This window comes from Plecotus auritus, assembly GCF_963455305.1.
Source record: "Plecotus auritus genome assembly, chromosome: 5".
Classification (NCBI taxonomy): domain Eukaryota; kingdom Metazoa; phylum Chordata; class Mammalia; order Chiroptera; family Vespertilionidae; genus Plecotus; species Plecotus auritus.
In genome coordinates this window covers 78,846,998-80,000,430 of record NC_137776.1, presented here as the reverse complement: position 1 = coordinate 80,000,430, position 1,153,433 = coordinate 78,846,998, and the positions used below count along the sequence as shown (strand labels likewise).

The window sequence follows — 1,153,433 nt, the reverse complement described above, 5'->3', positions numbered from 1 at the left end:
TGGGTAGTCTCATCTGGAGGGCATGGGTAGTGTCATCTGGAGGGCATGGGTAGTCTCCTCTGGTGGGCCTGGGTAGTCTCCTCTGGGGGGCATGGGTAGTCTCCTCTGGGGGGCATGGGTAGTGTCATCTGGGGGGCATGGGTAGTCTCCTCTGGGGGGCATGGGTAGTCTCCTCTGGGGGGCATGGGTAGTCTCCTCTGGGGGGCATGGGTAGTCTCCTCTGGAGGGCATGGGTAGTGTCATCTGGAGGACATGGGTAGTGTCATCTGGAGGGCATGGGTAGTGTCATCTGGAGGACATGGGTAGTCTCCTCTGGAGGGCATGGGTAGTGTCATCTTGGGGGCAGGGTTGCTTCATGTTGATTCAAGCCATGAGTCCTGTCCTTCAGAACATGACTGGTTGCCTCCCACTCAGAAGCTTATTTTCTCCCAAGACGGAAAAATGGCTATTGGATTTGTATTGTCTTAGTGAGTTTATCTTATTCAGCAAAGCATTTAGCCGATACTAGAAATCAAAACCTATTGCTAGCTGGGTCTCATTGTCTCATCTACACGTTCTCTGATTCCTTGTATGTTTTAAGCCAAATCAGAAGCTCAATATCTAACTCTGCTTGCTCTGAAAACCAAGTGTTTGAATCCCACACACACACGATTCCCCAGAATACTGGCAGAAGAGAGCACACAACTTTCAAAGCACTAATTTCTGGCACATAAACAGTCACATTGGCTTATGGCAGGGGGACTCTCCTCAAATTTATTCCCTTAAACATGGTTTTCTGGGCGTCTGCTGTCCCACCAGTCTTTGCTGCTCCATTGCAGTGCAGTGCCAGCTGCTTCCATTCTTTCCCCAAGGAATGCATTCATGCAATATATCTCCAGGCTATTGAGAGCCCAACCCCAGGGAAAGGTTGTATCACAGGGACATCAAGGCCATATAGCATGAGTCCTGTTCTATGCTCCTAGTCTCCCTTCTGGGTTTGCTTCACTCTCTGCCCAGGATTTTTGTGTTTCTCTGAATTTCCAAATTACCTGCTATAAAGTGCCCATTTCTCTTTCCCAGCTGCTTCTTATGTTATTTATAAATAGGCCCACGAGAGAATATTCAGTCAAACTAGAAAGAGATTATGTCAGAGAGGAGAGAGATTTGGCAATGCTATTTGGAGTTGAAATCTGTGACATTAAAAATAAAAAACATGCTGAGCTAGGGTAACAGCAGAAGATAACTGACCACATGGCAGCCTAGAGCCAAGTCCTCTGGGCTGAGGACAGGCCAGGGGCATTATTGAATGGGTGATCCATGACTTTCAGGAATGGATTATTTCTATGTGAAAAAATTATTTAAGAATAAATAACCTCAAACTTGTGATTGTCACCCTCTTTTTACCAGAGCTAAAATAATTAAGTGAGTTATCTTTTGAGAAATATGGCAAAGAACTAAACACTTGGAGGAAATGAAAACTTTCTGTTTGATCTTGTCTAATCGATACAAACTCCAGGAATCCCTGTCCAATTAAAAAATTCGAAAGATCTCTGGCATTCCCACAACGTTTCTGAAAATCTTAACATAAATTCTTTAGCAACTGATGGATTTGTTTGCTCCAGAAAACTAGCATCCAGTGTGAATTCTATATTTAAAAGGACCTTTGGGCATCTGCACAGGATGCAGATGATAAATTCCTTGTTTCTAGAAGTATTGATGCCAGTAGTGATAGAAAAATTTCTAGGACTAACATTCTACCTTCAAATTTGGAGTGACGGGTTCCCATAGACTTGTTATTTCAGTTTGAAGATCTGCATAATTCCTTACTGGTCCAAAACTATGTGGTTCCATAATTGATGGAGAAGTTTTTAAGTTTCTTTATCAAAACACATTTAAATCTAATTGAACTAAGGACCTGCTCTATTTGCAGGGCGCCATATCTGATGTTCAGTCTTGTAACTAATATTCACCCATCCCTCAGCCCTGAGATTTGGTTCTCTTCCAAGCTAACACACTTCAGTATGTGGTCCTGCCACCAAACTGGTTCATCAAGGCAGCAATCTCGGAGTCCACCTGGCTCCTCTCTCTCCCTTAGTCTCCACACCAGCCCATCGCCAAGTTCTGTTGTTTCTTTTCCCTAAATATCTATTGAATCCATTTTCTCCTTCCTATCAGCCTAGTGCAAACGACTTCTCTCTCTCCTGGACTACTGCAAAGGTATCTTAAAGTGCTGCTGCTCATCTTGCTCCTCACCCAACCTCCACCCAGTATCCCTAAAGCCACATGTGATCATTAACAATGCAAACTGTTGATGTCAATCCTGGGTCTAAAACTTTGTGGGTTAAAGTTCAGTAGCCTTAATGTGGCTTTCAATGTGCCACATGGCCTGGCTCCTCTCTGCTGTCCAGCCTTGTCCTTGTCCTTTCTAGCCATGTTGCCTCTCCTTCAGCAACATGCCACGCTCTTTCCTGCCTGTGGTCCTTGGCAGATGCACTTTGCTGTACTAGAAACTCTCTCCCAACATCTTCACTCCCCTTCACCCAGCCAATTCCTATTCAATTTAAAGATTCATCTTACACTTTATTTCCTCAGTGGAGTCTTCCTCATAACTCTAGCTCCATGAGGATCTCTTGCTTTAAGACTATACAAAACACTACACTTTGTAGTAGCACAAATAACATTAACATTTGATGGGTAGTAGGCTTCACGAAGACAGGGGTGGGTCTGTCTTGTTCACAGGGCTTAGAACATCAGCTATTCAGTAAATATTTGTTGCACAAATGAGGAATCATAAAAATGTCCAATCACCCCTCCTTAAATGGTTTTCTGTGTAGAAAATGCCTAAGTCAATGGAGCAAAATAGTAGATAGAGGCATTATCTAGTCAGCATAGATCAGTCCATGGGATATGAATGTAGATTTGATCAATGCTAATTTGATATCCAAAGCAAATTCCCCAAGTACAAATAAAATTATTTAGTCTCCATTTATAGTTGAACTTTGAACAATGTGGGGGTTAGGGACAACCCCCTTCATAGTTGAAAATTCATGTATACATTTGGACAGCCCAAAATTTAACTATTAATAGACTACTGTTGACTGGAAGCATCCGAACAACATAAACAGCTAATTAACACATGTTTTATATGTTATATGTATTACTGTATTCTTAAAATAAAGTAAAATAGAGAAAATAAAATGTTATTAAGAAAATCATAAGGAAGAAAACTACATTTACTGCATTTATTGAAAAAATCCTCATGTAGTGGACCCACACTGTTCAAATTCATGTTGTTCAACTGTGTATATATTTTTAACCTGAGTGTGACATCTGCATTCTGAGTAAGTTTGGTTTTAATTAGACATCCTGTGCCAATCCTTCACTGGTCATTTGAGTTTAGCTGGCAATGGAAACACAGTAGTCTTCTATGCTGTGCCTTTTTAAAAAATTATCTTTATTGTTGAAAGTATTACCTATATTCCCCCATCCCCCCTGTTGAACTCTTCTAGCCCACACCTATCCTCCACCCCAGGCCTTCACCACACTGTTGACTGTGTTCATAGGTTATGCATATGCATATAAGTTCTTTGCTTGATCTTTTCCCACTCACCCACCCACCCCTGCCTTCCCTCTGAAATTCCACAGTCTGTTCCATGCTTCTATGCCTCTGGATCTATTTTGTTCATCAGTTTATTTTGTTCATTACATTCCACATATGAGTGAGATCATGTGATACTTGTCTTTCTCTGACTGGCTTATTTCCCTTAGCATAATACTCTCCAGATCCCTCCATGCTGTTTCAAAGGGTAAGAGATCCTTCTTTTTTACAGCTGTATAGTATTCCATGGTGTAAATGAACCACAGATTTTTTTTATCCACTCATCTACTGATGTATAAAAATATAAAATAATATATATATATATATATATATATATATATATATATATCTCCACTCGGGCAGTTTCCAGATCTTTGCTATTGTAAATTGTGTTGCTGTGAACATAGGGGTGCATACATTCTTTCTGATTGGTGTTCTGGGTTTCTTAGGATATATTCCTAGAAGTGGGATCACTGGGTCAAATGGGAGTTCCATATTTACTTTTTTGAGGAAACTCCATACTGTTTTCCACAGTGGCTGCACCAGTCTGCATTCCCACCAGCAGTGCACTAGGGTTCCCTTTTCTCCACATCCTCACCAGCACTTGTCATTTGTTGATTGGTTGATGGTAGCTATTCTGACAGGTGTGAGGTGATACCTCATTGTTGTTTTAATTTGCATCTCTCTGATGATTAGGGACATTGAGCATTTTTTCATATGCCTCTTGGCCATCTGTATGTCCACATTGGAGAAGTGTCTATTTAGGTCCTTTGCTCATTTTTAAATTGGATTGTTTATCTTTCTTTTGTTAAGTTGTATGAGTTCATTATATATTTTGGATATTAACTCCCTATCACATGTATCATTGGAAAATATGTTCTTCTATACAGTGGGCTCTCTTTTCTTCTTTTTAAAAAGTATTTTTCAGGGTGGTGTCTTTCTTCCCTGCTTCCATACACTTTTGAAAAAAAAATTCTTTATCGATTAAGGTGTTACATATGTGTCCTTATTCCCCCATTACCTCCCCCGCACACACATATACTTTTTAAACAAATACATACAAGGATGTTTTCGTGGGGTGAAAATGGGTTAGAGACATACATCTTATATTATTTTGGTAGTTAATCTCCTAAAGGCAATTTCTTTTTGGTAACATGTTGAAATTTACAACCATCCCAAGTCATAATCTCTTTCAGAAATATTATTGTGTAAAAAAATCCAAGGGAAAGACAAAACCGTTTGTTGGCCTGCCCCCGGTTCCAACCATAGACTTGCTCTTGGAGACTTGCCTTGGGCTGATCTCAGCCTCTGTGTTTATGAAGCCTTGACAAGAAATGGTGCTGTGCTCACGGGTTTGCTTCAGTGAGAGGGTTGCCATTTCATTACACAGAAAATCATGGATTTTGGCTTCTCCAGATTAGCACCAGTTCAACTCTCTGTCATGGTATTTGGCACTTCAAGTAATTGTTACTGCTGCGGTTTGATAGAAACATTAGCATCGTTCTTGCCCTGGGCAGCATCTCCTTGGGTTTTTCATGGGGGATCCAATGCAGCTTTAGCCTTTTGAAAGACAGATGGAGGCTTCAAATGGCCATGTGAAAATGGCTCTCCTCATGCTCCTGGGAGACTGTGATGTTTTTATTTATCACCAGCAGGGGCAGTCAATGTCATCAGCATGTCTGAGCACACCACTAATGAATTTAATTTACCCCTTTGAGTGGAGAATGATTTGGGGGAGAAATTTTTCTTTAGCACATTAATGGTTTCACTATTTGATTTGTGGAAATCTTTTATGTCTACTTGTTTGTTTTTCCTGGAAGTACCTTTTATATTAGGGTTGCTGAATCAACACTTAACAAATCATTACAGCTCTCAAAGCACCTTTAATATATATTGCACTGGCCATTTGTATGTTTTTCCTTTAAGTATACAGTAAACTCAGGGTTATATAGACCATTGTCCAACTCATTGTCAAGTTTCTGGAGTATCTAGGTCTCTTGCCTCTCTTTTCCTTTTTCTCATCTCTCTCTGTCTGTCTTTTGACCTGTGTGTATCTCTACAGAAGGAGGAATAGGGCCATAGAGTCTACCATTTGGTCAACAAATGCTTAACACATATGTATGCTCCGCACTGTCTCTGTGTTATGGGAGTGCGATGTCCACCTGGGGAGATGGTGTCTGTAAAGAAGGTGTGGTCCATTTGAGATGGCTTATTATCAAGTTGTGAGATGGTAGTTTAGACTGCATGAGAGGCGGGAGAGACAGAAGGAAAAGGCATAGCGCAGGAGGGGCAACATCAGAGGACGAGGAGGAGTTGGGAAGAAACAAGGTAGAGCATCACAGACCTTAAAGGCACTGTTTTTAGCCAGGGATGTGTGATGGGCAAATGGTAAAAATGACTGGAGGCTGAGTGGGCTGGAATGTAGAGGGCTTTGATGGACAGGGTGTGAGTTTGGAGGGACTTATAAGAGGATTTTTGGCTTTGTGTGGTAGGTGATGGGAAAGCATATGATTTTTTTTTAAATTTTTCTTTATTGATTAAGGTATTATATATGTGTCCTTATGCCTCCATTGCCCCTCACCCCTGCCATCCCCGCTTCCCCCCTGCCCGCCGCCCCCCTCTCATGCCCTCACCCCCCTGGTGTCTTTGTCCATTGGTTATGCTTATATGCATGCATACAAGTCCTTTGGTTGATCTCTCCCCCTTCCCCCCACCCTCCCCGATGGGAAGGCATATAATTTTGACCCAATCCCTGAAATTCAAAAGAATTATGATTCATTGTACGGAGCTTTGGCTAGTCTTGACAGCCAACTAAGTGAAAGCTTAAAATTAAGTGTGGGGATATTTGTCAGTTAACTTTAAAAGTTTTAATTCTTCTGGTTTTCCGAGATGACTGAGAATGAGCTAAATGTCATTTTCCCCTTCTTTATCTTGCCCCTCTGTATGTTCATTGATAAGAGATTTGCATTTGGAAAGCTTTATTATATACTCCAGTAGGAAACTTACACATTGTTGAGAAATGTATATATTTTAACCCTTGCTGTTATTGGAACACTGCTAATTTTATTAACACTGTCTCAGAGAAAATATGAAAGAAATAAATCCCTATGCAGTGCCTTTATTATCTTGTCTGCCTTTGCTTTACTCACTTTGCTGAATTCTAATGGAAAAAAAGGGGGGCTGGCCAGTACTATTATTTTCATGTGACATTTCAGCACCCCTCCAGTCCATTGCTGTAATGAACATTGGCAGTTCTTGAGAAAAACAGTAACCATTCAGTGGAGAGCACCTGCTACATGGACCGTGAACAACAGAGGAACCTCTCCAGCTCAAATATGATGCCATTCTTCAAATGTACTAGAGGCAACCCTGTTAGATGCTGAAATGTTAGTCAGTCTCCAGGCAGGAGATGGGCAGGCCATTTCATCCCAGATGCTTAGTCATCCATCTTCTTGCTCACAACGATCAAAAGTTTGAAGTTCGAAGGCAGTAATGCCCCAGAGGCATTATTATTTCTCTCTGGATTTTTCAGGAAGAAGTTAGGGCACAGGATGTCATAACAGCATTAACATCAAAGACTATTGGTTCCTTAGCCACTTACTTTTTTTTTAAAAAGGAAACATTCTATTCATTGGTAGTTAAAGCAACATCTGATTGATTTGCTCTGAAGAATGACTACGGTATGACAATTGTCTTATGAATGGTGTTTTAATAAATATACAAGGTCAGTATTAAGCTTTTTAGGGGCTATTTTTGGTGCCTGTTATCTATTGCAGTGATAGAGCCATTGATCAGAATCTGCTAGCAAGTCTCCTCTGGGAATTTCTCTGAGTTAGTAGGTATGACACACAAAATAGCTACACTCTTTTTCCTTAAAGTTCAAATGATGTCACCTCGCAGTGTCACCACAGTTTTTAACCAGCTCTGCTTTGAGTGACTGGCTGTCCCCTAAATAAGCTCTGCTCTTAAGTCATGAGAATCTGCCATCAATGAAGATAATCCAAAGAATGTACTTAAGTCTACAATGGGAATTTCATAAGTGGGGCCCCACGTGATTTCATCAATGGCAACATTACTGGGTTGACATTGTGTCTCCAGATGACTAATTTGAACAAGAAAATATACGTAACACTTAAAATATAAGTAACGCTTTGTTGTTGTTTTTGGCATTTGTTAACGAATAAGTGGTGTAATAACAGCATCGGATTTGGAGCCAGACAAACGGGGTCTAATTCTATTTCTACTACCTTGGAGAAGCCACTCACTATGAGATTCTTCAGCTAAAGGGAGGATTGACATATCCATTTCATATGTGCTTGTTAGGATTAAGTTAATTGCAATGAATTAAAGCTGAGTTAAATATATGTATACTAAGTATAAGTATTTATACTTAGATGTCTATGCTTATTTATATGTCCATCTGTCCATCCATGCCATACAGCAAGGGTCCAATAAATGGTAGTTATTGTTACCAACACAAAAATTGTCATTCTAGTGATACCTCCCATTATCTATGTTTTAAACTTCTTGATGCTTCTATTGGTTGTTCTCCTCCTTTTCCTCTTATACTTCCTCATCTTTTAAAGTCTTTTTTTTCTTCCTTGTCATCATTTTCCTCTCTTTCATCTTTCCCTCTTACAAATCCCTTCTCTCATAAATGAAGACTGGGCTCAGGAGGGCCTGCTACCTCCATGGGTAGAGAAAGTGAGGATGGACAGGGTCAGTGGAATCCTCATGGACGAGACCATTTCATGCTGATCTGGACATTTACGTAATTTTCTTGGTAAACAGACAAGTTCAGAGGCCTCTCTGCTTTGTTACACCGTCTCTACAGGGAGGGCTGGCCTGCTCCTCCGAAGGGAAGGCATGCGTCCTCCATCATCTGCTCCTCTCTCCTCAAGCACTTTCTTTCCCCACCCAGTGTGACATGGTGAAATTAGAGTTTCCTCTTCTGTTTTTGCAGTTAATTAGACATCAGGACTGTGATTCTCAACCAGGGTGCAAGGACCCCCTGAAGACAGGTTTTTTGATAAGGGGCAGGCAGGTTGTATGCAGTTTGAGAAGCATATTCACTATTTTGATGCATTATTAAGACAAAGTCAAAAAATAAAATGTTATTTTTTTAAACAAACTTCAGAAAATAAGACATTAAATGTTACTTTGTGAAGCGACACTGTCTTTGGAGGGACAGAGATTATCAACAAGAGGTTTTAGTATCTATTTTTTTTTTTCAGATAGGGAACTACATGAGAATATTATATTCATCAAAAGGGGTTTACATTTTTTAAAAGTACAAAAACTGTTGAGAAACATTGTTTATTTATGAAGTTAGGAAAACAGCATCACAACGCAAGCAAGACCTGCAGGTTCCTGGTAGACTCATTCCTGTGTTTAATGAGAAGCTGCCGAGACTGACAAGCCCCTGGTATTTGTTTGGGGCATTTGAAGTTGATGTTAACCTGCTCATCAGAGGAAATGCACACAAGGTCTTAATTATAATAAGCACCACTTTGTACTTCAATAAGTGGAATTAATAACCCCTGTATGAACTGGAGATATGAAATTGGTGATAACCTCCCTTGGGTTTTTCTGTTTGCCCCAATGTCATTGGCAATTTCATCAGGCCTTAGGAAAAGTGAAATACTACTAGCTATGCTCAAAACCCCAAAAATCTCTAGTTTCACTAAAGTGAATCTCCAAGATATTGGTACCTTGGCTATTTAATTTTGAAAATTACACCTTACATACCTAAGGACATATACTTAATTGACTATTGTACATCAAAGGGCAGACAAGTATTTGGTATAAATATAAACTCTAGAAAGCACCAACTATTGATTATAGATTCTTGGATTGATTGACACTTTCCATAGAATATGTGGGTTACAAGGAGTAAACATGGATAAAACATCATCTAATGGAAACAACATTGAATTTAAACAGATAGGGGTTTGAACCTTGCTTCTGCATTTAATAGCTGGGTGGACAGGGTGATGTATCTAACTCTTTGAGTCTCAGTTTGCTTGTCTATTAAATGATGATAATGTGACTCTTTCTGCAGGGATTCCGTGAGGTTTGAAGATATGCTTGAAAAGCACCTATCAAAATACAGGTGCACAGTACAGTTCCAAAGCTCATTTGTGCACATTGGCTAACTCGCTAGCTAATGTTGCAGTTGACTTATTCCATAGTACGTATGATATATGCATTGCTAACTCTTTATACGTATGATAAATGCATTGCTAACTCTCAGATTTAAGAAGACTAAATCTGTCTTCAGCGCTCACTAATAACACATGATGCACAAGGAGATGGGAAGTGGGCAGAGAAGCTGAGGCCACTTTGCACTCAGCCCATTGGTGTTGATGTAATGATTCCCAAGCAAGAGTAGCTCAGAGCCACTCACAGGAGCAATCTTGGCTCTGTACTGTGTCTGCTCCAGCAGGTACAATACAGCCTGAGTGAGCCCCAGCCCTTTGAGCCTCTGACATTGCAGAAAGCCTTGCTCATTAGACCATAGAATAGTTGGCATGGCATGAAGATAGGGAGGTGGGCCTGATTGATGGTGGGCAGAGCTGGGTGTGAGAGCTCTGGGTTTGTTATTGGCTCCCCGCCTCCACCAATTTCTGCTGTGTGTTTTGTACATCTCATAAGTAGCATGGGAGCTCACTGAGGGTAGGGCCTGTGTCCTCTGGCTCTTCTTTCTCTGAGAACTCATTGCACCCAGGAGAAACTTATTGACTAGGAGAAGGGAGAGGCGCCATGGTCTTGTAAGCTGGTGGGTCATTGATTGGCACCTGGCTGGCTGTTGGGTGTTGGCTCTTTAGCTGATTAGCTGTCTTGGCTTCTCTTGCTAATAAACACGTGCTCTTTTTCTGACCTCTGTTAAGCAAGGGTTTTTCGAGGTTAGGCAGGGGAAGGGAGAAAAGGGAGATGTTAATCAATTACGATGATCTTTGTTAATGGTACAGGTTTGGTGTGGTGAATGATAAATCTATTATTGAAGGTCATGTGTGTGAATTATCTGTTGATTTTTTCACTGTGTTTTTTTTTCTGATTATGTAAATAATACACATTCATTTGAAAAACAGTCATCCAATGCCAAGAAATATAAGTAGAAATCACCTGGAATGCTGGCACGCTGACATGGCTCCCATTAACATTCGCCGACCTATTCTCTCAGGAAATTTTTATGCAAATAGGCACAGAAATATCTTCTGCAACTTCATGCAAGTCACAATGCAATACTGTTTATTAAATCTGTGTGCATAATTTTTCTCTCATGTTAAAAAAGATGCATATACACTGCTCTGCACCTTGTTTTTCTCAGTTCACGTCATGGAAATCTCTCCATGTTAACAAGAATGGATCTAACTCATGATTTTTCAATCTCAGCAATCTTGACATTTGGGCTGCATAATTCTCTGTGGCGGAAGGGCTGTGTGCACATTTTAGGATGGTTCACAGTATCGCTGTCAACTGCATGCTACTTCATAGCAGTACCTCGCCCTCCCCCGGCTCCTGCCCATGTTGTGACACCAAAACTGTCTCCAGACATTGCCAAATGTCTCCTGGGGCACAAACATTGTCTCTGATTTAAAGCTATTGATCTGATTCATTTCAATAGTTGCATAATATTCCACAGTACAAATGTGCGACTTTTTTGGTAATCATTTCTCTCCTTGTGATCATTTAATGTGTTTCCAGTTTCTCTCTTGCCTGTCAAATTTAGGATTTAGCTGAGTGCTGCCCTTGGTCCCTGGTTATTACTTAGGAACCTGAAAGGTGTGCAGAGACAAACACCCATGCCTCTACCTACACAAATACAGTGTTGGTGCAAGCATAATGAGTGAAGCGGCTGTCTGGACTGTGCCACACTGGGAAGCCATGCCCTGTCTATCCCGAGCAGGTGCTCCTCAGCTCCAGATGATGGCCGCCAGGTGGGAATGAAAGCTTAGCCTTACCAAATAGTCCATTTTTCAAGAGAAGCTGGAAATCTGTATTTTGTGTAAAAAGAATTCCCACAATTTTTAATGTTGAAAACTAATTTAATTTTTTGGAAAACACTGTGCAAGCTAAACAAAACAGGTCTCCTGCCCAAATCTGGCCCGCCGGCTGCCAGTATAATATTTGTCATGACTGTGGTCTCTGCCTCACTGGGGTTTCAGATCCTGGAGTGACTAATGGTGAGGATCCAGTGCAGCTCTGGTTGTGAGCACTGAGCTGTGACCCACCATGTCTGCAGTGATGCTTGCTTCTCCCTAAGTTCCCATCCTTTCTTGGAGAGAGCCACCCCCCTATCATAGCCTACACTGTCTCCACACCCCATGCTGTCTGAGCCACCTTGGATGCTTGGTGGCTGCTGCCTTAGGTGTTCACCTCTGGAGAATCAGGGTCAGAGGTATTCGAGGCCTCAGAATCTGCACGTCTCCCCTGTGTCTGGGGTGGCTCTGGGGGAGGGGATGTGACTGGGACTTGGTGGCTCTCAGCAGCATGGAATTTGCAGTGCTCTTTGGAATCTGCTGTTCATTTAGAGAGCATGTGGCTAATCTATATACCTAGTTTCCTTCCCAGGAAAAATGTTAGAAGTGGAAGGGATATTGGAGATCTTTGAATCCAACATTTCATTTCACACTGGGAAAAGCAAGGCTGAGGGAAGGGAGGTGGCTCAGCGGAGGCTCCACAGCCAGTGCCAGGCATGGGTGGCTCTCCTGCCTCCTGCCTTCCTTCCCAGCATGTCTTAACCATTGCCTCTAGCAGCTGGATTTCACAGAAATCCCTTTACTGTGTCTATGTTTCAGCTGACCTATCTGGTGATCTTTGTTTCCATGACTCCATTAATCTTTGGGAGGCAACACTTAGTTGCCATGTGTTCATCTGAGTTTTGGCAAAGCTAGTGAGTTCTTTCCCCCCAAATCTTTCAAGATATTCTTCTGTTTGGGCAGTGTTTTAAAGAGAAGGATTTTGGTTTGGGCATCGATTACAGAATGATTTTGTGGTGTTCTAGCTCAAAGACTAGACTGATTTGCTGATGCTGCCTCAATAAATTAGATATTGGGCTGGTGATAATTTCGAAGACACAGCAACATGTGATAACTAGCAAGCTTTTAGTGCGATGGGGTTGATGGAAATATGCTGCTCTGTGGTTCCTATGGATTCAACTTGCTGGCTATCTGTACCCACAGCTGCCAACAGCTCTTAGCTGAAGAAAGTGGGCAGATTGGGCAGCCTGAAAGGAATGCCGTGAAGAGGCTTTCATCCCAGTGCCCACTCTGCTGCTAGGATGTTGTCAGTACAGTCTGAGAAATGCTTTAGCGACTGCCCACCAGTTTGACACCTGTGTTGGCCAAGGTCAGAACCCTCAGGAGTCTGCTTGTTGGTGGTTCAGCAGCAGAAGTGATGGCACAAGAAGAGACATGTTGCTCCAGGAGAGAAGAAAGCGTGCTCAACTGAAAGTCTACAGACGTGAATTCTCCTAATTCTTTCTCTTCTCTGAGCCTTATCTGGAGCATAGGGGCCAAACTTTTTTCCTTTTCCATCCCTTAGAGATGACATTAAAGCCAACTTCATGTGGATGTGCACGCACACACACATTCACACACATATGATGTGTGTCTTATGCATGGATTGAAATGTGTTCTTCCAAAATTTACATGTTAAAGTCCTAACTCCCAGTATCTCAGAATGTGTTATTTGCAAAAAGAGCTGCTGCAGATGCAGTTAATTAAGATGAGGTCATACCAGAGTAGGGTGACCCCAATCTATTAACTGGCATCCTTATAAAAAAGGAAAACTTGAGCACAGACATGCCCTCAGGATAAACGTGATGCAAATACTGTCACAGCCTAGGAACTACCAGAAATTATAAAGAGGCTTGGAGTAGATCCTTTCCTAGTGCTTTGAAATGAGGCATGGCCCTGCTGATACCTTGACATTGAACTTCTAGCCTTTAAAACTGTGAAACACTAAGTTTCTGTTGTTCAAGTCATTTGGTGCATGACACTGTGTTATGGCAGCCCTAGAAAACTAATAGAATATGTATAAATAAAGACTTTATACTCACATGTATATAAAATTACTGGAAATATTTAAGATTCAACAGCAACCTCTAGTATATCTTGGGCCAGTACAAACCTGGTCATGCCTGTATGGGGTTAATTGGTTCACACTAGCAGGCTGGGCTGATGGTGAGACTCAGGGAGATGGATGAACAGACTAGACAGTAATATCCCTGATGTGGCACACATTAGAGTAGTCAGAACTACTCTAGGGTGTGGGGTCCTTAGATCTCTGCTGTGTGTATCCCCTGGGCCCACCTCCTTCTAAACCTCAGCTGAAGTTGATCCAGGCATTTCTAATAATACTAGTGTCCTGGTGCACGGATTCATGCACATTGAAAGGAAATTAATTAGAAGAAATATTTTAATATCGCTATTCACACCTTGCTAATGAAAAGAAAATAGGATTCTACCTAGTCTCCTATATACCTACTCCAGGACTTCTGTGAGGATCAAATGAGATGAGGCACAGGAAAACACTTCACAGACATTTGGTTAAAGTTTAAAATGTTTGCACCTGGCTATAAAGCAAGTCGGGTTCCTGGGCTGAAGAAACTCCAAGGATGCTAGTCACTAGGGAGAGGGTGTTGCTATGTGATGTCATTACCCAGCACCAACAGCCACTGTTTCCGGGCTGGGCTGTGGGCCTCATTTTGCACCCACATTTTGCATTTAGCCTGATGCACCACTACCCAGAATCCTACTGGTCCACAGCAGATAAACGAAGAGGTGTGTAAGACATTACTCATGTCTGGAGTCATCCTCCATTCTGGAAATGGAATACTCTTGAACATGGGGTCTTGGCAGCGTTGGCTGTGATTTGGTGGGGTGGTGGCAGGGCCTGTGTCCCACTTGGGGGAAGACGAGTGTTGGTTTGTAGGCGCCAGGTCCTGGTGCCGTTTATTTTTAAATGGCCAGTGCTTATCATGGGAGCTCCTACATTGAGTGTCTGGCCCCTGGTGGTCAGTGCGCATCATAGCTACCAGTCGGATGGATAGACACTTAGCTTTTTATATATATAAATAACCAGTTGCCCAAGGCCACACTGCTGATAACGGCCAATGCCACTTCCCTCTTCTTTTTCACTACTGCGTCTGTGCCCCCCCGCTGTGGACTCAGAGATGTAAGCTAAAATGAATGATTAGCTCAGTGCCACTGAAAGCTCAAGAGTATTCCACTTCCAGAACAGAGGAGGACTCCAGACATGAGTAAGACTTACACACCTCTTTGTATATCTGCTGTGGACCAGTAGGATTCCGGGTAGTGGTGCATCGGGCTGAGCTTCACTTTCAGGGCTCTCAGTGATCTCCCAGGGACTCATCTCCGAGACAAAGGAAGTCACTAAATAACTCCTGTCCCTAATAAACAGCCTGTGAGCCAGTGCACCACTGTTCAGCACCTTAACTATATTTACCGCCTAAGAGACCGAGAGCAGCCTGTCTCATTTGATGGGGAAGCTGTAAAGTTTTAGTGAATGGGGAGTAAATCAAGGCTTTGGTTTGCCTTGTAAAAATGCACAACCTCCTGCTGTGGCTCACCCCTCACGTGGGGGAGTGTGTTTTTATTCCTCTGCACAAATAAAACATGATTCGAAGCCACACTCCTGACTTGCTCCTGGCGCTGGGTTCAACAACCAAAATGTTAAAGTTGATACAGCATTTTTGAGGATGAGGCCTGAGCATTAGTATGGAACACCTAAAACACTTGTAAGATGAAAAAGGCTCTAAGCTGAGAAGGGACCAAACAAGGAGGATCCCTTCCCCCTCCCCCATTTGCCATAAGAAGGCCTGTGACGTCCCTGCTCCAGTCCTAGGCACAGAATAAGACCATGAAACAGGCTGCTTCACACCTGCTTCCCATGTCAGAGCCAAGAGCACTCTGAGGATAAGAATAGAGAAATCACCAACCAACCAAGTTTGAAAATTGATTCACAAGATTAGTGAGGCTTAGGAAATGGATGAATAGACCAGGAGTACTCCGGTCACATGAATATGGTTAATACAGTAAATATTGGGAGACATACATTTTGTTGGTGGATTTCAGTCAGCCATTTTTTTTTCTATTTGACCCAGAGCATCTGAGGCAAAAGCTGTTGGCTATTAGCAAGTCTGGTGTCTTTCTCTGTCTTTTAACTGAACCTTAACTTTAGAATTGATTAATAGAGAAGAGCAAGAATCTTGTAGAGATTTAGGAAGGTCCTAGGCTAGCCAGGACCATGTGCTGGGGCTGAGGGAGGGGCTGGCGCCTGGAAATGGAGGACAAATAAGAGGATTGTGAAAGTTGCAAGTTTGAGTTGCAGAAATGTGCTCAAGGTAGACCCTCAAGGCCTGCAGCACTGGAAGCAAACACTGGGAGCAGAGTGGGGCCGATGGGGGCTGGCAGTTGGGGAAAGAAGGTGAAGGGGAGCTGTTAGGGTGTGTGTCAGAACAAGCAGGTTGACTCTTGTGGGATTTACTATGTGCCTCCGATGAACCTTTTTCTGAACAGCTTAGGTTTACTTAAAGTACCTGGAATGTGTGTGACAGAGAATGTTGTCTATTTAATTTATCTCGACCCATTGAGGACATTGTTAACTAGCCCACAGGGAATTAAAACAATGGGTATAAAAAACAAAACAAAACTATGGGTATATTTAAGTACTTGTTGCCTTTTCTCTTCTCCACTTCCCTCCTGCCTATTGAGAGTCTGAAAAGGAAGAGAGAAGAGATGGAGGAAGAGGAAACAAACAAACAAACAACAACAAAAAAAACCACAGACCACATTCCATTTTGATCCAAGGGTTGGACCTGAGCCAAGAGTAGGTTGGACGCTTTGAATTCATGTGAGACCAGCTTTTTATACTGGACTGTACCTTTTAAAAGCAAAGGGAGTCAATCCCAGAATAGGCTTGTTCTTTTGTAACTAAAAGTTCAATAAGCCAGTTATACTTATTAAAATAGTCCTTCCTGTGGCCGGCCAGTGTTGCTCAGTGGTTGAGCATTGACTTATACATCAGGAGGTCATGGTTCAATTCCTAGTCAGAGCACTAGCCAGGGTTGTGGGCTTGATCTCCAGTAGAGGGCATGCAGGAGGCAGCCAGCTGATATTGATGTATCTCATTGATGTTTCCATCTCTCTCATCCTCTCTCTGTAAAATCAATAAAAACATATTTTTTAAAAAAAGATAGTTCTTCCCACTGTTTTCATATCATTGCACAATAGGAAATTATAATTCCATTTGTAAGGAAAACTGAGGCAAATAGACATGGCTATTTGTGTCTGAGGTCACTAGAGGTGACTGGTTGAGGATTTTCAGCCCCCACCCAAAGGCCCTGCCCCAAGGGCTGGTGACCAACCATACCCATGGACTGGCATGTTCTATTTTACCCTGTATAATCTCAGAGTGACCAGGAAGAATTTCTCATATTTCTTTATGTGAGAATGGATATTTTTTATTTCTATATCTATAGCTTTCTTAAGATCACATAGGTCATGGAAATGCCTAGGTTTAAATTCTCATTTGCACATTAACATAGTATCAACAAAGAATAATGAACAAATCCTGGCCTGGGAGACAAAGTTCCAACATTGTCAATGGCCAGCTATTTGTGGTGGGCAGGACACTTGATCTGTCTGGGCTTTTGTTTCCTTACTTGTTAAATGAGGGTACTGGGGAGCAAGTTTTAATAAATAGCATCACCACTGTCACTGCCACTCTCCAAGTCGAGGCTGTAAGGGGAAGGAACAAGAAATATCTGGTTCCATTAAGCCCATGGTTGGCAAACTGCGGCGCGCGAGCCACATGTGGCTCTTTGGCCCCTTGAGTGTGGCTCTTCCACAAAATACCACTGCAATTGTTCCTTTTTTCTCCCTTAGCTACCCTCCACCTGGTTCCCACCCCACCCTCTGCCCTTACCTGCCCCCTCCACTGTCCTCATCCATAGGTGTACGATTTTTGTTCAGTCTCTTCCCGCAACCCCACACCTCTTTCCCCCTGAGAATTGTCAGTCCACTCCCTTTCTATGCTCCTGATTCTATTAAATTCACCAGTTTAGTCTGTTCATCAGATTTTTTTTATTCACTTGGTTTTTAGATTCACTCTCCCCCTCTCCCCCTCTCCCCCTCTCCCCCTCTTCCCCTTTTCTCCTCCCCCCCCCTCTTTCTCCTCTCTCCCGTCTCTCCTCCCTCCACCTCTCACCACCCTTCCACTCTCCCCTCCCTCTCTCTCCCTCCCTCTCTCTCCCTCCCTCTCTCTCAGGCCAGGAAGAGCGCCTTCCTTAGGAACTAAATGGGCCAGCACTTTGGTCCTGGATTTCTGATGCTCCAGAACTGTGAGAAATAAATGTTTATTGTTCAAGCCACGCAGTCTGTGGTGTTCTGTTATAGGCTGACTCGGATCACGACCACTGGAAGCCACTACTTGCCCTAGGGCCCCAGTGGTCAGCAAACTCATTAGTCAACAGAGCCAAATATCAACAGTACAATTGAAATTTCTTTTGAGAGCCAAATTTTTTAAACTTAAACTTCTTCTAACACCACTTCTTCAAAATAGACTCGCCCAGGCCTTGGTATTTTGTGGAAGAGCCACACTCAAGGGGCCAAAGAGCCGCATGTGGCTCGTGAGCTGCAGTTTGCTGACCACTGTGGGCCTAGGCTAGAAGGACAAAGGGAAATGCAGCATTATTAGCACCACCTGGGATCCTCTGAGGAGGCTGGAGCCAAGTACCTTGCCCTTTGGGAGCTGAAACAACAGAGGAGATGCAGTCTGAGCAAGAGAGAAATGGGGCAAGCACCCTGACCTTTTCTTCCCTTCTGACCCCCAATCTTCCATCAGGGCCTCTCACTGGCAGGACAAGGTGAAGCCAGCTAATGTGGGGACAGGTGAAAGCTGCAGGGCGGTGGACCATGTGACAGAGCAGAGCAGAGAAGGGCGGGGGCAGGACTGAGGACACACAGAGCTAGGAATGCAGATGCTGTGTGGCTGGCACAGCATCTGGCCTGTGGATGGGACATGCTCTTTCAGGTTAGGCAGGGCACAGTGCCCGCACACGCCATTACACACATGCTTGACCCCTGGAGGCACTAAGGTTTGCACCCTTGCTTTAACTGACATGCCACTTGAGATGGTGGTGGAGGGCAGGGTAGGATATATTAAGAGTAGAAACAGTGTAGGGAAAGGCATGGGGCTGGAATGATATGCCACTGAAGTCAATTTCTACACTTTCCCTTAGGTAGCCCGGTCTTCTCAAGGTGTCAATTCTAACAGACATAGATAGACCCTTAACATTCCATTTTACAATCCAGAGAACAAACAAGGTTCAGAGTCTTCCCTTGTGTGAAAATCTTTCATGTGCCTGTGGAGTGGACTAAATTGGGCAATGTGAAGCTCACCTGGGCTCAGCTTCATTCTGTATAGGTCATTGCAGCTGTTGAGAGAGCTGCAGGTGCCTAACCACCCTGGGCCAGGGCCCAGGATTCTGTTACTGACCAGTGCTCACGCCCCTGAGTCCAGCCCACCCAGCCAGGCATCTCCTGACCACTTCAGGGACCCAGCAGACATCTGAGGACATGGAGAACAAACAAGGATGTAGGTGTTGGAGAACTCTATGGAGGCTGAGGGGAATGGCAAGGTGAATCAGTGTGGCAGGTTGGGGAGACCTAAACTGCAGGATTTGGAGAGTTCTGCTGTCTGTCTTACTGCAGCACAGCCTCTGGCTGTGGCCTGCACGTGAGAGGCTGGAGCAGGGCTGCATCTGGCTCTAAGTCAGACAGGTGCCATGTGGGGGCTGTGAGTCACCTGTCTGCTCCTACAGTGCCCCGGCTGTGGAGGTCCAGTCCTTATTTCAAAATTCTCACTGTTTCAGTGTGTCCTGTGCCAGCATTTCCAAATGCAGAGACAAGCAGGCATTTCTGTGGCAGGCTGGACTTCCGGCCACACCTTTCTCCCAGGTGGCTCCTATGCTCCATTGGGATAGCCCAGTGGTCGGCAAACTGCGGCTCGTGAGCCACATGTGGCTCTTTGGCCCCTTGAGTGTGGCTCTTCCACAAAATACCATGGCCCAGGCGAGTCTATTTTGAAGAAGTGGCGTTAGAAGAAGTTTAAGTTTAAAAAATTTGGCTCTCAAAAGAAATTTCAATTGTTGTACTGTTGATATTTGGCTCTGTTGACTAATGAGTTTGCCGACCACTGGGATAGCCCATTCAATTTTGCTCATTTGTCTCTATTGTCTTGGGATAGTCTTTTTCTTTAGGGTGACCTGGTTTGGCTTGAGTAGGCTATGGGGACAATCTATCCTGAGCAAAGATTGCAGAAGTCACAGACTCAGGTGCCTCCAGGGCAGGGGTCCTGGGAGCAGGTTGAGCAGGGTGGGGCGGGGGTGGCCTGTTAAACCCACCTGAAGGGGCGTGCTCACCTGAGTTGATTGTAGGCAGGAGAAGCTCAAGGTCTGTGTTGCTGGCTTCTTATTTTTGTTTTTCAAGAAAACTTAGCAATCTCTGTGTAAGTTTTCAAATATGAGAAATAGGTTCTAAACATTTTACAACACGGTGTGAGCCATAAAACCCACTTCTATGGACAGAATCTGGCCCAGGGGCATCTTGCCATCTTGGACTTGTGGGGTGATTCTTGTGCCAGGCCTTGGGCTGTGGGCAGCAGTGAGGTGAGTGAGATGGGGTCCCTGTCCTGAAAGGACTTCAGTGGGGAAATGAAACCGTAAAACCCAGCCCTGTCACAAGGCCAAGGAGACCTGAGGTACGCTGATGGGAGAGATGCCAGGAAATGCTGTGGGTGCCCCAACGGAGGTTTTTCTCTTGCTAGTTTCCTGTATACGGTATTGGAATGAAATAGTAATTCCACTTGCAATAATTGAACTTCAAATATAGAAAAAGGTATGCAATCTGTGGGGTCCATGGTATGCGGCTGGTCAAAGGTGGGCCCACTTTAATAATGAGGCTTTTCGGTCCTTCGCTGAATAAATGCCCTTGAGGAACGCATTTATACTTGACTGATTTCCACTCTGGAGTGCTACAGTGAAATTCCCGTGTAAACAGTGAAATAGGGTTTTTAAAGATCGCTTTTGCTAAGCAGGATGACTAATGAGAGCAGTAATGCCTTAAGAGGCGGCACATGCTCTGCAGCCCAGTGAGTCCAGAGCTCCCCTGGCTTGGCAGGAGGGGCCCAGCCAGACCAGAGACGGCTGGGACAGAGCTTTGCTTGGGGGCAGGTCCAGCCGGGCCAGACTCGGGGAGAGAAGCTAGGAGTTGGCGGGACACTGGGGTCAGGACCTGGTCATTACTCATATCCCTGGGTCCCCTGTGGCCCTGGGCTCCCGCCTCATCCAAGGCTCTTCACGTGCTGTATTCCAACCACCACACACTCCCCTCCAGCGGGTCAGGAGGAGCTTGGGGCAGAGCTGGTGTCTTCGTAGTCTAGCACCTAGCAGATGGCTGGTCTGGAGAGACATATTGGATGTCAATTGAATGAATAAATAAATGATAAACCGAACAGAAACATAGGCAGGTGTACAAGGAAATTCAGCAATAGGTGGTGGTGGGACTGGTGGGCAGGTGAGTGTGGTGACGGGCAGCATGGAGCCTGGAGTGTGTGGACCCAGGCTGTGGCTGGAGGGTGAGTGACGTGTGGGACCCTGCTTTGGGGCTGAGAGTTGATCATCAAGGCAGGACTCAGTAGGAGGAAACATGAGCTGGGCTCAGTTAGTGGGAGGGAGGAACCGAGCACAGCTTCAGGGCAGCAGGGAGCAAGGGGTAAGATTGGATGTTCTGGCACCAAAGAAATTAAAGTTCAAATCTCACATCTACCTTCCCCGAGCTGGGTGACTGGGCAATGGTCTTGACCTCTCTGTGCCGCAATGACCGTTGGTTTTATTTTTTATTTTTTTTTTAAATATATTTTATTGATTTTTTACAGAGAGAAAGGGAGAGGGATAGAGAGCCAGAAACATTGATGAGAGAGAAACACCAATCAACTGTCACCTGCACACCTCCCACTTGGGGGTGTGCCCGCAACCAAGGTACACGCCCTTGACCAGAATCGAACCTGGGACCTTTCAGTCCGCAGGCTGACACTCTACCCACTGAGCCAAACTGGTTAGGGCATGACTGTAGGTTTTAAATGGGTAATGTGGTTAGGAAGATCAAGTGAGGTGTGTGTGAAGCACTCAGCACCTGGCAGAGGGTTACTATTTAAAATGTGGGGAGGGTTTGATCAGTAAGAGGATGCTTGATGCTGAGACTTTAGTAATAACCAGGAGCTGTGGACACAGCCTCAGGCATTTTGCAAACTATACATCTTCTCACCTTTACCCCAACCAAGGTGTTGGGAATTAATATTATATTTCAAAAGCTTCCTAGGAGATTCTGATAACTCCCTCACTCTGCCCTCTCCCTCAGTCCACACTTTACTTCCTTAAATCAACCCCACAAAACCAGTGTAGGTCTCATCTTGTTAGGGGATTTGACTGGAGGGGAAGAAGGTAGAGTAGCCCCAGATGGTGTAGGCTTTAAAGGATATGGGCAGGCAAGCCAATGCATTCATGAGACATGGCACACCAAGTGCTTGGGGCCCACAGTACTGGGGAGCCCAGGAAATGCTGTGAGTTCTTTTAAAATGAGAAGAAAAAGTGAACTTTCAGCTTGAAGAATGTGTGTGTGTTTTTAAATATATTTTTATTGATTTCAGAGAGGAAGGGAGCAGGAGAGAGAGAAACATCAATGATAGAGAATCATTGATCAGCTGCCTCCTGGGGATAAAACCCACAACTCAGGCATGTGCCCTTGACTGGAATTGAACCCAGGACCCTTCATTCCACAGGCTGACACTCTATCCACTGAGCCAAACCAGCTAGGGCTGAAGAATGTGTTTTAATTAATATATTTATCTTTATACCAATGCAGTCTTTGAAAATGAAACTTTTTCTGTTTTGAGGGAAGTGTCCTGCCAAGGCTGGAGTGACTAGGGCCCAAGAAGTCACAAATGAAAGTTGTCATGTGGGCCTGAGGACAGGGGCCCCAGGAAGTCATCACACCAGTAGTTCTCTAAGGGGGGTGGGAGTCCCTGGGGAGTTTATGAAAATGCAATTCCTGGGTCCCTTTTCAGAAAGTCAGATGCAACCTGCGGTGGGCTCAGGAATCCACATTAGCAGAGGCCCAGCTCATTCAGAAGCAGGAGGAAGCAACCTTGAGACCCTGGACCCGCTCTCAGCTGTGGGTCTCTTCCTGGCAGTAGGGTTGGAGGGTGCTGGGAGAAGGGGAGCCTCCTGGCCAAACTGGCACATCCACACAGGCATCAGTCAACCCAGCCGAAAGCAAGATCAATTCAGCAGACAAGCCAATCTGATTCTGTAGCCCAAAATAACTGTGTGTGTGTGTGTGTGTGTGTGTGTGTGTTTCCATCTAGGTGTTAGGATCCTATTTAAATATCTTACACCTGTAAAGAGAAATGTTTGAAGCAGCTTTTCTTTAAGTGAATGTGTTGTGCCATTGTGAGATGTTACTGTGCATTTAACACAAGATTAAAAATGTTATTTTACAAAATCATTACATGGAACTTCCGCATTAAGTTACAGGGCATTGCACAGGCAGCTGATCGGCTCGTCTCCACGAATAAGCAGATTTCTTTAATTAAGTATATGATTTTCTTTAATTATGGCAGTTAGTTAGAAAGGAGATAACTAAATAAAATTTTACCACAAAAAATTTATAGAGTAAAAGCAATATTAAAATAACATTAGCATTGCAAGTCAGGCTCAGTGAGGGGGCAAACAGGCAGAAAATTGACAAATCCCTCACCTTAATGACTCGCAGCCACTTGGTCAGGAGAGGTTTGATTCTTATCTGCATTTCCTTGCATTGGTAACTCTTGCCAAGAGAGTCCAATAGTCTTTTAATACTCTTGTTTTGTCTCTACTGTTATTCCTGCATGAATGATTCTCTCCACTTTCATGGTACTGCAGAAGAGTTTATCACTGGGACTTGAGCATGACACAAAGTAACTTTGCAGCTAATTTCCATAAATTGGTTCTGAAGTAAAAATCTAGATCAGAAGTTTCTTTCCTTAATTCGACCACTCTCTTTTTAAAGAAAATATTTTGTAATGTCTTTTTCACCACCCTGAAAGAAATTTCACAGATAATCTAATCTACCTACTTATATTCATTAAAAATCAATGGAATGCCTTACCTATATATAATAAACGGAAAATATAACTTAAATAATTTATAATAAATTAATATGTATTTTAAAATGTAAATGCTTGGACAGGACTATATTAGAAGACATGATGAAGTTGTTACTTACACCTTTATAAAATACTAGAGGCCTGGTGCATGAAATTCGTGCACGGGGGTGTGTGTCCCTCAGCCCAGCCTGCACCCTCTCCAATCTGGAACCTCTCGAGGGATGTCCACTGCCCGTTTAAGCCCAGTCCCAGTGGGATCGGGCCTAAATGGGCAGTCGGACAACCCTCTCACAATCCAGGACTGCTGGCTCCCAACAGCTCGCCTGCCTACCTTCCTGATTGCCCCTAACCGCTTCTGCCTGCCAGCCTGATCACCCCCTAACCACTCCCCTGCCAGCCTGATGGATGCCTAACTGCTCCCCTGCCAGCCTGTTTTCCCCTAACTGCCCTCCCCTGCAGGCCTGGTCACCCCTAACTGCCCTCCCCTGCAGGCCTGGTCACCCCTAACTGCCCTCCCCTGCAGGCCTGGTCACCCCTAACTGCCCTCCCCTGCAGGCCTGGCACCCCTATCTGCCCTCCCCTGCAGGCTTTGTCCCCCACAACTACTCTCCCCTGCAGGCCTGGGTCCCTCCCAACTGCCTTTCCCTGCAGGCCTGGTTGCCCCCAACTTCCCTCCTCTGCCAGCTTGGTCACCCCTAACTGCCCTCCCCTGCAGGCTTGATTGCCCCCAACTGCCCTCCCTTGCAGGCCTGGTCCCTCCCAACTGCCCTCCCCTGCTGGCCATCTTGTGTCCATATAGGGGCAGGATCTTTGACCACATGGGGGCAGCCATCTTGTGTGTTGGAGTGATGGTCAATCTGCATATTACTCTTTTATTAGATAGGAGAGAGGCCTGGTGCACGGGTGGGGGCCAGCTGGTTTGCCCTGAAGGGTGTCCCGGATCAGGGTGGGGGTTCCTTTGGGGTGTGGGGTGGCCTGGGCAAGGGGCCTGTGGTGGTTTGCAGGCTGGCCATGCCACCTGGCGACCCAAGTGGAGGCCCTGGTATCTGGGGTTTATTTATCTTCTACAATTGAAACTTTGTAGCCTGGAGTGGAGCCAAGCCTTCTGCTTGCTCTGTGGCAGCAGCCATTTCTATTGGTATTTATGTATCTTCTATAATTGAAACTTTGTAGCCTTAAGCAAGGCCTGGGCCGGCCAGGGTGTGCGGAAAGCTTGGTTTCCTCCATCACCTGGGGCAACCCTAGCCTCCTGCTCTTTCCAGCTCCGTGGCTGCCGCCATTTCTGTTTGGGTTCATGTATCTTCTATCATTGAAACTTTGTAGCCTTGAGTGGAGGCCTAGGCTGGCAAGGGCATTCAGAAAGCTTGGCTTCCTCCATTGCGGGGAAAACCCAAGCCTCCCTCCTGCTCTCTGTGGCCATAGACATCTTGGTTGGGTTTATTTGCATATTCGCTCCTGATTGGCTGGTGGGCGTGGCTTGTGGGTGTAGCAGAGTGATGGTTAATTTGCATATTATTCTTTTATTATATAGGATTGTATTGGACACAAAATCTTATTGGTATTTTTTAATGGTAACTCAAATACCCAGATGGCATTACTTTCTTTCATTTGTATTTTTGAAAAAAGACTTTTTTAGAGTAATTGTAGGTTCACAGGAAAGTTGGGAGGGAGTACAGAGATTTATCATATACTCCATACCCCATACCTGCATGGCCTCCCCCATTGCCAATATTTCTCACTATAATGATACACTTGCTTCAATTGATGAACATACATTGATACAATCTAGAATTTATATTAGTGTTCACACTTGAAGATGTGTATTTTATGGGTTTGGATAAACATATAATGACTAGAGGCCTGGTGCATGAATTTTTGCATGGGTGAGGTCAGGCTGGGGTCTAATGCTGGAAGCTATAGCGGGCCAGCCATGGGGTCTAATGCTGGAAGCTATAGCTTTCCCCCAGCTGGCTCTAATTATACTTTAAGGATGGCCAAAAGAAAACCCACAACAGAACTGTTTGCATTTCATGTGCCATGAGATGAAGTTGTTTATGTGTTGTTTGCAAATGTATATCAAGATGGATGATGGCCCTTTAATGATTTTTGCATTCTTCCTGGGGCTCTGCCCTCAGTTTCCCAATATGATTTTCATGTCTGTTTGTTTAAAAGTTTTTCTATTTTTGAAGTGTCTACCCTTCGCTGTTGCTCCTGGCAGCCTGCGGGTCCTCTTCACCACCCCTTTTAAAGAGAGATTGGCAGTAGGGTTGGAGGGTGCTGGGCACTGCAATTTCACATAATCCCCAGCCATCCTCTCTACATCCCTCAGCAAAGGACTACCTTTCCTTTAATGCTTAGGTCACCTTTTTGGCTAACTTGGAAGGGGTCCTGGGGCTTCGGGCTGTGGAGGGAGAATTTCACACCTTGGCTGCAGGATTAGCAGAGCCCTCTGGTGCCCCGGCCCGCGGGGCAGCAACGAGGGCACGCAGGAACCACCTAAGAGAATGAAACAAACAAGGACCGCGAAGAACGGAGGCAAGACAAGGTTCTGATCAAGCCTCGTTTTTTTATTCGAGTGTTGCGGTATATAAGCACTCAAGAGGGGAGGGGTAGGATAAGGAGTTGCCATGGGATGATTGGTTGGGGACTGGGTATCTGTCCTAGCTGATCGGTTATTCTGATGTGGGGGGTTCTTCTGGCCCTTGGGCGCGCGGGCTTTCTTTGTCCTTGCTCTTTGTCCTTGCTCAATCAGGAAGTAGGGCTGACCAGGAAGTAAAACCAAATTCTTCTTTTATGGCTCCCGGCACTCTGGAAACTCTGGTCGGGGACAGAAGAAACTGATAATTATTTTCTTGTGCTTTCACTAAAAGTACATGCACCAGGGAGCCAGGCAGTGATTTAGGGGCGTTGGGGGCTGGGCCAGCCAGGGGAAGGGGCCGTGGGCGGTTGGTGGCAGGCCCCGCCCCTGATCAGGGTGTTGGGGGCCGGTTGGGGGTCGGGCTGGCTAGGGTGGGGGGGCGCCTATCGGGGATTGGATCAGGCTGGTTGGCTACTGCAGTGTGTGTCAAAGCCACCAGTCATTCTGGTCGTTCTGGTTGTTCCGCCATAACGGTTGCTGGGCTTTTATATATATAGATATAGATATGTAGCCATTATTATGGTACCATACAGAATATTTTCACTGTCCTAAAGTCCTTGGTTCTTTACCTATGATCACTCCCCTCCAACTTCACCCTTGGCAGCCACTGAACTTTTCACTGTCTCCCTAGTTTTGCCTTTTCAAGAATGTCTTATAGTGGGTATCATATAATATGCCACCTTTTCAGAATGTCTTCTTTCATCAAGTAATATGCATTTAAGGTACCTCCATATCTTTTCATGGATTCATAGGCCATTTCTTTTTAGTGGTGAGTAATATTCTGTCGTCTGGTTGTGGTACAATTTATTTACCCAATTATCTACTGAAGGACATCTTGGTTGCTCCCAAGTTTTGGCAATTATAAGTAAACCTGCTATAAACATCTGTGTGCAGGTTTTTATGTGGACATAACATTCAACCCCTTTGGGTAAATACCCAGGAGCATGATTGCTGGGTCATATGATAAGAGTTTGTTTAGTTTGTAACAAGCCATCGAGCTGTCTTCTGCATCAGCTATTCTATTTTGCCTTCCCACCAGCTATGTATGAGCATTCCTATTGCTTCACATCATCACCAGCATTTGGTAGTGGCAGTGTTCTGGATTTTGGCCATTCTAATAGGTGTGTAGTGGTAGATCTTTGTTTTAATTTGCATTTCCTTGGTGACATATGATGGGAAGCATCTCTTCATATGTTTATTTGCCATCTGTATGTCTTCTTTAATGAGGTGTCTTTAACCCATTATTTTAATCAGGCTATCCTTTGACGTTTAAGAGTTTTTTGTTTGTTTTTGCTTATCTTGGGTAACAGTCCTTTATCAGTTGTGTTTTCTGCAAGAGTGCACCCTTTGGTCCCACCCACATGAACTCATCTAAACCTAATTATCTACCAAAGGTCAGGTAATTGCTATTTGGAGACAGAAAATAGCAAATTGAGAGTTAACGACTGCAACACCCAAGTTTGGGGGTTTGGAGTGGAGATGACACAATTCAGTTCATAGCAAATAACGTCTGGTAAACTTCCATATGAAGCAAAATAAAATTTTCCCTGGTAGTTGTGTTCCTGAAAATGCAGTGTATATAAAAAAACGGTACACAAATACTTGTGTCTTTATAAGAAATGGAATTAGGTTCTAGGCTCAGATAATTTTAAACAATATTTTACCCTGATGAATGGGAGGATTCTGCATTATGTGAACCACCACCCTTAATTTCTCTGTTCACTAATTGTCAGGGCATAAAAAAAGACAGGTTTTCAAAATTTACTCCATTATGAATAATTGAAACAGATTTTTTAAAATAGTCTTTTTTAAAAAATATATTTTGATTTTTTTTTTTTATAGAGAGGAAAGGAGAGGGATAGAGAGTTAGAAACATCGATGAGAGAGAAACATCGATCAGCTGCCTCCTGCACACTCTCTATTGGGTATGTGCCCGCAACCAAGGTACATGCCCTTGACCGGAATCGAACCTGGGACCCTTGAGTCCGCAGGCTGATGCTCTATCTGCAGAGCCAAACCGGTTAGGGCTTAAACAGATTTTTTAAATGGAGAGCATATTGTCAGCATAGAACAGAAAAGGGAAGGGAGAAGGTAGTTAACTAACATTTCTTGAATGCCAGGGCACAGATCACAAAGTTAGAGATTGAATGAGATTTTATTCTCAAAACCATTTTTAAAAATTGAATTTGATGCCAATCCACCACAATTTTCATCACCTTTTTATTGCCTTATATCTACTCTGTTTTATTCATGTTACCTGCTAGTCTCCTAATGACAGTCAAGTTGTTTTTGCTGGTCTGGGTGACTCAGATGCTGAATATCCATTCACTTGTTTAATCCCTGCAACATTCTATGCTCTCCATTTACAAATGAAGAAACCAAGGCTCAAAGAGATTAAGTAATTTGTCCAACCTCACGTGGCTTGTAGGTGGTAGAGTCAAGATCTAATCCTGTATTTGTTTGAATTCAAAAATCTCTGCTCTTTCTACAACATGTTCCCCATTGATATAGCCCATGTCTGGCTGTGAAGATGCAGCTCTTCTGAGTTGATCTGGAAGAAACATCCTCCACCTGGGCCTTGAAAATGGGTCCTGATTCCTGACCCTGATATCTGGGACAAGGGAGTGGTGGTCCCTGGACAGGTGACACGTGACCGCAGGTTTGATTTTTCCAAGGGAGACCCAAAAACATTGAACTTGCATTGTGCTTCTTCCCCGCTGAGTTTATCCACTCCTGTTAAGCAGCCTAACAACATCTGTAGAGATTTTTCTCCACAGCATGCTTCTGTAAATAAGTAGTGTATCCAATAAAACCTTCCAACAAAGAGTGTGATGGCATGCCATGTCGATAGCCTCTCAGCGAGTACCCATTCCTTCCCAGGATCTTGGTGAGGCAAAGCCATCTCCCATCAACTATAGCGTTTGCTGAGGGTCTTTGTGGCTTTAGAGGTTTTGGATGAACTTGGGCTTGCAATTCAGTGGGACAATCCCAGTGTTCTGATTCCATCCTAAGGCATACTTCTTTGGAATTCAATAACGTTCTGCAAAACCTGATGAACAGCCCATTTCACTGGATTTTTCTGTAATTATCTGTAATATGCTTTTGGCATTAAGTAAAATTACTAATATTTAAAATAAATTCAATTTTTGCCTAAGTAAGTCTGAGTTATTTTCTAGTATGTTCAAAAAAACATTTCCTGACTGAAACAACTAGATACTTTAAATGTATCATTTTGTTTAATCCTTTCAACAACCCTTAGAGGTAGGTACCGTAATTTGTTTTATAGATGAAGAAACTGAGACTCAGAGCTCTTAAATAACTTCCCCCAGGTCACACAGCTAGCAAATGAAAGGGTCAAGAAGTTAAACCCACAGAAATTGCTTGTGTGTCTTTATGAATGTGAAAATTAACCCCTTACCCTTGTGTGACACTTTATATTATCAAAACATACGTGTTATATTGTTTAATCCTCATATTGATCTAAGGAAAAGAGTATTGGAGATGGAGATATTGAGGCATGGAAAAGTTAAGCACACAACTAAACTGAATCTGAATATATATATATATACACACACACACACACACACACACATATATGTATGTATATGTAAATATATGTGTGTATATATACACATTTCAATTTTTAGAAATTGAAGTTATATTTAATATGTATAAAGAAATGTGTGAATAAGGTATGAATCCAAATGAGATGAAGATCTATACAGATGTATGTGTGAAGGGAAATGTTACTAGAATGATGGAAGCCTCCCATGTCCCCATCCTGATCACATCCCACTCCTGACTTCCCCAGGATAACCTATATATATAAATATTTTATTGATTTCAGAGAGGAAGGGAGAGGGAGAGAGAGATAGAAACATGAATGATGAGAGAGAATCGTTGATAGGCTGCCTCCTGTACACCCCACACTGGGGATCGAGCCTGCAGCCTGGGCATGTGCCCTGAGCAGGAATCAAACTGTGACCTCCTGGTCCATAGGTTGACACTCAATCACTGAGTCACACTGGCTGGGCAGGATAAGCAATATTTTGATTTGAGTTTATCTTCTTCCTTTTTGTTACATTAGTATATAACTGAGACATCTTCAAGGATATATTTAGTTTTGTTCCTGAACTTTGTCTAAAGAAATGCTTTCTGCATTAGTTTTCACCTTGCTTCTTTTACCCAACATCACGTTTCTGAGATTCCTCCATGGCCACGCATTCATTTTCACTGCTATAAAGCATTGCCTTGGACAAATATAGTACAGTTTATTCATGCTCTCTCTTGTCCTTGAACATTTAGGTTTATTTCAGTTTTTCACAATTATAAAGAATGCTGACTTAAAGAAGTAGTATTTGTGTCCTGGGTGCAGCTATAAGAGATGCTCTAGAGCAGGTGTGAGCAAACTTTTTGACTCGAGGGCCACAATGGTTTCTTAAACTGGACCGGAGGGCCGGAACAAAAGCATGGATGGAGTGTTTGTGTGAACTAATATAAATTCAAAGTAAAGGAGCGGAGGGGAGAGCAAGAGAACCGGATAGAACAGCCGGATCCGGCCTGCGGGCTGTAGTTTGCCCACGGCTGCTCTAGAGTGTACCTAGGAGTAAAATTAGCTGCGTTATGCGATATGTGTCTCTTCAACCACAATAAATGGTTATCCAAATAACAGCATAAACAGTATCAAAGTTTTTATATGATTTATACTCGCAGCAACAGTCCATGAGTTCATATTACTTCACATTCTTGCTAACTGTTAGTATTATTTGGTTTTAAAATTTCTGTCAATTTGATGGGTTTGAGATCCTATATAATAAAAGCCTAATATGCTAAGTGTCTGGTCATCCAGTCGGCCATTTAACTCAAAGCGTAATATGCTAATGATATGCTAAGGCCACTCAACTGCTCGCTATGACTTGCACTGACCACCAGGGGGCAGTCAACTGGTCAACCAGTTGCTATGATGTGCACTGACCACCAGGGGGCAGATGCTCTGACCCGTAGGTTAGCTTGCTGCTGGGGTCCAGCTGATTGTGCACCAGTGGGGTCCCTCAGCTTAGCCTGTGCCCTCTCGCAATCCTGGACTCCTTAGAGGATATCAGAGAGCTGGTTTCAGCCCGATGGCTGAATGACTGGTCGCTTAGATGTGCACTGACCACCAGGGGGAGCGAGAGCACAGACTGGGCTGAGGGACCCTCCTGAATGCACGAATTTTATGCACCAGTCCTCTAGTGGTATATAAGCTTATATCATTTACTCATTCTTTTATTAGCACATTTGAGCTCTTTTATATATTCTGGGTACATGTGTTAACAAATATTTTCTAGTTTGTAGCTTTTTTCCTTCCTTTTGTATCCTAGCAAATGGAAGTTCTAAATTTTAATAGAGTCAAATTTATCAATATCTTTCCTTTGCTTATGGTTTTATGTGTTAAAACATTTTTTCCTGCTTTACAAAAATATAGTCCCCCATATCATTTTCTAAAACTTTTAATATTTTGTTTTCACATTTAGTTCATATAGAGTTTGTTTTCTGCATATGGTATAAGGTAGGGTTCAATTTTTATTTTTTTCCATATTCTATCCAGATGTCTTGGATTATTTATTATCATTTCCATACTTATCTGAAATGTCCCTCAGATAATAACATCAAGTTTTCATATATCTGCAGTTCTCTTTCAGAGTATTAAAGATTTCATTGGTCAATTTCTCTTGCGCGTGCTCTCATACACATATTATATATACACACATATATATGCACATATGTGTAGCTTCATGTTGTCATGAGAACCAGTAGGGGACATTTCCCTACCTTCTTGTTCTTTAGGAATGTTGAGGCAGAGAGTGGCTAAGCTGTCCCCCAAACCTGATGCCACTTTCCTTTGGACATGCTGCTAGGCTTCAGTTCCCACCCTTGCGCAGTTAGGTGTTGCCAGGTGGGGTGAGGTGCGTCGCTGCTGGGATAAAGCAGTTTAGAAGCACTTTTTCTCTCTTCTCTCCTCATTGGCTGGCTAAACATGGCAGGCTTTGAATCCAAAGGACCACATGGAAGATTCTGACTAATAAGAATGGCAAGTCTACCCTTGTGGAATGGTTACATGAGAAATATGATCTCTTACCCTCATCGAATCTGATGAACAAAATAAACTAACAAAATAGGCACGACTCACAGATATAGAGAACTGACTGACAGCTGTCAGAGGGGAAGGCTTTGGAGGCCTGTGGGGAAAAGGTGAAGGAATTAAGAAAAAAAACACACAAACAGAATAAACAACAACCTCACAGACATAGACAATAGTGTGGTGATTACCAAGGGAAAGGTGGATAAAGTGAGGTAGAAGAGTATAAAGGGGAGATAAGTGGTGATGGAAGGAGAGTGGACTTGGGTGGTAAACACACAATACAATATGCAGATGACCCAAATAAATAAAATCAGAAATGAAAGATATGGAGTAACAACTGACATCACAAACATACAAAGGAATGTAAGAAAATATGATGAACAACTATATACTGACAAGCTGGACAAAATGGACAAATTCCTAGAAAAATACAATCTTCCAAAACTGAATCAGAGAGAATCAGACAACTTGAATAGGCCAATACCAACCGATGAAATTGAAGCAGTAATAAAAAAACAAAAAAACAAAAAAACTCCCAGCAAACAAAAACCCTGGCCCAGACTGCTTCACAGGGGAGTTTAAGCAAATATTCAAATTATTCTAAAGCTTATGTATTTTTTATTTTTAAAAGTTTTATTAGGTTCTTTCCCCAAATCTTCCTAGCTATTTTTAGTAATCTCTTTTGTCCTTACTCATATTTTGCATAATGTATTTTAGCTCTTTAAACCATTTTTTACACCATGTTTCTATATATTCATGTGATAATTCTATGTTATGGTTCTTTGAGGATCATATACCTTATTTATCTGTTTATTTGCTTGTTTTATTGATTCTTACTCAGGGTAGGCTGTTTCCTTATATGTTTGACTATTTTTTTTATTGTGAATTCAATATTTAGCTGAATTTAATCTGAGTTTCCTGAGAGGTCAAGGTTGTCCTGCTTCCCTCCAAAGAGGATTTGTGTTTGCTTTCAATTAAAGCCAAGGGACTCTACCAATGTTCTTCTCTTTAACTCCTTGGTTTGAATTTTTCTAGCCATGAAGATAATATAAACTCAATATCCACATCCATGTGGGGGCAGGTCCATGGTTATCTGTACACAGAGAAGACAATGTGGTTATCATTATTATTTCTCACAGAGCTATGACAAAGACAGGCAGATTTCCTTGTTATCTCCATTTGCTGCAGGCAGATTTTTTTTTCCTGGCTTTTTCGTGTGTGTGTGTGTGTGTGTGTGTGTGTGTGTGTGTGTGTGTGTGTTGGTGAGGAGAGCATCTCAATTCCCTAGATTAAATTTTGTTCAAGTTTCTTGCATTATCTCCAAATTGCTTAATTCTTGGTAAGGGCATTATATTATTTACTACGCTGATTTTACTTACCTCTACTGTGTTTTTACTTGTTTGTTGATTTTTGACCCTTGGGATTTGCTAGGGCTAAACTTTTTTTTTTTTTTTTTTTTTTTTTTTTTTTAGCTTAGCAATGTTTTTAACTTTGTTGGAATTTATCCAACATCCAGTTCTTTTGGAGTGGGCTTTTTCTTTTTTTTCTCATCAGAGTATCTATTCCCCCTTCTTGCTGGATACAGAAATTGTATAGCACACTTTTGTTTTCTCTTAACCCTCCTATCTAGTTAGCATGTGGATGAAATCCAATTGTCCTTCCTGGGTCACATGATCACAGTTTGGGAATTAATCAAAAGGAACCTGAAGTTTAGGAGGCACAGATCCAGGTCCCATAAACGAGAGTCCAAACTGAATGATAGAGTAAGAATGTCAGAGTTTCTGTGGGCCCTCAGTGGATTCATGAAGCAGGCTGGGTCAGCATCTGCTGGAAGGAAGCTGGAGACTTTTTTTTTAGAGGTTTTTATAGAGCTTTTTGAGGTTGGTCTAGCCACTTGTTGGTTGGTTTGTTCTCCTTACATAGCAAGTTCCAATTATCAACTTTTCTGGTCAATTGGCTCTAAAAAAGAGCAATGAATCTTAGAAATGATATACATATATTTGTGTAATACAACTCAGAACCGCCCCCCCCTCAAATATTCAGTTCAATATAACTGAAATGAAACAGGAGGCCTAAAAGAAATTTAGCATTTTTCCAATTTCTCTTTTATCTTGAAGTTCATTTTTAAAAATATAAATGTGTACGTATGGTAATCATAACTAGCTAAGTGAGTGTGTTCATGCAGCCTTTGGAGGTGGGTAAAGTAGAAGGAGGGAGAAACTAGGGAAATACAGATGTGGGCTGCACAGCAGGCTGGCCTTGATCTTTCCAACCAGGTAGGTCTCCTAAGCACAACTCTGAATGATCTCAGAAAGCCATTTTGCAAGGCTGAGGTCATTCTTCCTTCTTCTTTTTTTAAATATACCTTGTTTTTGGTGAGATGTTCCGTTACCATTTTCCACTTCATGAAAACTAGAGCAATTGAACCTTCTTGTCTCTCCCATTCCCTTGAAAGTACAATTCTGGGATTCAATAGCAATCTAGCCAGTTCTAGGGAAACCGTGTGAGGTGGAAACAGAGTTCAGTGGCTAACAAGAGTAAAAGGCAATTATTTAGAAATACAGCATATATTTTGTAATTTTCACTAAGGAAAGATTCACTGCCCATAACACTGGCTGTATTATAGCTAGAAAACTTTAAAAACAACTGACTCAAGTGATTCAGAGTATACAATATTAAAGCCTGCATTGGTGGAAGCAATTTTTACTATTTTATTTATTAAACACGAGTCTGTTTGAAAAACAGAGATGGTGATGGATGCGGATTTTCCTTTTGGTGCCAATTTCAGGCATAAAATCTTTTTAGTACCCGGTAAAAGTGATAATAAAAATAATTCTACCTAGCGGAAAATGTGGGCATGTGTGAAGGTGCCCACAGTGACTAGTGGGTGTGTGTGTTTGAATATACAAATATGTATGTGATTTAGTCCCCGTCACAGGGTCATCTTGTAGGCTCTGCGATTGCATACAAATCTCAAATTATCTGTCACCCAGGAGGTAATGGTAAACCGTTTATCCTCTGCTTACATAGCAGTGCTCTGTGATTATGTGCTCCAAGTGATGTACAATGCACCCATCTTTATAGCTGCAATGCATCGGCTGAGGGAAATGGTCTAAATAAAACTTTCAATGCCGTGTCCCGCACAGAGAACCCACACAATCTAGGAAGGTCTGGAGCTACTGGTATTGCTATTGAGAGGGGTGACACAGACCCACTCCATGGGGTTATCTCTGAAGCATCACCTGACCAGTTAAGCCTCCTGTAATGATGGAATCAGAAATCCTGTCCCTTCCCCAACACTGTGCCTTAGGTTAGCTTGGTCCTGGAGCCCTCTTCCCAGGGATGTCACTCATCCAAGAGGCGCAGCAACAAGGAGTTGTCAGACACATTTCCGGAACAACCCAAGAACAATTTCATTCATTTCATGGATGTTCCCTCTTCTCATCCCCACGAATCCAATTAGGCATCTACACATTCTATACATTCCAATATGGTGCCCCAAAGATGAGACAACCTGAAGTTTTAATGCAACTTTGTTCTGAGATTTCGGACTTCTTGTAGTTCATTGAATACATTATAGTATTTCAAACCTTTCTACCTTTGCACATGATGTCACTTTTTCAAAATTACCTTCTCATCTTTTCACTTAGAAAACTCCTATTCATTCCTTAAAGTCCATCCTTCCTTATAAAGGTAAGTACTTCCTTCTCTCAATAAATCCTGTATCATTTTTATTTCTTACTGAAAACATCCAAAATTTAAATTGTTACCAACATATTGTTAATACTTACTAATTAATAGCTTGTCTTTTCCACTATGACCTCCTTGGTGGCAGGGCCTGTTTCTTATTCACCTTCCTACCCCCGTCTCTATCACAGTGTGTGTTTGGCATATAGTACAGCTCGATTAGAAGTAAATTCCACTACATGTGTCTACCTGTTATGGAAAGAGCTGCTCTAACCTTTAGACCTCTACTCTATTCACAAAAAAACCTGAATCATAACATTGAAGGCAGCCCACAAGTGGCTCATTATCCCATTACTCTAATAGACAGGTAGGCATAATTCACAGTCTTGGGTTGAAGTTAGAGTTCATTTCCATGAACTAGGTTGCCCACAGCTCAAGTCCATGGCTTTCCAGGAACACTTTTACCCAGAAGGGCCACAGATGGTTTCTAAAAAAGATCCAACGTCTAGATTATTTTCAAACAAGGTAAAATCTTCCTTGAGCCCTGGCCAGTTTTCTCAGTGGTTAGATGATGTTTCTCTCTCTCTCTCTCTCTCTCTCTCTCTCTCTCTCTCTCTCTCTCTCCCTCTCTCTCTCTCTTTCTCTCTCATCTCTCCCCCTCCTCCCTTCTGCTCTCTCTAAAAATCAATGAAAAAAATATCCCCTGGTGAGAATTAACAACATCAAAAAATCTTCCTTGAGCTAACAGGTAGATTTATCTTATTTTTTTTACCATGGATCGAACTGCCTAAAATCCACTGTGGTTGAACAGATTTCTAATATTTATGAGTATTTTGGGGTGTTATTGCAACTGACTGTTAAAGAGCAAATGATTTCCCACCAGTAACTGGAATCCCCAAAGGTAATATCCTCTGTGGATTCCCAGCCTGTCAGATTCCTGATCCTAGGGACTCTGTGTTGTTTTTCTGCCTCGAAAAATGCTTTAGAAGAAGTAACTTTCTGCATTAGAGAGTTTCCAACTAAAATGATCTTTAGTTAAAAGCAGGCATTGTAATCACTCAGCAGCTATTCTTCTCATTATAGTGTTTTATATTTTTAGTTGTTTAGTCTTTCAGGTAGATTTAAAAAATTATTTTGTTAAATTTTCAGAGAAATCAGCTGCTAGTATTATGATGATGATATAGTAAGTTAAGAAAGCAAACACCTTTTAAAAACATACTGACTTATCTTCTTCTCACCCTCCTCACCTCTTCCTTTCCCTCCCTCCCTCCCTTCCTTTTTACAATGGGCCTTGGACTCAAAGATAAATAATGCCAACTGTTCTCAACTAGTTCACAGTATGGCAGGGAAGAGGTCGAATGAAAGGAAAGTCAGTGACCAGGTTGAGGAATAGCTTGAAGACTAGATTGGATGCATAGAGAATGGGCACCTTAGCACATTTAGGGCATGGTCCTGGAAGACATTTGAGAGCCATGACCCTGCCCTATCTCCTATCCCGGCAATACACACATTTCAGAGGTGGTGGAGCAGGGTCCAGGCAGGAGGAAGAGCATGTGCAAATGCTGGGAGGCCTAGAAGGAAATAACGCGCTCTCTCTTGAGAGTGAGATATTGACTTGTGCGATAGAATTGGTAGATTCTTTGGAAAGGAGGGAGCAGACATTACAAATGGTAACTGAAGCCACACATTGGGGAAGAAGATTCTTGGACCTAGGCAGTGATTCTGGGGGAAAAGAGCCTGGGACTTGACTACATATCGGGGTTCAGTAAGTCATGCTCCCTCGGGTCTCTGGACTCTAAGCCCTGGCCCAGCATTATACACATATCCCAGTAGATGGTGAAGATGGTCGCGATGAGTATGTGTGTGTCTCAGGGCTGGGGGCGTGGGTGGAGGAGTTTTTATCTCACAGATGAGAATAAATATGATAGTAGAGAGGCAGCCAGACACTCTGCATGAAGCCCACTTCAGGGTACTGATAATATTGCTACATACCTCACTGCAGTCACCTTGTTGTGAAACACCTTGTTGCAAATGTCAAAGAAATTTTCCCATTGAACTTTATTATTATCTACTAGATTAAAAAGCTTTTTTAAATAATGAAATTGTGGAGAAACACTGGAAAGATCTCATTGATGGTAGGCAGATCCCTGACAGGAAGCTTCCCTTGTGATGGTTTTGGAGGCAATTAGTAGTCTCAATTGATGTTTGAGGGGAAAATAATGCCAAAACATTCTTGCTGTAATGGGTATATTGTATAGTAGCAGGAATTAAGACATTAAGATGAATGAATTCAATTGGCCATAAGTAAATGAAACTGAAACAGGTTTTAGTGCTGGGACCCTCTACAGGGCAAAGGGAGCTTGCTCACCCTATCTCCTGGGGAGTAGCAACTGGAATGAATGAAGATGGACAGTGGCTTTTATTTCTAAGGAAGAATCATCTGTCATCATCGGCTCTGAAGGCAGATGGAAGCCTAGGCCACGTCACCTGAAAGCCAGAGACTTCCTAGAGAAACTGCTGTCATAGAGTTTACATCCACCAGAGAGCAGCCTTGTCAGCTTTCCTGGCTCCGCCTCCGCCCTCACTCCCCCAGAGGCGGGGGCAGTGACACTTATGGAGGATAATGGCATTCCTGGCACTGAGCATTGCTTTAATATGACACAGGCATATTCTCCATGAGGAGAAATGAGCCCAGTGGCTAAGGCATACTAACCTAATATGCTATGCTATGCTAATTATAATGTCATTTATAATGCACCTTCCATTTCCATATAAAACCTCAAAGTAGATCATATCAAAAGCATTATGAAGGCACTGCATCAGAATCTATGTAGAACACAGAGTTGAGACAGACCTAAGAGAGCTTATGTGCTTGCTGGAGAGAGAAGCAGCAAACCACTTATGAAATTGAAAACAATTTTTATTCATGACTATTTATAAAGACGAAATGAAAGCTCAAAATAATAGTTAAAACACCAGTAGGAGAAATGAATTTCTTATGAATTCTTCAAAGGTCACAACCCAGCAGACCAGAGCTGTTATTATTTGTCTGGCATAGTGCATTGTTCCTCCTTTCCTCATTTTAATTAAATTGGGATGCCTTTAGGGAAGACAGATTCTTGCCAGGCTTCCCAATTTCCCAATACCTGGCTCCTGGAAGCATTGGAGTCGCATCTTTAAGCCAATGCCTGGTTCAGAGGGAAGAGAGAACGTTTTGAGGTGAGAGAGCAAAGGAAGATATTAAGGCCGATATGGGAAATGTGGGCCCTAAAGGGTAAGATTTGGATAGAGAGTTTTAGGGAGGATTGGGCAATAAATCCTTCTTTTCTAACTTCTAAATTTCATATCAATTAAAATATAGACATAGGGCCAGATAGGAGCCCAATCTGAGCATTCACTTTCTCATGTATGTATTAGTCAGGCTAGGTTAGCTTATTTTGTGGTAAGAAACATCTCCAGTTTCAGTGGTTTAATACAACAGGAACACTCTTTTCTCATTTCTGCTACATGCCTCACTGCAGTCACGCAGGGACTGAGACTGACAGATGGACATCGGTCTCTGACCTGGGTGTGTGGGCTGCTGCGGAATCCTTTTCCAGATCCTGGGTCTCCATAGGGCCTCCTTCTTAAAAGTGGGCCACCTGAGGACTCCCCCACCCTCTCCAATTGTCCTTGCCCACTTATTAAAGGAAACCATATCTTTAACCCATCTCCAGTTTTACTGTTGTTCCTTTCTCCAGGATGTAAAAAAGTCTCAGGAGCACTGAAAAAGGGGGCAACTGGGGAATGTTTAGCTCTGATGGAGAATCTTGGCAAAGAGACTTTAGCTTAGAAAAATTGAAGGGAGCTGGTTTCAGAATCATCGCCAGACACCCATCTCCCCCCCTTCCTCCGTCCCTCCCTCTCTCCCTCCCAGTTACCTATTGGTTGATTGATTGGTCTCATCTATCTTAGATGTAGAATTCAGAAATGAGATGTTTGTCACAGACACTTACTAACACTTTGGGTTAAAACTGAAAAACCAAGTCATACTTTTGTCAGGATGACACTTGGCTTGGCCGACGGGTCCGGCAGTGGAGACCACCTTGTCTGTTCCGTTATGTGCAGACACTTTCTAAATTAAATGTGCTAAAGGCTTTGGTGGAAATATATCTAGAGCACACATGCAATATACAGCCTGAAGTCACACATCTTTTAACCATTAACCATATGATAAACATTTAAAAATTATAAGGAGATCTAAAAACCCTTTTAAAGAGTCTTTTAAGGAGTACACTAGAAAAAAAAAATGTGTGAAAGACGTCTATCTAGGCTTCTTGGCAGAGTGGGTCTTGCCTCCATGTTGGCTGAGGAGGCAGCCTCCAAGGAGAGAGACAATGAAGAGGGGGGTACAGAGTGTGTGAGGGGAGGGAGTGGGAGGAGGAGGGGAAGGCTGAGAGGTAAGTGTCACAAATGGCCCCTAGTGGCTCCTGCTGGGGTGACAAGCACTGGGCTAATGTACCCATGGGCCAGGTCTATTTTCTGATGCCAAGAGCTTGCCTTTGGCAGTTCAGATTGCACCTCCGCTGTCTCACCAAGGTCTGTGCTGTCACAGAGAGGACCAGCAAAGGTGACAGGTTTGTGCCTTGGCCCAAACCCATCATCACTAGTATAAAAATAGCTCAAAGCCAGCATTCCGAAGTGTAAGGTCAGGGACGGATCTGGGTGAGGAGAGCAGCCCTTAAAAATAGATGTGGAAAGCACTTTGAAAACTCTTGTTAAGGACAAGGATGGGGGCCAAGTGTCTCCACGGTGCACCTGTCATCCTACTCCATTCCCTTGGAGTTTTCTAGACAGTCCTACTCACCCCTTGCTCCTGCAGGGGACTCCCAGGGGGTGCCACGTGGGTAAAGACAGCGATTCTGAGCACAAGATGACATCCAAAGCGCTATCCCTGCCCAGAGGTGGCTGCTCGAGTAATGCTTATATTTTTTCTAATTTCTGGGGGGAAAATATTTAGGTGGATTGAATATAAACAAACAGTGATGGCTATCTTTGGCAGGGCATTTTCTTCTGTCTTTTTTTACAAAGGAAAAATAATTAGAACATGTTAAGAACCGTTGATACCAACTTTAACTGGGAAGTAAAATGGTGAAATAAAAGAGGCCCTGGAAAAGAGGTGTTGGGTCTTAATTAATCAGAGGACGGAGCGGGGGAGGCAGAGTGCACCGTGTTCCACTGGGGCTGGGTTTGGACTTGCCCTCTTAGAGTTCCACTGTCCGCAGGGCCGGGCTGGGCAGTGCCAACCTTAGCCTCTGCTCTGGGGTTGGCAGAGCTTGGGTGAGGGGGACGACAGAGAAGGCTTAGAAACTTAGGCTTGAGTCAGCCAGACCAGGGCTCATGCCTCAGCTGTAATATCACTGGGGACTCTTAACCATAATGATCATTATTCATATCTTAACAGTAATATCTTGTAACACATTTGTGGAGTGCTTAAATGTGCCCGGCACTATGCCAAGCCTTTTCTCTTATATAATCACCCAAACAGCCCTATAAAATCAATTCTATTATAAGGAAACAGGCTCAAATAATGTGTCCAGGTTCCCATGGACAGTATGTCAGATTCCAGAAGCCACTCTGACACCTGGGCCCTGCTGCCCTGCTTGTCGCCACTGTACTCTGGGGACAGCGTGAATCCCTCCGCAGAAGGGCTGTGAGAATTCAACATGCCAGTGGGTGCATTGCAGGTGACATAGTGACCGCCATCCTATCGAGTTAACAATAACTGCTGACGACTGCACATGCTGACCGCTAATACTCACTGTATGCTTACTGTCAGCTAATCGTTGTTCTGTGCACCTTTTGTGCGTTTACTATTATCCTTCTAGCAGCCCCATTAAATAGACAACACTATTATTCCCACTTTACAAATGAGAATATTAGGGCCTGGAGTGAGTACATAACTCACCCAGGGTCACAGAGCTAATCGATGGTAGGGCTGGGATTTGTACCAGGTCGTCTGGCTCAAAAGCCTGAGCTTTGATTAAGCAACACTATATTATCACTATAATAGGATGTTAGTCAGGGTTTTCCAGAGGAAAAGAACCATCAGACTACATATATGTAGTGTCCCCCCCAAAATGTAAACACACACTAAGTAATTATAAAGTCATGGTTTATTAATATACATTTCATTTTCAAAATTGAGCTACCAGCCATTAAAGTGTGTATAAACAAGTGTGTATACATTTTGGGGACACCCTGTATTTAAAATAAGGAATTGGCTCCTGCACCTATGGAGACTGGCACATCCATCCCAAGATCTGTGGGGGGAGGTGACCAGCTGGAGACCCAGGGAGCCCATGGTGTAGTTCTTGTCGGAAGGCTGGCCAGTTTGAGAGCCGTGGAGAGCCAGTGTCAGCTTGAGGCCAAGGACAGGAAAATGTCCCACGCCAGATACTGTCAGGCAGAAAAGAATTCTCTTACTTTGGGGATGGTCAGCCTTTTTGGTCTAGTCAGGCCTTCAACTGATTGGATGAGACCCATCCCACATTAGGGAGAATAATCTACTTTACTCAGTATACACACTTAAATGCTAACCACATCCAAGAACACCTTCACAGGAATGCCCAGAATAATATTTGATCAAATATCTGGCCATCCCTGTGGCCCAGTCAAGTTAACACATAAAATTAACCATTACAAATTCACCTTTGTCAATTCGGCACCCATATGCATCTCCTTAAGCCACAATTAATCTCTAAATTAAGACAATAATGAGGCCATAATTCTTCTTAACTCTGTTCTTTGGTTCACTCACCTTTTTCTTTTAAGAAAGAAGTATGGGACTCTTGTGACATAGCTTTATTATATAACACAATTACATCAAAATGGGCTGGTTTGCACAATTGTAGTCAATTCTACCTGATCCTCTACAGTAGGAACTGTTTTTTTTTTTATCTTTCATTCCAACCACTTCACAGGAAATGGGTATAAACAGAAATGAAGCCTGCTTGTATATTGAACACACTACAGTGATGCCAGAGTAAAATGGTTCCTTTTCTTGTAAATTGAAAATGGGATGGAGCCCTGGCTTATGTGGTTTGAGCATCATCCCATATACTGAAAAGGTTGCAGGTTCAATTCCCAGTCAGGGCACATACCCAGGTTGCAGGTTCAATCTCTGGTCAGGGTAGGTACGGGAAGCAACTGATAGATGTTCTCTCTTACAATGATGTCTCTCTCTCTCTCTCTCTCCCTCCCTCTCCCTCTCTCTCCTTCCCTCCCTCTCTCATCTTTCTTTCTCCCTTTCTCTCCCTTCCTCTCTCTCTAAAATCAGTTTTTACAATGGGATGGAGTGGACGCCATATAAGCAAATAGTGAGACTGTAACTGTGGTGCAGTAATAGAACCACGGTCAGTGTTTTATAAAACAAGGAAGCCCTTTAGCCCACTGAGGTTGGGATGAAGTCCGGGATAGGGTAGGGCAAGACATGCAGGGGTAGCTTCCAGAGGAGGTAACATTAAGCTCATATTTGAAACATACAAGAAGTTTACCAGGTAGGAAAGATCTAAAGTATAACCAAAGGGAGCAATATGCAGAAGGAAAAATCTAGAAATAGTCTAACGAGTGATGATAAGGGGCTTTGTATAGGTGCTTAAGAGTTGGTGCTTAATTTTCTCCCTTGTAGGGATCTACTGAAAGATTTCAAGCTGGTCAGAGGCATGGCCTGATTTGCATTTTAGAAAGATCTCTCTTGCTGCACAGTGGATGATGGATCAATTGGATGGGGGCCACATAGGGGACCATTGCTGGAAAACAGGCAGCAATGACAGGAATCTAAACTGAGCTCATCATGGGCTGGCTTCTGAATGGACACTGTGAGAGCTGGGTCCCCACCCCCCCCCACCCCCCCTGCCTCCTGCTGCAGGGTCTGTGGAGCAGCTCCATTTGCAAGAGGAAGGAATAATAGCCATAGCAATTGCACTTTGGGCTGGGATGTGCAGCTCCTCCCACAGGCATTTGATAAAGAAACAAACTAAAGGAGAGCTGACAGGAGCAAAGACCAAACAAATAGACTGGTGACTACCAGCTGCCTCCTCCCTGTCTTCTGGAGATAAGTTTAATGAAGGAGTCACTATCAGGTGAGCTCCGGGAAGGATGTGGGGTGATGTTTCAAATGTGTAAGGGTAGCTACAGGGCTGTTATCTCAGTCAACTCTTGCCTAACGGATATAAGGAAATGGTTGCTGGGAAAAACTTAAGCAGGAGGATATAACTCTGGGTGAGATGAGGCATTGTTCTGTTCACATTATTTTTATGGCTGTTGAGCAGGAATAACTATAAAGTATAATAGAAACAGGCAAAGTTGTCAAGAACTTGTAGCCCAAACAATACATGTCTTAACATGACTTGTTCCAGGCCATGGAAATAATTCTCTCTGTGTTGTCTAGCTGCTGGAGCCTTTTGCTGTGTGGACACTGTGAAAGTTACTCTGGAGAGCTAATGAGACATTTTTCTGTGACTTTGGGTGAATACAGATGCCCCTATCTCCCACCCCAGCCCCACCCTGAGTAAAGCTGGAGGCAGAATGCCATTGGGGTAAAATGTAAGGGGCTCCATCTTAGGGCTGCTTCCAGCATGGAGGCTAAGTACTGCAATGTTTATTCACAGAGTGACTAAGCTGGGGAGGAAAGTTGGAAAGATTATCAGGAAACCCAAGCTGGATAAAGAAACAGCATTATGGGGCAAAGTGTTTCCTCTCCTCCGCTCCACCATATTTTCTGGCTTAGCAAGTTATACTTCTATCTACCTAGGTACCCAAACCTGAAACCTCAGGTAACCCTAGATTCCTCACTGTATTAGTTAGGGTAGGATAGGCTTTGCAGAGATAACAAATGACTCCAAAATCTCTGTAGCTTTAAACAACCAACATTTATTTTATTTTTCATTCATGCTGAGTGTCATTTGCATTTGGCTGAGTCTGTGCTCCAAAGGGTCTTCCCCTGGACCCAGCCAGATGCAGCTGCTCTCTCTGGAACATTGCTCATTTGATGGCAGAGGGAAAAGACAATATGGTGGTCACACACCAAATCCTAAAACTTCTGCTGGGAAGTGATGCACGTTACTTCTGCTCACCTCTTATTGGCCAAAGCCTAATGCCAATGAGATAGGAAAGTACAATCATTTCTCAGAACAGATACTTCTGTCCCTAAAGGTGTGATATCTGGAGCCACAGAGAACAGGGTTCACTTCCCAGTGATGTAAAGTGTGCTGTTACTTCCCTTTCATGTTTTGGATGTGAGGGATCCTCACATAACCTTTATGTTTAGGAAAGACAGGGGCTTTTTGAAAACACCACTTTGTCCCTAATCTACAGGGCATACACTCAGTTAAATGAAAACATGATTTAGTGTAAGTCAGACTCACAAGTGGTGAGACTTGGTGGTGGGTGGGCATCTTCCTTGATCCTGCCCCATTGACATTTGGAGGTTATTTTAACTCCTCCTTCAATCATTGCTCAGGTTCCACTAAAGCCGGTGTTATCAGATATTACTACCCAGTGTTCTTCCTCCTCAATTTCACCTACAGACAGCTGAGTTTTTCCTCTTACTCATTAAAGACTGTGGTGCCTGGCCTCACCCTTCTTTCCTACTACTCCAGTCATCATTATTGGGAACTTCAACATCTATGTAGATACAGTAAACAACATAATGGCCTCTTGGTTCCTTTACCCCCTTACCTCTCATGATGTTTTCCTCCATTCCACTTCAGCTTGCTTCACCCTAGTCTTATGTTAGACTTAGCAATAACCAATAATTATAGCACCTCCAAAAATCTCTATCCTATATAATAAAGAGCTAATATGCAAATGGTTGTCACGCTCTCACACCCTTTCGCCCTCAACTGCTCAGACACTCAACACTGGGGAGAGAGGAATGGGGACCAGCCAGGCACAAATGAGCTCTCGAGAGAGGAATGGGGACCAGCCAGGCTGCAGCCCAGGAGAGGGACAAGCCACCCACCCCGCAGTCCCGGCTCCTGTGGCTGTGGCCCGGGTGAAGCCGCCTGCCCATGGTCTCCTGCAGCTGCGGCCGGCCCGGGTGAAGCCAGCATGGGTCCTGGGTGCCTGTGGCCAGCAAAAGGTAGGGAAGCCTGGATCCCAGGGGTGGGTGAGGTAGAGGTGGTTAGGGGTGATCAGGCCAGCAGTGGAGCAGTTAGGGTGATCAGGCAGGCAGGCAGGCAGGCAGAGGCGGTTAGGGGTGATTAGACAGGCAGAGGTGGTTAGGGGCAATCAGGCAGGCAGGCAGGCAGGCAGGCAAGCGGTTAGGAGCCAGTGGTCTTGGATTGTGAGAGGCAGTTGGACATCCCCCAAGGGGTCCTGGAGTGGAGAGGGTGCAGGCCAGGCTGAAGGACCGCCCCCCCCTCCACCCCTGTGCATGAATTTTGTGCACCGGGCCTCTAGTTGTAAGATAGAGACTGTGTAACTGCATAGAAACTGCTTTTCTTTAATATGACCTTTTCTTCTTTCTTTCCTTTTGATTCAAACTGGCCTATCTAGCACCTCGACTCACCTGCCTCTTCCTCCCTTAATCATTTAGCCTTCAGGATAATGAGGTTCTAATCAGCATTAAATAATCTTAGAAACAAAGCCTTCATCTATTGACCACAGAGACAGAGTTTCAGTCAAACTAGAGATAACCTCAGTTGTGTTTCAGCTCCAGGCCCAGAAAGCAGTGAAACCAGACAAAGCAACACCATGGCTGACATCAGGACCAGATGCACTGATCAACTACCCCTACCCTGCCAGCACTGACCAGTCAGTAGAGACCAGGACCCTAGCTCCCTTAGTGACCATGATTGATAACTTTCTCCCTGTATAACCATCCCCTGGAAACCATCAGGGAGCCAGGCCTTTGAGCATTAGCTCACTGGTCTCCATGTCTGGCCCACTTCCTGAACTAACAAATCCTTATTTTTTTTTTTTTTTTTGCTGAGAACTCCCATTCATGCCTTATTGGGCTTTGATGCATACAGATAAATGGACTCCTTTAGTCTGGAAACAATTTTGGTGCTTAATGTGGGGCCTCCCTTGTGCCTGTAAATTCATGAACCCTGGCTCTGGCCCCGCCTAGCAGCTTCCCAGACCTGTTGTCTTGGGGGTGGGGGCTGTATGGCAGTCCATGATCTATAGCACTTTTGTTTGCAGCATAAGAGAAGAGGTATTGAAAAGGCCTAGTTTGGGGATTTGCTCTGGTTTTAGAAATTGAAGATGTCTTATGGTAAGGTTTTGCAGGTGACAACCCCAAAAAAGCCATTCTCTTTTAGGCTCAGAGAAAGCTGAATGGGAACAGGGAGGGAAATGGTTCATGAGAAATTCTGGTTAGTTTGTCTGATCTAGTCTCCTTCTCCTGGACTTGGGGAAACTTGGAGGGAACCAAGAGGGAGAAATCTTGTTTGTCAGTCTGCTTGAGGCTGTATTTGCTGTCTATTAAGTCTGTGTCTCATCTTGTTGTAATAGAGCCAGCTTTGACCACATTTTAGCAAACCTCAAAAGAGTGGGGTGTGGAAGCTAATCCCAGTCTAACTAGAGGCAGCAGTTCATCTCAGATGGACCAGGTAAGCAGACCTTGTGTTTGTTCCCTCTAAGGCAGTGGTTCTCAACCTTTCTAATGATGTGACCCTTTAATACAGTTCCTCATGTTGTGGTGACCCCCAACCATAAAATTATTTTTGTTGCTACTTCATAACTGTAATTTTGCTACTGTTATGAATCGTAATGTAAATATATGTGTTTTCTGATGGTCTTAGGTGACCCTGCTAGTGGTTGAGACCCACAGGTTGAGAACCACTAGCGGGGTTGCCTGAGACCATCAGGTTGAGAACCACTAGCAGGGTCGCCTAAGACCATCGGAAAACACAGATATTTACATTACGATTCATAACAGTAGCAAAATTACAGTTATGAAGTAGCAACAAAAATAAATTTATGGTTGGGGATCACCACAACATGAGGAACTGTATTAAAGGGTCACGTCATTAGAAAGGCTGAGAACCACTGCTCTAAGGGAATAGTACTCAGAGTTCTAGATGCAGCAGGAAGTTTGGGCCACTATCTTGTCTAGGTGGCCAAACTTTAGAAAGATATAAGGGGTTGCTGAGTTGTTAGACCTTGTAACTGCTTGTTCTCTGCTTGTTCTTTTGTCTGAACTATCTAATCCTAGGACTTGTTTAAAATTGCTCAAGATGAAAATGAGTAATTACTTTGATTAATAAAGATGTTAATTAATAACATGGGTAATTCCACCTCTGTGCCCCAAGGTAGCTCTCAAGGATGCATCTTACAGAACTGGAGTATGTTTAGATATGAACTTATGAAAGGAAAAAATGGGCTAAATAAAACAGATATTAAGGGGGATAATTCAGGTTTTAGTACAGCACTACCAAAAGTTGTTCAGGAGTCCTCTGTTGGTGTTACTGGGAAACCCCCAGTTGGGCTCAGGCTGCCTGTCCCTGTGTCCAATAATGAAAGCAGGGTTGAATCATATAAGGCATTTATTGAGAAGGCCAGCCAACCAAGAAGACAGGGTGTTTACATTCAATCTTGTCTTCCCAGCAAGGTGTAGGGAACAGGATTAGAAAGGGGGAGGGGTGTAGGGTGACGCTGGGAATGGAATGCAGTTACATGCAGCCCTTGGAGGTCTGCAGAAGTCAGCTATTGTCCTTAGTCATCAGGCAATGAGATGATGTTGATGAGATGATGTTTTGATTCCTGGTGGGTCGGTCTGGCCATGCTTATCGGTTCTGCTTGCTGGATTCACAGCTGAGTCACTTTCTTAATCACTTTGCACAGGCCTTGAAAAGGAAACTTAAGAAAAACTTAACCCCCTATTCACATAAGTATACGTGTTCTAAGATTTAAAATAATATAATTATTTTTCAGCTTAATTCAGGTGCTCTATCTACCAGAGTATAAGTCTCCCTATCATTGGCCCCCTAAGATTCAACAGCCCCAAACAAGTCTGCTCTATTTACCCTGTGTGGAGAAATTAAAAGGACTGGAAGTGATACTTGTCTTTTTGTATCATGATCTCACTTATATGTGGAATATAATGAACAAAATAAATTGACAAACAAAATAGATCCAGAGACTTTGAAGCATGCAACAGACTGGGAAATCTCAGAGAGAATGGCGGTGGACCTGGGCCAGTAGGATCAGGCCTAAATGGGCAGTCGGACATCCCTCTCACAATCCAGGACTGCTGGCTCCCAACTGCTCGCCTGCCTGCCTGCCCCATTGCCCCTAACTGCTTCTGCCTGCCAGCCTGATCACCCCCTAACCACTTTCCTGCCGGCCTAATTGATGCCTAACTGCTCCCCTGACAGCCTGATTGCCCCTAATTGCCCTCCCCTGCAGACCTCTTCCCCCGCAACTGCCCTTCCCTGCAGGCCCGGTCGCCCCCAACTTCCCTCCTCTGCCAGCCTGGTCACCCCTAACTGCCCTCCCCTGCAGGCTTGATCACCTCCAACTGCCCTCCCTTGCAGGCCTGGTCCCTCCCAACTGCCCTCCCCTGCTGGCCTGATTGCCCACAACTGACCTCCCCTGCTGGCTGGATCCCTCCCAATTGCCCTTCCCTGCTGGCCATCTTGTGGTGGCCATCTTGTGTCCACATGGGGGCAGTCATCTTGTGTGTTGGAGTGACGGTCAATTTGCATATTACTCTTTTATTGGATAGGAGGATAGAGACCTGGTGCACGGGTGGGGGCCAGCTGGTTTGCCCTGAAGGGTGTCCTGGATCAGGGTGGGGGTTTCCTTGGGGCGTGGGGCGGCCTGGGCGAGGGGCCTGTGGTGGTTTGCAGGCCAGCCACGCCCCCCAGTGACCCAAGCAGAGGCCCTGGTATCTGGGATATTTTTTATCTTCTATAATTGAAACTTTGTAGCCTTGAGTGGAGGCCTGGGCCGCCAGGGTGTGCAGGAAGCTTGGCTTCCTCCATTGCCAGGTAAACCCAAGCCTCCTGCTCACTCTGTGGCCGCAGCCATCTTGGTTGGGTTAATTTGCATACTTTCTCCTGATTGGCTGGTGGGCATGGCTTGTGGGTGTAGCGGAGGTACAGTTAATTTGCATATTACTCTTTTTATTAGATAGGATATGTATAACCCATGGACAGACAATAGTGTGGTGAAAGCCTAGAGAGGGGACAGAAGTAGGGTGGAGGTGGTCAGTTGGGTGGAAAAAAGGGGGGCATCTGTAATGCTTTCAACAACAAAGATAAATTAAAAAAAAAAAAAGACTAAGTTTTAGCAGTGGAAAAATGGCACCAGGTGTTAGACCTTAGTTCAGTAACCTGGGTACTTGAGTTCTGGCTAAGAAAGAATTCAGAGCCAAGAGTCAAACTATAAAAGAAAGTTTACTTAGCAAGTCACAGAGGTTGAAGAAGTAAGCAATGGAAGTGAGCCAGCGGGGCTTCGTGGGCTCAGGAAACAAGTTACAGAGGCAAAGAAGGGCTCTTAGAATTTAGGAGAAAGAAAGCAAGGATATAGGTGCATAGAGGAAGGAAAGGAGGAAAGGCTCGTGTGTATTCCAGAGAGAGCACACCTGAGAAAGGGGGGGAAGGCATGGCCATGCTCAATACAGAGAGACAGAGAGGGAAGGAGGGAGGGAGAGAGGAAGGGAAAGGGGGAGAGAGGGAAAGAGGGCTGAGTATGAGCGCTCTGGGTCCTGGGTCCTGAGGGTTTTTATCCTCTCTCTAAAATTGGGGATATTAGGGGAGGTCCCAGATGGACTATGCATTAGCTCTCCAGGTGTTTTCCCTCAGGGTTGTGATCGCCACTGATTGGTCAGTGCCAGGGCAGAGGGTCAGTCATTGAAGCTGGTCCTGATATCAGCCATGGTGTTGCCCTGCCTGGTCTTGCTGCTTGTCTGGGCCTGGAGCTGAAACACAGCTGAGGCCTAGATGTTATCTCTAGTTTGAGCAAAATTCTGCCTCTGTCCAAGGATTTTTTACTAAGATCATTTGATGCAGGTCAGAATCTCATTGTCTCCAGGGCTTAATACTTAAGGGAGTGGTCATGCAATGCCTTGTATGGGAGTCAGATGAGGCCTTTCTCTGCCCCTATTGTTCCTCCTCTAAGGGGGTCTAAAGCATGACTAGTGACATGCAAGGGGAGGAAAGGTCAGGGGAGGGTTTGAACCACATGATCAGCAATATGAGAGGTCTGGGCTCTAAACCTCATGACCAACAATATGCTGGGGGCAGAAAGATCACCCTGGAGGTGAGATACTGGTTTTTTGAGTTTTGCCCATTGTTACATACCCTGGGCTTTCTGCCCTGCTGCCTTTCTAACTGCCTACTACAGTATTTTCTACCTCTGGATGGCATTGTTAATTTTAATAAAGGGCCTCTAAAAATTTGCTTAAAGACACAAGTGCTTATATGAGAATTCACCAAAATATAATTGAAACTAACCCAAATGCTTTTCAGAATCACGTGATCTGGGAAAAGATTTGACATTAAAGCTAGTTTGTATTTGGTTTGGATAAATAAGCATATCTTTAAAAGCATTATCTTAATACTTTTATTCTACCTAGGTTTATTAGTTAAATACATTCATGTTATCTTTATTGTAAAATCTGTCAGTAAGAAACTTGGTATGATGGGCCCCTGGAACACCTCAAAGAATTTTTTTTTTTCTCTCCTTGCAAAGAAGAGATTTTGAACAAATTAGGACTATTTTATATGCTTGAATTACACAGGAAGCTTTGTTAACTAAGAAAATAATTGTGTTATATTTGTATTTATATATTCTTATTATTAAACATATATTATACAGATGGGGCAAAAGTAGGTTTATAGTTGTGAGTACACAAAACAGTTTATTTTTGTATTATTTATTATTGTCTTTTCCATACAACAACTGTAAACCTGCTTTTGACTCACTCTGTATTTTAGAGATTATATAAAAACCTCCAGGAGTCTACAAAGTTCTGAATCAATACAAATTTGTAATCCTTGTTATCTTAAAATGTTGTTACAGAAAAGCAAATTTGTTTGTCAGTTACATTATAAGATCTATAGCCATGTCATCTATAAGTTTTATCATTTACAGTCATAATTTTATTCTGACACTTTGCAAGTATGTTTCATCTTCAGAAAAATCTATGAAATGGACTTTGACTTATTTTAAAAGAGTTTTCTGTAACTAAACTTTCAGATCATACCTTTAAACGAAAATTTTTGAAGTTCTAAGGAGGTTCTGAATTCATGAACTTCTGGTAGAGTTCTAGATAAGCAAGAATCCTATATAATAAAAGGCTAACATGCAAATTGTCCCCTTGACCAGGCATTCAACCAAGGGGCGGGGCCAGCCTGCCAACTGCCTGAAGCCCTTCCCCACAGCTGACCAGGCCCAATTGCCCTAATCGGGGCGGGCCAGCCAGACCCCACCCATACACAAATTCATGCACCGGGCCTCTAGTTAATTATAAGGGACTGAATGAACTATGGATCATAATTTTTATAACTTTTTGTGAAATATTGCTAATTTTTAATCTTTCTGTTTTCTAGATATAAGGATATAGTGGGGTTTTTTTTAACTACCTATGATTTAGGGAAAATTGGTAAGTTATATTTTGTAAGCAATATTGAATCATTTATATTTTGTCCCTACTTGATTCCTTTAGCACAGCGGTCCCTTGACATATGTTATATTTATTTATTTATTTATTTATTTATTTATTTATTTATTTATTTAATTTTTTGAAGGGGATACTTTAGTTTTTTTCTTCTTTTTTTTTAATTTAATAAATCTTTATTGTTCAGATCATTACAATTGTTCCTCTTTTCCCCCCCATATCTCCCTTCCACCTGGTTCCCACCCCACCATCTGCCCTTACCCTGCCCACTGTCCTCATCCATAGGTGTACAATTTTTGTCCAGTCTCTTCCCGCACCCCACACCCCTTCCCCCTGAGAATTGTCAGTCCACTCCCTTTCTATGCTCCTGATTCTATTATATTCACCAGTTTATTCTGTTCATCAGATTTTTTTTATTCACTTGATTTTTAGATTCACTTGTTGATAGATATGTATTTATTGCTCATATTTTTTATCTTTACCTTTCCCTTCTTCTTCCTCTTCTTAAAGAATACCTTTCAGCATTTCATACAATACTGATTTGGCGGTGATGAACTCCTTTAGCTTTTTTTTTTATCTGTGAAGCTCTTTATCTGCCCTTCAATTCTGAATGATAGCTTTGCTGGGTAGTGTAATCTTGATTGTAGGTTCTTGCTGTTCATCACTTTGAATATTTCTTGCCACTCCCTTCTGGCCTGCATAGTTTCTGTTGAGAAATCAGCTGACAGTCGTATGGGTGCTCCCTTGTAGGTAACTAACTGTTTTTCTCTTGCTGCTTTTAATATTCTCTCTTTGTCTTTTGTTCTTGGCATTTTAATTATGATGTGTCTTGGTGTGGTCCTCTTTGGATTCCTTTTGTTTGGGGTTCTGTGCACTTCCTGGACTTGTAAGTCTATTTCTTTCACCAGGTGGGGGAAGTTCTCTGTCATTATTTCTTCAAATAGGTTTTCAGTATCTTGCTCTCTCTTTTCTTCTGGCACCCCCATAATTCTGATGTTGGTACGCTTGAAGTTGTCGCAGAGGCTCCTTACACTATCTTCAAATTTTTGGATTCTTTTTTCTTTTTGCTTTTCCGGTTGAGTGTTTTTTGCTTCTTTGTATTTCAAATCTTTGACTTGATTCTTGCGATCCTCTACTCTGCTGTTAGATCTCTGTATAATATTTTTTATTTCTGTCGGTGTATGCTTAATTTCTAGTTGGTCCTTTTTCATATCCTTGAGGGTCTCGCAAAATTTATCGGCCTTTTCTAGAAGATTCTTGAGTAACCTTATAAGCGTGGTTTTGAACTCTATATCCAGTCATTTGCTTTCCTCCATTTCTTTCATTTTTGATCTGTTTCTTTGTCTCTGCATTTTGGTTGCTTCCCAGAGTTGATAGAGTGGCTTTGTGTGCTAGGTGTCTTATAGGTCCCAGTGTCTCAGGCTCCCCAGTTACCTGAAGTGGACACTCTTGGTGCACCCCTTTGTGGGCTGTGTGCACAGTCTTGTTGTAGTTAAGCCTTGATTGTTGTTGGTATCACTGGGACGAATTGACCTCCAGGCCAATTGGCTGTGAGGATCAGCTGTGTCTATGATGGGAGAACTTCTGTGCTGGAGACACCCTGATGGGAGAAGACTTGCAAAAGCCTCTGTTCTCAGCTTGGATGGGGCAGAGTCTCAGGCAGAGCAGACAGCATTGGTTTCCCGTCAGCCCTGCCCTAATAGGCCCCTGTGTCTCAATGTCCCATGGTAATCGCTGCAAGCACCTCTGAGAGAAAGCCGCCGTTGAGTTCTGCCCACTGCCAGACAGTCCAGTTTATCCCTGAATGAGTCTGGGTCCCCAGAGTCTCACCCGGAACTGGAGTTCAGTGCAGTCGGGAGCTTTTGTCTCCCTCCCATTTGAGAAAGCCAGCTGTGTACTCAGTTGCCCAGCCTCTGCACGCGCACGCCTCATTACCTCTGCCTTCTGCAGTTCCTCTGAGTCTCAGTGTGCTTTTCTCTTTCCTGACAGTCCAGTTTCACCCTGTATGAGTCTGGGTCCCCAGAGTCAGGAGTTTTTGTCTCCCTCCTGCTTGAGAAAGCCAGCTGTGCACTCAATTGCCAGTCCTCTTCGTGTGCGTGCGTCTCAGTACCTCTGCCTCCTGCAGCTCCTCTGAGTCTCAGTGTGCTTTTCTCTTTCCATCTAGTTGTAGAACTTCCACTCAGCCAGCCTTCCTGTGGTTCTGGATGATGTCCGTTTTGTCTTTTAGTTGTAGTTTTGAAATTGTTGTGCGAGGCAGCAGTTTAGGTATTTACCTATGCCGCCATCTTGGTTTCTCTGGCATATTATTTTTATAATAGGACACAAATAGAAATTGGTTTATTACCAAGACTGAATGGAATGGCCTGTTTGAGAGAGACATGCATAAACTCTGTATGTCACTGGAAAGCTTTAAGGAATTAAAATTGACTTTGGAAGCTGATAAAAGCCATTTGAGAAATGGCTTTAATACCTTATTTGGATGGTTCACAGCCATTTTTCCAGTTAAGGAATGAAGATTATTTTTCTGGGAGATGGAATAGGAAGAACTTCAAGACATTTTGGGGAACCGTAAGAACCTGAGGAATTTACTCAAATCAATAGGCATTACATACAAATGCTGATAGTAACTATGTGGCTTGACTTCTTAGTCCTGAGAGGCTAATTAAATTTCAATCTGGAGTTATATTCCTTATGAAATTCCAGCAAAGCAGATTTCAAAGAGCTTATATGATCTATTACTATTCTTATCATACTTATGCAAATAATAGGCCAAATATATTGAAACTAGACTTACACAATAGGTTAGTCTGAACTTGGCTACCTGGGATAAAATGAGGATAATTTTAGAGAGAAAAATTGTTTCAATTTTGGATATTAGATGCTTTTTATTAATAGTCTTTAGAATCTTATTTTCCACATGTGGACTGGACTGGATCCTGATTTTTTCTAATGGAAGTGTTTGGCTGCAGCTCTCTGAACTATTATTTTATTTTTCTCCCATCCTTTGCCTTGGAATTCTTGAGAACTGAAACTTTTTTTTTCCTGAGCCTTACAATTGCAGACCCCAGCTAGATGACAGTGTAAATTTTAGAGAAATCATCATAACAGCTCTTGCTTGGATGTTTTCAATGACTGATGCAGTGGAAGCCACACAGCTGACTTGAATTGGTATCAGGATACTCATCAGGGATGTTTGGACTGTGGTTCAGGGGAATCTGTTGGATTTGTCACTTTTGCCTTCCTTCCAGAAAAATGAAGCTCTGAAACTTTCATGTAGAGCAGTGGTCAGCAAAGCGTGGCTCGCGAGCCACATGTGGCTCCTTGGCCCCTTGAGTGTGGCTCTTCCACAAAATACCATGGCCTGGGCGAGTCTATTTTGAAGAAGTGGCATTAGAAGAAGTTTAAGTTTAAAAAATTTGGCTCTCAAAAGAAATTTCAATTGTTGTACTGTTGATATTTGGCTCTGCTGACTAATGAGTTTGCTGACCACTGATCTAGAGGTCTTCTCAAATGGTAGTCTTAAAGACTCAGAGACTAACTTTGGTTTGCTCTGATTATTAATTACAGTATTCATATCTGGCCTATTGCTGCTTCTGTTATTGCTATGGTCCCTGTTTGTAAATCAAACCCCTATAATGCCCCCTTTAAGGATCAGGGACCATCGAGGAAGCCTGCCTCCTTCTCCCTTACAAATCATTTCCTTAATCATTAAGCCCTCAGGACAATGAGATTCTGAATAATCTTAGGAACAAAGCCTTAGGTCTATTCACCACAAAGACAGAGTTTCAATCAAACTAAAGATAACATCTAGGCCTCAGTTGTGTTTCAGCTCCAGGTTCAGAAATGCAGCAAAACAAGATGAAGTGACACCATGGCTGACAGCAGTCCCGGATGCACTGATCAACTAACCCCTGTCCTAGTACCAACCCATCAGTAGAGACTATGACTCTAACTCCCTTAGTCACCATGATTAATGATCTTTGCCCTGTTTAACCCATCCCCTGGAAGCCATCAGGAAGCCAGGCCTTCGCACATTCCCTTACTTGTTCCAGGTGTGGGCCTAAAGATAAACCCTTGCTTTTTTCTCCCCCCCGCCCCTGCAAACTCCTGTCTTTGATGCACAGAGGCAAATGGATCCATTAGTCTGGAAACACTCTCTGGTTACCAGTTCAGTCTTTTCACCTCACTGTTTTTTATTTCAAGTACAATAATTCTTTAACTACACTGAGCCCTTCAGTTCCTTGTCCCTACTATTTTCTCACTATCCATGTCCTCACATGTCATCATATTCTTCTGTATCCAGCCTAGACACTTCCCTGCAATTGGGTAAATTGTGATGTTAAGGGCATAGTCCTCCAGACTGCCCAGTCTGCCCAACACTTCTAACACCAACCACAAGTTTGGGCATGTCTCAAAGTGCCACAGACCGGGTGGCTTAAACAATAGAAATTTATTGCCTTACAACTAGGGAGGCCAAAAGTCAAGATCAAGGTGTTGGGAGGGTTGGGCCATTCTGAGGGCTATGCAGGAGAATGTGTTCTAGGCCTTTACCCTAGCTTCTAGTGTTTTGCTGGCATTTTTTGGAATTACTTGGCTTGCATCACCCAAATCTCTGCCTTCATCCTCATATGACATTCTCTGTGTGTGTCTGTGTCCAAATTTCCCCTTTTTATAAGGACATAAGTCATGTTGTATTAGGGCCCAAACCTACTCCAATATGACCTTACCTTGACTAATTATATCTTCAATGACCTGATTCCCACATAAGGGGTTCTGAGGGTTAATTTGGGGGGATATAATTCAAACCATAACAGAGGGGTTTTCAAAACCATCAGGTTTGATAATTTGCTAGTAAGACACAAAATTCACTGAAAGGCTGTTATGCACACCGTTATATTTAATATGAGGAAAACATGTATTAAAATTGGCTAGAGGAAGAGACTTACAGGTCCCAGTCTGAAAGGGTTCCAAACACAGAGCTTCCTTTGTTCTCCTCCCAACATTGATGTGTGACAATTCACACTAAGTATAGCCAACGCAAGAAGTTCATCCAAGTGTTGGTGTTTAGAGTTTTTATTGGAGCTTCATTCCGTAGGAAATAGTGATTGATTGCCCTTGTGGTTAAACTCTGCCTGAACATCAACTGATACCATGGGACTCAAATAACCTGCTCTCTAAACTAGTTGGTTTTTATGCAATGGCCAGCTCTCACTGTTATAGATGTGGTCATTCTCACCCTCAGCCATCTTGCTTCCATAAACTATTAGCTGTGGTCTGAGGTTCCACTATGAATAACAAAAGACACTTATCTCTGAGGAGATTCCAAGGGCTTGGAGGTTACTTCACAGTTGCCAGAACAAAGGCCTGACCTCTCTTAGGGTAAGGCCAATTTCCTTACTACACAACACCCATCCTTCTTTGTCTGCTGCCCCCATTAACTCATCTGATTAAATACTGGCCTCCTGAAATCCAAATCCTCCTACTCTGTGCCTGCCCCCAAACAGCTGAGCGCTGCTGGAGAAAATCTCCAAATGGGCAGACTGGCCACACATCTCAGTGGGCACTCAGCTCTGCCAGACACTGTTCTTCCTATTACAGCCCCTGCCTCTTCCTGCGTTTATGACTATACTTTTCTCCACATGCCCCGTTTCTTCAAGCCTTTCTCAGATGATAAATATTTTATTCTTCATTTGAAATAACAGTTGCAGTAAAAGTGACCTCATATTTTCTTCACCAAATCCATTAGCCTTTGTGCTTCTTTATCCCACATACCCTCATGACACAATATACCCATCTAGTTCCATGGCTTTAAATAACATCTTCACCTCAGTGACTCCCAAATGCCTCCTAAATGCCCAATTCATGTACAGTAGCCTCCCCCTATTATTTTCAGTTTTGCTTTGAGCTTTCAGTTATCCATGGTCAACCTTGGGGGAGAAATGGAAAATTCTCGAAACAAATAATTCATAGTTTTAAATTGTATGCTATTCTGAGAAGCATGATGAAATCCTGACCATTCCACCCGGGATGGTTATCATCCCTTTGTCCAGTGTCTCCAATCATCTCAGTTATCAGATTGACTATCAAGGCATCGCAGTGGTTGTGGTCAGGTAACCCTTATTTTACTTAATAGTGGACCCAAAACACAAAGAGTCGTGACACTGGCAATTCAGATATGCCAAAGAGAAGCCTTGGTAAAGTGCTCCTTTAAATGAAAAAGTGAATACAGTGCAGTGAGATACTTTGAGAGAGACTATATTCACATAACTTTAAGTATATTCTTTTAAATGTCCTATTTTATTATTAGCTATTATTGTTAATCTCTTATTGGCCTACTTTGTAAATTAAACTTCATCATAGGTACATATGTTATAGGAAAAAACATAGTATAGTTGACCATTGAACATGTAGGGTTAGGTGGCGCTGACCACCCTTGCAGTCAAAAATCCATATGTAACTTAAGTTGGCCCTCCACCTATGCAGATTCCCAACCTTAGGTAGAAAATACAGTTGACCATTGAACAACATGAGTTTGAACTGCATGGTTCCCCATATATGCAGTTTTAACTAGTTACCAAACCTGAAGGAGGGGTTGTGAGAACCCCCGAATTTGTAGCCAAGTAGGACAGAAGTGCAAGTAACCTGGGAACCTAAGACTTACTTATGACTGGCGTCTGAAGTGATGTAAGTCTTATAGGACTGAGCCCTTAACTTCAGGGGTCTGTGTTACCTCTGAGGAGTTAGTGTCAGAATTGAAGGACTTTATTCTTAACTTGTGGTTCTGTGCTAAATCTAGGTAGTTAGTATCAATATTGAATTGAATTATTGGCTACCCATTTGGAATCAGAGAATTAGAGAATTGGTTGGTATTGGAATGATGTATTCGGTGTTAGAAAATACCATACAAAGTGGGAATTCATTGGTTTAATGTAGTAGATAGCTGGCTTCTTACCACCAAACTTGTTCTGGGAAGAGGACACTTATCTTGGTTTTGTCCTTCAGGTGACAGACAAAATGGAGGATTCTATTCCCTCTTGAGTTCATTTTCCCCACTCAGTGCTATTGCTATGGTGTTAGGGACCTGGTTCAACAATGCAGATGAGTAGAAGGAAGCAAAGAGAAAATGAACTCCATCTTCATGTCTACTCTAGTACAAACTATTGTCGTTGCTTCTCCCAGGCCACAGCAATAGCTCCGAATGCTACTCTGTCTCTCTCAAGTGTTATATTTTCTGCCACCCCCACACCTTTCTCCATCCATCAGACAGAACGACCTTTCCAAAGATATGGTTGGGACAGCCAGTGGCTTCCTGTTGTTCACGGTCTCTATGGTCCACTAAGTCTACTCTCTGACTTTGCCATCTAGGCTTCAGCAGGACCCTGTGCTCCAAACACCTTTATTTGTGTGTTTATGTGGTTAATGTTTTTCTTCTCACTGGAATCCATGAGGTTGGGGTTTTGTTCATTTTTGATTACTATTTTACTTTCAATGCCCACCACAGTGCCTGGCAAGTAACATCCTATATAATAAGAGAGGAATATGCTAATTATCCATTATACCCTGAGGCATAATGACCAACCGCCTAACCACTGGATCATGGATCTGCAGGATGGTGGGACAGCAAACTACAAGTGGGCCGGAGAGCTACAGGAGTGGGCAGGGCAGCAAGCTATGAGGGGGATGGGGACAGGGGAGCTACAGGAGGGTGGGGCAGTAGGCAGAGAGCTACAGGAGGGTGGCAGTGACCTACTGGTGCATGGATTCGTGCGCAGGGCTACTAGTATGTTTAATAAATATTTGTTTGAATGAATAAATAAGAAAAGAATGACCTTGCGTCACTGCCCCGCCATCTGGCCCCGTGGACCCACGCCCGGCAACCTGCTACAGACCAATCTGCCTGGCACTTGCGTGCACCATGTCTGGTTCCCTCAGCATCACCACTATGAAGAAAGTGGCTCAACCTGGTTTCCCAGGCAGCTACAGATTTGAAACAATTCTGTCTACAGAATGCTCAACACTACCCCCTGCTGACTGGAGTATCTTCAAGTACCAATCCCTTCAGACTCCAGAAAGTTTGTTCCATTTTGTAGTGAAATGAATTTTGAAGGTGTTCTAAACCACTTTTCTTGAACTGGTGAATATTCAAAGAGAGCTAAATCTGAAGCCTGTACAAATAGGTTATCCTATGACATGTGCCATACTATACAAACTTCTGCTTCTGTCCTTAACATCTACCTCGCTGAATTTTCATGAATTTCTATTTCATAAGAAAGATTATTTCATATACACTGGCAACAGCATACAAATAAAATACTTAGTATAAAAAGTAAACAAAAAAAAAGGAAAGAAGAGAATGAATGGCATTCAGGTCACATCTTGCTGATACTAAGGTTAAGGCTCTCAGAAACACACAAGTTAGTGCAAGTCAGTGAACTCTATTACACAGATAGAATGGAAAGAAATTATTATCACATCATTTGTGGCCAGTTTGGTGGGAGTATGAAGGGACAGTAACCTAGCTGTTCAGGTGCCTGCTATGAAGGTGGACTCCAAACTCCTTGGAGTCATTTAAGTCCAGAGGCATTGTGATCACCTGAGGGCTCACAGGAGATTCCTGGAATCCTCAATGATCAAACTTAATCACCTGCATCACAGCCTCTGGTCACTATGCTGCAGGCCAATTGAGTGACCTTGACAGATTGACTAATTTTTTTAAAACCATTTTGTCAGTTTATAGGCTATAGTCTCCTATTTGTCAGTTTCACATCATTACATTTATACTCTTTAGAACTAGTGGGAAACATACAACAAGAAATTCTCATATCAGGCACCTTGCAAGAGACTTCAGTTGACAAACATAACAAATAATAGTTTGATAAACTCTAATCCCCTTATCCATGGAACATGCATTCCAAGACCCTCGGTGGATTCCTAAAATCTGAGATAGTTCTGAACCATATATATATGCCTTATGTTCACTAATGCGTTTCCATCTTAACTAAGCCCCCTGATACACTGTGGCCATGACTTGCAGTTTGAGGTGTGATAACAAAACTAGCACAAATTTCTTTTTCCTTCTTCACAATTTCTTGAATAGAAGGTTCATGCTTACAATAGATCTTACCAACCTCAGCATAGGATTTTTTCTATTTTTTTTTTTATCAAGAACTTTCATATTTTTACTTAAAGACATCCCTTTACAAAGGCTTCTCCTTGGCATAATCAAATTGCTAGCATCACTAGCATTGCTTTGGGGCCATTATTAGGTAAAATAAAGGTGACTTGAACACATGCACTGCAATATGGCAACAGCTGCTCTGAGAACCAAGATGGCTACTAAGTGAGTAACCAAAGGGAGGGGAACATATACAGAGTGGAGACACTGGAGGAAGGGATGATCCTCATCCTGGACAGGACAGAGCAGGGCAGCGTGAGGTTTCATTACTCAGAATGGCATGCAGCTTAAAATTTATGAGTTATTTATTTCTGGAATTTTCCATTTAATATTTTGAGAACACAGCTGGCTGTGGTAATTGAAACCACAGAAAGTGACACTGTGGATAAAGGGAACTACTATATAAGGAGATGGCACCACCGAAAAATAAAACACTGAGATCACAGTAAAAAAGCAGACAACCTATTCATCAAAGAAGAAATAAAAATAAGTAATAAACATGAAAACATGTTCAACCTCTTTAAGAATCAAAGATAAAAAATAAAAGAAGGTATTTTTTACTATAATATTTACAGATCTTAAAAATGATATCAGCAGGTTTACATACAGTAGACATGTATGATAGAGTACTTGTGAGGGTGAATTGCTTTATTTTCCTTTATTTTCTTTTTCCACCACCATTGATCCCCTATTCCCTCTTCCACTTCCACCCACCTTCCCCCACCCCTCCTATTAGGTAGATTTGCTCCCCACCTTGATAAGGTGGCCTTATGTAGTAGGTGACCTGTGGGACCCAGTGGCACAGATTCCCTGATAACCTGACCTAGGTGCTCTAAGAATGTCCCTTCTTCACATTATGTGGGTCTTCCTATTGTAATTGAGTCTTGGTTGCTATTGGCTCATTTGTGTGTAGGATCAACCCCCAACACATTGTGCAAGCTGCTGTGCAGGTGCTGATCACACGAAGGGGAATTCGCCTCAGTAGGGTTTGGTGCCTGCTGATTATTTCCCTGTGGATGTGCTGCTTGTGAAGCATATTGGATCCTGCTCTGTTGTTGTCTGAAGCTGGCTACTGGGTGTGTTGGTTCTGGGCCTCCTGCGCAGGACTCTGGTGCAGGCCAATGTTGGACCCAGTCTGTCACTGGCCCTGGGCAACCTATTTGGAGCTATCAGTGATCCACAACTTGTGGCTCCCTCTGTTGGGCCTGGATGTTTGTGAAAAGGACCAAGCTACATAACAAGGTCTGCTTTTACTAGCTCCAGGCCCAGGGGCAGGTCAGCAAAATCTCAAACCACCCAGAGATCCACCTCTGCCTACAGGCTATCTGTTAGGCTCAGTCACTTAAAGAGCCTTGGTCTGTACTCCTCAGCTGGTAGTAAGCTCCACACAGTGGGGCAAGAGGAATTACAATGGATAATTGTAATTGCTTCCCTGCAGGCTGATGCTGCTGAAGGGGAATGCTCACCTGAGAATGAGGGCTTCTGCAGTCTGGGGGAATGACTCAGCAGAGGGATCCTGGTAGCTGTTCTCTCAGCTCACTCTCCAGAGCCACCAACCTCAGACTCTTCCCATGCAGCTCTAGTCTGCTCTGCTTCCTTCCACCAGACCCCAGGGTGAGTGACTGTGAACAAAATTTTGTGCATTGGCCCTTTAAGAGGGTACCTACATTTCTAGCCATCTTTCCCTGATGGATAGAAATGCTGCTGCTTTTCACAGCCAGATGTGGGCACCTTTTCCCAGTTCTGGTGTTCTGAGCTGGGGAGCCTGGCTTGGGTTTTAGACCCCATACTTCTCAGGGGACCCCCCTCCCAGCTGATATATCCCTCCACAACTTCAGCTGCTGCCCATGAGTGCCCAGCCAGCCCTCTTGTGCCTTTGTACCTCCTCCCAGTCTCAATGTGGCCTCTAGTAAGTTCTAATCATAAGGCTAGTCTTCACTTGGTTATTCAGGATGCTTTTTCTTTACTTCAGTTGTAATTCCAGTTTGGTCCTGAGAGGAGGTGAGTGTAGCTTCCACCTAATCCACCACCATCTTGGATCTACCCTGCAGGTGGATTTTTAATGTGGAATTCATCTCTCTTAATATAAAGTTCTTCCAGTACTTCCTTAATTCTCTCACGTGGTTCACAATATAAAAATTTCTTCCCAGTTCTCCACACTGCATGTCCCTCTGTGCAGGGGCTGAGGCTGCAGGAGAACTCACACTTTGTGGGACTCCTGGGGGTTACCGACACTGAGCTCCCTGCATGCTCCACACCCACACCCCACACTCCCATCTGGGTGGGCTGCTGAGACTGCTGCCCGTCACTGCCTGCCTCAGGCACCACAACCATAATCATTTTAAACTTTTTTTTTTTTTGTGGCAAATTATATTTGGGATATACACTGAGTGGCCAGATTATTGTGATCTCTGAACGCATAATAATCTGGCCACTCAGTGTATATCCTATATATAAAAGGCTAGTATGCAAATTGTCCCCTTGACCAGGAGTTCGACCAGCAGGCAGGCCAGCCAACCGCCCATGCCCCCTCCCCCTGGCCAGGCTGGCTGGACCCCACCCATGCATGAATTCATGCATTGGGCCTCTAATCTTACCTAATAAAAGAGAAACATGCAAATTAACCATCACTCCACTACGCCCACAGCCAATCAGAGTGAGTATGCAAATTAACCCAACAAAGATGGAGATTAATTTGCATATGCAGGTGCAAAGCGGTGTGAAGCCTGCTATGAGGGGAAGGGGGGCGGCGGATGAAGCTACTGGAGTGGTACTCTGGACAGAAGCAAGGACATGCCGGCTCCCGGGCAGCCGGGGAGCGGGAACTTGCCAGCTCCCGGGTGGCTGGGAGTGAAGCCAGGGGCCTATTCTTGCATGATATCGTGCAACAGGCCTCTAGTGTGTGTGTGTGTGTGTGTGTGTGTGTGTGTGTGTGTGTGTGTGTGTGTGTGTGTGTGTGTTGTATATACACACACACACACACACACACACACACACACACTGAGTGGCCAGATTATTATGTGTTCAGAGATCATAATAATCTGGCCACTCAGTGTATAACAGGACCACAGAACATATTTCATACCCTTTTCAAATCTTCCCAAAATTAATAAAAAAATGTGTAACACAAAGTCATTCATATTAAAAAAATAAAACTTCATAAAAGTCCACTTTATAGCCAAGATTTGGAAGCAGACAAGTGTCCATCAGTAGATGAGTAGATAAAAAAGCTGTTTACACAATGGAATACTACTTGGCAGTAAAAAGGCAATAAATCTTACCTTTTGGGACAGCATGGATGGACCTGGAGAGCATTGTGCTAAGTGAAATCAGCCAGTTGGAGAAAGACAAATACCATATGAGTAAAATCATATATGGAATCTAATGAGTAAAATGAACTAAAAAGTAAAATAGAGACAGACCCATAGATAGAGAGCAGGCTGACAGCTGTTGGGGGGTTGTTTAGGGAGTTGGGGGTGGGGGTGAAGGAATTGAGAAAAAAAGAGAAAAAAACACATGGACAAGGACAACAGTGTGGTGATTGCTAGGGGTAGGGGCAGTGGGGGAAGTGGAGGAAGGTATGGGGGCGATAAATGGTGATGGATGGAGATTTGACATGGAGTGGTGAACACATAACACAGTGTACAGATGATGTGTTGTGAAACTGCATATCTGAAACTTGTATGATTTTGTTAACCAGTGTCATCAGTGAATTTAAAAATTCACTCTAAATACCTAAAATAGGGGAGTAGTTAAAAAATGTGATGTGGCCACAGAATACTTATGAAGCATTTTAATGCTCAGATATTTAATAGAGCATGGCACAAAGTTGTATGAAGCATTCGATGTCAACTATGAAAAAATATTTTCCTGCAATAAAATATATAAAATGTTTTTATGTCTAAACATAAAGACAAAATGAAAAAAAGCATAATATCATAATTCTTGGTGCAAATATAAGATATGATTCTTTGTTTTTCCAAAAACTTTTTACTAATATAAATTTAGAATATGATGGGAAAAAGTTATTAACAACACAGATAGTGGTTTTTGAGGCCTGGGTTCTGTTGGTGGCTCTGCTACTATCTTCAGCAAGGTTGTCATGATCCATGGGTCTCAGTTTTCTCATCTGTGCAGTGGGTATACTAATGTGCATAAAGGGTGGCTAGTAAGATCCAATAAAATAAAAAATGTAAAGTACTTAGTATAGTGCATGGCATGCACTAGGTTTTTGTGAATATTAGTATTCTCATCTCAGAATAACAGAATTTGAGAATTTCCATTTCTGTGGGGCAGATGGTGATGAGAAGGCATAGGGCTACCTCAGCTGCATAGCTCAGAAGCAGCAGAGCCTCTGGTTTTTGCATCCCTGTCCTGTTGTTATTATTCTTAATTTGTTTTGATAAGCTGGAAGAAACAGTTAAACCTTGAATTGCTCCTGTTTTTGTGTGTCTTTGGTTGATTTTGATGTGTTCTCTTGTTTGTTTATTTGTTTTGGGCCATTCACCCTGCAAAGCAGAGAAAATTTCCTAGACTAATCTTTGATGCTAAAGCCAAGTAAATTACATTCAGAGAGAAGAATTTAAATGACAAATACTTCTTAATATCAGTTGGGGATCACTGAGTGCAGGAAAAGTGACAGGCCAAATCAGAAGGTGGATTAATCTATATGGAAAGTTAAGCTTTACCTTATAACAGAGCAAAAAGGCGTCTGGAAAGAAGGTCTTAAATTACATTAGGCAGCCTATTAACTCTCATCTTTCCTCTGGCCTCACTTCTTGCCTGTCCAGCTTCAATACTTCAAGCAGAATGAGTTCTATAAAATTAACCTCTGCTTAAAACCTTTCTGGCTGTTTATTGACTGTAAGGTAAAGCCTGAACATCAGTATGGCCCAAGCCCTTTATAATCTGCCACCTATTTATCTTTTCTGCCCTGTGTGTTTTCTGTGGACTGCTATGCTTCATCCCCTTATCAGCCTATCTGATAAACTCCTACTCATACTTTAGAACCCAGACCAAATGTCCCTAGACTATAAATTCCTTGAGTAGACTGTGTTTCCATAATGTCTGGGACAGGGTTTCATTTATCATTGCACTCTATGAGTTTGAATGTTTCTGCTAAAAACAATAGGATATGGTATAGTGACTTAAACTGCAGGAATTTATCATCTCATGTAATAGGAAGCCTGGAGATTGTGGTTCCAGGATTGGCCCTGTGGCTAGACAATTTTTTTCCTCTTTTTTTTTTTTCCTTTTGCCAACCTAGCAGGCTAGCAATGTTTCCTTTTGGGGTTATGTTATAGCTGTAGTAGACACAACCACCAGGCTAGGTTCTGTTAGGAAGGAAAAGATGTAAGATGTTAAACAGGTAGCACAATGTGCAAATGCAGAAAGGCAGAAGAGGTGGATCAAGGACTTTTTGTCTTGTGCCTCTCCTTTTCTGTTAATCAGGTAGAAATTTCCCAGAAGCTGCCCAGCTAATTTTCTCTTATGTCTCATTGGCTAGAAATAGGTCCCATGGTCACTTCCCAACCAATCATAGGCAAAGGAAAATGGGTTGGCCATGTCTGGTCAGGCCAAACTTAGCTCATCCTTTGGTCTAGAGCTATCTATATCTAGATATATAAAAAGCCAGGGTCCATAACAACCAAACAGACGACCAGTCCATCCCCCAGGCTTCATTGATCAGGGAATGGCTAATGGGGGAACCAGGGTCCCTCAGGCTCCAATGAATCCGTGGCAGCAGCGACTGGTGAGCAGGCAGAAGTCAGATCACTTGGTCCCTCCCCCAATTTATGTTGTGGTACCTTAACTGCCCATCAACTTGGCTATCTCCTACATGGGACTGTGAACTCCTGAGGGCAGGAAACATATTTTATTTAGGTTTAGATGCCCAGCATTTATGTGCATAGCTTCTCAAGAAATGTTTGTTAATTGGTTTTTTTTGTACAACTATTATCAAATATAGTAATTTCTTTCTTTTTTTTTGATGTTCTGTCTTCATTAAAGCCATTAGTGATATTATTAGTGCTTGAAATTCCATGTGTTTAAATTTCACACATCTTTGGTCACCACCCATTGGAATACAGTTCTGGTATTTGTGATAAAGTCTGGAGCCCTGCTTAAAACAAATCCTATATAATAAAAGGGTAATATGCAAATTAACTGTCACTCCGTCACAAAGATGGCGGTGCCCATAGCCACAAGATGGTGGCGCCCAGTCCTCTCAGCCCTGCCAGAGTCCTCCAGTCCCAGGGGGTCGGCCACTGAGAGCGGGTAGCGTGAGTGGCCTGGCAGAATGCTTGCTGCATTGCCGCGGTGACGAGGCAAGTGTTCTACCCCGGCCGCGGGGGGCCTCTGGGCAGTGGGCATGGAATGGCCAGGTTGGGGGGAATGCTTGCATTGTTGCCCTGGCAATGAGGCAAGCATTCCGCGTCCGGCCGCAGATGGGCCTCTGGGCCACGGAGAGACTTTGGGCAGTGGGCACAGAGCGGCCAGGCCCTGCAGAGAGCTACTGGTGCACGGATTCATGTGCAGGGCTGCTAGTTAGCTATATAAATAAATTTTGATAGAAAAAATTCATTGATAATTCTTTTCTTTGGAAAATAAAAGCCTGTATTTATTTAGCTTTATCAAAGACAGCATAAATTGAAAATTGAAAAGTTCAAATGGTTTTCATGAAAAATGGACTTCATGCAACCAAAAAACAAACCAAACAATAAAAGTTAATCCAGCTTTCTTGAAAATGACAGCTTCAGTCAAACTGATTTATAGTTTGCAAGGTGCTTTTGTGACTCTCTCTCCCTTTTCCTCTTCTCCATTCCATCCATATATATTTATGCTGGGAAAAATATAACTATCTACAGAGGGAAGAATGAGAGACTGTCATTCTCTAAATGATTATGTCTCAGAATCCATGAAAAAAATTCCATGTCATTATTTGTGCAGTAGGCATATCTATTGAGTGAGAGATCACTGTAACTTAATGTGGCATATGATAATAACATATCACATTTGTTTCTTCTTCTGTAAAGCTTTTCCTGACCTTCCTATCTGGGTTAGAAAAGCTTTCTTTTAGTTCCCTGAATACCCTCCTTACTCTATAATTACCTACAATGCTTAGCACAATGCACGTGCTAAAAAAGATTGTCAAATAGATAAAATTATACAGTGGATATATATACACACACACACACACACACACACACATATATGTGTGTATATATATATATATATATATATATATATATATATATATAGCAAATACACATATATAGCATTTAGCATTTACTGTATGCAAGGCATATTTCTAAATACTTTATACATATTTATTTAGAACTTTACAATTTACCAAATCATTTTAGAAACATTGGCTCATTTGTTCCTCATTTTAACTTTAGTGAGCAGATGGACAGAAATTATCTCCATATCACAGCTAGGCAAACATACTGAGAGAGGTTCATCTATTTACCCACAATTACACAGTTTGCAAATTTCAGAGTTGGGATTTTAACCTATATATTCTGACCCTCAGCCCAGTGTTTTGCAAGAAGAGCCCTGTTGGAGCCTCTTTAACATTTTGGGATAACCACATCTGTAATAGTTGAAGTTGTTTAGGGAAACAAAGATTTTTTATATATGTTTAAAACCACTTTCAGTAGTGTTTTACTAGTAGTTAGTAAATGCTATGTTAGTGCTGCATAAGAGATAACTCCCAAATTTAGTCTCTGAAACAACACTGCAAGTTGGCCAGGAGTTGGCTGATCTAGGCTGGTCTTGGCTAGCCAGCTCTTCATCAAGTAGAGGATTTGGTGGGGCTCAGCTCCTTGAAGTAGCCTAAGCTCAGAGCTGTTCCACACATGTTCATTCTGGGGCTGAGCTTCTCCCTGGGAACATAACAATGGGGAGAAGGAATTCAAGCCCAACTACACATACCCAATTCAAGCCTTTGGTTGTGTCACACCAGCTAACATCTCATTGGCCAAAGCAATTTAGATGACCACGCTGAATTCAAGGGAGGAAGCACACTCTACTTATCTGAGGTCAAAGCAAGTTACTGGTTAAGATTAGATGTGCTGGAGTGGGAATTTAAAATTCCACATTGAAGATGGGCACAAAGTTGAATCTGACTAATTTTGAAAAATACTATAATCTACTACAAGGGAATTTCAAGTAGGGTTGCCAAATTAGGCAAAAAAAAAAAAAAATATATATATATATATATAGGGCACTCAGTTAAATATGAATTTTGAATAAATACACTGAGACATACTTATACTAAAAAGTTTTGTTGTTTATCTGAGACTCACATTTAACTGGGTGACCTGTATTTTATTTGGAAATTCTAGTTGTATATGAGTCAGTTGCACTTCACAAGGTTAGAATAATAGTAACACTATATAATTTACCAGATTATGCAAAAAGTATGCTCATATTGACTTATCCAGTAACTACTCTTCTTCCAGGATTGGTCTTACTCCCAGATTTCCCTGAAAATATCCCTATTTTAAGGAGCAAGATGAATGGAACCCTCAAGGCCAGTTATTCACTGGCCTTCTTATTAAGCTGTAAATGAAGGAGGCAGTAGAAGGTGTTGGGAATTTTGTAATTATAAGTTATACTGGGGAGCAAACCTGGGCAATCTGTTTCTGTAATCTCTCCCTGCAGAAGGATTCCAGACTTCCTAATTGTACATTTTGAGAGCATTTGTGTTTATCATGGCTTTAGCCTCCTCCTCACTCACTACATTGGGAAAATGTGGGTGTCCTCAGGACTAGATAAAGAATTATATGCCCACTAATTGGTCATAAACACCAAAGCAGGTTCATTTTCATTTGGGGGGCCACTGACATTGAAGTGGTGTGAAATATTTATTGGAATGATCCTCCCTCTCTTCATCTCTCCATTGTCTCTTACCCTCAAATAATTATTGATGGCCCTCATACCTCTGCCATGGCTGTTAAAATGGAAGTACAAAAGATACACCTATGAATTGCTCAAGCTAGCCATTTAAGAAATTTGTTGAAACAAATTACTTAGTTCAGTGTTTGGTTGCTGTGGTGCCAGTATTTTTTTGAACCAGTACAAAATGTGTTAGAAGATCCAAATGGTGGCAGAGTGGGTGGATATATACACTCACCTCCTCCCAGGACCAACTGAAACTACAACTAAAATATAGAGAAATCAACCTGTATAACCACCTGAAGACTAGCTGAAGAGAAATCTTATAACCAAGGATATATAGAAGAAGCCACATCAAGACTTCTGGGAAAGGTGGAGATGAGAAAAAGGCTGGCCCCCTCACATGAGCCATGGCTGAGATTCTGGAGGAATAGCTCAGCTGTAAAGGTTCCCAATGAGAGGCATGGGGTCTCAACTCCAAGCTGGGCTCCTCAGCCCAGAGCACCAGAGTGGGAAAGAGGTGCCCACATAATATCTGGCTGTGATAATCAGCAGGGATTCTGATTGCCTGAGAGAGACAGAAATCTGCTAGAGACACAGGTGCCCTCTTAAAGGCCAACACACACAATCTTATTTGCAGTCACTCACTCTGTGCTCCTGAAGAGGGAGGGTGGAGCAAACTAGAGTCAGGGGAGGAGAGACTGGGGTTTGTGGCTCTGGGGAGACAGCCACCAGGATCCCTGTGCCGAGTCATTCTCCCACACTGCAGACGCCATCTTTCTTGGATGGAGCACTTCCCTTCATATGGCATCATCCTGGGGAATGCAATAGCCCCACCCTCTGTACTCCCTGCTGCCCCACCCTGTAGAGCTCACACTCTGCTGAGAAGTCACCTGCCTTAGCCTGGGTATAGAGGTCCTGGAAGGCTCAGGGGTGTCAGTGACTGAGTGGCATGACTTTGGGATGAGGACCATTCCCCCCACTTTTATGTACACCTGACTGGTGACTCCCCCTCACAGGACATCTACTATCCCACTCTATGGGCTCCCAGTGACCCTTCTCTCCCTACTCCTGGTGGCTCTGCCCTGCCAAGGTCTGGGCAGAATCTGGGACAGACTGAGTTGTGTAAATCTGAGATGGGGGCAACTGCCCCCACCATTCCCCAAGCCTGACCTACACCTGCCCCTCATGGGAGATCCACTAGCCCCATCCTCCCAACTATTGGAATCCCCAACCTGCTGAGATAGTGCTCCTGGCAGAATTTGGGACAGACTGAGTTGTGTGGCTCTAGGATGGGGGGCTGACCAGTGCAGAGCCTTCCCTTCACATGACCAAATCTTGGTCTCTTTGGTTCTGAGAAGTTCTGCTGGTCTCATCCTGATGACTCACTGAGACCCCCACCCTATCACAAAGGTATACAAGCACCCAGGGAGGTGGCAGCTATACTTGCTATAACCTGGAACTTTTTCTGGGTGCCCTCAGACCCAGCACTGGCATTAATTGTATACCTGTATCAATATCACTTGCCCCCACCTAGTGACTCACTGAGAACTTACCTCATGGAAATGGAATACTGCCAGAGGCTCTTTCAGTGATTGGGCCTAACAAGCAGCTGGCAGGTGGAGGTGGGATCTTGGGACTTTTGCTGACCTATCCCTGGGCTCAGCGGTGGTAAAAACTGGCCTTGGTACACAGCTTTGTCCTTACCATGCACATCCAGGCCTAGCAGAGACAGCCACAAACTGTGGATCTCTTTGTGCCTCCAAACAGGTTGCTCAGGGCCAGTCACAGGTAGAGACTGACATTAGCCTGCTCCAGAATCCCTCTCAAGACCCCCAGAACCAACATATACAGTGGCTAGCTTCAGATGACATCAGAACAGGATCCAATTAGCTTCACAAGCAGCATATTCAAAGGGAGATCTTGTCAGGCACCAGACCCTGCTGAGGTGATTCTTGCTGAGGCTTTGTGTGGTCAGCATCTGTATAGCAGTTTATATGCTGTGGTCTGGGTGGATCCTCAAAGTCAGCCAGCCTGAGGGTTGACCCCACACACAAATGGGCCAATAGGAATCAAGACTCAATTACAAAAGGAGGGTCCACAAACCATACAATGCACATTCCTGAAGTACCCAGCTCAGGTGATAAATGAGACTGTACCTCTGGGTCCCACAGTACACATAAAACATAAGGCCACCCTACCAAGACTGGGAGTCACAGCATATCTACCTAATACATAGAAACAAACACAAAGGGGCAGTCAAAATGGAGTGAAAAAAAAAATGCCCCAAATAAAAGAAAAGGAGAAATCTCCAGAAATAGAACTAAATGAAATGGAGGCAAGCAATTTACCAGATATAGAGTTCAAAATAATGGTTATGAGAATGCTCAAGGAACTTAGTGAAAACTTCAACAAAGATATAGCATACATATAAAAAAAAACCTCACAGAAAACATAAAAATGTCCTTTCAGAAATGAAGAATATAATATCTGGTATGAAGAACACACTAGAAGGAATAAACAGTGAGTTGGATGAAGCAGTATTTTGGAAGATGAGGTAGCAGAAAACACCCAATCAGAGCAGCAAAAAGAAAGAAATTAAAATTTAGGATAATTTAAGGGATCTGTGGGACAACATGAAGAGTAACAACATCCACATCATAGGGGTACCAGAAAGAAAAGAAAGAGAGCAAGGGAACGTGAACCTGTCTGAAGAAATAATGGCTGAAAACTTCCCCAACCTGGTGAAGGAAAAAGACACAAGTCCAGGAGACACAAAGAGTCCCATACAAGATGAATCTAAAGAGGCCCAAATGAAGACACATCAATCATAATTACTAGTAAAATGACAAATGTTAAATTCAAGAGAGAACATGAAAAGCAGCAAGAGTAAAACTGTTCATTACCTACAAGGGAGCTGCCATAAGGCTGTCAGCTGATTTCTCAACAAAAATATTTCAGGTTAGAAGGAATTGGCACAAAATATTCAAAGTGATGAAAAGCAAGGACCTATAACCAAGACTATTTTACCCTCCAGCAAGTTTATAATTGAAGAAGAAATAAAAAGCTTTCCAGATAAGAAAAAGCTAGAGGAGTTTGTTACTACCAAAATAATATTACAAGAAATGTACACCTTAAACCTATGCAATTTTATTAACCAATGTCATCCCAATCCTATATAATAAAGAGCTAATATGCTAATTAGACCGAACAGCTGAACGACCTTCCAGACATCCTTCTGGATGAAGCCAGGGCTGTGAGAGCCCTAGCCCCTTGCATGAATTTTGTGCATCAGGCCTCTAGTAAATTAAATAAAAAGTGATTGTATGTGTGCATGTTTTTAAAAGTTGAGGAGAGCTCTACCTAGTTTGGCTCAGTGGATAGAGCATCAGCCTGTGAACCAAAGCATCCTGGGTTTGATTCTGATCAAGGGCACAAACCTCAGTTGCAGGTTCCTCCCCAGCCCAGGCCCTGGTCGGGGCTCCTGCAGGAGGCAACCAAATGATGTGTTTCTCTCACATCAATGTTTCTCTCTGTCTTTCCCTCTCTCTTCCACTCTCTCTAAAAATCAATGGGAAAATATCCTCGGGTGAATATTAACAACAGCAACTAATAATAATAATGATGATGATGATCATATTAACAACAACAACTAATAATGATGATGATGATGATGATAAAATAATAATAATAATTGAGGAGGAAGAGTAAAGATGAATAGCATGGGAGAAGTTTTAGATTTTCTCTAAGTGTTGCTTTTCATACAGAAATATTTATATTCTGATGTGAGGCCTGGTTTTTGTACATTAATGCCAACCCGATAAACTGAGGATCTTAATTTTCATCTCTGCTGGGATTGGAGATGATTCATGGTTTGCAGGAGTTAGAGACACCAAAGCATTTTCTATTAACACCTGGTGCTGACTACAGAGGTGAAAGGCAGGTCTCATATGAAAAAGATATTCTCAGGAAAGAAAAATGTTACTTTTATGGGTTTTTTTCTTTTGTTTGTGAAGATGAGAATTTTTTTTCTTGAGAAATAATTTCTTTCTTGTTGCAAAATGTCACTGTAAAAATCGGTTTGAGAAAATAGTGAATTTTTGTGTTAATTCTTTTTCCTGTGTTCACAAAAATATCACCTTAAGCATGTGGTAAAAATTAAGGGACAATAAGCCATCTCACTTGGTTTTATAAATGATCACATTTTTTATATTTCTCAGTTTCATGAATGTTACAAAGGAAAATTTCCCTTGGCTAGCTTATTAAATAAACATCTATTCGAGAAGCACTGAAGAGGATAATAGGGGAAAAGTGACAAAATAAATGGGCACTTAAGTATAATCATTTCTCTGGGCAATGACTGTATCCTGGCAGCTGGGAGGCTCCTGGGTCAAGAAGGCAGATTTATTCTCATAGAGGCCCAGATCTTGGCTTTTTTGTTTCCATCCCTTTTGACTACTAACTCAAATCAGTTTTCAAGGAGTCCTGATAATTATTAAGTGGATACTAATGATCAATTTATTGATAACTTAATCATACTAGTAGTAATTGCTATTGTTAATTAATCACTGTGGGGAAGACACAAGACACTATGCTGAATGTTTTTTTGTACTTTATACCATTTTAATGCTCTAAAAATCCTAGCATGAAGATTATATGGTCACATGTCACAGTGGAAAAATGAGGCATAAGGAGGTTAATAACTCACCTGTGGTTCCGCAGTTATTAAAGCAGTAAGCTGTAATTTGAACTCAGGCCCTCTGACTCCAAAGCTAATTTTTAAGCTCTAAATTATATCTTGGGTTTTGGTATTGGTGTGATATGAGAGACACTCTAAGATGTAACCATGTCTTCCCTATTGGACTATGGCTTTGCTTGATGTATCATTTTTTCTGGGTTGTATTGTGAGCCTTGCTTTCTAAGGGTTGGCAAGTCACATGGCTGTCAGGTAGAGAGTTCATGCTAGGAAGTTTCCAGAGCCAAGGAATGAGAAGAAAGGTGGTCACAAAGAGCTAAGAAAAGTGGAGGGAGGAAGAACATTACATCCAAGATGGTATTAACTGTCAAAAGAGTGACAATGTGAGAAGTGGGGAGAAAAGATGCAGGAAGATCTATCTAGAGTGTTTGTGAGAACAACTGCCGTCTCCCTTTCGTTGTGTGCAACGGGCATGATGGACACTTGGTCAGCCTGTTAAAGATCTGGTAAAGACCAGGGTCAACGAATGTTATCCTTGCAGAAGGTTGTTTTATGACTTTTCCAGTCTCTGTGACTATTACTTCATGTGCATGTGTGTGTACCATGGGAGGCATTTCTAATGGGGAGTAGATACCTCCAGGTGAACAAATAGATTTCCTCTTAGGGAAGTACTGGGTTAAAGTTTTGCATCTCAAGAATATGTTTTTGTTAACTTTAGTTCTGATGAGGATAATATCTTTACCCATTTTTATGTTACCATGGATTACTCAGATATATTGATAGATTTTAGAATGGGAAATGTCAGGGCAGAAAAACAACAAGTTTGTTAACTTTTGGGGCAAGCCCAGGCCCAGGCCCTGCAGAGGTGGGATGCAGGTCTGCCTGAGAGCAGTGGGCACTTAGTGGGCTGGTAGCTGAGTGGGGCTGGGAAGACAAACTTTCTACTCCTAATTTCCCACTGCCAGTCTCTGCCAGGAACAGTGCTGCCTTCATTTACCAGGTTTATGGGTGGGTCATAAGTGTGGGGACACTTACAATATCCCAGTAGAAAATCATTCCAACTACCAAAAGGTCAGCATCTATGCCCAGTACAGGCTCTCAGATCTGTGTGTCTTCTGTGGTATGTCCTTGAGGCGTGTTGCAGGTGCACAGTTCTGTAAGGAGGGTGCTGTGTCTATTGAGCACTTGCGATGTTGTTAGTATGAATGAGGAATAGAATTTTTAATTTGTTTTAATTTTATTTCGTGTAAGTTTAAATAGCCACGTGTGGCTAGTGGCTACTGCATATATAAACTTACTTTGGAATAATTTTCTTGTGGCAGTAAAAATAGAACACAAACACACGCTCACTGTCAGCATCTTCTCTACCAAGTCTATGCATATCCATCACTTCATTCTCATATCCATGATCTCATACACCCTGGGAGGATGATGTTCTTATTTTTCATATTTTATAATTGAGAAAACTGAGTCACAGAGAAGTTATGTGTTTTATCTAAGGTTGCTTGCTAAGCAAACGGTGGAGCCAGGGCTCACATTCAGACCTGTTTCTGAATCCTGAGGGCTGTAGGTGGAGACCAGGAGGCCATCAAAAAACACTGAGCCTCACAACTCTTGTCAGTCTATTGACCATGTGGCTGGGGCAGCTTTTAGGTGGTTCAGCTGCAAAACAAAGCCTGCAGCAATGGCTTAGTTTGCATAATTTATTTTGGAAAGTGATCCCAAAGGAACATAATTGAGGGTCTGGAAAGTGAAATAGGAAAGGAGAGAAAGCCAATCCAAGGGAATATTATTGATAGGCAATTGGGACTCAATCCTGCAGGGACCATCTAAGGAACCCAGTCGAACACTCCTTAAAGTTGCCCAGCAGACACACCTAAGAGAGGAGCATTAGTACATCAGCTCCTGCCTCCATTGGTCAAAGACCCCCTTATAGAATGTTTGTTCATGGGTCCACATAGATGAATGCGCATCCTCCGGCTCCCCAGTGGTGGTGCAGAACAACCCTAAGCAGAATGTAAGAAGCACCTGGTGTGACTGAGATGAGGAGCTGTCCGGTTATCTCTGTGAGCAACTGGCTGCCACAGAAAGACTGGAGCTACAAAGGAGACAGAGAATATGAGATGAGTCGTAAAAGATGTCCACAGGCTGAGGGGAAGGAACTAAACTAACACAGCTGGGGAAAGTCAGAAATGGGAATTAGTAGTCTACGAAGCTCAGAGAATGGATTTTTCTATAAAAATTTAAAACAAATGGGCCTAATCTTTGATGCTGTCAATGAGCTATAGTCTACTTGGTTACTGGCGCAATGATATTACTTTTGTGCATCATGCACGGCACAACTTTAATGTAAGGCATGATTCCTCCCATTACCCCATCTCTTCCCAGTTGACTTCTTTATGTCACCTAGATGGAGTGAGCTCAGGGAAACCAATAATTCAATGGATTCCAAATTTAAATTGCTCTTATCTCATCCACTCATTTATGGACAGCACAAACATCATGGACACTAAGAGCATTGGCTCTGCAACTAGATTGCTGGGTCTTTGCTCTACTATATACTAGCTTTGTGGCGCTGGGCAAATTGTTTAACCCCTTTGAGCCCCAATTTCTTCATCTGGGAATTGAGCTTATATTACTTATAGAGTTATGGTGAAGATTAACTGAACACACACACACACACCCACACACACACACACACACACACACACACACGGCTTAGAACACTGCTTGGTATACAAATGCTCCCTCTTCAGTGTGTAGAAAGCACCGTATTTATATTTGCTATTGTGTGTGCATTCATTAATTGGTAAGGAATTATTTAATGTCCAATACACACCAGGCACTCCTCTCCTTGATCCATGTGCATGCCTGGGTCTGACAGGGTCTTTGTTGCTCACTCCAGCCTTTTGAAATTCTTTATGCTCTAAATTCTGAGAGCACCTTCCTCTCCTCTTTTCCTTTTTCTTTTCACTGATTGGTGTACTACAAGTAACAAAGAATCAATCTGTATAGGAGTAATTAAAAGCCAAACACCGCACCACACTGCAATGTTAGTACGGTTGGTATGCACAGTTCTTCCAGTCCCCTTGGGTGTTTTGAATTTATAGACATTCTTTATCCTGGGTTTACTTTTGGACTTGGCTGTCTCTGGAGCAGTGATTCATGTAACTGTAACAAGAATCACCTTCAGACAGATCGCAGCTGAATTCCTAGGCCCTCAAATCTTTACTCAATCTGACAGTCCCAGACAGTGCCCAGAAGAGGAAGATATCTGTATAGAATAAGTTTTCTCTTAGGACAGGAGCTGCTAAACAAGATGATGAAGGAAGCAAGGCCCTCCATGAAAAGTGGGGGGGGGGGGGGGCGGGGGGTGTTTCTGGGCAGAGACTACTGGCCTACTCTGCCTCAAAATGATCCCATTTAGACCCAAATCATTCTTCTGGTGGCTGGAAACCATAAGACTTCAGTTAAAAGCCAGAGTAAGTGCTGGTGGAATTCCCATTTATTGAAAGAGAACTCCTAGAACTAGACTACTCTGTGAGAGGACTTGCGAAAGAAATTGTTACTAGCATTTAAAACCAGACACTGAAAATTCTTAGTGGTTTGGACATCAGTGTGTCACTGAGATGACCCTCTAGCTGTGCTGGGAAGCAGACTCACTCTGCTTGAAATAACATAATTATAACACTTGGCAAAACCTGGAGGACAACAGAAATGAAGTTCAAGAATTCAAGCACATCAGCCAGACAGAAAGGCAGAAAATCTTGGTCTAGATGTCCTGGGGGGAAACGAGGTGATGGGGTCTGAATAGCACACAGGCAGTTGTGCTAAAAATGGCAGCTGCCTCAAGTAGAGATTCTTATTATAGGACTAAAGGAGGGATTCAGGGGCACATTGCTGTAGGTGAATGAGTCAGTGCAAGTTTCCTTCTGAATTTTGGGGTCATGGGCTCCAGAGAGGCTTTGAAGATGGGAAGGCACAAAATCAAAATATGAATGTTTGAGGTTTGAGAGGAAGGCGATATGAAAGGAGCCTGACTTGCATCTGGTCCTGTCTCTGCCATAACCAGGCACTATCTCTGCTACTGACTAGTGGTGATGGGTATTGATGAATCACTTAACCATGTATGGTCTGTGGAGACCTTCAAGTCTCTCTAATAGAGCAGATTCATGGCCTGGAGTTTGAGGGTACTCCCCTCATTTTGTTGTCTTCTGGGGCATTGTGTAGCAGGAGCAAATGAGAAGAAATAACGCAAACACATTTGGTGTGATAAACCTGAAGCTGCCACCATCAAGACAGTAAGAAGCCACCAAATTCATCTCACACAGACTTCATTTCTATAGCCTTCCATTTTTCCCTCAGCAAATTGAGAGGATGGAATTAGGTAACTCTTATGGTCCCTTACAGATCTAATGTATGAGAATATCCCAAAGTAAGTGAAAGGTGAAATCATTGAACCTACGATTTTTGTTTACCTCCTTTATTAAAAAATGTATACTAGTATTGAGCTCTAACTATGATCTAGAAATTTAGAGATCAACACACGTGGTCTCCACCTTATGGGTCTTATCTTCACTTAGAGATAGTCAAGCAAACGTCCTGTAGCAGACAGTATGGTGGTGGTTGTAAGGGAGAAAGCAGTTTACCCTAAAGCATGAGTTTGAGTGAGGGGTCTTGTTTTGTTTATCTGCCAAAAGAGTTTATCTGCCAAAAGAGTTTACTTAGTTGTGTCAGACTCTATCTGATATAAAAAAATAAAATAAAAATGTTTAAATGTTAGCATTTAAGCACATTGATCCTTTTCCAGGGAAGGGGAGGTATTTGCTGAGTAGATAAACAAAGGCAGGCACTGTATCAGCCTGAGAAAGGAGGCCCTGTCCTCAGTAGGCAGTGCAGAGAAACTGTGCAGGAGGGCAGAGGGAAGGCTACCAATGGACCAGCTTCCTAATTAGGCTCCACAATTATTTGTGAATTCCTAGAGCTCTGGACACCATGCAAATTTATGGGTCCAAATCCTTTGTAAAGCCAAGTAGAAATGGTTTTTAAGTTACCACCATTTTGGAGTCTGCATCCTAGCTCTACCCTTTATCTGGGCATAGACAGGCCTAGAGCATTCTGAAATCTCTGGTTGCAGAAGACTATAAAACCAAAAGTGAGCTTTGAATGGAGGTCAGCTTCCTTTAGGATTTTAAGATTTCTCTTTTTCCCATTGATTTTTGTCTGTGTTCCATCCATCAAGGTATTCTGTAACTACTGCTTCTCAACAATGCTGTTTTTTTTGTTTCTCCCTTCACCTGGCTCAGTGAGCCCAACTCACCCTTGCTTGTTGCTGGTGGTGTCACAGTAAATTATGGCATCTCTGATTTCTTTGCTGAAGAGTAACTCCCGTCTTTCAAGATTCATTTGTGTATTTTGCTCATCTCTGATTAAAATGACAGATGTCAGTCACACAGGCCAGAGACCAGTGAGGGAGCTGATAAACAGCACAGATGCAAGCTGCAGGTGAATACTGATGAAAAATACCATTAAAACATTTCTGGGAAATATTTTTTAAAAAGGAATTTGGTTAACTTTCCATCCATGCTAATGGAGGTGAGCAGTGGTGCAGATAATCCAAATGTCAGTTGTATTTAATTTGGCTCTGCCTGCCATATGCTCTGTGTGGCTGAGTGGGAGAGGGTAGGCAGAGGCTTCTGCAGGTCTCACAGTCCTGAAGATTTTATGTGGCAGGGACCATTTGTGATGGTGAGTTCTCTTTTGATGGTGGAGCCATGTCTCAGTGCTCTGACTGTTTTTTTAGTTTTGTTCAGCACACATTTATTTAGAAGCTGCCATGTGCCAGGCACAGTGTTAGGTACTAAGGATTCAGGGTGATTAGGGTATGTGAGTGCAATGTGTGTGACAGAGACCTGCTGGGAGCCGGGGTACGTGCACCATGGATGTATCGGTGCAGTTCACTCCTGCGGTTGAGCAGAAGGCTTGACCACTGTCAAATGCCCTCTGTGCTCTGCCAGGTGTTTCCTCAGGACATCGGAAGGTGTCTTTGAACTTTAATCCTCTGAGTTTTTGAGTTTCTGAATTTTATCCTACCTTTATGGCTACTCCTTTTATCTTCTTGACAGGAACACCTTCAAATACTCAGCCACTAAATGTAGAATTACCTTGTCCTAGGTCCTCTCCTTTTCTCTATTATGAATACTTTCCTTACTTAATCTCAGCCAAGCCCATGGCCTCAGTCAGCAATTTCTTGCAGGAACTCATACATGTGTATCTTTAGCCTAGATTTCTATAGCTTCAGGCCTGCATATTCTGGAGCGTTCTACACAATACATCTTGGATGACCTGAGGAACCTCATACTCAGCATGTCCAAAGTCCAGCTTACAGTCTTTCTCCCAGGTTTGAACCTCTGCCAGACTCCTCTCAGTGGATGGCACCAGCATTCTTCCCTCTAGAAAGGTCATGGCAGCCTAGACACATTCCACTTTCCCAACCCTCGTGTCTAATTCATCCCCATGTCCTGCTGGTTTTACCTCATAAATGTTTCTAGAATCCACCCAGTTATCTCCATTGTCACCATCATTACCAATTTCCAAGTTAACCTAACCCTCTTACACAGGCCAGCAAGTTTACCCACTTCTATTTTGGATCCTGTCCAATCCTATCTTCATAATGCATCCAGAGTGATTATTTCACCACACAAATCTGAACAAATTGCCTTATCATTGCAGATGCATACTGAAACATTTATAGATGAAGTGCTATAATGTTAGGGATTTAATTTAAAATATTCAAGAAAAAATAATAGGCAGGAGAAAGACCAAACAAGATAGGCACAATATTATTACCATTCAAGTTGGATAATGGGCACAAAAAGGGTTCATTTCATTCTCTCTATGTTTGTGTGTATTTGAAGTTTTCCATAATAAAAAATCAACACACACACACACAGACACACAAATGTGGTCATGCTACTGCCTTGCTTAAAACACTACTGTCTTCCTACTGTTCATAGTAGAAAGACAAGATTTCTTAAGAACTCATGTTCCTAAGCAATCTGGTCTCTACTAATCTCCCCAAACCCCTCTTCCATCATGTACACTTGCTCTCAACATTCCTCTACCTCCTATACGTTACTCCATCCCAGTGCAAGTTGTGTACCTTATCCCTTACTAGGTCACATCACTCTAATATACTCTAATATAGACTCTCAAAACACTGGGTACTTCCATTTCATAGTACATGTCATCACTATAGTCTTTGTATGATTGTGAAAGCCATTCAATTAATGTCTCTCTACTCTACTGTACTATAAACCTAGGAATCACCATTTAATCCCAAGCATGGTGCCTAACACATCCTATATAATAAAAGCCTAAAATGCAAATTGTCCCCTCGGGCAGTCGTTTGACCGGGAGACAGGGAGTTCAACCGCTCGCTATGACGTGCGCTGACCACCAGGCAATGGGGCGGAACATGGCAGTTGTCGGCTATGCGCTGCCACCTCTTGCCGGCTACCTGGGGGTGGGGGGTGACAGGGACAGAGGTGCAGTGAGAATGGGGAGGGTCCGCCGAGCTTGTTCTCACTCTCCCTGCTACCATCCCCTGGGACGGCAGGGCTTGCGTGCTGGAAAAGCCCCTGTGCTCAGATGCCAGGCACCCGCAAGGAGCCTGCCCCATACCCACGTGGCCTTTTCCGGGTGAGCTGGGTCACTGCTGCCAGGACCGCAGGGGCTGGTCGGGCTCCCTATGGGTTTGCTCAAGAGCCGGTCTGCGAGGCCGGCCGGGAGAGAGCACGCTGCCCACTCGGCTTCCTGGTGGTGCTGCTGGGCGGCCCAGAGGCCCACACTGCATCCTGGCCCGCAGCATCGGCTGCGCTCACCACATCTCTGCGTGGGGACTCAGGCGCCATGACTCAGGTGGAAGGGGGCATGAGTGGGCCTGGAGGTCAGCTGGGACCTGCCTTTCTATGCCAGATGCTCATGCTTCGATCGCCGGCCAGGCCTGGAGACAGCACCAGTGTACAAATTTCATGCACTGGGCCTCTAGTGATATTACTAGTATAATCAACAATTATTTGCTGGCTGAATGAATGAGTTAATTAGAAGTGGTGGAGAGTATTTGAAAATGGTATTCAGTTTGCAACTTGATCATAGAAGCTCTAGGATCTAGTGGAGATGAGTTCAGATGAGCCTTCTGGGGGCACTGGTTTGTTCATCCACAGTGCCTGTGGGGTAGCGAGGTGCTAGCTCTTGGCCCTACCTCATATTTCTTGAGACAATAGAGAACAGAGCAGACTCAGGCCCTTGATCAGAATAGTCTTCCTCCCAGACTTAAAATCCAGCAGCTGTTATTCCTAAGATTCTTCTTCGCCAATTGGTTGTGGAATTCAGTGCTTCTAGGAATGAACTTCTTCCTGTCTTCTGCTGGTACAAGTCTGGACTTTATCCTGAGTCCTTTTTATGGTCCATCTCTCTGAATTCTGACCAGTTACCCAGCCTAATGCTCCAAGTTTCTCTAAGGCAGGCCTAACCTAAACTCCCTCCCTATGGAGCCTTGTTTATACATTATAGTCCCCATTTAGATGCCCACCTGGCAGTTCAGCTTGGTGACAGAGACCACCCTGGGTGGACAGATCACCTAGCTAATTACCATCTGTCAGCCAGTCTGCTGACCATTGTCTGTCACCTGGATTCTTTACCACCATCTCTTGTCCCTTAGCCAGGGAATGGCTCCAATCTCCTACCCCATTCACTGATTTTTAAGGTCCTCCCCAACCCATAGGGTTTTTAAATCTTTCCCCACAGTTTTCAGTTCCTAAATCTGAACACAGACTCCCTCCATCTGCTAGAACTCTAGAAAGTCATGTTTGACATTAAAAAAAAAAATCTGCCCTAACTGGTTTGGCTCAGTGGAAAGAGCGTCAGCCTGTGGACTCAAGGGTCCCAGGTTCGATTCCGGTCAAGGGCATGTACCTTGGTTGCGGGCACATTTCCAGTAGGGGGTGTGCAGGAGGCAGCTGATCGATGTTTCTCTCTTATCGATGTTTCTAACTCTCTATCTCTCTCCCTTCCTCTCTGTAAAATATCAATAAAAATATATTTTAAAAAATCTAAGTAAAATAGAAAAGAGGGGGAGAAACCATAGCACATATTAATGGGCCGTGACAAACATAGGCTACTTCCTAACAGCCCTTGCTATTTGTCTTTATTTTTAGAGTGTCCCCCTGCTGCTTTTACCATCACTCTCTGTTTGTTTTTGACAAGGTTCATAGAACAGGGGAGAAGGAAAAGAGGCAGGAGGGAGTGTAAAGAAACAGTTTATTACAAAGAAGATAAAAAAAGAAAAGAAAAGAAACCAGTCACTACGATCACCACAACCCTAGCTGATAGGAGCCTAGTGATGCTCAGGTTTCTCCATTTAGTGTCATGCTTCACCTGTGTGACTGTGGTTCTGCATTCCACTGTGCTGGTCTGCTCAGTCCTCAGAAGGATGCTCCATTGTCCTTTGATAGCCAGTGGCTTTTGAAACTGACAAGTGACACACACATCCTGGTGTGGATGGAACAATAGGAAAAGAGGGCAAGGTTGCTCAATGTTGAAGTATTGATTGAGACTATTTGGATGTTTGGGAAAACCAAAGGTGGGTAAACAATGTACTTCCCTTTGGAACAGGGACCCTTGCTTCAGGGGAAGGCTTTTCCTCGGTAATGATCACTTGCACTCCTGGCTCCTGGTACTTCAACAAGAAACTAATAACTGTTTTGTAGTTACACTTCTGTAAAGTGTGCTGGCAACTGTATTCAAATTCCCTAGTAGAGTGTGTCATCTGATAGTAGATATAAAATATTTACAAAAGAAAATATTAGAGAATGATGCTAGATGGTATAAATTGCAAAACTTTGTCTTCTGTGTAGAATCATTAGATGACAAGATTAAAGGACTAGATACATTTTCTTTCCTTCATTACCTTTTCCCCCAACATAAATCTCAAAACACCTCCCACCCTATACAGACAACCACCACCAACATATACACATTTGCTACCTAGTGATGCAAACATCACTGAACTCAAGCCAATTTCCTTGTGGTGCCTTTAGGCTCCTGACCCTTAGAATGGCCCACTCAGACCTCTGTGCCCTGCTCTTTGCAATATTGCTAGTTTTGTCTATCCATAACCCTTCATTGTACATATCTATCCATTTTCCCTTCTTGCATTGCCAGGTTCTTGAGGGTGGAGATCTTTCTTATCCACCATGAGTCCTAGAACAGATCTAACTAGATGTGTGACCTTAGGTAAATAACTTACTTTCTCAGAATCCTAAATTCCACTTCTGTCAATTGGGAGTTGATATTGTTCCAATTGTGTTAGGTGGTTGTTGAGGCTTAAACAAGACAATAAAGATAATGCAGGTAACCTAGTGCCTGGCATACAATAAGTGTTAAAGAAAGAATAGATGAAACACAGGAGAACATCTGCATTTTCAATGCCAGTGCAGCCTGGGCTCATACATAAAATGTCCAGTGAATGAGTGAAGCAAGGATGAATGAATGAAGCAAGTGCTTTATTCAAGGGGGACTTGCAGCCTATGAACAGTTTCTAAATGGAATTGTTCTCAAGCTGTAGATAAACAGTGATATCTAAAATTATTTTTAAGTTAAGCATAAATCTGTATACATTTTTCTGATTCCTTATAGCAATAAATGCAAACTTTGTTAAAAAGGGAACACAGACCCACTGAACAGTTTGGGACAAATTGCTGAACAGGCAAAGAAAAGCACCAGTGTCAGGCGATCTGAAATTTTGGGCAATGCACCACTGAGCAGAGGTTCACAGGTGGCCTGGCCTTCCTCTGACCATATCCCAGCCCAACTGGGGTCCTGTTCTAGCCCCCTGGGCTGCACATGGTAGTCACAGAAGACTACTAGACGTTACTTTCTAGCTTCTTGATGGCACATCTGCCCTGACTGAGAGGTGAATTTTAGGGTCAGGGTCTCCACAGTGTACTAAAAATAAATGGGCAATAAATTTCCCTCTTACATCCAATCAATTATGAATGAATAAGAAATTAGAGAGCAAGTGAAGTACAGAGGTGAGATCAGTAAGAGGGAAAATGGAAAAAGTAGGTGGATATGTTGGTTACTATTTTTGTGCCCCCTCTTTCCTCTTGCAACTCTCTCCTTCCTACTTGTACCCAGAGTCTCTGTGTCTTATAAATCCTCAGTCTGGCTCTGCCATCTTCAGCCTGCCCCGCTGAATCAAAGAGGTGTGGTACTAGAAGAACAGTCCCAGGAATTCAAGGCTCTACCCCAACCAGGACAGGCAGGGAAGCTATATTGTCTGGACTCCAGACTTGGCAGGGACACAGGCATTCTGCCTAGTTCCTTCCCTCTGGTGTGCACTTTGTATGCACTGGCCCAATATTCTGTTCCAAGCTGTGAGGGCAACCACTGCCCTCATCCTGACTCCATGTGATCAGCCATGACAAGGCTCCTGCTGCTATGTCTCACCCCAAAGATCAGATCCTCATTGATGTGGATACGTGTAGTTCAAGTTCATCATTCCTCTTGGACAGTGTAATTCAAAGTGCTAACTTCTTCCTACCTCCCAGGGCAGTGACCCACATTTGTGTAGTTTCTCCCGGTCCATATCCTGCAGATTTTAGATTTCCTTTATTACTCTACTGCTTACCACTAAAATCCCAGTGTGCCTTTGCCTTTAGTTAACAACGGTTGTGAACTGATTGTTTGTGTCCACCAAAATGCATATGTTGAAGCCCTAACTCTTAATGTGATGGGGCCTTTGGGAGGTCACTAGGGTTAGATGAGGCTATGAGGGTTGGGACCACATGATGGGATTTGTGTGTTTATAAAAAGAGACCCAGAGAGTTAGTGGTTAGTTCTCCCCCCCCCCCCCCTCTCTCTCTCTCTCTCTCTCTCTCTCTCTCTCTCTCTCTTTCTCTCTCTCTTTCCCCCCTTCTCTCCCTCCCCCCCCCCCCCTGCATGTGAAAGCACAGTGAGAAGGCCAGGAAGAGAAAGACTTCTCATTTGGAACCAAATAGACTAGCACCTTGGTCTTGGATTCCCAGCCTCCAGAGCAGTGAGAAAGAAATTTCTATTAAGATACATAGTCTATGGTATTTTGTTATGGCAGCCTGATCTGATTAATACAACAACCCATTTTCCCTGGACTTTGCATAATCTGCCTTCTAATAGAAGGTGAGTTAGAAAAAAAAATAAATTAGAGAGAGAGAGGGAGAGAGAGAGAGAGAGAGAGAGAGAGAGAGAGAGAGAGAGAGAGAGAGAGATGGAGGTGTAATCCAAAGTGATGGTGGAATTGTTATGATCTGAAGACTACTGAGGGAACTGGCAGGAGGTAACAGACTCTCCTAGCCTCTCTCAAATTTCCTCACATAAATGGTTGGCTATTCTACTGCCAATCAAAATTGACCTGGTAAAAATCTATTTTGTAAATTAGCATTTATAAATGCTTTGCTCTGGTTTTCCTCTCATATCACAGGATTTTTGCTAATTTTAAATGACATTGCCTCTTCACTGGAGATTAATAAGATATGAAGCAATCCCAATATTTTAATCGGTGTTTAGGGATGATTCCTGCTGAATAGCAAGAAATGTGGTTCTTCTGGAAATCCATTTTTCAATTGTTTTCTCATTTGCATCCCTAGTTTAAAGAAAATTGACTTTTCATAAAGTGAGTGAAAATTAATCTTTGAAAATACTGCAGATGTTAGGCTTTATTGTTATTTAAAAATACCCCCTGTGTACCCAAGTCCAATGGCCCTCTACTGTGTGTGTGTGTGTCAGGTGGGTGGGGTTGGAATGAGTGTGAGAACCAGAAGCTGAGGCATGCAGGTGCATTGGCATCAGGCAGAGTGCCAGGCCAGCTGGTGGGGAGGGGCTGAGAAGCATGAAACTAGCTCTCTGCAGCCCCCTTAAGTAGTCCGAGAAATGCTTGTGCTCCTTGGAGGCACTTCACAGTCTTTGTGCAAGTGGAGAAATTGCCTGTTCCATTCATATTAACTGCAAAGCCAGACTGATAGGTGGTTCAGAAATATGTTGTAAAAATTAAATGATAAAGGAATAGATTTCATCTCCAGCAATATGATACTAGATGGGCTGACAAAGCCCTTTAGGTATAGAACAGGTAAAAACGCAAGATAAAGTATTTCAACATGTATTTGTAAAGAAGGTGGAGCTGGCAGTGAAGATGAACATTCGAAGACTATAAATGACAAGAATACATAATTCTGCAAGGTAAATAAACATTAGAGCTAGTGATTGTCCTGAGAGCATGTGCTTCTGGGAAAACATGGTCAAAGGCATTTACATGTGCACGCACCTGGCTGTGCTTATTAAACGAGAGCTCGGAGCTCTGGTATCCTAAAGCCCGGATTTTCAGGCACCATGAAGGTGCATAGTATGCAGATGATAAAGCTTGGGCCTGAGCAGGATGGGAGGCTGGATTAGAAATTCTTGTACAAGGTTTCAGGCCTCAAAGTTCAACATGTTTTGTAGGTGAACTCTAATATAATCTTCTCTACAGAAGGAGAATTGTCCATCTCTACCTTGGTTCTGTGTGGAGTGAAAAGGAAAAGATAGAAAGCTCCACCAAGAATTCCTACCTTATATGCCTACTCTTCAGGTTTGAGGATAGAGTTAATGCTACATGTGAAATTAAAATAAAAAGGAGAACACAAAACACACAAACACATCAGACATAATATGCCCCTGAGTTGACAGTGCCCAGAAGAGGTAGACAGATGCAAATGCAAATCCTTTATGGACTTCTAAAACCCAGGTCCCAAAAGTTTTAACCACCAAATACACAAGGAGTAAAGCCACCATGAGTGAGAGTAAATAGAGAATAACAAATTATAGAGTCAGACTTGTGAAGAATGCAGGTATTGAACTAATCAGGTAGAGAATACAACATATGTGTGTTTCATATGTTCAAAGAAAGACAATAGAAGGATGAAAAAAATGACAAAACATAAGACCAGTAAGATTTGGAACAAAGTAAACAGACTACTTAGGAATAAAAGAAGAGTAATTGAAATTTATAAACATTATGTACAGACTAAATAGCAGATTGGATATAAATGAAGAGAGAAACTGATGTCCCAGAAAGTAGATCTGAAGAAATCCCCCTGAATGTAATGTAGAGACAAAGGAATAGGAAATATAGGCGTGGTCAAGAGACAGGACAGTATGAAGAAAACCCTACCTGTTTGAAGTTCTAGAAGGAGAAAATTGAGAGAATGACGGAGAGGCAACATTCAAATTTATAATAGATGAGAATTTGAATCCAAAAAATTGTAGGCTAATCTCATTCATGGGCATATACATAAAAGTGCTCACCAAAGAGTTCCAAAATCAATACAGCAATTTATAAAGAAGATAAATAGTGTGTTATGGCTGGTCCTAGGCCACCTCTTTTTCTCTCCTAGGTCACTTTATTATAGTCCATGGGATTTAAATATCACATTTATGCTGACAACTTTCAAATTGATATCTCTAGCCCAGACCTCTTTTTTTCCCATTTAGACTGAAGTATCGAACTACATATGTATCACAGACATCCCAGCCAAAACAAGCCCGAGTGGAGCCTTCAGTTTTTCTCCCAAGTCTGTTTCTCTCACTCTGGTTTTCTTGCCCTCTCACCTCCAGCTCTTTTCCTTGGTTATTCCCACCTCCCTTTCATTTTTTAAAATCTAATTTATTCAAATTTTTCCTTCATACCTCAAGTTCCTCCACCAAGAAGTTTTTTCTCATCTACCTCCTCCCTACCTGCCAAATCAGGGTTAGTTGTCCCTCTACAATGTTGAGTGTAGCACTTACATGTGGTATTGCAATGGTTGTGTACTTCCCTGTCTCTCTCACTAGGAGCTTCTTGAGAGACAAACTGTTATTTATTGAGAAAACATCACCTGGCCCTTAGTTGTCAATTCCTCAGTGTATATTAGTTGACTAACTGAATGAATAGAGTAGGATAAATGATTTAGTGAATCATACACAGAAAGTTAAGCAAGTTCTGGAGAAAGACACAGAGGCATGTGTCCCACCTCAATCTGAGAGGTGCAGCCCAGGGAATGTCTGAGATGACTTTGCTAATCTATAATAATAAAAGGATAACATGCTAATTAGGCCAGACATCCTTCCGGACATACTTCCGGATGAAGCCAGGGCCAGAAGGAAGCCAGCCCAGGTCCTGGGTGCCTACAGTCAGCTGGAGGGAAGCCAGCCTGGGTCCCAGGTGCCAGAGGGAAGTCGGTGCCAGCAGCCGGAGGAAGGAAGGCCTACTTTTGCACAAATTTCATGCACTGGGCCTCTAGTATAAGTATAAGTTTTGGCCTCCTTGAGAGGAAGGACTAGGGTGTAAGGCTGAACACTTGAGATCAAGAGAAAGTCATGAGCAAAATGCAAGCAGAATAATCAGAACAAAGAGTATGTGTCTGGAAAGTGCAAAAATATCTCTGGAGAGGCCAGATTCTCCAGAACTTTGGAGGTCAAGTCTCAAAGGTCAGTCATTCTCCTTGAGCTGGGGGAGCCTCTGAAGGATTTTTAAAGGGAGATTTGTTTGGCCAGATTCATGCCTCAGAAAGATCAATCTGGAAGCAGCAAGGAAAATGGCCCAGAAGGGTATGGAATTGGACACAGGAAGACACATTGCAGGGCTTGCAGCCATCCAGTTGATAAATGACAAGGGCTGACCAAGGACAATGATGGTTTGTTAGCAAGGAGGGGAGCTGATTGTTCTGACCAGAGTGCTATGGGAAGAAGCTAGTGGTGAACCTGAATATTCTGTTAGGGCTGTCATTTGGGGGCCTATCCAGCTGTCAGCACATTTGCTGGCCTGGCTGGAGCTAAGCTGATGGTGTTTGTGTCTCCCTGGAATCACTGCTGGGGGCAGTGGAGACATGGCCCCCCTCCAGGACCATCTGGAGAAGGTCAGTCTGACTTGAGGGATTTATTTTCACTAAAAAGTTTATGAAAGCACAAGTCATTGCTCAGAAGAAGAGAGATCACATCCACTTTGATCCTTCTGTTGTTCAGTGTCTTCTGCTGAGTTTATTATCCTTTTGGCACCATTCTCAATTTTGAAATGAAACCAAATGGTGGCTGGATGTCCAACATTAGTTAATCAGAGAAATATGTTAACCCTCAGGAATCTAATATTGATATTAACATCAAAGCCATGTAGACTTCTCTTAGCATTTTGAATGCCTTTTGTGGAAACTGGTGACTGTTAAAGGGAGGCTATGCCTTGTAGGTTGATTATACGGCATTTCTCTTTATTATTTCCCCCCCCCCTTTTTTTTTCAAAATAATGTTTTATAAAATACTAATTTCTTAAGCAAACACAATAATCTCTGCAGACTGTTATCTAAATATTTAATTTGCCTCCTGAATCATACATCTGACACGGTGAAATAAATGTGATTAAATTCATTAATATAGATGTTCCAAGATGAATATTTTCCTGGCTGCACTGTGATGTTTTTCCACTCAGATTTTTGTTAGAAGCCGCTGGCTTTTAATGCCCTACATTACTATCTCCTCTGTCTTTAATGGATAATGTTGTCGATACCGCTAAGCAAACAAACACTGGCCAAGGAGTTGTGTGTAATTTCGGCTCCCAGGAGGAGGCCAAGTGAGTGGTGGGGATTGAGATGAGTTCATTCCAGCAGCCTCACCATAGGCCCAGGCACAACTTATGAGCTTATGTGTTTATCTGCACCAGCCTACCAGGCAGGATCAAGTGGCCCCCAAGGCATGCTGGGGGACTGGGCCACAAGATGGACTTCAGAGGAAAATAATTATTTGTCTAAACGAGGTTTAGGGAATCCAAAAGAAAACTAAGACTGAAGTCCAGTGTGCTACACAAATGTGTATACTAGTTTTTTTACTGAGAAGCAGTATTGCATAGAGGTTAAGGGAGTCGACTTTGGACTCAGTCTTCCTAGTTTCCATCCGTGCCTCAGTTTTCTCATTAGTAAATGGGGTCTTAATGTTACCTGTCTCTTAGGATTGTTGTGATGGTTAAATGAGTGAATACGCCTAGAGAGTTTAGAAATTGCCTGTTGCAATATAACCAATTTTTCTCCTTTTTCTTTTGTCATCTGCCCCTCTAGCACCGGGTCTGACCTGGATATCCAACCCACTGGCATTCTATACACATTGACTGAATATCCACTAGGTGCCAGGCCCTGGACCAGGCACTTGGAGCATAATGATAAATAAGACACAAAGAAACCAAAGTCTAGTCGACAAGACAGACATGCAAGTGGTAGATCCAGTTCTATGTGATGAAAGGAATAACAGAAGCAGATATAAGTTCTAGAGATAGTAGACTAGAGGGAGGCTTGGCTCTGATTCAGGAGGTTTATAAGGAAGTGGTTTACATAGGTTCTAACTACTAAGCTGGGTTTAGAGGTGTGACTAAGAGTTGCATTGTTAGGAGTGTGAGATGAGGGAGAGTAAAAGGGTTAAAAAAGTAGTTATAGAATGAAGAATAAGGGAGGACATATGCTATATTGTTCATCTTTTTGTTGTTTCTTTGATTTGTTCATGAGATTTATAGTTCTGCAGCATCACCAGTTCTCAGTCTAAGTTTGGGAACAGTTGCATGCCTAATGAGAGTCACACAGGTGAGTTCCCTCCTCTTCTGGGAATTGATGTGTTGTTGTCCAGCTGCAGGTGAACCACCATTTATAGACCACCAGCTTCTCTCCAAAGACAAAGTCTAGACTTGGTCCATTACTTGCTTCTGAGATGATCTTGATTCAAACAAATCAAGAAACTGTTTGCATATCAAGTCCAAACTCTTAGCTATTCAGAGTGTAACTGGACAATCAATGGGTCCTGGCTGCCTGTCCCTACTTGAGCTAATTAAGCAGAGACAGACTTAATCATATATGAGTGTTTATTCCAATAATGCCAGCAGTATGGGAGAACAGCAGGTCATCCACAAAAATCTGCTCTGCCCCTCTCTATAAGCCAGCTGTTTATATTGGGTAGAAGGACAAAGATCATGTGGGAAGGTAAGAATTGCAGGCATGGGAAAGTAGGCAAGGTTTAATGGTTACAGGTTACAGGCAATGCGGGCTAGGGGAGGTGTTGCAAAGGATGGGTGCCTCTGGGACCAGATTATAGGGAATAGGGGCTTGGGCGTTGCAAAGGGCTGGCACCTCTGGGACTAGATTGATTCAGCCATGAGAGATTATAAATCTTTCCATAATGATAGGCAGCTCTCAGAAAAGGAGGATGGGCTTCATTCTGATGTTAGCTCCCATGTCCCAGGGTATACAACTCTTAGCCAGGTTAGAATGTGCTTTCTCTAATCAGAACAGAACCATCACAGTTAACAGAGCATGATTAATATTTTTTATAATTATAGCTAGTTCCCAATATTCTACTTCTGCCCCTAATAAGAGCTTCAATCTTTTGGGAGAAATACTATGGCAAAAATTGAGACAATTTATGCATTTCAAAATAGAACCATATTTTTGTGGGCAGAAGACAAAATGATTGGCGTACCAATTCTCACAATGACTTTCTCTGTTTCTTCTGCCCTTTGTCACTTGCCTATTTCTGAACATACTATCATAGTGAGAAATAGATTAAAAACACCTCACATTCCAGTTTATTAAAATTAAATGTGTCACATATTACAAGTGAAAATACAAATTTCAGATGAAAAATGAAAACATTTTTCTCTTCTATTTTGCTATTACTGTCCCCACAGACTCACAGTTGACAGTCTTAAATTTAAAAGGCTATTTCATGCAGATATGCACAGAATTCAAATTGGGAACATTAGGAATTGGGGGGTGGGATGGAATTCCCATGGCATTCTTGAGGAAAAAAGGCTATGTTGAAGGACCTATGAGCTTGTTGCAGAAGACCAAAGAAATACCAAGCATGCTTCCTAGAGAAAGGGAGGGACCCCGTTTATTAACTCTAGTGGACTCCAGGAATAATTTCCAAATCAGAGTGAAGAAACATGCAGAGAGCCTGTCTATATATATCCCGCTGGGGTCTTTGTCTTGCAGATATGCCCCCTGCCCCCTTCGTGGCCCTGCAGGAAGGCCCCCAGGTGTCAGGCCACATCCATGGTCCTGGCACCAGCATTACAACCCTCCCCCCACCTCCCCACCCCAGGGCAGTGTATTGTTCACAGTTCCCTGGCCTCTGCATTTAGATAACAAGTTCTGCAAGACCAGTTTCCTCCTCAAGCTGATCATGGGAACCATACCTCTTTTCTGAAGTCCTGCCTGGCTGAATCAACTGGACCAAGACATTCATAGGTTATTCTCCCAATGCTATTAAATATACAATAATGTATTGTTTCTAGACTGATCTTATTCTTGTACTGCTTCTACCTACTGGCAGAAGGAGAAACACAGAACTATCTATTTTCCTCCCTACATTTCTTCCTCATCTTGGATTCCCATCCTTAATGATGCTGCCATCTTTCCTTGTGAGAAATCTGTAAGTCAGCCCATACTTCTCATTGACTTTAATCTCTTGACCTAATCAGTGGCTGTTATTTCCATCTCCTTAACTTTTTTTTTCACACCTCTCCCTTTTTCTTCTCTTATGACTAGATGGAAGCTCTTAATAGAAAAAGATCACCATTTTAACATCATATTTTAGAACATAACTCGTCTGGACTTCTGTAGTACCCTTTCATTGAGTCTTCCTGCCTTTGGTCTCATTGTTCCATCCCAGATTTGTGAAACCGATCATGTGTTATATTTCAGTAGCTCTAAGACGAAGTCTAAACCTCTTAGCATGGCACAGAAAGCCTTCTGTCATTTGGCCCCACCCTCCTCTCCAACTTTTCTTTCTATGCCCCCTCCCCATATATCTATACATCAGGCATACTTAACTATGAGTAATTCATCAAGGATGCCCTGCAGTCTCTTCCTGATTTTGCATGTGTTTTCCCAGATGTTGATCTTCCTTTCTTTTCTAATCTCCCTGTCAAACCCCTTCAACTCATCTCTCTATGAATTCCTCCTAGAATCATCTGTGTCAGTCACCTTCTGGCAGGAAATAGCTCATTCAAATGGGTAACTTGAGAAGGGTTTTAACAAAGAGAATATTTACAAAGACTTGGGCAGGATATGAGGAAACCACAAAGGGTAGAAGATTAAGTACCCTGAAGCTCAAACAGGGAACTGCCATCTGCCCCCTTCCTGGGCAAGAGGACTGTTACCTGAACGCAGAGACAAAGAAAGCTGTTTGAGGGATGAAGCCAGCCCATAGCCACCTACCTACCTATTCTATGTGCAGGAAGGAAACCAAGGGAACAAATATCCTAATCTTACTCTTTCCCTCCCATCAGTCTCCTGCCAGTGCTCACCATTGGCTGAAACCAACAGGACCAGGGCAGGAAGGGCAGGAAGGGCAGGGAGCCTTGACATAGATCATATTAGTCAGCCTCCTGGGGCACAGAGCAGGATGAAGATTGAGGCGTGAATCCGAAAGAGCAAACAGAAGATATCTAACATCCACCCAAGCAGATATGATCACTTTATGGCCAGAGGACCTTGTTCACACTTCTCTTATTGCCATTGTAATGCCACTTTACAATTACTTGTTTGTATATTACTCTCCCCTACCATGTTATAATCTTTTGGATAGCAGGAGACATGTATTTTTTTTTTAATTTTTGTATTCCTGCTGCTTACCACATGTCTCGCATGCAGCAGACTCTCAATAAACTTTTACCTAAATGAAATTGGTTTATCCAGACAACCATGAAGAAAGTGATAGCCCTGGAGGGTGAGAAAATGGACACTTCTCTTCTTGGATGTTGAAGGGGAGGGTACAGGTCACATGACACTAACAATACCTCTTCAAGCTCATTGCCTTTTTTGTCTGATATTTTCTACTTCTTTCCTCGCTCCCTCCCTTCAGTCCCTTGATCCATTTTCTCAAAGGATTCCAATGTCTTGAATCCCTAAATCTTAACTCATTATCCAGGTGACCTGAGGTACTAAAAAGACACAAGACAGACCACTTTAGAAAAATCAGGCACACTCCTTCCCAGTTTCAACACCAAGTCCTAGCTGCACTTCTGCTCTGGTTAGGTTGGCTGAAGCACTTATGAACTTTGAATTTACTCTTCTTTGATCTTTCTCATCTAAAATCTTAAGCAGAGTTATCCTGTCAGTAACCTCTTCGTTGTTTCCTCTTTTGAGTCCTACCCAAGTCTCTATTGGGTCCTCTTAGGCCAAGAGTATCCCAGGAAAAAAACTATCCCCAACCTAAAATATACCATCCAAAAATAAGAGGGAACCCCCCTGCCCCACTCCTGCCCTGTATTCCAGCCCTCCAACTGGAAGGTCCATGTTCAGAACAACCAAGATGGTAATTCTAGCTAGTTTCCCTTGTGCCCCAGATGCATGTCTGAACTCTAACTGGGTTTAAGTGACAGAGTGAGAAGCTAAGGGCTTGGAACCAAGCTTTGATGAATGGAAAAGAAAGATGGTACTGAATGAAAAAAGCCAAACAAATTCCCTTGTATAGTTCAATTTCTGAATGGAGCTGCTTAGCATTGACTTTGGAGTGAGCTATTTTTGGTGGTGACCACAGCTCACTGAGGATATCATTGGAGGTTTGTATGTTTTAGCCTCCTATTTTCTACTATTACCATTATTAAAGTCAACATATATTAACTGGGCACTAGATATTTAAAAATCTTTTTTTCTAAGGACTGTTTTCAGTACATAGAAGGCATGTTTTAGTGGTGACTATAGTGATGAACCTCAGTCTTTTCATCATGGAACAGGAGGTGGGAGAGGGGAAAGTGGTGATGTAGTTGAAGAAGACAGAAGGAAGGAGTGATAAACCTCTGGTGCGGGTATTCTAGCTTGGGATTCATGTTCTTGCTATGGACTGCCTGTCCTTTTCCATAAGATCTCTTAATACAGTTTACTGTAATTGCTTTTTAATGTATAGCTCCTCCATTAGAATACCTGTCCATGAGTGCAGGGACTTTGTCCTATTTATAACCCCAGTACTTAGCACAGTGTCTGGCCCATAGCAGATGCTCAGCAATTATGTGTGTGAAATAATAAATTTGTACTGTTTGAAGAACATCTTTGTGCCAATGGGAGGCCTTCACTTGTTTAATTAATGGGGCCATGTTTAGAGTGCGCTGGGTGTGTACTGTGGCCATGGGAAGAAAGAGTCCTTTATTTCTTCTTTAATTGAAAGATAAGTGTGCAAGTTATTTTCTTCTACCTGTACAATAGGACACAGGCAGGAGAGATGGCTATGATAACATTTACTCATTCTGATTTGAAGGCTCTTGTAGCCTCAAAATATTGCCCTTCACCACTTGGATTAGTCATTATCAGCTTCTGTCAAAATGAACATGTATGTCATGTAGAAGCACAATTATTCTTTATGAGCCACAGACCTGCTAATTCTAATGTCAGGTCAGCTGGAGTAAAATGTGGGCCTGGGACACAGGGTGGCTGGGTTTTGATAAAGGTGAGGAAGAAAGAGGAACTTTTATACACTGGTCCTCAGTGTGGGATGAGGATTCAGGAAGGCAGGTACTCTGTAGATTATCCGGTTGTCCGACCGACGTGGAGTGGGCTATCCCAGCAGAGCAGGTCAGGGTGGAGCACTTCAGCCTAGGCACCTGGAGAACCAAGAGAGAGCAGTATGTGGAGAAGGGTTTTTAAATTTTTCACATTTTACCTGGTACTCTGCTGGGAAATTTTTAAGATGGGCTAGGACACCTGGGTCTACCTTTGACATCAACAGCCCTAAACACACACACATAGACCCTGCATAAACTCAAATGGAATACTCTTGGCCAAAATGGATTCAACATGGTCATGAGCACCTGTTAAATACCTGAGCAGCACTGTTTTAGATGGTTGTGGGGCATACACAGGGCATGTAAGACACCACCCTTTCCCCCAGGGATCTCACACTATAGTTTTTTAAAATTTATCTTACCTCCAGGGTATGTTTATTGATTTTTAGAGAGAGGAGAGGAGAGAGGGAGAGAGAGACAGAGAGAGAAAGAAAAACATCTGTCTGAGAGAGAAACAATCTGTTGCTTTCCGTGTGCGCCCCATTCACTGTGAGGGCAGATGGACAGGGGCATATCAGAGACATCAGGAGAGCTGAGGGCACAGGTGCAATGCAAACATGGCGGAGAGCAGCTGTGGGGGAATCCTGTGAGGGATGTGACCAGTGGGGTCTGTGCGAGGAGGAGGGCTCACTGTCCCTTAGCAGTCAGCATCAGAGAAAGCCACAGTCGATGAGGCCATGCTCCCTTTTGTCATGAGGGAACCCACACCCCCAATCTAGGTATGCGCTCTGACTGGGAATTGAACCTGCAACCCTTTGGTGTCTGGGACAATGCGCCAACCAACTGAGCTACCCAGGCAGGCCACACTACAATTTTGAGGACTTCATAGCAGAATATCAAACCAACCATTTCTTTGCCTTGTATTTAAAATATATCCATCTTTGCTCAATCAATAAGATAGACCATCTGCCCTTTAGACTCTTGTCAGAGAAAATAACCTCAAATTGTCAGCTCTCTAGTCCTTATCAAAATCCAATCTGAGAGAAGACATATTTAAGGAAGATAGTCTCTAAGGAATGGTTTTTAAACTATGTGGGGCTTTTTTGTTTGTTTGTTTGTTTTTTTGCAACAGACCTTTTTCTTCCAATGATATCTTACCCGGGAAGTTGGTGTGGAAAATTGAGAAACGTGGAGGTGCTTTGATTGAGAAGGTAGAAGGCCACGAAACCCCTCAGCCCGTCTCTGGTCCCTGAAGCACCTGCATGTGGCCCCACTGCCCCCACCTAAGGGGTGCAGTTAGGAAGCCACAGGTCTAAGGAAATGCAAGGTCTTTACTCCCCCCCCATCCCCCAAAGTTCTGCTCTTGTAAACACACAGTGGAAAGGGACAACCAGGACTCATTTAGTTACCACGCTCAAATTTGCCTTTTCTGAGTTATGCCATAAGTTTACCTTAAGGACAAGAGCACGAATAACTTTTTTTTTCTTCTTCATATATTTTTGAATTGTTGAGAAAAAATTATAAAGAAAGTATGTTACTTTTGTAGTTAAAAAAATCAAACAAAACAGAAAAGAATGATGTCATAAAAGCAGTGCCTTAGGGAGATGGGTCTGGTATTGGACTTAGAACAAGTTGAAAATATTAAAGACTACAGACAGAGAAGAGGTTGGAAGCTGAAGTCATCAGCCAAGAGTGACACTGTAGACACCTGGACCAGGGTGGCAGCAGGTACAAGACGGAAGTCACTGTTTATGAAACCTGTTCACTGTGAGGGTGGATGGACAGGGGCATATCAGAGACATCAGGAGAGCTGAGGACACAGGTGCAATTCAAACGTGGCGGAGAGCAGCTGTGGGGAATCCTGAGGGATGTGACCAGTGGGGTCTGTGCGAGGAGGAGGGCTCACTGTCCCTTAGCAGTCAACATCAGAGAGAGCCGCAGTCAATGAGGCCATGCTCCCTTTTGTCATGAGGGTCACAATGGTGAAGAGGATGAAATGGATCGTACACTTGGAAATGACAATATTGAACACTCATTGAGATTCTGGTTAATGATATAAGATGCTTCCTGCCCCAACTCCTTTCAGATGAGAGAGTTGTCTACAAATTGAGATTCTCTCTGAATCATGCAGTTTAACCAGATCCTAGTGATTAAAAACAATTATTTATATTTGAGTACGTTGTGGATGATACATTTCTCCATAGGGATTTCACATCCATTTTCTGGTTTAGTCTTTCCAACAACTCTGTGAGGGAACTAGAGCTTGTAGAGTCTTGCTTTTATGAAAGAGATACAGACAGGAGGGTAAGCAATACTCTTGTAGGTAATGGTAGAACCAAGTCTTGGGCCCAGGTTTTTAGCCTGTAGCCCTGCACTTTGGGCACCTCCCCTCAAAGGCTCACATGCAGGGCTCTGCTACACTGACTGTCAATGGATGCACAGCAAGTAGCAGACTCTTAAGTTATTCAGAGTTTCTGCTCTGTTTGGTAGTCTGCACATCACGTTTCCAAACTTTTCTGGATTGGATATTGATGTTGGCCACTTGGCTCGAAGGGCTGTGTTTCATTTTCCCAATGTCTCAATTTTATTCATTTAGCTGGTATCTGGTCTCTCCTTATCCATATTTTATCCACATTAGCACCATCGTGTGTGTCTGAGCCCCCATTTAATATGCACAGGCAGGTGTGGTCTGCATGTAGATGCCTTTGAGGATGTCTTCTGTGAAGCTTCCTGTCCTCCCATTCTGAGTATTTTTGCAGATCCTATGGCATGTCTCTGGTTCTTGTCAATGCTCTTACAGGGATGTCCTACATAAGTTGTGTAAATGTGACCTTTGCAGTGTTTTTAAATTGGCCTCTTTCGCTAATGAAGAGTGATTCCTCTTATTTGTAAGGCAGTGCGATTAAGCACTTTTGAACATAGACATAATCTTAGAGGTCAAGTCCAAACTCTCATCCTATCTAATAAAGAGGGAATATGTTAATTGACCCTCACACAATCGCAAAAGATGGCGGCACCCACAGCCAATAAGGAGGGAATATGCTAATTAAATGCCTTGCCCTCAAAGATGGTGGCACCCACAGCCACAAGATGGCAGCACCCAGTCCCCTCAGATCCACGCGCCCGCCTCCGGAGTCTCCCAGTCCTCTTAGCCCCCCAGCCACACAGGGCTGGCCCGAGGCACAGGCAAGCCTTGGATGGCGGCTGCCCAGCTGCCCAGGGCTGCCTGAGGCTCAGGTAACCAGGGCCGGCCGAGGCTTGCACTGCCAACAGTGGCAGCAGCAGAGGTGTGATGGGGTGTCGCCTTCCCCTGATCACCAGGTCGCCTCCCGCCCCTGAGGGCTCCTGGACTGTGAGAGGGGGCAGGCTGGGCTGAGGGACCCCCCCTCCAGTGCATGAATTTTCATGCACTGGGCCTCTAGTTTTGTAGATAAGAAGACAAAAGCTATGGAATTAGCTTAACATCACCTGACTCACTACGACTCAACTGCAATTAGAGCCAAGGAATTCCCAAATTTCCATTTTAATTCCTCTCTTATATCCCTTTGTCTCTTCCCTACATATATATTTGTTTTCAGGAAATATATTTTCAGAGAGAAATTACAATTAGAGTTTCACATAATCATCCCATAACGTTTTATTATGTGTGTGGCTATGAATGATCATGTTTGACCCTGATTTTGCCTGGGACCACAGAGTGTCTAGGGATGTAGAGGACAGAAGCAGAGAATTAAGAGCCTCAAGGGTGAAAAGGAAAGCTTTAAACGCATTAAGCAGGAAACAGGGGCTTGGAGCTACATCTGATCAGAGGCACCCCTTCACTAGCTTCCAGTGAAGGAAGGCCACACGGTCGCCTTCTCTCATCTTTCCATTTCCCCATCACCCCCTGAATATTGGAGCCAGTCAGCAGTTGTGCAGACTCATGCTGCTCTGCTTTCTAAGGAGAATATAATTGCTAAAGGGTTGTCTGATTGCACCACCCGAGGCAGTCTTTTCACAGTCACCCCAGATCCAACAAGAGATTTGGGGCATTAAGTAGTTAGTTAGATTCGTCCCATGTTGAAACAACACTTGATTTATGCAGTTTGGTCACCTGGTAAAATTCCTGGTTAAAAACCAAATGGGTTGTCTCTATTTGTATGTGAAACATCTGGCAATGTGAAGCAGCACCCATAGTCTGGCAGAGCGCCAAACCCAGCCCTGCACCCAGACAGTCTTGATGAAGCAATTTAGTGAATATCTATGTCTATATTCTTAGGTAGACATTTTGCAAGGGAATTCCTTCTAAACCAGCGGGCTGGTGGGATTTTCTACTCTGCAGAGAGGAAGCTGAGAGGGGAAACCTGCGGTGGGGGTGCGGCTGGGCCAGCAAGGTGCTGCTTATGTGCCTAGGGGTGAGGTGGGGAAAGGTCTGGCAGCTGGTGCTTTCATGTGGCCACTGGGGGTCAGACCACTGAGAACTTGGACTGGAGGCCTGGTGATAAAGCTGCTTCTAAATAGTGAGTGATTCATCATTTCAGCTCAGTGAGATAGACATAGGCCTAGCCAAGGCCCCTAATTAATATCTATTAATTAATAATGTTTGTCATTAGTTCATTCATTTTAACTTTGATTTTGAAATAAATTTAGACTTATAGAAGAGTTACATTTTCTCTTTCCCTGCCTCTTAAAATATTTTAGGGTCTATTTAAAAAAAATAATAGCCTTCTCTAGTATAATCACAGTACAATATATAAATACTGTTCTCCCATTAATTTTAGCATTCATACATACCATATTCATTCTTAAATGGACAATTTAGTGACTATCTACTATGTTTTGATTATTGCACCAGACACAGATAATTATAACTCAGTCTCTAACCTCAATCTATTAGAAAAACAAACAAATACATTATAGTCAGAGTGGCAAGTGCAACAAGGATAGAGAAAGGGCAGTTCAGAGGTGAGGACAAACTCTGTCTGGGGAGGGGAGGTCAGAGAAGAAGCAGTTTCTGGAGGGAATGTCTCCAAACTAGAGCTGAGGGCACATTCTGGGCCCTATACATTCATTATTATGGAGATGTGAAGTCCTAGCTACTCTAAATTAAAGGCATCCCTGCTACATGCTTTTTTAAATCTTAACATTTCTCAGTGTTTTTATTTTATTTATTTTATTTTATTTTATTTTATTTTTTTTCAAATTTTTATTAAGGTATTATATGTGTACATATCTTACCATTGCCCCCCCCCCACCCCACTCCCATAACATGCCCTCACCCCCCAATGTTTTGCATCCGTTGGTTACTCTTATATGCATGCATACAAGTCCTTCAGTTGATCTCTTATTTCCCCCACCTCTCCCTAACCTTACCGCTGTAATTTGACAGTCTGTTTGATGCTTTACTGCCTCTGTATCTATCTTTATGTTCATCAGTTTATAATGTTTTTCATTATCCCCAAATGAGTGAGAACATGTGGTATTTTTCTTTCATTGACTGGCTTATTTCACTTAGCATAATGTTCTCTAATTCCATGCAGGTTGCTACAAATGGTAAGAATTCCTTCTTTTTTATGGCAGCATAGTATTCCATTGTGTAGATGTACCATAGTTTTCTGATCCAGTCATCTGCTGACGGGCACCTAGGCTGTTTCCAAATCTTAGCTATTGTAAATTGTGCTGCTATGAACATAGGGGTGCATATATCCTTTCTGATTGGTGTTTCTGGTTTCTTAGGATATATTCCTAGGAGTGGGATTACTGGGTCAAATGGGAGTTCCATTTTCAGTTTTTTGAGGAAACTCCATACTGTTCTCCACAGTGGCTGCACCAGTCTGCATTCCCACCAGCAGTGCACGAGGGTTCCTTTTTCTCCGCATCCTCGCCAACACTTGTCATTTGTTGATTTGTTGATGATAGCCATTCTGATAGGTGTGAGATGGTATCGCATTGTCGTTTTGATTTGCATCTCTCGGATAATTAGTGACTTTGAGCATGTTTTCATGTGTCTCTTGGCCTTCCTTCTGTCTTCTTTCGAAAAGATTCTACTTAGGTCCGTTGCCCATTTTTTTATTGGATCATTTATCTTCCTTTTATTAAGTTGTATAAGCTGCCTGTAGATGTTGGAAATTAAACCTTTATCAGAGATACCATTTGCAAATATGTTCTCCCATACAGTGGGGTTTCTTGTTGTTTTGTTGATGGTTTCTTTTGCTGTGCAAAAGCTTTTAATTTTGATGTAGTCCCATTTGTTTATTTTCTCTTTGGCTTCCATTGCCCTAGGGGCAGTATCAGTGAAAAAGTTCTTTTGGCATATGTCTGAGATTTTGCTGCCTGTTGATTCCTCTAGTATTTTTATGGTTTCCCGTCTTATATTTAAGTCCTGTATCCATTTTGAGTTTATTTTTGTGTATGGTGTAAGATGGTGATCTAGTTTCATTTTTTTGCATGTATCTGTCCAATTTTCCCAACACCATTTATTGAAGAGACTGTCTTGACTCCATTGTATGCTCATGCCTCCTTTGTCAAATATTAATTGTGCATATTGGTTTGGGTCGATATCTGGATTCTCTATTCTATTCCATTGATCTATATGTCTGTTCTTGTGCCAGTACCAGGCTGTTTTGAGGACAGTGGCTTTGTAATACAGCTTGAAATCTGGTATTGAGATCCCTCCTACTTTATTCTTCTTTCTCAGGATTGCTGTGGCTATTCGGGGTCTTTTTTTATTCCAGATGAATTTTTGGAGAGTTCTTTCTAGGTCTGTGAAATATGCTGTTGGTATTTTAATGGGGAGTGCATTGAATCTATAGATTGCTTTGGGTAGTATGGACATTTTGATGATGTTGATTCTACCAATCCATGAACATGGTATGTTCTTCCATCTGTTTACATCTTCCTCTATCTCTTTTTTCAGTGTCCTGTAGTTTTCCACATATAGGTCTTTTACCTCCTTGGTTAGGTTTATTCCTAAGTATCTTAATTTTTTTTGGTGCAATGGAAAATGGGATTGCTTTTTTAGTCTCTCTTTCTGTAAGTTCACTGTTGGTGTATAGAAATGCCATAGATTTCTTGGCATTAATTTTGTATCCTGCTACATTGCCGAATTCATTTATTAAGTCTGTTAGTTTTTTGATGGAGTCTTTTGGGTTTTTTATGTACAATATCATGTCATCTGCAAATAAGGACAGCTTTACTTCTTCTTTTCCAATTTGGATGCCTTTTATTTCTTCTTCTTGTCTAATTGCAATGGCTAATACTTCCAGTACTATGTCAAACAGGAGTGGTGAGAGTGGGCATCCCTGTCTTGTTCCTGTTCTTAGGGGAAATGGTTTTAGTTTTTGCCCATTGAGTATGATGTTAGCTGTGGGTTTATCATATATAGCTTTTATTATGTTGAGATATGATCCTTCTATTCCACCTTGTTGAGAGTTTTTATCAAGAAAGGGTGTTGGATTTTGTCAAATGCTTTTTCTGCATCAATTGATATGACTATGTGATTTTTATCTTTCAATTTGTTTATGTGATGTATCACATTTATTGATTTTCAGATATTGTAACATCCTTGCATTCCTGGATAAACCCTACTTGGTCATGGTGTATGATCTTTCTGATGTATTGCTGGATCCGATTTGCTAGAATTTTGTTGAGGATTTTGGCATCTACATTCATGAGGGATATTGGCCTGTAATTCTCCTTCATTGTGTTGTCTTTATCTGGTTTTGGTATTAGGGTGATGCTGGCTTCATAGAAGGAGCTTGGAAGTGTTCCTTCCTCTTGAATTGTTTGGAATAGTCTGAGGAGGATAGGTTTTAGTTCTTCCTTGAATGTTTGGTAAAACTCTCCTGTGAAGCCGTCTGGCCCCGGGCTTTTGTTTGCTGGAAGCTCTTTGATGACTGCTTCAATTTCTTCCATAGTTACTGGCATATTGAGCTATTTAGATTCTTCTTGATTGAGTTTTGGAAGGTTATATTTTTCTAGGAATATGTCCATTCCTCCAGGTTGTCCAGTTTGTTGGAATAGAGTTGTTCATAGTATTTTTTAACAATCCTTTGTATTTCGGCGGGATCTGTTGTTATTTCACCTCTTTCATTTCTGATTTTGTTTATTTGGGTCCTCTCTCTTTGCTTCTTGGTGAGCCTGGCTAGAGGTTCATCAATCTTGTTTATCCTTTCAAAGAACCAGCTCTTGGTTTTGTTGATCTTTTGTATTGTTTCTTTGGTCTCTATGTTGTTTATCTCTGCTCTGATCTTTATTATTTCCTTCCTTCTGCTTACACTGGGCTTTTCTTGTTGCTCTTTTTCTAACTCTTTGAGTTGTTGGGTTAGGTAATTATTACCATTGTTTCTTGTTTTTTGCAGTAGGCTTGTAGAGCTATGAACTTCCCTCTCAAGACTGCTTTCGCTGTGTCCCATAGATTTTGGATTGTAGTGTTTTCATTGTCATTTGTTGCCATGATGTTTTTTATTTCTTCTTTGATCTCTCTGGTAACCCAGTCATGGTTTAATAGCATGTTGTTTAGCCTCCATGTGTTTGATTTCTTTGCGTTGTTTTTATTGTAGTTGATTTCCAGTTTTATGCCACTGTGGTCTGAGAAGATGCTTGATATGATTTCTATCTTCTTGAATTTGAAGAGACTTTGCCTATGTCCCAACATATGGTCTATCTTTGAAAATGACCCATGTGCACTTGAGAAGAATGTATATTCTGTGGCTTTGGGGTGAAATGTTCTGAAGATGTCAATTAATTCCATCTGGTCTAGTGAGTCATTTAGGATTGATGTTTCTTTGCTGATTTTTTTTTAGAGGATTTGTCCAATGGTGATAGTGGGGTATTAAAGTCTCCTACTATGATTGTATTGCTGTCAATCTCTCCCTTGATATCCTCCAGGAGTTTTTTTATGTATTTGGGTGATCCTGTATTGGGTGCATATATGTTTACCAGAGTTATTTCTTCTTGTTGGATTGCTCCCTTCAGTATTATGAAGTGACCTTCCTTATCTCTTGTTATGTCCTTCAGTTTGAGATCTAATTTGTCAGATATAAGTATTGTTACCCCACCTTTTTTTCAGTTCCATTTGCCTGGAAAACCTTTTTCCATCCCTTCACCCTCAGTCTGTGTGCGTCTTTTTTTCTGAGATGGGTTTCTTGTAGACAGCAGATATATGGGTCATGTTTTCTTATCTAATCCATTACCCTATGTCTTTTGATTGGGGCATTTAATCCATTTACATTTAAAGTTATTATTGATAGGTACTTATTTGTCGCCATTCCTATTTTTTACAACTGTGTTCTTTCTTCGCTTCCTATTTCTTTTTTTTTTTACAACAGACCCTTTAGCATTTCTTGCATTGCTGGTTTGGTGGTAATAAATTCCCTTAGTCCTTTTTTGTCTGTGAAGCTCCTGATTTCACCTTCAATTTTGATTGATAGCCTTGCTGGGTACAGTATTCATGGATTCAGACCCTTCCTTTGCATGACTTTGTATATTTCATTCCATTCCCTTCTGGCCTGATGAGTTTCTGTTGAGAAATCAGTTGCTAGTCTGATGGGGGTTCCTTTGTATGTAACTTTCTGTCTCTCTCTTGCCGCTTTTAAGATTCTTACTTTGTCGTTGGTGTTTGCCAATTTAATTATGATGTGCCTTGGCGTCGGTCTTTTGGGGTTCATTTTGCTTGGGACTCTCTGAGCTTCTTGGATTTGTGTGGGATTTTTCTTCTCTATATCAGGGAAATTTTCTGTCATTATTTCTTCAAAGAGGTTTTCTATTCCTTGCTCAGCTTCCTTTCCTTCTGGAACCCCTATTATGCGGATGTTGTTTTGTTTCGTGTTGTCCCAAAGTTCCCTTAGGCTCTCCTCCTGCCTTTTAATTTTTTTTTCTAGGAGTTGCTCTACTTGGGTATTTTTTTTTATCTTGTCTTCTAGCTCACTGATGCAGTCCTCTGCTTCTTCTAGTCTACTCTTGATGCTTTCTATTGAGTTCTTTACAGCAGCAATGTTATTTTTCATTTCTTTTGGTTCTTCTTCATTTCCTCTTGGTTCTTGCTCATATTGTCGAATTTGTCTTCCATTCTTTTCAGCCACCTTATGACCATTTCTCTGAATTCTTTTTCTGGAAGGTTGCTTGCCTCCATTTCATTTACTTCCTTTTCTGGTGATGCCTGCTTTTCTTTCATATGCGGGCTGTGTCTTTGTCTCCCCATGGTCTCTCTTCTCTGGGTGTCTGGTTATGTAGTTCTCTCTCTCCTTATCCCAGGCGAAATCTGACCTTTCCGTGGTGGAGTGTAGAGCTCCTCTGAACCCGTGTGTTTGCGCCAATTGGGGAGCATTGTTCTGGGGCTCGCAGCTGTTCCATGGGTGCCGCAGTTGTGGATCTCTCAGTGTTTTTAAACTTTTTTACCTCTATCCACTATAAAAAATATACTTTACACTTATGGTGTACATGTGAAAGTAACCGCGCACTCATACACACACACACACACACACACACTCACACACAGAAATACGATCTCCAAGAACAGTTCCTAATCTTATTACTTGTGATGTATTCTTGTATTTTTTATTCTATTCTATTTCACTCTTTTCTATTCTTTTAATTAATGCAGAGCTAATATATTCAATATGTGGGAATGATGATGTGGAATCTACATTTCCAACAAGTTATCTGCGTCATTCTGATACTGACCTAGGCTACTGGCCTAGGGAAAGGTGGAAAGTATCCTAAGACAACAGATGTGGCCCCAAGTGGCTCTGAGTAATTGATAAGTCAGTGGATCACAAAGCTCACCCATAGAAACACCCTGCTCTATTTGATATGTTAGGTCTATATCAGAGCTTTGTTTGCTGACTTATAGGTACTGGCACAGGAAAGGGAACCGATGCCAAGATTCCTTGAAAGCTCAAGTCCATCAGCGCTTGTGGTTGGAAGGCAGAAGCTGATGAGAACTGTCCATAAAAGATGGGAGAGTTCTCCCATAAGAGAGAGGGAAGGAGACATTGGTGAAGTGACTCATTCCATTGTGCTAATGCTTCACTGTCTCATCACAGTATTGCAGATGCTTGAGCTGTTGTGTTGAAAGGCAGCTGGACCTGGGGAAAAAAGACTGCAATCATGGGGCTCTGAATAGGGATTTCTTGTGCCTCTAGAAGATGCTTAAAAATGTGGGCCTTTGATGAAGAGTCAAGCTTATCTCTGAATGACAGATACTTCTTCTCTTTGTAGTACATTTGACCCTAAATAATAACGTCTTTCAAGTTCCTATAAATCAGTTTGTCCATTGTTTTAAGGACACAAGACCTATAAAGGGCTAGAAAAGGGGTTTCTGACAAGTAATAGGGACATCACCCAGCAGTCAAGCAGGAGGACAGGGTGCTCCAGAGACAGCAGCATGTGAAGAAGGCAACAGTGGGACACCAACACATAATGCTGGAGTCACACATTTTGGAAATTGTGTCAGAAGCCATTTCTGGAGATAATGGAGGTGCTTTAAATCTTGTTAAGGGGACCTTGGATTTTATATTGTAGTGATAGGCAGTGAGTTAAGGATGTTAAGACAAAGATATGATCACTTATTGATGTCCTTAAGAGAGAAAAGTACAAAGAAGGAAATATAGTTAGGTGGTAATTTCAATGATTTTGACAGAAGGTGCCAAAGAGCTGAAAGTCACGAGTGACAGTGGGGATGCTGTTTTTAACTTCCAAGCATCCTCCTCCCACTCTGGTCACTAGAATGTAAGGCCCGTGAAGGGAGGGACTTGGTTTTTCCCTCTTCTCAACCTAGAAGTTGCTGGTATGTAGCAAGAAATCAATGAAAACTTAATATCTATAGAATTTCCTCATATCGTTCAAATAATGATATGGGGAAACATACCTTTCAGAAGAATCATTTGGCCTAAATCAGAGGTTCTTGATCCTGGTTTCTCATTAAAATGACTCAAAAAGTTCTTTTAAGATGGGTAGCCCATGTTTCCCAGGTCCTCCCCATTACAACTAAAAAGCATAGTATGTTACTGAAAGATGGAGCAGTGACAAAGCAATGAATTCTCTGGGCTTCTTTATTGCCTCTCATATGTCTGGTACTGCCAACAGGCACAGGCTGAAAAACTTCCAGGAAAAGCCAGTTCCCCTGGTTAAAGAACTGATTAAAAAGGTGAGCTGACAAGAGAAAACCTTTCTGGCAATATTGCTTTACTCCAAATGAGTACCAATGTTAAAACTGCACCTCCTCACCCTCTCTCCATTACTTCACCTGACCCAGTAAGAACTGTATCTTCTAAGCACACATACCCTGATGTCCCCACTGAGTGGTGTGCTCAGGGACAGAGAACAAACTTCCCCTCCTCACCTGGCAGAAATAGGCAATGCACTGTTATTCCTGCCGGGGTAGTTTGGGCAGTGTATAGTGACAGGATGAGCCTCCACCTGCACCCAGCAATGAGGGGGCAGAGGAAAGTGGTAAGAAGTGAGGTAGCTGACGGTCTGCTTCACTTTCTCCCCTTGTGTCCAAAGGAGCCAGTGAGGAGCTGAGCCTCCATTCTACCCTGCAGCAACTAAAAAGAAAAAAAAAAAACTTAAAAGAATTAAAATCATACAGAGAGTATTCTCTGACCACATGGAATCAAACTAGAAATGAATAACAGAAAGGTAACAGGAAAATCTCTAAACACTTAGAAATTAAACAATATTTTTAATAATCCATGAGTCAAAGAAGAAATCTCAAAGGAAACAAAAGAACACATAGAATTGAATGAAGATGAAAGTACAGTATGCCAAGATATATGGGACACAGTTACAATAGTGCAAAGAGGGAAATCTATAGCACTAGGGGCTTATATTTGAAAAAAGGAAAGGACTTAAATTATTTATTTACTTTATTTATCCTAAAAAACTAGAATAAAATGAGCAAGTAGAAGAAAGGAAATATATGTAAGAGTAGATATTAATGAAATCAAAAGAAGAAAACAGGAGAGAAAATAGATAAAACAAAACCATTCTTTAGAAAATTATTAGACTTGATAAACCTCTAAGAAGATTGACAGAGAAAAATACACTGAGTGGCCAGATTATTCATATATAAATATATTAGAGGCCCGGTGCATGAATTTGTGCATGGGTGGGGTCCGACCAGCCTGGCCAGGGGGAGGGGACATGGGCGATTGGCCGGCCTGCCTGCTGGTCGAACTCCTGGTTAAGGGGACAATTTGCATATTAGCCTTTTATTATATAGGATATACACTTAGTGGCTAGATTATTATGTGTTCAGAGATCATAATAATCTGGCCACTCAGTGTATAAAACACACAAATCATCAACATCATGAATGAAAAGAGACTATCACTACAGATACTACAGCCATTAACCAGATAATAAAGGAACACTACAAACAACTTATAAATTTGACAATTTAGAAGACGAAATCAATTTCTTAAAAACCATAAACTATCAAATTTCAACCAGATGAAATAAACATTGTGAATAGTTATATAACCATTTAAACATTTAATTTTTAATAGGTACTGGAAAAGAAATCTTTAGGTTTATATTGTTTCATTGAGAATTCTACCAAACATTTAAAGGAGAATTGACATCAATTTTATGCAATCTATTCCAGAAAATATAAGAGGAAGGAGCATTTTCTAGTTAATTTTATGAGACCAGTATTATCCTATACCAACACCAGACAAAGAAAAAGAAAAAAGACCCCATATCAATCATGAACTTAGACACAAAATCCTCAACAAAATATTAGCAAATTGAATTCACCAATATATAAATATAAAAAGAAATATACACCATAACCAAAGTGGGACTTATTTCAGGTATGAAAAGCTGATTCAAATTTCAAAATAAATCAATAGAATATACAATATCAACTGGCTAAAGAAGAAAAAATCAGTTGACATAATCATATCAATGGGCACAAAAAAACACTATACAAAATCTAACACCTATTAGTGACAAAAACTCTAAAAAAGGTAGTAATAGAGGGAAACTTTCTCAACTAAATAAAGAGCATCTACTAAAGTTTACTGTAAATATCAAACTTAATATTGGAAAAGTGAAGGATTTCTCTCTGAGGTTGAGAACAGGCAAATACATCCATTCTCAACACACTTATTTAACATGGTACTGAAAACATAATCCATAGAAGGAAAAACAGATAACTTGGACTTCATCAAAATTTAAAAATCTTTGCTCTATGAAACACCCAGTTCAGAAGATGGAAAGATAATCTGCAAACTGGAAGAAAAATATTTGCAAGCCACATATTCAATAAAAAGCTGGTCACTAGAGTATATTTTTAAAAAACTCCCCAAAGTCACCATTTAAAAAAGAAACAATCTAATTAGAAAATGGGCAAAAGACAGAAGAGGTTGTGCTAACACCGTGGTTGGCAAACTGCGGCTCACGAGCCACATGCGGCTCTTTGGCCCCTTGAGGGTGGCTCTTCCACAAAATACCATGGCCTTGCCCTAACCGGTTTGGCTCAGTGGATAGAGCGTCGGCCTTCGGACTGAAGGGTCCCGGGTTCGATTCTGGTCAAGGGCATGTACCTTGGTTGTGGGCACATCCCCAATAGGGGGTGTGCAGGAGGCAGCTGATCGATGCTTCTCTGTCATCGATGTTTCTAGCTCTCTATCCCTCTCCCTTCCTCTCTTTAAAAAAAAAAAAAAATACCATGGCCTGGGAGAGTCTATTTTGAAGAAGTGGCGTTAGAAGAAGTTTAAGTTTAAAAAATTTGGCTCTCAAAAGAAATTTCAATCATTGTACTGTTGATATTTGGCTCTGTTGACTAATGAGTTTGCCAACCACTGTGCTAACACATAAACACATGAAAAGATGTGCAACATCACTAGCCATCAGGTAAACGCAAATTTCAACCACAATGAGCTATTACTATACACAGAATAGCTAAAATAAAATACAGTGACCATGACAATAACAGATGCTGGGAGGATGCGGAGAAACCAGCTCACTCATATTTTCTGGTGGGACTGTAATAAGATAGCCACACTGAAAAACAATTTGGCAGTTTCTTATAAAATTAAACATGCAACTACCATATGACTCAGCAAATGCACTGTTGGGCATTTACCCAAAGACATGAAAACTTATTTTCACACAAAAATCTGTACACATATGTTCATATGTGCTTTATTCATAATAGCCTAAATCATGAACCAACTCAGATATCCTTCAACCAGTGACTGTTCAAACAAACTGTGGGACATGCATTCTATAAAACACTACTCAGCAACAAAAAAAAACAACACCAAATGTTGATAAACACAACTATTTGGAAGAAGTCTCAAGGAATTATGCTGAGTGAAAAAAATAAAAAAGCTAATCCCAAATGGTCACATACTGTACGTTTCCAGTTGTACAAAATTCTTGAAGTGACAAAACTATAAGAATTGAGAACAGATTAGTCATTGCCAGGGTCTGAGGATGGGTGGAAATGGGAGAGACGTGGCTGTGGCTATGAAAAAGCAATAGGAAGAATCCTGTGGTAATGAACTGTTCTGTGTCTGACTGTACCAATGTCAGTATCCTGGTCATGATATTGTGCTATATTTTTGCAATATGTTACCGGCAAGGGAAACTGGGTAAAAGGGAACACAAAATCTCTCTGCATTCTTTCTTAAAAAAAAATCATTTGAGAAAAAGAGGAAGGAGAGAGAGAGAGAGAGAGAGCGAAAGAGAGAGAGAGAGAGAGAGAAAAACACCACCCTGACTGGGGACCAGTTCTGCAACCTGGGTATGTGCCCTGATCAGGAATTTAACTGTGACCCTTGCGTGACGGAAGATGCTCCAATCAACTGAGCCACACTGGCCAGGGCTCTGTATAATTTCTTAAAACTGCATGTGAACCTATAACTATCTCAAAATAAAAATTATTTACTTTTGTTCATTCTCACCTGAGGATATATTTTCCATTGATTTTTATAGTAAAATGGGAGGGGGGAGTGAGAGATGGGGGGAGAGATAGAGAGAGAAACATTGATGTGAGAGAGACATATTGATTGGTGTGTCTCCTACATGCTCTATGACTGGGGCTGGGGATTGAATCTTCAACCCAGGTATCTGCCCTTGACCTGGAATCAATCTTGCAACCCTTCAGTGCATGTGTAACACTAACCACTGAGCAATGCTGGACGGGGCACAAAATAAGAATGAAATTTTTAAACATCCAAGAAGCTTTAAGAAATACTGATGTGACATTGGGCTCAAAAAAGATGGTGGCTGGCAGGACGGAGGTGAGGGAGAGGAAGTGAGTGAGTGAGGGTATGAAAGGAGAGTGTGTGGATGTGCGTGGTGTGTGTGTGAGTGAGTGAGGGAAAGTTAAATCTCACATGAGCAGCAGGGGCTGGCAGACAGGCTCTCCTTGACAAGGAGAGACTACCACCGCTGCGGGCACTCCCTGGACAGCGGGACTCCAGCACAGAGCACACGTCATCTTGAAGGGGAGAATGGCTTTTTTTAGGAACTCATCAACACCACCAACCAGACAGGCCTTGGAACTGCCCCGCAACCCAGCAGCCACTCCAGCCAAAATCCTGCTACCCCAGCTGCAGACCCGCGGACCCTGGGACCTCCACCTCCAAAGGTGCACCGCTCAGAAGCACAAGACACCCATGAAAAACACACATGGTGTCAAAACAAGCCAAAGAAAAACCGTTTGGGCAAAAAATGAAAAAGGATCTTAAGTCAAATTTATAGAAAAGATTCCTTTATTAACTTTTGGTCAAGAATATGTTTGTATATTTTCAGAAAACAACTCCAAGACCATGTGGATTCCTGAAACAGAGAGGAATTGACAGGACTGCTCTAGCCATGAAGACAGACGAGAAACAGTCCAGAGATGGAAGACGCTGATGCCGCCTTGCCATACTAGCAGTCAGCAGCTGTGCGTCGCTGCACGTTGCTCAGGACCAAACCAGAGAGGGTTGGACCTGCATTACCACCATTTGTCCACCATCCAGAACTGAAATATCATTGCTGACATGTACACATAAGGAGCTTTTTGACATTGAAATTGGGACTCAAAAGAACTGTTGGCCCAGAAAGAAACTCACTACAGACTGATTCATTTGCCTCTCAGCATAACCATTATTGCTTGTCTCATTTTTGGTTCTTATAAGTGTATTTCTAGTATCACATGATCTCACTCATCTAGGGGAAATAATGAACAACATAAACTGATGAACAAAAACAGATCCGGAGACAGGGAAGCATTGATCAGACTGTCAAACCTCAGATGGAAGGTAGGAGAGGGTGGGGGTAAGGGGGAAAGATCAACCAAAGGACTTGTATGCATGCATATAAGCCTAACCAGTGGTCACGGATAACGTGGGGGTAGGGGCATGTGTGGGGAGGGGTTTGGGATGGGAATGGGGGATGAGGACAAATATGTGATACCTTAATCAATAAAGAAATTTAAAAAAAAGAAATACTGATGCTTGGATCCTCCAACACATTCCCCCCTTCCAGGTTCTGCTATAGTTGATTTGGGGTAGGGACTATACAACTCAAATTTTGTAAGGTTTCCCAGGAGATTTTAATATGGAGTGAGAGTTGAGAACCTCTGGGCCCATTATGAATTGGTTCAATCAACACGACTGGGGAAGCAGCCTCATCCAGACACAAGTCTATGTTCTTCCTTCCTCCAGTTGTGTCACTTGACCTTGATAAGCTTCCCAAGTGCAAGGACTGGTACAGCGCCTAGCTCTTTCAGAGGGACACTTATTTCTACTGCTGCTGTGGATGATGGTGATGCTGCTGCTGCTGGTGAGTCAGGTGGTAGCAATCATTAATGTAGCTGTACTTCTATCACCTAGACAGGTGAACCTGAAGGATGAAATTATACAATTTTCATATTGGATCCACAGGGAATCTGAGAATGGGAAAGAAATAGGCATGCTGCCTTCTCCTCTTGCATAAATTACAGCCACTGGCTTAGCATTCTGAACATATGTTTGGTAACAGTTATGAGTTGAGCATATGTTGTTTTAGGAGATTATTTAAATCTTACTATAAATCCAAAGAAATCTCTTCTGAAAATAAAGTGGCTGGCAAAGCACTCTGAACAACCCGAGATGGTGTCATGAATTCTCGCCTGTTTCCCCCAATAATTGCATGGAACCATGTTGCAGGTTTGCTGAATGTAAACTTGGTCATTTTTATTGGTCTTTTTTATTCTCTTATGAAAAACTAGTTTGCTGAAATGATTGGCTATTAATTTTAGCGGGTAGTCATTTGTTTTTAATTATGATTTTATTTTCATTATAAATAAAAATGTATGGCTGTTAGGAATAGACAAAGGTTGTTGTAGAGTAACTGACAGGGCCCAAGCCTCACACAACCATTTGTTGAGTGCCTGTCATGGTCCAGGCAGTCTGCTAACAGGCCCTTGGATGCCATGGAGTTCTTATAATTTGGAAACAAATACCCTATATAATAAAGAGGTAATATGCAAATTGACCATCACTCCAACACACAAGATGGCCGGCAGGGGAGAGCAGTTGGGGGAACCAGGCCTGCAGGGGAGGGCAGTTGTGGGGAGGACCAGGCCTGCAGGGGAGGGCAGTTGGGAGGGATGAGGCCTGCAGGAGAGGAAATTTGGGGGAGACCAGGCCTGGAGGGGAGGGCAGTTAGGGGTGACTGGGCCAGTAGGGGAGGGCAGTTGGGGGTGACCAGGCCTGCAGGGGAGGGCAGTTGAGAGGGACAAGGCCTGCCGGGGAGGGCAGTTGGGGGCAACCAGGCCAGCAGGGGAGGGAAGTTGGGGGGGACCAGGCCTGCAGGGGAGGGCAGTTGGGAGGGACAAGGCCTGCAGGGGAGGGCAGTTAGGGGCGACCAGGCCGGCAGGGGAGGGCAGTTGGTGACCAGGCCGGCAGGGGAGGGCAGTTAGGGGCAATTGGGTCAGCAGGAGAGGGCAGTTAGGGGCAACCAGGCAGGCAAGGGAGGGCAGTTAGGGGTGACCAGTTCTGCAGGGGAGGACAGTTGGGGAGGGACCCAGGCCTGCAGGGGAGGGCAGTTGGGGGGGAACCAAACCTGCAGGGGAGAGCAGTTGGGGGGGACCAGGCCAGCAGGGAGGGCAGTTAAGGGTGACCGGGCCAGCAGGGGAGGGCATTTAGGGGCGACCAGGCCAGCAGGGGAGGGAAGTTGGGGGGGACCCAGGCCAGCAGGGGAGGGCAGTTAGGGGTGACTGGGCCGGCAGGGGAGGGCAGTTGGGAGCGACCAGGCCCGCAGGGGAGGGCAGTTGGGGGGGACCAGGCCTGCAGGGGAGGGCAGTTGGGAGGGACAAGGCCTGTAGGGGAGGGCAGTTGGGGGTGACCAGGCCTGCAGGGGAGGACAGTTAGGGGCAACCAGGCCAGCAGGGGAGGGCAGTTGGGAGGGACAAGGCCTGCAGGGGAGGGCAGTTGAGAGGGACAAGGCCTGCCGGGGAGGGCAGTTGGGGGCGACCAGACCAGCAGGGGAGGGAAGTTGGGGGGGACCCAGGCCAGCAGGGGAGGGCAGTTAGGGGTGACTGGGCCGGCAGGGGAGGGCAGTTGGGAGCGACCAGGCCCGCAGGGGAGGGCAGTTGGGGGGGACCAGGCCTGCAGGGGAGGGCAGTTGGGAGGGACAAGGCCTGCAGGGGAGGGCAGTTAGGGGCGACCAGGCTGGCAGGGGAGGGCAGTTGGTGACCAGGCCGGCAGGGGAGGTCAGTTAGGGGCAATTGGGTCAGCAGGGGAGGGCAGTTAGGGGCAACCAGGCAGGCAAGGGAGGGCAGTTAGGGGTGACCAGTTCTGCAGGGGAAGACAGTTGGGGAGGGACCCAGGCCTGCAGGGGAGGGCAGTTGGGGGGGAACCAAACCTGCAGGGGAGAGCAGTTGGGGGGGACCAGGCCAGCAGGGAGGGCAGTTAAGGGTGACCGAGCCAGCAGGGGAGGGCATTTAGGGGCAACCAGGCCAGCAGGGAAGGGCAGTTGGGAGGGACAAGGCCTGTAGGGGAGGGCAGTTGGGGGTGACCAGGCCTGCAGGGGAGGACAGTTAGGGGCAACCAGGCCAGCAGGGGAGGGCAGTTGGGAGGGACAAGGCCTGCAGGGGAGGGCAGTTAGGGGCAACCAGGCCAGCAGGGGAGGGCAGTTGGGAGGGACAAGGCCTGCAGGGGAGGGCAGTTGGGGGTGACCAGGCCTGCAGGGGAGGACAGTTAGGGGCAACCAGACCAGCAGGGGAGGGCAGTTGGTGACCAGGATGGCAGGGGAGGGTAGTTAGGGGCAATTGGGCCAGCAGGGGAGCATTAGGCATTGATCAGGCTGGCAGGGGAGTGGTTAGGGAGTGATCAGGCTGGCAGGCAGAAGTGGTTAGGGGCAATCAGGCAGGCAGGCAGGCAGGCAGGCAGGCAAGCAGTTGGGAGCCAGCAGTGCTGGATTGTGAGAGGGATCCCAGATTGAAGAGGTGCAGGCTGGGCTGAGGGACAACCCCCCCCCCCTCCCCAACCGCATGCACAAATTTCGTGCACCGGGCCTCTAGTATCTTTATAAAAACTAATCTTATTTGGGGGCATCATGCATATTTTTGCCATGTTGGATTGATTGGCTTTAGCTTCTCCTTAAAAGTTACAGCTATACCCTGGTCAGTGTGGCTCAGTTGGTTGAGTGTCATCCTGTGCACTGAAGGATCACTGGTTTAGCTTCCCAATCAATGTTTCTCTCTCCCATCAATGTTTCTCTCTCTCCCTCTCTCTTCCTTTCTTTCTAAACCAATTAAAAACAACAACAGTCACAGCTATATAGTGTTCTTTTTCTTCTTCTCATTTGAACCCAAAGAGTACTACATATTGGTTCCATCTCTAAAACCCCTAACAGTGCTTGCCATACATGCATTGGGCACATTTCCTTTCCTCACCCTTCCTTTCCCTCTCCGGATGGAATCTCCATCTGTACACTTCCACCAAGAGCACTAGAAGAGGTCTTTCACTTCTTGTTTATCAAGTCAACTTATTCCATACTGTTTGGTCTTCTCTGTGATTTCACTTCATCAATTTTCAACTCTCCCTCTTGTATAACTTGAACCTTTCCCAGCCTTCTGCACAAATACATGCTCAACTCTCTTTTCCTATTGAAATTTTGGGCCTCTTTAATGTTCCCTTTAGCTCTTCATTTCTCTCTTCTTTCCTTTTCATCAAAAGTTCTTGCAAGAGTTGTCTTTAGCTCATTATCCTTACTTTCTCATCTCCCATTCACTTCTCAACCTATTGCAATCTGGCTTCTCCTTGAATCTGCTGCAAATGACTACGGTTCATGCCAATGCTTCTGCCTCTGGAGTGGTTTCTCTAAAGCCTCCACTGTGAAGCTTTCTCTCAACCTGCCTGTAAATACCTCTTCCTGAGAGCTTACTACTCTTTAGTCCTTTATGAAATTCTAAGACTTTTTATGTCTAACTCTTAGCCTATCATCTAATAAGATAGATACTTAGTGAGTGCTGGTTTAATGAATGAATCAATAAATGAATGCAAACTCTCAAATCTGCATCTACAGCCCAGTTATTTTTCATATGTCCCTGACACATACAGCCAACCATGTACAGACTATCTGAATATTTCATCAGAATTTTAAACCCAATGTATTCAACACTAAAATTTATCATTTTCTCTTGAAAACTGACTTAGGTTCCTGATCGTTGTAACACCAGTGTCATCAGTTTCATTAGATCTCTCTCTCACACACACACACACACACACACACACACACACACACACAAATCAGTCTTGCTAGAGCAGGGGTGGGCAAACTTTTTGACTCGAGGGCCACAATGGGTTCTTAAACTGGACCAGAGGGCCGGAACAAAAGCATGGATGGAGTGTTTGTGTGAACTAATATAAATTCAAAGTAAACATCATTACATAAAAGGGTACGGTCTTTTTTTTTTATTTCAATAGTTTTATTCATTTCAAACATTTTAACAAGAAGAATGTAAACACTAATTATTATAATTTGAAACTTCAAAAAATGGAGGAATCATAGCACAATAACATACCTTATATTGAAGATGGCAAAGGCAAAATAAAATTGCCTAACAAAGGAAAGGTACAAAAGCCTTTCAAATTAAACTTAAATATAATAAAATAATTTTAAACTAAAACAAATAGAAAAGAACAAAATGTGTAAACAGTAAATTAAACATTTTCTTTAGTGCAACTTCCAAATTATGCCCGGGACGTAGATGTAGATGGCAATGTAGACTGGGTTGAAAGGTTTTTGGTCTTTAAAACATCAACTTCAGCCATAACCGGTTTGGCTCAGTGGATAGAGCGTCGGCCTGCGGACTGAAGGGTCCCAGGTTCGATTCCGGTCAAGGGCATGTGCCTGGGTTGCGAGCACATCCCCAGTAGGGGGCGTGCAGGAGGCAGCTGATCGATGTCTCTCTCTCATCGATGTTTCTAACTCTCTATCCCTCTCTCTTCCTCTCTGTAAAAAAATCAATAAAATATATTTAAAAAAAAAAACCATCAACTTCAGTGGGAACAGTGTTGTTGGTCTCCTTTTTAGCTAATGCTCTGATACTGTGCTCTCCAGGGGCGTGTCTCCCTACATCACCACGATAACGTGTCTACGCATTCCCAGGGTGATGTCGGGGGACGCGTCCGCAGGCATTACAAGGAGCCTCTGGAAGATTGAGAGGTTGTTCCTTCTACTGAATGGGCGGATATAAATCCGCCCACTCAGAAGAAGGAGCTGTGGCCGTGTTTCCCGATGTTGCCATGTTAACACTGCTGCTGGTGAAGGAGCGGAGGGGAGAGCAAGAGAACCCTCCACTCTTTTGGCTCCACGGGCCGGATAGAACAGCCGAACAGGCCGGATCCGGCTCGCGGGCCCTAGTTTGCCCACGGCTGTGCTAGACTCTTTCTTTTCCCCCGCCAACTTATTTGAGTCAGTCACTAACACACACCAATTTATTTTTCTAAATATATTTCAAAATTATACCCTTTCTTTATTCTCACTGCTATTGCTTTAGTTAAAAATACATCATCTCACACCTCAACAATTTTAATAACCTCCTCACAGGTCACTCAACAGCCATTATCATCCCCTCCAACTCATTATCTGCACTTCTGTGCAATGCTCATTTTTGAACCCAAATCTGACTCATTTATTCAATAAATATTTATTGAGTATCTACTAAATTTCAGATACTATGTAAGGCACTAAGGATATAGCAGTGAACAAAACTAACTCTGCTCTCATGGAGTTAACACCCTACTGAGAAATGAACTTCTTGCTTCTATAATTATGACCTTTCCCCAGTTTGCAATTGTCTGTGGTAAAATTAGATAAAAACTCTTAAAATAGTACACAAGGTCCTTTCCCTATACATTTGAGTAGCTCTCAGACTGATGTGTGCATTCATATCACCAGAAATCTTATTTAAAATGTATCTTTGTAGGCCTTCTCTTAAAAGATTCTGCCCTGGTTGAGTGGCTCAGTTGGTTGGAGAGTCATCCCATACACCAAGAAAAGGTTGCAGGTTTGATTCCTGGTCAGGGAACATACCTAGTTGTGGGTTCTGTCAACAAGGGGGGGAGTGTATTGGGGACAATCAATTGATTTTTCTCTCTCACCTTTCTCTCTCTCTCTCTCTCTCTCTCTCTCTCTCTCTCTCTCTCTTTCTCCATCTCTTCTTCCCTCCCTTCCTCTTTCTCTCTTTCTCAAATGTCAATGAAAATATATCCTTGGGTGAGGATTACACCATACACAAGAATAAACTCAAAATAGATAAAAGACTTAAGTGTAAATAGTGAAACTATAAAATGCCTAGAAGAAATCACAGGCAGCAGTATGTTTGCTGATAAATCTCCTAGGGCAAGGGAAACACAGTAGAAAATAAACAAATGGTACTACATAAAAATAAAAAGCTTCTACACAGCAAAAGAAACCATCAACAAAATAAAAAGGGAGCCCACAAACAATCCAATTAAAAATGGGCGAAGGACCTAAATCTTAGACACTTCTCCAAAGTGGACACATAGATGGCCAAGAGACATATGAAAAAATGCTCGAAGTCACAAATCATCAGAGAGATTAAAATTAAAATGACAATGATGTATCGCCTCACACCTGTCAGAATGGCTACCAATCTTAAATCAACAAATGACAAGTGCTGGCGAAAATGTGGAAAAAAGGAAACCCTACTACATTGCTGGTGGGAATGCAGATTGGTGCAGCCACTGTGGAAAAAAGTATGGAATTTCCTCAAAAAATTAAATATGGAACTGCCACTTCTAGGAATATATCCTAACAAATCCAAAACTCCAATCAGAAAGAATGTATGCATCCCTATGTTCACAGTAACACAATTTACAATAGCAAAGATCTGGAAACAGCCCAAGTGCCCATAAGTAGATCAATGGATAAAAAGTTGTGTCACATTTATACCATGAAATATTATGCAGCTGTAAAAAATAAGGATCTCTTATCCTTTAAGGCAGCATGGAGGGACCTGGAGAGTATTATGCTAAGCAAAATAAGCCAGAGAAAGACAAGTATCACATGATCTCATTCATATGTGGAATCTAATGAACAAAATAAACTGGTGAACAAAATAGATCCAGAGGCATGGAAGCATGGAACATACTGATGAATTATCACAGGGAAGGCAAGGGTGGGTGGGAAGAGATCAACCAAAGAACTTGTACGCATATAAATATAAACCATGGACACAGACAATAGGGTGATGAAGGCCTGGGGGGGGGGCAGGTGTCAGGTGGAGAGGGTCAATGGAGAAAAATAGGGGGACATCTGTAATACATTCAACAATAAAGATAATAAAAAAAAGATTCTGATTCTGTAGGTCTGGGATGTAGCTCTCAAAACTGGAGTATCTTTCGACTCCCAAGTGACTTGAATACAGATGTTCATGGCTACACTTTGAGAAACACTTATCTTTACTTTGCCTACTTGTAAAGTCTGACATCCTGCCACTTCTTCCTGTTGATCTTATGTTTTAACAGTATAAACTATTTTAGTTTATTAACTACAATGAGATATTTCTTACCTCTGTGCACTCACTTATGTTGGTTGTATTAGGCTATTTAACACCAGCTGCTGTAACAACAACAAGAAGAAGAAACCAGTGACTTATTACAATAGAATTTATTTCTCTTTTACTCAAAGTCCAATGTAGGTATTCCTGAATAGATACCTTTTCTAGGTGGCTCTCTTTTGAGTGACTACTCAGGCCCCTTCAATTGGATCTAGGCTCCTTCTGTCCTGAGTTGCTGCAAATATTTGTCCATATAAAGAAAAAACAATATGGGGAAGGAAGGCACACTGAATAATTAACCACTAAAGACTAGAAAGATAGCATATGATTTTTGCTCATAGTCCATTGGCCAGAAGTACTCACATGGTCTCACTTAGATGCAAGGGGAGCTGGGAAATGTAGTCCTGGCTTTAAAGCCTTTTTCCTAGCCAAAACTCCACTCATAAACCTCTGGTCATCAGAGACAACCCTGCTACCTTCAGCCCTTCTGATTATTAAATATCCATGTGCCCCCTTTCCCTCCCCGCCCCCCACACAGCACACATTTACTTCCCTCCCTGGAAGGACTCATCCAAAGTCCTGTCTAGTCACTGTATCTAGCTCAGAGGCCATGATTTCTCAGTGATGTGCAGTCTCCTCATTAGGTTCAGATGTGGCTGTTAAAACATCTTGGCCAAGCAATCTGGGAGGTAAAAGGACAAGTTATCCTTCCTGCTCTCACCCCCACATCCAGTATTTAGTGGTGGAGCAGGGATAGGGTAACCTCAGGACAGGCACTCATTTAGGAAAAGAAAAGCATATTAAGACCCAGAATAGCTATGATTTTAGAAGTTATGGGATCTCAAGCATTTTGAAGGCCTCCTACCTTGATGGTGGGGTATTCTCTTGATTAGGCACAGATATTGCTCTCTTATCCATGGTTCTTAGTCCCTGGATCCATTTATGGACCACATTTTTCTTTTGCTTTCATGTACATATCTTGTGGGCCACATCTGAAAAAGGTGCTGGGGGGCATGCCTCCTTGGGGACTGCATAGCTTTTACTCCTTTCTTCTGCTCAGGCAACCTACAGGACCCAACGGCTATTATACCGCTGAAACAGGCCAAGACTTTTGTTTGGCAGTATTATTTCTTCAGAACCTGGTCACCTTCTAATCTATTTGCTTGTAGTCAATTTCAGGGGCCTGTAAGCATGCTCAGGAATTACCAGACATAACACGTGGTACTGATTCATGTCATTGCTCCCTCTCCTCTGTGCCCCTTTATATTGCAACCTTAAGAATATCTGAAACTATGTGTGGGACAGGTATAAATTAATATGATCTTTACACCGAACCACTTTAATCAATATAAAGAGGTTTTAAATGTATGTGAATCAAGACTGTCTTTATTTTTAAAATTTCCATTGGTTAGTGTTTGGAAATTTATTTCTCTTTTACTCAAAGTCCAATGTAGGTATTCCTGAATAGACACCGTTTCTAGGTGGCTCTCTTTTGAGTGATTACTCAGGCTCCTTCATTTGGATCTTGGCTCCTTCTGTGAGGAGTTTTGAAGCTTTCAGCTTTTCTATCATGCAAAGCCTTACATATTCACTGTCTCTGCTCTCTAATTTCTCTTGCAAGTCAGCCAGTTCTTTCCAAATCAGCACCTATTACTAACTCTGTTTTTCAGCCTCTTCTCTTAGAGCTGTAGACTGAGTAGGCACGTCTGCCTCCCTAGTCACCATATAAAAAAGTTTGACAGGTGTTTTGCTTCTACGTAACACAAACTGCCATCTTTCTAACCTTTGATATCCATTTTCTTGCCACCTGAGAGCCAAGACAATGTCACATTGCTCTATTCCACTCTTCAATAAATTCATAACTGCAGTTGCCACAGACCTCAGCAGCCTGCAGGTACCGATGTCACCCCATTCATAACATTAACTCTAATGCCACTGGAACATGCTCACAGTCCTGCGTAAAGGATCTGCAGATTCTTGACAGGTCTTCCACCTATTATGAGAATCACAGTGGATTTCCAGATGGGTTGGCTTGCATTAGGCTGCTTTTGCTCTTCTGCCAGTATCCTCTGGGCACTGCATATTGGTCCAGCTTCCATTATTTTCTGCTAGGCACTTGCTGGGCATTTCATGTCCACTGGGCATCTTCCATGTCTTGTTGAGCATGTCAGTTTCTGCTAGTGCTCTTCTAGCTTTCCTTCCAGGATGAATGAAATTTCTCAATGCCAAAAGAGTGCTGTATTTTGCACTGATTTGTGCCCTACACTGGTGCCACTCTTTGGTGTCATTCCCAGTGTCTGTGCATCATGTTTCAAACTTCACTCATGTACTTTTGCTCCTACATCCTATTTCTGTGACACTCTTTGTTCATAAAGCGTAGACCTCAATATCAAGCCTATTATTGGTCCAGATGTGCCTCCTACACATACTAGCTTTCTCATCTCTCTTCAGGCACAGGCACAAAACTTTCTCCTGTCTGGTCTTTTTCTCCTTGAGAAATCAATTTATTCAGCTGATCCCTTAGGATTCTTAGGCTCATACTTTTCAACATTTTAAAGATCTAAGACTAGACTCTCCCATGACCCCCCTATACAAATACATAGTGTCATATGAGTGGATAAATGTTCTCTCTTCCTATATTATCCCTCTTACTTTGTTTAGCCAGAGAACTCTTGTTCAGTCTTCAAAACCCTAGTTCAAGGATGACCTTCTCAGTGAACCATCTCAACCCACTCCACCTGTCACCAGATAATCTCACTTTCTGATCTGTGCTAACTCAGTTTGTAGCTTATTAGATTGACTGGTAAATATTAACTTGCCCATCTGTCTCCTTTATGCTATAGTGAGATTCTTAAGTATATTCTATGTCTCCCATGTAGAAGGTATTCTGTCAACATTAATTTGTTTAATTTTACTAAATTTGCATCTTATCTCATCTTCATAGGTGGTAAAGCCTTTTGCAACCTGGCCTCCCTCTTTCATATACTTGTGGATGAACTGGCTGTCTCTCAGAGGCTTGGGAAGTGAGTTAGGCACCATGTGATTCTGAGAGTCACACAACATGTAAAGATGTGCTCCCCTCCCCCGCCCCTCACTATCTGAGCAGTTGGCTTACCCTTGATGTGTCAAGGTTTTATCTGCTCTTAGAACAACACTTTGTCTTACCACATTATTCGAGTTGTGACACAAGGCTCCTTGACCTAAGTCATGAGAAAACACGATACTGTTTTGATCTAAAAACTGCTAGAGAAAGTAATTGTCCTCTGAACCACATCTCAGACAATGCAGATACCAATTTAATTTTTCTTCTTCACTGTTGTTATTTATGAGGCAGAGGCTAGGAGAAGAGAGATGCTTCTAGATGAAAGGTGAAATATTCTATTGTAGAAGTATGTTTTATGAGGAAGAGAAAGAGATATATAATTTCTGATTCTGGGTTTGCATAGGCTCCAGATATCTTTTAAGTTACCATCACAACACATTATTTAAGGCTCTGTTCCCTGGGATCTTGAAATCTTTTAGATATAAAGTCCTATCATTCATGGGTAAACGCTCCACTAACAGTTGCTAAGTCAAGGACATTTTTTCCCTTGCACCTTCAAGGTTAAAGGGTTTTATTTGCTCAGAATGTATTTAAAAATACGTATGTCTTAAATATGATTTTAATGATATTTGGCTTATACTGTATTATTTTCCACTAATTTCTTTAATGACATTACCTTTCTCTGCTGTGGTTTGGACTTGGAATAAGGACCGTGAGTAGAATAGGGAACTGAAGAACAAATATGAGGCCTTCCAAGGGGGAAGCATTTCAGGGAATTCTGCTAGTGAACCTGATTCTAACACTGAATGGTCACAGGCACTGGCCTTACACCCGGATTGCACAGGTGAGGTAATGGCTATAGGGAGGCGGCTTCAGCAGGGCTCTTCAGGCCTTTGAGGCTGAGTGAGGTCCATTTCTTGCTGTCTCTTCCTAAATGAGGCGAATCCTGAACTGACCCTGAAAGGAGCTAAGGGTGGGGCTGGCACATGCTGGGAAGGATGTATGACAGAAGACAGCGATGGGCCAGAGAGAGGTTTAAACAGGCTGGTGAGCACTCAGTGGAGAGGAGAGTGGGGCATGGAGGAATGGGAAGAGGGAATTGGGAATGACAGACATGATAGAGTAAGGCTTTAAATTATAAAGTCACATGTTCTGGTGGAACTATTCTGGAAGATATCAGAAGTCAGACATGGTCTCGGGATCCTAGGAGTGGCCCAGACCCTATTCTCCAGGCATGGCCTTAAAATTCCCTCTTATCTCCTCTACTCAGACCCCAAACCAAAAGCTGAAATCACCTGAAGCTGGGAGAAGCCAGTGACCCCTGCAGTATCCATAGTGACGGACTGAGAGACGGACTGTAAAAGCTCTCTTCCCGCTAGGCCAGGCTTTATCAACTTGGCACTACTAACCTTTCAGATGGGACACTTCTTTGCAGGGGAGGGGACTGTCCTGTGCATTGTAGAATGTTTAGCAGCTTCCCTGAACTCTGCCTACTAGATGCCTGTGAGCAATGCCCTGAGTTGAAACAACCCAAAATGTCTCCAGATATTTCCAAATGCCACTTGAATGGCAAAAGAGCTTCCAGTTGAGAACCACTTTCTAGGTCAACATGGAGACAAAAATCACTCACCCTTGAATCCTTGTTTCACTCAGAACAATCTAGAATATAACTGGAATTTTGTGCGGTTCTCCTAGATTTCAAACTTTCAGTCTCTCTGAACAACATACCTTAAACCAGAATGATGACCTGAAAGAACAGGATTCTGTTACTGCTTGCTGACCCCTCCACTTGGACTCCTGTTTCTATAAATGGAAAACTCTTTGAGAATAGAAAGAGCAGGAAGGTGTGGGGCATCTGAAAAGAGCTGATATAAGGAGTTCCAACACACCTGATTTTTAATTCTCTTTCTGCCATGTGAATCTGAACAATTTACTTAATCTCTCTGGGCCTGTTTTCTTCTTGGTAAATCATGATTAAAAAAACAACTCTCACCCCATTCTAATGAGGCATTTTGAGGAGAGGTAATGTATGCATATTGATTTACACAGAGCAGGTTTTCAATGAACAAACAGCAGCAATTACTATGGTCATATCACTCAGCAAGAAGCTGTATTTGGGGTAGTACTTAAGAATGATAAGAGTATAGACAGACTTCAGACTTGAGCCAGAGAAGAGGGAATTGTGGTTGTATGCCTACTACAGTTTCTTATAAAAATGTTACTGTGGATCAAAGATCTCATCAGCAATATGTGCAAGGAGTAGGATACAGAGAAACGCAAGCCCAGGCCATGGTCTCCAGGCACATCAGAAAACCAAGCGCCGGGCCACATGCACAGCGCAGGTATTATTTACCTTTTGTCTCAGAGAAAGTGGGTTTTGAGCTCCACCATTGAGTCCTTTCGTGAAGCATGAAAGGGGAGAGATGAGCACTCCAGGTGTAGAGAAGGGAAATCTCAGGTGTCTTTGGGGGAAGGCAAGAGGGGTGAGCAGCTCTGTTTGGCAGAGCCAGCGGGAAAGCAGTGCAGAAAGACTGGGGTGTGCGGCTGTGGGGTCTGGGCTTATGAAGGACTTTAGTTCATGGCCCACAGTGAGCGGGTCTGCCTAGGCGAGTGGAAGACAGTGAGGGTTAAAGAATAAAAGCTCAGGACCAGAGGAGACCCAGATGCTGAAAATCCAGGTGAAGTGCCTATACAACCACTGTTCAAATTACAGAGGTTTAAAAACTCAGTTTTAGCTGATGACTAAATATTAATAAGATACTAGTAGTTTGAATTGCTAAAACATTACTGAATTTTTAAACTAGCTTGCCCTTTTCTCATATTAGCCAATATTTTCTTCTGTAATATTCATTTTCTTTTTAATCACAGTATAGGCTTATTGAGGATATATCATCATTAGAACTTTTCATTTTATAGCATAGAAAATGCAACCTCATTTCTTTCATACTATATTTTTAAAGAGCAATAATGAATCTCTTGAAATTTTTAACTGCCCATTTAATGGTAGACTTACCTTGAGCTTGAAATTCTTGTAGACAATCAATAATTGTTCTATAAAAACGTAGGAATATTAATTATTTCTGATACTAACTCTCTCATCCTCCCAGTTGCATGCTTCAATTTGATTCAAACATTACTCATCTTACACATGAGGATGGAAATAAATAGGACAGGAAAGTGCTAAATTAATGATCACCTCATTTCAAGACAGACTCTTCTATTTTCCTGAATGTGTTTTTAAGATTGGATAAGAGCACTGATTCCTGTGCGATTGGTAAGAGATGACACATGAGAAGAAAGACTTTGAAAGCTCACAGGAAAGCTTTCCATGGAGAGTCAGAGAGGGTGTGTGTGTGTGTATGTGTGTGTGTGTGTGTGTGTGTGTGTGTGTGTGTGTGTGTGTGATGGACCTATGGAGGAAGGGGAGGGGCCAGGGGCTAGAGACCAGATTTGTATCTAAAGGCAATGAAGAAACAATCATTGCCATTGATAGGAAAGGAGGAGGTCCTATCTCAGGTCCAGTAAAGATCAAAGATCAAGGTCGTATCTTGGTCACTGAAGTCAGTCTTAGGAAGCCAGATTTCCAAGCGCTCATTCGACAGTATTTTGGGTACTTATTATGTTAGGCACTATTGTAGGTACTGAAGATATGATGGGGAGCAAGTCAGACAAGGTTTCGTCCCCCTGAAGCTTATATTCAAATGAAGGACAGGTTTTATGCACCTACAAATACATATACAAGAGGATTCTAATATAGAGGATGATAAGTGCTGTGAAGAAAATGATACAGGGTAAGAGAATAAAGAACTTCAGGTTCTTAGGGTAAAGATTAAAGAGAAATTCCCTTATCCTTCTGGCAGGAAGAGAGGAAAAGTAATCATTTTGAAATACCTCTGCAGTGTCCTGTTCTTTTTAACAAAGGTCTTCCCTCAAGGAATACTCTTCTACCAGTCTAACCGAAATGGGTCTTACCAAAGCCTAACCAACAAGGGGTAAGGGATAAAGACAGCACCAGCCTCCTCTAGCCATTCTGTCTTAGCTCAGGGGAAAAGGCTGAGACGGACTGGTGAAGGTGATAGCCCAGGGGCCCAGGCAGACTATAAGACTGATTTCTAGTCATAGGATTATAGAATGCTTCCCCTCCCCTACACCTCACCACCAAGTCCACGGGGCTCTGGCGTTATAAGGCAATCACAAGAGAAAGAACTGCAAGGCTCAGACTGTATTTAAAAAGGTTCCTCTAGGGAAACTCAAAGATAACAGAGGAGACAAATATAAGGACGCCTTTGACTCCTACAGCAAACAGTAAACTATTCCACTCCTAGCCAGATAAACATAAAACCTAACACTGAAGGCCTATTTACTGCAGCTTCTTTTACCCAGCAATCGTGTCTGGCTTGTAGCAAAAATTATGTGTGATATTGTGATATGATAAGAAATGTGTATTTGGTCTTTGTTTCCAGTTCCTGGCATAGAGCTCCTAAAACCCTTGGAATATCTGGAGTGTCTTTTGTATGCTAATGAGATGGCTGGTGGCAGGGACACCGTGATAGCTTCATGATTGGGGCTTGTCACCAGAAAGACCAAGGGGGTGATTAGAGAGGTGGGGGGCTGGAGAGCTGGGGAGTGAGTTAATTGCCAGGGGCCAAGGATTTAATTAATTACATCTACAAAACTAGAGGCACAGTGCACGAAATTCATGCACTGGTGGGTCCCTCAGCTCGGCCTGAGCCCCCTCGCAGTCTGGGATCCCTTGCTCCTTACCACCCACCTACTCGCTGCTCCTTAGTGCTGCTGTGGAGACAGGAGGGGCTCCCGCCACTGCCTCTGCGCTAGGCAGTCGTGAGCCCGGCTTGTGGCTTAGCAGCACTTCCCCTGTGGGAGCGCACTGACCACCAGGGTGCAACTCCTGCATTGAGCATCTGCCCCCTGGTGGTCAGTGTGCATCATAGTGACTGGTCATTCTGGTTGTTCTGCCATAACAGTCCTTAGGCTTTTATTATATAGATAAAGCCTTTATAAAAATCCTAAACAATAGGGTTCCCAGAGCTCCTGGTTAGTGGACACAATGAGGCATGGAAGTGTGGCATGCCTAGAGAGGGCATGGAAGCTCCAGCCTCTTCCCCCACTCCTTGCCCTATGCATCACCTCCACTGGCTGTTCCTCTATAATTAAGTAAATGTAAGTGAAATGCTTTCCTGAGTTTTGTGAGCCATTCTAGCAAATTATGGAAACTGAGGAGGGGTTGTAGGAACCGTTGATTTAAAACTAATTGGTCAGAAGTATAGGAAGCTCAGGGCTTGCAGTCGGCTTCTGGAGTCGAGGAGAGGAGCAGTCTTATGGGACTGAGCTTTTGACCCGTGGGGTTGTTAGGGACATAAATAGAATATTGGGGACTACCTATAATTATAAGAAATATAAATCATGCTCTGTTAACTGGGATTGTTCTGTTCTGATTAGAGAAAGCACATTCTAACCTGGCTGAGAGAAATATGCCCTCGGACATGGGAGCTAACATTGGAATGCAGTCCATCCACCTTTCCTGAGAACTGCCCCATTATGGAAAGATTTACAACCTCTCCTGGCTGAAACAATCTAGTCCCGGAGGTGCCCACCCTTTGCAACCCCCAGCCTCTATCTGGTCTCAGAGGTGCCTGGAGGCACCTGTCCTCTACAACCTCCCCAGCCCACATTGCCTGTAAGCTGTAACCTGCAACCATTATACCTTGCCTACTTTCCCATGCCTGTAATTCTTACTTTCCCACATAATCTTTTTCCCTCTACCCAGAGTAAGAGCTAGCTTATAGGGAGGGTAGAGCAGATTTTTGTGGATGACCTGCTGTTCTCTCATACTGCCCACATTATTGGAATAAACACTCATATATGATTCAACCCTGTCACTGATTAATTAGCTCAAGTAGTGACAGGCAGCCCGAACCCTTGCAGTTGTTGGGTTACAGGGTCTATGCTAACTCTGGGTAGTCAGTGTCGAATTGCATTAAATTATAGGGCACCCAGATGGTATCTACAGAGTTGGAAAATGGATTGATGTGGGAAAAACAAAAAGCAAAACCCCCACACATTTGGTGACAGAGTGTTGTGAGAGAACATGATACCAGCTCATAAAGAATAAATGTAAACAGAACATTTGCACTATATGTAACATATATGTAAACCTCTACTTCCCTGCAGCCAGGTGAGAGCCCTGGAGCTACCCTCAGGTGTGGCTGTGGCAGATGGCAGAGAGACAAATACATAAACAAATCAAATAAAATAATCATCAGGCTGCTGTCATTTCCAGATTCTTTATTTTATTGATGGATTTCCATAGAATAGGCCTGCTCTTCAATATAGTGCATTTATCTGAGTAGCCCAGCTGACAGAGATAATCATGGGCCCTATAAACCAAGAGGAGGCACATTTATGCTCATAAGTATAGCAGATATTTACCTATTTGTTCTGTTTACATTTATTCTTTATGAGCTATCTATTTATTTGGTGAAAAGTTAAAGGTCACTCTCAAATATTTGTATTTCACATCCTTCATAGCTGTTATTATTAATAATAGCCAGGATCATAAGCACCACCATTCACTGAGCTCCTTTTACATGCCAGCATAGTAACATGCCACCCCGCACACCCACCCACTCTGCTACATGCACACACAGATCTGATAGCAAGGCTGCAATGCAAAAGCTTTCATTCTAAGTTTTCAGATTAGGAAAGTGATGCTCCTAGATATCAGGCAATTTGCTCAAAGTCGCCCATCAAGAAAGAAGCAGAATTCAAACCCTGGCCTTTCAGAATAAAAAAATCAATGCTCTCTCAGGTGTTCTTAGGCTGAAGCTCTTGAGAACACCTGCAGAGGTTCATGCAGCTGTGGGAGTTGTCAGTGTTTTGTCATGCCAATGATCACAATAGGTCAAAAACACCTTTCATTGGTGTCCAGGGCATAGGCAAATGAATTTACTTTGCAACTAGAAAATATATTAGTGGGTTAACCAGTTATATGAGAACATACCACGCCACACTCCTGCCCCTTATACCACCTATGATACTGTTTTATTTTCTACTCGAGGTCCGATGCACGAAATTAATGCAAGAGTAGGCCTTCCTTCCCCGGGCTGTTAGCACCGCCTTCCCTCTGGCTACCGGCAGACACCAGGGACCCGGGGTTCCCTCGCAAAGGGAGGCCCCGCCCACCCACCACAGCCTGCTGGTAGCTGGTTGGTGGCCTGGGCCTCCCTCTTTGGGGTGATCGGGACCTCCCCTCCCCCATTGATTGCCATGGGCCTCCCTCTGCGGGGCGATCATGAGGCGATGGCCTGGCCCCGACCAGTCTCATCGCACCTGCCTTGGCTGGCCTGGTACCAGTGGGTGTCATAGCATGGTCCCAGATGTTCGTCCAGATGGTCGTCTGGATGGTTGTCCAGTCTAATTAGCATATTACACTTTTAGTATTATAGATATTTCAGTTTCTGAATCTTTGGCTAGCCAGGGAAGTTTTCATCTTGACTCACCCATCTCTGCTGAGTAAGGTGCTTGAGTAAGTCATTCATTCCATTGAGTGAATGACTTCTCTGCCTTTATTCAGTGGCACTCCCTCTACTGCATGTCATCCCCTCATCTTCATGCTTAGAGACTTTTAGAAGATCACTAACTATACCTTTAAGCAAGTTGGTATCATTTGATATTTTAAAAATTTTATGTTAAATACTATTGATTTATATTTAATGGGTAATCACATACATAATATAAGTTTTAAAAGCTTCCAAAGGGTATATAGTTACATGTAAATCTAACTTCTGCTACTTCTTATGTATCTTCATGTTTCTCATGTGTCCTTGCAGAGACAGGCTGTACATATCTAAGAAAATGTATGTGTGTGTCTAACATTTAAGCATACCAATTTAAATCACCCCTTTTGAGAACTGCATGTTCAATATGTTATCATATATGTTGAAACATTTCATTTAGATGGTTTTTAATGCCAATGTATCTGATGTATTTATTAAATGTATTATTTAGAGGGTTCCTAATGCCAAAGTACCAGAGACATTTACTGAAAATTACACTGTATTATTTCATACAGTACCATAAAAGTAACCATAAACCCTTTACTTTGCTGGACTGGATACCAAGTGTTATGCAATACAATTGCTGACTGGCTTCCTGGTGAGCCCAACGGACTGGCACAGCTTCCAATTGTGCCTTCACAGGGTAAGTCCAACTAAGACTATTCCATGGTGCTGCCTATACAAAGAGATTCGAGTGGCCTCAGGCAGCTCTTGATCCCTGGTTCATAATTCTGGCTTTTCTAGTACCCTTGCTATCAGAAGAGCTACTGAACCAATTAGCAAGACACCAAAAAGAAATGGTAGAATGGTCAACTGCTTTAGCGAGTGTCAGGCTTGCTCAAAGTTTTAACTTCCATGAATTGAAAAATAACAAAGAAAAATATAAAGAGAAAAGTTTCATTTTAGAAGTCCAATGGGAAGCTTTAAAAATGTTTTTATTTCTTTTTTAAAAAAGAAATTCATGGTGCTCAGGTTTTATCTTGGTTTAAGGTGATGCCCTGTAGTATGAACATGTCTCTAAAGTAGTTTGTTCTTATAGGATGGTGGGTATAAAACATTTTGTTATTGCAATCCTGGGGACTGGGTTCATTAAGAGAATCAAAGAAAAGGAAACTCAGGTTAGAGAAAGAGGGGGAAAAGCTCAGCTTTTTTCTTTTTGTCAGGTTCTCTGATTTCATGAGGGATTTCTCCAAACACTCTCCTCAATCAGAGCCACAAGGTGATCATTGTTATTAAAACCCAAACCCAAACCCAAACAAAACCTCCACAAAATAGGCACTGAAAAATATAAGAATTACCCCCCCAAAAAAGTCAAAAGGACCAAAGACTGTAGAAATTCACACATAGAGCCCTGGCCAGTGTGGCTCAGTTGGTTGGAGCTTCATCCCATGGACTGAGAACATATGCAGGTTGTGGGTTCTATCCCCAGTCAGGGAGCATATGGGAGGCAACTGACCCATGTATCTCTCTCCCTCTCCTTTCAATAAAAACAAACATATCCTTGGGGTGAGAATTTAAAAAAAAATGAAGCAATCAAACAAAAAACCACAAACAAGCAACAAAAAGAAATTCACACATAGAAAACCCACATATTTCAGTTAGAAAATATGAGTAACTTGTGTTCAAGCAATTAACAAAATGATGAATTTCCAGAGAGTAGTAAAAATGAAAGTGTCAAGTGGAATTTATAAAATTGAAAAACATAGTAATTGAATTTTAAGAACTTATATGAGTTTAACAACATATTAGGCACAACTTAAAAGTAAAAAAAAGTCAAACTGAATTATAGGAAGAACAATAATATGAATAAAAGCATAAAAGTTATAGGAAATGTGGTGAAAAGGCCTAATATTTAGAACAGAAAATTGTGTGAGAGAGAATGGGTGAGAAGCAATATTTGAAGAGCCATTGCTAAGATTTTTTCCAAAACTTACAGGACTTCAAGACGAAAGATCTAAGAACTACTTCAAAACCCTAAGTGGGATTAATATAGGATACCCATGCCTACGGACATCATAGTAGACTGTTGAAAACTAAACACAAGGAGAAAATATTAAAAGCAGCCAAATAGAAAAAGAAATATTACCATCAGAGAAATAATATCATATAGAAACAATGGAAGCCAGAAGACTATGATTGACAACTTCAACATGCTGCTGGAAAAATTTCCTGCTAATTTAGAATTCTATACCCAGTGAAAATATTCTCCAAAGGAAGATAAAGTAAAGCTAATTTCAGACTAACAAAAACAGAGAAATTATTACCAGGAGACCATACTAAAAGAAAGAATAAAAGCTCTTCTTCAATTAGAAGGAAAATGATCCCAGCAGAAGTATGGAAATACAGGGGAAATAAAGAACAAATGGAAAGAATAAATATGTGGGTAAATAAAAATGTCTAAAAAATATAATAAATGTAGCATTGGATTGAAAGCATATTTAAGACATTGCAATAAAAGCTCAAAAGAAAGACAGGGTAGCTGGAGTTAAAATGTCATAAGTTGTCTACGATGTATACTATATATTAACTTGATTTTAATAAGTTAAAGATTGATCTTGTAATCTCTAGGGTAACCCCTTAAAGGGTAATGAATAGCAGAGAAAATTGCTATACTTTGAGTTTACCCAAAAGCAGTTCCTGTGACAAGGGTTTACATGCAAGTAGTTTATTTGGAAGATAACCTCCAGTAAAAGTAGGGGAGTGAAGGTATAACACCGGGATGGGAAGGAAGCCAGTGGCATGCATCATTAAGTAACTTACCTGTGGGAGTAGCTGGAGCTTTATGCTGGGTTCACTGGGAGCCAGGATAAAACCCTTTAGAATGATCTCCTCTGAAAGGTGATCCCATAATTACTTATTCCAGGTTGATAGTTTCCTAGTACTTCTGGTGGCCAGAGATAGCTTTCGAAGGTAGAGTCACAGATGTGAGCAGTTGGAAGTTGGGCCAGACTGCAAGGAAATGATAAACTCCAAGGAGATGTAGATGGGTTAACAACATATATTACAATACCTAGGAAAGTGTGTACATGTATGAACCAAAGACATATGGGTGCATATACATAGTAGCATTATTGTAATGGTGCCAAACTAGAAACAACCGAGATTTCTCAATAGTAGAGTAAATAAATTTTAATATATTCATGCAATGCCAATTATATAGCAATGAAAGCAAACTTCAGCTATAAGCAAGAAGATGGCTGTCTCACAAACATAATAGCGAGCAAAAAAAGCCAGATGCTACAGAATGTATACTGCAGACTCCACTTACATAACAGCTCAAAAATATGCAAAACTAATCGGTAGTGTTAGAGTAATGGCTAACTTTGGAGAGGAGGGGCTTTTTAACTGGATGGGGATAAGAGGGAGGCTCTCTGGGGTGCTGATGATACTCTATTTCTTGATCTCAGAGAGGGTTACACAAGCATGCTCTCTTTGTGGTAATTCACACAACTGTACATTTGTGATGTGTGTACTTTTCTGCCTTATGTTAAACCTCATCTTAAAATGTTTATTAAAATGAAAAACAAATGAGCTGGGTGGAAAGGCAAATGAGGTGCAATGGCCCACACCAGTGACTCTATACTTGAAGCATCTCCGACCATGAGGGGAGTGGAAACAATGGCAGGAAGATGAGAATGAGCAAGATGTGTGAGGAATTGGGAAGAGGCTGGTCTTTGGGAACTGGAAAACTCTATGGTAGATGCTGTTTGGAATAGCAGGCTTAATTAGTGAGGTATGACCAGTTGTGGGAAACTGAGGAATTATGCCTTACAACACAGAATTCACTGTTGCATGGAAACTCCGGGCTCTGTTCCAATAGCCTTCTTTCTTCACACATAACCCCAGTACAGATAACTTCTACTTCACTAACTTGGTAAGTGCATAACACAGGTAGGAATTTAATGGATACCGCGTTCCCCGAAAATAAGACCTACTTACAGGTTTCCTTCTGGGTGAAATATAAGGCATCCCCTGAAAATAAGGCCCAGGCTCTGTCTCAGAATGAAAATTAATTTACCGTAAACTGGTCACTAGGGCCGCCCCGACTGGCGTCTAGCAACCAGTGACGTTACGCGGAGTCCTGACGTCACTGCTGTGTGGAGGCAGAGCGGAGGTCGGAGTAAGCGGTGAGTGCGGGGCGGGAGAGAGGAGGAGACTTTCGCAGATGCGTGTAGAAGAACAGGAGGATTAGAGCGGACAGGACGCGGTGAAGGTGTTGAGTGCTGGGCTGTCTCTTGTGACACTACCTGATGCTCGCAGCCGCCTTCATGATGACTGAAGGTTCTCAGTCAGTGGCAGACCCTGCTCCAGCCCAGATCCAGGCCCCAGCAAGCCCAGTGACAGTCCCCAGGCAGGCCCCAGGGGGTAAATGTCTGATAAAGGGGTAGGGGGGATGTCTGGTGAAGGTGTTCAGTGGCACAGGGGTGGGGGAAGGGGGATCACTTAAAATGACACAGGAGGATCAGAGGGGGCAATCAAAATGACACAGGAGGATCAAAAGGGGTTACTAAAATGGTAATCCCCCCTCTGATTCTCCTGTGCCATTTTGATTCCCCCCTCTGATCCCCCCTGTGTCATTTTGAGTGATCCCCCTCCCCTCACCTTGATACCCCAATTCCTTTTTTTTTTCCCCTAGAAATGAGCACAAAAAGAAAAAGCTACTCTGTGGAGTACAAGAAAGGAACTGTGGAAGACTCTTGGGGCCAAAATCTTCCTGCTTTCTGCAAAGAGATGTTGAGTATCCGATTGGTCCGAAAATGGCGAGCAGAGTATGGTAACCTCATTGAACAAGTGGACAAGGGAAATGCTAAAAAGCGCCAAGTGTGGATCAGGTCGGCAACCATTACTTTCTGAGCTGGAAGACCCGATCTGTGAATGGGTTGTTGATAGGAGAGCAAAGGCTTTGGTTGTGAATAGGGCTCAGATTCAAGAATTTGCCCTTGCAATGGCACCACAGTTTTACATAGCCCCCAAAGACTTCAAAGCATCACAACACTGGCTGGATAATTTCCTTCAGCGAAGTGAACTGTCTTTAAGAAGATCTACAACATTGTTTAGGTTGGAAGATACTCAAGTTATTAAGCGAGCACTTGCATTCAAGTCCTTTATTGATGATGCTGACTTCTCTAAATACAATCTTTCCAACATGATTGCTATGGATGAAACTGCAGTGTTTATGGGCCAATCATCTCAAACAACAATTGAACAGCGGGGTGCCTCCTTGGCGTACATTCCCTCCACTGCTTACGAAAGTGCACGTGTTTCCTGTATTTTGGCAATTCGTCTGGATGGCACTAAAATCCCACCTTTAATCATTTCTAAGGGCAAGAAGGAAAAGATTGAACGTGTTTTGGGCGTTTTTATTCTTGAAACTGAAAAAGCCTGGGCCACACAAGCAGTTATAAGGAAGTGGGTCAATTAATGCTGCTGCTTGTTATGCGAGGGAGCCAAAGAGGTCTGCTAGTCTGGGATGCAGCCAGCACTCACCACGCTAAAGACATGAAGACATTTCTTCACGAAAGAAAAATAGATCAGATAATGATCCCTGCAGGAATGACGGCCTATCTCCAGACTCTTGATATTGCAATAAACAAGCCATTCAAAGACAATTTGCGCATGGAAATTAATGACTACATTGAAAATAGAATGGAGAGAAATCAGCTTGGAAACTTTGTGAAACCTAAACTGCAAGAAGTTGTGACTTGGGTGAAGAATTCATGGGAGAAAACCACTGACAGTTGCATTGCAAATGCACTGCGAGCAGGCTATCTTGACAAGAAGTACTCATTTAAGGACAGTGCTATTGCTAAACATGAGAGATTTGGTCCACTGATTCTGAAAGAAATGGAGTCACAAGAAATTCACCAGGAAATTCAGGAATTGGATTGTTATGATGTTCCAGAAGATGATGACATGATTGTCATTGAATAAATGAGTAAATTCTTGATACTGTAGGATTCACAGTTTGTCTGGTTTGTGTTGACAACTACCGTACTACCGTACCGTATACAGGTAATAAATTTCCTTTATTTTCATTTAACAATAAATGTGTACCATATTCTTCTTCATGGAAAAATAAGACATCCCCTGAAAATAAGACCTAGCGTGTCTTTGGGGGCAAGGATTAATATAAGACACTGTCTTATTTTCGGGGAAACACGGTAGTGATGAAATTAAAACTAGCAGTGATGGGGGAACCTTAGTTTACTTAAAACAAAATGTGGATAATATTGCATACCTTATCTGGTGGTTGTGAAAATCATTCATTTGGAAATTCCAAGCTTCTATCTTGAGGGCACTGAACTAGATACCAGGGGCAAAATAATGGGATCAGTTGTGTGGATCTGTCTGACCCACATCATGAACGGGCTGGAATTCACCATCTGTGGTTGACTGTAAGAGAGAGTGAGTGGAGAGGCAAGTTCAAAGTAACTTAGTCTGATTTCTTGAAAGAAGTGTTTTGCATATGAACATGGATAGGCTTTCTGGGGCCAAGACAACCTATATTTAAGGAGGTTCCATTATTGTGGCAGACAGAGCTTTCTCATGAAGAGTGTATTCTCATCTACCTGCCACTTTGTCTTTATCCCCCTCTAACATGAAAGGCAAGTGGAAATTAAAACGGAAACTCTGAAGGGGCAAGTAATGAGTATTCTGACTACTAAAGATTCCTTTCAAGCCTTCACATAGCATATGGGGTTGAAACTGTCTCTCTTGAAATCCCATTAAAAGCAGAACAGCTATGACTGAGACTGTTACGATGAGGTTTCTTGCCAAACCTTCCTTGTCAGCCCCAGCCAAAGTAAAGTGAAGTTGCCCTCTGTTTAGATTGCGACTCATCTTTGGAAATTAACTGCCTCAACGTTAAAATGGCATAATGGATTCCCAGTAGCAATGGACATTTGTCTATGAGGGGTTGTTTACCAACTGAAGTTCTGAAGACAGGATGGATGATGAAATCTGGAGTTGGGGAAATGAGAGATTTCTCTGGTTGCCAAAAGAGAAGAAGAGGCTAATACAGTGGAGAAATTTGTGTTCATAGTAATAGAAATTTAGATGAATTTAATGGGGATTTCTTATTTATTGATTGTTCTTGCAAGAATAGCTCACCTGCTCATGAACAAAATACTGCTTTTAAATTCTGATTACTTCAATTAACAGTCAGCAGAAATGACTAGACTCAATTGACTGTCACAACTAGTTCCATGTTTTGCAAGGGTCCTCAAACTTTTTAAATAGGGGGCCAGTTCACTGTCCCTCAGACCATTGGAGGGCCGGACTATAGTTTAAAAAAAACAACTATGAACAAATTCCTATGCGCACTGCAGGCCCAGGACGAGTCGGCTGCTAAGCAGGACAGGCAGCGGCACCCGGCGGTCCGGATAAATGTCCTCGGTGGGCCGCATGTGGCCTGCGGGCTGTAGTTTGAGGACCCCTGTTAGAGGATTGTTGCAAATCCCAAGGCCAGGTAACACAGTGTTTGTTTTTATAAAAGCCATTGTCCACAGGTGGTCTCAATCAGTAGCTGGAGGGGAGAGGGTCTTGGACTCCCACTGCCTGGGGTCCCTGTCCTCCTGCCTGGATCCCGCATTTAGCCCTGGGAGCTTTTGACTAGGTCCGTGCTGATTTACAGACAAGAGAGCACAATACAAACACAAGGGCAGCATGGGGAAGTTGCCTGCCAAGTGTGACAAAGGAGCCCTCAACACAGCACGGGCATCTGAAAAGCAGGGGGGAAATTATTCTGTGCTCAGGCTTAGGAACTGTGCAGGCTTTTTCCATTGAGCTCCTGTGCTGAGTGGTTACAAGCCCCTCTTTGCTCCAGCTGTGAAAAGGCTGCCTAGGTTGTCTTTGTCTGACAACTATTACTGACATGGAACAGAATTTTCTATCTTCTCTTCTATTTTTCTTTGGCCCTTAAATTGTAACTTACTTCTGGGTTTCTAGGTAAAGTGTGTGTGTGTGTGTGTGTGTGTGTGTGTGTGTGTGTGTGTGTACACAAAATAATTAATAAATTTAAAAAGCACCTCCATGAACTTCCGCATTGGTAAATAGCTTAGCTCTCTTTAGCAGAGAGATCTCTTTCCCTGTGGCCCTGCCTTGCAATGCCATTGTTCCAGGAAGAAAACGTAGTCCTGGGAAGTGCACTTTTATCTTCAGAGAACCTTGAGGATCCTCTGTATTTTAAAGACATTCAGCAGAGTACTCTGTGCCTCGATACCAACTAATACATATCCAGGTAGAAGTAAAGAAGGCAAGTCAATGCCTGCTTCCTCCCTTCGGTGGTGATTTCCAAGTACTCAAGCTGATTTTCCAGTGAGTACTCGGTGAAGAATAATAGCTTGTCCTTTGACAGCCTTTCCATGTGAGTCATCTTATCAGTTCTTTAGGGTGAAAATCATAGTGTCTTGGAAAACTGATGACTTTTCAGGGGCAGGACTGGTGGGCGATTTAAATAGAATGTGTGGGTGCAGGCACTGTGGGTGATGCTCAGAGCCAGTGACAACTGCTGGAGGGTCCTCTGCTGTGGCTTCACTGTCTCGTTTGAAGCAGACAAGAAGGGAAATGAACTCTTCTTTCTCAGCCTTTTTTGAGCCTTCATTGTATGGTTGTTACAGAACTCAGAGTGAGCCAGTGAAAGCCAGGTTGGCACTTCCAGATTTTTATAATTAAAATACAAATATTTATAGGAAGGAATGAAACTCACATCTAGCAAGAGATGATGTTTTTCCTTTTGTCTTTCTGAAAGAAAAAAGAGAGTGGTGTTGATCTCTAGTGTCTTGTAAGATTTTTCAATAATGTTGACAATGATGATATGATGAACCCTTCCCTACCTACACATTTTAGGTAGAATATTCTTTGCATCCTTAAATCCACACTGTTAATATACACAACTCCAAATTTAAATCTTTTGATTTTTCTTTCTCTTCTAATTTCTGGCCCAGATGAAATGATAACCCAATAAATGTTCAACATATTTAAATTAAAAAATTCTACTCTGATTTTCTTATCCAATCATGACTCTGTCTACCTACTACACATTTATTCACCATCTTCTTACTTTGCTAGACACTAAGGACCAGCATGGGGTAAGGCAAAGTCCTTGCCCTCAAGGATAACAAATAATCACAATACACTGTGGTTCACATATGGTAGAGATAGTCACTGAGTGACATGGTACCAGGCATTCCAGGTAGCGAGAACTATATGATCAAAGGTATGAAGGAATTATAAAATAGTGCTGGGAGGCAGAGAGAAGAGAGGTATAGATCCTGAAGGACCTTGTGAACTATACTGGAGGTCAGGCTACTTTTGGAAAGCTATTACTGACACCCATGTTGAAGTTGATAAAACTCTGAGCTAGAGTAGTCTTAGTAATATTGATAAGTAAGGAAAATAGAACTTGGAATATTCAGGAGACAAACCCAGAAGAATTTAGGAGATGAGTAGATGAGAAAAGACTGTGATGCTCTGCAGGTTTCTTGTCTGGCTATCTGGCTGGATGTAGGGGGTAAGATGATGATGTACATAGTTTGAGATTGGCTGGATTTGAGGTACTTACAGATATTCATGTCAGCACCTCCTGCAGAGAGTTGGATTGATGAGTCTGAGGCTTAGAAGAGGTTTGGCCTGGAGACAAAAAGTGGTGGTCAAAACTCTGAATGTAAGCTGACTGAATTATCCAGAGGAAGGAGACAAGAGTAAGGAGAACAGAATATTGAATTCAGAACCAGGAGGAAGACCATCTTTTATGGGTAGAATGAAGAAAAAAGAATGCATGAAGGAGACAGAGCAGGAATCATCAAAGAAGTATGAAGAAAATCAGGTAAGCACATTGCTATAGAAGCTAAAAGAGCAGATTACAAATGAGGAAGCAACCAATAAATGCTACAGATAAAACCTGAAACATATCCAATGGATTTAACTCATTTTAATAGTCTAAGTCCCAGCATCTCCTTCTTTTGAGGCCAGTTTATCTTTTCCAAAAATGTTAACGAGAAAGAAACAGTGGAAACCAGATGTTGTTGTGTCAGTTTCATGCTCCATGGCTTGCCTGGAAGACCAACCTCCCTGCAAGGTTGCAGTCATACCTGGTGTGTGTGCCTGTGTCTCTGCATGATTTCCCACCACATCTGGGTTTGTTGTTTGTTTCATATGCATCCTTGGCTACTTTCTCCTCAAAGTGAATATTGAAAAGGTAATGTCCTTTGAAATAGATGGGCTTGCGTCACATCCTTGTTGTCATTGCCTAGGAGTTGGAGTCCAAGATCTGTAAACCTTTACCTTGTTTTCTCCATTTTCTGACTCTCCCTTATGGATGGACTTACACTAGAGAACAGGTGTAATTCTTTTTAGTACAGGTCAGTAATAACCATTCTTAAAAAAAAATGTTTTGCCCTAGCCAGTGCTCAGTGGTTAGAGCGTTGGCAGGCAGACCAAAGGGTTCCAGGTTCAATTCCAGTCAAGGGCACATACCTTGGTTGAAGGCTCCTCCCCAGCCTGGGCCCTGGTCAGGGCTCATGCAGGAGGCAACCAATCCATGTGTTTCTCTCACATCGATGTTTCTCTCCGTCTTTCCCTCTTCCACTCTCCCTAGAAATCAATGAAAAAATGTCCTCGGGTGAGGATTAACAACAACAACAACGACGACAACAACAAAAATAAATAAATAAATAATGTTTTTATTTCAGAGAGAGGAAGGGAGAGGGAGACAGAGATAGAAACATGGATGAAAGAAAAGCATTGATTGGCTGCCTCCTGCACACCCCCTACTGGGAATTGAGCCTGTAACCCGGACATGTGCCCTGATAGGAAATCAAACCTGCAACCTCCTGGTGCATGAGACAATGCTCAACCAACTGAACCATACTGGCTGGGCAGCAATAACAGTTCTTAACATGACCATATCTTATGTATCACTGAACCATGTGTCTCAGGTTTGGAGATGAATCTACTTCCTGCCTCCACCCAATGTGTAAGTCCCCTCTGAGTACCCCAGTGCACCATTGTCCATGTGCCAGATAATCTCACACAGTGGTGACCTCACTACCTCTCCAGGCATCTTGGCCCCCAAAACAGAATATCTTCCATTTATTTTAGAATTGGTACCATAGTCTGAATTTCAAGTCAGCACAGAGTGAAAAAAAAAAAAAAAAGTAATTCAACTAGTGGTAAACTTGGAATATGATCAGAGTGTTTGGATGCTCTGGAACATATGAATATAGCTAGATTACTGAGATTTAATGTTTGTTTAATATGTGTCCTTGGCTACTTTCTCCTCAAAGTGAATGTTGAAAAGGAAATGTCCTTTGAAACAGATGGGCTTGTATTGGAAAATGTGTCGCATCTTGAAATGGTTAAAAGACAGGGAGGGCAGAGAACTCTAGTTTTTTGTCTAAAATCCAAACCTGTTTTCTGGGCACTGAAAGACTTAGTATATGTAAGCTATTACAACTTATTGGTGCAGTATTGACAATGGGCTTATTGCTGTGTAAGACACAAACTTACATTAGCTTTGCCTTTGGGACATGCATACATGGTTAATGAGGCAGGATGCTTGCTGATGATGTTGAGTAGATTATTTTAAACACCTGGATATTTGTGCTTTTTTTTTTTTAACTGATTTTGTTGCTTTGGTATTGTTTTCATCTTTATAGATAGTCTCAGGGGCATCCTGTTACTCATGATTCTTCAAAGGCCTGTATGGGCCATGTCTTCAGCTTCACTTGCCCCAGACTCTCATGTTAAGTCCCACTGTTGGCCTGACCTGCTAGCATTGATTCTTGCCCTGATTTCTCTTTCTGTGCAGTGGCTGATATTGAGAGCAAATTCAAGGCCTTAACACACTCCTTAGACATAAATGTGCATCTTATTAAATGCTTTAAGTGAGCTGAAAATGAAAGACAAAAGTAGAAACTATGTTATATTTTTTCATTAAATTGTCTTTCAAGCAGTAACAACTGAAGGCCGGAGATACTGCCAAATCCCTTCATGGTATGCAGAATAATGCCCTACACAGCTCTGCAAAACGCCCATGTCCTAATCCCTAAACCTTTGAATATGTTAATTTACACTGCAGATGTAATTAAAAGGGCAGTCCTTGAAATGAAAAGATTATCCAGATGGGTCCAATTTAATCACATGAGTGTTTAAAATGGAGAACCTTTCCCTGGAGCAGTCAGAGGGCAATGTTACTGTAATGAGTCAGGGAGAGATTCCACTTGCTGGCTTTGAAGTTGGTGAAACAGGGCCACGAAACAAGAACTTTGAGTGGCCTTTACAAGTTAGAAAGTGCAAGGAAACTTTCTACCTTAGAACTCCCAGAAAGAGTTACGGCCTTATGACACCTTGGTGACAGCCTGGTGAGAACTGTATTGAACTTCTGACCTACACTAAGAGAATGAGTGTGTGTGGTGGTTAACGCACTAACTTGATGGCAATTTGTTACAGCAACAATAGACAGCTAATACACTGTATTTCAAAGCCTATAGTGAAAATAAAGATATTTATGAAAATAAATATATTTTTCAAATTTATTGGGAGTGATGTCATTATGTTCTGTAACTAGAAGAACTTGCAGCAAAATCAAATGCAGCCTATCTATATAAAGCTAAGCATCTTTGGGAGGCGTGCATGTCTAAGCCGTCCTTTCTGATTGCTGTTAGTTTTGGAATCATCCAGAGTTGGAGGGACTGACACCTCTTCTATTAAGTCTTAGAAGTCCAGCAATTGAGTATTTTTTTGTCATCTACAAATGACCTTTCCAAAATGCTAACTGGGTGACATCCCTCATTTTAGGTCCTTCAGTTACTCTTCTTTTCCTTCAGTATAATTTAAGCTTCTTAGCATTCTCTTTAAGAAAGAGAAGCTGCCTTCCTTTTGACCACTTCCTCTGTTCCAGCCACACCATCTCTGGCCCTTCTGAAAGCCTCCTACTCTTTCTCACCTCCATGCCATTCACATGCTGCTGCAACCCTCTGCCCCCATGGCTTGCTCCTAATTCATTCATGACTCAGTCCTGGCATTGTTTTCTCTGTGGAGACTCCTTCTTTCTGTCTATCCATTCCTGACGCCCTTTCCCAATCCTTCTTACTCCTGTACAACACTCACCTTGAAATCCATATTAGCATTTATCATACAGTAGTATACTGCATTACTTCTCTGTATTATGTATGAGCTCTTTATAGACCAGCAGAGCAGGTTTCATCTCTCACCTTGTAACTATGCCTGCCTGGATGGCATCTGAGAAGTGCTCAATAAGAACTGAATGAAAGAATGTACCATGTACTCCTTGTCCATGAAGGCTCTACAGCCTTGATTGGGAATCAAGAATTTGGCTCAGGAATTTGGAAAGCACAGCACTTTCAGGTAGCCCAGAGTTTCCTGATTCTTCTTTCCTTCCCCTTCTGGTCCCCTCTCCCCCACCCCCCAGTGTGAGATAGTTCCCCAAGGCAGTACAGAAGGAGCAATATTTGAAGAATTTTTAACCTGAAGCCTAAGGACCCCTTAGAAATTCCATTAAGGGCTTTATGGGGCCTTGTGGACCAACTCAAATATGTACATTATTTGTAAATTTCTGGGAGAAAGTAAGAGAGCTTTTCTCATATCTATACTAATAATAGAGAAATATGCAAATTATCCGTTACAGCTTCATGTCACGACCAGATCAGCAGGCTTTGTCCCCGCCCTCTGCTCAGGCAGCTGCAAGGCACGGGGTAGGATAGGATATGATAGGAGGGGATAAGAAAAGAGAGGGAGAGGAAGGCAGGCCTGCATGCAGACAGGCCAAGAGGAGAAAGAGAAATTCGGAAAGGGAACAAGAAAACGACGCAGGAATGGAAAAGGGAAGGAAATGCCAGGCTGCACGTGGGAGGGGGGGGAGAGCAGTGCAGGAGTCCCACCCAGACGTGAGAGGAGGGCGGTGGCCCCTGGCACAGGCCGTTGGTGGGGAGGTGCCCATGGGTCTGGGACAGAGTGGTGGATGGTCTGAGGCCTTCTGGGCAGAGGCGCTCCTGCTTTGTGGCAGCAAGCAGCAGCGCCCGGGCCATGCAGGCCTCTGCCACCCTCTCTGGGCCAGGTGTCCCGGGCAGGGAATGGGAGCAGGATGGTGGCAGGGAGGCCGGGGAAGGGGGGGGGGGGGCGGTGAACAACTGGCTGGGGCTGAGCCCTGAGCTGGGGGTTAACCCCCCCCCCCCACAACAGAAGCTTTAAGAAGGGAGAGAGGGAAGAACTTTATAAAGGAGTCAGTAAAGAGCAGAGTTAAAGAAGAAAGGAGGATGTCTGAGTGAACTGTAGGAGCTATAATGACAATCAAGTATAGTTGTGTACTGGGGACAGATTTTAAAAGTAGGAGTCAGAAAAGAAAAAAGATAAATGATAGTGAATAATTAGGCAGGTAGATAGATAGATAGATATTAAAACAGTGAAAGTAAGCAGAGAAGAATGTATGGGAAAGGTAGGATGAGAGAGAAAGAAGGAGGGAAGATAAGTTTTAAAGGGGAGCCAGTAGAGCTTAAAAGGAGAATGGGAAGAAGGAAGAAATAGGGGAGGGAATAAAGTAGGTCTGAGGGAAGAAGTGAAGAAAAAATTAAGGTGGTAAGGAAGGAAAAAGGGAGGGAGGGCAGGGGTAAAGATAAAGGAAAGAAGGAATGTGGGGAGAGAGGGAGGGTAGGAGAAAGATGGGAAGAAATATGATGGAACAGAAGTAGGAAATAAGGACGAAAGAAAAGTTTATAAATGATGAGTCAGTAGGGAAAAGTGTTACATGAAGGAGAGAGACAAATTGTGTAAGAAGAAGCCAATAAGGAAGTCAAATACAATTGTGTGTGAAAGGGATAAGATTAAAAAAAAATGTTAAAGGTTGGCAGGGGAGGGCAGTTAGGGGTGACCAGGCCAGCAGGGGAGGGCAGTTAGAGGGATCAGGCAGGCATGCAGAGTGGTTAGGGCAGGCAGGCAGGTGAGCTGTTAGGAGCCAGAGGTCCTGGATTGTGAGAGGGATGTCCAATTGCCAGTTTAGGCCCAATCCCACAGTTGGACATCCCTCGAGGGCTCCTGGATTGGACAGGGTGCAGGTTGGGTTGAGGGACCAACCATCCCTTCATGCATGAATTTCGTGCACCGGTCCTCTAGTTCAGTGTAGACAGATCATAAAAGTGGTCCAGGAATTCTATTATAATGTGGGATGGTGCCGCCAAGGAAAAATATACTCACATAAATCTTCTGACTTCACGCTGCTCCCAGACAATTTCAAGCATCTCCCTTTTGGAAGCCTTTGTCACCACATTTGGACCCCGGAAAAGAAATTGTTTCTGTTCTTGCCTCATAGGCAGTTTGAGGAGGAAGTTTCTCTAGAATGGTGGTCGGGCTGATAGTTCTTTGCTAACGGGAATAGACGGTGTGGTCCTGACACTCCTCTCGTAAACAAGCAGGCTGTCAGCATCAGGGTGGCCTAAAGACATCATTTACATGGGATTCCACATTCTCTTAGGAATTACAGGGGACTCTGAAGTGTCACTTAGCTTCACCACTTGTTTTGAAGAAAAATTTCAGATAAACCATATTAATTGGACTAAATGTCACCCCGTTTCTAAGAATGTTTCCTCCACCCCTGAGAAAGCAGTTGCCTAATCCTACCTAGGGCATTCCACACTTTGAAGAAAACCAGGGATCAGTTGCTTGGAAAAAACTGTGTGTGTTGCCTCTCCTATCAAGCACAGAAAGTGGAGAGAGACAAAAATGTAACCATGGCTTTCAATCCTTTGGTTCAATGGTGTGCAATCTTCAGCACTGGACACAGATGCAGGCAGCACAGGAGCACATGGAAGCCCTTCTGCAAATAAACCACAAAGTCACAAACTAGGGCACATAATTTAAATAGGAGTAAGCAGAGAAGAGCTATCCCTTTCTCAAGGTCAGCATCTATGTGTCTGTATACTCGTTTGGGGGCTTGAAGAGACTCTCTTAATCATTGGCAAGTTTTTTCTTGGAGAGGATCAGTTTTCTGAATGCTGAATCCAATGCTCATCTAACCTTGCCAAAACTGTGAGACTTGGGCAGTTCTACGTGGATTTATGATCTGTCTACACTGAATGACGTGTTAGTGATTTGCAGGTGTGTATGAATGAGGATCAAAGACTCAGTCCAGCAATTTGAATCCCTTGCATTCATTAAAATGTCAGTTATTTAGAGCATCTACTATGAGGCAACCATGTTAGGTCCTAAGATTCTTCTAGATAGATTTGGCTACAAGGGGCCCAGTTATGTGAGTAGAACAAGCCAATGATTGCCTCTTAGCTTTTTTATTCTACTGAATATTAATTAATCCATATGCATTCATTAGATTCATATTAATCCTCTTCTACCTCAGGCAGAGTTATGAGAGAGGTGCTGGCATATAGTGAACTAACATATCAAAAGATAGTGAACTAACATAATAGAAGCTGAAGTACTAACAGGACCTGTGGAAGGAGAGGTTGTTCTCATTCTAAGAATTGATGTGTCCCCGTCTGACACTGGCCTGCCATTTAAATTAATTGGAAGAGTTTCCCATGATGCCAGCCTTTGCGATGACTATTAATAAATCACAAGGACAAACTCTAGACAGAGTAGGAATAGTCCTACCTGAACCCATTTTCAGACATGGTCAGTTATATGTTGTTTTCTGTTGAGTTTGAAGTGTGTGACGTTAAAGTTAAAGTTGTAAATACTTCATCACAAGGGAAATTAGTCAAGCACTCTGAAAGTGTTTTTACTCAATGTGGTATACAGGGAGATATTAGAATAAGTTTAATCAGTTTATCAGTCATTGTTTTTATCAATGTTGTTTTTATATCATGTTTTGTTTTTATATCATGTCTTTGTTGTTATATCATGTTGCTATTGTTTGTTTATTAATAAATTTATATATTATTTTCATATACATTTTACTAATTTTCTTTAATCTCTAACACTTCTATCATAGAGAAAGGGTGAATAGCTATATTAAAATATTTCTTCTAATTAATTTCCTTTCAATGTGTACTAATCCATGCACCGGGCCACTAGTTATATAATAATTTACTCACTCACCTTGGCCGCATAGCTCAGTTGGTGGAGCACCATCACAATGGAGCATCAAGGTTGCAGGTTCAATCCCTGGTCAGGGCACATACAAGAGTTAACCAATGAATGCATGAATATGTGGAACAACAAATTGGTCTCTCTCTCTCTCTCTCTCTCTCTCTCTCTCTCTCTCTCTCTCGCTTTCTGTCTACCTCACCTCCCTCTCCCACTATCCTTCTACCTCCCCCTTTCTCTCTAGAATCAATAAGCCAAAAAAATGATTTACTCATTTATGCAATAAATAACAATTTGTTGCTGAGAACAAGTAAGACAAGATGCCTGGTTTACTCCTGGTTTGAAGATTGCAGACAATGGTTCTTAAACAACTATGCATAAGATTACCATGTTATGCTTGTCAAAATGCAAATTCCTGGAGAGTCTGACTCAGTTGCTCTGATGTGAGATTCCCTAAATATCGATTTGTGTATACTCCAGGTGGCCTTCAGAATATATTTTCAAAGCCAATGACCTAATATATGTGAAAATTCTCTGAAGTGGAATCATTATTTTGAGAAGGTAATGAGGAAATTCTGTTTGATTTCACTAAAAGCATGGATTAGCAAATTTAGGGAAGAAAGTTGACACTTGACAATATCTAAGCCACTAAGCCACTTCACGATGGGTTAGAAAAATGCCCAAATATATCATGGAGAAACAAATGCCCTTGAATAAAGGTTCACAAGACAGGGCTGATCTCAGCAGTTTTATTGCCAAGTGAAAGTGATAGAAGGGAATCCCTGAACCATTTCTATTGAGTTTCCTAACAGAATTCAGCCTTGGAAACTTTCAGGTGACTTGAACCTTTATCCCTCCAGTTCCTGGGAGATCAAAGGTTTAACAAGAGATTTTTTCTGACTCTAGATATTGATTCTGCCAAAATCCTTATTGGCTACCAGCTGCAGTTTGAGGGCCCTTTATTAATGTGTTGCTCTAGTCCCTTCAAGTTATCCCCAAGATCCAGCAGTCGTACAAGCTATATTTTTGAAAGAAGTGGCTTATAAATTTATCCTACTTTTTAAATAGTCATTTTAAGTGTGCATCGCATTACCTCAATATAGATCACAGCTACCGTTTTCCCAGGTCAGCAGGCCTCTCTCCGCACTCTTTGTGTTATAATGTTCCTGTGGATGGCTGCTTGACTTATGAGCCCTAAATGACTTCAGAGTATTCTCCTTCTGTTCAGCAGGAGACAGACAAGTCTTCAGAATTGCTGCAGGGTTTCCTCCCTTCTAAATACATTTGTCTAAAACAAACAAACAGAAACATTAGGATTGCATTTTTCTTTTTGTAAGGCAAATATTATCAAGTTGAAATTCAGCTGTAAGGATATTTGAATAATGTATATTTTTTGGGGGAAAAATCCAAAACACTATATATCTCTCCAAAAACAGTATTTTATTTTAAAGAATCTATATATCTGATTGCTTATATCTGCCAAATGCAGTAGTTTAATAGATTCTGCTAAATAAAGACTTACATTTTAAGCAATTTGTACAGCTAAATAAATAGCTGTGTAAATCATTTCTTTTAGTATGCTAACAGGTAATATAAAAACACATAACTGTAAATTAGATTCCAATCTCCCCCCAAAAGTATGACTTATCACCTTTATAGACAGTAAAAATACATTTTTCATGTAATCTCAGGCTCGAGTGCCATAATAGCCACCAATTAAACACACCAACATTCTCATTGGGATATTGCCTATAGAGATACCATTGAGTAACTCATATATTGCTGAAGACAACTGGATAATGGACTTTTTAAAAATTAAAAGATGTAACATTATAGAATAATTTTTTTTCTTTTGAAGAACCTGAACACAGGCATATTGAAATGCATGAATTTGTTTTGAAGGATCTGAGATCCAGGGACAAACCTTGGTTTCTAATAACCCTCTTAATTAAATCATAGCATCTTCTCTCAGGGTCACTCAAGGTCTGTCCATTTCCTCTCTTCCCTGTGTGTAAATAAAGATCATCCAAGTAAGAAAAGACTGTTTATTCACAGTTTGCTACAGCAAGGGAGTCAGCCACCATCACTTTGTGCTTGGCAGAGACTCAAAGCCAGGCAGAATGTTGGGAAATCTTGATGGTGCGAAAAGGAGATGATATCAGTTATGCTCTTATCAGAAGTTGTTGGCACGGGGCAGCTAGAGGCAGCTAACTAGAAGTTATGTGATTGGTTTGAGGAGCATATTTGGTTTTCTTTGTTGGCCTTATGTCAGAAGAGGGGACAAAAATAGGGAATATGGTAGATATTGACCAAATCCTGACTGTTCTGGGCCAATGGCTGAAGAGGTTTTAGTTAAACTTTCTGGGCTGGTTACTATAAAAGCTGTGAGTCAGAGTTCTATTGTCATATGTGGTCTGCCATTATCTGTTTGTATATGCAGCCTCATCTTTCTCCCTTGTGGTCATTCTCTCAATTATGAGAGGTTGAATAATTCATGGGAGCCTAGAGATTCAGATTTTCTTCTCTTGAGGATTGTCTAGTTGTCTCGATAGTCAATAGTATTGTGAGCTTTACTTGGCCTTTTTGTTCTTATATCATCATGGCAATCATCTGATGAGAGAGCAGCTGTACAGAAGCATTTAAGGCTCTGGGTAGAAGCAGTAGTCTAACATCGTGATCACTATGGGAAACCAATAACAATTAATAATCATTGTAAGATGCTTTGGAACCAGGAACCCCAACTGCCCAACCCAGGCCAGAGGAAAAAAAATCCCATTGGCTGTAAAGAATATAGCCTATTCTATCTCGTCTGTTTTAGTAATCCAAACACAGCTAGAAGTATTAGTATTTATAATGCTAATTATAGCAAAGTGAGCCAACAAAAAAATCTAGAGCAGAGTGATTGCCCATCAGTACTGTGCCAACAAGTTTAGACTACTCCCTATTCCATCTAGGACAGAGATGGTATTGTTAATGACTACTGCCAGAGTTTGTGACAAGTTTATTTCAGTCCTTGCTATTAGTATAATTCCCACCCTCAGGAACACTGATCTGGCTGTTCACATAAGGAATGAGTTAGTAATTCTCTCAGGTAAAGTGCCTGAATAACCAAGGATGGGCCTCATTTGGGAGCTCTTTTCTGAGTTGGAATTTCCAGCCTTGATGATTTATAGGACTAGGATATTTATGTATAGATAAATGTCAGAATACTATTCCTAAAGTACATGAAGTATCAGCCTGAGTCAAACAAGACCAGGCATCCTGGCCACAAAGGAAGTAGTATTCTAGACTACTGGACTATTAATCCTGGCATTAGGAATAAATGAGCTGTTCATGAGACAAGGTCAGAAACCAGACCTTACATTAGCTGGGTTACATATTTGGATCTGTATTAGCCTTGTAAAGTTGGCAATGATTTGGCCCATAATCCTATGAATTGTTGAATTTAAATTTAGAGTTCTCAGAGTCTAATCATTAGATTATAATAATTGGTTATTTTTTTTTGTTTTTGAGCAAGAGGGACAGTAGGAAAACCACAGACAGTTTTAAGGTCGCTTGTGCATGTAGGTGCAGGTGAAAATGCCACCAATTATAATTCTCTATAATCTCATTTGATGAGACTGGAATTTCCCAGAGGTTTTTTTTATCATGGGGTCTGGGATCAATGATACATTCAACAGACCATAAGATTTAGAGTATGTTCAGATATAACAATTATAATAAAGAGAGAATTTTAAAAAAGAGGTCATTATATGGATGACAACTATTTATAGAAAATGAGAAAAAAAATATAAGCAAGCAAAAGCCAAACAAAACTTAGACAGGGATCTTGGTCTGATGTTCTGGGTGGAACCTGTCCACTGTCTCTGGTCATCAGCTTGTTTCAAAGGTGTGGGGTCAGCTGCATACTTCCAAAGTTAGGTACTTCTAGAGGATCCATGAGAATCCTTTATTTGAAAGGCCCTGTTGAAGTAGCCTTACAATTCTATAAATTTGAAATTGGTTCTTCAGTTGTGAAATATGAACCCAAGAATGGACTAACTGCAGTCTCACTGCTGCATTTGTTGTAAACAATACAATCTTTTCCAATGAGATTGAAGAGCAGTTTTTCTCTGATGTCTCTTCCAATACATAAAATCTTCTGCCTCAAGATCAAGAAGAGTATGTTTAAGGAGATGTTTTGGGAAGGTGGCCTTAAACTGCTGGTGATAGGACTGAGTATATTATATGTATCCCTTGTAATATTTTGCAATAATTGCCATAGAAGGCCAGTGTCTAGGATCACAGGTGGAACTCTAAAATGAATGGACCTTCTAGTTATCAATTCGTAGGGTGATAACTGATGTGTCCTCCAGGGAGTGAACTGTGTGGCCATAGGACTAGTGGGAGTACCTTTGGCCAAAGGAGTTCAAGGGTTTCTGAAATTTTTTGCTTGTTTTAATTTAAGGATGACAATGGTTCTTTCAAATTTTCCAGAAGATTGTGGGTGGTAAGGAAAGTGTAGTTTTTGAATAAGGGTTAATGCCTTACAGAGTTCTTATTTATAATGATTTTTATAAAATGTGTTCCTCAGTCACTTAGTATAAAAGTTGGTCTGCTCTGAATCAGAAACACAAAAATCAAACAGCTTTGTAGCAACTGTAAGGCTGCAGCTTTTGGGCAGGGAAAATGATTCAATCCATCCTGAAAGTAGACATACAATAACTAGAATACATTCAAATCCCATGGAGAGTAAAAGTTGAGTAAAATATATCTCAAGGTGTTCAAAATGCTCCTGAGGTTTTGGTTTCTGGCTATGTCCCACCTTTATAGGTTTTCCACAATTATGTTGTTGTCAGGTAACATGACCTGCAAATAACTTCAGCGATTTTTCTAAAGTTTTCCCGCCAATACTGATTTAAGACAGTAACTGTTTTGTTTACTTGGTTAAGGCTACTTGCATGGCATAATGATCTGTGAGAACATTTAATTTAACTTCCATGGGATCTCTTAGCAAACTGCTCTTCAATCTCATTGGAAAAGACCGTATTGTTAACAACAAATGCAGCAGGGGATAGCATGGGGAGAGCCACCTCTACAGATAGTAGAGTACATCTAAAAGTTTCTTAACTTGTCCATTTTTGATGGAGGTCCAACAGAAATGCGAAACAGCCTTTGTTTTCAAAGCATCTCCAAATGATGTACTACTCCATACCTGCTCTCAATGTAGAGCTTAAATTAGTGATGTCATATCCTGCTTGGTAACCACCAGTTTTGGTTTAGCTTTCCATCTACACTAATAAAAGAGAAATATGTAAATTGACCATCACTTTGCAATGCCCACCAGCCAATCAGGAGTGAGTATGCAAATTAGCGGGACAAAGATGGATGCGGCCACAGGGCCAGCCAGAGTGAGCAGGAGGCTTGGGTTGACCCTGGCAATGGAGGAAGTCAAGCTTCCCACCTGCCCTGGCTGGCCGCCGAAGGAGGGGCCTGTGGGCAGCAGACATGGAGCCGGGCCGGGCAGACACCGAAGGAGGGGTCTGTGGGTGGCGGACATGGAGCTGGCCCAGGCGGGCACTGAAGGAGGGGCCTGTGAGCGGAGGACACAGAGCTGGCCCGGGTGGGTGCGCGGGGCGAGCAGGCCAGCAGGTAAAGTGGTTTTAGGGGTAATCAGGCAGGCAGGCAGGTGAGTGGTTAGGAGCCAGCAGTCCTGTATTGCAAGAGGGATTGGGCCTCAACCAGCAGTTGGACATTCCTTGAGGGGTCCCAGATTGGAGAGGATGCAGGCCGGGCTGAGGGACACCCTCTCCCCCCGTGCACAAATTTCATGCACTGGGCCACTAGTTAGTAAATAATAGCTCAGATTCTCAATGTGAGTCTGTAACACATCTGAGTGAGATAAAAAGCAAGTTCTTTAGAGGTTCCCTTCTTCTGCTGGGAGCAAGTGAGCTGGCAGGATACTGTGAGTAGTAGCTCCTAAGGGGTAATTGCCTAGGTGACAGTGCTGTGCCCTCTCCACCACACCTAATGTCCATACTGCATGAGGAGCCATGAGGTTCCATTACCTAAGACAAGCCTTTGCAACAGGACCAAGGATGAGGTTATAGTAAGGGAGGGGTTTTGATAGTTCTCACGAAGTTGAATTAAAATCCCAAAAACTTATTGAGACCTCTCCTGCACAGACAGACAAAAAGGCTTTTTGTCATTAGGGCTGTCTGGGGAAGGAGGCCATGTTAGAGTGTTAGAGCCTTCTCCATGTCACAGAAGGCCTGTTCATGTCTGGGCTTCCAGAGAAGAGGTTCTCTTACTGAGGACTTGGTCAATTCATACTGAGGCGTCACGATCTCAGGAAAATTCAGTACTCTCTATCTGCAATGGCCAATTCAACCCAGAAACCCTCACAGTTTTCATTTTATAAGAGACCTGGGATAAGTTAAGATGCTTTTTAATATATCATGGGGAGTTTTCTCCCTCCTTAGATAGGGCATGCCCTAAATAACTGTGCCTATGCAGCATCTTTGTCTCTGTTTTTGGCTAAGACTGAACAACAAAATGGAATCCTCTTTGCAGGTTTCCTTGTTTATTGAATATATATTAGCAAAGGTCATCTACCTATTATATTAGAACTGAATCGCAAGGACATCTCAGATTGTTTAGGTCTGAGTGAGGAAATGGAAACATAGAAGGGGGCTTCAGTGAAGCCCTCAGCATGCCTGTCCAGGTATGTTGCTGTCCTCCCCAGGTGAAGGCAGAAAGACAGTCACTGTCCAGTCTAAAAGCACACTTCAGCCCTAACCGGTTTGGCTCAGTGGATAGAGCATTGGCCTGAAGACTGGAAGGTACCAGGTTCGATTCTGGTCAAGGGCATGTACCTTGGTTGCAGGCACATCCCCAGTAGGAGGTGTGCAGGAGGCGCAGTGAGGCCAGTGGCATTCCTTATTAAATTGCAGGGGTGGTATCGTAGGGCAGAAAGAAATTTTTTTCAGTGAAGGGCTCAAGGGTTACAGTTAAGGCCTGGGACATAGGAAAATCTGTGGGTTATTTGAAATATCTGCCACATGTGAGATATGTTTACTCCAAAGAGGAGCTGAGAAAAGGTGGCAGAGTTTCATGGACAAAGAGCAAGCCCCATATCTACCAGGAATTGATGAGGTTGACCATCTATATTTATAGTTAATTCATTTTAATTTGAGGGTAAGGCAAGATATTGGGCACCTTCTTCCTCCTTGGAGCAGTCTCAATGATGTGAACTTCCTAATTTTTCTCTTAAAAATATTTTTATTGATTTCAGAGAGAAAGTCCTGGTTCCTAGGTCAACATTCAACCACTGAGCCACGCTGGCCGTGCCTTTCTGATTTTTCTTCATCTTCGTTTCTATTTTGCAAGATGGGACAGTCTTTTTTTTAGTATCCCTTCCTTGTACAGTATCTACTGTGGGCCTGTCAATAGTGATCAGTTTGGAAGTGGGCCAACAGCTGTTTGATCTACAGGACCATAAACTTGGGTTCTGTCTGATTTTTGTTCTTAAACTCTTTCAAAATGTTCTGCCAGGAGCTGTAGTTCAGGTAAAGGGACTATTTTCCATTCTAATTACTGTTCTTTAGTTAGGTCTCTAATTTAAGGTTTAACTCCAATGACAAAAAATAAGATAAAAGAGCTGCTGTTACCTCAGCATCTTTTTAGCTCCTGAATGTTGTTAGAAGGTATTTTTCTAGTGTATCTCGAAAATATCCTATAGTTTCAAGTTTCATCTTTTCTTTGTTTAACTGATTGAATGAAATTTTATCAGAAATGTTCAGGTGTGATTTAAAAAAAACCTTTGATCTACATTTGTCTCACTCCCCCGCCCCCGCCCCAACTTGTTTTTGAATCCTTGGGTTTATTGTGGAAAGAGAGATCCTGTAGGTCTCTTCCTGGGTCGGTCCAATCCACTTTTGCCATCAGATTCAGTTTCTGAGGTTCTGTCCAGTATGTGCTCATTTTAATATAGACCAAGTAACTCTAGGTCTTATGTATCCAAAAAATTCTAAAATCTATGAATAGTTGCTGATCTTCTTTGAGTTTAGGGAAATCTTTAATTACAGCTCTTAATTCAGCTTGAGTCAAAGGCTTAAGTTCTACATTTTCTGCACACCTGGCTCATTGGAAGATAGATCTTTACAGGTAACTAGCATTTGGGAATTTTAGGAGAATCACTGGGACAAAGTAGAGTCTAGACAAGTGAAGGAGAGAGGAGTTAACTGGCATGGGAGAGAAACAGAAGGGCAAGAGGGAAGCAAGAGAGCTGGCTGTAGGGAGACAAATGCAGAACAGGATGGGAGGATTTACTAGGGGAGTGAGTCTAGTTTATTGTGGCTTAACTTTGTCAAATTTCTCATTAGCTCTGGTCACAGAATTTTTTAGTAAAGCAATTTTTGATTCAGAATCCATTTGATAGCCTCTGCCTATCAATAAAAAATGCTGTCAATAGTGACTAGGCAATCTTATTGTCTTTCTTTTCTAAGATCTTTATCCAGTGAACAATTTTGTCCATCTCAAATGTTTCCCAGAGTGGCCACTCAAAGGCCTGAATTATCCTTGGAGAAGTGATCCCATTTAGAAAGGTAAATGTAAGAATTAGGATTATGATGAGAGTACGTTCAAGAAACAAGCTTTTTCCTGGAAGATTTAGACTTAAACAACCCTGTAGGAGGTGACAACAGTTGGCAGAAGAGCAACGCTGTGCACTTCATGTTTTGTGCACCCACCCTGATGTTTGTCCTCCTCTGAATGCAAATCCTATGATCCACACCACCAGCAGGCACAGCACTGGAAAGAACACTCTCTCTGTCAAAACCAGGTTCTCAGGACCAGAGAGAGAGAGAAGAAAAACCTCATCTGGTTTTATTGGTGACCCAAAGCCCAAATCATAGCTTGCTTAAATTGCCACCAGTCTGGTGAGAAACTCACCAGTGTGTGAGGCCAGCTCCAATAGGCTTATGGAGCCTGTGCCTGTGTTGTACCCTGTGATTCTCCCTATTATGAAAAGCAACATTTTTGGACAGCATGACACAAAATGAAAACACAAAGGAGCAAAAGGAATGAAAAGAAAGGTCCTGATTTCATCAAGGGCACCAAACAAATGATAACCAAGGAAAAAACCCAGGTTAACCAGATAAGAATAAATAGCCGAGGAAAAATGTTTAAAGTGCAATCCTGGGTCCTTTTGCCCTGTTTACATACAGGACTAAACACTGCACATTCTCTATCCAGTTAATATTTGTAAGATGGATATATTTTTTTCTGGGTCATAAATTTTTCCTGCTCTCCTGGATCATTCCCATCAGTAAGTAAACATGTAATAATATTTCCCATATATTTATATATATTTATTGATTTCAGAGAGGAAAGGAGAGGGAGAGAGAGAGAGACAGAAACATCAATAATGAGAGAGAATCATGATGGGCTGCCTTCTGGACTTCCCATACTGGAGATCAAGCCCACAACCCAGGCATGTGCCCTGACCAGGAATCAAACCATGACCACCTGGCTCATAGGTCGATGCTCAACCACTGAGCAATACTGGCTAGCATATTGCCCTTATTTAAAAAGTCCTCCTTGACTACACATTACACACACACACACACACACACACACACACACACACACACACATATACACACACACACAGTATCATTCCATTCTGCTTTTCTCTGTAGAAAATTTTATCAAAAGTTGTAGTCTATATCCAGCAACTTCTTCCCGTCTTTAGCTTCAACCCTGGTCTTTCTATTATCTTTTGAACCCTTTCTGACAAGGCTTCCTTCCACACTACTCCAGCAAACGTGCTTCTGTCAAGGTCACCAATGACCTCATGCTGCTAGACTCAATCTTAAGTCCTCATCTTGTTCCATCTATCAGGAGAATTTGACCCAGCTGATCACTTCTTCTTTCTTTTTTTTTTTAATTAATTAATTTATTTATTTATTTTAATTGTTTGAAGTATTACAAATAGTAGTACATATGTCTCCTTCCCCCCCCCACATTGACCTCCTCCCAGCCTCCCCTTCCCCCCAGTACATGCCTTTACCTGCCCACCCTCCCCCCCCAGTGTCTTTTATCCATTGGTTATGCTTATATGCATTCGTACAAGTCCTTCGGTTGATCTCTTACAGCCCCCGCCCCCCAACCTCCTCTGCCTTCCCGCTGTAGTTTGACAGTCTGTTCAATGCTTCTTTGCCTCTGTATCTATTTTTTCCCCCATTTATTTCCTTTAAAAAATCTTGCCTCTGCAGACCAGAAATAAACATATAATAACAAAAAATGTTTGAGTCCCAATTTCAATGTCCAACAGTTCTGAGTTCCCGTTTCAATGTCAAACAGTTCCTTAAGTGAACATGTCAGCAATGATATCTGGATGGTGGGCACTTGGTGGCAATGCAGGTCCGACCCTCTCTGATTTGGTCCTAGGCAACCTGCTGCATCGCACAGCTGCTGACTGCTGGCGTGGCAAGACGTCTTCAGCGCCTTCCATCTCTGGACTGTTTCTCCTCTTGTCTTTGTGGTTGGAGCAGACCTGTCAATTCCTCTCTGTTGCAGGAGTCCACATGGTCTTGGAGTTGTTTTCTGAAAATATACAAACATATTCTCGACCAAAAGTTAATAAAGGAATCTTTTCTATATAATTGATTTGGGATCCTTCTTATTTTTTCCCAAACGATTTTCCTTTGTCTTATTTAGACACCATGTGTGTTTTTCATGGGTGTCTTGCTGTTAGCATTACAAATGAAAACTAATTTTGTAAAGTAAAAGTTTTCTAGATGTAATTTACTTATAGGATATTTTTCCTTACATGATATTACCCTACTATCCCCCCTTTTTTGATTAATGGAGGCTTTTGTAAATTTTATAATGCAGTCTTGATAACTTTAAATTTTAATTTTTTGACAAAAATATGACTGCTTTAGTTTCATTGCATGTTCAGGAATTTTACCATGGGATGAACTACCAATAGAAATTTTAGTTACCATATAAGGAACAGCTTTTTGTCCAGTACAATTAAATTTTCTTGAATATTCACTTATTTCAATTAGCCTATTTAAATTAATCTGAAAACTTGATTATTATTTTACTGTCAAATTTAATACTCTACCAACAATCTTAATTTACCCTGTAAATATTAGTGGAAAGGATTATTTGCATTCTTGAGTAGGCCCCGAGCATTCCTGGTGCTAGGCTGGATTTATATATAGGGCAGCTGCTGTCGGCCAAGTCTCTGTTACCTGGGTCCCAATCTGAGCTGGGCCAAGTCATTGTCTGTCACCTGTGTCCCGATCTGAGCTGGGCGTGGGAAGCAAAGCAGCCATGGGGGCAGGAGATCTCCCTCAGACGGGGTGAGGGTTCAGGCCCCTGCAAGGTTGGGGGGGTGAGGGTCTGTGCCCCACCTCTGTTGATCCCCAAGTTCTCTCCTGATGGCCCCTCTGTGACTGTGCCTGTCTTAGGTTGTTCCTTCCCTGAGGAATCTTACCCATCTCTGGCTAACCAGTCATCCTCCGGGGCCAAGCAGGGTGATGTGAGGTTCAGTTCTGTCTCCTTGGTAGCCTATGCCCCTGTGGCCTCCACGCCCAGCACCTGCCTTGGGATCCCCTGGCCTGCTGGCGGGGCCCCAGCACTGATCACATATCTCGGGGAACTCAGGTTTCTTCTCCAGGGAGGACCCAGCTCACACGATTGGGCGAGAGACAGATCCATGGTACCAGCCACCACGAGGCTTCAAGCTCAGCATGAACAGAAAGCTCAGGCAACAGCTGAGGGCAATTGGATTGTGAGAAGAGGGTCCCTCTTGGCACAAAAGGCAAGAGGGGCCAATATAGAATGAATGCTCAAGTGCCTTCCCAGCGCCTTAATTCCTTCTGAAAGGGATTATATCCTTTCATGTCCTTTTTTTTTTTAAATTGCTGCCAAACATTCAAAGAATTAGTTTGTAAGTTTGTTTGGGATAATTGTACAATATGCTGTTGTAAAATATCTAAAATTATAATGACATTGTAGAGTAATATCATGTAAGGATATTCTTTGCTCTAGGCCATGGCAATTCAATTTCAAACTGGCTGTCAATTTCTTTTTGTAACTTTATATAAACTTTGTCAGGGAGACAAAAACACAAATTATTCCCCCATAACCCCTACCCCCAACTTATGCCCCACCCCCTTGTTGTCTGTGTCCATTGATTAGAGTCATATGCATGCATACAAGTCCCTTGGTTGATTTCTCCCCCTTACCCCCACCCTCCCCTACCTTCCTGAGTTATGATGTGCTGTTCGACGTTTCTCACTTCTTTCTTAAAACACTTTCTTTGATAAACTTTTAATAAGCCAGTCTCCCTTAATTCCCTTACCTCTTTGTCCTCTTTCTTACTCGTACTTTTTTGCTTCTCATCTCTCAGATATCTAAATAAATTTGGCTGCAGGGCTCCATCTTGTCACTGCTCTTGTTTAGATATATTTATTTCATAAGTGATCTGATCCAGTCTTCATGGCTTAAAATTACATTATATACTGTTGACTCTCATATTTATAAGCTGTAATTTGGGCCTCTCTACTGAACATCAGTTGGATGCTTAATAACTTTGGTGGTTAATATGCACCTAAAAAGAAACATGAACAAATTTCACTAGTAGTTTTCTTCCTTGAACCCATTCCTTCCACAGTATTCCCCAGTTTTGTTAACTAATCATTCAGACCCAAATCCTTAGCATCCTCCTTGACTCCTTTCCTACTCTCCATTCTACATCTGATTCAGAAGTAAACCTTATTGGCTCAATCTTCATAATATATCTAAAATCCAGACATTCCCCACTGCCTCCTAGGCAGCTGCGGTAGCTCCCCAACTGATCTCTCTGCTTCCATTATTGCTTCCTTACACTGTAATCTGTACCCACAGCCAGAATGATTGTATGAAATGTAGGCCAGATTATGTCAGCCCCCTTCACAAGTCTCATTAATGGCTCATCAACTCAGATTAAGTACCAAAATCCTTACAAGGCCTACAGTGGGGTCCCCACAATATTTTGATCTCATCTGCTAATGCATTTAGTTACTCATCTTCACCATTCTGTGTGCCTGGATGTTCTTTAAATGTGCTAAGTCTGACCAACCTGAGGGTCTTTTCACTTGCTTCCTCAACCTACAATACTCTTCCTTCAGATATCTGCATGTTTTACCTTGATGTGTCCCTAGGATCTCTACACAAATATCACCATATCAATGAGGTTTTCCCTGTCTAACTTGCTTAAAATAATCACTGCTTCCATCCCCACTGCTTCAAGGGACTATTCCCTGTTATATCAGGACATACAACTCTCCCCATAGCACTTGATGTATGTATTAGTTGTTTGCTTACTTGTTGATGCCTGTCTCCCACACCTGGAACGCAAGCTCCACAAAGGCAGTAACTTTGTTTTGTTTCCTGCTGTGTTCTATGCTCACAGCAGTCCCTAGTACAGAGTTGAATGCATGAATGAATAAAACCATATCTAAGTAAACTATTTAATAGGAACCCATTATGTGACTGTTTAGCTACTATGCTACTCTAGCAGACCCAGAAGGAGTCAAAGGCAGTTTGAAATTGAAAGACAAGATTGTGAAGAAAAAAAAAAAGAAAGAAAGGCTGGAGAATGACTGAGTGCTGGCTTGACTACAAATGCTATAGAAATTCAGAGGAGGGAATGATCTTAAGGATTAAGCAAGGAAAGTTTCTGAAGGGTGGGAAAGTGGCCTAACAGATATCTTGAAGCTGAGCGAGAGGAACCCAAAAGAGGGAAGAGTGTCAGTCTTGCACCATCCCTAGTTCCTATTGTGAAAGTGATCAAGTCTGGAAATTGAATGGGCAGTGATTCAACCTAGAGAAGGAGCCACATTTCTTAATACTCAAGATCTCTGGCTTTGGAATTCTTTGGATAAATCATAACGATGTCTTCCCTGGTGAGTCATTCTTCATTTATGCATTCATTCATTTTTACTTTTATTCTCTGAAGTATTTATTGAGCATTTACTTTTTACTCAATATTGTGCTAGAGCTGAGGGTGATGAAAGATATGTAATGTGATCTTTGGAAGATTTTACAGGCCAGTTAAGGAGAAAAAACACATAAAGCAGCCAAGTGAAAGCACAAGACAGCATATAACTGGATGCCTAATGACTGGCAGAGTCAAGGTCAATCTGTTTTGGGTGTGTCTTACAGTTCACTGTCAGATAACACTGCCTCCACCACAGTAGCTCTATGCCTTACATGAGCTGTCATACCACAAAGTACTTTGTATACTCTACAGTGCACTCAAATATTTATTATTGCTATCTGGAAGCAGGGAGAGGGTAGGCAACTCTGTGGGATTGATCTGTGCTTCCAATGGAAATTATAAAGCTTGAGAATCATTAATATAAAGGCCTTTAGAGTTGACCAACACATAGCTGTGGTGGAAAGGTGGCAAATACAGAATTTGTAAGTCTCAGAGAGGGCAATGAACTTAACTTCTCCAAACTTCTAACACAAATAAGGACCTTTCAAACTCAGGAGTCAGTGAGAGTCCACCCTTTTCTTGAATTACTTTGGAGAAAATGCATTCTTTAGAAACCTTTCATGAAATCTAAGTCCATAGGTACATCATTTAATAAAGCCTGTTAGACAAAAGTGTTATTGGTACAGCACTTGTAACTTACTTTTTCCCTTCTAGCATAGAAGGGAGTTTAGTAGCTAATGTGTTCTCCTGCCTAAACTCGGGCCTTCCCTAGCTGTTATCTTTCAGATGGTACTGTCTTCCATACATTTGCAAGAATTATGCCTCTGCAAATTGTCATTACCAGAGAGAAAAACTATGCAAAACTATTTTATTCCCTTTGTTAACAAAGTTAGATTGAATAGTTCTATTTTTTCTTTTCATTTTTAAGAATTGATGAGATAAAGGTAAAGCACTTGGATTTTAGAACCAAAACAATTGAAGAAAACTTTTAATGCTTGAGAAAGTTCAAAGTGGGAAAAGAGTAGGGGCATTTTGACACATACTCTTTAAAAATATTGATTTTTATAAAAGCATTGATCTGAAAGCATGACAAATGTTTACGCTGACACCCAATACAGTATTAAAAAAACCAAATGTCAGGGCAAAAATCTGATGGGCTGCAACCTTGGTGGAAGGAAGGATGAAATGTCTTATGTGACCCAGGGATCCTGGAAATGCCTAATTTTCTCTTTCTGATTTTTATTTATTCACCTCAATGGCACTCACCTAGGAAAGAAGAAGGAGAAGTCATTTCTACTATTAATGTTGCTAAAAAAATCTTTGTTACCCTTCAATAGAAGGGATTTTTCTTTTTCTTTAAGTAAGAAGGAGTAAACTTGCTAATGTTGTATCTTACTCTTCTAGTAATAAATGTTCAATCATTAGGCAGCTACTTAGAGGTGATGAATCAGCACTCCATGGAAACAAAGGGCAGCCCTGCCATGCTAAATAGTTTTCCTTGCAGACCTCACAAATGTTCTTTGGGACCCAGAATTTATTGATCTTGTTAGATGTGCTAATTTAGCAATTCTCTGCTTTGAAGACCATGATTACAGCACAATTTGCAAACTATGTATACAGGCTTATTGCAAGGAGAAAAACTTTTGCTTTCAATATATTAACAGCAAATGTACACATTCTTTCCTGCAAGTGCTAGTTATAAATCTACCTTATGTATGCACAAGGTTCTGTTATTATAGAGTCTTTTATTAATAAACTGAACAATTTCATACAATATTAATGAGTTAGTGCTTATCTCCTACTCTCTTTTATAGTGAAAATGTGCAGAAGACGTGGATAATTTATCTAAGCATGGGGATAACTAAGGTACACACTAGTTTTAATAATTAGGTTACATCTATCTCTATTTTCATTGATGAAAAAATGTTACACTTGATTTTCTCATTTTCATAGCTGTATCAGAGTTCAGAGAAAACAAATCAAACACGGTAATATGATAATAGAGCTGAATTATAGAGCATTTTCAACATAAGTGGATTTTTACTGCATTCTGTGTACACTGTTTTTGAAACAATTACTAAGACATGAGGAATAAATTAGGTTGTTCTTATTATCTTTTAGAATACCAATTTTATTTAAGGCACAGCTGCCTGTTGTAAATGCTTTCTCCCTTGCCACTGTATTTCAATTTTTTTCTAAGAATCAATTTCATACCTACCATGTGCTGGGTACTTCTATCTACTTAGCTGGATTTATTAAGGGTGCAGGGGTGCTAGTGGAAGTATGTGTATGTGTGCTGCCCTCTACTGGACTTGGTTCCTAAATAAGTATTTGGGAGTTCTGGCCTGCTTGCCTGCCTTCCTCCCTCCCTCCCTCCCTCCCTCCCTCTCTTCCTTCCTTCCTTCCTTCCTTCCTTCCTTCCTTCCTTCCTTCCTTCCTTCCTTCCTTCCTTCCTTCCTTCCTTCCTTCCTTCCTTCCTTCCTGGAAAATAGGAGAAACATAATTTATGGAGGACTGTTTTTCTTCTTTTTAAAAATTAAATCTTTATTGTTGAAAGTATTACATATGTCTCCCTCCCCCCCTCCCATTGACCCTTTCTAACCCACCCCTATCCCCTGCCCCAGGCCTTTACCACCCTATTGTCTGTGTCCATGGGTTATGCATATGCATACAAGTTCTTTGTTTGATCTCTTCTCACTCACCCACCCACCCCTGCCTTCCCTCTGAGATTCTACAGTCTGTTCCATGCTTCTATGTCTCTGGATCTATTTTGTTCATCAGTTAATTTTGTTCATTAGATTCCACATATGAGTGAGATCATGTGATACTTGTATCCCTCTGACTGGCTTATTTCGCTTAGCATAATTCTCTCCAGGTCCCTCCATGCTGTCTCAATGAGTAAGAGGGCCTTCTTTTTTACTGCTGCATAGTATTTCATGGTGTAAATGTACCACAGCTTTTTTATCCACTCATCTACTGCTGGGCACTTGGGCTGTTGTAAATTGCGCTGCTATGAACATGGGGTGCATACATTCTTTCGATTGATGTTTCAGGTCTCTTAGCATATATTCCTGGAAGTGGAATCACTGGGTCAAATGGCAGTTCCATATTTAATTTTTTGAGGAAATTCCATACTGTTTTCCACAATGGCTGCACCAGTCTGCATTCCCACCAGCAATACACTAGGGCTCCCTTTTCTCCACATCCTCACCAGCACTTGTTATTTGTTGATGTGTTGATGGTAACCATTCTGACAGGTCTGATGTGATACTTCATTGTCGTTTTAATTTGCATCTCTTTGATGATCAGTGACTGAGCATTTTTCATATGTGTCTTGGCCATCTGTCTGTCCTTCTTTATGTTACTTAAAATTTTTGGAGGACTAGGAACTACATTTTATGTGGCCTAAGATTCCCACAGTCTAGCATCTTGTACATACTAGTTGCTCAATAAATGTTTGTTAAGTAAATAAAGAGCTTATTAGAATTTTTTCTCCCTCTGATAGATGGAGTCTGTAGTTATCTAACCATAGAACATTACCTCACCTTGAAACCTATAATAGAATCAGGAAAAGAAAACCACAAACCATAGAGATAGGGTAGGTCTATATAAGACCCCACATGTTACATATCTGCTAAATATTTATCCAAATGGACAAAATTTCGAGACAATCAATTTAGCTGTGAATCAAGCAAGTATATTAAGGAGAGAGGTTTACCTTTTTATCAAATATCTTGTCTTTTCAGCCATAGAGCAAATTTCACCTTTCTGAAACCCAGCCATCAAACAAGTAATAGGGAAAGCCTTTGAAATGTGCTCTAGAACAGTGTGGGAGAGGTGGGTAATTGCCTAGTGAAAAGCGTTGGCATCACCTACATGATGAAATTTTAGTGGGAGAATGGCTCTTCAGTTAGGGACTGAAGTTTACAAGCCCCCTTGCATCTAGATATGGCCATCTAGCTATACAGTCACAAACTGGTTCTCACTAATGAAATGAGAATGAAAGTGATGAGTGGCATTTCTACTCAAGTCTTTTATAAAGCTGGTGCACCCCTTTGACCATCTCTTTCCCTTTCTACGGACTGGACTGACAATAGTCTGGCACAAGACACTGAGGCTGGGGACCTACCTGCTATATTCATGAATTAGATGGCATACTAGTGAAAAAGATACCTTTTTAAAAAATATTTTTAATTGATTTTTTACAGAGAGGAAGGGAGAGAGATAGAGAGTTAGAAACATTGACGAGAGAGAAACATCTATCAGCTGCCTCCTGCACACCCCCTACTGGGGATGTGTCCGCAACCAAGGTACATGCCCTTGACCAGAATCGAACTAGGGACCCTTCAGTCCGCAGGCTGATGCTCTATCCACTGAGCCAAACCGGTTAGGGCAAGAGACCTTTTTTTGGTATAAAGCCTCCAGGATTTGTTTGTTATAGTAGCTAACATTACTTCCCTCACTGTACAGAAATATATGTTTAGTATATTCTTCTACACTATACCAATATACTATACTAATACTATAATACTAATACTGTACTGTATTGTACTCTACTATAATAGTACTTCTATACTATGCTATACTATACTAAACTAATGTATTAAGACAAAAACACATATCTTTTAGGAAGACACCCAAATGAAATTCTTAAAATTAAAACAACAACAACAAGAACTTTGGTTAGGTATCCAGAAGACACATGACCTAGGGGCGTTCAATAGTAGGATAGCCCTGCAGTCTGTACTGGTCAGAAATGTGTACATTTGGTGGTGGCTCAAGGAGGGGTGGCTGCAAATAAAAAGAGCAGAGTCTTAAAGACACACGAATTGTATAATATTGGATACACAAATTCCTTGATCTGAGTAACAATGAGGCATCATTGAAAGCATTAGTGGCACCTGGGCATGAGGGGAAATGGGAAATCTAATGCTCTGCTTTTGTGTTAATTCATCATGGAAAAGCCAGTTTCTACTACCTCTATATAAGTAACTCTCCACCAAATCAGCATTTTTATGCTTAATGGACAACATACCAGTAGTTTTAGGATATATTTAATTCAGCTAAGTAATTAAATACTTCATTTGTTATCTTCATTCATTTTCTAGTGATTAAAGATATTTGCCTCTGTGTTTTAATAAACCTGATATTGTGAGAAAACCTGATAGTGTGTTTTGCTGAATGTAGTCCCGATGGCCCAGAGGAGATGTCCTGACCCCTGCAGCATGCAAAACACATCTAATAATGAGCTAGGCTCTAATGGAGTTCTGATGCATGCACTTTAGGCCCCATTGTTACCATCCTCTTTTCATAAATGATCTTTGCATTTTTAATGGGGAAAAATGTGTACATAAATGCTCACTTTTGGGTTAGAAGGTGCTCAAACATATTATGTTTCTCTTTCTCTTCTTGTTCACATTTTACTGTACATTTTCCCAGGGGCTCTTGAACAAGAACATGTTTATTAATCCAATTGTAACTATTTTCTCTCTTTCCTGGTCCAGTGCGGCTAGAGAGCGGGTCCAATTCCTGAGTAGAGGCGGCTGGGGATTGAGAAATAAAAGAAAGAGACAAGACACAGAGATAGAAAGAAAAGCTGGGGCTGGGTGGACCTCTGCCCTCTTCTGATGGAGAGACAATGACCCAGAGCCGATACAGCGTCTTTATTTTATACCCCCAAATACCAGGAAGTTTCACCAAAAGGTCAAGACAAAGGTGATTATTTGCATTCTTGAGTAGGTCCTGAGCATTCTTGGTGCTAGACTGGATTTAGATATCAAAACCCACTTCCCCACTCCATGGGCTGAAATGAAGGTCAAGCTGACAACACTTTTGCCCTTTTGGCAGGAGTGTTCCCAGGGCGTGGCTTTGCTGACGCCACTGGGTTCAGCTGTCAATAATCAAAGAATGCCCATGTGCCTTCCCAGGGGGCCCTCTACATCTCCCCCATTTTTCATTTTTAAATGTAGCTTGTGGCCATCTAGTTGGAGCCTTCGGACTTGAGATTGCAGGAGCTTGCTGATGACTGAAAAAAAGCAGGATAAGATTAGTAGTACACAAAGGAATCCAATTAGGTACCAGGTGGTGTTTTTTTTAACATATTCCATGGATTAAATTCTTTTAAATCATCCAGCAATTCTTTTGCCAGTTTTGCCGGAGATATGATTTCATCATGACTATTCTGAATGGCTTGCACATGTTTGTGTAGCTGCACTAGGTCTATACTGATATTATTATGATGCCATATTCCCTGTAGGTGCATCTTGATTTTATTCCAGTCCCATAGAGAACTGTTATAGCAGGCTGAAGTCACACAAATATATGTAAAAGCAGCATGGCATTGCAACTGCTGTCTAATCTTGATACTTTCTAATTGATTACCTAGTCCTATCACTACAGCTTTCAAAGCATTTAGCTTTGTTTCTAGCCTTTTGTCTATATCTTCTTGATCATGAAATGTAGTTGAGGTGTTCTGAGCCAATTCATTGACAAATTTTGCATTCTGGATGCTTTGGGTCACAGCAAGAGAAGCAGTCACAGCAGATGCAATAACAATAACTAGGGTAACAATACCAAAAATAATAAGTCCCAAAGCATGCTTTTCTCTGGACAGTTGATTGTATAATTCCTGCAATGCCTGGAGGCCCACATCATGATACCATTTTCCTATTATGTTGGTAGGAAGCATAATAAAAGAAGGCTGCTTTAAAATTAATATATCTTTATTCAGGTTATGCCTGGAAACACAGCTGGTAAGGTTACAGTAATGGCATTGGACAGCATAAATGGTGTCCAATCTCGTGATATTCACATTTCCAGTCACCAATACATATGGGGGCTGGACACAGGCTTGTAAGCCATAGCAAGGGCTTGATGTGCATGCTCCTTTAGTATTAGCTAAGAAAGAGCCAGTAAGAAAGTCAAGAGCAGTGGCTAAATGCCACAGATTTTTCTTTAAATTTCCTATTTTCGTGGTTAGGGCATTACCTACAAAACCTCCTGGTGACATAGGCTCATGATAGGGATATTTAGCATCAAGCCTGTGGGACCAATCTAATACATACAAGTCAGAGCCAGAAATATTATGTCTCACTGGTACAGGATTGGCGCAATCTTGCCATTGAGGAAATGCTCCTAACTCAGTAGTGGTGTTATTAGGGCAGGAGGGGAGTGGGGGATGCTTATCAGACAGCCATCAGGTGGCCTTAGGAAATCCTAGTTTAGTAACTGTCTGAACATATTTTCTCATATCCCAGGGGCCTTCAATGTTAGCAATGTTTGTGCCTCCATGGGACGTCTTATTTTCTTGGCCAAGCTGCAAACATCCTGAAGTCCCCCTTTTTGATAAACAAATAGGGAGCTCCCCACTAAAGCCATTATAAGTATAATCACCTTGGGAAGAAGGAGTTGTATGCTTGTCAGAGCTACCCCCGACCATATTAGTGTTGTTAGTAAACACTGGCACTGATTCTCTGGTCCAGGTGGCTGGATTGACCATAGGAGGATCTGGAACATAAGTCTAGTAAGTTTCTGCTGCAGCCATACTTACCTGGCAGCTGACAAGTGCCATCATAGCAAGAAAAAGGTTGGAGGGGGTTACCTGAAACCCCTGTTCTTTCACCACTTGCTGAGCATCGGTGGTCAGCTTTTTCAGTTGACCCCATGTAGGGACACTAGCTTCTCAGGTGGTTTTGGCCAGCTGCCTTCTGCTTCTCTCCTTCTTTGGGGCTAACGGCGGGGCTGGCATCATCACCAGAGGTGTGATCTTCAGCTTCTTGAATGGTGGGAGGAGTTGTTCTCCCAGGTCCATGGTCATGATGCACTGCTCACTCTGGCACCCAGATGGGGTTAGAAGCACCTTCTTCTTTGCCCTTGGTCCTGGGCAACCTGCAGCGATGCACAGCTGCTGACTGCTAGTATGGCAAGGCGTCTTCACCATCTTATTTTCTGAACTGTTTCTCCTCTGTTCTTGTGGGCCACTGCTATTTCTGTGGCTGGAGCAGTCCTGTCAATTCCTCTCTGGGATCCATTGTTGCAGGAATCCACAGGGGCTTGGAGTTTTCTGGAAATATACAAACATTTCTCGACCAAAGGTTAATAAAGAAATCTTTTCTATAAATTAGACTTGGGATCCTTTTGATTTTTGTCCAAACGATTTTCCTTTGGCTTATTTGCATATACAGAGGGATTATGGGAGGTCTCAGTAACTTTCTTAGAAGACTTAATCAAATTGCTTACAAAGACATTGGCTTATTCAAAGGAAGGGGGTTGGCCTTTGCTGTTTCAAGATGGCGGCCCCCATGGGAGTGGCAAGTCATGAGGCCAACATGGCAGCTGCCAAGCCAGGCAGTCCTCATGGTGGCTTCTAATCTGTTCTTAGATTTTGCTTGGATTCAATTACTTATATAAAAACATTGGCTTCTCATGTAACTTAATTTATATGAAACCTTGATTATATTTTAAAAAGCCAATTTATAAAGTAATTTAAATAGGTATTTTTATTAAAAAAACAAAGCAAGCACATTTAGTAAACTTATAGGTCTGATTCACAAAGCACAAATGCTGCCCCACAACCAACCTATTTAAAATGCAGGTGGCTAAGGGCTTTTTGTTACTTTAAATTCCATCTTAAAATTTTGCTATTGGATTTTAAGAAATATTTTGCCCTCCTTAGAGGCAAAAACATTCATAAAATTTAATATATGTATATAAGTAAAATATATTGATTAATCTTTATTTGATAAAGCTTTCCATGTGATTTCAAGTATCAATTGGTTTAATTAAAAATATTTCTTTTAAGAGAGAACAGACTTTTGAAAACATTTCAGGGCCCATGAAATGTCTGAAAGTTATTCTCAAAGTCTTGAAATAACTTGGGAAGATTATATATATATATATATATATATATATATGATTTAAAGATTATATACTTAAATTATCTTAAAGAATATAAATTACATTTAAACTGGTTCACAGAATTAATCCTCTTTTTTTAATTAAACCACTAAGTAACATGTTTTGAATTCCTAATTATCAGAGAAAACACAAAAATTATTTTCTCAAAAATAAATTGCTATACTCTAGGCATTTAGTTACCACAATTATATAATTTCTCCCAATTCAATCTGAACCTTAAACTTTCAGAGCTTCAAATTTTAGGTAGCAAATTAAATACTTAGCATTTCTCAAATCAATAATACTTTTATATTTTTAAGGATACATTTCAAATAAAATACAAGGCATATTCAATTAATAGATTAAATTTTATCCTCTAGACTTTATACGAGGCATACTCAGATCAACATTTCAGTATTATATCATTTCAATATATTAGCAAACTTCTAAGTTTTTAAGTTTCCAGCCGACAGGCCTGGCTCAGAAGCTTGACTTTTATTTTTTCCCAGGTCAAATCCACCATCTTTAAGCATGGTGAAGATGAGACCTTTTAAAATGGCTTTCTCGGGGAGTGGGTGTCCATATTGAATCGCCATGTGTCTCCCTTCCCCAAGCTCCTTCTTGCTTTGGGGAAAATTCAGTGATGGTCTGGATTTATTTTCATTATTATTTCAATTTTTTTTATTTTTTTAAGGAAAGAAAAAGATTTTTTAAGATAAAGAATCATTGGCAGTTGCTGAGAAATTCCTTTAATCCTTTCTACTTGGTTCAGCCTAATAAAAGTAGTTTGAGCCTCCAACAAAATGAAATATGAAGTCACTTTCGGCCAAGCACCAGCATCCAGCCATAAAGGCTGGACAGCTGCAAGCAAAACCTTTCTTATCCTGCTCACAGTGATGCTTGTCCCACTCTGCCTCAAACTCTAGCTCCTGCTCATAATTATGAGATAAATCTTTATCAGGCAGGCTCTTAACAACAGTCGCAAGAGCGACATGTGGAGGTGGAGGAGGCACAGAGCGGGGAGGTGGTATACTTAGAGATTCGCACCCCTTCACTGTAGGCTTTAAGGCCGTGGCCACATCCCGCTTAGACATTCTTAAACTCTCCTGTGCTGTGCTGGATCAAGGCCATCACGAATTAAAGTAGGAATAGGAATCTTCTCTGGACCTTCTGCTGTGTATTGGTCATGCAATGCTTTCTGACCTTTTCCCACGTTTCAGCAACAAAACTTAAGAAATCAAGAATCTGACTACGCTTAACAGAGCATCCTTGAGCTTTGAGCATAGTTTTAAACATTTGAGAATTACCCATGTTTTACACCCAGCTAATACAACTTGCAATAATCCGCTCCTTACCTTACTTCTTTAATCTGTGGTGTGCACACTTCTTAGAGCGACCCCCTCGCTTCTTGCCTCTGTACTCAGCAGGACCACCTTAGGCGCCAGATGTAACTATTTTCTCTCTTTTCCCCGTCCAGTGCGGCTAGAGAGCAGGTCCAATTCCTGAGTAGAGGCGGCTGGGGATTGAGAAATAAAAGAAAGAGACAAGACACAGAGATAGAAAGAAAAGTTGGAGCCAGGTGGACTGCTGCCCTCTTCTGATGGAGAGACAGTGACCCAGGGCTGATACAGCATGTTTATTTTATACCCCCAAATACCAGGAAGTTTCACCAAAAGGTCAAGACAAAGGAGATTATTTGTATTCTTGAGTAGGCCCTGAGCATTCCTGGTGCTAGACTGGATTTAGATATCAAAACCCACTTCCCCACACCATGGGCTGAAATGAAGGTCAAGCTGACAACACTCTTGCCCTTTTGGCAAAGTGTGTTCCCAGGGCGTGGCTTTGCTGACGCCACTGGGTTCAGCTGACAATAATTAAAGAATGCCCATGTGCCTTCTCAAGGGGCCCTCTACATCCAATAAAGAAATACATGTAATGATACTCATCTACTTCTGACCTATAAGAAATAGGTATTTATTTTATTGGTGCAATGAAGTTTTATGGTTTCAGAATTTTTTGCTCTTTAATTTCTCTTTGAGTCCAGGGCTTTCAGCTTCAAAAAATAAAAAGAACACATTGATGAAAATCCCTGAGTCATTGGCCTTTACATAGCTATTTGAAATTCTTCTCCTGTTTGAGTTTTCATTTTCTGGCCCACTAAAATATATTTTGTTGGGATTTTGCCTTATCAAACACTGCTTGAAATAAACTGGCCGATTGTTGGATCAGAGGGATCTTTTTATCATTTGGAGATGGGAATTATTATGGGTTCTAATAAGGTTGACCTGTAGACACAGACAGAAATGTGTTCATGGCAGCTTTGTTGTAATTCTGCCTGGAGGCAAGGCTACAAACTAGATAACCTCCCGTGGTTCCCTATAAGTCCATAGTTCCACAATACTAATCTCTTTGAGTGAACCCAGCATTTTTATTCCACCTTTGAAGATACTACTTCCCTATGATTTGAAAATATGCTTCTTTTTGTTCTTGAGATATCAGAATATATTATCAAAGAACAAAGTGGAAATTTTTAGAAAATTTGTGAGCATGAGGTTCACTTCATTTATCTCAAAGGAAGAGGGAATATGGAACAAATCTGTGGTTTCCAAACTTTATTTCAATTCAATTTAAATTGATAAACAAATAGTGAGAGTCTATTTATTTGGCAGGTACTGTGGTACAAAAATGAGGGAATGGGGTCTGGCTTATTTCACAGGTTTGTTCTAAAGATGCAATAAGATGGCAAGTATGCACAGAGCCTGGCATATAGAAGGTCCATAGTAGTATTTATTGTCAGTAATAGGAAGCTCCTAGACAACATGAAAGAACTTTGAACTGTAATGTTTTATTGATGTCAAGTTCTCAGTGTCTACAGAGTGTTGTTCTGAATGGTACTACATGGAAGGCAATGCTGAGTCTCCAGCAGATCTGGGTTTGAATCCTATTCACATCCTCACTACATTATTCTGTCAGTTTTCTTATTTCAGACTCTCAGCTCCAAGTAAAGCAACTAGCTCATGGCAGGCTCCCATCAAAGGAAATGATGGTTATGATTAAGGTGTTCTATCTGTGTTAGGCTGGGTCCTCCTCAAGGCAGAGCCAGAATCAGAACCTTGGATGTAGGTAGATGACTTGGGAAATGAGTCCAGGAGTGGGGGCCAGGAAGTGGGATAGGAAAGGAAACTTATGTAAGTGACTGAGTTGGCCACTGCTACAAGTGGCATATCCACTCTTGTTAGCGCTTCTGGAGGCCTTATGAAATGTGTCTCAAAGTTGTCTAAAAATGGAAGTGTATTAGTCAAGGTTCTCCAGAAAAAAAACAGAATGAATACGATATAAAAGGAGGTTAAGTATGAGGGGTTGGCTTGCACAATTACAGAGACTGAAAAGTCCCATGATATGCTGTTTGCAAGCTGGAGACCCAGGAAAGCCAGGGGTGCAATTCAGCTGAGTGTGACAGCCTGAGAACTAGGGGAGCTGATGATGTAAATCCCAATCTGAGGGCAGGAGATGAGATGAGAGGAGATGCCCCACCTCAACAGTGAGGCAAGAAAATGGTGAATTCCTCCTTCCTTTGCCTTTGCTCTATTCAGGCCAGGAATGGATTGGATGATGTCCACCCACATCACTGAGGGTAATTACTGAGTCCACCAATTCAAATGCTAATCTCATCCAGAAACACTTTCACAGACACACCCAGAAATAATGTTTCTGGGCACCCCTTGGTCAGTGGAGCTGGCCTATAATATTGACCATCACAGGAAGTATTTATTCAATGTCTCCCAGGCAATAGAGGTGAGGAAGGGAGAGGTGGGGCTCCAGTTTTGGCTTGGGGTGCATCACCAGAGTGAAGCTGATTGCTCAGAAAACCAGTTATTACAGTGCATCAAGCAAGGGGCGGGGTCAAAAGAATATGGAATGGTGAATAGAGATCTCCCCTGAGGAAAAATAACGAGGTGGTTGCACTGCATGCTGATCTAGGAAGAGACACACACACCTGTAATGTATAAAATGCATTTAGAGGAATTAATAAACTCAATTTCAAGCCGGAGTTCAAGGATCTGCTGGTCGCAGTAGGCATATTTCATTTGTGCCTGCTACACATCCTTTGAACACTGTCTCATATCACATCAGCTGTTGGGTTTGGGAAATAAAAAGAATGCAGAAGGTTCCCAACCTTGAAATGTAATAAAAACTCTGGAGTAGATCATTTTTGCTGTCTCTTCCCACTTTCTAATATTGTTCAACCCATTCTCCCAAAGCAGACCTCCACGAACAGAACCTCTCAGTTTTAAGTTAGTCTCAAATCTTTACCTAGATGAGGAAAATGAAATATAGGTGTCTTGAATTGTAGCATTGTAGCTCGAGTCAGAAGAAGGGTCCTCTTTACAGGTTTTCTGAACCCAAAAAATTGTTTAATCTTTACCAATTGGTGGAAAATGGTTTTAAAAGGAGAGCAAGAGAGATGACTTCTATTCTCTTCCCTTCATAGCTATTAGAATTGACATTTATAGCAACTTTTGTCCTCTCCAGAAGAAAACCTTTATTCACCTGTGAGAATAGTCAGTGTAATATTAGCCTTCGCGGCTTTCCTGATAAGCTGCTATCAAGGACTTCTATAGTTCTATAGTCTGCAAGTGTGAGGGCAGAGATTTGGTACCAGAGGAAACACTTACAATGGGAGAAAATTTGAGGCTGTCACCCAACTGCCATTTGGTTTTGCTTTGAACATCGTATAAAAGGAATAAAAATTCACTAATAAGATAAGCTCATCATTTAAAAAATAATTTAATTAAACATATAATTATATACTTCTGAGTTGGGAGCATATCTAATCTAAACAATGAAAGAGTCATGGTCTTATATTAGTGAAAAATTTAAGAGTGACATGCTTTTATTACTTAGTAAGAATTTAAGAGCTAAGGATTGGCTGAAAATAGTGAAATTCTAACTTCCCCTAAATTTCTATAGTTTAAGAGAATCTGCCATGATAAGACTATTTAATATTTTGGAGACCCTCTTTCAAAAATATATACAAATCATCAATCATATCTTAGGTCTACTTTGACTAACAGAGGGATCGATCTATCAAAAAAAAAACATGGGTTTAAATTAATACTTAATTAGAAAGAAAAAATTTTAAAAATCCATAGTTGTATTAATGACAAACTGGTAGAACATGCTTAATGTTAGCAATTAGGATGGTTCATTTTCCTCTTTTCCAAGTCATCTTTTGTTTTCCTCCAAATTACGTGAATGCCTGGGCAAAACTCAGAAATTCAATCAGAAGATGAAATATTGAAATGTCTTTTTTATTATTGTTCTGTTGACTTAAGAATGAGAAACAGTTTTCTGATTCTCACAATCATGAGTCAGAGTTCTTATTTTAAGAAATAAAGTGAAGCCCTGGCCAAGTGGCTCAGTTGGTTGGAGCATCCTTCCATACACCAAAAAGGCTGAGGTTTTGATTCCAGGTCAGGGCACATACCTAGGTTGGGGGCTCTATTTTTGGTGGGGGCACATATGGGAGTTAACTGATCAACATTTCTCTCTCACATTGATGTTTCTCTCAAGTCAAAGTTTTTTTGTTTTTTTTTTTAAAGAAAGTCAATATTTTGAAAAAAAATGCTGAGTGAATTAATGCTATTTCTAGATTTAATCAGCAATGCTTGAGTCTGCACAGAATTATTAGTTCATCTTTTTTCACTGAAATAATTGGTCACTTCCAACAACAGATTTGAAAGATTCTGTGAGGTTAAGATGAAAAAAGACAAACATTGCTTACGTGCATTACATAACCATTGAGACTGAATTTTCCACTGTCTTGACTAAATGACCTAATTAAGAGCTAAGTTTAGCATCTGTCTACATAAAGGTGACCTTCCAAGCATAGCTTGCACATGAGAAGTGGAAGGCCAGTGTCCCAAGACATCTATTTTGAGTGAGGACAGGGCCTTCTTTGGGTGGACAGCCAGCTTCATTTCTTTAATGTTGCTAATTTTGTCTAAGCTTGTGTTCTCCTTTTATTTCAGAAAGGTTGCTGCTTGTTATGTATCTATATGCACCTGGGAAATGACATTTCTATGACTAAGAATGGTATTCCTTTGGGCGCTAAAGATTGGTCAAAAAGGCTTTCATCTCCTATAATTTTGGAGTTCAGCCTAAGTAAACTGTTGGCCTCATGTCAAGAGCTGTGTCTCTATCAGTCTATCACATGGGAATGGCAAATGAAATATTTAGGTGGTGTTTTTGGAGAATTTCACCTATTTGGATATTTTTTATCTCCTCTTTTAAACAAACATCTGAACAAATGAATGCAGATGTTCTCTTATATTGGGCCCATTTGAAATCTGAAGCCACCTACTTTCAAAGTGAACTGGTGGATTAAAAGAAGTGCAGTATTATGTTTTCCTCTGGCACTACTTGTAGAGGTTTCATCTCCCTCCAGACCCATGTGTACGTGTCAGGAATTGGTTATCAGTTCATTGTTATCAACCTCTTGGAAGGATTCATTAATTTTATAACACAACATCTCTTTACAGTGAATGGTTCCGCAAACTGAGAGCTTTGTTATTCATCCTGAGCCTGCTTGGCATGCTGCAGGAATCTTTGGGGATAGAGGTTTATAGGATGAGACGACTCCTATTTTAAATAACCCATGCATCTGTTCATGCAATGTCATCAGTAAAGCAAATAATAAACCATGCTCAACAAAACCTATAAAAGGCTCTCCTCCCCATCCCGAGCTGGAGCATAATCCTCCCCAAAATCAACTCTTATTCAGGCCCAAGAAAATGGTGTAAGTTAATTATCACGGCTATTAATCTGTCAGACCATGCAAGGAGAATGAAAACAGATGCCTGAGCTAGGGATCCAACAGATCTCTCTGAACTTTAGATTTCTCTGCATCAATAAAATGGGACAACAGTGCCTTCCTCATTGAACCAGCATAATAATTGTATGAGATAGTATATGCAAAGGGTAAATGGACATCTTCAATTATTGGTCAATATTTCAGTCAACAGTTTTATCAGTTAGAATACTTGTGTTTCAGTCATGAAAATCCAACTCAAATGTCTTAATAAGATGATTTATATGCCATGTTACAAGAAATCTGAAAGTAAAGCAGGTCCAAGGTTAGTGAATTCAATTGCACAGTGATGCCTGCAGAGGTTCAGATTCTTCCAACATCCCACTGGACCATTCTTAATATTCTGATTGGGCTAATTCCTTTCACAAGGTAGCGTGTTTTAGTTTTAGAGATCATATCTTCATTAAGAAATGACCAGAGTCAGAAAATGGGTGTTTTTCATTCATATATCACTTGTAATTGTTCTGAAAACTTTCTCCATCTGTTTCCTTCATCAATAACTTGGCTACACTTGTGTCCTATGCCCATACTCCCTGCTATCTAGTCACTGGGAAGAGAAATGGGATCATCATGATCAGCATAAACCAATTGTGATTTTCTCCTGAGCCAGGGACTGGAGATGGGGCTGGTGCTCACTTCCTTTGAGGCACCTGGACATGCCTACCTGATTAAAGTGTAGGTACTGTTAGCAAAATTTAAAGTGAGAAATAGCTATTGGACAGGCAACCAACAGAGTCTGCTACACAAATATTATTTTAAACTTCACCATAGACTTAGGATGGTGCCAAATGCTGAAAGTTGCTCCCATAAGGTATAAGAATTGAGTTGGAGGAGATACGAGATTTGAAGCAAACTCTAATGGAGTCTTGTAGGGCATACAGCAGTGCTTCTCAACCTTGAATGGACATATGAATCACTTGGGGATCATACAAAAATCTGATAGAGTAGGTCTAGAGTGGGGCCAAGACTTGTCACCTCTGACAAGTTTCCAGGAGGTGCTAATATTGCTGGTATGAAGGCCATACTTTGTGTAAGGAGGGCAGAGACCCTATGTGAAGCTAAACCTGTAGGAAGAATGAAAGCTAAATCATTCTGGAGTGCTTCCCACAGGTGGCAGGGTATGGTGTGGGCCCCAAAGCTTGTAGGATTTTGATAGATGGAGGAGACAAAATATATGCTTTATTTGATAACTAGTGGCCCGGTGCATGAAATTCATGCACATTAAAAGGGAATTAATTAGAGGAAATATTTTAGTATTGCTATTTGCCCTTTCTCTATAATAGAAGTGTCTGGCCGGCCCCACCCCCATTGGGCGACACCAAGACCCAGCTGGCCCCAGCCCCATCAAGCCCCGCTGGGCGGGGGCATGGCCTCAGGGGCACAGGCTCAGGTCCCCTGGCACCGGTGCCAGGGTAGGGAGCTCGGCCTCAGGGGGGCCCAGCCTCAGATCCCCTGGGCACCGGCACCGGGACGGGGGGGCGTGGCCTCAGGTTCCCGACCCTGTTGCTGGGGCAGGGGGGTGCAGCCTCAGGTGGGCGCGGCCTCAGGTCGTTGGGCCCCAGCCTGATGCCAGGCAGCCTCACGTCCCTGCTGATTGGTCCATAATGCGTCGCCGCGTTACGGTGTCATGGTGTGACAACCATTTGCATATTAGCCTTTTCTTATGATGATACCAAGGAAATTAACGTGACTATTAAGATTCAAAATAAGAGTATAGATATTCTGAACTTAACACCAGGCACACTGTGTAGGAAAGCCATGGCTCTTAGGATCACCTGCTCTTCTTTTCTTTCAATCTTAATGCCTGAAAAATAAACAGATGTGGTAACAGTACACCTGTATGCCAGAGCAGAATTACAAAGTAGGTAACTCAGCCAGAATTTGGATATATTTTTACAAACAGGAGTGGGCTTTTTCTAAAAATAAACAACTAACCTCTGATTTTTTTAGTGTTCCTTACACCTTAAAAGACCAAAGCAAAACAATACCACTATCTTAATGGTTGTACTTTTTCTTTGTTAATGCTATTTGTTTTATGAATAAGTTACATGAGTCACTTCTTAGAAAATCAAGAATGCAGTGAGGAAAATTAAAAACAAACAGTGGGTGTGTTCTTAAAATGAACTTCCTCTTAAAAAGTATGTATATGTAGGTAAGATGGCAATTATAATAGTTGATACTGACCAGTCAGTAGGGTCTGAGTTATGATAATGCAGTTTTTCTTCTGGGGTGTAACTGAGGATTCCCTGCAATCTTCAGAACAATAAAGCTGTAAGAGATTAAAAGGGAGGTAATGCAGTTATGGAATGTCATTGATTTCACAGCTAATTTTCAGACTGTTGCTTGGAAAGCATTTCTGTCCTCCCCTGTGAAGGGGAGGCTGTTGTTTAGGAACATCTGGGAGGCTGTTTCATTTTTTACATGGGTTAAAATGAGCAGAAATTGGAAGTGGAAAAATAGGAGAGATCCTATGTCCAAATTCTGGGTTCTTCTGCATTTGGTGGCTCATACTTGGAACACGATATTTTACTATTATGCAGTGTTGTTGATAAAATGAAAACAAATAATAGAATTAGGTCATCAAAATAAGTTCAGTTTGGAGATTAGGATGCTAGCTCTGGCATTACAATGAATTACCTGTCTGACTCTGTTTCCTGACTTGCAAAATGGGTGAGTTGAAGTAGATAGTGATTCCCAGTTGGGCATCACACTAATCTGAGTTTGTGAAAAGCACAAATTCCTCAGTCCCCCTTGACACTTGCTGAATTAGAAAGCCCCAAGGTGGGGCCCAGGGAATTTAAAAGGCTCTGGTCTGACTCACAGAACACTCTCTTCCCAGGTGAGAGGACCCCATATTTAGAAACTATTGTGCTAGAAAATCTTTTAAGATCCAATTCATCCCCAAATCCTATGATTTTAATGTAACAGTTAGAGTGGTACTTTAGGAATAGAGTATGATAGAAAAGGAAATTATTTGGATAACCACAACCATAATATTCTTAGATGATTAGTTTACCATGAAATGGCTTTCCCAGTGATTGGGCTCCCAGGATTTTGCCTCAATCTTGCCCTCACCTAACCGTTGCCTTTGGGAATGCCCACCCATTCAAGCAAAGATGACTTGGAGGCAGAGAGAAGGAGGGAAACCACTATATTTGCACTCATAGATCCTGGTCTGCATTTATTCAAGCACAATTAAAAACAGTAGGGCTTCCCAATTAACATTTGATAAAACACAGAAGAGAATGTTGTTTTGCTAATGCTTTGAGAGGCCTGTGGGGGAGGAAACGTGTTTTGACAAAAGTATAGTCTTAAATCTCCAAATGTGAAATTGTGTAATGGTTTATGCATCAGTGTTGGTGCTAAAGGACTTTGTGGTCAAATCTGAGGGCCACTGGGAGCAGGAACTCTTCCTAAGTTTCTTCTTCATTAGCTGCTGTGGCTTGATTTCTTCAAAGGACTGAACCTTTTCTTAAAATGATGCTGCATTGTTGCATTGTTGTTGGAGTTTTGTATTTTGGTGGTGCTTTTGCCTCAGTGAGTGTTAAAGAGGTGTTCTAGAATTTCCTTTTGTGGAAATACATCCAAATCTCATCAGATGGATGGGCTTTCCCTGGACTTGTGCCTTTAAACCAGGCCAATCTCCAGTCCACACAGCTGATCCCCAGAAGCAAAGAGCTTTGCCATCCTAGCTGGCTTTTGTATTTGTGACAATTGTCCCTGTTCTAGTTGTGTTAGCTTCTTTCACCTCTACTTCATGCCTGCATTTACCTGGCTCCTGGCCATCTTCCAGAGTTGTATTTTGAGTTTATTTTATTTTTGTCCTTCTTTCATAGATCCAGATTATACTTGCCTTCTTATCGTATCTGCTACTTCAAGTAACCATCTGCCAAAGAAAATTCCAACCACTAATATCACATCCCTGACATGTCTATCTATCCTCTTTGCCAGCCCCCTAACATTTCCTCTCTGTGCTTGTGCATGGGACAAAGTGTATGGGACAAAGTGTATTTGTCTTATTTGAGACCTACCACAGCATTATGGAGCTAAGAGTATAACTTGCTGTCTCTTAAACTTCAACATGTAGATGAATCATCTGAAGGTCTTATTTAATGCAGATTCTAATTCAGTAGATCTGGGGTTTTTCTAATAAATTCTTAGGTGATATAATGGTGGTGGTCTATGTTTCACATTTTTCATAGCAAGAGTATAACTGATCCCTGAGGCAGTATAATCTAGAGCAAGGGTTTTCAACCTCCATTCTATTGGTAGTTTGGGTCAGATAATTCTTCATTTCGGGGCGTTGTTCTGTGCCTTATAGAAATGTTAGCACTATCCCTGGTTTCTACCCACTGTGTGCCAATAGTGTTCTCCCTTCCCAGTCATGACCATCAAAACTGCATATATTCAGATTGCCGAATACTCCCAGGGGTAAAACCACCCCTGGTTGAAAAACACTGGTAGAGAGGTTATTAAAAAAGGCTCTGGGTTAGAATGCTTGAATTCAAATTCTGGATCACCTATTTACTGAATGAGTGGCCATAAACAATGTACTTAACTTTTCTGTGCCTCAGTTTTCTCTTCTATAAAATAGAGATGATAAAGGTATTTGTGTTAGGTATTCATAGAATTGCTGGGAGGATTAAGTGATTAAATTTCCATAAAGTGCTTAGAAGTATATGCATGTATGTATCAGGAAATTAATAAGTGTTAGCAAATATTATCAACATTTTGCTCTGCACTGGCCTTTTCATTATAGAATGCCAATGTACTTTCTAAGAATGTATTTTGATCAATCAAAAAATGTAAGTTTTACATATACTTGAAGACAGTGTAGTTTATTTACTTATCCAGATTAATACTGGGAAGACAGCTCATTACACACACATCTTGGCATTTTGTATTTACTTAATTCAGTTAATCATGATTTTGGTATTCACGGTCTAATTAATGCCACTTGAATCTCATATAGCAATGGGGGGGGGGGCCTTGTAATAGTATGCCTCTGCTTTTGACTCTTAACAAAAACTGTGGCTAATCTAACTACCATGCAATCCAAAGAATTCTGAGATTTTGGATAATTGTCCTGCAGTCTCCCAACATTCTCTCAGAGCTTACTGTGTACATCTCTTCCGGTTGCAATAAACATAGTAATATTTTCCAGGTTGACAGGGCTATGACTTGATTTAGTTATTCATGTTTCTCTATTTAACACCTAATTAAAGCCACCTGCTTGCCTGGTAGGGTTCTTCCGAAGACGTTCCTTTCAAAATTGTGAACACTTCTGTGAGGATGGCAAATAGTTTACTTTGTAGAACTCTCTCAATCATGATATTTGTATTATTATTTTTAATCATATATCACTCCCTGACCTTGCACAGAACCTTAAGCATAAGATTTCTTTAGAGTTTACAGATCTCTATGTAAGATTATGGGACAAGAAAGTACAGTATGCCAAAGTAATATTCACTTAGGGCATTTCTACATGGTGATAGAACAGCTGTTCATTTCAGTGGGAAAAAGCCCACTGGTGTTTGATTTTATGTAGATCAAAAACAAATGGATGAGAAGATAAAATTTTAAATTGTTGACTGAATGTTTTACTTGCTGTCACCACATTGGGTCTCTAACCAAAAATAAAGTGAGATTCATAGCAACCTTACTTGTTATCCAACCATAGTCACGTGTGGCCAACAGTTGAGTGCTTACTGTGTGCTAGGTGCTGTTAGACACCTGATGTGAATGATCTTGACTTGATCCTCATTTCAAAACAGTATGTTTTTATTTATCCTTCCTCATTTCATAGAGGTGTAGAGAGATTAAGAATCTTGCCCAGGGCTAGTAAGTGACAGGTCATTATTAGAACTGAGGTATTTATAATAATTAATAATAATAATATTTATCAATTATTATAATCCTCACCCAAAGATATGTTTATTGATTTAGAGAGAGGAAGGGGGAGGGCAGAGAGAGAGAAACATTGATTGGTTGCCTCTCATTGGTGCCCTTACTGGGATCAAACCCGCAACCTAGGTATGTGCTCTGGCTGGAAATCAAACCCACAACATTTTGATATGGGACAATGCTCCAACCAACTGAGCCACTTGGCCAGAGCTGGACTGAAGTATTCAAACTCAAGAGCTTTTCCCTGTGATGCTACCTCTATCAAGATTTTGCAGTAATTTGTTTTAAAACTTTCTCAATATTCATATTCTAGATAACAGTAACCACACTCTGAATATGTGAAATGTGAAATTCCCCATTCTTTTGGTTGAAGAATTATTTAATTAATGTAAGAAACAAATGCATGTATTCTGCATGGGTATCGTTGATTCACTGCCCAATTTTATTATCTGTTTACATTTTTAAGACATCTCTAATAATATCTTGACTTCTTAGGAGTACTTATATTCCTTTAATAGAATACTGTGTTTGCTATCTGTTTACATTTTTATAGCAAGAGAAGACTAATTTGCTGCTCAATCAACTACCCTCTTACTTATTAAAATGACTGTAAATTCAGAGCTGGTGAAAGTGTTAGATTGATAGCACTGCTCTAGGAAGCCACAGAAAGGAAGCGTAAACCTTTCACTCACTTCCTGCCCATAATCTCTGACTGAAACCTGGACGGTGCATTTTTAGAAAGGAGAGACTGATTTGTGGTCTGAGACAGTCACTCTAAAGTTTCCTTGAAAGCCCCAATTAGGAAGCGAAAGTATACACTAAAGAGGAATTCAATTCTTTCCAGTTGTTATGATTAAAAGAGAAAACACTCTTGGAAAAAGAGACTTTGTATTTAAATCACCTTCAAACCACTGTCCTTTTTATCTTCAAGTCTTGTTGTAAAGTCCTGGTTAATTTCCTGGTGGTCTAGAGGAGTTAACCAGAAGAGAACCATCCTCAAAACAATCTGATTTTGAAATGAATTTTAAGAAATGGGAATGTTTGGATTGAACAAGAGAATTGTGAGTGGCCTACTATAGTTATCTTGAAATATTTAAAGAACTGTTATAGTAATAATATCTACTCTTTATTAACAACTCTAGGTATAAGGCACATTGCACACACCTGATGTAATTCCCACTACAACTTGAAGCTGTATATACTGTTATCACCCTCATTTTACAGGTAAGGAAATAGGTTACAATGGTGGCTCAGGGTGGAGTCAGGACTTCATCCAGTTCCACCTGCTTTTAGTGCCATTTTCTCCATCACAATGCATAGCCCTCTTTGTGAATGGGGGCATAGGTTGATTGTTATGCCGCATACAGTTCTTGAAAACAGATTCATTACTAATGGGTTAAAGTTTCAGGGTGCATAGTTAGGCTCAGTATGTTTAAATTTAAAGTAAGTCAATTTGAAGTAATCTATATTCTATGTTAAATAATTTAGAATTTATTCTTTCTCAGTAGGGAGCCATGGAGGTGGTTTTTAGCAAGACCGAATTGGATTAGTAAAGATAGAAAAAATAAGTTTTTTATGTTATTAGAAGATTGTTATAATAGTCTAGTCAAAAGATGACAGAGTCTAAACTTTGGGCAGATGATGAGGGAGGGGAAAGAGTACAGGAGACAGATTCCAGAGCTACCTAAAAGACAGGCAGGAGAGACTAGTCTTCAGCTGGGTGTGTTGGGTAAGGTAGAAGAAAGAGTCAGGGATATTTCTTAGGGCTCAGCTTTAGGAAACTGAGTGCCTGGTGATACCATTAACCTGGCTAGGTTATAAAGAGAATAATTTGGGGTCATGGGAAGGAAAGTAATGGATACTGTTTTAGACTTGCTGTGTTTGAAGTACCTATGCCACATCAAGGTAGGAATACACCTTGGTCAGTTAGAAATCAGTTTGAAGTTTGAAAGAAAGGTCAAAACTGGAGAATGAGTTGAGTTCTCTTTAGTGGGGGCAATGGGAGTGTATGGAAGCTCCCATGGAGAGCAGGAGGGGGACAAGACCAGAGCCAAGGACCATTCACAGGGCAGTCATGTCTGTTCGGGCCATTTAGCAGGTGGTTGCTGGAGGAGGAGCACCACAAAGAGAAAATTAGATAATCAAGTCTCAGATCACAAGAGAACATGCTGTTTTTTGTGTTGTTGTTTTTTTTTTTTTTAGATTGTCTGCTAAATAAAGCAATCTGTGTGCAGCTGAACATTTTTAGTTTTCTCTTACAAAAGGCTCCCAATAGGATAGAAGCAGGAGAAACCAGTTCCAGGGACTGTGATTTAGGTTGGTTTCCTTAAGGCCTCTCCTCCCACTCCCTCCCATGCCCCTTCACCCCAATGATCTGGGAATTAACCCCTCTTTTTAGAATTATGATTTTTCCATTGTTCTTATGTTCTGAAGAATGTCTCTGTGTTAATGACATACCATCATTGACTTGTGATAAAATACATAGGGAAGGCATCAAGTTGGTGTTTGTTTGTTTGTTTGTTTGTTTTTTTGTGGTTTGCTTGTGTGTTTTTTTTAACAGCCTAAAATTTTCCTTTTTATCTTTTAAAACACTTTCTTCAACTGCAGGTAGAATGGTAAGAAGGCCATCTTGCATGTTATCTCCCCTTCTGTTTCTTGACAAGCTGGGTGACCTTGTACAACACTCTTCAGCTATCTGGTCTCAACTTGCCTTATCTTTAAAATACAGAAATTGCACTATATTTTCTCTGAGGTATCTTTCAGCTCAAAAGTTTTGTGATTCCATAATTCAAGCCCTGCACATAAATGCCATTTAAATGTCATTGGTTAGATCACCAAAAGGCTAATAATTGTATTATCAAGGATAGATCAAATACCATTGAAATAAGGTTCCTTAAAGATTGAAAAAGTTCAATCTTATAGAAATGAAGTGAGACACATTTCATTTTTCATGAGGTCTAACCCTCCAGTTTGGTATGAGCTCTAATTAAATTAAAGCATGAGAAATATAGACAAGAAGCATAGAAGACTTTTCTCCCTCCCACTGACTCTAAAGGTTATGAGATAATGGAACATGGTTTTTGGAAAATGTACAGACTTTTTAGAAAAGTGAATAACTATTGTCTTGTCTCAGGCTGCTGTAACAAAATAGCACAGTCTGGATGGTTTAAACCACAGACATTTAGATCTCACAGTTTGGGAGGCTGGAACCTCTGCGATCAGGGTATCAGTGTGTTCAGGTTCCTGACTCTGAAGGTGGCCATTTCCTTGCTATTTCCTCGCATGGCAGAGAAACAGAATGAGTGAGATCTTTGATCTCTCCATACATGAGCACTAATTCCTTCATTGAGATGATGGGAGCCCCACTCTTATGACCTCATCTAAACCTAATGATCTCCTAAGGGCTCTTCCTCTAAATGTCAGTCACACTGGTATTTAGGGCTTTAACATATGAATTTCGGGGGCCACACATTCCATCCATAGCAACTATCTTGCAGAGGAAATTGTAGCTCTGATCTACAACTTAAAGTGGGGTAAAAACAAAGTGGGGCTCAGCCCTTATTTGCTTTGACAAATATGGTCTCATAGAGATGAGACTGGAGTGTGTAGGTGTTGTCCTAAAACATTGGAAGCAATATCACTTGAGAGATGAATCAAATTATGGTTGACTCAGAAGGCATATTGTCCTAGAAGGAGAAGCATGCCAAAAGGCACTGAGATAATGGCTCAAAGGGAGGCCATAAACAGGACGTTAGTGCTGGGAGGGCCAGGAGGAAGTACAGAAGCAAGATATCAATAATAATAAAGTATAATATGCTAATTAGACCAGACATCCTTCCAGATGTCCTTCCATCCTTCTGGACGAAGCCAGGGCTGCGAGGAAAGTCCAGGTCCCAGGTGCCTTAGGGAAGCCGGTGCTGGCAGCTGGGGGAAGGAAGGCCTACTCCTGCATGAATTTCGTGCATCGGGCCTCTAGTGAGAATATATTAAGGGATATCAGTGCTGGATAAAGGTTGATACACTATGAGGCCCCCTCCTTGTCCTGACAGTTTTGAGAAGTCATGTAGAACCAGACACTAGAAGACAAACTGCCTTTAGTCTCTGGGCAGCCTCAGTCTAGGGAGAGGAGACTGCTAAGGAATAGAGAGGTCTTTTCTCCTGGGGGCTTTAGAAATTAGATCAAAGTTATGTAATGCTGTGGCATCAAGATGTGCCTTGTATTATGGCACCTTTACTTTCTATTTCTTTCAGTGGACTTGGAAATAGACCCTCAGATCAGTCCTGTTTCTCACTCCATCACTTTCCCCTCACCGCCCCCTCCCCCACTTCCCTTGTCTTGGGTGAGTCATCCTTCCAGAACAGTGACAGCCATCACCAAATTTGAGAACTCAGTGTGACAAAAGGGCTGTTTTCACACTTCTCTTGCAACATAATAGAAAAGTTCATCACGTCAGGCACATCATCTTAATCACTGAGGTCAAAAGAACTTCTAGATGTGACAAGTAGCTGCCTCCTTAGTTAAATTCCTCCTTCTGATTGGCAAGCAGAAGACTGCAGATCACCAACACATGGATGCTCACTTCACTCCTTCCCTTCTTTAGATTTGTCTTCATGAGTTAGAAATAAGAATCTCAGCCTGAGTCTTTTGTATTAAAAGGACATATGGAAAAGAAGTGAGTGCTTACGCTGAAAACAAAGGTGACAGTGAACACTGCCCCAGAGTCTCTTAGAGAACTGGCAGCTGATCTGTGTGCTTTGCACTGATCCTCTAGGCACTGAGGGGTCCAGGAGTGAACAGGTAGATCAGGGTTGGCTCTAATGCAGCCTACATTTCAGTGGACAAACAGTTACAGAAAGAGCAAAATATCAAATAGTGACAAGTACTATGCAAATACCAATCAGGGGGGTGTGGTAGAGAGTGACTGGTGGCTCCTTTTTTGGGAGTTCAGAAAGGCCTCCCTGAGAAAATGACATTAATGCTGAGATTTGAATGACAGAGAGAGGCAACCACGTGCAGGTCTGGGGGTGAGCATTCTAGGCACTAGACAAAGTTGGCCCAAAGACTCTAAGGCAGCCCTACAACTGCCTGTAAAGGTGTAGTGACAACTTAGTAGAGAAATAGCAGATGACTTCCCAGAGAAAGATAGGAGCCAGACAAAAGGAATCTGCAATTTAGTCTCATGTATTGGGAAATCACTGGAAGGTTTTAAGTAGGGAAAATGTCAGTCTGGCTGCTCTGTAGAAAATGGACTGTTTTAAGGACAAGAGTGTAAAATAGGTCAGTTGGGAAGCTCCTATGATCACCCACCACAAAAGATTTCATTGGCGTAGATCAGGGTTGTGGTGGTAATGAAGGAGAGAAATGATGTATGTAGGATTTATGTGGGGCGGGGGGATAGAAATAACAGAACTAGTTATTTCCATGTGGCTGAAGTGTGAGAAAGAATGAAGGGTTATTCTTAGAGTTTGGGGTGGGGCAATTAAATGGATGGTGGTATATATTGAGACAATAAATACTGGAAGAGAAGCAGGTTTGGGAGAGGAGAAATCAATGTTCCTACTGAAGAACACAGGTTTGGAGGGGGAAAAATATCAATGTTCACTTTGAAGTACAGGTGATGTCAAAAAGATGTCAAGCAAGCTCTTGAATATGGAGCAGGGGCACTGAGGATGCTCAGTGCTTTTCTATATTTTCAACCATTTTGCTTTTTTGTTTGTTTAATCCTCACCTGAGGATATGCTTTTTATTGATTTTGGAGAGAGAAAGGAGGGGAGAAGGGAGGGAGGGAGGGAGGAGGAAGAAGAGGAGGAGAAGGAGGAGGAGGAGAGAGAAATATCGATGTAAGAAACAATGATCCCCTAACTCCTGTACATCTGTACATTCCCTGACTGGGGTTCAAACCCACAACCTAGGTATGTGCCCTGACCAGGAATGGAACCACAACCTTTGGGTGTGTGAATGATGCTCACAACCAACTGAGCACCACTGGCCTGGGCTCAACCACTTTGCATTTTGGTGAGAGTCCTGTGGCTGCTCTGGCCAATAGGAATATCACTTTGGGCTGAAGCACAGAAGAGCAATTAGAAGTGTTCTGTGATCTCCCCTCTGCTGCCATAACAACCAGCAATGTCCCAGATGGCAGAGCCTTTCAGCCCAGGCCATGAGCTGTGCATGTGGAGCAGAGTCACCATTCCCTCTCCTACCTGTGCTGGTTACTCAGGATGAGAGAGAAATAAACCTTGTGTTAAGCCACTGAGATCTGGGGGGTTCATATGTTACTACAGCACAATTTAGCCTATACAACTATAGCCAGAACAATGGATTTAAGCATTTTCAGTAAAAAGATACTACCTGAGATAGTGGGAATGGACATATTCATTTAAGGAGGAAGTATAGATGGAGAGGAAAAGAACATTCTCGTATGCTCTAAGACACAAGGGTTCAACAAAAGAGGAAAGCCAGGATAGTGTGGTACCTAGGACGCTAAGAGAAGAAGATGAGGTTTAAAAATAGGATCCTGCCCTAGCTGGTTTGGCTCAGTGGATAGAGCGTTGGCCTGCAGACTGAAGGGCCCCAGGTTCAATTCTGGCCAAGGGCACATCCCTGGGTTGCAGGCTCCATCCCCTATAGGGGGCATGCAGGAGGCAGCCAATCAATGATTCCCTCTCATCATTGATGTTTCCATCTCTCTCTCCCTCTCCCTTCTTCTCGGAAATCAATAAAATACATTACAAAAAAAAAAAAGTTTTAAAAATAGGATCCTCAGAGTTCAAATCCTGAATACCTGACTATAAGGGCTGCTTTGCAGCATGCGTAGACATGGCAATGACTGTGTGTTTCCCTAGATTGCTGGCTGTAAGAGGGAGCCTGTGTTGCGATTTCTTAGAAGGAAGTCATGGGTGGAGCACAACCCACTGTAAAAACGCTATATTGATAAAGTATTTCCAGCCAGCAGGTCCCACAACCAGAGGAATTTTTTCCAGGTTCTGAATTTGGGCACATGCAGACATCTCCAAATTGGGAAGCTTTTTCTGATTCACTCCACATGCGGTTAGATGTTCCTCCTTGATATTTCCACTGTGTCCACAGGATGCCTCCAAGGCTTATTATATTGCAATTTACGTGCCTGTTTCCTCAGATAATCATCTCCTCCAGGCTTCTCCCCAGTGCTTACAGTGGTATCTGCCACAAAGCAGATCCTGTGTGTTAGTTCAATGAATGAACAGTCTTGCCTGGCACCTGGCAAGATCAACTCCCAGGAATGCAAAGTGATAAGGGTGTTGGTTGTCACAAACATAATGTATTTCTGTTAATGTCACATGACCAACGGATGCCTAATCCAAGGTTCAGATTCTCACATACCTCCTCCTTGCATATTACCTCCTCCATCAACAGGTACTTACTGAATGCCTGCTGTGCACCAAAAATGCGCATTGAAGGGGAAGAAAGGAATTACCTATCTTAGTTTCTACACTCAGGGAAGTAACAGTGCAGTTAGGAGGGCTAGGCTAAGGCTATGAAAACATTTGAGAATGGTTCATTAAAATGGCACAGACAATGAGCATTATAAGAGCTTGGTAAAGGAAAGCAATAGATAAATGTGAAAGGAAATTAGATTTAGGAAAATTTCTTAGAGAAAGTGGGAGTTTAAGGGGAGGTCAGGTCTGCAAGGCTGTGGAGGGAGACATGGAGAGGTCCTGAATTAGAGTGTAATTGACTTTGAAAGGAGAAATGAGGAGATCGCAGAAAACAGAGGAAAGGATGTTATTGGACAATGGCAAGAAACATGGATGAAAAGGTAAGGTGGGGCCAGATTAGAAAGGATTTCTAAAGTCAGTAAACTAGTCATTTATGCCATTCATTCATTCATTCATTCAACATTTATGGAGTGCCTGACATATGCCAAGCACTATTATAAGCAGGGGTTATGCATATGTGTATGTGTGCTCCCACATAGTCCTGGCCTCATGGGGCTTACATTTTTGATGAGAGGATAGATAATAAGCATTGAAACAACTACCTAGTAAAATTTCAGATTGTGATAGTGCTGTGAAGTAAAGTAAGATAGGAGGAGATACGAAGAGATGGAACATGCCATTTTCTATAGGGCAAGGTCAGGAAAGGCTTTTGGAAGGAGCTGATAATTATGAAGGGACCAAGTGACAAGATAAAGAGAATAGTAAGTTCCTGGGAATCAAAGTGATGTGACAGAGTATATCCGGAAGATAACATAATACAGAGAAAGGTGGGAAAGTCAGTTAGCTTGCAGCCAGACATGGTATAATTCAGAATCCAAGAAGAATATGCTAGAAAGCGTTAGTTACACAAGTTTCCCTTATATAAAGTTTCTTTTCAATATATGTATTGGAGATTTTTTATTTCCTCGATAATGGGATATTATAGTTTAAACGATTACGAAATAAGAAAAACCTCTTCCATTTGTTCCATCCCATGTAACACATTAATGAACACTATAGCTTGCAATCTGCTAACAGCACTGTCAGTTTCCAATGTTTTTATCCTTCCTCCTGTAAAGGGACCTGCTACCCATCAGATAGATGGGTGTCCTTGGAAAACAAAAATAGAAGGTATGGGCTCTCCTGCTCATCTTGTCAAAGTCAGGCCTGTGAGTATTGTGTGGCTTTGAGCCCAGCAGAAGAGGAGCAGGGTTGCCAAATCTTTGTATAATAACAAGCTCCAATATACATACACCTGGTCTTTACAAACCCAGTCATTATGAATATGATCCAAGTTGTCACTCCAGGGGTTTGATTATTTCCAAATTAGTCAGAGTTGTTTCTTATATATAAGGAATTCTCTGCCTGTGTTCCCTTGTGGAGTGTGAATCTGGTGACTGCCTCTCCTGATTTTGCCATGGCTCAGAGATGCTAGAGAGCAGTGGGGAAGAAGCGATTGTGGTAACCCTCGATCTCATGGTCACTCAATATTATTGGAGGATTAGCAGCAAAATGAAGAACTCAATTGCTGTGCCTGGAAGGGTATTCTAAGACAGGGCACAGACACTGAAGTCCCAGACCTGGCCAGATGGGGAGCTCAGCTTATCCACAATACACACGTATGAAAAGAAACAGACCTAAGGTCCAGTAACTGAGATAGAGAATTAGGGGAGAGGTGGGAAGGCAGAAGCAGAGATGAAGAGGTAAACAGATAGCCATCAACATGTATGGTTCTCTCCCTCTCCATGAAGCCATCATCATCACCATCATCTCTTGCCTGGATGACTGTTTCACTCTTTCTGCTTTGATTGTTGTCTCTGAACAGAAGGTGGATGATCTTTTAAAAATTGAAATTAACATATAATTTATATATATATGTAATCTGCTACATATATACATGTGTATATACACACATATTTACATATTACACCCATTTAAAATTGTACAGTTTGAGTGATGAAAAATTTATACATTTTGTAACTACAACTAAAATTAAAACATAGAACATTAAAAATGCCAAATTAGATCACATCACTCATAGTTAAAACTACCCATTGGCTTACTTACAAGAGAGCTCTGATTTTGATATTGACACATCAAAATCTTGGCCTACCCTTCCTCCTCTCCCTTCTTGTCACTATTCCACAGGCTCACTAGTCTCTGGCTACTTTGGGTTCTGATAGGTTCTTTGTGAACCAAGCTCTTAAAGCCACAGGGTCTTTGATCTTATTATCCCTGTGTCCCCCCTTCTCAGCTGATGTTTACTTATGTGAGATGCAATGCTAACTTAGTGGTTATAAATGTACACACTACAGACTGCCTGGCCAGATCCTAGCTTTTCTAACTATCATCTGTGTGACTTTGGGTAGTTGACTCTCTATGCCCCTTTTGTAAAATGGAGTTGATAATAGTACCCACCACATGGGCTAGTTAGGATTAAATGATACATGTAAAAGGCTTAGCCCAATGCTCAACATCTAGACAATTTTCAATAAAGGTTACCCGTTATTGTATTTGGGCCTCTGCCTAAACATCATTTTCTCTGAGAAGCATTGCCTGAACCTGATCCTTTCTTTCTACTCCCCTCGATTGCATTCCTTTTCCGAAAAACTCATTTCCTTCATCCTGTAGGTTTATAATCATTTGTGTATCTGTTTATTGTCAGATGCTCCTGTAAGATTGTAAACTCCATGATAGCAAGGACTCACACCACTGTGCCCCTGAACAACCAACATGTAGAGTACCAGGAACATAGCAGACATTCAATAAACATCTTGCTGAATGTATGACTGAAGCTGTGGTTCAGGCCTAAGTTTGCGAATGCTGAGTGTCTGCTGGGAAAGCCTTGGCCCCTCAGAGGGCCTGATCTGGGCCAGAGGCCAGTGCAGTTCCACTTCACTATTTTTCAATACATTATCTTTACATTGTATTTCAAGATGTTGACACATCAAAATCAAATTACTGGACCAAACTCAAAACTTACATTTGTGTGCCAGGATTAAATGCTCTTTTTTTTTTTTTTTTTTGGCAGAAAAAATTCAGATTCGCCATAGAATCTCATCCAACCTGGAATTGGCCTGGATGAACTGTGTAAATGAGACAGTCATGGTTTATTCCCCCTACTCAGTTGGGTCAGTGTGGACCTGGGTAGTGACTTCCTGGGTGGTGGGCCCAAGATACTGGCTCAGGATGAATTTCTCAATTCTGTTTTAAATTGGGCTTTTTTATTAACATGGCTTCTTTATCTCTTATTTGTTTAGTGCTAATGTTTGTCTATTTTAGTTATACAGCACTTTCCCATCCAACCATGTTAGACTGTATGGAGAACATGGTGTTTGCAAGACTAATGACAAATACAGCCTTAAAGAAACTTTAAACTCCAGTGATATTTGGGGAGTATAGGGTTACTTTCCTCTGTGGCTTCCCCTTGGTCCCAACTAGTAACTGGGTCCCAAGAGACCTTCTCCTCCCACCCAGTCTCCTCTTCCATTGTTCTGTTGTTTTGTTCCATACTCACAAGAAGCCTGCTGGTGATTGAAGCCTTTGGCATCTGTATGTAGAGGGTTTTGGAAATTTATAATCTCCAGCTTGTTTTTCACATTGGAACATTGATCTATTCCTTACACGTTGTAATGTTAACTATTTTTTTTAGGGCTACCTTCTTCCAAATCCTTTCTTTGTTCACTTATTTTATAAAATCCCCCTATCCACCCTCAACCAATTTTCATTGACACGGTCTCTTTCCCTGCCTAGGTTATCCTTTTAATGTTTCTAACCTAACCTACATATTGAAGATAGTGCTTTTATTAAGGAGCAAAGTTAACTATCTTGGCAAGAAACTCATATTATTAGTATAATATGTATTTAAAACTTAAATGGGGAGTTTGAGCCAGAAATTTCTGCCTTTCCTTCTCCCAGATTTGTGTGCAGTTGAACAATGTCAGGGAAAGTTCGGGCACCTTACACTATTTGACTATACTGAGATACCTGTGGTTGGCAGAGTGCCTTAAGGAAAAGCCACTCTTCTGTATATTCGAGGAGTCAGTAAGCTAACAAAAGGTAGCAATGTTTAAAGCTCATGGCTCTTTGTATTTTAGAAATAATTTAGATTTCATTCTTATAAGTTAGTTATTTTTGACTTTAAGAATCCCAGTGTCTAGGACATAATTACCATATAGCTATTATCCTAGATACAAAAAACAAGAGACCAAATACACACCATGTGATGGAGGAGGAGAGCTACATCTTAAGAATCAAACTATTCTTGTGAGCACCATAAGTGATCACTGACACAGAGCAAGGGTTAATGAGAATGGGCTGAGATATTAAATTAGAACTTACATTGAAATCTAATTGCCTGTCTGAAAAAACTATACATATCACTGCCTCTGAAGAGGGAAGGGGATATATGTCCATAAATGACATACTCAGATGCCCGTGGTGGCCTCTTTCCAGAAGGGCTGCAAACACCATATGGCTGTTTGTGCACAGGATGCGGTCTGAAAATGCAGCCTTGATTCTGGGAAGACTGAAATCTGGGAATCCTGGATGTAACAGTTCAGGTAAACAGATTTATTTATTTATTTATTTTTGGCTGTTGTTCCTGAAGTTACTTAAACGAGACTCATTGACTATTGATCCATGTATATTGAGCTTACAATAACACATAATGGACCAGTTTTTCTTTCCTCGGGCTTACAGGATTGTCACTTTATTTCTTGGGAGTACTAAATCATGGTCTAGGATTTGGGGAAATAGTCTAGGATCTGGATGGCAGCTGATTTATTTTCAACAGTGATGTCAGAAAGAAAAGCATAACTGGAGTGGGATGGCAATAGCTCAGTGGGTGAATAGCAATGGCTTTTTAAAATATTAAGTAAAGCAGGCCCTGGCCCTTGTGGCTCAGTTGGTGGGAGTATTGTTCTATGCACCAAAGGATCAAATGTTTGATTCCTGGTCAGGGCACATACCCCGGTTGTGGGTTCAGGGTGCCTCCTGGAGGTAACTGATCCATGTTTCTTCCTCACATCGATGTTTCTCTCTCTTTCCCTCTTCCATCCTTTCTCTCTAAAAAAATCCCAAAACAATCACATAACCTCAGGTGAGGATTTAAATATTAAGTAAGGTGGGTTCCTTTTCCCACTCTCTGAATCCATTCTCACAGAAAAATGGATCAGAATCCCTCACCATGGTATTCATGTTTCCCTTTTCAATGGCACGCACCTTCTTTTGATTTTTTGTGTGTGACAGCCCTCACTGTTCTATTTATCTCTTTAATTTAATTTGCTCTGTGACATCAAGCTTTAATTTTCTCATGAGTATTTTGCTTCCTTTTAAGCACCCATGGCGCGCCAAGCATTAGATAAAATAGAAAAGATACAAACCTTGCTGTCCCTGGACTCACACATTAAAAGCAATGACAGGCAAAATATCCTGCCACTGGCAAGGGGTAGTCCTTATGCTTTTTTCCCTTTTAAAGGAACCTTGTTTCTCTGAATAAACCTAAGAAGTTCCCTAGATCAAAGTTATAAAAAAACAGGAGGGTTTGGAACCAGTGTCAAAGAGTAAGCAGAGGACTCTCAGAGTCTCACTCTGCTCCCGATCTGCCCTCTTGCTCTCTGCACTCCTGCTCTCCTGCCTCACCTGGGCAGGCTCCCTCTCCACCTGCTCAGCAGTTACCTGCGGCCCCCTTCCCCCGCCCCCCCCCTCCCCCACCACTACCACTCAGGAGCCAAAGGAGTTCTCCCTCCCACCTCCGCTTCCCTGGCACCGCCCACATCCAGGGACTGCAAACCCTGGGAAGAAGAGGTTTGCTCAGGTTCTGGTCTGCCAGGACTGGCAGTCTCTGGGTGCCCCTGAACAAGGGGAAGTCCATACAGGTGAGGACCCAGCTCCTGATGGCTCCCCAGAATCACCCCCAATTTTCCCGTTTCTCCCTTTTCTACATATTCCACTAGGATCTGTGTTTAAACCCTGTAACGCTGAAGCCCTCTCATACCTGCCGGGGACTGCAGAGGGACACGGGTACACTTACAGTGTGTCTCAGTGTCTGACTCTAGCGTGTGTAGGAGTGGAGGGGTTAGAAACTGGGAGTAAAGCATCCCCACTCTGTCTTCCTCCTAACCCCACCGCCCCCCCTCCCCGCCCCTCGCAGCCCCTCACTTCATGGTTCTTGAGGCGCAAAGTGCTCTCTCCTGTTTCTGGCGTCAGCAGCTTGGGCACCCCAGGCTCAGGTCAGCTGGAGAATCCCCCACTCAACGGGTCCGCACCTGCATCCCAAGCTTCAAAGTTGTGAAAAACAGCGTCTGGGAGCAGAGGAGCCAAGGTTGAGGCCAGCCGTGCCAGCGGCTCTCCCCTGGGGGAGAGGGTGCACCGGCTCTTGGAAGGGGCAGCGGAGGCGGAAGGGAGGAGGGGAGTGGGTGGGGTGGTAGGGACCAGCTGCTGGGGAGGCCAGGAGCAAGGTGGCACCCGGCAGCCTGGGAGCCGGCTCTGGGGACGCACCAGGCAGCCAATGGCTGAGCAGAGTTGTACAGCAGATGGCGTCCGACTGCGCTGTTCCTTCCTCGTCCTCCTCCTCCTCCTCCTCTCGCTTCAGTGCTGAGGAGCCAGAGTCGCCACCGGGTTGCCAGAAGCTGGAATGGGTGGTCTCCCGACACACATCACCATCTTTCTGGCGCTCGGGAAGCTCGGGGCGAGGTGGCTCCCGGAGGCTGCGGCGTCTCGGGCCAGGCGGGTGAGTGCGGCAGGCGCGCCCGGAGCGGGATGCGGGCCGCTAGCCAGCGGGGGCGATCAGAGGCAGCGACCGGGGCGGGAGGGTGCACCGCGGGCACGGACTTTGCTTTTTCCTCCCTGGACAGCCTGCCTCACCCCTTCTCCTAGACAGATGCCGGAACTTGCTAGCCGAGCTTCTAGGGCGCTTCTGGCAGCCAGAGGCAGGGGCTGTGGAGGGATGGGCTGCCCGGGGCGCGCGCCCAGACCCTGTATTGGGGAGCAGAAATGCCCCACTTAAAGACTTGGGCACAGATATCAGGCAGTGAGACTGAGTCCTCTGATTCTGGAGGCGGGAGCTCTGTTTCCTCCACTTCCAGCTGCTTTGGCTGGTACTGAAGAAGGGAGTCTGGGTCCCCATCCTGAACGGGGAACCTCGGAGCCCAGGATGGAAGGGCGGGGAGTTCTGCGGGCTTCGGCTTTGCAAACAGGTTGACAGAGGGTTCCCTTTCGGTAGCGCGGATGCAGACTGTGTACCTGCTAGTGGGCGTTCAGTGCTCCGAGGGTGGCTGAGCTAGCCCAGAAGTTTTGCAGCTTCCCCTGCTTTATCAGGGAATGTCAGGAGGCTGCAGCAACAGTTTACATTGCCACTGTCCCTGCGGTGGGCGAGGGGCATGCCGGGGAGAATGGGATTCAGGTCTGGTGTGACATTTGGCTGTTCATCAATAGAAAACTGTCAATGGAGCCTGAGAGTGAGGGGCAAGGAGGAGGACACGTGTAATTTTTAAAGCCTTACCCATGGGCTCCTGTCACCTCTCCTATCTAACATCTCAGGTAGTATTTCAGTTATTTGAATATGCAAGTGAAACCCCCACTCTTAGGAGTCCTCATAGTTTGAGTCTTTGGAGTTGGAACTCCTGGGTGTGTGTTTGGGGAGGGGGTCATTATGCTCTCTCAATCTCTTTTTGAAATAAGCGGGGGGGTGGGGACTTTATTTCAGGGGAAGGGTGATCGAGCTAATGGTACTTTTTTGGGAAATCATTCAGAGCCTTCCTTAAGCGATTACAGTTCAGTTCCATTCCGTATGGTCAAGGTGGAGTTCAACTAAGATTATGGTACCTGGGCATGTTCTCTGGAAGACTCCGAGTTATTTGGTGCTCTGTTCATGGCCAGGGTGGTCTGCTAGTAGTCTGCAGTTTCCCATCTTTATGTGCATTTGTGCTCTTGTGCGTGACAGTAGGCGGGAGGAGCCTGCTTGGTGTTTTCCAGGAGTGTACCTGTGGGTGCTCTGTTATCACAGAAATGGTGACCCATGCAGGCTGGGTGCAGGGCAGCCAGGCTGTGGGGGGAGTTTTTGTGTGTGTCTGTGCGTGCACAAACACACACGTGCACACGGAGTGTCCTTTTGGCATGCAATTTTTGGCTGTCAAAGCGATGCACTTATCTCCCAGGAAGTGTGAGGACAGTATGTGTTTGCTGGGGGGCAGTGATCTCCAGGGAAGCCTTTCTGTGTTCTAGGTGTATTGCAGCTTTTTTTTCTTAAGGCTTCGTGAAAGCCATTGAGGATATTACTAACCAAATCAAGAAGTACTATCCAGTGGAGAGTGAAAAGCTCATGCGTTTGTGGGTTGAAAGCTACATAAAGTTTTCTGCTTTCTGTGGGTAGATAAGCCAACTGAGTAGGTTCCTTGGAATTAGCTTTCTACTATGCCGGGGCATTGTGGTTTTTTGTTGTTGTCTGTTTGTTATTCCACCCACCAGCTGGGATTTGAGGACTGGAAACTCTTCTTCATGCAAATTTAAGAACTACAAAGATAATTCTCCTGTCCCTGTTACCACATACACAGATACAATAGTTGACTTCAAAAATGTGGGCTAGGCTTGCACATTAGCACAGACTTAGCACAGACAGTTCCAGCAGCGCTGATACCTACAAACCATTCGGGGTTCTGAGGATTGGAGATGATCCGTGCTAAGTGCTTGGAGATGTGTGGTCCAGGAAAGGACTGCCTGCTGCTGGAAGACTTTGATGGCCCATTATGAGAGTTCATAACATGTAGGATTACTTTATATTTACCTTATTAGTAAATCAATGCTTGAAAAATGATCTTTACAATGTTTCTTAATCCTCCGTCACCCCAGACCCCATTGTTTTTAATTAAAGTGTTTGCTTGTTAAAGAATTGAAGGGCTAAGAAGCAGAAAGACTGTTAGACAAGTGGACAGTAATTACTTATCCTAAAAAATATTAACACAGACTATACAGTTTGAGGGTTGACATTAATTAATTATCAACTAAAGGTACCTTTCTGTTCTCTGCTGAGTGTGCCTTTTGAGAGGAAGAAGGTAAAGATTTAAAGAAAAATGGTACGTCTATAATGTACTCTATCAGGAAGGCCATTAGGACCTTGTCTACTTGCTGCAGATCCTGTTTCTGAGGGAATAATACTTTTATTGATATTTGTAAAAAAAGTTTAACTTTAAATAACAGACTGAAGAAGCAGAATAAAAAATTAGGAGTTAAGTTAATGGAAGAGGACTGTCCAAACAAAAAAATTTCCAAAGTATGTCAATTCATTTTAATTATACTCTACCAACTGAAGCTGGAGTCATATGATTTCTTCAAAGAAAAACAAAATCCTGCCCAAACTGCAATTTTGCTGTTCTGCACACCTGTATAACGATTATTAAAGTAATAGCATCATTTCAAAGGTTTGAATAGAATGATGAAGAATAGTTGACTGGTCCCATTGAGTTAAGAGTCAAAATGACAAATGATACAATATATTAAGTACACAATCAAGACAAACAGATTAAAGGAGTCTAAGTAGTGATTACTGTACTACTTGGTGGAGAAAAGAATAGCACCATTAACAATGCAGCTGCTTCACAGACGCTCTGCAGAAAAAGTGTGAGATGGTCTTTGACTGACTGGAGGGCATTTCAGTTAGAAACATTTTCTATAAGCTACTTAGATATGCTTTTGGATTTTTAAAATATGAATTACTCATAAGTGCTTTATGCTTTTAAAAGACTTTCTCCACTATGTAACTATACAGGAAGCAGGTACATTCACTTTAACACCAGGTAGCTTCCTAAATATAGCACAGATCCTTAATTTAGAGCTGTTAATGGGATTAATATCTAAGTGATAATTCACATGTTAAACCTGTGAAAGGAGAAGAATTTTAAATTCCACTCTGAATTTTAGGAGTTTTGGAAGTTGTGGGTTTGAGTGGGATCAGTGGTGTAGCAGATGTGAAGCCCTGGTCCTCTTGCTCCAAACATTTTATTCAACCTTTAAAATTTCTCCATTAATTGGGATTATTTTGTTGGTGTTTTACTAGCATTTTCATGGGTGGTTTTTCGTAGCGCATAGAAGCTATTGATGAAAGCAAACAACGAAGATTAGGAGCAGGTCCCTGTCAACTTGTATGTAGCTCTTGACTGAGGGGGAACTAGAATCACAGTCACTGAGTTCCTAGGATTAGGCTTTCATTCTGAGCCATGTTGCCTGGAGTAGGCCAGTTGTACAAAATGTAAATACTTAGTTATTTTTCAATTGTAATCCACCTGGGATCTATAGCTACCAGATCAAGCAACTCATTTGAAGAGGAAACTAAAATATTAGTGAAATCATTTGCTCCAAGTCTTTCGGTTGACTTCTAAAATCAACCTTGGAGATGCCCCTCACTGCTGGAGGGGGCTCAGAGTTACTGCAGGGCGGATAGTTCAATGCAAGCATGGTTTATACACCAGTTATGACCTCCAGCACATGCACTAACTACTCTACATTTTAAGAGTTTGTGTATATGCTTTTGTGATGAATAAAACACATTACATTTAAAAGCATCACTATTCCTACTAGCTATTGGTCATTAGGCATGTTTGCAATTAATGGCTTCTAAAAATGTAACTCTCCACTGTGATGTGGAAATCTGTAGAAATTTTTGAAGTTAAAATAAAAGAGGTCCTTATATCAAAGAAGGTTGGACATTGACCTAGATGTAAGGATCTGTGAAAAGGTGGAAATGTTCCTGCAGGGAACAAAAGGCTCTCATTGTTGCACGTAGATATTTTGCAGCAAGAGACACTATGTCTGCTTTTGATTTTGCCTCTCTAGGCGTATTCTAATTATGAGCCTCTCATAATTAAATACACGGCAGCTAAAAAGAGAGTCCTAAGTAACTAATGCACAAACAACTCCTCAGTGCCTTGACTGGGGAGGAGCTCTTTGCTGTGTTCTGCCTGCGTGAGTGTTTGACTGCAGATTTGTAGTCTACTGTTGTGTTAGGGAACAGCTCATTACTTCTGGAAGAATCACAATGTTGAGAAAAGCACTCAAGTTCATGGCAGTTAGGCACCTTTGCCACGGTCTTAGACTGTAGTTTTGCAGTAATGCATATTTTAATTTTGGGTTTTTCAGGTACTTATTTTTAAAAGCATACCATGTAGTACACATTAATGAAAGATTTTAATTATAATAAGACTAAGGCTTGCGGAATCTCTCCTTGCAGAGTTTGCTTCTGGGCTCTATTGATTTTTACCTTTCGTGCTTATGTTAGACATTTTCAGGGTGATTTGGCCAGTGTGCACTGATACAGCCTTACTGACTATAAAAATATCGAAATACCTCTGCACCACTAGGTAAATGAGTTCTGTTCTGAGCCTCCTGAAGGGCCTACTGCCACCTCAGGCCTACTGGCCACTCCCTTGAGACCTTATTGATCATTTCTTGTTGCAGCCACTTGGTATGGCAGTAGGGCTGGGGACCTGCTCCAGGGCTATTGTTGGAGCCTCTTCTGATTGGTTGGTGCTTGAGCTCTACCACTTGGTGAATATTTTTATATTGTCCCTTGATATTTTTATCCATAACCTGAATAAATGCAAGCATTGGCATTATCAAGTAGTTGAACTTGAAATCTGCTTAACTTTACATTTTAATTTTTTATGTTTAAGATTTATATCTATTAAATATTATTTGCATATACTTATATTACTAAAAAGCCCAAGGTTACCTAGATACCTTTCATTTAAAGCCACTCTACTTTCTTTCTTTTCTTTTTTTTTTTTTTTAAATATATTTTATTGATTTTTTTACAGAGAGGAAGGGAGAGGGATAGAGAGCTAGAAACATCGATGAGAGAGAAACATCGACCAGCTGCCTCCTGCACACCCCCCACTGGGGATGTGCCCGCAACCAAGGTACATGCCCTTGACCGGAATCGAACCCGGGACCCTTCAGTCCGCAAGCCGACGCTCTATCCACTGAGCCAAACCGGTTTCGGCAAAAGCCACTCTACTTTCAATTTCATTTGTCTCCCCCTGCCCCAACATAAACTAACCATACTAAGTCATAATGGAAAGGGGCAGAGCCAAATTTCTCAGCTAGGTCATCTGCCAGAACTATGTACACCTTTCTACCTCACCTAATTAAAATGCATGTATATTGGAGTAGTTAAACAGGCTATTTTTTTTTGGGGGGGGGGGGAAGCAATTATTTTTTCCATCTCCATTTCTAGTCTTCAGAAGTAACTTAGTTATTTGTATCTACTTTCATTCATTTTTGTGATTCAATATTGTTAACAGGGTTTTGTTTCACCCAAATTGACCCTTTCTGTGAACTGGAATATCTTCGGGCCAAGCACGGAGAAGAAAGGGATATTGATAAGTTTAAGGCTCTATAAGGAAAATCCTTCGGTTGTTTCTTTTGAATCTCTTCTAGCTAAAACTAAAAGCAAACACTGCTAGAGGGGGCCCTGAAAAATACTATTGAAGTTTTGCTTCTTTCTTTTTGTTTTTTTTAGTGGCAAAGTTCTTTTTCTTTTCCTTTTTCTTTTAAATTTCTTTATTGATTAAGGTATTACATATGTGTCCTTATCCCTGCATTATCCTCCCAACCTCCCGAACTCATGCCTTCACCCCCCTATTGTCTGTGTCCATTGGTTAGGCCAGTGGTTGGCAAACTCATTAGTCAACAGAGCCAAATATCAACAGTACAACGTTTGAAATTTCTTTTGAGAGCCAAATTTTTTAAACTTAAACTTCTTCTAATGCCATTTCTTCAAAATAGACTTGCCCAGGCCATGGTATTTTGTGGAAGAGCCACACTCAAGGGGCCAAAGACCTGCATGTGGCTCGCGAGCCACAGTTTGCTGACCACTGGGTTAGACTTATATGCATGCATATAAGTCCTTTGGTTGATCTGTTCCCCTTACCCCACCCTCCCCTACCTTCCCTCTGAGGTTTGACAGTCTGATCGATGCTTCTCTGTCTCTGGATCTGTTTTTGTTCATCAGTTTATGTTGTTCATTATATTCCTTAAATGAGTGAGATCATGTGATATTTATCTTTCTCTGTCTGGCTTATTTCACTTAGCATAATGCTCTTCAGTTCCATCCATGCTGTTGCAAATGGTAAGAATTCCTTCTTTTTTACCGCAGCATAGTATTCCATTGTGTAGATGTACCACAGTTTTTTTAATCTACTCATCTGCTGATGGGCACTTAGGCTGTTTCCAAATCTTAGCTATGGTGAATTGTGCTGCTATGAACATAGGGGTGCATATATCCTTCCTGATTGTTGTTTCTAGTTTCTTGGGATATATTCCTAGAAGTGGGATCACTGGGTCAAATGGGAGGTCCATTCTTAGTTTTTTGAGGAAACTCCATACTTGCTTCTTTCTTAAACAGAAAAAATAGTGTTCCAGATCTTACATTAAATTTAGTCATGCCAGCCATTAACTTCCTATTACCCCCTTCTTCTTCTGTGAAGTCTGTCTCCTTTAAGTGGCTCACAAGACCTCCACCTATTTTTAATATGTTTTTAGTGATTTTTTTAGAGAAAGAGGAAGGAAGAGAGAGAGAGAGAGAGAGAGAGAGAGAGAGAGAGAGAGAGAGAGAAAGAAAGAAAGAAAGAAAGAAAGAAAGAAAGAAAGAAAGAAAGAGAGACATCGATTGGTTACTTCCTGCACTCCAACCAGGGATTAAACCTGCAACTTGGGTATATGCCCTGACCTGGACTAGAACCAGTGACTTTTCAGTACACAGCACAATGCTCAACCAACTGAGCCACACTGGCCAGGGTGACCCACACTTATTTTAAAAGGCCCATACTGCTGCTTTGGGCCCCCAAACTCCAGTTATCCAAATTTTATCTGTTAGGCAAGACTCAGTTTTAATTATACTTTCATTGAGTTTTCTCTGATTACACCAATTCACAAAGTCTTCTATGTGAAGAACTCAGGTGGTAATTTCTAATTTTAATGGTTGATTAAATCTATTATCTTATTAGCATCTACTTGTGGAATTCTGATAATAAAGGCTTTGAATGAGAAAGGGCATCACTCTCTACTGAGAATTCCGGAAAATATTTGAGAGGAGAATGTGATGCAGAGTGGGGCCTGGGTGGAACAGCCCTTTGAGGATCTGTAAGGCAAGACTTAACAATAGCCAGGTAGGCAACGACAGTGGTTATCTAGGCCATGCTGCATCAGTTTATCTAATCCTCATAATAAAGTTGCAAAGTGGGTTCAATTATTTAGTTCCATTTTACGTACTAGGAAACAGAGGCTGAGGGACCTTTGGCACCTGGTATGAGGCCAGTGCAGCTGGTTAACTACAGAGCCAAGATTTGCATTCCAGTCTGTTGACTGCCAGGCCCTGATACACCATACTGCCCTAGAGACTGAAGTTTGGGTCATCAGGTTTAGTCTTACCCTTGGCTGGAATTTCTCCCAGATGCAAGAGCGCACATGCATATGTGCACACGCACACAGACAAACACGCGCACACACACACACACATACTCACACACTCACTCACTGCCAGAGCCTCACACACAGTGGAGATGACTAGCAGAGAATTGCTGAGTCACTTCTCCCTGGACATAGATGGGTTATTTGGAAATATGAGAAAAGGCTGTATTTTGATTTGACACAGACCCGATGCATGAAAATTATATCTTAGATTTGTAAAGAGCTTGAGACATTTGTATATAAAAGTGTTGGCTTCCTGGGGAATCACTGGAATTCAGAAAATCCAGGCATACTTAAGAAAACCGCATCATATTCCTTTTCACTATTAGCTTATCATTAAGGCAGAACTGTTCTGACTATGTATAGCATTAGCTTTGAAATTAGCACAAGGAGCAGGAAAGGGGCAAGAGCAGTCTTCAGTTGTGAGTGTGAGTGGGCTGGTAGTGGCCTTGGTCACTCCCGTGATTGGGCTGAGGATCTGGTCAGGCGAGTGCCCTTCTCTGTCCTCTTTATTCCAGGTACATCTGGACAGGAAAGTGTCCTTGGTGGAAGGGGACAGCTATACTAAGAAGAGAAGGATAGTTCTTTGGTTAAGCCTGCATGAGAAGTCGCATTTCTGAAGGTCTGTCTCTTAAAAGTGTTTTGCTGGGTCAGCATGAGGTCTCTTGATATGAACTTCCATAGGAATATATAATATCCCAGTTTCTGATAACAAAATTTTGTAACAATTTCTATAGAAATGTACTGTTGGAGTATGACCAGCTTTTCTCCTTGCCTCTGGCACAATCATATATTAAAAAAGCTTAGACGATTTGAAATTGTAAAGAGATATTTTTACTCATTCTCAGGAATGAACTTCTTTACATTCAAAGCTATCTAGGAATGTGGTAGGCTATATCTAGGAAATGTGGGTTCCCATCTTTGGGGGTACTTAAACAGAGGACAAACAAGTACATGTTAGGGTATTCTACAGAGAGAACATGCACATTGGATATTAATAACAGATTTATTGAGCTTATGCTATGTGCCAGATACTGTTCTACATATGAAGTCCTCTCAAAAAGCTTGGAGTCCATTGTATTATCATTATTCCCATTTACAGATGCAGAAATAGTCAGTGACTTGCAGTCTCACAGGTCAGGATCTGCACTCAGTCTGATTCTAGAGCAGCTTTCTTCAACAGAAATTGAGCATGAGTTGCAAATACAATTCATATACAAAATCTTAAATTTTCTAGTAGTAGCATTGTAAAAAGGAAAAAAAATGAAGTTAAGTTTAATAATATATTTCAATAATCTAATATATCCAGGATATTGAAATTTTTACATGTATTGATTATGAAAAAATTATTAATGAGATTTTATATTATATATATATATATATATATTTTTTAAAGTATATTTTATTTATTTTTTACAGAGAGGAAGGGAGAGGGATAGAGAGTTAGAAACATCAATGACAGCCCTAACAGGTTTGGCTCAGTGGATAGAGCGTCAGTCTGCGGACTGAAAGGTCCCAGGTTCGATTCCAGTCAAGGGCATGTACCTTGGTTGTGGGCACATCCCCAATAGGGGGTGTGCAGGAGGCGGCTGATCGATGTTTCTCTCTCATTGATGTTTCTAACTCTCTATCCCTATCTCTTCCTCTCTGTAAAAAATCAATAAAATATATTAAAAAAAAAAAAAAGAAACATCAATGAGAGAGAAACATCGACCAGCTGCCTCCTGCACACCCCCTACTGGGGAAATGCCCACAACCAAGGTACATGCCCTTGACCAGAATCAAACCTGGACCCTTCAGTCCACAGGCTGATGTGCTATCCACTGAGCCAGACCGGTTAGGGCTATATTTTTTGTACTTAGTCCTTGAAATCCAATCTGCATTTTACACTTGTAAGCATCTCTCAGTTCAGACTAGCCTTGTCTCAAATGCTTAATAGCAGCACATGCCTGGTGGCCACCAAATGGTATGTGCCTAGAACTTGCACGATGAATAATTCCACTTTACAGGCTGTCTGTTGCCTGCCAGTTTCCTTACAAGGCTTATATAATCAGTCTTTGCATATATTATACAGTTCATCTATTTATTAACTCCACCTTTAAATATCAGCATGAATGATCTCTTAAGTAAAAGACTTAAAACACTTCTATGACCTCTCTCAGGAACACACTTACTTTTACTTCCTTTTTTAAAAAGAATATGTTTTTATTTATTTTTGAGAGAGAGGAAGGGAGAGGAAGAGATAGAAACATGGATGAGAAACATTGATTGGCTGCCTCCTGTACGCCCCCTACCGGGGATGGAGATGGAAATCTGAGCTGTACCCTGACCAGGAATTGAACTGGCTACCTCTTGGTGCATGGGAGGATGCTCAACCAACTGAGCCAAACCAGCCAGCACAACTTAAAACCTACAAGATAGGAAGATTTCTCTGTATATTACATGTAAAAAACAAGTCCTATATGCCTTTTGTTTGTGAAGATGGAGCACATCTGGATAGTTTCCACTTTATAACTATTTGTACACATTATGGAATCACTGTGCCCTTTTTATTTACAGGCTAAATAATCCCAGTTTCTTTTGTCATTGTTGTTTTGTTTTGGTTTGCTAGCATATATGTGAATGAGAAAGAAAAAATAACCTTTAACTAAGGTTGAACGTCACCAGTTTTTCTCATTTACACTTGCATGTATTACTCAGTCCTCTTTTCTATATCCTTATTGTGATTACTGTAGTCAAAAATGGCATGTGGCTCACCAAAGTGATGTTTCTGATCAAATTATAGTACTTTTTTGGTAGGCTTGATTCATTTCCTGGCAGGTAGAATTCTTCTCAGTTATCCGAAGGGCTTTTCTCAAGTTGAATTTCTGGCAGTAACTGACCCTCTAGGCTGTAGAAGGCTTCAATTGAAAAAGCAGAATGTGACATGCCTTTTATTATGTGTTACATATAAAAACGTCCTGTGTTTCCTTTGTAAGGGCAAACTCTATTCAGCTATACATGATAGTGTGAAACATTTTAATAATTCCAAGCTCTGTCTGGAGGTGAGGGACCTATTACATGATTAGCTTAAATCTGACTTCAGTTGCTCATTAAAAGAAAAGTATTAAGAACAAGGTTTCAATTGCAAGTAAAGAAAAATGTTAAACTTCTTAGGGAGGAATTTCCTAAGACAGACTCCAAGGATGTGTCATTTAATATTATGTACATGGATATTAGATATTTCAGTTGGATTATAGAGTTGCTTGAATTAAAACATCATGCTTGTGGACAGATATATCCCCAGTGCAGTCCATCTTTCAGGTGTTTATTATTATTATTATTTTATAACTAAGCAGTTTTCACACAGCAAGACAAACCAATGGAGATTGCAAGGTGCATTTGTTTGTTAGCTATATGAATACGTTCAAAGAGCATTTATTGAGCACCTGCTGTGTCCAGGGTGCAGAGTAGATGAAAGCAAGTATGTGATGCCAGCCCCAATTTCCAGGACTCTGAAGTCTCACTGGGAAGATGTAGCATGCACTTCCCCTGCCCTTGGCAAAACAGAATCACCTTGTAAGATATGTGTGAGATTTTCCCAAGTAAGAGCTGAGAATGCTTCTTATTTATATTTGGATCTTCAGCACCTTGCAGAGAATAACTGCACAATAGCTGTGTGTTGGATTAAATGAAAGTGGTGCATTGATTTAATTTTTATGTGTGAATTAAAATACAGCTTTCACACTATCTTTATAATGCGGGCACCTATATACAATCTCATTTTAAATAATGAGGATGAATAAAGTCTCATCCCAGTCCTTTTGCTATTCCCTGGCTGGACCTGCTCTGCTAACTCCAGTTGGTAACTCCTAGCAGCTTAGCTGCAGTTGAAAAAGATGGTTCTAACTTGAAGGGAGTGTGGGCCTCTCGTTTCAGCATGCCAGGGTTCTGTCAGGAGTTAGCCTCAGTCACAGAGTCCTTCAGTGTACCAAAAAAATCTATTTTGTTTTGTGGATGAAGAACCTTGACATTCACTAAGGCTAAATAATCCTTGTAAGTGTGCATAAGAGAGGTGGGGAGTAGGATGTGATAAGAAATATGTTTACATATGCCTGCATAGAGCTTCCAATGATTATCGATGAATAGAGCTAACCACGATCAGGACGAGCACTTTGTGTGTGTAAGCAAGAGGAATCAGTGAATGATTGGCAACGCTACATAACCTACAGAGGTGGTTATGAGTATCTCATCAGTGATAGAATGTGCTGCATTACTAGTTTGGCAATTTGGCCAGCTACAAAAAATTTGACATAGACAGTGAGGGCATCTGCTCATCAGGAAGGTATTTCTTTAGCATTTTATAAGCAAGGCCTTTAATCTACTTTGATAGAGTAAAATAATTCTTTTCAGCATATCATTTTCCTCATGGAAAATTTAGCCAATGGTTATGTAGTGTTTTCTATGATGTGCAAGGCACTATGCTTGGCCCAGTGAGGTGTGCAGCCAATCCTGAGAACTGGCCATACCCCTGAGGACTTTTCATGGATTCATGTGAAAGAAGGAGAAAAAAGAAGGATATTTCAAAGATAAAATTGCATCTGTGGAGTTTTATAGATTAGTAGATTCTACTAATGGGAAGGAAGAAATTGGGCTCCCTATAAACCTGCTTGTTTTTTTCTTATAGTTTCCCCAACATTATTTCTGATTCTGGGTTATATATGCTAGTCACTAAGACTGGTTATATGTATTCTCATTAATATAACATCTTATGTCATGTAGTGTTTTGAAGCCCATGGCTTATGAATCCTCTTCAAGATTCATTAAAAACAACAATAAGCTATCCTGCAGCCTGGCAATGTGGGCAGATTGGCTTATCTCTGGTTTACTGGTCTGTATAGAACTTTATCCCATTCTCAAATTCTGTGTTTTGAAAACTTGTGATGCTCACAGTCTAAATAAAGTGAGACCCAAATCCTTCTAATCTAAGGTAAACAGTTTTGTCCTGGCATGTGTCAGTGAGTGGCGGAGAAATGTACACAGGGACAGAGTTATCCATTGATTTGGCAACAGGGTTGGCAAGCATAAATGTCTGGTAAATGCCTACAAGATAAAAGCATCTGAAATAGCAAAGTAGTCAATCAGCCTCAAGAACTGAAAGCTAAGAGATGCTCAAAATAGTATGAAATCATTCATGTTGTGAAGGCTTAAGATGGGAACATAGAATGATGGAAATTTGGTAGGGTGCACGTGTAAGGACCCCTTCCCCCCTAAAAGAAAACATGCATATTTGAATGATAGGAAAGTGATAGCAAATGCAAGATGAGAAATGACAGGAAGAGAGGAACAGAGGAAGGGAATTATTCAACTGAAAGGGGAAAAACATTCTCAGCTGTTGTGACTAGACATGTGTTCGGAAATGTCATTTTATTGAAATCAAATATGAGCCGATTAGAAGGGAGTGGAGGAAATGCCTTGGGAAAGAGTGCATACTACCCCGGAGGTTGAGTCAATTGCAAAAGTGGGAGAAATCTGTATAACTCAGGTTATGCATTCTCTTGGATTTAGAGAAACTTTTTTTAAAGAGAGCAACAACAAATGGCAGAGCAATGAAGCAGTGCGTGATACAGCAAAATTTAATGCTAGATATAATGTACCATTATAAGTTCATATGTAGAATATGGAAGTGCAAGTCTTTCCCATTTAAAACAAAAAATCTACTCTTGACTCCCCTTCTACTTATCTCTTCATCTACTTGCCTTCCTTTCAAATTATACCTTCCTAAACTAGTCGGATTTGTCACTTTTTCCCCTGTCTGGCTTATCCAGCCTGGACTGTGCCCCCCACTGCTCCAACGTAAATGGTTCTTGCCAAAGTCATGAATTACTTCCCAGTTGTCAACTCCAATGGATACTTTCCAGTCTCTTTTTATTGTAATGATTAAAAGAAGAATCTTGGTATATTAGAGGAGCCAAGAATGGATTGGCAAAGTTCTCATGATCTTGTCATTTTGATTCTCCCTTTTAAAGCTGCCAAAATAACTACTGAAGATTTAGACAAGCAAAATGGGCAATTTTGGACTAAATGTAAACTGGAAAAGATTGAAATGTATGGCACTTTGCCAAAGAGAATAGCTCTGAAATAAAGTTGAAATTGGAATATCAGCCTTCAAAATTGAGCAAGACATGGGTAAGTGAAAGGAAATTTAATTAGGATTTATTAGTAGAAAATATAACCATCATTTATGAAAGATCCCCTGTGTACTCCACAGGGATGAAGGGAAACATTGCTCAGTACACAGATGTGTTCCTCTTCCTAGAAGTCTTTGAAGCCTAAAGAAGTTCAAAGGGCGAAGTTTTAAGGAATACATAAAGATGAACATGCACTCAGATACATTGATCCAGAGTGTGGAGAAAATGAAGGATGTGCTTGTAGAATATTTTGATTGGCATCTTTCAAAGACCACTTCAGTCCCCTACCTAATAATTGCTGGTGGGTAGGGTTTCCCAACTAAATTCAAAGATAACTGTTTACAGACTTCTAGGTTTATTTCATATTTATTTTTCCTTATTTTTTTATTTGTTCAGAAACTGTCACTTTAAAAAAAATCAAGGGAGAGGAGAGATGGAAGGTGATAAATATTAGGCCAGTCCTTTTTAAAGAGAAAAGACACACTAATGCCACCACCACGATCAGGAGCAGACGTTTATTAAACACCTGTCCTAGTCTTTTAAGTTGTCTCTAAGGTCAGTGAGAAATTCTGAGTGCTCAGACACTCTGCAGGGAAATGTATCTAGAGAAAAAGAATGCATCAGCTCATCTTTAAAAAAGACTCAGGAATCAAGGCATCCCCAAAGCACCCTTTCAAATCCAACAAGTCAAGCAAACTATGGTTAATGATATGCTTGTGTTTTCCAGAGCTGACATTATGGCATTAAAGAAAATTTATGAAATGTTGGAGTTTACATTAGAGTTTTATTTTTGTGCTTTGTGTACACTTGAATACACTGGATCTCAGTGTATAATTTCTACATAATTATTATCTCATTTGTGGGACACTTGTGTTAAATGGTTACCAGACTATCTTGTAATTTTTGTTTGAATATGTTATGATATGTTATGCTATTCAATGTAATGTTATTTAATATGTGTGTATGCATATATATGTTTATGTGTGTTTGCATGTATGGTTCATGTGTGTGCATTTGTGCATGTGTGTGCGTGTGTGTGTGTGTGTGTGTGTATGTTCTTTAAAATATCAAGTCCTTGATCAGGAAAACAACCTCTACTTATAATTTATAGCATGTTTCCTTTGGGAAATATAATCCAATTTATGGCCCAGTTTCTCAGCACACATTAGAGCAGAAAGAAAAGTGTCTTTGTTGCCAAGTGGCATTAATATAAATACTGTTATAGTGCAGCTTAATTTGTGTTCTGGCTTTTCTTTTCATATGAGTATTATAAGTGCTTTAAGGTCCCAAGCCTTGTATTATATTTGGATTCTCTCCATTATGCTGAGCACATTACTGTATATATAGTAGGAGCTAATTTAAGCTCTTCTTAAATGAATCATATTAAAGTAAGAAAAAAACAAACTTGAAAACCTTATTGAACACAGGTAATTCTTGCTTTGATGATTTAGCATTCCTTTAGGAACTTGGAGTATTCCCAGAAACACTAAGAAAATCAATTACCATTGAATGGCACTACAAATTGTGTTTATTTAGGGTTTCTGGGGTTTTAGACATACAATAAATGGAATTTTATTATATATAAGGATAGAAATGCATGCATATGGATCCATTCAGTCTACAACAATCCTATGGCAGAATGCAAACAGACTGGCTATGGATGCAAATGGTGCTAATCCTATGGAGGGACTGATGTCAGACCTCCTGCAAAAGGGGGTGAACTCAGCATACAATGGAGAGAAATCATAGAAGAGCCTGGGAGACTGGCCTGAATCTGGGTGAAATTTAAAGGTCAGAGTTAAAGAGGTCGATTGGTAAAGGATGCAGACTGGCTGACTACCAGATAGACACGTGTGTGTGTGTGTGTGTGGCCTGTTTTGATCTCTATGTCCCCAAATCTTACCCCAACTGAATTTGATTTCCTCTATGCAGGGTTAGCAGATTCTACTTTGCCCCAAGTAGCAGATTCTACGTCACTTCCTCTGGAGACTTGTCCAAGCTCCCAGCTCCCTCCTGTTAGTACACTGTGGCTCCTCACCACTTCACATGCCTGGCAGGCTCCACATACAGCCCCTGTCTACTTCTCCAGCTCTCTGGCCTCCTCTCAGACCAGTCTTCCTGGTTTCCAGTTACCCTGCCTGGCTTGCCTCCAGGTCCTTGTACCTATGCCCTGCTCTCTCTTTTCAGGACAGTGGCCCTGCCCCAAGCCCCCTTTTATTTCAGTGCATACTTTCATAGCACCAGTGCCATTTCCTTAAAAATATAATCAGTGTAGTTACTATGCAACATGTGCATTTAAAAAATTACCATGTCATGCAAAATGGTACCATAAAAACCACAGGGCTTATGGGAAAATGGAGTAGGAGTACAACATTCAAAACTCACCAGGTGACACATCAAAAAAAAAAAAAAAAAAAAAAAAAAAGGATAGCCCTGGCTGGGTGGTTTAGTGGGTTGGAGTGTCATCCCATACACCAAAAAGGTTGCATATTCGATTCCTAGTCAGTCACATACCTAGATTGTGGGTTCAATCCCAGGTAGGGCACATATGGGAGGCAACTGATCAATGTTTCTCACATTGATGTTCCTCTCTCTCTCTCTGTCTCTCTCTCTCTCTGTCTCTCTCTCCGTCCTCCTCCCCCTACCCCCCCTCTAAAATAAATGAAAACATGTCCTCAGGTGAGAAAAAAAAGAGATCAGAATCTAATACGAAGTGGTAGTATGCTTTTGCACATGTAAAATCATTAATGCATAAAGACTTCAAAATACTGTCTTTTCCATTGAAAAAGACATGACGTTTATTGTGGAAGTGGGCTTTGGAAAGGCTGCTGCTTGTGAGTGGTGAAGTGGTGGAAGGAGGGCTGTCTGAAACCCTTTGGAGAGTTGTACCACCAGAGGTGACCTGAGGTCCCTGGAAGAAGGCCCCTGGCCTGTGTTCCACGTGCGTCCCTACATGGCTCTGTTCAGCCGGGTGCAGATTTCTGCCTGTTCATCTAGAGTTTCTCACAGATGAAATTGCTGTAAAAGCAAACACAAAATCCTGTTATGCTCAAACTGTTCCCTAATACGTTGACTTCACAATTTTAAGCAACTATTAAAACAGAACACACTGTGCACTGTTATAAACTTAAACTTGCACTTATTTGTGTTATGTTCCATGAATGCCTTATTCCCCATCAGATTGGGCACTAGAAAGGCAGGGCCGGCTCACGTTCATCTTTGCAGCCTGTCACCTAGCATGTCGCCTGGTCAGTGGTAGGCACCTGATGAGTGAATGAATGAATCTTTTCCTCTCATCTTCCACTTACTCAGGACCCTCATGCCTGGGGCATACCCTATGAGTGAAAGGTTTATGGCTGACTAAGGCTTAGTGTGTTTTTCTACATAGAGAGAAAAATTTTGGGATAGTTTCTTAATTATACGCATGGTCCCTGTATCAGGCAGAATTGAGCTGGAAAATCAGAGCTCTTGCCAGGTTGTTCAATGGAGGGAATTAAAGATGGGCATTCATTCAGAGGGTGCTTTTGAAAGCTAAAATAACCTAAATGTCTGTCCATGCATGGATAAAGAAATTGTGGTATGTGTACAAAATGAAATATTATTTCACCTTAAAAAGGGCTATTCTGCCATTGAAACAACATGGATGAACCTGGGAGAAAACATGTTAACTGTAATAAGCCAGACAGAGAAAGAAACTGCATATCTCACTTATATTGGAATCTAGAAAAGTCCAATATGTAGAAGCAGAGAGTAGAACCATGGTTACCAGGGGCAGCAAGGTGTGGGAAGTGAGGAGATGGATAATGGGTGAATAAGTCTAGAGGTCTAATGAGCAGCATGATGACTGTAGTTAATGAGACTGTATTGAATACTGGGAATTTGATGAGGGAGGTTTCAGGTGCTCTCATCAGATACACACAGTAACTGTGAGAAGATATGTTAATTAGCCTGACTGTAGTAATCATTTCACTATGTATACGTACATGAAATAATCATGTTGTACCCCTCAAATATATACAATTTTTATTGAAAACAGAAACAAGCGATGGTGAAGCAGTTCAGAACTTGCCTATAGCAGGAAGCTGCTGCCCACTGTAGGGCTGGAGGGACCCCTGTGTGAAGTGGTCTCAATGGAGCCTGGGCAGAGCCACCCAGAAGCACCTGCAACCACAAAAATCATAGCCATTGATGAAAATGCTGCCCAAGTGGTGTTGAGAGTAAAAAACTACCCAGTTTCTCCATTCCTACCCCCATCTCCTGCCAGTGCCTCTCTTGTAAGAATTTAACCAGCCCTGGCTGGTTTGGCTCAGTGGATAGAGCGTTGACCTGGGGACTGAAGGGTCCCAGGTTTGATTCTGGTCAAGGGCACGTGCTTGGGTTGTGGGCAACCCAGTAGGAGGCATGGAGGAGGCAGCCAATCAATGATTCTCTCTTATCATTGATGTTTCTATCTCTCTCTCCTTCTCCCTTCTTCTCTGAAATCAATAAAAATATCTTTAAAAAGAAGAATTTAAGCAGAGCCAGTTGGCCAGGGAATCCTGGAGTGCAGTTTGCAGGAATCAGCTCCCTGCCCCACAGAGCGGAGCAGGACTGAGGTGGTGAGCAATGGGGCAAAGCGTGGACCCGCTGTTTCATCACTACCCCCTTTTCACCCAATCAGTCAATCAGTGGCATCGGTGCTGCCTATTGATCACTAGGTGAAAGGCTTCTCCATCAATTCATTCAGAGAAATACACAGTGGTTAGGACTTTACCATTATAGTTTCCTTGAGAAAACTTACTGGTTAAGGGATTACTCACATTAACATGTGAAGCGTGGGCCACAGAGATCCAGCTAACCAGAGGGGAACAATGACTGTCAGGAAGAAATTTTGTTCCGAATGAGTCGTAATGCAAAATATTTGTTAAAAAGTCAAGTCTCTCTCTAGCTTCAAATCACAGCAGCAATACAGTGTTTCTCACCTTTACCCCGAATTATTTTCCTTGCAGTTTTTGGCAATATTGTCCTCCAGAAATTATATTTCCAGCTGCATATTAAAGTATTCTCTAGGGCAAAACAAAAGTAATCAAAATGGTGCTTTTACAAATAATGATTTTGAGCACAGATTTTCCCTGAGAATGGGAACATCCTATTTGGGTTGCCTTTTTATTTAGTTCATTCCTTGTATTATTTAGCACAACAACGCCATACACTGCAGAAATGGCTAGGAACATATTTTTTTAGTAAGATATTAAAGGTCCAGGGCAGTGAAAAGACTATACTTTGTAGGCTCCTTTCTTTGTTTTTGTAAATATATGAAGAAATTTAAAATGCACAAAGCAGAGGCTTTAAAAGTCATTGATAATTCTTCCTTAAAAGGGGGAATTATTATTGAAATAAAAAATGCAATTTAATTTTAATAAATGTATCTTAAATTTCAAAAATTATTGAATTTCTTTCTACATGTCCTATAGTTCTATTTTAGAACTAACATTTAGTTCTGAATTTCCAAGGCTTTATAAGCAAGATACCTTTTTTATTCTTGGTCTATAAAATTGCCATCACGGTGAATTATTTGATAGCCTTTCCTCTGTTAGTAGCTCTGTGAAGTGCAATTTACAAGGCATGTTACCCCGACATCCCCTGGCTCTGTAAATGAGGATAAATTACACTAGCTATATTATGTTTAAGCCACATACTTAGAAGTGCAAATAAGTAGATTTTTTTTTATTTTACTCTTGTGTGACAATCTCTATTTTCAGAAGACTTTCAGCCTAATAGCAGAATTATGGGTTAACTTCCTTGTGTCTGTTTTTTTCCCCCTCTTTCAATTCCAAATATTCCTCTTACTTTTCTCCCCTGGATGGTACCTGTTGTGGGACAGGTACCTGGCCCTCGGGGGTCTGTCATGGGCTGAGCTGGCATCTTCTGAGATGTGAACCCTTTGCTGGTCCTTGGGCATTGTTAGGCCTTCCTCATACTGGCCTCTGCAGAATATTCCAGTTCCCACCCGCTCTCTCTTGATCAGGTCCTTCCTGCCCTCCACACAGCATCCTCTATCACTGGGGGAGGCCTTTGTGTCTGTTGTCTTGCCCTGCCTGTCCCAGCTTTGCCCCTCTTGGTCATGAAGGTGGTGCCTGCTCCCTGTTTCATCAGTTCATGCAGAACTCCATGAGGCACGTTAGCTTCTCTGCCTTGTCCCTTGCTGCCATTGCTACCCAGACTTCTGGGCTCTGGCACCATGAGGACAGTGAAATGTGGGGGTAGGGACCACTTGCCATTGCCCAGGGCCCCAGAAGGAAAGCAGGACATGACTTATTATTCTCCTCTATCCCATTTCTTAGGAACCCAAACTGTATCTAACTATTCCGTTTCCCTTTAAATGTTTCATCCTTTTTTTTCCCCTGAACAAACATATAAGGCCAATTTTTAAGCCTAAAAATCAAAGATTTGAGATTGATGTTTCTTGATTCTCTCATTGTTCCTAAAGGCAATGAGCAATTCAGTAGAAAGCCTTGGGATTGGGAGAAAAGGTCTTACAATCCCAGGTAAGAAATTCAATAAAGCTTGGGTGAGGGAGCTTCAGTTAACACCCAGTGCACTTCTTAAAAAATGTTTTTTTTTTTTAAATTGATTTTAGAGAGAGGAAGAGAGAGGAAGAGAAAAATAGAAACACCAATGATGAGAGAATCATTGATCAGCTACCTCCAGCACAATGCTCACTGGGATCGAGCCCACAACCCAAGCACATGCCCTGACCAAAAATTGAACTGTGGAGACCTCCTGCTTCATGGGTCGACGCCCAACCACTGAGCCACACCGGCTGGGCCTAGTGTACTTTTTTTAAACTTTATTTTTATTGTTGACACTATTACAGATGTCCTAATTTCCCTCCCCTTTGCCCACCTTACACCCCTCCCCCCTGCTCTCACCCTTCCTTCCCTCTGGCCATCACCACACTGTTATCCGTGTCTATGGGTTATGGGGTTTTTGGTTAATTTCTTCACCTTCTTTCATCCAGTCTCTCCCCACTCCCCACTCCTCTGATAGCTACCAGTCTGTTCCATATATCCATGCTCCTGTTTCTATTTCATGGTCATTAGATTCCACATATAAGTGAGATCATATGGTATTTGTCTTTCTCTGACTGGCTTATTTCACTTAGTATAATGTCCTCCAGGTCCCTCCATGCTGTTGCATGTAGTACTCCATTGTGTACCACAGCTTTTTTATCCACTTGGGCTGTTTTCAGATCTTGGCTATTGTGAATAAAGCTGCTAAGAAGATAGGGGTGCATATATTCTTTGAATTAGTGTTTCAGATTTCTTTGGATATATTCCCAGAAGTGAGATCTCTGGGTCAAAAGGCAGTTGCACTTTTAATTTTTTTGTGGAAACTTCATAATGTTTCCCACAGTGGCTATACCAATCACTATTCCCACCAACAGTTCTCCACATCCTGGCTAGCACTTGCTGTTTATTGATTTATTGGTAGTAGCCATTCTGGCAAGTATAAGATATCTCATTGTAGTTTTAATTTGCATCTCTCTGCTGATTAGTGATGTTGAGCATTTTTTTTCATATGTTTATTGGCCATCTGTATGTCCTCTTTGGAGAAGTGTCTAGGATTCAGCCGTGGGCAAACTACGGCCCGTGGGCCGGATCCAGCCCGTTCGGCTGTTCTATTCAGCCCGCAGAGCCGAAAGAGCGAAGGGTTCTCTTGCTCTTCCCTCCGCTCCTTTACTTTGAATTTATATTAGTTCACACAAACACTCCATCCATGCTTTTGTTCCGGCCCTCCGGTCCAGTTTAAGAACCCATTGTGGCCCTTGAGTCAAAAAGTTTGCCCACCCCTGGCTAGGTCCTTTGCCCATTTTTAATTGGATTATTTGTCTTCTTGGTGTTGAGTTGCATAAGTTCTTTATATATCTTGGAAATTAACCCCTTATCAGATGCATCATTGACAAATATGTTCTCCCATACAGTGGGTTCCCTTTTCATTTTGTTGATGGTTTCTTTTGCTGTGCAGAAGCTTTTTAATTTGATATAGTCCCATTTGTTTATTTTTTTTCTTTGTTTACCTTTTCCTAGGAGATATGTTGGTAAAAATATGGCATATTTCACAGATCTAAAACAAATATTCAAAAAATTTATGTGGAACCTAAAAAAACCCTGAATAACCTCAGCAATCTTGAGGAAGAAGAACAAAATTGTAGGTATCACAATACCAGATATCAAGATATACTGCAAAGCCATTGTCATCAAAACAGCCTGGTACTGGAATAAGAATAGGCATATAAATTAGTAGAACAGAACAGAGAAGAGAGCCCAGAAACAAATCTATGTCTTTATAGTCAATTAACATATGACAAATGAGGCAAGAGCATACAATAGAGTAAAGACATTCTCTTCAATAAATGGTGTTGGGAAAATTGGACAGGTACATGCAAAAAAATGAAACTGGACCACCAACCTACACCATACCCAAGAGTAAACTTAAAATGGTTAAATGACTTTAATATAAGTTGTGAAACCATAAAAATGCTAGAAGAAAACATAGGCAGTAAAATCTCAGACTTATCTCATAGCAATATTTTTGCCAACATATCTCCATGTGGAGATGACTACTTTTAACATGTCAGTGTGTATATTCACTTAATTTCTCTCTGTACATATACATATACGTATAATATAAATTTATAAGTTAACTTTTATCTCATTCAGAACCAAAGAATGTTTTAATTTTTCCAGTTGTCCCCAAAGTGTTTTATTGCTGGTTATGTGGGAACCCCTTTCAAGTCCCGCGTGGTTCAGGGTTCCGGTTCAGGGTTCGGGTTCTGGAGAAGGCCACACACAAATGAAAGAAGACTAGACACCACCACCACCACCACCACCACCACCACCACCACCACTACCCCACCACCACGAACCCACCACCACCACACCACCACCACCACCACCACCACCACCACCACCACCCACCCACCACCAAAAAAAAAAAAAAAAAAAAAAAAAAGAAAGAAGACTAGAAAAATATTAATTTGGGAAATGGGGGCCAGGCGGAAGCCCACCTCTAGTGGGAGGACTACCCTTTGCTTTTGCCTTGCCATCCCTTTTATTCAGGTTTGGGATACACCCATTGCTTAGGCAGGTAATTCCAGTAATAGGCAGATTATCTGATTATTTGGTGAGGAAGTTGCTTCAGCTACCATTGTCTCAATTAGATAGGGAGTGGTTGGCTCTGACCTTTCAGAGCTTCAAGGTTGACCAGCCTTCCAAGGTTCCTTGTCCACACCTTTCTAATTAGTGAGACAATGATCGGTTTCTGGCATCTCCCCCGTTTCTTTCCTTAAAAGAAAATCTTGCATCTGCAGACTAGAAATAAACGTATGAGAACCAAAAATGTTTGAGTCCCAATTTCAATGTCCAACGGTTCTGAGTCCCAGTTTCAATTTCAAACAGTTCCTTATGTGTACATGTCAGCAATGATATTTCAGTTCTGGATGGTGGACAAATGGTGTTAATGCAGGTCCCACTCTCTCTGGTTTGGTCCTGGGCAACCTGCAGCAACGCACAGCTGCTGACTGCTAGCATGGCGAGGCATCGTCAGCATCTTCCATCTCTGGACTGTTTTTCATCTTGTCTTTGTGGTTGGAGCAGACCTGTCAATTCCTCTCTATTGCAGGAATCCACATGGTCTTGGAGTTGTTTTCTGAAAATATACAAACATATTCTCGACCAAAAGTTAATAAAGGTGTCTTTTCTATAAATTTGACTTGGGATCCTTTTTATTTTTGCCCAAATAATTTTCCTTTGATTTATTTTGATACCCTGTGCATTTTTCATGGCTGTCTTGCTGATAGCATTACAAATGAAAATTGGTTTTCAAAAGAAAAAATTTTTTCTAGGTATAATTTACTTACAGGACATTTTTTTCTTACATGGTTTTTTTCAACTATACCCCCTTTTAATTATTAGGAGGCTTTTGGAAAAATTTTTATAAATTTTGGTTAATACTTTAGGAACAGCCTCTTGTACAATTAAATTTTCTTCAATACTGTCAAATTTAATACTTTAACAACAATTTTAGTTTACTCTGTAAAATTAATGGAAAGGATTATATGCGTTCTTGAGAAAGCCCTGAGCACTCCTAGATTTCGATATAGGGCAGTCACCATCAGCCACTTCTCTGTTGCTTGGGTCTCAATATGAGCTGGGCCAAGCCTCTTGTTTGTAGCTGGATCTCAATCTGAGCTGGGCATGGGAAGTGTGAAGCAGCCATGGGGCAGGAGACCTCCTTCAGAAGGGGCAAGTGTTCAAGCCCCTGCAACGTTGGGGGGTTGAGGATCTGTGTCCCACCTCTGTTGACCCCCAAGTTCTCTCTTGATGGCCCCCTGTGACTGTGCCTGTCTTAGGTTGCCCCTCCCTTGAGGAGTCTTACCCGTCATTGACTAACCAGCCATCCTCCAGGGCCAAGCAGGGTGATGTGAGGTTCAGTTCTGTCTCCTTGGTAGCCTATGCCCCTATGGCCTCCATGCCCAGCGCTTGCCTTGGGATCCTCTTGCCTACTGGTGGGGCCCTGGCATAGATCACATATCTTGGGGAACCCAGGTTTTTTCTCCAGGGAAGGCCCAGCTCACGCCATTGTGCGAGAGACAGATCCATGGTGCCAGCCACTACGAGGCTTCAACCTAAAGCTCAGGCAACAGCTGTGGGCAATTGGATTGTGAGAAGAGGGTCCCTCTTGGCAAAATGGGCAAGAAGGGCCAATACAGAATGCTCAAGTACCTTCCCAAGAGGCCTTCCACACAGTGGAAGGGATTAAGTCCTTTTATGTCCTTTTTATATTACTGCCAATCATTCAAAGAATTAGTTTGTAAGTTTGTTTGGAACAATTGTACAACATGCTGTTATAAAGCATCGAAAATTATAATGACATTGTAGAATAATATCATGTTAGGATATTCTTTGCTCTAAGCCATGACAATTCAATTTCAAACTGCTGTCAATTTCTTTTTGTATAGACAAGGTCTAGTTACATTTCTGCACCTCTCAAATTTCTCATTTTTTAGTAAGCTGGAATTTTATTTTTTAAGAGTATCCCCATTAGCTAATTTGCATATACAGAGGGATCATGGGAAGCCTTCAGTAACTTTCTTAGAATACTTAATCAAATTGCTTACAAAGACATTGGCTTATTCCAAAGGAAAGGGTTGGCCCCTATGGCTTCCAAGATGGCAGCCCCCAGGGGGAGTGGCAAGACATGTGGCCATCATGGTAGCTGTCTAATCCATTCCTTTAAAAGACAGTCAAATTTATATTGCAGACAAACAAAAATCTCACTAGCTGTTTCTGGTCTTTATTAGAATTGTTTATAAAAATATTGGCTTTTTATTTAGCTGAAAACCTTGATTATAATTTAAAAAGCTAATTTATTTTAGTAATTAAAGTAGGTATCTTCATTTAAAAAGCAAAGCAAATTTAGTAAATGTTTACGTCTGATTCACAAGCCGCAAATGTTGCCCCGCCTCTAGCTTAATTAAGAATGCAGGCGGCTACGGGCCTTTTGTCATTTTAAATTCTGCTGTTGGATTATAAGAAATATTTAGTTACTTCATTTTGCCCTTCTTAGAGGCCAAAACCTTCATAACATTTAAATATATTTATTAATTTTTATTTGATAAGGCTTTGAATGCAATTTCAAGTATATTAGATCTGTTAAATTTAAAAAGATTTTCTTTAAGAAGAGAGAATAAAATTTCTTGTATTACTCCGGGCCCTTGGAGTTTTCCAAGAATCATCTCTGTTAAGCTTTGAAATTTTAACATGGAAAAAAACCATCAAATATATATATATATCCATATATGATTTAAAGATTATAATACTTTTTATAATTATCTTAAGATATCAATTAGATTTTAAACTAGTTTTTGCATAGAAAAATTTGAATTACTCCTTTTTTAATTAGACCAATAATAAGCAACTTATTTTGAATTCCTAATTATTAGAGAAAACACAACATTTTATTTTCTCAAAAATAAGTTCTTATACTTTAGACATTTAATTACCACAACTATATAATTTCTCCCAATTTAATTTGCACTTTGAACTTTTAAAGCTGGCAAGTCAAATATATTTAGCATTTCCTAGATTAATAACACTTTACATTTTTAAGAAAAATACAAGACATAATCAATTAATAGATTCAATTCTGTCCTCTAGGTTTTTTATGAGGCAAATTTAAACTTTACTTTTTATTTGCCAGTAGCTCTGGAAAACCAGGTTTGGTTTATTCAAATGTAAATTACCACATTTTTCAAAGATGGTTCCTGGCAGGAAACTAGATTACCTGTCTGCTGGGGGAAGGGCGCCTACCCCTTCCTCCATTAACAAAGGGTGTAGCCAGTTACCTGGGCTACTTAGCTCTTTATAATTAATACATTAATTATCTATATTTCAACAATTTCTTTGAGATTCTAGAGTCAATTATAATTAAAGCATTTACTTTGGATAAATTCTATAACAGAGACAAATTTACTTATTTTCTTGAAGGCCTTAAAAGTTAATTTTTAACAAGGTTCATTAGCATTTTAAAAACTACTGTTGCTGGAATTAGCTTGAATTTCTTTCAAGAAGACTTTGTTGCCATTTTTCTTAGGAAAAAGAACCAGTTCTGGGTTTCTCATTTTCTATAGCTTTTGCAGAGAGATTCCAACTGAAGACAATCTAAATGTCCGAAATCGGACCATGCGCGCATTCTGTCTTTACAGCTAGGTTCTCTCCCCACGAGCACAGAAATTCCAGACACATTTCTAAATTTTTAAGACTTTTTCATGGCGAGAAAGGAAACTTTAAATTAGCATACTGGGAGAGTGGGCTTCCATATTGGATCTCCAGGTGTCTCCCTTCCCCCACATCCTGCTTACTTCAGGGGAAGTTTCAGCAACAGATCTGGACCAATTTCTTTTCATGCCTAAAAGATAGACAGATCTTAAATTTTTTTTCTTTCTTTTTCGCTTTCCAAAGTAATAACTAGCACCCAATTTGGCCAAGATTTGCATTTCCCTGTGAGTTCTTTTATAATTTTTAAACGAAACCTTAAGTAATCTCATTGCGGGAGAGAGGATACCCTGCCCTCTCCTGCCACCTTTGAATTTCTCCACACCAGAGGCGGTTTTAGCAGTGGAGTTTCATTTCTTATTACAGGTTTTAAATTCCAAATACCAATTAAGATTTTAATTTGAACAAGAAGTCACATTATTTTATAATCTAATTCTTCCCCATTAGCCTGGCTGAAAAAGACGTTCCCACCCTACTTATAGATCTCAACTCTGCAGCTGGGCCGTGGGCTTTCTGTGTGGTGAATTTCCCTCACCTTTTTTCGGTGAATTTTCCACACCTTTTCTCGGTGTATTTTTTCCTTCCTTTGCTCTTAGGCGAAAAATATCATCTCCTCCAGACGTCCCGAGGTCAGGCGCCAGATGTGGGAACCCCTTTCACGTCCCGCGTGGTTCAGGGTTCCGGTTCAGGGTTCGGGTTCTGGAGAAGGCCGCACACAAATGAAAGAAGACTAGAAAAATATTAATTTGGGAAATGGGGGCCAGGTGGAAGCCCACCTCTAGTGGGAGGACTACCCTTTGCTTTTGCCTTGCCATTCCTTTTATTCAGGTTTGGGATACACCCATTGCTCTTAGGCAGGTAATTCCAGTAATAGGCAGATTATCTGATTATTTGGTGGGGAAGTTGCTTCAGCTACCATTGTCTCAATTAGATAGGGAGTGGTTGGCTCTGACCTTTCAGAGCTTCAAGGTTGACCAGCCTTCCAAGGTTCCTTGTCCACACCTTTCTAATTAGTGAGACAATGATCGGTTTCTGGCAGGTTATCCCAGTCAGCATCCAAAAGAGGATCACATATTCTTTCTGTTTGTTATGTCATCTAAGAGCATCTATTTTTAATGTCATTGGCTTATTGAAATTTCTCACCTTCTTGGTGTGTCTGATTGATTCTTTAAGGTGTTGTTTAGCTTGTTCTCCATGTTTTTAATGGGACATTTTGTCTCAAGTGTTTATTAATGTTGTTTAACTTTGCTTCATTGGCGATGCTTCAGATTGCATGGTATCAAAAGACATAATTTTAGCAATTCTAAAATTAAGGTTGGATTAGAGTGGTGATTCTCTGATACTTCCATAGTACAACTATATGTTTCCCCCTGTCTATTTAGGAATGTGTATGGGGTTATTTTCACATTACATGAACGTCTAATTCCCCATCATCCATTCACCTAATAGTTTTAGCATCAATAATACTGAATAGAGGTATTTTGAATAAGAAGAAATGACTAGGCATGTTATAGAGATTGAGATTGACATGACAAATATTAATTAAAAAGTGGCTACATAAGCTTTTTTTCTGTTTAATTTAGGAAGGTGGTCAGATCTCAGTAGTCTTTAGATGAGATGTATCTTCATGGCCAGGACAACACATGATTGTCAGAAGTGTCAAGCATTGAGCCTAAAATTCAGAAGAAAGTATAGGGGTTTTTTAAATAAGAATGAGGCTGAAATTGTGCCTCAGATGAATATAAGGGGAGGGTGTAAGTTTAGAGAATGATGGAATTCATAGTCTAATATATTCAAAGTATTTAAGGCACCCTAAAAATTAAATGTAAGGTGCTTGTAAAATTGAAATTGGATGACTTTTTGTTTTTTTCAAGGAAAAATCTGGAGTTGGAATACATTTTAAAAAGTATCTGCATAGTACACTTTTAAGTTCCAGATTTTTATGAACTCTGATAATTTGTTCATAGTCTTCTCTTTTCAGCTCTTCAGATATAAGTTATTCTTTTCTGTTTGCCAAGAGTAAAGTACCCTCTGCTCTAGCACAATGACCACATCCAGGCTGCTGTGAGAATTAGGTGGTGTGGGATTCTTAAAGAGTTTCAAAGTCTAGTTTTTAGGAACAGACAACTTTATAAAATGTTCCTGGAGTAGAAGTTTAGAAGAGGAACCTGTTGGCTGGTCTGTTTGTTGCCTTGGATGACAGGATTCAAAATCCCTTGGAGAGTTGGAGTAGAAATTAACGTTTTCCTCTGGAATTATAAAGTTGATGGTTTTAGAAGGTATGATAAATATATTAGTGTATTATTTCCTTATTATTATTTATATTACTAGAGGCCCAGTGGATGAAAATTCATGCACTGGAGGGGGGTCCCTCAGCCCGGCCTGCCCCCTCTCACAGTCTGGGAGCCCTCAGGGGCTGGAGGTGACCCGGCGATCAGGGGAAGGCCCCGCCCCATCACACCTCTGCTGCTGCCACTGCCAGAAGCGCAAGCCCCGGCTGGCCCTGGTTACCTGAGCCTTGGGTGGCCCTGGGCGGCTGAGCAGCTGCCATCTGAAGCTTGCCTGCACCTAGGGCCAGCCCTGGGCAGCTGGGGGGCTGAGGGGACTGGGGGACTCCGGAGGTAGGCGCATGGAGCAGCCGGGCCTGCCTGGGGGCAGGCCCAGCCTTGCCGCGCACCTGCTGCCCCGGTGGGGCTGAAGGGTTTGGGCGCCACCATCTTATGGCTGTGGGCACCGCCATCTTTGAGGGTGGGGCAGCAATTAGCATATTCCCTCCTTATTGGCTGTGGGCACTGCCATCTTGGCGATGGTGTGAGGGTCAATTAGCATATTCCCTCTTTATTAGATAGGATTATAAACCATTACTGTTCCTTGTTCCAGGGGCCTCTTACATATAGTTGGCCAAGTGACATGCTTTGGCCAATGAAATTATAAATCCTATTGATACAGAATTTTTGGACTGGAACACGTGGTGTTCCACTGGGCAGACTGGTTCCTGCACTCTTTGTCCACTAGAGTTGAAGAATGAATCCATGGACAGAGGGTTGTATATAAAAGGTGGAAATTTATTGAAGAACAAGTACAGACTCCCACATGGGGAGAGAGAATGGACTCCCATGTGGGGCAGGTCCCTCTGAGTTCCTTTTCCCTATGGCTTATAAAGGTAGACCTTTGTGCCTTGATATTCCCTCTGATTGGTCACTATTCCCTTAGATTGGTTACTATAGTAACTCCTGGGCTCAAAGGTTGAACCTCACTTGGGACACCTGAGGTTTTCCTCCCCTCCTTCCTTATTGTTTTCCTATTCCCTTTGGGCTTTCTTCTTCTCCTTCTGGATGAAGGGCTTCCTTCCCTTTATTTTGTAAATATAGACCTTCTGCTGTTCCCAGCTCCCTCATTCTATGGAAATGTATCTGTTGCAGCTTTCAGCTTCCCTATTCTATGGAAATATACCTTCTGGTGCTTTGCAGCCCTGTGCTTCTTTCATGGTCCCCTTAATTTCCAAAATTTCCTAAACCTGTCTTTTTCACCCCTAAAAATTCCTATTTCATTATTTTCAAGTTGAAGTTTTAGAAACCATTGTGTGGTTCAACCAACACTATTTTTCTTTCTCTTCCCTGAGTCTTGGGTGTCCTACATAGCAGTGGCTCTTTCAACCTGGCTCTTAGATCTGTGATGAATGTGTAGCATCTTTGAGAAATGAACCTGTTTGTGGTTGGAAGCCACTAAAATTTTGGTTTCTTGTTATTGCAACCTAACTTAGCCTAGACTGACTGCTTCAGAGGAGAAAGACATGCATGAATATAATACAGGATTGTGCTGATACAAATCAAGTGTAAGGCTGAGAATTTTAAAGTCCGTGATCCACTTTACATAGTTGATTTGAAGCACCTGGCTTTTCCATTCAGCTCTGTGACTTAATGAAGTAAGCTGCCAAGCCAGAATGGGCTTCAAGTGCCCATTGGGAGATACCCTAAACTGCCAGAGTCATGTCTAGCACTGCAAATCGCAGCTGATTGCAAGAATGAGAAATAACTTTCTCTGATTGGAGCATTATTCAACTCTGAAGTTAGGTCTAGTGATCTGTTCGAACAATTAACTGAAAGCGAGCTGAGACTTTTTAATTATTTTTCTTTCAGATATGCTATTTGAGATAGTTATTTGAATTGCAGTGTCACATTATGAAATAACACAATCTGCTGCTTTTAGAGTCACACAAATTAATTTTCAACTTAAGTATAAATGTCAGCTGATGTCTGTCATACTCAGCTTAGAAAGAAATGCCTTTATATTTGATTTTTTTTCTTTAAGAGAAAACATGCTCAGAATAAACTGTGAAAACTATGAATTGAGAGGAAAAACCAATCTCTCTTCAATTCAAATTAATTTCTCAAAACTGAAGCAGGATAAATACTTCTGCTGAAGTGTGTGCTGTAATTACAAACTTCAGGGATCTTAGGTTCTATGGCTTATTTTGAGCATGCCAATCTGTGCAGCATGCCTTATATTAGTCAAGTTATCTACTAGGTGGTTATAAATCATTATTTTGCATAAGGAGAGTTACATAAAAATTAGGAATCAGAGACATCACTTTTCACCTCACTTAGTTTAGTGATATTGATCTTCAAGATAATATTTTTCTCAGCAGATTATTTTGCCAGATATTGGACATTTCCAGATATATTTAATTCAGGCTCTATAATTTATAATTGAAATATAGCCTTCAGATTAACTTCATTAGTATGCAGCTGATTAGGACTTATGTATTTATTAAATGAAATGACTGCTAGATTTGCATATTCAGTACAAAATAGGTTCTTGGAAATGTAAGGATGTTTTAAATCACTATTTAAAGGGTTATTATTATGAAGATTTAATAATTAAAGTGACAATTTGGTTTTAAAAGTTTTTATAGCCTTTGAAATTGCTTCTAGGCCATTTCCTTCCACACTTCAGTCCTCAGTAAAAAGTAATCTTTTAACATGAAACACACACACACATACACACACACACACACACACACACAAATTTTCCAATTCTAAAGAAGTGATAATCACTACTTAGTTTTAATTTGAATAAATGATTTTCATTCAGGTCACTGAGCAACTCCTGTGTGTTGGTCCCTGTGCTAAGCTGGTGATATAAAGATTAAGAGACTTGTCCCCTACCCTTAAGAGGCTTACAGGAGATAGACACTTAAAAAACAGGAGATAGCTTTATACATTATGTAATGGGGACATAGAGGAGAGAGTAATTCATTTTATTATGGGGGAATAGGGAAAATTAATAAAACATTATGAAACCCATATTATTTTCAAAATTGGCTTCTGCATCTAAACAACAACAATGTAAAAATGAACATTATAACATCTCTGTGGAGGGGATAGTTGGGAGAATGGAAAAAGATATAACCTTTTTATTCCCAGTTTTATAGCATGTGACATTGTATGAGCCTGGAGTCCTCCCATTTCAAGTAACAGAGAGCATGGAGCCCTTTGCAGAGGTATCCTATGCATCTAACTAGGGATCTTTCATGGTCTGGGAAGAGGAGGGGCTTTGATCTCAGGAACTTACCATATTCTAAGCTCATCCTTCCCGCCTTCCTGTCTAACTCTCTGCCACCCCTAGTGCCCAGGATTCTTTCCTAGTGGTGTGTGTGTGTGTGTGTGTGTGTGTGTGTGTGTGTGTGTGTGTGTGTATGATCCATACTACTTGCCCTGGGTTTCTTTGCAGACCAGGCTTTTGAAACTCAATTTGTGGGGTGGGGAGCAGGGGCAGGCTAGAAAGGGTCAATGGGGACATATGTAATACTTATAACTATAAACATTTTTAAAAAAAGAAACTCAATTTGTCTTTCCACCTCACTTTTTTTTTTTAATATATTTTATTGATATTTCACAGAGAGGAAGGGAGAGGGATAGAGAGCTAGAAACATCGATGAGAGAGAAACATCGATCAGCTGCCTCCTGCACACCCCCCACTGGGGATGTGCCCGCAACCAAGGTACATGCCCTTGACCGGAATCGAACCCGGGACCCTTCAGTCCGCAGGCCGACGCTCTATCCACTGAGCCAAACCGGTTTTGGCTCCACCTCACTTTTGATGAATTATGCTTCCCCATAGACCAGGGGTGGGCAAACTTTTTGACTCGAGGGCCACAATGGGTTCTTAAACTGGACCGGAGGGCTGGAACAAAAGCATGGATGGAGTGTTTGTGTGAACTAATATAAATTCAAAGTAAAGGAGCGGAGGGGAGAGCAAGAGAACCCTCCGCTCTTTCGGCTCCACGGGCCGGATAGAACAGCCGAACGGGCCAGATCCGGCCCGCGGGCCGTAGTTTGCCCACGGCTGCCATAGACAATAAATCCCACAGACTGAATGGGGGAAAGAATAGAGAATATGAGAAAAAATGTGGAAGAAAATAACACCTATTTAATTTCTCAAATTATTAAAATAATATCTGGCTACTTTTATGAACTATTGTTATAGTATTAATTTTAATTCTATAACAAATCTATTTTTCATTAACATAAAATCCTACCTCCTTTCTGAAGTTCTTATCAGTAATTTATTTCACTGTTATCTTTACTTTTATTTCAAATTTCTATAACATTTACAATTTTTGTAGGTAATAGAACTTCAATTATATATTGCCTTGTATCTGGTTTCCTACTGTCTGTGTTTAAACATTTTCTCCTTAAAACAATGAAGGTCCTTGGAGATTTCAAGGGCTATAATTTATACTATTTCTACCATGAGTAAACATGTTTTGTAGGACTTCTAGGATCACATTGGATAACGGTATTTAGGTAACTCCAAATCTATCTACACATCTACCAAAGAAAGAATACTCTTTGAAAAGAGAGCAAATAAAACCACAGCTTAACTAAGAGACCCAAGATACTACAAACTTCAAATTACCTCTAATTAGAGAAACACCCAAGTCCAGCAGAGAAAACTCAGAAAAGAGAAGAAGGTAAATAGGAGGGTTGATGGAAAAGACAAACTCACTGGCCAAAGTGGAAGTACCGTCTAAACTGGAGATTTTAAGAGGAGCTCTAAAGCCTTGGTAGATTAGTATTGGCAACTGGGAAATGAAAAATAAGTAATGTGAGTGTTTATTTGAATAGACAGGGCTGTCTTAGGGAGGCATTACATCTAGTGGAAAAGGGCATGGCTTGGCCTGGGGGAGGGGCATCCATTGGAGACTGGACAGTGATAGGAAAAAGGAAGAAAGAGGGAAACATTAAGCATTCTAGAGAATCAAAATCACAAAATCAGAAGATGTAGCATTCCTCTTCCTGCTTTTGGACAAAGAAACTAGTGAGGAATAATTATACAACCATCTCTATAAGCTTGTTGTTTTATTTTTAACTTTATCAAAAACAGTAAGTTGACTCTTTATTTTTAAAATATAAAAATTTACTGAGGTGCAATTCATATACCATATAATTCACTCATTTAAAGTGTACCAATCAGTAGTTTTTAGTATAGTTAGAGAGTTGTGTAGCCATCACCACAATAAATTCTAGGGCAATTTCATGATCCCCCGAAGAATTAACTATTTTTATTAACTTCTCAGTTTCTATCAACTCCTCTCCTTCTCCATCTTCTCCTGTCTCAGCCCTTGGCAACCCTAATCTACATTCTTTCACTATAGGTTTTCCTGTTCTGGAAATTTTACATAAATAAATCATTCAGTATATTATCTTTTATGTCTGGTTTCTTTCTTTTAGCACAATCTTTCCAAGGTTTATCCATCCATGTTCATCAAGATCTATCAGTATTCATTTGTAATATCCCTTTGGATGGATATACCACATTTTATTAGTCAGTTAGTGGTCATTTAGGTGTTTTTACTTTTTAACTATTATGAGTAGTAATGCTGCTATAAACATCAATATACAAGGTTTTGTGTGGGCCTTTTGAATTTCTCTTGGGTATTCCTAGGACTAGAATTGCTGGATCATAGGATAACTAACTGTATGTTTATCCATTCAAACTGCCAGACTGTTTTACAAAACACGACATTGCATTCCCACTAGCAGTGCATCAGGTTTTAATTTTTTCACGTGCTCTCCAATCTTTGTTATTATCTGTCATTTTGATCCAATTGGGTATGAAGTGGTATCTTATGTTTTGGACTTGCATTTTCCTGATGGCTAATGATGCTGAACACTTTTTCATATCAGGACGTAGGGCTAGAACACCTCCATCATTTCTCAAATATTCTTCTGTGAGAAATTTAAATGCATACTACTAAGTGAAAGAAGCATATGAAGCTGTGAAGGCTACTGTATGATTCCAACTCTATGACATTCTGATATGGGGATGGTAATAAGATCAGTGGTTGTCAGGAGTTAGGAGAGGGAAGGATGAAGAGGCAGAGCATAGGATTTTTAGGGCAGTGTAACTGTTGTGTATGATATTATAATGCTGGATATATGTCACCACACATTTGTCAAAACCCATAGAGTGTATAACACCAAGAATGAACTCCAATGTAAAGTATGGGCTTTGGGTGATAATGACATGTGAATGTAGGTTCATCCATTGTGATAAATGAGTCCCTATGGTGAGGGATGTTGGCAATGTGATTTGGAGGGAGGGGCTGTGCATATGTGGAGGCAGGGAGTCTATGGGGATTCTTGGTACTTTCCTCTCAAGTTTGCTGCGAACCCAAAATTCCTCTAAAAAATAGTTTCTTTTTTAAAAAGTGTCTTTTTATTTTTAATAAATCCCCATTCCAAAGACAAGCAACCACTGATCTTTTATATATCTCCATAGTTATATTGTCTATCTTAGAAATTTTATCTATACTAATAAAAGGGTAATATGCTAATTAGACCAGGAGACCTTCCGGACGTCCTTCCAGACAAAGCCATGCAGTGGGGCTGAGGCAGAGGCAGTTAGGGGCGATCAGGTTAGGATGGGAGGGAAGTTGGGCATGATCAGGCCAGCAGTGGGGGGGGGGGCAGTTGGGGGCAATCAGGCTGGCGGGGGGGCAGTTGGGGGCAAGCAGGCCAGCAGGGGGGGCAGTTGGGGGCAAGAAGGCCGGGGGGCAGTAGTTGGGGGTGAGCAGGCAGGCAGGCAGAGTGGTTAGGGGCGATCAAGCAGGCAGGCAGATGAGCAGTAAGGATCCAGCGCTCCAGATTGTGAGAGGGATGTCCGAAACCGGCAGTTGGACATCCCCTGAGGGGTCCCAGATTGGAGAGGGTGCAGGCCGGGCTGAGGGACACCCCATCCCCCATGCATGAATTTTGTGCACCGGGCCACTAGTATAAATAGAATCATACAAGCATACTATTGCCTGTTAGGCTCCTTTTTTCTTACCAAGATATTTTTGAAATTCATGTTCAGTAGGTATGCCTTTTTATTGCTGAGTAGTATTTCATTATATTAATATACCACATTTTAATTATTATTTTAACATTTAAATTATTTCTCTTTTTTAACTATCATGAATAGTGCTATTAATATTTGGGTACAAGTCTTTTTTGTGGGCATATTTTCAATTCATTAAGTTAGTAATTAATATATGAGTGGAATTCTTGTGCTATGTAGTAGTATATGTTTAACTTTTAAGACACTGCTAAACACTTTCCCAAAGTAGCAGTACCACTTTACATTCTCATCAGTATTATGTGAGATTTCCAGTTTCTTCACATCCTTGCTAATACTTGATAATGTCTATCATTTCAACTTTAGCTATTCTTGTGGGTATGTGATGCCATTTCGCTTGGTTTTTATTTAAATTTTCCTGATGATTAATGAAGTTAAGCATCTTTTCATGTGCTTATTTCCTATTATATCTTCTTTGTGAAGTGTTTGTTAAAATCTTGGCACATTTAAAAACTGAGTTCTTTTGTATTCTTATTATTGACTTAAATGTGCTCTTTATAAATCCTGGGTAGAAAACTATAATATATGTATTTTTTCTACTGTCCAGTTTGTCTTTCCTTTGATTAACAGTGTCTTTTGAAAAGGAAATTATTTAAGTTTGACACAGTGCCATTCACAAATTTTGTCATATTTCTCATGCTCCATTGATTGAATTTGAATATTAAACCAATCTTGCATTGTGGAATGAAATGTCAGATCACCCATTTTATATATTGTTAATTTACTAAAATTTTGTTTAAAATTTTTTATGTATGTTCATGCAGGATAATGGTTTGTATTTTTTTTCTTGTACTATCCTTCTTGAGTTTCAGTGTGAGAATTATCATAGCCTCATAAAATAAATGGAAAATTATTTCTACTTTATTTATTCCATAAAGGAATATATTTAAGTTTGGTATTGTATACTCCTTAGATGTTTGAAGGCATTTATTAGTAAAGCCTCTGGGCTTTTGTAGAAAGGCTATTAATTATGGATTCAGATTTTCATTTATGTTTCCATACATTTTGGTGATTTGTATTTTTCAGTTTTTTTATTAATTTCTTTATTGATTAAGGTATCACATATTTGTCCTCATCCCCCCATTCCCATCCCAAACCCCTCCCCACGCATGCCCCCTCCCCCCTGTTGTCCGTGACCACTGGTTAGGCTTATATGCATGTATACAAGTCCTTTGGTTGATCTCTTCCCCTTACCCTCACCCTCCCCTACCTTCCGTCTGAGGTTTGACAGTCTGATCGATGCTTCCCTGTCTCCAGGTCTGTTCTTGTTCATCAGTTTACGTTGTTCATTATTTCCCCTAGATGAGTGAGATCATGTGATACTAGAAATACACTTATAAGAACCGAAAATGAGACAAGCAATAATGGTTATGCTGGGAGGCAAATGAATCAGTCTGTAGTGAGTTTCTTTCTGGGCCAACAGTTCTTTTGAGTCCCAATTTCAATGTCAAACAGTTCCTTATGTGTACATGTCAGCAATGATATTTCAGTTCTGGATGGTGGACAAATGGTGGTAATGCAGGTCCGACCCTCTCTGGTTTGGTCCTGGGAAACCTGCAGCAATGCACAGCTGCTGACTGCTAGTATGGCAAGGCATTGTCAGCATCTTCCATCTCTGGACTGTTTCTCTTCTGTCTTCATGGCTGGAGCAGTCCTGTCAATTCCTCTCTGTTGCAGGAATCCACATGGTCTTGGAGGTGTTTTCTGAAAATATACAAACATATTCTCAACCAAAAGTTAATAAGGAATCTTTTCTATAAATTTGACTTGGTGTATTTTTCAGTTTTAATTTTTCTTTTTCATTTATGTTGACAAGTTTATTGCTATAAATTTGTTCGTAATATTTGCTTATCTTTTTGTCTGTAGTGATACCACTCATTAATTCCTGCTAGGTGTTTTGTATTTTCTCTCTGTTTCTAATTCAGTCTTGCTAAGTATATCAATTTTACAAATCTTTTAAATTAAGCAGCTTTTGGGATCTATTGACTTCTGTATATCTTCTTTCTGGTTCACTAATTTTTGTCTTATCCTTCTTATTTCCTTTCTTATACTTTGTTCAATTTTAATTTTTTGTTATTTTTGGTAAGCTTAAATAATGGATTTTCCATCTTTATGCTATGTATTATATACATGTAGTTAAAAATGTCCTCTAAATACTATTTTAGTTGCATAGCGTAAGTTTTGTTAAGTTACATTTTCATTATCTTTCATTTAAAAATATTTTCTCATTTCTACTTTTTCCTATTAATTTTGAAACAGTTGATGGACTTTTCTAGTTATCTTTCTTCTTTTTATTTCTAAATCATTTCCTCTAGGATCAGAACACATTGTCTATATGATTTAATTCCTTGGGACTTGTTGAGTTTTGCTTTATGACCCAATGTATGATCTCCTTTGCAGTTCAATGTGTGCTGAAAAGAATGTGTATTCTGCAGTTGCTGGGCATTATTCGATAAACTTTTGATCAGATCAGTTTACTTCATTGTGATGTTATGTCTTGTATACCCTTACTGATTTTGTCTATACTTCTTTCAGTTATTGAGGGAAGATTGTTAAATTCTCCAATGATAGTGGATTTATCTATCTCCTGATATAATTTTTGTTTTTCCTTGAGTTTAAATATTTAGGACTGCCATGTCTTCTGGTTTTAACTGGCACTTTTATGTTTATGAAATGTCCCCATTTATTTGCTTTAAAACATCTTGTCAAATAGTCTAATTTGTCTAGTACTAATATAGCCATACTTGCTTCTTTTGGTATTTGCTTGACATATCCCGTACTATCTTTTACTTTTGACTTATCCATATATTTATATTTAAGATGTTTCTCTTATAACCAACTATTTTAGTTTCCTAATGCTGCTGAAAAAAATTTACCATAAAATTGTTGACTTGAAATAAGCACAAATCTATTTTCTTACAGTTCTAGAGGTTAGAAGTTCAAAATAGGTCTCAATGGACTAAAGTAAAGGTGTTGGCAGGGCTGCATTACTGCCGGAGTCTCTAGGGAAAAATCCATTTCCCTGCCTTTTCCAGCTTCTGGAGGCTGTCCACATTCCTTGGCTCATGGCCCACCTCCATATTTAAGGCCAGCAATTGCCAGTCTGATGCTGACTATTCTGAATCCCTCTTTCGCTTATAAAGACACGTCTGATTATATTAGGCCGCCTGGATGTTCTAGGATAATATTCCTGTTTTAAAATCCTTAACTTTGCCATGTTTGATAACATATTCACTAGTTCAAGGGATTAGGCCATGGTTGTCTTTGGGGGAGCTGTTATCCTGCCTTTACATGCATTTTTTAAAGTTCTCATGTGCTAACTCTAATACCTGGATCGCACATGAATCTGCTTCTATTTCTTTTGATTACCAGTCTCATTAGCATATTGAATACACGCATAATATCGTACCCTCTTTTACTGTCTTCTCACCTGGAAAGTGTCCTTCCATTTCTGTAATTTTAGTTCATCTAGACTTCATTTCTCCCACAGCTTTTTGATGTGTTTTTTTTAATGTTATTTTTGAAAATTATCCTTTGTTATAGTAGCTGCAGCAGGACCTCAACAAGTGGCCATGTCCTATACAACCATCCTAAAAGCACAAGTCAGGGTGTGTCATTTATGGTGGAGAAAAGTTAAAGGGACTGCATAGAGCAGATCATTATGGAACCAGGTACGAACCCTGGACTGATCTCAGAAGTAGCAATAGCTGGTGTTTGCAGATACTTCACTTTTGTTTTCTTATGATTCTAGTTGCTCCTTCCTGGAAAGGTTTGCGTGTTTTGACATGGCATGGATTCCTGCTGGGAACTGTGGATCTTCAACAGAAGACTATATGGTTATCTTATTCACACTGACCTAAGAGGTTCTACTTGGAAACTAGTTGTACCAAAGTCCCATAGAAATCTTTTAAGAGTGGATTGTAAGAGGTGAGGACTATCTGTAGGTGGCAGTAGAGAGATATTTAGTTATAGAACATAATTCAAGCTCTTCAGTGATTAATTATTACTAAATTATAAAATTGAAATATCCCCAGTATTTTAACATTTATACTTCCAAAATTCTGGGATTTTTGAGATTCCAGTATGTATCCATGACATTATAGTCCATTTTTTAATGATGACTTTTATCACATACTTTAAAGTTAATATTCTATCAAGACCAAGGTTATGAACTTGTCTTTTTCCTTGAAGAGTTTCCATTTTGAATGTTAGGGTTTTTTTTTTTTTAAATAGCAATTTAAAATTATATATAGAATTTGCTCTACTTCTATATCTTGGACATTTATGAAGAAACCCTAGTTAAATTTGGGAAGTATTTGGCAGGATATAACATCATCAATTTTACTGGTCAAAATATTAAGATACCATATTTGATGACCTGCCAAAAATGGAAGTGAAGATTCATTTGTTTTTATCACACATGAGAGAAAGAATCTCAGTAATAAGTGAAGTGTCTGGGACATTTTTTGTAGAAATCAAATTTTGTTCACTGAAGAGCCTTTGAAGAATAATGGAGTGATTACTCCTGTATGTTACTGACCTTCAGATACTGGAACAGGTTGTTGAGAGAGCATGAGAAATTTTATTCCTGGGAAATTATGCCAGTCTTTATTGGCTGGTTTGGATACTCATCACTTCCCTTCACCCCCAAGTCAAGGGAAAGATTTAAACGACCACTTTCTTTAGTTCTCTCAAGGCCATGAATCCCTAAGATGCACAAATTAATTATATAACCTCTCTGCATTTTGGATTAATTGACTTAAAAACAATTGGTGAGCACATAAGTCTTTCCTTAGGCAACTTCGTGATGAACAACCTCAGGGCAGCCATCATTCTAGTGAGATCTCACTAGTGTAGATGAAGCATCAGAGTACCAGTAAAGGCCACAGAGTAGGGCTTATTAAAAATGGGCTTGTTTGTGTGTTGCAGATGAATAGGCCATTGATTACACATAATGATTGTTCATGATTGTTTTGAGACTGGTCAGATAGAATGCAGTACAATTCTGCACATATTTTAATCATTTTTTTATTGAGTGATAGCACTTCTATTTTTCTGAACCTTTAGGGGGACAGTTCATGGTTTTCTTTTTAGTTAGCCTAGTCCTTTCAGTCTTACCATTTAAGCAAAGCATTTAGACTGATATTAAGTTATGCTGGCTTCAAAGCATTAGCACCTTCTTATAGAGCAAATGACATTTCCAAGTAGTCTCTACCATGTGCAAACACGTATAGTTATTTAAAACTAGAACCTTTATATAGTATTTTTTTTGTTTGTTTTTGCTTACCTGTACAAAAGGGGCTGGTGAATTTTCTGTCTTGCTATTGAATATATCTGACTTTTACTTTGATATAATTATACACAAGATAAGCTAGATTCTTGCAAAAACTGGTATGTAGGGTGATTTTAAGAGAACTTACAAAAATTATAAGTGAAGAATCTACAAAATTTATACATTCCATTAAGTTTAATTTTCCTCTTTCTCATACTCTATTATGACTATTTTCCACTTGAAATATAATTTCTTGAGCCCCTACCTGAGACTCAAGGATGCCTATTGGTGGACACAATGATCTGTCAACACTGTACCCAAAACAAAAACAAACCAACAAAAGCCAAACTGGCCAGTAAACATTTTTACTCTCTTGCATAATCAACATTGGCCAAATCCACACTGACTGACTAATCACTCTCTGTTGAACTTATGTAAAATAGTAATCATTTGTTTGCAGTTTACCTAACCAATTTCCTTTGAAAACTCAAATTCCCAGAAACTTTGATTAAATAGACAATAGCAGTAGTTCAGCAATGTTTTCATCTTGGTTTTATGTCTACACTCTTTTCCTAACTTTTTTTAGGGTTTACCTAGAGATTCACTTGTCAGTGTTTGACATCTTGCCCTACTAGGCATCCTTATAGCTACTTTCAATGTGAATCAGAGATTTTAGGGGTTTGTCTAAAGTTCCCTTTTGCAAGCTTCCTTGATGAAGAAACTCTTTTTCCTACTCTTCTTTACCAAACAAAAGAGTATCTTTCATCTAAACTTCTCATGTAGGATAGTGCTCAACACTTACCTGTTAGCTGAATAAGAAAAAAGATTTATTTACATACAGCAAGAAAGACACTGGCTGGCTCTGGGATTTTACTGCAATGTCATCCTTGACCTACACTATAATAGTCCAATTTCTTAGTACAAAATACATTTTGGAAGTGTTTTAGGAGATTGAAAAAATAATTTTAACATTTAAGTTTTATAAATGTTACAAATGTTTCCTTTTGAACAGTTGGAACCATTAACTAGGGCCTATTTATTTTAGTGCAGTGACAAAAAAAAAAAAAAAAAGAGTCCTTGATTTATTCATCAATAGCTTCCATGAATTGCTTTTTTTTTTTTTTTTTTTTTTTTGGTAGCCTGATTTCACCTTCAAATTCACTGACCTGTGTTCCAAGCATGTCTGTAATTTATTTAATTCAGGTCAGTTCAGATATATTGTAAGGCATTACTTCCTTTCCAGTCAATCAGCATTTGATTTTTCATAGTCACTTTTTAATTTCTCTGAATGCACACACACCATACACAAACACCAAGATATCCAAACACATCTTTATTTGTATATTACACATACTCTTCTTGTCACTGTGGAGTACTTCTTCTGGATCAGTGTTACTTTGAAAGAAATACAGAACCTTCTTAAATAGGAATATTGCTTTTTTAAAGGCATCAACAGAAATTTTTATATCCCAAAGTAAGTTATTCTTAAGAGGCCCATTCTATTTAATTTATCTCTTTACACAGGAGGGCGTCTCCATTGTTCTAGATTCCAAGATGAGTTACTTTGACTCCACCTCTGCCCTGAAAAGCATGAACATGATTGAGTGTGCAAATAAAATAACTAAGAATTATTTTTAAAATGTATTTAAAAGAAGAAAGCCTTTAAAAATATATAGAGTTTCTTTGAAATATATAGCCATTCTTGGTGGAATAAAAGATATTCTGATAAGTGCTGGTATAAAGAAATTTGATTTCATTTGAAAAACAATTTTATGTACCACTAGAAGTCTGGTGCACGGGTGCGGTCCCTAGGCCTGGCCAGTGATAAAAGTGCGAGCATCTGGCATGGAAGGGCAGGTCCCAGCTGACCTCTGGGCCCTGAGCAGCACCTGGGCCCCCAGGCTCCCGCGTGCCCCCTGTCTGCCTGAGTCATGGTGCTGGAGTCTGCACAGGGAGATGCGGTGAACGCAGCTGGACGCTATGGGCCGGGGAGCAGCACTGCAAGGTAGCCAGGCAGGCAGCGAGCCCTCTCCCGGCTGGCCTCGTAGACCGGCTCCTGCACTAAACCATGGGAAGCCCGACTGGTCCCTGTGGTTCTGAAGGCTGTGCCTGGCTCACCCAGAAGAGGCTACATGGGTGCGGGGCGGCTCCTTGCAGGCGCCTGGCACCTGAGCATGGGGCTTCCTTGGCGCCCGAGCCCTGGCATCCCGTGGGGAGACTAACAGGTGGAGTGAGAGCGAGCTCCGCGGACACCCTGCATTATCACTGCACCTCCATCCCTGCCACCCCTGCCACCAGGTAACCAGTGAGAGGTAGCAGCCCCCCGCCCCCCGCCTCCCCCCCGCCCCGCCCCCCAGGTGCTATGGGAGGTTAGTCGCCACCCCCTGGTGGTCAGCGCACATCATAGCTAGTGGTCAAACTACTGATCTCCCAGTTGAACTCCTGGTTGAACAAACGCCTGAGGGAACAATTTGCATATTAGGCTTTCATTATATAGGATGATTTAAGACATCTAACCTATTTGTACTGAACTTGCACATAATTTCTGATATTAAATTAGGTTCTATAATATTTTATGTATTATAGTCTTTATTTTTTATTCCAAAATATTGTCCATCCATTTTATTTGCATCAGGTTCAACTATTTTTACAATAACTATATTTTTGTGGCTACCTTCTATAAATATCATATTAAGGATGTAGATTGTTGGCTTTGACTGAATTTGAAACCCATCTTCAGTATCTCATGATTTATTTTATCTTTCTGTGCCTTATATTCAGTATCTATCAGTAGGTGATTATTTTGTGGTATATCCCCCACAAAGTGGGTTATAGTATTGTGTGACTTATTGCTGCCAAATCAGAATAGAAAATTTTAACCCTGTAATCAAGAGAAAAAGTGGGTGTTTTCATCTGTTAATTACACAGCTATGTGAATCTGATTAGAGTAATATCTTGTTCAACTGGTATCAAACCTGCTGAAATCGTATTTTGGAAATAAAATTGTTGCCAGTGGAAGTGGGTGGGTCCTTATCTCTAACTTTTGCTTGTGGGAGTGGAATTCTTGTGATATACCAAGAAAAAGAATATTCTGAGACTTGCATTGGAGAAGGAATGAGTTTTATTTGTGTGGAATTAAATCCCTGCGTTTCTAAGGTCCCCTCTCCCTCAGCCCTGCCATAAAAGAAGCGCAGCTGTAGTTTCAATAGAGTCAGTGTTCAGAGGTTTCATTCCATGTCTTCATACTCCAGTACAGCATCAGGTTAGTTTAGTTTATGTTCCCCATTGCAGTCCATCAGTCCATTGAATGTGGGGTTCACAGGGCGACATGGCTGTGGAGGAAACATGGGTGAATGCAAGGAAGCAGGAATGAGAGAGCCCTGTGAGCCAAGACCTAAAGAACAACGAAAGCCAAGCATCACAAGAGAGAGGATTTCTCTGCTTAGGGATTAAGTATTCTCAAATTTTCATGGGCTTGCAGTGGCCACACCCATTCTGGCCAACTATCTCAGTCCCCAGGTCTTACTTTAGCCAAGCATCTTCCCTATCCCACCCCTACTTCATGGCACAAGCATATGTCTCCTGTGTGTTGGTCCCTTTCCCCCAGTGACCTGTGGGGAATTGGCTGCTAGCTGCATGGGGAGTGCAAAGTTGTAGCTTCCTGGTGAAGCTGCCCAAATGACATGCCTGTAATGTCTAGCCTCTTTTTTGCTCCTTTCCTATCCTATCTAATAAAGAGGTAATATGCAAATTGACCATCACTCCAACACACAAGATGGCCTCCCCCATGTGGTCAAAGATGGCCACTCCCATGTGGACACAAGATGGCCTGCAGGGGAGGGCAGTTGTGGACGATCAGGCCTGCAGGGAAGGGCAGTTGTGGATGATCAGGCCTGCAGGGGAAGGCAGTTGGGGGAACCAGGCCTGTAGGCAAGGGCAGTTGGGGGGACCAGGCCAGCAGGAGAGGGCAGTTGGGGGCAATCGGTCTGTCAGGGGAGGGCAGTTAGGGGTGACCAGGCTGGCAAGGGAGGGAAGTTAGGGGTGACCGGGCCATCAGGGGAGGGCAGTTAGGGATGATCAGGCCTGCAGGGGAGGACAGTTAAGGGCAACCAGACAAGCAGGGGTGGACAGTTGGGGGGGACCGGGCCTGCAGGGGAGGGCAGCTGGGGGGGATCAGGCCTGCAGGGGAGGGCAGTTGGGGGCAACCAGGCCAGCAGGGGAGGGCAGTTGGGGGTGACCAGGCTGGCAGGGGAGGGCAGTTAGGGGCAATTGGGTTGGCAGGGGAGCAGTTAGGCATTGATCAGGCTGGCAGGAGAGCGGTTGGGAGCCAGCAGGGGTGATCAGGCTGGCAGGCAGAAGTGGTTAGGGGCAATCAGGCAGGCAGGCAGGTGAGCAGTTGGGAGTCAGTGTCCTGGATTCTGAGAGGGATGTCCGACTGCCTGTTTAGGCCCAATCCCACCGAGATCAGGCCTAAACAGGCAGTTGGACATCCCTCTTGGGGTCCCAGATTAGAGAGAGTGCAGGCTGGGCTGAGACACACACACACACACACACACACCCTCGGCACGAATTTTGTGCACTGGGCCTCTAGTTATTAATAACTAGCTAATCACAACTGTATCAAAATGTTTGCAAGATGAGCTATTTTAAAAGTGGAATCAGAGATATTTTTTTTTCATGTTTTTCATCTTAACATTTGGGATGATAGGCTAAGCCCCTGTAGGTGTCCACGAAAGAGGTAAGACAGAGAGAGGGAGGGAAGGAAAAAGAGACAGAAAGATAAAGATAGAGACATATCAACCTTCTAAATTTTCTTATCCTGAACTTTTATCATCTCCAATAGCACAGAACTTTTGTAGCTCTATGCATCCACTAGAATCTTGAAGCCTTTATTATTTTGACCAATGCAGTTCCCTCAGCTTACAATAAGCTCACCCTGTTTGTCTGGTAGGTAAACTCCGACTCATCCTTTAAAACACACCTCGAGCCACCTCACCCATGAAGTCTTTTTTGACTTTTCCAGTAGACCTGGAGTTTTTTTTCCTCCTAGTTCTCCCTCATCCCGTGTATACATGTTCATTCTTGGAATGGACTTGAATCTTGATGGTTTACATAGCTCTGCACCCCAGTATAACTTATCACTTGGAAGGCAGATAAGTTTATTCTGACAAATGATGTACCCTGTAGCAGTCTGTCATGACTGATGGAGAAATGGGCACAAATAACCTTTTTAGTTCAGATTTCTCACTTTACAGATAAGAAAAAAAAAATGAGGACTCCCAAAGTTCTGTTTCCATTCCATAGACTTGGTTGTACCGAGAATTATTTGATTGCATTGGATGGACACGTTGGAATAAAACCAATTTTAAGAAAGAGAAATGGTGGGGCTGGCTAGCCTGGTTTCTTCTCTCACTTTTTAGAAAGTGCATCTCAGCCAGAGGTAGTTTAGATCACCTCTTCAGGTAAGGTTCACAGAATGTGCTCTTCCTCCTGCTCTCTGTCTCAATGTTCTTTGGTTGGCATCTTTATTAGGAGAAGAAAAATGTCAGTTAAGCAAAGGAAGAGCCCATTAAGAAGACTCTAACACGTGTAAGAGAGCATTTTGAAAGCAGGGAGGATGGTTTGAATGCAATTGGCAAGGCAGTGAGTGGAGTTGTGTCTGAGGGCTGGGCTGTGATTGTGTAGCTTTGAATGGCTAAAACGAGGTAGTAATTTTCAGTATATGCTGTGATCTGGAGGGCTAGAACTAAGAGGAGACTTCAGGGAAGGAAATGATAGTATCTTAAACCAGAGCATTATTTCATTGTGGTGGCATAATGTAGACATGGTAGTTATCGGTTATTGTAAAGAAATGGCTTATGCATATTTAGTGAGCTGCTTGTATTGATATGAGTGGCTGTTACAGTAACCAAATGCATGTGTGGTTTCCCAAACAGTTAATAATTGTTTAATAAGCAATTCCTTGTAAACCCCTGAGTCATTATAACCGGGTAGAGATGGATTATTCTTCTCAATTATTAGGGACAGAATAAAATATAGCTAGTAATGAGAAAAACACTTTAAATATAAGGGGAGCACTAAAGGGGTAAGTTGCCAATTACCATCACCAGAGAGTTTCAAAGCTGATAGAAATGTACCATGTGGGAAAAGAAGTGAGAATAGCCAGCGGCAATAGAATCTCATTAATCCTTGGAGAATTAACTTTCTTTCATTTCAAAATAGATTTAGCAATATATGTACAGTGAAGGCAAACAGGAAAGCTATGCACTAGCAAGAAAGCCAAATTATCTTGGCTGAAATACTGACTTCCTTTGTGACAGGAGCAGTGAGCGTAGTTTCTCTTGATTTCAGTAATGCACAGAGCAGGAGTAAAGTCTGCTTATCCTGAGGTCTTTTCTCCTGAGAGGATAACACAATATTCCACAAAGAAAATGCTGTAATTGCCTTATGATAACCAGTGTTGTGGTCTTTAACCACTGCTACACATGTACTATTGACTGTAAAGCCTTTTAAAATGATTTATGAATTAAATTTTTATATACATGTGGTACTTGATCACCGTTTTTGTACCCGAGTGGGTCAAACCCACTATGATTTGTCTATAATGAAATATTAAGCAGCCCCCTAAATATTTAATTCACCAGCTGAACTGCAACAGAGTGGTTTAGAAACGTGAGCCCTTCTGCTTCACTTATAGGGACACTGCTGTATAACCAAATAAATTATTAATGCCTTTATTATTATTTAGATCTTTATTATCACCTAATAATGGGCATGCTAGAAAAAATTTGTCCTGCACAAATAGAGCTAATATCTAACAACAGATTCAATGCTATTGTTTTTTAAAGAGTAAATCTACGCTCTTAACTTTTATGAGCCATAGAAAAATAAGGAAAAAAGGTACTTATTTATAAAAATTTTTGATAACCTATCTGGTAATATTCTCAGTGTTATGGATTCCTACTTCATGGATTTAGATAATATTATGGATCAAATTATATTTCCTAAATATAAAACATATATAAAAAAGACTGATTTGTTTTGTCCAAATTTTTAGTAAACATATAACAAATTGATATAAAATAAACATACGAGACCATAAAGAAAGAAAAAGCAAATTCTCTACCAAAATCCTAATGGTGCTATTGTGAATGAGTTTTAAATTGGATGCTGGCAGTCAAACCTAGGCTGAGGCATATTATGGTGGATTGCAAAGTTCTGGTTATCAAGAAGGAGGGAACATGTCAACTTTTAAAGGTGAACATATGTCCACATGCAATTCTAAGAGAAATATTTTCCACAGGACCATGTGTAGAAGACTTTGAGTGTGGTTAAATGTCAACAGTGGCTGTTTGATAGAAAAATGCAGATGGAATGTTGTACCTGAGCATTCAATAAAGAATAAAAATGAGATTAAATGCTCCTACACAAAGCTTGGTAGGTAGGACATGTGACCACTAGTTTACCCATTTATAACTATGTAATCTTCAGTAATTCAATTACCTTTTTATATTCAGTTTCCTCATCTGCAAAGACCTTCCTTGTAGAATTGTTGCAAGGGCATAATGAAATAATGTGTGTGTGTAAAGGTTGAGGTTCATTGTCAGTTCATCTCTTTATTCCTTGGCCCCTGAGCACCAGTGTTATGGATGGTTGTACCACCACCACACACACTCTCTCTGCTTTTCACTCGAGATGTATCCTTAAATATATTAACGTTGAGGAAAATAGACCTGATGCCTTATTAAATTTAAGGCCATGAGGATCAACATGAATATCAAAGTTTAGCTGGAGGTGTTTCAATAAAGTTACAGTGCAGAGTGCTAAGATTGTGGGCATTCTTTGAAAGCTTCAGCTGGTGTCCACAGCTTCATCTTTCCTACAGACAACTCGGAGCTCTGCTGTAACTGGCATTCCTTTCCTTGAAGTCACCTTTTAGTTTGGGTACCTTAAAAATACATTGAAAGTACTTTCTGTTTGGGTACCTGTTTTTAAAAAGGAAACTTGTTTAATTATTAAGACCGATAGGTCATGGTGCTGTCAGAAATTTCCATGGGTCCTTGAGTCAGGGCCAGCACTTTAGTCTACTCCAGATTTACTTTCTCTTCTAGGGAGATGTGCCTCCTACAGTCAACTGATGGAAATGGTGGGCCAGGAGTGGGCAACACAGGGTCCTTTTCAGGCTGGTGGCTAAACAAACAAATTCGAATTGCGTGGCATCCACATGTCCACATAGCGAACCAGTACACGGACCTAAATCATCAAGGACTCAGGCCATGGCTGCTGTTCTTTCCCTTTCCCTAGAAAAATGCTTTCAGTGCAAGCGATTCCATTCAATCCTTATCTTGGGGGAATGGATCAATTAGCAAGCAATGTCTCTTATCAGCTCCCTTCAGCTGCAGAATTTCTGTTGGAATAGACTCTTGTATATTCAACAGTTAAACAATATGGTGATCAAACTTGAATATTTTTAGGTTCCTTTGAATTAGAAACAGAGGGGGAAATATATTACAACAGCATTTTTGTGACCTGATCACTGGTGTGGAACAGGTGATTTGTTGTGCGAGTTTAAACAGAGAGCTCTGACTCTTAAAATGGTAGCAGAGAGAAGAGCTTTCCTAAGTTCAGCACGGAGTCAGTTGTGTGTGTAGGTAGAGCAGCTAACCAATTTCCCTTGTGTGTTGCTTTTTTAGTCTTCTTTGCCCATAGGCTTCTGACTAGGTTTGGCCAGTAGGAGACAACTGGGGTGGGAGAAAAGTGAGGTTTGAGCCTTTAGTCCTCTGGCTTCCTCCCTGTGGAGTCTATAATTCTTTCAGTGGCCTTCTTCACCCAGCTCTTTCTCTTGGGATTTGGTAATGGCTCTGTCCTGTGGTCTTTAGGTTGAGGTTGGGGATAATTTGGCTGTTGCTAGTTCTGGGCACTGCATTAGTCCTCGTGGCTTCTTCATACCCAGACAACAGCTTTGTAAATAACACCTTTATTGAACTCTCCTCAGATTATCCAATTCTAGTGTGCTACCCGTGCCTGCCAGGGCCTTGGAATGCTTCTGTTATTTACTGCTGGTGCCACTGAGAGGGTGGGAGGCCCCCAGGGAGATTTGGGCCCAGGATGACTCTGGTGTCTGCTAAATATGGCCAGATAGAAGTTGAGTTGGCTACGGCATTGCCAGAGTTGACTCATTCTCTTGGAGATTATAATTTTGGAGCTACTTCTTCAGAATTGTGAAGTCAAGACATTTTCTTTGTTTGTTTGCTGTTTTCAGTCTGTGGTATTTTAGAATTTTTAGGAATTATACTATGGCATTAGAATGGTGTACTGGATGGAACATGGATTGTGGAGTCAGGAAAGCAATAGGTTTGAATTCCGCCTCCAGTACTTCCCAGCTGCCTGGCACTAGACAGTTTATATAATTATTATGTAAAATGTGAGAATAATACTTGGTTCCTAGGACACATGTGTTCAATCAGTTGGGTAAATATCTAGGTGTGTGATCAGAGAGGCTGTACCATTTTGCATTCCCACCAGCGATGAATGCGAGTTCTAATTGCTCCATATCCTCACTAGCACTTGGTATTACCAATTCTTTTTATATCTAGAAATATCTAAATTTAAACACATGTATTTCCTGTTTTGAACCATTCTATAGCTTTTGGCCACAGTTAAGATTACCTAGGGTCATCTGGCCTTTTTAAGAACTGTATCCTTGTGTTGAAGTTTGACCAGGTTACTTGTCAACTATAGCTAATTTTCTTTCAGAAGTCAGAAGTGCCTAAGGTCCCTTTTCAAGGTCTGAAGAAACTAGTTTGGATACCTGACTAAGCTAATGTTCATTAGAAACACTAGTTTCATATAGTCACTGATTCATCAAATACTTATTGAATATATATTGTATATTGGGACTTGGGGATAGAGCAGTGAAAAAAATGACAAGATCCTACAAGATCCTTGTGGTTATAGAAATTATATTTTTGGGGGGAGAGCAATTTTTCATATAAATATATAACATAACATATGTAATGCAACATAATACAATATAAATTAGTGATAAATGCCATGACCAAAGCAGAGTCTAGGAATTTAGAGAACCCTGGATCTTTGAGTGGAGAGGGGTTGTCAGAGAAAGGCTCACTCAGAAGATGACTGTGAGCAGGTATCAGGAAGTGCTGAGGGAATGAGGTAGACAGATGTGCAGAAGATTGAGGTAGACAGATGTACACTGGGTTGAGGTAAACAAATGTGCAGAGGGTTGAGCATCCCAGGCAGAGAGGAGAGTAAGAACAGATGCCCCAAAGTGGCAGGGTGTTTGCCATGTTTGAGGAGAAATAAGGAGTGCAGTGTGGCTAGAGCTGAGCAAGTGAAGGTGGTAGGACATGAAGTTGGAGAGGTTGAGCTGGGTCTTGTTGGTTTCTGTAGATCAGTGTTTTTCACACTTGAATGTACCTGGGCATCTTGTTGAAATACAGGTTCTGATTCAGAAGATCTGGGCTGGGACCTAAGATTATTCCTTTCTAATGAGCACCTGGGTGATAACACTGCTGCTAGTCCATGGACCACATAGTGAATAGCAAAGTTGGAGACTCTGGTCATGGATTTATTCCAAATGAGACTTAAAGTCAGAGGAGAATTTTGAGCCTGGGAATGATGTGATTTGATTGAAAATTTTATCTCCTCTTTGTGTGTGAATAAACCTCTGAGTTAGTGAGGAACAAAAACAAGGGACCAGATAGGAGGCTACTGCTGTAGTCTGGGGGAAAGCTTCTGGTGCTTGGTCTTGGGTGGTGGTGGAGGCAGTATGAGAAAAAATGCCAGGAAGCACAGTTGTATAGTTAGTGCCCTGCCCAAGGTACCAGCAGAGTAGGCAGGTTGAGCTGGGAGTCCAGCTGCATTCCTCACACTAAGCCTTTTACTTTGTAGCTCAGCAGCTGTGAGGAAGACACCCCACGCCCTTTTTGCAATGCCTCCTCCCAGAAGGTAAGGGGTGGCCTTTGTAACTCCTGCAAAAGCAGGGTGTGCTGCCTGTGCTTGAGGTAAGCAGTGCTCGGATTTCATTTCGCAGACTCTGGGTAGTTGACGTGCAGAGAAGAGTGTGACAGGAGACTTCCTCCTTTAGTTTTCACCTGTACGGTCAGGTGCTGCTGCCTGAGTTCACAGCCCATGAAAGCTGTTCCTGGAGAGCAGAGCGGCCGCAGAGGAGCTGTGCTGAACTTCGAACTTTCCAGAGAGCAGTCTTTCAAAGAAATTGCTCCTGTCAGGGAAGGAGGAAAACACAGCGAGTCATTTGTTGCAGGTTTCTCTCCATGAGTACATAGGAGTGAAATCTCTTGAAAAACATCTCTATACGACTATAAAAGCGGTCACTAAATATAAAAGGAGAGAGCCAGCCACCTATGCCAGTTTCCAAGCTCATCTGGTAGTTAATCTCCTGCTCCCTACTGCAAATTTGGCCTGCAGATACGTCTTGTTCAAAAACGAAACCATAAAAAGAGGCATCGTGTGTTCTGCTGCTGCTGCAAAGCTGTGGTTTCTCTGAGAATGTCTTCATCAAGCTGGGTGTTGGATGGTGCTTACACTGGGTTCCTTCACAAAGGCAGCTTTGCCCTTATGGGTCTCCTGGCGGTGTAGTGGGCACTGCCGTGGATGTTTCCCATTGGTGTCCTCTGGGACCATGTCCTCTAGTTGGTTTGTATGCCATTTTTACTAACGTAGATCAACATGGTCTGATCCTTCAGACATGTTCCTGCAGATCAGACATTGGCACCGTGCCAAACCTGCTCGAAAAATACAGAAATAAATGTGATCATATTGTTGTAACCCTTGGGTTGGCAGTGCTCCTGGCATGGATTGAGTTTTTTCATGGGGGTATCATGCTTGACTAGTGCATGAACATGAGGTGACAGGAACCATGGCAACAGAAGTTGGAGAGGCAGCAATTCCTAGTGAGTCTCATTTGCTACTCAGGTCTCCTCTGTTGAGCTGGATCCTATCCATCAACTCCTTTCTAAACCAACATGTTGAGTGCCAATAAGTGTGGCATGTGAGTCTATCAGCACGATCTATCCATAATTAATTTTGTGTTCATTTAGATAGGAATTGGAACCAAGTCTCATCTGTAAAACACAGTCTTGGACAAATTCATTCTTTAGAGCAGAAGAGTCAACATCCAATCCCAACAGATATCAACCATGCAACAGTGATGAGTGTGGAGGCCTGTGGGAGCCTGGAGAGCATGCATCCGTCAGCTGAGGGTGGCCACTGCTGAGCACACGCTGGTGGTCACCACGTACAAATGCTGTCCCTGAGTGACCATTTGGAGACATTCCAACAGAAGCCAGAAATTATAAATCTTCTGTAACATCTCCCAGTTTTTAAATACTGAAAACTAATTTAAAAAGATTCTACACATTGTTCAGACCAATTGCTTTAGACGAAGAAAACCATGTCTAAAGGTTAGATTCAGCCACTGAAATGCTGTTCTTAGGTTCAAACCTAGTGTGTAAATATCCCGCCATTTTCAAAATAAAGTGTTTTAACAATAATGATAAGCTAATGAGCTGAAAAGGAGCCGTGGAAAATAAATTTTCACAAAAAAACAAATAATTCTCATGAGCAGTAGAATTAATGTATTTAATCTGAAGAGGAAACCTGATGGCAGTTGCTGAGCATTCTGTGATCTAGATAATAAATCATCCCAGAAGTCAGGGGGCAAAACTCCATAGTAAGAGAGCTGTGAGTCCTCACCCTCATTCCTCCACTATCTATCTCGCTTGGCAATCATTTACCCTCCATGTACTGTGCATGTATTCTAAGGCCCGAGGGTCTACAAACGGGAAAAATACTACTCCTTACATCTCCTCAGTAACTTTGTGAAAATGAATTCCAAACTCTTAACCAAAGGAAGATAGATATCTAGTCCAGGCCATGTCAGGGATGACCAATAGCAGGGAGCACAGTAGAAGAGGAAATCAGAGACCCTGCTCTGTGAGGAGCCAGGACTTGGCTTTGCAGTTGAGAGTTTACTTCCTACTCCCCTCTCAACTAACATAAGATGAATTATTACGGGCTATATGAAGGAAATTACTTCATTAGAGTAATATTTTTGAACATTTTAGAATCTTATGAATCATGTATAAGTGATTTACTTATTCTAAATATAATCTAGCTTTGTTTTAAAATATCAATAATTTGAAATCTCATTCTAGAGCCCTTCAAAGGTTGCTGGAAAACATTTTGAGCACACTTTGTATTTCAGCCTACAATTGTGATTTTTCTTTCTTGTTTAATTGGCCAACACCTTATCATGTTATTTGCATAATGTTGGTAATGAAAAATTTTAATAACACATTAGTGAATTACCTGAAAAGAATATAACAAATTTACAATACTAAGTTGACCTGAACCTTAACAATTTACGTTAATATATTGTATTTATAATATAAAAAGCACATTTTTATGCTGTAGCTTATGATTCTAATAAGATGTTGGTGAAAGAGCTGTAAGCTAAAACCCAGAATTTGAGCAAAATATATGATGTTAATATTAATAATACCAACTATTATGTATTGAGAAGTTTCTGTGTGCCAGGCACAGTGCTAAATACATACATATTCTATTTGTTCATCAGAGCAACTCAAAGAAGTAGGCATAAGTATCTTCATTTCTTAGATGAAGACACCGAAGCTGAGAAACTTGAAGCAGTTTGCTGGAGGTCACATAGATAGGCGTAAAGTGGAATTCAGCCTCAGGCCTGTTTAGCTTTAATGTCACTACCACACACACCCTAAGTTATACTACTAATAAATTACAGAATTAGCCTTCACTCTTGAATATTCTCATTTAGGGTACCATTGTTTTTTGGACTATGTTACGTTTTGCTCTAATAGTACAGTTTTTTTGAAAGTTCACACAAGCTGTCTGTATTGGGTGAATATGAATGTGTTCCCATATACCTGAGGATACAAATGAGCAGCACCTGTTGTCAAGTTAAATTCCTCATCTCTTATTAAATCAGTTGGTTTTCAAGATCAAATAATATTATGATTGGATAAAAGTATGTCTTGTGTACCACCTTTTTCTTCTGTTTAATTAGTCTTTTTCTTTTTAATTAATTTCCTTTCTGAAGCCTTACACTTGCTTCTTTTTGATGAATATGCAATGAACTTTTCCCAGTATGCCTACATTGGATTTGAAGAAAATATTGACCTATGTGTCAAATGATTTTTCTTTTTTCTTTTTACTTTTAATTAAAGCCATTTAACCTGCCCTCAGACCTGCTGTGATTCACTGGAGACTGCTGCACATTCAAACCCTTTGGATTAGCTCCACAGCGTGATAACAAAGCTCACATTGGTTGGAAAATTAATGATGGATACCTCTCACTTCCCAAGAGAAGGAAAAATGAATCGACTGCTTTTTGAGATGACTTAAACACACACACAGAATTGACAAACGGCTCGACTATATTTACACTGGTATTAGTTTGGAGACAGTTGAAGGTTTTTAACTCCTGCTTTCAAATTTGAACTCATACATCTTTGAACATGAACTACAACATTAAGAATAATATTTATGAAAATGTCATGATTTAATTTAAGTGTTATTCTGTAATTTTTTTGTAAGCTTCACAGAATGACTTTTTTATTGTTTCCAGAGACATAGAGTGAAATGATGGCCATATCCTTCAAAGTGAGATTGCTTGTTATGTTATGTAATGAGTATGATTAGTTTATTTCAATGCTTCCCAATACTACCAAAGTTCTCTTTTGGATTTCCTTAATTTTCACATTAACCTCCTCAGTTTACAGAGGGCTTTTCCCCTTTGGTTCTCAGGAAAGTTTGTGAGTTAAGTGATCCTCATTTTATATATAAAGATCTGTGGCTCAGCAGGAGACAGGGTGACTTGCTGTCTGAGCTTGATGTGTGCAGAGGGGACTGTGACCTCAGGCTTTTCGACTTGGGCTATAGCAGGCCCTTGAATTTCTCAGTACCTTCCAGTGTTCCGTTGTATAAGCTTTCTAGAACTGCCAGTCAGGAACCTTGACTTCCATTTTTCTTTGAACTTTGAACTGAATTAGAATTTTCTTAGAGTAATTATTGAATAGCAATTACATGAACTGCCTACATTGATTTATTCCTATATGAAGATGCCAAAATTCCCATATAAAATGAAAATAGGCCTTAAATGGGAAGAGGAGGGGAAGTTAAAGCTTTATTACCAATGTACATCCATTTAGTTTCAGAAAGGCCTCGCTGGTAATTATGTATGTGTGACTAAATGACACCAATTATAGTTCTTCTTTACATGGATAAAATACATGTTCTTTTTGCCTTGATAAATAATATTTTGTATATACGAAGAAACCTCCAGGAATATTATTACTGACACAGCCTTTGGCTTCCAGTCACATGAACAGTAAGATTGCCAAGCCCGATTGTCTAAGCAAGGGGTGGCAAACTGTGGCCTGTGAGCCAAATCTGGTCTTCCATCTATATTTGTATGGCTCTTGAGCTAAGGAAGTATTTTATAGTTGAAAATAAATCAAAAGTTTGAATATGTTATATTCAAACTTCAGTGTCTATGAATAGTTTTATGGGGACACAGCTACATTCAGATCATTTATTTGTGTATCTTTTGTGGCTACTTTTGTAATGATAGAGTTGTGCAGTTGTGACAGACTGTTCTGCCTATAAACTCAAAAGTTTTTACTAGTTTGCTCTTTACAGCAAAAGTTTGCCAACTCTTGATCTAAAGGAAAGTATATCTGCATTGTTTTAAGTACACATTTTATTTAGTACATAAAAGGGGCTGTGTCTTGGATTTGGGGAAGAAGAAGCATAGTATTCATTGACCTACAAAAGAATTGACTTAACGTAGGCCAGTCAGGCAGAAGGATGTTAAACTTTTGGCCTGTTCTAAAAGCTGCCTGCTCCAGCCTTCAGGGACACTAATGTGGATTAAGACATTGCTTCTCCTGATGAACTCTGTTAAACTATATGCAGCACATCTATTAGTGCTCATTAAGTTGGAGTTTCCCATTGAAATCAATAGCAATGATGGGAACATATGAGATATTTTATTAGAGGCTTATTTTCCTGTGATCAATGTATTTATTTATTTTAAGATATATTTAAAAAAACAGGTACAACATCAAACTTTTCATTTCATGGGTGATATGAAATTAAAGTATTTATATAAAAACATGAGTTGATATAAAGAAAAAGAGAGAGTAACAGATAATATGTAAGTTTGGTAAATATTTCGAACTTAGTAAACAAATGGCCAAAGGTTAGAAAACTCTACTTAAAGAAATGAAAACAAATTAAGTTTTGAATGTAGTTGGAAGATCCTGGGCATGCCAGAAACACACAGAGTTAAGTTTTGAAGAAGTGAAATGAGGGATGCCCTGAGGAAAGCCAGGCTGCTCTTCTAGTGGGGAGAGAGGATCAGGGGAGAGAGGTCAGAATTTGGTCTGGGATTACTGGGAACATTAAGAAAGCATTTCTCTGCACCATGCTCTTTAGAGTTCATTCAGTATTGAGTGAAGAGATTGCTAACATTATTTCATTACTAGAGGCCTGATGCACAAAATTTGTGCAAGAGTAGTCCTTCCTTCCCCTGGCTGCCAGCACCAGCTTCCCTCAGGCACCCGGGACCCGGGCTTCCCTCGCAGCCCTGGCTTTGTCAGGAAGGTCATCCAGAAAGACAGGACGTCCAGTCTAATTAGCATATTATGCTTTTATTATTATAGATATCTGCTTGTATTTTATGGGATGCTTACAGATTTGGGGATTGAAAACCTTGAAAGATATCTTTTGATAATGTTGTGTCTATTACATGCATCTTATGAAATATTTTTCCTTTTCAGATTGGTGTCTTAGTTTGATAGTTTATTGTTTAAGGCTATTACATATGCTTGAACACAAGGATTTTAATAGCTGTGTAGGGTTCCATTGCATGAATGAAAATAGTTTTATCAATTCTCCTTAAAAATTTTATATTTTTGTTTTGTTTTGCTATTATAAATAATACTGAAATAAACAACCTTGATCATTTCCTTAGAATTGATTTTTATACAGGGTTCCTTGCTTAAAGGGTATGCACATTTGTAAGATTTAATGTGAAATGTCAATTGCCATCCAGAAAAGTTGTACAAATTTACATTTTCACTGGCAAGGTGCATGGATGCAAAGTTTGTTTGTTTGTTTATAGATCTACATCCCTATATTTGAGAAAAGTTTTATAAGTTTTTAACTATAGGTTGGCACATTTCTCATAAATAGTATATCCAAAAACTTATTTATCTATTGTTATGATGAATGACAATCTTTATTTCACTATTTTCCATTGACTTGCTGGTACAATGGGAAAACAATAATTTTTGGTATATTTTGTAAATGGTTATAATACTGAGATTCATTCTAAAAATATTTAAGATGATTCTCTCCATTTGCATTTAGGCAACAGAGATTAGAGGAGGTCCTAGGAATGAAAATCTTTTAACTTTTCTCTCTTTTTGTGAAGATACACATAAAAGATTCTATTATTGGTTAATATTACCTAAACTCCAAAACAATGATCATAAGTAAAGTACTGATCTAATTTGGATGAATACATCTGGGTTAGTCTATAATTTTGGAGGCTTCCCTTTCAGAGTAGAACTTTTAGAAATATGAAAGTCTTGTTTGGTGTTACTTGTCAAATTTGTTTTAAAAAGAGAGAATATGATTAATTTTAGAAAAAAGTTGAATTATGTTCAGCATTATTAAGAATCCAGAATGGATTTGGGCATAGCTGTAGTTCCTTGCTTCTTTTTGCTTAAAAAAAAATTATGTTTTAATTTAGTTTTTCAGCTCTGTGAAATTGTTTAACTGGAGTGTTAAGGTCAATGGTATAGTAAAATGCCACTGATTCCTCATTTCTACTTTTTTTTCATTTAGCAATGTCCATTGGCTTTCAGATAAGTTGATTTTTAGGGGACTGGATTTGGCTACTTGTAGCTCTAATAAAAGATGCTGTTGTAAAGGAGAATTGCCATTTTAGGTGCTATCAAGCTTTTATGCTCTTGATATCCTAGCATCTCAGTGAAGAATTAGGTATTTATGCACGGGTGGAAGCAGATTTAATGAACACAAGAAGCACTGTGAAGCTGTGTGCTTAATACTTTGTTTTGCTTTTGCTTATTTCTTCTCAATCTTCGAGTGTCATCACAGGGAACAAAAGGATCCAAGTTAGTGTCCTTAAAAACAAAACGATGGGCAAAATAATCTCAGTCAAATTGTCACTTATTAGGGGCTTTGAAAGTCAAGATTATTATTATTTTTTTAAGAATACAATGTATAATTATACCAATGCACTAATAATATACATCCCGGATGGGGAAAAATTAGGCTTACAGTTGTTTGTATGGAAAATAATACAATAATTAATAAATAATAATACAAAACCAAACTCTGTCTTGCATACTCATAACTAAAAACCCACTTTTGCCCCACACTGTATGTTGTTTTTCTGCTCAGTACACCTTCTTCCTTTTCTTACAATTAGGACCTTAATCTACTTCTAGAGAGAATCAGCACTTAATCATTCTCTCCCTGTGTCCTAGGGTGGGAATGGCCTGACCTCAGGGGGTGGATTTGTGATCCAGACCTTGTCTGTAACCAAACACTCTTCCTTTTTTCTTCTGCCTTTACTCCTTAGGGGTTTGCTCGGGATTGGACCCAGTAATTTATATCAGGTTGACTTCTTAAGATCCCATATCCTATGTACTTGCTGAGGGAAAGAAAGGAGATGTAAAGTTACCAATTAGTGGCTTCTTGGCCCCTCCTGACAATTTGTCATACTCGATATCCTAACTAATAAAAGAGTAATATGCAAATTGACCGTACACCCGCTACACCCATAAGCCATGCCCACCAGCCAATCAGGAGCGAGTATGCAAATTAACCCAACCAAGATGGCTGCGGCCACGGAGCAAGCAGAAGGCTTGGGTTTCCCCGGCAATGGAGGAAGCCAAGCTTCCCGCACACCCTAGCCAGCTCTAGACTCCACACAAGGCTACAAAGTTTCAATTATAGAAGATAAATAAATCCCAACAAAAATGGCTGTGGCCACGGAGCGAGCAGGAGGCTTGGGTTTCCCCAGCGATGGAGGAAGCCAAGCTTTCCACCCACCCTGGCCTGCCCTAGCCTCCACTCAAGGCTACAAAGTTTCAATTATAGAAGATAAATAAATCCCAGATACCAGGGCCTCTGCTTGGGTTGCTGGGAGGCATGACTTGCCTGCAAACCACCACAGGCCCCTCGCCCAGGCCACCCCATGCCCCAAGGGAACCCCCACCCTGATCCAGGACACCCTTCAGGGCAAACCAGCTGGCCCCCACCCGTGCACCAGGCCTGTATCCTATCTAATAAAAGAGTAATATGCAAATTGACCGTCACTCCAACACACAAGATGGCTGCCCCTATGCGGTCAAAGATCCTGCCCCCATGTTGACACAAGATGGCCAGCAGGGGAGGGACTGGGTCTGCAAGGGAGGGAAGTTGGGGGTGACTGGGCCTGCAGGGGAGAGCAGTTGGGGGAGACCAGGCCTGAAGTGGAGGGCAGTTAGGGGTGACCAGGCCTGCAGGGGAGGACAGTTAGGGGCAATCAGGCTGGCAGGGGAGTGTTTAGGGGGTTATCAGGCTGGCAGGCAGAAGCAGTTAGGGGCAATCAGTAAGGCAGGCAGGCGAACAGTTGGGAGCCAGCAGTCCTGGATTGTGAGAGGGATGTCCGACTGCCCGTTTAGGCCCGATCTGCCTAAACGGGCAGTCGGACATCCCTTGAGGAGTCCCAGATTGGAGAGGGTGCAGGCTGGTCTGAGGGACATCCACCCCATACATGAATTTCGTGCACTGGGCCTCTAGTTCATTTATAATCAGTTTGAAGCTCTAAACTCCTCCCTGTGCAAATAGTTCTGAGCCTCCTGGTCCTAGCTCATCTGGAATGTGTTTGCTGGGACTGGCTCACATAAACTCTATTCTCTCCTCCCTCCCTCTCTCCTCCAGGGCCCAATCTCCTAAGCAGCTGGTGGCTAGGTGGGTGTGTGGTATGGCTGGGTAAAGAGGCCTCTATGTGAGTGACAAGCACATCAGCTGGACTAACTGGAGGAGGTTCCTTTTCTCTGCTACCATGTGCTTCTCTGGCTGGTGCTGAAGGTACATGGCCGTGACTTCTGCAGGGTCTCCTTGCTCCTCTTGATTGTGGTCTGCTGTGAGTTCCTCCTGACTCGGGGTTCACAGCACAGGCAGTGCAGGTGCTCTGCCCTGGTGCCAAACTCAGTGACCTCTAGGGGAACCTTTATATCTTTATAACCTTCTTGCAGTGATGCCTGCCACAGCCCACCTTTGATTGTGAATCTCTTTGCTCCCTTGCAAACCTAAGCAGGGCGCAGCCTTGCAGTGTGCATGGGACCAGATAAGAGTTCAATAAATGTGTGCTGTCTACAGAGAACACAGGAAATTATATCAAGACATGAGTGACCAGCAACATAATGAGATGGCTTGGCTCTGGATCATGAATTGAGGTACATCGCTCAATTTCAAGCCCCTCTGAAGAGAGAGAGTGAGCCATGTTCACACTAGACAAGACAAGGTAACCAGGGCATAATTGGAGGACAAACTGGGAGTTACAAAGAGGCTGTTTAACCCTCTCTCCTCCTGAATTTCCCTGAATGATGCTGGGACCAGTGCGCTGCCATCTTGGTGAGTTCACTGGTCAGAGTTAGGAAGACTAGTGCTAAAAACCCCTGGAAGGCCTGCCTCCACTGAACCCACTTTAAGATAATTTAATTTCACAAAAGATTCCTTAGGCTGTTTGTGTAGCTGTGTGTGCTGACATACAAAAGCCCAGGGCACTCTGTCCTAGGAGCTGTCACATCCCCACCCTCAGGATGACTTCGGCTGCTGCTCCCACCTGGGACTGCTAACGATCCTTCAGCAAAGGATGCATGAGTGTCAGGCACTCTTTAAGCACCTGAAACATCAAGTCATTTGGTCCTCAGATCAACAAAACACATTTGTGAAATGAGCACTATTGCTATTCCCATTTTACAGATGAAGAAACTGACTTAGGGAGGTGACTTGGCCATTACATTCTATAGCGAGATTTTGACTCTAGCTCTGCCTGGTTCAAAGTCTGTTGCTCATAAGCCCTGTCTTAAAATATGCATAAGTATCTATAATAATAAAAGTGTAATATGCTAATTAGACCAGACGTCCTTCCAGATGTCCTTCTGGATGAACTTCTCTATGAAGCCGGGGCTGTGGGAGAAGCCCAGGTCTCAGGTGCCTGCCAGCGGCTGGAGGGAAGCCCAGGTCCAAGGTGCATAGGGAAGCAGGTGCCAGCAGCCAGGGGAAGGAAGGCCCACTCTTGCATGAATTTCATGCATCAGGCCTCTAGTGTCTAATAAAGGAGGGAGTGTCCCAAAGAAGGAGCTAGTAGAAGATGGCCCACCCATATGTTTACTATTTCTAAACATTACCACAGAGACCACAGAGAGTGTTTAAAAGGGAGATGCCTGTCTCAGGATTCTGTGGGTGGGATGGGGTGTGTAGTCTTTTTAAAGCACCCCAGGTGATTCTGATGTCCTTACTGCCCTAGAGAGTTAGCTAGATTTAGCCTTGGACATTCATTAAACTTTATTCTAGGGAAACATGTAAATTCCATTTCATTTTGTGGAATATTGTTGGGGAACTTACCTTGAAGATGTTTGGGCTCTAATTATAAGGCAATATGATCAATAAGCACCTTGTTTTATGATTTGGATAGTATTTAGAATAATGGGCACAACACATTTTCTGTTAGTTGGTTGATTATTTAATATGGAAGAGATGTGTACCATCTGGAAGAGATGTATTACCTTGTAGGATATCCTAGTATAAGATGGATTTTCAAAGACAAAGGCAGGGATAATGGATAGCCAAGGAGAATGAGGCTCTTAGTAATAACATTTAGAAATTCCACAACTCTCCTCCAACGTGAGCCATTAAGACTGCTCATTTGAAGATATCCAGCAGCTAAAGTACATTTCAGTAAGTTCTCTCTGAATTCTGGTTCCCTGCTCTTTTTTCTCATGACAGACAGTAATTGCTGTGGTTAGCAGAAAGCAAACTTCTTTTATTTATTTTTAAAATCTTTATTGTTGAAATTATTACATATGGCTCCCTTTTCCCCCATTGACCCCTTCTAGCCCACTCACCCCCTATCCCAGGCCTTCACCACCCTATTGTCTGTGTCCATGGGTTATGCATATATGCATACAAGTTCTTTATTTGATCTCTTCCCACACACTCACCCCGCCTTTCCTCTGAGATTCAACAGTCTGTTCCATGCTTCTGTGTCTCTGGATCTTTCGTTCATTAGTTTATTTTGTTCATTAGATTCCACATATAAATCAAATCATGTGATACTTGTGTTTTTCTGATTGGCTTACTTCACTTAGCATAATGCTCTTCAAGTACCTCCATGCTGTCTCAATGGGTAATCCTTCTTTTTTACTGCTGCATAGTATTCCATGGTATAAATGTACCACAGCTCTTTTATCCACTCATCTACTGATGGGCACTTGGGCTATTTTCAGATCTTAGCTATTATAAATTGTGCTGCTAAGGGTGCATATATTCTTTCTGATTGGTGTTTCGGGTTTCTTAGGATATATTCCTAGAAGTGGGATCACTGGATCAAATAGCAGTTCCATATTTAATTTTTTGAGGAAACTCCATACTGTTTTTCATAATGGTTGCACCAGTCTGCATTCCCACCAGCAGTGTACTAGGGTTCCCTTTTCTCCACATCCTTGTCATTGGTTGATTTCTTGATGGTATCCATTCTGACAGGTTGTTTTAATTTGCTTCTCTGATGGTCAGTGACTTTGAGCATTTTTTCATATGTCTCTTGGCCATCTGTATGTCCACTTTGGTGAAGTGTCTATTTACGTCCTTTGCCCATTTTTTAATTGGATTGTTTGTCTTCCTTTGGTTAAGTTGTATGAGTTCCTTATATATTTTGGATATTAAACCTTTACCAGATTTATCATTACCAAATGTGTTCTCCCACATAGTGGGCTCTCTTTTCATTTTGTTGAAGGTTTCTTTTGCTGTGCAGAAGCTTTTTATTTTTATGTAGTCCCATTTGTTTATTTTCTCCTTAGTTTCCTGCAAACATATTTCTATGAGAGATGTCTGAGATTTTGCTGCTTATGGTTTCTTCTGGGATTTTTATCGTTTCACAACTTACATTTAAGTTTTTTATCCATTTTGAGTTAATTCCTGTGTAAGTTGGTGGTCTAATTTCATTTTTTTTCATGTATCTCTCCAATTTTCCCAACACCATTTATTGAAAAGATTGTCTTGACTCAAGTGTATGCTCTTGCATCCTTTGTCAAATAATAATTGAGTATAATAGCTTGGGTCTACTTCTGGAGTATCTGTTCTGTTCCATTGATTTATATGCCTGTTCTTGTGCCAATATTAAGCTGTTTTGATTGCAGTGGCTTTGTAGTATAACTTGATATCTGGTATTGTGATCCCTCTAACTTTGTTCTTCTTTCTCAAGATTGCTGAGGCTATTCAAGGTCTTTTTTGGTTCCATATAGATTTTTGGAGTATTTGTTCTAGATCTGTGAAATATGCCCTTGTATTTTAATACAGATTGCATTGAATCTATAGATTGATTTGGGTAGTATGGACATCTTAATGATCTTAATTCTAGCAATCCATGAGCATGGTATATTCTTCCCCTTGTTTATATCTTCCTCTATCATATTTTTCAATGTCCTGTAGTTTTCAGAGTGAAGTCTTTTACCTCCTTGGTTAAGTTTATTCCTAAGTATTTTAAATTTCTTTTTTGTTGCAATGGTAAATGGGATTGTTTGTTTAGTTTCTTTTTCTGAGGATTCATTATCTCTATATATAAAAGTCTCAGCAACCGGACAACCTGATGACTGTCCAGTAGCTATGACATGCACTGACCACCAGGGGGCAGATGCTCAATGCAGGAGCTGCCCCCTGATGGTTAGTGTGCTCCCACAGCAGGAGCGCCACTCAGCTGACAGACGGGTGTCAGACGCTGGGCTGATGGCTGGTGAGCCTCTCCTGCAGACAGTCTCTGCATGCCCCAGCAGTGGCAGTGATAGGCGCAGCAGGGCCTGGATGAGCAGGAGCATCCTGGTGCCCAGCCCAGGCTCGGGCTCCTCCCCAGCTGCCTGCCACTTCATGCACTACTATGTGCTGTGTGGGATTGACATGGATAGAGGGCTGGAGCCCGATGAGCTGGTGGGTAAGGCTGGGCTGCGGTGGCGCGGAGGTCCACTGTTCCCCACAGGCCAGGCAGAGGGACCCCACCAGTACAAGAATCTGTGCACTGGGCCTCTAGTTACTGTATAAAAATGCTGTTGATTTCTGAGTGTTAATTTTGTATCCTGCTACATTGTGAAATTCATTTATTAAATCTAGTTATTTTTTGGTAGAGTCTTTAGTGTTTTCTATGTACAATATGATGTAATTTGTGAATAATGAGTTTTACTTCCTCTCCAATTTGGATGCCTTTTATGTTTTCTTCTTGTCTGAGCCCTGTGGCTAGCACTTCCAGTACTATCCTATATAATAAAGAGCTAATATGCTAATTAGACTGAACAGCAGAACAACCATCCAGATGACTGTCCGGATGAAGCCGGGGCTATGAGGGCCAGCCAAGGCAGCCAGGGCTTCGAGGGCTGGTTGAGACTGCGAAGGGCTGCAAGGGCTGGCCGAGGCAGCCAGGGGCTACGAGGGCCAGCCAAGACTGGGAAGGGCTGTGAAGGCCGGCCGGGGCTGGAAAGGGGCTGTGAGGGCCAGCTGGGGCTGCAAGGGGCTGTGAGGGCCGAACCCCTTGCACAAATTTCGTGCACTGGGCCTCTAGTGTTAATACGTTAAGTACCCAGCCTGTTTTGTCTTCCGGATGGAAAGTATAGTGTCAGACACTGGTGACTGACATAGCGCTTAACATGTTTTAAATAAGAATTGTGAAAGCAGACATCCCTGTTTTGTTCCTGTTTTTAGGGAAAATTGTTTTAGTTTTTGCCCATTGAGTATGAAGTTGGCTGTAGGTTTGTCATATAAGGCTTTTATGAAGTTGAGGTATGATCCCTTTATTCCCACTTTGCTGAGAATTATCAAAAATGGGTGTTGGATTTTGTTGAATGCTTTTTTGTGTGTCTATTAATATGATCATTTGATTTTTGTCTTTCAAATTTTTTATCTGATATATCACATTTTTTGATTTGTGACTAGCCTTGCATCTCTTGAATAAATCCCACTTGGTCATGGTATATGATCTTTTAAATATATTTATTGCTGGAGCCAATTTACTGATATTTTGTTGAGGATTTTATCATCTAAGTTCATCAGTGATATTGGCCTGTAATTCTCTTTCTTTGTAGTGTCTTTATCTGTTTTTGGAAATAGAATAATGCTGGCCTCAAAAAAAAAGAACTTGGAAGTGTTCCTTTCTCTTGTTTTTTTGGTTTGTTTGTTTGTTGTTGTTGTTTTTTTTGAATAATTTGAGGAGGATAGGTATTAGTTCTTTGAATGTTTGATAAAACTCCCCTGTGAAGCCATCTGGACCAGGGTTTTTGTTTTTTGTTTGCTGGGAGTTTTTTGACTACTGCTTCAATTTCATCAAGTTATTGGTCTGTCTATTCAGGTTTTCTGATTCTTCCTGATCCAGTTTTGGAAGATTGTATTTTTCTAGGAATTTATCTATTTCATCCATGTTGTCCAGCTTTTTGGCATATAGTTACTCATAGTGTTTTTTTACAATCCTTTGTATTGCTATGGTGTCAGTTGTTACTTCACTGCTTTTGTTTCTGATTTTATTTACTTGGGTCCTCTTTCTTTGTTTCTTGATGACTCTGCCTAACGGTTCATCAATCTTGTTTATCTTTTCAAAGAACCAGCTCTTGGTTTCATTGATCTTTTGTTTGTTTGTTTGTTTAGTTTCTATGTCATTTATTTCTGCTCTAATCTTTATTATTTCCTTCCTTCTATATACTCTGGGTTTTTCTTATTATTCTTTTTTCAATTCTTTAAGTTGTAGGGTTGAATAGCTTATTATTATTATTATTTTTGCTTTTTGAGATAGGCCTGAAGTACTATGAACTTCCCTCTCAGGACTGCTTTTGCTGTGCCCCAGAGATTTTGAGTTGTGTGTTCATTTTCATTTGTTTTTAGGAAGTTTTTTATTTCTTTCTTGATCTCATTGGTAACCCATTCATTGTTTAATAACATGCTATTTAGGCTCTATGTATTTGAATGTTTTGAGTATTTTCACTGTAGTTGACTTATAATTTCATTCCATTGTGATATGAGAAGATGCTTGATATGATTTCAGTCTTCTTGAACTTGTAGAGACTTGTTTTGTGTCCTAACATGTGGTCTATCTTTGAGAATTGCCCATGTGCACTTAAGAAGAATGTATATTCTGCAGCTTTGGGTGAAATGTTCTATCAATGTCAACTAAATCTATCTGATCCAGTCTGTCTTTTAGAGTCACTGTTTCCTTGTTAATTTTTTGTCTGGAAGATCTATTCAGTGAAGTCAGTGGGGTGTTAAAGTCCCCTATTATTACCTTATTGCTGTTGATCTCTCCCTTAAAGTCCTCCAGAAGTGTTTTTTATATATTTAGGTGATTTTATATTGGGTGCATATATGTTTACCAGGGTTATATCCTCTTGTTGGATCAATCCCTTTAGAATTATGTAGTGACCTTTATTGTCTCTTACAATGGCCTTCATTTTGAAGTCTATTTTGTCAGATATGAGTATTGCTACCCCAACTTTTTTTCGTTTCCATTTGCATGGAAAACTTTTGTCCATCCCTTCACTCTCATCCTGTGTGTGTCTTCTGTTTTGAGGTGGGTCTCTTGTAAAAAGCATAGATATGGGTCATGTTTTCATATCCATTCAGCTACCCTATGCCTTTTGATTGGAGCATTTAATCCATTTACATTTAAGGTTTATTATTTATAAGTACTTATTTATTGCCATTTTAATTCTTTATGCCTATGTGCTTTTTTCTTTCTCTATTACAGCAGTCCCAGCAGACTTCTTTTAAATGTATAATTGAAAATACAAGCTTGCCTCCTTACAATTATCAGTTTACCTTTCCTCTCATGTCTCTCTGCTTTATAAGGTCTTCTTTCTTTTCCCAGTAACTTTCTTTTGAATTTTTGAAACTTAAATCTACATACATGTACTTTTTTTGTAAAACCTGGCCTAATTTTCACTTTTCATGACGTTCTATTTGCTCTTTACCTTTCACAAAGTTCTCATTTTAGCCAATATATTACTTGGGCAATCATCTTTTCTTTCTAAAGTTTTCTATTGTCTTCCTGATTTTTCTCCTCCTTTTGTCAGGATTTGTAACCTATCAATGTGTACTTGATTTTAAGATTTCTATCCCAAAGGGATTCCTCTGTGATTCTTTACTGAATTAAGAAAGAATGTCTGAGTAAGTCCCTTCTTTTGAATTGTCTCTATTGGTATAGGAAATTGACCAACACATGGAAAGCAATAGATCTGATGAACATTGATCTGTTGACTGGATTCTCTGGCAGATTTTGTGGTAGTTTATTCCTACCATGATGATGGTCATATTGATGAAAATAATTCTTAAGGTGTGTTAAATGCTTACTGTGGCTCAGGCATTGGGCTGAACATGTTGCACCTATCATCTCCTCTATTCTTCATAACAATGTGCTGAGCTTAGTATTTTTTGTGTGTTTTAGAGAAAGAAAACAAAGAAAAAATACTGTTTTACGTGTGTGTGTGTGTGTGTGTGTGTGTGTGTGTGTGTGTGTGTGTTGGACCTGTGGAGGAGAAGGAGGGGCCAGAGGTGAACGCAGAACCACATGAGGGGGAACAGCCAGGAATAGGTGTCACTTTCAGCTCTACTTAAGCCTGATGATGCCAGAGGGATTGTTTCATCTGGTCCCCTCTACACTGACCCACCTCACTCCTGCTCCAGGGTGTCAGAGAAGATAGGGATATAGATTTTTATCATTGTGCTGCTGCTGTTAACCACAGTGCAATTAGCCAGTCCTTTTTGTATTTTGATGACACAATATGAATGAGAAGGTTTCACATAGGAATACTCTGGGGCTGTCTTTATCACATAAGGGCTAGACTTCTGGTGGGGAGGCATGGCAGAGGAAAAGTAGAGTGAGAGAGCAGATCCAAACTTTAAGTGCTTTATTAAAAGCAGAATTATAAAATGCTATGACATATGAGGAAAATGATGTGAAGAGTGTTAACCCAAAAATAAAAGGCTGATAAGAGGCAATAAGCATGTATTTGCTATCAAAAGCAGTAGTTATTCAGGAAGCACTGATTCAGGCAGAAGCCCAGATGGTGTTTCCTTTAGGAGACAAAGGCAAGGGGTATTTATGAGAAAGGCAAGAAGAACAATTACATCAGAAGAAGGACAGAATCTATTGGTGCAGATAAGCTAACATAGTGATGCTAATTCAATGTTTTTAATTTTCAGTCCAGTAGTCATCAGTGGGTACTCATAATACCTTCTTTCTTGTTATGTTTGCAAACAGTTGTTTGGGATACAATGTTGCTTTAGACCCAGCCCAAAGGTTAATTTGCCCTGTTTCAGCATTCTAAGGGATTGAGACATTAGATCTGCATGGCAGTTCTTTGGGATGGCGATTCTGACTCCATTTTAAAGTGGCTCCCTTTATATTATTTTCCTTTTTTACAAAAGAAGTTAAGAAAATTTCCCAAAATACAAAGTATGTAACATGTAGTGTAGCCGAAATTTGAATGTAGAGAGTTGTTTTGGACATGTTTTGTCCCTTTTCTGCTTTTCTTTAAGAAAACTATATAAATATTAGTTTTGGCATTTTTATTATTTGTTGCATATAAGTAATTTCTAATTATTTAATACTAGTAGCCCTGCACACGAATCCATGTGCCAGTAGCTCTCTGCGGGGCCTGGCTGCTCCTCACCCTCTGCCCAGAGGCTCTCCTCTGCCCAGAGGCTCTCCGCTGCCCAGAGGCCCATCTGTGGCCAGGAGTGGAATGCTTGCCTTGTGGCTGCGGCGATGAGGCAATCATTCTGCCAGGACTCTCACGCTGCCCACTCTCAGTGTCCGCCCCTCCATATTGTGGCTATGGGCGCCGCCATCTTTGTGATGGAGTGATGGTTAATTTGCATATTACCCTTTTATTAGATAGGATTATATGAGGCTAAGATTTGTTTTATGTTCATATCCACCAGATGATTTCCTGTTATGTGAGCTTGAAGCTTATTTTTTGTACCCATCTAATATATAAACCCCAAAGTAATTTATTTTAAAGGGCTATTCCTAGAGTGTTGACAAATCATTTTGTGTGGTGGGGCTTCAGTATTTTGAGTGTACCAAATATAATCAGTGTTTGACTGATTAAATATGTTACTTGAAAAATGTTTTATAAGGTTTGAAAACTCTAACACATGGCCTACTGCCCTGTTTCTGATAGCTAAGGGTGGATGTGGAAACTTTTAATACATGGTATGTCTTCTCTTTGCTGATAGATGTTTCTGTAAAAAATGGATAAGGTGATGAGATCAAAATCAACTGTGTTTCTTATGCAGAGCCAGCACTTGAGATGCATGTTAAGTCTCCAGCTATGCATCTCATTAACCTGCCAGCATTTGGAGATCTGCATCCTGACTCTGAGAATATTTTATTACTGTATTTTTCTAAGGGAGTTTTTAGATTTGCCAAAGAACTGAAAATATATGTGTCTCTATAACTCAACTAGTTGCATATTATGATCAATCTGAAAGATTGCCTGTGATTACCTGGGGATGCTGTGAAACTGCTAAACTAGATTAGGTTTCTGGCTTATTTTCTGATTGACTGGATCCTGTAATGTTTAGGGAAAGCAAGTGCATTAAAGAAAAGTTTTAAATGTTATTTCTTCCTACTCAGCTTTTTTCTTTAAAGATCTTTGTCTACTATTTGTCTTTTAATTTTTTGCAACAATTTAAAAGAAAAATGAAAAGACAGTTTGGCCATTTTACAGTGGACAAAATATAAAGAAAAACAAAGTGATTTTTCTATGGATGTTATACAAACTTTATCCCAAACTCAATGGCTTAAAATGAACAAATTTGTTATCTTACTGATCTGTAGGCTGAAAGTCTGCCCTGGGTCTCTCTGGGCTAAAATCAAGGAAGGCTGCATTCCTTTTTCGAGGCTCCGGGATCTCCCCACTGCTAGCCACTGCCTTCTTCCTTTATCTTCAAGTCCAGCAACAGCAGTCCAGCACCTGTAATGTTTCCGATCTCTCTCCCTTCTTCCCTCTCACCTCTTGAACCCATTCAGCAAAGAGTCTGCTGTTAAGGACTCATGATTAGATTGGCTCCAACTTGATAATCCAGAATAATCTCTCCATCTCACCATCCTGACAGCTGCAGTGCCATGTAAGGTAACTAAACATTCACAGATTCTGAGGATTAGGACGCTGACACCTTGGGGGCTCGGGGCATTCTTCGGTCTCCCTCCGGTTCTCCAATGTCAGGACACAGGTTTCAAAAGGACTTCTTACAAATAAGTGTCAGTGTCATCCTTTTAGTTATGAATTTAAACACTCTGAGGTAGACTTTCTGAAATGCAGCATAGTTCATAATCATTTGAATGAACTCCAATGTAATAGATTTCAGGAAATGGCAGATATGAAAGAAGGAGGCTCTATTTATTAAATTTCCTTAGGTTAAGAGGCCAGCTCCCTAGGATTATAATTGAGAAAATTTGGTATGGTCATCTGTGGTTTAAAATTGCTTTGTGTGTTCATTATAGCTCCCACATACACTGTAGCTCCCAAGCAAACTAAAGGTGAATCCGACCCACCCTCTCTTCCCCAGAGGATCATGCTCAGTGCTGAGCCCATGGTTTCTCATTCATCTATGGGTTGCTGCTAAAGAGAGGTTTGATTACCAAGGAACTTCAGTAGGGCTGGTCAGATTGGGCGAGGCTCAGATTGTTTTTCACTTTCAGTTCCTTTCTTCCTCTCTTTCTTTCTATGTCAGACTGTTCCATCTTGCTTCATCTGGGAGGTAAGAGAGCCTTTAGACCTAGCAAAGTCTGCTGTTAAATTCTTCACTCACGATGCCTGGCAAAATGTGTTAGTTTGCATTGTAATAGTAATAAAATCTTTCAAAGAGAGAGGTGATGGAACCTCAGATGCAACCAATAAATGGAAGAAGAATTTTTTTTTAGCAATAAGATGTTCTACTCTGGCTGGGTTGCTCAATTGGTTCGAGAATCTTCCTAACTCACCAAGGTTTTGAGTTCAATCCCTGGTCAGGGCACATACAAGAATCAACCAATGAATACATAAATAAGTAGAACAACCAAATCTCTCTCTCTCTCTCTCTCTCTCTCTCTCTCTCTCTCTCTCTCTCTCTCTCTGTCTCGTTCTCCTCTTTATCCTTTCCTCTCTCTCTGAAATCAATTAAAAAAAAAGAAGACTTTCCTGGTAGTCCTCAAATCACATTACACTCCCCATCTTCTCTGTACTGGATGATGTCTCCATTGCTCCAAGACCAATGAAGGAAAATAATAAGGTATTTAGTAAGAGCCTGGAGCATAGTCCCTACCTCTGGATAGACTTATTGAGTCATTGGTTAGTTTATATATTTACATCCTCATCTCTTTGAGGACAGAGTTTCTGAGTTTTCTTATCAAAGGTTTGTGCTGATAAATAGAAACCTGGAATTTAGAAAAGCAGAACAAGAACATGTTAAATAATAGTGTAGTTAATACAGTTTCTGTGATTAACAAGCATATTTGACCTTATTATAACCATAGCTGAGAGAATCATGAGAAGTTAGGAATCCCTCTGGCAATGTTAGGTCAGCTCCAGACTTCTCCAGGATTTTTGACCCAATTTTTCAGGGGGAGTGGCCGTGTCTTTCATCGAGTTGGAATACATAGCATAATAAAGAGTATCACAATATGCAAGATATTTAGAAAACTCTTACTTATGGTACTAGAGGCTCAGTGCACAAAATCCTTGCATGGGTAGGGTCCCTAGGCTTGGCTGGTGATCTGGGTCGATCTGTGGGGCGACCAGTGGGGCGATCAGGGCCCCTGCTCACACCTGCCTTGGCCTGGCACCGCCCACTCACTTGTTCCACCATCCTGCCGTGGTTCCGCTCTTGTTGGGGCCCATTGGGGCCAGCAGCACCTCCACTGCCACCTGCTGCCAGCACCACATCTCTGACGCCTGCCATGTTACACACCGCCCCCTGTTGGCCAGCACACATCTAACTCACAGTGGGTCGAACTCCAGCCCATGGGGCCAATTTGCATATTAGCCTTTTATTATATAGGATTCTGGTGTCCAGACTTATGTGGGTCAACATCCTGAAAAGAAAGATTGGTAATATTTCTAAAGTGTTTGGGACAAACAGAACAAGAATCGTGTGGCCTTAAGCAGCTAGGAGAGAAAAATAAAAGTGTATTTTTACACTTCTCCAGGCCAGGCGATTGTCAACAATTCATCAATACGCTGAGGGATGAAAGTGAAGTTTTATGAGAGGAAAAAAACCTTCCTCAGAGGGCCAGCCTCTGTTGCCGGTGTGTGTGCAGTTTAGTGGAGGCAGACAGGAGGGTGATGAGTACCAGAAAGGGCCGCACAGCCTCAGGTGCTCGAGAGAAAACCAAGCCGGAAGGTGTGTCAAGATTGTATCATGCCCTGGCTGGTGTGGCTCAGTAGATAGAGCGTTGGCCCAAGCACCAAAGGGTCTCATGTTTGATTCCCAGTCAAGGGCACATACCTGAGTTGCAGGTTTGATCCCTGGCTCTGGTCAGGGTTCTTGCAGGAGGAAACCGATCTATGTGTCACATCAATGTTTCTCTCTTTCTCTCCCCCTTCCTCCTTCCCTTCCATTCTCTCTAAAAATAAATTTTAAAAAATATCCTCAGTTGAGGATTAAAAAACAAAAGTATGTCATGAATGACTTCCATTAGTATAAGATACAGGTACATTTCTTGAGTTGATATTTACAAGTTGTATTAGTTGCCAGTAGAAATAAGATATTTCCAGACAGTTACAGAGAAAGGAAGAAGATGAGAGGGAGAAATAGGGAACTAGAGATAGAGATAGAGATAGGGATAGAGATAGAGATAGAGATAGAGATAGAGATAGAGATAGAGATAGCACAAGTGAATAAAATAAGGAAATCATTTTATACTCTGTTTTATTTCAGATTACAGAAATTAAATCTAGCCATTTTTTAACCTTTTTAACTATTTAGGGAAGGTTGCACCAATTTCTAGTAAGTGATGTGAGTTGTGTGTGTGTGTTTTGAGTGTGTTTGTTCTTATGTGTTGTACTGGTGAACATAACATAGCAACCATGACGATGCTAACAGATGAGTGAAGGTTGACATATACTTTTACTCTATTGTCTTTACTTCTTGGTCTTCAGCTCTTCTCTAAGTGTACACTCATCTGTCACCTGACTTCTCACTCACCTCAGATTGCTAAGGTCTCTGGTAACCTTCATGTTTTTAAGCTCCAAGTCCTCATCTTACTTAACTCCCAAGAGCACTTGGCACTTACCATCCTGTTTTCAAAACAACCCTTCCTGTGTTCCCTTCTCAGTTAATGGCACAATCATTCATTCATTTATGCAAATCAGAAACCTAGAGTTATCTTTGATCACTCCCTTTTCTTAATATCCATCAGCAAATTTGGTCATTTTTACCTCTTCCATCTCTACAGCCACCACCTTAGTCCAGCATGTTATCACTTCTCATCTGGTCTATTGAAATGATGTTTACAATATCTACCCATATCCATTCTTGTCTTGCTCTATTCCTTTACCCACATAGTTACCAGAAATATGCATCTGAAAATGTTATTATTTCAAAGCGAAACTGCTAACATGGCCTACAGGCCCAGCATGCCTGGTTTTGACTTCCTCTGACGCATCATCTTGCACTCCTTGCTTTTTGCACACTAGCCACATGGCTTTAAAATATATATATATATATGTATGTATGTATAATCTTATTGATTTTTTTACAGAGAGGAAAAGAGAGGGATAGAGAGTTAGAAACATGGACCAGCTGCCTCCTGCACACTCCCTACTGGGGATGTGCCTGCATCCAAGGTACATGCCCTTGACTAGAATCAAACCTGGGACCCTTCAGTCTGCAGGCCAACGCTCTATCCACTGTGCCAAACCAGTTAGGGCTAGCCACATGGTTTTTTTGCAGTTCCTAGGACTGCCAAGCACCAACTTGCCACAGGGCCTTTGCACATGCTATACCCCCAGCTTGCTATATCCTTTGCCTATTCTCTTCAACCTGGTTAATGCCTTTTTGTCTAGATTTTTAGCATGAGTGTTACTTCTGGAAAGTTCCCTTTGAATTTCCTTACTATATTCCCTCCCTTTTTATGTCTGACATAGCAGCATGACCCCTCCTATTAATGACTATTCCTCACTAGATTGTAAGCTCCATGAGAGCAGGAACTATGCCTATTTCTGCACCTGACACAGAGTGTGCACTCAGTAAATATTTGTTGAATGAGCAGAATCTTACTTCCTCTATGAAGTGTTCATTAGCTATTCATGCCATACAGTTTTCCAGTTTCTCAGTTACCCTAGTGTTCATCACTTAAGTGTGAGTCTTCCCTTGTTCTCTTTTTTTCATGTATATTGGGGTGTTCTTCTAACTAGATAGGAAGTCATATAAGGACAGATGGTAAATTCTGTGAGAACTAGAAACACATCTTAAGTTTTAAGAAGTCTCCACATGCCCAAAATAATTCTGAGCACAAAGCAGGTTTTGAACCAAGACTTGGAGATTGGTTTACCTTTGCTCATACATATGTGGAGGTTCAGCCATATTCTTTTACATATGCTGCCTCTTTTCTTGGCTTTCTCCTTCAGTCTCTTTAGATATGGAGTTTGTGGGGATAGGTGAGGAATGGAAGTAGCACCATTGACTTGCATCCCCGTCTCTGTGGGAGCTTTATGGAGCCTGAGAGAGAGCAGTCTTCAACTCTTCACCCTTCAGATCAGAGTGTGAGACCTGGAGAGGAGAGGCTCTTGCCTTCCATGAGGCAGGTGCACAGTAAGTGGGCCTAGGTTGCCTGACTAATTAGAAGAAAAGCTGTGGCCATCACTTGGGTCCCCTGACTCCAGGCTCATTGTTCTTTGTGGGGTTGTTTCATTTAAATTTAGAGAAAAAAATAAGCTCTCATTAATAGGATGAGGCACACATGCTGGGAATTGAAATTAATAGGGATGGGGAAAGCCAGGAAGATCCTGGGGGATCATATGGGTGTGTGGACTAAGTCAGGTGAGGGAGGGATGGGTTATATATTGGGTGAAAACCATTATTTAGAATTTATTTTTGTTTGAAGCATATACATCATACCTAATTCCCTTATGCCTTGCTACTTTAACATTTATTTATAGAATGATTATACATTAAAACATCCCTTTAAAATCTCCTTCACTCTTCCCTCCTTTTCTCGGTTTTATACATTTATTATACAAGCCATGCGTTGTGACTCCACTGGGTATCACAGTCTGTAACTGTGAGTGGTTGTGTGTGTGGCTTAGTTTATGTTCACACAAATCTCACTGCCTTTCCTCTTGGTCCTTTCGTCCTTTTCTTTTTCTAAGCACCAGATGTCATTTTCTTTTTTGTGCACCCATGTGTGAGGGTTCACACATGCGCATGCATACACACACACACACACACACACACACACACACACACACACACCTGGATGTGCATAAACAAAGATTGCACTGAAAGGAAATACTGTGACATATGGTACCTGAAAATCCAGGGTCTTAATAGCAGGGCTGTAATCAAGGGTGCAGATGTTTGGCATTTGACAAATGAAATTTTGTATGTAATACTGTTTTAGTACATTAAGTTAAAAGAGAGAAAATTAGCTGCATATTATAATGAACATATCTTTCCATTGAAAAGGGATGAAATGGGAAACTTAAATCAAACAAATAAGTCAGTGATCTTCTGATTATGTTTATCCAAGTCTCAGATTTCATTTTTATTTCCTCTCGGGGGTTCTTTGCTTCTTCCTCTATTATTCAGCTTACACAGAGAGTGTGGGAAGGTGTTTTGCGTGTCACTAACCTTAAAGTTTTTGGAAATAGAGTTTCAATAATATACTTTAATGTTTTCTTTCATCAATGTCAAATTTTACTGTGAATGTGAACGTTTTCTTCTCTTTACCCTTCCAGACCTTTGGTTCCTCATGTTCTCCCAGTTTCTAAAACCTCATTTCCTTCCTAAACACCTTTACTTAGGTATTTGAAATGGACAGTGGCTCCCCCCCTCCAAATATGTTTCATTGGCTGTATTATTGTCATTGAATTTAGCTCAATATACAATTTGTCACTTACTTAGTCTTTGTCCAGAATTGCTCCTTGTTTAATGTTTGCTAATTTTTATTCCCCTTGGATTGTAGCTCTCTTGAAATTAAAAGTTACATCTTATGTAAGTGATTCATAACTACCCATTGATTCATTTTTTAGATTGTTCTTAGAAAAGAAAGGAGCCACATTACTTAGCAGAAAATGACATATGTGGCACAATTATAAATACATAAAATAATCATCAACTGGTAATTGCTATCAATAAAACTAGTCAGCATTTCTCCTTTCAGTCTTTGGAACTGTGCCCCGTATTGCCTCATTTGCCTTATTTGGATGGTGCTTCAACTTCTAGGCCTGCAAAATAGTTCTTACTAGGTGTGCCCTATTTGCCAAAGGAGTTTTAAAAATACATTTCTTATCAGAGGCAACTCAAAATGCTATTTCCTAATAATATCTTTTAAGAAGAAATCAGTATCTTAACTAAAGATGAAAAAGAGACATATTTAGTAACTAATATTTTTATATTTTCGTTCATCTTTACATTTGACCCTTATAGCCCACAATCCTCTAGGTAGGCAGATGTTTATATTCTCTTTATGAAGGATGAAATTGAAGTGCGAAAGGATCAGGCAAAGGCCATCTAGCCGTGAAACAACAGAGCTAGAGCTTCGACCCTGTCAGCTGCATTCAGCTCCTTTGCGCACTCCTCTGTACACCTCCATGTCTGTTAGAATAGCTAGCCTGTGAGTGGACACTGGCATGCTTGAAGTTCCATGCAAAGAGGAGTTCCTCAAAATACGTGTTAAAGGCATCTCTCTATGGTAAAGACATATCTCTTATGCCATTTTTCCTTGTAGCACAGACTTGATCAATAATCCCGGAACATCAGCTGTTGGTGGGCGTGCCACAGGGTAACATTAAAATAATAAAAAATAATAAAAAATAACCAAAGTTGTCCTGAAGAGAAAGGTTCGGCAGTTAGAGTCAAATGTTTCAGAGGCTTTAGGAGAACTTGAGGCTCTACCAAATATCACTGCTTAGATTGGTAGGTGTCCCTTGGTATGCCATCCCCCTCTCCTGCCCTCGTTCTCTTGAATAAAGGCTTTTCCTCCCGTAAAGTCTGGCACAGCCTTCCTTGTGGGTCTTCTCCATGATCCACAGGGCACTTTGGATCTCTTTCTTCTGGTGCCTCCTGAAATAATTGTCTGCTCCGCTCATTTAGCACTGAGCAAATGTTCTAGCTTATTGTTTTTGCAAATGCTCTACTTCCTCAACGGAATTTAAGGGCTTGCGAGGATGGAGCCATGCTTATAATTTTTTTTTTTTTTTGTATTACTAATTTGGCCACAGTGGGTGGGATGGCACTGTCCCCAGTGGCCATCCAAGTCTCCAATCTTTCATATACCATTTTAAAAATATGGCTATCATTTGTCTTGCATCTAGCATATTGCAGGTGCTATGCTAGCTAAATCCTTATGGTCGCAGCCTCCCCACTTTATAGCCGCAGTCTCCCCACTTTATAGTTGAGAGACAGTAGCTCCGGAAGTTAAGTAACTTGCTCAAGGTTGCCCAGCAAGTAGCAGACTTGGGATGCACTCTTTCTCCACGCTGTCTCTTCAAGTATGCCCACTGTCCATCCTCCAGATATAACTTTAATCTTGCTTTTGCCTTTGCTTTGTATCTAGGAACATTGGTAGCTAGTTAAGAATTGGTGGATTTTCCAGATAAAACCATACTTTTTTTTCACTTATTTAACCAATATTTATTTTTTAAAAAATTTTATTGTTTAAGGTATTACAAATAGTAGTACATATGTCTCTTTTTTTCCCCCACTGACCTGCCCCTGCTCCCTGCTTCCCTACCCGCAGCACTTGCCCTCGTCCCCCTGCCCCCAGTGTCTTGAGTCTGTTGGTTGTGCTTATATGCATGCATACAAGTCCTTCGGTTGATCTCTTAGCCCCCCAACCCTCCCCTACCTTCCTGCTGTAGTTGGACAGTCTGTTTGATGCTTCTTTGCCTCTATTTTTGTTCAACAGTTTGTAATGTTCTTTATTATTCATAAATGAGTGAGATCATGTGGTATGTATCTTTCACTGACTGACTTATTTCACTTAACCATCACTTTTTAATAACCTCTTAATGACCCATCTTTTTTCATTTTAGTTTTAAGACAATAATTAGAGGTACTCTTGGCTGGATACTCATGAAGCATCGAGTGTGAGTCTCATAACAAAAAGGTCTTTGCAGTGACTGTTGTTAGGAATATCCTGTGTCATAATTTTGCTTTTGTGTATCCAATTCAAATTGCTTATTTAGAGTCTAGCTCATAGAAGGAAGTGTTTTTCACTCAAGCATAGTGCAAAAGGTGAAGTAGAATAATTTAGACCATCACGAAGCACTTATCTTTTCTCATGTGTAACAGATCCACTTGCTCAGTCTTTGATGAGGGCAGGAAGGAAAAGAGTTTGAGATCAGATGTGAGGAAAGTTTCTTGAGACATGGAAAGTCATCTATAATAATAAAAGCGTAATATTCTAATTAGATCAGACGTCCTTCCAGACGACCTTCCGGACAAAGCCGGGGCTACAAGGGAAGCCCGGGTCTCAGGTGCTGGAGGGAAGCCAGTGCCGGAAGCCGGGGGAAAGAAGGCCTATGCTTGCACAAATTTCATGCATCGGGCCTCTAGTTTGATTCATAAAAAGTATAAAATTCACTAACATTAAAATAATAAAAAATTACCATGTTTTTACTCTTTGTCTAAAAGGTGTGACATACCCTTCAAATCCCTAAATGTTTTTGTGACATTTATCCTGGAATTTTGGAACTCACTGTTATAGCCAGACCTTATTCCTGCTGAGTTGTCCCATGGTTAATATGTAGCTGGTACACAGCAGGATGGCCATGCTGCTTGTCAAAATATTGAAGTATTTCCTTGTTGGTTCATAAAAGTCTCTGTCCCAGCCTGCTGAAACATCTCATAATCCAAGTGATAAAGTGTTGATGTCTAGTACCTTAGACACCACCAAAGACCCTGCTCTCTTCTGCATCCATCCTGTTGTTGGTAATGGTTTGAATCTCAGCCTTGGCTGTTGTTACACAGACTCTTCGCTTTAACATGCAAGATATGGAGCTCAGTGGCCTGGATCTTTCCTGCTCCTTTCCAAGTTCAGAGTTGCTTTATAAATGTTGTGTGTGTGTGTGTGTGTGTGTGTGTGTGTGTGTGTGTGTGTGTGTTTTCACAGACATTCCAGGTTAAAATTGGTAGTGAAATCCTCCAAGTGGTAGATATCATTCCTTAATAAAGCCACACATATCTAGGCAAAAGTGAGTGGAACAATGCTTGTCTTTGCTTTCTTGTTTTGTCATTAGCATTATTTCCTGAAGGAATGCATGGAGGTTGACTGTGTGAAATATTTGTGGAGTTCTCAGAGTTTTATGCTGGAGGTATTTAGGATTGGAGGTTATAAGTTTATTTCTATGAGTATAGATACCAGTATATTCTATGAGTTGTTGTATTGCTTGGACTCCATGGTTTATTAAAAGAAGACCAGCTGTGGCCAGTTTGGCTCAGTGGATAGAGCGTCGGCCTGCAGACTGAAAGGTCCCAGGTTCGGTTCCGGTCAAGGGCATGTACCTTGGTTGCGGGCACATCCCCAGTGGGAGGTGTGCAGGAGGCAGCTGATCGATGTTTCTCTCTCATCGATGTTTCTAACTCTCTATCCCTCTCCCTTCCTCTCTGTAAGAAATCAATAAAATATATTTTTTTTAAAAAAAGAAGACCAAATTGGTGGCTTCTGACACATTTATGTTACCTTCTGTATTTTATAAAGCAATCAAATGTTTTAAATCATTAATGAAACAAGGTTGGATATACTAGTAAATAAATATTCAAATATACCCATTGTCTCATTTTATCCTCATAAATCAATAAGAAGTTGCTACTGTCTGTATTTTATAGATTAAGTGACTTGAGGGTAGCCAGATGCCTCTGAGCAGTAGAGCAAAAGCTGAGACCTCAGATCTGCCCTGAGCCCACAGGAAACTGCTCCCTGCACTCTGATCCTGACTGGGTCTCCATACAAAAACCAGTATTCCAAATAAGGCACTTTAATAGTTAGGAAACAAAACAAAATGAAACAAAAATGTTTGTTGTAAACATGTGAGGAGAGGCTGTCCTTGTGTGTCAGCATCATTCATGGAAAGAGAGGGACCAGGGTATTATTTTGAGCTTTTTAACAGAGTTGAGGTATAATTCTCTAGTGACTGCTAAACCATATATTCTTTAGTTACTGAAATAGGATTATTAATGCTAGCTTACTTCTCAGGAGATGTGATCGAGTGTTGAGAAACTTTTAAGTTAGGAATATTGATGATGTAAATTACCATGATGTAGAACAAGAATGCACTAAGTTTTGTCGCCCTGAGAAGGCTCTGGCTGTCACCTCTGTCCCTCCATTGATGTCAGGAGTGGAAGAGGCTCTTTGGCAAAAAGACTTGTGTTCCCTTTCCCCTCTTTACTCTGTGGACAACCTTTTGAATGGCATCCTGGGTCTTCTTGGGGAGGTCACCCCATTATCAGTAATTTCTTTTAACATTTTTATGCTTAGGCATGGAGAATTTCTAAAGTATTATCTCAGACTTTTTGTTTCCCCACAAACAATGGTGAAATAAAAGACAGGTGCATTTTTTTTTTCTTTCTGAAGAACATGCTATACTTTCTGAATGTTCCATGCTCAAAAAGAGAGCCTGGGATGCATTTGAGATGTTAGATAAAGGACTGTCTCTGCCCTTGCTCTTGATAAAAGAACACAGAAGTTTGAGATGCATAAGGACATAAAATGACTGAGAATTAATGTCTGTTTATCTTTGCTTTGGGGGAAGAAATTAAACTAATTTCATCAAAGTTATTTAGGAAGTTTCTGACAGCACTCTTTAATCTTTGTTTCAGAAAACAGCAGCCTGCATTATTAAAAAGGCGATCACTGCGTGTGGGAAGAGCTTTCAGCTGGTGTCTGTTTCCAAATATGAAATTAAAGAATTTGAAGTTAATTTTACAGATAAAGAAACTGCTAGGCAAAACAGTGTAGGCCATTTTGGAAATGTTATTACATTATTCAAAACATATTTATTCAAAAATATGTATGTGAGCTGCTGTACAAACATCCTATGGGTGTAATCACAAACAAAAATTTTACCAATGCTGAGCTTCAGCTACAAGTTGGATAAAGATATCAATTTCATCATTTTTTTTTTTTTAGTTTGTACATATACAACCTATTCCTGAGTTGAGATGATAGAATTTAAAAGCTTTTTTCCATCTTTACTGTAAGGAGATGTGTGTGTGCGCACACCCACACATGCACAATATTTTAAATCTCATATTGTTCAGTTCTGTGGTTAGCAGGAAGGAGATTCATTAATTTTGTGCATTAACACTTTATACAGTATAACAATTGGTAAAACCACCTTGCCACCTATAATCCTCCAAGGTTGTGCTTTCTCCTTCATTTTTTCTAGATCCCATCCTTCGTTGGCCTGTGAATGTTGTGTGCTCCAGGACTCCCAAACACTCTCACAGCTTAGGTGATTTAATCCAAGCCCATGGCTTTATGCCATCTATATGGTGAATATGTCTATTTTCTTTTGATTTCCAGCCCTAGCAGAAGATTTATTGTATGCTAGAGGCCCAGTGCACAAAATTCATGCACAGGTGGGGTCTCTAGGCCTGGCTGGCAATCAGGGCCAATTGGGGCCAGGCCGATCAGGGCCCGAAGGCCCCTATGGGGTTGGGAGAGGAGGCGATGGTCACCAGGCTGGGCAGAGAAGGAACAGACACTGGACGCCAATGTTGCCCTTAACACCCCACTACCACGCAGTTCCCTGCCTCCCCTCACCCCTCCTCTTTCCCTCGCCACCATGCCACCACCACCTCCCTGCCAGCTGGGAGGAAGGGACAGGGCCTGCTGGGCAGGAGAGAAATGGGGGAAGGGCCTGTGGGAGGTTGGCCACCGGCCCCGAAGGGGAAGCTGGCCCTTGGCCTCCTGGGGAAAGGGGCTGCATCTACCACCACCCATCCCCCATTCTCCATTCCTGCCCAGGGCCTGGCCTGATCAGGCGATGGGGTCCTGCTGGCCAGGGGGCAGGACCATGTGACCAGGTGATCAGGTGGGGTCTGGCTGGCCTGGCCCCAATTGAGGCCAATTGGGGCCAGGCCAGCCCAGGGGAGGGTACGCGGGAGGTTGGCTGGCCTGCTCCACCCCCGATTGGGGGGATGAACGGGGGCACAGCCAGCTGGGGGGAGTGGCCACAGGAGGTTGGCTGGCTGGCCCCACCCCCAATCAGGCTTGTTGGCTGGCCACAGTGCACGTCATAGCAACCAGTCATTCTGGTCGTTCCAGTCATTCTGCATTCTGGTCATTCCGGTCACTTGGCTTTTGTGTGTGTGTGTGTGTGTGTGTGTGTGTGTGTGTGTGTGTGTGTGTGTATATGTATATATATATATATATATATATATATATATATATATATATGTATATATATATATATATATATATAGATGTCTGCTTAGAAGTGTAAAGTCATCTCACACCAACTTTGCCTGAGATGATAGCTATTGCTTCTTGCTACACACATACCCCTCCCTACCTTGCTCCTCTCTTGTCTTCTCCAACTCAACTGGCATTATCATTTAACCAGTTGCCCAAAACAAAAAAACGAGGGATTAGTCTTGAAGTTTATCTTTCTCATCCATTTCACATTCAATCCATTAGCAAGTCCTATACTTTCCAGATATATCCCACATATATCCCAAAACAAATCCCAGCAGCTCTTCCTAGATTTGACTGGCTTCATCTTTTTTTAAATATCTCTTTGTGTCCACTGTTAGCCTGATGGTGGTCAGTATATACCTTCTTATTCAGAGTAAGCCATCAAAAATATAAAACTAATCCTGTTGCCCTTATCTTCCAAAGGCTTTCTGCTCTACTAAGAAGTAATTTCAAGTCTTTACCATGGCCTTCAAGGTCCACCATGGTCTGGTCATTGACTATTTCTCCTTATTTATTTTCTACCACTTCTCCTCTGCTTCCACCTCATTCACTTTGCTCTAACTACACTGGCCTCTTATCTTGTTCATCAACTCTCCTCCTCAGGGACTCTGTTCCCACTGCTTGCAATGCACTTCCTCCAGATATGTGTATTGCTTATTCCCACCCATCATTCAGAACTCCTTTCTCTTTCCCCAGCTACATGCAGGCTTCCTTCCTCATCTCATTCAGAACTCTGTTCTTTGACTAAAAATAGCAACCTCGTCACTCTCCATTGTTGCTTAATATTTTATAGTACCTCTTATTACCTGAAGTAATATTGGTTATTTTATTTGTTTGCTCATTGGCTTCTTGGAAAGTATGGAAGCTCCATTTGAACATGGTATTCTGTGTTTCTCCTGCAATGATATCTGGCATCTATTTGAGTGAATGGATAAATGATATGATTAAGTTCATCTGTCTTCCTTGATATCTTTACCCATTCTCTACTTTTCATCTTGTGATTATTTAAACTGTCTCTCTATGTCCCAATCTTTGTTGCTATGAATGTGCAACAATGTTCTGGTCCTTTTAGAACAGAGATACAACTGGTTTAAGAGGCAATCAAAAGAGCATAATGATAATAAAGAAACTCAGAACTTTACGTTTATATTGCTAAACTGTGACCTTCAAGATTATTGTCTCACTGTGGACTAATTAATATAAGCTTTGAGACTCAATATTTAGCATTGACATTCTTCCTCTAGGCAAAACCTTCCCCCTTCTTCTTAGGACATACTTGACTTTCTAAGTGTAGAGTGTAAAGGGAAAAGACTTTCAAAGAAATGATCAATGCCTCTCTTTACCACATTGATAATATTATTGTATTAAAATGTTTTATATTTATCTTTTTTTCTGCTGGTTCTATGGGGCCTGATAAGCATATAAATCTCACCTGTTTATGTTGGTCTTGCTAATTTCACGATATCAATCAATGAAATCAAACAGGTCTAGACAGATGCATGTACCTGAGTTGAATCAATGGGCTTTAAAATGGCACCTCATATATATATGTATATATGTCATATATGTATCTTATTTTAAGGTCATGTGTTTAACAAGCATTTATTGAGTGCCGACAATATACCTGATATTATATTATGGTCTGGGATATTAAAAGGAAAAGACATGGATTTTACATTTAAGGAAAACCCAATCTAGTAAAGGAAATAGGCAGATAAAAAAATAATTATAAGGCAGATTGACAGCACTGCAAATATAAGTATAAGAATACACACAGAGTATGGAACATGGAATTGCCAATTTTATTGGACAGTTGCAGGTCAGATCAGGGAAGACTCCTTGAGGAAGTTTACCACTGAGGTGGAGGTTGAAGAACAACTTGACAGGTAGACAGACCACAAGTCATTGAGGCAAACATGGTGAGTTTCAGTGACTCTAAATAAATTTATATAGTTAGGGCACAGGAATTCTGAGGAATTGACAAGAAATGAGGCTGTCAAAGTAAAGAGAGTTCAGATCACCAATGGCCTTGGATATCTTGTAAAAGAGTTTGAACTTTATCCTAAAGACCAAGGCTATGACAGGATTTTAAACACATGAGGGGTATCATCTGACTTGTATTCCAGGGAATTTGCTCTGGGTGTCATGTGGAGAATTGAATATATGGGCATGAGCCTGCTGGAAAACCAGGCAAAAGATGATAATAGGAGAGTATAAAGAGGCATGCAGTAATAAAGTGATAGCACAGGATGGATATTGGGGCTATGGGAAATGAGAGAGAAAATATGGAATGACTCTAGAGCTTTGGGTTTGTTTGATTGGATAGTTGGTGGTGCTACAAAAAAAAGGGAGCAGAGCAAGAAGAGCTTCCTATGCTATCATCACTGCAAGTAGCATTTATTGAGCACATGCTATTGACCACGCACTTTCATTATTCAATGGTCCTATGAGATAAGAATCATTACTGTCTTAAAGTCTACATACCAGAAACCTGAGCTCCAAGAAGTTAGATGCCTTGGCCAAAGTCATACAATTGGAAGTGTCAGAGGTAAGAACTGAACCCATTCTGACTCCATAGTCTGCTTTAAAATATTTTAAATTTATATATTTAATATAGTTTAAATTTAAATCTAATGAGTATTTGTTATATAAATGAGACAATATTTAAAAATAGGGACAGTAGAAATGATCATCCAAGTAGGCTCTTGACACACAAAAAGCCAAGTCTTGGCTTGATTGTTCTGGGTGAACTTTCAGTGGGGACAGAGGACATCTACAGGTTACACAGTTGGGGGTGAATATATGAGTCTGGATCTCAGTTTAGCAATCAGAGTGAGAGAAAAACATTTGGAAATTATCAGTGGATGGGTGGTAGGAAAACCATATAACTGGAGAAAATATATTCTTTTAAAAAAAGAACCATGCCAACAAAACCTTTCTTACTCTTGCACCTGTATAGACCCTGACTCCTTACAAAGAAAATAAAGAAGTGAAAGCATCAGTTTGTGTAAGCAGATTGGTATAGATTCTGATACTTATTATCATGATAAACTTTTCTCAAAGATTCTAGAGATTTCTAATGTTTTCCTATATTAGTCTGTTGCTAATTTGTCAGTGTCTTCTGCTTCACCAATATGGGACCTAAGTCATTTTCGCAGGCTGATTGAACTCTAAAAATGATACTCTGAGGAAGCTGTATAAGGAGGCATGAATCTGTCAAAAAGAAGGATTTGAAGACAATTGTTTTTAAAGAATAGCATGCACTCTTGCTTTATCACTTTCCTTTTTATCCAAATGATTGCTGTGTTTTTGAGAAAATAGCAATATTCATCATTGTTAACTTGGGAAAAGGAATACCCATATCAGGTTATTTTTATGGATCTCAAAAGCTACACAGGTAGTAAAAAAACTACGAGGTACTAACAGTGTGAAACACTTTGTGTGCCTTGTACCTTGTCCAAAAATAATTGACTCATTAATCTCAACTATATCAATCTGGTCCCATTATCAGGGTCAAAGATAGGTTAATTTTAATAAGTGGATGAGTATCAGTTCACAGATAGGCATGCATTTAACAGATATTACCTTGGAAAGGAGGCAATAATTAGAAAAATTATTCTGAGGTGATTTCAGTGAAAAATACCATAAATGAAACCCTCACTTTCTACTTTGGTATTATTAGGAGACTAAAAACTGAGCTATGTTCCTAAAATTGACATGTGGAATTACAGCACAGTGTAAATTTCTTTTCTCTTTGGGAAAATGTTTCTGAAAATAATAAAATATTTTCACAAAGGGAACAATAATTTCACCCAAATCACAGAACAGTAGTGTTAAAGAAATATGGCTATTTGACATCAGATTGCTTTAGTTTTGAATCCTGATCCCGCCCTTCACTATTTGACTTTGGGGAAGGGATTTAATCTTTACAGATCTCTGTTTTTTTCTTCATGAAAGAAAGGGGTGATAACATATTTCACACACTTCTTTTAGGAATTGAACAAGAAAATATATATGAAAGCATCATGCACAATCCTTCATGTGCTGTAAATTGTTCCATAAACATCCTTTTTATGTTTCTGAATAATGATCTCTAATCAGGTACTCATTAGCATGGTCTCCCTTTAAAAAAACAACTGTTATTGTAATTTTGAAGTTGAGCAAAATAACTGTTCACTCATACCAAGTGGTTTCTTTTGTTTTGCTTTTTTCCTTTGCTTCTCACTAAGATATTGCTTTCTTTTATTTCATTTAACTTAACAGATTTAAAAGAACTGTTTATACTTCCATTGTCAAGGGTAATCATGCTTTTGAAGTAAGGTAATGCCCTATTGTTACACTTATTGGTGCCTATTGGGGGAAAAGTTAGAATTTTATCAAATCTGTTTAAACATCACATTTCTTACATATCCCAAGAGGAATTCTTGCTTCATCTAAAATTCTCTCTGATGATACTTATATTAACATGCTTATCCCTTATAATGGAATCATATTAATGAGTGTCCTGCATCATAACTATCCCATATGCATAGGAAAACCAAAAACTAAAAAATGGAGAAAAATACTAAAAACATTTAGTATTAAAAAATACTAAAAAATACTAAAACATATGTAACATTCAAGAAAAAATAATGAGAATTGGCTATATGCCATCCAAGTGGAGTTTTATAAATAAGACAGAATTATTGACATGCTCCAGTGGGAGAGACAGGTACATGAAAAACCAGTGGCAACCTAGTGCCATATGGAGGCATGCATCTATTATTGTAGATCTCTAAAGATGATTCATGTGCAGGAACTTATCACCTGGTGTGCAGATAAAGGTACATGTGTTAGTAAGATGGTTTCTCTGTATTGGGCAGATGAGAAGGAGCCCAAAATAGGGCACTCTGACAGTTCTGAGGGGGCTACTTACCTGTGCTATTACACATGGTTGGGTTCTTGGTTAATCCTTGTGTCCTTGAGCTCTGGGGATTTTCTCCAGTTTGCACAATTCCATGATCCAACAGCCATGCACTGTCCCCAGCTATGGGGGCAATGTGTAAAGTGGTAATTGAGGGCCATCTATTGTGGATTGCAGACTGTACTCTGAGAGGCCAGAGTCCTAACTGGGACAGGGAGCACAGTGCTTTCAACCCCATTGGCCAAATCTCCATGACTCCGATCTTTTTTATGTATGTTTGTATGTATGTATGTATGTATTATTTTTTAAAAAATATTTTTATTGATTTCAGAGGAGAAGGGAGAGGGATAGAGAGATAGAAACATCAATGATGAGAGAGAATCATTGATCAGCTTCCTCTTGCGTGCCCCACACTGGGGATCGAGCCCACACCCAAGCATGTGCCCTGACTGGGAATTGAACCAGACCTCCTGGTTCATAGGTTGATGCTCAACCACTGAGCCATACTGGCCAGGCAGGGCACTCCGACTTTTTTAAATGTTGGGTATCTGCATATGATTTTGTTTCTGACAGAGTTGTATTAGGGTTCCATTAGGCAAACAAAAGTCATTCTTGATATTTCAAACACAGAGTTTAACACAGGGAGGTGGTAACATAGGTGATAAAGAGCTGAGTAGCTGACCAATGGACAATGTGATAACTGTGAGGTGACAGTTGGAAGTTACGACCATTCCATAGTCTGGAGAAACAAGGTTGGGGGAGAGTTACTGCCAGAGCCCAGATCTGGGCCCACTTGGTGGAAGGTGGAATTATGGCTGGCCTGCATATTAGATGCTGGATCTACAGAGGGCAGCCGTTCCAGCAGGAGCTGGAAGCAGGGAGGTGAGGCCACTCAAACAGAGTGACAGGGAAAGAATACCCTGGCTTCTCTTTGTTCCTGCTCTCTAATTTCCTGCTGTTGGCCAAACTTAAAGAATTTGGAACTGGTGAAAGGTAGTTTGCAGGAGAAGGCCCAAGATTAAATCTGAGCCCAAATAGGTGATGACTACTTAGGCAGACATGGAGATGAGCCTTCCTTCAAGGTACAACTAGCTGTAGGAAGTGTGGTCAGCAGATCACCTTCAAACGTCAGCTCCTTCCATTTGTCTCAGCTAGCGAGAGGCTGAGGTCATGCCCAGTCTGTGGCAGCCCACATCTGGTGACTAAGCTAGAAGAACATACAAAGGACTGGTCATCTAGGCTCCAGGTAGCACAGCTCTAACAGCAGCGTTTCCCCCAAAGCTCCCAGATGTGTGGGCCAAGACTTTGTCAAGCCTGAATACCAGTTTGATTTCTCTCTCTGCCCAATTCCACTTCCTCCCTTTTTCTTTCACAGGTAAATGTCTTCTACCCCAAAGGCCATTTCAGCACTTGCTTCTAAATAATTTGAACTTGGACCCAGACATACTTGTCAACTCCAACATCAGACATGATCCAGGGCAGAGGGAAAAAAGGAAAGGTTACGGATCTGGGAGGGGAAACAGGATGCGGACTCTATTCATAGATTCAGGAAGCAGCAGGAAAGGGAAAGTACCTTGAGCATTGGAGCAGTTGGGCAAGTCACCCAGGAGGAGGTGGAAGGATTGGGGGATTTGAATAGGTGGGTGGCAGTGAAGGGAGGATTCTGGAAGAGATGAAGAGCTCAGTCAAAGGTGTAACAGTGGGAATTATTATGTTTAGTGAAAGAAGTAGTTCAAGAATTTAAGACTTGGCTTTGGTACCAAATTCTGCTCTAGGGAAGGACTAGAAGCCACGAATAGAGAAAGAGGAATTTCTTTTAAAGTTTGCAGCATCTGGGGAAACATATTTCTTAGTGTGGCAGAAAGAGGCATACAGATTTTAAATAAGCTTTCTAACAAAATTTTGTATACAGGTTCATTTTCCCCCCATACAAAACTTTAATCACAAAAGCATAATTGAGCCAGGTAGGAAAAAAATCATTGTTTCACTACAAATTCTTTTTTATTTTCTGGGGTTTCACATTAGAAGGAAATAAAATCAGAAAGGCACTCTTATAAGCAATTACATAATAGAATGGTGTGCTAACCTACTATGAACTTTAGTTTAGGAAAGGGATTGTGCTTGTACACCAAGGCAAGACGTGTTTTTTGGTTCTTTTAGAATAGATTTAGGTTGTCTGCGAGCATGAATTTACCGTGCTTATAAAGGAAATGACTATACTGAAAATTTAAATACTGTTTTATAGCTATGTTGAGAAAGAGAGGGGTATCATCAAAAGTTATTACTGAACATTTGGGAGCTTAAGTTGAATGTTCCTACTGATTTCTTGGGATATTATACAATCTTAGGATATGTGTACATACAAAAGGAATATTTGAACCATCCTTAATACTGGCCATGGTGTGGCTGGCCTAATGAGGGAACTTTGGTGAATGTAGGAGGTAGTCAGATGTCTTCTTATCACTGTCCAGCATCATGGCCCAGGGAATACTGGCTAGATTCCTGAGAACTACTAGGAAATTTCAATTTTTATTAATAATGATGCTTATCACCAGGGAAAATTCACAAGTGGAAAACCTTCCTAATAAAATGAGACCTTCATTACCATACATAGACCCATCCACAGCGATGTGGGCTTCAGAGAAAGAGCTTCCCGTGCCGTTGCCTCTTCTGATGGGGATCTAAACATGGTGGCCAAGGAGCCTCCAGCTACTGAGACAAATGTCTGAAAGGTGCTCTTAGGATTCTCTTTTATGCTTATTGTCATGTGGGAAAGGAGCCATAACTAGGTAGTGCGATCATTTTGTTCATTATAGAAATGAAAACACTTTCTGCAGCAGTAATTCGATAATAAAATATACCTATACTGCAAGAAGCAGGAGCAACACCCCAGTGCCTGCCTGATTTTCTTTAGTTATTAAGCTGATGCTAAGTAATCAACATGAGAATCGTTTATAGATGCCCTTGTTTTATTAAAAAGTACTTCGTGATTCCATTTTAACCTTACTTAGTAATTCAGATAGAGTGCAAGCAACAAAGGCATCATCATAATTATACATTGAAAATTGCCCTACTAGGATATTACTGTTTTACTCCTATGATGTAGAGTCCAGCGAGAGTATGTCCAGTGCTTGGTATGTGGCGAAGGAAATCACACACTGAAGCACTGTATGAGTTTTATGATACACAGATTCCAGGCAACTTTAGGACAGTGTTAAAGTTTCCTGGCAACTCTCTTTCCTAGGACTCTATTAATACGTAATAAATACCAATAGTAATACCAATAAATGCTGGTGAAAAGTTAAGATTTCAATTTGTGTACATCCTATTGGATCTATATGTAACCTTATGGGTTATTCAGAGTGTAGGTAAAGCTTAGCTCTGGCCATAGGAGACACATCTGAAAGGGCATCTATCTGATACAATCTTCTTATGCTCCCTCCCACCCCCATGAGGAAGACTTTTACTGTTGAATTAAATATAGGAATGAAGATGGATTGTGAACACATATTATTTTGGATGGAAATAAATAGAATCTCCTTGATTTGGAACAAGCCCTCTGGTAAGCAAACCTGCCCCCTATTGGGAAAACACTCTGCTGCTGCTCAAGTCCCCTCTGTGCTGATGAAAGTCATGGAGAAGTGAGAAAATGCACAGAATGAATAAGTCAGGTTCGGTTTGTGGAACCTGAGAGTGGACCTTCCAAGGTGGAAATGAATATGCATAGAGGGTTGTTTAATTTTAGCACCATCTAGAACACTCTGGAAGGCAACCTTTGCAGTCATCCGAAACCTCTTTTTGTTGTGTAGGGATATTTAGGAGGGAGGGAGAGGGGATGCTTTCTGTCTCCTGGATCAAAGGGGATGGATATTCCTGGGAGTGGCACCATGCCTTTCAGAGGAAGACTTTAGTGGCCAGTTTAGAAACAGATGAATATATGTCTGGGTTCAGAGTTTGAAATGGTAAAATTTTTGATGAGGGAATTGATACCGAGAAATTAATTTCAGTTCTTTAAGAAGTTTCCCTGTAGTAAGTCTGAATAAGGGATGCATGTATATTATTGTCAACTGATTCTCAATAGAGGCACAGAATCCTTGAACTTGATAGAATCTTACTGTCAGGGCCCATACAAGTCTGTCTACTTAAGTCTCACCCTTCAAAACCATGTCAAAGAGCATGGAAACAGATCTTTGTCTTTTGAGAATCTCATGTTTGTCTCTGATTACTTGAGATACTTGCAGGGTTATTTCTCTACTTGAGGCTTTTATTTAGTTTGAATGAATATGTTAAATTCAAACCATGTGGACTTGTACAAGCATGCAGCCCAACTCAGCCTTATTCACCAATTCTTATAGGAAAACATTTAGTAAGATAACAGTATTCATTTGAGGGTTTCCCCAGGCCATGTGGGTTGTCTGTCATGGAACTTTGGATTAGAAAGGTGATCGTGTGGAATGCCTGCTCTGTGCTTTGAAGAACGTGAGTACAGAGACCCTCATTTGTTGCACGAACGATACGAGGGAGCTCAGAAGTCTAATCCAGGTCTAATCCTCATGAGTTCCTTGCACAGCACGCCTCTGGCAGACATGGTCAGGGCACTGCACGTAACACTGGGCTGTTCTCCTCAGGATTTGGAAACTGAGGCTCTCCTGTTATGTAAGCCAGTGCTTTCAACTCTAGTCTGTGTCATAATCACCTGGAAGGCTGTGAGACATTGCTGGCTCCACCCCAGAAGGTTTTTACTCAGCAGGCCTGGGATGAGGCCCTAGAATTTGCATTTCTAACAAGTGCCCAGGTGCTGCTCCTATGGAGACTATACTTTGAGAACAAATATAACCTGTAGTTTTGGATGGTTCCTGAGATTGGAAAATTTAAGAAAGGATCATATAAAGAAAGATGGTAAATTAAGTATACAATATGAATTCTAATACTTTTTAAGGATGTGTCTCCATTGAAAATCTCAATTTTCTATTTTTTATTTTGATTATGAATGTATTTGTTGAAAGCAATGAAGACTTAAGACCTAAGCACATATTGTGTCTTTTAATTCACTTTTGCCAAGTAAGTCTGCCAATCATTCTGAGGAAAGGTATAGGGGTTTTAGTTATGCAAAGCTTTGTTGAGGATGAAATGTTCTAATTCTCCTGAAAGCTGTGCAAAGACATGTTATATGAAACAAGGGTTTTAGTAGTTTCAAAAATCATAATTAATTCCTCACTCTGTGATCACAAACTTCAGTTTGTTCTTCTCTCTCAGTTTTGAGAGAATAATAACATTGACAACAGCAATAATAATAGCAGGTACTGCTTACTGCATGGCTGAGTGCCTTTTTGTGCCTAACACGTTAATAGTCGGAGCCTCCAAGTCTCCCGATAACCCTGCAAGTTACGTGTTTTTATTCCTATTTTCCAGATGAGGGAATTGATACTGAGAAATGCCATGTAACTTATTGAAATACATATGCAATTTGATAGTTTAGGTTGTAAAGATTTGTATTTCCTCCATTAGGAAACACATTTCTCCCCTTCCCACAAATGATATATCTGGTTTCTGAAGCATTTTGTCTTTGTTTACGTCAATATTGCTTGCAGGCAGTTTAAGACCCTCACATGTTGAGTGCCTAGTAGGTGCTGTATATTTTAGAGATGTGATTTCATTAATTCCTCTCTATACCCTGCAAGTGAAGTCATGAAAACCTCATTTCAAGGATGAGAATTCTGAAAGTTCAGGAGAGTAAGGGGCCTGCAAAGTAATTCTCGGAGCAGTATTTGAACCCAGGTCTTTCTGCCTCCTAAACATGTACTCTTTTCAAGACAGCAGTGTTTCTCTAAGCCTCGAAATGGTTTTAAATGTTATTGAAGTTGACAACTGTTGTGGTTAGTTCAGACTTACCCATGGGCAGAGCGGGAAGTCTTGCTGGAGAGAGTTGTGGGTGGGAGGAAGTCCTGTCCCCACTCAGTCTCCCTGGTAAACCATCAGGGGCTGGTGAGCCTGCTGTCTGTCCATTAGTGTTTTATCACTGCAGATGCAGCCTTGCTCCCTTCAGTTGTCCCCTGCAAATGCATCCACCCTAGGGAGGGCTAATGCACTAAAATACCCTCCCAGACTGCCTCTCATTCTCTGCCGAAATAAGCCAAATGGTCTTTTGAGAAAATGTTCAGATATTTTTGTTACAGCATATTAGAGAAATCCATAAAGCTAAAGCAAATAATATAGCATTTGTGTGTATAGCACCCAGCTTTATCAAATTGTAATAATTTTCCATATTTACTCCAGAAGATTTTTTTACTACTTGAACTTATTTTTTTTAACATTGGAAGCCCCTTATGTTCTTTGTTGCAAACCAATTCTTTGTCCCCCATCTCCTGAGTTAATTTAATCACTAGCCTATATTTGGTGTTTATATATATATTATAAACACCAAATATAGGCTAGTGATATATAATACTATCATTGCATCTATATACATTTATTAAAATATATTCTACTGTTTTATCTTTTTAAACTTTACATAAATAGTTTCATACTTTATGCATTATTCTGCAATTTGCTGTTTGCTCAACCTTATATTTTTGAGATTTATGTTGATCAATGTAATTTTAGTTGATTGATTTTCACACTGTATAATGCTGTATTGTATGAGTACACTAATGCTGATTTGTCCATTCTCTTCTGAATGGCCATTTAGCTTGTTTCCATATTTTGCTGTTAAATACAGTGAAGTAGTGACATTTTTGTATATTTTTCTCCTTGAGCATATTTGAAAGATTTTTCTACTATGCCTAAAAGAAAGGTAAAACAAATAATTTAAGACATTGAGAAGTGGAACTGCAGGGATGCAGGGCATGTGCATCTTTGATTTTCCTAGATAATGCCAGTTTTCCAATAGGGTTGTAACAGTGGACGCTATCACTAGCAGCTTATGAGTTCCTTATTGTGTGATTATAATATCAGATACTTAAAACCTTTTCCATCTGGGGCATATAAAATGGTATGTTAATGTGTTTTAATTTTCATTTTCCTAATCAGTGATGTTGAACATTTTTTCAGATGTTGCTTGGTAATGGGTAAAGGATGGCTTTATCTATTTTTATGCATTAAAAAGTTATAGCTAATGTTTAATTATATTTTAAATATATTACTTAATTTTATCAATATTTGGCTCACTATTACTTCTTATATCTTACACTAGGAGCCCAGAGCATGAATTTGTGCACCTTGAAAGGAACTGTGGGCCTCAAGGCTGCAATAGGCACAGGGGCAGATCTCGGCCCATTCTCTGCGACCCGCCTAACCCTTCCCATCACACCCCCGTCACCTGTCTGCTGGCAGCCCCACTCCCGCCGCTGCCATTCCCACACACTGACAGCACCAGCCCCACTTGCACCCACTGCTGGTGCCTGCCCCAATCACTCTGCGCCATCAGCAGGTGCAAGCGGAGGCTGCTGCCCAGATCACACCTCAGGAGCAGGGGGAGGTGGAGAAGCCCTTGGGGGTGATCAGGGCCGGCAGCTGCCGCTCACACCTGCTGATGGCGCTGAGTGATTGGACTGGTGCCGGGCACCAGTAGCAGGTGGGAGTGGGGCTGGCACCGGTAGCAGGTGCGAGTGCCAGGAGGGACCGCGGTGCGCAGGAGCAAAGAATTTTCAGTAACCACCAGAGGCTTACCCCTATGACAGCAACTGGCGCCCCACCTTGGTCTGGCGCCCCTGCCTACCTACTCCACCATCCCACTGTGGCCAACGCCCACCATGTTCCACACACACCCCCTGGTGGTCAGAGCATGTCATAGCGACTGATTGCTCAATTGTTCAGTTGTTCCGGTTGTTCTGGCGTTCGGTCTATTTGCATATTGGCTTTTTATTATGTAGGATATTCTCTTTATTTTCACTTTTCCTCTTTCTGAAGTGTATTCTTTAACAGGTTTCTTAATTTTCCTAGTATTTGTATGTCTAAAATTATCTTTATATTGAGCTTGGTCAGCAGTGATAATTTATCCAATTATAAAATTAGAGGTTTAAATTTATTTTCTCAACCATTTAAAGGTATTTCTCCATTGTTTTTTGTTGCTGATGAGACCTCTGCTGTGAGAATAATTGTTCCATTATAATAATTTATCTTCTCATTCCTAAAGTGTACAGTCTTTTTTTTCTTTATTTGTTATTTGTAGATTTTTTATATGTCCAGGTATAAATTTATCTTTAATTTTATTTTTTTAAACTCAACATACTGAAGATTCATGTCTTTCCTAAATTATGCCTAATTCTCATCTACTTATCTCTGTAAGTAATCTTGTTCATAACTCCTTTTATTCTTTTTTTCTGTACCTACTATTGGTTGTACATTATAACTACCCTTCATTCTACCCTCCTTGTCTATTAACTGCATCTTATTGCTGCTGACTTCTCTTTTGTCTTTGAAAGGATTCTGGATGAATTCTTATAATATTTTCTGACTATTTAACTTTTCCTTTTACACTGTGTAGGCTAGCATTTATCTCACTGTAGTGTTAGCTACTATCCCTCCAAATCATCTTCCAATTCAGAGGCATAAAACAATTATCTCTTATTATTGCTTATTTGTCTGTGGGTCAGCTGGCAATCAGTTGATCTTTCCTGGGCTCAGTTGTGGTGGCTTTTTTTGCATGTGTCCCTCATCTTTCTTGAATCAGGAACTAAAGAGGGATGTTCTTCTCATGGTGATGTGAGAGGAATAAGAGGACAAGGGAAACACTCAAAATTTATTAAGGCTTAGTCTTGCATCATTTATGACTCTATTAAACAAAGTAATTCATGTTGGCTGAGCCCAAGGTCAAGGGATGCAGAGATATATTCTGCCTTTTCAGGAGGAATACCAAAGTCAATGACAGAAGGTATAATAACCATGGGGAAAGATGAAGAATTGATGCCAATAATGCAGTCTGCAACAAATATGCACTGAGTGGCCAGATTATTATGATCTCTGAACACATAATAATTCGGCCACTCAGTATATATGAGGCCCAGTGCATGAATTTGTGCATGAGTGGGTCCAGCTAGCCTGGCCAGGGAGAAGGGACATGGGCAGTTGGCCTGCCTGCCTGCTGGTCGAACTCCTGGTCGAGGGGACAATTTGCATGTTAGCCTTTTATTATATAGGATATACACTGAGTGGCCAGGTTATTATGCGTTCAGAGAGCATAATAATCTGGCCACTCAGTGTATATATATACTAGTTGCCCTGCACATTAATCTGTGCACCAGTAGCTCTCTGTGGGCCTGGCCTCTCTGTGCCCACTGCCTAGAGGCTCTCCGTGGCTTAGAGGCCCATCCATGGATGGGCGCGGAATGCTTGCCTCATTGCCGGGGCAACGAGACAAGCATTCCGTGCCCTGGCCTGGCCAGAGGCCCATCCCGTCTGGGAAATGCAAATGAATTCCCTCCCTGTTCTCAGGAACTCCAATAAAGGGCTTCCTTCCTCTCTCTTGGCCAGCTTTCACCCTTGTGCCTCTGCCACCAGCCCCTCCTGTTACACTATCCTCCACCCCCCACCCTCTGGCTGTCTGGACTTGACCTTGCCCGGGAGTCAGGGGCCACTCTACTCTGCTCAGCTTGCCAGTTCCTTTTCTTCTTATGCAAGCGTTCTGTGTCCTGGCCTGGCCAGAGGCCCATCAGCGGCCAGGCGCGGAACGCTTGCCTTGTTGCCGCGGCGACGAAGCAAGCATTCCACCAGGCCACTCACGCTGCCCACTCTCAGCAGCCACCTCCCCCCACTCCCCCAGGACTGGGGGACTTCAGCAGGGCTGAGAGGACTGGGTGCCACCATCTTGTGGCTATGGGTGCTGCCATCTTTGTGACAGAGTGCTGGTTAATTTGCATATTAGATAGGATATAATTTATGTAGCAGTAAAATAATAGCTCCAAAAAGATGCTTACACTCTAATCCATGTGCATATGTTCTATTTTTAGATTTGATCAGTGGTACAGTCCTTAAATAAGGAGATGGTCCTGGATTATCCAAGGGGCCCAATGTAATCTCATGAGCCCTTAAGAGCAGAGAACTTTCTCCAGCTCAATATGAGTAACATGGGAGAAGATGAAGACAGAGAGATATAACAGAAGGGGCAGAGAGAGTCTAAATTTAGACCATGAATTCTAGACAGGCTATTATAGAAATAAATCTGTGTTCTTTTCAGTACATAAAATCAGGAGACTTACAACGTTCACCCATCGAATCACTGCTGATGCTAACTTTGATTACCTGGTCAAGATGGTATCTGCTAGGTTTCTCACCTTTCAAAATGACCACTTTTCTTTGTGTTTTATTAGCATTTTGTGAGAAGATACTGCTATATTATGCCAAACCTCCCCTGACCAGGTTTGGCATTCATTGATATTCCTGCTTATATTAACTACTACTGCCATGATTGGCAAATGGTTATTATTTAAGTTTCATCTTTTTTACATTTGCTGATTAGCATTTAGCTGTGAGAAAGAATTTTCTCTGATTTCCCATTTATCTGTTTAATCATTTATTTTAATTATATCAGCAAGGAGTCTTAGATTCTTATTTTATTCAACAGGGTATAATTTTATACTCTCATTAGTTTTTTTTTTTTGTTTGTCTTGTTTTATTGCTGCTAAGATTGTCCTACATTAGCCTATGGTAGATCTTGAAGCTGGTTCATAGCCTTTGAACATATCCTCCTCATTCTTTGAGTAATTCCATACTTTCTGGCATAACAGGATGTTCTGGGCTCAGCTTGTCAACTTTTACTTTTTCTGACCCAGCCTAGAATCAGCAATTTTTTCCTGGAAGATAGTATTTTAAGACCAGATCAAGATAGATAATATGTTAACTGCTGCTTGAATGATATTGCTTATAGGATGACTGGATATCATTGCTCTTGAGAGGAATGTCATTTCCTCTTAAGAAATAGAGCTCATTCTCCATGAAAAATCATTTGATGTATAAGCAGTAAATAAAACTTTATATTGATTTTAAATTACCACCAATTTATAAATGTGAGTTCATAAAATTATGTGAATGATATTAGCCAAAGAACATATATGCATAGCTAGGCACACAGACAAGCATGTGGTGAAGGCCAGGGGCAGGGTGTGGTAGGGGTTGGATGGAAGTGAGCAAAGAGGGAGAAAATAAGGGACATCTGCAATAGTGTCAACAATTAAAAAAAAAGGTTTAACCACAAACAAAGACAAGATCTTGAGTTGCCAGAGTAGGCCCTCCATGGGACATTTGGTATGTCCACCCTGTGCTGATGCTGTGGGGTGAGAATGCTCTGATCTCATTGGACTGATGCTCCCATGGCCGGCTACATGCTTACCTTTCTACTAGATGCAGCAGTAAGGGGCTGAAGCAGTAGCAAACTCTGTTTCTCTGTTTCCTGAACCTGGTAGTGTTAAAGCAGCTTTCCCTTTTCCAAGTTCTTCTAGGCATCCTGTCTGTCTTTTTTTCTCCCTTGTTTAATTTTGCACTTGGATCTATCTTATTCAGTGCCTATGACATGTTTCTATAGCCATGTGAAATTTGCTGGTATGATATATCCTGAAAAGTGATTGGGAGGTCCACCAGATATGGGTTGCTAAATTCACACAAGACACCTCCAACAAAATCTCACACCGTAATCAAACAGTTTTACAATAATTGAAGGGGAAAAATGGAGCCATGTCTTTTATGATAACACTCACCATTATTGAACATTGATATATATTTCCTGTGTCCAAACTGAATCTTGTCTCCTGTACCTGCAGCTTAATCCCATTTCTTGCTGTTTTAGCATCTGTAGAGAATACTGGTATGCCTTCCTTGTCTTTCTCCTACTCATTGTATTGCTTGAAGGCGATTATATTTATTCACTGGCTGTCTATTTTGTATTCTGAAATATCTGTAGTTCCTGTAGCCTCTTCTCCTAAGCCTAATACCTTAACTTTTTACTCTGCATGGGTGTAGCATTGCAAACAGCCGTCTTAAATACATAACATAGGAGGGAAAATGTAATATTGGAGAACAGCATTGAAGGAAAATAACTATTTAAATGATAGAGATTTTTTTATTTAGATATGCTAATTAAAATAATTTACAAGTAATGATTATTGAAGAAATAGCTTTTTAGGCTTGGGTAGCACAGTTTTTTTGGAATATTTTTCTTTTGGGGATTGAAAATATCTATTTTGAAGACTTCAACAAATAATGAAAGAGATTCATTTTTTATTTAAAAAGGAATCTAGTTCTATCCAATGATCACTAGATCTAATTTGGGAATTTCAGAGATGCAGAAATGTGGTTCATCCCAGACTTGTCCCAAATTGCTATTTCTATTGTATTTTATTCCACACTAGAGGCCCGGTGCATAAAATTCATGCAGGGGGGAGGGGGTGTCCCTCACCCCAGCCTGCACCCTCTCCAATCTGGGACATCCCTCTCACAATCCAGGATTGCTGGCTCCCAACCGCTCGCCTGCCTGCCTTCCTGATTGCCCCTAACCACTTCTGCCTGCCAGGCTGATGACCCCCTAACCACTTCCCTGCCAGCCTGATCAATGCCTAACTGCTCCCCTGCTGGCCTGATTGCCCCTAACTGCCCCCCATGCTGGCCTGGTCACCCCTAACTGCCCTCCCCTGCTGGCCTGGTCGTCCCCAACTGCCCTCCCCTGAAGGCCTGGTCCCCCCCTACTGTCCTCCCCTGCAGGCCTGTTTGTCCCCAACTGCCCTCCCCTGCTGGCCTGGTCACCCCTAACTGCCCTCCCCTGCTGGCCTTGTTGCCCCCAACTACCCTCCGTGCTGGCCTGGTCACCCCTAACTGCCCTCCCTTGCCATCTGGTCACCCCTAACTGCCCTCCCCTGCAGGCCTGGTTGCCCCCAACTGCCCTCTCCTGCTGGCCCGATCACACCTAACTGCCCTCCCTTGCCGGCCTGGTCATCCCTAACTGCCCTCCCCTGCTGGCCTGGTTGCCCCCAACTTCCCTCCCCTGCAGACCTGGTCCTGCCCAACTGTCCTCCCCTGCAGGCCTGGTTGCCCCTAACTGCCCTCACCTGCTGGCCTGGTTACCCCAACTGCCCTCCCCTACAGGTCTAGTCCCCCCAACTGTCCTCCTGTGCAGGCCTGGGTCCCCCCAACTGTCCTCCCCTGCAGGCCTGGTTGCCCCAACTGCCCTCCCCTACAGGCCTGGTCCCCTCCAACTGCCCTCCCCTGCTGGCCATCTTGTGGTGGCTATCTTGTGTCCACATGGGGGAGGCCATCTTTGACCACATGGGGGTGGCCATCTTGTGTGTTGGAGTGATGGTCAATTTGCATGTTACCTCTTTATTATATAGGATAATTTAAGCTAATGGTCCTTCACTTTTTTGTCCATTTGCAGATCAACCTTGGGCATCGTGTGATGTGCTTGGATAATATATCAAAAATATGTTATTTTACACAATACACACTATTTAGGTAGTGATACTTTGATTGGCAGAAGCTTCTGCTAACACTGTATTTTATTTGTCTGATCTAAAAGTGATGCCACTGTGATCATGTAGCTTCATAAGTCCAATCCATTTGTGTTTGTATTTTTATATTTCTTTTAAATATGTGTTGGAGTGCTACACTGGCAAATTGTCCTAATATTTCTAAGTGATGAAGTACCCTTCTCCTTCCCATTATCTGAACTTCTCTTGCCACTCAGTGTGAAAATGGAAAAAAAACCTTAGGCTGATGTCCCATAATATCTTCCCATGGTGTGCCCTTATTGAATTATTTCCAGGTGGATGTGACAGATGTTCATCAAGTCGCTCCTGGCTTCCACTCTTAATTGAAGCATAATGGGAGTGACAGCAGGGAAGAACAAATTACGGGAGCAGAGATACAATTTGAACTCTGCATTCTTATGACCTTCATGGAAACTTGGGTTGGGCTGACAATTTCTGTGTTATTTTTTTCATATGCATGGGAAATAATGTGATATTATTTCAGCTACAATATATCAATGAACTAATGTCCTCTAAAATTAGTAGTGTCTCACAGTTGACACCTGTTATCCATCAACTTGCCATTTCTTTAACTGTGATGTGTTAAAAGGTTACTAAACCAGGAGTTATAAGTCCTAATTATTAATCATGGCTTTAGAGAAGTCACCTATAATTTCATTGTCTTAAAAAGGATAAAACATTACCTACTACTATGTGAAATGATTCCTTCATATGTTTGCCAATTATTTTTGAAAGGAGATACACATTACCCATATACTTATTTTAAAAGTCACTTGAACTAAAATTAAAAATTTTTCACTCAAATAATTGAATTTGATGCAGAAGATGGACTCAGAGTTGGCCAAGTTTAATAAGCACTGCATTGATGTGTTAATAGACTATAGCAACCAATAGTCATAGAAGACACTACATTGAGATTATAATTACAATGATCCTAGAAATGAGTTCAGAGAAAGGGTGAGTGGCAGTCACCAAATAAGATTACAAATGAAGGGGTTGATTGGAGGGGTGAGATGGCTTTGAATGTAAACCCTCTACCTGTGAGTGGCATCCAAGAGAGAAGAATGTATGGTCAAGCACACACAGCAAAAGGTGTTTTTAATGTTCATTGCTAAGAGCTACCCTACAAGCTCATTGGTGTTTTATTTTAAGCAAAGTGGAATGACCACAAAAGAAAGGCCCAGAACTGGAGGGAAGGAAGAATTCAGACACATTAGTTGAATTGTAGTGGGAATGACAACAGGGACTGACAATCAATTCTCCTGTTGTTTCTCAGTGGATGATGAGAGCAGCAAAAGAAACCAAAATCATTCCAGAAATGGGAATTGGAAGTTAAGTGTGGAACCCAGTTTAATATTGAAGTGGATTGAAGAAGATGGTTCATGGTTTATTTGAATTGTGGAGAGCAGTCACTCTGGAGGCCAGGGAGTGGAATGAGGCAGAACTCAGAAGAGACAGAGATGTGAGTGGAAGGAGCATATGATTGTTGATGATGGGCTCAGAGCAATCCTTGGTCTCCTGTATTCTCACCACATTACCTTGATGACCTCATCTAACCTCACACTATTTATAGCTAATGCCTTCCAAAATTACCAGCTCCAGGCTCCCCCCTGAACTATAGATTCATGGATATAATTTCATATTTGTCATCTCTACTAGGATATGTAATAAGCATTCCGATCTTGACATCTAAAACTGAAGTCCTGGCATCCCTCTTAACTCACATCTGGTCCTTTTGCCTCATGGTCTTCTCCTCTCTGCTGGTTGCAATTTGTTCTTTCAATTGCTCATGTCCAAAATCTTGCAGTCATCTGAGATTCTACTCTTTTACTCACATCTAGTTTATCAGCAATTTGTTGGCACTGCCTTGAGAATATTGCTAGAACTGGACTAATTCCTACCACCTTCACTCATAATTGCCTGATATCTAGTCTCCATGTTTCTATATATTCCCCCCTTGAAGTCTATTTTCAACACAGCAGCTACAGAGATACTGCTAAAATATGTCACAGAATGTCACTGTTCTGTTCAAAACACTCTAGCGGCTCCAGATTTTACTAACAGTAAAAGCCAAAATTATGCTCTGCAGAAGCCCTATACTCATTCTGTTGTGTTTCTGGCACCATTTCCTCTATTTCTCCTTTTGCTCACTTTACTCCAACTTCATTGCTTCCATGTCTCAAACCTGGGCACTTATTGTTCATTCTCCCTGGAACACTATTTTCCAAGTATCCATATAGCTTACTTCTTATCTACTTTAAATTTATTTTGTTTACTGTTGTATTTTTATCCCTAAGAATAATACTTAGTATACAGTAGGCACTCACTAACAATATATTGAGAGAATTAAGTTGTTTTGAATTCAGATATGTACCTGAAGGCTAGCCTACCTATTTGGGTAGCATGGGAGGGATTTGCTGAAGAAGTGAGATGGACCTATTCTACCACATGTAAGAGGCAACACCTGGTGTAGAAATGTATTGTGTGAGGCAGAAATAGAATTTTAGGACCTCATTATTTTGTGGTTTACCTTCTATAATGGTTGTTTCCACTTATTTCTTAGACTTTTAATCTGGTTTCTTTGTAAATTGTCTTTAGACTTTTATTCAGTTCATATTTATTGAGCATCCACTATGTGCTGGATCCTATGATGATGAGTGCTCAAGACATTTTATCTCATTTAAGGCAATCCCATAATAGACCTGTGCATTAAGTATTTTTCTCATTTTGCAAGGCAGGTGGAAAAAGAGATTCAGAGTCTCAGAGTAAGCCAATTACAGAATAAGGACTTGAATTTGGTTCTTTCATTTTTGAGTCAGGTTAATTACACTTCGCAGTCTTTAATCCATCAGTAGAATAATCATAGGTCTGCTCTTTAAGAGTCATTATCATTGACTATCCCTTATTTTCTTTTTCCTTTTGGATATCTAGAGACATTGAAAGAGCCTAAGTGTATTAGGCACTTATTGATGTGTAACAAATTACTCCAAAATTTAATAGCCTAAAACACTTATTATCTCACGTAATCTCTGTAGGTCAGGAATCTGGCCTGGAGTCTTTTAAGAGGTTGCAGTCAAGATATTAGTTGGGGCTTCAGTCACCTGAAGGCTTGACTGGGGCTGGAGGATCTGCTTCCAAGGGGACTTGCATAAATACCTGGCATATTAGTGCTGCTTGTTGGAGGAGGTTTCAGTTCTATGCCACATGGACTCTCAGTAGGGTTGCTGGAGTATCCTCATGATATGGGACCTAGTGTTTCAGGTGAATGAGCAAGAAGAGAATTAAGGCAAAAGCTGCAGTGTCTTTTATGGCCTAGTCTAGGAAGTCACCCACTATCACATTCACAATTTCCTATTCAGTGTGGGAGGGGATTTTATAAGGTGTAAATACCGAGAAGTGAGAATCACTCATGGCCATCTTGGAGGCTAGCTTCCACAGTCTGCCCTATGTCCCCCAATGATTTTCTTCTTTCCCATTTACTCCCGTTCTAGACATCCCCAATCTCATCTTATAGCATCAGCTCAATGTCCAGAATTCCATCATCTAAATCATGTCGAGGTATTATTACTATCATTCCATAAAATTTTGCTACCTGTCAGGTCATTTTTTCTCAACTTTGCTGAACATAAAATATTTAATAAGCATTAAGACACTATGCTAGGAACATAAAAACTGATAAGGCAGAATCTTTATCAATGTGGAGTTCACAGTCTAGTGGATGAGAGGTGTAAATGATTATTGCACAACATACTTGGGTATCATAAATTGAGTAGTAACTCTGCCCAGATGAGGTAGAGAAGGTCCTCCAGATGAGGCACCATTTGTGCTAGTTTTGAGGGTTGCAGACAAGTTTATAAAGCCATCAAATAGAAGAGAGCTTATTACCCAGAAGAGATAGCATGAGCAAAAATGATTTCTTCTTGTTCTGAATATGAACAGACTATAGGGCTAAGCCCTTAGCCTCCTGCTCTTCCCATACTGAAATCTCTCACTTGGAGAGCTTGCCATATTTTCTACTTTCCTGGACTTAACTACCAACTTAATGTGCCTGATTTTCCAAATCATAAATCTAACTTTGACTCTTCTTCATTTCACATCTCCCACTCTCTAATAGACATTGTTACTTGGATGTTATTTTACATCATTACATCAAACTTGTAACAAAGTAAAAATTGTCATCACTTTTAGCTGGTTCCTCCTTCCAACTCTGTCAGCTTGAGACCTCATTGTTAGCTATGACCATCTCCTTTTTTTCTCTAGTGTGTACTTTTTTGTTTGTTATTTCTCTTGCTGTCTTTCCATTTTTCCATTTCCATAGTAGTCACTGTATCTACAACAGGACTTTACATAGAAGTCATTGTCCTAGTCTTCTACTCTGAGTTCATCTTCTTTAATCTACCCTACGTGCTACTGTGAGTTATATCCTGAAGTACAGTTTTATACTGCCTCTTGTTGGAGAATCTCATGATCACCCCACCATTGCCTGTTGAATAAAATCAGAAGCTTTTACATTTTGACCATTTGCCCTGTGGGTCCAATCTTCTTTTAAAACATTATCCCAACTCTTAGTACTTTACTGCATACAACTGCTTCCTTAAAATTCCATGGGTGGCCCCATGCCTCAACCTTGTCTAAAATCTATTTTTCAAAGTCTTCTCTTTAAAATAATTCTAGGAACTCCTATACTGCTCACAGTCTGTAATGGGAAATTGGCACTTACAAAGGCTACTTGGCTTAGTTAAGTGAATTCGTACTTATTAATTTCAAGTAGTTGGTAGGCATCTCAGAAAGGGGGACTGTGTGAGAATCTTTTTGGTTTCACCTGAGCCTAGCATGGTACTTTGTCTCTGCACTCCGGTATTTACTAAATATTTGATGATGGCAATATTTGATATGAAATGTGTTAGAGTAGGAACAGAATCATGGAATTCTATTCACTATATTTTTGAAACATAATATCATGGAGTTAGATTTTGACAGCACTCAAGGGGTCATTCAGATGCTTTTGCACTAGAAGTTCATATAATATTAAATGAAATAGGCTTTCAGTTGGCTGGAGCAGTGACTATCACTGTGATAGAATTTGGCCTCACTTCTCTGAATGGACAGCCAACTGGAGCAGAGAAGCTTGGGAAAAAATATTACCATGGATTTCAGTTGCCTTGGGGGCCTAGGGAGAGGGTCCCATGACTGGTGCAACTATGGGGAATGGGAAAGGAAGCAGAAGGAGTAGACATCTCGATCTCTGTTTGATTATAAGCTTTCATTACTAAATGCCTGAGCAGCTTCAATACAAATAAATCAAACTTGAAAGAGGCAAATGGTTTACATTTATTTTCATTTTCATGATAAAAGATATCAAAGTTATCCTGCAAACAGGCCTTGATTTCTTACAGGGACCATGAAACTCAATGGTCTTCTTTCTGTCTTGCGGCAGGCATTTCCATTAAAAGTTGGTAGTAACTCTGTGTTTAGATGAGCTTTGTGGAGCACAAAGGAGTGGGGAAACACTTACTCTCTTTGCTACTTGGAGAAGAATGGCTACACAGGGAAACAGCGCTTCTTTAAAGTAGTCATTAAAGTTTCTGTTACAGCAGATTATTTTCCTTCCTGGGAAAAACATGGTTTCCCTGACAAATTGCCAAAATCCACACAGTTCTGTGAAATGGCCTCGCTGAGTTAACTTCTCAAGGGGGCAGCAGATGCTCATTAAGCACCCATTATGTGCTCCAAGTGGTGCTGGGTTTTGTGTTGGGCGCACACAGTGTGTTCTCTGTTTTCTTTTTAAAAAATCTGTGAAGTAAAGGTAGTTTGGATTATACATCCCAATTAAGACTTTTTAAAGCTTGGATAAGTAAGAAGACAAAGAACAAAATCTGATATTTCTACTACATCAATACAACTAACATCCTTAGTATATTTTTACAAAAAAATGTAAGGCATAGAGTTTTCCTCATAGTCATAGTCAAATATAATATACTAGTAATATTGAGATTTTTCAACTTATTATATACACTTTTTATATTCTTTGTAATTGTATACTATGACTCCATTGAGATGATATAATAAAGTTAATTAATCATTTCCTTACAGTAGGTTCTTAGGTTACTATCTTTCTGATAAACATTTACCATGTTTCTAATTAACTTAATAATAAGTCCTGATATGAATACTTCTGTGCACAGGCTTCCCACTCCACCCCCTTTACTTAGGGCTGTTTCTAGAGCAGTTGCCATCTCACCCAAATCTCCTTTAACTGGCTGGCTGCTAAGAATCAGGCTGCTAATAGCTTATGGTCATGCCCTTCTCCAGAGAATGGCCCTACACCTTCTGGAGGCATGTCCTGAGAAAGGGGCCATATTGATGAGGGATGGAAACCATGACTAATGAGGAATGGTTGTAAGGGGGTTGGACATGTCTAGCCGAGAAAAAATAAAACTCGGAGTTTTGTTAAGGGCAGACACATGAGATATACTTTATCAATAACTGCAAGGGAAGTGTTTTAAGATCAAGGGCTTTAGATAAAGGAAGGAAAACAACTATCCACATTGAGCTACATATCCTAATAATTGGACCTATCCAAAAGTGGAATGGGCTGCTTTGTGGGGGCATTGAATTAATTCCCTGTCATTGGAAATATTCAATTACTGCTAAGAGTATTAGAGAAATGTTCAGTTATAGAGATCTCTTCTAGCAATCTTTTATCTCTTGATCCTTTAAGTGTTTGTGTTTGGGCTACTGTTATTCTTCTATGTTTCCACATTGACTTCAACATTCATTTCTTCTTGTGCTTGTGAGCTAGAAGAGATGCTAGAGGACTTGCTCTACTGTAAGAGGAGGGGCAGGTTTAGAAAAACATGTAGTGGAATATAACATCATCAGTTAAGAATTGATATCATCACTATATTATAATGATAGATATGTGTCATTATAAATTTATCTAACCCCATTGAATTTATAACGCCTAGAGTGAATGATAAGGTAAACTATAGACCTTGGATGATTATTACCTGTGAATGTAGGATCATCCTTCAAAAAGGATGTACCATTCTGGTGAGTTATGTTGATAGTCGGGAAGGATATGCATGTGTGGAGACAGGGGATATATCTCTGTATCTTCCTCTCAGTTTTACAAACCTGAAACTGTCCAAAAAATTCATCTTTTAAAAAATGGGGGGAAAAAAGAAATGGCATCATCACTGGAAGCTGATATCACCATTTAAAACCAGTGTACTCATTAGACTAGGGGCTTAATCACAAGGAACAACAATAGCCTGTAATTATTGGAACGGAGAGTTTAGGTCAGTGGTCGGCAAACTCATTAGTCAACAGAGCAGCAAACTGCGGCTCACAAGCCGCAATTTGCCGACCACTGGACTATACGGATCATTTTACTCTGTTTTTTAAAAATAGTGACAGAGACCTGCTGAAGTGCACCATCTGCCCTTATCTAAGCTTATTGAGCACCACCCCCCCATGACAATGGCAAGCGTTTCTAAAGCAGATGGAGTATCATTGCCAAATATGTTCTCCCATACAGTGGGCTCCCTTTTCATTTTGTTGATTGTTTCTTTTGCTGTGCAGAAGCTTTCATAGAAGCATGGAGCAGACTGTGGAATATCAGGGAAAGTGGGTGCAGGTGGGTGGGAAGAGGTCAACCAAAGAAATTGTATGCATATATGCATAACCCATGGACACAGACAATAGGGTGGTGAAGGCCTGAGGTGGGGGGAGGGCAGGAGCTGGCTACAAGGGGTCAATGGGGGAGGGAGGGGAACATTTGTAATACTTTCAATAAATATTTTAAAAAATTAAAACAGATGGAGGGTTAAGTTGCATCGTTGGCCATAGAAAAAGTGACCCAAGTAACCCACAAGGTGAAACATGGTGTTTCTTTTTGTCTCATTAATATACAATTCCACATAAGTATGATTTGATAAACTTGAATGATGAATTTTACTTCTGCTTCCCCCAAAACTTTATAAAAACCTACATAGTGGGTGCAATTGTCATTTTTCCAGTGATTTTACCAACAGGGCAGAAAGGACACTTCTTCTTTAAACATTTGTGAGAATGCCTATTTTAGTTTCATTATTGTCATTTATCTGGTTCTTCATAAGGGAAAAACCTTGTGTTTGCATTAATGCATTTGGTTGGCTCATTTTTGTTTGAATGTGTTTAAGAAATTTCTGGTATTTCTTTGCTTTTTCTCAGACTAAAATTTTTTTTCCCCCTACAGACATCTCTTCCTGGCCTTCAGATTTCTGAACATTATTTGAGTTCTTTTCCTAGCTGACAGTGGTCATGTCTGTATTGCTCTAATATAGCAAATATCAGATCTGTAGGAAGTTATTTTGAATTGTAATAAAAATGACTATGCTAATACATTATTTTTAGAGGATCAGATCCCTTGAAAGCTTCTAGAAATTCACTCTTAACTCTGTAAAAATGAATGATTATTTCTAGAAATAATAAGGCATCTGACAGTTTGACTCTTAATTCAGGGACACAAGTCATTTAATTTTTTAAAGAATTTACTTAATTATTAACTAATGCTTATTTGGTTTATTAAAATACTAGAGGCCTGGTGCATGAAATTCATGTACGGGGGTGGGGGGGTGTCCCTCACCCCAGCCTGCACCCTCTCCAACCTGGGATCCTTGAGGGATGTCCGACTGCCGGTCAGACAACTCTCTCACAATCCAGGACTGCTGGCTCCCAACTGCTCGTCTGCCTCTGCCTGATTGCCCCTAACCACTTCTGCCTGCCAGCCTGATCACCCCCTTACCACTCAACTTCCAGCCTGATCGACGCCTAACTGCTCCCCGCCAGTCTGATTACCCCCAACTGCCCTCTCCTGCTGGCCTGGTCACCCCTAACTGCCCACCCCTGCAGGCCTGGTCACCCCTAACTGCCCTCGCCTGCAGGCCTGGGTCCACCACCTGCCCTCCGTGCTGGCCTGATCACCCACCCCTTCCTTGCTGGCCTGGTCCCCCCCAACTGCCCTCCCCTGCAGGCCTGGGTCACCCTCCCCCCAACTGCCCTCCCCTGCAGGCCTGGTCCCCCCACAACTGCCCTCCCCTGCTGGCCTGGTCTCCCCCAACTGCCCTCCTCTGTTGGCCCGGTCACCCCTAACTGCCCTCCCTGCTGGCCTGATTGCCCACAACTGCCCTCCCCTGCAGGCCTGGTCTCCTCAACTGCCCTCACCTGCAGGCCTGGTCCCCCCAAACTGTCCTCCCCTGCTGGCCTGGTCCCCCCATAACTGCCCTCCCCTGCAGGCCTGGGTCCCCACCCAACTGTCCTCCCCTGCAGGCCTGGTTCCCCAAACTGTCCTCCCCTGCAGGCCTGGTCCCCCTAAGCTGCCCTCCCCTGCAGGCATGGGTCCCCTCCTAACTGTCCTCCCCTGCAGGCTTGGTCCCCTCCAACTGCCCTCCACTGCTGGCCTGGTCCCCCCCAACAGTCCTCCCCTGCAGGCCTGGTCCCTCCCCAACTGCCATCCCCTGTAGGCCTGGTTCCTGCCCCCCAACTGCCCTCCCCTACAGGCCTGGTCCCCCCCCCCCCAACTGCCCTCCCCTGCAGGCCTGGTCTCCCCAACTGCCCTCCTCTGTGGGCCTGGTCACCCCCAACTGTCAACAACTGCCCTTCCCTGTCAGCCATCTTGTGGTGGCCATCTTGTGTCCACATGGGGGCAGCCATCTTTGACCACATGGGGGCAGCCATCTTTGACCACATGGGGGCGGCCATCTTGTTTCTTGGAGTGATGGTCAATTTACATATTACTCTTTTATTAGATAGGATCTATTTGGAGTTTTATTTTCCCTGAGTATTATTTTCCCTGAGTTTTATTTTCCCTGAGTATTTATTTTCCCTGAGTTTTATTTTTTCTGAGTATTGTTATTCTCAGAAAAATTTTCCTCCTAGGGGCTTTAGAGATCCTCCAACATTAGACTTATTCCTGCTGTGGAATTAGCAAGTCTGGAAAGTGTTAGCAAAGGTGTACTAGTAAGGTTGATAGGGTGAATAATAGATGTTAGGTATCTAAGAAAATCTGTGAGAGTGGAATTTGCACTTTGGGAGGGGGGCATATAATTGTATGTGTTTTAGATTACTGTCTTTTCTAGAGAAATTCTTTTTGGTTCATTATAATTTTATTAAACTAGAAAGTACCCTGCTGTAGCTATTTGCTTCATTCATTTCTTTATTTATTCAGCATTGACCATGCACCCTACTGAATCTAGATAGTGGGCTGCAGCTAGGAACACAAGGAAAAGAAAACATGGTTCCTAACTTCAAGGAACAAATTTGTGGTTGGACAGTACAGAAGCCACAGGAATATTGTTGAGTCTTGTGTGTGTGTGTGTGTGTGTGTGTGTGTGTGTGTGTGTGTTTTAAGGTTTTGTAGTAATTATAATGATAAAATATTTCTTAAAATATGATGTGTGAGAAAGCAGCATTTGTCTGTGTTGAAATGTTTTTCTCAGCTTTATTGAGATATACTGGACAAATAAAATTGTATGTGTTTAAAAGGTTCACATAATCATTTGATATACATGCACATTGTGGAATGATCACTGCAATCACATCAATGAACACATCATCCCCTCACATAGTTACCTGTCTTTGGTGGGTTGGGGTGAGGTGAAGTGTTAAATGGAAATGAAAAGAAGCTCACTTTCACTTTCCGCATATGTAGGCTGTATAGATGGCCACAGAGTGCCTAGTTGGAAGTCACCTCTATTTGCCCTCCATTCTGTGTGTAAATCAGAATTTCTCTGTGTTTTTGGATGACATCTTCCATATTAATGATGAGACATCATTAAATCAGGCCCTTATTTGAGTTCTTCATGCCTTCAGCTATTTTGTGGCCACTCTAGATACTTCAGAGTCAAATCTAAATACTTACCAATGAAGTTTTTGTAATTCCTTTTCATTCCATTCCTCCTCACGGATTAAACCAGGTAGACAGTCTAAGGAACACTTCCTCATCTTATCAAATCTCATTTTGTGTGTCAATCATTGGAAACTCATTCCTAATACCAGATTTCTGAAGACTTTTTTTTTTTTTTAGCAGAATACCTAGCCTTCTTTTGTTTTTATATGAAATTCATTTTCACTTTCTTTGGTCTCAGATTCAGAAATCACTGGCATTTTTCCTTGTGGTATATTGAGTCTTTCGAAACTGCGTGTATTTCACAATCAAATATCCCAAGTAAGTAACTGAATTAATGGCAAGAATAAAAGTGCAGCTGTGACATTATTAAACACCGATCTCAGCCGCCCTCTTGGCTGTCCCAAGGGGGACAGTGCTATTGTTCAGTGGACACTTTGGTGGTCGTCCTTGGCTCATTTGCTTTCTTCTGAAGCCTGTGGGTCTCCGCACAGGATGGAGCCAGATCAGACACAGTCATCAACTATAGCATGCAAAAACATAGATGGTTTTTCATTCCCACACTTCACCTATGGACCCTTTCCTTCTTCCATACCCACAGTTTTCCCTACCTTCATAAGAGAAATGGAAAGGTTTAGGCATACTTTAAAGAGAGGAATGGTTTCAAAGAATATACTCTATAATAAATCGTTTTACTGAACGGTGGGTAATAGTAATATCATTTCACAGAAGAGATCCATCCTATTGCTATTTAATTAAAATCTTTCTGCTGATGAGAACTTCTCTCTCTAGTGTTTTCTTTAATGCATTCATGATGCATCTGTCTGGGCTCCCTTGCTAGAGATATTTTTCATTATAATCCACTTATCTGAGTTTGTAATTAAAGTTCTAAAGTAAAATTTCCAATGGCAAATTGCCAGAGTGCCCAGTGAACTTGCCTTCTTACTCTGAGAGAAATCCCTCTTTGAAAATTTTGGTTTTGTGTTTCAATCATTTTATTATTTTAAAGTGTATGTATGTATGTATGTATGTACACATATATATATACACATTGATAGTGTAATGTGGTACATGAAGATGAAGAGTAGCTTTTTGTTTGGTATTACCAATTTCTGCCCGTTTCTGTGAAATTAGAGGTAGGTAGCATGGTGTAAGTGAGTGTGTTGCATTTTTTTAAGGTAGGAAAATGAGAAATAAAATATATTTCAAGACAAGTGTTTTGAGATTCTGCTGATCTATTTAAAACATCCAGAGAACATTAAAAAAAGAAACACCCTTAGAGATGCTAGTAGAAATAATAAAATCTATTTTCTGTTGGTCAAGTATGTTCTTACACATTTCCTTATGCAATAAAAGAATCTAAAACACCTTTTGCATTTCAATTAAATTTGGAATGTTCTCTTTCAGATTTTAGTTTATTCTTTTGGGAAGAATGAGATGAGACTGGATTAAAGTACATTCTGTCAGATCTCCTGAATCTAATGAGAAAATTATTATTGGTTAATGCGCAACCATAATAAATGAAAACGTAAAGAAGATAATGGAAGATAGTGCTAGAAATTTTTAAAGGCTTATAAACATGCAATTTTTTATGTCAACTGTGGACACATTTTTCAATAAGTTTCTTTGCAACAGTAGATACATAATTAATCAAGAGAACACAAAGCTATATTTACAGTTTATTTGGATAGTTCTCTTGACATTAAATATTTATAATCTTACACTGCAGAAAATATTAATGAGTAATTAAGTATTTTTAATTTCAAAGGTCAATAGCTTGAGAAGGGGATGTTATCTTGTTCACATAGTCTAGGTATACTGAATTCTTATAAAGCTCTTTATAGTAAATGTTATATATAACCCCACAAAAAATCACTCTCTCTCATTTATACATATAATCTACATATAAATATGTATATTTACATACAAATACAGATATATAACATATTTTACATATTATATATTTATATATAAAACACTATAAGTATATATTGATTTGTTGAATTTGGTTAGAAGAGATTATTAAATTATTTCCTGCAACTTAAAGCAGAATGGACTATAGACAAATAACATAAGTTAACTATTTTAGTTCTTAAAATATCTACAGAAATAATTGCACTGACTTTATTACTCTTTCTAGCATGCAGTGCTTTCAAATTGAATGCATTTTCTTCTTAAAATTAACCTAAGCGCCTCCAGATTATAAGGACTTTATTTTTTCTCTAGTGATTACCTTATGTATTTTCAAATTATTTCCATTAAACTGTTTAATGTTCATTTTTTATTACTTTATGAAAAAAAGTCCTCCACTCGAGGATTTAAAAATTGTAGACAATATGTAACATTTTCTATTATTTTGCTCTTTTGGGGCTGCTAGTGTAGTATGTTCATAATTTATTTATAAAACAAGAGGAATTTTTCATCTACTTACCATCACCCAAATGATTTTCAGAGTTTCACAACTACTAAATTAACTTTACTGAGCACAGAGAAGGGAATTTAGAAACTCAAACAAACCAAAAGAAACTCATTACAAAAAAAGTTTACCATTGACCTGTACAAAACTACCTTAAAGTTATTTGAGAGATAACCTATTGCTGTTGTCAATTTAAGTAATTTCCAATTTTTATAAGCTAAACAAGTTAAACTGACCAATATACATTTTAATCAACTATTTTCCTTTTACATTAACTGCAACTTTAGGATCCTGACAACATCTTTATTGAAACGGATTAGCATTCAATAGTGATAGCAGTTTTTTAATAATGATGTGAGAAAGGTCCTAAGATAAGAAGTAGGGAATTATACATTCTAGAAGCCATTGCTTTTAGATAATTTTTTTATAATTATGTTGTTCCCCACAAGAGGCAAAAACTTTATGCTTGGAAACCATCTTGTGCTTAAAAAAAAAAAAAAGTAAATGAAAATCCAAGATCAGATGGCTTCACTAGTAAATTTTACATTCAAAGAAGATTTGATACCTATCCTTCTCAAACTCTTTCAAAAAATTGAGAATGAGGCAATACTTCCTAACATGTTTTATGAGACAAACATAATCCTGATACCAAAACCTGGCAAAGATAACACACAATAAAAGAAAAGTACAGACTAATATCTCTGATGAATACAGATGCGAAAATCCTAAACAAAATACTAGCAAGTAAAATAGGACAGTACATGAAAAAATAATGAATCAAGTAGGGTTCATTCCACAGCACAAGGATGGTTCAAAATATGCAAATCAATCAATGTAATATAGCACATTAACAAAACAGAAGATAAAAATCATATGATCTTATCAAGAGATATAGAAAAAAAAACGTGATAAGCTACATCCATTTATGGTTAAAACATTCAATAAAATAAGTGTAGAAGGAAAGTACCTCAACATAATAAAAGCCATATATGACAAAATCTCCTTTAATATTGTACTCAATGGTGAAAAACTGTTCCTCTAAAATCAGGAACAAGACAAAGATGTCCACTCTTAACACTCTTATTCAAGATGGTTCTGGAAGTCATGCAAGAGAAAGAAATAAAAAGCATCCAAATTGGAAATCAAGAAATAAAAGTTTAACTTTTTGCAGATAACAGTATTCTATACAGAGTGGGGCAAAACAGGTTTACAGTTGTGAGTACTCAAAACACAATTTATCCTTGTATTATTATTTATTAACTAGAGGCCCTGTGCACGAATTGGTGCACAGATGGGGCCTCTCTGGTGGCCTGTGGGGATCTGGCCCATGTTCATTGCAGCACTATTCACTGTGGCCAAGGCCTGGAGACAGTCAAAGTGTCCTATGATAGAGGATTGGATAAAGAAGATGTGGTACATATGTACTATGGAATACTGCTCAGCTATAAGTAAAGATAAAATACTGCCTTTTGTGACAGCATGGATGGATCTTGAGAATATTATGCTAAGCTAAGTAATTCAGGCAGAAAAAGCTAAGAACTATATAATTTCATTCATATGTAGGCTATAAAACTAAAACTCATAGACATAGACAACAATATGGTGGTAGCTGAGGGAAGGTGGCTGGGAATATTACAGGGTAAAGAGAGCCAAATGTATGATGATGGAAGATGATTTGATTTTGCGTAGTGGGCACACAGAACAATTTATAGATCATGTATCATAGGAATATACACTTGAAACCTATATAATATTATTAATCAATATCACCCCAATAAATTGAATAATAAAGGCTAATTGGAAAAATAAAATAAATTCAGCTGAAAAAATAAAAATACGATTTTTTTCTTAAATGAAAGTCAGCACTTTTAGTTCTATCTTATGCAGCAGATCATTCTGTGTGTTGGATAAGATCCCATACAAGTGTACTTAAATGTATATGTTCCAAATGTTAGGGTTTTGTTCATGATTTTTAATTTATTTCAAAGCAGTCTAATTTTTTAGGTATATGGTTTTGTCTGGCCATCTGTCTCTCATTGCATGCTAAAGACTTTTAATCAAGTTTATGGTCCAAGATCAAGAAAACTTAACTAGAAAACCATTTAAAAATGTAGACTCAATAATCTGTTAATTCATCTTTATTGAATATCTACTGTTTTCCAGGCAATATACGAGGCACTGGACATATAACATTGAGATAAAGTATGTCAATAATACTTGAGAAGGTGAAAATAAACAAATAAACCAATATATGCTAGATTGTCAGGTATCCATCTTTTCTAAGTATTACAAACAAACAACAAACAAATGTCAAGAGGATAGTGCAATTGCAAATGTGATGAACAGTTGGTGGTCTGGCAAGGCCTTTGAGAATAATTAAGTGAGGATGCAAGCCACATGGATACCTAAAGAAAAGTAGTATAAGGACCTTGAGAAGGTGTATCAGTGAAGAACAAGAACAAATCCAATGTGTCTGGGCTAGAAGACTGGAGAGCAATAAGTAGAGGAAGCAGAAGTCCAACCAGCAAAGTCTTTAGATTTTATTCTGTGATGGGAAGCCACAAGATTATTATTAGGGAGGGTAATGCATTTTTAAAAAAATTATTCTGGATGTTCTAAAAATGCATACAAGTTAACCATGAGTGAAAGTAGAGGAACCAGTTAGGCTGATACAGTAACTCAGGTGAGAAACGATGGTGGATTGCACTAGGAAGGTAGTAATGGGTGTGAAGTGGCTTGGTACTGCATAGATTGTGAAGGTATTGCCAACTAGGTTTGCTGATAGATCGTTTTCAGATGTGAGAAAAAGGATTTCAGCACAACTCCTGGGCTTGTGGTCTGATAAAGTGTGGTGCCATTATTGAGGCAGGGGCACTGAGGGAGGAAGGGGGCTATAGGCGTCATGGGGGAATCATGAGCTCTGTTATGCATGCTACATGTGAGTTGCCTATCACACATCCATGTGGAGATGTTCAGTGGTAAGCTGGGTGTACAGATTCAGGAACAAGCCAGCACTAGAGATACAGGAATGGATATGGAGAAATGAGAATCATGAAGCATGGTATTAAAGCTGGGGGACTAAATACAATCCCTTGAGAAGTGGGCAAAGCTAGAGAAAAAACAGTCTGAGAAAAAGAGCCAGAGATATCAATTTGAAGGTCAAGATGAGAAGAGATGCTGGAAAAGGAGGCTGAGAAGAAGTGGCCAGTGAGAAGTAAAGAAGTGAGGAAAGCTTGGTCTCAAGTGGAAAAAAAAAGTGATTAAGAAAGAGGAAGTGGAAGATTTGAGCACCCATCAGGAATTATGGGAGTAATGAGAACATGATTCTATGAGGTGGTAAGATTTTCCATGAGGTGATGACAAGGTGGTTCTAAAATTACAACACTATTTTCATAATACCTTCAGAATCACGGAGGGTTTAACAACTGTATAGAACACAGCTACATAAATATATTCTTAATTTGGATGAGGTCTGTATAAAGGGATTGGTTTTCACTGGGGGATCTGAGAAAGCTAGTCACTACCTTTCTTCTTTACGTATAGTTTCTCACACATGAAGCACCCTTTCTTCACTGCAATGACACATATAAAAAACGACAACAGATACATTTACATTTCTGTGAATTAGTGCATGTATTACCTGAAGAAGTCACTATAGGAAATAAACCAACCTCGCCTGCTTAGAAACAGGGACTTCTGCATTGAGATTTGACAGAGTCACAGTGTGAGCTTGATTCATGTGAGAAGCTGTGTGGAGGCACCTCATAAAAGTAGCTATGGCTGGGGACATGGGTACTGCAGGAGTCGTAGTTGCTTTCAGCTCATGTAACAGCATGCAAAAAGTAGCTTAAAACAACAGCATTTATTTTCCTCACAAAGCACAAAGCTCAGAGGTTGAGCATCCAGGACAGTTGCTGAAGCTTCATGATGGCATCTGAGTCTCAGGATCCTGCTGCTCCCTGGTTCCTGGTGGGCAGCACCCATCTTCATGTTCTCCAGATGGCTGTCCTACCTCCAGGCATTCTGCTTGTTTTCCAGTCAGGGATGATGGGAAGGGAGCCAATGGCAAAGAACCACACTTCCATACTTTCTCTTTGGGGTTTTGTATTTTTTTTCTGGAGAAGGGAAGATATCCTCCCTGGTCCTCTTGATACTCTTGATACCATGCAAATCATTGGAAGAACTGTCATGTGACCACTGTAACTGCAAAGAAATCTGGAAATATATATGCTGGTATATACTAGGGGCCCAGTGCACAAATTCATGCACCTTGAAAGGAACTGTGGGCTGTGAGAAGGCTGCAGTGGGCACAGGGGCAGGTCTCAGCCCATCCTCCATGCCCCGCCTGGTCCCTCCTGCTGTGGCCCCTGGTCCCCTGTCTGCAGGCAACACCGCTCTTGCCACCACTGCTCCCACGTGCTGACAGCGCTGGCCCTGCTCGCACCGGCTGATAGTGTGGAGCCATTGGGGCAGGCGCCAGCAGTGGATGTGAGCAGGGCTGGTGCTGTCAGCAGGTGCGAGAGGCAGCTGCTGCCCCGATTGCCCCTCAGGAGCAGGGGGAGGTGGAGAAGCCCTCAGGGGTGATCAGGCAGCTGGCGCTGGCACCTGCTGATGGTGCCAAGTGATCGGGGCAGGTACGAGTGCTGGGGTGGGGGGAGGACCACAGTGCATGGGAGCAAATAATTTTCAGTAACCACCAGAGGCTCACCCCGATGATAGCGACCGGCGCCCCGCCTTGTTCTGGCACCCCCTCTCACCTGCTCCACCATCCTGCTATGGTTGATGCCCTCCATGTTCCATGCTCTGCCACCTGCTGCCAACACCTGCCATGTTCCATGCGCGTCCCCCTGGTGGTCAGCACAAGTCATAGCGACCGGTTGTTCGGTTCCGCCATTCGGTCTATTTGCATATTAGGGTTTTATATATAGATATAGATATGGATATGGATATAGATATGAAATATATATCTATATATTTAATCAGGGTAGGTGGACATTCTGAAAAAGTTGTAATTTTAGAAGAAAGGGAGAATATAGCAATGTCTGCCAAGATGTAGTCCTAAAGGTTTTTTCAAACCTGTTTCAAGCCATCTTTTTAAAAAAATATATTTTTTATTGATTTCAGAGAGGAAGAAAGATGGAGACAGAGATAGAAACATCAATAATGAGAGAGAATCATTGATTGGCTGTCTCCAGTAGGCCCCACACTGGGGTTGAACACGCAACCCGGGCATGTGTCCTGACCAGAAATCAACCACTGAGCCACACCTGCAGGGCTTAAGCCCTCTTTTAATCTATTATGTCCTGACAAAAGTTTATTCAGAGATATGTCAAATATTTGTGTAAGGCTGTGCAAAATTTTCTGTGAACTCATTACATGAAGCAAACCTATTGCAATTATTAATACAGTAACCAAAATCTACAAGATTGTCTATTTTTATGGTGTGCTTGCAGGTATCCTAGCTTAAATTGGTGTAATTTAGGATTCTGTAGAGTGAGGTGCATGGAGGAAGAGGCTGGTGGTTAAATGGCTTGAGGGAGTTACTAAACATCATGTCATTGTGAGGCCAGAGGGAACTCTCTCATGAAATAGAGATGAAACCTGTTTTCTCCTTCACGGGGTCAGTGGGAATCTTTAATGGGGCTCTTGGTACAGAGTGCCTTTAGCTCTTCAGAAATAAGGCACCAGTTTAGAAGGTTGGGCAGTTGAAGAAATCATTTCTCACTCCTCTGCTACAGGGCAGGACTGCACTCAAACTGTTCTTTAAATATTGCTGAAGAAGGAGTTTTTCTGAATTTTGAGAGAATAAGGACAATCGTAACAACCGTAGCCCTTTAGTGAGTGCTCATTCTCTGGCTGACGCTCACCTAAGTACTTTCCATCCATTATTTTATTCCATCCTTACCCACCAAGGGTTATGGGATCACTGTCCTTCTCATTTGCAGACGAGGACCCAGAGGATCCCAGGCCAGGTTACCTGCCAGGGTCACCACATGTGATGTAGGGAACAGATTGGGGCTGTTGTGTCTGCCTGTTTTGTAATCCAGCTTTGATGTCTTCTGGCTGAAGTGACCTCGGAATTATTATTTAACACCCTTATGATCAGTCCTTTTTACATTTGAAAAATAGGAATAATTGCTCATAGTATTAAATGAAGATTAAGTGAAATGATATGCAAATTGCCTTGCAGAAGCTTCTGAGAGACACAGGTTTATAAAAGATCTACATTTTCAGGATTATGATAAATTTCTTGTGTTGATACTTGGTTACAATGTTATTCTCTCGCACTTCAGAGGAAGACCACTGAGATCACTTGCAAGCAGCTTGCTATCTCTGTGACCTTGGACTTTCATTTAACTTTCTATGCCTTAGTTTCCTCATCTCTAAAATGGGAGCAAATAGGAATACCTACTTCATAGAGCTTTGGTTAGAGTTAAATTAACTACTAAGGCCAATATTTTATATATTGGCAGGTTATGAAAGATGAAGGGGAAAGTACAACATTGCAATCAGAAACTAGGCAGATAGCTGAGACAAAGCAGATGATTGCATTTTCCCAGCGATTATTTAGTTCACCATCACCGGCACTGGCTATCCTGGCATTTGCGTCGGTCTGGACAATGGGTGTCCTCATCTCCAGCCCAGTCACTCAGCCATCTTTATTGAGCCATCTTCTCTGGACAGGCACTATGGGGATAGGGATGGTCAAGTGTGTTCTCCCACTTATTGCTGTTCCTGCAGACTGAGAGCAAATTGGAACAGTTTTTCTTTTCTTTTATTATTTTGAGTTTTGTAGTTTTGTGCCTTTTAAATATTCAAGGACTCCGATGATAAGAATATGTTTAAGGGAAAATGAAATGCATATGAAGGTTAAAATACATGTTTCATAGTTTGAATGGCCTTTAAATGATTAGAAAACTGAGGCTAAAAGGAGAAGCTGTATTTTTTATTTTCTCTTAGTATTCATCAGTTTAGAGCTAACCTTGCAAATATATTTTAGATGCTAAGATATATAGTAAATAAGTTGATTTGGAAGCTCAGTGGCCTTCATGATATAAATTATTCATGCCATCATAGGTAGCACATATTTCTTGCATAATATGTATTTTTATCGTAGTTACAGCATTTTTTACAATTACGTTATACAAAAAAAGAGAGGAATCTAATTGTTTCTTGTTTCCTCTCACTTTGTTTATTGTTAACTCTTGTAGGCCTTTTCAAGTAATGGGTGGAAAAATGACTTTCAGTGTTTGCCAAGGAATAATTTAGAGAATTTCAGGCATTTGGAGGAAAGAGAGGCAATATAGTTTAGTGGAGTAAGACAAACGCATTTCCAAATTCCATCCTGCCCTTTCCATCAGTCAGCAGAGATTCTCATTTTACTTATGTGTGTAAGCCATGCAGCATGGCAAATGGCGAAAGCTTCATCAAACCTGGTTTCCCGTCCTCTGTCCTCGAGCTTCTCAGGAAAAGGGAGGCAATGAGGTATAGGGTTATGGGTAATTCAGATACTAAAAACCTGTGGGTGTTTTTAAGAGAAAGATTGCTGTGGCATCCTAAGTTAAGATGCTTTTGTTCATCATCTAAGTTCTCTATTTCATATACATTTTTTGTCAACATCAGTTTGGGGTTTCTACTGGCATTATCCTTGTTAGTCAGGGACAACAGAGTGATATGGTGACTACAGGAGTCTAGTAAGCTCTCCCAGCCACTCTGCCCAGGGATCCTCCATGGAGTTGTAGGTCCTAGCCTATGTGAACACAAAAGAAACCATAAAGACATTGGGTCCATTGGCAGAGTCAATACATGTCTCTGGACTAGAGAGGAAGCCTATGAGGAGAGCAGTAATCATAGCATCCTATACTCAGATAATTTTAATGTAGGTTATTGTGGGTTTTTTGCAGTAAAAATCCAAAAGTTGATGTAAAATTCAAAGTATTTATATATGAACTAGAGGCCTGGTGCACGGATTTGTGCACAGGTTGTATCCCTCAGCCTGGCCTGTGGGGATTGGGCCAAAACCGGCTCTCCGACATCCCCCGAGGAGTCCTGGATTGCGAGAGGGAGGTTCTCAGGTAACGGAATTGGGCTCCCTGCCAAGTCACCACAGCTCTGCAGCTCCTGCACTGAGCGTCTGCCCTCTGGTGGTCATTGCGCATCATAGCTACCAGTTGAACGGTCTAATGGTCGGACAGTTGTTTAGGCTTTTATATATATAGAATCTCGGTTAATCATTTCAGCTTGTGTGCAGTCTTACTGGAATTCCTAATTCTTTTTTTATTTTTTATTTATTTTAGAGCTGAAGGGAGAGGGATATATAGAGAGAAACATCAATGATGAGAGAGAATCATTGATCGGCTGCCTCCTGCATGCCCCCTACTGGGTATTGAGCCTGAAACCCAGGCATGTTCCCTGACCAGAATCGAACCTGGGACTTTTCAGTCTGCAGGCCAACACTCTTATCTACTGAGCCAAACCAGCCAGGGCTCCTAATTCTTTTAAATCATTCTGGCTTCCACTTATAGCCATTTAGAGTGCAGCAAATATGCATTTGGTCTTCCCTCTCTTTCGTTTACATTTCAATGACTTGGATATATTTTTATATATGCTTGATGTTTCTGTCCCACTAATGAGCATGGACAAATTCATCTCCTATACCCTGTTGATTTCCTGTAATAGAAGAGGTAGCCTCAGTAGAGAGCTGGTCCTGCTAGCTAATTACTTTATCAATAATAATAACAGCTTAGTATCAACTGCCCTAAAACACAAATCATCACTTTTATCAACACTTCTCTTATATTTCAGGGACTTTTATCCATCATTATACAGAAGGTCAGTCCACTTGCTTTCCCAGAGATATATTTTCAAGTAATGTGTTTATAGGGTTCACTTGGACATTATATTGTTTTATGGGGGTGATATTTATATTCTTTCAACAGACTCAATGGTGTCTTCTAAAAATGTCCAGACTAAAGTCTTTGAATCAAATCTACATTGTGAAGAATTAATCATCCGTGTGTGTGTGTGTGTGTGTGTGTGTGTGTGCACCTACGTGCATACCTGGAAAAAAATTCTATGTTTGTTTCTGAGGAAAATAATGGCCTGGCTTACTTAGTTCACCTTTCAACAGAAGTGGAATTACTATTCATTGAGATAATGGACTGAGGCACACTTTAAAATTCCATTATACAGTTTCTAAACATTTGTTGTGTTGTTTTCTAAGGCATGTGGATTTGACATTAGCAACATGAAATATCCATAGTCTAGGGTGTGTGTGTGTGTGTGTGTGTGTGTGTGTGTACAAAGTTGTCTCGGTAAGGGGGCACAGTTCACCTGGTAGACAGATGCTAGCTTACATGGGAGATTATGGTGGGAACTGAGGTTGCTGGGCATCTAGATGGAAGGGAGCCCCTTCTGACATAAATCCATAGTGGCCCCTATGGCCTTGTACACTCAGCAGAGCAGGCACTGACAGGCAGACATACACACTGTGGCTGCACTCCATTCCCAATCCCTCCGGGGGTCTCTGAGGCACTTCTCTAGTTTCCCACAGCTCCAACTCTGAGTACAAGAGCATCTCTTCATCTGGAGAGTAAGACGGAGAGTACAGCGTATGCTTCCTGCTCGTATTATGCATGTCTGTAATCTTCATGTGTGCAAGGGGCTAGAGTGTCCCTGTGTGTGCACACAGGTGAGGCTGCTGTCCTGTGGGCTCTGAGAAAGGTCTCCTGGCCAGAGCAATTCAGGTTATGTAATAATATACTAACTTAAAATGTTTTCACTTTTTCTGATTCACACATAAATTACCATATGAGCCAGCAATAGCCTTAGCATAAACTAAAATTAATATCTGTGTTGCCCAACCTTTAGCAAAACCTCAGTTGTGGTAAATCATATACTTGTATGTTTGTGCCAAAGAAATGTGGCCAGTTCAGTTGTCTAGGTCAGAGGTTTTTGGATTGTGTCCAGGAATGTCCTAAAGGTTCCATGAAATATTCTAACAGGCCCCTGAGGACAAAGAGTCAAGCACAGAGCCCTATGTTATTCCTGCTGGAGCACTTGCTTCCAGGCTTCGCAATCTTGGTATGCAATACTGAAGTCTGAAGAAAAGCTTTTGGTTGCTTATGCAAGTTTTCTCTTCGTTTCTGCATCGAGGCAGGCCAGAGAGAGCTGTTTACTTGAACTTCATTGTTTGACTCCTTGCAGAATCATTTTTACTGATGTGTACTTTGTCACTGTACCCTTGGACTGTTCTAGGTGTGCTCCGAGACTCCACTTATATTGATTTCCCTTGTCTATTTTATTGGTGACCATCATCTGTATTTAGGAAGACTCTTGGGTCAATTCCATAAGCAGGGCCATGAATTCTTCTAAAACAATAATTTAAAAAAATACATAATTTTATCCTATGTACATCATGGCTATAGTAGTTACTTCTTTCCTTTGGTCAGTAGGAAGCTCACAGTCAGATTTGCTCCCCACTTTTAGCACATGTGTGGCTAAATATTTAGGGGTAATAACTTTAATCCTTGATATCTTTTAAGCTTTATCATTTTATCCCTTTTTACCTATGACTCTTGATTTATTTTTCTAATACATCTATTGTGGAAAGCTATTTCAGATCTCTTAACTCCAGGTAGAATTTTATTTATTATTAGAGACCTGGTGCATGAAATTCATGCACAGGGGTAAACGGGCAGTCGGACATCCCTCTCACAATGTAGGACTGCTAGCTCCCAACTGCTCACCTGCCTGCCTGCCTAATTGCCCCTCACTGCTTCTGCCTGCCAGCCTGATCACCCCCTAACCACTCCCCTGTCAGCCTGATTGACGCCTAACTGCTCCCCTGCTGGCCCGAATGCCCCTAACTGCCCTCCCCTGCCAGCCTGGTTACCCCTAACTTCCCTCCCCTGCCAGCCTGGTTGCCCCTAACCGCCCTCCTCTGCAGGCCTGGTTGCCCCCAACTGCCCTCTCCTGCTGGCCCAGTCACCCCTAACTCCCCTCCCTTGCCGGCCTGGTCACCTCTAACTGCCCTTACCTGCTGGGCTGATCACCCACAACTGCCCTCCCCTGCTGGCCATCTTGTGGTCGCCATCTTTGACCACATGGGACAGCCATCTTGTGGTCAATTTGCATATTACCTCTTTATTATATAGGATCTTTTGGAAAACTCCATGTGGATATGTTGTAGGCACATCAGATTTAATATTCCCTAAAGGAAATTCTTTGTATCTTCCCTTTCAAATTTGCCCCTTTTCCTGTTTCTCATCTTTGATAAAGAGCTCCCATGGTTCTGGTCATCTGAGTTTGCACTCTTGCTATCTTTTTTAATCTTCTCTCTCATTATTCCATCCAAATCCTTTTAATCCAGACTCAGCACCACTGTTCTCCTTTCTCCTGATTCATCAATACCTGCCTAAACTAGTTCATGAGCTCCCTAACTGCCCTCAAGGTCTCCGCCCTCATCCTCTAGTGATTTGTTATGCACAGTGATGTCAGTTATTTAAGTCATTTGCTCTTCTATAATTTTTATTGCTGTACACAGAATGAAGCCAGATCCCTCCCATAACAGTTAAGGCTCTGTATGAGTTTCTGCCCAGCCTCCCTCCCATAACAGTCAAGGCTCTGTATGAGTTGCTGCGCAACCTTTGTTCTCAACCTAACCTCCGTCCTTTCCTCCCTCCCCTTCTGTGTCTTTCACAGCAGCCATCAGACCACTGACCAGTCCCCAAACACAAAATGCATCTCACAACTGGTTCTCTGGGCCTGAAATGCCCTTCCAGGCACCTGTAAGCCCTTATGTTTCCCTAAGGCTCTCTTTAAATATTTTTTGTATGTGAGATTTCCCTTTCTTTCTTTTTTTTTCTTTCTGATTACAAAAGAAGTCATTGCCTCTTCCTCAATCTGTCCATCTCACTTTCTTAACACTACTGCTAGAGCAGTCCTCACCCAGTTTTAGACTTCGTTGTGTATGTACATCTTTCTCCTCAAATCGTGAGCTCAAGGAGTTTTGCTAAATAGAAGGTGGGACTGTACCATGTATCTGCCAATGGTCCTTTTAAAAGTCAAAGTAAACTGAATGTGGGACTGTGGAGTTTCTAACATTGATAATGCCTTCATTAGGTATAGACTGAAAACGTGGCGAATTAACTGCTGACCTTACAATGTGTACTCTCTTAATGGTAATTGGAAATTTGTAATGCCATCATGATAAAAGTTCTAGCAGTCAATGTGAGTTTTTAGAATTTCTGTACAGAAGAAACTTACCTGATTTTCTTTTTTTCTTTTAGGAATAGGCAAGTCGAGAGGCTGAAAATCTGAATAATGTTTCCAAAGGGTAATGTGGCTGTCATTTGCTGGGTATGGAGGAACATGAGGAAGCTATTTCTATTCCTTTCTCTCTTGCTGTCCCAGGCAGCTCATTTGGAAGGCAGAAAGGATAATCACTTCATCTGGAAATCAGGTAGGAATGCCCTGTCTGTTCCTTTGTCCCATTTTCATTAATGAGAAGAATATTCTTTCTCTCCTTGTTCTTATTTGTGGAGTAGTGAGAAATATCCAGAGAGAAAACTAGACTCTTCTTCATTATAATAAAACTTACATTTGATTTTTATTCCTGCATAATTGTCACCTCCATCCTTGATGCTTGTTATCCTTCTGAATTTTCACATTGCTGTCAATTAAAGATATGATTTCTGTAGTTACATCTTCTCCTTTGTCAGATATTTCACCACTGTGCAGCACACATGTAGCCAAAGTGACACCTGAATTTAGCTGATATCCTCGGCTTAAAATGTCTTGAACCAGCTCCATATGTCTCTTTCTTTTAGGGTACAAACCAGTTAGCTATTTATTATTGACTACTTTCTAATAAACGTGTATATCTAGGTTTGGGAGCATGAAAACTTTCCTTACCATTTGGCTTATTAGTTGTGACTATAAAGTCACCTTAATGTGTTCTGTACAAAACCAAATGAATAAAGTGAATTGAGTTCGGAGGCTTTCATATAACTTATGTTCTTCTCTAAATACTTCCTTAATTTGGCTGTAGAAAAGACCTGTCGAATTTAATTTTAAAGGCTGATAATTTATTAACTTGCATTATGAACCCCAGACATCTTGGTGCTTTGTATCACTGATGTTTTTCTTTGCTCTAGATTTTAATTTTCTTGAAGTTCCATAATCAGATCATATAAAATATATATTACTGTTTCAAGAGTCCATTCTTGTGAATACAGATAGCTTATATACTTAATAATTTGGAATGGGAAATGTGATGTTGTAGAAGATGTATGGTCCTCAAAGAGTTTTCATTTTAGTCTCATCATCTGTAAATTAAATAGACTGCAAATGTATTGTGTCAGCATGAAAATATGTGTAAAAGATAAATTTAAATGACTTTGCAAAAATGAAGTAAATTATGCTATAAAGTATATTAAGTAAAAAAAACCCAGCACCATTAGACTGGAAGAAAATTTAATTGCATTAAAGTCACTATAAATTAATTTAATTGTGGGCTCTAATATCACATTAGTGATTTGCATTTTTTACAATGGTTGTTTTAGGAAGCTTTGGAAATAGTTCTAAAAGTCAATATTGTATTGCTATGAATCAGGCTATTTTGTTTTAATCACAAAAGACTAAATATTTTACAAAAAAAAATCTTTAATTTAAATCTTTATTGGTGAAAGTATTACAAATGTCCCCCTTTTTTCCCCATTGACCCTTTCTAGCCTGCCCCATCCCCCACCCCATTAAGCACATTTATATGACTATACTTCTCTCTAAAGTTCTCAAAAAAGTGCAGTTAAAATGGAAAGTAGCCAATCTGAAACACGAAGGTGTGAACCACGAGGAAGAAGAAAAGATACCTACTAAGAAGGGCTGCTGGTGGCTAACTGTGCTCAAAATTTACAACAGCAACAACAACAACAAAAAAAAAACCAACAGCCTAGTGGCCGTTTTGGCACAGGGGCCTCTCCTGCAAACTGCACTTCATGAGGTCAGCACTGAACTGCCTACCTGCACTTTGGTTTTGCCATCTGAGCCAGGCCTTATAAAGAGGTTCCTGCAATCCTATTTCAACCAATAGGACCCAGGCTCTCCCCATTCAATTGAAGTTGTGCAGCTCTGGCCAATCAGAGAGGCTCTATTCTGACCAGTCAGGACAGTGCCCTTTGGACTAATCAAACTTCAAGGATTTAGAGTCCTTATTTGCATGAGAATGGGTCAGTCAGGGGCTGTCCACATAAGCCAGCTCCCCTCTGGCTTAGGGAGTACACTTTCCCTTTACACCGAGGATAAAGTCTGCATCTCCAAGGCTGAGCTGAAACACGGAAGACGTCTCAGGAGAGCAGCTCAAAGCAGAGTAGCCAACCAGACCACGAGGAGCAGAGCTGCACTGGGTAGTCAGTGCGGGCCCGGCTCCAGGGCCGCCTGGCACTGAGCCATGCTACAGCCATGCCATATCACAACCCAGCTGTTGTGCACTGAATAGTTTCCCTCTCCACTGCACCCCAAATTGGGATTCCTGTTGGGGTTGAATTAGTGCCAATGAGCATTTGTTGACAAAGGAGATGTTTTAAAAAAATGGGCTCATTTTGAACAAAATTTTATAAATAAGTCTGCTTTTCTAAAAGTAGGTCAATGGAACAAGATGGTACAAATCCACTCTACAATGGATGAATACTTTGTTAATGGTCAAAGTATTTGATTTTACTTTTGCATTGCATATTTATTACTTGTAGTTGACTGGATATTTATAAAGTAGAAAAACTTTAAAAGATACAAAATTAAAAACAAAAGTTCATACCTGTGTAATAAATCACAAAAAGCACACACAAAAAATTACTATTATCATTAATTAGGGTTCTGCCGAGAAAATAAATGGTGCATGCAAAGTAAGTAATTAAGAAGAGTTTAATAAAAGGATCATTTGCTCAAGTGGGAAAGTGTGAGCAGGGTTGGAGAACAGCTACAAGGAATTGTAGAGTGCTCCCTGGGCTAGTATTGTATTAATCTTTATGATTTCCAGGTCTGGAGGGGCAAAGAAAGAAAGAAAGTGGTTTCTAGGTCTGGGGAGAAAACTATGGAGAGAATGCCAGACAAATGCTGTGGCCTTTAGAGGGATATAATCAACTTGCAGTAGAAGTAGGAAGCGGCCTGAACAAACCTTGTCCTTACATCTTCTACCAGGGCTCTCATTGGATGAATCCAACCAGAATCCACAAGACAAGGGAGCCCATTGATGTGTCCACAGAGACAGCCTCCTGGGCAGGGAACATGGTGAAGGACGGTGGGGAATGTTAATATAAAAATACCAAATTCATACATGTGCATATGTGCATACATACACACACTTTGCTTCATGCAATCAGTCATGCTTTGCATCTATTTTTGTAGTTTGCTTTTTATCATATAATGATGTCTTGATGAATGTTACTTTTCAGTTCAAATGGATCAATTTAATCTTCTAATGATTACATAGTATTCTTTTATATTTCATTCCATAATTTATTTAACCAGCACCACATTGCTTTATATTTTTTCCTCTATTGCTTGGAATTTCACTGTTTTTTAGTGTTTTGCTATTATAAATAATACTGACATAAGTACAACATTATTTTAAAGATAAACAATAAATCAATTTGAGCAATTTTGGGTAATCACCTTCAAAGACAACCCAAACATCTTAGATTCTATTCTCTGCTTATGACTAATTTTATTATATTTTATTTGGATTAAAAAATGTACTGCACTGAAACTTGCTGAATTCTTTGGAGTGTGTTATCAAATCCAGCCATTCAAGTCCAATGTAATCTGAAGTTGAACAGATTTCCATGGAGACCCAGTTAAATATAGTTTGTTTCAGAAACCTAGAAACCATTCTTTGGTTTAGATTGTAGTGTCAACCACTAAAGCTCTTTGCTGTTGTCTGTTGTTTCCCCCCCTGAGTCCATAGATGTTAGTCAACCTTATCCAATTTAGAGGCATTTCTAAGTGAGTCCTGGCTTTGGATAAACAATGGATTGATGAATCCTAAGAGAATGATATATATGTTGCTGAGGATTTCTGTTCTCAGGGAGAGACAAGAGCTGTAGGCTGCAGGATCATTGATCTGGCAAGGATGTTGAATGCCTGTCATCATTGTTCTGCCATCCTCTGATCTATATTTAGTGTCAGGCAGTCTGTCTTGCATGCCAAGAAAGAAGGATCACGTCAGCAAGAATATCAGATAAGGAGTGATGTTGGTGGTTTTCAGTAAATGTAACTAACTATTCATGTCTACACACTTTTTAGAGATGAACAGGTCATGTTTCTGAAGTCACAGTAACAAATGGTCTCTTTAAAAAAGTCCTCAGTGTTGGAGGTTTGTTCATTCCACTAATACTTGACGAGTCCTTATGATGTGCCAGGTACACATCATAAATGGTTAATGAGATAAATCAAGAATACAATAGACAAATCCTGTCTTCATAAACAGGGTGAAAAACACAATCAAGAAGTTAATTGTTAGGTAGTGTTAAGTGCTTAGAAAGAAAGATAAGGCAAGGAGGAGAGACACACAGTGATAGGTGAGAGATGGAACTTTGAAGCCGGTGGGTTATAGGGTGACTCACTGAGGAAGTGAATTTGGGTAGAGACTTGAAGGTAGTGAGGGGCCAATTGTGGAGATATCAAGGTGAAGAATATTCCAGATGGAAGAAACTGAGTCAGAAGGCCTTGAAGCAGGAGCATGTGTGGCACGTTTGAGGACCAGAGAGGGGCCAGCATGTGGAACAGAGTGAACATGGGGATTGTGACTGTACAATTGATCGGAGAAGAATGGGACCTGAATCAGGTATGTCCTCATAGGTCAACAGACAATAGGGACAATAGTGACCCATGGGGGAGGAAGGGAGGAGTGCAAAGTGATGGGGGTTAATGGGGGGAAAAAGGGACATCTGTAATACTTTCAACAATAAAGATAAATTTTTAAGAACATACTTTTGGCGTTTGCTCTGGATGAGATAGAATGGCACTGGAGAATTTTGAGAGAATGGTGACATGATTCAACTTTCCTTTCAGTAAGATTTTAATAGAATCATTGTGGGTGGTTAGTGAGAATAGTAGAAGGGGGAGACCAATTAGGAGGCAATACAGAAATAAAGAGGAGAGGTTGTAGCTTGAACCAAGGTCAAGGCAGTGAAGATGGTGGAAAGGGATTGGACTTTGGAAATATTTAAGGCCTTGCTTTTCAACCAGGGGAAATTTTTTCCAGTAGGGGACACTTGGCAATATTTGGAGATCTTTCTGATTGTCACAACTGGGGTGTGCTACTGACATCTGTGAGTAGAAGCCAGGGATGCTGCTAAACATCCTATGTACAGGACAGCTCCCCACAACAAAGAATTATCAGACCTCACAATGTCAATAGTGCCAGATTGGGAAACCCTGATTTAAGGTAAAGCTATCTGGATTTACTGATGTGTAGAAGGGGGGGAGAGATACCAGGGTGATACTGAAGCTTTGCCCTGAGCCACTGGAAGAGTCGGTTTGTCATCATTTAATATGGACTGACTATGGAGGAGCTGGTGTGGAGGGAATATTAGGACATTGGTATTGAATGTGTTAAAGTTTTGAATCTGTTAGAAATTTCTGTGGAGATGTTGACCAGGTAGTTGAATATGTGGATCTGAATTCTGGAGAAAGGTCTTTCTTAGAGATGTGAATCTGGACATCACTAGCGAAGAGGTAGAATTTCGAAGTGTAGCCTTAGAAATGAAGAGGTAGCCTTGAAATTTATGATTCTGAATATGTAGAGAATACATTTCCAAAATGTACTTCCTTTGGGTCAAATGACATTTAAAAAATTATTGTGGTAAAATACATATAACATAAACTTTACCATTTTAACCATTTAAAAGTATACAATCCAGTGACATTTAGTATATTCACAATGTGATAGAAACATCACCATTATGTGGTTTTAGAACATTTTCATCATTCCAAATTACATTTGCAAGCGAGTTTATGATAAAGAATGAAAAAAATGTTGTGCTATGAATAATGAGGTCTGAAAGAAAAAAATACATATTTTCTCTTTGTGGGAGGTTCTTTTAATTGTATTAAGTCACCCTAAGAGATCACTCTAGTGTACTAAATAGATCTAGAGCCTTGTACACATGCAGATCCACATTTAAATCCTGTCTCTAAACAGAAGAAAGATATTGTACCTCTCTGAGCTCTATTTATCCATCTGAAATTGAGGGTAATAAATACTTCACAGACTGTTATGAAAATTAAGTAAAATAATATATTGAAATAGCTAATGTATGGTGTCTATTCAATAAATGTTAGCTATTATTTGTCATTATCTATATAATAAATGCCTAAGTGATCATTATGGTGGAATGACCAGAACAACCAGTCACTATGATGCGCACTGACCACCAGGGGACAGATGCTCAATGCAGGAGCTGCCCCCTGGTGGTCAGTGCACTCCCACAGTGGGAGCGCCACTCAGCCAGAAGTCGGGCTCACAGCTGGCAAGTGCAGCAGTAGTGGCGGCAGCCTCTCCTGCCTCCATGGCAGCACTAAGGACAGCAAGCCGAGTGTTAAGGAACAGTGAGCAGGCAGGCGAGGGGTCCCAGACTGCGAGAGGGATGTCTGACTGTTGGCTTAGGGGGAATGGGCCTAAGCCAGCAGGCGGACATCCCCCGAGAGCTCCTGGACTGTGAGAGGGCACAGGCCAGGCTGAGGAACCCGCCCCCCCACCGGCCACCAAGTGCACGAATTTCATGCATCGGGCCTCTAGTTATATAATAATTTGATGTTTAAAATAGTCTTGCTTTTATGCTTTTCAATTTATACATATTTCTCTTCCTTAGACACACAACAGAGAAAGCTCAGTTTGATAGCTATATAGATTTTTTTTAAATATATTTTTATTGATTTCAGAGAGGAAAGGAGAGGGAGAGAGAGATAGAAACATCAATGATGAGAGAGAATCATTGATTGGCTGCCTCCCACATGCCACCTACTGGGGATCAAGCCTGCAACTCAGGCATGAGCCCTTGACTGGAATTGAACCCAGGACCCTTCAGTCTGTAGGCAGGTGCTCTATCCACTGAGCCAAACCAGCTAGGGCAATAGCTATATAGATTTTATTAATAAATTGTCTAATTTTGCTGACTGTTTAGGTCTGAAATTTTCTATATGACAGACTCTTAGAAAGTTATAATTTCAGTAGCTCCTTCACAGTGAATAAAAAGGGTCAAAATAATCACCTGTATTCTAAGAACTAAGTAGATAAGTTGGAATTAATCTTAGGAGAAAAAAAGAAGAGAGAGAGAGACTATGAAAAAGGATCTTATATAAGGTAATAGTTAGTTATAGCTTAAATAATAATGTTTTCATTGTGGAAAATATTTTGAGATAAAATATATAAAAATATGTATATTTTAAGTTTAGAAATCTTAGAGAAATAAAATGTTCTTAGTAGGGAGCTAATTTTGAATATGAGCTAGAAATCCATGAAATATTTCTCCTGGGAATTTGATTAAATTGAAATCATTTTAATTATTTTTATGGATATTAATTTATCTTAGAGGCATGTGTATAATGAACTCTCAGTGGTGTTATTTCTGTGATATCAAAAGCATAGGCAAACATGGCATGGGATTCATGGCAGGAAGTTCTAATTATTTTTCTTAGAGACCATAAGACTAATTTTATCATGCTCCTGCTAAGTCTGAAACAGTCTTTATTTCCCAAGTTATATATATATATATGCCCAGTGACCTGGTGGAATGACTGGAACAACCAGAACCACTGGTCGACCAGTTGCTATGATGCGCACTGACCACCAGGAGGCAGACACTCAATGCAGAAGCTGCCACCTGGTGGTCAGTGCACTCCCACAGGGGGAGCGCTGCTCAGCCAGAACCTGGGCTCATGGCAGCACTACCAAGTGGCGGCAGCAGGTGCAGCAGTCGAGATGAGCGTGAGCTGCATGGTGCCCAGCCCTGGTTTGGGTTCCTCCCTGGCCACCTGCTGCTTGGTGCACTGCTACGTCCCTCAGGGGATATCCGGCTGATAGAGATCAGGCCTAAACTGGCAGTCAGACACCCCCCAATTTCTGTTTAACCATAGGTGGTTTCCTGAAGGCTTTTGAAAAACCTTTTAGGGGAGGCTTTTCTTTCCCCCCTAGTAGCATGCAATTCAAAGGTGCTAGCCACAGAGCCACCCACCGCAGATCCGCCCAATCTCTCCCGCATCCAGTTGGGGCAAGTACCACAGGTGCACTCCCCATGACTTTCCCCTCCTAGGATAATGCTGCACTCCCTAACCTCCCACGCACCAAGAGATAAATGTGGATTCTCAAAGGCAGGCCCCCCAAGGATCTTCAACTGGGGGGACGAGAGGAGTTACTCACTTATGACACCCCCACCCTTTGCTTTAAGGTTTCATTCTCCTTCCCTAACACATGTTACTTGAAGTACACAATGGTTTGTGTTTAGACATGTGATAAACATGAGGAAAGCAAAGTTTTGTGCTTTAGAATAAAAGAGTCTGGAGTCTTTGGGGGGGTTTCTCTCTCTCTCTTTCTCTCTCTCTCTCTCACACACATACACACACACACACACACACACACTCACTCACTCACTCCTTCCTCCCCTCTTCCCTGGCCCATCCCCCAAGGGATCCCAGATCGTGACAGGGTGCAGGCCAGGCTAAGGACCCCCCCCCACTCCATGCACAAATTTTGTGCACCAATCCTCTAGTATAAAATAAACAACTCTCCCTTTTCCCCCTAAATAGCACTATAATGTATGCTCCCTGAGGACAGAGATCTTTGCTGATTTTATTGACTGATAAATTCCAAGTACCAACAACATAAATAGCTGTTATATGAAACTAGAGAAATTTGTGCACTGTGGGGGAGGGTGTCCCTAAGCCCAGCCTGTACCCTCGCCAATCTAGGACATCCCTCTCATAATCCAGGACTGCTGGCTCCTAACCAGTTGCCTGCCTGGCTGCCTGATTGCCCCTAACCACTCTGCCTGCCAGCCTGATAGCCCCCTAACCACTCCCCTGCCAGCCTGATTGACACCTAACTGCTCCCCTGCCGGCCCGATCACTCCCAACTGCCCTCCCCTGCAGGCCTGGTTGCCCCCAACTGCCCTCTCCTATAGGCCTAGTTGCCCCCAACTGCCCTCCCCTGCTGGCCATCTTGTGATGACATGGGAGCGGCTATCTTTTGACAACGTGGGGGTGGCCATCTTGTGATGTGAGGGCGTGAGGGTCAATTTGCATATTATTTGTTTATTATATAGGATATTCCCAGTGCATTAAGTACACTGCATTAAGTGAGGACCTCTGATTATTATTATTATCATTATTATTATTATTATTGTGTGTGTGTGTGTGAGTGTGTGTGTATGTGTGTGTATGTGTGTATTTAGGAAGGTGAGAAGTGATAAGACTGAAGAAAAAGAAAGTATGATCCCCATTATTCTAGAACTTGAAATAAATATTCAGGAAATAAAATACAATGAATGCAAACCAAAATCAATTTTATAAATTAGTAAATATAAAAATAAATTATCCATATTTCCTTACTGTTTGGCTCCAGTATCATTTCTGATTATCTCTGGGAAAGTTGAACATGGTTTTAATAAAAAGAAATAGGTACATTAGGAAGAAAGTCAACTATTACTACAGTTGTTATGATGAGATGTAGTTGCCAGTCACCTTTCAGTCTGTTTCCACAGAGGCAGCCAGTTTCAGCTCCTTTGCTGTTTATTCCAATGTTCACCTCCATATCTCTATAATATACTCATTATTGATATTGCTTGATTTATAAATATTGGATATTTCCTAGTGATTTTATGTTATTGTAATTTAAGATTTATCTCTCATCTTATTACCTACTTTCCTTTTTCATTGCCTTTCTTCAAAAACAGTTAAATCAAAATAGTTAAATCATTGAGCAATGCTTATGTTAATTTGTCTGCACAGCTATTGTTCTCCACTGGGCCAGGCAGGGTACTATGCTTCCGCATCCTTTTATACTTTTTTTTCTTTCAGCTTTTTACTTTACACAGAACTTTTATTTAAAACAAAACAACAAAAAAAAATAAAACAAAACCTCATCTTTTGCTTCACCGTCTTTGAGCTTACACACCCATTTTTATTTTTTTTGACATACTCATGCACTGCTCCAAACCGTGTCATGTGTTTCCTTTGGGAGTCCCTTCCCCCTGACGCAGGCTGGCTTGCTGCACAGGTGTCATCTTCCGAACCTCCTTGCATTTCTCATCTTGCACCCCATTGCTTTATTTTCTGATATGCTAGTCTTATCGTGTGGAACTGCCAAAATGGGTACTTTGGAAGTAATTTTTCACATCTGAAAGTTTCTCGGTGCTTGTCATATCTTGATGGATAGCTTGCATGTGGAGTTCAAGGTTAAAGAGCATGTTTCCTTCCGAATTTTGAAGGAAATTCTGTGTTCCAGACTCCAGTGTTGTTACTAAGAAGTTTCATGTTATTCTCATCTCATCTCTTTGCACCTTACCTGTTTGTTTTCCTCTCTGGACTTTTCTTTTTACCGTAGAATTCTGAAATTTCATGATTACATACTTTGGGGTGAGTCCTTTCTCCTGTACTGAGTTGGCAATAGGAAGATATTTCAATCACTATGCCCATGTCCTACAGTTCTGATATATATTTTTTCTATGTTTCCACCCCCGTCTTGTCTGTTTATTCTGAACCTCCTTAGACAGTGGTTGCAACTCTCTAACTTATCCTCAACTTTTAGATATTTTTTCTACTTTTTCTTTTGTTTGTATTTTTCTAATTTCTAAAATTTTTATTATCCTTCTTCTTCCAGCCCTTTCAGTGTATTTGTTCTGCTCAAGAATATCCTCAGAGGAGATGGATTTTGCTCTCTGTGGAGATTGAGGAAAAGACAGAGGAAGGGACCTGAGGGCTTAATTAGTTCCATTTATAGACTTTTAATTATTCCCCATCAAGCGGCAAGCTTTACTCCTTCCACTGTCTCTAGACCTCAGACCTTCTCAGAGTCCTGCAAGTATAAATGGGCTTTACCTGTTGTTGTTGCTGCCAGACTCTTCTGTAGGCACTTAACCTTCAACTTCCTTCCTATTGGCAGGGTGCTTACTGCTCCTCTATTTGCTCTCCATGCTCCAGAATGCGTTGCTCTCTGTTCTCTGTCTCTAGCTCTGTGTTCTTGACCCTTATTGAGTTATATCTTTTAGTGCCTTTACTGTCATTTCAGTGGGGTATTAGGAGATTAGGAGGGATTGAGAATATGTATTTGTGTCATGTCCCTCAGTTAATGGGAAGTCTCCCTATTGCTATGTATTGTTTAAGCTTATTTTCTTAGCAACAAAAAATTAATATGAATTAACCATGTCATCCTTATGTTTCTTTTGCTTTTTGAGTTACTCTGGTAACCAAACTGTGGTTAGTGTAGGGAATCTGAGATACTATTACCCCCTTATATTGATCACTTTTGCTCCAAAAGAGGAAAATAATAAACTATTGTGGAAGTAAGTAGTTTTGGACTTCACTCATGGGTACACTTCACTACAAAGGTAACATAAGAAATGGTAAGAATGACATATGGATACCGGTGTGTGTGTGTGTGTGTGTGTTTCCTCAGGGTTAATAAATTTTTAATTGAATGCAGCTGCTCAAAGATTTTTGTTGCTTAGCATATGTACTATAATGAAAAGAAGTGGCTGCATTTTTAATTTTAAAGAAAACTATTTGAGGCTTAATTACTTAGCTGTATTTTTAGAGAACCTGTGAACAGTAAAGATGCTGATGCTACATAATAAGCAGAGTGATGGAGTTCAGAGCACGGACACTGGGTCAGACTGAGTGTTAAGCTAAGCTGTGGGCAACCTCAATTTTATGCCTTGCTTTCTCATCAGTAAAATGTGAATAAATGAGAAAATCTGAGTAAAACATAGTTCATACTCTGTAATACATACTCAGAGTACATTATCTATACTTAAAATAAATATTACATGATCAAAGTCATAATTCAGTACTCAATTAACATTATTTTTATTATTGTTTAATGGTTGCTACTTTATGAGATGTATGTCCTTCCCACCTTCTGACATGTAGAATATACTTTAGTTTGGATATATAAACATACACCTATAGTAAATATCATTTCTTTTAAAAGGTCATTTGTTATTAGTTTACTTCACTTTAAAGTTTATTTTCTAAAATAAGTATTTCCATTTTGTTGCTTATTTCTAGTGGTATTCCTCATGTTCCTTAGCTATTTCAAGTATTGGACCTCTACTATTTCCCCTGGCATTTCCATTCATAACACTCTATATTATTGTTTTCAAAACAAGGGCTATGGGATTCTATCAGAGCAATTACCAGGCAGAATGCAATCTCAAAGATTTCTCAAGAGCCAAGAATGTGTGGCCTGTTTGACCAAACCTGGGTTTGAACTTAGATGGGTCTATAAGATTGACTTTTTCTATCTTCACACTCAAAATGAGAAAAAGCAAGGATGCAAGCAACACTTTTATATTTGGCAATAGGTAAAAATAGTATTATATTATAATACCTTTTCTTTTATTTATCTTACGTGGTCTTCACAACACCTGAGATGTAGTCAGGTTTTCTCATTTTCTCAGGAAGAGACTGAGTTTGAAGAGCACACATATTGAGTAATGGAACTGAGACTAGCCTAGTGCCTTTTCCCTACTTGAATCTTCATTTTTCAAAGGTCTTTGGTTTTCTGCTTTTGAAACTTTGAATTGAAACTGCTTATGATGTTGCTGTTCTCAGTAGAGAGGCTCATGAACCAAAAATATTACTACTTTTTAAATATTTCCTCAGATTTCATGTTAATTGGTTATCATTTTGGTGGTTAATAATCCAGATACAAGTTTATAAGTGGAGGCTTCTTTTTTACAGCATTCTACACTGTTAGAATACTGTAAGTTTTAGCATGAAAGATTATTTTAACAACTTTATTGAAGTATAATTTATATACCCCAAATACACTCATTTAAAATGTACATTTCAACTATTTTAACTACATTTACTAAGTTGTGAAACCCTCATCACAATCTAACTTCACAGTTAATCCCGTTCCCACACCAGCCTTAGGCAACCACTGGTCTAGTCTCTGTCTCTATAGGTTCGCCTTTTCTGGAAATGTCATATAAATGTAATAACACAGGATGCGTTATTTTTTTGTGACTGACTTTAATCACTTAGAAGAACATTTTAACTTTATATTATAGCATATATCAATATTTCATTCCTTTATATTGCTGAGTAGTACATTCTCTACTTTATTGATATAGTATTTTTTATGTATTCATGAATTGATGGACATTTGGTTTGTTTTCACATACTTGGCTGTTATGCTTTCCTCATTGCATTGACCTGGCATGTTTGTGAAAATCAGCTAACCATAAATATAAGGCTTTATTTCTGGACTTTGAGCTCTGTTCCACTGATCTATGCTATCCCTGTGCCAGTACTATATTGTCTTGATAACCAAAGCTTACCATGATAACTTTTAATAAATTTTAATATTGGGAAGTGAAAATCCTTCAACTTTTTTCTCCTTAAACATTGCTTTTGCTATTCTGATTCTTTTGCATTTCCATTTCAATTTTAGGGTAAGATTGTCAATTTCTGCATGAAAGCCTGCTGGAATTTTCATACAGATAATGCTGAATAGATAGATCAATCTAGAAATAATTGCCATCTAAAGAATATTGAGTCTTCCAATCTATGAACATAGAGTGTTTTCAATGTACACTCCTTTGTTAAATTTATTCATAAGTATTACTCATTTTCAATGGCGTTCTCTTAATTTTATTTTAAGATTGTTTACTGTTACAAAAAATTCTTCACTGCTAGCACAGAGATACACTGGTATTTAATATAGATTTTCAGTCTTGCCATGAGTGGTTATTAAGCTTACTATTCAGTGTTTAAGCTACTTCTCCATGTTGTAAAATTGATAATACTAGGGAGCTATATAATTTTTTCTGGAGTTTCTGGATATTAAGTGTAGGATGTTTGCAGTACTTCCCACCTAACAGAAGCTTATAGTGTGTTAAAACTCACTTGGGACATAATACTTGGGTCCTGAGCCTCTTAATGATCACTGCTATCTCTTATGTTCATAAGGCCTCTCCCAGCATCTTATTATGGCAAGAATCCTTTTTTCCAGCAAACAAATCAGTAGAACAAATACCCTTTAAATTACCAATGAACCATGGTAAGAAAAATACCCCTGGTTAAATATATAGACTATTAAGACAAAACAGAACCTGGTCTTTTAGCTTATATTGTCGAGAGCACTTAGTTTGAGAGCTATTGTGATTCTGTTTCTTTAAGCTCTCTTCAAAGATCAATCCTAACACCTATGTCTGGTGCTCTATAATTCTAGCCTCCTGGGAGTTAAATTTCTTGTTTTTGTTTTAGTATTTATCAATATTGTATATTATTAAATACTTCAACTACAATTGATCAATCATCTGTATGGCATAAAGATGTTTATTGTATTCTTAAATGTGATTTTGAAACTGTATTTTGGCACTGTAATTTTTCTTCTAAGAACACATGCCCAATTTTATAAGGTAAGTCTATTGAACAATGTATTTCAATTAACATGAATCAATTTTGTATAAGAATATGCCTATAGTTTCCAGTGAAACACAACTCTATGTACTGTTTGGAAATAGTGGGAGGTTTAAAAAGTTCAAAAAGTAAAAGTAAGTGAGAATCTTGTTGATACATCTCAGTGAGTTTATGTTATAGTTGTAAGTGGGGCTCCTAAAGCTGCTGGTGGAAACATTTCAGGATTATGAATAACTGGGCATTCATATGTTTGATACTTCCCAGCATTTATAGTAAGTTCAGAAAATCAGATGGATTCTGATTTTCCTAAAAGAATATTACATGTTGAGTATTATAAACTAGAGGCCCAGTGCATGAAATTCATGCACGGGGCGGGGGGGATGGTATCCTCAGCCCAGCCTGCACCCTCTCCAATCTGGAACATCCCTCTCACAATCCAGGACTGCTGGCTTCCAGCTACTCACCTGCTTGCCTTCCTGATTGCCCCTAACTGCTTCTGCATGCCAGCCTGATCACCCCCTAACCACTCCCTTGCCAACCTGATTGATGCCTAATTGCTCCCCTGCCAGCCTGTTTGCCCCTAACTGCCCTCCCCTGCCAGCCTGGTCCCCCCTCAACTGCTCACCCCTGCAGGCCTGGGTGCCCCCCAACTGCCCTTCCTTGCAGGCCCAGTTGCCCCCAACTTCCCTCCTCTGCTGGCCTAGTTACCCCTAATTGCCCTCCCCTGCAGGCTTGATCACCCCCAACTGCCCTCCCTTGCAGGCCTGTTCCCTCCCAACTGCCATCCCCTGCTGGCCATCTTGTGGTGGCCATCTTGTGTCCACATGGGGGCAGCCATCTTGTGTGTTGGAGTGATGGTCAATTTGCATATTACTCTTTTATTAGATAGGATTGATATTAAGATCTAATCATTGAATAATTTAAACAGTGTGAGTTCTGTAGTTGTTGGCATGTTGAGAGTATGCTGGTAGAATCTAAGCTGTCAGCTCCATGCACATAAACATGTCTGTATGGCTAGACATGAAAAATCACTTTTCAAATTAGAACTTAATAAAAACTTCCCTAATCTGAACACTAAGCTCTACTCCCTGTGCGATTAGTGGTTTCATTTCTTTCCCAGCAGTTGGGTAATGATTATGGCTCCAGATGCAATGAGAGTGATAAAGAGATTGATTAATTTCACTTGAAAGGGTATATGTTCAAAGAGAATCCAATTGGAACGCCATGAATGAAGATCGGACATGTTTGCTGCTGAGAGGTGTACCCTTATTTTGTATCCCATTGCTACTGAGAATAAATCCAATGGGATCTCTATCCACTTGGCCCTATATACTATGTGGCCTTTCTCATAACCCAGTATACACGTGTATAGTGTGTCTGTTCTTACTGCCTTTCTCTGTCTTTGTAATATGCTACTAGTTATAGTCAAAAATATTTTTTTGTCTCCTTTACCCTAGGGTTGCCTTTGAGTTGTGTATTGTTATTGCTCAATACAAACAAGATTTTATCCAAACTAGAGCTTAATGCAAAACATACACACACACACCAAAACCTCTCTATATTTTAGTGAGGAAAACATTTTGAATATTAAAGCAGTGTGACATAAAGAAAAGCCTTTGATTACATTTTATAAAAATCAATAAAGGGTCTGTTTATTTAATGCTTTACCAGCTTATATTTATTTGATACTTCATATTTCCAAGGACACTTTATCATAAATATGACTTTCCTATACTATTCTTTATTTTCATGCATTCTGCAACTATTTAAATACTTTTTACAACTTTAAAAGTGATTGAAAACTTACTTTTTAAGATAAAAATAAAACATCTAAAATGTTAATGAAAGAAAGATGCACAGCTGTGATTTTAGCATGGATCTTGAATGTAGTGAGTTTTGGTTTTGCTTCTGTAAATCAGCAGGCTTATGTTCCTTGATAAACAAAATACATGCATTCTCCTCTTGGGAAAGTCTCACATACAAATCTCTATCATAAGGCATGAGGTGAGAGAACTATATACATTCATGATACTTCTTAGAAAACTCACAATTTTTACTTAGTGATTCTGTAAATCCGGAAAGTGTTCTCATTTCTTGGATTTTCTGATTGTTTTTATTTTAATATATTTTTATTGATTTCAGAAAGGAAGGGAGAAGGAGAGAGAGATAGAAACATCAATGATGAGAGAGAACCATTGATTGGCTGCCTCCTGCACACCCCACACTGGGGATCAAGCCCGCAACTTGGGCTTGTGCCCTTGGCTGGAATAAAACCTGGGACCCTTCAGTCTACAGGCTGATGCTCTATACACTGAGCCAAACTGGCTAGGGCTGATTGTTTTAATAGAGAATAGTATTGTTCTGAAATATCTTAGGTTCTTTTTCTTGCCTGTATGCTTGAAGGTTAAGATTCTATTCATGCGTCAAACAGTCCTTGGGTGTCACTATATGACAGGTGCTGTGCTACGTGAGTTGCAAAGTGGAGCAAGACGCAGCTCCTGTGTCAAGTAGGACTTTCCTTACCCACAACTTGGAGCATGTAGACTGCCCCCCTCAAAGGCCCAAGTTGAGAGAACATCAAGAAGAATTTCCCTCTAAGTTATATTGATGCAAAACTTTGGATGTCTTAAAAATATATCCTTTCCTCAGTGCTTCTTATTCTTTTAACACTCTAGAATATTACCTGAGAAAGCCAAAGTGCTTCCTAATCATTAAATAATGGAATAGACGGTAAAGTTGGTAATGTAGGGTAACAAGATTAGTGGAAATGGGAAGTTTGAGAAGAATTTTATGGGTATTTAAACAATCCTCAGCACTTAGGTTACATTTTTAAAAACTACTGGGACATGCAATGTAGTTCTTTAAGCCCCTCTGATATTTGGGAGACATTTCTATTGGGGTGAATTTTGACTAGAATAAATTCCCCCAGGGAGTTATATTTATAACACTTAAAAGAAACTGTGTTCTGACCAGGATTTTTGCAAATCAATAATGCCTTTTTTTAAAAAGTTTTTTTGAAAAGTAGTTTGTATTCAATATTAAAGCCAGTGATACATTAAAAGTTAGGTTTTACCATATATTCCATCTTTGTTAGAATCTCTGATTTGTTTGCCCTTGATTAATTTTGAAATAGATGAGCTAGCTTTCAGAGCAGGAGAATGATCTAATTATTACAGAACCCAATGCCCAAAATCAGATTTAAAGGTATGTTGAAAGTGTTCAGAATGAATTAGTGAACAGATGTAGAATATGTGTTGCTGATACTTGATACACACGTGCTGACCCAAAAGTATCACATTTCCCTTCAGGTCTTTTTATTTTTTAGGTCCATCTGATTTTATTTTATTTTCCCCTTCAGATCTTTAACATTAAATGGCAAAGGGTTGAAGTTAACAGTGCCTCTTAATTTGGAATTAAGTCTCATAGTGGGAATTCTGATACTGTTAAGGAATCTAGAGCATGAAAATGAAGAGGAGGACAAATGCAACTCTGAATTTATTGGAAGATCAGGGACCAAGTTTTAAAGTGATTAAAATAGAAATCTGAACACCAATGTCAGTGCTAACACAGGAGACCCTCTGGTGTACAATTTATTACTTTAGTAGTTTCATAGGTTGCTATGATTGTTTGGATCACTAAGAAATATGTATTTAAGCCAATGTTTTCAAAGAATTTTGGGGCTGGAAGGGACCTTGAGATTAGTTTTATTTATTTACTAGTGGCCCGGTGCACAAAATTCATGCACATTAAAAGGGAATTAATTAGAGGAAATATTTTAATATTGCTATTTGCCCTTTATAATAGAAGTGTCAGAGATGAAAGAAAATTAGTGAAATGCATATGAAAATCTTCCTCCTGTCAGAGTCTGGGGCATGCTGTGGGACCCAGAGTCAAGTCCCTGCCCACCTGTGCACGTCTCAAAATCACGTGAGACCCAGACCCGGCCGGCCCCACCCCCATTGGGTGAGATCCAGACCCGGCCAGTCCCACCCCCATCAAACCCCACTGGGTGGGGGAGTGCAGCCTCAAGTATCCTGGCCTGGTGGCAGGTGGGGGGCGCAGCCTCAGGTCCCCTGGCCCAGCACTGGGTGGGTGGCGCAGCCTCAGGTCCCCTGGCACACGCCGGGTGGTGGGCATGGCCTCAGGTCCCCCGGCCCAGCACCAGGGTGGGGGGCACAGCCTCAGGTCCCCCGGCCTGGCGCTACGCAGCCTCAGGTCCCTGCTGATCGATCGTTACGGGAACCCCGCCTTCACTGTGGGTGTAGCCATCTTGTGTTATGGGAACCCTACCTCTACTGTGGGCGCAGCCATCTTGTGGTGGTGTGAGGGTTAATTTACATATTACCTCTTTATTATATAAGATTTTTTAAAATTTATCTTTATTGTTGAAAGTATTACAGATGTCCCCCATTGATACCTACTCCCACTCCTACATTAAATCTGGCCTTCCCACTAACAGGTGAGCTAGCTGAGGGCCAGGAAGACAGGTTGGAGCAACAGAGACAGAACTGGGACAGGTGTCCTCTGAGCCCATCCTCCTAGGACAATTTCAGGTTCAGTTCACTTTCTTCTTCCAAAAGAGCAGATGATGGAAAGTAACACAGCCTGGCCATTAGCAAGCAGATGGTGGACTTCAGTGCTACACACTCCACTGTTTACAGTCTAAATAGTCGGAGGCCATTAAAAGTGGGAATAAAATCAATAAATTCAGGAGAAGGGGCAGATGAAAGAATATAACAGATTCCTCTCCCATCATTGGACAATGGAGAAGCACCTGAGAGACAGGACAAGCATTGGTGACTCTGGAACCTGGTGAACAAAAGTGGACACTTCAGAATATTTACGTGGGAGAAACTTCATTTTAACATCAATGCCAAAAGTGGCCAACATTACAGTTTAGCCCATCATAGAGGCATTTTGAAGTTGGATTGAAACTGGTTTGTGTCTGAGTTTTGTTCTCACTAGTGTGTGAGTTTGGGCTAGCTGTGCATCCTCTCTGTTCCTCAGTATTCTCCTTAGCTCTGAATTCCTTCCCTCATTCACTTGATAAACATTTATGTAGCATTTATTATGGCCCTGCCATATTTTGTAAAACAGGGTTATGATATCTACCCAGAGGGCTTTTTCAAAATGTGAAATTAAGTATTACCTACTGAAACACTTAGCACAGTGCCTGGATTTATGTTCAATGCTCCATAGAAAATAAAATTGAGCTAATATTGAACTGTTGGCATAGGAAAACCAAGTTGGCACCTGGATGAGGCCCCATGCCCTGCTGCAGAGGCCATCTCTCACCTGACCAAGACATCCAGGGGTGGGGCAGCTGGTGCATCACAGTTAGGGAGAAGCAATGAGTGGTCTGCAGACCTCCAGGAACCTTCAGTGATTGGCCTTGGGATTGCATGGGGAGGTAATTTTGGAACAAATGAAATAATTTGAAAAAAGGAGCTAGAGAAAGCTGAGAAAAAAATTGCTTCCAACAAAGGTATGTTCTGTTTGATATAATTTTTTGTTTTCATTCATCTGAGAACTTTGGTGTAGTTCATCTGGGGATTCCCTGGATTCCTATAATGCTGGAGTGGGTACCACCTCCCATTTTTTCAACTGAGAAAACCATCTGTGGAAGGGGAATTGACTCTTTGACTGAGTCCTTGGCCTTCATCTTCCCATTTATCTAATGTGATCCTCATAGCAACCCTACGAAATTTGTACATGAGTTTTATTCTCCAACTTCACGTGGGTTGCTTAAAACAATGCAGAAAAGCACTGTTAGAGATGAAATGAAAATTAAGCTTTCCAGATAAGTGGTTGAGTGAAATTTCATAAAACTTAACTCTACTTTCATTCCTTCAATAGTGTGTTAGAAATTTATGAGGCATTTTCCATGGAGCTTGCCACATTCTAAACCCCGAGGTTACAATGATTATTTCCTTTTCTGTACTCTAGGGAGTTTACCATCTAGTTGGTGATGTAGTACATAAACAGATAATTACAGAATGAAACACTAACATATATCAAAAGCATTATGAGTGTATAACAATTACATGAGAAATATTGCCCTGAACAGTGGAAAAGAGCTGTAGTAATCTGTATCCCAGGCACTATGCTAAGTGTTTAGCATGAATTTTTCTGTATATGCATTAGAAATACTGTCCCATTGCTCATAAACTAATAGCTAGGATCAAAGTCAACCTTCTTAGTCATGGTAGTGCTGTACTCTTCCTTAAGCTTCGATAGAATGTTCTGGTGTCTAATACAATATTGTATAACTTTTGGTTTTGGACAGATAAACCAACTATAACCAATTTGAGACAAGTTCCTCATAACATTGAGACAAATTATCATTATGGATCATCTGAAATTGAAGGAGCATGTTGTCTTATGCAAAGACAGAAAAACAGTAAAAGTCAGGTGGAAGAGGCCATTTGGGGCTATCAAAGCCTTACTAGTACATATTGGGGAGGGGAGGAAGGCATTCAGGTGGCTCTGAGTTTTGAACAGTGGTGGGAGATGCTCACAGCTACCAGCAGAATCAAGCTGTGGCAGTGTTCCTGCCTGGGCAGCCTTGCAAGTGTAGACAGGCTCTCCCTTGATTGCTGGTGGAATTAAGTGTCAACATTGTAGCACATTTAACATGGTCTTCCCCCCTCTCCTTTTTGTGATCCCATTTCTCATTTTCTATTTCCTAGTAGAGGTCTTTAAAATATTATTTATTTCCTCCTTTGTCCAATTTCTCTTGTTTGGAAGGAATTTTCAGGGCAATCTAAGGTTGAGGGTGAACTCTTAATATTCAGTGCAAAGAGATACCTTATGAGAGCCTCCTAACTTTAAAATACCTAGTCTTCCAAAATGTGTTCTGAATATTGGTGAGAAAGAAAAAGAATGTGTATGTGTATGTATATACTAGAGGCCCGGTGCACAAAATTTTTGAAAAAGTAGGCCTTCCTTTCCCTGGCTGCCAGCACTGGCTTGCGTCTGGTACCTGGGACCTGGGCTTCCCTCACAGCCCCAGCTTCATCCAGAAGGTCATCTGGATGGACGTCCAGTCTAATTAGCATATTACATTTTTATTATTATAGATATACTAGAGGCCTGGTGCACGAAATTCGTGCACTGGGGAGGGGTTTCCTAAGCCCAGCCTGCACCCTTTCCAATCTGGGACCCCTTGGGGGATGTCCGACTGCCGGTTTAGGTCTGATTCCGGGGATCGGGCCTAAACCAGCAGTCGGACATCCCTCTTACAATCCTGGACCACTGGCTCCTAATCGCTCACCTGCCTGCCTGCCCGGTTGCCCCTAAATGCCCCCTGCTGCTGGCCAGGTTGCCCCCAACTGCCCCCTCCCTACCGGCCTGGTCACCCCTTACTGCTGCCCCTGCCAGCATGGTTACCCCTAACTGACTCCCTCTGCCAGCCTAGTCACCCCTCACTGCCCCCCTGCTAGCCTAATTGTCCCCAACTGCCCCCCACTGCCAGCCTGGCCGCCCCTAACTATCCCCCCCTGCTGGCCTGGTCACCCTTCATGGCCCCCCGCCAGCCTGCTTGCCCCACGCAGCCTGCTGTTCAGTCATTTGGTCATCCCTCACTAACCCTCTGCCAGCCTGGTCACCCCATGCAGCCTGCTTGTTCAGTCGTTTGGTCATCCCTCCCTAACCCACTGCCAGCCTGGTTGTAGGCAGCCATCTTGTGAGGGCGTGAGGGTTAATTTACATATTACCTCTTTATTATATAGGATATGTACATATGTATGTACTATATATAGTGGGGGGGAGGATAAAGGGAGGTGTATGGGTGGGGAAAATGCACACATTAGTTTTCTTGTACTTGTAGGGTGTTTGTTTCCTAGTAGAAAAAGTGGATTTATTTGGGGGAAGGGAAAGAGTGAGGTCACATAAAAGAAACCTGATCTTTTGGGGTTCATCATGCAGCCATTATGGAAAGTATGGAGGTTCCTCAAAAAATTAAAAATAGTACTCTCATATGATCCAGCAATCTTACTTCTGGGTATATAGCCAAAGGAAATGAAAAAAAAAATCACTGGCCCAAAGATATATCTACACCTCCATGTTCATTGAAATATCATTTACAATAGCCAAGACATAGAAATCATCTAAGTTTTTATTGACAAATGAATAAAGAAAATCTGTTAGATATGCACAATGAAATACTATTCAGCCATAAAAAAGAAGGAAATCTTGCCATTTTTGACAACATGGATGGACCCTGAAGGAATTATGTAAAGTGAAGTAAATCAGAGAAAAACAAATATTGTATGATCTCATTTATATGTGAAATTTTTTAAAAATACAGAAATTTTCTAAATAAGAAATAGAAAAAAAGATTTCCATAGGTTTTTCACTAAAAATTATACCAAAGAGGAAGCATAGCATGCAGTTAGTAGTCTTCAAAATTTATTCACTAAATCAGTTATAAATGTAGAAAATATTGATTATTTTTAAAATTTTAAGTGAAAATTTAAACTTTTTATTTTTCAAGTCTGTATAAGCATGTACATTTTAATCTACTGCTTATTCACTTATAATGGATCAAAGAAATGTTTCATAACCAAGAGTGTTTGATGTTTGATAACAAAACAAAAATGGTAAAATGATAAGTAAGAACCATGGGATAACTTTAATTGATTTAATGTCTAAATTGTTAGAACTACTGTTATCCTAATAATGTTTACACCTAGAAGTAATGGAGAATTTCATTTCATGCACTGTTTTATCAATAGTATAATCCTACTTCTTAGAATCTGAAAATTTTTATTTTGTTTTAAGAGAAACTCAAGTAGTAATTATGATCTCAAATGCTGAAATATTGCCTTATTTTTCTTCTTTTGAAAAGAAAACTACTGTATTTCACTGGCCTGTAAAGATTTCAGTTTAGAAGTTTGTATTTTTTTCTGTCCAAGATGAAAAATAGAGGTCACCAGCATAAGCAGCAGGATGTCTCCTTTGGGGTAGTATTTTAGGTGATAGGCATGCTAGTAGAAGAAATTTGACATAGGTGGCTCTATCACATGAAAAAAAAAAAACACGTTTATCTGAAGTTTTTATATTTGCCTGAAAATTTAGTATTTTAAAGTTCTAAAAATTGAGTGGGTGAGTTTGTTTCTATTTAATTTTTTTAGGGAATTTATTGGTCAGGTTTGATTTAAACAGTTTCATGTTTTTTTAATAGTTTTAATTTTGATTTTTTGAGAAATGTTGAGTATAACTCTCAAATTTTGCTTCCAAAGCTCGTTTTAAAATCTCTAGAGCTACTGTGTCATGTAAAAATTTAATAATGTATAAGAAAAACCTCATAAAATTCCAAGAAAATGTGCTATAAAAAAATAGCAGCAATAATATTTATGGTGATTGACCAGATTTTACATCCTGGTGGTCTTTACATGCTTTATTTCATTAAATCTTCACAAATATCCTATGAGATTATTTTCCATATTACATTTGAGGAAACTGAGTCACTCAGTGAGGTGTGTAGCAGAGTTGGAATTTGAGCTAGAATATTCTTTACAGTAGATTTGTGCTCCTAAACAGTTGCTTTAAAAAAATGGAGCCTCAGCCTTAGCCGGTTTGGCTCGGTGGATAGAGCATTGGCCTGCAAACTGAAGGGTCCCAGGTTCAATTCCAACCAAGGGCACATGCCAGGGTTGTGGGTTCAATCCCCCAGTGGGAGATGTGCAGGAGGAAGCCAATCAATGGTTCTCTCTCATCATTTATGTTTCTATTTCTCTATCCCTCTCCCTTCCTCTCTGAAATCAATAAAAATATCCTATAAAATAAAACCCTAATATGCAAATTGACTGAACAAAACGACTGATTGCTATGACACGCACTGACCACCAGGGGCCAGATGCTCAATGCAGGAGCTGCCCCCTAATGGCCAGTACGCTCCCACAGGGGGAGTGTCACTCAGCCAGAAGCCGGGCTCACGGCTGGCAAGCACAGCACAGCAGTGGTGGCAGGAGCCTCTCCTGCCTCCGCTGAAGGCAGGCAGTAAAGAGCGAGGGGACTGTGAGAGGGATGTCTGACTGCCAATTTAGGCCCAGGGGATCAGGCCTAAGCCGGCAGGTGGACACACCCCGAGGGGTCCCAGACTGCGAGAGGGTGCAGGCCGGGCTGAGGAACCTCCCTCCCCCGTCCAGTGCACGATTTTCATGCACGGGGCCTCTAGTATATATATAAAATGGAGCCTCAGATGAAGGTCCATCATGAACCTTAGAGTCTCATTTGAAGGAGGCTACCTCCGCTGGAGCCCAAAGTCTATAGATCAACCACCTAAGAGATATTCTACACACATGTGACCATAATACATGCTTATTGAATGGACAGATATAGCAGAACAGAGTTTTGAATGAATAGCATCACACCTTAGTTAATCACATTGACTACATCAATAACAAGCAGCAAAGACTGAGTGAATTAGAGTTTTCTGTATAGGGGAAAAGTAGGACATTTTGATATTATGGATTATATTTTCTAAATACATAAAAATGGAACATTACTTAATAAGTGAACTTATTATTATGGGAATAATGGGGAACAATAATTGAAAGTAGGACTGCCCTAGAAAATGCATCAGAATTGTCTTTTAGCTTATGGCAGCAATTTTCAACTGGTGTTTTAAAATATGCAATACCTGACTATTTAGTCTGGGGCACTTACCTCTTTTCCTTTTGATTGTCAAATAAAAAAATGATATCAGCCAAGACAACAATAGCCATCCTGTTGAATGAATCAGAATTATACCTATATTTTGTCAGATCGGCAAAAAAATATATATTTTTGTGTGTGCCGCAGAATTTTAGTAATTAGTTTTTGTGTGCCATGAGGTGAAAAACGTTGAAAATTTCTGGTGTAAGCCACCAGAGAGTAGAACAGGAGTGAAAAGTGTAGTTTTGATGCTGACAAGATGGCAAGATTGGAGAGGGGTTGGAGAAATGAGGGGTAGATGAGAGAAGAGACAGAAAAAAGGCCAGGGAAGGACAGCAAGAGAAATTTTTTGTTCTGTCCATCACTGATGGTGGCCAGTGCTCTGCTGTTTGCACTCATGGAGTAGAAAAACTTTGATAGTGTGACTATTTCTTACTCATCTTTATCCTCCCTAAGGTCTGGCTCATTTTGAGCTCAATAAATGTGTAGAGAACAGAAGAATGAATTGCTGACAAAATACACACATGACTTTGGAAAATCCAGTTTGAGTTTCTACTTATCTGAGAAACTCTGAATACTAATCAGGTCATATCTAACATATAGTCCAAAATTACAAGTGGATGGCATCACTAACATGGCTTGTGAACATGTCCCAACCATGTTCAAAACAAATAAATCAGTAGAATCTATGTGATGCTTTAGTACTCAAAATATGGCCAAACTATGTAAGTCCTTTTCTGTTGTTACTGATAATGTTTTGTTCTGGTTTGAGTTGTTGCTGCTCATTCTTCTGCATGATTCCCATGCACATTACTGGCATAATGGGCCAACTTGCCAAGAACGCTTCCAGCAGAGCATGGGATGGAGTGTGGTTGGCAGGCAGAAAAAGCAGTCATGTTCATAGGTAGATATTGATGGTAGGGCCCCCTCTGGAATCTTTGAGGAGGTATCTCCCTTGCTCTGAACTGCTTTCAAAAGCAGGGCCTAGGTTTGGGGACTCCAGGAACAGTTTCTAGGGAAAGTGGTGTTGAATAGTGTGTCAGTCTGTGAAGAAACTCTGCCAGGAGAAAGAAAATGACTTGAACTAGAAACAACTAAAATGGACTATAGACTAAACACAGTATTGAGCAAGAGGTGCAGAGCCTAAAGGGGGCCAAGAGAGCATGAAGAGAGGGTTCAAAGAGGAAGGGCTGAGAAAGGTCAACGTGCAGATGTTCTGGAACTGGTCCTATCTCTGGGTGTCAATCTGGAATGTGTCACACTTCTAGGGCTAAGGGGCTGTATTTGGAGAGGGACTTAGTCATCTCCATATGGGGATTGCATGATACCAATATATATTGAAAACTAAAATAAGTAAGTTGAATCTCAAGAATCTTTTCTTGCTTTAAAAAATGTCTTGTCTTCTAGCATGCACATGGGGTTTGTGGTGATTGACATTGTACGGACATAACTTCATTGGTCTAAAAATTAGTGATCCTGGAGCATTGATGAATGTTTTGAAAATATTTAATCATTCAAAGGCTGTATTATATATGGGGCAGAATAAAAGTTGTTTGATATATGAACTATTCAGTGGTTATAATGTGGGTTCTGGAAACACACAAACATGAGTTTAAACGCTGGCTCTGCTACTTGGCAATTATATAATTTGGGGAAAATTTCTTGATATCTATACCTCCCTTTATTTATGTATAAGTTGGGCTTTATGGTACTGGGATTATAAGATCTCATAAGGTAATACATAGTTCATTCTTTGTTTAGTAACAAGTAAATAATAAGGGACGATGCTAAACGAACTGGGAAGATATTGATTTTGGTCAGCAGTCAACTTTTGGTCTGCTTTTACCTTTAAGGGCAGGCAAATTTATGTGATGCTCATGGAAATCTTTAATGTTCATACTCACTGAGAACATTTAGAGTGATGATTATGTTGATATGGCCCATATTCACATTGAAATTACTCTTTAAATGTCATTGGTTAGTAATTGTCTGATCATCTTTCTGTTTAACAAAATTGATAAAATTGCTCTCACTGTTTCTTTCTAATAAAAACCTTTTGGTGTTCCTCTGGAGATTTTATTGATAAACTCTCCCTTAAGCATACATCCAAATTAAATGTGAGAACCTGCAGCTAAAAGAAATTGCTTCAAGGCAGTGATTCACTAGGATGAAAATCAATAGCAGTTTCATTAAGGAAGGAGAGATAGTTTAGACCAACTCCTACCTAGCCTTTGTCTTACTGAAAGGAGCAATTGTTGATTATATCTTTCCTTTTGTATATGATGTTCATATCTCAGTGACATGGCTGCTGAATAGTAAGATTGTACACGTCCCTTCAAGGCTGCTGGGTTTCTCGAGTAGAGCCAGTCTTCACATTTTGAAAAATAGACAGGCATTTAAAGTACTGTTTCTTTAATAATGCATGCCATGCTGAGCCTACTACTACAAGTGAGCACTTCTCGGCCACCAAGTCCCACTGATGCATTTGAATTAGTTAATTCCAAATTTCTTTCTAAGCATGTGCTTTAATTCCTCTTCCTCCCCCTCTTCTGTCTAGTTGATAGCTAGACGAGGAGATGGATAGATATAGACACATGGCTGGTGGAAGGCATGCAGGGAGGGGAGAGGAAAGAAGAAATGGAGGAATTAAAGAGTTTAGTGTATGTGTGCCACTAGCTGTATGTGTCTCTGCTGTAAGACTCTGGGCAACTGTGAAGATGAAAATGAATTATGTGAAGTGTTGCTTTCAGGGTCCATAGCATGATAGGCACGATGAAGCTATATAATTTGGAGCTATATTATCAGTAACTCAACAGAAAGAGATAAAATAAATAAAATAAAAAAATTTAAGGTACCATTTTATATTAGAACAATACAAGATAAAAATAATTGCATTTTAGCTAAAAGGAACATAAATAGGCTTTTGGGTAATCACAGATGGGTGTTGGGCTGTTCGGGTAATAAAATGCCCTAAAAAGAAGATGATTTTGTCTCCAGGGCTGGATCTTAGGTAAAGGGGAACCATATCTATGCAATAGAATGAAATACCAGTCTTTTTCAAGACATTTAGGTATTGAGGAAACATTCATTTGGTGACCACACTGTGCTCTGAACTGAGTTAGGGACTTGATAATTCTTTTCCAAAGCCAGGTGAAATGGTTGGCTTTTTTACAGTGTAAAAATAATCAGGACATTCAGTCCAGAGTTAGAGGACTTTGTTATAAATTGCTTCCCTCTGGCACCCAGGACCCATGCTTCCCTTGCAGCCCCGGCTTGGTCCAGAAGGTCATCTGGAAGGATGTCCAGAAGGATGTCTGGTCTAATTAGCATATTATGCTTTTATTATTATAGATTGCTTCGTGTCCTGTATCAGGTGTAAATGTGGTGATGGGATGTTGTTTTTCCTGTGATAAGAGCAGGCAACATGAATAACAAAGAATTTTTCAGCGACTTTATTATGAAATGTTACTTCAGACTCTCAAGAGTTAAACTAGCCTTACCAGTCTTTACTTAAAGTATTTATCTCAAAGACTTGTTAGATTCACTCAGTAATAATGAAGTATAATTGCTAACATCTACTACTTTTATTTTATTTTATATTTTTATTGTAAACTGGAAGGCACATATACACATTTTTATCTTAAAAGACAAAGGTCGCAAAGGGATTTTACAGTTTATACAGCAATGAAGATGTGAATATAGGAATCACATGAGTTGCCTTAATACTTTTATTTTTAAACTAAGGGTCCAGTGCATGAATTCGTGCACCTTGAAAGTAACTGTCGGCCGCAAGGCTGCGGTGGGCACGGGGCGGGTCTCGGCCCATCTTTCGTGCCACCACCAGGCCCCTCCCACCATGGCCCTGGTTCCCTGTCTGCTGGCAGCCCTGCTCCTGCTGTCCCCGCTGCCACATGCTGATGGTGCCGGCCCTGCTCGCTCAATGCCATCAGTGATTGTGAGTGGTGGCTGCTGCCCCGATCTCCCCTCAGGAGCAGGGGGAGGTGGAGAAGCCCTCAGGGGCGATCAGTGCCAGCAGCCATCATTTGCACCCACTGACTGCGCTGAACAATTGGGACCGACGCCTGGCCTTGGCAGTGGGTGTGAGCAGCGGCTCCAGCGCCAGCTGTGGGTGTGAGCGGGGCCGGTGTTGGCAGCAGGTGTGAGCGCCCAGCAGGACTGCAGCATGCAGGAGCAAAAAATTTTCAGTAACTACCAGAGGCTTGCCCCAATGACCTGCCATGTTCCACGTGCGCCCCCTGGTGGTCAGTACACATCATAGTGACCGGTTGTTCCATTTGGTCTATTTGCATATTAGGGTTTTATATAGAGAGATGGTATTTATTCTTTTTAAAACATCTTTATTGTTGAAAGTATTACATATGCCTCCCCCTTATCCTCCATTGATCTACTACTTTTAAAAAACAGGCACTGTTCCAATTGCTTCACATGGATTTTTGTATTTCTTTTTCTCACATAGATTGCTAGGAACTTGGTGCTATTACTATTTCAATTTTGTAGATCTAGAGACTGGAGAACAGAGATTAAATATCCAGCCTAACATGACACAGCAAGTGGGAGATCCAAGATTCAAACCCATTTTGACTCAGAGCCTGAGTCATAAAATCATACCTTATACAGTAAGTGACTAACATTTTTAAATGGTTATAATAAAAATCTAATATTAAACACAGCAAAACACACACCCACACATTTCTGCTCAACATGACAGTTCTTTTCCAGGTTTGTAGCTTCTTGTCAAGTGCATGTACTTGAAGGACATTTAAAAACAATTGTAGAAATAATCAGACATCTCTTTTCCTTCAGGTAGAAAAGGAGATAAAGAGCCACTTTTACTTTACTTAAAATTATTTCTTTCCCTTTGTTCTAGACTTTGCTAGAGGGAAAGGTCAGGTTCTTTTTTTTTTTTTAATCCACTTCCAGCTATCTCCCCCAAAAGTGCTGGAAGAGCAAATTTCAATGTGCTTCTTATATGGGAGAATGTTTTGACTGTTTGTGGCCTGTTGGGAACTGTGTGGGAAAAGCACACATTAATGTTTGCCTGTGATGGGCAATGAGAATATTTGGTCTATCGGTTCAGATTGAACCTTGTGGCTTTGAAAGGACTTGGTGGCTGCATGCAGCAGGTGTGCTAAGAAAGGTGCTATTGATGGAGGCCTAACATGCCATGTAGACTTTACTCATTTCTTTGCAACAATGCAAAGAATGCATATTATCCCTGCATTATAGGTGAGAAGAACTGGGCAGGGGAAGTTTAGAAATTTGCTCTAGTCACACAGGTCATGGGCAACAGAGCTCAGTGTTGACCTGGCATCTCTGGCTCCTGCCCACGTTGCACCATCCCATAGTGTATTCTAGTCCAAGTGTGTGATCTAGAAAATGCTTGGTCCTCAGTGCTTCTTGCTGAGCATAAGGTGCAGCTTCTAGCTGGTGTGGTTTTGCTGCAGTCCCTCCCCTTCTCCTGCCTCGTTTTTGATGCCAGTAGTTCAGCCATGTGAGGACTGCTTTGCCACTTCATCTGGCTCACAGGTAAGGATTAAGGCAGCAAATAGCACTTAATATTTTATAGTGGAAAAGGACACGAACCCTGATGTCATGAATCACTGGTTTGATTATTTAGTAATGAAGTTATACTTCTTTACTAAATAGACCTCAGGGCCCCTATCTATAAAATCTATAATTAGAGTTATCCAGCCTACGTTACAGGGGGCATGATTCTATCTAGAAAAATAGCATTCACATTTGACAAGGGTTTCACTGGTCTCAAATAGGAGGCAATTCATATGAATAATCAATTAATTTTCATGAGGAACCTTTTTTCCGTTTTATAGATGATGACATCACCCAATCTCAAACTTTAAAGCCCAAAGTTTGAACTTAAATGGAATCTTCAGTTTCAAATAGTGGTATTGCCGTCCCTCACTTTGTTCCTGTTGGTAAACGGAAGTATGTGCACATCACCGCAGTGTTTGTAGACATTCTCTAGCTTACTGCAATATCAGTCATTGCTGTGTTTTTTTGTTTTTTTTTATAGTGAGAATGGGGAGGCTGACTGCTGCATGGTTTTGTCTATGAACCCCCAAAGCCAGCTCTTGTCTAATTGAGTCAGTAAGTCAGCTTACATTATGGAGCTCTCGGCTGGGAGTGGGGTAGAACGAGGCATTTGAACCAGAATTGAGCATCTGCTCAGCGCCTAAGTAGCATGAGCCTCCCGACTCCACTAGCCTAATGGACTCTCCACTGCGTCTCTGCTGTTGAACAGTGATTAGTATACAGATTGGGACATATTTGGTTTCAGTTCAGTCTGTTTCCACAGATGAGGCCCTAGTATGATCACATCATATGAATTATTTAAGGTGCAGAGTCTATGTAATCGGAGCCATAAGTAAAAGTGGGCCCACCGTCTGCTCTGTCACCCGGGAGGACTCCTCATTTTCCAAAGGAAATAGTCCACCTTGCAAACTGACATCATTAGAGCCATAAAAATTCAAATGTGCTTTGAGCGATATCTTTACTTTGGCATAAAGTCTCAAGTACAATATCCAAAAGCTTAACATCCTTTAATTGAATTATAATGGCTTAGGGATAGATGGAAGAAATTCTTAGATTACTAATGCAGTTCTAAAACAGTGTTACTAGTTGGGTCTGTAGACATTTGAATCTGTAAACTCCATTAATGTCCACTGATTCTGAAAAGTTCAAGTTTTATTGCTTTCATTTGTGAAGTTAGCTTGGTCATAAATACATTTAGCATGGACTTTTGGGGGAGGTGAAATAGACTACAGAAATTATTCTTGTATCTTGTCTTCAGTTTGTATGTGATGAACTCTGAAACAAAATTGACTAGTTCAAGGTCATAGGGTTAGAACCAGAATCCAAGTCCCCTGACTTCTGGAAGAAGCTTTCCATTACATCATCTCCCACCTACATAATTCTATTTTAGGAAAGAATTAAAACCTAGGTCTCTTTTATGTTCATTTCCCCACTCTGGTTTCAGCATGTTGGAAATAGATAAAGAAAGAGGAACTAAATCCATCTCCCCTTTCCTCTCACTGAGTCACCTTGCTAAATATAGTGGCTGCATCTTATCTATTCTCATCCTTGTCTGGGTGAGACCTGCTCCTGAGCTTGTCCTCAGTTTTCCCTGAATGCGTGTCATGAAGATACTGGGGGACACTGGCAGGTGACAGCACCCTTGAGGGTACAGGTCTGGCAGTTACAGACCCACTGCTGACAGGTTTATAACTACACTCCTGGGAGGGAATAATGACAGCAGAAAGTGTCCACAGCTTTGTTTCTGCTCTGTTACAAGGGTTTTGAATTCTAACTGTGGGGACCAGACTGGGGAACCTGGCCTCTTTAGTGATTTTTCCAGAGGTGATACTTTAAATTGGCTCTCCCTTTTAAAAAAATATATCCAGACTCATCAATGGAGTTAAAAGGGATGCTAGTTTCTTCAAGCTGATATCTTCCTTTTTGTAGTTTATACCATGCTGGCCTTCTGACCTGGGCAAACAGGGCAGACAACTCCTAACACTGGGCCCTGGGTGTGAGTCCCGTGGGTGTGAGTGCTGGCGTTGACTGGCACTCTCCTCTTAAAGGCCCTTATTCCTCTGGTCTTCCTTGTTATGCACTCAATTTAGAACTCCTTTTACAGTGGCTTCTGTACTAGTCCTTCAAAGCAGTACTTCCCAAGCCCCAAAGCAAAACAATTTCCCAGATGATGAATTTATAAAAATTGCATGCAGTCTAGGACAGCAGTAGTAAATAATTGGCAATTCAATAGCTTTAGTCCTTTTTACTCCCTTCAAGCCCTTAACTAAAGATGGCACTCACATAAAACAACCCCAAAAGAAACAGTTGTTTAAAGCAGTAATGCATGGAGTACAATTTTCCTTTTGCCAAATATAGTCTTGATCATTTCCTTGTAATTAGGACTAGCCCCCCACAGTACGGAAGGAGGCAATTCCCTTGAAGAGTCCCCCTCTTTTTCTTGTCTATACTTCTTTTAACCTTGCAGCAATCTGCTTTTTAGGAGCCTGGCTTACTTCAGTCTGAGAACCCAGACCAAATTATGTTAATAACCATTTTTAATATAAGTTACTTCTCATTGGAATGCTTACCTCCCAATAGATTTATTCTAAATGGGCCATATCATAACCCTAAGAACTGAATCTATATGCATGATAGGCAGGCTTGTCCACATTGAAGTCCAGGGGACTTTTCATTCTGGAAACCCATAAACAATACCATACTCTGCTTATGCGCAAGACTGGATTTCATTTCTCTTGCAAGCTCAGGGCATAGGCTAGGTAAGATGTTGCAAACTAAGGAAAGTGAAAGCACAGTTTGGTTATAAAGAAGGTAGAATGTTTGGAATTTGTTCCAGAGGTTTACTATTTACAGTACTGTTTTAAGGGCTGGATGTTAATTTCAAATCAGCATTCCCTTGATTTTCTAAGATTCCCAATATCGCCTTAATTATATAATTAATTAGCATGTTAATGAAAAAATTATTAGATGACAAAACTCACAAAGCCTCTGTTTTTACAAACCATTATTTGAAAATCTGTGCACTGTAGCTTTAATTGCAGTTAGCAGAGCAATTGGGCCAAATTGCCCCTGCCTCTAGATTGTGAGAACTCAGATGTTCCTGATCTTTCTGACTAGTTATCACTTCACACAGATGTGGCTATTTTTCTTAGAAACTCCCCAAGCTTTAAAGATAGGTTGGAGAAATTGGAGCCTGGGGCTGCTTTTGTGCTTTTTAGTATCATTTATCCTTAGTATTTACTATCTAATCTCAGGTATGCATTTATACATAATAGCAAAAGAATAAAGAGCCCCAATACTCTCTGCAATATTCTTTTATTTCTCTACTAGAGGGCCCGTGCACAAAATTCTTGTACGGAGCAGGGGTTCCCTCAACTCAGCCTGCACCCTCTCCAATTGGGGACCTCTTGCGGGATGTCCGACTGCCATTTTAGGCCCGATCCCAGGGCCAGTCAGACATCCCTTTCACAATCTGGGACCACTGGCTCCTAACTGCTCACCTGCCTGCCTGCCTGATTGCACCTAACTGCCTCTGCCTGCCAGCCTGATCACCCCTAACTGCCCTCCCCTGACAGCCTGGTCACCCCCAATGGTCCTCCCCTGTAGGCCTGATGTCGCCCCCAATTGCCCTCCTCTGCTGGCCAATTTGGTTCTGATTGGTCGGTTCTTATGCCAGCGTCAAAAGCTCTGCCTCCTTGGCAGCCATTGGTTCCCCACAGCACCCAGATTTGGTTCTCAGTGGTTGGTTCCTATGACAGTCAGCATCAGAAGCTCTGCCTCCTAGGCAGCTATTGGTTCCCCACAACACCCACCTTTGGTTCTGATTGGTCGGTTCCTATGCCAGTCAGCATCTCCAGGACTATCTCTGGGCCTGATCAAAGAGGCGGGGCTTAACAGCAGTCCCCGCTGAGGCCAGGAGAGAAAGAAGAGCCTGGCTGCCAGCGAAGATCAGAAAGAAAGAGGGAGAGAAAGAGAGAGGTAAGTACACTGATCAACAGCTTCCACTGAGGCTGCAGATCAGACCCTGACTCACTTTCTGGGTCTCAGCCACCTGCAGTGCTGGGTCGCCAGGCTGCAGCTGGGCAATCCAGCGCTGACTTCTGGATGGTCAGCGGTTTGGTAGTGAGCAGTCGTTACAATCCTGGGCTTTTATTATTAAGATTGTATGGTCTCCTGGTTCTTAGGCACCTGCCCCCACCTCTGGTGGACAAGAGCAACCACATTCAAGGTGACTGTCTAACATCACCTTTACTTTCATTCCCATTTGGCTGCCTAGTCCACTATGGGAATCACTGCAGCCATTCTCTGACCAGAATGGACTTATGCCACATTGACTATAACTTGTCATGTAATTATATATCATGCTAGTGGCCCAGTGCATGAAATTCGTGCATGGGGGGGGGGGTTCCCTCAGCCCAACCTGCACCCTCTCCAATCTGGGACCCCTTGGGGGATGTCCTACTGTAGTCAGACAACCGGCAGTCAGAATTCCCTCTCACAATCCAGGACCGCTGGCTCCTAAGCACTCACCTGCCTGCCAGCCTGATCGCCCCTAACTGCCCTCCCCTGCAGGCCTTATCTCGCCCCTAACTGCCCTCCCCTGCCTGCCTGATCTCACCCCCAATGGCCCTCCCCTGCCTGCCTGATCTCGCCCCCAACTGCCCTACCCTGCCAGCCTGGTTGCCTCAAACTGCCCTCCCCTGCTGGCCTGATCTCACCCCTAACTTCCCTCCTTTGCTGGCCTGATCACCCCTAACTGCCTCTGCCTTGGCCCCCACCACCATGGCTTTGTCCGGAAGGAAGTCAGACATCTGGAAGATAGCCTGGTCTAATTCGCACATTACCTTTTCGTTAGTATAGATAGATTATATAGGATAGGATTGCTTAAATGGGGGGGGGGGGGCATTTTCAGCAGGAGGAGATGCTCTTGGCAGACAAAAATGCATAATCTCTATATCTGGATTAATAGCAAACCATATGCATTATACTGCCAAACTGGCCATTAAAATATTGAACCACTTTCTTACACCTTACACCAAATAGCTGTTGCCCTTAAAACCCCTCCTCAGCCCCCACTTTAGGTTCTGCCTTCATAGTTCACTCAGATTAGGTTCTGATTGGTCAGTTTCTATGCTAGCCATTCTCTCCTTGCCATTCACCCAGATTTGGTTCTGATTGGCCCATTTCTATGCCAGTCAGCGTCTCTGGGCCTATCTCCAGGCCTGATCAGAGAGGCGGGGCTGATCAGCAGCCCCTGTGGCTGCTGGCGAGGCCCAGAGAGAAAGAGAGGCAAGGGCTGATCAACAGCTACAACGGAGGCTATGGATCAAACCCTGCTTCTCTTTCCAGGCCTCTCTCCAGGCCTGATCCGCAGCCCCCTTGGCAGTCAGTGCTGGGTCGCCACGCCTGCAGTGACCCAGCACTGACTACAGGACTGACTTCCACAGTGCCAGACCAGCACTGACTGCCACAGGGGCTGTGAATCAGACCCTGATTCTCTCTCCAGGCCTCTCTCTGGGCCTGATCTGCAGCCCCCTCGGTAGTCAGTGCTGGATCGCCACAACACCGGCAGCATGACAGTCAGTGTGGTGACCCAGCATTGACTGCAGGACTGACTTCTGGTGTTCTGTCATCTGTTCTGTCATTTTGGATGTTACATACCCTTGCTCTTTATATATATAGATTGTCTACCCTTCTTCCCCACTTGATTCTATTGGTACCAGGCCCTGTCTACTTCCTCCTCCCCTTAATCAATTTCTCTAGGGTGGAAATCTTGCTACTTCTATCTTTTTGAAGGTAGTGGAAAGAAGAAGGGAAGTGTGTCTAACAAAGCTACTTTATTTTGGAAGACAGCATCCACTTAGTTGGCCATAATATGCAATTTCTAGTTGATAATCTTTCAACCTATCAACCAAAAATTAGACCTAAAAATGTAATGAGCTTTCTTATCTTTAAACCGGCCAATCAGAACAAACATGTTTCTGTTTTCAGCTTGTCCAGTGAGCTTGTCCAGTGAGCTTGAAACATAGGTATGAGACATCCATCTGTTTGCTATACTTGATTAATGAACCCTTATTTGCTACATTTAACTTGTAAAGTAGATAACCTTGACAGAATTATATTTTTTTTCTAACATGACTAGTTTCTGTTTTTCTTTTCCATGGCTAGTATCTTTTTTATTAAACTAGCTATAGCCCACCTTTCTATTATTCCCTCTCAGGTAACCAAGGCCGGCCGAGGCTTGTGCTGCCGGCAGTGGCAGCAGCAGAGGTGTGATGGGGACATCACCTTCCCCTAATCACTGGGTTGCCTCCTGCCCCTGAGGGCTCAAGGACTGTGAGAGGGGGCAGGCCGGGCTGAGGGACCCCCACTTCAGTGCATGAATTTTCATGCACCAGGCCTCTCGTTGGTATATAAGATCGTGTTATCAGTAAACATAATTATTTTCCAGTTTGGATGCCTTCTATTTATTATTATTATTTTTATCTACTTGCTCTGGCTAGGACTTCCAGAACTGTGTTGAATAGTAGTGGTGAGAATGAGTAACCATGCCTTGTTCCTGGTCTTAAAGGAAAAGCTGTCAGTGTTTTGCCATTGAGTATGTTGTTAGCTGTAAGTTTTTCATATACAGATTTTATTATGTTGAAATAATTTCCTTATATTACAAGTTTGTTGGGTGTTTTTATTGTGAAAGAATGTTAAAATTGTCAAGTATTTTCCCACATTATTTGAGATGATTATGTGGTTTTTGTGCTTTACTTTTCCAATATGGTTTATTACATTGATTGATTTTGTTGTTGTGATTGTTGAACTATCTATGCATTTCACATATGAATCCCACTTGATAATGTGCTGCTCAATTAGGCTTACTAGTAATTTGTTGAGGATTTTGCATCAGTATTCATCAGGGATATTGATCTGTTGTTTTCTTTTCTTATTGTGTCTTTGTCTGGTTTGGTATTAGAGCAATACTGGCCTCATAGAATGAGTTTGGGAATGTTCTCACTCTTCAATTCTTTGGAAGAATTAGAGGAGGACTGGTGTTAATTGCTTTATTAATGTTTATTTAAATTATCCAGGAAAGCCCTTTTGTCATGGACTTTTTCTTTTTGATTACTGCTTCAATCTCCTTACTCTTTACACATTTAAAAAAGTGTAGTGAGACCATTTTCTTGATTTTCCCTTCCTCCTAAACATAGAACACATGTATTTTATGCTATTGCTCATAATGGAAAGGGATATGACATTACCCCTTTAAAAGTGTAAAATAATTTAGAAATGCTAGGCAGAATATTATAAGTTTTTCTAAGACTTTCACTCTCCTTCTGCTCTGCAAATAGATTTTTAATCAACTTTAGCTGAAAAACAAACAAAAACCTACAATAAAAAGATCAGACAAAATATCTCTCCACTTTCACAAACCCCTTGCTGCTGCATTTGTTTGTATACATAGCACTCCCTTCTTTTCCCATATCTGAGACAGGTGGCTCCCTCCTACTATTTTGGTCAAATACCTTCCCCTGGAATCTCCATCTTGATAATGTCTTTATTAACTTGCTCCAAAAAATGATCTGACCCACTTCTTATATTGTCTCTATCTCTCTGTTTTCCTATCTCTCTCATTCTCTTTGTTCTTCCTCTTTATATTTATACTAGAGGCCTGGTGCATGAAATTCGTGCATAGGGAGTCCCCTCAGATCAGCCTGCACCCTTTTCAATCCGGGACCCCTCGGGGGATGTCCGACTGCCAGTTTAGGCCCCAAACCACAGGGTTTGGGCCTTAAACTGGCAGTTGGACATCCCTCTCGCAATCTGGGACTGCTGGCTCCTAACCACTCACCTGCCTGCCTGCCTGATCACCCCTAACCACTCTACCTGCCTGCCTGATCACTCCTAACTGCTCGCCTGCCTGCCTGATCACCCCCAACTGCCTCTGCTTTCCAACCTGATTGCCCCCTAACTGGTCCCCTGCTGGCCTGGTTGCCCCCTAACTGGTCCCCTGCTGGCCTGGTTGCCCCCTAACTGGTCCCCTGCTGGCCTGGTCACCCCCTAACTGGTCCCCTGCATGCCTGGTCACCCACTAACTGCTCCCCTGCCTGGCCTGCCTGATTGCCCCTAACCACTCTACTGCCTGCCTGATCACCCCTAACTGCCTCTGCTTGCTGGCTTGATCACCCCCTAACTACCTCTGCTTGCTGGCCTGGTCGCCCCCTAAATGGTCCCCTGCTGGCCTGGTCACCCCCTAACTGTCCTCCTGCCAGCCTGGTCACCCACTAACTGCTCCCCTGCCAGCCTGCCTGATTGCCCCTAACCATTCTACTGCCTGCCTGATCACCCCTAACTGCCTCTGCTTACCGGCTTGATCGCCCCCTAAATACCTCTGCTTGCTGGCCTGGTCGCCCCCTACCTGTTGAGAAGGAAGTCGGAGGTCTGGTTGACCTGGTCTAATTAGCATATTACCCTCTTATTAGTATAGATTTTTTTTAAAAATGCTTTTCCTTTCAACCTTCACTTTCCTCTATATAACTGGAATTCCTACAGTCAAATTTTGAAAGGTCATGGTAGAAAGAGCAAGCTTGAAAATGTGGTATACAATAGTGTGAATTCAAAATTCTGCTCCAATGCTCACTTGTCTTGTGATGTTGCAAAAGTTATATAAATCTTTAGAGCCTTTACTCTCTTCATTTGAAATAAACATAACAAAACAACAAGGATAATACCTCCCTTATAAAGTTGTAATTATAAAGATTATCAGCCCTGGCTGGTTGCTCAGTGGTTAGAGCATTGGCCTGTGTATGGAAGGGTTGTGGGTTTTATGCCCTGTCAAGGGCATGTGCCTGGGTCTCAGGTTTGATCCCCAGCCCCAAATGGGGTGTGATAGGGAGGCAATCAATGTGTCTCTCTCACATTGATGTTTCTCTCTCTCTCCCCCCTCTTCCTCCTTCCCTCCCTTCCACTCACTTTAAAAATCAATGGAAAAAATATCCTCAGATGAGGATTAACAAAAACAAACAAAAAATTATTAAACAGGCCGAAACCGGTTTGGCTCAGTGGATAGAGCGTCAGCCTGCGGACTGAAAGGTCCCAGGTTCGATTCTGGTCAAGGGCACGTACCTTGGTTGCGGGCACATCCCCAGTAGGAGGTGTGCAGGAGGCAGCTGATCGATGTTTCTCTTTCATCGACGTTTCTAACTCTCTATCCCTCTCCCTTCCTCTCCATAAAATATCAATAAAATATATTTAAAAATATTATTAAACAGGCATGTTGGTCTTGACCATTATTGAAATCACTGGTGTATTTCACACAGCTGGAATATTTTCTTCATAGAAATTGTTTCCTCTCTTGAAAACCTTTCTCTCATTTTCTACATGTCTGGTTATTCAGTTCTTCTTTCTTGGTAAGTTCATTTCCTTCACTTGCCTTTTAGTGTCTTCATTCCTCAGGGATCTACCTTCAACTGTCTTCTCCCTGTGCTCACTGAAATCCTCACATGCTTATCCTGTGCAGGCCTCTCTCAAACTCAACTGGTCCAAACTGGTGCTCACCAGAACCTCTGAGAACCTCTTCTGTCCATCCCATTGTGAATTTCTGTGAGATCTTCTCAGCCAGGCTGGCTGTATTAATACATAATTATTCCTTCCACCCCACCACTGTCTAAGTCCCTTCCCCTTTCTTGTCTTAAATGATCTTATTATTTATCCTTGCTTTTCAAATGCATTGCTATTCTGTTGTTCTTAAGAGGTCTCATTGTCTCCACCTTTTGAATTAGTTCAAACTTATCTTTATAAAATGCAAACCTGCTTCTAACACTTTCCTGCAAAAATCTTTTACTAATTCTCAGTTACCAGTTTACCAGTTTTAGGATAAATCTGAATTTTTTTATATACAAAAAACAACAACAACTCCTTATGATTTATCTTCTGCCTCAGCTTTATATTCTGTCTTTCATTGCACACAATTTTGAGCATTATGGAATTACTTGTCTTTCCTTGAAGTCTATTTCTCTTCCTTCATAGCTCTGCTCCTCCCCCTCTCTACCTCCCCCTATTCCCTTTCTCCCTTCCTCTCCATCCCAATTTTTTTACTTTCTTATCTCTTCATATTTAACTAGTTTTAATCTTTTAAGAACAAGTAAAACATGACCTGCTGTGAGCTCTTTCCTGATCGCTCACCTCACACACATACACACTTGGTTAGAACAGGATTAGCTCAGATGGGGACCCAGGTATGCTAATTTCCAGGGGAGCTGTGTTTCCATTGTTAAGCCTGGGTTGAGTTTCAGGAAAATTGACTCCTAGAATACTAGCAAGAGAAATTTCTTCTATTTCCATTTAACATTTAAATGATGTCCTGGGATCCTTATTAAATAATTAGCTTCAGGGATGGACCCCTTGTTTGGTACTGAACATTGATCACCTGTGTGAGTAACAAAGGGCTTAAGTGTGAGTGAGAAAGGGCAGAGCATTTACTTACCATTTATGGGGAATGGGTGTTTCATTCTGAGAAAGGTTGACTTGAACCTAATTCAGGGAATGAAATCTACCTTGGTCCAAACAAGTAGACTGTAGATGGTCAGGACTGACTGATGGAAGACATTGATAGAGAACAACCATTGCTTAGGTGTGTAGGAATGTTGACAAGAGTAGATTTTTCAAATTAATATTTGACATGAGTTATTTCAAAACAATAGTTTCTTCTTCTTAAGGGGTAGTAAAAGCCCTTTTGATTGTCTGTGAGGACACATTGGATTATATCCATTTTTATGTGCATCCTCTTCAGGTCTGGGGGTCAGTAGAGAGGAAGATGGGAGAGGGAGAGATGTATTTTGTACATTTTAAAAATTTTATTCTGAATGTTTTCCTCAATCTTTTTTTTTGTTTTTGTTTTTACAAATTTGATTATCTCTGTATAGTTTTTAATATTTTGAAAGCATTTGTATGGCATTTGTTTTTCAGTGTAACCCACTGCATTCTATGTTTGGTTATCTTAAATCAATTTATAATCATATGATAACAACATTATGTGACTATATTTCTGTTATACTCCAAAGAATACATATTTATTGCTCTGGATTTGAAGAGATATCCTTAATACAAAGAGGTAATAATTTCTTTTTGTGAATGATTTTTACATAAATTAACCATATTTTACACATAAATTATATCCTTGAAATTCATAATTGAATGATATGCTTCTTATTTAAATTCAAAGGAGTCTAATATAAAAATATTATTCAAAAAAGAAAACAAATATTTTAAAAAAGAAAGCCATAAGAACAAATTTATTAATTTTTAGGAGCCCAGCTCACATATATCTACAGAGTGGGTTGATAGAAAAGTCATAAAATATAATTCATGCAAAAAGAAAAAAAAAGCTGTGAAAAAAATCAAGCTTCTCTTTTTCCCCCTTTATTTTAATCATAAAAAATCATGGAAATTGTTCTGTAAACATGAGTGAGCTAAAAAATATTACCAGAGTATTAGTTACTGGAGAAACAGAAATGAAATTTGGAGCTGAAATTTATCATCGCCTCACTTTAATTTGTAGTCCTGCTGTACTATAAATGTAATAACCATCACCATGAAAAATGTAACAGATTGATAATACCATTGAGTTTTAATTAAAGCACTGAAATGAAAAGGACCCAGATGGATAACTGGGAAATGTAGTTATCCTTTATGAACTATGCTGGATTGCCCATTTGTTCTGTTTCTTATAAATTGGTTCTCTGCCAAAAAATAGTGTCCCATCAGAAGATTTACTAACAATTTTTCATTTAAGTTTATAAAACAGATGGTTGCTTTAGTTTATTCAATTTAGTTTTGAAACACTTATCACTAAATCAGCACTTGTTCACTTTCTTTATCCCTTCCCACTATGAATTCCCACTTCTGGAGCTTTCCACATAAATAGATCAATAGTACTAAAGTATGTACATCTTGTTTTTCTACAGTCATTGGTCTGATCTATTTGCTTCAGAATGTCAGCTTTCTTCATCTAATTGTTAGTAGGTTTTAGGTTCTGTGAATTTATAAGCCAAAAAGAAAAAAGAAATGGCACTTTAAGAAGCCATTAAGTTGGGCAGTTTTTATCACTCCTGAAAATAACAACCACCTATCAGTTAAGACATGAAGAAATGGTATTTTTTTTGTCTCAGCCTGATGTAAGGATGAATTAGCTACTTAGGATTCAGGAGTTAAGGTTTTCAAATGTTTTTAGAAGATGATTGCTGGTGTCCACAGACGCAGACTGCTGACCTATTTATGAATGAGAGCACCAGATCTCCCCTGTGGAGAGTCTCTGGCCATGAAGATTGTAAACATGTGCACATCTCCCATCTCTGACTCCCTTTCGGTCACATGACCACCTGAGGATGACCGTTATCCAGTAGCAGAACTAGAGTTAAATGTTGAGTTAGAAACAACATTTTCATGACAGCTACAGAGAAATGAGATAGATGAGTTTAATCACAGAACAGTTCTGTTTGTTTTTATCCCAGGGTTAACTCTTTAGAGCATTGAAGTTCTCTATTTGCAGAGGGCATGCCACTTGGGTACTTGTTGCTCAGTGCCCCTGAGGCCCAGCACTGTGAGGACCTTGTCTCTAAGGAACATAATCTTAGAGGATGGTATTTCAAAGATGTGTCTGTGCTCCCAAAGCATTTATCACCTGGATAGGTTGCAAAGCAATTAGGAAATAATAAATTCTTAATATTTATCTTGGATTATTATTATTATTATCTTGGATTGTAAGAATTCAAGGAAGGACAGAATCAGAATGAGCTGCATATTAAAAAAAAGAAAAAATAGAACATTAGGTTGCAAAGGTTGATTGTATTTGGAAAAGTAAAAGTGGACCAGTCTACCTAATGAGATTAGCATAATCAGAGGCCTGGGGATAATGGTTGCAATATGACAGGAAATATTAAGTACTGGAGAAGAATGGTTCATATTAAGGAACAGTTAGTGGATAAGGAGGGCTGGATAAGGAAGGGCCAGGCATTAAAATGGCTTTATGGCTAAATGACATATGATTTTTTTTGACAGGCCACGAAAAACCACTATTGTTTCTTGAGCCTGGAAATAATGTGAAAGGAGATTGACAGGTAGATGAATCTGGAAGTGGTACCCAGCAAGAAAGCTACTGTAGTCATCCAGGCAGATAGATTTATTTGAGGAGTGAATAATGACTAATGACTTAAAAATGTAAGTCTATTTATTCTAGAAAATGAAGAATTCAATATGCCAATGTGGTGTATATGTAGGCCAGTATCTGTGTCTTCTTAGGGTGCCCACCCAGCTTCTATTGCCTGAGACCTTGTGCCCCTAAGTCCTGCTCAAGCTGGTTCACTATAGTGCTACATTTCCCAGGGTAGAGTAATTTGGCTAGCTATGAGTATTTAACTCAATATGGGCCAATGAAAGTGTTTTCCCAGAATTTTTTTTTCTGATGGTTCTAGTTAGGAAAAGTCCTATATTCCCATGAAGCTGTTAAGGTATACCACTTGTTCTGCCTTCCGCTGTGGTTACAGCTTCATGGCACAGCAAGTCTGAGACAGTAAAGCCAGCATAGAGAAAAGTAGTGATGAGATCACTGACTAGGGGGTTGGAGGGAAGTGTGTGTACATGCAAGCATGGGTATATGTATTTGTCTTATGCATACATGCCTGCGTGCATTAGTACAGCCCTAGAATATAGCCTTCCTAGCCACATTTTGTAGATGAGGAAATCATCACTCAGAGAACCTAGCAATTTGGTCAAGGTTAAATAGCTACTTACATGGTAGGTTGAGAATTGACACCTAAGTTTGTCTGGTTCCAAACCATTGCCCTTCTGTTCTTATGAGACTGCCTTTCATCACAATGGGGGCAGTTCATGTTCAGACTAAATGCTAATTATGCTGTGAGGGTGTATTCTCAGCAAACATAGACATAATAGCTCTGCTCTGTGCTGTAGGAAGGTAAAATTTTCTTCTCTACAGTCATAGGATGTACAAAACATGGAAAGCTTTTCTCTCTAGAGAAAATATAGTGTTTAGTCAAACCCAACCAAAAAAAAATCTATATCATCAATATTATAGTAATAGTTCATAAAATATTATATGTTAATAACAAAAGAATAGAATGCATTGTTGCCAAAAACAAAAAGCAGGAAAATTAATCTAGAACTAGCTTTTACTGTATAGCACATATAGTATGTAGGCGTATTTAGTTAAAAGGTTTCAATAAGTGGGGAAACAGTTATAGAGATTTGAAATGATATTTTAGTCATTTTTCAAATTATTGTGGAGACAGTAGTAGTTCTAATATATTTTCAACTACATTTAATGTAGATTTATCGAATCTAACATTTTTAAAATTACATCTAATGTAGATAGTACTGGTTCTGATATTTATTTAAATTATATTTGTGAATTTTATTTTTTCTTTATATAATTATATCCCATTTATGGCCCTTTGGTATTTTCTAAAGTCCTGTTACCAGAAATAATACACTTATTAGTGATGATTTAATGGAACCTGAACCCTAAACTCACTGATCCATATTTAACTCATTATAGAGTTCAAAGAGTGAGATAGGAAGAAGGGTAAGGAGAGAGATAGAAAATTACTTTCCTAAGGAAATTTACTAAAAGTTGGAGGAGATATAATAACTGAAGAAAATGAATGCTTAGATATGTGAATATCTGACAATTGATTTCTTGAGGTGAAATTACTTGAGTCAAGCAGGAAGATTTGGAAACAGTGAAAAGTAAAATGCATTTTTATAGTTGGGGGAGAAATAAGGTGGTAAGGAAGCAAGTTCCCCAAACTGGCCACCAGGGGGTGGTAATATCCCAGAGAAGCATGGAGGATATATATAAAGCGCTCTCTCTCTCTCTCTCTCTCTCTCTCTCTCTCTCTCTCTCTCTCTCTCTCTCTCTCTATCTCTATCTCTATCTCTATCTCTATATTTATATCTATCTACTGACTGGGGTGTAGATAAAGCATTGGCTGCATTGAGAATGGTTAAATAAGAAAAACGTGGTATTTATAAATCTGGTTAGGGAGTATCTTAATTTCAGACTTTATTCCCAGGGGAGTAATTATTCAATTTCTAGATTATCCATTTTCTTTTTGTCTAACATTTTACTATTTTGTTGTATTTTCAATACATTCTAAAGTAGGTTACATTCAGAAAATAAAAGATAAGTTCATATCTATTGTGGTTACTACCTAGTGGTTGTCATAGAAAATTATTGACTGGTTAAGAGCATCCAACTAGATTTTATATCATTGATAGATTTGAATTATATTACTCTCATTTCTATAATTAATCTCTTTCTCTCTCTCTTTCCCTCTTTCTCTCTGCTCCCTGCTGCCCTATCCTTAGTCATTATCACAGAAATGTTGCTTCTACTCTCTTTTCATATTCTAATTCTGAATTGCATTAATCTAAATGGTAGTGAACCTAATTGAAAATTTAAGCAATTGCTAATCTCTTCTGGGGATATAAAGGGGCAAGTAAATAAGCAGGTATGAAACTACATGGATCTTGCAAATGCATAGTAACTTAGGTTGGGCTATTAACTGAGGTTCCCAAGCTAAAAATGTATTAATTCTCCCTCTTTGGAGAGACATCAATTCAGAAATTCAGATAATTTGCCAGATAGCCTTTACTGCAAGCCATGCTCACATAAAAGACATTAGTCTAATTGAATTAGGGGCTATTAAGTCTACAAATTAGCATACAAATAAGAAAACTCATATTTTATTAGTTTTGAAACCTTTTATATAATTCCTCTTTGTTTTTTTTTCAAAAACTTTTTGTAATAAGGAAAAGCTTTCCAAAAACTTGGTGATCAATAATTATTTTCTAATCGCTGAGAAATTATTCTACATTTATTGCATTGCCACATATTCTTATTGAACTCTCTGCTAGTCACCATGTTATTCCTGGCTGACAACACATTAGCTATAAAAATTCATAAAATGAGAAACACAACATTATAGAGACTTTGTTTAGGTAGAGTGGTTAATGGATTGTGCAGAACAGTGGAACACTCTCTCATTTACAGTAAAAATAAATTTATATCCTCCATTATTTTATACTTAAACACAAATGACTCCACTGCTTTATCATTGCATAAACAAATTATTGCCAAATGAATTTGGAGACCCACAGAGTTTTTATTTGTCTGGCAAGATGTAGAAATCTTAGCATATTCTGTGAATACAGATAAACAGCAGTTGTATATGCACTGGGGGAAATCAGTTTTCACTAAGAAGAGATTATTAGTCAGCATTAACTTTAGAAAATCAATGTAGTATAGCAAAAAGAAATTAGGCATACCTAAGTCATTTTAGTACTTTAGCATATAATTCCCTTTTCCTCTGGGTGCATGTTAAATTTTAGCCTATCCCCAAATTTCTACCAGCTCATTGTGTAAAAATGCTCAATTTGCACATAGATTTTTTTATTCCTAAATCACATCACAATTTTAGCTAGTGAATAGAGAGCATAATACTAATTTATAATTCATGATTTCAAGGGCACTCAAAAAAGTTTTTAAATTAAGATGAATATAGAAGTATTTAGAGTTTTCCAAGATAAAGCTGCAGTATTTATGCAGAATATGACCATTAGAATGAGCTCATGGATCACAAGGCAGAGTTTCATATTCAGTCTTAAAAGTATCTGAAGACTTTTAGGAAGTGATTCAGATATATTCCCCCTTTTTTGCTTTTTAAAAATTAAATTTATTGGGGTGACATTGGTTAATAAAATTACATAGTTTTTAAGTAAAAATTCTATAATACATCATCTGTATATTGTGTTGTGTGTTCACCACCCAAAGTCAAATCTCCTTCTGTTACAATTTATTTGACCCCATTTAGCCTTTACTACCTCCCCATCTTTCCCTTTAGTAACCACACTATTGTTGTTTGTGTTTATGGATTTTTTTTGTTTGTCTTATTTGTTCATTTGATGCTTTCTGTGTTATATTCCATATTTGAGTGAAATCACATGGTTCTTGATTTTTTCCGTCTGGCTATTGCGCTTTGCATGATATTCTCAAGACCTACCCATGCTGTTGCAAATAGCAGTATTTTCTCTTTTCTGAGGGCTGAGTAGTATTCCATTGTATGTATATAGCACATTTTCTTTATCCAATAATCTGTTGAGGGACACTTCAGTTGTTTTCATGTCTTGGTTACTGTGAATAATGCTGCAATAAACATAGGGTACCTATATCTTTATGAAAAAAATATCTTCAAATTTTTCTAGTAGATACCCAGGAGAGGGATTGCTGGTCATATGGTAACTCCATTCTTATTTTTGAGGAATCTCTACACTGTTTTCCAGAGTGGCTGTATCAGTTTACATTCCTACCAGTAGTGAATGAGGCTTCTTTTTTCTTCACAACCTCTCCAACACTTGTTATCACTTGTCTTGTGATAACAAGACAAGTTGATAAGTGAGGAGTGAAGTGTGAGGTGGTATCTCATTGCAGTTTTGATTTGCATTTCCATACCTTTTTTTAAAAAACAGCATTAGTGAGATGGAATTCACAACCCATAATACAAACCCATTTAAAATATCCAGTTTAACGTTTTTTAGCATATTGACTTTATGCAACCATATTCTAATTTTACAGTTTTTGTCACCCCAGAAAATGTTCTATATATATTAGCAGTCACTCTCTATCCCCCTCACCTGGGACATATGCAATCACTAATCTACTTTCTAACACTTTCTATATTTTTGAGCTTTTCCCTTGCATTTCCTCTCATTAGCATTTCTACTCCAGCTACTCTGGTTTACTCAAGTTCTCTAGTACATGGTTTTTGCTTTGCCATCTGTGACTTTTTCTCCCATTACTACCTCCACCCACCTTGCTAACCCTGTCTGTTGCCTGTTCTATCCATGGAGACCCAATTAATCCCCTTGACATCTCAACTCCTATGTGAAACCTTTGCTGATGTCTCAGGATTTATTCATTAAGTCTTCTTTGACCTTGGGTTGCTCCAATTGGCAGGCAGCTTTTATACAATCTTATGTCAAACCTCCTGCTATTTTAAACTGAAATCTCATTTAAATGTTCTGATGTTGGCATTATTTTATCAAATTAAGAGTTGATATTCAGTATTTGTTGATTTTTTACTTCAAAGCAAAAATTAGTATTAACCATCATCCTTACTCATTCATTAGCTTGACACAGTTGCCCAAATTTGGCTCTAGGTCATCTTCACTTTCTTATAATGAATGTGTTCTGCTGCTTGGATGGATGATAGATACCTCTTGTCCAGAAAAAGCCATGGCCTCACTTGCAGTTGAAGAGATCTCACGTTTAATTATTAAAGGACTAGTTGAATAGAGCTGTTGCTTGATTCTGTGATTAAGTAAAATACTTGCATAGTTGAGCATGCAACCTAAGGAAGGTGCCTCCCACATGGGTAGGGTTTTTACCAAGACGTACTCTGCTCCTTTCTAGATTTACAAATGCTGGATTAAAGTAATGAAAAAAATAAAAGAGTGCTTTTAGAGGTGAAAGAAGTCCTCAAAAGAGTGTGAGGGCAGGAAGGGGTGAGAAGTCCAACTCACTTTGACCTGGGCTGTATTTGAGAATATGCATATCCTGGAGGGAGTGCTGATATGAGAGGGCCAGGGCCATAGACCACACCTGGAAAAATCATACTAGGAGAGAATGAAGTCCTATCCTTGCAAACAGCAGTGTGTGAAATATTGAGAGGAGTCGGGATTGAAGGAGAATGCTAAGCAGGAGGGCAAGGGAAGAGAAAGATGCAGAACCCGGAGACGGAGGAGCCAAAGGAAGATAAAGGGCATGATTTAGTTTATCCTGCACTGGGGAAAGGCAAGGTGGATGTTTTATTTTTATTTTTTATTTTTCTTCACTTAAAACTAAAATTTTACTATTGACTCATTCCCATTTTTCCTCAAATAAAAATATTTTAAAATGTATTCTATATAAATGTATACATATTTTTATTCAGGCATTTGTGGTATGTAGGATCTGAAATAAATGTTTTCCCCCTCTAGTTTGGAGTCAAAGAAAATATAATATAATGTTCTCTGCTTTTGTTGTTGCAGAGATGAGACTGTGTTGAAACACATTTTCCCTTTTTTCCTACTGTGGTACACAACTGGGAAGATTTTTATGTGTTGCTGCAATGTATGGACAGAGCTTTTAAAAAAAAAATAAGATGAGGACCTGAATTGATGGGGCCCCTATTGTATCCGTGTGTATAATAGGGTAATTTGATGAATAAACTAATCTGACTTTGTGTGGCATAATAGAGGTGACTGACAAAATAGAATATTGTTCTCATGCAGACTTTCATCACTGGAGAATTAATGTGGGGGAAAAGGAAACTAATACAGTACCCACTGCTATAGAAATTTAGATAAATCCATGTGAGTTGACGATGGCAAGGGGAAGAATTTTACATAACTCCTTTGCCATTGAGTTCATGTTGCCCATTAGCTCACCCGGCCATGCAAAACACAATTCCAGCCCTGACTGGTTTGGCTCAGTGGATAGAGTGTAGGCCTGTGGACTGAAGGGTCCTGGGTTCAATTATGGTCAAGGGCACATGTCCCGGTTGCAGGCTCAATCCCCAGTTAGGGGCGTGCAGGAGGCAGCCAAAGATTCTCTCTCATCATTGATGTTTTTTATCTCTTTCCCTCTCCCTTCCTCTCTGAAATCAATAAAAACATATTAAAGAAAAAAACCATGATTCCATGGCATCTTTTCCAAGTGTCTTCTTTTCAAGCAGGTTGCATTAAAAATGAATTTCCCATCCCTTTCATTGGCTGTATCATTATCTGGTTACCTGGACCTGCATTCCTGAAGCTGCCTTATTAGCTCAGTTCCATTTGTCTCCCAAGTGCAATTAGTCACCATGTTATGTTGAGAATTTCTTCAAATTATCTTTACATCCTTATTGCTACCACCCCAGCAGCAGCCTCCAAATTGTCCTTTACTCTCTTGATATAACTTTTTCCAATCAGTTCTAGAGTGGAAGATATGGGATTAATTTTCCCCAGTCACAGATGCTAATATATTGGGATTTTTAACTTTTCCCCCCCATTACATGGAGTAAATAGTCCCATTCACTTTCATGTGGCCTGTTGGCCTTTACAATCTGATGCCCTGTGATTGTCTAATATAATTCCTGCTAAGTTTCATCTTTCCCTTTAATGTGAATGTGGTGTACACATTCCCAGTCGCCAGCTATTCCCTGAGCCTCAGCTTACCTCTGTCTCCTCCATGAAGGCTTCCTTTCTCTCTGACCAATGGCAACGGTCATTTCCTTTCTGAACCATTGTGGATATATGTGGATATATTGTCCATTATAACTCTTACCATTGTGTTGTATTTGCATCTCACCACCTCACTTCTGGACAGTTTTCTCTCTTCATTTTTTTTTTCTCACAGACACACACTGTACCCTGAACTGTGTTCAGCCATCTGGTGAATGTGCAGCATCAATTACAAGGGATCCTAGGCAAGGGAATTTGGATCATTCAGTACCTACCCCTACCCCTGCTGCTGCTCTCTGATCCTAAATTTCCCCATGGTGACCAGAGCTTTTTTTTTTTTTTTTTTTTTTTTGAGAAAGGGCAGCATATATTTATGTGTCTAACTGTCATCCTAGCCAGGACACCCTCTCTTCTGTATAATAAATGGGTTCGGCTAAACTCACCCTCAAATAGCTTATTTTTATGCAATCTTAATATTCATGATTGCATGAAGCTAAGAGAAAGTCTTTCTTCTACCAAGGAAAAAGTCTTTAAAGCTTTGTCACTTTCTACTTATTGCTCCGTTTTCAGCTAGTACCACATTGAAAGGCAAGAATGGAGAGGTGAGAGATGGCACCGATAGGATGATAGGCAGTTAGAAATATTTGGTTAATTGAGATATTTGAAGAATTATTACGATTACTTTTCTTCTCCTAGGATATAATCTGAGATACCTTAAATCTACCTTTCACCTGTTTTTTTTAAAATATATTTTATTGATATTTCACAGAGAGGAAGGGAGAGGGATAGAGAGCTAGAAACATCAATGAGAGAGAAACATTGATCAGCTGCCTCCTGCACACCTCCCACTGAGAATGTGCCCACAACCAAGGTACATGCCCTTGACCGGAATCGAACCCGGGACCTTTCAGTCCGTAGGCTGACGCTCTATCCACTGAGCCAAACCGGTTTCGGCCTTTCACCTGTTTTTTAAAAATTCTAAAGCACACAGGGAAGGAATTAGATTTCAAATGATTTCCTAAAATCGTTGGAATGTTTTCATAAACAATGCTACTTTTTTATTGAGGTAAAATTAGTATATAACATATTAGTTTCAGGTGAACAATGTAATAATTTGATACTTGTATACAGTACAAATTGATCACTACATTAAGTCTATAGTTACTATCAATCACCATGCAATTGACCACCTGCACCCATTTTGCCCATCCCCCAAATCCCTCTTGTAACCACCTATTTGTTCTCTGTATTTATGCTTTGGCTTGTTTTGTTTGTTCCTTTGTTTTGTTTTTTTATATTCCCATATATATGATGTAGTTTATTAGTTCATACACACACACACACACACACATACACACACACACATACACACACACACACTAGAGGCCCGAGGCCCGATGCATGAAATTCATGCAAGAGTAGGCCTTCCTTCCCCCAGCACCCGAGACCCAGGCTTCCCTTGCAGCCTTGGCTTCATCCAGAAGGTTCTAATTAGTATATTATGCTTTTTTAAAATATATTTTATTGATTTTTTACAGAGAGGAAGGGAGAGGGATAGAGAGTTAGAAACATCGATGAGAGAGAATCATCGATCAGCTGCCTCCTGCACACCCCCTACTGGGGATGCGCCCGCAACCAAGGTACATGCCCTTGACCTGAATCGAACCTGGGACCCTTCAGTCCACAGGCCGACGCTCTATCCACTGAGCCAAACCGGTTAGGGCAGTATATTATGCTCTTATTAATATATATATATATATATATATATATATATATATATATATATATACACATATATATATATATGTATATATGTATATATGTATATATATATATATATGTATATATGTATATATGTATATATATATATATTCTCATATGTAAGAATGCATATATATATTCTCATATGTAAGAATATGTTTTAAGAAATAATCATATGTAATGTAAGTAGATATATTTTTATGTGTATGTCATATATGTGTCTTTAAAAATTGAGAGAAAACATCATGAAAATCTAGGTAAGAAAATCATTACTTCCAGTGGAATGAAATTAGGATAGTTTATTAAGGGACAGCAGTATTTGCATATGATGTACATACACACTGGAAATTAAACTATTTGTCACTCAGAGTGCTAAGAGCTGTACAAGTATTTTTTTTCACTTAAATCTCACACAAAATAAACATACAGGCAACATATGGTTCAAATCTTATGTAAGAGAAAGTTTCAATCTAGCATAATAGAAAACTTGAAGATTTTAAGACTACTCCACATGGCAATAATATAGATATAACTTACAATTCACTGAGTCTGCTGGCATAGCTACCATTTGGTTTTGATAATTTAAAAAATACATATGATTCACATTATTTCTAAAATTTAAATATTATAAGTCCTTATTGCAGTCTGTCATTTACATATACACAAATACCTGATGCTATAGGACTGTTGTACTAATTGGACACAATTTGAAAGGGTGGAGAAGGAACAAATCTTCTAATGCATTATAGGAACACAGTGGAGTGGCATCACATGTGATTTTAATTTATGCAAGTTTAACCACTCAATTTTAGTGACAAAAAATTTATACCATCTTGGGCAAAATGGGTGAAGGAATTCAAAAGGCACAAACTTCCAGTATGAAATAAGTAAGTCGTGGGGATGTAATGTACAGCAGACTTGCTATTGAGAATCAGTCTCTGTGGGGAGGAAGCATGCACTTGAGAGTTGGCCTTTAGATGATAGACTCATTAAGTAACTTAAGGTAGAGAGAGATACCACAGAATAGTTTCTTTACCCGCCCCCCACTCCTCATTTCCTTATTATTGTCACACACACTCACACACACACACACACACACACACACACACATGCGCACATGCATACACACTCAATTTAAGTCGTTTGTTGATTAATGTACTCTGGAAATATATTTAGGTAAAAATGTAAGTTTAATTCTAATATAGTGAACTCTAATAAACATCTCTTTTTTTTTTTTTTTTTTGGTAAAGACATACTGTTAGAATTCATTGTATGTGTAAAACACAGCGAATGTGTAGCGGATTGTATAGTGAGTAAACTAAATAGAACGAATCTGGAATGAGGTAATAGTTACTAAATTTTCTTATTTCAATTTCCTCTCTATTTTCCATCCTTCATCTTTGGCTGAGACTATCAGAGCTACAGAATGGTGTTTTATCAGGGAGGATGGTTTGATAGTTTTGAATGGCTTTAGAATTCAGATATTTCAGATAGAATAGTCACCAACATTATCATCGCTCTGTGGTGGTCAGAAAAATGAACTGTTAACATTCCAACCTCAATTATAAATCAGCTTTTATCTGCCATTACAGTGTGGTTAACTCATCAAGGTTATTTTTTATAGCCAATGTGTTTAAAATAAAGATGGACAAGTAAAAAAAATACAATGAACTCATTGAAATTGCATGAACTAAACATATTTCACTGGGTCATGATATGGAAATAACTTTGGATATTAGATTGTTCTTTATCTAGGTAATTGTTTTCATGAGACTTTTCCTGCATTTGAATATGATTCATGCACTGTAGCTTCTATTTCTCAGTTTCCATAAAATTATAAATGCACTGAGAGACATAGCCTGTGCAGAATACTTTCTTGCGTGTGAATATTGTTTGCTTATTAGTGTAAGTTATTGAATTTCCTTTCCTAGAAATCACTGAGATGATTTAAGTATAGGCTTGTTCAGTGGCAGAGGCCTAATCTTTGGAGAACTTTTTTTTCATTTGAGCAAGACAGTAAATCTTCCAAGAGACCCAAATCCATTTTAATATTTTTACTCTTTGTGAATTACTATGTGAAATATATGATTTACCAGCACTTGTAAAGAGGTTTCCAGAGAACCTAAAATTTTTCACGTATTTTATGTTGAGTATGGCTAACAAGAAGGTATTATTTTTTGTTGTCTTGACTATGTTCTCTAGAATCAAATATGAAAACCTTGAGTCCATTTCACCTTTGACCTTGAACAGACTGTAAAGTTTGAGTCTCTAGGAATGACCTTGTAGAACATTAAGAGAGTGGGCTACCTTGTCCCTTGTGTATATGTGAGATTTCCTATTAGTGGGGATAAAAAATTCATAAACCACTTAGAATTACCATTTCATATGGATTCTTCCAAAGCAAACATTCATGGTAATTTATAACTTATAGCTAAATAACTGTAGATAAGTCACATGCTATTTGGTTAAAGTTATACATTTCTTGGGAAGAATAATTGAAGACCAAAGTTAGTAAATAAGTATGTAATATTTTGTTAGTAACATGGAAAAATACTTTATTTGTTACTGATCCAAAGTGGCAGAATATTAGGAAAATAAAGGAAAAGTTTATAGAGAAAAAAAACAGTAAGATAAACATTTTTGAGATCTTTCACTTGCAGTTTTTAACTTATACTTTGAGAAGAAAGGAATGGACAGCTGAAGGCCCCTTTGTAGAGATAAAATTTTACTTAGATTAATTTTGTGGGAAAGACAAACTTTATTGGGCTTCAAAGCTAGCTAACTCCTTCAAAGACACTGCTCCTTAATCCAATTATTGGTTTCAAAGGCGCCATTAAGTTATTTTAAAGGACAACTATTTTGAGCCTCAGGAACTTCTTTTCACATTAGGGTATAATGTTTACTACTCAAGTAATAAGTGACTCAAACAGAGAAAAAAGAAAAAGAATTGTATTTTCTTATACTTAAGCTTTACTTTTACATGTAGAGAGAGGGCTACCTTCATTTATTGACACTGCTAGGTACTGGGGACCTGGGTGTGATCCATGCAGTCACTGAGATTTTAATGCAGTCATCAGGTATTTAAAAATCTTATGCTACTCATTATAGAGTCTCGATGTGAAATGTGCTTCAAAAGAGAAAAATTTCTAGGATTATTTCTAGGATTATTTCATTATTATGCCCCTCATATAGAAATGTATGGAAAGCCATTGTTAGGTTTGCTCAAATAATTGAATTGATACCCCTCCCCTGGGAACTGACCTTTAGGTCACTTCAGAATGAACATGCCCTTTTGCTTAGACCATGTTCCACTTGCTTAGACCACCTTTCCACTTGCTAAAACCATAATCTCTCCCCTGCAGACTTTCCCAGGATCTGGACCTGCACAGAGAATTCTCCACCCATTAAAAAGCCTGCCTAGAGTCCTTTAAAAGTCTGACTCCCAGTCCCTGGGTGCTGGCTCCATTTTGGGGCTCAGCCCATCTGGTATCCAGATGACCTAATAAATTTGTAATTCCTTACCACTGTGGCCTCCTGTGCTCCTCCTTTGGTGACCCTAGCAGTCATTAATAAGGGTTCCCATGGGTCAGCTTTAAATGGAGCAGCATAGTGGAAAGAGAAATGACCCCAGAGCCACTCCACCATCTTCGTGCATTGACCAAACATCACTTTGCTCACACATTAATGTCATCAATTCTAAAACACATGCAAGCACAAGTGTACAAAAAAAGCATATATTCGTAAAGCACCAATAATTTCTAATCTTTAAATAGAGTTTTTATTCTCTCCTGATAATTTCATGGACATTATCTTATTTTCCATGCTCATTTCTCTCTAAGCTAATGAGAGATATCAAAATTGCCCACAGTTCAAGAGTTGGAATTTAAGAGATATAAGAGATTTACTTAATGACAAATGTGTCAGAAACACAGCCTCACTGAGTCATCTAAATAGTGATATGCTTAGGGACTTTATTTTAGAGTCATATTCTAGGGATGAGAGAGTTAGATGGTTCATTCAGTCATTCATTCACAAAAGTACTTAATAGATCATTTATTGACACTGCTAGTTGCTGGGACATGGGTGTGATCCCTGTAGTCACTGAGTTTGTAGTACAGTTATCAGATATTTTAAAATCATTGTTATTCATTTTGCAGTCTCCATTGTGAAATGTGCTTTAAAAAAGGAAAACGGGCTGTTGTTGATGTTTGAAGGGAGGGGGGCTAATCTGGTCTGGGAGTCCAGAAGCTCCCTGAGGAGATGGCTGTTAAACTGAAATGAGAAGAAATCCATCAAAGGGTAGCCAGGTGCCAAAAAGGTTAAAAGTGTTTTGCAAATCTTTCTTGGTCAGCTCATCTCAGTGATTTTCCTCTTCATTTGACATATTGACCAGTTACAGACTCTGCCTTGTTTTTAAGCATCACATAAGAGCTTCCTTTTCTTTGTCTTACGTTGTCTCTCTGGCCTCTTCTAACACACTGCGAAGGGATGCATTTATGGGTTCTAGATCGTTTCCATATGGTTGTTTGAAGTAATTTCTCTGTGTCTTTCAATAGGTTCTAGAGTTAACCGTTTTGCTTTTTACCAATAGATTGTAATCTTGCTTTCTTCGTTTTCATTATCCTTTAATACCACATATTTAGAATAACATATCAGAGGGACCCTAGAACCTATAATGGGGAGTGAGGGGCAGACCAGTCACACTAATGGTGTAGAAATGAGGACCACCCATTGGAGAACTTAACAGTCTCAGCATGGGAGAACTCTGCCCTCGTTTGAAAAGATCTGAGAATAGAATTGTATGCAATTTAAGGTAATTTTCGGAGAGCTGGGATGCATAAATTGGGTCACCTCCAGGGAGCTAATGTATGGATGGGGATTTGGAGAACTATTGTTTGCCCAGATCATTACCTGAGTTTGTTCCAGCTTATTGTATCAAGTTGTTGTAATGTAATGTAGAAAGTCACCTGGCTGAGTTAGCCTCTCTGCAGAAGGGAATTGGATTTGATATGACTAACACAATCTACTCTGTATAATTTTCCTGCATGTTAATAATAGCTTCCCATGTTCCTTAAATAGGAATTTCTCAGAGAAGCAGATAGGCCACCTTGGGAAGCCCAGTCACAGAAGCAGCCGTCACAGTTCCTTCACAGTTGCAGTTCCCTTTAAAACAATGTTGGTATGAATTAGGTTTAGGGTGTGAGATATTTTTTTTTTAATATCAGATTTTAAGTTGGTATTGAAATTTCTTAGCATGTTATATATAAAATAAGTGAATGTAAAAATAGGGCAAAAGTGAGGGCCTTTCATTCACTTGGAGGCAGTAGAAAAGAGGAGTATAGAAACTACTTGTTTTCTTGAATATGAGAAAACATTATGGTTCTCGCTCTAAGGCAGTAGACATATATTTTATAGGTCAGGCGTGGAATAAGATTAAATTTACCCTAAATGCTTTAAATATGTAAGAAAGCCAGCCACATGAATCCAGAGCTAAACCTTGATCTCAAGGGCACTTGGCAAAGCAGACATGACTGGTTTTTAACTTAGTGTCAGCAAAATAAATTATTCAGCAGCATCCAATGCCAGCTTGGCCCTGAGGGAGAATGGATCTTAACACTGGCTGAAATGGAAAATGTGGTTGGCTGTTTGTGCCTGGAAACATTACAGGTTTGTCTATTGGTCTGACCCCTAGCTGACCTATCTTTCTCTTTTATCTACAAAGTGTTCTATGATTAGTGTACCATGAGAATTTTACTGGGCTTACGCAGTGAATGGCCATTTGAGGTTTGTGTCTATCTCATATCAATTGCCCCTTCCTTGGGTGACAGTAGCTCAGATGCCCTCTGTCTTCCTCAGATTATGTTCAGGAAGGGCTCCCTCCTGGTTCCAGACAAGAGCACATTACTTGGCCTGGCCAATTAGTGTCATTTATAGGCATGCGCTGCATAAGGACGTTTTGGTCAACAACAGTCCACATATATAGTGGTGGTCTGGTAAGACTGTAATGGAGCTGAAAAATTCCTATTGCTTAGAGACATCTTAGCTGTTGTAATGTCTGTCCATAGTTCAATGCATTATTAACTGTAACTTTTTTACCTTATAAAATTAAAAAGTTTATAAAGTTAAAAATGTTACAATAAACTAAGGTTAATTTATTACTGAAGAAATTGTTTTATACATTGAGTATAGCCGAGTGTATAGTGTTTGTAAAGTTTATAATAGTGGGCAGTGGTGTCTTAGGCTTTCACATTCACTCCCCATTTACTCACTGACTCACCCAGAGCAACTTGTCCTGCAATCTCCATTCATAGAAAGCACCCTGTACAAGAGTACCTTTTAAAAAATCTTTTATACCACACTTTTACTGCACCTTTTCTATGTTCAAATATGTGTAGATACACACAAATACTTTCAAATATGTTTAGATACACAAATGTTACAATGACCTACAGTATTTAGTATAGTAACATTCCGTATGGCTTATAGCCTGGGAGCAACAGTCTATACCACACAGGCTAGGTGTGTAGTAGGCTATACCATCTAGTTTTGTGTAAGAGTACCCCATGATGTTCACACAATGATGACATCATCTAACAATGCATTTCTCAGAACACACCCTGTCATTAATTGACTCATGGCTATAATTTCTGCGTTGGTTCATTTAGCCTGGGTCTTGGGCTGGTATTGCCAGAAAGGGACCAATATTTTCAATCAAGAATTGAGTCTGAGAGGATGTAGGGTGGTCCATGTGCAGCCAGCAAGGAGGAGAGCAGAGCTGAGTGATGGAGAGAGACCAGGTCCTGATGGCACTCTATGAGCCTAGAATCCTGCTGTGGCTACTGAGATTTTTTTAGTTACATGGACCAATACGATTTATTATTATGTTTCTTGCCTTGACTAGTTCATTATTATTAATCATTATTATAATTAATTATTATTAATGCTTCCTTTTAAAATATTATAGCAGAGTCCTGGCAAATATAGTGTTATTGGTCTCACTAAAGCATTTTATTTTTCTGTGTTATTATGTTGCAAAGAACCTCCAGAGTTTTGTATTTTGTGTCTGGATTAAAGCACTCTACATCTGAATGAATGTGGTCTTGTGCATTTCAGTAATTCAGATGATACCATATAGCATCACTTTGTGGGTAAAGTATGAAAAATTTGAACTCAATGATAGCCAAAAGTGTGGGGTCTTGTTGTTTGCCTTAGGGTTGTTAATAGTTACAATCTGGTATTTTCCTTAGCATATTGAAGCTAACTATCAATAGGGATATTTATTAATGAGACACAAAGCTAAAAGTGATTATTAATATCTTGCATATCTAAATCAGGATATGCAAAGGTTCGCAATAACTACAATAGTTCTTTGTATGTAACCAGATGAACTTTGAGTTCTGATTTTTTTATAATGGTGCACAATGGTAAGATTTGTCAAGCCTATTTTTCATATTATTTATAGCATTTTATATGTATAGTAAAACACATTAATATTTCCATTTTAATTTACTTTGCATAAACAAGTTCATATGTAGAAGTAATGAATAAAGAGAGAATAAATATAGTTTGGAATTTATCCAAATGCAAATACTGGAAACACAATTTTAAAAAAATAAAAGCTCAAGGAGCTCTAAGGAGGTCTATAAGTAAGATCTATAGTTGTGTCCTTCAACTAAACTGCAGACTGCATGAGCACAGGATGAAGGAGATGTGTGGTTTATCTGCAGCTTGGTGAAAATATTGAGTGGTTTTAGTTGATTGAAAGCACAATATAATTTAGCGACCTGGACCTGGTGTACTGGCCAAAATGGTTCATCTGGATTCAGAGGTAGCCTGGTTTCCTCCAGATGCACAGCCCTGAACTTGGGAGGTAATAGTCCTTTCATTCTGTGATAATGAAGCCACATCTGAAGAATGGGGATTTGGGGGCATTGTGCCTGAGGGATATTGACAGAGGAAGGAGAGAACCAACCAGAGTGAGAGGACCTGTGGCTATTCTCAGAGAATTGGGGGAATTTGCCTGGGAGGAATGAAGACTCAGAGTGAACAGAACCTTCTTTAAATATTTGAATGATATATGTGGGAGAATGAGCAAATTTATTCTGGGTAGCATTGGAGAACAAAACGGGGCATGCGTTTTTGAAGGCAGGTTTCAGGTTATTACAGGACCAAACAGTCTAATGGGCAGCACTGTCCCAATGTGGGCTGGATCTCCTCCAGAGTGGGTTTCCAACAGGTAAGCCTCAGAGACTGGGTTGGGTGGGGTGTGATACTGGGAGAGGTGGTGGTGGTGGACAGGAGGGTCAGTGTGCCTACCCTGTCAGATTGCCTCAGCCTGGGATTCCTCTGGCAAGTTCTGTCAGAAGTGGGATGGGTCTTAAGTGGTATTGGCTGCAGAGTTACAAGGAAACCTCAGAGATTAGTCACCATCTAGGGATCATTAGCATATCCTAGAGCAGAAGCTACTTGGACAGAGACAGTTTCTACTAATGTGCTCCAGCCATTATGACTTTTCTAGTGATTTCCGGCTTCTTTGTCTGGGAGTGCAGCTTTCTTCCCAGATTTCTCCTGCTTGTGGTTGCCCAGGAAGGTAGGAATTGAGTCAGGGAAGCTGTGGCTCTCTCCTCTTGAACAGCTCAGCATCCTTACATTCCAGTTCGCAGCATTTGTCCAAGTGAATTACTGAAACTGGACTCTTCTTGTTATAGTGCTTCTTATTCTCTAAACTTACTGCTTCCCTTTGCCCCTAAACACAGGTTCTGTAAAAACCTCTGCTTCCCACATTCTCTCAAAGTTACCTTGTTGTCAAAATCTCACTTCATGAACTTTTTCAATTACCACATATTAATTGGTCAGAGAAATCATCTTGAGTTTCCTTGTTGACTTTGTAGCAGGGTGGTCTGAACTTTGTTACTTACAGCCATTATTTCTCCAAATCCAAATGTCTTCTAGTCTGAAATCTGGGTGACAAGACATAAAATGCATGACTCAACAGAGGGAGGTGTTCATGCCCCTACCAATTACCTCCATAAATATATTACTGAGATAGTTAGGAATGTTTTTGTGTTTTTTTGGTTAAAATAGTTCTGACGTTTATCCCCAACTAGAATAGAGAGTTGGCAAGAAAGAGAGACTCTGGAGGGGACTTCAGTGGCAGGAATCAGTTGTTAAGTTTAGGTAAAGAAACAGGACACCAGACTGAGGAAGGACTATTTCATTCAGAATGAAAATGATCCAGTTTCAGAACTGAGAGCCAAAATGCTAACCTTTAAAAAAAAAAAAAAAAAATATATATATATATATATATATATATATATATATATATATATATATATCGATTTCATAGAAAAAGAGAGAGATAGAGAATCCTTGATTGGCTGCCTCTTGCATGGCCCATATTGGGGATTGAGCCTGAAACTTGGGCATATGCTCTGACAGGGAATTGAACCATCAGCTTCTGGTTCATAGATTGACACTCAACCACTGAGCCACACCAGCTGGGCTAAAATGCTAACCTTTTTGAGTGAGGGAGTTCTGGATTGTTTGTTTGACATTGAAGGATAGATGAGCCATCTCTCAGATATTCATTTGAGGATTGGGGCCTCGACTGGAATGGTCTCAAATGTCTCTTCCAAATGTACAGTTTCTGTGTTCTATCCCCATCATTCATTACTGATAACAACAGGGCAGCTGTGGGTGGGGTATGCCTTAGTCTTTCCATGAGCTTTTTCAGCTTCACCCCATTCTTGGATATGAGTAATGTCAGTGTTGTTTCTTGGAAGTGCTTTCTGAACAGCAGCTTTGGCACATGGCCTCTAATGCCAGGCCTTCCCCGCCAAACAAGGTTCCTACCTTGAATCTCCTTAAATAGGAAATTTTGGAACTACCACTGTCACGTATGGTCCTACGAACAGAGGAATGGGGGATGGAATGTGGACTTGTTGGGGGGAGGAGAGGAAGGGGAGAAAGTAGGGAAATGACATTTTAGAAAATATGAGACCAGAAAAGTTTTGGTAAGTTCTTAGGTAAAAATTAAGATTTTTGTCTTTGATGGAAAGCTATAGGTAGTATTGATATTTATGCATATATTCTTCAATGGAAATAATAAAGCTAAGAGGGAATGCTCAGAATGGCTCATTCCTGCCAGGACTTGGTGCCCATTACTATGGAGGTCTTCAAACAAGCATGTCCAGCTTGAAGCAAGGAAGCACTCATCATTATGGATTTACTGCTTCCTTAGCTTTATACTTAAGGAAGACAAATGATCACAAAGGAGGGGAGTCTGTGTGGGCTGTCATGAACAGTGAAATGGTTAGTGCCATCTTGTATAACAATGGAAAGGCATAGAAGTCTCATGCAACTTTCACTTATTGTATCAGCAAAGAATTGGGAACTAAAGAAAATTAATTTGAGAATTAAAAATGATTTCCTAGATTCTTATAATGTTAGTACCTCTAGTAAGCAGAATAATGCACCCCCTTCCCCAAAGATGCTCAAGTCCTAATCCCTAGAATCTCACAATATGATATGTTATATATAGCAAAGATGAATTAAGGGTACTCGTGAAATGAAGGTTGCTAACCAGCTGAACTTGAGATGGGGAATGGAGAGAGTATCCTGTATTTTCTGGATGGGCCCTGTGTAATCGCCAGGGTCTGATGAGTCAGAGAGACGCAGAGGGTGATGGTCAGAATGATGCTACATGAGAAAGACTAGATGCTACTGCTGCTGCTGGCTTTGAACATGGAAGGGAGCCATGAGCCAAGGGACACAGGCAGCCTCCAGAAGTTGCAAAATCAAGGTCATGGGTTCCTCTCTAGAGCCTCCAGAAGGAACATAGCCTGGCCAGCACCTTGTTCTTAGTCTAATGAGACCCTTTGAAGATTTCTGACTTTGAGAATTATAAGATAATGAATTTGTGTTGTTTTGAGTCACAAGTTTGCAGTCATATGTTATAGCACCAATAGGAAACAGATAACTATTTGTATTATTAACATGTGTTATCTGTTTCTCCACAGTATATATTTTATATGGCAATAAAAATCCTAAAATTTGAAGAAAACCTTGCCTTTGCAAGCAGCAGAATTGGGATGGTTCAACCCTGCTCCACAGGCAATACTGAGTGAAAAGAAAGAAGCAAAGCTTCCAAAGTGATATGCATCAGGTCAGCCACTGAAAACAAAGGAAACAGTCCCTGAGGCTAATTGAATAGAAGAAAGGGAGGACACAGGAGCTGACCTGGGCTTCAAGACTTTAGAAAAACTCCCAAGGCATTTGAGGGAAAGTTGACAGTGAAATGATGTTAAAACATTACAGAAAAGAATACATATTTCTGCTGAGAAATTTAACTTAACGAAGATAAGTGATCTATTATTCTTCCTAAGGAAATAACACATTTGTGGGAATTTTCTTTTTTGCCAGTTATAAAACAAACATAGAGCTTGAAAGAAGGGACATAAAAGCTAATTCTTCAATTTTAATCATAATGTTTATTTTGAAATCCAGGTTTTGTTGTTCATTTGTTATTGGTTTCAACAGAAGATCAAAGTAGAAGTGCTAATAGAACGGCAATTAGAGATTTCATTACTATTTCTGAATATTATATTCCAGAGATGGAGACAATGGTTCTTTGTTTCTGTGTTGTTGTTGTTGTTGTTTTTTATTTTTCTTTGGGGGGGGGCGCTCAGAATTATGTAATGAAAGTGATGTAACAAGGATGAATGTGTGACATTTGGAAAAGTCCCTCCTCTTTCCAGAAGATTTTAACTGGCGTGGTTGACACTGTGTGCTCTTTAACATCCCTTTCACTCTACCCTTCCATTTACTTTTCTGATCAGAGTAATTAGTAGAGAAGCACAGGAGAAGACAAGACAGGCAATCTGTGTTGGAAAGATTCATGATTTGCTCAAGAGAAGTGGAAGGAAATGAAGTTCAATAGAAAAGGGAAATTAAGAGGGAAGAGCGGAGCCCATGCCAGCCTCCTGTCACAGCTTTTGATTGGCAGAGTTGTGAATAAATTGTGGTGAAAGGTTTTAAGGGTATCCCTGACTAGGGAGTTAGTGAACAGAAAAAGGAATGGCATTTTGTGGTTTGAATTGGATCTCCTCAAATACTAGTATTCTTTGAGAAGTGTGAACAAACAATTCCTTTTTTATTATTGTACTTTATGTATGTGTGTGTTAATGTGCTAACATGGTGAGAACAGACCACATGAAAAACTCTTATTTGGGTTACTATTATTTGTGTTATTATTTATCATTTGGTAGAAAATAGTTCTAGTCAGAATGGTTAAATTCAATCCTTAATTCACTCTGCAATTGTACCCTTGCAACTGAACATAGCTGCGAAAGAATCCATAATTTTGTTGCTCAATGTTCTCACTTAAAATATCATACCACAAAATTGCATGGGTACTCAGTAGTACCTAGAGGTTCTATCACATCTCCTCAGTAAATTAGTTTCCTCATGCCCAAGACAATGGTTTCATGTCTTCTTTGATTAATCTTCAGCACACTCAATTCTCCTTCACTAAGAAAGGAATCAGAAGAGAGCTGCCTTGTCTTCCATCAACTTGCATCTATGCCAGGCCTGGCTGCTTTTCCCAATGGGGTAATTGTTTCTCCTTCAGGCTAGGGCCACGTCCAACCATGTGCACCAGAATCGCCACCTCTGGACTTCTTAAGAGCATTGCTTTACTCACTATTCCTCTTATTTTGAATTACCAACTTTCCCCCTCTCTACTCAAACATTCTCATCCTGATACAAATATTCTATATTATCTCCCATCCCAAAGCAAACACATCTCCCCAGCTATCATCCCATTTATCTATATAGCAAGCCACCTTAGAAGAGATGTTATATTGCCAGCTTTACTTCCTTACTACCCATTAATGCTTTTACCCACATCAATCAGATATTTTTTTCACACTGTTCATTTGAAATTGCCCTTGCCAGTTCTCTGTCCTCATGTCATCTGACCTTTCATGTAACACAATTAACAAGCCTTCCTCTTGATGCAGCGCTTTGACTTGGTTTTCAGGACATCCTCTGCATGGACACTATTTTAGGTACTGGAGCTATGAACACAACATAAATTCTTGCTCTCGTGCCGTTTATATGGAATGAGCATATAAACAATTGTAATTGAGAAACATTTGGTGATAAGTGCTATGATGAAAATAGAGTATGGGGATGGAAAAGGAGTGCTGAGTGGTTATAGTTTTTTTATTTTTTTATATATTTTATTGATTTTTTACAGGGAGGAAGGGAGAGGGATAGAGAGTTAGAAACATCGATGAGAGAGAAACATCGATCAGCTGCCTCCTGCACACTCCCCACTGGGGATGTGCCCGCAACCAAGGTACATGCCCTTGACCGGAATCGAACCCGGGACCCTTGAGTCCGCAGGCCGACGCTCTATCCACTGAGCCAAACCGGCTAGGGCTGAGTCGTTATAGTTTTAAACAGGAGAATTAGGGAAGGTCTCAGTGAGATGACATTTGGGCAAAGACTTAAAGGAGATGAAAGAGCAGCCAAGAGGAAGAGCTCTGGGTAGAAGACACAAGGGCTGAGCTTTCCCTTCCTAATGTGTCTTCTGTCCACTTCACATTAATAAACCCGCTTTCCTCAGTCCACCATTAACTTTTTAATTGTCAGTGGCATTTCAAAGACCCTATCTTTGTCATTTATCCTTGACATCTCTGTTTTATTGGCTCTTTTAGTCTTCTACCATATTTTTTACTGTCCAATTGAGATAATCTGGTTTTCCTTTTGCTTCTGATTTTTATTGTATTATATTGCAATACAATTGACCCTTGAACTACATGGGTTTGCATGGTGCAGATCCACTTAAACATGAATGCTTTTCAATAAATACCATGCTGTTTTCAATCCATAGTTGGGATTTTGTGGATAGGAAGGCCCAACTGAATGCATTGATCTATGCTATTTTATATCGTAGTTGTGAGCATCTGTTCATTTTGGTATCCAGAGGGGTCCTGGAACAAATCCCCCACAGAAACCAAGGAACAACCAGTATAGTTAAGTTTTTGGTAGTCAGAAGTTATACCTGGATTTCTGAGTGCTCAGGGAGTTGGTGATCTAACTCTCATGTTGTTTAAGGGTCAACTGTGTGTCTTTGTTTTAAAAAAATATTGTGGTAAGAACAAAACATGAGATTTATTCTTAACTCATGATTTTTAAGTGTAAGTACAATATTGTTAACTATAGGCACAATATTGTTAACTATAGTCTTGCATATTTAAAACCTTACACCTGTGGTTGCCAGAGTTTAAGAGGAGGGGGAAATGAAGAAGGTGCTAATCATAGTCACTTTTTAATGGTTTGTTTTCTTCCCACTTGTTAAACTTGTGAATTCCTTGCATTTTCTCTCTATAATTCTTTATCTTTATTCTTGTTATGGTGCATGATGTGTTGGTGCTCAATACATGTTTCTATACTAAATTCATTAGATATATTTATCACTTCTCTAGATTCAACTCTCACTTTTCTGTGCATGAATCTTAATTTTTCTGCTGACCAAACTTTTTTTTTCCCAAGTAAGTGCTCTAGTTTTCCAAGACCATAGTGGGCTTTTTTACTTGATTAATCAGCTCCTGTCTCATTATCCTCCCAGTGCTTAAAATTATGCACATGTCCCTCTCCAAAGTCTCCTCTCCTGGCTCTCTTCTTTCTCATGGTGGTCTCAGGGATCTTACCAAATGTCAGATTTGGCTTTAGCTTTACTCTCTCCCCGCCAAATAAAATATATATGAATTTTTCTAAACAATATATATTTTTTTTTAGTCAGTTCCTTTATTTGCATTTCTATTGCTATATTTTAGCTCAGGTCTTATATCTTTTTGTTTTGAATGATATAGTGGCATGGTTCTTTATCTTTTGTTTTCTTATCTCCTATTCATCTGATAAAAAAAATCTAGTTCCATTGAACCATTTCTATGTTGTCTTTGCTGGTCTTCTTTTTACCCAGGCTGGTCTATTTAGTTTCCTCTGAATATACTATTAAACACCTTCCCTGAGTCTGGAAAGACTTTTTCCTTTTGTCTAAGTCCTACACATGTTTCAAGACACAGATCAAAAGAAGTCACTAGTTGTGAATCCTTTTCTCTCTCCACCCCTTCCTATCTGTGTATCTATCTATGGATCCATTCATGCATCCATCCATCTACCTACCTAACTACCTACCTACTTACCTACCTACCTACCCACCTACCTTTTCTGGTCCTCTAATAAACTCTCTATTACTTGTCATATCTGGAACTCATTTAGCCTTGCCTTTTATTTAGCTGCCATTTCCTTTATACATGTTCTGTTTCTTTGACTAAATTGTAAGTTTCCTGGGAAAGAGAATGCTACTTATATTTTATTGTGGCCTCTACAGTGCTCAGCATGATACCTTGCAGGTGGTGGGTACTAAAAAACAACAACATTTGTTGGTTGGATATTTGAAATAAATGATTGCAATGGAATTATATTCTACACCAGTATTTTAATCTTATTGCATATCTCTACAGGGCTGTTCCACAGGGATGTTAAACTCAAAATATCCCAGCTGTTCCTAACATCTTCCCCACCTTGCTCGTGCTAACTTGTTCACCTTCCTCTATTGCCTCTCCCAGTTAAATGGTGTATTTATCCTATCAGTCACTTGAATACAATCTTGAAGACATCATTGTTTCCTCTATGTCTCTTTGTTGTATCCAATATTCACCAAATCTTATTAATTTTATCTCGACTATGATAACATCAGTCCCATTTCTCCCCCTCTTCTGCCATTGTTCAAGAACTCAGGTATTTCTGCTGGGTCATTGAAATAACCCATTCTTCACTCCTCTGCTTTTGATATTTTCTTCTCTCAGTCATTTCTCTTATTTGTGTATTTTGAAATATTTAAATATTATTTTATTTTTGGTAGATATTCTTAGAGAAAAACATAATGCGGGTTTAAAATATAATTGTTAAGTGAGCCATGATACAACAACCTAGTCCGAGAAATAGAATATTGCCTTGTCCCCCCATGTGCCTTGTCCTTATCATACTCCTCAACCAGAAGGAAGCACTTTCCCTTTTGCTTATAATATTGTCATTTATTTTCTTTAGAGTTATCACTATTGGATGCTTCCCTAAAGAAAATAGCTTAGTTTTGAACTTTATGTAAATGGAATTATCCTATAATAAAAGTGTAGTATGCAAATTGTCCCCTCGACTGGGAGTTAGTCCAGGAGTTGGGACCAGGGGACAGAGCCGGCCTGGGAAAGGGAGGGAGGCCCCAGCTGGCAGCCAGTAGGTGCTAGGGACTCTATCAGTGTATGAATTTTGTGCACTGGGCCTCTATAAGGATCTTCTGTGATTTTCTTTTTTTACTCCCCTTGTTTTTTCTGAGATTCATCCGCACAGTGCCATGTTGCTGTATGTTTTATTGCTGCACAGCATTCTATTGAACAAATATTATACAATTTATTTTTTCATTCTATTGTTAATGGACATTTGGATTGTTTCCATTTTTGCTTTTGCAAATAGTACTACTCTGAACATTTTGGTACTATATCATGATACAGATGTGCATGACTTACGGTGGGATATGTTTGTTGGAGTTGATTTGCTGGATTGTGTATATATTTAATTTACTATTAATGAGAAGCTGTTTTTCAAATTGATTAAACCAGTTTATACTTGTTTTAGCATTATAGGGGTATCTATATTATTCATATCCTAATGATATGTAGTATTAGCTTAAATATTTTTGTTTACTTTGTGTGAGCATATATATGTTCAAAGGCATGTATTTGTAGTTTTTATTTGCATTTTTGTGATTAGTGGTAAAGTTGAGGATTTTCTCATGTTTATTAGCCATTTGGATTTCCTTTCTGTTAAATACCCTATTGATGTCTTTTTGCTCATTTATCTATTTTGTTTTCTCTTCATTTCTTATTGATTTGTAGGGATTCCTTGTATGTTCCTGGGATGGGCCCTCTATTGGTTATATGTAATGCAAGTTATTTTTCTTTTATGTCTTTATTTTCATTTCTTTGTAGTGTCTTTTAAAAACAGGAGTCTTAATTTTAATGTAGATAAACTTATCACTAACTTATAGTTAGTACATTTGGTATCTTACTTAAGAAATCCTTTCCCACTCTGTGCTTATACAGACATTTCCCACAAAATTCCATTGTATTGTGGAAGTTTGTAATACTTAGGTCTTCATGTCATTTTTTTATTGCTTTTTTGCTTAAGTTTTTAAATGGAAGGCAATAGCATTTTAACTCTTTTGGGTTTGCCCTCTGAGTTTTCTCTCTCTTCCCATCTATCTTACACTTTGTGACCAGACTCATCTCTAAAACAACAGGTTGATAACTTGTATATAAAAAGTATGCAGCATGTTACCTGGTGGCTTTACAGTAAGGATTAACTAAGTGGACAAAAAGTAATAAGGATGTTCAATTGCTCAGAGAAAACAGCCTACATTTTTTACCCTAAAGCAGGGGTGGGCAAACTTTTTGACTCGAGGGCCACAATGGGTTCTTAAACTGGACTGGAGGGCTGGAACAAAAGCATGGATGGAGTGTTTGTATGAACTAATATAAATTCAAAGTAAAGGAGCGGAGGGGAGAGCAAGAGAACCGGATAGAACAGCCGGATCCGGCCCGCGGGCCATAGTTTGCCCACAGCTGCCCTAAAGTGTAAGATATGTTTTTCTTTGAAAACTCTTTCTTCCTTTCTTTCTCTATCTGATTTGTTCCTACTGAACTCCTCGCATCTTCTAAAGTCTAGCTCATTTTCAAAACCTCTCTCTAGATTTCTTTGGTGAGAAATGTTGGCTGCAATCTTATACCACTTTATTTTATCTCTCAGACCTGGTTAGAGTCTCTTTCCATTTCTAGACTTACCTTTCTATAATAACATGAAAAGATCTTGTTTTAGTTTATTATGCCAGTGTCTCTCTTCAGTAGGTTGTCAACTAGTTTGGAGCAAATATTTAATCCTAATAACTTCTGAACTTCAGAGAGCATCAACCATAATGCTTTACAAGTTGTGGGACCTCAAAAATATTCTAAATTTGATTTGTCATTAACTCATTATATTTATTTTTCTTCCTTAATATGAGTTTATAAAAATTATCTAATATAAGGGTAAATTTTTTGCAAAAATAAAGTGTAAAAGAAAGGAATAAATGGAGATCTGCAGCCCTCATTTGCTACCCTGTTCCCAGAACACATCAGACAGGACATAGAGGATTTTTCTTTAGAGAAGCTGAATAACCGCAGAGGAATAGCAATATGTGGGGAACCCAGACTTCCCTAGAAAAAACCACCATCTAATCACCATAAGTAAAGCCACCAGTTGACAAGCTTCCAATGAACTTCCAAGTGTTCCATGTATAATATAAGGATCACCATATATTTTAGGGAAACCTCCAACATGAACACCATAAATTGGAGAAGCAAAATAACCACAAGTCTACCAAAGTTACTTCAGGAAGTAGAGGCAATACTGGAAAAATATTTTTAAAAATTAATATAAAAAGAAATAGGGGAAAATATTGAACCCATGACATAAGATTAGGGTTCTTTAAAAAAAGACACTCAGAATATCAAAGTGTTTTAGGACTTGTTAGTAAAAGGGTGGACATTTATTGGAAGCAAATACAGACTACCAGGTAGGAAGTATCTCCCATGCCCCTTTTTTTAAAGTTTATAAAGGCTGTATTTCTTTGTCTCTTCATGCTCCCTTCTAATTGGACCCCTTCCCCATTTATGACCCTGTGCTTTCCTAATTGGTCATTCTTTTGCAGAATATCACCTTCAAAGTCCAAAACCCACGTGGTGCCTTGCCCCTTTCTTTCCCCTTATCTTGCAACATTTCTCTATCTCCTGTGAACATGTTTCCCTCTTTCCAGCATCTGTCCACATTTCTCTATCCTCTGTGAAAGTATGTGTGCTTTTTCCCCATTCTCTGTGACTTTTCTCTATCTCTGTGAATGTATGCCTTCCTCTCCCCTTATCCTGTGGCACTTTTCTAGTCTCTGAGAATGTATGCCTTCTGGCAGCTCCAAGCCCTCACCTATGCATTCCTCCCCCATGGACCCTCTTTATTCCTAAGCCTCCTTAAACCTGCCTATTTTGTCCCTAGAATTCTTTAAATATCTATGTTTCTGGAAGAATCTTTGACAAAACCCACTTTTACTCTCAGAAGTGGTCATCCTATACATGTTATGCCATGTGAAATATTGCCTTAAAAGTCTGATACGGTATAGGCATATAAATAATCTAAAAATATGAAACATGAAGTAGATTTTAAATTTAAAAGACTTGAAATATTACGTAGAAAAGCAAATGTACTCATTTTTATCACTGAACAAACATCTGTAGATACTAAACACAAACATTGAATCATTAGCTTAACAAAAACATGCCATAAAATTATAGTGGATGCTGGAGAGGATAACTGAGGGATATTAGTTAAGATACATCCAACTGTAATGGGAAATGCCAACTCAATTTTGCTCCACTAAAAGTTAAATTTGCCATCTCAGATAAGGAGTCAGATCACGAAGCTGCTGCCACAGTGCTTCCAGGGCTCTGCTCCACTCTTCCTTCATTGTTTACTTCTCTCCTCCTCTCCTTTGTCTTTAGCCTCAGGCAGAGAGCAAGAATATGCCCAAGTTCCAGGCATTGCATTCAGTCATGTGAAAGTCCAGAAACAGAAGGGCCATCATCCCTGCTGAAGCCTCCTTGTTAGGACCTAGGAAACCTTTTCTAGTAACTCCGCAGAAGCCTTCTCACCAAGTCTCCATGACCAGGATTAATTCCATGCCCACACCTCAAACAACACCGCCAAAGAGAATGGACCACTCTGAAGGGCTCGGTCTTAAACCAAGGGTGTGTTGGATAAGCAACTAGCATTTTCTCCTGAACCTGACATAGGAATTGTTCAGGAGTAGTGAGAGTTATGTCCTTATCTTCCTTGGAAGGCAATACATAATGTCCAACACTGATGAGCTAAGAAATAGAAATATGAATATAGTATTTGGAAATATGGTAATTATCAACAGAGATAAAAACAATTTCTCTGGGGAACAGGCAGGAAGGGGAAAGACAGGTTTCTTTTTATAGTTTATTATGTTTTTATTGTTACTTGATATTTCAAACAATGTGCATAATAATTTGACAAAATATTGTTTAAAAATAAAATAATAACTGTTAGACCTAATAGCATGATTTAAAGCAACAGCCTAACTTTTCATTACATAGTTTTCTGTAGCATTTAATCAATCCCTTACTGAAATGTATTTAGGTTGTTGAAAACTTTATTACAAATCATGAAGATTGATCCTTGGTTCATTTATAATACTTTAGAGATAGTTATAAACAGTAAATAGACTTGGGTTTGAGGCAAGTTATTATCCGGTGGAAAGTACTAAAGGATTAAATGCCATGGCAGCGCTTAAGGATTACTGCAGGGATTCACTATCTCAGTGCTTGAGCTGTGCCTCAGACCAACCCAGTCAATACTTTTTTGGAGGGTGGAGCAGCTACATAGACATGGGTTTATTTTTAAAACTCTTCCAGTCATCTAGTGAAATGAGAATCACTGACTTCAGGGAGATTATTCTCCCTGCCAATCCTTGACCCTCACCTTCCCCCCCGTGATTTTAAAATGTTTAATATGTCTGTGGCATAAATTGAATCAAACTTATAATTATATACTTTCTTACACCGATTACCCTCTTCAGATCTTCTCTCATCTCCAGTCTTGCCTTCTCTGGCATGCTCACACTTCCATCCCCATGCCTTAAGATAAGGAATCATAGGAAGCACAAAGGTTAGAATCGGGGGATATTGTTTCTTCTTCCCTCACTTTCTATTGTAGCCAGTCTTATTTTTCTCAAGAGCAGAAGTGTCCCATCTGCACTGGCCATTCTGATTTATGCGCTTTCCTCACTGACCTTGCTTTTTCTTCAGATGTGCAGTGAGTATCTTGTCCAGTGTTATGCCCTTCACATGTGGAGTTCTTCATATTCTCTTATGGCCCCAGCTTTTCAATGTGGAAGACTATTTTTATTTTTACATTCTATTGTGGCAAATAGATTGAATTTAAAGACTAAATATTTTTCTTTATACTGCACTTTTATTCTTATAATGGAGTTTTTAAAAATAGTATTTGCCATTGTCATTATAGGACAAGCAAAATTCATTATTTTCAAAAGTTATTTGTGAAAATGAATTTCCAAGTCTTCAACAGTAATCCACTCTATGATTGTACTAGTGGAAAAGTGTTTTCAATTGACTTTTCTTTTTTTTATCAAACCACACTTGAAAAATACATTGTACTGCTATGCCATCTGTAGCTAGTTGCTGTAATTACCCATCTGTTTCAAATTTCTGTTTTGTTAGTATATTCTTGCATTTGCTGTTTTGCATAATTAAGTTTATTAAAATAACAACCTTGAGCTTTAATATTTAAAATAATATTTTTGAACTCTGGCATTCTGGAAAGTACAAGTTAGTATATGGAGTTTTGATAAAGGCAGATATTTTATTCTCAGTGACTTGTATTAGTTAGAGAAACTATTTTAAAACTAATACATCATGAGATACTGCTTTGTGTAATCATGTATTTCAAAAGGTTTGTATAATTTAATGAAAGACTAAATGAAAGTGATTAAGTAATGATGATTCAGATTATGCTTTTTCATTATGGTTTCTATAAGAATATAATGAGTGTTCATCTGAACTTATAATATTAATTTTCACACTGTTATTAATAACTATTTGCTCTTTGCTCTTTCTATTGTTATGTCTATAGTATTTTAGTATTCTTATGATTTAAAATGTTTTTATGTGGTTTGCTTCAAAATGTGCTATCTTACTACTTTTATTAAAAGTTTATTATAAAAATAATAATAACATCTGAAATAGATATTACTATTATACTTTATTTATATGATTAGGCAGAGGCTTAGAGGTTATGATTCCAAATCCACACAGGCCTTATGGCAAATATGAGTCTGAACCAGATGGTATATCTTACTTTCTCTCATACATTAAGTAATTATTCTTTTAAAATGTATTATATAATATGTCAATCAGGCCCCATTCAAGAAATAGAAACTACAGTAGGCATTTAAATCAGAGTGAATTTAATATATGTGTTGGGAAATGGAGAGAATATCAAGTGGTCAAAGAGATAGCCCAGAAACTGGTATGTGTAGAAAGTGGCTGTCACTCCTAGGGCTGGGATAACTTAGGAGCTCAAGGAGTGGCCACTATGGGGCCAGGACTGGTAACTCCTCTGAGAGGTACCATCCAGCAGGCTAGCGGTAAAGGATGGGAAATGAACAGGTATGTGGAATAGGCTTCTAAATGTGGAAGTAGTTGGGATGCTTCTTCCGGGCATCTTAAGGAAATACATGGGTGTTGCCATAGTTTTTTTCAGATCAGATTACTGTAAATTATCTGATAATATAAATCACAGGGTAGATAATCATTCCTGCCAATAGAAATAGATATGCCTTTGTAAATCATCATTCTAGAAAGTGTATTTCTGTCACTTTGTCATCTCCCACAGGTAAGAAACTGTGATTTTGACAGCTTATAATTTTGGAAGCAGGACCTGGCTGTTTTGACATACTAAAGACTTGTCTAGTGGGTTTGGGGAGTAACTTTGTGTTATCCTAGAGTCCAGAGATTTCGGTGGCAGAAAAAATATTGACTATAAGTTATTATGTACCCTAAACTCAGCACCTACATTGTGAGCGCACCATGGTGTTATCTCACTACCTGTCAGCAATATGGAAAGGTAGTTATTGATATCTCCATTTCTCATTTGAGAACACTTAGATTCACAATGGTTCACGTAACATTCCAATGTGTGCCATACTTAGCTCTGTCTGTCCCATCTGGCATTCACAATATAGACCAGAGAGCAAATAAAAGAGGGCCCTTCTTTAGATTTGGCAAAGGTGTTTATCCAGGGCGATGACTGTGACTGCTGCAGAATGAAAGATTGGTGTGTCCTTGGGCAAGTATGCTACAGCGATAGCAATATCATGGCTATTCACTTATTTAGTGCCCAGGATGAAAACTGAATCAACAGGAATAAATGGAATAGGAGAAACGTAGACAAGATGTGGGGCAGATGAGGTTAGGTTAAAGGTGAGAAGCAGGGATGTTTTCAGTACAGGGGGTTGCTGAAAAAGGCATGGAAGCCCGTCATTCCCACCACCCCCTCCACCACACACAGACTTCTGTCTTTAGTTCCAGACTGGTGTCATTTTAACATGGTTTGGATTATTCTATCAACAATTCAGATAACTTAGTGATTGCATCCTTTTGTATTTCATCAAGTATAAGATATGTGCCCAAGGTTTTACATCTAGCCACTTTCTGTTTGCCAAAAAGGATTAAAAAAGAAATGACAATATTTTTGGAGTGAAACTATCTTTTCTGAGAACCTCTGGCAATGCTGGCAAGTGGAGATTTCCCCAGATCCTCAGATTAAGTTGAGAGTCAAAAAGAGAAAAATTTATTTTTACAAGGAGTAGAAATGGTGTCCCCTTGAAACTGAAAACCAGGGTAACTCAGCTGGTTAAATTAAAAGACTTCATTTTAAAAAAGCAACAAAATTTTATTGAGATATAATTTACATTGCATAAAATTCACCCAATTTAAGTATACAATTTAATAATTTTGGGTAAGTTTACTGACTTTTTCAACCATCATGAAAACCCAGTTGTAGAACATGTCCATCACCCCAATGAATTCACTGGTGCTTTTTGGTTGTTAATCTCCTTTCCCACTTCCAGTCCCAGGTAGCCACTAATGTTCTTTTTTAAAAAAAAAAAAATATCATTTTTTAAAAAAATATTGATGTCAGAGAGAAAAGGAGAGGGAGAGAGAGATAGAAACATCAACGATGAGAGAATCATTGATTGGCTGCCTCCTGCATGACCCCCTACTGTACATCAACATGAGCATGTGCCCTGACTGGAATCGAACCGTGACCTCCTGGTTCATAGGTCGAGGCTTAACCATTGAGCCACTAACGTCAGGCATCACTAATGTTCTTTAGGTCTCTACAGATTTGTCAAAGGCTTTATTTTAAGGAAAACAAGTTGGGCCAGGAAGTTCTTAGAGTGAATTTGGGTTGTCTCTGGCCTCACAAGTGGGTAAGGATGCTAAATATGAGCCCAGGTACTGCAGTCTGAATTTTGTAAAAGTATTTTGATTTTTACCTATAGTATCAGACAGTGGCCTCAAGCTGTGGAGGGAACCATACCTAATCTGAATTTATTTCCAAATCTGTCGGGGACAGTTGAGACACTTCTTTAAAAGGCAGTTTGTGATGTTTGATTCTTTCTCTGGCCAGTGTGACCTCAGGTGATCTTACTGGGGAAGATCGGCCTCCGCTGATGTGTGAGAAAAGGGGTTCCACGTGTGAGGAGCTTCCACCCAAGACTGTCCCGGGGGTGGCTGCAGGCGAGAGAACTTTGCTCTCACCCTCTGAAAATATTGGCATTTTCCAAAGAAACTTGTCTGTAACCTTGAGGAGCCTCTCATGCATTTCCAACTTTGGGCACTTGAGTTTTGACTCACCATCATGGTGGCCAATCTTCCTGAGTAAGATCATCTGAGGTCATGCTCTTGCCAGAGAAAGAATTAAACAAGCTCTAACTACTTTTTAAATAAGTGTCTCATCTCTCTTGGCAGATTTAGAAGCAAGGGTCCATATTCCTTAATTTCATTCACAATGTAAATAAATTACTCCTGCTCAATTCAAAGTCAAATCTGTCATTTAAAATGTTCAAGGAGGTTTCACTACCCTAATAACTGTCCCTTCTCTCATTCACCCATTGAACAAGAATTTTTCATTTCAAGCATTGTTTTAGATGATAGGGACATAGGTGTGAATACAAAATCTAATGCTTGTATTCCCGAGTTTATATTTAGATGCAGGAGAGAAATAATAAAGAAATAAATAAGGTATATTCTGGTAGAGGTCAATAATAGAAAGAAATCAAATCAGGGTGTTGGAGTAGAAAGGATGGGTGATGCCATATGCTGGGGTGAATATAGATAAAGTGATGGGGTAAAGCCTCTATGGCAGTATGGACATTTGAGCTGAGACCGCAGTCACACAGGGAGCCAACTGTGTGAAGATTTGCTAGACAGGCAGATAGTGTAACAATTGCCAGAAGTAGATGGCATGAGTTTGGGGTGTTTGAAAGACCAAAGCAAGATTGGTGTGGTTACAACTCAAGAAGGGAGACAGTGTTTCAAAATGAGGTCAGAGAGGCTGGGGCCCATGTAAGTGCATTTGAGATTTATTCTACGTGCAATAGGAAGCATTTGGGATTTATTCTAAGTGCAATAAGGAAGGAGGTCATGATATGATCTGACATACATTTAATGCAGATAATTCTAAGTGCTGCATGTAAAATGGAATTTAGAAATTACTGGAGGGAGCTGGGCATCCCTTTGGAGATGATAATGGTGGTGGCTTGTATTCGGGTCATAGTGCCTTCTGGTATTTTCACACATGCTGATAACTTAACGGAATGCTTTCTCTCTTCATTCTTTGTGCATCTGTCCTGTTAATGACATCTTCTGATTTATCTCTTTTTTACAGCCAAGTGGAGATGCATTTCAATAATTGAGTTAGAAATGTTTTAGAGAGAGTATAATACAATCCCTGCATTTTAGAATTGAGGCAATTGAGATCAAGAGGGAAATCAGGGACTTGTCTGAGTTTATACATCTATGTAATGATAGAGCCAAGAACAGAACTTAGGACTCCGGATTTCTCATCAATTGCTCCTCCCACTAATGTCCCACCTGGTTTAGAGTCTCATAAAATATACACATTTTAGTATTCTGTGATGTAGGGGTTAGATGGATTGGTCAGTGGACAGAGAAGCCTGAGCTAATAGGACAAGCTGGTAGAGTGGATCATTCATTGTGTCAACCCAAGGTGACCAAAATGCCTGAGCCAGGATGGCAGAGAGTCAGCAAATCAGCAAGACTTTAAAAGGTCAGAGTGAAGAAGTCAGCAGATGGACAGAACTGCAGGGGGAACACCAGGCAGGGAGCAGATGAACCTGAGACTGTCTGAGGGCATTGCAGGACAGTCAGCAGATGGGCTGCACCGGAACATGGGGTGAGTAACACTGTCATTGACACTAATTACTAGTGATGGAGGTGCTTTGCAAAACATGGGAGGGAAACAGCCTTATTTCATAGGGCATTTGCTATAATGATGGACAAGTGCCCAACAGCTTTCCCCATTAAATGCACTAAATTGAGGTACCAGGGAGATATTTGCAGTTTTCTCTTCTTCTAATACTATGCTTGAGATGGAGATACCGATTAGGATACGCCACAATACCCGGGCAATGGTATTTCTTCTGAGCGTTGAGCATTTTAAAAAATTAGGATTTCTTTAAAAGTTAAATATTCAGAAGGAAAACAATGCATAATGTGACAGATGAGCTGACTTTGTAATACAAATAAACAGGTGAATTAGGAGAATCAGATGTGGGAAAGGCATTGAAACTATCATATCATCTCTGTTGGCAGAGTTGGATACCAAAAAATAAAATAAAGAAAGATGGTTATATGTTAAATGTAAGGAGCTTGAACAAATATGAAATGCAGTAGAAAGGCTATACTTTTATCCTCATCAGAAAGTTCTAGGTATATAATTAAGCATTTTAATTCAAAATATTTTTTTGAGCTTGGCTCCATAGTTAAGCATTGACCTATGAACCAGGAGGTCACGGTTCAATTCCAGATCAGGGCACAGCCAGTTTGGGATGTTTAGGAGGCAGCCAATCAATAATTCTCTCTAATCATTGATTTTTCTGTCTTTCTGTCCTCTTCCTTCCTCTCTGAATTCAATAAATATATTTTTTAAAAGAGATTTTTTTGAGCAGTTATTATGGGCCAAATGCTGGGTTCTGGTAAGGCAAAAGTTTAAAATGATCCTATCCCAAATCTCAAATCACTCATTATTGAGTTAGAAAATACACATAAAATGATTTTAACAGCTGCTCTAATAGAGGTATGTAAAAAGTGTTTCAGTCACATGAATGATAAATGTCCATAATATGAGAATAAGAAAAATATGAGGTTCAACCATGGTCTTTAGAAAGATGGGTTGGCTAAATGATAAATTTGCAAGATAAAAAGTCTGTCTTGTGGTTACTTTTGTGTTGTTGGCAGTCGCCAATATGCCTGGCTTGCAGTATTTTTCACTTCTGTACTTAACATCACTTTGGCTCCAGAGTAGCAGAAAACTAAATGGAAGCTGGATGGTTCCCAATGTGTCTCTGAGTAGCTGGAAGATGGGGGAATTGGGTGCAGTACATAGTTTGCTGGTAAGCCCTTTCATTTGCTCCTCATTTATAAGGCAGCAAGAATTAAGAATTCTACTTAGCCTTATTTTTTGCATTCTGTCCTCACAGCCAATTCTTTCACCCCATTAATTTTTCTTCTGCCTCACTTCTTTGAATTCTCGTATTTCCTCACCACTGCCCTGAAGCCAAATTAAATTTGTCAAAGAGCATTTTGGAACTCAGGTCCATAAACTTTGAATGCCAAACCACAACTGTTAGATTTTCACAATTTTCAGAAGCTTGTCTGGCCCTAAAACAGGATATCTTATTTGGCTTCTGCCTTCTCCATTTGTCACTTTACAGTAATGAAAATTATAGAGTCCCCTTCAGCAGTCACATAAGCTACAAAGTCGTGTTCATGAAAACCAATTCAAATTTTATCCTCATTGTCTCTCTTGCCCAGCACACAATAAGTATATAATTTTATTTTAAACTTGGAAAAAATCATTTAATTGATTGATATAGCAATAAAAGGACATTTTAGATCAACTAAGATAAAAAACCTTGACTAAAATGTCTTTGTTTAACAATAATATTTCTTCTCAAGTTACCAAAACCTATCTTAAATGACTAAAGTATGGTATATAAAATGTGTTCTCTGGCAAAACTTTTACTGATTGAAAGCTGTAACTAATCTGAAGGAGTTCCATCTTAAAGTGTGATTTTGGTACTGTGAAAATCATGGGAACTAATTTGCTTGTTTCTTGGTAGTCTACCTATTTCTGACATACATATACTTTATTGAGGGATCACCTGGCATCAGATCTGGAGATTGGGATTGAGTGAAAGAAGTGTGTTTGGGAAATGCAGGAAAAACCCGTGAGGAGTGGGGGAGTGATGCAAGAAAGGGAATGTAGCCAATAAAGATGATCTAGTAAATGAACATTATAATGGGTGCCTGGACCTTGACCCAGAGGGAAGACTCTGAGAAATAAGGCAACACACACAACTGAGATATGATGAGGTAAGACAGTTGCATACTAAGTCTCAAGTCATTTGTTGAAGACTCTCCTGCCTTTGGGAGTGTTAACGCCTTGGAACTCCTGGACTGCCATGCAGTAGCATCTCTGGACAACTCACCTTTCCCTCATTCCAGGAACAAAGGTCAGCTATTGATTGAAAGTCAGCTGATACCAGCACACAATGGGCCATTGATAGTGCCTGCTATAATGCTCTTGTCAAATTTCAGATTATCTAAAGATCTGCCAAATAGAGGGAACAAAGTTAAATTATAAAACCTTTGCTCTTTTTTTAAGCCATTGATCCTATATTTTCCCTTATTGATAAGTTTAATCAAGAGATTTCTTCAACTCTCTACTCATGTTTTTGCACTGGGGGAGATACACAGAGGCAATCTGTGGGCAAGAGGTAGTGGGCAAAATGGAGAGAAACAAAGCTACCCGAATGATTCATAAACTGGAGAAGCAGACCATGAATAATCAACAGTTGTCATAAAGGCTTTTGCAACTCAGAGGATGCCTTAGATGGTTCAGCTGTATATAAGAACAAATCATTGAGTGCTATATTACTGTCATCATTAATGTCACATATTTATTTGACATCTCCATTGGAATAAAATACATTTAAGCAGTATAAAAAGCAGTCAAACCAATGTGCTTATTCCGCCCTTGGAATCTAAAATCTGAAGAAGACACTGAAATGAGTATAAAAGCATATTCCAGAGTATACAAAATGAAGTGCGCATAAGGGCAATGAAGGTAGTGAATAGAAAGCAAGACAGTTTAATATGAAGTAGTAAGTACTATTTAGTGAGTGGTGGAGTCTTTAGTAAAATGGAGAACTTGAGCTCTGTCTAAAGCAGACAGTTTTCATATGGAGATGCAACCCTAGTGTTAGGGATCATCCAAGCTTTCCATAGTAGGTGTATATTGATGTTCATGTGACATTGTCAAAAGTTTTAAATGAGTAGGTAATATGCTTTGGTCCAAATATATTTAGGCCAAATGAAACACATTTGCTGACCAGATTAAGCAAGTAGGTCAAACTTAGTTGAAGATATCTGACACAGAGAGAGATGTATGAATAGCAGATGACTTTCACTGGCGAAGGTCGAAGAGCTTATGTCTGTGTATGTGTGTGTCTGTGCGTGAATGAGAGTGAGAGGACAGTGATCACCTGGTGTGTTCATGCATTTATATATGTGCATATATATACATACATATTGAAAACAATGAGATAAATATATTTTCTGAGATGATGAGTAGAGAAGATAACAAAATAACTGTTTTCTATATACTTCTGTCATTTCAATTATGTTCTTAATAAGACCAACTCAGACATTGCTGTATTACCAACTCCTTGCCTTTACTGGAAAATATTTTTGCAAGAGGGGTTTCTGGGTGAGTAGGTGGATTTAGAGGGAACTCCACAATTAAATAGGTTTGGCATAAGGTAAGAGATATAAACTGCTTATTTTGTAAGAGAGAGTTTGGAGAGTATTGTAAGAACTTTGGATTGTACCTTGAAAGTCGAAAAAGCCTGTATTGATAGCTCTTGGATGTTGAGTCCTAAGATAGGTATTTTGCCTTTGTTGTCTCATTTAGTACCAAGAGTAATCTTGTATGTTGTCAAGGAACCAGTTTAGAGAAAGGAAAATATACCCTTCTATACATACATGTATAGAAAGACATACAGTTTAAACAATTTGATCCCGATTATAGGAATAATACATATTAGGCCCTAGCTGGTTTGGCTTGGTGGATAGAGCATCAGCCTGAGGACTTAAGGACCCCGGGGTTCGATTCCAGTCAAGGGCACATGCCCAGGTTGCAGGCTCGGTCCCTAGTAGGGGGTGTGCGGGAGGCAACCAATCAATGATTCTCTCTCAATATTGATGCTTATATATCTCTCTCCCTCTCCTTTCCTTTCTGAAATGAAGAAAAAAAATAATATTAAAAAAAGAAATAATACACATCTGTACCAAAGCTCATGTATAGAACGCATACAACCTGTGCATAAGGTTTTCTAAGCAAGTATTGTCTACATTTTTCTGGAAAGTAGGGACATAGGCATTAATATGTATTTATGTGTGACATCCCTATTTGGTATAGAGGTTGATAAGTGTTGCTTGATTTTGAGCATGTGTCTTTCATGATAACTGAGCTAGCCTGACTCTGGGTTACTCCTAGGGCTCATATGTCCCCTGGGGTCTTTCTTACAGGTTAGTTAAATTTTTCACAGCAGTGTGCTGCTCTGTCCACAGACATCACAACCTATTGAAAGCTTGCACCTTAAGTAGAGGAGGAGGATTGACCTTTACCCAACCCAGAACTTCCTGGCTGTGAATGGCTTTCTCTGAGCAAACTCTGGTCAGGATTATGATCAGAAGGTGGGAAGTGGACATTTGCCAATGGATGTTCAGTGTGATGTTTCATCAAAGCAACAAAGGCTGCAATGGGGTTGGATGTTGGAGTAGGGGAGAAGGGAAGATTGAGGGTAGCAGAGCCAAAGCTCACTGAAAAGGGCAGAGACCGGCAAATCTTCCTCCCTGAGAAATGGAGGGAATAATGATGCTTCATCACCTCTTGTTTCTCAGAGACCAGGCTCTTCTTCCTGCTTTATTTCTATTCTGTTCTCCAAATTTTTCCAATAAATACCTACTTTTAATTTGAACAAGTCTGACCATGTTTCTGTTTCTTGAAAGGGAATGACCCCATCTAAGTGTACTAAGTGGTCATTACTTGGGCAAGTGTCATGTAAATCAATATTGAAGCCATCATTTTGCCCCTTCTTTGGGAAAAGAACAATATGGTTTGTCTAATCATTAAATCTAATAACTTCATCATTTTAAGGAGACAAAATCTCATGCAAACCTCATGTGGTCAGGCAGTTGTTAAATGCCTTTTTTTGGTCCTCATTTTAGAGAGGAGGTTGAGAAAAAACTTGTCAAAGGTAGAATTCTACATGCCATATTGAGGCATTTTTCTCTGGGCTATTCATGTCAATGCTAGGCATTATTGTTTTTTTAACTTGGTTCCTTTTATTATTTTTTTATTTTTAGTTTTTAAAATAAATCTTTATTGTTCAGATTATTACAATTGTTCCTCTCCGCCCCCCATAGCTCCCCTCCACCCGGTTCCCACCCCACCCTCTGCCCTTACCCACCCTCCCCCACTGTCCTCATCCATAGGTGTATGATTTTTGTCCAGTCTCTTCCCACACCCCCCACACCCCTTTCCCCCTGAGAATTGTCAGTCCACTCCCTTGCTATGCCCCTGATGCTATTATATTCACCAGTTTATTCTGTTCATCAGATTTTTTTATTCACTTGATTTTTAGATTCACTTGTTGATAGATACGTATTTGTTGTTCATAATTTTTATCTTTACCTTCTTCTTCTTCTTCTTCTTCTTCTTCTTCTTCTTCTTCTTCTTCTTCTTCTTCTTCAAGAATACCTTTCAGCATTTCATATAATACTGGTTTGGCGGTGATGAACTCCTTTAGCTTTTTCTTATCTGTGAAGCTCTTTATCTGCCTTTCAATTCTGAATGATAGCTTTGCTGGGTAGAGTAATCTTGGTTGTAGGTTCTTTCTATTCATCACATTGAAAATTTCTTGCCACTCCCGTCTGGCCTGCATAGTTTCTGTTGAGAAATCAGCTGACAGTCGTATGGGTGCTCCCTTGTAGGTAATTGACTGTTTTTCTCTTGCTGCTTTTATTTTTATTTATTTATTTATTTATTATTTTTTTTAATAAATCTTTATTCAGATTATTACAATTGTTTCTCCTTTTTCGCCCCATAGCTCCACTCCACCCGGTTCCCACCCCACCTTCTGCCCTTACCTCCCCCCCACTGTCCTCATCCATAGGTGTATGATTTTTGTCCAGTCTCTTCCTGAACCCCCCATACCCCTTTCCCCCTGAGAATTATCAGTCCACTCCCTTTCTATGCCCCTGATTCTATTATATTCACCAGATTATTCTGTTCCTCAGGTTTTTAATTCACTTGATCTTTAGGTTCACTTGTTGATAGATATGTATTTGTTGTTCATAATTTTTATCTTTACTTTTTTCTTCTTCCTCTTCTTTAAGAATACCTTTCAGCATTTCATATAATACTGGTTTGGCGGTGATGAACTCCTTTAGCTTTTTCTTATCTGTGAAGCTCTTTATCTGCCTTTCAATTCTGAATGATAGCTTTGCTGGGTAGAGTAATCTTGGTTGTAGGTTCTTTCTATTCATCACATTGAAAATTTCTTGCCACTCCCGTCTGGCCTGCATAGTTTCTGTTGAGAAATCAGCTGACAGTCATATGGGTGCTCCCTTGTAGGTAATTAACTGTTTTTCTCTTGCTGCTTTTAATATTCTCTCTTTGTCTTTTGCTCTTGGCATTTTAATTATGATGTGTCTTGGTGTGGTCCTCTTTGGGTTCCTTTTGTTTGGGGTTCTATGCGCTTCCTGGACTTGTAAGTCTATTTCTTTCACCAGGTGGGGGAAGTTTTCTGTCATTATTTCTTCCAATAGGTTTTCAGTATCTTGCTCTCTCTTTTCTTCTGGCACCCCCATAATTCTGATGTTGGTACGCTTGAAGTTGTCCCAGAGTCTTCTTACACTATCTTCAACTTTTTGGATTTTTTTTTTTGCTTTTTGCTTTTTCAGTTGAGTGTTTTTTGCTTCTTTGTATTTCAATTCTTTGACTTGATTCTTGTGTTCCTCTAGTCTGTTTTTGGGTCTCTGTATAATATTTTTTATTTCAGTCAGTGTATGTTTAATTTCTAGTTGGTCCTTTTTCATATCTTCGAGGGTCTCATTATATTTATCGGCCTTTTCTAGGATATTCTTGAAAAGCCTTATAACCATGGTTTTGAATTCTATATCCAGTCGTTTGTTTTCCTCCATTTCTTTCATTTGTCATCTGTTTCTTGGACACTGCATTTTCACTGCTTCCCTGAGTTGGTAGGGTAGATTTGTGTGCTAGGTTTCCTATATGGCCCAGTGGGTCGGCCTCCCCAGTTAACCTGAGGTGGACACTCTTGGTGCACCCCTTTGTGGACTGTGTGTACAGCCTTGTTGTAATTAAGTCTTGATTGTTGTTGGTATCACTGGGAGGAATTGACCTCCTGGCCAGTTGGCTGTAAGGATCAGCTGTGTCTATGCTGGCAGAAGTTTGGTGCTGGAGACAGCCTTATAGGATTAGACTTGCCAAATTGCAATAGCCTCTGTGCTCAGCTTGGATGGGGTGGAGTCTCAGGGCAGAGCAGACAGTCTTGGCTTCCCGTCAGCCTTGTCCTTGCACGCACGCGTGCGCCTTCAGACCTCTGTCTTCCCCGGCTCCCGAGTCTCCGCCCGAGAGTCCAGATTCCCCCCACAAGAGCGTGGGTCCCCAGGGGCTCGCCTGGAACTGTGGTTCAGTGCAGTCAGAACTGGGGCTCAGTGCAGTCAGGAGCTTCTGACTCCCTTCCACTAGGGAAAGCCTGTGGCAACCTCCGCAGCCTTTGTGCGCACTGGCACGCGCGGACCTTCAGACCTCTGCCCTCCCTGGCTCCTGAATCTCCACCCGAGAGTCCAGATTCCCCCCATAAGAGCATGGGTCCCCAGGGGCTTGCCTGGAACTGAGGTTCAGTGCAGTCAGAACTGGGGTTCAGTGCGGTCGGGGGCTTCCTTCCCCCTTCCGCCAGAGAAAGTCAGCCAGGCTCTCAGACACCCTTCCTCTCTGCGCGCACAAAGACCCTTTGCCGTACCTCCAATTCTCTGTGAGCTTTTCTCTTTCCTTCTAGTTGTAGAATTTTCACTCAGCCAGCTTTCCTGTGGTTCTGGATGGTGTCCGTTCTGTCTTTTAGTTGTAGTTTCGAAATTGTTGTGCAAGGCAGCAGCCTAGGTGCTTACCTATGCCGCCATCTTGGTTTCTCCTCTCTTGCTGCTTTTAATATTCTCTCTTTGTCTTTTGCTCTTGGCATTTTAATTATGATGTGTCTTGGTGTGATCCTCTTTGGATTCCTTTTGTTTGGGGTTCTCTGCGCTTCCTGGACTTGTAAGTCTGTTTCTTTCACCAGGTGGGCTAAGTTTTCTGTCTTTATTTCTTCAAATAGGTTTTCAGTATCTTGCTCTCTCTCTTCTTCTGGCACCCCCATAATTCGGATGTTGGTAAACTTGAAGTTGTCCCAGAGGCTCTTTACACTATCTTCATATTTTTGGATTCTTTTTTCTTTTTGCTTTTCAAGTTGGGTGTTTTTTGAGTCTTTGTATTTAAAATCTTTGACTTGATTCTTGGAATCCTCTAGTCTGCTGTTGGATCTCTGTATATTATTTTTTATTTCAGTCAGTGTATGCTTAATTTCTAGTCAGTCCTTTTTCATATCCTCGAGGGTCTCACTAAATTTATCGGCCTTTTCTAGAAAATTCTTGAAAAACCTTATAACCGTGGTTTTGAACTCTATCTTCAGTCCTTTGCTTTCCTCTGTTTCTTTCATTTGTGACCTGTTTCTTTGTCTCTGCATTTTGGCTGCTTCCCTGAGCTGATAGAGTGGCTTTGTGTGGTAGGTGTCTTATAGGGCCCAGTGGCTCAGCCTCCCCAATTACCTGAGGTGAACACTCTTGGTGCACCCCTTTGTGGGCTGTGTGCACAGTCTTCTTGTAGTTAAGCCTCAGTGTCCCGCGGTAATTGTTGCAAGCACCTCTGAGAGAAAGCCGCCATCAAGTTTCGCCCACTGCCAGACAGTCCAGTTTCTCCCCAGAGTCTCGCCTGGAACTGGAGTTCAGAGCAGTCAGGAGTTTTTGTCTCCCTCCCGATTGAGAAAGCCAGCCACGTACTCAGTTGCCAGCCTTCTCCATGCGCACCTCCATACCTCTGCCTTTACTTCTGCAGCTCCTGTGAGTCTCAGTGTGCTTTTTTCTTTCCTTCTAGTTGTAGAATTTCCACTCAGCCAGCCTCCTATGGTTCTGGATGATGTCCGTTTTGTCTTTTAGTTGTAGTTTTGAAATTGTTGTGCAAGGCAGCAGTTCAGGTGTTTACCTATGCTGCCATCTTGGTTTCTTCATAATGCTAGGTATTATTTATGGATGGGTGGAATGAGGACAAACAATGTATTGTTACTGAGACTGGAGTCAATAGTGGTATGTCCCACATTATGTATATATTTTTTCAATCCTTATTTCTTGGTCTACCAATTGATTTTTCTCCTAAAGTTTTTAAGGAATCCCTTTTTTCCCCTTTCATCTTATATAACATTTTGTATCTCTGAAAGCAATACATATTTTAAAGATGTAATAGCATTATTTAAAGTTACATTGACTTTTTTTTCATGTATTAATCCTGTGTGTTGACATCTCAGCAGAGATGCTGGGTTAGCATTAATCTCTTATTTTGCTGATCTGTTTGTGCATAGGGCTAGCAGACTGGAAGAAGCTACTTCACAATCCTCAATACATAATTGGAAGAGACATCACGACTGTTAAATTATTAGCAAATGAGTCAGACTGTGTTTCTAACATGTGATTTAGAAGCACACTAAGAACACAAATTTGTGCTTTTAATAAAATAATCTTATCATTAATCAATCAATATTCATTGGGCACTTGTGGAAAGAGCATGTTGGATGCTAAAACAAATATATCTAACAAATGAATGAAAGAGCTTTTTACTTTAGGTTTACTTTATTAATGAGCTATTGTACTTTCTCTGTTGTTAGACTGAATTGGAAACATTTATGATGTAACTTTTTCAAACTTGAGTGATTGGGGAGTGGGTTATCTTTATGGAATACAGTTTCTAAGTGGGGATGGAAAACAATTTAATACTTATTGTTAAAAATCTATAATACTATTTTGTCTAGTCTTCTCCTTGGAAACAGAGTCTAATAATGCAACTGATAGCTCTTCAGAGTCAGGATCTTTTTCAAGTACCACCAATTTACTACATCAGGGATTATCATAAATTGAGGAGTAAAGCAGACTGTGCTGAATCTGTCTGTGTCAAGCTGAGAGCATCCCTAGTGTTGAAAGCTGCTCCTCTTTTCTTCCTCCTCTTTCTTTTCTTTTAGCTACTTCCCATCTTATCTCCTTCCTCTTTTTTCTTTAGTCATAATCCTACTTACAAAATCGTTTCATTGACATTTACTTTATTCTTTTAACACTGGAGTGCAGATATAAGTAAGACAAACTCCCCATGTTTGACAGACGTCTTTAAGTGTGATTAAAATATAAAATATTTTATACAAGTTATATCTTTGATTTTGCACGAATGTTGTTGTATTCTAGACACAGTGGGGTTAATATTTTGAAAATATTACATGAGTATGGTTTATTATCTTCATCCACTGATTTTTCTACTCCAGCCACTTTTGAAAAAGCAAAGCAGGTGCACAGGCACTGCCAGAAGGTTGAAGAGGCTAAGACAGAGCCCTCAAGTCTTGAGAGTAGAAACAAAGAGTGGCATGACATTTATGTCGTACTTTCCTTTCTCTAGTCACAGCAAAATAGAAATGCTTATCAGGGAGAGGGCCTAAGTCAATGGCTCCTTGCCTAACCAGTTGCTTATGTCCTGGAAGTGAATCAGACATTCTCTGCTGAAATTATGGGTATGTAGGAGGAAGCTGAGCTCAAACCCTGGTACCACATAGTTTGCAGGTACAGAGCTTAAGCTGAGGTCGAGCCTCAGGACATGGCTACAGCACTAGCATCGGGTGAGGTGGGGCAGAGAACTGGCCTGGGTGAGCTTGGAAAAAACAACAACAGGAATTCACCAGTCAGACCATAATAGACAACTTCACAGGTACACGATAAATTGGACCAGCAGAAGACACAGACCAATGACCCACATAAAAATCAAGGGTCCCACCTAATTGCCATGTCATCATTTAAGATTTCTGTTATGCTTAAGATGTCATTTTGGGAAGAGGAAGCATTAGAAACACTGAAAGCCTACAATTTATCTTTGAAAGACAGAGTTTTATTTCTAAAATCCTATATAATAAAAGGGTAATATGCAAATCTATCTAACGGCAGAATGACTGATTGCTATGATGCGCACTGACCACCAGGGGGCAGATGCTCAACACAGGAGCTGCCCCCTGGTGGTCAGTGTGCTCCCATAGTGGGAGCACCGCTCAGCCAGAAGCCAGGCTCATGGATCATAACTGGAGAGCGCAATGGAGGCAGCGCTAAGGATGTGCTAAGGATGTCCAGGGAGTGGGCCTAAGCTGTCAGTCGGACATCCCCCAAGGGCTCCTGGACTGCAAGAGTGGGCAGGCCAGGCTGAGGGATTCCCCCTGTCCCTAGTAATCTTATAAACAGAGACTAAAAGACCTATATTGTAACCTTTAAAACTTCTTACTTTTTGGCTGCCTCAACAGCCTCATAAATAGGCTGTGAGCATCCTCCTAGGAGCCCAGGTGCACTAATGGGTGGGAAAGGTGGGACCCTGACACAAGTTCTCCTTCCTACCCCCCCTTCACTGTAACCTAATAATATTCAAGTGCACCAGTGACATCACTCTGCACTTTTTCTTGTGCACCCCACCCTGACCCCCAATGAAAGCACAGGGGTGCTTGTTTGCTCTGTTTGTCACCTGCTTGGTTGAGCCTGCTGCCTTGGTGCTCACTTGTCTGGTCCCCTTTGGTGTGAGTGACCATCTCTCTGGGGCCTGTGAGCATAATTACTTTAGTTTTTTCCTGAGCCTCTCCTCTCTTTCCTCTTGTGGTCACACCTCACTGGTCATCTCAGAAAAGAATACAAAACAAGATAAACACACACACACAGAAAGGAGAGAGAGAGAGAGAGAGAGAGAGAGAGAGAGAGAGAGAGAGAGAGAGAGAGAGAGAAAAGAAAAGATGAGGACACCTTTAGTAGCAAAGTTAAGTTGTTTTTTCCCTTGGCTTTCATGTGATGGGCATATGTTTTCCTGTATATTTGATTGTAACAAGTATAAAATTTAATGCATAACTCACAGTACAATGTCCAAAGACAGATGTTCCTCTTCTTCATGTCCCTTCTGTGGGAGGGCACTCCTAATGTCAGAGGCTGGAAGAGCTCGCAAAGTTTGCTGAAGAATTAGACTTTGAACATAAAGCTTTACAATATTGAGTTATGTGGGATGTCATATTGCACATACCCTTTTGAGCATGAGAGAGTGTTTTCTGTAGATAGAGAATGGCTTTCTAGCATCGATGTACAGACCTGCTTTCTTTTAATATTTAGATCCCTCAAAAATACTGCTGGTGGTGACTCCTTTCTGGATAATACGAAGTTCAGGTTTCAGATTCTCAAGTTCTGGGTCTAAAGCTGTTTCAAAAAGCAGAAAAATAAGCAATAGCTTTGAGAAACTTAAAATCATACTTGCTGATGGGTAAAAGAGGTGATTGTGACATTCATTTTTCTCATCATCTGCTATTTCATGCTCATTGAAATAATAATCCTCGATACACACACACACACACACACACACACACACACACACACACACCCCTCTGCTTTCCTTTTATCCACATATTAAACCTGGGTGAAGATCCTATTTCATGTGTTCCTTAATTAGGGACTAATTGTATTTTACCTCAAGAGTTATCAACTGTTTAATGAGAGCCCAGTGTTTCCTCAGGAGACACTGGAAGTTGCACAAAGACAGCAACCGTGTTTTGCGATCTCGCCCTACTCTTCCGGGCACAAAGGAGATAACTACTACTTGGTAACTAAAATCACAATCATACAACTATCCCAAATAAACAAGTCTTTTAGAAATCCCTGCTGAATCCTTCTAATCGGCTCTGTTAAGTTATTTTTAATAAAAAACCGGTGAGCATGAAGAATGTGTGTGTTTACTGAAAAAAACAACAACACACAAAAACAACTAGGAAGGCTCTGGGTAAAGGTGGAGGGTGGTTGATGTAAGTCAGAACTCTTGTTATTTGTTCAAGCATGGCAGTAGCTTTGATTTATCCTATTTGTGCATCAATATGAACTTGACTAAACTCATCCTAGAAGTTCTGAAAAACTGGCAGGAGGTAAGAGACTAATTAGTTCACCAAATCTAGAAGTCTGCTCCCCTACCCTCCTAGAGTATGATTTGGGCATCTGTCTCACCAGCAAGCTGCTCTGAATCTGCAACATTGTGAGGAGAAACCCACAACAGTTTAGAAATCTGAGCATACTGTTTAGACTACATATTTCAAAGATCGCACCTCCCTGTTAATGTCTTACTAAATTCAGCTGGGAAGTCATCTTGGTGCAGTAGAAGCTGTATGCCAATTTATACTTTTACCCTTTGTTTCAAAGCTTAGTCAAGGGGACCTATCCTGTGCTAATGTGTTCAGTCTGGCACTTTCTGGAAATGACTATATAGAACAGTTGAAGTTTCAAATTGAACTGTGTGAAATATTCCAGGTATTTTAGGGTGGATTCTAATTCCAGGGAGACATTTTATTATTAGAGAGTTCTATGTTAAGACAAATTACATTTCCTGTCTTTTCATAAATTGTAACAGCAATGTCTAACTGCTGATATTGGCTACAAGTTCCCCTTCAGGGGAGTTAAAAACCATTTCGTGAGGCTGAAGGAGCAAACGCACAAAGTTAGAATGCAATGGACAGAAGAAAAACAGTTGCTGTTATACTCTGGACTTGTAAAGCAGACATGTTTACTAAGCCCCCCACTTCTCCTGGAAGTTTAACTTCTCAAAATGAAAGGGGACTAAAACAGAATTTTGTTACATGACCTAGAAATTGTAGATTTTCTTATCTATCAGAATTTAACCAGGGAGTTATGTTGACATCATAGGACCTGGAATGTCTTGAAAGTCTTTTCATGCCTAATGTCATTAAGAGGTAGCATATTTTACTATGCAGCTCAGTTGTGACTGCTCTGTTTAGCTCTGAAGAAGGAAAACTGACCCTATAGGGTTTGATGATGAACTCTGTTACTATGTTCCTAGTATACTCATGGAACTGTTTGGTAATGCACCAATCATTTATCTTTATTTTATACTAGAAACCCGGTGCACAAAATTTGTGCACGGAGGGGGGGGGGGCATTCCTCAACCCGGCCTGTACCCTCTCGCAATCCAGGACCCCTCGGGGGATGTCCGACTGCCAGTTTAGGCCTGGTCCCCCAGGGATCCCTACAGGATCGGGCCTAAACTGGCAGTTGGACATCCCTCTCACAATCTGGAACTGCTGGCTCCTAACTGCTCGCCTGCCTGCCTGCCTGATTGCCCCTAACCATCTCTGCCTATGCCCTTGCTGCCGTGGCTTCATCCGGAAGGATGTCGGAATGTCTGGAAGGTCGTTAGGCTGCCCGGTCTAATTAGCATATTATGCTTTTATTATAGATTTTGAAAGCATTGTCACAGGTTAATTGGCTCTATACAAGTTTGCATCACTAATACCAATAAAAATCTGTTTATATTGTTCTTCTGGGATTCTGATTGCATTAAGGAATGATTAGTCCTAATTAAGTCCTGTAGTGTGTGCTAATTACAATCAAATTAAGACTTTACATGAAAAGGTGAGCTTATGCTAAAGTAAATGCATTTTAAACATTAATTAGAGAAATACCTTTGCAGTTGCTTTTATTTTATTTTATTTTGACAAAAAGGAAACCTCAACTGCCAGCCATTGCGTTATGAAAGGGTGTCTCCCTAGTTGTTACAATCAGTTAATTAAAAATATGAATGATGTTTCTTTATTTTACTCCTCATGAGAACTAAACTATCCTCAGCTGTTCCTCAGCCATCCTCCAGGTAAAAATATTGTGTTTACATTATAGAATAAAAATGAGAGGCTGAAGGCTTTAGAGCATGTGTTCTATTATATTGTCTCATTTAACTTTTATGCACTGCAGTGCTTCCAGTTTGGCATTTCCCTGATTTCTCTTTAATGCTGCGGATTCATTTGGACTCTCCTGTGTGAGGTGATAATGATGCTTCTCCAGGTACTTTCCTGTGTGCTGACACCTTAGGAAGAGTATTCTTTTGCCCTCAGCACCCGATTTTTTAATACTCTTCCTTATTAGGATGGTTGACTTTCATATGCAAATGAAGATGTGATTAACAGGATGGAGTCCTACTTTCCGGCCATGTACATTTTACTTTATCCTTTCATAGGGATCACTAGATGAAATTGTGCCTTTAAACACAGCTTGGTTCCCGGTGCATGGAGGGTTCCCTAAATGTTAGCTAAGATAATTATTTTTAGGATTGCATTGCATTCAGTCCCACCAGAAGTCCAATTATAAACCAATTAATTGGTTTTGACCTCAGGAGGAAGAAATATTTCATCAGAAATCTCCAACAATTTCACTTCCTCTTCTGCACTTGTCCTGCTTAGAGATGCTTTGAGTTTGGCAGCTAAAGCAATGGCAGAAGCCAAACTCTCTTGGCTGTTTTATTGACCTTGAAATGCCCATTCTGATGCCGTGCTGAAGGCTCCAATTCAGAAGGAATGCTCAAGTCTTTGACTATTTATCTACGTTCTAACTTTTATCTACTTTTACTAAATCTCCTCCTACTCATTCATTTTCTTACTCCCACTTACTTTTGTCTCCTATTTACCAACCCAAGATCTATTTTTTCTACTTTTCTGACTTTTAATTGCATTTCAATTTCATTGTTTCCCTTGATCAAAACTTTTCCTTTTGCCTTTAAGAAATAATTTTGGCCGAAACCGGTTTGGCTCAGTGGATAGAGCATCAGCCTGCGGACTGAAGGGTCCCGGGTTCGATTCCGGTCAAGGGCATGTACCTTGGTTGCGGGCACATCCCCAGTGGGAGGTGTGCAGGAGGCAGCTGATCAATGTTTCTCTCTCATCGATGTTTCTAGCTCTCTATCTCTCTCCCTTCCTCTCTGTAAAATATCAATAAAATATATTAAAAAAAAGAAATAATTTTGCTCATTCTTCAGATACTGTCTTGATCATTTTATTCCTATGTGTTTTTGCTGTTGCCTGTTTTCAATGGAGCAGCTGATCTCCATGTCCCTATCTTCTTTTCCATCTCATTACTGTTATCTCTCTCTAAGTTCACATTTCACCTTATCAGGTATAACTTTTGCCTTACACATATGACTCATTTCTAGCTTGGATTTTTGTACATGACGTTTGCTTTGCCTGAGATTTCCTTTTTAACATGTCAATATCCATTCACACCCCTCCTTTATGTTCCTCCTCGAAATTATTTTCTTCCAAAAAGTTTTACATCAAGATTATGAGCTATGCCTCCTCAGTGAACTAGAATCACAGAGTACTCTAAATATCTTTGAGATCATTACAGATGAGGAAACTGAGGTTCAGAGAGGGTCACCTGAGCGGCACAAGAGTCTGAGACCCTTCAGTGTCAGAATAGGACATAGGAGACTCCAGAGTCCATGCTCTTCCCTTTCACCTGCTGTATCTCAGCACATGTATTAGTATTTCCTCTTTTGTCTCATGAGGAGTTTTAAAACACTTCCTTCGTGAATGTGCCCTTTCCCCACCTCAGTTATTTTTTCCGTTTTTGAAAAACTTTTTTGGCTTTTACTCTTTATCTTCCGTCATTTTCCATAACATCTAACACAAATTGAATTCTGGACAATTCACTAACTATAGTTAAATGCCATTGTCCATCTCTAGAATTTGTTTCCTGTTTCCTGCCTTAGTTTATATACAAGGTGTCCCAAAAAATGTATACATACTTTAACAGATTATAACTCAATTTTAAAAATAAAATGTATTTTAATAAATACTGCCTTTATAATGATTCAAAGTGTGTGTATACATTTTTGGGGACACCCTACATATTTGACTCCATATCATTGTTCCCATTTCCTTTTTCTTCCCTCTCTTTTGTCTTAATACTTTCCCTCCAATTCCCATTACCTTAAAAATTGTATATCTCTGCATTGTATTAACTTTCCATTTTGTACTCAGATTTTTTCTTATACTTCTTATATCTAGATTTCAGTTAGAAGATAAAAGGTAGATAGTGACTCTCTTGTTAAAATCACTGAGCTTTATTTATACAGTATCTGAATAAATTAACCCTCTGTGGACTAACTCAGTCTTTTATCTAGTTGACTGTAGTTATCTCACACACTTTTCAAATGTTTAACATTTTTCACTAGGGAATCTCTTTATTTATTGATTTGTAACTCAGTTACCAACTGTCTGGTGATCTGCCTAATGGGAAGAGTTGAACTGGGTGCTGTTTTGTTGTGTTGATGGAGTGGAAACCACCATAGATTGTTTTTGATAAATGCTTAGCATACAAAACTCAGAGACATAATTTGATTGTCCTGGAGTCGTGATCCTATAGGAAAATCTTGAAAGAGGCAGGTTGAAGATTTTGCTAAAGAAAGTGGGAGGGACATTCCAGGAATGAGAAATGGCCTGATTAAATGCTTAGAGGGTAGAGGGAGCAGGTTCCTGTGTTTTCTTGACTTTAGCAGAAATTAAAGAGTGGATTAAGAAGATAATTGGGGTATAATAAGAGAAGAGTTGTTCAAAATTCTTGAAGTCAATGACCAAGTATTTCTTATTAGATATAAAGCAGAAATATAAAGTTTGGCCTCACAGCCATTGAGATACAGTTCTTTGTTGAACTGAAAAGTCTCTGACTTGCATATGAATTTCTTTAAAGTGCCATCTTCAGATGACTTTCTTCACCTAGAAACATTCTAATGTGCACCTACTTACCATATACCCACTCTGTTAGGGCTGTCCTCAGTCATCACAGCTAATCTGAACTGAATCAGTTCCATCATACTGGCCAGTGAATAGTCACAAAGCTGTGCAATAACATATCACAGTTAAACAATGCACGTGGCACAACTAAGATTCTAATCTGACATTTATCTGACTTTTTAGCATTTTAACTTTTAGGCTATATTACCTTTTTTTTAAATTTGTAAGTAAGCTTTATTTTAAAATATGAAACTCTATACATCCTTTTCAAACGTCAAAATTTAAGTTATTAGGCAAGTCAATCATACAAAACTGTTTGCACAAATAATTAAAGAAGTGGTAACATTGTACCAGTGTAAAATGTCACACAATTTAAATTACAGCTTAGATCTTCAGTAATTAAAGTGTTTTATTGCATAAAACAAGATCTGGTGAGTTATAAGACAAAATTTCTCCTCTGGATATGCTATTCTTAATCACATCTCTTTTAATCACCATCATCTCACACAGTAGGCTAGCTGACCGTGGTGGCAATTCCAAAGCGGTTGTTCCAGTCTTTGACCATTTTTATGTAGACACCCATGCCCCATGCTGTACCTGCTTTCTTGACAATCCAGTACTTATTATTCAGTTCTGCTTCTTCAAAGCCATAGCCAACCACCAGAACGCCATGACGCAGGTCTTTGCTGCTGCATTCTGGTTCATAATAAATGCCTTTTCTATAAAACTGAAAAAAATCTACAGCTCACATTTATAGTAACAGAGATGGCCCCACACTTGCCTTCATAAGGGACTTCTCCTGCACATGGGTGTCCACAAAGCCAGTGTCATTGGCAGCAGAAAACCAGGCTTGTTTTTGCAAGATTTGTTCCTTGCATGATATGCATAGGATTCCTCTGAGTCCAGGCCTTTGCTGTCCTCAGCATATAGAAGGCATTATCCATTAGGCCACCATCGCAGCCCTCATGGCCTTGAGAATAAGGGCAGTCTGCCAGGTTCTGTCCACTCCATGAAACACGTTTGTCTATTTTCTGGAACACCTGTAAGGGCACCAGTTGCATTACAAGCCCAACAGGAACCACACTGACCGTGGTCCCCCAGAGGAATTACATAGCCTTTCTCTCTCCAATCCACAGATGGGGGATCTCAGCAAAGGGAGGTTCTTGGACCACTTCCCCCTTCCTGCGCTTCCGGTTGTGAAGGCCATTCTACACCTGCCTGCATTCTTCATTGGTCACGTCACCAAAGGCATTCATTGCTGTGGTGAAGCTGTTTCCCTTGGTCTTGCTCCTGATTGTGCAGTTCAATCAATTTCCTATTCTTCTCCCATCCGGCTCACCTCCATCCTTATTCATTCTCCTTACATACCAGTAGTTTCCAATGTGTCGCCCTCCACTGGTTCCACTGTGCAACTAAACCGTGACTGGGTTTGGCGGCAGCAGAGTCTGTTCCCAAGCAGAGGGCAGTCAGGATGAGTGAAGGATTCCTGTTTCAAAACGTGCTGCAGTCAGCATGTGTGAGTATAGGGATTTCCAAGGCCCCGCATTACTTCTTATTATTAAAAATATCATAGAGATTTTATGAATTCTAGTCACAAAATGATAGCCTGCCTGTCCTCTCCCATTGATGCCAAAGAAATGCCCATCCCCTCCCCACCACTCAGTGTTGCCTCCTGAAGGTAACGTTTGCTCAGTTGCAGTTCCAACTCTGCTTTAGTGTCTCCATTGTGAAAAGATGGAGAGTGTCTGAAAGCCAACATTAATTGATAATTTTGTAGGAAATTATTTTTGTCCTCAGGCAAAAGAAAAAAAAAGTCATTATGATAAGAATTCAAAGATGACCCTAGCCAGTTTTGCTCAGTGGATAGAGCGTCAGCCTGTGGACTGAAGGGTCCCAGGTTTGATTCTGGTCAAGGCCACATGCCTGGGTTGCGGGCTTGATCCCCAGTAGGGGGCATGCGGGAAGCAGCCGATCAATGATTCTCTCTCGTCATTGATGTTTCTGTCTCTCTATCCCTCTCCCTTCCTCTCTAAAATCACTAAAAAAATATTTTTACAAAAAGAATTCAAAGATGGCTTTGTGTAAAATTATAAGTGTACAGGTTTACTTACACACATGCACACTCACATACTCAATATTCTGGAAGAACTGCTATAGCTCTTTATTCTATAAATCACATTATTTTTCTTAAGAAAACATTTGCTTAGTTAGGGGTTGGTGGATGTTATTAAAGTCTACCAATATGCAGCCTATCATGGACTGAAAAAAGTCAGTGAACTACAAAAGAACAGATACTTCACTTCACAGGGAAAATTACATTATCTGATGATAACCATTCTAACAGGTATGAGGATAGTTCTTATTATGGTTTGATTTGCATTTCCCTAATACCTAGTGAAGTTGAGCATCTTTTTATGCACCTGTTGGCCTTTTGTATATATTCTTTGGAGATATGAATATTCAGACTTCTTTACTCATTTAAAAAATTGTTTTGTTTTGTTTTGCTATTGAATTGTATGAGTTCTTCACATTGTTTGAATATTAACCCTGTATCAGATATATTGTTTACAAATATTTTGGGCAACTTCGTAAGTTTTTGTTTTGTTGCTGGTTTCTTTTGCTATGCAGAAGCTTTTTTTGATGTGGTTCTACTTGTTTATTTTTTACTTTGTTGCTTATGCTTTAGGTCTTTTATTAAAAGAATCATTAAGACCCATGCTGCCCTAACAGGTTTGGCTCAGTGGATGGAGTGTCGGCCTGTGGACCAGGAGGTCCCAGGTTCGGTTCCAGTCAAGGGTATGTACCTTGGTTGCGGGCACATCCCCAGTGGGAGGTGTGCAGGAGGCAGCTGATCGATATTTCTCTTTCATCAATGTTTCTGACTCTCTATCCCTCTCCCTTCCTCTCTGTAAAAAATCAATAAACTATATTAAAAAAAAGACCCATGCCAAGGAGATTTATTCCTATGTTTAATTCCAGAATTTTCTTGGTTTCAGGTCTTACATTCAAGTCTTTAATCCATTTTGAGTTAATTTATATGAATGCAGTAAGATATGCTCCAGTTTCACTTTTACATGTGAATATCCAATTATCTGAGGACCATTTATTGAAAAGACTGTCTTTTCTCCATTAAGTTATTCTTGGTTCCTTTGCCAAATATTAGTTAACTGTATATACTTGGGTTTCTTTCTGGGCTCTGTATTCTATTTAATTCCTCTATTTGTCTGTTTTTATGGCCATACCACACTCTTTGGATGACTATGCCTTTTTAGTATAGCTTGAAATCAAAGTGTGATGCTTTCTGTTTGTAATATATATATATATATATATATATATTTATTGATTTTTTACAGAGAGGAAGGGAGAGGGTTAGAGAGTTAGAAACATCGATGAGAGAGAAACATCGATCAGCTGCCTCCTGCACACCCCCTACTGGGGATGTGCCCGCAACCAAGGTACTTGCCCTTGACCGGAATCGAACCTGGGACCTTTCAGTCCGCAGGCTGACGCTCTATCCACTGAGCCAAACCGGTTTTGGCTGTTTGTTGTTTTTCATCATCACCTGGGGATATTTTTCCCATTGTTTTTCAGAGAGAGTGGAAGGGAGGTAGAGGAGGGGGTGAGGCGGGGAGAAAGAAAGAGAGAAACATTGATATGAGAGAGACACATCAATTGGTTGCTTCCGTACATGTCCCAACTGAACCTGCTACCAGATATGTTCCCTTGATCAGAAATCAAATCCGCAACCCTTCAGCAACATAGGCGAGGGCAGATGCCCCTGTTTTATCTTTCTAAGGATTTTTTTTTACTATTTAGGGTCTTTTGTGATTCCATATAAATTTTAGGAAAGCTTTTTTAAATTTCTGTAAAACATGTTATTGGATTCTTAATAGGGTTTGCATTGAATCTATAGATTCAATGTCTTGTAGTTTTTAAAGTAGTGATCATTCACCTCCTTAGTTAAATGTGTAACTTCTTGTTTTAGATGCAATATAAATGGGATCAATTACTTTATTTCTTTTGCAGAAAATTTGTTGTTAGTGTATAGAAATGCTGCTGATTTGTGTATGTTAATTTCATATCCTGCAATTTTACCAAATTTATTTATTAAGTCTAACCGTTTTTTTGGTTAAGTCTTTAGGATTTTCCCTAAAAATATAAAATCATACCATTTGAAAATAGAGACAATTTTACTTATTTTTTTTTCAGTTCTCATACCTTTGATATCTTTTTCTTGCCTGACAGAATGCTCTAGCTAGGACTTCTGGTACTATGTTGACTAGGAACAGGAAAAGTAGCCACCCTTTATGTTGAGATATGTTCCTTCTATGTTAATTTGTTAGGATTTTTTATCATGAATGAATGTGGAATTTTTGTCAAATGATTTTTCTCTATCAATTGAGATGTTCATATTAGTCTTTTCTCTCTATTTTTTGTTAATCCTTACCCAAGAATATTTTTCCATTGATATTTAGAGTGTGGAAGGGAGAGATAGAGACGCAGAGAGAGAAACACCAGTGTGAGAGAGACACATCGATTGGTTGCCTCCTGTACTCATATTGAGTAGGGCCGGGATCGAGCCTACAACCAAGGTACACGCCCTTGACCAGAATAGAATCTACAACCTTTCAGTCCCAGGGCTGATGCTCTATCCACTGAACCAAAGCAGCTACGGCTTCTTTCACTACATTAATGTCCGGTATAATGTTGAACCATCCTTGCATCCCAGGGATAAATCCCACTTTTGATCATGGTAGATGAACTTTTTAATGTGCTACTCAATTTGGTTTGCTAGTATTTTATTGAGAATTTTTACCTCTATATTCATCAGTGATATTGGCCTATCATGTTCCTTTTAGATGGCATCCTTTCCTGGTTTTTGGTGTTAGGATCATGCTTACCTCAAAATGAGTTGGGGGGCATTCCCTCGTTTTCAGTTTTTGGAAGACTTTGAGAAGGATTGGTGTTAATTCTTATTTAAATGTTTGATAAAATTCACCAGTGAAGCCATCTCATTCTGATCTTTTCTTTATTGAGAGAATTGATATTACTGATTCAATGTGCTTACTATAATTGATATATTTAAATTTTCATTTTCTTCCTGATTCAGTCTTGATAAGTGGCTTGTTTCTAAGAATTTTTCTATTTTTTTCTAGATTGTTCAGTTTGTTGGCCTCTTAGTTACTTTGAATTTTTATAGTTCAAAGAAATTGTACTTACCCCATTTATATTTATAATTTTTTTTCTATTTTTCTTCATTAGTCTAGCTAAGGGTTTGTCAAGTTTCTTTATTATTTCAAAGAACTAACCAATCATTTTATTGCTTTTATATTCTCTTTTTTAAATTTTCTGCTCTAGTCTTTATTATTTTCTTCCATCTGCTAACCTTGTTCTTTTTTTAATTCCTTAAGGTGTAGAGTTAGATATTTTATTTGGGATATTTCTTGCTTCTTAAAATAGATGTTTATTGCTATGAACTGCTCTCTTAGAACTGCTTTTGTTATATCCCCAAAGTAATTTTGTACTGTTTTTCCAATTTTGTTTGTCTCAACACACTTTCTTCTATCCCCTTAATTTTTTTTCTTGGATCCATTGGTTGTTCAGGAGAGTTTTGTTTAATTTCCATGTGTTTGTGAATTTTCTAGTTTTCTTTGATTTCTAGTTCCTGCCATTGTGGTCAGAGAGAATACTTGGTTTGATTTTAATCTAGAATTTGCTAAGATTTGTTTTGTAGCTTAACATATGGCTTATTCTAGAAAATGTTCCATGTGCACTTAAGAATGTGTATTCTGCTGATGATTAATTTAATGTTCTTTTTTTATGACTGTTATATTTATTTGGTCTCTAGTGTTATTCACATCCTCTGTTTTCTTATTGATTCTGTCTATATTCTCTACCCATTGTTGAAAACGGAATATTTAAGACCCCAACTATTATTGTTATGGGTTTTTTTACATTTTTGCTCTGTTAGTTTTTGCTTTAAATATTTACATGCTTTATAATGTTGGGTCTGTAAGTATTTACAATTATTATATTTTCTTGATGTATTGACCCCTTTCTCATGGTATAATAATCTTCTTTGTCTCTTTGTGCCATTTTTAGTTTAAAGTTTATTTTGTCTTACCTATATATATATATATATATATATAAAAGGCTAATATGCAAAGTGTCCCCACGGGAGCTCGAACTAGAGACTGGGAGTTCAATCACTCGTTATAACATGCACTGACCACAAGGAGTGGTGCGAAATGAAGGGAGGCCCCAGCCCGCAGCCAGGGAAAGGAGGCCCTGGCCAGCAGCTGGGAAAGGGAGGCCCTGGCTGGCAGCCGGAAGGCCCTGATCGGCCCTGACCACCAGCCAGGCTTAGGGACCCTACCTGTGCACCGGCCTCTAGTGCAAGTATAACTACCCCTTGTGTTCTGTTGTTGTTGTTACTTGGTTACCATTTGCTTGATGTTTCCTTTTCCATCTCTTCACTTTCAATCTGTGTGTGTCATAGGGTAAAGTAAGCCTCTTGTAGGCAGCTTATTATTAGATCTTATTTTTGTTTTGTTTTTTAATCTATTCAGCCATTCTATGTCTTTTGCTTAGAGAATTTAATCTGTTCTATAAAGTAATAATTGCTAGGTAAGGCCTTGCTATTGCCATTTTGTTCATTGTGTTATGGTTGTTTTGTAGTTCCATTGTTCATTGTTTTTCATCCTGCTGTCTTTGTGTGTGTATGTGATTTGATGGCTTTTTGGTATCAGATGCTTTGACTTCTTTATCATGTATTTTGTATAATTACTACAGGATTTCCCCTTGTGGTTACCATGAAGCTTACATAAACTATCTTAAAATTATAACACCCTACTTTAAACGGGTAACAGTGTATCTTTAATATAATCAATACCCTTTAAACTTTTACTTACCCCCTCACATGTTAGGTTATTTGTGTCACAATGTACATATTTTTGTGTTGTATAACTAATAACAAATTACTGTAGTTATTGATATTTTTACTACAGTTTTAAAAAATGTTTAAGATAGAGTTGTAAGTGAATCGTGCATCACTATTACCATACTGCAGAATCTAATTATGACTCTTATCATTACCAGGGAGATTTATAGTATCTTTCTATGCTTTCATTATGTTAATTAGCATTCTTTTCCTTTAACTCAATGAACTCCCTTTAGAATTTCTTGTAAATCAGGTCTGGTGGAAATGAACTACTTCAGCTTTTTTTTTTTTTTAACATATTTTATTGATTTTTTACAGAGAGGAAGGGAGAGGGATAGAGAATTAGAAACATCGATGAGAGAGAAACATCAATCAGCTGCCTCCTACACACTCCCTACTGGGGATGTGCCCGCAACCAAGGTACATGCCCTTGACCGGAATCGAACCTGGGACCCTTGAGTCCGCAGGCCAAATGCTCTATCCACTGAGCCAAACCGATTAGGGCCAGCTTTTGTTTTTTAGGGGAAGTCTGTATTCCTCGTTTAGTTTTGAAGGACAGCTTTGCTGGCTATAGAGTTCTTGGCTTACAGTTATTTTTATTTAATATTTTGAATATGAAAATTCATTCTTTCCTGGCCAAAATTTTTTTGTTGAGAAATTTGCCAATAGTCTTATGGGGATTCCCTGGTGTGTAACTTCTGTCTTTTCTCTTGCTGCTCTTAAAATTCTTCTTCTTTTTTTTTTTTTAACTTTTGAGAATTTGGTTATAATGTGTCTTAGTGAGTCCTATTCAGGTTCAAACCCTTTGGGGTCCTTTAGGCCTCATGGATATGTATATCCATTGTTCTCCCCATGTTTGGTAGGTTTTCAGCCATTATTGCTTTAAATATACTTTATGTCCCTTTCTCTTTCTCTTCTCCTGGAATTCCCACAATACAAAATTTGTTTGTTTTTTTGTAATTCCTGTAGGCTTTCTTCATTCTTTTTTCTTTTTGCCCCTCTGACTGCATAATTTTCAATGTCCTATACTCTAAGCCACTTATTTTTTTGTTATGCATGGTTGAGTCTACCTTTGAAACTCCATTTAATTCTTTCATTCAGTTATTATATTTTTCAACTCTAGGATTTTTTTTAATTTTTTTTGATGGTTAATATATCCTTGTTGATTTTCTTGTTTTGTTTTTTGTTTGTTTGTTTGTTTGTTTTTTTTCCATGCACTGTGCTTTTTGTTTTGTTTTGTTTTTTAATATCATTTAGTGGTCTGTCTGTGCTTTCTTTGGAGTTCACTAAAATTCCTTAGAGGTTTATTCTGAATTCTCTGTCTGAAAGTTCATAGATATCCATTTCTTTAGGCTGAGTTATTGGAGCTTTATTAGTTTATTTTGGTGGGGGTCACATTTACCTAATTTTTTTTCTAATTCTTGATTCCTTACATTGATATCTGCATATTTGAGTAACTGAGCTTATCTTCCAGTCTTTACAAGTTTGCTTTGCCAAACTTGGGGTTCTGGATGTTTCTGCTGATAATGTCCCGGCGTAGGTGGGCCTCTATTATGGTCAATTTTGGGGCAAATCAACTGTTCAAGCTATGCAGATGAGAATCAGGGTGGTGTGCCACTGGCTTGGTTTTCTACTCAAGTAAGGCTGTAGGCTGGCCTCTGAGGATGCCTGGATTCTCTGGTCAGGCTTACTAGATGGTCAGGACTGGATATTATGTCCAGTTGTGGATGGAGCTATGAATTGGCTTCCCTGCCCTGTTAGCACATCAGTATTGAGCCCAGGAATTGCACAGCTCGGGATTAAGCCAGAGTGTGTACTGAATTCACTGGTCAGGCAAGGCCAGCATGCTGCTCTGCAGATGAGGGAAGCAATGGTACTCTCAGTTTAAGTGCCACTGTATGTAAGGCTGTTTAATGGGCTGTGCTGCTTCCCGAATGCTTGGTTTAGTTCCCTGGTTGGGGAGAATGAAGGCTGTATTCAGCGATGAGCAAGGCTATGTTTTGATGATGAATTAGATTTCCTGCTGAGGCGTAGGTAAAAAAGGAGCTCCAAAGGCAGTGTGTCTCTTTGTTTGTTGCCTTAACTCAAGCTGGCTTTGTACCCCAAGTTCCCTGACTGAACAGGGCCACTGGAGTTACTCCACAAATGGTCAAGTGCTGCTGGCCCACACACCTTCCAGGAGTTGTCACCAGCCTTCCTGTCAGATGGAGCCAGAAGACACTCTCCACAGAGGGTGGGGCCATGTCTCATCTTCCTTGCCTGAATTTGGGCAAACTGGGCTTGAGGGTCAGCAAAACTCTTCCTTTGTGAATTCAACTCACGCAGATCTGCACCCCATTGATTTCCCTAGTCAGAGTATATTCCCAACTTGGTTCTGCAGATGAGCAAAGCCACTGGCTGGGATTACTACCTGGACACTGCTGGAATGAACTTCATCTGCCAAGATCTGAGAACTCATTTGAGATTTTATGTGTGTGTACATATACTTATGTGTGTGTTATGTACACATTTACAACAAATCATAAACTTTCCATGTTTTCAAAATTATTAAGAAGAAAGATCTGAGCTAATGATACTAAATAGAGAGCCAATTTCACACGTTTAAATACAAAAACAGTAAGAACTACCTCAAAAAATGTGCAAACTGAATTTCCATCTGAGTTGCTTTAAGGAATACATGTGGGGTGTGTGTGAGAAGCATGCACATGTAATTGTAACGTGGACTGGGATTTGTGTAAAGGCAGTTGAAGAACACCGCCTACAGTCCTCATTCTATTTGAAAGGCAAGTCCTTGCTGTACTCAGCACCCATCCTCCAGGATCGGTGCTGAAAGAGAAAACAGCCAACTCTCCCAATCCTTTTTGAAATCAGTGGGACATAATAATTAAATGTTTATTGCAATGCAGGTTAATAAAAAATTAACACATATGAATTAATTATGTATTATGAATTATGAATTTAACAAATGTGAATTAATTGTATGTATCTCATTTCATATTTGTTGATTATTTTACATTTTGAAATTTCTGTATCATCTAGTCTTCAATGTTCCCTATATCTACACAGTTAAAAATATTATTTTATCTTACAGATTTGAATATTTTGAACCAGCACTCATGGACTGTATGAAACAGTGATTTCAAAGACTGGAATCACTGTTTACTAGAAACAATTTAAAGAAAATTTTCCATACCAAAAAAAAAAATGTAAATTTTACTCAAATCACTATTATACAAAACATTTTCTTCCTAGTTGTGCAGATGACAAGCACATTAATGTTCATATTCTGTTAATTTTGAAGGCATTACATTTAAACCTATTAGAGTAACTTCAAAAATTTTCTAAGTCACATTATTCATATGACAGATAGTGAAAATTAACATGCAGACAAACATTCCTGAGAGGGTAAATATGCAGGTGGCAAAAACAGGCAGTAGTAAATGAAGCTATAGTTAAATCAGACATTTGTCACTTTAAGGAAAGACTTTGTGGGCAGCTTAAATTATATCTGAGAAAATATAGATAACTAAAATGTATGCTAATTATTACAGGAATGTTTAAATTATACTATGAAACCATTCAGCAATTAAAAGTTTCCTGTGGATTTGAATCACATTAACATCCAATACAGATAGATGACGACCTAATAGAAAAATGAAGGCAGGAGTTTTCTGGAAAAGATCAGAGGTGCCTAGTCTAATATATTTCCAAATCAGGAAATAAATAAACTCACAAAGGAAGTACAAGTTCATGGCAGATTGCTTGTAAAATTTGCATCAGTAAAGGAGAAATGAAATATGTGACCTGGTCAGACCTTGATTTCTACACTTGGACCACAATCCAAAGGTACAGCATTGGGAGATAAAAATTGCAGAGACACTCTTGTGCCATTTTGGTGGTAACAAAACAAAGCAGAAACTAAGGCAAATACCAAAAGAGATGTTTCTATAGGGATCATATTGCCAATGAAAAACTTAGACAAAGAACTCCACATGATTAATTCATTAGGCCAGAAATCTTTTTATTTAACTATGAACCACCTAAATACCACTTTCCTTTCAGGTCATTTGATGCTATTATTAATTCTTTTAATATCTGTGAAATAAATATCCACCCTCGAATATTAAATGATATGTGGACTACTTTTCTGAGCATGACTGATATTAGTTGGCTTGGTTTCAGCAACAATTGCTTGGGGGATTCAGATATCCAGATAAATTTTATATGATGTTAAGGTAATAAGACTTAATAGTTTCATATCTAATCCATTGTACTAGCAAAGGCATGAATAAGTCTCATATTATCTTAAAAAGATTGTATCCTAGTTTGGACTGGACCAAGAAAATATACTGTGATCAAATTGATTTGCAATTTATCTATTTGCAAAACTTTTATTTCTCTCTAGAGTTAAGCCTTTTTTAATGATGTAATAGTAGAAGAGTGGGTGGAAGTGCATTTAATGTCCCTTGGCACACAGTGAATTGAATATGTTGAAACAATTATTTAAAGAAGTCTCCTTTTTGAAAAAAAAAGTTAAAAGATTAAGAGTAAATTACTAAGGGGAAACTCTAAAGCAAACCATTCAGCCCACAGGGTACATTATGTCTTCAGATGTCATCTTGTAAAATGTTTTCATTAGCTGTTAATGAAACTGAACTTACGACCTAATGAACAACCCAAAGTGCTTGGTGTATTTCTTTAGTTAACCAGATGGAAGTAAGTTAGTAAGTTCTCTCAGAATGTTGATAATGATCTCTTGTTTGATGTGGTTGATTTCTATGGTGATTGCATGTGTGTGTGTGCGTTTCTAATGTTATGAGATAGAACTCTAAATTTTATAAGAGCTTATCTCATAGAAACGCTTTTATTTGTATGTATATCATGAGAGTAATAATAAAAATATCATTGTTTATAAAGGAGATAGTGATACTTCATAAAATTTACCTAATGTTAACCAGTGGAGATTACGTGGCCTTAAAGTGGTCTCCTTTCATTTTTTTTTCATTTTTGAACTAAGTCCTTTGCTCCAAATTCATGTACGAACTACAGTACAATCTGTTATTTGAAACATCAGTTTGGTCTCTTCCTTAAATGTTGACATAAAAATGCTTCTGACAGTCTCTGCACCTAAAATGCCATGTGGTTTTTTGTTTGTTTGCCTTTCTGCAGATAGAAAGGAACAGAATAAGCTAAACATCGTTGGCAGTAGTTTCCTTCAGCCTTTGATGTGATATCTGGCACCAGGATTAAAAACCCAGACTGACTCTGACACAGGAATAGTGGATTATCAGAGAGCAAGGGAAGAGGACTGTGCTTTCCGCTTGTGACTCTCAGGCGTGGGAACACAGGCAGTGCACTCCTTGTGCTCTTGCACACCTTAGCTATTGTCATTGTGGGCTGAGCATGTTGGGTTGTTACTATTCACAGACCCTGAGTCCTTGAAGGCAGGGATTCTTTCTTTTGATATTTGGGTTTACACCAGGATTTCTCAACCTTAACACTACTGACACTTTCTATGTCTGAATTCTATGTTGTTGGGGCTATTTTGTTCATTGTAAATTACTTAGCAGCATATCTGGCCTCTGGCCTCTAGAAGCCAGATCCCTATCCCATACCTTGTCTACTCATGAGGACTAACTTAATGTCTGGCACATCACTGATGTTTAGTAAATATATTTTGAATAAATAAGTGCAGCTATTGATGCAGCATAAAACAATAGTATTTTTACCAGTGAACTCAGCAATTTGTTCTGGGTTGGACTGATTCTGAAAGTGTCATTTAGTTATGTCAGGGTGGTAAAATAGCTTGATATCCCAACTCCAATTCTCTAATGTAACTCTGAAGAAAATTGGATGACTTTCTCTTCTCCACCCCCTCTTCACACTTTCCACCCTCCCCATGCCTCTGCTTGAGGATGTGTAACTCTGCAGTGCTGGCAAACTGCTAACAGTATGTCATCTCACTGTGTAGACATCTCAGCTCTTAATGGGAGGTACCATGCAGTATATTCCAGCCAGATACAGAGCCACACACAGACATCCGCACAGCAGAGGTAGACGATATCAGCAGAGTGAAAATGGGGCTCCTATTGAAGTTATTCATGTACGTCAAAATAGTAACCTCTGTTTATCTTCATAGCTAATAGATCAGTATATATTCACAAGAATCTTACTTTCATTTTTCAACTACATGACTTGGGGCAAATCTGCTAAGTTCTCTGACCTGCTGTTTTCTCACTCAGGAAATAGAAAGAAAAATTATACCTACCTCCTTGCCACTGTTAGGGGTCTCTGCTCCTCCAGGTGACTCAACATTCTCTATGGAATACTCATCCACTTGGTTATAATTACATTTCCCATTGCTTGTTGCTCTTGCTAGCCTGTGAGGTGTGTATGTAAGGGGCAGGCTCAGATCTCTCTCAGTCACAGTGCCAATGCATGTTATTCCTCAAATAAAGAAATGAAAGTGCTTTGTAATAGCGTACTCTATATGAATGTTAGTAACTGTCATTTAGTCATTCCATAGATATTTAATGAGCACCTTCTTTACAAAGCCCAGTTGGAAACACTTCCTAAATCCAGAAATGCATACAGCAGAGAATAAATTTAAGTGTGGCGTGAATTGTAATGGACCAGGCAGTCCATAAGAATTGACACCTCTATTAATCATCTATCTTCCTAATTGCTGATAATTGTAAATGGGTACATGCTATGGAGAGTAGCAAAGAAAGGCTTCTCAATAAGTAACTAACATTGTAGTTTTCATCATTGTCATAATTAACATTATCATCAAGGTGATGCTATTAGTCTTTCATTAGCAGAACGTGTACTTTGATTCATTTTTTTCTCGTAGTGATGATGAACTACTTACATTCTCTGACCTGGTTCCCCTTGAAACCAACAGTAGGAAATAGGGCTTTAGGTAGATCTTATCACTTGAAAATGGAGATTTGAACATGAAATGAATCAAAACTGTGGCCTTACTCTAGACACTCTGCATATAAGGAACTCTAAAAGGAGGCTTTACCTCTAAATTTAGAAGTATTCTTATACACTATGTGTTTTCTAAACAATGTCCCACATTTTTCCTCTTGCTTGGTTTAAAGAAGGCAATTTTTAAAAATATATTTTATTGATTTTTTACAGAGAGGAAGGGAGAGGGATAGGGAGTTAGAAACATTGATGAGAGAGAAACATCGATCAGCTGCCTCCTGCACACCCCGCCACTGGGGATGTGCCCGCAACCAAGGTATGTGCCCCGACCAGAATCAAACCTGGGACCCTTCAGTCCACAGGCCGACGCTCTATCCACTGAGCCAAACCGGTTTCGACTAAAAAAGGCAACTTTAATTAACTACTTAAAATCATTTTTAAGCTCTTCTTATAGTGGGGTTTCTGAGCCTCAGCATGTTTGACATTTTGGGTTGAATAATTTTGTCGTGGGGGGGCTGTTCTGAACATTCTAGGATGTTCAGCAGCATCTCTGACCTGCATGTATCTCTAGATAGATGCCAGTACTACTCCCATTCCAGCTATAATAATGGAAAATGCCTCCTGAAGCAGAGAAATGAATATTAAAACCACAATGAGATATCACCTCACACCTGTCAGAATGGCTGTCAACAATCAGCAAGTGTTGGTGAGGATGTGAAGAAAAGGGAACCATTGTGCACTGATGGTAGGAATGCAGATTGGTGCAGCCTACTGTGGAAAACAGTATGCAGCTTCCTAAAAAATTTAAAAATGGAACTTCCTTATGACCAGTGATTACACTTCTGGGAATATATGAACTGTAATTGAAATATAAAATTTAAATTAAGAAAAGAAAGTGTCCCCTGAGACTTAAAAACAGCCTCAGCTGAAAATGTTTGCTTTACAGGAACCTTCTCTGTCTTCCCAGACATTGCGCGTAGTGTTTCCTACAGGACCATTTGCGGCCCTGTTTGTGTTTGCTTCTGCAGCAACAGGAGCTCCTTTCTTTGAATCCCACCCATCCTGTAAGACCCAACTACACCTTCACCTACTACATAGAGTTTCCTCTATGTGCTGCAGCCTGTTTCACCTTTTCTACTTCAGAATTCATATTCCAAGTCTTTTCTGTTTGGTCACTGTCATTTTCATCCGTTACTGAGCCCACTGTTGTTTATTGAAAGATTTACATCTTTTTATGTCAACTATATTATAAATTCTTTGAATGGAGAGACCATCGTAGTCATATTTGCAATTTTATAGAGCATCTAAAAATACGTGGGATAAGGACACTCATAAAGTAATAGGTTGAATTTAGCATAAATGATCTTATTCACACATTTCACTAACAAATTCATCCTTAACAAGGAGAAGTGATAGACAAAACAAGTGGTAGTTTTCATAAATCAATCCATTTGGAAATTTGTTTTTTTAATAAACCCAATGTTTCATTCAAGTATAACAAGTGTGTCATGGAGGTATGGTAACTGACAATGGGTGAAACTGAGTTTATAGAAGTACTTTTTCTGAAAGATTTCAGTCTAGGGCAGTGGTCGGCAAACCGTGGCTCATGAGCCACATGAGGCTCTTTGGCCACTTGAGTGTTCTAACGCCACTTCTTCAAAATAGACTCGCCCTGGCCAAAAACTGACTTCTGTGCATGGGCCACGAAGTTTCAATCACACTGTACGTGTGCACCCACATGTGGTATTTTGTGGAAGAGCCACACTCAAGGGGCCAAAGAGCCGCATGTGGCTCGCGAGCCACTGTTTGCCGACCACTGGTCTTGGGTGATAGAGTTAGAAATCCAGATTAAACAATGGTCTTTCAGCTCAACTACAAAGCTCACTGACTTGTTAGCTCTTTATGCAAAAGATGGTTACATAGCTAGTTAAGACCATGCACTTGATCGTCTTGGTAATCAGGTAACAAGGTCATTTGAGGGGAATATATGGAAAGGGGCATCCATTCAGGTAAACCAAACACTTGTCTTTCTAGAAGCTGATGGTTTTGTTTAACTCTTGGAGGGGAGGTTTAGAGGTCTCACTGGAAGGAAAGCCTGCATCTAATTCTTTTGCCTGAATACAGCTTGTTCTTCAGAGTAGATCTGTTTGTTCAGTAAATTCAGTACTCATGTGGCATTCAAGTAATGACTGAACATTGGAGAACCAAATTTAAGGTCCTCTTAATGACATTGGAGAAGTGTAGGCTAACTACAACTTTCTAACATCACATACCAGTGTCTCCATTCTCCCAGTGTTCACTCCACTTAAGTTATGATTGATAGTCATCTTTCAGCTTTCATTTGCACATTTAACAGACTGTACAGGGATTTCTGAAACATGGGCCTATCTCATCTTTGTCATAAATAAATTCTTTAAGATTGTAAAATGAATTGTATTATTTCCAAATATAATAACTGGATATTAACTTCCTCAGGTATAAACTTACCTAAGATATGCCCATGTGGAGAAGAATTCATAGATCAAATGCTATATCTATTCATTTTAGTCAGTGAGGATAACCCTGCATGCAATGAATATTTACTAAATTTTTTGTGAGAGCACAGTAAGGGGCTAGCTACTCTACATATAGTAATTCAGTGAATCCTAAACACAATCTTTTGTGAGATTTTCCTGTAGAGAATTCCGTTTTGAGGTGTCTGTCATTCCCAGTCCCTCAATTAAGAACCCTCCCAGCCTACTCACAACCTCCTTCAAAGAGAGCTCTAGGGGCCAGGCTTCTGTATGTGACTTGATGCCCATGGGTCAGAGCTGGTTCAACCAGGAGCTCTTCTATGAATTAGGAATTAAGATGTACAGAAACTAGTTATTTTCTGCTGATAACTAAATGTTAACTTGTGGTCATGAGAGCCAAGTCCATCACATTCATGTTGGGAAAGCAGAGGATGTAGAGAAAAATGTAAAGCAGATGTGGGAAATTGCAGCCATTGAGAGAGTAATTGCTTTCCCCAGGTGTTCTAGTTTCTGTTTACCTTTCCTGGGAGATCTGATACTGGTTCTGTAAGTAGGTTCCATGTCATCATCCTCATCCTTAAAACAAAGTCATCTTATTTTGCTTGTACCAGTTGGCTGCGTTTCTGACAACAGAACCTTGAAAGAAATTATTTCCTCTGTTTTCTTAGTGAGAAAAGTCAAGTCCAGAGAAGCCAATAAGTCATCCAGAGCAGTGCAGCTAGGACTTGGCCAAGCCAGGATTCAAGCCCTGTGCACAACATTCTCATGTTTCTGCAACTATTTGCATGGCTGTGGTTTCTACCAGCACAGTTTAATGTCGCTGAGGATCATTTTGCAGACTAGATGTGTTGTGAATGGTCTTGAGATTGCACACTGGTGTGACCTTGGCCTTTTCCTCTGTGCTGCTGAACATGCATGCAGCTGTGCCCATTGCTTAAAATATGTTTCCTCACCTGTAGGCCAGATTGACAGTTCTTTTTTTTTTAATATATTTTATTGATTATTTTTTTAGAAAGAGGAATAGAGAGTCAGAAATATCGATGAGAGAGAAACATCGATCAGCTGCCTCCTGCACACCTCCTACTGGGGATGTGCCAGCAACCAAGGTACATGCCCTTGACCGGAATCAAACCTGGAACCTTTCAGTTCGCAGACCCACACTCTATCCACTGAGCCAAGCCGGTTAGGGCAAGATTGACAGTTCTCCCTGCTGCTTCCCACAACTACTCAAGTCAAGCCTACTTGCTTAAAGCCATTCCTTCGGCTTCGAGTTCCCAAGCATTGTCAGAGCACTTTTATTTGGTCCATAAAAATGTAAATGCCTTGACCACCAACTTACATCACACACAAGAATAAACTCAAAATGGATAAAAGACTTAAATGTAAGTTGTGAAATCATAAAAATCTTAGAAGAAGCCATAGGCAGCAAAATCTCAGACATCTCTCATAACAATATGTTTGCAGATATATCTCCTAGGGAAAAGAAAACTAAGTAGAACAAACAAACAAATGGGACTACATAAAAAAAAATTTCTGCACAGCAAAAGAAATCATCCACAAATTAACAAGAGAGCCCACTGCATGGGAGAACATATTTGCCAATGACATATCTGATAAGGGGTTAATTTCCAAAATATCTAAGAAACTCATACAACTTAACAAAAGGAAGACAAAGGATCCAATTAAAAAAATTGGCAAAGGACTTTAAGTGGACATACAGAAGGCCAAGAGACATATAAAAACCTGCTCAAAGTCACTAATCATCTGAGAGATACAAATTAAAATGACAATGAGATATCACCTCACACCTGTCAGAAGGGCTATCATCAACAAATGACAAGTGCTGGTGAGGATGTGGAGAAAAGGGAACCCTAGTACACAGCTTGTGGGAATTGCAGACTGGTGCAGCCACCATGAAAAAAACAGCATTAAGTTTCCTCAAAACTTTAAAAATGGAACTTCCATTTGACCCAGTGATCCCACTCCTAGGAATATATCCTAAGAAACCAGGAACACCAATCTGAAAGGATATACGCACCCCTAAGTTCATAGCAGCACAATTTACAGTAGCTAAGATTTGGAAACAGTCCAAGTGCCCATCAACAGATGAGTGGATAAAAAGCTGTGGTACATCTACACAATGGAATACTACGCAGCTGTAAAAAAGAAATAATTCTTACCATTTACAACAGCATGAATATACCTGCAGAGTATTATGCCAGAGTATTATGCCAAGTATTAAGCCAGTCAGAGTAAGACAAGTATCACATGATATCACTCAAATGTGGAATGTAATGAACAAAATAAACTGATGAACAAAATAGAGCCAGAGACATAGACGTATAAAACAGACTGATGAATCTCAGAGGGAAGACGGGGTTAGGGGGTTGAAGAGTGGTTAACTTATATGCATATATGGACACAAACAATAAAGTGGTGAAGGCCATGGAGGGGTGGTTGTGGGGTAGAGGGGGTCAGTGGGGAAAAACAAACAAAAAAGGGGATGTCTGTGATACTTTCAACAATAAAGTGGGCGGGGGGGGGGGGGGTCAGGGGAAGTAAATGCCTTAGTCAGATCGGGCTGCTATTTAAAAATTCCCAGAGTCTGGGTGGCTCAAACAATAGGTATTTCTTTCTCATAGTTCTGGAGGCTGGGATGTCTGAGAACAGTGTGCCAGCATGTTTGTTGGGGTACTGGTGAGGGCCCTAATACTGGCTAGTGGCTGCCTTCTGTCTTTCTGTCTATACCTTCAAATGGCTGGGAGATGGGAGGTAGGGAAGGGGAGAGAGATAAAGAGAGAGAGAGAGAATGAGAATACCAGTACTCTTCGGTGTCTTCTTCTAAAGGCACTGATCCCATCATGAAGACCTCACCCTATGACCTAATTGAACCCTAATTACCTCCCAAAGGCTCCACTCATTAATACCATTATATTGAAGAATCAGGCCTCAACATATTAATTTTGGAGAGACACAGACATTTAGTTCATCACAATACCCTATACTATGTCCAATAAGGAAGAGATAGATTATATTATATTCCCTAATTAATTTCCATGTAAAGTCCTCATTAATTTATCAATCGCCCACTCAGACACACAAGTACACATATATTGACGGCATGTCTAGTTCTTTCATGCTTTGCTCCAAGCTTCTCTGGTTCACCTTTGCAACTCCCTGTCCAGGCTGCTCAGCATTGGCCTCTTCTTCATCTTCTCCCTGATCTTCGTGGTCATGACCACCAGGGCTGCACTGACTCAGCTGTGAACTGCCCTGCTCAGAGCATCAGAGTCATTCAAAGTGATGGGTCCTCCGAGATCAGTCCTCGGCCTCCCTCAAAGCTCATGTAAGCCACTTTTTCCTTGCTTCCTATTCTAAACACCACCACTTTATTTTCTTTCAAAAGTAGACTTTGATGACCTATAAATTATAGAACGTGAACTAGTGCGACACAAAAATTAGTTTCCCATTTCTTGAGAGCAGGGAGGGCTTAATCGTTAAAATCTCCCAGGAGATGAAGAGAAGTGGAAATATTTGTGTTTCTTTCATCTAGTGAAGCAGTGAATGGTAAAGCAAAACAATTAAATTTGTATAGTAAAAGAGCTTGAATGTTCACATCCTGCTACTAACATTTTTGTGCATCAGATGTGGTGCTAAATGCTTTATGAGGGATCCTTAATAATGAGGACTTTACATTATTACCCTTTGTAATAATCTCCTTTATGAGGGCTCAAAGGCTCAGAGAGGTTCAGCCAGGACTTTGAGTCACAGAGAAGATTTCAGCCCAGCCAGCCTGACCTCAGAGCCTGCAGCCTCACCTCCACTATTGTTTCCCTTCCAAAGACTGATGGAAGGTTGTCAGATGAATAATTAGATAAAGGAAACCCATGAGAGCTTTCCTAACCAACTAGTAATAAAAAGGTACTTTTACTTTCTGAAGTAAAACAATAACAATAAACAGGAGAGTTTGGGGTACATAAGAAAATAGTATCCAGTAGACTTCAGTAGATATGTTTGATAAATGTCAACTGTCACCATCTCTCTCCAACTACATCTTTCAGAAAGCTGCAATTTTGACCTCAGTTCCAATGACAGGGCATGTACTTGGTAAGTTGGACAAACATCGACATCCGCGTTGCACACACCTTTCTGTGAAAACAGCTCTACAAGGCTCCTGGCAGGGTGTGTGGCTGTAGCTATTTTCTCATTATATCTATTGTTTGATTCTCATGGGAATTATCAAGGTTTATTTCATTAAGACGATGCTTCATACTTAGACCAGAATCCATTCTCTGAGAATATTAAATGGTATATGAAAAGTGTCTAGACATGTTAATGCACCTTAATGTAGTTTTGTAGGGTGGATTAGACCTCAGTCCTGTGGACAAACTGAAGTCGGAAACTACTCATGTTTCATATCAACCTCTGCATTAATCAAAGACGAAGTGTAAGTACTTTTGTGATTCCTCCTAAATATTGAGATTGATATGAAAGGTAGTATAGGTGTACAATCTTTTACCCAAAGTACTTGAGGCCAGATGCTTTTCAACATACAGTTGTTTAAAAATGTAACATAGTGCTCACAGACTTTGCTACATGGCCTCCCAATGCACTAGAATCAATCATAGTTGACGTTTCCTCAGCGATACATAAGCCCATTCACTCCAAGTGTCAGTTTTTATCAGAATTTACTGCCAAATTAGAAGATCAGGTTTTGCCCTCAAATGAGTTACAAAATAATGTTGGTTTTGTTTTGTTTTGTTTTACAGCTTTATGCATGTTAGCACTGTGGATGAGAAACTGTGGGCCTGTAGTATGTATTCACTATTCTTAACCAGAAAGGAAACAAAACCAAAAATAAGATGGAATATTAACTTGAGGCAAAACTAAAACTGAAAGAAGTGGCTCTGTGTTCTCTTTCTCTAGCTCTTTCTTTCTTTCTTTCTTTCTTTCTTTCTTTCTTTCTTTCTTTCTTTCTTTCTTTCTCCTTTCTTTCTTTCTTTCTTTCTTTCTTTCTTTCTTTCTTTCTTTCTTTCTTTCTTTCTTTCTTTCTTTCTTTCTTTCTTCTCTTTCTTTCTCTTCCTTCCTTCCTTCCTTCCTTCCTTCCTTCCTTCCTTCCTTCCTTCCTTCCTTCCTTTCTTTCTTTCTTTCTTTCTTTCTTTCTTTCTTTCTTTCTTCCTTCCTTTCTCTCTTTCTAAGAATAACTTAATTATTAGTAGGGATGGAACCAATTTGGGGAAGAAATTGGAAGAGAGACATGTAGCTTTGAGAGAATAGGAGGAAAAGGACTGCCAGCACAGCCTTGAGGAGAGGAGCAGAGGGGGGCGTGGGTGAGCAGCTGCTTGTGTGAGTGTAAAGGAGGCAGGACATGGAAGTACAGGTGTGGTGACTGGGTCTTCAAGTCATCCTAGGGGCAGTGCCACTGATCAATGTCAGGGCAATATTTGGGTTGGAAATGGCAAACACTGATGTGTGAAACAGACTGTCAAGTGGAACCAATCCTTTAGCTGGAGTGTAGATCCCTGATTTTCAAACTCCTGGTTGTCTGGGCCTCCCTTATGCCCTGCCAATCCTACAGCCTTCGGTAGTCCCTTGCTGTCACGGACCTTCTCCAGCTAATAGCTTGCCCTATGAGACTCTTCCCTGGCTTTTTCATTTCTAGTTTGAACGTTGCACAAAATCATTTTAACTTTTGAAGGTCTCATCAAAAAGTAATATCCAATTCCTCTTTCTCAGATTCTGAACATTTGGATTCAAAATCAATGCAGAGCCTCAGCTTGCACCACTGTAAATATATTTCCAAAGGTCCTGTTGTATAAGATGTGATAAGGCAAATTGTTTTCTATGGGACTGAGGATAAGACACTTTAGGTTTTATTTACATTTTAACTTTCTTTGGAGTAGATCCTTCCCTTTTTTGCAGCCAAGAACTCCAATCTTTTTCGGCATCTTTAGACATACATTGATGCTGCCATGAGCTGAGAAAAACCAACAATTTCAAGTACAATATGATATCACTCATATGTGGAATCTAATGAACGAGATGAACTAACAAACAAAATAGAGACAGACTCATAGATAGAAAGCAGGCTGACAGCTGTTGTGGGGGGAGGGTTTGGGAATTGGGGGCATGTGGAGGGATTGAGCAAAAAATTTTAAAAAAGAGGGAAAACACTCATGGTCAATAGACAGCAGTGTGGTGACTGTCAGGGGTAGAGGGAGAGGTGGAGGAGGGTACAAGAGGGATAAATGGTGATGGAAGGAGACTTGACTTGGGGTGGTGAACACTCAATACCATGTACAGATGATATATTGTGGGATTGTGCACCTGAAACCTGTATAATTTATTACGCAGTGTTAACCTAAAAAATTCAATAAAAAGGGAAAAAAATAAAAAATAAAACCCAACAATTTATCCTTAAATATAATGAAAATGCATTATAAGTAAATTTTGTTTTAGATTAGATTAAATATTAAATTAAAACTATTAATTTAAAAAACAAAAAAAAATTAAACTTTAGAAAACTTTTTTAAAAAATTGGAAAATATTGTAAAACAAGATAACAAAATATACTTACTTCTTTTTATGTTTCCACATAGGCCTAGGAACATTTTTAAGATTTTAAAGCAATGATTTATTGGTTGATAATAAGGTTTCAAAAATGATAGCAGATAAAAAAAAAAACAAACTTAAATGAGCATAATAGAAGTACAGGAAACAAACTTACACTCTGTAAGTTTACATAGCTATACTAAAAATATTGAAAAACTGGGGAAAACACAAGGATTCCCAAGCACACATTGATGCTCTCAGAGTGATGCCATCGCCAAACAAAATATAGCTTCTTGGAAACTTCATTGTGAATTTTATAAGTGCATGTGCCAAATCCGCAGGATATTCACTTCGCATTGTGGAAGACACCTTTGGAGCAAAAAAACAAACACAATGGATTTATTATGTTAGTAAGCTCACATGTTCTCTGTTGATAAATATTTACCACTTTTGGCAAGTGTTATTTACCATTTTTGGCAAGTAATAGTATCATAGCTTTGATAAAAATATCAAAATTATGCTATTATTATCTGGGATTTTTTTGTCTTGTTTCCATTATTGTCTTTCTTTTAAATCCTCTGTGAATTATCATATTGTGTACAAAACTGAATGCAGACCTGTTTTCTCTGCAAAAACACTGATTTTTCTGTTCCGAAAACCTTCTATCCCATAAACACTATGGCAGGGGTGGGCAAACTTTTTGACTCGAGGGCCACAATGGGTCCTTAAACTGGACTGGAGGGCCGGAACAAAAGCATGGATGGAGTGTTTGTGTGAACTAATATAAATTCAAAGTAAACATCATTACATAAAAGGGTACGGTCTTTTTTTTTTAATTTCAATAGTTTTATTCATTTCAAACATTTTAACAAGAAGAATGTAAACACTAATTATTATAATTTGAAACTTCAAAAAATGGAGGAATCATAGCACAATAACATACCTTATATTGAAGATAGCAAAGGCAAAATAAAATTGCCTAACAAAGGAAAGGTACAAAAGCCTTTCAAATTAAACTTAAATATAATAAAATAACTTAAAACTAAAACAAATAGAAAAGAACAAAATGTGTAAAGAGTAAATTAAACATTTTCTTTAGTGCAACTTCCAAATTATGCCCGGGACGTAGATGTAGATGGCAATGTAGACTGGGTTGAAAGGTTTTTGGTCTTTAAAACATCAACTTCAGTGGGAACAGTGTTGTTGGTCTCCTTTTTAGCTAATGCTCTGATACTGTGCTCTCCAGGGGCGTGTCTCCCTACATCACCACGATAACGTGTCTACGCATTCCCAGGGTGATGTCGGGGGACGCGTCCGCGGGCATTACAAGGAGCCTCTGGAAGATTGAGAGGTTGTTCCTTCTACTGAATGGGCGGATATAAATCCGCCCACTCAGAAGAAGGAGCTGGGGCCGTGTTTCCCGACGACGTTGCCATGTTAACACTGCTGCTGGTGAAGGAGCGGAGGGAAGAGCAAGAGAACCCTCCGCTCTTTCGGCTCCGCGGGCCGGATAGAACAGCCGAACGGGCCGGATCCGGCCCGCGGGCCATAGTTTGCCCACGGCTGCACTATGGGCTAAAGGTTTTAGTCACAATCCTATCCTTCCTTCTCTTCTTCCTTGTTTCCATGCCCATTCTGGTAAGTTAATAAATATTTTAATCATTTCTATGAGGTAGTAAGTCTCAAGTATGTTTTCATTGCAGTTTCAATTCTCTCATTTTATTCCCCTTCTAATACCCTCCAGTTCATCCTCCAGCCACCTCCTGCCATTCTAACCAGTGGCCCATCCTCTGTGCTCCATATTACTTTACACATACCTCTGTCCAGGAGTTACCATGTTTTTTTCTGAAATTGTTGGACTATTTGATTCTCTCCACCATTCAACTTTTACTTACTAGTATGTCTTCAATTGGAAAACAATGCTTGGTCCTCAGTATATATTTGGTGAATACTGTAAATAAAAGAGGTGCCCATGTGACCTGATCATCTTCTGCTTAAAAATCCAACTCCTACATGTGACAAAGCACACCCTTACAAGCTGTCCTGGGCTAGGTTTCTAGCATGCTCCTGAACTATTTTCATCACTGTGGACTTATAATTATTTGCCTTTGCACATGCATTTCCTCTGTCTCCACTATATCCCCCTGCACTCTCCCACCCCATGCCGTGCTTTTGACCAGGCCCATTCCACCTGGTAAACTTTCATACATCTTGCAAACCCACCGTAAGTGCCATATTTCTGTGATACCTTATAATTCTTTGTACATGTATTACCAAATGCACTTATATGATTGTATTGTAAATGCTTTTAATTTGTGTTGTGTCCTTAGAGTTTAGCTCAGTGCCCAGCATCTCTCAGAAGCTCCATAAATGTGATCTGATTAAATGACTGTGTCCTGAGTTAATGGAATAAATAGTACAGGGATAACAGCACAGGGCTTAGAGACAGAAAAAAATATATTTAGTTTGAATTGTGGTTCTGATTGGTACCCACTATGTGAGCTTAGGCTAGAAACTTAATAGCTCCCATCTTAAGTTGTCTGTAAAATGGAGGCAATAATTCATGTCTAATAGGTTTGTGAGGATTAAGTTGGGGAACATGAACATGCCAGGCAGAGATCTGGGAGCACACAGTTGCCCAATGAAAGGCAGATGTTATTACTAGCTCTGGGAATCCTATAGATGATCCTATAGATCATGTATGGCTGGGTTGGATTCCCAGGAGATGAGGTTTTACCTGGACTTTAAAGGAGGACTAAGACCCTAATTAAAGGAGATGAGACAGGTGTCACTGCAGGCAAAGATATAACTTAATCAGGCTTTTTTCTGAAGGAAGCAGGTAGACCAGTGTGAGCGAAGGATGGAGGCACATGAAGTCAGCAGGCACAAGGCTCCAGATGGTGGAGGGCCTTGAGTGCTAGACTGAGCGGCTGGCCTTGACTTCTTTCCAGAACTGCTAAACCACAGCAATCCCTTTAGAAAATTGTTCCTGCTGAGTTTCTCCCAATGTGATCCAATGGCTGTCCATTCAAAAAAGCTACTTTGCACAAGTCCCCACCCATGGAAACCACATGTAAGCAGCACTGAACGTTGAGCTGTGCCAGCCACCCCCACCTCTACCCGCAACTGTTATTTCATGGAGAACCTAATCACAACAGTCTCCAAGAAGAGCAGAACTGTCAAACCCTGCACACTTCTCTCCAGCGCTCTTTTAACAGCTCCCACCTGCCTCCATGGCCCTTCTGTATGGCAGGCAACCAGTGCCTGGAGGAGCCACAATTTCATTACATCTTCCGGTTTCATTTGTCAGCTCGTCAAAGAGGGGAGCCTTCTGAGTAGAGCACTAGCTTCTCTATTGTGAATATTGCCATCACCACTCATCATACTAAATGCCATTGTTCATGAAGATATAGGGTCAGTGGGAAAGCTGTAATCTAAAACAACATTCTCTTATATTTTATTCATTCTTTTTAAATAAGGGAGTTTAAGGAGGCAATGTATATCTTATCGGGGAGACAACATCTTGTTAGCTGGCTGACGAACTGTCTAGAGAACAGTGCATCTCTATAAGCAGTTTGTCACAATTGGTTAATTTTTAATACCATGAAGGTTTTACTACCTTTTTTGGAATTGCAGAGTTTTAGACTGAAAATGTGTGTTTCTCTGCATGAAGTATGCTTTCTGGGAGTGTTGGGTGGCCATTTTCCTATCTAATGGCTCAAATGTGGCTGTGGTTTAGCCATTCTAGCCCAAAAAGAGGGTCCAGAGTCACTGTGAATGCTTCAGCCTCTCGCTGCATGTGGCTATTGAATACTTGAACTGTGGCCAGGGCAACTAAGGATTAAATTTTTAATTTTTTAAAGTTTGATTAATTTTTAAAAATTAAAAACATTTTGTTCAGTTATTAGAAAACTTTCAGTTATTGGAAAAACTTTGGTTATGTGCATCTACTTTTATTAAAATTTTCCTTTTGCAAATTTAAATGCAGTTGTAAGAAATAGGACAGAAATCCCATGTATCCTTTATCCAGTTTCTCCAATGATAACATTTTATAAAATGATAGCATAAGATCACAACTGGGATACTGATTTGACAGATTTAGAACATTTTCATCACCACAAGGATCCCTCATGGTGTCCTTTTATATGTTTATAGTCACACCCACATCACTCACACATTCCTTCATCTCTGACCCTGGCAGTCACTAATCTGTTCTCCATTTCTATAATGTTGTCTTTCCAAGAATGCTATATAGATGGAATCATATAGTAAGCATCTTTTTTGATTCTGGGTTCCTTCACTTAATTTATTTAAGGTTTATCCACATGGTTGTAGGTTTCTTTTTCTTTTTTTAAAATATGCTTTTATTGATATGAGAGAGAGAGAGAGAGAGAGAGAGAGAGAGAAACAGCAATTTGCTGCCTCCTGCTCACCCCAACTGGGGATTGAGCCCACAACCCAGATATGTACTCTGACAGGGAATAGAAGCAGGACAGGTTTATTTCTTTATATTTCTAAGTAATGTTCTACAACAAGCATGTCAAACTCGCGGCCCATGGGCCACATGCCTCATTTATTTGGCCCGTGTTAGACTTTTAGTTTGTCATGTTCTATGGTATGAATGCCCCAGTTTTTGTAACCATTGATCAGTTGAAGGGCATACATAGTTTTTCCAGTTTGGGGCCATTATGAGTAAAGCTACAATAAACATTTGTGTACAGGTTTGTGTCAACGTAAGTTTTTATTTAACTGGAGTAAATTCCCAAGAGTGAAAAGTCCTATGTTAGTTACATGTTTAGTTTTATAAGAAACTGGCATATTGTTTGCAGAGTGGCTGTGGCACGTTGTATTTCTACCAGAATACGAGTGAGCCTGTTTCTCTGAGTCTTTGCCAGCATTTAGTATTGTTCCTATTTTTTTGTCTTTTCCTACTACTAAGTATATAGTGTGACTGTACATTTTCAACTGCAAATGTTATGAAATATACATAGAAATCAAGTATTTGTAATGAAGAGTTAGTATCCAAAATAAAATGTGCTTAGGTATAAAGTACACCCTGGATTTTGAAGATTTAGTACTAAAAATGTAAAATATTTCAACAGTTTTTTAAAAAATATCAGTAACATGTTGAAAAGGTTATAGGATACATTGGTGTGTATAAAATGTATTTTAAAAATTAATTTCCAGTGTTCTTTTTTCAAACGTGGCTACTACAAAATTGGAAATGATCTGGTGGTCACTCTGCTTCTGTTTGACGAGCTGGTCTAGACCATAATGATCACAGACTCAGCTGAGCCTCTATGGAGGGCCTTTTTATTCATTGCAGGAGTCAGCAAACATATTCTGTGAAAGGCCAGCTAGTAAATATTTTAGCGTTTGTGGGCCATAAAGGTTCCCTTTTCGAGTTTGCAACTGTACAACTCTGCTGTTGTAGCACAAAACCAATTATAGCTAATACTTAAATGATTGAACATGACTGTGTTCCAATAAAACTTTATTTATAGTAACAGGCAGTGAGCCCAAGGGCTATAGTTTGCCTATTCCTGGTATAAAGAATTTAATTTAAGCATACAAACAGCAGCAAAGCCCATACAGCTTGGCCCTGTCAGATATGCTGTAGTCAATAGACGGAATTTAGCAGGGTGGATGGAAGAGCAGAGAAATTAAACAGGGGATGGCGAACCTCTCAGAAATTAGCAACCACTGCAAAATGCTACCACCCCCAGATTTGGAGGGACAATGGATGGGAGGAGGGTGTTCTCAGAGTTCATCTGGTGGGAGCCAGTGCCATGGGAGTGGGGGAGGGGGTTGGCTGCCAGGCAGGGGCTGGGACTGTGGAGGGAATGGCTTTAGGTAATCCAGTGGCTGCCAGGGTTTCCCCTGCCTTCATCCCATCAGATCTGTGCCAGGGCCTTGCAGTGGGTGAACCCACAGCAGGAAGGGAATCTGGGAAATGTAGTTCTGGTGCAGGGCAGACCCTGGAAGCAAGGAGAAAGGATCTGAGAGCAATGGTTTTTAAATCCATGGATTAAACCTAAAATTAAAGGGAAATAGGAGCTTTGAGCTAGCTTGGTGGCCAAGAACAGCATTTTGTGCCGCATATTTCCTTTCTTCGTGCGGACTCTTTTGAAGTAGTTTTATTATTTAATCCCTCAGGGAAGATAGTTAGTCAAAACAGAATAAGATGTCAGGCCCCAGGACCTGCGTGCTCAGATGGAGCCATCAGTTCTGTCGGTAAATCATCAGGAGCCAGCAGACGTGATGCCAGTGATGGATTGCAAGCTGGTGGTTTGCAGCAGCAGGAAATGTGACAAGTTTTCCCTCTGGGCATGAGCCACCCATACAATGTGAGATTGGAAAATAGGAAAACTGAATTTCACTTTAAATCCAACTAATGGACAAGGCATTTTTTTCCTCTATTTTTGTCCCTTCTTTTACTATCTAAAATACAGTAAAACTTCAATTTTGCTTTAATCCATTCCTGGCTTCCTAGAGCTGGGTTTGAAAGTGCAAAGGTAAAGGCCACTGACAACATGTTCACTTATCTTTGAAATGACATCAGTCCACTGAAAAGCCCCTCATTTGTCCTCACTGTGTCCTGCAGAGATGCTGCCAGATGCCTCTAACATTCCCTTAGTCATTTGTTTTAAGAGACAAACTCCTTCTCCTTTTCTTTATATTTCTATGTCAGGTAACATTCCTGGATTCCTGATCCATTGCTTCACTCTCTTCAGGAGACTGGGGCAGACTGAACTGAATGGGATTTGGGAGAGAGATCTAGACATGTGTCCCAAGCCCTCGTCAGCCCATTTCTTAGCAATCATGAACTGGCCTATGCTCTCCCTTAGGCCTTTAAAGACCTTGCTACAGTGTGGGCATGCTTTTGTTTAGAGCTGCCTGTGATAGGGAGGAGGGATGACTTAGCATTTGTTTTCCTTTTTCTTTTTTTAACTTTATTTTACTTGTTGACACTATTACAGATACCCTCATCCTCCTCCCCCACTTTGTGCACCTCCCCCTTTCTTCTGGCCATCACCACATTATTGTCTATGTCCATGGGCTATACATATATTTTCTTTGGCTAATCCCTTCACCTTCTTTCATCCAGCCTCCACCTCCACCCTCTGACAGCTGCTGTTAGTCTGTTCCATGTACCCATGCCTCTGTTTCTATTTTGTTCATCAGTTTATTTTGTTCATTATGTTCCACATATAAGTGAGATCACATGGTACAGTGTTTGTCTTTCTTTGACTGACTTATTTCACTTAGCATAATAATCTCCAGGTCTATCCATGCTGTCATAAAATGTAAGACTTCCTTCTTTTATGGCCACATATTCCATTGTGTAAATGTCCCACAGCTTTTTTATCCACTCATCTACTTGGGCTATTTCCAGATCTTGCCTATTGTAAATGACACTGCTATGAATATTGGGGTGCATATATTCTTTCGAATTGGTGTTTGGGGATTCTTAGGCTATATTCCCAGAAGTGGTTTCACTGAGTCATAGACAGTACATTTTTAATTTTTGAGGAAACTCCATACTGTTTTCCACAGTGACTGCACCAGTCTGCATGCTCACCAACAGTACACTAGGGTTCCCTTTTCTCCACATCCTTACCAGCACTGTCATTTGTTGACTTATTGATAATAGCCATTCTGCATCTCTCTGGTGACATTTTTTCATATGTCTATTGGCCATCTGTATGTCCTCTTTGGAGAAGTGTCTATTCAGGACGCAGTATTTGCAAATCTACATAGTTGAGGGTCTAAATTTATATTATTTTAAAAATTAAATTTGTCGATCTAACATCGATTAATAAAATTATATAGGTTTCAAGTGTACAATTCCTTGATATACCATCTATATATTTATATGCTTTAATAAGCATCATCATCTAGAAAAGTGATTTACACCTCCTTGCAGTTGATTCTTATATTTCTCTCTCAGTAAATTTTAAACTTAGGAGAAGGGGTATGTGATATATTTATGTGTCCCTCTAAAATCTCCAAAATTAAGCACCCCTCTCTCATAGTAGAGGTAACCTGAAAGCAAGAAACATGTGTTAATACACCTGTATTAAAAGTTGATATTTAATATATAACCTGGATAGGTATTCTGCTAAAAGTTCCCCCCCTCTCTCTCTTTCTCTCTTTAGTCCTCCCACACATAGTCAACTTAATGTTCCCCAAATTTTCTACCTTTCAACAAATAACACCACCCTCCACTAAGGTTTTGAGGCCAAACATGTAAGTATTGTGGATTTTTCTTTTTTCTTCACCCACAACATTCATAGGCGAGTCCTTTTAGCTCTAGTTCCAAGATATAATCCAATCTGTCCACCTCTCAGTACCAACACCACTACCTTTCCAGCCACCATCATCCCATGCTTAGAGTCCGCAGTAACCTACTGTCCAATCTCATTCTTCCATCTTGCCTACTTAAGTCATTCTTCATGCAGCCAGAAATACGAACTGCTTAAAACTTCTCAGAAGTTTCCTGTTACACTTAAAATCCATCCAGTCTTCTCACCAAGCCAGTAAGACTCACAAACCAGCAACTCTGCCTCTCTCCTATTTCTCTCTATGCTTCTTCCACACAGGCCATTTTGCTCTTTCATAAAAGCATAAAATTGGTTTATAACTTAAGAGTTTTAATTTTTGTCTCAAATGCTTGTCCCACAGATTTTTCCAGACTCCACTCTTTCCAACTAAAATTTAACCTCTCGAGAGAGAGACCTGATTCCTATCCCAATTAGTCACCCCAACTTACTGACACAGGAATCCATCACCCTGCTTATTTTCTTCGTAGAACTTCCCTATTTGCAATCTCACCTGTGAATGCGGATTATTTAGGGTAGGTAAGGGTGGTAATAAATGGATCCCCAAATCGTATCATGGTTCTACCTCTATAGAAATTTGTTTATTGTTCATGAAATAGTCCAAGATAGGTGTTCCTGTTTATAGACAACTCTCCTCCATGTATGGATTCAGAGTCTCAGATGCCTTTCACCTTGTGGCTCTGCTATTCTTTAGAGTCTGATGTCAACAAAAGGCGAAAATGAGTGTGTGTAAAGCATGCTCACTTCTTAAAATCTTTGGACCAGAATTGGCACATACTACTTACATTCAAATTCTTTTGGTGATAACTAGTCACATGGCCTTACCTACCTGCAAGGAAGTGGAGGTAATAGGTGATAGAGTTCATCATCATCAAGATGATAATCACCAATAATAATATTCTGTGGAAGGAGAGAAACAGATTTTGTTGGAAATTAGACATTCTGCTACAGCTGCTCCTTTAGACACTCATTTCCTCTCTAATTGAGACAGCACAAGGTGCCATTTCAGATACTGTGCTCACCTCAAGTTCCAGAATCTCTGAGTAATTCCCAGTTCTTTTCATCAGGTCCAGATGTCGTTCCTCATGTTCTGATGACTGAATTGAAAGATTAGCTATCATTCACCTACCCCTAAATAAAATGGTATATCAGGGACAAATTATGCATTCCCATCCAAAAAAAAGGGAGTTTGAATGAGAATTTGAATATGAAATTGGGAAACACATCAAGTCAATAGTCCAAACCAGTGATGGAATGTTTGAGACAGGGACTGTGAATCTGTTTTTCCAGTGAAGGAATTTTCCTAGTTAAAATCTAGATTGCTTGTGGGGAACTCCCTTATTTATTACACTTTGTGGTTTTTTCCTTTGCTTTCTAAGAGGCTCTTTCTTTTTCAGTTTCTTTCCTCTATGGCCACATCTGCAGTGAGGTTGGGGAATATGTCTTCCTTACAGGCTGTGCATTTGTTTTTTTTTTTTGCAACTTGCTTCCTGCTCATGTAACTTTGGGAGACCAAAGGATTTGAGAGGGCAAGGCTTATTAAAGGCCAGGCTCATGGTTTCTTTGGCAATAAAGTACCCTCAAAACTTATTAGCATTTTGATCTATTTGCTTCCAATCAATGTTGTGTATCCACAGTCTTCTCCTGTACTGTATGTCCTCAGTTAACATTGCTGATAGGTTCTAAGAAATTAAGTAAAACAACATGTAAGGAAAGCAACTTTACCCCAGCCTCATTGATATAAACTAGAGTGAAGTTCCTGCAGCATCTCAGCAACATTACAATAAAACAATGTTAAAAGAAATGACTTTGATACTGCTATATTTTTGCTTCCTGAAACCCATGTCTCTCACCCCCAGGCCTATGGTGTCACCTGAAACAGTATGTATGAGCTGGAAAGCAACACCTATAATCTTATTTTTGTTTCCAACTGAGTCTATATGTTTAAATTACAATTCCAATAAGTACTTGTCCTCATTTTTTATTCTCATCTCCTGATATTTATGGTAATTTATCATTTGTTTCTCCATTTCAACAATTCCCTTAGTTTCTGTTTGCTAAGCAGTCAGTGTTCCCCTGAGCTTATTAGTTTTTAATACTATGTTGGAAAAAGCAGTAACTATAACCTGACACAAACTAATACCCAAAAAGTGGAGCAATAAGCTAGGCAGGTGCTTCCTCAGTCTTCCCAGTATGGTAGAGTGTTCTCAGATATTTTTAACTGCATAATGCAGGTCTTCATGTTTCTAGCCTGTGATATCTGTTCCAGGCCACTCACTGCTTGGCCACATATTCAGATTATTTTCATAGCAGCACCAAAATCATGGAACTGTGTTCTATATTGTTTGGGATAGATAATAAACAGACCTCACAATATGGGGTGCGGCAAAAGTAGGCTTACAGTTGTGAGTACTCGAAACACAGAATTTATTCTTGTGTTACTACTTATTGAATAGAAGCCCATTGCATGAAGATTCGTGCAAGAATAGGCCTTCCTTCCCCTGACTGCCGGCACTGGTTTTCCTCTGGCACCCGGGACCCAGGCCTTCGCTCCGGCCGGAGCCTTCAGTTTTCGCTCCAGCCAGAGAGCCTCTCCTGTAGCTCCGTCCGCCCCCTGCCCTACCCCTCATAGCAGGCGTCCTGCCCCGCCTGGCTGTTCCATGCCTATGTATGCAAATTAACCCGCCATCTTTGTTGGGTTAATTTACATACTCACTCCTAATTGGCTGGTGGGTGTCACGGAGGTACAGTAAATTTGCATATTTCTCTTTTATTAGTATAGATTCTTGTATAATGGCTTCCACCTGTAGATGATTGCTTACCACTTCCGTAGCAGTTCAGGGCAGGGCTTCCTGGCTAGCAGGTGTCTTTATTTCAAATAGTGATTTGGGGACTCAGGCAACTTCCCTGTGGAGGTTTCTCTATTCCTTGGGGCCTTTGTTATTATTATCACGTCCATTTGGGTCACAGACAGGCAAAGTTAAGAGGGAATTGCACCCTACAGCTATTTTTTTAAAGCCTTTGCTTAAAAGGGACACAGATCCCTTTAACATTTTATTGCCAAGAAGTAGTCACATGACCACATTTATATGCAAGGGGAGCTGATAAATTTAATCCTACCTGAACAATTGCTGCCCAGTAACAAATATATTCTCTGAAAGAGGAAATACGTATGTTGGTGGACTTGCAGCCATCTTTGCAACATGCATAGATGTGCTTCAGTTTCTGTCTATCGTGCATCTTGATTAAAATGAAAACCTTATGAGCCCAGATTCTTCCTATTATTTCATTGGTATAGTCCCATGGCACAGAATAATATCTTGATTAGAATAATCACTCAATAAATATTTGTAGAAGAAATGACACTATGATTAATAAATTGTACTCTGGGGTTCATTGTCCTGACTCTGACAGGTATTGTAAACTCAAGGTGGTTGTTTCAATTTCTTCATCATCCAAAGGTAAAATCATATTATCTATCTTACAAAGTAAGGATTAAATAAGATACTATCTATATATATAATAGAGAAATATGCTAATTAACCAGGAAGCCTTAAAGGGTTGACTGGACAGGAGGAGGTTGTGCACACAGTGTCGGGGGTGGGGCGGCAGGGGCCTCTGCTCAGCTGTGCCGGGGGAGGGCCTGGTCAGCAGCCGCTAGGGCTGCTTCAAGGGCGAGAGAGGGAGGCAGGACTGGATCGGCAACTCCAGGGTGGGCAGCACAGCCAGACTTGCCCTCAGGCAGGTCCAGCCACGCAGCTTGACAGCAGACACCAGGGTCTGCTTGGCCATAGCCGTGGTGACCTGTGAGCAGGTAAGCGGCCCGCAGGCAGCACCCAGCACAGCCTGCTTGCCCATTGCTACGGTGTGCAGCAGGCGGGCCCCGCAGAGAGCATAGAACCACGGGGAGCGAGCCTAAGCCATCAGTAGGACATCCCCTGAGGGCTCCCTGATTGGAGAGGGTGCAGGTCGGGCTGAGGGACCTCCCCCCCCCCCCCCCCGCACGAATTTCATGCACTGGACCTCAATTATATATATATATATCTCACACTTAGCATTATTCTTAGTGCATAGTAAATATAGTCAACATAACATTCAGTAAATGTTAACTAATCTTAGTATTGCTGTTATTATATGTGCATATATCTACACAAATACACCATATCATAAAATTTTGAAGATAATTGGATAGAATATTACCTCTTAAATTAAAAACAGAATCCATTATTAAAATGGTTGTTTGGGACCTGAGTAGGAGTTTGATGTTAAAACAAGTCACTGTTTTGGATTCATAAATTTAGAGGATTATATTCTAACTAGAGGCCCCATGCATGAAATGCGTGCATGGGGCGGGGGGGGTCCCTCAGCCTGGCTTGCAACAATGCCAGTTTCCTGCGCGCCCAGGCTGGCCTCCCTCCTTCCGTGGGCCAGGGCATGTGGGACTCTAGGCTCATGGCTGGGGCGATGCCACCAGCATCCAGCACCCCGGCAGCTATGGGCACCGCCATCTTTGTGATGGAGTGATGTTTAATTTGCATATTACCCTTTTATTAGATAGGACTAGTGGCCCAGTGCATGAAATTCATGCATTGGGAGGGGGGGGGTTCCTCAGCCCGGCCTGTACCCTCTCCAATCTGGGACCACTTGAAGGATGTCCTACTGCCAGTTTAGAGGGATCGGGCCTAAACTGGCAGTCGGACATTCCTCTCACAATCCAGGACTGCTGGCTCCTAACCGCTCACCTGCCTGCCTGCTTACCTGCCTGATTGTCCCTAACCACTTGGCCTGCCAGTCTGCTCGCCCCCAACTGCCCCCTGCCACCGGCCTGCTCTCCCCCAAATGCCCCCCACCCCGCCAGCCTGATCACCCTTAACTGCCCCTTGTGCCAGTGTGCTCACCCTCACCTTCCCCCCTGCTGGCCTGCTCACTCCGAACTGCCCCCCTGCTGTCCTGATCACCTCCAACTGACCCCCACTGATGGCCTGCTCGCCCCCAACTGGCCCCCCTGTTGGTCTGCTTACCCCCAACAACCCCGCCCCCCACCAGTTTTATCACCCACAACTGCCGTCCCATCCTGGCCTGATCACCCACAACTGCCCTCCCCTCTTGGCCTCTAACCACCTCTACCTCAGCCCCCCACCATGGCTTTGTCCAGAAGAACGTCCGAAAGGTCTCCTGGAAGGTCTTCCAGTCTAATTAGCATATTACCCTTTTATTAGTATATACTAGAGGCCCAGTGCACAAAATTCGTGCACAGGGTTGTTCTCAGCCCAGCCTACACCTTCTCTAATCTGGGACCCCTTGAGGGATGTCTGACTGCCCGTTTAAGATCGGGCCTAAATGGGCAGTCGGACATCCCTCTCACAATCCAGGACTGCTGGCTCCCAACTGCTCACCTGCCTGCCTTTCTGATTGCCCCTAACCACTTCTGCCTGCCAGCCTGATCACCCCCTAACCACTCCCTTGCCACCCTGATTGATGCCTAACTGCTCCCCTGCCACCCTATTTGCCCCTAACTGCCCTCCCCTGCAGGCCTGGTCCCCCCCAACTGCTCTCCCTGCAGGCCTGGGTCCCTACCAACTGCCCTCCCTTACAGGCCTGGTCCCTCCCAATTGCCCTCCCCTGCTGGCCATCTTGTGGTGGCCATCTTGTGTCCACATGGGGGCAGGATCTTTGACCACATGGGAGCAGCCATCTTGTGTGTTGGAGTGATGGTCAATCTGCATATTACTCTTTTATTAGATAGGATAGAGGCCTGGTGCATGGGTGGGGGCCAGCTGTTTTGCCCTGAAGGGTGTCTGGATCAGGGTGGGGGTTCCCTTGGGGCGTGGGGCGGCCTGTGGTGGTTTGCAGGCCGGCCATGCCCCCTGGCGACCCAAGCAGAGGCCCTAGGATCTGGGATTTATTTATCTTCTATAATTGAAACTTTGTAGCCTTCAGCGGAGCTAAGACTCCTGCTTGCTCCATGGCGGCAGCCATTTTTGTTGGGATTTATTTATCTTCTATAATTGAAACTTTGTAGCCTTGAGTGGAGGCCTTGGCCAGCCAGGGTGTGTGGAAAGCTTGGCTTCCTCCATTGCCGGGGGGCAACTCAAGCCTCCTGCTCTCTCTACCTCCATGGCTGCCACCATTTTTGTTGGGATTTATTTATGTTCTATAATTGAAACTTTGTAGCCTTGAGTGGAGGCCTGGGCTGGCCAGGGTGAGCAGAAAGCTTGGCTTCCTCCATCGCCGGGGGCAACCCAAGCCTCCTGTTTGCTCTGTGGTTGCAGCCATCTTGGTTGGGTTAATTTGCATACTCGCTCCTGATTGGCTGGTGGGCGTGGCTTGTGGGTATACCAGAGTGATTGTTAATTTGCATATTACTCTTATATTAGATAGGATAGATGCCTGGTGCATGGGTGGGGGCCGGCTGGTTTACCCTGAAGGGTGTCCCCAATCAGGGTGGGGGTCCTGCTTGGGTGCCTGGCCAGCCTGCGTGAGGGGCTGAGGGCTGTTTTAAGGCTGGCCACAACCTCTTCAGGGTGGGGTTCCTCTCTGGGGTGCCTGGCCACCCTTGGTGAGGGGCTGAGGGCTGTTTGCAGGCTGGCCACACCCCCTTCAGGGTGGGGGTCCTCTCTGGGGTGCCTGGCCACCCTTGGTGAGGGGCTGAGGGCTGTTTGCAGGCTGGCCACAGCCCCTTCAGGGTGGGCAGTCCCGCTGGGGTGCCTGGCCAGGCTGGGTGAGGGGCTGATGGCTCTTTGCAGGCTGGCCATGGCCCCCTGTGACCCAAGCTCCCAGCCCCTCTTTTTTTGCTTTTTTTTTTTTCAGTGCCTCCTTAATCAGAGGCCAGGGCCAGCTGGAAGCAGGTATCTGGGATTTATTTATCTTCTATAATTGAAACTTTGTAGCCTTGAGCGGAGGCCAGGGCCAGCCAGGGCTGGCGGGAAGCTTGGCTTCCTCCATCGCTGGGCACAACCCAAGCCTCCTGCTTGCTCCAGCTCTGTGGCTGCCGCCATCTTGGTTGGGTTAATTTCATACTCACTCCTGATTGGCTTGTGGGCGTGGCTTGTTTGCATAGCTGAGGTATGGTCAATTTGCGTGTTTCTCTTTTATTAGATAGGATGTAAAGCAAATTGAGGGCCTCAAATAGGGGCATATGTAACCTTATAGTACTTAGATAGTCATGCTGATAAAATCATATAACTAATGGAAGGGTCCCTGTTGTCCTTTACACTGGATATGGAGGAAATAACATTTCATAGGAAACTTAAATTATTGACAAGTTATCAGCTGCCCTAATAAAACATATCATTGCCGAAACCGGTTTGGCTCAGTGGATAGAGCGTCGGCCTGCGGACTGAAGGGTCCCAGGTTCGATTCCGGTCAAGGGCACGTACCTTGGTTGCGGGCACATCCCCAGTGGGAGGTGTGCAGGAGGCAGCTGATCGATGTTTCTCTCTCATCGATGTTTCTAGCTCTCTATCCCTCTCCCTTCCTCTCTGTGAAATATCAATAAAAATATATTTAAAAAAAAACACATATCATTTAAGGGGGAGAATTTCATTGTTGTTTCAGAATGATATTACATTATCTTTGCCACACTTTATGCAGCACACTCAGGAAATGAGAAAACACCTAAACTTCTAGTTATTCAATAAACTTTCATTTAATGCCTATCCTATTCCTATCACTGTGGTAGGCACTGAGATTATATTGATGAGCTAGACAGAGATGGGTGGTAGTAGGAGGTATATAAACAAGGGAATGGGAAAATGGAATGCCAGGTTATAAGTGCCATAATAAGAAAGAGTACAGCATCCAATGGGTGCTCTCAAGAAGTGCATCTACTAGCCCGGCTGGTGTGGTTCAGTGGTTGAGCATTGAACTATGAATCAGGAGGTCAAGGTTCAATTCTCTGTCAGGGCATGTGCCCAAGTGGCTGGCTTGATCTCGAGTAAGGAGTGTGCAGGAGGCAGCTGATCAATGATTCTCACCATTGAAGTTTTTATCTCTCCCTCTCTGAAATCAATAAAAAATATTTTTAAAAAGAAGGGCATCTATTGGAGTTATGGGGTCCCAGATTGTCCCCAGAGGAAATCATATGTAAGGTCAGACCTAGAAAAAAGATAGGAGCTAGTCTGGTTAATAAAACTTTGGTTCTTATAGAATTGATGTTTTGTTCTATATTAACTTATATAGAAAATATACAGATGTATATATACATTTTCCATATCCCATCAACCAAAGAAAATTAGTTAATATTTCATTCCTATTTCTGTGTAAATTTTATTTAATTGAAATGGGGCAATATAAAATATTTTCCTATTTTGTCACTTAGAATAATATTGGAAGCCTTTTTTAGTTTCTTTATAAGCATTGTTTTAATGGCTAAAAAATATCCCATCTTATGGATAAATACAAAACTTATCCCATTGTTGTAGATTTAGATTATTTCCATTTTTTTAACATTTTAAAATTTACTGGGACTTAATATTCTATTTTAAAGATGTTCAAAGGTATGTAAACATACTTGTCATAATATGGCAAAGTCTATATCTCCTGAAGATCGTCCATAGAGAAATATAGAGGTAGGATTATTTTTCCTTGGCTACCCTGATGGCAAAAGTAGAATCTTCTGGTATTTATTATCTCTGTAGATTGCCCTTATTAGAATCAGTGTTTTGTTAAGTGTCCCTGTATTATGTGAACTAGGGGTTCTTAGAAATGTTGGTTAGTATTGAAATGTTTTATTGTGGGATTTCTTGGAGCCTTTAATAGGCCAATATGCATTGCTAAGCTATAAGAGAGGGGGCATATCCCTAAGTTGTGATCCCCAAAATTATTTAGTCAGGATATCCTGTTTATGTAGAGCTTCTCATGGGATAAGTGTTCCATGGAGCATAGCTTTGGGGCTCTTCATAGTAGTGACATGAAATATTGGATTAAGTTTATCCAGAATATTTTCAGATATTAGTCAAAAGAGCATGGCCTCCTTGTTTAGTCTGGGCTGTGAGTCAGAAAGTTGTGGGTGTAGATGGAACTGTACAATTCAGGAGTGTGTGACCTTGAACTGATACTTTAACGTTGCTAGGTCCCAGCTTCCAAAAGGGGTATGATTGGTGTGCTGTGAAGATTTAGTGATAATATATTTTAAGCACTTGGCACAAAGTAAGTGCTCAATAATCACTATGTTGTAATTGTTGTCATTAGTATATTTATTTTTAACTAGAGGCCTGATGCACAAAATTTGAGCAAGAGTAGGCCTTCCTTCCCCCAGCTGCCAGCACTGCTTCCCTCTGGCACCCGGGACCCTCACAGCCCCTGCTTCGTCCAGAAGGATGTCCAGTCTAATTAGCATATTATGCTTTTATTATCATAGCTATTCATACCCTTACTACCTACATACCATGACAAACTAGAGGAAATTTAAAGTTGCAAAAATTATTGACATACCTGTACCCATTCTCTATTGAAAATAGTCGGTAGTCTTTTAATTTTACTGGAGTCCTTGTATTTTGTTATGTCTCAGAGGCAGTATGACAAAGATTAAACTACTCTGTAATCTCCAGGAGGGCAGTGGTAGGTAAATTTTGTTTACCAGAATATACCTAGTGACTAGCACAATACCTAACTCATAGTAGAACCTCATTCAATGTGGTCACAAAGGGGAATAAAATATATTTATTTAGTAAACATATTTGTTTTAAAATTACCCATGCCACCATATCTCATTCTCTAACTAACCCATATGTTACATCACTGACCAACCATTGCTTGCTTTTTTATGGGCTTGGAAAGGGTTTCAGAAACCTTACACAGCATTCCAGGAACCTGATAAGTTAATACTTTTGAGGTTATAAAAGTATCTTTCATTGTGTGTTGATATTTGACCTCCGATCTTTTATTGGCACTTCAGTCCCTGACTTGGATTTGCGGGTCTCGATAAACAGATTACATCTCCTCAAGGACAGAAGCCCTGTCAGAGTCATCTCTGGATATACTAGTGCCTGACACTGTACCAGGCACATGTAGCTCCCCAGGAATACTTTTTTTTTAGTCTATGAGGGAATGAGTGGTTTCCAGCTGGTGACTTACCTCATAATATTCCGTGTCTATCATAGGTCTTCCCCCCACAAGGAAAAGGCATCTCCAGCAGTTGCTTATCAATGCTCACCAATTTCCACTTCTCCTCTTGACTACCTTAGAATGTATTAGCTCACTTAGTAAAAGTAGCTTTTCACACAACTTGGCACAAAATTGTCTCCATCTGGAAAATTGCTTGAGAGGTAAATTTTTCCAAAATTGGATTATAGTTTAAACTCGTAAGGGAGCCATCAAATAGATAATTTATAATGTGTAAAAATTCCATGTAATAAACCCTCCAATTTGTCATTTTTATAATTCTGATTTTCATGTCTAGCAAAATTAAATTATATGGCACCCTTGGGAATAAGCCGCACAGTGTGTTTTCAGAGGTTTGGATATTTCCATTTAGTATTTTTGGTGTTCTTGTTCTTAGGATTGCTTTGCCTACTTGGGGTCTTTTGTGGTTTCAAACAGATTTGAGGATTTTTTATTCTATTTCTGTGAAAAATGCCATTGGGATTTTGATAGGGATTACATTGAATCTGTAGATGTTTAGGTAATATGGACATTCTAACAATGTTAATTCCTTTAATCCATGAACACAAAGTATCTTTCCATTTCTTTGTGTGTTCTTCAATTTCTTTCAAGAATATCTTGTCATTTTCAGTGTATAAATCCTTCACCTACTTTAAGTTTATTCCCAGGTATTTTATTATTTTTGATGTGATTATAAATTAGATTGTTTTCTTTATTTCTCTTTCTGATAGTTTATTGTTAGTATATAGAAACTTGGCAAATTTTTATATTGATTTTGTATCCTGTAATTTTGCTTCATTCATTTATTATCTCAAATAGTTTTTTGGTGGAGTCTGTAGGGTTTTCTCCATATAGAATCACACCAATGGCAAATAGTAACAGTTTTATTTCTTCCTTCCCAATTTGAGTGGCTTTTCTTTTTCTTTTTCTTGCCTAATTGCTCTGGCTAAGACTTCCAGTACTATGTTGAATAACAGTGGCAAGAGAGGAGGGGTATCCTTATCTTGTTCTTGATATTAGAGAAAAAGCTTCCAGGTTTTCACCATTTGAATATGTTAGCTGAGGGTTTGTCATATGTGGCCTTTATTATATTGAGGTACTTTCCTTCCATACCCATTTTATTGAGTACTTTTATCAAAAATGGATATTGTGTCTTATCATATGCTTTTTCTGAATCTGTTGAGATATCATATGATATCTTTTACTTTGTTAATGCACTGTTCATGTTGATTGATTTGTGTATGTTTTACCATCCTTGCATCTCTGGAATGAATCCCACTCATGGTGTATGATCTTTTTAATATATTGTTATATTTTATTTGCTAGTATTTTTTAGGAGTTTTGCATCTATATTCATCATAGTTATTGGCTTATAATTTTTTTGTATATGTTTTTCTTGACTGGTTTTTAGTTCAGGGAAATGTTGACCTTGTAAAACGAGTTAGGAAGCATTTGTTCTTTATTTTTTCGGAAGAGGTTGAGAGGATAATTATTACATCTTCTTTGAATGGTTGGTAGAATTTAGCAATGAATATTCCCAGTCCTAGACTTTTGTGTTTTGGGGGAGATTTTTATTACTGTTTAAAATTTTTACTGTGATTGGTGTATTTCAGTCTTCCAGTTCTTCATGATTCAGTCTGGGAAGATTTATGCATCTAAGAATTACTCTTTTCTTCCAGTTTGTCTACCTTCTAGGTGGTGTATATTCTTTCATAATATTCTTGTAAAATGCTTTGTATTTCTGGGATGTCTGTTGTAACTTCTTTTTCATTTCTGATTTTACTTGAGTCATCTCTATTTTTTCCTTATTGAATCTAGGTAGATGTTTATCATTTTTGTTTATCTTTTCAAAGAATCAGCTCTTTGTTTCATTATATTTTTCTATTGTCTGTTCTCTATTTTACTTATTTCCATTGTGATTTTTATTATTTTCTACCTTCTACTGACTTTGGTCTTCATCTGTTCTACTTTTTCCAGTGCTTTATAGTTTTATAAAGCACATAGTTTTATAATAGATTGTTTGTTTGAGGTTTTCTTGTTTGTTGAGGTAGGTCTGTTTTGCTAAAACCTTCCCTCTTAGTATCACTTTTGCTGCATCTCTAAAATTTTGGTATGTCATATTTTCATTTTATTTGTCTTTTTTGATCTCTTATTTTATTTATTCTTTGACCTGATAATTGTTTATTGGCATGCTGTTTGATATCCACATATCTGTCATTTATCCAGCCTTCTTCTTGAGTTGGTTTCCAGTTTCACAGTGTTGCAGTCAGAAAAAAATGCTTGGTATGATTTCAACCTTCTTATATTTTGGGACTACTTTTGTGTCCCAACATATGGACTATCCTTGACATAATGTTCCATGTGCACTTGTGAAGAACATGTATTCTGTCGTTTTGGGATAAAAAGTTGTATCAATGTCAATTAAGTCCATTTTGTCTAATGTGTCACTTAAGGCTGATATTTCCTTATTGACTTCCTATCAGCATGATTTATCCACTGCTGTAAGTGGGGTATTCAAGTTCCCTATTATAATTGTATTTTTGCCAGTTTCTCCCTTTAGGTCTATGAGTAATTGCTTTATATATTTTGTTGCTCTCAGGTTGGAAACATATATATTAATAAATGCTAATGTCTTCTTGATGAATTTATTCCTTTATCATTATAAAATATCTATCTTTGTATCTTGTTACCTTTTGTACTGAAATCTCTTTTATATGATATAAGTATGGCTACTCCTTCTTTTCCCTGGATGGCCTTTGTTTGGAATATCTCCTCTATGTAGTTTTTAATGGCCACTTTAGATAGAAATACCTCTAAAATATGTTTATGTGTCTATGCTTTATGTAATGTAGGCTACAGGGCAGAATTTTAACTTTTTCTAATGATTCAAGTTTATCTTATGGAATAGCTAGTATTTACTAAAATGTAGTTAAATTAGATTCTTACTACTTGGTAAGAAACACTTTAAAATTCAGTGGCCTAAACCAAAATAATTTTATTATTGTATTTGTATCCATATCTACACGACAGGTCATCTGTGGGGTTTTACTGACCTGGGCTGGACCGAGCTGGTCTGGCCTGGAATGGCTCTTGCATTTCTAGGCAGTTAGAGGGCCTGCTACAAGTTGGGTGATGTAAGATGGTCAAAGGTGCTGTGGTTCCTTTCTGCTCCAGGTGGTGTCTCAGCCTTCAGCAGGCTAGCCCACGCTTTTCACGTGGCCTAGCAGGAGTGTGCAGGCAGCAGGAGCACACAGGGCCTCTTGAGACCTGGCACAGTCACTTCCACTGCACTCCTTTGGCAAACTAAATCGTGATGTTAGCCCAGTTTCAGGGGCTGGAAAAGTAAACTCCACATGGTGATGGAATTGCTGAAAAGTCCCATTGCAAAGGGTATAGACACAGGGAGAGTTGAAAACATGGGGTTATTTTTTTGCAAATAACCTACTACAACATCATCAAGAAAGCATGAGCTTCAGGCCTCTCAGCTCCTGATGCTAATTGGCCTCAGATTGGTATGAACTTTGAGCTTTACTGTTTGCCTTTTAGGGTCTAGGTACCTCTTTTCTTGTCATTAGGCTTTCTATGTTATCTTTGCTGTTGAGGTGCCCATTCTCACAGCCATTTAACTATACCCTTCTCCTTTCAAATTTTCCTTTGACTCACTGGATTGGAAACCAGCTGACCAGTGTCCATTAGAAATATGTCTAAGTCATTCTCAGTAAATTTTATGGCACGAGGAGCACTCCTGTGAGTGATGTGTTTTCACAGCTTGGAAGCATAGCTTTTGGCTGCTAGAAAATATTGTAGAGCGGTATGTTTCCAGATTGCTAGGGTGGGGTTACAGATAAATGTTACATATTGTTTTATTTCCCATAAATGGAAGCATTTCATATATTTCACATTGAATTCCAACAGGGAGACAGGGAGGATGCTCCTGTTTTTTCACACCAGTCTATCCCCAGGTGCTCGCACAAGGCGTAGGGCTCATGCCAGGTAGAACAAAGAAATAAATGTGTGGGTGGTTAGTAGTATTTTAAGCCTAAGGAGATTTGTGAAAATCCCCAGTGCTTTCAGTGTTCCAAAAAAATAAAGGTGGTGCAGGCAATGTTTCTTGCCTCTGAGGGGTATTACAAAGTGAACTAATTTCAGGAAAGGGCTTTGATAAGCCTAGATGAAGGGCGTCCCACAAATGTAATGTTTTATTGTTATAATACCATAAAATGCTATTTGGGAATATAGCTTACATATTTTCCATAAAATTAATCCATAAATCATGTACACAATGTATCAAATCCAAAAGCAATAGCTTTGACCTTAGAATTGCTGCAGCTGTAGTTTGATGATATACTGCCTACAACATCAGCAGTACTCTAAAGTGCATTAAATGTGCTTTCATAGGTTCAAAGTGTGCAAACACTTAACACAAATTACTATGTGCTTTCAAAAAATTATTAAATGATTCAGAGTTTTTTCATGTGGAATTATAAATATTTTTAGACATTATTACAAATCCTGAAATTTTTAGTCATTTTTACTAATTCACATGATATACTGCTCACTTCAACATGTTTGATAGAATTACCTTATGCTTTTTTTTGGGGGGGGAAAGTAATCATTTCCTGATGTTCCTGCTTAATAGCCATATACAAATGTCCATATAGCTTTAAATGAAATGTCAGCACAATTAATCGTGTTGTTACATCTTGGTTTTATGTTGCCAACATGGCAAATATAATATTCACAATTTTTCAAAAAAATATTCAGTTCTCCTCCTCACTTACACTATCAAACTTACGAGTAACTAACTATAAATGATGGAAGTAGGTTATCATTGCCAGTGTTGCCAAAGAATGATTATTCACATCAGTATCTTTGAAGGAAGAACTTTCTAAAATATGATTTTTAAAAGCATCGGAAGGCATATTTGTCACAAGTAGACTTTTGCTTAAATGGGGTTACTTTTAAAGATTCCCGAGTGTCATAGAGTGTCTGTAGAAGAATATTATTCTGCAGGTATTAAATCAGAATGGTGAGTGCATTCCTCTCCCAGAGGGACTGAGCAGAACAGGAGAATACCATTGAAAGGGGTTCCCTATCACAGATGCAAGGTAACCTTTAAATATTTGCACAGTGTAATACCAGCCAGCAGGTGTAGAGGGGCAATCATTCATCCCTACTGGATTCCACAGCGGCTGGGCAGAACTTTTCTTTGCTTCTCTCCTATTTGATTCAGAAGATCATTTGTTATGAATTCCTAAAAAATTGCTCACATCGCTCTTATTTTCTCCTCCTTCTCTGAGAAAAAAGTGTAGTTATAATAATACTCTGCTCTCCAGGAAACATCTAGATCTCTGAGTGAATAATATTTCTGTCTCAGTGTTTTTAACCCTTTCTACATTGTTTGGAATAACTTCTCATTCTCCATGTTAACATTATTTAAGGTATGTATTCATTTCCTAGGGGATTCTAAACAATCTGAAGGCAGAAATGGCATATTAAATATCTGTTTTTAATAGCTCTGATATAATTCTGATATTGTTTTTTGAAAAAAGTTACTTAATACTGAAATAAATTAAATTTATAGATATATTATAAATATTACTATAATACTATTTATAGTATTTAATACTGAATTGAATATTTTATTTATGTGAATATTTTAGCTCTGAATAGTTTATGCTTATATATCAAAATTATCTAAATATATATGGACACTATGTTCTTTTAGTTAGGCTAATGAAGAACCACATAAAAATGGAGCTTGTGTTTTTAGAACTGTGTGTTTGTGTAATATGAATACTGTGTTTTTGTTTAAAAAAGGAAGGCTTTTATGAATCCAGTTTATTTTTTCATGTATATACAGTCTTCTGTTTTTTATTTTTCACACTTCTGTATCTGAGAGAAGGTCTTATTTTTATTTCCTATCAAGTCTTGACCTGGTATGGGGATAATCACAGTTTTGCTTTTTTTACCCCCTCCTCTCTTCACCTCTTAATAAGATGAATATAGATTTATCTGACTAAAGTTCCTTATGCACTAACAAGTTGCATCTTAAGATTGCTTTTTCTCACATGTTCTCAATGGTGTGACAAGGTGGTATAAATAAGGTAGTTTGTATTAGCTGCATGTCTAAAAGAGTATATGGATAAGAACATTTGGAGTACATTAGACATAACTTTAGGGATGCTAGGGAGGATATTTGAAACCAGGGATGATGGATAATGTGACATCAGTGTTGGTCATGTTACCAATGAGGACAATACAAAATGTTCTTATGTATGTGTTAAGATATTCCTCCTATCTACACTAATACAAGAGAAACATGCAAATTAACTATCACTCTGCTATGCCCACAAGCCATGCCCATCAGCCAATCAGGAGTGATTATGCAAATTTACGCAACCAAGATGGTGGCTGGCCATGGAGATGGAGCAAGCAGGAGGCTTGGGTTGCCCTGGCAATGGAGGAAGCCAAGCTTCCTGCCTGCCCTGGCCAGCCCTGGCCTCCGCTCAAGGCTACAAAGTTTCAATTATAGAAGATAAATAAATCCTAGATACTTGCTTCCAGCCAGCCCTGGCCTCCGCTCAAGGAGGCTGAAAAAAAAAAAAAAAAAAAAGAAAAGAAAAGAAAAAAAGGAGGGGCTGGGACCTTGGGTTGCCGGGGTGGGGGTGATCAGGCCATGATGGGATGGCAGGGGCCGTTGGGGGTAAACAGACCAGCAGGGGACCAGTTGGGGGAGAGCAGGCCATCAGTGGGGGTCACTTGGAGGTGATCAGGATAGAGGGGGGGCAGTTTGGAGTGAGCAGGCCAGCAGGGGGGGCAGTTGGGGTTGAGCAGGCTGGCATGGGGGGCAGTTTGGAGTGATCAGGCTGGTGGGGAGACATTTGGGGGTGAACAGGCCAGCAGTAGGGGGCAGTTGGTGGCAAGCAGGCTGGCAGGCAGAGTGGTTAGGGGCAATCAGGCAGGCAGGTGAGTGGCTGGAGCCAGCAGTCCTGGATTGTGAGAGGGATGTCCGACTGCTGGTTTAGGCCCAATCCCTGGATTTGAGAGGGTGCAGGCCAGGCTGAGGAACACTGCCCTCCCCCCCACCACCACCGAATTTCACACAACAGGCCACTAGTTTAATGTTAAAAAAAATTAAAATATGTTGTTGGTCTCTATACTTGGAGAACCAATGAGTTCAGCATTTTTTTTAACTTTGTAAAATTTTAATAAAACATAGAACTCTGATTCATAGTTTTTCATTTCACTCTGCATCTGGGCTCACAATGGTTATCACTCAGTTTGGAATTTAAGGGGCTTGTGTCCTTAGAAATGTTTTTTCTCAAGATTTTTCATGATTTTTAAAGTTCTGGGAGTGAAAAGTAATAGAAATATTTGACATTTTTTCTATGAGATTTTAATGCATCTTCTTAAAGCCTTCTCATTCAAAATCACTGTAGAGAAGGATGGAAAGCTAGACTGACATGTTCAAACTCACCTGATGAAAGGAATAATTTGTCTGTGCTGGACAGCAGGTTTTATTGCCCCCTCATGTACTCCTTTCCTTGGAAAAGAGCCACCACTGTCCTTGTCAGATAGCAAACACCATTACTGGGCCCAGTTCCACAGTCTCTTAGTTTAGACTAGATGGGGAAGCTGGGTTATGTTGGACTTACTTACACCCAATATTTCGGAGAGGTTGAATTATTTTGTGTTTCTCTGGGGAGCATATGAATAGACAGAGTGCATTTAAGAGAGGGAAAATAATGATATTGCCTCTGTTCTGTAGAAAAGAGTTGAGGGCAGGCTTTCTCTCCACAACTGCAATTTTGTACCTTGTACCTCTGCTCTGCATAGCCGGCTGCACTGGAGAGTTGGCTGTCTACACAACTGTGAGGTAAACAAAAGTTGATTTGCTTTTCTGTAGGATAGAAAAGTGAGATTAAGTGATTAAGTAAGTGCCCAGAGTCATATAGCCAGAGAGTGGAGGAGCCACAGTTCAAACCCAGGCTGTCTGATGGCAAAGTCCAAGTTATTTCTAAAGCAGAGGATGAGAAATGTAAAGCCAATATTAATAAGGTATAACTAAAATATATGTGAAAGGTTTGACCTAAAAAATTTGTTTTTTGAGGTTAAAAAATAGGATAGCCCTGGTCAGTGTGACTCAGTTGGTTGAGCATTGTCCTGTACACTGAAAGGTTGCCAGTTTGATTCCTGGTCAGGGCACATGCCCAGATTTCAAGCTTGATCCCTGATAGGGGTGCATGTGGGAGGCAGTCAATCAATGCTTCTCTCTTGCATCAAAGTTTCTCTCACTCTCCCTGTCCCTTTCTCTCTCTGTAAAATAAAGATACAAACAAAAAATGGATAAAAGGTAAAACACAATCATACAAATATTATTTTGGACAGCCCAAAGCTAAACTCAGAATGCCCTTCGTAACCCTTCTAGACATCATGGCCCTTCTATTATTACTAGAGGCCTGATGCACGAAGATTTGTGCAGGAATGGGTCTTCCTTCACCTGGCTGACAGCACCGCCTTTGCTCCGGCCGGAGCCGCCTTTCTGCCTTCGCTCTGGCCCAGAGCTGCCTTTCTGCCTTCCCACGCTGCCCAGAGGCCTGGAGCTGCTGGGGCGGTGCAGAACGTCTGTGTCATCACCATGGCGACGAAGCAAGCATCCTGCCCTGCCCCCAGCCGCAAATTAACCTACCATCTTTGTTTGGTTAATTTGCATACTCCTGATTGGCTGGTGGGCATTGCGAAGGTACAGTCAATTTGCATCTTTCTCTTTTATTAGTGTACATTCTTTAAAATACACATTTTATAAATGTGGAACACAGGGACAGAGTTCAGGCTCTTGGATCAATGCCTTGGTCTCCCCTCATCACTTCTAGGATTTTGGACAGGTAATGTGGCTTCTTCATAGTGTGGACAAGTCTCAGGATTTTTGTTAGGATTCAATAATATAGTGCAGATCAGTGGTTCTCAATTGTAACAATTTTCCAAAGGGACATTTGACAATGTCTGGAGACATTTTTTATTGTCACACTGTGTGGGGAGTGGTGCTACTGCCATTTCATGGGTGGAGGTCAAAGATGTTTTTAAATATACTACGATGCACAGCACAGCACAACCCTACCCCAAATGTCAAATGCTGATCTTGAGATCAACACTTGTGTAGATCAAAAGCCTGGTAACTGACAACATCTCCCACATGGACCTGCTGTTCACTGTGTGCCAAGCACTGTTTCAAGAGCTTCACACAAACCATCTGTTTTCACAAGCCTATAGCTTGAAATTACTGAAGATCAAGTGGAAAAATGCTGCCCATGGTGACAGGGGACTAAAGAGCAAAATCAAGATTTGGATGAAAGTCCATGTAGCTTCACAGCGCTTCCTACAAACGCACTTTCTTCTAGTTTAAAGTAGCTACTGTCATTGACTCATTGGTTTAGGTATTTGGAAGAATAAATGAACATAAGCATTTAAGGCCATTTTGTCAGACACGTGAGCAGAGCTCTGACCACTGTAGTGTATCTGTCTATTTACATGCCCAGGTGCTCAGAGAAGGAGTTGTAGCTAGCTGCTGTTGTCCCACTGTTCCTTCTTACTCTCAGTTCAGGCCAGGCTTCTAGACCTAGCCTGACAAAATGTTCATATCTGTAATCACCCCCATAGTAGACCAAAAGGTTTGGCAGCACTGTAAGCGATGCTCTGCCTCCATTATGTATGGGAATTATCATGAGAAGAAGCAGATCAAAGATGAATAGTGATGTTAGCCCCTAAAGGGGACTCTTCAATGAGAATACCAAAGACTGGACATTGCTTTCAAATGTGTTCTAATAGAAAGACAGTCAGGAGCTGTGGGGTCAAATCCCCCCGTCCCCGGCCCCCAAGACTGAGTATGAAAGCTAGTTTAGATTCATCTCTTCCTATAAGTGAGTAGTCAAAGAGGTAGCAGTATCTTTTTCTGGGACCCAATAGATGAGTTGCCCAACATATCCCATGGTTTATGTGATCAACTGGAAAATAAGTAAAGGACGGGGATTCATGGCGAGGCTGTATCATGAACAAAGTAAAAGAAAACCTTAACTAAATCTTAATGTAGATTAGGAAGTGTGGGCTTCAATTATAGTAGCCCCCGCTTATTCATGGTTTTGTGTTTCTTGGTTGCACTTACCCACAGTCAACCATGGTCTGAAAAGATGAGGTGGACAATTCCAGAAAGCAACAATTCATAAGTTTTAAATTACACACCATTCTGAGTAGTATGATGACATCTCACAAATCTGGCTCAGTCCTGCCTGGGACCATGACTCATCCCTTGGTCCAGCATCTCCACGCTGTATATGCTCCCAGTCTGCTAGTCACTTAGTAGCCCTGTGGTTATCAGCTAGATTGTTGTGGTATCACAGAGCTAGTATTCAAGTAACCCTCATTTTACTTAATAATGGCCCCAAAGTGCAAGAGTAGTGATGCTGGCAATTCAGATAGGCCAAAGGGTAGCTGTAAGGTGATTTCTTTGAGTGAAAAGGTGAGTACAGTATAATATCTCAGACACACACACACAGACAGGGAGAGAGAAGGGGTGGACTTCATTCACATAACTTTTATTACAATATATTGTTATAATTGTTCTATTTTATAATTAGTTATTGTTGTTAATGTATTAGTGTGCTTAATTTGTAATTTAAACTTTATTATAGGTGTTTATGTATAGGAAAAAATGGAGTATATACAGGTTTTGCTACAATCTGCAGTTGCAGGCATCCACAGGGGTCTTGGAACATATTCCCTGCTGATAACAGGGGACTACTGTATTTCAAAGTGGTATAGGCTTTGGATAATGTGTTTCATCAAGGTAGGAATTAGGATGTGCCCAGACTAATTCTTTGAAATCATAAGGGGGATAAAGAGTTGTAATAGTGTGTTACAGTCGGTTAGTACCCAGGGAGTAGAATGTTATGGTCCACATTAAATTTCCATATCCAGACCAATGAATTAAATATTGATTTTTGTAAGATAGGAATATAACAGGATAGTTCACTCTAAAATGACAATGAATATAAATTAATCATTTTGAGGGTGATTCAGAAATACCTTTCTTTGTTTTATTTCTGTGGTCTCTGTGTGGAGAAAGAACTAAAGGATTGAACTTCCTTACCTGCTGGATATCATCACACTGACTTTTGTATTCAGAAGCACAGTGTTTTAACTAAGGGGGACAGTGTAGAAGGAAGTCTCCCTGAGGGAACTGAGAATGGAATAGGATGGGAGATGCCAATAAGCAGTATTTTCTGTCATAGAGGGAAAGTATATTAGATATGGGTATTGAGCAGCACTAACAAAATATTTTAAGATGGTATTGAAATCAACTGGTATACACACACACATACTCACTTATAAATGAGAGTATAATGTAATATATTGTTATCACATTATATACATTTACATATATTAAATACTAAATATATAATAAATTATATAAAGTATATGATGTATAAGAAATAGAATTGGCTTAAATATATTAATGTAATATTAATATTATATATAGTATTTATTTTCTATAACACATAATATATGGTTAATATAATTCTCTCTATATATGTAATTCTACATATATATATATATATATATATATATATATATATATATATATATATATATATGGATGGCGGGCCCCATCAAATATCTGTGCCTGCAGGTTTGGGGAAGCTCCTGTATTAAGCATCTGCCCCCTGGTGGTCAGTGTGCATCATAGCGACCAGTCATTCCAGTTGTTCTGATCATTCCATTGTTTAAGCTTTTATACATATATAATCTAGAGGCCCGGTGCACGTAATTTGTGCACGGGGTGTGTGTCCCTCAGCCCAGCCTGCACCCTCTCCAATCTGGGACCCCTCGAGGGATGTCCGACTGCCCGTTTAGGCCCGATCCTAAACGGGCAGTCGGACATCCCTCTCACAATCCAGGACTGCTGGCTCCCAACTGCTCACCTGCCTGCCTTCCTGATTGCCCCTAACAACTTCTGCCTGCCAGCCTGATCATCCCCTGCCTGATTGATGCCTAACTGCTCCCATGCCAGCCTATTTGCCCCTAACTGCCCTCCCCTGCAGCCCTGATCACCCCTAACTGCTCTCCTCTGCAGGCCTGGTCCCCCCAACTACTCTCCCCTGCAGGCCTGGGTCCCCCCCAACTGCCCTTCTCTGCAGTCCTGGTCACCCCCAACTGCCCTTCTTTGAAGGCCTGGTCCCTCCCAACTGCCCTCTCCTGCTGGCCATCTTGTGGTGGCCATCTTGTGTCCACATGGGGGCAGTCATCTTTGAACACATGGGGGAAGCCATTTGTGTGTTGGAGTGACGGTCAATTTGCATATTACTCTTTTATTAGATAGGATAGAGGCTGGTGCACAGGTTGGGGCCAGCTGGTTTGCCATGAAAGGTGTCCGGATCAGGGTGGGGGTTCCCTTGGGGCGTGGGGTGGCCTGGGCAAGGGGCCTGTGGTGGTTTGCAGGCTGGCCACACCCCCTGGCGACCCAAGAGGAGCCCCTGGGACCTGGGATTTATTTATCTTCTATAATTAAAACTTTGTAGCCTTAAGCAGAGGCCAAGGCAGGCCAGGGCAGGTGGAAACCTTGGCTTCCTCCATTGCCAGAGAAACCCAAGCCTCCTGCTCTCTCCATGGCCGTAGCCATCTTGGTTGGGTTAATTTGCATACTCACTCCTGATTGGCTGGTGGGCATGGCTTGTGGCTGTAGTGGAGGTACGGTCAATTGCACATTACTCTTTTATTAGGATTATTGCAGAATATTGTACTGTTTTGACATGGCATAAAGCAGTGTTTTAAACTTGAATTGATGATTACAAAACTATAATTCACTAATGTGTGGACTGTAAAGTACATCTTGTCATATCCTGAAGTAAAATCCAGCACAGCACAAGCTATGTTTGAAAAGATATAGAAAATCTAAGATTAGAGGGCTGTAAATTGGGCTGTAAATTAGTGACATGTGTAATGATTACTCTGAATTGGGTCATGCATTTCCAGCATTCAGCCTTGTCACTGTGCACTTTGATCTCCTGTCTTCTGTCTTTGAAGTGGTGGGCTAATACCCAACATACATGTGGGTCTCTGCGGCATTTTATATCTTCTTGTTCTTCATGAACTGGCGGCAGTCCTGAGATGTTTTGTGAGGTGTTCATTGCTCTGTGTGCTTGTGTATCCAGGAAGGGATGTGTAGGCTTTGGATCGGAAGTTGCATTTTAACCTCAATTTATGATGTAGATCCTAACATTAAAATTAGAAAATGGTTTAATTTTATGTTATCTATAATAATGAAGATTTAAACATATGCCCAACCACCTCATCTAATAAGAGAATAGCATTACACATGCAAAATATTTCCTTTTTGTTTTTCCTCTAGTAAAAGAGTGACTTGGGGAAAGAAGTTTGTGAACTTTTGCATACTAGGGGCAAATTCTTAGGGATTCACAATGTATATTAAAAATCTTGAGAAGTCTTATAAACAAGAGAACTTTAAATGTTAATTCTTTATAGTTCCCAAACTTACATAATAACAGGGTCCCTCCCTGCCTCCTGATCTCTGAGGATGCTGCCATTCCCAGGAAACATTTGGGCAGTTCCCACAGGTTGCTATTGTGTCTTCAGTCCCAGTTGGATGCTGATTACACCAGGAAAGGCAGGGGGCAGAACAGTGCTTCCTTGTCCCCAGAAGCTGGTAAAAATTTAGTATATTTTTAAAAATAATTTGTATACTAGCATTAAGTCTATCAAGTGATTAATGTTACCTTATAATAATTATTATTTTCATTATGCAAATGTAAACTACCCTCATAACTCAAATGTCACTTCTTCGATTCCATTTCATTGTAAGTGGGATACCCACAAAGCACTTTGTGAAATTCCAATAATTCAGAGGAGTGGGATGGGGTGGAGAGGACTCGGGGAGGCTAAAAGGAGTTGACACAGGCTGCAGGCCACTGCCACATGCTCACCCAGCTAGAAAAGGGTAATGAGGATGGATTTTTTTCAGTGCACTATTGAACTAAGAGCTTGAATGTCCTGTGGGGCTGTCAGCCCTTGGGCTGATGAGGGATGTATTTATTATTAACTTCTCTGATTCCTTTTAATTATTATATGTAGTGACAATTATTGTTGCGGGTACCCATCTCAGCTAAAAAAAATTAGGTGCATTAGCAATACAATTTTTTGATTCATCTTTAACTCAGTTTGATTATTTATTTTGAGTCCTTTACCACCAGGTTCCCTCATTTCTTTCTCTGGGATGTCCTCCTTAAGCCACCAGAACACACTGGCCACCACTTAGAGGACCCTTGTTCCTGACAGGCTGGCTGGTGACTCTGAAACTCTGTGCCATTCTTGGTCCTTTGAGCTTCTTTCCACTGTGCAAAGCCCTTGGATCTCTCCGAGGGGCTCAGTGGCCTTGGCCTCCTATGCTCCGACAACCCGGGCTAACACTTACTTTCTGGGGAAGCAGGATACATTGTCTCTCTCCTCTACCTGTCCTCTCTCCCCTTTATGTCCTTATCTGTTCTGCTGCAGACAGAAGTGCCAGAGAGGAAGCTCTTTATTTTGAGCTAGAAGGTATGTGCCTGGGAGAGATGGTCTCTCACTAAGAAACATCCAGCAGAACCTTGTTAATAGACTAGACTTCTGGTTACACAGAAACCAGACGCTTGGTTGGCTGTGTGCATTTTCAAAAATGTCCTCACAACACCCTCTCTGAATAAATCTGTGTTTCCGTAAGAAAGACATACTTCTTGAACACATTTCTCCCATTCCCCCAACCCCAAATGTAGGTGGCTACTGGGTTTCTGACTCAAATTCCACCCTTCAGAAAACGGTGCCACCCAAAGCCCTATTAGCTGTGAGTGTGAAGACATTTCCTGCAGGATCCTCAGGGTTCTAGCTGGGAGCCTGCATTCGGGCAGTTCTCGCTGCTGCTCACCTCCCTCTGCTTCTGGTGCTTCCTCCTGGGGAGAGGAGTGGTCCGAGTTAGCAGCCTTCATGCACACCAGTCAGGCCCTTCCCTTCTTAGGGGTTTTCCTGGGTGTCTGAAACTGTAATCATGTCAACAAATGCTAAAGGGACCACATTCACGCTTTTGTTAGACCCTCTGCCAATTTTCCTGAAAATATCTAAGAAAATTAAGGAGTCTGGTAGTTCTTCTTAAAATTGCAAGGCTGTTTTGAGGGCTGTGTGACACAGTTGTTACAGTGTTGAACATAGTTTCTATCTCACTGCTGTTAGGGATATTATAATTAACCTGCTATATGGAGAAAGAATTGATGTCATGGCTGGAGTGAAGTGGGACAGTAGATGCTGGAAGGCCAGACAAGAGGCCACTCCTTGCATCCCTACAAGAAAAGGTGGTGGTTTGGACAAAGGTGGTGGTGGTGGGGCTGAATAGCCTGGACAGATTGGATTGTGTTTGGGAGGTAAAGATGATTGGGGGAGGGGAGCATCGATTGGATTTTATGTTTGTAAATAGCATCTTCAGGATGTTCTTAGACTATCTATATATATAAAAGCCTAAGTGACAATCGCAACCGAATGGACGACCAAACAGGCTACGTGGGGCGACTAGGCTGGCAGGGGGGTTAGTGAGGGGCAACCAAATGACTGAGCAGCAGGCTGTGTGGAGTGACCAGGCCAGCAGAGGGGTCAGTGAGGGCCGACCATATGACTGAGCAGCAGGCTGTGTGGGGTAACCAGGCTGGCAGGGGGGGCAGTTAGGGGTAACCAGGCAGGCAGGCGAGTGGTTAGGGGCAATCAGGCAGGCAGGCGAGCCGTTAGGAGCCAGCGGTCTCAGATTGCGAGAGGGTGCAGGCCGGGCTGAGCCCTCCCTCCATGCACAAATTTCATGCACTGAGTCTCTAGTATTGGATAAATAAACATTTCTAGTTGTTTCTACATAGAAAATAACATTGTGATTCAGCCATGGTACTGCTGTTTCTCATATTTTTTTTTAATGCAATAATTGGGAAATTATTTTTCAGAACATAAGAGCAGTGTCTCAAATAGTCATAACATTACTGCTTTAACACAGGAATCATCACTCCTTTGAAAAAGAAATTAGATGGACTGGATGTGCATAGTCTAAGCATTGGATGAACCTGTCACAGACGGTACACAAGGCCTCCATTACCAAGCCCAGCGTGCATTGATTATTCAGTGTGGATTTAGCACTTTACTCTCTTTTGGGGGCAGGGACAGAGTTTAAAAACTCAGCCTTCTGAGTGCCTGTTCCAGTTTGCTTTCTGAGTAGAAAAAAGAAACAGATTTCTGGGCCTCCTGAGTGTGTTCTCTGCCGGGCGGTCAAGGAGCTCAGGGAGGAGGCCCTTCAGGAGAACACGGCGAGGGACTGGGCTTTCCTCTGTGTCTGACTTACTCTTCATTGCCTTTCACTAGCCCAGACAATGCCGAGTAAAGGATTCCTTCAGGGGAGCTAGAAGGCTTAGCTGAAGTCAAGTCCCGGTTGAATGGAGACACACTAATGAGATGAGAACACCCCATAAATATCCCTGGACAGGCATTAGAGCCACAGGAGTTCCCGGGCCACCGCCCAGCCCGGACATTGAGCCGGGACCAGGAGCTTTAGGCTGGAGAGCAGGGGCAGCTCTGGGTCCTCACACCAGCTGTACTCAGGACGAAACCCCTTCCAAATATTTACCTGCAGGCTTTGCAAGGCTTCATCTGCTCAAGAGATATTGCTGTTAAAAATAGTTATGCACTGCCCTGACCGGTTTGGCTCAGTGGATAGAGCGTCGGCCTGCGGACTAAAGGGTCCCAGGTTCGATTCCGGTCAAGGGCATGTGCCTTGGTTGCGGGCACATCCCCAGTGGGGGGTGTGCAGAAGGCAGCTGATCGATGTTTCTCTCTCATCGATGTTTCTAACTCTCTGTCCCTCTCCCTTCCTCTCTGTAAAAACTCAATAAAATATATTTTAAAAAAAAATAGTTATGCACTGGCCAGGTGGCTTGGTTGATTGGCGCACTTCCCATACATCAAAATGTTGCAGGTTCCATCCCCAGTTGGGGTGTGTATGGGAGGCAACCAATTGATGTTTCTCTCTCACATTGATGTTTCTCTCTCTCTCTCTCTCTCTCTCTCTCTCTCTCTCTCTCTCTCTCTCTTCTTTTCTCTCTCAAATCAGTAAACATATCATTGGGTCAGAATTTTTTACATAAAAGCACTTAAACTGCAATTGATGTGGAAACAGTTTGGAGTCAATAAAATTGTGGAGACAAATCCAGTTTCCTGGCCCCTGAGCTGTATACCTTGACCAGGTTCTTGGACTTCATGCTTTGATGGTCTCAGCTAGCAAAGCAGACCAGTATCAATAAGTATGTATGGGCTTGGGGAAATAGGTATTCAAAAAAAATTAAAGAAAAGAGAAAGACAGCTGTTAATATTGCTGTAATTATTCTAGGGACACAATTTCTAATTGGTGCCTGAGGCTTCTTTTATGTGCTAACCTCCTGGATGTCGCTGGATGTTCTCCAACAGGAGCTCAGCCTTGTCCTCAAGCTTGCAAAGGCAGAAGGGACGCAGTTCACATATTACAGTGAGGTGACCCTGAGAGGAGCTGCTTCCAGTGCCCATCCAGGGGACCATAAAACCTCAGCATTAACACGCAGTTTGTTGCTTGTGTGTTTTGTGTTTTTATGAAATTTTCACTTTTTTGTTGTTTCTCCTCCCTTCCTTTCCCCACACCTCGGATTACAACCCTTTAGGGGGTCCTATTCTTTCCCTGTAGTCTTAGAGCTTCATAAAGGAAGCCAGTGTGCTATAGTGTAAATAGCACTGGATCAGGTGTCTGGGATGGAATTGTCAGTCCCATTTCTCGCTCAAAATGACTGTGTGACCTTGGGCAAGTAAATGAATTTTCCTGGGCTTTATTGCCTCCTTCGAACACTGTGGGCTAAATGATTCCCTTTTTGTTCCCACATTCTAGGCAGTAAGCAGGCTATAGCGTTTAGTGATCAGAAAAGATCCACTTTGTGTCAGAATGCAGTGACATTTATGAAGTTTGAGAGTCTCTTCTGGGCTTCAGAATTTTTAGAAAGTGGAACGGGAACCAAAAATATTGATAAACAACCTTTAAAGGATAGTTTTCTGTCTGTGGTGTTGGCATTAACTGATGAGTCGTTCAGATATATTTCCAATCTGCTTTGCTGTCGAACTACTTTTAATGGATTACTTGTCACTGGCAACTAATAATTTGTAGCCATAAGTGGTAAGTAACAGAGGCACTTTGCTTTTCATTAAAAGACATCTGTCCACCAAAATGAAATGGACTCAGAAAATGCTGTTAGGTATCAAACAAAAACACAAGCTCACAGAAAGAGCCTGGATGCCAGTAAAAATGCCTGTGCTTACTTTGGAGTTTAAGTATTCAGTCTGAACACTCTGTGATATTCTCACATTGGAATCATGAACTGTCTTCAAAAGCATATCTTTATACCTATGAAAAGGAAGTTATATTTGGAAGCTTTTAACTGAATAGGTTTATTGGAATGTTTTAGCACGCACATCCTTGAGATCAAAAATGCGTCATTTGGAAATAGTTTTAATATTAATAAAGGAATTGTGGGTTCCTGTAAAAAGTGCAATGGAGTTTTTAGATGAAATGCATTAGGGCTGAAATGCCTTCTCATTTAAAAACTTTTTCTCCATTGTATTTCTATTGATACCTGATGCGTGACTCACTAATGGCTGTTACTAATGAACAGGTTTCCTCTGCGAGTTTAGAAAGTATTGGGTGGCTAGTATTGGGAAGGTTATTAATTATCATGATAGATTTAGAAACGTTGCCTTGGAAAATATCATCTCTTCGGGGCTTCTGTGAGCATATCTGCCTCCAGTGCTCTCTCCCAACTTCCGGTTTACTGCTTTAGATCCAATGAGCTTTAGGAAGTCCAAGCATTAAGACTGTCAGTCCTGCCCTGCTGGTGTGGCTCAGTGGTTGTGTCGGCCTATGAGCCAGGAGGTCACGGTTTGATTCCTGGTCAGGGCACATGCTCAGGTTGCTGGCTCGATCCCCAATGGAAGGCATGCAGGAGGTGGCCTGATCAATGATTCTCTCTTACCATTGATGTTTCTATTTCTCTCTCCCTCTCCCTCTCTAAAATCAATTTAAAATTATATAAAATAAAAAATAAAAAAGACTGTCAGTCCTGTGTATAAAATAAGTATAGATAGGGCTGTAGGAGGGGCCCCATGTCCTTTTCATGAGCAAATGGGCATGACATGCAATGCACAGGTTTTGGGAGATATTTAATGCCTCATTCATTTTTATACCCCCAGAGTATAATACACTACTTTTCAAGTAGTGGTTAATTAATAGTGGTTATTTTAACAAATGAATACTCAGATGACACTTTTTTTTATTCTTTGAGTTCTTTGATGTATTTTAGAAATATGATTTCTTAGATAATGCCATTTCTTAGATAATTGTCCACTATGTAAAGGGAGATATTACATTAATTATATCATGGTTGATATGAAAGCTTTTTAAAAAGTCACTACATAAATTTCAAGCTTTTTCTTGGAGGTGAGGCATCTTACAGGTAAGCCAGTGTTGTTTGATCTTGCCTTTTGTAATTCTGAGGTTTATGAGAGCTTTGATGTAGCAATGATCTGCAAACAATTTGTTTAAGACACTAAAGCTCTGCATTGGCATTTATGTCATTCCTCACCCCCTTTTGCTCCAGTTAAAAATAAAGCAATGTCAGAATAATAAAAGTTGTGGTTTAAAAAATGAATAATAAAAAAATCATTTCCTATTGAATGAATGGTATGAAATCAGGGTTGCTGCCTCAAACAGTGGCAAGAACTGTACAAAAACTATGGGGAGTGTGCTTATTCTCTCTGTCCTCTAGGATTCTTCTTCTTCTTCTTTTTTTTTTTTTTTTTTTTGCAGGCATCATAGTGAATACCAAACCTAAAATTCAGACAACCAGCAGGTGGTCTTAAATGTGATGATTTAGATTGAGTGATACATTCATCTAAACTAATTCAGTTAGGATAACTTAATCAAGAGAAGAAATTTGCCAGCACTTTTCTATTTCTGGAGGAATATTACACTAGACTATTCAGATACTTGCACTTTCTACAAAAACACAGGCAGGAGAGAGAGAGAGAGAGAGAGAGAGAGAGAGAGAGAGAGAGAGAGAGAGAGAGAGAGATATCTCACAGTATTAATTGTGAATGTGACCTGAGAGTTCATTAATGCTACCCTTCCAGTCCAAACAATTTATTTTTCACACCAGAATTTTAACCTGCTAATTGAAACTGACATGACTTAAAATACGTAGCAATTTATTCCAGGGTAACTGTGTTTATTCCACAGAAAGGGTAGTAAGATGCAGGTGGATGATGTTTTTATGTAATGTTGGTCCAGGTAAAAAAGTACAGAATCGCTATTCCCATTATAGCATTGAAATGTTTTCTGCAAATATAACACAGTATGCATTTTAATTTAGAGCCATATTATGTCTGTAGTTAAACTTTTGATTTAAACTTTAATTGTTCTAAATTTTGTTTTACTTGTATTACTTGAGACCCATTCTCAGTTAAGAAATATAAAATGATTGATGTCTAAAAACAGGGGTTTCTTATATTTTTCTTTAGATTATCTTTAGATATATATTCTGAATATAATCATATTTTATATGTTTGACAAATTTAAAGGTGATTTTTTTCTTTATGCAACTGCTCAAAATTTAAATATGCTCTTTCATTTCTGAACATGGACAAGGGACATAAGATTTTTCAAACTGCAGGTCACGTTTCACTTTAACATGCATGTTTTTTGAAATGGCAGAATTTCTCAGGGATGTGTGATTTTCACTATTGTGTGTGCTTAACGTTCATAGTCAAACATAACTGAATAAATAACAGAATACATTTTCTCTCCTTGCCTGAAAAATGAAAATTGTTATAGATCAATTGCTGAGAGGTCTTGCTCTCCATAGCATACATCTTGCTTGCAACTTATTTTTCACTTATTCCAAGCAAACACAATTCACTTTACATTTGCTTGCTATTTACTTGGTTTTTAGTTGTTTTAACATAAGAAGAAACTATTCTTTCTCGACTGTGCCTCCCTAATGTCCTGACTAGTGTTTATAAACACCCATGCATCTTACTGTGCAGAAACTGCTCTCCTAACTCTCCAGGGCCAGGACTGGAAACCCCTGCTCGCATACCATTTTGATTATTTGTTCTACTCATACACAAAAGGATATTAACTAACAAATAGAAGAGATCACAACTAAGCTACAAACAAATCTGCCTTGTGATTTTAGGATCACACTTACCAACGCCACCAGAAAGGGCTTCTTTCAAATGCAGGGCAAGAGCTCAAGCTAGGAGTCCCACAGGCCTGGAGTCCCATTCTAGTGACCGCATGCTGGCTGTGTACCCTTGGACGTGCTTTGTAAGTTCTCTGATGTTCGTTTTCACCAATGGATCAAAGGTGCTCCAGCTCATAGGATCTATTAAGGAACAGGAAGGTACTTGGCAAATCACAATGGCATGATGTAAACCGGCTGTTTAAAAAAACACACAAAGCCTTGATTTGCCTTGATTTGTAGGTGATATAAATCCTCCCACCACAGCCAATTTCCAACTAAGAATGATTTAATAGCCACCTGGTAAAATTCCTAAATATTTAACAGTCTCCTGGCGCCAGCCAGGTGCAGCCCACCATTGCTAGCCTTCAATAAATGGCAGTAATTATTTGTTAACTAGAGGCCTGGTGCACAACATTCGTGCACTGGGGGGGGCGGGGGGGTCCTCAGCCTGGCCTGTGCCCTGCGTCTTTTCGCAGTCTGGGAGCCCTCGGGGGATGTGTGATTGACGGCCGCAGTCAGACATTCTTAGCACTGCCACGAAGGTAGGCCTCTGCGCTCACCAGCCATCAGCCTGGCTTCTGGCTGAGCTGCGATCCCCTGTGTGAGCACACTGACCATCAGGGGACAGCTCCTGCATTGAGCATCTGCCCTCTGGTGGTCAGTGTGTGTAATAGCAACCGGTCATTCCGCCATTTAGTCAATTTGCATATTACCCTTTTATTATATAGGACTAGTGGCCAAGTGCACAAAATTTGTGCACATTAAAAGGAAATTAATTAGAGGAAATATTTTAATATTGCTATTTGCCCTTTCTCTATAATAGAAGTGTCAGAGATGAAAGAAAATTAGTAAAATGTATATGAAAATCTTTCTCCTGTCAGAGTCTGGGGCTCACCACGGGACCCAGAGTCTAGTCCTCACCCACTCGTGTGCACCTCGAAATCGCGTGAGACCCAGATCTGGCCATCCCCACCCACATTGGGCAAGATCCAGACCCAGTCGGTCCCACCCCTGTCAAGCCCCACTGGGTGGGGGGTGCAGCCTCAGGTTCCCTGGCCCAGCACCAGGCAGGGGGCGCAGCCTCAGGTCCCCCATCAAGCCCTGCTGGGTGGGGGGCACAGCCTCAAGTCCCCTGGTGCACCCTCAGGTCCCCCAGCCCAGCCTGAGGTCCCCCAGCATGACGCCGGGGTGGAGGGCACGGCCTGAGGTCCCCCATCAAGCCCTGCCGAGCGGTGGGGCGTGGCCTGAGGTCCTCCGCCCCCGCGCTGGGGCTAGGGACACGGTCTGAGGCCCCCCATCATGCCCTGCCAGGCAGGGAGAGCACAGCCTCAGGTCCCCCTTCCCAGGGTGGGGGCCATGGCCTGAGGTCCCCCATCAAGCCCCACTGGGCAGGGGGCGCAGCCTCAGGTGTCCCGCCCTGGCCCAGCACCACGCAGCCTCGGTCCCTGCTGATCGCTCATTACGGCTCGTTACAGGAACCCTGCCTCCACTGTGGGTGCAGCCATCTTGTGACGGCCTGATGGAGTGAGGGTCAATTTGCATATTACCTCTTTATTATATAGGATAGATATCTTTTGTCTTCCATTGATCTAGAAAAAATATTCCTGTTTGGAAAATTCTGTATAGATGAAGGATTTGAAAGCTAAGGAAAGAACAGTAATTTACAATGTTTAAAATGTTAATGATTTCAAATAACAAAAAAAAAAAAAAGCTACCTTCAGAATTTTAGAAGTAGGCAGAAAACTTGTAAGAAAACAACATTTACTACTAAGAAATGTGTTAATTAAATGCTCTAAAAGTAAGAATAGGGATCACTTTGTAAAATGTTCTGGGTGAATTAACTTTAATATTAACTTTTTCAACATTAGTTTGAAATGACTTAACTTTTCTGGTCTTAAATTTTTTAATCTGCACACACACACACACACACACACACACACACACACACAAATCCTAACTGGAAAAGTGTGCATTTGATACCTAAGCAAATAGAGATAAACTGGCAGCCATTATTTTAAAACCCAGTGCTTTACAAAAATGTTTCCTTTAAATTTATCCAAATAACTTTTCTACCACTCAAGGCTGATTTTGGATTTTAAAAGTTGGCTGCAATCATATGTCTTTTTGAAATGTTCCTTTACTGAATAACTGTGGAAATATTCTTTTCTTGGTAATAATAAAAATTTGCACGTTTAGTCTGACGTGATAGACAGGGGATGGCATATTAAACTGAAACTACTCCAGAACAGCTGGACATATTAAGCCTGAAAATACCTTTTATGTAACGATGGATATCTCAGTATACAAAGTACAAAGCTATGAGCGATCTAGGACGGAATCAGGAGACTTGAGAGCAAATCAGTTTGTGCTGAGAGCACCACTTCCCATGCACATGGCCTGGACCATGAGCAAGGCTGGGGCAACAGGCCTGGGGAAGCATGTGGGAAACCAAGGGCATTTGGTGAGTAGAAGCTGATTTACTCTAGTGAAACTCCTCTGTCCATTTCTGCAAGAGGAGACTCTAGTGTGGAGGTACTAAAAGAAGAGGGTGTATTTTCTATGTTAATCCCTCTCACAAAGTAAAGAATCACTGGAACTCTAGCTTCACAGGATATTGCCTAGAGCGGGGCCTTGAGGAAGAACTGGGATGACTGTGTGTATTAGAACCCAAACCGTTGTCCACTAAACTGAGAGATTCTCATGTGGCATGTGGCCCCAGTTGCAAATACCCATCTCTGGGGCTGCTAAGTGCATGTGACTGTGCACACATGTACTATTCCTAGACATGCAATAGATGTGCATTAAGTATATTCCATCAAGTAATTAAGTGACATTTTGGGTGTTGTATCCAATTTTGGGAAAGATTAAACCTTATTCCTCTCACTTGTATAAATTAAAATGTTTTTTCAGGGTGTGAATTGCTTTTATGATTATCACAACCCTAGTATGGGGGCAAAAGTTACCTGATTCAGCTGAAAAACATTTTCCAGGTTTATATTACATATTTAAGTAAAGTGAAAGGGAGAAATCTTTTATTTTTTTCTATTGACACAAAATGGGGTCACTTGGAGTCCTTGTGAAAAGATAATTGGCCTCTAGGACAAGCCAGCTGGTATGTCACCAAAAAAATGTGAGAAACATCAAACTGGCAGGTTTTTCATCTGCTCATTTCTTGGACTCTTTCCCACAAACACTAATTCATTAATTTAAAGATTTGGCATATGACAAGGCAATGTAGGAAGCTTTACCTGGAGTTAATACCTATCAGAAATCAAAAGGGATATATTTCAAGGACTGTAGAAGCAGGGTTTCCAAAGGCACATCAGCACTAATTATTCCTTTATGACCTTACTTTTATCCCCTATATCATATTTTTTCCTTTTTTATGCAATTTATTCTGCAAGCAAACACCACAATTGAGAACAACTATTTAGAAAATGAAAATATATTTAGGATAATTTGGCAGGTTATTTTTTAATAACATATTTCTCTTCTGAGCTATTTAGGATATGAGCCAAAGGATTGAAAACATGATAAATCCTACTTTATTAAAGCTTGGATTTAGGGCTTTTCTTTTAGATGAAACACTGCCCAACTGGAAAGTATTAACAATGAATTAGATATATAGGCTTTGGAACATAATAATTACAGTGATTCCAGTCTTTTTTTAAGTATTGTCTATTTGGCACCACATTATATCATTGATCTTCAGAACAGCTCTATAAGTCAGTGCTTTTAATTATCTTCTTCCTATGTAGTTAAGGAAACTAAGGCTTAGACATTTATTTATTTATTTATTTTTATTGAAAGTATTACATATGTCCCCCTTTTTCCTCATTGACCTCTTCTATCCTGTTTCTCCCCCGGCCCTCTGCCCCCACAGCCCCAGGCCTTCATCACCCTTTTGTCTGTGTCCATGGGTTATGCATATACTCATACAAGTTCTTGGTTGATCTCTTCCCACCTACCCACCCTCCCCCATGTTCCCTCTGAGATTCAACAGTCTGTTCTATGCTTCTATGTCTCTGGATCTAATTTGTTCATCAGTTTATTTTGTTCATTATATTCTACATGAGTGAGATCATGTGATACTTGTTTTTCTCTGACTGGCTTATTTCGCTTAGCGTAATATTCTCCAGGTCCCTCCATGCTGTTGCAAATGGTAAGAGTTATTTCTTTTTTACAGCTGCATAGTATTCCATTGTGAAAATGTACCACAGCTTTCATATCCACTCATCTCTGATGGGCACTTGGGATGTCTCCAGATCTTAGCTATTGCAAATTGTGCTGCTATGAACATAGGGATGCATACATTCTTTCTGATTGGTGCTTCAGGTTTCTTAGGATACATTTCTCCAAGTGGGATAACTGGGTCAAATGGCAGTCCCATATTTAATTTTTTGAGGAAACTCCATACTGTTTTCCATAAGAAATTTTTTAAAATCCTCAACCAAAGACATGCTTAGAGATAGCAAGGGAGATAGATAGATAGAGAGAGATTATGGGAGAGAGAGAGAAACATCAATGTGAGAGAGAAATATTCAGTTGCCTTCTGTACATGACGCCTGGACTGGTGATCGAGCCTGCAACTCAGGTATGTGCCCTGACTAGGAATTGAACCAGCAACCTTTCAGTGCACAAGACGACACTCAACTAACTGAGACCCTCCAGCCAGACAAGGTTTAGAAATTTGAAGTAATTTGTCCAAGTTTATATTGCTAGTAAGAGAGGAAATAAATGGGGATTACATAAAGGCTAACTGATGGAGAATCACATTCTTAACCACTAAATTATATTGTCCACCAAAATTTGTAATTTCACATCAGCTGTATGAAAAGTATGCAGATTGTCCTGTTTTTGTGTGGATGGTGGCATGAAGCTCTGAGTAATTGACACTTTGTTTTTCTGCCTGTAGGCCCCTGGGGAAGGTGTACAGGAGACTGTGGGCCTGGGGGAGTCCAGACTCGTGCACTGTGGTGCTTCCACTTTGAAGGTTGGACAAGTCACCCATCTAGCTGTGATGAGAACCACAGGCCTCCAAAGGAGAGAAGCTGCTTCCGGGTCTGTGACTGGCACAGCGACCTCTTCCAGTGGGAGGTCTCTGACTGGCACCACTGTGTGCTTGTGCCCCCCGTCCTGGGCCAAGCCACGCCTCGGACCTCAGAGTGCATGACGGCCCAGCATGGGCTGCAGCACCGGACTGTACGCTGTGTCCAGAAGTTGAACAGAACCATGGTTTCAAGTGAAATATGTGAACACTTTGCCCCTCAGCCCCCCACAGAACAAGCTTGCCTCATTCCTTGCCCCCGGGATTGTGTTGTGTCTGAGTTCTCACAATGGTCCAAGTGTAGCAAGGGATGCGGGAAGCGACTGCAGCACAGAACTCGCGTGGCCATCGCTCCCCCTCTCTATGGAGGTTCTCACTGTCCCAATCTGACAGAGACAAGAATCTGTGACGCTCCCATTTCCTGTCCTCTTGGGGAAGAAGAATATACTTTCAGCCTTAAAGTTGGCCCGTGGAGTAAATGTAGACTGCCTCAGCTGAAGGACATTAACCTAACTGGAAGAACTGTTCTGGATTTTAGCTCTGATTCAAAGGAGCAAGTCACCTTGAGATATCCAAGTTACAAGCCACATCACCATGCCAAGCCCTGGGACATAGAAATAGGTTATCAAACCCGGCAGGTTTGGTGTACAAGGAGTGATGGAAAAAATGCCATGATAAGGTAGGAGGCCTTCAGTGTTTATATTTTTGACTCACCTGAATATCGTACAGTATAATTTTATGGTTTCTTTCTGATTTTCTACAAAAGGAAAATTGTCAGCAGGTTTGGGATTTGGGTTTTTAGAAGTTTTATTTGAGAAATATTCAATTTTAATTCTAAAAATACCGGAGTGTAGACCAGGCAATGCTCTGAATTCTTGCATAATTGGTAGTGAAACTATATTGGGTGTCATATATTTCCACACTTTATCAAATATCAACCAATTAAAACAAGTCTTTTATTACTATAGTAATAAAAGATATTATAAATATTCAAGTTCACTCAAATTGGTGATAGAAGTTATTTAAATTATTATTTTTCATAATTTTTGTTTCTTAAACTTCTTTTATTCTTGCTTTAGTTGTGTTTTCATGATAAGAATGATTTTTTTATATTTGAGATATAGATTTTTTTATAGTAGAACTAATATTGATATGTTAATCTAAGACTGCTTTCTTTGGTGTTGATATGATAAAAATATTAACTTGAACAGCAAATAATTAGAATTACAACCTCTACAGGGTATGAACTAAAACTTAAAAGCCATTGTTTAGGTTTCAAGATTATTTGTAATTGTTTTATTTTAAATTGTATTATAAAACATCATGACATTAAACCCAGAGAACTATCCTATCTAATAAAAGAGTAATATGCAAACTGACCATACCTCTGCTACAACCACAAGTCACGCCCACCAGCCAATCAGGAGCGAATATGCAAATAAACCCAACCAAGATGGCTGCAGCCACAGAGAGCGGGAGGGAGGCTTGGGTTTCTCTGGCAATGGAGGAAGCCAAGCTTTTTGCCTGCTCTTGCCAGCATTGGCCTGGGGCAGAGCTGGGTGAATGGAGCGAGCTGGGGGTCCCTGCCCAGGGCCTGAGCCTGGGCCAGAGGCTTGCAGCCTTGGCAGGGGGCAGAGCCGGGCGATCGAGGGAGCTGGGCGTCCCCCGCCCACGGCCGGAGGCTTGAGGCCTTGGCAGGGATGGAGCCGGCAATTGGAGCGAGCTGGGGGGGCCCTGCCCAGTCCCCGAGGCTTTAGGCCTTGGCAGGGGTGGAGCCGGAGATCGGAGGAGATAGATGTGACGTACAGAGGAAACACCTTTTCTGACCGCTCATTGGCTAAGCTCCCTGTATGCCACTGGTAATATTCTTAGTAACTTGGGTATAAGAATCCAAAAAGGTGATCTAGGGCTTTTCCACCACACTCCTGGAGAAAAAAAACAAAGGTCCGCTGCTTGGAGGGCTAAGAAATGTCATATCCTGCCCTAGGCGGTTTGGCTCAGTGGATAATGCCTAGATTTGCCAACCGCAGGGTCTGGGTTAGATTCTGATCAAGGGCATGTACCTAGGTTGCAGGCTCCTCTCTGGCTGGGGCCCAGGTCAGGGCTCATGCAGGAGGCAACCAATCAAAGTGTTCCTCTCACTTTGATGTTTCTCTCTGTCTTTCCCTTTCTCTTCCACATTCTCTAAAAATCAGTGGAAACATATCCTCAGGTGAGGATAAGAAAGAAAGAAAGAAAGAAAGAAAGAAAGAAAGAAAGAAAGAGAGAGAGAGAGAGAGAGAGAGAGAGAGAGAGAGAGAGAGAAAGAAAGAAAGAAAGAAAGAAAGAAAGAAAGAAAGAAAGAAAGAAAGAAAGAAAGAAAGAGAGAAAGGTCATATCCTATGAAAGACACATCTTGAAAATGCCTAAAGAAAGTTGTCATTTTTTCATGGTGAAGGGACCAGAGTCCGTGTTGATGAAAACACCTTGGTGGCTGCGGTGACTGGCAGTGGCTGCAGCAGTGGGGTGATGGGGCTGGTGCCTTTCCCTGATCAGTCTGGTCGCCTCCCACAAAGGGAGGCCAGACTGCGGGGAGTGGACCTAAGCCGTCAGCAGGACATCCCCTGAGGGCTCCCAGTATGTGAGAGGGGGCAGGCTGGGCTGAGGGGACCCCCCCCCCCACCCAGTGCACGAATTTCATGCACCAGGCCCCTAGTGTTGAAAATAATACTTGTTTAATTTTCCCCCAGAAGGTCTTAAATGGAAACACTGGTATATTGCCAAGGTTCTTCCAAATTAAGATGCTTTTTCAATAGTATTTAAATTACCAAACAATGAAACACTCATCTTTAAAATTAATCCTTATCACCAGTTACTGTTTTCTGTGGATCCACAGCTGGCTGGGAGAGGTTCAGAAGACTACCTCTGCTATTCAAGAACAAAATAATGTGATAATTTTTTTCTATTTGACTTCAAAAATGAGCATATTTTATCTTGGGTGCTTCATTGTGATTTATGCCGAATACAATTTGCAAGTCCATTGAAGAGTGATTTTCTGCCTTTTATTGCCTCCCTCTGTGAAGTTCAAAAGATTAAGTAGATGATTTGGGTGATTATTATTTGAATATGTATGTGGAATTCTGTAATAACATTGTTTTCTTAATATTGCACATCGGATTATTACATAGAATATTTTCATTTTTAGTTTGCTTGTTTTTACCAAGTTCTTTAAAAATATTAATAGACTTTATTTTTAGAGCAGTTTCAGTTTTATATTTACAGAAAATTTGAGTGGAAAATACAGAGTTCTCATATGCCTTCTCATCACTCCCCTTCTACATATGCGCTGTTTTACACACATATCTTGCATTGGTGTAGTATATCTGTTACAATGGATGAGCCAATATTGATGCATTACTATAGCCCAGAGTACGTTAGAGTTCTTCGGGTTTGTACCAATGTATAATGATGTATATCCATCATTGCTATATCATAGAAAATAGTTTCACTTCCATTAAAATCTGTAATCCATCTGCTAATCTAACGCTTCTTCTCCTTGAGCCCCTGCTAACCAATGATTTCTTACTGTCTCCATATTTTGCCTTTCCCCAGAATGTCATAGCGTTGGACTGATGTACTGTATGGCCTTTTCTGGTTAGCTTTGTTCACTTGGCAATACACATTTAAGGGTCCTCCATATCTATTCATGGCTTGATAGCTCAGTTGTTTTTATCACTGAGTTTTTCATTGTCCGGGTGTACCACACTTTTTTATCCATTCACCTATTGAAGGACATATCGGTTGCTTCCAAGTTTCCACACTTATGTATAAAACTGCTAGAAACATTCATGTGAGATTTTTATGTGGACATGTGTTTTCAGTGAACATGGGTAAATGTCAATGAACACAATTCATGGATATTATAGTAAGAGTATGTGTAGTTTCTACGAAATTTCCGAAATGTCTGTCCAAGTGGCTGTATAATTTTTTATCCCCAAAAACAATGAATGAGAATTCCAACTGCTTCACATACTGGCAGGACTTGGTGTTCTCAGTGCTTGGGTTTTAGTCATTTTAACAGATGTATAATGGTATCTTGCCTTAATTTCCCATTCCTTAATGATATATGATGTTCATTCAGCATCTTTTCATATGCTTATTTGCCATCTGTATATCTTCCTTGGTGAGATGTCTGTTTAGATCTTTTGTCTATTTATTGATTTGTAGGTTTTTTTTTCTTATTGTTGGGTTTTAAGAGCTGTTTTATTTTCTGTTTCATCAGATTGTGTTTTAAAAATATCTTTTAGCCCTGGCCAGGTGGCTCATTTGGTTAGGCATCATCCATGCATATAAAGATTGCAGGTTCGATTCCTGATCAGGGCACATGCCCAGTTTTCAGTCTCGATCCCCAGTAGGAGGCATGCAGAAGGCAACTGATGAATGTTTTGTTCTCATATTGATGCTTCTCTCTTTCCCTTTCCCTTCCTCTCTTTAAAAATCAATAATATATATTTATGGTGCAGTTTGTGACCTGTCTTCTTATTCACTTAACAATGTCTTTTACAAAGAAGTTTTTTTGTTTGTTTGTTTTTTACCTTAATGAAGTTCGATTTATCATTATTTCTGTATGGATCATTCTTTGGTGTTAAATCTAAAATATAAATAAATAAAAATCACCAAACCCAAGGTCAACTATATTTTTTCTAATGTTATCTTCTACAAGTTTTATAGTTTTGCATTTTACATTTAGGTTGATGATCCATTTTGAGTGAATTTTTGTGAAAGGTGTAAGGTCTGTGTCTTGATTTACTATTTTTTGGTTGTTCTATCACCATTTATTCAAAATATTATCCTTTCTCCACTGCATTGCCTTGTTCCTTTGTCAAAGATCAGTTGACTCTATTTGTGTGTATTTATTTCTGAGCTCTCTTTATTGCATTGATCCATTTACGTATTCCTTGCTAATAACACACTGTCTTTAATACTAAAGATTTATTGTAAATCCTGAAGTTGGGTAGTATCAGTCCTCTAAATTAGTTTTTAACATTGCGTTGATTGACTCTTCTGGATCTTCTGTCTTTTTATATAAATTTTAGAAGCATTTGGTCCATAAGCACACATTTGTTCATAATTTTCTTGTAATGTATAGATCAATTCAGGAAGAACTAACATCTTGATAATATTTAATCTTCCTATTTATTTACATGGGCTATCTCTCCATTTATTTAAATTTTCTTTGATTTCTTTCATCAGAGTTTTGTACTTTTTCTCATATAGACCTTGTACATATTTTATTAGATTGACACTTAAGTATTTAACATATTTTGGGGGCTAATATAAATGTATTGTGTTTTTAATTTCAAATTCTATGTTTTCATTGTTGGCACACAAGATAGCAATTGTCTTTTGTATGTTAATCTTGTTCCCTACAACTTTTTTATAATTGCTTATTAGTTTCAGGAGACTTTTTGTTGTTATTATTGTTGATTTTTTGGAATTATCTGTATAGATAACTATATCATTTGCAAATATTTCTTTCTTTTCTATCTATATATCTTTTATTTCCTATTCCTGTTTTATTGCATTATCTAGGACTTCCATTATGATCTAAAATAGGAGTGGTAAGAAGGAACATCCATGCCTTGTTCCTGATCTTAGCAGGAAGGCAACTGGTTTCCCACCGTTAAATATAATGTAGGGATTTTATAGATGTTCTTTATCCATTTGAAGAAGTCACCCTCTATTCCTAGTTTGCTAAGAATTTTTATCACGCATAGGTCTTAGGCTTTATCAAATGTTTTTTTTTCCCTATATATAGATAGGATTATATTAATGTTCTTTTTAAAAAATATATTTTTATTGATTTCAGAGAGGCAGGGAGAGGGAGAGAGAGATAGAAACATAAATGATGAGAGATAATCATTATTCAGCTGCCTCTTGCAGGCCCCACACTGGGGTTGAACCTGCAGCCCAGGCATGTGCCCTGACCGAGAATGGAACTGTGACCTCCTGGTTCATAGGTTGATGCTCAACCACTGAGCCAGGCCACGTGGGATGGGCTATTAATGTTCTCGATTACATTATTGATTTTCGAATGTTGAACAAGCTTTGCACACCTGAAATAAATCACACTCGCTTGAGGTATATTATATTTTAATATATTGTTGGGTATTATTTGCTAATATTTTGTTGACCCTTTTTACATACATATTCATGACAGATATCAGTCTTAAATTCCTTTCTTGTAATGGCTTTCTTCAGTATTGGTATTAGAGTAATGCTGGTCTCATAGAATGAATTGGGACATATGTCCTCTGCTTTATTTCCAAAATAAATTATAGAGAATTGCTATATTTTTTTCCTTGAATGTTTGATGGAATTTGACAGTGAATCCATCTGGTCCTGGTGCTTTATGATTTGACAGGTTATTAATTATTGAGTCAATTACTTTAATAGATATTGATCTGCCAGGGCAGATCTGCCCTGGCATGTGTGGCTCAGTTGTTAAGTATTGTCCCATGCATGAAAAGGTCACCTGTTCAAAGCACATGCCTGGGTTCCTGGCTTGATCCCTAGTAGGGGTCGTGCAGGAGGCAGCTGATCATTATTTTTTCTCTCTCTCTAAAAATCAATAACAAACATATTTAAAAGTGTATATAGATCTATTCAGATTATAAATTTCTCCTTGTGTGAGTTTTAGCTGAGTGTGTTGTTTAAAGAATTGATTCAATTCCTATAGTATACTTTTAATGTCCATGGGATCATTAGTGATGACTCCTCTTTCATTACTGATATTAGTACTTTGTATCTTCTCTTTCTCTTTATTATCTTAGTTAACTTACCCAGAGATTTATCAATTTTATTGAACTTTTCAAAGAACCAATTTTTGATTTTAGTTATTTTTTCTATTTATTTTCTGTTTCTAATTATATAGATTTCAGCTCTAGTTTTTATTATTTAATTCTACTTACTTTGGATTTAATTTGCTGTTCTTTTTGTAGTTTACTAAATTAGAAGTTTAGGTTATTAACTTTAGATATTTATTCTTTTCTAATATGCAAATTTAATGCCACAAATTTTCCTCTTAGCACTGCTTTCATTGCATCCTACTAATTTTAATTTTGGTTTAGTTCAAAATATTGTTTAATTTCTCTTGATTTTTTTTTAGTCTGGCCCATGTAGTATTTCAAAGTGTTTTGTTTAAACACCATGGTTCTTCAGCTGTCTTTCTATTATTTTTTGTAGTTTAATTCTGTTGTGCTCTGAGAGCATACTTTGTATGACTTCTATACTTTTAGATTCGTTCAGGTGTGTTTTATAACCCAAAATGTGGTCCGTCTTGCTGAATGTTCTGTGTAAGCCTGAGAGAATGTGCATTTGTTGGAGGAAGTATTCTATGAATGTCGATTATATTCAGATGATTAATGGTGCTGTTTAGTTCAACTATGTCCTTACTGATTTTTTGCCTGTTGGATCTGTCCATTTCTAATAGAGGAGTGTTGAAGTCTTCAACTATAATAGTAGAATCATCTACTCTTTGCAGTTTTATCTGTTGTTGAGCATATACATATTCCAGGATTGCTATGTCTTTTGGAAGTATTGACCAGTTTATTGTTATGGAATGCCAATTTTTATGACTGATAATGTCCTTGCTGTAAATTCTGCTTTGTCTGGAATTAATATAATTACTCCATCTTTCTTTTGATTACTATTATCATGGTATATCTTTTTCTATCCCTTTATTTTTTTGTGTGTATTTACTTATATTTTTAGATTCTTTATTGTTGAAAGTATTACGTATGTCTCTTTTTCCCCCCATTGTCCATCCCTTTACTTTTTAATCTATCTGTGTGTCTTTATATTTAGTGTGAGTTTCTTGTAGATTACATAAAGTTTGATCTTGCTAGTTTATTCATTTTGACAGTCTCAGTCCCTTAATTTATATATTTATGTCATTGACGTTTAAAATGGTTATTGATATAATTGGATTAACAGCTACCACATTAACATAGTTTTCCATTCATTGCTTTTGTTCTTTGTTTCACTTATTGACTTCTTTTGATTTTCATCTTTCTGTTTTCAATTGAACATTTTATATTATGTCATTTTGTCTCCTCTTTTAACATATCAATTATACTATTTTTTGTACCTTTTTCAGTAGTTGCCTTAGAGTTTACATTGTAAATTTACCACTAATTTAGTCCACTTTCAGATAACACAATACCACTTTACACGTACTACAAGTACCTGATAGCAGAGTATTCCTAGTCCCTTTTTCCCATCCCTTATAACATTGCTGGTATTAGTTTTACTTACCTACATTTGAATCATTGAATACATTGTTATTATAATTTTGAACAAATTATTAACTATTAGATCAATTATGATTAAAAATAAAATATTTTATTTTACCTTCTTTATTTCTCCTCCAACAGGCCTTCTCTATTTATGTGAATCTAAGTTTCTGAATTGTTTGTATTGTTTTCTTTTTTCCAAAGAACTTCTCGTAATATTTCTTTTTTTAAATTTTTTGTTGACTTTAGAGAGAGGAAGGTGGGGGGGAGAGAGAGAGAGAGAGAGAGAGAGAGAGAGAGAGACATGGGTGGCTGGGGATCAACTGCCTCCTGTGCCTCCCCTACTGGGGATCAAGTCTGCAACCCAGGAATGTGCCCTCACCAGAATCCAATCTGTGATCTTTTGTTTCATGGGAAGATACAACTGAGTCACACAGGCCAGAGATCTCTTAACATTTCTTCTCCTAGGGGCGCCTCCAGGCTTTTGTGATCCTCTGCATCCACCTGTTTGTCTCTCTAATTTTGAGGGCACCCATCTTCCCTGTGATTAAATTTTCTGAGAGATCTAAAAAAAGCTGTTGATTTTCAGTTTGTTTGGCTTTTTTGTTGTATGAGGACTATAGAGACCCCTTCTAAGCTGAAATGGAAACCACAAATCACCATGTTCTCTTTTCAGTTCTAGGTAGGATACTGAACCAAAACAACTATTTTTTTTTTTTTTACATTATGTCACGAAATCTATACCAGTCATTTTAGTTAGTCATGAAAGCATTATGAAATGACTGACATAGTATCATGAAATGATTAGATTACCAGGTGTTCAGAGGGGACATTTCTATTCCGCTGCCTTCCACTGCAGTAAACAAAAACATTGCCCTTGACGTCTGTCCGGCAGCATTGTTGACACAGTTGTCTCATTTCCATCCAACCTGATGAACTGTGGACCATCTGGGCACAGTCAACCAAGATTATTTTTAAAAGGCTAAATCTATCTCTGAAAAGTACAGTGTGTGTATGTGTGTGTGTGCATGTGTGTGGGGGAGTGGATCCGATTCATTCTGGAAACCATTGTTATGTTTGTGTGTCTATTGACTTCTAGGATGAACTTTGTTTCCTGTAATCATTAAAAATTGCCCAAAAGAATAGATTCCCTTTTACTCTGTCCTTATATCTACCTTTAGATCACTTTCCTTTTGATGGACTCTGTGAGTCTGTAGGGACAAGTGGCATTTTGTTTTCTCTTTTCTGATTATGGCAATGGCTGGTTACCAGGTCATTTATAATCGGAGCGCCCTGTATTTACTCGGCAATGAAAGCTCCTGCCTATGCCTTCCTGGACAGTCACATTATCAGTCTAGGACACCACAGAGCTCTAATTAATGCCCTTTACTGGTGTTCCCATTGATTACTGTAACGTTTGATAATCACCTCAAGCCATTTTCTGTTCACAGTTATATTTGCAATGTGGTAGGCAGTTTTATTATTCTTGGTGCCACTCTGCTCCCTAATCATTGATTTGCCTATTGGATTTAAACATCTTTTGTTTCTAGTTCTCATTGCGTGTCCTATTTTTTTCTCTTTTATTTTGACAGAAATTTCTCTGAGATTCTATTATTGCATTTTAAAATAGCTGTCCTACAGCCTGTTCATTATGCATTCTCAGATATCAGTTATGCTATTATTGAATTTTTATAATACCTTACTTAGCAAAATGAAGTAGGTTTCTATATTCAGTTTTTTTTTTACTTTGTTTCTTTTCTTTAAATAAAAATAGATCTGAATTATGAAATCCAATCTGAAGACTAGGAATCAGTCCATTTACCTGAGTATGAAAGTGGTTTAATTTATTGTCTGTATGAATAAAATTCAGGTGAATTTTATGATTTTACTTTCATATCCTTAAATATAGAGAAACTTTTGGCATGGACACTGTTTTAAGAGCTGTAATCATTTGGTACAACTGAAACATACCTAAATTCTCAGGCCAGTATAAAGATTTCTTCTGAAAGTAGTTCCTGTAGGATAATAAATTTTAACGCTATCAAAGAAACATCATTGCCAAAGCTCAAACACTATTGTTACTTTGTTTTTTATTTCTATGACCTCCAACCATTTAAACACACATACTGAAATATGTAGCTACATATCATTCTTAGTACTCTAAGAAATTTGGAGAAGATTAAAATCCATTGTATTCTGAGACTTGCACTGCATTTCATATCTCTATTGAAAACTGTTTTGTAGTAACAAGAAATGAATACAATACTAAAAACATTTTATTTTGGTATAACATCACTTTAAGAATATTCCTTCTCAAGAATTTAATATCTCAGTATACATGTGCTTGTCTCATATCTATAGAATAATCTCTATCCCACAGAAGCAACTGAGCAGCATATTTAAAATATAATTTCATATTGCTATTTTAGTTTTAACATATGATTTTAGGTTTATTAACTGTTGAAAGTTTAAAAATAGTGTAACTCAAAATAAGAAATTAAGAAGCATTTTAATAGCTCAGATTTATGTTATTGAGAATTAGACAGAAAAATGTTATATAGTTCAAGCAGTGTCCCCCCATTGCTATAAATTCTAACCTAATATAAACATTACTTTTGTCAAGCAAGACATAAATTAACTCAGGTTAATTTGGCCAATCGAAAAGGTTGTAGAGAAAATAAAATTCATAATCTTTAGCTAAAATTTCTTTGTAATTCTTAATGTTTTTCTAGTCATTTTAAATTATTTCTTGCATTTAAAAATTGTCTTCCAGACAATGTTAAAAACACACTGTTTATTCAAATTATTTTACTTGCTGAATCTTATCTCATAGTAGGCAGCTCACTTTTTAGTCTAGTTTCTAAAGCATCCAGGTATTTCACATCAACCTTGGTGTGTACATGTTTTTCTTCTTCAGATTATTATTCTTATTTTTAAAAGTTATTCTTATTAGTTTGAATGGTGGCAGAAAAATGTTATCCATTTGTAATAAAAATCATTAAATAAATAGCATATATTTTGAAATAAATACCATATATTTTACTTGACTCCCCAAATCCATTCTCTTAAAGCCTCTCTCAGTTCTGGCCATTTCTCTTCATTTCTCCATGCACATTTTATTCCCTGGTGTTATTTTCATGATGGCATCTTGGAGTCATTCTTTAAATTAGAATTTGTAATCTTCTGAAGCAACTTTTCTCTTGTTACTGTACTATAATTTGTATGAGCTGTTACCATAGGGATAGCAGAGTTTTTGTTAATAATTGGGATAACTGCTTTCAAAGACTTCTAATGTATTTTCTTAGTTAGTTGTACTTTCGCTTCTAAAAAATAACTTTTTTACTGTAAAGAATTCATTGGAAGTATTCAATCCTTTTTTATTTTTAAGTAGTTTATTTCAATAGAAACATTTCAGAAAACTGTACTTATATTCATTTTGAGTTAGTGTATGCAAAAACACTGCAGATCTCACACTTCCATTTGCATATTAAACAGAAACAAAAAGTAAGAGAGAAACCAAGGGGCATGTCACTCAAGGAGGTCATAGTGGAATCCAGTTCTTCAGGATGAGTACCTCAAGTTCACTGGGATAAAGGATAAGAATGGCTTGTGTTTTCCTGTATGTAATCATCATTGGATACTTATCTCCACAGATGGTTATCTCCTTTAGATTACATTGTGAGTAAGTTCCCCTCCCCCCCCCCCTCCGCTTCCCCACACACCCACACTTAGGTGGGCTGTAAAACAATGAATTTGTCAATAGTTAAAATGTTGGAACTCTTGAGAATCTGGTGACTTCTTATCAGCTATGCCTTAAGACCTAATAAGTCAATAATATTGCATTCTAAGAAAGTCTGCACAGATACCTCTAGGTAATTGTTGCAATCCATGGAAATATTAAATTCTATGAACAAATATTGCATAAATTAGAATAAGATTAGTAGAAATTAAACTTTCACAATTCAGTACTTTACTTGTGCATTTTTAATTAATTTTTACTAGTGTTTTGTTCCATGTATAAGGCAGATTAAGCTCTTTAAGGATTTGTTGATGTATAAATTGGTCATTATGTGACTTTAGCAAGGATTTTTTTTTTTGTCAAATAACTTTTCAAGTTTCTAATCAAATAGGGCAACATGAACATAGCTATTTATTACTGCTATACTCTGAAACCCCACTTAAATAAAGGAATAAAAAGGCATGAACCCTGAAGGACAAAAATAATCGGAAAGGCTGTAAAAGCTAAAAAGAAAAATCAACAGATTCTGGGAGCCGGAAGCAGATGGATGAGTGGTAATTTTCTTAGCAGAAGGGAAAGCTGAAAGCTCCCCTTCAGTTGGAAGATCTTCAAGAAGCAAATCAGTTTACACGGCACAGCTATAACACACGCAACCTGTGCTTTTAACACTTTGTCTCTTCCGTCGCACATAGAAAGATATTTCACTCTTACTTGTAATTTTTAAAAATTTTATATGTTTTTATTGATTTTAGAGAGAGGAGAGGAGAGGTATACTAGTATATAGAGAGAAGCATCTATGAGAGAGAAACATCAGTCAGCTGCCTCCTGCACTAATACCCCCCACACCCACACTGGGGATCTAGCCTGCATCCCTGGCATATGCCCTGACCAGGAATCCAACCATGACTTCCTGCTTCATGGATCAACACTCAGCCATGAGCCACACCAGCCAGCTTCACTGTCTTCTTTGTAGTTCTGTTGGGGATATTTGACTGAGATCTGACCAATGAAATGTGGGCGTCGTAACACAAGTCACTACTAGGCTAAAGTCATACATCACTTTGAGCCATCTTCCTACTCTACCTTTCTTTTCTAAAGGTAAACTTGGAAGGCATACAATCTAAATGGTAAATCTATAATCCACGTCCAGACTGGATCCTTAAGTCTTTGGATAGAGGAGTGCCTTCTAGGAGAGCTGAATTATCTGTGTCAAACTCTCTATGAAAGGAAAACAAACTCTTAGTCTGTTAAACCGTTGAGATTTCAGGGTTTATTTGTCACCACACTATAGCTCATTCTATTCTAACTAATAGAAGATTCTTGGAAGGCTTAAGAATTATAGGGGGTAAGTAACTCTGAGGACAGATATGGAGAAGAATATGCCTAAAAATTATTCTTTTACCTACAGACTGTAGTATAAGTGTGAAACATCATTCTGTGAAAATGCAGGTTTGTGAGAGTGCCCTGACAGCTCTTTCTCTAATCCGCTTTCATAAAGCCAACAGCTAGGTCTGTATCGCAACACAAGAGACAGAAGGATTCCTATTCTGAAATTAATGGTGAGGGTCCCAAATAAAATGGTCTGAGTTCTGCATCATCAGTCACCAGCAATGTTTACTATTTGAAGAGTCCCACCTTATAGTCAAAGAGCTTCCAATCTGTACTTGTGGTACCTCATTGAAACCTGTAAGAGCAAAGGATCATTAAAGTAAAGACAGAAAGTTGTAATTTATATTGTCAAAGATATGGAGATATTTCATTCATGGAATAAAAGCAGGATGACATTAAAAAGAAATAAGTAGGGAATAAGAAAGTAATCTTACACATTAAATATTTTATTGCAATGTGTGTTAAGAATTAATACGAAGTTCAAAGATAATTTTGAAGAAATCTCTTTGAAAGACAAAAAAAAAAAACTGAACATAGAGAAAAAAATATCAGAATTATATAGGTTAAATACAAAGGATGAATATATGCAATGTTGATGTTTCCAAAATTGGAGGTCTTGTAAAGCACCATATATGAAAATCTATATAAAATTAATTGATGACCTAAATATGAAATTGTAAAGTATAAAGTTTTTTTCTAGCAGAAAAAATATGAGAGCATAACTTTATGACATTGAGATAAAGGAAAAATCTTAAATGTGGCATAAATGTGCAAACTCTAAAGGGAAGACTGAACAAGAAACTAAAAAATTGTGTCCCACAAAAAGATACTATAAACAAAATTAAAAATAAAATTATAGGAAAATATAGAAGAAGCAATAGGTTACTATATAGAATATAAGTGTCTATATATTTATTTATCATTATTGTCTACATATGTTTGTGAGTGTACTTCTTAAATTCAATGTGAAAAAAGTCAGATCAATAGAAAAATGGGTATATTCCATTTCCAACTGATTTTGTAACACATTACATAAAACAAAGAGGCTTAATACAAATTGTATTGTCTTACAGTTCTGGAGGTCAGAAGCCTAAAATTTAAGAAATCTTGAAATGGGGACATTATTCTGTGCATGTTTTTCTAGAGGTTCTTTGCATTTTCCACTTTCTAGAGGCTGCCCACATTCTTTGGCTCATGGCCTTGTATTATTCCAAGCTGTGATTCTGTTATCACATGTCCCTCTCTATCTCTGGCCTTTTGCCTTCTTCATATGGGGACCCTTGTAATTATATTGGGCCCACCTGCATAATCTAGGATAATCTCTTTCTTTCAAAATATTTAACAATCACACTGCAAAGTTTCTTTTGGCATGTAAGGTAATGTATTCACAGTTTCTTGAGATTAGAGTGTGGACATCTGTCATGGGCCATTATTCAGCCAACCATAATGGACACACAGTAGGAAAAGTCTACTTAATAGAATAGAAAAATTGAGTAGTTACTAAAGATGTGAGAAGAATATAAATCTCAGTGATAATCTAGAAAAGAAAATGGACTTTTTCAACAATTTGGAAAACTATATTTAATAATACCAAGCTTTGAACATGTAGGAAAAAAGAATTTTCACAATATTTAATACATGAATATTTATGGTCCAACTCTGTGGGGAAGCACGGGACTGGGTTGGAAAGTCTGTAAGGAGGATTCTCCGAAAGGTCAAGGGCCTCTAGGGGGACCTTGCCGAAGGCTGCAGCCCCTGCCTTGACTTTTCCAAACAAGTCCGAGCCTAGGTGTTTTGAGGTTTCTTTCATGCCATCTCTTAGGAAAGCAGCCTTCCTCCCTTACCTGGAAAGACTGCCACGAACCACGTGACCAACAAGGTACCAGGCTCTTTATCCAGGGCTTATGGGCTTCAAAGTCAATCTTCATTCCTTAGAGCTTTCTGGTGACATCCAGAGTCCTAGAATGTCTCTCTCTCAGACATGACATTTCAGCAATGTTTTGGTTAATAAAACCACAATTGGAAACTGACTTATGTCCTGTGATGATGAATTCAGATTCTTATTAGATTCATGCAAACGAACACATTGCTATGAGAACAATAATTACCAAAACTACAATTATTTTTAGTTCATTTAGTCCTATAATTAAATTCTTTTTATCCTGATTTTTCTTGACAGTATTTCTATAAATTAGATAATAGAATTCTAATAATTTTTATCTAATTCAAGGGGATGATCTGAAAGTTTATTCTCAGAGATATGTAGCTTAAAATAAATCGGAGTCCTTTCTATGGATCCCTCAGAAAATGTAACTTTTTTTTAAATGCATTACAATAAAACAGTGACTGTCTCCAAATGAGAAGAAATTTAAAATTATATGATTATTGATTTGATTATAATGAAAATGGCATGGAATCTTGTCCTTTCTGCAAAACACAATATTCTACAATATTATAACTTACAACAATTAGTTATAAATGAAAGCATATTAGAATCTATTTAATATGCACATATAAATAGAGTATAATTATTATTTCCTTATTTGACAGAACTTCCCATATACCTTAAAATAAAATTTCCTTCATAAGGAAAGAAAGCAAAACTTAAAAAATTCAAACCCTGGGAAGGTAGTCAAATATGTTATATTATTATATATTATTATTATTATTATTAAACAGTATTAAGTAATCTGTTTACTTAAAGTAATCAACTTCCTGATTAACATAACATAATCATTTTAATAATATATATAAAACCATTGCTTCCTAGGCAAATACAGGAAAAACCTTTTGTTTTCCTTACTTTCAGAAATAGGCTTATTTTTCCAATGGAAAACATACTTACATTCTTAAGAAGCATAATAGAGATAGTGAATTTCTTAGCTGAGAATCAATTTCCTCAAATTTGGAAGTCCCAAGCGGGCTCCAATGGCTTACTGTGCAGTTACTACTTTCATTTTCTTACTCTTTGTTTTTGAGGGTTCCACCACATTTCATTGTGTTCCTAACTTGTCACATGGGACACCACTTTGCTGGGACTGACCCTGAGCAACAGATGAATGATTACTCTGACACACGTTTCTGTGAAAGAGAAGGCTAAGGGGCTGTTTTGCTTTGGGAGCAAACAGACTTGATTGCCTGCCTCCTTAGGCTTTTTTTGTAACAACAGCTTGAACTAAAAATTAACTATTAAATACTATCAGTAGGGTAAGTATCACATGCTTATCACATGCTGATAAGTTTCACATGCTTCAACAAGGTCAGGTCTAAAAGACTAAACATAGAGATTTTAGCAAAACACACAGGGGCTTGGACTTGTTTGGAAAAGTCAAGGCAGGGGCTGCCACCTCCAGCAAAGTCCCCCTAGAGGCCCCCAACCTTTCGGAGAATCCTCCTTACAGATTTTCCAACCAAGTCCCGTGTTTCCCCACAAAACTCTGGGCAAACATACTAGGGAACATTTATCATACATGTGTGTAACAAATAGACACATGTAAAGGAGTTTCAATATATAATCCTGTGGAACTGCAACAAATAAGGCAGACCAAAGGGTGCCCTAATGGGAGAGTGAATACATATACAATGGAATGTGACTCACTAATAAAAATGAATGATGGTTATCTGTATTTATCAACATAGACTAGAGGCCCAGTGCATAGGTAGGGTCCCTAGGCCTGGCCGGCGATCAGGGCCCATCTGTGGGGCAACCAGCGAGGTGATTGGGGCCCCTGCTTGCGCTCACCTTGGCTGGTCAGTGCCTGCGGGCTGGGGCAGCTCCTGTGTTGAGCGTCTGCCCCCTGGTGGTCAGTGCACATCATAGCAACTGGTCATTCTGCCTGTCATTCTGCTGGTTGTTCATCCATTCAGTCGATTTGTATATTAGGGTTTTATATAGATAGATAGATTTAGAAGTCATAATATTAAGGGAGGGAAACAATTTCCAGAGTAATATGTATAATAAAACAACACTTAAGCAAAGGTTTTAAAAACATGTGAAACAATGAATGCTCCATGCTATTTATGAACATATACATATTTAGTTATAAGTATAAAAACATGGTAGAGAATAATACAAATCCATTTTAGGACAGTGGCTATGTCTGGGGAAATAGATGGAACTGAGATTGCAAAGAACACAGGAAATTTCACCTAAATTTGTAATTATTTATTTAATGAAATCTGAATGAGATGTTGTCCTTTTTAAATAAAGAATAGGATTATCCTATCTAATAAAAGAGTAATATGCAAATTGACCATCACTCCAACACACAAGATGGCTGCCCCCATGTGGACACAAGATGGCCACCACAAGATGGCCTGCAAGGGAGGGCAGTTGGGGGTGATCAAGCCTGCAGGGAAGGGCAGTTAGGGGGGACCCAGGCCTGCCAGGGAGAGCAGTTGGGGGGGACCAGGCCTGCAGGGGAGGGCAGTTAGGGGCAAAAAGGCTGGCAGGGGAGCAGTTAGGCATCAGTCAGGCTGGCAGGGGAGTGGTTAGGGGGTGATCAGGCTGGCAGGCAGAAGTGGTTAGGGGCAATCAGGAAGGCAGGCAGGCAAGCAGTTGGGAGCCAGCAGTCCTGGATTGTGAGAGGGATGTCCCACTGCCCGTTTAAATGGGCAGTCAGACATCCCTCGAGGGGTTCCAGATTGGAGAGGGTGCAGGCTGGGCTGAGGGACACCCCCCCCCATGCACAAATTTCGTGCACCGGGCCTCTAGTTTATTATATTATTCTTTTTTTCTGAATGTTCAAGATATTTAATTTTATTTTAAAGTAGTAATTGAAGACTTAGTGAAGTGGGAGTACTTTTCTGGTGATTTTTTTCTTATAACAGTCCCTGTCCTTATTTTGTAAGTAAAGAGTTTTCCTTACATTTCCAGAGGAAGTAAGAATTACTAGAGTAATTTTTAGTTTCACAATTTTCTTTACAATTGAATACTTGCAAAGTAATTTATAAATGACAATGAACTCTGTAAATGTCAAGTAGGTACAATTACTGTAGCATCTCTTGAAAAGACAAATCAACCAAATATGTCTGTTTTATTAAAAAGGTACACCATCTTCTCTGAAAGGGTCCATCCCATTTCTGGCTGCAGACAAGAATCTTTGTTAGGGGCTTTAGTTACAGGGGTGGGAGCCTTTTTCTTGCCAAGGTCCATTTAGATATTTATAACATCATTTGCAGACCATTCTAAATTATCAACTTAAAATGTAGCCTGCTGCATTTGGTCAAACATTTAATTAACTCACCCCTAATGCCTTGGCAGGGCCAGACCAAATGATTTCCTGGGCCTCATACAGCTGTGGGCTGGACGTTCCCCATCCTGGTGTATTACAAGGTGATTTTGCTTACACTAAGGGTCACCACAACTCTGGGGTGTGAGCAGATCATGTTTTATTATTCTGTTTTTCCCTGCAGTCATGAAACCAAGCAGTCAAGAGACTAAGGTCATGATAATGTGATACAAAATTCAGGACCCAGATATATCTGATTCACAATTTAATTCTGATTCGATATTCTAGTAAAATGGAATCTCATGGATCAAATTAGACCAGGGTCCTGTGTGATACCTTTTATGATTACTTTTTTTTTAAAACTAAGGAGGCTGGTTAGTGAAAAATAACACTAAAACAAGTAAATATCTAATCAACAGAACATATCCCCTTTCTAATTCCAATAATTAGGAGCCCTTTCCCAAAGCACAAGAATACTTGAATAAGCCCAGCAACTCCATGCAAGTGCTTGTACATTTGGAGTCCTGTTATTCATCCCACTGGTCTAGTAGCATGGGCCAGTTCAGAGCAACAGAGAATGAAAGTTGGTAAATGGGAAGAAACAAACCACCACTTCAGTTGTAGACAGAGAATTGCATACTGTGAGACCTTCTTTATAAAAGGAAGAAGCAAGTCCACCTTGGAAATTGAAATTCTTTCTAAAAACATACGCAAATCGAAAAGCTTTAAGTTTCTGTATCAGTTTGCTAGTGCTGCCTGAACAAATTACCACAGACTAGGTACTTAAACAATAGGCCTTACTTTCCTCACACTTCTGAGGCTGGAAAGTCCAAAATCAGGTGCCAGCAGGGTTGGTTTCTTCTGGGCCTCTATCGTGGTTTGTAGAAGGTTGTCTTCTCTCTATGTCTTTCCATAGTCTTCCCTCTCTGTGTGTCTGTGTCCTCATGTCTTTGAATAAGGACACCAGTCATATTAGATGAGGGCCCACTCCAGTGGCCTCATTTTAACTTAATTGACTTCATCTACAGACACATCTGAAGTACTGGAGGTAGGACTTGGGGATGGGGCATCTCAGTCAATAGCAATTTCTGAAAAGTGTCCCTCTCTCCCTACCTGCATGTTGTGCAGTGGGTACATTCTGTATTAGGTGGGATAGTTTCAAGGGAGGTTCTTCCCAGTGTGCCTTGATTCCAAGCCTCCAGAAGGTCCCATTGGAAGGAGTAGTGGTAATGAAGTATACATTGCCTTTTTCATTTGGAAGGAAAAAAATATGATCTGAATAGATTTCAAAATAATACTGGACCAAAGGATTCTCTTATATTATTATGACTTTTGAAAGACATACTAACTCCCCATGGTTTCATGTAGGATATTAATATAGAAGTCTCACTATGATTTGTTCACCAAAATGGTCCACATGTGTTATTTCCCCCCTTCACACTACCTTCTGTAATCAATTTCTCTGTCTGTGGCTCCCTTATCTACATATTTTCCCAAGTCAGAAACTTAGAATCATTTTAATACTTCTCTCCTTTTTATGGATACATTCTGAGGAACCATTACCAAACTCTGTCTATAGCTCATCCTATATAATAAAAGGCTAATATGCAAATAGACCGAATGGTAGCACAACCAGTCACTATGACACACACTGACCACCAGTGGGCAGACGCTCAACGGAGGAGCTGCCCTTGGTGGTCAGTATGCTCCCACAGGGGGAGTGCCACTCAGTCAGAAGCCGGGCTCTTGGCTGGTGAGTGCAGCAGAGTACATTGGAGGTGGCGGAAGCCTTTCCCGCCTCTGCAGCAGCACTAAGGATGTTCAACTGCTGGGCTGAGGGACTCCCCGCCTCCCCACTTTTGCATGAATCTCATGAACTGGGCCTCTAGTTATTCCATAAGATGCTGTAAGCCCTTTCTTTGATTTTGTTTTCCTATCAAAATTATCCCTCCCCATCCCCCGCAGAAATAAAGGATACCTTTGATTGAATAAAGGATAACACCAAGAAAGTAAAGGAATGTATGCCGATCAATATTTGAAATATCACCTTGCTATGTGAGTCTGTTTTCCTTCATTTAAAATTATTTAATGTTCAATTAAATACAAATTTCTTAGCCCTTGATAAGAAGCCTTTCCAGACATACTTTTGAAGAACCCACATACCTAATATCTATTTACTTTCCTCTTTGTACTTGATGCTTCATAATTTGAAAAATTTATGACAACTGACAAGTTGGCTTTTACTTTCCTCCTGCAGTATGCCTATAAATGTTTAAGTACCAGTCTTCGGGGTGCAGGTGTCAGGGGCTTGATCTGTAGCATTTGCTGATATTTGTAGTATAAATACTCCCACTGTGGCCCATTTTAAGTGACTTACATGAAGTCAACTGGCTTGCAAAATTCTTGAAAATGTAACAGTTGGTTCTTATAAAACAGTGTTTCTAGCTATGCCATACCACTGGTTTCCATTCCCACAAAGTGTTATACCAAGCCTTTAATATTCACTTTTCTTAACTTAGTCTTCTTTCTGTTCCTGAGAAATTCCTACTAATCTTTCAAAATACAGCTCAGATGTCCTCTCTTAGTAACCCCCTGCCCACACCTCCACCCCTGCCTTTCCAGGTGGCCCAACATTGCCTCATCAGTGTTTGTCCTCATCACGAATTATAAATGCTTTTATATTGAATTCATCACATTATCACATTATTTTATTTCTTTATCTGTTTCTCAATTAGATTGCTAGCATTTGATAGCACTCAAATTTTATAGATGAGGAAATTGCTGCTCAGAGCCTAAAAGTGTAGGGAAACCTATATTTGTTGTGGGTTTTTTTTAATAACCTAGTACTTAAGAGAATGGATAGCTGAATACTCTAAAGCTTACATTTACCTTTGTAGACCAATGTTTTAGCTTTCCTAAGCCAAGAATTTTTCATCTATAAATAGCCATAATAATATGTGAGCTCAACACCCTAGCTGGTTTGGCTCAGTGGATAGAGCATCAACCTGCGGACTAAAGGGTCCTAGGTTCGATTCCGGTCAAGGGCACATGCCTGGGTTGCAGGCTCAATTCCCAGTAAGGGCATGCAGAAGGCAGCGGATCAATGGTTCTCTCTCATCATTGATGTTTCTATCTCTCTCTCCCTCTCCCTTCCTCTCTGAAATCAATAGAAACATATTAAAAAAATATGTGAGTTCATTAGGTTGTGTAAGTGCCTGTGAAGTGCAGCAGTGTGTGCCACCTGAGGACCAGTCAATAAATGGTAACTGTAGGCTATCTCCTAGGTGAAACACTTAGACGATCCTGCATTATAAATATAAGATATGCTCACCTACATATGTGTCTTACTGGAGTGAAATAAGTTCACAGTTTCAAATGAAAGAGAGCGTGCATTTTTTAAATGCACGTCCTTCCATATTTTATCATGGTGCCTCTAACATTATTTAGATCTTCAAATTTGAACACATAAACCACATTTCAATTTTTTCTTTAATTACAGGCACTTCACAGTGTTGGTTGCATCGGTTTAATCGGTGGCTGACTGGTTTCTGCTTATGTCCCTTTAGCCTTTGCATGAAAGACTCCTTCCCTTTGACTGTCCAGTCCTGCATCATGCCGAAAGACTGTGAGACCACTGAGTGGTCCTCCTGGGGTCCCTGCTCCAAGACGTGTCGTTCAGGGAGCCTCTCGCCGGGATTCAGGAGCAGGAGCCGGAATGTGAAGCACATTGCTATTGGAGGTGGAAAGGAGTGCCCTGAACTTCTGGAGAAACAGGCCTGCATTGTTGAAGGAGAAAGTTTGCAGCCATGTCCCAGGTACTGTGCGTCCTGTGGTGTGAGTATTCAGGTTTCAATAAAACATCATGTTACGTGATTTAGGGTTGTTACAATAACGACATTATCCATGACTCATATGTGTTGAGTCTTTACTCAATGCAGAGTTCCATGCTACTATAGCACAGTAGGTTAAGAGCATGGGCTTTGGTACCGATTCTCTAGGTTCCAATCCTATTTAAACTGTGATTTTCTAACTATGTGAATTTCCGCAAGTGTCTAAATTCTAGTGTCTAGTATATCTCTACTAGTAGTACTTCATTCATCACCTGGCACATAATAAATGCTCAATGACTGTTAGTTATCATTACCTGACATGTTATACCTAATATTTTGAACAACCTAAGAAACCATTCATAGTATCTTCATTTTGCAAGTGAGGACATGACTGCTCAGAGAGATTAAATAATCCTTGAGGTTATAAAATTAATGAGTGGAAGTACCCCTTTTGTTATTCATTTCTGTCTTCAGACCTAACTGCCATCCTGTGGTATTCTATTACAGAGCTCCCCAGGAGCCAGAGGATGTTGGACATACGGTTACCATTGATTAGTAGCTATATTTTAACATCTTGATATTGGTTATATTTTTTCTGGCTACATAGCCCTTGGACAAGACCTCCAGTGTGCTTTCCTTTGTGTTGTTGGCTCATGATGAGCCCAGTCTGTTAATCACAGAAATCATTCATGGCTGGTTGTTCAGAGTGGGTTTGGGATGCATTTATGGTAACTCCTGTTGGACAGCTGCCCTGAAGTATATCTGCTAAATCTGCAGGTATTTGAGATAGACTTTTTCTATAGTTTCTAAGATATGAGAATCATTTTCCCAGCAAAAATGAAATAAGGCAAAACAAATAGCTTCTTGTAGAAATAAATCACCTGTTGATATGGGAAGGGTAGTGAGTTACAAACTCTAGGTGATAAGGAAGGGAGGGTAATTGTATTGAAGTTGATCAGATGGGAGGTGGGGGAGGTTGTGTTGAAAAGTTTCAGTTTGCTTTCCAGCAGACAGTCCAGCAAATGTCCTAGGGCGGTCTCTTTATCAACTTCTCAGCCTGTAAAACATACTTAGAGAAAATGTTATGAAGAGTTCAAAAGAGGCTTGTCTGAAGGGAAGGGAGAAGGGTACTTTCTATTAACTGGAGACTCTTTGGTGCAAATTATCCTGGAGTTGTTAAAACAGCAGGGAGGAGGGAGATGCAAGAATGCAACCTTGAGAGCAGTCTTAATTTGTTCTACAGTTTGCACAGAGGAGCCAACAATCTTGGGATTTAATTACCAGGTGCTTCTCATAAATTGTGGAAAGGCCACAGCAAAGAAAAGGAGAGGCCTTTTTTTCTGTCCTTACAATGACCCCTTAGATTCTGATTATTTTTACCTCAAAAGCAGAGACAGTAGGTGCATTTCATAATTCTTTATAGATTAAGATATTATCTCACAGAATTTTTCCCTCATTTTGTTGAGTACATGTCCTGTCTTTCAAATCACTAATTTTGGGGCAAAATATGGTATTGGAAACAGCATAAAACGTGGGATCTCTGTCCTTGAAGTTGGATAGACCTGGATTAAAATGCCATCACCATCACTTATTAGCTGCGTGTCCTTGGACAAATTTACAATTTCTCTAAGACATTTAAGTCTTCAATAAAATATGTCTAGCCCGGCTGGTGTTGCTCATTGGTTGAGCTTCAATCCATGAACCAGGAGGTCATGGTTCAATTCCTGTTATGGCACATGCTTGGATTGTGGGCTTGATCCCCAGTAGCAGGTGTGCAGCAGGCAGCTGATCTATGATTCTCTCTCATCACTGATGTTTCTCTCTCCCTTTCCCTTCCTCTCTCTGAAATCAATATATATATATATATATATATATATATATATATATATATATATATATGTCTAATTATGCTACCTTTGTTGAAGGTTAAAAAGCTACATACCAGATATGTAAAATGTTAGTCCCAGTGTGAACGGTGACCTTTATTATTGCTATTTGCTGGTATTCTGATTTCCTTCAGAAGGAGAATCTCTCTTTCTGTATAAGGCATACTGTGGTAATTAATTCTGGGTAATTTGGAAATCTTTTTTCCCCTATGGAAAGGTTCCCAATGGTGAACTTCCAGGAATAGAATTGGTTTTAATGTTGACCTTGATATTGATGAATTTTTCCTTCATTCTTTTCATGGAAGAAATGATGTCTTCCAGATATTTTAAACAGTTTTTTGATTTATAGACATTACTCCACTTTTTCTTCTTTGTTGATAACTATTACAATTCTCTTGGAAGTCAAGAGAATTACAAAGAAAGTTGACTTTCATCCACATTTGTTAGTTACTACACTTACTGAGACTTACAAAGTCAGAGATTTTGTAAAGATCTTTTAGAATAACACAGTTTATCATCCAAAGGCAAACTTTGAGAGTAAAAGGTATATACATTGATATTGTTCAGATTCAAGTTGAGGGCCATTTGACTCTGAAGTTAGTGTTCTTTCCATTAAATGACAATTTCATGGTATTCACAGTGAAGAGACACCAAGATATGGGTGCATATAAATATATACATGTATTCATATGTATCATTTATCCACCAAAAGGGGAATGGCAATTATTCAAGATGTACCCAATATGAATTTTTCTATTGATCTTCATTTCATTGTGCCTCAACATCTGAAAATAGAGGCTGAAAGATTATATTGGTGATGAATCTGGCCCCCTAGTTCTGCTACTTGATGATGTTATTAAACAACATTTTTTTATTTATTTTTAAATTTTTAGAAGAGATTTATCTATCTATCTATTTATTTATTGAGAGAGAGAGAAAGAGAGAGCGTGAGCGAGCAAGAGATGAATTTGTTGTTCCAGTTAATTATGCATTCATTTGTTGATTCTTGTACATTCCCTGATTGGGGATTGAATCCACATCCCTGGTGCATCAGGATGACACTCACCAACTGAGCTACCTGGCCAGGGTGAGTTTGACATTTTTTTAAAACCTTTTCAAATAGTGAATTTGCAGGAAATGGGAATCTTTGAAAATTCACTGAATACCAATCAGTGTTTCTAGGGAGAATGATGTGTTAATTAAAGATTCCACTTAGTGGTAGAAAGGACAAGGTATACATAACAGCAACAAAATTAACATTGGCTGACATTCTTATTTGTCTGCAATCTGAGCTGTGGCCTCTACCGCAGGAAAGAATAAAAGCTGTCTACAAACTTGTTTCTATTTTGACATTGGTGATTAAAATTCATTGTGAACAAGGGAAATGGAAGCAAAAATCTCTTAGGGAACAAAAATGCCCATTTTTCCTTTCCCAGAATTCATGACCAATTCATATGCACCAAGCAATTTCATTAACCAAATTTCTCTCCAGCAGGTAAATGTACATTTCTATGACTTTTCATAGTGTTTCTTAAAACTCTGTTAGAATGTGGTTTGGCTTTTCCCCTTCTACCGTCTTTGCTGTAGGACACATGTTCATTCATTCAGTAAATACACAATGAGCTCTTTCTATGTGTCCAACACTGTGGTAAGTTTTTGGGATACATCAGAGAATAAAATACAGTTCCCTCTTCATCATGGGACTTAAATTTTAGTAAAGATACACCAAGTAAATATAATACATTAAATAAACTATGTTTGTATGAGCTGTGGAAAAGGTAAGATATTAGAGCCGGGTAAAGATTGAGGCTTCTGGGATGCTGTGATGGGGGTCAGCTCAGGGTACAGAATTAAACAGGGTCATTAGAGAAGCCTCACTTGAACAGGCAGCATTTGGGTGCAGGGGTAAGGAAATCTGCCATTTATGTAATTTGGGAAAGAATATTTTTTCAAGAAAAGAGTAGTGCTAGAAAGGGTTTTAGTTTCTGTATATGAATATTGTTCAGTTGCATAGCATTGGTGCTACATAGTGATTCATAGACCATCATTTTAACTCAAAAACTATGAAAGCCAGTCCCTAAGGCATCGTTCCATAAAAGGGATACTTTGGAAGTTGCCTTGGGGCAACCAACTTAACTTGAAAGGAGATAGACTAGTGTATGTTGTGCTAACTTGGGAAATTTTAGCACTGTCAGGGAGTTAGCTTTGTGTATAGCCTTAAGCTTGTTTCAAGGGTTTGCTATAGTTGACCAAGACATACATAGCCAAGATACACTCTCCTCCATCATTATACAGTCTACTTATAATTTTTTGCTCCACCCCCAACATAACACTAAGCACTCAAATTGTATATTAAAGGGTGGGGATAGAAATAAGAGAGGGAATACATTTGCATGTCACTTTCCTCCTTTTTTCTTGATGTGTTTATCTTCTACCATTGACCTTTAAGACCTTAGGCATTATGTTATTCTTTGTTATTTCAAAATACCAAAAGACAAGGAACCTTGGTTCCTATGTTCTGCTTGACATCTAAATTATTAGATCCTGATGCAACTAAGAGGAAGATGAAAAGCATTCTAAGACCATAAATGGTCAGATGGTCCTGTTTACTAGATAACATAGGAAAGTCAGAGGACCCAGGGGCTATGATATTTAAAATATTTAATGTCAGAGATCTTAGACATGATCTGAGGCAGAAACAGCTCTGACTCCAGATCCCATGTATTTAAGTAGAGCCCATTCTGGTTGAAGACACGGTAGCACACCAGAATATTGCAAAACATCAGCTGCAGACATCCTTCTTGGGAGTGGCATCTCAGATGACCTTCCTAACAAGGAGGCAACAGATTTCATGCAGAACTGACTATTCTGCCTTGGAACTGGTCATTTAGAGTTTGAAATACAATACAAGATAGCACTAGTAAAAGGTGACAGTGACCAATGTAGAGTGAAACTCTTAAAAGAGCTCAAGGCAGAAGCTGCATGGCTGACAGTGTTATATAGACTGTGTGAAATTACTGCACTGAAGAGCCAGTATGTAAAACATTGCTTCAATAGTTGAGTCTTGCACTGAATAGATAAACTCGTATAATCCACCCCTCCTTGTTTCTGGTATGGATGAGTTTATTCTTATTATGGGTAATCTAGAGATTCTTCATGAAAAGTTAATCTCTGAAGACTCATATTAAGAGTTCTGAGTCTCCTGCAGCTACTTTAATTCCCTTGTAAAACTAGCCCCTGTCTCCTTAAGTTCTCTCTAAGGACCTGGCACCAATTTCAGATGTTCTAGATAAAATCATCTTTTCTCCAGATCTTTTTAGATGGATAGTTTAGCCAGGGAGAGAGCCAAGGGAAAGGGGGCATGTAAAAGCTGGTTAAATTGTTGGCTTCCTTCATCCATTGGAACAAAGTTAGTGTGGGGGTGACATGTCATGAAGAAATGTTTGTTCACCATCTGCTTCAGCCTGAAACTGTGCAGTTTGGGAAACTGGAAACTTTACTTTTGTGATCACTTAGTTTATTCATCTTAAGAATCCAGTGTACTGAGAAAAACAAATATCACTTATTTATGGAATCGAATGAACAAAATGAATTGACCAACAAAATAAGACCCAAAGCATGGAGGCATGGACCAGACTGATATACCTCGATGTGGGGTTGGAGGGACCAGAAGAGATAAACCAAAGAACTTACATACTTAAATGCATAGCCCATGGACATGCGCAATAGGGTAGTGAAGCCCTGGAGGTGGTGGTGGTATGGGCTTGGAGGAGGAAGTAAAGGGGGGAAATGGGAGATATCTATAATACTATCAACAATGAAAAATATATTTTTTAAAAAAAGAATCTAGTATAGTATACTTTTTAAAAACTAAAACGTCCAGAACATGGTAACCATATACTCTAAGATTTTTTAATAGTTAGTAATGCTTCCACAAATCATTTTTGTTTATTTATATTTTTCCTTTATGTAGAATGGATAGCATCTATAAAAGTACCTGACTCATAGTAAATGCTCAATAAACAATGGGTGGATGAATGAATGAATACTCAAATATAGGACAGTTCTAGAAAAATATGGTACACAGGATACTTTATTTCATTCTTATACTTACTATATATGTGTGTATGGAGGATCCAAAGCCATTTCTTATAAATAACAGCTGAAGCTGGCATCACTAAGGAGGTCAAATGCAAACACCTTCTCAGGGGAAGAGAGGGACACACCAAGCTTGAGGTAGTCCCCAGTGACCTCCTTGCTTTTGCTAACAAATGTCTGCCTTGCTAGCTAAGAAAAATTTCTGTTGTCATTGGTTATAAGAGTAGCTCGAAAAGGGTGAGGAATGAGTGCAGATCTAAATTTGGGAAAGCTTGCCTTCCAGAACCGAACAGCATGTATATCACCGAACACATCTTCTCTATATCCTTCCATTTTCCACAGCACCCAACACCAGGTACATAAAAAGTGCAGCTTTTCTGCAGCAGTTGAGGGGTAAAGGGGTCATGGACTGGAACCTTCAGGAGAATCTGTTTTAGGAAATAAACAACTGTTTCAAAGTTATGAAGTGTTTCAACAGAAGGAAACTGATGCTTTTTATTGAGTCCACCTTTTGCTGATGCGTATAGTTTCATGAGTCCCCACTGTGCCACTTTAAGTCCTCCCAGATGGAAGATTTGTTCCCCTGTTAGTGTAAGAAAGGTAACACACTGCTAAGTGCTGTGCATAGCGATAGAACTCTATTAATAATACATGTGTGGAGGTTGGCTAGCAAAGCCGTCTGCTGAAGAGCGAAGAGCTTTGTACTTCAGAGTAGCTTTCCATAATCAATAGTTCCACTCTATTCAATAAAAAAATTACTAGAGCATAAAATGTAGAAACCTTGATCGGTTCCCTTTATTTGGTTGTCTGTTCAGCAAAAAAATGACAAGTTAATTCTTTCTAAATGCATTTACAACTTTAAAAGAACAACAGACATTATCATAAATTAGTCATGCTGCAGTAACTAATTTTTAACATACACACATTCAATTTGAATACCTCACACCAGTGTTTTAAATCCAAGTGTGTTTGCAAAACATGCTTAGTCAAAACATGACCATTAACTAATGCAATTATTCTTTCAATCTGTCATCATTAAATTACTTAAGATTCTACCCCATGTTACTCTGCTTGGAGTCCAAACCTTTAGGAGAAAATAAATCTACTCTTTTTAAGCAACTTTAAGCCTTATGAAAGTGACAAAGCCTGCATTCTAAAGGGCAGAACTTGCTATAAAACTCTGATGGTCCTGCTTCCTATTGCTATTAGAATCACTTTAGGTTACATTAATAGGATGGGGGGTGTTTTAAAAATAGTTGCTAAATGTGCCTGCTTTTCTAATTTTGGCTTTGCTAATTTAGGACATTGCTGCTCATTACTTCACAGCAATTAATTAATTCCATACCCTTTCTCCTCTCCCCACTTTCACTTGGAAGATAGTTTGATCACGGGATTCCTTGGCTTAGCCAGCAAAACCCTAAGGAAGATAAGCTGGCTACCATGGGTGACTGAACTTCAGGGCATTGAGCAGGCTTTTCTAAACCAGAATTTCTTGATGGAAATATGTACTTCCACTATTGGACAATTTCTTCCTGAGGCTTAATCTTGGTTTCTTTGTTCAAGCTGTATATAACTCATTAGAATGGTAACATACTTAATATTAATAACGTATAATGTGAATTTATTTATTGACCATTCCTTAGGGGTAGGCTAAAACATATGGGAACATATAATGAAATTGGGTGATGAGTTTTAGGTGTGAAAAAATGATTCAGAAAGCAGATTCTAGGAGGTAAATGAAGAAAAACTGAATTTCAGGGTTACACTACATAGTTTCCCTGATGATGGGTTCTTGTCCCCATTCCTGGGCTGCCTCATCTAATAATTTAGTGCCAAGAAATCGTGCTGCTAATACTCAGAGTAAAATCAATTTGGGAGCGTTGTTCACTCCTCTCTTTCTCTCCCATCCACATCGAAGTCATTAGAAGGTTGTGTCCACCTTCACAGTATGTCCAGAGTCTGATCACTTCTCACCATATTGACTATGACTGTCCCAGTGGAAGCCACTATCTTTTTTCTGGACCAGCAAAAGCCTCTAAACTTGTTCCCTCTCTCCCACCTCACTCAGTAGTTAGGGTGGTCCTTTAAAGCTGAAATTGCATCATCATATTACTGTTCTCCTCAAAACTTTCCAACAATTTCCTAGTGTATTTGGAATGGCTGACAAGGCTCTCTGTAACCTGGCTCTTGACCCACCTCATTTCCTATGACCTTTTCATCTTGACTCGCCTGTCCCAATCACACTGGTTTCTGTACTTTCCTAGAAATGCCAAGCACTCTCTCTCCCTGGGATCTTTGTTCTCTCTGCCTAGAAAATTGCTTGCCTACTTACTCTTGTACTCACTCCGTCATTTTATTCAGAATTGTGAGGACTACTTTGGGCATGGCACTGAAATAGCTCTCTTCATCTCTCTTCCCTGCATTAGCCAAGGCCATGTTGTGTCTTGATGCATTTCTCTGTCTGCCTCTGTAGAAGATAAACTTTCCAAGGTCAATGTCTTGCTCACTACGATGTGTTTCTATTGTCTGAAATTGTGTGTGGCTCATAGTTAGAACTCAAGAATTACTTATTGAAAGAAAGGACAAATGAACTCATGGTTAAGTGATTCACTTTTTTTGGGACAGGCCTGTTTCTTTTTCTAGGGAGTCCTGACTTTTACATCCTTCCTGCCTTCAATCTGTCATACATCTATTTATGTTAACAACAATGTCCTTGTATGAATTGTTTTCCCTGTGTATTCAGTATTTGAGTTATCAGCATTCCCCTTTTCAGAGGTTTGGGGGCCACTAGAGTTCTTTTCAGTGACTGGATGATGGCAAGTTTTCCTAAGATTCAGAATCAGCACTGAGACATGTGGGGAATTTGGCTGCAGGACCTTGAAAGGGCATTAAAAAAAAAGCTGTCTGCTATAATTTTTAGTGGGAATTTCAACTTTTGTATTTATAGATCCTTTTATTTGGATTATATTTTGTTTCTCTCATTAACTTGTAATTATTTATTGAATGTACTGAAATCTGACCCTATGTCACCACAGTGCTCTGATTATAAAATGCTTGGCTATAAAATATTCTCAAATTGCATTTTTATTTCCAATGCAAAATGTCATTGGTTAGTTTTTACCAACAGAGGATTTATTGTGTGTTTTTCTTTGTTTTGTTTGCTTGTTTGTTTGTGGTTTTTTTTGCTTCAGTCTAGAAAACACTTCCTCAGACCCAGACTAACGTTTGATTATCCTCATAGTGACTTAGGCTGAGAGCTGAATTTGCTACCTCTATCCTCTGATTAGCTTTCATTGGTTTGCCATTCACTATTTTAATCTACCAGATTGTCATTTCATTAAGCAGATGTGCTTTAGAATCAGACAAATCTGACTTTGTGCCCTGCTCTCCCACTTATTTAATTATGTGATCTTAGAAGAATTACTAAGCTTTTATGCCGATTCACCCACTTCTAAAAGGGGAAATAATATTTTCCTGATAAGGTTGTTAGGAGGATTAAATGAAGTAATGCACCTAAATTTGTTAGTGACCAATCTGCCACAGAGTGAGCATGCAGACATTACTGTTTGTTAACTGGGAGGATATGTTATGATACCTTAGTAGCCCAAGTAAGTTAATGCCTTGTGGATTCTGTTCAGCTGAGCCCTTTGACATGAGCAAATGGCTCCTACACAATCATATTGGTAAGGAACTGGGAGGGTGATCTAATTTCATTCATGTCATGGCCCTCTACTGGAGGCATTTCCACAACCAATTTCAAAGTACTGCTCATTCAGAGGAGACAGGGCTTTGGCCTTTGAGAATACCCGAATTTCCCTCCTGAGCAGAAGGACAAAATGAGGTGTTGAAAGGCATCTGAATTGGGAGAGAGAGTGGAAAAGACCTGGTCTCTGACACAGACTTACTAGTAGCCATTAAAGAGAGTGTCCCAGATGGCCGGAAAGCCAAGTTGTTCAGAGGCTGCAGGACTATCACTGCAAGGCCTTCTAAAGGAGAAAGCCAGTAACCGGGAGCAGAGTGAACTCCTTTGATGTCTCATTCTGTCAGATCCTGGAGACACTTTCCCAGGTCGGTGGAGTTCAGGATGACCGGTTTGCATGACTGCTGGGTGATTTGTCACTAAACGTAGATAGTGCTTTTGAAAAAATAAAGATAAAAGGATGAGAAAAGACTATGAAAAGATCCTCATTTTAAAAAGGAATGTAGAAGTCCTTTACTGGCATGCTTCCTCCTCTGCCACTTGCTGGGCTGGTATTTTCTCTGAAGTGGTAAGCTATCTCTGAGCCACAGTGAGAAATGTCTTATATTTCTTTAGAGAATTTGTCATTTGCAAGTGAATGGAATTTGTATGTCTTTGCTTAATGAGCTACCAACAGGGTTTTTGTTACCTTATACAAAACTAAAGTCATTAAACTTTCCTTTTCATTTTTCTCTAGAATGACTTCTAAAGTTCCTCCGTTGCTAATTCTTATACGGTCATGGGAAATGACTTGAAAAGGCAATTCCTACCACATGGGCCATTCCTCTCAAACAAGCGAACAGATGACTGTGACTTGCTATACTTCTTCACATTGTTTCTTTTACTAGTATGCTCTTTGCCGAACTTTAGTTGCTGGAAGTTGCACAATGACATTCCTGAGTCCCTAATATTAGGACTATTGATAAAATCAATGAAATACTCATACATAAAATGTGAATTGTGTGTGTATATGTGTGCATGTGTTTCCTGTGGCAGTGAGTGGGCAAAAGGCACATGTAGAAGGACATAAGAAGAAAGGGAATCATTATTTATTGAATATTTATTATATGCCAGGTTCAACATTTGTGTTATTACCCCCATTTTACAGATGAGCAAACAGAACTGGGCCAAAGTCACATGACTAGTAACTAAGTGGCAAGGTCCCAGTTGGACTCTGAGGCATGCTGGTCACCTATACCATTCTACCGTGTTTTTGCCTCTTATTTGCTGTCCTAGGAGTCAGCTCACCCCCTCCTTAATAGCCAGAGAGCTCTTCCAGGGAATTTTGGTAAGAAGAGGGTTTGAAATGAGGACTTTGTAACCATCCACTGCAGTACACCCCTGCATCATTGTGTCTTGGCCTGGAATACAGAGCGACCTGTGCCCTAAGGCTCAGAGGCAGGAGGAACTAGCCTTGGCTTGAGTGGCCATAGAGAATATGAGTCAGGAGGCAACTCTGAGTGAGTTAGAAAGGGCTCAGGAGCTTCAACCCTGGAGAAGGACTACCTCTGGGGAGAACCAAACTTCTCCCAGTCTCTCACGCCCAGCAATTAGGAAGGTATTGTCTGTATTCACTGGCTAAGCAGGACCTAAATTCTGTACTCCAAACTCTTGCCCAGCCCACTCATTTACAAGCCTTGAAAACCATACGAAAGTGAAGTAGCAAAGCAGAGGGAGAAGAGTTGTGTTCCAACAAACTGCAAAGGTTTATGCAAATCTTTTTTCTTTAGTGGGCTTTTCACAAGACTGATGATTCTCAGCTTTCAAGTCTTTTATTTTTAATTTTTATTATTTTTCAATCCTCACCCAAGGGTATTTTTTTCCATTGATTTTCACAGTGGGAGGGAGAGAAGAAGGGGAGAGACAGAGAGAAACACTGATGTGAGAGAAACATTGATTGGTTGCTTCCTACATGTGTCCTAACCTGGGCCAGGGATCAAACCCTCAGCTAAGGTACCTGACCTAGACTGGGAATCGAACCCTTAACCCTTTGGTCTGCAGGCCAATGCTCTAACCACTGAGAAAAACTGGCCAGGACTTTCAAACCTTTTAGAATAATGACATCTATTATGAGGGGTTTGGTCACCATTAGGTTTTCTTAGAGATTGGTCTCCTGATTTCAACATCTGTTGCTTGATTTCAATTTTACTCTTTCCATTAGGCCTGAGTCTTGGTGACACGTGCTTATTTTATTACTATTTGTTTTCTTTTAAACAATCACAAACTGAAAGTTTTTTCCTGAAATCTGGTAAGGGATAACAGATATGAAAATGTTCTTAGGTTTCATTTATTGTTCCAGAAGTTAAGGACTCTGTTGGTATTTAAGTAAAGCCATAGAATTATATTAACACCCAACAAAAATGGCAGCAGCCATGGAGCTGGAGAGAGCAGGAGGCTTGAGTTGCCCCCAGAGATAGAGGAAGACAACCTTCTGCTGCCCTGACCTGCCTTGGCCTCCACTACAAAGTTTCAATTATAGAAGATAAATAAATCCCAACAAAAATGGTTGTGGCCACGGAGCAAGCAGGAGTCTTGGCTCCGCTCAAGGCTACAAAGTTTCAATTATAGAAGATAAATAAACCCCAGATACCAGGGCCTCCGCTTGGGTCACCAGGGGGTGTGGCCAGCCTGCAAACCACCACAGGCCCCTCGCCCAGGCTGCCACATGCCCCAAGGGAACCCCCACCCTGATCCGGGTCACCTTTCAGGACAAACCAGCTGGCCCCCACCCATGCACCAGGCCTCTAGCCTATCTGATAAAAGAGTAATATGCAGATTGACCATCACTCCAACACACAAGATGGCTGCCCCCATGTGGTCAAAGATGGCTGCCTCCATGTGGACACAAGATGGCCACCACAAGATGGCCAGCAGGGGAGGGCAGTTGGGAGGGACCAGACCTACAAGGAAGGTAGGCAGGCAAGCGGTTGGGAGCCAGCAGTCCTGGATTGTGAGAGGGATGTTCAACTGCCCGTTTAGGCCCAATCCTACCTGGTCCCTCCCAACTTCCCTACTGGGATTGGGCCTAAACAGGCAGTCGGACATCCCTTGAGGGGTCCCAAATTGGAGAGGGTGCAGGCTGGGCTGAGGGACACCACCACCCCACCCCGTGCACGAATTTCATGCACCGGGCCTCTAGTAGAATTATATTAACACTGTGGGTTTGAGGAATGCTGTAGTAACCTGCAAAAGGAAATTTTGTCTGAAATAATTCTTCAGGTATGAGTGTAGTGTTGTTACGGTTGTTTTGTTTTCTGCCAGTTGTATACAGAGTCCATTGTGTTTTCATTCCTTATTTGAGTGTATGTTCACATATGTATGTTTTTCTCTTAGTGTGTATCTTAACCCCGTGGTTGGCAAACTGCAGCTCGCGAGCCACATGTGGCTCTTTGGCCCCTTGAGTGTGGCTCTTCCACAAAATACCACGGCCTGGGCGAGTCTATTTTGAAGAAGTGGCATTAGAAGAAGTTTAAGTTTAAAAAATTTGGCTCTCAAAAGAAATTTCAATCGTGCTGTTGATATTTGGCTCTGTTGACTAATGAGTTTGCCGACCACTGTGTTATAAGCCACAGGGTTATATTGCTAAGTCAGTTTAAATAACACATGTCAGCACATGTAAAAAAAGTACCCATCAATTAAATAAAGGAGAACTTCATTAACTCATTTTTTAATATGTGCATCTTTCTCCCAGTGGGGTCAAACAGGTAGAAATACTTTCCTTTACCAAGAAAGTTAAAAAGTTGGAGGTCATTTCAGTTCATTAAAATTAATATGTTCCCCAACTTCACACATTCAAACAGTATCCTATTAATTAAAAGAAGAAAGGCCAAATTTCACACAGTTATCTAGAATTTTGTGAAATGAGGCCCCATTACAAGTGCAGCTGCTATGAATGAAGCTCATTTGGTTTCCAACTCCTCCTTCTAATTCTTTGCTCTTATAGCTTCAAGGCTGAGAAAATTATAGCGTTTATCCATATTTCCTTCCTTAACCTCACCTGGTTAGGATGATTTTTCTCTAGGACATAAAAGGGATTTAGTGTTCCACGCCAGTGGACTTCCTTACCCATAGGCAATGATTTGGCCCTAGAAAGAGAGATTATTATGCACACTGGTGTCATGACTTAAGTTTTCTTTAGAATTTTATCTTTTCCTTACTTCTTCTTCTTCTTTTAAATAAATCAAACCAAACAGGTATTCCTGGAGGACTTCTGAGTGGAAAGAATGCCAAGTCTCTCTCCTCCTCGAGCAGCAGGACCCCCACTGGCCTGTGACGGGACCCGTGTGTGGAGGTGGGATCCAGACCCGGGCGGTGTACTGTGCCCAGAGCACACCAGCGTCCACCACACAGAGGGCCAAGGAAGGTAGGCAGCCAGTTCCAGGGACAGATGGTGCCACTGCCTGAAGGGAAATCAACTCAGCCCTCTCTCTTCAGATTCTTCTGGATATGGTGGACCCTCAGCATTCACACATTTAATATTTGTTTTGTTGACTATTTGCAAATCATTCCTAAATTCTGCCACTTGCAGTAATTTGGAATAGTTAAAAACAACAGTGGTAACAAAAACACCAGCCTCAAAGGATCATTGTGAAAGTGAAATGAGAAAATATATCTAACATCAGTAGCACAAATGAATACTACATTCTGAGAGGCTGGAGTGAGTCAGTTAGTAATGAATTAGTAATAGTTTTGGTTTTTTTCTCAAGAGTCTTGTGTGTGTGTGTGTATGTGTGTGTGTGAATTTGTGAATGTGGGAATTTCTGCAGATGTATTACTTTTAAATGTTAAGGTCAATGTCAATTTATTGCCAGATTGACAATTTGAAATGTTATGAAAAGAAGCAGGAGAAGAAACAATTTCTTCCATGGTAGGCTTTCTCCTGGGCAGGTGCAACCTTAGCACTAGTCCATTTGTTTCAGAGTTTGAGAAAGTGATAAGATATAGAGACTGAAAAACTGGTCCACACTTATTTAGTTAACTGACTGAAAAGCCAAGAGTAGACAAGATGCTTCTACTCTAGAAGAAGGTGTGACATATTCCAACCACAGCAGTGCCCTCTGCTGAAGTGGTCAAGGTGGGATGTTTTCTTGGGTGTGCACATACGTTCTCTCCTATGGAATTTTGTTAGGGAGGTAAGAGCTGAGCTTTCTTGCTATGGAAATGCATCCTTTTTATCCTGTAAAGCTTTTCCTACCAGGTGTCTTCTTTTGACATGGCCTTTTATTGTTCCAGGGGCTTCTGTGACCATAGCCTTTGGGTGATGCACATTATAACTCACAGAGGGATAATCTTTACAGACTCCTTAGCATTTGTTTCAACAATCGAAGTTACTTCCATATTTACAGGGCTAGGGCTATTTTAAAAGTGATAGTTAAATTTTAATAAAGGTTTACAAAAGTGATAGTAAAATTTTCAAAGTGACAATTTACACACGTTCTGGTCCAGGACAAAACATGACTATGCTTACTCCTCTGAACTTGGAAGAACAGAAGATCGATAAAAAGTTCCAGCTTTTTCTTCCAGACCTTGGTGACCTTTCTATTTCACCTTCTTCTTCCCCGCTTTTACTATTGTCTCAAGTTCTAGGGTATTCAGGGTCAACACATAAATTAAGATTTATGACCTATCTATTTTTAGCTTCAACTTTTAATCTTCTTTTGACAGTTTCATCTTCCTAAAGTTTCTTTAGTGAAAATAGCTTTAATTATAGATAACCTATTTCTAAAATTTCTTCAATTTTAATCTTTCCAACGTTCTTAATAGAAACATCTTGGGTAGGAAGGTTGTAATTAGTAAGAGGTGGATGAATGGTGTTATAGAGCTGAACATGACATGCAAAATAGGCAGTTCAAGAGAGGAGGGGTATTAAATTATATATTGCAGCCTATTAAACCCTGCTACCATATGCTTCAAGCATGTAAGGAAGAGGAAAAAAATCTAAGGCCAAATTGCACTTTCAGATTAGTATGCTGGTTCACATGGAAACAAGAAAGTATGTAGAAATCCCTAAGCGTGGTAGCCCAGTTCTCAGAGGGGTAAAGGTTTGGAGGGGTCTTAGATGTGGGGACAAGATGTAAGCACATTGATGTATACCAAAACCATGTACTCGTGTGCAAAGTTGAATAGAGAGAGTCAAACTATTGCTGCATTGGAAAATACAACACAGTCACAATTGCATTAAAGGCATGGTATAGCTTACTACTTACCTTTGTAGACATTAACAAAGGTTTTTATTTTGCTCTTGTATGGAAGTGAACCAGAAAGATTGTTCAGCTATCACTTTCCTTTCTTATAAATTCTTTCCTGTCCTATTGTTATCATTTATAGATATGCCTTGACAAAGCTGGCAACATGAGAATTTCTTCCTTGGCTCAAGTTAAACACAAGAAAATAGTTGAATTGCCATTGTATGGGACCAGTGGAGTGTTTTTGCCCAATTAAAGTGACAGAATTTAAATATTTCTAACCTTTTCAGCTAATGCAGAAAGAAGGCCAAAATTGATGACAATTTTGCATTTCAGTTTTTGTGAACATCTTTTTTATGATTATTATTATGTTAGATTTTGGAGAAAGAATTTTAATAGCATCGATTTTCTCAGTCACAGCTGACTTTCCCTCAAGGTTGATTTCTCCTTAGACTCCAGGATTGTCTGTTCAGTTTCTGCAATGGGAATTGCTTGACTTTTTCCCCCCACAAAATCCTGCCATTCATTGTGAGTTAGCTGTACTGCTTTCTAAGAACCTGATCTTAGACAAATCCACAATCCTGGAGGTTGATGAGGGGGAGGTAAAAAACACAAGATTGATTTCTATGGGTCTCTCATGCAATAGAATTTCTAAATGCTAGAATGGGGATTGGGGAAGAATGCTAATTCTCTCCTTAAGGCTGCCAAGTCTCTTGCTGAGGCTGGACGCTGAGATTGAATTGTGTTCTGTGGCAACTTATTCATGCTGATGTCCCAGTCTCCATTTGACCTCAATTCATGGTCTGTGTAGGAATAGTATAAGAACAGCTATGGCATATTTACCTGGTTCTATTGTTCAGTGTTCATGTGATGTTTTAGCTGCAGTCAAAATAGTGCTGTAACAATCAATATGAGAAGTATTACCAGTGATAGCAGCCAGGCCAATAGAATTGGGGATACAGATATAGAGGGTTATTTATGATTTTGTTTACCACTTATTGTTGTAGGGAGAACTGTGTTTTTATTTTATAAGAGAAGCACTAATAAGAGTGATGTTTATCTGCAAATCTAAAAGCTTTTATTTGGTGAGACCACTTTCTTTTTGCCCTTTTCTCAAATGAAATTAAAGCTACTTAGCCTGCATTCAAGGATGATTTCTCAGAAGGTAAAATATTGAAACAAGGAACACACCTCTAAAACCTAATAAAGACTGGGACAGATTTAATCTATTTAGGACAATGTGGCCTAGGGCCTAGAATATCAACAAATATGGAGTGAAACAGCATAGAGATAGAATGCATTCATTAGGTAAAAAAAAAAAAAATGAAACCAAAAACTCTATAAAAACTAAATAAAAATTGGGAAAAGGTATTGGTGTGGTTGCAGTTAAGCAGAACACTACCTGTTTGTTTATTTGTTTGTTTTCAAATTTCAGATTTATTACTTGACATTAAATGAGCAAAGCTATTTTGAAAATGGAGCACACTTTAGCTTTGAATTGTTGAATACATTAGTTCACCCCTGTACTCCAGTAAGACTCAGTAGTTACTGAGAGTCCTAAGTCTTTTTTATGCTAGGCTCAGACTTGATATTAAGGGAGGAAATAATCAGATATGGGAATGGCCTGGAATTCTGAGTACTATGAGAAGACTTTATACTTTTTGTCTAACTATTGTGTGAAAGCTGAATGTGTTTTGGTTATGGGTTTTAATTCTGACTTGTATGGAACTTTGATAAACCTTGTAAGTGTTTTACAAGTCTTCTAGTTCATTAAATTGGTTTTAAATATACTGACGATGTCAGTTAATGGTGGATGACAATGACACATTCATACTTTTTAAATAATTTATGTACAGCTATGTTTTAGGGTATTATTATCAAGGTACACTTCATTAATTTATAGTCTCTTAATTGGAATGACAATTGAACAAACATTTAGGATATTGTGTCTTAATAATGTGTTCACCTATAACTAGGGGCCCAGTGCACAAATTCATGCACCTGGAAAAGAACTGTGGGTCACAAGGCTGCAGTAGACACAGGGGCAGGTCTCGGCCCATCCTCCGTGCCCTGCCCGACCCCTCCTGCCATGGCCCCTGGTCCCCTGTCTGTCAGTAGCCCCATTCCTGCTGCCATTGCTTCCATGTGCTGATGGTGTGGAGTGATTGGGGCTGGCTCCAGCAGCAGTGCAAGCAGGGCCAGCACCTTCAACAGGTGTGAGCTGAGGCTGCTGTCCTGATCACCCTTTAGGAGCAGGGGGAGGTGGAGAAGCCCTTGGGGTAATCAAGGCCAGCAGCTGCCGCTCGCACCCGCTGATGGTGCCGTGTGATTTGAACTGGTGTTGGGCATGGGCAGTGGGTGCGAGCAGGGCTGGTACCCGCAGCAGGTGCGAGCGCCAGGTGGGACTGTGGTGCAGGGGCAAAGAATTTTTAGTAACCACCAGAGGCTTGCCTCAATGACAGTGACTGGTGCCCCACTTTAGCCTGGCAACCCCGCTCACCTGCTTCAACATCTCGCCACAGCCAATGCCCGCCATGTTCCGCACATACCCACTGGTGGTCAGCACACGTCATCATAGCGACCGGTAGTTCGGTTGTTCCAGTTGCTCCACTGTTCAGTGTATTTGCATATTAACCTTTTATTATATAGGATAATAAAAGTGTAATATGCTAATTAGATCAGACGTCCTTCCAGACGTCCTTCCTGACGTCCTTCCTTCTGGATAAAGCTGCAGCGGGATGGGGTCGTGGCAGAAGTGGCAGAGGCCCCCAGCCACAGTGGCAGCAGGTGGGGGCCGGGGCCCAGGGCCTGGGGACAAGGCCCTTGCATAAATTTCATACATCAGGCCTCTAATTATATATATGTGTGCATACAGGGTGGGGTAAAAATAGGTTTACAGTTGTTCATATGGAAAATAATATAATCTATATATATAAAAAGCCAGCAACTGGAATGCCATAATGACCAGAATGACTGGTTGCTATGATGCCCACTTCAGCCAGGAACCTGCCCAATTGGGGGGTGGGCTGCCAGCCAACTTCCCGCAGCCCCTCTCCTCAGCCGGACCTGCCCCTAATCAGCCTCTCCCACCCTGATCGAGGGCAAGGCAGCCGCCAATCCCCCCACGGCCTTTCCCCCAGGCCGGCCCTACCCCTGATCAGCCCACCCCACCCTGATCAACCCGAAGCCCCTCCCTCTGGCTGGCCCCACCCCTATGGGCCCCCACCAACCCAATAGGGGGCAGGGCTGGCTCTCCAACCTCCTGCAGCCCCTCCTTCCACCAGCCCCACCCCAGATTGGCCCCCACACCCCAATCAGGGGCAGGACCACTCACCAACTGCCTGTGACCTCTCCCCCCACCCCAGTGGCCCCACCCCAATAGGCCTCCACCACCCCAATCAGCCCACAGCCCCACCCCCAGTCAGCTCCACTCCTGATCTACCCCCTCACTCTGATCAGAGACAGGGCCAGCCGGCCAACCACCCTTGGCCCCTCCCCCAGGCCGCTGGCCTCTGATTGACCCCCCTACCCCATTTAGGGGTGGGGCCAGCCCACTGCCCACAATGCCTCACTATGGCTGGCCCCACCTCTGATCAGCCCCCGCCACCCCGATTGGTCCATGACCCCTCTCCCCAACCAGCTCTGCCCCCAATGGGCCCCACCACACCAATAGAGGTGGGGCCCGCCAGCCAATTGCCCTCGGCCCCTCCCCCCAGCCAGCCCAGCCCTGATTGGGCCCTGATCAGGGCAGGCCACCTGGCCAACCTCCCGCCATCTCCTCCTCCCAACGGGCCCGGCTCCAATCCGCCCCCATTGGGGCCAGGCTGGCCGGATCCCACCGGTGCACGAATTCATGCACTAGGCCTCTAGTAGTAAATAATAATACAAGAATAAACTCTATGTTTTGCATACTCACAACTGTAGACCTACTTTTGCCCCACCCTGTGTGTGTGTGTATTTGTGTGTGTGTGTGTGTGTGTGTGTGTGTGTGTATATACCATGTTATAATGATGCCGAAAGGTAATCTTTATAAAGGAGTGATGCTTAATGACAGTTTACAGGATCAATAGGAAAGCATGTTTTAAGTGGGCAGGAGGGACATTTGGAAAAGAACTAAGGTGTTTATATTTAGGGGTGGCCAGAGCACTGGAGAAAGGAGAGCACAGGGCATAGGAAGTGACAATGGCTCCTGAAAACTAGGCCTTTGGGTTCCCCTGGAGTTAAGACTATTTTTGAGACTGTGGGTACCCACTGTAGGCTTTCAAAAGGAGAAGAAAACTCATATTCTTAGCTGTATCTAAGAATGTAGAAATGTCAGTATGCTAAGAAAATTCTCATGAGTGGTCATGTCCTATTTGCAAACTTACCTGATTATCTAAGAAGTTTTTAGATATGCACTAAAGTACTTTACATTATGAAAAGATGAACAGATTTCTTAAGGAGCAATTAAAGGAGATATTTCACCATCATTTGAGGGCCTGTAAATATCCTTTACTGGTCTTAAGAAATTGGTTTTAAAGACAATAAGCTCATTTGGGTGTGAGAATAAAGTGTCAGGAAAACAATGCACTTAGAACTTTTCTTAGTGTTAAACCTTACAGGAGGAATAAGACTGTTTAAAGGGGGTTGGAGCATTTTCTTTTGCTTTCTGCTAACAGAGAAGCAGAGATAATCTAATGAAATATTTTTTGCTAATTAACACCAGGGTATTTGATGGCAGTTCAGTTGAGATCATGGAACACAAGGCCACTGGCCTGTAAACTTTCTACCTTGGAAACGTACTCAATTATTGGGGGGGAAATATATATATATGTATATATTCTCATATATGTATGAGAAATATATATATATGTATGTATTCTCATATATATATGTATATATTCTCATATAGTTCAGACATTCTTTCCAAAAGTCCCAAAGTGGGAAAGCTGAGAAAAGTTTAAAGAAAGCACACTAAATACTTAGAAGCTATTAGGTCACTAGGAGTCTAAATTAAGATTGGTTTTTATTGGTTCTGTTTATTGCATTTGTATCTCAGTTTAGTGACTTTTTAATCAAGTGTAACAAACTGATTCTTAGTGTGCTATAGCAAGTGTTTATTGAATTACTGTGCTTAGCAAAATATTGAAGAGTTCCTACATTAAGCATTCATTAAATGATCAGGCTGTTCTTGACATTAAAATTTTCTTTATTTAGCTCAAGGTGTAATTCACATGATTAAAAAGAGAGCAGGAGAGAATGGCCCTGGAAAAAATTATAGAAGCAGGATGTTACAGGAGGAAATCTAGCATTGAGTCAAGGTTACTCCTAGGGAAAAAAAATGCTTATGGAAAAATGCTTTTTGATAGCATGTGAGTCCTGCTTAATATTATCTCCTAAAGAGGAAGAACATGTGTTCATATTTGTGCAACATACTTTATATTTCTTCAAAATTAACACACTGAATTGATAACTGAATTCTGTGCATTACTGAAACTAAAGTGTTTGTCATCAAGGAAGAGCAGAATTGTCAAGAGCAAGATGTGTTTGGATGTTTTCCAATGGTTTTACCAGGTAATATTAGAGCTTTCCTAATCCTGTTGCACCACGTCCATGCCCCTGTAACAACACATCACTTTTTGTCTGACTTCTAGCAATTGATATTCTTATCTTTGTAACCCATTAGGCAGTAAAGTCCTTGCAGACCATTCTTGGGGTCCTTCTTTTTTTGTGTTTTTAAGTACCAGTGCCCGACCCATAAATGGAAAAGTGCACATGATTATGGAAGTAAAATTGGGAAACTCCTCAAGTGAGAGAGTTTTTTATTGAATTCTTTTTGTTTTGGGGGTAGCATAGAGAAAGAAATTGAACATGAATATGGGTGGGTGAAGGTAAGGGCTATGGGTTTAGGGTAGAGAGAGGTAGCATTCTGTGGTCTTAGGTCTGCTGATGATCAGATCCTGAGATGGTGGGATTGAACTGCTGCCTCTCCATCCCTGTCCAACACTCTGAGCTCCAACACAGAACATTTTCTAGCACACTCTAGGCCAGTGGTTCTCAACCTTTCTAATGCCGCGACCCTTTAATACAGTTCCTCATGTTGTGGTGACCCCCAACCATAAAATTATTTACGTTGCTACTCCATAACTGTAATTTTGCTACTGTTATGAATTGTAATGTAAATATCTGTGTTTTCCGATGGTCTTGGGCGACCCTGCTAGCGGTTCTCAACCTGTGGGTCGCAACCCACAGGTTGAGAACCGCTGCTGTAGAGCCTAAGACCATCAGAAAACACAGATATTTACATTACGATTCATTAACAATAGCAAAATTAAAGTTATGAAGTAGCAACGTAAATAATTTTATGGTTGGGGGTCACCACAACATGAGGAACTGTATTAAAGGGTCGCAGCATTAGAAAGGTTGAGAACCACTGCTCTAGGCCTTTAGAGCCAGTCTCTGTCTGACTGCTGACCACAATCCTAAGATCTGCCATTTCCCTCCACCCTAGCAAACTTAATCTTTGACTCAGAACTCTTACCTGAATAACCCCTACCTAGTCACTGAACCTAGGAGACTACATAGGGTTTCTTCTCCTCATCCATCAAAGCACTTTATCTCACTGCACTATCATTGTTCGTTTGTGTGCCTTGTTAACCAGGCACGGTCCATGAGATCAGGGACCACATCTATGTTGTTCTCAGCAATCAGCACAATATCTAGCACATATACAATGCTTGTATTGAATTCAAGGCTTTGCCCCTTCTCATATTTCTTTCACCACCTTCTTTCTTATTGTTGATTCCCTGAAAGCATGCAGTTGCCAGTCCAATTTCAAACATGGATATAACACCACGTTGTGGTCCATGGGATCTGGCTTCTTGGGCAGCTGAGGAGTTGGATATTGCAGCCTTAAAGATAGCTACTTGATGAGTGGAACTTCACCAATGGGAAACATGATTTAGGAGGGGGCCAGGCTCTTCCCAGTGCATCTGTATGTTATGCCAGTATATTCTTGCAACCCTTCCAAGAACTCTGGTCTCCAAATACACAAATCTGCTATATGTATTTGTGGTTGAATGTGAAATGGTTAGTCAGCACAATAACAAACCACATAGCATTGAATCGTTGCTTTATTCTCACTGTTTTCTTCCTAACATTGCCTCCTGGCCTTGCAGCTCACAAATTAAGTCTTAACACCTTAATTCTCATTGTAGGCTCTGCTTTCTAGATGACCTCAGCTACAATAAAACTCAATGAACATATGTCAAAAGAAAGAATGAGAGACACTGTTTTTAAGGATTTATTATAATAGTGTATGTGAGTAGGACCTAGTATGAGCTTGAAGTAGGGTGGGAGCTGCAAACAACTCTTCTTGCCCCACTTTGCTTTCCTTCTCTTTTTTATTCTCAGCCTCACCTCACTTTTCCTCCTCTTCTATATTTTATCTTTCTCATCATGCGATTATTCTATTTCTTCTCCTTCGTTTTCCTTTTCCTCTTTTTTCCCATCTGGCATAAACCTTGGGAGCAAGAACAGTGTTAGTAACTGTGGTAGACTTCACTGCAGGTAGCACATTGCCTGGCACAGGCAGTATGAGCTCAACAGGCATTTCTTGAGCTAATGAATGTAATCCCCTACAATTAGTCTTACCGTTCAGTTTCAGGCTTTTCTTTTCACGTAGGGACAACTTTTCTCTTGATTTCCATTGCTCACATCCACCTGCACTTCATTAATGAACAGTTAAGTTCTCCTTTCCAGACCAGAAGATTACATTTGGAAAAGCATGCTGAGATGAGAGCATTTACAGTCTTTAGTTGGGTGTCTCACTAAACTTTATTTTGTCAGCTGGATTCGATTTTTCTGGAGCACCAAGCCAAGAGGTAATGAGGTTCTCCTTGGCAGAGTAATCTCCTAAATAAAGTTATTCCTTCCAAATCTATTTTTCCAGCCTTGTTGAATATGTGAGTACCCTGGCAAGCAGGATATAGAAGAAACATCTGCTTATTGTAAAAATCTTCTTGCATGAAAGTTTCACAAGTTTCATAAGTTTTCACTAACTTATTCTAGTATTTGGCATTTTTTCCATGCTCTAGTTCAAACTTCTCATCAGTTATGTTCTCCAGACAGAAGACTCAGTAAGATCTCTATGTGCTTGAAAGAGAAACTAAAAAAGCAATCCCATTTACCACTGCAACAAAAAAAATTAAGATACCTAGGAATAAATTTAACCAAGAAGATAAAGGACCTGTACTCAGAAAATTTCAGGACGCTGGAAAAAGAGATAGAAGAAGACATGAACAAATGGAAGAATATACCATGTTAATAGATTGGTAGAATCAACATAATTAAAATGTCCATACTACCCAAAGCAACCTATAAATTCAATGCAATCCCCATTAAAATACCAACGGCATACTTCAAAGAGCTAGAACACACTCTCCAAAAATCATCTGGAATAAAAATAGATCCCAAATAGCTGCAGCAATTCTGAGAAAGAAGAACAATGTTGGAGGGATCACAATACCAGATATCAAGCTATACTACAAAGCCACTGTTCTCAAAACTGCCTGGTACTGGCACAAGAATAGACATATAGACCAGTGGAACAGAAAAGAGAACCCAGAAATCGACACAAGCCATTATGCTCAATTAATATTTGACAAAGAAGGCAAGAGCATACAATGGAATCAAGACAGTCTCTTCAATAAATGGTGTTGGGACAATTGGACAGATACTTGCAAAAAAAATGAAACTAGACCACCAACTTACACCATACACAAAAATAAACTCAAAATGTATAAAGGACTTAAACTAAGGTGGGAAACCATAAAAATCTTAGAAGAAGCCATAGGCACAAAGATAGCAGACATTTGTCATAGCAATATCTTTACTGATACAGCTCCTAGGGCAATGGAGACTAAAGAGAAAATAAACAAATGGGACTACATCAAAATAAAAAGCTTCTGCACAACAAAAGAAACCATCAACAAAACAACAAGAAACTGCATGGGAGAACATATTTGCCAATGCTATCTCCAATAAGGGTTTAATCTCCAAAATTTACAGGGAACTCATACAACTTAACAAAAGGAAGATAAACAATCCAATCAAAAAAATGGGCAAAGGACCTAAATAGACACTTTTCAAAAGAGGACATTCAGAAAGCCAAGAGACATATGAAAACATGCTCAAAGTCACTAATCATCTGAAAGATGCAAATCAAAACAACAATGAGGTACCATCTCACACCTGTCAGAATGGCTATCATCAACAAATCAACAAATGACAAATGCTGGCGAGGATGCGGAGAAAAAGGAACCCTCCTTCACTGCTGGTGGGAATGCAGACTGGTGCAGCCACTGTGGAAAACAGTATGGCGTTTCCTCAAAAAATTAAAAATGGAACTGCCATTTGACCCAGTAATTACTTGAATATATCCCAAGAAACTAGAAACACCAATCAGAAAGGATATATGCAACCCTATGTTCATAGCAGCACAATTTACAATAGCTAAGATTTGGAAAGAGCCTAAATGCCCATCAGCAGATGAGTGGATTAAAAAACTGTGGTACATCTACACAATGGAATACTATGCTGCTGTAAAAAAAAGGGCATTCTTAGCATTTGCAATAGCATGGATGGACCTGGAGAGCATTATTCTAAGTGAGATAAGCCAGTCAGTGAAAGAAAATGCCACATGATCTCAGTCATTTGTGGAATATAAAGAACATTATAAACTGATGAACAAAAATAGATATGGAGGCAAAGAAGCATTGAACAGACTGTCAAGCTACAGTGGGAAGGTTGGGTAAGGTTGAGGGGGAGGAGGTAAGAGATCAACTGAAGGAATTGTATGCATGCATATAAGCATAACCAATGGACACAAGACAGTGAGGAGCAGGGGCGGTGAGGGCATGTGCCAGGAGGTGGGGGAAGCAGGGGGAAGATCAATGGGGAAAAAAAGGAGACATATATACTACTATTTGTAATACTTTAAACAATAAAATAAAATTTTAAAAAAAGATCTCTATGTGCTTAAGAATGGTTCAATTACTCCTCTATCTTCTGGCCATTTTCTCAGGCATCATGGGGAGGAGAATCAATTCCCACATCAAGAGAAAAATCTGGAAAGCAAGGTGAATCGTGATGCTGCTTCTAAGATTCTCTGTGTCTCTGTGTGGAATATATCATTGTAGTTTGTTTACTCTTTTAAGATCTGGTTTTTTTTGGAGGCTTCAATTGTATTCAACTCTTGATGAAATTTATCCAAGTTGTCCCAATTCTTTCTAGGATTGGAACTCAGAATTGTAAAAAACTATTTTTAATAACCTATACCATTTTAAATTCAGTGTTCCCCATATTAGACTCTATGTTATCCTGCATAACCCCAAATCCAGGGTTCCACAGTTCAGGAATTTGTCCCTCCTTTGGCCCAGTGCTCATGCTAGAAACCTGGGCTCTGTCCTTGATATTTTACTGTCATTTACCTCTTGGCCCACATTCACTATATCACTAAATCATATTAATTCTACCTCCAAATGCAAAGTGTCCCAAAAAATGCATACACATTTTGAATAATTATTAACTCCAATGGATTAAATTTGAAAAAAAAGGAACATCAATTGAGCTATAAAAATGTATCTGTATACATTTTTGGGAAGCCCTATATATATTTTATTTGGTTATTCTATTTATTTATTTCCAATTATGTTTCCTTCTAGCATTATTTCTCAGATGAACTCCTATCATAGGACCCTTACTGACTTCTCCCTTCTGCTCTTCCTCCTAAATAGAGTGGGGCATGTTTCCTGTGGCTCAGCATATGGGCCCTGCAGACACACTACCTCAGTCCAAATTCTTACCCTATAATTTAAAAGCTGTGTAACCTTGTAATCCTTTACTTTCAGTTTTGTTATATTTACAGTAGAAATAATGAACCTTCCTAGCTCACTGGAGTACTATAGGATTGAACGAAAACACACACACACACACACACACACATCCCGCTTAGAACAGAGCCTTATACAAAAAACACTTAATAACTATTAGATATTATTATTTTTTCTTCTCTAAACTCCTGCCAAAACAACCTTATAAGAAATCTTAACTGAGTATATCATTCCCATGCAAAATGACTTAAGAGGTTTCTTCTGAATTAAAAACTTTTTAACATCACTCATAGAGCCATGCATGATATAGCCCTTGTCGACTTCCCCAACTTCAACTTACTCCACTGTCCCTTTCATTCATTCTATCTTTGCCACACTGTGTGGCTTCGGGCAAGTTAGTTGACCTTTCTGTGTTGAGTTTTCATCTTGCGGCCAGAAGCTACTGGTAGCATTGCATCATCACCCAGGCAACAGAGAGTATGAGTCAGGGACCCAGAGTGAAACATCTTGACTCCTGACTGATTCACTTCCACAGTCCACCGAGTCATTGTATGCCAGTCTCAATGTAAAGAAATGAGGGGAGGAAGGTTAGGGGTCCTTGGAAAATGAGTCCTGCTGGGCAGCCATTTGTTAGCAACAACTGTAAACTTTGGAATGGAAGCACAGGCATTGAGGGGCAGTGAGCAGCTCTGCCACAGGTATTATTGCCCTGTTAATTGCACTCCTAAATCAATTTCCGATTTCTGATGTAACAAATCACCACAAACTAATGACTCAGAGCAACACACATTTATGATCTTAGAGTTCTGGAGGTCAGAAGTCCAAAGTGTTTGTCTCTGAGCTAAAATCAAGGCATCAATGTGTGAGCAGCGCTGTGCACCTTCTGAAGGCTCTAGGCGAGAACCTTCCCTTGCTTTCCCAGCTTCAAGAAGCTGCCTGCATTTTTTGGCTCATGACTCCTAACTCTGTCTTCAAAATCAGCAACATAACATCTTCCCATGCCTTTCTGACTGTGACTCATTTCGCTCCCTCATCCACTTATAAGGACCCTTGTGCGTAAGTTGGGCCCACCTGGAGATGCAGGCAATCCCCTCATTTCAAGGTCAATTAATTAGCAACCTCAGTTCTACACAACCTTCATTCCCCTTTCTCACGTAACCTAACATATTCACAGGTGATAAGGGGTTAAGATTTACACATGTTTGTGTGGTTATTATTTTGCCTCCTGAAACCCCTTCTTTTCTGTCTCAGAAATAAATAAATTCTTGGTGTTTATTAAAATTAAATAAGAGAATAGTTCTTATGAATGTATGGATGATGCAGTATAAAGTGAAGGGTTACAGAGGTTCAGTTAGTTTAGCAATGAAGACGGTAGGCTCTGGAGTGGGGATTGCCACATTGGAGCACCAGTTCCCTCACCTCCTGACTATACAATGTTGGTCAAGTCACACAGCCTCTCTAAGCCTCCAGTTTTCTCAACTGAATAATGGAGATAACAATAGAGTTGCCAGGATTAAATGAGATGATTCATATGTAAAGGAGAAAAAAAATCAGAACATAGTCCCTAGTACATAGTAAATACTCAATAAGTACAAGGCAAGCATTTTTTTATTTCTTTAGACACTAAAGGCTTTGCTTTTTTTGCATTCACACATTTATTGGGACCCTGACATAGATTAGACACTCTATGAAATACTATTAGAACAGAAGGATGAACAAACCCGTCTTTAATATCAGGAGGTCAAAGGCAATTTGGAGAGAGAAAATAAAAATGAATTATGTTGGTCTAATATGAAAGTATTTTTCAGATGCAAGATTAAGCAATAAGTAACCTAGAAGAAAAGAGTATGTACTTTAAAGTTTCTATTAAAATGCAAATATTCGGCTTTTTAAAAAAATATGTATTTTATTGATTTTTACAGAGAGGAAGGAAGAGGGATAGAGAGTTAGAAACATTGATGAGAGAGAAACATGGATCAGCTGCCTCCTGCACACCCCCTACTGGGGATGTGCCCGCAACCAAGATACATGCCCTTGACTGGAATCGAACCTGGGACCCTTCAGTCCGCAGGCCGATGCTCTATCCACTGAGCCAAACCGGTTAGGGCAATATTGGCTTTTTCATCTGTAAAATAAAGAAATTGGAATTTGATCTAATGGCAAATTTTTTTTCAGTAATAATTTTATGTGATCTGTTCTCTCTGAGAAGGGGTAGTATTAAAAATGTGTAAAGCCAGTAGGACATGACCCAGGCACTGGCCTGGACACTTAATTGCCCTCTCTGTCAAGGCATGTGTACAAGGGGTCACTACTTAAGCTTCTTGTTGGTTAACCTCTACTTGAGATAGTCAGTCATTGAGAACAGGACATTAATGTATGAGTCCTCTATGAGTGCATTCAGAATTGAATGCTAATAGACTTTGTACTTCCTTACAAATTTGAGAATTGGGTACATCAGCATTTCATTTAAAGCATTTCACTTGATTTTAATGGAAGAAGTCTACAGACTGTGACCTAAGCATTCCATAAAAAGTTTGACACATAAAAAGAGGTAGATGTGAGAATTTTGAAATGATATAGAACATATAAAAAAAGTGTTGATATGTTCAGAAAATCTCCCAGGGCTGTACAGTTACTTAACTGAAATGACCAGTCATAAAATGACTATCTAGGATTTCTTAGCTCACAGAGAGTTGAAAGACAAACAATTCTAAAGGAATTGTGCAAACACATTGTAGGAAGAACTACTTGTAAGCTCAAATGTGAATAACTGACATACACACATACCAAGAACTATCAAAGGTCTCAGCTATAACATGTTAGCCGGCAGCTATTTAATAGATACTGGCAGAAGACATGAGGCCCCTTGATCACAGACAAAAGTCAGTTTGTTACTCACAGAAATGTCAGTAGCCAGAATATCATCATTTGTACTAGTTTCTTCAGTCATAGTTGCCACAGTACAACACACATGGCCATGTGATACCTCAACACATAGTGAGTTGTGTGTCAATAGGGAGACACTGAGCTTTAGAAACACTAATCTCCTATAAGGAAGCTGAAATCAAATCGGAACAACCTTTGCCTCTTAGGATGACATTGTCCTTCTTTTCCAAGGCTATTTGCTATTTAAACATCCTTGTAAAGATAGTCTGGAACAAAAACCGTCAGTATCTCTGATCATAAGACATGCAGAAATATGACAGATCCATGGAAAAATTATCTCACAACAACAATACCCAAACCCACATGCATGTGCGCGTGTACACACACACACACACACACACACACACACACACTGGTTAATATATCCCTTTTCATTAAAAATGTAACTAAAATAATTGTATATAGTGCCGATCTTCTGGTTTTCTAATTACAATCAAGGGACTAGTATATCCACTTTATAAACCAATAAAATGCTTATGTTCTTCAACATCTTTTATTGGCTAAAAGCAACTTCATTGTTTGATATCCTACCTTGTGGTGTTAATTCAAAGAAGAAAATTATTATTGCCCCCAGAACCCCAGAAACAACACATGCTTTTATTTAGAAAACGACCATTCTCCTTTGGGAGTTGCAGCATCCACACTGTTCATGGGAGATTTGTTTTGTTTCCCTGAATCAAATAGATATTATAGAGGCATTGGGCTATTGGTATGTAGCTTCAGCCAACGCACCCTGAGAAGAATTTATTAAGGATAAAGAAATAGGCCAGCAGGTGTGGCTCAATGGTTCAGCACTAACCTATTCACCACGAGGTCACGGTTTGATTTTGCCCAAATTGTTGGTTGGTAGAGATACTGTTCTGGAAATTCTATTTCCGACAATTAAATATTTTTGTCTATAAATTGCCTTTTCTATTAAGCTCAAGATAACAAACATTTTTTTAAAAAATATTTCATTGTGGGAATTTTTAAATGTACATAAAGTTGATATAATGGTGATTACTTTTGGACAAAATGAAATCATGTAGACAGAAATACTGAACTAGGATTTAAGTAAACAGATTTTTTTATTTTCTCTTTGTAACTGGTAATAATACTTAAAATTGGGTAGATGAGTTACTAAACTTTGGCTTTAGTTTATCCTTTTATAAAGTAAGGATAATAGGATGTATTTGTTCTATCTCATAAGTGTATTAAGTATTAGGAGGAATTATAAATGTAAAACTCAGTTACATTCTGAATAAAATCTTTTTATATGTAATACTCTTTTTCTTCTTACACTAAAATAGAATTGATTGGGGACACTACAAGTATATTATTTCCCCAAAATTCTATATTTGTCATTTATTTTCTATTTAGGATATACTGTCAAATTGGTCATATTTATTTAGTATTCTTTAGACTGGATACAGCTTGAAATAATACCTTTCATTTTTAAGACTAATTTTATTAAAATAAACTATGTAATAATTTGTTTGAATTGTACCTTTCTCTAGTCATCAATTTAGGCTATAAGAAAGTATTATTTGAAGCAAGTCTTTTTTTAAAAAAAAACACTAAATTTTGGAAGTGAGAGGAAATGTAGATATCATTTAAGCAGTAATTATCAACAAACCTGGTGGTATTAATTGCCTGTGGTATTGTCAAACTTAGTCCATTGTCCTGGTCTCCTCCCCTAAAGATGCTGCTTTAGTATATCTGGTATGGGCCTAGAAATTTGTAAATTTTAAAATAAAAAAGGTGATTCCTAAGAAGCTTGGGCAAGATTGACATAACTCAATATTTTTATGTTAAAATATGTAAATTGGAACCTGAAGGAGTTGAAACTTGCCTGGTTTTCAAAGATGGTCAGTTGTAGACCTTAGGCCCATGCTTTAGACTTGAGGCATCTCATCCAGTTATCAATCCATTTTCTTAGCCTAACAGTTAATGTGATTATCAAATATGCATTTTCTCCATTAACTTACACTATTTACTCATTATTATTATAATTTCTTCCTTTGTAAATTCAGCAACAATTCCCAAGTTCTAGGGAGTGGACTTGGTATCACAGAGCTCCAAAAGAACTTGTTTCCAGGGGTAATGCTGACTTTAGATGTCAGGCTCAAGTGTAGTTTGCAACTTTACCATCATAGCTTTTTGTTGTTGTTGTTGTTTTGTTTTGTTTTGTTTTTTGAGAGGGTGAGAAGGAGAAACATTGAGAGTGAAACATCAGTGATCAGGGAATCAAACCCCTGACTTTCTGATGCTCCAACCAACTGAGCAATCCCTGCCAGAGCAGCATCAAAGCTTTTAATGCATTGCTAACACTATTCCTTTCTTAGTTACGATTTTACAGATTTCTCTTTTCTGCTTTATTCTTATGTCATATATAAGCCACGTGGCTTCTCTTTATGATCCTGCAGAAAACTTCTACTGTGATAACACTGTCAGAGATCCTTGAAAATCTGTAACCTGTTATAAAGACAAAATTATTACTTTTTACTCAGTTTCTAAATGGCCTAAAATGGGACTTAAAGCTTTAAAGACATGGTGACTGTATACCGCGTATAAGTCTACTCACTTTCTCCTTGGAATTCTGAAGTTCAACTTATTATGACTTTCGCCTGATTTCTCTTATATCCTTAGTAGAGTGGAAAACGCTATATGCTATAATTTAGACCCCATTGTCAGAGGTCAACATATTTTATTATTCTTTTTATGTTAGATGGAAGACTTTTTAGAGGACCATTATTTTCTTTCTTTTCCATTTCTATTTTGGACATCATATAATGCATGTAAACTCAACTTTATACATCTGTTTCCTTATACCATTTATAACTACAAGCATTTTTAACCTGTATTTTGACCACTTATATCATAGGATGAAGGATCCCAACGTATGAAATAAATCTATTTCTGAGTACCTCTTTATTATTTCCAAATGGATACACATTTGGGGTAAGCATATGAAGTGAAGGAAATGTTTATTCAAGTAGAGTTGATATTTGATGTTAGAGGACAAATACCAGAATATGTCTGAGATTTTTGATGTTTATCCAAAGCATTGTCAAAGACAAGGGAAACAGGAGGTCCTTCAGAACTCAAGTAAGGAGCCACCCTGGAGGGGGCTGTCCTGGAAAGCAGGGGAAGGAGAGATCAAGGGCTGGGGGTGGAACTGGCAGATGGGGAGGGCCCATAGCTAATTTGGACATAGGCAGGTGAGGTTGATTTAAAGGACCTGGATGTGACAGTCCCTGAAGAGACACCAATTGCTTGCTAATTCCTTAACATGTTTTACCTATATACAGTCCTACCTACCCCACTTGAAGAAAAGGTTGAACTGTAACTTCATTTTAGTCTCCTTAATGACTAGCATCCCCACCTCTTTTTTTAAAAGAAGACATGCACATGTTTGTCGTTGTGGGTGTTTCTTTTTTAATCGGAGAGTGATGGAATAGACCTTCTCTGTTGATAAGATAAGGAAGCTTAATTAGTGTGTTCATATAAGGTACTAGCAATACGTTTATTATCTGACAGTATTAAGTGACTGTCTCTTGGCCCAGAGCTAAACCCGTCTATGCTCTTCTTTATGCAGATGAAGGCTAGGAATAAAAGTGTATCCTTAGCAGTGTTGTGACCACTCCTGAATATTTAGTAGCTGAGATAGTGGAATCATTATGTCTGCAATTTGAAAGGGGATGGATCGATGCAAATCATTCTCAGACACAGCAATTTCCCTTTGAAGTGTCCCTGAGTGTAGTTTCAGATTGCTCGCTAGTGATAACTAATTCATTCCTCTATAAAGTTCCAGTTATTACAAAGACTTCTCTTGTATTGAATTGCTTCTTGTTAATTTTCATCCATTCCTCCCAGTTCTGCACTTGGGAGCTACATAAAATTAATCTATTTTTCATATAAAACCCTTCAAAAATTTAAAAACAGCCACACTATCCTGTCTACATTTTTCTCTCTATACCAAACACCCCCCAATCTTAAATTTTTACTCCTGAATCATATTTTCATACTCTTTCATCATAAAGGATGCTTAATGAATTCTAATAATTTCATAATGAAATAAGATTTCCTTTTTGTGGTTACTGCCTATTAAAAGCAAGCCTTTGAATTTTTGCCTGGGATTTTTATCACACTGAATACACCATTGAATCTATTCTTTTTCCCTTTTGGAACAAGTATCCAAAATTGGTTTGTTTTCTCTCTCTACTTCCATGTCTCAAATTCCTCATGAAGTGAGGCTGTAAACAATCTATTTTAAAACAACCTGAAGGGACATAGTTCCTTGCATGGGTAAGTGAAGGTGGTGGAGATTTTAATGGACCTTCTAGTTATTTGGAGTCTGACCTCAAATTCTAGATCTAATAAAGTAAAAGGGAGTCCCCTTTCTGATATGCTGATAACCTGAAAGCCAAGTGTTTTTTTTTTCTCCATAATAGTGCTTCTCAGGTTTTAATGAGCGTGCAAATTACCTGAAAATCTTTTAAAATGCAGATTGTGATTAAGAGATCTGGATGGAGTGGGGATCCAGCATTTCTAAGTTTCCAGGAGATGCATGGACCATGCTTTGAACAGTGCTGTCCAGTAGAAATCTGCAGGGCACGTAGGTGATTTTAAATTTCCTAGTTGCCACCTTTAGAGTGCAAAAAGAAAAAAGGGTAAAAAGAAATAGATGAAATTAATTTTTAAAATACTTTATTTAACACAACATATCCACAACATTATTATATCAACACTAGAGGCCCCGTGCACGAAATTCGTGCACGGGGGTATGTGTGTCCCTCAGCCCAGCCTGCACCCTCTCCAGCCTGGTCACCCCTAACTGCCCTCCCCTGCAGGCCTGGTCACCCCTAACTGCTCTCCCCTGCAGGCCTGGGTCCCTCCTAACTGCCTTTCCCTGCAGCCCTGGTCGCCTCCAACTGCTCTCCCCTGCCCGCTTGGTCACCCCAAACTGCCCTCCCCTGCAGGCTTGATCGCCCCCAACTGCCCTCCCTTGCAGGCCTGGTCCCTCCCAACTGCCCTCCCTTGCTGGCCATCTTGTGGTGTCCATCTTGTGTCCACATGGGGGCAGGATCTTTGACCACATGGGGGCAGCCATCTTGTGTGTTGGAGTGATGGTCAATCTGCATATTATTCTTTTATTAGATAGGATAGAGGCCTGGTGCACGGGTGGGGGCCAGCTGGTTTGCCCTGAAGGGTGTCCCGGATCAGGGTGGGGGTTCCCTTGGGGCATGGGGCAGCCTGGGCGAGGGGCCTGTGGTGGTTTGCAGGCCGGCCACACCCCCTGGTGACCCAAGCGGAGGCCCTGGTATCTGGGGTATATTTATCTTCTACAATTGAAACTTTGTAGCCTGGAGCGGAGCCAAGCCTTCTGCTTACTCTGTGGCGGCAGCCATTTTTGTTTTGGATTTATGTAATTGAAACTTTGTAGCTTTAAGTGGATGCCTGGGCCGGCCAGGGTGTGTGGAAAGCATGGCTTCCTCCATCACCGGGGGCAACCCTAGCCTCCTACTCTTTCCAGCTCCGTGGCTGCTGCCATTTCTGTTTGGATTTATGTATCTTCTATCATTGAAACTTTGTAGCCTTGAGTGGAGGCCTAGGCTGGCAAGGGCAGGCAGAAAGCTTGGCTTCCTCCATTGCCAGGGAAACCCAAGCCTCCCTCCTACTCTCTGTGGCCATAGCCATCTTGGTTGGGTTCATTTGCATATTTGCTCTGATTGGCTGGTGGGCGTGGCTGGTGGGCGTGGCTGGTGGTGTAGCAAAGTGATGGTTAATTTGCATATTACTCTTTTATTAGATAGGATGCAATCAATATAAAAATCATGAAAATATTTTAAATTATTCTGTACTGTTTAAAATTTGTATTTCACACTTACAGCATATCTCCTATTGGATAAGCCACATTTCAAGTGGCCAATAGTTCTATGTGGCCAGTGGCTCCTGGCTGCCACATTGGGTAGTGCAGCTCTAGATCTTCAGATCCGGATCTCTCAGAGCCTGGAAATAACACAGAGAACTAATATTTGTTGATGTCTACTTTGTGTGTGGCACTGCTATCAGATGTGTCATATAAATGCTCTAAACAAATCATCTCATACAATCCTTACATCCCCATACCATAAACATCATTATTATCCCTGTTACACCGATGAAGAAAGCAAGGTTTTGAGCTGGCAGTAACTGATCTAAAGTCACAATGGCAGGTCCAGGATTCTGATCTGGAGAGTATGACTCTGGAGTGCATGTTCTTAGCTACTGCTCCAGAGGAAAGCAAGTCCTTTTGGCATAGGAGCAGCAGGGCCTGGCCTTAGGGAGGAAAGGCAGGCACAATGATTCCCTGTGGAGGGGTGTGGCCTCTGAACTCTAAGGCTGAGCTTCAAAAAATATTTATAGGGTGGATGTAGTTTACTTCTGGTATCCTTAAGCTTCAGGTACAGTTGATTAACTACTACAGCTTAGTAACAGGAGCCTCCTATTGTCAGTGGCTATGGGAAATATGGTTTGTGGGGAAGCAAGGAGGATCTGGTTCATTCACTTGCAGTGGCAGGCCCTGCATCGGAGGCCCTGGGTCAGCTAGACCAGTGGTCGGCAAACTGTGGAGCTGTGGTTTGCCGCTCTGTTGACTAATGAGTTTGCCGACCACTGGGATAGGGGCTTAATCACAAGGAACAACAACAGCCTGTAATTATTGGAATTGAGAGTCTAGGTCAGTGGTCGGCAAACTCGTTAGTCAACAGAGGGGCAAACCGCGGCTCGTGAGCCGCATGTAGCTCGCGAGCCGCAGTTTGCTGACCACTGAGCTAGACCATTGGTCCAGAGGTTGATGGGACCTGCATCAGTAGGTAAGTGAACATTCTGGGAGAATCCTCAAACCCCATTATCAGGGAACAGAGAATAACCACATGGGGTGAAGGCTTGATGATTTTGTTACTATTCCAAAATTCAACAGCATGGCGGTGGGCCCTTGTCTCCCATCTCAACAATGATTGAGGCATTGGGTATATAGTAGCCCCCTTTATGGGAAGGGAATATATTCCAAAACCCCCAGGAGGTGCCTGAAACCACAGATAGTACAGAAGCCTGTATATGCAATGTTTTTTTCTGATACTTACATACCTAAATAAAGTTCAATTTATAAATTAGTCACAAGAAGAGATGAACAATAATAAATAATAATAATAATACAGAAAAATTATAATATTGCACTATAATAAAAGTTAATTGAATGTGGTCTCTCTCCCTCAAAGTATTTTATTGTACTGTACTCACTCTTTTGATGACGCCATGACACAATGCCTACATGATTAGATGAAGTGACATGAATGATGTAGGCATCCTGACATACTATACTAGTGAGGGTTACTGAACAAAAGCACTGATACCTTGACTGAGAAGGCTATTAAGTGACTGAGGGCCTGGGAGCAATGGATAGTTCATGTTCGAGGCAGGATGGAGCAAGATGTCTGGAGATTTCATCATGCTACTCTGAATGGCAAACGGTTTAAAACTTACATATTGTTTATTTCTGAAATTTTTTCATTTAATATTGTCTCATCTATTCTGGATTGTAATTACCTGGAACAGGCAGCTAGTTTAATTTTCGAAAGGGACATGACCTCTTTGCCTACTTGAGCCTTTTGATCCCCTCATCATCCAGTTGTTTTTACCCTTTTGATACTAATATGTAGACTGGGTTTTCCATAATAATAGTAAAAGTGAGCATTAGAAAGGTGAATTACTGCATGGTGCCTAAGAGGGCAGACTGGCCTATTCCCTGACAACTGTGTGACCTAGACAAGCTCTCATACCCTCTAGGAACCCCAGGTTCTTCTAAGCCTAAACTAAGGCTAATAATAGCACTGGCCTCACCAGGCTGTAGTAAGCATCATATAAAACAGTAAGCACTTAGAAAATATTTAGTAAATGTTACCTCTGAAACTATCATTGCCATTTTTACTCTTTTTATCTTATTATCCTATTTGCCTGAGATGAAAAGTCATCCTATCATTTCACTTAATTTGCTTACCATAAAATGTTTAAAGTGCCCCTTCCCCTGTTGTGGTTCCCCTTAGCATTTTTATAGGCCCAATTTATTTCAAGCATTAGTTTCGACAACATTATTCTAATGCCACACTGAAGTCACTGCTCTTGCTGTTTCCTTCTTGTGCAAGTCTAAAATATGTGATCATCCAGAAATCCCTGTGCAGCATCATAAGACACCCCACCTCAGAACTTTATTCTATTGAATCTTCTCTGGGGTTCTTGCATTTTGTGGGTCATAATTCCTTTCGGGAGAACTTACACCTTAAAATGAATTTCTCCTTAAAGACTTAACCCATGGATTTACTCTGACCTTATTGGAGCTGGCATTTCTGAAGTCAGGGTGCATGGCTAAATGAACCATGTGTGTCTTTCACAAACTCTAGAGGAACTTGAGTGGATGTCTGGGAGGATCAGAGCCATCCATAGTGGTCCCCAGTCTTGACTCATCTCCATCTTAAAATAAGACCCAGTCTCTGAATATAATCTGAAACAAGATCTCAAATGACACAATGATTTAACAAGAAACAGATGTTTTCCTGAAAATTTTAGAAAAGAAAAAAATGAAGAGACAAATTCAATATCAAACTACTTAAGAACATTCCTCATTGGGCCATTAGACTCACTGTTCTTCCTCAATATCATCCTCTAAATTCTTATTCTCGGCTGGCTTTTTCATCTCTGTTTCTTCTTTAAATACATACCTTTCTTCTTTTTAAAAACAAAAATAATTCAATTATTTTCATGTTAACTGTATTACATTTAGAAATCAAAATTGTGAGGGCTAGAAAAATAGTGTCCTTATAACCACTAAATAGGGCTGTAGGGGACAGAATCTCAGTTAATCCCACTCAATTGCTTTCTGCCAGTGCTCTCACAACCAGGATACCAAAGATAACTTCTCATTTACTAGACTTGGTCCTGGTGTAGCAGCTCCTTTCACAACTTCCTTTATAATTTCAACTAGAAATGCACTGTCAATAGAATTTTCCAGATGCTCTGCTTTTGGTTGAATGAGATATTCATGAAGTATTTGCACAGCTGAAATTCTCATTTTACCTTAACATACCTCTGTGATTTTTAATGGAGGTTTAATTTACATATAATGAAATGTTCTAATGATAAGTGTATGTTTTCATCAAGGTAAAACCATACCCAAGCATTTCTATTACTCCAGAAAGTTCCCTGTGAGCCTTTCCAGTTTCCACTAGAAGAAACATTCATCTGATTTCTGTAACCCTTGGTTAGATTGTACTGTTCTAAGATTTTATATAAATGGAATCAGATGTCATGTACTTTTTTGTGTTGTCTTCCACTGAGAATAGCATTTTTGAACTGCATCCATATTATCTCTCATTGCAGAGTAATATTCTACTTTGTGACGATAGCACAATTTGTTTATTCATTCTCCTGTTGACTGACGTCAGGATTGTTTTTCACTACTATTCATAAAGCTACTATGGGAAATCTTTACAAGGCTTTTGTGAACAAATGCTTTCATTCCTCTTGGGTAAATATCTAGGGGGAGAATTCTGGGTAATCACGTAGGTCTAGTTTTACTTAAAAAAACAAACAAACAAACAAACAAACAAAAACACCTCTTTTTTTCTTCCTCAAATGGATTGTACCATTTTACTTACCTGCTGGCTGTGTCTAATTATGAGGTTCTGGCTTTATCTCCTTACCAACACTCTGTTTTTTAAATCTTTTTTACTTTTGACTATTTTGCTGGGTGAACTGTGATATTTTATTGTGGTTTTAATTTGCATTTCCCTGGTGACTAATGATGTGGAATCTTTTTTCATTTGCTCATAGTATATCTTCTTTTACAAAAGCTGGTATCTTTTACCCATTGGGGAAGGGTTGTGATAGATTTTCAGTATAGAATAATAATGTCCATGTTCTCCAGCAGTTGAGCTTGGCTTTTCTCTCAAAAGTTACTTCTCAGCCAAAACCGGTTTGGCTCAGTGGATAGAGCGTCAGCCTGCGGACTGAGGGGTCCCGGGTTCGATTCCGGTCAAGGGCATGTACCTTGGTTGCGGGCACATCCCCAGTGGGAGGTGTGCAGGAGGCAGCTGATCGATGTTTCTCTCTCATCGATGTTTCTAACTGTCTATCCGTCTCCCTTCCTCTCTGTAAAATATCAATAAAATATATTAAAAAAAAAAGTTACTTCTCTTCTTCCATATCTTTTTTTGTGACTCCCCTGAGCTACCTAACATGTATTTAGATTCATTGATTTCCAAGCCGATGACTATAGCTGTGACATTTAATGTAAAAATTCATGTGAATCTATATTTTGAAAGTTTTATAAATTTAAATTATTTTCTTACCTCCTTTTAATATCCAATTGAAGGTCACTTTTAAGGTTGTTATGTACCATACTCTAGTTTTTGGGTGGAGAAGGTGTGGCCCATGGGCTGTATACAGCCTATAAAATCATTTGTTCTGGTCCTGCCAAGGCATTAAGGGTGAGTTAATTAATTGTTTAAATATAGCAGGCTAATTTTTAAATTGATAATTTTGTATGGCCTGTGAATGATGTTATAAAACCCAAATGGCCCTTGGCAGAAGAAAGGTTCTCCATCCCTAGTTGCATGCCCTAGTCTAGAAAATTATGGTGTTATTTACAATATCCTATTTAACTCATTCTGTTATATTTCTAGACCATTCCATACAGTGGTAGCATTTTATTATTTAAGACTGTCCCCAAGTATTTACTCCTATGTATTGCTGAGCATATCTTCCCCTGTTGTTTTTTTTCCTTTCCTGTCATTCAACATTCTGTCTTCCATTTATTCCATTTTGCAGCTTTATATTAGTCTTTTATTCTTTCCATTCATGTCAGCTTGAAGTACACCCTGTAATTATTCATTGGGTGTTGAATGCTGTGTTAATATGCAGTCCCTATTGTATAGACATGTTGTTGCTGACTGAGGGTCAGTGGGGTATGTGCACAGATTTTCAAGTAATGTTAACTAGGTTGTACTTAGTCATCCCATTCTCCTAGCAGAACATCTGAGAAATTATTTGGATGATATTTTTTATCTTAAAAAGACTGAGTAAGTAAGGGGAGGATCTACTCTTCTGGATCTAAAGGAGCACATTTATGAGGCAATTTGGCTGTAGTGTAGAGCCTGTGTAATACAGATGTGAGTCCACTCACTGACCAGTGCTGCTGTGGTAGACCAGCAGGAGGCCCTGTCACAGTAGGCACCTGGTGTTATGAAGGTTACAACTCATAAAAAAAGAGGAGAGTTTTCTCTCTACCTGCAGTCATTTGAGTGCCAGTTATGGAACCCTGAACACTGCACTCCAAGGCCTTGAGTAGTTTGCCAGTCAATGGGCCATAATGTTGGGCACTGAATAAAAGGAGAATTAGAGATACCACCAAACTGCCCTTTGATTGATGAAAATATTGCGTTTGCCTTCATGATTCATTGTGAAATGCTCTAGGAAGCCCTCCATAATATAAATATCCTTGCTGAAATTCTGCTATTAGCAGTTTAGTCCTTTGGCTTAAGAACTGTGTTTAAATGAAAGTATTCTAAGTGAAAGGCTAACACATTGTGTCAAATATCATATGACATTATATGTGAAGGATGCTCTAATATGAACTAGTTTAATGAAACAACATTCCATTTAATTTTTAACTTTCCTAATCAATTTATTTATAAAAGAAATGTGGCCCTAGCGAGTTTGACTCAGTGGATAGAGCATTGACCTGCGGACTGAAGGGTCCCAGGTTCGATTCCAGCAAGGACACGAGCCCAGGTTGCGGGCTCCATCCTCAGTAGGGGGCGTGCGGGAGGCAGCCAATCAGTGATTCCCTCTCATCATTGATGTTTCTATCTCTCGCTCCCTCTCCCTTCCTCTCTGTAGTCAATAAAAATATTTTTAAAAAAATTTATATAGATAATATGTAGTGCAAAAAGTTAAAAAATTTTCTCCTTCAAGCCTGCCTCAAGAATCCCAGGAATAGTTATTATAAGTGAATTGGCATAAATACTTCTGATTTTGTGTATACACAAAACACATATAAACACAGGAATATGTAAATATGCATTCAGATACATATTTTTCCTTAATACAAAAAAAATTATACCAGACACAATTTTGAACAACTTGTTTTTTGTCACTTGATTTTTCTATGACTATATATACATGTGTGTGCATATATATACATACATATATATATACATGTATATATATATATATATATATATATATATATATATATATATAAAAGTGTAATATGCTAATTATACCAGACAGCTGAATGACCTTCTGGACATCATTCCGGACATCCTTACAGACAAAGCCGTGGTGGCGGGGCTGAGGCAGAGGCAGTTTGGGACGATCAGGCCGGCAGGCAGAGGTGGTTAGGGTGATCAGGCAGGCAGGGGAGCAGTCAGGGGTGATCAGGCTGGCAGGCAGAGGTGGTTAGGGGTGATCAGGCAGGCAGGCAGGCGAGCAGTTAGGAGCTAGCAGTCCGGATTGCAAAAGGGTCCCAGATTGGAGAGGGTGCAGGCCAGGATAAGGTCCACCCACCCGTGCACAAATTTTGTGCACCAGGCCTCTAGTATATATAAAAAAGGCTAAGTGACCGACTGTATGTCCATCTGACTGTCCGACCAGCCAGCACATATGATGCACACTGGCTATTTCAAAATAAACTTTGACTCCCGCATGTGCAATACATATAAAGCTTTCGCAGGCACCAATCACACACGTGTATTTTGATCTGTCATTATTGATTGTGAATTTGGTTGTTTTTGTTGACGTTCAACGTGAAACACATCAACCGTCCAACTGACCAACTGGCCAGTACATATGACATGCACTGGCAATTTAAAAATAAACGTTGACTCGTGCACGTGTGATATATATAAAGCTCTTGCTGGTGCCAATCACACATGTGTTTTAATTTTATAATACTACACTATATATACTATTTTGACATGTAATTTTTTGCAGTAACATAGTTACCACATGAATCTTTCTTCTAATTAATTTCCTTTCAATGTACATGAATCTGTGCACTGGGCCACTAGTATCATTATAATAGTTGTATAATGCCCATGAACTAGATGATATTAGTTAATTTAATCAGTTCCACTTAGAAGTGCATTCAGTCTTCTTTTTCTTATAACCAATAATGTGTAAGGAGAATGTTCACCTCTCAAATGATGTTGAGGAGAACATCTAGCTATACATTGAGCTTTGTTCAAATTTTAATTGTATTTTAATAAGATTCTAAGAAGTGAAATTGTTGGATTTGTGCATTTCAGATTTGATAGACACTGTCAAAATTTTTTCCAAAAGTGCTGGGCATTTTAAATTTTTAACAGTGTCCAAGTATTCAAGCATGCCAGTTTCTTATATTATTGCCAGTTCTAAATATTTTAATTCATTTTTATTAATTTTTTTTGCTGACTAGATGAGAAAATTATAGTATTATTGTTTAAAGTTTTCCCCCATGATCATTAGTGAGAATGTATTTATCCAACAAATATTTATTGAGCATCTATTATGTTCTAGGAACTGTTTTAGACACTTAGTATATAGCCTTAAAGAAAGCAGTCAGAATCTATTCTGTGGTATTTTCATACTGATGGAAAAAGAGAGATGAATAGATAAGTTGACCAAAAAGTATATTGGAGGATAATAGGTGGTATGAACAAAAATAGAGCAGGCTAAGAAAAGAGATAAATGGTGACGGAAAAAAAGAAAAAAGTATCATACCTGTGTTAGATCTATTGATGTTGAACATAAATGTAGTATGGTTATATAAGAGGATATCCTACTTTTAGAAAATATACATTGAAGTATTTTGGGGTAAAAGCCATGATATATACAACTTACCTTTGCATGGTTCAGAGTAAAAAATGTGTGTGTGTGTGTGTGTGTATGTGTGTACGTATATTACACACCATATACATGCACCTATACACATACACGGGGAGAAGAATGAGGGGATAGAGAGAATGAGTGCAAATGATACAGCTTGGATATAAGGGTATTCTTTATATTAATTTTACTTTTATAAATTTTTATAAATTTCAATTTATTTTTAAGTAAGAAGTTAAAATTTTTAAATAAATTAATTAAAGAAAGAAAAACAATAATAATGAAGACATAAGTAAGACAGTGTATTGCTTTAAATAGGGACATCAGAAAAAATTCTTTCTCAAGGTGATTTTTGAATAGAAACTTGGACATTGAATTTGAGACTCAAACATTTTTTTTGTTATATATATATATTTTTTGTTATTATATGTTTATTTCTAGTCTGCAGAGGCAAGATTTTTTTAAAGGAAAGAAATGGGGAAAAAAGAGATACAGAGGCAAAGAAGCATTGAACAGACTGTCAAACTACAGCGGGAAGGTAGGGGAGGTTGGGGGGCAGGGGCTATAAGAGATCAACCGGAGGATTTGTACGCATGCATATAAACATAACCAATGGATACAAGAACTGGGGGGGCAGGTAAAGGCATGTACTAAGGGGTAGGGGAGGCCGGGGGGAGGTCAATGGGGAAAAAAAAGGAGACATATGTACTACTATTTGTAATACTTCAAACAATTAAAAAAAATAAAAATAAATAAATGATACACTAATAACATTTTTTTAACCAGAAAAAGAAATGTTATAAAATATATTAGGTAACAATACAAAGTAAGCATAAATAATACTCAGAAATTAAAGACAATAGTTAAAACTTTGTTAAACATTCTTATAAATTCTTAACGTTTTTATTTGACATTATTAAATTAATTAAGCAATGATCATATATAAATAATGTTCTTCTCTTCTCATGTAAAATTTATAACTTTCATGTCTCTTTAAAATTCATTGCGTTGGTTAGAAAATCTAGCACAATGGGAAGGTCATAACATGTTAGCTGATACTCCTGCCTTATTTCTGACCTAATATTTAAAAATGTTTACTTCTAAATGATTTGGTTGTTGGTTTATTTGTTTTGGACATTGAATGTCTGATTATTGTTAACTGTGGAAGTTATAGATAAATAGTACTTATATATTACATAATATTATAAAATATATCATATCTATATATACATATATATGTACTTATTGAGAGGAGTTATTGCATTTCCTCTATCTATTTGTACAGTAAGTTATATTAATAGATATCCCAATGTTGATCCATTTTTGCATTTTTAGAAAAAAACACCTTGCTCTTTTGTGTTTTCAATTATTTTCATGTTTAATGTGCTTGCTGGGTGAAGTTTCCAGTACCATGGACATAGTAGAAACAGGAATATTTTTGAATGATTATCATTTGAAATTTTTGCATATTTATTTTAAATTGCAATTTATTATACATACAATTTAATTTTGTAAGAATTTTTTTACATAGAATCACTCACCAGACCCTGATTTTCTTTTGGAGTTACCTATCTCATGTACAATTGGTACTAGACACATGGAAACCTAATTAATACTTGTCCTAATTAATAATGGTCCCTTATTTTTATGTGTGAATCTAATTCCTCTGATCAAATTATAGGGTTGCCAAAACATGGGATTATGTGAAATCTTCTCTGGGACTTTGTAGCAGTGCCTAGAAAAGGGGCTGGAAGTTAATGATCTGCTTTGCCTCCAGGTAGCAGTCAGTGCAGTGGGTAGGAAGGGAGATTTAGTAGTTCTATTATATTGCAATTGCAGCTCAGTTAGCATGTCTTATTGGACAGTGATTTGTGTTAAGTGGGTACTTTCTGCTTCCAGAATATTTCCTTTTGTGAAGAATATATTCTTTCCTTTTAAAACTGCACTGCTTATTGCTAAGAGGTTTGCAAAGGTAAGTGGCCTAATGTGGACCCTGTCACATTTCTTCTATTTAAATTTTTGGACTTTGGAATCATTAACAAATACATTTAACATTCTGACCTTTAATGCATGCCTCTATTAACCTGGCTCTTAGTTCCACTAGCCATTTCTCATTCTGTGTCTCACTTATTTCTAATAAACTCTACTGGCTGATCTCAGACCCGTAGAATCTGTTACCGATTAATTCTTCTATCTGCTGTTTTTATTGTTGTGGGATCATGTTTCTTTTCTTGATCAGACACCTGATTTTTTTTTTTTTACTTTTTAAAATATGTATTTATTGGTTTTTTAAAGAAACATCTCTGATGAAGTCCCTATTTTTTCAAAGTTTTCAATTATTAAACAGTCAACATCCTATATGACTATAAGGATACCTTCAACTTCAAGGGACACTTTTAAAATGACCTGACTCTGCAAGCACTTCTCATTCTTTCAGATGGGGGCCGTAGGCAGCATAAATGGCATAATTGTGTGAATTACTAGCATACAAAGTCACCTGCTGGGAGGGAGAGTGTTAGAAAGAGATATCCTTTTGAGCATCAACTGGAGGATGGAGTTTGGCTAGCAGAACCTGGCCGGATTTCAGCACTGCTTGCCCCCTTGGCAAGGTGACTTGTTTGCAGGCTCAACCTGTACATCCCTATGTAGAACTTGTATATCAGCATTCTTTAATTATCTTCATACTCTCAAATATTTATCAAATATTTGCTACCCAACTCCCTTTTCATTTAATATCTGGGCTAGAATTGAAACGCGTATAGCCACATTAATTTATTTATGTAGTTATTAAAAATTTGTTGAATGCTGACTATCCACTGGTCAATATCTGAGGGACTGGAGTTACAGTGATGAGCAGGACAGATAGAGTGCCTGTTTCTGGGGAAGTTGTATTACAGTGAGCATTTAACTCCATTTATGTTTTTATTTAAATATCTATACAGCTGTTCATCTTGGGTATAACGTTTCTTTCAAAATGCTTATTGGAAAAAAAAAGCCTGATCTTTTTTCCTTGGCAATAGTCACTTCACTAGCTCAAACATGCTTATATGGACTCTTGGGTAGAAGTATATGATGCTGTCCTAACAACAGGCTTTTTGCAACCTAATTGAGGAGAAGAAATATCTATTTCATGCAGAATGTCATCTGCAGAATAAAATACATCCTCAATGAATGAGAAGTGTAGATGTGGTTAGATATGATAGGATTAATCAAGCATATCTTTTATTTCTTTCCAACTGGAGTTGGCATAAGTGAGTAAAGTCAGTGTCAGGTCAGGGAATTCCAGGTGAATTTTTAAACTAACCATATGCTGATTTGGGGCAAGTCATATAACCACTTTAGGCCTTAATTTTCTGTTGTAGAAGCAGAATATTGTAAAAGAGACCATTGAGATCTCTCCCATTCCAAGGTTCCAGGAGGGAGCATATCTCTGATCTCTGAGGGAAAGGATATTCCAAGTAGGCCCCCACTTTCCTCGGGATCTGTCTGGTTTCCCCTGAGACAGAAAACTTCCTCAGAAACATGTCTTAACTCAGAATAGGATTGAGAATTTCCTTTTTTTCTAAAAACATAGTAATGTATACCTGTTTTTGATCATCTATCTATATATAAAAGCCTAATATGCAAATTGCCCCCACGGGAGTTCGACTGGGAGACGGATCGCTTGCTATGACGTGCTCTGACCACCAGGGTGCAGCACAGAATGAAGGAAGGCCCAGGCTGGCATCCAGCAGCTGGGAAAGGGAGGCCCTGATTGGCCCTGATCACCAGCCAGGGCTAGGGACCCTACCCATGCATGAATTTCATGTACCGGGCCTCTAGTTATAATATAAGAAAATAACTATAAATATTTAATTAGTTATTAATGTTAAGTAGAGAACATAGACTAGTTATTACCTGGTGGCCTGCAAGATATGGCCCTATCTCTGTTCTCAGAATAAGAAATCTGTCATTTCCTATACTGTGGTGTTAGGGCTGTGTCCTGTTTGGATCCTGTTGGGCCAGATTGGGGCAAGATGGTTTAGGAAAGGTAACACTGGTCCTCACATGAGGTGCTTCATCATGATCTGTAACCTGCATAGTGAGTCCATGAAGGCTTCCTGACTTTTGTGCTGAGTTCTCTATTGTAAAGATCTTACTGTAAGCTGCCAGAGGTCTGAAAATGATCTAAACAAACATAACTACTTACTCATTCAGGGTTCCCCCCCCCAAAAAAAAATAATTGTTATGATGAACATGTCCTATCTTTGAGTTTCATTGGGTTGAACAAAACAATATTTGTTAAAGCGCCTCAGCTAAGAAAGTATAAATGTTTTACAAAAATAACACAGTTATTGAAACTGAATCTGTTTGTGATAATACTAGTTTTACTTTAGAAATTTGATTCATCTACCCTTTTGAAAATAGGTAATGACATTTTCAGAATTAATGTTTTTTTGCATTTAATAACCTATAAATACATCGTGTTGCTTTTAATAGAAAATCATATAAGTGCATTTAAAAATTAAATAATTGCTGTTATCCTATTATTTTTATGCTTTTTCTCTCAAATTATGACTTCCTAGAAAATGACTGTAATATTTTAAAATGTTTGTCATTGTCCTCTTGGTGTTACAACCTATTTTGCTCTGATGTATAGTATAATTGTAAAATATTAGGGTATACAACTTCTCAAGATGGCTTTTTAATAACATGACTGCTACTTAAGCAAAGGAGAAATTCATAAAATTTTTACAGCTTATCAGCTATAATTCATATTTCTTTTTAAAATATGTTTTTGCTGATTTTAGAGCGGAAGGGAATGGGAGAGAGAGAAACATAGATGAGAAAAAAGCATAGATCTGCTGCCTTCTGCACGCCCCCTAGTGGGGAATGAGTCCGCAACTTAGGCTAGTGCCCTGACCAGGAATCAAACCAGTGACCTCTTGGTGCATGGGTTAATGCTCAATCACTGAGCCACTCTGGCTGGGAAAATCATTTGTACTCTTTACATGCATCAGAATTCTACCAGAAAATAGCATATCTTATTGGTTAATGCATTATCTCCTGCTTATTGTAATGAAAAAATTAGCAGATCGATTCCAGTTTCATACAAACACAGGTATTAAGAAACACAGGTATTAAGAAACACAGTAGCCAAATTAAAAACATAGTCTTCAGCCTACAGCCATGGAAATGCACAGAGTCTAAGAATTTCAGAGCTCAATCCTGGAAGTCTAACATGGTGATGAAGAGGGAAAAACAAATTCATGCTGGCTGAGTTCAAGTCTTGCCTCAGCCATTTATTAATTATAGAAGCTTGGATAGCTTTTTCAAACTTCCTCTTATTGGATACTAGAAATACTAGTAGTACTTCCTCAGAGAGTTGTTTTACTAATGAAATCAGGACAAACTTGTAAATTGCTTGAATGGAACACAATTTAAGCTCACCCTGTGTGCTATTCCTTGCATTCCTAATGGGGATGCTACTGACCTCATGGCATCCAAAATTGGTTCTTAGGGTGAAAAAATCCTATACTTTATATATATTTATATATATAGTAGAGGCCTGGTGCACGAAATTCGTGCATGGGGGAGGGGGGTGTCCCTCAGCCCAGCCTGCACCTTCTCCAATCTGGGACTCCTGCTTAAACGGGCAGTCGGACATCCCTCTCACAATCCAGGACTGCTGGCTCCCAACTGCTCTCCTGCCTGCCTTCCTGATTGCCCCTAACCGCTTCTGCCTGCCAGCCTGATCACCCCCTAACCACTCCCCTGCCAGCCTATTTGTCCCTAACTGCCCTCCCCTGCAGACCTGGTCACCCCTAACTGCCCTCCCCTGCAGGCCTGGTCCCCTCCAACTGCCCTCCCCTGCAGGCCTGGGTCCCTCCCAACTGCCTTTCCCTGCAGGCCTGGTCACCCCCAACTTCCCTCCTCTGCAGGCTTGATTGCCCCCAACTGCCCTCCCTTGCAGGCCTGGTCCCTGCCCTCCATTGCTGGCCATCTTGTGGTGGCCATCTTGTGTCCACATGGGGGCAGGATCTTTGACCACATGGGGGCAGCCATCTTGTGTGTTGGAGTGATGGTCAATCTGCATATTACTCTTTTATTAGATAGGATAGAGGCCTGGTGCACGGGTGGGTGCCAGCTGGTTTGCCCTGAAGGGTGTCCAGGATCAGGGTGGGGGTTCCCTTGGGGCGTGGGGCGGCCTGGGCAAGGGGCCTGTGGTGGTTTGCAGGCCGGCCACGGCCCCCAGTGACCCAAGCAGAGGCCCTGGTATCTGGGGTTTATTTATCTTCTACAATTGAAACTTTGTAGCCTGGAGCGGAGCCAAGCCTTCTGCTTGCTCTGTGGTGGCAGCCATTTTGGGGGGGATTTATGTATCTTCTATAATTGAAACTTTGTAGCCTTGAGTGGAGGCGTAGGCTGGCAAGGGCAGGTGGAAAGCTTGGCTTCCTCCATTGCTGGGGAAACCCAAGCCTCCCTCCTGCTCTCTGTGGCTGTAGCCATTTTGGTTGGGTTTATTTGCATATTCACTCCTGATTGGCTGGTGGGCATGGCTGGTGGGTGTGGCTTGCATATTACTCTTTTATTAGATAGGATGGCATATATACACACATACACACACAGTATATGTGTGGTGTGAAAATGTCATAGGGAAGAGAGGGACAATTAGGGAAAAAATGTTTACAAAGGCTCCTTAGGGAGAAGATAATGTAATAAAAGTGAGAAACACTGGGTAGTTTATTATACAGAAGCTCATTGCTAAGAGATTTTTCCAATTCACACAGGTAGTGGTAGGCTCTCAGTTTGATGGTTTTTTAATGATAGTATTTTGCCAATTGGGTTTTCAAAATCATATCCATAAATTATTCATAAGATATAGTCCCCAACCTGTTAATAATAAAGATTTTTAAAGATATAAATCCATGCTGTACTCTCTGCTACCCCTTTCCCAATTCTGACACAATGCTTGGGTATATGTTAGACCCCACTGGTGTAGCCAGGTTGAAAGCTACTAATTTATAATATTTGCCTTGACACAGTGAAGAGATATATAGTGTATGATTGATGTATCCAATTGGGCCTGGGAAAAAGGAGCTTTCATTCATTTTTGCAATTCAGAGGTGTCAGTTTGTAATTTTCATTTTACATCTAAAAATTCATAATGTGGCCCCTTATATAATAGAAAGAACTATTCTGCATTTAAAAAATTACTATGGTATTTCTTGTTCTTATCACTACTTAGGGGCCTGCTGAATCCAAGGAGCCTTCCTTTGAAGCTGAATTTACTTGTTCAGTCTAAAACAATTTGCAAATTTAAAGCAGCATAGGCTAACAAGGATATCCAGTACAGCAAGGCCTTTGTTTTTCTCTCTTGTAAAAACAAAATGTGCATATTTATTTTATGTGCAAATAGTTTTTTCTTGACCCTCTAAAATAATTTTTAAAAAGTCTTAATTTATTTTTCAGTTGCAGTTAAAATTTGATGATATATTTCTTTGGGGTGTAAAATATATTGATTATACATTTATATACCTTATGAAGTGATCATCCTGATAAGTCTAGTACCCATGTGACACCACATATAGTCATTACAGTATTATTGACTATATTTCCTATACTGTACTTCACACCCCCAGGACTATTTTAACTTAGTGGGTATTATACTTTGTGAAATAAGTCAAAGACAAATACCATATGATTTCACTTATATGTGGAACCTAAAAGACAAGGTAAATGAACAGATAAAACAGAAACAAACTTAGGATACAGAGAACAAATTGGTGGTTGTCCAATGGGAAGGGCTTGGGGAGATGGTGGAAAAGGTGAAAGGGATTAAGAAGTACAAATTTTACTACTTGGTTTTTTGTTTCTTTAGAAAGAGCTGTAAGCTCCGGTTTTAGCAATATTGTTCTTAGAGGACTATGTCACCTTGGAGAATATGGATTTCCCATTCTTGTTACCATTATTAAAACTTCTTGTTCAGTTATTCCCAGGTTGAGAGACCATCTTCTAAATTAACACAGATGAAGGTCTGACTTGCTTTGTTCAGATGGACTAATGGGGCATCTTGTGCCCAGTCCTGAAGTCTGAGAGTCCAGGCTCCGCTTTCTGTCACCTCCTTCTGACCTTTCTTACCTGGTCTTCCTGTTCCCTTTTCCTTCTCTGGGGCATCCTTATCATGTTATTTGTTTGTTTGTTTGCTTGTTTTTGTGTTTGTAAAACATCTTTCTTCTTTCCAGTTCTTGTCCAGTGGATCTAGGAACATTGTACTGTTAGGCTGTCCTTTCTCAGTTGATGGGTTGGAGAAGGTTGACAAGGAGACAGAATTGTGCTAGTGAGACTGTGTGTACCAGTGCAGGCTGAATTTTGCACACACTTGTTGTCCTTCCCCAGTTTCAAAGCTGCCGGAATGGTTTCTTTGGTCATCATTTACTCTAAGAAAATATTAAAAGGGGCGAGGAGGGGTGCTATTGTGAACACATTGTAATACCTCAGGAGTGGCCCTAAAACTAAACTTAAGATGAAAGTAGTCATTATAATATAATTTTATCTACTCCCTCACACCTTTAGTAATAATCACAAATACCTTTCAGAATCACATAAAAAATACCAACCTAGCTCCTCATTCTCCTTTAACAACAATTCCCTTTCCTGAGGTTTGGCTTTTACTACTGAGATTTTAAACCTTTTTTTGTCTATTTGATCTCCCTTGAAGAAAATTTTGGAAGTGGACTCAATGTTCACTTATTTATTTTCCTGATCAATTATTACTATTATAGGAGATTTTTCTATTATAATTTATTACAAAGATAACATCATACTATAGTGTAGTATTAAAGGATCTGGGCTTTTAAGAGCCCTGGTTCAGTGTTTATCACTTATTAGCTTTGTTATTTTAAGCAAATAATTTATCTTTAGTTATTACATCTATAAAATGGGAACAATAATTGTGCTTACCTTGGAGTGATTGTGATGAATAAATGAGAAATTGCATTTAAGTGCTTAGCACAGTGCCTAGAACTAAGTGGGCTGTCAATATATATTCACCTTTACATTAATAAATGAAATAGTCTCTTGTGATCATTCTCTCAATTAGCTCTTGTCATTGTTTGCAGAGTGCTGAGTATGAAGAGGACTCTTGCACTAAAACCCTTTTAATGGATGCACTTCTGGCACTGCATATCCTGTTGCTGACCTCTCTGGAGATAACTTTCTCTCACTTGTCTCTCTGCCTTTTCACTTTTTCTCTTTGCCTGACCACTTCCTCATCTTTCACTTATCTCCTTTCCATTCTCTCTCATCATTGATGGTATTTCTAACTCTATAAGCTGTAAAAGATGCCATTTAGGTCAGCTCTTGCTGTTTCCATCCTCTCTGGACCCCCATATAGGCTTTTAGCTAGAAGTCTGATGAATAATCAGAAAAAAATTCTCAAAGTTGGAACAGAGGAGAGAATATCTGATGATCAAATATATAAATTTAGGAATGAAAGCTACTGTGTTTCTCCCTGAATGATGTAATAGTTGGATTTGTTTCTGATTACTTCCTAAAATTGTATACATACTTCATTTATTTTGTCTTCATTTTTATTATGAATATTGATTTTTATCTTTGTTTATAGTGTTGTTAATCTGTAGCATTGAGAAAATCACTATGTGATAAATATTTAGAAAGTGGCTATGTGAAGTGAATGAAATTTGGAAAGCTTTTTAACATGTGGCCAAATTTCACATAATCATTTCTAATTACAGGAATTATTTTTAGATATTAAATTTGCTGTACATACACACCCATCCTCCTGCCAAATTGTATTGCACAGTACTTTGCCAAGAGAGTTGTAATATGGCTAAAATTAAGCTTTATTACATATAATAGGATGAGATGTGCTTTCATTCTTTAAGCTGACTATAAGTGCTAGAAGACAGATTTTGTTTTTATTCTATCCACTAAGCTGAAAGAATGATACATTATTTTGCAAATCCCAGTGGCAAAAGTCAGTTGAAATAACACACGAAGCTTCTTGAAGGAAATCATCTTTCTGTTTAAAATTGTAATATTATTTATCTTCCCCTTCAACTGCTTGACTCCTTCAGTCTGCAGAAGAGGCCTATTTATTTTAGCAGTGAGGTGGATTGAATTTCTGCCAAGTCAGTATACTTACTAAATGCATATGTCAGAGGCAATATTGTTTCTCAAAAATCATTTAGAAAGCAGCATTTTTACATAAGTAGGCTCTTTCATTAGTTTTGGATTAAATCTTAGCAATTGCTGTTTCTATTATTGTTATTTCTCAGAGAGCCTATGGAATGTGGGGGTCCTGACTTTTGATTGGAATTCCCTTTGGGGTTCATAGTGCCTGAATTTGATTTGGAAAGTGGAAGTGAGGAGGACTTCTTTGCCTAACTTATTGGTGGAGGTTGATGTCATTCTGGAAATCAAATCTGTTATGTAAAATCAACCAGAGATGGAATATGTTATTGTCGGAGTACTTTGTACCCCTCATAGAAAGCAGACAGATAATCCAGGTTTAAGAGTTCTCAGGAAGTAGTATCACCTTTATTTTCTTTTCATCTCTCTGAAAATACTAGGACAAAAGCACTTTTTTGTGACTAATTCCTTTACTGTCTTCAAGATACTTTTTTTCTGTCCAGAGGAAAAGGTGAACTCCAATATGCTATGATGAAATTACCTCAAATACTTTCTGAATTTTGAAAGACTGAAACATTTTTATTCAATAACAGATATATTAAAAAATGAGAAAATCCCATCGACTTATATAATAACTCTTTTTACTTTAAGCAAATATAACTAATTTTAAAATAAACTAGAGAGAGATGCTAGGTTATTAATATCATTAAGTATTATGCAATTTCAGTTTAATTTATTTTTGAGGAGTTAAAAGGCATTGAAGTTTAGATCTTACAAAATGGCCATCAGCAGGGGTGGGGAGGTAATATATTCTTACTGAATCCTTGCCAACTTATTTCTGTATTAATTCACATTAGTTTGAATTAGAGCTTGATAGAGTTTCAAAGAATAAAATGTGAAGGAACTAATTTTTCTTTACAATGGCAGTCACATGCTAATGATCACAACAGGCATTTTTCTTCTTAATTACAATTCATTTTGATTGAATTAGTATGCTCATCTGAAATTACCTTGTGATTAAAGAAAATCATGAACTTTGTACATTTCTAGAATTTAAAATAATTTTTTTAAACATTCAACATATCATTTACCCAGCATATTTCCCCTTGTTAATTACCATGCTGTTCATGGAGTAATTCATTATTTAAGGAAACTTTGCAATCTTTAGTAGCAGACTGTCACATTTCTTGTAAGGCAGGTCAATTTAATAATTGCAAATAAAAAATTCCAGGTTAGGTACTAAAATACCTAAAATATTAATGAATATTGCATATGTACAATTGCTGATAATACTGTGCTACATTCCCTAGCATTTAGAAAGCTACCACTATATAGTGATGTCAATATATCCTAATTATATGTTATTTTGGCTCTTTAACACTTTGTGGCTACCAGAGGGCTCTGTACGAGCTAACATTGCTGCCTACACAGGCTAAGTGGCCTATAAGACCTTGGGTAATTGCTTATCTAATCAGGCAGTTGGTTAACACAGGAATGGCAGAAGGCCTCAAGGTGACATGGTCTAAAAGGCAGCTGAAAAAGTGGGACAGGACAAGCACAGCTATGTACTGAATGGACACACTGAGAAAAAAGAGTTAGTAAATAGAATAAAGTCATTTCAGTCCATAGCTCCAGAGCAAGGAGTGCAGGTAAGCAGAAAGCAGCAGTTTTTCCTGAAGACATTACGGCTAGAGTTTGGCCAAGAAGAAATAAGGCCCCATTAAAAGTGAAACACTTATACCATCCAATTCCAGGTGGTCCAGGTCATGGCCCCCACTCAGCCATTCACAAAATAATTTTGTTACAGCAGGAATAGCTGCTAATTAAACAAATAAATGGTCATTTGAAGTAGAGCAAATGTTGGTCTTTCTATCTACTACCTCCTAGTTAGTGAGAGACGTCTGGGAAGAGGTTTGGAGAAGTACCAGTGAAGGGTTTGGATTTTGTTTAAAGGGTTAAGTGGAGCCTGCAGCATTCCTGGGAGATACCTTAGATATATTTTGGCACTGGCTACTCCAGTCATGGTCACTGTGACTCATAAACAAATGTCCTTTATACCAATTTATACCAATTACCTCATATGTGCTGTCCAATGCCATCATTCCAGGAAACGAAAATAAACCACCTGGGATAAGACTTAGGCTTGCTCTGCTCTTGATTTGCTGACTGAAGGTCTTTAGAAGCACCTGATGTCTTTGGAGCTCATTTTTCAGTAAAATTGATAAATTAAACTAAATTAGCTCAAAAACTCCCTTCTAGCGCTAACCGTCAATAGGTGTAGAAATATCCTGTGTTCACTATTCTCGGGGAGATGACTACCTAAGTGGTCTGAAGCTGGTAAGTGCTTTGTGACTTCCTCGTGATTTATTTGTAGAGCAAATGTAGCCCAGGGGGTTTGAGAGAGATAGGTTGACCCAAGCACATTGATTCAGTGCTTAAATGAAGCACCTGCGACATGTCGCCTGAGACTGGAAGAATTTATTGATATGGATAAAGATCCCCTGTCCGTCAAAGCTGCAGGTGCTGCAGAGGTGTAAGTGCTCTGACAAATGGCCTCAGCCCCACCCCTGTGCCTCCCATTATGCCACTTAATAGTCCCCGGGGAAGTCCCGCCTTGTTCTTCTCCAGTGCACCATGTCCCTCTCTCCTACTTTCAAATGTTAGTAGTACCATTAGCCCTATGTATTTATCAAAGGGGACCTCAGGGAACTTAACCCCACACCTTCCAGTAATCCTCAACAGCCCTCCAAAAATAAGCCACCGAAGCTTAATATCTGTAAAAACAAACACAGTTTTAAAACAAGTTCCCCAGTCTCTTTCCAATTGCACTGCCAATCTGGAGCCTTGCTGACACAGACAATCTAGAGCTCCCGATGAGATGTAATGCAGGCCTACTGTGTGCTTGGTCACTGCACTGGCGGATTGACTAATTTCAACTCAGGTACAGAGGTTGTAGCAGCAAGTGTCTTCTGGATCTTGTTGCTGAGTGGTTTGGGGTACCTTCTCAGCACTGATCATCAGACACTTAAGTCTGTCTGACTGGTGTTGCAGGGAGACAGCCATGACAAAGGAAAAAGGAGTAACTGTAACAGCTTTTCAGTCTTGTTGGAGCCCATGGACTCATGTATGGTTAGTGTCAACCCACACTGAAATATGGGCTCCATGAGGGCAGGGGCCTTATCTGTTTTACTAACTGTTCTGGTGTGAGCACCTAACACTGTGTTAGCACATGGGAGGCTCTCAACAACGTAGGTTGAATAATCAATGAAGAGGCTACTTAGTGCCATGGTTAAGAGACAGACCCCTGGGTCCAAATCCCAGCTCTTCTGTTCACCAACTGGAAATGTGGGAAAGAGAGTCAATATTTCTGTCGTAATTTCCTCATTTTTAAACTAGGACTAGTAATAATATATATCTCAAAGCAGTTATGCAGCTTAACTTTATTGATACATTTATAACTGGTGCCTGTCGTTCACTATAAATGTTTTTTTAGTTAAGATTAATCAGTTTACATGCCCTGATTCCTTGTCCTTCATTATCGAGGTTTTGTTTTTAGAACTAAAGCTGAGTTTGTGAGAACACATTGTAACAAGCATGGACCCATACACAAACCTACTTCTGCTTTAGGACCTCTAGATACGCGCTTTCTACTTACCTGATGCTCTGAAGCATCTCTTTCCATCAAGTTTGTTAATATGCTACTTGACTTAGGCTTCTTGACTTAGAGCTCTTTGAAGGCAGACACAGTTCAAGAGCGCCTGATTGAGCGTGGGTGCTCAGTGGTTTGGAATGAATGCATACTTACTCAGTGAATGGCTGTCTTGTGTGTGAGCCATTGCCCCCTCCTAGGAAAGAAATCAAAACCCCTCGCTGGTTCTTTTTTACCCACAATCCATCAGTGTCAGATGTTCATCTCCAGCACTGGTCATGCCAACCTCCCATCCCACTGTTATCATCACCAGCACTGTCTTTGTTTGATCATCAACTCTTGTCACCCTTCCTTTTGCTTTCCACTCACACCTGTTCGCTCTTCTTCTACCTGTCTCCTCCACTGGCTTGTGCCCTTGAACTTTATATTTCTAATCTTGTTTCGCCCTGTGGTTTATTTAAGTCAGATCAAATCCTTTTGGTAAGCTGTAAAAGAATTAATTTCAAACAAAATATTATTATTTTTCATTGCAACCTTTTACTTTTCTCATTCACCCTCATAATCATCTCAGGTTGTCCCATTGTTCATTAGAAACCCTTTTTTTTCCCTCGTGGGTTACAATTTCTTCATGACAGTATTTTTTATTTTATTATTGTTTTGGATTATGCTCAAAGTTCTGCTGGTCAGAGCAGTGATTTAGTGCCAACTTTATCCAATTTAATTCACCTGGCATGTAGTGTGAAGAGACAAATAGATGGGCGTGATTCACCACCCAATCCTCTCATGCCAGTCTCTGCCTTTGAAGTGATTCTAATCTGCTTAGCTGGATGGAAATAACAAAGGAAATATTTAGACAATGGTGTAAGCCTGTCCATAAGATAAAACCTTCTGAACCTAAGTCATTTGCTCACAAACTCCAAAATGCTCCAAAACCCCCTTAGCATGGGGCCATTCTGTGAAGTGTGGTTATGCATTTGGTGTTTTTTTGGTGCATTTTAGGTATTCCTGTCCTAGTTACTTTTATATTTCAAACTCCACAGGGATCAGAATCTCATCTTCTCCTTCATCTATGTGTTTTCATGGTGCCAGGATGGGGACCCGTTCTGGATGTTCTCTGGGTGCAGGGCCACACAGGAAGAGCTCACAGGCTCCTAGTTTTCAGTCCCTGTAGCTCCTTAGACACTCCTATGCCTCTGGGTAGCCTCACTAATGAAACTGACTTTCAGGGCTAATTCTGTAGTCACAGATCCTGATTATTCTTCTTATTTTAAGAATCATTTTTCTACTGTCTTGGAGAGCTCCACCCCAGGGGAGTAACAGCAGTAGATTGGTTATGCTAAAGACCCCACCTCAGGAGTTCAATTTTGATTTTTTTCACAGCAACCCAGTCATTTATATTGTTGAGATGGACTCATCTTAAAACTTCACAAAGCCATTTAATTTTTTAAATTATAACTCTAGGTATTGTTAGTCCTCTCTTGACTCCCAAGTAATACTCTGTGAGGCAGAAAACTTAAGTGCATGCCCTTTTTGAATACCCTTCCCCACCCCCCGTCTTTTCTTACCCCAAATGCTAATACTGTGTAGCTGAGCCATGCATATTAGAGAGCGTTTTATATTTTGTTTGCATTTACCCTTTTAACCATGAAACTGATGTGGGCAAGGCAAGCACACAAACACGGGAGCAATTCTAGGGATAACCAGAGAATGTGAGATGGTCCATTATTTTTTCTTTTTCTGTCCTTTAGTCTTTAGACCTGTGGACAAAACACTATGTTTGGGGCCTGCCCCTGCAGCCTCTCAGCTCTGCAGCATTCCTTGCTCTACAGACTGCGTGGTATCCTCCTGGTCAGCCTGGAGTCTGTGCATCCATGAAAACTGCTACGATCTCCAGGGGAGAAAAGGTGAGTGGCTTGTCTGTGTGTGTGCTTCAGTCACTCCCAGTGTACACACGTTTATTCTGGAGGCTCAGTAGCCAATTAAGCCTGCTTAAGACAATATTTATTTGTACATTTTAGATAACCAGCTCAGCTCTTGCAGCATTCAGGATATTTCTATGAAACAGAAACTCTGACCTTGCTTGAATTTCAGATTAGGTTCATAGCTAGTGAAGTGACTATTACTCAAAAAATCATATACCTTGATGTTTTATATATGTCATGGGATACTGAGGAAATTAGACATGATTTCTGCAGACATATCAGGAAAAATTGTTTTCAGATTTCCACATGCTGAATTTAATGTTATTTTTCATATTTTCATGAAGAGCATTTATTCATGTTGATAATTGCAGTTGTGCTCAGCCTTAAGGTTAAATCTTAAAACTTTACGTCCTTGTTTAATTTTGTAGTCCTTGGTAGTCTTGCTCTCTTTCGTTTGCTGTGAACATCTTGATTTCTCTTTCATTGGCTCTTCCGATTGCATTGATATTATGCCACATTACATGGCAGGGCTAAAAGGAAATATTCCCTTTATTAAGACGAATGCTATCCAAGGACAGCCCAGAAGTGAGGTCACATTTCCTAAGCATTAATTCCAGTGACCACATGCAAAGAAAGAATACGTGGGCAAGCGTTTGATGTTTTAAGCTGGTGCTCTCAGCCGAAATTCAGGTCTGTTTGAAAACCCACATTTCAGCAGTCCCCACAATGCACAGATGCACATTATGTTCCCAGCCAGGCTCACACACCATGTCCCTGGGCTTTCCTTTATTCTGACTCTTTTTCTAAGGCAAAAGAGGAGAGTATATATTGAGTGTGAGTCAAGGAAAGGAATCTAACTTTAATTTTGTTATCAAACAACAGAAATCTGGATTTCAGTGGAACCTGGAGTGGTGGGGGCTAGTGCTACTTCCTTATTCTATATGAAACCAGCGTATCCCCAAACCTTGCCAGCTTATGGAGACAAATAATTTCTCATGAATACTAAGACCCACAATCCGTGATCTGAGGTCCACATATGCATAATTGGGCCATGTAAGTCTCTTGGAATTGCATATGAGATTTCCCAGGGTGACTTGTGTGTTATTAGAACCAGCCCTCTCCTGTCCCACCTGTGCTACTCTGTTTGAAGGTCACTATTTAGAAAATGAGTTATAATTGGACTTAGGCTCCCCTGGCCTCTGTGGCCATGGCTGACCATGCTGGTGGGACTTTGCTGTGTTGAGTCTTACCTTCCTTTGTTTTTCAAGTTATAGAACCTACAACAGTCCAAGTGGGGCTTACTTTATTTGGGACACTTTTCGGAGGGGGCGGGGAGATGGGGCTTGATCAGAGGACTTGGGCCTATGGACATTTTTGCTTATAGGTGTCAGAAACACAATTTAAAGTGACTTAAGCCAAAGGAAGGAATTTATTAGCACATATAATAAAAAGTAAAAGAGAATATAGGGCTGTGTCCAAAAGTATCCATAAGATTATATGTCTCAGTCTTCCTCATTCTTTCTCTTTATCTTTATGATCTTCTGTTTCTATACTCTTCTATTCTTTTCTCTTTGCCCTTAAAATCTTCTCTCTCTCCGTATTTTGGTTCTATCTTTTTCTGTATTAGGTTCAGTTTAAGGCAGGTCCTCCCTCTCCATGGGATAAAGAAAAGTCTTATTTTTTTTTAAACTGCTGAACTTCTATTGTGTGTCCTTGCTATTGGCAGATTTGCTTTTAGTTAACATACACATTTTAGTGATTATTCATCTTAAGAATAACAGGACATCAACAAATTGTCATAACTATTTAAAGTGTTCTGATTTGAAACATCTATTTCTTAGAATTCGTTAAAGAATTCTAGTTTTGGTGTTGTTCTAAATCATGTATGTGATAAATTACTTGTTTTCTGTTTATTTGAAGCCAACATAACCTTCAAACATTAGTTTCTTCAATTGACATTTGATTTAAAATTAGGCAACACTATCTTATCCTAATAATCTATGTTCAAGTAACAAAAAACTCTACTTATGATTTCAGTAGGGCAGATTGTGAACGTCTCTCAAACCCATTTAAACTTTCAGATAAAAGATGGCATCAACATGGTCTACAAATTGCAAATTGGAGAGTGAGGCTAAATTTTTTTGTTCCCTTGATTCTTAAATATTTTGAAAAAAATACTTTTTAGCCCTAGCTGGTTTGGCTCAGTGGATAGAGAGTCAGCTTGTGGACTCAAAAATCGTGGGTTTGATTCCGGGCAAGGGCATGTGCCTGGGTTGCAGGCTAGATCACAGTGAGGGGCGTGCAAGAGGCAGCAGATCAGTGATTCTTCCTTATTATTCATGTTTCTTTTTTTCTTTAAATATATTTTATTGATATTTTACAGAGAGGAAGGGAGAGGGATAGAGAGTTAGAAACATCAATCAGCTGCCTCCTGCACACTCCCTACTGGGTATGTGCCCGCAACCAAGGTACATGCCCTTGACCAGAATCGAACCTGGGACCCTTGAGTCCACAGGCTGACGCACTATGCAGTGAGCCAAATGGGTTAGGGCATCATTCATGTTTCTATCTCTATTTTCCTCTCCTTTTCTTCTCTGAAATCAATAAAAATATATTAAAATGTATATAAATATTTTAAATATCTAGATCTAATTGTATCAAAAAATCTGTAAGTACATTTTGTGTGGAAATTTTTTTCTAAAGCCTTGTAATAAAACCAACATAGTGTCTTAAAAAGGATGGTATCTTAATATATTTTTAATGGTCAATTTTTTCAGTGTTATTGAGATTTAATTGACATATCCTATATACTAAAGAGGTAATATGCAAATTGACCGACACTCCAACACACAAGATGGCCACCCCCATGTGGTCAAAGATTGCCGCCCCCATGTGGACACAAGATGGCCAGCAGGGGAGGGCAGTTGTGGGCGATCAGGCCTGCAGAGGAGGGCAGTTACAGGGGGACCCAGGCCTGCAGGGGAGGGCAGTTTGGGGGGACCAGGCCTGCAGGGGATGGCAGTTGGGGAGGACCAGGCCTGCAGGTGTGGGCAGTTTGGGGGGACCAGGCCTGCAGGGGAGGACAGTTAGGGGTGACCAGGCTAGCAAGGGAGGGAAGTTGGGGGCAACCAGACCAGCAGGGGATGGCAGTTAGAGGTGACCACGCCAGCAGGGGAGGGCAGTTAGGGGCAATCGGGCTGGCAGGGGAGCAGTTAGGCATTGATTAGGATGGCAGGGGTGTGGTTAGGGGTTGATCAGGCTGGCAGGCAGAAGTGGTTGGGGGCAATCAGGCAGGCAGGCAGGTGAGCGGTTGGGAGCCAGCGGTTGGGAGCCAATCTCCTGGATTGTGAGAGGGTTGTCTGACTGCCCATTTAGGCCCGATCTCACTGGGATCAGACCTAAATGGGCTGTCAGACATCCTTTGAAGGGTCCCAGATTGGAGAGGGTGCAGGCTGGGCTGAGGGACACCACCCCCGCCCCTCCATGCACAAATTTTGTGCACAGGCCTCTAATAACATTATGTAATTTTAAAGTATACAACATAATGGTTTAATGTGCATATATATTGTCAAATGACTACTACAATAAGGTTGGTTAACACATCCATCATTTCACATAGTTACCTTGTGTGTGTGTGTGTGTGTGTGTGTGTGTGTGTGTGTGTGTCTGCGGTAAGAACTTTTAAGATCTACTCTCCCTCTGTACTCCTCCATATTCATTGCAGCATTATTCATAATAGTCAAGACATAGAAACAACGTGTCTGTTGACAGAAGAATGATTAAATAAAATATAATGTAAATCTATATACACACATATATATACATACATACACATTCACCCACAAAGAGATCTTATTTAGCCATAAAAAGAAGGTAATCCTGCCATTTGTGATAACATGGATGAATGTTGAGAGCATTATGCATAGTAAAATGTCAGATAGAGAAAGACAAATACTGTTTGATCACACTTATATATGGAGTCTTTTTTTAAAAAAGCACCTGAATTCATTGAAACTGAGAGTAGAATAATAGCTGGGGGGGGGGGGGGGGTGGGGATATAGGGGATGTTGGTCAACGGACACAAACTTCCAGTTATAAAATGATTACATTCTGAGGATCTAATGCTTAGCATTCTGACTACGGGTAACAATAAATACTATATTGTGTATTTAGAAGTTGCTGAGAGTAGATCTTAAAATTCTCAAAATAAAAAAAAAAAATGAAGAGAATTTTCTTTTTAGACAGTAAGTAAAATAGAAAAAATGTCTTTCCTAATAGTTCTAGGCACAGTCCTGGAGCTGAATCCCATTAGCTAATCTGTGTCAGGTGCTCTTCCCTGACCCAGTCGCTCTGATTAGAGGCCAGGTCCACCAAAGGGCCAGCTCCATCCAAGCCTCACAGGCTGAAAGTGGGAGAGAAGCAACTCCCTCCAGGAACATGAGGTGCTGATGCTACAACAAGAACGTAGAAGCAATGCCATGGTCAGATGTAATGAATGTTTTTATCCCCTTTGTTTTGGGCCATAGAGTCTCTACAGAAATTTAGACAATTTTTTTGTGTGTGTTTTTTGTCCCTCCTAATTCTATGCTGTAATTTTTGTCACTTGAGTCCAAATTTTCACAAAAAACTTTGTGAAAAACTGCTCTTTTAACTTTTATTTCAGTCTTCCTTCTCTACATAACTCAGAACTGGTCCATGGAGCTCAGTTGGGACACTCACAACATTCTGATGACCCCTCCATCTGCCAAACTTTTTCCTCATTGGCCCCTATACCCCTATCGTAGAAGTCAACTCCTACAAATATACGCTGGTCTATTATTCTTTAGACATCACCTGCTGTGGGTTGACTTTTGTCCTTCAAAATGATATGTCCACTGCTAACCCCTGGTACATGTCAGTGTGACCTTATCTGGAAATAGGGTTTTGCAGATGTAGTCAAGTTAAAATGAGGTCATATGTGAGTAGGGTAGTTTCTAATCCAAGGATGAATGTTCTTACACAAAGAGGGAAATTTGGACAGACAGAAACACATAGAGGAGAGTGCCATGTGTAGAGACAGACGCAGAAGACCAAGGAGAAGGCTATGTGTAGACAGAGGCAGACATTGCAGTGATACCTCCACAAGCCAAGGTATGCAGTCACTGCCGAAAACCACGGACAGCTAGGAGAGGCACGGAAACAGTCCTTCCCTGGAGCATTCAGAGGGAGCAGGGCTCTACTGACAGCTTGATTTTGGGTTTCTAGCTGCCAGAACTATGAGACAGTAAGTTTCTATTGCTTTACATCACCTAGTTTGTGGCGATTTGTTTTGGAAGCCCTAGGAAACGAATTAACTGCCCACATTTGCATCAGCATTTAGGCTCAGCGAGAACCCAACACTTCATAAAATGCCAAAATGAAAGTCTAGAAAATTAAAGCAATTTGTCTTTAACCCCAGAGTGATTTCATAATGGCCACGCCAGCAATAAGGACCTGGATTTCTGACTCTTCAGTTGAGTGTTCCTCAAACACTAGACTTCCTTCACTATGTCCTCCATGAGCCTAAATAAGTTCGAATCAAGCAAAGGCTTATCCCAGAGGTCAGCAGAGAAGTCCTCTGCCCGTGTGCACCACATTGGCCAGTGGGAACAATTAGCCTTGAGAGCCAATCATTGAGCTGAGGTGGGAGATAAGGGTGGGGTCTGGGATGCCTCATTCTCTCTGGAGGGAGAGGAAAAATAGGTTGCAGTGTGTGAGAAAAGGAGGGTGTGCTAAGGAAAGTTTTAGAGCACCAAGTCACAGGCATGTGTATTTTGTGCCCTAAATAACACATTTTTCAAAGAAAGGGTGGAGAAAGTAGAACTTCTCACCTGAGTGTCACCACAGCCTCCTGCAGAGTTTAGGGGCAGGCTGGGATGGATAAGCATTAGGCTGTTTTATAGGGCCCATACTGAGGCTAAATGACCTGCTTTAGGCACTGCATAATTGCAGACAGGAGAGAGTGTAAGTACAATGATTGTTATTCAGGTCTGGGAGTTTGTTATTTTATAAATGCTTCCCCAGAGCAGTGAGAATTTTGGTTTTTAAGGTCTTGCTAAACCTGCCAGGGCCACCTGCCTGTAATCCCTCTTGGGACAAATAAAGAATGGAGTTTTTTCTCTGGGGAAATGATTCTGTGCCTTCCAGGAATCCAAGCATATTATGATAGCAGAAAGTAATCTTCTTGTTATTCCTACTGATTGTGAGCATGAGGTCTGAGATGCTCTCAATCTTGGACTGTCTTGTGGTGGTACCGTGGGCTCTGCCAGGCACTGACTGGCACAAGCTAGATGTGGTTTAGCATTCCATGGAGGCTGGAGGGCACAGGCTAATGCATTAAACATCACTGACCTCTGCATGTGATCTGCATTGTTCCCATTTGAATTCTCTACCTTAAGAGATGCATTAGCAGAAATCTCAAATGTTCATACTTTCCTAGGTTCTGTATCTGTATGTATATTCAAATCCATATCCATATCTTTATCTATAGCTATCTGTGTATATGTATATGTATATGTATATCTATATCTGATGGAGGATTTGAGGGGAAAACAAGACAACAATAAAATAAATGTGCAAAGCTAGATATAATGACTTTTTTCTCCTCGCTGATCTTTTTCTCAGCCACTGTGTTATAACTTTAGTATGTTCCTTTTGTTCACGTTTTTTTTTAAATAGTAGAAAAAGATAAGAAAGCATGAAATTTTTTATTATCTAATAGTTACTATAGAAATGATGTTCATATGGCTGTTATTCTCAGGCAGACATCATTCAGTCAGAAATAAGGTTTGTGCCCATCAGCCATTCCGAGTACATCAGAAGGCAGCTGTTGTACATGGCCTTTCCATCTTCTGTCTAGTCTGTGACAGGCGGACAAGGACAACAGTGCTCGGCAGGCTGGTACTTGTCAAGTGAAGCCAGAACACCTTCCAGAGGGATTTGAATCGGGTCAGGTTTTATCATTCATGGCTTTGTTTTTGAGGCATTCCCAGAGTTATAATTAGAGATACGTGAAAGAGAAATAACCTGAAACATTGCTGATGGATGAACTCTATCTACATCTGCAGCGCATTTTTAAAAATATTTTTGATACATAGACATATATTTTTGTTCCTTTTAGACATATTTTGGAAAGACTACCTTGCTCACCGAAGTTGTTCTGAAGAGGAAATGATTGGGGCCCCTGGATATGGTGCCACAGTAGACAATTGCTTATGTGGTAGAACATCAGGAATTCGATTCTTACCCCATATCTCAGTGCCCCCTCCCCTCCAAGCACAGCACCTAAAATCCTAAAAGTCTCCATAGGAAATGGCATTTTGAAACTGAGAGGCCATGACTATCTTTGAAAAGACACTCTTTTATATTCTGAAACAAATCAATTTAGATAACACATTAAAGTAGGGAAATACATGGTTTATATCTCACATAATAATAATGGGGATAATTTCCATTCTCTATTATTGTCTGCTAGATAAATCCACCTTTAATGGGAAGCATAGGAGATCATTTTGCTTTGTCACAGGAAATATGTAGAGTAAGAGACAGTTTTCTCTTCTCTGTGTCTGGTGTGTTGGAGCTGGTGAAGGCCGTGCCTGCTTTTCATTCTAAGAATTGGGTTCTTATGCTTAAGATCACCTATCAATGCCTCCTCTTCTTTTCTGTATTCACAACAGGGTTTAAATTATAATGATGCTATAAACTGCTACCCCTGCAGGGATGGTGGTTTGATTACTAGAATTGGATTGAAAGATTTAATCTGCTCACCTTCTTTGACTCAGAGTTGTCAACATATGCAAGACTGACAGATAAGGACAGGTGGGGTGTTTAAGGTGGAATAAACACTATCCTCTTTGCTCCTCCTGCTGGACCTTGCTCACAGCTTGTCCCCATGGAGTTAGTGTGGAGACACAGCGCCATGGGTAGCTTCGTTGAAGCTTATGTGCACACCTTTGGGTCACTAGTCCTCAAACCTGGAAAAGCCCACATAAGCCTCCTTTCACTTGTTCATGGCTTCAGTTAAAAAATATTGACCCTTCTGCTATTTGTTGTTCTTCTCTTTTCTCTCCCCAATCCACATTCACTCTTTTTCTAATTATCTCTAGTAGAATATAGTGGACTAGACATTATATCCTTAGGTTCATAGAAAAATTAAAACCCTCCAAATATTAGCCTCACTAAAGGTGAACTGAATCTGTGGTCAGCAAGTGATTATTGTAACTCCTTCTTGCTATCCAGCAGCTGAAATTCCACTTTCTAAACTGTATGCCTTTAGTTTGAGGAGATGATCCATGTACCTGTCAGATCCACTGGATGAACTGGGGCTGGTGAACCTCTTACACAAGAGCTGACTTGCATCCTTTCTTGTGCGGAGGTAACGACTCAGAAAGACCTCCGCTGAATTTCACACATATCCATTTCAGGAGTAATGAGCCTTCGGAGAAGCAATAAAGCATCTTCCAGCCTTAGTTTTTAAATATGTAAAATGAGCATAGTAAGTGATGAAATAGTTTTGATGATTTATTAATTCGGGGTAATATAAGTAAAGTGGCTGTCACAGTCTTGGTGTAGGGTACATCTTAATTAATGCATGTGTCTTCCTCCTGTTGGACTGCATTCGCTGTGAAGATGAGATTTATGTTTTCCGTTCCTCCTGTGGCTTCCCACAGTACATTATAGTGATCTACATACAGCAGTTAATGTTTACGGGATGATGCTACCTGATTAATATGAAATTTATTAAATGAAGGTAAGTGGTTGGCTGGCCTCAGACCCCAGGGGCTTGGCAGTTGTGTATCTTTCAGAACAGAAGCACCCGGGGAAGCCTGATGTCTATTGCAGGCATGAACACTGATGTGTGATTACAGTTAAGTGCTAACCAGAGAATCCAAGGTTTTTGTTTTATGCTGAGCTTGTGCTATGATTTGATCCTAGTTAGAGTCAGGACAAGGGCAGCACAAATGAGAGACTGAAAGAATCTGTTGACTGAGGAGCTGTAATCTGTAGATTTATGGTGGGATGGATGCACCTTGATTGATAGAGGAAAACTACACATGCCCTTCCACACAGTAAGGTGTAGGTATAGGACACCCAGAGGCCCTCTGGAAAGACTGCTCAATTTCTGAGCTGCTTGTCAAAGGATGTAAATCATGGAGACCCCATGCCGTGTCCTACTCAAAGATGTAAATTAACAAACACAAACATAGATGTCAATACGTGGAACATGGGCATCACATGGAAGAATAGAGGTCATCCAAAGTGTGGCAGTGAGAGCTCAGAGGTCATTGTAGTTTGCTGTTTACGTGTAGTTTAGAGCCCTGTATGTTTCAGGCATCTCCACTCGAGGTGGCCCAGGAAGGGAGCTGAGCCCTTTCTTGGGTTTTATTTTGACTGATTAATAACATAGACTGGAATGTATGATCTGTAAAGAGTCTAAGAGTCTCCTTTAAAGGGAGGTCATGGGTTAACCCTAGACCAAGAAAATCCAAATCCAGCAGTTAGGACTGTTTATAATACTTGCCCAGCCCTGCAATATTCTAAGGAAGCTTGGCTCCCTCTTGTGGCCTAAAACCATGTGTCGGTTTGTTCTAGCCTCCTTGCTGTGCTGAGAGGAGCCAGTCTTTTGCCACCTGCACCTTGAGCTTTGTAACCTTTTTGTTTGCTTGCTATTGGTGGAATGATAGGCATGACCCTGGAAAAACTATGGGAGAGATATACCTGGCTTTGCTACCCCTCATGCTTCCTAATGTGTCCTCTTGTTGAAAGGGAGATGTGGCATCTAACTCACTTTCTGGAAACTCAATGTTTTCATGCTATATTTCTATCAAAGACTCATTTTTTTTACTTACCCCAAGGCATAAATGAATACTAATTGTTAAATGTCACCATGCAATAAGATTGGTTTTATTTAAAAACTAGAGGCCCGGTGCATGAAATTCATGCAAGGGGCTCGGCCCTCACAGCCATGACGGCTGCCTCAGCCCTCGCAGCCCCGGCTTCGTCCGGAAGATCGTTCGGCTGTCCAGTCTAATCTGCATATTACGCTTTTATTATTATAGATGAATTAAAATAATTGAAGCAGTTGATTTAATTTTTTTTAAAGGATGGAACATAAAATAGGAGATCCATGGAAGGTGGGTGCAGACCTCAGAAGTGAGACATCAGGAGGACCACAGATATGAAATGCTGAGTTAAGGGATTTATCTAGCTCTCATTCACTTTTCTTTAGTTCACTGTGTTTTTAAAATTTATTTATTAGTTTCTATCATTTAAAAATGGAGAAATTTCATATAAAAACAAAATATAACTTGGATTTCTAGTTTCTTAGACAAAAATCAGAAGATTTGACAAAAGAGAGTCCATATTCCCTCATGGCCACTGTCAATGGAAGCTGAAGATTAGCCAACTATTTCAGAGCAAGGCACATCCTCCATAGCACCACAGACCCCACCACTCCCTATAGTCTTACACTTTACCCATTTTCCTCAATTTGCACCTGCTTGACTCCTATGACATTGAGTTTGTGACTCTGTAGGCTTGTAGCATGTAAGATTCATTTATATCCTAATTGTGGTGGAACTTTGTGCCCTAGTTTCACAGTAATTTCTTTTTTTAACTGAATAACAGTGCAGGGACCCATGTTTACCCAGAATGGGGAGTGCAGGTCCAATGAGGTACAGTCTTCACAGGGCAGGCTGACCTGAAAGTCTCAGGGCATCAAGCTGTGAATGCTCAGGCATCTACCAAAGGAATATAGCAAAGTGTGGTTACATTTTGACTTAATACAGAGTAACAATACTGTCAAAAACAACAGCAGAAAGAAAATATGGATTTATCTGCATTTAGGCTATTTCTGTTTAAGTGTTCATTCATTTTTACTTATTTATTGATACCATTGGACACATGCTACTTAAGATTTCTTTTTAGTTTGTCCGAACTCTCCAACTTCCAGGTTGTAATCTTTAGAAGACAGATTTCCTGCTCTAGTTCTGTTCCATTTACTTCTTTTATCTTCATATGATTTCCATTTCCCATAAAGGAAAACTCATCGCAATGATTCATGTTTTAGAGCATAGGTATTCAAATGAAAGCTTCATCTCTTCATTAGCTGCTACTTGTTTCTTTTGTTGGTTAGGGCTGGAACCCTGTAAAAGTCTTGTTTTCCTCCTTTTAGGATTTAGAATGAGACAGCGCCATGTCCTCATGGAATCCACGGGGCCTGAGGGACACTGCCCGCATTTGGTCGAATCTGTTCCCTGTGAGGATCCGATGTGTTACCGATGGCTGGCATCTGAAGGCATCTGTATCCCAGATCATGGGAAATGTGGCCCGGGACATCGCATCCTGAAGGCTGTCTGCCAGAATGACCGAGGTAAGACGCATACAAACACAAGTATGTTCCAAGTAATGTCTGCCCAGTGGAACAGCAGCAGTCTCTACCAGGTCATTTTTTCCTGAGGGGGAGAAACAGTCTTTTCTAATCTTGAATATGTTTAATTCAAGTGCCACATTGCCGCAGAGTAAGCTGCCTTGACTTCATTTGGGGCCACATACTCCCTGACAAAAGAACACTATTTGATTCTGCCTAAATGCAATACAGTGAACCTGGAGATGTCGATGAAGTTTTTAATTTATCAAGACATAGAACACAGAAATTGTCTGGGTAGTCTTCAATTTATCAGCACAAAACAAATTTCATTTGCTGCTTTGGAGGTCCATATGTAACATGCTTTTATATATTAGCAACAATTACTACACTGTAAAGATTTCAGGGCTACCACTCCTGAAAAAAATACTAAGCATCTTTTTATTTATATAGCATTAGATTGGAATCAGTTCTAGATGTAATACTAACATTTCTAAAGAACCAGTTTTAAATGAACGTTGTTGAGATTTACAAAACTTGTAACAATAGTGTCTTTTCTCTATTGCCAAGCTTCTAGTACAATGGTTATTTGAAGTGAAATGTGATTTAGAAAATATGTAAGTAACATACAAATGAGAAAAGTGACACTTAAAACCTTTATCCAACAGTTAAAAAATTCGGTTTCTTATAAGAATATTGAGTCTGTCTATTAATCAGCTCTACCATGAGAAGCGCATTTGTAATGCTCTCGGTGTGTGGAGTGAAATGTTTTGACTTATGAGATGAAGTAATACACAGAAGGGAAGTCAAAGTGGATTCCGAATGGATATTAACATCTACACAGACTTGATATTCAACAGTGCATTTCCTTGTTTCCTTTCTTGCTTCCCCACCCTGTCTCCTCTCTCTCTCACTGTTCTCTCTTTCCCTCTTCCTCCTTCCTTCCCAACACTCCCTTCCTCCCCTTTTCTCAGTTACTTTGTCATTTCCTTCCTCCTTTTTTATTTCCTCTTTCTCTTTCTCAGTCTTTTCTTTTTGTTAATTATTGCTGTAATTAGACAAATATGCGTCTTATTAGGTGATGTAATTGGTAACCCCTGAAACCAGGTGGCTGTTTAATTAAATAGAGAGCAACAACAGATTGTGTTAGCTCAGTCCTTTTTGACTAAATAGTTAAAACAAATAGTGGCTTCTAATTTTAACAAATAAATTTTGAATTGAGGTAACATATGTGCAGTTTATTAAGAGGCAAATGAGGTCACTTTTGTATTGCTTTCATTTGAATTCAGGAAGAGTAGAATTTAGAACCTGGGCTTAAAACTGAGGCTCTAGAGCAGGGGTGGGCAAACTTTTTGACTCAGGGCCACAATGGGTTCTTAAACTGGACCAGAGGGCCGGAACAAAAGCATGGATGGAGTGTTTGTGTGAACTAATATAAATTCAAAGTAAAGGAGCGGAGGGGAGAGCAAGAGAACCGGATAGAACAGCCGGATCCGGCCCGCGGGCCGTAGTTTGCCCACGGCTGCTCTAGAGTCAGACACGTTGGAATTTCAAATCTGCAACTCAGCTGCTAGATGCTTTCAGGAAAATTATTTAACTGTGGAAACATCCTTTTATTCTGCTGGAAAGTGGTGATAACAAAACCTGCCACTCATGCCCAGAATGCTAGGGTTCAATAAGTGTTGTAAAAGTGAATAGTGAGGTACTGGGCACATAACCATTCGAAAGAAGCTATAAGCATATTTTATTTATAACATACATTTATTAGTATTCTCTGGGCTGGGAGAATAAAGCAAAAAGCATTCCTTTAGGAATGAAAATAATAATGAGGATTAGAATAACCATACTTCTTCCTCCCAAATTCTAGCTGTGGAAACAAGAGGATCATTTCTTAGGTTGAGACACAATAACGAATGACTGTCAGGCTTTGTCATTTCATAGCCCGCTTGCAGACTTGTGATAGTATATACACTGAGTGGCCAGATTATTATGATCTCTGAACGCATAATAATCTGGCCACTCAGTATATATATATATATATATATATATATATATATGCAACAATTACTACACTGTAAAGATTTCAGGCCTACCACTCCTGAAAAAAATACTAAGCATCTTTTTATTTATATAGCATTAGACTGGTGCATGAATTTGTGCATGGGTGGGGTCCGGCCAGCCTGGCCAGGGGGAGAGGACATGGGTGGTTGGCCGGCCTGCCTGCTGATCGAACTCCTGGTCGAGGGGACAGTTTGCATATTAGCCTTTTATTATAGGATATTCACTGAGTGGCCAGATTATTATGTATTCAGAGATCATAATAATCTGGCCACTCAGTGTAATGTCTGTAAGGCTTGGGACTTCTTCACATTTTGTGCTGTGCCTTCCACAGTGTTGCAGAGTGTGACATTCAGATTTAAAATTAGAGATATGTATTTGGTCTTTGTCCCAGTTTCTGGCACAGAACTCTTAAAATCCGAGGAATTTCCTGAGTGATAAGAGCAATGGAAACATCTTTTGTTATTAAATTTAGTCTCTGGTCCTCAGTTCCTGAAATTGCTTTCATAACGGTGAAATAGTGTCTTATAATTCATACCAAGCCCCTACTCAACACCACCGGTCTTATGTTGAGACTTATGGAAACCATCTAAGAGCAGGGCTGGGCCAGAGGAGCCACCACAAAGAAAGGCTAGAACTTTCCTTTCTGCCCCCTGATTTTCAGGGGAGGAGAAGGGCTGGAGGTTGAATCCATCACCAATGGCAATGACTTAATTAATCATGCCTATGTACTAAAGCCTCCATGAAAACCCAAAAGGATGGGGTTTGGTGAACAAATGGAGATTTGGGGAGGGTGGCAAATGGAAGCTCCACACACTTTCCCAAACCTTGCCCTATGCATCTCTTCCATCTGTTTCTGAGTTATATTCTTTCATAATAAACCAGTGACCTAGTAAGTAAAACAGGTTTCCTGAGTTCTGTGAGCTGCTCTAGCAAATTCGTGGAACCCAAGGACAGGATCTTGGGATCCTCTGATTTATAGCCAGTTGTTCAGAACCACAGGTGTCTGAGGTGAAGGGTGGACTTATGGGGCTGTGGAATATGATGCTGTCTTTGGGTAGGTAGTGTCAGAATTGAGTTGAATGATAGGACAATCAGCTGGTGCAAATCAGAGGTAATGACTTTACTATTCTACAGCAGTTCTAGAGTTTTATTGCTTTTTCCTATGAAATGACTAATTTTCAGTTTTGATTTCACTCAGTTTCTATGAGAAATAGGAGTTACTGCTGGTTCATATCAGTTGCATGAATTCTTTGTGTTTTTTAAATACCTGAATATCTCCATTATTTGTGGGGCAACAGCTATGGTCATGGTTATGAGAACATGCTCGCCTCCTAATGGCTGAAGCAGTCTTCCATCCACTGAGAAACTGAAAATGTGGTCTGGTTGCAGTTTTCACAGTGTAGCTTCTATGAGATTTGGGATGATAGAAGTTCAGCAGAGAAGTATTTTTGTTTGACTTCCCACATATTATTATAGTCTTTCCATAGCTACAAGACTTGACAGACACTCATATAAATGCCCCTTGGGGGATGTCCAACTGCAGGTTTAGGCCCAATCCCTGTGGGACCACTGGCTCCTACCTGCCTGACTGATTGCTCCTAACCACTCTGCCTGCTGACCTGCTCGACCCCCAACTGCCCCCCCCTGCCAACCTGCTTGCTCCCAACTGCCCCCCCAATGACCTGATTGCCCCCAACAGTCCCCCCTGCCAGCCTGATCGCTCCCAACTACCCCCTGCCTGCTCGCCCCCAACTGCCCCCCCTGCCGGCCTGATCACCCCCAACTTCCCCCCCTGCTGGCCTGATTGCCCCCAACTGTCCCCCCCCCCGCTGGCCTGATCACCCCCAACTGCCCTCCCCTCCTGGCCTGATTGCCCCTAACTTCCCCTGCCTCGGCCCCGCCACCATGGCTTTGTCCGGAAGGACGTCCCGAAGGTCTCCCAGAAGGTCTCCTGGTCTAATTAGCATATTACACTTTTATTAGTATAGATATGTCCCAAATGTATACACACATTTTGAATAATTATAAAGGCAGTATTTATTACAATACATTTCATTTTCAAAATTGAGCTGTTAAGGTGTGTATGTATTATTTTGGGACACCCTGTATATATACTTAGTAAGTCTCCTATGATTATTTTTTGTAACATTTGGTAGTTTTCTTTTCATCACTGTGAGTTTAATTGTTTCATAAGCTTTTTATTTCAGAATTATTCATAGCTAAATGCGTAAGACCAAAAGAAATGTCTTTCTTTGGATTAAAAACCAAACAAACAGCCTTGTAGTAGATCTAGTCAGACTTGAGGCTTGTTACCATTTGCAAGGTAATGTGCTTTGTCTGGTATCCTCATATACCAAAAGAACATTCCACATCCTTGCAATATATATATATATATATATATATATACATATATATATATATATATACAATTCAGACTGTGATATGGAGAGGTTTCTGCATAGCCACTATTAAGATTCTATAGGCCCAGTTGGCCAGCTGGTGTGGCTCAGTGATTGACTGTTAACCTATGAACCAGGAGGTTAGGGTTCAATTCCCAGTCAGGGCACTATTTTTCTCCAACATGTAACCAGTTCATTGCTGCCAGGTTTCCCTGCCAATTGATATAAAGGTTTACCACTACATGACATCTTCCCAGGACAGATTGGGAAAATCCACATAATCCCAAATCAGTGGATGGTGTTCCCGTGGCCACTCTATATCATCTTTCATGTCTCCATCATGCAAAGTGGGTGATACTGCGGGGTCATTGGATAAACACCAGACTGTTTACTGGAGCAATCAAACCCTGATACTCACCACATACTGTTCTATAATTTGCTAAAAATCTGTCTTGAAAAAAAAAAAACACGCAAGTGTTTGTATATTTAACTAAACATCTTTATTTAGAGGCAACCCAGTATAAATTCTGCCCTTGTGTAAAGCAAATGCCCACACTGGTCAAGAGCATAATACATCAGGAAGAATGTTAGAATGCTCACATGTTCATAGGTACATGGAGCTCAAGTTCAAGGTTTCTTATTTCTCACAATTGCACTAGACCTTTCCAATGCAGATATTTTTTTCTCCATTTGCACAGAAAGCATGAGGAATGATTTCTTATCATTAAAGTGAATTTGCTTTTTAGTTCAGAGGCATTTTTCTATGAGTACCTGCTTTGCATCATTAACCTTGAATAATCCAAAAATATGATCTTTAATCTTGACTAAAATGTCATGAGCTTATAAGCTCTAACAAAATAAGAACCCTTTAAAAGATAACTGGAATTGGTGAGTTGTACTCTAGAATAATTATTTACTTGAGTTGCACTAAATTTTTGGTTAACATAGATAAATCTATGATTAAAGAGAGTCAGAAGTTTTGTTTTGTTTTGCTTGTTTGTTTTTTATTATTTTTTAACTTTTAAAAATTTTTATTAAATTTATTGGAGTGACATCCTATCTAATAAAAGAGTAATATGCAAATTAACCCTCACTCCGCTACACCCACAAGCCACGCCCACAAGCCATGCCCACCAGCCAATCAGGAGCGAAGATGCAAATAAACACAACCAAGATGGCTATGGCCACAGAAAGCAGGAGGGAGGCTTGGGTTTCCCTGGCAATGGAGGAAGCCAAGCTTTCCACCTGCCCTTGCCGGCCTAGGCCTCCACTCAAGGCTACAAAGTTTCAATGATAGAAGATACATAAACCCAAACAGAAATGGCTGCAGCCACGGAGCTGGAAAGAGCAAGAGGCTAGGGTTGCCCCCCGCGATGGAGGAAACCAAGCTTCTGCAGCCCTGGCTGGCCCAGGCCTCAGCTTAAGGCTACAAAGTTTCAATTATAGAAGATACATAAACCCCAACAGAAATGGCTGCCACCACGGAGCAAGCAAAAGGCTTGGCTCCGCTCCAGGCTACAAAGTTTCAATTGTAGAAGATAAATAAACCGCAGATACCAGGGCCTCCCCTTGGGTCGCCAGGGGGTGTGGCTGGCCTGCAAACCACCACAGGCCCCTCGCCCAGGCCGCCCCAAGCCCCAAGGGAACCCCCACCCTGATCTGGGACACCCTTCAGAGCAAACCAGCTGGCCCCCACCTGTGCACCAGGCCTCTATTCTATCTAATAAAAGAGTAATATGCAGATTGACCATCACTCCAAGACACAAGATGGCTGCCCCTATGTGGTCAAAGATCCTGCCCCCATGTGGACACAAGATGGCCACCAGAAGATGGTCAGCAAGGGAGGGCAGTTGGGAGGGACCAGGCCTGCAGGGAGGCCAGTTGTGGGCGATCAAGCCTGCAGGGGAAGGCAGTTATGGGTGACCAAGCTGGCAGAGGAGGGAAGTTGGGGCGACCAGGCCTGCAGGGAAAGGCATTTGGGAGGGACTCAGGCCTATAGGGGAGAGCAGTTGGGGGGTACCAGGCCTGCAGAGGAGGGCAGTTGGGGGTGACCCAGGCCTGCAGGGGAGAGCAGTTGGGGGGACCAGGCCTGCAGGGGAGGGCAGTTAGGGGTGACCAGGCCTGCAGGGGAGGGCAGTTAGGGGTGACCAGGCCTGCAGGGGAGGGCAGTTAGGGGAAAACAGGCTGGCAGGGGAGCAGTTAGACATCAATCAGTCTGGCAGAGGAGTGGTTAGAGGGTGATCAGGCTGGCAGGCAGAAGCGGTTAGGGGTAATCAGGAAGGCAGGCAGGCGAGCAGTTGGGAGCCAGCATTCCTGGATTGTGAGAGGGATGTCCGACTGCCCGTTTAGGCCCGATCCCAGTGGTGGGATAGAGCCTAAACAGGCAGTCGGACATCCCTCAAGGGGTCCCAGAATGGAGAGGGTGCAGGCTGGGCTGAGAGACCCCCCCACCCCCCGTGCATGAATTTCGTGCACCGGGCCTCTAGTTGCTTAATAAAATTATATAGGTGTCAGGTATACAATTCTATAGTACATCATCTGTACATTATATTATGTGTTCATCACCCCAAATCAAGTCTCCTTCCATCACCATTTATCCCTCCTTTACCCTCTTTGACCATCCCCCACTCCCATTTCACCTGATAATCACCAAACAGTTGTCTGTGTCTATGAGTATTTTTTTTTCTTAATATCTTCATCCTTCACACACACACACACACACACACACACACACACACACACCCATAATCCCCTCCGGGGCCTCTTGGGAGGGACTCTGGTTCAGGCCAATATCAGATGCTACCTGTGACTGGCCCTTGGCAACCTGTTTGGAGCTACAAAGTTATCCAGTTTGTGGCTGCCTCTGCTGTACCTGGGTGTGCAGGGGAAGGACCAAGCTTCACACCAAGGTCAACTTTTATCAGCATCTGACCAGAGGTCAAACCAGCAAATGCCCCATGGTACCCTAACATTCATATTTACCTGCCTTTGCTATTGGCTTCCTGTTAGGCCCAGTCACTGAAAGAGCCGGTGGTGCTACTCAACTTGCATGATGTAGGTGCTAAGTGAGTCACCAGGTAGGGACAAATGACTTCATCAAATTGATATAGGTCCAAACTCGGTGCCAGTGCTGGGCCTGAGGCCACTCAGCAAATGTCCCCGGGTATACCAAGTCTAAATCCTCCTGCTGGGTTCTCACACACCTTTGTGGTGGGGTGGGATCTCAGGGAGTCATCAGAGTGAGCCAGCAGAGTTTATTAGGCTCAAACCAAGATTTGGCCGTGTAAATGGAGGGCTCTGCACTGCTTGGGCGTGCAAGGGAATAATGGCCTTTATTCAAGGGCCATACAACTCTGCCTGACCTAGATTCTGCCAGAAGTTGGGAGAATGGGACTAGAAGTTGTCCCATGAGGGTGAGTTGCTAGTCAGGCTTGGGGGAAGTTGAGGGCTGTACCCACCCCTAGAGCCACACAACTCAGTCTGTCCTGATTTCTGCCCAGACCTCAGAAAGGCATAGCACCAGAAGTCGGGAGTGTGTGGCTGCTGAGATCCCAGAGAGTGGAGCTAGTGGATCTCCCATGAGGAGGAGGTGCCAGTCAGTTTTACAGGAAAGTGGGGGGAAATGGCCTCCATCCCCAAAGCCACACAACTCAATCACTGACACCACCTGAGTCTTCCCATAACTCTACACCCTGGCTCAGGCAGCTGACTCCTCAGCAAGATGAAAGCTCTGCAGGGTATGGCTACAGGGAGTCTAGATGGTAGAGCTATTGCTTTCCCTGGGGATGGGGTGGTACCAATGGAGGGGAGTGCTCCACCAAGAAAGATGGTGTCTACAATGTGGGAGAGTGATTTATCAAAGGCATCCTAGTGCTGTCCCTTCAGCTTTCTCCCCAGAGCCACAAACCCCAGTTTCTCCTCTCCCAACTTTAGTCCACTCAGCCCTCCCTCTGCTGGAACCCAGGGTGAATATTATTTTGTGTGTTGTACCTTAAAGAGAGCATCTGTGTCTCTAGCAGACTTCTGTCTCTCCCTGGCATCTCTCCCTGATGGACAGAATCCCCGCCTATTTTTACAGCCAGGTAAATCGCACCTTTTCTCAGCTCTGGTGTTCTGGGATGGGGAGCCTGGCTTGTGTGAGACCCCAGGGTTCTCAGGGGGAACCTTTTCAGCTGAGCTATCCTTCCAGTTTCTCAGCCACCACCCATGGGAGTGGGGACTGCCCTTTTTGTGTCTCTGTCCTTTCTACCAGTCTCCATGTGGCTTCTTCAGTAAATCCTTGGTTATAAGACTTCTCTTCTGCTAGTCTTCCATTGGTTATTGGCATTGATTGCTCTATATTTTAGTTTTAATTACACATTGGTCCTAGGTGGAGGTGAGTGAGTGTAACAGTCACCTACTTTGCCACCATCTTGGATCCCTCTTTTTTTATCTTTAAGACTCAAGAAATCTTCTTTGTCTCACTTGTGAGAATAAAGTCAAACTCCATTCAAATAAGTTACTTATTAAATATCTTGTGATCCACAAAAATTTTAAATAGAACTTCTTTTGTGTTTTCAAGTCATTATTTTCTAAACCCTTTGATCATGTCTTGGTCAACAAGCACTGATTACTTTTCTGTACATATATCTATTTTTTCTTTTTCTTACCAGACTTTTTAACTACTATTTCAGCACAATATTTATTTTCTTTTCTTTTAGGAAGAATGAAGAATAGGTTATTTGGCAGGTATTTTTTTGCCACACAAGTATATCCCTGTAGTGAATCATCCTATTAAAGAGACACTACAAAATCAGAGCCACCACAGAGAATACAGAGCCTCTCTCTAAAATGCTAGTACATTTCCAATACGAAGTTTCTAAAAGTTTTGAGCAATGGTACCTTGGTTGAAGTAAGTATGATGTTTATTAAAATGTGCATTTTTTGGAAGGGATAATTGTAATTGGGGTATATTTTTTTAAAAAAGTGTCATTTTCTTATAAATTAATTTTTTCATGTTTTGTTTCTTTCTTGTTTCTTTATTTAGTAGGTAAAAAGCTTACATTTGTGTTTACATAAGGTTTAGGGATCTTAGAAATATATTGCCAAGTGTTCAGAGGGAGCAAAGAGAAGAGAATAAATATTTTTATATTTGCATTGCAAATTTGGATAAAGAGCTTTTGGGAGTAGACTATCACATACTGTTGTTTCCTGTCCAGATCCTCTTGGCCATTCAATATTTCTGTGAATGTCAGCCTGAAATTCCACTGATACCACCTGCATCTCTTTGCCTAAGGAATTTCTCTGGCCATTGCAGCCTCCTCTGACCACATATGCAGTCAGAAATGCCAGGGAATTGACTCCCAGGGAGCAGCCTTCAACCAGTGATTGAGAGTTTGTGTATAAATACCAACTCACACATGCCCTTCAGATGGAAAAACCTTGAGGTGTATGTTCTTCAGTGTTTCCTAGAGTCCCTGGTGAGATGAAGTTCTACTTACTCATGGTGCTCAGTTATTAAACCACACATCCTTTATCAGCTTCCTTTCCTTTGCTGACTCGCTCCCTGAATTTGCACTGGTTCCCTGACATTGCTCTCTCATAAATACTTGCTCAAGAACCTTTGTTGCAGAGTTTGGTTATGGTGTAACTCAAACTAAGACCAGGATGCTTGGAAAGTATTTAGTGGATCCACTCCTGTATCCAGGAGTTGAAGAATTCTGTTCAAACCTACTATATTGATTAAAATATGTAGATAATACCTTTCCAAAGGAGAAATAATAGTCTCTCATAAGAGCTCATTCAATATTTTGAACAACCTTCACTATTTATCAGTTATTTATAACTAGAGGCCCAGTGCATGAAATTCGTGCACCTGGGGGAGGTGTCCCTCAGCCCAGCCTACACCCTCTCCAATCTGGGATCCCTCTCACAATCCAGGACTGCTGGCTCCAAACTGCTTGCCTGCCTGCCTTCCTGATTGCCCCTAACTGCTTCTGCCTGCCAGCCTGATCACCCACTAACCACTTTCCTGCCAGCCTGATTGATGCCTAACTGCTCCCTTGCCAGCCTGTTTTCCCCTAACTGCCCTCCCCTGCAGGCCTGGTCACCCCTAACTGCCCTCCCCTGCCTTTCCCTGCAGGCCTGGATCCCTCCCACCTGCCTTTCCCTGCAGGCCTGGTCGACCCCAACTTCCCTCCTCTGCCAGCTTGGTCACCCCTAACTGCCCTCCCTTGCAGGCCTGGTCGCTCCCAACTGCCCTCCCCTGCTGGCCTGATCACCCACAACTGCCCTCCCTTGCAGGCCTGGTCACTCCCAACTGCCCTCCCCTGCTGGCCATCTTGTGGTGGCCATCTTGTGTCCATATGGGGGCAGGATCTTTGACCACATAGGGGCAGCCATCTTGTGTCTTGGAGTGATGGTCAATCTGCATATTACTCTTTTATTAGATAGGATAGAGGCCTGGTGCATGGGTGGGGGGCAGCTGGTTTGCCCTGAAGGGTGTCCCGCATCAGGGTGGGGGTTCCCTTGGGGTGTGGGGCAGCCTGGGCGAGGGGCCTGTGGTGGTTTGCAGGCCGGCCACGCCCCCCAGTGACCCAAGCGGAGGCCCTGGTATCTGGGGTTTATTTATCTTCTACAATTGAAACTTTGTAGCCTGGAGCAGAGCCAAGCCTTCTGCTTGCTCTGTGGTGGTAGCTATTTCTTTTGGGATTTATGTACATTCTATAATTGAAACTTTGTAGCCTTAAGCAGAAGTCTGGGCTGTCCAGGGTGTGTGGAAAGCTTGGCTTCCTCCATCGCGGGGGGCAACCCTAGACTCCTGCTCTTTCCAGCTCCGTGGCTGCAGCCATTTCTGTTTGGATTTATGTATCTTCTGTCATTGAAACTTTGTAGCCTTGAGTGAGGCCTAGGCTGGCAAAGGCAGGTGGAAAGCTTGGCTTCCTCCATTGCCAGGGAAACCCAAGCCTCCCTCATGCTCTCTGTGGCCGTAGCCATCTTGGTTGGGTTTATTTGCATATTCACTCCTGATTGGATGGTGGGCGTGGCTTGTGGGTGTAGCTGAGTGATGGTTAATTTGCATATTACTCTTTTATTAGATAGGATATCTGAAGAGCTTCAACATAATGCTTCTGTCCTCCCTCTGGAAACAAAAACAAAAACAGTATTGAATCCCATTTCCCCCCAGTTAGGCAATACCAGTAATTTATACCATCCTCTTGAGTCTTGTTTTCCAACAGTTTCTGAGTCTTTTTATGACTCTCAAGAGAGGACTACCTTATTCATATTTTCATTTTGAACTGGATTCCAAGTGTATTGGAAGTTTCTTAATAAGACAAGAGGATCAACCTCTTTTGAGAGTTAAGGGGATTATTTCTTTGGGAAAATAGATTCTGAAGTGTTCGGGGAACATGTTGCTCTGTCTCCTTTGTACTAGATCAGTGGTTCTAAACTGCAGTGTGTATTAGAATCACCCAGAGGGATTATAGAAACACATATTTCTGCCTTCACTATGGAGTTTCTGATTTAGTAGGTCTGGGATAGGCTCAAGAATTTGTGTTTCTAACAATTTCATAAGTGATACTGATGATGCTGGTCCAGCTGGGGACCATATTTGCAGGAACACTGTTCTTAGCAGTAGGGGGCCTAAAGGCAGAGTTATAATGATAGAGAATAACAAAAGTAGGCTAGAAAAATGAAAGGCCTGTCTTACACTGAGTCAGAATACATAGTACTATTGACTCTAATCTGTTGTTGTTTCTTGTTTCCTTCTGGGAAAGTTATTCTTGAAATCCATGAAATATATTACTGTCTTTCCAGAAGCAAGCAGGGAGTAAATATTCTTTTTTTTTTATTATTGTTACCTAGATAGCTTACTAGAAGATCAAATAATGGAAAGCAGTAGTGTAGTCTTACTGAAACAGAGGATGTGTAATGTGTGAGATGAGTTATTTAGGTTTAGAGGAGGGAATTTTCATTTTTAGCAAGCTCTCTTTTGCAGACCACCAGCTGGTAGCAGTTTGGTATCAGTGTTCTTATGAAGGAAGTGTGGTGATGACACATACATTGTATTACATTTTGAAATGAGCCTGACATTGTAGTTGAAAGTGCTAATAAGATAAGGCTGCTATTCACGCAACAGGAATCAGACCACAAAGGAGATTAAATTTGAGAGTTCCTGTAGCTACTTCCCTCATTCCTTTTCATTTAGACATCTTGCAGTGAAATTAAAGGTGAAACTTTAATAATGTTTGGCAAGGAGGGAATCCAAAAGAGAAAAATAGAGACTTGTTCTAATCAGTTTCCCCATTTATGTTTGAATGGAAGGTGAGGAGCAGACATAACTGGTGAATTAATTTAAATGCTAAAGGGAGAGGAACTGTAATATAGTTTTTTAATATATTTACTGTATGTTGTCTGTCAATAAAGAGGTATTGTATTTTGAATTATTCCTTTTTCCACGCTGTTACATATCTAGACACCACAAAATAGCTTTCGTCTTTTTTCTCTTATACTGGAGGTTCCTAGACAAATTACTGTATTCACATCACTACCCTAACAGTAATTTACAGTTAGACTAAGCATAGTCCGATTTTTTCATATTTCAACACTTAGAAATAGCTTAGAGGAAATTGCTTCCTGAGTGTGTCTATGTCTTTCCTAGAAAGGCTGTCACCTCTTTCAATCTCTCTGGAAATTTTCACTGGGCAGTCTATTTTCTGTTCCCATCCCATGTGATTCAAAAAGCAAAATGAATCATAGATTGTACTCATACTTCAAAATGTAGTTTATATGATTAAATGGTCAACTCAACCTTTCAGTGGGAGTTAAAGTAAGATTGTCACCCTTGTCATTACCTTCAACTTTCCTCTTGTTCATGCTCTAAGTTTTTCTATTCCATTGTGTATTCTACTAGTGTTATTAACAGGGATTAGTTACAGTATAAGTCACAGGGATATAGTTTTGTTTTCTCATTCTGCAATTCATTTTAAAGTGGTATTTGGTTGTTTTAGCTGATAACGCCTGAAATAACATCTCCCCATGTTTCCTTCTATATAGACATCCTATGTGTGTCTATGTGGACATTCGATGTAGTTCATTTCATACTTACTGAGTTGAGTGTCTGCAATGCCCAAAGAATCATATAATTTTCCATGGAGATAATATCTCAGAAGTAGAAATAATTTTTTTGGAGAACATCATACATTTTATTTCAAAGACACATTAACTCAAGGGGAAAATGTGTCTAAAGTTAATTCAGATATAGCTTAAGACCTTGATACTTTCTTACTCCATAGGTAAATTTCAGTCACCAACAAGCACCAAGGAAATCCATAGCTCACAGTAAGTCCTACTTTTGCTTGTTATTTCTAAAGTACTTTTTCTCCATAACCGTGTTCATATTGTTCCCAGGTCTGAGATGCTCATCCTCCTCTTCTTCCTTTGGCTAATTCTTACTCATCCTTTAAAATCTTGGATTAATGTCCTTCAGAAGAACATCCTTCTACTCTCAGTCTACATCTCCTAAGGTGGGCTAGAATCTCAAATGTTATAGTCAATTATGATAATTCACTTTCTATTATAGGTGATTGGTTCCAAAATGTGTCAGTTTCAATCTTTTTTAGCCAACAAGTTGTGAGAAGAGGTACATGGTCAGGGAAGGGATTTGTTTTAGTTGCTGCTGTGACCCATTGTAAGATCTATAGGTTATGTGGCTTTGGAGTAAAGGCGTTGCCATATACAGTAGGACAGAGATGTAAAGACATTCTGGATCCTGGAAGACATTGCTAAATCCCCCAATTAACAGTAATTTCCTTATTGTAAAAGCCAGTTTCTATCAGAGTTTATTTGAGCTGCTACAGAAATCATCCTAATAGGGTGCCTGTCTTCTGTGTTCTCATTACACTCTGTGATTCAGTTATCACATTATACTGACATTGTCTGCTAATTTGTCTATTTTTTTCTCATTTTACTCAATTTCTCGAGGGCAGAGACCTTGACTCATTTATCATTTTATTCTTGGCACGATATGTCAGAGTATCTGTTATATTTGAATGTACTCAATAAATATTTATGAAACTTAAAATAGTTATTTCAACTGATTTGCCCAACAGCCCAATTGGAAATTATTATTCCAAGTTTATTGATGAGGACATTGTAAGTCAGAGACACTGACAGCCCAAAGTCACTCAACTTGTAAGTGCTAACACAGAATTTTGAACTTTAAACTTAGGACTGCAAACCAGTGCTTATTCTACTTTATGAATCTCAGCAAATGCATATCACATGTACCAACAACTACATGTCTCACACACAGGCAGTGACATTCATTAGTTAAGATGTTATTTTTTAAAAGTGAGACTTGGCCTGAGATTTACTCTTATTGCAACCACTGCCAACTGACTGGTGTAGGTACAAACAATGAAACCTGTTTCTAACAGCACACTAATAATTTTACATCTCTTTTTCTTGGTGGGGCTGACAGAAAGAGAGAGAGATTGCTGGGTACAATGAAAACATTGTACAAAGCCTGTACATGTTTCCTTCTGGTGCAAAACACATTTGAGTTATATATATTGTACTTATTATCTGCTTTTCTCTGGTAACTTTAGTTATAACCTTGATTGTATTCAGACAGCTCAACAGTATGGAGTTTATTCATCAGACTGGATTGGGAGTAGAGAGAGAAGCAGATTCTCTGAAAAAGGGAATGATGTGAAACCACAAAAGAAAGGTCAGAGACAGCTATTTAGGGATGAGCAGCTTTTCACTCCTTTGTGGTAGAGGCATTTCCACAGGGAGGAATACAAAGACAGCACTGCTAATAACATCATAACATGAAGGTTGAGAGAGTTTGGTAAACAGCAAGAAAATTCTGTACACAAAAGTGGCCCTTCATATTACATCAGAGTTTTAAAAAATATACTTAGTGATTCATTGAGAAGAAGATGCAATTTTCCTGTGACATACTACTCTAGAAGGCAAACAGGAAGAAATTAAAAGATAACAAATTCTGGCTATACATGTGAATATATGCTCCATTTTAGCTAACAAAGGTAACCAGAATTATGAGCCCAATGTCACTGAACACACTTACACAGAGGCTGGAGACCTCACAGCGTTACTGCGGTGGGAAGCCCCACTAGGAGGAATCTGTAGATCCTCTATTGCCATTTTGGATAGGACGATTCTGTAATGCTCTTGATTTTCCTGTGTTTGAGGATGTTTAGCATCTCTGGTTCTCCCCATAAAATGTCAGTTGTGTGTTCTACTCATTTCATCAGCTCCCAATGGTCCCACTTATTTCCAATCACCCCCAGGAGGATTTCTCCTGATAGAACATCTCAGACTGACTTTCCCCTCATGGGAAGCCGCAGGCAAGGAGATGCCCAGAGTCTTTCAAAGTTATTAAGCAAAGGTTATGTTTAATTCTTTAATCAATTTTAATTAGTGATTTATTTTAAATAATTAATCAAAATCAAGACGAGGAAATTTGCTGTGCACATTGAATGCATTGCAATTGAAAGCAAAGTGCTAAATAAGATCACGCCAACCAGTGAAAATTTTGGATTTCACATAAATAGGAAATTTACTTATCCAGAGGGCCAGTTAGCTCTCGTTTTATATGGTGTTCTAGGAGGTGTGAGAGAATGAGGTGAGAGAAGTGTGACTTCCTCTTTAGAAGAATAGTAGGACATATGGCAGTTAGTTATTGAGCTAAGTAGAACCCTGTACTTCAGGAACTTGGCAGAACACTCCCACAATTATTTCTGGCCAATATTTATCACACATGCAGCTGAGAGAGATACTATCAGTCCTGATATCCTGAAATTTTCCCTGAATTAAGTCAGGGAGGAGAAGTGCTGTGTGCCTGGAGCACATACTATTGACAACCTACAAAGTTGTTTTTACAGAATCATTTATTGCCATGGCATCAGCTGCCTATAGTGTGTTCCTCATGAAAAATTGTCATTTCCTCAAAAGGTATGAGAGTTAGGTGCTTTAAATCATTCATATCTGCATCCTGTATGAGGCTTCTTAGGAGAAACACTGGCAGGTCCTAGTCAAACATGCTTGTCTGTCTCCTGGTCATATGGTAGGCTTTTGTTGAATGCACTCAGAAAATTGTACTGTTGTCTGAACAGCCATATTTGCCTCTCTCCTGGATCCATTTCACTTTCCCATGCTTAGTTTCTACCTTTCTTATTTGCCATTTGAATGTCATCTGTATACTGGGGATCAGCCTCATTTCCCCACTTCCTAGACATGTGACCTTGAGCAAGTTACCAATTTCCTTGGCATCTCAGTTTACTCATGTGAAAAGGAAATTAGGGTAGCACCTCAAATATGGTAGATGTTGGTATCCATTTCATCTATGTCAAGTTGTTAAGACAGTTCCTGGCATGTGGTTACTGCTGCAAAAATGATTATAATATCTATAATACCTATATTTATTATTTTTCATATAAATAAACTGTTTTAAATATTTTATAATAAATTGCTGGTGTAAATTAATGGAAATGATAACCAACTTTAGACAAATGATTAATATATCAGAGGCCTAGTGTCCAGACTTGTGGGAATAGAATGCTATTTTGTAAGATTTTTATTTTATTTTAGACAGTTGTAAAAATGGTGCAAAGAAGAGTTCCCTTATGTCTTTCACTGCTTCCCCCATTGATAACATCTCACATAACCATAGTTTAATTACCAAGAACCAAAAGTTAACATTGGTACAATATAGCTAGTTGTGAGGGTTAAAGGAACTAACATAAGGGCTTAATGGAGGATCTGGCAGCAATTTTTCTTTTTCTAGAATTTGATCTTGTCTGCAAAAGTAGAGTGTCTGGTAATGTTCAGTCCATCTGGAGGTTTGAAAGCATTGCTTAAAAATGATGATCAGCCCTAGCTGGTTTGGCTCAGTGGGCAGAGTATCGGCCTGCAGACTGAAGGGTCCTGGGTTCGATTCCGAACAAGGGCACATGCCCGGTGTGTGGGCTTGATCCCCAGTAGGGGGCATGCAGGAGGCAGCTAATCAATGATTCCCTCTCATCATTGATGTTTCTATCTCTCTCTCCCTCTCCCTTCCTCTCTGAAATCAATAAAAATATATTTAAAAAATAATAAAAATGATGATCATAAAAGATTTACAGCTTTTAAACTAGAAGTTGAACACAAAGCCTGAGATTCAGGCTTACATTACCTCCTTGAAAAGAATTACTTTTATTTTTTAATTAATTAAAAAAATGCTTTGGAAATAGCACAATTTATTATACATCTGGCATATCCCTGTGGTATTAGGAAGGAAACTGAGTGGCCTTGAGGCTCTGATGGGAACTTGAACCAAGTGACTATGTGATCAGCTATAATTATACCTAATGTCAAAACAGGGGACCTGGGCATTGATGGATGTAGGTCTTTACATGCAACAGGAAAGAACATCTATAGAAAATCAATTTCTTTGTTGTGAAAAATGACTCATTGTCATCACTAACATTTCACTTTGGGCTGATTTCATTTTTAGAGTTCAAATTTGTTCACGGTGTGCAATAAGGATGAAAAAATGCATGTGTTCTCTGTAATTTTGATGAAAGATAATGGCTCCTTCCATTTATATACTGCTTTCCACTTTTCAAAACCCTTACTTTTATTACGTTATTTTTCTTTACTCCTCATAATAGCCCTGCATGGTAGTCAGGAATTAGTAGCTTATGCTCATTTTATGATAGAGGAGATTAAAATGAGAGGTTTATGTGGCTTGTCTGTGGTCACAAGGCAAACATTTGTGTTGTCTTCATACTCATGAACCAATATGTTTTCAAGATCTTAGGTGCGGAATCCTGGGGTTCTGTATGGAGCACAAGTTGAGATAGTTATTATTAAATTATATATGTATGTAATTGACTAAAATATCCATTTATGTCTGAATTATATATGTTTATATCTCTATCTACATGTCTACATCTATATCCAGTTACATGTAAAACTCTGATTCTCTAGACTGATATCTTGGGAAAGAGGAGGAAAAGGAGTCAGGAGGCCAGAGGTGAGGCAGAGACTGCACGCTGTACTGGAAATCCACTCATAAGGCATGAATAGGCCAAATGAATTTGAAATATGTTTGCAGATGATGAGAGGCATTTGTGGATACAAGGCTTCATTTTACTCACCCAAAACGAAATTATTGGGAAGAGTACTTTACTCTCTTTTGAGAGAGTACTTATATATAATCATAGATGAACAACTTTTAGCTTTTAGTTTTATTTTGTCATTTCCCCCATGGACTCATGCATTACAACTAGTAATGTAGAGTTACATTATGGAGAGCAGAAATAGTGCTTGATTAAATGTTCGGGTATTCCCAAAAAGAAGCCCCAGAAATGTCAAACACCTACCCAGAAAAGTACAAGCTCCCAGAATAAAATCAACACATTAAAAACAATGAATAAAAAAAAGTCTGCTGGACACTCTAGCCACAGGCTGGCCGCAATGTTTTATTCCAGTTACCTTTTATATTTACTTATTTATTTTATTTATTTATCTTTATTGTTGAAAGTATTACATATGTCCTCTTTCTCCTCATTGACCCCTTCCAGCTGGCACTGCCCTCCCCCGAGGCTTTCACCACATTATTGTCTGTGTCATGGACTATACATATATGCATTTAAATACTTGGATTAATTTCTCCCCACTCATCCTCACCTTCCCTCTGAGATTCATCTGTTCCATGTTTCTACAAACTTGATTTAGAAAACCTAGGTGGTCCCAGAGATAGAAAAAGAGAGTATGAGCTATGCTTCCCTCTGCCATTTTTCAATTCTTTCACTAAGAGATGACATTTGAGGTCATCACTGTGACTGTGACATGTAGTTCATTGCCTCATCTTTGATATCAGGCCGATATTGCTCTTAGAAAGTGCTCTGTGAAGAGAGAGGCAGGCATTGGGGAATGGTGGCATGGCTTCTGAAAGGCTAAGATGAATGGTGAGCATGTGAACCAGAGTGCAATGAATGTCAGGAAGTAAGGTTGGGTCCATTCCTCAGGAGATTTGTGCTCTGACAATGACCCAACAAGTAGACCTTGTGTGCCAGTTTCACACGAATCTCAAGAGCAGCAATATCTTTTTATGGTTTAGAGGGCAGGGAGTGCTTGAATTCTAAAGGACTTTGTTCTTTGGCTTAAGTTCCGTCCTGGAAGGATGTTAATAACCTTGAATAAATGTAACAGGCCAGTGCACAGCTTAGGCAGACACACTCCAGATCCCTCTGCTTTTAAGATGTTAGAAGTCCAATATTTGGAGATGAGATTTGGGAGACTTGAAATGAGTGCCAGAGTAACAACCACAGCTCTTACCACCCCAGACAGAACAGGGAGTCCTGCGAGAGGGAGCTGAGCTGTGATGAAGGAAGTAGATTATTGTTGATTTTGCATGAGGTTATATCTGTGCAGTTTAGAATGTACAACCAGTATTTCCTTTGTCACATAGCTCTATGTGAAGCTCAGTGTTTCTCAAGTTGGGTAATCAATTTTAATTATTTTTATTTTTTCAGCTGTAGCCTTATTCACACCATTTCCAAAAAAAAGTATATATTCAAGAGTTAAGATTTTTATACCACATTTGCAATAACACACCTTTATTTGCTTTCTATGGGAAATCCCCAGAGGATAAAGATGGCAGTTCTAGATACTGCAAAGTAGGTCCCATTGTTCATTATGTGTTCTTACAACTTAGCACAGTGCCTGACATGTGGTAGGTGTTCCTATTTGTCTGATGAGTGAAAAGGAATGCTAAATCTACCCAATGGCACCATACGACTCATAAGATGTATGAGCCAGAAGACCCTTAGGCATTGAATACAACCCTGCCTCTATATTGAGATTCAATAAGACTTGATTTTTTAAAGAAAGGTAGAGCTGTAATTAGAATCCAGGCCCTTTGCAGTCTGTCAAGCCCTCTTTCTACCACTCCATTTATGAGCAAATGGATATTCCATTTTTCAAAGCGAGGTTACTTTGATGTTTCTGACTTTATGAGTTAGAGCATTAGGGGCAGATATTATATCAGGAAATGTAACTCATCCCTTTGTAACAAAGTATTTCTTCCAAATCCTGTATCATGGGGCATTAGTTCAAGGGCTGCCTAATGAGTAACTGAAAAAAAATAGATTTTATTTGTTTAAATAAAAGTGGAAAATGATGCATGTTATCTCTCCCTTGGACAGTCCTAAGGCACATTGCCTTAGAAAGGTTTCTAAGAAGAACACCTTTGAAGAAACCTCCATAATGGTTCTTCTTGGGAGTTTCCTAAAATTGTTTGAGCATTGAGCACTTTATTTGTAATGTGCATACTGACGCTTTGTATTCCAGGGATGACATTTTGGGAATGCTGTCATCAAACTTTCAGGGTTGACCAAGTGAACCCAATTCTCTGCTGTTCTAAGGAGCAGCCTCTGTTTTCCATGCTGTTGTTGTCTGTGGTGTGATAATCTGAGTGAGACCTGAACTCCTCTCCCCCAAAGATATTAGTCACCCCCAGGCATTTGTGAGAAATATATATTGTATTGAAGCTTTCATAGGAAGGATGGAAGAAGGCTTTTGCGTAGGGTGATCATTCATGCTGGTTTGCTCAGAAAAACACATCTATTCATAACATCCTTCCATGATCATGAATGCCACCCATTTTCAATCTCAGAAGTGTCCTGGTTTGTTTGGGCACATTGTTATTCTGCCCTGTCCTACCCTACCACATTAGCCACCATTTCTAGTCAACTCATTTTCTTCCTTGGCAACTGGTTCCCATCCCATCTTCCTCCTTGACCTTCCTCCACACCACATTCAGTTATCCCTTCTTCCATTGCTGCCATATTATGCAGAGTCACACCTAGGTCTGTGGAAGCTGGGAGCCAGCTCTTTCCAGCAGGGTGAGCTTTCCAAAAGTTCTTAACATGGTTTATCTTTACCAAAGAATGTTCATGTTCGGCGTATGAACCTATGAGAGAAATAATCAGAAACATTGAAACAAACAGCTCTGTTAAATAGACCCTGTAACATAGTCCCCAGCAGAAGCCCTGTGCTGTCCACACCAAACATGGTGTCCACCATAGGCCATGCTCCTTCTCACTGTGCTTGCAGGTTCACCATCTGGAGACCACGAGGCCCACATCACCCAAGGCCTGCACTCTCTAGAGCTCAGATTCAAGTGTACTTCCTCCACAAGAGCCTCAGGATTCTTCACTGGGGTCTTCTGGTCATTTGACTCCCTTGAGACTTGCCATGGTGCCATGTTCTGTGTTCATGTGGAGCCTTCTGTGACTATGCTGCCCTGACTATTCCCTTCTCTCCTCTCCCATTTCACATGTAGTTATTGCTAGCAGCTTTGCATTTAATTGCTCTACTGTATATTTAATTTTACATTCTTTCATATAATATATGCTCCTTGAACACAGAAACTGTTTTAATGATTCTGAATTGTGTGCCATACCTAGCATTATATATGACTCAAATAAAAGCGGAGAGTTTCAATCATGGAAGGTATTTTAGACAGCGTTAGTTCAGCCCTTTCATAAGGTCACCTATGTGTGGAAGGACCGTTATTGATTAATAAGAAGGTGTAGCCCACAATTAAGGCTGGGAAGGTCCAGATGACTGAAACCTTGCTCTAGGTTTGACTGACTAGGGAATGTCTTCCCTTATTGTCTCCTCAGTATTTCCTAGAGTCAATCACATGGAGATGATTTTATAAACTCTGCAGGCTTGAGGTGAGGGTTAGATGAGACAGTATATATGTCATGTGTTACTCAGAATCGGGGACATATCAGGAAGTTAGTATATCATAGTTAAAATCAGTTGTTTGCGTGCAGTTTTTAATTCTTCTGTGTTTAAATTGCTTGAAGAACTGGAGCAAGTTGTCTGAGTTTTGGCAGCATATGATGTAGAATCAACCTCATAACTTTGACTCCGAGCGGCCTCTGAGGAGGGCTGGGAGTGTGGGATTGCCATGGTGACAAATATTCTGCCAGACCTGCCTGTGGCAAGGGAGCTCCTCTTTCTCTGAACCCATTGACTTTGATGGCACATGGCAAAGTACCCTGGGGTGTTTATGGCCTTGTTTTCTGTCTTGCATGGTTTCTCTGTCATATTTTCCTGGGCTTTTCGGGTCAGAGTGACAATGTTAGTGCTGAATACCGGACAAGGCTCCACGGGGCTGGTGAAAGCATGTGTGCATATCTACCGCCTAAATTCACAGAGGAAACAAGTTGCAGTTCACAATGTCAGGAAATCACATTTCTGACAAGTGTAGGGTTTTTTTCTGGGTTTTTAGGGGATTTCGCCTTTTCCCTCATGTGGAGAGTTGATGGGGCACATGCTCCGTCAGCTGTCACTGCTACTCTGGGAGACGGCTGCCCACTCACAGTTTGTGACTGTGAGCCATCCGCGAATTTCCATATAGCTCCTTGAGGCAGACCACTTATCATGGGGCTAAGCCAGGGCTGAGAGATGCGCAGTTTCGCAGCCACTCTGCTGCCGACAGGGAAGCCCACAAGCCCAGCTGCCCACTGCAATGTGTCATGGCCCTTACAGAAGGTCTCGGGGACCAGGAGGGACTTGTCTCTTAACAAGGGTTTGCTCAGCTTGCAAAAGTGATGGCGATAACTCCTGCAGGTGATGCCATTCTTCCCAAGCACAGCAAGCAATTTAAAAACAAAAATATTACCACCGGTGGCCCCTAGACCCATTGGTCTGGCAAGTATTTATTCAACCAAACACTACTGTCCATAAAGGGCAGGGTTTATGATTTTCTTCTCAACTTCATCCTCTCCATTTTAGTTTATTATAATATGTCATTGTGCTTCCTTTATGGTCCATATATAATTTATTTTCAGAAGCTTATCTCAGTATTGTGTTTGCCTTGCTCCTTGGCCACAACCTCAAGGCTCAGATGGGAACCGAGTACTGCATGGGCTTAGGTGGGCGTGAGGAGCTGCCTCTCTGCTTTGAGCCAGCCTGGCACAGGAGAAGGGGAGCTGGTGCTTGTCCCAGCTCTGCTGCTTTCCTTACTGGGTATCTGAGTATAATGATTAGTAAACTACTTGGGGTTTCCTAAGTGTATGCTTCTTCTTGCCTCCTACCTTCATTTGCACCATCCCGTCTGCCTGGAGCCTGTTCTAGCTCACACCCCAGCACTGTTGCCCTCCCACTTTCACTCAGTCACTCATCTCAGCTCACGCGTTGTCTCCAGGAAGCTTTCTCTGCTCCCTCATTTGGTTGGGTACCCCCAAGTACCCCACCTTTGTAGCATAAGCACAGCCTTACACAGCCCTAGATTTGCAGAAATAGTGTATAGTGTATATACTTAATAATGAGTATATCATTTACTCACTGCTCTCTGTCATTTTTAATGGTTTCATTGTATATCATAGGACAAATGCACCATGATTCATTTAAGATATCACCTATTATTGGATATTTAGGATGTTTCCACTTCCTTGGCTCTTACAAATAATGCTGAGACAGATATGTGTATAACTAAATCTTTATGCTTTTCTTAGGATGAGTTGATAGAAGATGAATTGTTACCATTTGTGTTTTGGTTTTTTTTTTTTTTTAACTCCTACAGTGTTACTGGGAGTGGAGAGAAGACCACAGCATGGGAAAGAGGATGGAGATGGGGAAATCCCCTATGACTCTAAGTTTATTCCAATTTGATCACGGGTATATAATAAATAAAATGCTGCCATATAGCATATTCAACAAAAAGGTGGTAAGGATTGTACCTGTGCTCTAGGTTGTGAGAAGATGGATAACATATACTCTAAGAATCTGATGGTATAGGAGGTGAATAAGATTCATTCAGGAATACTACAAACAAGGACATATGCTTAAGGGAAAAGTGAAGTGCTGTTGGTGATCAATTGGAAATGTCTTTTCTGATCAGGGTGATTGTGGGCAGGGAGTTTTCTGGATAAGGTGGTATTTGAAATGAGACTCAAAGTATTGTTGTGACTTGTATACTGGGAAGAGAAATGTGAGGTGCAGAGAAAATTCTAAGTGGACAGAATTGTGAAAGCAAAGCTTAGAAGCAGAAGGGAAACGGGCGTTTTTCCAGAATAGTGAGAGTTTCCAGTTGCCACATGAATGAGAAATAGCTGTGCTTATGTTTTTAAACTGTTGTCATTTGCACACCAACTTTATACTTCTTGCTATAATTGCATGCTTTTATTAATGTAATACGTATTTTGAATCGAATAAGTGTTGTTAATTAAGTAAATATATAAAAAGAAAACAATTTCACCTTAAAAGGAAAATCAGCATTTCCTTATTTACCTTTACCTTTGGAAAACCTGGGTCAAAGAAGAGGAGTCATAGAAAACGCTGCATGAGGTTTTTACATTAAGCTAAGTTTTTGAACGTGTGTGAGTGTGTATATGTGTTTGCATGGCTAATATTCAGAGGGTATGTACTAGTTAATTACATACTATTAAATATTAAATATTAAAATAGTGTAGCATGGCCTAGGCTGGGTGTGGCTCGGTTGGGCATCATCCTGTGCACCAGAAGTTTGCCAGTTGGATTCCTGGTTGGATCACATGCCTAGATTGCTGACTCAATCCCCAGTAGGGGGCTTGTAGGAGGCAGCCAAATGGATGTCTCTCTCTCTCTCTCTCTCTCTCTCTCTCTCTCTCTCTCTCTCGCTCTCTCTCTCCCTCTCTCTCTCTTACTCTCTCTCCCCCTTTCCCTTCCTATCTCTCTAAAAATCAATAAAAAGAGCATTATGCTAAGCAAAATAAGCCAGTCAGAGAAAGATAAGTATCACATGATCTCACTAATATGTGGAATCTAATGAACAAAATAAACTGATGAACAAAAATGGATCCAGAGCCATAGCAGCATTGAACAGACTGAAATCTCAGAGGGCAGGCGGGTGGGAAGAGACCAACCAATGAACTTGTATGCATATATGCATAACCCAAGAACACAGACAATAGGGTGGTGAAGGCCTGGGGTGGCGGTCAGGGGCAATGGGAGAAAAAGGGGACATATGTAATACTTTCAACAATAAAGATTTAAAATAAAAAAAAGGAAATAGTGTAGCATGAGTTAGTAAATAGTCCCATATCTATCCACCCTTTGATTTACCAGACCTCACCATGATGCAGCAACCTGATGAGTACACAGGCCACAGCAGTGTGTGTGTGTGTGTGTGTGTGTGTGTGTGTGTGTACACACCTGTGGACATTCGTGTGTGTGTAAGTTGGATTGTGTATGAGTGTATGTTTGCTTATTTTTGAGAAGCCTTCACAGGAAGTGACAGGAAAATTTTGATTACTAAGAAAGCATCTTGATGTAGGAGATCCAGATTTTCTTTTTTTATATTTTATTGAATTTTTACAGAGAGGAAGGGAGAGGCATAGAGAGTTAGAAACATTGAAGAGAGAGAAACATCAATCAGCTGCCTCCTGCACACTTCCTACTGGGGATGTGCCTGCAACTAAGGTACATACCCTTGATATAAGACTTCTGACCTGAATGCCTTGAAGCATTAATCCTTTCTTAGAGCTAGGATGGCAAATCATAGAAATAGATGTGTGCATCTTAGAAATACTCCTGACCTCTTCTTCAGTTATTTGATATTCGATGAGTGTGAATTTTTAGTCTTCAGCTTTCTCATCTGTAAAGATAAAATAGCCAATGCAATGCAGGCCATGTAAGTTGATATTCCCAACTTCTCCTCCAAAGCAATAAGAACGAATGAGCATAGCAAATAAAACAATACAAACCCCACAACATCAGCATAACTAGAAGATAGACAGCTTCCAATTATAGGAAGTAGAAAAATAAACACTAAATTCAGTGGGCTCTCTCCAGCACTCCCTGCCCTCAGGGCATGCGAGGGTACCTGAGGGGTAGGAAGGGAGTGGTGCACTGGTAGAGAGAACAGGGGAGCTAGCAGCAGACCTACAATGGATATAAAGCCACCACAGGACAAAAGAAAACCACCCTACATGTGAACATGTTGAAAATGTTGAAAAATGCACTTCAGTTCTGCGCTTTTCCTTTGGGAAGAGATTTAAAAGTGTGTGCCCGATCTGCACGGGCAGTTCTGGAAGGATAATGCTCCATGGGGGAAAGAAGCATGTGGGTATTTGTGATTGGATTGCATTAAGCTTATAAATTAACATAGGGGGATTTCCATCTTTATAATGCAGATTCTCCCTGTCAGAGCAAGGGTATCCTTACTTGTGCTCAAAGCAACATTTGTGTGTTTCAGGAGTGTTGTAATATTTCCCTTACATAGGTTTTATACATTTCTTGTTAAATTTATCCCAAAATATTTCATTCTTTTGTTGCTATTTGTAAATGGTGTTCTTCTCTCTTATTATCTTCTAACTAATTATTATATGTATAATTGAAGACTATTGATTTAGGTTAATTTTATAGCTTGCTACTTTATTTAATTCTTTTATATTGAGTTAATGGTACCATTATTTCCCAGGGTTTCTCAAGTATAAATTTATATCATCATCACATAAATATTGTTTTACTCATTTCTATTTAATTTTTTATCTTAAAAGTAATTTATCTTGTTTTAATACTTTGGGTATTATATGAAGAATAGAGATAGATATGGTGGGAAATATTGCTTTCACCTAATCTTAGTAAAGATATTGTTACTGTCTTCTCATTAAGAAATAAACCAACTTTAGAACTAAGGTAAATATATTTTGAGTGTATCCATAAATTTCTATTTTCTTGTATGTTTTTTTTAATTGGAAATGCACATAGAATTTTGTCAAGTGATGCATTATATAATGGATTTTCTAATGTTGAGCTAACCTTGCTTTCTTTGGATAAGTCCCACTTGGCCATGGTATATTACTTTCTTGATATGACATTGGATTCTGTTCACTAATATATATTTAGAATGTGTGCATTAACATTTAAACATGTTTTATATTCCATATTATTTTAGATAGCCTTTATGAGGTTTAGTTTTTGATGCTTTATTCTGTAACAATTTATACAGAGCATAGGTACTAGCTGCTCTTTGAAGGTTGAAAGAATTCCCTGGTTAAAGCATATGGACCTTGCCGAAGCCGGTTTGGCTCAGTGGATAGAGCGTCAGCCTGTGGACTGAAGGGTCCTGGGTTCGATTCCGGTCAAGGGCATGCACCTTGGTTGCGGGCACGTCCCCAGTGGGAGGTGTGCAGGAGGCAGCTGATCGATGTTTCTCTCTCATCGATGTTTCTAGCTCTCTATCCTTCTCCCTTCCTCTCTGTAAAATATCAATAAAATATATTTAAAAAAAATAAATAAAGCATATGGACCTGGAATGGTGTACTTTGATGATCACTTTCCATATTTATTCTAGGAAAATTTCTCTGTTCAAGTTTTCTATGTTTTTAATTTATAGAGGTAACATTGGTTTATAACATTAATAAGTTTTAGGTGTACAATTATATAATATACTAGAAGCCCAGTGCATGAAAATTCATGCACTGGAGGGGGAGTCCCTCAGCCTGACCTGCCCCCTCTCACAGTCTGGGAGCGCTCAGGGGTGGGAGGCGACCCAGTGATCAGGGGAAGGCAACGCCCCCACCACACCTCTGCTGCTGCCATTGCCAGCAGTGCAAGCCTTGGCTGGCCCTGGTTACCTGAGCCTTGGGCAGCCCTAGGTGGCTGGGCAGCCGCCATCTGAGGCTTGCCTGCACCTTGGGCTGGCACTGTGTGGCTGGGGGGCTGAGGGGACTGGGGGACTCCGGAGGTAGTTGCACAGGGCCTGGCCTTGCCGCACGCCTGCCGCCCTGGCGGGGCTGAGGGAACTGGGCACCACCATCTTGTGGCTGTGGGCGCCACCATCTTTGAGGGCGTGGCAGTCAATTAGCATATTACCTCCTTATTGGCTGTGGGTGCCACCATCTTTGAGGGTGGGGCAGTCAATTAGCATATTCCCTCCTTATTGGCTGTGGACGCCTCCATCTCTGAGACGGTGTGAGGGTCAATTAACCTATTCCCTCTTTATTAGGTAGGATTATGTGTATATTGCATTGTGTGCTAGTATCCTTCTGTTCCCATATGTTTGACCCCCTATACTCCATTTATTCTCCCCCAATCCTCCTTCCCTCTAGTAACCACCATACTGTTGTCTGTGTCTATGAGTTTTTATTTGTTTTGTTTGTTCTTTGTTGATTTCTGTTTCATAGCCCATATATTAGTATTTATATCCCATATATGATTATGGTTCTTGTTCTTTTTCATCTGACTTACTTCACTTAAAATGATACTCTCAAGATCCATTCATGTTGTCACAAATGGCAATATTTCATCATTTTTTATGTTCTAGTAGTATTTTATTTTATATATTTACCTCATATTCTTTATTTGGTTATCAGTTGAGTGACATTAATATCCAAAATATACAAAGAATGCATACAAATCAACAAAAATCAAACAAACAATCCAATTAAAAAATGGTCAGAGGACCTGAGCAGACAATTTTCTCAAGAAGACATACAGATGGCCAACAGATATATGAAAGATGCTCATATTCTCTAGCTATAAGGGAAATGAAAATCAAAACCACAGTGAAATACCACATCCCACCTGTTAGAATGGTTATCCTACATAATAAAAGGCTAATATGAAAATTGACCGAATGGTGGAACCACCCATTGCTATGATGCTCAACACAGGAGCTCCCCCTGGTGGTCAGTGCACTCCCACAGGGGGAGCACCACTTAGAAGCCTAGCTCATGGCTGACGAATGCAGCAGTGGTGGTGGGAGCCTCTCCCACCTCAGCGGCAGTGCTAGGGATGTCCAAATGACGCCTTAAGCCTGCTCCCTGCAAGAAGCGTGCCTTGCAGGGAGCGGGCTTAAGCCGTCAGTCAGACATCCCCTGAGGGCTCTCAGACTGTGAGAGGGTGCAGGCTGGGCTGAGGGGCCACCCCCTGAGTGCACCAATTTCATGCACCTGGCCTCTAATTAACAATAAGACAAGAAATAACAAGTGTTGGGGAGAATGTGGAAAAAAGAGAACCCTTGTACACTGCTAGTGAAAATGTAAATTGGTACAGCCTCTATGGAAAACAGTATGGCAGTTCCTCAGAAAGTTAAGGATAGAGCTACTATATGGCCCAGAAATCCTTGTTCTGCAGTAAAAAAGTAAGAAAACAAATGTAAATGTTGCAAAATCATGAACAGAAAATTTACATATATAATGACCTTGGGATATATAAAAATTTATTCATTTTTATTCATGATGGTTCTAATGAAAACTACACTGAGATATGATTTATCACCTATAGTATTGGTATAATTTAACAGTTTTAACAACACATTCTGATGGTGTGAAACTGTGGGAAAGTGGGCACCTCTGTATATTGCTGGATAGAATAAAAATTGGTCTGACCCTTAAGAAGTGAAGTGAAATTTTTAAAAATCTATTAAAATTATGTGTGCTTTTATATCTTAATTTGGAATTCCCACTTACAGGCATTTATCCAGAAAATGTGCCTCCCACAGTACAAAAAAAAATATATGCATAAGGTCATTCATTGCGGCATTATTTGTGATTGAAAAATGCTGCTGGTAATCTAAATGCCCATATATAGCAGAGGCATTGGATGGAAAGTAGTGAATAAACAACACATCTACACATTACAGTAATGTGGAGCTGTAAAAAAAAAAAAAAAAAAAAAAAAAGAATGAGGAATATTTCATGACCTGATATAGACAGATTTCAAGGAAATATTGATAAATGAAAGCTGCAAAGTGCATAAAGTTACTATACTATGCTACCTTTTGTATAAGAAACATTTAGAAACACAGAAGAGAAAACCCAGAGATGAAGATTGGTTACCTACAGTGTGTGAGCAGGAATTGAGTGGAAATGATAGAAGGAACTAGGGATGGCATTGGTAGAGAATGACCCTTTTGTGAATATATCTTTTTTATAGATCTGATTTTTAGAAACTTGTTAATGCTTCACATATTCAGAAAGAAAAGGAGTAGAAAAGAAATAAAATCCATAAGGAAAAGGGGGAAGTGGAGTTAAGGCAAAAGCAAATAGAAATAAATGAACTTGACTGTGCTTAAAATGAATAAACATAGTCACAATAAGTGGGGGCATGGGGATAACTGACTCCAGTAACTTTTAAACCCAGTACAACTGGTCCACAGCATTATGGAATTCAATATTATTTTATTATAATGTCGATGAGATGCTATAAGAACATATTCATATCAATTAGCATATGATGAAATTGGCTTTGTTATACATTATACTTAAATTAACAGAACCTATGGAAGACTTTAAGTGAGTACTTGCTGTATTTGAATCATATGGTCTTCATCAAAAGACAAAAAATAAACTAAAAACCTCTAAAGAAATAATGAATGCCAATTCTCTAATAAAATTTTTCTTTGCAGAGGCATGGATTAGCAATTCTGAAACTACTTTTAATTCATTCTATGAGCCATATTTTGCTCTTAGGGAAGTGATTTTCAAATCTGGAAAGGAGAAATCATGGAATGAACAATTGACAATATCAGTGTGAAATCATGGCCTGGAGTATGAGATAGATGATAGATAGATAGATAGATAGATAGATAGATAGATAGATAGATAGATAGATGATAGATAGATAGATAGATAATTGATAGATAGATACTGATAAACATGTGTATAGAGACTTTTGGTTTCAATCTCAACATGTAAAGAGCTCCCAAGTCTTCATTTCCATATGTACAATAAAGAAAAGCTGAAAAACTGAAAACTAATTTTCTTGGACCAATAAGAGAACCAAGGCCTCAAAGCAAATGCCACTCTAACATCTCGAGCTAGAGAGCTAGATACATCCACATAAATAAAGCAACTGGGATATGTGTACATGGAGCAGAAGCTGCTAGAAACATAAATAAATGAGTGCGCATAAGTAGTAATTTCGACAAATTGCTAGAGGTGGAGTGTGGGTTAGCTTGACAGTGAGCAACTCCTAGGGGCTACAGTCCTACTGGGTGAGCTCACACTTTTAAAGGCTGTCCCTTTAAGAACCTTATCATGTCTCACGGTGAAGATATCAGAAAGACCCCTTCCTGGCTCTTCCAGGGGTTAGATAAAGAGGAACAATTGTGAAATATGCCAAGGCCCTCCTTCCCCAAGGCCTACTGTCTCTGGAAAAGGACTTCACCAAAACTCAACTCTAAAATTATCCCATTGCTTCCAGGCCCTCTCAGCTGAAAGAGATAGGAACTATGTGCACATAGTAACACATGTAAATACACATATATATGAATATTCCTATGTGTATCCACCTGTATATACATTAAGCAAACCGTGAGTTTATACCAATGTCTTCAATTCTAAACTCTTGCCGCAAGAATCATTCTAGCCTCCCTGCTTCCTTGTCTGTAGCTTTCCACTCCAACAGAGAGAAACCTGGCTCTCGCCACCATCTATCTATCTATCTGTCTGTCTGTCTGTCTGTCTGTCTATTTAATTGTTCAATTCCCATATAAATATAGTGGTCTCAAAATTGTTAACCTATATCCCTTTGTGTGGGAAACAATTTTATAGCCTCGAGTTGATTATGTAGAGTTTCTTTTGCCCTTAGTCTTATACTTTCCAGTCATTTCCAAAGTGTGGAATGTATGGAAACTCTCTATACTATATTCACAACCTTTCTGTAAATCTAAAACTATACCAATAAAAATGTATTTAAAAACTGATAAAAGCAACAAAAACCTAAACCTCTGAAAAGCAGATCAAGACTCTTAGGAATGACTTATGTTTAACTAAAATCTGCTTACTGAGAACATGCACACGCAGGACAATTCGGGTGTGATGTCTACCACTTAACCTTCTGAAGAAAAGAGACTCAGGGTTTCAGGTGCATCTTTTCAACCATCTGAGTGATGACCAGATAATACCTCGTCTCCTCCACATGCATACTCTTTGAGTGGTCAAAATGTATTTAGAAAAAGGCTGGAGGTAGGAGCTCTATATGTATAAATGGGAGCGTGTATCCTGATTAACTTTTAATTTCTGCAGATTCTCATTAAATAGTTGCATACTCAACAGAAACCTTTACTCTAAGATATATTGGTAAGTGAGAAGTTATACATGAAAAATCTCTTGGAAGACATATTTGTTTCTGTTTTCTAGATTAAGAATTTAAGTTACCTTATTATTTTTTACCCTTATTATTTGAATACAGTACTAGGATACCTTTGGGGGAATATTATCATGAGTTCACCAAAGATCTTTGACTAGGGGAATTTGGATGTCCTGGATTTGTATTATCTATTTGAAATTCACAATAAGAACAAACTCATAGGCCCTAACCGGTTTGGCTCAGTGGATAGAGCGTCGGCCTGCGGACTGAAGGGTCCCAGGTTTGATTCTGGTCAAGGGCATGTACCTGGGTTGCGGGCACATCCCCAGTAGTGGGCGTGCAGGAGGCAGCTGATCAATGTCTCTCTCTCATCGATGTTTCTAACTTTCTATCCCTCTCTCTTCCTCTCTGTAAAAAATCAATAAAAATATATTTAAAAAAAAAGAACAAACTCATAGACTCAGACAATAGTATGGTGATTACCAGAGAGAAAGGGGGTTGTGGTGATGTAGAAGGGCATAAAGAGGGAATAAATGGTGATGGAAGGAGACTTGACTTGAAGTGGTGAATGCACAATACAGTCTACAGATTCTATATCACAGAGTTGTGCACCTGAAATCTATATAATTTTATTAACCAATGTCACCCCAATAAATTCAATAAAAATTTTTAAAAAGTTCTAGGGAAAGAAAGAATACACAAGATACATTACAAAGCTACATGCTAAATTTATTTTATTATTTTTTAATATACGTTTAGTGATTTGAGAGAGAAACATCAGTTGGTTGTCTCCTGTATGCATCCCAACTTGGGACCAAAGCAGCAACCTGGGCATGTGGCCTGACCAGGAATCAGTTGACCTTTAGGTGCACAGGAAGATGCTCAACCAACTGAGCCACACTGGCCAGGGCTACCTGCTAAATTTAAAGCAGTTATGACTTTCCATCTTGCATACAAATCCCTCACATGTGGTATCATTACAGAACTTGGAAGATTGACTCTTTTCTTTACTATATACTATCAGATTCAGCAAATAAACAATCAAGGAGGATTTACAACACAATAAGTTAATGAACAAACTCTTAAAACGATTAACTTGTAACTAACAGCTTTCTATCCTATCCTTTCTAAGACTCAGAATTGCTGGGTAAGCAAAAGCTGAGGAAGAGAACTGGCAGGAGCTCAGAAAGACAGCAGGACAGAAGGTGCAACTGTTTGCTGGGAGATGGAGAGTGGGAAGGGTGGGGGAAGGGTTGGGGAAGCAGCTGCAGGGTCCAAGAATCCCCTGGGGACAGAGGTGCCCAATGAGGAGTTTAGGAATTTGGAGGAGTTTTAGGAATTTGTTGTTGTTATGTTTTATTTGAAAAGAAAATTGTATTTGGTATCTGTTCAAGAAACAATTAAAGGCTTACTTTTATTTAAGGGGGGAAAAGAATGGATGACTTTAGGGTTCCTCACATTACCACTAGTGGGCAGAGCAGAGTTACACAGCAACCCCAGCACAGCCCTGGGTTGTCCTTAGTGTAACTGGATGAATAATGGCTCTGCCTTCCCAGTCTGCATGTGAGTTGTATTACATAACCTTCTATCTGTAGCTCTTCACTGGCAATGGTGGACAGCTTTAAGATCAATGCTTTTCAATGCTTTTATTAGGGGTTTATTTTCATTTTTCATATTGAAAGAGAGTAAGATATACTTAGTTTTTTATAATTTAAGAATATACTATATATATATATATATATATATATATACACATATATATATATATATATTTATGTACATTGTAAATACTTAAAGATAAAGATTTATATAAAACTAGAAGCCTGGTGTATGAATTTCTGCACGGGGAGTAGTGGGGGGGGGGTCTCCCTCAGCCCGGCCTGCACCCTCTCTCAATCCAAGATCCCTCTCTCAATCCTGGATGGCTGGCTCCTAACCACTGGCCTGCCTGCCTGCCTGATCGCCCCTAACCACTCTGCCTTCCTGCCTCATCACTGCTAACCACTCACCTGCCTGCCTCATCACCCCTAACCGATCTGCCTGCCTGCCTGATCGCCTGTAACCACTCTGCCTGCCTGCCTGATCGCCCCTACAGCCTCTGCCTTGGCCCCCGCCACCACAGCTTTGTCTGGAAGGAAGTCCGGAATGATGTCCAGAAGGTTGTTCGACTGTCCGGTCTAATTAGCATATTATGCTTTTATTATTATAGATAAAAATTCCTCTTCTTAAAGCCCCTTCCCCATTCACACCCTCTCTTCAGTGCCTGTAACTAACAACACAATTAACATGTTTTAAAGATATTTTCATATATACATATAAATATGTTTACATTTGTCATGTATTGAATGCAGACATATTAGTTACTTCCTTTAACTTGTTTCTCAAGGATTTTACATACTTGGTTTTAGCGATGGTCATCTAAAAAAGATTGTGAAAGCTAATTCCAATACTCATTTCATGTAATGAGAAAAATCATGCTGTGATAAATATGCCTAAATAATTTTCAGAATAAATAGAGCATATTGCACCTTTGCTTATGATAAGTGAAGATGATTTATTTCCCTTCCTCAAATTTAAAAATAATTCTTCTTTATTTTATGCTTAACTAAGGGAAATATGCAAATATGAGAGAGAATCTTGCATTATACTTTTGAACTTTACTTGGAAGTAAGTTTTAATAGAGAAGATGGAAAATATAAAGTTAGTACAAAAATATTTTCAAAGACCAGGTGGCTAGAATGATTAATAAATAAAACAATGCTGGCGGCCAAATATTTCTAGAGATACAACTGAGATTTGCAAAGAAATAGCCTCCGAATCTGACTAACCTGTTGCAAAATCTTCACATAATTATGTCCTTTTAATTCTGCAAGGAGTGTTGGAAACTTGAATATTCTTCAGCCTTTAATGATGCTCCCTTTACTTAAACCCTTACATCTGTACCACTGCATTCTCCCTTAGATATATCAGACATATAGATCTTTCTCTGTGATGGCAATAAATTATTCAAGAGCATAGAAGTGCCTTTTTCTTCTATATTTTTATGCACCTTAGTCATTCCCACCCCATCTGGGTATGATATGGATGCTCTGTAGGTGCTTATTGACTTAGTAAGAGAACTAAATCATCGGGGTTGTTTTGTTTGTTTGTGGGTTTTTGTTGTTAATCCTGACCCAAGGATATTTTTCCATTGATATTTTAGCGAGAGTGGAAGGGAGGGAGGGAGGAAGAGAGAGAAGGGGGGAAAGAGGAGGGGGGGAGAGAGAGAGAGAGAGAGAGAGAGAGAGAGAGAGAGAGAGAGAGAGAGAGAGAGAGATGTGAGAGAGACACATGAATTGGTTGTCTCCCACATGAGCCCCGACCAGGGCGGGCTCAAACCTACAACCCTAGTACATGCCCTTGACTGGGAATTGAACCTGAGATGGTTTGGTGTACAGCTGGCTGACACTCCAACTACTGAGCCACACTGGCCAGGGCTAAATCATCAGCTTTTATTTAAATCTCTATTTGAACCTATTTTATTGTGGCATTATATACATTAAATTTATGTAAATACTCTAAGTTGGGTGTTCAAGTTGTTTTACATTTTTATTTTTATCTTTTTTACATTTTAATTTCTTTCTTGGTTTATCAAGAATTCATTTTTCAAATGGGGTTATCCTGTTTATTTTATTTTTTGTAAGAGTTTATTTGAGCCAAAATAAGGCCATATGTCTGAGAGCAAGATCTCAAATTGCCCTCTTATTTATTTATAAAATAAAATTTTAATAAAGTATAATCCACATATAAAAATCAGTATAAATCATGGTGCTCTCTGGGTAACTTTTAAAAGCATAATCACACATAAACACAGTACCCATATTAAGAAATAGGACATCCCTACATTCCAGACTCCCTCCTTGTGCCCAGACCCAGTTAAACAAGCTGTCCAAGGTAATTCTTATTTTGACTTACAACATCATAATCTTTTTGAACTTTATATAGAAATAACCTATTTTCACTTGACATTATGTTTCTAGGGTTCATTCATGTTGAATATAAGTGTTAAATGTTTGTGTAGTTCAATTCTCTCATTACTAAATAGCAATCCATTATTTAACTCTAATAGATTTATTTATTATATTTTAATAGCTTTTTATTGATTTTTAGAAAGACAGGAAGGGATGGAGAGATAAAACATTGATGAGAGAGAAATATCATAGATAGGCTGTCTTCTGGGGATCTAGCCCGAAACATGGGCATGTGTCCTGACTGGGAATCAAGTCAGTGACCTCTTAGTTCTTTGGTTGAGGCTCAACCACTGAGCTACACCATCCGGGGCATTTATTCTACTTTAATGGTCATTTCTATGTATGTCTTTGGTTCATTTAAGCCTCAGTGCAGAGTTGTTATGTCATAGAATATGTGTATATTCAGCTGCCACACAATTCTCCACTGTGACTGTACCAGTTAAGACCCCAGGGTCAGTGGATGGCAGTCCTAGGTTCTATACATCCTGTCAGTTCTGGTGCTGTTGTTGGTCTTTTCCTTTTAGTTATTCAGGTGGGAAAGCAGAAGTGTCTCATTTGCAGTTTAATTTGCAGTTCCCTGGTAACTAAAGAGGTTGAGCCTTTTCCTATATTTTTCAACCATTTATATAGATTCTGTGAAGTTCCTGCTTAAGACTTTGCCCATTTTTCTGATTGTCTCTCTGATTTTTTCTTGTTAATCTCTAATAGTATTTGGTTCTCAATATATTCTGGATATGGGTTTTTTGTTTCGTGCAATCTTTTCCTTACTTGTGTGTTGTACAATTTCACTTTTATAACACTGTCTTCTATAGAAAGAACATTTTTTTCTTTTCAATTTTTTTTATCAATTAAGGTATTACATGTGTCCATATCTCCCCATTGCCTCCCCCACCCCAGTCCCATACATGCCCTCACCCACCCCACCCCCAGTGTCTTGCGTCCATTGGTTATGCTTATATGCATGCATACAAGTCCTTTGGTTGATCTCTTACCTCCCCCCACCCCTCCCCAGCCTTCCTGCTGTAATTTGACAGTCTGTTCAATGCTTCTCTGCCTCTGTATCTATCTTTTTGTTCATCAGGTTATAATATTCTTTATTATCCCTAAATGAGTGACATCATGTGGTATTTTTCTTTCCGTGACTGGCTTATTTCACTTAGCATAATGCTCTCCAGTTCCATCCATGCTGCTGCAAATGTTAAGAATTCCTTCTTTTTTAAAGCAGCGTAGTATTCCATTGTGTAGATGTACTATAGTTTTCTAATCCAGTCAACTGCTCATGGGCATTTAGGCTGTTTCCAAATCTTAGCTATGGTGAATTGTGCTGCTGTGAACATAGGGTTGCATATATCCTTTCTGATTGGTGTTTCTAGTTTCTTGGGTTATATTCCTATAAGTGGTTTTACTGGGTCAAATGGGAGTTCCATTTTTAGTTTTTTGAGGAAACTCCATACTGTTCTCCACAGTGGCTGCACCAGTCTGCATTCCCACCAGCAGTGAAGGGGGGGTTTCTTTTTCTCCGCATCCTTGCCAGCACTTGTCATTTGTTGATTTGTTGATGATAGCCATTCTGACAGGTGTGAGATGGTATCTCATTGTCATTTTGATTTGCATCTCTCAGATAATTAGTGACTTTGAGCATGTTTTCATATGCCTCCTGGCCTTCCTTATGTCCTCTTTCGAAAAGTATCTATTTAGTTCCATTGCCCATTTTTTGATTGGGTTGTTTATCTTCCTTTTGTTAAGTTGTATGAGTTTCCTGTAAACGTTGGAGGTTAAACCCTTATCGGAGATAACATTGGCAAATATGTTCTCCCATGCAGTGGGCTTTCTTGTTGTTTATTTTTATGGTTTCTTTTGCTGTGCAGAAGCTTTTTATTTTGATGTAGTCCCATTTGTTTATTTTCTCTTTAGTTTCTATTGCCCTAGGAGCGGTATCAGTGAAGATATTGCTTCAGCAAATGTCTGAGATTTTGCTGCCTGTGTATTCCTCTAGTATTTTTATGCTTTCCCATTTTACATTTAAGTCCTTTATCCATTTTGAGTTTATTTTTGTGTATGGTGTAAGTTGGTGGTCTAGTTTCATTTTTTTGCATCTATCTGTCCAATTTTCTCAACACCATTTATTGAAGAGACTGTCTTGACTCCATTGTATGCTTTTGCCTCCTTTGTCAAATATTAATTGAGCATAGTGTTTTGGTTCGATTTCTGGGTTCTCTATTCTATCCCATTGGTCTATATGTATGTTCTTATGCCACTACCAGGCAGTTTTGAGAACAGTGGCTTTGTAATACAGCTTGATATCAGGTATTGAGATCCCTCCTACGTTGCTCATCTTTCTCAGGATTGCTGCAGCTATTGAGGTCTTTTTTTATTCCAGATAAATTTTTGGAGAGTTCTTTGTAGGTCTGTGAAATATGCTGTTGGTATTTTAATGGGGAGTGCATTGAATCTATAGATTGCTTTGGGTAGTATGGACATTTTAATGATATTGATTCTACCAATCCATGAACATAGTATACTCTTACATCTATTTATGTCTTCCTCTATCTCTTTTTTCAATGTCCTGTAGTTTTCTGAGTAGAGGTCTTTTACCTCCTTAGTTAAGTTTATTCCTAGGTATCTTAATTTTTTTGGTGTGATGGTAAATGGGATTGTTTTCTTAGTCTCTCTTTCTGTAAGTTCACTGTTGGTATATAGAAATGCCATAGATTTCTTGGCATTAATTTTGTATCCTGCTACATTGCCTAATTCATTTATTAAGTCTGTTAGTTTTTTGATGGAGTCTTTAGGGTTTCCTATGTACAGTATCATGTCATCTGCGAATAATGACAATTTTACTTCTTTTCCAATTTGGATGCCCTTTATTTCTTCTTCTTGTCTGATTGCTGTGGCTAGCACTTCCAGTACTATGTTGAACAGGAGTGGTGAAAGCGGGCATCCCTGTCTTGTTCCTGTTCTTAGTGGAAATGGTTTTAGTTTTTGCCCATTGAGTATGATGTTGGCTGTAGGTTTGTCATATAAGTCTTTTATTATGTTGAAGTATGATCCCTCTATTCCCACTTTGCTGAGCGTTTTTATCAGAAAAGGGTGTTGGATTTTGTCAAATGCCTTTTCTGCATCAATTGACATGATTATGTGATTTTTGTCTCTCACTTCGTTTATGTGATGTATTACATTTATTGATTTGCAGATATTGTACCAGCTGTGCATTCTTGGAATAAATCCCACTTGGTCATGGTGTATGATCTTTCTAATGTAATGCTGGCTCCGGTTTGCTAGAATTTTGTTGAGGATTTTAGCATCTATGTTCATCAGGGATACTGGTCTGTAATTCTCTTTCTTTGTGGTGTCTTTATCTGGTTTTGGGATTAGGGTAATGTTGTCTTCATAGAAAGAGTTTGGGAGTGTGCCTTCCTCTTGAATTTTTTGGAATAGTCTGAGAAGGATTGGTTTTAGTTCTTCTTTGAATGTTTGGTAAAACTCCCCTGTGAAGCCATCTGGTCCAGGACTTTTGTTGCTGGAAGCTTTTTGATTACTGTTTCAATTTCATCAGTAGTTATCAGCCTACTCAGGTTTTTTGAATCTTCCTGGTTGAGTTTTGGAAGCTTGTATTTTTCTAGGAATGTGTTCATTTCATCGAGGTTGTCCAGTTTGTTGAAGTAGAGTTGTTCATAGTATTTTTTTTACAATCCTTTGTATATTTGTGGGGTCAGTTGTTACATCACCTCTTTCATTTCTGATTTTGTTTATTTGGGCCCTCTCTTTTTGTTTCTTGGTGAGTCTGGCTAGAGGTTCATCAATCTTGTTTATCCTTTCAAAGAATCTGCTCTTGGTTTCATTGATCTTATGTATTGTTTTTTTGGTCTCTATGTCATTTATTTCTGCTCTGATCTTTATTATCTCCTTCCTTTTGGTTACTGTGGGCTTTTCTTGTTGCTCTCTTTCTAGTTCTTTAAGTTGCAAGGTTAGATAATTTATTACCATTTTTTCTTGTTTTTTTGAGTTGGCCTGTAGGACTATGAACTTCCCTCTCAGGACTGCTTTCATTGTGTCCCATAGATTTTGGATTGTTGTGTTTTCATTGTCACTTGTTTCCAGGATGCTTTTAATTTCTTCTTTGATCTCTTTGGTATCCCAATCATTGTTTAATAGCATGCTATTTAGCCTCCAAGTGTTTGATTTTTTTCATTGTTTTTATTGTAGTTGATTTCTAGTTTTATGCCATTATGGTCTGAGAAGATACTTGTTATGATTTCTATCTTCTTGAATTTGAAGAGACTAAGAAAGGACATTTTTATTTATTTCTAAGTAGTACCTTTTTAAACAATTTTCTTTTAAGGATTCTGCTTTTTTGAGTGAACTTGTGGGTGCTGTGTTTTTTTTTTTAATATGTTTTTATTGATTTCAGAGAGGAAGGGAGAGGGAGAGATATATAGAAACATCAATGATGAGAGAGACTCATTGATTAGCTGCCTCCTGCATGTCCCCTACTGGGGATGGAGCCTGCAACCCTGGCATGTGCCCTTCACCTGAATCAAACCCGGGACCTTTCAGTCCACAGGCTGACACTGTATCCACTGAGCCAAACTAGATAGGGCTGTGCTATTGTTTTTAATTGTTTTCCTTGAGTTTTGTGGTAGGCTGTTTCCCCAAGAGATATCTATATTATGTCCCTTGAACTTATGAAGGATCTTGAGATGAAGTGATATTCCTAGATTATCTCAGGAGGGCCCTAAATGCCATTCCAAATATCTAGATAAGGGAAGGGAAGGGAAGGGAAGGGAAGGGAAGGGAAGGGAAGGGAAGGGAAGGGAAGGGAAGAGAAGAGAAGAGAAGAGAAGAGAAGAGAAGAGAAGAGAAGAGAAGAGAAGAGAAGAGAAGAGAAGAGTAGACAAGAGTAGACAACCAGAGCAGATAGAGGAGAAAGTGATGTAAAGAGACAAGCAGATAAGCACAACCAACAGACCCAAGACACTGGGCGGGGGGGGGGGGGGGGGGGGGCGGGCGGGGAGTGGGAAGGGCAAGTGCCAGGGGGTAGGGGAGGCTGGGGAAGTCAATGGGGAAAAAAAAGGAGACATATGTGCTACTGTTTGTAATACCTTACACAATAAAAATTTAAAAAAAGAGAGACAAGCAGATTAGAGTTATGTGACCACAGGCGGGGATGCTGAATGCTACCAATAGCTGGAAGAGGCAAGGAAGAGATTCTCCCCTAGAGCTTCTGTAGAGAGTGCAGCCCTGCTGACACCTTGATTTTGGGCTTCTGGTCTTCAGATCTGTGAGGGAATAAGTTTCTGTTGGTTTAAGCACCAAGATTATAGTAATTTGTTACAGCAGCCCTAAGAAACCAATGCAGGTTTCATAAGGTTTCTTAAGTTTATGGCCCATGAATTTGGCCCAGGTTCAAACCAAGAATTGAAAAGTGTTCTAAAGACAGAGAGATTGCAGTTTAGCCCAGTTTCTATGATTCTAGCTTTCTGGAATCTGGCCTCTAGATTCCTATTTTACTTACCTATGGTGATACAGATAGATAGATAGATAGATAGATAGATAGATAGATAGATAGATAGATAGATAGATAGATCTAGATAGATAGTGTTATATTTGGCTTTTTTTTGGGGGGGTGGGGTTTGTTCTCAGTGGGATTGTTGGTGTGTGTCAAATTATTCCATTATAGCTAGAAGCAGATGTTTGATATAAACTTACTTTTTTTAAAATTGGAATTCTTCCCACTACTTTTCTAAATTTACTTTGTTCTCAAGAAAGATAAATAATAACTATTCCCAATTCTTAGATAAGGTATTCCCTAGTCTAAAGTACCAAGCAGTGAATATAGATCAATAACTCTTACCTTCTTCACTGATATTTTTAATTCCTGAAATAAAGCTATTTTTATTTGTTTTTTATAGGACAGGAAAATAACAATTGTTCTATTTTCCAGCATTAAGATGAATGTAAGGGAGTAAAGAAAGGTAATTCAAATTTTAAAAAGTATATTTTTCTAGTTCTCAGTGGTGAAATGAAAACATCTAATTGTTTTTTATTTGTTAATTATTGAACTAACATGTGGACTAGATCTGGGTAATGCTTCTGGTCCTAGCCCCAAACCATCTTTCTTTTTCATTGCTATATGAAAGAAGGAATATTAAAAAATTAATTTGTTAGTAGTTAAAAGTAGAATTTATTAGTAGTCACGGGGTTGCTTAGTTCACTTAAGAACTGAGATGACTGCTAATAACATTGGGAACATTAAAGCATGTCAATGAGAAGTAAGATGTGTGTATTAAAAGCAGGATCTTTGAACTTCAGGAAATAGGACTTTGTGCACTATATTTCTCACTTTAAATTTCTATTCATTACAATGAAACATTTGAACAGGAACTTTGAAAAGTCTATCATCACACATGCCTGTGCATGAACCTTGCTATCCAGAGAATCTGGATATACGCTACTATATAGTACACTCTCGTCAGAGACAATCTGTTCCTTGTCAGGTGGGAGTATGAAGGCTTTTCAATGAGAAATATGAGTGTGTGAAAGAAGGATAACCATAGACAATCCCAAGGGAAAAGGAGCAGTTTAGAGCTGCAAGCGAAATAACATCAAACCTTTCTGATATTGGTGATATGATGATAATTGGAATGGAATGACAGATAAGAGGTGTGTTGTTAAGTCCTCTGGGTTTCTGTGTCAAAGGCAGTCTGCTGCCTGGCACCTGGTTGGACACCAGGAAAACAATCTTCAAATCTGTTAGTTTAAATTTGAAGCTGCTTTTTTTTTTCTTTTTTTTAAGAAAAATGAATTTTTAAAAACTTGCTTCAATGTTCTTCAAAATAAAATTAAGATATGAGTACATAATATTTCTTTTTTTTCTTTTTTGTTCAGATTATTACAGTTGTTCCTCTTTTTTTACCCCATAGCTCCCCTCCACCCAGTTCCCACCCCACCCCATGCCCTTACCCCCACCACTGTCCTCATCCATAGGTGTACGATTTTTGTCTAGTCTCTTCCCGCAACCCCCACACCCCTTTCCCCCTGAGGATTGTCAGTCCACTCCCTTTCTATGCCCTTGATTCTATTATATTCACCAGATTATTCTGTTCATCAGATTTTTTATTCACTTGATTTTTAGATTCACTTGTTGATAGATATGTATTTGTTGTTCATAATTTTTATCTTTACCTTTTTCTTCTTCCTACTCTTCTTACAGAATACCTTTCAGCATTTCATATAATATTGGTTTGGCAGTGATGAACTCCTTTAGATTTTTCTTATCTGTGAAGCTCTTTATCTTGTTACAGAAAACCGGAGAAGAACCAAGCATTACTTAGAGAGATGGAGTTACATTTATTATGCACGGGTCAAGAGGAAAATGTCTCTCAAATTCTGGGCCCCAACATGGAGGAATTTTCCCTATTTTTATGTTTTTACCTTCTTTGTCTCCCAAATATGGGGTGTTTCTGGCCCCCTTTGCAAGTTCTTAAAGAGCCCCTATGTGCTGGGGCCTTGACCCCTCAACCAAAGGCTTGGCCTGGTGCCAGCAAGGAAGGTTTAATGGCCTCTCTGGGGAAGGTTTAATGGCCTCTCTGAAGTGGGAGTAGTTTAATGCCTGGGGAAGGTTTAATGGCCTCTCTGAAGTGGGAGTAGTCTTATTTTCCTTATTATTTAATCAAGCAAGCAAGCATTTACAGAAGCCAAATAGCAGGGTTAAAATTTCAAACAGCAGTTTTTATATAAGATGGATGCTTCAATCTGACCTTCAATTTTGAATGATAGCTTTGCTGGGTAGAGTAATCTTGGTTGTAGGTTCTAGCTATTCATCACTTTGAATATTTCTTGCCACTCCCTTCTGGCCTGCATAGTTTCTGTTGAGAAATCAGCTGACAGTCGTATGGGTGCTCCCTTGTAGGTAATTAACTGTTTTTCTCTTGATGCTTTTAAGATTCTCTCTTTGTCTTTTGCCCTTGGCATTTTAATTATGATGTGTCTTGGTGTGGTCCTCTTTGGATTCCTCTTGTTTGGGGTTCTCTGTGCTTCCTGGACTTGTAAGTCTATTTCTTTCACCAGGTGGGGGAAGTTTACTGTCATTTTTTCTTCAAGTATGTTTTCAGTATCTTGCACTCTCTCTTCTTCTGGCACCCCCATAATTTGGATATTGGTATGCTTGAAGTTGTTCCAGAGGCTCCTTACACTAGCTTCATATTTTTGGATTCTTTTTTCTTTTTTCTTTTCCGGTCGGGTGTTTTTTGCTTCCTTATATTTCAAATCTTTAACTTGTTTCTTACGATCCTCTAGTCTGCTGTTGGATCTCTGTATATTATTTTTTATTTCAGTCAGTGTATGCCTAATTTCTAGTTGGTCCTTTTCCATATCCTTGAGAATCTCACTAAATTTATTGGCCTTTTCTAGAAAATTCTTGAAAAACCTTATAACCATGGTTTTGAACTCTATATCCAGTAGTTTGCTTTCTTCCATTTCTTTCATTTGTGACCTGTTTCTTTGTCTCTGCATTTTGGTTGCTTCCCTGAGTTGATAGAGTGGCTTTGTGTGGTAGGTGTCCTATAGGGCCCAGTGGCTCAGCCTCCCCAGTTACCTGAGGTGGACACTCTTGGTGCACCCCTTTGTGGGCTGTGTGCACAGTCTTGTTGTAGTTAAGCCTTGATTGTTGTTGGTATCTCTGGGAGGAATTACCCTCCAGGCCAATTGACTGTGAGGATCAGCTGTGTCTACGATGGGAGAACTTCTGTGCTGGAGACACCCTTATGAGGCAAGACTTGCTTCAGTGGGGTTTTGGTGCTCACTGAGTCTGCCCCCTGAGTGTGTTCCTTTTGGATCTGAGGAGTTGTAATCTGTATGGTCCTACTCTGACCCCTCGGTACACTGGCTCTTGGATCTCCAAGGAGGTGCTAATTTAGCCTCTGCTTGAGTCCACCCAGCAGGAGCTATGGAGAGATCTGCAGATTCCTCTTCTTTGTTTGGGTTTTGGAGATGCCCAGATGAGTCTCAGCTGTGAAGCAATGCAAGCTGCTGTGGGCCCTTGGGCCTTCTTTTGGATATTCTGGGTCTCTCTGACTCAGCTGCAGTTTGATAGGTAACTTTAGATTTCAAAGGACCAGGCCATTCATATGCAAAAGCCTCTGCGCACACCTTGGATGGGGTGGAGTCTCAGGGTGGAGCAGACAGCAATGGCTTCCTGCCAGCCCTGCCCTAAGAGGCCCCCAGGTCTCAGTGTCCCTTGGTAATCGCTGCAAGCACCTCTGAGAGAAAGCTGCCAAAGCCTGGTTTCTCCCCATATGAGTCTGGGTCCCCATAGTCTCGCCTGGAATTGGAGTTCAGAGCAGTCGGGAGCTTGTGTCTCCCTCTGGCTTGAAAAAGCCAGCTGCGTACTCAGTTGCCAGCCCTCTCTCTGTGTGTGTCTCCGTACCTCTGCACTTTACTTCCACACCTCCTCTGAGTCTCAGTGTGCTTTTCTCTTCCCTTCTACTTGTAGAATTTCCACTTAGCCATCCTTCCTGTGGTTCTGGATGATGTCTGTTTTGTCTTTAACTGTAGTTTTAAAATGGTTGTGTGAGGTGACAAGTTCAGGTGTTTACCTATGCCGCTATCTTGGTTTCTCTAGTACATAATATTTCTAATGAAGAGACAAAAGAGAAGAATCAGTTTTCCCCCTTATTTATGTATCTTCTGGTAGAAAATGCCTGGTAATGGTCAGGAGAATCATGGTACATAGTATTTTCCCTTGGGGTTATGGTCTTCAGATTTCAGTATTTTCTGTGGTGCATATAAGCTGTGAATTTTTACTAGTCTCCTTTTGCATTTTTATTTTTGTGCTGTTCAGTTGTCTGCATGTGATTTAGATCTAAGGTTAAATAATTAGTCTTTTTGAGAAATTCTAATTGACATTCTATAGTTGATGGTTTTAAGGAAACCATGTAAAATGAAGCAGTTTTTTTTTTTTTTTTGTATTGTGGTACTAATTCTTAATATAAATTATTAAGCATAGTTTATATAATTTCAAAAGTTATTCACATTATTGCTCAATACCACGGCTGTACCGAACAAGTTCTTGACACACATTAAAATTTATATAATTCCAGGTTTTTTAAAACAAAAAATTATACATAGGCCAATGGGTAGACATACATACAACCAAAAGGAGAAAAAACTACGTATTTTTGTATATTTAAAGGTAAAAAGGCAGGATTCATTCATTTTTATTAGAATAGACAAATCAGAGATATTTTATTTTAGACATAAATATATAAACTTGTTTATATACACATTTATTTAGTATACATTTGGCTTTGTTCTGGCATCCTATCTACCTGGAATATATCAGGAAATCAAGAATCAACTAAAAGTACTGTTATACTTGAAAAGTGTGAGTTGTGCTATGTAGCATTTTACATAGTTCATGAAATAGTGATTTCACATAGAATTTTAGCAGATTTACTAAAAGGGGGAAAAATCACTAAAAACATTGGTGTTTGTAAGACTGTGAAAATGAATAACAAAACTGAAGTCAAGGAACATCAATAATGCATGATAAAAACCTTCACCATCATGGAATGCTGGATCTGAATATGATGCCCAATGACTGTGTGAGAGGCTAGAAGGTCAGGATGCCTGCTTATCCACCCGTGCCGCCCCCCCAAAAAAAAGTGAATGCTCTAAAAGAGTATCCTTAATCTCCCACCCTCTTTGGTCTCTTTGTTGACTTTGGGTAAACTGGGTCCAGATCCTGCCATAGCCCAAATCCCAGAGGAGGAAAGATAGCAGGATGCCACCAATGCCACCTTCCTAATGCCAGTTTTATTGCTGAATAGAGTGTCAGTGACAGTTGAAAATCTGTGGGTGTTTTAGAGAAGATTCTTTGGGATTGTAAAATTTGCCCTTAAGCATTTAAAAGTCTGCATGTAGAACATATGTTAAATGTGTTCAGTATGGCCCTAAAGGGATTCCAGAGAATTCCAAAATTTCCTCTACCACAAGTGAAGGGAATTTATAAGAAATCTTTTTAGCCAATATAAGGAAGATCTAAAGATTATTGTCACTGGAAAAAAAATTTAAGCAGTGATTGACCACTGGCTAGCAATGTTTTCAGGAAATTAAGGAAATGGATGGCTAAACCAATCCTTCTATGACTATTCTGTTTGTTAATTGTAATTACTTATTTGTTTGTTTGTTTTTGGTACACTAGAGGCAAAAACTGCTTTCTCATTGTTATATATGAGTTCAGTAGATATGAGGCTTCCGAGATACGGTTTTGGGTGAGTTTGAACATTACTCTCCATTTTGGAAGCTCTATTCCTCCAAGTTCATCCCTCTCTGCAAAAATGCAGGTGCATGGGGATGGCTCTGCATGTAAAGGTTCTAGAGTCCTAGGGAGCCCTACCTTTGAATTTAAATATTTTCACTTTTAATATCATCTGTGTCTTAAATCCCAGGGTAGTGATTCTACAACAGTTGTGCATTTATTTTACAGTTGTTTGCATTAATTCAGACCTTACTTGCTCTTCTAATACATTACTTATCATTGTGTTAAAAATAATGCCAGCAGTAAATTGTTGTCAGCATATTTCTCCATATTGATAGTAAGTTTATTGACGATACAAATCTGCGCCAATTCTAACAAAGACAATAATTTATATTTTATCGGAGATTCTCCCTTTGCATTTTTTATCAGCATGCCTTTCGTATTCCTTTCTATTTTTTAAAGAGGAGGGGTTGTGGGTGTGTGACTTTGGAGGCCGGGCATTTAATTTTAAGTGGCTGATTTCTAAGCAGCTCCAGACTGCTCTGTATGGTCGTCTTACAACTGCACTCATTTAATTGACAGCACTAGCTTGGGAGGTTGGAGGCCATTAAGTGTGGTTATGATATGAGAGGTTAGATGACTTGCCTAAGGGCATGCATGTAGTACCTGGACAAAAAGTGGACTTTATGTTCAACAATGTAATTAATGAGGCAAAAGTAATAAACATAAATGAAAGTGTTTAAAGCCCCAAACATATAATCATATGTAACTAGTTGCCACTAACAGGTTCTAAGCCCTGAAGGTACATTAAAATTACCTGGTTAGGTTTTAAAAAAATATAGTGGACCTCATCCCCACACACTCTGATTTAATTGAATTTTTATTGAAACCTAGCATCAGTATATTTTAGGATCCCCAAATGATTCTAATATGCAAACAGGGATGAGAAAAACTCATCTCAATATAAGAATTGAATGTTCAAGTAGAATAAAACGGTGGTGAGTTTTGCTCAAGAAGGCATTATGAGTATGAAGAAGAGGGATGTTTTGTGGTAATATATCCGAGTAAAGGCAAAAATAGATTTTGCTTAACTTCTCAGTCATTATTCATGAGCACATAGGTTGCTGAGGCAAAGTACTTGAAGTTGAATACAAGAAGAAGAATAGATGCATTTTCATTATGTATTCTTCTGAGAAGGGATGTGATCCTGTTAGGCTTGAGAACAATGAATGATAATTTTCTAGAAAGGAAAATTCAACAGGGGAGTGGGTGTTGATGTTAGAAAGGAATAGATACTTAAATAGGTCAGTTAGGGCAGGATGGAGGAGAAGAGGCAGGATGTGAAAGAGAGAATGCATCTGCTAGTCAGGGACCCCTGCTGTGTTATGGTGCTTTCATATGTTAACAACCAGGTAGAGTTTATTATGGACATCTTATTTATTGCAAACAAGGAAGCTGGGGTTCAGCAAATTTGAATTATTTGCTCAAGATCAGAAAATTAGAAATGGGTGATGTTGTTGCTCAAATCTAGGTCTTCTGTTCCAGATGCTTGGCTCATTAAACTACATCACTTTTCTATCAAGCCCCTCTTTTATAGAAAGGACACATAAAGAGCCATCAGTTAATCAGGAACTGTTGAATTAATGCCTGTGAAGTAGCAGGTGCTAACAAATTTCTAGCTACTGCTTTGCTGTTCATGTTTTGGCCAATGATTTGCAGGAAGAAAAGTGGATCACTAAATTATGCAGCATCAAAGCAGCTGCAAAGAGAGAAAAAGAAATAAAGTGAGCTATGAGGATGGGTACACAGCATGGCTTTGGTAGTGGTGCTAAGAAATGACATTGGATTAAATTATTTGTAGACAATCATGTTATGGAATTGGCATGGAAGAAGACAGTTGAACACTCGGAAGGTTTAGGAAAGCCTTTATTCAAAGCAGCACTGCTGGTTCAGGGGACTCAAAGATCCAGATACTGAACAACTTCCAGGCGTCCTCAAACTATGGCCCCCGGGGCCACATGCGGCCCACCGAGGACATTTATCCGGCCCGCTGGGTGCCACTGCCTGTCTTGCTTAGCAGCCAACTCGTCCGAGGCCCGCAGTGCGCATAGGAATTTGTTCATAGTTTTTTTTTTTAAACTATAGTCCGGCCCTCCAACGGTCTGAGGGACAGTGAACTGGCCCCGTGTTTAAAAAGTTTGAGGACCCCTGATAGACAATGGGATTTTTTCCTTATATATTTCTGAGTTTCTTTGTTTCCTAACTACCAAGCTTCTGCAGTGGACTCTCACAGCCCACCTCGAGTCAGTTAGAATGGTTAATTTAGATTGTAGCTAATGTCCATCCTGCATGGCTCCAGTGACCTCCCTCTAGTTAAGCTGTTACATCCTTGGTTTATGGCCCTTGTACATTGGAAGTATTTAGGTAAATAGGTCTTGCAAGACCAGATAATTAAGGAAGGGGCAGTGACTTCAGGAATGTGCATTAGGGATACTGATTAACTAGGTACAGGCTGCTAGTCTCCTCTCAAATGGAGTTAATTATTGGCTAGCAAGAGTGTGCAGTAGAATTCAGGTTACTGTAACAAATTCAGACTGCTAGCCCCCCAAAAATGTTTTATGCTCCCCATCAATTATGGGTAGTAGGTCACTAAGAAGGAGATGATGGGCAAGAACACAAAAATAGAAACCTGGTACCATGTACTTTTCTTCTGGAATTCAGTGATTTTCTATGCATTCAAACCACGGTCCCTTTGCCAACTCTTGTGAAGCCTTTTCTGATCTCCACCTCCTTGTCCTTCATTGCTATTCTCAAATACCTATAACACTGAACAAAGAGGCCTTTTCTTGCATAGCTGCCTCCACTAGATTCTGACAGTCTTGAAAGTAGGCCATGCTTTAATTCTCCTTGAATCCATAACTCCTGGCACAGGATGTGTTCTCTCATTAAAAAACAAATGGATAGAAAAATAAATAGATGAATGAATGAATGAGCATTGACTTTTCTCTAGTGACTATTACCAGGTCCCTGATTGTGCCAGATTTGTGGTCAAGCTCAAGTCACAATTACATTGCTAACCTGGAAATAATGTGATTACTGTGATACCTATCAGTTGTTTACAAAATCTGATTAGATCTATAAAATCATTTGTTTTATATTGAAATTTAAGAGCTTGAATAAGGTACTGGTGGTTTCTGCAAATGATCAAGTCACTATAATAATGCCCACGCAATTATTTAATTTACCTGAAATTCTAACTATGAGAGATAGAAAGCAAGTTACAAAGTATTATCTGAATTTAAGAAATGCCGCAGTTGCAATAACTTGTCATGTGTTATGGGCTGAACTGTATCTCCCGGGCTGAACTGTATCTCCCGCACAATCGTATGTGGAAGTCCGAACCCTCAACACTTTGGAATGTGACTGTATTTGGATATAGGACCTTTAAAGAGGTAATTGGTTAAAATGTTCCTTTAGAATGAACTCTAATCCAATTTGACTGGTACCCCTTTAAGAAAAGGAGATTTGAACACACAAAGTGGCACCAGGGAGGAGTGTGCACAGAGGAAAGACAATGTGGAGACATGTGAAAAGGTGGACTTCTTCAAGCCAAGGTGACAGGCCTTCATAAGAAGCCAAATCTGCTGACACCTTGATCTTGCACTTCCAGCCTCCAGAACTTGACAAAACAAGTTCTGTTGTTTAACCACACTGTCTGTGATATTTGGTTATGGCAGCTTGAGCAAGCTATCACAGCATGCTATTTATTTTTTCTTCTCAATGATGCTGTTAATCTAAGTTCTTTATAGTCAGTTAAGCTTTTTCTTTTGGACATTTAAGTAGTTCTTACCACTAAGTAATCAATAAGCGTATGCAGATTATGCCTAAGCATGTAGGCATGCAATATTAAAAACTTCTGCCACATGTAATTGGAAAATTTTGCATAATCGATGCAGAGATATATGGGGAAAAGAAGTACTCTGTGAAATGATTTTAAATATATGGAGTTATTTAAAATTACCTATTGAAGCTGATTTGAAATATTTGCTCTCACAGTCATGTACAAACCTCTGTTTTATTCTTTTCATGTTTAAACATTGAAAACAATCAGGAACAAATCTCTTTTTAAAATACCTATAAGTCATTGTCAAATCTTTATAAACTTTGAGTGGGAGAATTTTTAAGAAATTACTAGGCTGGCTTGATGTGATGTATACATTTAAACAGAATTTAAGTAGAGAGGAAAGGCATATCAAAAACTATAGCAATAAACACTCATTTCTTCTGAAAGTGTTTAACATTTCTCTTGTACAAATTTTATGTTCACTTTTGCATTATGTTGTTTAATGAGAGTATGTCCTAGTTAAAGTTTAAAAAAAGTTATTTCAGAAAATAGAATTTAGCCCTCTAGGTATATCAGGCTTTTCGATGTCATATGGGTTTTGAACTCCTTATCTATCTTTTATTTATTCTTAAAGGATGTTAGAATAATTCATTTAGGGGAAAAGGAGAATTTATTCATATTATAGTTGTTTCTTTTGAACTTGGATTCTATTGATTGCTGGAACATTAGCTATTCTTTCTTAGCTATACTTTTTTCTGGAGTTCTAGTATAGCTAGGTACTTACAAGGCATTTAATATTTTGAAGGTATCAAGTGACCTCAAGTATCTTTCACTTCAGCTCAGGAAGTAAGATTTCCAGAAACAGATATAGATACTGGCCATGATAAAAGAGTATTTTGTGATCCAACTAATTTATTTTTTTTCATAAAATTTGACATTGAGTAATGGGACATAACCCATTTAAAACTATTAACCCAGATTGTCTCCCAGTTATTTCACCCAGACTCTGCCTGCCCTCCACTCACAACACACACACACACACACACACACACACATCATGGGAATATGTCATAGTTGTGCTCCCATTATCTTAAACTTAAAAGTTTCTCAATAAAGCCAGTATTTTATATGAACTAAATGACTAAACATCAAACTATTTGATAAGTATATGTAAATTATGTACATTTTATTTTTAATTCATTTATTTTAATCTTTTAATAATGCGCTTTAATTATGTAAATGAATGCTTAGTATTCAATTTATAATGACACTAGAGGCCCAGTGCAGGAAAATTCATGCACTCAGGGAAGGGTGGGGTCCCTCAGCCCAGCCTGTGCCCTCTCACAGTCCAGGAGCCCTCTGCAGGAGGCGACCAGGTGGGCCGATCAGGGGATGGAGCTGCTGGCGAGTGGCCGACCCTGCCTCTCCCCACCCCCAATTGCCCCTCTGCCACTGCTGGTAGCTGCTGCCCCCCAGTCACTATCCAATCGTGTCCCCTCCCTCTGCCTGCTGGCATGAGCCTTGACTGGCTTGGCGCACCCTGCTCGCTGGTCCTGCCCCCCACTGACAGGTCGTTCCACCATTAGGTTGATTTGCATATTACACTTTTATTATATATGATTAGTAGAATGACCTGTTTGACATATGGCTCTACCATTTGTTAGCTGACTTGGAGCAACTCAATTAATTTTCTTGTGCCTTAGATTCCTTGTAAAAATAAGATATTAATACCTCTACTAATACCTATGATGAGGGTTATATAATTCATGGTATGGGAAATTGCTTGTTAAACAAGTAAATGCTCCACATGTGCTTTGCTGTTGTTATTTTTATCATTGTAATTATGGTTGCTATTTCAAAGTGTCTTCATTTTTTAAATTAACATGAACACCTGCCTACTATTATATTATGAAAGAAAATCAAGGATTTAAAATCAGTCTTAAGGCATCCAATTTGGAATGAAATAAGTAAAATTGTCTCTCTGTGCAGATGTTATTTTATATGTAGAAATTTCTAAAGAGTCCACCAAAAAACAGTTATAATTAATAAATGAAATCAGTAAAATTTCAGGATACTAAATCATCATTAGTTGTGTTTCTGTACACTAACAATTAACTACTTAAAAAAGAAATAAAGACAATGATTTCATTTTCAATAGCATTAAAAACAATAAAATACTCAGGAATAAATTTAACCAAGGAGATGAAAGTTCTGTACATTGAAAGTATAAGATATTGATGAAAGAAATTGAAGATGAAGAAACAAATAAACTGGAAGATATCTCGTGTTTTTAGATTAGAAGTGTTAATATTGTTAAAATGCTACCCAAATCTAGGTGTATATTCAATACAATTTCTATAAAAATTCCAATAGTATTTTTAACCAAAATTGGAAAAACAATCAAAATTTGTATGGAATTCTCAAAAAAACCTCAGGATAAAAGAACAAAGCTGAAAGCATCACACTTCTGGATTTCCAATCATATTACAAAAATATAGTAACCAGAACAGTATGATATTGGCATAAAAACAAAGACGTAGACCAAATGGAACAGAATTGAGAGCCCAGAAATAAATCTACACTTGCACAGTCCACTAATATTTGACATGAAGCCACAAAGACTCAATTTGGAAAGGATAGACCCTTCAATAAATTGTGTGAAGTAGATTAAAGTCTTAAATGTTTAAGACTCAAAACTGTAAAACTCCTAGAAAAAACATAGAGGACAAGTTCTTTGACATTGGTCTTGGCAAGACTATTTTGGACTTGACACCTAAAGCATAAGCAATAAACACAAAAATCAACAAGTGGGATAATATCAAACTAGGAAAGCTTCTGTATCACAGAAGAAACAATCAATTAAACAAAAAAGGCACCTATGGAATAGGAGAAAATTTTTGCAAACCATGTATCTTATACCAGGTGTACCGGTTAATAATGTGGATTTTGTAATCAAAGAAAACACATTAATTTCAAGAGAAACATCAAAAGTGCTTTATTCATCGCTAACTACACATTTCCCTCATCTTTCAGGTAATTTGTGGATACTGTCCCAATAGAACTTTTCTTGTTTTGAGGCAAACCATTCAGAGACCCAGTTTTCCACTTCTTAGTACCTTTTGAAGTGCTACTCAGAAAGTGCAAGTGGCATCAATCGGAACAAGTGATAATCTGAAGGAGCAAGGTCTGGTGAATACAGTGGGTGGGTTAATACTTCCCAGGCAAGATCTTTTAATGTGTCTTTAACTGGTTTTGAAGTGTGTGATGGTGCGTCATCATGAAGCAAAATTACTTTGCCTTGTCTTCTGGCCCATTCTGGTCGTTTTATGATCAAAGCATGGTTCAAATTGATTATTTGTTGTCAGTAGTGATCAGTATTAATGGTTTCACCTGGTTTTAGAAGCTCATAATACACCACACCTTCCAATGCAGAGCATTGTCTTCTTTCTGAAGCGATTTGGCCTTGCAGTCGATGTTGATGGTTGACCTGGATCAATCCATAATTTTGTGCATTTGGGATTCTCAAAATAAATCCACTTTTCATCACCAGTCACAATTCCATGCAAAAAAAGACTCTTTCGTGCCATTGAAGCAACATTTTACTGGTGACTTTTTGGCTTTCCATTTGTCTTTCATTCAGTTGATGTGGCACCCATTTTCCTTCCTTTAAAATCTTTCCCATTGCTAGTAAACGATCGAAAATTGTTTGCTGAGCAACGTTTAATCTTTCTGCAAGTTGTTTTTGAGTTTGACACGCATCTTCATTCAATAATACTTGTAATTGTTGGTCTTCAAACTTTTTCGGTTTGGACATTCTTTGTCTTTCACATCGAAATCGTCACTTTTAAACCGTTTAAACCAGTGTTCACAAGTATCTTGAGATGGAGCATGTTCACCATAAGTTTCCCGAAGTAGTATACGGTAACTTTCAGCAGCACTTTTCTTCAAAATAAAGTAATGAATTATAACTTCCCGCAAATGCTCTTTTTTTGGCATGAAATTCAACATTTTTAAGTATAAAAATATCTATGATATTAACACCTTCAGAAAATTTGACATATGAAGTTTTGAAGTTTGTTGTCAATACAACAAAATAGCATACATATCACATCGCATATATATTAACATATGTGTAACTCCATCTATTAAAAAAATCCGCATTATTAACTGGTACACCTGGTAAATGGCTAGTGTTCAAAATATACAAATGACTCATACAACTCAATAACAAAAAACAACAACACAAAAACACAAATAATTCAATTAAAAATGGACAAAGAACTTGAATTGATATTTTCCCCAAATAAAACATTCAGATCACCAACAGCTATGTGAAAAGATGGTCAGCATCACTAATCATCAAATAAAAATAAATAAGAGCCATCATGAGTTATCACTCATGCCTGTCAGAATGGCTATCATAGAAAGGACAAGAAACAAAAGTGCTGGTGACGATGTGGAAAAAAGGGAACCCTGTGTATTGCTGGTGAGAATATAAACTGGTACAGCCACTGTGGAAAACATTATGAAGTTTCTTAAAAAAATAAAAATAAAACTACCATATGATCCATCAATCCCATTTCTGGGTATATATTTGAGGGAAATGAAACAACTATCTCAAAGAGATACGTGCATTTGCATGTTCATTGTAGCATTATTTATAATAGTCAAGACATGGAAGCAACCAAAGTACCCATTGAGAGAAAAAGAACATGTGATATACATATACACTAGAATATTATCCAACCATAAAAGAGAAGGAAATCCTGCCATTTGCAACAGCATGAATAGACCTTGAGGATGACCTTATGCTAAGTGAAGTAAGTCAGAGAATGATATATACTGAATGATTTCCCTTCTATATGAATTCTGAAAAGCCAACCTCATAATAATAGAGAGTAGATTGTTGGAGCCTGGGGGAAGTAACTAGATAGGTCAGTTATGAGATAAATAAATTCTGGGGACCTAATGTACAGCATGGTGACTATAGCTAACAATAATCTATTTTATACTTGAAGGTTTCTAAGAGAGTAGATATTAAATGTTTACACCATCACTTTGTGAGGTGAAGAACTTGTTAGCTAACCTTATTGTGGTTTTCATTTTGCAGTATATGCATGTATCTAATCATCAGGTTGTACACCCAAAACTCACACAATGTCATATCTCAAGTATGCAACAATAAAACTGGGGGAAAATCAGTCATTTTGTTAGGCCTACATGCATTCATTCAACAAGTCTTTATTGATTGCATATTCTGTGTTAGGTTCAGTGTTGAGAGTGAATATACTATGCTGAGAAAAACAGAAAGAAATTCTATCATCTTGGAGCTAAATAAAAGAAAGAAGAATTGTAACATTAACCCCAAAATTCAAATATCACACAAATATGAAAGCACAATAGCATTTGTACTCATGTATTATAAAAAATTTTGTGAAATATTTATTATTTCATATTTGCATTTTATGTTAAGCTATATTACTCTTGGATTCATTATGTTTTGATTCTGGTCAGTTTTAACCTTGTTTTTAAAAGATTTCAGTGTGTATGTATGTGTGTGTGTGTGTGTGTGTGTGTTTATGGGTAGTTTTTGCTGATTTTATTTTGGAATGTGTAGACATTTTCTTAATTTTTTTCTCAAAGGCATGTCTTCACTAATTTTAGAGCCACTTAAATGGCACAGAATTGGCTATTCTTATGAGAATTATAAAAATACTTCACAAAGACAATCTTTATCATTATTTGGCAAGATTTGAGGACTAATTTGATCTGTCAAGATTTTTGTCAAAGTGGATAATTGAAAATGTTTCCAAGTGAAATAGAATGTAATATATCACCAGAGGATATGTTTTTCCATTGCTTTTTCAGAGAGAGTGGAAGGGAGGGAGGGGCGAGAGAGAGAAACATCAATGTGAGAGACACATTGACTGATTGCCTTCTACAATGGTCCCAACTGAAGACGGAGAATGAACTAACCCACAACCCAGATACCTGCCCTTGACCGAGAATCGAACCCGCAACCCTTTGGTGTATGGTCCAACACTCTAACCACTTAGCAATACGAGCCTGGGCAAGTAGCATATTTTTTAAGCAAATTAAAACACAGTCTGAACTAAGAACAGTAGCTTTCAAAGTGGAATGTACTGAGATCTCATATGGTAATACTGAATGCTTCAAGATAGGCCTCTTCTCTAAGTTAACATTTTCTTTACTACACTCAGAGTATCATTTTTGCCTGTGCTTTTAGTTCAGAAATTAATGAAAGGCCATCTATAGTCAGTCATGAACATAAAGTGTTTTCAGGATTAGAAGTGAGTATGTTTAATGTGTATAAAGATGCAATAAGCATTAAGGACAGCTCAGGGGACGAAACTAAGATGCTATAAAGTGAAGGCCTGGGAAAGAACAGCAAATGATATAAAATTATGACTCAGAAATCAAGAGGAGAACTAGAATATTCTTCTTGACAGTTGATAGCTGAATAAAGGTTCAAGGGCAGGAATGTAGTTAAACTCAGGCCCAGATTTATGGCATCTGCTTAAGCAGAAACTGTTCTAAACTCCATAAGCTCATATCTGTATGCTAAACAACAAGTTACAGGGAAATCTTATCAAGTCTTTAGTATGTTTGAAAGCCTGAATTTAAAGGAGGCTGTGAAGTCACTTTGAATACCTTGAGGAATATTAGCATATTAGGAACTGACAAAGATTCTTTGGCCAAACTTCAGCCAGGCCCCTTGGGGCCCTCTGTGTGACTAAGCCACACCATGAGATTCTGTCTACATCCTTGTGAAGTCCACTTTATCTTTATTTTTATTTTATTTTTTTGGTTAATCCTCACCAAGGATATTTTTCCGTTGATTTTTAGAGAGAGTGGAAGGGAGAGGGAAAGACAGAGAGAAATATCAATGTGAGATATACACATCAATTGTTTGCCTCCTGCATGGACCCTGACCAGGGCCGGGGAACCTGCAACCAAGTTACATGCCCTTGACCAGAACCCAACCCTGGATCCTTCAGTCCACGGGCAGATGCTCTGTCCACTGAGCCAAACTGGCTAAGGCGTGAAGTCCACTTTAACAAGAATCCTGCTAAGTCAGTTTAGAGAGAATCATCATCCTTGATATCTGATCACCATCAACACCTGACTTAATTCCTCATCCTCCATCATCTACCAAATGATATGTGATCATCTTGGCCTGCCTTCAGCAAGAGTTCAGTTAGGTTAGCTCAGCAAGAATTAAACTACCATTTCCATAGTTTTTTCATTCATCAATTCCTCACTCTGCTCCTTAGCTATAAGCCCCCCTTATTCTTCTTGTATTCAGAATTGAGCCCAGTTCTATATTGAGGTCTCTTTTCCTCTATTGCAGGAGTCCTTTATTCAATCTGTCTTTACCATTATAACTACTGTCCATATCTTGATTTTCTTTTTTTTAAATATATTTTTATTGATTTCAGAGAGAAAGGGAGAGGTAGAAAGAGATAGAAGCTTCAATAATGAAAATCACTGATAGGCTGCCCCCTATACACCAACACCAGATTAAGCCCACAACCTGGGCATGTGCCGTGACTGGGAATCAAGCGGTGACCTTTAGGTTCATAGGTCATTGCTCAAACACTGAGCCACACCGGCCAGGCTCTCTGGCTTTTCTTTGACAGAGAACATAAGCTTTGTCAAAATTGTCTGTGAATTACTATTTTTTAAAAATAATTATTGTTCAGATTATTACAGATGTTCCTCTTCCCCCCCCCCCCATAGCTCCCTCCACCTGGTTCCCACCCCACCCCATGCCCTTACCGCCCACCACTGTCCTCGTCCATAGGTGTAAGATCTTTGTCCAATCTCTTCCCACACCCCCCACACCCTCTTCCCCCTGAGGATTGTCAGTCCACTCCCATTCCATGCCCCGGATTCTATTACATTCACCAGTTTATTCTGTTCATCAGAATTTTTATTCATTTGATTTTTAGATTCACTTGTTGACAGATATGTATTTGTTGTCATTTTGTTGTTCATAATTTTTTATCTTTACCTTTTTCTTCTTCCTCTTCTTAAAGAATACCCTTCAGCATTTCATATAATACTAGTTTGGTGGTGATGAACTCCTTTAGCTTTTTCTTGTCTGTGAAGCTTTTTATCTGACCTTCAATTCTAAATTATAGCTTTGCTGGGTAGAGTAATCTTGGTTGTAGGTTCTTGCTATTCATCAATTTGAATATTTCTTGCCACTCCCTTCTGGCCTGCATAGTTTCTGTTGAGAAATCAGCTGACAGTCGTATGGGTGCTCCCTTGTAGGTAACTAACTGTTTTTCTCTTGCTGCTTTTAAGATTCTCTCTTTGTCTTTTGCCCTTGGCATTTTAATTATGATGTGTCTTGGTGTGGTCCTCTTTGGATTCCTCTTGTTTGGGGTTCTCTGTGCTTCCTGGACTTGTAAGTCTATTTCTTTCACCAGGTGGGGGAAGTTTACTGTCATTATTTCGTCAAGTATGTTTTCAGTATCTTGCTCTCTCTCTTCTTCTGGCACCCCCATAATTCTGATGTTGGTATGCTTGAAGTTGTCCCAGAGGCTCCTTACACTATCTTCATATTTTTGGATTCTTTTTTCTTTTTGCTCTTCCGGTTGGGTGATTTTTGCTTCCTTGTACTTCAAATCTTTGACTTGATTCTTGGGATCCTCTAGTCTACTGTTGAATCTCTGTATATTATTTTTTATTTCAGTCAGTGTATGCTTAATTTCTGACTGATGCTTTTCCATTTTTTTTTTTTTGGTTGTTTTTTTGTATTCTCACTAAGATCCTTGAAGGTCTCACTAAGTTTCTCAGGTTTCTAGAAGATTCTCAAGTAACATTATAGCTGTGGTTTTGAACTCTATATCCAGTATTTTGCTTTCTTCCATTTCTTTCATTTGTGACATGTTTCTTTGTCTCCACCTTTTGGCTGCTTCCCTGTGTTTGTTTCTGTGTATTGGGTAGCTGCTAAGTCTCCTTGAGTTGATAGAGTGGCCTTGTGTGGTAGGTGTCCTATAGGGCCCAGTGGCTCCACCTCCCCAATCACCTGAGGTGGACATTCTTGGTACACCCCTTTGTGGGCTGTGTGCATAATCTTGTTGTAGTTAAGCCTTGATTGCTGTTGGTATCTTTGGGAGGAATTACCCTCCAGGCCAATTGGCTATGAGGACCAGGTGTGTCTACAATGGGAGAGCTGTTATGCAGGAGACACCCTTATGGGGCAGGACTTGCTTCAGTAGGGCTTTGGTGCTCACTGAGTCTGCCCCTTGAGTGTGTCACTTATGGATGTGAAGAGTTGTAATCTGGTATGGTCTCATACTGACCACTGAGTACACTGGCTCTTGGATCTCCAAGGAGGTGCAAAGTTAGCCACTGCCTGGGGCCACCCAGCTGGAGCTTCAGAGAGATCTGCAGATTCATCCTCTTTGTATCAGTTTGGAAGTGCCCAGATGAGGCCCAGCTGTGAAGCAAGGCAGGCTGCTGCTCCCAGCCTTTGGCCTTCTTTTGATAGCTTTGGGGCTCTCTGACACAGCTGCTGCCTGTTTGATAGCTTTTAGGCTGAGAAAGAACAGGCCATTCATATGCAAAAGCCACTGCACACAGTTTGGGTGGGGTTGTAAATTGGGTGGGGTGGGGTCTCAGGGAATCACCAGGGCAGAGCAAACAGCAATGGCTGCCAGTCAGCCCTGTACCAGAGAGCTCCCAGTGCAGGAATAATGAGGAACAATGATCACTGCAAGTACCTCCATCTGAAAGAAAGCCGCCCTCGCATTCCTACCTTGATGCCAGACAGTCCTGTTTCTCCCTATATGAGTCTGGGTCCCCAGAGTCTCGCCTGGAACTGGAGTTCAGAGCAAGCAGGAGCTTGTATCTCCCTCCCAATTAAAAAAGCAATTCACCCGGGTGCCAGCCCATTCCGTGCCTCTGAACATCCTACCAGTTTCAATGCTCTTTCTTCTTTACTTCTCTAGTTGTTGTACTTCCACTCAGCCATCTTTCACGTGGTTCTGAATGATAGTTGTTCTGTCTTTTAGTTGTAATTTTGATGTGGTTGTGAGAGGCAGTAAGTACAGGTGTTTACCTATGCCACCATCTTGGTTCTCTCCTGTGAATTACTTTTAAAATTTATGTTCCAATGACATAGATAGTTATCCAGAATAAGATATATATCTAATATATCTTCAATATATATCATGTGCTAATTATCACCAACTTTCTCTCTCCACTTGATTTTTTACTAGTTTTTTTTACTATATACTATATAATATAAAGTATATACTATATACTACATATTATATACTATATATTACATACTATATACACTGGGTGGCCAGATTATTATGATCTCTGAATATATATATATATATATATATATATATATATATATATATATATATGAATGAGGCTTAATGCATGAATTCATGCATGGGTGGGGTCCTGCCAGCCTGGCCAGGGGGAGGGGACATGGACAGTTGGCCGGTCTGCCTGCTGGTTGAACTCCTGTTCGAGGGGACAATTTGCATTTTAGCCTTTTATTATACAGGATATGCACTGAGTGGCCAGATTATTATGCATTCAGAGATCATAATAATCTGGCCACTCAGTGTATATTTTATATTAGTTAATTTTATTAGGCTAACATCCTATATAATAAAAGGCTAATATGCAAATCGACCAAATGGCAGAATGACCGGTCTCTATGACTCACAATGACCACGAGGGTACAGGAGCTGCCCTCTGGTGGTCAGTGCACTCCCACAGGGGAAGTGCTGCTTAGCCAGAAGCCAGGCTCACAGCTGACAAGTGCAGCATTGGTGGTGGGAGCCTCCCCCGCCTCCTTGGCAGTCAGACATCCCCCGAGGGCTCCCAGACTGTGAGAGGGCGCAGGCTGGTCTGAGGGACCCCCCTGAGTGCACTAATTTTGTGTATGGAGCCTCTAGTATATTATAAAAGTTATGTACAAAATAAGAAGCAATTTTTACATTATAACATTAAGTTAATATTAGGATATATATAGCACATAATATAATACAGTTTATATTATATCGTAATATAGTTCATAGTATGATATCCTATATTATAAAGATGTAATATTCAAATTGACTGTCACACTGTCACAAAATGGCAGCACCCACAGCGCACCTGCTGCTGGAGTACCCTCAGCCCCACCGGAGGCCTTGGGTCCTCTTGCACCCCCACCCACTGACTGACAGCTCGCCCAGTCTCCTCCAAAGAGCTGCCTATCCCTCTCTTCCTCCCTCTCCCGAAGCTGAAGCCTGACTGTGGTGTCCAACAAATTGGAAGTTATAACTCATGCCGTTGAGAGTATCCTCCAATCCTCAGTCGGGGCCGGCCACTCGGCATGCTTGCTGCCAGAGTCCCCTCAACCCCACTGGGGGCCTTGGGTCCTCCTGCACCCCCCACTGACTGAGGCTCAGGCAAGCAAGGGCCGGCCCGAGGTGCAGGCAAGCCTCGGATGGTGGCTGCCCGGCTGCCCAGGGCCAGCCCGAGGCTCAGGTAACCAGGGCTGGCCGAGGCTTGCTCTTCTGGAGTGGCAGCAGCAGAGGTGTGATGGGGGTGTTGCCTTCCCCTGATTGCAGGGTCGCCTCCCGCCCCTGAGGGCTCCCGGATTGTGAGAGGGGTCGGACTGGGCTGAGGGATCCCCCCTCCAGTGCATGAATTTTCATGCACCGGGCCTCTAGTACTATATATAATAGCAGATAATTACAATAATTATATAATACTAGAGGCCCAATACACTAAATTCACACAAGGGGCTCAGCCCTTGCAGCCCTGGCTTCGTCCGGAAAGACGTCTGACTGTCTTGTCTAATTAGCATATTACGTTTTTATTATTATAGATAATTATTTACTGATACTAAAAGTTCAAGTACAGAAGCAGAGCCTTGATTTCCTCATTCCCAATGTTCTCCCAGTCAGACAGGGCTGACAAAACTAATACCCAAAACCCATTTTGAAATCTAGATCTTGATCCTGGAAATCAATCTGGCTTAGGACTGGGAATTCTTCTCATTGTCATTTAAACCAAAGTAGACAACAGCCTCTGGTGAGGACAAATGGCAGGTGGAGTTGGATTGCAGAGCCAGATCTGTGCAGGTACATCACACCCATTCCATTAACCTCCCACTAATGCAATATATATTACATGCAATTGAAATTTATAGAATGCACTCATTGCATTAGGGTGAAGTTTAATGCACTGAAGCTGTGAAATCAGGTTTTGTTTACAGTTTAATGTCTAGGATCACCCTTTATGTAATTAAAGTTAGTGCCTTTCAAAATTAAGTAAGATTTTTCTCTTTAACTTCTAAACGTATATACAAAGCATTATTTTCTTCTTTTCAAATAATAAAAAGTTTATACCAAACATCAAAGATAAACAAAAGACCTCAGGCAGTTTTATTTGCTCATACTTGTCATCAAAGCATAATGTCATATTAAACAAATGATATAGAAACACAGTTTTTAAAGTCTTACTGTTGTGCATAATTACTGTGATTGAATAAATGTGGGTATGCCAAATAAACATGTAAGAAAGCACAGATCTATTACATATTACGTATTCCCTTTAGAGAATGTTATGTAAGCCTTTGTTTGTAAGAGGATGACTACATTTTACTTCCTAGAATGTATGGAAGATCAAGTTAACATAAAAGAAAAAGAAACAAGGAAAAATATAGACAATGATTTAACATCAAAATATAAAGGATATTTTAAAATATTTTTGTAGTAAAATTCAGAGTATTATGTAATAAAAATAAAATATTTTACTCTGAAGTGACAGAATTTGCATGCAGTATATTTCAGGTGGGAGGAAAAGGAATACACTTAAGATTAAATGATTCTGTTTGATAACATTAACCCATAGATCTGATAACATTATCCCATTGAAAAGTATACATGCTTTTCCCAAATATTTTGTGTGTGTGTGTGTGTGTGTGTGTGTGTGTGTGTGTGTGTTTGGGGGGTGGTTAGGAAGCACTTAACATTGTTACTGTGCCTATTAATATGGTTGTTCATGGATTTTCCTTCTGTTTACCATCTTCACTATGTTTAGAATATGTTGACATCAGGGACCATGGAACAAATGGACTTGGGCTTATTAAAATAAGAATATACTCTCTAGTAAGTACCTTTAGTATGTTATGTAATAAATAAGTTAACACCTTTAATAGAAGATAAAGAGAGATACAAACATTTTAACAAAATTGTTTTTTTTAAATGTATATTTTATTGATTTCAGAGAGGAAGGGAGAGGGAGAGAGAGATAGAAACATCCATGATGCGAGAGAATCACTGATTGGCTGACTCCTGCATGCCCCCCACTGGGGATCAAGCCCACAACCCAGGCATGTGCCCTGACTGGGAATTGAACCATGACCTCCTGGTTCATAGGTCAATGCTCAACCACTGAGCCACACCAGCTGGGCAACAAGAACTGTTTTTACAAGAGCTGTAGGTTCCAGGGCAATTTATATGAATTCTGAAAACTGATAGTCAAGTCCCTGCGGAGAGAGGAATGAGGAGTTCACTTCTTGAATGCAGGGAGAAGTTTGCTGGCCTGAGGAGCTCCATAAGCCTTCAGCAAGTGAAGATCTGTTCATTAGGAAGTTAGGATAGTACCAGAAGTTTCAAAATCTTGATCAAATAAAGATGAACACCTAGAAGTAGTCCTTCATTTCTTTCCAGGTTTCCACTCAAAGGTAAATCTTGCAAGAGTGCAAGAAACACACGTTGGAAGGATTGTCAAAATGTTGGTCACATTTGTTGTCTTTTTAAATCTCTTGATCTTTGTGAATTTGCTCTTTAACTACCTTTGAACTAGCGGAAATGTTATTTCTGAATCTTGTTTGAAGAATTCTTCTCCAAGATGCTGAAACTACTTTATCAGAATTAGAGTCTAAGAAATTATGCATTCCTTAACTAGATTTTTAGATTAAACTATGAGATAAGCCCAGAAGTACATAAAGATAGTGAAATTCTATTTGCAGTGTCAGTGTTTCAGTATTTTATGAAATTAGCAAAGCTTTATTGTATTTTCTGCCTGGGTACTCAATTGAATAAAAGGCATAATAAATAAGAATTCAAAAGCAGAATTTTGTTGAGGGGGAAAATAAATTAGAAACTGTAATGTAATCATGCTCATATATATTTTATAAATTTCACGCATTCTGTATTTGAAAGTTTGTTGAAATATACTTGAGTATTGAAATATAGATTAACATTGAAAATTTTAATATTTTTCTATGTTTTAATATTTTTCTACATACACATTTCTTTGCACACAAAAATATAAAAACTTCTGCCTAAGCCAGTTCTCAGTATATTCTCTCCATTATAATAACTGAATAATGCAGAGAATTGCAGAGAATTGCAGAATATTTTCAAAAAGTTAAAGACACAATATTGCTTTCTCTCACTCTGGGGCTTTTTGAATTTTGAGGCAGATTATCACACACTTCTTCTATTTCAATACGTCAGTTTGGAAGAGTGGGTCAAAATTAATTTTGCAGTTTTGAGATTTTAGGTAAAACAATAAGTGAGGGAAACAGAACAGATTTCCCTTTCCATGTTGCTGAAATGTCATAAATGTGAAATGATAGGAACCTCTGTCGGTGCCTAGTGGTAAACAATGGACAGCTACTTCTGAATCGGACAAAAGTGCTCCTTGGTACCCAGATGTCCAAGGACGAGGTTGGCATGCTCACAATGATCTTGTAAATAAATCAGCTCAACCTTGGCTTGATATACAGACTGAGCAGGTGAGTAAACCTTCATAGTCTGAGAAATTTCACAGGGAAAATAATGTGGTTTCCTGTATCTTGGCTGATCTCCACCAACTAAACTGGACAATCACATGAGGCCAAGTTTGTAAGCAGAGTAATGCGTTAGATGGTCAGGCTGCCAATGACAGCGCCATATTTTTAAGGATGCTCAAAATGCACTATTTAGGTTGCCTTCCCTTTCCTGTCTCAGAGCAAGTTTTCTCCTGTGGCTTCTGGTGAGATATGTGTAATGGGTATTTAATTCTATTTTGAATATTCTGCTGTCTTCTCTCAGCAATTTCAGTCTTTTTGGTTACCTAAATCAGAGCCCATGTTGCAAAATTTTTCTTGTGACACAGTCCTTTTGCCATTCAGCATTGTTTCTCAGCATTTTACCCTGAGGAATCGTATGCTAATGGAGTATTACTCCAAACAAAAGTCCCAGACAGGTAAATCCACTGCCAAAGCAAGCAAACCCACAAATCTGACAGTGCCTTGCAAAGCTTTGCATCGATGATTTTGGTATGTTCATTATTTCCATATTCTTCTGCATGCCTCTCGTGTGCTAGAATAGTCTTTCAAAGATTTGACTATATCTATAATGAACTTATGCAAAATCTAGAGGCATTAAAGGAGGTTAGTAGACATATGTCATCATCATCCTTATCGTCATCATCATTATCACCAACACATACTGAATACTTACTCTCCTGGTATGTGCCTGTTACCTTAATCTTACCTAATTTCATCATCACATAATTCCTGTGATACCTTGTAGGAATCAGTATTCACTTATTTAGATGAGAAATCAGTATGTAGAGAATTGAAATAACTTACCTAGTGACACACAACTATTAGGGGCAGGCTGGAATTCAAACCCAGGTTTTTCTGCTTCTAAACCAATGTTTTAATTCCTAGTAGTAAACCTCAATCAGATATATATTGAAGTGGGTGCATTCCTAATCACTTTAAAATTTCCTCAATTTGTGCTAGCCCTAAGGATGCCAGAAATGTCTCAGACCCTAAAACATCTGTTCAGGTCAGTTATACTTCCTTTACTCTGATTAGCATTTATTGAATACTTACTATGAGTGAGGCACTGTTGTAAGCACTGGAAATTCAGAAATACATAAGACTCATCATTTTCTCTGGCCAAGCAAGCAATGGGTCAAAGATGTAAGACATTATACAACCTTCAATTTATTGAGCAGATGCTTCTCTCCGTTTATCATGTCTCAGGAAAAAAGTGCCTATGTACAAATAACCTAATAACTGCTAGTTTCACTGCCTAGAAGAATTAGAAAATTATTCTTCTAACCAGTAGGCCAGTTAGAATAAGATAAATGATCATAAATATCTAATGTGCTTAAATTGCTTCTAAAGAAGCCATGCCTTGCAGGCAATAAATGTCAACATATTTATTAATGATGTAATTAAGGATTTGACCTCTTAAGTAAAACAGGCATTTGATAAAATAATATTTATTTCATGAAATAGGAACATGTTTCTTTTTGGTGTCAGTGCAGAAGTAAAAAGAGTACACAAATTTCAAAAGTCTGTATTCATCTTTTATTATTCTGAGCATACAGCTTGAATCAAATGGAACAATCACTCTTATGAAGCATTGAGGAGAATTTGGTAATGTTATAAGGTGATGTTTGGATTTTTGAAATGTTTCCTTAAGTTTATTCCATGTATTTTGAAATATCTCAGCATATATTTTACTTGACTTTAAAATCTACTTAAGTTCCATTCATTGATTTTTTTTTTTAACTATTTGAGACTAGTAAAATGGCATTGCCTGATTGAGTTATTATACTAGAAGATCAGTTTGGGGGAGATAGGCAAATAGAGATAGGGTTTATTCTCCTTGAGAACTTATTCAATTTCTGGAAGAAATCAATATCAGTCTTAATCCAATATTAGTGAAGTATAGTAGGTAAAAGTTATAATAGTAGAAATCTATATATTCTTGGGCCTTATCTCATCCAAATAATTAATCTAGGTGAAAACATTTTTATTTATTATATGTGCAAATTTCCAGCTGACATCAGCTTGATTTGAATGAGAACTTTAATAAAACTTCAGTGTTCATTATTTTACCATTTTATTGGTATAATTATTAGCTACCGAATTTTTATTTGGAAATTTTCTTTTTTTATTTTTTCTTCTTTATTGATTAAGGTTTTACATATGTGTCCTTATCCCCCCATTACTCCCCCCACCACACACACACAGTCATGCCCTCACCCCCCCTCATGTCTGTGTCCATTGGTTAGGCTTAAATGCATGCATACAAGTCCTTTGGTTGATCTCTCCCCCTTATCCCCGCCCTCCCCTACCTTCCCTCTGAAATTTGACAGTCTGATGGATGCTTCTCTGTCTCTGGATCTGTTTTTGTACATCAGTTTATGTCATTCATTATATTCCACAAATGAGTGAGATCATGGGATATTTATCTTTCACTGAAGGGTTTATTTCACTTAGCATAATTCTCTCCAGTTCCATCCATGCTGTTGCAAATGGTAAGAATTCCTTCTTTTTTTACTGCAGCGTAGTATTCCATTGTGTAGATGTACCACAGCTTTCTAATCCACTCATCTGCTGATGGGCACTTAGGCTACTTCCAAATCTTATGGTAAATTGTTCTGCTATGAACATAGGGTTGCATATATCCTTTCTGATTGGTGTTTCTAGTTTCTTGGGATATATTCCTAGAAGTGGGATTACTGGGTCAAATGGGAGTTCCATTTTTAGTTTTCTGAGGAAACTCCATACTGTTCTCCACAGTGGCTGCACCAGTCTGCATTCCCACCAGCAGTGCATGAGGGTTCCTTTTTCTCCGCATCCTCACCAGCACTTGTCATTTGTTGATTTGTTGATGATAGCCATTCTGACAGGTGTGAGATGGTAACTCATTGTCATTCTGATTTTCATCTCTCAAATTAGTGACTTTGAGCATGTTTTCATATGCCTCTTGGCCTTCCTTATTTTTTTCATCTTTCAGGTTTTTTTAAAGAGTGAACAAAACATTTAAAAGCTGTTTTCTGTTTGGATCTCAAATTCTGATAAATAATGAACCATTCTCAGCATTAGTCGATGTGCCCTGTGATCTATGGTACTGTAATCCTATATCTGCACTAAGTTGGTGGAACAAATTGGAAAAGCAGTATCCAATTATTATTTTAGGGTCTTAATTAGTTTGCAACATTTCGATGAGAAAATGATTGTAGCTTGATTCGTCATGAGTTCAACACTGTAAACCTCCGATAGAATTTTGTGGTTTGTTGTTTAGTATACTTCTTTAATATGGTACAAAAGTAGTCATTAGACCCCTGCCATGTTCTGCAAAATTGAATATAAACAGTTTAATAGCCAGGGGATCAAGCATGGAAAAGGCAGCAGCAATGCTTTTTAAAGGGAAATGCTGTAGTTGTCCTCTGAGAATTATACAATCAGGGTTATTTGGCTGCTTTAAAATATTCTGCTTTTTCAGAATCCTTCCCCAGTACAAAAAAAAAATTAGATTTTGGTGAATGCTACATATTCTTTATAGATCTGAAATAGTGCAGGGTCTGACGGGAAGAACTGGCGATATCATAGTTCCCATAGTAGCAGGAATGTGATTTAGAAAGAAAAGGAGAATGCACCAATTCAAAAAGGCAAGCTTATCTTGCCTTCATTGTACTTTATTTGAAGACAATCTTCCCAGGGCCTGAGCTTAAAAATTTGTAGGAATGAAAATAGTTTGCCATAGTCTATAACTTTCAATATGATACTACCACAATTATATCGTAATAACTGTTATATGAGCTATTATGGTGCAGGCCACCATCTTTGGGATTATATATATCGAGTGATTACATTTTTACAATAACCTAGCAGAATAGGAGTGCTGTGAGAAAGGTACTATTATCATTACAGTTACCTATAATATGTCCACAGATGAGGACACTGAAGTACAACGAAGTTAAATATTAGCAAATATGTGTCAGGTACAGATTTTGAAACCAGCCAGTCTGACTCCAGAGTCCATTATGCCATACTGGCTCCCAGTTAATGTGGGCGTTTAAAATCTCACCTGTTTCCTAATTACTGCCTGGCATCTTCATAAGGATTCATCATTGGTGTCTATCAGTAGTAGGGTTGGGGTGCATAGTACAAAAACATAAGATACAGTTTACACTTTAAACAGACTAAACATCTTTCCCTTTATACCTCACTTATTGTTATCATCCAGAATTGACTGAGAGATCTACTATGCACCAGGGATTGTTCCAGATGTCTGATGCGATTTTATAAAAGACAAAGTTCCATTTTTATAGATCATGCATTGTACTGCTTGGATGCTACATAAATGTTATTTTAGCCAGAAGCTAATTTCCATTGCATCACACATATCAGTATGTTATAATGTTTAACTCGCAGTTGTTGCATCCATAAACATTTCCAAGGGAAAGCTATGCTTTAGTACCATATTTGAAAAATCTGTATTCATGTTATACACGAGGGCACATTGGCTGGAGAATTCACTATACCTGAAATTATGAAATTTTAGGTCCTAATATGTGAGCTTCAACTCATTATTTGCTTTAAGTAGGCAATGTATTTTTGGTTCCTTCCTTAAAATAGATCTGGATGTGGCATCAAAGCACAATCTGTAAAGGAAAATGTGACAAATTAGATTTAAATTAAATTTTTAATTAAACATTTAAAAATTTGCTTTGCAAAATATACTCTTAAGGAAATGAAGAGAAAAACACACACACAGACTCTGTGCATGTATTTGCATATTATAAGTCCAACAAAGACTTTGTACTCAGAATATATAAATGATCTCAAGACTCAATAATATGAAAATAAACAACCTGTCTTTAAGCCCAGCCACTATGATAATATACCACAGACTGGGACGTTTATTTCTCACAGTTCTGAGGTCCAAGGCCAAGGTGCCTGCAGAGGGCCTGCTTCTTAGTTTGTTGATAGTCACCGTCTCACTGTGCACGTTCTGCCTCTTCTTATAAGGACACTTATAATCTCGTAATGAGGGCCCCACTCTCATGACCTAATCACCTCCCTCAGTCCCCACCACCAAATACCATCACACTGGGACTTAGAACTTTGATATATTCATTTTGTAGGGACATAAACATTCAATCCATAACACAATCCAATTCAACACTAGTTCAAATTCAAAAAAGACATTTCCCCAAAGATGATACAGAGATGGGAGATAAGCGCATGAAAAGATTTGTTCAACATCCTAAGTCTTTAGGAAAATGTAAATGAAAATTGCCATGTAATTCCACTATACCCATATCAGAATGTTCAAAATTTAAACAACAAAAAAGTTGTCATAATAAAGACAGGTAAAGATACAGGGCAATGAGAGCTCCCATTCACTGTTGAAGGAAATGCAAAATGGTACAGTGAGCCCTTTGGATAAGAGTTTGGCAGTTTATTAACATTATGATGAAAATATTTATTTATTTATTTAAAATATAGTTGACAATATTATTTTAGTTTCAAGTGTATAAATAGTAAATTAACATGTATATACCTTACAAACTGATCATCACAGTAAGTCAAGTAATGATCTATCTCCATATAAAGTTCGTACAATATCATTGACTGTCTTTCCCGTGCTGTAGATTACATCCCTTGACTTGTTTATTTTATAACTGCAAGTTTGTACCTCTTAATCCCCTAAATCTGTCTCGCCTCTGCCACCACCCTCCTCCCAACTGGCAACCAAATATTTTTCACTGTGTCTGTGAGTGTATTTCTGTTGTTTATGTGTTTGTTTGTAGATTCTACATATAAGTGAAATCATATGGTATTTGTTCTATTTGTCTTTGTCTGACTTCTTTTACTTAGCATAACACGTTCTAGGTCCATCCATGTTATCGCAAATGGCAAGATTTCATTATTTTTTACTAGAGGCCCAGTGCACAAAATTCGTGCACTGGGGGTTATGTCCCTCAGCCCAGCCTGCACCCTCTCCAATCTGGGACCCCTTGTGGGATGTCCGACTGCCCGTTTAGGCCCGATCCAGGTAGGATCAGGCCTAAACGGGCAGTTGGACATCGCTCTCACAATCCAGGACTGCTGGCTCCCAACTGCTTGCCTGCCTGCCTTCCTGATTGCCCCTAACGGCTTCTGCCTGCCAGCCTGATCACCCCTAACCACTCCCCTGCCAGCCTGATTGATGCCTAACTGCTCCCCTGCCAGCCTGTTTGCCCCTAACTGCCCTCCCCTGAAGGCCTGGTCATCCCTAACTGCCCTCCCCTGAAGGCCTGATCACCCCTAACTGCCCTCCCCTGCAGGCCTGGTCACCCCTAACTGCCCTCTCCTGCAGGCCTGGTCCCCCCCAACTGCTCTCCCCTGCAGGCCTGGGTCTTCCCTGCAGGCCCGGTCGCCCCCAACTTCCCTCCTCTGCCGGCCTGGTCAGCACTAACTGCCTTCCCCTGCAGGCTTGATCACCCCCAACTGCCCTCCCTTGCAGGCCTGGTCCCTCCCAACTGCCCTCCCCTACTGGCTATCTTGTGGTGGCCATCTTGTGTCCACTTGGGGTCAGTCATCTTTGACCACATGAGGGCAGCCATCTTGTGTGTTGGAGTGACAGTCAATTTGCATATTATTCTTTTATTAGATAGGATAGAGGCCTGGTGTATGGGTGGGGGCCAGCTGGTTTGCTCTGAAGGGTGTCCTGGGTCAGGGTGCGGGTTCCCTTGGGGTGTGGGGCGGCCTGGGTGAGGGGCCTGTGGTAGTTTGCAGTCTGGCCACGCTCCCTGGCGACCCAAGTGGAGGCCCTGGTATCTGGGATTTATTTATTTTCTATAATTGAAACTTTGTAGCCTTGAGCAGAGCCAAGCCTCTTGCTTGCTCCATGGCTGCAGCCATTTTTGTTGAGATTTATTTATCTTCTATAATTGAAACTTTGTAGCCTTGAGCGGAGGCCAAGGCAGGCCAGGACTGTGGAAACTTGGCTTCCTCCATTGCTGGGGGCAACTCAAGCCTCTTGCTCTCTCCAGCTCCATGGCTGCCACCATATTTGTTGGGATTTAGTTATCTTCTATAATTGAAACTTTGTAGCCTTAAGTGGAGGCCAAGGCAGGCCAACGCAGACGGAAAGATTGGCTTCCTCCATTGCAGGGGAAACCCAAGCTTCCTGCTCTCTCCGTGGCTGCAACCATCTTGGTTGGTTTAATTTGCATACTCACTCCTGATTGGCTTGTGGGCGTGGCTTGTGGGTGTAGCGGAGGTGTGGTCAATTTGCATATTACTCTTTTATTAGATAGGATGGTCGAGTAATATTCCATTAGATACACACACACACACACACACAATGGTTGCTTCCATATCTTGGCTATTGAAAACGGTGCTGCAGTGAACGTAGGGGTTCATATATTCATTTTTATTACTGTTTTTTTATTTCTTTGGATAAATACCCAAAAGTAGATGTGTTGTATGATAGTTCTATTTTCAATTTTTGGCACAACCTCCATGGTGACTAGACCAATTTATATCCCCAATAACATTGCATAAGAGTTCCCTTTCCTCCATATCCTTGATAACACTTGCTATTGGATGTCTTTTTCATAATGGTGATTCTGACAAGTGTAAGAGCAGATTTTTTATGTCCCAACAATAACACTTCTAAATATATACCCCTCAAAATAAAATAAAAAATTATATTTACACAAAAATCTTATTCATAATTATATGAAAATGTGGAGATATCTCAATGATATCTCAATGACCTTCAGCAGGGGAATGGATAAATAAAATGTGCTACATCCATACAATGGAATTCTACTGAGCAACAAAAAAGAATGAATTTTTGACAAATGTAGCAACATGGATGAGCCCCAAATGTGCTCTTCTTCAAAGGTTACATGCGGGATAATTCTGTTTTTAAGACATCCTAAGGGTAAAAAGGAAAACTGTAGGAACAGAGAAAAGATCAGTGGCTTCTAGGCTTCAGGATTGGGGGAAAGGGTTGACTCCAAATGGGCAACATGTGGGAATTTTTATGGTGGCAGAACTGTTCTGTATCATGATTTTGGTAGTGGGTACAAGACTATGCATTTGCTGAAACTCATAGAATTATATAACACTAGAGGCCCGATGCATGAAATTCGTGCATGGCGGGGGGGGGGGTGTCCCTCAGCCCAGCCTGTACCATCTCCAATCTGGGACCCTTTGAGGGATGTCCCGGGCCTAAACTGGCAGTCGGACATCCCTCTCACAATCCAGGACTGCTGGCTCCCAACTGCTTGCCTGCCTGCCTTCCTGATTTCCCCTAACTGCTTCTGCCTGCCAGCCTGATCACCCCCTAACCACTCCTCTGCCAGCCTGATTGATGCCTAAATGCTCCCCTGCCAGCCTGGTCACCCCCAACTGCCCTCCCCTGAAGGCCTGGTCAGCACTAACTGCCCTTGCCTGCAGGCCTGGTCACCCACAACTTCCCTCCTCTGCCGGCCTGGTCAGCACTAACTGCCCTCTCCTGCAGGCTTGATCACCCCCAACTGCCCTCCCTTGCAGGCCTGGCCCCTCCCAACTGCCCTCCCCTACTGGCCATCTTGTGGTAGCCATCTTGTGTCCACATGGGGGCAGGATCTTTGACCACATGGGGGCAGCCATCTTGTGTGTTGGAGTGATGGTCAATCTGCATATTACTCTTTTATTAGATGGGATAGAAGTCTGGTGCATGGGTGGGGGGCCAGCTGGTTTGCCCTAAAGGGTGTCCCAGATCAGGGTGGGGGTTCCCTTGGGGTGTAGGGTGGCCTGGGCGAGGGGCCTATGGTGGTTTGCAGGCTGGCCACGCCCCCCAGCAACCCAAGTGGAGGCCCTGGTATCTGGGATTTATTTATCTTCTACAATTGAAACTTTGTAGCCTGAAGCAGAGCCAAGCCTTCTGCTCCCTCCGTGGTGGCAGCCATTTCTTTGGGATTTATTTATCTTCTATAATTGAAACTTTGTAGCCTTAAGCAGAGGCCATGGCAGGGCAGGGTGTACAGGAAAGCTTGGCTTCCTCCATCGCTGCGGGCAACCCTAGCCTCCTACTCTTTCCAGCTCCGTGGCTGCCGCCATTTCTGTTGGGCTTTATTTATCTTCTATAATTGAAACTTTGTAGCCTGGAGTGGAGGCCTGGGCCCACCAGGGTGTGTGGAAAGCTTGGCTTCCTCCATTGCCGGGGAAACCCAAGCCTCCCTCCTGCTCTCTGTGGCTGCAGCCATCTTGGTTGGGTTTATTTGCATATTCGCTCCTGATTGGCTGGTGGGCATGGCTTGTGGGTGTAGCGGAGGTATGGTCAATTTGCATATTACTATTTTATTAGATAGGATGAAGAGTGAATGTTGTATAATACCTTAACTGTATGTAAGTTAAAAATTTGACAAACAATGAAAATTATAAATAATGGGGATAAAACACACAATTGCCACATTTTTTTGTGCAAGAACTTTAATGAAGTTCACTTCTCCTGCATTCCTTGGCTTTGTCCATCTCTGAAATGTGTTCTTCAGAAAGCAATCAACAATATAGTGAAGATTTTTTTTGTAGTATTATTAATCACACTAGTGGCCCAGTGCACAAAAATTCATGCACTGAGTTGGGGGGGGGGTTCCTCATCCTGGCCTGCCCCCTCTCACAGTCTGGGGGCCCTCACGGGATGTCCTACTGATGGCTTAGGCCCAGGGAGCCAGGCCTAAGCCTCAGTCTGGCCTCCCTCTGCAGGAGGGAACAGGCAATCAGGTATATAGATACTTTCTGAAGGCAGCATGGACTCCTTCCTTATTTCTTTCCTCTGTGGTTGTAGAATAGGGGACTAAAAGGTGGAGACAGACCTGTGGCCGGGCCTGGGGCTTTTGTAGGCAGTGGAAAGAGAGAGGGGGCTGGGGAAAGTCTAGACACGGTTTCATTCAATTGTCCTCCCTTCCTCTGGGCCCCTCCTTCCGTTTTTTCCTTGTCGTGGTGGACGCTCAGGCCTTGGACCATAGGAGCCCAGCGATGGTGGGGTTCAGCCCCCTCATTTCTCACCTGAATGTACAGCCACCTCACATTCCAAGCAGGGCTGTTTTCAAGTGGCTAAAGCACTGGGAATCCACAGCTCCAGGCCTTTCCCCTCTCAGTTTCCTACTTGGGTCTGTTGCAAACTTCACCAAGACACTAAAGCAACTCTGCCCTGGTAGTTCTGCACTGGCCCCCGCCCAGGCCCCACTGGGCACTCTTCCTTGAGGTCTCCGGGTCCACAGTCTGCACTCAGGTGGTCGCCCAGAGCCGGTTCCCCCGGGCAGGTGGGGCAGGGGGGCTAGCTTGGAGAGCTGGAGGAAGATGGCAGAGTAAGAGTTGGTATGAACAAGTGCCTGCTCAGCCAGACTTCCTAAACTCCCCACCAGGCCCAGGCCAGGCTCCTTCCCAGCACCTGGAGGATCCCGGCTGAGGTCCCCTCCCTGCACCCAGTGCCCTCCTCCCTGTTCCACCACCAGGGGGTGGGAGCAGCTCACCTGCTCTGGACCCTGCCAGCCCAGCAGGTGGTGGTGTGGCCTAGGGCATGGGTGGCTGCAAGCCTCCTCCCCTTCCCTGAAGCGTGAGGCGGGGTCGCAGCAGCTTGTGGCTGCCCCCAGGCTCTGTGCATGGAGACACCACGCGCCACTGAGCCACCGTCCGGCCTGGGACCTGTGGGCTCTAGGGTGGCCTTGGGCTCCTGCTGGCCCCACTGAAGCCAGATTTGGCTTGGCTTGCCGCCCCCACTGCCCGAGGGCTGCACGTGCCCTGTGGGCCTTGTCACCCTTGTGAATCACCACAGCCCGGCCATCCTGTCGCAGGAAGTGGCCGACCTGATCGCCATGGCTCACTCCCTGGTGCAGTTGGGCTTGCCCGGCAAGCACATAGGCAGGAGCTGGGCCACCCAGGCGAGGGAGGAGGGATGAGCAGGCTGGGGCAGAAGCAGGGAACTTGGTGGTTTAAACACAGACCCCCCACAACACCGCGCAGGCCCCTTGCGCCGCATTCCCGGACCCCTGGGCGCCCCTGCTTGGTGCCGCGCTGGGAGGCGGCCCTCGCTGGCTTGCAGTTGCAGTGGTCGGTCAGGGAGGGCTGCGGCCATGAGGCAGCCTCATACAAGTCCCCGCTGCAAGCAGTTCAGCCCGCTGGGCATGCTGCGTGCACAGCCTGGCGTTCGGGGAGCCTTTGGTAACATTTTGGATGTTATGGACGCTAGCTCTTTATATATAGAGAGAGAAATTGAAAACATCTTAATCATGCAGTTATAGTGGGGTAGTTAAATAAAGATGTATTTCCTACTTACAGGCATTAAAATATGTTTCTGAATGTTAATTACATAGAGAAATTATCATTCTTCACTTATGTACTATCAGTTTACTCTATTGACTTACCCAATTTATCTTTAAAATATTGATTTTCAAATATTTTAAAACTTCTAGACAACTTTCTAAAATATACTACATATTCAAGTTGGTTCAAATACTTTTCTGTAAAACTACATAACTTGATAAATATATATAAATGGATAGGTAGAAAAATAGACAAAATGAGTAATATTATTTCCACCTTTATAATCATCTGAGTTCCTCTTTTATTTTTCTAGCTAAGACCAATGGGATGAGAATAGAGCTAGTATCTTTGACACAAATCATTTTGCTATTTGTAATGTCCTCTATTCCCATTTTCACCAGTAATAAAAAGCCACATTATATATAAATGGTACTTTGCAATTTCCAAAGTATTATGTTACATTAGTCTCTTTGATACATCACTGGACCCGCTGATATAATCCTCACCCCCCCACACCACCACCCCCACCCCCGCCACCACCACTTACACAGGCATCTGAAGCCTAAAGAAGCTTAACAATTTTGTGGGGTCACATTTTGGTAGGTGTTAAAGTCAGAACACCAATTCAGATGTTACAATTCCTCATCAAATACCTTGTTCATTATAATGTACTGTTTACTTCCTGAAAGATTTTTCCTTTTTGAAGACATATGTCCTGTGTTACAGAGGTCATTTATTCCATTATTACCATTTTTATTCATCTTTTAACACTGTTCAGTCTCTACAAAATTCTCAGGAGAAACAAAGTTTCTGAACTAAGAAAATGTCTTCAGATTGCATTTTGAGATTTAGCAGTGTGGATTTTCTTTTTCAGTGTGCACTTCTGTGCCTTCTTGGACAGGACCTCTGCCCTTTGTTGATTTCTGAGCTATCCACTGTGTCCAAAACAGTTAGGATTATTCCTTAGATATTCCTGTTGCCTTCTGTCTGATTCTTCCATCTCTCCATTCTGAGCTTATCTATTCTATTTTTGAAAGGTTTTGTCCTATTCTGCCCCATCCCAAGATGCAATTCCCAGATAATCAAAGTGCTTATTCCTTTCGACTTACCCTTTCCAATACTAAACTTACTGAGAAGCTGTCAACGGATTGTAGAGAATCCCTTCTTTATGGTTTGGCATCAGCTAAAATTAATGTAATAGGAATGATACAGATGAGATATGAGCCAGGAAGCAGCAATACAGCATAATAGAAAGAACATAGCTTGCAATGCCTAACAGACAGCTTTTCCTGTTCCAGCTCAGACATTTACGAGCTACCTAACTTTCTGACAAGGTTTTTTAGCTTCTCTGTGCTTCAGGTGAAAGAATAGTGCCTCACTAATAATATTAATATGGATATTCATTAAACCACTACATGTTCTGTGGTTAGCACAGAGTATAGCCCACTCTTACACAAATATCAGCTATCGATGTTATTTTAGAGCAGTTGATTTTTTGTTATTATGAATATGATCATACTTAAAATCAGGTTTCTTTATTTGTCTTCTTTTATGTATAAACTACATAGACAGATAAGCTTGAGATTGTGGTATTAACAAGCAGAAATATTCATTGCAATGCCGACATAGCATTGTTGCACATAGATAACTTCTGTTTAGCCCTTAGCTTTGTTTCATATTTTATTGGTTTGCAATATAAACATTTCCTTAGCTGATTAGGTTCTCAGTCCAGAAGTAGCCATGGGCTACTTGCCTGTAAGGAGATAACATTTAAATTTTTAAAATGGAATTAAGTATATATGAATTCCAGTAAAGTTGCTATGTGCTATCTGTTGACATCTTTCTCAGCTGTTGGCAAGCATTTAGTCAATGTTTATTGGCTTTTCTTCTCTGAGATTTAAATAGCATATAAAATTTTATGACAGGGAAAGTATTTTCAATAACTGTTTTATTATTTTCCATAGATAGTTTAATAGTATATAAGAGGAAATAGCCATAAAATAGCTGAGCATGAATTATTTTTGAAAGTATATGGTAATTTGAAGTTTGTATAATGACAAAAATGTTGATGTATTTTTCAAATCATATTGTAGACTTGTGGATATCTGAGTTTATCTTTTATCTATATCTTTTTACTCTTTTTGGGCATCAATAGTCTAGGTCAGGAGTAAATAAGTATAGTTGTTTTTTTTTCTATTGTTAGACAAGATAGATAGTAGTTCATAAAATTAAATTATAATTCCTCCAAAGTCACAAAACAACAAATGCCACAGAATGTACTAGATTGCAAACGTATAGTTTAAACATTAGCTTTATGTTGAAAGTCCAAACTCTGATAGCTATATTAGTGTTAAATTTACATGATTGCTTGACTAATAGCTGTAGAATGTTTGCCATGATGTATTTATACTTAAAGTAGTATATACATTTGAATGGAAAAAATTTAGGGACTCTTGAGTACAGTAATATATTCAAAGATCTTTCTCTCATCTAAGTACTTTTGCTGTTATCCAGGAATGGTTAGGCATGAGAACAGGAGTGTAAACTATGGCCAAGACCTAGTCATACAGCCATTTATGCCACAGCTCCCAGAATCACGAACAAAAATATTAGTGATGAATATGACCACAGAATTTCACTCCTAAATATATACCAAAAAGAATTGAAAACAGGTACTCAAACATGTACATGTATAAATGTGTTCATAGCAGTACTAGTCACAATAGCCAAAAGACATCTGTCAACAGATGAATGAATTAAAAAATTGTGGTATATACATACAATGAAATATTATCCTATCTAATAAAAGAGTAATATGCAAATTAACCGTCACTTTGTGACAAAGATGGCAGCGCCCCTAGCCACAAAGATGGTGGCAGTGGCCAGAGCCATGGAGCCGGCAGACACACAAGCCTGCAGGGGGGTCTGGACCCCAGCCCCAGCCCTGTGGAGGCCATGGCACTGGGCTGCTGTGGCCAGAGCCAGTGGACACACCCTACATCCCTAGGTCCCCTCTTCTCATTTCCAGGAAATAAAATGTCCGCTATGCACCCACCTTTTGGCACAGCCCCTGCCTGCCATGGGCACCCCCTCCCCCAGCAGGCAGCGCCGTGCAGCTCCTGGGCACCTGTCTTCCCATAACTTACATGGATAAATGCGTGCAGGCAAAGTCAGGAATTCAGGCCCCTGACATCAGCTTCTAGCTCTCAGGGCACTGCACGGGAGACTGAGGGGCGGGGGTGGGACAATGGGAAGGAAGGAGGGGGAAAGGCACCAACCAGCAGTCACTCCAGCCCTGCCGAAGTTTCACTTTTTGTCTGTGGGTTCGCTCCCAGGCCCCGCCTGAGCATTCCCGGGATAAGTAGCTTTAGCGAGCAGGGGGACAGTCAGGCGTTGCAAGGTAAGGGCTGGTTGCACGGTCTGGGGAATGGGACATGCTGTGGGGAGTGGGGCCTGTCTGGGACTGGGGACAATGGGAGGGGGAGTGCCTGGGCACCTCCTCCTATGCCTTAGCCTCTGCCTCCAGCTGCCGCCACCACCACCGCTGCCCTGGCTGCCTCCTCCCAGAGGTATTGTTGCAAATCCTCCTTCCTTCCTCCTCACCCTCTGCCTGCGGGTGCCTCAGGAACCCCCAGCCTCCCTGGGCATGAGCGCCTCTGGTGTGGCAGTAGCGCAGGCGCAGGGTGTGGAGTGTGCACCCTGCCCAGGCAGAAGGACCCACGGTGCGGAAGTGCCAGCCACAGTGCATTCACGGGGTACACGCCATTGAAGGGAGACCCCAAGTTTTCAGTAAGCTCAGATCATGGTCTGGGCGGGGTTGGAGCCCTTCCCTGTGTAACCCCAGCCTGGGCCTTTCTGGTCCCCCAGGGGGCGGGGCCACACCTAGCTCCTTAGAGCTTTTGCAGAATCCCAGTTGTCACTATGGGAGGGGCCTAGGAATCCAGTTAACCAAGCCGCCATTTTACAGTTGGGGCAACTGAGGTCCAGAGAGAAGGAGGGCCTCCCCAGAAGTCAGTCACTAAAGGCCAAACTGTAATGAAAATAAATGGTTCCCAATTCCTAATTTCCATTCTCCAGCCATGGGTGGGGGGAGGGAGGGGAGCGGGGGAACTTGGGGCGATCAGGCTGGCAGGCAGAGTGGTTAGGGGCAATCAGGCAGGCAGGCAAGTGAGCAGTTAGGAGCCAGCGGTCCTGAATTGCGAGGGGGATGTCCGACTGCCGGTGCAGAATCGGGCCTAAACTCGCAGTCTGATATCCCCCGAGGGGCCAGATTGGAGAGGTTGCAGGCCAGGCTGAGGGACCCCCCCCATGCATGAATTTCATGCACCGGGCCACTAGTTTTATCATAAAATGGAATAAAGTAGTGATATGTGTCATAACATAGATGAATCTCTAAAATATTATGCTATGTGAAAGAAGCCAGCAAAAAACATCACAAATTGTATGATTCCATTGACATGAAATATTCATAATAATTTAATTGACCAAGATGGAACATAAATTAGTGGCTGCCAAGGACTGATGGGAGTGAGTAATGGGGAGAAAATGCTTAATGGGTAAAGGGTTTTACTTTAGAGCAATTAAAATGTTTTGAAACTCTGTAGAAGTGGTGGTTTAGTAAATCACAACGTTGTGATTTACTAAATGCCACTGAAGTGTTTACTTTTAAAGGCTTCATTTTATGTAATGTGAATTTCACCATATTAAATTATTATTTTTTAAAAATACTGAGTGACAAGGTTGAAGCAGCACCATATCCCATGTTCTCAGAATCACGAATGGTTTAAATAAGTCTACTCCAAGAGGAGAGAATGCAGAGTTTGTCATTATTGATCCCAGGGAGGCTGATGAGGGCTGGGAGTAATTTTATAGTATTTTGAAAGATGAATTTGATTTCACTCTTAAATATATTCTGTTTTATTATGATATTAGATTATCAGAGCTGGTGAAAATGACTTTTAATGGCTATGTCTCTGTGCCAGGTGCCACTTTATTTTCCATGCTCGACTGAGATTTCAGTTGATCTTATTGATCACCCGAAAAAAAAATGAAAACAGGAGATAATAAATGCTCCTCTTTCGAGATGGGTTCTCTCTGTGAAATGGGAAGATAATTATACCAATGTTGACGGGCAGGTGAAGTTATTCAGGCACAAGTGCTTCATTTTTGGCTCTTAAATCATTTAGTTTAGCTGACCATATAAAAAATGATATGGAAAATTATAAATGGTGTTTATATTTTGTGTGAACCAGCCTGTGAAGCTGTCGGGAGTTATTTGTGCATATACACGAATGGTAAGGCAGATGCTTTCCATGGCTATGGCATACATATCTAAATTTTTCAGATGAATGAGGGTTTTTGTGGTATACATCTTTGCAAAGAACATTTTTTAAGGTCCCTTTATTTTGAAAGTCCTCTTAAGTATTGGGCACCTTGCTTATGTATTTCGCGTATTAATTTCTAATACTTAGAATATCCCTGAAAAGTAGCTGTTACTATTTCATTTTCAGAAGTGAGATAACTGAGGTTCAAAGCTGTTAAATGACATACTCATGAGGATAAGTGGTGCTATGATTCACCTTCAGATACTTAACTCTGTCAGACTAGGGCACTTTGTGACTAGGATCCCATTGTGCCGGTTTTTGTTTTTTTATTGGTTTTTTTTTGGTTATAAAATCTTATAAAAAACAGCTCACACATATTTCAGAGTATGCTTATGACTATTAATTTGTCTCCCCTAAAGAAAGGCTCCTCACGTTGTTCTTATTTCTTAATTGGCCTGTATAGACAAGCTATCAAATTGTTGGTGGAGAGTTGACAATTAATTGCACCGAGGAAGTGTGTGTACCAGTTTATATGAATGCTTAGCCCTTGAAAAGCATTCAGGCACCTAAAGAGAATGGGTGCTGAATGGTGACTCGGGAGAATGTTAAGTTTGGGTAATGGGAAACCTAAGCAATGGGAATTTAAGGAAGGAATAAATATAAGACAACTTGTGTGTCAGTCTAAGTCATTCAGAATTTGATGTCCAATAACTCTTCCAACATAGGCATTCATTTTTCCTCATGTAGCTTCAGAATTAACTGTCTTCCAAATATCTTGTACTTTCCTGTATACCTTTGTTGGCACTTTGATGCCTGAAATGCCCGCCCTCATTGCCACTAATCCTGAACCTTTCTCTTTCTCCTGTTGAAAGGCTTCAGCTGTCATGCTAACCACCAAAAGGTCCTTCTCTTCCCTGCACTGCTGTAGCATTTCTTGTTCAAAACACACATTCGCAGCTTGGCATGTACTTTTTTGTTTTTAAGATTTTTTAAATTGATTTTTAGAGAGAGGAAAGGGGAGAGAGAGAGAGAGAGAGAGAGAGAGAGATCCATTAGAGCCATACGTCTATTGGCTGCCTCCTGCACTCTCCCAATTGGGAATCAAGCCCTTTTGATGTATAGGACAATGCCCAACCAACTGAGCCATGGCTTGGCATTTACTTTTGAAGGTAGTTTTATTCTCATGTGTTTATAGCTAATCTCTGTTATTAACTATGAGCTCTAATGAGGTAACTAAGTTATTTTCATCTACTTATATACCATCATATACTCTGGACATACTATGTGCTCATCAAATTGCTGATAATTATATATAACTCTTGAAAGCAGAGCTTTCTCAAAACATATTCATAAAAAAACCATTTCTGGGACAGATGCTCCTTAAAAAGGGATGGCCATTGGTCAAATAAGCTTGAAAAACTCTACATACCATTTCCACCCTAGGAAATTTACACTATAAATTGGCATTTTCAAAACTGAGGAATTCTTTAGTAATAAGACTATTCTACTAATTGAACCCGGTACCTCTCAGCCCTTCCCCCTTTTATCCTTTATTCTTCAAAATGTTCTTTGTAAGACACTGCTTTAAAGTGTTTTGTATATAAATGATGCTACTAATACTTATAAATGTGGAAATTGAATTTTGATTAGAGATGTAATTTGGGTGTTTTGTTTTGCCTGCCTCCTTCTGTACTTGGAAAACCACTACCCATTAGCTGTAGTATTGGCGTGTGTGTGTGTGTGTGTGTGCGCGCGCGCGCACGCCATATAATGTAGGCTTAACCTGAAAATAGATCGAGACTAAGAAGAGAATGTTTGGAACTGGTCTTTCAGCTTGATTATGTGCTATGATCTCTATTACTTCTCATAATATGTTTGAAAAGTTTTATTTGTACCTCAAGGACAATGAGCCTGGCCTCATTTACAAATATGAATGCAGATATTAGCAGTGCACACTCTTCTTCAGGCAGCTTGCTTACTATCACGTGGTTTTATTTACTTTCTCAGAAAAGGAACATCCATCTCCAGGGAATTAGACACAGCATGGTTCATGGGAAAAGCAGAAGTTGGGGGTCAGAATGTTTTAAATTGATTCCTAGCTCAGGCCTGTGTGATCCTGTCCAAGGTTTCTTTTCAGAGCCACTGACTCCTCGTCTATAAAACAGGGGTCATGCCTGCTCTGAGAGTTTCCTACAAGGACAGTGCCTGGCACAGAGGAGACACTATAAATATTAATCCCCTTTGTAGTAGTTTTATGTCAGAATATGACAAGAGCATTTCACAGGCACAAAGTCACACACACACAAAACAGGCTCTCTCCTAGAGTTGCCATTCCACAATTCATGTTGTTACGTCAAACTATAAACAGTATCACTGTTGTTCCTGTCTGCTGTTTTTATGGGGTGACTGTGAATGGGGGAATAATTCAATAGGTTGAATTATTAATTGCGAAGAATATTTAATTCTATAAATAGAGAAGAAATAACCTAAAAGGGAGCTTTTTAATGAAAACATTGTAATAATCTGAGATATGGAAAGTAACTTCGAAGTGATCACCTGAGGCCCTAGCCATTTTGGCTCCATGGATAGAGCATCGGCCTGCAGAATGAAGGGTCCCAGTTAGATTCTGGTCCAGGGCACATGCCCAGGTTGCGGGCTTGATCCCCAGTGTGGGGCATACAGGAGGCATTTGATCAATTATTCTCTCTCATCATTGATGTTTCTCTCTCTCTCTTCTTCATCTTTCCTCTCTGAAATCAATAAAAAACAAACAAAACAAAATAAAAAATATATTAAAAAAAGAAAAGATCACCTAAGTCTTGACACCTGTCAATTGTAAATATATATTTATAGTAAATATATGTTATAAAAATATATACATTTAAGTAATTTATAAGTGCATTCAAATGGGGAATAGTAAATGCATTTGGAAGAATTTTGGACTGCCTTTCAACTTTTGTCTCAACACATTATATAATTCAGCCACGGATCCATTTCCGTTGTGGTTTTGTATTACTTGCCACTATGCACAAATGAAGTAAAAGAGTAATGGTGTGATCATCTTGCTTAAGGTACGTATTTGGAGCAAAAGCACACACCAGAAAATTAGATTGGTAAAATTCTTTTTTATAGGGTAGAATAGAATGCTCAACATAAATTATGCTTTCAGGACAACAGGCTACTGTGACCCCCATTTTGCAGTAAAGCATATACTTGTTACCTGTGGTTGTCAATAATGCATCAATCGTGTCTGTCTCCAGCCATCCATGGCTTAACTGTTGCTGGAAGAAGCCCATTGTGTCCCTGTGAAGAATAACAAGTGCCAGTTTTGCTGTAGTATCTGCCTTTCTAAATGCCAAATGATCTCCTGGCAGTTTTCTTTGACACAGGCATTATGAATGGCTGGAGAAACCATCATTTTCCATGCTTTATTGGTTTAGACACAAGGTGAAGTCTTCTAAGCCAAAATGAAGTAATAGAGGAAGCAGTGAGCCTCAATGTTCCTTGGACTGGCCTGAATTGAGCATTAACCAGCATGTGTCTTGGTCTGGTTGATTACAGGAGAAGATGTGTCAGGGAGTCTCTGTCCAGCATCTGTTCCTCCTGAACGGACGGCTTGTGAAATTCCCTGCAGGATGGATTGCGTGGTGAGCGAGTGGACAGCGTGGTCATCCTGCTCCCAGTCTTGTTCAAATAAAAACTCGGATGGGAAACAAACCAGGTCAAGGACTATCCTGGCATTGGCTGGAGAAGGTGGGTCATAGTAAAGGCTTCAAGGAAGTCCATTGCCCAATTATTGTTTTCCAATAGGTAACTGTGAAGATGATATAACAGAAGTAGACACATATAGGTGATCTTCAATATTCCGCGAGTCCAAATGAACACTTTTCTGTCATTGTGTGCCTGTTCTCTTTAATCCTCAAGGGTGTTTGTGCTGAGTTCCATTTATTTGCATGAATTGTTTTAGTCCATTCTATATTATTTTTCATTAAACTCTTTTAGGGAAGAAAACAAAGTCTGGTTGGTACACACCCAACTCATGTAGTTGGGGACATAATTGGAATATGTCTGGTAAGAAGGGTGCCAAATTAGGAATTGAGAGACACGGCTCCTTAACTGGAAACTGCCAGTCACTTCAGCAAGCTACCTGATCCCTGAGCCCTGATTTTCTGTTCTGTCCTGCTGGCATGTGGTGAGAGGAGAAAGGATGAGGGCTGTGCAAATGGCTTTGAAGAAGCTAAAATGTGTGATGGGAATGTAAATGGTTGGCATCAGAAAAAATTAGAGGAGCAGCTGTTTTTATCATTGATAGCAGCATTTGCAACCAGACGATGGGTGTCATTCTCTCAGGCCCTCCCTCGGCTTTGTTTGCCCACAGCTCAGTTGGACCAGAAAGGCAGTGTGGCCTCCGGATGCGGGAAGCTCCTTTTTCAACAAGATTCTGTTCTGTGATTCTGAGACAGGGGCCAGTGTCAAGATGAATGAAGATTTTCATATTCTTAAAGTGCAACTGCTTCCTCTTCTGTCTTTTATAATGTTGGATGGAGGAGAAAAAAAAGTCTGTAGTATTTAAAGGGGAAAAACTTTAACAAGAATAACAAAACCAGAGTCACAAATTTTCTTGAGCATTTGGCCCACTGAATAAAATAGTGTGAAAGATCAAGAAAAAAAATCAAATGCTTTAGATAAATACCAGTTTTCACATGCATATAAAAATGTGAAAGAAGAGACAGTACTGAAATTTGATTGTCTGACTCACCAAGAGTGTGAAGATCCATATCTATCTGGTCTCCCACCCTGTGGATAACACATTGTCAAATATGATTTCAGAGGTCAAGGATGGCTTCCTCTTGCCAAATTTTGAGAGAGACTTCTGGATTTTTCAAAGTGTTGTAAGATGCACTGCTTGATGGAGGATGGGCGTTTTAAAATGGTACTCGGATAAACTAATGCTCTCTTAGCAAAGAGAGGCCATTTATAGGCAACAGGAGTGCTTGTATGTGCATACTTCTGTGTGTGTGTGTGTGTGTGTGTGTGTATGTGCGCGCACGCGCGTGCTTGCACACACACACACGTATGTTGGATCCAGTATCAATTCAAGGTCATGGGATATTTTATCTGACTCATTTATTAGGCATAGTAATCCTATATAATAAAAGAGTAATATGCAAATTGACCATCACTCCAACACACAAGATGGCCGCCCCCATGTGGTCAAAGATGGCTGCCCCCATGTGGACACAAGATGGCCACCACAAGATGGCCTGCAGGGGAGAGCAGTTGGGGGTGACCAGGCTGGCAGAGGAGGGCAGTTGGGGGGGACCCAGGCCTGCAGGGGAGGGCAGTTGGGGGGGACCTAGGCCTGCAGGGGAGGGCAGTTAGGGGTGACCAGGCCAGCAGGGGAGGGCAGTTAGGGGCAATCGGGCCAGCAGGGGAGCAGTTAGGCATCGATCAGCCTGGAAAGGGAGTGGTTAGGGGGTGATCAGGCTGGCAGGCAGAAGCGGTTAGGGGCAATCAGGCAGGCAGGCAGGTGAATGGTTGGGAGCCAGCAGTCCTGGATTGTGAGAGGGATGTCTGACTGCCCAGTGGGATCGGGCCTAAACGGGCAGTCGGACATCCCATGAGGAATCCCAGATTGGAGAGCTTGCAGGCTGGGCTGAGGGACACACACACAACCACCTCCCCTGCCCCCACACAAATTTCATGCACCAGGCTGCTAGTATTAAAATAAAAGCAGATTTCTTTATAGTTCTTCTTGGCGATGCATGACTCAGAGGTGAGCAGTAGATTCAGTTATTTTTTAAAATATAATTGACATGTACTGCTCCCTGTTCTTTAGAAAATGGATAATATTTGTCCTCAGATTATTATTCAGGACAAAAGAGCATGTCCTTAAAGTGGGAAAAGGAATGCAGTTGCTTAGGTCTTTCGATAGCTGTGTCAAAAGGCTGTTTTTCTAGACCATAAAAATAGCAAAAACAATAAAAAAGAACAGCAATAACAACAACAGAAGCATGTTAATAAAAACAGCGATGAGCCTGTCTGGTATGGTTCTGTGGCTGAACATCGATCTATGATCCAGGAAATCACAGTTCGATTCCTGGTTAGGGCACATGCTGGATTGCAAGCTTGATTCCCACTCAGGGGCCTGCAGGAGGCATCCAATCAATGATTCTCTCTCATCATTGATGATTCAATCTCACTCTCCCTCTCCCTTCCTCTCTGAAATCAATAAAAATATATTTTTAAAAAAACAACCACATTGGCATTCTTTCATATTTTTATTTTTGCAGGTGGAAAACCATGCCCCCCTAGTCAGGCCCTCCAAGAATATCGCTCATGCAATGATCATTCCTGTATGCAATTCTATTGGGAGACATCACCTTGGGGCCCCTGTGCTGAAGACACATTGGGTACTGCTCTTAATACAACCATTGGATGGAATGGAGAAGCTGCCTGTGGCGTGGGCATTCAGACACGGAAGGTCTTTTGTGTCAAGAGTCACGTGGGACAAGTGCTGACCAAAAGGTATTATCAATAATTTAGTGAAAGTGCATAAGATTTTTGCCTATTGGAGTATTTTTAGTTAAAAGCATTTCTTAAGCACTGAATATGTCTCAGTTTGTGCTGGAGCAGTGGTCGGCAAACTCATTAGTCAGCAGAGCCAAATATCAACAGTACAACGATTGAAATTTCTTTTGAGAGCCAAATTTTTTTAACTTAAACTTCTTCTAATGCCACTTCTTCAAAATAGACTTGCCCAGGCCATGGTATTTTGTGGAAAAGCCACACTCAATGGGGCCAAAGAGCCACATGTGGCTCACGAGCCCCAGATTGCCGACCATGGTGCTAGAGTAATACATTTTTGTTTTGTCTTGTTTGACTCTTAAAAATTAAAAAGTATGTCTTAACAAAGGTACAAAGGTAGACACTTTACTAAGTTATAATATGTGTATTAGTTAATGGATAACAGTAAATAAGATAAATAGGGAATCTGAGTAATTCAATTTTATAGAGCTGATCTCAATAGTTTTGACTCTTAATCATGCAAAGACTAGGTCTACATGAAGGCAGGTTTGAACTTTGAAATTATAGGGTTGTATTTTATTCTTCTTTAGGTCCCATTGATCTTTTCTGCTGTGAGAAATAAACCTATGCGGCCATTTTGAATATATTAATTCATTCCCTTGTGCAGGTTTACAATCTCATGGACACTGTACTTGGCACATGAAGTTGTAAATAAATAAACAAAAATCAGTAGATTTTGGACATGGAGAGTAGGATACAGATCTAAAAAAGGGTCAGAATAATTACAAGTGATGGAGGAAAAAGTGTAATTGAGTGGAAAGCACAGCTGCAGAGGTTTCATCTCTAGACCAAATAAAGAGATATAACTCTTCCTCAAGTTCATGCGGATAATCTCGTGGGGAAGAAAACGTGAAGGGCCTATGCAGTATGCAGAGACTGGCTAACTGGCCTTTCCATAGAGGTTTCCAAGTGGCCATGTTTGAATAGTCCCCTATTTGTGGTGAAGACCCCACCCAGCCACAGGAGTGGTGGTCACCAGGATGGACTGGTGCACATTAGGCAAGTTAGAGATATTCCCAAGGAATTTTCAAAATGGGGAAATGAAACAGTCTCTTTTTCTATTCCTGATGCTCTAACTATATGAATTGAGCGTTTCCATAGCCTGGTTAGGCTTGGTGGAAAAACTAAGAAAGGAGAATGAAGCTGATGCTCAGAAAGAAGCAGAAATCGAAGCAGAACAAATCCTGGCAACATTAAGCCCTGGTCCCATCCCCCTTAATTATACCACTGACTTTCCTGGCAACCAAGGCAAATGCATTTGCTCTCCTGCCTAATTCAATCCAATTTGTGTTGCTGCCATGGGCAACTCAGACACCTGATTAATCTCATCTTGGGGCACCATGATGACAGGCTCTGGGCCTTATCCACACTGCCATGGAAACCACATTCGCCCTGCGTAAGGAAAGTCATAGAAGTTCAGTTAAGGGAAATGAATTGCTGATGGCAGAAATCGTGCAAACTGGCCAGATGCTGCTGGTGGTGGAGCCTCCAATGGGCAGCTGGCTCTGCGAGTGTAAGTGAAGATAACTGTGACTTGAAGTGAAGCACCGTCAGGAAGACCTTGTCTCCCCTCCCCCTAATTGTGCCTTCCAAAGCGCTGGGGTTGATGTTCTCTACTGTAAGGACCCCAGACTTTAGAGCAGTGTTGGGCATGTATTAGTGTTCCATAAGCATTTTAGAATTTATGAATTAACTTGACCTATGTGCTTGCCAAGGCTTGGATATAAATTAGAGAAAAATGAGAGTAGATGATGTTTATTATTTGCCTCAAAAATATATTTTATCTACCATAATAAATTTTGGCAAAGGGGACTGCCAAGAAGAGTAATGAAGAGATCATACATATGGCCTTCTGCTCTTATTAACTCATAAATGTTATTTCTGTTTAGCATCCAATGCTACATTGCTCCTGATGTTTATTGGAACATCGAATTATGTCAGTTGTGTGTTGAAACTTGCCTGGTATCCTTAGCCTGGTATCCATGGGAGTTAGTTATAGCTAAACATGGAAATAATGTTTACATATCACCTACTTGAGGTGACTATCTAATTACTGAGGTTATGGTAAAATCCTAAATGGCTTAAAAAGGTATGAAGAGAATTCGTTTTATCTTGGAAAGGATTGCAGCCTTAATAATGTTATTTTTATGATGGAAATATTCAACTGCTTAAAAAAGGATGCATGAAATATTAGCTTTGAATACAAATAAAAATAAATATGTCCTAGATGTGGGAATAAACCTTACGTGATATACAACAATATTCTTTATAGAGATGAGAACCTTTTGCATACTTGAAGTCTGATCTCCTACCTTTGACAAAATGTTGCTTAGTTCTGAATCACAACAGATAACAATTCCCTTGATGGGAATACAATTTGTTTCTTTCTTAGCAAAGGAGCATTGGAATTGAGACTGACATTTAGCCAATAAATTATCATTACATTGTGAAGGCTATCTGGGCATGAAAAGTTGGATTATATGTTCAAATAGCACTCTATTTCCTTTTCTATCCTCATAATTACTTTGAATGAGACAGGTGTTTTTTTTAATTAAAGTCTAGCACATCATCTTACTCAACTTTTAACTCAATGGTATTTTTATGCCTTCCCCCTCAAATCACAAGAACACAAGTTCATAGTTTAAAACATGATTCACAAATGAATATACTTTTTTTAAAAACATATATGTAAGTGAAACTAAACTACTATTATTACAGCGAATAACCTCCAGTTTTGTTCAGTTTACCAACAAGAAAAATGAATTGCACAGATGTTTTCCCTAACACACACACACACACACACACACACACACACACACACAGATATTACTAATTACTTTTTGCACTGTTAATGAGGCTGGAGACTTAATCTAATTGTAATTCTTACTGTACATCTCCAAACAATCCTGCTAAACATAAGGAGCCTGAATGACTTTAGTCAAGTCAATTAAAATTCTTGAGGTTAATGAGATTAATTGAGCTAAGAAAATAATATCTACTGTCCAGTGAAACACATCATGAGATAGTGAGATTATCAACAGTAGAAAATATCCTTTTCTCTGCCCTTTTAAAAAATAAATATCTTTGTTCTTTTTCAAGTGAAAGCCATTGCAGTGGAAAAAGATCCCCTGCCATTTGTGAAATCCTTGAAGTGGGGGGTGGGGTCAGAGAAAAAGGAAAGGCGAGGAAAATCCCCTAAAACACAGTGGCCTTGGGGTACAATGAAAGAAGCATGCCTCCATGAAATGGATCAGCTAACATAATACATTTTATCTCTAAACTCACTGCACTGGGATACACAGAATTCCTTGTAAGTTCTCGCTTCCCTGGGTTGGTGTTTTGGTTTCCATGCAATTGTGTAGGTGAGAATGTTACCACTGTATGAGTAATAGAACTGATCATATCAGAAAATGAGAACGAGCTAGGGCACAGCTGAAACAGAAGTGAGAGCTTGTTGGCATATTTTTGGGGTTTTGTTTGGTTTGCTTCATGATTCAATGTTGTTTTTTTTCAGCTGCAATGTAGAAGAATAATAATAAAGATTAAAAACACACAGCTCAAAGCTTTCCAAAGGTCCTGATAAGTCACTCTCTGCCTTTAATGTAAAAACACCTGGCATTTTGTGAGCTATAGGGATATACAGTTCCAGGGAAATATTTAATGTTTGAACAGTTGTCAGGTTTGCCCCTTTAGCTGAGTGAGCTGGGACATCAGTTCTGGGGTAGGAGGTCTGCTCGAGAAGATAGAACACTGTGTGTCTGCATCTTGATCATGGAGGCAAACTGAAAAGTGACAAGTCTTTGTAGCTCAATTTAATACATTTCCTCACAATGCTTATAAGGAAATTTGGCCTAAAGAAACAATCATTACAGAATACGCCAGTGCAAATCCAGGAAAATATATGTGTTCAGTTGGGATGCCTTCATTCTTTTATCAAGAGCACAACCAATTATGACAAAAGGCAAGGGTCATAGTTTGTTTGCTAAAAAGTGAATCCATGTTTCCTTGCACTTTAAGGCTTCAATTTTGTTTTGGAAAAAGCTGGATAGATTTGTCATTATTCCCAGGGATTTATTTGTCTTCAGGGTCAAAAAGCATAGGATACTAGTCAATCATTGACTAACTGTTACTAATATTTGCAATGCACTAAGATCTGGCATTTTTAAGTTATGACATAAGATGGAGTTCTAAGATCAAAGCATTCAAAGTTAGTGTATGTATTTTGTACGTGCATGTGCACATTTGCACACACACAACAAAACAGTAGCACAAAATATGTCAAAAGTCTTTTTTTCAGTCAGTGACAATACAAGAGTACAGAAAATAAAACCCTGTAGTTTTTAGAAGGGGTGGGCACATGAGTTGCTAATGGTCAAAGAGAATATTTTTAAAGACTAAGAGGAAATTCATGGACATTGAAAATGTGATGATCCTTGAAGCCATAGACATTCCAACAAAGCCCTTAGTTCATGGACTCTATAAAAGCAATATAACCTGAGCATGTTGACCTTTGCCATTGAGGAGATACCATTTCTCTCTTATGGGCCTAGTGGAGGAACATGGAGAGAAAAGGGGCCATATTGTGGAGAGTTGACATTAGGCTCAGTGAGTGATTATTGTGAGTGATGCTAAAACAGTTTAAATAAAGCATATAGTATCAGTACCCTAGAAAGATGAACTCTCACTCATAACTGAAGTGAGACACGTCCCTGCAGAGCATGCCAGCCTCTCCAGCAAGTCTACAGCTAGCACCACACATTTCTAAGCTCTGTTGAGTGTCTGGGTGAGTGTGCAGTAAGATGCTGTGGGCCCTCCTGCCCCACTATGCACACAGGAAATTGGCTTCACTCAGGTTGTACTATCATTTCCAGCCAAATACCAGGAGAGGCTGGAGAGGAGTTAGAATTCACAGCAATTCAGTTTAATTTCAGTATATTTCAGAGTGTGAATAAAGGACTTGGGAATGATTTTAGTTTTTTGGTTTGTTTTTTTTTTTTTGCTATCTCTACTAAAGTATGACATAATTTTTCCTACCAGAGTAGCTTGTTTAAATAACACTATATGCTCATAAAGACACTCTAAGGATATTCTTTTTTCTTTTTTCTTTTTGTTGTTAGATTCATTGAATTGAACTATTTGGTAGACAGGCTTTTGTGTGTTAAGCATAATTAATAAAAATGCCACTATAATAAATTGAGTAATTCATTTTCTGTGAGTAAATTTTGCATTTTCATCAAAGTAATGGTATGCTCTATAGTAGAACTGAAATAATACATTTTATTTGCTGATGATGGAAAGCAACCAGTCCCCAGCTATCTCCTTCGCTTAGTACCCCGCATCCCAGATACAACCACTTATTAATAGTTGTTATAGGTTTCTTCCCTCCCTCTCCTTTATTTTGACTGGGCAAGCCTTCACATGGTTCACAAATCTTAACAATATACAAGGTGATATTTAATAGCAACAACAGGAAGCCTTCAGACACCCCTGTTCCCCTTCCTTGCCTCCTGCCTTGCCACTGGCTACGGCTTTATTAGTTTCTTGTCTATCCACTGTGTCTTTATGTCAATATGGGCCAGCCCATGTAAATAGTTTATCTGTTCTCCCTTTCTGAGGTTTAGTTTCTAATGCTACATGATATATTTTTTCTGATATCTGTTATATCTCTCTTCATTTCTCAATTTAAAATGTCCATTCATTGATTCATCTCATGAAAACAATGAATGCAGCGCATTCACACTAATTCCTCTACACTTTCTCCTCTCTCCCTTCCATCTCCAGTCCTTTGCCCACTGTGTCTTGTGAGTGCAAGAATAATATCATGTACATTCTGTTCCACAGCCAGATTCCATCTCCCATGTTTTGTCTACATATTGTTTCTAACGATTTAAAACAAAGAAGATGTTTTCATTTTTATAACTATGTAAATTCATGAGCTCTAATATTAATCAGATGCTTCTTCCTTCTTAGATAATCTATTTTCCTTCCTCTTCTCTCTCAACCATTATCAACACTTCTCTTACTTTATCTTAGTGTTTGAAATTTGGACAATCTCTGTGTTTGCATATTTGTAATTTTATAAATCAATTGGTAGGCTTTCATCTGAATCTTCACACTCTCATCAGCTCTTTTTGTTGTTGTTGTTGTTAATCCTCACCTGAGGATATATTTTTTATTTATTTATTTATTTATTTATTTATTTATTTATTTATTTATTTTAGAGAGAGTGGAAGGGAGAGAGAGAAGGAGAGAAAGAGAGAAACATTGATGTGAGAAAGACACATCGATTGCTTGCCTTCCTCACATGTGCTGAGCAGGCCAGGAATCAAACCTGCAACGCAGGTACCTGCCATTGCCTGGGAATCGAACCCACTACCATTCAGTGCATGGGCCAATGCTCTAACCACTGAGAAACACTGGTCAGGGCTAGCTCTTTGTTTTTTTAATCCAGTATTTTTTTGTGAAATTTATCTGCTGCATTTTCTGTTCTCTTGTACTGGAAGGACTTTTAATTGTCTGTTTGAACTTGCTAGACCTGGTGCTTTATAATTTTTCTCAAGTACTCTCTCCCCAGGTGGCTTTGGTTCCTCAGTGTTAGCATCTGAAGAGGAAGATTATAGTGCCTTTTACTCCGTCATTAGGGATAAATGAAAGAATGCAGGCAAAACACAATGCTGCACTGGGCATCTAATACCAACACTCACACCATCAGGCTTTATGCATACTGCATCTCGGTTTTGTATTAGAAACTTATGAGGAACAGGATTTAAAGTGCAAACGTGTTATGAGGTAGTTTTCTGTTTTTCCTCCTGGCATATCATTGTTTTAGAAGATAATAAATGTGGTTTTTAGCCCTGTGTTGTCATAAAAAACAAACAAAAAAACAAAACAAAAAAACCCCATAAAAACAAATAAAAATAAAAAACTTGTTTGCCATATTCTGAGACCTTAGTTCTTCCCAGTGAAATGAATCCATGGACTATTTATAAATAATACATGGACTATTTATATTACTTTTCCTCCCAAGATGAGCATTAAATGAATAATCAACAAAATTATTGAAGGGCTTCTTATGCTAATGCTAGTCAGTATATATGTTACTTGCAGTCTGTCATATCTTGCTTACTCCACTTCATCAATCTACAGGTTCTAAAGAGACATCTGCTACTGTAAATTGTGTTAATAATCAAATATGTATACTAGTTCAGTGGAATTCAATGATTTTTCTTTCCCAATTTTTTCATATATTTCCTTGCACTTTCCTCTTCCTTTTGAATGATATCACTGATTTGATATATTACCCTGAATAAAACACTTCAAAAAATATGTGCTCATTCTAAAAAAAAAAAAAAAAAAAAAAAAAAAAATCAAAATTTTTTTGTTTGAATTGATGCTGCTAGGGAGACCCCTCTTGGCGTTTGTCTTTGGTTAGTTTCGGAGACTGTGCTTTTCCTGGTCTGGGGGAAAGTAGTGTGGTGTCTGGGACTAGAGAGCTGAGTCCTGAGAGCCCTTGGGCAGTAGCTCCCCGCTCTGAGTCTGTCTTTCCTGGTCTCTAAAAAACCAACAGGGCGATATTTTCTGTCCTGAAATCCTACAGTTTTATGTTAAAGCACTGACTTTCCCCAGCAGGTATTGATATGGTCTCTTCACATTGACAGATGTCCAGATTCCACTCGCCCCGAAACAGTGCGCCCTTGTCTCCTCCCATGCAGAAAAGACTGCATTGTGACCGCCTTCAGTGAGTGGACGCCCTGCCCGAGGCTGTGCCAGCCAGGTAGGTGGATGCTTTTTCTTTCTGCTTTATTTCCTAACCACGTGCTTGTGTTCCCCACCACTAAACAGTGAGAGAATGTGGAAAGGGAGCACCCTTCCTGGGAACAAGGTTTGTAACATCTGTAAATGAAGTCTTGAATTTCAGATCCATTGGAACTAGGCAGGGAAAACATATTCGGTTGTGATGTGCCATAATTTCACTGGTGTACACTGCAGGAGTACTCATCTTCTGCTAACCCTGTGTGACATTTTGAACCATTCATATGTGGTTTCTAATAAAACATCATCGCCATCACAATTTATTTGTTGCTCCCGTGTGCATTTGTATTTCTTTATTTTAATGGTTAAGCTTTGTCCCCCTGGGTATATTTATAGGACTATGACCCAGAATCCTTAATACCAAGTCCTAATAAACACACAGAAGCACTTCGGTAACATGATACTCTTTCTTAGAACAGGACTTTCCCCCCATATTTATTACAGTCCCCTGATGAACTAGTCCACATGGAGATATAAAGGGTCCTAGCCTCAAAGCTCCATTTAAGCCTAAGACCAGGAGTTAATAATGTAGTTGCTCTTCCTTAGTCTCACACCTTGGCCTGGGTCCTGTAGATCTTACCATTGTCACAGTAAGAAAAGGCACATCCAAGAAAAGGAAGGATAGAGAGAATATTAACCTTAGTGCCCAGAGTAAATGGGGCTCAGCCACACATCCCTGGCCTTCGCTTGATAGTCATGTCCTCTGAAGCAGGGTATGGCCCTCACTGTTGCTGCACTAACATCCTGGTGGAAGGAAAAAAAGTGTGTCATTCTGCAAAGAGAGAATCCATCATGGAGATTGAGAGCATTAACACCTTTCTGTGCAGAATCCCAGCTCAATGAATCTGGGATCAACCAAATGTAGTATTTTGACTCTCACGCATCTTCCTGGGAGTGACATGACCATGTGACCAACATTGGCATAGATCTGACTGCCATTTCAAACCACCTCCCAATGACTGGCATAAGGGTGGTGCCCGCTGCTGAAGATTATCATCATCAGTGTTTCAGTTAGCAGTGGCGGGACACCTGCGCAAAGTTTTATACCTGCCATCTCCTTTTCTTAATGATTTTGTCAAAGCAGTAATGAAGTAGCATCCAGTGAGCTTTGCTTATGGATAGAATCAGAAATAAATATATTGAATATAAAAGAGCTTTGAAAATACAGTGAAATATTTAGCTAATCTTTCAAAGGGGGAAACAACAATCTCTTCTAGAGATTCTCCAAAATGTACTTTTCTGAATGAAGTTCTGACGTGAGTGAACTAAATGAGCAGGGCTGGTTCAGAGAAGTCAGGGGGCTGCCATTTCCAGACAGAGTGGACAGAAGAATAATCTATATTTGGAACCATTTGGAAGGCAGCATCTATGAAACCGGCTTTTTGAATTTTAATAGTAATGAACCCACAAAGCATACCAACTCTTAAAGATAAATATTGGAAAAGTTTACAAAGATAAAATAATCTGTGATGGTGGAATTTTATTGAGGTTCCACTATTTCTTTTAGTTTCTTTCCCATGGAAGATAAGCATAATTCCTTTGCTAAATGGTTATAAGAAAGGAAATGACTGAATTAAAAAGGGTACCCACTGGCAGCCAGGTATTGATGGGGGAGCAGTCAAGGCCTGCTGACCCTCAGGAGGTATATTAGTTTTGCTGAGCCGGTGCACCCTCGTGGCCACAGATTATTTCAGCTACTGCTATTGCACGTATTCTACATTAAAAAAAAAATCCCTCTGCCACCCAGGGGTCTTCTCCTAGCACTGGCTAAGGATGGAGACATCATAGGGCATGTGAAATGATTGCTTTTCTAGCAATATTAAATTTTACTCCAATTTCCAGAAAGTTACTTAATTATTTAAATGTTGGCATTGAAATAAAAATAGTTCTAAACCTCTGTGGTCTCTTTTTGCCTCCACTTTTTTCAAGCCTAGATCATTCTTTTCACAGTCTGACAGCCAAGGGACTTGGAGGAGCAAAGATTCAATTTTCAGATTTCTTCTGGCTTTCCACTGCAATTCTGTTTACCCTTCTGTTAGTTTACACCTTGAGAGCAATAGAGGGGTAGGCAAAAGTAGATTTACAGTTGTGGGTATGTGAAACAAAGTTTATTCTTGTATTATTATTTATTCTTATATTACATATTTTTCTATATGAACAATTGTAAACCTACTTTTGCCCACCCCTGTATGGGTCATTCAGAATTTCAAATAAGTAAAAAATCTCCTCATCTGGACTTGAGAATTTCTTCTACTCAAAGGCAAACTGTCACCACCCTTTCTCTTTACCTACTCCTTTCAAGCACACATGATCCCGTCTTTCTCCCCACAGATTCATCTGTACTTTTGTCCGCTTGGGAAATGGAGAATAAAGTACTAATTTACTCCCAAATAATGAGGAGTCTACTGTGTATGAGAGATCAAGATTTGGGGCCTGAAACATGTCCTCAAAATAATGTTGGAGAGAATGTAATAATCTAAGAACATTCCTCCAGAAAGTGACTTAACCTAAGTCTCAGTTTTCAACTCTGTACATTTTGGATGTTACCTATTCGCAGTATTCTTTGAAAAATGAAATAAGATGTGCAGCTCACATATATGTCCCAAGCACAAGTCTCATAATACAAAGTATAGGTGCCTTTGATTTTACAAGCTCCACTAGGGGTGACATACCTCCTTTATTCTGTAATTTAAAACCCATAGATCACAGATCACCACAAAGTCCTAGTACTCTACTAGTAAATATTCCCAAAAACTTAATAGGAAGAATTATAAACACTTGGACTTGTAGAGGTTACATATCTCAATCACACTCCTATGAAACTGAGGAGTTCTGCTAGTAAAATTCATAAAAGACACTTTTCTTAATTCATAGGGAAAAAAAGAGAGAGAGATAATTCTCTCTTTTTTAAAAAATATATTTTATTGATATTTTACAGAGAGGAAGGGAGACGGATAGACAGTTAGAAACATCCATGAGAGAGAAACATCGATCAGCTGCCTCCTGCACGCCCCCTACTGGGGACGTGCCCGCAACCAAGGTACATGCCCTTGACCGGAATCGAACCTGGGACCTTTCAGTCCGCAGGCTGACGCTCTATCCACTGAGCCAAACTGGTTTCGGCAAGAGATAATTCTCTTAATTTCTTTTAAATTTTTCCTCCTATATGGATGTGTTTTTTTTTTTTTTCTTTTTCTTTTTCTTTTTTTCTTCTGCCTGTCTCTACTAAAACCCAGTGGGAAGTGGATTTGATTTGGCAAGCAAATAAAAATAAATGGAACATTATTTTTAAAGTCCCATGACCACATTCAGGGAGACCACTGATAAGAACTGCTGCTCAGAGGTTGGAACTCTTAGTTGGCGAACCTACACTTCTTCACAGCATATGTTATTGAAAATAGTAGCTGATAGGGAAGCATTCTCAGTCCACACACATCCTCCTCTCCACTTCCTTCTGGGCCAGAGATTGATGGACATTTGCAGAGACCTGGAGTTCACAGTATCACCAGCTGGGATTTTATTTTACCCCCAGCAATGGCCCCAGGAGGTAGGTCTAATTGTATATGACTAACAGGTAAGAAACACCTGCTCAAAAAAGATAAAATCACTGATCCAAGATCACCCAACATGTCAGAGGCAAAGCCACAGTTGGGATCTAGATTTCTGTGACTCTAGGGCCTGCCTGTATTCATCCCACAACAAGTTATTTCTCATATTCCTAAGCACAGCTCATTTGGCTTGTTTATTACCAATTTGAGAACCTGAACCCTGGTACAGCAAGGGAATATAGTCAATATATTTTAATAACTTTGTATGGGGGCAGATGATTAATAGGATTATTGCAGTGTTCACTTTGTAAGGTATATGAATGTGGAATCACTGTGTTGTACATCTGAAATGCATAAAATATTGTATGTGAACAATAATTTAAAAATAAGTAAATTAATTTTATAAAGAAGACTAGAGGCCCAGTGCACAAAATTTGTGCACAGGGGGGTGTCCCTCCGCTTGGCCTGCACCCTCTCAAATCTGGGACCCCTTGGGGGATGTCCGACTGCCGGTTTAGGCCTGACCCCAGGGATTGGGCCTAAATCAGCAGTCGGACATCCCTTTCACAATACAAGACTGCTAGCTTCTAACCGCTCACCTGCCTGCCTGCCTGAATGCACCTAGCCACTTCTGCCTGCCAGCCTGATCACCCCCTACCCGCTCCCCTGCCAGCCTGATTGATGCCTAAATGCTCCCCTGCCAGCCTGACCGCCCCCAACTGCCCTCCCCTGCTGGCCTGGTTGCCCCCAACTGTCCTCCCCTGTAGGCCTGGTCCCCCCCAACTACCTTCCCCTGCAGGCCTGGTCGCCCCCTACTGCCCTTCCCTGCAGGCCTGGTCGCCCCCAAATGCCCTCCCCTGCCAGCCCAGTCACACCCAACTGCCCTCCCCTGCTGGCCCGGTTGCCCCCAACTGCCCTACTCTGCGGGCCCAACTACTCCCAACTGTTCTCCCCTGCTGGCCTGTTCACCCCCAACTTTCCTCCCCTGCAGGCCTATTTACCCAAAACTGCCCTCCCCTGCTGGCCTGATTGCCCACAACTGCCCTCCCCTGGCAGCCATCTTGTGGTGGCCATCTTGTTACAATGTCGTGGCGGCCATCTTGTGATGACATTGCACGATGCCACCTAGACTTTTATTATATAGGATTTGTGAACAGGCTCCACATGTTACAGTCCTGCCACACATTGCTTTCATGTGCACTATCTCATTGACTGTCAGAACAGTTTGATGACAAAGGAACAGCTGTTCCATGAGTCCTGCTCTATAAATGAGGATCTTCAAGGAAAGCACTCCTGGTCACCTGGTCCAATAGAAGCAAAGATACCTGGTTTAAATTAAACTTGCTACATTGCCTTGCCTAGTGAGCCTGTACAGTACTACAGAAAACAAAGCTGGACAAATTCTAACTCTTATCAGTAACAAGCTATCATTTTAACTTAATTGTCTTGGCTTGGCTTCATATCACTGCTTCTTTCTACCAAATTAGTAATACCTGTAGCATTGATATACATTATCCTATTTAATTCTTTCTTCAACCCTATATGAAAAGAATGATCATAACCCCATGTTGCATATGAGGATACAGAGACTTAGAAATAGGGCCCAAGATTGCAAAACTGATAAATGGCAAAACCATGTGAAATTCTAGTCTCTTGACCACTCATTTAGGAGTTAACATTCACTGAACAATCACTGTGTTCCAGGCACTTTGCTAGATTAGGTACTACATATGTGTAGAGTGGTGACTGAAAAGCACATCCAGACATTATGGAGACCACAGTCTATGGAGGAAAATAGAGCAATTGAACACATTACCCAAATGAATATGCAGTTACAAAACATGGTATGTGCTTTGCAGAAATCCATGGTGCTATGGGGGAAGGTAGTAAGGAAAATCAGAATGACCTTCCATCTAGAATATCTTTTTCTTAGTCTCTATTGTTTGCCCATTCTACCAGGTATAAACGTTTGCCTCCTCCATTCAATTTGTCCTGCTCCTCTTGCTGGAAGTAACTAGTCCTCATTCTTGAGTCCCCAAATGAATGGCTTGCATTTTAGCACTTGATTTCTTCTCTGAATATATTTTGTTTCTTTTCTGAAGGACAGTAAAGTCCATGGGGCCTAGAGCCTTTTTAGTTTTCAGTCCCAAAGTGCCTCATAATAAACAACACAGAATAGAATTCAGTAAACCCATGTCAAATAAATGGATGCCAGTTAAAATCTGCAACCTTAAGCAAATGTAACAAACTTCTAAAAAAAAAGGTGATCTGCCTTTCCAACTAAATTTCTTTCTTAAATGATTTGTGTGACTCACTACAAAAACACACATGATGATGCCGGAGATAGCATATGTGCACTTAGAATCAGTTTTGTTCTGGTTACCTGGCAAATGTGGTTAAAAGGAAAACATGTACTATCATTTTATTTATTTACTAGAGGCCTGATGCTCAAAATTCGTGCAAGGGGCTTGGCCCTCACCGCCCAGGCAGCCGCCTTCTCTGCCTCACCCCCGCAGCCCCGGCTTCCTCGGGAAAGTCATCCAGAAGGACATCCGGTCTAATTAGCATATTATGCTTTTGTTATTATAGATTTGCTCATTCATTTATTCATTCATTTGTTTATTATTTTTAGTGAAGTCAGTTTATCATTGTTTTTAATGAAATCTTATGAGTATCTCATGGGGAGCAAAGGCTATTCAATTGCTAATTCCTATTGTAACTTCCCATTTCAACAGAGTACTCCAATAGAAGTGTTATGTCTATAGAAAATGGAGTAGGGTTTCATTGTTTGTTTTCCTAATGAAACCCAAGGGTATAATGTTAAAATGCAAGATCATGGTCATGTGCAGGCTTTGGTGGCCTAGACTGACCCAAGTGTAAAACTTAGAATAATTTAATCAAGTTTCTGAAAGTGTGGTTCATGGACTTCCAACTCAGAATCACTGAGAGTGTTTGCTAGAACCCTAAGAGATTCTGATTTAGAAGTTGGGACTGGGAACTCAAAATAGGCATTTAAACAAACTACCTTAGTAATTCTAAGACATATTAAAGCTTGAGAATCACTGAACTGTAGAAACACTTAATTTAACCATGGGCCACTGGATTCTTGGAGAAATGTGTAACTTGCATCTGCTATATTTTTCTGATTGAATCTATTTCAGTTTTCAAGGATCCAATCCCTCTAGCTACCTTAGGCAGAAAGGGGCTTGTTGGGAAGTTATAACAGCAATTCTTATAGATACCCAAAAAAAAGAAAAGATTATCACGTGGGTGGTATGGGGACTAGAAATACAAAAGGGACTGAGGCTCCTCTTTTCAACTCTCAGAGCTGACTGATTCCTCCTCCAGCTCCCTCTGCTCCTCTGTGCACACCTGCTACCCTCTCCCTTCTAACGGGCTTGCTCTGAGTCTCTGTGCTCATAACTAGCAGACACAGAGCTCAGAATCGCTGGCCCAGATCCTGCTCTACAAAATTAAATCAAGCACATAACACTGACACAAACTTCCCATGGGTCTCTTTATTCAATTTACAAGCAAAAAGAGTCTGATGGCCCAGTTTGTTCCAGTCCCTCAATCACCCAGCCGCCTGTAGATCAGCTCCCTTATTATCAGGCCCAGTCTAGAATGGAAGGGGACAGTGTGTAGAAAGGCAGCAGGAACTGAGTATGGGAGCATTCTGCTCAGTTAGGGCAAGTGGTTGTTCACCACAGAGACTGATCTCTCCATGACATCCCAGCTCAGCGTTTTGGGTGAGAATGCAGAATATGACTAATTTCCTCCCTTATGTTTCCACCAGTGCTGACCTCTAGGCAGAGGAGGAACAAAGCCAACCTCCTTATTTTCAATGCAAAAGCCACTTCAGAGCTTCAGATTGAAAGGAGAGCTGTTGTAAATAAGGTAGAAATACAGAGAAGGAAAATGAAGCTCCAGGGAATATAAATGCAGTAGAATAACATTTATTGTAGAACAGAAACTTGGAGAAGAGAGAAAAGACTCTCTCTCCTTCAGCATGATCTGGGCCAAATATTTTACTTTAAACAAACAAAACATGCAGTCTGTTTGTACTTGAATTCTTAGTACAGTGCTTAGGCTATCATGCCTAGGAATTCTCAATCATAAACAGTGTTGTCCTGGTTGTCTTATAAAATAAACTAACATATCAAACAAAATCAAATAAACAAAAAAGCAAACAGAATAAACAAATGCCGATTTAATGCATGAAGTTCTGTCCTTTACACCTGAAATCCACAGTTATGTCTTCTTAGTTTGCATCTAATAGTTTCTCTAAAGCACCATTAATCTTCTTTATTCAGCAGTCAAGCTACATTACCATAAATAAATCCTAAGGCTCACATGGGTATTTACAATGATTTATTGTTAGCCTTAGTAGCAAAAAAATAAATAAATAAAATAAATAAATAATCTGTGTATCTTTGGATGTGAAGGTTCTTTCTTTTCAAATGTTTTTACTTCTGGCAGGTTTCTTTCTCATATCTGGAGAATTCTCTGCAGACAATACAGTATAACACAATATAATCCTTATTTGATTATAGAGTTAAATGAATTGCCTTTCGGAAACCAAGGTACCCATTCTAATTAGAAGTTTATTTTTAGACTTTCAATGTACTTCCTGTGAAGAACTAGAATGAATTAGTTTTTATTTAACAGGGTGTTAATTTATTAAATAATTTTCTACAATTAAAAAGAATACATTATTTTTCACTTCCTTGACTTTAGTTGCATTTTAATATGATTCTCAATTAGATGTGATTTCAGGAGGTTTTTGACTGACTGGATTAGCTAGTATGATGGTAGATTTTTAAACTATTTAATTTGCATTACTATAACAAAGCCTAGAATGCCTAGAGTGAGAAGTAAAGTTAAATGTTGGGATCTTAATATGTCAATTTGGAACTTTAGGTTGTATAAGAACATCAAATAATTTATGTAACAAATCAAGAAGGAAGTAAATTCAAGCTCAAAATTAAGTAGATTCCTCAAGTTTAACAAACAGCTTTTAAGTGTTTCCTAATGGAAAAGGTATCACTGGATCTTCTGCTAATCTCTTGAAGTTCCTTCAAAATTGAGTTGCTACATGGAGATGGTTCAGATAGAATATGTACTGAATGACATGTTTACAGTGATGTGGAATGAAATATTCCAAAATCAATATGCTAGGAATGATAGATTCTCTGCCATTTGAGATTTTCCTCATTATATATAATTTTCCTGATACTTAAAATACGCTTTTTAAAAAATTTAGAGGCCTTGTGAATGATAACCAAAGTAGGAATATAGACTACATGAATGCAATGACAAGTTCTGTGAGTAGTTCTGTTCATTTCTTACTTGAGCCAGCAATATTCTCTCCCATTGCTGAATGACCACAGCACTTTTTGAACTGAGCTTTGATTATATTCAGTAAAGCACTTGATTATATTCTCTTTTAAGCTTCTCACTAATTTGTTCATGTGTGGTGGAAGGGGCTTGACCTATAGAATCTAACATACCTATAATGGACTCCTGGTGTTTTTATTTAGTTAACCTCTCTGAGACTGTATATACTCATCTTTAGCATAGCTCTGACATGTAGCATTCATGAGACAACTTACTCCCTAGGGCTTACTTATCCTACATGTAGAGGCTAACTCAGCATTGATAAGTCCCTCCTTGTCTTCCATTCTATATTTCATCTCCCCTGAGTAAGTTATAGGATGCATGAGTACTCAAGGTCAAGCCATAAAAATTATTATTTTAATAAAGAAAAGATACTTAGAAGTAAGGGTGTGTGACCAACAAGCTCATACATTGTCTTGGATTTTGAGGAAGTCTAACTTTTTCACTAATCTATTCCTCCCATCCTGATTCAGAAACAATTGAGTCAGAGCAGAGGGAGATCAAAATAGCAGCTGATTCTCAACCCCAGAATTAGATAGGCTTAACCACCTGGTCACAGCCCATGTTGTATACCTAAACACTTGATTGGGTACGAGTGAGAAAAGATCAGAGTATGTGCATCCTCTGAGCAGATATAGCCCAAAGAAAGAAAAGGGGAGGGAAGGAGGAGCCACATATGCCCACTTCCTCCTCCCAAAGTCATGAGTTAGTTAGATGCCATTCCTTCTTCCCAAAGGAGAAACAGTGAGGGAGGCTGTCAGTCCTGAGCTAATGAGGCTATAGAAGTGGATCACCTCCACATGAAGGAATAATCAGGAGAGCTTCACCTGCACAGTCTGTTGCTTTGCAACTTTGTGACCTGACATCCTACCTTGTACTGCTTTCTTTACCTTTTTCTAGCCACGGCCTCCTTTCTGACCTTTTGTTCAGCCTTTCACTTGTTACACCTTCTCCCTCAAATGCTCTTCTCCCAGCACTTGGCATAGGTGTCTTTAGATCAACACTTCGTTTTCAGTTCAAAAGTCATGACTCAGAGTTTTTCTTTGGTAACTTAACTAGGGACCCCCATTCTTCCCTCTCTCTATCTTGCTCATTACTTTGTTATTTTCCTCAGGGCAGTTAGTAGTCTCTAAGTAGTCTCTATGTGCTGTGCACTGCTTACACACACTGAATAGTGGCTGCCATAATGTAAGTGCCTAGCCATTTATTGAATGAATGATAATAGATGAATGTATCATTAACTTAGCAAATCCTTTCTCTAGGGCTTATTACTGGTATATACCAAGCTCTATGTCAACTGCTAATAACATTAAGATGAATAACACAAGGTTAGTTAAATCATATGACTTTTTAACAGGGGAATCAAGTATGTGAACATTTTTTTCCATAAGGAATGACCACAGGGTATTTGCAGCCAAAGAGCAGGGGCTCTAATTCTAGTGGCCAGAGCAGGTAAGATTTGGTATATCAGGAGTTTCCAAGTAAACATGGGGTAGACGTTCTTACAGGTAGGTAATAGAGGGCATGTGTGTGCAGAGATCGACTGTATGAGAGTACATTTTAATTAAATGAATTACAGGCAGGCAGCTTGTGACACTTGGGATGTGTAATGCATTATGAGGGAGTGATGAGAATAGAGTTAGAGAAATATGCAGGAGTCAGTTTATGAAAATAGTTATGCTATTCTAAGAAGATTGGACATTACATGGAATTCTAATAGACCATTTAAATTTTAAGCATTGGTGTGATAATATCAGCTATGTGTTTTACAAAAATATTACAGAAAGTAATGAGGTTAGACAGTATTAGGAGCCAGGAAAATTATGAGGTCATTCAATTATCCGAGAAGTAATGAGGAGAATCTGTTTTCTTGACTAAAAGAAATGTGCATCATTGGTGAGCATATAAATTACTATAATTCAACATTGTTTAATAGCCTGTCTTCATGACCTCATGTGCACTGGGCTCTTCGTCCATCCCACGGAGTTCATGTAACCGGGCTTAACCACCTGCTCAAAGGTTTTAAGTGCTAAGAGAAACAAAACCAGTAAACAACTGTGAGGATTCCAGGACAGAGCAAACCCTTCCTTCTCACCTCACCAAGAACATGCTTCCAAGAAGGAAAAAATACCAAAGACCAAGAGTATCTCACTCATTACATACATGACCATCTGTTCTTCTCAGGACCAACATAACATGCAGGCCCCAGTAAACCCCAACCAGGGATGGAATCCTCAACCTACATGTGTGCCCTGACCAGGAATCAAACCCCCAACCTTTGTGGTTGCAGGGGTCGGGGATAAAGCTCCAACCAACTGAGCAACCTGGCCAGGGCAATCCAGCCAATCTTGTCTCCTTTTCTCTTTCTGGAATTTGACTCTGGGCCTTTGTACATACTATTAGCTTTGCCTAGACTTCTCTTCCCCTAGATATTATATAGATGACCTGCCAACCTCCTTCATGTTCTTGCTCAAATATTCCCTTCTCATTGAGGCTTTTGAAGTTTAAAATTACAACTCCCTCCCTCCCCTGCAACACACACACACACACACACACACACACACACACACACTCCCTAACTTTCATCCACATTTTTTGCATGACACTTAATTGCCAAATAAATACTAAATATTTAAACTGTATTTATTTTTAAATATGTTTTTTATTGATTTTAGAGAGAGACAGAGAGAGGAAGGAGGAATGAGAGAGAAACATTGATGAGAGAGAAACAACTATTAACTGCCTCCTGCATGCCCCCCTACTAGGGATCAGCCTGCAATCTGGGCAGGTAATAGTGACTCTCAAAGCATGGGATGACCCTCAACTAACTGAGCCACATGGGCCAGGGCTAAAATTTATTTTTTAATTTTCTTTATTCTTTCCTTAGAATGGAAAGCTCATGAGGACAGGACTAATGTTTGTTTGTTTTTCTGTTCTTGTGCCACATTCTCAACTTGTAGGACAGTATCTCCTCCTTACAGGATTTTGTTATTCTTTTTTCCAGAACAATGCAGAATACCTTATAAACAGTTATGTCTTGGGTTATGTCTTCCAAGTAGCAGTGGGAATTTTAGCTCCACACATATATTAATTAATAGAGGCATCTGTTTAGGAAATCTCTGGGTGACTTCTTTTTTTCTGTTAGTTCTAAAGTGAAAGTCAAGACAGCCAGCACTCCCATTCTTTCTCTAGTTTAGAGCAGAATTTTTTATAGTCCACACACCAAAGACTTGTGAGTGTGTGTGTGTGTGTGTGTGTGTGTGTGTGTGTGTGTAGGGGTCTCACTGACCAAACCTTGACCTATTCTCTGGTTTCAGGTTTTGTTTCTTATTTCCTAATTTATCATATCTGTTAAAAGTCCAGGTCTCACCACCAGCAACAGATAAATTTTCCAAGGGCCAATGATCCAAAAATTTCCCTTAATTTTCTACCTTTTTTTGCCATGTGTTTTAAAAATATTTTGAAAGCATTTCAAAGAGACTTGCAAAAGAAACAAAAAAGAAAGGAAGAGAAACCTATAGGACATTTCAACCAATTATAACCCATTTGATAATTGGGACACAAATTGTAACCCAATGGCAGATGGATAATTGAAGTGTTTTAGCATAATTGGTATTCATATTTCAAGGTATGATAGTGTTCCTATGGTTATGTTTTAAATAAGCCCTTATCTTTTATAAATCTATTCTGAAATAGTTACAGATAAAATGATGTGGTAGCTAAATGTTCTTTGAAATAATTCAGTTGTGTGTGAATGAGCAGAGGTATAGATGAAACAAGCTTGCCATGTAATTATTGATAATAATGGGTGGATACATTGAGTTCATTTGATATGTTTGAAAATTTGTTAAGTTAAAAATATAAACATTATAAAATGAATTAAAACCAAACTTCTCCAGCATTCTAGTTTCTATGTGCTTCTTCAGACATGTACTCTGCCTCTTGGGTAGAAACTAATGTCTCCAGATTTTCATTCAAGAAAAAATAATTGTAGAAGGTTATATGATCATTTAGTCATAGATTCTTTTCTTTTATTCAAAAATAATTTACTGTTGTCTACTAGGTTTTACAGACTATAATAAGTCATATAGATGCTTATTGTTTGGAGGCAGAGAGAGACAAAAAGACAAAGGAGTCCAACCTAGATTTTTGTAGAGACATGGAAGCATGAAAAGAGGGTGGGTTGGAAAGAATTCTTGAAAGACTTGGTCCTCTGTTCAGTCTTCGAGGAAGCATACAGGTTATCTAGATGCAGAGGAAGAGAAAATACACTAAACCAATCCCCCACACTAACCTGTGTACCAACTAACCATTTTACATACTTACCAGTCACCAAACCCTGAACTACTTTATATTGCTGTGTGTGTGTGTGTATGTGTGTGTGTGTGTGTATTCTAACTATTTTTTCAAAACCCCAACTAATTATTTCTCTTTGAGGCACCAGAAGATAAGTAATTTTTCTAAGTTCACAGAATCACTCATGTTAAAAAGTCGTATTAGTTTATCAACACTAAGTCATAAGAGGAATTTTAAAAGCCAGTCACTTTATGTTAATTCTGCAAAACAATGGAGACAGCAAGACGAACAGTAACATGTGCTATGTGCATAAATTGGATAATTAAGTGTTTGTGTCGACACCGATAAAATTTGTAGTTAAAAATGAAATGGTTTATTTTAATCGGCTTGCTTGCACATTATTTTTCTTTAACTTGTCTTACCACTATTCCCCCAATAAAAAAAAATAGTATCACAAGTGCTATTAATGTCTGAGCGGTTCCCCACACCTAACATTTAGGTGAACCAGTTTTTATAGGTGGACACATCCCAGAAAGGGCATTACAAAAAGTTTCAGAAATCAGGATTTATGTGGTTGAGCCATGATGCGTGGTGGAGCATTTAGAATATGGCCATCTCCATACAGCAAATAGCTGGCAACATCCTGTAAGAACAGAGGAGCTGAGGAGCTGATGTTGCTAGCTGTGCATTTCTGAGTTTTGTCCTCCCTGCTATGACACATACTCTTGACCCAGAAGCCCTTCTGTCCTCTAGCTGTCAGCTCCATGCTAGGCATGAATAGCATCCTTTAATGCCAATGAGGATATAAAGTATTAATATATAACACCCACATGGATTATTTAAAAGGATTTTTCTAATATATAGTTCAGTATCCATGCCTAATAATGATGGTAACATCTTGAGCTTGTACCCTAGGTGACAAAAACCTGCCCTCAAAAACCTGCTTATATACAGTGCAATATGATGTTGCCGTACGTTTCAGTATCAATGATGATGGAGTGCAGCACATTAGGGAGCCTTGTAGCCGGCAGCCACTAGACATTTCATCTGCTAAAATGAAAAGGGGCCAGGATTGGGGGGGAACAAATGCCTGTTATTTCACACACATTGGCAAGAAGAAAAGACAAGTACAACTTGTCATTATAAACTGTGTTGTTAACCCTGGTCGTTTATAGTACACATTTCCAATTATGCCCATTATGATGTACTTAGCTAGAGGGCAGTTTGCATTTTTTAAATGTGTTGAGAGCAGTAATGATTTAGCTGGTGCTCATTTGTTTTCTATTGCTTGGTTAACCATGCTGCATTGTCTTTTTCTTGTTTTACATATTGGATGAATAAGAGATGTTAGCTTTAAATGTGCTAAATCAGTGTTCCATTGCCCTGGAGATTGTTAAAACACACCAATGCTTGGGCTTTACCCACCAGAGATACTGATTTAAATGGTTTAGGTTAGGGAGGGTACAATATGAGTCTATAAAAGCCTCCCTTGATATTCTAATATGCATCTAGGGTTCAGTTCCTCATGGGTCTAGTAGACGTCAAGCTTGCTTACCTATGTGTGACTTCACTTGTGATATTTGAGAGAGGAAGGGCCAGAGTCAAGACTGTCACAATTTGATAAGGTTAGCTCTTCAAACTGGAGGTGTTTTAAGAGGAGCAGTGGTTGAGGACAGCAAGTAGAGGATATTAGAGATAGTCTCTAGAAATGAGAACTACTGCATAGATTCAGGGAGTGGGTAGTGCCTACCATAGAGAGAAACTGTTTATTTGCCTGGACTGCCATCCTAGATGGTTTATGCAGATACAAGCATGAGTTATTCTTTCTCAAATCTATGGCAAGGGCTTGTCTATAAAAAATTTTAAGTTAAGTGGTTAGTTATATATGCATTACCTTTGCAAAATGCTTGAAATCCCATTTAATTAGGCATTCCTAACAGCTGTCCTGTGCGTTAGCTCAACGGAATTACCCACTGAGGACAAGCAAAAAAATGGAAACTCTGAAAGGTTAAGTGCATCGCCCAAGGTCACATAGCAATTCTGTAATGAGCTGGTATTAGAAATAAGTGCCCTGAAGGCTTGTCTTTTGCCAGAGCCATTGAATTTAGCTTCTGTTGAAAAGTGAATGATGATTATGAAAATTTAAGAATATAGCATACATTTTTTCAGGCAACATTTCAGAATGAAAGAAGTATAAGGATATCCTGTAGCCTATTTTGAACATTCCTGGAAATTTAGCAGAAAATCTTTGCAGTGCTGTTTAATTCCATATGTATATAGCTAGAAGTGTGAGTACTTAGATATCTAGGCTGGGCAGGAATTCTAGGGGAGAAGGCTGCTCTAATGTGTCTGTTCTATATTTAGAACATCCAGAAAAATAGGAAGGAAGTCTATGAAAACTTCCCACTCATAGTTTTTCTAGGGCATTGTATTTTTCACCACTCAATCCCTTCATTTCTCCTTGAACAAAGAGGAACATAGTGGATTGATGGCCTTTGGATAATAAATACAAAGTTTACATCATCATTTCTGAAAGCTTATAAAACTATGGAGAACTACATTATTATCTTTCCATCAAATTTCACTTCTGCTTCACTGGGAGATTTAATAATGCATGTGTGTGCCTTTCCTTATAACACACAGCACCTGGGTGTATCTCCTACACCCTCCATGTAGCAGACACCTGCTAAATATTTATCAACAGTGACAACCCTGTATGTGGTAAGTGCTCCCCTCTGAGAACTTAGGGTCACAGTCTCTGTTTTTCCAAATTTTAGTGGGAGATAGTTGGGGTGATGGTGAGTTTAATTTGTACCTTTTTTATAAAGAAATTCAACTCAATATCAATAATAGTTGTGAATAAACTAGAAAGGGGTAGTCTTTTGTGCATAATTAGTAGGTAGAGAGAATGTGCTTTTTAGGGGATTTAATGTTGAAGAAACATGGGCTACCTAACATCATACTGAGATCTCTGTCTATGGAATTGGCTTAGAAACAGACTTCTTAATGACCATTTGGAATTTTTTGCCAAGTGACAGTTGTTTGCTCTTCACATTCATGCTCTACTTTGAGTAAACACCAGTTCTCTTTAGTTACTTAGTAACTAAAAGCTATGGTAAGGGCTTGCATATAAAGAATTCTGTGATGTTTCTATCATGAAAACATAAAGGAGCTCCAGTCAATTGTTTTGAGGTAAGCCCTATACTTTCTTTCCCTTTAATTTTTGATTTAATGATTTATGAGCTAATGTGCTTGGGGCACACAACAGTCTTCTTCAGATGCTTCAACTGCTATCTCAAACAGAAACTATGGCAAGAAATAAAGGTCCAGTAATCACATTGAATAGATAATTTTAAGAATAGCAGTGCAGTCTACCTTTTCTGTACATTTGAAATGTAACTCAATGCCACAATGAAAAACAAAATGTGCATGTTTCTTAGATTCTCATGGGGTGGTGAGGATTCATATAATCTTCCATACAAACTGAGGCACTTCTGAAAGTGAGTGAATGAGCTATTAATATTTAAGCCAGCATAACAGGCATTAATTAGGACTTCCCTAAGCAAACAGGATGTTTGATCACCCTAACCAATGGTATGAGAAGATGGTTGGTAACAATTCCCTGACAATTGTAGTTTAATTTACCAAGGACATGGAATTATTTTAAGTCATTCATTGTCCCCTTGATGCTAAGAACATGGACGAGACCCAGTACTCAATGGAAGAGTGGTTTGTTATATTTTTCTTTTGATTAGAAACAGCCTCAACTATTAAAGCTTTTCTTCTACTATTTTTAAATCTTTCTTTTTACCTTCTCTCCTGAACTCATAATGTGCTAGAGAAGACTCCTGTACCAGGCTAGTCTGTACATACTTTACATGCAGTAACATTTAATTCTTACAGCAATCACATGAAATAGAAACTTTTACTTGAACTGTTTTATAGCCAAGGAAGCTGAGGCTTACCTAGATAAAAGGGATTACTTGAAGTCCAGCAGATAATAGGGTGATAAGCTCAACCCCAGAAAGTATTTCATCTGTGGTTATTTTTATTATATGCAACTTATATATCACTAGAGGCCCGGTGCACAAAATTCATTCACTGGGGAGGGGGGTGTCCCTCAGCCCAGCTTGCACCCTCTCCAATCTGGGACCCCTTGAGGGATGTCCGACTGCGGTTTAGGCCTGACAGGGATCAGGCCTAAACCGGCAGTTGGACATCCCTCTCACAATCCGGGACTGCTGGATCCCAAGTGCTTGCCTGCCTGCCTGCCTGATTGCCCCCTAACCACTCCCCTGCCAGCCTGATCGACACCTAACTGCTCCCCTGCTGGCCCGATTGCCCCCAACTGTCCTCCCCAACCGGCTCAGTCACCCCTAATTGCCTTCCCCTGCATGCCTGGTCGACCCTGCCCTCCCCTTCAGGCCTGGTCACCCCTAACTGCCCTCACTTTCAGGCGTGGTCCCCCCCCAACTGCCCTCCCCTACCGGTCTGGTTGCCCCTAACTACCCTCCCCTGCCAGCCATCTTGTGGTGGCCATCTTTGACCACATGGGGGTGGCCATCTTTGATCACATGGGGGCGTTCATCTTTTGTGAGGGTGTGAGGGTCAATTTGCATATTACCTTTTTATGATATAGGATTGGTGCCGTCCTTTTGCTTCAAGATCAATTAGAGGGGTAATCAGCAGAATTGAGGTTTTGTTTGTTGAATGGTAACCTGGAAGTGTAAGTGGTGCTGAGGAACAGAGTACCAGATGAGAACCAAGCCTTACAAGACAATTAGCCTGGAAGACTATTGATGCCATGAAGCCAATGAGTCATTGAGATTTATTAGACCTATCAGTAATGGAGGTATTTGAGAAACAAGGGAAAGGCAAGTGGTCATATTTTAAAAATCTACCATGAGAATTCTGAAGATTGGTGTTGAACTAACTGCCATGAGTTGCTGATAAATACCTATCCTGCCTCTACTTTGTACATATTCTTGCCTTTAGGATCCATCTCCCAGTGTTCATATCCAACCCTGTTCTATAAGCTGTGCTCATGTTCACCATGTTCTACCTGCTTTCCCATACTCTCACATTTCAAATCAATTGGAAACTTAGGGAGTCAGTGCTTTACTTCAAGTCATTGCTGAATAACCCAGCACTAGGGATCAACACTCATGATTTTTTGTTGTTGTTAATCCTCCCTTGAGGACATTTTTCCATTGGTTTTTAGGAAGATTGGAAGAGAGAGAGAAAGACAGAGAGAAACATCTTTTGGTTGCCTCCTACAGGAGCCCTGACCAGGACCCAGGCTGGGGAGGAGTTTGCAACCAAGATATATGCCTTGACCAGAATTGAACCTGGGACCTGTTGGTCTGCAGGCCGATGCTCTATCCACTGAGCCAAAAAAGCTAAGGCAAAATCATGATTATTTAATTCTGTGTGATGTGCCCCAGCTCACCTGGCCATGAATCACCCATAAATACTCTTTTCATGCTGATTTTTCCCACCTTTGCTGCCATCTTTCCAGGAAGCACTGTTGTAGGCCTTCACAGATAATCTATAAATATTCCTCCAGATGTGTATCCCACTCATGTATTTCCTGTTAAATATTGTTTTTGATCTTTAAGTTTCCACCTTTTCTAAATTTATTGCTTTTGACTATAACAACTTACATATGCCTGCTGACTTAGTAATTATAAAATATGTATAAATCAAGATTGAATTTAGATTAGTTGTTTATTAGCCATAATCATGTTTGAGCAGTAGTTTATGTTTGTAAACAGGCACTTTAATTGTTATTTTTTCATAGGCCTAATGAGGTTGGTACCATCACTCACTAAGCCCCACAACTCTGTATTTTTATTGACACATAGAGCCTTCTGCAAATAGGGTGTCATTGAAGAATTTATTAGAAAGGAAGAGATATCCTTGGGACCTGCTATGTGGACTCGTCCCTGGAATGTTCCTCTCTTTATCTTACTATGAAGCCTCTTTTATGGAAAAAAATCATGGCTTTTGATGTCTGTTTAGCTGCAGTTTTAATCCTAGCTAGGTGACTTTGTGCAAATTATTTATCTTTTTCTCTCTCTGTTCTATTATTTATAAAGCTAGTGGCCCAGTGAATGAAATTTGTGCACATTAAAGGGGAATTAGAGGAAATATTTTAATATTGCTATTTGCCCTTTCTCTATAATAGAAGTGTCAGAGATGAAAGAAAATTAGTAAAATGTACATGAAAATCTCCCTCCTATCAGAGTCTGCGGTGCATCGCGGGACCCAGAGTCAAGTCCCTGCCCACCTGCGCGTGACTCAAAATTGTGCAAGACCCAGACCTGGCTGGCCCCACCCCGTCAAAACCTTCAGGGCGGGGGGCACAGCCTCAGGTCCCCCCGGCCTAGTGCTTGGCAGGGGGTGCAGCCTCAGGTCCCCTGTGAAGCCCCACTGGGTAGTGGGTGCAGCCTCAGGTCCCCCGGCCTAGCACCAGGTTGGGGGGGCACGGCCTCAGGTGATGACCATTTGCATATTAGCTCTTTATTATATAGGATAGGTGTAATAATAATAATAATAATAGTAATAATACCAACAACATAAAGTATTATACTAATAAAATGATATATATGGAAAATGCTCAGAATTGGATCTGGTGTAGATTAAAGTTATAATACCCAGAAACTTCCACTATATTTTACATATATTTGTAATACAAATGCTTTCCACCTGCAAAGCCGCTGTCTTCCCCTTCTCAACCTTCACCTTAATATCTATAGGGCATGAAAATCAATGCAACTATTTTCCCCAAAGTTTGAATTTATTTACTTATAATCCTATATAATAAAGAAGTAATGTGCAAATTGACCCTCATGTCCTTGCATCACAAGATGGCTGCCCCCACATTGTCACAAGATGGCCACCCTCACATTGTCACAAGATGGCCACCACAAGATGGCCACCCCCACGTTGTCACAAGATGGCCACCCCCACGTTGTCACAAGATGGTTGGCAGGGGAGGACAGTTGTGGGTGATTGGGCCAGCAGGGGAGGGCAGTTGGGGGCAATCACACTGGCAGGGGAGCAGTTAGGTGTCAATTATGTCGACAGGGGACGTGGTTAGGCATCAATCAGGCCAGCAAGGGAGTGGTTAGGGGGCTATAAGGCTGGCAGGGGAGCGGTTAGGGGGCAATCAGGCTGGCAGGCCAAAGCAGTTAGGGGCAATCAGGCAGGCAGGCAGGCGAGTTGTTAGGAGCCAGCAGTCCTGGATTGTGAGAGGGATGTCTAATTGGAGTGGGTGCAGGCTAGGCTGAGGGACACTGCCCCCCCCCCCAGTGCAAGAATTTTGTGCACCGGGCCTCTAGTTAAACTATAAAGCAGAATACCTCTGTGTGCGAATGTGCACTGTGCATGTGTTTGTGTGTACTAATATGTGTGTGTGTGTGTGTGTGTGTGTGTGTGTGTGTGTGTGTGGCTGCATTGTGAAGGAAGAGGCACAGGTCATGTTGTCTCTCAATGTGAAGTAAAGATGTCCCTTTATTTTTTCTATCATCTCCAGTCTTTATTTTTTATCTCCAAAGATAACACTTGGATAGAATACACACACACACACACACACACACACACACACACACACACACACATGTAAATCCTAAAGTTAAACAATAGTTTTTAGTACAAGTACAGTATAATTGGAATTAACTGAGAGTGGGGGACTAGACTTTTCTCCAAAGGCATAATTACTTAAAAATAGTGTTCCTACCCAAATGAAGATAACTTTAATATTATTTTGCAGGCAATTTTAATTATACTTTTCTTTTTCTGATCTTTTTTTTTTTTCTGTACCCCTTACAGGGCCTTAACTACATTTCAGGAGGAACCAATTATAGCACCCCTCTCTGTCAAATACTAGTTGCATCTATCCTTTGACAATATAAGCATTTGCTGTCAAATGGGGCAACTGGAGAAAATTAAGTGGATTATTTACAAAGCAGTGGACAGGATGAATGTAAAATGACAGTACTTGTCCTAGTGACAGCCCCAATCCTGAAAGCTGACAGAGGTAGGAGCTGTTAGTAGAACTCAGAGGAAGTGGCTGTAGGAGGTGCCACTCCACAGGAACTGTGGCTTTTTATAGGGTGGGAAGCCAACTTGTGGTGATCCAGAGGATGAAATCTGGTGGAATAAATACTCTGATCTTTCTCTCGCCTCTTGCCATCTTTTTTCCTTCCATTTTTTGCCCCATCCCCTATTGGCCAAACCAAACTAGAAGCCAATGGATGAGCAGACTCCTTCTATGGTCAGCCTCCTTGTTACAGAGCAGGTCAAAGGAGGGCAACCATAAAATGGAGCAGATGGCAAAGATTCCATGCATGCCCTTAACTGATCAGTTCAAGAGCATGAAATGTACAAATGTGTTAGTCTTTCCTTTTCCCCTTAACCTCATTAAAATGATAGAAAGGAATTTTAGAAGCCCTATTTCCTTGTCAACAAAAAAGAAGAGGACCATCAGTGGATGAGAGATCTAAATTAATTTGTGGAAGACTTAGTGGCCAAAGGCTGAAGGACAGAGGAGCTGATGACATCACAGGAAGCCATGACCTAACTGAACAAGAGTGTGGGTAGCAGTAGAGAGGAAGACATCTACCCAGGAAGACTTCTTAGACCATAGGTGGCTGGTCTGATGGAAGGCAGCAGTGAACAGTGGGGCTGAAAAGAAATGGGTTATATAAAGCCTTTAAATAACCAGTAAACACATAGAAATAACGATATAATTATAAAAAAATTGAACGGTGGTGCAAAGTAAATTCTCATCAAGTATAGCAGAAAGTCAATCGATGATGTCTAAAGTTAATAAATCAAAAAGTAATGCCATCAGCATGTTATTTGTAGATTTGGAGGTAACCACAGAGGAAGCAAATAAGAAACAGTTCATAATGTTTGGGGAGGAGGACAGGGAATGGATCAGTCACTTCTCACTATGTCTTTTTGTAGTAATGAGTTTTTAACAGCCATGTGAATAGATAATTTAATAAAGGCTCCTTTTAGTTCCCTTTTCTTCCACTCCACTTAGTTTACTTGGCTTTCTAGGACTTTTCTTCTTAACATGGTTAGGTCCAGTATCTGCCCCAAACCTACAAATTAACTCCATTTTCCCCTATACTCCCCATCGCTCCATTTTTTATAAACCCCATCTTGTGCACACACACAAGCCATACACACATCCGCCTTCTGAATGCAGTTACATGTCTTTCTCTGTAAATCCCATGTCCCTTATATCTCAGTGCCTTTTTCTCAAACTGTTTCTTTAGCTTGAAATGGCTTCAGCAATTTTTTTCTTATTCAGCCTTCAGGTCCCAGAATAAATTCTGCCTCTTCTATGAGATCACCCCTTTCCAGAAACATGAAAGATAATGCTTTATTCTGCATTCTCCTAACACTACACCCCAGTCTGACACTTCTTGCTCTACAATGACTCAGACCTAGTTGTGCATTATTGGCCCCTTCTTTTCCTGTTTAGTTGTAAGTTGAAGAATTGGTATCTTCATACCTAATGTAATATGTTGCACATAATAATTAAAATAGTTGATAACCACTGTTAACTATAATTGGCTTTTGTTGCTGTTGTTGATTCAGAAGGCATCTAAAATTATAAAATGAAATGCTAGAACACATTCAAGTGAACATCAACTGTCTTTTTAGCAGGTTGACTTTTAATACTATTCTGCTTCTTAGCAAAACATTGAATTAAACAATATTTTGTCACAATTTTAGTGCCTCTTTCCTAAACCTCAATTACATATATATTATCTCAGGTGATAAAGGAATAAAAAAATCTAATAAACTAACACCCATAAATATGTTACTAATGTAGTTATTTTTATGAGTGTTTGTATTGTACAAAGTAGCCTTGAGCCTGGCCTGTGTTGCTCAGTGGTTGAGAGTCCACCTATGAACCAGGACATCGCTAGTTCGATTCCCGGTCAGGACACATGCCTGGGTGAAGAGCTTGATCCCCAGTATGGAGCGTGCAGGAGGCAGCCAATCAATGATTCTCTCACATCATTGATATTTCTATCTCTCCCTCTCTGAAATTAATATATATATATTAATAAGTAGCTTAGAGAGAGAAATGCCTTACCCCAGAGAGTGACTTGCTGCTAGGAAAATGCTAGGCCCCTGAGCTGTTGTTTTGAGATGAAAGAGGGTTTCTATGGCCTCTCAGATTATGCCACAGGCAATATGGATTCAGATGAATTTCAAAACCTTAAGATATGCCTTAGCATATTTGAACACCTAGATTTGAAATCACAATTATTAAGTGTGAAGCGTGCATTGAGTATTAAGTGCTGGTCTTTGCTTTTATTCTCATTTCCCGCTAGTCTTTCCACGTGTTCTTACTTCACCTCTTTTTTTTGTTTGTTTGTTTGTTTCAGTGGCTCTCTAACCCTGGATTTTTCTCTGCATCCACATAAAAGAGCACTCTCATTTTATATTTTCTTTACCACAGGAAATGCCACAATAAGACAGTCTCGATACAGGATTATCAACCAGGAAGCAGCCAATGGAGGCAAAGAATGTCCAGACACTTTATTTGAAGAGCGAGAGTGTGAAGATGTTTCATTGTGCCCTACATATAGGTAATTAACTTTTGGAATAATCATTAAACTTCAAAATAAATTATGACTTTTTTTTATATAATATACTAGAGTCCCAGAGCACAAAATTCATGCACAGGTAGGGTCTCTAGACCTGGCTTGTGGTCAGGGCCGATCAGGGCCTTCCAGCTGCCTGCCAGGGCCTCCCATCCCCAGCTGCCGACTGCCAGCCGGGGCCTTCCTTCGTTCCACACCACCCCCTGGTGGTCAGCACATGTCATAGCAAGTGATTGAACTCTGGTTTCCCGGTCAAACTCCTGAGGGGACAATTTGCATATATATATATATATATGGTTATTTAGTGATAGATAAGATAAGGTAATGTTCTTTATCTTCAAATACCTCTATATTTTCCCCTTCCTATCTGGAATACATTTTGAGGGATAAAGAATATGAAAGCCTATTATAGGAAAAAGAAACAGACATATTTTGATAGTAAATGAGTTTCTGGAGTTTTGCCACTCAAGAAATCTTTTCAGGATCAGGATTCAAGGAGATTCAGGGTGAGGTCCTTAACTGAACCACAGGTACACACACACACACACACACAGGCACCCATGCAAAGGTAACCTACTTCATTCCATTATTCTCATCCTAAAACCTTTTTTTATTAAGAACAACAAACCAAATTTGTACTTATTTAGTAAGTATATAATTAAAAAATTGTTTTGGTTCTCAATTTTAATTATGTACACATTTTAAGAAAAGATCTAGTTAGCAAAATTCGTTTAACCTATGGATAAAATGTTAAAAATGAAAAGAAAATGAGTAACTTTTAAACTATAAATGTTCCTTCTGGCAAGTTGGTGGTTATAAAAAAAATACCTGAGGCTTGTGTGTCTAGACATAAGCTTCCACTCTTTCAACACTGGATTGAAACATTGCTTTAAAGGACATCTGCATTAAATTCACTGTTGGATTTTACTGGTTTGTGAAGAAATCCCATGATCTTAAAAGGCATTTGGTTATCATCACATTTAAAACTGCCTTTACCAAAAATGCCTAATATTTCCCTGGATTATTTGAGAAGCTACATCTTAAATTTTTGAAATTCAAGGGCTAATTCATTAATAAAAATACAAGTTATTTTTCTTCTTTTAAGATGATGCCTTACATTAGATAAAGTTTAGAGTCTCATTGAAGAAATCTAAATTACTATTGATTTTATCATGCCTGTACTCCTATTGTTTCTATATGATGACCAGTTTGGGAAGGATGTAGACAAACACTGGGAACATGCCCAGACTATTAGTTTTTCCTCATCAACCACAGGAGCATTGTGGAAGCACTGTCAATATCCATCCTTTTGTGCCATGTATATAAATATTGAAACTTCTGAGCCCAACTAATGATCACTGGGGGATAGCGGCCAATTGAAAAAATTAGCCAAATCAAATATTATTTCACATTTTTATGAACCAATGGCTATTATAATCAGAGAAAGTCCTAGGAACTATTAGTGGGCTCTTCCTTTCTATTGTCCACTCTCCTGACTCTCTTGCTGCACTTCAATTTAGCCACTCATGTTTGAACTAGTTTCCATCATCGACCTCCTGCCATTTCCCCAGAAATCAGTTTCACTGTGTGTGGATTGGATCAATGTATCATTTCTCGTGGTGTGTGTGGTTTAATATATGTCCCAGTTATCAGCGTGATTCTCTGCTCCTTAGTAAAGCATCCATGAATTTTGAGTAATTTGGTTCCAATTTAGTTTTTGCTTTCTCCATCATTGGTATGTTAGGGAAGCAAGTTAATATAGACCTTTATCATTATTTTGTGATTATTCTTTTTTACTCCATTAAAGTGACATAGTAACTCATTTACCAATTAGAACAGAAACAAAATGTCCACAGAAATATTTCTGTGAGTTTGAGCATTCCTCCAATATGTTAGGTTAGTACAGGAATGGGAAAGCAGCATGGGCGAGGATCCTTATATGGAATTGGCCAGGGGTCCATGGTTGAGCATCCAGGGATGTAGGATTGAAAACTGGCCTGCCCTGACTTGTGCAGTCTGGGACATATCACTTGCCCTGAGCTCAGGTTCATCATCCCAACACGGAGGGTTTCACAGGAGAGCCCTGAAAAGTCATTCCTTCTACTTCCATCTCTGCAGAACACTAAACTAGATTCCATTCCTTGGTCTCATTTTGGTGTAGAAAGCCCATGTAAATTTAAGAGATCTGAATGGATGACATATCCTAGTTGAAAAGTCAGACTGAAAAACCCTTACTGTATCAGTTTCTGTGTTTTGGAATTATACTGAATGAGTCTATGCATATACAAAGAAAATTTAGAGCTACTTAAAATCAATAGGTGATTTATTTAAAAAAGACAGGTTTTGCTAGTTAGCTGTTTCTGATTTCTCTCCACTTCTTCCCAATATGGAGGCCACTTGAATAAAGTCAATGATATATTTGTTTCACTTTTATATTTTAATGTACTGGGCTTGATTTTGCAGGATGGTCTGTATCTCCCCTTAAGACCATCTCTGCCTCACTTACTTCCAATTGTCCAAGAGACCCACTTAATGTAACAAAAAAAGGGGGGGGACGGGGAGGAGTTTGTGAGTACTGATATTAATGGCTGGCTATGCTAGGTGATCTCCAAGTACTATCTCAAGCTATGTTCACATAACTAAGAAGGACATTAAACTGACTTTTCCTCAGCAAAGAAAGTCTTCCTTCACTAAGACTTTTTTTTATTATGATAAAACACATAACATTTACTATCTTAACCATTTTTAAATGTACTTTATAGTAGTGTTAATTTTATGCAATTGTTTTGCAAGAAATCTCTAGAACATTTTCATCTTGCAAGGCTGGGCAATGATATTTTACTCCCTGTTTTTATTTTACTCTTTGAATTAACATCTCTTGTTGGTGGTATTGGCTGATATGGAAAAAGTGTAAAAATATATTAAGCAAAGGAGCAGAAGCTGTGGCTTCACTTAAGGTTTGGGTTTGATGGAACATTCTGAAGAGACAGGCTAAGGACACAAGGCACAGTCTGTCATGTGGGTCCTAAAAATAGAAAGTTTTGTTGATCTGAGGAAGGAAAAACAGGGAAAAGCCAGACGGGGTCCTTAGAGACTATTTCTCACAGGAATAGAAATATCGGTAATTCATCAGAGGCAGATCAATTCCTCTTCCTTGGAATGAACTATCTCATACATAGGTACCTGTGCCTCCCCCACCTCCCTTTTACTCAACAACCTATTGAGTTGTTTGAGTTACTTCAAAGTCCTAGGAAACACATTTCTAAAATATTGAACTAGAAGATCAAGTGAAAAGGTGTGCAAGTGGCACTTTCAGCTGTTCGAAACTTGATTCTCTAATGCTCTAATGGGACATAAGAACACTCTCTCTCTTTTTCTAACAATTGTAAGTTCATAAAGTGGTTAGCACTCTAGATTTGATCTGTGCTTCTAATGCTTTTATGGCCACTTTGCTATATGAACTAAGGTTTATGTGCAAAATGTCCACGTTTTAAAAAAGAATCAAGGCATTAACCGTGAACCTGAGGCAGAGTGGATTATTATCTCAAGTGCATACCAGGGCTCCATTTTATGGCATTGGGTTCAAATCCATTTTTATTGAATTACTATCTTTATGCTTTTGGATTTCCCACTTATCCATTTCAAGTATGTCCTTTGTGTGTTTGTCATGGTGAAATTTCTAGTTCCCTGTTCTTTGTAATCACAGGTGGAAGCCACAGAAATGGAGCCCCTGTATCTTAGTGCCAGAATCTGTCAGGCAGGGAATAATGAGCACCAGTGAAGCCTGTGGGAAAGGGGTGCAAACAAGAGGTAAGATGATTTTCAAACAAATTTGCTATTAGAATGTGATTTACATTATGTTACTCTTATAAACTGTTGACTATGCTTATATTGGAGTAAATTGTGGTATTATTAGTTTGTCTTATTTGTAAGTGTTTGAGTTGAAGTTTGGTATCAGTTAATGCTGATGTTATACTATATTTTAACCATAACCAGCTAGTGCATCTAAGGTCTAGTGCATTGTAAGCAAATATCTATTCTAAGCCATCAACATACCCCAATGCTGATCTTCCAAATGTATGTTGGATGTTAGCCAAGGAATAAAGGATATGTCAAGATTAGACTCAATAATATGCATTGTATTTCTTAGGTGCTAATTAAATATTTGTTGAATGAATGAAAGGATAACTGAATTAATCGACTAATCTTAATAATCATGACTTAAACCATATTATATGTTTATAATTACATATATATAATATTCTATATGTACTATATACATAGAAAGGAACTACTGAATTTCTAGAGGACATTATGAATAGGTTTAGGTTTCTAGGTCTGAGTAAAATGTCTGGAAGGGTTATACATTGAAATCTATGAAAAACACTGAGACAGTCATCAGACTTCTCTCTTTTCTGCTTCATGTATAATCAGGTGCTAGTAATATGAGGTTTGGTAAGAAGTGCTTTAATCTTAAAATCTGATCACTTTGTCACTCAAGGGATATGTGTAGCAAAATCAGAACTTGTAGGACCAACTGCATTACACTGGTTTCATAATTCTTCTAAAAGGCATTTTTAGAATTACGTTTCTCTTCCTGTTTCATGGATTATTGTATTAGTCAGGATCAGTCATCTCAGCCAGCACAGGAAATATATTCAGAGTCATGAAGAACCTAACATGGCCAGGTAGCAGTCTTAAATTCCAGTTCAGTGGAATCATTGTTGTATCTCCTAGTGGAAGTCTTCCTCTCTTTGGAATTAAGACCTATAGGCCAGCAGAGCATAGGATTCTGGGGACAAGAAGCAAAATTTTTACTAGTGGGTTCTAGGGGCAAGAGTGAGTTTTGTGTGTTACAACATACCATTGAGTCAGCTTGCCCAACTCCTGGTGAATATATGTCCACAATGTCCTGTCCTCAACAGCCCTGCTTAGCTCCTGTAAATTCATGCTTATGGCTTTTTTATGGAATCTGTTTTCTCATATTTGGTCTTCCTCATTTCCTGTTGCCTTCTGTTTTCCCAGTATTATTGTCTTTCCAAAGAACCCTGCATTCTTGTGATGTGTCTGGAGTATGACAGCTTCTGCTTTGTCATTTTTTTTTTTTTTGCCTCCAGCAATGTTTCAGGCTTAGTTTGCTCTAGGACCTACTTGTTTATCTTTCTGGCAGTCCAGGGTATATATAGAGCTCTCTTGCAATACCATACTTCAAATGATTTTTTTTTCTGTCAGCCTTCCTCACCATCTAACTTTTGCATCTGTACAAAATAATTTGGAATATGAGGATGTGGATGATCTTAGTTTTGGTCTCTAATGACACATCTTTTCTGAAATGATTTTTCCTAATTATTGCATTGCTGTCCTTTGATAGCTGTTGGAGAAACAATATTATTGGATGTCAAATCAGAGCATGTCAAACCTTGTCCCAGCTCTGCAAGGATTGCCCCCTAGCTGGTGCCATAACTGAGTCTTAAAAAGACCTTTCCATTATTCTGTCAAGCCAGTTGCTTCAGGATAGTATATATCATGATAAGATCAGTAAATCCCATGATCATGAGCCCTTTGCCACATTTAATTTGCTATGAAATGAGTTTCTTGGTCAGAAGCAATGCTGTGTGGAATACCATGACTATGGATAAGTCATTCTGTAAGTCCACAGATGGTAGTTTTAGCAGAAGCATTGCATGCAGGGAAGGCAAATTCATATCCAGAATAATTATCTATTCCAGTGAGAACAAAACACACCCCCTTCTATGATGGAAGTGGTCCAATTGTGATCAACCTGCCACTATGTTAGCTGGCTGATCACTCTGGGGAATGGTGCCATATTGGGAATCAATGTTGGTAACCTGCTGCTGGCAAATTGCATGCTCAGTGGTGAACATAGCCAGTTAGGCCTTGGTGAATGGAGTTCATGTTGCTGACCTCATATATAACCTCCATTCCCACCATTATGGCTACTTTGTTTATGAGCCCATTGGGTGATGACAAGTATAGCTGGGGAAAGAGGCTCTCTGGTGTCCACAGAATGTGTACTCACCCTTTGGTGAGCACTTATGTGGGCTACACATATGTTCCCATGTTTTGCCCATATAGAAAAGTCTACCTGCATTCCTCTTCCCAAATTCCCTTGCCACCAATTTTCCAATCATGTTCCTGTCAGACCCTGACCTGGCAGCAGATCCATTGGCCACAGACTATAAATGTCTATACATCACACGTCTGGCTGTTTCTCCTTCCAAGCAAAGTGAACAACCAGGTGCACCACTGGGAAAATTTCCCTTCACCTTTGTCTTTCAAGGATGTCTCAGAGAGGGGCTCCAGTGCTGCAGCTTTCCATTTTTGGGATTGTACCTACATATCATGCAGAACCATCTCTAAATCAGACCTAAGGCTTTTCTTCTATCAGCTGATCACAGGGAACTCCCCATGAGGCCTTCTGTGCAGGCTGGGAAGGAGAAGGTAGTGTAGCAGGAGTGGGTACCATGGTCATTTGCCCACTTCTTTATGTAACTTACTTGTGCCTTCAGGGCCTGCTTTGGCCCAGTCAGCCATTTGATGATGGAGTACTACTGTACACCCTACCTTATGGTTTGGTGGGCCAGATAACACCCAATTCATGATGTAAAGCTTGGGTTGCATGATAACCTGGCCCAAGGTTAAGCTTTTAGTCTCTACAGTAACAGGCCAAAAGCTGTTTCTGCAAAGAACAGTAGTTATCTGCAGCAGATGGCAGGGCTTTTCTCTAAAATCCTAAGGACCTGCACTGCGATTCCCCTACAGCAGCCTGTCAGAGGCTCCAAGGAGCATCCCATCCCCATCTGTCACTAATACTTCAGTGGTGTTGGATCTGCTGGATCATGTGGCCCAAGTGGCAGAGCGTCATGCACAGTAGCCTCAACTTGTTTTGGAGTCTTTTCTTATTCTGGGTGCTACTCAAAACTAGCAGTTTTTCTAGTTACTTGGTAAATGGGCTGGAATAACACACACAAATGAAGAGTATGTTGTCTCCAAAATCCAAAGAGGCCTATTTGGATTGTCAGAGGGCAAGATGCAACAATTGACCCGCCACTTTAGAAGGGGTATCTCAACATGCCCCATGCCACTGAACCTCTAGAAATTTCACTGAGGTATAAAGCCCCTGGATTTTTTCAAGTATTTTCTTCCCCCACTGGCTTATCAAAATGTCTACATTAGTTGATACTTTTTTCTTGCTAGATCTAATCAGCATAATGTCATTAATGTAATGGACAAGTATGGTATCTTATTGAGGGAAAAGACTGGTCAAGGTAACCACAAACTAAATTCTAAAACAGGGCTGGAGAGTTACTATGTCCCTGATAGAGAAAAGTGAATGTGTATTGTTGGACTTGCCAGCTAAAAGCAAACTGCTTCTAGTGGTCTTTACTACCTTCAAATACAGCAATATTTGGGGCTATGGTTTCAACATGACTTTGGGGAGGGACACAATTCAGTTCATAATAGTTACACTTTGCAAATGATGGCCCTGTGTGAACATTTACCAATCGGCAAAGGTTGTTAGATACAGGACTGTGATGAGGCTGTATAGACAGTGACTCTGTGTAAATTATAGGAAAGGCAGCTTCCAAAAAGCAATTTACTTCCATCTGTCAGAAAATAGTAATAATACGATCTTGTTACAAGACCTTTACCTACCTTTAGCTAGATCAGCACTATCTACATGAATGTGTTTTTTAAAACGGCACCTTTGTGCGGTATACACTATAGGATTATAGCAGTAGCTAAACGTCTATACTTTCCCCATGGAGATGAGCATTTTAAGGCCCACTGTCCTTGCTGTCTCAGAGACGGAGGTATATTCCTGTCCAACTTCTTGCTGAATCTGAATAAAGAAGGATGGTAGCTCAGCTTTTACGGCAAATGAAAGCATAATAGGAAGAAACTTAAATATTCTAGCATACTTTGCTGAAACTGACCTTAACAGGGTAAAACATTTATTCTAAAAAAAAGAAAAAAGAAAGATGCTGACATTCCTGGAAGGAGTGAATTTGTCTATGAGGTGATGTGGTCTGATTTTTATTTTGCTGTTCACAGTGACCACTTGAAAACTGGCTTAATGGACTTGCCAGTATGTTTCTTTTGGGTATTATATTCTCATTCATTAGTTTATAAGTGTACACTATCATAGCATAGAGACAACAATATAATGGAAACAGAGTAGGTATTATATATCTAAATTGTCCTTAGATATTCTTGACTTCTATGAAATACCTGAATTCTTTTTGGTTCATTTTCACTGAGCACTGTTTTCAGTGGTTCTCAACCTTTCTAATGCCGTGACCCTTTAATACAGTTCCTCATGTTGTGGTGACCCCCAAACATAAAATTATTTTCGTTGCTACTTCATAGCTATAATTTTGCTACTGTTATGAATCGTAATGTAAATATCTGTGTTTTCCAATGGTCTTAGGCGACCCTGCTAGCGGTTCTGTAGAACTGCTGCTGTAGAACCGCTGCTGGCGAACCTGCTAGCGGTTCTCAACCACAGGTTGAGAACCGCTGCTATAGAGCCTAAGACCATTGAAGAACACAGATATTTACATTACGATTCATTAACAGTACCAAAATTACAGTTATGAAGTAGCAACGAAAATAATTTTATGGTTGGGGGTCACCACAACATGAGGAACTGTATTAAAGGGTTGCAGCATTAGAAAGGTTGAGAACCACTGGTTTATGTGGACCAAAGGAGGCATACCTCTTATCTCTGTCAAATTTTTTTGTTCTTCTTTAATTATATTTTTGTCACCAGGAATAGCATAGTCTTCTTACATAATAGTTTTGATGAAATCTGTTCATTTTCTTTGCAGTCAAAGAATCGCTTCAAAATGAAGGTGCTTTTCCAGAAAAATAAGTTGGCAAAGTGATCCACTTTCAAAATAAGTTCTGGATTACCTTTATTTTTATAAAGGGATGGGGTAAGAAAATGGTAGGCAGGAGTGATGTCAGAGGAATGGCTGTGTGAGAGATCCCCTTCATCTCTTCCCTTGAAGTTTAAACAATTTGAACAGATATAACTCAACAAGGGATTCCCTGCTCAATGCACAAACACTTCTGAGATCTGTGTGTTGAAGCGTCTAAAGTTAGGAAGGTGGGAGTGAACCGGGAGGTAAGAAGGGAGAAATGCTGAGACAAGCCACATAGGCAGCCCTACAGGTAAGAGCTCATGCAAGGCTCAGCCCCAGGAGGGGATGAATCAGATTGTGGCTAGCACTCCCTTCAGCAGGAGGAACAATGCTATTCAGTGGGCTTCCCTGCAGGAGTGGGGAGTACCAGCTGCAGCTGAGCCCTGAGACCTGGGCAAGGACACAGCACAATGGTGCCGCCGCTGCTGCTGGGCGGCCAACGTTACAGATGGAGAAACAAAGCCACCCCATAACCTCCCAGAGCTCGCCCCCCTTTGCCCTTGGTGTCAGGTTGTGGGACACATTACCTGCAAACCCAAGAACTGGTGCTACAGAGTCACTGTTTTTCCTTGAGCAAAGAGTGCACTCTGTGACTGGTCCTGTGGTCGGGTACAGAGGGATACCCTGGAATGTCACTGGTTGCCATTACCAGGAGTACAAAACAACAAAGAAGTCGGCTGCCCCTACCCCCCAACCCATACACCACTGCCACACTGACAGCAGCATCTGGCTGCAGGAGACAGCACTGGGATTTCATGGATTCGGCGCCCAGTCACTCACCACATTCCCCTGAGGGGTTGGTCTCCTGGGACCAGGGTGATCTGATTACACAGGCAGTGCCCACCTTCCCAGGGAGCACAGGCCATTTTCTACCACCCAGAATTGGTCTGAAAAGTCAGAGAACTGCAAGAGAGCTAAAATAATAAATAAATAAATAAATAAATAAATAAATAAATAAATAAACAAACACACAAATAAACAAACAAACAAACACACACACACACAAATAAACAAACAAACAGATTGTGAATCAGCACTTCCTACTGGAAAATAATGAATTGACTTATTTGTATTAATCTACTAGAGAAATGCCACTCATACATAGATGCCTAGACAGAGAAGGAATTCACCAAATATCACTAATCACCAAGGTAACAAGGCAGCTCAGAAAGAAAATAAAACATCTCCAAAAAATGAACTTAAAGACATGGTAATATATGACTTAAATGACTGATAGCAAAGATTGCATCTTAGTGTCAGAGAATAATGATTCTGGGAGGTGTTTTTCATTCCCTTGGCATGTCCTAGCATAGGATTAGCTTGGTGGCTTTCATGGTTGCTGCAGGTTAAATATGAACCTATTAAAAAAGTTGGAAATAAATTAAAAATACATATTAAAGGAGGTGGGTGACCTAAGGCATGATGCTTTAGTAACACAATGTTGACTACGTACAGATTCAGACATGGCATCTTGCACCGGCTTCTCCATTTTTAACTTAATAAGCTCTAATGCAAAACCCAAAGTATCTCTTCAGTCCACTCCCACCTCAGTCACATCCCAGCTGATACTTCCCTGATGAAATCCTGTTGAGGGTGAGGGTGGGTAGGGAGTAATGTTTTTTTTTTTTTTTTCTTCATTTGCAGAATGCAGTTATTTGCTAAACTAGGAGCAATATATTTCTCTTCTGACTGCCTGGCTCTCAGTTACAGAACTATCTTCCCTTCAGGAATATTAGCATGAATTTTAAAGTCTACTGCAAACTGTATAAATGTAATAGGATTACATTTCTCTTGTCCAGGGCCAGAATTTAGTCTGTTCAAATCATGTGAATCTCTTGGCTTCCCTTCACCCTCAGGTTACTAAGGCCAAAGTATGCATTTCTGTGTAGCCCAGGAGCCATTTTAGGATTGTAGGGGAAGGAAGAAATGTTTTTACTTTTTCAAAAAGTACATTTTTATTGATTTCAGAGAGAAAAGGAGAGGGAGAGCGAGATAGAAACATCAATGATGAGAGAGAATCATTGATTGGCTGCTTCCTGCACACCCCACACTGGGGATCAAGCCTGCAACCTGGGCATGTGCCCTTGACTGAAATTTAACCCGGGACCCTTCAGTCCACAGGCCAACACTTTATCCACTGAGCCAAACCAGCTAGGGCTGTTTTTACGTTTTTATTTTCCTTTTTAAAGAAAACAGAAACTGCAATACTCTTTAGTAGCAGCAAGAGCAGGAGGAGCCCCACTTGCAGAGGCTCTAACAACTCCAACTTGTCTTCACTGCTATTCAGAATTCAAATGGACACAAACTTTGCAAAATAAGTGCCACCTCAGGCCAACCATGTTATGAAAGATTCACATGGTGTGATAAAATACAGTGTTTCAACCAGATGCGTGAGGAATAACAATTATAAACCTGTTGGAGTTCATTAAATTCACTAGGTACAAAGAATAATCAAGCTCATAGGAAATACTTGGAAGTAGTAATTATAAGTAGAAAGTTTGGAGTTCATGGAGTTTTTGTAAATTATAACACAAAGGCTTTGAAAGCCTGTACCAGACTTTAGAAATTAATTAGAAGAAATATACATAAAGGGCATTTAAAAAATCAGTTGGAATTAATAGCCAACTTTACATATAGAACAAAGGATAGGGATGGATCTGCAGTATTTAATTGTTTTACACCCATAAAAACGGACACTATGGATGCAAAAAAAAAAGAGAACATAAATAATTGATATAAATAACTGACATAAAATAGAGAGAAAGGGAGAGAGAGATGCAGTATTTGAGTATGTGAGAATAATCACATCTAGAAAATACCTTTTGGAATCACTTGTTTAAAGGTTGCATATGATGTTAGTTCTTTATGGGGGAAAACACAAAGAGGAGAGGCCTAAGGCCTGGAGGCAACCTGGTGTGATGAAAATACGTTTTCTTCACTGTGGAACATCAAGGCCCTTAGCTCAAGGTTTCATGGTTTTGCCACTGACTCCTTTCATGGGTGTGGATAAAAGACCTCGCCTCTCTGTGCCTCAGGTTTCTTTTCATTTGCAATAGAGATTATGATTCCAGTTTCTTGCTGCGTTTTCCAGTGTTATTGTTGCTCAAGATATGCTAATTTCCTTTCCTTTTCCGAAGCTTGGAAGTTAGGAATATGTATTTAGAATCCAGGGAGGATGTCATGTCACAGAGCATGGTTTTAAAGTAATTGAGTGGAGAGATTCATTGGTTACATGGAAAAAAGAAGGATTCTGTGACCAAATTAAACCCCTCTGGAGATCTCAGTGTGGAATTAGCATATTGAAGGCCCTTACAGTGCTGCAGTAAAGAAATCTATCACAATTTTTTTCATCAGAGAATTTTCCCAAACCTATTTGCTCAGAGGGTCCATTTTTTTATGACATACCAACTAACTCATTTTTGGTTTTGAGAAATATGGCACATGATCATAAAATCATAGAGGGGAAGTTTTAGAGAAATGTGTATGTGGTATTGCCAATGTTTTAGAAGTAAGTGTGTAACTAAAGATGGAAGAAATTATTTCGCAATTGAGTAGACATAGCAGAATATTCTGTCTAGTCTTAGCAAAGTAATTGTAGGTGAAACAAAATTATACACTGAGTGGCCAGATTATTATGATCTCTGAATGCATAATAATCTGGCCACTCAGTGTATATCCTATATAATAAAAGGCTAATATGCAAATTGTCCCCTCGACCAGGAGTTTGACCAGCAGGCAGGCTGGCCAACCGCCCATGACCCTCCCCCTGGCCAGGCTGGCCGGACCCCACCCATGCATGAATTCATGCACTGAGCCTCATATATACATATATATATATATATATATATATATATATATATATATATATATATACATACATATACACACACACACACACACACACACACACACACACACACACACACACTGAGTGGCCAGATTATTATATGTTCAGAGATCATAATAATCTGGCCACTCAGTGTACTTTGGCAACCACAGACTGAAAGGAAACAAATGACTTTAAAGAATATTTGTCAGCCGAAACCGGTTTGGCTCAGTGGATAGAGCGTCGGCCTGCGGACTGAAAGGTCCCGGGTTCGATTCCGGTCAAGGGCATGTACCTTGGTTGCGGGCACATCCTCAGTGGGAGGTGTGCAGGAGGCAGCTGATCGATGTTTCTCTCTCATTGATGTTTCTAACTCTCTATCCCTCTCCCTTCCTTTCTGTGAAATATCAATAAAATATATTTTAAAAAAAATTTAAAAAAAAAAAGAATATTTGTCAAAGAAGTAGCATTATAGCTCATAGTTCAAAGTGTGAAAATAGGACCATATTATGCAAATATGAAGACAAAATAGAAATAAGTAATGGGGGGGAAATATAAAAACACATGGATGTGAGCATGGTTCTGGAGACAGAAGGTGATGGGACAGAATGTAGAGGTTTTCTGGATTTGGAAAGAAGAGTCTGTTTTCCTTTTTTCTAAACTCCCTAGGAAATTCTCAGAACATAGATGTAGGGCCAGTGAAGAAGAAAAAACATGAGAGAGCTTTGTAACATAGCTCAGTGTCCAAGAAACCCCTTCCCAGTACTCACCCAGGGTCTTCTCGTCGTAAATCCAGTTATCTTTTTTTAATACCACAAGGGTCTGGCTTTCCTTTGGAGACCCCTCACCACTATCCCCATGTCCAGTTTTCCCCAGTGCTTCTCTACCTCCCTTGAATAGTTATGTCCCAATCTCTGAGCCTGACTTCTCTCTCTCCACCCAACCCTTACATGACATTATTCTTCCTAGTTCTCCTCTTTATCTTTATCATCTCCATCTATGTCTCCCCACATAACTCCAGCTCTTTCTAGGATTTCAGCTCTCGAGAGGATCACCAAGTCTTCAATTCAAGGGAAAGATCTCTCTTACCTGACCATTAGAATTCTCACTTGCTGAACATTAATCACCCTACAGACACTGTATAGATAGTTCAAATTTGTTTCCAAAAATGAACTTACTTTCTCCTTCCAAAGGCTGGATTTTTCATCCCAAGTTTTCATTCTCAAATGGTTGCATCTCCACTCATCTGTTGATAGAGATAGCCAGCCATCTAGTCCTGTGAGTTTCATCTCCATAAAGCTCCACTGTGTCTGCCTCCCTTCTCTTGACCACTGTTAATGTAGTCCTGTTGTTTTTTTTTAAATACCCTCCCTAATGTTCTTATCACAGGCACTTTTCTTAGAAATCCACCCTTAAGTTTTGTGTAAAGGAATTCATCTGATTTAAAAAAAATGTTTTTATTGATTTTAGATCGAGAGGAAGTGAGAGGGATAGAGAGAGAAACATTGACCACTGCCTCCTGCATGCTTCCTGAGCATGTGCCAAGAATCGAACTGGAGACCCTTCAGTGCATGGGATGGTGCTCAAACAACTGAGCCACATAGTCCAGGGTGTAACATTTTCTGCTTTTAACACTCACCAGCTAAAGAATTTTCAGTGTCTTTCCCAATGAAAGTCATTACCTTAAAGATCCTCTAAGCTCTTCCCCACTTCTCCCACTTTGTCTCCCAGAGTTGGCACCAACTAGCCATTGCCCAGGTACCATTTATAACACACAAAGCACTCAACAACTTAACATTTCTCCTTCAGCCTGGATGTATCCTTCTTATCTTCCTCCACTTATTGATATCTTATAACTCTTCCTGGCCCCATCTCAGATATAACCTTCTTCTCCAAATAACTCTAACTCTATTCTTCCAGTTGTGGGTAAGCTCTTCTCAGGGTGCACTCCCTACTTACTCATACTTTATTTTTTATAGTTATACTAGAGGCCTGGTGCACGAAATTCATGCACTCGGGAGGATGGGTCCCTCAGCCTGGCCTGTGCCCTCTCACAGTCCTGGAACCCGTAATCGATAGCCCCAGAGAGGGAGGCCCCACCTGCCTGCCACAGTGCCGCTGGCCAGGTAACCTGGGCCTCCCTCTGCAGGGTGATGGATTGTGGGGCTCCGCCATCGACCCTGCTAGCAGTTCTCAACTTGTGGGTCATGACCCACAAGTTGAGAACCCCTGCTGTAGAGCCTAAGACCATTGGAAAACACAGATATTTACATTATGATTCATAACAGTAGCAAAATTACAGTTATGAAGCAGCAACGAAAATAATTTTATGGTTGGGGGTCACCACAACATGAGGAACTGTATTAAAGGGTTGCGGCATTAGAAAGGTTGAGAACCACTGTGCTAGAGGCTTTTTACAAGAATTTATTTCAATAAGTGGTTCCAGAGCACTTCAGAATTTTCAATTGGTTGGAGGATGGTAACATGACAGATGCAAAACTTCATACTCGTAATTTAGTTCTGAAACCCATATGCTGACTAAAAACTTGAGTATTGTGCCACCTTATCAGCAAGTTCCCTTAAAAGTCTGGGTTTTGAAGTGAATGGTATAATTATACTCTGCGTAAAGAGCTATTTATTCTGTGTTTAGATTCCAGAATCTGCTAAGATTAGTTTATAGTGGCATTGTTGTAACAATCTAATCGACTGCTAACACAGTTTGCATTTATTAACTACTTCTTCCTTAAATTACCAGAAGGATAACTTTGTCTCCACTACTCTTTTTATCAACTAACTGGAGGCCTGGTGCACAAAATACATGCACTCGGGGGGGGGGGGAGGGGCTTCCCTCAGCCCAGATTGCAAGAGGGCACAGGCTAGGCCAAGGGACCCCACCGGTGTACGATCAGGGCTGGGGAGGGACGTGAGAGATTGGCCAGCCAGGGAGGGACCACAAGAGGGATCCAGGGCCCATCTTGCTCAGTCCTGATTGGCCAGACCCCAGCAGCAAGCTAACCTACTGGTTGGAGCATCTGCCCCCTGATGGTCAGTGCACGTCATAGTGAGCTGTTGAGCGGCCTTAGCATATCATTAGCATATTACACTTTGATTGGTTGAATGGCTGACCGGACACTTAGCATATTAAGCTTTTATTATATAGGTTATCTTTTTCATATTAGGTTTTATTACCTCATGCTAACTACCAATATTTGTTGGACATAAAGACCCTCACCTTTTCCTCACTCCCAGCAATAATTACATCATCTCAGCTCTTTCTAATTGCTCTGGTTCATGACTTCATCATGACCTCAGTCTGCATTGGTCTTTTCTACATTAAGGAAGACTTTCTCTTCATTTATTTTGTCTCTTAGGTTAAATTTGTACATTATTACTCTGATCTCCACGAGAAAGAGAATTTTCTTCTTTCTTGAAAACTAGTGTTTTCACGAGAATCTTCTTGCTATTAAGAATTAGGAACTTCCCTAGTTTTTGTTTTGAGATGTGAAATTCATATTTTTCATATTCTTTTAAATACCTCATATCCTTCTCTCTCTCTCAAGTTAATCAGAATCAATTCTCTCGATTGCAATTTTAAATCCCTACCTGATACATATACCAATATTCTATATTTTATATTCCTGTATTTCATATTTTAAAAATAGCATAACTATTTTATGAAGTTATTCTGGAATCTTCTCAATTCTTAACTAATCATATCTTATTAAGCATGAGATCCTAGGCATTCTTCCCCAAATCTATTCTCTTCTCTCTTTGTACTACTGCCAATGTACTAGTAGTTCAAGTCCTCATCACCATATCTGGCCTATAGTATATTATTCTCCAAATGTATGCTTGAGATTTCTAAATGATTATTCTAGAATTAATATCTCATATGTCACTACCTGTTTAACATTTTAATACATCCCTTTTTACATCTAAAACATGAAATATAGGGCTATTCATGGCCTGGCCCCACTTTCATTTCTCACCTCACCTGGCCCTATCCCCCCAGTACTTAATTTAGCAATGCACTTTATTTTTCCCAGATGGGTTGTCCTCTCTTTTTGCTCAAACTCTTTATTGTGCTTCTGGAATAGGAGATTCTCCTCTCCCATAAAATCCTTCTCTTGGGCTCTTGTAGTACTAGTTATTATTGTTGGTTTACTTATCTCTCTCCTAACGGTGGGCTGAAATTATGTTTACCTTATACAACTGTTTGGCTCATTCTAGGCATCAAATAAATATCTAGAAAATTATGACATTGCTTATGCTCTCTTGTGGAATGAAATTCTGACTAATGCTGACTTTTTTAGTTTTTATTATTGGGTTTCAAATATAGAACTCATACATATACATATACCCATATTAAGTAATGACTAACATACTACTTTCATGTTTGCTTTATTCTCCCCATCATTGTGCTATTTGCTCACATGTTATTTGTTAGATGAACTTGTAATTATCTCCATTTTCTCATTGGAGTCACTATAGAAAAATAGCAGTGTCTGTTTCGATCAGAACACTAGCAAACCAGCAATAGCATAGCAACAAATTTTACATAAATAGCTTAAATAATCTACACAACTTGTCAATTGAATAAATATTTATCTTTCTATTTTATCTAGTTTATAGTACTATATTAGAATGGCAGATTCTAAGTCTTTTACTCCAAAATATATTTAATACACACATACACCAATTTTTTTTTCCTTTTTATTGTTGCCTTTAAAGATTTCCTTTGGAATTTGAACTCTTCTAGATATCATGCCCCTGCCCCTCAAATAGTACAAAAATACCAAATGGTCAGTGAAAAACATGTCAGCCTTAAATAGAGCATTTTGCCTTACTGAAATGAGAAAGTATTTTTCATTAGTGGAATTTCCTGGCTTGTATTTCTTTAAATGCTGATACTAATTTGCTTCCATTAATATTAGAAGTGCCCAAATATTTTATCTTTCATTTGCCAACCTAGATTAAGCTTTGTGAATCTGTGTCCTGCATGACCTGATCTCTTTCAATCAACAAGGATTGAGTTTTTCCTTTGATTGATTTATTTTTTGGTTAATCTTCACTGGAAGATATGTTTTCCATTGATTGTTAGAGAGTGGAAGGGAGAGAGGGGAGGAAAAAGAGAGAGAAAGAGATAGGCACACAGAGAGAGAAACATCGGTGTGAGAGAGACACATTGATTGGTTGCCTCCCCCACTCATCCTGACCAGGGCTGGGAATTGAACCTGCAACCCAGGTATGTGCCCTTGACTGGGAATTGAACCTTTGACCCTTCAGTGTGTGGGCTGGTGTTCTAACCACTGAGCAATGTGGGCCAGGAATGAAGTTTTTATTTTAATGATTGATATATGTCTTATGGCTATCAGTAAGACACAGTACAGCATCATAAGTCAGACACCATTATCCTCCTGTTGTAAGTGAAGCAATATTATTTGGGAGAAAAAAATCCATTTTGCTTGAACTGGGCTTTTTTTTCACATATTTCATATCACACATTTCTTCTAAATATCATCTATTGAACCATAAGCTTCTAGACAATGAAGAAAATACATTCCACGTTGTTTGCAAATTAATAAGTCATTTGTACTATGTTTAAATAGATTTTTTGCTAGTGCTCTTTAGCTTGACTCATTACAATGAAGTGTGATCTTTTTTATTTACCATTTATTTTTTAAAAATCATTTGATGTTACTTCCTTGGTTACAATGACTCAGTATGCTACCCAGCTAACAGAACTTTCTACAAAATACAGATGTCCCACAATGTGAGAGGCTAACATGTGAGTTAGTAAGACTTCATTCATGGAGCTATTGAAGGTAGGTAATTATGCTGTAGATTGACATTCTCTTTTCCAGATTCTGCATTGAAAGTAATGTGGCTACCATGGACTCTAAACTTATAATGGCTGATAGAATTTTAAAACATTTTGTGCGATTTATATTTAGTAATTATTGCTTGACACCAATACTACATTTGAATTCTAGGTGACAAGTTTTGACTCTGCACATATGAGGTCATATAAACTGAAGGTATTGTGAAGAACGTCCCTGCGTGTCTCACTATTATCAGAGGAGGCAATGAATGCAGAGTCAGGTGCAGAATATGGTGCACTCAGGTCCCAGTAAGGCTCCTACCACCTGGCTTTGGATTCTGTATTAATTAGGGTTCTCCAGGGGGAAATATCAGACATGCATGTACATATATGTGTGTGTGTTATATGTTACATATGAAATATAACATATATAATACATATAAAGATCATTGTAATGAAGAATTAACACACATGACTATGGAAGCTGACAAGTGCCTAGATTTGCAGTCAACAAACTGGAGACTCAGGAGAGTTGAGGGTTTAAGTTCCAGTCTGCCTGTCGGCTGGCTTGAAATCCAGAAGACCTCAAGAGAAAACATGTAATTCAAACAGACATGCAGGGGAAGTTCTCACTTGTTCAGTCTTTTGGTTTTCAGGCTTTTATTCTTTTAATGACTGGATGAGGCCCAGCCACATGGGGGAGGGCAGCCTGCTTTACTCAGTTTATCAACACAAACATGAATCTCATCCTGAAACACCTTCACATAAGCACTAAAGTAGTGTTTACCAAATATTTGGGCAGCACATGGTCCAGTCAAGTTGGCCCTCAAAATTAACCATCACAAGTAGTGTTGGTCCATAGAGGCAAGCTGCAATGCCCTTGGTCTCATGGATGTTCTGGCTTCCTTGTTCATTGCTTGGGCCATTCTTAGACACTCAACTGCTCCTCATCTTAAAAAACCCATCTTCTTCAAACTGGCTTCCTTCCTGTTGGCATAAACAAATATTTGGCTCATGTTTACTGTTTGCCTTGACTGTTTTTGTCACCAGTAAACTGTTTCATCATCATCATCATCATCATCATCATCATCATCATCATCATTATTTTAATGCGTGGATTTGTTCTTTCTTGTTTTCTTTTCAAAAACTTATAGATATGAAGGTCAGGGGGGATCTCACAAAATATCTAGTGGGATTGCCCCACTGTCCTCTCATCCTTTCCCCAGCCTTTTATGGACACTTTATAAGTAAGCATACTGAGCTCAGCATGGTCAGGTTTGGGAAATGTTTTAAAACTACAGATTTCATGTAAGAAATACTCAGACACCTAAAAGTAAATAAATTGATCACCAATAGGTGATTCCATAAATATGGCAATTTTAATAATTAATATTAATATTTAATAGTACCATCATGACATTACATGCCCTTGAAATTGATATTGTACATCATCTTCTCTTTTCACTCTCTTGAACTTAATCCAAAGTGACTAACTTCTGTAGCATAATAATATTCAATAGGAATTTTACTAAAGTAATTTGCTGTAGTTCTTATTTAAACATGTATAAATATATGATGAACTGTAAGAGCTATTGATTTTATTTTATACTATTGAAAGGTTGCTTTTAGGGTTTTTAGATCAAGAAATCTCAGAGTGCAAGTTTATAAAAAAAACTATCAACTACTTTATTAAGATACAGAAAGATTTGGGGAAACTTATCTTTTATGAAAAACAGCAATATACTCTTATCACACTTTTTAAAAATGTTTAAACTTACATTCTTAAATGACTATGGTACAGTCAGGCCAAGATATAATATTTTAGTTTATAATATTAAACTTAAATATTGTATGTATACTTAACTTTGATTAGTTGCTACTATATCTTAGGTTTTTCTTTATCCACTATGAGAAATTGATTTGTCCAAGTGAATGGTAGATGTGATATTAAAATTTTCTCTTTCTATAGGTTTGTTATATTTTTGAGAAATTTCTCTTAAACTATAAACATGTATTACTAGAGGCCCAGTGCACGAAATTCGTGCATGGGGGGTGGGGTGTCCCTCAGCCCAGCCTGCACCATCTCCAATCTGGGACCCCTCGAGGGATGTTTGACTGCCCGTTTACAGGGATCAGGCCATGGGGGTGTGGCCAGCCTGGGTGAGGGGCTGAGGGCTGTTTTCAGGCTGGCCACAGCCCCTTCAGGGTGGGGGTCCCCGCTGGGGTGCCTGGCCAGCCTGGGTGAGGGACTGATGGCTGTTTGCAGGCTGGCCACAGCCCCCAGTGACCCAAGCTCCCAGCCCCTCCTTTTTTTCTTTTCTTTTCTTTTTCAGTGCCTCCTTGAGTGGAGGCCAGGGTGGGCTGGAAGCAGGTATCTGGGATTTATTTATCTTCTATAATTGAAACTCTGTAGCCTTGAGTGGAGGCCAGGGCCCGCCAGGGTGGGTGGGAAGCTTGGCTTCCTCCATCGCCAGGGGCAACCCAAGCCTCCTGCTCGCTCCAGCTCCGTGGCCACTGCCATCTTGATTGGGTTAATTTGCATACTCGCTCTGATTTGCTGGTGGGCGTAGTGGAGGCACAGTCAATTTGCATGTTTCTCTTTTATTAGATAGGATATGCAACCTTTTACATCTGTTCTTTCAATTGGGCAATAAAATATTGAACAATATTTCTTACAGGAACATTGCTGTGTCTCATTGTTATGTACTTGATGAAAAACATTTTATCTACTTTATTGAATGCATTGGAATAGATAAAGGTTGATTATGATTTCTCACAATTCTCTTGCATAGGGAATGGAATTGTTCCTCTACATTTTATATGCTAAGGGAAATCAAATATGAATCTCATTATTCTTAGCACTTATTAACTTAATTCTATTTTAATTGCTTCTTATTCCTACTCACCCCTGCCCTCTGCAAGTTTCTAAATCAGAGAAAGAAAAATAACTTAACTTATTCTAACTAAAATATCCGTTCTGAGTATACCATTATCATTTAATGTTATAATAAAGAACTTGGGCAAGTTATTTTGTAATGTATAAAATGTCATGAAAATGTAGAAGCTTTTCCTTCCTTCCTTCTTTCCTTTCTTCCTTCCTTCCTTCCTTCCTTCCTTCCTTCCTTCCTTCCTTCCTTCCTTCCTTCCTTTCTCCTTTTAAATGATAAGTAAGTGGTATGCCATCTCTATTTTACCTACCTTCTTAGTGACACAACTTGATCCAGTGATTATATAAGATTTTTTAATCCAACAATCATTCATCAGGACATTTCCACATGGAAAATTAAACTTTCAAAATGTATTAATAATTCTATGTGAAATAAAGGAAATAAGTTGTCTCCAATATGTAATTTATACTCTCTGAAAATCTAGAGATGGTAAATTTATAAGAATTCATGAGAGAATAGTAGTGTTGTACATAGAAGGCACATGCTGGAAAAAGCAAAAGTGAAATCAACCACACACACAAAAAAAATTTAAGTTTGTGATGATGGGTCAATTTGATATTGACTATGAGTAAAATAATGTATATGGGAAGAAAATTGAAAGAGCTCTTGTGATGACTTTGGAGAGTGGAGACCAAGACAGGCCAGTGAGGACAGAGGGGAGGGGAGGTGGGGCTATGTGGGGAAAATATTAAAACTCTAAAAACCACCTGTGAAGTATATGTGGCTATGCTAGGAATGAAGTTCTTTATTGCAATTCTCACCACCAACAAAAGGATTAAAGTCTTTTAATAATTGGAATTTATAACCTTTCTTATATTATATAAAGCAACATGAAAACCTCCCTTCCACTGGCTCTAAATAAATTACTGCACCCAGCACAGCATCACAGCTGGCTCATTAATGTGTGTTATGGGCATTAACCCATTGGCCTCCAGCTTCCTTTGAATTGCTGCTCTTGCTTTTTTATCCTGGCCACCGTGACTGGCTCTGGACCCCAGCTTTTAATACATAGTAAGGACTCTTTCAGGCATGATTGTTTGTTAAGCCATTCACTTATTTATTTATTAATTGATTAAACAAATATTTCATGGTCAATAACTACATCATAAGTACTAGTTCTAGAAACTGATGTATTACTAAACAAAATCAGAAGTTTCTTATCTCCTGGTATTTATATTGTGGTAAAGAGAAATTGATTATCAATAAAATGAAGTGCTGGAGAAATATGAACCAGGAAAGAGGGATAGGGAATGCAGGAGTGTGGTAAGGAAAATTATTTATTTTATTTTATTTTTTAATTGATTTTTAGACAGAGAGTAAGGTAGAGGGAGAGAGACAGAGAAACACTGATGTGAAAGCCAAACATTGATCAGCCCCTAATGGGGACCAAGCCTGCAACCCCCAGGCATGTGCCCTGACTGGGAATCAAACCAGCAACCTTTCAGTGCACAGGTTGATGCCCAATCAACTGAGTGACACATGGCCACAGCAAAATGACTTATTTTTAAATATGTTAATCATGGAAGCTCTTGCTAAGAAAGTGGCATTTGAGCAAAAATTTGGAGGTGGGGAGGGAGTGAATGATGCTTATATCGGGAAAATGCAAAAGCCCAAGACAGTAAAGACCCTATGCATTCAAGGAACAGGAAAAGACAATGAAGCTTGGGCAGAAAGCCCAGGAGGAGTAAGGGGGAGAAAGAAGGGTAGAGGAGAGACTCTGAAGGACCTCTGATTTGAATTCTGAGTGGAATGGGAAGCCTTGAAGGCTTATGCAGAAAACTGCTATGATCTGACTTACATGTCTATTGAGTGGATAGTAGACTGTAAGTGGAAACATCCAAACATGCATCCAAATAAAAGGCTGCTAGAACCATCCAGGGGAATGATGATGGTGACTTCAACCAAGATGCTACAGTAGAGGTGCAAAATGCTCAGGGTTCGAATAGGTTTTGAGAATAGGGCTCTTGGGATTTGGAGAAGGATTGGATGAATGATATGAGAGAAAGGTCATCCTAGGATGAATGGAGATAAAGTTTTGTGAATCTTGAGAACATAGTTGATATTTAAACCATGAGATTAGATGAGGTCACCGAGGTATTCCATGTAGCTAGGGAAGCATCCAAGGATTGAGCTAAGCCTAAGAGGTTGGGAAATTAGGGGAAACCAGCAAAGGAGACAAGAGACAAGTTAAAGAAGAAAAACCAGAAGAATGCATGGAGCCTTGACACCAACACAAGGACATATTTCAAGGAGGAGGAGGGATTGACTGCTAAATGTTATGAAAAGCACAAGTAAGATGGGTTAGACATTTGTCCATAAGATGTAACAAGTTGGAAGTCATTGTGGAGCTTGATAAAAAGTGATATGAGGTGGCTAAGGAGGACTGCAAGTGCATGATTGCAAAAAAAGAAAAAAAAAAGCCAGAAAAGTGTGGCTCAGTGGTTGAGCATCCATACATGAACCATGAGGTAATGGTTCCATCCCCAGTCATGGCACATGCCCAGGTTTCGGGCTTGATCCCCAGTATGGGGCATGCAGGAGGCAGCCAATCAATGATTCTCATCATTGATGTTTTTATCTCCCTCTCCCTATCCCTTCCTCTCTCTGAAATCAGTAAAAACAGAAAATAAAAGAAATAAAGAATAGGTTAATAGGGAACAGTGAAGTCAAGCAAGTGATTTTTTGTTTGGTTGGTTATTTTATTTGTTTCTAATACTGGAAAATAACAGCTGAAGGGAATGATTCATGATGGAGAAAGAAGAAAAAATTGCTGGAAGGATGCTCTTAAAGGCAAAAAAAGATGATTTTTATGTCTTAATTCTTTTATCTATCAAAAATAAAGTTATGACCATTAAAAAAATAAGAAAAACACACACCGTACATTATAAATTCATCCCTTAACCCTCACTTGTCCAGCCACAATCTCACTTCTCAAATGAGCTTAAAAGTAACTTGGCACGCATCTCTCTAGAAGAGCACATGTGGATAGCCACACTGGCACCCAGAAAGGCACTCTTAAAATAGAGGTTCATACTGTGCTATAACTACTGCAGTTTTTTTAAATATTAATGATACAAATCTATTTCCAAATAATAATTTGTAAAAGTTCCTCATTCATTTATAACTTACATTTAATTTTTTCTCTGATACAAAAGTGGGTATACATTATTAATAAAGTTAGAAAATAAGGAAAATTTGTTATATGAAGAAATGCTTTTTTTCTAAATTCATTTTCCAGAAATAAAGCTATTTTTTAAAATTTAAAACTTTTATTTTATATGAATGTAATAATAACAACAAAAAGAACAGAAACGAACATGAGAAATTTGCTGTAATTCAAATGCTTTATCTTAGTTTCAAAAACAGTGATTTGGTTCTCAAAAATTAATTTAAAGTCTAAAAAATCCATAGAGACATTAATAAATTGAAATCATGATTGCAACTTTAATTGTGCTTCTTAATTACCATAAAAGTATTTGCATTAATGTTAGTTGGCCAATTATATCCTAAAAATCATAATGTTTACTGATGTCTAAACAGCAAACTAATTCTTCCTAAATTTTTAAAGTTAATTAACTAATTTAAGTTAGATCTGTCCAGCACTGATAATGTACTCGGAAATGAGGGTGCAACAGTTTTAATGAAAGTAAACGCCTTGCCTTATGGAGTCATTTTCAGAACAGAAAATACATTTTCTGATATAAATCTAGATTTTAAAATAATATTTGGGAAAGGTTAATTTAAGGGCAAAATTTTTATAATTTCCAAAAGATTCTTTTAAGAAAAATAAAATAGTACATTGTTGGATAACTAGTATAGTTAATACCTATTATAAGTGAAATAAAAATTACAAATCATATGACTTCATAGTCTCAGTAGGCCTCCTTATCCCTCCACAGTTTCTTTACTGATATATGTATGCTATTGCTGTTTTTTCCAGAAAATTATAACATACTCTGTTAATTGCTTCACATCATATCATGTTTAGCTTGTTTCATTTATGAACCATGGCTCTCTTTTTTATTTTTTATTTTTCTGGAGTTTTATTTTTGTTTATTTAATTTTTAAAAATATGTCAGTTTTTCTTAGCACCTGTGCAACATAATCATACTTGTGATTTTGAGCATACTGTGTGTACAGTCTGCCTTATGGTGAATGCTGTCTTGTTGAAGACATATCTATGGGGTTTTCCACATCACTACATGATTATAAATATACGACTTGAACATACATTTAGTTCTACTTGCATTTCTTGGATTTGCTTGACTTATTTTTCAGGAGTCCTGAGGTGTTAAATTTTCGGAGTGCTTATGTACTCAAAAATGATTTTATTTTCCTCTCAAATTAAAATGGCATTCTGGCTTTGAAATAATTCCTCCCCCACACCGCTCCTGGTTGCAGGTCAGAAATATTATGCTAATCAGACACTCACTGTTTCAGTTCAGGACCAACCAGAGATGCAGAATCAGCAGGAGTTATGGATGCAGTAAGGGAGTTGGCCTATGCCAGTGGTCAGCAAACTCATTAGTCAACAGAGCCAAATATCAACAGTACAATGACTGAAATTTCTTTTGAGAGCCGAAAACCGACTTTTGCACATGGGCCACGAAGTTTCAATCACACTGTACATGCACGCCCGCACGTGATATTTTGTGGAAGAGCCACACTCAAGGGGCCAAAGAGCCGCATGTGTCTCGCAAGCCGCAGTTTGCCGACCACTGGCCTATGCAGTCGTGAAAGCTAGTTGGGCACTTTCTGTAAGGCTGTCCTTATCTGATTCTGAAGTTTGAGGTCTAGTTGGAGCTTCACAGGATTGAAACTCAGACCTGTGTCTAGCCGTAGTATAGAGGACAGCCTGCAGAAGCTGGGTTCTTTGTCAAAGTCAAACACACAACCTGGCCCAGGAGTCAGAGAAGCTAAAGGGGTATCCAGAGGAAGATAGAAAAATTCTAGGCTTACCTGCTGCTTCATACCAGTCAGCAGATCAGTAACAATGTCTATGAGCTAAAAATAGCTCCTCCTTTCAAATCCCTAAGAATCTTTCCTGTGGCTCACCCTTTCTTTCCTGCATGTACAAGCAAGGGAATTCTGGGAAATGGCACCAAGTTTCTGGGCAACTAGACACGTTGGAATGTCACATAGTTTCTTAGGTATTTGAGGTAGTCTGCTTTTGTGAACTTTTATTTTTTTTTCTCCAAACCTTTAAGTTCAGGTTCTTTTTAACCTGAACTTCAAAAATTTAAAAAGTATTCACCAATGTGTTTATCATTACCATCATTTCATTCTCACCCTTATCTACATAGTTTACTGTAAAAGTAGATCTTATTGTTTTGTTGTTTAAGTTTTTGCTCTATACTTAGTAGGGCAAAATTTAAAGATTTGCATATCTCTTTTGTGAAGAAGAATTATATTTTATTCTTTCTATGCTTCTTTTTTTTCTATAATTTTTGTTAAAGCTCTATACAGTATGTTGTCTATATTTATTTACTAGTACCTTCTGTAGTTCCATTATTTTTTATTGTCTATCCCCTTTTCCCTTAATTTTTATTTTATTATCCACGTCTCTAAGATGGTTTGCAGCATTCCTATTGTATTTTTAATATGTTTACTGAGTGTTTGTAAATATATTATGTTATTTTTAAAAATTATAAGAATTCATTCTTATTTTCTGATCGTCCCTTGCACAAAACATATAAGAAAGACATGAATGATAGATAGATTATTGATAGATAGATAGAACAATATTTTCAAGTAATAACCATTTTTAAGTTGATGCAATATCCTCTTAAATTTTTGAGAACAGGAATACTTCAAATTATCTTCTCTAATCTGCATTATCTCTGTTCATTTTGGTCTTTATTAAACTGTGGATTTTCCTCATTTGTCTTGAGATTCTTGGTTGTTCATTTATATATTGAAAGGGAAGGGTTATTTTGTGATTAGAAGCTCTTTCAGGTTTAGCAACACATAGGAAACCTTAGTGGGAGAGCTCAGGCTGACTTTTTGTGTTGTTGAAACCACTGATGTGGGTGCCCCCAAGACCTCCTTCAGTCAAGGTAACTCCCAGGTCCCCGCTAGGAGAGGAAGCATTAGGATCACAAACAGGAAAAGAACAAGAGACACTAAACTTCCTAGGAACATGTCTTGACCGCCCAGAAATAAGAGGAAGCTCTGAATCAATATTGATCTCCACTTCATACAGTATCAAAGGTGGTGTTCATTTACCCTCTGAAGACACACACGTTAGAAAAGCCATGAGAATTCTCTGGATAAATTGCCATATTATTTATTGAAATTGTGGAAATGAGCATGTCAAATGCCAAATGTGAGATGTGTTCATAAAAATGCTATCAGGCTTCCCCACTCCTGGGAAGCCATACAGATGTTTTCATGAAAGGTAAATGACACTGAAGATTATCCTATTGCTCTGTATGCAGTTTGGATACTGCTAGGCATAAATTAGACTTAACCTTGCACAAGCATAAATTATATTCTTATCAGAAGAATAATATATGTTGGATGGGCATGTATTTTAGGGCTTATCATTCTTGGTTTTGGTGCCTTTGTCAGTCAGTGAACTCCAGAATCTGACCAGTAGGGGTGTCCCCTTTTGGGGACTCTTTTATGAAAGCTTCTGACCTACCACCTGCCAGCAAGAGGTAAGAATTCTTCTGGGAATAGTTGCAAATAGGGCAACCATTTCCTATCATATACGCTCTTTATCATTCTGTCCCTGCTGTCTCATCTGATAAATATGTGTGATGCACAGTAAAGAATGGAAGCTTTCCAGTATCTTTGCTCCAGGTGTTAAATTAATCCTTTCTTGTTCCTCCCACCTCCCCCTACAGCTTGCACACATGGGCACTCACACTTGCAAACACAAGCCACAACCCAGCAGTGATGGGAATGGCTCTACCCTATTTGAACTCCAAGCGAAACAGATCACCAGGAATAAGGGAGCAGACACCTTAAAACTGTTTGGCGATTCCTTTTACTGGCTGAGCTTTCTGATCAGGTTCCAATTCAGCTTACTTTCTTCTAAGGTTTTTTTTCACCTATGAATAGAGATCTGGCTGAAGCGATTCTCTGCTTTTACGTTATGTAGGAGCTTAATAAGTGACAGAGTAGAATTACATTTAACACACCACAGTGAAAAGAGCCTATTTTATATTTCATTCAGAATCATTACGAATAGCCCTACATTGTCTATTGGCATACATCAACACATAGTTGTCAAATTACGGATATCAGACAAGCAACTTCCTTCTTTTGAGTGTTTTATATCTATGTAATTCTCTTATTTTTATAATGTGCTTTATTATGATCATAAATATACTATGTATTTTTTAAAATTTTACTTTTACATAGAATTCTGTGAAAAAATAACATAATAAAAATCACCCGAAATCTCATCAGACTGAGGAAACCATTGTTTGCACTTTAGTGAGCAACCTTTCAAATATCATTTTGCCTACACACACAGGAACACACCTGCTTTCTTCACTTCCTAATAGTTCCTGTTAGACACAGACATTTCCAAGAATCCTTTTATTATTGATGCAAGGCTACTGATTATATGAATGCTCTATTTTGTAGTAACCAATTTATTACTGACTAATGTGAAGGAGTTTATTAGAAAGAGCACTGAACTACAATTGTATCCACTTTCAATTTTAGAATTTACTTCTAGAAGTGAAATTGCTGAGTCAGAGTTAATGCTGTCTTTAGAGAGTTTGTAAATGTTTCCAAGTTGTCTTCTGGAAATGTTGTATCATTTTATGCTCTCAACAACAACATAAGACAGTGTTCCCTCCTTCCCTCCTTTATCTAATGCTGCGGCTACTCACGCCTGCTGGGATTTGTCAGTCCTACTGAATAAATGAACATTTGTTTTTGTGCTTATATTTATTCTATTGCTAGTACTTCTTAGCCAATTATATTCCTTTGTAAACATTACCTGTCAAAGTTCTGTCTGTTTATATAGTCACTGTTTGACTTTTTGTCTTTCTCTAAAATTTGAAAGAGTTACTTGGTATATTATGAATAGTAGCATTTATTTGTCACGTAATTTTCAATTATGTAACCAATTTTGTATGTCTTTTGACCTCATTTAGAATTTTTATGTGTTTTAAAAAATTATTAAACAGTGTTCAGTGATTGATATATATATTTTTAAACATTTTCTGGTGGCATATCTATCAACTTTTACTTTGGAGGTTTTATACTTGATATTATATTAGAAAAGTTCCTCTATCCCAAGAGGATAAAAATATCTACCTGTACTTCCTTTTCCTGTTACATTAAAAAATTAAATTTAATGATTGTATTGCATTGTACTATGTATGGTGGAAAGATTGAGGTAGAGATCGGATGTTTTGTTTCCTAAGTAGTCAGCCAGTTATCCCCAATTTCCCCACACTTTGAAAAGTTGCTTATCACCCTAGCCAGTTTGGCTCTGTGAATAGAGCTGTGGCCTGCATACTGAAGGGTCCCGGGTTCGATTCAGATCAAGGGCACAAGCTGGGTTGCAGGCTTGATACCCACTAGGGGGCGTGCAGGAGGCAGCCAATCAATGATTCTCTCTCATCATTGATGTTTCTATCACTCCCTCTCTCTTCCTCTCTGAAATAAAAAATAAATATATATATAAAAGTTGCTTATCAAACTTCCTATATAAAGGTCTGTTTCTGAAACCTATTTTTTCTTTGATCCATTTATTCACACTAGTAATTTCACTGTTGTAATAGCCCAAGTGTTATGTTTTACCATCTAAGCCAAATATTTCCCACTGTACACTTAGTTTTAGAATTTTCTATATTTAATCTTTCATGTGAGTTTTTCAACCCTGGATTAAATTTTGATTTTGATTTTTAAGGCTTGTATTGTGTGCATGCCATAGTCTTGGATATCATCTCAGATTTATTACTTGGGTAAACATATTACTTCAGCAGGATAAATCTGGTAGAAATATATTAGCTATTATAGCAAAGAGGTATATATCATCACAGATGTGTTAGAACTTTTGCAAAGGCTGCATGTGTGGAAGAGATTACCATAAGTGGTAGCTTCGAATGAATCCTTAAAACATGGTAAAGGTTAAATGATTTATCTTAACTCAGAGCCAGTCTTCATTTCTGTGCTAAAAATAACCTCTGACATTAGCCAATAAGAAATTTATTATGAATTCGCTCTAACAGTTTCCCTGTTGAGTTTATTCCTTCCAATTTTTCATATATTTTCTAAACTATTGGGAAAAAATCTAGGTTCACCAAAATTAGTCATCTATGTAAGAACTAATTGCTATGAAGAAGCAGCAAACAGATTTATGTATTCCTTAATTTGGGTTAGGAAAAGAATAAGGGGAGAGTGGGCCAGCAAAAGTAGAATTTATAATCATTGAGTGTTGTTAACATTATATAAATTTATTACTTCCAGTGGATTATTAAGGCTTTTTAATTCTCTGAGTTGGCAGGTTCTGACATAATCTGTATTTGAAGACTAAAAGTAAAACTATAGGGGAAAAATCTGTAGAATTTAGAGTATAAGTTGAAATCATATATAAATGTGATTCTTATTCATAACATTACATTGATCCCTGCAAGCAGTTGACAGTTTTTCTCAGGTGATGTTTATACATAATTTTTTTTTATATCTTGATTTTTCCTGTTTCTTTATCTTTGCAGAATATTGATCAGATACTATTTTTTTATCAGTAAAATGACACTGATCTACTAGTACATATTAATTTTCTGGTATCTAATTTTGTTATTCCCAAACATCTGTGAGCAGTCAAGTTTTATTTTTTATATATACTAATATAGAGCATTCAGTAGTGTTTATTGATAATTGTATATGAACCTATTTACATACAAACTTTTTTCATGATATGGTATGACTATATTTCCTGCAATTACTTACCTACAGAGGGGCTTTATGGAATACAGTAACTGAACTACTCATTTTAGTGGATTGAGTGATGCCAAGTTAAAAAAATACAAGACTCTAGAATATTCTAATCAAATAATTTTATAGTTTATCTACAAACCTCTCCAGAGAGGGGAAAAGTCCCAAATCTACTCAAGGTAAAACAGTTTTACAAACTCAAAACACTTGGCTGCTGAAAAGCATTGGTCCTGGGTTACATGTAATTATACCCCGATTGAGTTCTAATTAATCAACATTAATTACTTCATAGTAACTACATAACAATTTCATCTTCTATAAAATAACTTTATTAGTCAAGATTGTTTTCATTACCATAGCAGAAAGTATAACAAACTAGGCTAATTACACAAAGAAACATTGTCTCACATAGTTGAACACTCAAGGGTCTAGATCTTGCATTAAGTGTGACTGAATCTGGGGACACAAATGTCATCCGAGCTTGAGCTCTCTGCTTGGCTCCACTCTTTATATGGTGGTTCCACTCCCTGACTGCCCCAGCCAGGAGGAAGTACCTCTCCAGTTCAGACTTAACCACAGGACAATGAGAACCTTTCCTTTCCAAAGTGTGCAGCCAATTGAGGCTTAATGCCCTGATTTGGGGTCATGCTACTGCTGACAGCTGAGGACAGAGGGGAATGTACACTGGATGACAATAACATTGGAAAGCCCCAACCCAACATGATTTCTTTACTCCTTTCTGGTGGAAATAGTACAACATTTGGAATCTAATTAGCTGAATTTCAATTTTGTTTCTAGACTTAATAGCTGTATAACCTTGATTTTAACTTTTTTACATCCGTGCCCCACAGTTTGCCCATCTCTAAACTGGGAATAGTTCCCTCAAAGGATGTTATGAAGATTGAATTGCATCAAATATGCAAAAGTGTAATGTGTAGCATATCTGCAAATAAGACTCATTAAGCAGAATTTTGTAATGGAAGTTGCCTATTTGTCTTACTGTTTCTGACCCTAAAATCTTTACTCTATTAGAGTGTAGTACATCCTACAAGCTATCTCTACCCTCTCTATAATTCCATGAAGAACATAGAACATTCTTAAACTTGGGTCTTCTTGAATACGAAGAAGAAGAAGAAGAAGAAGAAGAAGAAGAAGAAGAAGAAGAAGAAGAAGAAGAAGAAGAAGAAGAAGAAGGAGGAGGGGGAGGGGAGGGAGGGGGAGGGGGAGGGGGAGGAGGAGGAGGAGGAGGAGGAGGAGAAAGAAGGAGGAGGAGGAGGGGAGGAAAGAAAGAAAGAAACAGAGAGAGAAAAAAAGAAAGAAAGAAAGAAGGAAGGAAGGAAGGAAGGAAGGAAGGAAGGAAGGAAGGAAGGAAGGAAGGAGGGAGGGAGGGAGGGAGGGAGGGAGGGAGGGAGGGAGGGAGGAAGGAAGGAAGGAAGGAAGGAAGGAAGGAAGGAAGGAAGGAAGGAAGGAAGGAAGAGCTTTGTTACTTCTGTGAAAGATGGATAGTGTGAGGGTCCTGAGAGCCAGCTGCTCCTCATGAAGGCACTGGGAATAATGTGCAACACGTTTGGCTTTGGAAATATTCTGTTCTGTTTGGTAATCTTCTTATTTGTCTTGGGAAGGCTGTTATGGCTCCTGAGTCTCATTGCATATGATCTTTACCAGGAGGTTCACATCCAGCTTTAAGCTCTTACTAATATCCACAGAGAGAGGCACTAGTCTGACTTTTATCTTATTCAAAGCACTTGCTCACAGCGCTCTTGTGCAAAGCTTAGGGGAATGGGTGTTTATTTCTTCTTGCCTCCAGTGTGCAGTGCAGCTGCTGACTTCCTTCCCCACTTGGTAATGAACGTGGCTGGATGATGATACCTAAAGCTGTACCTCTCACCTGAGGATGACGTTCACCTGCCACTGTGTACCATAGCTACAGAGGAGTGGGTCGTTTACAATGATCTTGGCAGCTCTTGTTATGAATCCCTCAGTGACACTTTCTGCATTTCAGTATCTGTGCGCCCAAAACCCTTTGGTCTGGGCCATTGCTGTTTAGTCACTTCATGTTCAATATTGTGTAAACTGCAACGCATGTCCCAAAGTATAAAGCACCGTAGAGATATCATCATTGCTATTGCTGCTGTTGTCTCAACATATTTAACAGTTTGGAGTTTTCATGTCCTACTATGGTGGATCCTTTAACAGCCTGCAAAATTTCAATTTTTTTTTCTTTTTCTTTAATAACAGAAACATGACTGTTTAAAGCTAGGGAGTTCCTAGCTTTAAAAACATTCGTTGTTTCCCAGGCTTCCTTGAAGGCAGAGGTAGCAAATAAGTTATCAACAGAATATTGGGAAGGGTTTTGGGGAAATATTTCTAACTGGGGCTCATTTGGCTTGCCCTCAAGCTTGCTCCTGCCTGGCTGGGGGTGAGACTGCCGATGGAGCCCTCACTGTCTTCTGTGGCCCTAAGGATGGAAGGCATGCAGCAAGACGAAAGAGCACAGAGGCAGAAGGAGCCTAAAAGAGCTGCTCCCTCAGCCGGGACCACTTATCACCAATTTGTTTTACAGGAGAGAATAAAATTGGAAGTTAATTTAAGGTGTTTAAGCCATTATCATTGGATTTCTGTTATTAATAGCTGAATATTAAGTCCTAACTGATAGACACTTGCATAGAGACTCTTTCTTCTTGTCATAGTATACGTATTTAGCACATGATCTCACACAAGTGACCATAACTATATACAGTGTGTATGTATGTATATACACACACATATAAATATATTTATATACAAGATATAATTATATCACGTTGTAGCCCAGTTCATATATTCCAATATTATATTCTTTCTATATATATATCAATGTATTTTTTCCAATGGAACAGCACTTTTAAATATTTTAACCTACTTTACTATATTTATACCAAGAAAAAAAATTGTCCTCTTCCTCTAAAAAAATCATCCAAGTTTATTAGAAAGTATAACTATTTTAAAATCTCACACCTTCAGGAAGATTTACAATCTTTGTATAAGGAAATAACATTAGATGCAGAATTTGTCCTTCATAAAGCCTGATTAATTCTGAGTTAATTTCTGTATATTTGGGCCATATAGAAATTGACTATAATATTTGGACTAGTGTTGTAGTTCTAACTTTCTAGCAAATGCCCCAGATAATGCTTTGATATCTAAATGGAAGAGGAGTTTTTATCATATCCTATATAATAAAGAGGGAATATGCTAATTGACCATCACTCCATCACAAAGATGGCTGCACCCACAGCTGAGGCCAAGTTCCCATAAGGAGCCTTAACCAGCAATCAGCAGGGACCTGAGGCTATGCCCTCCCCTGCCCCCATGGGGCTTGACAGGGGACCTCAGGCCACACACCCCCCCACCCGGCAGGATTTGACAGGGGACCTCAAGGTGTGCTTCCTGTCCTGGTGCTGGGCTAGGGAACCTCAGGCTGCTCCCCTTGCCCCAGCACCAGGCCAGGGGACCTCAGGCCGTGCCCCCCCCACACCAGGTGGGGCTTGACAGGGGACTTCAGGCTGTGCCCCCCATCCCAGCACCAGGCTGGGGGACCTCAGACTGCACCCCCCGCCCGGTGGGGCTTGACAGGGGACCTCAGGCCATGCCCCCCACCCCAACACCAGACCAGGGGACCTGAGGCTGCACCCCCGTGCCTGGCTGGGCTTGTCAGGGGACCTCAGGCCGTGCCCCCCACACAGCAGGGCTTGACGGGGGACCTGAGGCTGCACCCCCCTGCTGGTGGGGCTTGACAGGGGACCTGAGGTTGCACCACCCCTCCTGGTGCTGGGCCAGGGGACCTGAGGCTGTGCCCCCCCACCTGGCGGGGCTTGACGGAGGACCTCAAGGCATGCCCCCCCCAGTCTGGGCTGGGGGACCTCAGGCCATGCCCCCCATCCTGGCGCTGGGCCAGAGGACCTGAGGCTATGCCCGGCAGGGCTTGACAAGGGTGGGACTGGCCAGGTCTGGATCTAGTCCAATGCGGGGGGGCCGGCAGGGTCTGGGTCTCACGCAATTTTGAGGTGTATGTGGGTGGGCGGGGACTTGACTCTGGGTCCCATGGTGAGCCCCAGACTCTGACAGGAGGAAGGTTTTCATATACATTTTACTAATTTTCTTTCATCTCTGACACTTCTATTATAGAGGAAGAGCAAATATCAATATTATTTCCTCTAATTAATCCCCTTTTAATGTGCACAAATTTCATGCACCGGGTCACTAGTAGAGATATATTTATATATTATCATATATGTATACATATAAATGCTCACAAAGGTGGATTGGAAGAAGTATGTCCAAATTAGTGCAAACTCATTAATTTCTCTCTGCTCCTGGCTTTGAGCCAACTATTCCTTCAACTTGAATAGCCCTTTCCTTCTTTGACTGATAAAATCCTACTTATTCTCAAAGCCCTAATGAGATGGCACTTTTTCTATGAAGGCTTCATAGCTTCTAAGACAGAATTATTCTTCCTCTTTATTGGTTTCCCAGAGATGTGCAGCAAAATGCTTTTGGGAATTCATCCAGACTCTATGACTTAGAGCTTGCCTGTGCCTGAGACAAGTTACTTAATTTCTTTACACCTCAAGTTTTTCATATTGAGAATGACAATACTAATACCTATGCAATAAAGTAGCTTTGAGATTAGTTATATAAGGTCTTTACAAAGAAGTCAACCTATTTTTAACCCTTACTTTATAGAATGTTTCACAACCCTTATTTTCTTCTATAACCCTACACAAGTTATTTTTTTTTCACTTTTGAACTTAACATATGCTATAATTTAGAGGATTGCTTCTCTTATAGGCTAAATTCTGTGCAGTGTGCAGCAGAAAGAGTTTCATATCCATCTTTGAGTAGCCCAGACCTTAAGAGTGAATAGCTCATTTATTGAACAGGGTAAATCTAAAGTATCTTTTTTACTGAGGTGTAATTGACATATAAAATTATATTAGTTTCAGGTGCACAACATGATTCAGTATTTTTATATTTTGCAAAATGATCATCCCCATAAGTTTGGTTAACATCTGTCACATTACATAGTTATAGATTTTTTCTTCTGATGAGAATTTTTAAGATTTACTCTCTCAACAACTTTCAAATATGCAATACAGTATTATTAACTGTAGTTGTTGCTCTGCTATACATTATACTAACAGACCTATTTATTTTATAAATAGAAGTTTATACCTTTTGAATTCCTTCACCCATTTCACCCATTCCCCACCATCACCTCTTGCAGCCACCAATCTCTTTTTATATCTCTGAGCTTGTTTTTTGTTTTTGTTTTTGTTTTATTTAGATCCCACATATAAATGATCTCTTACAGTATTTGTCTTTCTCTGTCTTGCTTATTTCACTTAGCACAATGCCCTTGTGTTTCATTAATGTGTCTTAAGTGTCAAGATTTCACTTTTTAATAACTTAATGTTATTTCAGTGTGGTGTGTGTGTGTGTGTGTGTGTGTGTAACCATTCATCCATCAATGGACACTTATGTTGTTTCCATAGCTTGTCTACTGTAAATAATGCTGCAAATAACATGAATGTACATATGTCATTTTTAGTTAGTGGTTTTGTTTCCTTTGGTTACATATCAAAAAGTGGAATTATTGAATCATATGGTAGTTATATTTTCAATTTTTTGAAGAACCTGTTTTCCATAGTGGCTGCACTAAACTTACAATCCCACCAACAGTGCACAAAGGTTCCCTTTTCTCCACATCCTTGCTATAATTTATCATTTCTTGTCTTTTGATCATAGCCATTCTAACAGGTGTGAGGTGGTATCTTATTGTGGTTTTGGTTTGCATTTCTGATGATTAGTGATTTTTAGAATCTTTTCACATACTTGTTGGCCATCTTAATGTCTTTTTTAAAAAAAATGTCTACTGAGATTCTCTGCCCATTTTTAAACAATGTTTGGATTAAATATTTTTATATTTTTGCTATTGAGCGGTAAGACTTCTTTATATTTTTATATGTATCTTTTGAACTAATTAATTAATTAATACTTTATTTTACATACCTTATGCTTTTTATATGGAGCACATGCATATGCATGCTAAGGTTTATATGGAAAGCATTGTGCTCGTGCTAATGAATCCACATACTTATTTTCCTCTGATCACGTATTCCAGAAAGAGTGAGAAAGTCTTACCGTGATACTGAATAAAATTAACTTCTCCAGATGGGGAAGGTAGCCATAATCCTGGCCTCGTTAGCCTGGCATATCAACAGCAGAGCTAACCAGTCTCAGTCACCATAGGAGTGAGGCAGTGTGACAATGTGTGAAGTGGGTTCTTCTGGAGAAATATGTCTGAGAAGTGGTTGGCAGTAGGAAAATCAAGCCCTCAGGGCACTCAAATCAACTCTCTGGGATGGGGAGCAGTGTATCCCTTTAATGCTCACCAAAAAATACAAATATACCAACCATATTGTGTTGTTTTAGTTCATGCTGAATTTCATGGCGTATAAATTCTTGTCCAATCTAAGCACATCTGTTCATAATAGTTAACTTCTGTGGCTTGTGAGCAGAAAAGCAGCATCAGCTATATAGTGAGATGCATTGGCTTTATTTCTGTTTGTCATAATGATTCATTGAGACATTATGGGGAAGCAGATGCTTTTTATGCACTCCAAGACTCTGCATTGTGGCTGCCTATGCGCTGCCATTACTCCTCATATGTTGAATTAAGCAGGGTTTTAAGGTTGTAGAGCATTAAGGCTGTTGAGTGTTAATACCACTGTGGGAATATAATTTTGGAACTTTAAAAAGTCATTTGCTCATTCCAAAACTCAGTTCCCTTTTCCAACCTGGTGTAGGATCATAATTTAAACCAACATAATTTATCTTGATTTTGAGTAGAAGCTTTTATAAAGTCTCAAATCACTGGACTGGAAGTTTCTGTGAAACCTTTAATTCCAGTCCCAGATCTAGCACCTTCTTTGTCAAAGATGGGTGATAACACCCCCCCAGAAGAGATGTTATGATGATTAAAATGCAATTACAGGAGGAAAGCACATAGCAGGGAGCCTGGCACATAGTAATAACAGCAGCCAGGGAAGGTACTTTTCAGCTCTGTTCTAACTATGGGGATTAGCTCAATAAATCCTGTAAGGGCTCCTGTTACTGAACCCTCTTTGTGTAAGAGGAAATGAAACCTTAGCGAAATGGACGCTGCTAAGGTCATTCAGCAGGACAGCAGGTAACCAGGATTCCAGCCCACGCAGCCCCATCCCAGAGCTGACATCCATAATTCTGTTCTTAACTTCATAAAAGTTAGTTGACAGATCTTTACCTAAAGGCGAGATAAAAGCATATTTTGACCTAGAATTGAGATTTGACCAGATATTGCTTAATCATAGCCATGGGAATGGTTATGGTAAGTTTAGGTTGGATATAAGAAATGCCCTCTCATTCATTCTGATTTCCAGACTTGGAACATCTGTGTTTGTCACAATGTCTCACCTTGTTGTCTTGCAGGCACTGAAACCTAGTTTTAATTGTTGAGGGAAGACACGGAGGGGAGGGTGTATAATTCTATCAATCATAAATACATTAAGAATACTGTTTGACACTCACACACCTTTTGTAAAGGGGAGTCACTACAAACCTCTTGTTGAAAGGGCAGCTCTTACCCAACCACATGTGTTATTGTTTGGTGCCAAATTCCTGACTCCTGGACAAGTTCACTGGCCCAAGCCAGTCAACACGCAGTTACACATACAATTTAGTAGAAACTCAAAGAGGCCAGGATGGCTCATGTTCAGTTAGCAATTTTGAATGAAAAGAACTATAAGTGAATAGTATACCAGGGGATTAAAAATAATCTACCACATACAAGAGAAAAAAATAAGTAGCACAGTTGACAGAATAACCTGGGACAAACACAAAGATGAAGGCAGTGGGACGTGATAGAATGACCATTCAGCAGGGGCGCCAGGGAGCAATAGCCTGGCCTTCTAGCTGCCCTGGACCCAGTGTCTTTCACCGGAAGCTCGGGGCTCAGTGTCCTCTCATAGTCCCAGGAAATCCTTCCTCATTAGTTCCTGTTAAAATAACCCCACAGCACTAACCCACTCTCCATTGAATTATCATAAATAACTTTCTTATTTTTAATCAAAAGAATGAATTAAAGCATCTACTCTTCGGTGACTATGCTCGAAGGTACTGCGAGGCATCGAAGAGAGGATTTTGGCTGCACACAGCTCTGGGCTTGAATCATTTATTTGACACTTATTAGCTATTGAGGGAGTGAAGGAAGCTATTTTCATTAAGTAATAATGACGAGGTGAGTGCTTAGTCTCTTACTTATGTGAATGATTTTGACTAGAAACTTGATGATAAATTTGTCTTCAAGCCAAACTAGAGACAAACTGTGGCAAATTGGTAATTTTGAAAGATATTAATTCCATAAATTTCACAGAGGAATATTCATCATTTTATATGAAAAAAAATTAGGAAGACGAATGAGATTCTATTTGACAAGAATAAATGTTCTGGTTCTAGCAAGGCAAAATTCTGCATTATTTTCAGCAGTAACACCTTTCATTTATTTTCATGTTTTCTCTGGGTTATAATCATTCTGAACATGAACTTTAAATAGAAAAATGCATCACTTTCTGAGGCTCAAAGCAATGGGTAGCCACAAAAGAGACATCATCATTGGAGTCGTTGACCATCTTTCCCCCTGTTGTCAAAACTCCTAGGGATATAGTGTGTTTTAGAGGAAAAAGGGAGAGGTTACACTGGGCAGTTGACACACAGTGCCATTTTCCCTTTAGTTATCCCACTATTTCATAGTTTTTAATTGCCTTTTCCTCTCCTAAATGCCCTAAGGCAGAGATCAACCCCTTTAACAGCCCAGCAGCCTTGTGTAGTTGGACACATGGTTGGCATTCAAGAAATGTTTGTTCAATTAGCAGATAAAAAAAAAAAGAAATAACAATATTAATGAGTTATATATCCATGGTCACATCTCCTCTTTAATGAGTTATATATCCTCCTCTTTAATGAGTTATATATCCATGGTCACATCTACAATGCTTGAATTAATATTACTTAAGGAGAAAAATTAAGTCAGCAAATAATTAATGAAATTCATTATGTTCATTCCACTCATTGAGAAATTAATGAATATTTTAGAACCCATTCATTCACTGCTTTGAATTTTACCAGACACCTTGTGAAATAGCTACAACAAAATAGCCTCTATTGTTCATACACTCAAAATGATTATAGTTACAAGGGATATAAGTGATATGATTATTAACAGATAGACTTATTGGAGGAATTGCTACTTATTCATATGATTCTATAACTGGACCATTTAAGCATGCAGCCTGTAGAAAAATGAAAGTTAACAGAAAGTATGTTTACTATAAGTCAGGGGAAAAACTAATAAAATCAAGAGGGGACTGGTTAACAGAAAGGACCAAGAAGACAAATTAAAATGGGAGTCAGAACAAAAATCCAAGCTTCCTCTTCCAACACTTTTCTGAGAAGCTTTCTCCCAGGAGGAAGAAAGCCTCAGACATTGAGTCACCTTGATCAATACATGCCTCCTCCGTGTGGAGAGATGTCAGCAAATCCATTTCATAGTTAACTGCATTCAACTGGTGGTTCAGTTTCCATGAGACATTAAGACATAATTTCTCACCCTGACCGGTTTGGCTCAGTGGATAGAGCGTCGGCCTGCGGACTGAAGGGTCCCGGGTTCGATTCTGGTCAAGGGCATGTACCTGGGTTGCAGGCACATCCCCAGTGGGAGGTGTGCAGGAGGCAGCTGATAGATGTTTCTCTCTCATCAATGTTTCTAACTATCTATCCTCTCCCTTTCCTCTCTCTAAGAAATCAATAAAATATTAAAAAAAAGACATAATTTCTCAAATTCAGTGGTTCTATTTTTAATCTAGCCTGTGGTTTTGCCGTAGGCATTGGCATGAAGTGATGTGTCTATTCAAAATTGTGTTGTTGTAAAAAGTAGTTACTGGACAGGCAGATGCAGGTTAATAAGAAATCGCCTCTGTGAATTTGATTTGTCATCCCTGCCTCCTTTTTTTTTTTCAAAGCCAGTCACAGACAGAGCCAGGAGAATGAATGCTCCAAACGGAAGTGGAAGCAATCAGTTGACCTCTACTTTGGCTTGCTTTCATTTAGAGTTTTGATTTTTTTTAATTTCCCATTTTTGCTTCCCATAAAAAGGAGCAAGGACAACAATGAAACAGGTTAAAAATGCCTACACCCATCAAAGTGACATTGCAGAAGGAAACCTGGTGATGGGGTTTGCCAGACATGCATTATTTCTATATTGGTTGTCCAACTGGTGAGATTATGTATCCTTCATCAGTATCATGTCATCATTATCTGATGACATACATCAGATAATGTTTTGAGAGCTAAATGAAATAATTCACATAAAAAGAAAAATAGTACCATGCCTGCCATTCAATACATGTTAGCTAAGTTTAATATCAGTAAAATGGAAATAATACCCATTTCTCTTATTTGACAAAAATACATAAAATGATATAAAATATTTGGAGGGATTATTTTTTTAATATTTTATTGATATTTTACAGAGAGAGGAAGGGAGAGGGATAGAGAGCCAGAAACATCGATGAGAGAGAAACATCGATCAGCTGCCTTCTGCACACCTCCCACTGGGGATGTGCCTGCAACCAAGGTACATGCCCTTGACTGGAATCGAACCCGGGACCCTTCAGTCCGCAGGCCGACGCTCTATCTACTGAGCCAAACCGGTTTTGGCTGGAGGGATTATTTTGATGCAACTAATTAAAAACTCTACCCAAATTATCTTACTGCCCAGAAATCCAGTCTTTGTGTCTGCCTCATTGTTTTTCTAATTGTCTTAACTCTGTTCTGTGCCTCCTTCTTCACTGGCTTCTCTGTGACTACACAATTCCAAATACATCCTCTTGTTGCCAAAAGAGAAGTAATTTCCCAGTGCCTTCTCTTAAGTGTGAAGGAAATGTTTTCCTAGAATCCCTTGAAAATCTCTCATGTGCCATTGACTTGGATTGGGTTATAAGCCCATTTCAGAACTAATCTTGTCTATACGGATTATCAAGAACTGATTTGCTTAAGTTTGCATCTTAATTCAATCAATATTTCAAGGAGTATTACCTTTAGACTATTCTAGCCTACCTTTGGCAGTGGTGAGGGGCTTGGCTTCTATTGAGCTACATGAGCATAGATAGGAAGGGATAGAAACTCAAAAGAAAATTAGATTATTGTTTTTTTTTGTTGTTGTTTGTTTGTTGGTTTTTTCAGGAAGGGGGGGAGGGAATAAATAATGCAGAAAAAATAAACAGCATTAGCACAATATGTAAACATGCCTACATCTTTGCCTGGGATGTAACTTATGCTCAATGTACTAGTAAGCTTAACTAAAGAGACTCCATAGTAGGTTTACACAAGGTTATTTACATTCCTAAATGAAATGGGCTGAATGATTGACGGAGGGAACAGTGGCCTTATGAGTTTCCATATATGCATTTGTTAATTATGAAATCCACTCAATATCATACCTGCCAGTCCTTAGTAAGAACAATTGTCAGTTGGTACAAAGCATTGATTTCAGTTCTGTCAGATGCAGACAGAGCTGCTTGGAGATATCAAAATAAATAGAAGACACTGGAATGAACTTTCTTTGGAAACAAAATAGCTGATGAAATTGGATGTTCACAAGTGAAAGTGACTTGAGTCTTCACAAAATGGCAAGTAGACCAGCACAAATCAATATAAGAATGTCAGAGGAATGCACCCCCTTGAAACATGCAGTTAAAAAATAGTAGTTTAAAAGGCTGTTTGTCAATATGTTAACTTGTACGTCTATATGTATGTGTCCTTCTTTCTTTGTAAACATAAGACTTTCTAAGAGTAAAAAATAGAAAGCAGTTTTGTGTGTTGTTTTTTTTTTTACTCACAGTGGGCATGCTTAAATGAGCTTTGTGATAAATGTTTAAGTGTAGAAATAATAAGTGCATAAAAATCTCTCTCTGGGTCAATGATAGAACATTTAAACCTGTTGATTCTTTCCTGGAAAACATATTTATCCACACATTTAATGGTTTTATTTCTAGTTGACTAAGCCATCCTTCCTTCCTTTAGTGGTTAGCAAGTTATTATTTCTAAATCAAAGCTGAGTGTAGTTTTTGCAAGATCTGCATATCCTCCTACTGCAGTCCCTGATTTGGAGAGCAGGCATGCATCAGAGAGAGCTGGAACAGTCTGGCCACTGCCAAGCCTGAGACTTTCAGTGACATCGGCTGAGCATAGTGTACCTCCTATTGGTCTTGCCCAAGAGTGTTGGCCCTTGCCAAATACCTAATGCATTCAGGGTTTGGTTGGTTAGTTTTGATTTGTTACTGTTAATATTAGAAGTACCTCATTATAGTGGTTTTTAAACTTATAATATGATACTAAAAAGTGAAAATCCAGTATAATCTTACTCTGATTAATTAACCCAATCTCCAACTGAAACTTTTCCAATAATGCATTTCTCCTTTTCCTTCCATAGAGTCTTTTCTACTCCCTCTTCATATTCTTTTCTACTCCTCTATCCCTTTCTCCATTATCTCCCTTTCTCCCCTACCTCCTCCTCTCCTTGTAATCCTTTACACCATTTGTACCTCTTCCCTGATCTCTCTACCTTTCTCCTCTAGCTTTCTCCATCATTGAATATTTATTGCAAGCTTATCATACATAGATGAATAAATATGAGTTAGACAAGTATTTATAGTAGGTAGCTTTAAATAAGCTCCAACTTTGAAATGTGTAAAGCTAGATGTAGTAAAAAGATTTTCAAGAAACAATTTCAGAATTGTTAGAGAATGAAATTAATTATAATTTCTAGTCCTACACATGTATTCTTTGGTAGCATAATAGCTAAACAGCATTACTTAATCATTATAAAATAAAAGCTGTCAAATTCTACAGATGTGGCCTTTGGAGTTTACAGATTATTCTTCAGGGGGCTTTTTGTGAAAGGTATGCTGACATTTCAAAAAGTGGAAAGTCCAATTTGACATTTTTTTCTTAGCTGGATGAATTTTCAATACACCACTGAGGCAAAGAATATCAAAGCTCTTGCACTGTCTTTGCTTTATTGATATGGAGATTTTTACTTTCTAATTAGGTGTTTACAAGTAATTAGCATTTTCACTGCATTCCTTTTATAAGTGGGGCATGGTTCTGTCCCACTTAATATCTTATTCTTAGATAAACATAGGTAGATCTAATCAATTAGATGAAGAAAACATTTTTAATGCTTTTATTGACTTCAGAGAGAGAGGAGGGAAAAGGGAAGGAGAGAAACGTCAATGTGAGAGAAAAGCATTGATCAGCTGCCCCCTGCACACCCCCTTATGGGAATCAAGGCTAAAACCCAGGTATGTGCCATGACTGGGATAGAACCAGCTATCTCTTGGTGCAGAAGACACAACTAACTGAGCCACACCAGCCAGGGCAGAAAGTATATTATTTTAAAAAATAAATTTTAAAATTACTAATTTTTTCACTGGATTCATTTTATCTCATAGAGTTTCTCTACTAAAATTTGGACAGGAAAAAGTTTGAGCAAATACAGTAGCCAGTTTCCAATAGCAACAGACTTTAGTTGTCCTCTTACTCTAAAGTGAATTGTATTGAATTTCATGGAAAGACTTTTGAAATTTAATATAAAACATTTAAATCTTAAACAGGACACTGTTAATTATTCCATTATTTTTCTTTAGTGTGTAAACAGAAACAAAATATTTTTATTCTCAACCTAAAACATGAACGAAGAAAACATAGCAGAATATATACTAGTGGTAATTACATTTCTTCCTTTGAAAAGGTTTCATGATGATTCATAGACTGTTTTCAACAGGGCTAATAATATGACATAAAGATTACATAATGTTTCAATAAAATTATCTCTAGGAATGTTATGCAATTATTACCTTATTTAGCTCCATGGTAATATTGCATTAATCAACATTCTAATTTCCCTTAAGGGCGATTTATTGCAAGCTAGCTAAATGAACAGTTAGTATGATGCTAAAAATGCAATTTTGTATTGGTGAGTATTTCCTTAAAGATCCTGAGAGCCACCCAGCCAGTGTGGGCTGGTGTGGCTCAGTGGTTGAGCATTGATCTATGAACCAGGAGGTCACAGTTCCATTCCCTGTCAGGGCACATGCCCAGTTTCAGTTTTGATCACAAGTAGGTGGGTGTGCAGGAAGTAGCCAATCAATGATTCTCTCTAATCATTGATGTTTCTATCTCTCTCTCCCTCTCCCTTCCTCTCTGAAATCAATAAAAATATATTTTAAAAAATCCTGAGAGCCCTTGGAGATTGAATAGTATATCTGGATCTGGTTTCTTTAGTTAGCTACACTATGAGATTGTGGATCTTATCTACTTTTCCATGTTGTCTATGCTATAAAATTTTGGACTCTGTTGACTATGTGGCTCTCTCTTCTCTGGCTCTTTCATCATTGGAATGAAATATTTTTCTCAGCATGTGAGCACTTGTTATCCTATATGTGATAGGATAACAAGCATGCAATGGAGAGCCAATATTGAAAGATGAAAATAATGATAAAATGTCAGACTTCTCACAGTATAATTTCCTAAAATGGCTAAGAAACAAAAATCTTTCATGAAAATGATATTTGTTTTCCAGTTGTACCTTTTTGAAATTAAGTACAATTTAGAAAAGATTTGTAAAAAATAATGGTTTTTTAACCAGTACATTCTCAAAATTTTCAGGGATCCTCACCTCACTAAATAAAATCTTATATTTTCTTGCCTCTGAGTACATCTACATGAATAAATAGCTTCTATGCCTAATTCATCAATCAGTCACTCTTTAGTATGTTACTCGGCCTGTTTCTAGACTGTGCCAGACACCATAAAAAGCATATAAGATGTATACTCCTTATATATAAAAAAGCTATTGCCCAGATGAGAAAATAAAATTCCCATGTGGATGAAAAAGAGAGTGAGAAAGTAGACAAATCTAAATTGTATAGCATAGACAACTAGAGAAAAGAAGAGTCTCAAGGAGCCTTATTTGACCTTTTCTATAAAAGTAAGCTTTCCTTGGATAGCTAAAAATAACCCATTCCCTTCTGATTTCCCAGGTACCTTTTCCTCACTTCCTCTCCTGGGTTCTTCACTTTGTAGCACTGCTTATTAACCTTTCTTATAATGATCCCTTAGTCTTCTGGTATTCTTCTGTATTGTCCCTGGTCTCTTTCTGTTGCACCACCTCCAGGCCACAGTAGCCTGTAGCAGAATATGCATAGTCATGATGGGGTGAGGCTCTTCCCATCTTCTCTTAGACAGGCTTAGATGGAAAAGCTCTCTCCCTTTATAGAACTTTTAAAATTCAATACCCAAACCCATTCTCCATTATGGATTGTAACTTTTTCTGTAAAGTTCCAGATAGCAGATATTTTTGTTTTTGTGGACTATATGGTTTCCGTCATAACTACTCAACTTTGACATTGAGCACAAAATAACAATAGATAATACCCAAACATATGGATGTATCTGTCACCCAAATCATACTTTAGTTACAAACAGGCAGCAGCCAAAATTTGACCCACAGACTAAGGTTTGCTAAGGTTTGTTCTATATCAGCCGTGGGCAAACTACGGCCTGCGGGCCGGATCCAGCCTGTTCGGCTGTTCTATCCAGCCCGAGGAGCTGAAAGAGCGGAGGGTTCTCTTGCTCTCCCCTCTGCTCCTTCACCAGCAGCAGTGTTAACATGGCAACGCCGGGAAACACGGCCGCAGCTCCTTCTTCTGAGTAGAAGGAACAACCTCTCAATCTTCCAGAGGCTCCTTGTAATGCCCGCGGACGTGTCCCCGACATTACCCTGGGAATGCGTAGACACGTTATCGTGGTGATGTAGGGAGACACGCCCCTGGAGAGCACAGTATCAGAGCATTAGCTAAAAAGGAGACCAACAACACTGTTCCCACTGAAGTTGATGTTTTAAAGACCAAAAACCTTTCAACCCAGTCTACATTGCCATCTACATCTACGTCCTGGGCATAATTTGGAAGTTGCACTAAAGAAAATGTTTAATTTACTGTTTACACATTTTGTTCTTTTCTATTTGTTTTAGTTTTAAATTATTTTATTATATTTAAATTTAATTTGAAAGGCTTTTGTACCTTTCCTTTGTTAGGCAATTTTATTTTGCCTTTGCCATCTTCAATATAAGGTATGTTATTGTGCTATGATTCCTCCATTTTTTGAAGTTTCAAATTATAATAATTAGTGTTTACATTCTTCTTGTTAAAATGTTTGAAATGAATAAAACTATTGAAATAATAATAATAAAAAGACTGTACCCTTTTATGTAATGATGTTTACTTTGAATTTATATTAGTTCACACAAACACTCCATCCATGCTTTTGTTCCGGCCCTCCGGTCCAGTTTAAGAACCCATTGTGGCCTCGAGTCAAAAAGTTTGCCCACCCCTGTTCTATATCATCCATTTTCTAGCTCAATGCTAGTTTCCAAAAAAAAAAAAAAAAAAAAAAGAGGAAAGTGATAAACATATTAGGTACATTTTGTTCCATCACTCTTCTTCCCTCCTCAGCTTATCCCAGCATCATCTCCACAGGAGTTAGAAGGCAGATAGGGAGAGAAGAGAATTGATGGGAGGAGTGGGTACACTCTGCCTATCTTTTTCTCCACTCCTTGATTCTACTTTTAAGAGCCTTGGTCTCTTCTGTCACTCCCCCCAATGTCTTGTGCAAAATTCTCCTTGTCCCTTCAACGCAATATTAACTCCTTATTATGCCTCCAACAAATGCTTTTACTCTTCCCCACTCTCCCAATCTCCTCATCTCCTGCCCCAGCAGCTCTGCCTAACCCAACAGGACATCTGGTAAGGACATATGCTTCTGGCATTGCAATGTTATTTCTGAGTCCATTTTCCCCTTATAGGTTCTGTTATAGAAGACTAGAGGCCCGGTGCATGAAATTCATGCACAGGGTTGGGGAGGATGTGTGTCCCTCAGCCCAGCCTGCAACCTCTCCAATCTGGGACCCCTCGAGGGATGTCCGACTGCCCATTTAGGCCCGATCCTACCCTCTCACAATCCAGGACTGCTGGCTCCCAACTGCTCACCTGCCTGCCTTCCTAATTGCCCCTAATCACTTCTGCCTACCAGCCTGATCACCCCCTAACCACTCCCCTGCCAGCCTGATTGCCCCTAACTGCCCTCCCCTGCAGGCCTGGTCACCCCCAACTTCCCTCCTCTGCCAGCCTGGTTACCCCTAACTGCCCTCCCCTGCAGGCTTGATCACCCACAACTGCCCTCCCTTGCAGGCCTGGTCCCTCCCAACTGCCCTCCGCTGCTGGCCATCTTGTGGTGGCCATCTTGTGTCCACATGGGGGCAGCCATCTTGTGTGTTGGAGTGATGGTCAATTTGCATATCACTCTTTTATTAGATAGGATAGAGGCCTGGTACACGGGTGGGGTCTGGCTGGTTTGCCCTGAAGGGTGTCCTGGATCAGGGTGGGGGTTCCCTTGGGGCATGGGGCAGCCTGGGTGAGGGGCCTATGGTGGTTTGCAGGCCAGCCATGCCCCCCAACCACCCAAGTGGAGGCCCTGGTATCTAGGATTTATTTATCTTCTATAATTGAAATTTTGTAGCCTTGAGCAGAGGCCAGGGCAGGCCAGGCTGGGCAGGAAGCTTAGCTTCCTCCATTGCCAGTGGCAACCCAAGCCTCCTGCTCTCTCCAGCTCTGTGGCTGCTGCCATTTTTGTTGGGATTTATTTACCTTCTATAATTGAAACTTTGTAGCCTTGAGCAGAGGCCAAGGCAGGCCAGGCTGGGCGGGAAGCTTGGCTTCCTCCATTGCCAGGGGCAACCCAAGCCTCCTGCTCTCTCCAGCTCCATGGCTGCCGCCATTTTGTTGGGATTTATTTATCTCCTATAATTGAAACTTTGTAGCCTTGAGTGGAGTCCAGGGCCAGCCAGAGCAGGCGGAAAGCTTGGCTTCCTCCATTGCCAGGGAAATCCAAGCCTCCTGCTTGCTCCGTTGCTGCAGCCATCTTTTTTTGGGTTAATATCCATACTCACTCCTGATTGGCTGGTGGGTGTGGCTTGTGGGTGTAGTGGAGGTACGGTCAATTTACATGTTTCTCTTTTATTAGTATAGATACATATGATTAGAATTGGCTAAATAGATTTCTTTACTATACCCCCAGGAACATTTTATTTCTATGGGAACATAAACTAGTTATTTGGATATTCAAACTCAGTCAACCTTAACATAATGAACTTTAAGAATACAAGCATTCATAAATTAGAAATTGCTCCTAATCTTATTCAAGCCGAGAATTGCCTAGTGTTGGGATTGTCTGAGCGCTCACAGATGAGGTAACTACAGCCCTGACCATTGGTAATAAATGGCCGAAGAAGGAGTGTTCTCCTAGGGCTCTGTAAACACTGTATGATCTTCATCCTCCTGCTGTTTCCATGAAGGGTCAGCTTAGCAACTGATGCAGCAATTCTTGCTTCTTTTATCTTAACATTTCTTTTATGGGCCTCTCTTAGAGATAGTTTTTCTTGTCCACATTGAATTTTCTTGCCAAAGCTAATAGCCTGTGTTTACAGCCCCTAAATAAATCAGCATCACTTTCTACCAAGTTTGAAATGTTTGTTTTTCTTTTCTTCTTTAGTTTGTAGTAGTTTATTTCTACCAATTTATTTATTTATTTATATATTTTTGTAGCTTCCTTCTGGTAGTAATATGGCCCCTGGTAAACCATTAATGAATATTATTTAATAGCAGAAAGATGAACAAGATGCTTACTAATTAGAAAAATATGAAAGAAGTAGAAAAGTTTGTTGATCATTAAAAGTTGTGTTGCTTTCTTGAGACAGTAGAAGAAAGTTCTTAATTATCAATACTGAAGAGTTAGGGGATCAGTTGATCATGAGTATTAGACCATAAAAATATTCAAGGTCACTTTAAATATTTGAGGCCTATTTGTAGTTTAATATTTATATCTGACATTAAGAAAATTAACTGCCTGCCAAGGCTACAATATAAAGAGCTGAAGCAGCAAAAGTTCGTAAGTGAGCTAGCTACCTTCTCCTTGACTTCTACTTTTACTATCTTTGGAAGCTATGCTGGAACTGAATGATGGCATCTGTTTTACTCCACTTTAACCTACATAAGTTCAACTCTTGGCTCAATTGGGTAGGATTTTGCACCATCCATGGTACAGGCAAAGATCTACACTGTGCATCAGAAACACTTTACAGAGACAGCATTAGAGTGCTCCTTCCCTTCCATCTCCACCTCCAGAATGGGTTGCAAAATCAAAGAAAATCAAGACGTTTGGAAACTGTCATTATTATAAATTGCTATAACAGCACATTGTTTCATGGTCTTGTTCTCTGTTCCAGGAACATGAAGGGCCACAGTGAGATAAACCACACCATAGGCAATTTAGTTCTAAAGTCATGTTTTTTGAACAGAAGACCACACAACTGTGTGTGTCAACCTTGAGCTACAAATCATCTTATTTGAAAACTTCAGTGAAGCACTACATATATAAAAGGTTCCCATTATTTTTATGCCTTTAAAAATTACTAAATAAATGTCTGTTCATAAAATGAAGCATCTGCTTAGTCACTACTAATCCTCCTCCATCCAAATTTTTAATGTATCAACTTTATATTTACTTTCTTTTTAAGATCATTTTGACCTACAAACAAGTTGTAAAATAATGCACTGATTATTTGTATGCCAGTTTTCCCTGTTGTTAACATATTACGTTAAATAATACTACAATTATTACTTAAACCAGGAAAATATAATTGATATACTATGAATAATCTTCAAACTTTATTCAAATTTCACCAATTATTCCATTAATATTGATTTTTTATTTTTTTTTTGTGTGTGTAAGTGTTGATCCAGGATCCTATATTGTGTTTAGTTGTCATTTATCCTTCATTTCCCTTAATCAGGGACAGTACTTCCATCTTTCTCCTTCATGACCCTGGCAATTGTGAAGATCACTTGTTATTTACTTTGTAGCATGTTTCTCAGATTGAGTTTGTCTGACATTTTTCTCTTCATTAGATTGAAGTTATATTTTTTTTTGGCAAAAATGGTATCAAGTCAGGAGTTATGTGATGTCAAGACGTCTTGTTACAGCTTGATTCTGATCACTTTGTTAATGTGGTAGCTGGCAAGTTTCTCCATGGTGAAGCAGCCATTTCTCTTGTAATTAATAAATAATTTTGTGGGATCTTACTTTGAGACTATTCAAATATTCTGTTTACCATTATTCTTTTTCCCATTGATTTTAACTCTTATCAGCAAAATGTATAAATGTCATATTTGTCAAGTGGTGATTTTCTAGTTCCATCATTCTTACTGTATTTATTCATTTGAATACTATGGACCAGAGGGATTATCTCTTCCCCCAAACCCCATCAATTTCTTTGTTTAATTATTTATACCAGTATGGACCCATGGAGACTTATTACATTCAATGAATTATAATCCACTACTATCATTATTTTGTAGCTCTAATTGTTCCAAATTAGGCCTGGCTCCATATTTTAACATTTTTTTTTAAAGAAGAAAAGACATATTCTTATGGATGTACTTCCAGTTATTTGATGCTATGTAAAAAACTTAAAACGTAGTGCCTTGCAATTACATCATGTTATTAGTTTTCAAGCTTCTGGGAATTGGCTGACTTTAGTGTTTTTCACTTGGGATCCCCCAGACAGTTTCAGTTGAACCAGCTGCTAAGACTGCCGAGGGCTTCTTTAGTTACTTGTTTGAAGCCCAGTCAAGAATTATTGGAACAGGTCAGGGCCAAAGATTTCTTGTCCTGTATAGTCACTCTGAATGGCTGGTGAGGTGACATCATATTATTGCACTCTCAAAAGGGTTGGATGTTTTACATGGTAGGTAGCTTCTCTCAGAGCAAGTGTTCAAGTGACCTGAGGGGAAGCTACCAGGCCCCTAGTGACCTAGCCTCAGAAGTCACACATCATCACTTCTCCCATATTCTGTTTATCAAAGCAGGTATGGGCCAGTGCTCTCAAGGTTGAGGCATGGGAGGGCTGCCCTACTCTCGGTGGGGGGATTGGTAGAGGAGAAGGAAGAGAAGAAACTAAGGATGGTGTCATGGAGATAAACTGCTCCATATACCTGGTGTTGACTTACATTAGTTTAATTTTAATGCTACTTATACTTCTAAATACATAAAACTAAAAAAAATGTTCTTTATGCTTACAGTCCTTTTGAATTATAAAGCAATGCAAGTTAAATTCAAGAAAAAATCCAATATATTTTAATTAACTATATTAATTTAACATGATAGTTGATCTTGCTTCATTGAAACCAAAATTCTGCTTAGGATATGGTACTAAGTACTGTAGAGAAGGAGGTTTGAATTTGACACACCAAAACCGCCTTTATACTGCAATCATGAATTAATTTGCTGATGGAAGGAGAGAAGTACAGAAAGGGTACTAAAACTCATATCTGTGGAGGTTAATTGGTTTTTAGGGATTTTATTAAAGTCTGTTGGCCTCAGGCAGTTATCTTTTCTATGATTCTATGACTAACTACTGGTGTGTAGTCACAAGGTAGCATATATAATATATACAGTCTCCACTCTCAAGAAACTTAAAATCTATTTCTCCATGACATAAGGAAGTAACAGTCTGAACTTTCTCTTAAAAGTTTACAAAGGACCAACTTCTTTTTTTCTGAATATCTTTGAGAACAAATTAAGGACAGACTTCTGGTACTTCCTTCCCAAGAGCCATGTCACCAGTCGGAGTCCTGTGCCATTAGAAGCACAGTCCTTCTGCTCAGACAAAGATGCACAACTGTCACTGTCAGGTGGGCGCAGCCAGTGCATCCAGGAGTGGCTGGAGCAGGTGTGCTGGCGAGAACACAAAGTAATGAGAGGAGAGCTGGAAGCACGAGCTCCTGAACGCTCCACTGAGTGCAAGGGGAAGAGGAAAAAGTATTACATGTCAAGAGAGAACCTTCCTTCCCATATTAGGAACATGGGAATGGAAGAAGCAGAGAGAAAAGCATGGGGTTCAAGTGGTTGTCTTAATTTCTAAATTGAATTTTTGTTAAAGAAAGGGTCTTCACTTCTGGTTTAAGGTTTTTGGTAATTTTAGCTACTGTTAATAAATGGGTCTCTTGATGAGAATAATAAAGGAAAGTGCTTTGAGACAAGTGATTATCAAGACATGGCTCTGCCCACACCTCTCTGTAGCTCTCTCCCGGCTCCCTAATTTAACAATGCAAGAGAGGCAGCAGTGACTTGAGGGAACAGACTGGGCTTTATTTTATAAATATCAGATAGACCTGAGATTTCATCCCCATTTCTCTAGTTACTAACCAAATGATATTTGGCAGTTTGCTTAATCCTCTGATATCCTCGTGTTCTTTTTTTCTAGAATGAAGGTCTAATAATTACATCATAGGATTATTTTGACACAGGAACTTACTGGTTCAGTGTCTGGTATATTGGAAATCCACATCATATGGAAGATATTATGGTTTATAGTGAATACAAGCTGAAATCAGTTCTTTTGTTATAGACATTTTATCTTGAACTGTGCTCTTATATTCAGAACTTTCCTTTAATCAAATAAATATAGAGGATATATTTTCAATATGTATAATTTAAGGAAAATTTAGACATCACTTAAACTTTTCAAGTTATAGATGAAATACATTTTTATTGATTTTTCGAGAGAGGGGAAGGGAGAGGGAGAGAAAGAAGCATAGATGTGAGAGTGAAACATCAATGAGCTGCCTCCTGCATGGCCCCTACTTCAATCTAGGCATGTGCCCTGACTAGGAATAAGAATCACCCTAGCCAGTTTGGCTCAGTGGATAGAGTGTCGGCCTGTGGACTCAAGGGTCCCGGGTTTGATTCCGGGCAAGGTCATGTACCTTGGTTGTGGGCACATCCCCAGTAGGGTGTGTGCAGGAGGCAGCTGAATCGATGTTTCTCTCTCATCGATGTTTCTAACTCTCTATCTCTCTCCCTTCCTCTCTGTAAAAAAACAATAAAATATATATATTTTTAAAAAGAATCAAACGGGCAACCTTTCAGTGCATAGGCCAGTGTGATGAAATATATTTTAATATTCATAAGTGAGATATGTGAATGGTTTAAAAGGGATTCAGAAGACAATTATCTAATTAATCAGTGTTGGGCTGAGTGGTGTTTCTCAGCCTTGGCACTGTTGGTAATTTGGACAGGATGATTCTTTGCTGTGCAGATCTGCTCTAGGTAATGCAGGATGTCTAGCTTCTGTGTGCCTAGGTACTAAATGCCACCAGTCATTGCAACAACCACAAGCTTCTCATTTTTAAATTTTAACTAGAGGAACACTGTTATCCTAGTTGTGAACCTCTGGACTAGACTATGTATGTATTTATTTGTTTGAAAACAAGGGGAATGTTTATTTTTTAAAATTATCTTTATTGTTGAAAGCATTACAGATCTTCCCTATTGACCCCCAGCTTCTCCACTCCCATGCCCTCCCAGGACTTCACCCCAGTATGGGCTGTGTATATATGCATATAAGTTCTTTGGATGATCTCTTTCCTCCCCCCTACTCCCTCTGAGGACCCTCTGTCTGTTGCATGCTTGCATGTCTCTGGATTTTTGATGTCAGGTTGAGCACATACTATAGCATACAACTCCCTCACATAATCCTTAGAAATGATATAAAAATAACTTTAATGCATAACTTCATTATTTTGCAATGGTCCTTGATGGACCATAAATTGCTAATGTAAATGTTTTGATAGCACTAGCCAGGAAGCTCTATTGGTTAGTGTCATCCCAATAAGCCATGATTAGGGCACATGTAAGAAGCAACCAATGAATGCATCAATAAGTGGAATAATAAAGTGAGGCTTCTCTCTCTCTCTTTCTCTATCTCTCTTTATCTTCCTTTCTCTCCCAAATCAATTTTAAAAAATCAGCATCTTAACAAAAACGTTTAGATAGATGATGGAAGCAGTGTTCTTGACTACATAAGTTGGATTTTAAGATGACTTAATAAATAATTTTCTTTTTCCTCTTTGAGCTCTGAATGAATTGAGAAAAAAGAAAATGGGTTAAAACACACAGAATTAAATATTTCTGTATTAGTTAAATATGTTGCTATCAGAAAATATGGCTTCTTCTGGGGACAAATGAGTTTCAGATTATAAGATTGAAACAGATTTACCATTCATTTCAGCACCAGACTGAGACAGGCCTTCCCACACTTGGAGTCTTGGTTGCTGCATGTTATATCCATTGTATAGATGAGCAAATGAGATTCATGATTTCTGCAGGCAGGTCCACATTTTAATAAGGAAAAAAAAAAAGCAAGTTACTACATTTTGTATGTCCACATGATTCCAAATACCCCAGAGTCAATTTCCTGTCCTCCAGGGAAGGGACAATGAATAGAAGAGATGACCCAGGAGTGTTACAACTACTGGAGCTTCCTTCATGTGGAACATCATGAGCTTGAATGAGTCAATTTCTCTACTACATTGGAATTAACTGCTGCAAAGGCAAGGGGATACCATGTCTCAAAGGAGTGGATATAAAGAGCAGAAAGAGCAGGGGGAGAGTCTAAGTATAAATGAAAGGCTGATCTGTTACCATGTAGAGAACAGTAACAGGCTTTCCCTGGGTCAAGCACCAGTGACAGGGATAGACATTGTGATGGAGCCTGGTATTTGGTAACTTTTATGGCAAAGACAAGCTGGTAATTACCAAGTGTTATAGGGAGTGTCCTGTTCAGGGACTGACCCCAGGGCTTCTTTGACTACATATCCAGCCCCCTAGTCCTCCTGAAAACAGGTGTGAATACAAGCTAAAGAAGGAACCTTTTGGCTTCCCTAACTGCTATCCTCAGACATGTAGGGTACATTAATACATCAAATGGTCTAACAGAAAACCTCCGCTATAAACAAATACAATCATAATTAGCGACCAAACATTTAAAGAAAGCCGCCATCACCAAAGCAAGGAAGAAAAAAACTCAACAAATGGAAGAAACTACTATGAAAATGAGTTAATTGAAGAAGCACACTAGGAATGAAGCAGATTTTGATACCACTTTGCTGATTAGCAGCTGAAACTGGCACAAGGCCCTCAGAGAGTTAAGGGAAAATAACGTGCCACCTAGAATTTTATGCCAAACCCACACTCTCCGACCTATGTGTGCGGAAACGATAAAACTTAAGAATCAGACACACAGAAACATATAATGCTGTCTTTACATAGGCCTTTCTGAAATAATTGAAAGATGTGACACAGAAAGAAGAAAAATAATTTAGGAAAATAATATAATGTAAGAATAAATGCTACTTAAGGATTTCCTCAATAAAAATAAGAGCTAACATTAAAAACAAGAGAGAGAAAAAAGGAGAAAGAAAGGGAACAGGAGAGAGGAAATGAATTTGGGATCCAAGAATAGTGACTGTGACCAAGAAGAGTAATTAAATAAAAACATATAAATAGCAGTGCATCAGGTCCAGAGAACCGTTAGTCCAGAGGACAGAGGGGCAAGTGTATTGCATGGACTAGAGATTTTATGAGATGAGAAAGAAATTTTGATGTGAGCAATTCAGCAGATGCTAAATAAATAAGTGCAAAAGAGTAAGAAGCAGTGGAAGAAAATAAGTCTAAACAAGACATAGTGTATATATTTTAAATTTAATAAACACCTGCACCCCCCACCTGGATGATGTGTTCTGGGTTGCTTGGTGTGGTAAGGGCAGTGGATGCAGAACTTGCCCTCCATTTCTGTGTAGAGTTTGGTGTCTTCAGCTTCTTCTTAGACTTGTGTACCTTTCTTTACACTCTTTACCTTTCTTTCACGGGCCTTTTGCTATTGTGGTAAAAAACACACACATAGAATTAATGTTTAAAACCATTTTTCAGTGTATAGTATAGAATTATTAACTACATCTACATTGTTGTTCAACAGGTCTCTAGTTGTTTTTAGCTTGCCAATCAAAAATGCTATTCCCATTGTAAAACAACTCTACTCAATAAAACAACTTCTATCTTGAAGAGTTCGACTATTTCAGATACCTCATATAAGTGGAATCCTGCAGTGTTTGTCTTTGAGTGACTCACTTATTTAACTCAGCATCATGTCCTCAAAGTGAATCCATGTTGTGGCATAGGACAGAGTTTTCTTCTTTTTTAAGGCTAAATTATACTCCATCATGTGTATATGCCATTTTGTTTATCCATTCATCCTTTGATGGACATTTAGGTTATTTCCACTTCTTGGCTATTATGAATTATGCTGCAATGAACATGGTGTGTGCAAATATATCTTTGACATCCTATTTTCAATTATTTTAGATATATATCCACAAATGGATCGCTGCAGCATACAATAATTTAATATTTAATTTTCTAACAAAACCCCCTTGCAGCTGCACCATTTTACATACCCACAAACAGTACATACATATTCCAATTTCTCCATATCTTCACCAACTTTTGTTATTTTCTAGTTTCTGTTTGTTTGTTTGGGCTGCTCTCATAGTGGCCATCTAATGGGTGTAAGGTGTTATCTCATTGTGGTTTTGATTAGCATTTCCCTAATCACTAGTGACATTGAACATATTTTCCCTTTGCTTTTCCGTCATTTGTGAATCTTCTTCAGAGAAATCTCTACTCAAGTCCTTTGTCCATTTTTAAATCTAGTTATTTGTTCTTTTTGTTGTTGAGTTGTAGGGGCTTTATTTAAAAAGAATACATAATCTTGCTAGAGGGAATCTAGATCAGTTTTACAGTGGCTACACTTAAATTGGACCATTAATCATTTTATTTGTGTTAAATCAACAATGTAGAAAGTCTATATGGAGGCATTTGACCCATCTTAAAGGCTCTCATGTGAAGAAAGATATTGTGAAAAACCAAATGGACAATTTCATGGATATCCAGTTTAAATAGACACTCAACAAAATATATGATTAAAATGTCAACAGTAGACTATCTAGATGCAGGTTATACAAGGCGGCGTCAAAAGCCAAGCATGATTTAGTAACTACTAAGCAATTGTTTGCCACTGAAAGCCTACTGACAGTCTCCATAACTCTAGGGCCAGCTATTCAGACTCATGCTTTTCTTTAGTTGTTTTATTTCCTGCTGCTGTTAATCATAAGTCCTTGATGTGCAGCATTCAGTCCGTTTTGTTAGCCTTTTATCATTTTCAACAGTTACAGATTATGCCCCCCTGCAGTGTGCTAGGAATGTTCTTATGTTGCACCAGACTGTGCTTTATAAGATAAACAAATGAGTAATTCAAGTTTTGCAGTGAGTCTGTGTGTCACATAAGGGCTCAGCCATAATTTTTGAATTGTCTGCCACATTAAATCAAAGTGTCTATCTGATGCAGTAGTATTATTTCATGAGCTGTGTAGAACAGTTGATTTTCCTATTTCTAAGAACTCTTTTTTCTTTACCTTTTGAGTTTTACTTGGGGGCTGGGAGAGTTCAAAAATTCAACTTTATTTTTAATTGATTATAGTTGATATATAGCATTATATTAGTTTCAGGCAAACAACATAATGATTCCATATTTGCATACTCTGAGATGACTACCACAATAAGTCTACTTACCATTGTCACCATAAAAAGTTACAATTTTTTGTGTAATGCAAATTTTTAAAATTTACTCTCTTAGCAAGTTTCAATTATGCAGTACAATAGTATTAACTGTAGTCACCATGTTGTATGTTACATCCCCATGACTTATTTATTTTTTTAACTGGGAGTTTTTACCTCTTAACCCAGTCACCCATTTTGTGTACCCCTTAATCTCACTCCTTAATCTCACTCCCTAGTGACAGTCACCAATCTGTTCTCTATATCTGTGAGTTTTGTTTTGTTTGCTCATTATTTTGTTTTTCAGGTTGCACATATAAATGGAATAATACAACATTTGTCTTTCACTGTCTGACTTTTTTCACTTAATGTAACACGCAAGATCCATATATGTTGTCACAAACAACAAAATGTCATTATTTTTTATGGTGTAGTAGTCTATTGTGTAGACTGTAGACTATTCCTTTTTTTTTTTTTTTTTTTTTTTTTTTGGTCAATTCATCTATTGGTGAAAACTTAGGTTGGTTGCATATTGTGACTATTGTAAATTATGCTGCAGTGAACAAAATGGTATATATATCTTTTCAAATTGGTGTTTTTATTTCTATGGATAAATACCCAGAATTGGAATTGTTGGATCATATGGTAGTTATATTAGTTTCCTATATATATAGGAACCTCCAGACTGTTTTCCATAGTGACTGCACCAAGTTATACTTAAACCAGTAGTGCACAGGGGGTCTTTTTAACCCCCGTATTCACCCCAACACTTATATCTTATCTTTTGATAATAGCCATTCTAACAGGTGTGAGGTGATATCTCATTGCGATTTTGATTTCCATTTTCCTAATGATTAGTGATGTTGAGCATTTTTTTATGTGCCTGGTGATCAACTGTATGTCTTCTTTGGAAAAATGTCTATTCAGTTCCTCTGCCCATCTTTAAAATTGTTTGGAGTGTTTTTGTATGTTTGTTTATTTATTTGTTTTTGGGGTTGTTGTTTTCTTGCTACTGAATTGTAAGAGTTTTTTTTTTTTACATATTTTAGGTATTAGCTCTTATTGAATATATGATTTGGAAATATTTTCTCCCATTAAGTAGGTTGTTTTTACCTCTTATTGATGGTTTCCTTTGCTGTACAGAAACTTTTTACTTTGAAGTAATTTCACTTGTTTATTCTTGTTTTTGTTGCCTTCACTTTTGGAGTTGGATCCAAAATATCATTGCCAAGGCTGATGTTATGGAGCTTACTGCCTATGTTTTTTTCTAGAAGTATTATAGCTTCAGGTCTTATGTCCACGTCGTTATTTTGAGTTAATTTTTGTGCATGGTGTAAGATAGTGTCTAGTTTCATTCTTTTGTATGTGGCTGTCCAGTGTTGTTTTTGTTTGTTTGTTTGTTTGCTGTCCAGTTTTTTGAACAATATATATTGAAAAGACTATTCTTCCCCATTTTATATCCTTGCCTCCTTTGTCATAAGTTAATTGAGCATATATGTATGAATTTATTTCTGAGCTCAGTATTCAATTACATTGATCTATTTGTGTCTCTTTTTATGCCAGTACTATACTGTTTTGATTATTATTGCTTTGTAACATAGTTTGAAGTCAGGGAGAATGATGGGTCCAGGTTTGCTCTCTTTCCAGATTGCTTTGGTGGGTCTTTTGTGGTTTTATACCAATTTAAGAATTGTTTGTTCTATTTCTGTGAAAAAATACTATTGGAATTTTCATATAAATTGCATTGAAGCTGTATATTGCTTTGGGTAATATGGACATTTTAAAAATATTAACTTTTCTAATATATAAGCATGGAATTCTTACCATTTGTTTGTGCTTTTTAAATTTTCTTTCATAGGTCTTATAGTTTTCAGTGTATAGGTCTTTGACTTCCTTGATTAAATTTATTACTAGTTATTTTATTCTTTTTGATATAGTTGTAAATGGGATTGTTTTTTATCTTCCTTTTTGATATTTTATTTTTAGTGTATAGAAATGTAACAGAGATTATTTTTAATATATTGACTTTGTACCCTGCAACACTACTGAATTTGTTTATTAGTTCTAACTGTTCTTTGGTGTAGTTTTTAAGATTTTTAAATATAAAATTAGGTACCCACAAACAGTGACAGTTTTACTTCTTCCATTTTGTATTTTTGTATTTTGTTTTACTGTCTAATTGATTTTATTTTACTATCTAATTGCTCTGGCTAGAACTTCCAAAACTATGCTGAATAAAAGTGGTGAGAGTAGGTATCCTTGTTTTGTTCCCGATCTTTTAGAGAGAAAGATTTTAACTTCCAAAGTTTAACTTAATCGAGGTCAAAGTTAAGGCACTGGAATCTAAATATTGCATTTTTCAATGCTATTTTCTTGCAACTAGACTAACTTGTAAATATAGAGAGCATATTGCTGGCTACAGGATATTCTTTTTTACTTGAGCTTTTAAAGAGTGCTAATAAATCTGAAAGTTTTACAAGAAATCAGTATTACAAAATAAGTATGAAATATGTTTCTGGCCATCTACAATGGTGATTTTCTGAATGTGAATGCATGTGTGGGTGCATGCATGCCTGTGTGTGTGTGTGTGTGTGTGTGTGTGTGTGTGTGTGTGTGTGTGTATTTTCACATACTAGAATAAATTTAAATAAGGTAGATGATGCATTTTGTCCTATGGCAAAATCCTTTATTTGACTCTGTGATCAAAATGGAAAATAGTTTCAGAAGCATCCATTCAAGTGTATTAGTTTGGGAAATCATATGTAAGCAATCATTGTAATCTACTAATAAAATTAAATTATGTTCCCTATGGAGACCTTTTTTGTGATTTTTTAATAGCCTTTTTACTCGATTGCCATATCTTTATGGAACAAAATGATTATGACAATGAATATTATTAATTTGTGATGCTGATTGCATTCCATTTCAGCTGATTAAAGCCAATGTGGTTTATAAAAATCATCCCTGGCATGTGCAAAGTTCATAAAAATCCTTAGCAATTTGTTAAACAATGTGCCAGGTGGTAGCTTTAGATTTGTAATATTTTAGAAAGGTCTATCTTTAATTCATGAACCTTTCCATTGCCGTAAAAACTTATGCCAGGAGGGCAAAGCTGTCTGACCCACTTACACTTATTGCAAACTCTGCTTCCAGTTCCAGTTCCAGAGTAGTTTATTGATGTTACCTGCTGTGCTGAACATATTATTGAGATTATTTTTCCTTGACTCTTGAATACTCAGCTAGTTAATTGTGATAGTTATTTCTAATTCTATTCTCTCTCTCTCATTTTAAAAATGAGCCCATACTTTATCAAAATCTTGCTTAATGATCAGCCAATGAGAACTTTAATATGCTAGAGTCATAACATCAAAAGAAATTAAGAGGGATAAATGTATTTTAAGGTGTCTATTTTGTCTGCTAAATCTCAGATGACTCACAATGTGTTAACCATAATTTTCTAGGCTGTTTCTCAGACTTCTACTCTGGAACACACAGTTAGGGACTGGAAAGAGTGATATTGCTATCATGTGTCACTATAAGTGTTACTTAAATATTAGCTGTTTCTCACTAATTTATTTTAAAAAGATGTACTGTTTGATAGTCTGCTATGTACCAAGATACTAGGGATAGATAGTATGGAGAACAAGGTGTATTCAACGCTACCCTTGTACACCTTTTAACTTAATTAGTGGTTATGTACTAAACGAATATTTATAAAATAATCAATTATTAGTCTATAGCTGTTACAAAGGAAAAGTTCAGAGGAAATGAGTGAGTATAATAAAGCTGAGGAATCCTGGGAGGTTTTCTTCAGTAAATATAATTTATGCCAGTACTGGATAAAGAGGAAATAGGCTTTTTCCAAGAAAGGGAATAGTATGAGTAAATCTGAATGTAAGGAAGTTGTTTAGTTCATTGAAATAATTGAAATTGAATATCATGACTAAATTATAACCAACAATGGGGAGAGTTAGAGAGTGGGTCAAAGTAAAGCTGTATCAGTGGGGGGAAGGACAATCACAAAGGAGCGTCACACCATGTTAATATATTTAGACTCTACGATGAAAGCGGCATGATTAGATTTCTATTTGTTAGAAAAATCACTGGGCAGCAGTGGGGAATGACTAGAGTGAGGAGGGGAGGAAGACTGGATTAGGAGAAACCAGGTAAGGGGCTAGTTTGGTAATTGAGTGAAGACATGTTAATAGATTATCAAGATGCCAGTGGAGATGGAGAGAACAGTGAGTGCTGAAGAGTTAAAAGCAGAATAGTCAACCTTTTTGAGGATTTGATCTCCAGTCAGGACACATACAAGAATCAACCAATGAATGCATAAATAAGTGGAACAACAAATCTCTCTTTCTCTCTCAAAAAATCAATTTAAAAAAGTATAATACCCAAGATTGATTGGATATGGGAGTAAAAAAGAGAGAAATATCCAGGACAGGACTCAGGTTTCTGACTTGAGCAATGACAGTTCTGATGGGGACCCACTGATGAATTAGGCACCAGAGTAGAGCAGGTGGCAGAAAACAGCACTAACAGAACTTTAGACATGTGAAACTTGAAGACCTGAAAAAAAAGGCCTAGGGAGATATCTAGTAGTCAACTAGAGCTAAATAGGCAAATCTGAGTTGCAGATTCAACCCTGGTAATCATTGATATCACCTTTGATAACTGAATCCTTGAAATTAGGTCAGCAGTTCTAGTGTAAGAGAGAGGGAGACTGTCAAGTAGGAAGAGATAGAAGCACAAGGCCTAACCCTGAGGAGTTCCAACATTTAAAGTTCAAGTGGCAGAACATGGTATGAATTTTATGTGTCTTTTGATAACCTGTATTAGCAAGATCTGATTAACACTGAATATTAAAGTCATACATTTGATATACTGTTTTATCACCCTCCAATGAAGTACTGTATTTTCATCAGGACACTACAGTATTTCTGAGATTTCAACTAAGTCCGAGACTCTAAAACTTCGATTAATTTTTTGGCAAAATTAAAAACTGCCCAACTATCTCTGCATAAGCAGAGTAGGTTATCACTTTAGTAGATATTTCTATTATGAATGGTTTCCAAGTAAAGAGAAAACAGAGTTTTGATAGAATGAGGCACCAGATGAGTGAATCTTGGTAGAGTTAAGGAAATAGATAAAATTTGGAAGATCAATAGTGTGGAACTTCTGTAGCATGAGATGTAGCTAAAAGAACTTGGAGATTGGAAGATGGAGATACATTTTGTCAACTGCAAGTTTTATTTAAGGTTGGCCTTTTAATAATATTGATGTTTTTCTTTTAATGCTCCCTAAAACTGGAAAGCATTAAATAGTTGCATTATTTATTCTATCCGCAAAGCAACACTTTGCCTAAAAAAGGAAATAGAAAGGAGAGTAAAGAAAAGACGCAATTCACATAATTACAAAAGAAAGATTGATTCAAAGAGCAAATCATATAGACAAAATAAAGATTCTACTCTCCCTTACTGTTCTCTTCTGCTGACACAATGTAAATGGAAGTCACTGGGCAAAGGGTTTGCATGGAATGAACCATGGTTACTTCTGAGAGTCCACATGCTTGAGTTTTCCTCTTTTCAAGTAGGACCAAAAACTTGTTTTTGTTCTCACTCAAACAGTTTGGTTTTGTTGGACCTTCAAGAAATTGAACTGGCTCATGGGTTGAGTAACTTAATCTCTGTTTTAGAAACTCTAATTAGTCTTGTATTAAAAGTCATTATCCCATAATTTATGGAATTTGCCTAGAGGGATTTACAAGATTCCTGCCATAGTTGCATCTATCTTTTTTTCTTTTTTCTTTTCTTTTCCATCTTCCCAATGATATTTTCCCATTGATTTTTAGAGAAGTTGGAAAAGAGAGGGAAAGACAGAGAGAAATATAGATGTGAGAGAAACACATTGATTGGTTGTCTCCTGCATGAGCCCTAACCAGGGCCTGGGCCGGCTGGAGCCTGCAACCCAACCGAAGTACATGCTCTTGACCAGAATCGAACCTGGGACCCTTCAGTCCATAGGCTGATGCTCTATCCACTGAGCCAAACCAGCAAGGGCCATTGTTGCATCTATCTTGAGGCAAATGTCCATCAGTGGTTCCTAACATGTAAATTGTTGAGATACATTATGTGTCCTTGGCATTATACCCACAATTCATGGACCCCATATCAGCCAAACTGTAGTTAAGATTAAGCTCTTTGTGGAAATGTTTTAAAATGTTCAGAGGGATAAAAGTGTTCAGAAAAAATAAAGTCTTACATTTAAAATAAATTTATTTAATTATTAAGCTGAGTTAAACAGTGGTTGGTTGTTTTTTTCACTTGAACATTTTAGAGCCTTCCTGATATATGTACTAGGGGCCCGGTGCACAAAATTCATGCACTGGGGAGGGGTCCCTCAGCCCAGCCTGTCCCTTTCACAGACTGGGAGCCCTCAGGGGATGTCCTACTGAAGGCTTAGGCTGCAGTCTGGACTCCCTCTGTGGGAGGCGACTGGGCTGATCAGGGGAAGGCCCCAGCCCCATCACCCCACTGCTGTAGCCTCTGCTAGTCACCGCAGCTGCCAATGTATTTTCATCAACATGGACTCCAGTCCCTTCACCATGAAAAAATGACAGCTTTCTTTAGGCATTTTCAAGATGTATCTTTCATAGGATATGACATTTCTTTCTTTCTTTCTTTTTTTAATCCTCACCTGAGGATATGTTTTCATTGATTTTTTTCCCCTTCCCTCTGATCACCGGCTCGGCCCCTGCCCAAGCCTAAAGCTTCAGCCTAAGACTTTAGGCTTGGGCAGGGGGCCCCCCACCCCTCTGATCACCAGCTTGGCCCCTGCCCCTCCGATGGCCGGCTCAGAGTGACCTGGGTGCCAAGGATGTTCCTGGGACCCAGGTACGTATGCAAATTAACAGCCATCTTTGTTGGGTTAATTTGCATACTCACTCTGATTGGCTGTGAGTGTAGCGGAGGTATGGTCAATTTACATGTTTGTCTATTATTAGATAAGTTATGAGTTTCTAACAGGTAGAATTGCTGTGCATTTTCCATAGCTTTTTAGATGATGGAATAAAATCTGATTAATATCACCTAGAGTTAGTGTTCCCTGGAATACAGTAAATTTTTAAAATAATTTTTATTGATTTCAGAGGGGAAGAAAGAGGGAGAGAGAGATAGAAACATCAATGATGCGAAAGAATCATTGATCGGTTGCTTCCTTCACGTTCCTTACTAGGGACTGAGTCCCCAACCCAGGTATGTGCCCTTGACTGGAATTGAACCAGGAACCTTCAGTCCGCAGGCCCATACTCTATCTACGGAGCCAAACCAGCTAGGGTTACAATAAAATTTTTGAGTTAGCCAAAAATAGATTAGGCACCTGTTAATTGGTCTAATCTAGAATTCTGCTCAATTGAGATGACTGATTGACCCAGTAAGATTCTCATTATTGGAAAAGACAGAAAGGCAGTGCTAGAACGACAGCAGGAGTAAGTGGAAATGTGGGTAGTAAGAAAAAAAAAAACAGTCAGAAAGAATATAAGTAATGAGTGTGGTGGAATGCTAACTTAGGGAGAAATAGACAACCTCACCTGAGCATTTAGAAAGATGTGCAATTACTGGAGGTACTGTCAAATCATTGCTGTTCCTGTTAGCTATTAGCTTCTTGGTGATAATGAACCTTTGTCCCAGTTCTCCAAAAGCGGTTCATCCCAGACTCCCTGTGTATCTCCTTCACTGACCTGACCAGCCATGCCCTGTTCCATGAAAGTTGGAATGTCTTCTAAGCAGATGTTGACTGTGTATTCTATCCTGGATAATGGCATAGATTTCCCAAAGGGAATCATTTTTCTAGATCCCCTAGAGCGAATTGTAAATCAGATAGTCAGTTTTCATGCCTGGAATGCTTTTAAATACTTAAGTAGTGCAAATTCACCTACATTCATCCTTTTTCTTTTTCTAGATACAGGCTCATAAATAAAAACATGTGAATAAAAGAATCTTATACCTACTTCTGCCAAATATAATAGAAGCTCCAACCACATAGAAGTGTTCCTTCAAACCTTTCAGAATCCTTATCTATATATATAAAAGCCTAAGCGAATGTTAAGGCGGAATGATTGGAAAAAAATGGAATGACCGGTTGCTATGACGCACACTGAGCAGGCAGGCAGGTGAATGGTTCGGAGCAAGCAGGCAGGCAGGCGAGTGGTTAGGGGTGAGCAGGCAGGCAGGTGAGCAGTTAGGGGTGAGCAGGCAGGCAAGCAGGTGAGTGGTTAGGTGCAAGTGGTCCCAGATTGCAAGAGGGATGTCCAACTGCTGGATGTCTGACTGCAGGGATTGGGCCTAAACCTGTAGTTGGACATCCCCCGAGGGATCCCAGATTGTGAGAGGCCTCAGGCTGGGCTGAGGGACTATCGCCACCCCGCCCCCCCTCACCCCCCCCCGACCCCACGGTCATGAACAAATTTTTGCACTAGGCCTCTAGTTTTACATAATTTAGGAGATTCCATTTATGGTTGAAAAAGAGATCTATTTTGGAAAAATTAGTAGGCTATTCCTACAAGAGAAAAATGCAATACTTTCAAATCAATCTCTGAGTCACTTTTTATTAGAGAAAGGTGATCTTATAGTCATATGGCCTGCTTTTCCAGTCTTCCAACTGGGTCTGATGTCTGATACTCTTCTCTAATCCTGTTTATAACAAAAGGATTGGCTCTGGAAGCAGAGCTAATATTTCTCTCCCCTCTGCTTCCAAGCAATGATGTGCATTGTTATTATAGTTATCTGTTTATATATTCAGCTTTCCCATGAGATTATGAGCTTCTTAAGGGCTGTAGTAGTGTCTTATTTGCCTTTGCATTCCCAGGTCTCAGACATCCAATGCATAAATATAATTAATGCAGTCAGAAAAGATACTTTTACTCTGGATATCTTAATTTTGGTAAATGTATAAAGCATGATACTTTACTTTTTAAAACTATCTATTTTTAGAGGAAAAGTAAACTGAATATGTACCTACGGGTAAAAGTCAATAACTTATAATCATATTCATAGTTTGACCATTGAATGGATTTTTCTTTACTACACATTCAAGCCCTCTGGTAAATAATATAAAATAACATATTATTACATTTAGTTTTTGTTATAGATGTCCAGTAAAATAATTTTATAATTTTCTTCTTTTAAATAAAATAGGGTACAACTGGCAATAAGAAATAGACACAAGTTAAGAGTGTTTGGTCCACAGGTTTTATCATCACTGAGTCATTTAGTAATTGCCTTTATGGATATATATCATATTATGAAATCTATGGTAAAATTGAATTTTCTTTAGTTATGAAATTTAGATTAAATTGGAACTACTTTTGTTCAAAAAACAGCTCATAAACTCAATCCTACTTTGAATGAAGTTCAAATTTCAGGTCCCTCTGGGTATCTAAACAGTTGGTTTTCTTTTCCTGTGCCTTGATCATCTAATCAAAAGGGAATATACTGAATGCATTTTCATTTTCCCTAAAATTAATAGTAAAGCTTTCAGCAGATGCTATGAGATTTCAAACTGTTAAATAAAAATAATACATTAAACAAACAAAGGATCAAAGAATAAATTAAAGGGGAAGTAAATTTTTTTGAGAAAAAAAAAATAGAAACACAACATACCAGAACTTTTGGTATGCAACAAAAACAGTTCTAAGAGGGATATTTACAGCAATAAATACCTACATTAATAAAAAAAGAAAGGCCCTGGCTAGGTAGCTCAGGTAGTTAGACTATTGTTTCAAATATCCAATATGCCAAGTTTTTGAGTTCAATCCCCTATCAGTACACATATAAGAATTAACCAATGAATACACAAATGAGTAAGTGGAACAACAAATTTCTCTCTCTCTCTCTCTCTCTCTCTCTCTCTCTGTCTCTGTCTCTGTCTCTCTCTCTCTTTTTCTGTCCACAATCAATCAATAATAAAAAAGAAGCCAGGAAAATTCCAAATGAAGAATCTAACTTCACATCTTAAGGAACTAGAAAAAAATAAAACAAATTGAGCCCAAAGTTAGCAGAAGAAAATAAGAATAGAAATAAATGAAACAGAAAAACAATAAAAAAGATTAACCAACACAAGAGTTGGTTCTTTGAAAAATAATATAAAATTGACAAACCCTTAACTTGACCAACCAAGGAAACAATAAAGGGTCCAAATCAACAAAATATAAATGTAACACAGAATAGGCATTACAAAGGATAACACAGAATTCAAAGGATCATAAAAGGCTACCATGAGAATGGCCCATTAAAGTCATGTTGCAAAACAAGTAATAGCATATGATTGATATTTATTTTACAAGGAAGTAAATACCTACTCATAAGCAGGAATCTATATATGTAAAAGCCTAGGAGACCGGCTGACTGACCAACTGGTAGCTATTATGCACACTGACCACCAGGGGGCAGATGCTCAAGGCAGGAGTTGCAGAGCTGTGGTGACTTGGCAGCTGCAGTTCTTAGGTGACCCACCCAGAACCAGAGAGGATGGAGCCCAATTCCAGGGTGCATCACCCGAGAACCGCCCTCTCACAATCTGGGACCCCTCGGGGGATGTTGGAGAGAGAGCCAGTTTCGGCCCTATCCCCACAAGCCAGGCCAAGGGACCCCACTGGTGGACAAATCTGTGCACCTGGCCTCTAGTAATTTAATAAGAATAAAGAATTTTTTTTGTAAATATATATTGTAGCATCTATATGTATTTCTTAAAGTATTTCAAAATAGTAAATAAAATATAAGAAATGTCAGCTCACTATTGAGAAAAAATATCTTTGCGCAGACAGAGGGATCTGGGACGGGGCCAGAAATATGGTTAAGATTAAAACATTCTAATAAACAATTTCCAACTTATGAATGCTTTTAAAATTGGAATATAATGACACCATTAATTTCTCTAATTAACTGATAGCCTCAGAAGGCACCATGAACAGTGTTGAGAAACCAGGATCTGGAATTGAGTCATAGCTCTGTGTCATACAGCTCCTTGACTTTGGAAAATTAATTAACCATTTTTTTGCCTCTATTTCCTTGTCTATAAAATGGGAATGGTAATAGTATTCAACTGTATAGTGTATGGAATAGCACATGTAACCTAGTAAGCATTCTCTACAGTTTAGCTAGCACTATGATTTTTTCACATCTGCTTTATCTTGTTGTTTTGTAAAGATTGCAGACATGGTAGTTGTCATGCACATCCAATCAAGAGGAGATGGACATTTGTGAAATCCACTATAGGCATGGCTTCTCAGTGAGGCAGGGAGGTGCCGTTGAGGCTTGTCTGCTGTGATGCTCCCGTAGTGTTGTTGTTTTTTGTTTTTTTGTGGTTGTTGTTTTTAATATATTTTTATTGACTTTAGACAGAGGAAGGGAGAGGGATAGAGAGATAGAAACATAGATGAGAGAGAACCATCAATCGGCTGCCTCCTGCATGACCCCTACTGGGGATCTAACCTGCAACCCGGGCATGTACCCTGACCTGGAATCAAACTGTGCCCTCCTGGTTCATGGACTAACGCTCAACCACTAAGCCATACTTATCAAACAGTTACATAATGCTAATCGGCAGTGAGCATCACTAGGCCACCAGGGTTCTTACTATGAAAATATTCTCACAAGGGTGCACTATGGAGTGTTACCAATTTTGTATATCTTCATGCTCAGGATTCTTATTTTTCACACATATCCACGTCTCACAGCTATACCTGGTCTAGGGCCTCTGTTCAGGGCCTAGAACTTTGCGCCCCCCCCCCCATTTTGTTTTAGAAATTGACTTTGTTTTTTTAAATTAAATCTATTGGTGTGACATCTATATATATATATAAAAGCCTAATATGCAAAGTGTCCCCTCGGGAGTTCGACCGACAGACCGACCGGGAGTTCCATCACACACTATGATATGTGCTGACCACCAGGGGGTGGCGCGGAATGAAGGAAGGCCGCAGCAGCCAGTAGGGACTCTACCTGTACATGAATTTCATGCACTGGGCCTCTAGTTGGTTAATAAAATTACATAGATTTCAAGTGTACAATTTTATAACACATCATTGTGTGCTCACCACTCAAAGTAAGATCTTATTCTGTCACAATATATTTGAACCCCTTTACCCTTCCCTATCCCCACACCCCTTTCCCTCTGTAACCACCATACTATTGTCAGTATCTATGAGTTGTTTTTTAAATATTTATTGTTGAAAGTATTACATATGACTCCTTTTTTTCCCCATCGACCTCTTCCTGCCCACTCCATCGCTCACACCAGACCATCACCACACTATTGTCTGTGTCCATGGGTTATGCATATATGCATACAAGTTCTTTGGTTGGTTGCTTCCCACCCACCCAGCCACCCACCTCTGCCTTCCCTCTGAGATTCCATAGTCTGTTCCATGTTTCTATGTCTCTGGATCTATTTTGTTCATTAGTTTATTTTGTTCATTAGATTCCACATATGAATGAGGTCATGTGATACTTGTCTGTCCCTGACTGGCTTATTTTGCCTAGCATATGAGTTTTATTTTGTCTGCTTGTCTTGTTTCTTCACTTGTTTCTTTCAGTTTTATATCTACTTATGATTCAAATCATGGTCCTTGACTTTTTCTTTCTGACTTATTTTGCTTAGCATATATTCTAAAGATGCATCCATGTTGTCTCAAATGGCAATATTTCATCTTTTCTCACAGCTGAGTAATATCCCATTGTATATAAGTACCACAGCCTCTTTATCCAATCATCTATGGAAGGACACATCAGTTGTTTCCATGTCTTGACCACCATGAATAATGTTATAATTAACATAGGGAAATTTATTTCAAATATTAAGATATATTTTCCCTTAAATCCTCAAAAACCTAGCATCTGATTATATCTTTTTTTTGTCTGAACAACAAGGCTCCAAAGGAAAGCTATTTTCACATCCCAAAAGGTTTCTGTGGTAGAGCGTTATTTTAATAGGCACTAATAAATATCAGAGCCTTGTATCTATGTCCTTTGGTGTAAGGACTCCTCCAACATGCATTCTGTGCTTGCCCATGTCAATTGCTTTGGCCAATAGGACATTAATAAAGATGACAAACATAGACTTGATACATGCTTGTTCATTGGAGTGCCCTCTTGGATAGCTGTCACCATCACTTGAGGAAGCCTTATACTCTTTGAGGGTGCAACACCACGTGGAAAGGAAGCCCAGCTACCCCACCTACGGCAGCTCAGCTCAGCTTCTAACTGACCCTCAAGCGGAATGCAGTCCCATGAGTAAGCCTGGGAAAACCAGGAGGAAAATTGCCTGGGCAGCCCACAGTTTTTTTAAATTTTTGTTTTGGGTACTTTGTATGCAGCAGCAGATACCTGACACATACAGCCCACTGTTCAAACTAAAGTACTTTCAAACACCTCTTTTACATGAACACACACACACACACATGCACGCTTACACACTTTTATCTTTGATAGCACACTTGCTACCTTAGCTTGAAAGTGTATTAGCTGTTAATAGGAAATGTATTTTCTAATTATACTAGTCAAAACCTATTACTGACATTATATGTGTACAATTCACTAAAGGAAAGATTCAATAAATACCCAGGAAAATATTTAGTCGGGTATTAAGGAAATTCAATGTTAAGGAAAATATGTAAAGAGACTTTTAAAAAACCCCATAAGATTTATTTGTACAATTAAACATTTTCAAATGTACTTGGGCTTCAAACTGCCTTTCCCTATTTAGAAGCTGCTAAGTATACTAGTACTGCAGTGACCACATGCTGTGAAGTTTGGCCGCTGCCCTGCTGGTATGCATATAAATTTGGCACCTCAATTTGCTTCCATTTTATTTAAGGAAACATGATAGGCTTTTCTGAGTTTTAGATTCTTTATCTGCAAATTGAAGGCTGCATTATCTAACTTACGGGCTTGTGTATTAGACAATGAATGTTAAGATTTGTAGCAAAATGTTGGGCCTTCAATGTCTTCATTGTTTAACACATTGAGTGCTCTCTCTTCTCCCCATCACTGGTTTGCAAGTTCTGAGGGCATCTGGACATACTTTTAAGTTAAACCACTGGAAAAAGTTGTTGTTTGAAAAAGAAATTTGAGAAGATGGATAGTCTAACTTGTTTCTCTTTTGAGGACTAAAGGCATGCCCACAACCTCCACTCTCGAATCTTCCATCCCAAATGTCAAGACACTGCTCAACAGTGTTGTAGGATGAGACAAATAACGGTGATAAAATGTTAATAATCTATGTAATAATGACGTGGGAAGAGCTGCAATGATATTTTACTCCACTGCTCATTCTTAACCTGTTAGAACATTTCGGATAGAGAGTGTGTCTTTACCCTGTGTGTCTGCCAGTCCCCTTCTAAGTGCACATTTTAATATTATCACTTATTCACCTCTCAGAGCAAAATATTTCTCCTTATTCTCCTGTGCCTTTGCTCTGACACTTTCCTTCTTCCCATGCTGACTTTTTCTTTTCATGTTTTCTTCAGGTCCCTCCCTCCCACCCACTCCCACCTCCACCCCCATTTGTGCCCTCAGACACTGATTCTGAGCTTCTGCCTCTTTCAAATATATCTTTTAAGAGTAAAGCCAAAGGGAGAGGAGGGTGGGGACTGGATGGAAGGGGACAAAAGGGAGGAAAATGAGGGACATCTGTAAGAATGTCAATAATAATAATAAATTTAAAAAATCCTCTTGTAGTGTAGAAGACATTTTACGTCCCACTACCACAAAAAAAGGAATTCTGAGATCTCCACTGAAATTTCCCCATGGACATATTCCCTGAAAAGACACATTTTATTAATTGCCAGACAAGGCTCTACGGAGAACCTTATTGGTCTCTCTCTTATTTTATAAAATGATTAAGAATGGAGCTGACCTTTCACTCTCATGTAACAGCAGCTGTGAGAGCATTTGTGGTCATAATTAAGGGGCTTATTTTGGCAGTAGATAATGTAGATGTAAACTTATTACAACTGTATAAATGTTTATTTAAGACTGGATGGAATAAGTCAAATTAATTTGACAAAATATCTTAAACAATAGAAAGCCTGCTATTGATTTTTGAAACAGAGCATCACAGGAAGCAAGGGGAATGCATTCTGGAGAATGGCTCTCAGGTAAGCAGATGATCTACTGGCAGCTTCAGTGACTTTCTGCTTCTAATTTTGGTGTCACGTGTCACCATCCAGAGGTGGAAGGGAAGGGAGAGCAATCAGGAGCTGCTGTAGACCCACTGGGAGCAGAAGCTGTGTCTCATACTTTGGCTCTTCACTGCTGAACACAGTCACCCCACTGAGAAAGTGCTTGTTAGTAAACACATACTCAGTGGGTGACTATAGTGACTTTACTTTTCCAGGTATCACAACCTGGATGTCAGCCTCCATTAATCATTAAATCAGTATCTTCGTCATAAATGTATGGACCTGAGGGTTCTCTGAGCACCTGCAGCTCTTTTCAGAGGCTTTTGCTATGGACGTTCATTAGCTATCCTAAAACACATATCCCTCTGTTGAAAAACAGACAAAACAGAGTCTATAGCTCCCTGCTGCCTGTGGAGACCAAAGTACTTAATAGAGCATCCAGGGCCTCTCTGCCTACTTGTATAGTCCCACTTCCCACATAAACCTTAGGCTTTAGTCTGAAAAAAGCTAATTAGCTGATGCCATTCCCTCTCTGTAGGATGTCTCCTTCCCTCATAGAATCAGGCAAAATCCTATCCATCATTCATGGTCCTGAGAAGGAGCTACCTGCAGGAGCGTCTCTGCCACCACTCAGTCCAGAGGTGGGTGAGCAACAGATGGTGGGTGGACCAGGGCATTGATAGGCTGCGTAGGAGAAAGGCTTGGTAGGGCTTCGTACCAGGAGAGAAAAAACATCTTTATCTAAAAATAGTACAAGAGTTAAATTAAAGCAAAGGGGAATCAGTATCAAGCCATCAGAACAAAGGAAAAGGGGGTAAAATAAAAAGAGATTATTCAGAAGTTTAAACCATGTCTCCACCAAGGAAGACCACCAAAACGGGGGTGAGTGGTTCAGGGTAGGCTCTTATTGAAGGAGGGCAGTAGGATGGTATAACCAGGCCTTGGCCTTTATCTGATCTGGATTTACTCCAGACCTACATTTTAAAAGAGCATGATAACCTGTGGGCTATTTAACCTTCAACAGTTGATAGAACATTTACCCCCTCCTTGGGCACCATGAACTTCTGAAAACACAGGTCATATACCAGGTTCTCACTTTTTAAAAAATATTTTTATTGATTTTTTTTAGAGAGAGAGGAAGGGAGAGTAGAAATAGAAACATTAATGTGAAAACACACCATTGATAGGCTGCCTCCTGCACACCAGGGATTCAGGGATGGAGCCTGCAACCCGGGAATGTGCCCTGATGGGAATCAAACCTTTCAGTGCACAGGAAGATGTCCAACCAACTGAGCAACACTGGCTAGAGACAGGTATTCTTTTTAGATGTGCGTATGCCATCTCTCTCCTGCTCTACTCTAAGGTCCTGTCTAGAAGTTGGGATTTGGTCCATACTTACCTTAATTCTCCCACCCCACATTCACAAACACATGAACTCTGAAGACAGTTGGTATTCAAAATATTTTTATTAAAATAGTGAATAAATCAATGAATGATTAAGTCACTTATAATATAGGAATCTTAATATGAAATCCAGTAATATGGACAAAAGTGGACTTAAAAATATATCATGTAGGGCTACATTAACTGAGTAACTGCTACCTTTTCTTAAACCTACTAAAAATGAACTTGCCAAACAAGGACATGCTGAAGTTTCCATAGTGACAGACAATTTATTCTGTATATTTTAAACAGTTTAGAACTGATAGATGATAAATGGCTTTTTCTGTATTTGACATGACATTATGAAAACAAATCTTTTGTATAATATTAATACAAAAAATCCGAGTCATCAATTTAATAAATCCTTGTCTAAGTGTAAAAGAGGCAAGTAAAATAAATCTAAAATTCAAATAAAGAAATTCCTCTTAAAAAGATCCAAACCTTATATAATTGGGTTAGAAATACTAGATTGGAAGTATTTCCCATGTCAATTACTCAGTTTAGGAATAGAGATTGATGGTTACATTCAACAGGAAATATCATTCAACATTTAGAATCCAAATATCTATGAACTTTTTAAATGAATGTAACAATGTCCTCAGAAAATTACCTTCTACCATGTGAAATATTCAATAGCATGACTGCAGAAAACTTGGATTTGTGGCCGACTCTGTTGGACATAAGGTTTAGCAGTTCTGAGCTTCAGTTTCCTCCTCTGTGAAATGGAGACAATTTTCTGCATTACCTATTACACAGAGTTTGGAGAAGGATAAAATAATAAAATGTCTATGGAAATTTCTTGGTAAATGTTCACATTATACAAATGTTTCATTTTATTTTTACTGATAAACACATTAATTTAGAGGAGCACAAGGACCTATTACCTAGATAACGATTCTTTGATTATTTGCCCTTTTCAGATCTTTGCAAGACTTATAAGAAAAGCCTATCACTGCCTAGTTTTTCCTCCCATTTTTCTTTTACTGATTGTATACCATCAGCATATTTTGAAAAAAAAGAACATGTGCACACAGGTAACAGAAAGGGAAACTTTGGTGATTAATTACAATAATTATCTAATATTTATGGGAAGTACATAATGCAATTAGATGAAAATATAGACACTTTAATAGATATATTCACACTCTTAATATAATATTAAATTAGAGAATTTTTATAACTATATTTCTTCTGTTATTTCCTTTGCTATTTTATTTCCCTACCAAAAACCCTTTAAATTTTTTCTGAAGTTATTATTAACAGAACTACATCAAGAAATATAGGATTCCGCCCTAACTGGTTTGGCTCAGTGGATAGAGCATCAGCCTGTGGACTGAAGGGTCCCGGGTTCGATTCCAGTCAAGGGCATGTGCCTTGGTTGCAGGCACATCCCCAGTAGGGGGTGTGCCGAAGGCAGCTGATCGATGTTTCTCTCACATCGATGTTTCCAACTCTCTATCCCTCTCCCTTCCTCTCTGTAAAAAAATCAATAAAATATATATTAAAAAAAGAAATATAGGATTTGAATTTTTGTTTTTCCTTTTTACTTCCAGAATGACAATATTTTATCTTCAAAGTTACTAGTTACTTTTTCAGAATTAATCATCTGGACAGATGAATAGATAAAATGAATAATAAATTACCACCTTTTTTTTTTCATTTTGCTTGATAATTTCCCCTGGCACATATGCTTCAGGGAGCCAATTTATTTGTTAGTCTCATGTCCTGGAGCTATAGCTAACTAACATATCCCTTAGATGCTGTGCAGTAGGAAACCAGATAGAGTATCAAGAGATCTAGATTCTAGACCAGGGGTGGGCAAACTTTTTGACTAGAGGGCCACAATGGGTTCTTAAACTGGACCGGAGGGCCAGAACAAAAGCATGGATGGAGTGTTTGTGTAAACTAATATAAATTCAAAGTAAAGGAGCGGAGGGGAGAACAAGAGAACCGGATAGAACAGCCGTATCCGGCCCTAGGGCTGTAGTTTGCCCAAGGCTGTTCTAGACCCATTTTTCATTTTAGTTACTTTTTCATTTAATTACTCATTTTGGCCAAGTCACCTTATATCTTTGGACTTTAGTTTCTCATGCTTAAAAGGAGAAGGTTGGCAGAAATCAAGTCTTAGGCATGAAGGAAGTTATGCAAATGTGTTGTTAGGACAGGAGTAATGCAGTGAACAGTGATAGGGCTTGTGTAAAATTAGAGTTATCACCTCTAAAATAGCTTTTACAGTGTTTTTTTAATCCTTGGAATTAATCATCTTTGAGTACCTTTCCAGCTTCAAAATTCTGTAATACTCATAACCTGTATTAGTCAGCCCTGACTGTCACAACAGAAAACAGCAACTGAATAGCTCAAACAACAGAATTTATTTTATTGGGATTTTGGAGGCTGGAAGTCCATGATTTAGGTGCTAGAGCAGGGGTGGGCAAACTTTTTGACTCAAGGGCCACAATGGGTTCTTAAACTGGACCGGAGGGCCGGAACAAAAGCATGGATGAAGTGTTTGTGTGAACTAATATAAATTCAAAGTAAACATCATTACATAAAAGGGTACGGTCTTTTTTTTTTTTAATATATTTTATTGATTTTTTACAGAGAGGAAGAGAGAGGGATAGAGAGTTAGAAACATCGATGAGAGAGAAACATCGATCAGCTGCCTCCTGCACACCTCCCACTGGGGATGTGCCTGAAACCAAGGTACATGCCCTTGACCAGAATCGAACCTGGGACCTTTCAGTCCGCAGGCCGACGCTCTATCCACTGAGCCAAACTGGTCAGGGCACAGTCTTTTTTATTATTATTATTTCAATAGTTTTATTCATTTCAAACATTTTAACAAGAAGAATGTAAACACTAACTATTATAATCTGAAACTTCAAAAAATGGAGGAATCATAGCACAATAACATACCTTATATTGAAGATGGCAAAGGCAAAATAAAATTGCCTAACAAAGGAAAGGTACAAAAGCCTTTCAAATTAAACTTGAATATAATAAAATAATTTAAAACTAAAACAAATAGAAAAGAACAAAATGTGTAAACAGTAAATTAAACATTTTCTTTAGTGCAACTTCCAAATTATGCCCGGGACGTAGATGTAGATGGCAATGTATACTGGGTTGAAAGGTTTTTGGTCTTTAAAACATCAACTTCAGTGGGAACAGTGTTGTTGATCTCCTTTTTTAGCTAATGCATCAAAGTCTGCAGTTAGTTTTGTTGTGGATATTCTCAGGATAGATCTGAGGTGTTCGTCAGTTAAGCTGGATCTGTGAGGGGCTTCGTTGATGTTCATGACGCTAAATGTCTGCTCACAAACATAGGTTGACCCAAACAGCACCAGTATCTTCTGTGCCATCCTCCGGATGTTTGGAAAAGTGGCTTCATTAAGTGAAGCATAAAAGTCTCTTAGTTCAAGAGAGCTGAATTTCTCCTTTAGGACAAAGTCAGACTGAAGATCGATGAGTTCCAGTTGCACCTCTTCTGGTGCTGTTTCAGGGTTTTGTGACAAAGGACAGGCCACCAGTTGAAATGACTAAAAGCTGAAAGTCTTTTTTGTTTCATTAACAAGTCATTGTGATGTACAGAATGTAGAAACAGGAAAAAATTGTGTTTGAGTAGAGCTCTTAATCTTACCTCAGAAAGGCTCTGATACTGTGCTCTCTAGGGGCATGTCTCCCTACATCACCACGATAACGTGTCTACGCATTCCTAGGGTGATGTCAGGGGACGCGTCCGTGGGCATTACAAGGAGCCTCTGGAAGATTGAGAGGTTTTCCTTCTACTGAATTGTTGTTCCACCCAGAACAGAAGAAGGAGCTGCGGCCGTGTTTCCCGACGTTGCCATGTTAACACTGCTGCTGGTGAAGGAGCGGAGGGGAGAGCAAGAGAACCCTCCGCTCTTTTGGCTCTGCGGGCCGGATAGAATAGCCGAACAGGCCGGATCTGGCCCGCGGGCCGAAGTTTGCCCACGGCTGTGCTAGAGGGTCAGGTTCTGGCTTGCAGATGGCCTCCTTATTGCTCGGGCCTTACATGATCTTTCCTGGGTGTGTGCAGGTGGAGGGAGAGAGATTTCTTTCTCTTCCTCTTCTTATCAGGCTACTAATCCCAATGTGAGGGCCCTACCAGTATGAGTTAACTTAACCCTAATTATCCCCCAAAGGCCTCATCTCCACACACCTTCATTTTAGGGACTAGGGCTTCAACAGGAATTTTGGAGGACACAAATGTTTAATCCATAATATATCTCATTCAGAGTTCGCCTGAAAATCTTGGAAAGAGTTGGTTATATAGTTGAAGGCTCTAAAGAATGCAGAGACATATTCCTTTGATGGTGGATGGTTGAGAAGGAAGAAAAGCTTTCATATATTTAAAGATTATGCAGAGAGTGTGTGCTCACTGTTTTCTGTCTCTGTTAATGAAAGAAAAAGGAACTACCTTCCAAAATAAAGAGAAATAGATTTAAGATATATAAAAGAAAAATATCTATAAATGAACCTAAGTATCCAGATTTTAAGAAATTATAGATTATTTTTCTAAGATTTTCTATCAGAAGACTGCTATTTTTTCTTGTCTTTTCTCCCTATTTTTTTTCTCTAAAAAAAAGTGTGAATTGGTAAGTCAGGCCTTTATCTAACCCTTTGGGTTTCTCCTGTCATCAATAAGGGGTGTATTACCTAAAATAGTTCTGGATTTTTCAGCTAGCTTACATTTCATTATTTGTAAAAGGATAACATATCAATTCAGTTGACTTCAACACAAACTCATTTTGTCAATGATATCACATTCAAATGTTTGGGTTACTTTTCACACATATTTTTGTTATCTTAGAATTGCACGGGTGGGATTTCTCCATTGCTAGTGGGAGTGAGTTTCTTGTGATATCTTGAGAAAAATAATTTTCTAAGACTTGCATGGGAGAATGAGATGTGACAGAAAGGTTTATCTGCATGAAATTATATACCACGGTTTGCAAAGTCCCATTTCCCTTAAGCCAGTTCTGGAATGTGTGCAGCTGGGGATCCAATAGAGCTAAAAGCAAAACCAGTGTCCAAATTTTGTGTTTTGTGGTGGAGTTGAGTCCAGCACAGCATCAGGTTAATTTTAGTCCATTAATCCATTGTGTGTGGGGTCCACCTGGCTGCGGGCCATATGGGCAAATGCGGGGGAGTGTGCCCCCTGTAACAAGAGAGCTAGGAGCACTAGAAGGCCAAGAGGAAATCCCTCTTAGTTTAGGAGCTTATGTATTTCAGAGTTTGTGCCCTTACAGTAGCCATAACTATTCTGGCCAATGACTCACTCCAGGCATGAATGACAGTCAAGCACTTTCCCACATCACCCAGACCTTACTGGGCATGCATCTATTGTCTAGTCCCTTTCCACAATGATCTGTGGGGAGCAGACCTGGAGAATGTTAAACAGCAGCTTTCTGGCAAAGCTGTACAAATGGCATGCCTGTATTATCTGCCTTTCCCTTTACTCCCCTCCTGTTAATTAATTAATAATTTGGTTAATTATAACATTATCATTTTTAGTGTGCTAATTTAGACAACAGAATTGAAGAATTGTTCATGAACTGATGAACAAAAACAGACCCGGAGACAGGGAAGCATCGATCAGGCTGTCAAACCTCAGAGGGAAGGTAGGGGTGGGTGGGGGTAAGGGGAAGAGATCAACCAAAGGACTTGTATGCATGCATATAGGCCTAACCAGTGGTCACGGACAACAGGGGCGTGGGGGCATGCATGGGGAGGGGTTTGGGATGGGAATGGGGGGATGAGGACAAATATGTGATACCTTAATCAATAAAGAAATTTAAAAAAAAAAGAATTGAAGAATTGAAGATTATAGAACCAAGAGCAATTCACTGTTAAAATAACACACACACACACACACACACACACACACACCAGACTCATAGATACAGAGATGACTAGTGGATGCCAGAAGGAAGGTAATGTGGAGGGCTGAGTGAAAGAGGTGAAAGGATTAAGAAATACCAATTGGTAGTTACAAAATAGTCATGGGAATGTGGGGTACAACATAGGTGGGTGCTGGAGGTGTCGGGTGGGGACACTTTGTGAAGTGATTGTCTGGACTCTGAAACCAACACAAAATAATGCTGAAGGTAAACTGTAATTGAAAAATAATAAACAATAGATAAATAAATAAAACAGATGTAGTTTCAGTTCCCACCATTTGGAAAGTAACTTAAAAGGAAACTAAGCTTTCATCTTAACTCTAGGTAAGAAGTTGTAGCTTTTTCCTGATTCATTAATTCCCAGTTCCCACCTATCCAGAAAATTATGTTACTTGCATTTGTAATCCCTACCACAAAAAGACTGCCATCATGTAATTTTCAGAATCCTCAGTCATATTTAAGTATGGCAGAGCCTTAGAGCTCTGCTTGGAATTTCTCAAACTCAGTTTCATTTGGACACAGATCGCTGAATCATCTTGTTTTCTTTTAGAATGATTTAACTTTCCCATGTAAATGGATCACCGGGAGATTTGGTTGTTAGCAGTAGTACTTAACTATTTTAAAGCCAAATATTTTAAGAATATTTTACCATTTTCATACCCAGCCCCCCAACTGTTTTCTTAGATGTTTTTATTGCCCACTATCTCTTCCTGGTTGTTTTGCTTTATTGTTTTGTTTTGTTTTGTTTTGTTTTGAAATGACCACAGACAATATTTCACATTTGCATCCCTTTTCCCCACAAGGTTATACACCCTTTGAAAGGAAGCAGGTACTTCATAGTCACAAATGAGTTTGTTTGGCTCAGAATAAAATGAGATTATTTTGGTTTGGGTTTGTTCATTGTTCTGGGCAGTCTCTCATATTGATTTCTGGAATTATTTGTTTAATAAGCAGGAGCTTGGAGGAGTGGAGATGCCCTCACATATCAGAATTTCTGTCTACTCTCTTAGATTTACACTGAAATGTTTCTTTCTGACTTGTGAAATCAAAAGGATACAGAAATTAATGCTACTCTTCTATTAATGGAGAAATAGGAATGTAGAAATAAAATCTGAAATTATGTAATCTCTAAATCTGTAATTTTAGGGAGTTGAATGTCCTGAAGAGACAGAATAAGAAATAATAAAAGTGAGCTGCGAACTTCTAAGTAACCAGCTTTATCTTTCCACACACATCAGTAACAATTACTCTCTTTAGTGGGCCCTGGTGTTCCTGTTGGTTCATCTCTCCTTATGAGCCAATAAGCACTGCAGTTCATCCTCACCGTTTTGATCTCTGTCACCAATAGAGTTGTGTGTGTGTGTGTGTGTGTGTATGTCCTATTCTAGTTTCTCCTTCTAGAGGTTAAAAATAAATTATATCATCCATCTAACCTACTTTCTTTATCAAAAGCCAAGGACTGGGCTTCTATTATTGGTTTTACTTCATAATGCTTAATAGAACATGGGTACATAGTAAGCCACTAATCTAAAAAATAATTAATAACTTTCTGTTATTTTGATAAAATCAGAAGGAAAAAATCTGCCTCTTTATGTTGTTTTGGTTGTGAAAGACAAGAAATAAATAGGTAGACTATCTAAAGGACTGAAATATAAAATTATGCTCCACTGTATTTTATTGACAAAAGGAGGCAAATTAAAAAGACTTAGCCTATAAAGAATGTATTAATGATACATAATCCAGTATATTATGTATATAGTTTTATATGCCATTTTATATTCTTGTGAAACTATCTTAAAGATTTTAGATTTAATCTGTTTTATCCATTCAGTCATTCATTTTAATTTTTGTTTTATTTTTAGCAAATGTACACATGCCCCATATTTAAAAGGTCAAATAGTTCTGCAACAAAATTAAAAATAAAAATAGTTCTGTGACATTTGCCTCTACTTGCCTCTCCTCAAAGTCAAATACTTTTATCAACTGTAGTTGATTATGTTGCTTTTTAAACCACATCTCTAGAAAATAAGTTGTTTGTATCTTCTTATATGTTCAAATTTAAGCATTACCTATTGCCTTTCTACTATGAATAATAAGGATTTGGCTCTCCCCTCATCCTGCCCTTACTATGCAGTACACTTCCCATTTCCCCATAGTGTTATTATGTATTTTTTATTAGATCAATATATGCAGTTTGTAATTAAATGAATAATTATAATATAAATATTTTTGAAAGGCTAACTATGTGTAAGTAAATTATGATAATGTTTCTTTCCATGCAACTCTTTATTGTCCCTGGCATGTTAATTTTCTAGATTTTTTTCTTTGCTTTGTTTTTTATCTTCTCAGCACTGAAAAAAACAACACTTTTTCATTGATTAATTTTCTCCAGATAATCAGTTTCACATTTCAGAAAAACTCTCCTGGATATTTCTGACCTACCCAACCTGGACTGGATCTCTCTTGAAAAGCATCCTCTCTTTCTTCTGTCCTCTGCTCTTTGTTGGTTTACTATCTTCTTTTAGAGAAGTTCATCCTTCTATATTCCTGAGAAAAGATGTGGAGGTAAAATTTTCATAGTCATTGATGTCTGAAAATGTCTTCATTGTGTTCTCATACCTGTATCCTATCTAATAAAAGAGTAATATGTAAATTAAGCATCACTCCACGACAAAGATGGCAGGGCCCATAGTGGCCAGGGCGGGACACTGGCAGTGTGGCCCTGGCAATGCAATCCCAGCATCCACACTAAGGGAGGGGAGGGGAGGGGCCTCAGGCCGGAAGTGGAAGCCGAGAGTGCGGGGAGCACCAGGAATGTTGGGAATCATGGTTTTGGTGGCAGACTTGTTGCATGATCTCCTAGACTAGCCGTGGGCAAACTACGGCCCATGGTCCAGATCCGGCCCATTCGGCTGTTCTATCCGGCCCGCGGAGCCGAAAGAGCGGAGGGTTCTCTTGCTCTCCCCTCCGCTCCTTACTTTGAATTTATATTAGTTCACACAAACACTCCATCCATGCTTTTGTTCCGGCCCTCTGGTCCAGTTTAAGAACCCATTGTGGCCCTTGAGTCAAAAAGTTTGCCCACCCCTGTCCTAGACACTCAAGTGAAGTGAGGCTGGAGCAAGTTACTGTTGCGGGTGGGGGATGGAGGGAAAGCAAAGGTGATAGACATAAGTCAGAGTGTAGAGGAAAAATTAAAAGGAAGATATCCTGCAACTTCTAGGAAATCTCCACCAATGGAGCAAAGAAAAAAAAAAAAAGAGCTCTATTATTCTGTGAGCACCAAACCAAACTGGGCTGGGGTCTCACACAATTCACTCATATGATTGCAAAGACAGACAGAAACTTCACTCTTTCATGTACCCAGGCAGATACAATGTATGACATGCACATTTTCACAGAAGAGGACTTAACAGCACCCTTTGCTATATACCCTTTGGTAAGTCACCTTTTTGGTGGCCATCTGTGTTAGTTAATTGCCATAATCAAGAGTAAAAATTAAAACTTTTCTATCTCAATGACAAGCAGGTCCTTACAACTTGGAGCAAGGCAACTATCTATAATAATAAAAGTGTAATATGAGGGGCAATGAGGCAGGCAGGCAGAGGCAGTTAGGTGCAATCAAGCAGGCAAACAGTTAGGGGCGATCAGGCAAGCAGGCAGAGGCAGTGAGGGATGATTAGGCAGGCAGGCAGAGTAGTTAGGGGTGATGAGGCAGGCAGGCAAATGGTTAGGGGCAGTGAGGCAGCCACACAGAGTGGTTTGGTGCAATCAAGCAGGCCAGCAGGCAAGCAGTTAGAAGCCAGTGGTCCCGGATTATTAGAGGGTGCAAGCAGGGCTGAAGGACCGCCTTCCCCATGCACGAATTTTATGCACCGGGCCTCTAGTAAGGTATAAAATTCTAAGTCAGAAACAATTTTCCTTTAGAATTTTGCAACTAATCTTCTTGTAGGATTCACTAGAGGCAAGAAATTAGAAGCTTTTGAGATCTTTGTTCATATTGTCCTAAAACGTCTCTAAAATGTATCCTCATATGGATGTACATAAATTGTCTTCAATGGACATTCTCCTTTCCCTTTAAATCTGGAAATATATATTCTTAAAATTTCTTTAAATTTTTTTTATGATTTTCTCCCCTGCATTTTTTGTTCTCTAGCTCTAAAACTACTAAAATCAAGATGTTAGATCCCTGGATAGATTTTCTAAATTTTTTTCTCTTCTAGTTTCCATCTATTTGTCATTTTACTCTACTTTGAAAGTTTTCCTCAACTTAATCTTATACTTCTTGAGTTTCTCTTTTAATTTCTTCTACTTCATTTTAATTTGTAAAGAATTTTTATTGCTCAATTTTTTTTCCCGAGTATTCATTTCCAGTTTCATGGTAGAAAATGGTTTTAGTGATAGTTTTTCTGTTATCAAAGTTTTTTCTGCCTTACAATAGTTCAGTTTGTTCCAACTTGGTTTCTATCTCATGGTAAGTATTAGTAAATGTCTTTTATGTCAGAAATTTTCCTCAGGTATCTGGTAATCCTTGGATTTCTGCTTCTCTTCAGAACTGACAGCTGAATTGTGTGTATTTGGCTGCCCCTGCGAGCTTCAGAGTAGGGTGATCTAGCTGGGCTGATTAGTTGGGAAAGTTTCATGCCAACATAGTTGGATCTTTTCTCTTGTACTGTTTGGATTTCCCAGAGAATACTTTAAAACTTTCTGCCTGGAGGAGAAGACTTGACTGTCAGTGTTCTGAGATATGAGATAGGAAAAAAAGAGGAGAGGTTTCAGTACTCTGTATGACAATGGTCAAGTAATCTCAACTAGGCTTTGGCCTCCAGGTGCTTTTTAACCTCCATTCTTTTGCAAAGAGAATGGAGCATGAGAGTGAGTGAGCTGGGGTCTGACTGCTTTATAAACACACTCTGGACTGTTTTTCCAAGCACACCCATTTCCCCAATTCAACCCCACTTTTAGAGATTCTGTGATGACAGATTAATCCTTGGCTTTTGCTATTTCCACCTTAGAGTTTAATATTTTCTTTGGTCTGTTCAATTCTTAGGTTTATGGAATTACAGCTTCAAAAATCATGACACCATTCTGCTTTTTTATTCTCTTAATTTTAACGAAGTTTTGATGACACTGTAGAAAGAAGTAGAAGTATATTCAAGCTTCCACTCTGTAATCTTTACTTGGAAGTTCAATTAACATATATATTTTATATAAAATTCCTTCCTAAGTGAAGCATGGATTTTTTTTTACAAAAATTGTAGAATGTTTTCCTCTATGTGTTAGCATGCAATGTGTACTTAACAACATGCCACGTAGTGAAATAAAAACAATTCGGAATAAATGTGTGCTTAAGTACCAGCTGGCTATACTAATCTTGCCAATTCTCCATAGAAAATTTAGCAATACTCCTGAGAATGCTTCCTACAGGCCTGTACCAATAATGTAATCAAGGATTATTAGAGCTGGAAGTAATCAAGATCATCCTGGTCCAACTTTCTTTTGCATATGAATATGCTTAAGTCTCCATGAGCCTCCCCCAGTGGTCATGCAGCTAATAGAGGGAAAGCAGAGCTACACACATTCTCCTGACTGGCCAAATTGCCTCCGCAGATTGTGCTTGGGTCCTGGTTATGGCATGGAACTCAGGCTGAAAACAAGTTCCATTTAAGTGGTGCAAAGACTTCAAGCAAATGTGTAAAAGGATGTGTTACCAGAAGATCTATTTACTGGCTCCAATTAGCCTTGATCATTTGAATCATGGGTGTACCTAAATGTATGGTTTGAATATTGTTAGTCACATTAAGATGAATTATTTCTCAGTGCTTAGAGGTAAAAACAAATCAAGTTTCTGACTTAACTCATAACTGGTAAAAAATTGGAAGGCAGTTTTATTCTTAATTTAGTTCATTTAGCAGGTAAAAAATTACACAGAAGAAAGTAGAGGTCATTTGATTTTGAAATATATATCACTTTAAACAAATTCATTTTCACATAAGTACAACTTTGGTTGTTTATATTGAAAAATGTATCTTTGCACAATATCCACAAATCAATAAATGTGATACATCACATAAACTGAGAGACAAAAATCACATAATTATATCAATCAATGCAGAAAAGGCATTTGACAAAATCCAACACCCTTTCTTGATAAAAAAAACAAACAAACTCTCAGCAAAGTGGGAAGAAAGGGATCATACCTCAACATAATAAAAGCCTTATATGACAAATCTACAGCCAACATCATACTCAATGGGCAAAAACTAAACTCATTTTCCTGAAGAACAGGAACAGGACAGGGATGCCCACTTTTACCAAGCCTGTTTGATATAGTACTGGAAGTGCTAGCCATTGCGATTAGACAAGAAGAAGAAATAAAAGGCATCCAAATTGGAAAAGAAGTAAAACTGTCCTTATTCACAGATGGCATGACACTATACACAGAAAACCCCAAAGACTCCATCAAAAAAATACTAGACCTAATACATGAATTTGGCAATGTAGTAGGATACAAAATCAACACCCAGAAATCTATGGCCTTTTTATACACCAATAATGAACTCACAGAAAGAGAAATGAAAAAAAACAACAACAATCCCATTTAACATTGCACCAAAAAAATTAAGATACCTAGGAATAAACTTAACTAAGGACATAAAAGACCTGTACTCAGAAAATTACAGGACATTGAAAAGAGAGATAGAGGAAGACATAAACAAATGGAAGAACATAACATGTTCATGGATTGGGAGAATCAACATAATTAAAATGTCCATAATACCCAAAGCAATCTACAGATTCAAAGCAATCTACAGATTCAATGCAATCCCCATTAAAATACCAATGGCATATTTCAAAGATCTAGAACAAACTCTCCAAAAATTCATCTGGAAAAAAAAAAAGACCCCGAATAGTGACAGCAATCCTGAGAAGAACAAAGTTGGAGGGATCACAATACCAGATATCAAGCTATATTACCAAACCATGGTTCTCAAAACTGCCTGGTACTGCCACAAGAACAGACATATAGACCAATGGAACAGAACAGAGAACCCAGAAATCAACCCAAGCCAATATGCTCAATTAATATTTGACAAAGGAGGCAAGAGCATATAATGGAGTCAAGACAGTCTCTTCAATAAATGGTGCTGGGAAATTAGGTCAGATACATGCAAGAAAAATGAAACTAGATCACCAACTTACACCATACACAAAAACAAACTCAAAATGGCTAAAGGACTTAAATGTAAGATTGGAAACCATAAAAATCTTACAAGACTCAATAGGCAGCAAAATAGCAGACATATGTCATAGCAATATCTTTACAGACACAGCTCCTAGGGCAATGGAGACTAAGGAGAAAATAAACAAATGGGACTACATCAAAATAAAAAGTTTCTGCACAGCAAAAGAAATCATCAACAAAACAACAAGAAAGCCCACTGCATGGGAGAACATATTTGCCAATGATATTTCCAATAAGGGTTTAATCTCCAAAATTTATAGAGAACTCATACAACTTAACAAAAGGAAGATAAACAATCCAATAAAAAAAAATGGACAAAGGATCTAAATAGACACTTTTTGAAAGAGGACATACAGAAGGCCCAGAGACATATGAAAACATGTTCAAAGTAACTAATCCTCCGAGAGATGCAAATCAAAACAACAACGAGATACCATCTCACACCTGTCAGAATGGCTATCATCAACAAATCAACAAACAAGTGCTGGCCAGGCTGTGGAGAAAAAGAAACCCTCATGCACTGCTGGTGGGAATGCAGACTGGTGCAGCCACTGTGGAAGACAGTATGGAGTTTCTTCAAAAAGTTAAAAATGGAACTCCCATTTGACCCAGTGATCCCACTTCTAGGAATATATCCCAAGAAACCAGAAACACCAATCAGAAAGGATATATGCACCCTATGTTCATAGCAGCACAATTCACCATAGCTAAGATTTGGAAACAGCCTAAATGCCCATCAGCAGATGAGTGGATTAGGAAACTGTGGTACATCTACACAATGGAATACTATAAAAAAGAAGGAACTTTTACCATTTGCAACAGCATGGATGGGACTGGAGAGCATTATGCTAAGCGAAATAAGCCAGTCAGAGAAAGATAAATATCACATTATCTCACTCATATGTGGGATATAATGATCAACATACTAATAATGTGATGAACAAGAATAGATCCAGAGACAAATGGTAGGGGTGGGGAGTGTTAGAGAGCAACCATAGGACTTGTATGCATGCATATTAGTATAACCAATGGACACAGATACTGGGGCGGTAGGGGCTTGCCTGAGGTGGGAATGTCTGGTGGGGGGGTCAACTGGGGGAAAAGGAGACATATGTAAAACTTTAGACAATAAAAAAATGTATCTTTGAAGTTAAATAGCATTTTTCTGAAGAGAAAGCCTTTAAATAGCAGGTTTCCCTATTGCATTAAAATAGATTCATTTCCTTCATATTTCTTGCATACAACTTTTCAGGAATCCATCTACATATTATATGAAGTGAGTTGTTTTTCACTAAAAAGTCTTGTAAGAGAAACTAAGTCGTATGACTTAGTCTTGAATATATATAGTGGGAAAGAACTACAATATGATCCTCTAAATCCACCATCACTCATACTTTTATTATGGGGTTTATTAAGTTTGAGATTCTAAAACAGAATTAAAGTGTAACAAATTTTGTTTTTTCATAAAGGATTTAGCAAATGCATGGTCTCCTGAGGGACTGAAGGGGAAATGTAGATGAATAAACATAATTTCAGCAGTAGCTTGGCAGAGTTTATGGAGGAGGAGACCCAGTGAAATGAAAACAAATGTCTTCTTGACATGGCATCAGCTTTGTATATAACAGACACTTTATTATAATAGCAGTAATTATGGTTCCATGTAAAACAGGAGTACTCATAGTGAGCTACAGAGAGGAAATCATCTGCAGAAAAAGTAGAGTTCCTTAGAAGAGGTTTTAAGCAGACAGAGCCACGAGAAAATATAGTATACTTTGGAGAGGGAGGGAAATAAATGTGGATGTTATGCTGATTTATTGTTTCTCTATAGCAATGAAGTAATTAATATCCTGGGTCTTTGCAGTTGTTTTTCAATATAGAACACCAAATTATTTCTAAATTCGTGTTTCACGTCTCATTTGTTACTTAGTTGCTGTTATTGGATTAATTATATGACAACATTTAGCTTCCTGATGAATGATACAACACTTATTATCAAGATAGCTTACTTCATGGCAGATAATAGTTAACATTCCTGTTTTACACAGGCTTTTAATATTTTTACCTCTAATACTCCAAGTGTAGGTACATTTGTTAAAATCTAGAATTACTTGCTAGAGTGATTTGGCCCAACTCTTTCCTGTGCCTTTATGTGAAGTGCAGCAGGTAACTAAAGTACCATCCATCTGTCAAACCCAGCACACCTGTTAAAAAATGCCCAGCCCATTTCTTCTCCTGATTTGGGAGTTGGTTGCACAACAGCTGTTGGCAGAGATACAGGTGAAATGTATGGAAATACCGCCATATTCCTTTAATAATGAAATAAATCACCCTCTATATGCCGTGTGTGGATTTATTCTTTCACATCTGCCAAATATATATTTCCCTTGTACATGTACATAAAATAGAGGCTGGAGGAGCATAAAGCTTCCAGCGTATTGCATGGTTATAGGCAATATTCTGTGGAAAGGAGGGTGTATAAGTTATTTTTTCAAATATAAAAAGAAATGTCAAATAACTTTCATACTATTTGAATTGAGGACTTAATTAGGCATAAGACAGAATTTAGATGTTGGAGATATTACCAAAGGAAACCGATCTGGATGTCGTTTTAGTGGCTGTGAGAAAAATGAGTTGGAAATACTAGAAAGCATCTCATTGTGAGTTTACACGTCTAATGAGGCTGTGATATAGAAAGAAGGAAAGGAAAAGAGCGCACATTGAAAAGGGGAGTTAGATGATGTCTCACCTGACAGAATTTTATAACACAGTAAGAAATGAACTCTACCATGCAATGCTTATGCATTCTGTATACACTTAAATCTAGGTGGTTCATATATATTTATATATTTAGTGTTTTCTCTCCACATGCTGGGAGTTGGGTATTTCAGGTAGATTATGAACCCTCTTAGGGCATATATTATACCTTATATTGCTGTTATGTTTCATAGTTCCATTGACTGTATTCTCCATATATCATTCCACATAATTCAGTTTAGTAAATATGGCACCACAGAAATTTTAGGCAGGTATCTTTTTTTTCTTAATGCAGGACAAAATTTAAAAACAAAACTTTGCAAACCAGAAGCATATAAAAAGAACTGCATTCTTGATAAAATCTTAATCCATTATTTATGGGCACACTCTCATTTATAAAAGTTAATATAAATGATTTGAGCATAACTTTGGGGAGAATAAATTCCTTGCTAGGTGGTCAATACTTCTGATCCCTAGGATTTCTAAAAATGCAGCCTCTAACTCACATGATTTTGTGACATGACTCCTGAGCTCTTTTTCTAAAATTATATTTATTTGTTTGAGATTCAGAGTTTTTATAGCAGCTTTGTTGAAATAAAATTGCACTCTTTTTTAAATTTTATTTTATTGTTTAAAGTATTACAAATAGTAGTACATATGTCTCCTTTTTTCCCTATTGACCTCCCCCAGACTCCATACAATTTAGTATATTCATGTTGTTCAACCACTTTAAGTAAGCTAACTCCAGATATTTCATCACCCCCAAAAGAAATACTTTATCATTAGCAGTCTTTCCCTATTGAATAGTTTTTAAGGGAAATAAAGTCAACTGAATTAAATGCAGCTCCTCTAGCTATTGTAAAAGCAGAGATGTGTAAAAAGCTATGTTGCCATGATGACTCTGTCATATTCACTATCGCGACAATATAGAGTGATTTCTGATAAGTATCTTGCTATATGTGATGTTTTATATGCATTTATTATAATGGCTTTCTATAATATAGGTGTGGGAGCATAGGTCCTCGGACACCGGGTATTAGACAGAGAAAACATGAAAAGTCTTAGGCACATACTGGAGAGACTTTATTGTAGACCAAGTAGCCATTGCTACTATAGGAGCCATTGCTGCTATGGAAAAACACAGTAGTTCTTCAAAGTAGCCCCCAAAAAGCAGCCCCACAAAAACAGTCACACAAAGTGGTCCAGCCCTCCTGGCTGGTCAGTGGCAACTTATAGACATGCTCAAACAGAAGAGGCCTCGTGCCAATTTGTGACACTCCTGCTACTTTAACCATACAGGTTATATCCTCGCATTTATGCATGTGCATGGTAAATGGGCCTTGATCATCCCCTGTACTTTGACTAGGGTTCCCACAATCCTATTTAATAAAGAGGGAATATGTAAATTGACTGTCACACCATCACAAAAATGGCGGTGCCCATAACCACAAGATGGCAGCACCCAGTGTCCTCAGCCCTGCCGGAGTTCCCCAGTCCTTTCAGCCCCGCTGGGGAGGTGGCAGGCGTGCAGTGAGGCCTGACCTGCCCTCAGCCCCCCAGCTTCCCAGAGCTGGCCCAAGGCGCAGGCAAGCCTGGGATGGCAGCTGCCCAGTTGACGCCTGAGGCGCAGGCAAGTCTTGGATGGCAGCTGCCCAGCGACCAGGGCCACCCGAAGCTCAGGTAACCAGGGCCAGCCGAGTGGGTGTCGCCTTCCCCTGATCGCCAGGTTGACTCCTGCCCCTGAGGGCTCCTGGGCTGTGAGAGGGGGCAGGCCTGGCTGAGGGAACCCCCCTCCAGTGCATGAATTTTCATGCACCGGGCTGTAGGTTATAATATTATCTACGGGAGAAGGGACTCAGAGAGGCACTTTTCAAGCTCAGTTTGCATCTTATGTTCCCTCTATTTAGAGTTTGTTTGTTGGTTTATTGGTCTATTTAGGGGATGGAGAGGTTGGGGACTAAGATACTCATGTTGTAGTTTTCTTAACAAGCAAGCTACTCTTTGTACTTACATATTATTTTGGGTGGTTTCATTGTGGCTTATGGAGATCCTGAGAATCTACTAGTAAAGCTACTCCAGAACAACTTGTATTCATGCAAACATCATTATCAGGCTGCATTGGGAAGGACAATTTACTACTTTTCTTCTTGGATTTAGCATTTCCACTGATTACTCCTTTTCCACTCAGTCTTTGAAGCTGCTTGCTCTACTTGTGTGGAACCTCCTGATTTTCTGATTTTACTAAAAGGGCAAGTTGGATTTCCTGTGTGTCCCATGTTCATCACCCATTCCCCAAGATCCACAGCTGATCCTCATCACTTGTCTTCCAACCATGGCTGAGTAACGAACACAATTCCTAGCATTCCTTTTGTGAATTTGCCACACAAGATCAGCAACCAGAGATTTAAGATCTCTCTTCCTCTTCCCCCTGTGTGATCCTCACATGTGTCGCTATTTTTTTTATTCCCTTTTGTGGAGGACAGGGAGGGACTAGACCTCGGGGTCTAGAGTCAGAGTAGAAAAATTTAAAACAACCACTTGGAAAGGTCACCCCCCGCAGGCACTATAGAACTCCCCGTTCCATAAATAAAAGAAATAGTTTCTGCCTGACCACCACTCCCCTACCTGCCAGAGGCATTACAGAGCTGTCTCTGTAACAAACAACCCATATAGGGAAAGGTCTGGTGTAGAACTTCCTCACTGCGCGAGCGAACCATATTAGGAAAAGTTCAGGACAAAGGGGTCCCACATTCGCGGGTCATTCAAAGGGGCCAATCAGGGAATGCCAGGCCAACAGTTATAGAGGGAAGGGGTATAAAGGAAGGGACTGCCCCTTTCAACGGCGCTCTCGCCAAGGCACTTGCCTGCTGCTGCGTCAGCTATGGCGGGGCCCAGATTCGAGTCTGCAATAAACTTTTTCCCTGTTTGATCCAATTGGTCTCGGTGGTCTATCTCCGGGGGATGCGCTCCATTACACCTTTTCCCCCTGAAATGTTTATTCCTGTCAATCATTTTAAGTTAGGGGGCAGATACCTTGAAACCAAGAGCCATACCTGTGTACACTGCTTTGTTTGGCTGTGAACACAGAGAGCTCCAGGACTTAACAAAGGCCTCGGAAATGGAAGCAAATGGAATTTTTAACTGTGCATTTTCTGCTCTTGTATTAGAACCTAAATAAAGTGCTTCGGGTTTACCTAAGGACTAAGCATACATTATTAGCTTACAAAGCATTTCTTCTTTATTTGATTTTTTTTCTAAGAGGGCAACATTAATTAGGGGATATGTATTTCCAACATGCAAAATGAGTTGTATCTTTCCATAAGCAAGCTTATAATTGGGCTCCTGCAGCCTTGCAGCTTCACATATGGTACTTAGGAGTCAATTAAAGCACCCTAACAAGCAATTAGTGGTTTATTGTTTAATTCAATTTCCACAACTCATGCTGTTCCCCTCAAAAGTTGCATATATGTCAGTCAGCAGGTAATAATAAGCACACCCTTTACTCAAATGCTGCTTTTGAAGAATGGGACTTTCCAAATACTGTACTCCCAACAGTGTGCTCTGATGGGGAGAGACAATAGGAAGGGGGAAGTGAAAGCATGAAAGCACGGGGGTGTGGCAATGACTGGCTTTTACTTCTAAATAGACTCCTTTAGCTAATAGCAAGTACTGTACAAATGTGTTCTCTACTACTTACAACTGTCGCAGAAAGGGAATTGCGAGGATATTCGCTGAGTGAATTAGGGTGCATGGAGGGGTTGTTTGTTTGAGCTGAGATGACTAAGGTCCAAAAGGGAAGGGCCTCGCTCTTTAAATGAGAAGTTGGCTTAGTGGGGCAGGCGTGACCCCAGTCTCTGTGCAGGGAAATACCAGTGCTGGGGCCACCTTTCCTGTTCCTCCAATGCTACCAGGGCTCCTGGTCCTCCCCACACCAGTGCTGGCCACTTAGGGAGGGGATAAGAGCAGTTCTTTCCCCTCCTCTGCAGCCAGAGTGCCAAGGCTCAGGCAAGCTGGGGAGACTTCCACGCAGCATCCAAGTGACAATATTGATGTGCATCCTGACGCTGCCAGCCCTTGGCTCTTGAGCACGGGGTGGATGGCGGCAGGGCTCCGGCTGCTTTCGCTCAGAGCACGTCCCCATTGGAGAGTCAACAAAACAAGCTTGCTGTGAAGGAAAGCACAGAGTTAGCCTTCTTTTTCCAGATAGAGAAGTTTGTATTATTTCTACCTGTTCTCAGGTCCTTCTCAGCTCCAATATTTCTCTGCATGTTGGAAATATTGCAACTGACATTCCAAACTGAGATTTTAAAAAACTGAAGCAGGATAGTTGCAAGGGAGAAAGTGGCTTTGCATTTTACATGGCTCAGACCGACCCGCTTTGTCATTGGAATGCACTTTTATTTATTGAAATGTACACTCTTCACTATGCTTGGTCTTGAATAAGAAATCAGTCTACCAGTCTGTCTTCCCTAAGGTCACCGGCAGGGTGGTGGGTGAGCAGTTCTAAAGGTAGCCTAGTGGTTGATGGAAAGCAGGCAGGGTCATCGAACAATCAAGTAATTGAAAACAAACCAAACCTGTGTGAGACCAGGGACGGAGAAATCATGGAAAACTTGTGTCAAATCTGCTTTTCTTCCTGTTACGGGAGTGCATGAAGCAGGTTATTCTTATTCTAGTGGATGAGCAATGCTGCAGGGCTGGGAAATACCATTCCTTGTCTTGTAGACTCAATTACAGCCCCCCAAAATGCCCAAGGTCTGACTCCCCAAACCGGTAAATATATACCTTACACTGCAAAAGGGACTTTGCTGGTGTGACTAAGTTAAGCATTTTGAGGTTGGGAGATTATCCAGGTGGATCCAATGTGATCACAACAGCCCTTACAAGAGGGAGGCGGGAGGCCACGTGATGACAGAGCAGAGAGGCAGCTAGGAGGAGGGGAGAGGAGAGGTAATACTACACCCAAGCTTGGCCTGGAAGCTGGAGGAAGGTGCCAGGAGTGAAGGGTGCAGGCGGCCCTGGAAAATGGAGAGGACAAGGTACCTGATTTTTTCTGGAGCCTCCGGGAGGAGCCAGCCCTGCCAACACCGTTTTGCTTGGTGAGACTGATATTTGGACTTCTGATTCCCAGAATCGTAAGAAAACAAATTTTTGCTCTCTTAAGCTGCTACGTTTTGTTAATTTGTTACAGTGGCTACAGGAAAACAATAATACCTCAAAATATGCTAGCATTTAAAAAAATCTCATAGGGCTTTTCTGATAAAGGCATACTTTGAAAATATTGCTGGTCTGGTTCTAGACCAACACAGTAAAACGATTCATAATCTTTTTGCTGGTGGAGGGCCTTGCTTTCAATTTGTAAAAAAAAAAATAAAGCAACATCTGTGAAGTGCAATTAAGCAAAGCGCAGTAGACCGAGATGTGCCCACAGCGGGCCAGCAGCTCCTCAGTGGAGCATGTGAGTCCTCCAGCACCCGACACAGAGCCCTCCCCAGGCATATTGTACATGGCCCTGCCTCCCCTCCCACGATGGGCTTGAAAAAACCTACCAACTGTATTTAGTGGCACCTTAATGGGTGTCCATCACTTATTAGGAGACATAGGCACAAAAGCCAGCATCTGTCCCACTCAGCTCCTGGGCCCCTGTACCTACTGGTAAAGCCTGTGTATGACCGGCTTTATATTTTTAAAATGCTTCGCAGTTCACATCCTTAATCTAATCAGATTTCTCTCCCTGAATTCTGAGTATCCTCATGGCTTCATGGAAGGGCACAAATGCCACTTCAGCTAGCAGATGGATGGATACACAGCATGGGAAGTCTTCCAGACAGGAAGTAAAAGAACAAGGTCCCTCTTCTTGCCAGGGGGTGATGGGAAGGAAAAAATAAGAAATGGGGGGAGGGGAAAGGGAAGCAAAAGGAACTTGTGTCATGGTTTCCCCTGACTCAGGCTGATGTTCTAGAAGTGGAGCATTTGCTAAGGAAAAGAGAAAAGCTGGGATGCTTCTCCGTATCTTGTTTGGAACTCTGGGAAGAGATGACTTACAGGGGCCCCACTTCAGAAGGAGGGCCCTAATGCCTCCCCAGGTGCCCCCTGAGTTTCCTGTGCCATAGAGAGCCTACAGCAGGTCTCCCTTGCTCTGAGGGGGGCGTGGCACCTGATGATGTGGTCTAGCAGGCTTAACAGGAGCCCCTACTCTTGATCTCTCCAGGCTCCAATCACATACCCCAGTTGAATGTTCCACACCAAGACGGGGCAAGAGCTCATCAGCTAGAGGACGATGGCCCCTGACCAGGCTGAGAGAACTGTCATGACCTTTTTAGCCTGAGATGAGACCTTGACAGTGAATGTCAAGGTTGAATAGTCACCGAGTGGACAAGGGCCGCTCATTACAGATGCTGGCAGAGCCCCAGGGAGCTTCAGAAGGATATTGTGCAGATCCCAGACCCTTGCTGGCTGCCAAGGACTCCCAGATGCGATCCTGGAGAGTAGAGGGGAAGTGACTGGAAGAACGAGACTGTGCATTTACCTAATATATATATACTGTGTGTGTGTGTGTGTGTGTATACACATATATATAATATATATTATATATTTACATATATAAAACATGAAGAAAGCTAATTAAAGTGGCCAAAACTGAGATGATGTTAATTGGCATTTGTACCTTTCCTGATTGCCTACTAGGAAGGGAGCTCTTAAGGATGATTCTGTCGGTCTTTAATTAAATAATTGGAGTGGAGTGTAATTCTGCCCTTAGACTCAGCAAGAGGTGGCCTGCCCCGGCCTCCATGCCTTGGAGGGCCCTTGCCTGTTTCCAGCTCTGCTTCCCATGGGTGAGTAGTCTCACCACAGCCCATGCTTCCTCGGGTCCTCCTTAAACTCGGGCTGAATTCCCTGACTAAAGGGCTCTGAGCCTGTCCAACAACATGCAGGCATCTCTTCTCTGCGTGTGACCTCTGAGGAAAGCTGGCAGTGCCTGTGTGTACAGCCTAGGCCTGAGGGTGGACAGGGCTGGGGGTGGAGCTGGTGTGTGAATTGAGCTTTGGGGGATTGACTGCAGTGCCTACTCACAATGCAGGAAGGTCCCTTCCTCCTGGGGTGGAGTACCTTTTTTGAGAAGAAAGGAGCAGGCCAGGGACCCAGGGCGGTGCCCACAGTCCTTGTGCTGCCTCACTCCAGTCTGAAATTCCAAGTCATCCCAGAATTTACACTGGTACCTGGCTTTCTAAGACAGTATATAGACATATATGTTAAGGTAGGAGAATAGAGCCATCTACTGCACATTGGTTAATTTGTTATCACTTAACTCTTTAGACTTGTGTTTCCTGACCTCTTGTGTTCTAACACTGGACCTCACACATATTAGGGCAGCCTGGCATAGGGTCATTAAGTTACAATCTCACTACCCACATGGGAACATGTAATTATAAGTGTTGGAGGCTTGGCCAAGGGGAATGGGAGAGTCTACAGGTGTGCAGGGCAAGGGCAGGGAGCTGGCCATCACATGGCTTGTTTCTCTGCACAGGCATGTGGTGAGCCAAGCCCTGGGCTGGCTCATGTTGCCTTCACTGCATACATGCCACTCATCCTCCATGTATCACCCAGTAAGGCGCCTCTGACTGCCCAGTGCCTGAGGCCCCGGCACTGTGCTCTTGCAGGACCCTGCCTGTAGAGAAATGACATTTCGGGTTCTCCCATCTGTGTGTCCCAGGCCACTGGTGCAGGGCCTGACTTTAGGACACGCTGTCTGGATGTGGGCTGAGCCAAGGCGTTAGTGCCCACCCCCTCCACTCCTTGATGTGCATGCAAACTGGGCTCTGGTCCTGAACTAAAACTGCTCACAACTGCAGGACAGCGAGCTCCTCTCTTCCTAGCAGGCCACCTCCATTTCCTGAAGACCATGACCTCTTGAAAGTAGTTCTTCCTGCCCTTTCTTGTCAACTATGAGAGTTGAACGCTGGTCAGGAGCAACTTCGGAAGAGTGATGTGGATGTCCTTGGTGAAGGTGGTGAGCGCCGGCAGATCTGAAACAGCAGGCTCTGTCCTCGTGTAGTCTTTCCAGGCAGACATTATAGCTTCTTATCACAAGGCCCACAACCCTCTTCAGATCATAATTGACAAGAAGGCAGACATACTAGTAAAATGGTTTGTCAGACTGTCAGTTGTGTTTTTTGTTTTTTTTTTGGGGGGGGGGGCGGGGGCGCGTCGGGAAGGCGCGGAAGACTAGCCATTTACTTGTAGTTACAATCTGCTGCTTTTAGTCTTCATGGAAGCCTAAGGAGGCTGCCTAACCATCCCACACAAACTGCAGTTCCTTTTAAAATATTAACTATGAGACGCAGAGAATTTGTACAATACTCTGGTTTTGTTTCTTTTACTAAATTGTCCGGTAATTGTGCATGTTGTGTCAGGGTGTGCTTTTCCACGCCGCTAGGATTGAAACTTGGATAACAGGAGAAAGCAATTAGTGTCTCTTCTCCCCTGTCTGGTGATGCTTTCTCAAGGCTCCGTGTATGTAGTAATTAAGGGAAAGATGAAGTGGCTGAACTCAGTTCTCTGTGTGTGATGTGCATTTCTGGGCACTATGAAAAGGAAGCTTGACATTGAGCTTCACAGAGGTTTGGGGCGGGTTCCAAGTGACCCTCCACAGCCACTGACCAGTGACAGCTCTTGTCTGAGAGCTCTTGTCTGAGCGGCTTGGCTGACCCACCTGCTTCTCCATCATTCCTTAACAAGAATACCCGGATGTCCCAGGCAGCTGCTCTAAACACTTTCTGCCCAGAGCTTAATATGCTAAATTTCCATCAGTGCCGGGTAATGAGATTGTTCTGGAGCTATTTTAACTAATTTTACCTGGGAGTGCAGTTTTCCTCCCGACAATATTTCTAGTTTAATAAATATCATTTAGCACTGAAGAGCCACTCCTCTTAAACAGTTTAGTTCAGGTAGAAATACTAGTATATGATGAAAAGAGTCAGGAGTAATTGCCTCTCTCTTTCCTAATGGGAAGACCTTTCCCATTAGTATAATACAGTTTGTTAAATACTTAAAAGCACCAAAAGAGAAATATTTTCTCTAGATTGTGGCCTACAAGTGGTTTGCTATGATCTGAAAGGCCCAGGACTCAGAGCTCAACTAAATGGCAGATGTCTGACAGATGAGTCCTCAGTAACGACCTATTTTTCTTGCTTGCACATTGTACATTCTTTCCATTAAGACTGAAGTACCTACTTACAGGTTATCTTCTATGCCATTGATTATTGCTACTGGGAAAACAACAATGGGGTACCATTATCTGTCTCCCTGCCTGCCACTGGCACTGCTCTAGCCTTCTGGAAGCTCAATTATTTACATGTGCAGATATATATATATATAATTTTTGACCAAATAAGTGGATGGATGAATGAATGGATTGTGTTCAATAAGGTCTATTAGGGCAGAAGGTGTAGTTAATAAGGATCCAGGTATATATGCAAAATCTAGTGTCTAGTCCATCATGGAGGGAGAGAAAATGTCCTTACCAAGGTTCATTCCTAATCCCAGGGCATAAGTTGTTTTTTTTCTGATTACTGTTTACTACTCTTCTGATCAGTAGTGAAGCCCAAATGGTTCTAATGATCAGGAAAGCATTGATAGATGCCCCTAAATACTACTCAGATATTAAAATTCTCATGAATCCAGCTTTAGCACAGAAGGGCATGGTACTTGTTTCTGCTGGCTATGACCACCTAAGTACTAGTAAGTGAGGTGGAAAGATGTAGAGTTGGCCAGCATCCTTTTGTACAAATGTTCACTTTCCTCTCATTAAGCTCTTTGCTAAGCATTGTTAAGGAGTTTAATCTTGGTACTTCAGGGGAAAATTTCCTACAGGCCTTAGATTTCAGTTTCTGGCTTTTCCAGGAGTTGCAAGCTTATGCGGTAGCCTAATTTTTGTTGACACTGAGCAGAGTGCACGGGGCTTCATTTGGAAATATAACCATCTCCTTGGGAGGGCCATGCAGTCTTTGGAAGAAGCTCCTGACTTTAACATTATAATTCAAAGAAGGTTCCAGTCACACTTCTTAGGGGTCAGGAAGATTTGGGTGGTACTGGAAAATTCTTTCTCACTCAAGAACCAAGACAAGTGATGTTGGGTTCTTTATTTCCATTTCTTTTTTTTTTTTTTAAATAAATCCTTATTGTTCAGATTATTACAGGTGTTCCTCTTTTTTTTCCCCCCATAGCTCCCCTCCACCTGATTCCCCACCCCACCCCATGCCCTTACCCCCCACCACTGTCTTCATCCATACATGTACGACTTTTGTCCAATCTCTTCCCGCACCCCTCAAACCCCCTTCCCCCTGAGAATTGTCAGTCCACTCCCTTTCTATGTCCCTGATTCTATTATATTCACCAGTCCATTCTGTTCTTCAGATTTTTTATTCACTTGATTTTTAGATTCACTTGTTGGTAGGTATGTATTTGATGTCATTTTGTTGTTCATAATTTTTATCTTTACCTTTTTCTTCTTCTTCCTCTTCTTAAAGAATACCCTTCAGCATTTCCTGTAATCTTGGTTTGGTGGTGATGAACTCCTTTAGCTTTTTCTTGTCTGTGAAGCTCTTTATCTGACCTACAACCAAGATTACTCTACCCAGCAAAGCTATCATTCAGAGTTGAAGGTCAGATAAAGAGCTTTATTTCCATTTCTTACATTTCATTTCCAATAACCTTCTCTCCGGGCACATGTACTAAGGTACTAAGTGTTCAGTTCTCTTCCTAGCGCTATATCTGCATTAATCTATGTATTAAAATTTTATTATATGATGCTGGTATTATTATCATCCCCATAGTCTGGATGAGTTGTCTTAAAAGAGTTTACTAGTACATAATTTGCCCAAGGTAACAATGAAAAAAAAATCAAGAATCACCATTAGTTTCATCTGACACCAAGGCCTGCAGTTTGATCAGCATTCTGCTAAACGGGTTCTCTGGGTTAGGGAGTCTATACACCTTTAATATTAGTCAAAGGACTATATTGTGGGTGGAAAGTAATTAATATTTTAAAAATATCCTTTGCCCATAGTTGCCCTGTGGAAGGGGCTCTGAATTGGGTTGTATATCTGGATACCAGTTATCCTTATTTTCTCTAAATATTTTCTTTGTGTGTTTATCTTTCCATTTTCCAGTTCTGCAGACTTCTTGCTTGCTGTTGCCTCAGTGTTTTCCTACCCTTTACGAAGGTTCAATGCCCAGTCCTTCCTAAAATGTTTATTAAATAAATGATTACTCTTATACTAGAACATTCCAAGGAAGAAAAATGCTTCATTTAACTTGTTCTAATGTTTGTTTCTAGCTATTTTTAACTACATTTATTGGGGTAACATTGGTTAATAACATTATATAATTTCCAGGTGTACAAGATTATAGTTCAACATCCGTGGACTCTATCATGTGCTCACCACCCAAAGTCTAGTTTCCTTCTGTTATCATATATTTGAACCCTCACTCACTTCACTTTGCCCTTAACCTCTTTCCCCTTGGATAACCACCATTATGTATCTGACTTGTTTTTGTCTTATTAATTACTCTTTTCACACTTAAAAATAAATCAGAATCTTGAATTTGAAGAAATTTGAAAACCTTAATGCTTAGACCAAACTGATGATTGTATGACCTGTAGTGTGTAAGTTGCTTGGGTTACTGATCATCACTAGTAACTTAGAGCAGTGCTCTTCAGATTAGTGTGGGTGTTGTTCAACTTTATGCTACCGTTTTTAATGCATTCTGTGGCACGTAAGGCCTCCAGTGACTTCATTAGGCTAGTTTACTACATCAGTTTTTACAGGAGTGATGGATCTGATTTGCTCTGTGCAGCTCTGTTAATATAGTGGATGTGTTCGGGTATCTGATATATTGGCTGACTAATGATACTTAATGTAATGCCAGAATCAGGTTTCCTCCTCACCTTTATCCTCTGGATTTGGAGAATGACCAAGGAAGAAATGAGGCATAGAGAGTAAAAGTATGTCCATATATACTTGGTAGGACAACAAGAGCCTGATTTATTTAAAACAAATTTTAAAAACAAATATACAATAATAATTTTAGTATTTATTGATCTCTTAGTCTGTATGAGATAATGTGTTAAGGATGCTCCCAGCTCTTTGTTATAGGTGTCCTTATCATATTCATTTTGAAGATGAGGAAATGAAAGCATAAAAACTTAAATAACGTATCTTAGTTCATATAAATCCCAGATGTTTAGATTTGTTGTTGCATTAATGCCATTTGATAATGTCTGTTAATTCCAACATAATGCTATAGCTATTTTAAAATTTCTTATGCTTTAATTTATTAATGCAAAATACCTCCAATAGATATGTCTAGTGTGTTCTACTTTAGTTTGTAGAACTTGAAATGTTATTTATCATAGCATTCAAATTTTAGACATTTATTTTCTAGTATTTTTTGAATACTATAAATTAATTTATCACTGGAAAAATAGCAATGCTTTTAAAAAGTATTTAACGTTCTTCATGTTATTCAGTACATTTCCATTTGGGGAGAAAATTAACTTTGCCTGATAAAAGTCTCCTAAATTGACTCTAAGTTGTTTACCTAAACATACAATTCAGATAATGTTTGCTTGTACACTACTTAAGAAAGTATTTTGCTGTGTTCATCATTAATGGCTGTAATAGTCCCAATTTGAAAAATGCAGGTGATGTTGTCTTGCCATATGATGAATTCTGTCCCCAAGATGTGGTTAAAAACAAAACTATTCAAAATGAATGAAGAGCCTGGCCTGCCACCAGGAAGTAATGTGTGTCCATCCATTGTCATCTTAGCTAATTCCTTGGTCTTAAAGCATTAGATAGGTTTGGCTTTTACCAGTTTTTAAAATATGTTATTCAGATGGACTTTTTCTTTGTTGTGCTCAGAATAAAGAAAATAATTCAGAATATAAGAATGGGCAACTGAAAGAAACCCTTATGTACATTAACCCTGTATTAGAATAGTTTATATAAAGAGTTTTAACCATGTTGATCCTAAACTGTAGTTTATTTATCCCTTGTAACTTGGCAAATTTTAAAGAGCTGTAATAAAAATGATCCTACTCAATGGTTTCTTTGTGATCATGAACTCAGCAAATAGTCATTGACATACATGTCCAACGGCACCACACCAAATATGGGTGGTCAGTGGGCAGGTTGATCAAAACCACCTGGGGCACTTACAGTCAAAATATTCCTGGGTTTCTCCCCCAGAGAAGCTGATAGAGCAGTTCTGAAGCCATGCCATGGGACTTCTGTATGCTCAGAGACCTCCATGGTTAGGAATCATTTAGAACAGTGGTTCTCAACCTTTCTAATGCCGCGACCCTTTAATACAGTTCCAACCTGTCGCGACCCACAGGTTGAGAACAGCTGCTGTAGAGCCTAAGACCATCAGAAAACACAGATATTTACATTATGATTCATTAACAGTAGCAAAATTACAGTTATGAAGTAGCAACGAAAATAATTTTGTGGTTGGGTGTCACCACAACATGAGGAACTGTATTAAAGGGTCAGGGCATTAGAAAGGTTGAGAACCACTGATTTAGAAGAATAGTTTTCAACTGGGAGCACTGTTTGCCAGTGTGTGGAGTAATGTTTGGTTTTCTCAGCTGAGAGGGTATGTGTGCTACTGGTATCTAATAGGTAGAGGCCTGAGATAAAATGCACAAGAAACACTCCTGTACCAAGAAATTAAAAACTTGGCTGGCGGGCTCAGTGGTTGAGCATCGACCTATGAACCAGAAGGTCATGGTTCGATTCCCAGTCAGGGCATGGGCCTGGGTTGTGGGCTCGATGCCCAGTATTAGGCATGCAGGAGGCAGCAATCAATGTTTCTCTCTCATCGATGTTTCTGTCTATCCCTCTCCCTTCCTCTCTGAAATCAATTAAAAAAAATAAAAACTATGTGAAAGAGACTTTGGAGTGTTATCTGCAATTGATAAAATACTTGTAGTGGGAATTATCTGAATAGGGTATGCCTGTACTTGAAAAAAAATTAAAAATTTTAACTGTTTCTGAAATTTTAATAATGAGAAAAAAAGTTTACTTATTGACAGCAGAAATTCTTTTTTAAATACTGTGTGAAGTGAAAACAGGACCACTTCCATAAGTGACATTTAAACAAGAAAATTGACAAGAACACCTAGAAGAGTTCTGACGATTGTGTGTGTGTGTGTGTGTGTGTGTGTGTGTGTGTGTGTGTATGTATGTGTGTGGTTTTGTTTTTTTTGTTTTTTTTGTTTACATATTACTCTGACAGGTTCTCTTACCTAGTTTTGTGACATCCCTCAAGATCAGATGCTTACAGGCAGGACATATATAATAAATTACTGAAAGTTATTTAATAACCAATTAAATCATCAAATACTTCCATGGCAACAATAAACATTTACTTTTCAGAGAGAAATAAGGATAGTTATGTTGAAGACCTTTTGCATTCACAGTGACAACTAAATTTTTAAACCTTGGAGCATTCTACTATTTTTATCAAACAAGCAGCAGCAGACTAATTTACTAAAAACAAAATAATCCACACATGTATTCTTTTTTAGCTATCTCTTGCATCTCTGATGATAACCAGTCAGCAGAAATGACCGAATGCCTCAAGCAGGCAAATAGCATGCCTCCCCTTGTGCAAGAATGCACAGTCCCATGTCGAGATGACTGCACCTTCACTGCTTGGTCCAAGTTTACATCCTGCTCCACAAATTGTGAAACAACCCGAAGCAGACGGCGACAGCTCACAGGTAAGGTGTGCTTTCCACATCTCAGCTGCAGCCCAGTGCTGCACTCCTGAACTTTCCAAGGACAGTGTAAGCTCCAAAAAGACAGGAAATGGTGTCAGGTCTCCCCCGCTCCCACCCCTCCATGCCATTATTATCCTCTGTGCCTCTGCTTAGCACATCCTATGTACTCAATATTTGTGAAACGAATGAACAATGGGGCCATTCTATAGCTATGACATTCTCTATACAGCTTTATAATCTTTGTATGGGGTGGGACAAAAGCAGGATTATAGTTGTGAGTACATGAAATGGAGTTTATTCTTGTCTTATTATTTATTAACTAGAGGCCTGATGCATGAAAATTGTGCAAGAATGGGCCTTCCTTCCCCTGGCTGCCAGCACCGCCTTCACTCCGGCCGGAGCCACCTTTCCACCTTTGCTCTGGCCCGGAACCACCTTTCCGCCTTCACTTGGGCCCAGAGCCACCTTTCTGCCTTCCCACACTGCCCAGAGGCCCAGTGTGACTGGGGCGGTGCGGAACACCTGCATCATCGCTAGGGCAATGATGCAAGCATTCCACCCCAGCCGCTCGGCACCTGTGTATGTAAATTAACCTGCCATCTTTGTTGGGTTAATTTGCATACTCCTGATTGGTTGGTGGGTACGGTCAATTTGCATCTTTCTCTTTTATTAGTGTAGATTATGGTATAATTTTCTATATGAACAACTGTAAGCCTACTTTTGCCCCAACTTGTAGTCATAAATGGCAATATATTTACCAATTTTCTGGGAGTAGTTAATGGCTAAGTTTCTGGTGCCAGGATCCCAGCAAGGTTGGAAACAGTAGGTAATTTATAAAGAACATCAAAGATATATCTAACCTATATCATAGTCTTTTGCCATTACCTCATGAGCAATTTAGCATTTAAAAATTTTAGTAGTATGAGGTAAAAATCAAGTTATGTACATAGATTCTGCATTTGTGGTATGTTATTAATTACTGATTCTGTTTGCATCCATGAAATTTAATGGAAATTAAAGCAATTACTAGTTTAATCAAGGTCCTGCAGCATTTTTTGCTTGCAATGTACAAATACCTGGAGCAGTAGTGCATTTTACTACTTGTCTAGGTAGACATGCCAGAACTTCTCTTAATTGTATGTGTATTTATATTTGTAGAAAATTTAATTCAGGCAATGGGAAGCCAAGGAAAAATGCCAAATAATCATTGGCATAATAAAATCGGTGTTGACCTCGGCACAATGACCATTTGTTCTTGTTGGTAGTTCAAGTGCAAATTCTCTTGTTTTCAAGACCCCTTTATTGGAATGCATTGCTTATAAGATTGTTTTAAATGTAACTCACTCTAATAGATTTACTTAATGGGTGAGAGCCTTTAAGAGTATTTCTGCATACAAGTCAGGAGCTCATTCAGAAGTGCAGGTGAAACTTAGGATCACATATAGAAACATCAAATAAAATATGCTGTACTTTATGCTTTCTCTTCTATAAAAATCTTTGCATATGTGATTTTAAGCAGTATTGCTTATGTTTCTAAGATAAAACAATATAATGGGGTACATGTGTATGACAGAAATAGTTTCAAATTCACAGGGCAGTGAAACTTGGTTTGCATGTTCATACATCATGATGTTGAAGATGTTATTCTGGTTCACCTATATCTTTGAGGTGAATGAGAATCTCCTATAAAGGGGGGAAATGTTTTCATTGGTGACCAGTTTTTCCTTGTCTTGAAGTTTGCTAATGATAGTTTATACTTGAAAACTAAGAAAAGAAAATATTGAAAATCCTAGGATATTTTTTCATTTTACAACCAGCATAGGGTTTTTTTATTTTTGTGTGTGTGTGTGTGTGTGTGTGTGCATTTTCAAAACTTTAATGAATTTATTTAAAATCTATTTCATATAAATATTGAACATTTTTCTGCAAACTTTCTTAAAAATTACTTGTACTAAAAAGTATTTAGAATTTCTTTTCTAAGTTATTAACTGCCATGCTTTTAGCTAGCTGAATGATCTTTTGTGTGTCTTAACATCTAAGTTACACCAAAATAACTTCTCAACTTACTTAAATAGGAGCTTTGCAAAACTAGTCAAATAAATCATTTAATATTTTTGTTGAAAAAAAAGTGACTTGAAATTTTCAACTTCTGAAGACTTATTTTGATTGTGATATACTGCTTGTATTTTGGTTTCCTCCATGTAATTTGGTAGTAAATTTAATAAGCAATCAAGAGCATGAATGACAAAAAAAAAGGCATGAACTTAGACCATAAAACAATGTACTTCTTCAACACAGCCTCACATGGAGAGGCACACACACACACAAATACTAGCCTCTCCATTGAGTAGGGTACCATAAAGGATGCTTATTTATTTATTTATTTTTTACATTTTAAACAGAAGACTTCAATATCTGGGTGTTTGTGCATTGTATCTAAATCATCACAGGTTTTAGATTGACTGGTAATGAGAGCAGTTGTTTTCATAATGCTGGGAATAATCCATCACATAGAAGATATGTCCATATTTTAATATATATAGTAACTAGATAACCAATACAAATATATTTAATACTTTAGTTCTGTTTTTGTTTGTTTGTTTGTTGTTGTTTTTTTGTGGGATTAGTCACAAATTTCCCTCTGACAGAAGGAGAAAAATGTCTTTAGAGTTGTAGTAGGGATTGATTTTTTTTTTTAATTAGTAGTAGGTAATTTGAATCCAAAGGTTAATACTAATATTGACAAGAAGGTAATCAAAGTAAAGAAATTTGTTCCTTATTGTGAGACCATTTCTGCATTAACTAATTTGCTCAAGTTGGTCAAACAGTGGTTCCATGTAGTTAAGAAAATCATAAATATAGAGAGAGTGTATATTGTACAGAATATTAGTTCTGCCAGGAACTTTCGGTTGCCTTGTTGATTAACATGTTCTTTCTTCCTCCTCTCTCTTTCATCTCATTTACTCACTTCTTTCCTCTTCTTCATTCTCCCTTCTCTCTTTATTCTCCCTTCTTAAAATTTTCTTGTTTCAAATATCCCATAAACATTTTTTTGTTTACTACTTATGTGTGCGAGGCTTTGAGAATACTACAAGGGAATTAGACATGATCCTAAGTTAGAGCTTACGGTCTAATGGGAGAGATTTTGACCAATATAGTACCTGCTTAGTGGTACAACACAGTGCAGTATGCTCCAGTCGCTGTTACAAAGGGTGATGTATTGGTTTCTTATTGCTGCTGTTACAAATGACCACAACGTGTTGGCTTAAAGCAATACAAATTTATTACTTTACAGCTCTGTAGGTCTGAAATCAGACATGGATTCATAGGGTTGAAAACAAGATCTTGGCAGGATTGAATTCCTTTCAAGAGGCACTAAGAGAGCCAAAACCGGTTTGGCTCAGTGGATAGAGTGTCGGCCTGCGGACTGAAAGGTCCCAGGTTCGATTCCGGTCAAGGGCATGTAACTTGGTTGTGGGCACATGCCCAGTAGGAGGTGTGCAGGAGGCAGCTGATCGATGTTTCTCTCTCATTGATGTTTCTGACTATCTATCCCTCTTCCTTCCTCTCTGTAAAAAAATCAATAAAATATATTTTAAAAAATAAATAAATAAATAAATAAATAAAATAAAAGAGGCACTAAGAGAAAATCTGTTTGCTTTCCTTTTCCAGCTTCTGTAGGCTGCTCACATTCCTTGGCTCATGGCTCTCCCTTCCTCCAACTTGAAATCTAGTAACATTGCTTCTCTGTGTCCACTCTTCCATAGTCATATTCTTCTCTGACTTTCTAGTCAATCAGGAAAGGTCCTCTGATTTTAAGACCATGTGATTAGGTTAGGCCCAACCATATAATCCACACTAATCTCATCTCAAAAATCTATAATCTTATTCACATCTACAAAGTTTATTTTGCCATTTAATGGAGCATGTTTACTGGTTCAGAGATTAGGATGGGAACTTCCTTGGAGAGCCATTATTTGCCTACAGCTAACTATATGAGAAGAACACCTCTTCTAGACCTGAGATGAAGAGTATATTTCACGTGGCTTTCTGGAGGAGGCAGTCTATTAGTTTGACCTGAACATGTAGGCAGTAACTAGGCTTTGGAGGGAGAAAAGAACTGTTGAGAATGTCTGGAGTAGGTTATGCAAAGGCCAGAAGCCAAATGGATAATTTCTAGGAACTGAAAGGTGCTCAATATTACTAGCTTGTCACATGTGTTGACATAAGAAGTGTCCATACCTGTAGAGAATTTTGATAAGTTTTTTGTTTTGTTTTTTGTTTGTTTGTTTTGAGCCAAAACTGATAACATATGCCAGGGAGCAAGATCTCAAAAGCTCCAGAGAAGAATAGTTTTGCAGTTTCTTGTATGCATTTGAAATTGAGAGAACATAAGGAAGATTATATGACGGTGGAGAAAAGCAAGGCAGGAATGGATTACAAGATTATGTGCTTTCCTAAGGGTGCTTACACCTTCAAGGGTTTTTTTGTTTTTGTTTTTGTTTTTTTTTAAATATATTTTATTGATTTTTTACAGAGAGGAAGAGAGAGGGATAGAAAGTTAGAAACATCGATGAGAGAGAGACATCGATCAGCTGCCTCCTGCACGCCCCCTACTGGGGATGTGCCCGCAACCCAGGTACATGCCCTTGACCGGAATCAAACCTGGGACCCTGCAGTCCGCAGGCCGACGCTCTATCCACTGAGCCAAACCGGTTTCGGCACCTTCAAGGGGTTTTTGTTCTGTGGTTTCAAAGATGTCTGAACTAGATTCATAAGAACAATGGGCAGGGTTTGCTTAAAAACCTTTCACTAAAGAAGTTATAGGCCTGGGGCATGACTACCCACCATGACCTGCCCAGTTTGGAATTTATGACTTATTATAGCCTTTTTTTTTTTTGTCCAAACATGCCAGAGGCAGAATAGTCCAATGAAGGCAGGAGGCAGACATTTATGGGCTTAGATCAGCCTTGGGCAAACTACGGCCCGCGGGCCGGATCCGGCTGTTCTATCCGGTTCTCTTGCTCTCCCCTCCGCTCCTTTACTTTGAATTTGTATTAGTTTACACAAACACTCCATCCATACTTTTGTTCTGGCTCTCCGGTCCAGTTTAAGAACCCATTGTGGCCCTCGAGTCAAAAAGTTTGCCCACCCCTGGCTTAGATCCTATGGTCCTTGGTAACCATGGTGAGGAGGCCAGATTTCATTCCTTGAACTGTGATAAGTCACTGGAGAGTTTAAGGTAGATGGATGATGTGATCAGATTTCAATCTTTGTAAGCTGGTCCTGACTGCAATGTGGGCAATAGATTGAAGGGAATGAGGCAAAGTGGCAATACAATTTTGGAAGAAGCTGTTGTCGGGATTTAAGCTGGTGATTTGGAAGTGAGCTAAATATGGGTGGCATTGCTCATAATGGGGACAATGAGATAATTCAAGATATATATAGATATTTGGGATGATAGGTTTTTGCCATTAAATAGATATAGGTATACAACAGAATGATTTAAGCATGACAAATTTTTGACTTGGTCATGTTGATATAATTGGGAAATGAAGAAGGAGAAAGAGATACTCAGAGAATGAGTGTGGGTTTTGCCAGGTTAAATCTGATTGGTCTTTTAGGTGTAGATTTCTACTCTGTGGCTCAGACACTTGAGCAAGAAATATGGGCTGAAGATAATAATGAGGGATTTATGAGTTCTAGATGGTTAAACATTATACCGTATGTTGTTGAAAATTTAGGATCAGAAAAGAAGAGAATCTAGGACAATGCCCCCAGGAAGCCCATCAGTTAAGGGAGATATAGAGGAAGAAAATTTAAAAAAATAAACAAACAAACAAACAAAAAACAACAACAAGTAAGGTGTTACCAGAGAAATAGTGGAGAGGTGGGATAAGGGTGAGGGACAAAAAGGTAAGGTGTGATAGAACTTGGAAAGGATCTTTTAAGAATGATGGTAAAGTTTCACTCTGAACTGTTATTAAACAACCAAGTCTTCTGAAATATAAGGGGCAAAAAGATATTCCAGGGCTTTATTACTTTGGCAAGAGTAAGTGGTTTCAAGAAATAGGTAGATTCCAAATTCAGGGTTAAGTGTGTTGAGAAGACAGTGGAATTAGAAGAGATGGAGATAATCGACTTGGGTAAGTTAAATTAAATGCTGATGGAAGGAGCTATTCACCACCTATTTGTGCACCTCTCAACCAGTACAATTTCAAGCCATGATAGAAACTGTGTTTTTCAAACACGTTCTTAGTAAGAACCTCTAGTGGGAAAAGTGAATGAATACATCCTCACAGAGGTACAGTTGTGTGTCTGAAGCTTTTGCAAGATCATTTCTGGTCCTGTAAAAATCCTTGTTTATTGTGGCCATAGTATCAGAGAAGGCCCTGGAAGGATTGCTCAGTTGGTTGGAGCATTGTCCCAATATGCCAAGATTATAGGTTCAATCCCTAGTAAGGGCACTTATGGGAAGCAGCTGATGAATAGGTGGAACAACAAATCAATGTTGCTTCTCTCTCTCTCTCTCTCTCTCTTCAAATCAATTAATAATCATATATAATAAAAGCCTAATATGCAAATAGACCAAACAGCAGAAAGCCTGGTGGAATGACCAGTCGCTATGATGCACACTGACCACCAGGGGGCAGACACTCAATGCAGGAACTGCCTGCAGGCCCCAAGCCAGCTAAGGCAGGTGTCAGAGTGCCCCCTGATTGCCCTGCTGGTTGCCCCACAGATAGGCCCTGATCGCCAGCCAGGCCTAGGGACCCTACCCTGGCACAAATTTCATGCACTAGGCCTCTAGTTTAAAAATATTTAAAAAATCAGGAAAAGCCAGAAAGCCACTCATTAGGTGACAACTATAGAATTGTTGTGTATAATGTAAACTGTTTGATAAGGAGAAAAAGTAGTCTTTGTATTAGCTTGTATAGAGTAATTTGAGGGGGGACAAGAAGAGATAAACCAAAGAACTTAAATACTTATATGCATAGCCCATAGACACGGGAAATAGGATGGTGAAAACCTGGGGGTGGGTGGGTAGGGGCTGGGAGGAGTGGGTGAGGGGGGACAAAATGGGGGATATCTGTAACACTATCAACAATAAAAAATATATTCAAAAATAATCATAAGGACTGGGAATAGATCAATATAGATGCCCACTTTTAATAAACAACCATGGCTAGCTAATGACCCACTAATGAGGAAACAAAAAATGGAATTACTAGATCTAGGGAACTTTTTAGGAATCTAGAGGAAATGCATTGATGGAAAAGTTGAATCAAGTTACAGGCTGACTTGGAATCCATTAAACATGGTTATCTGGTACTCAGCACTATGAAAAATGACTCCACATTGTCATTATTCAAAGTTGAGATTACAACTAAAATGTTCACTAAAGTCATTAGGTAAGGTAAAGTCATATTCAGAATCCTTAAGTAAGAAAGTTCTCTCAAAGTAGAGCCATAGCTTTTTTTTCAGATTAAACTATTCAATATGATTTTAGCATGTATTTCAATCTATTGATTCTGCTGGTGTTTGTAAACTGCCTGGTAATGGGAAACAAAATAAATTCCACTTTGTCTATCACATCTAAGTGATACCCAGACTCACTCCATGGTATGGAAGGGTATTATTTTGTTCCTTGAATAAATAATCTGTTTTTAAAAAGTCGCTTGAAAAAAAAGAAAAGGAGTCAATATTTATACCTTTTGTTAGTTTCCTTGGCAACCAGAACTTTCAAGGAAAATGATGACAAGGTAATCAATCTGTTTCTATCAACATATTGTAGGGAAAATAATAAATACATTGACAAGAATTTTCTAGCTGTTGAGTCACTGTAGCAAATGTTTTCTCGTTTTATCTTGTGCCACTCTCCAACATCAAACAATTTTTGGTTTTTTTTGGTCAAGTTAACTTGAATTTCACAATTACTCTGGGACTTGCTTCTATTGTCCTAGGATTTAATTCCATGCACAAAAGAATGAAAATAAGAAGGACTTTATATTATTTAAGACAATATTGTTAAGAGCTTATAAATATAACGCTATGAGTGAATTTTAACAAAACAGCAGATATGAAATTAATACATCAATGTTTCTTATTGGCACAGGAAAAAGCAGGAAGAAGGAGAAGTGCCAGGATGCTGACATGTACCCTCTAGTGGAAACAGAACTGTGTCCTTGCAATGTATTTATATCCCAACCATCTGGAAATTGGTCAGATTGCATTCTTCCTGAAAGCAGAAGGGAGCCTCAGCGAGGACTGCGGGTACAAGGAGACAGCAAACAATGCGGACAGGGCGTGCGCTTTCGAGCAACAGCCTGCTCTGATAAAAACGGAAGACCTGTAGACCCCTCCTACTGCAGTAGCTCTGGTAAGGACATGGATGGGGAGCAAGAAATGAGAACATTTACATACAGCCCAGGAGGTTTGTCTAAGGTCTAGAATTAGTAGCTTTGTTCTTTAATAATGGCTTCAGTTCTCCTTTGTCAATAACACAGTGCATCTCATAAAATATGGACATATGAATGCACACATCTCATGATTATCCATGATTATCTTGAATGTGTTTTGGATCCATTACTGGTCTCACTCTATACTTCACCTCTGGCCACTTATGTGCTGGTGGTGAGCATCGTTGCTCTAGTTAACCAAGAAAGCAAAAGCCCAATACAAATAAATATATTTTGTGGTGTTTATTGGTGCTTTAATCCCAAACTTCTAAGGGATTTTACAAAATATCATTTAAAAATTAATTTATTGGATTAGTACAGTAGAGGTGAAGAACAAAAAGAAATTAGGCAATCTGGAAGAGTTTTGTGAGATGGTAATCAGGTAGAAGATGTTTTTTTGTTTTTGTTGCTTTTTTATTATTTGAACTTGAGAAGTTGAAAAATACGGCTGAGTGGAGAAAAGAATGAAGATTAAATACAGTTGGGGTAAGAGTTGATAGAAGAGGCTGAGGCATGATTATGATGGAGTTTATGAATTTCCTGCTCTATTTGTGTGTGGGAGGGTTACTACTGTTTTTAAGAGACTAAACAAGTTAGGAATTTTATAGAGGGTATGAAAAGAAAGTATTTGTATTTGAATAGTAGGCGGGGGTGGGGTGGAGGGGAAATGATTGATTCTTGGTCTCTGTTATCAAGGTCTTATGTTTTAAATAAGCTTTTTGAATAATACCAGAAATGGCAAATTGATTTAATTCTTTCATACAAGTCAGGTAAATGATTGTTTGCCTTTTTTGTAAATGTATTAGTTTGTCTTTAAGATATACCTGTATCAATATATGAATGCAATTTAAAGTTTAACGATTTTTTTTAAAATTGGTGCTGCCATTTTTCTGTTTCCCAGGTTAGTTTATAGAATTGTTTTCAGTGATTTGACTTTCAGAAATATTAAACACATCACAAGGAAATAGTAGACCCATTTTACAAAAGAAGTTCTAGTCTTTTACCAAGTTTGGTTATACCATAATATTGTTGGCTATATTGCTTAAAAGGCCTGGTGCACAAATTTGTGCATGAGTGGGGTCCCTTGGCCTGGCCAGCGATCTGGGCCAAATGGGTCATCTTGCCCAGTCCAGATTGGGGTCATCAGGGCCGGTTGGCCAGCCAGCCCCACCCATGATCAGGGGGTGGGTCAATCAGGGGTGGGGCTGGCTGGGGGGAGGGGCCTCAGGCAGTTGGCTGGCCAGCAGGCCACGCCCCCTGGTGGAACTCCTGGTCAGGGGACAATTTGCATATTAGCCTTATATAGGATTATATTTTTAATTTTTGAGGAATTTTCATATTTTCCATAGCAACTGAACCAATTTACGTCCCACCAACAGTGTACAAGGGTTTCTTTTTCTCCACATCTTTGCTAACACTTATCTCTTCTTAATGTTACTCATCTGACAAGTGTGAGGTTATATCTCATAGTTTTTATTTGTATTTCCCTGATAATTAATGATGTTGGGCATCTTTTCATATACCTGTTGGTCATTCAGATGTTTTCTTTGGAAAAAGTCTATTAGTTCCTCTGCCTATTGTTTAATTTGTTTGGGGCTTTTGTTGTTGTGAGTTGTATGCATTCTTTATATATTTGGATATTAACCCCTTATACAAGGTTAGGTTTGAAAAAATTTTCTCCCATTCTGTAGGCTGCCTTTTCATTTTGTTGTTTATTTTGCTATGCAAAAGCTTGGAGATTTGATGTAGTGCCATTTTTTTTTTCTTTTGTGCTTTTAGTGTCATATCCAAAAAAATCATTGCCAAGACCAATGTCAAGGAGCTTATTCCCTCCATTTTCTCCTAGGGGTTTTATGGAATCAAGAGTTGGGTTTAAGTCTCTGATACATTTTGAGTTAATTTTGTGAGTTGGTATAAGACAGCTGTACAGTTTCATTTTTCTGCATGTGTATATCCAGATTTCTCAACACATTTATTGCAAAGACTGCCATTTCCCCATCAGGTATTCCTGGCTCCCTTGTCCAATACTAGTTAACTGAATATATGGGGATTCAATTCTCAGTTCTTTAATCTGTTCTATTGGTCTATGTGTCTATTTTTATGCTAATACTATATTGTTTTAATTACTATAGCTTTGTTGTATAGTTTGAAATTAGGAAGTGTGAGACCTTCTGCTTTGTTTTTTCTCAGGATTGCTTTAGCTTTTCAGGTGCACAAATTCGTGCACCAGTGGGGTCTCTCGGCCTGGCCTGTGCCCGCTCGCAATCTGGAACCCCTCAGGGGATGTCAACCTGCCAGTTTCAGCTCAGTGCCCACAGGCTAGGCCAGCCTTGGGCAAACTACGGCCCGCGGGCCAGATCCAGCTGTTCTATCCAGTTCTCTTGCTCTCCCCTCCGCTCCTTTACTTTGAATTTATATTAGTTCACACAAACACTCCATCCATGCTTTTGTTCTGGCCCTCCGGTCCAGTTTAAGAACCCATTGTGGCCCTCGAGTCAAAAAGTTTGCCCACCCCTGGGCTAGGCCGAGGGACCCCACTGGTGCATGAATCCATGCACTGGGCCTCTAGTATGCATATAAGATCTTTGGTTAATCTCTTCCCACTCTCCCCATTCCCCCTTCCCTCTGAGATTCATCAGTCTGTTCTATGTTTCCATGCCTGTGCGTTGAGCATCTGTCCCCTGGTGGTCAGTGCATGTCATAAGTAATGGTGGAATGGTTGCTTAGGCTTTTATATATATAGATAACTTGCTTTTAGTTGTAGGGACATTTTAGCTATATTAATGAACTTATGAACAGGGATTGCTTTACATTTATTTACATCTTCTTAAATTTCTTTCAACAACTCTTGTAGTTTTCTTTGTACAACTTTTTCACTTTTTGGTTAAATTTATTTCTTGATGTTTTATTGTTTCTACTGCTATTGTGAATGGGATAATTTTTTATTATTTTTTTTAGATGTTCCATTATTAGTGTATAAAATGCAACTGATTTATGTAGGTAGATTTGATGTTGTGCAACTTTATCTATTGTTTTTATTAGTTACAACAGTATTTTTTTTCAATCTTTGGCATTTTCTGTATACAAAATCATATAATCTGAAATAGTGATAATTTTACTTCTTCCTTTCCTATTAAGATATATTTTATTTGTCTTGCCTAATTGCTCTAGCTAAGACTTCCAATATTATACTAAATAAGAGTAGTGAGAATGAGCAACCTTGTCTTATTAATTATCTTAGGGGAAAAGCTTTTAGTTATTTACAGTTGAGTATGATGTTAGCTGTGGATTTGTCATAGATGGCCTTTATTGTGTTGAGGTATGTTCCTTGTATACCCAATCTGTTGAAAAATGTTTGTTTGTTTTTTAATATGAAAGGATGTTGTCTTTTTGTCAAGTATTTTTTCTGAATCTTTTATGATGATCGTTTAATTTTTATATTTAATTCTATTAATGGAATTTATTGTGTTTGATTTGTATATGCTGAACCATCCTTGTATCCCAGGGATTAATCCCACTTGGTCATGGTGTATAATCCTTTTAAAGTGTCCAATTCAGTTTGAAAATATTTTACTGATACATTTTGCATCTATATTTATAAGTGATATTTTATTGATACTTTTTGCACCTATATTTATAAGTGATATTGATCTATGTTGTTGTTTGCATATCTGGCTTTGGTATTAGGGTAATGCTGGCCTTGTAGAATGAATTTGAAAGTTTTTCCTTATGTACAATTATTTTGGAAAGTTTGAGAAGGATTAACACTAATTCTTAAATTGTTTGGTAGAATTTACCAGTGAAGCCATCTGTTCCTAGTGTTTTCCATGTTGGAATGTTTTTTTTTATTACTGATTCAATTCAGATTTTCCAATTCTTCCAGATTCAGTCTTGGTATGATGTATGTTTCTATAAATTTATTCATTTCTTTTACACTAATTTGTTGGCATATAGTTATGATCCTATGTATTCCAGTAGTATCGGTTGCAATGTCTTCTCTTTCATTTCTCATTTTATTTGAGTCTTCTCCCCTTTTTTTCCCTTAGTTAGTCTAGGTAAATGTTTGTCAATTTTGTTTATTTTTGAAATACCAGCTCTTAGTTTCTTTTATCCTTTTGTGTGTTTTTTTTTCACTTTTTATTTCATTTCTATGCCAATCTTTATTTCCTTTAGATTATTTCCATCCTTCTCCTAACTTTTAGCTTAATTTTTTTTCTTTTTCTAGTTGTTTGAGGTATACTAGTAGAATTCAATTATTTTAAATCTTTCAAATATATTAATATATTCAGTTATCACCATAAACTTTCCTCAAAACTGCTTTTCTAGCATTCCATAGGGTTTGATGTATTGTCTTTCCATTTTTAATTGTTTTAAGATAATTTTTTCTTTTGATTTCTCACTTGTTCAGAAGTATGTTGTTTGGTTTTCACATATTTATAGATTTTCTAGCTTTTTTCTTGATTTCTGGTTTCATACCATTGTAGTCAGAAAATAGTTGATATGATTTCAATCTTCTTAAATTTGCTAAGATTTGTTTTATGTCCTATCATGATCTATCCTAGAGAATGCTTTATGGGCAGTTGAGAAGACTGTATTCTGTTACTGTTGGGTAGAATGTTCTGTTTATGTCAAGTCTATTTTGTTTCAATTCTAATATTTCTTTGTTGATTTTCAGTTTGAATAATCCATCCATTGCTGAGAGTGGGACATTGAAGTCCCTTACTATTATTGTGTCATTATTTCTCCCTCCAATCTGTTAGTATTTGCTTCATATATTTAGGTGCTCTGATGTTGGCTACATATATGTTTATGTTTGTTATATTTTCTTGATGTACTAATCCCTTTATCATTAAAGCATGACCTTCTTTGTTTTTATCTTAGTTTTTTGTTACATTTTTCACTTGAAGTCTTCTTTTTTTTTAACCTAATAAGTATGGCTATGGCTATATCCACATTCTTTTGGTTTCTACTTACCAGGAATATCTTCTTTCATCCCTTCACTTGGAGCCTGTGGTTATCTTTGGAGATGAAATAAGTTTCCTGTAGGCAGTATATAGTTAGGTATTGTTGTGTGTATCCCATTGTTCTGTGTTTTTTGTTTGCTTGTTTTTATCCAGTCAGCTACTCTTTGCCTTTTGATTAGTGAATTCTATCTATTTACATTTAGAGTGATCGATATGTAAGGACTTATTACTGCCATCTTATTGTTTGTGTTCTAGTTGATTTTTATCTTCATTGTTTCTTTTTTCTTCTGTTTCTACCTGCTTTTTTAAATTGGTGGTTTCTCATGGTGGTATGTTGTCTTCCCTTTTTTATGTTCTGTGAATATATTCTAGCTGTTTTATTGTGGTTATTACCTCCTCCTCGGGAAAGGTCACTGCTCTCTACCTCCTCTGCCAGAAGGGTAGGCACTGCCACCACAAAAAGCCGAACCTCTTGCTTGTCATCTTAGGGAGGGGGACCCACCTGGGCAACTTCTTCCCTCTTCTCTGTATCCAAACTCCTTCCTATCCAACTCCCTTTAGGCAGGTTGGGCTTTCTAAAATTCTCTTCCCCTTGGGTATCTGCCCAGTCCTGTGCTCTCCAGGTTCTTTCTTTCCTGATTGCAGCCAGTGGAGGTGGGGCCAATTCACTGACTGCCTTGGATTTGCAGCCTCCACCAGGTCCCTTTACTTATTTTCAGATGCACAGATGAACTAGAAACCTGCAGGTTTCTTACTGTAGTGCTCAAGGCCTTCTGTTTGGCAACAGAAGTCTAATTCATTGTTATAAAAAGGGAAGAGATGAGAGGAATGTTTTACTCCATCATGATTCTGATGCACCTACCTATTAGTTTATTTATTCATTCATTTGATAAAAACCTAAATATTGAATACCTGCTATGTATGAAACCTGGCCCCCTTCTGTAGGGACCCTGCCCTAAGTATGCCAGATGATAAAGGCCCATTTGCCATACCCATGAGCAAAGGCAATGACAGCAGTTTCCCTGAAGGCACTGTACCTTTCTATAACCCAAATACTGATGTCACTATTTGGCAAGAAGCTTCTTTTGTCTGAGTTGGTATAAAGATGTGTTGCTGACCAGCCCATGTGTGGCTGCTGAGGGGAGCTACTTTGAAGAACTGCTTTGTCTGGTGGCTCCTTGTTAGCAATGGCTTCTCTATCTCTCCCATCTGCTTGCGGCTACTCATGTCTTCATCCAATTCCCAGTGTCCACAGAGGTCCAGCCCCTAGCAGAGCAGCTGTGACCCAACACCTTATATGATTGTATATACAGTTATGGATAAGTCAGGGAATTGTGCAGTTTATTTTTTAGTGGGGAATAGAAATTTAGTAATAAGAAGGAATTTCCAGTCGTCTAGCTCTTAAGCTACTATGAATAGAAAAGTTCATTTTTTATTTTTCTAAATTTATCTTTATTGTTGAAAGTATTACATATGTCCCCCTTCTTTTCCCATTGACCCCCTACACCCCACCCCGTACCCCCAGGCCTTCACCACACTATTGTCTGTGTACATGGGTTATGCATATTTATATATATAAAAGCCTAAGTGACCAGCCAACTGGCCAACAGGCCAACCAGCCAACCAGCCAGTAGCTATGACGTGCACTGATCACCAGGGGGCAGATGCTCAACACAGGAGCTTCTGAGCTGTGATCACTTGGTAGCAGTGGTTCTCAGGTGACGCACCTGGAACCAGAGAGGAGGGAGCCCGATTCTGGGGTGCGTCACCCGAGAACCATCCTCTCACAATTCAGGACCCCTCAGGAGGATGTCAGATAGCCGGTTTCAGCCCAATCCCCACAGGCCACGCTGAGGCACCTCACCAGTACACGAATCCATGCACCTGGCCTCTAGTATGCATATAAGTTCTTGGGTTAATTTCTCCCCACCCTCCCATCTACCTCCGCCTTCCCTAAACCTCACTGAAATGACATAAATTTGAGATGTGAAGAGTGAGGAGAAGGCAGGCAATCATGTGAGAAGTATATCCAAGGTAATTTTAGTTAGTAGGCAAGCATGTCAAGAGGATGTAGGTCAGGAAAGCCATTCTGGTCAAAATAACAAAGGAAGTCCTGTGGTTTGAATGTAGGAAGTGAGGCAAGGGTCTTGTGAAGTGAGGTTGAAGAATTTGGCAGAATCTAATAGGACAAAGCAATGGAGTCTGGATCTAATTTAAGTGCAATCATCAGATGGGATATGTGTGTTTAAACAGCTCTTTGGGTAGAATAGCTGTGTATCATGAATGCAGATCCATAGAAAAGTCATCTGTGCAATACACAATCAGATAAACTCTGCAGAATGTGGGATTCTATTTCGCAGTTGACATACAGTTTGGGACTTAAAGAATAAACTTTAATTAATCAAATTATAAAGTAAAAATGCAATCTGTTTTATATCTGATTCCAGACAAAATATTACTTCTTTTGATAGGCAATTAATTATCTTCATTAATATTTAATCCAAAAAATAACAGCATTTGCAGCTTAACTCTTTTGTAGCAATTTTATTAGTTTGTTATCATATACTAGAGGCCTGACACATGAAATTCCTGCAAGAGTAGGCCTTCCATCCCCCAGCTGCCGGCACTGGCTTCCCTCTGGCACCCAGGATCCAGGCTTCCCTCCGGCCGGCAGACACCCGGGAACCGGGCTTCCCTCCCAGCCCTGACTTCGTCTGGAAGGTTGTCTGGAAGGACGTCCTGAAGGACATCCAGTCTAATTAGCATATTATGCTTTTATTATTATAGATAAGGAGGTATTGATAGAAGGCAAAGCTAAATAACATAAATAATCCCTGTGACAAACTATAATTTCATTTATTTTCAGTCACTCAAAAATATGTGAATTTAATCTTAATACATTTAGAAACTTTGTTTTCTGTGAATGTGTTAAATTTTAAATTACTGAATGGTTTCTGTTAATCTATTGTGAGCTGTCCTCAAAAGTCCATCACATAGAAGGGACTGAATAATTATATTCCACCTTCTCTTGTAGAAAAAAAAATAGCCATTTCAACCTTTTTTTTTTTTTTTTTTTTTGCCAAATGACCTGTTTTCTAAATCATCTGCACCTTTCTGTTTCTTGAGACATTGCAAATGTGTTCACATCACCGTTTGAGGAGGAATTAATAGTGCCTACTCTGAGGCAAGGAAATTTAATTTTGACAAGGTGAAAAATGTTTCTGTTTTTCATGTTGAGATTTTGCTTCTTTTTTGTTTTAATGTGCATGTTGCTGTAACAATTGCCATGATATTACTGCTTTAGAGATTTTTCTCTCTAGCCATATCTTCCATCTCAGCGGCTCTCTTTAGTTCAGACTTCTCTTGCTTTTTCCTGATATTCAAGGCAGTGGTTGTCCAACAAGAGTCCTCACTCAGTCCTTCCTCCTGCCATCCTTTCCTCCTATTTCAGTGAGAGGAATCTGCCCAAAGGCAAATCTGATTATTGCTCACATAAGTTTTAAACTCTCAGTGTCAACTGATTGTCCAGCCCCCTAGCATGGACTTCTAGCCCTTCATGACTTTACCCTTTTTCAACCCCTGAAGGCCACATCCTTCTTCCTTTCCATGCTGAACTCCAGCTATCTTCCAATTTTGTGTCTCAGTATATACCACTCACTCTCATGGGGCTTTGCCTTCTGTACCTGTACACTCTACTTCTGCTATAACTTTAATTTTTTCTCCTTGAAACCTAATTCTGTAGTTGGTGCCTAGTAACCTTTCTGGACTTACATTAGAAAGATGACCTCTTCTGGGAAATTATAGGCAGTCTTGCCAGCCAGTCCTTCCCCATCCCTTAGAGCCCATTAGGAGCTAAACATATCTGGTTTACGTCCCTTATCAAGATACAGGTACCTGTCCTATTGCTTCTCATATTTTACCTGCCGACTTTATTGCTAGCCTATCCTGCCACAGAGTTGTGTGTGCTTCTAATGGAGGGGCTGTGCCTACCTCATTATTTCATTGTGACAAACACCTAGAAAAGTGTCAGTTTATCATATATACTCAATTTATAATAAAATACAGAATATAAATTCATGCTTATGAATAAAGAATTGTAATATACAGATGTATATGACTGCTGTAACAACACCACGTACTTATTGGATTAAAACACATTTTTTTCTATCACTGTTCTAGAGGTCAGAAATCAGTCAGTTTCACTGGATCAATATCACGGTATAGTCAGGGCCATGCTATCTTTAAAGTCTTTAGGGGGGGATCTTTTTTTTTTTCTGGGTTTTTCCAGGTTCTAGCAGGGGTCCTCAAACTACGGCCCGTGGGCCACATGTGGCCTGCCGAGGACATTTATCCAGCCCGCCGGGTGCCGCTGCCTGTCCTGCTTAGCAGCCGACTCGTCCCGGGCCCACAGTACGCATAGGAATTTGTTCATAGTTTTTTTTTTTAAACTATAGTCTGGCCCTCCAACGGTCTGAGGGACAGTGAACTGGCCCCCTGATTAAAAAGTTTGAGGACCCCTGTGCAACACTCCTTGGCTCATGGCCTCTTCCTGTGGTAAAGCATCTTGCTTCAGTGTTTCATGTCTTTCTCTGTTTGTATCAGTTCTATCAAATCTTCCTCTGCCTTCTGCTTATAAAGACACTTAGAGTTACCCAGCCTGTGCTGATACTTCAGGATGATCTTCCCATCTCAATATTCTTAAATTAATCCCACTGCAAAGCCTCTTTTGAAATATATGGTAACATTCACAGGTTACAGAGATTAGAACCTGGATATCTTTGGGTGCTATTGTTCAGCCTACCACAATGTTTTTTTTTTTTAAGCTAAACTTCAAAGATGTGCAAATGAAAAAGACTAGAAAACTTCTCTCAAGTGTTAGAAGCATTCACAAGTGTTATTTTATTTATTTTTATGTGTGGTGTCTACATAGAGGGTATTTATGTGAATGATGGATATCATAATTCAGAAAACTATCAGACAAATGTTATTGGCTAAAATGTAATGAAGAAAGCAAAAACTGTTTTGAGTTATTTTCTTGAACAATGATATATGAAACCATTATTATTTGTTTTTGCAGGGTGTGTGGTATCCCCTTGTCTCAGGTCATATATTAGCTTTATCTTGTTTATTTCTTATATTCTATTTTCTAATTTTTACCTATTTAATGGTCCCTAGAGACAAAGGCTTACTAATAAGATCTCATTTGAAAAGAGGCTTCTGCTATTGACAGTGTTTAAGACACTCAGACTAACAACTCACCTAGTTAAGGAATACATTGGGAATATTGGTTCATTTGTTTGTATTCATATATTCTTTTAACAAACATCTATGTAGTCAGCCTCATTCCTATATAACAATACAGAAAGGTAAATAAATACTACTCATTGGAGATATTCGGTCTAATATAGTGCTATTGTAGGTACTTCCAAATTTGGGATTATCTCCCCTCTCTGAGCCAGACCATACTTTAGTTTTGGGTTTTTTTTTAATTACAAAGAGACAAAAAATTGAGGACCTCAAACAATCAAACGGTTTCATATACCTATCTTTCTTATCCAGAATAATCTCCAGTTATGGTGTCAAGGTTTCTCTGTTAGTGATTGGAGGTGGATAATGACAAGGCATTTCTATGGCCTTATGGCCTTATAACCTTGTATCTACGTATTTGATTGAAGTACCTTCCTAAAAAAGGCAGTGTGTGTTGTAACCCTTCTCAGGGGAGACATTACGGACCCATGATTAAATTCATGTATAGCTTTTCTTTTAACCTAATTGAAATAAAAAACATCATGTCTTATCTTAAATTAGAAAGTAAACAGAACTTCTAAACAAATGCTTTTTAATTAAGGAATTGATTGTCTTTTACTCTTTTTTTTTCAATACAAACAAGCAGATATTTTATAATGAAATGCAAAATAACTCTGTGTGCGTTGCTTTAAAAGCATAGTTCAATTCCCTAAGATAAGGAATAAAACAAGGATGTCTACTGTTTATTTCTATTCAGCACTCTAATACAAGTTCTAGACAAGACAATTAGGCAGATAAATAAATAAAAAGTATCTAGATTAAAAAGGAAACAGTAAAGCTATATCTATTAGCAGATAGCATGATTGTGTAAATAGGAAATTTTAAAGAATTTCTGTATAAAACTACTAGAGCTAATAAAGAAATATATCAATTTTGCAAGATACAATATCAGTATACCATCAATTATATTTTAAAGCTGGAAAAAAAGAAAAGATCAATATAACAAGTGAGTGAGCAATCTGAAAATAAAGTTAACAGTTTCATTGATAACAAAAAAAGAACAATATACTTAAGAATAAATTTAACAAAAGAAGCACAACAATATATGCTCTAAAAAAAAAACTTAAAACACTTGAAAAAATTAAAGAAGACCTAAGTGAATGGAAAAATGTACCATGTTTATGGACCAGAAGATATAATATTGTTAAAATGTCAGTACTCTTCAAATCTATAGATTCAACCCAATCTCTATTAAAAAATATCAGCTGACTTTTTAAATAGAAATTGATAGACTAATCCTAAAATTCACATGGATATTCAAGATACCAAGGATAATTAAATAACCTTGAAAGAAAAGAAAAACTTGGAGGGCTCACACTTTCCAATTTTAAAACTTACTACACAAAGCTACAGTTATCAAGACACTGGAGTACTGACATACGGGTAGATGTATAGATAAATGAAACAGACTTGGAAATCCAGTTACACTCAACTGATTTTAAAGAAGTGTGTCAAGACTCTTCAATGGGGAAATAATAGTTTCTTCAACAAATTGGATTGGAACAACCGAATATCCACACCTAAATGAACCTTGACCCCCTGCTGACACTATATACAAAAATTAACATGAAATGGATGATAAACCTAATTGCAATAGCTAAAACTATAAAACTTTTAAAAGAAAACTGTAAATGTTTGTGACTTTGGCTAGGTAAAGTCATTTTATATACAATACTAAAAGAACTAGCAACAAAAGAAAATATAGATAAATCGCACTTCATCAAAATTAAAACTTAACACATTGCAAAGGGCATCATCAAGAATGTATAGAGACAACCTACAAAAGGGAAAATAGTTTTAGGTGATATATATGATAAGATACTTGTATCAAGATATATAAAGAAGTTTTATAAGTCAACAATAAAAAGGAGAAACCAAGATGGCGGCATAGGTAAACACCTAAACTGCTGCCTCGCACAACAATTTCAAAACTACAACTAAAAGACAGAACGGACACCATCCAGAACCACAGGAAAGCTGGCTGAGTGAAAATTCTACAACTAGAAGGAAAAAGAAAAGCTCACAGAGAATTGGAGGTACGGCAAAGGGGCTTTGTGCACGCAGAGAGGAAGGGCGGCTAAGAGCCTGGCTGACTTTCACTGGCGGAAGGGGGAAGGAAGCCTCCAACCGCACTGAACCCCAGTTCTGACTGCACTGAACCCCAGTTCCGGGCGAACCCCTGGGGACCCACGCTCTTACGGGGGGAGTCTGGACTCTCGGGCAGAGACTCGAGCTGGGAAAGGCAGAAGTCTGAAGGCGCACGCGGGCCAGTGCGCACAAAGGCTGCGGAGGTTGCCACAGGCTTTCCCTAGTGGAAGGGAGTCAGAGGATTCTGACTGCACTGAGCCCCAGTTCTGACTGCAGTGAACCCCAGTTCCAGGCGAGCCCCTGGGGACCCACGCTCTTGTGGGGGGAGTCTGGACTCTCGGGCGGAGACTCGGGAGCCGGGGAAGGCGGAGGACTGAAAGCGCGCGCGCGTGCCAGTGCGCACAAAGGCTGCGGAGGTTGCCACAGGCTTTCCCTAGTGGAAGGGAGTCAGAGGCTCCTGACGGCACTGAGCCCCAGTTCTGACTGCAGTGAACCCCAGTTCCAGGCGAGCCCCTGGGGACCCACGCTCTTGTGGGGGGAGTCTGGACTCTAAGGCAGAAACTCGAGCTGGGGAAGGCGGAGGACTGAAAGCTCACATGCGCGCAAGGGCAAGGCTAACAGGAAGCCAAGACTGAGACTCCACCCCATCCAAGCTGAGCACAGAGGCTATTGCAATTTGGCAAGTCTAATCCTATAAGGCTGTCTCCAGCACCGAACTTCTCCCAGCATAGACACAGCTGATCCTTACAGCCAACTGGCCCGGAGGTCAATTCTTCCCAGTGATACCAACAACAATAAAGACTTAATTACAACAAGGCTGTACACACAGTCCACAAAGGGGTGCACCAAGAGTGTCCACCTCAGGTTAACTGGGGAAGCAGACCCACTGGGCCATATTGGAAACCTAGCACAAATATCTACCTTACCAACTCAGGGAATCAATGAAAATGCGGGGTCAAAGAATCAGATCACAAACGAAAGAAATGGAGGAAAACAAACGACTGGATATAGAATTCAAAACCACGATTATAAGACTTTTTAAGAATATCCTAGAAAAGGCCGATAAATATAACGAGACCCTCGAAGATATGAAAAAGGACCAACTAGAAATTAAACATACACTGACTGAAATAAAAAATATTATACAGAGACCCAGAAACAGAATAGAGGAACACAAGAATCAAGTCAAAGAATTGAAATACAAAGAAGCAAAAAACACTCAACCAAAAAAGCAAAAAGCAAAAAAAAAAATCCAAAAAGTTGAAGATAATGTAAGAAGACTCTGGGACAACTTCAAGCGTACCAACATCAGAATTATGGGGGTGCCAGAAGAAGAGAGAGAGCAAGATACTGAAAACCTATTTGAAGAAATAATGACCGAAAACTTCCCCCACCTGGTGAAAGAAATAGACTTACAAGTCCAGGAAGCCCACAGAACCCCAAACAAAAGGAATCCAAAGAGGACCACACCAAGACACATCATAATTAAAATGCCAAGAGCAAAAGACAAAGAGAGAATATTAAAAGCAGCAAGAGAAAAACAGTTAATTACCTACAAGGGAGCACCCATACGACTGTCAGCTGACTTCTCAACAGAAACTATGCAGGCCAGACGGGAGTGGCAAGAAATTTTCAATGTGATGAATAGCAAGAACCTACAACCAAGATTACTCTACCCAGCAAAGCTATCATTCAGAATTGAAGGGCAGATAAAGAGCTTCACAGATAAGAAAAAGCTGAAGGAGTTCATCACCACCAAACCAGTATTATATGAAATGCTGAAAGGTATTCTTAAAGAAGAGGAAGAAGAAAAAAGTAAAGAGAAAAATTATGAACAACAAATACATATCTATCAACAAGCGAACCTAAAAATCTAGTGAATTAAAAACCTGAGGAACAGAATAATCTGGTGAATATAATAGAATCAGGGGCATAGAAAGGGAGTGGACTGATAATTCTCAGGGGGAAAGGGGTATGGGGGATTCATGAAGAGAATAGACAAAAATCATACACCTATGGATGAGGACAGTGGGGGGGAGGTAAGGGCAGAAGGTGGGGTGGGAAATGGGTGGAGGGGAGCTATGGGGGGAAAAAGGAGAAATAATTGTAATAATCTGAATAAAGATTTATTTTAAAAAAAAACAATAAAAAGACAAATAACCTGGTTGAAACATGATCAAAGGATTTAAGTATATCTGTCGCCAAAGAAGATATACAAATGGCTAATAAGCACATGAAAAGATGCTCAATATCATTAGTCATTAGGAAAATTCAAATCAAACCATAATGAGACATATCTTCACACCCACTGGGATGGCTACAATAAAAAAGACTGAAAATGTCGATGAGGATGCGAAGAAATTGGAACTGTATACATGGCTGGTGGGCATGTGAAATGTTGTAATTGCTTTGGAAAACTGCTTGGAAGTTCCTTCAAAAGATAAATATACAGTTACTATATGGACCCAACAGAAATTAGATATATAGCCAAGAGAAATAAAAAACTCATTCACATAAAACATATTCAAATATTTCACAGCATTAGTCATGGGAGCTGAAAAGTGGGAAAACCTCATATTTTTATCATAAATGGATAAAACGCAGCATATCATAAAATGAACATTATTGGATAATTACAAGAGTGACTTGTTGATACCTACTACAACATAAATGAGTCCTAACATCATTATAATAAGTGAAAGAAGTCAGTCCCAAATGACCACATACTGTATAATACTGTTTGTATGAAATGTCTAAAACTGTCAAAATTATAGAGATAAAAAGTAGATTAGTGTTTGTCTGGGCCTGAGAGAGAGGGGGGGGGAGGGTAGGAGTGCAGGAAGAAATTCTGTATCAGTCAGCTCAGGATGCCATGCAAAATATCAGAGTGGGTGGCTTAAAAAAACATGTAATTTCTCACAGTTCTAGAGTCTAGAAGTCTGATACCAGGATGCCATCATCGTTTGGTCCTGATGAGAGCTCCTCTCCCTTCCTGCCTTGCAGATGGCCACATTCTTGCAGTATCCTCACATTTCAGAGAGTGAGCAAGCTCTCTGGTGGCTGTTCTTATTAAGGGCACTGATCTCAGCATGAGCTCCCCACCCTCCCTACCTCATCTAAAGCTAATCACCTCCCAAAGGTACCGTCACATTGGGGTTAAGGTTTCAGCATCTGAGTTTGGGAAGGACACAGTGCTGTCCATAGCAGACTACTAATGGACATGTGGTTTCTTTGGGCACTGATGTAGTTGTTCTAAAATTGATTGTGATAATGGTTGTTCCACTCTATAAATAAATATACTAAAAAGCATTGAATTGTGCACTTTAAATATATGTATGTGAATTATATCTCAAAAGTAAAAAAATTAAAAATCTGAGATCTAATTTAGTAATTACAATTCAAAAGAATAATTAGTGTAAAATAGATTAACATTTCTATGTATGTTTACACATGTATGTATGTGTTTCTTGCATATGTGTGTATACATACACACATTCACAGACACATCTAAAATATTGACACTAGAGATTTTGATTTACTTGGAGGAATTTTTTTGAGAATGTCTTATGTTAGGAATAGTCTTGTAAATATGTAAACTGAATGAAATGTGGAACATACCAGAAGATAAATATGAAGTATTCTGGGAACACAGTGATGAACTAATTCATGGATGGTCTCAGCACGAATGTCTCAGAAGAGAGAGGATTTTGATCTGACTCTTGAAGAAGGAAAAGGTGCATGGTCTCTTGGTAAATATAACTAGTACTGTGTGACGGAGGTATAGGTAGGTGATAGAAGACAAGGTTAGAAATTTCAGTTGGAGCTAACTCATGTAGGAACTCATATGCTAAATATAATTGAGTATTCAAGGCATATTTTTAAAGCTCAAGTAATGTTTGAACTTTTTTTTTAAAGGAATTTATATCTAACAGAGCTCTAGTCTTAACTAAAATTATTTTCATGATAAAATTACTTATATAGTCATCAACACAGAATGGAACATAATCTCCTTATATTTATAGGACATAAGCTATATACTAAAAGAGGCACAAATTTTAATGTCAAATTTTGAAATTGGCTGTTCTCTAAAAATATCTGTGGACACTTAGAAGCCAACGAGCCTCACCTGTGTACTCAGCTTCGGGATGGTAGTTCTGAACCTTTTCCCTCTGGTAACATGCTTACCTAATAATGTTTCCCAGATCATACTCAGCAGAAGTGAATATTCCCCAAGGGCTGCCCATAGGTAAAATTGCCTGAGGACAGGTGAAACCCAGGAACCCCCATCCCAACTCTACCTGTATCTTTCCCACTGATGCTTCAAATCCCCAGCTCTCAGGATACTGCTGCTTTAGAAAGTAGGGTTGTTAACCAAGGCTGTTGTAATAGAATTCAATGTTTATTTTAAAAAGATAATTCTGGCTTCAGGGTTGCGGTGGTATTAGATAGAAGGTAAATTAAAGGTAGAGAAACCAACCAGGATTGAGCTGCAGTGAGAGTGAAAAAAGACAGGGTCCATGGGGACAGGGGTGGAATAAACATTTCAGAGTCAGGACTGATAACACTGATTAGCAGAGGAGAGACCGGGTGGAGTCAGGAATCACTGAAACCTGGGCTGGTGACACTGACAAGGTAAGGCACAGCTTAAGCGTGGACTGAGCAGAACAATCAGAGATGTAAAAAAAAAACAAAAAAAAACCCCCACAATTGGAAATATTTGATTAAAGTCAGAAGAAAGAAGTTTTTATAACTAGAGATTTGGATAGGTTTTTGAATAGCTTCTAGGTGGCAAGGTAGGTGGTGTGAATACTGTTGACAATTGGAAACTATGACCTCAAAACACCAAGCAATATTTGTATTTGAGATGATGGTAGGAGCATCATCCTTGTGCTTACAACCTCCTCGCTGATTAGGAGCTCATCACTACAAGTCAGTTGGACAGCTCTAAACCTGGAGTGATCTTTACTTTAAGTCTTAATGTAGCTTTCTTCATTCATTGGTGCCAAATTAACTTTATTCAATTTGTTAACTTAAAAATAAAAGGCCAAAGTAAGAGGCAATAAGCATATATTTGAGATTCCTCCCCCCACCCCCCAAAAAAAACTATTCAGGAAGCACTGATTCAGACAGAATCCCAAATAGTGTTCTGATTAGAAGACAAACGCAAGGCATATTTCTAGATAAGCTAACATAGTGACACTAATTCTAAACAGTTTTTAATTTGTAGTTTGGTTGTTGTCAGTCCCGTCGTCATAATATCTGCTTTCTTGTTATCCTTGCAATAGTTTAATGAGGTTGCTTTAGACCTAGTTCAAAGGTCACTTTGCCTTTTTAAAAAAAAACAAAACATTTTAGTGGTTTGTGGTATAAGATGTGCAAGGCTGCTCCTCTGGCATGGCAGCTCTGGCTCCATGATGAAGTGGCTTCATATATATGTACAAATGAAAAACAAATCTAAAATATTGTTTGCATAAGAGGATTTAAAAACTCTGAAATTGTATAAATGTTTCATTTTCCAGGCTAAATATACAGAGTGTTTTGTAGTCTGACTCATATGCAGTTTCTAGCCCCTTCCTTAGTGTGCTCTCCTTTCTCCACTATGTTTCCATTTGGCAGAAAGCACTTAAATGATAGCAAAAGGAATATGATGTTCCAATGTCACTTTCAGCCACACATTTCATGTCTCATATGTTGCAGCCACCCTGCACTTCCTCCCGCTGTTCCCCATGCACCTTCTGTTCTTACATGACTCCATTTCTTTGCCTGTGTTCTTCTCTCCGTCTGATGTCTTTTTCTCTAAAAGGTGAACTTTTCTACTCATCTTTTAAGCCCTAAAGCAAAGCAGTTTCTTCAACTATTCAAAGAGCATTTTTCCAAACTTCTCCATCAGACCAGTTGTACCTTCTCACAGAAATGGAGCCAGACTTTTATGCAGAGCATGGTTTCTATTAGACCACATCTCTTTGTAGGGTTTCCTCCATTTCCAAATTATTAGCATCAATTATTAGCTCATTTATTCATCAATTCAGGGCATATTATTAAACATCTATGTGCTAAACACTATGACATACCTTGATCATATAGTGACAGCCAAAACAGATGTGATCCTTGCCTTCTTGGAGCTTGGAATTAGCAGTGTGGAAGTTGAGAGAGATATTAAAGAAATATATACAGAGAATATATAATATTATTTAATTTTCCTAAGTGCTATGATAAAAAGGATTAAGTACTGTGAAAGAATAGCAAGGCGTGATCACTTAAATTGGGGAGTCAGAGGAGGCCACTCTAGGGATCTAAAAAATGAAGGCTGGGGAGGTGTACAATTGAGAAGAGACACACTTTCAGCCAGAGTAGAAACTTAAGTAAGGTCTCTCGAATGAATATGAGTACAATATTCCCAGAATTCTATTCACCTACTTTCTTTGGGCCATGTTAATAGTACTTTTGTGTAGGTTTTATTTTATAAACCATCTCAAATACTTCTTTGTAAATGTGATTTACATTAAACAAAATGCATAATTCATTTTGTATAGTAACTATTAATGCATTTTTCAATTTGCAGTAAAAATAAATCCTGAAATCTGTTTTTTAGGAACTTCTATAAAATTTTGCATCTCCCATTCTGAGTATAGATGTTCAGTCACCTTTTGGGCACAGTCTTGTAGAACTGTGCTTTTCTCTGTATTACCTTTCATATAATGAGTTACAGCTCATTATTCTAGCCTTTTAACCACTCTAAATCTTGATTCTGACATCCAACATATTAGTGATAACTCTTTGCTTCACATCATCCCCAAATTTGATGAGCATGCCATATATTTCGTTATCTAAGTTCTTAATCAAAATGTTGAATGAAAAGGACTGAGCATTCACCCCTCAGGGTTCAGCCACAGGAAGACATGATGATCCATTAATCAACTTTGTAACTACAAAAATCCACCTAGCTCCCTATAATTGTTTACAAGAGTATGAGGAGAGAGTTTTGTCAAAGTACTTTCTACCTATAATATCCTCTTCTTCTCTACCAGTCTAGTAAATGCATGAAAATAAACTATATCACTTTCTCTGGAATTGATCTCAGTGACCCATTTTGATGCCCATTGCCCACTTCTTCTTTATTAAAATACTAGAGGCCCGATGCACGAAATTCGTGCAAGGGACTCTGACCTCGCAGCCGTGGCGGCTTGCCTAGGCCCTCGCAGCTCCGGTTTCGTCCGTCTTTTGGCTGTCTGGTCTAATTAGTACATTATGTTTTTACTAGGGGCACGATGCACAAAATTCGTGCACTGGTGTGTGTGTGGGGGGGGTTCTCCTCAGCCCAGCCTGCCTCCTCTCACATACTGGAAGCACTCAGGGGATGTCCTACTGACAGCTTAGGCCCGCTCCCCATAGGAATTAGCAGTGTGGAAGTTGAGAGAGATATTAAAGAAATATATACAGAGAATATATAATATTATATAATTTTCCTAAGTGCTATGATAAGCCGCAGTCTGGCCTCCCTTTGTGGGAGGCAACCAGGCTGATCAGGGAAAGGCACCAGCCCCATCACCCTGCTGCTGCAGCCACTGCCAGTCACCGCAGTCACCAAGGTGTTTTCATCAACATGGACTCTGGTCCCTTCACCATGAAAAAATGACAACTTTCTTTAGGCATTTTTAAGATGTGTCTTTCATAGGATATGACATTTCTTTTTTTTTTTATCCTCACCTGAGGATATGTTTCCATTGATTTTTAGAGAATGTGGAAGAGAAAGGGAAAACAGAGAGAGACATCAAAGTGAGAGGAACACTTTGATTGGTTGCCTCCTGCATGAGCCCTGACCTGGGCCCCAGCCAGGGAGGAGCCTGCAACCTAGGTACATGCCCTTGATCAGAACTGAACCCAGACACTGAGGTCGACAGGCCGAGGCATTACCCACTGAGCCAAACCGGCTAGGGCAGGATATGACATTTCTTAGCCCTCCAGCAGCGGACCTTCGTTTTTTTCTCCAGAAGTGTGGTGGAAAAACCCTAGATCACCTTTTTGGATTCTTATTACCCAAGTTACTAAGAATATTACCAGTGGCATACAGGAAGCTTAGCCAATGAGCTGTCAGAAAAGGTGTTTCCTCTGTAGTTCACACCTATCTCCTCCGATCTCCGGCTCCACCCCTGCCAAGGCCTAAAGCCTTGGGGACTGGGCAGGGGCCCCCCAGTTCCCCCCAATTGCTGGCTCCGTCCCTGCCAAGGCCTAAAGCCTCTGGCCCTGGGCGGGGGACCTCCAGCTCCCTTCAATTGCCCGGCTCCACCCCCGGCCAAGGCCACAAGGCTCTGACTGAGGCTCGGGCCCTGGGCGGGGGACCCCCAGCTCGCTCCAATCGTCTGGCTCTGCCCCCGGCCAAGGCCGGCAAGAGCAGGCGGAAAGCTTGGCTTCCTCCATTGCTGGGGAAACCCAAGCCTCCCTCCTGCTCTCTGTAGCCGCAGCCATCTTGGTTGGGTTTATTTGCATATTCGCTCCTGATTGGCTGGTGGGCATAGCTTGTGGTTGTAGTAGAGGTACGGTCAATTTGCATATTACTCTTTTATTAGATAGGATTATTATAGATTCACAAGCTTTTTAATAATATGTCCATGGGCTTTTTTGGTCAGAATTGGTCACTGCCATAGCTTTGTGATAACCTGCTATAGTTCTATCACTTTTGGCTAGGCCTAGCCCTCTGGGGCAAAGGCAATGTCTTAAAGGCTTGCAACCCAGGCCAAGTTACAAAACACCCAAAAAGAATGCTTCCTTTAACAGCTGATAGTTCCTTTCAGGTAGTGATGCTGTTTAGTAGGCAGACAGGGTGATGTGGGACGCAGCTGCAGAATATATTTCCTACACTGATTTGACCTGTCTTTGCTTTAGTGTGTTTATTTTCCTTATTCTGTATGTTGAGCTACAGATAGCAGTGGTTATAATTATTATTCTTCAGTTCCTATTCTATTTCTCCTTTCAAGGACTCAGGCCTCTACTACTCCTGATTCTAGTCTTATTCTCAGTTTTATATTTTTTTTTCTGTCCATTTTCCTCCCACTCCTCAAGTTTGACTTTCTAGTAAACACATTTTTTTCTTGTTTCTGCTATTAGAACTTCATTTTTGCCTATAGGTCTATTATAATTCATAGCCTAAAATACTTAATCTCATTCTTCATTACTGTCTATACTGCAAACACTTTACTCTCTATCCCCTTCTTTCTCAAAAGTATCTTTTTAGGTAAAAAACAAACAAACCAAAAAAACCCCTTAACCTCATATCTAAGACAATTAAGTCCCAGCAGCTACTTTTCAGATTTCTCATCAGTTTTATTCCTTCCCACTTATATTGTCAATGTGAGTAGCAATCAGTTCATTTGATGAGTTTTGACTGTTTTTTCTTGGATAAGTGGAATCATGATTGGGGAAGGTGAGGGGCAGTATGTTGGCTTTTAAAATATATACTATGTAGTAGGTGCTCTGCTGGGGGTTTTGCTTATGTTATTTTATAACATCTGTTTAATAGGAATAGAATGCCAGGCCCAACAGTTCAATATTGATATGGCATCATATTGGAATAAACTAAAATATTTAAAATTTTGTCAAATTCTTGAGGAGATTCAAAGTGTTGGAACAATGAATTACTATACTGGAGATATTAAATATACTGTTTTTCTCATTGCTGTTTCACCATTTCAGGGCTTTGAGCAGGAGAAAAATAACAACAGTTATCTGGAAGGTCATAATAATAGTTTTCTGTGTCATTATGTTTTATGTCTCAAGTTGAACAAAAGTGCTTTATCATCTATGTCCTTGGGAAATTTTTTCTGTTGAGTGCCCAATCAAACTGATGTATTATTAGGCTACTTTTAATTTCAAACAATGAGGACAAACTGAAGTAACCTCAGAGATTGGCACCCACTGCTGGGTTCATGGGGAGCTAAGGAAGCAAAGAGAACTTTCCTCAAAGAAGGGAATGCATCGTGGCTCCTGGTTCTTCCCTCTGTTCGCTGCCCTCACAGTGTGTTCTGTTGTTCTGTGACTGAGTCTGCTGTCTCCTGGCCTTCCCCTTCTTCCTCAGTCTCTACCACTTTCTCTGTATGACATTGAAAGTTCCTGGAGAGAGGATCTGACTGAGTGTCTGCACCCTCTCCTCTGTAGTCCATGCACATCCTTTCTGTACTTTTAATTCAGTTTCATAATTTTTGCTTTTACTCTCTATCTTCAATCTTATTAAATTTCCCCATATTTAATTGAGAACATTCCAACCTTATTCCCATCTGTTTATATTAAAATACATATATTCCAAAAGTATAAATATAAATAAATGTATATAATTATTTTTGCTTGTGCTTTAATTTAGATTTATATATAGATCTATTTTGTTTTTTCACTTTTGTTAGAGTATAACCGAGAAGTAAAAGTTGTATATATTTAAGGTGTATGATTTGATGAGTTGATATATGTATACGCTGAAAAATGATTACCACTCTCAAGCTAGTTAACATATCATTAGCATATCCATCACCTCATGTAGTTAGCATTTGTGTGTGTATGTTGTAAGAGCAATTCAGTTCTACCTTCTTAGCAATTTTAAGTATATAATATGGTATTGTTAATTATATATTCTCCATGCTGTACAAATCTCCAGAGCTTATTCATCTTCTACATCTGAAACTTTGTACCCTTTGTACCAACATCTCCCCATTTCCTTCACCCCAACCTCTGACAACCATCATTCTACTATATTCTTCTAGGAGTTCAACTATTTTAAATCCCACCTATAAGTGAAATCATGCAGTATTTGTCTTTCTGTGTCTGACTTATTTCACTTAGCATAATGTCCTTCAACTTCACCTATGTTGTTGCAAATGGCAATATTTCCTTCCTTCTTAAGGCTGAGTAATATTCCAGTGTGTGTGTGTGTGTGTGTGTGTGTGTGTGTGTGTGTGTGTGTGTGAGAGAGAGAGAGAGAGAAAGAGAGAGAGTTTCTTTCTCCATTCACTTGTTGACAGATACTTAGATTGTTTTCATATCTTGTTTCTTGGCTATTGTGAATAATGCTGCAATGGGAATGTAGATATATCTTAGAGATACTTATTTTATTTCCTTTGGTTATAACCTGTAGTGGGAATGCTGGATCATAAGGTACTCATTCTATTTTTAATTTTTTTTCCTGATAAACTATGATAACAGATCCAGAGTCAGAGAAGCATTGATCAGACCATCAAACCTCAGAGGGAAAGTAGGGGAGGGTGAGAGTAAGGGAGAGAGATCAACCAAAGGACTTGTATGCATGCATATAAGCCTAACCACCAACAGACACAGACAACAGGGGGGTGAGGGCATGAGTGGAGGGGGGTGGGGGGCAAAGGGGGGACAAGGACACATATGTAATACCTTAATCAATAAAGAAAAAAATTATGATGGCCAACATTCATTGAGCATTTATAAATATGTAATACCTTTCTCTAAGTGCTCTCTCTCTAGTAACTCATTTTATTTTGCTATCAGCAGGATTAGTCAGATATTATTTTCATTCTTATAGATAAGAAACAGAGAAGTTAAGGAACTTACATAAGCTTTCTCAACTAGAGAATGCCATCATTTGTTTCCTCATCCATGTAATTTGGTTATAGAGTGTGTCTCTTAATATATTAATGGCCTCTGTTCTTCTTTATGTAGATTAATTTGTTCTTTACCCTAAAATACTTATAGTATTTCACTTTTTATACATATTCAGCATTTTATATTTCTTTCCCAATAGTGATAAATTATCCAGGCTTCATTCTAGTCTTAGTCAGTCAACTAAGAATGTTGCATATTTAGTCCAATATTGGCATCTTGTACTGCAGTGTGATCACTAGGTAGCTAGTAAGGATAATATAATTTAACAAGCAACAACAACAACAACACTAAATACAAAACCATTAACCAAAAAGGAGAAGTATGCCAAGATATTAGCAATTGTTAGCCTTTAAATTCTGAGAATGTTTTCTTCCAACGCTTTCCTCTTTTTGCTTTTCATTTCCATATATCTGTATACAGAACTGTAGTGTTGACAAGCCCTCTGATTTTGAGTCTCCGTGTGGAATCCAGGCCAGAGCCAAAGTTTTGACTTTGTGGTGTGTATACTGGGTCCCTGAATTTTGAATAATCTAAGTGTAAATTTATTTCACCTGATCATTTCCAAAATCTGCAAAAGAAATGTATATCCTAAAATAGGATAGTTGGCACTATCTCAGTTCTCTGGAATGACAAGACTTGAAGATTTTTATCTCATCTGTTTTTTCAATTCATCAAAATTTAGGACATGGAAAGAATGAGTGCAGTACATTTTAAGTTCAGATGGAATAATTCATTACTTTCTTGGATCAAAACTATATTTCAAAATATATACAGGTATAGCCTCAATTTCCTAAGCTGATGATGATTGTAATGAGAACCCTTCAAAGTTTAGATGGCTGTAGAGCATAAAATAAAACAAAGGAACTATCTTCAATGCTTCCTGAATTATATCTTGACTTTGTGAAATTGTTACCACATGTTGAGCATTGTGAAGTTACAGAACTCCATGTGCCCTTATGCAATGGATAGATATGGATGTCCCTGTAAGCCAAAGAAGTTGGACTTTAAAATAGGATCAGGATAGAGAACATGGAAGGAGGGACATAATTGGTTAGGAGTGTGGGGGTAATAATAATTTTAACATAAGTGGAGGTCTTTTGACCTAATTTGCATCTTTAGTGGCCTTCAAGCTTCATTTGTTCATTATTTTATATATGCCTGCTCTAATTAGCATGGAATTATTAATTTCCACATACCAAAATTTATCATTACTTGCTCTGTATGTTTGATCAACAAATAGACAAAAGTTCAGAGGAGTGCTCCAGCCATCCCTGCATGCCACACAAGTTTTGACCTTGAGGATAAAACATCATTTTTAAAAAGACTCAAGATGTTGGATCTCTTCCTCTATGGGATTTCTATATCTGTGACTGTCTTTCTACATCTCTTCCCCATCGCATACACTGAAGATGATGTTATACCTTTTCTTTTATACCTATGATTTTGGAGAATAATAATAGTAATGGCATTGGCTAAGTCCTTGTTTCAGACCATCTAGTCTACAGAAAAATTCTTTGGTGTAATAATTACCTCCATTTTGCAGACAAAAATATCGAGGCTTGAAAATGTTTAATGACAGACACAAACTAATACCACTAGTAACAAGTGTTCTGGTTGACTTTGAACTTAGGTCTTCCTTATTTCTAAGTACATGCTATTATCCACCATGGCACCATACCTCTTTAATGGAAACAACTTACTGAGTATTTGCTGTGTGGTCAGCCCTGCTTAGTGCTCTCACTTGATCCTCATAATAATCTTACGCCGAGGGTACTATTATCATCCCCATTTTATAAATCAGAGTTTGCAGATATCTTCTATAAAGTAAATACTTTAAACTTTGTGGGCCATACTGTCTTTATCACCATTAGTCACCATTGCTCTTGCTGTGCAAAAGCCACCATAGACAATGCTTAAAACATTGGGTCTGGTTCTGTTCCAACAAAACTGTATTTCCAAAAAACAAAACAAAACAGGCAATGGCTGGATCTGACCCATAGGCCACAATGTGCCAATCTTTCTTGTAGATAATAAAATTGAAGTTTAGGGGATTCAAGCAGCTCTCTATAATAATAAAAGTATAATATGCGAATTAGACCAGATGGCCGGACGACCTTCTGGACTACATTCTGGATGACCTTCTGGACGAAGCTGGGACTGTGAGGGCTGAGGCAAGCCCGGACTGTGAGGGCTGAGCCCCTTGCATGAATTTCATGCATCAGGCCTCTAGTTGTGAGTTATAGATCTATGTTGGCTTGATATCAAAGGCCAGATTCTATCCATGTGTTATATTGTCTTCCTTATAGTTTTCATTTCTCTTTTTAGTGAGTTGAATTAAGTTCCCCCACAAGATATGTTTAAGTCCCCCCCGCCCCCCACCCTGGTACCTGTAAATGTGACCTTATTTTCAAATAGAAACTTTGCAGGTATAACAAAGTTAAGGAACTTGATTTGAGGTCATCCTGGATCTACAGTGGGCTCTAAATCTAATGATGGGCATGTATAATAGGAAGGAGAAGGATATTTGACATATATGAGGCACATATAAAGAAAAGACAGAATTGGAATTATGCTGCCACACGACAAGGAATGCCAAGAGCCACCAGAAACTGGAAGGGTAAGGAAGGGTTTCCTCCTACAGACTTGGAGGGAGCACAGCCATACTAACACCTTAACTCCAGACTTCTGGCCTCCAGAACTATGGGAGGATACATTTTTGTCATTTGAAGTCACCAAGTTTCTGACAATTTGTTATCACAGCCCTAGGAAACTAATAAACTCTTTTTTCAAGAGAGATTTCTGGTTGCTCTTGAAACTTTTTTAGTGGTTGAAAGATTCTCTGTGAATTGAAAGTATTCAAATCCACGGTTCCTGGACATGATGACTGTAATTAAGAGATTGCCGACTTCCAATTTTCTTAGGAGAAAATAAGTGCCTCACTCTTCCTGAATTTTTTATTCCTTTAGCAGGTATATCATTAAATATCCATAAATAAAACCATAAGATATTTGTTTGGCAAGAGAAGCCTAAATGTAAGTCTTTGGATTAGCTGATGTGCAGTCCATTAGGAAATAAATTTATTGGTAAGTGAAACAAATTCACCATTACCAGCATGGAGTATAAATCTAAGCTGGGAGTCATATTTAATTTTACACCTTAGCGATATTTCAGAAGTTTTTACAGTAACTTGCAAGGAGTTAATGTACTGTGAATTCATTCCAGCACATTGATTTTTGTATTAGCCCAATGAAAGATGCAGTTCTTTGGTTACAGCAACTTTTGGAGGTAAATTTTCTTCGTTCTGTAATCCATAATTTAGAATTTATAATAACAGCTTGTGTTATTGTTCATGAATATAAATCATTGTTGGGATGACCCAACACTCCAGCAAATAAAAATGGAGTTTCATCCCTGAAGTATGTTTCATGAAATCATATCATTTCATGGTGGATGTTGGCTTGTTCTAGGTAGTCATGCACTCTAGGTATTTTTCATGCCTCTTGTTGCCACCTTCAGGAATTATCTTTATGTGCTGGTGTTACTGATATGCAGGGTACTGATGGAAGTAGAGCTCAATCCACCTAATGAAGAGTAAGCATTAGGAATTCTCTCTTGCATGGATGTCTTCCAAGTAAGGTTTCCAGCTAGACTTCCCGTAGATGTGGCCGTGTGATGAGCATTGTGAGCCCTGACTGCTGGGTCTCTGTATCTTCTGCCTTTTCCTCCAATACAAACAGCACTTCCTCATCTGCTTCTATACTGGAATTATGAGTTATGTTTTTGCATTGCTTTCATTGGGGGAGAAATCCTTACTTTAGAAATTTAGATTATCACTCTAAAGGGCAGCAGAGGACGCCAAAGGGAAATTTTATCTGAAGAGACCCTGCTGCACAGTTGGTGCCATGCTGGAACCCAGATGTCCCCAGATCCTCAACATATTCAAGAGAAGCCAGAAATCTTTATTTTCATCGGAAATCCCTCAATATTGAACTCTTGGCCTCAGAATAAATATACAGAATGGGGCAAAGTAGGTTTACAGTTGTGAGTATCGGAAACAGTTTATTCTTGTATTATTAATTATTGCATTATTTTCCATATGAACAACTATAAACCTATATTTGACCCACCCTATGTAAATAAACAAGAAAATAAATAAGGAGGCAGACAATAAATAAATCCTGTGCTGGCCCAATATAATGTCTGGATTCAGGTCAGAGCTTCCTTTAAGGACCTCCCAGATGAAGCAAAAAAAGACAAAGACCCTTTTTTTCTAAGCTTATATTTTTCTAAATCTCCTGGATATTTAGAAGCATCTATCTACTCACAAACTGGCCGTTATTCATTGTTAGAATTAATTAATTAAACCTATCTCAACAGTTGGAAAATGAAGTTGCTATTTGAAGAGCTGGTTCACTGGTCATTCTGAAGATAGTAATTTCCATTGAGACAGTATATTAGCTGTGTGTACATGTGAGAGCTAATTTTCAGTGAGAGTCTATCATGTTTAAATATTTTTTTAATATATTTTATTGATTTTTTACAGAGAGGAAGGGAGAGAGACAGAGAGTTAGAAACATCAATGAGGCAGAAACATCAATCAGCTGCCTCCTGCACACCTCCTACTGGGGATGTGCCCACAACCAAGGTACATGCCCTTGACCGGAATCGAACCTGGGACCCTTCAGTCTGCAGGCCGATGCTCTATCCACTGAACCAAACCGGCTAGGGCTCAATATTTTCTTTAACAATATATATGCAATATAGGAAAATGTGTATATGTATATGTACATCATATATGTATATATTTATGTACAAAATATCATATTTAGTGGTCTTTAAGTCTAAAGCCTAGCTATTAGTCATTTTAATTTAACTTCTAAATATTTTAGTTATCTATTAAGAAGGTGACTTGTTCTCATGCTATCTTTTCTTACACTCACGAGCCCACCTGAATTAATATCAGGGATTTTAATCAACTTTCTGAATCCTCAGCATGACAACCCATGTGGCACCACTTGACTTAGCCAATTTTATACTTCTTTCCAGCCTCAAATTCTTGTACAGAGAATTTCTCTCTTGATTTTTGGAGGTTTTGGGTTCACTCTAACTTAATGTGTTGTATCTCTCCTGCCTAGATTGCCAACTGCATGTCTTTTTTTCTTTTTTTTTAATTTTGCTGTGCTTTAGAGGTTATTTACTTTGAGTTAAACTATGATATATTGGAGTTGCATTTTTGGGACATTAGTATAGCAGTCGATCAGACATGGAATGGGTTAGAACAGATTGGGGGCCTCGGAGTCCAGTGAAGTGGCCATGAACATGAGCCAGGTGAGGGATAATGAGTGTCTGGCCTTGGCTGGTGGCAGCAGACTTGGAAGGACAGAGATGGGCTCAAACAACAATTGCTTTACTGATCCAATACAGAATCTCTCATCATTTCAATGTTATCTTAGGCTTTAATTTGCCTGGAAATGATCTGGAATGTAAATTGGCACCCAAATTTGATCATTATTACCCTATAGCTTTTTTTGCTAAAGCATCTCCACAGAATTATATTCTCTATCAATCACTAGCACTAAAAACAGGATAAGAAAAAATGCATTTTTACCCTGCTATTAGTTTTTAGTAGTGGCAAAATATTAGTATCTGATTTATATTTGAAATTTTCCACAAACTTCTACTTATTACATTTTTATTCTTACAGAATGAAAGGGAGATTTTTTTTTAAATGTGGGTATTATTACATTTTAATTTTTACATAAGGAAACTGAATTATTAAGATTTAAAATTCCATTCCAGATCACATAAGGTTAGACCTTGATTTATAATCCATATTACCAGTCCTTTTTAAATAATAAATTATAAATTTTCCTGAAATATATATCCATTTGGTTCAACTTTTGCAAAGTCACATTCTAATTTGATGGTGTCTCTGTTCAGACTATGCTAAGTGCTGACACAGCTTAATCTTATTTTTTTCAGAGCATTATATATAGACTCTCAAAATATTCTAAATATTTATTTCATGGGGCTTTTTATTTCATTTGTTGAAGGTATAGTTTACTATGCCAAGGCTGATATATGAACTGTGCAATGGTTTATGGTGTAGTACAGAATGTAACAGACAGTGTCAGACTCTTAGTGGATCAATGCCACTAAGATAACTCACTGTCTATGTCCATCTTTTATCAAAATTGGGTTGCCTGGGGCACTCTGTTTAAGTCCAGGACCTTGCCTGATGGAGCAGCTACTATCTGGAACATCCAGTTGGTGGGCATAGGGAAAGAGTGTGGCAAATTACACTAGGGCTCTAGCTTTCACCTAGAAGTCACATGCTCACTTCTGCTCACATGTCATTGGCTAAAGCAAATTAAGATCCCCCCTCACTTCAAGAAGCTGGGAAGTGCAATTACACTACAGCTCGAGGATCAAACCCTGAAATATTTGGCATGCTCTGACAAATACAAGGCATGCTCTGAGATCAGCTATTGGAACGTTATGGTAATGTAGAGAATGTACGGTACAATTTAAGATTTTTAGCAGGGCAAGGAACACAGGCTCCTACAGCCACAGTTCCAAGAATTCCTTGGTAATACTGGCTTGTCAACAATCTGTATACTTTTGTAATGTTTCAAATGCCGAGTTTTTTATGTGGTTAAATCATTCAATACTTTAATTTTAACAGTGCTTATTTGCACTGATAGAAACTACTTAGTACACACAGTCCTGATGGAACAGTTCAGATTGTTCTGTGTCTGATGTTTCTTTTATCCCTAATATCCTCAATATCTTCTAAGAAAAACATCTTTCTTGTCTGCCGGAGAAACCTGGCACAAGGTTGTTAATGCTGAAACTCTGTCTATGTGAACAACGGGAGATGGCCATCGTGATGAATTTGCCTGGACAATTCAATTTAAAACATCCATTTGTCATATTATTTGGTTGACTGATTAAATTTATACTGATCCATTTAGTTATAGCAAGTGAACCAGATCAAACATTAGTCAAAAACCTGTTTCTGCCACAAATTATCCCAATAAATATTCTCACAGGAATTGAAACCAGGATCCATTTATATTACCTCAAACTGCCATATAATTTGCATATATTATTTGTATCATATAATTTAGGTAGTTAATTATGTACCTTTTATTTCCCTTCTCATTAATAAAACTGATCTCTTCGCCCTGGCTGGTTGGGCTCAGTTGGTTGGGAGTCATTCTCCCAACCAAGAGGTTGCCAGTTCGATTCCCTGTCAGGGCACGTGCCCAGGTTGTGGGCTCCATCCCCAGTAGGGGGTGTGCAGGAGGCAGCTGATGGATGGATCAATGTTTCTCTTCCTCTCCCTTCCTCTCCAAAATCAAAACATTTTTGTCAAAAGTCTGACATCCTCCAAAATACGAATTTCTTTAAGAGCAAGGGTTGATTTTCTACTTTGTCAATCCAGCACTACAGAGAACATTCTGGGGCCATAATACTGATTTTTTCCCCTTTCTTTCTTTCTTTCTTTCTTTCTTTCTTTCTTTCTTTCTTTCTTTCTTTCTTTCTTCCTTCCTTCCTTCCTTCCTTCCTTCCTTCCTTCCTTCCTTCCTTTCTTTCTTTCTTTCTTTCTTTCTTTCTTTCTTTCTTTCTTTCTACTTGATAGTGAGCAGGGTATCACACTCAAGTCTGGGTTCCATTTCCCTTTCTATTTCTGCCCATTCTATAAAATGAAGCTTTTGGCCCAGATGACCTTGAACCTACATTTAAAATAAAGTTCAGATGCTTTATTATTAAAAAGTGCTTTACACTTAAATGATTTTTTTCTGGTAAATGGAATACAATTCAATAAATAATTATTCTGAGGGATATATTTGAGTTTCAAGGAATCTAGGCAAACGTTTTTTGTCAATATAATTATTTGAATTTTATGTAACTTCTAAATCAGCAGTATTTCATGTATCTGATTTTGAGTCCAAATAAGATACTTTGTTATATACAGTACCATAACCATCACTTTATAATGTTAACATTGGAGCGTCTATGCTGATGAGGTTTTAAATATGCAGTAAAGACTATTCTTCTACTCGCAAATGGGATTTCAAAATATTTATTTTAATAACTCCAATTTTGAAAAAGAAGAAATAATGGGAATGTAGGTACTTTCCAACTCTCTCCTCTTGGGCTTTACAGAGGCCTCCACAGGGTTGGAATCATCTTTGAAAGAAGGTAACTAGTATTCATGGGCAATATTCTCAGGCAAAAATGTAAATTCACCAAAGCAAGCTGACAACCTTACTGAGATTGATCTATATTTCCATACACTAATGGACTGATATTTTAAATAAATGTCCAATACTGCCAGTCTTCCCTTGAATACAATGGCAAAGTATTGATCTAATTTCTCAAATTGTCTTTCATGCAACCATGTCAAAAACATCCGCCCCTATATTCCTCACCTCTTCTAAACAAATATATACTTTAAAGTACTTTGATGTAAGTCATTAGGTACTTTTTAGTATGGTACATTCATTACTAGATAAATAGTAGTATTAAAATGTATAAATTAAAACAGTAAATCTTCAAATATTGAGAAATGAAAACATCATTTTATTTTAACTCCCACGTTTCTCCCAGATCTTCACTTGGAAGTGGGGAAGAGACAATCAGCACTTTCTTCGTCTTTTCCTGTCTTATTTTTGGTCCTGTGTTCTCATTATTCTAGCAAAGTGCCAATAAATAGAACATGCACTGTATTTGCCATTACTTCACACAGTAGGAAAATATAAGTAAATTAAATTAGGATTTTTCCTCAGGCTATGAATATCATCATTTTTTTTTCTAATCCTTCAAAAGAGGCTCTTATAGAGAGAAAAATGTGTTAGTCTTCGAATGATGGAGGGAAAAAAATTACAATAGGTAATATCCTGGGAAGTAGTTTCATTAAGAAGACAGCCTTATACACTGAGCTGTGTTTTTCCTATGTTCATTATACTAACCTAAAGAGCAATATTTGGGGGTTAGCAATGTAGATTGAAAAGCCATTCCAGGTCTCTGGGTTTCAGCCTGAATGAGTATGTCATTAAATATTATAACATAGATAGAGATAATAATCACAGATCTTATTTAGTTCATCTGTACTCATAATAACAACAGATACTTTTTGGGTAGCTGCTATCTGTAATGTATATGGTTTACAAAATCACAATGTTGAGTATATGCTCTACCAATAATTGTGTAATAAATACTTCATATCTAACTTCATATGCATACAGATAACTAAACCAGAACATGGAAACATCTCCAGGCTAAATAATATGATTGTCCAATCAATATATTCTGCATATGAATTATAGTATAAAAATATGTATTTTTAAATCCTCACCCAAGGATAATGTTTTTATTGATTTGAGAGAGAGAGAGAGAGAAACATTGATGTGAGAGAGAAATGTCGATCCTTTGCCTCCCATGCGGTCAGAGCCCTGACCTGGGATTGAACCTGCAACTTGGGTACATGTCCTGACCTGGAATGAAACCCAGGACTCTTCAGTGCTCCAACCAACTGAGCCACACCGGGCAGGACTGTAAAATATTCCTGATAGAAAAACAGTTTCTTTTATATCAGTTGGACTTATATTTTTGAAATTTGCCAGAGAAGCTATTCTGTAATATATTTTATGCAAGTGAGTTTTTAAAACGTTAGTGAAGTTTCCAGTCATGAATTTGAATTCTCATTTGGCAGGTTAACCTTGTACATAGCCACATGTAATCACATTCTATTGCCAAAAATTGTAAGTCTCAAGTATGTGGGTAAAACTAATCTTTTCAATTATGAGATAGACGTGAGAATATGCAATTATTAATGGTTTTCACTAAGGGCTTTCCTTTGGGGTATACTCTAGCATGACTATAACTATCCTGAAAAATAAATGTCACTGTCGCTTAGTCCTGTTGAAATTCAAAACTATTTTATACTCATTGAGTTTATGACCTTGAGTTTCATAGAGATCCTCTGGGTTTGTGTCTTATCAGGAGGAAAAATATAAAACAGTGTATTAGAGGCTCTCTAATTAAAATCATTCAATATGCGAATATAGTTAAAAATGAAAATGAGCCAGCAAGGCTAAACTGGCTAGAGAAAGAGTAGTTTTGCATGAGGAAAGGATCAATATTACTGAAGAAGATGGAGTAGTCTATGTGGACAGATTTTGAGACAGAGGAGAGGGATGGGCAGGAGCAAAACAAGTTAGGGATGCAGTTCTCAGCCTTGCCTGCACATTAGACTCCCCAGGGGACCTTTGAAAACTACCGCTGCCTAGATCCATCTCAGAGACTCTGGTCAAATAGGTCTGTAGTATGTCCTGGGCAATAGGAATATATTTTACAGTAAAGATGAAATCCCTTGTTTAGAGGCTCTTGTAAAGAATTGTATAGTTTTTGCAAACTAGTTGGCACTTTATTTTCAAGGCAATGGAGAGTCAGCAAAGAGTTTAAAAGGAGTAGCATAAATCATGTATTTTTATCTTTCTTTTTTTTAGATTATTTATTAAATTTACTGTTTATTACAGTTGATAGAGCTTTAGAAGAGAAACTTTTTCCTCAGAGTGATCAATATTAAAAGAGAATGCTTAGGTAAAAGGGGAGTCTAGTGCAGAGACTATTGCAGTATTCCAGACCAGAAACTAAGATCTTGAACCAGGGACTGACAAAAGAATTTTAGAGTAGGGGCTGTGTTTGGGACATTTTGACATAAGAAGTCATTACACCTATTAATATATGTGTGAGATAATGGAGGAAGGCCTAAGGTGATTCAGGTTTTTATTTTGGATAATCTATTAGCTTTCAGTTGCTGCATCAAAAACTTACCCATAGGCTTAGCTCAAAACATTAGCTCAGCTCCCGAGGGTCAGCAGTACAGACGTGGCTTCTCCAGATTCTCTGCTTAGTTTCTCACCAGGCTACAGGCAAGGTGTGGGCCAAGGCCGAGATCTCAGCAAACGCTTCACTGGGAAGGCTCCCTTGGAATTATTGGCAGAATTCATCTTCACGCGCCTGTAGAGCTGAGGCCTGTTTTCTTGCTGACTGACAGCCAGTGGCTGCTCTCAGTCCCCTGCTATGTGGCAATGCATAGGCATTTCATTGCACAGCTATTTGTTTTTTCAAGGCCAGCAGGAGAATCTTCCTCCACAAAAAGGACCCAACCACTCTTTTTTTTTTAATTTCTTTATTGATTAAGGTATTACATATGTGTCCTTATTCCCCTATTACCCCCCACCTCCCATTCATGCCCCCACCCCCTGTTGTCTGTGTCCATTGATTAGGCTTATATGCATGCATATAAGTCCTTTGGTTGACCTCTCCCCCTTACCCCCACTGTCCCCTACCTTCCCTGAGGCTTGACATTCCGATTGATGTTTCTCTGTCTCTCTTTTAAGGTTTTTCACCCAATTATCCAGCCCATTCGCCCTGATAATCTCTCTTCTAGTAAACTCAAAATCAACTGATTTGTCATGTTAATTCTATCTGTGAGTTCCCTTCCCCTTTGCTATACACTGAAACCTAATCACGGGAGCACCATCCTATCACATTCACAGGTCCTGCCCAAAACCAAGGTTATGTAGGCATGCCCATCAGTCTATAAAAATCAGATGTGTTGTAGTTAATTAAGATGAAGAATATAATAGAATGGTTTAGGAGGAAATCAATGGACGCAGCTTTAGACATGTTGAATTTGGGGGTAGTTGGCCATCCAACTTGAGTGGATGAGTAGGTTGTATAGAGCTCATTCGAGATATCAGACATAGGAATATATATTTGATAGTGATCATTTGAGGTTACAATTAAATAATTAAATTATCTAGAGAAAGATGATAGCAAGAACTGGGCAGAGGACAAGACCAAGACCAAGTAAAGCTAGAACATCTGCATCTGTATTTCAATCCATATCTCTTGATTCCAGTCCAATATTTCATTAGATGCTGTTTCACTATGCCTCTACTTTGCTCTTTCAATAATATCCAGATTGACTCTATTATGCTCCTTATCTCCAGACAATTATAGGAATTGGTGGGACACAATGCTCAGTGAGGGAAATGGTATCATTAGCCCTGAACTGCCTCATTTCTTCTTATCAGAAAGGACTAAGTGTGTACTTTTCCTGCTCCTTCCATCCTAGAATTGTCTATGAAGTACAAATTTGGGTTGCAGATATAATCTTAAGTATCTGTCTCTGAGAACTTTTGTCTGTGTATTTGAGTAGAAAACTATAAGGTCCCTGTGGCACTATTGTTGAGCAACCTGAGCTCTAATAAGAGAACAGCAAGTGAATTTGATCAGTACATTTTGATCAGACTTTCCTCCCTTCTCTTGGATCTTTTTCTCTCAGGTTATATTCAAGAAGAATGTGCCATTCCCTGCCCATTTGATTGCAAGTTAAGCGATTGGTCCAGCTGGGGAGCTTGCAGTTCATCTTGTGGGATTGGTGTGAGAATGCGATCCAAATGGCTAAAAGAAAAACCTTACAATGGAGGTCGCCCGTGTCCCAAACTGGATCTCAAGAATCAGGTAAAGTGCATGAAGCAGCAAATAAAAAGCTAAAGAATTATCCTCATTATTATTTCCTATTGAAATTGAAGCCATTATCTTGTTAGAAGCAACTCATAAAAGGTTATCACAAGTTCAGAAGAGAAGGGTTCAGCAGCAGATATTAATATAATACAATTAGTCATAGAAGCCTTGGGCACTCCTCCTGGGTAGTGTTGAGTTCAACTTGGTATTATTAGCAGTAATCATGTTTACAAAAATTACATCCAATTGATTTTAAATAATCTTAAAGTGTAATTTGATTATTTGTGATCATAAAAGTGATGTGTATAAATATACACAATACACATACACATGTGCATATGTACTAATGTTGGGAGAATGTCAATTAATATGGCCATAAATATAATTACTGGTCTCATCATATAGTGCAAAAATGGTGTTCTATTTTACCTTTACCTAACTCTTCCTTCTGATTTTTTGTTGTTGTTCTCAGTCTTGCCGGTGTTTTCACAGCTCTTCATGTCTCTTCTGAGCTATTTCACTACCTGTTTCCCCAAAAATCAAAGCTGTTTTCATAAAATGGAACCCTAAAGAATACCCTTCCATGTAGATGTCTAACCAAAGTGCCATCCTAAGCACAGTTGATTTGAGTATTTCGGTTGACTTTACCCTTAACAGAGTCTAAATTTAGGTAAGAATTATAATAAAGAACTAAATCTTCTCCCACAATTGCATACTGATTATTAGATTAGGGCTGACATATATATATTTTTAATCTAGTTGAATAGGCAGGGAACAAGGTGATGAGAGTTAGAAGTTCTTTATTCTTAAAGAGGTGAAGTGTGTCTTGTGTGGGCATGTAGAGTCTCTGTACTCCAGAACTGCTTCAACAGAATAGTTATGTGGGCTTGTATTACTAATTCTAGTATATTAATTTCTGTCATCTTAACCCCATTTTGATTAGACTTTCTGTACAAGTTGTCTAATGGGAGGGAAATCCATGCATCTATTTTTAATTAATTTTAATAGTGTGTCTGGTACTACTTGACTTTAGATATCATTTGTCAATTCAAGACCAATATATCTAGCTACTTTTTCTAAGTTTTGACAAAAGGCATATAACTCATTACAAATAAAAACTTATCATTCCAATGGAAGCAGCTAAGTTCTAAGACAGGGCACAGTGTGATGCGTCTTGTATTTTAAGGTTATGCGGTAAAATAATGACCTGGTTTTCCTCCCAAAAAGCAAATATAAACCTATTGGAGAAAATAAGGCAGAGGACCAAGTACTGTAGTTTGGTGAAGGGGTGATTAATGAAGGGATTTGATTAATGAAAGTAGGAGAGATATAATCGGAGAAGAGATAAGCTAAGGAGAAACACCTTACTTCAGCACAAGTTTATGGTCAGAAGGAAGACTTTCAAATGAATATTTTCTATGAAGACTATTTGACCATTCCCAGAGATTCTTCTAGGAATTTAAAATGGAAACACTATTAAGAATTTATAGTTATAAATAATGTATAATAATTCTTATATCTTTCTCAAAAGCAACAATGAAAGCCAAGTCCTTATAACACTGGTATTAAATATTATTTTAATATGTTTATTTTATGAACTAGGAAATTATCAAAGGAATAAAAGGACTTTATTTGAGCACAGACTTTAGGAAAATATTTTCAATACACAAAGAAATGTGTCTCTCAAATTTGAAAGTATGAATGAGATAAATGTACTTGTAAGCTCCTGTGACTTAAAGGAAACATGTTCTAAACATTTCATTTACATATAAAACCTGTAACCTTATGAAGTAGTACAAACTGATAACCCCAGGTTCCACAATTTAGATAAATTCCATAAATTAAAATTAAGTTCATGTGTGCCTGTCTGCAGGAAATGTTTAAGTTCCAGAAAGGCATTATGGCATTCCAAAGATGATTGTGTTTTGTGATGCTCAAAAATAAATCCTGACATTAATGATCAGCAATTGAATTTAGTATTGCCTGTATTCTAATATAAAGAGGTTTCAGATATCTAGCATGTAATGTTTAATTAAACTCAAATAAAAAAACTTCACCCCAATCCATACTTAAGTTTTAACAGAATTTAATTGATAACAGCAATAAGAAATAGCTACCCTTCTCATTTGTAAGTCTGTGAATGGCAAGGGAAGATACTAGTGTGAAAAATCCTAAGTTTCAAAGAAACTTTTCTAAAGCAAGCACATACCTGCCTATAAGTATATTTGTGGGAAGTTTGAACCCTCTGTGTGTATGTGATGTTATATACAGAATTCTTTTGAAGTTATCCACATTTTCTTAATTCACTTGAAAATAAATGGGGTTGTCAGGAATTTTCATTATTTAGGAAATATCTCCAAGCTTCTATTATTTATGCTGATGCTTCTGTAGAAGAGGCCGCTATTTGTTTTTCTAAGCTGGAAATATGGTCTAGTTAGAGGTATACCCACTTGAGGCTCTTTTGTAAAGTTCAATTTTACAACTGGCTTTAGGACATTTGTCTTCTTTCCAATTGGTTTTCAGGTTCAGATTTATTTTCTTATTTTTGGAACCATATTAACACGCTATCATCCATTCACCCACAAGAGTATAAAAATTGCAACCGAATTAACCAGTAAAAGAGGCACATATCCTTAGCACCTGTGCATGTAGAAAATTCAGTATATGTCAGATTGAGCCTGGCATACTGTTTGTAAAAACACATATTAAACTATCCTGTGTATGGGCTGCCTATTATGCATATGCCTATGTAAATGTTAGATGCCTGCATGTGCTTATTCATTCTCCTCCTTTTTTCTCCATAGGTCTTTTTGAGGGCAAGGGCTGTCTTTCTACTTCTGTAGTGCATTCAAGTCCCTAGTGGACTGTCAAATTATATCCATTGGATGCTTTATTTGAAAAGAAGCCTTCTCTTTGGATTAGTGGGTAGACAGTTCCATAGAAAAACAAAATATGTAAGAACTCTGGTCTCTTATGCTGTGATTTTTTCATATGAATTCTAAAAAACATCAACTCATCTAGAGAAAAGAAATAAGAACCTCCAAAATATTATTGTCCAGAGCCTTTCAAAACTTGCCTGAGCCCTAGCTGGTTTGGCTCAGTGGATAGAGCGTCAGCCTGTGGACTGAAGGGTCCCAGGTTCGATTCTAGTCGAGGGCACATGCCTAGGTTGTGGGCTCGATCCCCAGTAAGCAGCCGATCGATGATTCTCTCTCATCATTGATGTTCCTATCTCTCCCTCTTCCTTCCTCTCTGAATTCAATAAAAAAATATTTTTAAAAAACTTGCCTGAAAAATCCTGGTGTTCGGATCCCATTGAAATTTAACTCAGTGATGTGCAAGGAAAAGTTGGTATAATATAACATGTATACTGTTCTGAATCTGTTAGTGAAATCAACATTTATAGTCTCTCATTAAACAGCCTTTCTTTGACACCAAAACCTATCAACAAGTTAGCTCTTTCTCTAGAAGTGCCGATAGGACAGCAATACTTGAGTAGCTTTCTGCTAAATATATTTGTGATGCTAAATTGCTGCAGTGTGCAGTTCACCCAGAGCTCTCATCTAAGAGGAAAACTTCTTCTAAATAGTTTAATGGATTATCAGATCAGTTGGTTGATGCACTTGACACTACTGAGCATAATAAAATACATAATGCATTTTAATTTGTTGCCATCTGTAATGGTGTTGGGTGGATTTAACTGCACTCATGCTATATATTTTTGTGATACTTTTTTTTTTCTTTTGGAATTCTGCTTAACAGAAAATTAAATATGGGGACATTAAAGCTTCATTGGACTTGCATTTCCCTTTATGAGTTCTTCCCACAATTGAAGGCAAGAGACTTCCAGAAAATTATATTGTGTTTATCTGTTGCAAATCTTGTTTTCACAGTGTGTTTGAATAAAAATCTTAGGCTGAGATTCATTACCTATACTTTTACAAATGTATGCTATTCATTTGAATACATTTTTGAAAGAGTTTTTATTCTTGCAACAGACTGAGCAGATACAAATTAAATATGTGTGATCTCTAGAAAAATTGCTATTTTAAAGGTGTGTGTTCTCCCTAAAGAGAAGTGGCCTAAATTTGGAAATGATGAGTAAAATGAATTTTATTTTTCATAGCACTTCATTTTTCATAGCAGGGTAAAAATGTTTTCAAGAGTACTTTTTTCTTCAAAGATATACAGATACATTTTAACAGGAACATTTCCTTCTTAGAAGGCTTTCAGGTATGAAAGGGTTTCTATAGAGAGATAGTTTTGGCTCATTTTAGTACTGCTTCATTAATTATTAGCAACATGTTAGGATATGGAAATAGGATAGCTGTCATTCTGTCTGAATGTGTATTTACTCAGGAAAGTACATCGACAGTTAGGTTTAATTCAGCCTACCCAATTTTGGCCTCCTCTTTTCAACTAGCCACACTCACACTTATTCTCACCTAATCCAAATCATTCCTGGCACAGTCTGATCACTTTGGACTTAGGACTTCGGCAGGAGCCCCAGACTGCAATGGAGCGAGAAGTCTTGTTGAGCGTGAACGTGGAAGGCAGCCCAAGCTCACCTGTGATTCAGTACATTCAGGTGGGCTGTTCTTGCATGGCTCCGGGGGTGGGGGCTGTGGCTTCACCTTTTGTTAAGTATGAAATGTCATGTCCCAGAACTAAGGGATGCAGAGTGATTTGTTCTCAGTGCTACGTAAGGTGACTTAATAGAGGCACATACTCCTAAAACATTTTACCTTTCCCCCACATGGTAATTATTATCCCAAAGCCCAGGTAATGACACCCCGTGTCAGCGGCAGCCTGCAAGGGCTCCTAAGGGTGAGTGTTCTTCCATCTGCATCCTCTGTATCTGGCTGCCAACTCCAGCTCTCTGCTCTCCAGAGAGCTGAGGGGCTCAGAGAAGAGGCAGTTTTTTTTGTTTGTTTTTGCCCCATCACCATGTCTAAGAAAAATTGTCTTTTCTTCTCAAAATTGTCTTTTCTTCTCTCCCCCACATTTGTGTTCACTCATCCCCTATTCTTGATCATTCCAAAGCCTCCAGTTTATTACAATCTTTTGCAACTTTGTTCATTTTTCTTGAGAGCTGCCAAAGTCCTTCATGAGAAGCAGTTTCCCTATACCTGGTGTCCACTCTGGCTTGCATTTTATTGTGTTTTTAAATACGGGGCATTGCTGCTCTGCATGTAATGTTTACTTGTCATTAAAGATATTCTATGCCCTTCTAGAATGTTCTGTACTAGACAGGCTTGGCAAATGTCACAAATGCTGTCCCTAAGCAGGGTTTTTAGGATTGGCTGGGCTGGGGTTGGCTGTAAAATTGGGAAGCAGGCACATTTTGTCTTTGGAATTCTCTCCATGTGCTCCCATGCTATATAATAAAAGGCTAATATGCAAATTGTCCCCTTGACCAGGAGTTCGACAGGGAGTTCGACCAGGGGTTGGGGCCAGCTGGCCAACCTCCAGTGTCCCCTCTCCCCGGCGGGCCTGACCCAATCGGCTCCAATCAGGGTGGGTCAGCTGGACCCCACCCATTCATGAATTCATGCACAGGGCCTCTAGTATCTCATATTATCTTTGGGCCCTGAATTCTTGAACTCCTGAAATAGTATTTTAGATAACATCAGCTTAGCAGAAAATCACATCACCTGTATTTGCAGTTTTGAAAAACTGTCTTCTTAATCAAGTACATCAAGTAGAAATTCTTAAGTACTTTTCTAGAGAAAATATTGGCAGAACCTAATTTTTATGTATTTTCTGAGTCAGCCTGTCATTTAAACTTACAATACAGAATGGAAATGTCCCTCTGTAGTGCCTTGAAAGAAAATGGATGTGACTTTAACCACAAGCATTTCGTTATACCAAACATACTTTAAAATTTTCACCTGAGAATATGCTTTTTATAGATTTTAGAGACAGGGAGAGAGAAACTTTGATGTGAGAGAGAAATATCCACCGGTTTCCTCCAGTACCCACCCTGACCAGGGATCTAACCCACAACCGATGTAAGTGCCCTGATTAGGAATTGAACCCACAGCGTTTTGGTATACAGGATGACACTCCACCCAGCCAGGTCTAAACATTCGTGTTAGAAAATTAAATGGTTAACTGATGGGAGGACAGCACCTTCTTAAAAAAATAACTTGCTTGAGACCTATTTAAAGTAAGACTCTAAATGGCATGCTAATTCCTTTTTAACTGAGGTGCAATTAGCATTTAATACTATAAGTTTAAGATGTACAGGGTGTTAATTTGATACATTTATATATTACAATTTGATTACCACCAGAGCATTATCTAACACATCTCTCAGGTCACATGACATCATTTCCTTTTTGCGTTGAGAATAACTAAGATCTAGTCTCTTAGCCACTTTTAAGTTTATAATTAGTTATAATTGATTATAATCACTATGCTGTGCAGTAGAGCCCCAGGGCTGATTTGTCTGCCATTGGCAAATCTGTATGCTTTAGATTTTCAAGCTTTGTCCCTATATTAAATCACCAGAAAACAAATTACCTAGGTCCCTGCAGAAAAGCAATTGTTGGATCATGATTTATATTTTCAACATGACTTAAGAGTCAAGATAAACATAGTCTCTCTGAGAAGCTTGTCTAGATCTTTTGAAATCCATAGTCTATTTTTTCTAAACTATTACTGAACAGAAAAATCACTGTGAGTTGGAGGAAAGTCAGTATAGTAAGAGTTCCCCAGGTCCTGCTCTGAAGACTGTGGTCAGTACAGTTACAGTGTATTGTTAGCAGAGGTGGTTTTTACTGGTTCTTCTGATTAGGCAAGTTGGTGAACACTGCCCGGAGGAAGATTCTTGGCCCTCAGGCTACCATTTCCTCTGAATTCAGCTCTGGAAAGGATTTTATCTTTAGCCTGCCCTTCCCAATCTAAACAATGAACACAGCCATAATTAGCCACTCAGCAAATCCGGGAAGACCCTCCCATTTTACAGAGGAGGAGTCTAGCGCTTACAGAGATTACTTGCCCAACTTCACCATGATGAATATAAGGGGTTAAGAGTCAATCAGGTCTGAGGTCAAATGCTGCCCTGCCATCTACTTGCTGTGGGAGAGTGAGAAAAGTATTCAACCTTTCTTAGTCTCAGTTTTGTAATCTGTCACATGGGTATAACAATGGCAACTACCTCATAAGACTATTGAATTCATATAAAATGAAAATAAATATAAATATCCTATTTCCTTATTTGACATATAGCAAGTGCTTGATAAATGTTAGGTGGGATTCTTTTTCCTTAGTCTCTAACATAATTTGTTTCAAATTCAGTATTGCCTTTCACAACTAAATTGTGCAAATTGCTTCTCTTTTTTGTATTTATATACTGATACTTTTTAAAAATATATGGAATGCTTCACAAATTTACATGTTATCTTTATGCAGGGGCCATGCTAATTTTCTTTGTATTGCTCCAATTTTAGTAGATGTGCTGCTGAAGTAAACAGTTTACTAAAACATTTAAAGTCCTATAATTTAATTGTAATAACTCAGCTGGAAGGCATAGTAAAAGCTGTGTCATTGCTTCCTCTATGGGAAGTCTGTTTCGTTTTATTTCTAAACAACTTATTCGGCATTGCAATTTTTCTAGTGGCAAAAGGGAATATAACTCTTTACATATTTATAACTAATTTCCTAAGAATTTGTGATTCTTTGGGTCTCAATATAAATGGTTCTATTAAGGAGTGTAACCAAAAGATCCACAAATCATTATGGGTAGAGCTCTAGGAATTTTCACAAAGTGAACCTTTCCATCCAATTACCACCCACATCAAGAAATAACAGTCATTCCTTGGTGTCCATGGGGATTTGTTCTAAGACCTTCCTGAGGATACCAAAATTCATGGATGCTCAAATCCCTTATATAAAATTGTGTAGTATTTGCATATAACCTGTGGACATCCTTCCAAATACTTTAAAACATCTCTAGATTACTTATAATACCCAGCACAATGCAAATGCTGTGCAAATAGGCATTATACTGAATTTATTAGAGTATAATGACAAAGAAAAACATCTGTACATGTTCACACATGCAACCAACCTAGGCCTAACTACATGTACAACAGAACTTTTTTCCCAAATATATATTTTTTAATCTGTAACTGAGGAACGCTTATAGAGAGGAGGGGAGAGAAAGAGAAAAATTGATGTGAAACAGAAACATTGACCTGTTGCCTTCTGTATGCACCCCAACGGGGCATTGAACCACAACCCAGGTATGTGTCCTGACTGGGAATTGAATTAGTGACCTTTCAGTGCAAAGGGTGATGCTCAACCAACTGAGCTGTCCTGTCAGGGCTGAATATTTTTGATCTGTGGTGATTCACTGAATCTGTGAATAGGAAACCTGTGGATATGGAGGGCAGACTGTGCATTATCAGTATCTCAGAGACCCCTTTGTACTCCACCTCCTTCACCACCACTGCCTCACACCATGTAGAACTACTTCTCAGTATTTGGACACTATAAGTTAGTGCTAACATACAAAAAACTTGACATAAATGGATTCTGTATTTTGAATTACTTTGTGTCTGCCTGTTTTTCTCTTCAACTTGTTTGTGAGATTCATCTATGTTGTGATATGTAGCAATACGTTCATTTAAAAAATATATATTTATTGTTGAAAGAATTACATATTTCTCTTTTTTCTCCCATTAACCACTTCCAGCCCGCTCCCTTCCTCCACCTCGTCATCCCTCCCCCCACCCCAAGCCCTCACCACCCCATTGTCTGTGTCCACAGGTCATGCATATATGCATACAAGTTCATTTGTTGATCTCTTCCCACCCACCCTCCCCTGCCTTCCCTCTGAGGTTCAACAGTCTGTTCATGCTTCTATATCTCTGGGTCTATTTTTGGTCATCAGTTTATTTGGTTCATTAAATTCCAAATATGAGTGAGATCATGTGATACTTATCTTTCTCTGACTGGCTTATTTAGTTCAGCATAATACTCTCCAGGCCCATCCATCCTGTTGCAAATGGTAAGAGTTCTTTTTTATTGCCACGTAGCTTTCCATTGTGTAAATGTACCATAGTTTTTTTTATTCATTCATCTGCTGATGGGCACTTAGGCTGTTTCCAAGTCTTAGCTTTTGTAAATTGCACTGCTATGAACATAGGCGTCCATATATTCTTTCTGATTGATGTTTCAGGTTTCTTACGGTATATTCCTAGAAGTGGGATCACTGGGTCAAATGGGAGTTCCATTTTTAAATTTTTGAGGAAACTCCATACTGTTTTCCACAGTGACTGCACCAGTCAGCATTCCCACCTGCAGTGTACCAGGGTTCCCTTTTCTCCACAACCTCACCACATTTGTCGTTGGTTGATTTGTTCATGATAGCCATTCTGACAGGTGTGAGATGGTATCTAATTGTTGTTTTGATTTGCATCTCTCAGATGATTTGTGACTTTGAGCATTTTTTCATATGCCTCTTGGCTTTCTGTATGTCCACTTTGGAGAAGTGTCTATTTAGGTCCTTTGCCCATTTTTTAATTGGATTGTTTGTCTCCCTTTTGATAAGTTAAGTTGCCTGAGTTCCCTATATGTTTTAGAGATTAACCCTTTATCAGATGTATCCTTGGCAAATATGTTTGCCAAGTAGGCTCTCTTGTTATTTTGATGATGGTTTCTTTTGCTGTGCAGAAGCTTTTTATGTTGATGTAGTCCCATTTGTTTATTTTCTCCTTAGTTTCCATTGTATAGTGGTCGGCAAACTCATTAGTCTACAGAGCCAAATATCAACAGTATAATGATCAAAATTTCTTTTGAGAGCCAAATTTTTTAAACTTAAACTTCTTCTAACGCCACTTCTTCAAAATAGACTCGCCCAGGCCATGGCATTTTGTGGAAGAGCCACACTCAAGGGGCCAAAGAGCCGCATGTGGCTCGTGAGCCGCAGTTTGCCGACCACTGTCCTAGGAGATGTATTGGTAAATATATTGCTACGAGAGATGTCTGATATTTTGGTGCCTGTGGTTTCTTCTGGGACTTTTATGGTTTCATGTCTTACATTTAAATCTTTTATCCACTTTGAGTTTATTCTTGTGTATGGTGTAAGTTGGTGATCTAGTTTTATTTTTTTGCATATACTTGTCCAATTTTCTCAACACCATTTATTGAAGAGACTGTCTCTGCTCCAATGTATGTTCTTGCCTCCTTTGTCAAATATTAATTAAGCATAGTGGCTTGGGTCAATATCTGGGTTCTCTGTTCTGTTCCATTGATCTACATGCCTGTTCTTGTGCCAGTACCACACTTTGTATTCAGTGGCTTTGTAATATAACTTGATATCTTGTATTGTGATTCCTCCAACTTTGTTCTTCCTTCTCAAGATTGCTGCAGCTATTTGGAGTCTTTTTTGGTTCCATGTTAATTTTTGGAGTGTTTGTTCTAGGTCTATGAAATATGCTGTTAGTATTTTAGTAGGGATTGCACTGAATCTATATATTGCTTTGGGTAGCATGGACATTATAATGATGTTGATTCTACCAATCTATGAACATGGTATGTTCTTCCAAATGTTTATATCTTCTCCTATCTCTTTTTTCAATGTCCTGTAGTTTTTGAAGTACAGGTCTTTTACCTCCTTGGTCAAGTTTATTCCCAAGTATCTTAATTTTTTTTTTTTTGCAATGATAAATTGGATCTTAATTTAGTTTCTCTTTCTGAGAGTTCATTATTGGTGTATAAAAATGCTATGGATTTTGGGGTATTAATTTTGTACCCTTCTACATTTCTAAATTAATTTATTAAATCTAATAGTAGTTTTTTTATGGAGTCTTTGGGGTTTTCTATGTACCTCATCATGCATATGCTAATAATAAGAGTTTTACTTCCTCCTTTCCTATTTGGATGCCTTTTATTTCTTCTTGTCTGATCGCTATGGCCAGGACTTTCAGAATTATGTTGAATAAGTGGTGAAAGTGGGCATCCCTATCTTGTTCCTATTCTTAGGGGAAATGGTTTTAGTTTTTGCCCATTGAGTATGATGTTGGCTGTAGGTTTGTCATATATGGCCTTTGTTATGATGAGTATGTTCCATGTATTCCCACTTTGCTGAGAGTTTTTATCAAAAAAGGGTGTTGGATTTTGTTGAATGCTTTTTCAGCATTGATTGATATGATCATGTGATTTTTGTCTTGCAGTGTGTTTATGTTCTGTATCACATTTATTGATTTGTGACTATTGTACCAGCCTTGCATCCCCACTGGTCATGATGTGTAATCTTTTTAATGTATGGCCAGATCCGGTTTGCTAAAATTTTGTTGAGGATGTTAGTGTCTATTTTCATCAGTGATATTGGCCTATAGTTCTTTTTCTTTTCTTTTCTTTTTTTTTTTTTTTTGTGTGTGTCTTTATCTGGTTTTGGAATTAGAGTGATGCTGGCCTCATAGAAAGAGTTTGGAAGTGTTCCTTCCTCTTGAATATTTTGGAATAGTTTGAGGAATAGAGTTATTAGTTCTTTGAATATTTGGTAAAACCCTTCTGTGAATCCTTCTCGACTGGGGCTTTTGTTTGCTGAAAATGTTTTTATTACTGCTTCAATTTCATCAGCAGTTACTTGCCTATTCAGATTTTCTGATTCTTCCTGATTGAGTTTTGGAAGGTTATATTTTTCTATGAATATGTCCATTTCATCCAGGTCATCCCATTTGTTGGAATAAAGTCATTCATAGTATTTTATTACACTTCTTTGTATTTCTGTGGTTTCAGTGGTTACTTCTCTGCTTTCATTTCTGATTTTATTTATTTGGGTCCTCTCTCTTTGTTTCTTTGTGAGCCTGGCTAGAGGATCACCAATCTTATTTATCCTTTCGAAGAACCAGCTCTTGGTTTTATTGATCTTTTTATTGTTGTTGTTGTTTTTTGGTCTCACAGTCATTTATTTCCGCTCTAATCTTTATTATTTCCTTCTTTTTACTTGTCCTGGGCTTTTCTTGTTGTTCTCTTTCTAATTCTTTAAGTTGTAGTGTTAGATAACTTATTACCAGTCTTTCTTGTGGGTTTTTTTTTTTTTTGTTGTTGTTGTTGTTGTTTTGTTTTGTTTTGTTTTTGAGATAGTCCTATAGTGCTATGAATTTCCCTCTCAGGACTGCTTTCATTGTGTCCCAGAGGTTTTGGATTATTGTGTGTTCATTTTCATTTGTTTCCATGGTGTTTTTTATTTTTTTTATCTCTTTGGTAACCCATTCATTGTTTAATAGCATGCTATTGAGCCTCCATGTATTTGATTGTTTTTGAGTGTTTTCATTGTACCTGATTTCTAATTTCATGGCATTATAATCTGAGAAGTTGCTTGATATGATTTTAATCTCCTTGAATTTGTAGAGACTTAGCTCATGTCCTAATATGTGGTTTATCTTTGAAAATGTCCCATGTGCACTTGAGAAGAATGTATATTCTGTAGCTTTGGGGTGGAATGTTCTGAAAATATCAATTCCATCTGTTCTAGAGTGTCATTTAAGATTTGTTTCCTTGTTGATTTTTTGTCTAGAAGATGTATCCAGTGATGTCAGTGGGGAACTAAAATCCCCTACTATGATTGTATTGCTGTAGATCTCTCCCTTGATATCCCTCAGAAGTTTTTGTATATAATTAAATGCTCCTGTATTGGGTACATATATGTTTACCAGAGTTATAGCCTTTTGTTGTATTGGTCCATTTAGAATTATGAAGTGGCCTTCATCTCTTGTTATGGACTTCACTTTGAGGTCTATTTTGTCAAATTTAAGTACTGCTACCCCAGCTTTCTTTCATTTCCATTTTCCTGAAAAATTTTTTTCCACCCCTTTATTTTCAGTCTGTGTGAGTCTTTTGTTCTAAGGTGGGTCTCTTGTATACAGCATATATATGGGTCATTGTTGTTCATTTTTATTGCTTTATGTCATGTCCTTATGTATATCCCATTATCTTGTTGTCACATTTTATATGCCACATTTTATCCATTTTCATCGTTGATGGATGGACACTTGATTTTTTTCCCCTAGTTTGGGATATTACAAATAACACATCTGTGACCATTATTGTACCTGGCTTTGGTGCTCATAATTGTGTATTTCTGTTGGATACACATCTAAGAGTAGAATTTCTAGCTCATAGGATAGGCATATATTCAGCTTCAGTAGATAACTGGCGTTTCATTTTAATTTGTAAATTCTCACATGGTTCATAAGTACAGATAGTATATAATTATAGATAATGACTTGACATATGACCTGCTTGACACCATGAAAAGAAGTATGAAAGCCATATGGATGCATTAGATGTTTGCTTCAGCACTTCTCATGTCACCTTAGAGCGATGCCTGCTACTTACTCCCAAGCCTCATCTCTGTTTCTAAAGGAGCAAGTATGAGCACTCACTGCCTCTCTGCTGAACTCTGCTCACCTCTCTCCTAAGCAACCATCATAACCATTATCTCCTCTGTTTCTAATCTCCTCTGCCTCCCCCACCACCACACACACACACTCTATTCCTCACACAGCAATCTCAGTAAACTCTCCAAGTCACAAATCTGTTCATACTTAGTCTTTCATGGGTCTCTTGTTACCTTTGGGATAAAGTACAAGCTATATAATCCTATATAATTTATAATAATAAAAGGGTAATATGCGAATTAGACCGGAAGTCTTCCGACGTTCTTACTGATGAAGCCAGGGCTGTAGGGAAGCCAGCCCAGGTCCCAGGTGCCTGTGGGCAACCAGAAGAGGGAAGCAGCCCAGGTCCCGGAAACCTACTGGCGGCAGGAGGAGGGAAGCCCAGGTCCTGGGTGCCAGAGGGAAGCTGGTGCTGGCAGCCCGGGTCCCAGGTGCCAGAGGGAAGCTGGTGCTGGCAGCCCGGGTCCCAGGTGCCAGAGGGAAGCTGGTGCTGGCAGCCCGGGTCCCAGGTGCCAGAGGGAAGCTGGTGCTGGCAGCCCGGGTCCCAGGTGCCAGAGGGAAGCTGGTGCTGGCAGCCCGGGTCCCAGGTGCCAGAGGGAAGCTGGTGCTGGCAGCCCGGGTCCCAGGTGCCAGAGGGAAGCTGGTGCTGGCAGCCCGGGTCCCAGGTGCCAGAGGGAAGCTGGTGCTGGCAGCCCAGGTCCCAGGTGCCAGAGGGAAGCTGGTGCTGGCAATTGGGTGAAGGAAGGCCTACTTTTGCACAAATTTTCATATATTGGGCCTCTAGTAATATAATAAAAGGCTAATATGCAAATAGATCAAATGACGGAACGACCAGTCACTATAATGCGCACTGACCACCAGGGGGCAGATGCTCAATGCAAGTGCTGCCCCCTGGTAGTCAGTGCGTTCCCACAGGAGGAACGCCATCAGCCAGAAGCTGGGCTCATGGCTGGTGAGCACAGCGGCGTTGGTGGGAGCCTCTCCCACCTCCGCAGCAGTGCTAAGGATGTCCAACTGATGGCTTAGGCCCGCTTCCCCCCTCCCTGGGAAGCGGGCCTAAGCCATCAGTCAGACATTCCCTGAGGGCTCCCAGACTGCGAGAGGGTGCAGGCGGGGCTATGGGACCCCCATCACCCAAATGCACAAATTTTGTGCACCTGGCCTCTAGTGTATTTTATAAGATATTTCATGTCCTCATTCTGGCCACACTTCTCCAAGCTTAGTCAGCAAAGCCCTCAGGCCAGGGAACCTGTTGCTGAGCCAGGAGGCAGAGCTTCTATCTTTCTATCTCCTTATCAGCCCTCACACAGGCCTTCTCATAAGGAATGATATTTTCACTTTCTCAGGATGATTGTATAAATCAATTGACTGATTCCAATTTGGTGTCTTTTAACAGAAACTGCCTTTCAAGTTACAATTCTCCAAGCATTCTTTAATGAAATTAGATATTTAGATTTATTCTTATGTCCTTTCTCTGGAAGCTACTTAGCAAATTCCCTCTACATTGGACTAAAATCATGCTCCCCTGTCATTTAAGGAAAGACTGCCCAAGGCAGATTGAAGTTGTTGCTTTCCTCCCTGAAGAGAAATCTCTTTCTCTTAGATTACAAGGTAACTGTGCTTATTTCCTGTGCTGAAAGCAAGTATGGAACCAATAGCAAAGTCTGCTTTCAAACAATGTTACAAATCAGGATTGTACAAAGCCAACTTCCACCCTAATAGACACAATCTTGTCACCCTTAGACCTGAAGGTAAATTCATTTGAGCAGTGGTATAAGGAGAGAAGTTTGACTTAAGCTTACCCTTGAATGCACTCTTTTAATTGGGGCCAGCAGGGACCATGTGTGATTAAATAGAATGGCCAACAGTGAAATTGTTGTTGCATTGCTCTGTTTTTGGAGCAAGGGAATACAACTAAATTGAAGTTATTATTGATCTAAAATTGTATTTCTTGTTTATTTAAAAGGACATGTGAACTGCATACTCCATATGTTTTTAACTTCTAAATGTGTCTTTTCTGATCACCTATTTAATAATATACTTTGCTCCTCCCTAACCTACTCCTAACCTTTTACTTTTCCTTGCTCTCCTTTTCCTATTGTATGATTTTCTCATTTATTTTTAGTTTCAATTTTTACCTGTCTCTCTTTGCCACCCTCCTGGCTCCCGAAGAGCACTTTGGAAGCTGGTAATGGTGTTGTCTTAGGTTGGGTTCTCCTGGAAGCAGAGCCTGAGACAGGATTCAAAAATGTATTTATCAACTGAAGGGGACACCACTAGGGAAATGAATAAGAAGTGCTGCAGGGAAGGGAAGAAACCAATAAGAGATTCTCATAGTGGCCACCAAGACTAGGGGGAGCTCTGGGAGCCTGTATAGAACACACGCCAAGATTTACTGCACTTGAAGATCCAGGAAGCTGGGATACTAATGGGGACATTTCTGGGAGTTCCTGGTTGAGGGGAATGTTAAGGCTATGCACTGGGGCTAAGCATAGCCAGTCTTCTCTGTTCTGGAAAAAAGGCTCATGGGCATGGAGATACAGATACTGGCAATTGAAATACGGCCAGAGCACAGTGAGAGTTTGCTATTGGTATTATCACCATGTGATTTAAAATAGAGGCAATGAAGTTGCTCAACTGGTTATGTTTACTAAGGGCAGTGTGTTGTCTGTGCTGTTTATGTTATAATCAGAAGCCCACTTTTTTCCAATACAAATACAGTTTACTAATGGTCAGATGGATATACACTTTGGGTAGTTGCATTTGGAGTAAAGTGGATTTATAATCATCAGGCTGTGCAATCTCATCTGGTTTCCCCTGAAACTGATCCCATGCTCTTAAGCAATGGATGCTGGACCAAGATGATGAGAAAAAGTAAATCTGGGTACAGAGACCAACTGTGCCCCAATTCACGAGATAGAAATAAGATCATTCAGAAGGCTTCAGAACAGCCCTACCTATATCTGCTTTTTTTCCTGTTAGATACTGTGTATCATACTGAGAGATATTTTTTCTATGTCTGGTACCAAGTACAGTTTCTCTTGGCTAGAGGTAGGTGTAAGCAGGAGACTGAGAGTGGAACTAGCATGAGACTCTTAGGCGGCATTCTCCTTGCATAAAAAAATATCTGACTGAGCACAACTAAGAAGTTCCAAGATAATTGTATGCTAGAATGATAGACAGTTCAAGATGGGAAAAGCCTAATCTAGGCATCTAATCTAGTTCTAAATCATGGTGCACATTAGATTTACGTTAGAAGCTGGACATTGCTGCTCCCTAACCCAGATCAACTATAGAATTTTGGATGGTGGGATCCAATTGTCTGTTTTTAAAAGCCCCACTTGAGGATTGTCTAATATGAAACCAGGGGTGAGAACTGCTGTCTAATGCAACCCCATCATCTTATGAATGAGGTAACGGGGGCTCAGGGATGTGACTTGACACCTGACTGTGAACTAGAACAGGGGTCCTGCCTCTGGTGCATTGTTGTTCCTCTCCTCTTTGAACACATCTTCCCTCCAAATGAACACGAGTGCAATAAGAAACATCGGTGACATGGATGTGCACATGTTCATTATTCTCTTAGGAAAACAGGTAAGGGGCACACCAACCTCATCCTGTACCATTTCCACTGACATTGGCTCTCTCTGCACTATCAAAGGCAAGTGGCATTTACCATGAGCAAGTGACCTCTTTTGGGAGATGATTTAACTGATCATGTGGCCTCCAACAACTTCCTTTTCCTTGGCCATGACAGGACTTATCTGGTGGCTGTGCAAACACTCCTGTGTAGAAAAATAAAATATAACATGTCCAATGAACCTATGGTTTGGGGTGGTATGATATGACAGTAAATGTATTTTAATTTTCATTAATCAACAAATATCACATGTATATCCTCATGCTATGTAATTATGGGCATTGAGAGGAGACCTATAGAAATGTAATGTGGCCCAGCCAGTGTGGCTCAGTTGGCTGAGCATTGCCCCATGCACCAGGAGGTTGCTGGTTCAATTCCCAGTCAGAGCACATGCCTGGGGTGTTTGCTTAATCCCCAGTAGGAGATGTGCAGAAGGCAGCTGATTTCTCTCTCTCTCTCTCTCTCTCTCTCTCTCTCTCTCTCTCTCTCTTTCTCTCTCTCTCTCTCTCTCTCTCTGAAATCAATAAAAACATATTTTAAAAAAAGAATTGTAATGTGGTGGGTAAAATTATGTAAGTACATTATGTGGACAGGGACTCTTAGTAACAATGATTTATTAATGAGCTCTGTTAGCTTTCAGGAAGAGATGTAGAAATAAAATGGAATTCAAGGTAACTGTAAATGTTTTGCGAGGTCACTTAAATTCTGTGCACCTGCACCATTATCCGTTCACTCTTCCATTCTTTCAGCAAACACATTGAGAACAGTGATGTGCCAGGAGGAGATATTGATAAGGCTCATCTCAACCATGGCTCCAGGAATTCCTACTGGGAGCTTGCATTCCTGGAGACTTGAGCAAGTGCTTGGATAGGCTGAAGTGTAGATAGTAATGCTCATGGCATCACACCTGCATTACATTCTTTAAAAACACATGAAACCAGTTTGGACTCGGCATAATTGCCTATTCCTCATTTATATTAGACTAGAGGCCCAGTGCACGGGGGGTGTGTGTCCCTCAGCCCAACCTGCACCCTCTCCAATCTGGGACCCCTCGGGGGATGTCTGACTGCCAGGCCTAAACAGGCAGTCGGACATCCCTTTCACAATCCGGGACTGCTGGCTCCCAACTGCTCGCCTGCCTGCCTGATTGCCCCTAACCGCTTCTGCCTGCCAGCATGATCACCCCCTAACCACTCCCCTGCCAGCCTGATCGATGCCTAACTGCCCTCTCCTGACAACCTGGTCACCCCCAAATGCCCTCCCCTGCATATTCCCTCTTTATTAAATAGGGTTTTTTCTTTAACATATTGGACAGCCCTAACTGGTTTGGCTCAGTGGATGGAGTGACGGCCTGCAGACTCAAGGGTCCCAGGATCTATTCCAGTCAAGGCCATGTACCTTGGTTGGGGGCACATACCCAGTGGGGAGTGTGCAGAAGGCAGCTGATTGATATTTCTCTCTCACAGATGTTTCTAGCTCTCTATCCCTTTCCCTTTCTCTCTGTAAAACATCAATCAAATATATATTTTTAAAAAAGAAACATTTAAGCTTCCTCCATATCTGCCTAGCTGGTGTGACTCAGTGGCTGAGACCCCAGGCTGGGGCTTGGACTGGATCACTCCATGGGGTCCCAGGCCCCTCCCAGGCTGAGACCCCAGGCTGGGGCTAGAACCAGATCTCTCCTTGGGGCCGCGCACCCCTCCCAGGCTGAGACCCCAGGCTGGGGCTGAGAGGGGATCTCTCCATGGGGCCGCAGGCCCCTCCTAGGCCGTGACCTGAGGCTGGCGCTGGCACTGGATCGCTCCATGGGGCTGTACGCCCCTCCCAGGCTGAGACCCCAGGCTGGGGCTGGGACGGGATTGCTCTGTGGGGCCATGCGCCCCTCCCAGGCTGAGACCCCAGGCTGGGGCTGGGATGGAATCGCTCCATGAGGAGTGAATTTGTTTTTGTTTTTTATAAAGGGTCAGGAGGGCCTACGGGCAGCATTCTGCCAGGCTGCTTACTCTGCCGGGACTCAGGCGGGGCTTAGAGGACTGGGCGCCACCATCTTGTGGCTAAGGGGGTGGCCATTTTTGTCGCGGAGTGATGGTTAATTTGCATATTACTCTTTTATTAGATAGGACTAGAGGCCCGGTGCACAGATTCATGCACCGGTGGGGTCCCTCGGCCTGGCCTGTGGGGATTGGGCTGAAGCTGGCTCTCCAACATCCCCTGAGGGGTCCCAGATTGTGAGAGGGCCGTTCTTGGGTGACACACCTCTTTGGTTCTAGGTGCATCACTTGAGAACCACAGCTGCCAAGTCACTGCAGCTAGGCAGCTCCTGCATTAAGCATTGCCCCCTGTTGGTCAGTGCGCATCATAGCTACTGGTCAGCCAGTTGCTTAGGCTTTTATATATATAGATGATTTGCAACTAACAGAAACCTCAACCCAGATTGGCTGAAACAGTAAGGGAATACATTGCCTCATATAACAAGAAATCCAGGGGTAATGCAGGTTCTGGGGATGGCGGCTTCTGTGGCTCAGCAGTGTTATAAAGGACATAGTTTCTCTTGTCTTTCTGCTTTGTCATCTTCATCCCTGGCTTCATCCTTTGGATATTAGCAGTTTCAATGTAGTCTCTGAAGGAGCAGTGGCCAGCAGAATAAGAGAGTGCCTCTCCTTTGGCAATCTTGGAAACAACAAACATTTCCCAGAGCCTCCCTGGTTCCCAGAAAGATCTCACCTCACACCTCATTGGCTGAAGTTGGCTTTTGTGTGCACTCCTGAACTTATCTCTGGAAGCAGTCATGGGATAAACATGATTTGCTCAAACAAGTATTACCCAAACTTTTTTTATTATTATCTAGAGTTTCATATATGTCTCCTTTTTTCCTGATTGAGTCCCCTCCCCCGCAGCCATTCCCACCCTTGGCAAGCCCCCACTGCCCCAGTGTCTGTGTCCATTGGTTATGCTAATATGTATGCATATAAGTCATTTGGTTGCTCTCTAACCGCCCCCCCCCACCTCCCCTGCCATTTGTCTCTGGATCTATTTTTCTCATCAAATTATGCTGATCATTATATCCCACATATGAGTGAGATCATGTGATATTTATCTTTCTCAGATTGGCTTATTTCACTTAGCATAATGCTCTCCAGTTCTATCCATGCTGTTGCAAATGGTAAAAGTTCCTTCTTTTTTATAGTGGTGTAGTATTCCATTGTGTAGATGTACCATAGTTTTTTAATCCACTCATCTGCTGATGGGCACTTAGGTTATGTCCAAATCTTAGCTATTGTAAATTGTGCTGCTATGAACATAGGGGTACAAACTTTTATTTTTTAAACTTTATGACACACATAGAAATCTATAATGTTTGCCTAGCAAATTGGGATGTGATTTGGGCATGAGTGAATGGTCTGAGACACCAGACTGAATTCATAACATCCACGTCTCAGGCACACCTAAAATCCACTTATGAGACACAGGTGTAGTAGGGCAGCGTTTCTTAACTTTAATGTGCATATGAATCACGTGACAGATCCTCCTGAAAATGCCGACTTTGAGTGAGTAGTTCTGGGGAATGGGAAGAGCAGTCTTAACAAGTTCCTAGGTGGTACCAAAGCTGCCGGTCTGCAGAGTGCATTTGAAATGTTGCTGTATGACAGCTGGGGGAGTCTTTTCCTAGACCAATGGTGGTGTGCATATTGAGGAGTGAACCAAAACATCTACTCTACGCTCTTCATTTTACTCTTTTTAACATCTAATTTGATAGAAGCATCGCTAGATTTAAGTAACATTTTGAGCCTTATATGGAGATAGAAAAGTTAAGCAATCTTTCTAATTGAATATCAGAAAGTCTGTTTTATGTTAAGAAAGATTGACTGAATCCTTTCCTTCTGAGGATATGAATTGCCTTGACTAGAGCTCTTCATGATGCCTTTTTTTTTTTTTTTTTTCATTTGGGGGCTATCATTCCATTTTGCAAGTTATTAGGCATAACCATCCTTCTACTGCCTCATTCCACATGCTAAATAAGTGGACTTCAAATGAAATAAGCAATACATTCATATGCCCTTTTTCTCCTGTTTCCTAGTTCTATGTAGCCTATGCAAACCTTTCTCTAGTATTTCACCAGTAACTTAAAGGCATACTGGAATTATGCACATAGAGGTGTGGGTTCTTAACAACACTAATGAAGAAAGACACATGTAATAGCTCCTCTGTATTCCTCCAGAATGTTTCTAAACCTTCTATACGAGTAGACTGTTCAACATTGTGAAACCATTTTGTAATGTGAGTAGATGGCAGGGATAAATAGAACTGAACATCATTTTGTATAAAAATGAAATAAGAGCCCATATTAGTGAAAAAAAAGTAGTAGTGAAAATTGCCCCTTTAAGGAGATTTATATACTTAAATTTGGATATGCAGTTGCTTTAAAATATTTAGAGTTGCTTTAAAATAAAAAGCTCTCGAGGGATGAAACTAGACTCTGAATTTGTAATATCCATGCTACTGACTAAATGTTTGTGTCCACCAAAAGTCCACCTTGAACCCTAATTCCCAATTGTGATGGCATTGGAAGGTGGGTTTTGGGGGGATATGATGAGGACATGTGGACAAAGCTCTCATGGTATTAGTGCCCTTATACTGTAGACCCCAGAGAGCTACCTGGACCTCCTCCCAGGGAGGAAAAAGGGAAAAGACCTCTATCTGTGAACCAGGAAATGGGCCGTCACCACATACAGAATCTGCCACCACCTTGATCTTGGACTTCCCAGCCCCCGGAACTGTGAGAAGTAAACCTCTGTTGTTTGTAAGCCACCCATTCCATGGTATTTTTGTAATTTTGAACATGTGTATTTAGATACTCTTATGTTCAGATTGCATATTTAGCCATACATTTACTGCCCTGATGGCCTTTATGGTGCTTAATTTATATTTTTTAAAAATATATTTTTATTGATTTCAGAGAGGAGGAAGAGGGAGAGAGAGATAGAAACATCCATGATGAGAGAGAATCATGGATTGGCTGCCTCCTGCAAGTCCCCCACTGGGGATCGAGCCCACAACCCGAGCATGTGCCCTTGACTGGAATCGAACCTGGGACCTTTCAGTTCGCAGGCCAATGCTCTATCCACTGAGCCAAACCGGCGCGGGCCTGGCGTTTAAGTTATAACTCAGAGCAGCCAGATAAGCACAGTTGATCCCTGGCTCCTAGATTAAGGGGGGGTGTTTGATTCAGTAGCCTGGCTGTATCAGTTTGGTTCATTCTTCTGAGATACTGGCTTTTTGATGAAAATAGAATTGCTAACTCTGTATATTTGTTCACTTCTTTTAAAAATGGTGATTTTTATGCATGTGGTGATTAAAGCCATCCATGTCTACGTGAATCTGAAATAAGAAATTCAATAAATTTCACAGGAAATAATCCATAAATTTGGAATATTGGGTGACATGAATATGAACCTGTGTGGGCATACTCACCCTCCACCTTCCTCCAAATTGTAAACTTTAGAATTGGCATTTTTATATTTAGGAAACCAAACCATAAACATAACTAAACAAAATACTGAATAATTATGGAGAAGCAATGGGTTTAGAAACTGACTAGAAAGTGCTTTAGAATGTAAAAATGAAACTGAAAGTTTTTAACTTGATATATGATCCTCCTTGCATGAGCCATTGCCTGTCATTTGAAATGCGCATTATTCAAAAGTACTGGAAAATCTGCTCTGGCTTATTACTTAATTAAAAGTAAGTTATGATCATTTTCAATCTTTATATAATTTATATAATTTGTAAGTCATGAATTTCTCATAACCCAGTTGGCCTTAATCATTTAAAAAAGAATGACTATGCTTAAGTACAGTCACTGTGCATCTTTTCTACTCTAGCAGATGTTACAAAAGAAACTATCACAGCTGGCGAAAATTGACATTGGAAAGTATAAAACATGGCAGCGGGAAGATTCATTGTGTGTATTTAGTGCCCTTCATTCTTGAAAACTGTAAACTTTGTTCACAGTAAGGCCAGGGGTTTCGTTGTCTGCTTGGCAATGGGCAGATGACAACGTTCTGCTCTATTTTACTTTATGATGAACCAAAGAGGACCATGCTTCTCGAATGAATTTGTAAGAGATGCTTCGATGCTAACACATTAGCTGCACCCTTTAGATTGCCATGAGGAAGGGAAAGGTAATTTAAACAACTTGCTAAGATTATCACTATTACAGTGAATGAAGCACTAATGCATATGGCTAGATTGGGGAGAAAACATACAATTAATTTACACTTTAGTACTAAGTATAAATATTAATTAATTCTGATTAACTACTTTATAGCCCACCTAGAATACCATATAAAGGCTATATAGAAAGGCTATAAAAGGAGTCATAATCAAGAGATGACACTTTTTGGCATAGAAGCAGAAGGGTTTCATGCCCAATGCCTATATTACTCAGAAGGGTTCAAGTTACACTTGCCCAGTGCCTGTTACTGAATTACTGCCCTGAAATCAATATGGGGAGTGGACTTACTGAATACAGCTCCTACTAAAGTTTAATTCCTGCACAGACCAGGTAGATTGTCCTAATCTACATTACATACTTTATGCTTGCTATAGTCATCTTGCAAAAGGATAAACAGATTTCTTGATAAGAATAACATAAAGGGGACTGACTAGGTGAAACTTAATAGTTAAGCTCCAAATCTTTCCCATAGATGCAAAAACAAAACAAAACAAAACTTATGAATGCTTTTGAGATAATGTGTTCAATGGACCTAACAGAATGCCTGGTGTGTATTAGGCATTCTGTAACTAATAGCTGTTATTATTAATATCATTTTTAATCATGATGCTGTTACCAGAGAAAGATCAGTCTGGAAATAGGTTCTTACGGTGTAGCAGGAAAAGCATTTCAGGGACGTTCATGAAAGAGGATTTGAGCAATGGTGGTAAGATTTATTAGAGCTCCTTTGAAAAGGCTGCTGTACTCCAGGATGTGGTTCCCCAGTCGGTCTGGTAGCAGAAGCTGGTCGACCTTGTCTGTTGTCGATCTGTCCCCATACACCATGCCTGATGTCTCATCCACAGTGGTTCAGCTCCGACTGGCTATGGGAGAAGTCTAGAATGCAGGGCCACAGGCCTGCACTTGTGCAAACCAGGCCAAGAAGGGTTAGGCCCAGAGCTGCAATGGCTCCCAAGGCTCCAATAGTACAGCTCAACCTCTGCTCAGAGTTGGCATCAAATTCTTAGCTGTGTGATCTTGGGCAAGTTACTTAACTTCTCTGTGCCCTATTTCCCCATCTTTATATCTGCTGCCAAGGCTTGTTGGTGCCCAGTTGCCACCCAGAGACAAGCCTTTGTTAAGTGTTAATTATATTGCCTTGGGTTTGGAAAAGGGCAGGCCTTCTTTCAAACTATTCAGTCTTTTTACTGGATTTTCCTGGAGCTATGCTAGTGCTCTCCCCCTATTTAATACCTTTCCTGGATTTTCTGGGGTTTTGTGCCCGTATCCTATTTGGTCTTTTGGTCTTTTCCCACCTGTATGGTCCCATTTTGGCTCCTGTTTTACATGCCTTCTAGTTCCACTTCCTCATCAGGCTTCTATTGCACATGCACTTAGAAAAAGGACTTCTCCTGCTCCATCTTCTTCCTCCCACAGTTAATCTGATGGACACCGGAGTGACTATAAAAAGCTGCCTCTCCTCAATCAGGCAGGTTTCATTTGCTGCCTTCCTTTTGTTAATAACTCACTGCCTACGGTAACAATGCTGGCGAGGATTCTGGGAGAAGATCTTTAGAAACACCACCATATTACAAAGTGTCTTGCAGTCCAGATGTTGGCAAGCTCTCGACTGCAGAGTGCGTAATTTGGACTGTGCAGTGTTTGCTAGCAGGTGTTAATGTTTTTGTTTTGTTTTGTTTTGTTTTTGTTTTTTAGTTGTCAAGATGTTTAAAATAGGAATTTTTGCATTAAAATTGGATTTTAATATCAGAATGTCTGACAAGTTTCAGGTGAATCTGAAAATATCAGTATAATGGCCATCTTCCTTACCTCTCCCCATAGCCTCTCCTACACCCACCCAAGCAACAGTAGCCAGGTTCATGCCTTAATATGTGTGAACTGGGGTGAGAATACAAATAAATACCTACATTTCATAATATATTATTTTAAAAAAAACACTCAAAAAACTACCGTATTGTGTTAAATTAGGTTTGATCTCCTACCTTAGCAGATATACCTTCCTAACAATCCAGAAGGTTAATTTCAACTGTGGGATTCTCCAAGTTCGCAGGTGGAAGGTGGTGCTGCAGGGCGAGCCAGTCTCCAGCCTATGCTATAAGCTCCTGCTCTTCCAACCCGACCCTGTCCCAGACCCCAGTCTATGTGTACAAGCTCTGCCTGCTGCAGAAACACCCCCATGCCCATTCTGCAGGCCTAGGTTATTCACCTGGGTTGGGGGTGCAGTTTCACCTCTCAGGAGGACAGAGTAGGGAAGAGCCATGGAAGCAGCTTAGACTCAATTGGCAGGGAATTGTGGGGCCCAGGGTTTGTAGGATGTGGTCTGATAGACTCTAAGAGGCAGAGAACAGGCTGCTGCTGGGGATGGCCCCTTGACTCCACAGGTTATTTGCCCGTGGGGAAGGGGTACAACTGGAGGAGGCCCAGAGAGGGTTTCTCTGTACTGGGGGTGGGGTGGAGGGTGGAGAAAGACAGAAGGTAGTCCTGTCAATGACCATTTATATTGAGACTTGTACTATTACTTTCTTAGGGTAGCTTTAAGATTAAAGCATTATTCTTGGAATTTTATCAAAAATGATAACATGAATGATGAAAAAATAATGTGGAGAGTTTCAAGAAAATAGAAAGGGCTTAATCCTTAGATAGAGATTATTTTACTTATTTATGTCACATACTTAGAATCTGCAAATGTTTAAGTTTGAAGACCTTGTTTAGTCATCTTTCTCCTGTTCATCTTCTGGTGGCTTACTAGTATTTATGGTACAAAGAGGGTGTTTGTGAATATTAATTGCTGGTCTTACTCCCAGAGTAGGAGATTTGTGGAGCACTTATTACATTATTTCAGTTGAAATAGGAAAGATGTTGGGAGAGTGTCTTTTAGGCAAGTGCCCTTAAAACAGTGATTATCAAATTTTCAGGTTTTCAGGGTATTTACTCTCTTAAAAATTACCAAGAGTTCAAAAAAGTTTTTGTTTTTTGAGGTGTTATTTACTGTACTAAAATTTAAAGTGAGAAATTGAAAAAAAATATTCATTTTTTAAAAGTATTTAAAGTTAAATTCTTGACATGCAAACATTAATAATATTTTATGAAAATAACATTATATTCTAAAAGAAAAAATTGTTTTAAAAAGTGGCATTGTTTTACATTTTACATTTTTTTTTATATATATCTGGCATCATAGAGGATAGCTGAATTCTCACATCTGCTCCTGCATTCAATCTTTTACAATGGGTTATTTCAGTGAAGTATAGGAAGAAATTCCAGCCTTACATAGATATATGGCAGAAAAAGGAGGAGTATTTTAGTAGATGTTTTTCAAGAACCTTGGGTAGTCTTTGAAACTGTATCAAAACTTGACAAGTTATAGTTTTTCAAAGTTTGGTTGCAATGTGGAATCTGAAATCATAATAATGTACTTTTATAGTCGGTTACAGTAAAATCCACTGGACTCTCTGGTACTTTGAATAGATCATTAACCCATACATTATTTTGTAACTTCATGCATTGATCATTTGGAATATATTTGTTGAATGAATTGTGCCTAAATATTAACGTTTCACTACATAGTATCAAAAATTCCTACTCCTTAATATCACCACTAATCTTATCAGAAAAGTCTTTAAGTATTGGGAAGCTCTCAAACTTATGGTGGGCAAATACAAGTGTTTTTTTGTTTTGTTTTGTTTTGTTTTTTAATTTAACTTTTAATTTTTGCTTGACACTTGAATTTTATTATTATAAATAAATGCTATTCATGTTTTACTTGTTTTAAGTGACAGACTCACTTAATTTTTTGAAAAATTATCTGCTACATATTGAAGTCTGTATAATCATTGTTTGTCTATAAGATGTTCTTTTAAGTAAAATGTTCCATGATTGAAGGAGTTAGTATTGTAACTCAGTTGCACCAGTGTCTTACCAGATGAGAACCATCAAACTTCAGAATGCAGTAGAAGTGTTTTAAGATGAACCATGCAGCATAGTACAAAGATCTATAACCTAGTGCATAGTGGTGAAGAATACAGTGACTATTAGGACAATGGTGTGCCATCCTTGATTCATGTTCGTACCAGTGGTTGTACCCACCATTGCTTTGACATCATCATTACAAATGGTATCTGTGTTTTTTAAGCCAGTAATATGTCATTATTATGAAAATAGTTTGGGTCTATAGACCCTCTGTATGTATGACAAGGACTTCCTAGGTGTCCACAAACCATACTTTGAAAACTACTACCTTCGAAGTAGAAGAATGAGTGTAGAACCTCTGGAAAGGAGATTGGGGAGAGGTAGTGCAGAAAAAAGAAATGAAACTGCATTTTCCCCTTAGATTTCTTACTTTCTTGTAATAATTCCATTATAGAGCAACTTTAAGGGTTTGTTTTTTGTTGTTTTGTTTTTTTAAAATGCTGCTTAACCTCTTTTCAAGACATCACAAGTCTTTTTGCCCCTCACTTTCAGAAAGCTGTTTTCACTAATAACCAAAATTCCTTCCTACTGAACTTTAAGTTCACTGTGTTGGTAGATATTTTTACCGTGCTATTCATAATTCCTCTTGGTAAATACTGCTCTTGAGTTGTTACTCAGTCTTCTATTTCTTGGAAGTGTCCAGGTTTTCCTAAAACTTAGTTGTGTGCCATTACCCAGCCTCCCCCTAGATTCTTTCCTGTTTATGTCAGTGTCATTTAAGTCATCAGACCTGGAGGAAGGAAATGAACTGGTTTCACGTTTAATTTGTCCAAGTCTATGCCCTTAGATCTACCTTTTCTTTGTCTTTTGCTAGCTTAACCAGTGGCACTCTTTTCCCCAACTTCCAAGAGAGAGACCACACAGAAAAATGGACTTGACCAGGATGCATGGGAATGCCAGATATTTCACAAGATGTGTCCTTTTGTTGACCACTGCAAGCTTTGTGTTCCTCTCCCAACTCTAGAACTTAACACAGACACCTTATGCCAGGGCCGGCCTGACAGGTTGAACCGAGCTGAGGTAGGGAGGTGGGAATTGAGAAAAGAAAGAAAGACAGGAAAGCGGGATCGGGAGGACTACAGGTCATCGAGAGACTGCAGCAAGTTTATTAACTGCGTAATACCTTTTATACACAAAACACTGAATAGGAGGTCTATCAAGAGGAATGTATTCTTTGTTCTTCTTAATCTCTAAGGGAGAGACAGAGCAGAAGGACAAATTCTCAGTACAGCAAATCTCAGTAAATAGTTACAGACTTCTTGGTAAGCTATGAAAGGTTGCTCTAATTCTACTGATAACTGCCATCCAAACAAGCCTGGGAAAACTGTGTGGGTAGGGGACCTAGCCTTGCTAGTCCCTTCAGGTGCAAGGACCGTGTCAGCTTACACCCGGTCTCCAACAACCTTAGGTGACAATCAGAATTTTAACATAATTGTACTTCCTTGGTCCATCTTTTTGTCTAAGTAATGAGCCTCTCCATCATTGTCTTAGGAACAGTTATAAAGTCCTAGGGATTGAATCCAGTAGACATGTCTGAAGATTTATAGTCATTTCATTAGTGTTTGATCTTTGGCAAGATTAAACTTATAAAATCCTGACATCCTCATCATAAATGGTGATAGCTACGTTCTGGCTCAGTAGATAAAGAGTGGAGGCCTGCGGATTAAAGGGTCCCGGGTTCGATTCCAGTCAAGGGCACGCATCTCGGTTGCAGGCTTTTGGCCCCTGGTTGGGGTGCATGCAGGAGGCAATCAGTCGATGTATCTCTTTCACATGGATGTTTCTCTGTCTCTCCCTCTCCCTCCCACTCTCTCTAAAAATCAATGGAAAAATATCCTCATGTGAGAATTAAAACAAACAAATAAAAAACAAATGGTGATAATAATATCTATATTATTGAATTAGCACATGATAAAATAATACACAAAAATCATGTACTGCAGTCTATGGCTATATTGAGACTCAAATGATAGTAGATAAATAATTCTAAGGACTTATATTCCATTTCTACTCACCTTTTCTCTTAGCTCTTTGTAATTCTGGCCAAGTGTAAGTCTCTTATGTATTCTTTTTCAGAGACTCTAAGGAACCTTTTTCGGACAGGCCAGTGTCCTCGTTGTGCTTGAGTGATGTCATCCACTCCCATGTGTGTTTCTAATAGTCCTACTGGAGTCTTTGTTCATAGGTATTTAGATATACATTCAATGCTAAGGTCTTAGACTTACTACTTTTGAAATACTTTTGGGATGGTCTTTAACATTTGGAATAAGAATACAATATTAGACTAGCATTCGTAATTCTACAAAGAAATGCTCAAGATATTCTTGTATCTGCAATTTAAAATCATATTTATCATCTTAATATTCACCAAAAAATTGTGCCCAGGTTCTCTTATAAAGTTTTCAAAGACTCAATTTGATTAACAGTACAATATGCTAACTTAAAATATCAAAACAAGACCTTTACCATAGTCCTTGTGTAGGTCTCATCAAATTCTGCAATTCATTAAAAAAAACTAGCTGTATTAGATTACTGTATTAAATTTACATGTAGAGTGTTCTACATAGTGAGCAATTACTCTGAAGTTATATCTCTCATGAGAAAAGATCAGAATTTTCACTTTTGATTAAGCTAAATTGCAATTCTCAAGAACTTTCCAATTAATTATAATTCAAATAGAGTTTTTCATTAGTGTTCAGAAGTGGCTAAATTTAAGTGCATTAATAAATTAACAAGATCAAAATTTTAATCATGTGAAGGACAATGTGACGTATCTATTTGTATAGAGACAACTTTGTAAAGATCATCAGAATTAAAAAAAAAAAAAAAAAATTCTCCCAGAAGTTCTATGTATACAACTCTTAGTTACCTCTCAAAATACTGAGGCTTTTCTAATGCCACAATTTTCTAATGTAAATTTAATACAGTAATCTATTGCAGATTGTAAAGAAATACCAATGTTTGATGTTTTAGCTTTATATCTGTAATAGTAGAAAAGGCTAAAAATTGAATTAATATGAATAACAAATTCTGTAAGATTACATTTAGAAAGATATGACCTAAATTTAAATAAAAAATAACCCTAGGAACCAGGGTCAGCAAGCTTCTTCTGTAAAAAATTCAGATACTAAATATTTTAGGCTTCACAGGTCACATGATCTCTGCCAGGACTACTCAGCTCTGCTGTTGTATGGCAAAGGCAGTTATAAGCAATAAATAAGTAAATTAGCATCTCTGGGTCCCCAAAAAACCTTTATTTACACAAACAGTGGACTGGATTTGGCCTATGGGCTGTAGTTTGCCAAACCTAAAACCTCCTAAATAAGAACAGTTTTTTTAGAATGTGTGAGATAGAGACAATCCTATATAATAAAAGGCTAATTTGCAAATTGTCCCCTGGACTGGGAGTTTGACCAGGGGGTGGGGCAAGCCTGCCAATGACCCATGGCCCTTCCCCCCAGCTGGCCCCACCCGATCGGCCCTGATTGGGTCAGGCCTGCTGGACCACACCCCTGCACAAATTCGTGCACTGGGCCTCTAGTATTTAATATCAGAGATCTCAGCTCTGGCTGGGTGACTCGGTTGGAGCATCATGCTGTGCACCAAAAGATTGCAGGTTCAATTCCCAGTCGGGTCACATACCTAGGTTGTGGTTTAGATCCCTGATCAGGGCACATATGGGAAGCCACTGATTAATGTTTCTCTCTCTCTCTCTCTCTCTCTCTCTCTCTCTCTCTCTCTCTCTCTCTCTCTCTTCCTTCCTCCTCTAAAATCAATAAAAAAACAACACATATCCTTGGGTGAGGATAAAAATAACTAACTAACTAAATAAATTGGAGATTACATAAATAAAATAGCAGATTCTATTTATATTTTCACACATGCAAAAATTCAGGAACAATTCTTCTAAAATTGATACGTGGTTTCTTTGGGATAATAGAAATAGAATTCTATAAGATCTTAGCCATATGGCTTATTTTGCATACAAAACTGTTGACTAGTTAGCATATTCACTAATATGTTCATTAATATTTTTAGAGCTGATTGTATAAACTCTTGTGTTTATCAAATAATTTTCAGAAACACAGGATTGAACTAAGTTAAATTTCTATGTATTTTATTTATAACCATTTAAACAGTACAAATCTTCAGGTGACAGGGTAAATAGGTTATATTTCCTAAGCATATTTAATCATAGAACCTGCCTTGAGTAATCACAGGAGATACATGGGACATAATTTGAGAAATGCTAATATAGCTAGTCCTGGGCTTGGGTATGCCTAACTGCATTTTTAGTGATGACTGGCATTCTGTTTCCCATCTGGAAGGCTCATTAGCCTTCTAAAGATACCTATTCCTCCTTCCAACCTCCATGTAGGGTTTTCTCTCCTCTTGTACGTCTCAGAACCACTTTTTCCAACCTGATTGTGTTCTAACTTCTCACCTTGTTCCAAAACAGGAAGAGTAACAAGAATGAGGGACATAAAAGAAGGGTATAAGAGATCTTTATGCCCAATACAGCCTAGGTTTTCTGAAATAATGATGAATTGTAGGTCAGACTCCTGGAATATAAAACATGCAAGGTGCTCTGGTTCTAACAAACAGCTTGATGAGAGAGAAAATGTGGGAAGTTATTAAATGGCAGAGTATAGCTATGAAAGCATGTTTTTGTCCTCTGGGACTGAGAAATGTCCCCAACTTGATGCCTTGAGACCAGTAGCTCCTCATCCCTTGGTGCTCTGCTGCACCAAACTGTCATTTGTTCTCCTCTGGTGGCTCTCCTGCTTAAGGGCATCATAACCTTAAGAACTCAAACTAATGAGCAGAATGCTTCACTTCTATTATCTGTTTTAGTTCTTGGAATAATCCTGTGATGAAGGTACTACCATCGTGCCTATACATATATTTAAACCTTCCGGAGGGTTTAAATCATTGTCCTAGCTGCACAGCTAGTAAGTCAGGGATCTAGGACTCAAACCTAAGAGAGCTTTTCTCCAGAGTCTTCGAGAGTGCCTGTTTCTAATGACCTGGTGTGTGAGAGAGAGAAGCCTCTAATCCAAGCAGAGAGTTTAAATGGTTGCTGAATGTGCTGAGCAACAGGAGCAGCACACTCAGAAGAGGACATGATCTAACTCTTACCTGAAGGCACTTGCACATAGCCCCTGTTTCCTTGAATTGCAATTATTATCTACTAGAGGCTCGGTGCACGAAATTCGTGCATGGGAGGGTGTGTCCCTCAGCCCAGCCTGCACCCTCTCCAATATGGGACCCCTCAAGGGATGTACAATTGCCCATTTAGGCCCGATCTCGGTAGGATTGGGCCTAAACGGGCAGTTGGACATCCCTCTCACAATCCAGGACTGCTGGCTCCCAACTGCTCACCTGCCTGCCTTCCTGATTGCCCCTAACCGCTTCTGCCTGCCAGCCTGATCACCCCCTAACCACTCCCCTGCCAGCCTGATTGATGCCTAACTGCTCCCCTGCCAGCCTGTTTGCCCCTAACTGTCCTCCCCTGCAGGCCTGGTCCCCCCAACTGCTCTCCCCTGCAGGCCTGGTCACCCCTAACTGCCCTCCCCTGCTGGCCTGATCACCCACAACTGCCCTTTCTTGCAGGCCTGGTCCCTCCCAACTGCCCTCCCCTGCTGGCCATCTTGTGGTGGCCATCTTGTGTCCACATGGGGGCAGCCATCTTTGACCACATGGGGGCAGCCATCTTGTGTGTTGGAGTGATGGTCAATTTGCATATTTCTCTTTTATTAGATAGGATATTTTTATAGGTGAATTTTCAAAAGCACTAAGGGGGAACAGTTCATTCTAGCTGATGAATTTGGGGAAGATTTCATATAAGTAACAATAGGGCTGAACCTGTAAGAGGATTTTAACAAATAGTAAACAGAAGAAAAGCCCTGGGGCAGGGGAAAGCACAAAGGCCCGCAACCCTGGGGGAGGCAGGCAGCAGTGAGCTGTCAGTACACTGGTGATGGCCTTAGGAATCATTTCAGAGACAGAATTTACAGGATGTGTTGATGGATTGAAAGGAGGCAGAGAGGGCCAAGGAAGCATCATCTTTCAAGCTTGGCTGGCTGATGAAATGCTAACAACATTAATGGACAGAAATGCCTTGAGGGCTTGGATGTGATGCAATTAGTTCCAGACATGCTTAGTTTGTGGTTCCTTAAGGTACTGAGCTGCAGCTTCCCAGTCAATAGTTGGATACTTAGAGTTGAAGCATAGCACAATGCTCAATGCTGAGGTGGAACAAAAAGGTGAAATAGTTCCACTGATATTAACATTTGTCATAAAATCAGAACTGCTACTTAAAGAATGTTATGAAATAAACTAGGGGCCCGGTGCACGAAATTCATGCACTCAGTGGGGGGGTCCCTCAGCCCAGCCTGCGCCTTCTTGCAGTCTGGGAGCCCTTGGGGGAGTCGAACATCCTAATGCTGCTGCAGAGGCGGGAGAGGCTCTTGCCACCACTGCTGCGCTCGCCAGCTGTGAGCCCGGCTTCTGGCTGAGCAGCGCTCCCCCTGTGGGAGCACACTGACCACCAGGGGGCAGCTTCTGCATTGAGCATCTGCCCCCTGGTGGTCAGTGTGCGTCATAGCAACTAGTCGTTCCACCATTTGGTCGATTTGCATATTAGCCTTTTATTATATAGGATATTAATGCACATACATAGAAATCACAATATGTGTATTGGTACTATGCATATATGCAGGGTAGGGCAAAAGTAAGTTTATAGTTGTTTGTATAGAAAATAACATAATAATTAATAAATAATAATACAAGAATAAATTCTGGCCCTGGCCAGTGTGTCTCAGTTGGTTGGGCATTTCCCATGCACCAAAAGGTTGCCAGTTTGTTTCCGGTCAGGGCATGTGCCCGGGTTGCGGGCTCAATCCCCAGTAGAGGATGTGCAGGGGGTTGCTGATCGATGTTCGGTTCTCACATCAATGTTTCTCTTCCTTTCCTTTCCTCTTTCTCTAAAAATCATTAAAAGTATTTGTTAAAAAAGAATAAATTGTGTTTTGCGTACTCACAACTATAAACCTACTTTTGCCCTACCCTGTATATATAATATGTATATCTTCTATGAGAAAAAGTTCTTTGAGTTTCAAAACATTGATATAGAATTAGATTTGGGGATATGACTTTATTTAAGATTAGACCTACACATTTTTTTGGCAGCTGCTTACAGTATAAAATATAGAATATTCACCGACTGATAGCGAAATTGGACATAGAGTTGTTAGTGGCCCAAATGTTACTGTTTCAGAGAAATAATGATCGCCACAATAGATGTCTGTGATAAAGATGATGACCTCTATCTACATGGGACTTCCGTTTCACATTGTTGTTCTCATTCTCTTTTTCTCCATTTCATTTGAGTACATGTATACAAACGTAGCATATTATTCAGAAGCACAAATCTGAGGTGGATCCACTAGCACATGCCCTATCAGTTTTTGGAGAAGGGAATGGTCACTGGTGAATTGCATGAGAGGAGAGTTGCAAATCACCAGAACTGAGTGGACTAGGATTGAATTTGAAATTGCCAAATGCTAATGAAGGAAGAACTTTGTCCACGAGAAAAGTCTACCTTTTCTTCAGCATGAGCCACAGATATGTAATATGATTTTCCTAGCATGACGGGCAAATCCAGGACTAGAATAAACTTTCCAGGATTCCCAAAGCAGCACTTATTCTGGCTGCCCTCAGCTCTCTGAAGTTGGAGATAAAGTTGAAGTTGCATTCATGTTAACATAATTTCTATTATGTTAATATTGGATTCAAGGAAAAACTTTACATTTCTTTTTCTAGGTGGCTTAGAATACTACAAATAGAAAACACAAGTTTGGCCTCCTATATCTCTTCTCAAGAAAATATTAACCAACCCAAATCCATAACCAATTGAAAAGAGTTCATTAGCTTTTGCTTGTTTGCTATTTACCAATTAGTCTGAGTGACCATAAGTTGTTTTGTTTTTATTTTATAAATTATATTCACTGAAGTAAAATCATATGAATATTTGAAAATTTTTACCATGGCTTTAAGAATTACTATTGAGTCACTCCGTAGGCGATGTGGTCCAGATTAGTCCTGATTTGAATGGTTAAAAAAAGAAAATCCTGACATAGTGCCTATATATACAATGCAGAGTTATGCACTTAACATTTAGTTAACAATACAGTGTTGTGCACTTAAAAATTTGTTAAAAGGGCAGATTCTCATCTTAAGGCTTCATACCACCCAAAAAGGTGACACAAGAAACTTCTGGAGATGATATCTATATCTATTACCTTGATTGTGGTGATGGTATCATAGATTGATATGCACATGTCAAATCATAACATGCATATGTCAAACCTCATATTGTATATACATCAAACGTGTGCAGCTTTTATTGTATATCAGTTATACTTTAATAAAGCTGTGGAGAGAAAAAAGAAAATCTGGAACCTAGAATTATTCTTTTTTAAAATATATTTTTTATTGATTTCAGAGAAGAAGGGACAGGGAGACAGATAGAAACATCAATGATGAGAGACAATCATTGATTGGCTGCCTCTTATATGCCCTCCACTGGAGATCGAGCCTGCAACCCAGGCATGTGCCCTGACTGGGAATCAAACCATGACCTCCTGGTGCATAGGTTGATGCTCAACCACTGAGCCATTAATCTGGGTTTATGTGACAGCTAGGAACTAAAGGGGCTAGAGTTATTCTTGATGTGTACACAGGTACACACTCATACACACATATACACACATCATAAATACTTTCCCAGTGTGGGATGTTTTTATATTTTGCCAGCCTGAGCTCACTTTCCATATGTAAGGTCACTCATCATTTCTTCCTTTACTGTCTCCTTCCTCCATCATTGCATTCACACCACTTGATCTACCACACCTGGTTTTGAAGTCCTCCGTAGAACAACATTCTTTTGTTTTTGTGTGTGTGTGTGTCTTCTTTTTGTCTTTTCTGTGTGGTATCACAGAGAGCAACTCTAGAACAATAAGTATTTGTTAAAAAAAAAAAATCCACCAGAAAAATCAATGGTAATTTGAGTTTCACCAAGGAGAAATGCAAATTGATCAAACAGAACATAAGATCAGTGTAATCGCCAAGCTAATAAGGATGATGACCTTATAAATAATGGTGAAGTGAGTATACTAGTAGCTAAAACATGTATTTTCAGGCCTTAGCATTTGGCCACTAACATTGAAAAGAAAGAAATCTATTAAGTAACGAATAAGGGCGAGTTACTATGAGTCATTGACAGGACGATGACTTATCAGAATGCTTATTTTGCTAGATGGTATACAAGTCAAAGTGTACACTTTAATTATGTTTTCAGTTGATGACAATTCACAGTTTAAATAACAAGACTATGGAACTATATTTTAAAAAACCCATTTCAAATGATGTTAGAAAGGAAGTTAAAGATTTTAATGGGATGCTGGAGCTTTATTTTATTTCATTTCATTTATTTTTGTCCCTCAGAGAATTCTAACAGCATTGTTGTTGAGAATGTGATAAATATGCTAATCTTCTAAATGAAAGTTTATCCATCTGGGGTCTGATGGTGCCAGGGGATAATGGGCATAGTCCAGAGGGGCTTAATCACAAGGAACAACAACAGCCTGTAATTATTGGAATCGAGAGTCTAGGTCAGTGGTCGGCAAACTCATTAGTCAACAGAGAGGCAAACCGCGGCTCGCGAGACGCCGTTTGCCGACCACTCGCGAGCCGCAGTTTGCCGACCACTGGTCCAGACAGCCCATACGTTGTTTAAAATAACTATGAATGCATGTATTTATGATTTTTTATTACAAAGATAATTCTTGTAAAAAAGAATACATTTAAATATATTCTGGATTATCCAAATAAACCCTTTATAAGCAAGAGTAGGATATATTTAAACCTTTATTTACATTTGTGTTTCTAGTCACACTAGTAACAAGTAATTACTTAAATGGTTTGTCTTAAATCTGATTTGAGATCTCTGGACTAATGACAGTTGACAGAATTATTCCGTTGGCTCCCTATATTTTTCATTGTGGTAAAAAATACTTGACATGAGATCTACCCTCTTACTAAAATTTAGGTGCACAACACAGCCCTGTTAACCAAAGGCAGAGGGTTGCATAGTGGATCTCTAGAGCTTGTTCTATGTGGCTGAAATTTCATGCCTGTGGAGTAGCAGCTCACTATGCCCCCTCCCACCAGTCCTTAGCAATGGTCAGTCTCCTCTCTGCGTCTGTGTGTTTTACTACTTTAGTTTCCTCATACATGTGGAATAATGCAGTGTTTGTCCTTCTGTGACTATTTCACTTAGCATACTGGTCTCAAGGTTCACCCGTGTTGTTGCATATAGTGGGCTTTCCTTTTTTAAGGCTAAATAATATTCCATTGTATGTATATACCACATTTTCTTTATCCCTTTATCTGTCCATGGACATTTAACTATTTCCCCATATTGACTATTGCAAATAATGCTTCACTGAACATGGGAGTGGAGTTTGTGTATGGTCTTGTATTTTTAAGTTAAAGACAGATTGTCCCAGATTATTCCAAGGATGGATTCACTAGCACATAAGCCATTTCCAATTTGGATACTTACTATGTGCATAATAACACTGTGTAATGAAGTAAGCACCTTATAACTAAGCCAAGAGGAAGCTTTTCAGCTGATCCCAGAAAGAAACACACACATGTACAAGCACACCTAACACACACATGTGCACATACATGTGACCCATATATCACACAAAAGAAATAGCAATATTTTTTCCTCTTAACTAGATTTAAAGCAAGAGGAGGAGGGTGAAGGGTGAAGAGGGAGAAAGAGAAAACAGGTTCATCTTTTTTTCTGAATTTACTACTAGAAATACTATCAGGAATTATAGGTGTGGCCAACTTTTTTGATAGAACTATTACTATTTCTGACTTTGTCCATTAATCTGGGTTTATATGACAGCTAGGAACTAAAGGAAAAAGATAAAGTCAAGTCGTATAACTTGATATCATCTGGTATTGTGATCCCTCCAACTTTTTTCTTCTTTCTCAATATTGCAGCAGCTATTCTGGGTCTTTTTTAGTTCCATATAAATTTTTGGAGTATTAGTTCTAGTTCTGTAAAATATGCTATTGATATTTAAATAGAGATTGCATTGAATTTATAGATTGCTTTAGGTGGTATGAACATTTTAATGATGTTATTTCAGCAAATCCATGAGCACTGTAAACAAAACAGCCTGGTACTGGCACAAGAACAGGCATATCGATCAATGGAACAGAACAGAGACCCCAGAAATCAAGCCAAGCCATTACGCTCAATTAATATTTGACAAGGGGGCAGGAACATACAATGGAGTTAAGACAGTCTCTTCAATAAATGGTGTTGGAAGAATTTGACAGGTACATGTAAAAAAGTAAAGCTAGACCGCTAACACTATGGATCAAAGACTTAAGTGTAAGTTGTGAAACCATAAAAATCCTAGAAGAAACCATAGGCAGCAAAATCTCAGACACCTCTCATAGCAATATGTTTACCAATATATCTCCTAGGGCGAGAGAAACGAGAAAAACAAATGGGACTACATCAAAATAAAAAGCTTCTGCACAGCAAAATAAACCATCAACAAAACAACAAGGGAGCCCACTATGTGGAAAACATATTTGGCAATGATACATCTGATAAGGGTTGATATCCAAAATATATAAGGAACTCATACAACCTGACAAAAGGAAGGCAAACAATCCAATTAAAAACAGGCAAAGCACCTAAATAGACACTTCTCCAGAGTAGACATACAGATCGCCAAAAGCCATATGAAAAAATGCTCAAAGTCACTAATCATCAGAGAAATGCAAATTAAAACAACAATGAGGTATTATCTCACACCCATCAGAATGGCTACCATCAACAAATGACAAGTGTTGGCAAGGACAAGGAGAAAAGAGAACCCTGGTACACTGATGGTGGGAATAAAGACTGGTACAATCACTATGGAAAACAGTATGGAGTTTCCTCAAAAATTAAATATGGAACTCCCATTTGACCCAGTGATCCCACGTCTAGGGATATATCCTAAGAAACCCAAAACACCAATCAGAAAGAATGTATGCACCCCTATGTTCATAGCAGCACAATTTATAATAAGTTCTGGAAACAGCCCTGGTGCCCATCGTAGACAAGTGGATAAAAAAGCTGTGGTACATTTATACCATGGAATACTATGTAGTTGTAAAAACGAAGGATCTCTTAGCTTTTGAGACAGCATGGAGGGATCTGGAGAGTATTATGCTAAGCGAAATAAGCCAGTTAGAGAAAGACAAGTATCACATGATTTCACTCATATGTGGAATCTAAAGAACAAAATACACTGATGAACAAAATAGATCCAGACACATAGAAACATGGACAGACTGTTGAATATGAGAGGGAAGGCAGGGGTGTGTGGATGAATGGGAAGAGTTTAATCATAAACTTATATGCATATATGCATAACCCATGGACACAGACCATAGTGTGGTGAAGACCTGGGGTGGGGGGTGGGTTCAGGCTAGAAGCCGCCAATGAGAGAGAGGAAAGGACATCTGTAATACTTTCAACAAAAGATAAATTAAAAAAGAAGTGAAGTCAGTTCTATTCAGATGATACCACACAGTGACTTTACCTGCTTCCTTCAAATCCCCTGTTCTCAGTATTTTGCACTAGGTGGACTATTTCTTGGCATCATGTGGATACAAGTTCGGATGCAGGGTTGGTTCGAAGGCTTAGCTGTTGACAAGGATCCTCACGCCAGGCTGCTGGAAGCCAGTTTGTTATGTTGGCCACAACTTTGAGCCATGACCTGTTATATGCTTCCCTAGTTGAAATTCTGTTCCAGTTCCTTTTGAAGAGATTTTTCCTTCCCTACTTTTGATGTTAATTGAAAGAAAGGTAGCTTTTTATGGATGACAAGTTGGGAAAATTATTTAAAGAAAATGAATGAAATAGTTTCTAGCAGATTAATGTACAACTCCATTAATTTCTAATTTTTTTCTGATATTCTACATGCTATGATTATTTGATTCTCTTAAGCAATCAGTGCTGTTTGATTTTTGCAAAATCTAAAGCTGTTCTTTTTCTTTTCTCTTTTATTTTTTTTTAAGCATACTATTTCTAATGTGGTCCTGGCCTGAGTTGGTGTTTGCATTTCAATAAGGAAGACATGAGCAATCTCTTGATTAGCTCTATTTTTTCACTGTATCCATCCTTAACAGTGTTAATGTAAAAACATTCAAACCTGTAAAGAATTTTTGTGAGTTTATCTGAGCCAAACTGTGGGCAATTGCCGGGAAGCAGAATCTCAATATATTGGGATAATGCTCCTTAGAATGGTGGTTTTTCATCTATTTTTAAACATTGCAATCAAAGGAGGAGAGGTAGGTGGGTTGCATGAACTCCATTGGTGATAGATTAGGGAGGTGGGAGAAAGCAAAAGAGGGAAACCTCTGGGATTGGATAAAAAGTAAAATGATAGACACATACTTAGGTGGGTACAGGATAGTTAACAGTAAACAATTAACATGATAATGATAACAATGAAGGAATTTATGGTCTCCTATCCTGGCGCCCAAGGCATTTGGATGTTCCCTGAGGAGTCTGGAAAAAAGGGAAGTTACAAGTTACCCTGACATTTCAAGGATGTGTTATCATAGATGCAAAAAAACAAAAGGCTCAGTTAAGGTAAAGATTGACCTTGTCAGGAAAGATACCAGCCTAGGAGGTCACTACCCAGCAAAACTGCTTTTAGTTAAAGTTTAATTTCAGACCATTCTCTGTGTTACTTTAGGTCTTTGAGTTTGCAAGACTGCCACTCAGGCCTGCCCTGAACTTTTCAGATTAGCATGTGGCCTCTTTCGTCCACACAACAGTTTTACATTTAACCCTGAATTCCTTTTCTGCTACTTAAGGTACAAATCCATATCTAGTATTACAACAGAAGGGAAATAAGACTTCATTTGACAACTTGCAAAACCACCCCAGTTAAGCAGAACTGGCTAATTGCAAAATAATGAATTTAATTTTTGAAAATTCCTTTTCTTTCCATCTTACCTATTTTCCAGGTTCACTGTCCCTATCCACCAAATGTCCACTGTGTCCATGTGCCTGCTAGGAGTCTTTTACATCTCTCTCTAAGTTACTTTTATCAACCTCCCCTCCACACCCCTATTCTAGCATTAACCAAACAAACTCTAGGGAAGAAATTATCTAAATTAAAATAAATCACATTTTGGTATAAGAGAATAAGTGATTGATAGGCTTAATGTTGTTATCTTTCCAGGATGGTTTGCCTTGCAAAAAAAAAAATGAGTCCTTATTCAAACAGAATAAAGAGGAGGTAGGAGGTAAATAGTCTTAATAGAAAGAGCTTGAGATTTGGAAACAAGAATAACTGAGTAGTCATTGAGCCCCATTTATTCCTCCTTCCTCCTCTCTAAAATGTTTCACAGTGAGTACTTTCCAGGAATCTAGCCATGATTAAATTAGATAATGTTTGTATAACTTGAAGTATAGTGTCTAACATAAAATAGCAGTTAATAGATAACTTCAGAAATTAGCACATAGAAATGGTGTACTTTCAAATGTGATGGCAAAGGAAAATATTTTTGAAGAGCAGTTTTTTGTTGTTTTCATGTTTTATTCACACTATTCCTTAAATCTTCCTTGCTTTTATTGGAAAGAGATTTATAGGAATTTAGGAGCCAAATTTACTGAGGCCTTTTCTTTATAGTTTTAACAAATGCTTTTGCTCATAGCTTGTAGAGTGGGTCTTATGAGTTTACCTACCAAGATGCAAGTTAAATGTCAACACGAGACCAACTTTATTATACGTAATCAGAGAACATTCTGAGTAAGCCAGGACGCAGCTCTCCCTGTCTTCTGCTGTCCTGGGAGCGGCTTCCTCCTGCCCCCCTGCCATGGCCACTTCGCACATTAGAGCAGGGACATAAGTGAGGGCACGCATGGCTCACACCTTCCTCCATAAGGAAAATCCATTATCATCTCCAAATAAAAGAGTGGATGGTGGTGAAGGTCAGCTCATGAGTCCAATTTTCCCTTTGGTTTGTGGGTCAGAGAGAAACAAGGCTGCACAGATTCAGAGGCAACATGCTGACAACCTTTAGAGTCTGAGTTCTCAAAGGCAGACAATAATAACATAATGGAAATGTGTTGTTCTCTGCCCCTACTTTATTTTCCTTTTTTACTTTTTTCCATTTTTGTCAGAATGTAGTTTAGGAGGAGTGTTACATCACTGGGTGTTAGGCCCCCTGCATCCTTTGGAAAACAATAATGTTAAAACTTCAGCTCAAATCCTCACATTTCATACTACTTTGCCCTTTCTTTATATGGAATCATCTGCTTAGTAATGAAATTTGATGCATGAAGTTTTTGAATATAAATATTTACTAGTAAATAAACTGAACAATAGCATGTCTTTTTTTCCCCAAGAGAAATCAATCTTGGTTAACCAAGAGGCATGAAGCGAGGACATTCATTATTCAATTTTAAAGCTGTGGTTAACAGAAAGTTACTAATTTAATTTTTGCTGTTGAAATTAGATTAATTCAGAGCCTTATTAACTAGAGCATGGTAGGCTGAATGTAATGAATGGCATATTCTCTGATGATCGGATCCCTATATTTCCTTAATATCTTTATTTTGCACCTGAGAATACAATAGATGAATATTCATAAGATATAGGAGAGTGGATTGTATCAACTAAAAATATTCCTTAAAATTTACCGTTTAAAAAATAAAATTGGCACTATTGCCACTTTTTAATATGTCATTATTTTTTAAAGTTAAGTAGGGGGAAAAAATAAGGTTGGTACTTAGTTGAGATCTTATAATTGTGGTTTTATTCTGTACTCTAATAAAAAATAAATCTGTGATGATGTGATATGGATAGGGAATGCAGTCTGTCTCCTTATTTCTCTGCCCTTTGTAAGGATCTAGTTTAGCAGACACAGGCAAGATAGTCATCTCATTTTTCCAGGAAGCATTTATTAAAACACTTGACCATCCCTGCCCAGTACCTCCTTACTCGTCCTGCATGTTTTTATTACCTGCTATCTACTTTTAACTTTTTAAGCTCTATGTTGCTTCCATAATAATTTTTGTAGCTACCATTTATTATATCAAGAGAAGGTTAAACCCCTCTAGCTTTGTAACCATGGCTTTTACGATCTGGTGCCACACCTCTGTGGACAATCTTTTGCCAGTCACCTAAAATTTCATTCAAACCTCCTTTCTTTCCCACAAACAGTGGACTTTGTTCAATCCCCATCCTGTCCACCCAATCCCTTTCTCTATTCTCTGCTTTATAACTTCCATGCGTTGATACCCATGCTTTATGCCATCTTCTCCAGCATTGCTGCTCTAATCACCATCTCCAACCCAAACCACACCCAGTGCTGCTTTGCACTGTGTGGATACTGGGGTAGATTCTGTCACTCATCGCTTAAATTAATGTAATTACTGGTTTGTTTGTTTTTGTCTCTATATGTGATAGTGCTAAGTACTGTGTACTCAAAGTGTTAATTCAGCCAATTAGTAATCTTTTCTATTTAGTAATGCATTGGGGAAGTGCATAAAAGCTTCAATGAATATACCATTTCAAATTCAATAATGACCCACGGAATAAATGGAAGATATAATACTTACCATATCCAGACAATAAGGCAGCAGGCCCTTCACCTTGCCTTCTTTATTTTCCTTAGAAGTTGCTGCCTTCCGATCCCCAGCTATTATATCCACTTTGCCCACTTGAACACGTTTCCTCTTTTGGTGTTGGCAGGAAACTCAATCTTCCTCCCTCCCTTAATCTTTCATTCATAATAATTCCAAAATCCAAGAAGGTTTACCCTGAGGTTTTTTTACTCCCTCTGCTTTTAGAGAAGTGTTCTTTTCCACATAAATAGGGTCAAACATTCAACCTCTAGAGTGAGTAGGTTAATAATTTAAAAGATCTGAAATTCAGTTCTCAATAACCACCCAATGAGGGGTTCAAGAGCCTGCCTACGGGTTCTGAAAGCCCAATTGCCTGTTAACCTCTGCAATACCCCTAACCCCATAGCTCTGAACAGTGTGTGTGTGTGGGGGGGGGGGGGGGCGGGGGGGCAAAGGGGGGAGAAGGGGGGTTATAAAACTAAAAGAGACTGTGCACATGGTTCTTAACAGAATTCTTGTTCTAAATATACCTTTGATATTGACATATGGACAAATATATGTGTATCAACTTTTACATGGTACATTTTGACATCACTTATAAATAAAATTAAAGTTCTATCCCATTGTAAGCTTGCTACATTCATTTGCAAATTTTATTTTTACTTAATTTCTTATTTTAAATAAAATCTAGTTTTCATTCCAGTGAATAGCACTTCAATTTAGACTTAAATATTTGCACTTTACTTATTTCACTCTTATTTTTTAATACATTATGTGCCCAAAAGATATAGTTTGAGTCTTTGAAATTTGGCAAGTAGAGGTCAATGTTATTTTTCTTAATATTGCCAAAAAAGACTTTCAAGCTCAGTTAATGAGCCTCCTCATCTTGCAATAATGCAGATTCCAGGCCCAGTGCTCTCAGGTACTTGTACAGCCAAAGAATGATGGATTTGGACCAGAAGCTGGTCTCCTGATAACCACATCAATGTTCTTTTCACTCCAGCTAATCTAGATCTGTCTCCTCTCACATTTTAAAGATAAACTTAAATCTAGATATGTTAATCAGGGCTCTCTGTCAAAATTGTGTCTCTTCCCACCTGTGGGCCCATTTCCCACATATCTGAGTCCTTTCTGTTTTGTAGTTTTCCTTATACTCTAGCTTTTATTATGTGCAGATTTCTCTCATGCAACCAGCTCTTTTAAATTATTTTCAGTTAAAATTACCATTATATCAAAAACTTTTCTACTTTGTTGCAAATCTAAAAACCCTGGAAAACAGATAATCATTTTTTGGCAACATAAATCTCAGATTCACTTGTTTATAAAATAAACTCTTAAAATAGGAAGAGTTTTAAAGTGATCATTATGTTGTAAATACCCTGTGAATAAGGGAAGATTAAAAATGGATTTAATTTCTACTCATACCATGTAACTTCTCATTAACTTTTTTTAAAAGATAATTTTTATTTCAGCTACAATATTTGAGTGCCTACAATGTACTTGGCCTTAGGGCTTTGGAAATTAACATACTCAGAGGTTTTCCCAAGAGTCCATGTATTCTTCTGGGGTCAGTGAGTCATCTGAATTTGGAAGAAAAATTCTATGTGATTGTTGTTATGTCCATTTTTTTATTTTCTCAGCAAAGAACAGTAATAATTTTCATTAGGTTATCTAAGGGTTTATTGTCCAAAATTAGGTTAAAAAATGCTCATTTAGGCCAACCCTTCCTAAACTGTAATACAAGTTAATACTTCAAGAAAGATTGTTGGTTCTTTTCTTAGACTTCTTACAGGTGAAATTCTACACACACACACACACACACACACACACACACACACACACACATTCTCTGTCTCTCTGTCTCTTTCTCACACACATGTGCGCGCGCACACACACACACACACACACAAACACTTTAAGCCTTTTTCTGCTTAAGATAAAGGTCTACTTATGAACATTGGTGGTACATACAATAACTTTTAATAAAATTACTTTTTCTCACCACTACTTCCTGGCAAAAGAATTATAAATCATAAAAATATTTAACATGGTCTTAATTTTTAATTTTTCAGTTACAGTTGACAATATTATATTACACTAGAGGCCCGGTGCATGAAATTCGTGCACGGGGGAGGGGGCTGTCCCTCAGCCCAGCCTGTACCCTATCCAATCTGGGATCCCTCTCACAATCCAGGACTCCTGGCTCCCAACTGCTCACCTGCCTGCCTTCCTGATTGCCCCTAACCGCTTCTGCCTGCCAGCCTGATCACCCCCTAACCACTCCCCTGCCAGCCTGATTGATGCCTAACTGCTCCCCTGCCAGCCTGTTTGCCCCTAACTGCCCTCGCCTGCAGGCCTGGTCCCCCCAACTGCTCTCCCCTGCAGGCCTGGGTCCCCCCCAACTGCCCTCCCCTGCAGGCCTGGTTGCCCCCAACTTCCCTCCTCTGCTGGTTTGGTCACACCTAACTGCCCTCCCCTGCAGGCTTGATTGCCCCCAACTGCCCTCCCTTGCAGGCCTGTTCCCTCCCAACTGCCCTCCCCTGCTGGCCATCTTGTGGTGGCCATCTTGTGTCCACATGGGGGCAGGATCTTTGACCACATGGGGGCAGCCATCTTGTGTGTTGGAGTGATGGTCAATCTGCATATTACTCTTTTATTAGATAGGATAGAGGCCTGGTGCATGGGTGGGGGCCAGCTGGTTTGCCCTGAAGGGTGTCCTAGATCAGGGTGGGGGTTCCCTTGGGGCGTGGGGCGGCCTGGGTGAGGGGCCTGTGGTGGTTTGCAGGCCGGCCACGCCCCCCGGTGACCCAAGCAGAGGCCCTGGGATTTGGGATTTATTTATCTTCTACAATTGAAACTTTGTGTCCTGGAGTGGAGCCAAGCCTTCTGTTTGCTCTCTGGCAGCAGCCATTTTTTTTTGGATTTATGTATCTTCTATAATTGAAACTTTGTAGCCTTAAGTGGAGGCCTGGGCTGGTCAGGGCTGCAGAAGCTTGGCTTCCTCCATCACCGGGGGCAACCCTAGCCTCCTGCTCTTTTCAGCTCCGTGGCTGCCGCCATTTCTGTTTGGGTTTATGTATCTTCTATCATTGAAACTTTGTAGCCTTGAGTGGAGGCCTAGGCCGGCAAGGGCAGGCGGAAAGCTTGGCTTCCTCCATCGCCGGGGAAACCCAAGCCTCCCTCCTGCTCTCTGTGGCTGTAGCCATCTTGGTTGGGTTTATTTGCATATTTGCTCCTGATTGGCTGGTGGGTGTGGCTGGTGGGTGTAGTGGAGTGATGGTTAATTTGCATATTACTCTTTTATTATATAGGACTAGAGGTCCGGTGCATGGAAATTCATGCACTGGAGGGAGGGTGGTTCCCTCAGCCCGGCCTACCCCCTCTCACAGTCTGGGAGCCCTCAGGGACAGGAGGTGACCCAGCGATCAGGAGAAAGCGACGCCCCCATCACACCTCTGCTGCTGCCACTGCCAGCAGCGCAAGCCTTAGCCGGCCCTGGTTACCTGAGCCTCGGGCAGCCCTGCGTGGCTGGGAAGCCACCATCTGAGGCTTGCCTGTGCCTCAGGCCAGCCCTGGGTGGCTGAGCAGCTGCCATCCAAGGCTTGCCTGTGCCTTGGGCTGGCCCTGGGCGGGTGGGCAGCCACCATTCGAGGCTTGCCTGCACCTTGGGGAGGCCCTGGGCAGCTGGGGGGCTGAGGGGACTGGGGGACTCCGGAGGCAGGTGCGCAGAACTGCCAGACCCGCCTGGGGGCAGGCCCAGACATGCCACACGCCTGCCACCCTGGCGGAGCCAAGGGGACTGGGTGCCGCCCTCTTATGGCTGTGGGCACCGCCATCTTTGAAGGCGTGGCAGTCAATTAGCATATTCCCTCTTTATTAGATAGGATAATGTGTACTACATAATGATTATACATTTATATAACTTATGAAATGCTTATTCTGATAGGTCTAGTACCCATCTGACATCATATATTGTTACCACAATATTATTGACTATATTCTCTATGCTGTACATTACATCTCATTGATTGTTTTTATAACTGGCAATTTGTATTTCTTAATCCCTTCATCATTTTCATCCAACCCCCAAACCCCTCCCATCTGGCAACCATCAATTTGTTCACTGTATCTATGAGTTTATTTTATTGTTCATTTATTTTGTTTTTTAGATGCCACATCTAAGTGAAATTATATGGTACTAGAGGCCCAGTGCACGAATTTGTGCACCTTGAAAGGAACTGTGAGCCTTGAGGCTGCGGTGGGCACAGGGGCGGGTCTCAGCCCATCCTCCACACCCCCGCCCGGCCCCTCCCACCTTCTCTGCCAGCAGCCCCACTCCCGTTGCTTCCACTCCCATGCGCTGTTGGCACCAGTCCTGCTCTCACCTGCTGATGGTGTGGGGCGATTGGGGCTGGCACCAGCAGTGGGTGCAAGCAGCAATTGCTGCCCCAATTGCCCCTCGGGAGCAGGGGGAGGTGGAGAAACCCTCAGGGGCGATTGGGGCTGGCAGCCACCACTTGCACCTGCTGATGGTGCTGAGCAATCGGGACCGGTGCCAGGCATCGGCAGCGAGTGTGAGCAGCAGCTTCGGCACCGGCTGTGAGCTGGGCTGGTGCCAGCAGCGGGTGCAAGTGGGGCCGTCTCAGGCAGCGGATGTAAGAGGCGGCTGCCAGCCCTCATCGCCTCTCAGGAGCAGGGGGAGGTGGAGAAGCCCTGAGGGGTGATCAGGGCCGGCAGCCACCACCTGCACCTGCTGACAGCGCAGAGCGATCGGTGCCTGGCGCTGGCAGTGGGTGTGAGCAGAGCTGAGGTGGGCAGCAGGTGCGAGTGCCAGGCGGGACTGTGGCACATGGGAACAAAGAATTTTCAGTAACCACCAGAGGCTCACCCTGATGACACCAACCGGTGCCCCACCTTGGTCTGGTGCCCCCGCTGACCTGCTCTACCATCCCACCATGGCTGGTACCCGCCATGTTCCTTATGCGCCCCCTGGTGGTCAGCACACACCATAGTGACCTGTTGTTCACTTGTTCCTTCATTTGGTCTATTTGCATATTAGGGTTTTATATAGAGAGATTGTTCCAACTTGGTGTAGATTACCCTAAAACATCATATTATTAACTATGGTTATTTTAGCTCTGATTTGAGGCTGGATCTATTCCCAAAATTACCAATTGCATAGTACCTTTCTGTGATAGACTATAGCAAAAAATAAATTTCCTGAATGAAGAATTTCCTCTGGCATATGGAGAAAAATTGTTGACTCCTTTGAAAAAAATTTCATAACATCAGTGTAGCCATTCCAACTGCCAGAAACTACTGACTGAAGTTACCCTCAGGAAATAAAGGCAGTGTTAAGTCACAGGAAGGTTTCTCTAAAGGTTTCATGATTCCTTCATTGGCTCCCATTTTTAACATCACACATGTGCAACTTTAAGAGAGTAAATTAACATTGGTTTTCATGGATAGCTGGTTTCCTTTTAAGTGTCAAAAATCTCAAAGGAATATTTTCCACCAAGATGAAACAGAAGTTAGCCTTCCTGTTGAGAACTAAGATTTGATGGTAACTTTCTACTTGCAATCTTGGACATGAAGCAGCATAAGGGACTCATTGTACCACAGAATACTGGCTTTGCTTCCATGGCAATTTGAATGATATGAGGCATAAAGAACTCAACCACATATTATATGGTAGTGTGATAACTAATATGTCTTGTGATTTCTTGTGGTTTTTAAAGTATTTTAGATAATTATTAAATGAAAGTGATCTAGAGATTAGACTACCCTCTTTGATTTCATTGAGAATGAATATTTTGAGTCCCTACTCCCTATGTGCCAAGGTATCATGTTAAACTCAGGGAGTAAGAAGATTATTTAAGACTATGGAGTTCAGTATATCACATCTCTGTAAGGAGACAGTGGAATCTTGTTTTACAGGTAGAGAGTTCATTATGATTTAGACAATTTAAACTGATTTCATAACCAAGTAGCTCTGAGACACTGAACATGACTCTGAGGTCTCAGTCTCTTATCCTTAAATGAAAGCATCAAATCAAGTGATCCCATGTATCTTCCCAAGTTGGATAATCTAGGACAAGATGTCCCACCAATCCCAAATTAACCGTCAGAGCTTATAGGTTCACTGGCTAGTGACCTTTCCTTGGATCTATTGGATGGAGATGTTTTATTATTGAAGAGAGAATAGAAGGTGGGAGTGGAGCTTTTAATTGTTTATAGGTTATTTTTTAGTTATTATAGAAATCCTCCACTCAGTCAGAGACAAAAGGGGGAAGGGGAAGAAGTAGGAATTTGCCACCTGGACCAGTTGTGAGTAAGAGGGGACAGAGGCGAGTATTATATCTGAGGAAATTATGTTCATGGTGTTCATGGTAGCTTTTATGAGACTCCAGAAGAGGGCAAAAGTTTCTCAGGTCCCATATGAGAGTGAGCTGCACCATGTTGGGGGAAGGGAGCATGCTCACAAGTGCCTGTGGACACTTGTCCAAACTACCAGGCAATTTGGGGTAGACTAGGGGCTCTTCCTGGGAGAGGGATAAATGTGGAGGTCTGGTGTGAGCAGCTGAAACATGGTCAGCCAATTGCAATGATTGATGTAATGGAACTAATTATATGTTTGTGATAGTGATGTCCAGAGGACATTGGCTTCTGCAGTGTATTCTAGTTCAGTGTCCAATTCCTCTTTTACTCTCAGTTGTTCATTGTAAACACAAAGTGAAATGGTGATTGTAATGTGAGAATATCTATACTAATAAAAGGGTAATATGCTAATTAGACTGGAAGACCTTCCAGGAGACCTTTTGGATATCCTTCCAGACAAAATTATGGTGGCGGGGCCAAGGCAGAGGAAGTTAGGGGTGATCAGGCCAGCAGGGGAGGGCAGTTGGGGGCAAACAGGCTGGCAGGGGAGTGCAGTTGGGGGCAAGCAGGCTGGCATGGGGGGAAGTTGTGGGAGATAAGGCTGGCAAGGGGGGGCAGTTAGGGGTGATCAGATCAGAAGTGGGGGCAGTTGGGGGCGATGAGGCCAGCAGGCAGAGTGGTTAGGGGTAATGAATTGTGAGTGGTTAGTGGTCCTGGATTGTGAGAGGAATGTCCCACTGCTGATTTAGGCCTGATCCCACAGTCAGACATCCCCCAAGGGGTCCCAGATTGGAGAGGGTGCAGGCCGGGCTGAGGAACCCCCCCTCCCCCTCCCCCCCCCCCCCCGCCGTGCATGAATTTTGTGCACCAGGCTACTAGTTTTAATATATCTTGGTGCTTGCAGAAGAAAAGAATATGGAGATTTTTAATCTAGCTAAAGCACAAATATGTTATGCTCAGTGCTCTCATAAACAACAAAGCAATTTCTTCATCCCAGTGTTTCATTATCTTACAATTCATTCCTCTAATTTTGCATCTACTTCTAAATTTGCATTAGAAGATCCATGTCATTTTCTACTTAAGATTTTTGAGCATTTTATGGAAAGACAGCCAGCCTGTCAGCACGGGGGGGGTTTCATATGGAAGATGTGATTTACATCTAGCAAGGATTGAACTGCTTACATCCCCACCAGTACCTATCACTGGATATCAGTATTCTCTCCCAGGTCTCCATGAGCCATGAACATGTCAAAGTTCCTTCATGTGACTTTGTGAACAGAGCATATAAACCATGGGGAACATGAGCTGGGGCATGAGAGGATGGACAGAGAATACCATGTGGTGACTGTTGAATCACAAGAAAGTGAGTAGGTGTAGCCCCTCCCCCACAGCTCTCCTGCACAACTTGAAGAACTATCAGAAGTTCTTGGAGGAGGATCACATTGCAAGAGATTGGGCAATACAGTATGATCTGAAATTAATGAGGAGAATATTAAAACTATATAAATCCTGGGGAGAAAAATGAGCATACAATATTCTAAGTCAAAAGGAATGCAGTTTATTTAAAAATAATAGAATAATAAGGGATTGTAGTGGTGTCTATTCCTTGATAAAATAGAGAAAATGTTAACAAGAACAGATAGTTTTTAAAACATCCACTATTTAAGCATGGAGTTCAGATAAAAACCCTCATTGCCAATTGAAAATGACCTTTCCTTGAAAAACTGTTACTACTCACCAGTGAAATACTGACCTAATTAGAGTCCCTATTTTGAAATCTCAGAGTAAAGAATTGAAGGTTAAATAGCAAAATGAATCTGAGTGCATAAGACAGAATAACATAAACTAACACAAACCGAGTATAAACTTTGGCTCCATGTTTAAATCTGTTGTGGGAAATAAAAAATTAAAGCAATTATGTGGATAATTCAGACCCATCTTTCTGACTCAATAGCAAAGATCCAGTAGCAAGATCTAGATATTATGGATGTCCACATTCAGGCAAATGACCAAGTTTTCATTTTGGTTTAACATGTGCCACAGTTTGTTCTTTGAAGTCCTTGGGCCTAGAGTTTCTACACCAACACAGCAGCTGAGGCAAATCAGAAAGGTCTAACATCTTGCCTTGCATCTCTGTCACTTACTACCAGTGCAACCTGAGGGTCACTTACAGTTGCTTTTTAAATCTGTATGCTAATATGTATTTCTGAGGGTTTCTGGGAGGACTAAGGACAATATGACAATCTGACATTCCGTAAGCCTCAATGATATGTATTATTTTTATAAAATATATGTTAATAAAATATATCACAGAAATTTCTAAGCATTTTAGCACACATGCTGAGTGCATATTATATATCCAGTAGGTCCATCGCTCAGTGCCTTGGTACAGGCTGGCCTAGAGCCTAGGACATGATGGTCACACAAGGAAGGATTATTGAGAATGTGCATTGTGACTGGAAACTTAGTACCTTTCAGGTTTTGTGGCTTTTTATGTTATAAAGAAAAAAAAAACAGCAACATTTTCCAGTTTTGTTAGATTTGTATGATTAAACATTCTAGTACCTCACACGGGGTAGAATAAACTGTTTGGCAGTGACAGTTAACATTTAGAATCACACTGAATTGTGACATTTACTTTAAAAGGTCAGTTCATTCAGAAAAGTATACTGCTCTGCCTAGCACCCTTCCCCAAATCATAGAACCAAGGTTTCACTACATCCATCCTTTTGCAATTGGATACCACCAATGCAAAGAAAATGTGTCTCTTGAATCAATATTGATGGATATCCATATACTGAAAAGAGGAGATTCCACAAAGGGGTGGGGGACATGACCTGTCTTAGAAGACTATGGTATCTCTTCCCACAAAGTATTTGCAGTAAATGCAAGGCCAGGAAGTATAGAATGATGAATGAATTCATTCCTAAATTAGAGTCACCTCAATATTACATTATCTATACCCATCTCTTAAAAAAACACACACAATACATTTGGTAAAAGCATTTTATTAAAGTGTTCAAAATATGTAATTGCAAAAAGTTTTTATTGGGTTTTACTCTCTGACATATTATGAAAATGAATCCACGTCTCACTTCACGTTGCTTTACTTATATTAGTTGATACCTCTTAAGATGGCTTCAGAGAGGGGAAACTTGCCTTAAGGTAGAATAGAACTTAAAAGTTTCACTTTCTCCCCCAGACACAGAGGAAGGGGTCCTGGGTGCATTACACTATGATTATACTTATAGGAACCACTCAAGCAATGTGCACTTAATTCAAGATTTCCTTGAGAAAATTGCCTATGATTTACTCCTCTAATTGTGGGTTAGCAAGGAAATTAATATCTCTGAAGCCACAGAAGAGCAGAGGTAAGTTAAATTTAGCTGCTAATTGTGAGGGTAGTTCTAGAAATCTAAGCAGGACATTCCCTCAGTGAAGAGTGCTTAGCTTCCCCCTAATGCACTGAAGTGCTTTGGCAGCTGAGGTCTGGCTAATGAATGGAGTGATTTAAACAGGAAAGGATTAAATGGACACTGATGATCAATCACAGGCTAAACGTGTTGATTTGTTGGCTCTCAGTGCTTATCCTAAGCCTAAATACTATAAGAAACTCATAAACCAATAAATGATGCAGAGTGAAACCTTTTAGTATAATCTGAAAATATATTGGATAATAAAACCAGTGATGATGAACTCAAGTTCTAGGCATTGGGGACAAAATCCTTGTAGTTACTGTACTTCCAACGTTAATGTTCTTTCATCATAATGATTTTACACTTTAGCAGGCTTCTAAGTCAGTAAGTCAGACTGTGCAACATAAACCCTTAATAACAGATACAAAAATGCATACATGTGTATCGGTGTTTGTGTACATAGATACATGTATAGAGAGAGACAAAGAGATAGACAGACAGCCAGTGAGACAGAAAGAAAGAAAGGAAAGAAGTTCAACATTTGAAAAGACTTCCATTGAGTCTGAGTGAAACCTCAGGACAAAATGAATACAATGTAGCTTCTTACTAAACTTGACCCTTGGTAGTCTCAGCCCTGTGCAATATCTTCAACTCCATGGGACATGGTTTATGTTTATTTTCAGGATGATGAGTTGAATTTATAAACTTCTTAGAGTACTGAAAAAATTTAAGCAAAGTGTATATGTATGTATGTTCAATACAATTTAATTGGAGAATCTGTTTTTTTCTGTGTATTTTTTAGAAGATAATAGTCATTATTACATCTATCTAATCTAAGGCTTAACCGTTCTCCTTCAACTCTCATTGCACTGCTGAAAGATTGGGTTCCAGGCTTGGTGTTAGATTATTTCCTTCCATCTACTCCATGTAGGGTGAGTATTTTTCTTCATGAGCATGCTCAGAGTAACAGCAACAACCCCTACACCTGTCCCTTAAATGAGGATGCTTATTACTATCTTAACCTAAGATAGCTAGTGCTCTAACACAGATATGACTGAGTCAAACAAAAATTAGATCCTTACTACAGATCTGCTAAACTGTCTATTTTTTGGGGTTCTTTTCTATATAGTTATCCAGTCAAACATATATTTGATATTCAGTCTTACATTGTAACTTTAGGAAGGGGTATATGAGACTGCTGCTTTGCTGGTGGGGCAAGATGTGGGTCTCTATCCATGTAATTGCAACTCAGCCAGTTTTCTGTTGTCCTTGTTATTATTGTTGTTTGTGTCGGTTATGTAGTTGTGTCGATCTGGAAAGCTGCCACTTAAAATGGTATAGACCTGTTTGTTAATCCAGATGGTCCAAAAGACAGATTCCAAGTCATAATTAAAGATGTAAGCAATTCACTTATTGGAGGAAGTTCCTGTGAGGGAAATAGCAGCAGTGCTGGGAGAGCCATTGGACCACACTGCAGGTCCGACCCTGAGCAAAGGGGAGAGGAAAGGAAGGGAGGTTGGGGCGGGCATCTTAGAAAGGAGTGTTAGGGAAATTCTGCAAGGTCAGGGGAGTCCTTGAGCCAAATCTGCCTGTCAGGGTAGTCCCACATTTCCCAGGAACAGTTTTGCTTAGTATCCCCACCACAATCACTCATAGGCCAGAGCAGCCCATGGGAAACATGGCTTCAGTGCAAACACATGGAAGGATTCCAGAGTTCAGCAGTGTGTGGTGCTGAGAGATCCATTCTCATGACCACCACAAGCGGTCCTTTTCAAACTTTAATGAGCATACAGATCACATTTTCATTGAAATGCAGATTCTGATTCAGTAGCTCATCAGAGGGACTTGAGTGTCTGCAGCTCTCCAGGGTCCCAGGAGCTGCTTAAGCCCCTGGGCAAGGAGCATGCGTTGGGTTGCAGGGGTAGACAGTACTCGGTGATTGATCGGTCTACCATAGTGGGTCCATTATTTCTCCATCCACTGGCAATCAGGGAAGTCCAGTTCATAGAACTTTTGTACTAGACCGATTTATAGGCTGCTGTCTAGTCTATAGAGGACTGCTATGTGTCACATGATCATCCAGGAACCAGTAATATGTAACCAGCTTTGTGGGATAAGATACAAGGGATGGTAACCTTGCATAATAAGTAGCCATATGTGTTTGCTTTCTAATCCTCCTCACCTAAGGATATGTTTATTGATTTTAGAGAGAAAAGAAGGGTGAGAGAAAGAGACATCTCAATGTGAGAGAGAAACCTCAGTTGGTTCACTTCCCTACCAGGGGGGAACACACATTACCTTTTCAGTGTTTGAGGTGATGCTCCAACCAACTGAACTACCCAACAGGGGCAATAGCCAGTATTTTATTATTATTTTAAATATATTTTTATTGATTTCAGAGATAAAGAAAGGGGGAGAAAGAGATGGAAACATCAATGATAAGAGAAAATCATTGATTGACTGCCTCCTGCATGACCCCTACTGGGGATCAAGCCCGCAACCCAGTCATGCGCCCTGACCGGGAATTGAACCATGACCTCCTGGTTCATAGGTTGACGCTCAACCACTGAGCCATGCTAGCTGGGCAATAGCCAGTGTTTTACAACACTGTGAATTAATAGAAAATTGGAGCTACTGTAAGGCCAATAGATCAAGAGATGACTGCTATTGAAAAGATAATTTGTTGCTCATCGGTCCCAAGAGCAGAACACACCATGCTACCCAGGGCCACACTGGAAAGCACTAGGGTTGGCACAAGGCAGGCGGGGGAGTGGGAGGGGGACTGGGCAAGAGCCTTTATTGTGATTTCTGCAAGAAGGAATGAGTGAGGCAAGGTAAGCATGCTTGGGACTGGCTACTTGGAATCATTTCAGCAGGCTCTGGGGCACTGGAGCTGTCTGTTACCTGGCCCTGGGGGATTAGGGCAGGAGGATAGCAGCCCCGAGTGTGGGAGCCCGATAAAGAAGGTGGTTGGAATGTGGGCTCTGGATGAAGTGGTTTGCATTTAAAGAGAATTCCCCCTGAGGAGTGGCTGGATTACATGACGGAGGCAGGAGGTCATGGCGAAGTGACTCAGGCACATACCATTAGGTTGTCCAAAACCAGGAATGTCTGGTGTATGCATCCCAGGCAGATGTTCAAGTATCAGGTTTATAGAAACCAGAACGTGGTTAATACAGCCTGTGGCTGTTTCAGCAGTGACTTGTGGGCACACGCAGGCCTAGCTGTCTCTGTGCCATGAGCATCATCGCGACCCACAGGTTGAGAACCGCTGCTGTAGAGCCTAAGACCATCAGAAAACACAGATATTTACATTACAATTCATTAACAGTAGCAAAATTACAGTTATGAAGTAGCAACGAAAATAATTTTATGGTTAGGGGTCACCACAACATGAGGAACTGTATTAAAGGGTCGCGGCATTAGAAAGGTTGAGAACCACTGCTCTAAGGTATCATGCAGTATTTGAGTTTGGGGATGACCTCTTGATGAAGACCCAGTTCAGTGGGCTTTAAACCTGTGTTGTCTGGGAATGTCTTGGAAGCTGCTGCCAGCCTGCCTGGCTGCTATCTCAGGAGGCAGCTAATAGCAAAAATGCACAATACAGGAAGCAGAAAGGAGTCCTGCACAGCAAATGTAAAGAAAGGTGAAGTGACAGCCTAACACTCAGCAGCCAACTGCTTGCAAGAAGTAATATCACATAATTGATGTTTTCGGGAGACAGTCTTGTTTACTTTAGCGTAACAATACAAACTCTGCTGGCGGACACCAGCAGCGGGCCGATATTTGGGAGGGCAGCACAATTCATAATTATATCCATGAGAGAAAAATAGACAGTCCCTCCAGGCACAGAGTATTCTCATTCATCCAAAATCTGGCCTGTTTGCCAACCAGCATTTGACAACAAAGCTAGCCATGGGGAGGAAATGGCTTTCACTCCTGGGCCACCGGATAATAGTCCTACTTCAGGCTTCTCTTCAATCCACTGAAAATAGAGCCGCCTACACTCGTAGTCCAAGCATGGCAGCCACAGGAAGGTCAAATCACCTGTTATGGGGTTGGGATTTTCAGAATATAAATCAGACCACAAAGTCCACGGTCTCTCCCTGTCGGCAACAGATTCCCCTGACTTTGTATTTCAGTGATTTGAAAATCCTGGCATGAGGGTTGGGGGAATAAGCCCAGTGAGGCCGAGTCAGAACTGCTCTGTTACTAGTGAGCTCTGCCACTTCCAGCAGTTGGCTTAGCCTCCATGAAGTCAGAAATCCCCACTTCGTCCCTTGTGACTTTATTTTATTTTATTTTTAAATAAATCTTTATTCAGATTATTACAATTATTTCTCCTTTTTCCCCCCATAGCTCCCCTCCACCCATTTCCCACCCCACCTTCTGCCCTTACCTCCCCCCCCACTGTCCTCATCCATAGGTGTATGATTTTTGTCCATTCTCTTCATGAACCCCCCATACCCCTTTCCCCCTGAGAATTATCAGTCCACTCCCTTTCTATGCTCCTGATTCTATTATATTCACCAGATTATTCTGTTCCTCAGGTTTTTAATTCACTAGATTTTTAGGTTCACTTGTTGATAGATATGTATTTGTTGTTCATAATTTTTCTCTTTACTTTTTTCTTCTTCCTCTTCTTTAAGAATACCTTTCAGCATTTCATATAATACTGGTTTGGTGGTGATGAACTCCTTCAGCTTTTTCTTATCTGTGAAGCTCTTTATCTGCCCTTCAATTCTGAATGATAGCTTTGCTGGGTAGAGTAATCTTGGTTGTAGGTTCTTGCTATTCATCACATTGAAAATTTCTTGCCACTCCCGTCTGGCCTGCATAGTTTCTGTTGAGAAGTCAGCTGACAGTCGTATGGGTGCTCCCTTGTAGGTAATTAACTGTTTTTCTCTTGCTGCTTTTAATATTCTCTCTTTGTCTTTTGCTCTTGGCATTTTAATTATGATGTGTCTTGGTGTGGTCCTCTTTGGATTCCTTTTGTTTGGGGTTCTGTGCGCTTCCTGGACTTGTAAGTCTATTTCTTTCACCAGGTGGGGGAAGTTTTCGGTCATTATTTCTTCAAATAGGTTTTCAGTATCTTGCTCTCTCTCTTCTTCTGGCACCCCTATAATTCTGATGTTGGTACGCTTGAAGTTGTCCCAGAGTCTTCTTACATTATCTTCAACTTTTTGGATTTTTTTTTTTGCTTTTTGCTTTTTCGGTTGAGTGTTTTTTGCTTCTTTGTATTTCAATTCTTTGACTTGATTCTTGTGTTCCTCTAGTCTGTTGTTGGGTCTCTGTATAATATTTTTTATTTCAGTCAGTGTATGTTTAATTTCTAGTTGGTCCTTTTTCATATCTTCGAGGGTCTCGTTATATTTATCGGCCTTTTCTAGGATATTCTTGAAAAGTCTTATAACCGTGGTTTTGAATTCTATATCCAGTCGTTTGTTTTCCTCCATTTCTTTCGTTTGTGATCTGATTCTTTGACCCCGCATTTTCATTGATTCCCTGAGTTGGTAAGGTAGATATTTGTGCTAGGTTTCCAATATGGCCCAGTGGGTCTGCTTCCCCAGTTAACCTGAGGTGGACACTCTTGGTGCACCCCTTTGTGGACTGTGTGTACAGCCTTGTTGTAATTAAGTCTTTATTGTTGTTGGTATCACTGGGAAGAATTGACCTCCAGGCCATTTGGCTGTAAGGATCAGCTGTGTCTATGCTGGGAGAAGTTCGGTGCTGGAGACAACCTTATAGGATTAGACTTGCCAAATTGCAATAGCCTCTGTGCTCAGCTTGGATGGGGTGGAGTCTCAGTCTTGGCTTCCTGTCAGCCTTGCCCTTGCGCGCATGTGCGCTTTCAGTCCTCCGCCTTCCCCAGCTCGAGTCTCCGCCTGAGAGTCCAGACTCCCCACACAAGAGCGTGGGTCCCCAGGGGCTCGCCTGGAACTGGGGTTCACTGCAGTCAGAACTGGGGCTCAGTGCCGTCAGGAGCCTCTGACTCCCTTCCACTAGGGAAAGCCTGTGGCAACCTCCGCAGCCTTTGTGCGCACTGGCACGCGCGCGCGCTTTCAGTCCTCCGCCTTCCCCGGCTCCCGAGTCTCCGCCTGAGAGTCCAGACACCCCCCACAAGAGCGTGGGTCCCCAGGGGCTCGCCTGGAACTGGGGTTCACTGCAGTCAGAACTGGGGCTCAGTGCAGTCAGGATCCTCTGACTCCCTTCCACTAGGGAAAGCCTGTGGCAACCTCCGCAGCCTTTGTGCGCACTGGCCCGCGTGCGCCTTCAGACTTCTGCCTTTCCCAGCTCGAGTCTCCGCCCGAGAGTCCAGACTCCCCCCGTAAGAGCATGGGTCCCCAGGGGTTCGCCCAGCACTGGGGTTCAGTGCAGTCAGAACTGGGGTTCAGTGCGGTCGGAGGCTTCCTTCCCCTTTCCGCCAGAGAAAGTCAGCCAGGCTCTCAGCCGCCCTTCCTCTCTGCGCGCACAAAGCCCCTTTGCCGTACCTCCAATTCTCTGTGAGCTTTTCTCCTTCCTTCTAGTTGTAGAATTTTCACTCAGCCAGCTTTCCTGTGGTTCTGGATGGTGTCCGTTCTGTCTTTTAGTTGTAGTTTTGAAATTGTTGTGCGAGGCAGCAGTTTAGGTGTTTACCTATGCCGCCATCTTGGTTTCTCTCCATCCCTTGTGACTTTAATGAGGGCCCAAAATAGGTAATACATGGGAATGAAACTCCTTGAAAAGTTATAATTTCCCTTCACATAAGAAATAAATTTCAAACCTGAATTCTTCTTGATATATTCAAATCCATTTTCTTTCATTTCATCCTTCTCTCACTTTTTTCCTTCCTTTTTTTTTTTTCTTCCTATGTTGGATGAAATAGATTGTATAGGAAGATGACTTGGTCTGAAAACATTACTCCAATCAATAACTTTTCTGCACATATGGGCTTTAATTAATATAGAGTAGTGATGAAGAGCAGATATTGTTGAAACAGGCTCCCTTGGGATTAAATCCTGTCACCACGAAGTGGCCGTGTAAACATGAACAGGTTACTTAACGTTAATGTGCATCTGTTTCCTCGTCTTTAAAATGAAGAAGAAGAAAAAAAAAGATAATCGTATGTACTTCATGAGGTTTGTATAATAATGAAATAAGTGAATATTTACTAACCAATTAAAGTAGTGGCTGGTATAGAGTAATCACTGTATTTGTTAAATGGTAATTAGGCACCCTAGTGAAAGTGTTATTTGAAAACTGATCAGTTGAACTGAGTTTAGATTTCAGTTGTTTGAAAGGAATAATTCTTTAAAGTGGATTTGTTCAACTGAATTTATAGGCATAAGTGTAGTCTCAACACTGCCGTTGGACCTGGGCCAGGGGGCAAGGACTGTGAAGCTGGAGGGCCCTGCTTTTAGAAAACACCCTGTGCCTAGAACCATCCAGGTCAGCAGGGCCTCCTGGGTGGGGTCCTGAGTTGGATTTAGACCTGGGCCTACAAGGGAGCCTGTCTTGTTTTGCCTCAGGGTGGGTCTTCGCCACTGGGTTCCCTGTGGGTCCCAGGGCTCGCCCCTCTCCTGGGGAAGCATGGCCAGGTCTGCTTCCTGAAAGGCAAACCTGGCCAGTGAGTCATTCTTGTCCATAGAACAATATTTCTTTTTCAGGATCATATGAGAGGAGGCTGCCAAAAAGAGTGCTGACATTGATTTTGGAGGCCTCAAACTGCATATATAGACAGAAACATCACCAAAAATGTTTGCCCAGGGCCCTGTGACAGCCTGTACAGCCTAGAGGCATCTTTCTCTCTGTGTGTATGTGGATTTTCTCTTATTCTGTGTGGCTTTATTTATGTACCATAAAATCCAGCCATTCTAAGTATATAATGAGAGTTTGGGCTGCTCCCCAAATCAAGTTTTAGAATACTTCCATTATTCTCAAAATTTCCCCGTGGTCATTTGTAGCCAGGCCTGTGGTTAGGTGCTTCTACTTTTATAATTGTTTTAGGCTTACCATTTATTTTATCATTAAATATGATACTTGTATCTTTAGTAATATTTCATCTCTTAAAGCCTGATTTTCCTGGAATAGTATAGCAATTCCAGCTTGCTTCCATTTACTGTTTGGTTCATTTAACTTTTTCCATCCCTTTATTTTTCAATCTATTCATGTCTTTGAATTTAAACTGTTTGCTGTAGATATCATATAGTTGGAGTTTGTTTGTTATCCATCTGAAAATTATTTCTGTTTTGCGTGTTTAGTAAATTTACATTTAATATAATAATTGATATGGCTAGATTGAGAAATGGTATTTGGCTACTTGTTTTCTAATTCTCTCAATTATTATTTATTCCTCTATTCTTCTCTGTCCTCTTTTATCTATTTTAATAGCCATTTCACCCTCTCTATTGTCTTTTTCCTATATTTCAATACTCTTTTTAAAGTGATTTCTGTAGGAATTATAGCATCTTTACTTTATTATAAGTTAACACTGACTTCTGATAAAATATAGGAACTTTGCACAAACATAGCTCCATTCCCCCATCCTTTTGTATTGCTGTCATCTATTTTACATCTTCATGCATTACAAACACCAAAATATAGTATTTTAAAATCTACTTTTCATAATTGTAAGTCTTAAAGCAGTTAAAAGAAAAAATATATGTGTTTGTGTGTGTATTTTATATATTTACCCCATACTCATGATTTCTGGTGCCCTTTGTTTCTTCCAGTGTAGCTAATTTATTATTTTGGGTTATTTTTCTTCAGCCTACAGGGCTTCTTTCAGTATGTTTTATAGTGAAGTTCTCCTAGCAACAAATTCTTTCTGGTTTTCTTTATTTTGGAAAAGTCTTTATTTCATCTTCATTTTTGAAGAATGATTTTTCTCTGGAATTAACATTCTTTGTTGATTACTTTTTCTGTCAGTGCTTCAAATGGCATTCCAATGTCTCTGGGTTCCACTGTTTCTGAAGAGAATTCTTCCATTAATCATATAGTTTTTCCTTTTAATATGATTGGTCATTTTTCAGTTACTGATTTCAAGATTTACTCTGTATTTTTTGGCTACCAGCAGGAGACTATCATATGTCTAGGTGCAGTCTCATGTGAGTTTATGAAGTTTGGGGTTTCTTGAGCTTCTTGGGTATATAGTTAATATTTTTTACTTACTTAGAAAATTTTGGTTATTATTTGTTAAAATATTTCCCTTTCCCTTTCTCTCTCTCATCTTTTTCTGAGACTGTTGAGTGTTATAATGCTTGATATCATATTACAAATCCCTGAAACTTTGTTATTCTCATAATTCTTTTCCTATCTCTGTTCTTTGGATGGGGTATTGACCTACCCTCAAATTAATTTATTCATTATTTCCATCCTAGAGGCCCAGTGCACGAAATTCGTGCATCGGGAGTTGGGGTGTGTCCCTCAACCCAGCCTGCACCCTCTCCAATCTGGGATCCCTCAAGAGATGTCCAACTGCCTCCCCTGTAGGCCTGGTCACACTCCAACTGCCCTCCTCTTCAGGCCTGGCCCGCCCCCCGCCCAACTGCCCTTCCCTGCAGGCCTGGTCCTCCCAACTGCCCTCCCCAGCAACCCAGGACGCCAAGCCTTCCCGCCCATCTCCCGCTCTGTGCTGGAGTGACCCAGGACACCAAGCCTTCCCCCAACTCTCCTGCTCAGCTCTTTTATCAGGCTTGGCATCCTGGATCACTGGGGCAATCCAGGACGCCAAGCCTTCCCACCCATCTTCTGCTCTGCTCTGGGGCGATCCAGGACACCAAGCCTTCCCCCCACTCTCCCGCTCAGCCTTCCCCCTGGTCTCTGCAGGACGCCAAGCCTTCCAGCCCATCTCCCACTCTGCTCTGGGGCGATCCAGGACACCAAGCCTTCCCCCTGGTCTCCGCAGGCTCTGTGGCCAGCGCCGCCATTTTGGCCCATCAATTTGCATATTCCCTCCTTATTGTCTGTGGGCGCAGCCATTTTTATCGCTAAGTGATGGTTAATTTGCATGTTACTCTTTTATTAGATAGGATTTCTTTAAATCTTTGAACATACTTTTCTTTGATTACATTATCCTTAAACTTGAGCATACTTACAATAGATACTTTGTAGTTTGTTTGCTAAATCTATTCTGGGTCAATTTTTATTGAACATGTTATCCCTGTGCATTGCTAACTTTCCTGTTTCTTTGAAGGCCTAGTATTTTATTTTGTAAGAAATTGGATAATGTAGAGGATATGTTGTAATTTCATTTATGTCAGTTTTATTTTATGATGGTTGTTGTGCCGTTTTAACAGGCAGTTAAATTCTTGGACTTAAATCTGTCTGCTTGCAGTGTGTATGTGGTCTGGTCTGTTCAGTGTCTGATAGCCTGGTTTCCTTGTAGTTTCATGGTCAGCCAGCGACATATGCAAAGGCTACACTTACACTCCCCCATCCAGTAAGGTGCTGTCTTCTGTTACAAATGAACTCAAGGGAATGGCAAATCCTCAATTCTTCAAGACTTCCAACTTTTCCCTGAATCCCTGGTGTCCCATACCTGACTGTATAGTTTCAGACCAAGCCAGTGGTGTATGGAGAGTTTATTATTTCAGTGCTGCTCCGTCTTCCTCACGTTCACAATTTCTCCCTTAAATGTATGATTGATTTGCCACCTGCTCTGAACTGAGTCTGCAAACATCAATTGGTAAACTAAGGGATTTTGCCACTGGAGCAGAGGAAAGTGAATGTGCCCAGCAAGATGGCCACAAAATCACTATTCCAGTGGATGAACTAGCAGTTTGTCACAAATAAACAATTCTCAACTCATCACCTACCTTTGGTCATTTTCCAATGTCGTCAAATAATGCTGACCAATTTTAAACTTGTCTGCAGAGTATAATCAGCCAGCTCTCTCAACAAGGTTTTATTAGAAGTAAAATTCTTTCATTTCATATTAAGTGTTTTCATAAATCATTCATGGAATTGTATGTATTATATAAGTTGCTTTACTTTAAATGAGGCTTAGAGAGTTTTAAAAGACCTTGAAATGCCAGTGATAAAAGATACTATGTATTTAAAGATTAATGTCATACAGGCACAATTGTAAATACATGTAGTAATTCATTTTATGTTCATAGCACTCCAACGAGGCAGTATTATTGTCCTCATTTTCGATGAGTAAGCTAAGAATAAGCGGGATAAATGACTTGCCTAAAGTCACCCAGCTACTAAATTATGGAGCCAGGAGTCAAATTCAGGCAGTCTGGAATAGTTGCCGTTATATACAGTCTCTTATTTCATATCATTAAAGAGGCAAATCTAGGATCGTATCAAAAGGTTTCAAGAACTGTTAATCATCCTCTGATATTGGCTGGATTATAGTTTTTAAAAAAGGTGAAACTGTCCAAGATACACCATTGAAAACCTCAGAATGGTATACAACCCCTGACACTTACCAGTGTCTTCCTCATTCTTTTCCACATTAAAGGACTGAAGTTTCTTTAAGCCACTTGGGGCTTATTGGTCATATTTTTTAAACAATACTATTTATTTCTCTAACTCATCCCCCATACTTAGTACATTCAACCAGTTAAATTATAATAAGCAGCAGGTTACACTGCAATTTTGCATGAATTTCTTTGAGGTCAGGAATTTTGGGGAGAGAGGAAGTTTTGCTGCATCACCTCTCAGAAAGGGCATCATCAAGTGAGTGTTGAAAAATGGATGACTGCTATAGGTTTTATGTTTTAATTGGAGGTGGAGGAAATGGAGAGTGTAGAATTCATCCTCATGTAAAAATCAAGGCTTGACCAAAGATAACATCTTCTAATAATTTATAGTTGAAAAAACGTGATCCAAATCTGAATACTGGGTGTAAATATATTGTGTGCATTGTTAATTTCAAACTTTCAATATACTTTACAAGTATATAGTCATATATTAAATCTAATAAAAATTCTGTAATATAAATTTTACCATAAATAACTAATATAAGTACTTTTTTTTTTTCATTAAGAATGATTTTCTTTGCCATCTGTCTTATACAAGGTACCCTAGAAAACAGATCCTGAGGCAAAGCTGGAGGAAATGAGGTGAGGGTTGTTCTGGAACCTGACACGTGAGCAGGCGTTGTCCAGACAAGGAGCAAAGTTTGCAGATGAGGCGGAGATGGGAGGTGGGCGTCTGTGTGATCGGAGCCTGATCTTGGGAGGTGGGTATTATCCTGAGGCAATGTGAGGGGTCATCAATTCTGTTAGACTCAAGAGTTTGACTGTATCATTCCACTTACCTTTTAAAATACAATTTTATATTACAAAGTGGTAATTTAGTTGTTTTCTGTTTGCATGCCTCACTATATACATAGATTTCTTTTTCTTCCCTTTTCTGTGACTGAAAATTAATGAATGCCTCCCAGTTGACCTTGCATCTGCTCTTAGTGCTGATGGATATGACAGTACTAGTATATGTGATAGATACTGTATCATATGTCACATCAAGTCCATGGGGAGTGACCACAGCGCTGCACAATTCATCTGGACACTTAAAAGGCGATGTTTATTTTTTGTATTTTCCTGAGTTTTGTAAAATACAACTGAAATTTTTATAACAAGTCTAAATAGATAGTTCTTCCCATTGAGTAATCAGGGTATCTGAGCTCAATAGAACTAGAGTTCCGAGTCTAGCTCTTTTATTTGATAGCCAGATTCCCCTGAGCAGGTCACTTCGCTTCTAAGCATCCTTTTCCTCATCTGTACCATGGAAACAGCGATCCGGCTTGAACAGTCATTGTAAGGTGTGTCTATCAGTTATTGCCCAGTAGGAAAATCAACACCAGTCGGGTATGTAAGTCGGAGGAGGGACTTTTGGTAGGAATGTTTATGAGGTGTTCGAAGAGCTGGAGAAGACAGAGGAGAAGAAGGCTTTACTCAGATGTCAGGGAGCTGCTGCCGTCTCTGGGCTGGGTGCCAAGAGAGCAATCTTGCTGCTAAGATGGTTAGAACCCTCAGCTTCAGGGCCCCTGAAACCACGGCCGGAGGCTATGAGCAGGAGCTCTTGTCTCTGCGTTTGATGGAACTGCTGGCTGCTGCTTCTGAAATGCTTCATTACTGGAACTTGGGCTGCTGCTTATCTAAAATAAGACCCTTTTATTTCCAGCGTCTCGGGGGAACAGTCTATGCACTAGGCTGCTGCTGCTGCCGCTGCCACTGCAGGAGGGTTTGCCTGAAGCAGAATGTCTTCTTACTGATTTCCATTTTGGCATAAGTGTTTCTAAGTGATAGAATGTAACCAGAGGCTTGCTAGCAAAGAAGCTTAAAAATAATAGTTTGCAGGGCACTAGCCCCAGCATTTTGAAGGTAAATATAGGACAAGTGTGGGGCTGAAACTTAATAGGTAAATGTCTATAGCACATTAAAAGAAAACAAAAATAAAGCCTCTGTCAGAGGTAGGTGTCTATTTTCATACATTCAGACCTTCCTACAATGTTGTACAAATCTACTTAGAAGAGTCTTCATAGAAACACTTCATAAACACTTAAAATATTTTTTAAAAAACCACAACTTTATTTTGTCAGCCTTACTTTTTAAAGGAAACATACCTCAGAGAGTGAGTGATGCCGGGAAAAGAGCATTGTTTTCAGTGCCTGTTGCCTCTTCCTTTCAGACAGAGCCCTGAGGGATGGGAAGCACTGTCCCAGGACTTGGCAAGAGAGATGCTAACAGATAAAGAACCCTGTTCAATGGCCTTAATGGCCTAAAACACTTCATATTACTTCACATTTGGGTGAAACAAATCTAAACTTGGAGTTAGGAGGCATTGCTGTTTTCATTTTCCTCTCCAGTTGGTTGGTAATACACTAGTTAGCAGAGTGTGTCTTCTCGGGAGAAAAAAAGAAGTTAGAATTAGTTCAATCGCATGAGGTCTTACCTCCCTTTATGTGTCGTTCCATCAGAGGATGATATGGATCATAATGATGGTGGTGACGATAACTTCTAGAACTAATTGTGGTGAAAGTTAACAGTTTCCTAGAGACTTACATAGTAACTCTGTCCATACACAATAATCAGTGTTAATGTGTGACACGTCCCTATTTAACAGGAGTAAATTAGGTACAAGTAAGTAAACTAGTTTCTTTGCTCATGTGAGGGTAGCTTAATCCAAAACTGAAACTAATTTCCAACTCTCCATTAAAGGTATAAGAGAAAGATGTCTGTAAATTCTAGGCATAACTTTGTGTCTGTAGTCTCCCTGGTACACACTCTCACAGCAGGCGCACTTGTAAGAATGCTATGGTCATTTATTGCTTGATTTCATTTCCCAGGCCATTCGCATGCTGTTCTTTGGTGTAAGATGCTTTTATTTTCAGCATCTTTGTGGCATAGGATCTGCACCAGGGAACCAATGAACATGGCAGTGCTTCATATTAAATCACAATTAGAGGTCATTGTTTTCATAATGCTAGAGGGTGGTGAAATTGACACAGAATTACATTGGATAATATAATATGCTAGATGGATCATGATTACTCCTCAGAAATGATCAGTACTTGTGCTTTATTACCATCTTCAAATTGTTTGAAAATTATGTCTCGTGGTCTTTTAGGGGTGAACTCTGTGGTCGGATGGAGGTAAAAGATTAGCTCTTCCTTTATTTCTAGTAATTTGTCTGACCTGGGGCTGGGCTTGGGGTTGTTTTCCCTGCTACCTGGCAGTGCAGCTGGCATAGGTAAAAATCGCTACAGAGGTGAATAGCCATTTCTGCATTGCCCATGGGATGACATATAATTTCTGTGAATTCCTGGGTGAGAAGGAGCTGTCGTGGGATCTCAGGGCCTCATATAAGGGAAATTTTACTGTTGTCATTGAATAGGTATTCTAGCCCAACTCATCCTTACAGCATCATTTTTTAAAACAGCAACGCAGATATTTGTTGAGCAGTCACTGTGTGCCAGCCATCGTGCCACGTAGAAACTGTGACCACGAAAGTCAGTGATACCATCATTGTCACTAAGAACCTTGAACTCTGTTGGGTGGAGGGATTATTCAAGGCCAGAAAACTATATTTCTTCTCACCTTTGAAGTTTCCCCCTAGTGTCTTAGATTATGGGTTTCAATAGGTGAATTATAACAGACCATGCAAAAGGCAACACAAGCTAAGGAAAGGAAGCCTGGAAAACGGCAGAGCCACACTCGCCCTATGCCTCTGCCTTCTCTTTGCACTTCTTCCCTCGCCCATGAATTCATCTCTCACTGGCAGAGCTAACACAGGGACAGAGTTGCTAGTGTTTCAGCTTGTTTGTTTCCTGTGATCAGAGTATGTGCAAGGAAGTAAACATGCCATCTGGCAAGGCTGTTTCTGGGAGAGCAGCAGTAGTAGAGGGGACGCTGGCATCTGCCTGGCTTTCGAGGCTTCTCTGACAATCTCTCCCATAGGGCAGGGAGCTCCTTAGCATATGGGCACTGTGCCACACAGCAGAGTAGTGAAAGGGCGTCAGTGACAGGGAGTCCCCCCAGCAGGGCAGGCTCTGCTGGCATGTGTCCCTGAGCTGTGGGGCAGCCACACTCCAATCCTGTGCTACGTTCTTGTGCTCAGATCTCTCCTTGTGGGGGTCATCAAGCACAGCCCACAAGTCCTGCTTGGCCCTGAACTTTATAAACCTGAACAGCCTCACAGCCTCCCTTGCTTCTGAATTCAGGCTGAGGACGGTATAGACTGAATTTTTCTGAGGTTTGGACCAGCTCAGATAAACCACCTGTGGTGCAGTAACCAAGACACCCCATGGATGCCCTGTAGAAACAGCATCTCACTGTGAAAGAGCTAAGCTTAATGTCTAACTTTGTACTTGTTTCTTTTGAACTGTAGGTAAATTAATGTGTCTTAATTTGTTCACTTCAAAAACAGGCTGATAACAATGCAGAAATTCCAGAATTGTGACTGCCTTGCATACTTGGTCTTTTCCTCTGTGTTTAGCAATTTTTTTTTTTTTTTTTTTTTTTTTTTTGCTAAAAAGTAGGCAGTGATTGATGGGTCTTTGTTGAAGGGACTGCGGATGAGGGAAAGAATTTCCAATGGCTTTTTCTGTACTTTTTTAGGTTAAGGGAGGGAAGAGAATAAGGATGGGGCAAAGGTGGAATTCCTCACCAGTTAGAAACCTTAGTTGCATCTCCTTTTGCTCTAGACTTTCCACCCCTTTGTATTATTTCATTGACATTATTACCAACCTGCTTCAGAGGACAAAGTTTTGTAGCAGCAACACCTGCTACTTGAATGAGGACAACGCAGATTTTGATTAGAAACCTCTCAACAGCCAGGCGGAGTACTTAGAATTACGTGTTGTGATGCAATACGCACTTATTCCAGGTAGATCATCCCAGCATTTAGACTGGCTATTACTACCATTTGTGCTGGCCAATTGCATCCAAACTAGTTGTTTATCTGTCTGATGGCATCTCGTTCTTCTTTAAATATTCCTACCATGTAGTAGTGGATGTTCCACAGGGTGGCTACTTAACTGACGTGTGTGTTTTGAGTGAATGCCCTGGGGGATTAGTGTCTGATATTGCAAATGCCACAATCCACAAGAGCTGCAAGGACTGTATTTTTCTTAGGTCGATATAATGGTATAAATATTATTTCAGCATCATGGATGTAGATAGAAACGGACTGTGCATCTGCTCAGTGCTCTGATTTTAGGTGGTAGTTGTTATTTTAATAGCCTTCTTTATCATTAATTGAAAGTTCAGTTTTTGACACATCAATTTTATTTGCCGATAAAATCTTCAAATGTTTTCCCTGTGTCCACGATATTATCGTATTTCATGATTATCATATTTTCAAGGCCAGAAAGCTATATTTCTTCTCACCTTTGAAGTTTCCCCCTAGTGTCTTAAATTATGGGTTTCAAGAGGTAGGAAGAAGCTTAGAAATTGAATGCAACCCCACATTTTCCTGAACCATTGTGAATTACTTTTGTGTGTTCACATAGAACAGGAAGGGTACAAGAAGAATTGATAGCATAAATACCATCATTTTCAAACTATCCTCTGGTAAGTTTCCCATCTCACTCTGAAAATTTGTAAGCATGATTTGAAATACTGGGAGTAGGTGGCAGACACAGTTAGCTGCCTGCCCAATGATTGCCTGCTCAATAGCCATTCTTCCTGCCATTGCTTTTTTCATGCTCACAGAACCCAATGTGCTCAGTTAATTGTACATCCAGCTCCACTGAGTTCATCATGATGGCTCTAAGCTGGTCATGTTTTTTTCATTGTGCTGTTTTCCTTTTTCTGTGACCTGGTTCTTGCAGTCTCTACTTACAGACCTCTGGAATACACTCTTCTCTTAAGCTGTAGGGTGGGACTCAGGCACCATCATTTTTTTAAAGATCATTGTATGATTCTAAATATGAGGTTAAAAACCACTACTGTAGCATATCCTGAACAAATGAATTCTCAACACATGCCTTTTAGTTTGAAAAATGCATTGAGGAGATTTAATTTTATGTTAAGGTCATTGCTGTGAATTTTCCCCAATAAAGGAGACTAATCAACTTCTGGATTTCATGCAACCCTATTCACAGTCTGCTAAGTGAAACTGCACCCTGTTCACTGCATTGAAACCTGAACAACAGCACCGAGAGCAAGTCCTGCTGCTGTGAGTTTTCTAGCCTGTCAAAATGTCAAAAATCTGACATCAAAACCTCTGTGTAAAAGAACGCATTGAGATACTAATAGGATACTGACTACGCCATTGCAAAATACCAGCCCAGCTTGGAGAAGCTTTGCAGTTAGTTTAAGAGACATTGTCCAACTCATGAAGGCTCCTCATGTGGAACTGCCTCCTTGCCACCCATGACATGGGCCACTGGAAATTCCTGCTTGGCTGGCAGAGCATCGAGCCCATGATTGTTAGAGCTCACTGTTTTGTTTTATTTCTCTCCTACTTACTACTGGTTTTTGGATCCAAGCTAGTTTGGAGTACCTTATCACCTTCTCACACAGTCCAGTACAGAAACCTCTACAATTTTAATAGATGGTGGCTGCATCCTTGTTTATGTCAATAATTAAGGACAGAGACCACACACACACACACACACACATACACATACACACATAGTTTTTTTCTTAAATTTCTTTATTGATTAAGGTATTACATATGTGTCCTTATTCCCCCATTACCCCCCACCTCCCATTCATGCCCCCACCCCCCTGTTGTCTGTGTCCATTGATTAGGCTTACATGCATGCATCTAAGTCCTTTGGTTGATCTCTCCCCTGTACCCCCACCCTCCCCTACCATCCTTGAGGTTTGACGTTCTGATTGATGTTTCTGTCTCTGGATCTATTTTTGTTCATCAGTTTATGTTGTTCATTATATTCCACAAATGAGTGAGATCATGTGATATTTATCTTTCTCTGCCTGGCTTATTTCACTTAGCATAATGCTCTCCATCTCCATCCATGTTGTTGCAAATGATAAGAACTCTTTCTTTTTTACTGCAGCGTAGTATTCCATTGTGTAGATGTACCACAGTTTTTTAATTCACTCATCTGCTGATGGGCATTTAGGCTGTTTCCAAACCTTAGCTATGGTTAATTGTGCTGCTATGAACAAAGGGGTGCATATATCCTTTCTGATTCGTGTTTCTAGTTTCTTAGGATATATTCCTAGAAGTGGGATCGCTGGGTCAAATGGGAGTTCCATTTTTAGTTTTTTGAGGAAACTCCATACTGTTCTCCACAGTGGCTGCACCAGTCTGCATTCCCACCAGCAGTGCACGAGGGTTCCTTTATCTCCGCATCCTCGCCAGCACTTGTCGTTTGTTGATTTTTTGATGATAGCTATTCTGACAGGTGTAAGATGGTACTGCATTGTTGTTTTGATTTGCATCTCTCTGATGATTAGTGACTTTGAGCAGGTTTTCATATGTCTCTTGGCCTTCCTTCTGTCTTCTTTCGAAAAGTGTCTATTTAGATCAGTTGCCCACTTTTTGATTGCGTTGTTTATCTTCTTTTTGTTAAGCTGCATGAGTTCCCTGTAAATGTTGGAGATTAAACCCTTATCGTTGATATCATTGACAAATATGTTCTCCCATGCAGTGGGCTTTCTTGTTGTTTTATTGATGGTCTCCTTTGCGGTGCAAAAGCTTTTTATTTTGATGTAGTCCCATTTGTTTATTTTCTCTTTAGTTTCCATTGCTCTAGGAGCAGTATCAGTGAAGAAATTGCTTCGGCATATGTCAAAGATTTTTCTGCCTGTGGGTACCTCTAGTATTTTTATGGTTTCTTGTCATATGTTTAAGTCCTTTATCCATTTTGAGTTTATTTTTGTGTATGGTATAAGTTGGTGGTCTAATTTCATTTTTTGCATGTTATCTGTCCAATGTTCCCAACACCATTTACTGAAGAGACTGTCTTGACTCCATTGCATGTTCATGCCTCCTTTGTCAAATATTAATTGAGCGTAGTGATTTGGTCGATTTCTGGGTTCTCTATTCTATTCCATTGATCTATATGTCTGTTCTTGTGCCAGTATCAGGCTGTTTTGAGAACAGTGGCTTTGTAATACAGCTTGAAATCTGCTATTGAGATCCCACCTACTTTGTTCTTCTTTCTCAGGATTGCTGTGGCTATTCGGGCTCTTTTTTTATTCCAGATGAATTTTTGGAGAGTTCTTTGTAGGTCTGTGAAATATGCCGTTGGTATTTTAATAGGGAGTGCATTGAATCTATAGATTGCTTTCGGTAGTATGGACATTTTAATGATGTTGATTCTCCCAATCCATGAACATGGTATGTTCTTTCATCTGTTTACGTCTTCCTCTATCTCTTTTTTCAGTGTCCTGTAGTTTTCCACGTATAGGTCTTTTACCTCTTTAGTTAAGTTTATTCCTAGGTATCTTAATTTTTTTGGTGCGATGGTAAATGGGATTGTTTTCTTAGTCTCTCTTTCTGTAAGTTCACTATTGGTGTATAGAAATGACATAGATTTCTTGGCGTTAATTTTGTATCCTGCTACATTGCCAAATTCATTATTAAGTCTGTTAGTTTTTTGATGGAGTCTTTTGGGTTTTTTATGTACAATATCATGTCATCTGCAAATAAGGACAGCTTTACTTCTTCTTTTCCAATTTGGATGCCTTTTATTTCTTCTTCTTATCTAATTGCAATGGCTAATACTTCCAGTACTATGTTGAACAGGAGTGGTGAGAGTGGGCATCCCTGTCTTGTTCCTGTTCTTAGGGGAAATGGTTTTAGTTTTTGCCCATTGAGTATGATGTTAGCTGTGGGTTTATCATATATAGCTTTTATTATGTTGAGGTATAATCCTTCTATTCCCACCTTGCTGAGAGTTTTTATCAAGAAAGGGTATTAGATTTTGTCAAATGCTTTTTCTGCATCAATTGATATGACTATGTGATTTTTATCTCTCAATTTGTTTATGTGATGTATCACGTTTATTGATTTGTGGATATTGTACCATCCTTGCATTCCGGGATAAATCCTACTTGGTCATGGTGTATTATCTTTCTGATGTAGTGCTGGATTGGATTTGCTAGAATTTTGTTGAGGATTTTAGCATCTATGTTCATGAGGGATATTGGCCTGTAATTCTCTTTCATTGTGTTATCTTTATCTGGTTTTGGTATTAGGGTGATGCTGGCTTCATAGAAGGAGCTTGGAAGTGTTCCTTCCTCTTGAATTTTTTGGAATAGTCTAAGGAGGATAGCTTTTAGTTCTTCCTTGAATGTTTTGTAAAATTCCCCTGTGAAGCCGTCTGGCCCCGGGCTTTTGTTTCCTGGAAGCTCTTTGATGACTGCATCAATTCCTTCCATAGTTATTGGCCTATTGAGATGTTGAGATTCTTCCTGATTGAGTTTCGGAAGGTTATATTTTTCTAGGAATATGTCCACTTCCTCCAGGTTGTCCAGTTTGTTGGAATAGAGTTGTTCATAGTATTTTTTAACAATCTTTTGTATTTCGGTGGGTCTGTTGTTATTTCACATTTTTCATTTCTGATTTTGTTTATTTGGGTCCTCTCTCTTTGCTTCTTGGTGAGCCTGGCTAGAGGTTCATCAATTTTGTTTATCCTTTCAAAGAACCAGCTCTTGGTTTTGTTGATCTTTTGTATTGTTTTTTTGGTCTCAATGTCATTTATCTCCTTTCTGATCTTTATTATTTCCTTCCTTCTGCTTACATTGGGCTTTTCTTGTTGCTCTCTTTCTAACTCTTTGAGTTGTAGGGTTAGGTAATTTATTACCATTGTTTCTTGTTTTTTGCAGTAGACTTGTAGAGCTATGAACTTCCCTCTCAAGACTGCTTTCGCTGTGTCCCATAGATTTTGGATTGTTGTGTTTTCATTGTCATTTGTTGCCATGATGTTTTTTATTTCTTCCTTTATCTCTCTTGTAACCCAGTCATTGTTTAATAGCATTCTGTTTAGTCTCCATATGTTTGATTTTTTTGATTGTTTTTATTGTAGTTGATTTCCAGATTTATGCCACTGTGATCTGAGAAGATTCTTGATATGATTTATATCTTCCTGAATTTGAAGAGACTTTGCCTATGACCCAACATATGGTCTATCTTTGAAAATGACCCATGTGCACTTGAAAAGAATGTATATTCTGTGGCTTTGGGGTGAAATGTTCTGAAGATGTCAATTAATTCTATCTGGTCTAGTGAGTCATTTAGAATTGATGTTTATTTGCTGATTTTTTGTTTAGAGGATTTGTCCAATGGTGATAGTTGGGTATTAAAGTCTCCTACTATGATTGTATTGCTGTCAATCTCTCCTTTGATATCCTCCAGGAGTTTTTTTATGTATTTGGGTGCTCCTGTATTGGGTGCATATATGTTTACCAGAGTTATTTCTTCTTGTTGGATTGATCCCTTTAGTATTAAGAAGTGGCCTTCCTTTTTTCTTGTTATGTTCTTCACTTTGAGATCTAATTTGTCAGATATAAGTATTGCTACCCCAGCTTTTTTTTCATTTCAATTCACCTGAAAAACCTTTTTCCATCCCTTCACCCTCAGTCTGTGTGTGTCTTTTTTTCTGAGGTGGGTTTCTTGTAGACAGCAGATATATGGGTCATGTTTTCTTATCCAATCCATTACCCTATGTCTTTTGATTGGGGCATTTAATCCATTTACATTTAAAGTTATTATTGATGAGTATTTATTTGTTGCCATTTTTATTCTTTACCCCTGTGTTCCTTCTTTGCTTCCTATTTCTTTTCTTTCTTTTTTTTTTTTTTTTTTTTACAGCAGACCCTTTAGCATTTCTTGCATTGCTGGTTTGGTGGTAATAAATTCCCTTAGTCCTTTTTTTGTCTGTGAAGCTCCTGATTTCACCTTCAATTTTGATTGATAGCCTTGCTGGGTATGGTATTCTTGGATTCAGACCCTTCCTTTGCATGACTTTGTATATTTCATTCCATTCCCTTCTGGCCTGATGAGTTTCTGTTGAGAAATCAGTTTCTAGTCTGATGGAGGTTCCTTTGTAGGTAACTTTCTGTCCCTCTCTTGCCGCTTTTAAGATTCTTACTTTGTCATTGGTGTTTGCCAATTTAATTATAATGTGCCTTGGCATCGGTCTTTTGGGGTTCATTTTGCTTGGGACTCTGTGAGCTTCTTGGATTTGTGTGGGTTTTTTCTCCCCTATATCAGGGGAGTTTTCTGTCATTATTTCTTCAAACAGGTTTTCTATTCCTTGCTCAGTTTCCTCTCCTCCCAGAACCCCTATTATGCGGATGTTGTTTTGTTTCGTGTTGTCCCAAAGTTCCCTTAGGCTCTCCTCCTGCTTTTTAATTTTTTTTTTTCTAGAAGCTGCTCTACTTGGGTATTTTTTCCTACCTTGTCTTGTAGCTCACTGATGCGGTCCTCTGCTTCTTCTAGTCTACTCTTGATGCTCTCTATTGAGTTCTTTACAGCAGCAATGTCATTTTTCATTTCTTCCTGGTTCTTCATTTCCTCTTGGTTCTTACTCAAATTGTCGAATTTGTCTTCCATTCTTTTCAGCCACCTTATGACCATTTCTCTGAATTCTTTATCTGGCAGGTTGCTTGCCTCCATTTCATTTACTTCCCTTCCTGGTGATGCCTGCTTTTTTTTCATATGTGGGCTGTTTCTTTGTCTCCCCATGGTCTCTCTTCTCTGGGTGCCTGGTTATGTAGTTCTCTCTCTCCTGCATTGATTTAAAGGTACAAAGTACAACACCACCTTGAACAATACACAAGGCACTGAACAGAAATGTATTCATGATATTAATAACCCCAAATAAAGGTGACCACCAGAGAAAGGCAAATTAGGGGATAGGAGAGAAACAAGAAGAGGAAAAAAAAGAAAAAAAAGAAAGGAGTGATAAAATGAAATTGGGAAAAGGAAAAAAAAAGTAAGAGAGAAAAGAAAGAGAATAATAAAGAAAAGGGGAACAAACTATATATATGGGGAGAAAACTCCAATAGAACAGCCACTAATCCCAGCAAATGCCAGCAACAAGTACCTGGAGATGAATACAAACTACAAACAACAATTAATATCAAGCGAGGTGAGGAAAAACAGATGCAAAAAAAACAAACAAAAAACACAGCGAACAAAAAAACAAAACAAAAAAAAAGAATAAGCAAAACAATCTCACAAACAAGCATAAAAAATCGATATAATCAACATTCAAGCAAACAACAACAAAAGGATAGAAAGAAAAACAAATTTTTGGATAGTGAAGACAGAGAAGAGAGAGATGTGTATGAACTCGGAGCAGGGGGTTGGAAATTCGATATATAAGTAGGGTGAAATTTTAACAGGGTGTAAATAGAAATAATAGGGAAAATCCAAAGCAGGAAAAAGGTAAGAAAAACAAGACAACAAAAGGGCAAAATTTAGGAAGGGAGTGATGGCATAAAGGTAGAGTTGAGATAGAGTAGAATGATGCTAAAGGAAAGATGAAAATAGAATGTAGAACACTAATCTCAAAGTCAAATAAAGAGAAAATAAAATGACACTTTAAAAAAAAGGTAAAATAGTAGTAATAATACTGATTGAAAATAAAAAATGTAATAATTAAAAAGGTAAAATCAACTGAAGAAAAAAAATGTTAGTTTCTTAAGTAAAAGATGAAATAGAAAAAATAATAAAAAATAAAAAATTAATAAAATTAAAAAAAATAAAATGTGCAGTAGTGAAGGTCATTCACTTCCTCTACTGTTCTGTTTGGCATGCCTGTTTCCCAGTCAGGACTGTATTGCAGTTTCCTGCATTCCACTGCTCCTCAGTGTTGTAAGCCAGTCCTGATTTTTAAGCAGGTGGTATGTCTTACTTTCTTGTATTCCTTTATTTGTGACTACACAAGAGTCAATTTGTGATTCAGCCCCTGGGTGGTAGTGTTTCTGGGTTGACCTCTGGGTCTATAGGTCCTCTCTAGCCTGTACTTAGATCCTGCTTTCTTTGTGGCACTCAATACCGGTTTGTGGGAGTGGGCTGCCCCAGAGCTGGTTCTCTGATGGTCACTCCCCGCTCTGATCCCCAGGTTCCAGAAACACAACTTTCCCCTGCAGTCACCTAGGGTGTCCCCAGCTGGGTGATCCTATGTATTGGGCTCAGTAATCAGAAGCAAGGATTCAAAGAGGAGAAAGCGCAAGAGTGCGAACTCTGGGTCTGCATGCAAGCCTGCGCAATCCCCTTTTTCCCCTTGTGTCCAAGCAGCTGGCACACTCCCAACATTTTTAGGCTGTACTTCTGCATCAGATCAAAATGGGTTGCTTTTTAGAGATCCCCTCTGTTAGCAGCTCTGAGGACCCCCTTCCACATTCATGGATCACGCCAGCCCCAACAGCCACGGATTTTTCTAGGTGCAGACTTCCCCTGGTCCTCCAGCTCCCACAGTGAGCGCATTTCTTTGTCCTGTCAGGACCAGAGACCTCACCTTATCCCAGGTGAAATCTGACCTTTCTGTGGTGGAGTGTAGAGCTCCTCTGAATCCGCGTGTTTGCGCCAATTGGGAACTGGTGCTCTGGGGTTCGCAGCTGTTCGGTGGATGCCACAGTTGTAGATCTTCAGGCTTCAGATAACATCCACTTTCCCCTTCAAGATGGCGTGGTCTCCACGTCCAAGCTGGTGGCTCTGGGAGGGAACCCAGCAGCAGTGAGGGCTGCCCAGTCAGGGGACCCCCGTCCAGCAGTCCCCCACCTTCTCCTGGAGTATAGCTGTCTCTTAAATCTCCAACAGATACTCCCCGTGTGACCCTCAGCTGTTCTTTTTATCTGCTCCGGGACAAGGCTCGGGACACATCTGTCTATTCCACCGCCATTTTTCCACACCTCCACACATATAGTTTTAATATGTTTTTATTGATTTCAGAGAGGTAGAGGGAGAGATGGAAACGTCAATGATGAGAGAGAATCATTGATCTGCTGCCTCCTTAATGCCCCTCACTGGGGATTGAGCCCATAACCAGGGCATGTGCCCTGACCAGGAATCAAATCGTGACCTCCTGGTTCATAGGCTGACACTCAACTACTGAACCACACCGGCTGGGCCAAATATATATATATTTATTATGTCACATAGTTACATAGGTTGTTAAATATTTTGAAAACCATCATTGCTCTAAGACTTGTAGCCCCTTGAATTATGGACAACATTCTTGGATAGTTTGCTGCTCTTTTTCATGTATGTCAGCAACTGAATTGAAGATAAGAAGAGTTCATGCTTCATGTTTTGTGGGGTTGTTGGCTTGTCTTTTTGTGATTGCTAGTTGGCTTGAGTTTGGCTTAATTTCCCCATATGCTTGGCACTTGGGTAGTACAAATTTAATGTTTGTTGTTCAGTTAGGAGGTTCAAAGTACCAAGATTAATAGGACCACACATGACTGTTATATTCACACTAGAGACTCAATGCACGAAATTCATGCAAGAGTAGGCCTTCCTTTCCCTGGCTGCCGGCACTGGCTTCCCTCTGGCACCGGGGACCCAGGTTTCCCTCGCAGCCCTGGCTTCATCTGGAAGGTCGTCCAGAAGGACATCTGATCTAATTAGCATATTATGCTTTTATTATTATAGATGAGCAGAATACTTTCAAGGGCTAGTGTCTGAACATGGACTACTGAAAAGAAAATAAAAAGACACAGACTATGCACAAGCTCCAGGACTTTCTCTCACGGACCCCAGACATTCCAGTTTATTCTAACTCCTAACATCACAAAAGAGAACCACTACCCCAGATCATCGATGAGGCGGGAGCTTCCACTTCTTGGTAGCAGGAATGTTTCCTCACTTTGGTGGGCAGCTTATCAGCATGTCTTTGGGGCACATATTTCACTAGGCAAACCCCTTTCTAAATATTAGTTACTTATTCTTATTTATCCATTACCCAGGCATACACATTTCTTCTCTTGAAACTCCTAACTGCACTCAGGGATCAAGTTTAAATTATGCTCATTATGGGGCTTGAGTAGTGTTTCACATTTGTAATTTGTTGTGTTGATTGGTGAGGGCCACACTTTGCAAACATAATAGTGCGATTTAATTTGTTGAAATACCATCAATAGGAAAATTTCATAATGTGCCACGCTTACAAATGAAAATGTTATAGTCAGAAAGTGTAGCGACTAATGGGAAGAAAAGCTGGTAAGCTAAGAGCTGCTGACAAGTTCACACATTTAAGTATTTAATGAGTCAGAGGGGTCTGCATAAGTGAGTACGTCTATGTAGTCAAATTACTCCCTCTGTTCCTAGCTCTTAACATAGGCATACATCTCTATTTAGGCATCACATAAAAGCCAGCTTCACCACCTCTGCTAAGTTGGTGCGCCAGCCCCTCACCTCCTTAGTCTGTAAGTTCCTCTTCTCTTGTCCCTGGGGCTTTGTTTCCCACTCTGACACTTCAGCTCCAAGGTTTAAACATAGCCAGCCCCTCCCACCCTGACATCCATTTGGCCTTTCTTCTCTCTCCCTTCTCCTTCCTCTCCCCAGTGTCAGAGGGGCTACTGGGGGTCCCCTTCCTAACTCTTTCATCCAGGAGACTGGAGTGAAGTCAACATTTTGAAAATAGAAAATATTCATTTACCACATACGTTACTGCTTACCATATGTTAATTTATTCAATTAACAACTCATATTTGCAAGACAGTGCTAGAACTATGACCTCAATGAGTTTTTGGTTTATGGAAAGGGAAACTTATGTTTAGTTTAATTGATGAATTAATTATTTTCTGTGTAATTAATTAAATTTATGATTATGGTATTAATACTTAGGACACTCTATTTATTAAATATTTTGAATAAGGGGCTATTGAGCATAGTCGACATGTGTCTTAGATGCTTGAACTAAAATTTGAACAATCAGCTGATTGAAAATTAACACATACACTCAAAAGAACATAAAATATCACTAAAGGGGAAAATTCCCAGGAATTTTGTACTGCTTTTCTAATCTAAAAGAAACCACCAAAGAGACAGATCAGAAAAACCTTCCACTTTCTTTAGAGAAATGAATGATTTTGGAAATGGAATAAAAGGGTAGGAATTTCTAGAAGGAAGTATTGATTAAAGAATTAAAAAAAAACAACTAGTGTACTTTGGCTGAAGAATTTTTGTGGCTATGCACACAAATTAAAGTTTGTTGTGTGTGTGTGTGTGTGTGTGTGTGTGTGTGTATAGGCTTGAATCTGACTGAACAGTGGGTTATTTTGAAAACAAAATAACAATTCAGTTGTTTACAGAATAATTTTATTTTAATGGATTCGATCCATATTAACAAAGTAGTCCTGTAGAATCAGTGTGTGTGTGTGTGTATGTGTGTAGAAACCATTGTAAAATAAATTTTCATTTACTTTAGAGTTGTGTTATCCTAAGGAAATAAGGAAATTAAAAAAAAAGTATTATCTAATTCAGGGGTGGAGAACCTTTTTCTGCCAAGGGCCACTTGGATAGGAATAACATCATTCATGGGCCATACAAAATTATCAACTTAAAAAGTAGCCTGCTATATTTGGTCAAATATTTAATTAACTAACCCATAATGCCTTGGAAGGGCCAAACCAAATGATTTCATGGGCCTCACAGGGTACACGGGCCAGACATTCCCCATCCCCTGATAATGAGCTGAATTTATTTTGTCATAATTTATCATTTTTTCTTCAATATTATTTTGTATTAATTTCAGTTGTACAGCATAGTGGCTAGGCAATCAGATACTTTACAAAGTGTCCCCCTATATTTCCAGAACCCACCTGGCACCATGCATATTCTGTCATAATAATTTACAACCATGCTCAGTTATCCTGCTGTTTTCTTTAGCTAATCACAGTGTATATTCTCTAATGTTGCTGTCTCCAAGTTGAATCCCCCTGTTTTGGTACCATGAGTCCAATTTCATTTTGAAGAACCAACCACGTTTCCCCCACTAGCAGTCTGTGATGTGTGGTGATGCTTACTAACTCTGCTGGATCCAAAGGGAAAATTGGAGTCCCACGTGGAGACTCAGAGGACTGAGGAGCTCTGCTTTCAGAGGTTGACTCAGGAGGAGACATAACCCAATAAGAACTACAAATGATTTTTAGAAGAGATTGCTGGGAAAATGTGCTGTTTCATTAGACTTGAACTTGGGAGGATATGAAGCTAGAGCCCTGGAGGAAGCCATCCTGCCAGCACCAGTGGAACTGAATGTGGAGATAAGCGATAGGGAAGGAGAAGTGTTTCTAGGGTCATATTTCAGTACACAGAATCAAGTAATACCTGGAGCCTACCATGGAATGTTTAGCCATAAAAATCAATAAATTTTCATTTTGCGTTAATCACTTGGGCGTGTATTTGTCATTTGCAGTAAGAACAATCCTGACATAAGCTATTTGGATACCTATATTTTTAACCTTCAGTAATATCAAGTTCATGTTCAACGTTATTGTGCACAAGATTGAGGTCTGTTGTATTTCATTGCATACTTTGGAAGTTACTTTGCAGTTATTCCAAAGGCAGCATGGTGTAGAATAAAGAATCCGGTGCATTTTACTGCATACTCTTATCACGTATGCGTGCCGTAACTCTGAGCATGTCATTCACATCTCTGAGCCCTGTTTACTCCTCGGTTAGAAACAGCGATGACCACCTCATAGTATTTTTATGAGGCTTCATTGGGCTAATATGTTATGCAACAAGAGAAGAGTGATGTCTGGTGGGATCTTGTGAATCAAGCAAAATATTTTTCAGTGCCATGTCTTTACTTCTAAGTGTCCTAACAGATTATTCAGATAGGTTCTTTTTCCATGCAAGAATAGTAGCAACTGCCTGGTTGGCATGGTTCAGTGATTGAACATCGAGGTTACTGTTCAATTCCCAGTCATGGTGCATGCCTGGGTTGCTGGCTTAATCCAAGTGTGAGGTAAGCAGGAGGCAGCCGATCAATGATTCTATCTCATCAATGAAGTTTCTATCTCTTACTCCCTCTCCTTTCCTCACTGAAATCAATAAAAAAATAAAAAATTGTAAAAAAAGAATAGTAGCAACTAACTAACTTAAAAGAAGCTGTTTATGGCCTAACCGGTTTGGCTCAGTGGATAGAGCATCGGCCTGCAGACTCAAGGGTCCCAGGTTTGATTCCGGTCAAGGGCATGTACCTTGGTTGCAGGTACATCCCCAGTAGGGGGTGTGCAGGATGCAGCTGATCGATGTTTCTCTCTCATCCATGTTTCTAACTCTCTCTCTCTCCCTTCCTCTCTGTAAAAAAATCAATAAAATATATATATATTTTTTTTAAAAAGAAGCTGTTTATAATCATCACTGACAGCCCTTGCCCGACCTGAGGCTGCAGCCTCTGGCAGTGGAGGATTGAACTCCCCAGCTTAATCCAGCCCACACTGCCTATTGCATCACCCCCTGACACAGGGCATTTCTCAGCATCCCTGAGGGCATGCAGCATCGGAAGCACCAGAGGTGTTACAATACACATTCTTGGACTCCACTGTGGACCTACTTTAGTAGAATCTTTAGGGGTTTCAGAAGCACACATGGCAGTGTGACCTGGCCCGTGGCATCAGGTCCTCGCTAATTGGGATGGCACACAAAGTACGGGAGTGTCTTCGCTTTCCAACTCCCCTTTCTGCCATGTAGCTCTTCCTCCACCCTCTATGTTCCAGCCACACCCAAATCCCTGGAATTCCTTAAGCAAACAGTGGTCTTCCAGTCACTGAAAGTGTCATACATGCAGTTATTTTTACCTGAAAATCTGTCTCTTCACTTACTATTAAGTTCCTACTTATCTCCAGGGATAGAGGTGAAGTTAAATCTTCTAGGATTCTCCCACATTCATGAGCAGAGTTAGTCCTTTTTCTTTCTAAGACACTTTTCAAATTAATGAATTGTTTGTTCTACATGACTGTTACCTGCCTCCCTTCCCTCTCTCCCTCCACTGGACTACGAGCAATCGGATATGATCATTATGATTTAATGAGGCACTCTGTATATACGTTTGTTGGCTAAATAAAAGAATGGATGATTCCTTGTGACAGGCATTAGGGATACAATGACATACTGGAAAGTGGGGATTTTTGGTGCAATTGAGGGATTAGTTCCTTCACCTAAAATGTACTTAATAATATAAGGCCTGCAAGTGCTCAGGAAATAATGATTGTCCAAAAGACAAAGGATAAATCATTTCATTGTGCTTGGCAGGGAGGGGGCCTCATAAAGAACATAAGGTAAGAGTTGAGCCTTCAAGAAGAATAAACCAGCATTTGACAGGCAAGTGCAATATAGAATGTTCAAGAAATTTGGATATTTTTAAGGAATTTCAAATTTTAAAAAAAGACATCCACAATATACCTGTTCTTAGACAAAACATAGGAAACTTCAGAAATTCAAATGAAAGTTTAAGCTTTAGAGAGAGAGATTTTTAAAAATCACTAGTAGAATTAAACTGTCCTTTAGAAATCACACTATTTTTTTTAATTTATTGAATTTATTGGGGTACAGGTTTCAAATGTTCAACTCAATAAAAGATCATCTGCACACTGCATTGTGTGCCCATCACCCCAAGCAAAATATCTTTCTGTCCCCATTTTTCCCTCCTTTTCTTACTTCCGCCTACCCCCACCCTCTGGCTATCAGCACTAATATCCAAATAATTATATAGTTTTATATATATAAATGTTTGCTTAATCCCTTCACCTTTTTTCATCCAGTCCTCCAAACCGCCTCCCCTCTGACAGCTGTCAGTCTGTTCCATATATTTTGTTCTTGCCGTGGTAGAGATGAGGAGGGAAAATAGAGATGTGGGTTTAAAGTGTGGCCATCTATCTAGGAGGCAGTGCTCAGGGGAGTGTCCTGCCATGCATTTGAAATTTGAGTGACAAGTAGATAATGATTTAATTAACATTAAGAGGATAGAGAGTGCCTTTTAAGTTGTGTGTGGGAAAAATTAACTAGAAAGGAGCCTTTAAAATGTTTTTTACTTTTCCCTGTAAGTATCCATAGTTAATTGAAAACCAGTTACTGTTAGTAGCACATGTCCTGTAGTACACCTGGGAGAATTAGAGCTTAAAAGCCATGCAGACCTGTAGGAAAACATCAGCATCCTACTGATGCTCTTGCAGTCAGCTATAGACATGTATCTAGTTTTCCAGTAGTCAATTGTTGACTCATAGGTAAAGAAGTTCTAGGGACCCAAAATGAGTATGCTGTGTACACAAATGCAACCTTTGAACAGCATCCTCCAAGCAAGTTCCAAGGATCTCATACCGGCTATTTTCACATATTCTGCCCCAAATGGTTTCATGTTAAAATAAGTTTAAAAAACATGAATTTTAACAAAACTTAAACCTACTATTTGGAAATCTCAGAACTTTTGATTTAAATGTTCACTGTGAAACATATATACAGGGTGTCCCAAAAAATGTAAACATACTTTAACAGCTGATTCTATTACATTTTGAAAATGAAATGTATTTTAATAAACACTGCTTTTATAATTATTCAAAGTGTATACACATTTTTGGGATACCCACCCACATGCACACACATACACGAGCGTGCACACACACATGTATGTATACATGCAATGTTTTACAAATATCTTTAATTATAAAACTTTATAAAAGCTGAACGTTTCACAGATTTTCAGTCTTGTCTTTGACCACGAAGATGCTGCAATATGATCTCTTAAACCATTTGTGAGATTTGCATGAGAATATTGCTGGCCATGGCACCATCACCTACCAGGCCTCCCCATGTTTCTCCCTGAAAAGGTGCAGTATTCATATTGTGGTCCTGGGAATGGTATCACTGGAGCAGAACAGAAATCAGACTGACCTGTGATAGGAGTGATACTTCCTGGACTTGTCAGATGACCCTCACATAACAAGACAGAGCTTTAAATCAACTTGGTCGTTGGTCTTGGTTGGATTATTATGCTGTTTTAGCATTAGGCTCTTTCTTTTTATTTACCAAGATGGGGAGATGAGCTCCGCTGTTGCAGGCAAAATTGGGGATCCAAAGATGCCACAGAAAGGGGAGTTCTGGTGATCAGTATTCACAGGCTTGATCTTAGGGGCCGGGATTCAGAAGCAGGACTCCGGGAGGCCTGGAAGGAGCAAACTGGGTTCTGTAAAGCACAAAGGCGATTTACACACATGAGAACAAGAGAAGGACCGATCACCAGGCTCTCGATGAGACAGGCTTGATCCCACAAGGAGTATGTCCAGGAATCAGGATACTGAGGAGCGCAGGCACCAGTGATCTTGGATTAAAACCAGCCATATCCACCAGTTCTCCAATATCCAAACATGCCAAACTTGGGATAGATTTTCTCTCAGTACAAAGTGTTTTTGTAGCCTAAATCTTCCTTTTTTAAGTGGTGGTTTATAGATTGCAAACTCATTATTTGCACAGCCAGAAAATAAAACAAAATCACAGTGAGCAAGCTAATTTTACTAGGGAAATATAGGTGTCCTATCCCACAGCAGTAAGGCCTGAACTGGTGAGGCACGCGCCCCGCTCTCTTCTGAAAACAGCCCTTGACTGTATAATATTTACATTGCTGTGCTCTGAAGATCAAATGTCTCATCAAAGTAAAAGGCAGTGATGCCATTTAGACTTAATACTAAGCCCAAGAAAGTATCCTTATACAGATGCCCTTGTCACATCACTTTGTTGGAGAAAGTATGGTATGGGTATGATTCCAGTAAACAATGACTTAGCGCAGAGCCAGGCACCCAGGCTGAGGACTGTGCATGTGAAATTCAGGTCTTAAACACTCAGAATCCAGACGCACTCTCACTTAATGAAAATTTTCCAAAAGCTTATGTTCATGTCTTATTTTCTGCATTAGGGTTTTTGAAGCAATAAATTTGGATGGAAATTCATATCATTATACCTATAATTACCTAATAATTGGTATAATTAACCAAGGCTTTCCTTCAGATGATACAACTGACCAGTTACACCTGCAGTAAGCTCATTTCAGGTGCAATTATATCTGCATGCAATTTTGTACACCTGCAGTTAACTGCAAGGGCTAATGATGAACTTAAGACAAAGGAGCCTCTGTGATGATGTCCCCCTAATACTCATGATGCTTTATACCACTGCCTAGTGTTTTGTGCTTAATTCAGCATCATTTTAAATTCTTAGTAGAGACAGTGTCTTGCTTGAGTGACATGGAGACTTCGGGTGAATTATGGTATTATGCTCACGGAATATCAAGTAGTTCTATGGGCAGAGAAATGAGCCTTGTTCTAGAACTCACAGCCAAATAGGGATGATTAAATGTATATAAAATAAACAGAGTGTTCATTCTGAAAGAGCAAGGTGTATTTGGAAAGGAGAGCTTATTTTAATTGTATTTTTGGAGCTGAATCTTAAAGAAGTGAGTTAGGGGCTCTGATATACCAATTTAATTGCTTTGAATAATATTGAGAACACAGTAGGTGTTCAGTAAATGTCTGATGAATGAATGAACAAGCCTTGCAATTACTTTAGAATCATTTTAAATTTGCACCTTGGGATATCATTAGAATCACCTTGATAAAATGTATTTTGCTAGTTTTTCTGCATATTGCATGCCAATAAAAATTGATTTTTTTCTAAACACATAAAGCCATTACTGATTTTGCTCCTAAAAGAGAAATTCTAGATCTTCGATGTTATAATCGCTATTACTAATTATAGAAAAGGCAAAACTTTTAAATTAAGGAAAATAATTATTCTACATTATTCTGTTTCTATGTTTTATAACTTACTAAATTTCTATAAAACACATATAATTTAGATTTAGTTTAATGGGATCCACAACCCTTGAGGGAAAATGAACATCTCTGAGGTAAGATTTCCTAGAGCGTTAGAAATTAAATGATTTGCTGTAAAGAATTAAACTGTTTGGTGAGGGGATAGAGACAAAATATGTTGTTCCTATCCCTTAGAGTTTGTCTCAAGACACAGAGTATGGTTGTCTTTCTCCTTGCCTCTTTGTTTTTCTTTCTTACTCTGACTATGCTCTTATCTGCAGGATTTTATTATCTCACTTGTGCTTTTTTGATAGTGAGTCATTTAGAAATGTTACAATAAGTGAAAAGTCTATAAACTAGCTACTTTGTGACTGCAAAGATAAAATCATAGTCATTGGGATAAATAATTCTGATGACAAATAATAAGTCAAAATAGTAGGTAAGTCGGGGTTTTGATATAAGAATTTAATTCATACATCTTAAAATATTCAGATGGGGAAGTGTGTATCTGACCTCATACTGTTTGCTCAGGTAAGATACATGCTCTAACTATCATATATATGGTATATATCTGTATCTGACATTCATATTTATATACATACATATCTATGTAATTTATCTTATATAATATACATATAACAGTACTTATATATAAACTAGAGGCCCGATGCATGAAATTCATGCAAGGGGCCAGCTGCCTCAGCCCTCGCAGCCCCAGCTTCATCCAGAAGGTCATCCGGACATTCATTCTGCTGTCAGGTCTAATTAGCATATTAGTTCTTTATTATATAGGATACATGATACAAGTCTATGTAATGAAATAGCTTATTTTATTAACAGTGTAGCTTAAAAATATTAGATGGAAAATGTAATATACTAGTATACTTGTTTTATTTAACCCACCAAATAGCTTTTGGGTATAGATAACTCCCTATTGCTAATTTAATTTTTTCAGAATACATGATTCCTGACTCCTCTGGTATTAGGAATGTTCTCATTCTCCACATCATGACTGTCCAGAATCTTATGCCATAGGGAACAAGTAGAATAAAGAGTAAAACCTGCCATTCCTATACTCATTAAATCTACCTCTTCTCTCTGTATTCATGTGAAAATCAGCTTCATTGTCAAGTTATTTTGTAACTTTCATATTTACCTTAATCCACTAACTCAATTAATTACTCATCCTTTGTCTCAACACTCTACTTACAAAAAAAAAAAAAAAAATTATTGTTATTAGGCAATATAGCAAGAAGTTAAATAAAGTGACCAGAGCATTAGTTGTTGTTATTAGTTATTACTTTATGGTATTGGCATGTTTGTTTGTTTTAAATTTTCCATTTAAACAAAGGCATTGTTTAGGGACCTGGTCTAAGAATATGCAAAGCAGTGTATTGTAAATGTTATGTAAATAGCTCTCTGCAAAAGCAGAAAGTAATGATTTCCCTGATAGATGATTATGTTGGTCTTAATGTAGTCATAGCATGGATGCTCTTAGCCTGGGCTGCCACTGGGCTTTCTATGGCTTTGAGATTTCAGCAAGTTGCATATGACTAAGGGGCACTCTGAACCAGCAGTTTGCCTCTGATGATAATGCTTGTTTCACTGCCTAATTGATTCTCTTATTAGATGGAAGCATAAGGAAAACTTTAAACACTTGATTTGGCAACTCTAATTTTAGGACTTTCTGTCTCCATTGTCACTCTTCTTTCGTCAAATATCTAAACAAACACACGCACACAATAATATTAGGAAAGGAGTTTGTTTTGTTCCAGCTTTGATTTTCTACACTTTAAAACACGGATTAATTTCCTAATCCTTTCATTTCCTCTTTTGCCTTTGATCCAGTTTCATTCCTCTATTTATAGTTTCCATACCGTAAAATAGGAAACATTTATTTTTCTGACTCCTTACCTATTTTTGGAAGATTTCAGAGGTTTAATGAGAACCAGGGTTCTAACAGCAGTGTATTTATTTTGAGAAGACATTGATGGCTATTAAATAGTATGTAGCAATCCTTTTTATGTCATTGTGAGCATAGAATAGCATTTTATGACCAACTAGAAGTTGCATCCTTAGAAAAACATCATTTATTAAATTTCTGGGCAATGTATTTTTTTTTCATTTGGTCTTTGAGGAGACAGCAAAATACATGTGCTTTAAGGAAAGAGGGAGCATGTTTGAGTTGTGTTTGTGGCATACAACTTTTCTACCTTTCTTTAAAATATAAAGTGTGTACAATACCTAATTCATTCTGACCACCATGTACCAAATCCTATCTAATAAAAGAGTAATATGCAAATTGACCATCACTCCAACACACAAGATGGCTGCCCCCATGTGGACACAAGATGGCTGCCACAAGATGGCCAGCAGGGGAGGGCAGTTGGGAGGGATCAGGCCAGCAGGGGAGGGCAGTTGTGGGCAAGCAGGCCAGCAGGGGAGAGCAGTTGAGAGGGACCAGGCCTGCAAAGGAGGGCAGTTGGTGGTGATCAAGCCTGCAGGGGAGGGCAGTTAGGGGTGACCAGGCCTGCAGGGGAGGGCAGTTAGGGGCAATCAGGCTGGCAGGGGAGCAGTTAGGCATCAATCAGGCTGGCAGAGGAGTGGTTAGGGGGTGATCAGGCTGGCAGGCAGAAGCGGTTAGGGGCAATCAGGAAGGCAGGCAGGCAAGCAGTTGGGAGCCAGCAGTCCTGGATTGTGAGAGGGATGTCCGACTGCCCGTATGGGATCGGGCCTAAAAAGGCAGTTGGACATCCATTGAGGGGTCCCAGATTGGAGAGGGTGCAGGCTGGGCTGAGGGACAACCCCCTCCCCCATGCACGAATTTCATGCACCGGGCCTCTAATACAAAATAAATACATAACTTCTGGAAACATTTTATGTACTGCTTATTAAAAATATATGCTATCAACATGTTTTCTTTTTCCCTCAAATTCTAAGATATGTAGAAGCATACACGTAGATTTGTAATAAATATGTCTTTAGCATCTCTTAGGTTCTAAAATAAGCTGTAAGGCATATTGATTATGTGCACCTCACATAATTTTTATATAAAGCAATATGATAGCATTTCCTCTTATGTGATCCCATATTAAAGTAGTGAGAACAACTGTATATGGTATGTCTTGGTTTAATTATAATATTTCAAGAAATAAACATTCAATTTATTTATCCTCCTAGAATTCAAATTTGCTTTTGCCTATTGAATCTTCCTTAACTATTTATTCATAAAAATCCCTATTCTCCTCCATTTTTTTTCTGAGGAGGATTTCAAATATTCTTTAGCATTATATTTAACTTTATAGTGTTTGGGTCTATTAAAAGTTGTGAGTACAGGTAATAAATACTGTGAAATTTTTAATATGTAAAAGTTGATAACAATTCTGTTCATTTTTAGTTATGGTTAATATTTCAGACTCAAATTTTTCTCAGCATTCATTACTTATACAGAGTGGGGCAAAAGTAGGTTTACAGTGTGAGTACATGTTGTGAGTTCATTCTTGTATTATTATTTGTTAACTGAGGCTGGGTGCACAAAATTCATGCACTTAGAGGGGAGGTCCCCCAGCCTGGCCTGTGCCCTCTCACAGTGCGGGAGCCCCATGATCGATTGCCCCAAAGAGGTAGGCCCTGCCCACCCATCCGGGGCTCTTCGATGGATTGCCCTAAAGAGGTAGGCCAGAGCCGGGGGTCCCACAGTGGAACCCCCTTGGCCTGGCCATGCGGAGTGGCCACTGGGCCCCACCTCTGCGCCACGCACACAGTGTTAAGTCCACACCCACCCGTGCGTGCCCGCTGTGCACACAGCCTCCTGGTGATGTATTGTGGGATTGTGACGGCATGAGGGCATCATGGCGTGAGGGCATGATGACCACCTGGGCAATTATTGGTATAAATGATTGTATTATTTTTCATATGAAACAGCTGTAACCTGCTTTGCCCCACCCTGTATACATGTATACCATTTTTCTCCATTCATATTAATGCATCTGACTGAAATTCAATATTTGTGAAAATGCATAGGAGGTTTGTGCACACATATGGGGAGGAGTGATATTTTCATATCTCCAAGAAAGCAGCTTTAATTATCATTATTACCATAACTGATATTGCAGGTGCTGAACAATCAGATGGCATGAAAATGGAATTCTAACACCTATCCCTATTTCTTCAAGTGTAATAACCACAGTTAACTCCATGTAATCTAATATAGCTTCAGAGTTTCTTTTTACCAAGTTTTCTTATTCTGTAGTTGTTAATACTCTCAGCCCATGCTTAAGACATTTTGCCAGGTGCCTAACATGTAGGAAGTAATTGTCCATGTAATAAACAATATTTTAATACCTCCCTCTTGTCATATGATAAGATACGTCTAAGAACCAAACACTCAAAAGCTCTGCTCTGATGAAGCTTATATAGTATTCTGATGAAATAGATTGCAAAAAAGTAAACATATAAATAAATAGTTGTGAATAATGATGGGAAGTGTGAAGAAAATAGACAAGGGTAGAGGAATAGAATGATCAGGGAGGAGATGATGACATCAGAGCACAGTCAGGAATGAGGTGAGAAGGAAGCTGTGATGGCCTGAAGAAAGAATATTATAGCCCAAGGGGACAGCCCCAGAAGTGAGCATCTCTTTGTGTCTGAGGAACAGCATGAAGGGCCATGGGCTGGAGCGGAAGGACCACAGGGAGAGAGTTGGACATAATTTTAGAGAAATAGGCAGGGTGAGTCATTTAGAGCTCAATGGGCCATGACTAAGAGAACCATGGGTATGGTTCCACATGAGACAGGAGCCCCTGCAGGGTTTTGAGTGGTCAAGTGAATTGGTCTGGGCTTGTCTGTTGTATATGCTATGTATCCCCATCTCAAAACAGACTAGGATTCCATGGGAGATAGAACTTAGGTCTGGAAAGCTAAATCTGAGGCACTTTCTGTTGTGCCTTAGAATTCAGGGGAATGTGGAAGCACAAATTTGTAGGGTAAGAGAAAGTAAGACCTGAGCTAAGCTTCATGTAAAGACTACTATTTAGACATGTGGAAATGGAGTTGGCCCAGTGGGAAAGTTAAGCAATTTCTGTATAGGAACATTATAGCTGACACAGTAGCAGCATTTTAAAATAGAAATAGCCAAAAGGCCGAGCAAACAACCCAATCAAAAAGTGGGAGAGGACCTGAAAATATACCTTGCCCAAGAAGACATATGAACAGCCAATATATGAAAAGATGTTCAATTGCACTAGCACTTAGGGAAATGCAAATTAAAACTACAATGAGATACCACCTCATACCTGTCAGAGTGGCAATTATCAACAAGATAAGCAGTAATGAGTGTAGGAGAGGTTGTGGAAAAGAGGGAACCCTCATTCACTGCTGGTGAGAAGGTAGACTGGTACAACCACTATGAAAAGCAGTCTGGCAATTCCTGAAAAATTTAAGAATAAAGCTACCATACGACCCAGCAATCCCTCTCCTGGGTATATACCTGAAAAACTCCAAAACATGTATTCTCAATGATATATGTACCCCTATGTTCATTGCAGCATTATTCATGGTGGCCAAGACATGGAAACAACCAAAGTGTCCTGCAATAGAGGACTGGATAAAGAAAATGTGGGCAGGGAGCAGGGGCAGGCTATAAGGATCAATGGGGGAAAAAGGGGTGTGTGTAAAACTTTCAAAAATAAAGATTCAAAATAAAATAAAAAGAAGATGTGACAAATATACACAATGGAATGCTACTCAGCCATAAGAAAGGATGAAATACCACCATTTGCAACATGGATGGGCCTTGAGAATATTATGCTAAGTAAAATAAGTCACTCAGAAAAAACTAAGAACCATATGATTTCACTCACATGTGGGATATAAAACTGAAACTTGTGAATACAGAGTCATGTGGTGGTCGCCAGAGGGAAGGGGGTGGGCAGAGAAAAGGGTCCTAATATATGGTGATGGGAGAAGATTTGACTTTGGGTGGTGGGCACACAGTGCTATATACAGGAAAAAAACTCACACCTGAAATACATAGTATCATGTTGATCCATGTCACATCACCCCAATAAAGTTAATAAAAAATAAAATACAATAAAAAATAAAAACCTAAAATAAAATAAAATGAAATAGAAATACCAAAAAGCAGTTTGACTAAGCCAAGGAGAAAGATGAAGGTGCATGTAGAGGTAAAGGTGGTTGAGATATCTGAAAGAATTTTGAGGCAGAAGAATAGAGGATTAATGCTATCCAAAAATTATGTATACTAACCAGAGGTTAATTGTGATAGCAAGAATTTCAAAAAAGAAAGAAAAAAGTAATATATGTAATTTCAGGAAAACAACTTAGTTCATCAGAATATAGTCAAATTCCCATATCTAATAAGATTATTACTGCTTTGGAAAACTTCAGTATGTAATGAGGAAGAGAAAAGAGGTTCCTTTTATTTATTGCCCGACAGAAACTTGTTTAACCATTTGTATAAAAAATTACCCATCATTATTTATTGAAGGAATCCTTAGCCTTTAATATTAATAATGCTTTCATTATTTAGACATAGTTGTAAATATTTATTGTATAAGTACAAGGAACTGAAATTAAAAAGATTTAGCAACCCTTGAACTATGGAGCCATATTCCTAGAACTCTGCTAAATCTAAGCTCTGGACAAGCCAAAACACACGAAAAGAGTGAAACAGCAATATATCCACGTTCTGTGTTCCTTGATCTAAATTCTAATCCATGAGCAGTAATCAAGATTTGGTAGCAATATGAAATCTGAGAATAAATCATTTCCATACAGTTAATACTAATGTGCAATAAAATAATTATGTGAACAGTGTTTATTGTTCATTGATGACCTAACTCTGAGTTAATTATATCTTCCCAGACTTTCTTATTGTTGAGCACTTCTAATTATTTTATACTTCTAACTAAAGATGAAGATGTTCTTCTTTTGATTAACCTATGTAATTATAGCTGGAAAATGTATCAATTTTAGTAATGTTTTTGAAATAGTGATAGTAAGTCTGGCCAACTGCTAAGTTTGTAAAGCTCTGTGGACTCAGTGACTTCTGGTTACAAACAACCACTATTTATAAATTGTGATGATGGATTGATACAAATGTGATTAGAGTTCCCAAGAGGCCAGGTATATGGCTGTTTAATTGACCTACCCAGCTTAGTTTCTTTGGAAATATTATTCTGTAAATAAAAGATTTCTGATCTGTTACATAAAAGAGTAAAACTTGAATTCAAATTGAAATGAAATTTGGATTTGGCCTATAATTTTTCAGATGTATCCAAATATGTGTAATGTATATTGCCTTGGAACTACATTAATTCTTTTATCTTTTTACAAATATTTTTGAAATGTTTACTCTATGCCAGGCACTGGATAAGTATTGAGAGTATAATGATGAACAACAACAACAAAATGATACTAACCCTGCCCTCAGGGAACGTAGTCTAGTTGTAGAGATGATAGTGATTAAGTAATGAGTCAAATAAGCTTAAAATTAAGTGTGGTAAGGTTACGGAGTAGAGATACTTGGGGGTCACGTGGGAGTGGGCAGAAGGAACAAGGTTCATGGAATCCACATTCCAAGAATTAGTCTAGTCTCTATGTGATGTATTCTTCAAAAATAACATTTCTTATGTCTTTTTTCTTTTGTTTTTTGGCCAAGATTGATGAGCTGTAACTGTGACACATTTTAGGGAATTTGAGTTAAGCTACAGAGATTTATTGTATTTCCTTAGGCTTTGGTTTTAGGAATCAGCTCTCATAGCCAGGGGGCAGCAGAGAAAATCTGCTCAGCTTTCTCAGATCCATATATGCTCTTTATTCCCACAGAATCATGTGTTTGATGTCCACCAAGAGGGGGTTTTTGTTTGAGAATCAGGAAGGAAACATTCAAACACTAGCTGAAATGTAAGCCATTAATTTTGAGTAACCAGGGAAAAGGATTTTCAGGTGTTCTTTTTTTTTTTTTTTCAATTTTGTATTATAACAGCAGCTCAACTAATGAATATATAATTTTCTTTCCCTTTTGCTTGTCATGCACTGCCAACATGGACTTCTACAAAGGCTCAGGTTGGTGTTGCAATCCGTTTTGATCTTTACTGTTTTCATTTAGTGAAAAGAAGCCTTGATGTTTTTCTTCACAAATCAGCCTTTTTTTCCCCTCTTTGTAAATTCTGATCAAAACATTGTTCATACATGGGAGAGAAAAAAAATAGTCACAGAGGAGAGTCAGTTTCTTGTATGTTGCTCTGAAAGAATTCCTTTACATCAGCAAAATGACTATTTCAGAAACCCAGAAAAATGATTTATAGCTTCTTCAATTTGCCATGGCTGGCTTATTTCATGATATGAAAACAACAACAATACTGTAATGTTTCAGAATATACCAGGCTCTGAAAATGGTTTTGATACTGAATCTGCTCTCGACGTTCAAAGTGTACTGGATGGCACTGTGCATGACTCTGTAGCTCCAAACTTAGTATTGAAAAGCCCACACACAGCTTCCTATTCACATTCTAGAATCACCAAATTCTTATCAAATACCATTCAGAATATCAGTAGTTCTCTCAGTCTCTCCTTATTTTTAAAGGTATTAATCTTTTTTTTTAAGATTGCATCAGTGTCTCATAAAATCTCAGTTCTTTAGTTTTATAGTTTTAATAAAGCCACATGCTATTTCTGAGCAGGCCAATTTTCGTTTGAAATGCTGTTGGTCATATAATGAATGAAAACATAAGTAATGTTTCCAGATGCTCCCTGAGTAGTAGACAAGAATGATGTGCATGATGCCTTAGGGCAGCGGTCGGCAAATTGCGACTCATGAGCTACATGTGGCTCATGAGCCGCAGTTTGTCACTCTGTTGACTAATGAGTTTGCCGACCACTGTCATATACTACCCTTTACCTCTTTGCACACAATATGCCACAATTGCCTAATCCTCACAGCTTCCAACTATACGGTAACATTTAGTCTAGTCCATTGGTCGGCAAACTCATTAGTCAACAGAGCGGCAAACCGCGGCTTGCCAACCACTGCCTTAGGGGACAGAAGCTAAGCACAGCTAATGTGAGTTTGTCAGTCACAAGAGCATCCAGGTTTTTTAATGTACAAGTGTTTATAAGAGCTAACAGGGAAGAATAAAACGTAGGTTTTTAGGTCCCATGCATTAGGGAGGGTATAAAATTTGCAACTCCAAACATACCCAGCCTTCTGTTGATGGGGGTTAGGTAACAGACTTTAAAATTTGGAGAATTTTACGGTGTCATACCTTTTGTGTGTATAAGCTTCATCTAAATACTCAAGTGGCTTTTTCTGATCATAAGGTATACAAAATCATGACATGATCTTCTGAGTGTCCTCCCCCTCCCCCCCTCCACATCCTGCGTGGTTCAGGGTTCAGGTTCAGGGTTCAGGCTCTGGAGGTGGCTGCACACAAATGAAAGAGACTAGACAAGAAAATATTAATTTGGAAATATTGGGGGCCAGGCAGGAACCCAGCTCAAGAGGAAGGACTCGCTTTGCTCCGGCCTAGCGATCCCTTTTATTCAGGTTTTGGGATACACCCATAGCCCTTAGGCAGGCAATTCCAATGATAGCCCTTCAGCAAGGATTTACATAAGACTAAAAGGTAGAAGTTGCTTCAGCTCCTTTTGTCTCAACTAGACAGTGGGTGCTTGGCTCTGACCTTTCAGAGCCTTCAAGGTTAACCAGCCTTCCGGGTTCCTTGTCCACACCTCTCTGCTAGTGAAGTCAATGGGCAGCTTCCAACATCTCCCCCGTTTTTTTTTTCCTTAAAAAATCTTGCATCTGCAGACTAGAAATAAACACATAAGAACAAAAATGAGACAAGCAATAGTGGTTATGCTGAGAGGCAAATGAATCAGTCTGTAGTAAGTTTCTTTCTGGGCCAACAGATCCTTGAGTCCCAATTTCAATGTCCAACAGTTTTGAGTCCCATTTTCAATGTCCATCAGTTCCTTATGTGTACATGTCAACAATGATATTTCAGTTCTGGATGGTGGACAAACGGTGGCAATGCAAGTCCGACCCTCTCTGGTTTGGTCCTGGGCAACCTGCAGCGATGCACAGCTGCTGACTGCTAGCATGGCAAGGTGTCTTCACCATCTTCATTTCTGGACTGTTTCTCCTCTGTTCTTGGGGGCCACTGCTTATTCTGTGGCTGGAGCAGTCCTGTCAGTTCCTCTCTGGGATCCGTTGTTGCAGGAATCCACATGGTCTTGGAGGAGTTTTCTGAAAATATACAAACATATTCTCAACCAAAGGTTAATAAAGGAATCTTTTCTATAAATTTGACTTGAGATCCTTTTTAATTTTTTGCCCAAACAATTTTCCTTTGGCTTATTTTGACACCATGTGATTTTTCATGGGTGTCTTGCTATCAGTATTACAAATGAAAATTAATTTTCAAGGTAAAAATATCTTGATGTACTTTACTTACAGAATATTATTTCTTACAGGATATTACTCTACTATCCCCCTTTTTTATTTAAATATTAGGAGGTTTTTGGAAATTTTTACAATGCAGTCTTGATAACTTTTAATTTTTTGCACAAAAATATGACTGCTTTGGATTCATTGCATGTTAGGCAATTTTACTATGAGATGAACTATCAATAAAAAATTGTTATTTAATACTTCAGGAACAGGTTTTTGTCCAGTACAATTAAGTTTTCTTGAATATTCACTTATTTCAACTAGCCAATTTAAATTAATCCGAAATAAGGTTTATTTTTTAACTTCAGTTGTCCTAGGTTATGGACAATAAATGATATTAATTAGACTTCTTAAATTAGTTTTTAAATAACTTTACATAAACTTTGTCAGGGACGCAAAAACATAAATTATTTACTTCAGTTTATGAGGCCAAATTTATTGACTTTTAATTACAGTTCTTCAGATGTTTGAAGAAAACCTCTCTTTATTTCCTTCCAAAATAATTTTTCAGGCTACAGAGTTTCACTTAAAAACCTTAGTCTTTCTTTTTACAACATGCAACCTACAAGGCTGCTGCTTAATATTTGCTTGTGCATCCAAATAGCCATGTCACAAGAAATCTCATTACAGTAAACTTGACTACTATTTTGCTGTCAGATTTAACACTCTAACAACAATCTTAGTTTACCCTGTAAATATCAGTGAAAGAGATTTCAAATTTTTCAAATTTCTCCTTTTTATTAAGCTAGAATTTTATTTTTAAAGAGTATCCCCTTTGGCTAATTAGCATATACAGAGGGATCATGGGAGGTCTCAGTAACTTTATTCAAAGAGAGGGGTTGGCCTTTGCTGTTTCAAGATGGCAGCCTCCAGGGGAGTGGCAAGCCATGTGGCCATCATGGAGGCTACCAAGTCAGGCAGTCCTCATAGTGGCTGTCTAAGCTATTAAAGCCAAAACGACACTGCAGACAAACAGAAATATCACTAGCTGTTTCTCGTGGCTTTATTAGAATTTAATTGTTTATAATTTAAGTAGGTATCTTTAATTAAAAAAGCAAAGCAAACTTAGTAAATGTTTATTCACAAGGCACAAAAGCAGCCCCACCTTCAGCCTAATTAAAAATGCAGGCCGTTATGGGCTTTTTGTCATTTTAACTTTCCACTGATGGATTTTAAGAAACATTTTGCCCACCTTAGAGGCCAAAACTTTCATAACATTTATAAGTAAAATATAGTTATTAATTTTTATTTGCTAAAGCTTTTCATGCTTTCAAGTATATTAGATCGGTTAAATTCAAAAGATTTCCTTTAAGAAGAGAGAATAACTTCTTGAATTACTCCGGACCCTTGGAGCTCTCCAAGAATCATCTCTTGGTTAAAGCCTTGAAATTTTAACATGAAAAAACCATCAAAAAATCTATATATGATTTAAAGATTATATTACTTTTTATAATTATCTTAAGATATCAATTAAATTTTAAACTGGTCTTTTTATTCAAAACTTGGTTGGGATCACAGAATTAATCCTTCTTATTTAATTAGACCAATAAACAACATATTTTAAATTCCTAATTATCAGAGAAAACATTTTTTCAAAGATAAATTTTTATACTTTAGGCATTTAATTACCACAACTATGTAATTTCTCCCAATTTAATTTGAACTTTAAACTTTTAGAGCTGGCAAGTCAAATATTTAGCACTTCTTTGATTATTAACACTTATATTTTTAAGAATAAATTTCAAAAATACAATAATTAACTTTAAACCGACCATGTTTTTTCTCTGCTGAGGGAAGTTGAGTAGCAAGCCTACAATATTCAAATGCAAAATTGTCCTTAAAGGATGGCTACGAGCGGGAAGCTGATTTACCTGTCTGCTGGGGTAAGGGCGACTATCCCTTCCTCCGTTAACAAAGGGCGTAACCAGTCTTCCTGTGGCTCTTGATCTTTATAATTATTTTTCAACCATTTTTTGAGTTTCCAATCCAATTCCAATTATTTTAAGGCATTTATTTTGGATAAATTCTTTTGTAACACAATTCACTGATTTTCTTGAAGGCCTTAAAATTAACTTTTTAACACCCTTCATTAGCATTTTAAAAACTACTCTTTATTATGGAAATGCGAATCCTGTTGCTGGAACTAGATTGCCATTTTTCTCAGGAAAAAAACAGTCTTGGGTTTTTTATTTCTGTAGCCCTTGTAAAGAGTCAAGTCCAGTTTAAGACCTATCTAATATCCGAAATCGGACTGTGTGCACATTCCATCTTACACTAGCTTTTCTCTTTACACGTGCACAGATATCCCAGATGCATTTCTAAATTTTTTAAGGCAAGAAGACTTTTTCATGGTGAGAAAGGAGACTTTAAATTAGCATACTGGGAGAGTGGGCTTCCATATTGGCTTGCCACGTGTCTCCCTTCCCCCACATCCTGCTTGCTCTGGGGGAAGTTTTCAGTAACACATTAGGCTGCGTATCTTTTCATGCTTAATAGATAAAGACAGATCTTAATTTTTTTCTTTCTTTTTCGCTTTCCAAAGTAATTACTAGCACCCAATTTGGCCAAATTTTGCATTTCCCTGTGAGTTCTTCTATAATTTTTAAACAAAACTTTAAGTAATCTCATTGCAGGAGAGTGGATAGCCCTGCCCTCTCCTGCCTCCTTTGAATTTCTCCACACCAGAGGTGGTTTCAGTAGCGGAGTTCCATTTCTTATTACAGATTTTAGATTCCAAATACAAATTAAGATTTTAATTTGAACAAGAAACCACATTCCTTAAGCATGCAAACCAAAAGTCTGTAATAAAGTTTACTTTATAACCTAATTCTTCCCCATTAGCCTGGCTGAAAAAGACGTTCCCATCCTACTTACAAATCGCGATTTCTGCAGCTGATCTTGGGCTTTGCGTGTGGTGAATTTCCCTCCCCTATACAGTGAATTCTTCCCCACCTTTTCGGTGTATTCTTCCTTTCTTTGATCTAGGCAAAATATCATCCCCTCCAGAGGTCCCACATCGAAGGCGCCAGTTGTGAGTGCCCCACGTTGGGCACCAGTGGTGAGTGTCCCCGCCACGTCCCGCGCAGTTCAGGGTTCAGGTTCAGGGTTCGGGCTCTGGAGGAGGCCTCACACAAATGAAAGAGACTAGACAAGAAAATATTAATTTGGAAATATTGGGGGCCAGGCAGGAACCCAGCTCAAGAGGAAGGACTCGCTTTGCTCCGGCCTAGCGATCCCTTTTATTCAGGTTTTGGGATACACCCATAGCCCTTAGGCAGGCAATTCCAATGATAGCCCTTCAGCAAGGATTTACATAAGACTAAAAGGTAGAAGTTGCTTCAGCTCTCTTTGTCTCAACTAGACAGTGGGTGCTTGGCTCTGACCTTTCAGAGCCTTCAAGGTTAACCAGCCTTCCGGGTTCCTTGTCCACACCTCTCTGCTAGTGAAGGCAATGGGCAGCTTCCAACATGATCTTATAAGAGTTGTCTTTCATTTCATGTTCTGAGTATATATAAACAGCTTATATAGAGGACCAGTTTGCTAAAATTGAATGTTCATTTCCATTCTCATATTTAACTTTCAAGAATGTTATAACAATTTTTCAAGTTATCTTAGAATCCTATAGAAAAAAAATTTCTTTGAGTAAGAATAATGACTTTTTGCTAGAAGAGTATGCACCACACGACACACAAATAGGTGGATTGTTCTAGCTTTTAACCCAAAAAGTCATTTTCTTATTTTAGGTTGAAGATGATGGGCATTTTTTCTCCTACTTCATGACATACTTCTTTCTGATGAATCAATCCTTTATTTCTTGGTATATTTTATTTTTATTTAAATTTACACTAAAGAAGATCCTATTTAAGATTTTCCTCCATAATTTGGTCATACAACATAGAAACTAAAAAATTAAAAGTTTAACATAGGTTATGATGTCATATATAAAATGGCCTGTGAAACCCAGAGAAAGATTAAGCCAGTGGTCAGCAAACTGCGGCTCGCAAGCCACATGCGGCTCACGAACCACCGTTTGCCTCTCTGTTGACTAATGAGTTTGCCGACCACTGACCTAGACTATCAATTCCAATAATTACAGGCTGTTGTTGTTCCTTGTGATTAAGCCCCTATCCCAGTGGTCGGCAAACTCATTAGTCAACAGAGTGGCAAACCGTGGCTTGTGAGCCGCATGTGGCTCACAAGCTGCAGTTTGCCGACCACTGGGTTAAGCAAATACATATTGGCGGGCAATAAGATTTCTCTTACAACCTCCTAGTAGCATAGAAGTAGTTATAGACAATACATACCTGAATGAGCATGGATGTGACTCAATAAAACTTGATGTAAAACAACAGGCAATCAGTCAAAATAGTAGAGAAAGGACATCCCAAAATCCTGTCCAGAATAAAAGCAATAAGATCGTTGGCAAAAATAGTCCAAATTAGTTTATCAGAACTCTGTAAATTAATCAAAGACTGCAGCAATCTGGGGAGCACGTACTCAATAAAAGTGGCTGAATCTTAGAACAGAAAGTTTTATTGCATTTAACTTATCTTATTCCCATGTCACCAATTCCAGCACCACAATAACCTTGAAAGATGCTGCCCAAAATCATGATAAAAATAATTAGCTTGCTACCATTTAGAAGGGCAGAACAGGGTTGGAACTTCTTCAAAATCCTATTTTTGAAAATTTTTCATTATTTGACTAACGGGTAGCCCCCTAGAAGACCCCACTCATAAAGTTGTCTGTGTTTGACCAGACTTAGAATTGGCCCAGTAAGAACAGCTCTTTCTTTGGGGACAAAAAAAAAAAAAAAAAAAACACAAAGAGCCCCTCATCAAAGACTGGAAGACTCATCAGTCCCAAGCATTAAAGGGAATCTCTGTCAGATTATTGAAGACATCATGGGACAAGACAAATAACACAGACTTCACAGAATTAGTTCAAAAAGTCACTAAATAAAGCAGCAGCAACAACAACAAAAAAATAACTACCAATAACAACAAACACTAATAGAATACAAGAAGCTGGTCTTCAGAATTACCATATTATTTTAAATCTCCAATTTTTAACAAATCAATCATAAGACATGCAAAACAACAACAAACACACACACACAAAAACCCAACAACTTGGTTCACACAGATGAAGCAGTCAACAGAAACTTTTTGAGGAAGCTGAGATGATGTTACACTTACTAGGCAAAGGTTTTTGAATCAGCTATTTTTTAATATGTTTAAAGGACTAAAGGAAAATATAAGAATGATGTTAAACAAAATAGATAATATTAATAATAATGTAGAAATTATAATGAAGAACCAAATAGGTATCCTAGAGTTAAAAAGCATCTAAACTGAAATAAAAACTTTACTAGAGGTACTAATCAGTTGATGTTTATAGGCAAAATAATAATAATAATAATAATAATAATAATAATAATAATAATATCAGCCCCAGCTGGTTTGCCTCAGTTATAGTGTCAGCTTACAGACTGAAGGGTCCTGTGTTCAATTCTGCTCAAGGGCACATACCTTGATTACAGGCTGGATCCCTGGCCCTGGTTGGGGTGCATGTGGGAGGCAACCAATCAATGTGTCTCTCTCACATCCAAGTTTCTCTCTGCCTCTCCCCCTCCTTTCCACTCTCTCTAAAAATCAATAGAAAGGGTGAGGATAAATAAATTGGTGAACTGGGAAATGTACCAAATCAAGTTACTAATATGAGAAATGGAAAGATAAAAGAATGAAGAAAAATAGAGCCTCAAATCTCTGGGGCACTATAAAGCATTCAAATATGTGCATAATGGAAGTCCCAGAAAAAAAAAAAAAGAGAGAGACTATCAAAAGAGGCAGAAATAATTTTAAAGAAGTAAAGGCTAAAATTTCCTAAATTTGATTAATAAAATTACACATTCAAGAGCTCAAAAATCCTATATAATAAAAGCCTAATATGCTAAGTGTCCAGTCGCCCAGTCGTCCATTCAACCTATCAAAGCGTAATATGTTAATGATATGCTAAGGCCGCTCAACCACTCGCTATGATGTGCACTGACCATCAGGGGGCAGACGACTGGTCAACCAGTTGTTATGACATGCACTGACCACCAGGTAGGTTAGCTTGCTGCTGGGGTCCAGCTGATCAGGACTGAGTGAGACAGGCTGGACACGCCCTGAAGCCCTCCTGCGGTTCCTCCACAGCTGTCCAACCTCCCGCATCCCTCCCTGGCTCCAATCGTGCACCAGTGGGGTCCCTCAGCCTGGCCTGCACCCTCTCACAATGTGGGACCCCTCAGGGGATGTCAGAGAGCTGGTTTCGGCCTGTTCCCACAGGCCAGGCCAAGGGACCCCACTGGTACACGAATTCGTGCACTGGGCTTCTAGTTCTATGTAAGATATAAAGCTCAAAAAATACTATATAGGATAAACTCAAAAAGATCTACAATTAGGATATAATAAAAACTCAAAAAGACAATCTTGCCAACAGCAAAAGAGAGTGATTTACAATTGACAAGTGATCATCAACATCAGGATTAACAGATGAGGGATCATCAGTAGGCAGTGATGAGACATATTCAAAACTGCTGACAAAGAGGATTCAACCAAGAATTCTATATCCTGAGAGAAACACTTTCAAAAATTAAGATTATTTTTGTGTATGGTGTAAGAAAGTAGTCTGGTTTTATTTTTTATTTTTATACATATCTGTCAATTTTCCCAACACCATTTGCTGAATAGACTATCTTTAGCCCATTGTATGTTTTTGCCTCATTTTCCAAATACTAATCCTATCTAATAAGAGTAATATGCAAGTTGACCGTACCTCCGCTACACCCACAAGCCACGCCCACCAGCCAATTAGGAGTATGCAAATTAACCCAACCAAGATGGCTGCGGCCTTGGAGAGAGCAGGAGGCTTGAGTTGCCCCCAGCGATGGAGGAAGCCAAGCTTTCTGCCCACTCTGGCCTGCCTTGGCCTCCACTCAAGGCTACAAAGTTTCAATTATAGAAAATAAATAAATCCCAGATACCAGGGCCTCCGCTTGGGTGGCTGGGGGGCATGGCCAGCCTGCAAACCACAACAGGCCCCTCGTCCAGGCTGCCCCATGTCCCAAGGGACCCCCACCCTGATCTGGGACACCCTTCAGGGCAAACCAGCTGGCCCCCTCCCATGCAGCAGGCCTCTATCCTATCTAATCCTATCTAATAAAAGAATAATATGCAAAATGACCGTCATTCCAACACACAAGATGGCTGCCCCCATGTTGTCAAAGATGACTGCCCCATGTGGACACAAGATGACCACCACAAGATGGCCAGCAGAGGAGGGCAGTTGGGAGGGACCAGGCCTGCAGGGGAGGGCAGTTAGGGGTGACTAAGACAGCAGAGGAGGGAAGTTGGGAGCGACCAGGCCTGCAGGGAAGGGCAGTTGGGGGGAACCCAGGCCTGCAGGGAAGGGCAGTTAAGGGCAAACAGGCTGGCAGGGGATCAGTTAGGCATCAATCAGGCTGGCAGGGGAGTGGTTGGGGGTGATCAGGCTGGCAGGCAGAAGTGGTTAGGGGCAATCAGGAAGGCAGGCAGGTGAGCAGTTGGGAGCCAGCAATCCTGGATTGTGAGAGGGATGTCCGACTGCCCGTTTAGGCCCAATCCCGCCTGGGTCAGACCTAAACGGGCAGTAGGACATCCCTTGAGGGGTCCCAGATTGGAGAGGGTGCAGGCTGGGCTGAGGGACACCCCCACCCTGTGTACAAATTTTGTGCACCGGGCCTCTAGTTGACTATAAAGTTGTGGGTTCATTCATGGGCTCTCTATTCTGTTCCATTGATCTATATATCTGTTTTTCTGTCAATACCATGCTGTTTTGATTACTGTGGCCTTGTAGTATAGTTTGATACCAGGTAGTGCTATTCCTCTAACATTGTTCTTCTTTCTCAAGATTGCTGGGGCTATTTGGGATCTTTTTTAGTTTCATATACATTTTTGGAATATTTATTCTAGTTCTGTGAAATACACCATTGGTATCTTTGTTGAATCTATAGATTGCTTTGGGTAGTATTGATATTTTAGTGATGTTAGTTCTTCCTACCCAGAAACATGGTATATGCTTCCACTTACTTGTATCTTCTTTAATTTCTTTCTTCAGTGCCTTATACTTTTCTAAGTACAAACCTTTTACACCATTGGTTGAATTTATTCCTTGGTATTTAACTTTTTGAAGCAATTATGAATGGGATTCTTTACTTAGTTTCCCATTCTGATAGTTCGTTATCTACATACTAGAGGCCTGGTGCATGAAAATCATGCATGGGTAGGGTTCCTAGGCCTGGCTGGCGATCAGGGCCAGCTGGGGCCTCCCTTCCCCAGCTGCTGGCTGCCAGCTGCCAGCTGGGGCCTCCCTTCCCTGGCTGCCAGCTGCCAGCTGCCAGCTGCTGGTCAAGGCCTTCCTTCATTTTGTGCCACACCCTGGTGGTCAGTGCATGTCATAGCAAGAGATAAAACTCCCAGTCTCCCAGCCGAACTCCCATGGGGACACTTTGCATATTAGCCTTTTATATCTATGAGTGTCTGATTGTCCAACCAGTCACTATGACGTGCCCTGACCACCAGGGGCAGACGCTCAACACAGGAGCTACTGAGCTACGGTGACTTGGCAGCAGCAGTTCTCGGGTGACACACCCCAAAACCAGAGAGGAAGAAGCTCGATTCTTTGCAGGGCTGGTGATTCCACCTTCGGACATGGGTTATGTTGTTGCTGGATCACTGTTGGCCCTGAATTTGGTTTACTGCACACTTGCATTTGCATTCCACACCCTATACAACAGCAACTTTGCAGAGTGCCCTCTTGCACTCTGAAACCTCTTGGGGAATGTGGGAGAGTTGGTTTTGGCCTGATCCCTGCAGGCCAAGCCGAGGGACCCCATCTGCCGGAGGGACCCTGCTCACTCTGCAGATGCCAGGGAGGGACCACGGAAGGTTGGCTCCAGGGCATGTCCAGCCCATCTCGCCCAGTCCCACCCTGCTGGCCACCTTCTAATTAATTCCCTTTCATTGTGCATGAATCCATGCACCAGGTCACTAGTTGGTATATAAAATTGAAACTGATTTCTGGATATTCATTATGTTGAGGTATCTTCCTTCTATTCCACATTTGCTGAGAGTTTTTATTATAAATGGGTGCTGGCTTTTATCAAATGCTTTTTCTACATCTACTGATATGGTCATGTGGTTTTTATTCTTCATTTTGTTTATGTGGTGTATCACGTTTACTGATTTGTGGATATTGTACCAAGAATAAACTCAAAATGGATTAAAGACTTATATGTTAGACTCAAAACCATAAAACTCCTAGAAGAAAACATAGGCAGTAAAATCTCAGTTCCCATAGTAATATTTTTTCTGATACATTGCCTCGGGCAAGGGAAACAAAAGGAAAAAATAAACAAGTCAAACTTAAAAGTTTTTGCACAGAAAAGGAAATCATCAAAAAAAATGTAAAAAAGAACCCACTGAATGGGAGAGCATGTTCTCCAATGATATATCAGATAAAGGGTAAATATCCAAAATTTATGAAGAATTTATGAAACTCAACACCAAAAAATAAATAGTTCAGTTAAAAACTGGGCAAAGGACCTAAATAGACACTTCTACTATGAGGACATACATACAGATGACCAATAGACTTATAAAAAGACTAGAGGCCCGGTGCATGAAATTTGTGCAAAAGGGGGGTCCCTCAGCCCAGCCTGCACCCTCTCCAATCTGGGACCCCTCAAGGGATGTCTGCCCGTTTAGACAGGCAGTTGGACATCCCTTTCACAATCCAGGACTGCTGGCTCCCAACTGCTTGCCTGCCTGCCTGCCTGATTGCCCCTAACCGCTTCTGCCTGCCAGCCTGATCACCCCCTAACCACTCCCCTGCCAGCCTGATTGATGTCTAACTGCTCCCCTGCCAGCCTGTTTGCCCCAAGCTTCCCTCCTCTGCCGGCTTGGTCACCCCTAACTGCCCTCCCTTGCAGGCCTGGTTCCTCCCAACTGCCCTCCCCTGCTGGCCATCTTGTGGTGACCATCTTATGTCCACATGGGGGCAAGATCTTTGACCACATGGGGGCAGCCATCTTGTGTGTTGGAGTGATGGTCAATCTGAATATTACTCTTTTATTAGATAGGATAGAGGCCTGGTGCATGGGTGGGGGCCAGCTGGTTTGCCCTGAAGGGTGTCCCGGATCAGGGTGGGGGTTCGCTTGGGGCATGGGGTGGCCTGGGCGAAGGGCCTGTGGTGGTTTGCAGGCTGGCCATGCCCCCCGGCAACCCAAGCAGAGGCCCTGGTATCTGGGATTTATTTATTTTCTACAATTGAAACTTTGTAGCCTGGAGCAGAGCCAAGCCTTCTGCTCCCTCTGTGGTGGCAGACATTTCTGTTGGGATTTATTTATCTTCTATCTCTGAAACTTTGTAGCCTTAAGCAGAGGCCTGGGCCAGCCAAGGTGTGCAGAAAGCTTGGCTTCCTCCATCACCGGGGAAACCCAAGCCTCCCTCCTGCTCTCTCCATGGCTGCAGCCATCTTGGTTGGGGTTAATTTGCATACTCGCTCCTGATTGGCTAGTGGGTGTGGCTAGTGGGCGTGGCTTGTGGTGTAGCGGTGTGATGGTTAATTTGCATATTACTCTTTTATTAGATAGGATGCTCAACATCACTAAGCAGCAGAGAAATGCAAATTAATTAAAACCTCAATGAGATATCACCTCACATCTGTCAGAATGGCCATCATCAATAAATCAACAAACAAGTGTTGGAGAGGATGTGTAGAAAAGAGAACCCTAGTGCACTATTGGTGGGAATGCAGACTGGTGCAGCAACTGTGGAAAGCAGTATGGAGTTACATAAAAAAGTTAAAAATGGGATTTCCTTGTGACCTAATTATTTTACTTCTGGGAATATATTAGAAGAAACCCAAAACACTTATTCAAAAGAATATCACCCCTATGTTCATTGTAGTATTATTTAAAATAGCCAAGATTTGGAAGCAGCTCAAGTGTCCATTAGTAGATGAGTGGATAAAAAAGCATGGTACATTTGCATGGATGGACTTAGACAACATTATCCTAAATCAGTGGTCAGCAAACTGTGGCTCGTGAGCCACGGTTTGCTGCTCTGTTGACTAATGAGTTTGCCGACCACTGTCCTAAGTGAAATGACTAAGTTAGAGAAAGACAAGTACCATATGATTCCACTCATATGTGGAATCTAATAAACAAAATAGAAACAGACAGAGAAAAGATTGACAGCTGTCAGAGAGGGGATTGAATGATGGGTGAAGGGACTAAGCCAAGGGAAAAATAAAGACTCATGCACACAGATCACAGTAGGGGGATTAGCAGGGGGAAGGAGTGGCAGGGAAGATAGAAGAAGAAAAGGGGGGATAAATGGTGATGGAAGGAGACTTGACTTGGGGTGGTAAACACACAATATGATATACAGATGATATATTATAGAAGTGTATACCTGAAACCTGTATAATTTTAACCAATGTCACCCCAATAAATTCCATTATTTTTTAAATTAAAAAGAAATTAAGAAACTCCAAAATAAATGAAAACTGAAAGAATTTATTGGTAGTCCTACACAGAATACTAAAGGGAGTTTTTCCACACAGAAATGAAGGAGCACTTGACAGTCATTCAAATTCAAATACAAGGAAGAAATAAAGAGTACCAGTAAAGCTAAAGGTAACTACATAAGTACAAGACACTCCACCCAAGAACAGCAGAACATACATTCTTCTCATTTTCACATGGAACTTTTTCCATGATAGACCATATATTAGGACATATAATAATATCAATATGTACATCCATACAGAAACTTATACACAGATGTTCATAGCAGCATTTTCATAGGAGCCAACAGATGGAAACAACCCAAGTGCCCATCAACTTGAATGGATTAACATATATGCTATCAAACAACTGCATGTTTCACAACTATAATTAATAATGAAGTACGTATGCTATATTATGAATGAGCTTTGAAAATATTATGCTAAGTAAAAGTAACCAGATACAAAAGGCCATGTGTGGTACGATTCAGTTAACATATTAAGTATCTAGAAAAGGCAAATTCATAGAGGAAGAGTGTAGATTGGTGGTTGGTTTCCAGGGGCCAGGGGAAGGAGAGTATGGGTAATGACTTTGGGAGGAGGGGTGATGAAAATACTATGAATTAGAAATAGCGGGTGATGGTTGCACAACTTAGCAAATGTATTAATAAACCTCTGAACTCTACATGTTCAAGAATGAACTTAATGATATGTAAATTATATCTCATTTTTAAAGATGAAAAACAGAAATAGGCAGCAGGCCAAATTTGGTCCATGGGCCATAGTTTGCCAACACTTACTAGTGCATGAGAGGAAAGGATTCGTGGCATCTTTCTTTATCTAGCATCTAAGGAGAGTAAGAGCCTTACATAGCAGAATGTAGTACATATCTGATAAATTAACACATGAGTAAGGACGAGAGGTATAGCTGCACCTGTTCAAAGCTGCAACTGTAAAAAGACTATAACTTGGTATCCGATTACACTTAACTTTAGTGAAAAATATTTTTATGATATTATTTTCTGTCTATTCCCACCAATATCTTATACTCCACCTTGTATGTAGTAAATGATCCCTAAATTAATAGTGGTTTTTAATTAAGTCTTTTAGCATAGAGCACTTATATGTCTCAGCTATAAAATTAGAGACTTTTTCTTTTTAGGAGGAATAATTTCATGCTCAAGGGAAATGTCAAAAATTGATGGGACTATGAAATCTGTAAATACTCCTTTGCATCCTTATCAGAAATATTACTGCTGTTTTTGGAGTGACTCTGGCTGCTCTGCTGGCTTTGCTGGCCCTGGCTGAGTATCTACTTTTCTCAGCAATGTATTAGGTGCTGTGAAAGGTGAAAAAGCACGTAAAACATCAAGGCATTTGTCTCTCTCTTTCAATGTTACCTCTCCCACGTTTGGGAACAATGTTAGCAAGTATTCAAAGTTTATTAGGTTAATTTACATGGGAGTGCAAGTATAATTTTTATGAAAATTATGCAGTTGAAATACATGATCATATATAGTTTACTTTCAGCTCCAAGACTTCTTCAACTCCATGCCTCAATGCTAATCTTACTCAAAACCAATATTATTTATTATAGCAAACTCTTTCAAAGTGTCTAAAGCTCATGTACCATGCTGTTCTTCCTTTAAAAATAAGTTCTAATGTCAGGTTATAAAGAGAAAAGCTAGACCCCAAAAGTCCCTTAAGTGAGCTGCCAGGAAATTAATGGCGGAACCTGAAGCAAAACCCCATTCTCACAGCTTCCTTCATACTTCTCTGCTCACTAGACCACAGATAATCTTTCACACAGTATAAAGGATCCCTTCTCCCATCACTGAAATACAGCCACCCTCATAGAGGACCACATTATCAATTTAATGGATCCAACCAAGGAATCCAATAACGGAGGGCAGGAATCCAATACAAGTAGACTACTTGATGGTGCACATTTCCTAAATTGCTCTACAGATGCCATTTCATCCATCCAAAGCAGTGTCAATTCCTGTTAAGGAGGAATTTTTGTTTTTTTGGTGAAACAATTTTTTTTTTTAATTTAAGTTCTTTATTGTTGAATGTATTACATAAGTCTCCTTTTTCCTGCATTGACCTCTCCCCAGCCACCTCCAACCCCCACCACATGCCCTCCGTCACCCCCCACCTCCCGTCTGTGTCCATTGGTTATGCTCATATGCATGCATACAAGTCCTTCGGTTGATAAGGAGGAATATTTTAACAGACCCCAACCCCCCACCAAGTGAAGTATAAGCTCAGATCTAGAACCATAAGCCCGATGCTTCCTAGAGTTCAGTTAAGTTCAACATTTATTTATTATGAGCCTGCCATATGGCCCAGTGCATATCAGATGCTATTTACAACATAAAGATGTACAACTCAAGAGATATAGTCCCCACCTTCTGAGAGATTCAGTTGTCACTGTGAGCCTAGCTCCTTCATGCCAGCAGATTCTACCTTTACTTAGGCCTGGTGAGTGCTGACCACTTTGAATATTACTTGCCTTCAAAGGAAGAAAAACTCAATCCTTTTAAAAGCTTGTATTTTCTTAATTAAGTCATGGCATCCATAATTAACTGAATTCAGAAATGAGAGAACTTTGAACTTACATATGTCTGAGAAATATCAGAAAGACTCTTTGAATTCATCTGGATATCTGCTTTCAAATATTGGGACCAGAATATAATTATAAACAATTACATTTGAATTATTGATGCATGATACTAAAATCCTTGTAAAAATAATTACAAAAAAGGCAAAACTTTTAACTTCTGGTGATACCAGCATTATGGTTTGGTCTAGGTATGTTTTTCAGGAAGCATGCACAGAAAATATTTCTGCAGTTGTTCATTCATTATTTATGCCCATATACGTTTTTTGAGCATAGCGGGTAAACCAGGGACATAGAGCATAAAGTTTTGTTGTTGTTGTTTTGTGTGTGTGTGTTTTGGCAGAAGGAAAGGCTGTTTGCAGAAAATATGATTTCTGGAATTCTTAGTCCTCAGTAAACATCTGAGAAGGGCTGTCAGTTGTATATGCACACTTGTAGTTATGTTTTAACTTTTTATCAAGGCCAAGTGTGTAGAAATGTGCCAACTTTGTGTAAATGGGTTAATTGATCATTCTGTAACACATTTTAAGGCCTCCGTTGTCATGTTTTCCAAATAACCCATGTTGCGAGTACCCAGGAATATTTTCATTATTTATGTTGTATTTAGTAATATTTGTTTCCTAAAATGGAGGCCAGATACAAGTCCACCTTAAACTATCACTTCTGTATTCTTCCCCTGTTTTTATTTTGTGAAGAGCCAAAAAGGCCATATCAGTCCTTGCCTCTTCTTCACTGTCTGCCTCAGCGGAAGAATGTTTCCAACAAGATGCTCTGTATTCCATAAAGCAACAGCTTTCAATTAGTCCCCAGTAAGAGTCTCCAACTGATGAAATTAGGGCAGAAATCAGTGCCAAGATCCCAATTCATCACCACGTAAGTGAATGGCAGGGATTCCATTATCCAATCAATCTCGCCCCTCATTTCTGCAAAGGTCAGGCTGTGCCATCCTTGGTTATAAAACACCACTTGTGGCTCCGAGTTTCACTTTAACTTAGCCCCAGACACATCCGGTTTGTTATGGGAGAACTCACAGTAAGAGTTCATATTTTTAAAAGCCATTTGTGCTGTGCCTGGCCTTATATTTTAACAGGCAAGAAAAGTGTTGGGGCACAAAGTAGCTTAAAAGTTGCTTTCTCATACGTTTATCTATGGAAGAAGATAATGATCCCTGTGTCTGTGTGCATGTGTGTGTAACACGGAACATCTTTGTGCGAATAGTCTCTTTAAGGGTATTTTATAGTAGTAAACTTCAGTTTTCTCTTTTGCGCAGACCATAAGAAATTAATAATTATGTCTACTTTTTCTTAGATGGAAAGATACAGTGACCTCCTCTCCTCCTGCCTGTTCTGATAGGATCAATTAGAAATTAGCCAAATTATGAATGGAGTTTGCAGACTATAATTCTTACATTTCTCTTTTTTATATTAGTCTTACTAGATAGAATCATGGCCATTAAAAAAAATTATTGCTTTCAGAGAGGAAGGGAGAGGGAAGAGAGAGAGAAACATCAATGATGAGAAATAATCATTGATTGGCTGCCTCCTGCACGCCCCCTACTGGGGATTAAGTCCACAACCCAGGCATGTGTCCTGACTGGAAATCAAACCTTGACCTCCTGGTTCATAGGTGGAGGCTCAACCACTGAGCCACACTGGCCAGGCTAATAATGGCCAATTTTTTATGGCTCCTTCTTTTGTTCGGTTCTCTTTAATGGGGTAAGTGATATGTGAGAACTATGATTTGCTTCAGAGTAGGACAGGTTTGTCTGTGACAATGGTTAAGAGACTGTAGCATGTGGGCCGAGTGCGCTCCTTGCATGGTAAGAAACACGTGAAAAGGGATTTCTTATCAATTATGGGGCTGCCTTTCGGATGTGGTGCTGGAAGCCAGTTTTGTGCTTGCCCCCTGAGAATATCCATAAACGAGCAAACCTTCCAAAGCCCAGATTGCTTTTCAGGTCACACACAGCATCTGATGTGTCCCAAGTCAGCCAATGTGAGATGAAAGAGGATGGTAAATACAATATGAAAAAGTATTTTTTTGCAGTACCCAAGGGTTTCTGCTAATCTGCTCATTAGCAAAGCTCCCTGGAATTCAGGGCATTGGGAGGCTGATGCCTCATCATTTTCTTCATAATTCTGTTGGGGGAAAAAAAAGGAGGGGTGCTTTAATATATCCCTAGGTTCTAGAACATACTAATCTTAAATGATTCCCAAAAATAGAAGTGATCTTTGGGTTGACTCTCATTTTCACTACCAAATCTTGGTGTCTCTTCTTCCTTGTTATGTTGGAAGCTTTGTGAAAATAGCAGTCGATTCATAAGCATAACCTCTTACTGAGCCTGTTGCTATTTCTGCCTTTCTCAGCACATTCACACACTCTTATCCCTCTCACATTCAAAATGACATATAGTCCCCCAACTTTATTTGGAGTAGCTCTCTTGATATAAATCTTATAAGTCTTAGTGGCTCCCACTGTCTACAGTGAGACTCTACCTCATCAAATTTCCCATTTGAGATACTCCAAATAAAGTTGGGGGACTATATTTCCAAAGTAGTTCATATTAGGTCATTCCTAACTAGGGATACTCTTCCTTGTCCATTCATATGCAATAGTCCAGCCACATAAACATAGGATTTCTCTGCCTAAGGAGTATGCAATTTAAATTATACTTGCTTCTTTATACAAATACATTTGTATAATCCAAATTATATTGATTTTCTAGGCATAATTGAAAAGCACGTCTTTTTGAAGCCCCATAGGCTTCTTGCATTTATTGAGTGAAGAGAAAGTCGCGTGAATATAGGGATAATGTGGATGCTCCCAACTATTGAGAACCAGTGGGAGCTGTACAAGACCTCTCCTAGCAAAGGCCAATAAGGAAAGCAAAGGTCTCCCTGAAAGCCGCCACTTCTGTTTGACAGTTGCAAGCCTCAGGCTTAAACCCCTGTTCTCCATTTCTCAATAAATCCCAAACAGTGCTCTGACCATTATGACTTATTTACCCTTCAGACATCTGTTTCTGAGACCTGGGATCTGTTAAGCTCTGCTTTAGCCCCGCCTTATGCCATAACTTATAAAACTGCTGTTTCCTGCCAGGAGGCAGAGCAGTCTTCATATCACACTGCTTTTTATTGCAACAGAGAAAGAAAACTTTCCTTCCTTACCTGATTTCTGGTGGTCATATTCTGGTATCTAGTATCTATCTGTATCTAATATTTGCACTAGACGCCTACACAGTTTCTCTTGGATGTTTATGGCAAAAGTTCCCACCCCCCAAGTCAGGATTCCACGGTGAAGTCCAATTCCCTCTGAGACACATACCTCTTTTTAATTAATTTTTTATTGTGCTAAAAACACCTTATATGCGTTCATGTATAATGCAGTGTTCTTATCCACAGGCACAGTGTTGTCCAGCAGACCTCTAGAACTGAAATATTATACCCGTTGATTAGATCTCATTTTTCTCTCCCCCCAGCCCCTGACAACCACCATTCTATTCTTTGCTTCAACAAGTTTGACTGTTTGAGTAGCTCATAGAAGTGGACTCAGGTAGTATCTGAACTTCTGTGACTGGCTTATTTCACTTTGCATAATGTCCTCAAGGATTATCTATAACCTCTTCTCTAAAGAACTATGGGCTCAGTTCTTTCAGAGTTTGCTGGAAGTATCAATCATAGTTGACATAGTGTTGCTTTTCTTTTTTTTTTACTTCAACTTGACTGATAACTTCAGTCTGTTCAATGAAAACCCAGAGGGCCACCAGGACTGTCGCCCATGGTGTGCTGTGAGCAGTCTCCCAAATGCCACCTGATGTCTTGCCGCTGCACAGCATGGCGGTGGGCAGCACCCCCAGGGTGTTGGGGAAGGCAGTCCAGATTCTGCAGTGAGTTTCCTTCTTTCCTTCTTTTTGTGATGACTGTTTACATAGTGCTGTGGTGCAGAGTGTGTGCCGTGCAGCTCAACTTGCCCCAACCTGGCCGTGTCAGTGTGTTCACTCAGTTCTGTGATACACACCAGGCACAGAGGGAGGCCGATCAGTGCTCATGTTCATGGTCATGCACACGTGTGTTAGAGCTTTACTGCAGATACCATGCCCTTATAGGACCTGCAGAACGATCATTTTTCTTGCCGATAGTCCATTACTATGCACTACACTTCAAGGCCATGGTTTACTTTCAATAGTTGCTTAAATACATACAATAAGAAATGTAAATCTTCTGTAGGAAGAAACACAGGGTGTCCCCAAAATATATACATACTTTAACAGCTGACAGCTCAATTTTGAAAATAAAATGTATTTTAATAAACACAGCCTTTATAATTATTCAAAGTGTGTGTGTACATTTTTGGGGATACCCTATATAATATTATGCTTTAATTAGAGCATTTTTACTTATTTGCATTTATAGATCATATAAAGTCCATCAGCACAGAAAACAGAGCTTTGACCAAGCCTTTTTAGATGAGGGCTTTGGGACTCCCCTCTATTATGTACCTTCTATATACATAATGAATGGGCTGCGTGTGACTTCCTGCAAAAAGGCAGGGATCATGGGGGAGGGGAAGGTGTACATGCCTTGTTGTGATCTTGTTAAGTCTTACTACCCACCCCCACCTCCCTCTTCCATTATGGGGAGGAAAATAGGACTATGTGGGTGATGGAGATGGTTTAGCTGTGCATGGATGTTGGTCTGGACTCTGAGGACTCTGTGCTTAAAAGCTTATCAGTGATATTTAGGGCGGAGGGAAGGGATTTAGTGCTGTAGACCATTAGGAAATGTAAGGTAATGAATTTGGAGCTTAGAACTTATCAGCAAAAAATATTCTTTAATATCCACTTTTAGAAAAAATGGCTCTTCTGTGCAACATACCTTTTATCAAAATGTAAAGAGTAATGTTCTTTTAGGGCATAGCCTGCTAGTTGGTCTATTTCTTCTCTTCTTTACATGTAAAGGCAGTGGTTCCCTGTGGTTTTGGTATGAGGACTTTATGTTCTTAACCCACATTAACAAACTTTCTAATCAGTGCTTTCAAATTCAGCAGTTCTTTCACATGCAATGAAAACTACATTAATCACAACATCATGTAAATTCATTTACTGGTGGTGGTAAGATGTCTGAGATTATATTATTCCTTAAGACCACAGACAGAGTTTGGTAGGGGAATGCATTCAAGGGCCCCTTGCACTAATGCTGTAGTTCTCAGGGTCTGCACATCCAGCTGGAAACTGCAGTGTTTAAGAGATGGAGAATGTACTAGTAGCTACCGCCATTATTAGTCTGATAAACATTTTATTGGCTAAAGTTCAACAATTTACTTGTCAATAAATTTTGCAGGTAATGCTGATTTAGTGTTATTAGGTTTATTTTATATTTTAACATCAAAATTGAAAACAAAGCATATAATATTTAAAATCAATGGTGAAACTCACAAAGCAGGCATGGTGATCAGCTCAGAGCATCCTGAGGAAGTCTTGGTTTGCTATGCTCAAGAAGCGAGTATGTGAAAATGCCCAGGAGAAAGAGGGCGGCCACAGGACCTCAGACTTGAGCATCTGGGCTCAAAAGGAGTTATCCACACCCCTGCATATGGACCCCTGGACTCCAAGAGCTCCAGAAAAATCCTTACCTCAAATGGTGCACTCTTCAGCAGCCCAAAGCACATGATGACATGGCTTTCCCATAGATAACAATTTAAAATACTTGTGGATAATTTTTAACACACCATCTTCACACAGAGGACAACAATCATCTAAAATACTTGGGCCTGCTCTTGCTTTATACATGAAAATTAGTTTTTTGAGACACTTTTTGGGTTTTTGAAATTGTGAAAGGAATCTCTAGCCAAAGGCAAGGAATGCATTGTTCATGCAATATTTTTGCTATATAAAGTAATAGGCATCATCTACTACACAGACATCTTTGAACGTTCTCTTCTTGGTTTTCCTTTTTTGTGAATTATAAATATTAACATTACCTTTGTCACTGAGAAGATATTGACTGTTTCTCAGAGCATGGTGATGTGCCTGAACCAGCTAAACAGGCAGCCGGTGCACAATTAGCGTCACTGGATTGGGATACTCAATCTCACTTTAGGGACCAGCCATGAATGACTAACTTAGTTTCTGAAAAATGTTAGTTATTTTTCCCTGTAAATAGAGGTCAGACCAATATTATCTAACTCAAATGACTGTGATAATCAAGACCTAAGACATAGAATGTCTCATATAAGCTACTAGAGACCTGGTGCATGAACATTCACGCACTGGAGGGAGGGTCCCTCAGCCCATCTTGCCCCCTCTCACAGTTTGGGAGCCCTCAGGGGCAGGAGGCAACCCAGCGATCAGGGGAAGATGATGCCCCATCACACCTCTGCTGCTGCCACTGCCAGCCAGCCCTGGTTACCTGAGCCTCGGGTGGCCCTGGGCGGCTGGGCGGCTGCCATCCAAGGGTTGCCTGTGCCTCGGGCTGGCCCTGGTGGCTGGGGGGCTGAAGGGACTGAAGGACTCTGGAGGCAGGTGCACAGCTGAGGTGACTGGGCACCACCATCTTGTGGCTGTAGGCGCCACCATCTTTGAGGGCATGGCAGTCATTTAGCATATTCCCTCCTTATTGGCTGTGGGCACTGCCATCTTTGAGGGTGGGACAGTCAATTAGCATATTCCCTCTTTATTAGATAGGATAATCTTTTACACAGCATTATTGTGCTGACCGGGGACTGTTGATGGGCACAGTGCAAAGCTTCTGGGTTTAATTGAATATGTCACACTGTGAATAAACAGATTTAAATGCCTGGTTAATAAAAATGGAAACGAAAAGTTAATGGGTAGTTGTATAAATGTGATACTTTCCAGTCAGTCAGACAGGTCCTAATGGAGGAGAATATAACTTAAGTTTCTGATTGAATAAGAAAAGGGGCAAATTTGGTAACTTGAAGGAAGGTGTTGCCTAGAAGATCCTTCTGAAGGGAGAGCATGAGGCCTGGAGGAGGAAAGAGGGGAAGCGTAGGTAAAGGCTGAGGACCCTAGGCCTGATCAGAGGCAAGTTTGTACATCTTATGTTAAGGGCTCACAACATTTGAAGGAGAGGGGAATCCTTAATGCTTTGTGAGCTCATCACTCCAGGGGACCAGTTCCTTCCCCCTTCCCATGGGAAAGCTCCTGACTATGGCCCCAGATGGGCCTTTGAACCAATTTTCAAATTCAAAGTAGCCACAGAGTCCTTGGTCTTGATAGCAGCTTCACTGGAGCAAAGGGTTGCCTCTACAGAAAAGCTGAGGCCATGACTTTTCCTTGATTTGTCTCTGTTATTATTGTGCTTGTTGGATTGTTTGCTTTATCTGAGCCCTTGAAGCCTAAGATTCTGATATGTAATGATGACAGTCACTGATGCCCAATTAGATTCCAATTGTTTCCCCCACAGGAGTCAGTCTGAAGTTGAAGAGTGGTATCAGAAAACAATACCAAATTAAAATTGATCAGTTACCATGAGCAGTGGCCTACTTAATAATTATTAAAATTTTGACTCAATGAGTCCATTTATGATTATGACTCCAGACTATCAAAATATAAAAACAGAATTCTCCAGTGAAGAAGTAATAAATGGGACACATTACCAGGAGAACGTAATGTTACCTCTCAGAGGATCTACTTTTCAGTGGCATTTTTAGCTTCAATGACCCTATTAAACTCTGTTATTTTCTTCCTAATTCATGCCATTAAAACATGATTTTCATTTAACTTCCCCATGGCTCATTTCTTTCCTTCAGAACATTTCCATATGATTCTCTGATAAAGCCCATGTTTTAACACATTTTCATTATAAAACTATAATCAGAAACTGAGTAGCAATATGAAATAAGGAGAACATAGAGGACTGACAGGAGAAGAAATCAGGCGTCTGGGTAGTTCATTTTTTTAAAATTTTATTTTATTGTTTAAAGTATTACAATTAGTAGTACATATGTCTCCTTTTTTCCCCCATTGACCTCCGCCCGGCCTCCCCTACCTCCCAGCACATGCCCTCACCCCCCTCCCAGTGTCTTGCGTCCATTGGTTATCCTTATATGCATGCATATAAGTCCTTCGGTTGATCTCTTATCCCCCCACCTCCAAGCCCTCCCCTGCCTTCCCACTGTAGTTTGACAGTCTGTTTGATGATTCTTTGCCTCTGTATCTATTTTTGTTCATCAGTCCATAATGTTCTTTGTATTCCACAAATGAGTGAGCTGCCTTTTTGCCTTTTCCAGGTGTTGTGGATCCTTTAGGTAAGATTCTTTTGCCTGGTGGACAAAGGCTCTAAGGAGACAATTCTTACAATTTTTAAGGGATGACCTTGTTTTCCATTAACAAAATCATCAAGTAGTGCCTTTTGATAAAATAGTGATTGCTATTCTTCACTAAAGCCCATAATGGAAAGAAAAGTTTTCATTTTTATTCCTTCTTATGGTCCTTTGAGCTTTGTAAAGTACCTCTTACGTGTTTCATTTAGTGGGCTTATTTTCTAGAAAATTAACTAAGAGTCATTTAGCAACCTGGGCACATTCAAAAATTAGTTTTAATTCAACAAGTGCTTATTGAGCACCACCCTCCTCTCCATATCTTGTGAAATACAGACATCATAGAAACGTTGTCCTGGCCTGCCTGAGACTCACAAGTTTCTTTTTTAAGTAGTCACATAAATAACATTGCTATTGCTGATAGAAAAGCATATTTAGGTATGGAGAATACAAATTGTATTTCTCTGAGCATATTCTCAATATTAAGATAAAAAGTAAACACATATGGTATTAAGACTGAGGTGAAAAAGAGGGCTATGCTAGTATGAGAGAATAGGAAACATATAGAGGAATCAAAGTGATGACTTTTTCACATGTGTTTGCTCCCCTAGAACCCACAGTTGGCCCTAGCTACCACCACTGGCCCCACCCTGTGCATGTGCACCTAACATTATAATGTAGCTGCAATTGTGCTTAAAACTGAGACTGTCACTGAGTACCAAAGGTGTGGAAACATGGGAAACTGGAAACATGGGGAGAGCCTTGCGGAAGTGGTGGGATTTGCTGTGCTTTGAGGGAAGGGTAGCGATTTATCATCTAGAAGTGACAGTGTGAATATCATTAAAATGGCTGATGCATACGGGGTCATGTCAAGTAAATCCATGGGACTGGAGAACCTTCTTTAAGAGGCGCTATTTTTCCACCGTTAATCAAGAAGGTGGTCACCATTGTCCTACATAGACCTACTCCCTGTCTTCCAGTAGCTTATCACTGAGGTTAGTGACTCTGCCACAGGTGGAGATCGCTGGAGCATGAAGAATAAAAGCAGTAAATCAATCTATCACCAAGTGTTCAAGGTTTATATAAGAGGTACATGCAACTAAGCACTTTTTCATTTTCCATCTGACCTTGGGCTTTTTTGGCTGGAATTATATGCTCTGCTTAGTATCGATAGTTCATCTCAGGGGGGCTATCCCACCATTTGCTTACAGATGGACACATCGGGAGGTGTGGGGAAAATTGTTTTTAATCAATTTCTTTTCCATCCCCTGTTTGTGCAAAGTGGTTTGACAGACTTTCTTGTATCTCATATGTAAATCAACAAGCTTTCTTTGAATTGTCTGATACATATTAAGGAGCTTATAGAATGAACCTATAAATTTAGTGAGAGCTTCATGTCCAGGGTGCAGTTGGGTAAACTAAACCTTCAGTGGCTGTCAGCTCTGTTTCCCAGAGTCTGTTCGGTTGGGGTCATGTCTTTTCAATTTTATGGATTTTTCTCTTACCTCTAGCATCCTATGAGTTTTTTTTTTTTAGCACTTTCCTTCCTTACACGTTATTCTAATGTAGGCACTGCTTCTGACCCTTTCATTTCATTCTTGTCGGCATTCACAGCAAGAAATGTGATTCTTTTATGACTTAATTCCTACTTTTCCTACACCCATTTCCACTTCTATTTTCCATCTCCTTTCACTTTGCCCTCACATATTTTTCACTTCGTGGCTTCCCTTATCCGTGTGCACTCTACATGAGAGCCAAATAGAACCCGGCAGATAAAAATAGTTTCTGACATTATTTGTGATTCCAAAGATGTAGTCTCACAAATAACCTTTTCTCATTTGATTTCCATCTAACATGCTGACAGGGCTCCAATCTCATCTTCTGATTATCCCATTACATAGTGCTTTCCCCCTGCATTTAGTAGAAACTCGGAAGTAATGGTTCTATTTGGATAGCACTGCCTAGTCATCATTTACAATTTTATGGAATTAGAAAGGCAAGGGGAGGAAAGGATCCAGGCTTAAATTCTTATTTAAGAGGAAAGGCATTAATTAACTATTTGGGTAATGGGCTGAGCCACTCTTTATCAGCAGGCTAAACTAGAGCCATCGTTGTGGGCTAGAGCAACATATCACGCCAGGGAAGAGTTTTTTTTTTCTTACCAAGGAAGAACACTCTGCTCTCTATTGAGAACTAATACATTTCAAATTCAACCTCTAAGAGGCAGACAAATTTATTTAACTACCCATCAATTTCAGGGAAAAAATAATTACAAACAAATACATAGGAAGTAACCCTAAGAATTAATTTATGGCATCTAGTGAATTTACCATGACATTGTAGGTAATCACACTCAGCAATCATGCACAGCCTCTAACAGTTAGGCAGCATTTGTTGTGCGTGTGTGTGTCTGTGTGTTTTAGCTATGCTCTGAAAACATCCTACAAATAGCTACATTCAGATGAAGCCACAATGCCCAGGAGGCTAAATGATTGCCTGCTAGCACTGATCATTTGGGAGCCTAAAAAGAAAATTTCGGTGCAAAAATACCACTTTTCTTATGCATTCTAAAAACCTCTTATGTTCAGGAGTAAATTTCCCTTACATGTATTTGTTTCAATTGACATCTTAAAGTACATCTGAGAATACAATACACCATTATAATTGAGAGCTGAACCAGCTAATAGATGCTGTGTGAGCTCTTTGAGGAAATGAAATGATAATGGAATCCCTATTCTAGTTGATGGGAAATGACTGTCCTTTGTTCTCTTCTGCAAAGGCATGCCATCATATCTTAGTTGATTTCCCCAGTATATTTCTTTAGGCAAGTCAGTAATTTCAGAGAAGCCGAATATATCTTGCTTTGAGGGAATAATTGGCTGTTTGGACCAGAGTGTAGTTCTCAGATTATGCTCAGCAGGCATTACAAAAAGAGAGGCATTTTTTTCTATAACTTGGCTAGTTTAACATACTTTTTTTCCTTTGCTGTTCTTCACAGGTGCATGAGGCAGTCCCGTGTTACAGTGAGTGCAATCAGTATTCCTGGGTTGTAGAACACTGGTCCCCATGCAGAATCCACAACGAGCTGAGGCCCCTGCGCTGTGGCGGAGGAACGCAGTCTAGGAAAATCAGGTGTGTGGAAAGGAGGCATTGGGGAAAGGGGGCAGTGGGACTTCGACATTTCTGTAAAAGCAACAGTGTTGTTTGCCAAGCACACTCTGATTTTCACACAGTGTACTCTGGCTTTTGCTCATCTTTAAGAATCCATGGAGCACTTGTGCCCTCAACTGCCAAGAGGGGGTAGGATTTCCTCAGCAATGAAGCCACAATCCTTACCGTTTCCTGCCAATGCCTTTAATGGGAAGCCAATGGCATGGAGCGGCTGGCATCCCTCCACTGACTCCTGGCAATCACTGTTAACAAACTAGGAGATCTGACTGTCTTGCCATGTTTCTCATAAGGAGAGGAGATTAGGACATAGACACACCCAGAGGAAAACACGGGGTGAGGACAGTGAGAAGAGGGACATCCAGGAGCCAAGGATGGAGAGACCTCAGGAAAACCGATTCTGCCAACACCTTGATCTCAGACTGCTAACTTCTACAATTCTGAGAACACACATTTTTGTTTTTTAGGCAACCCAGTCCATAGCATTTTGTTATGACATACCATGTTAACTCATACATGCTCACTGTGTCATGTGATTGATGTGTATGATCACATTTACTAGTAAACATGTGAAGCGGATTTTCCAGGTACTTTGCAATGCAACTATTATTGAGTTTAATAGCATGCTCTTTTTTTTTTCTTAAACCTCATCTGAGGATATTTTTTTCTCGATTTTTAGAGAGAGTAGAAGGAAGAGAGGGAGGGTAACAGAGAGGGAAGCGTCAATTTGAGAGAGACACGCCGATTGTTTGCCTCCGACATGCACTTCTATCAGGGCTGGGGATGGAAACCTGCCCCCTAGGTGCATGCCCTTGACTGAAAATAGAACCCATGACCCGTTGGTGCCCGGGTCAGTGCTCTAACCACTGAACACACCAGCAAGGGCAACAGCATATTATTTTAATACATGGAACAGCTTATTTGTTCTCTTTCTTAAAACCTACAAACTGGAGGACATCTTCATGGTTCATGCATGACTGCTATCACTTATTAATTTAAAAAATAGCCTTTGAATCTTTGCCTTCTATTATCAGGCACTGTTCTAGGGACTGGGGATAAAAATGGTGAACAAACAGTTCCTGTCCTCAAAGACATTAGAGTATAGAAGCAGAGAAAAAAAATAGACACATAAGTAAATATATTGGAAAGTCTTTGCTACTAAATGCCAAGAAGAAATATAAAATTGGGTCAGAGAGATGAAGGATAGTATTTAGGGGAGGCTGACCAGCAATATTTGAGGAGGGACCCAAATAAATGAGGTTCTATAGAAAGAGGATTCCAGGGAGAAGAAGCATCCAAACCAGCAACCTTGTGGGCTTGTGATAACAAGATAAGTAACAAGCTGCCTCATGTGCTGGTGCCAGTACTCGAATCATGTAGTCTTCTAGAACAAGGTGAAAGGAGATTATTCCTTTTGTTATCCTGGAAAAGGTAAATACACACACACACACACACACACACACACACACACACACACATATATTAGAGGCCCGTTGCACAAAGATTCGTGCAATAGGTCTTCCTTCCCCTGGCTGCTGGCACCGGTTTTCTTCCGGCACCTGGGCCTCAGGCTTTTGCTCTGGCTGCCGCCTTCTGTCTTCACTCCAGCCAGAGTGTTCAGGGGGCGGATGCTCAATGCAGGAGCACCATTCAACCAAAAGTCTTCGCTCCTGCCAGAGCCTTCAGTGTTTGCTCCAGCCCGAGCCTTCAGTCTTCTCCGCTCCAGTCTTCTCCGCTCCAGCTCCCTCCGCCCCCTACCCTCCCCCCATAGCAGGCATCCCACCCCACCCAGCTACTCTGCACCTGCATATGCAAATTAACCCACCATCTTTGTTGGGTTAATTTGCGTACCCACTCCTGATTGGCTGGTGGGTGTTGTGGAGGTACAGTCAATTTGCATATTTCTCTTTTATTAGTGTAGATACTTACTAGGTGTACTGGTTAATAATGTGGATTTTGTAATCAAAGAAAACATGATAATTTTAAGAGAAACATCAAAGTGCTTTATTCAAAGTGTAAAGTCCATCACTAGCTACACATTTCCCCCATGTTTAGATAATTTGTGGATACCGTCCCAATAGAACTTTTCTTGTTTTGAGGCAAGCCATTCAGAGAACCAATTTTCCACTTCTTTGTACCTTTTGAAGTGCTGCTCAGAAAGTGCATGTGCCATCAATCGGAACAAGTGGTAATCTGAAGGAGCAAGGTCTGGTGAATACAGCGGGTGGGCTAATACTTGCCAGGCAAGATCTTTTAACGTGTCTTTAACTGGTTTTGTAGTGTGTGATGGTGCATTACCATGAAGCAAAATTACTTTGCCATGCTTTCTGGCCCATTCTGGTCATTTCACCATCAAAGCATGGTTCAAATTGATTATTTGTTGTAGGTAGTGATTAGTATTAATGGTTTCACCTGGTTTTAGAAGCTCATAATACACCACACCTTCCTGATCCCACCAAACGCAGAGCATTGTCTTCTTTCCAAAGTGATTTGGCTTTGCAGTGGATACTGATGGTTGACCTGGATCAACCCATGATTTTGTGCATTTGGGATTCTCAAAATAAATCCACTTTCCATCGCCAGTCACAATTCAATGCAAAAAAGACTTTCTTTCGTCCTGTTGAAGCAACATTTTACATTTTACTGATGACTTTTTGGTTTTCCATTTGTCTTTTGTTCAGTTGATGTGGCACCCATTTTCCTTCCTTTAAAATCTTTCCCATTGCTTGTAAATGATCGGAAATTATTTGCTGAGTGATGTTTAATCTTTCTGCAAGTTGTTTTTTAGTTTGACATGCATCTTCATCCAATAATGCTTGTAATTGTTGGTCTTCAAACTTTTTCAATTGACCTGGACGTTCTTTGTCTTTCACATCGAAATCATCACTTTTAAAGCGTTTAAACCAGCATTCACAAGTATCTTGAGATGGAGCATGTTCACCATAATCTTCCCGAAGTATTCAGCAGCACTTTTCTTCAAAATAAAGTAATGAATTAAAACTTCCCGCAAATGCTCTTTTTTGGGCATGAAATTTGACATTTTTAAGCATAAAAATATCTATAATGTTAACACCTTCAGAAAATATGACATATGAAGTTTTGAAGCTTGTTGTCAATACAACAAAATAGCATACATATCAAATCGCATATATATCAACATATGTGTAACTCCATCTATTGAAAAAATTCGCATTATTAACTGTTACACCTAGTGTGTGTGTGTGTGTGTGTGTGTGTGTGTATGTGTGTGTGTGCATATGCATATATATATACACATTGTCCTCTAGAGGTCCAGGAAGGAATGTAGCTCTGCGAAAGCACTAAGTTGGCCTAGTGAGATCCACGCTGGATTTCTGTGCTTCAGAATGATCAGATAACAAATTTACATTGTTCGAGACATTAAGTTTGTGGTGATTTTTACAGTATGTAAACTTGAACTTAATTCTTGTTTTCATTATGATGTTAAGGGACTGTGTATTTTCTAATCAAAAGGCTTTTGTTATGACCCCTTCTAGCTAATAAACTTTCAGTTCCTGCATTGGCAGAGAGGGACTAACACCGAGCTGTGTAGATTAGGGGAGGGGACCCAGGGACTGGGTACTTAAACATACTTTCAATAAATTCTCCACTTTTTCAGCCTCTTTCATTCATATTTCCAGGTGTACTTAGTGACACAAATTCCCAAATAGCTCATGTGTTCTGTGGTGTAAATGGAGGTACTTTCTTGTTTTTCCTTGAAGAATTTGTATTCAGTTTCCTGGTGTGGTAAGGCAGTTAGTACTAGCCCACCCATTTTCCTTCGTTGCCTTGTCTTCTTTGTTCTTTGTCCTCACAGGGTAATGCCTTTTCCTCTCTCTTGATGTGTGTGTGTGTGTGTGTGTGTGTATGTGTATGTGTGTGTGTGTAACAAATTATTTTGATTTTGTTTTTGTGGCGTATTGAGATGAAAAAAGAATAATGCATAAGTTCAACTAGTCACCATTGACCAGAAGTAGTCTTACCTCTTCTCAGTGAAATGATAAAAGGACATCAGCTGAGAGTATGCAGTCAAAATAAAAAGAAATTTTGAGCTTTAAATTTGTCCAGGGAAAGAGAAATGAGCCACCTCGTGGTCCCTCCTTCCACTATTGACTGTTACTGCAGGAGAAACTAAAGTCTAAGGATAACTCTGTACCGTGCCTCCCAATATAGGAAAGCATTATATACTTATGTCTTCTTTCTGTCTGCTGTTTTCTCCTACATTGCTTTCCCATTACTTAGCACCTAATAAAGTTTATTTTGTTTTGTGGCTAGTGATTGACTACGATTTTCCTAAAATTGTAAACAATTATATATATATATACATATATATACATATATATACATATATATACATATATACATATATATACATATATACATATATATATATACACACACACATATATATATATATATATATATATATATATATATATATATGTATATATATATGTAAAAAGACTCCTACTATGTAGGACAATTCAATTCAGCACAGCATGATTTGGGGAGTACCAAAAGCTCCCCTGCACACCCCCCTTAAGATGTTTTCTCCTTGGCTGTGGCCTTGTGTCTGAAATAACCAGGCCAGCAAATGGCACCTTTTATCCCATCATCATGGTCATTTTCACCTTTACTCTGATCATTATCACTCCAAGAACATATTGGTAACAATAAAGATCCTGCCTGTCATTGTTTCAGTTTTGTGCCCCAGCTCCAGGCAAGGGCCTGGTGCACTCTAAGCCCTTAAAAATATTTACTAAGTGAATTATTACTAACAAAGAATAACATTTTATCCCAACACCTAGCAAAAGAACTTTACATACCAAGTCGTTATTAGACACCTTTGAAAAAATATTTTTAAAATCTAATTGCTATCCTATATATAAAAGGCAAATATGCAAATTGACCGAATGGCAGAATGACTGGTCACTATGATATGCACTGACCACCAGGGGGCGGATGCTCAATGCAGGAGCACCATTCAACCAAAAGCCGGGCTCATTGCTAGCGAGCACAGCTGCAGTGGCAGGAGCCTCTCCTGCCTCTGCTGCAGCACTAAGGATGTCCGACTGACGACTTAGGCCCACTTTCTGGACTGCAAGAGGACGTGGGCCAGGCTGAGGGACCCCCCCACGCCAAGTGCATGAATTTTGTGCACCAGGCCTCTAGTATAATATAAATGCATCTTAGGGGTATAGCTTGGTGACATTTCATAATGTGAACACACCTTTGTAACCGCCCAGAGACCAAAACACAGATTGTAGGGAGCGGTTATAGGGTTAAGCCTTGGACTAACCTGCTGGCAAAGCTACAAACAAGTCCCAGCTTAGAGGCACAGCCCTCTTAGCATAATCAAGCTTGATCTTGTGACTGCTCCCTAGATCTTTCCTGGGTAGCTAATGGGCGGTAGGAGGTGCAGCAAGTGCTGCCAAAACAAGTGAAACTTACAAGAAGATTGTAAATTACCTTGTTTACCTCTGACTATAAAATAAAGCATTAGCTTGCAGTCTGGATCTGTGGTCTCAGTCACGCACAGAAGATCCAAGACCCAGCTTATTCTCTTTGTCTGTCTTTTCTTCATCCTTCATCTGCCCTCCCTCAGGCTCGCCGAACCCTTGGCTGTGCTGGCTCGGCACACAAGATACTACCATGACCACCTAAGCCACTGTCAGTCAGTAACCCCAAATGTAATCACTATTCTGACTTCTGAGACCACGGAAAAGTATTGCCAATTTAACTTTATATGAATGGGATTATAAAGAATGTTCTCTTGTGTCTGGCTTTTTTTGTTTAATATTATATTTACTAGAGGCCCAGTGCATGAAATTCATGCACAGGGGCGGGGGGGGGGGGTATCCCTCAGCCCAGCCTGCACCCTCTCCAATCTGGGACCCCTCGAGGGATGTCCAACTGCCCATTTAGGTCCGATCCTCCAGGGATCGGACCTAAATGGGCAGTTGGACATCCCTCTCACAATCCAGGACTGCTGGATCCCAACTGCTCACCTGCCTGCCTTCCTGTTTGCCCCTACCACTTCTGCCTGCCAGCCTGATCACCCTCTAACCACTTCCCTGACAGCCTGATTGATGCCTAACTGCTCTGCTGCCAGCTTGATTGGCCCTAACTGCCCTCCCCTGCAGGCCTGGTCACTCCTAACTGCTCTCCCCTGAAGGCCTGGTCACCCCTAACTGCCCTCCCCTGAAGGCCTGGTCACCCCTAGCTGCCCTCCCCTGAAGGCCTGGTCACCCCTTACTGCCCTCCCCTGCAGGCCTGGTCACCCCTAACTGCCCTCCTCTGCAGGCCTGGTCACCCTTAACTGCCCTCCCCTGCAGGCCTGGTACCCCACAACTTCCCTCCCCTGCAGGCCTGGTCCTCCCCCAACTGCCCTTCCCTGCAGGCCTGGGTCCCCCCCAACTGCCCTTCCCTGCAGTCCTGGTTGCCCCCAAATTCCCTCCTCTACCAGCCTGGTCACCCCTAACTGCCCTCCCCTGCAGGCTTGATCGCCCTCAACTGCCCTCCCTTGCAGGTCTGGTCCCTCCCAACTGCCCTCCCCTGCTGGCCATCTTGTGGAGGCCATCTTGTGTCCACATGGGGGCAGGATCTTTGACCACATGGGGGCAGCCATATTGTGTGTTGGAGTGATGATAAATTTGCATATTACTCTTTTATTAGATAGGATAAGCTTTACCCATGCTCTTGTATACAACTATAGTTCATGCATTCTCACCACTGTATAGCATTTAATTGGGTTAATTTGTCACAATGTATTTATTTTACTGTTGCTGGCTACATAGTCCAGGTAAACTGTTTCTAGTTTGGCTGATTATGAATAGTGGTGCCATGAACATTTTCAGTCATATTATAGTACACATTTTTCCACATTTGTTTCACAGAGGAATATAAAATTGGGATTGTTGGAATACACTGGATGTATATGTTTAGTTTTAGTAGATACTGCCACCTAATTTACCAAAGAGTTTGTGATCCAACCAGCAGAGTTAGAAGAGTTATCAATTTCTCCACATTCTTGCCAACCCTTGATATTTTTCATGTTTTTTATTTAAGCCCTTCTGGTGGATGCATATAGTGGTATAAGACTTGGGTTTTCATTTGATGGTATCAACATCATGATCATTGATTTAGCTTTCACCAGCATTTGTCTCAAAGCCGGGGAGTCCAAACAACTATAATGTGTGCATCTATATCTTGTGCACAAAAATGCTTGCTCATTGTCCTTTGGTTTATGGCATCAAAACCTCCTATTGATTTACAGAAAACACCTAAAAGAAAAACATGTTCAATTAATATTCTTTACTTTGTCATGACCTTAAATGTGTTGAACACAGGTTAGGAAGGCGTGGATGATATGATAGGAGATAGAAGTCTAGGGAAGGTCTGAGAGAATCATGGCAACCAGAGGTGCTGGCTATTACACAGTGATGGGTTCATTCTGAAAAAGAGCGCCTTCAAGATTTGCTACAATAAAAAGAAAATTCTCTCTGTTCTGGACCTGAGCAAATATATTATAGGACTCTTTAGAGTGAGAGGTGTTCAAGGACAGTAGTTATCTCTGGTCCCTGTTGATCTTTCCTGCTCTGCGGAATAAAAGGGTCAGCACAGAGTTAGCATTCCGTGAAGGCCCACTGGAATATTTTTCCTGGTTGCTCTGCTCATCTTATGTTATTTTGAGGAGTAAGTAACTATGACACACCATAACTATTTTAAATGTACTCTCTACTGTTTTAAGTAATCACATTATGTTGTGATCTTGTCTCGCAGATGTGTGAACATTGCCTCCAGTGAAGGTGGAGCTGTAAATAACAGCCTCTGCAACCAGGACGAGATGCCTCCAGAAACCCAGCCCTGCTCGCTTCTGTGTCCCAATGAATGTGTCATGTCTGAGTGGGGAACCTGGAGCAAGTGCCCACAGGTAACTCTTCCCCTGACAATGCCCTAATCCTCCGGTGCTCCCTTCACTAGACATTCACAGTGCTGTTCTCAAAACCATTTTTCTAGTCCTAGAGGAAAATATTGTTACCTAAGAAAAAGAAAAGAAAAGAAAAGGAAAGAAAATTTAGCTATCAAGACTGAGCAATTTAAAATGCCAGTGCCTCCTTTTAGGCATTTATCAAGGGAACCGAACACGGAAAATGAGCCTATAATGATGATGCTAGGATTCGAATGCACTCCCATTGTTAAAGTGGTCTCTTAAGTACTCAAACAATTCTCATTGTCATCTCTTGGTTCTGTTCCATTTTTATCGTGGCAGAATCAATTTTATCTTAGTAGCTCAACTCCACTGTGTAATTTAGCTTCTGTTAGTGATGATCTGTTTTTGTCTTTTGCTGTGTTTCCAAAGATGTGGTGTTCTTTGGCCATATTTTCCCAGAACTTAACAAAAACAAACCTTTTTTGAAGTCCAAAGAATTAACCTTCATTGTTATTCTTTTAAAAAATGAAAACATAACTGAATATGCCAAAATGAATATTCTTCAACTAATGTGGTTCACCTTAATATTCTCAGAAGATAAATTTCAATGTTGTATTAGACTTATATGTCTGCGTAAAGCACTAAAAAATAAAATTAGGATAAGGAACATATTATATGGGTCCAAATATGAGGAATGTTGAATTAGGATACTTCGAATTCAATGGTGATATTGATGTTTGTGGAAAGCTTGTATAAAATCTTCATACAAATGAAATTCATTATACAAATGAAGAAATTGATCCTCAGGAAGGCTAAGTAGCTTCTCAGGGGTCCACAGTGATTAAGCAATGCAGCTGGGCATGAACCTTATTCTGTCTGAGGAAGCCAGAGCCTTTGCTATAACAACTTTGGTCACTTCTCTTAGAAGAATTAAGGTAGATTTAGACTCAATATTTCTCTTGCTTTAAGATGCAACTTTTTTTTAAGAACCAAGTGAGTTATTTTAGCAAGTTATAATAATCTGTATGATTATACCATGACTGACTACATATAGTCACAATTTAGAAAGTGTGGTAGCCTACACTTTTTATTAACCAACTTACAGAAGAATTAACAACCTGAAGAAGTTTAATTAAATGTAAAGGTCATGATTTCTCTCACTTCTTTTTTTCTAATTTGCTCACAACAGAATCCATTAAGCTGTGAGCACTTTGCAATGAAAATGTTGCCCTCTTAAGTACTGACGACTGAGTGAAAATGTTTGCTGGAGGAGCGTTTTGTGCAGTGTCGTGATGACTGGCATTGTGTGCTTGCTTCTTTGGGTTTCTAAGAGACACTTTTCTTTAAAGTTTGCTTTTCTAAACATAGTCACTCTATATTTGGAGTGTTTATTAATTGGAGACAGAGAAAATATTTTAATCTCCTTTTGTGTGTCTGGAAGATGACATAGGTACTTGCTTGTCACTATGGGGTTGTATCTTTGAAGATATGTAATAATAATAATAATAATAATAATAATAATAATAATAATGTCATAGCAATAACAATAACAGTTATGACAACCGTAACTTTCATTGAGCACATCTTCAGTAAACAACATTGTGCTGGAGTTATAACAACACTATGTTCTGATGATAGAGATTATCCATGGTCACTCAGGTCTGACAGAGCATGTTCTTCCTCAGATGTCCCTCGTTCTCTAGTATAAATAAAGATTTTAAAGTGAAAAAATGTTAATTAGTACTCACAACTTGTAAGTTTCCCTATCTCTATATATGTTGCATAATTTTAATAAATTGCCACATCTTAGCATAATGCGCCAACATCATAGATGCTTAAACAGTACTTGGTGATGATCATGATCATGATAATGGCAAAGTTAGCAAGCTGGATCTTTGTACTAAAGTTTAATTAGCACATTAATGTGCATTTTCTGAGAAAAAATAGAAACAATTATTGTATAATTGTTTTCTGTACCATGTTGAATTACAGTACAATATTGGCCATTATTTTACCAAATTCTCTTTTGATAGTCTGCAGGGTGACATACGTTAATGGAACCAATTCACTATGTTTTGTTTTTCACTCTCCTTTGTTTTCTTCCCAGGGCAGTTCTTTAAAACCAAACACTTAACTAACAAAAAACAAAACAAAAAATAAATTCAAAGAAAAAAGCAAAATATTTCTGAGATAAAAATATATTTATACTTTTCTTCTGCTCCATCCCAGAGATTGCAATTTGGTAGGTCTGGGGTAGGGCCCATGAATTTACATTTCTAACAAGTTTCCAGGTGATGCTAATTCAACCACTTTGGAGAACACTCTTTGGGTTACAAGTCTCTTAATCATTACATTCTAGTCATGTTCTTTCTCAGAATCACTTTAATGACAATATCATGTGGAAACTTAGCTTATATTTACAGATGCTTACCATGTACTAGACAATGCATTCAGCATTTACACTTATCCCATTTAATCTGCACAGTGTCACTATTAAATAGATACTATTATTCCCCCAGTGTATAGATGAATAAACTAAGTCTCAGAGGATTAGTGACCTATTGTTTTTTGTGCTAGTAAAAGGCACAGTGACTATGTAAGTCCAGGTAGTCTATATAGGGTGGGACAAAAGTAGGTTTACAGTTGTGAGTACCAAGTTTATTCTTGTATTATTTATTAATTATTGTATTATTTTCCATAAGGACAACTGTAAACATACTTTTGCCACACCCTGTACATTTCTAACCTCTACAAAGAAAATAGAAGTTACACTTCCTGTTCTTGAGAATATTATAGCCTGTCAACTCTGTTACCTGCTCTTTTGCTTTACTTTGGTTATGGATTCATGAAGTTAAGATTTTTCAAAACTGAATAAGCTACTTCATTGGAATAGATTGCCAAGTAAGGGAAGGAAGGAGTCGTGAATGGCTGTGGTCTAATGCCCTGGAACACTTGGCTGTGTGATTGTGGCCAAGTTACTTAAGTTTTTGAGCTACAGTTTCCTTTTAAGGAAAATAACAACAATGAGCTGTTTTTTCCTGATTTTTTTAATGATTGAGACAATACATATAAAGTGAACAGCACAGAGTATAATTTAATACAAATTTGTTTTAAAAGCTGCAAATCATTGTTTTCATTGGCTGGGAAACAGAAGGCAGGTGGCTATACATTTTCTAAGCCATATAATGAATATTCCTTCCCCCACACAAAATGAGTTATTACTTGATCTTAAAGAAATGAAATGTCACCTCCTTTTCTAGAAAATGTCTTATGCCTAATTTAAGAGCAGTCCCCAAAAGTAAGGCATCAGAAAGCTAACTTTGAATGGGTTACTGACCAATGAGTAACTCCCAATTGCAAGCCATACCAAAGAGCAAAGAAGACAAAGGTACTAAAAATTGTATCGGAACCATTTTATCTGTATTGGGAAGAACTGGGGACTAAATGGGTCAAGGAAAAACAAATATGATTCAAGGCAGACTTTGAAGAAAAAGGAAAACCGTGATTTTCACATTCTTATTTTTTTTCTTATTTCATAATATATATATATATATACATATATATATACATACACACACACACATATATATATACACACACACATATAGAGGGTCTCCCAAAAATATATATACACACTTAAACAGCTGAAAGTTTAATTGATGTTTTTTTCTTTCCAGATTTAACCCATTAGAACTATTGTAATTATTCTAAATGTGTATACATTTTTGGGACACCCAGTATATATATAAAATTTATTTTTTTACTTAAATACTCACTTTTCTAGCATGCTTTAATGTAAAAGGACACATGGAATTTGTACATCAAAAACCCTTGCAATAGTGTTTATTCTTTAAATACTTGTGTATAAATACACATGTGTATATGTATCTACACACATATGTACAAATATACATATGTATATAACAGTTTATTGTTTGTTACCCTTTATTCCTATTTTTCTCTACCTAATTTTTTCAGTTTTTATCTTTATTTTTCATACTTCAAAATTATGTTCATGAGAATTCATTTAATTATATATTCTTCAGGAGAGGTTTATCAATTTCTGAATTCAGATACTGTTCAGCCCCTGATATATATGAACAAATATATGGTTCTCTTCATTTATACCAGCAATCCCTGCAGAAAATTTCCAATAAATAATACAGATTGTCTATTTATGACTCTCCTTGGAGACTTGACAAAGGAATATCTTAATCAATCATATTAATAGAAAAAAGCAAAGAGGATCTTGGAGAGGAATTACCAAACTGATACATATTTTACAGAAGCAAGCTTTTGGAATCCCTCTCCAGAAAGAGGACTCAAGTTTAGCAAACCCATTTGAACTTTTATTGATTCACTTCAAGCTGAATGCATCAAAGGCTGGCTAGAACTATAGCCTGCATCCCCTTACACTGCGGAAAATGAAAATTCAATACACAGTGGTTCAAGCGCAGCCTCCTGGTCAAACAGTGACTCGGATCTTTGCATTATCACCAGGACAATCTCTAAAGAAGGATCAGGAAGGAAGACTACATAGGGCTTCAGTATAATCAAAATCTGAATTCTATCAAAGACTTAGTAGTGTGCTTCCAAAATACATCTTATTTATATATTTTTCTCCAGCTCTTTATGAGTGCAGGGTACTCTAGTGAAAGCCAATGCGGGTATATATCAGCAGATACACACTGCCATTACTCCTGCAAGCAGTGACACTTCTTTAGAAGAGAAAGAAAAATGCACTCGTTTTCTGATACATGCTCAAGAATTAAGCAGTTGAGGTTAAGAAAAATATCTTTTTTTCATGGTGTTCCAGTGTTATTTTTGGTAAATGCCATCAACAATGACTTCCATTACTGATGACTCAGCATTTTCAGTACCTTAAGTATCCCTGAAAGTTATGTTTCCAGGGAAGCAAATTTCCCCAATGTTTCTACTAGTGCTCAGCTGCTGGCTCTTCATCAATGTATCCTCACAGTCTGGAGCATGACCAAGCTGCCTACTGCTTTTCTTTGGCTCACAACTAAAAGCCAGAGGAGAATGATTAAAATTTTATATATACTGAAGTGAAAGTTTTGGTTGCTTCTTGCTAAATTGATGCTGATTTTTGTAAGAAGCCAGTAACTCATTACTCAAGGGTGAATGGAATATTTTACCCCTCTGTGCTGTGAGGTTTCATATTGTTATTGGGGAAGTTGAGGTATCCCTTTACTCACTGAGTGTTGACAGTGGAGTCTTTATGATATCTCAAGAAAGAGAGTTTTCTTGAGATATCATAAGAATGAGTGGTTTTTATTTGCCTGGAATTATACCCCTTGGTTTCCAAAGTCCCATTTCCCTTTATCCAGTTCTGGAAGAAGTGTACTTGGGGTTTCAGTAGAGCTAGAAGCAAAGCCAGTTCCATTCCATGTTGCAGCCAGGTCCAGTACAGCATCAAGCTAATTATAATCCATCAGTCCATTGTTTGTGGGGCCCACTTGGCCATGGGCCATGTGGGTAAATGCAGGGGAGCCAAGAGAGTGCTCCACCTGCAACACAAGTCCCAAGAGAACCAAGAGAGTGAATGTGAACCCCTTTGTTTAGAGGATAAAATATCTGAAATTTCTTGGCCTTTCAGTAGCCACACCTATTCTGGCCAATGACCTATTCCCAGGTGTGATCACCAGCAAGCATCCTCTCTAGTCCCTCCAACTTTATTGGGCATGCATCTCTTTCCCCCTATTTAGTCCCTTCCCCCACAGATCTACTGGGCATAGGCTGGTGGCTCCCTGGAAAGTGTAAAGCTTAGCTTCCTGGTGAAGCTATCTAAATAACATGCCTATACTATTTGGCCTTCCTTTTGCCTCTTTCCTAGTATTAATAACTGGGTTAATTGCAATGGTATCAGTATCACTCAGAACCATTAATATTTCCAGAACCAATTAGGCCCTGCAGAAAGGGTGCCTCATTTCATGCAGTGTAGCAGCAAATGACAATCAGATGAAAGCAGTCTTTGGGCTGTTCCAGTTTTTAAAATTCATTATATTATCATTCTCTTTTATACAGTGTAATTTCTTTGAATCTCACTATCACAAATTTGAAGTATAAATAAGGGTTCATTGTTCTCAATCCTTTGGTCTCTTTCTCCCAATCTCTCTACCTGACTTTGTCTTTTTATAGCAGAAATTCTCTCAAAAAATGGAATAATGACCCCACAAATTGATCAACCAGCTCAACATTGATCACGTGTTTCAACAATTATCTACATATGACATTTTTATTTCTTATTCTTCACCTTTTAGTCCTTCACCTATAGATGACATTGAAGTATATCCCACATTTCACATTATTTTATCCATAAATGTTTATATATTTTTTCTTAAGAGATAATGACTAGTCACAACTACAGCAAAATATAACCACAATACCATTTTACACTTTGCAGGAGTTTATTTTTCAAAAAATTAAAAACATGACTCATACAAAGTATCAAATTAATTAACTTATTGATAATTAAACCAGCATGATTGCAAGGCTGGACCAACAAGAACTGTAGGGCAGAAAACTTTTACTTCTAGCAATAATAAAATATTATTGGATTTTTGAGGATTAGACTGATAAACGTTCTCATTGTAAACAACCAAAAGAAGAGCAAAATATATAATGCAACAGTTTTCAGACATTGGACAACAGGTAGCATGAACTATAATCCTGAGGGAAGATAAACCAAGTGAGATGAGCCTTAACAATCACCACGGTTTCCAGATGGAGATAGTCTGGGTAATGGTGCCAGGAATGAGAGCCTAACAAAAGCATAGGAGGAGCCAGAGATCGGAGAGCTGAGAAGTAGAGGAAGCTGAAATATGAAGGGCAAAATACTGAAGAGAGTAACGCTAGGCAAAATAATCTAGATATCTGAATAAGGATTTCTTAGCATTCTTGTCCAAACCTGTATAATTTCGATAACCAATGTCACCCCAATAAATTCAATAAAAAATAAAAAAACAAGACCCTTACATATCCTGTCTAGAAGAGACTTACTTCAAATCAAAACACACACACTGAAAATGAAGGGTTGTAAAAAGATATTTCATGAAAATCAAAACAAAACAAAAAAGCTGGGGTAGCAATACTTATATGAAACAAAATAGGCTTTAAAACAAAGTCTATAATGAGACAAAGAAGGACCCAGCAACTCCACTTCTGGGCATTTATCCAAAGAAACCCAAAACACTAAGTCAAAAATACATATGTAACCATATGTTCATTGCAGCATAATTTACAATAGTCAAGATATGGAAGCAACTTAAGTGTTCATGAATAGATGAATGGATAAAAATATATACAATGGAATATGACTCAGCAATAAAAAAGAATGGAATCGTGCCATCTGCAACAACATGGGTGTACCTCGCGGGTATTGTGCTGAGTGAGCAAGATCAGATGGAAAAACAAATGCATATGATTCCCCTTATATGTAGAATCTAAAAACAAAATAAACAAGACCGGAAAAAAAATAAAACAAATTCTAACTTATACATGTATAGAGTGAAACTGTAAGTAAAAGCAAAGAATGGCCTTTGGATTGCTGGCAGGTGTAAACATTCTAAAGCTCACACAGATGTGGGAGACATTTTATTTCTATCCAGCCAACACAGAGATACCTTTTCAAGGCCATCCTTCATTATCAGGCCATCTGATAATGACCAAAAGGTTTATGTCTTAGGAGGCCCTAGAGTAAAATCTACTCTAGAATTTTCCTAACGAAAGTTAAAGACAAACTTGGAAAAATCAGTTTGATCCATAGCTAATCTTACTGTCTGCCAAACTAAACTTCACCACATTTAAATGGAAATAACACACAAAAATTTAATAAATGTAACAGTCACAATGCCTAGTGACTATAAGGCATGTTACAGGATTAGGTAGTGCTGGCAATATTTTGTCTCTTGAGCTCTGGTCAAGTCATACGGGTGTTTTCACATTGTGAAAAGTCATGAAGCTGCATTCCTATTACATGTGTATTTTTCTGTGTCTTATACCTAATTACTATACATCTAAAGAAGCAACAACTTGTGATTCATAAGCAAGAGGAAAATAAGTCAATAAAAGAAGAAATAGAAGAGAAAGAGCTTAAAATAGTTCTGATAAATATTTTAAGGATGCTCTGGAATTTAAAGGAAAATATGAACATGATGAGTAAAATAAAATATCTGGAAAAGAATCATATATAACTTTTAGAGTTCTAAAATACAATGTCTGAAATGAACAATTTATCAAATGGGAGTAATAAAACATTAGACTCTGCAAAATAAAATATGTGTGAATTTTGAGACATAGTAATAGAAATTATACTAATGCAAATAAAGAAAAAAAGATGAAAGAAAATGAATAAAGTCCAAATGATCCATGGAATATTAACAAGTGGTTTAACATAACTATAAATGGAGGCTTTCAGGAGGAGAGTGGAGATGGACAGAAAAAGAATGGAGTGGATAAAATTGTTGATTTCTGGCTATAGTCTTCAGATAATATTATCTAGATCATATAATACCAGTTTACAATATTCTAAAAACAAAATAGGAAAAAAATGCTAGTGGTCTCAAAGTTTATTACATACACAGTCTTTCATTTAATCTCTTTATTTCCAAAATGAGAGGCCCAGTGCACGAAATTCGTGCACAGGAGGGGGGTGTCCTTCAGCCCAGCCTGCACCCTCTCCAATCTGGGATATCCCTCTCACAATCCAGGACTGCTGGCTCCCAAACACTCGCCTGCCTGCCTGCCTGATTGCCCCTAACCGCTTCTGCCTGCCAGCCTGATCACTCCCTAACCACTCCCCTGCCAGCCTGATCGATGCCTAACTGCTCCCCTGCAGGCCTGGTTGCCCACAACTGCCCTCCCCTGCTGGCCCGATCACCCCTAACTTTCCTCCCTTGCCAGCCTGATCACCCCTAACTGCCCTCCCCTGCTGGCCTGATTACCCACAACTGCCCTCCCCTGCCTGCCATCTTGTGTTGGCCATCTTGTGTCCACATGGGGGTAGCCATCTTTGACCACATGCGGGTAGACATCTTGTGTGTTGGAGTGACAGTCAATTTGCATATTACCTCTTTATTAAATAGGATGGTAGCTTCAAGCTCAGCTGTGCTTAGTGTACCAGTGCAGAAAAGTCTGTTTTCTTTGTTTAAAATAACAAGCTTCTAGTTTTCAGCTAGGGTTGTGTGTGTAGAGGCTCTATGGGTGGGGTCTAATTACATGAAAAACTCACTTTCAATGAGTACAGTAGTTTTGAGCCCTAGTTTTACCTCCTTTTTCAGATGTATTTGCGGCTCAAACTCATAGTCTTGTGAAGCTTTACAGACAAATCAGGTTCCAGTTTACCCATTGCTGGTTTGGGATTCAGTACTCTAATATCAGCTAAGGAAGTTATCACATAGGTTTTTCAGTTTCCTCAATATTGTTGCTTTTGCACTCTTACATTATTATCATCATGTAATCATTTGTATATCTTTAAAAACAAATTCCTTTACTCTCATTTTAATATCATTTTAGTGGTAATTCTGGAAGGAATTCTGTAAAACTTTCCATCTGTAACCAAAATCTTAATTTAATCTTAATATAATTTATGGTATATTATACCACAGAAAAGTATTTAATTTTTATGAAACTAAGTTAACTTCTTGCTTTAAAATGTAACGGATTTACTATTTTTAATATTGTGTTTCTAGCCCTGACCGGTTTGGCTCAGTGGATAGAGCGTCAGCCTGTGGACTCAAGGGTCCCAGGTTTGATTCTGGTCAAGGGCATGTACCTTGGTTGCAGGCACATCCCCAGTAGGAGGTGTGCAGGAGGCAGCTGATTGATATTTCTCTCTCATTGATGTTTTTAATTCTCTCTCCCTCTCCCTTCCTCTCTGTAAAAATCAATAAAATATATTTTAAAAAATATTGTGTTTCTAATACTTTAATTGTATAAAATATACAAATATATTTAATTCATATGGTATTTAATTTTGTGTATAGTATGAGATAGGCTTTTCAATGAAATCCCAAATGAATACTTAACCACTGATTTTCTGTATTTTATGTTCTAGATATTTTTATGATAATTTTCTTTATATACTTGTTGTATACAATTAAGTTTTTCACCGCTAGTATTAATATGTTTTTTTTTTAGTGTGAATTACTAACTGGCTAATTATAGTGTCTAATTATATTATTGGGTTTTATGTATAACTTATATCCATCATGTTTTCTAAATATTCTTATTAATTCTTCTATGTTCTTTTTTATTATTTAACATTCTTAGGTATTTCTCATTATATAACCAACTAATCTATATAATCATACAATATGCAAATAATTTATTTTATCATTTTTATGTTGTTATCCTGGTCATATTTTATTATCAAGGACTTTCTAAACAATACTAAAAATAAAAATTATATCAGTATTTTCCTGGTTTTAATAATATTATTACATTAAGCCATTTGATTGATTGATTAATTTTTAAGATATTTTTATTGATTTCAGAAGGAAGGGAGAGGATGAGAGAGATAGAAACATCAATGATGAGAGAGAATCATTGATTGACTGACTCCTGCATGTCCCCTACTGGGGACTAAGCCCACAACCCGGCATGTGCCCTGACCAGGAATCAAACTGTTTCTGGTTCATAGGTCTATGGATGGCCAACCTATGACTGAACCACACCAGCCGGGCCACTTGAGCCATTTTAAACAGTATCCTCATTGCTCATATTTAAGAAATTTCTCTAAATTTATTTTAACATATATGCAACTATACCTGTATATACATACATGTTTTTGGAAATGATTACTTCATTATAGCAAATGCTTTTTACAAATCTTATGATTTTAAAATAGACCTTATAATTTTGAAGTGTGCATTTATTCTTAAAATAAATTGTATTTGGTTGTAGTCTATGATTATTTTTATTTCATTTTTAATAGTTTTTATTTAGTATTTTTAATTACATTCAATATTATATTAATTAAAGGTGTACACCACAGTGGTTATTTTTATAACTTAAGAATTTAGTTTATTATTTTATTATTTTAAAAATATGTTTTTATTGATTTCAGAACAAGGAAGAAAGAGAGAGATAGAAATGAAGAGAGAGAATCATTGATTGGCTGCCTCATACACACCCCCTACTCCTGGGGATTGAACCAGCAACCTGGGCTTGTGCCCCTAGCAGAATCCAACCATTGATTGACTGACTCCTGCAAGTCAGTCATGGTTCATGGGTGATGTCAGTTATTGGTTCATGGGTGATGGCTCAACCACTGAGCCACATTGGCAGGGCAGTTTATAATTATTATTTTAATTGTTTCAGAATGTCTCTCACCACACCCCTTCCCACTATCCTCCCATTATATCATGTTGGATTTAATATAATGCCGTTATGCTTTTTTAGAAAAATTCATTTGAAAGGTTTCCACTTTTTTTCCCCCCTCTGAACCAATATTTTTTAAATATAGGAATTAGTTCTTTGGAATTTTAAAAACATCTGTAGCAAGAACATTTCTCAATAGCATATTTTTAACAATCTTTTCAATTTCTCCTGCGGCTATATTCTTTTGAAACCATCTCATTCTTGAGTAAAGTTTAGTCATTTACATACTGCATGAATATTGGTAGATTTATAAATATCTATTCAAATAAAGTACACACAATTTTTGTTTTAGTTCATTTATTCCATATATCTGTAATTATGTTCTTTTTATTTTTATCATATACATATATATCCTGTGTGTGTGTGTGTATTTCTGGCATTTCTGTCATTTACATTTCTTCACCAATTTGGGGGTACTTACATATCCTATTATTGCTAATAAAACATATAACATTTGTGTTTAACTTTGAAAGAAAAACATGCTTGAATATTCATTCACTTTTTAAACAATTTTTAATTTGAAAAGATTTTACTTCATTCTATCAACTTAAAATACATTGTTTCTTTATTTTTTATTAAAATATAGTTTATATCAACATTATGTTGCTTTCAGGTATACATATAGTCAAAATTTATATACTTAGGAAGTGATCACCATTATAAGTCTAGTAACCATCTGATACTGTACAAAGTTATTACAATACTAGAGGCCCGGTGCACGGATTCGTGCACTGGTGGGGTCCCTCAGCCTGACCTGTGGGGATCAGAGGAAACTGGCCCAGTTCATGGATTCATCCAGGGCAGGTCTGGCCCATCTCACCCAGTCCCAATCGTCTGGACCCCAGCTGCAAGCTAACCTACCAGTCGGAGCATCTGCCCCTGGTGGTCAGTGTGCATCATAGTAACTGCTCAAACAGTTGAACAGTTGAATGACTGGACACTTAGCATATTAGGCTTTTATTATATAGTATTATTGACTTTATTCTATATGGTGTACATTACATCCCCATGACTTATTTATTATATAACTGGAAATTGTTTGTACCTCTTATTCCCTATCACCTTTTTTTACTCTTTTTCCAATGTCTTCTCCTCTGGCAACCAGGAGTTTGTTCTCTATTTCTACGAGTCTGTTTCTTCTTTATTCTTATTTTGGATTCCACATATAAGTGAAATCATGGGTGTCTGTCTTTCTCATGTTATTTTACTTAGCAAAATACCCTCTAGTTCCATGTATGTTGTTGAAAATAGCAAGGTTTTTCTTTTCTATGGCTGAGTATATTCCATTTTGTATATATACCACATCTTCATTATCCATTTATCTATTGATGGATACCTAGGTTGCTTCCATATCTTGGCTGTTGTAAATAATGCTGCAATGAACACAGAAATGTACATATCTCTTCAAATTTTTTTTGTTGTTGTTTTCTTGGGATAGACACCCAGAAGTAAAATTGCTGGGTCATGTGGTAGTTCTATTTTTAGTTTTTTGAGGAATTTCCTTAATGTTTTTCATGGAAAGTGGAACCCTCAGGCACTGCTGGTGGGGTTTCTCTCTCTCTTTAAATTATGAAGCATTTTAAGCATAAAGAAAACTGCAGGGAGTTATGTAAATAAAACTTTGCAGTTTCGTAAAAATTTATGTACTTTTTAATGCAATCCTCTTTATGTATGCCTATGAAATTTTGTGTCCTTCTTTCTATAGGCATTTTGTGTTGCTTATACTTAGGCACTAATACTTTAAATGGTACTGCTTAAACTGTTAGTGCTGACATGGAGGGAGGCAAGTATTGGGTTTTCTTTACCTTTTTTAGGTATCCACTCACTTTACTTACTTCACGGGACTCTTATATTTGTTCTCTCATGTTTTGAATCTATTCTCTTGGTATTTTAAGAGCTATAATATGTCATCTCAAACAATGAACATCTTTATTCTGCCATGAATGTGTTTAACTTTTTTTTCTCTTCTTAGACCTTGTTTAGTTGGACAGAGCTAACAATAATGATGACCAATTATATACTACTGGGTATGGGCATCTTTGTCATATTCTTCAATTTCACAATGGCAAGTGTTTCACAATTATGATGACTGTTACAGTGAGATAGACAATCCTATATAATAAAGAGGTGCTATGCAAATTAACCCTCACGCCCTCACAAAATGGCTGCCTACAACCAGGCCAGCAAGGGGGGTTAGTGAGGGATGACCAAACAACAGAACAAGCAGGCTGTGTGAGGCAACCAGGCTGGAGAGGGGGTTAGTGAGGGATGACCAAACAACTAAACAGCAGGCTGCATGGGGCGACCAGGCCAGCGGGTGGGCTGTGCGGGGTGCAGCGGGGTGGGGGGGGGCAGTTGGGGATGACCAGGCTGGTGGGGGGGCAGGTAGGGATGATCAGGCCGGCACACAGAGGCAGTGAGGGCTGATCAGGCCAGCAGGGCGGGGCAGTTAGGGGCAACGAGGCAGGCAGGCAGGTGAGCGATTAGGAGCCAGCAGTCCAAGATTGTGGGAGGGATGTCTAACTGCCGGTTTAGGCCCGATTCCCAGAATCAGGCCTAAACCGGCAGTCGGACATCCCCCAAGGGGTCCTGGATTGGAGAGGGTGTAGGCCGGGCTGAGGGAACCCCCCCTCCCATGCATGAATTTTGTGCACCGGGCATCTAGTTTATAATATTTTTCTTTGGGCTTCAAGGATTAAAAAATAAAATTAAAACCACAAAACAGTCATTTGTATTTTAAATAATTATAGGAAATTGAAGTGAAGTTATTGTATGCGGGTTCCACACCTCTCTTCCATTTTCCCTATGATTTTTCTCTTTGCATGTCTGAGCTGGGTTTCTACCATTCCTTTTTCATTGAACAGTACTCAAAACATTCTCTTACACAAGTCTTGGAAAGACGTGGACCACTGGCTGAGCTAGTTAACATGGCTAATACCAGACAAAGACTTTTTGGCCAAAACACAGCAATGTAGGGAATCAGCTCGATGACTGTTTTCCGAGCTGGAACTGTGGGCAGGTGAGGCCAGGTGGCCCAGGAATGTGCATGACAGGCACCATATCCTGCCTAGTATATCTGACTATGAGAGTAGCATGCTTATTTCTATATTTGGATGAGATTTTATTAGGCATAGGCTTTTGATTTTCTTTAATAAATATTTGGCATGTATTAAGGTCACATTGTACTTCCATGTGTAAGTATATGTGTCTATGTGTGTGTAAATCACTGTACTAAAGATATTTTGAAAGGTTTTTTAGGCATTTTTGCTTTCCTAGGAAACACATTCCAATCATTTACAGTGTATTACATTTTTTAATGTAGCCCTCGTTTTTTTTTACTTGTTTTTAAAACATATTAGTATCTATATTATATAATAAAGCATGTTAGTGCTTTGGCATCATATTTGTATAATTGAGATTGACATAATTTCCTTCTCATCTATTACTATTATAAGTAAAGTCAGGTATATCACATGCTGTAAAATAAACTCTGAATGTTTGTGGTTTTTTTTGTTTTTGTTTTTAATATAAGAAAAAAAGTGGTACTTGAAAGAATTTATCTGTGAAACTGCTTGGAGTCTTTTGGTAGACAACTTTTAGTCACCTACTCAATTTCCTAGGATTATCAGTCCATTTAAAGTTTCTATTTTCTCTTGAGTTAATGTTGGAACATTTTTATATACTGTTTAAAAATCCCCTTATGGAGAGACTTTTTGTATCTATTATTGTATCTGCTTTCATTTACCTTTTGTTTATTTTTTTCTGTATTTATATTAGTTCAATTTGTCAGAAATTTTTGCTAGATATGTTATTTTTCAAACTTTTATTTCATGATAAATTCTAGTCTTCCTACATTTATATTCTAATTGTGTGTTTTGTTTTTTATTTTTGGTTCTTGCATTTAACCTATTTTCATTGGGTTTTTAAGGTACATATAGTATTTTTCCAACTAGAATAAATTTTTAGTATATTTACTGTATTTTGCAGTAATGAAAACACTCAAGGATATTAATATCAATGATATTATTATAGGATCTACCTATAATAGAATTTGTGCAGGATGAAACCAGCTGGAATATTAAGGGTTTGGCTCTGACTTTAAAGTTGATATGAAGTATTCTCACTTTCACTACTGCCTGGAAAGCACACCAAATTGCAAACATTCTTATGTCCTAAATAGTTGTTTCACAAATTACATTTAAGTTTTAAAATTTCAAAGGCTTTCTTAATTATTTAATCTTTTTTATTACTACTTGCTTTTAAAGTTTTGCTAAGGGGATGCTGTACGATCATTTGTTAGTTTTCCACTATGATTGAAACAAACACACAATTTATTTGCTTTCTTAGAATTCATGTTACGTATTTATAGAAAAATTCAGTTCTATATATTATATATTTTTCAATATTACTTTGTCCATATTTGTCATTAGCCAACTTGAAAAATTATATTCTGACAGCGGTCTGAGTATGCTATTATGATTGTATTTCTGTCAAATTCTCCTTGCCTTTATAATCATGTTTTATTTCTATAGTTTGATACCTTGTTATTTAGCACAACAAGCTTCATAAATATTTGCTTTAATAATTTTTAATTGACCTTTGTTACATCAGAACTTTGCCATTTTATTCTATTTTGTTGGACATAGATCTTTCTGCTTTACTTTCATTTTCATGTGTTTTTATCTTCACTCATTCCTTTCCCCACATATAATTTTCTTTTTAAAAAATGTATATTTTTTTTATTGATTTCAGAGAGGAAGGGAGAGGGAGAGAAATAGAAACATCCATGATAACAGAGAATCATGGATCAGCTGCCTCCTGCACGCCCCCTACTGGGGATTGAGCCTGCAACACTGGCATGTTCCCTGACCAGGAATCGAACCTGTAAACTCCTGGTTCATAGGTTGATGCTCAACCACTGAGACACGTTGGCCGGGCTAATTTTCTTATTAAAAAGACTTGTTTTACAAGTATAATTAATGCGTTTGGCTTTTCATCAGAGTGTTAAAATTTATTTTAACTATAACTGGTATCTATTGTTTTTACTTTTAAAAAAAGGATCCTTGACATTTGTACTGTTTTCAACGACTTTATGGATTATGCCTTGCATTTTTCTATGTATTTGAGTAATTCAATATTACTACTGATTATCCCTTCATCTTTACAAAAACGTCTTGAACATATATTTTTTTCTGTTATAAACTTCTAAACAAAACTATGGACACTGTATATCAGGGGTATTTAGCTGGTTTTATTTCTCCCCAAATCTTTCTTTATCCAGATAATCTGAAATTATAGGCCTAGATGATTATTTTATTGTCAGCTTCTCTCTATTATATGATCATATAATATTTGTAGATTTCCACATAGAAAAATGTTAATGTTTTTCTCTTTTTTCATTAGACTTTTGTTTTTTGATTTTTGTTTGTTTGTTTGTTTGCTATTCAGAGCATGGTATCTTTATTTGCTGCATTGTAATTGGAATATATAACCTCAAGCAAGTTGGAATAATACCTTAAGTTTCTGTTTACTTCATTATGACAACATTTCAACTTCAATTGCTTTTGTGCATTCTAATACCATAATTATTATTCCTACAACACCTCTCATTATCTTGTATTATTGGATATATTTTTATTCTTACTGAATTTTTCAATTATCCAATGTAGTATGGTTTGAGTATTATATGAGCATCTTCCCTTTCCAATTCTAGGAAATTTTAAGTCTTCTGATGTATATATTTCATACATTAAAATGCACAAATCTTAAAGGTACAGTTTGATTCATTTTTACTTTTTATACATCTGATTAACCACCAACAGATAAAAATATAGGCCAATTCCAGCACCCTACATGCACCTTGATCTGCTGTTTCATTTTATACAGATACTTCCCTGCCCCAAGTTAGCCTCTAGACTTACATCTATCCTATCTATTAGTTTTCTGCCTTGAACTTCCAGTATGTTCCTAATTGGGGAGGTCAGTTGGTTGGAGTGCTGTCCCTTATACCAAAAGGTGGTGGGTTCAATTCCTAGTCAGGGCACATATAACTAGGTTGTGGGTTGATCCCAATCAGGGCATGTACACGAGGCAGTCAATGTTTCTCTCTCACATTGATGTTTCTCTCTCTCACTCTCCCTTCTTCTCTCATTAAAATCAATAAAAACATATCATTAGGTGAGGAGAATTAAAAAAACGAATTGACACAGTACACAGAATGTATACTTTTATGTCTGATCTTACTAGCTTAATATTATTTTGTACATTATATAAATGAAATCACAGTATATATTATTTTGTGTCTAGCTGCTTTCACTCATTATAATGTTTTTGAGATTATGAGTGTTGTTGAGGTCATTAGTTTGTTCATTTTTGTTGCTACATATTATGTCATTGTAGAAATATAGCATCATTTATTTATATATTCCCTTGTTAGTGAACATTTGGGTCATTTCCACTTTAGTTCTCTGGGGAATATATAACTATTGTGACCATTCTGTGAATGGTTGTTATTTTTTTTGGATATTTGCACTCATTTCTTTTGAGCATATATCTAGGAATGGAATAGCTAGGTCACAAGATAGATATACACGTATTATTAGAAACATTCAAATAATTTTCAAGGTTATAGAATCATTTTACATAATTTCCAGCAATTTATGAAAATTCTAATTCTTAAACTTCCTCATTCACATTTGGTGTTTTCAAGTTTTGTGTGTGTGTGTATGTGTATGTGTGTGTGTGTGTATTTAATTTTAGCTATTCCATTGGGTGTTTAATAATATCTCATTGTTATTTTAATTTGTATTATCCTGATGCCTAATAACAGTGAATAAATTTTCATATGTTATGGGTCATTTAGACATCTTATTTGTAAAATGCCTGTTCAAGTCTTTCATGTTTTGTTTTTTAAATGCATTACTTTATCCTTTTATTTACCAGATGTATTGAGAAATGATTGCCAAATATCATTTTGAAACTTTAAAGGTGTACAATGTGATAATTTTATATATATGTATATATATATATATATATGTATATATATACATATATATATACGTATATATATGTGTATGTGTGTGTGTATATATATATAGTGAAATGATAACCACAATAAGGTTAGGTAAAATATTCATCACATCACAGAGATAACCTTCTGTGCATGTGTGTGTATGGTGAGAATATTTAATATCTATTTTTTAGCAAATTTTAAGTATAAAATATATTATTGTGACCTGTAGTTACTATGCTGTATATTAGATCCCAAGAAATTACTTATAACTGAAATAGCTCCATATTTTTCCCACCCCCAAGCTCACAGCAACCACTATTCTAATCCGGTTTTAGATTCCACATATAAGTGAGATCATATAGTATTTGTCTTTGTTTGACATTTCACTTAGCATAATGCCTTCAAGTTTCATACATGCTGTTGCAAATGGCATGATTTCCTTCCTTTTTTACAGCTGAATAATATGTCATTGCATGTGTGTGTATGTATGTGTATATCATATATATACATATATATGATATATAGGCTATTTCCATGTCTTGGCTATAGTGAATAATTTGACAATGAACATAGGGGCACAAATATCTCTTCATAATACTTATTTCACTTTCTTTGAATATATACCCAGATGTGGGATTGCTGAATCTTATGGTGGTATTAGTTTTAATGTTTTGAGGTATCTCCATAATGTTTTCCATAATGGCTGCACCAATTTACATACCCACCAACAGTGCAAAATGGTTTTCTCAACATTCTTGTCAACATTTGTTATCTGTTGTCTTTTTGATGATGGCCATTCTAACAGGTGTGAAGTGATACCTCATTGTGGTTTTGATTTGCATTTCCCTAATGATTGCCCCTAACTACTCCCCTGCCAGCCTGATCACCCCTAACCACCTCTGACTGCCAGCCTGGTTGCCCCCAAATGTCCCCCCTGCTGGCCTAGTCACTCCCAACTGCCCCCCTGCCATCCTGGTCGCCCCCAACTGCCCCCCCCTGCTAGCCTGGTAGCCCAAAATACCTCCCCTGCTGGTCTGGTCACCCCTCACTGCCCAATTCTGCCAGCCTGGTTGCCCCTCACTGCCCCCCACTGCTGGCCTGGTCGCCCCACGCAGCCTGCTGGTCAGTCATTTGGTCATCTCTCGCTAACCCCCCTGCCGGCCTTGTCACCCCACGTGGCCTGCTGTTCAATTGTTACTGTGAGGGCGTCATGACCAATTTGCATATTACCCTTTTATTAGTATAGATCAGTGGTTGGCAAACTGCGGCTTGTGAGCCATATGAGGTTCGTGAGCTGTAGTTTGCCACTCTGTTGACTAATGAGTTTGCTGACCACTGACCTAGACTCTCGATTCCAATAATTACAGGCTGTTGTTGTTCCTTGTGATTAAGCCCCTATCCCAGTGGTCGGCAAACTCATTAGTCAACAGAGCTGCAGTTTGCCGACCACTGGTAGAGATCATTATTGGTCTATTTAGATTTTCTATTTCTTCTTGACTCAGTCTTGTGAGGTTGTATATTTCTAGAAATCGATCCATTTCTTTCAAGTGTCTAGTTTGTTAGCAGGTACTTGTTTATAGCAGTCCTTCATGGCCCATTGGATTTCTGTGGTATCGGTTGTAGTGTCTTCCCTTTTGTTTATAATTTAATTTATTTCAGTCCTTTCTTTTTTTTCCTTGGTGAGTCTTGCTAAAGGTTTGTAATTTTTTATCTTTTCAATAATCAAATCTTATTTTTATAGATATTTTCAATAGTTTTCATATTCTCTATTTTATTTATTCCTACACTTATATTTTTTCTTCAGTTAACTGTTGGCTTAATCTATTATTTCTTTACTAGTAGCCCGTCACACAATATCACGCGCAGTAGGTTGTCCACCACTTCCACAAGAGTTAGCGGGAACCGCAGCATGCCGCCAGGAGCCGTGCTGCTTCTGCGGGAGGCGGGCCTGCCGTCTCCTCTCTGGGCCTGAGCTCAGCCACGGAGGCTGCAGGCCAGCCCCCGTCCCTGTCCACTTAGCTCCGGGGGGCCGGCCCGGGCCGCTCATGCTGCCCGCTCTCCGCGGCCATCCCCCACCCCCGGGACTGGGGGATTCCAGCAGGGCTGAGAGGACTGGGTGCCGCCATCTTGTGGCTATGGGCGCTGCCATCTTTGTGATGGAGTGATAGTTAATTTGCATATTACCCTTTTATTAGATAGGATGTTTTTTAGTTTGTTGATGTGTAATGTCCAGTTATGTATTTGAGATATTTAGAGCTATGGACTGCTTTTGTTGAATCCCATGAACTTTTGTATGTTGTTTCCATTTTCCTCTGTCTCAAGATATCTTTGTATAGCTATTTTTTTCTTCTTGACTTCTTGGTCATTCAGGAATGTGTTGTTTCATTTCTTCATATCCGTCAAGTTTCCATTTTCCTCCTGTTGTTGATATTTCGTTTCATACCATTGTAGTTGGAAAATATACTTGATATAATTTCAATTTTATTGAATTTTTTTAGAACTTGTTTTGTGGACTGACATATATGATCTATCCTGGAAAGTTTTCTGTGTGCACTTGAGAAGAATGTGTATTCTACTATTGCTGTATGGAATGTTCTTTATACATCTCTTAGGTCTATTTTGTCTATAGTGTTGTTCAAATTCACTGTTTATTTATTGATTTTCTGTCTGGATGATCTACCCTTTCTTGATAGTCAGTATTAAAGCCCCTGTTATTATGTTGCTTATATTTACCATTTTACTTCTGTAAGTATTTGATTTATACATTTAGGTGCTCCAATGGTGGGTGCATAAATATTTGTAATTCTTGCATCTTCTTGATGCATTGACTCCTTCACTATTATATTAATGAATTTTTAAAATATATTTTATTGATTTTTTTACAGAGGGAAGGGAGAGGGATAGAGAGTTAGAAACATCGATGAGAGAGAAACATAAATCAGCTGCCTCCTGCACACCCCCTAGTGGGGATGTGCCCGCAACCAAGGTACATGCCCTTGACCGGGATCGAACCTGGGACCCTTCAGTCTGCAGGCTGACCCTCTATCCACTGAGCCAAACCGGTTATAGATTAATGAATTTTTTTTATCTCCTGTGACTATTTTTAGCTTAAGGTCTATTTTGAGTGATGAAAGTATAGCCAGTATTGCTCTTTTGGTTTCCATTTGCATGAGGTCGTTTTCCCTCCTTTCACTTTCAATGGAACCTGTGTCCTTAGAGCTAAAGTGACTCTTGTAGGCAACATACCATTATATCTTTTTTTTACTCCATTCAGACATTCCACTTATATTTAAAATAATTATTGACAAGAAAGGCCTTATTATTGCCATTTTATTCATTGTGTTCTCATATTTTGTAGCTGCTCTTTTTCTTCCTCTTTTATTGTTTCCTTTGTGAGGTGATGACTTTGGTGGTGGTATTCTTTGATTCCTTTATCTTAAACTTCTGTGTACCTACTACAGAGTGTTCCCTGGTGGTTACCATGGGATTACATAATATACTTTATAGGGATAATATCCTATATTAAGCTGGCAACAACATGATTTTGAAAGTATACAACAACTCTATACATTTTTTCTCTCCCCCTCACATTTTAAGTCATTGTTACAACTTACATCTTTTTAAAGTTGTGCATTCAAAACCAAATTATTGTAATTATAATTATTTTAATACCTTTTAACTTTTAAACTAAAATTGAAAGTGATTTATGTACCCACCATTATAATACTAAAGTATCTGGATTTGACTATATACTTACTTTCATTGGTGATTTTATATATTCATATATTTTCATATATGTTTTCATTGTGCTTTCAAAATTCTCTTTTTGTCTTTGACTTTTGACAATTTATGTGTCTTGGTGTAATTCTTTCTAGGTTCAATACATTGAGGATACTTGAGCATTATGAATCTGAATGCCCATTCGTCTCCCCACAACTGGGAAGTTTTTAGCCATTATTTTTTTATTATTATTATTTTTTTTTTTAGCCATTATTTTTTTAAATAAATTTTCTGTCCCTTTGTCTCCATCCATTTGTCACTTCACGACAGGCTGATATTCTGTGAAATGTGTCATGAAGCAATTTTGGCATTGTGGAAACATCATATACTTACACAAAACGAATGGTACAGCTACTCCACAGTAGGATAGATGCTATCGTCTATTGCTCCTAGGCTATAAGCCCATAGAGAATAAACAAAACAACACAGATTAAATCAAGCACAAGATAAGATAATGCAATCGAGAGACAAAGTAAACACAAGATATATGAGGCTGCTGTCTGCATAACATGGCATACTGTTTTATAGCAAACAATTTTATAAGCAGAAAAAATACACTTTAAAAAGTATTTATAGTAAGTACATAACCCAAAACATACTTGTTCAATGTCACTATCAATTATTATATGCACTATACTTTTATATGACTGGCAGCACAGATTTGTTTACACAAGCATCACCACAAACACACGAGTAATATGTTGAAATACTAGATTATAAGGACTATGACATCACTAGGTGATAGGGATTTCTCAGCTCCAGTATAATCTATGGGATCCCTGTTGTAGATGCAGTCCATCATGGACTGAAATGATGTTCTATGGTTGTATATTGTTTCTTTTGATGTTGTCTCGTAAGTACTATAGACTCTTCACTCCTTTATATTTTTTTTCCATTTTGCTTCTCTAACTGGTTAATTTTAGGTGATTTCTCATGAATTCACTGGTTCCTCCTCTGCTGTTGAATTTTTCAGTTCAATTATTGTATTCTTCAGTTCTAGGATTTCTGTGTATGGTTTTTCTTTTTTTTTGGGGGGGGGTCGCTACTGTTTCTTTGTTGAACTTCTAATTTTGTTTATGCATTGACAAGTTTTGTTTAGTTGTCTATCTGTGCATTCACTGAACATTTTAAGATTATCCTGAATATTTTTCAGATAGTTCATAGATCTCCATTTCTTTAGAATCAGTTATTGACCATCTTCTTAATGATCTTATTATCTTTGCATTGGTATCATTTTTTGGGGGGAAGTGGCCTCTTCTTCCAGCATTTAGGGGTTCCCTTTATTAGTCACTTCAGTTTGGGGTTATGGACAGACCAGCTGGTAATGTTTCCAGGCAGGTGGCTTACTGTTTTGGTCTTTAGATGGGCAGGGCTATTGTCCGTCCTCTGTAGTCGAGGGGCTGCTGGCTGATCTCCACATTCAAGTAGGACTTCTGGTTGTATGGAGTTACAGGCTGTGTTTCATGTGAGAGCAGTGTAACCTGCTGGATTTCATGGTTGGGAAGGATTGCTGGCAGGTGTTTTTGCCTAAGTGTGGCCACAAGCTGTGCTCAGCAATTGGGCAGGGCTATAGGATGGGCTCTGTTTCCAGGTGGGGCTATATGCTGAGCTCCACAGTGGGATGGTCATATAGGCTGGGTTCTAAGGCTGCTCATGGTCACTGCCAAGCTCCATGGTCAGGCAGGGCCAGAGGTTGCTGGGTAGGTTCTTTGTCTGACAGGGCTAGAGGATGGCCTCTACAGCTGCCTGTGGCCTGTGGCTGGATTCCTGGTCAGGTAAGAATGGAGGCTCTGCTCAATCATGCAGAACTGGTGGCATGGTCTGCTGCCCAGGCTGGTCATTGGATGGGCTCCATGGCTGACCAGGGTCTCTGGCAAGGATTCCTGATTGGATGGGGCTGGAATTGGGCTCAGCATTTGGGCAGAGCTGCTGACTTATTTTACTGTCCAGGTTGGGATTGTAAAATGAGGCCCTAGGTTGTTATCCCTTTTTATGGATTATCCTTTGGGGGGAATCTAATTTTAAAAGGAATACATACAGGGTTTGGCAAAAGTAGGTTTACAGTTGTGAGTACACGAAAGACAGTTTAATCTTGTGTTATTCATTCATTTATTTATTTTTCCATATGAACAAATATAAACCTACTTTGCCCACCCCTGTGTGTGTGTGTGTGTGTGTGTGTGTGTGTGTGTATATACATTTCCATATGTGGTAATGAAAATATATATATCAATCATGAATGACTTATTAATCACACAAAACTTTAAAAAATAATGTTATTTATTACAAACTTCTTTAGGTGATATATATACACTGATGGCCAGATTATTATGATCTCTGAATGCATAGTAATCTGGCCACTCAGTGTATTTGTATCTCAAATGGGTACCAAAAGTATTCTAGACTTTTGCTGGAGATCAACCACCTATTTTCCCTGAGCTTTCTATCAGCCAGTGTAAAGGGGAAAACTGATCAGGTGCACGATTTATAGTATCTTTGATATCAAATAAATGAGGTACTCAAGAGAAGTACACTGAGTGGCCAGATTATTATGCATTCAGAGATCATAATAATCTGGCCACTCAGTGCATATATATATATATATAATGAAGGTTATATTAGATGGGTTATTTAACAGTTCATTGAAATTATTAAGTACTGAGTATAATCTTTAGAGAGTTTATATATTGCTTAATCCCTAAAAAAAAAATCAGCAAATTTATGAAGAAAAAAGTTATTTACATAAGTAAATAACACAAAAACAGGAAACAATACAAAGGGAATTTCATCCTTTAAATATTATTGTGGAATCAAGAGAAAATGTAATTATTGTAAACCCGAGAGTTTGTGAAAGTCATGTGGCTTCAAGCATGGAGAGCACACAGAAAATCAACACACAAAAAGCATGAATGCAGATGGATGGTGCCGCCTCCCCAGCAACAAGCAGAAACTGTCTTAGCTGGAGTGCAATGTAGCAGTTACCAAACTGCAGGGTTCTCTTAACTGGCTGCAGAGAACTAAGGTCTGGAATGGCAGACTAAGGAATTATATTTGAATTGCCACCACATAGAATTAATATGTGTTTTGAAAACTGCACACTCCTAAAACTTTGATTAAAGATATTCCTTTAATTACACCTCACTTAGTTGTGTGTTCAAACATCATCTTCTGATTGCTCAGATGCACAGATAAAGCTCCTGACACCAAAATCTTATCTTTATAGTGAAACATACACAAATAAAGTATCCAAGAGTTCTAGGTGTATCTCAATTTGTATTTAGCTTATCTATACTAATAAAAGCCTAGGTGGCCCTTACGCCCTCGCATGATGCCCTCACATCGTCACAAGATGGCCACCACAAGATGGCCAGCAGGGGAGGGCAGTTGGGGGTGACCAGGCCAGCAGGGGTGGGCAGTTGGGGGTGACCAGGTTAGCAGGGGAGGGCAGTTGTGGGCAACCAGGCCTGCAGGGGAGGGCAGTTGTGGGGGATCGAGCTGGCAGGGGAGCAGTTAGGCATCAATCAGGCCAGCAGGGGAGCAGTTAGGGGGCAATCAGGCTGGCAGGGGAGGGCAGTTGGGGGTGACCAGGCCTGCAGGGGAGGGCATTTGGGGGCAATCGGGCTGGTAGGGGAGGGCAGTTAGGGGCCTTCAGACTGGCAGGGGAGGGAAGTTGGGGGCAATTGGGCCAGCAGGGGAGCAGTTAGGCATCAATCAGTCCAGCAGGGGAGCAGTTGGGGGGCAATCAGGCTGGAAGGCAGAAGCGGTGAGGGGCAATCAGGCAGGCAGGCAGGTGAGTGGTTAGGAGCCAGCAGTCCCGGGTTGTGAGAGGGATATCTGACTGCCAGATTAGGCCTGATCTTTGTGGGATCAGGCCTAAACAGTCGGACATTCCCCGAGGGGTCCCAGATTTGAGAGGGTGCAGGCTGGGCTGAGGGACGCCCCGCCAGTGCACGAATTTCATGCACCAGGCCTCTAGTATCAAAATAAAATGAATTGACTTCAATCAAATTCATCAAAGTGCATACAAATTGAGTTAAAGAGAGAGTTATGCTGAGTTCCTAACATGAATTGTTTCTTTAATTTTCCTTGTTTTATTCCTTCTCTTTCCTCTTACCCTTCTCCCTCCCCAATCCATTCCCTCCTTTTGTTCTTCCCTCTTCTCTTCCTCTCCCCATCTCCTTTCCCCTTTTCTTCCTCCTTCTTTTCTTTCTGCTATCCTTCCTCTTTCTTCTTCTTTCTACTTCTTCAAAGTTGATAGTACTATGTGGGATTTTTCTAAGGTACAGTAACAATGGATTGATAAGTACATTTACTTCTCTGTTACTATAGATTTCACATTTAAAGGTTTGAAATGAGATAATTAAACAAAATAATTATATATAAATTTCAGAGATTCTAGAGAGTGTACATTGCCATAGAATCAATATAATATATGGGTACAATAATGTTTGCTCATTTATTTCATAAATATCTAAGCCAGTGGTTCTCAACCATTCTAATGCCTCAACCCTTTAATATAGTTCCTCATATTGTGGTGACCCCCAACCATAAAATTATTTTTGTTGCTACTTCATAACTGTAATTTTGCTACTGTTATGAATTGTAATGTAAATATCTGTTTTCCGATGGTCTTAGACTCTACAGTGGTCACAACCCACGGGTTGAGAACCACCAGCAGGGTCACCTAAGACCATCGGAAAACACAGATATTTACATTACAATTCATTAACAGTAGCAAAATTACAGTTATGAAGTAGCAACAAAAATAATTTTATGGTTGGGGGTCACCACAACATGAACTGTATTAAAGTGTTGCGGCATTAGAAAGGTTGAGAACCACTGAAAGCTATTGCATAGTATTTCACAAAAAAGAAATATTTTGAAACTAGCATTTCCAGTAACCCAATTTCTGAGATCATAGGTATGAGGTTACACGTGTGGTTTTGAAATGTTATTAGAATGGAGATTACTACAGTGGAAGTAATTAATGTTAGTGGTGATTTGAGAGTAAATCTCAGCATAACTTTGAAAAAGTTAGATGTAGTGGGAACTATATAAACATGGTAAAATTTATGACACAAGGATATATATGTGTTTTCCCTCTGATTATTCTGCATGTACACACACACACACACACACACACACAGTCACCAGAGAAAATATCAAAACAGAATAAAACTAGATTCTTCAGAATGGGCTGAGTGCCAAGAAATCCACTGTGAGAGAAATATTAATGATAATTGCACAGCTTCACCTATAAGTTCTCTAGTAGGGAAACAATATCTCACAAACGACCTCCTTCTTTTATAAAATAATGGTTTTCTCCCAACCATGCTGTGAAGGATTTGGGACATGCTGTAGTCATGTTCACACAGTAGGTGAGAATAAAAGGCGAAGGGGTTATTCCTAAACTACAGCAGCTGGTAATGGTCTGGTCAGTTACCAACACTAACTTACTCTTTCTTCCATTAAAAACGTTAGTAAAAAACTTTGAGGAAAATCTTTTTAAATGAAGTACACTCTAGTACTTTTATTTTTATAAAGCTCTTTGCCCCTTTCTCTTCTCTTCCCTACTCAGTCTTTTACCTTTCCAGAGAAATAGTAATAAGAATTACTTTGTTATTAAATTAAACTCTTATACTTTATTCTCATTGAGAAAAAAAGATGTTTTTCTGTTTCATCCTCTTGTAAAAATTCAGTCAGGAATGTAGGTTCTTTATTATTCAGGATCCAGACAACTTTAGTTTGAAAGGAATGGGCTGACATTTTTGTTGAGCAAATTCTTGCAATATAATATTATTGTAATTAATACAACAAATTCCTAATTCCATGGACAACTGAATGGTACATGGAAATAGATTGTGCCCTTGATATAATCTGTCGTAATGGCATTAGAATAATGGAATTCTGCCTCTATGATAAATCACCTGTGATGATTCTCTGGCTTTCAACCAGTATTAAACCATGGAACTCCCCAGAGTTCATTGGGCCTCAGGGTATGGCCTTTCCAGGCATGGAAGTGGGTGTTTTAAATGCATGGGCTCTATGAGCTAGCTATCAAGATCATTTATTAATCTAAGAAGGTGCCGGGTGCAAAAGTGGGGAGAAAACCATTATTTTATAAAAGAAGGAGGTCGTTTGTGAGATATTGTTTCCCTACAAGAGAACTTATCAGGCTTCTAGTTCACTTAAGTCTTTGCATAATCAAAGGAATGACCTGGCCGGTAGCCAAGAGACAGAGAACATGTAGCTAGAGAAACTGGAGCCACCATCAAGAACAAACTACCCAAAGTCAATGCAATGAGTTGTTTCCAACACATTAAATAATTTCACTTTACAAAGCTTAGCTGTCTAAATTCATGAAAGAGCAACATTCTGTTCTGGGTTTTCTAAGATAAGACCTATAAAGGCTGCACAGCTTGGGCAATTCCAGTTTAATTATTTTAAATCGGGGCTACACTGTTTACTGGTAAGAGATTGAGTATTAGGGTTTCAATTATATCTAGAGTCTTCCCCTTCCACATAGTTATTTGGGTAACTATACCTCCATGGGTTTCTGGGAGAAATAAATGATAGAACATATGAAAGCCACTGGTAATTTAGCATGGGGCTCCCTATTCTTCACCCTCTCAATCCCTCTCATCCCTGTTCCTGTCTCTTCTTTTATCTCTTTCTTCTTCATCTCAGCCACCAAACTGTATGCATGTATATATTTTGATAAAGAACTCCGAAAGGCCCAGGATATTATTTTCATCTTGATGTGGTAGACTGTCGGGTGGTTCACTTTCCAGACAGTAGCCAAAAATGCTAAGAGGTCCTCAAAACCTTAAATTATCACTCTGCTACCTCTGACCAAGCTGGACTATGGGATCAGGTATAAAGCATGCTTTTCTGTTTCATGCTTTTGTAAAATTTCAGTCAGCAGTGTCGGTTCTTTATTATTCAGGACCCAGACAACTTCAGTCTACTGATTCTGCCATGCATCCCAGGGCTGTTCACTAATTCACAGCATAAAGTACTTACAGGATAGCTAGTGGACATTTACATTGGCCTGTACAGTACATTGGGATACGAGCATTTATTAGACAGTTATAACTGTTCAAAACCCACTAGAGATTCACTCACTCTCGTTTAAGGGTTGCACATTTCCCCATAAATGGCTTGTTGTGAATAACATAAATGTGCATCCCTGAGATTAAATTAAACGCATTTCCTGCTATTGTTAATGTGATAGAACAGTTGTGCCATAAATCACTTGAACAGCATTTATAGATTACTATACCCTATCTAGGCCAAGCTTGTAAATATCTGTGTAACTCATAATTCAATGATTTACAACCCTCTAAAAAAACCTTAGATATTTTTTCTTGTTTTTTTTTTCATCTCTTCTCATATGATATCGACAAGCATCTAGCTCAAAGAAATTTATTTTGAATGCTTTTATAAAGCTTTGCTATTTAATAGAAGCTAAAGAATTTAATGTATAACAAGAAGAAATATACTAGAAGCATATGGAGTGATTTTCACTGCTCATATTGGCTCCTCACATATGTTGTTGTTGTTTTTATTGGCCTTTTTCCTACCAAGCTATCATTCCTGGAAGACTTGGGTATTCCCAGCAGTCTTGGGGCCACAAAAAGTTAATATTTTTCAACTTTTTTGGCCTCCTTTATGTTCTCTTTTTCCCTCTTCTTTCCCCTTCCCCTCTTCTTTCTCTTCCCCCTCCCTCGTCCCTTCCCCTTTCTCTCTCTTCCCCCATGCACACACACACACACACACACACACACACACATACTTATATAGGAACCATAGCAGACACATTTTGTCTACTCCAAACTCCATCAATTTCATTAGAATTCAGGGCACATCAGAAGCAAAATGGGAATTCACCATTCACCTTTGGAAAAAGTGTAGACCATTGGTTTCAATGTATCTTTGGAACCACTCTTATATGTAAAAGTCAATTAAAATAAAACACAAACAATTTTTCTCTGTGATAGGGGTTCCTGAGAGAAATAAATGATTATGTATTAAATCATTTAATGTTCACATAGCATTATTATCCCCTTTTTATTAATGAGGAAAGTGAAAGATACAGACGTGAACTAACGAATCAGACTCATACTACCTGAGGTTGCAGGCTCTGAATTTGAAATAGTGCCTAATTCAAAATATGGCAACTGTATTCTTTCAGCTTGACTTACTTGCTCATTACTGTTCTAATCTGAAAAGCTGTCATGTCTATTCAATCTAATGCTCTGAAATTTTGTCTCCATTCACTGTGCTTGAGTTTCTAAACTTACAGTGGCCTGCTACCTCCCATCTTACCTATTGCTTTCCTTTGCCTCTTTCTGGTCTTCATGGGCCTCCAGCTAAGGGAACACACCATGCTTCTTCAGGGAATACACTCCCCATTCTCCTTTATACATATCCTTTCCCTCTGAGTCCATGTCAATGGGAAGTGGAGACTCCTTGCAACAGGGAGTTCTGTTTGTGCCACACATGTCATCAGCCGTCCTCATGCTCCCTGACTCGCATTTTGGAGTCTGACTGTCATCTATGTTGTGCTCCACCAATTTTCAATTTGTTTCTGGTGGCACTTGATTGAGTGGCTCCCACCTTAGGGTAATTGGTGATGAGTTGGAACTGGATGACCTGCATTTTCCTTTAGAAGATGTTTTGAGGAACTGCTCTCTCATGGCCCAGTCCAGCATCACCCCCTCCCCTCTCCTGAGTGCCTGGACACGACTTTGCATCTGTAGAATGATTTTGTTCTTCAAAGTGATCTCAGACTAATCTCATTGCATTGCCTTCACTTCACTGTGAATTATATAGAGTAAGTCTCTGAGTGAAGAAACAGAAACATAAAGAAATGACTTTTATTTCTAGAGCCATTGACTTTAGTATTTTAAGGAAATAGATTTCTGTCAATGGCCCCCTTCATAATCACAATGTGCTGAAATAGATTCATGAAATCTCTTAACTTTTCTTATAGGATAATTTTGACATAAGAACATCCAGATCACTGTCGAGTCTATTTGGAAGATTTTAGTCACCCATATAATTTAAAATGGGGAATGAAGACTAATTAGCCACTGTTATAATAATAAAGCTATTCTTCTTGCTATTGAATTAATATTGGTAAAACATCATTCATGAAGCAAGTATATGAAGTCAGTACTTCATGCCATTCTTGGCATTCAAGAAGAGAGCAGAACAGAAAGAAGAGCAGGATTTCAAGGTTCTGGTGTCTGTTCTGCTTAGGCCATGTGACTTTGATAGGTCGCTGACACTCTTTGAAGCTCAGTTCACTGACATATAAAAGTCAATATAATAATCCACTTTTTGAGATATTCAATGTGATTTTTTATTGGTGGCTACAAATGCATAAAAAATTAGTAATACCGAAAATTATAAAACAACAGAGCCTGAACCCAAATTCACTTGTAATATTTCTCATTGCTCATAGCTTTGTGAAGAAGGTCCAGCGTTTTCTTCAGGAATTGTGAAAGGAGCGACTATTTCAACTTTTTAAAATAGTGAAATGTAAAATATAATTTTTCTTAAATGATTTAGTTCCTCTCCTTGGTCTCTTTGAGATCTGTCTTTACTGTCAATGATATTTCATTATCATGGCAGCTATTAAAATGTCAGTATCAAACTACGATGTGTTAGCGGTTTTGAATTCGGTTTGTGATCTGTATTCTATTTTACTTGTGATTTCTAGTCCATCCCAATTGTGTGTTTCATGTCCAAAAGATAAGGCCAGGTTTTCACTTTGAATTTTAACCATGTTTACAGTACATGAAGGTTATCCTATAAGTCATTCTTTGCATCATTTCCATCCCACACGTTGGTTGCATGGAAAAAGAATGTGAAAACGTACTTCCACCAATGGCACATTACAGCATTGATTGCCAGTAGCCTCTCCACAAAACAGTACGTCTGAGGAATCATAATGGACATAGAAATCTCTTGTTGATTTTTGTACACACTTCAGCTTTTTAAAATGTATGTGTTTCTCCCTAAATTTTAACCTCCTTCCCTTTTAGGTTACACCAACATATTACCTTGAAAAATATTTATGAATAATTTTCCGTGAACTGCAGTTTCTTAAAAAAATGTAATGTGCTTTTACTGTGTTGGGTTTATCATATCCCAGTAGTATTTCCTAGTTCTTCATATTTAACTGTAGGGTTGTTTTAATTTTTAAACACTACATTTATTATATGGTACTAATAGAAAATAATAATGCTAGAGTTGCAGATACAAGTGCTATGAGTGTTCATAATTTCAAATTAGTTATAATTATAGATTTTTATGGAGATCATATTCCCATCCCCAGTATTACTTTTCTGTTCCAGAAGGCCCTCAGATAAAAATGCAATTGAGTTGTTTGTCTTATTTTCCAGATGCTCAATTTTATGCTGAAAGGCAAGTGTTAAGTCCATAGCAATGCTGATTAGACAATTATAGAAAATACATTTGAGATTTAGAAATAGCCCAAATGCATTTCATTCTCTTTCCTCTCCATCTCCTTTCTTAGCACTGACACTTTGGTCAAATTATTTAACCTCAAAGTCAGGAAAATTGGAAGTTAGAGCAGGGGTTGATATGTCTAAATCATTTAACACAGTGACTAACACAGTGGTCGGCAAACTCATTAGTCAACAGAGTGGCAAACCGCAGCTCGTGAGCCGCATGTGGCTCGTAAGCCGCAGTTTGCCTACCACTGAACTAGCACATAAGTCCAGAAATAAATTGTAAATGTTTTCTATTCAACAAGTATTAAGAGCTTACTATGTGACAAGGCTATTTTAGGCTATGACAATGAAGATTCCTTGTCCTGAAGAAACAGCACTAATTTTATAAAGCTCCTAATCAATTTCAACAGAGCAGAGGGCTAGAAGCATATGATTAAAAGAGAAAAGAGCAGGGTGTCATGAGAGCACATATTAGCACATTTTCTAACCCCTTGGAGGATCAGTACATTTTTCAGTGAAAGAATATCCATATGGAAACCTCAGAGATGAGTAAGGGTTACTTCAGCAAGAGTGGAAGAGTAATGAGAAAGAATGGGTAAAAAGAAAAAAGAGAAGCTTAAGAATGACAGCCTAGAACAATGGTGTGAATAGAAAGAATAAACCGAATTGAGTCCCCTGGGCGCCCTCTGTGTTGTTAGCTTGGGTATGGAGCTTAATAATGCCTCTTCCTCTAGCAGATCAAGAGGCTGTGGCTAACCAAGGGTGAGGTTCTTCCTACAGGAAAGAGGCCAATAATCTTGGAAAGGAAAGGCAACAGGAGAGAGAGAGTCCAGACACATTCTGGTTGCAGTGTGTGACACTTTTCTTTGGTGTATGGTAGGGACTGGGAAGAGACACACACACAAACAGTAAAAGGAAAACACACAAAAGTGACCCTCTTTTAGTCTTCTGGGCCTACAGAGTGACCCAGCACTCCTATGCTGCTGGCAGAGACTGGAACTGTTGTCCTGGGATTCTCATTCCAGGGAGCATCCTGGGGTCCAGCATAGGCAGGAGCCCCAGTGCAGTTTATAGCTTATTTTTTACAATATTTTTATTGATTTCAGAGAGGGAGAGAGAGAGAGATAAAAACATCAATGATGAGAGCGAATCATTGATCGGCTGCCTCCTACATGCCACCCACTGGGGAATGAGCCCCCAACCCAGGCATGTGCCCTCTATCGGAATCGAACCGGGGACCCTTCAAGTCTGAAGGCCAGTGCTCTAGCCACTGAGCCAAACCAGGTAGGGCTATAGCTTATTTTGGCTTGACTTTTCATTTGGTCTGTGAATGGTTGGGGATTAGAGTGAAGAAAGAGATGTAAGCATCATAGGGGAAAAAAAGATGAAGAAGAGGGGAAGATGCAAGAGAAAGCAAGAGAGTGGGAAAGATTGAGATTAACAGTGTGCTTAGAAAAATCAGTCAGATAGAAAACATTAAGAACCTTATGATTTAACTTATATGTGGGATATAAAACTGAAAGCAACAAATAAACAAATAAGAACTCATAGATGCATACAACAGCATGTGGGGAAGGAAAGGTGGGGAGGTAGTAAAGGGTGAAGGGGGTCAAATCTATGGTGACAAAAGGAGATTTGACTGTAGATGGTGATCACACAATGCAATATGCAGATGATGTATCATAGAATGGTATATCTGAAACCTATATAATTTTAGTAACCAATGTCACCTCAATAAATATAATTTTTAAAAAATGAGTTAGTGTGCCACTTAAGGGTTCTCTGAGTAGTATGTAGTTATGAATGCATGCTTCATTTTTTTCATTTATTAGCATCTCCTGAATATTGGTGCACCAGTACCATTTATAGTTCTCTCTTACTGAAGACCATTTATTTCAAATATTTCAAACTAAAAGAAAATACGTACATTGAAATTTTAAGTTTGCCACATATGCTTGATCAACTCTCTCTGCCACCCCTCTCCACAAACACACACACGCACACACACACACAATGGTATATGTGTGTATATTTTCACACACTATTATTATTTCTGAACCATTTGAGCATATGTTGAAGGCATCATACCTTGTTACCCTTAATATTGGTAATTCAGCATGCATTTCTTAAGTTTAAGGATATTTTCTAACATAATCATAGCACAGTGATTTATCACATTGATAGAATACTTATAGCCAATGTATAGGCCATATTCACATGGATGCATTTTGTGACCATATCTCTTTAGTCACTTTGGTCTTTATTTCTCTTTCACGAATCTTACATTTTTGGTCTCTATTTAAGTCCTTTCTTCTTTCCCAATCCCCAGCAATAATATAAACAGGTGACAACCTCAGATTCTATCATCGGATATGCCATACATCATTCATCAGTTCCAGGGCCTCTGATTGGTTTATAAATATGTACCTTCACAATTTCTTAGTCATAAAATACCAGCCACAAGGACTATGTAGGGATGTCTGTGACCATTCTAAAATCTCCACTCAAACATATTAGCTAAGCAACACTCTCCTGACATTTATGTGTTATCCTAACTTCCACATAGCAATAGGCCAGCAAAGCCTTATGAGGAACGTTATATCATTTTGATGATATCATAGTTTCTGCCCTGCTCTTGTCGGTGCCATTTGACAGAGATGTGTCTGGCACTCCTGCTTCCAATTAACTCCCTGAATCTGATCAGCTGGACTCTGGGCTGGGTGCACCTGCAGGTTCCTAAAGGCAGGCAGCAGGCTGGGTCCACTGTTCCATCCCTAACTGACTCTCCGTTCTTCAGTCTGTGGTTTATCTTGTTTTTTTGGTTAGTTAATAAGTGATAGTACCTTACATCTGCTCTCTCTCTCTCTCCTTTGCCATCTCTAATTACCACTGTCCATACTAAACACTTTTCAGGTTGAAATAAATAGCAGGTCCAATAACCACAATCACAATATAGCTCTGTGATGCATTGTTCTACCCACTGTCCCTACCATAAAATATTACATTAAGTACCACTACAGTTGAAGATACTAAGGAGCAAATTAGTGCTCCAGGATTCAAATCCTGGCTTGAGCACTGAATATAAAGTTGCTATATGATCTAAGCATCTATTTCATCATCTGTAATACCAATGATATTAAAAGTACACCTAGATTATTTGGAGGTGAGATTAAGGGAGAAGGGCTTTATGAGATAATCCCCATGGAATGTTCACTACAGTACTAGGCATGTGTTCTTACTCTGAAATGTTGCCTGTTGCTATTATTTAGGATATAGGACAGAATCCAGAATATGTTTTTAGTTTCCATTGTTATTATCACTTTAAACTCTCAAAGGACAAGCAGAAGCTATAAGAGCCTATTCTTTAATAGATATTTGTTGGACCCCTCAAATCTAGGGTAAAGTAAAAAGAAACAGATCACTATAGGGTTCAGAAATCCAACCTCTGGCCCTTCTGATTGGCGATCACTTTAGTTTTCACTGTTTTAATTTCTGATCAGGTTTGCTATGATGTCATAGTGATATTACTTTATTGTATGCTATCTTTTTACCTATACAAAATGCATTGATAAGAATAGTTCACTGTACTTGTAAAACCCCAAACTCCCAGAAACTCAGAGTACTTACATTTATTATACTCATTAAATTAATTAACTATCCCAAAGTCTTGGGGATGCTAAGTAATTATTGTTTTCTGTATTTGAGCCAATAAGAAAGACAGAGTGCCCCGGCAATGCTTGGGTTGTCACTCACTATTATACTGTCTGATCTCTTATGGGCCTGGGCCTATTTCAGGTCCTGGGAATATCAATAATCAACAAGACCACGTCCCAGCCTATATGGAGCTTAATATATAATTTACCACTTCAAAAGCATTAATTTAATATATAGAATGTCAGGTAGTAATGCGATATGGAAAAGAAAATACATAGAGGAACAAAGAATGACATGGAGGAGTTACTGATATTTTATATTGCGTGGTTAAAAAAGGTCTCTCTAATAGGGGACAGTGACTGAAGGAATAATGGGGCAAATCATGCAGACACTGGAAGATCATTGCAGATAGAGGGGAGAACATGAACAAAAGCCTTTAGACAAGGGAATGCTTGGAGTTCCCTAAGAACACCTATGAGGCCAGAGTGGCGAATGGAGCAGTGAGCAAGCAGGAGACTAGAAGGCCATGAGATTCAGAGGTAGTGCAGGACCAGATGGTGTAGGACAGTGGTTGGCAAACCACGGCTCGCAAGCCACATGCGGCTCTTTGGCCCCTTGAGTGTGGCTCTTCCACAAAATACCACGGCCTGGGTGAGTCTATTTTGAAGACATGGCGTTAGAAGAAGTTTAAGTTTAAAAAATTTGGCTCTCTCTTGCCAAAACTGGTTTGGTTCAGTGGATAGAGTGTCGGCCTGCGGACTGAAGGGTCCCGGGTTTGATTCTGGTCAAGGGCATGTACCTTAGTTGCGGGCACACCCCCAGTGGGAGGTGTGCAGGAGGCAGCTGATGGATGTTTCTCTCTCATCGATGTTTCTAGCTCTCTATCCCTCTCCCTTCCTCTCTGTAAAATATCAATAAGATATATTTTTTAAAAAATTGGCTCTCAAAAGAAATTTCAATCGTTGTACTGTTGATACTAGGCTCTGTTGACTAATGAGTTTGCCGACCACTGGTGTAGGATGTTGTAGGCCATCGAATCGGACTTGGTTTTCACACTAAGTTGGGGAACCATTGAGGGTATGGGAGAGAGGAATTAAGTGTTCTAATCTGTATTATTTGAAAAGTTGATTCTAGCCTCAGAGTTCAACATAATCTGTAGAATAGAAAAAAACAGTTGTGAGGCTATTGCTATAATCTAAGTGAAAGGTGACTTGGACCAAGGTAGACGTGGTGCAGATGGTGAGAAGTACATAGATCATCAATTCTATTTTGAAGTTAGAGCTGAAAGGACTTGCTCAGGTATGGTTGTAAGGGGTAAGAAAAATAAAGGAGTCAAAAATGACTTCCAAGTTCCTGACCTGAGCTCTGGATGGCTGGAGTGCCATTAACAGAGGTAGGAAAGACTGGAGGAAGATGCTGGGGGTAGGAAACTAGGAGTTTGTTGTTGTACATACAAAGTTGAAACACTGGTTTGAGGAAAGTGGTTCTAAAACTAGATAGTACTTCAAAATTACCTGGATGACTCATTAAAACATGGATTACTCAACCCCACCCCAGGAGTGGTGTGTTTTTTCACCCCCCAGATTTTTTCTTCTTTATTGTTGAGAGTATTACATATGCCCCCCCTCTTCTACCTCCTTGTCTCCCACCATCCAGTTCAGGCCCCGCCCCAGGCATTCACTAACATATTATCTGTGTTCATGGGGAATGCATATATGCATCTAAATTCTTTGGTTATTCCCTTCCCAGCCCCCTCCTCCTTCCCTCTGAGATTCATCAGTCTATTCCATGTTTCCATGCCACAGTAAATTGATGACTAAAATAGAGTCCCCAGAGTTTTTGATTCATTGAGTCTGGGATAAGGCACAATGACTTGCAATTTTAACAAGTTTCAGGATGATGTTCATACTGCTGATGCTGGTCCTGGGACCACACTTGCAGAACCTCTATTCTAGTAGTAGGTAGGGGTATCTACAGAAGAGGTTGGCTAAGGTAAAGAGAATGACCAGATCATGGACGAGAGGAGTTAAAACATAGATGCTTCTGGTGCCTTTCTGCTGGGGTTCCCCGTCTGGTACTCCACCTTCTCTCCCTTCCAGTTTATGACCATGATTCATGTGTATTAGCACATGCCTAAATGGTGAAAAACAGTTTTTGAATTTTGACTCCACTTCCTAGTCTGTCTTAAAGAACCCTGTGGAAGGGAATATCCTGAATGCAATTGCTCTTTCAATATATGGAGAATTGACACAGGTACCCCCTGTTGGTCTCCCCTTCGGCTAGGTCCAGTTTATCTAGATAGGATGCAGGTATCAACCTAAACCCCTAAACACTTCCTATAAGAAAGGATATATTTAAGAAATTAATTTTACTTACAGATTTATATTTAAACTATATTGAAATATATTGAAAATAAATGTGAGTTTTCTAGGTACAAACTTAATAATTATTTTCTGAAATGAATCCTAGTGTTTAAAGAGACAAATAGTTTTTATGGTAGAGAGAAATATTCTAGAAAGAATGAACATCCACCCCTTACAGTTTATACTTGAAAAAAAAAAAAACCTATATAATAAAACACAGTTTTGCAATAATGATCATGACACTCTATTTAATGGAAAGATTTTTTTATAAGCATTTTTATTAGATTGGTGGCTTTTATATATTTTTTACCATGATACACTGTAGGAAAACAATGTTATATTTTTATATACCATTCTATGATACATCATCTGCATATTGCATTGTGTGATCACCATCTAAAGTCAAATCTCCTTTTGTCACCATAGATTTGACCCCCTTCACCCTTTACTACCTCCCCATCTTTCCTTCCATGCTGTTGTATGCATATATGAGTTCTTATTTATTTGTTGCTTTCAGTTTTATATCCCACATATAAGTTAAATCACAAGGTTCTTAATGTTTTCTGACTGATTTCTCTAAGCACACTATTAATCTCAATCTTTCCCACTCTCTTGCTTTCTCTTGCGTCTTCCTCTCTTCTTCATCTTATTTTTTTTTTCCTTTTTCGCTTTCCAAAGTAATTACTAGCACCCAAGGTGAACTTTGCCAAATTTTGCATTTCCCTGCGAGTTCTTCTATAATTTTTAAACAAAACATTGAGTAATCTCCTGGGGAGAGAGCTGACGGCTTTAATCTCTCTAGCTGCCCAGTCTCTCCTCTCCAGGGGCAGAGGATCTGGTGGCTTTTTAGAAATTACAGATTTTCAGTCCTCAAGACAAATTAGGTTTTTCATGATTTGAACAAGAAACCATATTAAAGATGACCACGGTACTCTTTTTTCAACCTGATTTTAAAAAGTACCTTTAGATATTCCAATTTCTTTATAATTTTGCCTTTTGACCAAATTTTTCCCCATAATAATCTGATTTAAACAAAGTATCACTCACGCACTTACGGATCCCCAGGGTTCCAAGATGACATGGGCTCTACGCACAGTGAACTTTACCATCATTCCGGTGTTTTCCGCTCAGGCGAATCCTTCTTTTTCCAGAAGCTTTCCATTAGTGTTGGTGCTGTAAGGGTCCAGGTCCAGCCCCACATTCTGTTGCCATAATGCTGGGGTTCTTTTCCCAGCCTTACAAAGGGTTCAGCATTCTGGAGAAAGGGGCTGCGCATAGATAATTAAGAAGGAGTCCAAGGACGACAGATAATTTTGAAAGGCATTGGGGGTCAGAGGAGCTTCAACTAAAAGGAACTGAAGACTCTTTCCTTGACTCAGGACCCTGCTTTTATTCTAACACAATTTGTCCCAAGGCAAGGTGGAAATATACACTTCAAAGGGTAAGGTATCAAAGGGTAGAATACAGAAGCATTATCAGTTTGGAGAATAGCCTACAGCTGTTCAGGTGTTTGGCCAACAGGAGGCAGTAAAATGCCCTGAGCTGTCTGGCAGCTAACAATTATCCTATTCAGGTTTGGTGGAAGTGCCATTTAGCATTTCCAACAGGTAAACTACATATGTGGCTCACCCTTGTTGAGCCCCCCAAGTCCCATCAACCTTTTGATGGAACTCTTGTAATCATTACATGCTGGAATTGGTTCTCGGCAGGCCTTTAGTGTGTGTGTGTGTGTGTGTGTGTGTGTAAATATATATATATATATATATATATATATATATATATATATATATATATACACACACACACACATACATATATACATATATATATATATATATATATATATATATATATATATATATAATCAAAAATAACCATTTCAGGAAATATTCTCACTTTGAGTATATGATAGACATTTTCTATGCTATGCTATGAGTTTTAAAGGTTCTGTCTTTGATCCAATAAACTGAAAACCAAGATAGTGTAGTGAAGAGCATGGACACTATAGCATAAGACTGACGGGGTTGGAATCTTGGTTCTTCCCTTTTCTAGCTGTGTGAGCTTGATAAAATTACTTAACTTCTCTCTACCAGCTGTAAAATGAGGGAAATAATAGATCTGCATCATCAGGTTATTATGACAATGAAATTAGTTAATTTAAAGAATGTAAAATAGTGACCAGCACTTAGTAAGCATTATAAAAGTGTCAGTTATTAATATAGTGTTCACAACCCACCAATACGTCGCAACTCAACATTTGACAAAACACTTTTTTGAATGACTAAGACCAACCTCATCCTCCTGCCACCTTACCTTCCAACACACACAAACTAGTAAATTAAACTTAACTTCCTCAGAGGCAAGTTCAGTAATACTTTTGTTTTATAGGGAGGATGAAATAACTATATTTCCTTTTAAATCCTTAAACATGTCCGTTTAAAATGTAATTGTAAGTCTTTCATGGAGACAAGGTATGATCTCTTGAAAATCCAGAGAATAAAAGGAAATCCTCCCTGAGGTGATGTTTTATTCATTGGTGCAGTGCCTTGCATTTAATGTATTTTCAAAAACTATTTGTTTAAAGTGTTTGGAGACCTTACTAGAAGAGTTTTCAAGGATAGCAATTGGTTCATATAGATAATAATTTAACCACTTTATAATTTACAAAGAATTTCATGTTCATTCATATCTTTAAATCTATAAGCCCATTTCCCCAAATGTGTCCTATAGAATGCTAAATTGATACTAAAGATCTGAGACTCTTAAAGAGTCACAATGTACAGTGAAGTAGTTGTAATTTGCCAAAACATATAACCCCAAATTGTATTGGTTCAAATGGAATATAACTTATTTGTCTCCCACCAAACAGTCCTAAGAGGGTTTTCTCAATGGGAAAAGGGCACTTGCTGCTTCATGCAGTCATTCTGGGACCCAGGCTAATGGAGGGTCTGCCATCTTGACATCCAAAGTCACAGTGGTTATCACCATTCTAGCTCATGCGAGAGGGTAAAGAGAATGGAGGAAGGTATGTTGGAGGCGTTAGGGTCAGGAGTGGAGTGTCACACACAGCCTCCCACTTCCTTTCATTTGTCAAAACTCAGTTGCATGGTTACACCAACTGCCAGGAAGGCTGGGAAATGAGGTCCAGTTCTATGCCCGGGGAGAAAGGAGAGAGTAAATTTTAGTGACATAATAGAAGAGTCTGCAAACCCAGTAAAGATCTATTGTAAAAATCCTTGTTTAGCACTCTGCATTTCAATGTGTCTTAAATGCATTTGCTTATCAAACCCTTTTCTCTCTTAACACATTGCGGACCAGTAGTTTTATTGCTAGCTTTACCCAGTGGCCAGATACGTTTCTATTGAACGAGTACAAAAAACATTTTACATAAATGTTAAAGGCACGCTTTAAAATTAAATACCCATTGCATTTTGAAGTTATTTATTACATGTTCTTACAAGCTAATATCTTTTTAAAACACTGTGTAATGTGAAGCGAGAATTCTCGTGATCTGTCTGCAATTTGAGATCTATTAACACACCAGAAAACAGCACACTTCAGAAAAGTCTGCTCTCAAATCCCAAAATGAAAAAAAAACACCAAGGATGACAAGGGAAAAATTTTAAACTTTTTAAAATATTGATTTTAGCACAAATATGGAAAACCACAAAAAAAACAACACATCAATGTTCAGTTTAGTCATCAAACAGCCACCAGCGTAGGAGGTGGAAACCTGTCAGTTGCCCACAAAGTGCTTCACAGTTTTTTTCCTAATTATAACCTCCTCACTTCCCTCAAAGCCAACTCTGAGCTGACTTCTATGATTATCTTTTCCTTTAGAACTAGAATCCGAGTGACTAGACATAATTGCTTAGCTCTGCCTGTTTTTATAATGCCTTTACATCTCCTTTTATCTAGTTTTTCCCTCTCATTTCTTTCTCCTTTTTCCTAGCAATTTATTTATTTTTAAGGAATATATAATTGATTTCAGACAGGAAGGGAGAGGGGGCGAGAGATAGAAACATCAATGATGAGAGAGAATCGTTGATCGACTGCCTCCTGCATACCCCCTACTGGGGATAGAGCCCACAACCTGGGCATGTGCCCTTGACAGGAATGGAACCTGGGACCCTTCATGCTGCAGGCTGACACTATCCACTGAGCCAAACAGGCTAGGGCACTAGCAATTTATTGATATGGAAAACAGGCCATCTCTCCTATAGAATTACCCAGTCTAACTGGTAAATTTCATCCCCACGGTGAGGCTTACATGTTCCTCTGTCCTTAATATTCCTATAAGTTGGGAGTTGTATATAGAAGTCTAATTAAATTCAAATTTCATTATTTTAGCAAGACTATAGAATGTGTGCTCCTTTTCAGAAGGCAAACAATGTATGGTTATCTCTTTTTATTAGTTTAGCTGTCATTGGTGATCAATTCCTAGAGTCTTTATGATTTAGGGAATAACTAGAAAAATTTGGAACATCCCAATTCTATCATCTTTCCTCACTTACTTGTGGAACTACTTCTGTAAGGAGAAATTTTACCCCAACTGGTATTTAATTAACTACTGATCCATTCTATATAGAAAAAAGGCAGCATGAAAAATGTGTACTTGCCCTTTACTTACCAGTTTTCAAAATAAGAAGTTGTTTTCCTAGCATCTTTAACTGCATGTGACTATTTTTGTGTAGTTATGAAATTATAGATTTAAATAAACTTGATGTGTTTTAAACATTTTCAGTTATCAGCTATATTCGTACTCAGATAATTTGTTCCACAAACATTTTAATAAAGACTGGTGGCCATCGTTAACTTCCTTGCTACCTGATATGGCAAGATGTGTCAGGCTCATATTCCACATTTCCTTTGTTTTTCTAAAAACCTCTGGCCTCTTTTAATGGAAAGGGCTCTTTAATGTCACAGGATTCCCATGCCTGCTATTAGTTTCCACTCCTTGTAGTCCACTTCAGAAGACAGAACTTTGAAATATATACTATTATTTCCCTATTTTGAAGATGAAATATTTTATTAGTTTATAATGATGAACTATAAGAGTTCATTTAAGTTCCATCTTACATCTATATATCCTTTTCTCTATACTAAGAATTGACTTTGTCAAGGACACTGGAGATAAAAAAAGAATATATCATAATTACACATTTGCTTTATCCCACATAATACAGAAAACATTCTTGTAACAATAATACCAATATTTGTCACTAACATAAGTTCTTAAAAATGTTAAAGTTTTTACATAGGCCCTCCTCATTCTTTTACTGTTGTATTTATCTGTATCTTGAGAGCATACAGCCTGTATCTAAGTTTTACGTGTGAACTTGGCTCACCACTAATCTTTATGTTGATGACTTTCCTGCCATAAAATTCAGTCTCCAGTAAATTCCTAGGAAAGGGCTCATGGAAATGATATTCCTTGAGTTCTTGCATGTTGTTAACAGTTTATCTATGGTCTTTTTATTGATTGTCAGCTTTTCTGGATATAAAATCTTTAGATCATGATTGGTTCTTTTTCTTTGTGTATCTTTACTACTAGAGGCCCGATGCATGAAATTCATGCACAGGGGGGTCCCCTCAGCCCAGCCTGCAACCTCTCCAATCCTGGACCCCTCAGGGGATGTCCGACTGCCAGTTTAAGCCCGATCCCACAGGGATCAGGACTAAAACGGCAGTCGGACATCCCTCTCACAATCTGGCACTACTGGTTTCTAACGGCTCACCTGCCTGCCTGCCTGATCATGCCTAACTAACCCCCCCTGATGGTCTGGTTGCCCCTTACTGCCCCCCTGCCATCCTGGTCACCCCACGCAGCCTGTTGTTCAGTTGTTTGGTCGCCCCTCACTGCCCACCCCCGCCGACCTGGTTGCCCCACACAGCCTGCTGCTCAGTTATTTGGTCAGCCCTCACTAAGCCCCCTGCCGGCCTGGTCGCCCCACGCAGCCTGCTGCTCAGTCGTTTGGTCATCCCTCACTAACCCTGCTGCCAGCCTGGTTGCCCAATGCAGCCTGCTACTCAGTCATTTGTTAGTCCCTCACTAACCCCCCTGCCGGCCTGGTTGCCCCACACAGCCTGTTCGGTCGTCCATTCAGTTGTTTCGTTTGTGACTGTCGCTTAGGCTTTTATATACATTGAATGGCCAGATTATCATGATCTCTGAATGCATAATAATCTGGCCACTCAATATATCTATTAGACGCCCGGTGCAGCCTGGTCAGGGGGAGGGGACATGGGCAGTTGGCCGGACTGCCTGCTGGTCAAACTCCTGGTTGAGGGGACAATTTGCCTATTAGCCTTTTATTATATAGGATATACACTGAGTGGCCATATTATTATGCGTTCAGAGATCATAATAATCTGGCCACTCAGTGTATATAGATAGTTTTGCATTTTTCCTGTCAAAATCTAATGATAATCTGAATTTGTTTTGCCTTTATAAACCACCTTATATTCTTGCCTAGATATTAAAAGAATATGTTTAAAACAATAATTTTACTAGTTTGTCTCAGAATTAGTGATTCTGATATATCCTTTAAATAGTAGTTTTAAGACTTTAGAATTTTCTTAAGTGTTTTTATGTTCTGTTCTCTTAGGTTTTCCTTTTTATAAAATGTTATTTTATGCACGTGGCATCCATTTTGCCTCACTTTCCTACTCACTAGTTATTCTCAAATTCTTTTTTAAAAGTTTCACTTAATTTCAGTTCTTTCTTTTTTCATTTTCTATTTTACTAAGGCATTATTTGTTGTATTTTTATTCTTGTTTCTCCTAGTTTCCTCTTTATTTCTGAAGATGATTTTAGTTTTATTTCTATTTATTGAGGCTTATCATTGCAGTTCTGGTTTTTCTAATTCCTATTTGTGTTATTCTTTTGTATCTTGTTTCATTTCCTAAATGATTGTTAGCTTGTTTTGAAATAGTTTTTCATCTGTTTTCCATGCCTTTTTTTCCCCTGCACTTTCTAATTTATTGGGTTGCTATTTCTGACCTTTATTCTCATTTTCCTCATGTTCATCTCTAGATAAGAAATGTGCAGAGTAACTTAAATTCACAAGTACTTGGAATTATGCAAGGTTTTAATTTGTTTTGTGGAGCTTTAATTTGATCCCTTTCTTTGCTTACTTTTCTGAAAAATCAATTTTTTTGTGAACTTTTAGAAGGTGTTTTTTTCCTACTTCCATCTTTATGGTCCAAGGTGTGTTCTCATTCTCTCTCCCTCTCTTTCTCTCTCAGTGTTCAAAAATAAAACAGCTTATTTTGTGAGATTTTTCTGGATTCATTTTCCTTCCCTGCTTTGTTTACTGGCCCTCCTTTTTCTTTATTACTAGTTCCCTGTTTTGCTCGGTTTGGAAACTCTTCCCACCAGTTCCTCTTGCAGGAAATCCTCCTGGAAAGGGGCTTTGGCTTATTAATGTTGACAGTCCCTGGGACCCATACTGCATCAGCTCCCCAACCCCTCCATGGAACCTTGATAGTTACTGCTTTGAGGGTGTGAAAAATCTCCTGAGTCTCAGGTTTAATTTTCCATTTTGATGTTCTGGAATATGTCAGATGCTATTTTTTTTTACCTTCTGCCTTCTCCTATTGGGAGCTGATTGCACAGAGGTCCTATAACTTCAATCATTGGTCCCACCTGTTCATAGTTTGAGGTTTGTGGAGATAACATGACACTTAATTTTACTGAGCATATTGTCTATATATTTTTGACATTGCTCTCCTTGTTGCACTGTAAAGTGCAAAGAACTTTTTACTTCTGTAGCCATCCCCTCAGAATCTCTGAATAAAGTTTTTAAATATGAGAGGTATGACTAACAATGTTCCAGTCTTGGATTTTTCTCCCATAGAAGTTTTCTCATTCCTTATCAACCTGTGAGAACGGGTTTAATTTTATTTAAAATTTCCTTATAATACATTGCAGTGGTATTTTGTGAATCTTTTTACCCCATTTTTCCAAATGAAACTCAATTTCAGAGCATATACCCATTGTTGCCTCATGAAAGATATAGAGAGAAATAGCACAGCTGCAGACAGGGAGGATAGTCGGCTAAGGTAGAGTCCATCTCAGAATTATCAGATAAACCCTGTAACAGAATAAAGGCATTGGGTGTCTATATCTGATGGGAGCTGACAAGGCAAGGTCTTGGAGTCATGTTCATCTCCAGACAAGATATTTGCAGAGTAACTTAAATTCACAAGTACTTGGAATTATGCCAGGTTTTATTAAACTTTAATTAATAGTTCAGTGTTAATGATAAAAATATCAAATTATACTTTCTTACATGAATTTATTTAAAATATCTAAGTTATCATCTGTTACCATTAATACTAGAGGCCTGATGCACAAAATTCGTGCATTGGGGGTTGGGGGGGGTGTCCCTCAGACCATCCTGCACCCTCTCCAATCTGGGACCCTCTCCAATCTGGGATCCGGCAGTTGGACATCCCTCTCACAATCCAGGACTGCTGGCCCGCAACTGCTCGCCTGCCTGCCTGCCTGATTGCCCCTAACTACTTCTGCCTGCCAGCCTGATCACCCCCTAACCACTCCCCTGCTAGCCTGATTGATACATAACTACTCCCCTGCTGGCCCAATCACCCCCAACTGCCCTCCCCTGCAGGCCTTGTCCCTCCCAACTGCCCTCCCTGCAGGCCTGGTCATTCCCAACTGCCCTCCCCTGCTGGCCTGATAGCCCCCAACTGCCCTCCCCTGTAGACCTGGTCGCCCCCAACCACCCTCCCCTGCTGGCCTGGTTGCCCCTAACTGCCCTCCCCTGCTGGCCTGATTACCCACAACTGCCCTCCCCTGCCGGCCATCTTGTGGTGACCATCTTGTGACCACATGTGGTGGCCATCCTGTGTGAGGGCGTGACAGTCAATTTGCATATTACCTCTTTATTATATAGGATGGTAAATAAATATTGATTTATTAATAAGTTTATTAATTTAGTGATAGTCTATTATTCTGGGAACTGTCATCTAAATTTTATAGAAAATTTATGAAAATTACAGAAACGATTCTATTCCCTCAGATAGAGGCCTATGGAGAATCCTTACATTCAGGCAAGATGATCATAGTCCAGGGTTGACCATTTGTCCACTAATGGCCACTTACAAAATTCCAGTCATATTGCTGAAGAAAACCAAATTATTCTATACAACAAATAATTATTATTTGCATACTGTATGGCAGACACAGAACAAGCCTCTCAATTTCCAGGAAAATTAAGACATGGGCTCTTTTTTTACATAGCCCATGGGAAGGAACACACACACATCAATACATGTACAAGTGCAGTGGAAATGTGTACTACATAAGGTGGTTCCATTTATAGGGGAGCAAGGAAGTCAGTAGAGGATGATAGAAGAGATATTTGATTTAATTTTGACAAATACAAATATTCAGGTCAGACCTATGGGTAAAGGCCTTATTGCTAGAAAGGACAAAATGTGTGAAGGAATAATGTCATAAGGAATGATTGAACTTTAAGGTAAGTGCTGGTTTTGAAAGGTAATAAGTTAGAAAATCTAATCTTGTAAAGGGTCATATGTACAAGAAACTATAGTAATTGTTTTTTTATCTGTGCAGGATACATTCCAATGCCTCCAGTGGATGCCTGAAACCATGGATAGTACTGAACCTTTTATATGCTATCTTTTATTCCTATACATATACATACACCTTTTTACTTAAAAGAATATTCTTTGGCATATCCATATTGTCAGCATCATTAATCTTTGGGGCCCTTATTAAGTAAAATAATGGTGACTTGAACACAAGTGCTGCAATACTATGACAATTGATCTGAAAACTGAGACAAATATGAAGTGACTAATGGGTGGGGATCATACAGAGTGTGGATACACCAGACAATGGGATGATTCACATAACAGGTGAGGTGATGTGAGATTTTATCACACTACTCAGAACCATGAACAATTTAAACCTTATGAATTGCTTATTTTTGAAATTTTCCATTTAATATTTTTGGACCATGGTTGACATTGGGTATCTGAAACCACAGAAAGCAAAATTGTGGATAAGTGAGGAGTACTATCACTGGTCTTATTGGTCATTTCCTTTCCTAGCAAATGAACTTGAGCTACATAACATTGATCTTTATCATGGAAGTGGCTTAGAGTTTATTTTAGGTTACTAATCACATTGCTTTCTTGCTTTCTTATTTAGAAACTTGACAGAATGTCTTTATATAAATACTAGAGGCCCAGTGCATGAATTCATGCACAGGTGGGGTCCCAAAGGGGGTGTGGGGAGCAGATGTGATCTGCCCTCCAGGCAGCCTGAGGGACACCCTTACTGGCCTGGGATCTGGATCCGTCCTGCTGACATTCGTGCTGGTTCTTGGGAGCCACCTGGAGGCCACTTTTATATTGTTTCTTCCTTGTGGAGCATCTAGGAAGGGGAAGTGGCCACAGTGTCCTAGGCTGACTTCCAGGAGGCCAGCAGCGCTGTCAGGATCTTGCCGGCAGCGCTGGTCCATTGGTGCCTGGCCTGTTCTCCAGAGATTGGACCTGCAAGACTAATGAGGGAGTGAGTGGCTGGCACAGGGCTGGTGGGCCACCGGAACTGGTCAGTCAGCTGAGCGGCACTCCCACTGTGAGAGTGCACTGATCACCAGGGGGGCAGGTGGAATATGAAAATATTGCCTAAGTTTAAGTTGGATTGTGTTCGTAGATCTTAGTTACTCATGCTCCCCTCTGCCTGTTTTTATGGAAGAAGTATTAGTGAGAGAGTTAGCTGTAGTGTTGGTTTTCAATATACCAATTTCCAGAAAGTGGTTAGCAACTTCTACGTGGTTATGAATGACAGGTTAGGTTCCAGAGGATATTTTAAAACCATATCCAGCAGTCTTAGAGACTAGAATGGGATAATGTTGTGAGGAAAATTTTAAATCTTATAAAGTGACTAGGGGCCCGGTGCATGAAATTCATGCACTGGGGAGGGGTCCCTCAGCCCAGCCTGCCCCCTCTCACATACTGGGAGCCCTAAGGGGATGTCCTACAGATGGCTTAAGCCCGCTCCCCATTGGGAGCGGACCTAAGCCTCAGTCTGGCCTCCCTTTGCGGGAGGCGACCGGGCTGATCAGGGGAAGGCACCAGCCCCATCACCCTGCTGCTGCAGCCACTGCCAGTCACTGCAGCCACCAAGGTATTTTCAACAACACGGACTCCAGTCTCTTCACCATGAAAAAATGACAACTTACTTTAAGCATTTTCAAGATATGTCTTTCATAGGATATGATATTTCTTTCTTTCTTTTTCTTTATATCCTTACCTAAGGATATGTTTCCATTGATTTTTTCCCCTTCCCTCTGATCCCAGGCTCAGCCCCTGCCCAAGCCTAAAGCCTCCACCCCAGGCTTTAGGCTTGGGAAGGGGGACCCCCTGGCACCTCCAATCACAGTCTCGGCCCCTTCCCTAGCCTAAAGCCTCTGCCCCAGGCTTTAGGCTTGGGAAGGTGTTCCCCATCCACACCTCTGATTGCAGGCTCGGCCCCTTCCCAAGCCTAAAGCCTCTGCCCCAGGTTTTAGGCTTGGGAAGGGGGACCCCCGCCTCTCTGATCTCAGGCTAGACCCCTTCCCAAACCTAAAGCCTCTGCCCAATGGCTGGCTGGGAGTGACCTAGGTGCTGAGGAGGTTCCCAGGACCCAGGTATGTATGCAAATTAACCACCATCTTTGTTGGGTTAATTTGCATACTCACTCTGAGTGGCTGTGGGCATAGCGGAGGTATGGTCCATTTACATGTTTATTATTAGATAAGATACCCCTTTCTTACCTAGGTTTAGATAAGGAAATGAGGTACAGAGTATATAAGTGTGTTGTTCAAGGTTACCTAGAAATTACATTTGTACAGGCATGTGTGCGTGTGTTGTTTTCTCTTTTGCTTTATTTGATGCTTTACACTAAGCTGGCACTTAAGTCTTTACACATACTCACTTGGTCCAGACATTTTTTAAGGTAGAAAAGAAGTAATCAGGAGTATCTACCAAGATAATTTCATATTATTTCACTGGCAAATTACTTAAGTTATTATTCCTTCTCATGTGAACAAATTAATTAGTGAACTAATAATAAATTATTAGTAAGCATTTAACAAGGGATTCACTTATAGATAATTAATAATTATCTAGTTTTAATGGCACTTCTTGATCATTCAATACAATTAAAATATAAAATTACTTTACAAGTATTGACAGGTTATCCAACTATAAAGTCACATGAGTAGTAAATGTCTTTCAATAGCTCCAAACACTTAAATTTTTTTTTAAAGTGGCATTTCCCTGCATAGTTCAGTGCAATCCAACATTATCATTTTGATTAACAGCAGCGAAGATTCAGTTTACAGGCTGTGCTCTTGCTATAATATCTGAAAAGGTAAAAGGAATAAAAATAAACAAAATATCCCAAATACTAAAATGATGGTCCGGTTGCCTTAATTCAGAGATTTTTATTTCTCCCAGGGTTTAAGCATGTCTGTGCCTCTTTAGATTTCTGGGTCTGGAATTGTATTGTTTTGACTATATTTAATGGTCTTTATTGAACAACCACTGTGTAAACTACATACCAAGATTTCAGGAAGTGACATGACAAATAGAAACCATGCCCTCAATGAGTTTATAAAAAGGGAAGAAGCAAGGTAACAACAAATAATAATATTATAAGGGCAGGTGTAACATGTAAATGTATGTATATATGTTTAGAAACATATATAGAACAATTCCTGAGCATGAGTGGAATGTTACTTGGGAAAGAAGAGAAGAATTTATCTTTAGTAAAAGAACGACCACCACTGATGAAGACCTGATTTAGTGTTCTGAGGAAGGGGAAGGAGAGGATGTAGGATAACTGAAAGGAGATTATTCCAATAGAAGGAGCTTGAAGATGTGGCTGGTAGGTTTACTAAGTTAAAGGGCATTATATGAGAGAACATGTGGACCCACAGGAAAAGTGATATTTGCAGGAGATCTCTGAAGTTCACATGTATACGCTTATTTTGTTGAAAAGGCCACGGCATGCAGTGGCTTGTCTTCGGTGGCTCAGAGAGCCTCCCTAATAGAAGGAAAGTTCTGGACTATTGGCAATACTGGTTTCATAATTCTCTGTGTATCTGTTTGTTCCAGGGTTTTAAAAATGACTTTCTCATTCAAATGTTCTGTATGGTTATTTCTATTGGGTTAGACCAGTGGTCAGCAAACCGCGGCTCGCGAGCCACATGCAGCTCTTTGGTCCCTTGAGTGTGGCTCTTCCACAAAATACCACGGCCTGGGCGAGTCTATTTTGAAGAAGTGGCGTTAGAAGAAGTTAAGTTTAAAAAATTTGGCTCTCAAAAGAAATTTCAATCGTACTGTTGCTATTTGGCTCTGTTGACTAATGAGTTTGCCAACCACTGGGTTAGACTATCTGAGGGCAAAAGGACAGTCTTCCTTTTTACATTAATTTAAACATTCAAAATGAATTAATCTCTTCTGAAGGGGCAGCCTATTTGAGAGTACAGAGTACATTTAATTGATGAAAATGGTCTCTATGTGCCTACTTATGCATGGGAGATTAAAAATGCAGGCTTTGCCACAACAACAACAACAACAACAAAAAAGAGCGGTCAAGCGACAAAACCAAAAACTACTTACATTGAATCACAGAATGATTTTATGTTCTAAATATTATGTTTAATATTTTCAATAGTCTCTTCCCTGTAGTTATTGTACAGATGCCTACATGTATACAGAAAATCATGATTTATCAACGAACTCTGGGTCTTTCCTAACTCTGCCTGCTCTTTGATTTTCATAGTCATGTGATCCCCACACAATGCAGAGAAGAACCCGCCATCTGCTGAGACCCTCCCTGAGCTCCAGGACATGTGCTGAAGACTCCCAGGTGCGGCCTTGCCTCCTCAATGAAAACTGCTTCCAGTTCCAGTACAATCTGACAGGTATGCCCTTTTCCCGTAGCACTGACTAACGGGAGTAAGTTTGCATGGGTTTTCCTTCTCCAGATTAGGCCTGCCAGTAGAATGTGCGAATCCACTGCATGGCAGGCTGAGGATTTGACATTTCCAGTGTCCCTCTACATGCCCACTCTTGCCATGTAGATTCAGCAACACCACCTAGAATCTCTGAATTCAAAGATACTTACAAAGATTTGACAAAGTTTCAGAATCAAGGTGAATTAAGCCATGATAAACTGAAACAATAAAAAATATGGGATATTTTACCATTTAGGAAAGAATATAATCATTCACAGAATGTAGCTCTTTAATGGTCTCTATTACTTCAAGAACTTCAAGCTTGTGATGCACTTGTTCTATGGATCTCAGTAAGGTCGAATGGTAGGCCTGCCGGACATGGATGTTTGAGAGGCAGTGGGAATCATAACAGCCTCATTATTCAGCCAAATGCTTAGCTTTTTCCTGGACACCACAGTGTCTAATACCAAAGACTGTTGTGTTACATTGATCTGCTACCCACCATTTCCTGCAGTAACAGATATACAAAATGCCACAAAATGTAGAACCATGTTAAGACGGTTAAGTCTCAGTATTGAACTCAATACTGATATCCAAACTGCCCCCCTGCGTGCAGGGGCAGAGCAATACTGGTTTCTGGAGCAAATTCCTCACTGACATCGCAGGGGCACTGCTGAGATTTCTCATGTAGAAAACTTTGTGGTAAATTCTGTGGGGTTGTATGATTGTGTTTATAGGTGAAGATGATCTCATGTTTTTCTTTTTTTTAAAGGTGCATCAGAACCTTGGTTTTCATATAAATTTTTTCAGAAATACAATTAAATTTGCTTTACTGGAAGAGCATGTCTTTAAAACACTGATTTCATTATACAAAGTTTGCTATTCCTGTTAAACTTAGGTCATCTAACAATTATGGAAAAATCTCCTTAAAAAGGGTCTCATTGCATATGATCAAGGATCTTCCTTTGTACCCACACCAACAATAATTTTAAGAAGCAGGAGAATTTATTCTAACTCAAAGTTGTCTACTTTGTAATGCCATGAGTTAAATCTATAAAACCTTCTTTGATGAGAATAATTTTTAAAAATTAGAGTTTTGAGAATAGGCTATATAGTTCTAAATAGGTTGAACTCTTTCTTTTCTACAGTGCCTCTTTGGCTTCACTGTACCAAATTGTTTAGCTAATTATATTTATTCCTTGAAAACATTTTCAAGTTCACATCAAAGACTAGCTTTGTTTCTGGCTTATTTTCTCTCACAACTATCCCCAGCAAATAGAGGATTCGAAACTTGTTTTCCTTTCTCATCCTGGTTAGTGAGTGTCTTTCCTTTCCTTCCCAGCCAACTGTGAGATAGTTTCTAATAAAGATTTGGCTTTTTACCTTAAAGGACACATAGGAAGTAAATTCACTCATATTAATTTGATTGTTTTTCTATGAAAGAATTGCTTGATGTATTTAAACCCAGCTGAAGTGGTTTTAGAGTTATGTACACACTGTCCTCCACCAGTACAGATAACCTGAGGTTTGCTGTATTTTGCTCACATGCCCAGAATTTTGAAACTCACTGTGGTGATTCTATGCCTGTAGAGTGGAGCACGTGCCAGCTGAGTGAAAATGCGACCTGTGGGCAAGGTGTCAGAACCCGCCTTCTGAGCTGTGTGCGCAGTGACGGCAAGCCAGTCAGCATGGACCAATGTGAGCAGGTAATTTGTTTATGTTTGTTTTCAATTGGTAATAGTGTAGTAGAGTTATATCTCACTAGTTTCAACTTCATCACAATGACTGGGAAAGGTCATTTGGCACTAGGGATGTGAGTTAATTAAAAACTATTTTGTATGATTTTCAGGAACTTATTTAGATGTACTTGCTGACCAGCAAACTATTGACATCAGGTGACTCTAATATTTAGATATGACTCTGTATTGGGCAGGTGATTCATCTGCATATGTCATAAACACTGTCCCTTCCATATAAGATGAACACTGACATTTGCTATTAGAATACTCTGCTTTCTTAGTGATTGTTATATAATTAATTCAGTTGTATTTTCCTTCTCAAACTAAGTTAAAATTTCTCCCTACTAAGTTTCAAATTAGCAGGTTCGTAATTTTTTCCCTTTTCTACCCGTGATAAACTATATAAAGTTTGTATAAAAGCTGTTCCAAAGAAGTCAGCATTACTTCCCAATGTACAAGTGAAAAGCACTATGGGGGAAATATAATAGAAATAAATATGATAATATGCTTTCATGCTATAGGAATCACTAAAACAATCTTTCAAATAAATTGAAAATATGGGGCCAGTTAATTCAGATCGCCACAGAAACTTTTTTAACAAACTGGCAAAATAATCGTAGTCCCATGTCTCATAACATAAGGGGAATACACAAGTAGAAATTAAAATCAAAACAAAACCTTCCTCCTCTAATCTGATTTAACATGTTAAGTATTGTCATGACCACAGACTCTCTAAACCAAATGCAGAGCTATAGACCAACACCAACTCTGAGACCAGACCATCTGAAATCGGATGTCCCATTTGGTGAAATTCTGAAACTGGCTAACACATGGCAGAGTCTGTCTGCCAGAAGTCAGTGATTTATTTTAACGTTTTATTTCATCTCATCTGCTTCTCAAGAAGTTGTAGGCTTCAAGAAAAATAAATTCACAATGTATAACAACTCCAAATAAGTGAAAAACCTTACATTCAATATGTATAATAAATCTTTTATTTTGATACAAAGATATAAAGTTTTCATTAATATAAAAATTAGTTTCTCTGCTTTCCAATACCATATGTCCAACAAATATTTTTTTAAATATTAGTTTAAAAAAGTCCCAAATTATTAACCTAATTAGAACACCCATACCTCTTGTATGGATCAGACATTTCCTGTGGTAATTGCCATGTTGCCCACTTGCTAAGTTATCATTAATTTCAGCTTGATATGGACACTGCTAACACCTAACATGTGTTGAAAGTCAAAGTTTTCCTCAATGTGCACATGGTATGTGATTCCTAAAGCAGAACTTTTTATTATTCTTTGTGTTTCTTAGATGATTTCTTCTTTCACTAAGACCTCTTCTAACTTGATCATTAGACAATTTGTAGATTTTGCCTAGATATGGGTTTCAGAGTGGACGAGAGGAAAGCAAACTCTATCATCAACTTTCCTCATGATTAAGCCCATGATTATGTTTTTTAGCATAATTGGTCTTTTTAATAAACTTTAGATGGGTTATTGATTTGAGCTTTATTGTTTTTTATTTATGTTTTAGCCCAGCTAACTGTTCATTCTGGCTCACCCAGAAGTGCAGGGTACTGGCATTTAACACTCAGCATCCTCTGGGTCCCCTGCTGGCTGAGCAGGGGACCAAGAGGATGTAACCGCCTGCTTTCCCAGCACCCTGATTGCAGGCCTATTCTAAAGTTTATAAAAAGAAATTTTGGCTGACAATTTTGATTTTGTGAGGTAAGGACAGCCATTTTATGCAATTGCCATCAATTTAAATACGAAAGGATATCCTCCTCCCCCCCAAAAAAATGTAAAAGATTATTATCAAAGAATAAAGGGCAGTCTTTCCCATAAAGGATAATGTTTTGATTTGATGTTGATTTGAATTATCCGCTGAAATCATATTTCATTTCCATCTGCAGCGTAACTTGGCGAAGCCACAGAGAATGAGCATTCACTGCCTGGTGGAATGTGTTGTCAACTGTCAGCTCTCAGAGTGGACAGCTTGGACTGAATGCTCACAGACTTGTGGCCATGGAGGTATCTGGTTCCCTATGTATGTTCACACGAAACAATTTAGTTTTGAGTATCGTTCAGTATGCTGCAGCTTGACAAACGGGCATAAGGCATGTTGGCCAGCTGGCGGCAACATGAGGCTGACACAGGGAGTAGAGAGAAGCTGGCCTCCTCTCAGTTCTTTACAATCAGGCAGAAATTGAAGAACTGCCTGCAAACAGTGGCCAATGCCAGAGTTGCCGCTGGCCATGTGGGACAGTGTTTATTCAAAAGGTCGGAAGCTCAACCAATTATAAAAATGTTGGCCTCTGTTGTTTTTGAAAGAAGTATGTTTTGTATAAGTAAAACTGGATCCTGTGTCAGGTAAATGCCCAAATCAAAGTGGCTTAACATCATAGACTAGACTAATTTTTCACTCACAAAAAGGGTAGAGTAGCTTTTGCTTCACAAAATCAATTAAGAATACAGATTGATGAAGGCTCTACCACTTTTTTTATTTATTTTTATTTTTTTGAATAAATCTTTATTGTTCAGATTATTACAGTTGTTCCTTTTTCCCCCCATCCCCCAGCTCCCCTCCACCAGGTTCCCACCCCACCGCATGCCATTACCCCTCCCCCCCGCCATTGTCCTCATCCATAGGTGTAAGATTTTTGTCCAATCTCTTCCTGCACCCCCACACCCCTTTCCCCCCCAAGAATTGTCAATCCACTCCCTTTCTATCCCCCTGATTCTATTATATTCACCAGTTTATTCTGTTCTTCAGATTTTTTATTCACTTGATTTTTAGATTCACTTGTTGATAGATATGTATTTGTTGTCACTTTTTTGTTCATAATTTTTATGTTTACCTTTTTCTTCCTCTTCTTAGAGAATACCCTTCAGCATTTCATATAATACTGGTTTGGTGGTGATGAACTCCTTTAGTTTTTTCTTGTCTGTGAAGTTCTTTATGTGACTTTCAATTCTGAATGATAGTTTTGCTGGGTAGAGTAATATTGGTTGTAGGTTCTTGCTATTCATCACTTTGTATATTTCTTGCCACTCCCTTCTGGCCTGCATAGTTTCTGTTGAGAAATCAGCTGACAGTCGTATGGGTACTCCCTTGTAGGTAACCATTTTTCTCTTGCTGCTTTTAAGATTCTCTCTTTGTCTTTTGCCCTTGACATTTAAATTATGATGTGTCTTGGTGTGGTCCTCTTTAGATTCCTCTTGTTTGGGGTTCTCTGTGCTTTCTGGACTTGTAAGTCTTTCACCAGGTAGGGGAAGTTTTCTGTCATTATTTCTTCAAATATGTTTTCAATATCTTGCTCTCTCTCTTCTTCTGGCACCCCCATAATTTGGATGTTGATACACTTGAAGTTGTCCCAGAGGCTCCTTACACTGTCTTCATATTTTTTTATTCTTTTTGCTTTTTCCAGTTGGGTGTTTTTTGCTTCTTCGTATTTCAAATCTTTGACTAGATTCTTGGGATCCTCTAGTCTGCTGTTGGATCTCTGTATATTATTCTTTATTTCAGTCAGTGTATGCTTAATTTCAGATTGGTCCTTTTTCATATCCTTGAGGGTCTCACTAAATTTCTCGGAGGTTTCTAGGAGATTCTTGAGTAACCTTATAACCGTGGTTTTGAACTCTATATCCAGTATTTTGCTTTCATTCATTTCTTTCATTTGTGACTTGTTTCTTTGTCTTCGCATTTTGGCTGCTTCCCTGTGTTTGTTTCTATGTACTGGGTAGCTGCTAAGTCTCCTTGAGTTGATAGAGTGGCCTTGTGTGGTTGGTGTCCTATGGGGTCCAGTGTCTCAGCCTCCCCAGTCACCTGAGGTGGACTCTCTTGTTGCACCCCTTTGTGGGTTGTTTGCACAGTCTTGTAGTTAACCCTTGGTTGCTGTTGGTATCACTGGGAGGAATTGGCCTCCAGGCCAATTGGCTGTGGTGACCAGCTGTGTCTACACTAGAAGATCTGTTGCACAGGAGATACCCTCATGGGGCAGGACTTGCTTCAGTGGGGCTTTGGTGCTCACTGAGTCTGCTCCTTGAGTGTGTCTCTTATGGATGTGAAGATTTGTAATCTGGTATGGTCTCACTCTGACCACTAGGTACACTGGCTCTTGGATCTCCAAGGAGTTGCAAGGTCAGCCACTGTCTGGGGCCACCCAGCAGGAGCTACAGAGACATCTGCAGATTCCTCCTCTTTGTATGGGGTTTGGAGGTGCCCAGATAAGGCCCTGCTGTGAAGCAAGGCCACTGCTGCTGCAGGCAGTGGGCCTTCTTTTGGAATCTCTGGGGCTCTCTGACCCAGCTGCAGTTCCTTTTAGGCTAAAGAACAGGCCATTCATATGCAAAAGCTGAGGCACACAGCTTGGGTGGGGTTGTAAATTGGGTGGGGCGGGGTCTCTGGGAATCGCCATGGTGGAGCAAACAGCAAGGGCTGCCCTGAACCAGAGAAGTCCCTGGTTCTCTGTGTCCTGAGCCCCCGTGCAGGAACAATGATCGCTGCCAGCACCTCTAAGAGTAAGCCACCCTTGCGTTCCTGTCCCGATGCCAGACAGTCTAGTTTATCCCCGTATGTGCCTGGGTCCCCCAGAGCCTCTCCCAGAATTGGAGTTCAGAGCAAGCAGGAGCTTGTTTCACCCTCCCAGTTTAAAGAGCAGCACATCCAGGTGCTAAGCACTTTCCATGCCTCCGCACCTCCACACCTCTTACTGGTCTCGATGAGCTTTCTTCACCTCTCTATTTGTAGAACTTCCTCTCAGCCAGCTTTCCCACGGTTCTGGGTGGTAGTTGTCCTGCTGTTTAGTTGTGGTTTTGATGTGGTTGTGAGAGGCAGCAAGTATAGGTGATTACCTATGCCGCCATCTTGGTTTCTCCAAGGCTTACCACTTTAAAATAACCAAGTTTCTCAGGAGAGTTATACCCAGCTGGTTCAGTGGATGTTTTTATGGAAGAGGTTAGAAGGAGCATACATCTTTCCCATTTGTATTCTACTAGACAAAATTTAGTCCCATGCCCCAGTTCTATGCAAGGTGGTAGGGCAGGAAATGAAGTTTCCATAATGGCAAGGAATGCAGAAGGCAATCAAAATCAATACTCAGAAACAAACAGCACGGCAGTCCAGCCACCAGGCTACAGTAGGGACCACAACATGTACCCATGCAAGGAGTGTAACAGGAGTGTAACAGGGCCCTGACTGTTGTGGCTCAGTTCGTTGAGTGCCGTTCTGTGCACTGAGTGATCGCCAGTTCGATTCCGGGTCAGGGCATAAGCCTGGGTTATGGGTTCAGTGCCCAATAGGCAGCCAATGGATGCATCTACCTCTCCCTTCCTTTCTCTCTAAAATCAATAAAAAATGTATTTTAAAAAAAGAGTTTAATAGGAATGAACAAAAATGTGGTTTGGAATAGCTCTCTACTCCTGAAAGAGTTACAATTTATCATGAGTAAATGTCAGAAATTTGGAATAGGGGCCTAGAGAGAAATCCAGTTATGTGGCAAGGCACTAGTCAGAGGAGAAGAAGGCAAGATGAACTGCAAGTTGGAGGCATCATGAAATTGTGGTGGAGGAGGGGGTGCCATGATATTTGGAAGCAGTTGTCTAAAAGTCCTGTGCCTGGATCACTGGCACTAGAAATGGGCTCATTTCTGAGCTACTCATGAAGGAGTGTGCTGGAAGCCTTATGTGGGGTTATCTGAAAAACGGAGGCAGGATGCAGCATGGGAAAGGGGCTCATCTGTGGACTTCGCTGAAGATCCTGGAACGGGCAGAGCTAAAAACAGTAGCAGACAATGTATTAGGAAAAGGTAGCTAAGGAAATTGAAAACTATTTCTGCAAAGAGCAAGACTCAAAATGAAACATAGGATTCACAATATCTAAACAGAATGTGCCATTTCCTGGACAATTTAGAGCCCGTAAAGAACCTCTGAAAACTAAATGGTAAGTTTAGGACCAACATTTCAATGATTGATCTAGAGTTCCTCAAATTTTCTGATCAGCAGCATGGCGTAACTTCCATGGGCATCCACTTTAAAGTTGTGTAGATTCAGGCTCATAGTGCAGCTGTTTAAGCCAATTAAGTTTTCTGAGTGTCAGAGACAGTAGGAGCACCCTCTGACTCTCTGCACGGCTCTGCTGGTCTGAGTTGCTCTGAGTCCATATATTCTTCTCAATTGTTGCCGACTATGCCAAGGCTGGTTCCTTCTCAAACCCTTCCCACTTAGTCCAAGCTCCTCCTTTATCCTCTGCTCACTAGTTACAAGTGTTGGGTCCGAGCCCCTCTGCCTTGGGCTGGGCCTCCTAGGACGCCAGGTCTTAGAGAAGCCATGAGAGGTTGTGGGTATATAAGATTGAGTCTTTATTGCAGAAGCCAATGGCCACATAGCCATCAGACAAGACAATCCTTCACAGCAAAGTCCATACAGGCAGGCAGCCTGACACCGGCTAGTTAAAATGTACATCTTTCCCACAAAGCAGCATTAGTCTCTGCACCCACAGCTATTAACAGCCGCATGCTGCCTTCTAGACTCACCGCCTCACATCATAGTGGTACCTAAGCTCTCTGGCTCAGCACACTGGCTGGTTAACATGGTAGCGATATCTGAGCTCTCCCTGAGCTCTTAGTTTTGTAATACCAGCTCTCAACTCTGTCTGAGCGCTCTGGCTTCTCCTGCACACATACACGCTACATTCTCTGTGCCTACCACCTCTACCTCTGCTTCTCTGAGCTCCCTAGCCTCTGCTCTGCCCAGCTGCTCTCTCTCACTAGCTGGTCAGGAACCTGTTTATTACTACAGAGACAGAGAAGGCTAGTTGCCAACAGTGACATCAATCATTTGGGTTACAGAAGGGCACAGCGTACTGTGAGATCACGGCGGCCTTGCAGCTGTGTACCGTATCTTGACCTTGGGCACCCTGACTAGGCTCATGCTCAGTGCGGCCTTGGCCATTCTGGTGTATTTGACAACAAGGCTCTGTGCTCCCATTGGCCTTGACTATCCAGGGACCCTGGCATTGTTTTCACACTGAATCTCAGCTTCTACATCTATAAAATGGAATTCATGCACATATTATAGGCAGTGTTTTTGATTTGAGAACTAAATGATGTGATGTGTGAAGGTACCTGGAATATGTTAATTTAGTATATGTTAATTTCCAGCTCCATCTTCCTACCCAACAGTAGTAGAAAGAGCTGTCAGAAACTCCCTAGAATCTTTTAAAGATTATTCCATAGGCTCAGTCACTTTCATCTCCCACTCTCATATCTCATCCTTTTACCTCACTAAAAATCCATATGCTATAGTCATAGCCTAAGTGAACTGGTAAAAACGCAAATCTGAACCCTTATTTTCCTCTTGACTTCAGAGTCATCAGTTCATTTTCCACAAGCACACACCTATGTGTCAGTTACAGTTGGATGAGTTGAGGTTGCAGCAGTAGAGGAATAAAAGATACTTTCCCTATTCTCATGGAGCTTGCAATCTAGTTGAGGAAAAGTAGACAGTAAATAAATAAATAGGTAATATTGTATGTTGATGAGTTCACTAAAGACTCATACACATGAGAGGCATCATTCACATCAGTGATGTCTTTCTTCAGAATGACTGGTTCCTCTTTTGTTTAGTGGTGACCCACCCAGGTTATCCCACAGCCATCAACACTGCAGCCTTGTCTGTGTGGGCCTCTGCTGGGATGTGTGGCTCTTACAGTGGTAAAGGGTAGAATGAAACAATAGAGAAAGGATGAAGTCCTGTATTGTCAGCATGGTTCACAAGGACCTGCAGGAGCTCACCATGCCTGCCTTTCTGTCCCCATCACCCTCCACTCTTCAGTGGCTCTCTGTGCTCCAGTGGAGCATAGTTCAGGCGCATCCTTAAGTGGGTACTGCCCTGTACCTTGGCACCTTTCCTTGTGTGAAGCATTTCATCATCACTCCCAATTACTGCCTCTTACTACTTTTTATCATGCATGAATTAATTTTTTTATTCTCAAACAAGGATATGTTTATTGATCTTAGAGAGAAAGGCAGAGAGAAAGAAAGACATGTTAGAAAGAGAGACAGAGAGATAGAGACATCTTAGAGAGAGAGGCAGAGAGAGAGAAAGAAAGAGAGAGATAAAACATCGATGTGAAGAGTAACATCGAATGGTTGTCTCTCATACCTGCTCTGATCAGGGATCAAACCCGCAATTTGGGTATGTGCCTTGACTGGGAATCAGACCCTCGACACTTTTGGTGCATGTATGATGCTCTAACCAACTGAGCCACCTGGCCAGGGGATTAATTAAGTTTTAATGATTGTCTAAGGGGCAAAACACACTATTTGGCTTCTTCATAGGTGAATATCCCCAGTTCCCATGAACCACAGTACCTGGCACATTGGAGAATTTTCTCTTAATATCTGTCATTGCACAGGTGGTTCTGGACTATCAGGGGAAGCTTGAACGGGAAGAGCTTACAGACTAGATCCCATACCCAAAGGCATCCAGCCCCTGCCTGTTCCCTCTCCCCTAACTAAATATAGAAAACTTAGGTATCATCACCTAAGAATATGTTCAGTGCAAAGAGACAGAAAATGTTGGTTATAATTTTCCTGAAAGTCTTCATTCTGCCACTGTGCTAAGTCAGTGAAACATGACAGATTGTCATGTTATGCTAACAAACCACCTTTAAAAATAAGACCCCAAATTGTAAGTGTAACATTAAAATTTCACTTTTAATTTTTCAAACAGTTTTCTATTAGTGATGTGGACTCATCGGACCCTGCTTGTCTACTAGAAAGAAAAAAAAAAAAAAAGACAAAAACTCATTCCAAATCTGAAAATTCTAGGCAATTAGAATGTAAATTCACCTTTTATAATCCTTAGAATAATAAACAAAAGTAAACAATCAAAGATTTCATAGGAAAAGTCATTGTGTAAATGAACAATGGAACCAGGGAAGGAATGTTAACTACTGGAGAAATCTAGTGTGTAAAGCATTTAGAAATCATCTAAATAGTATCCATTGGTGCATAGATAAGGCACGAGTCCATTGATGCATAGATAAGGCACGAGTTACAAATCACCTCTAGCCAATTTCAGATGCTCTAGCACAGCAATTTTCAACTGGTGTGTTGCAAGAATTTTTAAAACATGTAATACCTGACTACTTAGGGGCACTGACCTCTTTTCCCTTCCATTGCCTAATAAAAAAATGACAAAAGCCAACAAGAACAACAGCCATCTGGCGTGAATACATCGAAAGTATACCTACTTTTTGTCTGCTCGGCAAAAATATATCTTTTGGTGTGCTGCAGAATTTTAGTACTCGTTTTCTATATGCCATGAGATGAAAAAGGTTGACAATCGCTGCTCTGGTAGAATAACTTCTTGGGAATCTTTTCTTGAACCCTTAGATGTCTTGATCTCCTAAGTAGTCAGGTATATTAGTGCCTTTTTAAAAATATTCCTTGATCCTGAAATCTGACAAACCCTCCAGTGCTCTGCTTTAAATATGTATGTATTCTATGGGGGTTTTTTCCTTTATTTATTCAACAAAGATTCATTATGCAGGCACCTAATGGTATCCTATTTCACTGTTAAGAGTGGCAGTATGGAAAATAAATTACAGAATGACCCTGTATTGTTGAAAACAGGACTGTAGAAATGTATTCATATATGTCACAAATACTCATTGAATGCTTTCTGCGTGCCATGAACTTAGGCTATACCATGTATGGAGCTAAAATCCATGACTTCATAAATTTAATATTCTAGTGGAAAATTAGATGGTGATAACAAGACAGGTAGCAAATCAACAAGTAAATAAACACAAAAATAACAGATGCTGACGAGTGGTATGATAAAAACAGGTCACGTGGTAGAGACTGACAAGTCCTAGTATGTCGGGGAAGTGAGGGATAGGGGAAGAAAGGCTGCTGAGGAGGTGATATTCAGTAAGAACTGAATGACAAGGTCAATAGCTCTTATAACCATTGTTTTCTTTACTAGCTGCTTGGGTTCCACCTCACAAGCACTTTTGATTATCTGTTGCATTCAAGGCTTTATGTTAGGACCCACAGAGAAAAATATAAACATAGTATTTTGAGTTATATTTGTCCCCACCCTCAATATTAAAAAGAACAGAGCAATACAAAAAAAAAAAATAGGACATATGGCCTTTGAAATATTAAGCATCTACCCTTAGGACTCTGCTAAGACAGCCTTGTGGAATATTATATTATCCCTCACCAGTTCCCAAACTTCCCCATTCCAATCTTCCAGCTCCAGCCTTCCAGCACCACTCCTCTCATTACCCTGGCAGACAGTAAGGTTTCCCTAATCCTCACACAGCACGACCCAAAACAAGCGATAATCACAAGCAGAATGGTATGGCACAGATGAACTCATTTCTTAAAAGAGACCAAAATGTGGAGCTGAAAAGGTTGGGCACCACCTGCGGCTTGTCTATTAAGACAGTCTGCCAGCAGCTGTCTTTTTGTAGCAGTCGCTTGCTTTGTTCCCCTGGTCCTGGCAATGGGGCAGAGACCACAAGAGGGGGTAGAGACGATGGAGTCACCTTAAAGTGGGCTAGCAAGTTGTGCGGGAGGCTGACTTCTTTATCAAAGGCAAAGGCTCACCTGGTTGTCTCTGTTCATGAATTTACTGGGTTGTCAGGCAAAAACCTGCGAGCTGGATCTCTGGACATGCTGCCCCAGGAGCCACACCTCACCTTCAAATCCACAGGACCACGTGGGCCTGAGGGGCAATTTTTAAATGAGTCCTTTCTTCCTCTTCCAGGGTCTGGAGTGTCTCTTTAATGTACACTTGATGCTGGGCATGTATACTTTCTAATTGTGTTAAAGATTTCAAGGTCAGAACAGTTTGAATCCAATTTAATTTACATTAGAGAAAGAGAGAGATTGATGCTAAGCTTCCACTGGAGGGATCTTTTTAGATAGATTTCAAAGATCAAAGCTTATAATAGAAGAGCTTAATATTTGGATTAGTCATAGTCTTTGTCTGTTGAATTTGCATCACTTCAGTGGAATGGAGAACTCCCTAAATTTAGCATCTCATGAATTACTCATGATGATTATTTAATAACATTCTAAGAAAGGTCTTAATACCAGACTATGATTTTTTTCTTATTTCATATTTTTATCTCAATGTATGTTAGTTTATATGTTCCTATACTATGTCACCTAGCCTGCCTCTTGTGATTCCAAAGTGGCATATCATTTTTCTATCAACTGTAGCCCATAATGAAAAAATAATCTAATATTAATTACAAGCCCCACAACTTTTAAATTTCCAGCTTTTCTTTTTTAGATTTCAAAGACAAGCAGTGTGGTGTTCTTGATCAGACACAGTCCAATCATTGTAACAGTTCAAACTTATTTACTGTACCAGTTAACTAGTTCCTATGATAAGAGAACAAGAAGCTAAGTGGTAGAATGGAAAAAAAGAAACCAGAATGCCTGTGAGTCAGAGCTGGTATTTCCATAGCAAGTCCTGGGACTTGGAGCTGGTCTCTGCAGAACTCATTTGCACTACTATTTTTTAAATTTGTGAAATGATAAAATATTACAATAAGTACTTTGCAATGTCATTTGTGCAAAGGCACAATTATTGGTGCCAGGGATGTTTTAGTAATTTTTTACAGGAGTACTATGAAGTATAGACATAATTTTACAGGTGAGGTGATAAGCAATTAAGCAACCTGGTTAAGGTGATGTTGCTTTTAAATAGCAGAGGAAAGACGTGAACCAAGTTCAAGTGTTTCCAAGCGCCTTTTGTTCCATATGCCCCTTTGCAACTGATACTCTGTACAGGTAAGTGTTCCTGTTATGTGCATGGACCTGGGCTGGGTGCTATATCACTTTACAAAAATTCTCATGATTTATAGGTATATTTAAAAATAAGAGGAAATGAATCTCAGATTGCAACACGAAGGGTATGACTGGTGTGGCTCAGTGGTAGAGCGTCAGCCCACAAACAAATGGTAGGTCAAGGGCACGTACCTGGGTTGCAGGTTCATTCCCCAGCCTGGGTTGGCATACGTGTGGGAAGCAACCAATTGATGTGTCTCTCTCACATCTCATTGATGTTTCTCTCTCTCCCTCCCTCCCTTCCACTCTCTAAAAGTAATTGGGGAAAAGTATTCTCAGGTGAGGATTAAGAAAGACAAACAAAAAAATTCCCCAAACCCCCATAAACAAACAAAAAACATAGAAAAAGAAGTCTCTCTGAATACTTCTTTCATGATCAATAATGTTGCATATTATCTACTCTAATTGGGATACAGTCAGGGAGCCAGTCTTCCAGATAGGGAATGTGTGACTATGATAGAAAGAGTACATCTTGGATTGTCAAAATCACTCTCTCTGACCTTCTCATTTTTCATCCCAAGGGGAGCACCTCATTTGGAGTATCTCTGCTGTATATATGTATTTACAGTGGTTTGTCATGTTTTAATAGCTTTTAATGGGACTCACGTGTGTTATTGAGGTAAGAGATCAGAACATATAAATTTGCTCCTCACTGAGAAGTCTGGAGTTCTTTATATACAAGCAAAACCAAGATTACCTGATCTTCTGCCCTAGAAAGAACTACCCTAGTCCTGTGATGCCATGGTCTATCTTGACTTGAAAGCTGTGTCTATTACTTCCTTGCTTAGCTGACGACCATCCCAAATAGATGGTCATGGCTGGGCCTAGTCTGTTTTATTCTGAAAAACTATGGAATCTGTACCTTTCCTAAAATGAGTGTTCTTTAGGATGAAAGGTATTTGGGTGCCTGAAGCAATATTCAGATAAGCCAGGAAAACCCTCTCTCTGGAAAACCCATGGACTGCAGCTATGAATGACACTCATTGCTGCATCTCCCATCTCTAACCTTGCCAGAGATTTGTCTTATACTGCAGGTCAGGACCATAATTTTTCTCCACTTAGTTACATTAGAAAATAAATCCATGTCCACTGGGGTATATATTTAAAACAAATGTTGCACTTTAAAAATTGGATAAAAATTCCAGATGATATTTAAGAGAATAAAAAGTAGTTACCTAGCATAGAGAGCTACATGAGACTAACTGAGCATTTTATTAAAAAAATCTAACTTTCCACTACTTTCAGAATTTAATCTAACAAGTACCCAAAAGCAAATGAAGAGTTACCACAGAGAAAGCTGTTAGCACAATACTTATCATTACTTTTTACTAAAGGAAAATATAAAATCTATGAAAACAGGTAACCCATCTAATACCTGACTTGGACTGAATGAGAATGAGATCTGTGGAAGGCACATGCTGCTGGACAAACCTGTTCCAATCTTTCTAGCTGTGTGATTTTGCAAATATTATTTAAATTTTATGAGCTTCATTTTATCATATATGAAATGAGAATATTAATAACCGTGTTTAAAGCAGAGTATGAGACTGGGATTCTTGTTGCAGTGATTTCTTTGAGGGGCACTGGGGATGCAGGTGCTCTTGGGGAGGGGAGCAATTAAAGCAGGATAAGGAAGAGTAAAAAATTAAGCAAGAATATGCTATTCATCTCTGTCATAGCACATCATAGTCAATTAATTTAGTCCCTCCCTCCATAATGAGAAATACTTTTATAATGACAATAGATATTAATACAGAGACATGTTATTAAAATTGATTAAAAGATTGGCATGATTAGCTCTTAATGAATTTTTGTTAGTTTCCCTTGCTTCCTTTTCATCTGCTAGTGTTTTCTGGCAGGTGTCAAATGCTTAAGAATAAGTTCACAGGAGAAAATACCTAAACATGGAAACATTTTATTCAATAACATAATTTTTAGGAATGACCACCATCAACTTGAGGTTAGTGACATTGAATCCCTTCCCTCACTGTACAAGTTCACCAACTCCTTATAGATGTCAGCACTGGAAGGCCACTTCCTGCCAATAACTGAGCATATACCTTAAATATTTAACTCATATTCAAAAGAAAAAAATGCCTAAGTAAAAAACCAGTAATAATAATCTTATATAATAAAACCCTAATATGCAAATCGACTGAACAGCAGAATGACCGGTCGCTATGATGCACACTGACCACCAGGGGGCAGACGCTGAATGCAGGAACTGCTCCCTGGTGGTCAGTGTGCTCTCACAGGGGGAGTGATGCTCAGCCAGAAGCTGGGCTCACAGCTGGTGAGCAGTGGCGGAAGCCTCTGCAGGCGGGTGGTAAGGAGCAAGGGGTCCCAGAGTGTGAGAGCCCCAGACTGCAAGAGGGATGTCTGACTGTCAGCTTAGGCCTGATCCCCGGGGGGAGCAGGCCTAAGCTGGCAGGTAGACATCCCTTGAGGGATCCTTGACTGGAAGAGGGCGCAGACCAGCCTGAGAGACCTCCCACCCCCAGTGCATGATTTTCTTGCACCAGGCCTCTAGTATTCAAATAACATGCTATAAGCTCAAAGTCAGTTCATATTCTGTTATTGTATTTGTGTCTATGGTGCATTGGGGTTTACAGGTACATTCATGTAAATGGCTCAGATAGCTTATTTAATGAACTATGTAAGGTGAAATAGGTATGTTCTTCCTTTCTATGCATTATTGTATTCCCTTTTCCATTTTCCTTTACATATATACTTTTCATTGTTTGTCTGGGCCATATTTAAATTGCCCAGAGCTATCTAAACCATCTTTTTCAGTTAATTCAATTGATCACAGAAGAGCCATTGTTAATACATGGCACTACAAAGGTGCATGGTTGCTGGCTACTTAGATCTGAAGGTATGGTCAGAACGGAAAACCATTGCATTTGACTCCATTTCCTTTTGTAACTATATAAACTGACAAGTTTTAACACATTTTGAGAATTTTTACTGCTTAAAATTTCCATGTTCATGTTGTCACTGAAGCCTCAGAATTAAGTTTGACTACAGATGAGTTCAATGGAAATGTGATCTGGGACAATATGCTTTGAACCTATATGCAGTTTAAACCTATTGGCCTCTCTGAATTGTGTTGTGTATTACAACTAGTATGCCTCATTGTCTTTTTTTTTTTTTTAATGAGGTCTTACCAGGCAACCCTTTTTCCTTCATTGCAAGTAATTATTGCTAATTTAATAGTAGGCTCAATATCACTGTTGCTTATAATGAGTTCCAAATATTTCCCAAGGGAGGAGAGAAAAAAGGCTCAGAGAGAATTGCTAGCAAACTTACCCTATCATAATTTGGGTTTTTATTAAATGGAGTTATATTTTGTAGGGAGTGCTTTGCTCTCTTTTATAGCCTTAAGAGTGGATGAATAGAGAGTCAATTTATGTTTCTACATTTCACTGATATTTCTCATTAAGCAGATTGTCTATATCTATTACTGAATTTGGGTTTCAAATAAATTCCTAAACCCCTATATTATGCTTATATTGAAAAAAAATAAACCCCAAAAAAGAGAAGTTCAGAGTGTCCAAGAAAATCTCTCTGTCTGGAAACATGAGGATATATATGGCAGCAACCTTCACTCTGGAGGGCAAAGCAGTCCAGACTAGAATGTAAGGGGTTTGGTAGATATAAAACAGACTAAATTATTAGGCTAAATTATTATGGATTTTGTATTCTTGTGCTTTTAGTATTATAAACCCAATAGAATATGAATAGCATGCTTTATATAACCATTTCAGGCTTATTCTCAGAATTGATTGAAATAGTTGTTAAAAACAAATAGTTAAAATATTAAAAATTTTAACAAGTACCTTCTACATTTTACATGTGGTTTATATATGTTTTATTCATATAATTAGTGTGAGATAAGTCAAAGGAGTCCATCTGAATCACCAGTGAACTGACCCCTTATAAAGCCATGCTCTAGTCAACAAACATCCTCATTGACACACATGTGCTGTCATTGCATCAAGGTATTTGGTTGTCAATCTCTAGTTGCAAATGAAGTACAAAATAGAGTGATCTTTACACCAAAGATAAAAGGGAGCTCTTGAGAAAATTGATGAAAAGTGACTCAAAGGCTAAAGATGCTATAATCAAACTGCTCAAGCCAGTCATAAAACAATGGATCTCTTTATAGAGTAATCATAAAATTATGAAAGAAATATCAGTAGCTGATGAATTCTTTTCCCTAATGACTGCATAGTTGCAATTATAATCTGCAGGGTAGTTTATATTAGATCAAATAAACACACTTGCAAACTCCTTAGTTCCAGAAAATGGCCCATTTAGACATTTTATTATTTATTTAAAATAATTTAATTCCCATTTTAAATAGATTCACTTTTAAGTGGCATTTTCCCCAGCATGAATTATCCTCAGATAATAAGGAATTTCTGTATATTTAATTTTATTTTACAGAAGAGAGAATTTATGCTCAGAGGAGTTAAAGTATTTTCATGCAGTCACATCAGTTCCCAGTTGTTAATTTGAGAGAACTGTCTCTAAATAGAGAATTTTGATGCCACGTCCTGGTTTCTTTTCACCACACATCAACTATTTTAACATTCTCTTTCTATAATATTCTATTTTATATCACATTTTACAATATGTTTAATTTGGCAACTACCTCCACTGTTTCCCCACTCATTAAAACTTACTTTCACCAGAAAAATCCCTGCTATTGGGTCCCTTTTAGAAGAACCCTTGCTGAGAGACAGTTTGGTCGAATACCCCATCCAGTCTGATGTTTGGAATCCCATGTAGTATTTGACCACTGTCATCAGAGATGGCAGGCCTCCTTGTTATACTGTCCATGTAGATACATTTATATTTACAACTTTGGGACTTGTGAAAGAGTATCTAATTTGAGGGTTACTTTCTCCAATCATTTAATTTATACAACCAAATATCCCTGATGTAAAAAGAAAAGGGAACATATTAAAAGCTATCAAGTACCCTGCAGAAACATCAGGGCCAGGAGTTACCTATTAGACTCTTGCTCTTTTATTAGCAAATTTTAACTGACCCTTAGTATTAGATAATTAAATATAACATACTTCATACTTCAAAATTTAGGATGGTTATAGGCTTTTTGGTTTAAAAAAGATGTCCTTGGAAGTAATTAGCATTGTTTGAAAATCTTATCATTGTGATTGGATAGTAAAAGGTAGAAAAATAATATGGCTGTGCTTTAAATATGGTTTTATTTTTTATTTTTTCAATTAAATTGATTGGGGTGATATTGATTATATAGGTTTCAGGTGTGGGTTTCTATGTTACAAGATCTGTACATTGCACCATGTGCCCACCAACCGAAGTCAAATCTTCTCCCATCACCATATGTTAGGACCCTCATCTCCCCCAACCCCCTTCCCTCTGGCAACCACCACATGGCTTTTTGTGTTCACGAGTTTTACTTTTATATCCCACATGTGAGTGAAATCATATGGTTCTTAGCTCTTTCTGACTGACTTATTTCACTTAGCATAATATTCTCAAGGTCCATCCATGTTGTTGCAAATGGCAGTATTTCATCCTTTCTTCTGGCTGAGTAGTATTCCATTGTGTATATGTACCACATCTTCTTTATCCAGTCCTCTATTGCAGGACACTTTGGTTGTTTCCATCTCTTGGCCACCATGAATAATGCTGCAATGAAATAGGGCTGCATACATCTTTGTGAATACATGATTTCAAGTTTTTCAGGTATATATCCAGGATAGGAATTGCTGAGTCATATTCTATTCTTAATATTGAGGAATCCCCAGACTGCTTTCTATAGTGCTTGTACCAGTCCAGTGGTTGGCAAACTGCAGCTCATGAGCCACATGCAGCTCTTTGGCCCCTTGAGTGTGGCTCTTCTACAAAATACCATGGCCTGGGTGAGTCTATTTTGAAGAAGTGGCGTTAGAAAAATTTTAAGTTTAAAAAATTTGGCTCTCAAAAGAAATTTCAATCGTTGTACTGTTGATATTTGGCTCTGTTGACTAATGAGTTTGCTGCCCACTGTACCAGCCTATACTCCCACCAGCAGTGAATGAGGGTTCCCTTTTTTCCACAACCTCTCCAACAGTTGTTATTGCTTGTCTTGTTTATAATAGCCACTCTAACAGGTGTGAGGTGGTATCTCATTATAGTTTTGATTTGCATTTCCCTAATTGCTAGTGAGGTTGGACATATTTTCATATATCTATCAGCCAACAAATGATTTTTAAGACTACCTTACTTCAAAAAATAACAGCATTATTATTTTTTCCCTATCAAATCCATTAGGCAGGTTCCCTCCACCCCTATGTCCAGTAGAAGATATCTGTTACTTTAATGGGAATAAATAAAATAGTTCTAAAATAATGGCCATCCACATGACATCAATTCAAGAACAAGCTTGAAATTATTTGGTTATAATGAAATAGAGCCTCTTTAGCTATGATAAAGGTAACAGTACATTATCATTATTCTTCCAAAGGTGGACCTAGAACAAAATACAATTATAATGACATTAAAGTAATGGGTATTTAGGTCAAGAACATAAGCATCCTATCTAATAAAAGTAATATGCAAATTGACCATCACTCCAACACACAAAATGGCCACCCCTATATGGTCAAAGATGGCTGCCCCCGTGTGGACACAAGATGGCCACCACAAGATGGCCTGCAAGGGAGGGCAGTTGGGGGGAACCAGGCCAGCAAGGGAGGGCAGTTGGGGGGAACCAGGCCAGCAGGGGAGGGCAGTTGCAGGGGACCAGGCCAGCAGGGGAGGGCAGTTGCAGGGGACCAGGCCTGCAGGGGAGGGCAGTTAGGGGTGACCAGGTTGGCAGGGGAGGGCAGTTAGGGGCAACCAGGCCGGCAGGGGAGGGCAGTTGGGGGGGACCGGGCCTGCAGGGGAGGGCAGTTAGGGGTTACTGGGCTGGCAGGGGAGGGCAGTTAGGGGTGACCAGGCCGGCTGGGGAGGGCAGTTAAGGGCAATCGGGCCAGCAGTTAGGCATCAATCAGGCTGGCAGGGGAGCAGTTAGGCATCAATCAGGCTGGCAGGGGAGTGGTTAGGGGGTGATCAGGCTGGAAGGCAGAAGCAGTTAGGGCCAATCAGGCAGGCAGGCAGGCGAGCGGTTGGGAGCTAGCAGTCCTGGATTGTGCGAGGGCAGTCGGACATCCCTCAAGGGGTCCCAGATTGGAGAGGGTGCAGGCTGGGCTGAAGGATACCCCCCCTCCACCCTGTGCACGAATTTCATGCACTGGGCCTCTAGTAAAGGTTATTATAATACTAAAGTGTGTATAAGCATGAACTAATATAAAATCTTGAGCAAAACATGTTCATCAAGCAGGGATAACATGTCACATGAATGAGGTGATGTCCAACCTATATGATTTGATTTGAGTGATGCTGGGAAGAACATCTGTCCTAATAGATATGCTCCACTCACTGCCCAAGGATATAAAATGGGTAGATTCTGTTGTTCACCAAACCCATTTTATGTTTGACACAATTTTATCATCTCCAAAGTTTCTTTTACATCTTTTTTGGTACTATCCTTGCTGTCTTACCTGTGTCTCCCTAGCATCATGACTAATACATCAAACTTTGGATCAAAAGCTTCCGAATTTGAATTCTGTTCTGCAATTTACTCGTTGTTTTTTTTTACCTTAGTCAAGTGACTTACACTGTCTGTGCTTACAGTAAGTTCTCTCATCTATAATATGGGAATATAATAGAATTTTCCTTTAGGGTTGTTATGATTATTAAATGAATCAGTGTCTATGAAGTGTTTAGAATTAGCAAATAATAATTGTATTGGTATTATTTTATTATTACACATTTGCTGATACCAGGTAATATCATGTAGATAATTTATGAATTAAACAAAAATATAATTAGTGCTTAATATATATGAAACACTATGTTAGGGACAGAAGCCCAAACCCCAAGGAATTTAGAATTCAGTGGTTAGAACTTCCTGGTTTTCTTCAACGGTTATTAGTTTATCACCAAATCTATGATAATGTTCCAGAGGCCAATAAGATGCCTAGTCCACTGAAAGTGTGAATAATGCTACAATGCTTGCTTAACTCTGAACCTGAGAGCATCTGAGAATTGTTCCTACCCAGGGCCTGAAATCTTACCCAGCACCTGAATTCTACATGGAAGTGAAGTCATCCCTAGCTTTTCAGTTCTCTTAAGATACAATTTTTGGAATTGACTAAAATACCCAACTTATAATAGCTTTACCAGCTATTGTTTCAACCTATTCTTTCCCTGACTATGTGTTCCAGCCACATTGGCCTCTGTCAGTCCTCAAACATATTCTATCTCTTTTCATCTCATGACCTCCTCACATGTTCTTTCTTTTGCATGGGACACTATCTGTATATCATGTTGGCTTGCACTACTTGAAGTTTCTGCTTGAAGTTCAACTGCTCAAGGAAATGTTTTCTGATTCCATCCCAGAATGGGCTGCATCCCTCTAATATTCTCTAATAGAACCCTAGGTTTGTTTTTGAATACTTTGTCACAAATACATAATTTTATAACAACAATGGAAGGGCATTATATTCACAGATATAATGGTAATGAAACTATATACACATAGTACCTCAGTAGTAAAAGAAGAGTAAAGAGTAAGATATTAAGAGAGAGAGAGACACAGACACTTAAATTCCATTCACAATTCCAACTAAAGAGCTTATGACCTAATAATGCCTAGGAGTGGGCATAGGTTGACATGGGAGCCCTTTCCTCAGTTATATTTATTAACCAATTTTTAAATTATGAAATAGAATACAAGAATTTGAACATGTTTTTTTAAACATCATGGCTCCTTTACATAAAGCAACAACTTTACCCTGTGCTCAGTGAAACACACACACACACACACACAAAAAACAAAAAAACAAAAAACAAAAACAAAAAAAAACACCACTGGTTTTAAACTCTAAGAAAATTTGCCATGTTGAATTAATTGAGAAAAACTATTGGGACGCTGGGATAGCACTTCCTAGGGAATTTTCCAGGGTAATTCAGATTGTGTGCAACATTCACCTTACCTGGTAATTTAGAACCTAACAGATAAAGAAGATGCAACTGTCTCTATTTTTAATATTAGTAATCCTGGCCTAAAATATAAGTTCTGTGAGGGCGGAAGGTACTCCTGTGTTTCATTACTGTATCCCTAGCACACAGCAGGATGCTACTACAAATAAATATTGTTTGAATGAATTAACATTCTGCCCGTGTTTACAGAATCAATCTATTTGGAAACAATACAAAGTTTGTAATTGGGAACACTGAGGGAGTAGAAGACACAGAATTTCAGATCCTACAAATTATGCAGATAACCTGTGTCTCTGTAGAAACTTAAATTAAAATGGCAGAAAAACTGAAAGCTGGACATGATAAAGTTTGGTGTATTTCAACGAAGACTTATGTATGTAAGGCAACATCCTGTCCTTTAGTTCCCTTTCTAAGTCAAATTCTTACTTAACATTTTAGGTCGAATGAGCCGGACTCGATTTATCATGCTGCCAACCCAAGGGGAAGGAAGGCCGTGCCCCCCAGAGCTCACCCAGCAGAAAGCCTGCCCGGTGACCCCCTGCTACAGCTGGGTCCTCAGCAACTGGTCTGCATGTAAATTGGAGGTAGGTCTGCTACAGAGGATGTTCTGCTCAAACCTGTGCGCTGGTGGAATACATTTCACAACAGCAGGGGCCAGGCACAATGTATTTTTATGCAGTGGAGTACATGGAAAAATACAATGAATGGCTTAACCTCAAGCAGAGTGATACTGCCAGGAAAATGCAGAGTCATTCATTAGGCGCTGATTATAATGGGCCAGGTCACAGGACTGTCAATCTCCTTGGCATCCTCAAGAATTCTCTGTTATTTTCCTGGCTTGTTGGAAATATTATTATTTAATTAGGCAAAACCGATGCTATGGAAATAGCACAGCTTGCTGTAGACTGTATTTCTTAAAGAGGCACATTTAGGCTTAGACAAAATCTTGTGTATGGGCAGAAAACCAAATGTGTATGAAAGTTATATTTTAACATTATTACACAAACCAAAGTTACTATATTTTCTTCAATGATTACTTTTTTATTGGCCTGAAATATAAATGTCTAGAAACATCATAATATATCACATGCTTTTGCTGGATCAGCAAAGATCCTCCACTGCATTTTCTCTCTGGCTTCCTGTGTAAGAAAAAACACATTGATTTTTCCTGTTTTCTTTCTTTACTAGTTCATCCTCCAGTTCATATTCCAAAGCTTATTATAATTAGGTAACAATAATTTCCATTATGCATTAAGCAGTCTGCAGAGTATTCTCATAAAGATGTCTGCTGTCCCTGTCAGATGACATTGTCTCACACCATTATCATCCAGCACAAGTTAAAAGCCCATGTATTATAATAAGTCCCAGAGGAACAAAAATGTGTGGTACATTTGTTCAGTCTCCTTTTTACAGAAAAAAAGGTAACCATGCTAAGTAATTCAATACTAGCCTAATGGTTTTAAATATGAATACGTTGTCCGCTAATCTGAAACCTTCTTTCCTAAACTACTTCAGCAATTTTAAAGTAATGCTTGGAATCACAATTAAGAGAATGAAAGGAATCTTTCTCCTTATAATTGCACTAAATGTTGACAGAGTAGAGAAAATCAGCTCAAAGAATGCAAGAGCCCATTGCAGGGGCAGGGAGACAAAAGAAACAGAAATGGAGGAAGAAAGGATGGAGAGAGTACTGACACTCCATGCTCAAGGTCTTACCAGGCACACAACTGTTACTATAACTTACCAGTTCTTCTGTACTTTCCCTTTTATCTTCTCGGGTATCATGAGCCTTTCCTTTCCTTTCTTTCTTTTTAATAGACAAGTGCTCCATCTTGTCCCATAGAAACATTATGGGGAAATGCCAAATGCAATCTCTAATTCTGTTGTTTGCTACTGAGCTTTTGGCAGAACCACTGGGGCAAGAGTGGTGTGCTGTGAACATTCTCTGCAGCAGTGCTGGTGAGAAAAGCGGGCTGATAGCATCGGTTAGCAATACCCAGATTTGGAGGCCCTGGAGACCATAAGAGCAGCTGTGTCCAGAAACTTCAGAGCTCCTCAGATTTCCCGGGGAAGCTATTTCCACTAATTGACACACTCAGTTAGGAGGAAATTTGGAGATAGACCTCATCCAGGCAAAGCTCGCAGGAAACAGGTCTGTAGTTAATTGCTCTGGCACCTTACCCAACAGGGCAAATCAGCATTCTTCCCTAAGAAGGAGGAATGGGATTGAAGCTTTCGAAGATGCTGTATTTAGGAACTCTTAGCTGTAGATAAAGACAGTCACTCAGAAGTGAGAAAGACTAAGGGAGGTAATGCAAAGAAAAGCAGGGGCAAAAGGAGAAAGGCGATCATGATACTTGTCTCTACTTTGTCCTGCATTCAAATTGAATTTCTGCTTTTCCTGAAGCCTAATTGTGAATTCTCTGAGTCAGAAAACACAATTATCTTTCCAGTCAGTTGCCTTTTCTTAAAATTATATGTAAGCTGAAGTTTCGGAATTACTGATCCAAATACAAGTAGGCCTTTGCCACAAAGGAAAAAGCATTTCTCTCTCAATTGCACTTCTGTGTCTTCTTGTCCTATCATAGCCCAACCTCCCAAATGCAGGTATGTAAGCTGCTCATTCCCTGAAGGTGGCGATGATGTTGAAGTGGCTGATTGACATCAAGCAGTATCAAACCTTAAAAAGAGACGTTTGCATAGGGCACTGTTGATGTGCCAATGTTGCCCCTATCTTATGTGGAAAGAGATCAGCAAACAGAAGTGTTTATCCTCAGGCTTCACTTTTTTTAAAGTGTTTTTGTAACTCTTTCCAAGTTCTTTAGCTGACAACATGTATCCAGGCATAGGTTGGTCAATCTGTCTTAGGAGCTCAGACTCTGGAGTCTAGCACCCTAATTTTAGTCAATGTTCTACCAGTTCCTAGCTCTGCAGTTTTTCTAAAGTCTCTAAACTCTCCAAACCTCTGGGTTTTTTTTAATCCTCAGTTGAGGATATTTTCTTTCCATTGCCTTTTTTTTTTTTTTTTTTGAGAGAGAGAGAGAGAGAGGATGAGAGGGAAGGAGGGGGGGTAGAGAGAGAGATAGAAACATTGATGTGAGAGAGACAGATCAATTGGTTGCCTCCTGCTCAAGCCCTGACTGTGCAAGCATTGAACCTGCAACCTAGATACCTACCCTTAAGTGAGAATTGAACCTTTGACCCTTCGGTTTTTGAGCCAACACTCTGACCGCTGAGACACACCTCCCAGGGCTCCAAGCCTCCATTTTTAAATCTGTATCATGGGAGTAGAAATAGTACAAGTTTTGCTGGAGATTTTTGGAAGGTATTAGACAATTCATATGCAGTGCTTAGCACAGTACTTGGCAAAGAGAAGAGCTCATAAGTTGTAATTGCTATTCTAGTTGCTATTATAGTCTTGATTAAAACTATAATTATGATTATTAATACCATCTGCCTAAGCACATCTGGTGATGCCAATTAAGAGCATACAGAGTCCATTAGTGATCTGGACAGTGGAGAGTTAATAAGAGAATCCTTGCAGATGATCATCTTGCTCTGAGAAGCCAGGCTCTGTTCAGGCTCTAGTGTGTAAGGCTCAGGGCTGAGAGCGAGCTCATGCCTGCTCCATAAGCGAAATGATCATTCTGATGCTGATTTATCTTCCTCCTGTGGCTGTTGTTGTCAAAGGTATGAGAGATTAAGCTTAAATATGGATACATCCGAGGAGCATTTATAGTTTGTCTTGGTTTTTAAATTGACCCCTTATGTGGACTTGTTTCCTGCCACTTCCTTATACTCCATCTCCTAGAATGTCAAACAAAATGCAAAGCAATCGCATCTTCTGTTACTGAGGTTCCAAGTGGCAGGGTTTTCAAATTTCATACCTGCTGCGGGATCTCAGACTCCTCTCCAAGTCCACAAAGTCTTTGCTCTACAGCAAAACACACACCTCAGATGATTCTTAGATCCCTCCTGTAGAATAACAAGTGATAGGGAGAATTCTCCCCCACAATGAAATTTAACTCATACTAGTGGTTTCTTACTTCAGGGAGTAGACATTTTCTACAGCATTTGTGTTGACTGAATCTACCATGAACTGATTTTGAACCTCTACTTATCTTCCAAAAAATGCACTAGGGTTCAAAATTAAGAGTGCATTTTTGACAATTTCACAACAGCTGTACAAATGAGATTAGAGCAATTATGAGGCATTGATGGATCAAGTGTGGGGATTGCCATCTTACATAATTCTTGTTAAAACAACACTAGAAGGGACTGTGATGGTCCCAGGTAACGTGCCTACGCAGGCTTTTTAGGCTTTAAGTTCCTATAATCCGGACCTCCTCCAAGTGACACCTTTTCTTTTTTGCCAATATGCCTTTGACCCCTAACTTTCTTACATGAGGAATGAGTCTCGGCAGCCACTGTGTGCCCTCCGGTACCTCCAGTGGTCTACCTACCACCTGCCTTGACTTGGGCGGGCTCCGCAGGCCCCTCACATCCAGAACAATGTCCTGACTGCTTTGGCTGACCAGCTTGACCTTTCTTGTTCCTGCCACTGCGAGAGCCACAACAGCTCCAAGGTCTAGGCAATGCAGTTTCTGAGCCCTGCAGTGGAGAAGGGGTAAGGAGGTGAAATCCAGGTGCCCTGTGCAGAGCAGTTACCATGATCTCCCTAATAATGGGTTATGCAGCATGTCATTCATGACTGCAGGAACAGAGGTGCAGGGCTCCAGCACTCTCCCGCAGTGCCTTCTTCCACCCCCTTTCCCCCCTCTCTCCCTCTCTCTCTGGCTCTCTCCTTGTTCCCCCTCAACCATACCAGCAGTAGTCAGAAAGGCTCTAGCTCTTCTTTCAACTTTTGGACTTAGTGCGAACTGAGCAGCACACCTTGGAAGCACAGAGCAGTTAATACTCCCTAGGATGAAAGCTGACAGATGAAAGAGGATCCAAGGAGGAGCTGGCATTTAAATGCCTCTGCCTTCTTCCTCCCTCGCCCACCATGGGTGGTACTGAGGCATGGTGACACCATGTGGCCTGTCTGAAGGAGGATGTAGGCGACCAAGAAAGCAGCTGTGCTGACTTGGGAAGTGAGGCCAGCATGGTAACACTACCTTATACTCACTTTCCTTTCCTTCTTGCTTCAGTTATTTTACCCTCACTCTTGCCCTCCTGGGGTTTCAGCTCCTTATTACAAAAGTTGGCCTTAGGCTCGGTTTTTCAAGCTATTGTTGCAAAAAGAGAGCTATCACCTAAGTTATTGAAATATCCAATGGAATTCTGTTTGAAGTATGAGCACCTGACTAAAGCCGAGGAAAGACCGCTTCTCTCAGGAGTACCTGACAAGTGTTCCAGTCAGAAACCTTTCATCAGGCAGATGCGTGGGCCAGACACCCACTAAGAGCCTTTCAATTCTAAGCTTCTCTTCCTGTGAGACACCATGTAATTTTTTTTCTAATTGCCAGGAATAATCAGAGTGGGCTTTGTAAATATATTCAAAGGACATTATTCATCTCAGAAGGCATGCTGGGAAAACAACTCATGGCAATAGAGAAAATCACTGTTGCATGGGAAACCCCAACCTAATCCATAAGAGAAAGTACTGAGTTGCCTACAAGAGAAAAGTAAAAGAGGAATTTATGGCCCATGGCTGTACATGCTCTCCTGGGGGAGGGGGTGACTATAGATTCTAGGCCATTTTATCCCATACACCTATACAAATTATGAATGGTGTTTCTTTTTCAGTCAATTCTAGCCGAGTTCCAGAATGAATGGTCATATTCTGAGAAGAGAAATTCCATGGCATAAATTTGCATTTCTTCTTCAGCTTCTCTGTCCCCTCTCAGAGAATTGTTTAGTGATGCTTGTCAAGAATTGAAAGAGAACTCCCAGGAGGAGGAAGTTGCTGAAATATACAACTAGGGTTTACCTTTTTTTTTTTTTTCTTTTAGCAAGAGGTAGCACGAGTTAAAACTGAGCTACTAATTATTTGGGTGATTCTGACAGTATCCTTTCCTCTCCCAGGGTGGAGACTGTGGGGAGGGAGTCCAGATCCGCAGCCTCTCCTGTGTGGTCCACAATGGCTCGGTTGCTAGCTCAGCTGTACGTGTGGACGATGCCCAGTGTAAAGAAGTGCCCTGGCAGGATGGCACCCTGCAGCAGCTGTGTTCTGTGCCCTGCCCAGGTATGCAGCCTCAAACAATGGGGAGTGCCCTCCATGATGACCTTATTTATTTTCTATTAGTTTTTTATTAACTTTAAGTAATTTTTAACTTTGGTTATAACTTTGGAATATGCTGGCAATGGAGGCAAGAGGAGAAAAACCCTGGACTTGGAAATTTAAGAGCTAAGTTAGATTCTTGTCTCTATCACTTCCCTGGTGTTTTCCCTGGGACATATGGTCTCACCCTTTGAGCAATGGTTGCTCCATCTAGAAAATGTGTCAATAACACCTGACCTGACAGCACATTGGTCAGTACTCCAACACTGTTGACTGAATCCCTGAGTGGATGAACCTCAGGGGGATGGCGTGGTGGGGACAAATCAGGCTACATGTTTATGAAAGCATTCTGTCACCAGTTCTATGTAACTGTGAAGGGCATTATTATTTGCATAAAATGTATGAATTTATTTTAATTCTAATAACTTAGGGTATATGGCATAAATTTAAGGTGACTTAATATATCCTTATGACATGTACAATACATATGCATGTATGTAAACATATATGCTTTTGTACATATAAACACACACAAATGTGTGTGTATGTTTAGTTTATTTGACATTCTTTAGGCCCAAAGATATTCCACTTTAATAACCAACTTATTCTCTTTTTATGGTTGCTGTGAACCTCAATTTTACAATGTTATGCTGCTCTTTGAAAACTTAGTTCCTTTAACCTCTACATCTCCCTTTTTAAAAAGTTTATATCAATATCACTAGCAGATATGTAGTGTTCTTTAGATATGACTATGATTTGAAGCAAAGCAATGCCAATCTAGTTTTGGCATTATCTTTCTAAAATAGACTAAACTATCAATTTATCATTCTGAGTACATTCTAACTGGAAAATTCGTCAAAGTAGAATGTCTGGCCTATGGAACTCACCCCTACCACTGCACCACCAGCAATCTCCCGTGAACCCTGTCCATGTAAATGCTGTCAAGTGCCAGTTTCCATGCTGTTGCCCCCACTCTGTACTGCACACCCATCCAGGAGACTGTCATCTAACGGGCTGGTCGGAGTGGAGCACATGTGAATTAACCTGCATCGATGGAAGAAGCTTTGAGACCATGGGCCGCCAATCTAGGTCAAGGACATTTATAATTCAGTCTTTTGAAAACCAAGACAGCTGTCCCCAGCAGGTTCTAGAAACACGTCCTTGTACAGGTACCAAGAGCACTTTTCAATTCTCAGCTTTGATTGCTTAAGCGTATTCTTTTCTTATGTCAGGGGTAATAGAACCGCTATTGTCATATTTGCTTGCAGGAGGCAAATGCTATCACTACACATGGAAAGCAAGTCTTTGGAATAATAATGAACGAACCGTATGGTGCCAACGTTCAGATGGCGTTAATGTCACAGGTATTCCTACCTCAGATTCATGTGGGTGCTTCCTAAAGATCTGAGTGTTGCTGTTTGTGAAGAGAATTCGCTTACAAATTATAAGCCAGGTAACACTGAACAGGCAGCCTTTGATTATCTTCTTGTCCAGTTGTCATTAGACCTTTGCATCTCAGAAAGCAAACAATTATATTTGAAGACCCATCATAATATAGCAGACAACTTAAAGGAATAAGCTGAAACACAATAATTTTTCTCAAATATTATTATCTGAGAAAGACTGAAAAAGACAGATGCCAACTTAAAACAATTGTCTCTAAAATTTTAAATCATGTACCTTCTTAGTAAAAAGATTTTGAGGACTTATCTCAACATATCATGTTTATATATCATTTATATGCTTATATGTTATATTATAAAATGTACAGAAATTTAAATTAAAAGGGTATATTAGGACATATAAAAATTTAAAACATTATATTTGTTAATGGTACAAAAATTTGCTGCAAATTATACATGCATATATTAATTCGCTGGAAGCTTCGTTTTTGAAGATTGTGCTAGTCATGATTACTATTTTTAAAATTTGTTTTTATTGTTGAAAGTATTAGAAATGTCCCCCTATTTTCCCCATTTGACCCCTTCTAGCCTGCATCTGCCTCCTGCCCCCATTACACAGTTGTCTGGGTCCATGGGGTTTGCATATATGCATACAAGTTCTTTGGTTGATCTCTTCCCTCTCACCCACCCCTCTTTCCCTCTGAGATTTTACAGTCTTTTCCATGTTACTATTTAATATCTAAATTTAGATTGAGGAAATGTTCCTCATTCATGATGATGGATACAATTTGATCTATAGTCCAGTCCAGTGCTCGGCAAACCACAGCTCACGAACCACATGCAGCTCTTTGGCCCCTTGAGTGTGGCTCTTCCACAAAATACCATGGCCTGGGCGAGTCTATTTTGAAGAAGTGGCATTAGAAGAAGTTTAAGTTTAAAAAATTTGTCTCTCAAAAGAAATTTCAATCATTGTACTGTTGCTATTTGGCTCTATTGACTAATGAGTTTGCCAACCACTGGTCTAGTCTTCTCAATAATTTTAAAGGTTTTTTATGCCTTCTTATGTGAGAAAATTAAATTGCCATTATTTTTACATAGTACTGGGAGGGCAAAGAACTTATTGTAGGGAGAACGTCTATTCTTCTGTAGGAATAGGAGGGTCAGCTCTGTCTTTTCCTTATGCGTGTGTTTTTGCATTGTTGGTATTCCCTTTAATCCATAGTTTATTCATACAGTAATTTATTTTAAGCTACTTGTACATTTCATCAGTTATTAAAACTAAATATATTGTAAATCAGCCTTACCAGGAACACAGAAAGCATCCACACTCTGCAATATGCTGAGAGTTAAAGTGGCGCCGTCGCACTACAAATTCTCTGCACAGAGTACACGTGGACACCTGATGCATGAGCTCAGCTTACTAGTATCATTCTAAGTGTTATTGGAGCTTAATTTCATTCTTAAAAGTGTTATATAAACTAGATAAATTCAAACATTTTCTTCCCTAGAGATGCCCTCCTACAGGGGCCCACACACTGCACTTTGGACATTGCTGCTTTAAAGAGTGGACAACACCCCCTCCACACTCAATTGGTAGCAACAGGACTGTGTGGTTATTGCCACTAATGCCCAAATTAATAACCACACCAAAGTGCTAATTCTGGTGTGGATTATTTTCTTTTCCAAGTAACAGTGAGAATTTATCTGCTTCATTCTCAGGGAAAGTGTCCTGACTGTTCTCTACACTGCCTTATGCCCAAAGCTTTTACTAGGCTACAAAATCAAACTATAACTGGTTAACAATAGTAAGGTAAAGATTACAGTCTATAAATGCAACCAATATTATATATAAGGTTTAAATACTTCCATCAAATATTATGCACCTTCTTTGCTTAGTACATGGAATCCAGGAAGACAAGACTAGTATGTGAGTGGTTTTCAGATTGTAGAGGCATGCATTATTCTATCCATTTACTCACAAATATGCAATTACTGTGCCAAGTACTATACATACTAGATCATATGTATGATTTCCCCTCCTGGTGCTTCTATATTTGCTCTTAAAAATAAGTGTGGGGGTCAGAGGGCGTTGTGTGGCGGGGGGGTCGGGGGGGAGGTCAAAGGGTATGCGTATCCTGACTGAAATATGTTTTAAAATGTTGCTAAAGTGTTTGATATTCTGGTGCCATACATTGATTAGTGGCTTTCTTTTAGCAAGTGGTTGTTGGGAACTGGCCCAGTGCCTAGGTGGGGTCCTCCAGAACTGGAGAAAAATATATGTAGAGTAAGTCTTGAGCTGATACATTTTATGCTCCTGAACTTAAATTGAGATGTCACCGATTCTTTTACTGATGCTGGCACTCATAGCCTTCACCCTCCAGCATAGCCATAAGATGGAATCATACTGCCAGCAGCAGGTATAAAAAATCTATAAATAGCTTCTGTGAGCAGAGCCTCCCATCTCTATCCATCCATCCTGGAGTAATCAATAAAGTAAGACTGGGCCACATGTCAGCAAACGGATTTAAAAAATAATACTACCACTGTTACAAAGTGGCCAGTGCCAGAGAGAGAAAAACTGTTTCTTAATGTTTATCATAGAAAAATCTGCAAGTGGTGATGGGATTTCCTTTGTAGGAGGCTGCTCCCCCCAGGCACGGCCTGCCGCTATTCGCCAGTGCAATCCAGCCTGCAGAAAACCTTTCTCCTACTGCACTCAGGTGAGTCCTTGCAGGAGACGCCCACTAGTGTTTTAATTGCTGGGCTGCACACAGATGGCCGGATGCCTTCCTGTCACTCAAGCGAGCAGCAGCTCCATGTGCCCACGATACCATCTAGGCATTGGCAGGAGTAGTCACAGTGATTAAGGATTTCTTTGCGGGAATGTGTTAAGGCAGGCAGTCTTTTTCTATAAATCTGCCTATAGCTAAATCTGTTTTTCAGATATCTAATTTATATTAGCTCTATTTATTAGTAAGTGTTCTCCATTGATTTATTCCTTGATTCTTAGCCTTTCATCTACCTAAATTATTTTGAAAGTTATTATAAATGCATGTTTGTATGTGCTCAATGTTAAGTTGATTACACTGTAAATACTATAGTGTAAGTTTTTAGTTCATTTTAAATAAGTTAAATAAATGCCTATGAATAAAAAGTACCATATAGGTGTGCACGTCCATATATATGAACGTGTATATATATTTTAAAGCAGAAATCATTCTCCCTTAACTCCCATCTACCACTGCTCAGAAATTGAAAAATGTGCAGTGCACATATAATTTTTAAAGTTATGTCATGTTCCTGAAACAGATTTCTTCTCACACACATGTGCCTTTGGTGAAGTTTTGGGGTTTTTTGTTTGTTGTTTTTGTTTTCTCCCCTTGGGCTGCCCTCCTTGAGTGCAGAGCCAAGCCTACAAGCAGGGAGGTAGTTCAGACCAGTTATTGATCAAGGGTAGCAGGGGAGAGAGAGATTCGGCAGCTGGGGCAGCAACAGAGCTCAAGGAGCACATAACTCAAATAAGATATGTACATAATTCTATTGCTTTGCTTCTCAGTATCAAGGGCAGGTTGAAGTGAGTGGGCAGGAATCTAAACAGCTGGGAATGGGGGAAGAGTTGAGGTTATTTTGATTAAATGCCTTAAACATTTCCACAAGGGAGAAAAGGGTGTAATTAATACCCTCTATTGACAAATAATTGTGATTTCATATTTGCAAAGTGTACGAATTGTAAACCACTAGAAAAAAAGCTGGTGATTTACTTAAGGGTTGACTTTATTGGATTTTCATCTCTTTGGCAAGACGGTTGCTGGAAAAAAAAACACATAGAAATTGCCATAACATTTGCAAATATCAAGTGATTTCAACACTTATTCTTTTTTATCTACACAACTCAACGAGTAATCATAAAAATATCTTTTCTGCTGTAGGGTGGAGTCTGTGGTTGTGAGAAGGGTTATACGGAGATAATGAGATCAAATGGTTTTCTGGATTACTGCATGAAAGTCCCTGGCTCAGAGGATAGAAAAGCTCATGTGAAAAACCTTGCTGGGAAGAACAGACCTGTGAATTCAAAAATACATGATATTTTTAAAGGATGGTCTATTCAGCCCCTTGATCCAGGTACATTTCAGTTACGTGTTAAGAAATGTAAGTTTTCTTATGGGACATTAGGGTTTATATTGTGACTAATATTCATGACTGAAAGAATGGAGGAAAAGGCAATATGTCTATGCAAGGTTTTGCAAATTTGAACATTGGATAATGCACAATCTCTTTTAAATGTAAACATTTTCATAGATTGTTGAGGAGAAGTCTGCCAACTTCAGTCTAAGAGATAATGAAATAACCAAACTATTAACCTTTAAAATATTTTTTCATTATAAACTATCTCTGCAACAGTATATGCTTCTACAATTGTGAATTTGTGTATATCATTTAAATTAAAATCAAAAGGTGGAATAGATTCTCCAGAACATGCAAATACCTTAGAAAATGTCCAAGGACCCTATCTGGTTTGAGCAACACTCAATGTGTAGTGAAGCAATGGCAATTGTCAAAGGCAGACAGACCTTGTTGATGTCATGGCTCCGAATGTGCCTGTTTTGTCATTGAGTATAATTTCTTCTTCTCTGTGGACCTGTAGGACTATTGTGGGTAGTAGCACAGTATCAGGCCTGCAGGGCTCAGGAATCGGTGAATTACTAAACAGGAATGAATAGTTATTAGATGCTTTCCATGTACCCCGTGGGTCTGTGCTTACTCTATTGCATGAATCTTCTCATTATGTTTTTGCAATCTAATGAGATGCTATTACTCACATTTTAGAGATTAGGAGTCTGAAACTGCCCACACAAATTAATTTTACAGAAGTCACACCACTAGGAAGTGACAGCAAGGTTTGAAAGGCAGGTCCTTCAGGCCTTTTCATAGTACTGGTCTCTGCTTCCCATCTTGTCAAGTGGCAGAAAATGAACACAGGATACTCTGCCTACCACACATGCCTCTTCTAAGAAACAAAATGCTGCTAATGACTGAGCAAAGTGGCATAGCTGATGGGGCAGGGAGAAGATAAAAAAAACAGACAGAACTCAGGCAAAATATACCCTGGCTACTTTCCTTCCAGACCCTAGGCCTTTGCTGGACCAAAAGTGCCTTAATGATGTGCTTAAATGAAGCAAAATCCAGAGCCCTGCCTCAATAACCCCTAGATCTGGTGGGAGAAACAAGATGTATATTCCTCAACCAATTTTTAAGGATGACTACAATATCTGAACTCAATTTTGATTCCCCTAGATCAGTGGTGGGCAAACTCATTAGTCAACAGAGCCAAAAATCAACAGTACAACGATTGAAATTTCTTTTGAGAGCAAATTTTTTAAACTTAAACTTCTAACGCCACTTCTTCAAAATAGACTTGCCCAGGCCATGGTATTTTGTGGAAGAGCCACACCCAAGGGGCCAAAGAGCCTCATATGGCTCTCGAGCCACAGTTTGCCGACCACTGCCCTAGATGTCTGGGCATGCCATAAATGTTTCTTTAAAATCTTATTCACATTGTGACTAAGTTCTTTGAAGGATACATGAAATGAAAGGTAGCCAGATTCATCTGTTGTTTGTAGACCATATTTCAGAAGAGAATGAGGGTAAGGTTCCAAGGAAATGAATCTTCAAATCCACAAGTAAGGTCCTTAACCTTTGAAGAGTCAAATACAAGCATCAATAAGATACATGCAAATATACATGTGTGTCTATGTTTATGTATATAAGCATATATGTTATATATATTTAGTTTTGGAAAAGAGGTCTTCATGATGAGAATGTAAGTTGGATCAACCTCTAGGAGGGCATCTGGGCAATATAGATCATGCATTGTGACAGAAAATTTCTCTCCTAGCAACTCATTATACAAATATATATACATATACCAATATATATACATATACCAAATAAGTATATAAATGCTACCCATTACACAATTGCTTGTTATATAGCAAATGAGTGGAAACAACATAAATATGTGTAAATAGGATAAATGAGAAAAACAAAAATAATACAATTATGCAATATATCAGATATATTAAAAAGAATGAAATAGTTTTATGAAATAGAATGAAAATATGTACAAATCAAAAGGGAATGATATATATAATTTGTGTCTTTAAAAAATGTGTTTGTGTATACATATGCTTGCATATGTAGAAACAACTGTGAAATGATTCCCAAGGAAACTGGTAATAGTGATAGCACATGGGTCAGAAACTGAGAGAGAGGGGCAGGAAAACTTATTTTTCACTACATACCTTTTAATAGTTTGAAATTTAGCCCTATCCATTATGTTATTACAAAAAATATATTATTTTTTAAGGATCATGCTTTTAAAGGCCACAGACCACATCCCTCTCCACTGGGGATTTAAAAGCACTGGATTCTCCTAATACTTCCACTCCTTTAGGCTTAGGGATAGTAAGATTAAAGGTACATTCTCACTCAGGGAAGGCTTTTATAAATTGTCATAGTAAAAAACTCAGACTGGGGGATTTCATCTTTAGTGTTTCAAGAGATCAGAATCAAAGCTTTGTAAAAAGATTTCTGGCCATAGAAAAATAGCATTAATACATTGAAACCTCATCCTAAAACCAGATTGATGCTTGAAACCTCATCCTAAAACCAGATTGATGCTTGAAAGTGTCAAATTACTATAGGTGGTCATAATATAATTGAACATATTATGGTTTTATTCTAAATAAGTATTTTTTCAACAAATGTTGATTGTTTTTTTTTATCCTATGGAAACATTTAGAATTAGATGTTAATGTATTTTTTTAAACCTGCAGTTAATTACATTCATGTAATATAACAATCCATCTGTGTGTGAATATCTTTCAGAAAGGAATACAATTCCTTTGTCAGTCCAATTCTGACTTTAGTTAACTCTATGCTCACATAAAATTTTAGAGTTCCAGATACAAGTCAAATATCTATCATACATAGAAAAAACATGCATACAATCAAGTCAGAGTTATCTCATAGTAAAATGAGATATTGTTCCATTGATCAGACTATTAGGTTAATCTATTTTCCTTTAATCTATTTTTCTTTAACTCTAGCAAATCCAATCCAAAATAATGTATATTTTGTACACATATGGCTATAATCTTATAATATTTTGGTAAATAGATTAGCTTGCTTGGTTATGACATTTTTGTTCACTCAACATTATTCAGGAAGCAAAGTCACCAAAAATAGGCATAGTAATTCTCTTTGCATGCAGACTGTTTCTTAATTACAATTTATTTTCTTCTATTTATGTAGTCAAGACGTATTACATGTATAAGACAATATACACATGAAAATAAATTCAAAATAGTTTACCAGTTGTTACATTTTATGAAGTAATGATTGCCAGTGTTTCTTTAGCACTGTGAAATTTTTGATAGATGATCTAACATTTACATTTGATAGGTGTCACATTTGGGTGTTTCTGACTTGTGCAAGACTCAGAAATTCAGATGAAAATGAATAATAAATTCAGATGAGAAATAAAGCAAGTATGCTAAGCTTGTTATTTTATCTCTATTTTAAACAGATGGCCGAGTAAAAATCTGGGTTTATGGTGTTTCAGGTGGTGGTTTTCTTATCATGATTTTCCTAGTATTTACTTCCTACCTTGTTTGGTAAGTACGAATTATTAGTTTATACTCAGTGTTTTTATGGGTAGCACGTTATACTAAGAGGAAACATGTCAGGATCATTTAACCGACAAAATAACCATCAACAGTAAAACTGTTGAATAGTTTGAGTGGGAGATCATTGTCCTTATTATTCTCATTTGAAATAATGTTCTTTTATTTTGACTTTTATCAGTAGCTTTCAGCTTGGCAGCTGTGTTTACTGGCATCTCCTGCCACCTCCAGGGGACTGATACTCGGGTTCCAGCCCCAGAGATTTCTTGTTTTAATTAGTCTTATGTGTGGCCAGGTCATGTAGATCTTTTAAAGTACCTCAAGTAATTCTAATATGCAACCAAAGCTGAAAACCATTTACTCTAAATCTAGTTCTTAAAATTTTATATTAAAAAAACAACTTAGGATGGAACTTTCTAAAGAAGGTTTATGCTTCCATGGTTTACTCCTTATATCCCATTCATCTAGAATGACTTTTTTATCATTATCTATTGACATTCCACCAGTTCTTCCCAGTAAACCTCAAATGTCAACATTTCCTTATCAAATAATCTAGAATAACTTGCCATGCCTTCCCCCTCTCCACCCTGTGACATTGACCCCTCTCTGGTATTGTAGTTATTTGTATAAGCATCTTCCTCCTCTACCAAACCTCAAGGATTTGTGGGAAGGAGGGGAAGAGTTATAATTACTATACTTTATTGACATATTTTTCAGAGCACAAGTTTGATAAATGTGTATTGAACAAATAAATGAGTAGATAAGTACAATAAATAATGTATTGCTCATTAATTTTAGAGACAAATGTCAGGAAAAATGTCTAATATTTAGATGTCAAACAAAGTACTTTAAATAGATTGCCTTAGTCAGGCCTCACAATAATCTAATGAAATGTTGCTATCATCATCTCCATTTTAAAGAGAGTAAATGATCCTCAGGAAAGTTAAGTAATACACCTGAGGTCATCAGCCTGGTAAAAATCTACTCTGGGTTTGCCTAACCCCAGAGCATATGCTCTGTCCAGTCTCTATAGTTTCTTTTTATTAAGTAATCCTAAAATGTCTTTAGACAGAATGCAGTGTTTACTGCTTTCACATTTTTAGAGGCTTCGTCATTTCCAAGTAAATTAAGGTACAGACCTGGGAAAAGATCTAATTGATCTCAAAACACATAGTATATGCCCTTACCTATGAGTTGCCTAGAGAATTCAAACATATAATTCTATTAAATAGCTTGCAAAAGAGTTAGAGGAGAACAGTTTTAAAGACTTTATATTTCTTCCCAAAGTAAAAGGCTCAGGACAAGACCACTGCTATAATATGCCAGGTCTTTAGGTGTGTACTTTAGATGAAAGCAATTTATAATACATCTTGGAAATACTTTTGAGAAAATATAGAAAAATAGTCTTCTTAAGAACCACTTTATTCAGAAACTACTGTGTATCTCTGCCATTAGTGTTTGAAGTTTTTGAAATATTGCTGATGTTCCACTTCCCCTGGCAATAAAGATCCATGAGGTAATTAATGGGGATGGCCACTAGGTGAGTTTGTAGTTAATCTAGACATAGTACCTGGAAGTTATTCCAGATAATGACATCCATTCTGCCTTGTTCAGAACAACTCAGTAAATGGGCTTTTACTCTGCTGAACTTTGAGAGTAGTGCCCCCACTTCCAGAGGGTCAGCCTAAACAACAGACAGTTTCCGGCTTTCATCAAACTATTCAATCTCCACTGGCCTGAGGATGAGTCCTTGTGGCTTAAATTCAACTGTGCTAAGAACTGCTAGCAGCTTGCCTGTCAGTTTATAATGAGCCCACCTTTCTGGCTGAATGGGTTTATACTTTGCTAAGATGCAGATGACTGTGGAAGAGGTCACTTTAAAATGTGTCAATGATCTCTTACAGCCAGGTTGCATGATGGATTAGAGATGGCTGGTGGTGGCCTATGTGTCAGGCATTTCTGGGTCCTAATTTATGGTCAGTGAGGTGATCATAGCTTTTCTGATACCAAAATTGAGGTGAGATATGTATAAAAATAAAATGCACTTTTAAGGGAATAATGAATATAAGTAACAGAGAAAAGAAAGGGAACAGGAACTCTAAAGAAAAGTCTCCTGGGGAATTTGGGTCAAGATGGCAGAGTAGGTAAATACTGTGCTCACATCATCCCACAACCACATCAAAATTGCAACTAAGTTATAGAAGACCCATCATTGAGAATCATCTGAAGTGTAGCTGAACAGAAGTCCTATAACTAAAAATATAAAGAAGCCACATTGAGACTGGCCTGAACCTCTTTCAGTGGATTTTCCACACAAACTGTTTCAGCTTCTGCTGCTAACTTTCCTAAAACCTCTCAAAGGTCCAAACACGCTACAGCTAGCCTTGGCATGCAGTGTACTTCTTGTGAGCTGACTTAATACTACTGCTGGTGGCAGCCTGCCTCTGTTCACAGCATGGCATCTACCAAGGTCACTGTTTCCCCTAAACTATTTCTAAGATTTTGAAAGCATGAGACTTCTCCTAAAAATAGCATTAGACAAGTAAGAAAACCCCAAGTCCAGAGAAAATAATATTTTGTTATTGAACTGATTGACTTTCTAAACCTCACAATTGTCTTTGGCAGATGAAACAGAGGTCTGTGAGCTTTATCTCAGGAATTCTTTTCCCTTTGCAGCAAGAAGCCAAAACCACATCAAAGCACACCTCCCCAACAGAAGCCTCTGACCTTCGCCTACGATGGAGACTTAGACATGTAACCTGAAAAGGAAATCCAAATGTAGACATCGACTGCCTTAACTGCTTTCTCTTTTGTAGCTCTCAGACTTCTCAGTTTTTTGAGGAATCTCATAGTGTGATATATTAGGCAGAATACAAATACTGCAAAAGTAATATTGCCTCAACTTCATTTGGACATGGAGTCAAGGACTATTCAGTCTGCCATTTTGATTTCAAGTTGTTTGTGGGTGTGTTTAATTTTTTGATTTTTCTCAAGGGACCTGAAAACCCTTCTCTTCCTGTTTGGAAATGGAAGGAAGAAAATGTGATGGAATTCCCACAGACTTGAGTAATCTTTATCTTCAGCAGCATGATGACAATCCAGAGGAAAGTCCAATCAAGACATTTACTATAAATGGCAAGTTTGACACTGCATTGTTACGCACTATATTAGTGCAAATCTTTATTCTTTCCATATTTCAACACTGAGTTTTCTAGAGTTTACATTAGTTCAGAGACCTTCAGATTGCATTGACTATTTTCATGAACACAGAGAGAATGGGCTGCCATTTCAGAAATTCTCTGAGTTTTTACCGTTAAATACTGCATTTTGTTTTGTAGCCAGGGGTGATGGCACTTCATGGGTTGCATCTATTAAAAGAAATGGAATGTGCATAATTGACAGACTAGATGAAATGAATGGTTTCTAAATGAAATGTGTATTGAGTGTGATGGTGTACAAATGAAATAGGTGGTCATATTGGAGAATGAGGTAGATTATTTGATTACTAAAACTGCATTTTAACAAAAACTTAGCAACGTAGATATAGAATTAATCACACGGTTGTAATTCAGTTTAATGATGACAAACTCTGCTTTTGTAATTTCAATTTTCTTATCCGAATATTTATAAATTCTTTTTTTGAAGTTAATTTTCTGACTTCATTTAATATACATCAAACACCGATCCTGTTTATAGCAAGTCTTGCTTTTATAAGGTTTCAATAATACCTAAAACACATTAAAAGCTGAAACCATTTTATGAAGATAATTGTTTGTAATAGTAGATGTTGAAAGTAAGAAGGTGCCATCTTGTGGTATTGACTTGTATTTATAACAAATAAAGTGCTCAAGAGACTGAGAAGTTGACTCTTCTAGATTTATTTATTTCAGAAGTGCCCTTATTTTGAAAAACACACTTTTAATAACAGTTTCCCTGTTTCATTGTTTTAGAGATTGAAAGCTGAAATCACTCACAAAAAAAGGAATTTTACTCCACATTCTCAGCTCTATCTAGCAAACTGCAAAATAAAATCAAACACAATTACACAGAAGTAGCTTTTAAAATATATTTAAAGCTCAGTCAATATTAGAACAAACAACTATAATAAGGCAAATGCTGACATGTCAGTAACCTGAGAGACCTCAGAAAATGGGAATGTTAGAGAAGTGATACAATGAGAGAATGTTTGCAATGTGGCTTCTGTTAACCATGTAACACTTCAATGCCTCAAACAAGAGTCCTTAAAAAGGTACCATCTTCTGTCAATAGTTGAGGAAACAACTCCTAGAGTTGCCCTTTTATTAGTTCACTTTAGCTAAACTTTCAATACTGTTTGTAGTAGTTCAAGAGATCCTGCTTTGGAAATCAAAATCTGACTGTTCCCTTCATCACCTATGTGATATTTACCCCACACAAATTACAAGCTCTCTGTTCCCATTGTTTGAGCCACAAAATAAAGGTAATTTTTTCCTCTTAAGATAAACAATAAATGTAAAATGGAATTCTGTAGAGGGCTGCCTGGGAAGGCACATGGGCATTTCTTTAAATTGTTGTCAGCTGAGCCCATGGTGACTGGCAGAGCCGCGTCTCGGTTACGCCCTCCCCAAGAAGGTGGGGGGCGTTATCAGTACTGACTTTTTACCTTTGTCCAGGTGCCGGGGAGTGGGCTTTGCTATGTAAATCCAGGCAAGCACCAGGAATACTAGGGCCTACTCAAGAATGCAAATAAGCTCCTTTGATCCTAAGTTTTGGTGATACTTCCTGGTATTTGGAGGTATAAAATAAATGTGCTGCGTGGGCTCCGGGGTCCCTGCCTCTCCATCAGAGAGGATGGCGTCCCACCTGGCTCCCAGCTTTGTTTCTATCTTTCTATCTGGTCTCTTTCTTGTATTTCTTAATCCCCAGCTCCTCCACTCAGGAACCGGACCTGTTCCTTTTCCGTGCTGGACGCGGAAAAGAGAGAACACATCTACAGAATTCCTGTTAAAGATAGCAAAGTAGGAGGATCTGAAATAACCTCCTCCCACATACACACTATATCTGGAACAATTCCCTCTGAAAGAAGATAAAAAAACTAACTGAGCAACTCTTACACCTCACGAGAATGAGGAAGGATACACATAGAAATGGATAAAAAAGGCTGAGACAAAAATCTCGCCATAAACCCCAACTCTCGGCATGGCAATCCATAATTTGAAGGGAACTCACGGCCCCCCATTATTATCTGAGGAGCAAAGGGTTTGAACCCAGTATCTGGCAACCCACGTTTTAAGACCTGTACCTGAAAGATGACACCAAAACACCTAGCTTTGCAAGCCAAAGGGGCTGATATCCAAAGACCCTCTAAGTTGTAGCAAACCGAGAAAGTGATTAAAGTGCACAAATGGGACCATAGCTACCCCTGCATCCAGGGCAGAGTTCAGAAGCAGCAAACAGAAACACCCAGTTTTTCTATGGTAGGGACTTCTTATTGTCTTCAGAGCCATAGCCTGAAGGGCAGACTTCTAATTAAACACACACCTAGACGCCTGACTGCAATGCTCATCAGAGACCAAAGAGGCTGGCGGGTACCATCTTTGGCTCTCCCTGTGCCCCACTCCAGACACCAGTATCCCCAAGAAAGGAGGTTGGGCACACATCTGGCAATCTGGCTGACATTCTTTGATAACGTAGCTCTGGTGAACAAAGGGACTTATGTTCATATGTTTAGTGGAATATTAGCAAACAAACAGTTCTTAACTGGTTATCACCCTGTGCCTCAGTGCAGAGGGAACAGACAGAAATGCCTACCTCCTAGTATTTCCATGAAATAGGCCTACCTGGATACTTTAAAGGCTACTGCTTGAGAATCTGATGTCCACTCAACCTAAATTGAGATTATGATTTAAATCCTACCCACTTTAGGACATGACAGATCTTGACACACTCTCAGCTACTGGGAACCACCAAGCACAGAGTAGACTGCTCTCAGGAAAATCACAAAGGTACATGCAGACAAACAAGAGCTAGGGTAGCGCTGGGAAAAAAAAAAAAAAAAAAAAAAAGTTCATCTCCTACAAAAGTCACTCATTTAAGACTGGGAGAGGCTAGCCGGTTTGGCTCAGTAAATAGAGTTGTCAGCCCTCAGACAGAAGGGTCCTGGGTTAATTCTGGTCAAGGGCACGGAATTGGCCTTAGTTGCAGGCTCAATACCCGGCCCTGGTCCTGGTATGTGCAGGAGGCAACCAATGGATATGTGTCTCTCACATCAGTGTCTCTCTCTCTCTCTCTCTCTCTCTCTCTCACTGTCCCTTCCACTCTCTCTAAAAGGAAAAGTCAATAGAAAAAAATATATATATTCTCAGGTGAGGATTAACTAAAAAAAAAATACTGGAAGAGGTAGCTGTTTTATCTACTACATAGATACTAAACACAGAGAGTCACAAAAAATAAGCAAAGAAATGTGTTTCAAATGAAAAAATATTATAAAAACACCTTAATGAAACATAGATAAGTGATCTGCCTAATAGAAAAGTTCAAAATTATGGTCATAAAGATGTTTACTAAGGCCAGGAGAACAATGCATGAACAAAGTGAGAATTTCATCAGAAAGAAAATATATGAAAGCACCAAACAGAATCATAGAACTGTAGAGGGGTTCATTAGGAGACTAGATAAAGTAGAAAAAAGAATCAGCAAACTTGAAAACAGGGTAGAGAAATTCATCCAATAAGAGCAACAAAAAGAAAAACAAATGAAACATGAAGATAGCTTGAGGAACTTATGGGAAAACATCAAGTGGACCAATATTTGCATTTAGGGTCCTAGAAGGAGAAGAGAAAAAGAATTGGAAGAAATAATGGCTAAAATCTTTCCTAACTAGGGGAAGGAAACACTCATACAGATCTACGAAGTGCAGTGTTCCAAATTAGAGGAACCCAAAGAGACCCAACCCAAAACACATAATTAAGTTATCAAAAGTTAAATACAAAGAGATAATCTTAAAAGCAGCAAGGGAAAAACAACTGGTTATATATAAGGGAACTCCAATAAACTGATTTCTCAGCAACACTTTTGGGACAAAAGGGAAAAGCAGGATATATTCAAAGTTCTGAAAACAATAAACTAGCAAAACAGTAATATTCTACCTGGCAAAATTGCCCTTCAGAATTGAAGGAGAGCTAAAGAGTTTTCCAGACAAGCAAAAGCTGAAGGATTTCATCACCACTAGACTGCTTTAAAAAAATGTCAAAGCAACTTCTTTAAGCTGAAACAAAAGGGTACTAAATAGTAAAAGGGAAATATGTAAAAAATAGAAAATATAAATCTCACTAGTAAAGGTAAATATATCGTAAAATTCAAAATAATCTAAAGCTGTAAAAGTGGTGAGTTAATCACTTACAAAGCTAGTTTAAAGTTAGAAGACATAAGTAGTAAAAACAATTATAAAAACAAAGATTTTAGAATTGATACAGAAGATAAAAAAAGTAAATTGTGATATCAAAATCATAAAACATGAGGTGGGAAGGTGGGAGAAAAAGCATGAGCTTTAGAATGCATTCAAATTGAAGTTGTGATTATCAACTTAAAATGACAGTAATAAATATAATTTGTTTTATGTAGTGTCATGGTACTCACAAAGCAAAACTCTATAGTAAATATACAAAACATAAAGAGAAAGGAATCTTAGCATACCACTATAGAAAATCATCAAATCACAAAGGAAGAAATTAAGAGAACAAAGGAACAGAGAACTACCAAACAGCTAGAACACAATTAACAAAATGCTGACCATTCCTCTCAATAATTATTTTAAATGTAAATGGACTAAACTCAATAAAAAAAAATTGGCTGAGTGGATTTTTAAAAGCAACACCCAAACATATGCTGCCTATAATAGATTCACTTCATATATAAGGCCTCACAGAGACTGAATGTAAGGAGCTGGAAAAAAGATGCTTTATGCAAATGGGAACTTAAAAAAAAGCTGTGTAGCTATACTTATATTAGATAAACTAGATATTAAAACAGAAACTGTAATAAAAGACAAACAAGGCTTTTATATAATGCTAAGGAGTTACCCAATAAGAGGATATAACATTTGTAAATATTTATGCACCCAATGTAGGAGCACCTACATATATAAATTAAATATTATTGGACCTAAAAAAATACAGAATTATATAAACTGTAGGCGACTTTTATACTCTACTTACATCAATGGATAGATTATCCAGGCAAAAAAATCAATAAGGAAACTTTGATCTTAAATGATATCTTTGACCAAATGAACTTAATAGACATTTACAGAACCTGAGGTCCAAAAGCAGCAAGCAGAATGCACATTCTTCTCACATCATACATTCTCCAGGATAAATCACATGTTAGACCACACACCAAGGAAGCCTCAATAAATTCAAGAAGATTTAATCATAACAACCATCTATCTGAAACCCAAGGGTATAAAAACAGAAATCAATTACAAGAAAAAAAAAGGGTAAAACAAACACAGGAAAACTAAATAACATGCTACTAAACAACCAATGGGTCAATAAAGAAATATCTATGTATTTATTTATAAATTGTACATATTTATTTATAAATAATTTGTATATATTTTATATAATTTATAGGAATTTATTATATATATAATAGACAAATGAAAATGGAAACAAAACTTGCCAAAATTTAGGGGATGCAGCAAAAGCATTTTCAAGAAAGAAGTTCACAGTGATACTGGCCTATCTCAGGAAATAAGAAAAATCCAAAATAAACAATCTAACTTTGCAACTTAGTGAACTATAAAAATAAGAACAAACAAAATCCAAAATTATTAGAAGGAAGGAAATAATAAAGATCAAAGTAGAAATAAACAAAGTAGAAACTAAAATAACAATAGAAAGGATCAATGAAACTAAGAGCTCATTCTTTGGAAAGAAACAAACTTGGTAAACCTTTAGCAAAACTCATCAAGAAAAAAAGAGAAAGAGCCCAAATAAATAATCATAAATAAAAGAGAAGTTACAACTGACACCATAGAAAAACAAAGGATCATTAAAAAAAAAATACTACTAGCAAATATGTACTGACAAATTGGTCAAACTGAAAGAAATGGATAAATTTCTAGAAACATAAAACTTCCAAACTAAACCTGGAAGAAACAAATTCTTTGCAGGCCAATTTTTAATAACAAAATTGCATCAGTAAATAAGGAAACACTTCCAACAAACAGAGTGTAGGACCAGAGGGCTTCATAAGTGAATTCTATCAAACAGTTAAAGGTGAATAATGCCTATTCTTCTTAAATTATTCCAAACAATTTAAGAGGAAGGAATACTTCCAAACTCATTCTGAGGCCAGTGTTACACTGATAACAAAACCAGACAAAAACTATACAAAAATAGAAAATTATATCAAAATCACTGATGAACATAGATACAAATTTTTCAATAAGATATTGCATGATCAAGTGGGATTTATTCCAGCAATGCAAGGATGGTTCAACATTGGCAAATCAATTAACATGATACTCCACATTAATGAAACCAAGGATAGGTATCATGATATTTCAGTAGATTTAGAAAGACCACTTGAAAAAATTCAACATCCATCCTAATATATAAAAACCCTGCATCCGTCACATCTGCAATGACCAGGAGGCTCAACCAACCAGAAGTCAGTCTTGCAGTCAGCCCTGGGTTGCTGTGGCAACCCAGCACTGACTGCTACAGCTGCAGGCACAGTGACCCAGCACTGACTGCTGAGGAGGCTGTGAATCAGGCCCGGAGAGAGGCCTGAAGAGAGAAGTAGGGTCTGATCCATAGCCTCTGTGGCAGCTGTTGATCAGCACTTGCCTCTTTCTTTCCAGGCCTGGTCAGTAGCCACACCTCCATTTCTCTCCAGGCCTCCACCAGGGCTGCTGAACAGCCCTGCCTTTCTGATCAGGCCCAATTGGTAGGCCCAGAGACACTGACTGGCATAGAAACCAACCAATCAGAACCAAATCTGGGTCAACTGTGAGGAGCCGATGGCTACCTAGGAGGCAGAGCTTTTGACGCTGACTGGCATAGAAACCAACCAATCAGAACCAGATTGGCCAGCAGAAGAGGGCAGTTGGGGGCAATTGAGCCAGAAGGGGAGTGGTTAGGGGGTGATCAGGCCGGCAGACAGAGCGGTTAGGGGCAATCAGACAGGCAGGCAGGTGAGCGGTTAGGAGCCAGCAGTCCCCAATTGTGAGAGGGATGTCCGACTGCCATTTTAGGCCCCCGAGGGATGTTAGACATCCCCTGAGGGGTCCCAGATTGGAGAGGGTGCAGGCTGGGCTGAGGGACACCCCCCCACACACAAGTGCATGAATTTTGTACACTGGGCCTCTAGTTTATAATAAAACTTTTAACGATATGTGTGTAGAAAGAACATACCTTAACATAATAAAAGCTATGTATAACAGACCCACAGCTAATATAATCATTGGTCAAAAGTTGACAGCTATTCCTCTAAAATCAGGAAGCACACACTCACCACTTTTATTCAAATAATATAGTAATAATAGAAATAGTGATAGCCATAGAAATAAGACAAGAAAAATAATAGGCATTCAAATTGGAAAGAAAGAAGTAAAACTTTTCTTATTTGCAGATGGTATGATACTATCTACTGTATGTAGAAAACTCTGAGTGCTCTACCAAAAACCTGTTAGAATAATTGAATTTAGTAAACTTTCAGGATAAAAAATTAATATACAGAAATATGTAGTGTATCTATACATCAATAATGAACTATTAGAAAGATAAATTAAGAAAACAAGTTCATTTATATTTACATCAAAAAAAGAATAAATTTCTGGGAATAAATTTTACCAAGGAGGTGAAATCCTGTACTCTGAAAAGTATACAATATTTTTGAAAGAATTAAAGATGACACAAATAAATGTCTGGATATATTGCAATCATGGATTTAAGGGATTAATATCATTAAAATCTCCATACTACCCAAAGCAATCTACAGATTCAATGCAATCTTATTAACATACTAATGTGGTTTTCATAGGACTATGAAAATTATCCTAAAATTTATATGAACTATAAAAGATTCCAAATAGCTAAAGTAATCTTGAGAAAGGAAAACAAAGTTGGATGTATCATACTAGCTGATCAAACGGTACTACAAAGCTATAATAATCAAAACACTATGGTACTAACACAAATACAGACACATGTATTAATCTAACAAAACAGAGAATCCAAAAATAACCTCATGCATACAAGCGCAATCTATAACAAAGGAGGGAGGACTATACAATGGATAAATGACAGTTTCTTCAATGGTTAATGTTGGGAAAACTGGACAGATACTAGCAAAAAATGAAATGGGACCGCTCTTTTGAACCATATACAAAAATAAATTCAAAATGGGTTTGACCTAAATGTAAGACCTGAAACTAAAAAAAAAAAAGTGATAAGTATGCATGGTGACAGATGAGTACTAGAATTAGTTGGTAATCAACTTGTAAGGTATAACAATGTCAAATCACTATATTGTACTCTACTATAATATTGTCTACCTACTAAACTTAATTTAAAAAATAAAACCTAAGCAGTTAATTCTTTGACCCTGGTCTTAGCTGTATTTTATTTGGTATGTTTCCCCAAGCATTAGTAACAAAGCAAAAATAAATGAATCTACATCAAAATGAAGTTTTTACACAGTGAAGAAAACTATAAACAAAATAAAATGACACCCTACTGAATAGGAGAAGATATCCACAAATTATATATCTTAAAATGGGTTAGTATTCAAAATATATAGAGAACTGACACAACCCAACATCAGAACAAAAAACAAGTAATCTATACTAATAAAAGCCTAGGTGGCGTCTCGCCCTCATGTCATCACAAGATGGCCGCCCACATGTTGTCACAAGATGGCTGCCACAAGATGGCTACCCTCATGTCATCACAAGATGGCCACCACAAGATGGCCAGCAGGGGAGGGCAGTTGTGGGCCATCAGGCCAGTTGGGGGTGAGCAGGTCAGCAAGGGAGGGCAGTTGGGGGTGACCAGGCTGGCAGGAGAGGGCAGTTGTGGATGATCAGGCCGGCAGGGGAGGGCAGTTGTGGATGATCAGGCTGGCAGGGGAGGGCAGTTGGGGGCGATTGGGCCAGCAGGGGAGCAGTTAGACATCAATCAGGCTGGCACGGGAGCTGTTAGGGGTGATGAGGCTGGCAGGCAGAAGTGGTTAGGGGCAATCGGGTAGGCAGGCAGGCGAGCTATTAGGAGCCAGCAGTCCTGAATTGTGAGAGGGATGTCTTACTGCAGTTTGTCTGACATCCCTCGAGGGGTCCAAGTTGGAAAGGGTACAGGCTGGGCTAAGGGACACCCCCGCCCTCCAGTGTACGAATTTCATGCACCAGGCCTCTTGTTATTTATAATAGAGGTAGGGTCCCTAGCAGCTGCTGGCTGCTGACTAGGGCCTCCCTCCCTTCCCACAGCCAGCCCGCCCCCTGGTCGAGGGGATAATTTGCATACTATGCTTTTATTATATAGGCCAAGACATGAACAAAACCTAAGTGTCCATGAATAGATGAATGTAGAAAGAAAGTGTGGCATAAAGGTATACCTTGTTGTATTGAGCTTTGCTTTACTGAGCTTTGCAGATACTGTATTTTTTACAAATTTAAGTTTTGTGGCAACCCTTGCTTGAGCAAGTATTGGTACCATTTTTACAAAAGGCTCATATGATCTTTACCATTCTTAAGCAATAAAGTATTTTTTATTGTTGAAAGTATCGCAAATGTCCCCTTTTCTTCCTCCAATGACCCCTTCCGCCTCACTCCTCCCCCTCCCCAGGCCTTCACAGCACTATTGTCTGTGTCCATGGGTTATGCATATATGCATATAAATTCCTTGGTTAATCTCTTCCTGCCCCCATTTCCCTCTGAAATTTGTATGTACATTTTTTTTAGACATAATGATATTGCACACTTAATAGACCACAGTATAGTGTAAAGAAACTTTTTATATGCACAGTGAAACCATAAATTTGTGTTACTTGTTTCATTGCAATGTTTTTGTTATTGGAGTGGTCTGGAATAAAACTATAATGCCCTTAAGGCCTCTGTGTGTGTGTGTGTGTGTGTGTGTGTCTGTGTGTGTGTGTGTGTCTGTGTGTGTGTAGTGTAAAATGTAATATGATTCAGCAGAAAGAAATCCTGCCATTTGGAACAACCGGGATGGACCTTGAGGCCCTTAAGTTAAATAAGTCAGACAGAGGGAAAAAAATATTGTATGATCTCACTTATGTGAAGCCTAACACAAAAACCAAACTCATAGAAAGGACAGATTAGTAGAGGCAAGAGGCAGGGTTGAGGGTGGCCAAAATGGATGAGTGGTCAAAAGGTTCACAGAAATAAGTCCTGGACATGTAATGTACAGCATGATGACTATCATTAATAATGATGTATTACTGCCTTAGCTGAGTTTACTCAGTGGTTAGGAGTCGGCCTATGAACTGAAGGGTGCTAGCTTTAATTCCAGTCAAGGCCAAGTCAAGGCACGTACCTCCATCCCAGTCCTGTCAATGAGTGTGAAGGAGGCAACCAATCCACTAGGTGTACCGGTTAATAATGAGGATTTTGTAATCAAAGAAAACACGATAATTTCAAGAGAAACATCAAAAGTGCTTTATTCAAAGTAATGTCCATCGCTAGCTACACATTTCCCCCATCTTTCAGGTAATTTGTGGATACCGTCCCAACAGAACTTTTATTTTTTGAGGCAAACCATTCAGAGACCCAATTTTCCACTTCTTCATACATTTTGAAGTGCTGCTCAGAAGTGCATGTACCATCAATCCAAACAAGTGGTAGTCTGAAGGAGCAAGGTCTGGTGAATACAGCAGGTAGGTTAATACTTCCCAGGAAAGTGTGGTTCAAATGGATTATTTGTTGTCTGTAGCGATCAGTATTAATGGTTTCACCTGGTTTTAGAAGCTCATAATACACCACACCTTCCTGATCCCACCAAACGCAGAGCATTGTCTTCTTTCTGAAGTGATTTGGCTTTGCAGTCAATGTACATGGTTGACCTGGATTAACCCATGATTTTGTGCATTTGGGATTCTCAAAACAAATCCACTTTTCATCGCCAGTCACAATTTGATGCAAAAAAGACTTTCTTTTGTGCCGTTGAAGCAACATTTTACTGATGACTTTTCGGTTTTCCATTTGTCTTTTGTTCAGTTGATATGGCACCCATTTTCCTTCCTTTAAAATCTTTCCCATTGCTTGTAAATGGTCGGAAATTGTTTGCTGAGAAACGTTTGATCTTTCTGTAAGTTGTTTTTGTGTTTGACTTGCATCTTCATCCAATAATAGTTGTAATTGTTGGTCTTCAAACGTTTTCGGTTGACCTGGATGTTCTGTCTTTCACATCGACATCATCACTTTTAAAGCATTTAAACCAGCGTTCACAAGTATCTTGAGATGAAGCATGTTCACCATAAACTTCCCGAAGAATAAAATAACTTTTTCTTCAAAATAAAGTAATGAATTAAAACTTCCGGCAAATGCTCTTTTTTTGGCATGAAATTCAACATTTTTAAGTGCAAAAATATCTATGATGTTAACACCTTCAGAAAATTTAACATATGAAGTTTTGAAGCTTGCTGTCAATACAACAAAATAGCGTACATATCAAATCGCATATATATCAACATATGTGCAACTCCCATCTATTGAAAAAAATCCACATTATTAATTGGTACACCTAGTATGTGTCTTTCTCACATTGGATGTTTCTATCTCTGTCTCCCCCCACACACACCATTATCTCTAAAATATCAATGGAAAAAAATATCCTTGGTGATGATTACCAAAAAATAATAATAACGATGTATTACATATCTGAAAGTTGCTATGATAAATCTTAAGGTTTTCACTATTAAAAAATGTAACTGTGTGGTGATGGATATTAACTAGACTTATTGTAGTGATTATTTTACAATATATACATATATCAAATCATTATGTTGTAAACCTGAAACTAATAGAATGTTACATGTTAATTAGACTGCAGTAAGAAATAAAAATGTAGGAGAAACTAAAGTTATCAGTATTGTTAGGTCTGATCAAATAATTGAATGGACACACACTCCCCTGGGAACTGACCTTTAGACCACATTTCACTTGCTAAGGCTTCAAATTACAGCTCATTGGCTAAGTTATCTTTCCTGTCAGGACCCACCCAGAGAATTCTCTGCCCAGTAAAAGCCCTCCTAAAATCCTTTAAAATCTCCGACCCCCATCCCTGACTGTTGGCGCCATTTTGGGGCTGAGCCCATCTGGGTATCCAGATGACCTAATAAATTCATAATTCTTCACCCCTTTGGGCCTCGTGCATTCCTCTTTCAGCAACCCTAACAAGTATGTACTAATAGTTCTCCTTACAGCTTGTTAAGTCAGAAGACAATGTAATTTAACAACAAAAAAATCCTAAATATCACCGAAACCGGTTTGGCTCAGTGGATAGAGTGTCGGCCTGTGGACTGAAGGGTCCCGGGTTCGATTCCGGTCAAGGGCATGTACCTTGGTTGCGGGCACATCCCCAGTGGGGAGTGTGCAGGAGGCAGCTGATCGATGTTTCTAGCTCTCTATCCCTCTCCTTTCCTCTCTGTAAAATATCAATAAAAAATATATTTTAAAAAATCCTAAATATCATCTACATATTTTAAGTATCTGTGATAATTTTATCCTTAAAAGCAATACAAAAAAAGGTCATTCATGTCCTTTCCAAACCTGACCCTCAAAGCAAAGCATCAGAAATGTTTAAAAAGTCAATATTTGACCTCTTGCCTTTTATCTCATAGGTTAGAGTATCGTGTATTTTTCTTTTCTCTTATCTTCAAAATGATGTGAAATGAGTAATTCTAGATACTGAGAAACAAACTAGTATATCTGAGAGTAAGTTCACAGTAATCACCTGCCATAGTTTTAAAACTGTATAGATCACATGACTTTTGCATAATTATGATGTTGGTAATAAATATTTTACTTTATTCCAATAATAATAAATGTAAAATAATTAGTATTAATCACATATCAAAAGTACATATCAAAAGTACAATAAATATTACCTACAATTAGTATTATATAACAAACTCAGCTATGGCCCTTAGCTTATTCAAGTTTTGCATTTATTATAGATTCAACAATTATCCAGGTATTGAATTTGTGTTTATATATTAAATTTTCAACATCCATGGCTTGAGTACAATAATTTTTGAATTACTCAAAATATTTTTATTACAGTTAATACTTATTTTTCAACTATAATAATTAATACATATTTCATTCATTCATTCTAACAATCCATATTTCTTAAACATCTACCATGGGCAAGGCACAGTGCTAGGAGGTATACTTTAGAATCAATGAAATATGATTTCCTCTGATTTTTACTTTACTTGAAAATTATACTGTAAAATCCCAAAGATATGGGGCCTTCACCCCTGTAGAGCAAAACCAAGTAAAGAGATCTGAGTGAAAAACAATTTCCATAGGCTGATAGAGAATCTAAAAGTATGCATGAAGTCTGTGAACTCTTTGATAGCATATTTCTCCTACACAGTAAAGACAATTTCAACACGTGTGTAGTTCTTACAGTCAGAGTATATGGGTAGGAAGTCCAAAGAGGTAAGTGTGACCTGGTATTGCTATGAACCATTGACCTTAACAAATTACCCATGTCACCTGTCATACTGCACAGTGTAGAAAAGAGACTAAAAACACCAATTGCTTTCCTCCCTAAGTGTACATAGCAGAAGTTCCAGATAACTAACTTACAAACTAAGAAATACTTAGTTTGGCATGCAAAGATTTTTTATATGTTTAAAGTAGCTGCAGTCATTTAAAATTGAGAGATTTTACACAAGCATTTGGATTTGTAGCTTCTCTTGAAACAGAAAATCTGGTAACAAATGCTTCAATCTTTTATGGTAATAATTTGCTAAAACTGAATATTGGATGCCCTTTTTAAAATAACACTCTCTACTTATTCATTTAACAAATATTAATTGAATATCTATTATATTCCAGACACTACTCTAAGTGATGAGCAAAATAAGATCAGCTTACTGCCATTATGGTATTTAGAGAGGGAGAGGAAACGAAAACGTTTGCCTACAAACACTCAGGTAAAACATGGAAACATATTAACATGGTAATAAATGTTATCATTAAAACTATACAGGAAAATGGCACAAAATGTAACATTGCTCAAATTCTTCCTTCTCAATGAGGTATTCCCCAGTGATAATTCAATACTGCTACCCAGGAGTCTTAAAATTACAGCTCATTGGCTAATAAGCCAACTGTGTGTTTTTATGAAGTTTTACTGCACCACAGCCATGCCCACTCATTTGCTTACTGCCTATGGCTGCCTTTGTGCTACAGGGCAAGGATGAGCAGTTGCAACAGAGACACTCAGCCTGCAAAGCCTAAAATAATATCCAGTCCTTTACAAAAAAAAAAATTCTGACCCTATTCCTGTTGATATTCTGACTTTTCTTAACATCCTCAACTTTTTTTTTATATTCTTATTATCACTAAAATAATTATATTTACTATATACCTTTACTTTATAGCTAATAAACTATTTTTTCTTGTACTAAGTTGTTAATACCATGAGGGCAAGGATCTCAATTTTGTTCATGCATGTAACCCAGATATGTTACAGAATTATTATTATTTTATATGAATGGGATAAGTTTAAGTAGTCCTGCAATGGACAACAATCATAATTTGTTAATGATATTTGTTTTCCAAAAGAGAAGAAAAGTCATTCCATTTGTGGCTATCGCTAAACTTATGAGGCTCATTAAGATAACTTGACAAAGATTTATTAGGTATTATTTCTATTTCCAATAAATAGACACACTAGGTGAAGCACATATTTGGGGGCGGGGGTGTGAAGCACATATAAACACTAAGGAACACTGGTATAATCGGTGCTTAGGAAGATGAAAAACATCATTTGAGGGGTTAAGGAAGGACTCGGGGGAAAAAATTGGAATTTGAACTACACACTGAATAGTAAAGACTTTTTGATGGGTAGAGGAAAAGGTGACAGTTAATTGGCTTAGCATTGCTGGCCCAGCTATTTAAGATAATTTTCACATTCTTAGGTTGGTCAAAGAATGAATCAGTCCAAAGTGATACACACACACACACACACACACACACACACACACACACAGACATACACACACTCTAGTGGCCTGGTGCATGAAATTCATGCACATTAAAAGGGGATTAGAGGAAATAATTTAATATTGCTATTTTCCCTTTCTCTATAATAGAAGTGTCAGAGATGAAAGAAAATTAGTAAAATGTATATGAAAACCTTCCTCCTGTCAGAGTCTGGGGCGCACCATGGGACCCAGAGTCAAGTCCCGCCCACCCACATGCACCTCAAAATTGCATGAGACCCAGTCCTGGCCGCCCCCCTGCCACATTGGGCTAGATCCAGACCCGGCCAGTCCCATCCTTGTCAAGCCCCACCGGGCAGGGGATGTAGCTTCAGGCCCCTTGGCCCAGCACCAGGATGGGGGTGTGGCCTGAGGTCCCCCAGCCCAGAGCGGGTTGGGGGGCGTGCCTTGAGGTCCCCCATAAAGTCTGCCAGGTGGGGGACACGGCCTAAGATCCCCTGTCAAGCCCTGCTGGGTGGGGGGCATGGCCTGAGGTCCCCCGTCAAACTCTACCAGGCGGGGAGGGGGCACAGCCTCAGGTCTCCCAGCCCACCACCAGGAGGGGGGCACAGCCTCAGGTACCCTGTCAAGCCCCACCGGCAGGGGGTGCAGTCTCAGGTCCCCCATCAAGCCCTGCTGGGTGGGGGGCGTGGCCTGAGTTCCCCTGACCCAGCACTGGGGGTGCACCTTGAGGTCCCCTGTCATGCCCCACCAGGCAGGGGGGTGCAGCCTGAGGTCCCCCAGCCTGGCGCTGGTGGGGGGAGCAGCCTGAAGTTCCTTAGCCCAGCACCAGGACAGGAAGTGCACATTGAGGTCCCCTGTCAAGCCCTACCAGGTGTGAGGCATGGCCTGACGTCCCCGGTCAAGCCCTGCCAGGTGGAGGACACGGCCTGAGGTCCCCTGTCAAGCCCCTTGGGGGTGGGGGAGGGCGTAGCCTCAGGTCCCTGCTGATTGCTTGTTAAGGCTCCTTATGGGAACTTGGCCTCAGCTGTAGGTGCAGCCATATTTTGTGATGGAGTGATGGTCAATTAGCATATTCCCTCTTTATTAGATAGAATATATATCCTATCTAATAAAAGAGTAATATGCAAATTAACCATCACTCCGCTATACCAACAAGCCACACCCACCAATCAGGAGTGAGTATGCAAATTAACCCAACCAAGATGGCTGTGGCCACAGAGCGAGCAGGAGGCTTGGGTTTCCCTGGCAATGGAGGAAGCCAAGCTTTCCTCACACCCTGGCCAGCCCAGGTCTTCCCTCAAGGCTACAAAGTTTAAATTATAGAAGATAAATAAATCCCAACAAAAATGGCAGCAGCTTTGGAGCTGGAGAGGAGGAGGAGGCTTGAGTTGCCCCCGGCGATGGAGGAAGCCAAGCTTTCCGCACAACCTGGCCTGCCTTGGGCTCCGCTTAAGGCTACAAAGTTTCAATTATAGAAGATAAATAAATTCCAACAGAAATGGCTGCGGCCACGGAGCAAGCAGGAGGCTTGGCTCCACTCAAGGCTACAAAGTTTCAATTGTAGAAGATAAATAAACCCCAGATACCAGGGCCTCTGGTTGGGTTGCTGGGGGGCATGGCCAGCCTGCAAACCACCACAGGCCCTTCGCCCAGGCCACCCCACGCCCCAAGGGAACCCCCACCCTGATCCGGGACACCCTTCAGGGCAAACCAGCAAGCCCGCACCTATGCACCAGGCCTCTATCCTATCTAATAAAAGAGTAATATGCAAATTGGCCATCACTTCAACACACAAGATGGCTGCCCCCATGTGGTCAAAGCTCCTGCCCCCATGTGGACACAAGATGGCTGCCACAAGATGGCTGCCACAAGATGGCCAGCAGGGGAGGGCAGTTGGGAGGGACCAGGCCTGCAAGGGAGGGCAGTTAGGGGTGACCAGGCCAGCAGAGGAGGGAAGTTGGGAGGGACCAGGCCTGCAAGGGAGGGCAGTTAGGGGTGACCAGGCCAGCAGAGGAGGGAAGTTGGGGGCGACTGGGCCTGCAGGGAAGGGCAGTTAGGGGGGACCAGGCCTGCAGGGAGGGCAGGTAGGGATGACCAGGCCATCAGGGGAGGACAGTTAGGGGCAATCAGGCTGGCAGGAGAGCAGTTAGGCATCAATCAGGCTGTCAGGGGAGTGGTTAGGGGGTGATCAGGCTGGCAGGCAGAAGTCATTAGGTGCAACCAGGAAGGCAGGCAGGCAAGCAGTTGGGAGCCAGCAATCCTGGATTGTGAGAGGGATGTCCGACTGCCCGGTGGGATCGTAAACGGGCAGTCGGACATCCCTCGAAGGGTCCCAGATTGGAGAGGGTGGAGGCTGGGCTGAGGGACACACACACCCCCGTGCACGAATTTCGTGTACCAGGCCTCTAGGATATATATATATATATAATGTATATACACCTTTATCAAGCAGTGTAAAAGGGTTTTGCATTTACACATCCTTATTATTGGGCCAAATTACTAGGACTCTTCCTCCTAATAGGCTTCTATCCCATGTCTACCATGAAGCAGCCTCTCAATCTCACACCAGAGTAGAACTTACCTCATTAAGAAAATCCTGACTAAATGCATGAGTATTTAGAGACTGGGGACCTGGAAATATTTAGCCACTGTTTCTGAAGGACCATGACACACACACAGAAACTGAAATAATTGTTAGAGTTTCACTTGGCCTTTCTTGATTATTCTCAACAAAAATTCAACAGATTAAAATAGTTCAACAGGACCCTTAGTGTCTCAGTAATTTTTTCGTGGAGATCAATAGCCAGAAGCAATACCTAACCCTTCTTTTTATGGGGTAGTTAGGCTCAAACAACTTAATAATTTATGCTTAACTTAGTAACATTTAAAAACAACAATACACATAAATTAATTTTTAAATTATAAATAACCACAATTATATACTAAGTGGACTTGTGCTCTTGGAACTTAAACCTTGGAATCAGATTAGATGCAGCCACCCTCATTTCCTTTTCCATATTGATTTTTATTCACCATTCATTTTGATCACAACAATCAATGAAAACTCAGCTTCAAATAAAGGGATATGAAAAAAGTAGTGCAATCTAATGTTAAAATATGAACTACCTTATGCTAGTAGTTCATATCATATTTGACCAATGCTGCATTTTGCTGTGTTTTCCTTGTAAATATAATATCTGCTGGACATAATCCCAAAGAGACCTTTGACACACAGAAAAATAGAATTGTGTTTCTGAAGGACCATGACTACAACAGGGTTTCATATGTCCATGTCTGTTTTTCAGGGGTTTGTTTGTCATTTCAGGGATGAATAGCCACTTGAGCCTCATTTTTCTCTTGTTCTTAAATGTACATCTTCAATTTATTTCTCACATCTCCAAATATCTATCAAACACTATTGATTTGCTGCATATTTCAAAGCACAAGGAGAGCAGTCAAAAGACTTTCTGTGTGTGTGTAACCATGCACCCCTAGTAAATATATTCTGTATAGATATTTTATAGAGGATTTTTTAAAATAGAGTAATAGGTATTCCCCACCAATTCTCCTATAACCAGACCCTTTATTTAAATAGTCTCATTAACATCTACTTAACAGGACCATATTTATACATTACAAAATTGTAAACAGGGAACATGCAACTAGAATAGCAGATAAGAGATGGCAAAAAGTTACAAAGAAATGGAAAGAATGGACATAAAAAAAAGCAAGAAATCTTCAGCTGATTATTACCAGTCGAAAAAATCCAAAGCCATTGCCATTAAAAATAATTTATGAAAAATTTTTTTCCTGACTGTAAAATTGTCTGAGAATGTGTATATGTGTGTGTATAAACAAATTTGCATGTGTGTGCATGCACTGTGTGCACACATATATTTGTAGGCATTTCCTTGGGGAACCCAAATTTAAGACCAACAAGAGTATATCTGGAACCACTCAAAAGTTAATATATTGCAACTCACTACATTAGTCAAGAAATTATTATCTTCTGTTTACAGATGAGGTTCAGTTCTTTAAAAGATGATTATTTAAATCAGTAAGTTGTAATGAATTCACTAGAATAGGCCTGCAACTACTTAAAGAATTAATATTTTAATCGACAGACAGGCTATAACCTGTAATCTGGTCGCCTAGCCAACGTTAAGAATGACTGGTATCATACTGCAAACTGACATCTTTGGACAGATTTGTTCCTGATGTCAAGCGTGGGCAGGTAGCTATGTCCCAAGCAGGATCACTGAAGAATCATAAGAGTTATGTTCAGCTTCTTTTATTTTTAACAAAATGAGATATCACCTCTTAATGGCTCTGTACTGTATCTTCCCTTGGATATAAGGACAGGCAAATTCTAGCATGGATATGCATAGTACAGACACATGGTGCTGGATTTGTTTGGATTCAATTCAAACACAAAATTGGTTTTCCTTCCCAGCAGTTTTCTGAAATGTACATTATAGCTTTGTTTAGTTAAACCAGTTAGGACACTTTAGGCTCTGAAATGTTAATATCCTGCACCCAGCCTTTAAGTGTGTTTATTTTGCTTCTTTGGTGGAACCAATTTCCATCCCTTTTACATAGAAAACTAAGATGAGCAGACATTTGTCTAATGTATATGTTCAAGTATACTGTTCCCTGGGATCTGGTGAGCAAAGAATGTATTAATGTATATATTCTAAGAAAATCATTTAATCATATAAAATTCAGGAGCAATGGGTCAGAATGGTATCTTGCTACATGCTGTAAAGTGAAATGAAAGAAAGTTGCCGGAAACCAGTTCCAGCATGTCAGCAGGGCTGAATCATCTGGGAAGGCTAAAAAGCATCTCCCCCAAACCTGAATAGGACATTTCCCCAAACCTAAAGATTTGTATATAGGATTGTTAACTGCCAGACAGCTCAGGCCATTTTATTGCCTCCTATTGGCCAAACACCTGAACAGCTGTAGGCTATTCCCCAAACTGACAATGCTCTGTACCCTACCCTTTGAAACCTTACCCTTTGAAGTGTATTATCTCCACCTTGCCTTAGGACAAATTAGGTTAATAAAAGCAGGGTCCTGAGTCAAGGAGGTAGTCTTCTAGCTCCTTTAGCTGAACATCCTCTGACCCCCAATGCCTTTCAAAATTATCTTTTGTCCTTGGACTCCTTCTTGAATTTACTCATCAGCCCCTTTCTCCAGAATGCAGAACCCTTCGTAATGCTGGGGCAAGAACCCCGGCAGAAAGTCATGCTTTTAAAAATAAATTTGGATGTTTTAATGCAATAGAAATGTGGTTTCCATCAAATATTGTGTCATGCTGATGGTTACCAAGGCCCTATAACTGCTTCACATGACGGATTTTCTTTTTAACTCTGATCATCCATTGGCTGATGGGTTTACTTTACTATAAAGGATTAATTTGTGGGTTGTTGTCTTTTCACTTGAGCTCAAAATTATCATCAGACTCTTTCATCATTCTGTTCACTAGTAATTTATGAGTTTGCAGCTCAGGAGACAAAACCTACTGTGCCCTCATGCTGCTAAACTTTTATGTCAGTCCAATATACATAGTAAGCAATGACTGTCCCATAAAAACAATGCATCAAAAATCCTCTGAGCTTCAGGCAGTCATTCTAGAACATGCTCACTAGCTTCCAACTAGTTTTTCATTTGGTCATTGTACCCAGTTTCAAAATTTTAAGAACTTTTCAATTATTGTTCATTCTGCTTCTATTGTTGGTACATGCTCCCCAGATAGCTATCAATCTTTCTGGGTTGAATTGCCTACACTCACTCTCCTTCAGACCAGCATGACCTTGCTTGTTCTTCCACAACCAGCACCCAGTCCATACATTCAAGAGTAAGTTTTCTGACAAGTATGTGTGTTTCCATGCATAGATAAAACATGTATGACCATAATTGTAAGTAAATTACAAAGACAAACTGGCATATGCAGTTGGAAATTTTTTGGAAAAAAAAAAACAGGAAAATAAGAGGGTCAATATAACCAAAGCTTGGGTTTTTTAAAAAAAATACTACAAAACAGATAATCTTCTGGAAAGACTAACCAAGAGAAAAAGAGAAGACTTAAAAATAAAGAATATCTAGAATGAAATAAAAGGACATATTGCATGGCATGGTGCACGAAAAGTAATGAGAAAAACATGATCAACTTCCCCAAAATAAAATGCACAGCTTTACATAAAATTCCTAGGAAAAATAAAACTCAAAAATATTGAAAACCTGAACAGCCCTAGCCGGTTTGGCTCAGTGGATAGAGCGTCGGCCTGCGGACTGAAAGGTCCCAGGTTCGATTCCGGTCAAGGGCACGTAACTTGGTTGCGGGCACATCCCCAGTAGGAGGTGTGCAGGAGGCAGCTGATCGATGTTTCTCTCTCATCGATGTTTCTAACTCTCTATCCCTCTTCCTTCCTCTCTGTAAAAAATCAATAAAATATATTAAAAAAAAAAAAGAAAACCTGAACAGATGTTTTAATATTTAAGAGATACAACTAATACTTAAATATTTTCCTAAAGAAGAAAGAACTGGCACAGATGGTTTTGCTGGTAAGTTCCAGCAAACATTCAAAAAGTAATTCCAAATACTGATCACAAACATTTACACGGAATTGTAGAAGAGGCAACACTTTCCAACTCATTTAACAAGGCTAGCATATCACTGATACCAAAACAACAAAAGACTAAATGAGTTAGGAAAGTCATTAGCCAATTTTATTAAGTGTAATTCAAAAGAAAATATTAACAAATTTAACCTAGCAAAATACATCATGATTATTTTGGAGATTCATCAAAAAGATATATGATTGATTATCAATGATAAGCCAAAATAATGAAGCACATTAATATATTAAAACTGAAATATATAAAAAGAAACTGTCATGATCATCTCAATAAATACTGAAAGATAGTTAGATAAAAATAAATTATGTAAAAATCTTTATTGAAGGAATAGAAGAAAAACACTAACTCGATAATAGTAGTTAGCCTCCAAAATGCCCCCCAATGATCCTTACCTCCTGATATTCATGCACTTATGTAATCCCCTCTTGCACTGTATTTGGTGGTCTGTGAATCCAGTAAGATAATATAGAAATAGGAGTGCGTGGTTTTGAATGCTGTTATAAAAATAGTTTGTTATCTGCCTTGCTGTCTCTTGGGTTGTTCACTCTAAGGGAAATCAGCTACTATGTTGTGAGGACACTCAAGCAAACTTAGAGACATCCATGAAGAAAGGATCTGAAGCCTCCATACAACAAGCACCAACTTGCAAACCACGTGTCAGCAATTTTGAAAGCTGATATTCCAAGTCCAAGCTTTCAGATTACTCCAACCCTGACTGATGTTTTGATGACAACAAACTGTATCCTGGCTGACATTTGACTACAACTTCATGAGACCCCAAGCCATAATCATACCCCTAAGTTTCTCTCAGATTTTTTACCCATAGATAATATATGTTTATTATTGTTTTGAGTCCATCTTTTTTAAAGTAACTTGTTATGCAACAATAAATAATGGAGAAACCTGATAAAATGGTTTTATAAAAACTGATAAAATTCTTAATATACACTAAAATGTTAAAATACTTACGTTAAATGTAAAATAAAACAAGGAATCCTGATACCACCATTTGTTTACAATATCACATATAAGAAGGTCTAGCCAGCTCAATAAGTCGGGGATATCATTTCCTATTGGAGGCTCTGGTTTGAGAGGAGCCTGGCCTTCTCCTCTCCCCACTATGGTGTGTGCTCATTCACTGATACCCAAAAGTGGGGTCACCTGGCAGAAATTTCACTTTGCCTGCTATGTTCAAGGCTCCTATTTGACCAGCTATTGTTAACTTCGTTCACACCAACTTATACAAAACAACAGGCAGCCTGTGCTGTTAGTGAATTAGCATGTCAGCAATCAGCTGAGTCCTGGGCCCTGGCAAAGCTGTGGCTTGAATTCCCAGAGTTCGAAATGGTGGATACTCACAGTTCTGGACAAGGTGTTTTTGGAAATACGTGTTGTGGGGGCCACATGTTTTCAGCAACCAAACCTGGCACAGAGTGAACACTACACAGAGGCAATATGACATCTTACCAATGCTGGTCACATCTAAAGGCCATTGTGTTAAGGAAGTTCCTGAACTTCCTTTTGTGGTTGAAGATAAAATTGAAAGCTATGAAAAGACCAAGGAAGCTGTTTAGCTTCTTAAGAAACTTAAGGCCTGATATATGCAAAAGGTCAGTGCCACTCAGCAAATGAGAGCTGGCAAAGGCAAAATGAGAAGCTATCATTATATCCAGTGTAGTAAAACTTGCATCTATTTTAATGAAGACAACAGTAGCGAATTGAATGGTTTGGAACTTACTTCTAGTGGGCATGTGGTACATTACTGCATTTGGACTAGATGTGTCCTTCAGTCAGGGGTCCTCAAACTGCGGCCCGCCGAGGACATTTATCCGGCCCGCCGGGTGCTGCTGCCTGTCCTGCTTAGCAGCCGACTTGTCCCGGGCCCGCAGTGCGCATAGGAATTTGTTCATAGTTGTTTTTTTTAAAACTATAGTCCGGCCCTCCAATGGTCTGAGGGACAGTGAACTGGCCCCCTGTTTAAAAAGTTTGAGGACCCCTGGATGATCTGCATGGCACTTGGCATTAAGATGCCTCCCTCATAGTAGCTACAACTTCCCCATATGAAGATACTTGGTTCAGACCTTAGTAGAATTTGAAAAGCACCACACAACAAGATTAATTGCAGAGTCCTAAAAAAGAATTCACCGAAAAACTTGAGAATCATATTGAAGCTAAACCCATATGCAAAGGCCATATGCTGTAACACCATTCTTTGCCAGGTCAACAGTCACAAACTCCAGATAGATAAGGCAACAGCATCACTTGAAACCAAATCAAATGAGAAGAGGTTTCCAGGCAAGAAGCCTGTTGCAAAGAAGAAATGAAAGGACTGTTTGTATTAAGAATCAGAACCCTTGGTGGGAGTAAAGTCTGCAGCAACCTGGAAACCAGCAGCTGAAAAGAAGCCAGCAGAAGAGAAACCCACCAAGAAGGAAAGAAGCCTATTGCATAAACTTAAATGTGTTTATTCCATAAACATTAAATCACATTGGACAGCTTATTTTGGATAAAGACCTGATAAAAGAGGCAGCAAAAAGGAAAAAACAAAAAAGATGAAAGGTGGATTATAAATATTGTGAAAGAAAAAAATTAATTATTTATAGATGAAACGTTGTAAATAGATAATGCAAATAGATAATACAAAAGAATTTACAAACTATTAAAATTAATAAGGGAATTTAGTAAGTTAGTCAGATAGGAAATTAAAATGTTGATTTCCAGCCATGGCTGGTTTAGGTCAGTGGACACAGCATTGGCCTGGGGACTGAAAGGTCCTGGGGACTGAAAGGTCCCGGGTTCCATTCTGGTCAAGGGCACATGCCTGGGTTGTGGGCTTGATCCCCATTTGGGGGCATGCAGGAGGCAGCCAATCAATGATTCTCTCTCACATTATTGATGTTTCTATCTCTCTCTCCCTCTCCCTTCCTCTCTGAAAACAATAAAAATATATTTAAAAATAAATAAATAAAATTATGTCCACTGCAATTCATTATAATAAAAGCAAAGAGTTAGAAATGCAATAAAAGATGTCATTTGAAATAATACTATCCCCCAAAAAATTACTTCAAATAAATTCAAAACAGAATATATAAGATTTTTCTGTAGGATAATATTTTACTAGAGGCAATAAAGAAAACTTAAATGGGAGCATGGAAGCATGTGCTAGATGTTTCCATTTTTTTCTCTTCAAACTCATTCTCAACTCTTGACTTTTTAAAAAAATTGTTGTTTTTATTTCAGTGAGAGAAAGAGGGAGAAGGGGAGATAGAAACATCAGTGAGAAGCAAACATTGATCAGCTGCCTCCTTCACACCCATTACTGGAGAATGAGCCCAAAACCCAGGCATGTGCCCTAACCGGAAATCAAACCAATGACCTCTTGGTGCATGGGTTGATGCTCAACCCTGGGCCACACCAGCCAGGCTTCACTGACTCTTGAAGACTGACTTTATGGACTATATCAATGGGGTCCCTTGAACTCTGCATTCTGGTAGGCATCAGCCAATGAGAGGTACTGGCAGGCAATCGAATAGCAAATAGAGAATATTTATTCAGCCAACAGCCTCCCTGCTGGATTGCCATAAATTGATTCCTTCCCTCTAATAAAAGCCACAGCTCTGTCAAGTGGCTTTCTTGCACAACTAGAGGCTCTCCCTGTGGCTTTCAGTACCTACTCCCTCTGTCTCTCTTCCTTTGCCCTTCCAGGCATAAGATGGATACTTGCTTACGCCTGTTGAGTTTCCTTAATCCTACTCCTTTATTTAAAATTACTTTTATTAAACTCAAGTAAATCAACTGTTTAAGAAAGTCACTTCTTTTCTGCATAAATTCAGAGTGATAAAGTAATTTGTACGAGAGTGACCCCATGAAATGGGACTCAGTAATGCATTGCTCTAGGTTTAAGTGAAGCACAAATTACTTTCGTGCCCAAGTAATTGATGGCATGCACTGGATTCACAATTACCCAGACTAACACTGGTGGTATAAAAGGCAAACAGAGCAAGACATTGGGAGATCACGTACGGTCTTTCATTTCCATGATGAAAAAAGTGTTTATAATCGTGAAGGACAGCATGAACCAGCAAAGGAAATATTAGAACCAGCAAACTCAGAATGTGAGTGAAAAATATTCATATGGCAGCTGGTGTTTCCAGACAATTATGGGTGATACATAAGCCCAAGGTCTGAATGTAATTATTGTAGGTATGTTATCTTAAAAGGAGATCACTGGTCTGAAAGTAGTGGGACTATAAGATATGGGACAGGGCATTTGAGCAGACAGAAATAATCCTGAAACTTTAAACCACCAATACCCCTGAAGTTTCTTTGCCAATAAAGGTATAATTTTTACCCCCTTTAAAGGAAATTAGCCATTTTTCTGCATAATAACTTCAGAAAATTGTATCACAGTAGATGCAATCTCTCCTCAGGATCAATTACCATCACTACTTATTTCCTGTAGGCTTATAGGAGAGTTTGAAGTACAGACCTATTGAGAAAAATGAAAATATTTACCAATTTGTTTAGGTAGGAATCTGAGTAGCATTCATATGAGTAGATGAATGTTAAACCAAAAGAAAGTAATGTAAGACCTGATTAACCTGAGTTTAGTAACATGGATATAGTCACCTAGAATTCATGATTTAATGTGTTATCTTGAGCATCTAGGAATTATGTTAATAGATATTAAGTTTGGCTAATTTAATCCTAGGCTCAATAGTTCTCTGGAAAAAAAAAAAAAAAAAGAGGAAAAAGGCTCAAGAAGATGGAGACATTTCAATGCAATTTCTTTGAGCCAGCTCAGAAACCCACTAACCTTAACCTCTTGGAAGGCTTTCAGTGCCTTCAAAAAGGCATTAAAAACACATTGGGAAACTGGCAGAGTGATGTCACCAAGACTGCAGAATAGGTCATTCCCAACTTTGCTCTCCCTCACAAGAAGAACAACTAACAAAATTATTTATGGACAAGACACCACTGTGAAAATCATAGAACAAGGGTGAAGCTGAAGCAACTCGTTACACCACAGAGATTGAAATGGACTCCATTTGAAGGGTAAGAGGAATGGCTACATGCTTATCTCATTGCCCTTCCTCCAGGCTGGCATAGCACTGAACTGAAAGGGCTCCCTGGGTCTATGGATCCCCCAGTGCAAAAGAGAAAGCCCAGGGTAGACATCCAGCTCACCAGTGTTGTGGGTCGCTTCTCAGGAGTCCCACTTTTGTCTTGCTTCACAAGGATCATGGGAAATCTGTGGGGCTTGACCACTGAGAATGGATTGTGACAAAGAAGGAGGGAGGAGATTGTAACACCCAGCACTTGGATCTTGGCAGACAGAGTACATAGTTGGAATACCCAAGTGTTAGTTCCAAGTGGTGGCATTACTAAATAGGGTGCTATAATTTTAAGCAGTAAAATGTGATATAGGATCCAAAGCAAATATAAAAGTCATCAGAACACAAAAGTACCAACAAAACAGCAGAAAATAATTAATAAAATGGCAATAGTAAGTCCTTATCTAATTCTCCAATAAAAAGCATAGACTGGCTGGCTGGATTTAAAATAAAAGATCCAATGATATACTGCCTATAGAAACTTCCTTTAGCTTTAAAAACACACATGCTGAAAGGAAGGGTAGAACAAATATATGGTAACTAAGCAAAGCAGACATAACTATACTTAGACAAAATAGACTTTAAACTGAAAAATATAAAACATGATATCTGTACCCCCATGTTCACTGCAACATCTATACTAATAAAAGCCTAGGTGGTCGTCATGCGACACCCTCACATCGCCCCACAAGATGGCTGGCAGGGGAGGGCAGTTGTGGGTGATCAAACCAGCAGGGGAGGACAGTTGTGGGTGACCAGGCCAGCAGGGGAGGGCAGTTGGGGGTGACCAGGCCAGAAGGGAGGGTAGTTGTGGGCAACCAGGCCTGCAGGGGAGGGCAGTTAGGGGCGACCAGGCTGGCAGGGGAGGGCAGTTGGGGGTGATCGGGCCGGCTGAGGAGGGCAGTTGGGGGCAATCAGGCTGGCAGGGGAGCAGTTAGGCATCAATCAGGCCGGCAGGGGAGTGGTTAGGGGGCGATCAGGCTGGCAGGCAGAAGCAGTTAGGGACAATCAGATAGGCAGGCAGATGAGTGGTTAGGAGCCAGCAGTCCCAGATTATGAGAGGGATCAGGCCTAAATGGGAAGTTGGACATCCCCTAAGGGGTCCCAGATTAGAGAGGGTGCAGGCCAAGCTGAGGGACACCCCCCTCTTCCCCCCATGGATTTCATGCACTGGGCCTCTAGTTATTTATAATAGTTAAGACATGTGTCCACCAACAGATGAACAGATAAAATATATTGTTATATATAGACAAATACATACAGACAATGATATACAATACTATTAAGCACCCCCCAAAAAAATTCCTGCCATTTGTAAATGAATCTTAAGGGCATTATGCTAAGTAAAATAAGACAAAGAAAAGGAAATATTGTAAACTCTCACTTATATGTAGAATTTTAAACAAACGACAAACCTACCAAACTCATAGGAAAAGATCATATTTGTGCTTAACAAAAGTAGATGATGGGGGGAAGGTGATCAAAGGTATAAACTTCCAGCTGTAAGATTAGTACAACACGATGAGTATACTTAACACTGCTGTATAAAATATTTGAAAATTGATAAGAGAGTAAATCCTAAAAGTTCTCATCACAGAGAAAAAAAAACACCTCTTTTTTGTATCTATATGAGATACTGGATGTTAACTAAACTTGTAGTGGTAATAATTTTGCAATATATATAGGTAATTTTGCTGTATATCTCAAATTTATATAGGGCTGTATGTCAATTATATCTCAATAAAACAAAGACAAATTTTTAAAAAAGGAATGCATTGGCAAGAGCACACCAGCTTTCATGGGTAGTTCTGTATTGGCTGACTTCTATGGGTCAGAGGTGATAGTGGAGGATGCTGCAATGGTTTGGGTTCCCGGGTTTTAATAAAAATTGTAAGTTCCAACATGGAAAAGATCAGGTTGCTGAACTTAAAACAGCAGCTAAAATCAGGCACAACTGTCACAAAAATTCACAGGGATGGGGTGGTAATCATGGTATTTGGACCCATGGGGATCTCTTGATGTTTGTTAATTGATCACAAGTTCCCTAGAAATGAAATAGATTAAAAGTTTATTAAGGACAAAAATATCCTAGGTTTGGTGCCACAGATATGGCTCACCATAGTAGAGAATTGTGGGCTCTTATACTATACTATACTAAGTTCTAACCAAGCCAGTTAGTTTATGGATCTAGTGTCCCTTCATGGAAAAGGAAACAATATAACCATGCAGTATACTATACAGCATACCTTGAGGTCCCCCTCAAAGATACCTGTGCCCATTTCGTATCATCTCTGCACACTACAAAAATGGAAATACACAGACCTTCGTATTAGGCACATTCTTGAGCTCCATTATGCTCTGTGTGGGGGCTCTTGACCTTCCTAGCGATTTTCCTGTTATTCTTATTATAGATCTCATGATTAATGGCTTTTGGTTTCCAGTAAACTGCCTCACCCAGTTTCTAGTGGACCACCTACACCTGGTCGCCACCTGCACCTTGTCTGACCAGTTACTCTGACTAACTCTTACAAGAGATATAAATATCCCACTCCCCCTACTCTGCCTCGCTGATGCCATTTTGGTCTCATCCCTTCTGCTCACATTTAACAGTAAATTTGTAATTCTTTACCCCTTTTGGCCTCATGCATACCCTAACACTTCTGGACATAATTAGGCAGTGACTCTACTAATACTAAGGCTTATCAGGGGTCCTCAAACTTTTTAAACAGGGGGCCAGTTCACTGTCCCTCAGACCGTTGGAGGGCCAGACTATAGTTTTAAAAAAAACTATGAACAAATTCCTATGCACACTGCGGGCCCGGGACGAGTCGGCTGCTAAGCAGGACAGGCAGCGGCACCCTGCGGGCCCGATAAATGTCCTGGGCGGGCCGCATGTGGCCCGTGGGCTGTAGTTTGAGGACGCCTGGTTAGGTACTGAAAACTTAATATGTTTCACAAGTCAAAGAGGGAACTTACAGAAACCAGGTGCTAGATTATCCATTTACTCCAATCCATCTCATAATAAGTCCAGAGAAAGCTAAAACTTATCCTGTGGTGATTTTCCTTACCCAAGAATTAAGACTTAGCACAGCTATAATAGTAAAGAGAACAGTGCTTTTTAAAACATAACATCCACCAGAGTCACCTGGAAAACCTCTTAAAACACAGATTGTTGAGCGCACCCCCAAAACTTCTACCTTACTAGATCTCTGATGGAGCCCACCAAATTGCATGTCTGAGTTTCTAAGTGATGCTTTTAGTCTGAAGATTATCATTTGAGAATCCTACTCAATTGGTTCAGGTAACCAACTGCGTGTTCTAGATCAGTGGTTCTCAAAATATGGTCTTCTAATTCATAGAATGAGGCTTTTCATTTCCTTTTCTTGTCTGAACAAGGCGAAAGCCAGATGTCTTCTAGGTTACATTAGCACAAACTTAGATAGTGATGTCAATTATAGCTGTCTTTCCAGAAAAAAAAAAAGTGGTATTTTTCTGGAGCAAAACAACACAAACACAGCCCTTGGAACCTGGAATACAAATATTAACAAGAATTTTTCATTTTTTTTCTATCAGGAAAGTTAGTTAGAAGCCATTTGTCTTAACATATTAGGGACAATAGTATACTATTATGATCTAGTCACTAGACTATATTAATCCTCCTGTTCTCTGTCCATAATATAGAGCTTAATTTTCCTGATAGCCCACAAAACATTACCCAAGTTCATTATATTGATAACATTTTCCTCATTGTGCCTACTGAATAGGATGGAATACATGTGCCAGAGGGTTGGCAAATCATGAACATTCAGAGGCCTGCCACGTCAGGGTTTCTGCATCTACTGATTTATAGCATGTGGGGGTAGCTTTTATAAAGTAAACAAGAGACTGCTAGTCTTTGCCCTGCTCTCCAATGAAGAAAGAGACCTAGTAGTGGTGACATTCTAGATTTGGGGTTAACTATAATGTATTCAGGCATGCTGATTCAAGATGTTTACTGAGTTAACTGAAAGCCCCCCCCCACCCCATTTTGAGTAGGGCCTTTAACCAAAAAGTTTCTGCAGCAAGTACAGGCTTCAGTGCAAACTGCCCTGTCATTTGGAACTTATGACCCATAGACACACTCTTTTGGAGATATCGATGTTGGAGAGATGCCAAATGAAACATCTAGTAAGCCCCCATAGAAGAACCATAGAGCAGACCTTGAGAACTTCGGAGTGGGGTCACATATTCATTGCCCTGTTTGTCTGACAACTATACTTCATTTGAAAAGCAGCCCCTAGCTTGCTACTAGGTACTTGGAGAAAGGGAATGCATGGCTCTAGGACACCAAGTACCTCTGCAATCTAAATTTCCTGTTATGTATTTGTTATCTAATTTACCAAGTTATAAAACTGGGACATTTTCAGCAGCCATTGAATTACAAAGTGGAAATGACATGCAATCCAACACTAGCAGGTCTTGAATGCATGTGTAAACTGTACAAAATGGTTCTACTCTTTTTGTATATCGGTGCCTACTCTTGCTGCTTCACTGTCTCTTCCTCATCCTACTTACGACCTCATAGAAAGTACTGTAAGATCACTTAATGGAAAAGAAGATATCTGGATTATGAGTGAATAAGCACAGTGTTCTATAACCGGAAGAAATGGAGAAAAGGGAAAGACGGTGAGTATGGTGTATCTTTCCAGTGGATTGGTTGTTCACTTTACATAAAATAGAGATGGCTCATGATGCTTGACACCGATTCATAGGTGATGTTATATGCTGGCTGGTAAGTTAAGGACTTAAAAAATATTGGTGTCCAGATTTGAGAGTGAAGTTGATGACTATCTTGGCACAGAGTATAATGATATTCATGTTCTACATAAATGCCCACTAGAGGATATATCCACAACATTGGACACTCGTAATAATTAAATGCACAAGATCTATTGTTTGATGTCAGTCTGCCTCTTTCCCCAGGCACTTTGGTGTTTGCTCCGTGGGCTCATATACAATGAGGCCCTGATGATAGTCATGGAGGTTACACATAGCTCAATAGCCTGTATTTCCCTCACCAAAGCTTAACTACGATCATCATTGTTGAGTACAAACCCTGCTAATAAGAGAAACCAATTTCCAAGGAAACCAGCTAACTACCAGATGGCTGATTGCTTATATCGGACCCTTCATCGAAGAGGGAATAAGAAGTTGATGTCACACAGATGGAAATATATTCCGGCATCAGATATCTATCCCATACCGTTATCAGCACCTCCCTTAATGGGTTAACAGAATATATTATGATTTGGCAGGTATTCCACACAAAATCACCTTGAACTAGTAAACTCATTTTGTGACACATAAAGTGTGAACACAAGCTCACTAAATTCAGCATTCTTATAACAAATGTCCTCATAACCAATAAAAAGCTGGCTGGATTGAATAGTAGAATTACTTATGGATGGCAACATCTAGGAGATTGACCTCTTCAAGGTCAGGAGGAGCATTCCATAAGGATGCAGTAAGCTCCTTTACGTAGCAATGTTCTCCCCCAAGAACGGATTCTAAAATCAAAGTGTAAGAGGATGTCTTAGTCTGTTCTGGCTGCTAGAACATAACACCATAGATTGCATAGCCTATAAGCAACAGACATTTATTTCTTATGGCTTTGGGAAGTGTAAGAACTTACAGTTCTGGGAAATTCAAGATAAAGGCACTAGCACATGGGGTAGACCCCATTCCCACATAGCTCTCTTTTTCCTTTAACCTCAACATTACAGGATTAGGGGAGAGCAACCTCTTGGGCCTTTTATTATAAGGGCAGTAATCCCATTCATGAGGGCTCCACACTCATGATCTAATCACTCTTAAAGCTCCAAATCCCTCACATTGGGGATAGGTTTCAATGTTTGAATTTTGGTTTGGGGGCTGGGGGGGAGGGGGTGCAGACACAAACATTCAGCTCACTGCAGGGTAGCCGTGATTTCTCTTAGGATTTCATCCAACCCCCCAACAAAGTTGCATCTATTCAACAGTTTGAGATTAGTAGTATGTTTGGAGGTCTTGGGGCCCTCACATTGTTTTCCCAATCTATTATTGCTTAAAATATGGGTTTCTAGCTATGTACTTTCATAAATTAAATTTTAATAAATATTCTTATGCAAGTCATGCACAGTCATATATGGAGAATTGTTGGTTCATATGCTCAAAGCCTGGTTAACTTCAGTAGAGACTAGCAGACAGTTTTCCAAAGTGGCTGTACAATTTTAGATTCTCAACATACAAGTTTCAGTCGCTCTACATTCTCACAAAGCCTCGGAGTTTTTAGCTGATCTGGCAGGTGTAGTAAGTTTTTGTTTTGATTTTAAAATCACACTTTGGATGTAATTTGCATTTGTCATGATCTTAAAAACCTTTCATATGCTTATTGGGCATACATATATAAAGTTGCTCTTTATTGATTTGTAGGATTTTTAAATATTTTTGGATATAAATCCTGTGCCACATATATGTTTTATGAATCCATTGTCTGGGGATTATATTTTTTATTTCCTTGCCTTTATCTTTTTGGTGTGCAGAATATTTTAATTTTAGTCCAATTTTCAACATTTTTTATTGTTAATGCTTTTTTTTTTGTCCAAATTAACAAATATTTTTCTTCAAAAAAAAGAAACCTCTATGTTTAATTTTAGAAGCTTTAAAAATATTAGCTTTAACATTCATGTTTATAATTCATTTTGCATTACTTTTGGTGTAAGGAGTAAATGGTAATTAATTTGCATCAATGGTAATTAATTTTATAAAACTTGGTTTTCCCATATGGATATTCAGTTTCTCCAGTGATATTTGTTGTATTGATTAATTTTATGTGTCATCTTGGCCAGGCTAAAAGAGACTCACATAGCTGGTAAAACATTATTTTGGGGGTGTCTGTGAGGAGATTCCTGGAAGAGGTAAGCATTAGACTCAGTAGACTGGGTAAAGAGATTCACCCTCACCAGTGTGGGTGGGCATCATCCAATCAATTGAGGGCCTAAATAGAACAAAAAAGTAAAGGAAGAATGAATTCATTCTCTCCCTCTCCATGAGTTGAAATTTCAAATGACCCTATTAAAAGTTAATAGTGTTGTTTTTTTTCTTCTGTGTCCAGTCTTTTTTAAAGGCAATCAAATGAATTACTCATTTCAAATATTACATTATTCAGCTGTAAAATTTCAATTTTTGGTTTCATCCAGCTTTTTCTCTAAATCACTTATATATAACTAGAGGCCCAGTGCACAGAATTTGTGCATCGGTGGGGCGGGGAGGGCAGAGGGGATCATTCAGCCAGGCCTGCACCCTCTCCAATCTGGGACCCCTCGGGGAATGTCTGACTGCCTGTTTAGGCATGATCCCTCTATGAGTCACATTTCCTGCTACTTTGCATATCTTCTAGGTGTTTTTTTTGTTTGTTTGTTTGTTTGTTTTTGTATTGGACTTTAGGTATAAAATAGTAGTAGAGACTCAAGTGGATAATAAATTCTTCCAGAAGGGACTTGCTTGGTTTCTTTGTTATGCAGTTAGGTGCTTATATCTTCACTTTAAAAAGTAGTTTAAATGATTTGTGCTGTGGTTCTCCACAGTGAGATAGGCCTGGCCCTCCAGCAGGGCTTTGAAATTTAATCAAAGAAAAATAAAACAACTTCTCTTCATTGTTTAATCAGCCTTTGATTGTCCAGAACCATTAAGTCACCAAACTTCTTATGTGGAGAACTGGTTAACAGTCCTGATAGCCAACTTTCAGAGGTAAAACTCTCAGTTAATCTCTTCTTTCTCCTTAAAGACCCTCTTCCTAAAACTTACTTTTCTGCCCTATTATTTTAGACTCAACAAATGCATTAATAAAAAAAGAATGTTGCTAGATTTTGCTCAACTCCTAAGGGCTAACATTTCTCTAAAATTATTTTATTTTGACTTTTCCTGTAGCTCTTTAATGATTTTAAAAACTATAAACTTTTTAAAGTTGATGTTTTTTCTTAATGTTACAATTTTCTTTTTGGACCATCTATAACTGGAGATAAAAACTCCAACATATATGTTATTTTTGGAGTTTTCTCACACTCTTTACCCATTTTTTTACTGCTGTCTTATATTAAGAGGAAAAAAACAGTATTATGTGTTTCAAGAAGAAGTATGATTATAAGAAGTATGACTGAATTGATATAATCTTACAATAATATGGTAGCTGTTGAGACTTGACATGGGGACTAATGAATTTCTTGTTGTTTTTTTAATTTTTATTGATTGATTTTTTTTAAAGATGGAGGGGGAGAGAGAGAGAGCACACGCGAGAGAGAGACAGAGACCTGTTGTTTCACTTATGTATACTTAGGTATTCATTGGTTGCTTCTTATATATGACCTGACCAAGGATCAAACCTTCAACCTTGGCATATGGAGATGGTGCTCTAACCAACTTAGCTACCTGGCCAGTGCGGGACTAATGTTTTTCAACAGAACAACGAGCAAAAGTGAATTCTAAGGAGAAAAAAAGCTGAATAATTACCTTTTACCAGATTAACCTTCACATTTTCCTAGCCTCCAGAAAACAATTTTCAAATTTCATCAGTGAGCTCCTTTGCCCATTTAATACCAATTGCATTCAGTCACTAAGCCAAAGGCACTGATAGGAGTGGTAGAGGGGCACATATAAGTGTTCTGAGACATTTGAAGTATACTGCATATATCTTGACCCACTGGTGTTTCCAAAACTACACACATATGTAACCTTTAATTAGGCTGAACTTAATATTTGTGCACATTACTGTATGTAAATTCCAATTCACTTTAAAAACAATGTAAAATATGCATATTGTAAACATTCTACTGAATAGTAAACTATTTAGTTTACCTCGAGTTCAAAAACAAGATAAAGAAGTCCTCCACTATCACCACCTGCACTCAACATTGTACAACTCTGGAAAAGTCCTCCCTATTGCAAATGCAAGAAAAATAATGCACATGGTTTGGGGGGAAAATTAAAAATAAAGATCCTGCCCTGGCAAGGTAGCACAATTGGTTAGAGCCTCATCCCAATAAGCCAAAGTTGTGGGTTGAGTGATCCCAGGTCAGGGCTCAACCAATAAATGCAAAAGTAAGTAGAACAACACATCTCTCTCTATCCCTTTCTTTCTCTCTAAAATCAATCAATAAAAAATTTTAAAAAATATCTGATTTCACACATAACATCATTGTGTAAACAGAAAAATTTTTATTATTAAAAATAGAATTTAAAAAAATAAATGTAATAAGGTCTCTAGATTCAAAGGCAATCTATATATATAAAAGGCTAATATGCTAAGTGTCCATCTGACTGGTAGCTACTGACCACTGGTATGCACACTGACCACCAGGAGACAGACACTCAACACAGGAGCTGCCAAGCTGCAGTGACTTGGCAGCTACGGTTCTCGGGTGACACACCCCAAAATCAGAGAGGAGGGAGCCTGATTACTCACAGGGCCACGCAACTCCATCTTTGGCCATGGGTTATGTTGTTGTTGGGGCACTGTTGGCCCAAAATTTGGTTTACTGCACACTTGCGTTTTTCACACACTGTATGATAGCAACTTTGCAGAGTTCCCTCTCGCACTCTGGGATCCCTCAAGGGATGTCAGAGAGCCAGTTTTGGCCCTATCCCCACAGGCCAGGCCGAGAGACCCCACTGCCAAAGGGACCCCGCTCATTCCGCAGACACTTGGGAGGGACCATGGGATGTTGGTTCCAGGGCATGTCTGGCCCTACTCGCCCAGTCCTGTCCCGCCCTGCCCCACCAGCCACCTTCTAATTAATTTCCTTTCAATGTGCATGAATCCATGCACTGGGTCACTAGTATGTAAATAAGTGCATATGTCTATGTAGTAATAGATAAAATTACAAACTTAGGTTTTCTTAAAAATTAAACCATTTATATTACCATCAAAAATGATTGAAAATCAAAGAAACTAAAAGTCATGAAAGACATACCCACAGAAAAATTAAAGAACATTTTTGAGAGATATTAAAGGTGGCCTGCCTAACTAAATGGAGCTTTATAAATCACAATGTGTAGAAGTGTAAGATGCCAATTATCTCCAAATTTGTTTATAAATTAAAGGAAATCCCAGAATGTGTGTGTTTGTGTGTATAAATTCATAAACTGCTTCTTAAATACATATGAGACTAAAAAGGGCCAAAAATAAATAAGACAAATCTATAGAAGAAAAACAAAGTGGAGAAATTTTATTACCAGATGTCAAAACTTCTTATAAAACTATACCAATTAAGGCCATGTGGTGGTGGTGCAAGACAGATTAATAAATCAGAGGAATAAAATAGAGAATACAGAAAAAAAGTCTGTACATATATAGTCACTTGATTTATATCAAAGATGACTCTGTAATATAGTGTGAAGAAATATACTTAATAATTAATTCTGTCAATAGGATAACCATATAGAAAAATATTTAACCTTGACAAATACCTCATACCATAAGCAAAAATCAATTCCAAAAAGACTGTAACTTTAAATGTAATAGATAAATCAATAAAAATTTCTGGATGAAAATGTTAGAATATCTTAAGCTTGAGATAGGCAAAGACTGTTTATACTAGACATAAAAACATAAACCATGAAATAAAAGAATGATAGATGACATATATTAAAATTTAAAATATCTATTTATCAAAAAACATCATTACAGAAAGTGAAAAAGTAAAATAAAAAGTATAGTGAATATATATATCATGTATCCAGAATATATGAAGGACTAATATGAACCAATAGATGAAAGACAGCACAATGAGAAAAGACCTGAATGTGCAAGTTATAAAATAGAATATTCAAGTGACTGGTAAATGAAAAAGTGCTCAATTTCATTAGTCCTCAACACACTGAAATTGAAACTGCAATGAGTTATCACTACCCATTTGCCAAATGGCTAAAATAAAAGTAAATTTTTTAAAAATAAGTAACTATCAAGTGTTAATGGAAACACTCATATACTACTATTGCAAGTGTAAATTGGTACTGCAACTCTAGATAAACTTTGTAGATATTTGCAAACAACATATCCGGAAAGGAGCTAATATTCAAAATGTATAAAGAACTTATTCAACTCGACATTAAAAATTAACCATGGGCAGAAAACCTGAATAAAAATTTCTCCAAGAAGACATACAAATAGGAAACAAACATGAAAAGATGCTCAACATCACTAATCATTATGGAAATAAAAATCAACCCAGTGACATATTGCCTCACAGTGTCATGTGTGAGAATGGCTATTATCATAAAATCAACAAATAGCATGTTTTAGAGAGAATGTGGAGAAAAGGGGACCCATTGTGCAGTGTTGGTTGGACTGTACATTGGGGCAGCGACTATAGAAAACATCAGAAAATTAAAAATAGAACTACCATGTCACCAAGAAATTCCACTTCTAGGTATTTATCTAAAAAAAAATTAAAAAAAAACGAATTCAAAAATATATATACACCACTATGTTCATTATACCATCTATATATATATAAAAGCCTAAGTGATCATTCGACCATTTGACTGTTCAACCGGTAGCTATGAGGTACACTGACCACCAGGGGGCAGACGCTCAATGCACAGGCATGGAAACATGGAAGAGTCTGATAAAGAACAGAGGGAAAGGGGTAGAGGGGAGGGTGGGAAAAGATTAACCAAAGATATTATATGCATACTAAAGGCCTGGTGCACGGATTCATGCACCTGTGGGGTCCCTCAGCCTGGCCTGCGGAGATCGGGCCCAAACTGGCTCTCCAACATCCCCCACACAGGGTCCCAGATTGCAAGACGGTGCAGGCCAGGCTGAGGGACCCCACCGGTGCACAAATCCATGCACCAGGCCTCTAGTCCTAGCTAATAAAAAAGTAATATGCAAACTGACCATACCTCCGCTACACCCACAGGCCACGCCCACCAGCCAACCAGGAGTATGCAAATTAACCCAACCAAGATGGCTGCAGCCACGGAGAGATCAGGAGGTTTGGGTTGCCCTCGGCAATGGAGGAAGCCAAGATTTCTGCCTGCCCTGGCAGGCCCAGGCCTCCGCTCAAGGCTACAAAGTTTCAATTACAGAAGATAAATAAATCCCAACAAAAATGGCAGTCATGAATCTGGAGAGAGCAGGAGGCTTGAGTTGCCCCCAGCAATGGAGGAAGCCAAGCTTTCCACCTGCCCTGGTGGGCCCAGGCCTCTGCTCAAGGCTACAAAGTTTCAATTATAGAAGATAAATAAATCCCAGATATCAGGGCCCATGTTTGGGTCGCCGGGGGGCGTGGCCAGCCTGCAAATCACCACAGGCCCCTCACCCAGGCCACCCCATGCCCCAAGGGAACCCCCACCCTGATCCAGGACACCCATCAGGGCAAACCAGTGGACCCCCACCCGTGCACCAGGCCTCTATCCTATCTAATCCTATCTAATGAAAGGATAATGTGCAAATTGCCCATCACTCCACACACAAGATGGCTTCCCCCAAGTGGTCAAAAATGACTGCCCCCATGTGGACACAAGATGGCTGCCACAAGATGGCCAATAGGAGAGGGCAGTTGGGAGGGACCAGGCCTGCAAGGGAGGGCAGTTAGGGGCAAACAAGCTGGCAGGGGAGTGGTTAGGGGGTGATCAGGCTGGCAGGCAGAAGCGGTTAGGGGCAATCAGGAAGGCAGGCAGGCGAGCAGTTGGGAGCCAGCAGTCCTGGATTGTGAGAGGGATGTCCAACTGCCCGTTTAGGCCTGATCCCAGTAGGACAGGGTGCAGGCTGGGCTGAGAGACACCCCTCCCATGCATGAATTTTGTGCACCGGGCCTCTACTTATTTATAATAGCCAAGATATGAAAGCAAATTTGTTGTCTATTGATAGATAGATAATAAAGATGTGGTGTGTGTGTTTACATATATATATATATATATATATATATATATATATATATATGTGTGTGTGTGTGTGTGTGTGTGTGTGTGTGTGTGTGTGTATGTGTGTGAGTGTGTGTATATAATGGAATATTACTTAGCCATAAAAAAGAATAAAATCCTGCCATTTGGGACAACATGAATGGGCCTGAAGGGTATTATTGCTATGTGAAATAAGTCTGACAGAGGAAGACAAATACAATTTCAGTTAAAGGTGGAATCTAAAAGTATTAAAAAAAAAAAAAAGATTAAAATGGGAACAGACTCATAGATAAAGAGCACAAACTTGCCAGAGAAGAGAGCTATGTGGCCAGGTGAAATAGGTGAAGGGTAAAAGGAGGTACAAACTTCCAGTTATAAAATAAATAACTCATGGAGATGTAATGTAGAGCACAGAGAATATAATCAACAATATCCTAATAACTTTGTATGGTGACAGATGTTTATTAGACTTATTGTGGTGATCATATTGTAAGGTATATAAATGTTGAATACATTGTATATTTGAAACTAACATAATATTGTATATCAACTATTCTATATAATAAAGAGAGAATATGCACACAGTCGTCACGCCCTCATGCCCTCGCGCCCTCAAGCCGGGGATGGGGGACCTGAGGCTGGACCAGGGGACCTGGGGCTGCGCCCCACACCCCAGCTCCAGGGCCAGGGGACCTGAGGCTGGACCGGGGGACCTGAGGCTGTGCCCCCCGCCTGGTGGGGCTTGACAGGGGACCTGAGGCTGTGCCTCCCACCAGGTGCCAGGCTGGGGTACCTGAGGCTGTGCCCCCCACCCTTCAAGGTTCGACGGGGGTGGGCCGGCCAGGTCTGGGTCTTGCGCAATTTTGAGGCGAGTGCAGGTGGGCAGGGACTTGACTCTGGGTCCCACAGCGTGCCCCAGACTCTGACAGGAGGGAGATTTTCATATGCATTTTACTACTTTTTTTTTCATCTCTGACACTTCTATTATAGAGAAAGGGCAAATAGCAATATTAAAATATTTCCTCTAATTAATTCCCTTTTTATGTGCATGAGTTTTGTGCACTGGGCCACTAGTATTTAACAAAATATAAATTTTTGAAGTATTATGGTGATATCTGGTATATTCCTAAGAATGCAATGATGGCTTAACATTTAAAAACAAACTTATTGATTAAAGCAAAGGAAACAAAAAATTACTTCAGAAACTATATAAATCATTTTATTACATTCAATATCTAATAATAATGACAACTGCTAACAAATTAATTATAAATGGAAACTCCCTTAGCCTAATATAATTATCTACATGAGTTATCAATGCTAATGGAGACATAATTTTGTGTTTTGTTTTGTGGTTTTTTTTTGGTTAATCCTCACCTGAGGATATTTGGATATTTTTCCATTGATTTTTGTTCTCTCTCTCTCTCTCTCTCTCTCTCTCTCTCTCTCTCACTAATCCTCACTCAAAGATTTTTTTCTATTGATTTTTAGAGAGAGTGGAAGGGTGAGGGAGAGACAGAGAGAGAGAAATATAGATGTGAGAGACACACATCTATTGTCTGCCTTCTGCTCATCCTAATCAGGGCCAGGGATGGAGCCTGCAACCAAGGTGTATGTCCTTGAGTGGAATCAAACTGGGACCCTTCAGTCTGTGGGCAGACACTCTATCCACTGAGCTGAACCAGCTAGGGCATGATTTCTTCTTTTCAAAATTATGTTAAAGGTCCTATTTATGGGGTAAGAAAAGATAAATAATAGACATCGTCATTATTTAAAATGATGGAATTGTTAACATTTAAAGGGTAAAATTCATGAGAAGAAAACAGGCAGTGAAATCTTTGACTTTTCACTCCCCAAGGCAGTGAAACAAAGAAGAAATAAACAAATAAGACTATAACAGACTAAAAAGTTTTTGCACAGCAAGGAAAACCATTAATAAAACAAAAGGACAACCTACTGAAAGGGAAAAGATATTTACACATCTGATAAGGGGTTAATATCCAAAATTTATTAAGAACTGATATAGCGCAACACACACACAAAACCCCCAAACAATCCAATTGAAAAACAGGTAGAGGACATGAATAGACACTTCTCCAAGGACATACATGTAGATAGCCAACAGACATATCAAAAGAAGCTCAACATCACTAATCATCAGAGAAAGCAAATTAAAATCACAATGAGCTATCACCTCACGCCTTTCAGAACGGCTATCATCAATACATCAAAAAAGTGTTGGTGAGGATTTCATTATTGATGGGAATGCAGATTGGTTCAGCCACTATGGAAAACAATATGATGTTCCTCAAAACATTAAATATATTTAACTTGATAAAAAAAATCATTGTACATTTTCCTTATTTTTCACAATCAGCTGGTACTAAAGCCTCGGTCTGGTGTCACTTCTCATTTTTCACTTTTAGGACCTGTCAGTTCATAGTAGGTATTAAATTTATTAAGGTACCTTTCTCTCTCTTCCATTAAATAGTACTCCCCCTGGGGAAAAAAAGCATTTTTCTTATTCATCTTTTTCTTACTCCTGGTACCCAGCCAGCCCCTAGCACATGTTTCTTATACAGTCAATGCTCACTAACAAACTGCTGAAGACTATGCCATGCATGCTGCCCAGGAGCAGTTGCTTTTATCTCATTTTACTTTTTTAAGTTCAGTGCAGAGTTAAGAGGGAAATAGGTGAGAGTAAAATTGGGGCAAACCAAGATTTCTTTTACCCACAATGTTTAAATCTTTACTGTAGGAACCACCAAGTAGCTCAACATAATACAACCTTAAAACAAATGAAGTCTCATTTCACCAATTATCTTTGCTTTATGAATCCAGTGATAAACTGGGGGTAATTTGAGGACCATCCCTAATTACATAGCTTTCCTTTTTAAAGGCGTCTCTATTTTTCTACCTTAAATAACTTCAACAGCTCTGGGTAGACAATAAAAGGTTTCTTAGATATAAATTATAAGCTGAAAGCATTGGTGAGCAATTTGCATTAAAGTTGAATTTGCTGAAATTATCAGGCTGGGTTATAATAAATTGTGGCTGAAGCGCCAGCTGTTTAACACTTTGAAAAGTTACTTTGACTGGAAATGATTTCAAAAATAAGCAGCATTCTTTCTGGAATAATAATGTTAGCTGAGAATACACTTACTAGTTGACCTAATATCAAAGATATAATTCTTATAAGACTAACTGGGGCTTTCAACAGAGAGGGAAAGGCACATGCTCACCTTCCAGCCTGAGGCACAGCACATGGCAGGGGGTGGTATTCTAGTCCCAGCAATCTCAGCTCCCAAACTCTGGGCAACTCTCTAGTTTAGCAAGGAATTTTTCTCAGGAGTGGTGATTCTTCGGGCAGCTGACCTCTGGGACTGCAACAAACTACTAGTAAGAGATCATCTGATTCAAAGTGGGACTTTTATCAGGGGTCAATTTTACATATTTTGAACACACTCTCTAGCTCCTTTTCAAACAATTTAATTGCTTCCCACAGGCATATATTTCAAGCAAGAGATTCAATATAAGCAGACTCCGCACCAGCTTTAAAGAAATATTCTTATATAATCAATTGAATTAATCTCACTTGACTGCTCAATTACTGCCAATACACATATCAAATCATCACTTCAAGGTAATTAGTTTTATAATTATATGACATAGTAAAATTAATCACCTGGAAGGGTTACAAAGTGGATTTTTCTTTTCCCTTTTGCCAGACACAAAATGTGGTTTGAAAACATCATGTTGCACCAGGCCTCCTCCTGTCCTCCTTTAGTATGTATTCTTACCATCCCTTCTCTCACCCGCCTATGCAGCCTCCTTCTGCCTCCTCAGTGTAGCCATGTAGACATTGTGCTGTCTGGTTCCTTCAGCTCTGTGCTTCCTCAGGTCCTCTCTAATGTTCATCACTGGCCAACTCTTCAAGCAGGTGACTTGTACTCATCAGTCTTGCCTCAGCCCTAAAGGGGCTTCTTCAGAGAAGCCATCCCAAACCTCCAAGATTAGGTTAGGTGCTTCCAATATATGAAAATTCTGTCATTTTAATTACAAGATAATTTCTGTTTCTCTCACTGGATCACCAGCTCCATACTGACAGGAGCTCTGTCCCAGCTGCTTTTAGATCTGTGCTCAACAACTGCCACAAAGGTGTTGGGAACAGCACTGTGCTTTGCTGCAGAAATGGCATCTGGAATATGATAGCAGCAATAGATATTCCAGGCTAGTCCTTCAAGCCGGTCTCCTTCAGGTTTTATATGACCATCACTGTGGAGCAATGACCAAGATGGCAGCAGCCCCAATGTTTCTTAGGCAACTAACCTTAAAACCAATGGTTTATAGAGTCCTTTTTTGACAAGCCCATATGCATTGCTATTCCACTGGGAAAAAACAGCAAAGCAAGTCTTACCAAATTCTCATTTGTGGATAGAAACATATGTGTTTCTAGGGAATTTAGGAGATATTTGTAGAGGCAGAGTCTTTTAAAGTTTATGTGTTATTATAAGAGTAAGAGATGGTAGCAGTGAGCATGGAGGTTTGGGGAAATTCAGTCAAAGGTGATCTCCTCTGGTGTATTTATCTGCTCAGGTTGTCACAACAAAATATCACAAGCACAAACTAGGGGCCGTAAAAAACAGAAATTTATTTTCTCACAGTTCTGTGGCTGGAAGTCCAAGATCAAGGTATTGACAGATCTGGTTTATCCTGAGACAGATCTGGTTTATCCCTTCCCCTTGGCTTACAGATGGCCGTCTTCTCAATGTGTCCTCGCATGGCCTTTCCTCTGAGCACAGGCATCCCACCTGTCTCTTCCTTGTAAAAGTACACTAGTCATATTGATTTAAGGCCTCATACTTATGACCTCATTTAAACATAGTTATCTCCTTATAGGTCCTATCAACAAATACAGTCACAGTGTCACCAGATAAATTGGGGGAAAATTCAGGACATAACATTTAGTAAAGTCAAGGACACAGGTTTCATGTGTATGTGCTCTTTCAGAGTAATCTTTAATTTGTACTTATGCATGCATATACACTGAGTGGCCAGATTATTATGATCTCTGAACGCATAATAATCTGGCAACTCAGTGTGTGTGTGTGTGTATATGTGTGTGTGTGTGTGTGTGTGTGTGTGTGTATATATATATATATATATATATATATATATATATATATGAGGCCCGGTGCATGAATTTGTGCTTGGGTGGGGTCCGGCCAGCCTGGCCAGGGGCGGTTGGCCGACCTGCCTGCTGGTCGAACTCCTGGTTGAGGGGACAATTTGCATATTAGCCTTTTATTATATAGGATATACACTGAGTGGCCAGATTATTATGCACTCAGAGATCATAATAATCTGGCCACTCAGTGTATAATAGATAATATACATAAAATTATTATATACTAGTTATATATATATATATATATATATATATATATATATAATAATGTGTATAATAAGTATTAGACATTCTGATTTGGATTAGACATTCTGAAATGGTTCTCAAAATAAAGTTTGTATTTTGCAGTTATGATTACATAGCCAACTCATCTCCAATAATAGCAGTGTAGTGTTATTTTAGGAAAGATCTAGATCTTAAGCAGAAATAATATTCCTCATGAAATAGCCTTACAGAAATATACACACCCAGAGATAAATTCTGCTGTACATCATTCATTGCATTTGAAGGAATAAAATCTCATTGCCAGTTTCTGCTATAAGACAGCTCTCACGGTCTCTGCATATGAGAATTAAGACCTTTTGAACCATTGACATGGCCATGTATTGTGCATTCTAACATTTAGTGCTATGAAAAATAGAAGATTCATTATTTAGCATATACTTATCTAAAATTGTTTACATACTGACAAAATTTTTCTTTTTCTTAACCTGTGATTTCTGATCCAATGTATTTGTTTTGAAAACCATATTATGGAGCCCATTGTATCCACAGGAAGGTAAGAAAGCTCAACCTGGGTGAAGAAATTAGCTATGTGACAAGGCTGTTGTCTTTTCCAACAGGGAAAGCTCTAATCCTCTATTTAACATAATCAGTGGAGGAAGTCTCTGAACTGTTTGAATTGAAATGAAAAACCATAATGATGACATTTACAACATGTGTCACATTAGAATTGCTTGGTCCATATCTCTCTCTCTCTCTGGAATAATAGTGATTTATACAAATTGCTTCTCACTGCAATTTGTATCAGTGTAAAGATGCCACCAGATATATGGAGGGCTTGATTTGCGTCAAACTAAATGTCTGTTTAATTGTATTTGCCACTAAATGAAAATCCTACCTTCTGGCATATCTGTTTAGATATAATGCTTAATTTATTCTGTGGTTTTATAACTTTATCCTTTTCCACGCATTAGATACTTGAAAACATAACTTCCTTTTTCTTTCTGCAAATCTGTGTAGGTTTATGTATATGTCACATCTTTATGTCACAAATCTGGTGATTATAATTTTATTGCTTCAGGAACTTCATTGCCTAGGTTTATATTATTTCCCCTTGCAGAAGGAAAAAAATAAGGAAGGAAGAAAGGAAGGAAGGAAGGAAGGAAGGAAGGAAGGAAGGAAGGAAGGAAGGAAGGAAATGCTCTGGCTATTATTAAACTTTAGGGATGGTTCCCAATGCAGGGGTAGGGGGAAATCAGTGCCCACCAAAGGGTTCTTGGTGACTAAAACATTTTGTCCTGTTGAAAAATGCCACTGGCATCTAGCCGATAGAGGCTGGGGATACCACTAAACATCCTACAAGTCACAGGACAGTCTGGCACAACACAGTATCCAGTCCAAAATGTCAGCAGTGCCAAGGCTGATAAATCTTGAACTACAGAATGGTTTCCTTGGTGCAATGGAGTTACATTACCAACAAATGTCTATGTAGAACCAGACATTTCTGTTAAAAGTAAGCAACTTGAAAAACATCTAAACAAGTTGTACAGGCTAATAAAATGTAGATGAATTTCTAAGAAATTCAATTGCATTGCTAGTTGTAATTTGGAACACTTTGGACTTCTGAAGTTTTTTCGGCTCTTCTTATTCTGCCCCCTAAGTGTGAGGCAGAGCTCAGTGGGCACCTTCCTTTCCCCACAGATCCTCTTCTCTCTTTTTTTTTTTTTTAAATATATTTTATTGATTTTTTTTACAGAGAGGAAGGGAGAGGGATAGAGAGTTAGAAACATCGATGAGAGAGAAACATCTATCAGCTGCCTCTTGCACACCCCCTACTGGGGATGTGCCGGCAACCAGGGTACATGCCCTTGACCGGAATCAAACCTGGGACCCTTGAGTCTGCAGGCCTACGCTCTATCCACTGAGCCAAACCGGTTAGGGCAGATCCTCTTCTCTTTGAAGGAGAAGAGCAAAGGGGGCCTGGGAATGCATCCTCAATAATGACTTTGGCCCTCTGCTGCTCAGCTTCCTGTGTCTTTTTTTTCCATGACAGGCACTGTCTTAGCTCCTTTACCTCAATGACCCCTTTTTCTCTGTCCTTTTCACTGAAGGTTTTGCCTCCTACTCCTTCCATGTAGGCATCACCCAAAGCTCTAACACAGAATCTATCTTTTCTTTTCTTTTTTTAAAATATATTTTATTGATTTTTTACAGAGAGGAAGAGAGAGGGATAGAGAGTTAGAAACATCTATGAGAGAGAAACATCGATCAGCTGCCGCCTGCACACCTACTGGGGATGTGCCCGCAACCAAGGTACATGCCCTTGACCGGAATTGAAACCGGGACCTTTCAGTCCGCAGGCTGATGCTCTATCCACTGAGCCAAACCAGCTAGGGCCGTAATCGGCAAACTGCGGCTCGCGAGCCACATGCGGCTCTTTGGCCCTTCGAGAGTGGCTCTTCCACAAAATACCACAGCCTGGGCAAGTCTATTTTGAAGAAGTGACATTAGAAGAAGTTTAAGTTTAAAAAATTTGGCTCTCAAAAGAAATGTCAATCATTGTACTGTTGATATTTGGCTCTGTTGACTAATGAGTTTGCCGACCACTGAGCTAGGGCATCTAAGTTTTCTTGTAAATTTGCTCATTTGACAATCTCATTTACTTTCTGGTTTCAACAAGGATTTCTAGGTGATTATTAAATTTGTAATTTATAACCCAGCCTCTTTTCTGAATTATAGATGTTTTCCTGGGCACTGGCTGTTTTGCACAACTTAGCTGCTTCCTTTAAAGGCACTTCCAGCCCTAGCTGGTTTGGCTCAGTGAATAGAGCGCCAGCCTGAGGACCGAAGGGTCCCCGGATTGATTCTGGTCAAGGGCACGTACCTTGGTTGCAGGCTCCTCCCCGACTAGGGCCCTGGTCGGGGCGCATGCAAGCGACAACCAATGTATTTCTTTCAAACAGATATTTCTTTCTGTCTTTCCCTCTCTCTTCCATTCTTTCTAAAAATCAATAGGAAAATAGCCTTGGATGAGGATCAACAAAAATAAATAAAGGCACTTCTAGGCTCCTCCAAGTTCACCACCTCCATTTCGCATAGTCAGTGCTAAATTATACAAATTGTACTTCATGCAGTTATTTGCCTTCTCCATGTATTCAGTCATATATTAAAAAAAATGATCATCTTTCAAAAGCAGATTCCTTGTATTACTGCACTGCCAAAATGCTCAGTGCACATGCTTCATCTTATGCATTAAAAGTCCTAGTCCTGACAGTAAGACCCTCTCTAACCTGCCCCTCACCAATCTTTTCTGCTTCAACAATGTGTACAACCAAAGGGCCTCCCCTCTCCAGCCAAACTAACCTGATCCTTGAATTCTCTCCTGTACTTATGACCACCATTTCTTCAGTGCTTCCCTGGCAGAATGGCCCTTTGTGTCCTTGTCTAATTGTCCATATTAAATAAACTGCATCTTGTTTAATGAAGGGCGTAGGTAGTTTTATGTGGTTTTCGTCTCACACCAAACATAAGGTGCTGCACATCATTCACTGTTCCGTCAATGTGCCACATAAGCTGCAGTCCACCTCTTGTCCTACATCTTTAGCTGCTGACAGCACATTTTACTTCATCTTATCTCAAATTTTACTTATATTTAAAATTGAACTCATCTTCCCCTGATCACAAGATTATTCCTCATTTACAATCCTTATTTTTGTCAAGGTAGGACATTTTTCTTATTAGCCAAGTTAAAAAAATGAAAAATACCCTTAGTCATTACTTTTATACTTCCCTTTCCTTCTCTTTTTAAGGCCATCAATGCCTTTGATTGTTTCATTGAACATTTTGCACCTGCATTTTATAGTGACCTCTTCCACAATGTTTCTGCTATTCATTTCCTTTATTTATTCAAACACTTAAAATAATAGCTAACATGTTTTGAATGCTTCTTATGTACTAGGTACTACCTAAATACTTCATTATCAGTAATTTATTAAATCCTTCAGCAACCTAATTATCATGAGACCCAAAGAGATAAAAGTCTTCTCCACGATAATAGAACCATAAAGTGGTGAGCCAGATGCACACCCAGGCAGCCTGGCATTTTGGTTGAGACTCTTAAAACACTTATATGCACTTCTTCCCATTCTCAGATTTACCTTCAACTATTACCAATTAATTACATCACTTTATATAATTAAAAAGTGCCCATTTTCCATGGAAGATAAAACATTTCTTAAATTCTATCTAGACCATGCTAAATTACTCCCAATGGCACTTGATCCATGTTTGTCTATGGCAAGACTGCTTCTCTCCCCCAGACCACTCCCTACCCTGCTTCCGGCATGCTTCTCCCTTCACATCCCTGCCTCTATCCCTTGCTCAAGCTCCTCTCCCAGCTTTCTCTGCTCCCCAAGACATCCTCATCCATTAACTCAGTAGCCACAAACTGATCTGGCCTATCCAGCAGTGGTTTTCATGGTATTTTAAAAGAAGATATATGAAAATTAGAATAAAAGTTGACCATACACAAAAATCAACTCAAAATGAATTAAAGACTTAAAGGTAAGGCCTAAAATCATAAAATTCCTACCATAAAATTAAGAGCTCCTTAACATTGGCCCTGGTGATTGATTTTTGGATTTAACACCTAAGCATTAGCAGTAAAAGCAAAAATGAACAAGTGGGTCTATATCAAACTGAAAAGCTTCTGCCCAGCAAAGGAAACCACTAACAAAATGAAGACAACCTACCAAATGGGATTAAAATTTGCATGTTATATCTGATAAAGGGTTAATATCCAAAATAATAACTCACACCACCCAATAGAAAAAAGAATCCAATTTAAAAATGAGCAGAGGGGATCTGAACAGACATTCTTCCAAAGATGCATACGTATAGCCAACAGGTACATGAGAAGGTGTTCAACATCAATACTGTAGTCATAAGAAAAATGAAAATTAAAACCACAGGGAGAAATCGCCTCACACCTGTTAGAATGGCTATTATAAAAAGTTGAGAACTATGTGTTGGAGAGGATGTGGAGCAAAGGGAACCCTTGTTCACTGTTGGTAGGAATATAAATTGTTGCAGTCACTATGGAGAACAGTATGAAGGCTCCTCAAGAAATAATAATAGAATTACTATATGATGTAGCAATTTTACTTTGGGGTATTTATCTGAAGAAAATTAAAACACAAAAAGATATATGCACCCCCATGTTCACTGCAGCATCATTTATAATAGCCAAGACATATAAATAAGCTATGTGTGCATCAGTGGACAAAGAAAATGTGAATAGAATATTATTCAGCCATATAAAGAAGGAAATCCTGACATTTGCAACAACATGGATGAACCTTGAGGGTATTATGCTAAATGAAATAAGTCAAGCAAAGAAAAAATATACCAAATATTCTCATTTATATGTGGAATCTGAAAACATAAAACAATGAAATCACAGACACAGAGAACAGATTGGTGGTGGCCAGAAGTGGGGAGTAGGGGCTGAGGAAGTGTGCAGAATGGTGAAGGTGGTCAAAAGGTACAAACTTCTAGTTATAAAATAAAAATGAATAAAATTAGGAGGTTTCACAAATAGATTCAGATTTCTGATTCTCAGAAAAGTGGAATGATCTGGCAATACTGAGCCTGCATGTTCTCGCACATAACTGTCAGATCTGAGTAATGGCCTCTGTATTTAGATGGAGCAGACCCTTCCATTCCCTCCTGCCTCCCTAAGACTGAGACTAGGGTAGTAGTCACCAATTTGTGTTAGTGTTGCTTATTAATATATTGTCTATAATAGTGATAACAGAGAAAAATAAATTATTATATTAAAATTTCTTTGAAAAGTTGGAAAAGGTTAATAAATGGCTTTTTATAACTAAGAAAACAAAGAAAGATATACTTCACAAAGCCAGTAAAAATTGTTCTTTTGTGTATATTAATCAATAAATGTTTGCCAATGAAATGAATGAAAATAAGTTTGTGTTAATATGTAGGGATCTAAATATCTATAACATTCACCCTGTTCCATGCAGTTTCCATGTTTTTACTTTTAATACTCAACTAATCTCAAGAGGTAGGTGGGTTATCACCATGTAAGAGATAAGGCAACTGAGGCTCAGATAAGACAGGTTGCCCACAGTCACCTGGTCATGTAGCTATTTAGGAGTACAGCCAGGATTCAATTCTGATGCACCTGGTGAAAAATCTGTCTTTCCCACAAAATATACTGCATTATTTAGTACACAGTTTGATTGTCTATTTTAATTGTTAATGCAGGGCTCTGATATTATTACTATCATTGAGTCTGTGATGTGCTGGCTCATACTCACTAAAAGAGCCTTTTGCTCACATCTTTTCTCAGCTTCTCTTTCAATGCGGTCACATTGATTGCTTGAAATAAGCCGTGGAGGGAATATTTATACCACAGAAATCTGAAGATGCTGAAAGTTAGAGCTGTTTTGGTGATTGTTTTGTGTGGTTGGGGTGGGGGAAGGGTGGATGATAACTAGTTCTAAAACATTTACCAGCACACTCTTTTTAATGAATAATCTTGTCATTCAAACTTTAACCCAAAGGAGTTTTTATTCATTTCTGGGAAAACCTCTCCCAATATTAAGAATCTAAAAGACTGAATAGCATACTGATTAGGAAAAAACTTGTGATTGGTCAGTTCTTATTTTATATCCCTGTCCTGCTACTAGTTACCTAACCTCAGGCAAGTTACTTCATGTCTCTAAGCTGCAGCTTCTTCACCTACAATTCACAAAAAAATGTTAATTAAGTTAGGTCAGCTTCAGGTGGCCAGAGGACAGAGGCAGGTACCTTGCTCTCAGTCTTTAAGAGTCAGGACAGGGATTGCTGGGTAGGAAATATTTTAACATCAAAACTATAATAAAATTGTCAAAATAGAAAAAATTAATCTAATAAATTATTAAACATAATTTATGGTTTTATTTGATCTGTATGAGTAAAAATACTACAGAATTTCCATCAGAGTAGTATTTTAGGCTCCTTTCTTCTCCAAAATCTTAGTTATATTCTGCTCAAGATACTTAATCCAAAGAACTATTCAGATCAGGGATGGGGAACCTTTTTTCTGCCAAGGGCCATTTGGATATTGATAACATCATTTGTAGGCCATACAAAATCATCAACTTAAAAATTAGCCTGCTATAGTTGGTCAAACATTTAATTAACTCACCCATAATCCCTTGGCAGAGCCAGACCAAATGATTTTGTGGGCCTTATAAGGCCCACAGGCCAGACGTTCCCCACCCCTGATTTAGAGCATGAAATGAAATAATATCCCTAAGACTCCTAGTGCTGTGCTTTGTACACAGAAAGGTAAGATAATGATAGCTATTCCTGGAGCACACTCTCTGCTACTGAAGAAAAAAAAAAAAAGACAAATTTATGTTTTTAATGTTTACTACAAAGCAGCTAGAAAAATGGGAGCAAAAAGACTCCAGAATGGCATTTGTTGACAGAAGCCACCAAGGAGAGAACACTTAGCTGCAGCACAAGTACACTGGGCCCCGCAGACACAAAGGCGAGGCTTGACCATATTTTGCACTCACTGGTAAACAAGCAGAACAAGTCCAATCTCATGAGTTTACAATCTATATTACACAAGAGCTCAAACTCCTGGTGCCCCATGTCAGTGTCTTATACTCTGCTAAGAATCCAGAACCTTGCTATATCTGATATAAACATTCAATGTCTATATAACATGTAATAGGCAAGGTTCAACAGGTAGTGAGATTAATTAAGAGACACTGTGTTCTTCATTTGAAGGACTTCTGGGCCTGAGTGGGTGTTATCGTGGATGAGATCTGAAAGCTTTGGGATTCTGAGAAAGGGTTTTTGCCCAAACAGAAAGCAGGAGAAGCTTTTGAATAAGAAGGGGTTGAAACAGAAGGGAGAGATGTGGCTACCAGAGAGAAAAAAAAACCCATGAAGGAAGACCAAGTGGTTTAAAATTGCATAGAGATATTCCCTGTTTTATGTGCAAAGTGATCATGTCTTTCCCCAGGCAAAGCTTTACTGACATGGGCATTACTCAGCAATTCAGCAAATCTTTCAAGGCTGGATATTTAGGATTGCAGGTGGGTGGTGGGCGAGAGAGCTTACCAAATGCTAAGCTTAGCTTGCACATGAGCACAAGACACGGTGAAGGCTACAAAGGTCCTCCACTTGTTACAATAGGCAACCCAGACCGTTTGTCTTTTCTGTCATTGTTGTGTTCTATGTGCCAGGAAGCTGCTATTTGTAATCATGAGTTGGGCTGGGTGGCCACTTCCCTATTTATTGACTGTGTGTCAAGAACCCTGATAAATGCTGAAAGTAGAAGAGTTTTAACTCACTGTGTCAGATACTGCAAATTGCCACCCAATATCCGTTCTCTAATTCTTCCATAAAAACAGAACTCAATCTTTAGAGTTACAATATAATCAACTTTCCACTACTTTTTACAGCCTTCCTTTCAAGGAAGTGGGGGCATATGAATATATTACTAAGTCTTGTATGTGACTTAAAGAAAAATTGCTTAAGGGGAGTTGACTTAATTCCACAGCCTCTCTGCCTTTCTTCAACTTTCTTATTGCCTGATTGAAGTTAAGATGGCTTAAACCCCCTGTCCATGTAGCAACCTTGATAATAGAAGGAGGTAAAGATATTTGAACATAAAACTAGAAGAAGGTAGGTGTATAATTCATCAAATTTTCATATATATGATTTATATATGTATATATGATTATTACAGAAAACCGGAGAAAAACCAAGCAACACTTAGAGAGATGGAGTTACATTTATTATTATTATTATTATTATTATTATTATTATTATTACGCATGGGCCCAGAGGAAAATGTCTCTCAAATTCTGGGCCCTGTCATGCAGGAGTTTCCTGTATTTATACATTTTTACCCTCTTTGTCTCCCAAATATGGGGTTCTGTTCCAAACCCCTTTGCAAGTTCTTAAAGAGCCCCTATGTGCTGGGGCTTTGAGACGTTGACCAAAGGCTTGGTGTGGTGCCAGCACTGATAACTTCATCTGGGGAAAGTTTAATGGCCTCTCTGAAAAGGGAGTAGTCTCATTTTCCTTATTATTTAAGCAAGCAAGCATTTACAGAAGCCAAATAGCAGGGTTAAAATTTCAAACAGCAATTTTTATATAAGATGGATGCTTCATGATTATATATACACACACACACACATTTATGCACTGGTCAGTGTTCTTTGGAGAGAGCTTTTGTTACAAAATGGTAAGTAGGACTTTCTTCTTTTTATCTGTTATTTTATATTTTCTCTCTCTTCTTTTTTTTTCATTAATCCTCACCTGAGTATATTTTTTCCAGTGATTTTTTTTAAGAGTGAATGGAAAGGAGGGGGAGAAACAGAGAAACATCAATGTGAGAGAGACACATCTATTGATTGCTTCCTACAAACTTCCAAGCAGGTCTGGGGACCAAGCCTGCAACCAAGGTAGGTGCCCTTAACCAGAATCAAACCCATGACCCTTCATTCTGCAGGCTAACACTCTAACCACTGAGCAAAACTGGTTAAGGCTTAGATTTTTTTCTCTTTTATAAAGCCATACTAATCTTATATTTTTTCCATTTCTTTCTCTAATTTCCAATTCTTTTACTTCAAAATCCCATGGCTTTCCTTTTTTTTTGTTTCTCAATCCTCACCCAAAGATATGCTTTGTTTTGTTTTATAGAAAGAAAGGAAAAGAAGAATGGAGAGAGGGAGAAAGGGAAGAGGGAGAGAGAGAAACATCAAACTGAGAGAGAAACATCAATTGGTTGTTTCTCAGACACACCCCAAACAGGGATAGAACGCTGACCAGGATCGAACCCTCAACATTTGGGTGTATTGGAAAATGTTCCAATGAACTGAGCCACCCAACCAGGGTAGCTTACCTTCTTAACCTACTTTTCTCCTTTGCTTTTCACCCTTCTCTTATCTTTTCTTCACCTCCATTTCTTCTTTAATCTACTCTTCAATTTTATGCATTTTAAAATATATATTACAACTCTGAGAAACTGGTTATTTACTCTTTCTACTACCATTCCAAATGCTTGTATTACCAGTGAAAATGGGAGAGGGTCTTGTCCCCACCTGTTTCTAGTGGGCATGAAATTCTTGCAATGTTCTAAGAAAAAGAAGTTTCCAAGACTCCTATAGGAGAATGGGTGATTTTCATTTGCGTAGAATTAAATCCAAAGTTCCATTTCCCTTTATCCAGTCATAGATGAAGTGTAGCTGGGGCTTCAACAGAGCTAGAATCACAGCCAGTGTCCTGAGTTTCCTTTCCATGTTGGAGCAGAGTTCAAACCAGCACCAGGCTAGCATAGTTTGAATCTCCACTATAGTCCATCAGTCCACTGCATGTAGGGACTGCAGGGCCACATGACTATGGAGGAAACATGGGTAAATGCAAGGAAGCAGGAACAATCGAGCCCCATGAGTCAAGAGTCAAGCACAACAAGAGAGGGAATTCTGTGTGTGTGTGTGTGTGTGTGTGTGTGTGTGTGTGTGTGTGTGTGTTTGGAGGGGGTACGTATCCTCCAATTTTCATGAACTAAATAATGGCCCTGCTCATTCTAGCCAACCGTCTGTCCCCAGGTTTGACTGACAGGCAAGTACCTTTCTGATGTCATCCTTTCACTGGGCATGCATCTATCTCCCCTTTGTTGGACCCTTTCCCCCCCAGTGATCTGCAGGGAATGGGCTAATTGTTCCCTGGAGAGTGAAATTGCAGCTTTCTGGTGAAGCTGCCCAAATGACATCCCTGTAATGTCTGGCTTCCCTTTGCTCATTCCTATTTTAATAACTAGTTAATTACAATAGTTTCACTCAAGTTACTGAAATTTTTAAAAATATACAGAGGAGGCAAATGAACAGTTTAGCAGGCAAAAAAAAATGAATAATCGCATCAGTGAACTGGATATATATATACATACTAGAGGCCCAGTACACGAATTCATGCACCAGTGGGATCCCTCAGCCTGGCCTGTGGAATCGGGCTGAAACCAGCTCTCTGACATCCCCAAAGGGGTCCTGGATTGTGAGAGGGTGCAGGCCAGGCCAAGGGACCCCACCAGTGTATGATCAGGGCCGGGGAAGGACGTGGGAGGTTGGCCAGCCAGAGAGGGACCGTAAGAGGGTTCCAGAGCATGTCTGGCCCAACTCACTCAATCTGATAGGCCAGACCCCAGCAGCAAGCTAACCTAACAGAGTGTCTGCCCCCTGTTGGTCAGTACACATCATAGCGACTGGTCAAGCGGTTGACTGTCGGCCCCTACTGGTCAGTGCACATCATAGTGAGTGGTTGTGCAGCCTTAGCATATCATTAGCATATTATGCTTTGATTGGTTACTAGACACTTAGCATATTAGGCTTTTATTATATAGGATGGATAGCCACACATGTATATACACACATACATGAGATGTACCAGTAAGTATTCTTTAGAGAGAGCTTTGTTACAAAATAGTAAGAACACCTATTACTGGCAGAGGAAAAAAAAAGGCACTGTTGGTACATCTTTGATCCCAATGATTTTCATAGCATGTATTTGCTGATATGAAATACCCATGTGAGTGCATAGGTATAAAGTGTAAACATTTTATTCTATACCAGATTTAAAGCAAATTTTCCCATCTCTTACACTTATCTACACTAATAAGAAAATATGCAAATTGACCATACCTCCACAACGCCCATCAGCCAATCAGGAGTGAGTATGCAAATTAACCCAACAAAGATGGAAGGTTAATTTGCATATGCAGGCACCAAGCAGCTGGGGCGGAGCGGTGCCAAGCAGCCTGGGTCTTGGGGACGGGCGCCAAGCCCATAGCCTCCCAGGATCATCACCAGCCCCAGGAGGTGAAGACAGCTGTACCACAGGCTCCTGGGACCATTGCTGGCCCTGGGAGGTGAGGGTGGCCACGCAGCTTGACTGCAGACAGCAGAGCCTGCTTGCCCATCACCGTGGTGTGGAGCAGACAGGCCCCACAGAGAGCAGAGAACCATGGGGAGCAGGCCTAAGCCATCAGTAGGACACTCCCTGAGGGCCCCCAGATTGGAGAGGGTGCAGGTCAGGCTGAGGGACCCCCCCCCGCCGCCGTGCATGAATTTCGTGCACCAGGCCTCTAGTATGAAACATAATGTGAGGTACTGTAAGTGCTTGCTCACTTTAAAATTATTTCTCTAATTCTTCATTGAACTTTATATTAGAGCTTCACCTCACACCTTCTACCTGTAGTCTTCTCCCAGTTTTAAACTAAATACAAATTGAAATAGCCATTTGCCATCTTTACAATGATTTAAGTAATAAATCAATCTTGTCATAAAATAGTCTGTTTAGGTAAATCCGGTGGGGAATTAACAGTGCCTGCAAATTATTTTATAACTTATTTATAACTTCAAATTCCTTTACAGGTTTTAAAGATAATTCATGGTTTATTACCTTAGGGTCATTTCCTGACAGCAAATGTGGTTTTCTTGGCATAAAAATGCCACACAGTGAATGAATATAAAGCAGGTGCCTCAACAAAAAGAAATACAGCCTCATGTTCTGAAGGGAAAACAGGCAAGAAAGCAAACTGAACTGACAGGGTGATGTAAGCTGTAGGTGGGAGGCTGTTACTTTATTCGTTTAGCAAAAGATTGTGACCCCTCACAATACCTGTAAGAGTTTAGTTGTGTGAAGTGCTTGACTTCTTCCCTTCAAAAGGTATTTTTCAAAAGATTTCTGGAAATATGTTAGCACCACCAAGTTTTCCTGCTGTGACACCTGGAACTCACTAAAGCAGGGGATGAAAATGCCAGGAGTGGACATAAGGAAGCTTTGTAGCGTCTGTTAAATATGGAAAGAAAAGAAGACAAAGAGAGCGATAATCCCCAATCCTGTCTACGGGAGCCTGTCACTCTCCTATGAATAGACTTCTGGGGGCGTCACCGTGCCCTGGAGGTCTCTTTCTCATCTTCCTTCCTGTGATCATCACCTAAATCCCTCCCTTAATAAGGCACATGGAAAAGGACCACACCATCATGTATATTCTCATTGTCAAGAGAAAGCACATTTTCTTTCAGCCGAGGCACATACCAGGATGTGGGAGCCACAAGAAATCATAACAAACATTTGATAATGAATCAGTCTGTGCCAAGCACTGCTCTAAGCCCTCTATACACCTCATACCTTTTATCCTCTCAGAAACATTAGTCCCTTCATTTTATAGGTTGCGTGCACCAGGGCAGAGAAATTAAGTTCCTCACACAGTGGGTGGCTGAGCTACAATGTGAATCTATACTCTATGATTCCTGAACTCTCCCCTGAACAGTTACCAATACTGCTTTAAGAAAAATCTAAACCCATCTTAACCATGGCTTCCAAAATGCTGACCTGGAAACAGCCTGTTAGAAGACCATCTATTCAGCCCCTCCTCCTCAGTCACTTTATCACCAGCAAGTGCTGCAAAGCTGAGTGCTCCTTTAAATGAGGGACCCTGAAAGGGCACCGATTTCTCAGCAGTGGAGAGGCCTGGGGTTTCTGCTGGGTATTTTTAGAAGTGCACTCCTAAGAAAGCTTATCCTCTCCAGCCTACAGGACAATCAGAACTGTCAGTTGAAGACAGTGCATTATTCTCCTCCTTAACCCTGTTGCATTTGCATTTCCTTATCTCAGTGCCCAGGCAGCTACTGATCTGATTATTAAGCAGGTGCTTTGCCCTGCTGCTGCTGTCCATGCAGGCGTTCTAATCTCTCCTAACCAGGTCCGCTTTGTCATTTTGGGGGGATGACTGAGTGACACCAAGTCACCCCAGGTCATTGTGTAATTTGTCTTCTGCCTCCTATTTCTTCCCTGTTACCCACATAAGCTTCCAATATTATCACTTTCCACCCAGCCCTAGAAGTCTTGCTTCCAGACGCATTTTGTGCCAAAGTCTGAAAGCATCTGAAGGTGTGGCCCTCTTCCTCCTGTACCCTCCAGACTCTAGGCCCCAGGAACAAAACCAAAACTGCCCAAAACAAAGCTGTCTGGCATTCATAGTCTTCAGCAGTCTCTCTGGACTTGGCTTCCAAAATCACTCTGGAGCCAGGGAGGAGGAAGCAAGAGCAAAATTCATCATAGAATCACTATTTCCTCTCTCACTGTTTGTCTCATCAAATGTAGAAAGTGCTACAGCAATCTATTCAATAGGCCAGAGAGATTACTAGTAGATTCTCATATATTAGAAGGGATCCCACTTACTGTATCTCTAGGTCACTTGTTTTAAGTAAACAGGCTGCTAAATTCAATTAGATAAAGTATAATTTAGTCAAGTAACTGACTGGCCTGTTTCTTTATGGCCTGGTATTACAGGATGAAAACTATTTTTCACAGTATTTGATGGACTGAGCCTGGGGACCATGTGCCCAGTGCTTTCATTTCAGATTGTATTCAGGTGAAATGGCTCAAATTTTAGCCCAAATAATGATCTGTGATCTTAATTAAGGAGTATTATGATTATATTTAAATTCCAAAAGGATCGAAAGCTCTCCTGACAGCCTGGGGTGACTTGGGAAGGACACAGGAGGAAGTATTCCACCAGAGCACTCTGGTTATCCAGTTTGTTGCTGTTTCGTGTTGAGGGCCAAATTGATAGGAGAGATACTTCTTTTGGATATGACCTTTGTGTTGAAGCAGGAGTTTCTTATATTTGGAATTTAAGTGGACCACTGCATTGGATGCTAAAAACCAGTGTAGTTAGTGAGAGGTTAGCAATAATTGAATTATGTGCCTTGATGGCACTGCTAAACTGAGTCAACCTTGGACGATGACCAGCAATGGCTGTGTTAAATACAAAGCTATTATCAAAAGGGAAGAGATGTTCGTTTCTAGTGATCCTGTCTATAAGCCAGGGTTTCAGGAGGCATTGGGCACCAGCCCCATGCTCAGTGGTATTTTTTTTTAAATAATGAAAGAGACTGAGAATTGTATATTATTTTCTTACCCAAAGGAATAAATATGAATATGAAGGAGAGTGTTTAGTTCTTTGGATTACTTTCAAGAAAGAGCTATCCAACTGAGAGGCAGGAATAATATGGAGTGAATGTGTTTTGTGTCTGTGAATTTGCATATTCAAAGCAACCCAGAAGCCATGAAATTCCCTCCATGAAATGTTGCAAGATGCATTTATACTTGGGCAATGAAATGGCATATCTTCAGAAATGCTTGTGAGCTGAGATTCTGAATACAGGCCTGTAAGAATGTGTCACAAAGACGCCTATCTCTAAATGCTCTTCAAAGTGTTGGTAAGAGAGCCAAGTCTGAAGTTTTGGTCGTATACCTAATATGAAATGTCATCTTTCTTGACTAGCCCCATAATACAGGACATGGAATAGTGAAATAGGCTTCAAGTTACCTCTGTTGAGGGGAAATCACTGGCTTACATAGAAAGGGTTTTGCTGCTCATATACTAGTACTTGCAGTAAAGGACCTGTATTGTTATATTGTCTGTACTTAATTTTAAAATATCTCAGCACAGACAACATATTTATGTTATTTTTAATCTATAACCTAGGGGCGCTGAGTGAGTTCCTTTCCTGGGAATACACCAGCCTATTGTCCTGTGAGCCTCCAGTGCAGAGGCTCTCACTGTCTTTACCTGCAATCAACAGAGTCCCTAATAGTTAACATACTGGATGATAAAATGCATTTCATCAGTGAACTGAGTGGCATGTTAAGATGGGTGTGGAGGAGAGTATTGTTCACCACATCATGTCCCACTCCAACACCTTTGCAAAAACAAAGTAAGAATGGGAAACACAATAGGTTCAATACTACAAATTCTTGTCTTAAATTTAGGATTCTGAAACTAGACCTGTATTTTACCCTTGTTTTAGCATTCTCCAGAGAAGCATCACCAATCTTACCTAATAATAGACAAACATGTAAATTGACCGTACCTCCACTATGCCCACAGCCAGTCAGGAATGAGTATGCAAATTAACCTGACAAAGATGGAGGGTTAATTTGCATATGCAGGTGCAGAGCAGCGGGGCAGAACGCCTGCTATGAGTGGAGAGGAAGGGGCGGGGGGAGCTACAGGAGCGGTGCTCCGGCTGGGAAGTGAGGACTTGCCAGCTCCCGGGAGGCCCAGAAGTGGGGACTTGGCTGTTCCCGGGCGGCCTGGAGAAGGGACTTGCAGGCTCCCCTGCAGCTGGGAGTGAAGCAAGGGGAAGGAAGGCCTATTCTTACACAGATCTTCGTGCAATGGGCCTTTAGTAGAGATTTAATATGTACTTATTATTAGAAATTGGCTAAAGCAATTACAGAGGCTGACAAGATGTAGGATCTGCGAAAGCCAGCTGGAGCCTCTGTAGAGCCCATGCTACAAGTTCCCGTCCGAAGGCCAATGTTTTAGTTCGAGTCCAAAGTCAGGATAAAACCAATGTCTCAGCTCAGAGGCAGTTAGACAGAAGGAATTTCTTCTTATTCAGGTGAAGGTCAGCCTTTTTTCCTATTCTGGCTTTCAACTGATGTTATGAGGCCCACCCAGATTAGAAAGAGCAGTCTGCTTAATTCCATCTGTTGATTTAAAATTTAAACATTAAATTTTAAATGTTAAACTGATCCAAAAACACCCTCACATAAACACTCAGAACAAGAGTTGACCAAATATCTGGGCACCCTAGGCTCAGTAAAGTTGACACATAAAATTAACCATCACAAGCACCTATCCGAAAATGTTTACATTTGCCCCAACCTATAACATTAAGTCAATGCTTACTCCAAAATGATGCCACATTTGTTTCCAGGGATCATGGAATGTGATGTTGGAACAATGAATGGACAGAGAGCTGGGACTGCAACGATATTATTGAACATGTTCTAAGATTATTTTTGTGCATACTTTTGTCCTTGATACGTATAGCAGAATTTGTTTACATTGTAACCTACTACCTGGTAAAGAGACTGTAAAGGAAATATGAATAACTCTCAACTACCTCTAAACTACTGGAGACTTCCCAGGACCAGCCAATGAAGAACCTCTAATTGTGAACAACTGCTCTCTGTGAGCTTACTTAGCTAGATTGGAGAACATCCATATATATAAAAGGCTAATATGCAAAATGTCCTCACGGGAATTCAACCGGGAGACCAGAAGTTCGATCACTCTCTATGACATGTGCTGACCACCAGGGGGTGGCACGAAATGAAGGAAGGCCCCAGCCGGCAGCCAGCAGTGGGGAAAGGAGGCCCTGGCCAGTGACCAGCAGCTGGGGAAGGGAGGCCCCAGCCAGCAGCCAGAAGAAAGGCCCTGGCCGGCAGCCGGAAGGCCCCAATCAGCCCTGATCACTGACCAGGCCTAGGGACCCTACCTGTGCACAAATTTTGTGCACCAGGCCTCTAGTTTTCTATAAAGTCTCTGGGCAGAAAAAATATTTCTCCCACTGAAGTGGTTTTGAAATGCCCTTCCCATCTCAACAGCACCTGGGATAATAGTGATCACACAGAAAGGATACAGGAGAGAGTACAGCCATAAGCCTCAGGTAGAGAGTATAGGCATGCAAGAGTCTACAACTATTTCTGATAATATGAAAAATAGGAAGCTAGCATTGAACAGAACCTATAGAAGTAAAACATAACTTGTAGGAAATCCATTGATAAAGGCTGTATCATGAGCAAAAATGGAAACAAAATAAATAATTACAACCAAACAATGTAGCCAACCACAGGGCTCACCCAAAGATATACCAGAGAAGATAGAAACTAGTCCCTTAGCACATCTTTGAGATGATTTTTTCCCCAGTTTTGTGGTAATTAGGATTGCAGATAGACATCACAAACCACTGAATTACTTTAGAATTCATTATACTATGTGTTTAATTGAAATGTTATATAGCTCTTATTGTCTTCTTTTTGTCCTCTCAAATAGTCCCTAAGTAAAGAGTCCTCCCTGTTTTGTTATGGAATGAATTAAAACCATCTTATAAAATTAGAGTCAAGATCCCCATGCCTTGAGTGGGTTAAACAGGTAAGCCACTACATGAATAGAATACAGTCCTAATGAGGCTTAATTCTGTCCTGGAAGACTCCACCCAAATGAAGAAATATAGCCCAAGAATCAAAATCAGTAATTATTCAAAATATATTTTTTATCAAGACTAATTTTTAACTCTCTGGAAACAAATTTACCTTCCAAAATATTTTGTATTTGCCGTTGAACATGAAGACCCTTTGCTTTAGCCGAGGACATCTCAGCAGAATTATAAGGGAGGATAATTGCAGAATTACTTTACATGATGTTCTCTCAACTAACTTTAAAATGCAATATATGTTTTGAGACTTACAATAACGTACTTTCAGAAGATACAGTAACTCTTATCAACCTTGCAGTGTTTGCTCTAGTAAATCACTACATCAATGTCTAAAACTGCCTGTATTCAAATGGTAGGCAGTTTTCTTCCTAGAATAGTTTTTTATATACTTGATGTCTCATGTTCAATCTACATTCAGCTTTCTCCTTCTTCCTTCATATCTTATCTCCTCAGGACAGTTGGGATTTATTTGGATTATTGATGTCTTTTTTTCAGGGACATTATCCCCATGAGGCAAATTCTTGTTCTGCTATGAGCTTATAAAACTTATCTAAACATAGGGCACTATAGACATCAAAGGAAAATCTGTTCAGAAAACATTCCCATGAGAATTGGCTAAAAAAAAAAAAAAAAAGGTAATGAAGCACAACATGCTCTCCAATCAATCCAACCCTCCAAGCAGAGTCCTAGTGATTTTAAGATGAACATGTCTCTTCATGGAGAAAGAAAAACAGCTCTGATTTTAGGTATCATTTATTCATAAGTTATAGACACTGAAGTTGAATGTGTGGAATTTACTCCGCATTCTCATAATATGGTAACCTGTCTATCTCTATTTATTGAGGTGAGATGGCAAACACATTGTGGGTTCTTTGTACTATAACTTAATTATGTATCTAGAGTTTTGCTCACTCAGCAAGATAACCTTTTCCATTACATATAAAATAACTTGTAAGAACTAGGAAGATTAAGGAGAAGAAAAATACGGCTGAGCATTTTGATCTTACCAGAAGGGGAAATTTAGCTGAAAAACAGGTTTATGAACAAAATTGGTAGAAACTCAATTATTACTCTACTCTCATGATATTCTTGGGTTCTGCCATTTCCCTCAATTTAATGCTCTCTCCCCATTTTTTAAGTCATTTGTCACTAATTGAGGCCAAATCGGGAGGGGAAGAAAAGAAAATCAAACACAAAACTGTATTTGCTTCCTTTATGCCAACCACTGAAATAACTGAATTAACAAAAAAGGGTTGCTCAGTAACAATTAATTTAAAAATGTCTCTGTAATAAGTCATAAGTCCTTTTTTTTAACCCTTTCATTTTCTATCCAATTTCTTATCAATTGCACTTTTTTCTTCTTTTAAAATGTCATTCATATTTTCACTCTTTCTTTTCAGGACTCAGGACTGCACTTTTGCGATAATAATAGGAGTAATACTACCACCAACAATAATAAATTCCAATCTGACTCCATCTCAGTCTCTATGCTTTTTATCTGTAAATATTTACAGACTAATTTAAGACTTAAGTTTAGCTACCTAAGTTAGGGTGCATAATTGTCAAAAAGAATATCAAGTACAAATTACTCTAACTTTATATTCAAAACACATCTCTGTAAGAAGTAAATAGTTGGTCTTACTTTTTATACAGTCCAATAATATCTGCCTTTTAATTGGAGTTTATAGTCTATTTATATAATATACTAGAGGCCTGATGCACGAAATTCATGCAAGGGGCTTGGTTCTCACAGCAGCCCCAGCTTCAACCAGAGGGTCGTCCAGAAGGACATCTGGTCTAATTAGCATATTATGCTTTTATGTATATATTAAATCTGCCACCATTTAGTATTTGTTTTCTATTTGGCTCATCTTGTTTTTTTGTTACTCTGTTCCTTCATTCCTTTGTGCTTTGGGTTTAAGAAAATGTTTTTGGCTTTTTTGCTATACTTCCTTGCATTATTTTCTTTAGTGGTTGTTCTAGGGAAAACAATATGAATTGGAAATTATCACAATCTAATTAGAGTTATTTCTTTGTGTAGATTATAGGAACTTTGCACCAATAGAATATTTTTGTTTAGTACCTTGCCTTTTGTGATATTCGTATATATTCATATCTATATACATTATGTACATATTTTACAGTGTTAAAGTTTTGCTTTAAATATATTTCATTTGTAAAAAAATAATTAGAAAATTATATTTCATGTCCTACATTTACCATTTCCAGTGATCTTTGTTTCTGGCGTCTGGAGAAAAGTTGTTATCATCAGTTCCACCAGAGTGAAGACTTTTCTCTAGCATTCCTTGCAATGCAAGGGACTTGAGATGAATTCTCTACTTTTTTCTTCACCTACAAATGTTTTCATTTTGCCCCCTGTTTTGAAGGGTAGTTTTTCTAGATATAGAATTACCTTTTCTTTCAGCAATTTAAAGATTTCATTTTCTTTGTACCTTTGTTGTTTCTGACAAGATGTTAGCCAGTATCTTATTGCTGTTACAACTTATGTATCATTTTTTCTCTTACTGCCTTAAAAACTTTCTTTTTAATCTCATGATTTCAGCAGGTTGGCTATGCTGTGCCTAGTACAGTTTCACTGTGTTCATCTTGCTTGTATTTCTCTAATGACTCTAAATTACAAATTTCTGTGACTGAAGATTTTGTGGATTAGATTCCCTTGCAAAGAGAGGCAGCCTCCATCTATTAGCACCCCTTTGGGTTTGGGCTTGCCGCCTCCTTTACATGGTTACCAGATACACTCTATGGAAAAGCAGTTATTGACTTGCTATTGGCTTCTTGTTGATAGTAAACTGTGGACTCATGGAAGCTTGATGACTCCTCAACCTGATATTTCCATTTACTGCGAGTCAGTTTAATCTCCATGGTTAACAAGGTGTGAAAGGTCCATCAAGCCTCACTTGTCAAATGGATCTGGTATATTTAAGAACACAGCCAGCCTGGCCTGGGGCTGCCATCTTGGCTTTACAGTAAACTTGACAACTATCACTTTGGGGGAATCTTGATCTTCTTCTCCACTACTTCAAAAAAGCTGCTGGCTCAGTTGTGCTCTCAATACACCACCTGGGCCTGTGTGTCTTAGATGTGAGGATACACCTAAGCTGTAACCTAGTGGTGCCCATTGGGAGGCTGCAGTTGTTCTATCTCAGCACCACCTATGAAGAACCAAAATGGATATAATTGCTCTCTTCTGTAGGTAATACTTTTCTTGGTGAACCGTCTTATATATTTTTTTTAAATATATTTTATTGATTTTTTTACAGAGAGGAAGGGAGAAGGATAGAGAGTTAGAAACATCGATGAGAGAGAAACATCGATCAGCTGCCTCCTACACACCCCCTACTGGGGATGTGCCCTCAACCAAGGTACATGCCCTTGACTAGAATCGAACCTGGGACCCTTCATTCCACAGGCTGGCACTCTATCCACTGAGCCAAACCAGTTAGGGCCCGTCTTATATTTTTACTGGCTGTTGGGCTCTTGCTAATGACCTAGATGTTCTGGTATGCCACTTGGTAGACTAGAGATTGGCAGATTAAAGTAAACCCTCTTTGGGCCACAAAACAATAAAAACAAATCATGGGGGGAGAAACCAAAATGGCAGCATAGGTAAGCACCTAAACTGCTGCCTCGCACAACAATTTCAAAACTACAACTAAAAGACAGAACGGACACCATCCAGAACCACAGGAAAGCTAGCTGAGTGGAAATTCTACAACTAGAAGGAAAGAGAAAGGCTCACAGAGAATGGAGGTATGGCAAAGGGTCTTTGTGCGTGCAGAGAGGAAGGGTGGCTGAGAGCCTGGCTGACTTTCTCTGGCGGGAGGGGAAAGGAAGCTCCCGACGGCACTGAACCTCAGTTCCGACTGCACTGAACCCCAGTTCCAGGCGAAACCCTGTGGACCCAGGCTCACAGAGGGGGAGTCTGGACTGTCAGCTAGAGAGAAAGACACCCGGAGACTCGGAGACCCCGGGGAGATCGGGGGAGCCCCGGCGGGCAGGGGTCTGGAGGCACGCGCCAGTGTGCACAAAGGCTGCGGAGGTTGCCTCAGGCTTTCCCTAGCAGAAGGGAGTTGGAAGGTCCTGACTGCACTGAACCCCAGTTCCAGGAGAGCCCCTGGGGGCCCACGCTCTTACAGGGGGGAATCTGGATTCTCGTGCAGAGGCTCGGGAGCCAGGGAAGGAAGAGGTCTGGAGGCGCGCGCACCAGTGTGCACAAAGATTGCGGAGCTTGCCACAGGCTTTCCTAGTGGAAGGGAGTCAGAAGCTCCTGACTGCACTGAGCCCCAGTTCTGACTGCATTGAACCCCAGTTCCAGGCAAGCTCCTGGGGACCCACGCTCTTGCGGGGGGGAATCTGGACTCTCGGGCGGAGACTCAGGAGCCGGGGAAGGCAGAGGTCTGCAGGCGTGCGTGCGCAAGGGAAAGGCTGACGGGAAGCCAAGACTGTCTGCTCCACCCTGAGACTCCACCCCATCCAAGCTGAGCACAGAGGCTTTTGCAATTTGGCAAGTCTAATCCTATAAGGTTGTCTCCAGCACTGAACTTCTCCCAGCGTAGACACAGCTGATCCTCACAGCCAACTGGCCTGGAGGTCAATTCCTCCCAGTGATACCAACAACAATCAAGACTTAACTACAACAAGGCTGTACACACAGTCCACAAAGGGGTGCACCAAGAGTATCCACCTCAGGTTAACTGGGGAGGCCAACCCACTGGGCCATTTAGGAAACCTAGCCCACAAACCTACCCTACCAACTCAGGGAAGCAGTGAAAATGCGGCGACAAAGAAAC

At 39.7% G+C, this 1,153,433-nt stretch overlaps 1 protein-coding gene and 1 pseudogene across 2 annotated transcripts; one reads left to right on the top strand and one right to left on the bottom strand.

Moving 5' to 3' along the window:
* Nucleotides 1-200,312: 200,312 nt before the first annotated feature.
* Nucleotides 200,313-1,086,104, top strand: THSD7B (thrombospondin type 1 domain containing 7B). The gene is made up of 28 exons (XM_080669078.1): nt 200,313-200,732; nt 329,073-329,245; nt 493,375-494,185; nt 515,705-515,953; nt 529,885-530,054; nt 575,109-575,264; nt 586,474-586,671; nt 673,312-673,503; nt 676,044-676,278; nt 683,997-684,112; nt 707,881-708,010; nt 711,732-711,835; nt 814,324-814,518; nt 822,635-822,898; nt 859,320-859,498; nt 983,423-983,556; nt 991,393-991,543; nt 1,044,062-1,044,203; nt 1,045,827-1,045,942; nt 1,047,897-1,048,014; nt 1,067,373-1,067,518; nt 1,072,962-1,073,121; nt 1,074,153-1,074,326; nt 1,074,426-1,074,521; nt 1,077,198-1,077,280; nt 1,078,490-1,078,682; nt 1,082,149-1,082,236; nt 1,084,922-1,086,104. The coding sequence occupies exons 2-28, from the start codon at nt 329,107-329,109 to the stop codon at nt 1,085,001-1,085,003; spliced, it is 4,821 nt and encodes a 1,606-aa protein (XP_080525204.1). The 5' UTR covers nt 200,313-200,732; nt 329,073-329,106; the 3' UTR covers nt 1,085,004-1,086,104.
* On the bottom strand, nt 426,207-458,093 carry LOC308249532 (procathepsin L-like; annotated as a pseudogene). Its single transcript has 3 exons — nt 457,995-458,093; nt 457,802-457,872; nt 426,207-427,031 (listed from the first exon to the last, which is right to left on the bottom strand). The product of its transcript is annotated as a procathepsin L-like (transcript).
* Nucleotides 1,086,105-1,153,433: the final 67,329 nt, after the last annotated feature.

Bases quoted from the DNA above. Each gene is read 5' to 3' on its own strand.
- THSD7B (XM_080669078.1), top strand. From the start codon at position 329,107: ATGTTTCCAAAGGGTAATGTGGCTGTCATTTGCTGGGTATGGAGGAAC. The intron at 814,519-822,634 runs GTAAGGTGTGCT...TTATTGGCACAG, and splicing joins CAGACGGCGACAGCTCACAG to GAAAAAGCAGGAAGAAGGAG. The intron at 859,499-983,422 runs GTAAAGTGCATG...TGTTCTTCACAG, and splicing joins AACTGGATCTCAAGAATCAG to GTGCATGAGGCAGTCCCGTG.